At 45.9% G+C, this 1,079,042-nt stretch overlaps 1 protein-coding gene and 1 pseudogene across 1 annotated transcript; both read left to right on the top strand.

Annotated features, from left to right (window-relative positions):
• Positions 1-104,659: 104,659 nt before the first annotated feature.
• Positions 104,660-784,388, top strand: LOC147728108 (histone-lysine N-methyltransferase PRDM7-like). Its single transcript, XM_086963731.1, has 4 exons — positions 104,660-104,675; positions 105,495-105,766; positions 486,405-486,472; positions 784,178-784,388. Exons 1-4 carry the CDS (start codon positions 104,660-104,662, stop codon positions 784,386-784,388), a joined length of 567 nt encoding a protein of 188 aa, XP_086819857.1.
• A 3,847-nt stretch (positions 784,389-788,235) lies between these two features.
• LOC147728107 (uncharacterized) lies at positions 788,236-789,261 on the top strand (annotated as a pseudogene).
• The last annotated feature ends 289,781 nt before the right edge of the window (positions 789,262-1,079,042 follow it).

The raw sequence follows: 1,079,042 nt of genomic DNA, 5'->3' as shown, positions 1-1,079,042 counted from the left end.
AGCCCCCCTTCTAATAGCCAGTCTATTCCATGTCTGCAGCACTGCATGTCAGGGTGGCAATGCAGGCACTACGAGGGCGGGATTGCTCAGGCACCCGAACAAGGTCCCAAAGTGGCCGGCAAGTGACCGCCCTGTCCATGTGCACCCAGTTTTTCTTGCTCTCACACACTATCCACTCAGAAATATTGTGTAGGTGAGCAGTCCAGTAGTAGTCCTGAAGGTTGGGGCAGGCAAGTCCTCCTCGATGTCTTGGGAGCATAAGAAGCGCAGCAGATATGTGGGGTCATTCCCCTTTCCATGTGAAAGTGTTAAGATCTGTCTGTAGCTGTTTAATGTCTTCTTAGGGGATAGAGGTGGGCAGCGATTGAAATAGATATAGGAGTCGGAAAAGGGCATTCATTTTTACCATGTTAATGCAGCCCAACCAGGAAATCTGAAGTGGTCTCCACCGCTGAAGGTCCTCCAGAATTCCCCTATGGAGGCGTAGCCAGTTCCCTCGCATCCTGGTAGCTAGAGTGTTTGTGATTGTAAGGCCTAAACACTGAATAGAGTGGGAGGTCCACTGATAGGGGAGAGTTTCTGTAGGTGGCATATGAACTGTGGTGGGAGAGTTAGATTTAATGCCTGCGATTTAGCTTAGTTAATCTTGTACCCTGAGAGCCACTCTTATGTCTGAAAAGCGTGGGACTACTGCAGGGAGGGAGAAGGCCATTAATGTGAATAGAGGCAAGGTATAAGGTCATAAATCTGCTAACCAAGACTGGGCCTTGCCCTATGTTCTGGAGGACCACTGTGAGGAAAGACCAGCTTACTCAATCAAAAGCCTTTTCGGCATTTAATGAGAGGAGGAGAGCTGGGATAGAGCTGTCACTGGGCCTTCTCAACTAGATGTGTAAGACGTCGAACATTGTCAGGTCCCGGCCGTGATGTATAAAGCCCACCTAGTCCAGGTCAATCAACCCAGGAAGGAGATTTTCCAGTAAGTGGACCAACATCTTGGTGTAGAGTTTCATATCAGAATTCATAAGGATAATCGGGCGTTATGATAAACAGAGTGCCACTTCCTTCGAAATTAGTTCAATTTGGAGTTGGACATAGTTGGTGCGAGGCCTGTGGCATGAGTAAACAAGTTATAGAGCAGGAACAGGTGGCCTTGCAGCTGGGGCAAAAAAAACATATAGAAGGTCTGATTGAGGCCGTCAGGGGATTTGCCCTTGGGGAGTTCTTGGAGGGCCCTGCGGAGATCGGAAATTGTGAAAGGTTCCTCCATGTCATATGGCAGGGAGGGATCTAGTGGCTCCCAGTTCTGTAGATATGCAGTTATTTCTGTTAGGTCTTCACCTCCTGATGTGTATAGATTCGGATAATAGGCTAGAAAGGCCTCTTATTTATTTCCCTCCCTGATAGCCCAGCCAGAGTTGCACACCCAAAGCTTGCCTATGTGTGACCTAGAGTGCTGGTGTCTCGAGCTACGCTCGAGGAGGGGCACACTTTATCCCCCCCCCTCGTAGTATTTTTGCTTGAGAACGAGAAGAGAGCGGTCAGCTTTGTTGACTCTGTGTGTCCTGAGTTGGCCCCATAGAAAAGCCAATGGTCGCTTGCCGCCGAGCGTAGTGCGGTGTTCATCAGTATGCTCTGGTGATAGAATTTCTTCTTTGAGTTTCGATTCAAATAGGCATGCCTCCCGGGTTCTAGCTATAAAGATGGGAGTTACCACTCTGCATATGTTGACTTTAAACCCATCCTAAAGAACATGGGGAGGGGTATCAGGTAAAGAGTTGAGTGTAAAGTATTCTACAGTGGTATCTTGGATAGCTGCCTTGTCTACCTAGTCTCTCAAAAGTTGAGTGGGGAGGTGCCCACATGGGAGCGCACGCGAGAAGTTAGTTTGTGGTGTCCATATGAGGTTGATATATGCGTGATCTGAGATGGAGATATCGGAGATCTGTGCGGAGGAGAGAGTGTTTAATAGAGAGGAGGTGACAAATAGGTAGTTGATGTGCGAGTAGGATAAGTGCACCTGTGAGTAAAAAGAGTAATCTTTTGCGTCAGGATGTAGGTAATACCAGTCATCAACCAGTCCGCATCCCTGCTCTCCTTCTTAAGTGCCCCATACATTGCTCCGTGCCCGGCACGTGTGGTGTGTTCCTATCTAGGTTAGGGTCCCAAGCCAGGTTGAAGTCTCCCCTACTATAATATCGCCCCTAATAGGCTTCAGCTGTTCCAATAGGGTTTGAAGTAGGAATGTTTTTTGCACCTGATTTGGAGCGTAAAGGTTGAGAAGTGTTAGGGTGTCTTGCCGCCTTTCTCCAGTTAGCGTGAGAAATGTCCTACATGGATCCCTGGTTACTTTATTGACTTTTGTGTAGAAGTAACCAATCAACAGTCAGAGTCCGAGCCCAGAGCCCCTTCAGGTGAGCCACAGTCCGGAGGGGCGGTTGGGGGGGGCGGAGGGCAGTGGAAACAGTCCAGAAAGAAGAGTTAGATACGCTCACTGTGGGTTAGTTACCTTTGGCTGAGGAATAAGCATTATTTGTCTTCACCTGTTGAAGGCGTGCAATGATGCCTGCTTTACTTGAGTCTGAGTCCTGCACAGCTTTGTAGTTGCAGCGGCAGCCAAATCGCGGGACTGTCTGCCACTTGGGACCCTAGGAGCCCGAGTGTGCAAGGGGGAGTATCCTGTCGCAGGATTCGCAGAGAAGGCCAAGGATCCACAACGAAGCGAATCATACACTGTTTCCCATTCCAGGCGAAGAAGAGGCTAAAGGGATGGGCGCATTGAAATTTGATTCAGTGAGCATGTTGGTTGTATGTTACTGGTTAAAGTCTTGTCGCTTCTTCTGGTATTTAGAGAGTATTCTTGATAGATCTGCACAATGTAGCCCTTGAACACTATATCCACGTTCTCTTCCAGGGGATCCTCATCAATAGTCAGAAGTACTGAATATTCCCGCCCATGTGCGGGGACCACGGAAATAATATAAAAATTATATATGGAAACCATATATGTACAGCTCTACATATATATATGTGATCAAGGCTGCAGTGACGCAGCCAAAACGCGTCATGCTGGAGACTATGGAGGAATAAAGCACTTTGTACTTTTTCGCGCATTGTGGTCTGTACCTGAAAAAGCGGTATCCTGTGTGCTGTGGTTCAGGACTGGTTGGCTCTATATATATATTATATATATATATATATATATATATATTACCTACTGGCGGTCGCCAGTAGGTAGTTATAGTTAGGATAATTTTCAATGTTAAATCTCAACATTCTATTTTGAATAACTTTGGCGCCGGTTGACGAATCTGCCTGAAATTTTCAGGAAAATGGTCTCATGGCGGTCCGGTCCTTCCCTGAAAGTTTGGGGGGGATTCGTCAAGCGGGGGCCGAGATAAAAGGGGGGTCCCAAAACGCGTTTTCCCCATGTTAATTTCCATAGGGCGGTCGATTTCACTTTTAGCCCGAACGGCTGAATGGATTTCCACCAAACTTGGCAAAATTGTAGGGACTGGTAGCCCGATGTGCCTTTGCTATGTCTCAAGATATGTGCTCCAGTGGATTTTAAGTAATTAAGGTTCAAAAAAATATATATATCTATAGCCGCGCTCCCGTGCGCGCACGGGAGTGCGCTCCAGGCGCGACACGCGACTTGCGCGCAGGAAGCTGATTGGATCTCAGTTGTCTGTAAACATTCTAAACAGTGCGGAGCGGCCGCCATCTTGTGTCTCGGTAAAATCGAGACAGAAGGGGTTTGAAAAAAAAAGGGGCAAATGACCATAAGGGGGAAGAGTAGACCCCCTCTGACCCCCTAGGTTTGATGTAGGGACTAAAATAGGGTCCTGCAGGGCATTAAAATTTTTTTTTCGTTTTGCGCGGGAATATGCGCTCTCCCGTGCGCGCACGGGAGAGCGCTCCAGGCGCGACGAGCGACTTGCGCGCAGGAAGCTGATTGGATCATAAGGGGGAAGAGTAGACCCCCTCTGACCCCCTAAATCCAGGACTATATTTATGAAGGCCTTGCGCTGTTAGTTTTGCGCTTCCTGTGCGTCAATTTTTGTGACGCACCAGCGGTGTAAAAAAATGCGCATTGTTATGCAATATTCAAAAAGTGACGCATCTATCTAGATGCGTCACTTTTTAAATATAGTGCAACGAGGTACATTTTATTACACTGCTGGTGTTATGCGTCACTTTTCTGTGCGCACTCCTTATGACGTTCCAGATGTGTCATATTTAATGTATGACGAATCATGTTGCAGATACAATATGGCGCAGAGTTTTAAAAAGTGACCCATGTACCTAGATGCGTCACTTTTTAAAATAGCGTCAGGTATAATGTATGCAGAGGGGGTGTTCCCCCACAAAAAGCTTTGTAATAGCGACGCAGTGAAATGTTTGAGATTTCACTGCGTCACTTTTAGGATGCTGTTGCATCCTTTAAATATAGTGCAACGAGGCACATTTTATTACACTGTTGGTGTGATGCGTCACTTTTCTGTACACAGTCCTTATGACATTCCAGATGTGTCATATTTAATGTATGACGAATCATGTTGCAAGGAGTTACAGATACGTCAGTATTTCTGACATATGTGTAAACATAAAAGTGATGCGAGGCCGGCGCAAAATTTTGACGCAATAGCATCCAAAAAATGACGCAGGGAAATCTCATAGATTTCAGTACGTTGTTATTACCAAGCTTTTTGCGAGGGATTGCCCCCTCTGCATACATTATACCTGATGCAGATACAATATGGCGCAGAGTTTTAAAAAGTGACCCATGTACCTAGATGCGTCACTTTTTAAAAAATAGTGTCAGGTATAATGCATGCAGAGGGGGTGTTCCTTGCAAAAAGCTTGCTAATAATGACGCAGTGCGTCACTTTTAGGATGCAGTTGCGCCAAAATCTTGCGCCTGCTTCTCAGCAAACCTTTCACATGGTGCTTTTTCCATGTGAAAGGACACATTACTGGAGTTGCGTCACTTTTGTGACGCACTCCTGCAATGCGTTACTTTTGTGTTTAGAGATATGTCAGAAATACTGACATATCTGTAACTCCTTGCGAATTGATTAGTCATATATTAAATATGACATATGTGGAATGTCATAAGGAGTGCGTCCAGATAAGTGACGCATCGCTATTTTCACGTAGCGATGCGTCACTTTTCAGAAATGAGGCCTCCAGTTTATTCACTGTGTCATAAATTTCTTTTCTAACACTCACCTTCTTTCAGTCCTCCTACTTCACTTCCTTTCACCTCTCATACCTTTCTGTTCTTTCTTACTCATTCTCCTTTCAATTATCAATGCACTATATTTCACTTACTCTTCATTTTTTAAGATTATAGCTCTTTGATGAGAATTGGAGGTAGTTCTGAAAAGAACTTTTGGTTTTCTTCTTTTAACTGAAGAGGAACAAAAACAGGGAATAGAAACTGCTCAACAGGAGCAAAAAGAAAAGAAAAAAATTAGGGGTGGGAAGGGCAGTGATGGTTCTCTAATGCCCGAACCATGAGCAGGACACTTTGCTCCCCATAGGTGAGGAGTTGATTGCAGTATCTGCATCTGACGACCCCATGGTTGAATGCAGGTTGGATGTTTGCTACCTGCCCCTGAGATTGGTCTCTTCCAGAAGAAGTTGCTCCTCCTGTTGATGTAGAGGGAACCTCCTGTGCCAGAGCCCTGACACTTTCTCGGGCAAAATTCTGGGGGTGCCTGGTCTCCACATGGCGAATCATCGTGAAGTTGCCAAAAGAGTATTTTTTTAGGGGGTTACCCCGTGACAGGACCTTTTTGCAGATCCTGCACTCTACTTTTGGTGCATTCACCTTCTTCTGGCCTTCTGGAAACTTAAAAAATTTCCAAATGAAATGTCCCTTCACCTTTGGGGTAGGTGGCTCTTCATCAATGAAGTCATCTTCACTGCTGGATGATCTGGCAGCCATGATGAACCAAGAAAAAAGGAGCAGCAAAAAAGCAGGTCTTTCAGTCACAAAAGTGAAAGAAGAAGTGAAGGAAATGGGTGGGGATTTCATTCATTGTAAAAAAAAACTGTTAGCAACCAATGAAAAGTGTTATTTTAGGGTCACATGACCCGACGCGCTTACGCTGCGCGCTCGGGTGCACTTCCGGGTGCGTTTACGCTGCGCGATCGTAGGCGCTTCCGGGGCGCACACGTGGCGCGATCGTAGGCGCTTCCGGGGCGCACACGTGGCGCGATCGTAGGCGCTTTTGCGTGCGTTTAGGAGCCGCGCACGTAGGCGCTTCCGAGGGCACGTACGTTGTGCGCTGAAGTGACGTCATCAATCTTTAATAGAAATGCATAATCATTTTCAATATTAAAAAAAACAAATTTTATTTGTATGGTACGAAATGTTTTGCATTATTATTAACTTTTCATTCATATTTTTTTTTCACGAACGACAGTTGCGCTCTGGGTGCGCTTTCAGATGAGCTCTCGGAGAAGCTTACAGGAGAGCTTAGCTGAAAGCTTCCAGGAGCGCGCACCAAGAGCGCAAAAGAAAAAAATTATAAAAAAAATGAATACTTAAAAAAAACAGCAAATTGTAAAAAAAAAAAAGGTTAGAAACTCGATATACAAAGGAATTAGCATTAAAAAAACCTATGAAATTCACTGAAAAAACCATAGGTTTCACACCAGTTATAGTTAGGAATTAGCATTTAAAAAACCTATGAAATTCACTGAAAAAACCATAGGTTTCACACCAGTTATAGTTAGCTGGAAATTTTACTGATATAAAACCATTGAAATTCCCACGTTATAGTTAGTCGGACTCACTATAACTTGCGCGTACAATGCACTGCTGATGACATCACTCATGACATCACTGATGACACCATCCTTGTGACAGAGTGACAGACCTAATTTCAGTGTAATGTAACGCTTGAAACACATATTCAAAAATAGAAACAAACATTTTCTAAAAAATGGAGATACCCAAACCAGTAACAACAACCAATTCAGTAATTCCACCATCTATATACACATCCACTCATTCACCAACAGTTCTATATAGTCACTCATACATATACTCACTCATCATATGTAGTGATACACCTACACATCCTGTTACACATCAGCAATCATCCAAAAGTTACTCACACACATACTCACACATGCAAATAAACTATTAAACATCCATTTCTTTGCATATACATTTATACACACACTGCCACCTTACTTCTAAGGAAACTTACCCATACTTACTCTCTTAAACAATCACTTATAGAAACACATACTTATTTACACAGGAACTCCTACAATCTCTCACTATATATACTATACTCACTTATATACATCAATACTCACATATACTAGATTAAAACATATGTCGTTACTAATGAAGACACTAGTGAGACAGTCATTCACTCACTAACACACACATATATACACTCATCCACCCATACAGTCCTGCACATATGCTGTCTTCAAAACACATACAAACAGTGAGTCAGTCACCAACCCCATGCAGCCACTTATACACAAAGAGAAACACTGATACAAACATTTAAATATTTAAACAATACTCGCTAATATATGTATTCACTAAGATACACATAATATGCCAGTTACCCAACCAATTTTTTTTAAAAAAACATCCATTTACACACTTATTTAAACATTTATTCTTCCATCGACCTTTACAAATACATATATAAAACAAATTTATTTTTCAGAAAGACACACATTCACTGGATGGTCTCATCAGTGATGTCATGAGTGATGTCATCAGCAGTGCATTGTACGCGCAAGTTATAGTGAGTCCGACTAACTATAACGTGGGAATTTCAATGGTTTTATATCAGTAAAATTTCCAGCTAACTATAACTGGTGTGAAACCTATGGTTTTTTCAGTGAATATATATATATATATATATATATATATATATATATATATATGTATATATACATACATACATAACATATATATATATACACATGTATATATATATATATATATATATATATATATATATATATATATATTTATTTATTTTTTGACGGCTGATGAAATTAACATCCTCAAAAAAGGTTTAAGCTTCTGCCCAGCCAGCGATTTCGATCCAGTGAGTGTACGGATTGATCTATTCAAGTACATCAGAAAACTTAAATTTAAAAAAATCTTCTTGCTGCACCCTCCAAAACCTGATACCATAGAATCTGGGACTTCGGTTTTGACTACAAAAATAAATGATGTACCCACATGTGAGGAACTGGCGGACACACTCCTAAGACCTACACAAGAACTATTGTTAACGACTACAAATGCCGAGATGGCGGAACAGATAATGACCGCACAAAAAAGAGATCCGAGCACGATGAAAAACAAATCAAAAAAGTTGCCAATAACTAACTATGATGCAATTGATTCATTTAATGAAGCGGTGCTTGAAGATCTGGAAAAAGTTTCAACTGAAACAAAAAGAAAAATGAATTGAAGAACTTCTAATATATCTAGGAAAGAATGGGAGGCTATTAGATCACTCAAAGAGGATAAAACAATCGAAATCAAACCTTCGGACAAAGGAGGAAACGTTGTCATTTTCAATCGGGATCACTATTTCTCAGAGGCACTAAGACAATTAAGTGATAAGGATTGCTACACTCCCATACAAAGAGCCGAATACAATAAGAGCATTATAAAATTTCACAGCATGCTAGAAGATTGGCAAAAAGAAGGAATGCTCAGTATGGACGAATATCTTTTTTTAAAATGTGAAGCACCTATCGTACCAACCTTTTATCACCTCCCGAAGGTACACAAACATGCTAAAAGACCTCCAGGACGCCCAATTGTTTCCTCAATTGGGAGCCTCTTAGAGAACACCTCCAGATTCATAGACTCTTATCTAGCACCCTTCATGAAGGACCTCTCTTCCTATCTAAAGGACACTCAGGACTTCCTCAGTATCATGGACAATGTTACATGGGATTCTGAAATGTTATTAATAACATTGGATGTAGTGAACTTGTATACCTGCATTAACCATGAGGAGGGTCTTACTGCTATTAAGTGGTTTTTAGATCAAAAACCCAACCATTTTTACAGTCACAATGCCATGATTCTGTCCATGATAAGATTCTGCTTATACAATAACAACTTTTTGTTTGATGGAACAATGTACAATCAAAAGAGAGGTACTTCCATGGGTTCGTGCTTCTCCCCCAGCTACGCGAACTTGTTCGTTGGCTGGTGGGAGAAGCACGAGGCCTGGAAAGATACCAACAGTGAGTGGACCGAAAGGATCCTAATGTGGACCAGATATATAGACGATCTGTTCATTATTTGGCATGGCGATCGTCTATCTGCGGAGAATTATATTGCTACCCTCAACACAAATCATCTCAACCTGACATTTACTAGCACCATCAGTGCTAGTAGCATCAACTATTTAGATCTTGAAATATTTGTACATAATAACACCTTACAAACCCGCCTATATAGAAAACCCACGGCGGGTAATGCGATACTGCATGCTGGCTCCTATCACCCTAAAAGCCTGGTGAAGAATGTGCCTTATGGCGAATTTCTCCGCCTAAAGAGGAATTGTTCCTTAGAACAAGATTACATGCAGGCTAGCAATGATGCTAAAGAGAGGTTTGAGAGAAGAGGGTATAATAAAAATATCCTACAACAGGCCAGTGTAAAAGCTTCAGGCATCAACAGGAGGGATCTCCTGACATCGAAATCAAAAGTGGAGGTGCCTGATGAGGTGAGAATGATCACAGAATTTAACACCAAATCAGGAGAAATTGTAAACATCTTCAAAAAACACTGGCATATACTCACCGCTGACAAAATATTGAGAAAACATCTGCCACAGAGACCATTGATTACATACAAAAGATGTCCATCTTTGGCAGACCATCTGGTCCGCAGTCACTTTAGTACAACGGTCCAACCCATCAAACTATCTAAATCAACAGGCTTTTTTCCATGTCTAAAGTGCAAGGCATGTAGATTTAGTAGTAAAGTGTCGGAGTATCCCACTCGTACAGGTGAAAAGAAACCCAACATAAAAATCAAACAGTTACTTAATTGTAACTCAGAATATACCATCTGCTGTTTAACCTGTCCCTGCAAGCTGCAATATATTGGCAGCACCATAAAACCTGCCAAACTAAGAATATTGGAGCACATGCGGGCAATTACTAATAGGGACAAGACATATCCTGTTGCCCGCCATTTTGCCGAACACCACCAAAGTGACTGGGAGAAACTTAGTTTCTATTGCATTGATCAGGCTCCTAAATTGGAGCGGGGAGGAGACAGAGACAAGTCCCTACGCATCCTCGAGTCAAAGTATATCATCAGGCTTAAAACCATGACTCCGTGGGGACTTAATAATAATGAAGAATTATGGGTCCACCTCTGAGATACACATAGAATCTGACACATATGATACTAGGACTAGAATCATCTAATATCCCCTTTAAACAATAACATCATTTATCTACTAAACTCAGTGCCCTTGCTTGGTTACCTGTGCTGCTAATACAATTGCCCATTCAGGGCTAAATAACTAGTACAATTCTGTATAGGAAACGATTGTTCCTAGCAATTCTGCACTTTAATGGTCAAAAATCTATAAGAGACACTAAAAATAGAAACTTTATATGAATTTATAAAATAACAGAATTGTGCGCATTTATGAAATTTGCTGTGGTTAAGAACTGTTATATGAATGTTTTACGTTACATGTTTTTAATTAGCACTATGCACTTTACTTAAAGTCACCATTGCTAGCCACGTATATTACAATGCAATTTGCACTTTACAAGATGGCTCCCATCGTTTTGAATGTCAGTAGCCATCTTCTATGTCCATGATTATGTTTGACTGGCCAATGGCTTAAAATGGCGACTTGTATCTGTCACAAACGTAACACTGACGAAGCCTGCAAAGGCGAAACGCGTCTGTTTGGGGTGAGGGGGGTTTGGTGTTAATAAATCTTTGAACCGGAGACCAGCGTGCCAGCCGTTTTCTTTCCGAACCAATGGATGAGAGGAGGAACGTGCAGTAATATATATATATATATATATATATATATATATATATATATATATATATATATATATATATATATATATATATATATATATATATATATATATATATATACATATCATTTTTTCTCATACCAATGCAGCTCCCAATAGGAGGCCAAACAATGTAATTACACACATAAAGACTGTATTTGCCAATACATAAAACACACAAGAGGGCAAGTATCACTTTTAATGAGTAAAGCACTCATATGGAATAAAAACTGCAAATAAAGTAGACATTGTTAGCCTCCCGGCTGCATTGTAAACCAATAGCATAGAAAATGAAAGCATTTTCAGCAAAAACTGGCACCGTGCCTTTAAGGCAGCCATGACCCCTAGCTTCCCATCATGCCTCAGGGTGACAGTTAGGTTAGTTGTTCTTTCCGGCTCCTTCTGTCAGGACCCTGGATTCACAGCTCTCTACTTTTTTGACTCTTCAGTCAAAAATATCTTGTTTTATTGTGGTTTTCTTGACTTCACACAACGTCTTTTGATAATAGAGTGAGGTTTAAACCATTTTTTGTGACAGAAGATATTCTTTGCTGTCAAAAATGCCTTCTTTGTTCGATCCTTGCCCTGCCTGTGGCAAAAAGAAGGCCAAGTCAGACAAACTTGACGTGTGCATTCTCTGCCTTCCTGAATCACACTCACTTGCCTCCTGTCATCACTGCAGGAAGTTATCTAAAAGAACCATGAAGGACAGGGAGAGATTCCGTCTTTATGGCCTCTCAGAAAGAGGTAGGTCTCCTGTAAAGACAAAGAAGAGGGCGCGTTGGACATTGAGGAGCAAAGTCCAGATATGTTCCCCTTCGGCGTCGGGCTCGATGTTGAAGGGACCGGTGGAGGGAGTCATCGTCCATTGATTTGGCGCAGGAGCGCCACTCTTTAACTTTTAAAGCCAGGTCTCTATCGGCGTTAGTACAGCATCCGGCATTGAGAGAAGTTCCTCCGCCGTCGACTCTTCAGCAGCGACCGTCATCTAGACACAGATCATCGACGCCGAGACATAAGTCATCATCTTTGATGTTGAGACCGAAGTCCACGTCGGCGTCTCAACACAGATCACCGTCGAAGCAGAGATCGTCAGATTTCCTATCATTGACTTCGAGGCAGGGGTCTCCGTCGATGTTAGCAAGACACTCGACGTTGAGACAGCAGTCTCTGTCGGTTTCACAGCTGACCTTGAGACACAGTCCTCCGTCGAAGGAAAGGCGCTCGACGTCGAGGCGTAGCCCTCCATCAAAGCGAAGACGATCGACTTCGAGGCACAGTCCTCCGACGAAGCGAAGACGATTGACGTCAAGACACAGTCCTCCGTCGAAGCGAAGACGAGTGACGTCGAGACAAGAATCTCCGTCGATGCAGCACTCGACATCGAGACACAGCCCTCCGTCGAAGCAAGCATGATCGACGTCGAGGCAGGAGTCTCCGTTGACGCGGCTCTCGGCGTCAAAGCATACTCCGTCGTCAAGCACAAGATCCAGATCGACGTCGAGACGTAGGTCTCCATCGAGGCAGTCGAAGTCGAAGCACATGTCTGCGCCAACATCGAGAAGATCGATGTCGAGACAAAGATCTCCATCGCGAGCGATGTCAAGGCAGAAGTCTCCGTCGGTGTCCGTCCCAGTAAGCTTCTCACCGCCCCCTACATCGACGTTGAGAGCAGACTCCCACCATTCCATCACCAGGTCCGGCTCTCCAGAGGTGGTTATTTCATCTTCAAGTGGCCAGGTCTCTCCCCCTGGTCATCATCATACAGTAGAAAAGACTCATCATGAAGGACAAAAATCTCCACGTCATTCTCCTGTTAGAGCGGAGGGGCCTCCATCCGTTCACCTCTCTCCCAGATGGATGCAACCATTACATGGGCTAGACAGGAGCCCAGTCTGGCTCACAAGTCCCCTCTGGCCTGCCTAGCTTCTCCTCTAAGAGGAAGAGCTCGTACTTGCTCTCCTGCACCTACATCTAAGAGGAGATCAAGATCACGCAGCAGAAGGAGAAGACACAGGTCTCCAACACCTTCCACTTCCTCAACATACTCCTCAAAAAGGGACTACTCACCCACCCTTACTGATAGTCCACCCTAAAGGATCGCTCCAGTGGATGATGTAAGTACATTCCAGGATGTGTTGGCCAGAGAGGCTTCCAAACTGAACATTCCAATGCCTGTTCTGCAGAGTACTTCTTCTCTCATTTTCGAGACTTTGAACCTGAATACGTCATCTCGCGCCTCTGGTACCGGGACTGCTTAAACCCGTTATGGACATTTTTCTAACGCCAGCCACTAGACTGCACCGGCGAGAATTCTAAAAAAGTATCGTCTGTTGGAAGAGGAAGAGGATCCCTCCTTTTTGAAGTCAAATCCAAAACCTGACTCTGTAATTGTGGCTGCCACCAGAAAGACCCACTCAGTGGCCTCCTCATCTACAGTACCACCAGACAAGGAGAGCAAGGCACAGGACTCATGGAGGAGAAAAGTATGTGGCACTTCTGCATCCATGCTTAAAGTCGCCAGTGCGTCAGCTATAGTGGGGCGTTACCATAGAGCGTTGTGGAACTCTCTACAGCATTTCTCAGATAAGCTACCCAAGGAAGACTGCAAGGACTTCAAAGAAGTTTTACAGGAGGACAGCTTGGTGGCGAAGCAAGTCATTAGTGCTGCGGCGGATTGAGCTACACTTTTAGCACACTCCTACACCCACGGAATTTGTGCCAGAAGATCTTCATGGCCTCACCTTACAGCTCTGAAGCCAGAGACACAGTCCCGGATTCTCAACCTGCCATTTACTGGTTCATCGATACCCTGAAGGCGGTAGGTATGGAGAAGAGAAAAGAGTTTTGTCGCTGTTACCGCAATACTGATCGCCGATCTTTCCAACAGAGGGTTCAAACCCCTCATTGGCAAAACAACCAAAACCAGAAGGGTCCGCAAAAATCGCAGTACCAGAATCGGCGATCCAACAGGGGAAGAGGAGGGGACCGTCAATCCGCTACCTCGACGAAAGCTCCAGCCAGGCAATACGTTTTTGCTTCCTCTGGTACTGTGCACCACTCCAGTAGGAGGAAGTGTTGCAAATCTTCTGCAAGAGTGGCGAGCCATCACGAAGAATCAGTGGGTGCTGGCTACGCTGCAAAATGGGTACTCTCTACGTTTCCAACGTCGTCCTCCCTCAATCCCTCCGTGCAAGATGTGAGTCCAGCCACTCACCTGAAAACCATGTCAGTCTACAGGGGTGATGACTATTCCTCAACCCACCCTGAGCACCTCTCAGTGTTGCTGATAAAAACAGAAGTCCTGACAGGTGCCCAAAGAGGGAAGGGGATTTGGGATGAGAGACATAGAGAGACTGCTACGCTTCGTGCTTCACCAAAAGGAGGATGTGCCATCTGGGCCAGCCAGGTTCTGGAAGGTTACTCGGCAAGCTACTTGAGATATATCCTAAAAAAATACACAAAGCGCATAAGCATTGCATTCCCCAATTTTGTTGGACTACATGTAAAACATATACGTGGGTTAATGTTCACATTACCTTTCTTTGTGTGATGCCTTGTCAACTAGTTCATCTCTCAGTAAGGACTATGGTATATAGAGTTTGCTTCTATAACATAAACAGGCATTGTATTAGGTTAAGTAATCTATATCATAACATGAGATGTTATGCAATAGATTTATACCATCCTATGATCTGACCTTAATGTGTGCAAGAAGTTTCCTAATGTCAATCATATAATGCTTTGGCCAAAGTGTCCTTAATACGCCAGCATTCTCCAACAACTTGGGGATGGCGGACCTTTGGAGGGAGTTACTAGCGCCTTTAAATAAAGTCACTTTTAAAACAAACAAAAAACATGTATGCCTAAATAAGGCGACTTGTACAAAGATCTGCTCTCTGCGCACACGCTGCCAAATATGTGTACAAACAGGGTTACACACTTTACAAGAATAAGAATAATTATTGCCTATTCTCAGCCAAGTAACATGTGCATTTACATTAGGCAATAGTCATAAAAACGAAATAATTATTGTCCTCATAAAGGATAGTTTTAACAAGATCAATATTGTCCCAAAATGTCGACTCATCAAAAATGCATGTAAAGTCCAAAGCAATTAACACAGAGATAACTGAAATGGAAAGGAGACTAAGTTAAAATAAACAATGATTGAAAACTTAGGTCTTCTCAGTGATTCACGGGCTCTGCAATGTCCTTGAACACTACCTGAACTTGAAGATGGGAGAAATGCCTGCAGGCTGAGTTCACAGTGCTTGCTGAAGAGGAGAAGGCTCTGGGGAATTATTCATTGATGGCTTGAATGACGCAGGGCTCTGTGGAATCATTGAAGGACGTTTCTCGAATAAAAAAGCCAAGCGACCAGTGCTTTGAAGAGCAAGATATTTATAGCCTGGATCTTGGGCGTTGTCTGGGCATGTTCTGGCAACAAGTCAATTCAGTTACCAAGCACATGTTTAAGCTGCAAAGAGCAGCTGTCTCATTTAAATGCACATGCTTTCCGGTCTCCTTACTTCTAACAAGCATTGGCAAAAATAAATGTTAAAAAGGAAAACAATATACAAATAAGCATTGGTCAAAGAAAACAGCAACAAATGAATAATGAAAGAAACCACTGGTCACAGTTAATTCATTGTTGAATTACAGCAACATGATTAATCTTTTAACCACATGTATGTTGGCAAATAGCACATGGCGAGCCAAAGATAGTGTGACAGGAATTCCTGACACTCCGGTACCATCATCAAGCTACCAGGTCAACATGCAACAGAGGGAAGGGGCATCCTTCTCCAAAAATCCGCCATAGAGAAGGTCCCACAGTCACAAAGAGGTCAAGGAGTGTATTCCAGATACTTCCTGGTAAAGAAAAAAGGTCAGAAGTCGGAATACAGACCTATTTTGGATCTGCGAGCACTCAACAAGTCCATCAAACAAGAAACATTTTGCATGCTGGCTCTCCACCAAATATATCCTCACCTCCGCAAAGGGGATTGGATGTGTTCGCTGGATCTACAAGATGCTTATTGTCATATACCGATAAATCAGCATCACCAGCAGTATCTACGATTCATAGTCGGAACATCCCACTATCAATTCAAAGTGCTGCCCTTTGGACTGAAATCAGCTCCCCGGGTGTTCATGAAGTGCATGGCAGTAGTGGCAGCTGCTCTGAGACGCAGAGGCATCTTCGTGTACCCTTATGTGGATGATTGGTTGCTGAAGGGCACCTCTCCCCAGAGTGTGTGGAACCATTTCCAGTAGTGTCTAGGGCTCTGTCGAAAACTGGCCCTACACGTGAACTTCCAGAAGTTGACACAGCAACCCACTCAAACAATCCCCTACCTGGGGGGTGCTGATAGACTCTGAGCAAGGAAAAGTGTTTCCTTCAGAGGAGAGACAATTATCCCTCATTCAGAAAGGAAGACCGATTTTAAAGAGCAACCTGTCTTCAGTACGTCAGATCGCAAATGGGATCAACGGTCTTCTCGCTGGGAAGACAAGATCTGTCTATCACACGCAGCCAAAGCATCCCGTGGTGGATGAAGAGAGACAACCTAGAAGTAGGAGTCCCGTTCCATCAAGCTCCTCCCTCTGAGACTCAGATCACAGACGCATCACTACAAGGATGGGGAGCCCACATGGGTTCTCTCCAGGCGCAAGGCCTATGGTCCTCAAAAAAGCAATTGTACCATATCAACATGCTGGAGCTCAGGGCTGTTTATCTTGCTCTCAAGGCTTTCCTCCCTTCCATTCAGACGAGTTCCATCCTAGTGCAGACGGGCAATACCACCACAATGTACTACCTGAACAAGCAGGGTGGAGCTCACTCGAGGACTCTTTCATTGGAGGCGCAGTCCCTTTGGCACTGGCTACTGGCGAGGAAGCTATCCATCACAGCAGTTTACCTGCCGGAAGAGCAGAATTCTCAAGCGGATGCCACTTCGAGGAACAGCAGGACTAGGTTCTCAACGACAAAGTCGTCAACAACATCTTCCAGGCTTGGGGCCGTCCAAGCATAGATCTGTTCGCGGACGAAGAAAACACAAAATGCTGAAGCTTCGCCTCAAGGTATTACCGACCAGGATCGAAGGGGAATGCCCTTTTGATCAGCTAATCAGGGGCATTTGTGTACGCCTTTCCACCCCTGCTTCTCAAACCGAAGGTGATGACCAAGCTGTCACACTCGGACACCATGATGATACTGATTGCTCCCGACTGGCTGAGGCAGTGGGTAGTACCCGGACCCTCTACATATGTCAGTCAAGCCACACAAGAGGCTGCCATGCAGACCGGACCTTCTGTCCAAGATGAACAGGAGGATTCATCACCCCAACCTTCCCTCACTGAACTTGGTAGCATGTGTCCTGAGGTCCTCTAGTATGGCCATTTAGGACTACCTCAAGACTGCATGTCCATATTGAAAGAGGCAAGGAGGCCTTCAACAAGGCACTCTTATGCTTACAAATGGAAGCGCTTTTACATATGGTGTGTAGAGAATATTTGTAGCCCCACCAAGGGGCAAGAGAACGTAATCTTGCCCTATCTGCGTCACCTAGCCAGATCAGGTTTAAAATTCTCGTCCATTAAGGTGCACCTGGGTGCTATTACGGCGTACAGGCGTTCTCCTTCTCATACCTCTTTCTTTCAGCTACAGGTGGTGAAGGATTTCCTGCAGGGTCTTAAGAAAGTCTACCCTCCGGTCCGACCTCCTTCACCTCCTTGGGAGCTGAACTTATTACTGTCAAAATTGATCGATCTACCCTTTGAGCCTATCCACAAAGCAACCTTGCAACACCTTACATGGAAGGTAGCTTTCTTGGTGGCTATCACCTCGGCTCGTAGGGTGAGTGAGATACAGGCCATCTGTTGCAAAGAGCCCTACTTGGTCTTCCATCCTAATAGGGTAGTCCTCAGAACACATCCTTCCTCCCGAAGGTGGTGCCCGATTTTCATGTAAATCAAACCATTTCTCTTCCGACCTTTTTCCCCAACCCCTCCACTCCAGCTGAGAGGGGGTTGCATTCATTGGACCTTAAGAGGGTCTTGAAGTTTTATCTAGACAGGTCAAAGCCACTGAGAAAGTGTGATCACCTATTTATTAATTATGGTTCCGTCAGGACAGGTTTCCCATCATCAAAGCAGTCCATCTCCAGATGGAAAGTCTCATGAATTAAATTGGCTCACCAGTTAGCAGAGAAGCCTCTTTTGTCCGCTCCCAAAGCTTATTCCATGAGAGGAAAAGCAGCTGCGACTGCTTTTCTCAATAATGTAACGCTCTCCGAGATCTGTGAAGCAGCCACATGGAGATCACTACACACATTAACAAGACACTACTGTCTTGACTCAGATACTAGAGCGGACACTCAAGTAGGTCAAGCCTCCTTGAGGAATCTGTTTAACAGTTGATTTTTTGGTTGTTGTTAATTGGGTCACTTTGTTTTTCTCATTTGCCTACAGGTCGTTGATGGGCTTGCTATTCTATTCAGTGCTTATGACTATTGATGAGGATCCCTTGGAAGAGAAGGATAAGTTACGTACCTGTAATCCTAGTTCTCTTCCAGGGGTATCCTCATCAAAGTCATAAGCAACCCACCTGCCTCCCCAGGCAAATGAGATTGTTTATGAAGTGTTAAAGGATATCTTTGTGCCCTGACCTTCAGGGTTATGCAAAGAACAACTGACCTAACTGTCACTCCTGAGGCATGCCAGTTTTTGTTGAAAATGTTTTCATTTTCTATGTAATTGGTTTACAATGCAGCCTGTAGGCTAACACTGTCTACTTTATTGGCAGTTTTTATTCTTTATGAGTGCTTTACTCATTAAAAATCATAGTTCAAGTGATACTTGCCCTCTTGTGTTTTTTATGTATTGTCAAATACAGTCTTATGTGTGTAATTACAATTTGGCCTCCTATTGGGAGCTGTATTGGTATATATATATATATATATATATATATATATATATATATATATATATATATATATATATATATATATATATATATATATTCACTGAAAAAACCATAGGTTATAGACCATATATAGTTAGGAATTCGCATTTACAAAACCTTATTTTACTCACACAAAACCATTGAAATTCCATATATAGTTAGTTGCACTAACTATATATCGCGCACCCGCGATCCACTGCTGATGTCACATATTACATCATTCATGACATGGTCAGTGACATCACTGATGACATCACTGATGACATCTCAAATGACATCACTGATGACATCTCAAATGACATCACTGATGACATCACTGATGACATCTCATTTGACATTACTGATCACATCACTGATGATATCATTCATGTGATAATACGATGAACCTCTTCAGACTCTAATATAACCTTAGATACAATCAGTGTAAACAGACACTCACAGACTGTCACTCATCCATGGAGTTACTCACACACCTAGTCAGTCATGCAAAGAATCAATCACACCTCCATTTCCTCAACTATACAGTTATACAAACTTTACTTATTCAAACATATACTAACACATATTTACTCTCTTATACAATCCCTGATACAAGTTCACAATGATCCATACAGCCACTTACACATTCACTGGCTCTTATGCACAGTTATTTATATATGTCAACTCTCACATGTACTGTGTTTTACATATGTACTTACTTTGACATGTAGCACTGAGATATCCATTCACTCACCAATACACTCATGCACACAGTCAACCGCCCATACAGCTGTTTCCACATGCACTTTTGAAACCATACATCTAGTGAATCAACTGCTCACACATCTATGCACAGAGTCATACACCTCCCAGCCACCCACACACACACTCAGTCTCCCATACAAATACTTGGGCAACCAATCAATAACCCATATAGTTACTCATATAGCTACTTATCAACACATGCAACAGTTTACAGAACAACAGACATAATGATGCACAAATTAAGACAGTTTAGTCACTAACCCATGCACTCAGTGAGACACATTTAATCACTCACTCATACAGTCAGTCATGCACCTACTAAATCCTTCTTCCAGACACTTATACATCCATTCATTCTTCAATATGTAAGACATATTTTAACTTTACAGAAACATACAGTCACTGGATGTTGTCATCAGTGATGTCATCAGTGATGTCATTTGAGATGTCATCAGTGATGTCATCAGTGATGTCACTGACCATGTCATGAATGATGTAATATGTGACATCAGCAGTGGATCGCGGGTAAGCGATATATAGTTAGTGCAACTAACTATATATGGAATTTCAATGGTTTTGTGTGAGTAAAATAAGGTTTTGTAAATGCGAATTCCTAACTATATATGGTCTATAACCTATGGTTTTTTCAGTGAATTTTCAAGGTTTTGTAAATGCTAATTCCTAACTATATATGGTCTATAACCTATGGTTTTTTCAGTGAATTTTCAAGGTTTTGTAAATGCTAATTCCTAACTATATATGGTCTATAGCCTATGTTTTTTCAGTGAATATATATATATACATACATATATAAACATATATCATCTGTATATCTATATAAATACAAACATAAATGCATGCATACATATACTTATATGCATACAGATGCATGTTATTTACATGAAAGTTGAAAAAACACTAATAAAAGCAAAGCTAAAAAGCCACCTCATTACAAACAGAATGGCTTTAACTTAAACGAGGGCGAGATCTATTGCATTTTCAATGCTTGTTTACTTTGGTTCCATCAAGAAGGCATTCAGATGTGTCACACATTTGCCATAAATTCTGAATGTTAGCACTCTAGTTGCACATTAGATCACTGTAGTAAAGCTACTGCTCACCAGGGACGTCTGCTGCTGGTATTCAAAGTGCATGTTTCAGTCTGCATGTCAGAATTTTTTTAATGAAATAGAAGAGGATTTGAGAAGTCACTCAAAATGATCCCTAATTTTTCTTTCTGAAGCACTAATCATACTTTCTATGGCAAAATTAACCCCCTCATGTTGTTCCTTTTTAAATTGAGTGTTTTCAGACTTACCACTTCATTCCAATCAAGATGGCTTCTGGTGTGCCATACTTTTGTCATAAGTAAGACTGTTTAGCGCTCTAGTTGTTCTTTAGAACACTCTGGGACATTCTGTCATTGGGCTATACTTGGGGTACATCTGGGTGATATTTGGGCTACATTTAGGCTCTTTTGTCTCTGGTGGCCATCTTGGGAGACTGTATGTCAGAATTTTTTAATGAAATTGAAGAGGGTTTGAGAAGTCACTCAAAATGTGCCCTAATTTTTCTTTCTGCAGCACTAATCATAATTCATATGGCAAAATATACCCCCTCATTTTGCTCCTTTTTAAATTAAATGTTTTAAGAGTTACCACTTTATTCCAATCAAGATGGCTTCAGGTGTGCCATACCTTTGTAATAAGTAGGACTGTTAGCGCTCTAGTTGTTCTTTAGAACACTCTGGGACATTCTGTCATTGGGCTATACTTGGGCTACATCTGGGTGATATTTGGGCTACATTTGGGCTCTTTTGTCTCTGGTGGCCATTTTGGGAGACTGCATGTCAGAATTTTTTAATGAAATAGAAGAGGATTTGAAAAGTCACTCAAAATGTGCCCTAATTTTTCTTTCTGCAGCACTAATAATACCTTCTATTGCATAATATACCCCCTCATTTTGTTCCTTTTTAAATTAAATGTTTTAAGAGTTACCACTTTATTCCCATCACGATGGCTCCGGGTGTGCTATACCTTTGTAATAAGTAGGACTGTTAGCGCTCTAGTTGTTCTTTAGAACACTCTGGGACATTCTGTCATTGGGCTATACTTGGGCTACATCTGGGTGATATTTGGGCTACATTTGGGCTCTTTTGTCTCTGGTGGCCATTTTGGGAGACTGCATGTCAGAATGTTTTAATGAAATAGAAAAGGATTTGAGAAGTCACTCAAAATGTGCCCTAATTTTTCATTCTGCAGCACTAATCATACTTTCTATGGCAAAATATACCCCCTCATGTTGTTTCTTTTTAAATTAAATGTTTTAAGAGTTACCACTTTATTCCAATCAAGATGGCTTCAGGTGTGCCATACCTTTGTAATAAGTAGGACTGTTAGCGCTCTAGTTGTTCTTTAGAACACTCTGGGACATTCTGTCATTGGGCTATACTTGGGCTACATCTGGGTGATATTTGGGCTACATTTGGGCTCTTTTGTCTCTGGTGGCCATTTTGGGAGACTGCATGTCAGAATGTTTTAATGAAATAGAAAAGGATTTGAGAAGTCACTCAAAATGTGCCCTAATTTTTCATTCTGCAGCACTAATCATACTTTCTATGGCAAAATATACCCCCTCATGTTGTTTCTTTTTAAATTAAATGTTTTAAGAGTTACCACTTTATTCCAATCAAGATGGCTTCAGGTGTGCCATACCTTTGTAATAAGTAGGACTGTTAGCGCTCTAGTTGTTCTTTAGAACACTCTAGGAGGCTGCAGTAGAACACAAAGGAATCAACTGACAGTCTCTGTCCTTGTTGGATGTACATGTTTTACTGAGAATGTCAGACTTCATTTTCACATGACTGAGAAAGATAATGTGAATTTACAGAAAATATGCTTTCAGTTTAGCTTATAGATCCCCTTCCAAACCACTGTGGGAAAATCATGAGACATTAGTTTTCTTTCAAACAATATTCATGATATCACAGCAGAAGGTTTTTTCACATGGTAAAATCACCTTAGAACCCACCACAATTCCTAAAATGAGTATGGTACCATCAACAAATGATTTATAATGTAACTAAAGTCCTAAAACCCTCTATTAACTACAATGCTTTTTAATGAGGTGCTATCATGTATATTGGTCCCAAGATGGCTGCCAACACTTCTTGGATGAAGTGCTGACAGCCAATCAGATCAGATGTGTGGTTAGGCTCCGCCCAGATATATATCTTTTTTTGAACCTAAATTACTTAAAATCCACTGGAGCACATATATTGAGACCTAGCAAAGGCACATCGGGCTAACAGTCCCTACAATTTTGCCAAGTTTCGTGCAAATCCATTCAGCCGTTCGAGCTAAAAGTGAGGCCAACCGCCCTATGGAAATTAACATGGGAAAAACGTGTTTTGGGACCCCCCTTTTTTCTCGGTCCCCCCTTGATGAAACCCCCCCAAATTGTCAGGGGCTGCTCAGAAACAAAATGTTCCATTTTCCTGAAAATTACTGCTAATTCCGTCCACAAACGCCAAAGTTATTAGACATAGAATTTTCAAAAATCCCATAGAGAAAAAATCCTAACTATATATACCTACTGGCGACCGCCAGTAGGTAATATATATATATATATATATATATATATATATATATGTGTGTGTGTGTGTGTGTGCGTGTGTATGTAGAGCTGTACATATATGGTTTCCATATATACATTTTATAATATTTCCGGGGTCCCCGCACATCGGCGGGTATATTCAGTGCTTATGACTTTGATGAGGATACCCCTGGAAGAGAACTAGGATTACATCTAAATAATTTATCCTTCCTTCTCACTGCTTGAAGCACCACCTCCTTGTCCTGAAAAAAGTGGACCCTGGTGAGAATGTCTGGGAGTCATGTCTGACCGACCCGCAAAAATCGATGTACCCTATCAAGATTCAGGGGGTCTTCTTCCTGTTTGCCCCAGATTGCCATCAGAAGGTCCATAGTGAAAGACATGACATTCTCCCCCTCGGCCCACGGGGTATGCCCATGATGGGCAGGGTGCTGCGTTGCCCCCGATTATCCAGGTCCTCCTGCTTGGCAGGAAGCTCAATCTGTTGTGCTTCTAACGCATTAAGCTGCCTCTAGAGGGTCTCCAGGTCCTCCGTGCAGAAGTCTACAGAGCTTTCCAGGTCGTCCACCCGGTCTCCCAGCCGCAGTGATACTCTTGGGTAGGTTAGTGAGGCAAGTCTTAATGTCCTTCTTCAGGCATCCTATCTCTTGGTAGATGTCAGCAAGTCATTTTTCCAGAAAGTCCTATGTGATATTTAGGGCGGTGGTGGTTGTAGAGGGCTGTGAGTGGGGGATCTTTCTTGCTGCCCATTTCAGGTGTCAGCTTTACCTCTGGGAATACTGAGGAAGGCTGATATGCTGCACCCCCCCAGGTAGAGAGCTGCAGAGTGACACACCCCACCAGGAACAAGCAGGTGCTGAGGAGGAGGAAAATCCCTTGCAGCCACTGGGGCAGTGGTGCTGTGAGAGCACTATGGCAAGGGAGCTGCTCAGAGTAGGGAAAGCCACAAAAGGTGCAAGTGGGCCCAGCACCAACAGGCCAGGGGGGCGAAGGAGCAGAGAGATTTGGCACAGATTAATTTCAAGAGAGACTCAGCCCATGCAAGTAGCACCCTTCCCTCACCACTAGTCCCCAGTTAAGACCAGCTGAAGCAACACAAGAGGGCTACGGTGGCCGCAGGCTCCCTGCGAGCGCCCGAGACACCTCTGATGAGGTGCTGCTGAGAAGATTGTGCTGTTCACTCTGAGGGCCAGAGAAATTCAAATGTCTGCAGTTCTGCATATAATGCTCGCTAGGAGCTGCTGGGCCTCCCAAGGGGGAGGGAGGGACCAGGTCAAGTCTCCCAGGAGGAAATTCCGTTCCCCAGGGGGACCATACGGCCGGCAACTATTTCTCAGTGGGCAGTGGAGGCAGGCATTCCAGAAGCATTCAATACCCCCCTCCTGAGCCCCAAGAAAGGAAGGACATGTGGAACTTGACAGCCATGTAGCCGCTGGTAGGGGGCCAGCGGTGTTTAGGGCTCCCAGGCCACATCAGGCAATCCGGCAGCAGCAGATGGGCACATGCTGCTCACCACAGATAGGGCCCCCAGCAGCTGGGCTGCGCATAGGCCACACAAGTGGTATCGCGGCCGCTACCACTCAGGCAAATCAGGTCCCCATCAGGGACGGCCTCCCCTTGGGCCATTGGAATGAAGCAAAGCCTCCGGTTGGGTGCAATTTCTCTTGTCACCCAGGAGCGAGGGCGAGTCCTGTGATAGTCTGTGTCCCCAGTGCTAGGGACAGTGGTAGAGGGGTCTGCTGTAACATAGGAGGTACCCAGACAGGCCAGTTCCATCCCCATTGAACTCCTCCACTAACCGCTGCTCTGGGAAAAACTCTGTGCCCAGTGACTTCGCTGCACGGTGAGCCAGACAGGTTGGAGGACATAGGATGTGTCCTGGCTAGGGCTCTACATAGGCTTGGGTTTGATTTGCATGTCATATATAAGGCTTGAGTGAGACTGGTACAGAATAAGTGTGGGCTTATGGGTAAGGTCTAAGATTCTTATTTTGAAGGTTGAATGTTCAATTTCTGCTGTTTCTTTTGCTCTGTGTGCTCAGTTAAAAGCTAAAGAAACAGTTGATGGACGGAATGTTGGACAATGCAAACATTCACCCCCAGTCACAAGGATCTGGATTAAATCCATAATTCTTTTGCTCACCACACCACCCCAGTTTGGAACCAGCCTTATGCAAATCAGTCTTGACCCTGTTCCTTGTGGGAACAGTCCAGCCCGAACTGCCAAGCCAGGTCCTTCCTGGACCGGAAACAAGCATCCTGGGACCGGTTACAGGGCATCACCCATCATCAGGCTAGCTTGAATCCAGTGTGTAGTGAGCACGCCACCCACGTCTGGGCATACCCTTCCCACTTAGGGTGATATATGCAAAAGAAACAGTTGATGGACTGAATGCTGGACAATGCAAACATTCACCCCCAGTCACAAGGATCTGGGTTAAATCCATAGTTATTTTGCTCACCACACCACCCCAGTTTGGACCCAGCCATATGCAAATCATTCTTGACCCTGTTCCTTGTGGGAGCGGTCCAGCCCGAACTGCCAAGCCAGGTCCTCCCTGGACCGGAAACAAGCATCCTGGGACTGCTTTCAGGGCATCACCTTTGCCAGGCTAGCTTGAATCCAGTGATGTATTGAGCACGGGACCCACGTTTGGTCATACCATTCCGATTTAGGGCGATATTTGCAAAAGAAACAGTAGATGGACTGAATGCTGGACAATGCAAACATTCACCCCCAGTCACAAGGATCTGGGTTAAATCCTTCATTCTTTTGCCCACCACACCACCCCAGTTTGGACCCAGCCATATGCAAATCAGTCTTGACCCTGTTCCTTATGGGAGCAGTCCAGCCTGAAGTTCGGTCCAGCATTCCGTCCCTTGCTCACTGTGCCACTTGATTCAAGCTAGCCTGGCTGAAGAAGGGTGACATACCCTGAAACCGGTCCCAGGATGCGTGTTTCCGGTCCAGGGAGGACCTGGCCTGGCAGTCCGGTCTGGACTGTTCCTATGGTGCACAGGGTCAAGACTGATTTCCGTATGGCTGGGTCCAAACTGGACTGACGTAGTGGGCAAAAGAACGATGAATTTAACCCAGATCTTTTGAGTTGGGGAGAATGTCAGCATTCCGTCCATATATAAAGTTTGATTGAGTCTAGTAAAGAATTAGTGTGGCCTTTTGGTTAAATCCTAAGACTCTTAATCGGAAGGTTAAGTGTTCAAATTCTGGTGTTTCAATGGTTCTGTGTGCTCATGTAAACTTATAAATGCAAAAACCACAGATCATGGAAGTCTGTGCATGCCCTTCCCACTTCTGGTGACAAATGCAAAAACATCAGATGATGGATGTAATGCTAAACAAATCAAACATTCACTCCCAGTCACAGATCTGGGTGAATTCCATCATTTTTTAGCATGCCACGGGGTTCCAATTGAGACCCAGCCATATGCAAATCAGTCTTGATAGTGCTCCCCATCGGAACAGTCCAGCCTGAACTGCCAGGCCAGGGCCTACCTCGGCCAGAAACAAGCATCCTGGGACCAGATTTGGGATATCACATCTCATCAGCCAGGCTAGCTTGAATCTGGTGGTGTAGTGAGCACGGGATCCATGTCTGGGCATTTCACTCCCACTTAGGGTGACAAATTCAAAGTCTACTATGGTTATACTTGATTAGTAGGTACATTTCTTCATCAAAGAAGCTCACGAGCAGCAGAGATTGCAGCTAACTATGCAGTATGAAATTCAAGCAACACTTGTTTATCCCCTCCAGCTTAGGTTGGAGAGGTAGGTTTTGGGTGACTCCTTGTGTGCGCCCATGGCAGTGGGCGAAACCAATATGTTTCTGTGTCCCTTTTCAGTTTTTAGTTGACCTGATCCTCTATGACCTCTCGTTATTGGGATTTCCTTCTCTCGGCCAGCTCTGCCAGCTGTCTCTGCCAGGCCTCCTCCACCTCCAGATGCTTCACCTCATACTTCTCACAAGCCTTCACCCGAAGCTCCTACACATCAGTCAGAACTCAATGCCTGTTGATAAAGGCTGTCCCCAGACCGAGCAGCACAGCCCTAAACAGTAGGTGTTTCCCCAGCCGCTTCCAGTGGGACATCTGAGGCAGCATCATCCAGAGAAGCTGCGGGGTGATACTATTAATTCAGACACAGTTGAATCATGGCCCGGAGATCACTACCAGTATCAAGAAGGTTGGGCTCCACGAATGTGAGTGAGATCAAATGCAAAAACAACAGACGATGAACGGAATGCTAAAAAAAATCAAACATTCAACTCCATAGTTTTTAGCTTGCCATGCCATTCCAGTTAAGACCCACCCATATGCAAATCAGTCTTCACCCTGCTCCCCATGGGAACAGTCCAACCTGAACTGCCTAGCCAGCTCATCCCTGGACCAGAAACAAGGATCCTGGGATCGGTTTCTGGGTATCACCCCTCATTAGTCAGGCTATCTTGAATCTGGTAGCCTAGCAAGCACAGGGCTTACGTCTGGGCATATCCTTTCCACTTAGGGTGACAAACACAAAAACAGCAGATGATGGACAGAATGCTGAATAAATAAAACATTCAGTCCTGTCACAGATCTAGGTTAAATCCATAGTTTTTTTGCATACCACACCATTCCACTTTAGAACCAGCCATATGCAAATCAGTCCTGACCCTGCTCACCATGGAAACAGTCCAGCCCGAAATATCAGGTCAGGTCGTACCTGGACCAGAAACAAGCATCCTGGGACCGGCTTCTCGGTGTCACCTCTCATCAGCCAGACTTGCTTGAATCTGGTGGCGTAGCAAGCACTGGACCCATTTCTGGGCTTACCCATCCCACTTAGGTTGACAATTGCAAAAACAACAGTTGATGGACGGAATGCTGAACAAATCAAACATTCACCCTAGTCACAGACCTGGGTGAAATCTATTGTTTTAATGCACGCCATGCCACACAATTTGATTTCTAATTGGGATAGGTATCCCCAGGCGTGGGTCCCTTGCTCACTGTGCCACTGGATTCAAGCTAGCCTGGCTGAAGAAGGGTGACATACCCTGAAACCGGTCCCAGGATGCTTGTTTTCGGTCCAAGGAGAACCCGGCTTGGTAGTTCGGGCTGGACTGTTCCAATGATGAGCAGGGTCAAGACTGAATTGCATCTGGCTGGGTCCAAACTGGAGTGGTGTAGTGAGCAAAAGAACGATGGATTTAAACCATATCTCTTGAGTGGGGGTGAATGTTTGATTTGTTCAACATTCCGTCCATCATTTGTTGCTGCAGCACTTTTTGCCCTAATTGGGATGGGTATGCCCAGACATCGGTCCCTTGCTTGCTGTGCCATTGGATTAAAGCTAGCCTGGCTGATGAGGAGTGTTACCCGAAACCAGTCCCAGGATGCTTGTTTTCGGTCCAGGGAAGACCTGGCTTGGCTGTTTGGACAGGAATGTTCCCATGAGGAGCTGGGTCAAGACTGATTTGCATATGGCTGGTTCCAAACTAGGGAGAAATACTGAGCAAAGGAATGATGGATTTAACCCAGATCTCTTGACTGGAAGTGAATGTTTGATTCATTCATTATTCTATTCATCTTTTATTTCTGCAGCACATTTAAAATTATAAGCAATAATAATTACTTTGATGGGGGCGTGGCCAGCAGCCTAACATGGTGGATGAGTTTTGGTAGAGCTCCGTCCTCGGGGCCTACACTATCCTGCCGTTATCCTGAGGAGGTGCTCTCACACAGGCTGGGTCAAGCAGGGCCGGTAGGCCAGAGTGTTCAGAGGCCATTGAGAAGTGGAGCGGCTGGACTCCGGGCAACAGCGGCGGAGAAGAAGAGGACTGGGCAGCGGCGTAGCGGAGGAGCCGCCGAAGACGAGAAAAACGCCTGCGGCATTGCCGCTTTGAGAGCCTTGGGGGGCACAGCGGAGACTGCGGCCGTACACGACGGAGCCCTCCCGTGCCCCGGCCCTTCAACAAACAGGTGTGTGCGGCCAATGCGTGGGGGTGCGAGGCCCTGCAGCAGGCGGCGTGAGGCGGGTGCCGGGAAGCGCCCGCAGGGCAGTGTGTGATGCCGTGCCGTAGCCCGGAAGTGGAGCAGAGGCCTCAGAGGAGCGGACCGGAGGGGCTGAGTCGGCGGACTGCGTCCCGCTGCGGCCCTCTGAAGCACAGGCTGCCCGGGCAGAGTGGGGACACTTACTTGCAGTGCCTGGCAATTGTCTGCAGCCTAGGCCCCACCGCAGCCTGAGCGTCGCAAAATGGCGCCGAGCCTGTGACCAGCCTAATGACGTACCTGTGACTCGCCGGAGTCTAGGGAGGCGGCCACCCTGGGAAAACTCACTGGGCTCACTGCCGCCTACTGACCCCGGACAAGAGCAGCCCCCGGACATCCTGAAGGTGGGTGCTCATCGGCGAGGAAATGCATACGCAGTGAGCTCCATCCTGCCTGACCCTAACATGGTGGCCCACAGGACAAACTGACCTGCACTGTCTGCTGCAAAAGGCCATGCACATGAAGTCTACTGCTACCCCACTTATACTCAGTGGCGCCAGCGACTACAGTGGCCCCCATTTGCCACCCTGCATTTGTACCCGTGCCGAGGCCCGACTCACCCCGCGGGCATTTTCCCCCCTAACATCGAGGCGTAACGGTACTGGGACCCCGGCTGCTGTTCACATACCGGCGCGCCTACGCCTTCACAGCTGGCGGCTAGTTGAGGCAGCTACGGGGAACCCAGTGATCCTGTGATGCGGAGGTGAAAGAGAAGGCCCGAGACCCCAGGCGGGACAGCGTCAACAGACATCGGTGTCGAGGCGCGGCTGGCTGGGGAGCCGCTGTGGGTCTCGGTACGCGTCCCCACGGGAGGCTGGGGAGGAGCGGATGGTGCATGTCCCTGTGCCTCTCCGGGGCCAACTAAGTGGCGGAAAAGCCGGAGGAATAAGGAACAGAAGGAGCGGAGGCGATCCACCTCCACTGGGCGCACAACGAAGCGTGAACAGCTTTGGATAGCGCTGTCCCGCGCCCCGAACGGTCCCAGAGCCACAAGCGAACATCGCGCACCCCTGCCCCAGGGCTAAGCTGACAACCAGAGGGTGGAGCTCCTGCCGCAGCATCAGCCGCAGACCCGGAGGTGGGCGTGTGCCCCACGCGAAAGAGTGCTTGCATACGACGCGGAGCAACGGGGGGAGCGCCAGATATTAGCGACTGTGCCGGCAAGAACGGAAGTACCCGCAGCGGGCAACTGGAGCTGACCAGTTGGCAGTGGCAACTGGCCCTGAGAGGATCCCTTCAGGCGGCTGAGACGGCGGAGCCAGGTTGGGTCGGGAGCCCCCATCTCTGCAGACTGACACATCAAACGGGCACATTAATGCCCACGGCGCAGCAGCTGGCGATGGGGAGGTTAAGGGACAAACCGAAGCAGCAACAACTGGCATCGAGAGACGTGGGTCCGGTGCAGGAAAGAAGCAGAGAGGACTCGGAGCTCACGATGACACTGGCTGCCAAGATGGACATGGTATTGGCGGCAGTGGAAAGCATAGGAGCCACCCTGGCACAAACCAAGACGTCCCTGGAAGCGCCGATAGACAAAGTCACATCTGACTTCACGCTGCTGCACGCTGATGATCGTAAACTGTCCGAGGAGGTAGTCGTCCAGCGCCAGTCGGTCCAAGAAATGCACCCCGTGGTGCACAGTCATGCTGCGGCGCTACAAGATCTGGTGGAGAGGGTCCAGGCACTAGAAGATCGTGCTGAGGACGCGGACGGGCGTTCCCGACGTAACAACGTCCGGGCGGTTGGACTGCCGGAGGGAGAGGAAGGGAAGAATCCCGAGAAGTATATGGAACGTTGGCTGCAGGAGCTCCTACCGCCTGGAACACTGTCTGCGCACTTTGTGGTAGAGAGAGCGCATTGAGTGCAGGCATAGCGTCCGTGGACACGGCCCCACCCATTCCTCTTTAAGCTCCTCAACTACCGGGACCGTGACATGGTACTCCGTGAAACCCGGAAACTGGCAGATCTCAAGGTGGGCAACAGCTGGGTGATGTTCTTCCCTGACTTCACAGCGACAGTACAGAAACGGAGGAGCACATACATGGCTGTGAAGAGGCAGCTGCGGGAATTGGACCTGCCTTACTCCCTGCTGTTCCCCTCGCGCCTCCGGGTGGTCACCAAGGAGGGCACGCGCTTCTTTGAGGCCCCGTCTGATGTCTGGGACTGGCTAGAGGAGACCGGCCAGTGGTCAGGCCCACTGGTCCAGAGGTCGGAGGCTGGCAAGAGCAGCGGTCCAGAAGACGGAGACGGAGGAAAGGGGCCAGACAGAGTGTGAACCAGGGCCAGGCTGCCCCAAGTCCGGAGCGGATGAGACGGGAGAGGCAGGAGGCGTTGGCGGCAGTCGCGACATTGGGAGCGACCAAGACCACTGAACGCGTGGAAGCCCAGCAGCTGAGTGATCTGTATGTAAGCGGCGCATCCTCCCCGTCCACAGTTCTGTCAGAAGACGCCAACTTACCAGTGGTGACACCACAGACGGCGGACCTCCTGATGTGACTATGAGAGAGCTCCTGGCAGCAGAACTGGAGGTCATCGCCTGTCAACCATTGAACATTGAAAAACATATCCTTTGCCTGATTGCTGCGCAGTGAACTGTCGGAGTGGGACGCTGTCATGGTGACACAGGTTCTGCACGGGGAGGGGGCGGTATCTGGGGGCGGGGGGGAGCACTCCAGCAGGCGGGCAGGCAACGCTGGTTCTGGGGGGCAAGCAACTGACCAAGCCACGGGCCTGCGCAAACAGGGAGAAGGGGGTTATCATGTGTCCTGCAAGAGCAACGCGCTGGTCATCCTTGAGCACCTCCCAGACGCGCATAGGCCCTACACATGGGAGCAACATCCTCAAATTGCTGGCTACACAACCCACTGCGCGAACACTGCGCTGAGAACACGACCCACTGAGGGACAGGCACACTGTTCGTTTGGACGAAGCCCCGTTGGGTAATCGCCCCACATGTTTTGTTGTTTAAAGTTAGCTACAAGATGCAGATGCGACGCACAGACGAACCCCCTGAGCACCGGCCTGCCGGCCACACTCGGTGCTCTTACCACCCTCTGATCCACATAAGGCGGCAACACATCACTATAAATGGCAAACACTAACATCATAACATGGAACATCCGCGGTATGCACACCCCAGTGCGCCGTTACTCTGTTTTCTCTTTCTTGCAGCGACACGGGGTGGGAGTTGCGCTGTTACAAGAGATGCACATGTCCCGAGCAGAACTTGGGAAGCTCCGTAGCAGATGGAGAAGCCAGATATACGGCACGGAGTACTCATCGCATGCACGCGGCACGCTAATCTGGGTAAGGGCCGGAGTTCCGGTTATATGCGAAGAGGCGCAGGTGGATCAGGAGGGCAGGTACTCCCTGGTGAAGGGGAATCTAAACGGGCAGACGGTACTATTGGGTTCCTTGTACGCTCCCAACACTGGCCACCACGCATTCCTGGGAAATCTGAATCGAATCCTCCACTCATACGCAGGGCTCCCATGCTTATTAGGCGGAGATTTTAACATGGTATTGGATACACACCTAGACCGGTCCTTCTCCCCGCTACGCTCTGCACCGGTGGCATCAAATGCGCAGGCGCTGCCGGACTGGCTTGCCCACTGGGAGATACATGACCTCTGGCGGGTACAACACCCCATAGTTAGAATATACTCATATTATTCAGCGGTTCACGGCCTACATGTCCGCCTAGACCGTATAGTGGGCTCCCAGTCAATGCTTCCACTCCTAGCCGAGACGACATACCTCGGTAGGTCACACTCCGATCATAACCCTCTGTTATTTCGGATTTATTGGGATGCGGGTCGGCCGCCAGTACCCGTGTGGAGGTTGCAACCGGCCGCGCTTGAGGACGCCGAGTTTCGCTCCTCGCTGGGCACAGCCATTCTGACGTACTTCGAGGATAATGCGGAGAAGACGACCGACCCTTTACTGGAATGGGACGTGCATAAGGCGACCATCCGGGGGCACTGTATCCGCGCCACCTGGAACATTCGCAGGACGGTGTCCGATTCCCTGACCAGACTGGAGTCGAAGCTCCTACGATATGAGAGGGAGGGCGAGGGAGCAGGAAGGCACTCAATCAGGCTGGAGGAGCTAAGAGGGGAACATGCAGCCTTAATGGAACGGCTAAGGTGCCATAATTATGCGGCACACACGGCCAGGACACATGCCAAGGCGGACAGGGCTGGGAGGCTGCTGGCTTGGCTGGTGCAGAGATCGGACCGGGGAGCATTGGTGGGTGCCATCCGTGCGGGAGGAGGGGAATAGTCTACACACAGCGCGAAATTCATCAGGCGCACATTATAGGCACCTGTACATGGCCCGGGGCATTGGCTCTGGGCGTGCGCTGGAGGAGTTCTTAGACCTGGTGGCGCTGCCCACTGCCACTGACGCCCAGAACGGGACACTCTGTGCCCCACTCACCTTAGAAGAGGTCGGGGAAGCGATTCAGGCCCTGGCAACAGGGAAATCCCTGGGACCAGACGGCCTCCCAGCTGAATACTACAAGGCCAACAGAGCGATTCTGGCGCCCTGGCTACTTCAACTGTATAATACAGCGATTGATGAGGATAGGCTCCCGCCGTCTTTGTGAGAGGCCTTTCTAGTGTCGCTCCCCAAGCCTGGCAAGGACCCCACAGAGTTAGGCTCGTACCGCTCACTAGCTATGCTGAATGTGGATTACAAGATTTACGCCAAAATCCTAGCGGAGCGGTAGGCGCCGGTTGTCCCACATCTGGTGCACCCGGACCAAAATGGCTTCGTACCAGCGCGGTCCACATCACTGAACCTTAGAGGGTATTTCAGGGTGGCAGCGGGAGCAGTGGAGGACTGGCCTAAAGCAGGATGCCTAATATTGGACCTAGAAAAGGCGTTTGACAGTCTGGAGTGGGGGTATCTGAAGTCAGTTCTGGAGAAGTATGAGCTTGACACTGATTTCCTACAGATGGTGGGCCTTCTATACCGGGACCCGGTGGTCCGGGTGAGATTGGGACCCTATGTATCGGAGGCGGTAGCGGTGGGCAGGGGCACCCGGCAGGGATGCCCGCTGTTCCCGCTGCTCTTTGCGCTTGCCATGGAGCCCCTGGCCGCGGCCATGCGACAGACACTGGGTGTCGGGATTCTGTTGGGGGACGGTGTGCACCAGGTATCACTTTATGCTGATGACCTACTGGTTTTTGTCAGGGATGTGAGCGCTATCCCGGGCAGTCTGGCCCGTCTACTAGGTGACTTCGCGGAGCTCTCAGGCCTCCGGGTCAACGCAGGCAAGTCGGGCCTCTTTGCGTTTAGAGATGGAGTGGAGGACCCAGGGTTTAGGCTACATGGCACGAGAGTTCAGTGGATGGCGGACACATTTAAATATCTGGGAATTCAGATTTATCGCCAACCGGCTGATCTATATGACGGGAACCTAGGCCGCGCTCAGATCGCAGATTGGCTTCTGGTCCACACTCCCGCTAACGCCCAGGGGTAGGTTAGCCCTGGCCAAAATGGTCATTCTCCCTCGCTTACTCTACTACTTCGCTAACCTGCCCCTGTTTCTGCCAGCTTCATTTTTTACCACGCTAAATAGGATCCTCCGTGATTTCGTCTGGGGCTCCTCCAGGCATCGGCTGGCCCTCCGGAAGCTGTTCCTCCCCACCGATGAGGGCGGATTCGCTGCCCCCTGCTTTTTGCACTACTACCTTGCTGCCCAACGTCAGTGGGTCGCTTGCTGGTTGGCGGATAGAGGAAGGGAGGACTCGGCCACCAGGGACCCTCCATACACGCTGGAGCGAATACAAGTACTGTTTCACCCACTGACCGCCCCGGTGCGCCCTGCCCCGCTACTGCTGACGGTGGCATATCAGTGCTTCCGCAGGATGCTGAGGCTCACGCGAGCAATCCCTACATACGCGCAGGCGGTGCCCTTGGAGGGCTCACCGGGAGGAGGGGGGGTTCTGACGCGTCCTATGCTAGAGAGGTGGCATGATGCAGGCATACAAACGCTAGGCGATCTATATAGGGATGGGGCGATGATACCATATGAGACGCTGGTCACCGACGAGGGACTCCCACCAGGGGGGTTCCTACTGCATCGCTCCCTACTGGCACGCATGGCACAGGGATGGGGGGATGTTGCGACGGAGCCCGTACGACATCTCACCATACAGTATTTGCACGTCATGGGAAGGGGGAGACACCTGGTTAAGTGGTTTGCTGCGTCACTGAGAGTGCACACGGCAATAAGCCTAGACGCTTTACGGGGCAAATGGGAGCAAGATCTGGGGCGGGCCCTTGACGATAAAGAATGGGAGAGAGTCCTCAAGAGTCCTGTGAAGATCCCCCGGAACATGCAGTTTCGCCAAATTCAGATCTACATAATACATAGGGCCTACCTAACTCCAACATTAACCAATAGGTATTTCCACAGGGCGGACGCGGCCTGCCCCAGATGCGAGGCTGTTGATGCTGACATACTACACATTCTGTGGGGATGTACAGGGCTGGGCACTTACTGGAAGGACATCTTTAGACTTCTCGTGCAATGTACCGGGCGCAACATCCCATGCAACTGGCTGAATTCCTTCTACATCTATTTAAGAGGCCCCGGAAAGATAAAGCATCGTCCCGGTTCCTGGACTTGGGGTTGGTGGTGGCGGTGCGTCTCCTCACCAAGAGGTGGAAGGCGCGGGATCCACCCAGCGCACAGGCTTGGACCCTGTCCCTTCAGGCGTGGGCCAGGGCGGAATGGACCGCCATACAGCGGGAGGAAGTAGTGGGACTCCGCAGGGAGCCTATGGCAGAGACTTGGAGCGTATGCTTCGCAATCTGCAGTCGGGCGGGGTAGCTGCTGCTGAAGGAACGGTGGAGGGCTAGACGGGACTGCTACTAAACAGGGGATGCGCGCTGCGGACACCACACGTGGTAACTTACAGGGTGCATTGCGTGAAGCTGAGGGTGGAGGAGTGATGGGAGCTGAAGACATGTGGGGATGGGGGGAAGGACAACTGAGCAGGTGGAGGAGTGGGAGACTGGGGTGGGTACCGGAGGCAAGGGGGGACAACATTGACTGTCTGCTCAAGACCATGTCGCACTGTGCTTGGCTGTATTAGCAAAGTTAAGAGTGTACTGTTTAGAAATATAACTCATCTCTGCACCTGGAGCTGGGTCGCATAGGCCCCCCTTTACTTTATTTGAATTTGGACACACTCAGACACAATTGCTAATTATAAGAATGTTTGCACAGCACACTGCAGCAACTCAGGGGCATAAGGTGTTCAAGTATTTGACAATCGAACTATAACTGCAGTAATGTATTGGATGGCGATGAATATGTGCATTGTACCGTTTGTGGAAATGAAACTGAAAATGCCAATAAACAGATTTGACAAAAAAAAAAAATTACTTTGATAACAGTTGGAAAACATTTTTTACACTTTGTTTGATATATCTCATTTTAGTACGGCTCACCCCAGAGAATAAAACATATTTTCCCTGTCTCTCTTTCTCTTTCTTTCTCTATCTCACTCGCTCTCTCTCACTCTCTCTCTTTCCTTCCATTCTACATTGTAAAGGATGTTACTGTAGGTGTACATTAATCTACAGCATTACTTAGGTGTTGAGTTTTGATTTACTTGTCATATATAAAGTTTGATTACGTTTTGTAAAGAGTGTATTGATTTAGAGATGAATGAATTGACCATTGACTCTATTTTGCATAACTGACTCCATTTTCTAACCTGACTCCATTTTCTGTGCTCGCACGTAGGTGCAAGGTGGGAAGGGCATGTTTCTGCTCCTCACTTGTTTTTCGCTCCTCAATGACCAGAGAGAACTGGAATATGTTATGTGGGAAGCGTACTTGTTACCTTTCAGGGAATCTCTGGAATGTACAGCTCTGTCTCGGAGTCAAAATACGGAAGCTTGGCCAGCCTCCGTCTTGATCTTGACACAGACCGGCACAGCCAGCTCGGTTTTTTCCAATGAGAAGAGGGAGAGGTTTTCTAGAAGCCTCACCTCACATTGAGTAATGGTATTAAAGCTGGGAGCCCTCGGGGCCAGGCCGAAGTTCACCACAGAATAGACGTATTGCTGTGGAGGTGACGAAATTTGGATCCTGATCGAACTCCTTCCTGCGGTGCTGAAGGGCTTCCCCAGCTTGAGTTGGTAAGGATGATGCAGAATCAATAGGTGAGGTGTTCCTAAGCATATTTCATATATTTAGTATTCATTGCTACTTCCATATACTGCATTTTATTCTAATTGTTCATTTGAGTCACTTGATATATGGGAATCTGCATTTACTGATGTTTTCGACCTACCTTTCTAAAATATTTCATTAATAATTTTGTGTGTATCATTTTAAATGCACCTGGATTTGTTTTCTTGCCTCGCCTTAGGGGAGTGCTGGGTCTTTGCCTCATCTTTTGGGAGTGCTGCTCAAACGTGTATTATTTAAAGGTACAGTGGTATATTTGTCTCTCTTTTGGGAGGTCAGTCTTTGGGTGTGTCCATTTGGGAAAAAGCACATTTATCACATCTTGACGTCAGTTTCAGGATTTGAACGTTAAGTTAAAAGGGGAAGAAAAATGTTTTCTAGAAAATTGAAAGCGGATTCCCAGATACCAATGGAAATACAGGGATGGGAGATGGTCCCATACGGTACGCTTGCCCATGATTGGCCTAATTGTGATGGGTTGAGTAATAATTGGAGTGTGTGTTTAGCTGACGCTGAGCCAGTACAAGTGGATGTGTGTTTGCAAAAAGTGCCTGTGAAGAAAGGAGAGGAACTTGGTATGTTAGGAAGAAGGGGCTGGATCCTCTTAAGTGCTTATCGTAAAATGAATGAAAAATATGTTGAGCTGCAGCGTGAATATGGAGAATTAGAGAAAGTTTGTTGAAGCCAAAAATACCTCTATGATTTTAACCTGTCAGAATAAGTTATTGCAAGATAAGTTGGAAACCTACCAGACTGTGGCCGAAAAGACTGCAGTTCATATCGCGCAATACAAGTATAGGAAAGGGAGAGGAAGGGTTAACAAAAGAAAAGTATGTTTAGCTATTGCAAAGGTAGGAATTGACTGGGACCCTGAAATATGGGATGGAAATATTTGGGATTCCTCTAAGTTCTCGGACTCTGGAGGAGAGTCTGATAAGGCTGGCGAGTATGATCAGGCTGGCGGGCAGGGTGAGTCGATGGAGCACAAAGGGATTCAAGCACAACTCATCTATCGTTGGAAGATACAGGCTGGTCCAAATTATCCACAGAGGGTTGCAATGGACTGTATGGAGGATTTTACTCAGCGGTAGTATAATTACATTTCAGACAGATTTCGACAAAGGCCCGGAGAACGTCTGCTGACGTGGATGGTGCGGCTGTTTGATCTGGGCACTGCTGCAGTGATGTTAGATCATGGAGATGCAGTGAACGTTTGTACACTCAGTTCTGATTCTACAGTGCAGGAGCAGTTTAGGAATTACAGTGACAATAATCAAATCAGCTTGTTGCAGTTGGCTGTGGTTGGATGTAGTCATAAATACCCAACAGAGTCAGACTGGCCAGTGAATGAAAAACCTTGGTATACATTGAGAGATGCTATGCAGAGGCTTAAGGAGGAGGTGAGGAAAACTGGTATTTTTCTGGATAACGCACATAGGTTGATAGATGCTGAATGCGTCTGTGCGGAATAGGATAATTCATACAGCTCCCCCGCATACAAACAAGTGATGATGACTTTGCTAATCAATCAGACTGGTAATACTTTGGCGCAGGCGGTTAAAGCAGTCCGTGAGTTAGGAGAGCTCAGGGACTGGATAAAGACTGAAAGAACTTCCAGGTCTAAGACTCGTGCAGACAATAACAGGCTGTCTAGGAGAGATATGTTTTTTGCCCCGTTGAAGGATGGAGTGGAGAAAGAGAAGATAGATGGAATAGAGACTACAAGTCTGTGGGAGATGTACCGGAAAATAGCTTTGAGTAAGAAGGAAAGAAGCAGGAGAGTGAATAAACAAAATAAATCGCAAAAACAATCAGATGAGGTTGAGGACGGGGATCAGGAAAAGGAGGGGGAGAGACCTGCCCGCTCGAGCAAGAAGGAAGGGAGAGATTTAGAAGGCGAATGGCTCTGTTAGAACCTTAGGGAGGAGGAATTCCTCCCTCGAGGATATGAAAGATTATACCCAGACTTGACTTGGGCAAAGGTTAACAGGTACAAGGCAGAACAGGAAATAGGTCAAGCTCCGGTGAGAAATGGGCTTGCAAAGACAATAGACCTTATGTTGACTTAGAAATTCATTGGAAACATCGTAATGTACAGAGGGCCCGAGCCCTAGTAGATACCGGAGCGGAGGCCACTTTGATATATGGAAATCCCAAAAAGTTTAAAGGACAGTATTTCACAATCACAGGCTTAGGCGGTAAAGAGACACCAGCAGTGCAAACAAAGGTCCAAATGAAAATAGGGAGAATACCAAAAAGGGAATACACTGTATTGATTGTGCCCCTCTCTGAATTGATATCTTGAAGGGAATGACTGTATTTGGAGGATGGGTACTATCAATTTTGATCAAAGAAGTACATTTCAGTTGGCGCTGTAAGGGTGGGTCACTTGAAGATTCCCCCAGTGAAGGTGCCCCAGGCTACTAAGGTAATTCATTTGAAACAGAACAGAATTCCAGGAGGGCATGAGGAGACGAGTGCAACCATACAGGACTTGATAGAGGCAGGGGTGGTGACTCCAATCACTACCTCCTAGAATAACCCTGTGTGGCCTGTGCGCAAAAGTGACAATACTTGGCGCATGACAGTTGATTATCGCGAATTGAACAAGCACACACCTCACTTGACTGCCGCTGTCCCAGATACTGTTACTTTAATTGAGAAAATACAGAAGCACCTTGGGACGTGGTATGTAACTGTTGATATTGCCAATGCTTTCTTTTCTATATCAATAGCCCCTGAATGTCAAGACCAATTCAGTTTTACATGGAATGGTAGATAATTAACATTTAGAAATTTGCCTCAAGGATACCTACATAGTCCCAATCATCTGTCACCGGCTGGTGGCGAAGCACTTAGATGAGGTGCCAATTATTTCTGGGGTACAGCTTTGCCATTACATTGATGACGTGATGATGCATGGAGAGACACAAGAACAAGTACAGACTCAGTTAGACAGGATTGTGGAGCATTTGCAGAGCAAGGGATGGGAGATACATCCCACCAAATTACAAGGACCTTCTCAAAGTGTGAAGTTTTTGGCTATTCAGTGGCATCAGGGACACAGAGAGATGGTGCCCCAAGTGAAACAAAAGATCAGAAAATTTGCGGTGCCACGAAACAGAAAGGAAGCCCAGAGGTTCATTGGTTTGTTTGGTTTTTGGAGCCAGCACATCCCTCACTTTATTCAGATTTTGGCCCCTTTGTACAAAGTTATGCGAAAGAAAAAGGCATTTGAATGGGGAGAGCAGCAGCAAACTGTATTTGAATTAGCAAAAGAAGCTATACAGCACGCTTTGGATTTATGGCCAGTACGGAAGGGGGATGTTGAACTGAATGTGACAGTGCAAGGACTGTATGCGAATTGGAGTTTGTGGCAGAAGCAGGGAATAATGAAAGTAACTTTAGGGTTTTGGACTAAGAAATTGCCAGATGCTGGAGAGCGGTACACCCCCTTTGAAAAACAGTTGCTTGAATGTTATTGGGCCCTGGTGGATACTGAGCAATTGACCTTAGGGCATAATGTGATTTTGAGACCTGAGATTCCTATAATGCAGTGGGTGATGAGTTCCCCCAAGACTCCCAGAATAGGACATGCACAAGTGGCCAGCATGAGCAAATCGAAGTGGTATATACAGGATAGGGCCCGAGTAGGTCCCAAAGGTACTGCAGTGTTGCATGAGCAGGTGGTGCTAGCCCCAATGGGAGATACAGAGGTGTTGCATGATGTACCTGAGCTACAGGAGTCGCCTGTGAAGTGGGGTAAGCCATTCGGAGAATTGTCCTTAGAGGACAGGAAGCATGTGTGGTTTACTGATGGCTCAGCCAGGTATGTAGGGACTAAGAGGCACTGGAAGGCCGTGTCATACAATCCTGTGACTAAGAAATTGTTGACCACTACTGGAGAAGAAAAGAGTAGCCATTTTTCAGAACTATACGCTGTGTATCAAGCTTTGAAACAAGAATTGCCAGGAAAATGTCATATTTACATTGATTCGTGGTCTACTGCCAATGGGCTAGCAACTTGGTTTCCCATGTAGCATGCTCATAGCTGGATGATAAATGCAAAGGAGGTGTGGGGCAAGGAATTGTGGAAAGAGATCTGGACCATGTTGGCACAAAGTACATTTACTATGTATCATGTAGATGCCCATTGTTCTACCGCCTTACTTGATCACTGGTTCACTTCCCTCACAGATGAAAAAGCTAAGATTTCAGAGGCCAAGGTGACAATGCAGGATTCTGACTGAGTTGGGATTGCAAAGTGGGCACATCAGAAGTGCGGACACTTTGGAAAACAGATTACTAGCAGGTGGGCTGAGAATAGAGGGATACACATTCCCCTAGATTTAATAAAACTGTGATTTTGCAGTGCCCTGTTTGTCAACATGCCCGACATAGATCAGTCCCACAGATAGTGAGAGACCAGCAAGGTAGAGGTAAGTTACCAGCACAGATTTGGCAGATTGATTACATCGGGCCCCTGCCAACTAGTCGAGGATGTCAATATGTGTGCACGGCTGTGGATACATACTCTGGATATTTGATAGCGTTTCCATGTAAACGTGCTATTCAGTTGAAAACCTTGAAAACATTAGACTTGCTGATTTTGTATTATGGAATTCCATTACAGACCCAAAGTGACAATGGATCTCATTTCAAAGGCAGATTGGTGCAGTAATATTGTGTACAGCACAACATTGAGTGGATCTTTCATATTCTATATTACCCAGAGGCTGCAGGTTTGATCGAGTGCATGAATGGATTGTTGAAAGATCAATTGAGAAAGTTGTCTGATGGATCATTGAAAAATTAGAGAGATCATTTGAGTAAAGATTTGCAATTATTAAATAATAGACCTTTAGCAAATGCAGAAACACCTATTATGTGAATGTTAACTCCAGCTTTGCAGATTCAGCCTCATGTGGCCACCAATACCATTCTTTACTAGAAGAGAGCTCCTGGAGCTTTGGCTCCATACCAGGCGACACCGGAGGCTGCAGGTCTTGACCTGCATACTTTGAAATTTTACAAACTTAAACCAAAAGACATTGCACTCATTGAAACAGGAGTGGGAATTCAGATTCCCCCAGAGCACTTTGGCTTAATTGCCCCTCAATCTGGATTGGCTCTAAAGGGCATCCAAGTGTTGGGAGGATTCATTGATGCAGACTATCAAGGTGAAATCAAAGTCATCCTATTTAATAGTGGTGATGCAGATTTGATTATACAATCTGGAGACAGAGTTGCTCAAATGGTAATCATGCCAGTGTACGGAAGGGTAGTTATGAAGGGTACTGCCCCAGCCCTCCTTATCGTGTGTGGGGAAGGAGGGTTTGGCTCCACTGATAAGAATCCAGGAGCCAAAGTATGGGTAGAGTCTCCAAATAGTCCCCCCGAAAAGGCAGAAATCATTGCCACATGACAGGGCAATGTCCTATTGATCATGAAGCCAGGGCATGAAAAATGGGAACATGTGCCTGCTGATAAATGTTACTTGCGAGAATGAATGATACCTATTTTGTTCTCTGTTCTTTTAGATCACAGGTATGGCATGTCTGTGCTCTGCTTGCGCTCGCTGGAGCCTGTTTGGTTGTATATATGTGGGGCCGGGGGAGACGGGGAGCCCCGTACCCCAAAGTTGCCAGCCGACAAAGCAGATTGACAGCGCTGCTGTGTCGACCAGACAATGTGTGGTCTTATCTTGCACAGACAGTCCTCAATAGATCGTATTTCTGCATAACTAATATGAAGAGTACCATGGATTTTGGTTCCATGTCCCTCGTAGCTGTACCTACCCCTGTTGATGTACTCTGGAATTAATTTAATGTCACAAGTGCAGACAAGGCAGTGGAGGAACATGATGTAAGGTATAATTTCTCACCTTATGAGTTTTGACGATTTTGCCCAGAAACTACTGATAACAATTGGAAGAACTACATCACGTTTTACATTACTGAAGATGACATTTGTTACAATTTAACTTGCGACCCAAATATCATCGGTAAAGGTGCTCAGATACGACTTGACTGAACTACACCCACTATGTCTTGGCAAGAAGAAGTTTTATGTCAAAATCGACATGACGTTTGTGCAAATGTGCAAAACCACATGGTGTGCAAGAATGTAGTATCTGCTGCCAGTCATTTCAGGCATGTCAAGTTGCATATAGGGTTCCTCCTTTCTTTTTACAGTGGCTTAGGGTACTCTAGTGATCCTGTTGCCCGTGTCCGAGTTAACAGATGGGTGTCGTCCCTGTTTCCCATCAGGAGAGGCACACGGCAGGGTTGCCCCCTGTCGCCCATGCTCTTCTCTCTAGCCCTGGAGCCCCTTGCGTGTAAACTGCGCCAAAAGCAAACTGCAGCTGCTCTGCGGTTTAGGCAGCAGCCATTGATTGTCTCCCTTTACGTGGATGATCTGTTGCTGTATGTCCGTGAACCCGCTGTGCATTTTATCTACTTTACTTAGGGAGTATGAGCAGTTTGAGAGATTTTCAAGCCTAGAAATAAATTGGTCCAAATCTGTAGTGTTTCCTCTAACTGCGCTCACTAAAGAAATGGAGATGGACTTCCCATTGACCTGGACATCCGACCCCGTGAAGTACCCGGGGGTCTGAGTACACAGGGATGTCGATATAGTAGTCTCTGAGAATTATGGCCGTACGGTTAAACGTATTTCCGAACAAGCTGCGAGATGGTCGCACCTACCCCTCTCTCTCTTTGGCGGATAGGGTAGCTGTGGTAAAAATTGTGTTTCTGCCTAAATTGTTGTATTTTTTGTCAACATCCCTATAAAATCGAACATAGCACTATTCTGCACTCTTCAATCTGCGCTATTAACATTTGTGTGGGGAGGTAAGAAACCCAGATGCAGATGGGAGTTGTTGGTGCAGCCTTTTGACCGAGGAGGGTTTGAGGCTCCTGATCTTCGCCTTTACTACCTATGCGCTCAAGCGCAGTTTGCGCATTATTGGCATTTCCCACAGCGCTTTCAGCCTCATGTGGCTATTGAAACAGATGCTGTGCTTCCTACCCCGTTGCAGGCAGTGGTCCTTTCCGGGGGAGATCGGGAGGTCTGCGGACTGAGATCAACCATACGCAGTGCACGGCGTGGGCATAGTGAATGCTTGCATCAAGGCCACAACTATCCTATTTATGTGCTCCACTGCTGCCATTAGCTTCCCATCCTGATATCTCAGCAGCATGGGAGACGTCCGCCTTATGAGAACTAGCCGCTGTGGGCATCTCTTGGTTGGGCGGCTTATACAGGGTGGGGGGCAGTTTAAAACACTGCATGAGGTGCAGAACGGCGCAGATCGTAGCTTTATGTTCAATTTCATATACGTCCGGGTTCGTCAAGCTGTCCGTGCGGCATATCCAGAATATCCTACTGAGCCTACTACTTTACGAGCGCTGCAGGTACTGATGACGGGAGAGGGTCGCAAAGGGCTAATCACAAAACTTTATAATGCCTTGTTACGTCAACGGGACCAGGAGGAACATCCCTCTTGCCTGCGCTGGCAGGCTATGTTGGGCATTCCTATTGCGCCGGAGGTCTGGATGGCGTGCTGCCAACTTACGGGCCGCCACACAGCCAACTGCAATCTTAGAATTATTCATTTCAAATTCCTGCATCAGGTGTACTACTCCCCCTTACAGCTACACAAATATGGTCTGAGAGAGACTGCTAACTGTGTGAGATGTAGAGCAGCGGATGCAGACTTTCTCCATGATGCCTGGTTGTGCAAGGGTGTGTTTGCTTTTTGGACTGCAGTAGTGACCATTCTCGCTGATATTGTGTTGGAGCCTGTGTGTTGCACTCCTGAGCAATGCTTGTTGGGCTACGTTAAAAGCCGCCTGGTAGTAGGCGCATTGTGGCAGTTTCCACCCTCTTTGCAAAAAGGACAGTAGCGCAATGCTGGGGAGCTAGGACTACACCCACTATAAGAAAGTGGCTCCGTGACCTGGGAGGCGTTGCCGGAGTCAACCCACCCAAAAGATTTCTGGGCCCCCCCTCACGCTATATTTGCTGTCCCATTGTGACATACTGTGAATGCCATGTTCAGCAACCCCTATGTTTTTTTCTTCCACAGCGTGAGGGCCCTCTGGAGGTGTTTGCCTGTCGCCTGACTGTTTGTACATCTTAATAGATACCCTGGAATTGATATGTACTCATTCCTGACCCGTCTTGGTGGACTATATGTAAGAACTTTCCTCAAAACTGTCCTACGTTCCTTTTACTCAGACCCCCCAGGATATAGCGGCATGGATTAGCAAATTTAGCGGCACAAAAATGGAAATTTAGCGGCACAAATATGGAAATTTAGCAGCAATTTTGCGGCATTATATTTGGCCATTTTTCCTACAACAAACACAGATATCCTAGTTATTTTAGTTATTTAACAACATGAAGCTATGTATATTTGGTTTATTTACAATGTAGACACTTTTTTCCCTCGAAAAGCAAAAGACTGCCCGTCAGCAGCCCAGGGCAGCAAAACAGCGTTAGAAGCGTCCCGGGTTGCATGGGGTGGGGGGGGGGCTAGGACAGTCATCCCACCAGGAGCTACCAGCATCATTCACGGGAGGACAGCAGAAACTGGTCCGGCTTATGACGTTGGAAGGTTTGCCCAGCGATAGAAGGGCATGGAGTTTCTTCAGGGGGAGATGCTGGAGTTTGGAGGTTCATCACTCAACAATCATTTGCGCCCTAAGCTCTTCCTCAAGACCAGCGCCGGTGCACTACAGCAACTCACTCTATACTGGAATTCACACTCCAACCAAACACTTAAGTTCAGCTGGACTTCTACTTGCAATCAAACTCCACATACACAGAACCAGATCCTGAAGTCGTACCTTCTCCTACCTCGCTCCTAAAGCCTGGAACAACCTGCTCTGCACATCAGAGCCGCCTCCTCAGAATTCTGCAAGAAACTGAAGATCTGGCTCTTCGCCTAGCGCCGACCCTGGTTCATCCCACACAGCTACTGCTTCAGCTTCAGGGTACCCTCCGGGAGAGTTGTGCGCTATACAAATACACATAACGTAACAGATGCTGCATTTAAAATGAAGTTGTTAAGACAGAGAAATTCGTTTTTTGGTGCAAATCTGGCTCGTTTTGGAACACGTAGGGCCTCAATAATGCTGTGTTATGGAGTGGGAGCTGTGACAGTCAGCTGGCACCGTGATTGCTTCTTCCAATCTTCAAAATAGGGTGCCACCCATGACCATAGAATATGTTAAATTAGAGAGAATCACAAGATATATAATATATTAAAAGTGCTGATTTTCGCGATTTTTTTGCAAATTTGTGAAATCGCGATATCATGGGGGGTCTGATTGGCGCCTTAGCAGATTATACATTTGCTTATTAACCAGTTGCGCACATTTACATCTTTCAGGTAGCAGGCACTCTGACAAGAAATCTTGATTCTTCTTTCACTGTGTGTCTCTCTTTAGGCTTCACAATACAGAGGACCCCTTGCCCCTTCCCCCTTCCCTTTCAACCAGAGGCACCACAAGGTCGGCAGTAATGGCTCAGAAATGGTTGGTTTTAACAAAAAAAAAGAAGTAGGGGAACTGCTTTGTTGTTCCTCATAGACATCTGCAGACCCTTATTTCTTTGATAGCATTTCTTCTTGCTGCACTCCACCCAGATGTGGACGAGCCACTGAAAATGGGAGTCAGGCTCGAGCCCGATGCCTCACTCTGGCTGAGCTTGAGGTCCTCTTGGGTTCTCGAGCCCAAAACGATCCGAACTTTAAAATGTTTTCTGCCTACCACCCACGCTCTAACTGAATACTCCAAGATGAGAACATTATCCTTTGATGTAAAATAGGAAAAGGAAATACTTACTCAATGTCTGAATGGCACAATGTGGAATCAGGAAACCTAGAACTTTTCCTGCCTTCCCTGCTTGACCAAACTGTGATGTGATCCTAGACAAATATTTTATTTCACTGTGCCTCCTATTTTCTTTATTGCATTTAAGAGTGCTTTGAAATACATGAGTTCAAGGGGCCTTATTTATGAAGGACTTGCGCCGCCGGTGCGTCACTTTTAACATGGGAAAAAGTGACGCACCGGCGGCGCAAGTCCTTCATAAATAAGGCCCAAGGTGTGTACTATCTTGTGTCGGATTGAAAGATTATAATGTTGCTCCATGAAAGAATCAAGGCCACCTACATGGTACACATGGCAACCGACTTGCCTTTTAATTCACTAATGGCAATGCAGTCATGGCAGGGGCCAGGGGACATGACCATTTTGAAGTTCATGTTTAATAAAACCCTCACAATGCAGTGATATCATCTGATGTACTACGTTGAAACACTTCTATCTGCTAAAGAAATGCACTCTTTGGCATGTTGAAGTGCAGAAGCACTTAAAACCCAGACAGAGAGTTGGCTCGGCTCTTGCAATTAATTTGGTTGTAAATGTGTGTTGCCTCGCCCGCCCGCCCCTTTGTGCGAATATGACGTTGAAATATGCAATGATTTGTATCCACAGCCTGCCCAACGTGATGCATATTTACTCCCCACGCCCATAGCCTTATTAATGCAATAGCAAACTATAAAACCCAAGGAACGAAACACAGAAGGAAGGGAAATCCATTCTGAAAGGTTCATCTGAACAACACTGGCAAAATGACAATGTAACTGTTCAGTAGTGTTCATAGCACCTAACACTGAGCCCCGTGTATGCATTTATTAAGTGTGGGCTGTTTTCAAGACCACAGGCCATGATGTCGGACTTTCCATCAGAAGGGGGCTCCTAGGAGCAATATGCAAAGACCTATTCAGATGAGACAAATGCACCTGCGGTACCCGGTGATTGAGTTTCTATTTAATGATTATGGCCTAATCAGACCCCTCAGGATATAGCGGCATAGCGGCATGCATTAGCTTTTGTAAAGATGCAGCGATTTCTACAAAAGTGCCGATTTCGCGGGCACTTTTGTAAAAATCGCTGCATTTTTACAAAAGTGCTGATTTCGCGATTTTTTTGCAAATCGCGAAATCGCGATACCCTGGAGGGTCTGATTACTGTAGGATGTGTCACTCAGTCCGGAATGTGCTGCAATTATGATATTGTTCTGCCTGGGAGAGGGAGGGAGGGAGTTTGCTGGGTTTATATGGCCTCGCTTTTCATTATTCTGAACTATTGATTGTACACCCCACTTTGAAATCAATAAATACATTTTTAAAAAGTTGCATGTAGGGCGTTTATTCTCATGTGGAAATGTCACTTACACGTATATTCCAGCAAATATCACAGGTGAACCGTGTACCTTTACTAGATTAGGCCTCATGATGTTCCTGTCAGATCCATCATCACATGCTCGGAATACGAGAAAAGCTGTTAAACTTAGTGAACATTTGTGATTCTACAGTTCATATATTATCTAAGTCTGAATATATTAGTTTAGCTGCTTCAATAGTAGGAATTCCAGGCCTAACCATTTATAATTCTAGGGCTATTAGTGAATTAGCATGATTTATGGTGAAAAATATTAATCATACATCAATTGTTTTAGCAGAATTATTATTAGAAGTACCTGGGGCAAGAAAAGCTATTTTACAGAACAGAGCCGCTATTGATTATTTACTGCTGAAACATGATCATTGATGTTCAGACTTTGAGGGAATGTGTTGCTTTAATCTTTCTGATCATTCTAAGTCAATTCAATCCCACATTGAAGCTTTACACAAATTAGCTAAAGATGTCAAGCAAGATGTAGAAAAAGGATGGTGGGATTGGTTGTTTAGGTGGCTGCCGGATTTTGGAAAACTATGCTCTGTTCTAGGTGGGATAGCATTTGCAATATGTGTCTTGATATATTTATGTTGTTGTATTCAGTGTGTGCCTAATCTCTTATTTATGCTTCGAACCCAAGTAGTTTATTCCAGGCAAATATGTTATATGAGTCAATGGTCAAGGGATGGAATGTAGTGATTTAGAGAAGATTGTATTGACCATTGACTCTGTTTTGCATAACCAACTCCATTTTCTGTGCTCGCACGTTGCTGCAAAGTGGTGAGGGCATGTTTCTGCGCCACACTTGTTTTTCACTCCTCACTGACCAAAGTGAACTGGAATATGTTATGTGGGTTGCGTACTTGTTACCTTTCAGGGAACCTAGGGAATTTCCAGCTCTGTTTTGGAGTCAAAATACGGGAGCTTGGCCAGCCTCCGTCTTGGCCTTGACGCAAACCAGTACAGCCAGCTCTGTTTTTTCCAATGAGAAGGGGGCGAGGTTTTTTAGAAGCTTAGCCTCACGTTGATTAATGGTATTAAAGCTGGGAGCCTTTGGGGGCCAGGTAGAAGTTCACCACAGAATAGACGTATTGCTGTGGAGGTGACGGAATTTGGGTCCTGATCAAACTCCTTCATGGGCTGTTGAAAGGATTCCCTAGCTTGAGTTGGCAAGGATGATGCAGAATCGATTGGTCAGGTGTTCCTAACCATATTGTATATATTTATGTTCTATGCTACTTGTATATACTGCATTTTATTCTAATTGTTCATTAGAGTCACGTGATATATGGGAATCTGCATTTACTGATATATTCGGCCTACCTTTCTAAAATATTGCATTAATAAACTTGTGTGTGTCATTTTAAATTACCTGGATTTGTTTTCTTGCCTCGCCTTAGGGGAGTGCTGGGTCTTTGCCTCATCTTTTGGGAGTGCTGCTCAAACGTGTATTATTTAAAGGTACAGTGGTATATTTGTCTCTCTTTTGGGAGGGCAGAGTATAGGTGTGTCCTTTTAGGAAAAAGCACTTTCATTACTAAAGAGTCACTGTTGTTTGTTGTTAAGATCTAAGACTCTTACTCTGGAGGTCGCGTGTTCAATTTCTGCTGTTTCGTTGGTTTTGTTTGCTCAGTTAAAAGTTAAGGAAGTGGAAATAATTTTTTTATAAAGGTTTGAAAATATTTTGTTTTTCACCTAGTTCAGTATCAGTGTGTTTCTTTAGTTTGTCCGTAGGGAATAAAAGTTACAAGATAAAACATACCTAAATATTCAATTTCATTATAAATACACAGTCTCTTGTTAACTACAAACATTTACAGTAGAAAGTTCGATATAGCAATTCTATCTTTTCAAATAGTTTAAAATCAACTAACAAAAATAATCACTATCAAATATCAATTACACAAGTATTATACACCTACTTTTAGCCCACTCGATTCTATTGATACTATAAAATGAGCAAGGATCATATTTAAGATTTTGATTAAATATTCTATCAGTGTATGAGTCTTTTAAAATTAACCCATTTAAAAGCAATAAAATATTCAGCCAAAGCAAGCGTTATACCTAGATTTCCTTATTAAAAACAATTAACAGTTAATTTAATTTATTAACATTTTAAGCCCTTCTTGCGAATGAATCCCACTGAAAATAGATATCTACTAAGACCAAAAACGATACGAGGTGATGTCGCATTTCAGTACTCTGAGGGCTTCCTCAAATTTCTTAAAGCGAAGATTCCTTCAAAGTGAGCAAATCAATTTTTTCCCATTCTTTTTGTAAACTGTGCAAATAAACAAAAAATTTGCAATATTTTCTGGCTTGCTTAAAGTGCATAAAGTGCAAATTTCATTCTCAGCCATAAAATTCGGCTTCTATTTGGAAGTGTATGTTCTCATTTGGAGGATGTCATAGCAAAACTTTAGGTACAGTATGTGAGAAGTTAGCCTGGCATATGATGTCCACTACTTTTAGTGGGCACCTTGTACCAGTCTATTCGACCCTTATTGATGCTGGTTGTAAAGTCAACCTTATAGAAAGCTATCCTAGTGGTAGCATGGACCAGCAGTCATCAAGCTAAGACTTCAGAGAGCGTATTAAGCAAATTATTTTACCAATTATAATCCCTTGAGTACCAAATGAAAGTACACCACACAAGGTATATATCAAATATATATGTATTTATTCTAAGCACAACCCCTCTGCACTCTTTATGAGGTCAGAGGTCAAAGTACATTACAAGAATCTCAATTAGCATACGATAAGTTGCACAGTATACGTTATGCCCTAGGGGCCTCACAAACCATATACTAAAATAGTGGTATAAGGACCACGTCTGGGATAGAAAACAGCCCTAGGGCCTGTGGAATCGCTGGGGCTTCTAGGAACAACCAGAAGTTAGGAAGTAGGAGGCCCACAGGAGACGTGTGCAGTGTCTAAACACAGTCGCGGGTTACCATTGACTTTCTATGGGAAATGAATAAGTTACAAAGTTACAGTTTAAGGACACTTCTGGATGGACTACGATGGAACCCTTTTAAAGTAGGACACTTCGAGAGTCAAGACCCATGGGAGCACCGGAGTACCCGTGTTACCTCACCCAGGGAAGCCGGGTGCATAGGTGTCTTTTGGTGACGTGTTTCGTCGTTGTTTTCAATGGAGAGCTGCAAAGAAGTGCTTTATGCGACCAGAGGAAAAGTGTCTGGGTGGATCCAAGGGTGGATCGAAGATCTGAAGAACCTGAAAGCAGAAGGGACAGAGTCTGGGTCACTTGCCAGTGACCAGGATGGCGATGGAAAGCTGCCAGCCAATGTCGGGTGATTTCAGGTGAGGAGGTGAAGTTTGTCTCTTCAGCCACGTGGTCCAGGAGGCCTCGACGATGACCAGAAGCTGGATTCGAGCTGTCCCATAAAGGATCTAGTTGACTGCGGTGTCGGTTTCTGGATCGGACAAAACAAGCCTTGGCAAATGCAACTCACGCAGGATGTTAAGATTGACTTTGTTGCAGATCAGAAAGGTCTGGGGCACTTCTCCTTTGCAGGGGAGCTGGAGCAAGCCTGGAGCAAGTTAGATACAAAAGGAAGTCTTTGGAGGGCTCACTAGCCAATAGGCAAGGAACCAGGAAGACACATCAAGCTGATGCGGGGCCAACGGGACACTCGTGGAGTGTGGGGCTCTGAGCTTCTGTGCAAATGGTGCTTGGGGCTGGGGCTTCAAGCACCCCAATGCACAACTTCGAGATACCTCGAGAAGGGAGTGCAGCTTGCAAAATGCAGGATGTCCAGGAGTTCCGGTCCCACGTCTCTCTTGTCCGCCACGTGTGTCAGCTTTGCTGTGAGCGAAGGTCCGGATCAGAGCTGTCTGGAAGTCCGTGTCCTGTGTCGCAGATTCTTCGGGATCCAAAAATGCAGACTGGCAAAGTAGCTATTGGTGCCTGTTTGAACAGGGTGGTCACTCCTTGACCACAAGGGAGATGTCTTCCATCTTCCAGTCTAAATGGAACGTCGAAGGTCCAGGATATATGTTTTAGAGTTTTGTCCAGGGTAATCTAAAGTCCTAGGGGCTGGGGTTCTATCTTTATAGGAAAGATAGGGGATGGACTAACTCTATGGCCCCTCCAATGGGTGGGCCTGGGGAGGGGGTGGTTACACCCCTTCCCCTTTGTCCAGTTTCGCGCCAGAGATGGGGCTGAGTGCCCCAGCAACTGGTTTGGACTGGACTATGCATTAAGCACCTTGTGTGCCTCAGGCAGTGTCTGAAAAGCATTCACTGAATGCAACCCTCCCTGCCCCAATACACTAAAGCCTGTCTGGGGAGGTGCTGGCACCTCCCTGGACAGGAAACCTATTGGCTAAGTCTCTCCTGCCAGAGTTTCGTCCAGCAGCAGGAGGTCAGACTCATGTCTGTGGCAGCAGCATCCATTTTGTGATGCTGGGGCTCTGTTTAACTTTAACCGGGTTTAAAAGTAACTACATGTCTTCTCCCTCTAGAAGGGTGGAATGCTACCCCCGCCGCTAGACCTGGTGGGGGGGGGGGTAGTATTCCAAAGTGTTTGACACCATACACAACATGTTTTGATAAAGCCAAACCAAAGTTAGCATTAACAGCGAGGATTATAATGCACTTAACCCCTTCCCTGCTGGTGGCGGAACCACTCCGTCATCAGCCGCGGTCGGGCTGTGCTGATGACGGAGTGGTTCTCTCACGGCCTGCTCGGTACGCCTGCTCGGGGCGGATTCCGCGCCTGCGCTGAGCGTTCTATTGAGCGGGCGGGCCGTGACGGAACCGCTCCGTCATGAGCACAGCGCAACCGCGGCTGGTGACGGAGCGGTTCCGTCACCAGCATGGGCGCACCGTGTGGCCCCCCGCCCCCTTAGCACTGCGGCGGAATAGCCGCTGCAGTGAAGGGGTTAAGAGTTTTATGATATGGCTATATCATGGAACAGCTATAAAGAGATAGTTCCGAAAGCTGCAGAGGGGCTCAGCTCATGCTAGGGCACCATCTCACATAAAACCAAGCACTCTGCCTCCAGGATTGTCGAGGCCTGCCATAGGAGTTACTTATAGGCTCTTAGATACAGTATATATATATATATATATATATATATATATATATATATATATATATATATATATATATATATATATATATATATATATATATATAGACACATAAGTAAGGGGTGATTACACCACCTTACCCAGGTTGCAATTGCAGACCTATGGTGTCAGTATGGAGGGCCAGCCAGGGGTGGCATAATACATGCTGCAACCCCTGGTAGGCCTTGGATGCACCTATGCCCTGGGTACCTATGATACACTATTCAGGGACTCACAAAGGTGACCCAATACCCAATCTGGTATGTACCTAAAGTACATGGCAACAATTTAGAGAGAGAACAGCTAGGCTGTGGTCCTGATTAGCAAGGCCACAGCCGGACTAAAGTCGAAAAACCAGAGAATCACAGCAAAAAGTGGGGGTAACCATAGGAAGCAGACCCTACTCTCCTACACAGTAGTTTTTGTCAAATAGATGTAAAGTGCATCTAGAATGTCCTCAAAGGCAGAGTTTGGCTTGATGGTAAGAAATTGTGATGTCAATCGACCTAAGTTTGGATTATTGAGGTAGGTGTTTGCAAGATATTCCCAGCATATTAATTTAAGATGTTTCTTTGAGCTACTTGATAACATTTGTGGTTTGCTCCAATACGAGGGTAAATCCGGTTTAACAAGCATTTTACCCCAGATTATAAAAAGCTTCTCTCTCTCTTACTGCTGTTCGATTCAACAATTCAAACGATTTAACTGTAGGTGTACACTAACCCATTACACTACAATGGTATTTTCTTTCATAACAATTGGAAAATATTTTGTTTTTCACCTTGTTTCAGTTTATCTCTTTTTCAGTACATCTAACCCCAGAGAATAAAAACCTTCTCTCTCTCTCTCTCTCTCTCTCTCTCTCTCTCTCTCTCTCTCTCTCTCTCTCTCGATTTGTATGTCATATATAAGGTTTGATTCAGACCAATAAAGTTGGTCTGAATCATCACAAGTTTAACATACCAAACTAGCTTTGTTAAATATAAAACCTATAACAATCTCCCACCCTCCCACCCCATGAGGCTACTAGAACCCACCGTATTATTACATGGGGTACATAGATAATCGCTCAATGCAAACATCTATTCAATGTCACGGCTCCATATGATCATACACAGTAATTAGCACACTCCAATCAAAGTCCTTCAGTCAAACACCTTATCCCACCCCTCACTGCTAACCCACAGCCCACGGGGCAGGACATCCAGGGCTCGGCAAGGATTGCGTCCAGGTCTGCAGGTCATTTATACGTTTATTATCTCAACGTGTTTTTCGCATGTGACTTTCTCTCAGCCCTCACCCATTCAGCTATAGCTTGTAGCCATTCAGACACCTTCGTGGCTACAGGAGACAACCACCTAATGGCTATTCTCCGCTTAGCCGAGTACCAAACCCAAAAGGAGAAACTTTCTACAAAGCTTCTTTTTCTTTCGAGGCGGGATCATGCCCAGTTGGCACTGACCAACATCCCTGGGGACGGACCACCTTGTGATGCATTCAAGGACTCCAAAATTGTCTGCTGGAAAATTTCTAACTCGAGACTCCCCCAAAATATATATAGAAAGTCTGCGCCACGCTTGACACACCAGGGACAGGAGGAAGATTGTGCGGGGTAAATTGCACGAAGCGTTGTAGGGGTGAAGTACACCCGATGGACTACATTACAATGGAGCAGTTTGAATCTCGCATTTGTAGAGGTCCCCTTCAACCCATGAACTCCCTCCCATTCTTTAGCACAAAGAGGAGCCCCCAGAATATCATGCCACTTGTTATGCACTGACAAGTCGGTCAAGAGGTAAATCCTCCTGCAGCGCCCTGTAGACATGCAAGATCAGTGTCCAACCCCCAGCCATATTCTGTAGTGTTCTTAAAGTCTTAGATTCCCGAGGGACCTCAGGGAAGGAAGGCCATATCCCGCTGGCTGTCGCATCAGTCTTAGCAAATTGTGAGAACTAGCCAGTCCCCAAGGCAAACGATTCTACTGCATCCAACCAAAGCGATAAACCTGTCATTGGTGTATAAGTCCCGCAGGGAATCACACCCACCGTCGCCCGACCTATCTACTGACATCGCCCGCACGATAAACGCAAACAGGCACAATGTCCAAAGACTTAGACCAGGTGCCTACGGAGCCTAATGCAATACAAGCCTCACCACCCTCTCCCACGCTCTGCACAGTTGTCTGCTCATATACGGCGACAAGACTGGAACTCATGCTCCCATCATCAAAAGCTCAGGCAAAGGGACATTATCACAAGTACCATCCACCAGTCTCCACTCCGAATTCTCCCAATCATCAAACCAATGAACTGCATGATGTAGTTGAGTCGCCAGGTAATAGAGATCCAGGCACGGTAATTCAAATCTCGCCTTCCTCCAGGCTCACTTGAGAGTGGCTAGGCTACCCTACCCCTCTTCCTCCTCAAGGCCCCTAGTAAATCGACAATCCGTTTATCCAGTTTGATAAAGTATTTCCGAGGGATCTTGAACATAGCCCACTGAAAAAAATACACGCAGCACGGCAGAATACTCAAGTTCTCTAATGCCAGCTTACCCATCAAGGAAAATCGAAGAGTGTTGCAGAACTTCACAGTGGGCTTTAACCCCACTAGCACCCTACCTATGTTCAAAGCATCAAAAGCCGATGACCCATGTGCAACTCTGATACTGAGATATCAGACCCCCTTTGTCTCCCACAAAAGGCCCAGACAAGGGAGATCCTGCACTGGTCTCCCAGACAGGTTCCCCAATGGGACCAATTCCGATTTGGTATGGTTGACACACAGCCAAGTCACTTTGCCAAATTTGGAGAGCACAGCCAGCATGATAGTGACAAAGTAATTCGGCTGGCACATATATACGAAGGAATCATCAGCATATAAGGAGACCACGTTCATGGTCTCCCCAATCGAAATTCCCTAACACTGCATCACAGAGTGTAACCTGCGCGCACGGGGCTCCTTCGCCAGCATGCAAAGCAGTGGCAACAATGGGTAGCCCTGTTTGTTCCCTGATACAATGAAATTGCCGCAACACCAAACTCCACACTCACACTATATACCAAATGCACCCATTTGATATATTGCTCCCTTATGCCTACCTTCTGCAGGACCTACCACAGAAATTCCCATAACACAGAATCAAATGCTTCTTCTATATCAAGCAGCGCCAGAGCGTAGTGGTCATCCTCCAATAAGGGGGCGTTCATGCCCAGCGGTAGCCTCTGCAAGTTACATAGAGTGTTCCCTGCGTAGTAAAAAGCCTCACTGGTCCTCAATGACCAGCTGTAGCAGGTGTTCCAGCAATCTGGAGGCCAAGATTATACTGAGCATTTTTATTTCTCTATTGAGCATCGAGCGGGGGCGATATCAAGTTACCTCCTTGTCTGGTTTAGGCAACATGACAATGAGTGCCTCCCTCATAGATTCAGGTGGCAGAACCCTCACAAATGCCTCATTATAGAACTCAAACAGTTGGCCAACAAAACTACCCACTCCGCGTTGATACAGTTCAGCCGACAGGCCGTTCCACCCCTACTGGATCCTTAGCTGTCTTCATAGCCCATAATGCTACCACTATTTCTTCCTTGGTTATGACTGCGCCCAGTCGATTCCCATCTTCCCTAGAAAGGGATGCCAATTGTAAACCAGTATGGTATTCATCTCCCGCCTGTGGCAGGGATACCGCAGGTGCTGTATAGACCTTTTGTAGGTGAGCCGCAAAGCCTCAGTTACAGCCTGTTGGGTGTAAATTTCTTGTCCCTGTGCCTTCCAAACTACTACCACAGGGGGTGCAACATGTTTCACTGCGGAGCAGTGTGGTAAGCATCTTGCTAGCTGTATCTCTCTCGATATGGGGGTGCTGTCTATGGCTTGGTGCAGACTTGATGGAAACAAGCAACCCCACTTTTTCATCAAATTTCGCCTACACTCCTTCCACTCAGCTAACCTCTGCGGCTGCCAACCATACTCTACTCCAGGACACTAAGTTTCTTCTCCAGGTCATCTAGGGACCGGGCCAGCTGTTGTTTCATCCCACATATTACCTTCATACACTCTCCACACAAAACCACCATCATAGCATCCAATTCAGTGGCCTTTGCTTTCGTACTACCCTAGTTCTCTACAAAATAATGATCTAGTATCACAGCCACCACATGTGCAATGACCGAGTCGATCAGCGCCTCAACCCTCTGCCCATTCTAAATGAGATCAACAGAGGGGACTGATCAGACAGATGGCACGCTAAATAGGAAACATTGACTGCAGACTGGACAATGGCACCAGACATCAAGCAATAGTTCAAACTGATAAGGTTGCCCATTGCAGGTACAAAGCCTCCTTCAGTGCGCTGGTCATTGCGGGTTTGGTGTCAACCCTCGGGGGGGGGGGGGGGACGCTCTAAGTTACCTTTCAACAAACACAATTTAGATCACCAGCCAGCAGTACTTCCTGACCGATGTATTCCGCAGCTGCGCTCAACACTGTCCCAAAGAAGCCAGAATCATCCAGGTTAGGAGCATAAACATTCACCAAACATATGTGTCTAGCGTCTAGTGCACCCGATAAGTTCACATACCTTCATTCAGAATCAAGCTTCACACCCTTAGCCACAAAGGGAATTCCAGCCGCCATCCAAATCAATGCCCCTCTAGCGTTTGCCCGCCATCTCTGTCTTAATTGTTAATGCAATCCCCCCAGGTGTGTTTACTGTAAAAATGCCACTGAAACTTCATAACGTCTCAGGTGGTAGAAAAGTCTGTGTCTTTTGGTGGGTTGTCCCAATCCACGAATGTTCCAAGCTAGTTACTTCAAGGCAGTGGTCATACTTCCAATTGAAGCTGCACGCTCATGTCCCACAGGGTACCACTCACATTCCACACTGCCACAGCCCCCATGCATTGTACCATTTGTCCTGACTGTGCATTGTAGAGCTGTCTCAAACCAGCAACAGACCCAACATCCCTCACAGGAGCTCTCTTAGAACCCCCCCCCCCAACACCCACCCACACAAAGGCAGTGAGTCCAAACAACTCCGGCCCAAACTTCCAGCGCAACACTGAGCACCTACCGCCCCAATCCCCCCTTGAAGGCCATACCCTCAATTTCTCCAACTGCATCAAGCTGAGGGCCTGGCATCCTGCCAGGGCGGCAAGACCAAAAGCACTCAAACCACCCCAATAGGACCGTAGCCCTCCAAGCCCTCCAAGTAAGCAAAGAAAGCAGAAAAATAATTTAGCATCAGCCATTACACCTGTAGCACATTATTACAAAACAGAGTCCTAGTAGCACTCCCCAACACAGTCAATATGAGTGCACTGAACAGAGCTGCAAAACAAATATACATTAAGGCCCATGGAAATACAAAGAGCCAGGAACTGCCGGTCGATCTCTCCCAGTGATCACACTAGCCTAAATCAGTACTGTTGCTCAGATAGTCATGGGCACCCCTGTGACTCCTAAATGGTTCTCTGGTATCCTGCACGCAGTTGAAGTCCTCTAACATTCAGTCAGGGCAGACAAGGATCTTCCCAGTTTGTCAGGCCCAAGTCTGGGACTCTTGAGTCCACAGAATGCCTGTGTGATCGTGCCAGCACCACCACCATTGGTCCTACGGTTTGAAGGCAGCTTCCATTTCACTCTACCCAGCGTGTCAAGCTAGTCATTTGCCTCCTCCGGGGTAACAAAGAAAAATACTTTGCCCTTATGTTGTACTCTCAGTTTTGCAGAAACATAAGACTGTAGCGGAGGTTTTACTTGCTGCAGTCGTTTTTTAGTTGGCAGATAGTCCCTACAGAGTTCCTGCACCTTTCAGATATAGTCTGGGAGGAAAACATCCTTTACCCAGTAGTCAGAACGACCAGCTTTTACAACAAAATCACTACCCCGGTTGCGACATGACCACGCGTAACTTTACCACACAAGTCATTACAGTGACATGCAGTACGGGCGTGTTTTCAGGTCTCGCCTATGCGCAAACGCTGCTTAGAGAGACCTCTTGGCATCGCTCAGCACTTTTGCTCAAATTTGTGCATGTTTTGCACTGCTCTCTATGGGCACTTGCGCACGTTTGGCATTTCCCTTGCGGGAACGAGCAGTGGCGCCATCTGTTAGCAATTATCGCACTCGTTCCCGCAAGGTAAACGCTGTAGATGGACGATGGCTGCGCTTGTCTTTGAGCGCTTTTTTTCATCCTGTGTATAGCTGAGGGCGGCCCCTCATACATAGCCCGCTGCGTGCTTGGCCAGAACAAATCTACGCAGACCGCCCCTCCGCTCGAGTCAGATGGTAGAGGTAGCGCCGCTTGGAACACACAACACAAATTAGCGGATAATGCCAAAGCTTGATTTTATAGTTAGAAATGGAGTAGAACAGTTTAAAGTCAGTAAAAAAAAATATCACTTAAGATTTAATTTAGAATTTGTTTTGAAGCTTCCTCAAGATTAAGAAGACACGGACCGCCCCTCCGATCGAGTTGGCCGGTAGAGGTAGCGCCGCGCGGCACACACAACACAAATTGGCGCCTCACACCGCTGCTCACCTCCGAGCTTCATGTGCCTACAAGCGTACTATGGGCTCCATTGCAGCCGTGCCGGCGCAGCTCCACCAGGTCTGCTCACCGGTTTCAGTCAGTTCTAGGACTCTGCACCGGGAGACCTCACGGCGCCCGACACCACCCACAGTCTCTGGAGTATCACCACAGGGCCAAAGCAATTACTCCCAGTTTCGAAGACTGCGGCGGGCAGCCCGTGTTGTAGGCCTGAAACTCCGCTTATTAAGACATTGCAACAACATGACAGCCTCCCCAGGCCGCGCAACCAGGCTACACCTCCGCAGTTAGGAATTGCCAATATCTTCAATTTCATAAGTTGTACGACCAATTTTTGGCAGTTATCGATGCTTGACCCCTTCACCTTCTGACTGCTTGCATTTACAGGCAATTATGTACATTGCAGGATGTTGAAGGATTATGCAGAGGCCGGTGGAACCCTCTTAATGAGCGCCCATTTCGCTGCTTGGCTGGCCACGCCCCCGAAACATATTAAGCCATTCGAATGTCCATAAGTCACCACACAGGTCGTTTTAACACATTATAAAATGACCTTAGTAAACATAAGAGAGGGGAACGGGTTCTGCCTGAGGGTGTCTCTCCTGACACGAGACAGCCGTGACAAGCATGCTGCTGTGGAGATCTATCCTTTCGAATGCCCTTGTTGCCAAGGAGCTCTTTAGTGTTGTAGAAAAACACTGCTGCATGGATCATCTGAGTATCTGACATTATCGATAACACAATAGAATTGTTCATCTATTGATTTTGATATTCATGTTTACCTCTTACACATGATTGCCAAAGAGAGAAGTGTCGTGGACAAACATCCTTTAACCCCTGCTTGCTCTCCTCCCCATCTGTGCCCCCACTCTTGCCCCATCCCAGGCAAAATGCAAGTTGATAGTCCTTGTAAATGTAAATGTAAATGTACATGAATCCTTAAGGAAATGACTATGCCTTTCCTAACTTAATAAATTGTTTTATAGCTGTCTTCATGCTCTCCAAATGCAGTTGTCAACAAGCATGCAGGCGGTGTTGTCTGTTGTGTAAGGTTGGGCAGTTGAATCATTGGGCATCGTTCCTTTTTTTTCCTTTTTAGGTCGAGCCAAATACATTTGTGGTGCATGTTCATTTCCGGAAGGTGAAAGACACAGATGGGTGGAGGGAAGTTAGGCTGTATGTATTACTGTATTATAGTCTAAATACTTATAAGGTCCCAAAGACCTATTGGAAATGCCAATGCTTGTTGGACTTGTGTTGGACTTTAAAGTCCAACACCTTCTCTACTGTTTCATAGTCTTGTGTTGGAATAGTAATTTTTACTATTCCAAAGTCCACCACCCCTTAAAACAAGTTGCGTGGTAAAGTAAAGCATGGTCAAGTCGCAATTGGGGTAGTGACTCCAATTTAAAGGCATGCCGGTTCTTTCATACAACTGTCTGGGAAAATCATAATATTTCTGCCTTCAAACTGGGAGGCCCCAATGGACTCGGACATGTTGTAATAGTGCATTGCAATATCTAAAGTTAAATAGCTGGGCAAAGATGCTACAAGGCGGCGTCCCCCGTTTAGGCACTGGCGCCAATGTGCTGTGCAGAGGGCATGTTGAATAGAAAAGAACCGGGAGCGTCTCTGTGGTTTGAGGGCAGTCATGATCCATTCCTCTAAGAACAACTCCATGGACTGACCTTCAACTTGCCTCGGGAAATCCACAAATTGAAGGCTCTTCCTTCTAGAGCGCCCCTATTGTATCCCCAATCCTGTCCTTTATTCATGCTGAAAGCGATCAGAGTGAGGTCACTGTCTTTTTTAGTGCTGCCACCTCCTCTTGGAGTTCTTGGACATGTCCTTCAGCCTTAGAGGCTTTTTCTGAGATGTTATGAATGTCCACTCGGAGCAGCACAGCCACGATTTCGATTTTTATAAGGATGGATTCACACAAACCCTTAATTTCTGCCAAAATGTCAGCCATTGTAGAGGCCTCTGGCTCCCCAGAGAGGTCCTGCTTGGCCTGTTTCCCCAACCCGCCCTCTAACGGCAACTTGAGGGCATAATTATCAATTCTGTTGGCCTGCACAACCTTGCTGCGCTTATCTTTCTCCATATTGGTCCCTCAATGATGATGCACCAATACCGCTGTCTCCTGGCCCAAGCATGCATCACAAGAGGTGGACCACTCCACATCCCAAAGTGCAAACACCAGGGCCCCCCAGGGTCCCCAGGGGGCTTAAGGAGTCATTGCTAATAGTCTCGGCCCAGTCAATTAGGTGGGGGGTCAGTAGGTCATGCACCCTTTTAGTTGATCGCCATCTACCAGTGGGAATTCAAAAGCATGACTCCCTCTAAATCCGGTGGCCCCTTTACTGATAATGAGGGGTCTAATGCCCCTCTCATCAGAAATGCAAGCCAATGTCTCTGCGACTTGTGTGTCCCACTGGATGCCTACACATGCAAGGGGAACCCCCGGGGCCCCAGTTGCCATCCTCAATTCTGCAACTTGTGGCAATAGTTGTTACTGAGTGAATGGAGAATTCTCCTTGGCATGGGCACAAGCCTCCACAAACAGCAGACCTCACCTTGAGTACCAGGCGCCAATGCTGCCAGAATTAGCCAAACTCTCACCACCACTGCGTTTTCAGGGCTCCTGTGGCGGTTCTCAAAGAAAGTAATGTGCTTGGGTTGGCCAGAGCCATCCCTGTGCTTCACCTCACTGACAGCCAAAGGCCTCAAGGCCAGTCCCTCAGCACCATAGTCTCTCTTCACCTGGGGCTGTCCCCACAGCCCTGGGTGCTCCTGTCTCAGGAGTGCTTGCGGCCTCCTCGGCCCAACACAGCCACAGCGCGGGCTAGCAGCACAACAGCCTGCCTGTCTCCCGGGAGCCGCTCTGTCACTGCCGGCCAGGGGGTCTCACCGACTGTATCGTTTGGGGCGATTCTGCCCCAACTCCGGCATTCCCCTCACCCGGATCCCACAATTCATACCCCTCCAACAAGGCCCAGACCATGGCTCTCAGCCACGACTTCTGCTGACCAGACACTGTGACAACGGGTGCTCCGGTCCTCAAATCGTCTCCACGCCAGGCAAGGCAAGCGTCAGGGGATTGTTGTAGGCTTGTGGGGGATGATTTCCGCTACTGTAGCATCAGGATGCTGCAGGATGAAATAAAATGCAGGCGGGAGCTCCTGGGAATGCGTCTACCCAGCCATCTTGCTTGCCCACACCCCTGTGCAACCGGGTTGACCACATTATGCCACTGTCTGGGCTAAGGATTTACCTCATTCATACCAGTTTAACACCCAAATACAGCAATATGCAGCAGAAAGGAGACCAATCAACCTTTGCACAGGTAGCCACCTTTTTAGTAACGTCTGACCTATTTGAGCTAGAAGCCTAAATTCTGCAGGTTATGCAGAAGATTATAGATTATGTGGCAAATGCAGCAAATCCATAACAAGCATAAAACTCTGCAGCGCAAAATAGCATAATGCCAGTGGCTCTGTCTATGTGCTAAACCCAGCAGGGACAGCAGTCTATTTTCTGTACAACACTGGCTTGCCTTGGTAAAGCCCTCCAGGTCACAAGACAAGTCCAGGACCTCACTCATGGCCTAAGCCACTAGCATACACTAGTTTAGTATGATGCTAGGTTCAAAATCAAAACATCAGGATTCAATATACCAAACACACAATAGGGTACACTAAGGGCATAGGAACACAACTGCATGCCATGCAGGTCACAGTTCCGTTCCAACAGTAGTACTTTGTTTATTGAAGCCCAATGTGAATTGTGAGAAGTTGGCCTGGTATATGATGATCACTATTCTAGTGAGCACCTTGCACCAGTCCAAACGACCCTTATGGTGATTGGTTGTAAGTCAACCTTATAGACCAGCTATCCTAGTGGTAGCATGGACAAAAGCAGTCTTAGGCTAAACTCAAGAGGGCATGTGAAGCCAGCTGTTTTACCATATGCAATCCTTTTAAACACCAAATACAAAGGACACCACACAAGTTATATATTACAAAACGTATGTATTTATTTCTATAATAATCCCCTATACTCTTTATGAGCACAGAAGCACAAGCGTTAAACAAAGAACGCAGTATAACATACAATAAGCTGCACAATTATGGATATGCCGGGTGGCCACTCAAACCATATATTAAAAAAGTGGTATAAGTACCACGTCACAAACAATGGTAAGGCCTAGGGCCTTGGGAATCACTGGGCCTACACTGGACTAACGACAGTTAGGACATAGGAGGCCCACAGGATGCGGGTGCAGTGTCTATAGGCAACCGCGTTTACCATACAAGTCAATGGTGCATAAAAATCAGAAAGTTATAGGTTTAGGAGACTTCCGACTGGACTAGAACTTAGCCACTTGAAACTAGGGCACTAGGGATGTAAATCACTACAGGTATTTAACAACACTATTACCTCTGGCACCATAAATACAAAGTCAATCTTTTTACAGAAGTCCCTTTTATTGACTCTGTATCATTATTATTTCGATTTTCTTTATATATTTATACATTGGTATCTGCGTTTTTTTAACGCTCTCCTTATTGTACAAAAAATCATAAGGTGTATCACAAGAACAATGTGTTGTTACCACAACAAATCGTGTTTGTATCACGAAAACTAGTAAATCACTACAGGGGCACCGGATTACCCTCGTTACCTCACCCACAGGAAGTGGGTGCATAGGTGCCAAAGTGCGTCGGGATTCTTCGTGAAGTTCTATGGAGCCTGGAGGAAAAGATGCTGCAGGCGGCCAGGAGAGAAGAGTCTGGTTGGATCCAAGGGTGGATCAAAGATGTAGAGTACCTGAAAGCAGAGGGGACAGAGTCTAGGTCACTAGCCAGTGACCAGGATGGAATCAGGACGGAACCAGGCAATGTCGGGTTGCGATCAGGTGCTGTTGAGTAGCTTGTCTCTGCTGCCACGTGGACCAGGAAAGATCGAGGATGACCAGCTGGTGAACACGAGCTGTCCCACGAAGGCTCTTGCTGTCGGCGGTGTCGGTTCTCGAATCGGAGTCACCAAACCTATGCAAAGGCAACCCATGAGGACTCGAAGATGTCTTCTGGATCGGACCGGGAAGGTCAGATCAATGGCTCCTTTTCAGAGGAGCTAGGGCCAGTATGGAGCAACCAGACCAGCAGTTCAAAATCGTAGGTTCGTCGTCTCAGAGGCCACTAGCCAACGGGCAAGTGACCGGACAACGCGTCGAGCAGGAAAAGTGCAAAAGGGCCCCACGCAGCACTCGGTGAGTGTGGAGAGGTGATCTTCGGTGCACAGCCTGCTCGGGGCTGGGGCTTCTCAAACCCCAAAGCACAGCGTCGAGGGTGCTTCGGGAGCTGCACAGGTAGCACTTCATCAACTTTTCAAGATGGCCGGTCCCACGTCTCGTGTCGCCTCCACGGGTCTCAGCTTTGCTGGGACTGTGGATCGGGCTGTCGGATGTCTGGGAGTCTGGATCTTGTCGGGCTCTGTCGCTCGAGCTCCGGCGGGAGCAAGGAAAAAGAAAGTCTTGATGCGCTGATGGTGCCCACTTGCACAGGGTGGCCACTCCTTGACCACAAGGGAGATTCTTCAGTCTTCTACGTTAAGTAGGATGTCGAAGGGTCCAGAGTTTCGTTTTAAAGTTTCAGTCAGGATGATCTGATGTGCATTGGCACAACTCCTACCTTCATTCCATATCAAGGGGTTAGATCACCTGCTAGGTCCCTCCTATGGGTGGGACCCAGGAAGGGGGTGGTTACACCCCTTTCCCTTTGTCTAGTTTCGTGCCAGAGCTGGGGCTGGAGAGCCTCAGCACCGACCGGTTTGAACTGGACTTTGCATGGGACACCTTGTGTGCCCCAGGCAGTGTCTAGTTTCTTTCAGCCCTCCCTGCCCCAAACCACTATCTCCTGTCTGGGGTGGTGTAACACCTCCCTGTGACAGGAAACATTTTGTCCAGGCCTCCCCTGCCGGAGTTTCGTTCAGCAGCAGGAGGCCAAACTCATGTCTGTGGCAGAAGCATCCATTTTGTGATGCTGGGGCTCTGGTTAGATTTAACCGTGTTTAAAGAAAGTAACATGTCTTCTCCCTCTAGAAGGGTGGAATGCTACCCCCGTCACCAGGACTGGCGAGGGGGTAGTATTCCAAAGCGTATGACACCTTACACAACATGTTTTGATAAAGCCAAACCAAAGTTAGCAAGTAACCGCGAGGATTATAATGCACTTTAAAGTATATGGTATGGCAATATCCCAGAACAGCTAAGGGACGTGGTTCCGAAACCTGCAGACAGGCTCAGCTCATGCTAGAGCACCATCTCACATACAACCAAGCACTCTGCCTCCAGGATTGTTAAGGTCTGCCATAGGAGTGACTTATAAGTGTATATGTGTCCAGATATAGGTTTAGACATAGGTATACTATATCTAAGCAAGGGGTGATTACACCACCTTGCCCAAGCTGAGTGATCAGCCAGTTGTGTCATTTTGGATGGCCAGTCAGGGGTAGCATAATACATGCTGCAGCCCCTGGTAGGCCTTGGATGCACCAATGCCCTCGGTACCTATAGTACACTGTACAGGGGCTAAGAAGGTGACCCAATATCCAATTGGAGATGTACCTAAGGTACATGGAGTCCATTTTACAGAGAGAGCAGACAGCCTGGGGCCCTGATTAGCAGGATCCCAGGCTAACTAAGTCGAAAACCAGCTAATCGCTAGGCAAAAAATCTGGGGTAACCATAGTCAGGTATCCACCTTCCTACATGAATCATTCTCTTTATCTTAAATAAGCCATTAACTACATTTGAATGAAAAATGTCCTAGCTATCAGAATACCCTCCTATATGAAGAGCCCAGGGGAATACGCAAACAACCCATCTCCGTGCAGCGGGTGATGCTCCTCTATGAATTCAAACAAATCACCACTAGTACCACATCGCACAAATACCTCAAGAACTGACAGATACCCCCCTCTACAACCACGTACCATGCTTCCCCCCACCAGAACCTTGAGCAACGCTCAACCAGAACATCGCCACATCCAACCCCTACTAATACACAAACACCAAATGCATATTCAATAACTGCCCCCCCTCAGCTCCCAGCACTCTAATGCTACAAATCTACACCCAGCTCCACAATCTCTGCCATTTCCGGGTGTATTCCCTCACAGAGTACCCCCACTTCATACCCGACCACCCATGTTTGATGAAAGTTAACACCCCATACAGTTTTGCACTAATAGTGTGCCACCACTTGGCAGCTCACAACAAGGACACAGTCAAGGGTTTACAACATAAACGTGATAAACCTCACACAAGGCACCCAGAGCTACAGTACTTATTGGTAGCACAACAGTCTAACACTGGGAATGCTACCATCATGAAACCCATTGTATGTACTAATGTATGAGAATGCTTCACATGATGATGCTGTATCATTTATCTTTTCCAACTGCAACCTATATGTATGTGATGAAAATCAAATAAAAAGTTGTTTCTTTTTAACTGCTATTGTAAAGGAAAGTTCCAATTCTATTAAGAAATCAGAGGTGAGGATTATGCTATCACTCTCTTCGCTTTTATTCACAGCAGCCATTTCATTGTATCTATAAAAAAAAGACAGTTCCCATGAATCATTGGGAATTTCGTTAAAACAAACAACAGACAATGTTATGAACAGTCCATGAACATCCAGCGTCTGTAATATAGTCCTCTGTTCCTTGTCAGTAGTGCCTCATTTGTCATGCGAGTCATGCCAAGCTCTTGTCCTCATGCGTCCTGCTTCCCAGTATCCGATCCTGGAAAAGAGGTAAAATCACTATCCAAACCTCCAGTAACACAGTTCATACAATAAGCCAGCCTTCAATCTAAGAAACAACTTCTTATACATAGCATCAATCTGCGGGTGGGATAATCCTTGTCTCAGAGTCCTTAATAGAATTGAAACTTTTTGTGACGATTGCTAGGAAATGTTTCTTTCTATGCCAAGACCAGAGGCGAGGATTATGCTAGTTCAATGCTTATTTACCACCAACTGTGCCATATCCAGCACTGGCTTAAAACAAAACCTTTTAAAGGTAGAGTCAGATGACCAATCAACCATATTCATAATATCCTCCGGGCAACCCCCTAGACTAAACACCTTTGAAGCTATAGCTTCAAAAGTGAAATGCGCTCCACAAATCTTCAAATCTAGCCCAGCTGCCTGCATAACCCACCTTACGCACCGGCTATGGAAGGGGAAGAGGCCGCTTTATGCGATTTCTGTAGGGTGACCAAAAGCTGCCTCTGCACGGCCATGGGTTCAAGGGCTGCACCATCGTATGCCTGCCTGTTCATGGGTCATTTTGAGAGGGTGCATGCCTGGAACAAATGTGCCTCCCCCTGGACCGAACATATTGTGTTCTGGGGGAGGTACATTGACGATATCATCGTATTGTGGTCTGGTTCGGTGGAATCTTTACTGCAGTTCCACGCATATCTTAACAGCAACAAACACAATGTAAAGTTGACCATGACACACAGCAAGGAAACTATCAATTTTTTGGACATTTGCTTCTATGTCACGGAGGGGGTGGTACACAGTAAACTATACAGGAAAGAAACTTCATGCAATGCTGTACTGCACGCGGACAGTGCCCACCCTCACGCTGTAGTTGACAACATACCATACGGTGAGATGATAAGACTGCGTAGAAACTGTAGCGAGGAACACACCTATGCTCAAAATCTGACCATTGCAAAAAATAGGTTCCTTAAAAGGGGCTATAAACAAAAGGTTGTTGATACAGCCATACAGAAAGCAAAGAATCTATGCAGGGAAGACACTCTAAAAACAACATCAAATGCAAGACAACACAAAGGAACGGACCGCAGCATCACTTTCACAACTCAATACAATTCCAACAGTAACCAAATCCACAATGTATTAAGGAAACATTGGGAGATACTGCAAAACGCCTCCGGGCTACGGGATTTAATACCAAACAGACCACTCATTTCATACAGAAAAGGTAGATCCCTTAGGGATGATCTATGTCAGAGCTATGTCACCACCCCACGCGAGTCATGGTTTCCATCTAAACCCTTAGGCTTTTACACATGCGGGTCATGTATCGTTTGTGACTCAGGCCTAAATAAAACGACAAGCTTCACTTACAACACCTCGAAAAACTACAAAATCAATAGCTTTATCAATTGTAACACCACTCACGTGATTTACGTATTAGGGTGTAGTTGTAACATTATCTATGTGGGGAGCACTATCCGCCCTCTAAAATCAAGAATCCAAGAGCACAGAAGGGCAATTATTGGCAAAGACAAACGCTACCCAGTAAGCTCACATTATGATGAGAAGCATCCCAACGACACCTCCTTTTGGTTCCATGGAATTGACCATATACCTCAGGATAAAAGAGGGGGTGATCGTGAGCTAGCGGTTAGACAGAGGGAAGCCAAATGGATTTGCCGTCTGCGGGCGACACAAAGGGGACACAATACAGATAAAGAGCTTCATTACTTCTTGATGTAACCTCTCCCCTAGCACAATAATATTTTTTCCCAATTCCAAACCTGCAACTCAAATTGGAGGTCTTGTTTCCATCAAACACAGGAGATGCTAATAAAACTAGGTTGATCAAATGGAAGGACATTATGTCGCTCTGTAAGAAACAAATTGCTGTAACAGTTTTCTTCCATGCTGCTCCTGTTTTTCACAGGTATATCATCTATTTCTCTTCTTAAGTTATAATGCCTGCATAATAATACGGATTTTTTATATATTGTAACCTTTTTGTGTAATATTTTTCCAATTGTCAAGAATATTTCCTTATGTTGTAATATCTATTTTCCTTTTAAAATTGCAGTGCCTGCATAACAACATGGACCTACTACACTTTGAAACTTTTCTATGATACATTTGACCATCTATTATGGATATTTTCTTATGTTGTAACATTTTCCCACTGGACTCCTCATGAGGGATACTTTATCATATTGGGATAACTCTTGGTTTGATACTTTGCCATGCCTATTACTCTCTTTCTATTGACTATATTTGGGGACAGCAATCCTCCCTTTGCACCTCATTCTGGTAACATCACTGTCGGACACGCCTACCTTAGCTCTCACTATTTGATTATACTGGCTATAGGGTACTGACCTCTTTAATATTCTCATTCAGTGTCACTTCTCGTACTCTTTATTAATTTTTAAACGCCGATTCACTGCGACGTTTTGCACTTTTACAAACCGAAAATGGGTCGTTTTCTCAATAGGCAAAGATGGATGCCCTTTAAACATATTATCCCTGGCAACCACTGTGGACCGACTCCTGTTCCACACGAATGCCTTTGGTGCCGGCATATTCTGCTTAAAAAAGGTAACCACTACGGGCCGACTTTTGTTCCACACTAACGCTTTTGATGCCGGCTTACTTTGTTTAAAAGTGCTCCTTTAACTTAACTTTACATATTTTATATGTATTACCGCATCACCCGAAATCAGCACGCTTTTTAACACTTGACTTGTCTATTCAAGTGATTGACTCTCAGTTACGCATTTTTACTCCGGTTATTTGTTTCTAATTGTTATTAGATTGCTATATAAAACTCAATAAAGATCTCATCGCCGGCTACACTCAAAGATGGCCGCTATATAGGATAGAAAATCCCTTGATACTGGCATGGGTTGGTCTCGGCATCACGTGACCACCTCTTAGTTATGACGTACCTCGCTTCAAATACGGCGCGCGACGAATCTCCGGTGCATCCAGCATTCCACGAGGAGGAGCGGCGGAGAACGGAGACCATATCAAAGGTAAGTGATATTGCCAGGCATCCCTGGGCTTACCTGACGTGCGTCCTAGTGTACTTTCTGCCATGACAATATCTTGTTTATCGGCCACTTGCAGGTACCGTCGCGTTACTACGCAATCTACAACCCCACTGAAGCCGGTTATCTTACCGAGCGTTCAGACCCCCCCTCCGCTCTGGAGCTCCCCCAAGGTACTTTTTTGATACTAGGTGTACTTGTAATTACTGGGGGAACAAGTGCATCGGGGTGGGGCCAACGGTTTGTCAATAAGTACAAGTTAACATTTAAAACTGGTTGTCAGGCGTTCCATTGCCTCATGTTACTTACCCAGGCAGGGTTTGCAAATTTTCAATGTTGACCTCATCTAATTACATACTGTCCAACAATGGAGGGCAGTTATTTAATTCCTCTTAACAAACCACCATGTGACATTGTTATCTAGTACAACCAACAGGAGGGGGCTTATACTGGCCACTATGAATTAATGTTGGCACCCTTCAGGGCCAATGACATATGTCGGTCCAGGACACCCGTATCATTGGGAGAACTACTTTCTTGGGTGTAGGACTATGACTCTAAGGATTTCTTTTACCTATATAGGGCTAACATCCTAATATCCTTTCTAACATCTCACATACAGGGGTCCGGAATCATTATCCTTCTTGACTTGCCATAGTGACAGTGACCAGATAATCCGGGGGACTCGAATCATCATTCCACTTGGAATTGAGTACAAAGCACTCTTCAGGTACTATATATCCCTACTTGCGATAAATTCACCTACAAGGGACCATTTCACTTGTATTTTTGTTTATCCCCTGTTCTTTACATAAATATAAGTCATTTTGATCTTAGGAGGTTCAGACTCTTAGACTCCTTGTATCCTTCACATTGTACCATATCGTAATAAGCGGAAGATTAAATTCACCATAGCCCCTACTGACTATATAGGTTTGGATAAACATGGGACATATAGATAAGCTCACTTCTCCTTCTGCCCCCTCTTCTTATCATCACAATCGGGAACTTTACGTTCCGGTGGGAACGATTTGAATGGCAAATAATACTATTCTTATATATTTTGTATGACACTCCCATTATAGGAACACACTGTGACCTACCGTGACTGTCCTTTAAACTGTTTTCGAAGAGGAACGACCTCGAGAAATACCGTACGGACTAGATTGTCTAGTATATGGTGAGCGGCAGAACTTTTCAATCACATCTTGAGATATTTTAGGGTCACTTGGACCACTGCACTTCGGATTTTTTTCACCACCAGGGATTTTTTTATCTTGGTTTTTACTTTTCAATCTTGGACTTTAATCTTGGACTAAGGGTATTCGGATCACACGCCTTTTTATCTTGATATTTACTTTTCAATCTTGGATTAAGGGTATTTGGATCACACCTCTTTCTTTCTTTTCAACCCTCTGCATGGTTTGAACACCTGTACGTTTCGGGTGCCTATTTCTCCAATAGGCATGGTGTGGTGCTTTTAATCAGGATCAAGCTTTATGGCTTGAACTGGCCTTGTGATTGCATAGTACCGGTGAGGGGGTAAGTGCTTTCACAAGGGGATTTTTAAAATTTATCACTTGGCAGTTTAAAAACTTGTTTAATAAGTTTGGATCTATGGGTGCGTCCTTAAATGCAACTTGGCTTGGACTTGTGCCTTTTAGGTGTATTTTTTAATATTTGTTGAATACTTATATATGTCAATGTATCTTTGCAGCCCTGATGAAATTCCCAAGGCACTAATGGGAATGAAACGCGTTGGCTGTGCCGTTGTACGTGAAAATAAAGAATACTTTTAGAAATAAGAACAGAAGATCTACATGTTTTTTGGACTTTCTTAAACTACTGACTTCATTGTGTGCGCCTCTCTGCTCTTACATACTATTGGTCAGATATACATCCTTGGCAGCGGATGGTGAGAGTAGCCGCACCACCAAATAATTCTGAAACAGACGAAGTGGATGTGCGAAATCTTGGTCAGCTGCTGTGTGCTTTTGTTCATTAGAAACCTATTGGGTTAACACCATAAGAAGAGGTTAAACACCTTGTTGACATCCCCCAGTGCTGAATAACATGACTCCGGTGGCAGTGTGACAAACGAATGCCCGAATAAGTCGGCACACAAAAGCGTGTTCCCCGCCAGTGCCCAGTCCACAGGCACATACCATATTGTGCTAAACTGGCCAGGAAATTTGGATGTGAACTACATTGCCAAATGAATCCCAACCTTGTTACATACACCAACAGACCCATCTCTTCTATGCTGACTTGTATCACTTGATGGTGCCATAAGACGAGGCCTTTCACAGGAGATCTTCAGCCTTGTCCGTAAGTCAGCGAGTGACCATGGACTCATAGTCCACCACACCATCAGGTGAAGGGACCCTTCCAGCACCAGTTGCCCCAGTCTAGCTGGAATGCATCTGATGCTAAAGGATCTGGGTTCCAGCTGAAGAATCTGGGTAGAGGGCGGTACAACCTGGCAGGGCCGGCCCTAGGCATGTGCAAAGTGTGCACCTGCACAGGGCCGCCAAACCCCAGGGGCCGCCACGACGAGGATCGGATCGGAAGGATCTGATAATCGCCGTGGCAGTGGCGGCCCCCTGACACGTTTTTCTAAAAGAACCCTCTCCCCCAGAGAAGGATGAGTTGGCGCCAGGACATTTGCAGAGAGTCCCAACTAGCACTTTCTGTTAAAGCTGGCCTTAGCCCCTTCTCTTGAGATGGCGCCTCGGCTGCTACCAGCTCCCGGTCTCTGCCCCCCCCCCGCTTCTCGCCGGTAGACCCCAGCCCCTTCCCTTCAGAGCCCAGACTCTCGCAGAGGACCCGCCAGCCCTGCCTCACTCTTCCTGCTCCAGCTCATGCTTCCCAACAACAGGTGCCGGCTGCAAAAACTTTGTGGAACTGGAACTACGCTTCTGGCCCCGATGGCCCGAGCTTCTGGAAGCTGCTGTCCTTTTTCCGGTCTTTGAGGGGTCTTCGGTTAAGATGTAGTCCCTGTGCCTCTCCACTCCGATGCCCCCGCCCCCCCCTCCCTCAGAGCGCGTGTGAGTCAGATGTTGATGCCGGCACTCCGGTTCTTTAGTGTTTTCAGTGCTCTGGTCTGAGTTTCCCCTCAGGGCTCGATGAAATGCTGATCCGCGCTCCGGTCCTCTAATGGTGTCCAGCGCCCGGATCCTCTCTCTCAGGGCTCGGATGCTACAAGTCTTCTTCACGGCTCGGGTGATGCGAGAATCCTAGAGCTCGGATTCTTCAGAGTTTCCATTTCTTTTTGTGTGACGGTCCTCGAGCTCGAGTGGGGGCTCCGGAGCCCGGTCAGAGCTCCGGTGAGGCGAGTGTGCTTGAGCAGTGGCGTCACTAGGGGGGTGCGGACCGCACCGGGTGACACCATCACCTGGGGTGACACCAATCACGCACCAGGTGATTGGTGTCACCCCAGGTGATCGTGGTTAGTGGGACAACGCAGCTGCGGCTCACTGACGCTGCGAGCCTGGACTATAGACCCACAGAGTCCTTCAGGGTAAAAATAAACACGCAGGATATTAGTGTTCATCGGCGCTTCTTGCTGTCTCCGATGCCTCCTTAATGCCAGGAAAGATCGTTTCCATTCTTTGCATTTTCCGAGTACTGCTTCAGTATGTTCTTACCATTTTATTTTTTTTGGCATTGGTGTTTTGAAACGAGGGTCCGCCACGCAGGAAAAAGTCATGTCACCCTTCTTCCAAAGCATGCGCTACAAATGCAAGTTCAAAGTGCATCCCACCGCACCACAAGGATGGGGAAGTACGCGGCAGCAGTCTAGAGTTGAATGACAGCCTGCAGCAGGCCCAGGGTAGCGCAGCACATGTTCCGTTTTCCGGGCTGAGATCAGGGTTGCTTCATGCAGCAACCCCCAGTCTCTAGCCAATCACAACGCTGCTATTGCAGCCAGGGGCGTAGCTAGAGCTTGTGGCGCCCGGGGCTACCCTTCAGAGTGCCGCCCCTTGGGGGGGAGGCGGGGGCGGCTACTGGGGAAAAAGGACGGTGACCACTTGAAAGATGTCAGAGTCTCCGAGGAGAGACACGTAGTATTGCTGCTAACAGTTACCTCGATCATGAAAGTTACATTTAGTAATTTATAAAGTTTTATATAGCGTGAAATCAGAGCGCTTTACAATTTGAGGCAAAGGTAACAAATCAGAACATTAGTCTAACATGGGGAATCTAATGGGCATTGAGATGTTTACTCCTCTCAAAATCGGAATGGTTGTTTGTTAGAAATGGGGGGCTCTAGTTAGCAATGGCTGGCCACTGTCCAACGGGGGACCCTTCTTCCTAAGTCAGAGTAAGGGGGCTACACCCTTTGATAACCCCTGCTCAACCCTGTGGTAACGTAGCACGAGCAGCTAGGCTTATCTCAGAGGCAGTGTGTAAAGCATTTATGAGCATACACAGTAACACAGTGAAGAACACTACAAAGGGACACCACACAAGTAGTTATAAAAAAATACATATCTTTATGCATAGACTTAACACAAGACCAATAACCATAAAATGCAACAATACTGTAAACTAGGGATGCTCTTGAGAGGATGGAAAAATAGTTTAAAGTGTGCAAAAATGCACATACATGACACGGTCAAAGGTTAGACAGTTGAATACACCGGTGACTGGCAGTACAAAAGAGAACACACAAGACTGCATGATCTATCTGGGGACTCAGAAAAACCACATGTGACATCCATCAGAGAGCTGTGTGAACAATTACCCCTCAGCACAAAGCAAACATGCACATACATGACACTGTTCAGGGATCCATCATCTACAGCTGACCATTAAATGACCATACATCATAGTCCCCCCATTAAAGCAGTGTGGATCTGCACAAACGTGATGTGCTCTGGGGACCCAAAACCAACTTAACAGTGTTGAAGCCTGTGTTTCGTTACCTTTCAAAAACAGCAAATTAATTATTATCACAGGGACTGACTCACTGTGTGCGCCCTTAGAACTAAACACAGCACAAAGGGGTCAGTCAGCTCCACCTTGCCAACACAGACTGGATAAACAGCCCACTCTGGTGGGCCAAAGACAACAATCAGGGGTCGCGCCATGTCATTACTTCCTAGCGCTTTGCTAACATAATGTTTGACTTCTGATCACGCTAGGGGCTATTTCCAGCTACTGCGTGCAACTTATTTGATTTTAAAAACGACGAATTTTAAATTGCTCTAATTTTCATACTGTTTGCACTCAGCATACCTGGCATACTTGGCACTCATTTGCCACTATTTTCGCTTTGTTCCTGACGTTCCCAGCCGATTTTAGGGCTGTAGATCGAGGGCTAGTGACAACATCATTTACGGCGGCCATCTTGAGTGAGGGGGCGAGAGCGGTGAGAGCGCTCTAGTGTCCGGTATTTAAGGAGCCCCTAGGAAGCAGGCGCGAGATCCCAGCGCTTTGCTAGCATAATGTTTGACTTCTGATCACGCTAGGGGCTATTTCCAGCTACTGCGTGCAACTTATTTGATTTTAAAAACGACGAATTTTAAATTGCTCTAATTTTCATACTGTTTGCACTCAGCATACCTGGCATTCTTGGCACTCATTTGCCACTATTTTCGCTTTGTTCCTGACGTTCCCAGCCGATTTTAGGGCTGTAGATCGAGGGCTAGTGACAACATCATTTACGGCGGCCATCTTGAGTGAGGGGGCGAGAGCGGTGAGAGCGCTCTAGTGTCCGGTATTTAAGGAGCCCCTAGGAAGCAGGCGCGAGATCCCAGCGCTTTGCTAACATAATGTTTGACTTCTGATCACGCTAGGGGCTATTTCCAGCTACTGCTGTTTGCACTCAGCATACCTGCCATACTTGGCACTCATTTGCCACTATTTTCGCTTTGTTTCTGACGTTCCCAGCCGATTTTAGGGCTGTAGATCGAGGGCTAGTGACAACATCATTTACGGCGGCCATCTTGAGAGAGGGGGCGAGAGCGGTGAGAGCGCTCTAGTGTCCGGTATTTAAGAAAACGGTCTATCTCCGCGCTAGCGGTCGCGTTTGCGGAAGCGCCTCCTCAGCGCCGGAGTCACGCCAGAGTCAGCCCGTCTGCGCCCCGGACGTGCCTCAGGGCTATGGCACCACCATATGGTTCGGTCCCCCACCTTCCACAGGTACCTATAGCCGATGTAGCAATACATTCCATAGAATCCCCCTATATCAAATATACGTCTGTCGATTTGAAGGCTCTACAACCGGCAACAAAACCCTCCTGAAGGTTGCTAAAATTGGGGTGGGAGACGGATTCCTGTCAAATCTGTCAATTACACATTGACCCTGTAGGGATCAAATCCACGCTGTCTGATTCGATCAAGAACCCCTCAAAATCAAAGACAAAATCCTTTTCCTTTATTAGCCTCAACTGTCGCTCTTTACCAATGCATAAACTAGAAATTTTTAACCTGCTCTTAGATGAAGCACCCGACGCATTGTTTATTACTGAAACCTGGCTCAAAGAAAGTTCGGGTCCAGACATAGCTATGGCACTTCTGGACTCCTACGCTATCACTAGACTTGACAGGGAAAAGATACCTGGCGGAGGAATTGCCATCATCTTCAAAAAGATTTTTAATTGCGAATGTAAACCTCTTTTATGTGGTGGCTGCCAAGCGGCGACATTTAAACTTACGCTAGCCCCTTATTTCACTTTAGCCGGAGTCCTTGTTTATCGGCCTCCGGGGGCAGCATCCAAATGGGTGACAAATATGTCTGAACTTATCGGACCGTTAGCCATGAGAACTGCCAATTTCACTATCTTAGGCGACATAAACTTGCATCTAGAGGATGAGGAATGCTCTTTAGCCAAAGACTTTATAAATGACTTAGCAGCTCTCAATCTAACCTTAAAGAACTCAGGGCCTACACATCGTGCTGGACACCTGCTAGATCCCATCTTCTCCAATCTTAACAATATTGTGACGCATTCTGCCCAGCCTCTGCCCTGGTCCGACCACTATTTGGTTAAATTGGCCCTTCAGGTCGACCCAATAAATAAAGATAATACTCCCCTACCCACCCAGTTTATAAAAAAGTGGAAACAACTTGACATTGACAGTCTCAATGCCCTCCTGGAAGAACATAGGCCTTGCACTAAGACTACTGTTCAACAGCTTTCCTCCACAGTACAAAACTGGCTTCTTGCAGCCATTGACTCCACCCTGCCCAAAACAAAGCTTAAACCTAACACCCACCGCTCTCCTGCGCCCTGGTTCAACGTTATTTTACAAAATGAAAAAACTAGATGTAAAAATCTTGAACGTCAATGGAGGAGGAGTTACTCACCTCTAATCAAGGAAAAATACAAAATTCAGTTAATAGCGTATCAAAAGCAGTGTAGCAAGGCTAAAGCAGAATTCATCTGCACTAAAATCACAAATGCCTTAGACCACTCCAAAACACTTTTTAAGCTAGTAAAAGAGCTGGCTGGCTCTAATACGTCTAAACTCCCACCTGAACTTAACAAAACTCAATGTGACCTATTAGCTGCCTTCTTCATCAATAAAGTCGACAAAATTCACCAAGAAATTTATCAAGCTTCTAAGAAATATAATTTAACCACTGAAGCTACCCCAAACTGTGCATCACCTATCTCGGGTAATGCCCTAGGTATTCCGGATTGCTCTACTCCAGTTAATGCATCTCCTGTCACACTTGATAGTTGGCCCTTGCTGAATCCTGATATGGTTCAAAGGCTGCTAAAAACTATTAAATCTGGCTCACCTAAAGACCCATTGCCATGCTCAGTCTTAAAGCAACTTAACAGCAACGTCTTGGCTACCATCACTGATCTTCTCAATGCTTCGTTACTGGAACAATTTGTACCCAGTGAATGGAAGCATGCAATGATTCATCCGCTCCTGAAGAAAGCCGGCGCAGACCCCAATTTGCCAGCTAACTTCCGCCCAATATCCTTGCTGCCCACCTTTGCAAAAATATTGGAGAAACATGAACATCGTTGCCTCACTGATTTCATTACCACTCATGACCTATTACTATCCCACCAGTCGGGATTTTGTGCAGGCTTTTCCACAGAAACTACCTTGCTGGGGGTAACCGAAAATATCTGCCGCATGGTGGACAAGGGCGAAACAGTGGCACTTGTGCTGCTCGACCTCAGCGCGGCATTCGACACCGTGTCACATGCGGTCCTCGCCCAAACACTCCACTCCCTGGGCATCCGTGGGGCAGCTCTCAACTGGATTAGATCATTATTGGAAAACCGCACGTTCCAGGTCTTCTCACAAACTGCCTGCTCCGATACCATGACATTCAAACACGGAGTTCCACAGGGCTCTATTCTTAGCCCGTTGCTTTTCAACGTGTATATGAGCCCCCTGGCCAAAATAGTGGAGGAAACAGGGCTTTTAATGTTTTCCTACGCTGATGATTCCCAGCTGCTTTTTTCTTTATCAGCTGCAGATTCTGATAATTCCTCCTCCCTACAACTCGGACTCAGTAAAATCGCCGATTGGATGCAAAAAAACTTCCTAAAACTCAACGGCGATAAAACCGAGTTAATCGTGCTGAGCAAAAATAAAGAACTTTGGGGACCCCAACATTGGCCAGCTGAAATGGGCACCGCCCCCTACCCCGGTCATTCATGCTCGCAACCTGGGCGTCATTATTGACGACTCACTTAGTTTACATCAGCAAGCGGTAAAGACTTCAGCCACCTGCTTTGCCATACTAAAATGGCTAAAAAAGATCTGTTGGATGCTGCCTGAAAACACCAAGAAAACTGTTGTCAATGCCCTAATAACATCTAGGCTAGATTATGGCAACGTTTTGTACCTGGGGGCGAACAAAGCTACTGTCCGCAGGTTACAATCAGTACAAAATGCAGCAGCCAGACTACTCTCTAAAATTCCCATCTCTACTCTAACCACTAAATACATCAGGAAGTTACACTGGCTAAAAATTGAAAATCGAGTTAAATTCAAATCTCTATGTTTTATGCACAGGATTTCCACCAACACCGCTCCTAAATATCTACAAAACCTGGTGTGCCCCAACCGTCCTTCTAGATCTCTTCGGTCTTCCACGGCAAATCATTTTGAAATTCCAAGGATCAAGCTGTCACGCATGGGTGGCAAGTCCTTTTCATTCCTAGGACCTTCTCTCTGGAATTCAATGCCACATACACTGCGGTCTGAGTCGAATTACATCAAATTCAGAAAAGCCTTAAAAACATGGCTCTTTAACATCTAGTTTTCTGTAACCGCATTGCTATTGGGATCTGCCGCGCCGGGAAACCCTTTGTTGGGTAGCTGTGCTCATTACAAATGTAAACAAATAAAAAAAATAAAAGCAGCAGCAACCAACTCCCTGGGAATGAAAAGTTGTGTGCTCTTGGGACACAAAACCATCTTGTAATAGTGCATCTCTCCTTCAGAGCAGCCTCAGCACAAAGAACACATAAGGTTAATATGACTTTATTCTTCGGTCTTGTAATAATATAAAAAATATTGGTTTAGTTTGCAGCCCCTCTTAATACACATCAAAATTACAACAAAAAATTCAAAATGATGTATGGGAATGTAAATGAAAACATCATGTTGAATTTTCAAATAAAACTTAAATCCAAAATTTCTAAACTGCTATTTTTCTTGCTTTTCTATTAGCAAAATCATCGATGACATCATCAAAGTCTAGTTCATCACTCAGTTGCTGTTCTATAGACAGTATGGCAAGATTTCTTAAACGTAAGGCACTCATTGTAGATCTTAGGTAATTCTTAATCAATTTCAATTTAGAAAAACTCCTTTCACAACTAGCAACACTTAGAGCAATAGTAAGGAAAATTCGCAGTAGTATTACAATATTTGGAAGAGAGTTCTCAAGACTGTATGTTAGTATAAACTGCAAAAGTTCAAGGGGACTGTCCTTCCATGTCTCAGTTTCATCTTGCGTAGCAGCAACAGAAATAAAACTCTGAAGTCTTTTTCTCTCAACCAGGAACTCTTCCTCGTTAATGTCATCATGATAATGATTTAGTTGACATTCGTATTTATCATCCAAAAGATTTGATGGAGTAAGGATAGCATATTTTTCAGCAAGAACATGAAGTTGTTGAAATCTTGTGGTGATTTCTTAGATCACTCTGTCCAGTGAAGAAAACATTTCTCTCCTCAACTCAGTTTCGTATGACAATTCAGCATCTCATGATTCTTCACCTGCCATTAGTTTCTTCTTTCTACACCGACGATCCATGACTATCCCAAGATCATCATAATTTCTTTGGCGTAAGCTACTGATTTGTTAACTAACTCACTCCTATTTTCAGTTAGAAATGATTTTAAAGCATTGAGCTTTATGTCACATTGTTGTATATTCAATCCTTTGGTTTGGAGGTAGACCTGAGTGTCGTTAATTTCTACAAGGACAGATTCCCACAGTCCAAGAAAGCACAGGAAGGAAAAAGATTGTAAAGCAACAAGCAGCACACCAGCATCTGACCTGGTAACTCTATTTTCTTCTTCACCAGTTAAACGTTCTACAGCACTTAAGATTTTGGAGTAATTCTTTTTTACAACACTCACAGCATCTCCACGTGCACTCCACCGAGTTTCTATTACACGCTTGAAACTCTGATCAGTGACTGAAGTCAGAATATCACAGCGATGGGTCGAGGAAGAAAAAAACGTGAACAAACGTTCCAAAGTTCCAAAAAAGGTAACAGAACTCACAGCAACAGAAGCTGCATGTAAACCAGCCAAATTCAGCGAGTGATTTGTACATGCGACAAATTCTGCTTTTCCATTAATTTCTCTGATGCGTCTTTGAACGCCAGTATGTTGACCAGCCATCACAGCAGCATTATCATATGCCTGTCCTCTACAATTTTGAATATCAATTCCGTTGCTTTCTAAATTCTGCAAAATCATAGTTGAAATATTCTCTGCGTTTTTACCTTTAGTTTCAATGAAATCGACAAATGATTCCACAACCATCACTTTATTTCCATTGATCATAACGTGGCGTAAAACTTGGCTCATCTGATCCTTATGAGAAATATCAGGGGTGCTGTCGAACATCATAGAAAAATACTTTGCTTCTTTCACTTGCTCGATAACTTTGCTTCTTACCTTTTCTCCCAAAATTTCTATGAACTCATTCTGAATAGTAGGCGACAAATATGATTTAGCATACTTTTTTCCCAGCTTAATTCTTACAGTATGCTCACGTAGCACTGGATCGTATTTTGCCAACAAATGAACTAATTCTAGAAAATTTCCTCTATTTCCTGTTGATTCAGGTTCATCATCAGTCTTGCAATGAATTCCTTCTCGGTGACCCCGTAAAGCCAAATTTTGTTTAGCTAAGAATCTAATGATATCCAGCAATCTTGAAAGTATCTCCCTCCACTTCTTTACTTCGTTTTCAACTTGTTCTTGTGCCTTTTTATCAACCAGTGTAAGAATTGGCTTTTGTAGTTTGGTTTGCCCTGTTCCCATCATGCACTGGGACAGGAACAGACTAATTTGCATACAGCCAGGTTCTGAAACTGGGATGGTGCAGTGAGCTAAAAAACGGTGTTGGATCTAGCCCTGATCTCTTGACTGGGTGAGAGTATTCTGCTTAATTCAGAGACTCTGTCCCTCACCACCCCTTGTTGTAAATATTTTTGTCCACCCTAAGCGTGGAAGGGTATACTCAGATGTGAGTCCCTTGCTCATTGCACCATCAGGATTTAAGCAAGCCGGGCCGAAGACGGCTGAAATGCCAGAAACCGGTCCCCGGTAGCTTGTTTCCTTCCCAGTGTAAGAATTGGCTTTTGTAGTTTGGTTTGCCCTGTTCCCATCATGCACTGGGACAGGAACAGACTAATTTGCATACAGCCAGGTTCTGAAACTGGGATGGTGCAGTGAGCTAAAAAACGGTGTTGGATCTAGCCCTGATCTCTTGACTGGGTGAGAGTATTCTGCTTAATTCAGAGACTCTGTCCCTCACCACCCCTTGTTGTAAATATTTTTGTCCACCCTAAGCGTGGAAGGGTATACTCAGATGTGAGTCCCTTGCTCATTGCACCATCAGGATTCAAGCAAGCCGGGCCGAAGACAGCTGAAATGCCAGAAACCGGTCCCCGGTAGCTTGTTTCCTTCCCAGTGTAAGAATTGGCTTTTGTAGTTTGGTTTGCCCTGTTCCCATCATGCACTGGGACAGGAACAGACTAATTTGCATACAGCCAGGTTCTGATACTGGGATGGTGCAGTGAGCTAAAAAACGGTGTTGGATCTAGCCCTGATCTCTTGACTGGGTGAGAGTATTCTGCTTAATTCAGAGACTCTGTCCCTCACCACCCCTTGTTGTAAATATTTTTGTCCACCCTAAGCGTGGAAGGGTATACTCAGATGTGAGTCCCTTGCTCATTGCACCATCAGGATTCAAGCAAGCCGGGTCGAAGACGGCTGAAATGCCAGAAACCGGTCCCCGGTAGCTTGTTTCCTTCCCAGTGTAGGAATTGGCTTTTGTAGTTTGGTTTGCCCTGTTCCCATCATGCACTGGGACAGGAACAGACTAATTTGCATACAGCCAGGTTCTGAAACTGGGATGGTGCAGTGAGCTAAAAAACGGTGTTGGATCTAGCCCTGATCTCTTGACTGGGTGAGAGTATTCTGCTTAATTCAGAGACTCTGTCCCTCACCACCCCTTGTTGTAAATATTTTTGTCCACCCTAAGCGTGGAAGGGTATACTCAGATGTGAGTCCCTTGCTCATTGCACCATCAGGATTCAAGCAAGCCGGGCCGAAGACGGCTGAAATGCCAGAAACCGGTCCCCGGTAGCTTGTTTCCTTCCCAGTGTAAGAATTGGCTTTTGTAGTTTGGTTTGCCCTGTTCCCATAATGCACTGGGACAGGAACAGACTAATTTGCATACAGCCAGGTTCTGAAACTGGGATGGTGCAGTGAGCTAAAAAACGGTGTTGGATCTAGCCCTGATCTCTTGACTGGGTGAGAGTATTCTGCTTAATTCAGAGACTCTGTCCCTCACCACCCCTTGTTGTAAATATGTTTGTCCACCCTAAGCGTGGAAGGGTATACTCAGATGTGAGTCCCTTGCTCATTGCACCATCAGGATTCAAGCAAGCCGGGCCGAAGACGGCTGAAATGCCAGAAACCGGTCCCCGGTAGCTTGTTTCCTTCCCAGTGTAAGAATTGGCTTTTGTAGTTTGGTTTGCCCTGTTCCCATCATGCACTGGGACAGGAACAGACTAATTTGCATACAGCCAGGTTCTGAAACTGGGATGGTGCAGTGAGCTAAAAAACGGTGTTGGATCTAGCCCTGATCTCTTGACTGGGTGAGAGTATTCTGCTTAATTCAGAGACTCTGTCCCTCACCACCCCTTGTTGTAAATATTTTTATCAATTGTAGCTCCACATTGGATTCTAATCTCCAACTCCTTCCATTGTGTGAAACATCGAACATGGGCAACACTAGATTCATGATCGAAAATTCTGGGATTCAGTTTCCACCACGTGTTGAATCCATCTGCAGAATCAAAATTCGAATGACTTCTGTCAGCAAATAGTCTACAACAAAAGCAGTAAAGAGCTTTCTTTGAAGGAGAGTACACCAACCATGACCTCAACATTTTTTCATTATTTGGCAGAGTTTGATGAAACCACTCGCGTGTAAGTTTTCTGGTTCGTCCTTTGATCAAAGCACCCTCACGATTGACTTTACCAAAGTCAGAATCTAGATGTTGAACCACAGACGCCCCTTGTTGTACCAGCAAGATACGTGTGTCATCTTTAATCTTACTTGGCCAAAGACCAACATCTTTTAAGTCAACTGCTGGAATTTGTTGTCCATCAGACCCCTTATCACTTGTTGAAGTTGAAGGATCACATGACTTTGATGATGGATTGACCTCAAAATCAGAAACTGCTTCAGTAACAGTAGTAGTGCTAGTAGTTTCTACTTCCGTAACTGTAGTATTAGTAGTACTTTCTGTTTCACCAAAATCAGAATCTAGATGTTGAACCACAGACGACCCTTGTTGTACCAGCAAGATACGTGTGTCATCTTTAATCTTTTTACTTGGCCGAAGACCAGCATCTTTTAAGTCAACAGCTGGAATTTGTTGTCCATCAGACCCCTTATCACTTGTTGAAGGATCACTTGTCTTTGATGATGGATTGACTTCAAAATCAGAAACTGCTTCAGTAACATTAGTAGTACTAGTAGTTTCTGCTTCAGTAACAGTAGTAGTAGTAGTACTAGTACTTTCTGTTTCGTGACTGAGGTACTTCAGTAGTGAACCTTCATACTTTTTTAATTCTTCCTCTCTAGCCTTTTTCTTTTTTCTAAAGGCTGCACCGCTTTCTTTTATTCGCTTCATCTTTAAGCTTGAAAGAATAAGAAAAAGATATTCTTAATAAAAAGAATAACGGATAAATACATCCAATTTCAAAATGTTAGCTTGTAGTCTGCTCCATTTCAATTGCAATAAAATAAAGTGAGACAAGAAGGGCATGTGACTCCTACACCTTGTAACCCTCACTGTCTTGTTATCTGACACAGTCTGTACGTTGAGTACCATACAGAGGGGGGCGTCACATCACGTCCCAGCTATCAGAGCGCGCAGCTCAGTTAAGGGTCCATTAGGCCTCCTTCTGATCGAGTTGCCTGGAACATCACACTTAAATGTAAATACAACGGAGATAAAAGCATACAGCTGGGTATCTCTTCACAGGTACTCAAGAGGCATGCTTTTGACTTTGTTAGGCCACTTTATGTAAGTGCATGTACTGAAAGTATCTCAGATGTGTTGGTCTGTCCCAGTATTTACACACAATATAAATAGTACTATTTTACTGTCTTTTATAACGCTACACATCCCAATGCAGAGTGTCAGAGTGATTTTAATAAAACATACAGATTGAGAATAAATCATGCAAGCGTGTAAATCAGTGAACAAGATGTGTTGTTGCATGAGTCAGTGAGGGTTAAAAGTAGTAGCAGTCATATATCCTAAATAGCTCACTGTGCTATATTAAAAGGCTCTATTTATAAACTGCAAGTAACAAGAGGATCTGGCTGTGTTAAAAACAGTAACTTTACCTAGCTACATTAAAACAAAATATGTCACCTGCATATTACAAGATGTGCTTTGCAGGCACATTAACCTTCTATACTACTTCGAGTCAGATCTGAGACTACACAAAACAGAAATTTCTCCAAGAAATACTTTAACCTCCAGGGTTATCGCACCAATTGTTATTACCTGATAGTTACTGGGCACCTCTGAAGCAGATGCCTTAACCCTATAAAAATATTAGGAAATGCAGACTTTGTAACCAATTAAGCATAAAAGATCTACTAACATGCTTCTCCAACAGTTTAAACATCTTCTTAGAGAGTGTTGTTGCTCAAATGGGTGCAATTGCTGTTATTTATGTTTTCCTAGTCTTCCTTGCTTGATTTTGTTTCCTATAAAGTGTCACACATAGTCATTGAAATGTCACTCATAATTTCACTGGAATTAAGAAAATGTCACACATAGCTATGCAATCTGAAACCTTGGCAGCTATGCTCAAGTGAGTCTAATTTCAAATGAAATATTTATAAGTTTCCCTTGTCATCATTGTATGGCTTTCAAGACAGTGTGTCACTCATAGTACTTGAAATGCCACTCATATACTGAAATTATGAAGATGTTGTTACACATAGCATAGGTAGCGATTTGAAACCTTGGCCAGCAGCTATGCAAATTGCATCAGCAGTGCTTGTGACATCTATCGTCTCATATGAATTTTACAGACATAGAATTGAACTATTATGGCCTAAACAGTTAAAGACAGTTAAACTAGACGGCTGGTATCTAGCATGAACAGAAATCAGAAAAGCAAATGAAAATGTGTGGTTTAAAAAACGTTTATAATGAATTAACGTACTGAGTGCAAAAATAATATCTATATATTTCCACTTTAAGCAAAAAAAAATTGTGTTTCCCATAATTCCGTTGAATTTATGCAGAATGACTTTGATTGGTTCTTTCTTCAATTATTTTAGTTCCCACATATAATAACATCATATCACGCGTTTTTCCTTATCATGGCAACGTCGCAGAGCATCAGCATACAGCAGAGAAAGCGAAGAATAAAAAAAGCAATATGTAAAATATGTCTTTAAATCTTTTGCCTCAGACTTAGATGCCAGTAAAGAGAACAGCAATGCGTACACACAAGCCTCACAGAGCAACAGAAAACAATGACGCAGTAATGATAAAGGGGGAGGTCGCCTCATTAGTTACTCGGAAGTCTACAGCTGACAACCTGCTGACTCGAACAATCTGATTTACCCTAAAAGCAGGCAGACGGCAGCTTGTTTTACAAGGCACCTCTACAGCAGAAAGGTTATCTCGCCAACAGCACACATGCTGGCTCAGCCTGTCTCTTTATATATTCAAAGGCTTACAATATATTTCTCCTCGTTCTGTTCATTCCCTAGGCTAGCAGCTGGGTCTAACTGCCCAACACGCCGCAAATAACGGTGTTACTCAACACAGCATACAATTTGACAGCTCGAATATGAGTCATGCTGGTGGTCTCGAACTAGGCCGGAATTGCGTAAAAGAACTAAATCTAGGACGTTGCTGAAAACACTTTGAATCACAAACAATGAAATAATGATATAATACATATAATGATTCAAAGTCTGCTTACCACACACCCCAGATCTGTCCCTCATAAGCTTCCATCTTCCACAGACTGCACTCCTGTCTCCATGTTATATCTAAAAGGGCGCTCACCTACTCCTGAAGAGGCAAACTCTGACACAAGCCCCACATTTTGAAGTATTCTTCTAAGTTCATCAGCTCTAAAGCCCTTGCACACCCGCTATTCTGCCACCTCAAAATAGGCACCACATTCTATTTCCACACTCTGTCGAGCCAGGCCTGATTTCCTTGGGCTGTCTGTGCCATGATTTCTCTGTAGGCTCGGTGCTGTGTTACTGGAACAGGGGGGATAGTCTGTTATCAGTTTTCATTGAAAGCACAATCACAGCCCACCACCACCACCCTGGTATGTCGACTGTCTGCGGCCTGCCGTGCACGGTCACGGTGCCGCCCCCATGATCCATCTCAATGACTGGACTTGACTGTCACTGACTCACTCACTTGCGAAGTTGCGATCGATCCGACTCTCTCTCAGTACTGTCTCACCAGCTCACCTCAATCAATTATAGTAGTTGTGCGTGACAACCTGACCTCTGATAGGAGCCTTGATGGCAGCAGGCAGCAGAGGCTTCCAGTCGCGCAGAGAGAGTGCCGCCCGGCGCCCGCAGCCACCCACCGCCACAGCCCAGTACTGTACTCCTCTACAGTACTACTGTAGCACTAGGAAGCAACAGGGCAGCTGCAGCAGGGCCAGGGCAGGCAACGGTCGTTGGTTACGGCAGGAATGGATGATGCTGGTCTCGGTCTCCACACCCGGACCACGAGGCTCGACACGACGGGAGGGGCCGGCGTGCACTGCGCGCCGCGCGTAACGCGTCACCAGTGCGGCGGCGAGAGCGAGGGCTGGCCCAAAGTGTTACAGGGCCGTCACCATTGGTTGCGGCTGTGTGCACCGCGCACACTACCTAATTGACGGCCCTGTGAGCGAGTCTGGGACTGGGAGGTAGGTGGTACGTGGTGGGGGCCTGCTGCCCTGTACTGAGATAGTTGATGGATTGGATGATGACGTCAGACGTCGCTCGTGATCAGGTGCTTAATCTGTTAGACTGTTCTCAATTGGAAGTGCCTCCTACTGTAACTGTCATGATTGACATGTTGTGCGGTGTAATGTAAACTTAAGCAGAGCTGAGCACCGCGGCGCCGCGGCCGCACTAGTCGCAGGCACACAGAAGGTCACTCAAAGCAGGCCTCCGCGGCCGCAACGGGCCGGGCCTCGCCTCTCCACTCAGTCAGTGAGAGTGCCGGCCCGCCCGTGCGGCCCCCTCCGCCGCCTCAGATAAGGTGCCGCCTGGGGCGGACCGCCCCCCCCTAGCTACTCGGCTGATTGCAGCGTTGTGATTGGCGCAGGGGAGGGACGGAGGCTGCTTGAAGCCTACTTCGAAAAAACGCGGTAGCTCAGGAGCCTTGAGGTGGCGCGGAGCGGGATCAGGCTATAAGGTACGTTTTTTAAAATTATAACAACCCCCCCTTCCCCCGCCACGACCCTATTATCCACTATGCCATTGCACTCGGGTTCAGTCATGATTTCGCATCCACTGCGTTTACAGCTGAAATCAGGCAGCGTGTTCATTGCTTTCTTTTACAATATCTCTCTGCAGTGTTTGTTTTAGATTGCGCTCACACAGCGATGGCTATCTGCTTGTTTATTGGATTTTAATTTATAGGATGAAATCCCTTTGATGAATAACTGGTAAGACACAGGTGAAAGCCGCTGAACTCCTAATCTGTTTTCACATCAGGGTTAAGTGAACAGATGAAAAAGAAACGTGAACACAGTGGCAAACTGCGCAGGCAACTTCGAGCTCGGAGCTCTGTCCAAAGTAATCATTGTTTAATAATGTAGGAATGTTAGGCAGTGGCAGTGTTAAATCATTTCGCTACTCCTCCCTTTCCCTCACACATGTACCCGTACACACCCCTCTGCCTGTCTTTCCCTCCTGTCATGAGGGGGTGACACCTTTACCCGCACTGGGTGACACCAACCCTAGTGATGCCACTGGCTCTGATGCTTTGAGGATCCCCCCTAAGCAACTGGATACGGGTCTGAAGTGCTAGTTCTTGAGAGGAGCTCCTCAAGAGTTGATAAAATGAGGAGACAGGAGCTGCGTTCCCTTGGGCTCTCGGGCTCGGGGAGGACCCGGAGCTCCTGTTCTTTGACGGTCCCCCCTCAGAGCTCGGATAAGATGCTGTGGGCGGTAGTTCAGTTCTCAGTCTGAGCTCTGTGCGCAGAGCGCCGGTTCTCCGAGCCGAGAGTCGTGTTGGGAGGGGTGGGGGTCGGTCAGTGTTGCGCCTCCTGCCTCCGATGACAGTGGCTCCCTCGGTCCCCCCCTCTGCTGTCTGGGATTCTAGCGTGGAAGGGTATACTCAGACATGAGTCCCTTGCTCATTGCACCATCAGGATTCAAGCAAACCGGGCCGAAGACGGCTGCAATGCCAGAAACCGGTCCCCGGGAGCTTGTTTCCTTCCCAGTGTAAGAATTGGCTTTTGTAGTTTGGTTTGCTCTGTTCCCATCATGCACTGGGACAGGAACAGACTAATTTGCATACAGCCAGGTTCTGAAACTGGGATGGTGCAGTGAGCTAAAAAACGGTGTTGGATCTAGCCCTGATCTCTTGACTGGGTGAGAGTTTTATGCTTCATTCAGAGACTCTGTCCCTCACCACCCCTTGTTGTAAATATTTTTGTCCACCCTAAGCGTGGAAGGGTATACTCAGACATGAGTCCCTTGCTCATTGCACCATCAGGATTCAAGCAAACCGGGCCGAAGACGGCTGCAATGCCAGAAACCGGTCCCCGGGAGCTTGTTTCCTTCCCAGTGTAAGAATTGGCTTTTGTAGTTTGGTTTGCTCTGTTCCCATCATGCACTGGGACAGGAACAGACTAATTTGCATACAGCCAGGTTCTGAAACTGGGATGGTGCAGTGAGCTAAAAAACGGTGTTGGATCTAGCCCTGATTTCTTGACTGGGTGAGAGTTTTCTGCTTCATTCAGAGACTCTGTCCCTCACCACCCCTTGTTGTAAATATTTTTGTCCACCCTAAGCGTGGAAGGGTATACTCAGACATGAGTCCCTTGCTCATTGCACCATCAGGATTCAAGCAAACCGGGCCGAAGACGGCTGCAATGCCAGAAACCGGTCCCCGGGAGCTTGTTTCCTTCCCAGTGTAAGAATTGGCTTTTGTAGTTTGGTTTGCTCTGTTCCCATCATGCACTGGGACAGGAACAGACTAATTTGCATACAGCCAGGTTCTGAAACTGGGATGGTGCAGTGAGCTAAAAAACGGTGTTGGATCTAGCCCTGATTTCTTGACTGGGTGAGAGTTTTCTGCTTCATTCAGAGACTCTGTCCCTCACCACCCCTTGTTGTAAATATTTTTGTCCACCCTAAGCGTGGAAGGGTATACTCAGACATGAGTCCCTTGCTCATTGCACCATCAGGATTCAAGCAAACCGGGCCGAAGACGGCTGCAATGCCAGAAACCGGTCCCCGGGAGCTTGTTTCCTTCCCAGTGTAAGAATTGGCTTTTGCAGTTTGGTTTGCTCTGTTCCCATCATGCACTGGGACAGGAACAGACTAATTTGCATACAGCCAGGTTCTGAAACTGGGATGGTGCAGTGAGCTAAAAAACGGTGTTGGATCTAGCCCTGATCTCTTGACTGGGTGAGAGTTTTCTGCTTCATTCAGAGACTCTGTCCCTCACCACCCCTTGTTGTAAATATTTTTGTCCACCCTAAGCGTGGAAGGGTATACTCAGACATGAGTCCCTTGCTCATTGCACCATCAGGATTCAAGCAAACCGGGCCGAAGACGGCTGCAATGCCAGAAACCGGTCCCCGGGAGCTTGTTTCCTTCCCAGTGTAAGAATTGGCTTTTGTAGTTTGGTTTGCTCTGTTCCCATCATGCACTGGGACAGGAACAGACTAATTTGCATACAGCCAGGTTCTGAAACTGGGATGGTGCAGTGAGCTAAAAAACGGTGTTGGATCTAGCCCTGATCTCTTGACTGGGTGAGAGTTTTCTGCTTCATTCAGAGACTCTGTCCCTCACCACCCCTTGTTGTAAATATTTTTGTCCACCCTAAGCGTGGAAGGGTATACTCAGACATGAGTCCCTTGCTCATTGCACCATCAGGATTCAAGCAAACCGGGCCGAAGACGGCTGCAATGCCAGAAACCGGTCCCCGGGAGCTTGTTTCCTTCCCAGTGTAAGAATTGGCTTTTGTAGTTTGGTTTGCTCTGTTCCCATCATGCACTGGGACAGGAACAGACTAATTTGCATACAGCCAGGTTCTGAAACTGGGATGGTGCAGTGAGCTAAAAAACGGTGTTGGATCTAGCCCTGATCTCTTGACTGGGTGAGAGTTTTCTGCTTCATTCAGAGACTCTGTCCCTCACCACCCCTTGTTGTAAATATTTTTTTCCACCCTAAGCGTGGAAGGGTATACTCAGACATGAGTCCCTTGCTCATTGCACCATCAGGATTCAAGCAAACCGGGCCGAAGACGGCTGCAATGCCAGAAACCGGTCCCCGGGAGCTTGTTTCCTTCCCAGTGTAAGAATTGGCTTTTGTAGTTTGGTTTGCTCTGTTCCCATCATGCACTGGGACAGGAACAGACTAATTTGCATACAGCCAGGTTCTGAAACTGGGATGGTGCAGTGAGCTAAAAAACGGTGTTGGATCTAGCCCTGATCTTTTGACTGGGTGAGAGTTTTCTGCTTCATTCAGAGACTCTGTCCCTCACCACCCCTTGTTGTAAATATGTCTGGGACTCTAGAGCACGCGCCTCGAGGATGAACCATGTGTCTGTGAGGGGGTGCTACTGGCTTCCACGCTCCCCTTTCAACTTTGTTGCTTCGACAAAAGGAGGAGTTAGTCTCAGAAGCGCAATCCTTGCCTGTTCCTGCTTTCGAAGCTGTGGTTCTGGAGCTGGTCAGGAGCAGGTCCCCAACACTCCTGTTTTGCCCCTCTCTCTTCAGAGCTGTTGTTCTGGAGCTGTTCCTTAGCTGCAGACTGCACACATATCATTCTCTTCCTACTCGTTGTGGACTAGTCCCCTGGCCTGCAGGTCACCTTCTTCCATCAGGGCCGCTCTCTGAGTCCGGTCACACCTTCACACGAGAGCTGCAGTTCTGAACCAGGTTCTGGGCCTGTTCTCCTGCTCTAGCGGATCTCTAGACTATGCCACCATTGCCTTTGCCTACGAACGTAACGTTTGTTCTTGTGCTCGAGTGTCTACCATATATTGCTGTATTATACCTCCTCTAATTATACTTTGTTTTCTCTCGAGCAGGCTTCACTTTAAAATAGTTTATTGCAGGGGATTAGACTGTAGACACCTAGATCTTTGTTTACCCAACAAATTCCAAATCCGGTGCCCCTGTCATGGCCCTGGCACTGCAGCTGTCTGTGCGCCCAGTCCCTCATGTCGTGTGTCACAATGGCCTCCTCCTCCTAAATTGTATCGTTCTGAGACGAATTCGGAAGGGTAGGAGCAGCCGCAGGTACTGGTCAATCATCTAACGACTTTTCTGGACGTATTATTAAAAGACCTTCCTGAGCTCCGCCCCGTCCGGAACCCCTCTTCCGGGGCCCCCACCTACGCTCCCTGCACAGGGCCACCATGAGCCTAGAGCCGGCCCTGAACCTGGAGGCAAACAGGTCCACTGAGAAGTGACTCCACTGGGCCTGAAGAGTGGCAAAAACCTCCGGGTGAAGCTTCCACAGACTGGAATCCCGGAAATGACAAGACTGCCAATCCGCCCCTCAATCCTGGAATCTGATGTTTTTAATAATTACGCTACTTGTATTTTTTTAAAACGCATTAGTATCGCCATACATTTTTAAGATTATTTCACACGCTGCTTGGTATATTGGGGGTGATTGAAACTCACTTGCACTTAAGGAAGTCTGTGCTCGATGGCATAGCCTGCCCGCCTCGTTCCGACTCGGCAATTAGTGCCGTAGAGCGGAGGGCGGACAGGTAAGAGCCAGACATCTACTCCACTTCCGCTAGGTCGAACCGGTAGCGGTCTAGTCTCCCACAAGGAGGGGCTACTTAGCCCTCTCGTCGCCCTGAGCGCGCAGCGGTCGCGCGCAGGGGAGCGCCTGAGGATGTGCCTGAGACAAGCCAGAGAGAAGCCAGTCTGTGCCCGTCCGTGACTGGACGGGACCAGGGGCCATGTGCTCTGTCTCAAAGGACACAGACGCTATTACGAGTCATAGTTTTAGGTACTCCTCCCAGGCGCTTAAAGATCTGCAGCCAGACCCTCTGGTAGGTTGTGTTGTGCGCTCCTCCCTATGCCCTGAAGGTCCATTCTCCTTATTACATTGTTGCTTTCAGGCTACTTTAGACATTGGTGGTATTACTGAGGACAACAAGCCACCTACTCGGCCCTGTCCTCCAACTTCTCCCTATAACTCTTCCTCCAGCCTCAATATCGAGGAAACTGTGCCTGCGAACAGTTTAAAGGGTTTTCTTTTAAACATTCGCTTCCTACCAAAGCACCATCTTGAATTTTGGGATCCTGTCAATACTGTAAAACCAGATATTTTGTTTCCTCACAGAAACTTGGCTAAAGCCCATACAGTTCCTGCCATTACGTTGGGGGTTCCAAAAGGATATAAGGTACTTAAACTAGATCGTCCTGTCAAAACTGGGGGAGGTATTGCTATTGTGTATAAAGAGGAGGGCCTGAAGATCTCCCTGTTAGAACAAAGAAGCTGTTCCATGATGGAAATTATGGTCTTCAAGATTAATTTCACCCCCAGAATTCACTGGACTGGGGCATTAGTGTACCGTCCCCCAGGGTCAAGTGCGGGCTTCTCAATTTCCCTAGTGGAATTCCTGGCTCCTTACCTAAAAGCCAAAGAAGATTTTATTCTCCTTGGAGATTTTAATATTCATGCAGACCTCCCCAGTCACCCCGATACTGCATTATTACTATCAGATCTGACAATATTGGGGCTAGAGATCCAAAACAATGATCTCACACACATTGGTGGACATATTTTCGACCTAATTTTTACTAACTGCTTGAAAATTAAATATCGGTCAACGTCTCAAGTGTGCTGGTCCGACCACTATATGGTGGAATTCTTCTTTTGTGGTTTTGATCCTCCACATCAGAAGTCTCTCCCTGCTACTTTGCGGAGATCCTGGCGCAAGGTAACACTGGATGAACTTCAGAGGGTCTGGAAGGAACCCATCTTCACAGAGATAGACAATGTTGAGTCCGGCTTAGTCAAGTACAATGCAGCTCTTTTAGAAGCGTTGGACCTACTGGCGCCACTGAAGCTTTGTAAACAGCATTCAGTAACCAAACAAGAGATATGGTACACTGAAGAACTTAGAGGGGAGAAGCAGAAGTGCAGAAAGCTCGAAAAAGCTTGGAGGAAATCACACATGGATATGAGTAAGAAAGAGTACACTGATGCCCTGGCCTCCTACCATAAAAACTTAAAGATGGCCAGATGAAGCTGTCTTGCGTCACAACTGGCTGAAGCAGGCAACACTTCCAGAGAACTCTATAAGATTCTACAGTCCTTTATAAAACCTGTGACCTGCGAGAGTCCAGATGACTTCTCTCAAACCCTGTGTGATGAAATATCATTATTCTTCGAGAATAAAATAGAGCTTATATATGAGAAAATCAAGCAGACAGAGACTGTTGGGAGTAATATCATCAACTCCTCCCTTACATCATTTATTCCTCCTATGCCTCCTGTGTGCGCTAGTATCTCACTTATCACATTTCCGAGATTACTCTTTCTGAAGCCACTTCTCTGGCCGCTCAAATTAAAACAGGGTCAACCTCAGACCTCTTGCCAGCAAAGATGGTGGTCTCTTTAGGGAACCTGCTCCTACCTAGAATTCAAACAGTGATCAATCTCTCCCTCAGAGACGGGCATGTGCCAGGTGAATGGAAGAGAGCGGTGGTGAACCCTATTCGAAAGAACGCAGCCCTGCCATGGTCAGACCTTTCCAATCTCCGCCCTATTTCCCTACTTCCCCAAATCAGTAAGATGACCGAGAAACATGTGAACACCCATCTATCTAAGTTTATCGAGGCAGCGGGTGGTCTGGACCATTCTCAATCTGGGTTCAGACCTAACCACAGCACCGAGTCGGCTCTCCTCTCCGTGACCAATACCATCAGGATGGCACAGGATAGAGGAGGCTCCATGATCTTGGTGCTGTTAGATTTATCCGCTGCCTTCGATACGGTTTCACATGATATCCTTTTCGGTCGTCTGCAGAAGGTGGGAATAGGTGGCTCGGCTCTGGCCTGGCTAAAAAACTTTCTCTCGGGTCGATCACAAACCGTCAAGTTGGGCTCCCATTATTCGATCTTTAAGGAGCTCACTAAGGTGGTCCCTCAGGGCTCATGCCTAAGCCCTACACTTTTCAATGTGTATGTGGCTCCCTTGGCGGACATTGTGAGAGAATAAGGGTTCACCCCAGTATCGTATGCTGACGATACTCAGCTTTTGTTCCCCTTCCATACCATGACACCGGCAATTAAACATACATTTGCCACCGGTATGAGAGCAGTATCTGATTGGATGACCTCCAATTGCTTACAATGCAATGTGAGCAAGACGGAGGTCGTGCTTTTTGGAGAAGCCCCCCTCCTATGGTCGCCTGAGTGGTGGCCCACGGATTTAGGAGCCGCTCCCTGCCCTAAGCAGATAGTGAAAAATCTAGGGGTGCAGCTTGACCAGGCGTTATTACTAAAAGAACACATGAGTCTGGTGGCGGGAACCTGTTTCAGGACCATTGGGCTCCTGAGGAGTGTGTTCCCGCTCCTGGATGATTGCTATAGGAAAACACTGGTTCAGACATTGGTCGTCAGTAGATTGGACTACTGCAATGGACTACTCCTATCAGCCAACGAGGAGCAACTGAGCCGTTTGCAGGAAGTCCAGAATACTGCGGCCAGATTAATCCTTGACTCTCCTCCTAGGTCCCCGTCACGCCCTCTTCGGCATAAACTCCACTGGCTGCCTATCCGCCAGCGAATTGAGTTTAAGGTGTGTTGTGTAATTCACAGATGCCTTTATGGATCTGGCCCTAAATATCTGGCTGAATTATTTCAGCCATACATCCCGACCCGCTCTTTGCGATCTAGCAACTTATTATTGCTGCAGATTCCGCGGATTAAGAAGGCAAAACAAGGGGGTCGTGCATTGTCCCATAAGGGCCCCACTCTCTGGAACACCTTGCCCCTTACTTTAAGACAAATTACTAATCTACATGCCTTTAAGAAATCCTTGAAGACCCATTTGTTTCCGGTTGTGTAAGATTTAAGGCTCTCTATGACTATGATACAGATCTGTTTAGGGGGTGTGTGAGGAGCACTCCAGTTTAAACCTATATTTTCACTCTAATCTAATGGTGCTGCAACTATTCAGGTTAGTCACGCCTGTGGTTAATTCACTGGTTTTGATGGGATCAACTCTCATCTAGTTGCGCACTGTGCACATGGTGTTGTCCTACACCTTAATTGATTATACACTTTCAACTATGTATGCAATTGTTAATCAGTTATTTATTATCATAATCTGATTATCTTCAATCAATCAGCTTGTATTACATTCCATAATCATAATACAATTGTGATCAGTAAATTTCCACAATATTTTTTCAATACATTATACAATATTCACTGTGATAACACTATATAACCAATCATAACTTATAACATTTCACATTTTATCAATTCCTGCCCAATGCATTTCGGCACTAGATAGTGCCTTCATCAGGGGATGATCTGAAAAAATAACCTAGCAAACAACCAGGCAATACAAATACAACCAGCTGATAAAGGAGGAGCTATGGTAGTAATGGATGCAGATTTCTACATAGCAAAAGTCGAGGAGCATGTTTCTGATACAGGCACATATCAACTTTTGGACAGAGACCCAACAGGATCTTTACAACAAATGCTTAAACATTTGCTGCAAAACGCATTAGAACAAGAATGGATTGATGACAAAATCAGAGGTTATCTAACTACCATCCACCCTCGTTGTCCTAAACTATATATGCTCCCAAAGGTGCACAAACATCTGACTAATCCACCTTGCAGACCTATCGTCTCGGGGTGTGGGTCAATTTTTGACCCCCTCGGACGATATCTGGATTATTTTCTCCAAAAATTTGTACAAGGTTGGCAATCCTAAATAAGGGATACTAGTGACTTCTTAACAAAGATCTCGGAAATTGAAAGTGGATTCGAAGAGAGTTGGATTCTTTGCACAATAGATGTAGTGTCCTTGTACACTTCAATACCGCACTCAGCTGGGTTAGACTCAGTAGAATGGGCACTATTGCAAATGGAAGATTTACCCACAGACAAAGTGTTTCTCTTGCAGTTGTTAAAGTTCTGTTTACACAACAGCTACTTCGAATGGAACCATCGATATTATGCCCAAATGACTGGAACTTCTATGGGCTTTGCAGGGGCCCCTGCCTACGCGAACATTTTTATGGCGCAATTTGAAGCAGAACACTTGATTGAGACCACAATGTGGACAAAAGTTAAAATGTACTGTCGTTTCATAGATGACATCTTTTTAATTTGGCAAGGTACTGAGGAAACACTATTGGATACCATACAACATCTAAATCAGGTGAACCCAAGGATTCAATTTACACATAAAATTGATTGTCACATGATGGATTTTTTAGATGTGAGGATAAATAAACACCCCAAGGGTTTCAATACAGAACTATACACTAAATCCACAGATCGAAACAGTGCACTGCACTATACCGGTTTCCACCCAAGGCCATTAGTGAAGAATCTACCAGTTTCCCAATTCATTCGCATCAAGAGGATTTGTTCACAGACTCAAACATGTGATTCTAATATTGAAAGGTTCGTCGAAAGATACCAAGAACGTGGATATCCCACGCAAATAGTGGAATACAGCAGAGAGAGAGTCCAACAAATGGACAGACAAACACTCTTTCAACCGAGACCCAAAACACACCAGGATAGACTGGTATTTGTGTCAAAATTTACCACACTATCTATGAGTATAAAACGGCTCATCAACCAAAGGTGGGAACTTCTATCCACAGAGAAGGAATTCAATGGTATATTTTCACAACAACCCATGTATGCGTATACGAGAGGTCTTAACATCAGACAAATACTAAAACGTACCTCACTGGATGACCGCAGGACTGACCACAAGGGTACCGCACGTTGTCAGAACTGCACACATTGCAATAACGTAATTACAGGCAACAACTTCACACACCCAACTACCGGCAAAACCATAAAATTAAGACACACCAGTGATTGCAACGCTCAAAATGTGGTATATGGGATTAAATGCCCATGTGGAAAGATGTATGTTGGCAAAACTGAGCGGAAGATCAAAACCAGATTAACTGAGCACAGGAGCAGAATACGTAACCAGCACTTATCATCACCACTTGCCACTCATTGGAAGGAAGCCAGTCATAAGATTTCCCAACTACGGTTCTTCATCATAGAAAAAGTGGAGATTAAACCTGGCATTGACAATAGACAGAGACTCCTACATCGAGAGTTATATTGGATAAAACAATTGCAGACAATGCACCCAACGGGGTTAAATGACAGATATGATCTATCGTGTTATCTTTAGAACACATGAGGTAGACTGTTTAGCGACCCAGCGTCTAGTAAAGTTCAATAACCAATATGATCACCTTAAGAACAGTATTATGGGTATGAAAATCACCATTAAGCTAGTAAGAATAGATGGGAGTTTGTGATTTCTAACTGTACTATCTATCCAGTGAATTGCACATGTTACGCTTATATGACAGCACAGCAACACGTTAGCACATAGATTAACACCATTTTATTATCAATCTTTTTTAGTGCATCAACATACATCTGCACATACGCGAATATCGGGTAGCACGCGAAAAATGCTAATTCTTGATGAAATACCTGAGTAACACAGCAATCCTGCACCTATCGAATCATTTACATAGAACCCGGAGTAACATGCCTTTATGATTAATATGAAGCACAAACACTACATATGTTTTCCAACACTGGTTCGTTCTATAAAAATAAGATTGTGCAGTTGATCCGGTATAAATTATTCCAGAAGTGTTATCGAATGATAACGTTACATTCCGTAGAGATTAAGACATTACAAAATGGCCCTTTGAAATATCACCCGTTTTAGGTGCATTTTCCCGTATAACGTATAAATTATCACAGGAGTATTCTTATTTATTAATTCAAGGATAACGTTATATTCCGCAGAGATAAGTACAATTCTATAAGAATGTTGTATAGTACAAAATGGCGCTTTGAAACACCACCCGTTTTAGTTAGATATTCAGGCTTGAGTACGTCTTTTGTGTCTAGTACGTGGCGGGAACCATTGAATGGTAAATATGAGTAAGACGCCGTGAGAGCGCTAATTACACCAGTAGTACTCAATGCGAGCATACGATTAAGAACAGCGACGGCAGTAACAACAGGTACTTTTACCGCATTTGACTTCTCCCGTTGGGAGATAGAATCGACAATAACATCTATCCGATGCTGAAGCATTTCGTTTACTCTTTTTGTAGGAAGAGAATATTCAATCAAAAGGTATGTCTTACTTATCTGACGGTCAGGACAAGTATTCTATCGTGATTTTATACAAATATCTAAACGCCCTATTATGCGTTTACAGGTCGTTATAACCAGTCAAGATAAGGTAGGACCCATCATTTAATCTTTACAATTATTCCTTGATATAAAGGAATGATCGCAATTAACCACTAGGCTTTGATATAATTTTTTCGCAGAGAACTACAGTCCCAAAAATCAATGGGTAAGCATGAAGTTATGTCTCTTATTACTTAGTCCTTACATTGTATTGTTCAAAATATAACATTAGGTGTTGTGTTTTTTTTCAGCTGACTGATCACGCAAATAACACAGAGAGGTATGAAATGGCATTATTTACAAGTAATCACTCCCATGGCACACTTAAACAAAACACATTCACACATTCTGTTTTTATTTTTTCAGATCACCCCTGATGAAGGCACTATCTAGTGCTGAAATACATTGGGCAGGAATTGATAAAATGTGAAATGTTATAAGTTATGATTGGTTATATAGTGTTATCACAGTGAATATTGTATAATGTATTGAAAAAATATTGTGGAAATTTACTGATCACAATTGTATAATGGTTATGGAATGTAATACAAGTTGATTGATTGAAGATAATCAGATTATGATAATAAATAACTGATTAACAATTGCATACATAGTTGAAAGTGTATAATCAATTAAGGTGTAGGACAACACCATGTGCACAGTGCGCAACTAGATGAGAGTTGATCCCATCAAAACCTATGATACGGATCTGGCATCTTGGAAGACCTTAAAGCGCGGAGATACCTCTCGGGGTCGATTCCGGCGCTATATAAGAACATAAATAAATAAATAAATTGTCCTGACCAGGAAAGTACTCCAATGAGACCGATATCTAATGATCTAGGCAGAACTACCAGAAGTTGATCACTAGGTCCGTGCAGATCTTGGACCAAGCACCACCTAGGTGGTTGATATACCTGACTGCCGAAATATTGTCCATTTTTAGTAACACATAGGACTGAACCCTGTCTCATGTCCAACAGTGAACTGCAAAAGAACCAGCCATTGATGGGTAGTTTCTGCTCTTGAGGAGACAATAATCCTCCTGTGAAAAATATCCATACTGAGTACCCCAGCCGGACATGCAGGAGTCAGACTTTATAATGAGGTCTGGAGCTGAGCTGAATATCGCTCTCCCAAGCTACGCTTCCATGTGGGGAAAGTCACGACTGAATCTCCTTCCTCGCTTCTTCGGGTAGAACGACAGCTTGGGTGTATGAAAGTCCTTTCCTTACGTGAACGGCCTTCACTCGCTGAAAGGCCTGATAGTGAAGGGGGACTGGGAAAATTGCCTGAATAAATGCGGATAAAATCCCTATCAGCCGAGTGATTTGTCTTTGCGACACCAGTTCCCGGAACAAAGTTTTCTAGAGTTCATGTTGAATCTTGCCAACTTTCTGTGATGGGAGACTCAAGGTAGCTTCTATGGAATCTATGACAAACCCCAGAAAGTACGCTTTCTGTGTTGGGGTAAGGAGAGGTTTCTTCTCGTTTATAGCAAACCCCAAGCTTTCTATCAGGTCGACTACATCTGCAGGTGGATCGACAGCTGTCGGGGGTCTTGGGCCAGGAGGAGCATATCATTGAGGTAAACTATGAGTCAGGCCCCCTTGAGCCTGCAGTTATTCCACAACTGATCTGAGCACCTTTGTGAAGCACCAAGGGGTGGAGGAAAGGCTGTAAGGCAGGGTCATGTATTGAAAAGTCTGTTGCCGCCATGCGAACTTGAGGAATCTTCTGAGGGGCGGGGAGATCGGGATTGCCAAGTAGGCATCCTTTAAGTCAGCCAGGCCATCCAGTCTGTAGGGCATAGCACATCGTGAAGGAGGTGGATGCCCTTCATTTTGAAATGGTGGTACACCAGCCACTCGCTGAATATGCACAAATTTATGACTAAGTTCTAGCCACCGTCGGCTTTGTCAACAAGAATAAGGTTGTTGGCAATACCGTGGGATGAGGTGTGGTAGCGCATATGGCTCCCTTCTCTAGGAGCGTGGCAACCTCCTCATCGACCAACTCTGCCTCCTCCTGAGAAAATCAAAGAAGTCTGGAGCATGATGCCTGAACTGGGGACCCCAAACCCTATTTGAAATCCCTGAACTGTTTGCAGGAGCCACGTATCACTCCTGATTGTTTTCCACACTTGGACAAAAAACTCCAGACTGCCCTCTACTGAAAAAAGAAGGGTGAATACTCACTGGCAGTGAAGGAAGTGTTGAATCCTTTCTCTCATCGGCCTCAGAATCACCTGCCACGGGTTGGGTAGAAATTTGCAAAACGGGTCTGGTCTTGGTAGCGGCCGTGCCTGGAGTCTTGCCTTCTAGGAGGGTATTGGGAGAACGATTGGTCAATCCGAGTGGCCCTGGTCTCGACAGCCCGAGTACAACCCCGGGGAGAGAAGACCCTCTTGATGGAGGAGTGACCTTTATCCAATGAAGTAAACATATTAACAAACTTGCCCAGCTCCTTTATGAATCGCTCCCCAAGAGCCCCCCTTGGGCCACTGCTCCTGCCTCAAAATCAATGGGGTCCCCAAGTTTTGGGGCCACTGCTCCCGCCTCAGAATTAATGGGGTCTCCAGGTTTTGGGTCCACTTTAATTAGCAAAGAGCAGTGCAGAATCGTGAACAGCGCACAGGTGGCATTGCCTAGAAACGCGTCTGCACGCTGAACCCACCTGGGGAGAAACTCTGGTCAGACCAGGGAACCTGAAGACTTGGCATCTTCCACCATGTCAAGGATTTTGGTGATGGGGCAAGAGCGTCCAGACGCTTATCCTGGCATGCCTGCCAGGATCAATTGATACATTTTCTGGGATCTTTCATACATTTTGTGAGAAAGGTGGCCATGTTGGAATCCAACTCTGGTGTTAAAGCCACCTTCCGTTCAACGAGGGCCCTCAGTTTTAAGGCAACTACGAACGGCTTTCCCCAAAGAGACCCTTATGCGGCTCACCATGTAGTTTGCCACCTTGGAGGAGGGAACACAGACAGAGGAGGGGGAATGGAAGATGTCCTCCGGGTCCAACATCTCGGAGATGTCATCTGAAGCTGTATAGCCTGTGGCAAAGGGGTAGGCGTGGGGCACCATGGCCAGGACGGGCCGACCTCCTCATTCTTATCCCTGTGAGCGTCATCATCAGGGGAGACAGTGGATGGGGTGTTTTTATTAAGGCCAGTTGAATCCGCAGGTAGGTGGGCCAGTGCCATAAAAGCCTCTTGGAGGCGCACATAGACATTGGGTTCAACCCCCGCAACCTGAGGGCACTTGGTTGGGACATGATCAGTCTCAGAGGGCAGAACAGGAGGTGTTAGGCTTGTGAAAGTATGCCCTTGAGTAGTAAAAACCTTTGCGCCTTCGCACGCGATCTAATGCACAAGGTGCTTTTTCATTGGGCTCTTAGCCTCCTCAATTGCCTTATAGACAGAGGCACCCACAGCATCATAGAACTCATCATCCTACTGTAGGTAGACAAGGGAATCCCCTTCCTCTTGGAAGTCACCCTCAGCCACCATAGTAAACTGACCAGAGGGAAGACTGACAATAGCTGGCAATGAGCACTACACAGCTCTATAAACTATTGCTACAGGCCAAAACGCGCTTGGGAGTGGCATCTTGGGGAGCTGAAAATTTGGAGCTGGGGGCCAGCATATTATGGGTGGGCGGGACCTCACAATTTTATCGGTCTATCCCAAAGAACACAAGCTCCTCTGTGCTGTTGGCAATTTAAATGGGGCCAGAACCTAACTGGGAGGGTGTTCCCCTTAGCAGTCACAGCCAGAAAAGAGGGATTACTGTGCCCGTGGGGAGGGTTGTGGGGTGTACTTTCTCACACACAATACCAACCCTGTGATCTCCCAGGGTGTCAATGTCAGTAAATTCAGGTATTACCGCCTGTACAGACCTCGATGTGAGGGGGCGTCTCTTTTCAGGTGGTGGCAGAGACAGGCAGAGGCGTGCGATTCTAGACCCGTTTTGATAGAGCCATTGAAATCACACATCGCAGAGCCAAAGGGCAGCTGCGTCATCGCAGCGCTACCTTGTGAGATGAGGACTCTTCCCCACTCTGCCAACACCGCAAAAGTGCCAGCCGCGTAGGAGCATGAAGTGGTCCCGCGGCCTAACAATCAAACTAGCACCACAAAGCTCCACATACAAAAAAGTCAATATCAAGCATTAAAAGGAAAAACAACACAGTTCTAAGGCATGAAAGCACAAGAAGGAAAGTAGTGACTTATCTTGGCTGTGAGCAGCGAAGAATGAGGCACTACTGACAGGAGCAGAGGACTATGTTACAGACGCTGTCTCCTGACTGGATGTACATGGACTGTTAATAATGTTGTCTGTTGTTTGTGTTAACTAAATTCCAGATGATTCATGGGAACTGTCTTTTGGAATGGCTGCTGTGAATGAAAGCAAAGAGAGCGATAGCATAATCCTCACCTCTGGTCCTGACATAGAATTGCTATATTTAATGTATTAATTTAAACTAATAACAATATATAAAGTGTGAGTCGGATCCCGGGATAATAATCATGGTTTTATTTCCTGTCAGCTTGCATTTAAACACGTTTGCTTTATAGTGAGCAGTAGCAAAGTTTTAAGAAGTTGAGCAAATATTTTTTAACTTCCTGAATATAATGATCCAAATATATTTTTAGAAATAACTTAACAATTTTCTGTTTCTTTTTTTCCTACTATAGTTTGTGAAGCATGCCAGATGTTTTTTCTTGATGAATGTTCCATTCATGGTCCTCCAGTTTTTATCAAAGACACACCAGTTGATCGAGAACAACTCAATAGATCAGCTCTCACTTTACCTCATGGTCTCAGGATCGGAACTTCAAGTATTCCATTTGCTGGTCTTGGTGTTTGGTGTGAATTTTCAACTTTTGATAAAGGTGTTCATTTTGGACCTTACGAAGGGAAGATAACAGATGACGAAGAAGCAGTAAACAGTGGATATTCCTGGGTGGTATGTTAGTTATAAGAAATTTAAATTGAATAGTTTTTTATAGCACCACTCCCACAAAAAAGTCTGAAAACTGTAATTGCATAATCTCCATCTAGTGTGTCTTATCAGAGTTCAATAGTTCTTGTCTATCAGACCTACAAGCACATCTTAAAGATTTGTATTCTTTCATACATTTTTAAAATCAAATACCTAGAGAAAAAAACCCTTTAAAATCATCACCCTTAGAAAAAGCATTTCTCCTCCAAACAATCTTAATTAATTATAATAAACACTTGGTAGTCCCACCCAAAAGCAGTGTAAGAAATCGGGGTACTGGTTGACGGGTAGGTTGTGAAACCCTACTCAAGCAGCAACCACAATCCTTGTCGGGTGAAACAAACCCCAAATTAACCTGTGCCCAACTCTCTGGTAGCTTGGCATAGAGCAGTCAGGCATAACTTAGAGTTAATGTGTAAAGTAGTTATGCAGCACTTCAAACAGTAATAAAGTGTAAACACAACACAAGAAAAATCTCACACCAATTCAGACAAATAGAGCGAAATGTAATAAATATTTTTGACACCAAAATGACAAATATCCAATCAGTAGAACCAGAATTATGATTTTTTTTAATTAGAGTTAAAATAGCACCAAAAATCCAAAGTGCCATTCACTGCTATCTGATCATGTGACACTAGGAGAAAGTTCATGCTTACCACGATGGAGTGCGGGTCGGATACCGGGACCAACTTAGTCCTGCTGACAAAGTTACCACGGGATACAGGGAGAAAGTACGTGTGCCCACTGAAGTAGCATGAAGAGCAGTCAGGCGTCGAGATTGTTGTTGCTGCAGTGTGAAGATCCTATCGACATTGCGGGCGGATAGGGCTGGAGCCCCTGTCCCTCAAAACAGGAGGTCAAGTGGCCCTTCTAGCACCTAGGATGAAGGGTGCATCTCCAATCTTCCTTCTTATCAAGGAAGGCAGCATAGCAACAGAGTAGTAGGGCCACAGACTGGCAGTCTTTCCTGTAGCAAAGCAGCACTTCAGTCTTTCTTCTGTAGTATCCACAGGCTCAGGGGCATACTGAAGAGTTGGTGATTGAGGTCCAATATTTATTCCTGGTGCTTTCTTTGAAGTGGGAGAAACGTATAGAGAATTCCCTTTGAAGTTCTCAGGTGCCTCTTCTGCCCTGGCTCCAGGCTCCAGGAATCATGCAGCAATTTGTGTGGAGGCAGGACACAGCCTATTCATGTGTAAGTAGGGTTGTGACCAGCTCCGCCCTCCCATCCTGCCAGTGATGGCCCATCTAGGCAAACCTAAGCTCTCTATTGTGTGAGGCTGTCTAAAAGGAATACACAGCGGCCAACTGCAAACTACTGTCAGTCATGCAAACCAGAGACAGACTGTAGACACTAAATGGCTAAGGCAAGAAAATGCCAACTTTCTAAATGCAGCATATTCAAAATTGTAATTAAAAATCTGACTTTACCATGAGAGGATTTTTCATTACAATTCTAAAGACACCAAACATGAACTGGCTACCTGTCCCAATCTGGAATTTATCACTTATTAAATTTAATAGGGTAATTCCAATGTTATCCAATGGGAGAGGAAGGCCTTACAGTAGTGAAAATGAATGTAAGACTTTTCACTACCTGGGCATGTAACACTTACAACATGTCTTTCCTGTCATATGGTTACTGCGTTATTATATATTTTGTTAAGTTAGCATGAGTTTATTAAATGTTTAAACGACATATTTTCCTTCGGCTTCAGTTTGCACACAACGCCTAATTGTTATTGTAGCTTTCAACCTAGACGAAAGATGTGATTTATTTGAGAATAATATGTTATTGCTCTGATATCAGTCGTGCTTGGTACAACTGTCTGCACACTGAGAACTGCACCCTCTAAGAATAACCTAACACAAGGTTGCTGAAAGCCTGATCCTCGCACTACATTAGACATAACACAAATAATGTTGCTGCCAACATTGGGCTCTACGCGGGTTTAAGATAGAGTTACAGGGAATGAATCAACACACTTGATGCTTCGCATGCAGAGAGCTGGTAGCTGTTGATGTGATCTACTCCTTCTGAGAATTAGAGGTATAGGCCCGCCCTGCTAGAACCCAAACGAGACCTTCTTAGATATAATATAATATGCTAATTAGGGTGCGCGAAATATAGGTGAAACAGAATTCTATAGATTTTTGCATCATAACATGCTATTACCTTTTGCTTATTATGGATTAGTGACTATGCTGCTAACTCTGCTCTTTATAATATTTATGTTGGTAATATACAAGATACTGCATTTGAGAACTTTGCATTGAAAAATAAACATTTCAAACTTGCACGTGTGTTCTTTGCCTCCCAGTTTCGGTTTGTAATGATTATATAACGAAAGAGTGTTCATGTGTTCCACGATACCTGAGGTACCCTAAGTTCATGTTCTGGATTGTCTAAGTCATTGGGAAGTAATTACTACCGATGAGACACTGTAGCTAGCTTGGTAAGGCGATTTCTGAAACAAAGGTGAGTTTTGGGTCACCCTAACTCACCCAGGTTCTAGATCTCTGTGCACAGTTCTGTGGGAGAACGGAAACCCTGCGACATGGTGCCCATACGTTGTTGGCCTTATATCATGACACTCGAGTAGTATATCATTCAAACCTTAACCCCTTCATTAACGTTTCCGGAAAACGGCAGTGTCGGAAAAACCTACCTATTTTTGAAATAGGTCTTTTTCAAGCTTGAATCTATCTAAAAACGGTTTCATTGAATTACTACCCAGTTGTGCTACAAAGTAAACTTTGTTTTTTCACTCTCCTGTGCTGACATGGCACAAGCCGTGGACATCCCGCCCCATAGTCGCATTGCGGTGCGTGACCATTTGCGGGCTTATAATGTCCCTATGGAAGGCTTGGCTGTTGTTCTAGTGGTGAGTGCGGAACATGCTTACCCGTACGAACTGTTTTATTCGTGGGTGATATTTCCGGCGGTGAACGCTAATTCTGGTGTTTTCCACACCTACACTGCTACGGCTGTACCGGCTGCGTATGCTCCGTACAGAGCACTGGAGGTTCCTATTGACGCTTGGCAGCTTGGAGTTTGGTTTGGTGGCGCCCAACCACACGCTTTGACCGCTCCGAGGTTGGGTCCTTTGTCCATTCCGGGCACACCTTGGCCCGCTTTGGCTGGATTCACTCCTCACCCTAATCGAGCCACTTGTGGCATAGCTGATCTGCGGCAACTTCATGAAGTCGCAGTGGCAGTGATTAGAGCGCTTGTTCATTACACTAGCCGTAATGTTCAAGACGTAGCCCCTAGGGGTGCACAGCTTCGTGCAGAACAGGCTGGTTTGAAAATCCATCCTGTCATGGTGAATTCCGTGATGGGCAAAAAGCCGCAGGACAAGGATGATTTTCCGTTCTGGCTTGCAGAGAAATTCGGCCAGCTGGAAGCTGTGTTTCCTAATACGAATCCCGGTGATAAGCACCGGATTCTTACACTAAGTTTACCGAAAGATTTGGCACCTGAGCTTGTTGACTGTGAGACCTGGGGTAAGACTTATGCAGCGGTCTATTCGAGGTGCTACGGCACCCCGTCTGTGACCAATCTGGGTGCGGTCCTTAAACGTGTTCAGGATGAACACGGACCGGAGTCGGCGGTCGAATTGGGTATGCGCCTGTGTGGCTCCTTTGATGTAGTTTGCGATCTGATCCTTGCAAATGTCAAGGGAGATGCAGTGAACTTTCAGGTTGCTAACGCTTTGGCGTTGATTCCCGAGGCCGAGAGACCCCGACAGTTGGCAAGGATTATTGTGGCTGCTTATAAAACGGTTGGCCGCAATGCAAAGGGGCTTAAGGCTTTTCCTGATAAAGAGAAAAAGCAGCCCCAGGGTCAGTCTTCGGAAACTAGTGGTCAACCTAAGTCCAAAAAACACAATTGGCCTAAAAAGCAGAATCAGGGTAAGCAACAACAACAACAAACACAGGTTTCTGCTCCTGCGTCTCCGTTGCCTGCGCAGTCGGATCGTGTTTATGATTTGCGCGACCGCGCGATGATTAAATCGCCTGAGAGGTTTCAGGCTTCTGACCAACGCTCTCCTCGTTCCTTTCAGGACTCATCGGCTCCGTCAACCGGTGGTGGAGGGGGCGGCAGGGGCCGGGGTGGCCAGCAAGGACGTGGTCAGCCCCGCCCGCGTAACGGTGGAGAGCAGCAGGAAGGCGCTACGCCCAAGAGACCACAGTTTGCCACGAAGAAAGTCGCCGCCCTGACAGCGCATCGTTATGCCCCAGATAGTGAGAACGCGGCTTCGGAATCTGACGTGGGCTCTGACCTTGTTGGACAGTGCGGCAGAGATTACCATAGTGAGAGAGGCCCTCCGTCCACTGTTGAAGGTGACAGCGACTGATACTTATGTTGTGATTGAAACTGCTGATACGCATGTTGCTCCCCCTGAACGTCTTTTTGAAATTGTCCTGTTAATTGAAGGTGACATGCAGCGAACTGTAAAAGGGGTATTTTGGGAAAATCTCTCGTCTACGTATGACATTTTGCTTTCGGAGGCTGACTGGCCCCCACATTTTGTTCTCGCAGCTCCGCGAGGGGAGGAGGTAATCCTACCCAGTTTCGCGCACACAGTGCCGAGAGTGGAAGCGCTGCATTTTGCAGAAGAGTGGGCTCTGGCGCTTGCGCCGGCTGTGTACCGCAATCAGTGTGGCTGGGATAAATTGTCTCCAAGCCACGAGATTCCTTTGCGGTCTCAGCCGCAGCCTCAACCTCAATATCCCATACGGCGTGAAGCCAAAGCTTCAGTCGCGGCTATCCTTGAACAATTGGAATATCAAGGTGTAATTGAAACGTGTGTGTCACCGATGAATAACCCCCTTTTTACTGTAAACAAGCCGGACGGCTCATATCGTTTGGTTTTGGATTATAGGCATTTAAACTCGCATTGCCGTAACTGTGCAGTACAAAATACTCATGGCTCTGCTTTAGTGAATAGTCTTGAGCGTAAACGGTTCAAAACCACGCTCGACATTTCCAATGGTTTTTATGCACATGGATTAGACGGTCTAAGTTCCCAATGGACCAGTTTTACATGCGGCGGTGTGCAAAAAATGTTTCGGCGTCTCCCAATGGGCTATAAAAACAGTCCTGGAGTATTCTCCGCACGCATTGTCTCTCTTCTGGAGGGAATCGACCCGGTTGCTTGTTCGTATGTGGATGACATTTATCTCACAGACGACGATCTTTGGGAGCATCTGTGTCGAGTAAATAGCATAATTTGTAACTTTGCTGACATTGGTTACAAGTTTAACTTTGCAAAGTCGCACATTGCAGAGTACACAGTGTTGTTTCTCGGTTACGAGCTTAACAACGAGGGAAAAGGGTTAGCACCTCACTTCCTGGAGAAATGCACACAATTGCGCTCTCCGACAACACTGAAAAAATTACAATCTTTGCTGGGTTTTTTGAATTTCGGGAGGACTTACATTCCGGAATATGCCCAGTGTATCAAGCCTTTGTATGCTTTGATACAACCATCTTTTTCCAAATCATGCTGGCTGCCTGAGCATTCAGCCATTCTGCAATCCTTGCAGGCTGATTTGCTCGCTTCTGAATACTTACAGACTCGTGATAACCAGACCAACCTGGTGATAAGAATTATCCCTGGGGCGGTGGGTTTCACGTACCTGACTTTTAATGAAGGAGATACAGTACCTATTGCTTACAAGTCGCACTTGTACACTTCGGCTGAATTGCGTTTTTCCACTGTGGAGAAAGTTCTAACTGCAGTACAGATGGCAATTCTTAAGGAACGTGCCCTGTCACAAGGAAAACGCATGTTGGTTGTTACCCCGTGTCCTGCCTTGGAGGCGGTTACGAAAGCCAGTGTACCTAATTCCAAAGCTTTGCACCCTCGGTGGATTCAATGGGCTACATCCTTGACGTCACAGGATGTCACGTTTATTTTTGACGCCACTTTACGGTCGCAGGAGTATTTACAGTATGAATTTGTTCATCCTGCTCCTTTAGCAATGCGGCCGTTGGAGGATTTCCATTGCATCATTTACACTGATGGTTCGGCGCAGGTTGCGCATGGCTCTAAACATGCCTACGTTTCCGCATCCGCTATTGTGGTCGGTGCCATGGTGAACGACGAGTTCAAGTCCAGTGTCGTGTACACGCAGACGCTTGGGGACTGCACCGCACAATTAGCTGAGCTTCGTGCTCTGATGCTCACATTGGAGTACGCAGATCCAAGTGTGACGACTTTGATCGTAAGTGACTCTTACTACTGTGTCCAGTCTTACAATGAAAACTTGTTCTTTTGGATTCAGAATGAGTTTCGTGATTCCAAAGGTAGCACAATAAAACATAAAATGATCTGTGTCCGAGTGGCGGAACTTAAAGAGAAGTTGCCACTCGTGTTTGTGATTCATACTCTCGGCCATCAGCGCGTGGGGGTCCACGCTGTTGGCAATTCGCTTGCTGATGAAGCAGCGAAGTCAGCGGTATCAAAATACTTAGTTGCAGCAGTCACGAGGTCCAAAAGCAAAATAGATGATGACATCTTGGCAGCTGTTGCTGCGACAGAGAAGGGAAGTAAATATCCTGCGGGGTTCCCTTCTAAATACACATACCACTTAAGTCCCGATAAGGTTCCTTATGTGAAAATTCCTGATGTTGGGGAACGTCTAGTTCCCAACTCGGATCGCAGGGCTACTTTGATTGCAGCGGCTCATGAAGGAGTGGCGTCTGCGCATGCGGGCGTCTCAGCCACTGTAACTCAGCTACAATAAAGGTTCTGGTGGCGGGGACTGTACAAACAGACGCGCGATTATGTCCTTCAATGTGACATTTGCCAGCAGATTAAACCTTCGTCTGCTGCGTGTCCGCCTCAGACACAGTTGTACATCTCGAATAAACCGCTTGGATACGTTTATTTGGATCACTGCGGTCCATTTTCTTCTGATACTGCATACAAATACATCTTAGTAGCAGTTGGAGAACTGGTTCGAGAGAAGATCGATAACAAGAAAGAGTTTGGTCCCTCATATCGTGCACCGGTTCGAGTTCTTTGAGTGAAGGGCACGAGAACAGTCATTTTACCACCACTTCCAGGTCGTAAGGAAAACAGATTTATTTCTATTGACAATGTCAAGTCACACAGGGTGGCCGATTCTTCATAGCATGACACCGGCTGTATCCTGTCCTTCCATGGTGAGGCACTCTGTGCTGGCTATTACATCTGGTGCAGAACAGGAGGTGTCCCTCGAGATGCCTGCCATATCCAGTCCTTTATTAAATACTATTCCTGTAACTAACATTGATGAGTTGAACTACAACTATCCTGCTGATTTATCGATGCCTGATTTGCAGACTCGTTTGGCCGACCAGTCCAGATTCTCTTTTGACTCTGTTTCGGAACCTTCAAAGAAACCCTCAACTATTGCAAAATATGCCATGTTGTTTAAAAAACATTTTTTAATTCCCCCTTGGACATACATTTGGTTGATCCTATTTTCATTTTACCTTTTTATGTCAATTGGTTTTGTGTTTTATTTTTTCCGCCTGATCGATGGTCACTACGTTAAAGAAAGAACAGGAATTCGGTACCTTAATGGAACATTGGCCCCTCTTTCCTCTTCACATTCAGCGCACAGACTGAAACGAAACTTAAATACAGTTAACATTACTGCTTGGCCTGTCCTTGATGGGATTGTGTGGGATGCGGTTAGGTTTCAGATACATGGGCCCACTGAAGTGATTAATGTTCCAAATGTGCTTAGAGTAAACATGGGAGATGTGATTAAACAAAATATACGTTCTGATGATTGGGATATTCAGGCCGTAGAAGCATTATTCTCTGATTTGAAATACTATGCAGCCTTCGATGCTGAGGATCTTTATTTAGATTCTATTAATTATGGTGATTTGTTTTGTTTTCAACATTATGGTAATCATTTTTTGCATAAGACAAATTCAAGGAGGGTTGCTGTAAATTATACACAATGGGAACATTGCCCTGCTCCATTAGGTGGCAGCTCCAATACGTTTCTGAGAAAGTACACTTATTTCACAGACTTTAATCAATCGAATCCTGAGTCATTTTATTTCAAAATGACACAAAAGTCCATGTCCAAAGTTAGACTTACCGATACAAAATTGCTGTATTCAAAGTCCTTTCTAGACAGGTTGGCTGTAGATGGCTACGAGTTTTGGAAAGGAACAATTGACCTTAAATCGGGTTGGGGTACCAAGGATTGGCAGGTACAAGGCACTGAGGCTTTGCACCATGCATGTTCCATCCCGAATCACATGTTGTTTTTAAATTCATCCATTTTCCAAACAACATGCTTTGGATTGGCTACTTCTAAAAAATTAAATACACCGACCATCCCAGATTTAGAGGAATATTCAGGTTGGGGTAATTATACTGAATTGTCCATTCATGAGTTGCAAGCTCTATTGCACAATTCATCCTTTAACGTTTCCAGTTTGGATTCCAAGGGTTGGCTGATGTGGCATAGGAGTGCTGATTCTTGCCAACGTCGTTTTCTGGGTTTGGCTGAAGGGTTCACAGAAGTCAGACCTGATCCCCGTTTTGAAGAAGATTATACTGTCACAACTTATTCGGTGGGGAAGCTGTGTCAGAATTGGTTGCAACATTCCACATTAGCTGCAGTTAAACTACATCTGTCTCAATTAAATGATAATGTGGATTTGAACGATTTTATAAAAGGCCCAGCTAAAGGTAGATCTAAACGGTGGCTTTATGCGATTTACAATGAAATTTGGAAAGTTTCTCAAATTGAGGCTGCTAAGCGCCTGAGGGCTATTGATCAAGCTAATTTAGAAAAAGTGCTTGCAGTTGTCGATAACAGTATTAACACGCTTTCTTCCCGAATTTACACGTTGAACAATATTGTGTCTTCTGTTGTTGACATTGTACATGATGAAGTGTCCGTGTTATATCATGGTCAAAATCAATTGCGTTCTGTGATGCAGTTTGCTTGGACACTACAGACTCTGAAGTCTGGTCGAGTGCCTTGGAGTTATATGAACGTCTCATCACAATTTGCCCCATTTAATTTGACTGAAAAACAGCGCATGCTTTCAATGAGAGATGCATCGTTTTCTATATTACACATTGAAAAATTAGAATCCTTGCCCTTTTCTGTGGCTGAGGTGACTGCTGCTACATGGCTTATCCATGGTATTATTACCTTACCTTTTGCTCTGTATAAATTTACAAACTGTATGAAATATATAGCTATAGGGCGATATGAACCATTAGGCAGTGCTTTCCTCCATGAGACATGGTCTTTACCATACACATACAGATGCCTAAAGGAGGGGAATGAAGTGAATCTGAATGGTGAAGAATGTACACAGTCGCCTGACCGCTCACTAATATGCAGACACATCCAGTTGCATGGTTCTTGTAATCAGGACAAGCCTAATTTGGCCTGTGTTTTGAAGGGGACACCGGTTCCTGCAATAGTTCCCACCTTCACATTATTGTCCAACGGTAGTTATTTACTTTTGAATAACGAACTGTGTTGTGGGTTAATGGTCGGTATCGCATATGTGGTTACTGTATCAGAAAGGGTGGTGTGTTGCAAGAACGTGTTATATCCACCCAGGCATGAGAATTCAGATGTTTCCATTTGGCCAAGAATACCAACCTTGAGAACGGAGTTCAATGGTTTGAGCTGAATAGGAGCCCTTTTGTCTCAAAAAGAAGTGGCCCTGAGCTCTTCCCGCGAAACTTATGTCCTTCACATAGCTAACACACGCACAGAGGTGCAGGCACTTTTAAATACTGATTTGCCATTTCATTTCTCCGAGCTGGTTCATCAAATCTTCAATGCCTCCTCCACAACCGGCCTAGCACATTTTTTTAAATTGGTTAGCAGTGGTCTCGTGACTACGTTTGAAAAAGTATTTGGTATTATCCCTGCGTTCTTTCATTCTATATTCGCAAGCCTGTTTGGCGGATTTCCTGTTTTGCTGGCTTTGGCTGCAGGCGTTCTGGTGATATTTTGCTTTCTAAAACATGGATGCCCATCCTGCACAAGGAAACGCTCAGCCCCTACTGATGCAGTTTCGCAACCGGATGCTTGATTACTATGGCTCCTTGCCGCTTGCGACTTTAAGCACGGCTTTTGGATTATCGTTCCGATTTTCCTATTTCACATGTGTCCAGCCTGTGTTTCATTGCCTGAGCTGTGATTTCGACTGGGCCATTGATTTGTGTCTCTGCTTACCGACTTCTCCTGACGTCAATTTTGATCAGCTAATGAGCCCCGTAGTTGCTCACGAGTTGGTTTGTTCTGGCGAAAGGGTTATGGCCGTGGCAGCGATGCATGGAATAATGGGTCAGTGGGACATATCCGCAGCAGCGCATGACTTTCTGGCACATAGCATTCTCGAGAACCCACTGAGTTGTCCTCTGATGTTGCTAGAGGATTCAGTGCTGGAGGAGCACGTATGTTCTTTCCCATTGCTTAATTGGATGGCTGAACTGTTTTCGGATGATGACAGTGATTTCATGTTGGAAGCTGTCGCTACCTATTTTGCATATTCATTCAACCCATGAGTGACTTTGAAGACTTTCATTATTATGGCACGTGACTTTTTAGTAATTCTGAATGGTGCCTTTTTTATTACGAACATTCAACTTTGATTTGGTCTAGGCCTGTGGACTTGTAGTTGGCCTTAGGTTCGAATTTTTATATTTTGTGTGGCCACTATAGGCATTCATACATATTTTTTTTATTATTAAAATCATATATACATTTACATACATTTAGCTTGGCTCAATTCTGTTGAACTCTGCTTTCATGTTTTGCCTCTCATATAGTATTGGCTTATATTTTCTTCCTTTTTTAACCGTCCTCGGATCATTGGGGGGGGTGTCATATGGTTACTGCGTTATTATATATTGTGTTAAGTTAGCATGAGTTTATTAAATGTTTAAACGACATATTTTCCTTCGGCTTCAGTTTGCACACGACACCTAATTGTTATTGTAGCTTTCAACCTAGACGAAAGATGTGATTTATTTGAGAATAATATGTTATTGCTCTGATATCAGTCGTGCTTGGTACAACTGTCTGCACACTGAGAACTGCACCCTCTAAGAATAAGCTAACACAAGGTTGCTGAAAGCCTGATCCTCGCACTACATTAGACATAACACAAATAATGTTGCTGCCAACATTGGGCTCTACGCGGGTTTAAGATAGAGTTACAGGGAATGAATCAACACACTTGATGCTTCGCATGGAGAGAGCTGGTAGCTGTTGATGTGATCTACTCCTACGGAGAATTAGAGGTATGGGCCCGCCCTGCTAGAACCCAAACAAGACCTTCTTAGATACAATATATTATGCTAATTAGGGTGCGCGAAATATAGGTGATACAGAATTCTAAAGATTATTGCATCATAACATGCTATCACCTTTTGCTTATTATGGATTAGTGACTATGCTGCTAACTCTGCTCTTTATAATATGTATGTTGGTATTATACAAGATACTGCGTTTGAGAACTTTGCATTGAAAAATAAACATTTCAAACTTGCACGTGTGTTCTTTGCCTCCCAGTTTCGGTTTGTAATGATTATATAACGAAAGAGTGTTCATGTGTTCCACGATACCTGAGGTACCCTAAGTTCATGTTCTGGATTGTCTAAGTCGTTGGGAAGTAATTACTACCGATGAGACACTGTAGCTAGCTTGGTAAGGGGATTTCTGAAACAAAGGTGAGTTTTGGGTCACCCTAACTCACCCAGGTTCTAGATCTCTGTGCACAGTTCTGTGGGAGAACGGAAACCCTGCGACATTCATTTTCAAATAAACCACACCCTGACCTCTGGGCTGTCCAGTGCCTACCCTAGGGATGACTTATATGTATTAAAAAGGAAGGTTTGGGCTTGGCAAAGGGTTTATAGTTCCAGGACAAAATGGCAGTGGGGGCACATTCAGTGCTGTAGGCCCACTAGTAGCATTCAATTTGCAGGCCCTGGGTCCACATAGTACCAGTTTACAAGGGACTTATATGTACATAAAATATATGCCAGTTAGGGATAAGCCAATGTTATCATGTTTTAAGGAGTGAGCATATGCACTTTAGCACTTGTTAGCACTGGTAAAGTACACAGTCCTAAGGCCAGCAAATATGTGATCAGCAAAAATGGAGGAGGCAGACAAAAAGCGTGGAGGAAGACCACCCTTAAACTGACAGGTCTAATAAGCAGGATCCCAAACACTTTATAAGTACATAAGTGTGTAAAAACGTTTTCTTTAGCAAAAAACCCATTTTGGAAAATAAAGACTTTAAGGACCTTATGTATACTCTGTTGGAAGGCAGTCCATGCCATTTATAGAACTCAGTCTGTCTGGGAACAGAGGAATTCCTTGTGCTTTGAATGTGCTTTGAAGGGAGACAGTCTTCACAGCACAGATATCCCCTTCCCAGCAGATTTTGTTCTTCAGAGATAAATTACCAAAACAAGAGTTTGCATTCTTCAAACGTAATAAGTGGTTGTGACGCCCAAAGAGTTTCTCCCTGCATGCACATGGGAGCCATTCTGCATTTTCTCTGCCAGAGTCTGTTATGCTTTTCATGGCGGTTGTAGTAAAGGGAAATTGACTAACAGATCATCAATGTGACCTTGCGGCCCCTTGATGGAAGTGTCACCAGATCAGAGATTTACATGACAGATTCATTGTTGGCTCTGCTGCTGTAACTGTGGCACTTCCTCTAATTCCGAATATAGCTGAGAATCAACGAGTTTGGCAGGAAACAATCACCACTGATTTACTGCAGTGCTCCTACACTGTCAAAGTCTAAATGAAGTCCAGATTTTGGAAGCCTGTCTCCCGGCTACATGGGTCAAACCTTGTTTATCTCTCTTTAAAAACAGCCGAAATTTAATGAATAAGGCCACTTCTAATATATAAGCCCAGAAAAAACTTAAACAAACCTTTTTTTGTCTTTTTATTTTAGGGAAAAATAAAATGAAATAGATACAATGCATGTTGATAGACTGCATGCTCTACGGCTGGCAAACTGGCACTGCTCTGTTGAGGGAGCATATTCATCCCCATCCCTTAATGCTTACCCTGTGACAATTGAGTCAGTTCTTATTTCAAGCTCTTATTACAAGTATCCTAGACCTTTGAGCTTGCCATTTATTTTCAATTGAACACCCTACTGAAACTTTCAAATATCATCTTCAGTGAGGTCTGTTATTTTATGTTGGTTTTACTTGTTTTCCTGGCAGGAAAATGTTTTTCTTTTTTCATCAAAATGGCTTATTTTTTTGTGAAGTGCTTTACTTGCAATAAAATGGTGTTTTCGCAGCTGAATCATGTGCCTGTGTGAGTATCATCACCTTGAGAATTGCAAGAACTGCCAGATTTTTTCAATTAGGCTTCTAATTGCGTGAGACTGAACAGAAGTTCTGTACGTGACTGTGCACCTCCGTGGAGGCGGGGATCAATGCAAGTCCTTTCTCCTCAATTGGTAGAGTCTGAACCTGTGACATGATGCGACGCTGAGCAGAGTTCGAGGTGAGCTTGGTGAGCAGAGCAGAGTTTGGTGCTGGCATCTGCTTTCTGCTGTTTTCTGTAGCTAGCCCAACAGCTTGGCCGACTGCCTCTGACAAGACAGGATGCCGTGTCTGCAGCATATAGGTGCCCGGTGGTGGCAGTGCCGAACCCAACAGAACTGCGCTGCGGTGCAGTGGCCCCTGTGTTGAGCCGTGCACTGATGGGGTCTTTTCTCTTGTGGGGTTCCCCAGAGAGTGGTGGCCTCTGACCGTTGTACAAATTTCATATCCAGGTTTATGACGTCATTGTGGGAGAAGTGCGGTGCAATGTACAAATTCACCGCTCCTTATTATCCCCAAGGAAATTGGTTGGATGAGAGATTCAATCGAACCCTTAAAGGTATGGTAAAGGGTCTTACAGAACCCATGAGACGTAAGTGTGACGTCTTCTTATAATGCCTGCTGTTTGCCTACAGGGAGGTACCGCATAAATACTTAGGGTTCAGTCCCTTTGAATTACTGTATGGACACCCTGTGAGAGGGCCTCTCAGTCTGGTTGCTTCAGGAAACTCGCTCAGGCAAACTTGGAGCAGCCAGGGCGGGATTAAATTAGGGTACAACCAGAATGCCACTATGGTTGAGTCTTAGTCTGGCCAAAAAGTGAGGGTGATGGCACCAGTGGACTGTTGTGTGCTCCAAGAGAAGTGGACTGGGCCATTTGAGGTAGTGGAGCGCAAGAGTGAAGAAACCTACTTGGTGAACTTGCGGACATTGGGAACCCTTTGCAGATCCAACAGTTAAACCGCCTCAAACCTTACTTTGAGAGCTCTGAATTGACAATGCTCCTTGCTAAAGATGATGGAATGGAAGAGGAGAGTCAGCCTCGTCCTCACCTCCTGTCAGCCAAGAAACATGATGGGTCAGTGGACTTCTCTCCCACCCTGACCCCAGAGCAGCAGCAGGGACTGTCGCCAGGTGCTGGGACAGGTTGCCCCCCTGTTCTCCCTGGCTCAAGGAATCACCAATTGGTGTGTCCATGATGTGGACACTGGGGACAGTTTACCTGAAAAACATAAAATTTACGGAGTGACTGACAAAGTCAGGGCAGCATTAAGGAAGAGGTTTCCAAGATGCTAGTGTTAGGGGTGATAGAGCCATACAGCAGCCCCTGGGCTAGTACAGTGGTCTTGGTTCCGAAAGTTGCTGCACCAGGTGCCACTCCTGAACTCAGGTTCTGCGTGGACTAATGTGGGCTCAATGCCATCACCTGGACTGACGTGGTTAGGTTAGGTTAGGTTAATGACATTTATGAAGCGCTTGGTTGCACAAAGAACAGTGCGTCCCCGCGCTGACAGCCCTACCTACAACTCTTCAGCTTAGTTCACAGAGGGTGATCCGGGCCTGCTATACTGAGTTTAACTGGGGAAAAGGTGGGTTTTCAGCCTCTGTCTGAACCTGGTTTCAGACGGCTCCATCCTTAAATCGATGGGTAGGTTATTCCAGTCATTGCTGGCATGGTATTTAAAGGAACGTCCTCCCATCCTTGCTCTATGTATCCGAGGTGCCACTAAAAGCATGCTGCCCATCGACCTCAGAGGACGTGAGGGGCGATAGACTGGAAGCAGGTCCTGAAGATAAGGAGGTGCTTTTTTGTGAGCTATACGGTGGGTTATACACATGGTTTTAAATTTGATTCTTTCCTTTATTGGGAGCCAGTGGAGGGAACGTAGTGCATGTTTCCCAGAGGCTCTCCTAGGGAGGTTAAGGACCAGCCTAGCAGCTGCGTTCTGGACGCGTTGTAGCTGTGTTAGGCCTTTTTTGCTAAGTCCGCAAAGAAGGGAGTTCCCATAGTCTAGATGGGAGGTGACCAAGGCGTGTACCATAGTTTTTCTGGAGCTGGGGGGCAAAAGGTCCAGGACTTTCCTCAGGACCTTCAGGAGTCCATAGCATTTTCCCGCAACCTTACCAACATGATTGGTGTATGCTAGCTTAGAGTCGAGAAGAAAGCCAAGGTTTTTGACTGTGTCTACCGGGGCCGGGACCGAGCCCAGTTCCATGGGCCACCAGGCAGAGGTCCAGATGGACGGACAGGGGCCTACAATAAGAACTTCCGTCTTATTGCCATTAAGGCGGAGACAGTTCTGTTTCATCCAGCCGTCAAGTGCCACCAAGCAGGCCGAGAAATTCTCAGCGTCCACAACTGGATCACGGGATAAATTAATCACCAGTTGTGTATCGTCTGCATAAGAGACGATTGCAACACCATGAGACTCCACCAATTTGCCAAGGGGTTCCATGTACAGGTTAAATAGAGTGGGGCTCAGAATCGAGCCCTGAGGAACCCCTTGCCTGAGACATCTTACACTGGATTTACATGGTGGGCAGTGCACTTGAAATCTCCTGTTCTTAAGGAAGGAGACCAGCCACTCATGTGCAGGTCCGGTTATTCCCTTTTCATTCAGGCGGTCTAGTAATACGGGGTGTGATACGGTATCAAACGCCGCGCTTAAGTCCAATAGAACCAGTGCGGCCGCGTGACCCTCGTCCGCCTTACTTCGCAGCAGTTCTGTCGATAGGAGGGGGGCGGTCTCTGTCGAGTGTTTGGCTCTGAATCCCGACTGAGACGTGTGAAGGAGCATGTTTTCCTCCACAAAGCTCACCCTGCACCCTATCCCCAAAGCTGATGAGCCCATTGATCAGTTGGGAGCTGTCAGGTAGCTTATTATGTTTGATCTAATGTCTGGGTACTGGCAGATTGCCTTATCCGATGGGGCAAAAGAGAAATCTGCGTTCTTAATACCAGAGGGGCACTACCAGTTCCGTGTCATGCTCTTTGGGTTGAAGAACGCCCTGCCACATTCCAGAGACCTGTCAACCAGGTACTGTTCGGGCTGGAGGAGTTCAGCACCGCCTACCAGGATGACGTTTCTGTGTTCAGATCCAGTTGGGAGGAACACTTGCAACACCTCTACGAAGTGTTGAAGGCTCTGCAGAAGGCAGGCCTCACTATCAATGCCAGTAAGAACCAGATCGGGCAGGGATCTGTGGAGTACCAGGTAGGAACCAGCCAGGTGGCACACCTACAGCTTAAGATCAACACCATTCTGGCTTGGGAGCCGCCTGTAGGAGAGTAGGGTCTGCAATCCTATGATCACCCAGATTTTTTGCTTTTGTTTCACTGGTTTACGACTTTCTCTGGCTGTGGGCCTGCCAATCAGACCCACAGCCTGGCTGTTCTCTTTCTAAATTACGATATGTACCCTAGGTGCATTTACCAATTGGTACTGGGCCACCTTATCAGACCCCGTAACGCAGGGCATAGGTGTACCCAGGGCCGCCAGGGGCTGCAGCATGTATTATGCCACCCCTGGCTGGCCTCCTAAATTTGACACAACTGGCTGCATGACAGCTGGGGCGAAGTCGTGTAATCACCCTTTGCTTTAGGTATAGTAGTTCTATATCTAACCATACAATGGACACCTGAGTTCCTATCAGTCACTCCTATGGCAGGCCTTAACAATCCGGAAGGCAGAGTGCGTGGGCTCGTGTGAGCTAGGTTCAGGCCCGAGCCGAGCCCGGTTGCAGCTTGCGGAATCAAGACCCAATGGCTGTTCCATGATAACGCGTACCATATCGGTAACTCCGGTGTCGCGTTATCAAGGCATGTCGAGTAAGGTGTCATACGGATCGGGGTGCTGCCCTCTCACCAATTCTGGCGATGAGGTTAGCATTCCACCCTTCTAGAGGGACACGACATGTACGTAACTGTGAACCCCGGTTAAAGTTAACTGAAGCCTCAGCTCCACAAAATGGATGCTGCCACCACAGACACGAGTCTGACCTCCTGCTGCTGGGAGTCCTTCCAGCGAGGAGCGCTTGGACAAAGGGTTTCCTGTCAAGGGCGGTGTTCGCACCGTCCCAGACAGGGTTTGTGTATTCTGGGTAGGTAGGGCTTTGGCGAGAAGGTGACTGCGGAGTGGCACCCCGGTGCTCACTACGCATCTGCCGGTTAGAACCAGTTCCAGGGGCGACAGCCCTGGCCTGGGGAAAGTCCGGCAGGGGAGAGGGGTGTAACTACTCCCCTTCCTGGTCCCACCCTTAGGGCAGGACCTAGTCATGTACCCACCCCTTTCTTTAGGATAAAGACCGGAGCGGGGACCCTTCCAAATTAGATCATTTTTGATTCAAGAACTACTTTCTACGAAAGGACATTCAAGACTCTTCTCAAGATTCTCCCTTGTGACTAAGGAGTAGTCACCCTGCATCAGCGGGCACCACCTAAGAACTCTGCGGTTTGCTGTAAGTCCTTCCTCAAGGAATCCGACGGCCCAGCTCGACGAGAACCGGCTTCCCTGGCACCTCTGACCTCTACCCACGTCATCAGCTCAGCTGTGATCTGTGGGTGCGACGAGACCTCGAGGGACCGGCCATCATCAGAACCTGCACGCTCTTAAAACCAGCACGACCATCGAGGTAACTCTCTGGTGAGTGCTCTGGGGTCCGAGAAGCCCTGACCCTGAGCCGCTCCAGCACCGAAGTGCAGCCCCCCGGCATCTCCACGATCTGCGTGGGGCCCTTCTGCTCGCTGCTCAGCCCGTTGTCTGGTCACTAGCCGCTGGCTGGTGCCCTTCCTTGACGACGACCGACAATCATCACTGCTGGTCTGGTTGCTCCAGACTGGCCCTTGCTTCCATCTTTGCGAGAAGCACCCCGGACCCTCCTGGTCCACTCAAGACGCCATCTTAGGCCCACCACGTGGCCCTGAGATTTGCCAAGGCTTGTTGCCCCATCCTGGGCCCAGCGACGCCGACAGCATCATCCTTCGTGGGACAGCTCGCACCTCCACCGTGGTCGCCGACAACGCCTCCTGGTCCGTGAGACTGCAGAGCCTAGCGTCGCCCACTCACCTGGTCGAGGTGACGGCCAACCGGTGCCCTCCTGGTACCCTCTGACTACTGGCTAGTAGTACGAACTTGGTCCCCTCTCCTTTCAGGTTTTCATCAATCTCCGATCCAGGCTTGGATCTCTACGAACTATTCAGCACTGGTCGCCGGCCAGCAACTCCTTTCTTCCGGCTCCTGGCTCGTCAGCGAAGACCCCGACGCCTGTAAGACTTGTGCAGCCGCAGCCCTCGTGGCTAGGTAACTCGGCATTTCGGTGCCTGCATAGCCTCCTTACTCTAGGGTCCCGAGTCCCTCGCTTCCGACTTGCCTTATCGGGTCCGCCCGAGACCTTAACCTTTCCGTGTCCTCGGACACTTGTTTTAATTGTGCACTTGAAGTATTTGCTAAAGAGATTTGGTTTGTGCTTAGTACCCTGTCCTCATAAAGAGTACAGGGCTGTTGTGATTCTTAATAAATATACTGTTTATTTTCATAACACTTGTGTGGTGTCCTTTCACTGGGTGTTCAAGGGGTACACGTGTGGTAAACAGCTGGCTTAACGCGCCCTCTCGAGTCTTTAGCCTTAGACTGCTCGTATCCACGCTACTAGGATAGCTGGTCTATAGGTTGACTTACAACCAAACACCATAAGGGTCGTTGGAACGATACATAGCGGTCGCTAGAATAGCGAACGTTGCATATCGAGCCAACTTCTCACATTGGTGAGCAGCGGTTGGGATTTGAGCTTGCTGTTGTTTTACCACACGTATCCTAAGAATATCTTGTTGAAAGATCGCACAAGTACTGTTAGTACATATAACTAAAAGCTTAGAATACTCTGAGTTCTACTGAACCAGCTGTTGTAGCTCCTCAAGGCTTAGCACACCTTGGCTACAACTCTTAGCAAGGGAACAGTAGGTAAACACATAGTGTAGGTAGGTGCATCACTTACACCACACTAGAAACAGTATGTCGGACAAAGGAGGAAACTCTGGGTCTCCCCTTGTGTCAGTTGACCCTCCACAGGTCATCCCTTCAGGATATACTGTGCTGAGCTTCAAGGAGTTAAGACGACTGTGTCACTCCAGGAAGATTCAGCAGGGGTCTAACCCCACAACGTCCTTTCTGATTGGTCTCTTGGAGACTTATGATGCCAGAAGAGCTGAGAAACTTCGTAGCTCTTCTAATCCAGAAGGAGACATGCCTCCCCTCGAGGGAACCCGAGACGATCCTGACCTCATCCACCTCGCAACTGAGAACGAAGATGGGGAGGAGGATGAGGATGAGGATCTCTCTGGGGATGAGGCAGATAAGGGACAGGTAGAGGTCGTCAGACTAACACGGTCCAACTTAAGCAAACATGATGGTGGTACTGGGGGACTCCCGGCGCTACCGTCAGGTCCGCTTAACATTGGGAATGGACGAGCCAGGTCTCTGTCAAGAGGCTCTGGCAGATCCCTTCAAACCAATGGCTCTCACAACTCTTCTCAAAGAGGGATGACGTCCCCTCAGAGGAGAGTGTACGAAGCTAAGGAAAGGGCAGCTAATCTAAGGATTGAAAGGGAAGAACTTGCCCTGGCCAAAGAAAGGCTTGCCTTTGCTAGAGAGCAACAGTTAAGTGGGGCAGTCCCCACTGGTGGCAGCAATGTACCTAGTAATAGGGAAAAGAGTTTCGATACGAAACACCTTGGTAAGATAGTGCCCCCCTTTAAACAAGGGGACGACATCCACAAATGGATTACTGCTTTGGAGAGGGCCTGCACTGTGCAGGGTGTTCCCCAGAGTCAGTGGGCAGCTATCTTGTGGCTCTCCTTTGAAGGAAAAGGAAGAGACAAGCTCCTCACCACAAGGGTGGAGGATGCTAACGATTACCAAATCTTGAAAAATACACTCGTTGAAGGGTTCGGCCTAACCACTGAGCAGTACAGGGTGCTGTTCAGGGATACCCAGAAAACGCAGGCTCAAGATTGGTCTGATTTTGTCGATTGTGCCACTAAGGCTTTTGAGGGCTGGTTGCTGGGCAGTAAGGTTACTGATTACAAAGGATTGTATAATTTGATGATGAGAGAACAAATTTTAAACAATTGTCAGAACCAGTTGTTGCATCAGCATCTTGTCGACTCGGATCTGACCTCTCCCCAAGAATTGGGAAAGAAGGCAGACAGATGGGTTCGTACAAGAGTTAAACAGAACCAGGGCCAGAATCAAGGTGGTCAGAAGAAAGCAGACCAGAAGGGTAAAGATTCTAAGGGGGAACAAAATGACCAGAAGTCTTCGACAGGTCCCCAACAACCCAAAGAGGGTGGGGGTCAGGCTCCCCAAAAGAAGAAAGAAGGCCAATCCAAAAGATGGTGCCAGTACTGTAAAAGTAAATCTCACTGGTTTAGTGAGTGCACCAAGAAAGGGGGAGGGCAGACTCCTGCCACTGCAGCCCCTAAGGCACCTGTGCCCCCTAGTACAGTCAGCAGTGGTAGTGCGCCTCCCAAGGGTTTAGTAGGGTTAACCCTGGGTTCTGAGGGGCGTGACAACTTAGTTGGCACACTCACTCAGGCTGTCCTTGTCAGTACAGGGGACGCGGACGTATCCCCTGACGTAAGCCCCAATACTTTGGGCAAATACCGACAGACGCCTTTCATAAATGGAAAGATGGCTCAGGCCTATAGGGACACTTGTGCCAGCATCACCATGGTGACGCCTAACTTTGTGGACCCTGGACAGATCATGCCAGGTACAGAATTCCTGGTGACCAATGCAAGCAATGTCACTACCAATCACAGTATGGCAATTGTAGCTTTCTCCTGGGGAGGGGTAACTGGCCAAAAGAAGGTTGTAGTTAGTCCAGACCTCCCAGTGGATTGTTTGTTGGGCAATGATTTGGAGTCATCACAATGGTCAGAAGTGGAGCATCGGACTCACATGGAAATGTTAGGCTTGCCAGCACATGTGTTCGCTGTGACTAGGTCGCAGGTCAGGAAATGCCCCACTGAACAGGTGCTGGATCCTGGAACAACGGACCAGACACCTCCCAAGAAAAAGAGCGGTAGGGTTAAGGCTGCGCCTTCCCCCTTGCCCCAGGTCGTGGATCAAGTCTCAGAGGAGGCTGACCTACAGGAATTGAGGGAAACTGAACCTAGGGAATTCGAACTTGATCAAGTTGAATTCTTGGGTTCAGGGGGACCCTCAAGGGAAGACCTGGGGAAGGACCAGTTAGACTGCCCTTCTCTTGAACCCCTCAGACAGCAGGCTGCTGCTGAGGCTGCTGGGAACGCCACAGGTACCCACAAGGTATACTGGGAAGATGGACTCCTGTACACTGAGTCAAGAGACCCCAAGCCTGGCATGACCAGGAGGCTGGTCGTACCCTTGTCTCAGCGTGGTTTCCTACTTACCTTGGCCCACGAGATTCCCTTAGCAGGTCACTTAGGCCAGACGAAAACGTGGGACAGGCTTGTCTCACACTTTCACTGGCCTCATATGAACGAAGATACCAAGGAGTTTTGCCGCTCCTGTGTCACTTGCCAAGCCAGTGGTAAGTCAGGTGGCACGACAAAGGCCCCCCTTATACCAATGCCTGTGGTGGGGGTGCCCTTTGAACGGGTGGGGATCGACATCGTCGGTCCCATGGAACCACCTACAGCATCAGGGCACAAGTTTATACTGGTGGTAGTGGATCATGCCACCAGGTATCCTGAAGCTATTCCCCTTAGGACCACTACAGCACCTGTTGTGGCAAGAGCCCTAGTTGGAGTGTTCTCCAGAGTGGGCTTCCCTAAGGAGGTCGTCTCCGACAGAGGTGCAAACTTTATGTCGAGCTACTTAACTGCTATGTGGAAGGAATGTGGTGTTAACTACAAGTTCACTACACCCTATCATCCACAATGCAATGGGCTTGTTGAGAGATTCAACAGGACCCTAAAAGGGATGATTCATGGACTACCGGAAAAGCTTCGGCGTAGATGGGACGTCCTGATCCCCTGCCTCTTGTTCGCCTACAGAGAAGTCCCACAGAAGGGGGTTGGCTACAGCCCTTTTGAACTTCTGTACGGGCATCCTGTAAGAGGACCCCTGTGTCTGGTGAAGGAAGGATGGGAGAGACCTCTCAAAAAGCCTGCAGCCAACATAGTGGACTATGTGCTTGGCCTCCGCTCGCGGATGGCTGAATACATGGAAAAGGCATCTGAAAACCTTAAGGCCAGCCAAGAACTCCAAAAAGCTTGGCATGACCAAAAGGCTGTCTTGACTGTTTACCAGCCCGGACAGAAGGTGTGGGTGCTGGAGCCAGTGGCCCCAGCAGCACTCAAGGACAAATGGTCCGGGCCCCACACCATCCTGGAGAAAAAGGGAGAGGTCACCTACCTGGTCGACCTGGGAACTCCCCGGAGCCCCCACAGGGTGCTTCATGTCAACAGGCTAAAAGCATATGTCGACAGGAAGGACATGAGTTTGCTCATGGCCCTAGATGAGGGACAGGAAGAGGAGAGTGACCCTCTCCCCGACCTGCTCACTCAGAATCCTGACGATGGCTCGGTAGATGGTGTTGTCTTTTGTGGCAGCCTCTCCGAACATCAACAGAGCGACTGTAAACAGGTTCTTCAGTCGTTCAGGCATATGTTTTCTCTAAAACCCAGTCAGACCGATTGGTGCACCCATGAGGTTGACACTGGTGACAGCTTGCCCGTCAAGAGTAAAATCTACAGGCAGCCTGATCACGTTAGAGACTGCATCAAGAGTGAAGTGCAGAAAATGTTGGAGCTGGGAGTCATTGAACCCTCGGATAGCCCTTGGGCTAGTCCCGTAGTTCTAGTGCCGAAACCTCACACCCAGGGCGGTAAGAAAGAGATGAGGTTTTGCGTAGACTACAGGGGTCTCAATGCAGTCACTAAGACTGACGCCCACCCAATACCAAGGGCAGACGAGCTTATCGATAGATTGGCTTCGGCCAACTACTTAAGTACGTTTGACCTGACAGCTGGGTATTGGCAAATCAGGTTAGCTGAGGACGCCAAGCCTAAAACCGCATTTTCAACCCCTGGTGGGCATTATCAGTTCGTGGTAATGCCCTTTGGTCTGAAAAATGTACCTGCCACCTTCCAAAGGTTGGTGAATCAAGTCCTTACTGGGCTGGATGACTTCTGTGCGGCGTATCTTGACGATATTGCTGTCTTTAGCTCCACCTGGGAGGATCACCTGGTCCACCTGCGGAAGACGTTAGAGGCACTGCAAGCAGCAGGTCTCACTATCAAGGCCACCAAGTGCCAGATAGGGCAGACACAGGTTGTATACCTGGGCCACCTTGTAGGTGGAGGCCAGGTTCAGCCACTGGAGAGCAAGATACAGTCAATCAGGGACTGGGCTCCTCCAACCACCCAGACTCAGGTTCGAGCTTTCTTGGGCCTGACTGGTTACTATAGGAAGTTTGTCAGGAACTATGGTTCAATTGTGACACCATTAAACGAACTGACAAGTAAGAAAATGCCAAAAAAAGTTCAGTGGACAGCGAGCTGTCAAAAAGCATTCGATGACCTAAAGCAGGCCATGTGCACGGCGCCTATCCTTAAGAGTCCAGACTACTCCAAACCATTCATTGTCCAAACAGATGCTTCTGAGTTGGGTGTGGGAGCTGTTCTATCTCAACTGAATTTTGATGGTCAAGACCAGCCCATTGCTTTTATAAGCAGAAGGCTGACCCCTAGAGAGAAGAATTGGTCAGCTATTGAGAGGGAGGCCTTTGCTGTGGTTTGGGCCCTGAAGAAGCTGAGGCCATACTTGTTTGGCACTCACTTCAAGATTCAGACCGACCATAAGCCCCTCTTGTGGCTAAATCAGATGAAGGGTGAAAACCCCAAACTGCTTAGGTGGTCCATTTCCCTACAGGGGATGGACTTTACAGTGGAACATAGACCTGGTACTGATCATGGCAATGCCGATGGGCTCTCCAGATATTTCCACTTAGAACAAGAAGACTCACCTGGTCAAGGTTAGCTTATTGTTCCGACGTTTGGGGGGGGGTCATGTAGGAGAGTAGGGTCTGCAATCCTATGATCACCCAGATTTTTTGCTTTTGTTTCACTGGTTTACGACTTTCTCTGGCTGTGGGCCTGCCAATCAGACCCACAGCCTGGCTGTTCTCTTTCTAAATTACGATATGTACCCTAGGTGCATTTACCAATTGGTACTGGGCCACCTTATCAGACCCCGTAACGCAGGGCATAGGTGTACCCAGGGCCGCCAGGGGCTGCAGCATGTATTATGCCACCCCTGGCTGGCCTCCTAAATTTGACACAACTGGCTGCATGACAGCTGGGGCGAAGTCGTGTAATCACCCTTTGCTTTAGGTATAGTAGTTCTATATCTAACCATACAATGGACACCCGAGTTCCTATCAGTCACTCCTATGGCAGGCCTTAACAATCCGGAAGGCAGAGTGCGTGGGCTCGTGTGAGCTAGGTTCAGGCCCGAGCCGAGCCCGGTTGCAGCTTGCGGAATCAAGACCCAATGGCTGTTCCATGATAACGCGTACCATATCGGTAACTCCGGTGTCGCGTTATCAAGGCATGTCGAGTAAGGTGTCATACGGATCGGGGTGCTGCCCTCTCACCAATTCTGGCGATGAGGTTAGCATTCCACCCTTCTAGAGGGACACGACATGTACGTAACTGTGAACCCCGGTTAAAGTTAACTGAAGCCTCAGCTCCACAAAATGGATGCTGCCACCACAGACACGAGTCTGACCTCCTGCTGCTGGGAGTCCTTCCAGCGAGGAGCGCTTGGACAAAGGGTTTCCTGTCAAGGGCGGTGTTCGCACCGTCCCAGACAGGGTTTGTGTATTCTGGGTAGGTAGGGCTTTGGCGAGAAGGTGACTGCGGAGTGGCACCCCGGTGCTCACTACGCATCTGCCGGTTAGAACCAGTTCCAGGGGCGACAGCCCTGGCCTGGGGAAAGTCCGGCAGGGGAGAGGGGTGTAACTACTCCCCTTCCTGGTCCCACCCTTAGGGCAGGACCTAGTCATGTACCCACCCCTTTCTTTAGGATAAAGACCGGAGCGGGACCCTTCCAAATTAGATCATCTTTGATTCAAGAACTACTTTCTACGAAAGGACATTCAAGACTCTTCTCAAGATTCTCCCTTGTGACTAAGGAGTAGTCACCCTGCATCAGCGGGCACCACCTAAGAACTCTGCGGTTTGCTGTAAGTCCTTCCTCAAGGAATCCGACGGCCCAGCTCGACGAGAACCGGCTTCCCTGGCACCTCTGACCTCTACCCACGTCATCAGCTCAGCTGTGATCTGTGGGTGCGACGAGACCTCGAGGGACCGGCCATCATCAGAACCTGCACGCTCTTAAAACCAGCACGACCATCGAGGTAACTCTCTGGTGAGTGCTCTGGGGTCCGAGAAGCCCCGACCCTGAGCCGCTCCAGCACCGAAGTGCAGCCCCCCGGCATCTCCACGATCTGCGTGGGGCCCTTCTGCTCGCTGCTCAGCCCGTTGTCTGGTCACTAGCCGCTGGCTGGTGCCCTTCCTTGACGACGACCGACAATCATCACTGCTGGTCTGGTTGCTTCAGACTGGCCCTTGCTTCCATCTTTGCGAGAAGCACCCCGGACCCTCCTGGTCCACTCAAGACGCCATCTTAGGCCCACCACGTGGCCCTGAGATTTGCCAAGGCTTGTTGCCCCATCCTGGGCCCAGCGACGCCGACAGCATCATCCTTCGTGGGACAGCTCGCACCTCCACCGTGGTCGCCGACAACGCCTCCTGGTCCGTGAGACTGCAGAGCCTAGCGTCGCCCACTCACCTGGTCGAGGTGACGGCCAACCGGTGCCCTCCTGGTACCCTCTGACTACTGGCTAGTAGTACGAACTTGGTCCCCTCTGCTTTCAGGTTTTCATCAATCTCCGATCCAGGCTTGGATCTCTACGAACTATTCAGCACTGGTCGCCGGCCAGCAACTCCTTTCTTCCGGCTCCTGGCTCGCCTGTAAGACTTGTGCAGCCGCAGCCCTCGTGGCTAGGTAACTCGGCATTTCGGTGCCTGCATAGCCTCCTTACTCTAGGGTCCCGAGTCCCTCGCTTCCGACTTGCCTTATCGGGTCCGCCCGAGACCTTAACCTTTCCGTGTCCTCGGACACTTGTTTTAATTGTGCACTTGAAGTATTTGCTAAAGAGATTTGGTTTGTGCTTAGTACCCTGTCCTCATAAAGAGTACAGGGCTGTTGTGATTCTTAATAAATATACTGTTTATTTTCATAACACTTGTGTGGTGTCCTTTCACTGGGTGTTCAAGGGGTACACGTGTGGTAAACAGCTGGCTTAACGCGCCCTCTCGAGTCTTTAGCCTTAGACTGCTCGTATCCACGCTACTAGGATAGCTGGTCTATAGGTTGACTTACAACCAAACACCATAAGGGTCGTTGGAACGATACATAGCGGTCGCTAGAATAGCGAACGTTGCATATCGAGCCAACTTCTCACACCGCCCAAGACCCAGGCAGAGGTGAGAGCCTTTTTAGGTCTCACCAGACACTACAGACAGTTTGTTAAGGGGTATGGCACCATTGTAGCCCCCGTGACAGAGCTGACTTCAAGAAAGCAACCAAGAAAAGTGATCTGGACTGACGCATGTCAGACCACTTTTGATGCCCTGAAATCTGCCATGTGCATGGCACCCGTGCTTATGGCACCCAACTTCTCCCAAGAATTTGTTGTGTATACAGATGCTTCAGAGCATGGTGTGGGAGCAGTACTCTCACAGTTGAACGACGAGGGCTTTGACCAACCCTTAGCTTTCATCCGTAAGAGGCTACTTCCCAGGAAACAATTGAGAGAGAAGGTTTAGCTGTGGTATTGGCGCTGAAGAAGTTAAGACCCTACTTGTTTGGGACTCACTTCCGGGTTAAGACAGACCACATGCCTCTCAGATGTTGGATGTATGACGTTACAACACCAACTTTTACAACGCATACCTTTACCACGCAATTTTTACAACGCAGATACTATTACCACAAACTACCTTTACAACGCATTTTTTTACATCGCAGATACTATTACAACGCATGCAATTACAACGTAAGTATAGGTAAGTATATCATTTTTAAATAAATAATAAGTAATCACTATTAAATTAATTTAATTTATTTAAACTGAACCCTTAAAATACCCCTTTACCCCTGTACCCCAAACCTATCCCTAATCACTAAAGATACCCCTGTACCCCAAAACCCAAACCTAGCCCTGAAACCTAAAAATACCCCTGTACCCCAAAACCCAAACCTAGCCCTGAACCCTAAAATAACCCTGTACCCCAAAACCCAAACCTAACCCTGAAACCTAAAAATACCCCTGTACCCCAAAACCCAAACCTAGCCCTGAAACCTAAAAATACCCCTGTACCCCAAGACCCAAACCTAGCCCTGAAACCTAAAAATACCCCTGTACCCAAACCTAACCCTGAAACCTAAAAATACCCCTGTACCCCAAAACCCAAACCTAGCCCTGAAACCTAAAAATACCCCTGTACCCCAAAACCCAAACCTAGCCCTGAAACCTAAAAATACCCCTGTACCCCAAAACCCAAACCTAGCCCTGAAACCTAAAAATACCCCTGTACCCCAACACCCAAACCTAACCCTGAAACCTAAAAATACCCCTGTACCCCAAAACCCAAACCTAGCCCTGAAACCTAAAAATACCCCTGTACCCCAAAACCCAAACCTAGCCCTGAAACCTAAAAATACCCCTGTACCCCAAAACCCAAACCTAGCCCTGAAACCTAAAGATAAACTTACTTACCTATACTTACGTTGTAATTGCTTTGTAATTGCATGCGTTGTAATAGTATCTGCGATGTAAAAAAATGCGTTGTAAAAGTAGTTCGTGGTAATGGATCCTGCGTTGTAAAAGATGCGTGGTAATGGTATTGCGTGGTAAAAAATGCGTGGTAAAGGTTGCATACCTCAGATGTTTGATGCAAATGAGGGGTGAGAACCCAAATTGTTGAGATGGTCCATCTCCCTACAGAGAATGGATTTTACGGTGGAACACACCAATACTGATGGTCTGACTAGATTCTTCCGCCTTATTTTTTATTTATTTTTGTCTAGCGCTTCATATAGCACGAACTAGACCCGAGAAATCAGATATTAGAGCGCTTTACATGAGCACCATTTTTGTTACAGATGGACACATCCATTTTTGTTAGTCACAGGGAGATTAAGTGATTTGCCCAGAATCACAGGACGTTAAGCGTCATTGCCGAGACGCAAACCTGGTTCCCCAGCTTTGAGGTCATCTTCTCTAGCCGTAAGGCTACATCCTACCCTTAGCTGCAAATCTTGCTCCAATGCCAGAAGTAATCAAAGAGATCTGTAGCCAGTGATCATTTTTTCCATCTACTATATCGAAGGAGCAAAAGATGTGAGAGGTGGATTAGCCAAGGCTGAGAACTGGTAATTTACCCTATGTGCCCTTTATTATTATTTCAACTGAAACAACTCTTCAATTAAACATTTTTATGTGCAGGTTTTTAAACCTTTTGTCAGACGCAAAACTGAAATGGAGAAAAACTTGAGAACGTTTGCATTGAACTCAGGGCTGCTGTAGTGGTAAAAGTAACTAAGGGAATATCCCATCTCACCAGTTTAATTAACTTGTTATTCCAAACCAAGTAATTTTTCAATAGCACTGGAATTAAGAATGGGTAAAAAAAATGGAAATCAAAAGTAAACTGCAGTAGGAGAGAAATATTGCTTTTTAATAACAAATCTATCTCTGAGACATCTTGTTCCCGAAATTCAATTAATCTAGTCCACCACTAATTCTTTCTCCAATGTTGTCAAACACTCTTCAACTATCAAATAACAACAGATTAAATTAATATCAGGAACTGGTTGCTCATTAAATTATTGAGTTACCTCTCCTTTTTAGGTCTCGCCTGTCGATGCGCATGCGCATCGAGCAAGGCGAGAGTATTGGGACTTATCCGCTCTTTATCCACACTGCAAGGAATCATGGCGATTCCTTGCAGTGCCCGTGACTTTTAAGCTCAATGCGCATGCGCATTGAGCTTAAAAGCGCGTGCACGTCCGTCTTTGTTTACCCGCTCCGCCCCCTCCCCTTCCCGCCGTCTCGCATTTCCCCTGTCGCACTTCTCCTCCCCCCTCCCCTCTCTTCCCTCCGTCTTGTTTATTGTACCCGCTCCGCCCCCTCCCCTTCCCGCCGTGTCGCATTTCTCCTCCCCCCTCCCCTCTCTTCCCTCCGTCTTGTATGCCACTCGCAACGCTCCCTGTTGCTGTCTCACACAGATCCGACATTAGTTCATGTTAACTTTGTATGTGGTCATCGATTCTTTAGGATGTTAAAGTTCACAAACTGTTCTCCTGCTCGCAATTGACAATGTACATAACATGTACTGTATTGCGCAAAACACATCCTGCTGACAAATTAGTTAATCCCTAAGCTATAACACGCAATTCTCTGGACTACAAGTTAATTTCAACAGGTATGCTCGAGAAAACCTCCACTTCCAGGTTTTAAACTCAGCGCCATACACAGGTTAGAACGTGCATGCTAGCACGTTGGCCACGCCACGCAGTATTTAAACAGGACCTCACACGCGGCACTTCACGCATCACCAGCCACATCAAGAAGGAGATAGACCCTTGCAGCTCTGCTCGAAAGTAAGTCTGCCCCACTTTTGCTCTCGCTAGACGGCAGAAATCACCATTTTAAACAAGACACCTTACCGGCACAAGTCCACGAAAGACCCGTATTAACCGCTCACGGTTTGTTTAACTGATTGCACCCAATGTTTATGAGGATAACAATTACCGTTGGTCCTCTCTTTAGACACTTCCTGAATCACGCTAGGTAAAAAGAACTCCGCCCGCGCCTACTATAATGACGCTTATTCTGCATGTTTATTGTTTCAACGAGTGGCACATATGGCCGACCAACTGGTCTGCCACTCACACTTCCACTAAGTTCCTTTGCCCACAATACCTTTCACTTGACTCGGCTGTCCATGACATATCGGGCAGAGACATTAATTACCGTTCACTCTCGCAAATTCCCATGTGTCAAAGGCACTTGACCCCCTAGCTGCACAAGTGGGTTATAACATCCTCATTTAAACGCCTCTTAGAGTACCACCACGAATAGATTGCCCCCTATGTTTTAACAGTGCATGATCAATCCCTAGTGCATTATGAGCTACCTGAGACATTCTGATGTTAGGTTTTCCTATTCTTTATCCCCGCAGGTAATCGCTTTCGCTGCACTTAACCCCCACCCCCCCATTTGCAGCAGCCCTACTGTCCTGTACCTGTACTCACAGTGCAAGCACCCAGTGCAGCCCAATCCAGACTTGCAGCAGCCGTACTGCCGCTGTACTCGTACTCACACTGAGATCAAGCAGTGCATCTTCTTAATCCCTACTTGCACAACTCCCTACTTTTTCATTACCAGGACACCAAGCAGTTGTCCAGCCTTGCAACCTGACCTGCAGCGCCCCCTTATGTCCCAGTACCGAAGCACACACACATACAGTCCCGTCACTACCCTAACTGTCGGACGCGTCCCAGCATCACTAGTTTGTGGCACTCACCCTAGACCCCCCGAAAACAGCAGCGCCGTGTCCCGCTGCTCGCATTCTTCCCTGACAGCACCGCGCATCTTGCCCGCCTCCGGCTCGAAGGAGATTATCCCCCACAGCTGCCCCGGAGCGTGGCGGGAGGAGGGGCAGGGACCAGATAGACTCGCCGCCTCCCTCCGTCCAATCGCATCGTCTGCAATCTGGTATCAATAATTTAATTTATAGGAACGATAAACGCTCCCAGCTCTGGCCGGTGGGGGGATTTGCTCAGCGTTTTTGCATCTGTCTAATTTGATGTGGTGTAATTGGTTATTTAGATCCGCTCCCCCGGCACGCGCCCACTCCCCCCACTCCCCCAGACACCCCAGCCCGCTGCTCGCCTCAGCCCAGCCTCACTGCCCGGGAACCTCCCGAGGAGGCGCGCGCGCCTTCAGACCTCAGTGAGGGGCGTAGGTGTCACTTTAAACACCCGCTCCAGGAACTGCGCAGGGCGTGAATAGTTACACAGCTTTAGTGCCCCTTAAAGGTGTTATACAAGGTTTTAAAGGGGGCATGCTCCCTGTATTTGTAGGTACTGGAGCCAGGATATAAATAACTTTAATGGATCAATTGTAGCGCTTTTACACTTTACGAGGCCCAAAGCGCTTTAAGGTAGAAGAGTAAGAGGTTACTCTGTTTTTTGTCTACGGATGCGCGCCTTCACATCCTCACCCCCTCATCCTCACACACCCTCACTCACCCTCACCCTCACTCACCCTCACCCTCACTCACCCTCACCCACACTCACCCTCACTTACCCTCACTCACCCTCAACCCTTCACCCTCACTCACCCTCACCCTCACTCACCCTCAACGCCTCACCCTCACTCACCCTCAACCCCTCACTCACCCTCAACCCCTCACCCTCACTCACCCTCACCCTCACTTACCCTCAACCCTTCACCCTCAACCCCTCACTCACCCTCATTCTCACTCACCCTCACTCACCCTCAACCCCTCAGCATCACCCTCACTCACCCTCACCCTCACTCACCCTCAACCCCTCACCTACCCTCACCCTCAACCCCTCACCCTCACTCACCCTCAACACCTCACTCGCCCTCACCCTCACTCACCCTCAACACCTCAACCTCAACCCCTCACCCTCACTCACCCTCACTCACCCTCAACCCCTCACCCTCACCCACCCTCAACCCCTCACCCTAACTCACACTCACCCTCACTCACCCTCACTCACCCTCACCCTCACTCACCCTCACTCACCCTCAACCCCTCACCCTCACACAGTGCAATAGGTCTCGGAGCATTTGAGTTAGAGCTTTTAGAAATGTTTATGGCTTTTTTTTATTCTTTAGCATTGGCTACAGGAAACAAAAATGCTAAAGATTTACAAAAAAACCCATACACAATTCTAAAAGCACTAACTCTAATGCTGCGAGACCTATTGCATTTCCAATGCTTGTTATTCTTCCATCAGTCAGTCCGAGGGTCTGAATCTTTGCATTGCATGGCTGCAGACACTGTTACAGCACAAAACAAGCATTTACAATGTAACGGTCTCGCCTTTGCAAAAGTTAGAGCTATTGGCATTGTAAATGACAAAATTGTTATTAATGTGTTGGTTTTGAAAACAGATAAATAAATGGCATTGTCATTTACAATGCCAATAGCTTAATCTCTCGCAAATGCGAGACTTATTGCATTTGTACCCACACACACACACACAGAAACTCACACAGAACCACACACACAGGCCCTCACACACACAGAGTCGCACACACACATAGTCACACATACACAGAACCACACACACACACAGAGCAACACACAGCCACACACACACACAGAGCCACACACAGACACACACACAGCCACACACACACAGAGCCACACACACACAGACACACAGAGCCACACACACAGAGCCATACACACACATACAGAGCCACACACACACACACACAGAGCCACACACACACAGAGTGCCACACACACACAGAGCACCACACACACACACACACACACACAAAGCACCACACACACACATACAGAGTCACACACTCACACACAGAGCACGCATGGACACACAGCGCCACACACACCCACACACAGCCACACATACACACAGAGCCACACACACACACAGACCACACATACACACACAGAGCCACACACAAAGCCACACATACAGAGCCACACACACACATACAGAGCCACACACACACACATAGACACACACACACACACACAGAGCCACACCACACACTCAGAGCCACACACATACACAGAGTGCCACACACACACACACACACGCACAAAGCGCCACACACACAGAGCGCCACACACACAGAGCGCCACACACACACAGCTGTTGCGTTTGAGCAATACTAGCATGCACGGACCTGATAGAAATGGTGTGTTATTATTGTGATGTTTAAGTCCCCACAGAGATAGTGTGTAATTACAGTGTTGTTCAAGTCCCCACAGAGATAGTGCATGAAGGTGATTGTGTTTAAGTCCTCATTAAAATAGGGCCCGATTCAAAAAGGTAAATTTAGACCAAGAGTCTAACTTTACTACTTTTCAATATTCATAAAGCCCCATACAGAGAATGTTAAGCTGACCAAGTCGAAGCAAACACAAGGAGATGATGGACGGAGTGCTGAAACTTTTTAGTCACTCACTCCAAGTCACGGATCCGGGTTGAATCCATCCTTGTTCTTTAGCTCACTTCACCACCCCAGTTCTGACCCAGCTATATGCAAATCAGTGTTGACCATGTGCCTCATTGGGAACAGTCCAATCCAAACTGCCAAGCCAGGTCTTCCCGTTACTGGAAACAAGCATCCTGTGACCAGTTTCAGGGTAACACCCCTCATCAACCAGGCTAGCTTGAATCCAGTGGCAAAGTGAGCAAGGGACCCACATCTGGGCCTACCCTGCCAACTTAGGACGAACAAATCAAACACAAGGAGATTATGGACGGAGTGCTGAAATGTTTCAGTCACTCACCCCCAGTCACAGATCTGGGTTGAATCCATCATTGTTCTTTAGCTCACTTTGTCACCCCAGTTCATACCCAGCTATATGCAAATCAGTCTTAACCCTCTGCCTCCTGGCACCCCGTAGTGCTTCTAGTCAAAACAGAGCTTGTGTTTAATTACAGGAATGCTCACGTCCCCACAGAGATGATATGTTTTTATAGTGATGTTCAAGTTCCCACATAGATAGTGTTTTATTATAGTTTTTTTCAAGCTGTCACAAAGATAGTGTGTTATTATAGCGATGTTTAAGTCCCCACAGATATAGTTCATGAAGAGGATTGTGTTTAAGTCCTCATTAAAATAGGGCCCAATTCACAATTGTAAACTTAGAAAAAAATGTAACTTTTCTACTTTACAGTTTCAACAATGTAAACTTAGACCAAAAGTCTAACTTTACTACTTATTAGTATTCACAAAGCCCCATACAGGGAATGCGAAGCTGATGATGCTCAAGCCAAAACAGAGCTTGCGTGTAAATACAGGAATGCTCAAGTCCCCACAGAGATGGTTTGTGACTATAGTATTACCATGGTTGTTAAAGAGAATGTGTGATTATAGACATGCCCAGATCCCCACAGACATAGTGTGTGATTATAGACATGCTCAGGTCCCCACAGAGATAGTGTGTGATTATAGACATTCCCAGGTCCCCACAAAAATAGTGTGTGATTATAGAGATGTTGAGGTCCCCACAGAGATAGTGTGTAATTATAGAAATGCCCAGGTCCCCACAAAAATAATGTGTGATTATAGAGATGTTGAGGTCCCCACAGACATACTGTGTGATTATAGACATGCTCAGGTCCCCACAGAGAGTGTGTGATTATAGACATTCCCAGGTCCCCGCAAAAATAGTGTGTGATTATAGAGATGTTGAGGTCCCCACAGAGATAGTGTGTGACTGTAATATTACTACAGTTGCCAAAGAGAATGTGTGTGATTACAGACATGCCCAGGTCCCCACAGAGATAGTGCGTGATTATAGACATGTCCAGGTTCCCACAGAGATAGCGTGTGAATAATAGGATCCATAGAGATATTATGCGATTATAGTGATGTTTAAGTGCCCACAATGTAAATGTGTGATTACTGTCATATTCAAGTCTCCATCGTGATGTTTGCAAGGATAGGTGTGCTGAAGAACCCATACAGATTGCATTAGTCTGATGGCTTATTAAATGAAGTAATCCACTTGAGGAAAATGTGTTTGACCACTCTCTCACATATCTGAATCCTGGTGCGACCACTCAGCCTTTATTCCTTCCAAGGTCTATACAATAAGTATTATTTACTTGGATAACTAAATACATATGGTATTCAGCAACAAGTACTCTCAGGTGTGAATGTGCATTTTATATATGCTCATGAGATGATATGATGTGATAATAGTGGGACTCAAGCCACCACTAGAGATAGACTGTAATTATCCCATATCTAAGAATCCCACTTCAAATGCAGCATTAGCTGATTTAAACTGTATTCATCCAGGAAGGTTTACACTTCCTTAAAAATCCAATTATCAGAGTTCTCATTTTCTTTTCCAACACCCATCTTATCAACTCTAGTCTCCATTAAAAAGATACGACTGTATTTCTGATTACAATAAACTCCCCATACTGATTTGTTCTGATACTTTAGGATGATTATAATAGAAGAACTGTCACATCTATATAATGTTTGTCATTATAATTCAAGAATGAAATGGTCCTCTCCTCACAAAGCTCTTCTTTCTCTCAAAGTATTCCTTACACCTGCTCTTGGGGCTCTTTCTAGGCTCCCTCTCGATAAAAATCTGTATAAACATATGTCCTCCCGAATGCTGCCTTGGAATTAAATTGGATGATTCCAGAGATTTGAGTGCTGGTCCATTCTACATGTGGGAAGTGAAATTTTTCGATTGTTAGAGGTGTGATGTGGCATCGCCTCAAACACGTACCACTGGCGATCAGGAAGCACTCAGGAAAAAAAAAGATATATATATAAATATATATATATATATATTCACTGAAAAAACCATAGGTTTCATACCAGTTATAGTTAGCTAAACATTTTACTCGTACAAAACCATTGAAATTCCCACGTTATAGTTAGTTGGACTCACTATAACTTGCGCGCCCGCAATCCACTGCTGATGATGTCACATATTACATCATTCATGACATGGTCAGTGACATCACTGATGATATCTCAAATGACATCACTGATGACATCATCCAGTGAATGTGTGTTTCTGTAAAGTTAAAATATGTTTTACATTTTGAAGAATGAGTGTATGTATGAATGTGTGGATGAAGGATTTAGTAGATGCGTGACTGACTGTATGAGTGAGTGATTAAATGTGTCTTACTGAATGCATGGGTTAGTGACTAAACTGTCTGAATGTGTGCATCATTATGTATGTTGTTGTGTAAGCTGCTGCATGTGTTGATCAGTAGCTGTATGAGTGGCTATATGGATAATTGATTGGTTGCCCAAGTATTTGTATGTGAGGGTGAGTGTGTGTGGGGGTGGCTGGGAGGTGTGTGACTCTGTGCATAGATGTATGGGCAGTTGATTCACTTGGTGTATGGGTTCAAGAGTGCATGTGAAAACAGCTGCCTGGGCAGTTGACTTTGTGCATGGGTGTGATGGTGAGTGAATGGATATCTCAGTGCTACATGTCCAAGTAAGTACATATGTAAAACACAGTGCATATGAGAGTTGGCATATATAAATAACTATACATAAGAGCCAGTAATTGTGCGAGTGGCTGTATGGATCAATGTGTACTTGTATCAGTGATTTTATAAGAGAGTATGTATTAGTATATGTTTGAATAAGTAAGGTGTTGTGTGTATAACTGTATAGATGAGGAAATGGGAGTGTGATTGATTGTTTGCATGACTGACTAGGTGTGTGAGTAACTCCATGGATGAGTGGCAGTGTGTGAGTCTCTGTATAGGTGTATGAGTGCATATGATAGTGTTGTTTTGATGAATGACTGTATGTATGAGTAATTGTATGGGTGAAAGAGTGGATGTGTGTGTAGATCTAGGAATGAGTGAGTGCGTATGTAGTAACTGGTATTGGTGTGTCAATGGTTTCAAGAATGGTAGTCTGTATTTAACACTGGGTGTATCAAAGGTTATATTAGAGTGTGAGGAGGTGTATCGTATTATCACATGAATGATGTCATCAGTGATGAGATCAGTGATGTCAATTGAGAAGCCATCAGTGATGTCATCAGTGATGTCACTGACCTTGTCATGAATGATGTAATATGTGACATCATCAGCAGTGGATTGCGGGCGCGCAAGTTATAGTGAGTCCAACTAACTATAACGTGGGAATTCCAATGGTTTTGTATGAGTAAAATGTTTAGCTAACCATAACTGGTATGAAACCTATATTTTTTTCAGTGAATTTCAAAGGTTTTTTAAATGCTAATTCCTAACTATAACGATTGTGAAACCTATGGTTTTTCCAGTGAATTTCAAAGGTTTTTAAAATGCTAATTCCTAACTATAACGATTGTGAAACCTATGGTTTTTTCAGTGAATTTCAACGGTTTTTAAAAGTTAATTCCTTTGTATATCGAGTTTGTAACCTCCGATTTTTAAACTGATTTTTTTTTAATTACCTGTTTTTTATAACTATTATTTTTCTTTTTTTTCACACAAATAATTTTTTCAATGTATTTTTCATGTAGGTTTTTTCTTTTTTTAATCATATTGTCTTGGGGCGCTCAGGGTGCGAGCACCGGTAAGCTCACCCGAGAGCGCAGCGAGAGCGCTATTACAGCGATCTGAAAAAAAAGTATGTATTTAACTAAATAATAATGCAAGACATTCAGTAGCATACTTATAAAAGTAGTATTTTTGATTGTAAATACCCGTATTATAACTTTAAACGTATTTCCGTAATGCTAGCAAAACGTAATTTAGACGCGCCACGTCAGCGCCGCGTAAGCAACCCCAGAAGCGCCTACGTACGTGCCACGTAAGCGCCCCCGGAAGCACCTACGTTCGCGCCGCGTAAGCACCCCCGGAAGCGCTCCGGTGCTCGCAGCGTGAGCGCGTCAAGTCATGTGACCTTAAAATAACTCTTTTCATTGGTTGTTAACAGTTTTTTTTACAACTAATGAAAACCCCACCCATTTCCTTCACTTCTTCTTTCACTTTGGAGACAGCAAGACCTGTTCTTTTCTGTTCTTCCTTTTTGTGAAAACAATGGCTGCTAGACCACCCAGCAGCAGTGAGGACTCCGATGATTTCATTGAGGAGGTGCCTCCTGAGCCCAAGGTGAAGGAGCACTTTATTTGGAAGTTTTTCACCATACCACCAGGTAAAAAAAAGGTGAATTCTCCAAAAGTGGAGTGCAAAATTTGCAAAACTGTGCTTTCACGGGGTGATCCTACAAGGATGTACAGTTTTGGAAACTCGTCAATGATTCGGCACGTTCAGAGGAGGCACCCCCAGAACTATGCCCGGGAGAGTGTCAGGGCCCTGGCACAAAATCCCCCAAGGGATGGTGCTTCAACATCTACTGGAGGACCAACTACATCAAACGTGAGAGGGAGAACTGAGCTGTTGATTCCTAACATTCGCCTGTTTTTCATGGCATCACTATAAAATGTAAAGACTGTGATGAAATGCTTTGTTACGGAGAGCAAAGTATCATGAACATAGTACGTACAAGGGAAAACTACCGCTGCCGTCCCCAGCCCTAATTTTTACTATTTTTTGCTCCTGTTGAGCAGTTTGACATTCCCTGTTTTTGTTGTTGTTTACAAAGAAAACCTAAAAAGAAGAAAAAACAGGTTTTTTTTAGAACTACCTCCAATTCTCCAAAAAGAGCTGTATTCTTTACAAATTCTTTACTCTATTTTTTTACACTGTTTTTGTGCGCTCAGGGTGGGCTTACCGGAGAGCGCACGTGGGAACGCACCCAACGCTCACCCCGCGAAAATTAAAAAAAAAAAAATAGTTTTTTTGCCCTTCAGGGTCCTTCTAGGCCCCCTCTCAGAAAACATAGGGGGTCAGGGGGTGTCTACCCTGCCCCCTTTTAATCATTTCCCCCTTTTTATTTTCACCTCAGGTGTCTCGATTTTACCGAGACACAAGATGGCGGACTCTCCGGACTGTTTAGAATGTTGACAGACATCTGACAGCCAATCAGCTTTCCGCTCACGCACTCCTGTAGCGTGCCGAGTGCGCTCCCCGGTACGCGTACCAGTGAGCGTTTGGAGTGCGCCTATAGATATATATGTGTTTTATAAGTTAATTTTCATAAAAACCACTGGAGCAATTTTCACCAAACATAGCAAAGGCACATCTGCGTACCAGTCCCTACAATTTTGCCAAGTTTGGTGTAATTCCGTTCAGCGGTTCGGGCTGTAGACTTGTCAGACCGTCCTATGGAAATTAACATGGGGAAAACACGTTTTGGGACCCCCTTTTTTCTCAGCCCCCACTTCACGAATACCCCCGAAACTTTCAGGGAAGGAGCGGAGCGGAGCTGGCCAAAATTTTGGAAAATTACACGCAAATTCCTCAACCGGCGCCAGAGTTATTCCCAAAAGAATGTTAGGGATTTCCTATGGTAGCTAGGCCCTAACTATAACTACCTACTGGCAACCACCAGTAGGATATATATATATATATATATATAATATATATATATATATATATATATATATATATATATATATATATATATATATATATATATATATATATATATATATATATTCACTGAAAAAAACATAGGTTTCAGGCCTTATATAGTTAGGAATTAGCATTTAAAAAACCTTTAAAATTCACTCAAAAAACCATACTCATTTTAGGAATTGTGGTGTGTTCTAAGGTGATTTTACCATGTGAAAAAACCTTCTGCTGGGATATCATGAATCATGTTTGAAAGAAAACTATTATCTCATGCTTTTCCCACAGTGGTTTGGAAGGGGATCTATAAGCTAAACTGAAAGCATATTTTCTGTAAATTCACAATATCTTTCTCAGTCATGTGAGAATGAAGTCTGACATTCTCAGTAAAACATGTACATCCAACAAGGACAGAGACTGTCAGTTGATTCCTTTGTGTTCTACTGCAGCCTCCTAGAGTGTTATAAAGAACAACTAGAGCGCTAACAGTCCTACTTATTACAAAGGTATGGCACACCTGAAGCTCGTTTACGTCCAAAACAATCGGTGTTACCCAGGAGCGGCTTCCATGTAGCAGCTGTAACCACTTTAAGGGTATACAGACCCGCCCTGGCTGAGTGTTACCCAGGAGCGGCCTCCATGTAGCAGCTGTAACCACTTTGAGGGTATACAGACCCGCCCTGGCTGAGTTAAGAGGGTTCTCATTTTAATCTTTACTTATTATAGCACGTGCACTACACTGTTTATTATTGTGGTCCTGAAGAAGCGCCAATGACCTACGGGCAACAGAGGCGCGAAACATGTTGGCCTTGACTTTTGACACCTAGGCCGAATGGGCCCTTTTAGGGTCAGTCATTTTTTACACTATCACGTGCACATACATTGATTTACCCTCCTTTTACCCAATCCCCACACACCCGCATGCAACATCCGGCAATCCTCAAAAAAGATCTCTGATAAAGTGACCCTTCGGAGGACCCGTAGGGAATTGCAGCGCCGGCCCTACGAGGAGCAAACGCCCGATGATGAAGCATGATACCATTAACAAAGGAGAGAGTGTTTCCTGATAACAGTTTGTTATTCAACAAATGACAGCAAGGAAAGACGGATGGATCCCGGGTGAGTGTCAACGTGAGGCGTTAGAGAACACCCCAATGTTAGAAACCTCCCCGGTGAGTGAACAAACGTTCCGTGTATTTCATTTCTGCATTCTGCATTCTGAAGTGCACTTCGCGTAGCTACGCGTAGCGCTCCTTTGCGAACTTCGCCCAGGGTTACTTCTGGCCACAGAGTCACTACTCAAGGTGGCTGACGAAGGAAAATGTGGGGCACTCATTATGCTAAATCTCAACGCAGCTTTCGATACAGTCTTGTATACTGTGTTACTGGATCAATTGTGGACACAGGGTATTAGGGGTCGAGTCTTTGATAGGATTGCAGACTTCCTTCATAAACGCTGGTTTCAGGTCATCCAGAAGCCATATACCTTGCACGTTATCCCGTTGCAGAGGGGAGTGCCTCTTTTAAATCTTTACCTGCACCCATTGGCCGATGTTATCCAGAGCCATATGGTCAAGATGGTATCTTACGCTGATAACACTCAACTTATGATTACATTAGCTAATGACAATTAGAAAGTGTGTGAATATATAGAAATCTTATTGTCCCCATAGAAATAGTGTATGATTATTGGATGTTCAAGTCCCTAGAAAGATGGTGGATGAAGATAACCTTTTTCAAGTCCCCAGTGAAAAAGTGTGAAAAGACAGTGTTCAAGTCTCCACATAGATAGTGTGTGAAGATAATGAAGTTCAAGTTCCCACAGAGTGTGTGAAGATAATTATGATCATGGCCTACTGAAATAGTGTGTAAATATATTGTTCAAGTCCCCACATGAAGTGTGTGTGAAAATGTTGACTTTCAAGTTCAGGTGGAGATAGTATGTGATAATATGCATGTTCAAGTCTCTACCTAAATGGTGTGTGGCTGTAGGAATCTCATGCCCTTTGCTCAGATGCTATGTGCAGGTAATCATGTTAAAGTCCCAACAAAGAGTGTGTGTTACTAAGGTGATTATCAAGTTCCGACAAAGATAGTGATTGATTACTGCAATGTTTAAGTTCCCACAGAGACACAGTGTAAATATAATCTTGTTCATGTCCCCACTGAAAGAGTGTGTAAAGCCAATGTTCAGGTCTCCACATACATAGGTTGTAAAGATAAGGATGTTCACGTCCAAACAGAGATTTGTGTGTGAATATAGGATTGTTGAAGTGCCTACAGTGGTGGTGATTGAAGGAAATCATATTCAAATCCCCACAATGATACTCTGTGACAAAGGTGATATCAAGTCCCCACCAAGCCGGTGTGTGGTTATAGGGATGTTTAAGACCCCAGAGAGAGAGTATAGGTCTCCACTGATATCTGGTTTAAAGACAATGTTCAAGTCCCCACTCAACTAGTATGGGAAGATAATGATTTTCAAGTCACAACAGAGATAATGTGTGGTTATAGGGATGCTCAAGTCCCATTGAGTGCCCACAGAGATAGTGTGTAAAGATAATCGTGCGCATGTCCCCACTGAAATAGTGTGTAAAGACAATGTTCAAGTTTCCACACAAACAGGTTGTGAAGATAATGTTTACCTCCAAAGAAAGATTGTGTGTTACAATCGGCAGATAATGCAGCAGATGATAGATTATGTGGTAAACACGGCAAATCTATAAATATGTAAAAAATGTTGCAGCCACATAATGTCATAATCCTAGTGGCCCTGACAATACAGCATACATATACTTTCCCAGACATTAATTGGATCACAGATTTATGCAACCTTAAGTGTAGCAGTCCTATTTTAGTACAAAAAGGATACAAATATTTTTTACTATTTAGCCTTTCCAATCATAAAGCATGAGGAGGTATCGCCATCGCTCACAAGACCATTCTGCGGCTGAGCACCTATTCTGATGGCCCACAGACCTAATGGAACACCTCCATTTCATGATCCAGACCAACCAGTCCTACACCCTCCAAGGCACCCTCATCTACCGATCCCATGGACCCTGCGCTCCTTTCTCTGACTCCATCACAGACATCATCACGCCGCATGCCATCACCTCCAACAACTTCACGCTACTAGGATATCTCAACTTCCACCTCAATAACCGCTTGGACCCCAACTCCACTGTCCTGGACAACCTCTACACCGTCGGACTCTAGCAGATCGTAACCGAACCAAAGCACTCAGCTGGGCACATCCTCAATCCCATTTTCACAGCCGGGAACTCCATCACCTTCAGCCACACCTCTGACCTCCCATGGACTTACCACTGCTCTGTTCACTTCACCTTCAAATCCAACATCTCCCGCAAACGCCCACATCAGCTCCAACGCCGGAACAGGAACAAGATCTCCAATGACCAGCTCGCCGCCACCCTCAGCAGCTCTGCTCCCACCACCACAGACGATGACCCCATAACCGCCGACCACATGCTACAAAACTGGACCACCAACTGTGCCAACACCATTGCTCCCATCAAACAAACTATCCAGCCCCACGCCAAGAAAGCAGCTGTTTTTGCACTGAACGACAAAGACTCTAGACGCACCTGCAGATGACTCAAAAAACTGTGGAGGAACTCCAAAGCCATGACTGACCATGACAATTTCAAAATAGCTCCTGCGGCCCACCACAAGCTCATCAGACTCTCCAGGAAGGAAGCACTTCAGAACAGAATCGCCACCAACGTTCACAATAGCATGGAACTCTTTGGCATCATCAAAGAGTTCGCTCAACCCAACAGCGAGTCCACAGTCAGCACTCCCTCCCAGGACCTCTGCGACAGACTCATCAATTTCTTCCATCACAAAATCAAGATCATCTATGACAACTTCGATGTCAACAACCCCCATGAGGAACCCCCTCCCACTGCTCCCAGCAGCACGCAACCAACATTTAACAGCTGGACAGCCCTCAGCATCGAAAACACACTGAGGATAATGAAGACCACCAACTCCGGGGCCCCCACGGAACCCTACCCCCACATCATCTACTACAAAGTTGCAGACATCATCGCTTCCAAATTTCAACGCCTCTCCAACCGCTCCTTTAAGACTGCCTCGTTCCAGATGACTGGAAACATGCCGAGATCAAACCTCTCCTGAAAAAATCTTCCACAGACCCACCGACCTCGAGAATTTCAGACCAATCTCCCTAATCCCTTACCTGGCCAAAGTCATGGAAAAAGCAGTTTCAACCACCTGCGGAGTCCCACAGGGATCCTCCATCAGCCCTACCTTGTTCAACATCCGCATGGCCATGCTTGCAGCCATCGTCAGAGCACACGGACTCAACATCACATCATATGCAGATGACACCCAACTCATTCTCCCCCTATCCAACGAACCCAACACCGCTAAACTCAACTTTCAAGATGGAATGGAAGCCGTCGCTAGATGGATGAAGGAATACAGCTGCCTTCAATTCAACACGAACATCACAGAGATACTCATCATGGGCCCACACCCTGAAGCCTGGAACAACACATGGTGGCCCCCTGCCAGTGCCTAATTTGTGCCGGTGCTTGCCGGTGCTTAGCACCGGCACTTAATTATCAGGGCCAGGTCTACACGCATTTAGTGAACATCAGTAATTGACTTATAATTAGTGGCACGGAGTGTGTGCTGTGCTGCTGTACCATAAGACTATATACATATATACATACATCAGAAAATGCAATTGTAACTAAACAAGAGAATTATTTACGACACGCTGTACATTTCACGCATTCTTGGCCAAACATTCATAACACACTACCACTATCCACACTCACACACATGAAGGTCCCAGTGTCAAAAACTACTACAAAAAGTAATGAATAAAGACAACATTTTTTAACTATATTACAAATTATTCTAATAATCTGATAAAGGAAAACATCCTTTTGCTATTTACAGTCCAATCTTATATTCTATATGACCCAGAACCAGATCGGTTGACGCGTTTCGAACCCCAGTGACTCAAGGGTTCTCCTCAGGACCAATAGTTTTGCTTCAATCTTGGGTCCAAGTTCACCACCTGCATGCCACAAAGATTGTATTTCCAAATTCACACCAGAAGGAGCCGCTCAATGTGCGGGTTCCTGCTCGTGGGAGCTGCTTCCAATCCGTCAATGGGCAGGCTATCCTAGTTGCGGCCGCTACGTCTATTTCTTGACAATCGTATTTACTCGGTTCTAGTCCTTCAGTGCGACTCGGTACGCTTTCCTCAATCTGTCAACTGCTGCTACAGATTGAGGAAAGCGTACCGAGTCGCACTGAAGGACTAGAACCAAGTAAATAAGATTGTCAAGAAATAGACGTAGCGGCCGCAACTAGGATAGCCTGCCCATTGACGGATTGGAAGCGGCTCCCACGAGCAGGAACCCGCACATTGAGCGGCTCCTTCTGGTGTGAATTTGGAAATACAATCTTTGTGGCATCCAGGTGGTGAACTTGAACCCAAGATTGAAGCAAAACAATTGGTCCTGAGGAGAACCCTTGAGTCACTGGGGTTCGAAACGCGTCGACCGATCTGGTTCTGGGTCATATAGAATATAAGATTGGACTGTAAATAGCAAAAGGATGTTTTCCTTGATCAGATTATTGGAATAATTTGTAATATAGTTAAAAAAAGTTGTCTTTATTCATTACTTTTTGTAGTAGTTTTTGACACTGGGACCTTCATGTGTGTGAGTGTGGATAGTGGTAGTGTGTTATGAATATTTGGCCAAGAATGCGTGAAATGTACAGCGTGTCGTAAATAATTCTCTTGTTTAGTTACAATTGCATTTTCTGATGTATGTATATATATGTATATAGTCTGTTTGTTTCATTGGTATTTCCATGCACAAATAATTATGTGTAAAAATTCAGTTATGTGTAAAAAAGAGTAATAAAATTGTATTTTTTGCAAATTTAAAAGCAGGTTATTATGTTATGTTCATTACAACCATTTTCTTCCCCTAAAAAATAGTAGGTTAAGTTGATGTTCTCAGCGCTGGCATCGGTGTTGTTTGTTTAGTGTAGGCTGGCTCAGCCTCGCTGTGTAAAGAGTCAAGACCCTTAGTGTTGTCTTGCTGTACCATAAGTGCAGCTGTCAGTGATGGGTTACTAGTTAAGAGGTACTGGTTGTGTGATGACTGGTGATGTTGAAGAACTTCTTTCACTTTGTTACTCCGATTCTGTCTTCATGACGTTCAAGTTCTCAATCAGGCACTGGCGGCCCAGGGGCAGCGGATCAGTGTTGCCGGCCCAGTAGGCGGGACACTGAGTTGGGCAGGGCTTTGCCTGGTCTTCTGCGAGCGTTGGGGCTGTACGTGTATTCTCTCCTTTTTGCCACACCCCCCAGCATATACCCACATGGCCGCACCTAACCGCATCAAGTATCGTGGTTCAACGGCCGCCGCTGTTTAAAGTATCGCGACCTGGACGATGTTGGCCGCGTTGAGATGGACTCGGTGGAGTAGACTGGTCTGGACAGTACCTAGAGTTAAGCACCAGGTGAGGCAGGGCCTGGTAGACCTAATCATCGATTCATGAGTTAAAAAAATAAAGCTGCGCAACAGCCTAAGCAGCACCAGGTGAGGCACGGCCTGGCAGGCGCTGGGGCCTAATGAGTTAATGTCATGAAGCTGCGCGGGCCTCAGCAGCCTAATAGTGACAGAGGACCAAGTGGAGTGAGTCATGTTGAGCACAGCCACGTCTGACCTCGACGGCCATTGGAAAACTATAAAGGTGTAGCCAAAAAATGGCAGAACACGGATCAGCCTTAAAAACTTTCACTAAGTTCTTCAGTTCTGGTCATGACTAAATCAATAATGCTGTGCAAACAAGCGTGTCAAACACACCCAAAAATTATGAGGGTTTTATGCATTCATTTGAAACGGATTGATTGCGGAGTGTACTGGCACCCGTGTGCAGTTCTAGTGTGTTGGTGGAGACATCATTAGTGTGTTCACTGGTTAATGTAGGCAGACGTGCATTTCCTGCTGTATGCGGTAAGGATGCCACTGTGAGGGTGTTTGTGAAGGGGGTATGCCCATCAGGGGGTTGCCTGCATGGACCATTTCATCTTGCCATTCAGTGCAGAGCGGGATGCAGAAGGGGTCTTTGTGTTTTTCTTTAAATTGCCTTGTCTACAGTGCAAACATTAACTCTGAAAATCTGAGTTAATGTGTAAGCTGTAGACAGCACAGTGCTGCAACAAAAACAGGCAATTCCTGCTCTATGTTAAGCTGTGAAGTTGGAAGCAAATTCACTTACTAAGCGACTGGCAATTTTGGGAAAAAAAAGTCACAGACTCCATATGTGCATGGCCTACGCACTGAACAGCATCTTGATATGTCGTGTGCTCAGGAGTGCAGAGGTGCCCAAAGTGTACACAGCTGTGTGGACCACTAGTATGTGCAGAGCTGTTCAACTGTTAGTATGTGCACAAGTGTGCACTAGCAAATGAAGTATGGAGCGTGCACAAGGTAAAGGCAGGCAGATTTGTTCTGTGACGGGTGTATCCTGAGATGACACTAAAAGGTGTGTGGCGATGTGTGCCCCCACTGTGCAAGGCAAGCAGCGTGCAACGATTTTTTCACATTGCAATGCATGCGCATTTGCTGCTTTCAGTGCTTTGCCAATTGTCACACTCCAGCATACCCGCGCACTGCCAGGCTCACTACCACCACCGTCCAACAGTCTGAGTCATCGTGGGGTGGAAGTGGGCGGAGCCAATGGAGGATGTGGGTGGAGACAGGAAAGTGGGTGGTGGCCTCCTATGAAAACATTTGAGCACCGGCACTTCTATTTTACAAATTAAGCACTGCCCCCTGCCCTCGGGGACCAACCATGCACGCAACCTCAGGACCATCCTGGACTCGAACTCAAAATTGACCGCCAGGTCATTGCCATCACCTCCTCCTGCTACCACACCCTCTGCCTACTACGCAAGACTTTCACGTGGATCCCCCCGAACACAGGAAAAAGATGACGCACGCCCTCATCATCAGCAGACTGGACTATGGCAACGCACTCGATGTCGGGATCAACAAGAAACTCACCCGTAAACTCTAGAAGATCCAGAACACCGGCGCCAGACTAGTCCTCAACCTACCACACAGTTGCCATGGTAAACATCGGTCACCCCCGCATATGTCACTACGCGGTTGTTACAAAGTCCGCGTTGTAACAATGCAATACCATTACCCCGCAAGTCGTTACAACGACTTGTGGAGGGGGGAGAAGGTGTTGGATTTAAAATCCAAAACCTTCCCTACTGTCTGCACAGACTAGAGTTGGAATAGTAAATTATACTATTCCAACATCCAGCGCCCCCCTCCGCAAGTCGTTGTAACAACTTGCGGGGTAATGGTATTGCGTTGTTTCAATGCAGTTGTTGTAATGACTGCGTTGTAACAACATGCGGGTGAGGGAAAGTGGGAAAAGGAGGCATATTCCACTGCCACATCAGCCAATATCTACGGACCCTGCATTAGCTCCCCGTCGAGAAGAGAATAACGTTCAAGCTTCTCAGTCACGCACACAAGGCCCTACTCAACACCGCAACCGCCAACCTGAACCACTGCCTCGTGTTCCATGCACCCCAGTGCTCTCTCCGTTCGATCCAACTCTCCCTCGCAACTGTACCTCGGATCAAGAAAAGCAGAACAGCAGGGGTGCTTCTTTTCCCTCCTCGTGGCCAAGGCATGGAACTCCCTCCCTCTCCACCTCCAACAGGCTACATCGCTCCACAAGTTCCTAAAGGACCTCAAGTCCTGGCTCTTCGATGATATGTAGTGAACTTGTAGGATCTGCGGAACTCCGCCCTGCCCTCCTCTCCCTTGGCGCCTTGAGACCCGTTCCGGGTGAGTAGCCTGCACTATACCAACCCCCAAATTGATTGATTGATTGATTAAGTGACATAACAGTCCACCAAAAGCCATTACTGGACTAGGGCAAAGAAATCGACCCGGCCACCAAAATAAGGTGGACCCCATTAGCAAATCAGGTAGCTAAAATGTGCAAATTGGGGCCATTTTGGAGGTGTTAAGACACACTGCAAAAGTGTTTTGCAAGGTATGAGATACTGCATGTATTTGTGCTTTCTGCATGCAAAGATTGTGGTAAAAACCAGGGAATTTAACAGAAACAGGCCCATCAGACCACACCCTGGCGCACAAACAGCAAATAAACTGCCCGAACACTCACTTCTAACAGCAGCCCTTCTGGCACTACCAGATTGCCCTATCAGCCAGTGCGACCCTGTTCTTAGCAGCGACCATCATACTGTGCTCTGTGTGACATTCTCCTTCTGCTACTATTCTTGCTATGTTAAGCAAATTATTGGCAGTGATTTCTTCCCTTAAAGTTGTCTAATTTAGGCTGGGCGCAATATACTTGTGAGACCTTCGCCCCCAAATAACATGGACGTTCAGCCTCAGCCTAAAATATAATTGGAGGTCAGTTTATGTGGATTTATGAGCGATGTATCCCTTTCCCTGAGTGCAAAATCGTGGTACAGCTTCAGCCAGAAATGGAGGAACACTTGTTTAGTTGCAAAGTTACCTCTGGATAGAAATGTTATATATGTGATATTTTAATATGGGATTCTAACGTCATAGTTTTATTGTGCAACTGTAAAACTTCTATGCGAAGACAGACAGCGTTTCTGTTTGAAAGCAAAGCCTTAGTTGGCCCTTTCCGGACTGCTAATCCCAACCACAACCCATGCAGTTTCTCTCTAGAAAGGTGTGTGCATAGGAACATGGGCCATCCCCAATCTGGGACTAACCCACTTCAAGAGCTTTCAGAGCACTGGTCTCTGGTGAGGCTAATGGCCCTCTTGTTCTGCATGAAAGTGGAATTTGCACATCTTTGATGGTCCATTCAGTAGCAATGTCTTGAGTCTCTTTCCAATGCAGATCATAGCAACATCCCCAATGGGTGAATTCAGGCAACAACTTTTATCTACGTAATGCAAGAAAAAGCTTAAATACCTAAATGTGATTTAAGCCTGGTGAATTCAGTGAGGATCCTTTTTTATTATGTATTTATTTCGTTTTTATGTTTACAGCCATGTACTAGTCTCAAAGTAATTAAAATTGCACTAACTTTGAGACCAGTGTTAATAATTTCCCAGAGCCTGGTCAAGGCATTCAGAATAAAAAAAAAATCCAACACATGACCTCTTTTAAGGTCCATTGTATTGATTTGAAGGTATTCGCTCCATTAGTTATTCACACACATAATATAACATTTACAATAATCTTCAGGAGGGCTAATTTATATACGATAGGCTGGCTTTCAGAGTACGAGTATTGTGAGAACTTGGTAAACCCGATTATGAAGACAAGTTTTAAAGCAACTAAAATTAACTGAATAAAAGCAGCAAATAAAAGCAGCACAAAGTGTACTACAGGTGTGTAAATGTATTTATTTATTCACACTTTTTGTTTTCTGCCGTATGCAACAAAGCACTTGTATTGGGTAACCCATTTAGCAGCACATTATTAAAGCAGTGTTCTTGATGCTTAAATCGTATGGTATTAAATGGATACTAAATTACCAGAAAGTTGTCAATAGTTCAGCAAATATGTTATAATTAATGCATTTTCTTGCAGTTTAGCCAATCTCACCTTCAGGCGCAGGGTCTTAACTGTTCACATAGTGCAGGAATTATTAAACGCTGTAGGTTAACTTAACTTTGCACCTCTTATAAATACGATATTAATTCTAAACAGTGTAAAGGCATCTTGGTGGTTATGTCCCTGTGAATGAATGCACCTGCGAGACCCCTCTGTGTTACCACCATTCACTTCCCAGGATCGAAAAATCTGAGTGATCACTGCTCCTTGAAACGTTTCATTTGGGGAGAATGCCAGGAAACAGTGCTGCCGTGGGGGATGGGACGTCTGCCCGATCACTATAGATATGCTAATGCCAGCCTTTGTCCAGGTGTGTGTGCACGCGCCCTTGCAGGAGAAAGGCTCTCCAAAGCAGCGGCTGCCTGGTTACCAGCTCTGACTTTGGCTTTGTTATGGATAAGTGTTTCCTCCCGTGATAGAAGCACAGCCACACCTCGGCTCCCTGCTCTCAAACTCACTAACTAACATGAAGAGAAACAGAAGATTTCAAGCAGAGGCTTGTGTGCGCTCACAACTCACAAGACACCAGCAAAGCGTTCAGTTGTACTTTTCCCCCCGTAAATCTGTCAATCGTATTAATCACATTTGCGCACTCACTAGACACTTACAGAATGGCAATACACACATGTTTACTTATGCAATATATTTAAAAAATTGAATCTAAACACTTGGTAAAAAGGCTTTCAACTCTTGCAGTTTTACTCTGTTGCATATTATACCTCTACGACTTTAATAGTTAGCATCCTATCATTAATAAATTGTATTTAAACTGGAATAGGGGTGAATGTCTGCTGTTTTTCGTAAAGTTCAGCAGATTCTCAAGTGCGCTTAAAATTGTTTCAACGAGGGTCAGCTGGTCTCAATTTTGTATTTTTTAATTTTTCACCTTCAGTGTTTAATACTCACTTACTGTTACAAAACGACTTTCATCTAAATAACTAATTCATAGAACTAAAACAAACAAAAAATGGTTTGTATTATATTCCGATTGCGTATAGTCAGGGAAATTTCAGATCTGGCAAACAAATATATTCTTAACAAGTGAGATACCCTGAATTATTAATGTGTTGAACAATATTAATTACAATTGAGTAATTTGCCATTTTCAGCTCTGTGTCGATGGTATTAAATCGTAAGTGGATTTATATCACGTTTACTACTTGAAAGAGGTGTTGAGGAACACATCTTGTAGATTCAATATCACTGTACAGGGGCATAACACAAGTACCAGCAGCCACCATGGCACAGAGGAAACCATGCTCTTTTAGGGGCCCCATCAACTCTTCGGGGGTGGGGGCCCTTATTCTTGCCAAGGTCAACAATATCAACAAGATTTGGGAGGGTTATGGGCCTCTCCTTACATTCTGCGGGGAGGGGGACATCATTGTGCTTTACACAACTGTCAGCCTAGACTTTATTTTCAAGTAACCATTATCTGAAATAGTAATGAAAACCTTTCACACCCCTAACCAGCCCAAAATGAACTTGTGGTATGAAATATCAATGTATGTTGATTAGAATACGGACCTGGTTCAGTAGATATACAAAATATGATTCATATACATTTAGCAAATATAAAAATATGTTAATAGGAAGTTTTCCAACAACAACGCCCTAGGCCTAGCTTTAATACAGGGTTGTGCTGGTGCTAGCGGTGTGCAAAGCAGTGGAAACTGTAGCAACAGTCTAGCACTATAACCTATTTTGCTCCAGAAGTTCAAACTCTCACAACACTATAATCCTTTTATGTCAACCCATAGGTAATATAGTCTAATGGATATTAGAATATCAATATTAGATTATAGAATATTGCACAAATCATAGGTGTTGGTGCAGAGCCTAATCTGACTTTGCCCCCAAGAGACTCCAGACAATGGCAAAGGGTCAAACAGTATATAATCTAATATACTTACGTGTAGTGTGTGTTTTACACTAAAGCACTAATATTACACAATTGGCCCTTATGCAGTTGTCTACACATTGGAATTTCCACTGAAGTCTTACCTTTGCACATTGCACAAGGCTGAGCGCCATTGTAATGTCCAATTTTAGCATTAGCACCTTCAAAGACATCGACTGTTTCTAAATCTGAGATACTCTATTTTCTGTCATTTGGGCAGCACAGCACTCTGTTACATGAAGGGTAGGAAATGTGGATCTTATTGTGCCCAGTTTATATGTGTACAAATTAATGTCTGAAATTAAGGTAAATGTGCTGCAGTAGGGTTTCTGTGGGCTGGGACCTAGTCACAGACATGCTAAACACAAGGCACATTAAACTTTCAGTATAATGTGTTCAAATTCAGCCCCAATGGTATTAGACTTACTATTTGAGGCGTCCAAGATGGTGCAAGCATTACAATGTAACAATAGGCATTAATAACTATAGGTTATTTGCAAAAAAAATCAATTTGTTTATATTGCATTGCAGTGCGATGTACCTCAGGGCAGATTTACAAGCCCGTACACCACTTTTACGCCGTCGTTGCATCACTTCTGTGACGCAGCGGCGGCGTAAAGCCAGTGCCATGCTGCAGGGTATTTACAATGTGACACATCTAGGGAGATGCGTCACGTTATAAAGCCCTGTGCCACATTAAACCTGCGTCAGGTTTCATGTGGGCGTTCTGGTGCGGGGGGCGTTCAGGCACAGGAACGCTTCGGAAAAGTGGCTGAGTGAAAACTACAAGATTTCACTCAGTCACTTTTCCAACCCTGCTGTGTCAAAACCTTGCGCCTGCTTGAAGCAGGCGTAAGGCTTGACGCACCATGTTAGACATGGGCAGGGTTGGCACAGTGCTGGAGTTGTCGTGCCCGCGACACAACTCCTGCACTGTGCCAACGTTACAGCAGCAGATGCAACATGCGCCATGATGCGCCGCATTGTAAATGCGGTGCATCCATGGTGGCGCAAGGATTGAGATGCGTGTCGCAAGTTTCCTGGCGCATCCCTGCGGATTTGCAGGGATGCGCCAGGAAACATAAATCTGCCCCCTTATTCTTAAACTGCAGATCAGGTCAAACAGAAATAGTGAAATATTCTGGGATTAAAAAGTGACCTAAATTTCTTTTAGAAATGGTTATAAAGCCACCAACAATTTCAGATACAAAAAGCCTTAATTCATTAGTTTCATGTAAATAAAAACGTTGTTTAATAAATAGAGTAAAAAATTATTTGCATGAAAAATATTTGGATAAAGAGAAATTTATGCAGCTTTTCCTTCAAAATGTAGGTCTTTTCTGCTGCTAGTGTGTTTTCTGGTGAGCAAAGTGTGTTTAAATGCAAAGTGTGTTTAAGGCTGCAGTACCACCTCCTGTCTCTGGGGACAGAGGGAGCAAAAATATAAACACACTTGATCAAACACAGGTCCCCACAAGGCAATTTTTTATAAAGTTGTAAAAATTGACACAGATGTTCCTAAAGTCATTTTATATCATTTAGAAGACAGTGCCTTGTGGGGACCTGGGTTCAGGTCCCCACAGTGCAATCAAGTCCCCACAGCGTGAGTGTGTTATCACACCCAAGTCCCCACAAGGATAGTAACACAAACCCAAAGCGCCACACACACACACACACACACACACACACAGAGCGCCACACACACAGAGCGCCACACACACACACAGCTGTTGCGTTTGAGCATTACTAGCCTGCACGGACCTGAAGCATGCTTGTCAACATTTGGGAACACCCAATGGCAAGAATTTTCTGCAGAAATGGAGGGCGGCTGCCACCTGGCAATGAGTGAGCCATGGTTAAGCAGGAAGTTTTAAAAAATACGTTTTCAAGCATTAACACTTTAGTTTAAAAAAGAAAAGAACGCTGTCAAAGTGGGGTTGGCACAGAGACCACCAGTAGACACCTCAAGGTTTCTCCACACTGGAGGTGAGTCGCACACTGAGCGGCAAATTACTTTTTTGGGATTTAATGTGAGTCCCACATCCTGAAGCAGTCGATGTGAGTCTCACACTTTGTAGCAGTCACTCTTTTGCATTCATGAGTCTCACACCTAGGCTTGGAGAAGCCAGTGTCTTAAGGGACCACTGACTTTAATGATTGTTTTTGGACAGCAACCACACATTTTTGACTAAAACGAACTTCTGAGTCAATATTCAACAGCGCACCCCTTACCCCCGACTAAGAACTGATCTCTTGCAACATGGACAGTGTAGGGGAAATACCTACTGAACGCAACAATACTTTTCAATTGAATGAAGATACACAGTAATGTATTGGGCCAGTGCCCTGCAGCCTTACCTGGCTGCAGTGCACCTAGGTGATGCTGGGGATGGTACTGCGGATGCTGCTGATTGTGGTGCTGATGAAGCAGGTGTTGCTGTGGTTGGTGGGGTGGTGCTGTTAATGGTGGTGCTGGTAGTGGTAAGGGCTCCCTGCCTCCTCTAGGCTTGACCCCAGCTGGTAGTGGGCACCCCCAGGGTGCTGCTGGACACCTGGCTGCAGACTAAGCAGGAAACCGGAGCGGTCCTGGAGGGTTCCAGGAGGGGGAAGAGGAAGGGCGGCAAGGACCCCGGTGAGAAGGAGTGGATTTAGGACCCCGATGGGGGTGAGAAAGAGGCGCCATCCTGCTGTGGGGAGAGTGGGGACTCAGGCTCCCTGCTCGCGGCCTGCCCGTGCTCCGGCCGGGGTGGCAGGGTGTGCTGCAGCCCGCCGGCCCCTGGGGATCCCTGCTTGGTGGACTCCCTGCGGCGCGGCTCGGGAGGAGCCCCGGGGCGCAGCCGGGGGTAGAGGCACGGCTCGGGGGGCTGCACGGAGTCGCGGTCGGCATCTCGGAGGAGCCCACCAGCCGAGCCAGGGAGTGGGGACGATGGCAGCAGGGCTCAGACCCGGCGCACTCCAGCTGCGCGGCGGGGGTGGGTGCCCTCTGCTCCAGCGGGAGGGTCCCTCCCCTCCTCCACCCGGTCGGCACAGCTCTCGGTCCTCTCTCGGAGCCTCCTTTGTGCTGGCGTCCGTGCCCAGTCCCTGCGCCGTTCTGGGGCCGACGGTGCCTGCTCTGCTCCAGTACCTGCTCTGCCCTGGTGCCGCTGTGCGCCGCCCTGGATCCTCCTCCGGCCCCTGCAGCGGCGCATTTTAAATGAGCAGCCGGGCGGGGAGCTCCAGCCACCGCCTCCCCCACTTCCGCACCAGCCCCGCTGTCCCCTCCCAGCCCGGGGCAGGCTCCGTGCCGACGGAGAGCGAGGGAGCGCCGGCGGCTCCCTGTCAGCCCCGCTCTACACCGACCCCACTGCTGAAGAGGAAACGGGCAGGGCGCTTGTGCTTCAGGCAGATTCTCGGCTCTTGGACAATCACCACTGCCCACTACGCTGCTCCGGCAGGACTCATGGCAACCTCGCAGCAAGGGCGCTGCCCTCCCTCCATGCAGCTGGCTAATTTGCATGTAGCCAAGTTGTGAACTTGGGATGGCGCAGTGAGCTAAAAAACGGTGATGGATCAAGCCCTGATCTGTTGACTGGGTAGGAGTGTTCTGCTTATTTCAGATACTCTGTCCATCACCACTCCCTTTTTGAATCGTTTTGGCCACTACGAGTGTGGAAGGGTATGCTCAGACATGAGTCCCTTGCTCACTGCACCATCAGGATTCAAGCAAGCCGGGCCGAAGACGGCTGTAATGCCAGAAACCGGTCCCCGGAAGCTTGTTTCCTTTCCAGTAAAAGAATTGGCTTGGTAGTTTGGTCTGCCCTGTTCCCATGATGCACTGGGCCAGGGTCAGACTAATTTGCATGTAGCCAAGTTCTGAACTGGGATGGTGCAGTGAGCTAAAAAACGGTGATGGATCAAGCCCTGATCTGTTGACTGGGTAGGAGTGTTCTGCTTAATTCAGATACTCTGTCCATCACCACCCCCTTTTTGAATCATAACCTCGCAGCAAGGGCGCTGCCCTCCCTCCATGCCGCTGGAACACGCTGCCTGTCAGGTGCACGGTCACAACGAACCACCTCCCTCATATGCCAATTAGACCTGTGTTTTTCGCACCCAGTTTTAGAATTGCCTATGTTAAGAACAAGCGCTCGCCATGTCTGTAGCCCCGTTCTTTTGCGATTGGGGGGGGCGTGTTTTTCTTTCTCCCCTCTTCTCCATTGGCCGGAATGTAAACAAAGGGCGTGTTTTAGACTTGTTATTTACATTCCAGTCAATGGAAAAAGGAGAGAAAGAAATGAAAAAAACACGCCCCCCAATCTGAAAAGGACAGGGCTTCCAGCGAGAGAATGCCTGCTCACAGCCAGCTGCCTCTTTGCTCCTGCCTACCTGCTGCCGCCGTTTCCCGCTCCCTCTTTCCCGCCGATGCGTCCCTGCGGCCCTGCTCCCCTGTTCCCCATTGGACACCCGCTCCCGCCTCCCAGCTGCTCTTCCCTCCCTTCCCTCCTCTTAAGGGGGCTGCACAGTGGTGTAGGAGTGACCTTTGACCCAGCTCGCAGGCAGGTTGCTCCCCACGCCACCACACAGCCGCCAGCTGCCTTGTTGCTCCTGCCTACCTGCCGCCGCCGTTTCCTGCTCCCTCGTTCCCGCCTCTGCGTCCCTGCGGCCCCGCCCCCCTGTTCCCCATTGGACACCTCGCTCCCGCCTCCCAGCTGCTCCTCCCTCCCTTTCCTCCTCTTATGGAGGCCGTGCAGCGGGCGCGCTGCTGGCTCGCCAAAGGTATGCCCGGCTGCGCCCATCCGTGCCTGGACCGCGCCCAATGCCAGAACCCCCGGACCCCACGAATGCCACAACACCAGAGTCCGTTACGACGCCAGCACCCTCCACGCACTGAACGGCAGCCGAAACCACACCTGCTTCTAAGCCACCCCAAAACGCATCACGGACCTTTCACCTGCCACACCTGCAGCTTCACATGCGACAGAACCACCAAACCTCCAAGGACCGGACCCAAACACCTCCGATGCATACTCCTCAACAACCGCTCTGTACGCAAACACACTGTCCAGCTCAGGGACCTGCTCGACACCTCCGCCCCAGACATGGCCTTCCTGACCGAGACCTGGTGGAATGACTCCTCGGTGCCCCACATCGCCATAGCCATCCCGGACGGATACAAGATCACCCACAGGGATCGCACCAATGGAATCGGAGGAGGAATAGCCATCGTCCACAAGTCCACCCTCAAGATCGCCACCCACGCAGACGACACCCTTAACACCGCTGAACACCTGCACTTCCGGATCCACACCGACCCCATCACCACCCTCAGAGGAACACTCATCTACAGACCACCTGGACCCCAAGCACAATTCAGCGACTCCATCGCCGACCTCGCCAGCACCCACACACTCACCTCCACATACTACATCCTCCTTGGGGACCTGAATTTCCACCTCGAGAACAACAACGACGCCAACTCCGCCATCCTGATCGACAACCTCGGCCTCAGACAACTCCTCGCCACACCCACGTCGCTGGCCACACACTGGACCCCATCTTCTCCACAGGCACCCACATCGCCTTCGACCACACCACCAAACTCCACTGAACCGACCACCGCTGCATCCACTTCACCTTCAACAAACCAACCACGCACCACCACACCCAACAGCTGCCTCGCCGCTGCTGGAGCAAAGTCACCGAAGACCAGCTGATCACCACCCTTGCCCAGAACCCACCCACCGACCCCACCAACCCCGACGATGCAGCCCACAACCTCAGACATTGGATCGACGACTGCGCCAACACCCTCGCCCCACTCAAGAAACCGTCCATCAACCACGCCAGCAAGAGAGCCACCTGGTTCACCGACAACTGCAGACCTCCAAACGCGGGAAACAACACTTACAACGCAACTTTTACAAAGCACTACCTTTACAACGAAACTTTTACAACGCAACATCCATTACAACGCATGCCATTACAACGCAACCATTACAACAAATGTCACTACAACGCATACCACTACAACGCATGTCATTACAACGCAGTCATTACAACGCATACCATTACAACGCATACCTACACTATCCAACACTTACCCTACTGTTGCACCCCCTGGAGTTAGAATAGTAATTTTTACCCCTACACTATCCAATACTTACCATACATGCAATGTAATGGTATGCGTTGTAATGGTATGCGTTGTAAATGTAGTATGCGTTGTAGTGGAATGCGTTGTAAAAGTAGTTTAAAAAAATTCGTTGTAATGGTATGCGTTGTAATGGAATGCGTTGTAATGGATGTTGCGGTGTAAAAAATGCGTTGTAAAGGTATGCATTGTAAAAGTATGCCTTGTAACGACATACATCCTCCAAACGCGCCTGCCGGAAACTGGAGAAGATATGGCTCCACAACGCACTCCGGACAACCGCACAGCCCACAAGGACACCACTCGCAGACACCACCACCTCATCAGAATAGCAAAGAGATCCTCCTTCAAAGACCGCCTGGATAACAACGCACACGACAGCAAAGAGCTCTTCAGCATCGTAAAAGAACTCTCCAACCCCAGTGCCAACGCCAACAACATACCGCCCTCACAAGAACTGTGCAACTCACTAGCCATCTTCTTCCACCGCAAGATTGCTGACATCCATGACAGCTTCAACACCATGACCGCCCCGACTACGCCAGACCCCACCCCCCCTGGGAACACCACCAGCACCAACCGCCTGACCTCCTGGTCAAACGTCAACGACGACGAGACACGCAAGGTCATGAACTCCATCCACTCAGGATCTCCGTCAGACCCGTGCCCACACCACGTATTCAACAAAGCAGACGCTGCCATCGCACCCCAACTACGGAAGGTCATCAACATCTCCTTCGAAACAGCAACATTCCCGGAAAGCTCGAAACACGCTGAAATCAACGCCCTCCTCAAGAAGCCCAAGGCGGACCCCAAGGACCTCAAGAACTTCCGGCCCATCTCCCTTCTCCCGTTCCCGGTGAAGGTCATCGAGAAAATAGTCAACATGCAATTGGCCCGCCACCTGGAAGACAACAACATCTTGGACCCGTCCCAGTCCGGGTTCAGATGAAACCACAGCACCGAGACAGCCCTCATCGCCGCCACAGACAACATCAGGCGCCAACTAGACAACGGCGAAGCATCAGCCCTCATCCTCCTGGACCTGTCAGCCGCCTTCAACACGGTCTGCCATTGCACTCTAAAGACACGCCTCCTAGAAGCCGGAATCCAAGAGAAGGCCCTTGACTGGACCACGTCCTTCCTCTCTGGCAGAACCCAGAGCGTCTGCCTCCCGCCCTTCCGATCCGAGGCCACCAACATCATCTGCGGCGTCCCCCAGGGCTCATCCCTTAGCCCGACGCTGTTCAATGTCTACATGGAATCCCTCACACAAGTGGCCCACCAACACGACCTCAACATCATCTCCTACGCCGACGACACCCAGCTCATCCTCTCCCTCACCAAGGACCCGTACACTGTAAAAACCAACCTCGACGAGGGAATGAAGGCCGTCGCCGACTCAATGCAGAACAGCCGTCTGAAGCTGAATTTGAACAAGATGGAGGAACTCATCCTCGGACCCACCCCCTCAGCCTGGGACGACTCCTGGTGGCCGACCACACTGGGAATAGCACCGACACTCACCGACCATGCAGGCAACCTAGGATTCGTCCTCGACTCCTCCCTCTACATGTCTAAACAGGTCAACGCTGTCTCCTCCTTCTGCTACAATACCCTCCGCATGCTCCGCAGGATCTACAAATGGATCCCGACGAAACAAGAAGAACGGTGACACAGGCCCTCGTTAGCAGTAGACTGGACTACGGCAACGCACTCTACGCAGGAATCCCAGCCAAACACCTACGACGACTACAACGCATCCAAAACGCCTCCGCCCGACTGATCGTCAACGTCCCCCGCCGCAGCCACAACACCCCCCACCTGAGAGACCTACACTGGCTCCCCGTCGACAAGAGGATCACCTTCAAGCTCCTCACCCACGCACACAAAGCACTCCACAACGCCGGACCAGCCTACCTGAACAGCAGACTCAACTTCTACACCCCGACCCGCCAGCTCCTCTCCACCAGCCTCGCCCTCGCCGATGTCCCCCGCATCCAACGAACAACCTCCGGCGGCAGATCCTTCTCCTACCTCGCTGCCAAGACCTGGAACACCCTCCCTACCCACCTACGTCAGACCCAAGACCTACTCACCTTCAGAAGACTCCTCAAGACCTGGCTCTTAGAGCAGTAGCGCACCCCCTCCCTCAGCGCCTTGAGACCCTCACGGGTAAGTAGCGCCCTTTACAAGTGTTCTGATTGATTGATTGACGTAACTGAGACCTCTTCTCCAAAGGCTGGCCGCCGTTTAGGAGGCCAGCCCATGGAGAAGAGGGGCGGGGTTAACCTCGCTACTCAGAGTCATTAATTCCTGCCAGCGAGACTGCGCATGTGCGTAGCCTACGCTAGCCGAGACCTAAAAAGACTATCTGGCAAGCAGTCCACCTTTGGTCAATAAACCATGCGCAGTCTGTTTTTTACAGCGGCCACCATTATTATTAGCATCATGTATGCATCTACGGCATGAGATAGTGTTCTAGGGACATGCAAGGAAAAATCGAGTCTTTTGGTAGTAGTTCATGTGTATGAATTTGTTAAAGAAGCATAACTTATTTTTCCGAAAATAAAAATGTAAGTGAACAAACTGATGTTTGGGGGCAATGTTAGTGTTTACGCAAATATATATTTAAAGCAGATATCCGTCTGAAATGCCAATCAGTAAAATAAGTTAAATAAATGCTGGGCAGCATTGCAAGGTCACCGTGACCAGAGCTTCAGTGCTGTTGAATTGGTTTGCTAAATAGGCCTAGCTCTGCTGTACTGCCTGATATTTCGAGATTTCGTTAATTTTTTCGTCCCCTGTCACACGGCCATTGAAAGGCTACTTTGTATTGGAAAAAATACACAACTGTGCCATCAATTTGCAAAACCCAATAACAAATAATATTGACTAAGAGTGTGAAACTCTGCATCTCTCATGGGGAAAGTCGGGACTGATTGGCACATCATGAAAGTACTGGAATATTTCAGGAGTGCCCTTTAAAAAGCTGCAAGGAGTCGGGGATTGCACATATTCGGGGATCATATTATACCCCATCGCTATCCAAGATCAGCAGCAGCCACAAAATAAGATCACAGGATTCTCAGAAATACAAGACCTAAGTTCACATCTCAATGAGAAGCCTGACAAGAGGAAACAAGCGTGTTGCAGCGTTAGACAAAGATCTAGTTACAACTTGACACACGTTTCTTCCAAACACATGGTGAATGATCACTGAATGTATGTGGTATGCCAGTTTTAGGTCTCATCTAAGACAGCACACATGCACTGTCGACTAGGAGAGATTCAGTGTACAGCAATGAGCTTCGAGCCCACCCATTGCTTACTATTCTTTGACTTTGTCACTCTTATTTGCTGCCTCCTAACTAGCAAGTGCCTGCCATTTTCACTTCCTTAACTTTTGGTAGAGAATGATCCAAGTTTATGATTGCTTTATTTTGATTAATGTCCTTCCGCTGCTTGCGCTATGGTTGCCATTCTTGCTTCTTCCCTACCACCATCCACCCTCCCATTGTCCTTCCAGTCAACTATCATTGGTTGGAGGTAAGACACAACTTCAGTTGGTTGTGTTGCCTCCCTCACATTATATGGGAAAAAAAACGTTGTGATGCTGCCAGCACTGGCAGTGTGATACTACTTTTTTCATTCTCCCTTTGTCTGTTTGCATGTTCCATCCCTTCCGTTGTCCTCGATGCCTGTTACCTCCCACCATCCCTTCCTTAGTGATGAGAACTCCGAAGAGGGTGGGTAGTTCTCCCCACTTTTCAGCCAGAGGAGACACGTGTTAGACTTGGCATCTTTGGCATGTTTTCCCCCTGGCTTTTTGCCTCTACCTCCTGTATTTTTTTTTTAATATAATTTGTTATTGGGGTATCAGGACACAAAAGAAAACAGGCATAATTCATTCAAAGAAATCCCGAATTTGTAGAAATTTAAAAAAATCCTTATTCCCTATGCCAAATCTATCTTTCAGAGCATCAAAAGAAAGTAACTTATCGCCAGACAGAAGATCCCCGATAGAGTAAATCCCTTTATCCCCCCCACAGGGATGTGGAATTCCTATAGCCTGACACCTGGGCAACAAGTTCTAACGTGCATTTTGTCCTTGGGACAAGTTGGCCCCTATCACCTGCAGCACAAACCCTTTGGTTCCAGTATAAAAGTGTACACACATTTTCAAAGTTTAATAATATGAGGCTCTGTATAATGCACCCAGAATGCTCTCTGATTATATGCAAATATTTGCAGAAGCTTGAAAGCAAGAGTGATGATTCTTTGCTTTCCAAATAAAATGTTCACAAAAAAAGGCATGTAAGAAAAGAAAACATTTAGCTAAACTACTGTAAAATTTTAGTTATCGTATCGTATCTTTGCAGCATCATTTAGTAACATGTTGATGTATGTTAGTATTTCCCAAAAATATTTAGACTGGAATATCAGTGTAACCAGTTTAAATACGAATATGAAAAACAAGAACAAACAAGCATTGGCAAAGCTAGTGGGTCTGAAATTGGTGGTCAGCCTTTTGGTTTTGTCAAGGCGTGACTGGTTTAGGCATGGTTTTTGTAAAACCTTAGCAGTGTGGGAGCTGCTGGGCCCTCACAATTCTAACAAGCATTGTCAAAAGCAAAACAAAAAAAATGTTGGCCTCAGCTCACATTGCCACAGCGGTTCTGGGCACTGACCAAAACTACTTCATGTGCCAATATGCTTCTTCTAAAAGAGCAAAATACTATCACTTACAGGGAGGCCAGCTGATAGACAGACGGAGGGAGACAGAATAAAAAACAAAACAAAAGGTCATGGTTAACGCCAGGCCTAATTAGAGGCCCAATTAATAAGGAAAGTCTCAAAAGTGCATCTATGGTATATATCCTTGCATTGGGTGCATATGTACAGTTTCCATGAATTCACAAGAATTTACAGAAGTAGGCCAAGAAATAGTACTCTCAAAAAATATTTGTGAACTGCATTTTAGCGTGAGCAAATATGCAGGTGTAGATTTACTTATGTGAAAATCTGAATGTTTTCAAGTTCACTTTTCCTCCAACCACTTTTTTCCCAACCCTGGAAGAAGGTTTAAGTCTGCCACAGTCAGTAGTAAATTTCCAACCAGCCTCAGTATGGGATATGATTAGAGAGGAATTGGTGAAAACCCTTAAAACATGCACTTTAGTAGGTTTGCACAGACTGAAAAGGGCATCCCAACCCTGGAACTATTGCTTACCACTACCTTCAGCCCCAGTATGTAGACCTGCAGAAACATAGCAGCATAAGGGAATTGCTAGTATTCAAACACTACTATGGTATGAAGCCTGGCATAATCAGAGACGCTATATCAGAACGCTTATATAATGAGATTGCTGCGTCATTTGTTGCCGCATTACATGGCACAAAGGGGACAAGTGGATTTTGTTACAGGACAAGTAGATTTATTAAGCAGCCTCCCCCATGGACAAGTAGATATTTTATTAGATCCCACACCCCTGCCCCCATCTACCAAAATAAGCATCATTAAAAATTTCCGAGCATATGGCATTATTATTGGCAAGAGGGGAATTCCGACCTTTTTCCTGACTGCGGTCCACACTTTATAAACTCCTATCAGAACCTTAAACTTGACCCTCCTATAATAAGCAAAATCAATGTGTCGTAATAAAAGACCCCTGGCTTCTCCCCCGCAGATAAGTTGGAAAATAGAAGTTTCAGAATTGTCCAGATTATATCCATTTATCAATTCGGCTGAGTACTTCAAGGTAGTAGCCCAGGAATAAGTCTGGAAATTAGGGACAGACCATGCCCCCTGATCCCTGGGTAGTGTCATAGACCTTAATGCCGTCTTGGGCGGTGCCCCGCCCATAAAAACCATGAGACGGCCTGATCAAATTTCCGAAACCATAACTTATTGAACTCAAGGGGGATGGCTCTGAAATAATAAAGTATATTGGGTAAGAAAATCATTTTAACGACGTTGCTTCGACCCAAAAGCGTCAGATAAAGATTACTCATTCTCTTGGTATCAGATTTCATTTTGGCTAATTGGGCGTAAGATTTAAATCTACTATAGTAGTTGGGGTAGAACTTATGTCGACCCCTAGATACCTTGCATTTGCTACAATCCGTTGGTCAAGGAGGTCCACTTTTTCATTAATGACTATTTGGGTTTTACTTTCGTTCATATGATAACCGGAGACTTTACCAAATCGAGATTTTAACACACCTAACTCCTCTAGAGTCTCCTGTGGAGCCGACGTAACTATAGTTAAATTGTCGGCATACCCTTAAATTTTTACCTCCCTCCTCGGGCAGACCCGGGTAGTATTGCCTGGCTCTCTTGCATTAGTCTAATTAGCGGATCAATATAAATTGCAAATAACAAGGGAGGGCAGGGGCACCCTTGTCTAGTGCCCCGCCCTATATTAATCTCCCCTGAGTATTTTCTCCTCAGAGCTAACTTGGCAATTGGATCTAGATACATACTTTTAATAGCCCGGATAAACCTTCCCCAATTCCATAATGCTTCATAACCGCCCATAAAAAGGGCCAGGAGACCCTATCAAACGCCTTTTCTGCATCCAATAAAATTAACACCATAGGGTCTCCTGTCACCTTGGAGTAATTTAATAGAGTTATTACTCTGCGAATATGGTCTATGGTTTCCCGGCCTGGGACAAAGCTGTGTTGACTATGGGACACCATTTTTTTTTTATTACCGATGCCAATCTATTTGCCAAAATATTTGAATACATTTTAACATCGTTATTGATCAAAGTGATTGGCCGATAGGCCCCTAAACCCGTGGCCGGCTTCCCTTTTTATAAAAAATAACAATTTTGGCAAATCTCCACGAATCCGGCGGAGGCTCCCGCCCTGAATTAAACTAAATAACTCCAACATAATTGGGGCGAGCTGTGCTTGAAATTTTTTAAAGAATTCTCAGGGAAGAAAATCTGGCCCTGCGGCTTTGCCAGATGGGACTGCCTCTAATACATTACTAACCTCACCTAAAATCGGAGCATCCAACATTTCCCTATCTGCCAGGGTCAGTGATTCTATTTTAACCCTATCCAAAAATCCAGCTATTTCATCCTGTAATATTAGGATATTCCTCCTATCCTCCGAGTACAGCCTCTGGTAAAATTTTTCAAAGGCAGCAAGGATAGCGTCCGGGTCATTCACAAAACCGATATCTGGGTCATTAACTCCCGTAATCCGAGCTTGGACATCTTTTTCCCTGATTCGGACAGCTAGAGTATGCCCTACCTTCTCATTGCTTTCGTAAATTTTCATGCACTAGGCAAGAAATCTGGCTGCAGTTTTGGCTGCTGAGATCTCAATTATAGCGGCTCTAGTAATTAAAATCTTTGTTTGTGCCGCCTCGATATCCCTTCTTTCCGAAATGGCTTGAACCAGGTTTAACTCAGCTTTGGGCAATTCTACATAAAGATTGTTAATCTTATTCTTCTCTAGCTTTTGAGCCCTCCATCCAAAATGCGTGGTCTCACCTCTTACCCCAGCTTTTAGCGCATCCTAGACATTCTGCAAGCTAGTACTACCCCGATTCTCTTCCACAAACCTGGAAATCCAAACACCCATATGTTCTACATATTGGTTGTCATTCAGCAAGGCCCTATTGAATGTCCAGTTAGAAGTATTATTTGGACAATTGATACACAGTTCCAGGACCAGAGGATTATGGTCTGGCATAATCTTATGATATTTCTCAATTTTACAGCCCGACACCAAGCTGCGAGAAATAAAAAAATAATCTAGTCTAGAATGTGATAGGTGTGGGGCTGAGGAATACGTAAACCCATCTTCCCCACTTCTAATTACGGCCCAGGCATCAACTAGCCCATGAAGTTCTTTCAGCTGGCATAAAGACCTATAAACCTTCGGTTTAGGCCCTTGATAGCCCAATTCAGGTTGATTCGAAACAGCCCAGCCCATATTTATATTAAAATCTCCACAGATAATGAGTGGCAACGGCCACCCCACCAATTCCATATTCAGCCAGTCATACAGCTCTGAAACATCTAGAACCGGACCGTAGACTGAACATAGAGTAAAGATATTGTTATCAGTAACACACTGAGTTATGGCCCATCTGCCATACTTATCTGAGATTGAACATGGAAAATTTGCCAAACCACGATAGGCAAATATGGCCACCCCCTTAGTCTTAACCTCCTCTTTGGAGCATATGATCAGCTGAAAGCCATCCAATTCCATAATTTTACTTCTGCTGGCTTCAATATGGGTCTCCTGGAGACAAATAATATCTGCCCTAAGAATTCGAACATATTCTTTAATCCTGCCCCGCTTCGCTGGATCATTTAATCCACATATATTAATAGTGGCTATCCTGACTCCCCCATTGGTTATATGTACTATGCCAGAAATAACAGAACGGAAAGCTAAACAATACAGATATATCTCCGGAGCTACTCCTCTCATTTCTGATTCCTTTCCCCCCTTAACAAGGATTCACCCACCCCCACCCCAACCCCTCCCACCCATCACTTTAGCAAAAAAGGTCTCCAGACCCCTGTGATGCCTCCCTCGTTGGTGCGCCCCTGTTGCTCCATGACCAATATAAAAAAGAGAAAGGGGCTAAACCCCCCTTCACCTAACGCCCTTGGCCTGACCCAGTGTCCCAAGTCCCATTTCCCATAAGCCCCCCACCCCTGTATACCACACCATAAGTGCAAAAAGTACAGCCGACAGCAAGGCCAATAGTCAAACAGCATATCAAAAGAGGAGAGAGGGGAGGGGACAGACACCTATAGCCAGTAGCCTTTTGTTTCCCTCTGTTCATCTATCCCCCATATACGCCCTCCCCCCCTTCTGATGCCCAGTTTTTATACAACCATATCTATTCGCCCGATATCTCCTTTAAATAATCCCCTGCTTGAATCTCAGTGGTGAACACCCTTATCCGGCCCTGAAGAATCACTTTCAAACGAGCAGGGTTCATCAAATAGACTTCACAGCCAAGTTTTTGAAACGGAGAGATTATCTGCCTCCGGCGCCACCTTCTCTCCACAATAGTGTGGCAAAAGTCCGGCCGTACAAAGAAAGTTGCCCTTCCGCTGATTATTTGGCATCGGGTCGAGCCTTTTCGAATACTGCTTGCCGCAATAAAAAGTTCCCAAAGAATATAAGAATAGCTCCTGGCCTTTGGTCCTGCCCAGGATTTTTCTTAACCATTAGGGGGAACCAGTGGACGCGCTGGATCTCGGCTTCCCAGATCCAGAATGAAAGCTCTGGGAAGGCAGACTTAAAAAGCTTAATTACAAAGCCGCGCATGTCCCCCCTTCCACTTTTTCTTCAATGGCCAGCAGGCGCAAGTTATTTCGTCGCTTTCGGGAGCTTCGATAAAATGTCCATCATTCTGATCAGTCTCAAAGTGCAAGTGCTCCCTGTGTAAATTGTTATTACAATTGGTTTTCCCTGATTGCCATATTTGATTTACTGGTAGGTCCCTAGTAAAGTGCACTTAGTGTGGCGGGCCTGTAAATCAAATGCTACTAGGGGGCATACAGCACTGGTTGTGCCACCCACATGAGCAGCTCTGAAAAGGTATCTCAGACCTGCCACTACAGTGTCTGCGCACAGTTGTAAGCTGCCATGTCGACCTGGCAAGTGCACTTACGTGTCAAGCCCTAACCTTCCCTTTTCTTACTTGTATGGCACCCCTCAGGTAGGCCCAAGGTACCCCTATGGGCAGGGTGCAGTGTATGTGAAAGGTAGGACATGTACTGTTATGTGTGACATGTCCTGATAGTGAAATACTGCCTTTTTTGGTTTTTCTCTATTTTAAGGCTATCTGTCCCATAATATAACATGGAAGATACTTTGTAACCTTTTACAAGTATAACTTCTCATTGGGATAACATAGAGAAATCCAGTGTAGGCTCTCTTAACTCAGAATGTAATAACACATATTTTAGTAAAGATGGTTTTTAAATTGTGTTTTTGAAAATGCCACTTGTTGAAAGTAGAAACAGCAGTTGATGGACAGAATGCATCGTTTTTTTTTGCTCACCATGCCATTACAGTTTGAACCCAGCTATATGCAAATCAGTCTTGACCCTGTGCCCCATGGGAACAGTCCAGCCTGAACTGGCAAGCCAGGTCCTCCCTGGACTGGAAACAAGCATCCTACACCGGTTTCGGGCGTTCAACCCTCATCAGCCAGGATAGCTTGATTCCAGTGGCATGGAGAGCACAGGACTCACGTCTGAGCATACCCATCCCACTCGGGGTGACAAATGCATAAACAGTTGATGGACACAATGCAGAACAATGTCATACATTCACCCCAGTACAGAGATCTGGGCCTAAATCCATTGTTTTTTGCTCACCATGCCATTACAGTTTGAACCCAGCCACATACAAATCAGTCTTGACTTTGTGCCCCATGGGAACAGTCCAGCCCGAACTGCCAAGCCAGGTCCTCCCTGGACTGGAAACAAGCATCCTAGGACCGGTTTTGGGCTTTCAACCCTCATCAGCCTGGATAGTTTGATTCCAGTGGCATGGAGAGCACGGGACTCGAGTCTGAGCATACCGGTCCCACTCGGGGTGACAAATGCAAAAACAACAGTTGATGGACAGAATGCAGAACAATGTCACACATTCACCCCAGTACAGAGATCTGGGCCTAAATACATCGTGTTTTTGCTCACCATGCCATTACAGTTTGAACCCAGCCATATGCAAATCAGTCTTGACCCTGTGCCCCAAGGGGATAGTCCAGCCCGAACTGCCAAGCCTGGTCCTCCCTGGAGTGGAAACAAGCATCCTAGGACCAGTTTCGGCCTTTCAGCCTTCATCAGCCAGAATAGCTTGATTCCAGTGGCATGGAGAGCACAGGACTCAGTTCAAGCTGGTCTGTTCCCATGGAGCACAGGGTCAGACTGATTTGCATGTGGCCATATCTGAACTGGGGTGGTGGAGTGAGCTAAAGAATGATGATGGATTAAACCCAGATCAGTTGACTGCGGGTGAGTGTTTGATTTGCTCCAACGCTTCGTCCATCATTCCCTTTGGTATCGCTTTGTTCGTCCTAAGTTGGCAGGGTATGCCCAAACGTGGGTCCCTTGCTCACTTTGCCACTGGATTCAAGCTAGCCTGGCTGATGACGGCTTATTAGCCAGAAACCGGTCCCAGGATGCTTGTTTCTGGTCCATGGAAGACATGACTTGGCAGTTCGGGCTGGACTGTACCCATGAGGCACGGGGTCAGACTGATTTGCATATGGCCATGTCTGAACAGGGGTGGTAGAGTGAGCTAAAGAATGATGATGGATTAAACCCAGATCAGTTGTCTGGGGGTGAGTGTTTGATTTGCGCCAACGCTCCGTCCTTCATCCCCTTTGGTATCGCTTTGTTCGCCTTAAGTTGGCAGGGTATGCCCAGATGTGGGTCCCTTGCTCACTTTGCCACTGGATTCAAGCTAGCCTGGCTGATGACGTCTGATTAGCCAGAACCCGGTCCAAGAATGCTTGTTTCCGGTCCAGGGAAGACCTGGCTCAGCAGTTCAGGCTGGACTGTTTCCATGAGGCACAGGGTCAGACTGATTTGCATATGCCATGTCTGAACTGGGGTGGTGGAGTGAGCTAAAGAATGATGATGGATTAAACCCTGATCAGTTGACTGGGGGTGAGTGTTTGATTTGCTCCAACGCTCCGTTCATCATCCCCTTTGGTTTTGCTTTGTTTGCCCCAAGTTTGCAGGGTATGCCCAGACGTGGGTCCCTTGCTCACTTTTTCACTGGATTCAAGCTAGCCTGGCTGATGACGGCTAATTAGCCAGAAACCAGTCCCAGGATGCCTGTTTCCAGTCCAGGGAAAACATGGCTTGGCAGTTCGGGCTGACTGTTCCCATGAGGCATAGGGTCAGACTGATTTGCCTATGGCCATGTCTGAACTGGGGTGGTGGAGTGAGCTAAAGAATGATGATGAATTAAACCCAGATCAGTTGACTGGGGGTTAGTGTTTGATTTGCTCAGGCGCTCCGTCCATCATCCCCTTTGGTATCGACTTGTTGAAAGTAGGCATTTTCTTGTTTAACGATTCTGTGTGCCTCTGCCTGCTTGTGGATTGACTGTCTGGGCTGGGGGTATGCATTCATTGTAGACAGTCACTGGGGGCGGGGGCCGGTGTCTAGCCCTTCCTGGATGACTCTGTGCTGAGCTGAATATACCTAGACTGCATTTAGAGTAGTGGGAGGAGTTTTCCTTGCACCTGATAGGGCCGGTCTACCTTACACTATGCTGTACCCACCCCCTGTGGTCATACTGCACCAGTAAGGACAGACCTGGTTTGGACTGGGCTCAGAGACCCTTGCAGAAAGAAGAACAAAGACAAAATAGGGTATAAATAGTGGTCCTTAAACCCCAGAACTATAGATCACTTCTGGACTCCAGAGGAACCTTTGCCAAGGAGAGGAGCTGGACAGCTGTGAGGAGGATTACTGCCCCTATGCTGTGTGGGGTTGGCCTACAGTTGCTGCTTCTGCCAAGGAAAGGACAAAGGCTAGAACCTTGCTTAGAAACCTGCTTGAAGAAGAATCTTCAAGGGCTTCTATGTGCTGGCCTCCTGTTCTGGAGTCTCAGGGACTCAAAGACTTCACCCCGAGCTCCCCTGAACTCTACTGTTGAGAGTTCTGACCTGCCAGGAATTGCCTGTTCTAGTTTTGGGCCTCTGGAGGCTGTTCCTACTGTTGGTAATTGGAAGAAACCTAAGAAAAGCAATCTCCAACGCCTTCAGCGACTCCACAGTGAATCAGTGACCGGTACCTAGGCCAGGGGCACCGCTCGCACCATCCGGGCTACACCGCAGGTCCGACGCCATTCGATGCCAGCCGACGCCTGCAGTTATTGCCTTTCCCGATGCCAGCGCTCGCATTGTCTCCAGCGTCTGCATGGTGTTATCGTGCCGCTGATAACCGCCGAAGGTGACGCAACAAAGTCGCCGACTTTGCATTGCCTCACCTCACCAGAACCGATGCCTCACTGCCGATGCCATCGACTTCCACTGTCCTGGATTTGACACGTCGCCTCCTAGCGGACATGACGCCTCGCCGACATGGCGCTTCACCTCCCCCGTGGCAGCCAGGGAGTCGACTTTGACCTTGGCACCGACGTCTCACCTCCACGTCGCCATGCATCGACATAGACTTCATTATTCAAAGGAACTGGTTGTTTGGAGGTCTCTGTGACTCCGTGCCCGATGCCGCGCACCTCAGGGTTGGTGCAGTACTTTGGAGTTATTACTGTCACAATGCTGTAATAGCCCTGGGTGGAGCTACTTGTTTTCTACAAGATTTCTTTTGGAACTAACTGTTTTTTGTGCTATTTTACTACCTGTATGTTGGATTTTCATGCTAGTCATCTTGTTGGGTTTAGATAAAGATACTTTATTCTTCTAAACTGGTGTGGTGCCATTTGTGTTGTTATCACTATGTTAATATGTGTTTTGAGTAAAACATATGTTATACATTGCCTTTGGGATAAGCCTATTTGCACTTGCCAAGCTGCCAAGGGGGTGAGCAGGGGTTATCTAAATTGTGCATCCCCTTACCCTGACTAGAAGCAAATACCTCTGCCAACTAGAGACACCCACTTTTAACATATATACTAAGCTACAACAAAAGTTAAATTAATATTCTTTTTGTACTAGTAATTAATTATACTATTTCTAACATATCTCATGTGAGTGGCTGTGTGACAGTCTATGAATATAGATATAATTATATATATGAAAGCTCTACCCCTCCCGGTCCCGGGTGGGAATAAGGACAGCACACACGGGAATTCTCAGTTAGAAGCAACCTTTTACTTGCACAGACGTGTTTCAGAAGCCACGCTTCCTTCCTCAATGTTTGTTACACCGCAATGCGCGTCAAAGCGCCATTTTATTTCAAAATCACACACAACTCTAGATGATGAGCATAGAGAGAGGACTGACGCGTGAGCGCCATGTTGCTAATGCATGTCATTCTACAGTGGCATAGCTATCCATAAACATTCTCCACATTATTTACATTGTTGTTAAAAATGTTCAATTTAAGAGTAAACCTCGCAAGTTTTAAACGAAAGAAAATTACTCTGAAATATAGCCGTGGATCGGCAAAGAACCTCTCTCACCTATATGGTAGGTCATGGAATAGAATCTCGCCGTGGATCGGCTTGTGGCAACCAGAAGGTTGCCTTTTTAGTCTCCAAAACCCCATATCTCAGTTTTACACATCTATGTTGTATGCTCGATTCCAATTTTAATAAAAAGTTGCAAATACTTAACAATAATCCTGAAAATACCAAAAAAGTATACTTTGTTCCATCTCAGCATTCATCTTAACAAGTGTCCTTTTCAAATGATTCATTGATAAGAAAGCACTGTCAATAACGGAAAGATATGCATGACAGGTAACGTTCTCATATCGCTTGTTTCTATTTACATGTGTAACCATCATGAATATACTGCATGCATTCACTCTTGTTCTGTCTTTTAACTTCCTAAATGCACAGTTAATTCTTCCCCACAATTCAGTCCTAAAGGGGCCTTTGTTTGGCAGTCTATAATGTATCGAGATTCTAACCTACGAAGTTTTTGTAGTTTGTCTCCTCCCCTGATATTATTGGAAATTGCGTCCAGGCAATAATATTGTAACAGACTTCTGTCGCTCTTATGTTTAATAGAAAAATGTCTTGCGACAGGGTATGTGAAGTCTCTGTTGACTATGGCCTGCATGTGTTCCAAAATACGCAATTTCACGGGGTTTATGGTACTGCCTATGTACTTGAGCCCACAAGGACAAAGGAGGCAATAGACTGCAAATGGTGAAGTACAGGTAAGGAATTGCTTAATTTTCTTTTTAGTTCTACACCCCACAATTTCATATGAGTAAACCCTTTTGCTATTAGCACAGGCCTTGCATCTGCCACAGGGAAAGAAACCTTTCGCATCTTTTAATTGTCCTGTTCGTGTGGGGATAGGTGACAGGTGGCTATGTACCAGAGTGTCCCTCAAAGAACGTGCCCTCTTGAAAGTGATTAGGGGGTTTTCAGGTATATCACTCCCTATGATATTATCACTTTTTAATATATGCCAATGCCTTTTCAAGATTTTTCTAAGTTGTTGACAATCTTGAGAGTACGGTGTAATCATTCTAAATTTTTCTGTATTGGATGAGGGTTTATTCTTTTTGATAAATAGGGTCTGTCTGGGTGGTATCCTTACCCTGTCTAAGGTATTCTGTAACAGTTGCTTGTTATACCCCCTGGCCTCAAATCTCTCGTTACTGTCCTTAGCCGCTAGCTCAAAGTCTTCATTGGTGGAACAATTACGTTTCAACCGTAGAAGCTCGCCATACGGTATGCTTTTGATTAGTTTATGGGGATGATTACTCGACGCATGTAGCGTGCTATTTCCTGCCGTTGGCTTTCTGTAGAGGGAAGTTTTGATTTTATTGTCAACCACCCCAACTTTTAAATCCAAGTACACTGCCTCATTGGTGCTAGCCTGGCCGGTGAAAATCAGGTTACAATCATTCTCATTCAACACTTTGATATATTGCCAAGCAGTCTCCACTGAGCCATTCCACACTATGCACAAATCGTCTATGTAACGATACCATGAGACAATACAGTTAGACCACTGCTTTTTCTCAGGGGCCAGGCCTCCTGCTCCTCCCACCAGCCCACGAATAAATTCGCGTAGCTGGGGGCGAAGCAGGAACCCATGGCTGTACCAGAGAGCTGTCTAAACAAGGCGTCTTGAAATAAAAAGATGTTATTATGGAGACAGAATGCAATTAACTCCTCCATCTAGTGTTGTGCTGAGCATATTTCAAGGGTCTTTTCCCTAAAAAATAGTCAATCGCCTTCATCCCTTGTGCATGCTCAATGCTCGTGTAGAGGCTGGTAATGTCAAGTGTCAACAGGCAATACCCTGGATGCCAGTCGACTGATTCGATTTTTTCAATAAAATCGGCAGTGTCTCGAATGTATGACTTTAAACCCAAAACTATTTCAAACAAAAAGTGATCCAGAAATTTCGATAGATTTTCGGTAAGGCTACCCATAGATGAAATAATAGGGCGCCCTGGTGGTTTGTCCATCCTCTTATGTACTTTGGGGAAGTAATAAAACGTGGGGGTAATTGGATGTGTTGTTTTCAAAAAGAGATATTCTTCGGTCTCAAGCATCTGTTTGTCATGCCATTTTTTGAGCAATCCATGCAGTACTTCAATACTGGACTGATATCTTTGTTTTGTAGTCAATTCATAACAAGACTCGTCCTGCAGTTGTCGCATGGCTTCTACGACGTAATCCTCGCGTGACAGGATGACCACATTGCCGCCTTTATCTGATGGCTTGCAGTCTATCGAAGTATCCTCGGCCAATGTTTTTAATGCTGGCCGCTGTGTTTCAGTTAGATTATTTCTACGTCCAGATGGTTTCTTATGCATGCGCATTTTTCTTAGATCACTGATCACTAACTCTGAGAAAGTGTCTATCATATCTGTTTGTGTTGGAGGCACAAATTTCGATTTGAGTTTAAGACCACTATTAGGAGCCTCCTGTTCAATGTCCACAGCCCTTAATCTCTGAGTTAGGCTGTCTATTGCTGGTGGTGTTGTCCCTGCTATATTCTCCAATCGTAATTCTTCAAGCAGTTCCAAAGAGGTCAGGTCATTTACTTTCAAAAGATCGGTGTCTTTGAAGCGTGATCGAATTAATTTCGCCTCATCTGTGGTTGGTTTAGTTTTGAAAAATTTGTGCAGGCGAAGTCTTCTAATGAATTGAAACAAATCAATTCTGGTCTGGGTGTATTCGAGATTACTGTCAGGGCAGAATGTTAATCCCAATTTGAGAACTGACTCTTCTGCGGGTGAAAGCGTTCTTGCAGAGAGGTTAATGATCGTAAGATGGTCTGTCTTTTCTTCAGGTCCTACCATCTCGATCCCCTTTTGGCTCTTGTCTTGCGTGCTGGAGCCTCCGCATTTGCCGCTCTCCCTCTTCCCCTTCCTCTTCCGACCACCCCTTCTGGTTTTTCTCCGTCTTCTGGGGGTTTGTTTTTCCCTCCCCTCAACCAGTTCATTCGGATCACTTGAACCTCCTGTTGAAAAGGGGTGTCTTTGGTATGTTGCAGGGTTCTGGTTTCGTCTTCGGATTGTTCACCCTCTGTGACCTCAGACTCCGATGTATCCACATTCACCGGTGCGGCCGCACCGGCTGCTTTGTTCCTGTTTAACAGATCCTTCCGTGTCTGATCGTACTTCTTAGAGAACGTGAGGACTCGGCCCATGGCATAGTCCCTTTCGTCTCTATCAAATTTCTCTTGTTTCCGAGTGCGTATCTTCAACTCATACTTTTCCAGTCGTTTCTTCATCTGGGCTCTTAACTGGTCCTGCTGTGCTTTGTCATCATTGGATGCTCGCTCTGTTTCCATAGTCTCAATTTCTTTGAGGACCTTCTCTCTGTCGCTCCAAGCGAATTGTACTAGGATTTCTAGCATCCCTTCGCAGGATTTGGCAATGTGTGCTGCCCAGGTTTCAAGAAGCAGTGGGTCCGGGTGCTCATAAGCGGGGATTGTGAATATCCGCAGACCTCTTGGCACTCTTTTAACTTCTATGTATCCTTGAAGTGATGTGCCTTCCCACCACTTACGAAGCTCACGCTCGTATAATTTTTCCAACTTTCCAAATTGCGTGGCTAATGGACTGGGAGCTTCAGTTGTTTTCGTCACTGGTTGGATGGTAACGTCAGGATTTTTATTTTTAAACATTCCCGTCGCTAAGTCGCGACGTTGCGAGATGTTAAACATGCTGATATTTTGTAATGTCGAGCCCCCCGCTCCCGGGTTGCCCTGGTTGTTGCTATGGTTTTGAATCGATTGAGATTCCCTTCGCCGAAGCCACACACTCTCGTTGTTCCGAGTACACTGTAAAGTTCGATCATGAAACGAGCAGAATATATCTCGGCTTACCCAGATTCTGTCGGGTTACGCCGAGTGCCTTCTGTCGTATAACGATTTCAGGAACTTCAGGGTGATGCGCTCCTCACTTGGTTTTTCCCCTCGAGCGGTGGCGGTGCTCCACGTGAATTGAATCCTTGCTCGCTGCTCCAAGGTACGGGGCACTCTTACGGCGGGTGCAGGTCCAAGCGCGTCGGAGCCTCGCGCTTCAAATGTGAAAGCTCTACCCCTCCCGGTCCCGGGTGGGAATAAGGACAGCACACACGGGAATTCTCAGTTAGAAGCAACCTTTTACTTGCACAGACGCGTTTCGGAAGCCACGCTTCCTTCCTCAATGTTTGTTACACCGCAATGCGCGTCAAAGCGCCATTTTATTTCAAAATCACACACATATATATATATATATTCAATGAAAAAACCATAGGTTATAGACCATATATAGTTAGGAATTCGCATTTACAAAACCTTATTTTACTCGCACAAAACCATTGAAATTCCATATATAGTTAGTTGCACTAACTATATATCGCGCACCCGCAATCCACTGCTGATGATGTCACATATTACATCATTCATGACATGGTCAGTGACATCACTGATGACATCACTGATGACATCTCAAATGACATGACTGATGACATCACTGATGACATCTCATTTGACATTACTGATCATATCACTGATGATATCATTCATGTGATAATACGATGAACCTCTTCAGACTCTAATATAACCTTAGATACAATCAGTGTAAACAGACACTCACAGACTGTCACTCATCCATGGAGTTACTCACACACCTAGTCAGTCATGCAAAGAATCAATCACACCTCCATTTCCTCAACTATACAGTTAGACAAACTTTACTTATTCAAACATATACTAACACATATTTACTCTCTTATACAATCCCTGATACAAGTTCACAATGATCCATACAGCCACTCACACATTCACTGGCTCTTATGCACAGTTATTTATATATGTCAACTCTCACATGTACTGTGCTTTACATATGTACTTACTTTGACATGTAGCACTGAGATATCCATTCACTCACCAATACACTCATGCACACAGTCAACCGCCCATACAGCTGTTTCCACATGCACTTTTGAAACCATACATCTAGTGAATCAACTGCTCACACATCTATGCACAGAGTCATACACCTCCCAGCCACCCACAAACACACACAGTCTCCCATACAAATACTTGGGCAACCAATCAATAACCCATATAGTTACTCATATAGCTACTTATCAACACATGCAACAGTTTACAGAACAACAGACATAATGATGCACAAATTAAGACAGTTTAGTCACTAACCCATGCACTCAGTGAGACACATTTAATCACTCACTCATACAGTCAGTCATGCACCTACTAAATCCTTCATCCAGACACTTATACATCCACTCATTCTTCAATATGTAAGAGATATTTTAACTTTACAGAAACATACAGTCACTGGATGTTGTCATCAGTGATGTCATCAGTCATGTCATTTGAGATGTCATCAGTGATGTCAACAGTGATGTCACTGACCATGTCATGAATGATGTAATATGTGACATCATCAGCAGTGGATTGCGGGTGCGCGATATATAGTTAGTGCAACTAACTATATATGGAATTTCAATGGTTTTGTGCGAGTAAAATAAGGTTTTGTAAATGCGAATTCCTAACTATATATGGTCTATAACCTATGGTTTTTTCATTGAATTTCAATGGTTTTTTAAATGCAAATTTCTAACTATATATGGTCTATAACCTATGGTTTTTTCAGTGAATTTCATTGGTTTTTTAAAAGCTAACATCTGTAGCTGTAAAATGTATTATTCTTTAAATCCCAAAATATATATAGATATTTATTGATAATTTTTTTTAAATATTTTTTTCTTCGCTTCTAGTTCGCGAACCGGGAAGCTTTCCGTTAGCTCATCTTGATGCCGCGATCTAGTCGGCGAACCGGTCAACGTTACGTTAGCGGAACAGTGACGCGTCGCGGAAGCGCGACATATCACGTTATCGCGTAATGCGTCTAATGACGCGTCGCGTTAGCGCTCCCGGAAGTGCTCCGGACCGCGAACCGGAAGCGATCTGGGACGCGGCGCGCGCCGCGTAACGTAAGCGGAACAGGTCATGTGACTTGTTTATCAAACTTCTCATTGGTTCATTTCACTTTTGGTTTCCAAATGATGTATGACTAGGTCATGTGACCTAAAAATAACACTTTTCATTGGCTCAGAACTTTTGTTTTCCCCAAATCATGTAAACCCCTCCTTATTTCCTCACTCTGACTTTCATCTTGGTGAGAGAAAGACCATTTATCTGAAGATCCACAATGGCTTCCATTCTTGCTGCAGCTGGTGCACCCCCACCACCACCTCCACCTCCTCATAAGAAGAGAGGACCACCTAGTCAAATTATGACTAACAGAGAGGAGGAAGATGAGGAAGAAGAAGAAGAGGAGAGAGAGGAACAACAATTTGTTGATGAGTTGCCCCGGGTTTCTAAACGAAAATCCAGTTTCATCTGGCAGTTTTTCACCATCCCTCCTGGAACAAAGAAAGTGAATGCAAAATATGCCACCTGCCTCATCTGTGACTACAGATTGTCGAGAGGCACAGAAAAGAAGTACAGTATGGGGAACTATACAATGCATCGTCACATGAGCAGGTGGCATCCCTTGAACTACAGCCGGGCTGAGTTAAGGGATCTTGTAGACAATCCGACGGCAACTCCTGTGGCAAGATCTACATCTACATTGTCTTTGACGGGAAGAGAGGCACAAGAGACTGTGCCAAACATCCAACCTAACTTCCAGCACATAAAGTTATCTTGTGTTTACTGTGGTGATATGCTGTCATATGGCAACATGAGTGTCAACCTCATGAACATTGCATATGAAAATCATAAATGCCCTAATGCACCCAAAAAGTAATTTTCTTTTTTTTGCTCCAGTTGAGCCGTTTTGAAAGCCTGTTTTTTGTTGTCTCCCCTCCATAAAAAAAACAAAAAAAACATAAAACAGTTCTAAAAATACAAAAAAATCAAAAAATGTTCAAAAAATAAAAAAAAATATAAAACAACAAAAACAAAAAAAAACAGTTCTTTTCAGAACTACCTCCCCTTTCAAACAAAATTGCTAGAATGTTTATCACTCTGGCAAGCTCTATTTCTTTTGGTTCGCTTCAAGTTCGCTGACCGGTTCGCGAACTTTAAGCGAACTAAAAAAATATTTTTTTTAAAAAAAGAAGAGTTAGTATAAGGGAAGTAATCAGAGAATAATGTAAAAAGAAAGACAGCTAGAGAGAGTAAATGAGAGATAGTGTCAATGACATCATCAGCAGTGCATTGCGGGTAAAAAGAGTGGAAAACATTTACCTTATAATTCTTGTTACCTTTTTTAAATATTTTTTCATACTTTCAATCTGTAAAACAAAGAACAAACATTTCAAAAAATATTAAAACATGTATTTAAAAATTAGAAAAGACAAGGGAAAAGGTTCAAAAACAAACAGTTTTTCAACAACTTTGACATTTACAGAAGTCTCTGCTTCTCTACGTCCCCTACACAATCCTAAAGATATATATTCGAAAGAAACTGTATCTTGATGTTGCTGAACTGAGGCCTATTTTGGAACATGATGTTTTTCTTGCACTGCTAATGTCTCACAATATTGATGCAATAGCAGCGCAAAAAAGATGTAAAGCCATAATAAAATTGTGTCTAACATTGTAAATGATTGTTTTAGGATGCAAATAAGATGTGTGCTTTCAAGAGCTTTCTTTGAGGTGAGGCCTCTTTTTTTTATAAAAAAAAAAACACTACCCAGAAGTACAGCACTCTAAGCATTAAAATTGATATTTACAGAACTCAGCTTACCCATATGTACCACACATTTCTAAATGTATATCATAAGGACAAAAAGCATAACATTAATTATACATGTTAAATGGTTTATTTTTGCTGTTCTCAGAATGTATCAAATTTCACTTAAATCAGTGACTTGAAGGTATTCATCATGTAACAGCGGGGAAAAAAAAACACAATCAAAATGACTGTGTTTAAAAAACCCATACAACCTAAGAAATCTGATTTCAAAACTTCTTAAAATTAACTTACTTTCAATGACGTCAAACGATCTCCTATAAACAGCATCCACTCTGTTGTGCTTTAAATATTTTCAGCCCGCCACTTTCTGAAAGAAAACCTCCATCGATACGTGAAATATGTTACATAGAAAAAAAACTTCTCTCATTATATCACATGTTTCCACTAGGCCAAATCATGTTGCCGTGATTCGCAAGTCTTGTAATTCTTCCAATCAAATCCCGACATTTTCTATTTTCGCAACTTTCAAAAATAAAATATTTGAGATTATTTTCACAATCCTGGACTACTAATATCTTAGTCTTCTTTGTCACTCATGTTCTCCTTTTCCTATGACACTGATACTGCTTACTATGAAGCAGACTTACTTGCATCAGGTTTATATAGTTGGATTTTTAATCGAGACAGCATTGCAGACTTACATTCCCTCTACTTAAAATTTTGGTTTTAAAAACACCAGGTAAGAATTTTTAAGGTCAAACGGCAATTTTTTTTTGAAAGTTACAACAGAATCATTACAGAATTACCAGCCGTTTCCAGACTTTAAGTAAGCTGTATAATGTCCTGATGTTGTTGATGGACCATCGTGATAGATAATTGCTACAGTAACAAAAGTCCTCCCTGATATTGACAGCTGAGAAGCCACAAAATTTTTTATTAAAGTTGACAATTTTGATCCATCAGGCCTACATCGTTGAATCATTAAAATGACATACTGGCCATATCTACGTATAAATAATGTTGACATCATATCACATTTACATTGGCTACACTCCATGTTGTGATCCGCTGCATTTACTAGCTTATTAAAGGACACTGATTTACTGTCTGGCAAAGTTAAATATATAAATCTTTCTGAGTCTACACTAGTAGTACTTGATACCATACAGTTCTCGCAGTCATGCTGCCATTGATAAGAAAGCCCAAACAGTTGATCTACATCTACACCCTCAACTTGCAATATATCAAGCATATACATTAAAAACTCCTGACAATCTTGCTGATTATTTTCAGAGAAGTCTGTTTGACCTGAACATTCATCTAAAAGATAACGAACTTCAGACACACTTTCTACTTTTGTTCGATCACTGCTACATTTCTCGAAAACAGAATTCAACAAACAGCATAAAATTTGTTCTGAATTCAACAGAATCTGTTCTTTTAAACTCTCTAGTGAAAAGAGAACATTAACCACTACATTTGCATAGCAGTTGACACCAGAACTGTTTTCAAATTGAAAACCAACAACATCTTCAACAGAATCCACTTTCTTTCTGCTAACAATTTTCGGTTCATTGACTTTTGGTCTTTTTGCAACAACCTCCCTACTAATAATGCTATTTCTACGTTTCCGGCATACCACACGTTTCTCAAACAAAGGATATTGAGGCAAATGTGGCGCATACTCTCTTCTTAACCTATTGTATTCCTTAACACAATCTAGATCTGCACAAATGTTTGTGACATCACAGTCAATCAAGTACAATCCCGATAAAGTTCTAACTCGTGACAATGCCACATATGCCATACCCTCCTTGAACACAGAACTGCCAATATTCACCAATGCACAGTCTACACTTAAACCTTGCGATTTATGGATTGTCACCGCATATGCCAAGCAAACAGGAAACTGTTTACGGCGAACATATAAATCTTTAACAAGCAAAAACCTAGCAGAACAACGACCAATTTGCTGTACTTCCTCAATGCCATCAAATTTAATTCTTAAAAATTCTATTCCATCTCTATTTCTGTATTTCTCAAAATCAACAACATTACCCATTGATCCATTTACCAGACCTCTTTCTACATGTAAATTCCGTCTCAAAATGATTCGGCAATTTAAACACACATTCAGAGTCTTTTCAAAACCCGCTGTCTTAGATATAGTCTTCTCTAATGAATCCAATTTTGATTTCAAATTATCTGACAAAATAATTGTTGATCCCATATGCTCTAATTTGTCGATAGCTTCCAGTTTCACAATGTCTTGCTTTTCTAAATTCAACATTTTGTTGTTGAAGATGGCACATTCTGCAAGAGTTGGCATGAGACATATCCCGGATTTCTTCTCAGTAATTTTCTGAAAAATATTCTCAGGCACAATCTCTTGTTTGGGATACAAATTTGACAGTAACCGTGCATTTAAAGCTTCTCTCCCATGCTCGGTCACTTTTCCAATTCTAATATCTTGTAGAATATTCTTGTAATCTTCATCCTTTGCCTGACGCATATTTTGATGCAGTTCTGCATAATTGAAGTTTAACCATATATTGACGTTGCCAATGCTCCCTAGGCACTTCCTGGTATCTTCATGCGTGAGTATTTTGAACACAGGTTGACCTTTTACTGGTGTCAGCTGTAGAAGATCTCCGAAAACAATAATGTGTTTCCCACCAAATAAGACATCATATTCAGTTTTAAGTACTTCTTGCATTCTCAAATGCACAAAGGCAAGCATGACATTGGAAACCATGCTTACTTCGTCAATGATAAGTAGTTTCATTTTCCTCAAAACTCTTGAAACTTCACAGCAAGCATCTCCAGATAACTTGTTGTATTGTAATTTGTTGTCATGCTCCACCGGCAGCATCAATAGACGATGCAAAGTAATACCTTTAATATTATGTGCTGCCAGTCCAGTAGGAGCGGTGACAACACAAGACAGCGATGACTCAGTCCTTTCCTGCAAATAACAAGAGATTGCTTTAATGAGGAAACTTTTTCCAGTTCCCGCTTCTCCACTCACGTACAGTCGGACAGGCTTCAACGACGTACACGAGCACTCTTTCTTCTCATGACTTAATCCGTGCTCAATTTCCTTGGTAACTTCATCATATATTTTCCTCTGCTCAACGTTGAGTTGTTTTTCCAAGTCTGGTAAGTTAACTGAATCCTCCTGAGCATGTGCCATGGCTCTTTCTACTTCATTCATAGCAGTGGCAGCTTCATTTTCGATAATAGGTCCTCCAAGTGGATCTTGACTCAATGAAACAGAACTCTGACTGTCCTGAGAACTGTCTCTGGCAATCTCGGCTGCAATCGTTGCTTCCTGCTCAATTTCCAAAGTTAGCATTTCTTGATATTTAGAAAAAGCAGGACATTCTATGGACTCCTTGGCTGCATTGAAAGAGTCTTCGTAACAGAGGAAATCTCCAAGCAGTTCCTCTTCTGCACGCCAAGGCTTGAAAAGTTGCAAAAGTGCTAAATAGAAAAACTCCTTTTTTTCTGGAGATTCGCCACTTAATTTTCGATGGTTTACTAATTGGCATTTTCTTTGCTTGACCAGGCATCCCTCACTTCCAATTACAGCATACACTCCTTTCTCAATATCTTCTTTGATGTTCCTCTTGAATATATAATTTTGGAGAACCTCATATAGACAAACATTCTCAAGGTGACTGCTTCGATTTGGATAATATGTATCCAACATGTTGGTCTTCAAAATGTCGGTACTGTTTGGTTCCTTTTCTGCCAAATACTCAATTTCCCGAACAGGTTTTAGAACTCGATTTCGCGTTGCAGCAAGACCAAGACTCGCCCAAACGAGACTCCTGGATTTGGCATAGAGACTTGCTGAAGACAATCGATCAGAACATTCGTAAGCTCCGATTTCTCGATGCGACAACATCTTCAGACTGAAACTGTACAACTTCTTGCTGAGGCTCTTTTCATGGGAAATGTCCTCCCACATATCCTTCAGTTCGGTCTTTTCTTTTTTGGTGATGTAAGATGTCACATACCGAGCCACAGCCATACAGTTGTCAGCCACAAACTGTATATCCATGTTGGCATTCCACATGGACAAAATCACTGGGTTGTAGTCATTGATGTACTTGGACTCTTCGTTCCTTTTCAAATTGTATGTATTCTTGGGTGATTTCCTCGTCACATTATGTCGCAGCGAAGACATCAAACTGTTCACTCTTCCTTTAGAAATCACCGGTCGTGGAAAGTTGAAACGACATTTGGTGTAGAACTTGTCCTTGTTTCTGAATTTACGACGACAGTACTTTCCACAACGATGGCTTTGGAAACGTAGAACTTGTTCTCTTAGACTTTTCTTCTCCGTTGCGTTTGGAACAGCACACGTAGAATACTGTTCGATGAAATTCATCACTAAGTCATCCGGATCTGTTCCAAATTTAGGTGCATCCTTGATCCACAGCAACATATGTATATGAGGGGCACCTCTTGCTTGATACTCCTTTCTCCAGAAGAAATCCAACACCTCTCCAAGAGGTGGATTCTTTTTATTTGTGATGAAAGACATCATAGCTTCAAATCTATGATTGAAGTACCTGCATACATTCACAGGATCCAAAGAACACAGTTCTCCAGGTGTCTTGAATTCAATGTTTTCAATATTTCCATTTGCCTCTCGTAGAAATTCAAGTAAGTCATCCCAGCCATACTCGGCACAGCTCAGAGTGAGGAACCATGTCGGAGTTCCTAAGTTCCTCAGCATACATTTTAAATCACCATGACGACGGTACCAGTACTCATTAGTACCACGCTGACACGCCATGAGATTAATTAAGTGAGAATCCAAAATACTGTCTTGGACATTGACTTTATGCATAAAGTCACTTGCCGAGATGTTTCGCATCTGTATACCACTTTTTAAGATGTGGTTCACTGCATATGAAAGTCCAGACAGATCGCTTTCAAACAGGAGATGAAACAAATAGGGAATGCATTGCCGAAACCTAGGATCTTCTGCATACAATCGTAAAGTCCGGTATTCAGACGCAGGAATTTCACGAGGTCGCTCATCATATCTTCCTCCTTGACCTGTGGGAAATAGCTGTGGGAAACACCGAGCTTCCAAACTTTCCTCCCAAACACTAATGGGACTCCCTTTGGCTTGTTTCATTTGAAACAACTCAATAGCATTCCCCATGACTTCCTTGGAATGCAAAGGATGAACACTATAATGTTCATATATTTCTTCACTTTTAGAGGCCTCTACTTTCTCAATTTGGCCAGCACACAAATCGCTATCCTCTTCATCACTTACTTCCTCTTCCGCAACATATACATTCTTATAGTACTTATTATTTTTCTTCAAATACACTGTTGCCTTTTTGACTTTCCTAACATCCACTAAATCTTGCCATATTTTCTTATTCTTTGTCGGAACCCCATTAACCAAGATAACCAGAGGTTCCTCTTCCACTTTTTCTATTCCAATTGTGTTAATGTTTTTGTTTAAATCTAGAGGCAAATAAACAACTCTTCCCTTTAATCCTCTCTGTAAATCTGCTGGAGGCAACTTCCCTGTCTTTGGCTCCATTCTTACAATAGCCTGAAAGGGATGGATACTTTGAATCAAAATAGATTCATAAGTATTTAAATCCTTCAATTCAGAAGGAATCTCAACCAATTCCAGATTATTATGAACTGCCCTAGCAGGCATCTGGTTTTGGTTTAATTTATTACAACAATAAGTACACACACGTTGATCCGATCCCAAATCAAAATAATTTTCTACCATCAAGTATGTGGCAAAATCCTTCCATTCACTATTATTTTCCCTTTCACTTTTTGCATATAAATCCACTACCTTAGTCTGATTCTTATAATAAGTGCGTCGACAACATACACAAGTGAAATTAGGCCTCTCACTTGATTTCATCTGAAACGTGGCAATTTCCTTCTGAAAATTATCTGTACTGGAAACCTGTACATTATCTTCCACATTACCCTCTACTTCAGGGTCAATTTGAACATTCTCATCTTTACTACCAAAGTAACAAAACTCAATTTCTTCACAAAGATTCTTCACATCTATTTCAGAACCATGCAAAAGAGCAGCACATAACTGTTTAAGCATAATTGCTGGACTCTTAGCATAATACAACATTCTCACTAATTTTCTCACTTTATTATGATGCACTGCTAGCATCCTGAAATGATGAAAAACACTCTGGCATACTCTCCTGGAAAGACAAGCCAGTGAATGACCACGCAAACCTGTCATTTGTCTCACTCTGCAAGGATCTAAATCTTGCAACAACTTCATTTTCTGCTTCAAACTTTTCTTATTAAATGTCCGTATAAAATCACAAAGCAAATTGATGGAAACCTGTCGCACACTGCAAATAGAACTACACTTCCAAATGTACACAGGACCCTTAGGACGTCTTCCTAAAACCTCATCACTTAGCGCCTCTTCTGTCTCTGTTGTCACAAGTTGTTCTTTTTCAACTGGACAACCATCCTTCACTTCATAAGCTCGACCACTGATGTCAACTGCATGCACCAAATCATTATCCTGAAAATAAGTCTCCTCATTAAAAAATGCCTCAGAACTTGAACTATGCATCCATTCTCCAGAAAAAACTTCACAAAAGTTAGTACGATTTACTACTCTCTTCCATCTACTTTTTGTTTTGAAATCAGAAATTACCTTGCTTAGTTTCCTAATTCTATTGATTACCAAAATAAACAACTTTCGCTTGATTTCAAAAGCATGATCAATAATTTTCTCTACATTTTTCTTCTTCCTATAAAATGCCGCTTTCTGTTGGCCTTTCTTTTTAATATTTTTCAATAAATTAACTAATATCCTATTACGGAACATTCGTTGTCGAATGTCCCTAAACTGTTGTTTCCTTCTACTATCATGCACAGAGTTATCTCTTCCTCTACCAGTAACATTTGTGATGTGTCTCTCCTTTCCATTTAAATTACTTTTCTTTTTGTGAACAGACACATTTTTTTGAGCAAAATTTTTTTTACTACAAATATTTCTTAAGAATGATTTCGTGCTCTTACCCGGACCTTTCTTGGTGTTTTGACAAGTATTTGGGGAAGAGGACTGCTGCAATAAAACATCATCCTGCTGTCTTTGACGTTTTCTACCCTTTCGTATTCGACTTCTGGAAGGCATTTTCCAAACTATGAAAGAATCTGCAGTTGAATCTGTGAAAAAATATAATATAAAATGTTATTAACCACTATTACCAAACAGTAAATAAATAACAGTCATCTAAAACTTAATGCCGTACTAAATATTTAACATAGCAAGTATTTTCCACCAGCACTGCATCACAAAAATGACACTCAATGGTACAAAACAGGCATACAACACTCATAAATCACTCCCTAATATTTTAAATCATTAATTCAGGATGACGATAAGATGTAGCCTATCTAAAGGTTTGTTTAGGCCCAGATCTTTGGACTGGGGTGAATGTGTGTCATTGATCCACATTCAGTCCATCACCTGTTTTGTTTATTTGAGGTGAAGCCAACACATGGTTGCAGATAAGATTTTCACTGAAAAAAAACCAAGGTAAAAAAACATGTGAAGGCCTACCAATGAAGTAAATCATTAAATGAAAACCAATACATTTCTGGAAATATGCACTACTAGTGCTTCATAAGATGTTTTGGGTCATATTTATAAGTTATTTGAGTATCTAGTATGCTATTTTACATTCTTCATGGTGCAAATTTATTGTAAATACGCTCCCACCTGCGGTTGGCAAATTTAGATTTTGATTATGGGAGTTAGATAGGCATGTTAATAATTTCCCAAAAATGGTATATAACCCCAAACAACCTTTGAAGCAAATGCTCTTAGCCATGTTATCCACCTCCCATTGGATAACATGGCTAAGAAGTGCTTGCAAATGTGATAATAAAAGGCCTGCAATGCATGAATATCGCAGAAAAATCAGCGATATTCATGCATTTTCCAACAAATGCTCTTAGCCATGTTATCCACTTCCTATTAAATAACATGGCTAAGAACTGCTCAGGGCCCCATGAGGAACGCTTTCCATTTAAAAAGGGAAAAATAACATCAAAGACACTAAAATGCCTTCTAAATATGAACCCAAACAACCTATGAAGCAATGTGAAAAAAACGGCCGCAATGCATGAATATAGCAGAAAAATCCGCGATATTCATGCATTTTCCAGCAAATGCTCTTAGCCATGTTATCCACTTCCTATTAAATAACATGGCTAAGAACTGCTCAGGGCCCCATGAGGAACGCTTTCCATTTAAAAAGGGAAAAATAACATCAAAGACACTAAAATGCCTTCTAAATATGAACCCAAACAACCTCTGAAGCAATGTGAAAAAAACGGCCGCAATGCATGAATATAGCAGAAAAATCAGCGATATTCATGCATTTTCCAGCAAATGCTCTTAGCCATGTTATCCACTTCCTATTAAATAACATGGCTAAGAACTGCTCAGGGCCCCATGAGGAACGCTTTCCATTTAAAAAGGGAAAAATAACATCAAAGACACTAAAATGCCTTCTAAATATGAACCCAAACAACCTATGAAGCAATGTGAAAAAAAACGGCCACAATGCATGAATATAGCAGAAAAATCAGCGATATTCATGCATTTTCCAGCAAATGCTCTTAGCCATGTTATCCACTTCCTATTAAATAACATGGCTAAGAACTGCTCAGGGCCCCATGAGGAACGCTTTCCATTTAAAAAGGGAAAAATAACATCAAAGACACTAAAATGCCTTCTAAATATGAACCCAAACAACCTATGAAGCAATGTGAAAAAAAACGGCCACAATGCATGAATATAGCAAAAAAAATCAGCGATATTCATGCATTTTCCAGCAAATGCTCTTAGCCATGTTATCCACTTCCTATTAAATAACATGGCTAAGAACTGCTCAGGGCCCCATGAGGAACGCTTTCCATTTAAAAAGGGAAAAATAACATCAAAGACACTAAAATGCCTTCTAAATATGAACCCAAACAACCTATGAAGCAATGTGAAAAAAAACGGCCACAATGCATGAATATAGCAGAAAAATCAGCGATATTCATGCATTTTCCAGCAAATGCTCTTAGCCATGTTATCCACTTCCTATTAAATAACATGGCTAAGAACTGCTCAGGGCCCCATGAGGAACGCTTTCCATTTAAAAAGGGAAAAATAACTTCAAAGACACTAAAATGCCTTCTAAATATGACCCCAGGGGCGTGGCCAAGATGGCGGCGTGAGCAGACGTGCCTCGCCGAGCTCCCGCCGCCGGCCGTTGACTTTAGCATATTTCCAGCTTGTGCCCGGCTGCAACTGGCCCTCGAGGACCACCCAGCGCCAGCAGAGGGGCAGCGACGACCTTTGGGCCAGCCGAGTGTCCAGCACCCGCCTGATTCCCGCCGCGAGTGCGGCGCCGCCGGCGGCCCAGCGCGCTCCCGAGGCCTTCGCTGGAGGTGAGAGCGAGGCCGCGGTAGGCGGAGCCTCGGAGCCGCCCGGAGTCCCCTGTGATCGGAGGTGGCAGGTCCGGCCCGCGCGGAGCTGCGCGAGGCTTCCCACGGCGTCCTGTGGGGGCTTCTGCGGACCTGCACCACACCTGAGACGGCGGAGCACCCCCCGGCCAGCTCGCCACCGGCCCGCACCGGAGGATCAGACGGCGGCACCTGTCCTGCAGGGGTGAGGCCCCGAGGAGACGCACAGCAGCGGATCGGAGGTACGGGGGGGGTAGGACGGTGGTAGCGGGCCCCCCCCTTCTCCCGGCGGCGCTCCTGCTTCCCGCCTTCTCAGCGGGAGTGAACCTCGGCGCGCTGCAGCCGCCGCAGCCGAGCGCCACGCACAGCGCCACAGGGACACGTGGGGCACCAGGACGCAACGTTGCTTGGCCCAGGAGTCGGCCCGGGGAGCCCAGGGGACCACAGGGAGGCGAACCTCGGAGCGGGGGTGTGCGGAGGGGGGAGGTCAGGTTTTCCCCCCCCCCCCCCCAGCGGACCTGCCCCGGCGGGACTACATCCTGCTGGCCTGCACCCACCTGCCTCGTCCCCCAGGAGGGGCCCCCGGCCTGTCGTGGCGGGGTGACCCCGGAGCACCTACACCGGCGACCACGCTCTCACGCGGCAGTCCTTGCAGAGGCGAGGGAGTCTACGAGACGTGTGGAGGCCCGGCCGATTTGGTTCTGGAGGAGGCAGGACGACACGTGGCAGACGCCATCTTGACGGCACCATAGCTGACTTTTTCCGCCCCGACTGTTGGGACCTCTCCTGTGCTCCTGCCGCGCCCGGTGGCGCGCCCTGCCCGCCTGGATTTTGGGGACCACGAGATAGCGCCTCCACACCTTTAGCCCTGCAGGCCCGGCTTTGCGCCCAGAGGACCTGGGATTCGCCTCGCAGCCGACGGAGGGGCGACCTCGAAGACCCTGCGGCACGATGTCCGGCGGAAGGCCCAGGAAGGACCGCTCCATCAAGGACCTCTTCGCCCCCCCTACCACGGGGAAGCAGAACGGCCCCACAGGCGCTACCCCCCGAACAGGCACGGACAAGAAGGGGGGGGCCTCTCCACCCCTCGAGGAGGCCGACCCCGAAGCTCCAGTCACGCGGTCCTTCTTGGAGTCCCTGTTCTCTGGCCTGCGGGAGGACATCCATGCCCTGAAAAAAGAACTACAAGATGAGATCAGGGAGGTCCGCCGCGACACCGACGCCATAGGGGAGAGAGTGGCTGATCTGGAGACCAAGAGTGACGCGCGTGACGCCGAAATAGAGGCCCTGCGCCAGGAACTGGCCCGTATTCACGACCAGCAGGTAGACCTCCAGACTCACGCCGAGGACTTAGAAAACCGCTCCCGGCGGCATAATATCCGAATCAGAGGTGTGAAACTGTCCCCAGACACGGAGGACCTCTTCCAGTTCACCCAGGGCCTCTTCAATCACATATTGGGCCGTCAAGAGGATGCCCCCCTCCACCTGGACAGAGCTCACCGGACGGGCCCGCCGAGGGCCAATGCAACAAACCCGCCGGACATCCTGGTGTGCGTGCAAGACTACAAGACGAAGGAGGAGATCCTGCGCAAGGCTCGCCACATGGAGAGGATTTCCTTCGGCGGGCACTCCCCGGTGCTTTACCAAGACCTGGCTGCACTGACATTGGAGAAGAGACGCACCTTCCGCCCGGTAACGGCGGAATTGAGACAGCGCGACATTTCCTACAGCTGGGGGCACCCCTTCCGGCTGATGTTTCGGCTGGGCAATATCCTGCACCAGCCACGCACTCTTAGGGAGGCCTGCCAGGTGCTGGGGCTGGAGGAACCACGAGCGGAGGAGGAGCCATCGGGAGCCCGCTCGTCTCACGAAGCGGGACCGGGCCGCTGGCAGCAGCAGCGGCGCAGACGCAGGCCGCGACGCCCGGCGGACACGGAGATAGAGGAGGGGCGGAGGTCTGCAGTGGAGACTGTGGCACAGGGCCTGGCGCCTACGAGCGACGGCTGATCGAAGGGAGGGCAACGCACTGGTGGTTCTGGAGTTGGTCATGCCGGGCTCTGCTGGCCCGGCGGCGGGGGCCCGTGCAACGCACCCCCTGTCCTTTCCTACTGATGACATTGACGCTCTACCAGCATTGGTGCGCGCAGAGTGCACGGACCTGCTTGCGACGTCGCCACTGCTCCCATTCTACGGACGTACTTCACCACGGGTCCAGCGGCCATGGGGCTGGACCTGGGACAATGATAGTCCTTGTTTCTTTGCTTGTTGGGGGGAGGGAGTGGGGGGGGTTCCGGGTGGGGGGAGTTTTGCGGGGGGAGTTTGCACTACTGAAGGGGTGGATTCAGGCGAGATACGTGTCCCGATTGGGGGGGCAGGTTGAAGTTGAGGGTTCTTGGGGGGTGAGGGGGGAGGGGTGGGGGGGTTCTCCTTGTCCAGGGCCTTTCGCAGTCAAATGGCGCTCTGCCGCGACCCCTAGCGCAGTGTTGTGGGGCGACCCGCGGGCCTACGACCCCGGCCGCGGGACTAGCTTGGCTTCCCTGACGCGACCTCTGCCATGCCACGACAACTTGTAGTGCTCACGCTTAATGTGCGGGGTCTCAACAGCCCGAACAAACGCAGGGCGATTCTGTCCTACCTCGAGCGCTCCAAGGCAGATATCTGCCTGCTTCAAGAAACACACCTTGTGCGCAGCGACCAGCATAGACTCAAATCCCGCGCGTTCCCATGGCAGTTCTTTTCCTCTTCCCCGAAGAAAACCGCTGGGGTGGCGATCCTTGTGGCTAAATCCTTTGAGGGGAAAGTCCACCAGAAAGAGGCCGAAATTAGAGGGCGGCTCCTACTCTATAGCTTCCTAATAGCGGGTCACACCTTGCTAGTGGGTTCTGTTTATGGCCCGAACGAGGGCCAGGAGAAATTCCTGCACACAGCTCTAGAGACCGCTACAGCCACCACACACACTCATCTGCTTCTGGGGGGGGACCTCAACATTGTCTTTCATAACACGGCGGATCGCTCGGGCCAGAGATCCGGTCAGGTGGGGGCGCTCACAGCGGCGGGCCACGCGCATCTGTCGGACCTGGGTCTCACCGACCTCTGGCGGCACGCGTACCCCCAAACTACCGCCTACACGTACTACTCGGCGGCGCATAAAACATACGCGAGGCTGGACTACTTCCTGGGCTCCTCACAGCTGGCGCCACAAGTGGAGAGCGTGGAGATTCTGCCAGCCTCGCTATCGGACCACGCCCCGGTGGTAGCGAAGCTTCGGGTAGGAACGATGCCGACTCCACAGCGGCACTGGAGGCTGCGGGACGGTCTCCTACACTCGGCTGACACCCGAACGCGACTCTCGGCGGCGATTACCCACTTTTTGGAGCACAACGCCAACGAGGACACTACCAAAGCGACTCAGTGGGCAGCCCTCAAGGCGGTCCTACGCGGGGAAATCATCTCCGTCGCCACAGCCAACAACAAAGAGAGGGAGCTGAAACGCGCCGAACTCTCGCAGCGCGTGGCGGAATTGGAGCAGATGCACCAACGCACCGGGGCAGCCAGAGCGTGGCGCCAACTATGCGCCGAACGGAAAATGCTAGCTGCCTTGGACCAAGATGTAGCGGAATACGCCGCGATGCGCCTTAAGCATGTCTACTACACCGGCGGCGACCGCTGTGGAAAGTTGCTGGCGAGTAGGCTTCGGGCGCAAACCCAGAGACAACAGGTGCGCTCGCTCCGGCTGCCCAGTGGTGACCTGGTCACCGAAAACGCAGCGATCGCGTCGGCCTTTGGCAACTTCTATGCGGCACTATATGATGCGGATCACTTAGATCCGGATGCCGGTCTGGCCTACGTGCGGGGTGCGGACCTCCCCTCCCTCACCCAGGCTCAGGCGGACTTTCTGGAGAGGCCCATAGCTCTGGACGAGGTCATCTCGGCCATTGCCCGCCTTAAGGTCGGGAAATCCCCGGGACCCGACGGCTATACCGCGGCGTTTTACAAGACTTTTTGTCAGCAGCTCGCCCCCCTCTTGTGTGACCTGTTCAACACGTTTGACACGCCTGGCGCCATACACCCGGACTTGCTGGAGGCGTCGATTTCTGTTATCCCCAAGCCCGGTCGTGACCCGGCAGCCTGCGGCTCCTACAGACCCATATCGCTGTTGAACGTAGACCTAAAGCTCTACACGGGCATACTGGCGAGCCGCATCGCCCCATACATGCAACAACTGATAGACCCCGACCAAGCGGGCTTCATCCCCCAGCGGCAGACCAGCGACAACACCAAGCGGGTGCTGCACCTCATTGAGGCAGGATCGCGCACTAAACCCGGCTGCATGCTGCTCACCATTGATGCGGAGAAAGCCTTTGACAGAGTGCACTGGCCATATCTCGACCAGGCCCTCCGTCACTTCGGATTCGGGGAGAAACTCCGCCATCGCATCTTCAACTGCTACCGCCGGCCCAACGCCGCGGTACGGGTGAACGGGCACACCTCCCCGAGATTCGACATCGGCAGGGGCACGCGCCAGGGATGCCCACTGTCGCCGCTCCTATTCGCTCTATACATGGAGCCGATGGCCCAGAGGGTGCGACAACATACTCACATCTCAGGCATCAAATTCGGGGCCGACACGCACAAGATCAGCCTGTACGCTGACGACGTTCTGCTGTCCCTCACTGACCCGATGCGATCCCTGCGCGCCCTCTTCGTGGAGCTGCACACCTTCGCCCTGGCCTCGGGCTTCAAGATCAACGAAGCCAAATCTGAAGCTTTGAATGTTTCGCTGTGCTCGGACGTGGTAGCCGAGATTAAATCGGAATTCCAGATCCAATGGTCGGACACGACCGTCCCATACCTGGGCGTTCGTCTGGCTCCTACGATCCGTGCCACTGCGCGGACCAATTACGAGGCCCTCACATGCAAGCTCCGGGAGCAGCTCCGGCGCTGGAAGCCGCTCGCACTGTCGTGGCTGGGAAGAATTGCAGCAGTCAAAATGACACTGCTGCCGCAGATTTTGTACCTGTTCCAGACGCTCCCCCTGGACCCCCCGGCGGGCTGGCTCCAGCAAACGCAATCGGAACTGTCTCGGTTCATCTGGAACGGCCGGCGACCCAGGTTCAAGCACGCCCTCGCCACTCTACCCCCCGCGCACGGAGGAGTCGGGGTGCCAGATCTCACACTGTATTTCCAGGCGGCCCAGCTGCGCACCTTTGTGGAATGGTTCCAGCTGGAGTCCGGTAAGCACTGGCTCTTCCTCGATCAGGCAGTGGCCGGCCGTACCCTCCAGGGTGTGCCCTTCCTCCCGCGCCGACACCGCCCTCACAACCTGTACGCGTCTGCCATCACCAGCACAGCCCTGCGGGTGTGGGATAGAGTGGCCGTGGTCAGGGGGCTGACCACCTTCCCCTCACCCATGACTCCTATCTTTGAGAACCCCGATTTCACTCCGGGTTTGGCCGCCGGCGCGTTCACGACGTGGCGGACAACACCCTGCCGTGCGGCGGGACACATGTTCGACCTCAAGGGCGTACTGTCGTTCCAGCAGGTCAAGACGGATTACGGCGTGGCCGAATCTGAACGTATGCAATACCTGCAGGTGCGCCACTGGGTGCTCCACCCCTCAGTCCAGCCCGGAGCCCGACGGCACCTCACGCCTTATGAGCGATGGCTGCTGACACGCACCTCCGACAAGAAGCTGATATCGGATCTCTATCAGCAGCTGCTGCTCACGCAGGCACACACATACAATGCGGGCCAGGTCCGGTGGGAGAGGGACTTGGGGAGGCAGCTCACTAGGAAGGACTGGGAGGGGATATACCACAGAGCTAGACACTCGGCGCACCACACTGGCCTTACCGAGACCTTGACGAAGGTGGCAACATACTGGTACCACACCCCTGAGAGACTACACCAATGGGATGCCCGAATCAGTGACAGGTGCTGGAGGGGATGTGGGGAACTAGGGACACTGGAACATCTGCTTTGGAGCTGTAAGGCGCTGCGCCCCTACTGGGACCCTATCCTGGATCTTATAGATGCTCATCTAGACACACAACTGCCGCGCTTCCCTGCGTACATTCTACTAGGCCTCCCAAATGCACTCATGTATCCGCTGAAATCCTGGCGCGGGCGCCTGATCGCGCTTGCGCTTGGGGCTGCAGTCCAGAATATTGTGGCGCACTGGAGGGCGACCCAGGCTCCGCAGCAACTGGGGTGGCTTCACCGCCTGTGGACCATCCTGGGAATGGAGAAACTGTCGCTGGCGGCAGCGGGGAGGGGGGCGGACTTTGCGGACCTTTGGCAGCCATTCCTTGCCTTGCTTACTGGAGAGTTCCGGGAGGTGAGCTGTCCACGCTACCTACGACTGCTCCGCTTGGCGGATACGCCCCTCCCGGTCCCCAAATCACATGTTCGCAGAAGCACAGGCCCCGCGCACGCGGCATCCACTAACTGTTGAGAGGGGTCCACAACCTATAGATAGAGCCCGGAAATGGACAAGGAGAAGGGTGGGATGGGGGGGGGGTGGGTGTTGGGGTTGTTTACTGTTCTCTGATTATCGTTTCCTAAAATGCACTAGCACTGATCAGCTTGCACCGTTGTAGCACCTCTTAAGACGCGGCCGGCCCTTTTGGGTTGTAGGCGGCTTGCTGTGTTAACAGGATGACTTATCCGCTGGCCCTAGGCGGGGCGTCCGAGGGGCCACTGATGTCGGCCTCCCTAAACAGGTCACGGCCTTTGCAGAAATGGATGAGGTGCATTTTTTTGTCCATGCTCAATAAAATATTTAATAATAAATATGACCCCAAACAACCTATGAAGCTCTAACAGTACATATCCTGAAATTTAATTCATTTCAAAATTCGTTTTTAAACACAGCATATAAATCAATTGTATACCTGCATTCATGAAGAAATAACTAAAAATGTCCTTGAGACACATGAAAGTGTTTTCTGGAATGCCCTAGCACCATTTTTGGGACACTATTAACATGGCTAGGTAACTCCCATAATCAAAATCTAAATTTGCCAAGCACAAGTGGGACCGTATTTACAAGACACTTGCCCCATGAGGAACACTTTACATTTTAAAAGGCGAACACAACATCTTAGACACTCAAATACCTTATAAATATGGCCCAAAACAACCTATGAAGCTCTAGCAGTACATATCCAGAAATGTAATTGATTTCTTAAATCGTTTTTAAAAGCAACATATCTGTTTCAGCTTACATAACAGACCATGAAATGGCCTCCATGTATTACAATATCTTGTGTTACTGCATGCCAGAATGTTACACCAAATATGCAATTATAATTTCTCTATGAAACTAATTCTATTAGTATATCACTAGAGACAAAACCACATTTTAAAAACACAGCTTTCTTCATCATTTTCTCCTTAAATCATACTATTCTCTATCTAAATTAAATAAATCTTTTCTCACCTTAGCAAATATTTTTTGAGTTTTGAAAACAGTCTCAGAAATACACCAAATTGTCTTCAGCAGAAGAAAAAGGATGCACTCCAAAGGCTGCAGCTATTGAAAGCACAGAAATACAGATATTCTTTTCACATATCTCTCATATTAGCCAATCATACCTCTTCCCTCACTTTTTTCAAATCAAAACCCTTCCCCCCTCTGCCCTGTCTGCCTTGTTTCCATAGCAACCACCTCCTGGAAGACCTCTCATGTTTGCAAATTCACACAACAATGTTTCAATTGAACTCTGAACTCTCAGTGCACCTGCGTATCCAGTGCAATCTTTCATTAATTGTTTCTTCCTTGACCATTCAAATTACATCTTTCAAAGAACACATCCATGCACCCTAACTTTCTGTTTTCAGAAATGGAAATGCACCAATCACTGCTAATGAATCATTAGCATAGTAAAACCACAGTTTTTTTTCTTTAGAAACTCCTACTGTTTCAACTGCCCTTTCATTACCACACTTCATCTGACTGCAGAACAACCTTCTTCCACCATGTTTAACGTCTGGATTGTTGGACATAGTTACATCCACTGGGCTCAAAGGTATGCTGAGAGCAGAAATTTACACAACCTCAATTTACAAGATGTGGAAATTAACTGGTTGGGCCAAAGAGGATTAAAATGTCACCAATTGATTCCATTGGTGAAAACCTTTATGCATTTGCCAAAACCTGACCTGTTAATAGTGCACTGTGGAGGTAATGATTTGGGCACTTTGACAGGGGTAGGTCTGGAAATGCTTTTAAAGGACACCTTGGAGCAATTAATGGCACTTTTTCCTCAAACTGCCTTGGTATATTCCAATATATGCCAAAGACAGAAATGGAGGTGGTCCAACCAATTTTGTCCACAAATTGAGAAAGCGAGGAAGCATGTAAACAAATCTGTTTCAGCTTACATGAGAGACCATGGAATGGGCTCTCTGTACAACAATAACTTGCGTTACTACATGCAAGATATCTACAGAGGAGATGGAGTTCACTTCTCAGATGAGGGCAACAGAATTTTCATTCTGAATTTAAGACTGTGCATTGGTACCTACTTATAAGTACCTAAATGTACCATAAACCCAAAAGCTCTTCTCAGAGCTACCCTACATCTGATCACTCACAATTATTATTTTTCTCTAACTTTTTTCACTAATTTTCCACAAAATTCGCTCCCCGGAGCGCTACCCGGTTCGCTAACCGAAAGCTAACCTCGCGGAATTTTTAAAAAAAAAGTTTTTTTTTCCGCACATATAAGCCTCCTCAGCCACGCTCAGAAAACCTAGGGGGTCAAGATAAGTCTACCATGACCCCTTCTACCCATTCTAAACATTATTTGCCCTCCATCTTGTATCTTAATGCGAACGAAACACAAAATGGTGGACTCCCGTGACGCTTAAGGTTCGCTAACCGGGCAGCTTCCCGGAAAGCGGTCCTAAAAAAAGGCGGGAAAGTAATTTACAGAAAAACGACTAGAGACACTCTCACCAAATATAGATTAGCTCATACTACATAACAATCCCTTCCATTCTCACAAATTTCATTGAAATTCCATTTAGCCATTTAGCCTGTAGACCTCTCCAAGTACCGTGAGGTAAATTACTTCACAAAACACATCTGAATTGTTGGAATTGACAACCAATGAAAATGTTACTTTCATTTTCTACTTTTATTACCTGACATTTGATTGGTTATATACCTGTATATATATAAAGGGAGAGAAGGAAACACAGCCATTTTGACTACTACTTCTTGTTGTACCTCCTATTTCAAAAGCTTCAAAAAACTTCAACTTCTTTGTGAAGGTAAGTTATAATTTAATATATTGTGCACTATGACTTAATATAGTAGACTTTTTCTGCTAGATATACACTATCCCTCTGTAGTAGTAATGTATTTAGATAGACTTCTCTGTTATAGTTATCAATGGAGTAAGGCTTGTCTTGGTTAAATCACATACACTTTTTTATAGTCCTATTTCCACTCTCATACTATACACTGCCAAAAGATAAATTCACTGATAAAAACTGCCTATCTAAAATTAATCCCAACAGTGCCCTATCTCTACTAATATATATTTTCTTATTCAAAATTTCAGGCAAAATGGAAGGCGAACAACAAGTTTCATTTTCGATTGAACTGAAGGAGAGCAGCCAAGACAAACTTGATGACTTTATGGATGACAGTAGAGACCACGAACTTCTACAATGTGTTGAAGCAGTAGACAACTTGCTTCAAAATGAAAAACAATTACACCCTATAATAAATTATGACATTTCTGACAATGAAATGTTAGAAAATTTAATAAAGTATGAAACACAATCATAATAAAAAAAAAAAATAAACAAAGAAAACAAAAAAAAACAAGAAAAACAACAAACAATTAACATACAGTATTAGAAAAGTCTTTCATTCTTTTATCCATAAAGTTCGCTGCCCAGAAAGCTATCCGGTTCGCGAACTTGGCGCTTACCACGCAAAAAAAATTTTTTTTTTTTGGACCCTCCTAGGCCCTTTTAAAACCTCCACATAAAACCTAGGGGGTCAACGAGGATCTACTATGCCCCCTTATGGTAATTTCCCCCTTTGTTTTGGCCTCCTCTTGTCTCTCGATCCTACCGAGAGACAAGATGGCGGCCGCTCCGGACTGTTTAGAATGTTGACAGACACCGGAGGGCCAATCAGCTTCTCATCGCAAAGTTCCGTTACGCGAAAGGTTCGCTAACCGGATAGCTGCCCGGAGCGCTGTTACAGATATATATCTTGATTTAAACGTTAATTTCTCAAAATCCACTGAAGCACATATATTGAGACCTAGCAAAGGCACATCAGGCTAACAGTCCCTACAATTTTGCCAAGTTTCGTGAAAATCCATTCAGCCGTTCGGGCTAAAAGTGAGTCCAACCGCCCTATGGAAAATAACATGGGAAAAACGCGTTTTGGGACCCCCCTTTTTTCTCGGCCCCCCCTTGACGAACCCCCCCCAAATTTCCAGGAGCTGCTCAGAAACAAAATGTGCCATTTTCCTGAAAATTTCAGCCAATTCCGTCCACAAACGCCAAAGTTATTAGGCATAGAATTTTCAAAAGTCCCATAGAGAAAAAATCCTAACTATATATACCTACTGGCTATCGCCAGTAGGTAATATATATTACCTACTGGCGGTCGCCAGTAGGTATATATAGTTAGGATTTTTTCTCTATGGGACTTTTGAAAATTCTATGTCTAATAACTTTGGCGTTTGTGGACGGAAATGAGCAGCCCCTGAAAATTTAGGGGGGTTTCGTCAAGGGGGGGCTGAGAAAAAAGGGGGGTCCCAAAACGCATTTTTAACATTGAGTTTTCCATAGGGCGGTTGGCCTCACTTTTAGCTCGAACGGCTGAATGGATTTGCACGAAACGTGGCAAAATTGTAGGGACTGTTAGCCCGATGTGCCTTTGCTAGGTCTCAATATATGTGCTCCAGTGGATTTTGAGAAATTAACGTTTTAAAAATCAGATATATCTGTGACAGCGCTCCGGGTAGCGCTCCGGTTCGCGTACTTCACGCGTAACGGAACTTCGCAAAGCGAAGCTGATTGGCTCTCCGGTGTCTGTCAACATCCTAAACAGCCGGAGCGGCCGCCATCTTGTCTCTCGGTAGGATCGAGAGACAAGAGGAGGAGAAAAACGAAGGGGGAATTTAATGAAAGAGGGCAAGGTAGACCCCTCTTGACCCCCTAGGAATGATGTTAGGGTTAATAAAGGGTCCCGTGGGGCAAATAAAAAAAAATTGATTTTTCACGGCAGAAGCGCTTCCCGGTTCCCGGGTCGCGAACCGGTAGCGAAACGGGAATTCGCCATTTTGTGTTTCGTTTTAATTAAATTACAAGATGGAGGAAAAACAATGTGGGAAATGGGTATAAGGGGGTACGGGAGAGGTATCCTGACCCCTATGTTTTCTGAGGGTGGCTGAAGATGCTCATATATGTTGATACATGTCTTCCAGCGGCTGCGCGTGAGCGGATTTTTTTTTTTGTTGCTGCGTGACGTCTGATAACGTTCGATTCGAAGGAAATCAGGAAGTGTTGACCGCCATTTTGTCACTGAGAGTAAATATATTCAAAGCGTTGGAACAAGGAAAAGGGAGAAGGTAGAGATTGTCTTGCTGCGTAGTTTTTCTCAGGGTGTGCAGTAAGGCCCCGGTTGTGCTTATACTCACGGTGGGGTCTTTGAACACTCTAGCAAATGATGATCCAAGCTGAGGCAAAGGAGGGTGTCAGTCGGGGGGGGGAGCAATGGTGCAGTTTTAACTTTCATGTCTAAGTGTTAAAATCTGGTTTGCAATGTCAACATAATCGGCGCCACCTTGTCCCCACTCAGGCACGTACGCCCTAGCAAGCAGCAGCCGTTTAGAAAGCGCTATGGCTCCTCTGCCCCTCGCCGGTCCCCAGCGCGTCTCCCTGGCGCTACGAACACCCCCCCTCTCTGACCTCCCCCGTTCTCTCTGTGGAAAATTAATCCGTATTGATAAACATTGTCTGCGCCATCTTGCCTTTTTTTCCAATGCCACACTTTTGTCGTGCACGGCAGCCATTTTAGATGCCTTGACCAGACCCACTCTCTGCACGCCCCCGATCCTCAGCACGGCTCCCCACCCTCGCAAGCATCTCCCCCACGCACTGGTCACCCCCGCTCTCTCTCTCATACATGGGCCATAAACCTCCCCTCATCTGCGCTGCTCTTCCCTGAGAATCACACCCTGTGCCCGCCCGACACCTCCCTTTCACCCTATTCACTACCGCACCCTCTGACACTCCTCTTCATCTGTGTCCGATTGTCCAGGCCGGTCCCAGGCTATCACCTAGCCCTGCGGATGTAGTTTATGGCCCCAACTGTAAAGAATCACTCCTCTTCAAAGGAGTTACAGTAGATCAAGGCCCCCACCCCATGAGATCCGTCACACCACACGCGTTCCTACTATCTGATAACGATCCTGTATTGTGATTGGGGAGGGGATTCTCACTGTAAGGGTGTGTGGGACCGAACCTGAAGGGATGCCTTTCTGTACATCTGAGATGCATTCCCTTGTGTTTCGGCAATGGTAGTCTGTTCATTATATAGATCTCCCGAGGGCGGTAGTACAGACCGCGCGTAGGAAAGGGTTAAAGCCAGGAGTATAGGAGTATGTAACAAGCGAGCCATTTAATTGAAAAAACTAAACGTGACAAACGGTTGCAGGATCAGTGAAGGTTGATTTTTTTATTGAAAGTATAACAGGATCAGTTACAATAAAATCGTCCATACGCACACCATGGGCGAGTATCATGGGTAACATTACTTCGAAGCTTTATTCATACAATAAACAATAATGAAAAATGACATCAATAGGGTTGTCCGTATTCCCAGTCAGTACCCTTCCCCGCCCGCCATGTGCACAAAGACCGCATACATCCCCCATAACGTCAAGGCTAAGTAACTAGAACGTCATAAAGAGTTGCAAATCGCTCCCAGACTGGCGCCATTTTGGTCGAGGCCAGGCCGGTCCAGAGTATAGTTCAATGTCTCCAATAAGTAGCAGCAGGACCAGAATCCCTTTCGGCAGTTCTTGCTTCGTCATTATGAGCACTAGAAAACAAGACATTCTGGGCAATACCACCCTTGACGCAGCCCTTTATTCTACAAGATGGTGTCTTTCAAAAGCCAGGGGTACAGGAGTATATAACAAGCGAGCCATTTAATTGAAAAAACTAAACGTGACAAACGGTTGCAGGATCAGTGAAGGTTGATTTTTTAATTGAAAGTATAACAGGATCAGTTACAATAAAATCGTCCATACGCACACCATGGGCGAGTATCATGGGTAACATTACTTCGAAGCTTTATTAATACAATAATCAATAATGAAAAATCGACATCAATAGGGTTGTCCGTATTCCCAGTCAGTACCCTTCCCCGCCATACGCACACCATGGGCGAGTATCATGGGTAACATTACTTTGAAGCTTTATTAATACAATAATCAATAATTAAAAATCGACATCAATAGGGTTGTCCGTATTCCCAGTCAGTACCCTTCCCCGCCCGCCATGTACACAAAGACCGCATACATCCCCCATAACATCAAGGCTAAGTAACTAGAACGTCATAAGGAGTTGCAAGTCGCTCCCATACTGGCGCCATTTTGGTCGAGGCCAGGCAGGTCCAGAGTATAGTTCAATGTCTCCAATAAGTAGTGGCAGGACCAGAATCCCTTTCGGCAGTTCTGGCTTCGTCATTATGAGCACTAGAAAACAAGACATTCTGGGCAATACCACCCTTGACGCAGCTCTTTATGCTACAAGATGGTGTCTTCCATTCAGAAAATATTGTTGGCAGCATTTTGAAAGGAAAGATAAATGGCCGTTCTCCTAGTGAGTCTCACATTGTTACATTTAGGAAGAATGTTGAAGAGTAGTATGTTGAAAATCTGAAGCCATTGTTCTACAAACTCTCAACCAGCCTTGGATGGAAAAATCCTGAAGAATGTACAAACTGAAAACCAGTTTTTGTCTGCATAGCATCAGCAGCAACACTTGAGTCAGCTTTGTGTGAAGCCGCCATCTTGATTCAATCAATAGCGTCCCCCTGCACACATTCAGGGACCTGGTCGTGTCTTCAGGTCAAACGGATTGTGGGACAAGATGCAGAAAGGAAGAGGAAAAAAGTTCCGCCGGACCCCGGGAGCCGGCCGCCTATGTCGGGGGCAATCTTAGGCCACACCAGGGCAACAAGACTTGGGGAGGGGGCAGGAGCCAAGCGCCCCCTCCCAGTCCGCGCCACCACACCGTATGTTGAAAATCTGAAGCCATCGTTCTACAAACTCTCAACCAGCCTTGGAAGGAAAAATCCTGAAGAATGTACAAACTGAAAACCAGTTTTTGTCTGCATAGCATCAGCAGCAACACTTGAGTCAGCTTTGTGTGAAGCCGCCATCTTGATTCAATCAATAGCGTCCCCCTGCACACATTCAGGGACCTGGTCGTGTCTTCAGGTCAAACGGATTGTGGGACAAGATGCAGAAAGGAAGAGGAAAAAAGTTCCGCCGGACCCCGGGAGCCGGCCGCCTATGTCGGGGGGTGGTCTTAGGCCACACCAGGGCAACAAGACTTGGGGAGGGGGCAGGAGCCAAGCGCCCCCTCCCAGTCCGCGCCACCACACCGTATGTTGAAAATCTGAAGCCATCGTTCTACAAACTCTCAACCAGCCTTGGATGGAAAAATCCTGAAGAATGTACAAACTGAAAACCAGTTTTTGTCTGCATAGCATCAGCAGCAACACTTGAGTCAGCTTTGTGTGAAGCCGCCATCTTGATTCAATCAATAGCGACCCCCTGCACACATTCAGGGACCTGGTCATGTCTTCAGGTCAAACGGATTGTGGGACAAGATGCAGAAAGGAAGAGGAAAAAAGTTTCGCCGGACCCCGGGAGCCGGCCGCCTATGTCGGGGGCGATCTTAGGCCACAGAAGGGCAACAAGACTTGGGGAAGGGGCAGGAGCGAAGCGCCCCCTCCCAGTCCGCGCCACCACACCGCCCCTCGGGGGCCTCCGTCATGCGGTTCAGGGAGGCACCGCAGGCAGCTGTTCTTCAGATCAGTGGCTCTCACCGGCAAGGCTCCCCTCCGTTAGCAGCAATCGTTGGCGCTGTGGTTGCGGCCGGAGGCCCCGCCTAGTCAACGCCCCGGCCTCTACATGTCGTAGGCCGCAAGAGTGGGCGCAATTCAGCTGTCCGTGCGAGACTTGGGGAGGGGGCAGGAGCTAAGCGCCCCCTCCCAGTCCGCGCCACCACACCGCCCCTCGGGGGCCTCCGTCAAGCTCTTCAGGGAGGAACCGCAGGCAGCGGTTCTTCAGATCAGTGGCTCTCACCGGCAAGGCTCCCCTCCGTCATCAGCAATCGTTGGCGCTGTGGTTGCTGCCGGAGGCCCCGCCTAGTCAACACCCCGGCCTCTCCATGTTGTAGACCGCAAGAGTGGGCGCAACTCAGCTGGCCGAGCGAGACTTGGGGAGGGGGCAGGAGCCAAGCACCCCCTCCCAGTCACTTTCTTTGCCATGGGACCTCCTTGGCTGTTCAGGTAAAAACCTCCCTGTCCCTTGCTCCTCTTTCTCTTCTTCCTCCTCTTGTTGTAGGATGATCTGAGGAGGTGGTCCTCTCTTCCTAGGAGGAGGTGGTGGTGGTGGGGATGCACCAGTTGAAGCTACAACACTTGCTATTGCTAAGTGATGAAAAAAGGTCTTCCTCATACAAAGATGAAAGTCAGAGTGAGGAAACAAGGAGGGGTTTTCATCATTTGGCACAAAAAATAGTTTTTAGCCACTGAAAAGTGTTATTTTTAGGTCACATGACCTAGCCTTACATAATTAGGAACCCAAAAGTGAAATGAACCAATGAAAAGTTTTATTAACAAGTCACATGACCTGTTATGCTTACGTTACACGCTCCGCGTCGGGCCCCGGATCGCTTCCGGGAAGCTGCGCTTCGCGCACCGGAGCACTTCCGGGTGCGCTAAAGTGACGCATTACGCGACAACGTAGGTCCAGAATATAGTCAAAATGTCTCCACCAACCAGCGGTCAGAACACAACCCCTTTCAGCAGTCTAAAAAGTTCTGTTAAATGACAACAGAAGGGACAGGCAACAAGAACCATCAGTGAAAGAGGGGAGGGCAAGTTCTTCTCTACCGGGTCACGTTGGGGCTCCACCGGAACTGATCGAATTGGTAGTCTACAGTGTTTCTGGATGTTTCAGACTGAAGCTGGCGTCAGCATGAGAGCACCCCGTGGCTACGTCGTGGCCATTCCGCGAGCAATCATGGCAGTCGCTCCCCACCGGAAGTCTGCGGGAGTCGGGGGCCCCGGTGACTTTTGTAGAATCTTCAAGGCTGAGGGGACGCTTTTGGGAATGGGGCCCATGCCCTAGCAGTCAAGCGTCTGAGTTCCAGCGTTGCCCGGAGCCATCCTTGCAGGCCAGGCCCAAGTCTGTGGAGCCGACCGCCATTTCGTGAGCTCCGTGGCAGCCGCCTGTCGCTGTACCGCAAGATTGGGTGCAATTCCGTTGGATGGCGGGTGAGACACTGTGATAGCAAGAGCAGGCGCAATTCAGCTGGCCGAGCGAGGCACTGTGTCGCAAGAGCGGGCGCAAGTCAGCTGGTCGAGTGAAGCGCTGGGGTGTAGCTGAGAAACCTCCACCTGGGGAGGTGGGGGAGGCTCGTTCGCGCCGCCTCTCCCTTCTAGTGCACCCCACGCCGTCTCCTGGCGCAGGTATATGTGATGGTCGGATCTATGCACCCCAGGACGTGTCTTCAGGTCAAACGGATTGTGGGACAAGGTGTGGAGCAGGCGCAATTCAGCTGGCCGAGGGAGGCACTGTTCCGCAAGAGCGGGCGCAAGTCAGCTGGTTGCGTGAAGCGCTGGGGTGTAGCTGAGAAACCTCCACCTGGGGAGGTGGGGGAGGCTCGTTCGCGCCGCCTCTCCCTTCTAGTGCACCCCACGCCGTCTTCTGGCGCAGGAATATGTGATGGACGGACTAGGGCACCGCAGGACGTGTCTTCAGGTCGAACGGATTGTGGGACAAGGTCCAGAATGGAAGAGTCACCAAAAGGCAAAAAGTTCCTCTTGACCCCGGGAGCCGGCCGCCTATGTCGGGGGCGATCTCAGGCCACACCAGGGCATCAAGACTTGGGGAGGGGGCCGGAGCCAAGTGCCCCCTCCGAGTCCGCGCCATCACACAGCCCCTCGGGGGCCTCCGTCAAGCGGTTCAGGGAGGCACCGCATCACATTGTTTTCCAATGCAGTCAGGTCCACAAACAGCCCCCACTTACTTTGAGAATAGTGAAGCTGCAGCAGGTGCAAATAAGCTTCAGACAGGTTTACAAGCGCTGCTCTGAACCCTCAACTATGGCACCCAACATCCAGGACTTATGCCATTTGTGCAAGGCAGTGACATCGAAGCATCTCAGGGACCAAGCAACATACCATATCCAGAGTCCTTCCCACAGCCTCTGCCTTCTTTCTTACCTAGTTATGGTTCTTTCACTCCCACTTCAGGCTTTTAGTCTGTGGATGGAAAACCATGAACCTACACTCACATATGAAAATCTTACTATTGATGCTTGACTGAGGCCAAGGAGATCAGAGTGCATGAGTCTCATGCTCGATCGATCGAGCTAGCCGGATCAGGCAACAAGAAGGTGGTGGTGGGGGTGGCGGCATCAGCAAGGCATCCCCCCACACAACTTGTCGGACATCACCTCTGGATGTACTGGGGACGAGCCTTGGCGCATGGTGTCGTCCCCGGGCAATCTGCACAACGGTCCTCCACCCCTAGGCCGCCAGCTATGCTACCCCGACAGGAACAGTGATGGATGTTGCATCAGGCTGCCATGTAAATAGTTATTTAATAAAACGTTTTACCCTGTTACTTTGCTGGTGTGTTGTATATATTTATAATATTTGCATAGGGTTTGCCGTTATTTTGGGCGGGGTGGGCGGCGGAGCCGAGCTGTCTTGCAGCCATCATGGTGTCGAGCTCAGTTCCTCTCACTAGTTTTGTATTTCTCATGAGGGGTTGTTCCTAATGTTTCTATTTTAGAGAGGTCAAAAAGAGATCCCATTAGTGGCCTACTGATTTTGCTTGATTCCTTTTGTTTTTTTAACGATTTTTCACTATTTGCAAAGACTAAACAGAGTATTGCGACTCTGTGCTTGTTTGTAAATAGAGAATGAACCAAAGAGTACCAATTCCAAAACAGTAAATGCTTGGATAACAATCAATCAAATGGAGAGAGAAGCAGGCACGACGGATTACAACGGGGGCAAAGGCCTGCGTTACCTACCCTTCACTATCTGCAAAGAGAGAATACTCCTAAAAGAAAAGAGGGGGGGGGGCAGCGTTCAAAGCACATCAGCGTGCATTAACACGAAAATGTTTTTACCTATCACGCACTTGACATTTTAAAGCTTTTGATATTTGCTATTAAAAAACCATTGAAATTCACTGAAAAAACCATAGGTTATAGACCATATATAGTTAGGAATTAGCATTTACAAAACCTTGAAAATTCACTGAAAAAACCATGGGTTATAGACCATATATAGTTAGGAATTAGCATTTACAAAACCTTGAAAATTCACTGAAAAAACCATGGGTTATAGACCATATATAGTTAGGGATTAGCATTTACAAAACCTTATTTTACTCGCACAAAACCATTGAAATTCCATATATAGTTAGTTGCACTAACTATATATCGCGCACCCGCAATCCACTGCTGATGATGTCACATATTACATCATTCATGACATGGTCAGTGACATCACTGATGACATCACTGATGACATCTCAAATGACATCACTGACGACATCACTGATGACATCATTCATGTGATAATACGATGAACCTCTTCAGACTCTAATATAACCTTAGATGCACTCAGTGTAAACAGACACTTACAGACTGTCACTCATCCATGGAGTTACTCACACACCTAGTCAGTCATGCAAAGAATCAATCACACCTCCATTTCCTCAACTAAACAGTTATATACACCTTACTTATTCAAACATATTCGAACACATATTTACTCTCTTATACAATCACTGATACAAGTTCACAATGATCCATACAGCCACTCACACATTCACTGGCTCTTATGCACAGTAATTTATATATGTCAACTCTCACATGTACTGTGTTTTACATATGTACTTACTTTGACATGTAGCACTGAGATATCCATTCACTCACCAATACACTCATGCACACAGTCAACCGCCCATACAGCTGTTTCCACATGCACTTTTGAACTCATACATCTAGTGAATCAACTGCTCACACATCTATGCACAGCCACCCACACACACACTCAGTCTCCCATACAAATACTTGGGCAACAAATCAATAACCCATATAGTTACTCATATAGCTACTGATCAACACATGTAGCAGTTTACAGAACAACAGACATAATGATGCACAAATTAAGACAGTTTAGTCACTAACCCATGCACTCAGTGAGACACATTTAATCACTCACTCATACAGTCAGTCGTGCCCCTACTAAATCCTTCATCCAGACACTCATACATCCACTCATTCTTCAATATGTAAGACATATTTTAACTTTACATAAACATAAAGTCACTGGATGATGACATCAGTGATGTCACTGACCATGTCATGAATGATGTAATATGTGACATCATCAGCAGTGGATTGCGGGTGCGCGATATATAGTTAGTGCAACTAACTATATATGGAATTTCAATGGTTTTGTGCGAGTAAAATAAGGTTTTGTAAATGCTAATCCCTAACTATATATGGTCTATAACCCATGTTTTTTTCAGTGAATATATGTATATATGTGTGTGTGTTTGTATATATATATATATTACCTACTGGCGGTCGCCAGTAGGTACATATAGTTAGGATTTTTTCTCTATGGAACTTTTGAAAATTCTATGTCTAATAACTTTAGCGTTTGTAGACGGAATCGGCTGAAATTTTCAGGAAAATGGCACATTTTGTTTCCGATCAGCCCCTGAAAATTTGGGGGGGTTTCGTCAAGGGGGGGCCGAGAAAAAAGGGGGGTCCCAAAACGCATTTTTAACATTGAGTTTTCCATAGGGCGTTTGGCCTCACTTGTAGCTCGAACGGCTGAATGGATTTGCACGAAACTTGGCAAAATTGTAGGGACTGTTAGCCCGATGTGCCTTTGCTGGGTCTCAATATATGTGCTCCAGTGGATTTTGTGAAATTAACGTTTAAAAAAACAGATATATCTGTGACAGCGTCCCGGGTAGCGCACCAGTTCGCGTACTTTTCGCGTAAGTCAACATTCTAAACAGTCCGTAGCGGCTGCCATCTTGTCTCTCGGTAGGATCGAGAGACAAGAGGAAGCCAAAACGAAGGGGCAAATGATCATAAGGGGGCATAGTAGATCCTCCCTGACCCCTTATGTTTGATGTGGAGGCTTTAAAAGGGCCCCGCGGGGCCCCAAAAAAAAAATTATCGTTTTTTTTTGTGGGGTGCGTCCGGTACGCGCACCGGAAAACGGTCCGGGGAGCGTACTATAAGGAAACAAGAATGATGACTTTTAACTTATTGTATGTTTATTGATTGTTCGTTTTGTTGGTTTTTTTTGTTTTTTTTTATTTACGTAGCAACATGTAGGTACCAATGCAGAGTCTAAAAATCAATAAACGCCGTCTCCTTTGTAGATATCTTGCAAGTTGTTTCTGAAGTTTTTGTGGTATATGGAATTCATACCATAGTCAGTTTGGAAAGCCGAAACAATATGGAGGTAGGAGATGATAAAGAGATGTTAAATACACATTGGAGATAATATAGTGGAAGAAAGGAAGTAACTATGAGCAAACTTAGTATGTAACACAAAAAAGTTGCACAGTATATTTAAAGTCTGACTTCACATTATAATCAATTTTCTACTAGTTTACAATATACATATAAAATGAATAATGTGTCAAACAATTTTTGAATTATGAAATAAAAATGTATTATTCTGATTCTTTTTCAAAATTTAAAAGAAATTCTAAAAATTCATTATCATTTTTTTTCATTTTCCAGTAGGAAATCTACTGCTTCCACACATTGCAGAAGTTCATTGTTCCGTGAATCATTATTGAATTCATGGTCAATTTCTGACTCTTTATTTGTTCCTGCTTCAATTTCCAAGTTATTTTTTTGTTGTCCTTCCATTGTGTATGCTGAAAAATGAATTTTTAAAAAATATATCAGTACAGATAGGGCACTGTTGGGTTTAAGTACAGACAGGTAGTTTGTTTTTTTAAACAGTGATTTTTTCGTTGGGCAGTGTATGGTATCAAACTGGAAGTAGAAATATGAAAAAAATTATCAAATAAACTCTTAGTCAATTCTGAATTATACAAGACAAGTCTAACTCCATCCATAACTAAAACAGAGAAGTCTATTTTATTCTATAAGTATTACAGAGGGATAGTATATAACTATCAGAAAATGTTTTCCTAATTAGCTTACAGTACAGAACATACTTCAGTTTTTTAAATGATATTTTACCTTTTAAATACAACTTGAAGTTATCAGTGGAAATGTAGTGGATATGCACTTCAAGAAGTAGTAGTCAAAATGGCTGTGTTTCTCTCTCTTTCTTTATATATATTCAGGTAAATAACCAATCAAATGTCATGATATAATAGTAGAAATTGAAAGTAATATTTTAATTGGTTGTCAATTCCAACACTTCCGATATGTTTTGTGAAGTAATTTACCTCTGGGATTTTAGAGAGTTCTACATGCTAAATGGCTTAATGGAATTGCAACGAAATTTGTGAAAATGGTAGGGATTGGTATGTAGTATGAGTTAATGTTTAGTTGGTGAAAGTGTCTCCAGTGGTTTTTATGTAAATTACTTTCCCACCTTTTTGAGCGAGTGCTTGTCAGTGCGTGTCCCGGTACGCGAACCTGCAGCGTTACGGGAGTCCTCCATTTTGTGTTTCCGTAGAATTGAGATACAAGATGGAGGGTAAATAATGTTCAGAATGGGTAGAAGGAGGTACTTTAGACGTATCCTGACCCCCTAGGTTTTCTGAGGGTGGCTGAGGAGGCTCATATATGTCGGAAAAAAAAAATTGAATTTTTCGCGTGGTTAGCTGCCGGTACACGAACCGGGTAGTGAACTGGGAAGCGAACATAAGTGAAAATTAGTGAAAAAAGGTACATTCGAAATTTCAAAAGAGTAAATAAAGTTAAGGTAGCTCTGAAAAGAGCTTTTGAGTTCTGTGTAAGTTCTAGGTACTTATAAGTAGGAACCAATACACATTCTTAAATTTAGTATGAAAACTCTGTTCCCCTCATCTGAGAAATGCACGCCATCTCCTCTGTAGATATCTTGCATATAGTAACGCAAGTTATTGTTGTAGATAGCACCCATTCCATGGTCTCTCATGTAAGCTGAAACAGACTTATTTACTTGCTTCCTCGATTTCTCAATTTGTGGACAAAATTGATTGGACCACCTCCATTTTTGACTTTGGCATATATTGGAATATACCAAGGCAGTTTGAGGAAAAAGTGTCATCAATTGCTCAAAGGTGTCTTTTAGGAGCATTTCCAGACCTACCCCAGTCAAAGTGCCCACATCATTTCCTCCGCAGTGCACTATTATGAGGTCAGGGTTTGGCAAATGGAAAAAGGTTTTCACCAATGGTATCAATTGGTGACATTTCAATCCTCTTCGGCCAATCCATTTGATTTCCACATTTTGTAAATTGAGGTTGTGTAAATTTCTGTTATCAGCGTACCTGTGAGCCCAGTGGATGTAGCTATGTCCAAGAATCCAGATTGAAAACATGGTTAGAGGAGTTTTTGCTGCAGTCAGATGAAGTGTGGGAATGAAATGACAGTTGAAATAGTGTAGTTTGTAATGAAAAAAAACTGTGGAGTTTGAGTGCAAATGATTCAGTAGTAGTGATTGGTGTATTTCCATTGCTGAAAACAGAAAGTTAGGGTGCATGGATGTGTTCTTTGAAAGATGGAATTTGAATGGTTATTTAAAAATGTTGTTATGAAACATTGCAGTGGATTAGCAGGTGTACTGAGAGTTCATTTGAAACATTGTTGTGTGAACTTGTAAACATGAGAGGTCTGGCAGGCGGAGTTGCTCTTGAAAAAGGGTAGAAAGGGCAGAGGGGGGAAGGGTGTTGATTTGAAAATAGTGAGGGAAGAGTTTTGATTGGCTGACATGAGAGATATGTGTGATGAATATCAGCGTTTCAGTGCCTTTGTTGGTTCCAGCCTCTGGAGTGCATACCTTTAATTCTGCTAAAGAAAAATTGGTGTGTTTCTGAGACTGTTTTGAAATTCAAAAAGAATTTGTAAAGGTGAGTTATCGTTTCTATATTTTAGATAAAGACTAGTATGCTTTTTTGCGTAAATAAGAAAGCCAGCTGTGTATTTAAAATGATGTTTTGCGTCAAGTGTTTGCATTATGCTTTGAAAGACGATTTTGCATTCTTTTACCAATTGTAATTGCAGATAATGTAAAGTATTAGTACTGACAAGGTGTGTATGTACATAGGAGCTGTGCTTCGTTTTCAAATTATGATCAGAAAATCGTTTTTAAGGAAAAGGCATGCTTTAAAAAATTATGAGAATTTATTTACTTGTGATGTGACTCCTGCAATGCGTCGCTTTTGCGGAACAGATGCTTGATGCATCTGTGTTGTTATTGCCTCATGCTGCTCTACAGTGTACATGTAAAAAATGATGCATAAGTGTTGCACGGGCATTGTAAATACTCTCCTATGTGTGCTTAGCCATTTCAAGTCACTTCCCCCTGGTTCAAGGGGCCTTGTAAATACGTCCCCATGTGTGTCTGGTCATTTGTAGTCACTTTCCCCGTGGTGCAAGGCCCTTGTAAATACGCCCCCATGTGTGCTTAAAATTTTTTGATTTTGATTGTTTGAGTTGCATAGCCATGTTAAAAGGTATTGAAAAAAAGGTGCAAGTACCTTAAAAAAACGTTGTCATGTTTATTAGGGCATTTTAAGTCAGTTCCCCATGAATATAGGTATATAATTGTTTTACATAAAAGGTTTAAAAACGTTTTTTGAAATCAATTGCATGCACACCAGATTCAGTATTTTACCATCAAATTGGTTTTGATGGTAAAATACCGATTCGTTAAGGCTCCTGGGACTCTGAAGAGTCCCACCTACATATGGGTGGCTTCAAATCGGTATATTTACCGATGTTTTATTTTACCGAATCGGTAAAATATTGCCCCTACATGCCAAATTTTGTAAACCGGTCGGTAACGGCCGAAAATACAGTTTTTCGGCCGTTACCGACCGACCTACATCTGGCCCTTAAAGTCTTAGGGGCAGATTTATGACGGTTGTGCGCCTCTTTTGTGCTGCTGTTGCGTCACTTTTATAATGCAGGAGAGATTTACAAGATGCACCATGTTGCAAGATAGCAGCCGCGGGTCGTGGAGAGAGTTACGGTGGGGAGGCAGGCGGGGAGGGGGAGGGGCAGGGTGGAGGGACCTAAACACTGGCATATGGATTATTGCAGGTAAGTACACAATTTAATGTGCGTAAAGTTTCATGTGGGCTTTTTGTTGCAGAGTGGGCAGTCATTTGAATGAAAGCCCTGTAATACTATCACTATCGCAGTAAAATTAAGAACAATTCACTGAATCATCTTTATAGCATTGCTGAATCAAATTCTTATTGTTATTGATTTACTGTTTGGTAATAGTGGTTAATAACATTTTTTATTATATTTTACCACAGATTCAACTGCAGATTATTTAGAAATTAGACAATGCCGTCTAAGGATAGAATCCGAAAGGCTACGAAACGTCAAAGACAGCAGATTTTTAAATGCTTGCAGCAGTCCTCTACATTAAAATCACCTCAACGCACGAAGAAAGCTCCGGGTAAGAGAACAAAATCATTCCTTAGAAACATTTGTAGAAACAAAAGTATAACTACAGAACAAGTTTTAGTCCAGAAAAAGAGAGCCAATTTAAATGGAAAGGAAAGGCCCGTCAAAAAAGTTTCTGCTAGAGCAGGAGATAACTCTGTGCATGGCAGTAGAAGGGAAAATACATTCAGGGACATTCGTAGGCGAATGTTCCGCAACAGGGTAATTGTCAATTTGCTAAAACAATTTAAGAAAGGTCAACAGAAAGTGGCATTTTATAAGAAAAAGAAAAATGTAGAGAAAATTATTGATCAGGCTTTCGAAATTAAGCGAAAGTTATTTATTTTGGTAATTAATAGAATTAGGAAACTAAACAAGGTAATCTATGTTTTCAAATCAAATAGTAGATGGAAGAGAGAAGTTAATCGAAGTAATTTTTGTGAAGTTTTCTTAGGAGAATGGATGCATAGTTCAAATAGTGAGGCATTTTTTAATGAGGAGAGTTATTTTCAGGACAATGATTTGGTGCATGCAGTTGACACCAGTGGTCGAGCTTATGAGGTAAAAGATGGTCGTCCGGTTGAAAAAGAAATTCTTGTGTCTGCAGATGCAGAAGAGGTGTTAAGTGATGAGGTTTTAGGGAGACGTCCTAAGGGACCAGTGTACACCTGGAAGTGTAGTTCTATTTGCAATGTGCGACAGGATTCCATCAATTTGCTTTGTGATTTTATACAGACATTTAATAAGAAAAGTTTAAAACAAAAAATGAAGTTGTTGCAAGAATTAGATCCTTGCAGAGTGAGACAAGTGACAGGTTTGCATGGTCATTCACTGGCTTGTCTTTCTAGGAGAGTATGCCAGAGTGTTTTTCATCATTTCAGGATGCTAGCAGTGCATCATAATAAAGTGAGGAAATTAGTTAGAATGTTGTATTATGCTAAGAGTCCAGCAATTATGCTTAAAAATTAAGCAGTGCTCTTTTGCATGGTTCTGAAGTAGATGTGAAGAATATTTGTCAAGAAATTAAGTTCTGTTACTTTGCTGGTAAAGAGAACAATGTTGATATTGAACCACTAGAAGAAGGTAATGTGGAAGACAGTGTACAGATTTTCAGTACACATAAGTTTCACAAGGAAATTTCCACGTTTATGGTGAAAACATGTGACAGACCTAATTTCACTTGTGTGTGTTGTCGACGGACTTATTATAAGAATCAGACTAAGTTAGTGGATTTATTTGCAAAAAGTGATATGGAAAACAATAGTGAATGGAAGGATTTTGTCACATACTTGATGGTAGAAAATTGTTTTGATTTGGGAGCGGACCAACGTATGTGTACTTATTGCTATAACAAATTAAACCAAAACCAGATGCCTGCTAGAGCGGTTTATAATAATCTGGAATTAGTTGACATTCCTTCTGAATTGAAGGATTTAAATACTTATGAATCTATTTTGATTCAAAGTGTCTATCCCTTTCAGGCTATTGTACGAATGGAGCCAAAGACAGGGAAGGTGCCTCCATCAGATTTACAGAGAGGATTAAAGGGAAGGGTTGTTTATTTGCCTTTGGATTTGAAGAAAAACATTAATACAATTGGAGTAGAGAAAGTGGAAGAGGAACCTCTGGTTATCATAGTTAATGGTGTTCCGACAAAGAGTAAGAAAATCTGGCAAGATTTAGTGGATGTTAGGAAAGTCAAAAAGGCAACATTGTATTTGATAAAAAAAATAATGAGTACTACAAGAATGTATGTGTTGCAGAAGAGGAAGTAAGTGAAGAAGAGGACAGCGATTTGTGTCCTGGACAAATTGAGAAAGTAGAAGCCTCTAAAAAGGAAGAAATATATGAACATTATAGTGTTCATCCTTTGCATTCCAAGGAAGTCATGGGGAATGTTATTGAGTTGTTTCAAATGAAACAAGCCAAAGGGATTCCCATTAGTGTTTGGGAGGAAAGTTTGGAAGCTTGATGTTTCCCACTGTTATTTCCCACAGGTCGAGTAGGACGATATGATGAGCGACCTGTTCAAATTCCTGCTTCAGAATACCGGACTTTACGATTGTATGCAGAAGATCCTAGGTTTCGTCAATGCATTCCCTATTTATTTCATCTACTGTTTGAAAGTGATCTCTCTGGATTGTCTTATGCAGTGAACCACATCTTGAAAAGTGGTGTACAACTGCGAAATATCTCGGCAAAGGACTTTATGGATAAAGTCAATGTGCAAGACAGTATTTTGGATTCTCACCTGATTAATCTGATGGCATGTCAGCGTTGTACTAATGAGTATTGGTACCATCGTCATGGTGACTTAAAATGTATGCTGAGGAACTTAGGAACTCCCACATGGTTCCTCACTCTCAGCTGTGCTGAGTATGGCTGGGAAGACTTACTTGAATTTCTACGAGAGGCAAATGGAAACATTGAAAATATTGAATTCAAGACACCCGTAGAACTGTGCTCTTTGGATTCTGTGAATGTATGCAGGTACTTCAATCATAGATTTGAAGCTATGATGTCTTTCATCACGAACAAGAAAAATCCACCTCTTGGAGAGGTGTTGGATTTCTTCTGGAGAAAGGAGTATCAAGCAAGAGGAGCTCCTCATATACATATGCTGCTATGGATCAAAGATGCACCCAAATTTGGAACAGATCCGGATGACTTAGTGATGAGTTTCATAGAACAGTATGCTACATGTGCTCTTCCAAAGACCAACGAAGACAAAAGTCTAAGAGAACAAGTTTTACGGTTTCAAAGCCATCGTTGTGGAAAGTACTGTCGTCGTAAATTCAGAAACAAGAACAAGTACTACACCAAATGTCGTTTTGCATTTCCACGGTCGGTGATATCAAAAGGAAGAGTTAACAATTTGATGTCTTCGCTGCGACATAATGTGACGAGGAAATCACCCAAAAACACATACAATTTGAAAAGAAACGAAGAGTCCAAGAACATTTTTTTTTTTTTTTTTTGGTGTAAGACATTTATTTTGCAACAATGAGACAGAAGATTCACACTGCGTCACGCCAACAACCCGGAGGCAGGCCGCTATCAGGTATAAAATGCACAAGGTACAGGAAAACAGGTCAGGGGCCTTGATCCGGCCGAATCCAATACCCCCAGATAGACATTCAATACAGTAATATCTTAGACGTAAGCAGTGCAACTTCAGCGCTTAAATGGTCTTACTTTTCTCTCAGTGTTGGTGACACATAAAGGTATCAGAAAGCAACTAGGCCGCCTCGGAGCGAGCAGTGGTCAACAACCAGCTGCAGCGGCATGTGGAAAGGATACGTCTAACAGCACTGTTTTTCTCCCAACGTATCCCGCCAACAAACAGAAAACAAAAACAGCAAGCTTCGGTACAAGTACGGAAAAACAGCTATACAACATATCATCCATCCATAGGGCCTCACAGACCTACGCCGGATCGTCATGAGCAAAGACGAGCCACGGTTAGGGTGGGAGTGTGGCGACTTCCACACTTTTCACGTGTAGACTAAGGGGGGGGGGGAAGGGGTCGAGGTCGCAGGAGGGCCAGCGGGGGAGAGGGCCAGCGGCATACCCAGGAGCAGTGGGGCTACAGGCTCAGAGCGTGGGGCAGGGCAGGGCAGGTCCGCACTAGCGCAGGCCCACTGAGCAGCAGGCACTCAGCCACGTGATGTACACAATCAGCCCATATCATCCGAAACACTCGTAGCAGGTGACCTCCCCGAGGTGTCCGAGCTCGCACGCTCTCTAGTCCACTGTATGAATGGGTCCCAGATATCAGTAGGTCTGGAAGCGGTGGGCATGGTCTCCCAGTAGTGCGTCAGTTGTGTATGGCCATATGTCACATCCCTAATCCACCCTTTGAATGAGGGGAGAGCCCTTCTGCCCCAATGCAGTGCGATCTGTCTTTTGGCGTATAGAAGGAGTAGTGCATGTAGTTTCCTGTCGCAGGGTTCAGTATCCTTAACATAGCCTAGCAGACCCAGGAGTGGGGTCGGTGTATCATTTCTATGTGTGATTTGATTAATGGCTGTGAAGACCTCCGACCAGTATGCATCCAGCTTGGGGCAACTCCATGCAACGTGGAGAAAGGACGCATCGTCCCCTCCACATTCCAGCAGGAGGCATCCGCGCGGATGCCCATTCGGTGTAACAGTGTCGGCGTGCGATAATATCGGTGCAGGAATTTGAAGTGGATGAGCCGCAGCCGATAGTTCGGAGATAGTGCCGTGAGTTCCTTACAGCAGTACTCCCATGTGTCATCTGATAACGGGTCTTCCAGGTCCGCAGCCCAAGCCTGTTTGGCCGTGGCCACTGTCAGCGGGGCCTGCTCCTGCATGCAGTTATACAGTCTCGATACCAGCTTTTTAGGGGAAGGTCGTGAAAGCAAATTTTGGAGGGCGTCCAGGGTGCACGGCTCCTCCGGGAATCGGGGTCCTATCTTTTTGCAGGACTCCCTAAGGGAATGGTACAGCAGCGCGTCTGCGAAAGAGTCGGGTTGGACATCCCCGTTCGCGCCCATCTCGACAAAGGTGCCGTCAGGATATATATCAGCAAAGGTGAGTAGTCTTTTCCCTCGGATCACGAGGACGTCGCCTCTGGCGGTCAAACAAGGCAGCATCGGGTTTCCCCTTAGGGGGATATCCGGCGCATAAAGCAAGGAGAGTCCAGCTCTTTTCTGAAGTTCGCGCCAGGCCCAGCGAACCATTTCCACGGTGTCCACCTCTCGCGACGGGCATGAAACTTTCCCGTATAGTGCCACGCGTAGCGGCAATGGGGCGACCACGGCTAGTTCCACCGCCACATGCGGCTGATAGGGAGTGGGGTAGGCCCAGAAATGTAGAAATTGAGCTTGTGCACAGAGGGAGTAAAGCTTCAAGTCAGGAGCCCCAAGGCCTCCTTGTCGGAGCGGAAGCGTGAGCAGGTCCCAGGAGACTCTCGCCTGCCCACCGGCCCACACCAATTTCAGCAGCAGCGAGCGAACATGAGCGTGAAAGTGTGCTGTCATTGGCAGCGGTACGTTCACAAACAAATACAAGAATTTGGGGAGAACCACCATTTTCACCAAGGCTATCCTCGCAACCAGGGATAGAGGTAGTTTGTTCCAAACCTCGATTTTCCCTTCCAGCCAGTCCACCGCCCTCCCGAAATTTAGTGACCATAACTCTTGCACATCCCGACTGATCCAGACCCCCAAATATTTGACAGCTTCCGTCTCCCATCTCAAGGGGTAGTCCAGAGCTGGGCGACCGGTCTCCTCTGTCAAGGGGAAGGCAACCGATTTCGACCAGTTGATGGATACTCCCGCCAGGCCCTCAAACCTCACAAATTCTCGGAGTAGCTGATTCATGTTGTCCTTGGGATTGATGACGTATAGGGTGACATCATCCGCGTATAACGAGATTAGCAAGCTCCTAGAGCTGAATCCAATGCCCCTGGCAGTGTGGTGTTGCCTTATCCGAGCCGCAAGCGGCTCCATTGCAATAGCAAAAAGGAGAGGGGATAGAGGACAACCTTGTCTGGTCCCCCTGGAGATACTAAATGGCTTGGACACGAGTCCGTTCACACTCACCCTAGCTCTAGGTTCCGTGTACAGTAGTCTGATCAAGGTCATGAAGTTTTGACTGAAGCCCATCCGTTCCAGAACCTTAAAGAGGTAAGGCCATTCTAAGGAGTCAAAGGCTTTGGTGGCGTCCAGGAACACCACCGCCGCCTGTACCAATGGGTGCAAGTAGTGGAGGACAGAGAAAATGGTCCTGAGGTTATGTGATGTTGCGCGGCCAGGGATGAATCCTGATTGATCAGGGAGTGCAATCATAGGTAACATTGGCTGTAATCTATCTGCAATTACCTTTGCGTAAATTTTAGCATCTACGTTTATAAGAGAAAGGGGCCTATAGGAATCCAGGTGCTGTTCATCCTTATCTGGTTTGAGGAGTGTGATTATTAAGGCCTCACGCATGGAGTCTGGCAGGGAATTCAATTCAAGGGCCTCGACAAACACGGAGTGTAGTTTCGGTGCCAGTTCATCAACATAAGTTTTATAGAAGGAGGTAGTCAGGCCGTCAGGGCCAGGGGCTTTGTTGGCCGGCATGCTTTTAATCACCTGAGCGATATCTTGTATCGTTACAGTAAGGTCCATGTATTGTCTGTGGTTGTTGTTAAACCATATGAGGGCAATGGAGTCCAGAAAGTCTTGCAAGGAGGTCGGTGTCGTGGATTGCTTGGAGGTGTAAAGGGTTGCACAGAAATCTGCGAATGCGCCTAACACAGCCTCCTGACCTACTGCTAGGTTCCCGGCCCTGTCATAGATGGTGTGGATGTAGTTGGATTGTGTGCGAGGAGCTATCAACCTAGCAAGGGTCCTGCTCGGCCTGTCACCCTCCCCGTACCTGCGTGCTTCAGCCTGTTTCTCCAGGAACCGCACTTCCCGCTCCGCTTCCTCATTAAAGGCCAGCAGCTTGGTTTTCAGAGTCCCAGCAATCTCTAACGACGGGTCAGCGCTAAAAGCAGTATCTAGGTCTCTCAGTTCTCCCTCCAGTTTAGCTAACGTGTCTCTGATGGCGCGTAGGACCCCCGCTTTCCGTGCTATGCATTGGCCTCTGATCACAGCCTTAAAGGTGTCCCATACAATGGCCTCAGATGAGACAGACCCAGCATTTTCGGCAAAATATTTAATGATGTCTTCTCTAATCTCCTCTACAAACACCGGGTCTGTGAGCGCGTGTGGGGGAAGGCGCCATTGGAACGCCCTGTGTATAGTGTCGGGGGGGGCGCAGCTCCAACATACATGGAGCATGGTCCGACAGCGATCTGGCTAGGATATCAACATTCGACACCCAAGTCGCAACCTCAGGAGACACCAGCCAGAAGTCCAACCTGGACCAAGCAGCTTTATGGCAAGTATAGCAGGTCCCCACTTTGACCTCTGGATTCCTAGCTCTCCACACATCAGAAAGCATACCCTCACTCATCACATCCAAGACCGCTTGACGTGCTCTAGCATGCTGTGGTCTGCTCACACCCCTCCGATCCATGTCATCATTCAATACAATGTTGAAATCACCCCCCAGCACGATCGACTGGCAGTCTAGCAACGCAATTTCCGCCCAAACACCCCTGAAAAAGTCTGGATCATCCACATTTGGACCATAGACGGCAGCCAGCACAATAGGTCGCCCCTGCAAAGAACCATGCAGTAAAACATATCTCCCTTCCACATCACGCACTTGAGAGTGTTCCCGCCAATCCAGCCCTCTGCGAATGAGTATGGCTACGCCTCTCGCATAGTTGGAGTAAATGGAAGAGTATACATGAGCCCACCGGGAATTTTTCAAACGGGGCGAAGGGGTCACGTGGAGATGAGTTTCCTGCAAGAAGCAAATGTCTACATTATGTCTAGACAGTATACCATGCATCAAGCGGGCTTTCTTGTAATCCCCAAGGCCTCTAATGTTCCAAGTCCAGAGCTTAATCCCCCCCATCGAGAAGGTGTTGTAGAGTCGGATCCCTCCCCAATTGTACCCATCCCCCAAAGCAATAAGGTCGCCTAGACATCATGACTTTCAGCACAGTGCGCAAACAGGTAGTCAGTTGTAGCAGTACATTGCACCAGATCAGAACTAGAACTTGCAACTTCTTAAACACCCCCCACCACCCTCCTCCCTCAGCAACCCCCCAATCAAGTCGTGACATACCCCAAAAGCAGGCACGCATAGCGTGCAAAAACCCCAACATCAGTAACAATGGGAGGCACCCCATGAGGCGTGGTGCGCCCAGCATACACCCCCGTATGTGCGGGGTGGCTACATACAAACGTTAAAGCTCCTGGGTCCTAACAGTGCCCCCATCCCAGGGTCCACAAAGCCCGTATTTAACCATAGTCACAAAGAGAGCGTGGAGGCAGCAGCTACAGTCTGGCGCTCGAGGGCGCGTCAGCGACTTACCCCCAGTTACTCAGTTCGGATGCAACAGTCTTGTGCCCAAGGTGGACTCGGACTTCCAATCGAGAGTCGAAGGGGCGAATGTGCAGCCGCACAGAGTTAAAGCCGTAGCCCCTTCAGTCATTGTCACTGAGGTGTTCTGAAGCATCCTCCAGCCGTGGCGATTTTCTTCTGGCTCCAGCACAGATATGTTTAGCGAACTTGAGTGCAGATTTAGCGTCTGTGAAGAAGTGTGAAGTTTTTTCATGTTGTACCTTCAATTTCGCCGGGTATAGTAGAGAGTATGGCACACCAGCCTGCAGCAACACTTTCTTCGACGGCAGGAATTCTTTACGGGCTGCTTGCACTAGAGGGGTGAAGTCCGGGTAGAAGGAGATGTTATTCCCTTGATGCGTGATCTTACCCTTGTCTCTCGCCAATCGCAGGATGAGGTCTCTATCCTGGTAGTTGAGCAATTTAGCCAGGATGGGGCGAGGAGGGGCGCCCAGCGGAGGTTTTTTCCCAAGGGATCTGTGCGCTCTCTCGACTGTGAAGACTGGGGACAGATTTGGGTCGAATAGTTCATGTAGGAGGTCCGACACAAACGACTCCATCTTGCCTATGTTTGTAGTCTCCGGAATACCTGTAATGCGGATGTTGGACCTTCTGGAACGTGCTTCCAAATCGTCCGACTTGGCGCGCAGATTGTCGATTTCCCGCTCCAGTGATGTGATATGTTGCTTGGCCTGTTGCTGGAATTCGCAGCATTCAGTTTGTCTATTTTCTAGGCAGTCCAGTCTGGTTTCGTGGGCGTCCACTTTAGTTTTCACAGATTCTAGCTGCGTGGCCATGGTATCAAGTTTAGCGTCAATACTCTTTAAGCTGGACCTCATCCCCATAATTAGGGCCCCAAAGTCGATGTCCGGAGGTGCACCATGCGACGACGATTCACCGCACTCCGTCTCTGTCGCTGGGTTTTTCGGGGGCCTCTTGTTATCAAAGCTGATCTTAGGCTGCCTGGCCTCGTTTTTCCCCATCTCTGCAGTTTGGTGGTGTCCGCGAGCGTCGCGAAGGAGCAGCGCCTCTTTGCGTCTCTTTCAGCAGTTTGTTTGTCCCCGTGCAAAGGTCCGGGTGGTGCCAGGGCGTGCCGATCGTATCAAAGGGTTATCGGTGCACCAGTCCAGTATTGCGCACAAAAGGCGTAGCTGCCCAGTGGTACTCTTAAGCTGCAGCGCGCAGAGTGGGGCCGCACCAGTTCTCAAAATGGCGGGCGCCCGATTCCCAATGGCGAGACCGCGTGGCAGCCAAGAAGTCCGTATTATCGGAGATGTTAGGGAGACCCCGGGGACCCGGTCAGCAAGGTGCACAAATGTCCAAGTGGCGCTCCGCTCTCCACAGCGGGTGGCAATTGATATATCTCGGTGTGGTGGCGAAGCGGGTGGAGTGCCGATCCGTCCCCGCCTCGCCGCAGCTCCACTGTGCACCGTCCCCAGCCTGCGTGGTAGTTCGATAATTGTAGGCACCACCTCACCGCCTAGCGCCGGGGCCCCCTACAGTATAACGCTGCTCCGGGTGAATGTCCGATCACTTTGCGGCACCCCGGCTGGTGTTTCAGCTAGTGAAGGAGCGCCGGTCTCCCCACGCACTGCGCAGCCCCACAGCAGCCCGATCTTTCCACAGCTGTAACCGGGACTCACCGGTATCCCATACGGCGGCAGCTTCTTAGCAGGCGACGTCCCACGGCACAGTGCGCCGGGCCACCGGAGGCCTCCACAGCCGCGGCCCACAGTGCTCCGCAACGCCCAGTTACCAGCACTTCCGGCGAGGAGCAGAGCGGGCGCGCAGGTCGGCAAATGTTCGGACTGCCGGCGCTCCTGAGGATCGTTGTCTCCACGCCTCAAACTTAAGCCGAAGGATCACCTGGGTGGTCGGCGTCGACCCCGGGAATATCGAGGGTCCGCAGGCACCAGGAGCAGGATAAATTAAGGATTAATCAGTGTAGCCGGCGGAGCTCACTCAGAGAGCGGCCATCTCGCTGCTCGGCTAGCCACGCCCCAGCGCACCTAGAGTCCAAGTACATTAACGACTACAACCCAGTGATTTTGTCCATGTGGAATGCTAACATGGATATACAGTTTGTGGCTGACAACTGTATGGCTGTGGCTCGGTATGTGACGTCTTACATCACCAAAAAAGAAAAGACAGAACTGAAGGATATGTGGGAGGATATTTCCCATGAAAAGAGCCTCAGTAAGAAGTTGTACAGTTTCAGTCTGAAGATGTTGTCGCATCGAGAAATCGGAGCTTACGAATTTTCTGACCGGTTATCTTCAGCAAGTCTCTATGCCAAATCTAGGAGTATCAATTGGTCGAGTCTTGGTCTTGCTGCAACGCGTAATCGAGTTCTGAAACCTGTATGGGAAATTGAGTATTTGGCGGAGAAGGAGCCAAACTGTACAAATATTTTGAAGACCAACATGTTGGATACATATTATCCAAATAGAAGCAGTCACCTGGAGAATGTTTGTCTGTATGATGTTCTTCAAAATTACGTTTTCAAGAGGAACATCAAAGAAGATATTGATAAAGGAGTGTATGCTGTAATTGGAAGTGAGGGATGTCTGGTCAAGCAAAAAAAATGTCAATTGATAAACCATCGAAAATTGGATTGCGAATCTCCAGAAAGAAAAGAGTTTTTCTATTTAGCTCTTTTGCAACTTTTCAAGCCTTGGCGTGCAGAAGAGGAACTGCTTGGGGATTTCCTCTGTTACGAAGACTCTTTCAATGCAGCCAAGGAGTCCATAGAATGCCCTGTTTTTCCAAAATATCTAGAAATATTGAATGCAGAAATCGAACAGGAAGCAACAATTGCAGCTGAGATTGCTAGAGACAGTTCTCAGGACAGTCAGAGTTCTGTTTCATTGAGTCAGGATCCACTAGGAGGACCAGTTATCGAAAATGAAGCTGCCACTGCCATGATTGAAGTGGAAAGAGCGATGGCACATGCTCAGGAGGATGCAGTTAACTTAGAAGATTTGGAAAGACAACTCAACGTTGAGCAGAGGAAAATATATGACGAAGTTACCAACCAAATTGAGCATGGATTAAGTCATGAGAAGAAAGAGTGCTCATGTACGTCGTTGAAGCCTGTCCGACTATACGTGAGTGGAGAAGCAGCAACTGGAAAAGTTTCCTTATTAAAGCAATTTCATGTTAACTGCAGAAAAGGACTGAGTCATCGCTGTCTTGTGTTGTGACCGCTCCAACTGGACTGGCAGCTCATAACATTAAAGGGATTACTTTGCATCGGTTACTGATGCTGCCAGTGGAGCATGATAACAAATTACAATACCACAAGTTATCTGGGGATGCTTGTTGTGAAGTATCTAGAGTGTTGAAGAAGATGAAACTTCTTATCATTGACGAAGTAAGCATGGTTTCCAATGTCATGCTTGCCTTTGTGCATTTGAGAATGCAGGAAGTTCTTAAAACAGAGTATGATGTGTTATTCGGTGGCAAACACATCATTGTTTTTGGTGATCTTCTGCAGCTGACACCAGTGAAAGGACAACCAGTGTTTAAACTGCTTACACATGAAGATACCAAGAAATGCCTAGGGAGCATTGGCAACGTTAACATATGGTTAAACTTCAGTTATGCTGAGCTGCGTGAAAATATGCGTCAGGCGAAGGACGAAGATTACAAGACTATTCTATAAGATGTTAGAATCGGGAAAGTGACTGAGCGTGGTAAAGAAGCTTTACATGCACGATTACTGTCAAATTTATATCCAGAAGAAGACGTTTTGCCAGAGGATATTTTTCAGAAAATTACTGTGAAGAAATCTGGAATATGTTTGATGCCAACTCTTGCAGAATGTTCCATCTTCAACAACAAAATGTTGAATTTAGAAAAAGAAGAGATTGTGAAACTGGAAGCTATTGACAAAATAGAGCATATGGGAGCAACAATTATTTTGTCTGAGAATTTGAAATCTAAATTGGATTCATTAGAGAAGACTATATCTAAAACTGCGGGTTTTGAAAAGACTCTGAATGTGTGCTTAAATTGCCGTATCATTTTGAGAAGGAATTTACATGTTGAAAGAGGTCTGGTAAATGGATCAATGGGTAATGTTGTTGATTTTGAGAAATACAGAAGTAGAGATGGAATTGAATTTTTAAAAATTAAATTTGATGGTATTGAGGAAGTACAGCTAATTGGTCGTTGCACAGCAAGGTTTTTGCTTGTAAAAGACTTATATGTTCGCCGTAAGTAGTTTCCTGTTTGCTTGGCATATACGGTGACAATTCATAAATCGCAAGGTTTAAGTGTAGACACTGCTTTAGTGAATATTGGCAGTTCTGTGTTCAAAGAGGGTATGGCTTATATAGCATTGTCACGAGTCAGAACTTTATCGGGATTGTACTTGATTGACTGTGATGTCACAAACATTTGTGCGGATCTAGATTGTGTTAAGGAATACAATAGGTTAAGAAGAGAGTATGCGCCACATTTGCCTCAATATCCTTTGTTTGAGAAACGTGTGGTAGGCCGGAAACGAAGAAATATCAGTAATAGTAGAGAGGTTGAAGCAAAAAGACCAAAAGTCGATGAACCAAAAATTGTAAGCAGGAATAAAATGAATTCTGTTAAAAATGTTGTTGGTTTTCAATTTGAAAATAGTTCTGGTGTCAACTGCTATGCTAATATAGTTGTTAATGTTCTCTTTTCACTAGAGACTTTAAGAGAACAGATTGTGATCAATTCGGAACAAAGTTTATGCTGTTTGTTGAATTCTGTGTTAGAGAAATGTAGTGCTGATAGAACGAGAGTAGAAAGTGTGTCTGAAATTCGTTTTCTGTTAGACGAATGTTCAGGTCAAACAGAATTCTCTGAAAATATTCAGCAGGATTGTCAGGAGTTTTTAATGTATATGCTTAATGTATTGCAAGATGAGGGTGTAGATGTAGATTATCTGTTTGGCCTTTCTTATCTATGGCAGCATGACTGCGAGAACTGTAGGCTATCAAGTACTACTTGTGTAGATTCAGAAAGATTTATATATTTAACTTTGCCTGACAGTAAATCAGTATCCTTCAATAAGCTAGTAAAGGCAGCCGATCAAAACATGGAGTGTAGCCAATGTAAGTCTGCAATGCTGTCCACATTAATTTTACGAAGTTATGGCCAGTATGTCATTTTAATGTTCCAACGATGATGGCCTGATGGAACTAAATTGACAACTTTAATTAATAATTTTGTGGCTTCGCAGTTGTCAATATCAGGAAGGACTTTTATAACTACTGCAATTATATATCATGACGGTCCTTCAACTAATTCAGGACATTATACAGCTTATTTAAAATCTGGAAACGGCTGGTCATTCTGCAATGATTCTGTTTTAATTTTCAAAAAAAGATTGCCTTTCCACCTTCAAAATTCTTACCTGGTGTTCTTACAACCAAAATTTTAGGAAAGGAATCTTGGAATTTGTTTAGAGGAATTTTCAGAGGTTCTAATGGCTCCTACTCTATATGGCCTTGTGGATAATTGTAGTACAGAGCGAAAACTGTTTTGTCTTTATAAGCTAAGTCAAGCAGCAGATCAAAATAAGGAGTAGAGGAAATGTAAGTCTGCAATGCTGTCCATATTTTTTATGGAAACTTATGGATGAAATGTCATTTTACAATTTGAACTACATAAACTGGATGAAAAAAAGTTGTTAAGTCTAATTAAAAATTTTTGGGCTACACAGTCATCGATTTCAGGAACAACATTTGCAACTGCAGCTATTATATATTATGATGGTCCTTTGACAACATCTGGATATTACACAGCTTATTTGAAATATAAAAAAGGCTAGTCTTTCAGCAAACATTACTAATTGAGTACGAAGCAATGTTGCCTTTTGACTTGATTACTGAAGTGAGAATTTAGGGTAGGTAATTGGACTATAATGATTCTAGGTGTTGCTGTAATTTAGTGTGCTGTTTTAAATTGCTTTGTATGTCTCAGTTTTCTTAAAACAATGGAGTTTATCTTTCAGAAAGTGGCGGGCAGAAAATAGTAACAGCACAACAGAGTATAAGCTGTTCATAGGACATCCTTTGACGTCATAGAAAGTAAGTTACTTTGGAGGAGTTCTTATTTCTGCTTAGTTATATTATTTGGGTTTTTTAAACACAATCATTTTGATTGTTTTTTTTTTCCCCCGCTGTTATATGATGAATACCTTCAACTCACTGTTTTCAGTGAAATTTGATATTTTCTGATAACAGCAAAAATAAACCATTAAATATGTTTAATTAATTTTCTACTTTGAATTGTGATTCATAATATGTATTCATTTTGTCTCATGCTCACTCTTTTTTTACTACCTTGTATTAATTTAATTTTTTTTGTTCTTTCTTACACAGATTAAAAGTATAAAAATGATAATTTACTACGTTAATGACAATTATAAGTGTTTAGTACTCTTTATATTACATGTCTATCAGATTTAACTTTTATTAGTTCCACTGATTCATTTCGTTAACCCTCAGTTTCCTGCCTTTGCTACTTCCTTCATTTCTTTTTCTATTACTTATTTATACTACTCTTTTCACTCCTTTTATCAGTCCCTCTTTCAACAGTAACTGTGTGTTACTCCCTCTATTTGTCTTTCTTTTCACATTACTCTCTGTTTATTTACACGTCTTTTTAAAAAAAAAAAATTTTTTGTTCGCTCCCGGTTCGCGTACCGGAACGCTAACCGGAAAGCGAATCAAAAGAAATAGAGGATGCTAGAGTGCTAAACATTCTAGCAATTTTTTTTAAAAGGGAAGGTAGTTCTGAAAAGAACTTTTTTTTATTATTTTTGTTGTTTTATATTTTTTTGTGTTTTTTTGGAGGAAGGGGAAACAAAAATGATTCACTTCAAAGGGCTCAACAGGAGCAACAAAAAAAAAATTACTTTCTTGGACGTTTTGGACATTGATGATGTTCATATGCTCTATTTATTAGAGTAACAATCCTCTCTCCACATGAAATTAATTTGCCACAATCTATACATGTCAATTTCATCTGCCCAAAGTTATTTTGGAGATTTGGGACCGTTTCCCTTGCCTCTGATTCAGTTATTGCTAGTTCATTGGTGGATGTATTGGCCGGTCGGGGGTTATCCACCAAATCTCTAATTTGTGCAGCTCTACAATTAATCGGGTGCTACCTCTCCATGTGTCGATGCATGGTATGATTACCATAACTATATTTTTTTTCGGTCCCTCTGGAGAGTTCATCGTGGCAGATGAGGCAGGTAACGTACCTGGCATTTACTTTCTTTTCATGTGGAGGAAAAGAAAAAAATTGCCAAATAAAATTGACTTTAAAATGGGACGTCCTTGGCATTTCTTTCAAAAACCCCCTTGTCCCTTGCTCCTGTTCCTCGTCTTCCTCTTCTTCCTCCTCTTGTTGGAAGATGACCTGGCCAGTTGGTCCTCTCTTCTTTGGTGGTGGTGGAGGTGGTGGGGAACCACCAGCTTCAGCTACTACAAATGCCATGACTAAGCAAGCAAAAACAGGTCTTTCTCTCATAAAAATGAAAGTCGGAGTGAGGAAAAAAGGTGGGACTTTCATCATTTGGGAAAAAAAATGTTCTAAACCAATGAAAAGTGTTTATTTTACGTCATATGATCAAGCGTTCCATCATTAGGAAACTAAAAGTAAAATGAACCAATGAAAAGTTTTATGAACTAGTCACATGACCTGTTATGCTTACGTTACGCGCTCCGCGCCGCGCCTCGGATCGTTTCCGGGGCTCTGCGTTTCGCGCCTTGGTTCGCGTTCCAGAACGCTTCCGGGTGCGCTAACGAGGCGCGTCATTAGGCGCATTACGCAGTAACGCGATACGTTGCGATTACGCGATGCGTCACGATGTGGCTTTCTAACGCGGTACTTGCACTAACGGAACGTTTACCGGTTCATGACCGGCAGGGAAACAAGAAAAAATAATTTAAACTATAATATAAATTAAATTAAAAAAATATAATACAAAAATATATAAAATATATTTGTGAATTAGAATAAGAATATATTTTACAGCTATAGATATTAGCTTTTAAAAAACCAATGAAATTCACCGAAAAAACCATAGGTCATACACCATATATAGTTAGGAATTAGCATTTACAAAACCTTAATTTACTCGCACAAAACCATAGACATTCGCATATATAGTCAGTTGCAATAACTATATATCGCGACACGCAATCCACTGCTGATCATGTCACATATTACATCATTCATGACATGGTCAGTGACATCACTGATGACATCACTGATGACATCTCAAATGACATCACTGATGACATCACTGATGACATCTCAAATGACATCACTGATGACATGATGACATCACTGATGACATCTCATTTGACATTACTGATCACATCACTGATGATATCATTCATGTGATAATACGATGAACCTCTTTAGACTCTAATATAACTTTAGATACAATCAGTGTAAACAGACACTCACAGACTGTCACTCATCCATGGAGTTACTCACACACCTAGTCAGTCATGCAAAGAATCAATCACACCTCAATTTCCTCAACTATACAGTTATACACACCTTACTTATTAAAATATATACTAACACATATTTACTCTCTTATACAATCCCTGATACAAGTTCACAATGATCCATACAGCCACTCACACATTCACTGGCTCTTATGCACAGTTATATATGTCAACTCTCACATGTACTGTGTTTTACATATGTACTTACTTTGGCATGTAGCACTGAGATATCCATTCACTCACCAATACACTCATGCACACAATCAACCGCCCATACAGCTGTTTCCACATGCACTTTTGAACCCATACATCTAGTGAATCACCTGTTCACACATCTATGCACAGAGTCACACACCTCCCAGCCACCCATACACACACACTCAGTCTCCCATACAAATACTTGGGCAACCAATCAATAACCCATATAGTTACTCATATAGCTACTGATTAACACATGCAGCAGTTTACAGAACAACAGACATAATGATGCACAAATTAAGACAGTTTAGTCACTAACCCATGCACTCAGTGAGCCACATTTAATCACTCTCTCATACAGTCAGTCATGCACCTTCTAAATCCTTCATCCAGACACTTATACATCCACTCCTTCTTCAATATGTAAGACATATTTTAACTTTACAGAAACATACAAACACTGGATGATGTCATCAGTGATGTCACTGACCATGTCATGAATGATGTAATATGTGACATGTGACATGATCAGCAGTGGATTGCGGGTGCGCGATATATAGTTAATTCAACTAACTATATATGCGAATTTCTATGGTTTTGTGCGAGTAAATTGAGGTTTTGTAAATGCTAATTCCTAACTATATATGGTCTATAACCTATGGTTTTTTCAGTGAATATGTGTATATATATATGTGTATATATATATATATATATATATATATATATATATATATATATATATATTCACAGAAAAAACCATAGGTTATACTCCATATATAGTTAGGAATTTGCATTTACAAAACCTTGAAAATTCAATGAAAAAACCATTGGTTTTAGGCCATATATAGTTAAGGATTTGCATTTAGAAAACCTTATTTTACTCGCATAAAACCATTGAAATTCCATATATAGTTATAAGCGCTAACTATATATCACGCACCCGCAATCCACTGCTGATGATGTCACATATTACATCATTCATGACATGGTTAGTGACATCACTGATGACATCACTGATGACATCTCAAATGACATCACTGATGACATCACTGATAACATCTCATTTGACATGACTGATCACATCACTGATGATATCATTCATGTGATAATACCATGAACCTCTTCAGACTCTAATATAACCTTAGATACAATCAGTGTAAACAGACAGTCACTCATCCATGGAGTTACTCACACACCTAGTCAGTTATGCCAAAAATCAATCACACCTCCATTTTCTCAACTATACAGTTATACACACCTTACTTATTCAAACATATACTAACACATATTTACTTTACTCTCTTATACAATCTCTGATACATGTTCACAATGATCCATACAGCCACTCACACATTCACTAGCTCTTATGCACAGTTATTTATAGATGTCAACTCTCACATGTACTGTGTTTTACATATGTACTTAATTTGACATGTAGCACTGAGATATCCATTCACTCACTAATACACTCATGCACAGTCAACCGCCCATACAGCTGTTTCCACATGCAGTTTTGAATCTATACATATAGTGAATCAACTACTCACACATCTATGTACAGAGTCACACACCTTCCAGCCACCCATACACACACACTCAGTTTCCCATACAAATACTTGGACAACCAATCAACCCATACAGTTACTCATATAGCTACTGATCAACATATGCAGCAGTTTGTAGAACAACAGATATAATGATGCACAAATTAAAACAGTTTAGTCACTAACCCATGCACTCAGTGAGACACATTTAATCACTCACTCAATCAGTCAGTCATGCACCTAGTAAATCCTTCATCCAGACACTTATATATCCACACATTCATCAATATGTAAAACATATTTTAACTTTACAGAAACATACAGTCACTGGATGTTGTAATCAGTGATGTCATCAGTGATGTCATTTGAGATGTCATCAGTGATGTCATCAGTGATGTCACTAACCATGTCATGAATGATGTAATATGTGACATCATCAGCAGTGGATTGCGGGTGCGCGATATATAGTTAGCGCTTATAACTATATATGGAATTTCAATGGTTTTATGCGAGTAAAATAAGGTTTTCTAAATGCAAATCCTTAACTATATATGGCCTAAAACCAATGGTTTTTTCATTGAATTTTCAAGGTTTTGTAAATGCAAATTCCTAACTATATATGGAGTATAACCTATGGTTTTTTCTGTGAATTTCAATGGTTTTTTAATAGCAAACATCAAAAGCTGTCAAATGTCAAGTACGTGATAGGTAAAAACGTTTTCGTGTTTATGCACGCTGATGTGCTTCGAACGCTGCCCCCCCCCCCCACTCCCCTCTTTTCTCTTAGTAGTACTCTCTCTTTGCAGATAGTGAACGGTAGTTAACGCAGACCTTTACCCCTGTTGTAATCCGTCGTACCTGCTTGTCTCTCCATTTGATTGATTATTATCCAAGCATTTACTGTTTTACAATTGGTTCTCTTTGGATCATTCTCTATTTACAAACAAGCACAAAGTCGCAATACTCTGTTTAGTCTTTGCAGATAGTGAAAAATCGTGTAAAAAAATAAAAGTAATCGAGCAAAATCAGTAGACCACTAATTCGATCTCTTTTTAACCTCGGTAAAATACAAACATTAGGAATAACCCTTCATGAGAAATACGAAAATAGTGAAATGAATTGAGCTCCACACCATGAGGGCTGCAAAACAGCTCGACTCCGCCACCCACACCGCCAAAAATAACGGCAAACCCTATGCAAATATTATAAATATACACAACACACCACCAAAGAAACAGAATAAAACATTTTATTAAATAACTATTTACATACCTATTTTATACTTTTTATTGCCCGATCCGGCTAGCTCAATCGATCGAGCATGAAAGTCATGCACTGATAACAAGCGTTGAGAGTTTGTAGAATGATGTCTTCAGATTTTCCACATACAGTGTAGTGGCGCGAACTGGCAGGGGGCGTTTGGATTCTACCCCTTCTCCAAATAAGATTTTCATACGTGAATGTTCGTTCATGCTTTTTGTCCCTGAGTTGCTTCCATGTCACTGCCTTACATAAATGGCATAAGTCCTGGTTATTGAGTGCCATACTTCAGAGTTCTAAGCAGTTCTTGTAACACTGTTTAAACCTTATTTGCACCTGCTGCAGCTTCACTATTCAAAGTAGTGGGGTCCATTTGTGGACCTGACTGCATTGGAAAACAATGTGATACGGTGCCTCCCTAAACCGCTTGACGGAGGCTCCCGAGGGGCGGTGAGATGGCGCGGACTGAGAGGGGGCGCTTGGCTCCTGCCCCCTCCCCAAGTCGTGTTGCCCTGGTGAGGCCTGAGATCGCCCCCGGCATAGGTGGCCGGCTCCCGGGGTCCGGCGGAATTTTTTCCCTTTTGAAGAATCTTTCATTCTGGACCTTGTCCCACAATCCGTTTCACCTGAAGACACGCTGTCGTAGGGCGCCCCTTTACCGTTTTAGTTGCCATTCCGCCCGCTTTTGGTACTCTGTGCCTCTTCCGCCATTCAGCTGTTTACCGCTCGCTCTTGCGACTACAACGTCTCGCTCACCATGTAGTTGAGTTGCTCCCGCTCTTAAGATTTGACCGAACTTTTTGGACTGCTGAAAGCGGTGGAATTCCGACCGCTGGTTGGTGGAGACATTTTGACTATATTCTGCACCTGCATTGTCGCGTAATGCGTCATATGACGCGACGCGTTAGCGCACCCGGATGTGCTCCGGTGCGCAAGGCGCAGCTTCCCGGAAACGATCCAGAGCGCGCCGCGCAGCGCGTAACGTAAGCATAACAGGTCATGTGACTTGTTAATAAAACTTTTCATTGGTTCATTTTACTTTTCTTTTCCTAATTATGTAAGACTAGGTCATGTGACCTAAAAATAACACTTTTCATTGGATTAAAACATTTTTTTCCCCAAACGATGAAAGCCCCACCTTGTTTCTGGATGTTTCAGACTGAAGCTGGCGTCACCATGAGAGCACCACCATCTCGTAGCTCCGTCGTGGCCATTCCGCAAGCAATCATGGCAGCCGCTCCCCACCGGAAGCCTGCGGGAGTCGAGGGCCCCCAAGACTTTTGTACAATCTTCAAGGCTGAGGGGACGCTTTCGAGAATGGAACCCAAGCCCTGGCAGACAAGCGTCCGAGTTCCAAGGTGTCCCAGGGCCATTTTACTGGACCAGGCCCAAATCCGAAGAGCCGGCCGCCATTTTAAGAGTCCTGTGGAAGCCGCCTACCGCTGCACCGCAAGAGTGGGAGCAACTCAACTACATGGTGAGCGAGACGCTGTAGCCGTAAGAGCGGGCGGTAAACAGCTGAATGGCGGATGAGGCACAGTGTAGCAAAAGCGGGCGGAATGGCGACTGAAACGATAAAGGGGCGCCCCACTACAGCAGACAAGCCTCCGCCATGTGCTTCAAAACTGCATATGTATCTCGTGATATCAAGGTTGGGCAACCAGTACAGAACAAGCAGTTACGAGTCCCATTTACACCGGCGCCATTTTGGGCGCGGCCGGGCAGGTCCAGGATCTACTGAAACATAAAAAATGAGGCTGACGTCTCTGAAGCAGTTCACGAACAGCAGGACATAGCAAATAAACATGAACTCTCTAAAGCTGTTAACTCACTGCAGAACAAAACAAGTGAACCTGAAACCTCTGGAATAATTGTCGCTCAGAAGAACAACACACAAAACTCTGTAGTGTCTGTGGAAAGTAAAACAGAAGGGCACTGTAGTTTCAGACACACTTAACACTAATGACTTAACAAAGATATCGTCTGTCTATGAAGCAGCTGTCACAAGGAAATCCCTAACGCATCAGCATTCTCGGAAGAGGTTGACACAGATAACATCTTAAGGAACAAAGAAAGACCTGTTCACTCTTGACACCCCAGGTGCTGTGTATATTGCACTATAGTGCTGCATCGACAAAACGGGCAACCCTATTGATGTGGATTTTTCATTATTGATTATTGTAAAGAAATGGCGACTCCCCCCTTTAGCAGATTAGCTAAATGTTTGCGTAATTTAGGCATAAAAGTTATATTATTGTTGTTGTTGTTGTTATCGTTATAGTTCTGGTTAATTTCAAAAAATGGTTAAATATATTTACAGTTTTTGTTGCGTTCGTTATATTTAAATATTAATAAAGTTTTAAAATGTAACTGTCTTGGAGTACTATATTTTTTTTTAAAAATCGGGTGAATGGGGCCTTGAATCGGGTTATTGTCATGTGTGGGCTTTGCAAGTGTACTGCTACAAGATCGGACATTTCAAACTCAAATGCACGTTCATTTTCTTACCTTTCCGAAACATGGAGCGCAATAGCAGGCAGAGAAAGGGTGATGCACGTGTTGAACACTGCCTGGCCTGCAAATTGCTGCCAGTGCCCCCCCCACCCCGAGTACTTCACAAATCTTTAAAAGACCATGCGCTTGTTCAATGGGAAGTGGATAACATGGCTAAGAGCATTTGCTGACTAATGCATGAATATCGCTGACTTTTCAGCGATATTCATGCATTGCGGCCGTTTTTTATCGCATTTGCGATAAACCTTGCTAATAGCAAGGTTTATGTGCGATAAAATTCGCCGAAGTGCGGCAATAATTATTGTCTCTAAACAAGTTAGAGACAAAAATTACCGCTAGTTGTTGGAAATATGCCCCCGGGTTTTTCCTTGCAGGAATCGGGAAACGAAAGACTAGCACTGAAATCAGTAGTCTCACACCTGAATCGGGAGGGTTGGCATGTCTGGATACTCTACAGCTGGAGCCATACACTACATCCGCAGGGCTAGGTGATAGCCTAGGTCCGGCCTGGACAATCGGACACAGAGGAAGAGAAGTGTCCGAGGGTGCGGTAGTGAATAGGGTGAAAGGGAGGTGTCGAACGGGCACAGGGTGTGATTCTCAGAGAAGAGCAGCGCAGATGGGGGAAGTATATGGCCCATGCATGAGAGAGAGAGCGGGGGTGACCATTGCGTGGGGGAGATGCGTGCGAGGGTGGGGAGCCATGCTGAGAATCGACGGCGTGCAGAGAGTGGCCCTGGTCAAGGCATCTAAAATGGCTGCCGTGCACGACAAAATTGTGGCATTGGACAAAAACGCAAGATGGCGCAGACAATGTTTATCAATAAGGATTCATTTATAACAAAATATTTACTCGCAGTGACAAAATGGTGTTCAACACTTCCTGATTTCCATCGAATCGAACGTTAACAAACGTCACGCAGCAAAAAAAAAAAAAAAAAAAAAAGCTCACGCACAGAGCGGTTTTTAGCCATGTTATCCAATGGAAGGTGGATAACATGGCTAAGAGCATTTGCTGGATAATGCATGAATATCGCTGACTTTTCAGCGATATTCATGCATTGTGGCCGATGTGCGGCGATAATTTTTGTCTCTAAACAATTAAAACGAAGCACAAAATGGCGAATTCCCGTTTCGCTACCAGTTTGCGGCCCAGTTCGCGGCCCGTGAAGCGCTTCTACCGTGAAAAATAATTTTTTTTTTATTTTCCCCACGGGACCCTTTAATAACCCCAACAACATTCCTAGGGGGTCAAGAGGGGTATACCTTGCCCCCTTTCAATAAATTCCCCCTTCGTTTTTCACCTCTTCTTCTCTCTCGATCCTACCGAGAGATAAGATGGCGGCCGCTCCGGACTATTTAGAATGTTGACAGACACCGGAGAGCCAATCAGCTTTCTGTTATCCAATGGAAGGTGGATAACATGGCTAAGAGCATTTGCTGGATAATGCATGAATATCGCTGACTTTTCAACGATATTCATGCATTGTGGCCGATGTGCGGCGATAATTTTTGTCTCTAAACAATTAAAACGAAGCACAAAATGGCGAATTCCCGTTTCGCTACCAGTTTGCGGCCCAGTTCGCGGCCCGGGAAACGCTTCTACCGTGAAAAATCATTTTTTTTTATTTTCCCCACGGGACCCTTTAATAACCCCAACAACAATCCTAGGGGGTCAAGAGGGGTATACCTTGCACCCTTTCAATAAATTCCCCCTTCGTTTTTCACCTCTTCTCTCTCGATCCTACCGAGAGATAAGATGGCGGCCGCTCCGGACTGTTTAGAATGTTGACAGACACCGGAGAGCCAATCAGCTTTCTGCGCGCAAAGTTCCGTTTCGCGAAAAGTAAGCGGACCGGATCGCTGCCCAGAGCGCTGTTACAGATATATATCTTGGTTTGAACGTTAATTTCTCAAAAACTACTGGAGCACATATATTGAGACCTAGCAAAGGCACATCGGGCTAACAGTCCCTACAATTTTGCCAAGTTTCGTGCAAATCCATTCAGCCGTTCGAGCTAAAAGTGAGTCCAACCGCCCTATGGAAAAATGAATGGAAAAAACGCGTTTTGGGACCCCCCTTTTTTCTCAGCCCCCCCTTGACGAAACTCCACCAAATTTTCAGGGGCTGCTCAGAAACAAAATGTGCCATTTTCCTGAAAATTTCAGCCGATTCCGTCCTCACACGCCAAAGTTATTAGGCATAGAATTTTCAGAAATCCCATAGGGAATTAATCCTAACTATATATACCTACTGGCGAGACGCCAGTAGGTAATATATATATATATGTATATTCAATGAAAAAACCATTGGTTTTAGGCCATATATAGTTAGGGATTTGCATTTAGAAAACCTTATTTTACTCGCATAAAACCATTGAAATTCCATATATAGTTATAAGCGCTAACTATATATCGCGCACCCGCAATCCACTGCTGATGATGTCACATATTACATCATTCATGACATGGTTAGTGACATCACTGATGACATCACTGATGACATCTCAAATGACATCACTGATGACATCACTGATTACAACATCCAGTGACTGTATGTTTCTGTAAAGTTAAAATATGTCTTACATATTGAAGAATGAGTGGATGTATAAGTGTCTGGATGAAGGATTTAGTAGGTGCAAGACTGACTGTATGAGTGAGTGATTAAATGTGTCTCACTGAGTGCATGGGTTAGTGACTAAACTGTTTTAATTTGTGCATCATTATATCTGTTGTTCTACAAACTGCTGCATATGTTGATCAGTAGCTATATGAGTAACTGTATGGGTTATTGATTGGTTGTCCAAGTATTTGTATGGGAAATCATAGTACATATGCGTTCAAAAAACAACTTATACAGTTATAAACTTAAAATCTTTGGATGCTGTCCAAGTCCCAATGCATTTCGGGATTCTCGATCCCTTGTTCAGGGGAACTGAAACAATTGTATAAAGAAACCTATCAGCTGTTATTGTAATCCAACACACTTATATCGCAAATACAGTCACTGTGTTATAACAGATGTCATGCATTAAAATCAACCATTGCTGTGTCAAAGTGCTGAAACCTTCACCACTGAGCCCAACCAAACATCAGGGTGTTGTGAGAGAAACATAAAAATAAATAACATTAGTCCTCAACAATTCCTTACCAACGTCCTATAATGTCAAGTATCAGAGCTGAAAAAATGTCACCCGCAGAAAATGAGCATGGACCCAATCTGCAACAAAATAACGAACAGATTCAGATGAAACAGATACGCCACTCTGTAATCCGAAGCATAACACAACAGCATACTGCGTGTTAAAAACTCTTTATGTTAATACAAATAGTGCGTTTGGTATTCACATGAAAAGTCAAAGTCTATACCTTTCAAAATAGCTGCAACAGTGCTCTTGATAAAGAAGCAGAATTCGCAAGTGATGAAAACTCTCGGGTACCCAAGCAATCTGATAAAAAATGTATATATATTTAATTACTCCACAATTCATGCCTGCAAATTTAACTAAATCCAGTCTTGCTGATGTGTGTACAAGCCTCTAGACACCAACTGTCTCCCATGTCTGTATTTAAAAAAACGGGAATAAACACCCTGCTTCCAAAGAGAACATTTTTTAGAACTTACTAACTCAACAATTACAGCGTTATGAGCGATAGAGATGTTATAAGAATTTAACCCCATGGCGTACAACCAATTTGGCATGTAAATACATACCAGCCAGAAACGAAGTGCTGGAATGCTGACTGGAAATGAAGAAACCGTTCTCTTTAGTGGTGCCGCGGAATCTCAAATATATTCACAGTATGACATGCGCCGCCCCGCAGACACTTCCGGGTCACAGAGATGAGCACAGAGCTGGGCACACCGCAAACTCGAGCGGTCGGAGAGGCCAGCGACCAAGTCTTAAGAATATTGTGGACTTAGCACTGCCCCAGAATTTGAAAACACAGTACTTGCAACACCACTCATATGGGCCGGGATGCCCGCCACCCCTCCCAACACCAATTCCCCATGGGAGGAGACAGACACAGGTTTGAACTTTTTGGAAGGCGGGGGGGAGTTACGCCCCTGGCCGTATTTATTAAAATATGAAACAAAATTTAAAACTTTAAATTAAAACGTTTCATAATTGTGTACAATTTTATCTTCCATTACATTTTGATGAAGGCAAGTTCTTGGCTAACCTTAACAAATCTCTAATACAAAGGTTTCCTAGCCGAGTCTAGCATCCTGAAAATGCATAACATTCTAAAGTAAAATTGTACAACCTAGCATTAAGGGCCAACGGCAAGGTCTTAACCGGTGTCAAATCCCTACTACCAAATTCCCGCCCTCACGGTGTGAGTGGCGCATGCGCAGAGAACTTTACCCTCGCAGCCAACTGTAACTTCCCTTGTCGTAGGGGCCCCCTTTCACTCGACGCCATCTTGAGGTCGTCCGAGTTCTCGTGCGAGGTATCCGTAAGAAGGACAGCGTGGACTCCCCCCCTTCCCCACACTCTCTTCCGCCGGAGCGGATATCCGCCCCCCGGGAAATTCGTAGGAGGGGCATATAGCCGTCTCCCCCTGGGAGGGGCCTATGGCCGTCTCCCCCTGGGCGACCCATCCGTAGTGGGTGCCGCCCCCCCGTGGGAGGGGCCAATGGCCGCCTCCCCCTGGGCGCTCCCATCCATACTGGGTGGCGCCCCCCCCTAGGGACCTTGAAATCACTGCTCACCGATCATGACCTTACCGCCCGACCAAAATAAATACGACAATTGTTTTACCTACTAAGGAAAGAAAATACGCCTGATCTGTACTAGCTTGACAATTCACCAATTTTAACAATCCTACAAAGGGAAAAAAGTCCTAAAGTACAAGACAATTTTTATTATTTAATCCATTCCTCTACGTTTCTGCAAAGGAGAAAAAGGCCTACAAGCATTTATTCAATCAAAGGCATACATCCATGATGCAAAAATGACTGTATCTCTTTATTACATTCGAATAATCGCCAACAGTTACTTTATTCCACAAACATTGCAAACAGGGGCTGGTGGGTGGGTCAAAAATTGCAGCTTGTTCCCTAGAGGGCTCACGAGCGATGAGTGGTGCAGCCTTCAGAGCACTGGAACAAGAGGAAGCTTTGTTGGATTCCCGCTCTATTTATCCATCTGCGGGAGGGCGGGGGCCCGTCTCAGGTACGCCCATGCGTGCGCGGACTTCCGGGCGGGTGTTTAGGACAACCCCTTCTGGGCAGGAAAGGGCGTGCTCCGGCTACGCCGCTTCGGGCATACCAGCCGGGACACGCCCCCCGCCCACAATGGTTTCCCGGGGGATCGGGGCACCCATCCATACGTTCGGGGGGACCGAGTGGTCTTCCCTTTCCATATGGGCCGGGATGCCCGCCACCCCTCCCAACACCAATTCCCCATGGGAGGAGACAGACACAGGTTTGAACTTTTTGGAAGGCGGGGGGAGTTACCCCCCCGGCCGTATTTATTAAAATATGAAACAAAATTTAAAACTTCAAATTAAAACGTTTCATAATCGTGTACAATTTTATCTTTTATTACATTTTGATGAAGGCAAGTTCTTGGCTAACCTTAACAAATCTCTAATACAAAGGTCTCCTAGCCGAGTCTAGCATCCTGAAAATGCATAACATTCTAAAGTAAAATTGTACAACCTAGCATTAAGGGCCAATGGCAAGGTCTTAACCGGTGTCAGATCCCTACTACCAAATTCCCGCCCTCACGGTGTGAGTGGCGCATGCGCAGAGGACTTTACCCTCGCAGCCAACTGTAACTTCCCTTGTCGTAGGGGCCCCCTTTCACTCGACGCCATCTTAAGGTCATCCGAGTTCTCGTGCGAGGTATCTGTAAGAAGGACAGCGTGGACTCCCCCCTTCCCCACACTCTCTTCCGCCGGAGCGGATATCCGGCCCCTGGGAAATTCGTAGGAGGGGCATATAGCCGTCTCCCCCTGGGAGGGGCCTATGGCCGTCTCCCCCTGGGCGACCCATCCGTAGTGGGTGCTGCCCCCCCGTGGGAGGGGCCAATGGCCACCTCCCCCCGGGCGCTCCCATCCATACTGGGTGGCGCCCCCCCTAGGGACCTTGAAATCACTGCTCACCGATCATGACCTTACCGCCACAGGCCGGATAGTTGACCGACTATCCGGCCCCCCACACCTCCTAAAGGTCATGTCTCCTCAATGCCCTTAGCCATGCTACGAAGTCTCCTATGAGTAAGTCATTCCCTGCCCCGGACAGGTGCACCCCATCATTCAAATAATAGTGATCACCCTGAATACACCCATGAGGAATGCTTTGTAAATGAGTAGAGCGAAACAGTTTCTCAATCTTGTTGTTGACCCTCTTTACCGAGTGGTTCAACGCCGACACAGACAGACCCCCCCGCCAAACTCTTCTGGGAATCATGTGGGGCCAGGCAATCGTACACCCCGGGAGCCTCTTGGCCAACCAACTGACTGCTGATAATATGTGCTCTACCAACACCCGTCTTCCCAGCCTTACCAAGTCATTGCCTCCCAGATGCACTATGATTACAGATGGCGGTGACCTTTGCCGCCCTAAGAGTTCCTCCACATAGCTCTGAAACTGGTCAAAACAGAGGCCTCCTTTCCCATGGAAGGACACTCTGAACCCATATTCCTCAGATGCGTAAATCGCGTCACCTGCTTTGAATATGTCCCCGGCACGCCTCACGTATGAGTGGCCCACGACCCATTCCACTTGATCCCCAGTCGGTGATCCTTTCTCACTGGTCCTCTGGTGTTGGGCCGGTCCCAATTTTCGCCCCGCGTGACAGGCTTGCGAAACTGTAATCCAAACAAAAGACAACAAGCGTGAGTGCATTTCATCAGTCTTTTACAACATGTGCAGTCGCACATACCTCTTGAAACAATTTGAGGACCAACGGCCTAACTGTTTCACTTCCTCTGTACCCAGACCCCGAGCCGTAGCCTCAGTAGCGGCCCCTATTCTGAATGAGTGGGTCCCAAAATCACACGGGTTCAAGCCCGCCGCAGCAATTGTAATTGCCAGCACCCTCCGAAACTGAAATCTTGTCAACGGGGTGCCGTCCTTGTGTCCAAGCAGGGTCCCTCCCCATGTTGTCAACCTCTGTGCCATGTAGTCCTCCAAATACCTTACTGGACAACTGGAGCACCCGCGCGCTGCAGCACCACACTACTCCCCAAAGCCTCCTGGTCTGTCTTTGACCTGGCTATTGAAATCAACAGAGAATCGCCCCGTAGTTGAACATGATCCCTGCATAGACCTCCCTCCTCATCCTTCTTATTCCTTGCTACGAGTTCACTTCCCCGCATGGCCCCATGGAATGCCAATGCGAAAGCCGCTCGGAACAGAATTACCTCGCTGGGCGAGGAGCATGTCTCATCCAGTTTCGCTAGTAGCAAGGACAATCTGTCTAACCCAATCGGGTGCCTTTTATCTTGTCTGCGACCCTCCAGGCGCTGCCAACCGCGGAGCGCCTTCCTGACTAAGAAGGAACCCGTCGGGTCCCGTATCCCGTGGAGCTGTACCATGAACGATATGGCAGCCCTATACCTATTGGCGGTTGCCGCCGATCGGCCTTCTTTATGAAGTGCCACCAGAAACCGGAGGAAGGACTCTTCTTGCCCCCAGTTATGACCTCCTACCGGCCCTAAAAAGGCGCAGTATGAACGAAACGCTCCTTCATAAGCTTTTCTCGTCCTGGGCGCTAAACTGGCTGCCACGAGGTCCTGTAGTCCGGGGCACCGATCTGCCATAGTGCGTCGGGGAATGGTGCCGCCACTAGTTCCACTGTGGGTAGATAACCCCTGAAAGCCTGCATGTGTGAACGAGAGAGTGCATCAGCCGCATTATTCAGTACACCCGGCACATGCCTTGCCCTGAATTGTACATTCAATCTCATGCATCGCAATACAATTTCTTTTAACAGTCTCAAGATCCACTTGCAGCGTGCAGCCTGTTGATTAATGCACTCGACCACTGTCATGTTGTCTGACCAAAAACACCACTGAGCGGTCCCTAAAGTCTTCCGGCCATGCCATCAGAGCCACCCAAATGGGGAATAGCTCCAAGAATTCAATGTTACCTGTTAGGCCACCTGAGTGCCACCACGCCGGCCATGTTTGCGCCGACCATCGGTTTCCAAAGATCGCGCCAAATTCAACGCTCCCCGCTGAGTCGGTCCACAACCCCAGTTCGTCCGACGAGGCTGGGGGTTTGTTCCACACCACTCGACCGTTGAAATTCGCCAGGAATGCCAACCAAATGCGCATGTCCTGGCGAACCTCTGCCGACAGTCTAGTGCTGTGGTGTCCTTCCTTGTGCAGCCTGGTGCAGCCTTCAGAGCACTGGAACAAGAGGAAGCTTCGTTGGATTCCCGCTCTATTTATCCATCTGCGGGAGGGCGGGGGCCCGTCTCAGGTACGCCCATCCGTGCGCGGACTTCCGGGCGGGTGTTTAGGACAACCCCTTCTGGGCGGGAGAGGGCGTGCTCCGGCTATGCCGCTTCGGGCATACCAGCCGGGACACGCCCCCCGCCCACAATGGTTTCCCGGGGGATCGGGGCACCCATCCATAGGTTCGGGGAGACCGAGTGGTCTTCCCTTTCCAATCCCACCCTCGCAGAAAGGTCGTGGAAATACAAGTCCTCTGGTTGTGTTGTCCCTCACTCCGTGATACCTTATCGCCCTGACGAAGGTGCGGCCCCATCTGGGCCCTACACCGAAACGCGCGTCGGCGCTGTCCGTGTTGGCGCCAGGACATCTCTTGTTAGATGACCCCTTTACCTTCCCTTGCCCCACACGTTGATCTCATCTCTATCAATGCAGTATTGTCCATTCTAACTGCATGTTAAGGCTTTGTTGTACCATTGTGATTGTTTTGCATGGATGTATGATAGAAGGTATGAAAGTTTGCTAATGATATGATTGAGATTTTCTATCTGGATGTTTGAGGTGTGTGTGGGACTGTCTTTATTATTATGTTGGGAATTTTACACATATTTTTAGGCATGTAATGTAATGTTTATTGAATAGCTGGATTTTGAAACCGCAATAAACCTTTATTATAATGATCAATAAAGAAAGGAATAAGTAAAAAAATCAAGGCTCTCTGTGATCTAACTCTCTTGCTACCCTAGGTCACTGGTCTTTAAACCTCAGGATCCGCTTTTGGACCTTTATAGATGATACGGACAGGGTTTTTTGCCTTTTCTTTTTGCGATGAAAAAATGCTTTAACTGCACACATTGTAATAATGTTACTGTTGGATCATTATTTCTCCATCCTATGACTGGAAAAAAAATTAGATTAACCCCTTCCCTGCTCATGACGAGCTCAGCTCGTCATGAGGCACGGTTGAGCTGTGCTTATGACGAGCTGAGCTCGTCATGAATAAAGGAATGCAAGGAATGTTAGCACAGGAGGGGAAAACCATTAGCAGCCAAGGTGTTAAAGCACCAAAGCGATTGCAATTCCTCTTTTGTTATTTACAGTATCAAATGCCCCTGTGGCAAACTTTACGTGGGCAAAACAGAAAGGAAAATTAAAGTACGAATTACAGATCACAAAAGCCACATTAGGAATAAGACCACAAACTCAAGCCTCGCAAATCATTGGACAGAAATGAATCACACCATTCCACAGTTACGATTCAAGTTCTAGAACAGATCAAGCTCGAACCAGATGGTGACAATGCTAAGAAATTATCACAACGTGAATTATGGTGGATCAAATTTCTTGAAACATTGGTGCCAAAAGGCCTAAATGACAAACTAGACATGATATGCTTCCTTTGACACATAATTCATTCAGTCAGATAATTTACATTACCTATCAGGTCATGAATACATATTTTCAGGTAGATTATCTACTATCAGTAACATAAGTGTTTTTCTGTAGTAATTGTAAAGACAATGTAATAAGTTGTTGGTTTTGACTAAATTGATGACCATGAGTGGATTGTATTGAAAATATAATGTAATTTTCATATGAGGTCACACAACTGTGCTGTGTATAATAACGCATGTATATAGGTTCATTTGTAACTATGTAATATTTCTTTCACTGGTAATGACGTTGGTATTATTTATTCAAGAGCATTTCTTTGCAAATTTCATATGAGTTACATAATTATTGTATGTGCACTTACACACATAGCTTTGTTTTTCTTTGTGTGATTTCTATTCGTGTCTTTCCTTTTTCACTAACATTCTTTCTATATTAGAAATATGTTTGAGGATTCTTATTTTTATGTGAGCAGGTTTCTTATTCTTCACACTACCTTAGTTGCACTATTGTATGGAAGAACATCGCGTTTTGAATTGGTGCGGAATAACCTAGGATAGTTGTTTACCTATACTTTTGCGTGTCCATCTCAAGATGGCCGACCTCTGGGGTTGAGCCGTAGCTATAGAATAGTCCTTCCTTGATATTTACTCGCGTGTCAGGATATCGCGAGAATTTGTTTTGAACTAAGGGCATTGGCGTCTCTAAACAGGAACACCGGGTTGCTGCTGTTATGGAGAGTGTAATAAGCCACAAGATTTATTTATCTAATAATACATAAAGCTGAACCGAGATATCACGTTTCTTATGTTCCTTTTTTCAATTGATGTACTCATAGAAGACACAACAGAAATTAATTGAAGAATATGAAATAATTCCTCAAGGTGCATTTTTCTATTTAACTAACGTTACCCAGTTCCTTGGGGATTACTGGGTTGCCCTATTTCTTGTGATGGTTATGGAGAGTGAACATTGAAACGGCTTTGTCTACAGGTACATGTTTGAAAACGTCGCGGCGGTTTAATGAAAGCACGGGAGTCACAGTCTTCTCATATAGATGTCGTATAATTTTGTTTTAACTTACAGGGAACCTTGAGAACGGTTTCTTCATTTCCAGTCAGCATTCCAGCACTTCGTTTCTGGCTGGTATGTATTTACATGCCAAAATGGTTGTACGCCACGGGGGTTACATTCTTATAACATCTCTATCGCTCATAACGCTGTAATTGTTGAGTTAGTAAGTTATACAATCTGTTCTCTTTGGAAGCAGGGTGTTTATTCCTGTTTTTTTAAATACAGACATGGGAGACAGTTGGTCTCAAGAGGCTTGTACACACATCAGCAAGACTGGATTTAGTTAGATTCGCAGGCATGAATTGTGGACTAATTAAATATATATACATTTTTTATCAGATTGCTTTGTTACCCGAGAATTTTCATCACTTGCGAATTCTGCTTCTTTATCAAGAGCACTGTTGCAACCATTTTGAAAGGTATAGACTTTGACTTTTCATGTGAATACCAAACGCACTATTTGTATTAACATAAAAAGTTTTTAACACGCAGTATGCTGTTGTGTTATGCTTCAGATTACAGAGTCAATCAATCAATCAATCATAGACATTTATAGAGCGCTCTACTTACCCGGAGGGTCTTAAGGCGCTAGGGGGGGGGGGTGCTGCTACTGCTCGAACAGCCAGGTCTTGAGCTTCTTCCTGAAGGCGAGGTGGTCTTGGGTCAGGCGCAGGTCGGGAGGGAGGGAGTTCCAGGTCTTTGCGGCCAGGTAGGAGAAGGACCTTCCTCCTGTCGTCGCTCTTCGGATGCGGGGGACGGCGGCGAGGGCGTGACTGGCTGATCGGAGGTGACGTTTGGGAGCGTAGAAGTTGATGCGGTTGTTGAGGTAGCTCGGGCCTTGATCGAGGGCCTGGGTGACCGTCTTCCTGGTCTCGGTGGGGATCCACCGGAAGATCTTACGTAGCATGCGCAGGATGTTGGAGCATGACGAGGAGACGGCGTTGACTTGTTTGGTCATGGAGATGGAGGAGTCCAGGATGAAGCCCAGGTTGCGTGCGTGGTCGGTCGGTTTGGGTGCGGTGCCCAGGGCGGGGGGCCACCAGGAGTCGTCCCAGGCGGAGGGCGAGGTTCCCAGGATGAGGACTTCCGTCTTGTCCGAGTTCAGCTTCAGGCGGCTGGTGGACATCCACTCGGCTACCTCTTTCATCCCTTCGTGAAGGTTGGCTCTGGCGGCGGCGGGGTCGTTAGTCAGGGAGAGGATCAGCTGGGTGTCGTCGGCGTAGGAGAGTGGCGTATCTGTTTCATCTGAATCTGTTCGTTGTTTGGTCTTTAAACACGTCATTTACATATAGGCTCCACATCGGGCGTTCTACATTCATCCAAGATCTTTCTCGCACAGAAACTTGTGGTGAGCAATATTGAGTTTTTTAAGAGATCTGATAGAATCATAGCGCATGGTTCTTCATTTTTCAATATTTTGTTGCAGATTGGGTCCACGCTCATTTTCTACGGGTGAAGTTATTTCAGCTCTGATACTTGACATTATAGGACGTTGGTAAGGAATTGTTGAGGACTAATCTTATTCATTTTTATGTTTCTCTCACGACACCCTGATGTTTGGTTGGGCTCACTGGTGAATGGTTCAGCACTTTGACACAGCAATGGTTTATTTTAATGCATGAAATCTGTTATAACACAGTGACTGTATTTGCGATATAAGTGTGTTGGATTACAAATAACAGCTGATAGTTTTCTTTATACAATTGTTTCAGTTCCACTGAAGAAGGGATCGAGAATCCCGAAATGCATTGGGACTTGGACAGCATCCAAAGATTTTAAGTTTAAATCTGTATAAGTTGCTTTTTGAACGCATATGTACTATGATTTATATGTTTTTGAGATATGAGTAAAACAAAAAGTGAATTGTTGATTTCACAATAGAGTAAAAATGAAAAGAAGCTAATTCATATGTTTTCATTTTTTAAATTTGAAATACTTACATGAAAAAATTAAAACATTGATTAAATGTGCATGCAAACGGAGGTATGCTTCAGCTGTGCGGGTAGGGTCAGGTGATCTCAGACACTTGTAGTATCCAGCTTTTTCAAGACTTGGCATCTTTGGCATGTTTTCCCCCAGGCTTTTTGCCTCTACCTCCTGTATTTTTGATGCTGCGCTGAATTTAGCTTTTGGCTGGCTTAGATGCTTTGGGCATTTTGCCACTTATGATCAGTTTAGAAGTGCAAGTGCTCCCTGTGTAAATTGTTATTACAATTGTTTTTTCCTGATTGCCATATTTGATTTACTGGTAAGTCCCTAGTAAAGTGCACTTAGTGTGGCGGGGCCTGTAAATCAAATGCTACTAGTGGGCATACAGCACTGGTTGTGCCACCCACATGAATAGCCCTGAAAAGGTATCTCAGACCTGCTGTTGCAGTGTCTGCGCGCAGTTGTGAGCTGCCATGTCAACCTGGCAGTGCACTTACTTGTCAATCCCTAACCTTCCCCTTTCTTACTTGTATGGCACCCCTCAGGTAGGCCCAAGGTACCCCTATGGGCAGGGTGCAGTGTATGTGAAAGGTAGGACATGTACTGTTATGTGTGACAGGTCCTGATAGTGAAATACTGCCTTTTTCGTTTTTCACTATTGTAAGGCTATCTGTCCCATAAGATAACATGGTAGATACTTTGTAACCTCTTACAAGTGACAGAACGGTAAATTTCTTCTGGTAATTTCTCAATGCAAAACCCTCATCCTACCTCTAATTTAAAGTTGAAAAGGTGTTGGGCCCTTCACACCATGTATTTCCTTCAGGTGACTTTAAATAAAGATGAACAGTCAAAAATGCAATTATTATTTTAAGCCAATAAAGAGACCTGTTGAGTATTTTAAAGGGTTTTATTTTCTAGTCAAAAGTTAATTTTTCTCTGACCCTTTAATCATTAGCAAAATATCAATCAGGTTACATAATTTGGAAAACAGGAACAATAGCAATAATACAGAACACATTACATTCTGCATATAAGCATTACATGTAGAAAAGAAAATGTGCAGCAAAATTCTTAAAGAGTTTCTAAGAAAATAGTCTTTCAAGGCTAATCAATAATTAAATAGTTAGCAAAAATCTCCTATTAAGAGAAATAAATGCATAAGTCAAATAAATCTTTTCAGACCTAATTAATTAGTCAAAGCATAAACTTAAAGTTTTAGCATCTAAATCTAAAAGCCTTTCTATCTGTTGCTGCTTTTCTGCATCTCTGTCTGTGTCAAAAAGAGTAAGCAGCCCCTTCTTCACCAGACCTCAAAGGAATTTGGCCTGCAGTGCCAAAATATGACGTGCCAGGACTTTTAAAAAAAAATCATCAGGGATCCGCCCACCTGATTCTCCTCGGACGCCCAAGGCTGCACCCGTGATGATCTCGTACCTAACCCATAGAATGTCTGGTCTAATCTGTTCCTTCTCTCAAGAGCTCACACGCCGCCCTGAACCCCTTTGCTGTCAATCAAGCTCAGAAGAACCTGCTACTCCTTCAGTGTGACCCTTTCTAGGTGATATCAGACCAAAGTTTCACCAGCGAACTCTTTGCTGTCACTGAAGCTCAGAAGAACCTGATACTCCTTCAGTGTGACCCTTTCTAGGTGATATCAGACCAAAGTTTCACCAGCGAACTCTTTGCTGTCACTCAAGCTCAGAATAACTTGCTACGCCTTCAGTGTGACCCTTTCTAGGTGATATCACACCAAATTCTAGCAGCAAACTCTTTTCTATCAATCACTCACACAGAAAATAGTCCCTAATTTAACTCTGATTACCAAAAACTGATGGAGCGGTACATTTTTTCAGGTAATTTTTCAATGCAAAACCCTCATCCTACCTCTAATTTAAATCTAAAAGCCTTTCTATCTGTTGCTGCTCTTCTGCATCTCTGTCTGTGTCAAAAAGGGCAACAGCCCCTCCTTCACCAGACCTCAAAGGAATGTGGCCTGCAGTGCCAAAATATGACGTGCCAGGACTTTGGGAAAAAAAATCACCAGGGACCTGACTCTCCGCGGACGCCCAAGGCTGCACCTGTGACGATCTCGTACCTAACACATAGCATGCCTGGTCTAATCTGTTCTTTCTCTCAATAGCTCACACGCTCCCCTGAAGCCTAATGAGCCTAGTAGCCAAAATGAGCAAGAAACCAACCCCGCCTCCAGAGAGGTCATTATTTATATTCTTGGCAGACTACACAAAAATGTTTCATTGTTCAGGAAAACTTGTACGTGATTGGTCAGCCACAATGGCATGAGGTCTAACCTTACTGACTCATTGAATATTCTAGAGCATACCAGTTTTAACAAAAGAAGCGCAAATGATTTAATACATTTTATATGTTTGCAACTTTTACTAGGAAAAATGTTTCTATCTTTTTCCTTCCTTCCTTTCACAGCGCAGCAGGACGGATACTATAGCCAACTGGTACATTGGCACAATCCCAAGAATGTTTCAAAGTACAAAGAGGCCTTGACTTCTTCGTGGTTTGAGGAAAGCTGCCACAGTCTGCGCATGCACTCTTCTCTGAAAATGCAAGTCATAGCCTTGTTGGATTCACAGGCAGCCATTTAATTGTAAGCCCAAAAACAAAACAGAAACAAAGAGAATATTAATTTCATGTAAATCAGCCCATTATGTTTCCCAACTCCATACTAATACCCTTTATAAATGTTTACCTACCCACGCTATTAGTGTAAAGTAGCTTTTTTATTAGTTATGACAACATGCAAAATAAATGTGCACTGGGTAACAAAGCAACATTATGCATTTAGTGTAAATTTTAAAAGCACACACAGTTAATACAGCGCACACAGTTAATACAGCGCACACAGTTAATACAGCACACATAGCAACATGCTTTAGTGTTTTAGATAGCTTTTCATGCAAAAAAGCATTTAGCCCCATGTGTAGTGTTTGGTGCATTAATAATTCACCCACATTATAAAAAGAGGTGTTTTTAACTGAAAATGTTTATCAAAATATGCAACAAGTCAAAGTCTTTTAAGACAGAAATAGTGAATTTAGATTACAAGGGATGAGCTGGGAAGAGAGAAACACATTCTATTCATCTTCAAAGCTAAAAAGGCCACTTTTCTCTACACTGCAGAAACACATGTTAATTCAGCACAAGCATTTCAGACTGACTAGGCCATGTGTTTTAACTAGCACCAAAATGTGCGTGGCAATTTAAATGCAGTCTGTCTGAAGCACAAAAATAAACAATGGCTGACTGCAGATGAAATCTGCTCCATCACAAGTATAACGTTTTAAATTGTGTGTTTGAAAATGCCACTTGTTGAAAGTAGAAACAACAGTTGATGGACAGAATGCATTGTATTTTTGCTCACCATGCCATTACAGTTTGAACCCAGCCATATGCAAATCAGTCTTGACCCTGTGCCCAATGGGAACAGTCCAGCCCAAACTGCCAAGCCAGGTCCTCCCTGGACTGGAAACAACATGGTCCATAAAGAATGATGATGGATTAAATCCAGATCAGTTGACTGGGGGTGAGTTTTAGATTTACTCCAATGCTCCGTCCATCACCCCCTTTGGTATCGCTTTGTTCACCTTAAGTTGGCAGGGTATGCCCAGACGTGGGTCCCTTGCTCACTTTGCCACTGGATTCAAGCTAGCCTGGCTGATGACGGCTGATTAGCCAGAAACCAGTCCCAGGATGCTTGTTTCCGGTCCTAGGAAGACATGGCATGGCAGTTCAGGCTGGACTGTTCCCATGAGGCACAGGGTCAGACTGATTTGCATATGGCCATGTCTGAACTAGGGTGGTGGAGTGAGCTAAAGAAGGATGATGGATTAAACCCAGATCAGTTGACTGGGGTGAGTGTTTGATTTGCTCCAACGCTCCGTCCATCATCCCATTTGGTATCGCTTTGTTCACCCTAAGTTGGCAGGGTATGCCCAGACGTGGGTCCCTTGCTCACTTTGCCACTGGATTCAAGCTAGCCTGGCTGATGGCGGCTGATTACCCAGAAACCGGTCCCAGGATGCTTGTTTCCGGTCCAGGGAAGACATAGCTTGGCAGTTCAGGCTAGACTGTTCCAATGAGGCACAGGGTCAGACTGATCTGCATATTGCCATGTCTGAACTGGGGTGGTGGAGTGAGCTAAAGAATGATGATGGATTAAACCCAGATCAGTTGACTGGGGGTGAGTGTTTGATTTGCTCCAACACTCCGTCCATCATCCCCTTTGGTATTTCTTTGTTCGCCCTACGTTGGCAGGGTATGCCCAGACGTGGGTCACTTGCTCACTTTGCCACTGGATTCAAGCTAGCCTGGCTGATGACGGCTGATTAGCCAGAAACAGGTCCCAGGATGCTTGTTTCCGGTCCAGGGAAAACATGGCTTGGCAGTTCGGGCTGACTGTTCCCATGAGGCACTGGGTCAGACTGATTTGCATATGCCATGTCTGAACTGGGGTGGTGGAGTGAGCTAAAGAATAATGATGGATTAAACCAAGATCAGTTGACTGGGGGTGAGTGTTTGATTTGCTCCAATGCTCTGTCCATCATCCCCTTTGGTATCGACTTGTTGAAAGTAGGCATTTTCTTGTTTAACCATTCTTTGTGCCTCTGCCTGTTTGTGGATTGACTGTCTGGGCTGGGGGTATGCATTCATTGTAGACAGCCACTGGGGGTGGGGGCCGGTGTCTGGCCCTTCCTGGATGACTCAGTGCTGAGCTGAATATACCTTGACTGCATTTAGAGTAGGGTGAAGAGTTTTCCATACACCTGAATAGGGCCGGTCTCCCTTACACAATGCTTTCTCCACCCACTGTGGTCAAACTGCACCAGTAAGAACAGACCTGGTTTGGACTGGGCTCAGAGACCCTTGCAGAAAGAAGAACTAAGACAAAATAGGGTATAAGTAGTGGTCCTTAAACCCCAGAACTTTAGATCACTTCTGGACTCAAGAGGAACCTTTGCCAAGGAGAAGACCTGGAGAGCTGTGAGGAGGATTACTGCCACTATGCTGTATGGGATTGGCCTACAGTTGCTGTTTCTGCCAAGGAAAGGACAAAGGTTAGAACTTTGCTGAGAAACCTGCTTGAAGAAGAATCTCCACTGTGAATCCGTGACCGGTACCTAGACCAGGGGCACCGCTTGCACCGTCCGAGCTGCACCGCAGCTCTGACGCCATTCGATGCCTGCCGACGCTTGCAGTTATCGGCATTGCCGATGCCAGCGCTCGCATTGACTCCATGGTCTCCAGCGTCTGCATCCTGTTATCGTGGCGCCGATAACCGTTGAAGGTGACGCCACAAAGTCGCCGACTTTGCATTGCCTCACCAGAACCGATGCCTCACTGCCGATGCCATTGACTGCCACTGTCCTGGATTCGACACGTCGACTCCTAGCGGACATGACGCCTCGCCGACACGGCGCCAAACCTCCCCCGTGGCAGCCAGAGAGCTGACTTTGACCTTGGCACCGACGCCTCACCTGCACGTCGCGGTGCATCAACAGAGACTTCGTTATTCAAAGGTACTGGTTGTTTGGGGGTCTGTGTGACTCCGTGCCCGTGCCGCGCACCTCAGGGTTGGGGCCGCACTTTGGAGTTATTACTGTCACGATGCTGTAATAGCCCTGGGTGGAGCTATTTGTCTTCTACAAGCTTTCTTTTGGAACTAACTGTTTTTGAGTGCTTTTTTTCTACCTGTATGTTGGATTTTCATCCTTTACATCTTGTTGGGTTTAGGTAAAGATACTTTATTTTTCTAAACTGGTGTGGCGCAATTTGTGGTGTTATCACTATGTTAATATGTGTTTTGAGTAAAAAATATGTTACACATTGCCTTTGGGATAAGCCTATCTGCTCTTGCCAAGCTTCCAAGGGGGTGAGCAGGGGTTATCTAAAATGTGTATCCCCTTACCCTGACTAGAAGCAAATACCTCTGCCAACTAGAGACACCCACTTCTAACATATATACTAAGCTACAGCGGAAGTTAAATTAATATTCAGTTTGTAATAGTAATTAATTATATATATATATATATTACCTACTGGCGGTCGCCAGTAGGTATATATAGTTAGGATCTGAGAGAACCACCGATTTGCTAAATAAAGTTAAGTTCTGGCTATCGAAAAATAGACCCTTACCTCATAACCTTGATGGCAGGATAGTCAGCGTGAGGAGAGTGGGATGGTTGGGTCCCCTTCGAAAAGATATCTGCGGGGATCTGGTTCTAATCAGATTTAGGAGCAGACAAGTTGTTCCCTATCTCCAGTCTTGGCAGCCCCAAGAAGGTGATGGTCCTATAACAACTTGGGACCTACATGACTTTTATCCTAGTGAATCATATACCCCCTTCCGGAAACAAACTGCCGATCACAACACTAAGCTGGGTTATAGATCCTGCCCACCAAATGAGCGCAGTTTCCCCTCTTTTAACATTTTTCCGCATAGCCTTTTTAAGTATAGCAACCCACCTCAGTTTTACCCTTTCACGCCATATAACAATTGTCAATATTAGGCGGGTGCATACCATGTAAATTCTATAGACATTAATAACAACCGGGTCAGCTAATTCTACTTATCATATTGAGATTATGTTGCTTTTAAAATGTATGCTGTTTGTTAAATTATGACTGTTTTTGTTTTAAACTGTATGCTTTTATGATTTGAAACAAAATCGAATAAAGCTTAATGAAATGATAGTTAGGATTTTTTTCCTATGGGATTTCAGAAAATTCTATGTCGAATAACTTTGGCGTTTTTAGACGGAATTGGCTGAAATTTTCAGGAAAATTGCACATTTTGTTTCTGAGTAACCCCTGAAAATTTGGGGGGTTTTGTCAAGGGGGGGGCCGAGAAAAAAGGGGGGTCCCAAAACACGTTTTTCCCATTAATTTTTCCATAGGGCGGTTGGAATCACTTTTAGCTCGAACGGCTGAATGGATTTACACGAAACTTGGCAAAATTGTAGATATGATTTGCCTGACGTGCCTTTGCTATGTCTCAATATATGTGCTCCAGTGGATTTTGAGAAATTAACGTTTTTAAAAACAGATATATCTGTGACAGCGCTCCGGTTAGCGCCCCGGTTCGCGTACCTGACGCGTAACGGAACTTCGCGAAGCGAAGCTGATTGGCTCTCCGGTGTCTGTCAACATTCTAAACAGTCCGGAACGGCCGCCATCTTGTCTCTCGGTAGGATCGAGAGACAAGAGGTGAAGAAAAACGAAGGGGGAATTTAATGAAAGGGGTCAAGGTAGACCCTCCTGACCCCCTAGGATTGATGAGGGGGATATTAAAGTGCCCCGCGGGGCAAAAAAAAAAAAAAATTGCGATTTTTCGCCGTAGAGGCGCGTCCCGGTACGCGAACCGGGTAGCTTACCGGTAGCGTAACGGGAGTTCGCCATTTTGTGTTTCAGTCGAATTTAATCACAAGATGGCGGAAAAACACTGTGGGGAAATGATTATAAGGGGGCACGGGAGATGTATCCTGACCCCCTAGGTTTTCTGAGGGTGGCTGAGGAGGCTCATATATGTCGAAAAAAAAACCATTGTTTGAATTTTTCGCGCGGTTAGCTGCCGGTACGCGAACCGGGTAGCGGACCGGGAAGCGAACATAAGTGAAAATTAGGGAAAAAAGGTACATTCGAAATTTTAAAAGAGTAATTATAGTTAAGGTAGCTCTGAAAAGAGCTTTTGGGTTCTGTGTAAGTTCTAGGTACTTATAAGTATGTACCAATACACAGTCTTAAATTTTGTATGAAAACTCTGTTGCCCTCATCTGAGAAGTGCACACCATCTCCTCTGTAGATATCTTGCATGTAATAACGCAAGTTATTGTTGTAGATGGCACCCATTCCATGGTCTCTCATATAAGCTGAAACAGACTTATTTACATGCTTCCTCGCTTTCTCAATTTGTGGAGAAATTTGATTGGACCACCTCCATTTCTGTCTTTGGCATATATTGGAATATACCAAGGCAGTTTGAGGGAAAAGTGCCATTAATTGCTCAAAGGTGTCCTTTAAGAGCATTTCCAGCCAGTGCCCAAATCATTTCCTCCACAGTGCACTATTATGAGGTCAGGGTTTGGCAAATGCAAAAAGGTTTTCACCAATGGTACCAATTGGTGACATCTCAATCCTCTTTGGCCAATCCATTTGATTTCCACATTTTGTAAATTGAGGTTGTGTAAATTTCTGTTTTCAGCATACCTGTGAGCCCAGTGAATGTAACTACGTCCAACAATCCAGACAGAAAACATGACGAGAGGAGGTTCTGCCGCAGTCAGATGAAGTGTGGGAATGAAATGGCAGTTGAACCAGTAGGAGGTTGTAAAGAAAAAAAAATGTGGAGTTTGTGTGCTAATGATTCAGTAGCAGTGATTGGTGGATTTCCATTGCTGAAAACAGAAAGTTAGGGTGCATGGATGTGTTCTTTGAAACATGTAATTTGAATGGTTAAGAAAACATGATTTTAAGAAACATTGCAGTGGATTAGCAGGTGTACTGAGAGTTCAGAGTTCATTTGAAACATTGTTGGGTGAACTTGTAAACATGAGAGGTCTGGCAGGAGGTAGTTGCTATGGAAAAAGGCCAGAAAGGGCAGAGGTGGGAAGGGTGTTGATTTGAAAAAAGTGAGGGAAGAGTTTTGATTGGGTCACATGAGAGATATGTGTGATGAATTTCAGCATTTCAGTGCCTTTGTTGGTTCCAGCCTCTGGAGTGCATACCTTTTGCTCTGCTAAAGAAAAATTGGTGTGTTTCTGAGACTGTTTTGAAATTCAAAAAGCATTTGCTAAGGTAAGAAAAAAATCATTTAATTTAGATAGAGAGTAGTATAGTATATTGAGAAAATAAGGAAGTTAGCTGTACATTTAAAATGTTGTTTTGTGTCAAGTGTTTTCATTATTTTTTCCAAAAAGATTTTGCTTCTTTGACAAATTATAATTATAGATAATGTGAAGTATTAGTACTGACAGGGTGTGCTTGTACATAGGAGGTGTGCTGTGTTTTCAAATTATGACCAGAAAATCGTTTTTTAAGAAAAAGACATGCTTTTTACATTTATGAGAACGATAACATGGGGTGTGCTTTTTTAAATAAATATTTCACTTTCCAACATGAATATGGGAGAATTATTTACTTGTTTCTTGGTTTAAAAACTCGTTTCTTGAAGTCATTTAGGTTTCACAATATGTTTTGCAAGAGTTACATAGTCAACATGGGGGCATATTTACAAGGCTTATGAGACACATTCACGTCATTTTCTCCATTTTAAAAGTGACTTTAAAGGTGGTGCAAGGTTCTTGTAAATACACCCTCATGAGTGCTTTGCAAATTTAAGTCATTTTCCCCTGGTGCATGTGCCTTGTAAATACGCCTTTATGTGTGCTAGACAATTTTAAGGTACTTCTCCCAGGAATCTGGGAGACTAATTTCCTTACATGATGTGTTTAAAAATCGTGCTAAGGTGAGAAAAGATTCCTTTAATTTAGAAGGAGATTAGTATGCTTATAGGAGAAAATAAGGAAGCCAGCTAGGGTGTGCTTGTACATAGGAGCTGTTTTGTGTTTTGAAATTATGACCAGAAAATCGTTTTTTTTTTTAAAAAGAAATACTTTTCACATTTATGAGAAGGACAACAAGGGGTTTGCTTTTTTAAATAAATATTTTATTTCTCAACATGAATATGGGAGAATAATTTGCTTGTTTGATGGTTTAAAAAGTCGTTTTTTGAAGTCATTTAGGTTTCACAATATGTACTGGTAGAGTTTCATAGTCACTATGATAATTATGATATACATTTATGACTGTTTAGGGAGAATGGATATGCTAAGGCTTCTGTAATTGTCATTGGAGGAGAATTATGTACATTGCACTGCTGCATACAGTCCTCACCTTCTGCGTACTCTTGGATATGCTAGAACAGTGCTCTTTTGCATGGTTCAGAGCAACATGTGAAAAATATTTGTGAAGAAATTGTGTTCTGTTTTTTTGTTAGTAAAGAGAACAATGTTGAAATTGACCGAGTAGAAGAAGGTAATGTGGAAGACAGTGTACAGATTTCTACTATAGATAAGTTTCACAAAGAAATTTCCATCTTTCAGGTGAAATCAAGTGAGAGGCCTAATTTCACTTGTGTGTGTTGTCGACGGACTTATTATAAGAATCAGACTAAGTTAGTGGATTTATATGCAAAAAGTGAAATGGAAAACAATAGTGAATGGAAGGATTTTGCTACATACTTGATGGTAGAAAATTGTTTTGATTTGGGATCGGACCAACGTATGTGTACTTATTGTTTTAACAAATTAAACCAAAACCGGATGCCTGCTAGAGCGGTTCATAATAATCTTGAATTGGTTGACATTCCTTCTGAATTGAAGGATTTAAATACTTATGAATCTATTGTGATTTAAAGTGTGCATCTCTTTCAGGCTATTGTACGAATGGAGCCAAACACAGGGAAATTGCCTCCATCAGATTTACAGAGAGGATTAAAGGGAAGAGTTGTTTATTTGCCTTTAGATTTGAAGAAAAACATTAATACAATTGGAGTAGAGAAAGTGGAAGAGGAACCTCTGGTTATCCTAGTTAATGGTGTTCCGACAGAGAGTAAGAAAATCTGGCAAGATTTAGTGGATGTTAGGAAAGTCAAAAAGGCAACATTGTATTTGATAAAAAACAATGAGTACTACAAGAATGTATGTGTAGCAGAAGAGGAAGTAAGTGAAGAAGAAGACAGCGAATTGTGTGCTGGACAAATTGAGAAAGTAGAAGCCTCTAAAAATGAAGAAATATATGAACATTATAGTGTTCATCCTTTGCATTCCAAGGAAGTAATGGGGAATGCTATTGAGTTGTTTCAAATGAAACCAGCCAAAGGGAGTCCCATTAGTGTTTGGGAGGAAAGTTTGGAAGCTCAGTGTTTTCCACAGTTATTTCCCACAGGTCGAGGAGGATGATATGATGAGCGACCTGATCAAATTCCTGCTTCTGAATACCGGACTTTACGATTGTATGCAGAAGATCCTAGGTTTCGTCAAGGCATTCCCTATTTGTTTCATCTACTGTTTGAAAGTGATCTGTCTGGACTGTCTTATGCAGTGAACCACATCCTGAAAAGTGGTTTACAACTGCAAAATATCTCAGCAAGGGACTTTATGGATAAAGTCAATGTGCAAGACAGTATTTTGGATTCTCACCTGATTAATCTGATGGCATGTCAGCGTGGTACTAATGAGTATTGGTACCGTCGTCATGGTGACTTAAAATGTATGCTGAGGAACTTAGGAACTCCCACATGGTTCCTCACTCTCAGCTGTGCTGAGTATGGCTGGGAAGACTTACTTGAATTTCTACGAGATGCAAATGGAAACATTGAAAATATTGAATTCAAGACAACCGGAGAACTGTGCTCTTTGGATCCAGTGAATGTATGCAGGTACTTCAATCATAGATTTGAAGCTATGATGTCTTTCATCATGAACAAGAGAAATCCACCTCTTGGAGAGGTGTTGGATTTCTTCTGGAGAAAGGAGTATCAAGCACAAGGTGCTCCTCATATACATATGCTGCTATGGATCAAAGATGCACCCAAATTTGGAACAGATCCGGATGACTTAGTGATGAATTTCATAGAACAGTATTCTACATGTGCTGTTCCAATGACAAAGGAAGACAAAAGTCTAAGAGAACAAGTTTTACGATTTCAAAGCCATCGTTGTGGAAAGTACTGTCGTCGTAAATTCAGAAACAAGAACAAGTACTACACAAAATGTTGTTTTGGATTTCCACAATTGGTGATATCTAAAGGAAGAGTGAACAATTTGATGTCTTCGCTGCGACATAATGTGACAAGGAAATCACCCAAAAATATATACAATTTGAAGAGAAACGAAGAGTCCAAGAACATCAATGACTACAACCCAGTGATTTTGTCCATGTGGAATGCTAACATGGATATACAGTTTGTGGCTGACAACTGTATGGCCGTGGCTCGGTATGTGACGTCTTACATCACAAAAAAAGAAAAGACAGAACTCAAGAATATGTGGGAGGACATTTCCCATGAAAAGAGCCTCAGTAAGAAGTTGTACAGTTTCAGTCTGAAGATGTTGTCGCATCGAGAAATCGGAGCTTATGAATGTTCTGACCGGTTATCTTCAGCAAGTCTCTATGCCAAATCTAGGAGTATCATTTGGGCAAGTCTTGGTCTTGCTGCAACGCGTAATCGAGTTCTCAAACCTGTACGGGAAATTGAGTATTTGGCGGAGAAGGAGCCAAGCAGTACAAATATTTTGAAGACCAACATGTTGGATACATATTATCCAAATAGAAGCAGTCACTTGGAGAATGTTTGTCTGTATGAGGTTCTACAAAATTACATTTTCAAGAGGAACATCACAGAAGATATTGATAAAGGAGTGTATGCTGTAATTGGAAGTGAGGGATGTCTGGTCAAGCAAAAAAAATGTCTATTGGTAAATCATCGAAAATTGGATTGCGAATCTCCAGAAAGAAAAGAGTTTTTTTATTTAGCTCTTTTGCAACTTTTCAAGCCTTGGCGTGCAGAAGAGGAACTGCTTGGAGATTTCCTCTGTTACGAAGACTCTTTCAATGCAGCCAAGGAGTCCATAGAATGTCCTGTTTTCCCAAAATATCTAGAAATGTTGAATGCAGAAATCAAGTTTCATTGAGTCAGGATCCACTAGGAGGACCAGTTATTGAAAATGAAGCTGCCACTGCCATGATTGAAGTGGAAAGAGCCATGGCACATGCTCAGGAGGATGTGGTTAACTTAGAAGATTTAGAAAGACAACTTAACGTTGAGCAGAGGAAAATATATGACGAAGTTACCAACCAAATTGATCATGGATTAAGTCATGAGAAGAAACAGTGCTCATGTACGTCGTTGAAGCCTATCCGATTGTACGTGAGTGGAGAAGCAGGAACTGGAAAAAGTTTCCTCATTAAAGCAATTTCATGTTATTTGCAGAAAAGGACTGAGTCATCGCTGTCTTGTGTTGTCACCGCTCCAACTGGTCTGGCATCACATAACATTAAAGGTATTACTTTGCATCGGCTACTGATGCTGCCAGTGGAGCATGATAACAAATTACAATATCACAAGTTATCGGGAGATGCTTGTTGTGAAGTATCTAGAGTCCTGAAGAAGATGAAACTTCTTATCATTGACGAAGTAAGCATGGTTTCCAATGTCATGCTTGCCTTTGTGCATTTGAGAATGCAGGAAGTTCTTAAAACAGAGTATGATGTGTTATTTGGTGGCAAGCACATCATTGTTTTCGGTGATCTTCTGCAGCTGACACCAGTGAAAGGACAACCAGTGTTTAAACTGCTTACGCATGAAGATACCAGGAAGTGCCTAGGGAGCATTGGCAACTTTAACATATGGTTAAACTTCAGTTATGCTGAGCTTCGTGAAAATATGCGTCAGGCGAAGGATGAAGATTACAAGAATATTCTACAAGATGTTCGAATCGGGAAAGTGACTGAGCGTGGGAAAGAAGCTTTACATGCACGATTACTGTCAAATTTGTTTCCAGAAGAAGACGTTCTGCCAGAGAATATTTTTCATAAAATTACTGAGAAGAAATCTGGAATATGTTTGATGCCAACTCTTGCAGAATGTTCCATCTTCAACAACAAAATGTTGAATTTAGAGAACCAAGAGATTGTGAAACTGGAAGCTATTGACAGAATAGAGCATATGGGTGCAACAATTGTTTTGTCTGAGAATTTGAAATCTAAATTGGATTCATTAGAGAAGACTATATCTAAAACTGCTGGTTTTGAAAAGACTCTGAATGTGTGCTTAAATTGCCGTATCATTTTGAGAAGAAATTTACATGTTGAAAGAGGTCTGGTAAATGGATCAATGGGTAATGTTGTTGATTTTGAGAAATACAGAAATAGGGATGGAATTGCATTTTTAAAAATTAAATTTGATGGCATTGAGGAAGTACAGCTAATTGGTCGTTGCACAGCTAGGTTTCTGCTTGTAAAAGACTTATATGTTTGCCGTAAGCAATTTCCTGTTTGCTTCGCATATGCGGTGACAATCCATAAATCACAAGGTTTAAGTGTAGACAGTGCTTTGGTGAATATTGGCAGTTCTGTGTTCAAGGAGGGTATGGCTTATGTAGCATTGTCACGAGTCAGAACTTTATCTGGTTTGTACTTGATTGAGTGTGATGTCACAAACATTTGTGCGGATCTAGATTGTGTTATGGAATACAATAGGTTAAGAAGAGAGTATGCGCCACATTTGCCTCAATATCCTTTGTTTGAGAAACGTGTGGTAGGCCGGAAACGAAGAAATGTCACTTATAGTAGGGAGGTTGTAGAAAAAAGACCAAAAGTCGATGAACCCAAAATTGTAAGCAGAAAGAAAATGAATTCTGTTGAAGATGTTGTTGGTTTTCAATTTGAAAATAGTTCTGGTGTGAACTGCTATGCTAATGTAGCGGTTAATGTTGTCTTTTCTCTAGAAACTTTAAAAGAACAGATTGTGATCAATTTGGATCAAAGTTTTTGTTGTTTGTTGAATTCTGTGTTAGAGAAATGTAGTGCTGAAAGAGCAAGAGTAGAAAGTGTGTCTGAAATTCGAAATCTGTTAGACGAATGTTCAGGTCAAACACAATTCTCTCAAAATATTCAGCAAGATTGCCAGGAGTTTTTAATGTATATGCTTAATGTATTGCAAGATGAAGGTGTAGATGTAGATCATCTGTTTGGCCTTTCTTATCAATGGCAGCATGACTGCTCGAATTGTACGTTATCAAGTATTACTAGTGTAGACTCAGAAAGATGTATATATTTAACTTTGCCAGACACTAAATCAGTATCCTTTAATAAGCTAGTAAAAGCAGCCGATCAAAACATGGAGTGTAGCCAATGTAAGTCTGCAATGCTGTCCACATTATTTATACGAAGATATGGCCAGTATGTCATTTTAATGTTCCAACGATGTAGGCCTGATGGAACAAAATTGACAACTTTAATTAAAAATGTTGTGGCTTCTCAGTTGTCAATATCAGGAAGGACTTTTCTAACTGCAGCAATTATATATCATGAGGGTCCTTCAACAACATCAGGACATTACACAACTTATTTGAAGTCTGGAAATGGCTGGTCATTCTGCAATGATTCTGTTTTAACTTTCAAAAAAGATTGCCTTTTCACCTTCAAAATTCTTACCTGGTGTTCTTACAACCAAAATTTTAGGAAAGGAATCTCGGGATTTGTTCTGAGGAATTTCAAGAGGTTCTAATAGCTCCTACACTATATAGCCTTGTGGATAAGTGTAGCACAGAGCGAAAATTGTTTTTTTTTAATAAGCTAATTCAAGCAGCAGATCAAAAGAAGGAGTAGAGGTGATGTAAGTCTGTAATGCTGACTACATTATTTATAGAAACTTATCGGTGAAATGTCATTTTACAATTCCAACTATATAAACCGGATGTAAATAAGTTGTCAAGTCTAATTAAAAATGTTTTGGCTGCACAGTCGTCGATTTCAGGAAGAACATTTGTAACTGCAGCTATTATATGACATGATGGTCCTTTAACAACTTCAAGATATTACACAGCTTATTCGAAATTTAAAAAAGGCTGGTCTTTCGGCAATGATTAGAATTTGACTATGAAGCAATGTTGCCTTTTGACTTGTTTTCAGAAGTGAGAATTTAGGGTAGGTAACTGGATTATAATGATTCTAGGTGTTGCTGTAATTTAGTGTGCTGTTTTAAATTGCTTTGTATGTCTCATTTTTCTTAAAACGATAGAGCTTATCTTTCAGAAAGTGGCGGGCAGAAAATAATAACAGCACAACAGAGTATAAGCTGTTCATAGGACATCCTTTGACGTCATGGAAAGTAAGTTACTTTTGAGGAGTTCTGATTTCTGATTGATTATATTATATGGGTTTTTTAAACACAATCATTTTGATTGTGTTTTTTTTTCCCCGCTGTTATATGATGAATACCTTCAACTCACTGTTTTCAGTGAAATTTGATATATTCTGAGAACAGCAAAAATAAACCATTTAATATGTATAATTAATTCTGTACTTTGAATTGTGATTTTTAATATGTACTCATCTTGTCTCATGCTCACTCATCTTTTACTACTTTCTATCAATTTTAAAATTTTTGTTCTCTCATTCACAGATTGAAAGTATAAAAATAACACGTGACTAAGTTAACGATAATTATAAGGTAAGTGTTTAGTACTCATTCTGTTACATCTCTTTTACATTTAACTTTTATTAGTTCCACTGCTTCATTTCTTTAACCCTCAGTTTCCTGCCTTTGCTACTTCCCTCATTCCTTTTTCTATTACTTTTTTTACTCTACTCTTTCCATTCCTGTTCTCAGTCCCTCTTTAAACAGTATCTCTGTGTTACTCCCTCTAACTGTCTTTCTTTTAACATTACTCTCAGTTTACTTACTCTTCTTTGTTTTAAAAAAAAAATTTGGGAGTTTGCTTCTGGTTCGCGTACCGGCGCGCGAACCGGGAAGCGAACCAAAAGAAATAGAGGTTGTCTGAGTGCTAAACATTCTAGCAAATTCTTATAAAGGGGAGGTTGTTCTGAAAAGAACTTTTTTTTTTTTTTTTTTTGTTGTTTTATATTTTTTTAATTATTTTTCCGAACGGTTTTATATTTTTTTTTGTTTTTTTGATGGGGGAGAAACAAAAATGATTCATTATGAAGGGCTCAACAGGAGCAACAAAAAAAAAAGATAATTTATTTTCTGGGGCGTTTTGCACATTTGTGATTGTCAATTGCTTTATTAATTACATTTATGCTGCTCTCTCTGAAGCAAATCAGTTGGCCACAAAAACTGCATACGTGCTTCAGATTGCCAAATTTCATTTGGGTATTTGGGACCATCTCCCTCGCCTCTGGTCCCGTCACTGCCTCTTCATTGGTGGATGTACTGGCCACAGGTCGGGGGTTATCCACCAGATCACGTACTTGTGCAGCACTGTAATTTATAGGGTGCCACCTTTCCATATGGCGATGCATGGTATAATTACCATAACTGTATTTCTTTTCTGTTCCACTGGACAGTTCATTTTTACAGATCAGGCAGGTAACATACCGGGCATTTACCTTTTTTTGTCCCTGGGGAAATGAAAAAAATTGCCAAATATAATTTTCTTTAACATGGGACCTCCTTGGCTGTTCAGGTAAAAACCTCCCTGTCCCTTGCTCCTCTTCCTCTTCTTCCTCTTCTTCCTCCTCTTGTTGTAGGATGACCTGAGGAGGTGGTCCTCTCTTCCTAGGAGGTTGTGGTGGTGGTGGGGGTCCACCAGCTGCAGCAATCAATGAAGCCATTTCTAAGGTATTCAAAGTAGGTCTTTCTCTCATAAAAATGAAAGTCAGAGTGAGGAAAAAAGGTGGGGCGTTCATCATTTGGGAAAAAAATTTTCTAAACCAATGAAAAGTGTTATTTTTAGGTCATATGACCAAGCCTTCCATCATTAGGAAACCAAAAGTAAAATGAACCAATGAAAAGTTTTATAAACAAGTCACATGACCTGTTATGCTTACGTTACGCGCTCCGCGCCGCGCCCCGGATCGCTTCCGGGGCGCTGCGCTTCATGCCTCGGTTCGCGTTCCGGAGCGCTTCCGGGTGCGCTAACGCGGCGCGTCATAAGACGCATTACGCGGTAACGCGATACGTCGCGCTTACGCGACGCGTCACGATGTTGCTTTCTAACGCGGTAGTTGCGCTAACGGAACGTTTACCGGTTCGTGGTCCGGGTCGCGGAACAAAATGAAGCTAACGGGAAGCTGCCTGGTTCGCGGACAGGCAGCGAAACAAAAAAAATAATTAAAAAATATATAAATAAAAAAATTATATTACAAAAATATAAAATATATTTTTGAATTAGAATAAGAATACATTTTACAGCTTTTGATATTTGCTATTAAAAAACCATTGAAATTCACTGAAAAAGCCATAGGTTATAGACCATATATAGTTAGGAATTAGCATGTACAAAACCTTAAAAATTCACTGAAAAAACCATAGGTTATAGACCATATATAGTTAGGGATTAGCATTTACAAAACCTTATTTTACTCGCACAAAACCATTGATTGATGTCACTGACCATGTCATGAGTGATGTAATATGTGACGTCATCAGCAGTGCATTGCAGGCGCGCAAGTTATAGTGAGTCCAACTAACTATTACGTGGGAATTTCAATGGTTTTATGTCAGTAAAATTTCCAGCTAACTATAACTGGTGTGAAACCTATGGTTTTTTCAGTGAATTTAATAGGTTTTTTAAATGCTAATTCCTAACTATAACTGGTGTGAAACCTATGGTTTTTTCAGTGAATATAGATATATATATATATATATATATATATATATATATATATATATATATATATATATATATATATATATATATATATATATATATATATATATATATATGAAAGTAATTCGCCAACAGACTCGAGACCTCGCCCCAGCCCAGTTCCAAATGACGAAGGAGCAGACCCATGAATAAGTGCTCAGTCAAGGTGCTTTATTTCGTCCAGCAAGCCAGCCGCCATTACTCGTTTCGCCTTTCACAAAGCTTGATCACATGGCCACATATATATATCCATCAACGCTCCAACAAGCTTGCCGTTAGAAACAGCACCTTTGAGGAGAAACGGACACTTCACTCCGGTATGCGAGTTGCAGAAAATCTTTTTATTTCATTTCAAAAGTGAATGTAGAGTGCCCCGATCCAGACGCGTTTCGGCAAACTCAGTCGCCTTGCTCCCCAGATAACAGTGATTATATATATTCGAGTACTCCACCACCACTGCTGCTGTTTTTCGGCGTTTCAGATTCAAGAAAGAAGGAGCACGGACCACAATTCTGCATTTAAAAATTCTTATTTATTTTCGTTCTGGTAAGTCAGCCATTAAACGTTTCAACTTCGCAGAGCCTTGATCACATGTTGTGCTTAGAGATCACATGACTGTTTAAATACCATTTTGTGTGTTTTTTTTACTCTTTTTTCCCTCCCACCATGAGTAGGTTAAAGTGACAGTGCTCTTTGCTCTTATGCTGTGTAATTTTTTGTATATATATCTCCACCCTGTTGGGTGTGCCAGGGATGGTGACAGTTATTTTTTCTTTAAGTGTGTGTCATGTTGGATACTACTGCCTCATTGGAAGATTGGAGAGAAGAGCAAGTTACCTGAATGTTCGATTGCTATTTCTCTTTACTCTTCCCAGGCACACACACAGTTCAAATCATCCAGTAGTTTACAGACAACTAGGCCCACAGGAGAACATAGTACAAAAAAGTGAAACACTCTAAGCCCTTTACATCACATTCATTATGCACCTGCAATAACAACTAAGCAACACACCAGGTACAAGAAGCAAAATTATGAGGAGGCAAAACGGTTTTCTGGGATACTGTAAATCATTTTATGGCAAAAATGGCAGAATTCCAGAAATTAATATTTTCACATCTATGCTGAGGCATAGGTCTGGTCAGAAAAGGTGTCACTCTAAGTGTCGTACATAAAATGTATAGATTTCCCACCAAAGCACATTAAAAACACAGAAATTTCACGCCAAATCTGAAAAATAAACTGCCACATGTATTAACTCGCCAGGCACGAGCAGTGGACAATCTGTTTGATAATGGATAAAGGGGCACAGGCTAGCACCCCCTACACCGTTCCTCACAATCCATAGGATAATGGATCAAGAGGCACACCCCCTACACCTTTAATCACAACTACTGCCTCCAGTTGTGCCCCCCCCCTTCAATCAGCAACAAGAAAATGCACATAAACAAATCACTGAGAAGGCAGCTGTGAGGAAATTCTCTTTTTGCAGGATCACCCACAATTTTTGCAAGATGTAGTCATAGTTTACTGACTCTGAACACTGGGGCACTGACGCCCAGCAAGCAGTGTATGTCCTCTGATAACCCCCAAAACATGTAGGGCCCCATTCACAAAGGTAAACTGAGACAAAAGTCTAACTTTACGACTTTCGGTATTCACAACGGGCATATACGAATAGTAAAGTTGGACTTTTGTCTCAGTTAAACTTCAGTTTTGGTCTTAAGTTTAACTGAGACCAAAACTGAGACAAAAGTCTAACTTTATGACTCGTAAATGCCCTTTGTGAATACCGAAAGTCGTAAAGTTAGACTTTCATCTCAGTTTACCCTTGTGAATCGGGCCCGTCACCTTGGCTAATCGCTGATTGGCATCTTTAACCTACCTATATGTCCCTAGTACATGGCAGCAGTGTACCCGTGGCCTATACGTTAAGCGTCACTAATGGACTGCAGCACTTATTATGCCACCAATACCAGATTAGGCTTGTAATCAGGAGGATATTAAAGGGTTAAAAGAAACTGACCAATGAAAAGTAGTATAACAATATGAAAATATTTTCATTTGCTAAGTGTAAGAGGAAAAAGAGAGGGACAATTGCCATTACAGGTAGGGGTAGTAATCCCTTCCTGTGAGTAGAAAATTTAAGTGAAAGATTGCTAATATTTGAGGATCACCAAAGAAAATAAATAGGTATGTTAATAATGAGGAGATGGAATATATTACCTACTGGCAGTCGCCAGTAGGTAGTTATAGTTAGAATCTAGTTTCTACAGGAAAAGCAGTTTTTGGTTTACTAATAACTTTGGGGTCGTTTGACGAATCTTCCTGAAATTCTCCCAAAAAAACTCTAGCCAGGTCAGCTCCAATCCTGAAAGTTTGGGGGTGATTCATCATTTGAAAAAAAAGGGGGGGTCCCAAAAGTAGTTTTCTTCATGTTAATTTCCATAGGAAATGTTGCGACGAGCTACAGCTCAAACTGCTGAACGGAATTACCCCATATTTGGAAGAAAGGTAGAACTTGGTTCAGAAAGTGACCTTTTTTTAAAATGGTGTAAATCCGTTCAGTGAGAAATTTAAAAAAATAAGAGTCAAACAATCAATTTCCCATGGAAAACTTCGTACAAGGCTACAGCTGAAACTACTGAATGGAATTACTCCAAATTTGGCATAAAGGTAGTGCTTAGGTCAGAAAGCGATCTTGTTAACAATGGTTTAAATCCGTTCAGTAGTTTCTGAGAAATAAAAAAATTTAAAGTTTCGATATCTGGGCGGAGCCTAAGTGGCGTGCGCGAGCTTCACTGTGATTGGCTGCTATAGTGTAGTTCCTATATTCCCAATAGGCTCTGCACATTGGAATAACATAAACAATAGTTTAGACGTAGGATTGAGGTCAAGTAGGTCTCTATTGAATATGTTATACTTAGTTATGAATGCCAGCTAGCTCAGAGGTCACTAGAAACTTTCTCGAGTGAACAGGAATGAGTTAACTTTCGTGAATAGACAAGAAGGGATTAGCTTCTGACAACCGCATAAACATGACAACTTTGCTCCCTCCAGAATAAAGAGTATATCTTCAGAGTCGTGTGAAAACAATAGATAGCTATTTCACTCAGTCAAAGTCAAAGTCAAAAGTTTTTTATTTGCTTTGGTACTCAGCTGAGGACCACAAATTTAAAAAAACAGTTTACAAAATATAAGCATAATCAATATAGTTTTAAAAAAGATTTTAAAAATTTGTAGAAATTATAACAAACCCATTCGTCAGTCGGTCGTTTACATAATGCTAGTAAATTGTTTACTGTAGTAATATTGCATTTCTGGTATATCGGCTTAAGATATCTAGCCCGTGCTTTAACTACACTTGCGTGAGGACAAACAAATAAAATATGCACAATATCTTGATCACCACCAAAACAGAGTTTACAGATAGGGGAGTCTCCTGGTGAACATTTAGATGTGACAGTAGAAACTGGGAGAATGCCTAAGCGCAACATAGTTATGGACCTTCTTGCTCCATGTGTAAGGCAAAGCCCCAGGTATGGCCGTAGTTGCTTATATTCCAACGACTCTATGTAAGTTTTATATGTGGATAACTTACTACAATGCATAAAGTCGAGATCATAACTTAGTCTTGGAATAAAGCATTTCAGGAAAAGTTTTAACTGGGGTTTTGTCCATGATAACAGAATATCTTCAGTCAGGTTCGCTGTTTTAAAGGCTTCAGACATGTTCTTAGAAAAGTTAAGTTGTCGAGAATCTGTTTTAAATATCTCAGTCTTCAACAAGAATCTCAACGTTCCTTCCTTTGCGTGCAAAATGTTGTACGCCCATCGAATAACATTTGCCATAGCTGTTGCATATGAACTTGTCAAAGCAAATTCCAATCTGAGAGCCTGAACAGATGTTGATGTAGAAACCTTTAGTAATCTTTTCAAGATCTTTCCTTCGGTAATGTCCATGAAAGACCATTGTTTTGTAGGTAGATGTTCAGTTGCATAGGACAGGACCGAGGGTATTTTTACTTTATACACCTTGAGTAATGAGGAGAAATGCCTACTTCCTGTGGCAGTATACATTCTAGAGAGTGCCCCGGCATGGATTTCAGATTTTTTCTTTAGATTGTTTATATGTTTAAGATTTTGTAAGTTCTTAGTAAAAATCCTGCCAAGGTAAGTATATTCATCTACTTCCTCTACTCTTATCCCATCAAGGTTCCAGTGATATTTAGCGCTTTTTTTCCTGCCAGAAAACGCCACTACTTTTGTTTTTGTTAGATTAGGGATTAGAAAATGTTCCTTCGAATAAACATTTAAAGAGTCCAATAAATTTTGGAGACCAAAAGGGGTGAGGTCTAACATAACTATATCGTCTGCGTAAAGCAGCGCGTGTATGCTCTGAAAAGCAATCTTTGGTGGCAGGCTCGAGCATTTTTGTAAGTATGATGGTAGATCGCTCAGATATAGTGAAAAAAGAATTGGTGCAAGAAGACATCCTTGTTTAAGACCATTCGACGTATTAGTTGATTTCGTCAGACCTTTTTCACTTCCCATTTGTACCTGGGACCAGGTGTTCGTATGTAATTTGATTATAATTTGTAACAAATTTTCAGAAATCCCCAGTCTTCTCAGTTTTTTCCATAACGTTGGTCTATCTACGCGATCAAACGCTGTGGAATAATCTATAAAGGCAGCATACACTGGTTGAGATTTCCTCCCAATGTATTTATCGAGAATAGTCTGAAGTATTGAGATATTATCTGTTACTGAGTGATTAGGACGAAAGCCAGCTTGAAACTTCGGTATTATTCCATTCGAGAAGCACCAGGCTTTTAATCTGTCCAGTACCTCCGCTGCGAATATTTTACCTGTAGCGTCCATTAATGCAATTTGGCGGTAATTACTAGCAACATTTCGATTCCCTTTTTTGTATATAGGGATTATTGTACTTCCTTGCCATGATTTAGGTATTCTCCTGGTACAAAAGATAAGATTAAAAAGTGTTGTTGGGGGCGTGGCCGAGACAGCGATGTAACCTGACGTGTCTCGAGCGAGCTCCGTCGCCCCGCTGCATTAATCAGCCTGTTTCAGCGTGGTTCTTGGGGGGCATCTGCTTCTGGGGACCCCCCGTGCTGTCCTGACTCTGCTGGTGCTCTTTCTGGCGGCGTTCCGCGGCTGCAGGCACGCCCGCGGCCCCTGCTCCGAGCTCCGGGGCTCCCGGGCTCAACTGTTGGCCGCCATCTTTCGGCAGGGCCCTCTGCCGGGCCGCCTGACCTGCCCGCCACAAGAGGGACCACTGCTGCGGACTGGGTGAGGCTCTCCATCGCTCCTGCACCTCCGGTGGCTGCACCCCATCGGCGGACCGCGGCTGCAAGCACGCCCGAGGCCCCTGCTCCGAGCTCCGGGGCTCCCGCGCTCGACTGTTGGCCGCCATCTTCAAGCAGGGCCCTCTGCCGAGCCGCCTGACCTGCCTGCCCGCCACGAGAGGGACCACTGCTGCGGGCTGGGTGAGGCGCCGAATCGCTCCTACCCCTCCGGCGGCTGCACCACATCGGCGGAGCCTGATTGACGCCGGCGGAGCCGCGCCGGAGCTGCCGGGGTTGGGAGATCGCCGGCGGGACACACACCATCAGCGGCCTGGGCACCGCACCTACGTGAGCCCCCGGCTTCGGTGGCGACGACGGGCCCCGACCAGAGGGGTTGCTGGGGATCCCCCCGCCCGCGAGCCTGGACCACGGCTCCCCCGCCCACCGCTGGACGCCCCGGTGTACCGAGGTGAGACGCCCCCCCTCCCCTGCCGCCTCTCTGCGGGGGCCCGGCGCCTGCGGGGCCTGACTACTGACCTGCCCGCCATTTTGCCCTTCTGGTGGGGGGCCGGCTCCCGCGCTTTGGCGGCCCCTGCTTGAACACTCCCTGCCGCCTGGGGCGCGTGGGCGGAGGCCTGGAAAGGGAATCTGAAGCTGCGTGTGGGTCAGTCTTGTACCCTGGGGGCCCGGGCTTTGCTGGACACGTCCCCTGGCCACCCTGCCACTCCAGTCCGACCCTGGGGAACTGCAGCCTTGAAGATCCGGCTGGGCGCCTGCGAGGACACTAGGGGTCCCCGCCTTCTACCTCCCCTGGCCCGGGGCTCTTCGCTGCTGGACGTCTCGGGGGGACTCTCCTGGACACGGTCGCCTGGGCATCGCGCTGGGGGGTGGATCCTAGCCCAGGCGGGACCACGAGACTGTGCCGGGCCGCGGCCCTTTGGGGGCCCTTCGCTTGTGGGACCTGCACCCGACCTGCCGTGGAACACCCGCGGCCGTCACCTCCTTGACGCCTCCCCGACCTAAGCGCCACCTTGTCCTCCGGGCTGAGCCCCATCACGGCCCGGATTACTGCTGGACAATTATTGCTTGCACGCGCCCTGTGCCCTGTCGGCGGGCGCACCGCCGACCCCAGCCCTGTGGTCTTGTGCTACTGACTGTGGAACCCGGGCTTGATCACCGAGGCGCCAGCGCACCCTCTCCTGCACTGCCCTACGCCACCGACCAGGATTTGTACACAGCGGCAGACGCAGGCCCCCGCTGCCCTTCGACGCCCTGAGTGGACCATGACCCGCGGCAAGGGGAACAAACCGGACCCCCCATCCACGACGACCAGGGGGGCGTCGGTGGCCTCCATGTGGGGCAAGGCGGGCTCGCCATCATCCTCCGGGGGCCCCCCGTCGACATCCGAGGGGAAACCCTCAACACAGGCTGACTCCCCGCCGGTGACGCAGGCCTTCATGTCCTCCTTCATGGCCGATCTGAAAACCGAGATTGGGTCCCTCAGGACGGAGGTCCACACGTGCGTCAAAGAGCTACGCAGAGAAGTCACCGACCTTGGCGACCGGGTTGACGGCCTGGAAAAGACGGTAGATTCCCGCACCGAGGACCTGGAGCAGATCTGGCAGAGAGTGGCGACCCTTGAAGAGCAGCACATCCAGCTCCAGATCAAGCAGGAGGACTTGGAAAACAGAGGACGCCGCAACAACCTCCGCATTCGGGGTGTGCCACTCGGAGAAGAGGGGACTAATTCCATGGCCTACGTGGCCCTACTCCTGCAAGAGGTATGGGGCGAGGAGGACGCCCCCCCGCCGCGCCTTGACCGCGCGCACCGAGTCTTTGGAGCGGGAGGGAAAGCGGGCCTCCTTCCCGACATCGTCACCAGACTGCATTATTTTACTGAGAAAGAGGCCATCTTGAAGGCGGCTAGAGACAACCCTGATTTGCAGTACGAGGGTCACAAGATCCAGATTTTCCAGGATTTGGCCCCCACCACACTCCACAGGCGGAGGGTCTTCCGTCCGATCACAGAGAAGCTCCGGACCCTGAACGTTTCATACCAGTGGGGCCACCCCTTCGCGCTCATCTTCAGGTGGGAGGGCAAGCGCAGGGCCCTCCGGTCCTACCGGGAGGCGGCACAACTACTAGGCATGCCGGAATCCCCGGATCACAGCCCGACTCGTCCTCCCCGCTCAGGGAAGGCACCTCCACGCCCGGAATGGTCCACTGTGCGCAGAAGTCGACGTTCTCCTCCGGTGGACGCACTCTCTGTCTCGCAGGCCGAGCAGGACATCATCGCCCACATCCGCTCCCTTGAGGGCGACCGCGAGGAGCAGACCTCCCAGCCCAACGCTGCCGGCTCGGAGGGTGGAGATCGCCCCTCGACCCCGGACGGCTGCTGACCTTTGCCGCTGGAACTCAAGCTGCCCTGCATGCACGCTGGCCCTCTGGACCCTCCGACCCGTCCCCACGCACCAAAGTAACTCGCCCCACTGTTCTCGGGGATGGGGTCCTCCCCACCCTCATTGGCGGGGACCGGAGAGACTGGACAGCGCCCTTTGCCTGTGCCAGGCCTTGTGCCGCGTCACGGAGCCCCAGTGCCATACAGACACTTGCGTGGACTATGTGGACCCCACAGTTCGACACACCCCCGGACTACCTGGAGGCAGCGGGGTGGGCGGACTCCGAGACAACCTGACTTCAGTTTTTCTACCAGACTCTCTGCTCCCTCCCTTTGTCCCGTAGGAAGTGACATTCCTGAGTCCATCCAAACCCTCGGGTAGAGGATGTCCGGTACCTGGGACCTGTTGGCCTGTTTTGGTTCTGTTTTTTCTCTGCTCCTCTTCTCCTCTTCCTCTCTTTCCTCTTCCTACTTTTCTCTCACGCTTTCCTCTCTGCCTACTCCTTCCCTGCGCTCGCGGAGGGGTGGCGTGGTGGGCCTGGCGGGGGTTGGTGCGCCGGCGGCTAGACGAGGCTGCCACTGTCCTTCCTGCGGGGGGGTCTGCTGCGCTGGGTCCTGCGCGACTCCCATCCCCCTTAGTGCTATGACGGCGAACATCCCTGCGCCCCTGAAGGTCCTCTCCCTCAACGTCAAAGGGCTCAACTCCCCTAACAAGCGGCGGCAAGTATGGCGCTACCTCCTGCATCACTCCCCGGACATTATCTTCCTCCAGGAGACGCACCTTCTTAGGGGGGACACCACACGCATGGCACACCCTAGATACCCCACACAATACTGGGCATCCTCTGACACCAAGACAGCGGGGGTGGCAATCCTTTGCAGGGCTGGCATTAGGCGGGGACCCGCGAAACCCTTCAGGAGCGCGGATGGGCGTTTCCTCCGCACCGAGGTGCAGATGGGAGGTACTCGGCTCACTCTAGGATGTGTGTATGCACCCAACCAGTCGCAGGACAAATACCTCCGGGCGCTACTTCGGGATCAGCTCCCACCGGGCGACGCCAACGTAATCCTGGGCGGCGACTTCAATCTTGTGTGGGACCCCGAGTTAGATCGTGCGGGAGCCCCCTTCAATGGTGCGGGAGCAATGTCCTCTACCCTTAGAGCGCAACTTACCGATCTGGGGCTTGTGGATATGTGGCGTTACCACAACCCGGGGACCCGAGACTACTCCTTCTACTCGCATTCCCATCGGACATACTCCCGGATCGACTATCTTTTCGCCTCCCTTGAACTGGCCCGAGACTCCTTAGCTGCTGCCATGTCCGACATTTCCCTGTCGGACCACGCTCACGTAGAGCTCTTACTACAGGATCCCCTGTCCCGGGCCCCTCGTGAACGCAGGTGGGCGCTCCCGCCGAGGATCCTTCGGGACCCGGATGACGTTGCCAGCGTCCGCGACGCCATAGACTCGTATTTTGCTGTCAATGACACCCCTGACGTACCCTTCCACACGGTCTGGGATGCCTTCAAGGCCACCATTAGGGGCCACATCACCTCCCTGGCGGCGGCGCGGAGGAAGGAAGCGTTCAAGATGGAAGCCGATCTGGCGGCTGACATCAAATTAGCGGAGACCCGCGACCGGGACTCCCCATCGAGAGCGTCAAAGAGGACTCTTGCCACCCTACGGGGACAACTCCGCACTCTGCGAACTAACAAGGCGGAACACTCCCTGCTGGCGCTAAAACAGCGGTATTACGAGGGGGGGGACAAGGTTGGCCGCCTGCTGGCCGGCAGGCTGCGGGCACGCGCCGCTAGGGCCCACACCGCCACTGTTAAGAGGCAGGATGGCACCAGTGCCACCGCTGAAAAGGCCAAGCAGGCTGCGTTCGTCGAGTATTACACCTCCCTGTACGCCGAAGAGCCTACCTCTGCGGAGGCACGGGAGGCCGTCCTCGCGGATTTCGAGGGCTCCCCACTGTCCCCGGCGTGCGCTGCCGCGCTGGAGGGCCCGCTGCTGGAGGAGGAGGTGACGGAGGCTGTCAAAGACCTCCCCGTGGGGAAAACCCCGGGGCCGGACGGCCTGCCGCTGGCCTTCTATCGCCTGTTCCTGACCCAGCTTCGCCCGCACCTGCTGCGGCTCTATAGCTCCTTCTCCGATACCACTGGCCTGTCCCCCGATATGGGTCTGGCGGAAATCGCCCTGATCCCCAAGCCGGGAAAGGCTCCTGACCTTTGTGCCTCCTATCGCCCCATCGCCCTTCTTAACACCGATCTCAAGATCTACACTAAAATCCTGGCCAAACGACTGGATCCGCTCATGCCGGGATTGGTGAACCCGGACCAGGTGGGCTTTATACGGGATCGCCAGGGGGCTGACAATGTTCGCAGACTGGCACACCTCGTGGGGAAAGTTCACCACTGGAAAATCCCGGCCTGCCTCCTCTCACTGGATGCGGAAAAGGCCTTCGACCGAGTCGATTGGACCTTCCTCCGTGCGGTTCTTCAGAAACTTGGTCTTGGTCCTAACATGATATCCAGGTGCATGGCCCCCTACCTCGGACCGCAGGCCAGAATTCGAGTCAACGGCCAACTGACGTCGCCGCTTTCCATCCACAGGGGCACGCGGCAGGGGTGCCCGCTCTCCCCGCTCCTGTTCGCCTTGGCGGTTGAGCCGCTGGCGGAGCTGATTAGGCGTGCCCCTGACGTTCACGGTATCCCCCATGGGGGACGCTCCAACAAGGTGGCGCTGTTCGCGGACGATTTGATTCTTACGCTCACGAACCCTCGGGTCTCCCTTCCGGCGGTGCACGAAGCACTCACGCTGTTTGAGCAGGCGTCCGGCCTTAAAATTAACCACACCAAATCTTGGGCCCTCAACCTCACCATCCCTGAAGAGGAAGTCTCCTTTCTGAAGGGGGTGACGCCCTACCGCTGGGCGGATGACCACATTCGCTACCTGGGTCTGGACATTACACCCCACCTTGACTCGTGGTCCTCCAGAAACTGGGCCTCTTGCAGCAGGGAAGTCCTGGCAGACCTGCGGAAATGGAAGCCTTTGATGATATCCTGGCTGGGGCGGCTCAACGCGGTCAAGATGTCGATCCTCCCCCGTATCCTCTATGTCTTCCAGTGCCTCCCCACTCCGATCCCGATCCACTGTATCAGGTCCCTTCAACGCGACCTCACGTCCTTCATATGGGGGGGTAAGCGACCCCGGTTCTCGCAGAAAGTCCTCATGGAACCGAGAGACAGGGGTGGTCTCGCCTGCCCGAATCTTCTCCACTACTACTGGGCGGCACACCTAAGGTTTGTGGTCGAGTGGGGTGTGCGCGAGAGCGACAAACACTGGTTCCATATGGACCGAGTGGTTATGGGGCGCACCATATGGGACCTGCCTTGGTTACCGCGGGTGGCGCGTTCCAGAAGCGCATACATGGCAGTCCCCACGAGGACGGTGCTTGAGGTATGGGACCGAGTGGCGGTATCTAAGGGACTAACCACGTTCCCTTCTCCGCATACCCCCATTGCGGGCAACCCACACTTTCCCCCGGCTGCCCAGACCCGCGCCTTTGAGAACTGGACGCAAGGTGACTGCAGGGTTGCAGGAGACCTCTTTCTCGGTGGGTCACCCAAGTCCTGGACGGACTGCAGGGAGGAATTTGACCTCCCTTCAACCGCTAGCTTACAGTATGCACAGCTGCGCCACTGGCTCTCGGGAGACGACATGTACCAAGCTGCTTCCAGGGCCTTTACCCCTTTTGAAAAGTTGGCACGCTCCCTAGGGGGTCTGAAGCGACTCATCTCCCAAATCTACGACATCTTGCAGCATCCCTCCACACCGCCCGCACATCCGTACCAGAGGCAGTGGCAGGCGGCGACTGGCACCGACATCACGCCCTCCCAGTGGACTAGGCTCTGGAACGACATCCCCAAAACATACCGCAGCATCCCACAGAGGGAAAACGCGTATAAGCTGCTGACGCAATGGTACTACACCCCCCTGCGGCTCAGCAAAATGTTCCCTGCGTCCTCGCCGCTGTGTTGGAGATGTGGTACTGCGACTGGCGACTTCATACATATCTGGTGGTCGTGCCCTGCCCTGGCTGTCTTTTGGAAGGAGGTCCTCAGCCACATTAGGAAGGTGTTGGGTTTCCCCATCCCCGAAGAGGCTTGCACACTCCTGCTGGGCATTCGACCCCCCACACTTCGAGCCCTCACGCACAGCGACTGGATCCTCACCCTTCACATGCTAGGAGCCGCCAAGCAGCTCATTGCTCTATATTGGAAGCGGGCTGAGGCTCCGCCGATAGCTTCCTGGTTCGTGCGCCTCTGGCAGGTCCTGACCATGGAGCTGCTCACAGCGCGGATACAGTTGAGGGGGGTGCACTTCAAGGCGGTGTGGGAACCTCTTGTACGTCACCTGTGCTCCATTACCTATGCCCGCCAAATGCCCCCCAGGCTTCGCGCTCTGCAGTTGTTCGAAGACGCCCTCCTCCCTGCAGATCCAAGCAGACTAGGATCTTAAATCGCTTTCCCCGGTGCTATCCTGTGTTTTGACCCCCCTGTAGGCGCCCTCAGACGCTTCTTCCTGGCCCCTCTCCGCCTCGCCCTTGCCCCTTCTTCTCTGACTTTTTCTACTTTCCTACTTGCCACTCTGGCTTTCGCCCTTTCTCGGGACAGTTCGGTCCCTGTTGGACCTTTGAAAATGTGACACCACTACTCCCTTTCCCCTGCGCGCCTCCCCCGTACAGCTACACATTGTCAGCATATGGCTTCCTCTTGCTCTATCTTCCCCCTAAATCACGCAGCCGGCCCCTCCGGGGGTTGTGGGCAGTACGCTGTGTTAAAGACTCTATCTCCCCTAGTCGCCTATGCCTGCTGACTCTCTTTTTTCTGCGCGGCCGGCCCCGATCAGGGGTTGTAGGCTTATCGCTGTGTTCACAATAAAAACAGATTTGAACAAAAAAAAGTGATGTTAACATCAGACTCCATTCCTTAGGGTTTGACTGCAGAACTTTAATCGGTATCAGGTCAGGACCTGACGCTGAAGTGTTCCTGGCATTTCTTATATGATTTTCAATAGAATGTGCTGTACTTTTTTCTATTGGTATTAAGTTGCTTTCCAGACAAATTTCAGCAGCATTACTGTCAGTCTCAGTTGGGTTCGCTTTATATAGGTCAGTTAAATAAACTTCCCATTCCTGGGGTGGTACTGGTATAGCAGATAATTTCTTTTTAGTTCCAGTTATTTTGGCTATCAGAGACCAATATTTTCTTTGATTGTATTGTTTCGCCGCCTCTTGAATGTCCACCCAATTTTTGTCTTGTTGCATTCTTCTTTTGCTTGTCTTCTCCCTTCTGAGTTGATTTTTTAACTTATTTATCTCTTGCTGTATAACAGGTGAGTAATCTAAAAATTGCCCTCGTATAAGTTTATTTAATTTCCTCCTGTGTATATTTTCATTAGAGTTCTTATAGACTTTGTTTTTGCGTGGTTTCTCCCCGTTAAGAAGAAATTTTTTAAGGATTGTCATAATACATTCGAAGTTTATTATTTGATCTTCCGAGTGTATTTTAGTTAAAATGTTGTGTTGTAGAATCTTTCCATTTATATTGTCTAGTGTCCCTGAATTCCAGAAGATTCGTCTGTGCTTTTTATCAATTTCAATATTCCCCTTAAGGTACATAATTGGATTAGATGAAGCTGTTTTTAGCGACCAACCAGTGTTTAGGCATAAAAGCGCATGGTCGCTTTCTTCTGTAAAATTTACTTTCAGGTGATGGAATGTGTCCGATATCTCTATGCTACATATTAAGTAATCAATGATAGAAGAGGATCCATTTCCACGCCTTGTGTAAGATGCTGGTCTGTCACCTTCTACGTTACCATTCAAGATTAAACCGTTTATATTTGGGAGTGATGCTAATAACATTTTCCCTCTTTTATCGGCGACTTTTCCTTTCGGGAATATTGGAATAGGTAAATCTATTGACTCATCTTCGTATATTTTTGCCCATTTGCCAATTTCAGTATTAGAGAGTTTCCCGTTCACATCACCCACGATTAAGTATGGAGTATTGGCTCGTTCTTCGATTATCTTGGATATTAGATCTATGGTTTCTATAAAAGATGCATCTTGTGATGTGCCTGGAGGATTGTACATGTTGAAAAGCAAGAGAGCTTTTTTTTGGTCGGAAATATTTGTTTTTAGTATGATCTTGATGCATTGAAAGTTGTCAGATTTGGAGTTGATTATTTCTTGAGACCATTGATGTTCCTCGCTTAAAAGAATAGCCAAACCTCCCTTGGCATGACCTCTGCTAGTTGTTGTAGCTGGGATAGCATAAACATAGTAACCCTTCTGTTTGAATGAATTTATTGCCCATGTTTCCTGTATAGCTAGAATATCAGGGTTATCTTTTAGTGCTGTAGTCATTTTGTTGGATAGTTTTCCGGCCATATTCCACGAGGTAATCTTTAAGCTACTGTTAAACAGTGCATTGCAATCGATGTACTTGTTTGTTGCTGTTTAAGGCCTCTGATATCCAGGCCCAAGATTCTGTTGTTTTTCTGGCCTCTTTTTCTTCATGATATTGGGTCCATACATTCCTTTGACCATTATTTACCTGAATTTTCAGAATATCCTTCCTAGAGCTAGTTCGCCCCAGTTCAACATGATCAGAGATGTTTGTAGACCAATTGTTTGTGTGGGTATTGGTAATAATGTTTTGAGGACCAGTCAATTTGGTTATGAAGTTCTTTGGTGGAAATATTTCAATGACATCGTATCCATATTTATGCAATATTTCTTTTTCCCTTACAATGATCCTGGGAACAACAGTTGACCAGAAGGCTACTTTCGCGATTTTTTGATTTTCTTTTTTGGGAAATGTGACTAAATCTATTTCTTTACTAGTAATGGATTGTAGCGTATGGATTTGTTGCAACAAATTGATTATCCTTTCTCGATTTAGCGATAGATCATCAGTAGGAAAAAGTTCTTCAATTTGTAAGTATTTGGTCGAGGGTTGATCATCACCGTGGGGTTGCAACTTATTAGTTCTGCTTTCTCTATTTGTTTGATCAATGCTGTTTTTAAGGGGTACATATTCAGGTGCTTTATGGTTCAGATGTTTTATGGGCAATATATTTATGATTTCATTTTGTTCCTCTACCATAGATTGATTAGTTGTTACCTTTTCCAGAGATCCTTCCTCAATATTTTGATCAATGTTTATGTTTTCAAATCTGATCTTTCTGGTTTTCTTTTTATTGATTCTTCTTAGTGGCCTCCTATTGCCCATTTTTCTTTTTGATCTTTTGTTACATTTCTTTTGGTAGGGTTTTTCATTTCCTGCCTCATCTGATACAGGTACTAGAGTAGTTATTTCATTTCCTTCAACGGTATCTTTTATCATTTTGGTATTCTTAATCGAGAAGATCGAATACTCTTTGGTTATCGATGAAGGTTCCTCTCTAAACAGTTTCTTTAGAGAGTATATTCGGTCCCCATTGGGATTTTTCTGGGTCGTAGTGTTAACTAGATGTACTGATTTTTGATCGGTGGTTTGAGTACTGTTATCACGTTTATTTTGAGATTCAGGAGTTGGAGTTTTTGTAGAAAGGAACAATTCAGAGAGTTCCTTTCTTTCCTCTTGAATCTGTATACTTTTTGTTAATTCAATATGTTCTTTTTTCCTCTTTTCTTCTACCAGAAATTTCAGAATGCCAATTTGAACATCCAAAGTTTGATCTGAATTTTCTAAGATGTTACCTAAAAAAGAGAGGACAGATTCAAGTATTTCCTGTAAAGCATGTAGAGACTTAGAGACAGGTGTCGCCATGTTAGTAGAGTTCATATTATTTGGCAGAAATGTATCCAATGATGTATCCAAGTCTATTTTGTGATCAAATATTTGATTGTGAGATTCAGTTTGCGGATCAGCTGAGTTAGGTAATATCTCAGAAATGTTTTCTATCGGTTTTATACCGTTTGGGTTGGGATCCTCGATGTCAGAAGGATGATTTATTTGTTTTACCGGTGTGATGGTGATTAATTTTGAAGAGTCAAGTATCGATGTTTGAGACTCCTGTGTTGGACAGAATATCTGAGGTTTTGATTGGGAACCTTGATCACTTGAGATTGAGGTAGTCTGTGCATCCGTAGTAGGCAACTCAGATGCCTCTTTAGGTGGGTTTTTTTCCATTATTATAGGCGATTCACGATCAGGTAGACAAGATTGGTTTTTTGGAGTAGGAGCTAAGAAGTAATTACTAATAGCTGGTGTGCCAATTAACCGACCCTGTTTTACTGCTTTTACGGAACTTTGCCTTACTGCTTCCTCTGTACCCATTCTCTTCATAAAAATGGTACGCGATCTTAGTTTTTTATATGCCATATATAATTGTCACGGTCAGATAAAGTATATTGTGAATAGTTACCGTGATATTATCAGATGTGTTGTTTATCGGCGTCGGTAGTCAGCGACTAGTACTTTAGAAAGAAGAAGCTTTTCCACGGTTTCGCAGATTTCTCTTAGTGACAAGGACTATATGACTATCAAACATTTTAATCCACGTATTGGTTTCACAGCGATGAACAAGGAGATGAAAAAGGGGTGGCCCGTCCCGTCCTTATACGTCCTTGGACGGCCTTAGACGGCCCGCCCTTTGCCCGGGCTTCGCCCGGCGCCCTCCCGCGCAGCGGGACTCTGTAGTTGAAAATGTGCTATCAGGGGAGGAAGGGGAGGAGCCTGCAGGGAGAGCGCCCCAGCTGCTGACGATTGGGAGTTGTGGGCGCTCCTGGGACTTTGAGTCCTGCGCCCACAACACGCTCGCAGCCCTGCAGGTCTCAGTGCCCAAATTCCCAATCCAGGAAGTAGCGCTGTAGTCCAGGCAGTAGCGCTGTCGAAGGGTGCCCTCTGGCGACGCGGGACCCGCGCAGCGGGTACCGCTAGCTGTGGTATTGAAGATGAAAGCAGAGTCTCAGAAGCACAGTGAAGACTCAGCGTCAGAACGCAGCAACAGAGCAAATCGAGCAGGAATCCACTGACACAGGTGAGAGGGCGGGTTATACCGCGTGTGGCCAGCCAGGGGAGGAGCCTGCAGGGAGAGCGTCCCAGCTGCTGACGATTGGGAGTTGTGGGCACTCCTGGGACTTTGAGTCCTGCGCCCACAACACGCTCGCAGCCCTGCAGGTCTCAGTGCCCAAATTCACAATCCAGGAAGTAGCGCTGTAGTCCAGGCAGTAGCGCTGTCGAAGGGTGCCCTCTGGCGACGCGGGACCCGCGCAGCGGGTACCGCTAGCTGTGGTATTGAAGATGAAAGCAGAGTCTCAGAAGCACAGTGAAGACTCAGCGTCAGAACGCAGCAACAGAGCAAATCGAGCAGGAATCCACTGACACAGGTGAGAGGGCGGGTTATACCGCGTTTGGCCAGCCAGGGGAGGAGCCTGCAGGGAGAGCGTCCCAGCTGCTGACGATTGGGAGTTGTGGGCGCTCCTGGGACTTTGAGTCCTGCGCCCACAACACGCTCGCAGCCCTGCAGGTCTCAGTGCCCAAATTCACAATCCAGGAAGTAGCGCTGTAGTCCAGGCAGTAGCGCTGTCGAAGGGTGCCCTCTGGCGACGCGGGACCCGCGCAGCGGGTACCGCTAGCTGTGGTATTGAAGATGAAAGCAGAGTCTCAGAAGCACAGTGAAGACTCAGCGTCAGAACGCAGCAACAGAGCAAATCGTGCATGCTTAGTTTCACCAGAGTGCAGAGAAATAGAGAGACGGGTGTTTTCAATAAAAGTTGTTATTTATTGAGCAGTCTTCTTTCTCATGCAAGAGAAGTGAATTGCCACAATTGCAATACTTGTCATACAGTAAAGTGCGTACAGTAAAAGGAGTATTATGAAACAATACTGTAAACGCATTTATATGGTTTCTGAGCCAAATGATACTTGAAACGGATAAAATATATACAATACATACAATGATAAAAGTTGACTAAACGTACTCAACTGGTGCTTCTAAAATACGCCTACCCCGGTGTACCTAACCTAAGCCTAGTACGTGGGAAGGAGTAAGTGAGCTGCAGTTTAAGTTAAGGTATTTTTGCCAAGAATCTGAATCAAGAATTCTCTAAGGATCTAATCAGCTCCGTACCTTGGTTTTAGAATGAAGGAGGTCTTGTATCTCTTTCTCAGGGCTCGATCTCCCAGCAACCCGCAAGGGTGATTGGAAACACTGGAGATGGATTTCTCTGCAGGAGAAAAGACAGCGTCTCTCTCAGTGCGTCAAATGGGAGGGTCGGCTTCCTTCGGCACTCGCATCAGCTGGGCTTTGGGTAAGTAGATAGCCGCTCTGCTCCAAACCACCGTGTGCTTGCTTAAGGCAAATGTTGGTATATTTATACCTGGAAGGTGCCGAGTTTGACGTAAGGTTGGACATAAGACGTCACTAAGAACTGTCACTAAGAACTGGCAGTTCTTTTAGGACTCTCAGGAGTTCTAGAACTAATCCAAACAGAAGCAGGGGGAATTCCCGAGCTGCTGGAGCCTTGGTTTGTTTAAAGAACGCTGTCAGGACTCCAAGATTGCAGATAGGTTTAATTGCACATGGGAAGATCAAAAACAGAATGTTCCACGCTATGGAGGACACCAGGTCGGAGCTAACTCGAAAATGGCGCCTAAAGAGGTCGCCAGAATCGAGTTACAGTTGACGTTCTGGTGCCCAGTGGAGAACGCGGCGGAATCCAGGTGAGGCTCGCGCTGTCTGAGAACTGCGCACTTCACCAAGGATTTTACCGCGTTAGGAAGTGTAGTTAGGTGTGCTGTAGAAAATCAACTGTTACGTTTTAGTTAGAGAAACCGAAGTCTTAGAAGTTGTCAGGAAATATTCCGAGAATCTTGGACAGCATTTCAAGCCACCACGAAGAGGAAAAGACAAACGGTAAACGTGGAGAGCAGAAGGTCTTCGTGCTGTGTGGCCTATTTCACCGCGTGAGGGAGACGTTGCGGCGCTCTCACCGGAGCATCTGGGAGTGAAAGAAGAAACAAGAGCTAAGTGACCAATGTTAATATGAGCTAAAGACGAATGTACAAATGTAAATAGTGAACCAATACTTACCAAGTAGAGAACGATTTTCCAGTCAGTCAGCATAGGATCGAAATCTGAGAAGTCAGGACCTAAAACAAGTAGAAGAAGTATTAGTTAATGTATGGCAGAAATACCAGGCGCAAGCTGTAAATAGTTTGTTTGAATAAAGAATAATTCTTACCGAGGAGAAAGAAACGACGTTCTGTCAACCAGCATTAAAAGAATAAAACGCTGATGAGGCAGGACCTGAAACGACAATAAAAGAAGTTACAGATGAATAATTACCAATAGGACAAAACCCCCAAAAACACAGTAAGTTAAATCCTAGATAGAATATAAATAATCCAGAGTTTCAATTTAAGAATTTAGAAGAGCAGCAGAGTTCTGGAAGTCATAGGGTAAGGAAGTGAGACATAGAGAGTACAAGAAGGAAAAGAACAGGATAGAATAGAAGTTGATTCATGTTGACATTAATTCTTGCCCGCAGGTTTTAGCAACAGTAGAAGTCTGCAGGACGGACTACGGAAGAAACCAACCAGAACAGTCTCTTCTCTCTTTTGTTATTTTATCCACTTTCCCCCTTCCCCCATGATAGCCTCTTTAGAGACTTGTTACACTAAGCTCTAAGTTGCTGTCGGGGTGGATTTGGGAACTAGCATCTCTGTTCCTGTGTAGTAACATACAGTAATAAAAGTCTGACAGAGTGAAGTGCCCAAGTTGCAATTTACACCCGAACAGAGATGGCAGAGGGAATAGACATACAAAGGTTAGGAACCATATTAGATACCATACAAAAAGAGTTGAGTCCAGTCCGAGAGGAAAACCAGAGCCTTAGATTGGAAGTAGTGAACTCTAGAAAAGAAACCGCAGAATTGGCACAAAGACTTAGACAACCTTTTGGTTCTGGGTCAGACACTCAAGCTTCATTATCAGAAGGGGCCTATAGGATGACTACTCAGGTGATTCATTCCCTGTCACCAGTCATTCCCTTAGCAGCACCTGAGCGTTTTAGCGGGGATCCACAGAAGGCTCAGATATTCATTACGCAGTGTTCATTACATTTCATGTGCCGCCCTTCCATTTTTCCAGATGCGCAATCTCGAGTCGCCTTTGTGTTGTCATATCTAAGTGGGGATGCAGCCTCTTGGTCTTTGCCTTTGATTACAAAAAATGATCCGATATTGCGAAATTATGAGAACTTCGAGGAAGAGTTTATTCGAATATTCGAGAGAAGGCGGATATCTCAAGCTGTCGACAATGAGTTGCTTGACCTGAAACAGGGGAATCGCGATGTGGTCTCTTATTTGGCTCAATTCAATAAGCTTGTGGTAGAAACCAACTGGCCAGAGAGTAAGAGAGCAGCGGTGTTCTATCGGGGATTGAAGGACGAAATAAAAGACGTGTTAGTCGGAATACCCAACAGACCCACGGAAATCTCTGCATTGGTAGACTTGGTTTTGGAAATCGATTTCCATCAAGGGGAAAGAAAAGGAGAAAAGAAAAAAGATTTCAGATCGGTAGTTCCAAGATTTGATCAAGTCAGATTGGAAGGAGGACAAAGTTATGAAGGACAACAGGGTATCGAACCTATGCAGATTGGAACAATACGGGGTCCTCTCTCCAAAGAAGAGAAGGAAAAAAATAGAGCCAGCAATCTTTGCATGTGCTGTGGATCTGGAGGCCATTTTGTGCTTAATTGTCCGAAGGAACCCAAAGTGAGTTTCAGGCCAAAGGAAAACTAGTGGCACCACCTGTTGGAGGAGTTGAACAGGTGGATGCGAATTTAGATCAGACTCCAGGAGAACATAGAGTGGCCAATACCCTACAGTCCGCAGCACCACATTTAATTTTATCAATGGAAATCAGATTCCGACATGTGACGCTGATGGAAGTCTCGGTGATGATAGACTCGGGAGTCACCGGAAATTTTTGTGACTTGAAGTTTGCGAACAAGGTGGGAATCAGGGCCATCAAGAAGTTAAAAAGCGAGCCCGTTAGAGCAGTGGATGGAACTAATTTGTCTTCAGGTCCAATAGTCAGCCACACAGAATTAAAACATCTGATCTCCAATGACGGGCATGAGGAGAAGATCCAGTTTAACTTGATTGATGCCCCCCAACTCCAATTGATCCTTGGACTTCCCTGGCTCACCGAACATAACCCGACCATTAACTGGAGTACTAGGACTATTAAGATGGAGTCGGGTTATTGTTTAGAAAATTGTTTTGAAGGTCAGCAAACGGAGCAAGAGGCCAATCCGGCACATTTGTTGTGTCAGACTGGAGGATCAATCTGTGTGATTCACGTACAAGAAATACCTGAGGAATACCAAGATTTTGAAGATGTCTTCAACGAAGTGGAAGCTGAGCAACTACCACCACACAGACCTTACGATTGTAAGATTGAGATAGAACCAGGTTCGAACTTGCCTTGTAGTCATGTATATGCCCTTACGGAGAAAGAACATCGTCTTCTAAGGGAATATTTGGATAAATATTTAGCAAATGGCTTAATTTGTCCCTCGCAGTCCCCAGTCTCCTCGCCTCTATTTTTCGTGCCAAAGAAGGAGGGAGACTTGAGGCCTTGCATCGACTACAGAGCTATCAATAAAATCACAAAGAAAAACCGTTATCCATTACCACTGAAATCAGTTCTGCTAGATCAAGTGAAAGGAGCAAAAATCTACACAAAGTTAGATTTAAGAGGGGCGTACCATCTGGTGAGAATAAAGGAAGGGGATGAGTGGAAAACAGCCTTCAGAACAAGATTCGGCCTATTTGAATATCAGGTTATGCCCTACGGTTTATGTAACGCACCTGCAGCTTTTCAACATTTCATAAACGACGTGCTGAAGGAATTCATCGATCAGTGTGCAATTGTGTACACCGACGACATCCTTATATACTCCGTGGATGAGAAGAAGCACCAGGACCAGGTTAGAGGGGCTTTGCAGAAGCTGAGAGAAAATAAACTGTTTGTAAAACTAGAAAAATGCGCCTTCAGTGTTTCTCAGGTAGAATTCTTGGGCTTTGTAATTTCACCAACTGGCATTCTTATGGACCGAAAGAAGATCGAAGCAGTAATTAACTGGAAGTCTCCTGAGAGTGTCAAGGAGGTACAAAGTTTATTTGGCTTTGCCAATTTCTACCGGAGGTTCATTTGTGAGTTTTCACATAAGATCTTGACACTTACCCGTCTATTGAAGAAAGGGCTCAAATTTGAATGGACAACTGATGCAGAAGAAGCCTTCCAATCTCTGAAAGAAAGCTTTACGTCAGCCCCTATCCTACAACATGCAGATCCGACCGACCCCTTCTCTGTGGAGACTGATGCCTCCGATCAAGCTGTGGGAGGAGTTTTATCCCAACCAAGTAAGTTAACTGGGCAGCTACATCCAGTTGCCTATAGGTCAAGGAAATTAACCCCAGCGGAAGGTGACTATACAATCACAGAGAAGGAGTTATTGGCCATAAAGGACGCATTCAAGGATTGGAGACATCACTTGATGGGGGCACAGCATCAAGTCACTGTATACACGGACCATAGAAATTTAAAATTTCTGAAGACAGCTAGAACTCTAACTCCAAGGCAGTTGCGATGGTCACTATATTTTGCTGATTATGACTTCGTCATCACTTATCGACCAGGGGCCCAAAATGGAAAAGCAGATGCCTTATCCAGGATTGACACGGAGAATCAAAAGACTCCAATAGGAAATCAGTCAATTATTCGAAGTGAAAAAATTGTTGGAGCAATCACTTCAGTTGATCTAGAACATGGTATCTCTGAACCAATGGATGAAAAGACCATGGAAGAATGAGTGAAGAAGGAAGGAAGAGAGATTCGTAATCAGTTGCCCTACTACCAAGGAGCCTTGTATATACCTACTAAAGAATTGCAGCAACAAATTATTAAGGAATGCCATGATGCGAAGTAGGCGGGACATAAAGGAGAGGCAAAGACCAGAGAACTGATCCGGCGACACTATTGGTGGCCAGAAATGTCTAAAAGTATTGAGCAGTATGTCAAGACTTGCGAGATTTGCGCTCAGGGAAAATCCGAAAGGCAGGCCCCAAAAGGGTTGCTTTTGCCCTTGTCCACTCCACCTTATCCCTGGCACACCGTCACATTAGACCTCATTACCGATTTACTTCTTAGTCAGGGTTACAATACCATCTTAGTAGTGGTAGATTCCCTTTCTAAAATGGCTCACTTCACAGCTCTGAAGGGAGTGCCGACGGCTAAACAGTTGGTGACTCATTTTAGCGCTCAGATCGTGAAAATCCATGGAATCCCCAAAATAGCAATAACTGACAGGGGCCCACAGTTCATTTCCCATTTTTGGAAATCATTTATGGAAGGGTTGGGTACTGAAATCCGGTTTTCCACCAGTTATCACCCAGAGACTGACGGTCAAACCGAGAGGGTAAATCAAGAACTTGAACAGTACTTGAGATTGTTTCTTTTGAAACAAGAAGGAAACTGGTCGAACTATCTATGGGCTGCAGAATTTGCCCATGATAATGCAAAAAAAATTTCCACCGGTTTTTCCCCTTTCTTCATGAATTATGGGAGACACCCAAACTCAACACTCAGACAAACAGAAATCTCAGCTCCAGCGGTAGAGGAAATTGTGACACAATTAGAACAGGTGCATAAAATTGCAATTGAAAATCTAAAACAAGCTAAAGAAAAATACAAGACTTATGCAGACAGAAAGAGACATGTAGGACCTTTATTGGAAATAGGAGATAAGGTTTGGTTAAGTACCAAAAATCTGAGGCTTAAGGGGAATCAGAAGTTTCAACTGAGATTTATTGGTCCGTATCTTGTAGAAGAAAAGATAAATGCGGTGACTTATCGAATCCAATTACCACCAAGGCTGAAGATACACCCAGTTTTCCACATATCCTTGTTAAAGAAGGCTCCAGAGAACTTGCGAAAAGACTTACCACCAAGGCCTCTTCAACTAGAGACTGGTACTGAGTTTGAAGTCAAAGAAATCCTAGACTCCAAAATGCAAAGAGGGGAGTTATATTACTTGGTAGACTGGAAAGGTTATGGGCCTGAGGAAAGATCTTGGGAACGAGATGAAGATGTTTATGCTTCAAGATTGGTTAAGGCCTTTCATCGACGGTTTCCAACTAAACCCCAGAGGAGAAAATCTACCTTGTTGGAGGGTACTGTCAGGACTCCAAGATTGCAGATAGGTTTAATTGCACATGGGAAGATCAAAAACAGAATGTTCCGCTCTATGGAGGACATCTGGTCGGAGCTAACTCGAAAATGGCGCCTAAAGAGGTCGCCAGAATCGAGTTAAAGTTGACGTTCTAGTGCCCAGTGGAGAACGCGGCGGAATCCAGGTGAGGCTCGCGCTGTCTGAGAACTGCGCACTTCACCAAGGATTCGACCGCGTTAGGAAGTGTAGTTAGGTGTGCTGTAGAAAATCAACTGTTACGTTTTAGTTAGAGAAACCGAAGTCTTAGAAGTTGTCAGGAAATATTCCGAGAATCTTGGACAGCATTTCAAGCCGCCATGAAGAGGAAAAGACAACAAACGGTAAATGTGGAGAGCGGCAGGTCTTCGTGCTGTGAGCCATATTTCACCGCGTGAGGGAGACGTTGCGGCGCTCTCACCGGAGCATCTGGGAGTGAAAGAAGAAACAAGAGCTAAGTGACCAATGTTAATACGAGCTAAAGACAAATGTACAAATGTAAATAGTGAACCAATACTTACCAAGTAGGGAACGATTTTCCAGTCAGTCAGCATAGGATCGAAATCTGAGAAGTCAGGACCTAAAAGAAGTAGAAGAAGTATTAGTTAATGTATGGCAGAAATACCAGGCGCAAGCTGTAAATAGTTTGTTTGAATAAAGAATAATTCTTACCGAGGAGAAAGAAACGACGTTCTGTCAACCAGCGTTAAAAGAATAAAACGCTGATGAGGTAGGACCTGAAACGACAATAAAAGAAGTTACAGATGAATAATTACCAATAGGACAAAACCCCCAAAAACACAGTAAGTTAAATCCTAGATAGAATATAAATAATCCAGAGTTTCGATAAGAGAGTAAGGCGTTTAACCAACCAATGTAATATATTACAGGTGTGCAAGAGAGGAAAATACTGCGAGAAAAGGCAGAGAGCAGGGGAGATTTAAAAGAAGAGAATTAACAGAAAATAGATAAGTAATTGAGCTTAACGTAGAGAAGAGGGTTAAACAGTTAGAAGGTTAACAGTGACTAAAGGTTATTTTCTAATTACAGAAGAAAGATTTCATCCAAGAATAAAATCACACAACCCATGAACACAAAATAAGAATTTAGAAGAGCAGCAGAGTTCTGGAAGTCATAGGGTAAGGAAGTGAGACATATAGAGTACAAGAAGGAAAAGAACAGGATAGAATAGAAGTTGAATCATGTTGACATTAATTTTTGCCTGCAGGTTTCAGCAACAGTAGAAGTCTGCAGAACAGACTACGGAAGAAACCAACCAGAACAGTCTCTTCTCTCTTTTGTTATTTTATCCACTTTCCCCCTTCCCCCATGATAGCCTATTTAGAGACTTGTTACACTAAGCTCTAAGTTGCTGTCGGGGTGGATTTGGGAACTAGCATCTCTGTTCCTGTGTATTAACATACAGTAATAAAAGTCTGACAAACGCGTTGTACTTTCTAGGAGTCTAGGGAAGTAGCCTTGCCGTATTTGGACTGCATTGGCTATGAAGCAAAATGTGGAATCAGCACCCATCAAAAAGTATCTTCCATAGTCTCTAATATTCTTCAATCAAGGATAAAGTTGTTTCCAAATGAACAGGTCCGTACTTGAATGCGGTTTATTTTCAATTCTTTATTGTGGTGTTCAACAATAGATAAAAAACGATCCAGTATTACAGCAAGTTTTTCTCTTTTTTAGCCAACGTGTTTCGTCTCATGAATGAGACTTCTTCAGGGCTTATAAAATTGTCCTAATGGAATTAGATATAAATGGAAGGTCCCTCAGTTCAAACACAATTTAGAAGATCTGTCAATTCAGATTTGTATCCTGAAGAGACAGTAAAGGCATGGTAGCCTAAGAAACTCGATCATCCAACGTGCTGATTCCACATTTTGCTTTGTATTTTGGGTTTTACCCTGAAAGGAACAGACAGGGTTGTGTTCCTTGGTTTCTTGAGCACCATCGCAACATTTCAAAGTCACAGACTGTAACAGGTGCAGGTCTATTGCCTCAACCCTTGTGTGTATAAGTGTATTGCATTGGCTATGACTAAATATGGATATGATTCTTATGCCTTTATAAGGATATGATTTGTTATAACCACATAAGGGCATGAATCGGGAATATTTAATTAGGGTCCTAGATACGTTCACAACACCCACTTCACGTATAATGTCCATCATTACTAAATACTAAGCAATATATAAACATATAAGTATGCATGTGTTTTCCAGCCCACCCCAAAATACATAAAATGCATTTGAAATGGTATAGATACACGAAAAAATGAGTATTATACTGTACGTTTTCAAGCATTGGTATCATTCAGATAATATTTTTTGTTCATTTAGAATGTTGACTGAATGAATCACGAAAATTACATTTGTGAAATGGCTCTTAATACAGAAGAGAAGGTCGAGACCATTTCATCACATATTTACACAAAATTGTACATCTGCTAGAGGCTGATTCAAAATAATGTCTCTAGAGTCTCTAAAAATAGAAGTTCTGTTCTCTAAGAATAGTTCTACTTTAAGCAGAGCACCATGTGCCAAAAAAAAGGTAAATATTTTGGAAATTGGAGAAAAATAATTTCGCTTTCGCGAAAAAAAAGTCCCAATGTTTTTAGAAGTGCTGTTTATCAAAACAGAAGGCCGAATTCAAAGTTCAGGGGACGCGGTGTGCTCGCTATTTCAAATATTATTCCCGTTGTTAGGAGAGAACATTACCTCAGATAGGCCGGCAAAAAATCTGTCTACAACAGTAGGTGAAAGTTGGGCCAACTCCGAAAAATCGGAAATAGTGCATACATGCGATGCATTGCCATCATCGGTGTTTAGATCAGCAATGGTCACAGAAGGTTGTACCTATGTGGTGCCGCTTTCATCTTGTACTTCACCGCCACCTAATCGTAATGGTGAAGTCTCAACGTATGCCGTCATCAGAATAGGTAGCCGCTGGGGACAACACGTTGCATGAGCCGTTACCGAACCAAGCAAAGCATCGATATCCATTGGTACTGCTGATGGTAGTGTAAGATAGACGTCCAACACGCATTCTTCTCCGCATAGCAGACATCGAAGCACAGGTAAGATGCAATCTTGCCAGATTGGTCTGAATGCAAGAAACTAGGTAGTATTCAGATCTCTTAGCCGGGCCAATCCGAGGACTTTAGTGATACGTTCTCGGTATCGTATTGCTAGGATTGTTTCTTCCATCGTAGCCTGAGTTTTGTCTGTGACTTGGCTTGCCATATCGGAGCAGAAGGAATAAAAATAAAATTCCTACTACGAGTCCCAAAATAAGAGGCAGGCCCCCGAATAAAGAATGCACAAAATTCGGGAAGATGCCCAGAACTGTTTCAAAGGGTGCTAACAGTCCCGAAAAAATTGTCTTAAATACATGTGTGATGCCACTGGTATCTGACATGTTTAAGATTTGGCTTAACATTTCTACGAAATGCACGGGGCAATTTGTCGATAATAGGGTATGTATCTCTGCCGCTGTCCTTGCAACTTGCAGATCATACATCTCTTTGGACGAGGTTAAAGGCACAGTTGTCTGTAAAAGAATAGACTTCATTCTGCTTAAAGTATCAATTCGAATAGAAGAGATATTCACAGAAGGCCATATTGCTGCCTCTATGTCTGGATTGCTGTTTGGATACAACAAATGACCCTGGAAGTAACGCTCATGAGATAGGCTTTTCCTGGCATCATGCCACAACAGCTGTGGTCACTTATTATAACGTAGCTACCGTTGGAAAGTTGTCTGAAAAAGGGCTCTATCTATGTAGCAGGGGTGCCGTGCAGATGACATGAAAGGTTGTTTGATGAACCTTCGCAGGCTCCATGCAAGTTAATACCTTGACACAGAAGTGTACCGCCTAGTGATTTTTTACAATTGTTACCACTAAGAAATACTTCTTTTTCCCTTCACCATAACATCTACGTGTATAAGGCAAATTCCAGGTTGACTTGATGTATCCTTTACCCAACCTTTCATACAGGCCTGCTGGTACATACTTTTGGCAGTATTGAAACTGAAAAGTTGTTATCGGGATTGTAATGGTGCCATGTATTATCCATTCAATGACCGGTCATTCTGACATTGTCAATGGTAATTTTTCTAGTTTTCCAATGCTCAGCACCGTATAGTCTGCTCCTTTTTGTGCCAACGAGATTTGTCTATCAGTAAGGTTAAAGATAGAAAATAATGACGTTGTGTTGATTAGACGCCATGGCACGTAGCCTGAACGGAGGTTTTGTAACGTCCAGCCTAGCTGTACAATAGAACGCAATTGGGATTGACCATGTTGTAACATTAGCATATCCTGTTCTATTATATCAATAGCAGATGATACAATGCTGTCCTGTGAATAAATTCTGGAGGACAGAGTCGTTAACCCATTGTCCACTACAGAAAGTGATTTTTCCAAATTTATACGATCAATTTCTCGTATTTTTTCTGCAGTTTCAATTTGTGTTATTTTCCAAGCTTCATTGTAAGCTGTGTATATACCGGCGTGTATAAAACATTTTTGATGCTGTTTGCGAGGTCCCAGTACGAAATCTCGCAAGTCAGCACCTTCTTTAAGTAAAGTTAAGTGTTGCTTAATTTCCAGGAGTGTGGATTTCTGTAGCCAATCGAGGCATAGTTTTCCTACACTGTATGTTGTAATTATCCCTGGATGTTGTCTCTGGGAATATTTTGGATGTAGCCTGTTCTGTTTGAACCCCTGTGTTTTGTTCAGGAATTTATCTTGACAGTTATTAGTGTCTGTGGGCCAGATCACCCATTTCTTCCAATCAGGAATAGTTCTGTTTTGTTGTAAAATATTGGACACGTCTAACCCCTCATCTGTAGTTTTATCAGGCAAAGGCTTTGGTATAGACTGGTTGTTTAAATCTTTTATCTTGGATAGGCCAAGACAGGTTGTTTGTTGAATGGTGTCATTCAGGAACATTATTTGTTCTGGGATCATGCAGGCTCTAAATAATGATTCTAAACCTTGTACCTGCCATTCTTTTGTACCCCAGATGGTTTTTCTCTCAATGTTATTTTTCCAAAATTCAAAACCAAATGTAGACATTTTTTCATTAAATTTTTCAGAATAAATCAGTTTAGTATTTGTCAACATGTTTTTCATTCCTGTCTGATTTAACATTTTGAAATAAAACGTTTCTGGATTAGTGATATTAAACCCTGAGAAGTATGGGAATTTTTCATAAAATGTTTTTGAACTGCCTTTTTGCGGAGTTGGACAATGTTCCCACTGATTATAACTGAAAAATTTCTAGGATTAGCAGATTTATGCAGATAATGATGCCCAAAGGGATTGAAGCAATACATTTCTTCATAATACGAAGAACCCTGTAAATAATAATGTTCTGTAAATTTTACTGACATTTCTAAATCTGACATCATATTATTAATATTTTCAAAGTCCCAATCATCAGAGAAAGTACTAGGTGATACAAAGTCACTTAAAGAGATCTTGAATTGATGTGGATATTTCAGGAGTTCAACCGGGCCATAGGTTTCGTAATCAGTTTTGTCCCTTGCTATACCACCAGGTATAGGATTTGCTGTGATGTTCACTGATGATAGTTCTCGTTTTTCGATGTGAGAAGATCTGTGTGGTTTCAGGACCAAGTTGATGTTCTGACTTACTGTGTCCATTGTACTATATTTTCCATCAATAATTCTACCCAAACTTAAAACCAAGATGAGCCACAGAAGTAAGAAAAGTACGCCTAACACAATCCATAATTCAATCCATGGTGAAATCAGATATGTTTCTCCGAGTTGATGAAAGAGCTCTGTAATTTTCTTTTTGAAAGTTTTGTTTGCTGGCTTGTCTCCATGTTCACTTGGATCATCAGAAAAGTCATCGAAATTGATGAAGTAGCCAGATGCAGTTCTGTCAATTGTTTGAATGGCATCAGGATTGTTATTAATCTTTGTAGTTGCTTCTTCCTTTTTCCTATTAGCATAGTCCGAGGCTGCATCATTGTAGACAGGTGTTTCTTGACGAACTGTTGCAATTTGGGTTTCATGAGGCACAAGTTCCATGCCTTTGTTGCATAGTCCTTTTTTATTCACTGCAGGGTTATAAAATGTGATTAGTCTCTCAGTTTGAACCTCTTGGATTGTAGCAAGATTTGGTCTTCTGCTATTTCTTGGGAGTCCACTGGGCCTACTACTTATTATTGACCACATGATTGTGGTTTTACCAGGTCGATTGATACAACTCGGCTCTCCTTTTTACCAGCAAGGGGTGGTAGTACTACTGATCTTGTTCTGCTGACAGCTAAGACAGGTACTGCTTTTTTGTAAGAAGGCCCAAATTCCTTCTTCACCGCGATCTTTTCTCTGACCAGATCCCCAATCTTTGGAATCCAGACAGGTCTTGCTGGGACAGGTGGTTTTTCTTCAGTGGTCGTTGGCTTTAGCTTTGTGTTACTTAGACTTCTTCTTGTTTCATTTAAGTCCTGTAAAACAGCCAAACGATCTTTGATATCAAAGGTTTTTTGTTTCAACACTGAAGTGTGACAATCAAGATCATGAATGATCATTCTTGTATCAAACAAAAGTTTGTACAGAGTGATACCTCCTAGAGAATTTCTTGGCAGATTATTACGACTACGTTGGACACTTATTAGATGTTTGACCCACCCGTCACCCAAACCTAATACCCTTGCCGTTATAGATTGCTTTATGTCACGGTTTTTTCTCTCCACTACCGTATTTCCCGAGGGATGGAATGGACTAGAATACCGCAATGCAATGCCCATGCTGGCCATGGCCTCCTTGTAAGCTGGAGAGCTAAATGCAGGACCCTGGTCAGAATGTATCATGCCAATTGCGTATGTGCCGATAAAGACTCGCAAATATTTTATAACTGTTCTGGCGTCAGCCGAGCGCTGGGGCCACATCCAAATGAATCTCCTCTTAATATTCATGGGACCGCATTTGTCCGGTCGGACGCCTGCGTATAGATAGTCTAATGCTGTCTAATAAAGGTGTCTGGGCTCGTCTTACTGTGTTAGAGTCAGATATCTGGTCCGGTTCATAACTGCGATCTCTATTGCAGTCCTGACACTAAATTGCAAAGTTATAAACTTGCACGCTCATTCCCGGCCACCAGTATCTTGAATCAAGAAGACTCCCCGGTTCGTGTTTGGAATTACTCTATCCCCCACTCCAGGGATTTGAGCAAAAGGAACGGAGTTCGCATCAATTATGTATGTATTTCCGAGTGGATAATTTAGCGGTAATGCCGCATAGTTGCCTTTCAATGAGGCTTTTACTGCTAGTAGCATTTCACCGTCTATTTGTTTATTCGTACGCTTTTTTGTAGCTACGGAAGCCGAGTGATCAGCTGCCGCTATGGCTCTGTCAGCCAATGAATTCCCTGCAACGTGAACGCCATCACGTTGAAGACTCTGCGTATGTATCACGTGAGTCTTTCGTAGTTCTTTCTGCAAAAGAACTACTTGTTCCCATATTTTTTTAAGTTTTATTGCGGCACCTGTCTCATCTTTGTAACCGTTTTTTATCCAGGTCTGCATGGAATTATTGTAAGACTGGATGCAGAAATGCAAATCGCACACTATCAGTGTTCGAATTCGCAATCGGCATTTTCAAGCGCCATCTTTAGAGATCTTATTTCAGCTCGCTGAGCTGTACAGTTTTTGAGTGATTCAGTTTTAGTGACCATTGGTCTAAATTTACCCAAGCGCCAGCGACCTTTAACAATCGCGCACGCTGCATTGTAATTTTGTTTTTTCACAACGTAGTGTTGTGCAAATCTGTCCGTGTAGATTACACAGGTGTAATGTTCGAGAGGCAGAATTTCGATTGACAGAGGACATTCATTTTCATATTCCAGATATTCTAGTTTTTTCATTTTCAGATCAAATGCTTGTTTCACGTCTTCTGTTGCAAGAGAATTTTCCCATTGTATCCAATTTGGATCTAGAGCTTTAGCATTTAGAATGCCTGGTCTTGTTACTGCCTCAAGGGCTGATACTGCTGTTAGTTCAGATATGCTCTTCCCTTGGGCTAGGGCTCTTTCTTTTGTTACAGCAGTTTGAACCGCAGTTAGAATTTTTTCAGTAGAACTGAATTTCATTTCAGCTTGTGTGTACAAGTGTGATTTGTAAGCTATTGGTACCGTTTCTCCATAATTAGAGGTCAGGTATGTGAATCTGCATCTTCCTGGGATGACTCGCATTACAAGGTTGCGTTCGTTTGCGCGTGTTTGCAGTTTTGTTTTAGTTAACATGTCTGTTTGTAATGATTGTAAAATTTCTGTGTGTTTCTGAGTCCAATTAATTGGTTTAAAATCAGGTTTTATTAGTTTGTAGAGAGGTTTAACCCTCTCTGCATAATTTAGAATGTATGTTCTTCCGAAATTCAGGAAACCTAGAATTGATTGTAAGTTTTTCATCGTTTTTGGAGCTTGCAGTACTGCACACTTCTCTAAGAAGTTGTCTGCTAGGCTTTTGCCGTCACTTGATAATTCATATCCTAAAAATAGGACAGTGTGGTGGGCAATTCGTAACTTTTTAAAGTTGAATGTGTACCCTTCAGATGCGAACCCATGTATGATGGTGTTCACTCTTTGTAAGTGTGTCTCCAGGTCATCGTCTGTAAGATAGATGTCGTCGACATAAGATAATGCCTCATCATCATACATTTGTAGTAACTCTGTTATCCTGCCTGAAAATAATCTTGGGCTGTTCTTGAATCCCTGTGGGAGACGACAAAATTGTTTTTGGGTCCCCATGCTGGAGAAAGCGGTCAAATATCTGCTTTCAGGTGCTATGTTTTGACAGAAGAAACCATTTGAAATATCTAATGTTGTTTTATATTTTTTGCGCACAATGTTATTCATTAGTGCTGCACTGTGTGAGTTTTGTACTGCAAATGTTTTGCAACAAGAGTTTAGGTGTCTGTAGTCCAAAACTAGACGATATGAATCGTCTGGCTTGGAGACAGGAAACAAAGGATTGTTCATTTGTGAGGTGCATGTTTCAATCACCCCCTGATATTCAAATTGATCTAAGATTTCTCTGACTCGTTTTTTAGCTTCTTGCTTAACAGGATACTGCCTCTGTGCAGTAGGTTGATTTTTTAACTGTATTTTATAGTGAGGAGAATCCTCATCCCATCCTACATGATTTTTATAAAATGCAGGGGCTTGGGCCACTGCCCATTTTTTAGCAAATGTGTATTTTTTTTAATTGGAATGTGATTTGAGAAGGCAGGCATAATCATTTCTTCGCCATGTGGGCACTCCCTGACAAACTCTGGTGGCCAGTCTTTCCCTGCTACAATGATATCATAGCCTTTAGATAGATTCTCCCAAAAGAGACCTTTTATTTTCCTAGTTTTATCTCCCTCTATACGTAATGTTATTTCATATAGTTTATGGGGCACGCTAACTCTGGTGTCTGCAGTTTCCAATTGAATATATTCATTCGTGTCCACTGTCTCCAGAAGATTCATCAGGATCTTGCGAGCTATGGTCACTTCTGCTGCACTGTCTAGCATTGTCTGGGCCCACTCTCCATTTTTCAGTTGTGTCCTCAGAATTCTCGGCATGTTTTACTTTAATACTGGCTACCTTCTTTCTGGGAAATTGTAATTTTTTACTTTGATGAGCAGGTTCCTTGTCTTTGGACTTGACGTGCTCTTCTTTATGTTCTGACCGTCCTCTTCCTTCCGATTTCTGTGAGGAAGTCTGAAAAGATCAAGAGGGACGTGTATCAATATCTTGATATCTGTCAGGTTTTCTCAAATTGTCCCTATTTCTCAGGTTATATCTTTTTTCAGAGGGCTCCCTTTGGGGAGACTTGCCTCCTCCTTCTGGAGATCTATCCCTTCGTTGAGGAGACCTTCCTCTGGACTGAAACTGTTTTTCTCTGGGAGTGGTTTGTTTATTACCCTCCCACTTCTTCTTTTGAGAGTTGAGATTATTTTTAATGAAAGTCTTTTCAGGATTTTCAGTCAGTGTATTTAGTCGGTAGGTTGTACCATCAACTGTTAATTGAACTAAATCTCTATATGCTTTTGTTAATTCTTTTATTTTAACTAAGAGTTCTTCGCTTGACATTTTTCAATGTCGGGATGTGGTGTGTAGCTGGCTAGAACCGGCCATGTGGCTCCTGGTCTACCTAGTGGACCGAGCCTGGTAATGTGAATTTGATGTTTTAGGGCGCCATTAAACCAGAGCAGGTGCTCTTGATATGTTAGTGGAATTTCAACGTCCTCGAAAGGGGCGTATTCCTCTGGAGATTCCTCTATTTTGTAGTAGTGGAACTCGCGTGTCACAGCATGTGCTGCTGGAAAATGTATCCAGGAATAAAATACCTCTGTCTGCCGATATTCATGGGCCTCTACCACAAATATGACTGTACCACCTCTTGATGATACTCCATTTTCTATAAGTTTTATAGTTATAGTTTTTCTTATATTGACCGGAATGATTATAGCATTCGGGTCATTTTCATTTTGGATGATTGTGTCATCCGTCAAAAGTTGAGCTGCTAGTCTAGCTCTCTCCCTTTCGTCGTCACTCTCTGACGGTGAACAACCTTTACAACGAAACTTTTACAACGCAGTACCATTACAACACAACCATTACAACGCAAACCATTACAACGCATTGCGCTGGGGGGCGCTCTAGGGTAGGGAATAAGTTAAATTTACTATCCAACACCTTCCCTAGTGTCCACGGGCACTGGGGTTGGAATAGTAAATTAAACTTTTTACTATCCAGCACCCCAAAGCGCTATGCGTTGTAAAGGTTTGCGATGTAAAAACCGCATTGTAAAGGCATGCGTGGTAAAAGTATGCGTTGTAACGTCATACATCCCTCTCTGACATTTTGCTGACAGAAAGTTTGCAGAGCAAGTTTCAAGGAAACAAAGATTAGGTGCACAATATTTTGGAACACAGTATCCTTCAACGTTGACTAAACCAAAAACTAATACATAGGAATCTCTTCCTACTAAGTTCTGGCAGATATTAACCTTTTACCCACTCCAGACGTCTATTGGAGTTTTTACGGGAAAAAAGGGTCTGTGTGAAAAGCACGACTGAGTTACTCTAGTATCTTGCGTTAGAATATTGCCAAACGTTGGGCGCCATGTAGTGTAGTTCCTATATTCCCAATAGGCTCCGAGCATTGGAATAACATAAACGATAGTTTAGACGTCGGACTGAGGTCGACTAGGTCTCTATTGAATATGTTAGACTTAATTATGAATGCCAGCTAGCTCAGAGGTCACTAGAAACTTTCTCGAGTGAACAGGAATGAGTTAACTTTCCTGAACAGACAAGAAGGGATTAGCTTCTGACAACTGCATAAACATGACAACTTTGCTCCCTCCAGAATAAGGAGTATATCTCCAGAGTCGTGTGAAAACAATAGATAGCTATTTCACTCAGTCAATCGTGCATGCTTAGTTTCACCAGAGTGCAGAGAAATAGAGAGACGGGCGTTTTCAATAAAATTTGTTATTTATTGAGCAGTCTTCTTTCTCATGCAAGAGAAGTGAATTGCCACAATTGCAATACTTGTCATAAAGTAAAGTGCGTACAGTTAAAGGAGAATTATGAAATAATACTGTAAAAGCATTTATATGGTTTCTGAGCCATATGATACGTAAAACGGATAAAATATATACAATACATACAATGATAAAAGTTGACTAAACGTACTCAACTGGTGCTTCTAAAATACGCCTACCCCGGTGTACCTAACCTAAGCCTAGTACATGGGAAGGAGTAAGTGAGCTGCAGTTCAAGTTAAGTTATTTTTGACAAGAATCTTAATCAAGAATTTTCTAAGGATCTAATCAGCTCCGTACCTTGGTTTTAGAATGAAGGAGGTCTTGTATCTCTTTCTCAGGACTCGATCTCCCAGCAACCTGCAAGGGTGACTGGAAACACTGGAGCTGGATTTCTCGGCAGGAGAAAAGACAGCGTCTCTCTCAGTGCGTCAAATGGGAGGGTCGGCTTCCTTCGGCACTCACATCAGCTGGGCTTTGGGTAAGTAGATAGCCGCTCTGCTCCAAACCACCGTGTGTTTGCTTAAGGCAAATGCTGGTATATTTATACCTGGAAGGTGCCGATTTTGACGTAAGGTTGGACATAAGACGTCACTAAGAACTGTCACTAAGAACTGGCAGTTCTTTCAGGACTCTCAGAAGTTCTAGAACAAATCAAAACAGAAGCAGGGGGAATTCCCGGGCTGCTGGAGGATTGGTTTGTTTAAAGAACGCGTTGTACTTTCTAGGAGTCTAGGGAAGTAGCCTTGCCGTATTTGGACTGCATTGGCTATGACTAAATATGGATATGATTCTTATGCCTTTATAAGGATATGCTTTGGTATAACCACATAAGGGCATGAATCTGGAATATTTAGTATAGTCTGCTCCTTTTTGTGCCAACGAGATTTGTCTATCAGTAAGGTTAAAGATAGAAAATAATGACGTTGTGTTGAGTAGACGCCATGGCACGTAGCCTGAACGGAGGTTTTGTAACGTCCAGCCTAGCTGTACAATAGAACGCAATTGGGATTGACCATGTTGTAACATTAGCATATCCTGTTCTATTATATCAATAGCAGATGATAGAATGCTGTCCTGTGAATAAATTCTGGCGGACAGAGTCGTTAACCCATTGTCCACTACAGAAAGTGATTTTTCCAAAATAATACGATCAATTTCTCGTATTTTTTCTGCAGTTTCAATTTGTGTTATTTTCCAAGCTTCATTGTAAGCTGTGTATGTACCGGCGTATATAAAACATTTTTGATGCTGTTTGCGAGGTCTCAGTACGAAATCTCGCAAGTCAGCACCTTCTTTAAGTAAAGTTAAGTGTTGCTTAATTTCCGGGAGTGTGGATTTCTGTAGCCAATCGAGGCATAGTTTTCCTACACTGTATGTTGTAATTATCCCTGGATGTTGTCTCTGGGAATATCTTGGATGTAGCCTGTTCTGTTTGAACCCCTGTGTTTTGTTCAGGAATCTATCTTGACAGTTATTAGTGTCTGTGGGCCAGATCAACCATTTGTTCCAATCAGGAATAGTTCTGTTTTGTTGTAAAATATTGGACACGTCTAACCCCTCATCTGTAGTTTTATCAGGCAAAGGCTTTGGTATAGACGGGTTGTTTAAATCTTTTATCTTGGATAGGCCAAGACAGGTTGTTTGTTGAATGGTGTCATTCAGGAACATTATTTGTTCTGGGATCATGCAGGCTCTAAATAATGATTCTAAACCTTGTACCTGCCATTCTTTTGTACCCCAGATGGTTTTTCTCTCAATGTTATTTTGCCAAAATTCAAAACCAAATGTAGACATTTTTTCATTACATCTTTCAGAATAAATCAGTTTAGTATTTGTCAACATGTTTTTCATTCCTGTCTGATTTAACATTTTGAAATAAAACGTTTCTGGATTAGTGATATTAAACCCTGAGAAGTATGGGAATTTTTCATAAAATGTTTTTGAACTGCCTTTTTGCGGAGTTGGACAATGTTCCCACTGATTATAACTGAAAAATTTCTAGGATTAGCAGATTTATGCAGATAATGATGCCCAAAGGGATTGAAGCAATACATTTCTTCATAATTCGAAGAACCCTGTAAATAATAATGTTCTGTAAATTTTACTGACATTTCTAAATCTGACATCATATTATTAATATTTTCAAAGTCCCAATCATCAGAGAAAGTACTAGGTGATACAAAGTCACTTAAAGAGATCTTGAATTGATGTGGATATTTCAGGAGTTCAACCGGGCCATAGGTTTTGTAATCAGTTTTGTCCCATGCTATACCACCAGGTATAGGATTTGCTGTGATGTTCACTGATGATAGTTCTCGTTTTTCGATGTGAGAAGATCTGTGTGGTTTCAGGACCAAGTTGATGTTCTGACTTGCTGTGTCCATTGTACTATATTTTCCATCAATAATTCTACCCAAACTTAAAACCAAGATGAGCCACAGAAGTAAGAAAAGTACGCCTAACACAATCCATAATTCAATCCACGGTGAAATCAGATATGTTTCTCCGAGTTGATGAAAGAGCTCTGTAATTTTCTTTTTGAAAGTTTTGTTTGCTGGCTTGTCTCCATGTTCACTTGGATCATCAGAAAAGTCATCGAAATTGATGAAATAGCCAGATGCAGTTCTGTCAATTGTTTGAATGGCATCAGGATTGTTATTAATCTTTGTAGTTGCTTCTTCCTTTTTCCTATTAGCATAGTCCGAGGCTACATCATTGTAGACAGGTGTTTCTTGACGAACTGTTGCAATTTGGGTTTCATGAGGCACAAGTTCCATGCCTTTGTTGCATAGTCCTTTTTTATTCACTGCAGGGTTATAAAATGTGATTAGTCTCTCAGTTTGAATCTCTTGGATTGTAGCAAGATTTGGTATTCTGCTCTTTCTTGGGAGTCCACTGGGCCTACTACTTATTATTGACCACATGATTGTGGTTTTACCAGGTCGATTGATACAACTCGGCTCTCCTTTTTACCAGCAAGGGGTGGTAGTACTACTGATCTTGTTCTGCTGACAGCTAAGACAGGTACTGCTTTTCTGTAAGAAGGCCCAAATTCCTTCTTCACCGCGATCTTTTCTCTGACCAGATCCCCAATCTTTGGAATCCAGACAGGTCTTGCTGGGACAGGTGGTTTTTCTTCAGTGGTCGTTGGCTTTAGCTTTGTGTTACTTAGACTTCTTCTTGTTTCATTTAAGTCCTGTAAAACAGCCAAACGATCTTTGATATCAAAGGTTTTTTGTTTCAACACTGAAGTGTGACAATCAAGATCACGAATGATCATTCTTGTATCAAACAAAAGTTTGTACAGAGTGATACCTCCTAGAGAATTTCTTGGCAGATTATTACGACTACGTTGGACACTTATTAGATGTTTGACCCACCCGTCACCCAAACCTAATACCCTCGCCGTTATAGTTTGCTTTATGTCACGTTTTTTTCTCTCCACTACCGTATTTCCCGAGGGAGGGAATGGACTAGAATACCGCAATGCAATGCCCATGCTGGCCAAGGCCTCCTTGTAAGCTGGAGAGCTAAATGCAGGACCCTGGTCAGAATGTAGCATGCGAATTGCGTATGTGCCGATAAAGACTCGCAAATATTTTATAACAGTTCTGGCGTCAGCCGAGCGCTGGGGCCACATCCAAATGAATCTCCTCTTAATATTCATGGGACAGCGTTTGTCCGGTCGGACGCCTGCATATAGATAGTCTAATGCTGTCTAATAAAGGTGTCTGGGCTCGTCTTACTGTGTTAGAGTCAGATATCTGGTCCGGTTCATAACTGCGATCTCTATTGCAGTCCTGACACTAAATTGCAAAGTTATAAACTTGCACGCTCATTCCCGGCCACCAGTATCTTGAATCAAGAAGACTCTCCGGTTCGTGTTTGGAATTACTCTATCCCCCACTCCAGGGATTTGAGCAAAAGGAACGGAGTTCGCATCAATTATGTATGTATTTCCGAGTGGATAATTTAGCGGTAACGCCGCATAGTTGCCTTTCAATGAGGCTTTTACTGCTAGTAGCATTTCACCGTCTATTTGTTTATTCGTACGCTTTTTTGTAGCTACGGAAGCCGAGTGATCAGCTGCCGCTATGGCTCTGTCAGCCAATGAATTCCTTGCAACGTGAACGCCATCACGTTGAAGACACTGCGTATGTATCACGTGAGTCTTTCGTAGTTCTTTCTGCAAAAGAACTACTTGTTCCCATTTTTTTTAAGTTTTATTGCGGCACCTGTCTCATCTTTGTAACCGTTTTTTATCCAGGTCTGCATGGAATTATTGTAAGACTGGACGCAGAAATGCAAATCGCACACTATCAGTGTGGGGAATTCGCAATCGGCATTTTCAAGCGCCATCTTTAGAGATCTTATTTCAGCTCGCTGAGCTGTACAGTTTTTGAGTGATTCAGTTTTAGTGACCATTGGTCTAAATTTACCCAAGCGCCAGCGACCTTTAACAATGGCGCACGCTGCATTGTAATTTTGTTTTTCCACAACGTAGTGTTGTGCAAATCTGTCCGTGTAGATTACACAGGTGTAATGTTCGAGAGGCAGAATTTCGATTGACAGAGGACATTCATTTTCATATTCCAGATATTCTAGTTTTTTCATTTTCGGATCAAATGCTTGTTTCACGTCTTCTGTTGCAAGAGAATTTTCCCATTGTATCCAATTTGGATCTAGAGCTTTAGCATTTAGAATAGCTGGTCTTGTTACTGCCTCAAGGGCTGATACTGCTGTTAGTACAGATATGCTCTTCCCTTGGGCTAGGGCTCTTTCTTTTGTTACAGCAGTTTGAACCGCAGTTAGAATTTTTTCAGTAGAACTGAATTTCATTTCAGCTTGTGTGTACAAGTGTGATTTGTAAGCTATTGGTACCGTTTCTCCCTCATTAGAGGTCAGGTATGTGAATCCGCATCTTCCTGGGATGACTCGGATTACAAGGTTGCGTTCGTTTGCGCGTGTTTGCAGTTTTGTTTTAGTTAACATGTCTGTTTGTAATGATTGTAAAATTTCTGTGTGTTTCTGAGTCCAATTAATTGGTTTAAAATCAGGTTTTATTAGTTCGTAGAGAGGTTTAACCCTCTCTGCATAATTTAGAATGTATGTTCTTCCGAAATTCAGGAAACCTAGAATTGATTGTAAGTTTTTCATCGTTTTTGGAGCTTGCAGTACTGCACACTTCTCTAAGAAGTTGTCTGCTAGGCTTTTGCCCTCACTTGATAATTCATATCCTAAAAATAGGACAGTGTGGTGGGCAATTCGTAACTTTTTAAAGTTGAATTTGTACCCTTCAGATGCGAACCCATTTATGATGGTGTTCACTCTTTGTAAGTGTGTCTCCAGGTCATCGTCTGTAAGATAGATGTCGTCGACATAAGATAATGCCTCATCAACATACATTTGTAGTAACTCTGTTACCCTGCCTGAAAATAATCTTGGGCTGTTCTTGAATCCCTGTGGGAGACGACAAAATTGTTTTTGGGTCCCCATGCTGGAGAAAGCGGTCAAATATCTGCTTTCAGGTGCTATGTTTTGACAGAAGAAACCATTTGAAATATCTAATGTCGTTTTATATTTTTTGCGCACAATGTTATTCATTAGTGCTGCACTGTGTGAGTTTTGTACTGCAAATGTTTTGCAACAAGAGTTTAGGTGTCTGTAGTCCAAAACTAGACGATATGAATCGTCTGGCTTGGAGACAGGAAACAAAGGATTGTTCATTTGTGAGGTGCATGTTTCAATCACCCCCTGATATTCAAGTTGATCTAAGATTTCTCTGACTTGTTTTTTAGCTTCTTGCTTAACAGGATACTGCCTCTGTGCAGTAGGTTGATTTTTTAACTGTATTTTATGGTGAGGAGAATCCTCATCCCATCCTACATGATTTTTATATAATGCAGGGGCTTGGGCCACTGCCCATTTTCTAGAAAATGTGTATTTTTTTTAATTGGAATGTGATTTGAGAAGGCAGGCATAATCATTTCTTCGCCATGTGGGCACTCCCTGACAAACTCTGGTGGCCAGTCTTTCTCTGCTACAATGATATCATAGCCTTTAGATAGATTCTCCCAAAAGAGACCTTTTATTTTCCTAGTTTTATCTCCCTCTATACGTAATGTTATTTCATATAGTTTATGGGGCACGCTAACTCTGGTGTCTGCAGTTTCCAATTGAATATATTCATTCGTGTCCACTGTCTCCAGAAGATTCATCAGGATCTTGCGAGCTATGGTCACTTCTGCTGCGCTGTCTAGCATTTTCTGGGCCCACTCTCCATTTTTCAGTTGTGTCCTCTGAATTCTCGGCATGTTTTACTTTAATACTGGCTACCTTCTTTCTGGGAAATTGTATTTTTTACTTTGATGAGCAGGCTCCTTGTCTTTGGACTTGACGTGCTCTTCTTTATGTTCTGACCGTCCTCTTCCTTCCGATTTCTGTGAGGAAGTCTGAAAAGATCGAGAGGGACGTGTATCAATATCTTAATATCTGTCAGGTTTTCTCAAATTGTCCCTATTTCCAAGGTTGTATCTTTTTTCAGAGGGCTCCCTTTGGGGAGACTTGCCTCCTCCTTCTGGAGATCTATCCCTTCGTTGAGGAGACCTTCCTCTGGACTGAAACTGTTTTTCTCTGGGAGTGGTTTGTTTATTACCCTCCCACTTCTTCTTTTGAGAGTTGAGATTATTTTTAATGAAAGTCTTTTCAGGATTTTCAGTCAGTGTATTTAGTCGGTAGGTTGTACCGTCAACTGTTAATTGAACTAAATCTCTATATGCTTTTGTTAATTCTTTTATTTTAACTAAGAGTTCTTCGCTTGACATTTTTCAATGTCGGGATGTGGTGTGTAGCTGGCTAGAACCGGCCATGTGGCTCCTGGTCTACCTAGTGGACCGAGCCTGGTAATGTGAATTTGATGTTTTAGGGCGCCATTAAACCAGAGCAGGTGCTCTTGATATGTTAGTGGAATTTCAACGTCCTCGAAAGGGGCGTATTTCTCTGGAGATTCCTCTATTTTGTAGTAGTGGAACCCGCGTGTCACAGCATGTGCTGCTGGAAAATGTATCCAGGAATAAAATACCTCTGTCTGCCGATATTCATGGGCCTCTACCACAAATATGACTGTACCACCTCTTGATGATACTCCATTTTCTATAAGTTTTATAGTTATAGTTTTTCTTATATTGACCGGAATGATTATAGCATTCGGGTCATTTTCATTTTGGATGATTGTGTCATCCGTCAAAAGTTGAGCTGCTAGTCTAGCTCTCTCCCTTTCGTCGTCACTCTCTGACGGTGAACAACCTTTACAACGAAACTTTTACAACGCAGTACCATTACAACACAACGATTACAACGCATTGCGCTGGGGGGCGCTCTAGGGTAGGGAATAAGTTAAATTTACTATCCAACACCTTCCCTAGTGTCCACGGGGACTGGAGTTGGAATAGTAAATTAAACTTTTTACTATCCAGCAGCCCAAAAGCGCTATGCGTTGTAAAGGTTTGCGATGTAAAAACCGCATTGTAAAGGCATGCGTGGTAAAAGTATGCGTTGTAACGTCATACATCCCTCTCTGACATTTTGCTGACAGAAAGTTTGCAGAGCAAGTTTCAAGGAAACAAAGATTAGGTGCACAATATTTTGGAACACTGTATCCTTCAACGTTGACTAAACCAAAAACTAATACATAGGAATCTCTTCCTACTAAGTTCTGGCGGATATTAACCTTTTACCCACTCCAGACGTCTATTGGAGTTTTTACGGGAAAAAGGGGTCTGTGTGAAAAGCACGACTGAGTTACTCTAGTATCTTGCGTTAGATTATTGCCAAACGTTGGGCGCCATGTAGTGTAGTTCCTATATTCCCAATAGGCTCCGAGCATTGGAATAACATAAACGATAGTTTAGACGTCGGACTGAGGTCGACTAGGTCTCTATTGAATATGTTAGACTTAATTATGAATGCCAGCTAGCTCAGAGGTCACTAGAAACTTTCTCGAGTGAACAGGAATGAGTTAACTTTCCTGAATAGACAAGAAGGGATTAGCTTCTGACAACCGCATAAACATGACAACTTTGCTCCCTCCAGAATAAGGAGTATATCTCCAGAGTCGTGTGAAAACAATAGATAGCTATTTCACTCAGTCAATCTGCATGCTTAGTTTCACCAGAGTGCAGAGAAATAGAGAAACGGGCGTTTTCAATAAAATTTGTTATTTATTGAGCAGTCTTCTTTCTCATGCAAGAGAAGTGAATTGCCACAATTGCAATACTTGTCATAAAGTAAAGTGCGTACAGTAAAAGGAGAATTATGAAATAATACTGTAAAAGCATTTATATGGTTTCTGAGCCATATGATACTTAAAACGGATAAAATATATACAATACATACAATGATAAAAGTTGACTAAACGTACTCAACTGGTGCTTCTAAAATATGCCTACCCCGGTGTACCTAACCGAAGCCTAGTACATGGGAAGGAGTAAGTGAGCTGCAGTTCAAGTTAAGTTATTTTTGACAAGAATCTGAATCAAGAATTTTCTAAGGATCTAATCAGCTCCGTACCTTGGTTTTAGAATGAAGGAGGTCTTGTATCTCTTTCTCAGGACTCGATCTCCCAGCATCCTGCAAGGGTGACTGGAAACACTGGAGCTGGATTTCTCGGCAGGAGAAAAGACAGCGTCTCTCTCAGTGCGTCAAATGGGAGGGTCGGCTTCCTTCGGCACTCACATCAGCTGGGCTTTGGGTAAGTAGATAGCCGCTCTGCTCCAAACCACCGTGTGTTTGCTTAAGGCAAATGCTGGTATATTTATACCTGGAAGGTGCTGAGTTTGACGTAAGGTTGGACATAAGACGTCACTAAGAACTGGCAGTTCTTTCAGGACTCTCAGAAGTTCTAGAACAAATCAAAACAGAAGCAGGGGGAATTCCCGGGCTGCTGGAGGATTGGTTTGTTTAAAGAACGCGTTGTACTTTCTAGGAGTCTAGGGAAGTAGCCTTGCCGTATTTGGACTGCATTGGCTATGACTAAATATGGATATGATTCTTATGCCTTTTTAAGGATATGCTTTGTTATAACCACATAAGGGCATGAATCTGGAATATTTAATTAGGGTCCTAGATACGTTCACAACACTGCTAGCATTCCAAACCAGGAAGTGTTGGCAACCATCTTGTGGCTCGGTAGAAGCGAGTCACCCGAAAACAGAGAAACAAAGTGTTAGATTTGGGGGTCTCTAGTTGGCACAGGTAGGTACTTGTGACAAATAGGGACCCTTGCCACTTTTCAGGTTAAAGGGGTACACTCCTAAAATAACCCCTGCTCACCCCCTTGGTAGCTTGGCACGAGCAGACAGGCTTATCTCAGAGGCAGTGTGTAAAGCATTTGTGGCCACACACAGTAACCCAGTGACAACACTACAGATGGACACCACACCGTTGTATATTAAAAATAAGTATTCTTTATATAGATTTAACACAGGACCATGAACGACAAAAATCCACAATACTATACTTAAGATGGTAGTTTTAGCTTAGTTCAGTTCAGTTCTTAAGATGCAACACTTTGCGTTAATGTACCTTACGATGTGTTGCGCTTCCACAACAGGCAATGTTGCAGCAATGGAAATGCAGCAAAGTTCCAGTGCAAAGAAATAAAGACGTGAAGATCTTCCAGATGCGGCACGCTTCTTCGATGATGCGAGAAGTCTCAATTCGATGCGTCAACTGCAGCGGCAACACCCTTGTTCAGCGATGCAACGGCAACAGCTTCAGCTGCGACACTCTTCTCCGACGTGTGCGAGAAGCTTCCACACGATGCGACAACTACAGCGGCGACATCCAAGATGCGACGGCAGCAGCTCGGACGGCGGCGCGCTTCTCCGGGGATAAAAGGCGCTTTCCTCAATGTGGTGCAATATGACAGCAACAGCGCCGACATTCATGATGCAACGCCAACAGCAGCGACGGTGACACGCTTCTTCCTCGTTGCGAGACACTTCTCTCGATGCAGTGCAATACGACACCTACAGCGGCCACACCCTCCCTTGGAGTTGCAACAGCAGCAGCAGCGACGGCGACACTCTACCTCTTAGTTGCGAGACGCTTCTCTCGATGCGTTGCAATACGACAGCTACAGCGGCGACACCCTCAGCAGCGGTGGCGACACGCTTCTTCATCGTTGAGTCGTGCTTCCAGCTCCTTGTGACACGCAGTCCCTCAGAAAGCCCAAAACAGCAGCAGGCACTTCCAAAGAACTCTGGGGAGCAGGGGGGTGAAATCTGTTGTCCCTGAGACTTCAGCAGGAGACATGCCCTTATAGATCCTTCATAAGTTGAAATTAAAGCACACAAAGTTATTTCTCCTCTCTTTGGCAGTCAGGCAACCACTGCAGGCCAATCCCCTAAGCAGCACTTCAGCTTAGGAATAGTCTCTCCTGGGTTTCTTCAGGTTCCTCTCCTCAGCAGAGGTTTCTTATTGTAGTCCAAAAGTGATCTGATTTCTTGAGATCAGGGTCCCAATATTTATACCCCAAAATCCTTTGTCCTCTGAGGGCAGAGGGGCATTTGCCCAGTCCAAACCAGTTCTGGAGCACTCTGTTTACATGACTCCTTCTTTCCTTTCACAGTGCAGGGCAGAAACATCAGACGCCCCACAGGAGGTGGAGCCAGCATTGGGGAGGGAAAGCACAGCTCTGGAGCACTTTGCTGACAGGAATCCTTCTCTTCTTTCACTGTGCAGGGCAGAGACATCAGCCGCACCCCAGGAGGTTGAGCCAGCATTGTAGAAGGCAGGCACAGCCCTATTCAAGGTTCAGGTGCAACTCCTCCCTCCCATCTAGATGCAGATCTCTCTATTCACCACTGGGCTAACTCATCCTGTGTTTTGGAATCCCCAGCCCTGTCACTCAAAAACACCAGACAAGGAATACACAACCTAGTAGAGGCAGGCTTGAAAGGTTAGGCAAGACAATACCTACTTTTTAAAAGTGGTATTTTCAAACACAGAATGTTAAAACCAACTTCACTAAAAGATGCATTTTATCATTCTGAGTTCAGGCATACTAAACTCGATTTTCTACCATGTTTCCTGAGTCAGTTAGGATTATAAAATGTAATAATTTAACTGCCCATTCTGGCCTATGGAGAACAGGTAGCCTTGCAATAGTGAAAAACGAAAATGGCTGTAATTCACTATTAGGACATGACACATACACCAGGGCATGTCCTACCTTATACTTACAATGCACCCTGCCCATGGGCCTACCATAGGGGTGTCTGATATGAAGAAAAGGGAAGGTTTAGGGACTGGCAGGTGGTTGCACTTGCCCAGTCAGCATGACAGTACCAGACTGCACACAAGCGCTGTAATGGCAGACCTTAGACACATTTTACAAGGCTACTTCTGTGGGTGGCACAACTAGTGCTGCAAGCCCATCAGCAGCATTTGGATTTACAAGCCCTGGGCACACTCAGTGCACTATACTAGGGTCTGACAAGTAAACAAAACAAGCCAATCATGGAATCATAATCCATACATTAATTTACAATAGGGAGCACTTGCACTGTGGCACTTGACAGCAGTGGCACAGTGCCCAAAGCATCTAACACAAGCAAAAACACATGAGGCAACAGCTAAAATGGAAGGGTGACCCACGCCAATGGGGCCAGGTCTAACACAAAGGTATAAAACAAGAGAAGGGGGTAAGGTAGAAAAAGCCTGACCCCCTAGGTCTGCTCAGGGGGTCCCAGAAGGACCAACAGGGCCCAAAAAAATCAATAAAAAAATAAAATCGACACAAATTTGCGCTGGGGTTGCGGGTTCTCGCCTTTCATTTTAATGAGGCCCTTGGATGGGCTAGGTTCTGGGCATATTTCTTACAAAATAATAGCAGGGGCTCGCGGGGGTCCCCTGGGGTCCGAAATTCAACCTGGGGTTGCGGGTTCTCACATTTCATTTTAATGAGGCCCTTGGGTTTGCTAGGTTCCGGGGGTACTTCTTAAAAAATATTAGCAGGGGCTTGCAGGAGTTGCGGGGGTCCGCAATTCAACCTGGGGTTGCGAGTTCTCGCGTTTCATTTTAATGAGGCACTTGGGTGGGCTAGGTTCCTAATTTATTAAAATATAATAGCAGGGGCTCACAGGGGTTTCGGGGGTCCATGCAGCCCCGGGGCTTCACTTATGGTGGGAGGGGTGTTGTGCGGCCCCCCTCGTGGAGTCTTCTATGTGCTTGTAACTTTGGTGTCGTTTGACGAATCTTTATAAAATTATCCAAAAAGTTTCTATTTTTTTGATTAACTCCTATATTGAAAGTTTGGGGGTGAATGGTGTAGGAGGGGCTGTCCCTTTGTGAGTTGATTAAGAGCTCTCCCTCTGTGAGCCAGCACGCTGGTGTGCGTTTGCGAGTCGACGGCCCGTAGCTCACACTGTGCGAGCCGAGCCATTCGCCCCTAGCTCTCCCTGTGCGAGCTGAGCCCATGGCCCCGCTTGTGGAGTCTTCTATGTGGTTGAAACTTTGGCGTTGTTTGACGAATCTTTATGAAATTATCCAAAAAGTTTATCTTATTTTGATTAGCTCCTATATTGAAAGTTTGGGGGTGAATGGTGTAGGAGGGGCTGTCGAGTTAGAGCCAAGCTCTCCCTCTGCGGGCCAGCACGCCGGTGTGCAATTGCGAGCAGACGGCCCGTAGTTCACACTGTGTGAGCCGACGGCCCGTAGCTCTCCCTGTGCGAGCTGAGCCCAGGGACCGCAGGTGTCCCTCTGCAAGGCTACTTGACGGCCCGCAGGTCTCCCTGTACTAGCCGGATCGCAGTTGTCAGTCTGCGAACCGATATTGGGAATATAAAGCGGCTCTAAAAAGAGCCCTTGTGTTTATTCGTTGAAGCTACATATAAGTGCGGATGCACAGCTTCAAGTTCTTCAGAAAAACTCGATTTCCCTGATCTGTGAAGTGTACTCCATCACTTCTATAGATTTCAGCCATATCAAAACATATGTTGTTGTAGATCAACCCCATTCTATGGTCGCTGAGGTATGCGGACACAGCTTTGTTGACATTCTCCCTAGATTTTTCAATCTGAGGACAAAATTGGTTAGACCATTTCCACTTCTGTCTTTGGCATATATTGGAATATGCAAAGACAGTCTGAGGCAAAAGCAACATTAATTGTCAAAAGGTGTCCTTCATTAGCATTTGCAAACTAATCACAGTCAATGTGCCTAGGTCGTTTCCACCACAGTGCGCAATCATGAGGTCAGGGTGTTGGAGATGCAAACAGGTTTTAACCAAAGGCAACAATTGGTTCCACTTCAATCCTCTCTGTCGAAACCATTTAATGTCCACATTTTGTAAACCTAGGTCTAAATCAATACGTCTATGTTCTGCATACCTCTTGCACCAGAAAACATAGCTATGTCCTACAATCCACGATAGCATTTTGAAGGTATGGCTGGGAGGAATGGATAGGGGTCTGTAGCTCATGCAGTCCACTCGTAGAATAAGAGATATGTTTAAATATGGGGAACTATTTTTTTTCCATACAAAACGATACCTGATTGGGAGATGAAAGGCATTGTTTTTTAAAAGTAGGGTGCACATTTGTTTTGTGGAACAGCATCTTTGTGATTGGTTAAGAAAAAGCAGTTTAAACGTGGAGTACATATCTTAGGATAAAATTTACTCAACTCAACCACACCTGCTACTTGGATTTGTAAGGCACTGTTCGAACTGAAAACAAATGTGAACGTTTAACCTGCACGTGCCTTTAAATGTTTGAGAAAATGTTGCAAAAAATATCGTTAGATTTAAAAAAAAATGATGAACTTTTAACCTGCACGTGTTGTAGAATGTTCTAGAAAGTGTGTTGATAGAATACGTTGCACTTCTGACTTCTATGTGTCCTTGAATATTTAAAAAACTGTTTATATGGAAAATTTAAAAAAAAAAACAATGGAGAGAAGTTTTGAAACGTTAAAGAATCAAGGAACTATTCTAATTTGTTCATTACATGTATTTATGTGTGGAGCAACAACATTACAGACACAACAGCACCAGGAAGAGGAAGAAGCAGAGAGTGGGGGGACGGGGGAGATGGGCACAATGGCACACATGCACAATTAAGTACAGCACAACTATAGACAAACCATGGTCAAAATTAAACACACCAACAAGGAGCACAAGTCACACAACCCGCCAACATCACACCACTGAACAAGCATAGAAGTGAAAACTACACTGCCTGAAATGGAGAAGGATGAAGAAAAGCTCACATGAAGGGACATCTCACACACATAGAAAGCAGAGTACACCAACATCAACACAATGTTGTCCAAACACAAACATTTGCACAATCGAACACATGCCACAAATGCACTTGCCTGTGGCGAATAAGCGCCAAAAGCGTCAGTACAAAAGAGGCACATGAGAATGCATAGGTACAAACCCACAGTCCGGATGGGGTAGCAATTCACGTACGGCAGGCAGCCAGAGAGTGTGTGACACACACATCATACAAATCAAGACACAACACATATTTGACATGTGGAATCGGCTTGTGTTAAAGTGGGTTAGTGGGACTATGTGTCGCCGGCCTTGCATATGGAAATATGTCTCGCTAATCGAAGGGAGTCTAGTGCTGTGGTCGCTGCCACGAAGTTGGGGTCACTGCCATTCAGGACTCAGGACACAGTTTCGCTCGTTCGTCTCACAGAGACAACTCACCTACTCTGACTGACAGTCCGCCGTCGAGGGTCTCTCCGGTGGATGAAGTCTCCACTTTTCAGGGCATTCTTTTATTTATTTTTTTAATATTTTTATTTGCATTTTTAACCAACAGAAACATGGCTGGCACGTCACAAGTGATTTTTTCAGGACATTCTTGGTAGAGGGGCAACGAAGATAGGCATTCCTATGCCGACCCGTCAAAGTAAGTCCTCTGTGATTTTTGAGACTCTACACCAAAGGGCAGCATCTAGACCTCTGCTACCAATATTACCGGGCCTCATAGAGCCAGTGATGGAAATCTTTCTCACGCCGGCGACTGTTAAGACCGCGCCAGCGGGAATCTTAAAAAAGTACCTCTCACCAGAGGACGATCCACTCTTCCTTAGATCTGATCCACCTCCGGATTCCGTCATAATCGCTGCGGCAAAGAAGACTTATGCTGTCGCTTCCTCCTCTGCTGTTTCGCCAGATAAGGAGAGTAAAACACAAGACTCGTGAGGGAGGAATGTTTGTGGCACTTCAGCCTCTATATTGAAGGTCTCAAATGCATCGGCTCTCCTGGGCCGCTATGACAGATCTGTGTGGGACTCACTGCAGAGATTCACTGAGAAGCTGCCGTAGGAAGAACCCAAAGATTTTGAAGAGATCTTGCAAGAGGGCAGCTTGGTGTCTAACCAGGTTATCAACACTGCAGTGGTTGGGGCTACCCCTTTGGCTCATGCCTATGCGCATGGGATAGACGCTAGAAGAACATCTTGGCTCCGACTCACAGCGCTCAAGCCAGAAGCACAGTCACGCATCCTGAATCTTCCCTTCTCTGGTTCCTCTCTGTTCGGGGCTCACACGGATGAAGAAATATCCCGGATGAAAACCGAACTGAACACACTGAAGGCAGTGGGACTCGAAATAAAGAAGGAATTCTGCAAGGGATTCAGGCCTTACAATCGGCGATCCTCCCAACAGAGGGTTCAAACTCACTTCCCCCGTCGCCATTCACTACTCCAGTGGGGGGAAGTATCGCAAATCATCTCAAAGAGTGGCAAGCTATCACGAAGGACCAGTGGGTGTTAGCTACGCTGCAGAATAGGTACTCTCTACGTTTTCAACACCACCCTCCCTCAATCCCACCAGTTCCATCATTGAGTCACCAGCTGAAGCTCTTACAGAAAGAAGTTTCCGCCCTTCTCAGGGAGTCAGCCATCAAGACGGTGCCGGTATCTCAAAGAGGGAGAGGGGTTTACTCAAGATACTTCTTGGTAAAGAAGAAAAGTCAAAAGGCAGAATACAGACTCATTCTAGACCTGCGAACACTCAACCAATCAATCAGAAAGGAGATGTTTTGCATGTTAGCTCTTCATCAAATATATCCACATCTCAGGTAGGGAGATTGGATGTGTTTGCTGGATCTGCAAGATGCATACTTTCACGTTCCGATCAATCAGCATCACAGACAATATCTAAGATTCCTGGTGGGATATTCTCACTACCCCTTCAAAGTACTACCCTTCGGATTGAAGTCAGCCCCCCAGGTGTTCATGAAATGCATGGCGGTGGTGGCAGCCGCACTACGATGCAGAGGCATCTTCGTGTACCCGTACTTAGACGACTAGCTGTTGAAAGGCCCTTCACCACACAGCGTGAGGAGTCATTTCCTGCACTGCCTCGAACTTCTCACCGGCTGGGCCTTCATGTCAATTTCGACAAATCGACTTCACTACCAACACAGAGAATACATTACTTAGGTGCTCTGCTAGACTCCGAAGTAGGAAAAGTGTTTCCTTCGGAGGAGAGACAGTGTTCCGTCATACAGAAATGCAAGCTGGTTCTGTACAAAAGAAGGCTGTCGGTTTGTCGGATTGCTTCCCTGTTAGGGTCGATGGCATCCTGCATCCTGCATCTTCCTGGTTCACTGGAGGACACTGAAACTCCTGAGGCGGAAGCCGGGAGAAATGCTTGTGTGCTGTAAAACTGTATTCTTTTAAAACATTGTTCCTACCTGATCTTTTAATCTTTGTTGGGCACTTCTCCCCTAAAGCCCTGTTGGATATTCCCTCGCAGCGGACGCAAGCGCTGACGTGGGTAGGTGAAATTGATTGCCGCCATCACTCCCCAAGCCCTTAGGCCACGCCCACTCACGGGAGGCCACGCCCCTTTTTAGAAACTGATAAAGGCGCGCTGAATACTAGCTCGCGCTAGAGGACACTGAAACTCCTGAGGCGGAAGCCGGGAGAAATGCTCGTGTGTTGTAAAACTATTCTTTTAAAACATTGTTCCTACCTGATCTTTTAATCTTTGTTGGGCACTTCTCCCCTAAAGCCCTGTTGGATATTCCTTCGCAGCGGACGCAAGCGCTGACGCGGGTAGGTGAAATTGATTGCAGCCATCACTCCCCAAGCCCTTAGGCCACGCCCACTCACGGGAGGCCACGCCCCTCCTCTCACCTCATTACAATGTGCAACCCTCGGACGCGCAGCGGACGAGCACAGCGGGCGCGCCTAAGGCGAGCCCGTCTGCGCCCGGACGGGGCCAGGGGCACAGCACTCTGCCCATTTGGTTTCTTATACCCCCGAAACACTGTGCGCCTACCAAGGCCCATGGGACTTGACGCAAGCTGTACTGGACCATATCGTAGAGGTCGGGATCTCAAGTCCTTTCCCTCTCCCTTCTTTACCTTCCAACCTACCCTCATTAGTTCGACCTCCCGCCCGCACTGACTCTCCTACCCCTCAAACAAGCGATACACCGATCATCTCTGCTTTCCTATTGAACACTCGGTCAGCAGTAAAACACCACCTTGTTCTGTTTATTTTTCTGGACACTCAGAAACCTAAATTACTGTTCCTTACGGAAACCTGGTTCTGCCAGGACTCTCTGCCTAACTTGCTTGTGGCCTTGCCTTCCTCTTACTATGCGCTCCGGGCTGATCGACCTCCCGGCAAAGCAGGTGGGGGAGTGGCTTTGATTATTCGCTTTGATTTACACTTCCAATTATTACCCCATTCTCCCATCCCAGCGGTGGACTATCTAGTCGCACGTTTTAATTCCTTTCAGACACCTATCACATGTGTTCTGATGTATCGCCCTCCCAATAATATGCCACATTTCCTTTCAGCCTTCCAGGACCTGCTTGCCACATTAGCCGTGAACAACTCAGCGGTCCTGGTACTTGGAGACTTCAACTTTTGGCCATCGGATCCGGCTGAAGATGCCCCCTCTAGAGACTTTACGGAATCACTTCTTAGCCTAAATTTCATATCTCACATTCACACCCCAACCAACATTCAGGGTCACACTTTGGACCAAGTTTGGTCCCTCAACATCCCTATCCACGCCCTTATTGTTACCCCTTGTCTGTGGTCCGACCACCACCTGATTTCCTTCTCATTGGATCTTAGTCTGACCACAAAAGCCCCCCTGCCCAAGAACATCTGGGCTCGCAACTGGGGCAAAGCCGATATTCCGGCACTCTGCTCCTCCCTACTAGCATCTATTTATTTATTTATTTATTTATTTATTTATAAAAATTCTAAAGCGCACAAATACCTTCCCTCCCTCCACCCTTGGAGGGACTTACCACATTACTTCAGGCCGAGACTCTGAATACATGGCTGACTAACGCCTGTGACCAACTGGCCCCCTTAAAACGCATCAAGGTAAGACGTGCCCATGACGTCAACAAATGGTTCAGCCCAGAACTTAAGGAGAAAAAACTGGCTGTCCGCCGCGCCGAACGTGCTTGGAGACGCACCTAATGCACTGCCTCTAAACTACTGTGCTCCTCCGTCCAGGCAGAGTACAAGAAAGCCATCTTAGATGCCAAAACCTCCTACTTTTCGAATAAGATCCTCCGGGCCGAGAACCAACCCAGGGAAATTTTCGCAACAGTATTCGAACTGGCCTCCTCGGACAGGACCACATCCGAGCCGGCACCCTCCCAGCTCTTGTGCGACTCGCTGAATAACTTTTTCACCAATAAAATTTCAGACATCAAGGTCAACATTACCCCTCCCTCCCCAGCATTTCTAAACCCTGATCCCCCACCCAACACTTATCACCTTGACCATTTAGCCCCGTCGTCTAAAGAAATTTTCATCCCTCTGCTTTCTTGCGTCAAGTCGGGATCCCCTTCTGACCCCTGCCCGGTCCATATCCTGCGAGATATCTTTCTAACTTGCCCTTCCCCTCCCCTCACTTTCCTTAATGAGATCCTCAAGTCAGGTACCGTCCCCACCTGTCACAAAGCTGCCACCATTATCCCTATCCTAAAAAAACCAGGCGCAGATCCTACAGCGCTTGCAAATTTTCGGCCGATTTCTCTCCTCCCCTATCTAGCCAAAGTCCTAGAATGCCACGTCACTAAAGTCCTCAGCTCTTTCATCGAGGACAGCGGTTACCTTGCACCTTGCCAAGCCGGGTTCCGCCCTCTCCATTCCACTGAAAAAGTGGATGTATCTGTCTTAGACACACTTAGGGAGGGGCAGGACACGAATCTCCCCCAGGCATTGGTTCTGCTTGATTTTTCGGCCGCCTTCGACACAGTGGACCATACCATCCTTCTCTCCCGTATCGAGGCGGCAGGCATCGGAGTCTCTGCCTTGGCCTGGTTAAGATAATTTTTGCGCGATCGCTCACAGGCAGTCAATCTGGCGAACTTTTCCTCCCAGGCTCGCAAAGTTCAATGTGGCGTCCCCAAGGGATCTTCTCTCTCCCCCCTTCTTTTTAATTTATATATCTTTCCCCTCATCTTTGCACTGCAGGGGATGGAGGTCACGGTGTTTAATTACGCCGATGACCTCCAGCTCATTTTCAACCTCTCTGATTCCCCTGACTCTATTTTTAATTTCCAATTAGTGATGGTCTATGTCAGGAATTGGATGAGCTTTAACCATCTCAAGCTCAACCCTGACAAGACCGAGCTTCTTCTCACTGGTGGTAAACTTAACCCCTGGTCTCCTTCTTTCTGGCCCCCCTCTCTTGGTCCCTCCCCTTCCCCTTCTTCCTCTGTTAAGACCTTGGGGATCACTCTTAACCATCAACTCACTTTACACTCCCAGATCAGCACAGTGGTTTCTTCTTGTTTTTTCACCTTGCGTACTATCCGGAAGGTCTCACGTTTTTTTTCTCCCTCAGCCCTCAAACTGATCATGATGGCTATGGTCCTTTCTCGTCTAGATTATGGGAATGTCCTGTACAATGGCGCCCCTGCATACTCCATCGGACGGCTTCAATTGGTGCAGAACCAAGCTGCCCGCCTGGTACATGGCTTACCCAAATCACATCACACCACTCCCCTCTTAAGATCCCTCCATTGGCTCTCTATTAGAGAAAGGGCCCTTTTTAAAATGGGATGTATGATGTTCCAGGCCCTCGCGGGAACAGCGCCTTCTTTCATTAGGTCCAAAATCGTATCCTTTATCCCTAGCAGACAATTGCGTTCTTTTTCTTTGTCCCTTTTGGTGGTGCCCAGGTTCAAGAAGAGTAGAATGGGAGGCTCTAAGTTCTCCACCCTGGCGCCGCAATTTTGGAACTCTCTACCTCTCCAAATGAGATCTACATCATCTTACCTGGAGTTCCGCAGCACCCTAAAAACCCATTTGTTTTCGCAGGCCTTTAAAATCTAAATCCTCCCTTTCACTCAGGAATCATTCTTTCTCCTCAATAGCGCCATGAAACCGCCTGGTGTACGAGCGCTCAATAAATATTTTTAAATTCAAATTCCCAATGCCAGACTACAAATGCGTCCTCTTCAGCAGGATCTGGAGGACAAGTGGGACCAGAAGACAGCTCGCTGGGACGAAAAATAAGTCTCTCAAACGCAGCAAGAGATTCCATCCCTTGGTGGATGATTTAGGAGAATATGGTAGTCGGAATTCCTTTTAATCAAACTCCTCCTTCTCAAGCGCTGATCACGGACGCTTCCCTGCAGGGCTGGGGAGCCCACATGGGGTCTCTCCAGACACAAGGTCTATGGTCACCAAAAGAGCGATCCTACCACATCAACATGCTGGAGCTGACGGCAGTTCACCTAGCCCTCAAGGCTTTCCTCTCTTCGATTCAGGCAAGTTCGATCTTAGTATAGACGGACAACACCATCACCATGTACTACCTGAACAAACAGGGGAGAACTCGCTCACGCACACTGTCACTGGAAGCTCAAACACTCTGGCACTGTCTCCTGGCACGGAATCTATCAGTCACAGCAGTCTACCTGCTGGGAGAACAGAACACGAGAGCGGATGATCTCAGTCGTCACTTCGAGGACAGAGAAGACTGGGTTCTCAACGACTAGGTAGTCGAAGACATTTTCCAGTCTTGGGGTCGTCCCACTATCAACCTCTTTGCGGACTTCGAAAATACAAAATGCTGAGACTTCACCTCAAGATTCTACCGACCAGGATCGAAAGGGAATGCCCTTTTGATAGACTGGTGAGGGGCATTTGTGTACGCCTTTCCACCCCTTCCTCTCATCCCGAAGGTAGTGACCAAGCTGTCACATTTGCACACGAGGATGATTCTGATTACCCTAGACTGGCCGAGACAATGGTGATACCCGGACCTTCTGCACCTATCAGAATGCCCTCACAAGAAGCTGCCATGCAGACCGGACCTGCTGTCCAAGATGAACTGGAGGATTCATCACCCCAACCTTCTCTCACTGAACTTGGCAGCATGGCTCCTGAGGTCCTCCAGTATGGCCATTTAGGACTGCCACAGGACTGCATGTTCATTTTAAAATAGGCGAGGAGGCCATCCACTAGGCACTTGTATGCGTGCAAGTGGAAGCGTTTCTTTATTTGGTGTGTTCAAAACAATTGTAACCCAACCAACGGACAGGAAGAAGTCATCCTTCCATACCAACTTTATCCGGCAAAAACAGGCTTGGAGTTTCCTTCCATTAAGGTGCACTTAGCAGCTATCACTGTATATAAGGAATCACCTTCTCAACCTTCTTTCTTTCAATTACAGGTTGTTAAATACTTTTTACAGGGTCTAAAGAAGTCTACCCTCCTGTCCTGCCTCCTTCACCACCCTGGGAGCTAAATCTGGTGCCATCAAAGTTGATGTGTCCCTCCTTTCGAACCCATACACAAAGCAATCTTGCTTTCTTGGAAGGCGGCGTTCTTGGTAGCGATCACGTCAGCTCGCAGAGTGAGCGAAATACAGGCTCTCTGCTCTAAGGAAACTTATACAGTCTACCATCTTAACCCCTTCCATGCTCATGACGAGCTCAGCTCGTCATGAGGCACAGTGGAGCTGAGCTTATGACGAGCTGAGCTTGTCATGAACAATGGTAAATCATGGAATGCAGCACAGGAGGGGAAAAGTCAAAGCAGCCAAGGTGTTAATAGGGTTGTATTGAGAACTCACCCCTCCTTCCTCCTTAAAGATTTTCATGTGACTCAGACCATATCTCTACCCATCTTTTTTCCTAATCCCTCCACTCCATCTGAGAGGGCTTTACACTCTCTGGACCTGAAAAGAGTTTTAAAATTCCATCTGGATAGGTCCAAGTCCACAAGAAAATCTGATCAACTATTTGTTAACTATGGGTCGTTCAGAACAGGTTTTCCAGCTTTCAAGCGGTCCATCTCCAGATGGATAGTTTCATGCATCAAGCTAGCTTATCAATTAGCACAGAGGCACCTTAGGTTTACCCCCAAAGTGCATTCTACCAGAAGAAAAGCGGCTACGACTGCTTTTCTTCATAACGTGCCCATATCTGAAATCGGCAAGGCGGCGACTTGGAGGTCCGTCCATACATTTACGAGGTACTATTGTCTAGATTCAGACACCAGAACAGACACCCAAGTAGGCCAGGCCTCCTTGAGGAATCTGTTCAGCAGCTGATTGCGGCTGTTACTATATGTTGGGCCATTTTACTCTCATTTGCCTTCAGTTGGAAGATGCCATTAAGTGTAATGGGTGACCCTGTAAACCTCAGAATCTGGGCGGGTAATTAAACAAAAAACAATGGTTCTTTCGGAAAAGGCATATCAATTGAACATGGTACTTAATCAATGGATGTAAACATATATCCCACAAATTATATATACAAGTAGTAATAAGTACTGCCTACATACAAAGAAGTTGAAAAAGTCAATCTTTAGTATTTAACCTTTTCAAGGATTTGAATTATGCAATGATTCAAAATGTACTGTCCAAAATACACAAAACACATGGACTGTGAATACATAAGGGATAAAGGTCGTGACTGGTGACGGGATATTTACAAGTGATAACACATATATACATGTTATTCTTCTGGTCTGTTTACTGGGGGTGGTGCATGTCAGCCGTCTGGGACGTTCGCTGCCACCACGCCCGAGCCATTACCAAGGCATCCCAGACCGTTTAAATCCTTCCACCGGCTGGTGTAGAGGAATCAACATGATGATGAGAACCAGGCAGCAACATAGTGCCATACGTGCTGTCTGCTGACATGCACCATCCCCCGTAAACAGACCAGAAGAATCACACACCTATAACTAAGGCTGTCCAACCATAATCCAGTCCTGATGAAGACCCGCTCTTGATGCACACAAACCAGTGCATCGCCCTCAGGGTCAAAACGTAGATGTTCTATGTTATATATCCGTCTGCACAAAGTCCCATTGAGCAAAAGAAACAATTTAACTTTCCTGAGACTATTGTGATTTACAGTGGATATTTTGAAAATGTTTTTCTTTTATGTATATATGTGTTATCACCTGTAAATATCCAGTCACCAGTTACGACCTTTATCCCTTATGTATTCACAGTCCATGTGTTTTGTGTATTTTGGACAGTACATTTTGAATCATTGCATAATTCAAATCCTTGAAAAGGTTAAATACTAAAGATTGACTTTTGCAACTTCTTTGTATGTGGTCAGTACGTATTACTACTTGTATATATCATTTGTGGGATATATGTTTACAGCCATTGATTAAGTACCATGTTCAATTGACATGCCTTTTCTGACAGAATCATTGTTTTTTGCAGGTGGAAGATGGGCTTGCTATTCTATTCAGTGCTTATGACTATTGATGATGATACCCTGGAAGAGAAGGATAAGTTACTTACCTGTAATGCTAGTTCTCTTCAAGGGGTATCCTCATCAAAGTCATAAGCAACCCACCCGCCTCCTCAGGCAAATGAGATTTTCTTCAGTATTAAAGGATATCTTTTTGCCCTGATCTTCAGGGTTGACACAAAGAACACCTGACCTAACGTAAGGCATGACAAGAAGCTAGGGGTCATGGCTGCCTTAAAGGCACGGTGCCAGTTTTTTGGTGTGAAAATTATAATTTTTCTTTTTCTATGCTATTGGTTTACAATGCAGCCTGAAGGCTAACAATGTCTACTTTATTTGCAGTTTTACTCTTCATGAGTTGTATTCATTAAAAAACAGAATTCAAGTGCTACTTGCCCTCTTGTGTTTATATACCTGCAAATACAGCTTGTATGTGTGTTATTACATTGTTTAGCCTCCTATTGGGAGCTGCATTGGTATGGAAAAAAATGATATATATACATATATTCACTGAAAAAACCATAGGTTATAGACCATATATAGTTAGGGATTTGTATTTACAAAACCTTATTTTACTCGCATAAAACCATTGAAATTCGCATATATAGTTAGTTGCGCTAACTATATATCGCGCACCCGCAATCCACTGCTGGCGATGTCACATATTACATCATTCATGACATGGTCAGTGACATCACTGATGACATCACTGATGACATCATCCAGTGACTGTGTGTTTCTGTAAAGTTAAAATATGTCTTACATATTGAAGAATGAGTGGATGTATAAGTGTCTGGATGAAGGATTTAGTGGGTGCGTGACTGACTGTATGAGAGAGTGATTAAATGTGTCTCACTGAGTGCATGGGTTAGTGACTAAACTATCTTAATTTGTGCATCATTATATCTGTTGTTCTATGAACTGCTGCATGTGTTGATCAGTAGCTATATGAGTAACTGTATGGGTTATTGATTGGTTGTCCAAGTATTTGTATGGGAGAGTGAGTGTGTGTGTGGGGGTGGCTGGGAGGTGTGTGACTCTGTGCATACATGTGTGAACAATTTATTCACTAGATCTATGGGTTCAAAACTGTATGTAGAAACAGCTGTATGGGTGGTTGACTGTGTACGAGTGTATTGGTGAGTGAATGGATATCTCAGTGCTACATGTCAAAGTAAGTACATATGTAAAACACAGTACATGTGAGAGTTCACATATATAAATTACTGTGCATAAGAGCCAGTGAATGTGTGAGTGGCTGTATGGATCATTGTGAACTTGTATCAGGGATTGTATAAAAGAGTAAATATGTGTTAGTATATGTTCGAATAAGTAAGGTGTGTATAACTGTATAGTTGAGGAAATGGAGGTGTGATTGATTCTTTGCATGACTGACTAGGTGTGTGAGTAACTCCATGGATGAGTGACAGTCTGTGAGTGTCTGTTTACACTGAGTGTATCTAAGGTTATATCAGAGTCTGAAGAGGTTCATCGTATAATCACATGAATGATGTCATCAGTGGTGTTGTCTGTGATGTCAAATGAGATGTCATCAGTGATGTCATCAGTGATGTCATTTGAGATGTCATCAGTGATGTCATCAGTGATGTCATTTGAGATGTCATCAGTGATGTCATCAGTGATGTCACTGACCATGTCATAAATGATGTAATATGTGACATCATCAGCAGTGGATTGCGGGTGCGCGATATATAGTTAGCGCAACTAACTATATATGCGAATTTCAATGGTTTTATGCGAGTAAAATAAGGTTTTGTAAATGCAAATCCCTAACTATATATGGTCTATAACCTATGGTTTTTTCAGTGAATTTCAATGGTTTTTTAATAGCAAATATCAAATGCTGTCAAATGTCAAGTACATGATAGGTAAAAACATTTTCGTGTTTATGCACGCTGATGTGCTTTGAACGCTGCCCCCTTCCCCCCCCCCCTCTTTTCTCTTAGCAGTACTCTCTCTTTGCAGATAGTGAAGGGTAGTTAACGCAGGCCTTTGCCCCCGTTGTAATCCGTCGTGCCTGCTTCTCTCTCTATTTGATTGATTGCTATCCAAGCATTTACTGTTTTAGAATTTGTTCTCTTTGGTTCATTCTGTATTTACAAACAAGCACAGAGTCGCAATACTCTGTTTAGTCTTTGCAGATAGTGAAAAATAGTTTAAAAAAACAAAAGGAATCGAGCAAAATCAGTAGGCCACTAATGGGATCTGTTTTTGACCTCGCTAAAATAGAAACATTAAGAACAACCCCCCATGAGAAATACGAAACTAGTAAGATGAACTTAGCTCCACACCATGATGGCTGCAAGACAGCTCGACTCTGCCGCCCACCCCACCCCACCCAAAATAACGACAAACCCTATGCAAATATTATAAATATATACAACACACCAGCAAAGTAACAGGGTAAAACATTTTATTAAATAACTATTTTATACTTTTTGTTGCCCGATCCGGCTAGCTCAATCGATCGAGCATGAAACTCATGCACTCTGATAGCAAGCGTTGCTGCTGATGCTATGCAGACCAAAACTGGTTTTCAGTTTGTACATTCTTCTAGATTTTTCCATCCAAGGCTGGTTGAGAGTTTGTAGAACGATGGCTTCAGATTTTCAACATACGGTGTGGTGGCGCGGACTGGGAGGGGGCGCTTGGCTCCTGCCCCCTCCCCAAGTAAGATTGTCATACGTGAGTGTACGTTCATGGTTTTGGTCCCTGAGTTGCTTCGATGTCACTGCCATGCTCAAATGGCATAAGTCCTGGATGTTGGGTGCCATAGTTCAGAGTTCTGAGCAGCGCTTGTAACACTGTCTGAAGCTTATTTGCACCTACTGCAGCTTCACTATTCTCAAAGTAAGTGAGGGCCTTTTGTGGACCTGACTGCATTGTTAACCAATGTGATGCGGTGCCTCCCTGAACCGCTTGACGGAGGCCCCCGAGGGGCGGTGAGATGGCACTTAGCTCCTGCCCCCTCCCCAAGTCGTGTTGCCCTGGTGTGGCCTGAGATCGCCCCCGACATAGGCGGCCGGCTCCCGCGGTCCGGCGGAACTTTTTGCCTTTTGATGACTCTTCCATTCTGGACCTTGTCCCACAATCCGTTTGACCTGAAGACACGCTGTAGTGGGGCGCCCCTTTACCGTTTCAGTTGCCATTTCGCCCACTTTTGCTACACTGTGCCTCTTCCGCCATTCAGCTGTTTACCGCCCGCTCTTGCGACTACAGCGTCTCGCTCACCATGTAGTTGAGTTGCTCCCGCTCTTGCGATGCAACGATAGGCGGCTGCCACAGGACTCTCAAAATGGCGGCCGGCTCTTCAGATTTGGGCGTGGTCCACTAAAATGGCCCTGGAACACCTTGGAACTCGGACGCTTGTCTGCTAGGGCTTGGGTCCCATTCTCGAAAGCGTCCCCTCAGCCTTGAAGATTCTACAAAAGTCTTGGGGGCCCCCGACTCCCGCAGGCTTCTGGTGGGGAGCGGCTGCCATGATTGCTCGTGGAATGGCCACGACTGAGCTACGAGATGGTGGTTCTCTCATGCTGACGCCAGCTTCAGTCTGAAACATCCAGAAACACTGTAGACTACCAATTCGATCAGTTCCGGTAGCGCCCCAACATGACCCGGTAGAGAAGAACTTGCCCTCCCCTCTTTGACTGATGGCTCTTGTTGCCTGTCCCTTCTGTTGTCATTTAACAGAACTTTTTAGACTGCTGAAAGGGGTTGTGTTCCGAACGCTGGTTGGTGGAGACATTTTGACTATATTCTGGACCTAGGTTGTCGCGTAATGCGTTATATGACACGCCTCGTTAGCGCACCCGGAAGTGCTCCGGTGCGCGAAGCGCAGCTTCCCGGAAGCGATCCGGGGCGCGGCGCGCAGCGCGTAACGTAAGCAAAACAGGTCATGTGACTTGTTAATAAAACTTTTTATTGGTTCATTTTACTTTTGTTATTTTAATGATGAAAGGCTTGGTCATATGACCTAAAAATTACGCTTTTTATTGGTTTCGAACATTATTTTTTCTTAAACATATATGTTATAATGTTCAAGGCTAATGTACTTTCCCGGAAAATTTACAACTGTCCTGCAAGTAAAATATATTCCTTTTTCGAGAAAAAGGGCGTTTCTTCGTCCCATGACGGAGCCGTTGAGTAAAAGAGGCTCGGCCTGCTGTCTTAGTCGCCGATACGCCTGATTATCAGATTCTTATCGATCACTTTATGTTGCAGGAGTGGAAAACACAACTGCCCATGACCATTTATCTTTACTGCGTTCCTGCGTATTATACCTTTTCTGTAGTAGGGTATCTCTGTGTATAGTCATAATCTAGTGAATAGTCCCGCCCATGTGCGTGGACCCCGGCAATCAAAAATAATCTCTTAAGTTGTCAAAATAATGCAGAAACTGCAAAGACACTTAAGAGAGAATTTAAAGACAAATAATGCAGCCTATATCCACAGGCTACACTGTCCAGTACTTCAACTAGAAATTCCACCAAAAAAACACCACAAACAGAACAGCCTGCTAGTTTCTACCATAGAGAAACCTGCCTCCCCCAGTCAAAGACTCAGGAATGATAGAGAGGAAGGTAGGGACAGACAAGCCCCATAGGCTGCCATTATGTGGCTTAAATAGGATACTGTGCCTTTAAGAGAACTTTCCAGACTTCTCCCAGTATCCCAGAATGCATAGAAGGTCCCTCTACTTTCAGTTCTTTTTTCCGGCTCCTGCTTACAGGACCCTGGCATTGAGCTCTCCCTTTTTCAAGGGTTTATTGAAATTGTTTTTGCACTTTTGAATTCTAAAAGTGTTGCAGTTACTGCTTGGTGTTCTCTTCTCACTTTTGTGCTGTTTTTTAGGCGTTTTGGGGCTCCGAAATGCCTGGCCTTTTTGTTAAGTGCCCAGCATGTGAGAGGAAGAAGGCCAAAAGCGACCCCCATGATGTCTGCATCGTGTGCCTTCCAGAAGATCATGGCCCTGAGGAGTGTGTTATATGCCAGCAGCTTTCTGCTCGGACCCTCAGGGACAGATTGAAGATCAGGCTGGCTGGCCTGGAGGATAGGCGTCTACGAGCTGCAGGTGGGTCTGGGCAGCCTGGGAGGGATCCCTCTGCCTCTGCTGAGGCCCCTGGGGGGCTCCCCGGGGGCAGGAAGTCCAGCAAACGATCCCATTCTCCGTCGACGTCGAGGGCTTCGACGACGACGTCGAGAGGGATGACGACGGCGTGCTCCCCTTCTCCCCGGGGCTCCGGGTCGAGACGGCTCGACGGCGAAGGAGAAGCCGACGTCGAAGCCGCCGTCGACGTCATCGTCTTCGTCGACGTCGAGGTCTTCATACCGACGCCGAAGGCGCAGGGACGTGTATCGACGCTCGCCGTCGAAGCGGCACCGACGCTCGCCGTCGAGGCGACACCGTCGGTCGTCGTCGAGGCGACACCGTCGATCGCCGTCGAGGCGACACCGCCGATCGACGTCGAGGGGCTCCTCGACGTCAGGAACATCGAGACGACGGCGGCGTTCGACGTCGAGGGCGGACCGCCCGACGTCGAGAGGGCGACGTGAGAGGTCGCGGAAGAGGAGGTCGACGTCGAGGAGTCGGCGTTCGACGCCGAGGATGAGAGGGTCGACGTCGAGGGGACGACGTTCGACGCCGGAGTCCAGGAAGCGCCATTCGACGCCGGAGAAGCGTCGCTCTGCGGCCAGCAGACAGCGGTCAGCGTCGAGGAGTAGGTCACCCTCTCCAAAACGACACAGAGGGGGCTCTAGTCCCAGGAGTCACGCTGCTTCCAGTGGAGGGCGCAAGAGGAAGCGGTCGCCTGCGGATGGCTCTCCGCACCCTTCCCCTAAAGGGTCACCGGGCTCGGTGTACTCAGAAGTGTACACTCCATCTCGGTCCAGGACTCCTACTCCTCCACCTGTACCTAGGGAGGACCCTCCGCCCAAACCACCACTGCCTTCGGGGGATCCTTCTCCACCTCCGGTCCCTCCGCATGGGCGCACCCCGCAGCCGAAGGTTCCTCCGCCGAGGTCCACTTCCCTGCCGTCCCTACCTGCTCCTCCCAAGGAGACTCAGAAACCGAAGCCCCGGGAGGAACCGAAGAGACCCAGTGAGGAACCACGGAAGTCCCCTCCACGCAAACCGAAGGAGCGCCCGCGAGCTGGCAGGTCTCGTTCTCGCTCTAGGCGCAGATCTTCCACGAGATCGAGACACCGCCATAGGAGGCGCGAATCTCGCTCTCACACGAGATCATCTGGGACCAGGGACTATTCCCCTACTCTATCGGGGTCGCCGGACACCAGAGTGTCCCCGATAGATGACCTGGTTGCCTTTCAGGACGTCCTGTTGAGGGGCGCGGCGAAGCTAGGCATTACACTGACAGTGCCTACTCCGAAGACGTCTGTCATTTTCGAGACTCTACATCAGAAGCACATGTCTCGTCCTCTCCTGCCCTTGGTACCGGGACTGGAAGAACCGGCTATGGCTCTGTTTCTCACCCCGGCGGTGACGAGAGCGGCTCCGTCCAGATTACTGAAGAAGTACCGGGCTCCCGACTCGGATCCGGCCTTTTTGAGAGCGGAGCCTCCGCCTGACTCCGTCATCGTCACGGCGGCCCGCAAACAGCATGCCACCACTCCGACCTCCACGGTTCCCCCGGACAAGGAGTCAAGGTGGATGGACTCGGCGGGACGAAAAGTCTGTGGAACTTCCGCTACATCCATGAAAGCGGCGAGTGCCACGGCTCTGTTGGGACGTTACGACCGCGCCCTCTGGGACTCCCTCGAGCGCTTTGCGGAGCATTTGCCTCGGGAGCAGCGTGAAGAATTCATGGAAGTCCTGAGTGAGGGGATGCTGGTGGCCAACCAGATAATCAGCGCGGCTGCGGACTCTTCCCTGTTGGCGGCTCACGGATTCTGCCACGGGATCAACCAACGATGCCACGCATGGCTCCGGCTGACGTCCCTGAAACCGGACGCACAGCAGAGGGTGGCCAATCTGCCGTTCTCCGGTGAGACCCTTTTCGGGAAGCATGCGGATGATGAAATGGCCCGTATGAAGGCGGAAGCCGAAACGCTGACGGCTGTGGGCCTGGAGAAGCCCAAGGAGACCAAGAAGCAGTACCGCCCCTTCCAACGGCGGTTCGGCGGACAAGGCCGAGGACGAGGACAGGCTTCGGGGCACTCGCAACAGCAGCAGCCGTTCCGTAAGCCGTTCCAGAAGCGGAAAAAGGGCAGAGGAGGCCAGCAGTCGGCTCCGGCGCCCAAGGGCCAGGCTGGGTCTAGGCCCTAGGAACTTACTTCCCCCGGATCCGTTACCCACTCCGGTAGGGGGAAGCATCCAACTTTTTCTGGCAGAGTGGAGAAAAATTACTCAGGACAAGTGGGTGCTGAATATTGTTTGCAATGGATACAGTCTTCGGTTCACCAGCCCTCCTCCAGCGATTCCCCCGGTCGGCTCGCAGCTTCAGCTGCGCGAGCTTCAGGCGGAAGCGGATGTCCTGTTAAGGAAAAGGGCGATAGAAGACGTACCTCTGTCTCAGAGAGGAAGAGGTCTGTACTCCCGGTTCTTTCTGGTTCGCAAGAAGGACAAGAACGAGTTCAGGCCCATTCTGGATTTGCGACAAGCAAACAAATGGATTCGCAGAGAAAAGTTCTGCATGCTGTCGTTGCACCAGATCTACCCTCAGTTGCAACAGGGAGACTGGCTTTGCGCTATAGACCTACAGGATGCTTACTTCCATGTGCCCATTGCACACAAACACAGGAAGTTCCTGCGGTTCCAAGTCGGCACCAATCACTATCAATACACAGTACTCCCATTCGGACTGAAGTCTGCGCCGAGAACATTCTCGAAGTGCATGGCGGTGGTAGCGGCACACTTGAGGAAGAACAAGGTGTTCGTCTACCCGTACTTGGACGATTGGTTGATCAAGGCATCCTCCTTCTCGGAAGCGCGAGCACACTTCCAGAAGACGTGCGTTCTTCTGAACAAGCTGGGGCTGCACATCAACATGGCCAAGTCTGTCCCGACTCCGGTCCACTGCATACAGTACTTGGGAGCCTCCATCAATACGCTGTCAGCAAGCGTGTCTCCTTCGGAAGAGCGACGATTATCACTCCTTCGGAAGGCTCAGGCTCTTATGACGACTACATCTACAACAGTGAGGACGGTGTCTTCTCTACTGGGATCGATGGCCTCTTGTATCTTCCTGACGCCACACACACGGCTGCACATGAGACCGTTGCAGGAGTGCTTGGAGGACCAGTGGGATCAGAGGAAAGGATCTTGGGACGACAAGATTCGACTGTCGCTGCATGCTCTTCAGTCTCTGAAGTGGTGGTGTTCGGCGGAGAATCTCCTCAGAGGGGTTCCCTTTCACAAGGACATTCCTACGCAGACTGTGGTGACGGATGCGTCTCTTCTGGGATGGGGAGCGCACTCCGGGACTCTACAGATTCAAGGCACGTGGTCACCGATGGAGGCCACGTATCACATCAATTTCCTGGAACTCAGGGCTGTTCACTTGGCGCTGAAGGCCTTTCTTCCGTCCTTCCGGACCAACTCTCTGCTTGTACAGACGGACAATACCACCACGATGTATTACCTCAACAAGCAGGGGGGGTCGAGATCGCGCACTCTGTCACAGGAGGCGCAGATGATCTGGCACTGGCTCCTGGCCAGAGGACTGACGATAAAGGCCACCCATCTACCAGGTGTGCAGAATGTTCAGGCAGACGCACTGAGCAGACTGCTTCAGGAAAACCACGAATGGGTCATAAACGACGAAGTACTAGGAGAAGTCTTCGCAAGGTGGGGAACTCCAGACGTAGATTTGTTCGCCACCGCCGAAAACAGCAAGTGCAGAGACTTCGCCTCCAGGTACTTCCAGCAAGGGACGCTGGGGAATGCGTTATGGATCGACTGGACGAACAACTTTCTGTACGCCTTTCCTCCCATTCCCCTGATTCCGGCGGTGCTCATCAAGCTGACCCGGTCCAGAGCTTGGATGATACTCATCGCCCCGGAGTGGCCCAGGCAGTGGTGGTTCACGGACCTACTTCACCGGTCTCTCCTTCCTCACATTCGGTTGCCGTGCAGGCCGGACCTTCTCACGAAGTTCGGGGGACGGATGTTACACCCCAACCTCTCGTCTTTGAGTTTGGCGGCATGGCTCCTGAGATAGTGCAGTATGGCCATCTTAATCTGCCCGATGATTGCATGGACATTCTGAAGGAGTCCAAGAGACCTTCCACTAGGACTTCATATGCTTACAAGTGGAAGAGGTTTTGTATCTGGTGCCAGTCTCAGAACCATGATCCTACGACCTGTAAGGAGGATGTCATCCTTCCTTACCTTTTACATTTGGCGCAGTCTGGCCTTAATGTGCATTCCATTAAGGTTCATCTGGCTGCATTGACTGCCTACAGGAAATGCCCTTCACAGACTTCCTTTTTCCAGATCCCCGTGATCAAAGATTTTCTGGAAGGATTGAAGAAAGTATTCCCTCCTGTCAGGCTTTCCTCGCCTTCATGGGAATTGAATGTGGTGCTGTCCAGATTGATGAAGGAACCTTTTGAACCTATTCATAAGGCTTCGTTGCAGCACCTGTCCTGGAAGGCGGCGTTCCTCGTGGCCATTACATCGGCCCGCAGGGTGAGTGAAATTCAGGCGTTGTGTTGTAATGAACCTTATACTGTATTTCATGCTGCTAAGGTTGTTATGCGTACTCACCCTAAGTTTCTTCCCAAGGTTATTTCTGATTTTCATGTCAACCAGACTATAACTTTACCTACGTTTTTTCAGAACCCTTCATCCCCAGTGGAGAGGTCTCTCCATTCTCTGGATGTTAGGAGGGTGTTGAAATTTTATCTGGATAAAACCAAAGATATTCGTAGGTCTGACCAGTTGTTTATCAATTATGGATCGGTCAGGACAGGTCTTGCGACCTCTAAGCAGTCCATCTCTAGGTGGATTGTGTCCTGCATACAATTGTGTTATCAGAAGGCTAATAAGACCTTAGGAGGTAAGCCTAAGGCTCATTCCACCAGGGGCAAAGCTGCCACGACGGCTCTGCTCCGTAACGTGCCGATTGCTGAAATCTGCAAGGCAGCCACTTGGAAGTCGGTTCATACCTTTGCTAAGCATTACTGCCTGGACACTGACGCCAGAGCAGACGCTCAGGTTGGGCAGGCTTCGCTGCGGAATTTGTTCGCACAGTAGTGGCGTTATGTATTATTCTCCACCGCCGCTTTGGTGTGGGGATGGGCTTGCCATTCTATTCACTAGATTATGACTATACACAGAGATCCCCTACTACAGAAGGAGTAGTTTCTGTCCTGTAACTCCAGTTCTGTAGTAGGGGTATCTCTGTTATAGTCATAAGCGCCCGCCCTCCTCCCCGGTGGAGATTTTTCATCATGTGAAGAATGCGACAGGTCTGGCGTGCTTCGCCTTCAAAAAGAACTGAAAGTAGAGGGACCTGCTATGCATTCTGGAATACTGGGAGAAGTCTGGAAAGTTCTCTTAAAGGCACAGTATCCTATTTAAGCCACATAATGGCAGCCTATGGGGCTTGTCTGTCCCTACCTTCCTCTCTATCATTCCTGAGTCTTTGACTGGGGGAGGCAGGTTTCTCTATGGTAGAAACTAGCAGGCTGTTCTGTTTGTGGTGTTTTTTTGGTGGAATTTCTAGTTGAAGTACTGGACAGTGTAGCCTGTGGATATAGGCTGCATTATTTGTCTTTAAATTCTCTCTTAAGTGTCTTTGCAGTTTCTGCATTATTTTGACAACTTAAGAGATTATTTTTGATTGCCGGGGTCCACGCACATGGGCGGGACTATTCACTAGATTATGACTATAACAGAGATACCCCTACTACAGAACTGGAGTTACAGGACAGAAACTACTCCTTATCCGTCATGTAATTGGACTGCTTTATTTCACTTGCCTTTTACTGATTCGAAAACAGTGACTAAAATTAAAAACTTTACCAATGTAAATACTACTACCATGTTTTGTTTTAAAAACCTTTATTGTGAAAATGTCAGTATACAAATACGGGCCTATAGCCACGTGGGCGGCCACGGAGCAAACTGGAATCGTATATGATGAGGAGACATTTACATTGTAGAGGAACGTAACGAGCGGGCCATTAGGTTGCAAGTACTAAGGTGTCTAACAGTTGCGGAATCGGTGGACGTACATTTTGTAATCAAAATACGACAGGGACACTTTCAATAAAATTATCTAGATATACATTTGCGGGCAAGTGCCATGGGTGACGTTAATTTGAACTTTCAATAGTACAGTAATCAATAACACATCAGAACTTAATATCAATAGGGATGTCGAAATATTCAATCAATTCTCGTCCCCGCCCGCCATGTGCTTCAAAACTGCATTCGTATCTCGTGATATCAAGGTTGTTCAACCAGTACACAACAAGGAGTTACGAGTCCCATTTATACCGGCGCCATTTTGGGCGAGGCCGGGCAGGTCCAGGATATAGTCAAAATGTCTCCACCAACCAGCGGCCGGACCAGAACCCCTTTCGGCCCTTCATGCTACAAGATGGTGTCTTCCATTCAGAAAATATTGTTGGCAGCATTTTGAAAGGAAAGATAAACAGCCGTTCTCCTAGTGAGTCTCACATTGTTACATTTAGGAAGAATGTGGAAGAGTAGTATGTTGAAAATCTGAAGCCATTGTTCTACAAACTCTCAACCAGCCTTGGATGGAAAAAAAAATCCTGAAGAATGTACAAACTGAAAACCAATTTTTGTCTGTATAGCATCAACAGTAACGCTTGACTCAGCTTTGTGTGAAGCCGCCATTTTGATTCCATCAATAGCGTCCCCCTGCACACATTCAGGGACCTGGTCGTGTCTTCAGGTCAAACGGATTGTGGGACATGATGCAGAAAGGAAAAGGAAAAAAGTTCCGCCAGACCCCGGGATCCGGCCGCCTATGTCATGGGCGATCTTTGGCCACACCAGGGCAATAGTGAAGCTGCAGCAGGTGCAAATAAGCTTCAGACAGTGTTACAAGCACTGCTCAGAACTCTCAACTATGACACCACCTCGGTGCCATCCGGATCTTGGCGCCTTGTGCTGGTTCCGGCCTATTCACACATCGGTCCGCTACTGACACCACCTCACAGGCCAACGGGGCACCCCACGCCGACTTTCGGCGTAGCATTGTAGGATGGCCACACCAGAGCAGCAACTTGCTAAACACCACCTCGGTGCCATCCAGATCTCGGCGCGTTGTGCTGCCTTCGGCCTACTGTAGCCGCAAGTGCGGACGCAACTCAACTGGATAGCGAGTGAAACACCAAGGGGCGCCCCACTCCAGCCGAGGAGCCTCCATCTTGGGGGCGACGCACAGCATCACATTGCTTTCCAATGCAATCAGATCCTCAAACAGCCCCCACTGACTGACGCGACCGCACAGGCCAACGGGGCGCCCCACGCCGACTTTCGGCGCAGCATTGTAGGATAGCCATGCCAGTGCAGCAACTTGCTGGACACCACCTCGGTGCCATCCGGATCTCGGCGCGTTGTGCTGCCTTCGGCCTATTCGCACATCGGTCCGCTACTGACGCCGCCTCACGTGCCAACGGATTTTCTACGCTTTTTATAGCCCTATGCCGCATAACAGGTCATGTGACTTGTTTATAAAACTTTTCATTGGTTCATTTTACTTTTGGTTTCCTAATGATGGAAGGCTTGGTCATATGACCTAAAAATAACACTTTTCATTGGTTTAGAACATTTTTTTTTCCCAAACGATGAAAGCCCCACCTTGTTTCTGGATGTTTCAGACTGAAGCTGGCGTCAGCATGAAAGCACCACCATCTCGTGGCTCCGTCGTGGTCATTCCGCGAGCAATCATGGCAGCCGCTCCCCACCGGAAGCCTGCAGGAGTCGAGGGCCCCCAAGACTTTTGTAGAATCTTCACGGCTGAGGGGACGCTTTCGAGAATGGGGTCCAAGACCTAGCAGACAAGCGTCCGAGTTCCAAGGTGTCCCAGGGCCATTTTAGTGGACCAGGCCCAAAAAGGAAAGAGCCTGCCGCCATTTTGAGAGTCCTGTGGCAGCCGCCTATCACTGAACCGCAAGAGTAGGCGCAACTCAGCTGAATGGCGGATTTTGGCACAGTGTACCAAAAGCGGGCGGAATGGCAACTGAAACGGTAAAGGGGCGCCCCACTACAGCACACGAGCTGCCACCTGGGGAGGCCCGTTCACGCCGCCTCCCCCCCCCCCCGGCGCGCCCCACGCCGTTTTTCGGAGCAGCATTATAGGATACAAAAACCAGTGCGGCAGTTTACTGGACATCACCTGGGTGCCATTCACATCTCAGCGCGTTCTGCTGCCTTGGAACTATTCGCACAACAGACCGCTACTGACAAGGCCTCCCCAGGGACGCCCCACACCATTTTTCGGAGCTGCATTGTAGGATACCAAAAACCAGTGCGGCACCCAGGTGACATCACCTGGGTGCCGTCCAGAACTCAGCTCGTTGTGCTGCCTTGGGACTATTCGCACAAAACACAGCTACTGACCATTGTTGCTTCTTTTTTCAAAAAGAATGTTTAAATGTGTTTACTGGTTTTTGTTGCGTTGTATATATTTATAAGTTATTAAAGTTTTATAATCCTACTACTTTGTTGGAGTGCTATATATTATTAATGTGACACATAATTGTAAAAACTTTGATGTACAAAGAGGCATCCCTGGAATCTTCCGCTTCAGGCTCGGTCCCACACACCCTCACAGTGAGAATCCCCTCCCCAAGCACAATACAGGATGGTTATCAGATAGTAGGAACCCGTATGGTGTGACGGATCTCATGGGGTGGGGGTCTTCATCTACTGTAACTCCTTTGAAGAGGGGTGATTCTCATACATGCCAACATTTCAGAAGAGCAAAGTGGGAGATTTTTAAAAAAAAAATCGGGAGAATGGGGCCTTGAATCGGGTTATTGTCATGTGTGGGCTTTGGAAGTGTGCTGCTGCAGGATCGGACATTTCAAACTCAAATGCACGTTCTTTTTCTTACCTTTCCGAAGCATGGAGCGCAATAGCAGGCAGAGAAAGGGTGATGCAAGTGTTGAACACTGCCTGGCCTGGCAAGTTGCTGGCAGTGCCCCCCCCCCCCGTTCCTGAAACAGGGCACACACACCGCCGCCCGAGTACTTCACAGATCTTTAAAAGACCATGCGCTTGTTAATGAGGCTTAAATGGTTTATCACCCCTTCTAGAGCCCCTGCATCGGCCCTCTGACGTTTTCTGGAAGAATTAGCACGTAACACAATACCAAGCCCTGTCAGCTGAAACCCCCGAGGAATCGGGTTTTTGCTTGCAAGAATCGGGAGGCGGGAGACTAGCACTGAAATCGGTAGTCTCACGCCTGAATCGGGAGGGTTGGCATGTCTGGATTCTCTACAGCTGGGGCCATAAACTACATCCGCAGGGCTAGGTGATAGCCTGGGACCGGCCTGGACAATCGGACACAGAGGAAGAGGAGTGTCAGAGGGTGCGGTAGTGAATAGGGTGAAAGGGAGGTGTCGGGCGGGCACGGGGTGTGATTCTCAGGGAAGAGCAGCGCAGATGGGGGGAGGTTTATGGCCCATGCATGAGAGAGAGAGCGGGGGTGACCAGTGCGTGGGGGAGATGCTTGCGAGGGTGGGGAGCCGTGCTGAGAATCGACGGCGTGCAGAGAGTGGGTCTGGTCAAGGCATATAAAATGGCTGCCGTGCATGACAAAATTGTGGCATTGGAAAAAAGGCAAGATGGCGCAGACAATGTTTATCAATAAGGATTAATTTATAACAAAATATTTTATCGCAGTGACAAAATGGCGGTCAACACTTCCTGATTTCCATCGAATCGAACGTTAACAGACGTCACGCAGCAAAAAAAATAAAACGCTCACGCACAGCCGCTGGAAGACATGTATCAACATATATGAGCCTCCTCAGCCACCCTCAGAAAACATAAGGGATCAGGATACGTCTCCCGTACCCCCTTATACCTAGTAATTTAATTAAATCGAAACACAAAATGGCGAATTCCCGTTTCGCTACCAGTTTGCGGCCCGGTTCGCGATCCGGGAAGCGCTTCTAAATCAATTTTTTTTTATTTTCCCCACGGGACCCTTTAATAACCCCAACATCATTCCTAGGGGGTCAAGAGGGGTCTACCTTGCCCCCTTTCATGAAATTCCCCCTTCGTTTTTCACCTCTTCTTGTCTCTCGATCCTACCGAGAGACAAGATGGCGGCCGCACCGGACTGTTTAGAATGTTGACAGACACCGGAGAGCCAATCAGCATCGCTTCGCAAAGCTCCGTGACGCGAAAAGTACGCGATCTGGAGCGCTATCTGGGACGCTGTCACAGATATATAAATTTTTTAAAACGTTAATTTCTCAAAATCCACTGGAGCACATATATTGAGACCCAGCAAAGGCACATCAGGCTAACAGTCCCTACAATTTTGCCAAGTTTCGTGCAAATCCATTCAGCCGTTCGAGCTAAAAGTGAGGCCAAACGCCCTCAGATATATCTGTGACAGCGTCCCGGGTAGCGCTTCGGTTCGCGTACTTCACGCGTAACGGAACTTCGCGAAGCGAAGCTGATTGGCTCTCCGGTGTCTGTCAACATTCTAAACAGTCCGGACCGGCCGCCATCTTGTCTCTCGGTAGGATCGAGAGACAAGAGGAGGAGAAAAACGAAGGGGGGATTTAATGAAAGGGGGCAAGGTAGACCCCTCTTGACCCCCTAGGAATGATGTTGGGGTTATTAAAGGGTCCCGTGGGGAAAATAAAAAAAATTGATTTTTCACGGTAGAAGCGCTTCCCGGTTCGCGAACCGGTAGCGAAACGGGAATTCGCCATTTTGTGTTTCGTTTTAATTAAATTACAAGATGGAGGAAAAACAATGTGGGAAATGGGTATAAGGGGGTACGGGAGACGTATCCTGACCCCCTATGTTTTCTGAGGGTGGCTGAGGATGCTCATATATGTTGATACATGTCTTCCAGCGGCTGCGCGTGAGCTTTTTTTTTTTTTTTATGCGTGACGTCTGTTATCGTTCGATTGGAAGGAAATCAGGAAGTGTTGACCGTCATTTTGTCACTGCGAGTAAATATATTGTTCATTTCAAAGCGTTGGAACATGGAAAAGGGAGAAGGTAGAGATTGTCTTGCTGCGTAGTTTTTCTCAGGGTGTGCAGTAAGGCCTCGGTTGTGCTTATACTCACGGTGGGGTCTTTGAACACTTTAGCAAATGATGATCCAAGCTGAGGCAAAGGAGGGTGTCAGCCGGGGGGGGGGGGGGGGGGGGGGAGCAATGGTGCAGTTTTAACTTTCATGTCTAAGTGTTAAAATCTGGTTTGCGATGTCAACATAATCGGCGCCAACTTGTCCCCACTCAGGCACATACGCTCTAGCAAGCAGCAGCCATTTAGAAAGCGCTATGGCTCCTCTGCCCCTCGCCGGTCCCCAGCGCGTCTCCCTGGCGCTACGAACGCCCCCCCTCTCTGACCTCCCCCGTTTTCTCTGTGGAAAATTAATCCGTATTGATAAACATTGTCTGCGCCATCTTGCCTTTTTTCCAATGCCACACTTTTGTCGTGCACGGCAGCCATTTTAGATGCCTTGACCAGACCCACTCTCTGCACGTCGCTGATCCTCAGCACGGCTCCCCACCCTCGCAAGCATCTCCCCCACGCACTGGTCACCCCCGCTCTCTCTCCTATGCATGGGCCATAAACCTCCCCCCATCTGCGCTGCTCTTCCCTGAGAATCTGTAAAGATGAGGTGGTAACGTAGAAATGAAGATAAACAGGTCCGGGTGAAATCCAAATTAATATTTAATCCAGGTTTTCCAGCATCAACACGGGAGTGCAACCGGCTCTTCAATAAACAAACAGCTCAATGAATAAATTAACAGCCGTCACTTAAACTGCAAGAACATCCTCGAGAGAGACGCATCTTCAAACATAAACACGTTTGAAGATACACTCTCCTCGAGGATGAACATACAGAATGTTATTACATCAGAACACATCAAGCACACAATGAAATGGAAGAAAGACTATACCTTACAGAATCACACCCTGTGTCCGCCCGACACCTCCCTTTCACCCTATTCACTACCGCACCCTGTGACGCTCCTCTTCATCTGTGTCCGATTGTCCAGGCCGGTCCCAGGCTATCACCTAGCCCTGCGGATGTAGTTTATGGCCCCAACTGTAAAGAATCACTCCTCTTCAAAGGAGTTACAGTAGATCAAGGCCCCCACCCCATGAGATCCATCACACCACACGCGTTCCTACTATCTGATAACGATCCTGTATTGTGATTGGGGAGGGGATTCTCACTGTAAGGGTGTGTGGGACCGAACCTGAAGGGATGCCTTTTTGTACATCTGAGATGCATTCCCTTGTGTTTCGGCAATGGTAGTCTGTTCATTACATAGATCGCCCGAGGGCGGTAGTACAGACCGCGCGTAGGAAAGGGTTAAAGCCAGGGGTATAGGAGTATATAACAAGCGAGCCATTTAATTGAAAAAACTAAACGTGACAAACGGTTGCAGGATCAGTGAAGGTTGATTTTTTTAATTGAAAGTATAACAGGATCAGTTATAATAAAATCGTCCATACGCACAACATGGGCGAGAATCATGGGTAACATTACTTCGAAGCTTTATTAATACAATAATCAATAATGAAAAATCGACATCAATAGGGTTGTCCGTATTCCCAGTCAGTACCCTTCCCCGCCATACGCACACCATGGGCGAGTATCATGGGTAACATTACTTCGAAGCTTTATTAATACAATAATCAATAATTAAAAATCGACATCAATAGGGTTGTCCGTATTCCCAGTCAGTAGCCTTCCCTGCCCGCCATGTACACAAAGACCGCATACATCCCCCATAACATCAAGGCTAAGTAACTAGAACGTCATAAGGAGTTGCAAGTCGCTCCCATACTGGCGCCATTTTGGTCGAGGCCAGGCAGGTCCAGAGTATAGTTCAATGTCTCCAATAAGTAGCGGCAGGACCAGAATCCCTTTCGACAGTTCTGGCTTCGTCATTACGAGCACTAGAAAAGAAGATATTCTGGGCAATTACACCCTTGACGCAGCTCTTTATGCTACAAGATGGTGTCTTCTATTCAGAAAATATTGTTGGCAGCATTTTGAAAGGAAAGATAAACGGCCGTTCTCCTAGTGAGTCTCTCATTGTTACATTTAGGAAGAATGTTGAAGAGTAGTATGTTGAAATATTTGAAGCCATTGTTCTACAAACTCTCAACCAGCCTTGGATGGAAAAATCCTGAAGAATGTACAAACTGAAAACCAGTTTTTGTCTGCATAGCATCAGCAGCAACACTTGAGTCAGCTTTGTGTGAAGCCGCCATCTTGATTCAATCAATAGCGTCCCCCTGCACACATTCAGGGACCTGGTCGTGTCTTCAGGTGAAACGGATTGTGGGACAAGATGCAGAAAGGAAGAGGAAAAAAGTTCCGCCGGACCACGGGAGTCGGCCGCCTATGTCGGGGGCGATCTTAGGCCACACCAGGGCAACAAGACTTGGGGATGGGGCAGGAGCCAAGCGCCCCCTCTCAGTCCGCGCCACCACACCGTATGTTGTAAATCTGAAGCCATCGTTCTACAAACTCTCAACCAGCCTTGGATGGAAAAATCCTGAAGAATGTACAAACTGAAAACCAGTTTTTGTCTGCATAGCATCAGCAGCAACGCTTGAGTCAGCTTTATGTGAAGCCGCCATTTTGATTCAATCAATAGCGTCCCCCTGCACACATTCAGGGACCTGGTCGTGTCTTCAGGTCAAATGGATTGTGGGAGAAGATGCAGAAAGGAAGAGGAAAAAAGTTCCGCCGGACCCCGGGAGCCGGCCGCCTATGTCGGGGGCGATCTTAGGCCACACCAGGGCAACAAGACTTGGGGAGGGGGCATGAGCCAAGCGCCCCCTCCCAGTCCGCGTCACCACACCGTATGTTGAAAATCTGAAGCCATCGTTCTACAAACTCTCAACCAGCCTTGGATGGAAAAATCCTGAAGAATGTACAAACTGAAAACCAGTTTTTGTCTGCATAGCATCAGCAGCAATGTTTGAGTCAGCTTTGTGTGAAGCCGCCATTTCGATTCAATCAATAGCGTCCCCCTGCACACTTTCAGGGACCTGGTCGTGTTTTCAGGTCAAACGGATTGTGGGACAAGATGCAGAAAGGAAGAGGAAAAAAGTTCCGCCGGACCCTAGGAGCCGGGGGCGATCTTAGGCCACACCAGGGCAACAAGACTTGGGGAGGGGGCAGGAGCCAAGCGCCCCCTCCCAGTCACTTTCTTTGCCATGGGACCTCCTTGGCTGTTCAGGTAAAAACCTCCCTGTCCCTTGCTCCTCTTCCTCTTCTTCCTCCTCTTGTTGTAGGATGATCTGAGGAGGTGGTCCTCTCTTCCTAGGAGGAGGTGGTGGTGGTGGGGATGCACCAGTTGAAGCTACAACACTTGCAATTGCTAAGTGATGAAAAGGGTCTTCCTCTTACAAAGATGAAAGTCAGAGTGAGGAAACAAGGAGGGGTTTTCATCATTTGGGACCAAAAATTGTTCTGAACCAATGAAAAGTGTTAATTTTTAGGTCACATGACCTAGCCTTACATAATTAGGAACCCAAAAGTGAAATGAACCAATGAAAAGTTTTATTAACAAGTCACATGACCTGTTATGCTTAAGTTACGCGCTGCGCACCGCGCCCCGGATCGCTTCCGGGAAGCTGCGCTTTGCGCCTCGCGCACCGGAGCACTTCCGGGTGCGCTAACGCGGCGCGTCATATGACGCATTACGCGACAACGTAGGTCCAGAATATAGTCAAAATGTCTCCACCAACCAGCGGTCGGAACAGAACCCCTTTCAGCAGTCTAAAAAGTTCTGTTAAATGACAACAGAAGGGACAGGCAACAAGAACCATCAGTCAAAGAGGGGAGGGCAAGTTCTTCTCTACCGGGTCACGTTGGGGCTCCACCGGAACTGATCGAATTGGTAGTCTACAGTGTTTCTGGATGTTTCAGACTGAAGCTGGCATCAGCATGAGAGCACCCCGTGGCTACGTCGTGGCCATTCCGCGAGCAATCATGGCAGTCGCTCCCCAACGGAAGTCTGCGGGAGTCGAGGGCCCTGGTGACTTTTGTAGAATCTTCAAGGCTGAGGGGACGCTTTTGGGAATGGGGCCCATGCCCTAGCAGTCAAGCGTCCGAGTTCCAGCGTTGCTGTAATAAAGAAGTTCCGTCAGTTGCTCAGAGCCATCCTTGCAGGCCAGGTCCAAGTCTGTGGAGCCGACCGCCATTTCGTGAGCTCCGTGGCAGCCGCCTGTCGCTGTACCGCAAGATTGGGTGCAATTCCGTTGGATGGCGGGTGAGACGCTGTAATAGCAAGAGCAGGCGCAATTCAGCTGGCCGAGCGAGGCACTGTGTCGCAAGAGCGGGCGCAAGTCAGCTGGTCGAGTGAAGCGCTGGGGTGTAGCTGAGAAACCTTCTAGTGCACCCCACGCCGTCTCCTGGCGCAGGTATATGTGATGGTCGGATCAGGGCACCGCAGGATGTGTCTTCAGGTCAAACGGATTGTGGGACAAGGTGTGGAGCAGGCGCAATTCAGCTGGCCGAGGGAGGCACTGTTCCGGAAGAGCGGGCGCAAGTCAGCTGGTTGCGTGAAGCGCTGGGGTGTACCCGAGAAACCTCCACCTGGGGAGGTGGGGGAGGCTCGTTCGCGCCGCCTCTCCCTTCTAGTGCACCCCACGCTGTCTTCTGGCGCAGGAATATTTGATGGTCGGACTAGGGCACCGCAGGACGTGTCTTCAGGTTGAACGGATTGTGGGACAATGTCCAGAATGGAAGAGTCACCAAAAGGCAAAAAGTTCCACTTAACCCCGGGAGCCGGCCGCCTATGTCGGGGGCGATCTCAGGCCACACCAGGGCAACAAGACTTGGGGAGGGGGCCGGAGCCAAGCGCCCCCTCCGAGTCCGCGCCATCACACCGCCCCTCGGGGGCCTCCGTCAAGCGGTTCAGGGAGGCACCGCATCACATTGTTTTCCAATGCAGTCAGGTCCACAAACAGCCCCCACTTACTTTGAGAATAGTGAAGCTGCAGCAGGTGCAAATAAGCTTCAGACAGTGTTACAAGCGCTGCTCAGAACCCTCAACTATGGCCCCCAACATCCAGGACTTATGCCATTTGTGCACGGCAGTGACATCGAAGCAACTCAGGGACCAAGAAACATACCATATCCAGAGTCCTTCCCACAGCCTCTGCCTTCCTTCTTACCTAGTTATGGTTCTTTCACTCCCACTCCAGGCTTTTAGTCTGTGGATGGAAAACCATGAACCTACACTCACGTATGAAAATCTTACTATTGATGCTTGACTGAGGCCAAGGAGATCAGAGTGCATGAGTCTCATGCTCGATCGATTGAGCTAGCCGGATCAGGCAACCAGAAGGTGGTGATGGGGGTGGCGGCATCAGCAAGGCATCCTCCCACACAACTTGTCGGACATCAGCTCTGGATGTACTGGGGACGAGTCTTGGCGCATGGTGTCGTCCCCGGGCAATTTGCACAACGGTCCTCCACCCCTAGGCCACCAGCTATGCTACCTCGATAGGAACAGTGATGGATGTTGCAGCAGGCTGCCATGTAAATAGTTATTTAATAAAACGTTTTACCCTGTTACTTTGCTGGTGTGTTGTATATATTTATAATATTTGCATAGGGTTTGTCGTTATTTTGGGCGGGGTGGGCGGCGGAGCCGAGCTGTCTTGCAGCCATCATGGTGTCGAGCTCAGCTCCTTTCACTAGTTTCGTATTTCTCATGAGGGGTTGTTCCTAATGTTTCTATTTTAGCGAGGTCAAAAAGAGATCCCATTAGTGGCCTACTGATTTTGCTTGATTCCTTTTGTTTTTTTAACGATTTTTCTCTATCTGCAAAGACTAAACAGAGTATTGCGACTCTGTGCTTGTTTGTAAATAGAGAATGAACCAAAGAGAACCAATTCCAAAACAGTAAATGCTTGGATAACAATCAATCAAATGGAGAGGGAAGCAGGCACGACGGATTACGACGGGGGCAAAGGCCTGCGTTACCTACCCTTCACTATCAATCAGTGACACTTATAAAGCGCGCTACATACCCGTAGGGTCTCAAGGCGCTGGGGGGTGGGGGGGGTGCCGCTACTGCTCGAATAGCCAGGTCTTCAGCTTCTTCCTGAAGGAGAGGTGGTCTTGGGTCAGGTGCAGGTCGGTCGGGAGGGAGTTCCAGGTCTTGGCGGCCAGGTAGGAGAAGGACCTTCCTCCTGTAGTCGCTCTTCGGATGCGGGGGACGGCGGCTAGGGCGTGGTTGGCTGATCGGAGGTGGCGTTTGGGAGCGTAGAAGTTGATCCGGCTGTTGAGGTAGCTCGGGCCTTGGTCGTGTAGGGCTTTGTGTGCGTGGGTGAGGAGGCGGAAGGTGATTCTTTTGTTGACGGGGAGCCAGTGAAGGTCTTTCAGATGTCCGGTGATGTGGCTGGTACGTGGGATGTCGAGGATGAGTCTGGCTGAGGCGTTCTGGATCCGCTGGAGTTTCTTCTGGATCTTGGCGGTGGTACCGGCGTAGAGGGCGTTGCCGTAGTCCAGTCGGCTGGTGACGAGGGCCTGGGTGACGGTCTTCCTGGTCTCGGTGGGGATCCACCAGAAGATCTTCCGTAGCATGCGTAGGATGTTGAAGCATGCCGAGGAGACGTTGTTGACTTGCCTGGTCATGGAGAGGGAGGAGTCCAGGATGAAGCCCAGGTTGCGTGCATGGTCTGTCGGTTTGGGTGCGGTGCCCAGGGCGGGAGGCCACCAGGAGTCGTCCCAGGCGGAGGGTGAAGAGCCCAGGATGAGGACCTCCGTCTTGTCAGAGTTCAGTTTCAGGCGGCTGGTCGTCATCCACTCGGCTACCTCTTTCATCCCTTCGTGCAGGTTGGCTCTGGCGGGGTCGTTGGTCAGGGAGAGGATCAGCTGGGTGTCGTCGGCGTAGGAGATTATGCTGAGGTTGTGTTTGCGTACGATGGCCGCGAGGGGGCTCATGTAGACGTTGAAGAGGGTGGGGCTCAGAGATGATCCTTGAGGGACGCCGCAGATGACTTCGGAGGCCTCTGACTTGTACGGTGGTAGGCGGACTCTCTGTGTTCTTCCGTCGAGGAAGGAGATGATCCATTCCAGCGCCTTGTCCTGGATTCCGATGTTGCTGAGGCGCTGTACTAGGGTGCGGTGGCAGACCGTGTCGAATGCCGCGGAGAGGTCTAGGAGGATGAGGGCCGCTGTTTCTCCATTGTCCATCAGGGCTCGGATGTCATCGGTGGCGGCGATGAGGGCGGTCTCGGTGCTGTGATTGGCTCGGAAGCCGGACTGTGAGGGGTCGAGGGATCCGTTCGTCTCGAGGAAGGCGGCCATCTGCTTGTTGACGGTCTTCTCGATGACTTTGGCTGGAAACGGGAGGAGCGAGATGGGGCGGTAGTTCTTGAGTTCGTGGGGTCCGCTGTTGGTTTCTTGAGTAGAGCGCTGAGTTCGGCGTGTTTCCAGCTCTCAGGGAAGATGGCGGTGTCGAAGGATGTGTTGATGATGTCTCGCAGGTGGGGTGCGATGACAGCGTCGGCCTTGTTGAAGACGTGGTGAGGGCAGGGGTCGGTCGGTGATCCGGAGTGGATGGAGTTCATCGTGCGGATGGTGTCTTCGGTGCTGATCGGGGTCCAGGCGTGGAGGGTGGTGGTGGGGGGTGGTTGTTCGGTCATGGTGTGCGTTGGTTGGTTGTTGAAGCTGTTGTGTATGTCCGCGATCTTGTTGTGGAAGTATGAAGCGAGGGAGTTGCAGAGGTCTTGCGATGGGGTGATGTCGTTGTTTCCTGCGCTGGGGTTGGAAAGCTCTTTCACGATGTTGAAGAGTTCCTTGCAGTTGTGTGCGTTGTTGTCCAACCGGTCCTTGAATGCTTTTTTCTTGGCGGCGCGGATCAGCTGGTGGTGCTTCCGGGTGGCAAGCTTGAGGGAGGTCCTGTTGTCCGGTGTCGGTTCCCTTCTCCAGACTTTCTCGAGGGCTCGGCAGTTCTTCTTGGAGCTCTTGAGTTCGTCGGTGAACCACGGGGCTTTCTTGCTGCCGGGTCTGCTGGGCGGGGTCCTCAGCGGGGCGAGCTCGTCCGCGCAGATGCTGATCCACTTCGTGAGGTTGTCGGCGGCCTGGCTGGGGTTCGCTGAGCTGGCAGGAGGGTGCTGGCTCAGTGAGGTGGCGAGCTGGTCTGCTGTGATCTTGTTCCAGCTTCTGCGGGCGGCCTGTTGCTGGTGGTGGTGGGTCGTCGTTCTCTTGAAGGTGAAGTGGACGCAGCTGTGGTCCGTCCATTGAAGCTCTGTGGCGTGGCTGAAGTCGATGTCTGTGCTGGAAGAGAAGACTGCGTCGAATGTGTGTCCGGCGAGGTGGGTGGGGGTGGACACCAGTTGCTTGAGTCCAAGATTGGCGAGGTTGTCGAGCAGGGTGCTGGTGTTGCGGTCGTTGTTGTTCTCCAGATGGAAGTTGAGGTCTCCCAGGAGGATGTAGTCAGCGGAGGGGAGGGCATGCGGGCTGACGAAGTCGGCGATGTCCTCGCTGAATTGTGTGCGTGGTCCAGGGGGTCGGTAGATCAGGGTGCCTCTGAGGGTGGTGTTCGGGTTGGTGTGGATCTGGAACCACTATCTGCAAAGAGAGAATACTCCTACCACGTACTTGACATTTTAAAGCTTTTGATATTTGCTATTAAAAAACCATTGAAATTCACTGAAAAAAACATAGGTTATAGACCATATATAGTTAGGAATTAGCATTTACAAAACCTTATTTTACTCACACAAAACCATTGAAATTTCATATATAGTTAGTTGCACTAACTATATATCGCGCACCCGCAATCCACTGCTGATGATGTCACATATTACATCATTCATGACATGGTCAGTGACATCACTGATGACATCTCAAATGACATCACTGATGACATCTCAAATGGCATCACTGATGACATCACAAATGACATCACTGATGACATCTCATTTGATATCAATGGTCACATCACTGATGATATCATTCATGTGACAATACAATGCATCTCCTCACACTTTAATATAACCTCTGTTACATCCAGTGTAAAATACAGAATATAATTTTTTAAACCATTGACACACCAATACTAGTTACTACATACGCACTCACTGATTCCTATGTCTACACACACATTCACTCATTCACCCATACAATCATTCATACGTACAATCACTCATATTTACAACACTATCATATGCACTCATACACCTATACAGACACTCACACTCTGCCACTCATCCATGGAGTTACTCACACACCTAGTCAGTCCTGTAAAGAATCAATCACACTTCCATTTTCTAATCAATACAGTTAAACATAGAGTACCTTACATTTTCAAACATATACTAACACATACTTACTCTCTTATACAATCATTGATACAAGAACACATTGATCTGCACAGAGTCACACATCTCCCAGCCAGCCACACACACACTCAGTCTCCCATACAAATACTTGGACAATCAATCAATAACCCATATAGTTACTCATATAGCTACTGACCAACACATGCAGCAGTTTACAGAACAACAGACATAATGATGCACAAATTAAGACAGTTTAGTCACTAACCCATGCACTCAGTGAGACACATTTAATCACTCACTCACTCATACAGTCAGTCATGCACCTACTAAATCCTTCATCCAGACACTTATACATCCACTCATTCTTCAATATGTAAAACATATTTAAACTTTACAGAAACAGACAGTCACTGGGTGATGTCATCAGTGATGTCATTTGAGACGTCATCACTGATGTCATCAGTGATGTCACTGACCATGTCATGAATGATGTAATATGTGACATCATCAGCAGTGGATTGCGGGTGCGCGATATATAGTTAGTGCAACTAACTATATATGAAATTTCAATGGTTTTGTGTGAGTAAAATAAGGTTTTGTAAATGCTAATTCCTAACTATATATGGTCTATAACCTATGGTTTTTTCAGTGAATATATATATATATTCACTGAAAAAACATAGGTTTCAGGGGCGTTATAGTTAGTTGGACATTTCCCTCGTACAAAACCATTGAAATTCCCCTGTTATAGTTAGTTCAGCTAACTATAACTCGTGCGCCCGCAATGCACTGCTGATGACGTCACATATTACATCACTCATGACATGGTCAGTGACATCACTCATGACATCTTAAATGACATCACTGATTACATCATCCAGTGAATGTGTGTTTTTCTGAAAATTAAATAAGTTTTATATATGTATATCTCAAGGTCGATGGAAGAATAAATGGGTATAGAGGTGTCTAAATGGATGAGTTTTTTTAATTGATTGTATAACTGACTGATTAAGTGTATCTTAGTGACTAATGTTTAAATATGTAAATATCTGTATCAGTCTTACTTTGTGTATAAGTGGCTGCATGGGTTGGTGAGTAGCTACATGAGTGTCTATATAGGTTATTAGTTGTTTTTTTTAGTATCAGTATGAGTGTCTGAGTGTCTGTATGGTTCGGTGGGGGGTGTTACGTAGTGCATAGATGCATGAATGAGCGACTCACTGTTTGTATGTGTTGAAGACAGCATGTGTGCAGGACTGTATGGGTGGATGAGTGTGTGCAACGGTGTGTTAGTGAGTGAATGACTATCTCAATAGTGTCTTTATGAGTAACTACATATGTTTTAAACTAGTATATGTGAGTATTGGTATATATAAGTGAGTATATGTGAGAGTGAGAGATTGGAAGAGTTCCTGTATAAATTAGTATGTGTTTGTATAAGTAATTGCTTAAGAGAGTAAGTATGTGTACGTTTCTGTAGCAGTAAGTGTGGTGGTGTATGTATAACTGTATATGCAATTTAATGTATGTTGAATACTTTGTTTGCATGTGTGACTATGTGTGTGTAACTCTATGGATGAGTGTCACTTTGTAATAGGATGTATAGGTGTATAAGTACATATGATGAGTGAGTACATGTATGAGTGACTGTATAGGACTGTTGGTCAATGAGTGGATGTGTGTGTAGATCTTGTAATTACTGAATAGGTGTGTTGTAAGTGGTATTGGTATGTCCATTGTTTTGAAAATGTTAGTTTCTATTTTTGAGTGTGTGTATCAAAGGTTATATTAGGGTGAGAGGAGGTTTGCCACTCTATCACAAGAATGGTGTCATCAGTGATGTCATTTGAGATGTCATCAGTGATGTCATGAGTGATGTCACTGACCATGTCATGAGTGATATAATATGTGACGTCATCAGCAGTGCATTGCGAGCGCGCGAGTTATAGTTAGCTGAACTAACTATAACGGGGGAATTTCAATAGTTTTGTACGAGTGAAATGTCCAACTAACTATAGCGCCCCTGAAACCTTTGGTTTTTTCAGTGAATTTCTAAGGTTTTTTAAATGCTAATTCCTAATTATAACCTGCCTGAAACCTTTGTTTTTTTCAGAGAAATTCAAAGGTTTTTTAAATGCTAATTTTTTAACTATAATGTGCCTGAAACCTATGGTTTTTTCAGTGAATTTCTAAAGTTTTTTAAAATGCTAGTTTCTACCAATGCCTACAGAGGTACAATATGTGAAGAAAGAAGAAAAAACACACAGAAAGAAGCAAAAGAAATTCAGAAAGAAGCAACAGAAGTCCTCAAAGACAAAGAAAAGTGCAGGAAGAAGGAAGACATGCAGAAAGAACAAAAAGAGGAGCAGAAAGAGGCCTTGTTGAAAAATCATCCTGTACCCTCAACTTTTTCAGATGGGAACTGGTGATAACTGACTGACTAACCAGTCCTAGAGCCAGTGCTATGCTAAAAGACACTTAGAATACAGTTAAACACATACATACACTAGGGAATACTATGCGTCGGGGTACCCCTGTTATTAGCATGGCCTCCTCTGTAAGCCCCTAGTACATAATAAAATGTGCCACAGGGTGTGTTTGCACACTGGTGAAGGGAGGGGGGCCTGAGGTGACATGTGTGCAAACACACCCTGTGGCCGTGTTAATTTGGAGGATAAAGTCCTCTTGAATCCTGAGTGTCCCTTGGGTCTAACTAGCCCGCCAGGTAGCGCCACAGAGCTGCGTTGCAGAGAGGTGTAAAAAGAAGCATGGCCTGGACCACCGCTCTGCAACGCAGCGCAGTAGCTCTTACTGGAAGCACCTGGTGGGCTAGTTGGCCCCCAGGGGCCCTCAGGATTGAAGGGGAATTATTTCCCCAACTTAAAATGCGCCACAGGGCGTGTTTACACACGTCACCTCAGGCTCCATCCCCTCCCTTCACCACTGTGTGAACGCGCCCTGTGGCCGTTTTAATTTGGGAGATTAAGTCCCCTTGAAGCCTGAGGGTCCTAAGGGTCCAACTAGCCCACTAGATACCTCCACTAAGCGCCACAGAGCTGAGTTGCACAGAGGTGTAAAAAGTGGCACGGCCTGGACCACCTCTCTGCAACGCAGCGCAGTGGCACTTACTGGAAGCACCTGGTAGGCTAGTTGGCCCCCAGGGTGCCTCAGGATTGAAGGGGAATTATTTCTCCAACTTAAAACGAGCCACAGGGCGTGTTTGCACATGTCACCTCAGGCCTATCCCCTCCCGTCGATGTCGAGTAGGCGTTCGATGTTGAGAGGCCGCTTGGATGCAGGATTAATTCCTTCCAAGAGGAGAAAGTCGACGTCGAGGCAGGCAGCTCTGTCGAGACAACAATCAGTGCAGAGGCGCTCCATATAAGCGTCAAGGCACCCATCCAAAGAAGCCTTACCTCCAGTAAGCCTGTCCTCATCACCGTCACCGACATCTAGAACAGGCTCCCGCAATTCTCACCGAGGATTAACGTCAAGATCTCCGGAGGTGGTGATCTCGACGTCCAGCGTCAGTGGGACATCAAGATTCCCCAACCAGAGATGCTCAAGAGGAGGTGAACTTCCCTCCTCCTATGCAGTCTCCTGATGGGCGAGAGAGGCACAGATCACCTTCCATCCATCTGTCGCCACGATGGAACAGGCCTTTGCATCACTGGTCCACGGCCACAGCCACAGGGGAGCCGCATTACTTGAGCCCTCTTCACAGATCTCCATTGGCTCGTCTTGTACAGGCTGTGGATAGAGAACGTTCTCCTTCAAGAGCCAGAGCTTGCAGCCGCACTCCTGCGCACTCACACAAAAGGAGGGCTAGATCCAGAAGCAGGAGGAGAACACACAGATCTCCAACTCTGCCCTCTTCTTCCACTCATACGTCTCACAGAGACTACTTGCCTTCGCTGACTGACAGTTCGCCCTCGAGCGTCTCTCCAGTGGATGATGTCTCCACTTTTCAGGACATTCTTGGTAGAGGGGCGACGAAGCTAGGCATTCCTATACCGACCCGTCAAAGTAAGTCCTCTGTGATTTTTGAGACTCCACACCAATGAGCAGCATCTAGACCTCTGTTACCATTAGTACCGGCCCTCATAGAGCCAGTGAGGGACATCTTTCACACGGCGGCGACTGTTAAGACCGCGCCAGCGAGCATCTTGAAAAAGTACCGCTCACCAGAGGACGATCCACTCTTCCTTAGATCTGATCCTCCTCCGGATTCCGTCATAATTGCTGCGGCAAAGAAGACCAATGCTGTTGCCTCCTCCTCTACTGTTCCACCAGATAAGGAGAGTAAAACACAAGATACGTGGGGAAGGAAGGTTTATGGCACTTCAGCCTCTATGTTGAAGGTCTCCAATGCTTCAGCTCTCCTGGGCCGCTATGACAGATCTCTGTGGGACTCACTGCAGCGATTTACTGAGAAGTTGCAGCAGGAAAACCGCAAAGATTTTGAAGCGATCTTGCAAGAGGGCAGCTTGCTGTCTAACCAGGTTATCAGCGCTGCGTCTGATGGGGCTACCTTTTCGGCTCATGCCAATGCGCATGGGATATGCGCTAGAAGAACATCTCGGCTTCGACTCATAGCGCTCAAGCCAGAAGCGCAGTCGCGCATCCTGAATCTTCCCTTCTCCGGTTCCTCTCTGTTCGGGGCTCACATGGATCAAGAAATGTCCCAGATGAAAACAGAACTGGACTGGACTGGCGGAGGGACTAAAAAAAAGAAGGAATTCCGCAAGAGATTCACGTCTTACAATCGACGATCCTCCCAAAAGAGGTTTCAAACCCCTCACTTACAGAAAAATCAGGATCAACAAGGTCAGCAAAGATCTCAGTATCAGGCCAGACGTTCCTCCAGAGGAATAGGAAACCAGTGTCAAGGTAACACCTCTGTCGAGACGCAGACAAAGCAATGAGTGCCCCCTTCTCCTGTCACCGTTTACCACTCCAGTGGGGGAAAGTATCGCAAATCATCTAGAAGTGTGGCGAGCTATCACGAAGGGCCAGTGGGTGCTAGCTATGCTGCAGAATGGGTACTCTATACGTTTTCGGCACCGTCTTCCTTCAATCCCACCAGTTCCATCATTGAGTCACCAGCTGAAGCTCTTACAGAAAGAAGTTGCCGCCCTTCTCAGAAAGTCAGCCATAGAGAAGGTGCGGGTAAGAGGGAGAGGGGTGTACTCTAGATACTTCTTGGTAAAGAAGAAAGGTCGAAAGGCAGACTACAAGCCCATTCTGGACCTGCGAACACTCAACCTATAAATCAGAAAGGATACATTTTGCATGTTAGCCCTCCATCTAATATCCACATCTCAGGCAGGGAGATTAGATGTGTTTGCTGGATCTGCAAGATGCATACTTTCACGTTCCGATCAATCAGCATCACAGACAATATCTAAGATTCCTGGTGGGATCGTCTCACTACCAGTTCAAAGTACTACCCTTCGGGTTGAAGTTAGCCCCCCGGGTGTTCACGAAGTGCATGGCGGTGGTGGCAGCCGCACTACGACGCAAAGGCATCTTTGTGTACCCGTACTTGGACGAGTGACTGTTGAAAGGCTCTGTTCCCGGCTGCCGCACACACTCGATTCCCAGGACGCACCGCTGCAGTGAGACGCACGAATGGAACAAACGGATCTAACACGCAGGCGTGCTCCCACGTCTCTGGCGGCTAGCGACTTTCGCGTTCCCCGCCAACGAAGGATCCCGTGGATGTCAGCGGGCATGGGGGGAAAGGAAAACGTGTCCCTAACGCCTAAAAACGCATTCCCAGGGATTACCAAGCTGCGTAGGGCGGAGGATTCACGGGGGACAACGCTGGAAGGGCTCGGTAGCCTGTGAGCCTGTAGCCTGTAGGGAAAGGCAATTCTAGGCTGCAGACACTGGAGGACACTGGAGGAAAAGACACTGCTAAGGTACCTAATACTGATTGTTGACCTGTAGTACGGTGTGCAGAGGACCTAAGCAGTCTGTTAACAGTAGCCCGGCAGAAGGAGGGCCCTGGCAAATTTGTGTACCCAGGCGCCGATAGGGCCACTCAGCAAGGTTTTGTGAAACCATTGGATTTTACAATGTGGTTTAGAGGGTGTGTGACGGCAGACTGAGGAACAGAGGTAAGCGGGGTGTAGTCTGTCGATATCTACCCGTATTTTAAATGCGGAAAATTTGTAAGTTTGGTTTCCATTACAATAAGCCAAGCCTGGTGAGGAGAAGTTGCTCTCCCCCGTAACTGTGGGAGTGGGGGGAAATACCATTAACCCAGGCCTTATCCCAGCTAATTCGAGCTCGGTGAAGGATAAAGTAAAATTAGAATCTGATAAAATTTGCTAAAACAAAAGCCCGCAAAAACTTAAAAACGGGGAAAAAGACAGAGAAGAACCCTTCAGAGTCCGGGGATGACATTGACAGTGAGACAGGCAATCCGAAAGCAGTTCTAAGTGAGCCAACAAGGAAAAAGAAACAAGCCCTAAGAGATACCCACTCCTTGTTACTGACACCTACATCTACATCTGTGAAGCTAAAGGGAACAATCAATGATTCATCAGTATCAAATCCAATTAAAGCCTTTCTGGGAAAACACTTTAAGGGGAAGGATGTAATTAGTAAGGAGCCAAGTACTGTCATAAATATTGACTTAAACTCCGAGGCCAGGAGCGACGATGTCTTAACCTCCTTGAATCAGTCCACCCTTAATTTATCTGGGATACCGCTGAACCCACGTTTGCCTTCTTCGCCTAGATTATTCCAACGGTCACTTGAAGGGGAATTAGAGGACAAAGGGGGAGACGTATCCATATACAGTAATGGACTAAGCCTAATTGATCAAAATGGAACTTTGAAGCAACCTAAGGAAAATGTGGGTGTGAACTGCTCTTTTGCTCTAGGAAATGAACATCTAGGAAATAAACTTTTGCAATCACCACTGCATGGGCTTAAGGTTACAGGAGCCTCGAGTACCTCTATGCTTGAGGTTATGTGGATCCTCCAAAAAACCCTGCAAGGTTTGCTAGAGGTTTCCATAGTAAATAACGATGTCCTAAAAATCCAGGGGGACCAGTCTAAAGCAATCTTGGGTGAGTTGACCCAATTTAGTGGTTTAATGCAGGCTCTGGTTAGACCGATAGGTGGAAGCCAGGTGGGGGAAGGTAGTAATGAGGTGGAGGAAGATGTGTTAGGGGCCCCAAACGTTTCGAAAGAGGAACCCTCAGTATATATATCCAGGCAGCCAATGATTGTGAACAAATGGGGGGAAACGCGATATCATACGGGTAGATTCCTGAGAAGGGAGGCTACCCGTACAAAAAGTTGCCTAGTAAAAAACCCTACCAGGAACTTGAGAAGTGGGAAAGGAGAAATGATAAAAGTAGGAGGTAATAAGGGGGAAAAAATTCAAAGATCAGAGGTGAATAAAGTAAAGCCACAAACGGAACAGGAGGAACAATGGAAAAGATCGGTAAAACCAAAGCCTAATAAAAGTGGATTGGCTCTTACAATAAGGGAGTTAGAGGATAGAGAGGAGAAAAGTATGAAAAGTAAACCATCAGGATCTCGAGGAATGCCAAAGTGCAGCAGGGCCGCGATGGAAGTTGACATGAGAGATCAAATGTCAATGAAAAGGGAAGACAGCTCAAAGGGGGTAAATATGGTGCCAAGCAAACAGACACTAATGACCTATGGATTTTTCTAAAACCTGAAAATGGTGTCAAAGGGGGGAAAAAAGCTAGAAAACTAAACCCATTAAATCGATCTCAACTTTTATTTATAATGGAAAAATGTGAAAGTCTTAGGAGTATTGGTACAATGGACCTCAAAGAAGTAGGCTTTGTTCCAAGCAGTACAGGGGGGAGGTGACTAAGGTCCTCTTTCATTCTGCTTGGGTGAAAAAGCAGTGGAAAAAGCAAAAATGAGTTGCAAAATGAGGGGATCAGACTGGTAAGGAAGGAGGAAATACAGCGACAGTATTTCCTGATGAACCATGCTGGTCTAGGGATACGGCAGATAAGGCTAATTAATTCGAACTGGAATAATAAGGAGGATATTACAACTACTGTAACTAATTGTGAAGCTGCAGGGTATGGAGAAGGTGTATTTGCTAGAAATAGATATGAAGCCCTAGCATCCCCAGAATCTAGGGAGTATGATGAGGAGGGATTTCTTAGTGAAATCGACTAGGACTATGGGTCGTCACACAGCCTTTCAGTCTTATCATGGAACATAAATGGTTACAAGAAAATTTCGGCACAGATAGAATTCGATAAAATTATAAAGAGTAACGACATTGTGTGCCTCCAGGAGACATGGCTGTGTGACGATACCCTACAATCCTTAGTTACAGAAGGATGTGCCCAATACTATAAAGCAGCAAAGAAAAATAATCTGGGGAGGCCATCAGGGGGTCAATTAACGCTAATCTCCACACAGATAGTTAGACGGGCTGAAAGGCTAAAATTACTCAGTCAGTGGGCACTAGGTTGCAGAATCTTATTGCAGAAGGTAGATCCCCGATATGAGGGAATATGCATCATAAATGTGTATATACAGAAGGGAAAGGCTCATGAATATAAGGAGAAGCTGGGTAAACTGAAAGAAGATCTGGAGTCAACTTGCGCTAAGTATCAGAAGGAATTAATTCTAGTAGTAGGTGATTTTAATCATAGATTAGATCCCAGAAAGGTTGACAGTTGGCACAAAGAATTGCTAGAAGCCCATAATATTGAAATAGAACTCTTTCCAAGGGGGGAACTCTCACAGCAGGATGAGTCATTTAGTCACCTAATGGGGTCCTTGGGCATGGTATGTGCAAATGGTAGATTTCAGCAAGACCGGCCAGCGGGAAGGACTTTTATGAGAGGCCAGCAACTCTTCCCAATTGACTACATATTTTGTCAGGCCTGGTGTTTTGATAAAATAAGTAATTTTGAGGTGGAGAAAATGACAGGTAGTGACCACTTCCCTTTGAAGTTAGAAATACACATACCGAAAGAATAGTAGAGATAGGGCTCAACAGGTCCATGTGGACTACCCCAAACGACTAACAACCTGCATATCAGATGAACAGATAGAAAAGCTTAAGCTAATTCAAAACTCAATTCCAACTGAAGGAATTCATCCTAATGCAGGAATTCCGTGGTTTGAACTAACCTTAGGTAAGCTGGCAGTTTCCCTCAAGAAGGAATTCAAGTCAAAAAAGTTAAGGCTGGGTAGCTATGTTGATAATAAAAATAGGAAACCCTGGTTTGACAAAGAATTCAGGGTAGCTAAGGCCCTGATAAGAAAGAAGGAGAGAAGAGTAAGGGCCATGTTCAAAGTGGATCTATACAAATCACTTCAGCAACTGAGGTTAAAGTATAAAACATTAATTCGGAATAAAAAAAGAACGTATGAAGAGAAATGCTGGGCAAATATGTTGGAGGTGATTGAATCCAAGGATGCAAGAGGGTTCTGGAAAGTAGTCCAAGAGAGTGTGGGGGGAAAATCTGGTTCCTTGGCCTGTATGGTCCCTGAAGATGACTGGGTAGGCTATCTGGAAGAAATTTATGGAAGATGGCCGACACAATCAATACCAGGAACCTTAGTTTGGTCACGGGTGAGGGACGATATAAGTGACTACTTTACCCCAAGATATATAACAGAGATTATTGCTAGCTTGAACCTCACCCGCGCTGCAGGACCAGATAACCTCCCGGCAATGATAATTTAAACGTGTCCAGAATGGTGGGCAGAGTTTTTTTGTAAAGATGTTCCTGGTAATCCTGGACACTGGAATTGTTCAAGAAAGTTGGAAAGGCGCAATTATAAGGCCTATTCATAAAAAGGGCAGCCACAAATTACCAAAAAACTATAGGCTGATAAACCTCCTGGATATAGGGGAAAAAGTCTTTGCAAAAGTAATATTAAACTTATTAAAAGATTGGGCAGAGGAAAACCAAATCATTCTCCCGGAACAGGGTGGGTTTAAATCCGGCCACTCTACAATTGATCATTGTTTTGCTCTTTGGGCCATAGCACGGAAGTCAATAGAATCTCGGGGTAGGTTATTCTGTTGTTTTGTTGACTTCCGTGCAGCCTTTGATCTAGTCGACCGGGAGCTGCTGTGGGAGGCCCTAATTAGTCAGGGAATTCCTAATGATATACTGTGGCTGCTACAAATGCTCCATACTAAAAACTGGGCACAGATAATCTTATACATTCATGGCAGTTTATCAGGGAAAATAGAAATTGGAAATGGTCTGCGTCAGGGATGCGTAGTAGCTCCCTTGTTGTTATCCCTGTTCCTAGCTGACCTACCATCAATGCTAGGGAATACAACTGGGGCAAGCCCAAAATTAAATGGCAAGCAGATAGCATGTTTACTCTATGCTGACGATCTGGTTATTATGGACCAGACCGAGGTTGGCTTGCAAAGAAAACTAAATGTATTTAATTACTACTGCTTAAGGAAAAAACTTGTGATAAATATGGACAAGACCAAAACATTGAGCTTTGACCGGAGGAAAACTGAGTTCTCATGGTGGATTGGGTCAGAAAAAGTGGAATCAGTAACAGAGTATAGATACTTGGGGTTATGGTTCGAGCAGAATCTGAAATGGAATACCCACTTAGAGGCATCTAAATTAAGAACTTCTGCTTCGATTAGCGGTCTGATATTGTTCAATAAAGCCTATGGTGCTATGACCGACAATCCAGTGCTAAAAGCCTACGCTGCTATTGTACCCCCGCAATTTTTGTTTGGTGCTGAATTGTTGTTCCTAAGTGGTAAGGAAAACTGGGATGTGGAAGAAGGTAAAAACCTAAAAAAGTTATTTATGCTCCCCCGGTCAGCAATGGTTCAGGCAGTAAGACTGGAACTAGGCCTGACTTCATGGGGTACGCAAGCTGGTATGGCCTCTTTGCGCTTTTGGCAACGCCTAGAAATAGGCGCAATTACCAGACTATCACAATGGGGCAAAAATGAAATTCAGGACAGTGAACTAAAATGGGCAAGAGAGACCAGGGGGATAATAACAAAGTTATGCAAGAAGATGAGCGTTAATGTATGCGCTACTGTCTCTGTGGCTAATATTGATAAAAAGTTACTTAGGTCGACGGGGAAGGAAGTATCGCATGCACAGGACAAAATCTGTCTTGCAAGTAAAACTTCGATCTGTTTTATGATCGATGCATGGAATAATGGTCAATGCTTCCCCTACACTGATAAGTTACCTGACCGCAAATTACGAAATGAGGGTCTGAGGGTAAGAATTGGGGTGAACCCTTGTTATATGAACAACTCTGTAAAGCGGGCTATGATCAATGAGGAGGGAAGCTGCATTTGCTCTTTGGGGTCCAAATGTGATATGCTGCACATCTTGTTTGATTGTCTGAAGTTTTTGGATTTACGTATTACATTTTTAAAACCAATTTTTATGAAATATGAGATTAAAACTAGAACCCAGGCTGTGATACTAAGGACAGAAATGGCCCACTTAGATATTGCTGTGGCTATGGGGAAATATATGCAAAAAGTGAAGGCAGTTTTATATCTTTTTAACGAGTTTTAACAAATAGCTATTTTTAGATCAGATAATTGTGGGCTTTTAGATCAAATAAGTTTTAGGAGATTTTATGTGTGTTAATGAAATGTTTTGTTTAACTTGTTGGATGAATTTTTTAGCGACATGTATTGTTTGTGGACCAATGGTCAGAATAAACGTGAAATAAACTTGAACTTGACCGTTGAAAGGCCCTTCACCAAACAGCGTGAGGAGTCATTTTCCACACTGCCTCGAACTTTGTCACCGGCTGGGCCTTCATGTGAATTTCGACAAATCCACTTCACTCCCAACTCAGAGAATACATTACTTAGGTGCTCTGCTAGACTCCGAAGTGGGAAAAGTGTTTCCTTCGGAGGAGACTCAGTGTTCCATCATACAGAAATACAAGCTGGTTCTGGAAAAAAGAAGGCTGTTGGTTCGTCGGATTGCCTCCCTGTTAGGGTTGATGGCATCCTGCATCTTCCTGGTTCCCAAAGTTAGACTACAAATGCGTCCTCTTCAGCAGGATCTGGAGGACAAGTGGGACCAGCACCCAGCTCGCTGGAAGGAAAAAATAAGTCTATCAAGCGCAGCAAGCGCTTCCAAACCTTGGTGGATAAAAAAGGAGAATATGCTAGTCAGAATCCCTTTTCATCAAACTCCTCCTTCTCAAACGCTGGTCACGGATGCTTCCCCGCAGGCCTGGGGAGCCCACATGGGGTCACTCCAGACACAAGGTCTATGGTCACAAAAAGAGCGATCCTACCACATCAACATGCTAGAGTTAAGGGCAGTTCACCTAGCCCTCTAGGCTTTCCTCCCCTCGATTCAGGTAAGTTCAATCTCAGTACAGACAGACAATACCACCACCATGTACTACCTGAACAAACAGGGGGGAACTCGCTCACGACAACTGTCACTGGAAGCTCAAACACTCTGGGACTGGCTCCTACCACGGAAACTAACAGTCACAGCAGTCCACCTGCTGGGAGAACAGAATGTGAGAGCGGATGCTCTCAGTCGCCACTTCGAGGACATAGAAGACTAGGGGGCATATTATCAAGGGGGTTTATCTCCACTTTTTTGGCTTTAAAAGCCAAGAAAGCGGAGATAAAATTATCTACCTATTACCTAGCTGTCGCTAACACCAGCGTGTTAGCGACAGCTAGTAGTAGATAGCGACCATCTTGGGCCCCACTTTGCATGTCAGTGATATTTATCTCTAATGACATGCAAAGTGGGCGTGCCAAGATGTTAGTGACTGAAAACAGTCGCTAACATCGCTATCTCCTATTACCAACTTTTGGAGATATTGGCGCTTAGCGCGAATATCTCCAAAAGCTAACACCTGCCCTGAGTAGTTCTTAGCCATGTTATCCAATGGGAGGTGGATAACTTGGCTAAGAGCATTAGCTCGGTAATGCATGAATATCGCGGACTTTTCAGCGATATTCATGCATTGCGGCGATTTTTATCGCATTTGCGATAAACCTTGGTAATACCAAGGTTTATTTGCGGTAAAAATCGCCGCAGCTCAGCGGTAAATTTTTGTCTCTAACCAAGCAATATCAATAATTATCGCTATTGCTTGGTAATATGCCCCTTGGTTCTCAACAATGAGGTAATCGAAGACATTTTCCAGTCTTGGGGTCGTCACACCATCGACCTATTCGCATGGCTCCTGAGGTCCTCCAGTATGGCCATTTAGGACTGCCACAGGACTGCATGTCCATCTTAAAGGAGACAAGAAGGCCATCCACTAGGCACTTCTATGCGTGCAAATGGAAGCATTTCTACATGTGGTGTGTTAAAAACAATTGTATCCCAACCAAAGGACAGGAAGAGGTCATCCTTCCATACCTGCTTTATCTGACGAAAGCAAGCTTGAAGTTTCCTTCCATTAAGGTGCACTTAGCAGCTATCACTGCATATAGACGATCACCTCCTCAACCTTCTTTCTTTCAATTACAGGTTGTTCAGGACTTTTTACAGGGTCTAAAGAAGGTTTACCCTCCGGTCCGGCCTCCTTGACCACCCTGGGAGCTAAACCTGGTGCTATCAAAATTGATGGGTCCGCCTTTCGAACCCATACACAAAGCAACCTTGCAACACCTTTCTTTGAAGGTGGCTTTCTTGGTAGCGATCACGTCAGCTCGCAGAGTGAGCTAAATACAGGCTCTCTGCTGTAAGGAACCTTATGCAGTGTTACATCTTAATAGGGTTGTATTGAGGACTCATCCCCTTTCCTCCCTAAGGTGGTGTCAGAGTTTCATGTGTTCACACCATATCTCTACCCACCTTTTATCCTAATCCCTCCACTCCAGCTGAGAGGGCTTTACACTCCCTGGACCTGAAAAGAGTTTTAAAATTCTATCTGGATAGGTCCAAGTCCACGAGAAAATCTGATCAACTATTTGTTAACTATGGGTCGATCAGAACAGGGTTTCCAGCTTCAAAACGGTCCATCTCCAGATGGATAGTTTCATGTATCAAGCTAGCTTATCAATTAGCACAGAGGCCCCTTGGGTTTACTCCCAAAACACACTCCAGAAGAAAAGCGGCTACGACTGCTTTTCTTAATAACGTGCCCATATCTGAAATCTGTAATGTGGCGACTTGAAAGTCCGTCCATACATTTGCGAGGCACTATTGTCTACATTCAGACACCAGAACAGACACCCAAGTAGGCCAGGCCTCCTTGAGGAATCTGTTCAACATTTGATTTCGGCTGTTACTATATGTTGGGTCATTTTACCCTCATTTGCCTGCAGGTGTAAGATGGGCTTGCTATTCTATTCAGTGCTTATGACTATTTATGAGGATCCCCTGGAAGAGAAGGATACGTTACTTACCTGTAATCCTAGTTCTCTTCCAGGGGTATCCTCATCAAAGTCATGAGCAACCAACCCGCCTTCCCAGGCAAATTAGATTTTGTTCAGTGTTAAAGGATATTTTTGTGCCCTGATCTTCAGGGTTATGCAAAGAACGACTGACCTAACTGTCATCCCTGAGGCATGATGGGAAGCTAGTGGTCATGGCTGCCTTAAAGCCATGGTGCCAGTTTTTGTGTGAGAATGCTTTCATTTTCTATGCTATTGGTTTACAATGCAGCCTGTAGGCTAACAATGTCTACTTAATTTGCAGTTTTTATTCTTCATGAGTTTTACTCATTAAAAAACAGGTTTTTATATAACTGCAAATACAGCTTTTATGTGTGTTATTACATTGTTTAGCCTCCTATTGGGAGCTGCATTGGTATGAGAAAAAATTATATATGTATATATATGTATGTAAAGCTGTATATATATATGTTTTCCATATATATTTTGTATATTATTTCCGGGGTCCCCGCACATGGGCGGAAATATTCAGTGCTTATGACTTTGATGAGGATACCCCTGGAAGAGAACTAGGATTACAGGTAAGTAACTTATCCTTACCATCTGTGCAGCGCCTAAACTCACTTGGCTCACAGATGCATCCCAGTAGGGAGACAGTACCCACATGGCCAACACAGTGGTGTTGCCCAGTCCATCCCCAGTGTGTGACTCCGGCCCCCCCCCAGGGGCAACTCCATCCACCAGGACAGGAAGCCACAGTGGCCACTGACAGTTGTCAGTGACGAGACCCACGCCTTATGCCTCTTAAGGCTCCCCAACCTCTGTGGTGTCAGAAAGTGGGGGGGGGTCCCTGGTGCCTGGCACCCATTGTCCACTCTCCCTCCTGCCAGATCTGATATGCTATACTGGCACTGGCCCACCAGCCCAGGGTCTTTACCCAACGGCTAGACGGGAAGCAGGTATCCTGCACAATTCACCCCACAGTTCAGGAGTGCTATCCTGCAACTGGTACGCCAGCGTAGGGTCTGTACCATGAGGCTAAACAAAGGACTGGTGCGGGCTCTCCCACGCCCTGTCATCCTCCCTGGGGCTCTGTACCCTCCCACAAGGAGCGCAACCCCCAGACTCTTGAATTTCCAGGGTACCTTTGGCAGGTGTCCTGCACACTTTGCCCACAAGTTCAGGGGTGCTATGCTGCAACTGGTACACCAGTCCATGGTATGTACCTTGAGGCTGAATAAAGTACTGGGGTGGGCTCTCCCACACCCTGTTCTCCTCCCTGGGGCTCTGCACCCTCCCACCTGGAGCAGTACTCCCAGACTCTTGAATTGTCAGTCACCTGTGTATTATACACAAACATCAGTGCACATCATTTGCAGTTACTATTATCCAATTGGGCAGTCAGCCTCCAAATCCAATGTCTCTTGTCTTATAAGATCTCTTTCTCTCAATCCAAATGGAAACGTATGCAGTCGATCAGTACAAAAGTTACTTTATTTATTCCTTTTCTTGTCACAGCCGATGCGCGTTTCGCCCCAATGGGCTTTTTCAAGGCAAAAACTTTTCCAACTATGCGGCACTTCTTCCAAAACTGTAGATTTTTTTAAAAAGTGTGCAAGGCACTGTTCCTTCAAGCCTTCCTCTTTAGTAAGCGAGTAATGAATGTTTCTATCTTTTTAGAGGGTCCACACAATAATAGTCTAGTGCTGTGTCATCGTTTGTTTAGGAGCCTTGATAAGTTCCATCGCCAGTGCGTACGATTGTGCTCCCAGCCCGATGTGCTCTCACGCGTCTTCCGCTGTGTCAGGTGTGCTGCACAATTCTCCCACCAGTTCAGGTGTGTCAGTGACATCTCAAATGACATCACTGATTACATCATCCACAGAACCACTAAACTCCCATACGACCTTTTGTACGCCCACTCACACATCAGTACAACTACTCACATACCCATTCACAGACCCATACCAGTACTCATACCCACGCACTCCTGCCCAGAGGGACTCGCACACCCACTCACTCATACAGCCACTCACGCAACCATTCGCTCACTCATATAACCAGTCACTCACCCATACAGCCACTCACAGCCATAAAATTACCTGTACAGCTACTCACACCTACTTATTTACCTACTTACTCAGCCATTCACACAGACACTTAACTCTCCAATACAGCCACTCACACACCAACTTACTTAACCAAAACACCCACTCAAGCAGCCATTCACTCACCAATACAGCCACTTACATGATTCACTCACTCATACAACCATTCAGATACCCGCTCACTCACTTATATAGCCACTGACACATCTACTCACTCATTAATACAGCCATTCACACAGCATCCCACACAGCTACTCACACATCCACTTATACACCCATGCAGCCACTTACACACCCATACAAACAAGGATACAGTTAAATAGCCACTCATAAAATATGTTAGAAGTAGTATCACTCAGCAGAAGTGCACCTAGTTCACTAATGTAACTTTTGTAGTAGATTACTATACATGTTTAACACCCATAAACTCTCAAAGCACTTACACTCACCTGATGTCGTTAGTGATGTCACTTGAGATGATATCAGTGATGTCATTGACCATGTCATGAGTGATGAACTATGTGAGGTCATAAGCAGTGCATTTCAGGGGCGTAAATTATAGTTAGCTGAATTTCACTGGTTTTGTACGAAAGAAATCTGAGCCTAACTATAACATCCCTGTGACCTTTGTTTTCTTCAGTGAATAAATATATATATATATATATATATTTCTCACTCCTTTCTCCAGTTGGTTCCCCACTTTTCCATGAAAAGGGCACGAACTCCACTTTATCAGTGCATATATCTTTATTGCTTTTTAGTGCATAGCCGCCCTGACGGGTTTCAAACCTCTTGGGTCCTTGATCAATATATATAGATATATATTTACTGAAAAAAACATAGGTTTCACACATGTTATAGTTAGGAATTAGCATTTAAAAAACCTTGCAAATTCACTGAAAAAACCATAGGTTTCACACATGTTATAGTTAGCTGGACATTTCACTCATACAAAACCATTGAAATTCCCCATCACTGATGACATCTCAAATGATATCACTGATGACATCACTGATGACATCATCCAGTGAATGTGTGTCTTGATGAAAAATAAATATATTTTATATATGTACTAGCAGCCCGCCCCAGCGTTGCCTGGGGCAGAAAGGGGCAGGGGGCAGCATGTGAGGCTTGCGTGCACTTCTGCCCCTGGCCCCCTCCTGCCCCGGCCGGCCCGTCCCGGCCCCCTCCCATCCCGGCCCCCCCTCCCTCCTGATCCCTACCTCAGCCGCCGGTCCCGCTCCAGGTGCCCCGCCCGCACAGGCCGCCACTCTCCAGGCGCCCCGCCTGTACAGGCCGCCACTCTCCAGGCGCCCCGCCCGCACAGGCCACACTCTCCAGGCACCCCGCCCGCACAGGCCGCCACTCTCCATGCGCCCCGCCCGCACAGGCCGCCACTTTGCCCAGCAGCAAGCAGGGCCACGGCAGTCCTCCCAGCAGGTCGCGATCTTCGGCGCCATTTCCGGAAGTGTTGCCAGGGAGCGCAAACTCAAATGATGTCATCACGCAGACGGCGCGGCCGGCGCTACTTGCAAGGGACTACTTTATTTTTATTTCGAAATTTTTTAAACAACGTATATTTTTTATTTTTAATAGCCTATGTCCTTCTGCTTGCCCTGAGGTTTTCAAAGATGTCTTGGGTGTTTTGATTGGTGGTGTACTTTTCGAGTTTACCTAGCTCAAAGGTGTGTGTTCTCTCTTTATAATAGTAGTATAGATATCTAAAGGTTGTTGGAAAAATAAGTGGGTAAATAAATGTCTAAATGGATGTTTTTTTTATAAAAATGATTGCATAACTGACTTATCAAGTGTATCTTAGTGAATACATGTATTAGCGACTAATATTTAAATATGTAAATATTTTTATAAGTGTCTCACTTTGTCTATAAGTGGCTGGATGGGTTGGTGAGTAGCTACATGAGTGTTTGTAAGAGTTATGAGTTGGCTTTTTGAGAATCAGTATGAGTGTCTGTATGGTTCGGTGGGGAGTATTACTTAGCGCATAGATGCATGAATGAGTGACTCACTGTCTGTATGTGTTTTGAAGACAGCATGTGTGCAGGACTGTATGGGTGGATGAGTGTGTGCATGGGTGTGTTAGTGAGTGAATGACTGTCTCAATAGTATCTTTATGAGTAACTACATATGTTTTAATCTACTATATGTGAGTATTGATATATATAAGTGATTATATGTGAGAGTGTGAGAGAATGGAAGAGTTCCTGTATAAATAAGTATGTGTTTCTATAAGTGATTGTTTAAGAAAGTAAGTATGTGTATGTTTCTGTAAACGTAAGTGTAGTGGTGTGTGTATAGCTGTATATGCAAGTAAATGGATGTTTGATAGTTGATTTGCATGTGTGAGTATGTGTGTGAGTAACTATATGTCAGTCAGTCATTAAAACTTTATGTGAGTTATTACAACCATAAAAGTATACACTATACATTTATAAACTTTATAAAAACACGAGTTAAAATTTATAAAATTACAATTCAGTCATTTCCCGGAGGATAACCCTGGCAACATTATTTCTAACAGTATCCTACTGAGATATTAAAAACACATGAGAAAACATATCTGACTAGACCTTCCAAACATAATACATACATTAGAGTACAGTCTCGATAACATATGCCTATAACTCTGTATTCTGGAGGAGCTCCCTAACTCGAATCATGTATTTCCCCAAGGCGCAGGCTATATCCAGGTTTCCCATCCCCACCAGGAGCTCTGCAGCTTGCTTCCTATTTGTAATCCTGTAATTTTTGAATAACGGGCCTAAAATCTCCTTACGTATATCAAGGGTCCTCCTACAGTCTAATAAAACATGAGTAATGTCACAGGTGGAGCCTAAAGTACATGTGCAATTACCATTACTATTAATCATGAGGTTTTTAACCCTGGTATTTACATAACAGGGGTTTACACCCATTCTCAGTTTTAAAACCTCTCTTCTTAATTTCTGATTCGGCAACCTATCCAAGTACGGGTAGGGATGATCTTCTGAATTCCATATTGGATCATATGGGACACTGATATTTTTTGCCCAAGGTACTCGTGATCACAAGTACGGGACACATCCGCTCCCAATGACCGTAGTTCTTTTTTGCCTATATTGGTGTGTCCTAACTGGGCATTTAGTTCTATTCCTAACTTCCCATAAGCTTCCTTTAATGAGAGTCTGACTTCTTTAGCCCATGATAACTCACTGGAGGTAATTTCCTCTCTACACCACTGTGATATTTTTCTGGGCGCCTCCCCTATCTCCAGATGCTGCCAAAACCGTATTAGTGCCATCCTGGTTGTAATTGCCCAGGAAGTGACTCCCATCTCCAATCTTGCTGCCTGTACCATAGCTGATTTAGGTAACGAGAATAAGCTTTTCAGGATCATACCCTCCTCTTTATCCCAACCTTTTTTCCCACTGAGGAGGAGAACCTCTGATCCATATAGGAATTGCGCGGGGACCATTGCCAGATAGGCCTTAATATCCGGCCCGTCTGACAAATCTCCGTAAAAGCTATTAAACCTTTTTAAGCCCTTTATAGAAGCTGCTGCCCTAATTTTTAAAGCCTCCAGATGGGTGGTCCAATTCAGGTTACTCGTGAACCATACACCCAAATATCTATATTCCGATACTCTCTCAAGAAGTTCCGTACCCAAATACCAATGGAACCGGGTCTTACTTTTGCCGAAACATAGGATTTTAGTCTTTTCCATATTTACTACCAATTTTTTATTTAGGCAGTATTTATGGAACATATCTAGTTTCCTCTGCAAACCTATCTCCGTCTGGTCCATGATCACCAGATCGTCTGCATAAAGCAGACAGGATATATGGTTACCCCCTAACTTTGGACTCGCCCCTCTAACCTCTTTTAGGATCTGGGGTAGGTCCACTATAAACAAAGAAAAGAGCAACGGGGCTAATACGCACCCCTGCCTAAGGCCATTTCCAATCTGGATCCTACCAGATAATCCACCCTCCACATCCAGGACTACCTGGGCCCAGTTGTCTGTATGCAAGGCCTGGATAAGGGCTAACAGGTCTGCATATAATTTATAGCCTTTCAAGGTAGACCATAGTTGCTCCCTGCTTACAAGATCAAATGCTGCGCGGAAGTCCACAAAGCAGCAAAACAGGTTACCCCTTTGCTCTATGGAATTCCGCGCTACCGCCCAGAGGGCAAAGCAATGATCCACAGTTGAATGACCTTCTTTAAAACCCCCCTGTTCAGGAGGTACTATACCATTTTCTTCAGCCCAATCTTTTAGCTACCCCAAAATAATTTTAGAGAACACTTTTTCCCCAATGTCCAAGAGATTTATCAGGCGGTAGTTTTTGGGGGAGTTTACATCACCTTTTTTGTGTATGCGTCTAATGATAGCCCCTTTCCAGCTATCTGGTAATGTTACTGTTTTTAGTATACTTAAGAACGACTTTGCAAACAAATTGGCCCACCAATCTATATTTGTTTTTATAATAATGGCGGGTAGATTGTCTGGGCCAGCAGCTCGTGTTAAATTTAAGGTCGCTATCACGATTTTGATGTGACCTAGGGAGAACTGCTCCATTACTTCTTCCCTCACTCCTGGCCAACTAGATGGTTGTATTGCCTCCCTCCTTGGCCAATTGCCATAGATCTCCTCAAGGTAAATTACCCACTTATCCTCTGGAACAGAACATTGCATGGACCCTGAAATTTTCCCTGTACATTCCTGTATCAATTTCCAGAAGCCTTTGACATTTTTTTCTTCAATTGCCACTAATAGACTCTTCCAGCAATTTTCTTTAAAAGATCTTTTTTTGTCTCTAATTGATGCCTTATATTTTATCCTTTGTTTCTTAAGGGTTTGATGTTCTAATTCATTGTAACTGCGCCTAAGGCTTCTTTCACTCTTTCTAATAGCAGCCTTTGCTTTGCGGCAATCTGCATCAAACCATGGGTTATTAGTAGCATGTAATGGGAGTTTCGTTGTCAAACTGTGCTTCCCCCGTTTAATGTTTATTCTAAGGCATTCTACAAGTTGTCTTATCATTTCCTCATACCAGGATAGCTCTTCCCCCATTACTAGGTTTTCTAAGTCAGCTACTAACTGAAAGTCCTTCAGTTAGATGTTCTTCACTTATCCGAGTTGTAAGTCGCTTCGGATATTCGACCTCGACGTTCAACACCTTCTGTCTTGGCAGAGCCTTATTTACCAACATTTCTAACAATAATGGGAAATGATCGCTGCCCTCTACTTGAAGAATTTCAAAATGTAGAATTGAGTGGAAGCACCAGGCCTGAATAAAAACATAATCAATCGGGCACAATTGCTGTCCTATTTTAAATGTCCGCTTAGCGGGCCGATCTCCTTCTTTCCTACCGTTCACACAAACCAGACCCATAGCCCCCAACAGCCGTCCAAGCTCCACATCCTGATTTGAGAGCTCGGTGTTGATGAACATTGCAGGCTCTATATTATACACTTTTAGTATATCACTATTCCAGGCATCTGTTTTTAGGGGATTCAATCTATGATTAAAATCCCCCAAAATTAAAATCACATCTCCTGGGTAGAGATCTTGTAAATTCTCTAAATCCTTTTTTAAGCGATCCAACTCTGCTTTATACTCATGTTTTTTGCCTTTCTGTATGTACACGTTGATGATACAAAAACCTTCACCCCTTATGTTGTTATTTAGGATCAACACTCTGCTCCCTAGTGCCCAGATACATGTTAAGTCGAGATGGAAGATGTCTCTCACTATCCTTGTGGAGACCAGCGTCATCTGACCACCAGACGCCCTACCCTTTTTATTCTTTCTTGCAGGTTTTATGTGACTGGTAAAACCTTCCGTAACAAGGGATTCGTCGCACAGCCATGTCTCCTGTAGGCACAAGATATCGGTCTTTCCGAGGAGATTTCAGAAAATCTCTTGAGGCCATATTCTTTTGTAGCCATTAATATTCCAAGACAAGATACGCAGGCTGTGCGACGACCAAGTTTCCTAATCGATGTTACTTAAATTACCCTCCTCCTCCTCCTGGTCTAAGTAAGCCAGCTCTCTATACCTGTTCCCATCCAAGACATCTTCATCCCCCCACCCCAGCTTTTTAGGAACAATTGTAATTGCCAGGCCTTCCTTATTACTCCATCCAGATGAAATAATTTTTATTTGCCGTTCTCCCAGCCCTGCATGGTTTCAAAGAAATTTGTGCCCTTGGTTAACCATATTCAGATCCTCTCTCTTTACTAATCTAATTCCTTCTCTTAACATCTCTGCTTCTGCTTTTTCCACTGCGACTTTTATCAAAGCTGAGTGGAGAAGGACCTTTGTTATTTCCTCACCTTTAGCATTAACCAAAAACCCCACTTCTTTTAAATCCTCAGAACTGACATATTTTAAGCTGGGGCATTTAGCAAATGAGAATAGTAACTGCGAGCGGTTTAGGGGTTTTAATTTCTTACCCCTTTTCCCCCCATATCCCTGACTCATTGGTTCTAGGTATAGCCAGGTGTCCACAATCTTGGGTGCCTGTAGAGACTTATGACTTTCCTCTGGGCCTTTATTCCTTCTCTTCAGGTTGCTTACTACTCTCTCACCCTTCATCCAAATATTTACCGGGGATAGATTACTGGGCCCTGCCTCGGTGGACGTTTCTATTTCCCGTATAGGTTCTGAAGCCTCTTTCCTCCCCCTTGGCATCCTCTTAGCGGCCTTTGCGTTCTTAGTCACACATTTACCTTGGACCCAACCTGATTTTTCCTGGGGACCTGGGGTGCTTGCCTTAGTGTCTACTGGGGTTACATTATCCAATTCTACTCTTCCTGCCTTGTCCCTGGGCCTTAGGTCATAGGGTGCCTGTTTCCTGATCACCTTTTCTACAGCCGGTCTAACCCGTTGGACCTTTTTCCCTATTCTCCTCTTCAGGCAACGCCTACTTTCGCCATATCTCCTTATGATCATGGGACAGCGGGAAATATATACATTGGGCTCCTCCTCATTTGGTGTATTTGTCCTTGATGTTTCTCCCACCTCGTTAGCTTCGTTCTCTACAGGTCTTACAAGGGAAGGCATTTGGACTTTAATCTGCATCAATTCCCCAATTATGTTAATAAACTGCTTACTATGGGTTTTTAGAATTTCGTTATTTACCACTGAAACCTCTAGGATTCCTTGTAGAGTTTTCTGGAGCATCAACATAACCTCAAGCATTGATGAGCTCGAGGTACCCGTCACCTCTAGACTATACACGGGTAGGCCTGATATCACAGTATAGACCAGATTTACGTTCTCTAGACTGTCTTTTTCATTGAGACCAGCTTCAGCAGCTTCCCTCGCCGGGTGTAAATCGGTCTGGTTTTCATTTTCTTTCTCTTCCTCCTCCCCCTCTCCCTCTGAGTCTTGGCTTAATACTGATTGAAACAGCCGTGGGGAGGAAGACAGCCGAGGTACTATCGGGATGTTAGCAGTGTCAAAATTTGTCTGGTTCAGGGAATCGGTGTCTGATATCATGATCTCAGTCAGTTTTGGGGTCTCCACCGCTTTTGATTCCCTTTCTGGTGTCTCCTTTTCTTTAAAATGCTTACCAAAGAAGTCTTTAATAGATTTTGAGACTGAGGAGCCACCCTTTCCACCTGCAGACTTAGCGGACATCGGACCCTTTTGTTTAATTGTACTTGAGAATGCTGTTGACACCAGTACCGATGTTATATTTCTGGTAGGTGTTGTTAACACATTTTCCAAGTCAGTGGGAAGATCTATTATATCCTCTTCTCCTTCGCTTGTATTACCTGGAAGTTTTGAGTTCTTAGATGCTTTCCGACGTTTATTCTTTCCTGGCGCCATGTCTTTAAGCTCTCCCTCTCCGCTTACTTGCTTCCAAGGGAGTAGGGACTTTCCAGGCTGTTTTCCTTCACTTTTCCTTTCCTTTTGCTTTCAAGGTGTACTACAGCCACCTCTGGAATTACCTCTTGCAAAAGACCCTCAGCTATAAATGTTTCCCTTTTTTTTTTGTTGTTGTTATCCACTTACCTCTGTCCTGTGAGCCCGCTTTCTGCCACTCTCTATGTCTCCACCACCTTTTCCTCCTTTCCTCAGACTTTTTTCAGGTACACGAGCTTCCAGTCCTGCTCGGCTCCCGTGTACTTTGCAGGTTATAGATCCAGGGGGCACTATCCTTCCCCTAACCTGCTAGTGGCGATACCCAGCAACTTCCAGCAATCTCCGACCACCAGATGGCACCCAAGATGCCCAGTGGCGTCTCTCTTACTCCTTGCCAAACGGGGGACAGTGAGGACGACACTTGGTCAGAAGCAGCCACACCGTGTAACGTCCCGTGCAGCACCACACTACACCGCCGACTCCAACGAAACCAGCGCAGAACAGTGAGGCAAAACCCTGGAGGCGTCCACGCAACGCTGCGCCGCCGACACCGCTGCTACTGCCCCGGAACCGGAAACCGGGAATCGACGACGGTGACGATGAAGGTGGGAGATGGGAGGGAACAGAAAGGCGAGCCTCGGCACACAGGTCAGAACAAGGGAGTGAGTAACTATATGGATGAGTATCGGTGTTTAACAGGATGTATAGGTGTACGACTACATATAATGAGTGAGTACATGTATGAGTGACTATATAGAACTGTTGGTGAATTAGTGGATGTGTATGTAGATGGTAAATTACTGAACAGGTTGTTGTAACTGGTATTGGTATCTCCATTCTTTTCAAAATTGTAGTTTCTATTTTTGAATGTATGTATCAAAGGTTATATTATGGTGAGAGGAGGTCAGCCACTCTTTCACAGGATGATGTCATCAGTGATGTCATCAGTGATATCATTTGAGATGTCATCAGTGATGTCATGAGTGATGTCACTGACCGTGTCATAAGTGAAGTAATATGTGATGTCATCAGCAGTGTATTGCGGGCACGCGAGTTATAGTTAGCTGAACTAACTATAACGGGGGAATTTCAATGGTTTTGTATGAGTGAAATGTCCATCTAACTATAACATGTGTGAAACCTATGATTTTTTCAGTGAATTTGAAAGGTTTTTTAAATGCTAATTCCTAACTATAACATGTGTGAAACCTATGGTTTTTTCAGTGAATTTCCAAGGTTTTTTAAATGCTAATTCCTAACTATACCGTGTGTGAAACCTATGGTTTTTTCTGTGAATTTGCAAGGTTTTTTAAATGCTAATTCCTAACTATAACGTGGCTGAAACCTATGTTTTTTTCAGTGAATATATATATGCACTGGAAAACTAAACACCCACTTCCTTTACTAGGAAATGGAAAGTTTGCATCTCTGCAGCCTCTCTTATTTTTCACCTTAGTCATCTTCCGCTCAATCAACACAACATCTACAAATACACACACATACTTGCTACCATTCTTGGCTGAGCTTATCAATTATTCTTCTTTAATTCAAATTCAAAGTGCAGGCTCCTTATTCAGCCTTCAAGGTAACTACTACCCGTGAATAGCAGTGGATAATTTGCACACTTCTGTCCTTTCTTGCGTCTTTTCTACCACACACTGGGGCGGGTTTACAAACCCCTTGCCCCACTTTTGCATCATTTTTCCCACGAGCTTGTAAATCTGCCCAACTGTGTGTACTTTATGCACTAGCTTTCTTCCTTAGATGTGGTATTAGTTTCTCTTGCTCCCACTGCGGAATCCAACACCCTATCTGTGTAATGACCTGGAAATCCAAAGATCCACTTCACTGACAATGCAGTGGGTAGTTTGCATCTCTCCAGCCTTTCTTATTTTTCACGTTTTTCATCTTCCACTCAATCTACACATCATCCACAAATACACACATCTAATTGCTGTATCCCTTAGCTGTGATTATCAACTATTCTTCTATTTTATATTCATATTCAAAGTGCAAGCCCTTTATCGAGCCTTTTTGTTGTAACTACTGTTCCAGGAATTCTGCTCATACAGAGAACTGTGCATAAAGACTTATGACCTCAGTATATTACGGTGTACCAAAACCCACCTTACTACACCAACCCCCTACCAGACTAGCAATCAGTGACTCATTGGTTCTTCGCCCTAGAGCAAAAACACCAATGACTAGTCAACCCAGAACATTCGACGTAGATTTCGTGAAGTAAAGTGGATAACAAGAGCACTCTTTCATTATAGTCTTACACCAGTCCAAAACAAGATGTAAATAAAGACACGCGAAACTTTGAAATGTTTATTTCTAGCCCCACAATCTCATGCACAGTACCTTAGATAATACAACCAAACATATTATCAGAAACAAGGTTGGCAGAATTGTTACTATTCTATGAAATACAAACGGAAGAAGCATCCTATAATGCTAAAGGTAAACAAATTTAAAATATACCTACATTTCACCTTCCCTACCTAGCAGATTAGTTTATAACTACTGAAAGTCTCATAGGATTACATGGGCAGACCCATACCTCTGGTACTCAGCAGTAGTGGATCACATTCAGTGCTCCACAAACTGTCAAGATACGAATGTTCTCCAACTGTGTGTAACTTTGCCTCCACAATGCAGTATCAGAGGTGGCCATAGCTGCATATGTGTTATGGCTCGAACGTGCGAGGATCATTCTGAATAACAGACACAGTATTCAAGATAACCTTGATGTTCCATGCTCTCACTATACACACAAAACTAGCGAGGGAGTTTACAAATCTAGCATACCAAATTATTCTCATATAAAGCAAAATACTCATCCTTCTCTAAACAATATCACAAGTACGTGTTGTGTGCAAAGCAGAGCAGGAAAGCAAAAATAGCGTGTAAGCTTCTAATAAACCCCTGCTAACTTAACAGGGTGTGAGTGCAAGGCTCAGCCCCACGGCACCCTTCCTTGATCGAAGCATGTGATATAAACGTGGGCGAATTAGGAACGCAGAGTCCAAGCCCAAAAAGCAGAGTCAAGTTCACATTTCCCAAAAAAAGTTATTCGCTCTTTGATAGAAAGCAGTAGCTAAATAATAAAGAATACGTAGAAAAATCAAAGAGTTAATCCAACAGCGTATAAGCACAGTATGTAGCAACAGCCTCCAAAAGGAAGTCATTGTTCTCATTTGAAAACATTTCAGCCATCCAATTCAATAGTGGGAATGAACATACATGTTCCTCAACGGCCTGAGCCTCTATCACCATCGGAGGAAAACTCGGGTCATCTTCAATGTAACTACGTACCAAGAACTCAGGCGCCGCTGCAAAAACATTCCAACGTCCCATTATTCCATGTATTGCTGCTAAGGCCATAATCCCGCCGCCAGAACAGAGCACGTCATGAACCACTAAGGGGCTCATCAGCTGGTCATAATCCGCGCTGGGAGACACCGTACTGCAAAGACACAAATCCAGGGCCCAGTCGAAATCGCAGCTCAGGCAATGGAACACAGGTTGAACGCATGTGAAAAAGGAGAATCGAAACGATAATCCATAAGCTGCACTCAATGTAAGCAGAGGCAGCGCTCCGTAATAATTAATCATTCGGTTCCAATCCATCAACAGCCGGGACATATTGTCGTCTGCTGCAGGATGTGCATCCATATTTATGTAAACAAATTCATAAAAGCACACCGGCAAAGGGGGCGGAGCTAGCCTGCAACAGAGATGGCCTGAAATTACCATCCTAAAGAATATCCTGAAGGTAGCGGTGGCCTTCGAACCGCGAATTGCCGAGAAACTGGATCGGAGCAGAGGGGGCACATATTGAGTGATCCTTGCCTGTGGAGACCGACGGGAAGTACCGATATTCGCCCGATCCCGCCGAAGGCAGTGATAGGGGGTGGGGCAGCCTACCTTTTACTGTGGAGCGAGCGACGCCTGCTCTGTGGGAGCCTTTCGCTTGCGCTTACCCAGAGCGGCTGAGGGAGTGGAACACCAGCTGTGCGGAGAGCTGCTGGACGTCGACTCGTGGGGTTGCGGTGAGCCGCGGAGCTGCGCTGATCCAACTGCGCTGTCTGGGGGGCCCGTGGCGGCCGCGGCTCCTCACCAGAGACCCCGGCTTCAGTTGGGCCTCTGGGCCTCACATCCTCTGAGGTGCCGGTGGGAAGGGATCGCTGGGACTTTGCCGCTCTGCTTCCTCTCCCTGCGCCTGCGAGGTCCTGCCAACTACCTTGCCCACTCACTGAGGGGGTCATAGAGCTTGAGGCTGCCAGCATCAGACCGGTGCAGAGTGCAGTAAAGGTGAGACCAATCTAGCTGACGAGCTGAGGGCGGTGGAATCGCGCATGGGGAGCTGAGACATCTAGATTTGCTGAAATGACCGCGACACCCCACGGGAGTGCCTGGCTCGGCTCTAACCCTGGGGCCTAACACTGCCTATGACGTTGCTGACTCAGTATACTGGATTTGGGCTGATTTGCTGCCCCGTGCCCCGCAGCATTGGGGCCTAGGGCCCGGGGCCCATCCTCATTGTTTGGCGCCATTGTGTGAGTTCCTAAAACACCGCGCTCTGCTCCTGTTGGTAGATAGAGGCCTGAACAGCACGACTGAGTACGGACCTTGCGACACTCAAAAGACACAGTGCGGACTCTCTTCTTCCCCTTCGCCATGCCGAATCGGCTGGGCTGATGCGCGTTGCTGGAGGTAGTTGGGGGTAATTATACTCGAACATTGAGTGGGGCCTAGGACCTTGAGAGATCCACCGGATCGACCGCCGAGCGAGTGTCTACGCCGAAGACAGAGTAGCTTATTTTGATGGGCACTTTCCCCACTGTCCCGAGATTATCCCTCCGTGCGGGATATTGTACATGTGGGCTCTGCTGTTGGGATAGAGACAGTCATGCGACCCCGAGCCTTCCACCTTACTGAGTGGGTTGTGGCAGCTGTGAGCGCTACTTGGTCCGGATCCCTCACCTGCGGATTTTCCGGTGGAACAGCGAAAATACGCTGCGTTGCGTGTATACCCACTCGTGAGTCGCCACTTTCCGCCCAGCTGTGGGATCTGCGTTGGCCGTTCACATACTACCTGCTCCAGATTTGGGCCGCAAGGAGCATAAAGAGATCCTGGTGGGCTGATCTGATTAAGGCGAGACTGGGCAGCGGCGCCATGGGTCACCCAGATCGCACACAACCTAAACTGTCATTTGATAACAGCAAGAAATCCAAAGCCCCGGACCCTCCACCAAGCGAGGCGAACGATGGAGCTGGGAACTCCAGAGAAGGAGATGCAACTGAGCCTGACATTCGTGGCATATTACTGGCTATGGAGAAGAACCTGTAGGGCGGCATTACATCCCTAGGAACCAAAATGGACGAACTCACGTACCGCATGGACCGGATGGCGGAAAGGCTAGACAAACACGCTGAACGCCTAGACATGTCGGAACGCAGAATAGGCGAGGTAGAGGAGGCACAAACAACTCTGGACTCGGAACATAAACAGCTGGGCAAGGTGATCCAGCTCTTAAAGGACAAGGCTGAGGATTTGGAGGCGCGTTCGCGCAGATGCAATATACGCATTACAGGCCTTCCAGGAAACACCCAAACGGGCAACATGGAACTGTTGGTGGAATCTCTTCTTAAAAAGTTGCTAGGTGACACCGCCTTCTCCGAAATGTTTGTCATAGAGAGAGCCCACCGCACCCTTGGCCCACGACCAAAGCCAGGGGCCCCACTGCGTCCCATTGAGGCCAAGCTCCTTAATTATAGGGATCGTGATACTGCTCTGCGACTGGCTCGAGAGAAACAACCACTAAACTACGAGGGTAGCACACTATCCTTGTTCCCAGATTTCACTGCAAGAGTACAGGAAGCGAGACGCCAATTTGTTCCCATGAAGCGTTAACTTCGAGACCTTGGAATTGACTATGCGATGCTGTATCCCGCAAAATCAAGGGTTAACAGACAGGGAAGGTCTACTATCTTCACGGACCCGAGGGCACTACGGAAAGCCATGAAGGACTGATGCAGGGACACTCGGAATGCATCCAGCGACGGAGGGATAGAAGAAGCATCCGGTGGTCCCATGGAGGAACAGGACTAAGAATGTGGTCTACTGCTAAGTGAGGTATTTGTACCTATATGGACTGCGCATGGGTGAGACACTGTTTCTGTTTGCTGACAGTGATAACTGCAGTGTGGGCGGAGGTCTGTGCTGGGGCAGTACTCTAATGACGCTGAAAGAACCGTTGCAGGGAAGCTAAGACGTGTGATGGTGCGGTGGGGGGGAGTGCTCTCCCGCTAGAGACATTTCTACAACATTATTTTTGCTGTCTTTCGCCCTCTAACGTTATATATGAAAGGGGTCTGATGACCGGTGACCATACTGTGATATTGCATTTGAATTAGCGGTAGAATGACGCTGTACACTGTTTATATAGACTGAGATGGGTTTGCAGTAGTTGATAGAGTGAACAGCGGAGGGAGCAGTGAGATGGAGCTATCTTACGCTGGGCGTTAATGTCCCCCAATGCCATAGGAAATGGTCTGGTATTTCGAGGGGCACTGGCTATTGCTTACCTTCTCCTTTACAGAGGCGGGGCGGGCCAATGTGGTGGAAGCGCTGAATAGATACTGATATAGACTCATTATGAGCAAGCTACCTACGCCCCTGTGTGTGGACCACATTTCCCCGATTAGCTCTCACTTCTGGGTGAATTGTTTTTGCTATGTGTTGTTTTGTATTTCTCATTTGGTATTGGGGATGACGGGAGGGGGAGAGGGAGGGGGAGGGAGGGAGTGTATGAAGCTCAAATGCGGGGGGTGGTGGGGGATCGGGATCGGGGTGGGAAGGGATGCAGCCATGTTGGGGTTGGGCAAGCGTGGGAGGGGGTTGGGGTGGAGCCCTATGTTTTTTCTTATTTGATGTTTACGAATGAGAGAATATATTTTGCTGTTGTATGTTTGGACCTGGAATGTATTGTCGAACGCATATATAGATAGGCGCATTGGACACTGGCACGTACAATCATACCCCACTGCATATGCACATCACACCCACCGCTATGACACAGTGCATTCATGAAAATGAAAGTATCATACTCCTGACATGGAACGTGAGAGGTTTAAATGACCACAGAAAGGTCAGACGGGTACTGCAATACCTCTCAAGACATGCGATTGACATAGCCTTACTTCAAGAGACTCACCTGAGACCGGACAGCCCCATACTGACCTACAGGGGTCTACACAACAACGCGCATGCCGCCGGCTTCACTTCCAATGCCAGGGGAGTAATTACTTGGGTGAATCCTAAGGCCTCTCTGACCATTACTCCTGTTGCCACAGATACGGAGGGACGATATACTATCACGAAATGCACTGGCAAGGGCATGACCTTCCACGTGGTTAACACATACGGACCCAATTTCGACTGCCCCTCCTTCTTTTTAATGTTGGCCAGCAAGATTAGAGACCTTGGTGAGGGACATGTCCTGTGGGGCGGAGACTTCAACATGACACGCTTTCCGGCGCTTGATCGCTCGGACGGCCTTGATAGACGCCCCTCAGCCTCTGCCTGTGTGCTAGAAGCTGAGATGACTAGAATAGGATTACAAGACGTATGGAGAAACACATACCCAACACTAGGGGGATACACGCACTACTCAGCACAACATAATATTCACACCTGTATCGATTATTGGCTACTCTCCTCCCCTCTCCTCTCTAAAGTACAGACATGTGTGACGTTGCCCCGCACCTACTTGGATCACTCCCTGGTTCTCGTTGCGCTTAAAGCCCCGACGCGCCGACCCCCCCCCCATTTTCCTGGCACCTACCGCCGTACGTGCTTCTGGACGACACTTTTAGAGAGGAGCTGGCGGCAGCTACAGAAGAATTCTTTGACAGAAACATAGGCTCGGTGGACTCCTTTTTGACTGTTTGGGAAGCATATAAGGCATATATACGTGGGGTGGTCATTTCAAAACATGCAACGTTCTTGAGTCCATTCGAGGTTGCCTGTCGTTACTGGAAACTTAGCTGAAAGTTATTGAATCACGCCGCTTTAGAGACCCCAGTGCAGAGTTGACTCAGGAAGTTGCGCAAACGCTACGAGAATATCATGACGAAGCGGATGCGGAGGTGAAACACATGGGGAAATATGCCATAGCCAGATCATACGTGAGGGAAAACGCCCAGGGTCAGTTTTGGCCAAGATTGCCAAGCAGCGCAGACATGGCGCTGTTCTGCCGACACTGAGATCACCACAGGCCGATGAGGAACTGACAGACGTGCAGGTGGCGGAATGTTTTAGGGGTTATTACACGGATCTTTACGCCACTAGAGGGCAGATCCAGGAGGAACGCATTCTGGATTATTTAACGCACATTAAATTGCCCTGGCTAACAAACACTCATCGTGAATTTTTGGCGCGGCCCTTTGAGAGAGAGGAGGTCGTCTGGGCGCTGTCATCCATGAAGGCGGGCAGCGCTCCGGGCACTGATGGCTTCCCGGCCTCATTTTATAAAACGTATTCAGACTTACTAGTACTAGAATTGTTGACGCTGATCGAACAGATGGCGGAGGGGGGAACAATGACACCGACGATGAGGGAAGCGATCATAGTGACTATCCTTAAACCCGGTAAACCTCCGGGGGATTGCGCCTCTTATCGGCCACTGTCGCTGTTAAATGTGGAAGCAAGATATTTTCAAAGATTGTAGCAAACCGCCTCAGCCCATTGATTCCTTCGCTTGTGGCCCCTGAACAGGCGGGCTTTGTCCCCAACCGTGATCTGACCTATAACCTGCGCACTGTATTTGCGGCATTCCAACACACACAGCAGAAAGTGCCAGCAGTCGCTGTCTTCCTTGATATGGAAAAGGCCTTCAACTCTGTCGAATGGCCTTTCCTCCGACTGGTGCTTCACCGCATGGGCGTAGGGGACCTCTTTCTCCAACTTTTGAACACGCTCTATGCCTCCCCAACGGCGCAGGTACGCACTGGATCGATTACGACTGAGCCCTTCTCGATAGGCCGTGGTACCAGGCTGGGCTGCCCCCTCTCCCCTCTCATATAGGCCTTGGTTGCGGAACCTCTGGCGTGTGATCTACGAGAATACCATAGTCACCGCGGTATCCGCTTCCCTGGTTACAACTTGATAGTGTCCACGTATGCGGACGACACTACTATACATACGGAAACCAGAGGAAAACCTCTTGAGGGTGCTAAGAGAAGTAGTACTGCTTAGTTCGCTGTCCGGGATCCAAGTGAACTGGGGCAAAACCGTTATGTTCCCATTTACCCCTGCCACCAGGAGAGTCGACTCGGACTACCCCATACAGTGGACCACGGAAGCGGTTCGCTACTTGGATATCCGATTACACACGGATTCAGAGGTGTTCCTACGGTAGAAATATGGGGTAGCAATCTCCAAACTGGAAGACGCGGTCAATAAATGGATAGAACTTCCTTTATCACTATTGGGCCGTATATCGTTATTGAAGATGATAGTCCTTCCCCGACTGTTATTCCTTTTCAGTAACATTCCAATGGTACTGTCGAGTACATTCTTCCGACAACTTTATGCTTTGGTGCTGCGTCTGGTTTGGGCTGGTAAGCAGCTCAGGGTGGCATGGGACATTCTGATTCGCCCCTATGAGGAGGGCGGCCTACATGCCCCGGATTTTGAGCTCTATTATCGAGCGGCCCAGGGTGCGCACGCTTATGGCTGGATGCACGGTACAGCGGATGCGCCGCCCCTGTAGATCGAGGGAATAGTCGCTGATCCAACACCACTACCGGCACTACTCACCCGTCCTAGAGACCGGCGAACGGGCATATTAGATTCATTAAACTCCATGACACACGCCTGGTATCACCTTATGGACGCCCAGGCTTGCTCACTGCTGTACGACCCGAAAGTGAAATTGGCCTGGTGTACATGGCTTAGCCCCTGTAGGGATAGAGGTGTCCTAACAGCGCTCGCTAAATTGAATCTCACTACCATGGGCGACCTCTTTGCCAATGCCACGGCTAGAACCTGGGAGGACATAGCTACGGAGGAAGACTCGGGCACCCAAGCTCTCCCTCGCTTTCAGTTCCACAGGGTGAGACACGCCTTACGGGAGCTGTTGGGAGAGGACATGACGGAGCCGCAAGTGGTATTGACGTACGACTTTATAGTCACAGCCAAAACACCAGCCCAATTAATTTCGCGACTTTATCGAATCACGCTTGCAGAGCGGACAACGCACTATGCGAAACCTCGTTTAGCGTGGCAGACGGATCTAAACACTGACTTACCGGAAGACAAATGGAGATATTGTTGCGCTAGTGTTAAGAGAGTATCGCTCAATGGCCGCCACCGCCTATTGCCTTTTAAATTCCTTAACAGGGTCTACTATACCCCCAAGCGGCTGTTTAGATACGGCTTACGGGAGAGTCCTTGCTTTGAGAGGTGCAGAGCACAATCAGCGGACTTTCTGCATCTGGGCTGGTTGTGCCCGAAAGTGGCGGACTTCTGGCTCGCAGTGTATAACGAAGTGAATGAAAGTACTGGTCTGTCGTTGACCCCCTCTCCGCTACTGGCCATATTGGGGTATTCTAAGGACATTGCACCGGCCTTGCAGCGATTGGTAGATATGGATTTGTTAATTGCCAAGCGATGCGTTGCGCTCACCTGGATGCGTGGCCCGACCCCAACGGTGGCTAGATGGACAAACGACATGCTCTATTGCTGTACGCAAACGGGACTATACAGCGAATTACTCCCTCCCTGTAACCGACCTAAGAATTACTGGGCGCTGTACCTGAAGAAGAGGCCTGCACGAGGGGATGGCGACTCGAGCGACACACACTCAGAAAAGATACAGAAAACAAACAAGAAGATGCTCCACTGCCCTTTGAAGTAGAAGTACCACCTTAGGCAATTAGGATTGTACTCTAGACACAGGCAGCAAGATAAAAGGAGTGCGCACTGATAACCCCAATGAAGGTGGGAGGGTGGTATTGTACTGTATATGTGATGACAATCCGAGCTGGGACTGTGATGGTATTGTCGCCTTAGGAAAATGTGTCCTTGTCACAAAGTTACTGTAATGATCTTAATCAACACGTGCCAATTTTGCGTTATTTGATTGTATATTGTTGAAATGCCAATAAATAAATTATTTTAAAAAAGCACACCGGCAACTAATGCGAGTATTAAGCGCAATCCACCAAAGATGCTGGAAAAAATCGAATGAAAAAATCCAGAAAAGACACCAAATATAGTTTGAAAAGAAGTCACAAGGCCACTGCTTCTAACTTTAAAAAAGTAAGGTAACCCCGTAGTCAAGGACACATTAAAGATACTCTAAATTAACTCCCCAAAATTCAAGAGCACGTCTGTATTTAATAAAGCATGCACTTCTGTGCGGGTGTTTGCTACATGAGGGACAAATGTTTCTGTATCAGATATAAGAGCAACCTCTTTTTTAGACAATAGCGCTCTTATACGACTCATTTGGTTGACTCTGCTTTCAAGGTCGAAATCGACAGCCAAATGGAAACATCCAGCTTCCCATGCAGAGGAGTTAACACAACTTTTTTTTAATCAAACCACACGCTCAGTTACCGTAATCATGTAAGCGATGCCTGCTAACATTGCACAACAATTTCCATTATTTCAAAGTAAATAACTCCTGTTTCCAGTAAACTGAACGTTGTTATGATAGCAGGTGTCGGACTACCTTTCAAAACTCAGTCCAAATTAGGCGCATCTTGTTTACAAGAGCCATGCAATTGTATGCGTCTACAAACTAAGGAGTGATCTGGTGCTATTGTGCAATCCTCGCCATTCACATAGACTTCTTTTCCCTCCCTCAGGCACCTATATGTAAATGGTAATAACCAATCTTCATGGAGATAAGCGCTGCCTAAAGATCCATATCTGCCTATAGCATAGTATTACGCGCAATAAGAACTTAAAAAAAAAGGTCACTTTTATTAGGACAGGCAAAACAGATAATCCTTTACTTGAACTTGTTACGAGCGAAAGAAACACATTGACAACATTTTTCCCAAACATTTTTCATCATAAATATATATCCAAAACATTCCCAACAATACTTATCAATAAAAAACCCCAATACTGTACAAACCCAACATTTTCTTTCTCTCCTCATTATATTTCTATAACCATCTTTCCGTCTACCCTCCCCCTACCCCAAGACGGAGAGGACAAGCCACTCTAGACTATCCAGACCCCCCCACAAAGCGCCTAAAACCTATAAAACAACAAAAGGATAAAAACTGTAACCTGTCTTAACGTGACGAAATTTTTTTGTTAATAAAAACGAAATAAATTAAAATTAAAAAAGAGGGAAGGGTGGGTGCGACAAACAACGTTGCGGCTCGCCGAAAACGTCTTCCCCAGTGACGTCATTCCCACCCACAGACTACCCCAAATACCCTCCACTGATCCTGCCCCTTTCCTCGACCTCGACCAATAGCGCCAGGTGGATTGTTCCACCACACGAACCCTCCCAGGGGGACACCGGCTCACTCCGAGGTCCCCCTGGGTCCCATCATACAAACCTCAAACTTAAACAGGTTAAAAAATAACGTTATGATACTGTGGATAAGCCACACACCTGAATTGGATCTCCAATGAGTGACCACTTCTAACCATTCTCATAGCTCGCCCTGTGCTCTGATTTGACAGTGAGAGAGTGATCGCACCATAATTTGTACAGCTAATCACTCTCAGCATACGCTACGAATACGCTTTGACGTTACGCATCGCATCAAAGCTTCCATGTGACGTCATGTACGGTGCCCCGTACAAAAATGATGCAAATGTTTTTAATTGTTTAAAAACATATATTCATGTATTTAATGAACATACTAACAGAAGACTTCATCTAGGATAATTATGAAATCATTTTTTTTTTAGTTTTAAAAATCCTATATTACTTCTATATTGTATGAGTGGAGCTGCGTGGCCCTCCGCCTGGTGCCCTAGACTCCACCACACCCAGACCCGGTTCATAAGAATGCATGATCGTCACCACAAAACCATTAGCACGCATATCGCTTTAACACACATGCTTTTACAAGTAGTATGCATTTACCACGCATGATAAATGCATAATTTTAATAATGTTTTTTTGTTGATGAACACTTGTTGTAATGGCTGTGGCTTACGTCCTTCAAATTAGTTTCTAGGTATACGTGTGACCAAGTCTGATAGGATCGGACGCCAAGGACAAACACCGTGGTGTCTGTGGCAGGAAATCTCATCGATCACAGAGAAAATATGCGCAGGGTAAAATGAAAGTAACAGCTATAATAAAAATAACAGAGGAAAACTACTAAAATGGCGGTTGGACGGAGTATGTAATCAACATTTGGCGCCTCAACACTACATTTCAAGTAAATATAAATACAATATGTTTATTAATATATTACAAAAGTATAGCACCAGATGACACACATGACCCGGGAAAAGAAAGCGGCAAATTTAATACCTAAAATCAGGAGAGGTTTGCTTGGCAAACTTGAAAAAAAAAAGAAAAAAAAGTGCACTTGCAGACAAGGCTGTGCATGCGTATAGAGTACAACTGATGCAGGAAAAAAAATGGAAAGTTTTACATACTGTCATAGAAATATAGCTCTAAAAATTGCCCCTGGAATTTGCCCCCCGAGACCTAATGAATAAAACGGACTTCTAGTTTTTTTTCCCTTTTCCACCACTTACCAGTACCATACGCGTACACCGCGATTTTTTATTTTAACAAAAATAAAAATTGACCCTAAAAATCCATGTACGACCCCCTGAGCAAGCCTAGAGAGTCAGGATATTTCTACCCTAACCCCTTTCCTTATTTCTCAACTTTGTTTTACTGTTTTCTTCTAGCGACGAACAAAATGGCTGCCAACACTTCCTGGTTTGCAGTGTTCACAGACAGTTGACATCCAATCAGCATGGAGCTCGTGCTCGTAATTGTACGTATTTCAGTACGTGTGTTGGACTCCGTCTCTAGATATCGCTATGATTTTACTTGTAATTTTCTCAGAAACTACTGAACGGATTTACACCATTTAACAAAAAGAACACTCTGCAAACTGAAGTCTACCTCTCTGCCAAATTTGCTATAATTCCGTTCAGCCGTTCGGGCTGTAGCCCTGGCTAAAGGTCCCTATGGAAAATTGCATGGGGAAAACACATTTTGGGCCCCTCCTTTTTTCTCGGCGCCACTTGACGAATCACCCCCAAACTTTCAGGGAAGGAGCTGAACTAAGCAGGCCATTTTCTTGGTGAAATTCAAGAAGATTCGTCCACCGACGCCAAAGTTATTACAAATAGAATGTTGTGGATTTCCTATGGAAACTAGGTCCTAACTATAACTACCTACTGGCAGTGCGTAACTCCAACCACTTCCAACCCGCAATGCTGGTGGCAAAGAAGGAGACTCAAACCACAACAGCTCTTCAGGCGAAGCTTCTTTTATTTTAACACAGCCTGCAACCAGCGTTGGATTGGGATTAAAAATCGGCCCGGGCACCATAACAAAATCGGCCCACATTTGCATAATGCCTTCCCTCAAATCACTGCTTCAGCGTAATTTTACATAAAAAAGGAGGGGGGGAATATGCACTCATCAGTTTACACTAGTGAAACACCCCTGAAAACAAGTGAGGCCACTTCTGCACAGGCCCCCTGCCCTGCTCAGTATGCCCACATTAATGGGAGGTCCAGCGAGAGAAAAGGGGTGACACCTCTACCTGTTGCTGCTATACGGGAGGTAATGAGCGCCCATCTCCCTCCAGAAAGGCCACTTAGACACCCACTGGGCCGCTGGCGGTATAGTCGAACAACAGAGACACCGCCCAAATCAGCCCCCAGGCTGCTCAAAAGCAGCCCTCAGGTGGAACTCAGAACCCGGCCCCTCGGGCATTGCCCGAATGCCCCCGTTACCAATCCGACGCTGCATGCAACGACGCGTTTCGGGCTACCGTAGCCCTTGATCACATACAGCTTTAGTACTGTGCCATTTTCTTTTTTTATGTGCGTGATTCGTGCCACCCACTCACATTCACTTTGGTCACATGACCATGAGCATTGAAAACAGACTTCTCTCCTGATATGTTTGGCCGATATTAATAATATTATTGCCAATAACAATGCATGAAATGCTAATTTAAAAAAGTCTTAATGCATATCAACACAATTTTAAGCAAAATAAATATTAATGTATAAATACATAAATAAATTAACCTTTTGTTTTTTGACCGGATAAATCCTCAGAAAACTTATCTTCTAACCTCCAAGGCCCCCCAACCCACGGGGACCGCCACCCTTGGGGCTTTTTACGGGGGCACATGGCCCTCCTGCAGCCTCAGGGACCGCCACCCCCGGGCTTGTTTTAAAAAAAATAAAGAATCTGTGTGGGGGGGGGGCTCGAGCCCCCCTACACGCCACGGGGACCGCCACCTCCCCGGGGCACTAAGTATTTAAATGCGGGGGTCCATAACTGACCCCGAGCCCTGCGGACCACCACCCCCGGGGCTTTGCAAACGTTGTAAGGGGGGCCATGCGGCCCCCTTCCTAGAGCCCTTGATGGCTCCGGGGACCGCCACCCCCTAGGGCCGGCTCCTGCAGTGTCCTGGGGTGCCCACCCCCGGGACACTGCTGTTTGCTATGATAGGGCGGGAGCCGTGCGGCTCACGCCCTGTCATTGCAAACTGTTTTGCTTCATTGAAGCGAGAGCAGGGAAACCTGCACTCGCTTCAATGAAGCAAATCAGAATTGCTTTTCCACAAGGGTAGCTACATGTCAGCAGGTCCCCATGTGGAATAGCAATTCCGGCTCCTGCAGGACGCGAGGAGCTGGCGGGACTGTGGGGGCATTGGGGCTCCCCTCACGGTCCCCAACGGATTGGGCCTGCCCAGGGGATGGAGTCTCCGGGGCTAGAAGTGGCCCGGGAGGGGACCTCGCGGCCTCCCCTCCCCAAAAATAAAAATTGGAAAAAAATAAATGCGGTCCCAGGGGATGAGTTCCCCGGGGCCAATAGTGGCCTCAGGAGGGGGGCCATGCAACCCCCCTCCATAAAAATACAAAAAAAGATGTGGCCATGCCCCGGGGGATGGGGTCCCCGGGCCGGGATTGGCCACGGGAGGGGGGCCCACGCGGGCCCCTTCCCATTCATATACATTTATTTATTTTTAAATGGGAGTCAGGCCCTGGGGGATAGGGTTCCCGGGGCCCAAAAATAGTAAAAAGAAGGGGGGCCACACTGCCCCCTTCTAAGAAAAATAATTTAAAAAAACACTGCGATCATGCCGGAGGCCCCGCCCCCTCCCAGCAACACTCCGCAAATACGCCATGTGGCGCGTTTAAAATTGGCAATTAGTATTATCCCCGTGCACTTGTTTTTCTCTTCAGTTAATCAAATGGTTAAGCCTGTTAGATTTGGCGCTTCATTTGACGCACGACGTCTAACCGTGCCTTTAAATATCCAAACGTGATGTGGGGAGGGTCACCTACCCACCAAAATGTGCGCACAATATCTTATGAAACGCTGGGTTTCTTCACAAAGTTCAACTTTATTTAGTTCAATATTCGTACTCCAATCAAAGAGCTTGATTCAATTCCATATTCAAATTAAATTTCATATGCAGGCATAATAATCATCTTATGTCGCAATAAGTAAATGTTGGCAGTTTTTCATAAGTACCCAATGCATTTAGGGTCAACAAAGCAGGACCCTTCGTCAGGGGTCTGTAAAGAAATGAAACAGGACCTGATAACTTACTCCACTAAACAATGAATGATAACAATACATTCTGAATTCGTGCCCAACGTGAATATTGTGCAAACCTAATGGAAAATGATCTTGTGGATAGGGAGGTTCATACTAATCCGGTAGTGAATTACTTAAACTAAAACAAAGTGTTCGGAAGAAGCATTGTGCAGTCGAAGTTGGTATGATCAAATACAAGACATGCGGGGTTCTCAAAATTACGGGCGAGCATCAGTTATAAATGATCAATACTATATGCTAAAGCGCACACAGTCGGTAACGGTACTAGTGAACAGGTTATAATGACTTACAGCGCACTGGAACAATCCGTGTCTCTACTCTTCTCGTAAATGCAAGCATTCGGGAAGTTGGTTTACGCGCAAATAAATAAAGCAAAAGACGGACTAACAGTGATCACGTGATCAGGGTAACAGCCAATGAGGATGCGGAACACGCAGGATGCACTTCTCATGTGACACGAGTGTGTCGGATTCATACGGAAATGGGCACTCGTACACAAATAAATAAAGTTATATTGAAACACGATCTAAACATAAACAACAGTGACAATTGATCAGTATATATCAAACAACCAGAGGTGGTCAAAGCGACTCAAGTTCAATAAACATGACATCAATGTAAATGTTCATGATGATGAGGAACACAGAATCAGTCTATAGTCAATGTGCAATACAGAAGACCTGGTGTTTACAGAAAACACAAATATTCTATCCGATCATTTAACCCCATGGGAAGGGTAGAGTTTAATTTTTTCATCCAAAAATATTCAGCTCTTAATCTTTGCTTTGTAGGATCCCTGTCGCAGTGCTGCGGTAAACTCTCCAAAACCATGAAACGTAATTGAGAAATTTGGTGTTTTGCTTCATTCCAATGGTTGGCTATTGTTGATTTTTTATTTGCTAGTCTTATATTACTTTTATGTTCCGTGATGCGAATTTTCAATTTGCGTTCTGTTTGACCCACATACGTCTTGCCACAAGGGCATTTGATCATGTAGATGCAATTGGTGGTATCACACGTGCTTGTATGGTGTAGTTCAATTTGATGACCTTTTGTTGGATGTGTTATCTTGTTGCCAGTTATAACATTGCTGCAATGAATGCAGTTTTGACACCTTAACATACCTCGCCAATTAACATCCACTTTTTTGGGTGCATTGAGAAGTTCTTTTAAATTTCTTGATCTTTGAAACGCAAATGTCACTTTATCATTATACAAACCAACGAGATCAGGTTCTAATTGAATCAATGGCCAATGATTATTAATGATGTGTTTTATCCTACTTGATTCAATGGAGTATTTCAACACGCACACGGTTTTTTGCTCTTGACTTTTTGTTTTTTCTTTCAACAACATTTCTCTGGATTGTGTAGAAACTTTTGCCAAGGATGAATCAAGGATGTCTTGTGGATAACCCAGTTGACGATATTTTTCCGTTTGTTCTATCAAGGAGTCTTCTAAGTCTGCATTGTTCGTTGTAATCCTTTTCAATCTTATGTATTGTGAAGTGGGTAAATGTTTTTTCAGTGGTGCTGGATGAAAACTTTGGAATAGCAAGCTTGAATTCCTATCACTCTCTTTGATGTGAACTTTGGTACTGATCTTATTATTCTGCAACAGTATTTGCACATCAAGAAATGCTATGGTTACCTTGTCGATGTTGTAGGTGAATATTATGCGTTCATTCACAGTATTCAATGTCATGATGTTTTCTTCCAATTTTTGTCGTGAACCTTTCCAGATGAGGAAAATGTCATCAATAAACCTTTTGAAGACTATGAGGCCTCAGTCCATATAGGGTTCTCCAGAATGTGATCTGTTTCAAATTTGCACATATATGTATTGGCATAAGAGGGCGCCCCCCCAAAGCCCATCGAAGTTCCATTGTACTGATTGAAAAGTCTTCCTTGCCACTCAAAATAACTGTAGTATAATGCGAATTGCATTAATTCCATAATGAATATTCTCTGAAATTCCTCCAAATCACTGTTCAAAAGACTCCATTCCAGGGCTTCAATACCCTCATTGTGGGGGATTGATGTGTAAAACGCAGTGACGTCAATCGTGCATAGCCAGTATGTCACATCATCTTCAAGATTCACTGAGTTCAAAAGATTTAAGAACGTTGTTGTATCTTTTATGTACGTTTTGTTCTTCTGCACAATCGGTTGTAAAAACCTGCCAACAAACTTCCCTATGGGTTCAGAGATGGACCCGCAGGCCGAAACTATGGGTCTGAAAGGAGGATTGATGGGATCTTTGTGCCTTTTAGGCAACATATATAGTTGCGGTCTTCTTGGAAATTTCATAGTGAAAAATTTGTGAGTCTTTGAATTGATCCAATTCATCTCTAATGCGTGATCTACAATTTTTTGAAGAATCAATTGGTATTCGTTTGTCGGATCACATTCCAAAAGTAAATAAATATTTTCATTGGAGACATGGTCATTAACCCTTTCAATGTAAAATTTCGTGTCCATTACGACAAGGGCTCCTCCCTTGTCGGCCTTTTGAAATGTCAAACTTTTATCTCTACTCAGATTTTTAAGTGTATTCCATTCCTTCACAGAGAGGTTACTTTTCTTTGGTTTGTTGAAAGGAATACATTGCCCTTCTGATAGTACAGATATTTCAAAGGCTTCAATAGTCTTATGTGGAAATGGTGCACAGTAGCTGCTTTTAGGTCTGAAATCTTTATCCCATGTTTCTTCTTTCACAGTGTCTTGAGTGTCTTTAAAGAAAAATCTTAACTTCAGAGACCTGAAGAATTTAAATAGGGCTATTTCAGTTTCTGCAAGGTTTGAACGAAATGTAGGTACAAATGTCGTGCCTTTATTTAAAAGTTTCTCCTGAGTTGTAGTCAATGTTTTAGATGAAATATTCATAATTAAGTTGCTTTCGATAACTGACTTCTCGTCCTTTTTGCGATTTCCTCTTCGGTTTCTCTGACCCCTTCTTGTTCTAATGGAGTAGGTGGTGCGTTTGCTGCTGGGCTGGTCTGTAAAAAAGACGGTTGTTGAGTAGTACTACTGGTTGACGGTTTAGCTGTGACTTTACTTATTTTATTCACTGGTCGTCTAGATGAAACAATATCAGAGTCAGAAACAATGCTTTCTTGCGAGGAGGTTGTACCCATTTTTTGTGGTTGCTGCTTAGGTTGCCATTGTCTTTGGTTATAAATCTCCGCCCACGTGTACACTTCTTCAAGTTTATAGTCTAAAGTGTCTCTACGATATTTACGTACTTTTCGTTCGTTCACCTCTTTTGCATAACGTTCCAATTTCATGTTGATCTCTTCCAAGGTTTTTTGTACATCCGGGATTTTGTTGACTTCTGTTTGTATGACTTTGATTTCCTCCCCCAATTCAATTAGTACCTTTGACAATTCTTCGACAATCAATAAGATCAAATCTAGTGAACATTTGTTCAAAATTTGAAACCATTTCTCTACAAATTTTTTACTGTTCTTACAAAGCATTGGCTTTAGAGCAATTCTGAGTCCTCTAGGAATTCTCTTGTTCTTATGATAATGGATTAGCGTGGTTGCATGCAACCTCTGGTTAATCTCCTTTTTACTCATGTACTCGAGTTGTCTTAATAATTGTGCAGTGGTGGTTTTTTGTGGAGTAAATTTCCTGGTCTCCTGAATCAAACCATAAATTTCTTCTGCAGCTTCCGGAGTGAAGCCTAATGTTTCAGCTTTGTTTGTGGTTTATAAAGCGATATCGTCTAGTTGCATTTTTACAGAGTGGTGCAGTCAGGGATGAGGTAGACAAAAGGGTTCAATGAGCAATTAGTATTATCCCCGTGCACTTGTTTTTCTCTTCAGGTAATCAAATGGTTAAGTCTGTTAGATTTGGCGCTTCATTTGACGCATGACGTCTAACCGTGCCTTTAAATATCCAAACGTGATGTGGGGAGGGTCACCTACCCACCTAAATGTGCGCACAATATCTCATGAAACGCTGGGTTTCTTCACAAAGTTCAACTGTATTTAGTTCAATATTCGTACTCCAATCAAAGAGCTTGATTCAATTCCATATTCAAATTAAATTTCATATGCAGGCATAATAATCATCTTATGTCGCAATAAGTAAATGTTGTTCGCAGTTTTTCATAAGTACCCAATGAATTTCGGGTCAACAAAGCAGGACCCTTCGTCAGGGGTCTGTAAAGAAATGAAACAGGACCTGATAACTTACTCCACTAAACAATGAATGATAACAATACATTCTGAATTCGTGCCCAACGTGAATATTGTGCAATATTCACGTTGGGCACAAATTCAGAATGTATTGTTATCATTCATTGTTTAGTGGAGTAAGTTATCAGGTCCTGTTTCATTTCTTTACAGACCCCTGATGAAGGGTCCTGCTTTGTTGACCCGAAATGCATTGGGTACTTATGAAAAACTGCGAACAACATTTACTTATTGCGACATAAGATGATGATTATGCCTGCATATGAAATTTAATTTGAATATGGAATTGAATCAAGCTCTTTGATTGGAGTACGAATATTGAACTAAATAAAGTTGAACTTTGTGAAGAAACCCAGCATTTCATGAGATATTGTGCGCACATTTTGGTGGGTAGGTGACCCTCCCCACATCACGTTTCGGCGTTTAAAATCGGGGAATTAAATCCCCTTCAATAATGGGGGTCCCTGCGGGCCAACTAGCCCACCAGGTACCTCCAGTAAGTGCCACAGGGCTGCTTTGCAGTGAGGTGGTCCTGGCCATGCCCCTTTTTACACCTCTTTGCAACGCAGCTCTGTGGCGCTTACTGGAGGTACCTGGTGGGCAAGTTGGACCCCAGGGACCCTCAGGATTAAAGGGGACTTAATCCCCCAACTTAAAACGTGCCACTGGGCACTTTTGCACAGTGGTGAAGGGAGGGGGTGAGGCCTGAGTTGACATGTGTGGGTGGGACAAGGGCCTGTGACTGGGAAGAGCCCAAAACGTAGGGAATAAGGGTATAGCACTGAGAATTCTAAGCTCTACATTTTTATTAAAATACGTTTTTAGCCAATTCTGCATTAGACAGCCACCAAAGTGAGGTATCATTTTACTCGGGACACTAAGGGGAACGCTACTGGGTAGGACATTTGTGCCTGCACAGTGATTCCACACTAAAATATATGAAAACTTAGTTTTTTCAGCTAAATTTGAGGTTTACATGGCATTCTGGGTAGGAAAACGAGGGGGGATCCACGCAAGCCATACCTCATTGGACTCCCCCGGTATCTAGTTTTCAGAAATGTTTGGGTTTGGTACTTTCCAAGATGGCCGCCCAGCCCGGGGCCAAAATCTCAGGTGCCCCCCCAAACCAGGTAGTTTTGCTATAGGTAATTTTGAAGTCTCCACAGTATGATTTGGGCCATTTCCTGTTGCAGCCACTATGCCTACCCACACAAGTAAGGTACCATTTTAATCGCGAGACCTGGGGGAACGCTGGGTGGGAGGAAATGTGTGGGTCCACACAGATTCCAGAATTATCCCACACAGAAATTTGAGGTTTGCAGGGGATTCTGGGTAGGAGAATGTTGGGGGACGCATACAAGCCATACCTCGCTGGACTCCCCAGGGTGTCTAGTTTCCAGAAATGTGTGGGTTTGGTAGGGTTCCCTAGATGTCCGCCGAGCCCTGGGCCAAAAACTCACGGGACCCCCCTTGCAAAACCATGTTGGTTTGTGATAGGTAATTTTGATGTCGTATCAATAGGTTTTGGGCCCGTCCCTGCCGCGGGTACTTGCCCCACCCATACAAGTGAGGTACCATTTCTATTGGGATACTTGGAGAAATGATGGGGGGTTGGAAATTTGTTGTTACTTTCTGCATTTTTTAAATTTGAACACAATAATTTCAATTCAATTCAAAATCTTAATTCGGATACAATGAATATACATAAAAGCACAAGTCCAAAATCTCATTGTGATCACAGTATATGGGTCAGATAAAAAGGGGGACACAGTTAAAAATCATAACGGAATTAATATTAATCACCTTCAACAAACACATCATACGATTCATCGTAGTTAAAAATACAGTACAAAAAGGACTCCACAAGATGTATCTACGATATGCACATGTACATTTTGCCAAGAATGTAATTCAAAAGGTGCACATGGAGTTGCGGGCATGTACTGCAGCTTTCAGGAAGGATCCTACTCAGAAGGTTAGCTCCTCCTCTTCCAGAGTAACAATATGCCCATATGCTACCTTGTAATTGATCAGAGGTATAGTCTTAAAAAAAAAAATCAAAAACTGTTTAGTGTATTGTAAATAAAAACTACAAAAGAATAAAAAGTGCAACATTGTTTGTTTACATAGGGCAGTACAAGGGCATGAGAATTGATTGAGATTGGAATTGAACTCCAATGGAAAACAGAGCAAACATTTCACAGTATCAACCCTTAGTCTAAAAAGCAGACCAATTTCCCATCGGCTAATTGGTCTCAAGGGGTAACTACAGGGTAGATGGGAGGTGTTCTCAATCATCATATATCTAGCTACTGGGGTTTTCCGTACCTCTGTTTCATATCTAGTTTTGCTATATACCGCATAGAGTGCCTTTTGTAGACTTTTTTTGCTTATGTCATCTGAGTCGTTTGGATTTAAAAATATACGCTCAAGATTTACATTAATCAAACTCTTCCAGACGGCAGCAAGCCTGTGTATTTCCCTTCCTTTATCGCAGCCAAGACAATCCGTTATTATTTCCCTTGTTAGCTGCGCCGCGGGATTCTTCCAAACTGCAAGCCAGAATAAGGCAGGACGGGCTTTGATATAGTCTTCAATGTAAGGGAGTTTCAATTCACTGTGACAAGCATACTGTGATGTAGATATAGGGGCGCCCAATAATTTGCGAAAAAATCAGTTTTCTTCCCCCTGTATGCTGTCGCACTGCATGAAACCCCTAACTTCTACACAGTTGGTGACAGTGGGGATGCATTGTACTTTAAAAATGTTGGTGATGGCAGAAAGTACCTATGTCTTTCCAGGCTGGGGCAAGCGACGTATGTTATTGATCGCTTTAGAAAACTTTTTTCCACAATACGCTACGTGCTCAGCCCACAACTCGTTCCCTGCAAAAACCAGCCCCAAGTAGGGAAAAGTGCAAGTGCTCTGTAAACAATCTGAATCCACAACAATGGTATTTTTTAAATACTTTTTTGAACCATAAGACCAGGGATGTGGAATTCCTATAGCCCGACTCCCAGGACATATTGTTTGGGGTCAAGGGCAACAAGTGTTCATATTTATTCTGTCCTTGGACAAGTAGGCCCAACTCCCTGCAGCACAAACCCTTTGGCTGCTAGTTTACAGTACTACATTAAGGATCAGGGAAGGGCACTGTCTGTAGTTAAGATAATATTTTTGGCCATATGTTAATGCTGTTCAAACTTGTATTTATGGGTCATGAATTTTATTATTGAGAGCTCCAAGTAAATGTTGTAATCTCTGACTGCACTACTGACAGCGGTTCCAGTATAAGTTTAGCAATATGAGGTGATGTATAATGCTCCCAGAACCCTCTCTTATTCGAAGCAAATATTTGCAGAAGCTTGAAGCAAGATTGATGATTCTTTGCTTTCAAAATAAAATGTTCATAAAAAACGAAAACAGGAAAGAAAACACTAAGCTACTTTAAAATTTCAGGTACCATTTCTTTGCAGCATCATTTAGTAACATGTGTTGATGCATGCTAGTATTTCCCAAAAATATTCATAATGGAAAATCAGTGAAACCGGTTTCAATAAGATTATGATAAACAAGTATTGGCAAAGCCAGTAGGTCTAAAATTGGTCGGCTGCCTTTTAGTTTTGTCAATGTGTGAATTGTTTTGCCCTGGTTTTTGTAAAACCTTATTGGTGGGATAGCTTCCAGGCCCTCACCATTGTAACAAACATTGGCAAAAGCAAAAATTGTTTTTGGTCTCAAAAAGCACACACTGCCACAGTAGTTACTGTTATCCAGTATTTGGGTGTCTTTCATAGATTCACATGCCTGAATCATTCCCCGTCGTCGAGACGGGAGCCTCCGGTATATAAAAAAGTAATGTCCTATAGACATACATAGAAAAGAAAAGGCCTAAGGATCTCACCTTAGTGCCCTATTCGCGTCCTTATGTAGGAAGGACCAAAACGGAGTAGGCCCAGGGGTCCCACCTTGGTGGCCTATCTGTGTCCTTTTGTAAAAAGGGCCAAAGTAAAGAGAAACAGCCAATCAGCTACCACCTCCTTCTAGAACCTTCCTGTCAGGAGCCCAGGTCTCTCAGATTTTCTACCCCACGTTGTGCTAGGGAGTCTCCACCTGAGTTCTCCTCAGGAATCTTCTTCTTTCTTCTAAAAAACGAATTTAGTCAACTTTTATCATCATGGCTGATAGCCAGAAAAAAGGTCTCTTTAGAGCCTGTTCCTCTTGCAGCAAAAAAAGGCTCCATGCAGAGGATAAACATGAAACCTGTTTATACTGCCTCTACCCCCAACATCAAGCTAAGGACTGCAAAATATGTAGAACCTTCTCAAGCAAGACCCTCAAGGATCGAGAAGGACGCCTACTACTCTGGTTAAACAGACTGAAGAACAAACCAGACGACTTAGTATCAGAAGGTGAGAGTGTTTCTGGTACTTCGCATTTTTCCTTGAAGAGGCCAAGGGTTACTTCCCCTAGCCCCTCAGACACCCCTCCTAAGAAGGCTTCAAAAAAGTCCTCAGAGGGCAAAATATCAGTGTCTGGCAATGACCTTCCTGTCATCAGGAAGCAGCAGCTAGCCTTGACGACGACAACGACAGCGTCGATCGTCTCATCAGCGCTGAAAACTGTCTCAACGTCGACGACGACAGTGTCGACGACGACAGCTTCGTCGACATCTTCCTCGACGACGAGGACGACGCCTTCATCGTCGGCGAATAAGCCGGTGTCGTCGACCATTCCAGTCACTCCGTCGACGATAAAGATTCTACCGTCGCCGACGAGATCGACGTCGACAACTTCAGCGACGACACCGTCGACGAAGACTATACCGTCGTCGAAGGCAATCTCGTCGACGAGGAGCAAACCGTCGACGACGGGAAAACCATCGACGACGGGAACACCGTCGACGGGGAAAAAGTTACCGTCGACGAAGACCGCGTCGACGGCGGCACCGTCGACGACGGATAAATTACCATCGACGAAGGTAATTTCTACGACGTTCAGCAGGGACATGGAAAGAGTCTGAACTGCTATCGCATGCCATGGATGCCGCTTTGCCCCAGACATCCCATATCACTGTCAAGATCACAAAAAGGGCAATAACGCCAGAGCTGACGTCGCCCATTAAGGTGCAGCACCTACCTCCACCCAACATATTACAAAGCAAAGAGTCGGAGGAAGAGTTAAATAAACAGGCCACTAGCCCATCAGACTTGGTGCTTAAGTGCCAAAGCACAGACGAGGAGCCTGAAGAGGAAGAGCAGGTAGAGCAGTCAGTCCATCAAGTGCACACGCAGATTACACCAATGGTGTGCCTACCAGCTTCCATTGTCTCAGACCTACAATTCCTAATAAAGGACTACATAGAGCGGTTCCCAGAGAAAACCACTACACCTACACTTCCAGCTGCACAGGTTCCTACTTCTCTGCCTCGACACAAGCCACCTCCGCTGGTGCTTAGTAAAGACCAGGACCCAGCACAAGTAATCCACTCGTCGGACGACGAGGAGAGAGGTCAGGAGGAGGGAGAGGTCCATGATGACGAGTCAGACCCAGATGCGGACCAGGACTATGTTACACATTCTCCAGCTTCTCCGGAACCACAGTCTTCGGAATCACCACCCGTAGACATAGGTGGTTTCCATAATCTCGTAGAGCGGGCTTCCAAGCGATTTCATATGTCTATGGAAACTCAGGAGACTGAATGCTTCCTTTATGATTTTAAGGAACCCACTAAAAAGACGACAAGGTCAATCCCCATCATTGACTTTCTCTGGAAACAAGGCAAACAACTAATGCAAACGCCAGCTTCACTCCAAGTGGTAGTGCCCAGACTAGATAAAAAAATACAAGGCAACTTCATCGGCGCCAGCATGCCTCACAGGTCACCCTAAGGTAGACTCCGTGGTGACCCGAGCGGCGCAGAAAAACTCGCGTAATCCAGCATCGCCTCTGTCGGCACCACTGGACAAGGAAGGCAGAAAACTTGACACGATTGGAAAACGGTTCTCCACTACGTCGGCCATGACGGTGAAAGTGGCGAATACAATAGCTCTCCTGGGCCGTTACGATCGTCAACTCTGGGCAGACATTGCACCCTATCTTTCTAATCTGCCAGAGGACATGAAGGAAGAGGCCCATGCGCTTCTCTTAGAAGGCCAAACATCTGCCTCTGAACTCATTGATTGCGCAATTGACGTCGCCACAACTGGCTTCAGGCAACTGGCAGGGGCTGCCGTACTAAGGCGACAAGGTTGGCTCAAGGCCACCTCCTTCCGCCAGGAAGTACAAACAAAAATCCTTGATATGCCCTATGATGGCCAGCATCTCTTTGGCGAAAAGATTGATGAGGCCCTCACCACTATTAAAAAGGACACGGACCCTGCCAAAGCGCTTGGAACTCTACAGTTCCGGAACCAGTCCTTTCGTGACAACAGGGGAAGAGGACAATCCTCATATAGAGGTTCCTACCAGAACAGGTCTTCCTACCAGTATACGCAGAGTAAAACGCAATACCAACAGCGACAAAACCAGCCAGGACGTCAAACTTCCTACGGCAGGTCAAACTACAGGGGAAAAAAACAAAAAAGACCTGCGGGCAACCGCCAATGACTCGTTTCAATGGCCAGTCCATCCACCATTGCATTCTTTAGGATTTGGAGGGAAACTTACATTCTTCCTAAACAATTGGCAGAAGATAACAACAGATCGGTGGGTGCTCCAACTCATCCAATTTGGACATTCTCTAGAATTTGTCTCAATTCCCCCGACAACACCACCTTGCAAACGGACACACAGGCACCTACGGTTGCTTCTTCAGGAAATCGCTTCCATGCTCCGAAAAGGAGCAATAGAGAAAGTTCCACAAGCCCACAAAGGGAAAGGCTTCTACTCTCACTTTTTTCTAATTCACAAAAAAGGAAAAAAGTGGACACCAATCCTCGACCTCAGGGCACTCAACGTGTTCCTAAAGAAACAATCATTCCGTATGGTTACACTACAGGACATTTTAGGCCTACTAGAGGAAGGGGACTACATGGCATCCCTAGACCTACAGGATACCTACTACCACATTCCTATCCTCAAAGGACACAGGAAATACCTCAGGTTTGCAGTAGCAGGACAACACTACCAATTTCGTGTCCTTCCTTTCGGCCTCAAATCTGCCCCATGGATATTTACCAAATGCCTTTCCCCGGTGGCAGCCTTCCTTCATCAACAAGGTCACCAGGTTTTCCCATACCTGGACGATTGGTTGGTAAAAGCACCTTCTGCGACCGCCGCAGCCGCATCCTCCAGCGCCTGTCTGAATATTTTCCACCGACTAGGTTTGACCCTTAACCGAGAGAAGTCGACACTGGAACCAAGCAAAGTCATTACCTTCCTTGGAGCAACTCTGGACACGGAACGCGCCAGAGCTTTCCCCTCCCAGGAGAGAAAAGCCAAACTCATCTCTCTGGCCAAGTCAGTGCCATCACGGAAGACTCTGCCGTTCCGCACCTTCAAGTCCCTCCTCGGCATGATGTCCTCATGCATCCTGCTCATTCCCCACTGCCGCCTCAAAATGCGCTCTCTCCAAGAGGAATTAACAAAGCAATGGACACAAGCTGCGGGATCATTCGAGGACTGCATACGTGTCACCCAAACCATGGTCAACCACTTACAGTGGTGGAGATCACTCAAGCACCTGTCAAAGGGACTACCTTTTCTGCTTCCTGCAGAACCACACGTAATAACAACGGATGCAACCCTAGAAGGCTGGGGAGCGGTCCTCCAGGAACTCCAGATCAGTGGCAAGTGGACAACACAAGAAACCAAGCTTCACATCAACCTACTGGAACTAAGAGCGGTCTTCCTAGCTCTACAAGCGTTCCTACCACGCATCCGAAACTCCCCAGTGCTCGTCAGGACAGACAACACCACGACGATGCACTACCTGAACAAACAGGGGGGAACGCGATCTCTCTCACTGTCTCGAGAATCGCAGAAAGTCTGGAACTGGCTTCTACAACATGGGATAACACTGAAAGCGGAGTACGTCCCGGGCAAGGACAATGTCCTAGCGGACGCTCTGAGCAGAGACAAGTCGCCAACCCACGAATGGGAGCTGGACACGGCGGTCCTGGAACACATTTTCGCGGAGTGGGGAACACCACGAATAGACCTTTTCGCCACCAGAGAGAACGCCAGATGCCCAAGCTTCGCAAGCAGGCATCACCAGCCAGGGACCCTCGGGAATGCATTTTCCATCGCATGGCGCAACGTATTTGCGTACGCCTTTCCGCCATTCCCACTGATTCCCAGGGTTCTCAGGAAGATGAAGTCAGAGCCTTGCACTCTGATCCTCATAGCTCCATCCTGGCCGAGGCAGCACTGGTTCACGGACCTTCATCGCCTCTCTGCACGGCCACCTCTTCGCCTGCATCACCATCCGGCATTGCTCACAATGTCCCAAGGGCAGGTTCTCCACCCAAATCTGAGCCCTCTAAAGTTGTCAGCCTGGCTCCTGACTACCGTGAATTCAGCCACCTAAACATCCCGCAGGAGTGCAGAGACGTCCTCGCAAAGGCTACGGCGGACAGTACTAATAAAACCTATTCTCTTAAATGGAAGCGCTTCTGTTCTTGGTGTGTGCATGAAGGCCTGCACCCCTTCCATGTAACTCCTCAACAGCTGCTACCATATTTACTTCATCTAGCGAAATCAGGCCTTGCACATGCATCCATCAAAGTGCATCTAGCGGCGATCTCCAGAGTCACAAGGACTTCTAAGGGCCCATCCTTGTGGGCGGACAGACTTATAAAACAATTCCTTAAAGGCCTATTCAGGTCCTTCCCACGACCAAGACCAATTCCTCCGTCGTGGCACCTCAACGTGGTCCTTCACCAACTAATGAAGCACCCCTTCGAGCCCATCCATAAAGCGGAGATCAAATTCATCTCATGGAAAACGGCCCTCCTCCTAGCTCTAACATCCGCTAGAAGGGTCAGTGAGTTGCAGGCTCTCTCAATCCAAGATCCTTTTATGCAGTTCAGGGAGGACAGAGTCATCCTACGGACTAACCCTCGGTTTATTCCGAAAGTCCCCTCGGACTTCCACCTGAATGAACCAGTGGTACTCAGGTCATTCTTCCCAAATCCTACCACTGCAGCTGGGAGAACCCTACATTCATTAGATCTGAAGAGATGTATCAAATTCTACATCGACAAGACACAACATTTCAGAAAATCGTCTCAACTCTTCATTGCCTTTAGTAGACCACGGAAAGGCATGCCCCTGACAAAACAAAGTATTTCAAGGTGGATTTCTTCAGCGATCACCTTTCGTCATAACAAGGCCGGGAGGCTCATGGTGGCCCTGCGCAGGGAGCGTAGGTGGTGGCCCCGGAAGAGGGGTTCCGGACGGGGCGGAGCTCAGGAAGGTGTTTTAATAATACGTCCAGAAAAGTCGTTAGATGATTGACCAGTACCAGCGGCTGCTCTACCCTTCCGAATTCGTCTCAGAACGATACAATTTAGGAGGAGGAGGCCATTGTGACACACGACATGAGGGAATGGGCGCACAGACAGCTGCAGTGCCAGGGCCATGACAGGGGCACCGGATTTGGAATTTGTTGGGTAAACAAAGATCTAGGTTTATACAGTCTAATCCCCTGCAATAAACTATTTTAAAGTGAAGCCTGCTCGAGAGAAAACAAAGTATAATTAGAGGAGGTATAATACAGCAATATATGGTAGACACCCGAGCACAAGAAAAAACGTTACGTTCGTAGGCAAAGGCAATGGTGGCATAGTCTAGAGATCCACTAGAGCAGGAGAACAGGCCCAGAACCTGGTTCAGAACTGCAGCTCTCGTGTGAAGGTGTGACCGGACTCAGAGAGCGGCCCTGATGGAAGAAGGTGACCTGCAGGCCAGGGGACTAGTCCACAACGAGAAGGAAGAGAATGATATGTGTGCAGTCTGCAGCTAAGGAACAGCTCCAGAACAACAGCTCTGAAGAGAGAGGGGGCAAAACAGGAGTGTTGGGGACCTGCTCCTGACCAGCTCCAGAACCACAGCTTCGAAAGCGGGAACAGGCGAGGATTGCGCTTCTGAGACTAACTCCTCCTTTTGTTGAAGCGACAAAGTTGAAAGGGGAGCGTGGAAGCCAGTAGCACCCACTCACAGACACATGGTTCATCCTCGAGGCGCGTGCTCTGGAATCCCAGACAGCAGAGGGGGGGAACAAGGGAGCCGCTGTCATCGGAGGCAGGAGGTGCAACACTGACCAACCCCCACCCCTCGCAACGCGACTCTCGGCTCGGAGAACCGGCGCTCTGCGCACAGAGCTCAGACTGAGAACTGAACTACCGCCCACAGCATCTTATCCGAGCTCTGAGGGGGGACCGTCAAAGAACAGGAGCTCCGGGTCCTCCCCGAGCCCGAGAGCCCAAGGAAACACGGCTCCTGTCTCCTCATTTTATCAACTCTTGAGGAGCTCCTCTCAAGAACTAGCACTTCAGACCCGTATCCAGTTGCTTAAGGGGGATTCTCGAAGCATCAGAGCCAGTGGCGTCACTAAGGTTGGTGTCACCCAGTGCGGGTAAAGGTGTCACCCCCTCACGACAGGAGGGAAAGACAGGCAGAGGGGTGTGTACGGGTACATGTGTGAGGGAAAGGGAGGAGTAGCTAAATGATTTAACACTGCCACTGCCTAACATTCCTACATTATTAAACAAAGATTACTTTGGACAGAGCTCCGAGCTCGAAGTTGCCTGCTCAGTTTGCCACTGTGTTCACGTTTCTTTTTCATCTGTTCACTTAACCCTGATGTGAAAACAGATTAGGAGTTCAGCGGCTTTCACCTGTGTCTTACCAGTTATTCATCAAAGGGATTTCATCCTATAAATTAAAATCCAATAAACAAGCAGATAGCCATCGCTGTGTGAGCGCAATCTAAAACAAACACTGCAGTGAGATATTGTAAAAGAAAGCAATGAACACGCTGCCTGATTTCGGCTGTAAACGCAGTGGATGGGAAATCATGACTGAACCCGAGTGCAATGGCATAGTGGATAATAGGGTCGTGGCGGGGGAAGGGGGGGGTTGTTATAATTTTAAAAAACGTACCTTATGGCCTGATCCCGCTCCGCGCCACCTCAAGGCTCCTGAGCTGCCGCGTTTTTTCGAAGTAGGCTTCAAGCAGCCTCCGTCCCTCCCCAGCGTCAATCACAACGCTGCAATCAGCCGCGTAGCTAGGGGGGGGGGCGGGGAGGGCGGTCCGCCCCAGGCGGCACCTTATCTGAGGCGTTAGAGGCGGCCGCGCGGGCGGGCCGGCACTCTCACTGACTGAGTGGAGAGGCGAGGCGAAGCCCGTTGCGGCCGCGGAGGCCTGCTTTGAGTGACCTGCTGTGTGCCTGTGACTAGGGCGGCCGCGGCGCCGCGGTGCTCAGCTCTGCTTAAGTTTACATTACACCGCACGACATGTCAATCATGACAGTTACAGTAGGAGGCACTTCCAATTGAGAACAGTCTAACAGATTAAGCACCTGATCACGAGCGACGTCTGACGTCATCATCCAATCCATCAACTATCTCAGTACAGGGCGGCAGGCCCCCACCACGTACCACCTCCCTCCCAGTCCCAGACTCGCTCACAGGGCCGTCAATTAGGTAGTGTGCGCGGTGCGCACAGCCGCAACCAATGATGACGGCCCTGTAACACTTTGGGCCAGCTCTCGCCGCCGCACTGGTGACGCGTTACGCGCGGCGCGCAGGGCACGTCGGCCCCTCCCGTCATGTCGAGCCTCGTGGTCCGGTTGTGGAGACCGAGACCAGCACCATCCATTCTTGCCATAACCAACGACCGTTGCCTGCCCTGGCCCTGCTGCAGCTGCCCTGTTGCTTCCTAGTGCTACAGTAGTACTGTAGAGGAGTACAGTACTGGGCTGTGGCGGTGGGTGGCTGCGAGCGCCGGGCGGCACTCTCTCTGCGCGACTGGAAGCCTCTGCTGCCTGCTGCCATCAAGGCTCCTATCAGAGGTCAGGTCGTCACGCACAACTACCATAATTGATTGAGGTGAGCTGGTGAGACAGTACTGAGAGAGAGTCGGATCGATCGCAACTTCGCAAGTGAGTGAGTCAGTGACAGTCGAGTCCAGTCAATGAGATGGATCATGGGGGCGGCACCGTGACCGTGCACGGCAGGCCGCAGACAGTCGACATACCAGGGTGGTGGTGGTGGGCTGTGATTGTGCTTTCAATGAAAACTGATAACAGACTATCCCCCCTGTTCCAGTAACACAGCACCGAGCCTACAGAGAAATCATGGCACAGACAGCCCAAGGAAATCAGGCCTGGCTCGACAGCTTGTGGAAATAGAATGTGGTACGTATTTTGAGGTGGCAGAATAGCGGTTGTGCAAGGGCTTTAGAGCTGATGAACTTAGAAGAATACTTCAAAATGTGGGGCTTGTGTCAGAGTTTGCCTCTTCAGGAGTAGGTGAGCGCCCTTTTAGATATAACATGGAGACAGGAGAGCAGTCTGTGGAAGATGGAAGCTTATGAGGGACAGAGCTGGGGTGTGTGGTGATTCAAAATGTTTTCAGCAACGTCCAAGATTTAGTTCTTTTACGCAATTCCGGCCTAGTTCGAGACCACAAGCATGACTCATATTCGAGCTGTCAGGTTGTATGCTGTGTTGAGTAACACCGTTATTTGCGGCGTGCTGGGCAGTTAGACCCAGCTGCTAGCCTAGGCAATGAACAGAACGAGGAGAAATATATTGTAAGCCTTTGAATATATAAAGAGACAGGCTGAGCCAGCATGTGTGCTGTTGGCGAGATAACCTTTCTGCTGCAGAGGTGCCTTGTAAAACAAGCTGCCGTCTGCCTGCTTTTAGGGTAAATCAGATTGTTCGAGTCAGCAGGTTGTCAGCTGTAGACTTCCGAGTAACTAATGAGGTGACCTCCCCCTTTATCATTACTGCGTCATTGTTTTCTGTTGCTCTGTGAGGCTTGTGTGTACGCATTGCTGTTCTCTTTACTGGCATCTAAGTCTGAGTCAAAAGATTTAAAGACATATTTTACATATTGCTTTTTTATTCTTCGCTTTCTCTGCTGTATGCGGATGCTCTGCGACGTTGCCATGATAAGGAAAAACGCGTGATATGATGTTATTATATGTGGGAACTAAAAGCATTGAAGAAAGAACCAATCAAACTCATTCTGCATAAATTCAACGGAATTATGGGAAACACAAATTTTTTTTTTGCTTAAAGTGGAAATATATAGATATTATTTTTGCACTCAGTACGTTAATTCATTATAAACGTTTTTTAAACCACACATTTTCATTTGCTTTTCTTATTTCTGTTCATGCTAGATACCAGCCGTCTAGTTTAACTGTCTTTAACTGTTTAGGCCATAATAGTTCAATTCTATGTCTGTAAAATTCACATGAGACGATAGATGTCACAAGCACTGCTGATGCAATTTGCATAGCTGCTGGCCAAGGTTTCAAATCGCTACCTATGCTATGTGTAACAACATCTTCATAATTTCAGTATATGAGTGGCATTTCAACTACTATGAGTGACACACTGTCTTGAAAGCCATACAATGATGACAAGGGAAACTTATAAATATTTCATTTGAAATTAGACTCACTTGAGCATAGCTGCCAAGGTTTCAGATTGCATTGCTATGTGTGACATTTTCTTAATTCCAGTGAAATTATGAGTGACATTTCAATGACTATGTGTGACACTTTATAGGAAACAAAATCAAGCAAGGAAGACTAGGAAAACATAAATAACAGCAATTGCACCCATTTGAGCAACAACACTCTCTAAGAAGATGTTTCAACTGTTTGAGAAGCATGTTAGTAGATCTTTTATGCTTAATTGGTTACAAAGTCTGCATTTCCTAATATTTTTATAGGGTTAAGGCATCTGCTTCAGAGGTGCCCAGTAACTATCAGGTAATAACAATTGGTGCGGTAACCCTGGAGGTTAAAGTATTTCTTGGAGAAATTTCTGTTTTGTGTAGTCTCAGATCTGACTCGAAGTAGTATAGAAGGTTAATGTGCCTGCAAAGCACATCTTGTAATATGCAGGTGACATATTTTGTTTTAATGTAGCTAGGTAAAGTTACTGTTTTTAACACAGCCAGATCCTTTTGTTACTTGCAGTTTATAAATAGTAAGCCTTTTAATATAGCACAGTGAGCTATGTAGGATATATGACTGCTACTACTTTTAACCCTCACTGACTCATGCAACAACACATCTTGTTCACTGATTTACACGCTTGCATGATTTATTTTCAATCTGTATGTGTTATTAAAATCACTCTGACACTCTGCATTGGGATGTGTAGCGTTATAAAAGACAGTAAAATAGTACTATTTATATTGTGTGTAAATACTGGGACAGACCAACACATCTGAGATACTTTCAGTACATGCACTTACATAAAGGGGCCTAACAAAGTCAAAAGCATGCCTCTTGAGTACCTGTGAAGAAATACCCAGCTGTATGCTTTTATCTCCGTTGTATTTACATTTAAGTGTGATGTTCCAGGCCACTCGATCAGAAGGAGGCCTAATGGCTCCTTAACTGAGCTGCGCGCTCTGATAGCTGGGACGTGATGTGATGCCCCCCTCTGTATGGTACTCAACGTACAGACTGTGTCAGATAACAAGACAGTGAGGGTTACAAGGTGTAGGAGTCACATGCCCTTCTTGTCTCACTTTATTTTATTGCAATTGAAATGGAGCAGACTACAAGCTAACATTTTGAAATTGGATGTATTTATCCGTTAATCTTTTTATTAAGAATATCTTTTTCTTATTCTTTCAAGCTTAAAGATGAAGCGAATAAAAGAAAGCGGTGCAGCCTTTAGAAAAAAAAAAAAGGCTAGAGAGGAAGAATTAAAAAAGTATGAAGGTTCACTACTGAAGTACCTCAGTCACGAAACAGAAAGTACTAGTACTACTACTACTACTACTGTTACTGAAGCAGAAACTACTAGTACTACTACTGTTACTGAAGCAGTTTCTGATTTTGAAGTCAATCCATCATCAAAGACAAGTGATCCTTCAACAAGTGATAAGGGGTCTGATGGACAACAAATTCCAGCTGTTGACTTAAAAGATGTTGGTCTTCGGCCAAGTAAAAAGATTAAAGATGACACATGTATCTTGCTGGTACAACAAGGGTCGTCTGTGGTTCAACATCTAGATTCAGATTTTGGTGAAACAGAAAGTACTACTAATACTACAGTTACGGAAGTAGAAACTACTAGCACTACTACTGTTACTGAAGCAGTTTCTGATTTTGAAGTCAATCCATCATCAAAGTCATGTGATCCTTCAACTTCAACAAGTGATAAGGGGTCTGATGGACAACAAATTCCAGCAGTTGACTTAAAAGATGTTGGTCTTTGGCCAAGTAAGATTAAAGATGACACACGTATCTTGCTGGTACAACAAGGGGCGTCTGTGGTTCAACATCTAGATTCTGACTTTGGTGAAGTCAATCGTGAGGGTGCTTTGATCAAAGGACGAACCAGAAAACTTACACGCGAGTGGTTTTATCAAACTCTGCCAAATAATGAAAAAATGTTGAGGTCATGGTTGGTGTACTCTCCTTCAAAGAAAGCTCTTTACTGCTTTTGTTGTAGACTATTTGCTGACAGAAGTCATTCAAATTTTGATTCTGCAGATGGATTCAACACGTGGTGGAAACTGAATCCCAGAATTTTCGATCATGAATCTAGTGTTGCCCATGTTCGATGTTTCACACAATGGAAGGAGTTGGAGATTAGAATCCGATGTGGAGCTACAATTGATAAAAAGGCACAAGAACAAGTTGAAAACGAAGTAAAGAAGTGGAGGGAGATACTTTCAAGATTGTTGGATATCATTAGATTCCTAGCTAAACAAAATTTGGCTTTACGGGGTCACCGAGAAGGAATTCATCGCAAGACTGATGATGAACCTGAATCAACAGGAAATAGAGGAAATTTTCTAGAATTAGTTCATTTGTTGGCAAAATACGATCCTGTGCTACGTGAGCATACTGTAAGAATTAAGCTGGGAAAAAAGTATGCTAAATCATATTTGTCGCCTACTATTCAGAATGAGTTCATAGAAATTTTGGGAGAAAAGGTAAGAAGCAAAGTTATCGAGCAAGTGAAAGAAGCAAAGTATTTTTCTATGATGTTCGACAGCACCCCTGATATTTCTCATAAGGATCAGATGAGCCAAGTTTTACGCCACGTTATGATCAATGGAAATAAAGTGATGGTTGTGGAATCATTTGTCGATTTCATTGAAACTAAAGGTAAAAACGCAGAGAATATTTCAACTATGATTTTGCAGAATTTAGAAAGCAACAGAATTGATATTCAAAATTGTAGAGGGCAGGCATATGATAATGCTGCTGTGATGGCTGGTCAACATACTGGCGTTCAAAGACGCATCAGAGAAATTAATGGAAAAGCAGAATTTGTCGCATGTACAAATCACTCGCTGAATTTGGCTGGTTTACATGCAGCTTCTGTTGCTGTGAGTTCTGTTACCTTTTTTGGAACTGTGGAGCGTTTGTTCACTTTTTTTCTTCCTCGACCCATCGCTGGGATATTCTGACTTCAGTCACTGGTCAGAGTGTCAAGCGTGTAATAGAAACTCGGTGGAGTGCACATGGAGATGCTGTGAGTGTTGTAAAAAAGAATTACTCCAAAATCTTAAGTGCTGTAGAACGTTTAACTGGTGAAGAAGAAAATAGAGTTACCAGGTCAGATGCTGGTGTGCTGCTTGTTGCTTTACAATCTTTTTCCTTCCTGTGCTTTCTTGAACTGTGGGAATCTGTCCTTGTAGAAATTAACGACACTCAGGTCTACCTCCAAACCAAAGGATTGAATATACAACAATGTGACATAAAGCTCAATGCTTTAAAATCATTTCTAACTGAAAATAGGAGTGAATTAGTTAACAAATCAGTAGCTTACGCCAAAGAAATTTGTGATGATCTTGGGATAGTCATGGATCGTCGGTGTAGAAAGAAGAAACTAATGGCAGGTGAAGAATCACGAGATGCTGAATTGTCATACGAAACTGAGTTGAGGAGAGAAATGTTTTCTTCACTGGACGGAGTGATCCAAGAAATCACCACAAGATTTCAACAACTTCATGTTCTTGCTGAAAAATATGCTATCCTTACTCCATCAAATCTTTTGGATGATAAATACGAATGTCAACTAAATCATTATCATGATGACATTAACGAGGAAGAGTTCCTGGTTGAGAGAAAAAGACTTCAGAGTTTTATTTCTGTTGCTGCTACGCAAGACGAAACAGAGACATGGAAGGACAGTCCCCTTGAACTTTTGCAGTTTATACTAACATACAGTCTTGAGAACTCTGTTCCAAATATTGTAATACTACTGCGAATTTTCCTTACTATTGCTCTAAGTGTTGCTAGTTGTGAAAGGAGTTTTTCTAAATTGAAATTGATTAAGAATTACCTAAGATCTACAATGAGTGCCTTACGTTTAAGAAATCTTGCCATACTGTCTATAGAACAGCAACTGAGTGATGAACTAGACTTTGATGATGTCATCGATGATTTTGCTAATAGAAAAGCAAGAAAAATAGCAGTTTAGAAATTTTGGATTTAAGTTTTATTTGAAAATTCAACATGATGTTTTCATTTACATTCCCATACATCATTTTGAATTTTTTGTTGTAATTTTGATGTGTATTAAGAGGGGCTGCAAACTAAACCAATATTTTTTATATTATCACAAGACCGAAGAATAAAGTCATATTAACCTTATGTGTTCTTTGTGCTGAGGCTACTCTGAAGGAGAGATGCACTATTACAAGATGGTTTTGTGTCCCAAGAGCACACAACTTTTCATTCCCAGGGAGTTGGTTGCTGCTGCTTAGAAGTAATGACAGGGCGCGACCCCTGGTTGTTGCCTTTGGCCCACCAGAGTGGGCTGTTTATCCAGTCTGTGTTGGCAAGGTGGAGATGACTGACCCCTCTGTGCTGTGTTTAGTTCTAAGGGCGCACACAGTGAGTCAGTCCCTGTGATAATAATTAATTTGCTGTTTTTGAAAGGTAAAGAAACACAGGCTTCGACACTGTTAAGTTGGTTTTGGGTCCCCAGAGCACATCACGTTTGTGCAGATCCACACTGCTTTAATGGGGGGACTATGATGTATGGTCATTTAATGGTCAGCTGTAGATGATGGATCCCTGAACAGTGTCATGTATGTGCATGTTTGCTTTGTGCTGAGGGGTAATTGTTCACACAGCTCTCTGATGGATGTCACATGTGGTTTTTTCTGAGTCCCCAGATAGATAATGCAGTCTTGTGTGTTCTCTTTTGTACTGCCAGTCACCGGTGTATTCAACTGTCTAACCTTTGACCGTGTCATGTATGTGCATTTTTGCACACTTTGAACTATTTTTCCATCCTCTCAAGAGCATCCCTAGTTTACAGTATTGTTGCATTTTATGGTTATTGGTCTTGTGTTAAGTCTATGCATAAAGATATGTATTTTTTTATAACTACTTGTGTGGTGTCCCTTTGTAGTGTTCTTCACTGTGTTACTGTGTATGATCATAAATGCTTTACACACTGCCTCTGAGATAAGCCTAGCTGCTCGTGCTACGTTACCACAGGGTTGAGCAGGGGTTATCAAAGGGTGTAGCCCCCTTACTCTGACTTAGGAAGAAGGGTCCCCAGTTGGATAGTGGCCAGCCATTGCTAACTAGAGACCCCCATTTCTAACAAACAACCATTCCGATTTTGAGAGGAGTAAACATCTCAATGCCCATTAGATTCCCCATGTTAGACTAATGTTCTGATTTGTTACCTTTGCCTCAAATTGTAAAGCGCTCTGATTTCACGCTATATAAAACTTTATAAATTACTAAATGTAACTTTCATGATCGAGGTAACTGTTAGCAGCAATACTACGTGTCTCTCCTCGGAGACTCTGACATCTTTCAAGTGCTCACCGTCCTTTTTCCCCAGTAGCCGCCCCCACCTCCCCCCCTCCCCCCCCCCCCAAGGGGCGGCACTCTGAAGGGTAGCCCCGGGCGCCACAAGCTCTAGCTACGCCCCTGGCTGCAATAGCAGCGTTGTGATTGGCTAGAGTCTGGGGGTTGCTGCATGAAGCAACCCTGATCTCAGCCCGGAAAACGGAACATGTGCTGCGCTACCCTGGGCCTGCTGCAGGCTGACATTCAACTCTAGACTGCTGCCGCGTACTTCCCGATCCTTGTGGTGCGGTGGGATGTACTTTGAACTTGCATTTGTAGCGCATGCTTTGGAAGAAGTGTGACATGACTTTTTCCTGCGAGGCGGACCCTCGTTTCAAAACACAAATGCCAAAAAAAATAAAATGGTAAGAACATACTGAAGCAGTACTCGGAAAATGCAAAGAATGGAAACGATCTTTCCTGGCATTAAGGAGGCATCGGAGACAGCAAGAAGCGCGCGGTGAACACTAATATCCTGCGTGTTTATTTTCACCCTGAAGGACTCTGTGGGTCTATAGTCCAGGCTCGCAGCGTCAGTGAGCCGCAGCTGCGTTGTCCCACTAACCACGATCACCTGGGGTGACACCAATCACCTGGTGCGTGATTGGTGTCACCCCAGGTGATGGTGTCACCCGGTGCGGTCCGCACCCCCCTAGTGACGCCACTGCTCAAGCACACTCGCCTCACCGGAGCTCTGACCGGGCTCCGGAGCCCCCACTCGAGCTCGAGGACCGTCACACAAAAAGAAATTGAAACTCTGAAGAATCCGAGCTCTAGGATTCTCGCATCACCCGAGCCGTGAAGAAGACTTGTAGTATCCGAGCCCTGAGAGAGAGGATCCGGGCGCTGGACACCATTAGAGGACCGGAGAGCGGATCAGCATTTCATCAAGCCCTGAGGGGAAACTCAGACCAGAGCACTGAAAACACTCAAGAACCGGAGTGCCGGCATCAACATCCGACTCACCCGAGCTCTGAGGGAGGGGGTGGGCGGGGGCATCGGAGTGGAGAGGCACAGGGACTGCATCTTAACCGAAGACCCCTCAAAGACCGGAAAAAGGACAGCAGCTTCCAGAAGCTCGGGCCATCGGGGCCAGAAGCGTAGTTCCAGTTCCACAAAGTTTTTGCAGCCGGCACCTGTTGTTGGGAAGCAGGAGCTGGAGCAGGAAGAGTGAGGCAGAGCTGGCGGGTCCTCTGCGAGAGTCTGGGCTCTGAAGGGAAGGGGCTGGGGTCTACCGGCGAGAAGCGGGGGGGGGGCAGAGACCGGGAGCTGGTAGCAGCCGAGGCGCCATCTCAAGAGAAGGGGCTAAGGCCAGCTTTAACAGAAAGTGATAGTTGGGACTCTCTGCAAATGTCCTGGCGCCAACTCATCCTTCTCTGGGGGAGAGGGTTCTTTTAGAAAAACGTGTCAGGGGGCCGCCACTGCCACGATGATTATCATATCCTTCCGATCCGATCCTCGTCGTGGCGGCCCCTGGGGTTTGGCGGCCCTATGCAGGTGCACACTTTGCACATGCCAAGGGCCGACCCTGGCCTCTGGATGCAAGAGTCAAGGCTCATTCAACAAGAGCCATGTCCATGTCTGCGGCGCTGTTTGCTGGAGTGCCTCTGTTAGACATCTGCAGAGCGGCGACCTGGAAGTCCCCGCACACCTTCACGAGGCATTATTGCCTAGATACTGAGCTGATGAAGGATGCAGCAGTGGGCAGAGCAGTGCTTCGCCATCTATTCCAGTGAGGTGAGCCTTCCTACATCCCTCCATCCTTTACTGGTATGCACATCTTCTTTCCTAATACTTACATGACAATGTCTTTTGGTAGTTTGCAGTCGCATGATATAGATATATATATATATATATATATATATATATATATATATATATATATATATATATATATATATATATATATTATCTACAGACTCATATGTTATGTTCCGCCAAAAATGTGCATAATGGATTGCTAGCTACTCTGATTCAGGCATGTGAATCTATGAAAGACACCCAAATACGGGATAAGAAATGCGTTACTTACCTGTAACTGCAGTTATCCAGTATTAGTGTCTTTCATACATTCACATGCACCCTCCCGCCTCCCCTGGAAGGGCTCACCTATCTCTCTAACAAGTTTACGCCTAACTAGCTTGGTGCGTACGAAAATCTGAGAGACTTGGGCTCCTGACAGGAAGGTTCTAGAAGGAGGTGGTAGCTGATTGGCTGTTTCTCTTTACTATGGTCCGTTTTACAAAAGGACACAGATAGGCCACCAAGGTGGGACCCCTGGGCCTACTCTGTTTTGGTCCTTCCTACATAAGGACGCGGATAGGGCACTAAGGTGAGATCCTTAGGTCTTTTCTTTTCTATGTATGTCTATAGGACATTACTTTTTTATATACCGGAGGCTCCCGTCTCGACGACGGGGAATGATTCAGGCATGTGAATCTATGAAAGACACTAATACTGGATAACTGCAGTTACAGGTAAGTAACGCATTTCTTACTGAATGAAACTACTTTGCGAGCCGATATGCTCCCTGTGAAAGAGCAGAATGCTGTAATTCACAGAAGCTAGCTGATACAGAGAGAGAGAGACAATATTTTAATAAACGCAAAAGGTCATGGTCAACGTCAGACCAAATTAGGGTCCCAATTATTAAAGATTCAAAAGTGCACCCATGGTATATGTCCTTGCATTAAGTGGAGCTATAAAGCTTTCTGAATTTCCAAGAATTTACAGAAGTGGGATAAGAAATAGTACTCTTAGAAAATATATGTAAACTGCCTTTTAGCATGAGCAAATATGCATGTGTAGATTTGCTCATTGGAAAATCTGAGTGTTTGCAAGCCCACTTTTCCTCCAACCACTTTTTTCCCAACTCTGGAAGAAGGTTTATATCTGCAATTGGCAGGAGTAAATTTCCAACATTTCTCCGTATGGAAAAAGATTAGATAGAGAAGAGTTGTTGAAAACCCTTAAAACATGCAAGTTAGTAGGTTTGCACAGATTCAAAGGGGCATTATAACCCTGGAGCTATTGCTTAGCACTACCTTCAGCCTCAGAATGTAGATCTGTGGAAAAGTGACAACATAAAGGGAATGCAAGTATTCAAACACTAATATGGTATGAGCCCTGGAATAACCAGAGAGGCTATATCAGAGCTCCAATATCATGAGATTGCTGCCATAATTTTAGGCCGCACTACATAGCACCAGAGGGACTAGTGGATTTTATTACAGGAAAAGTATATTTATGAAGCAACCTGCCCCATGGACAAGTAGATATTTTATTAAATTCCACACCCCTGCAAGCCATTAAAACCGATTTCTTAAAATTGGTACATAGGTCCAAGCTTGCCATAAAATCGACAAAGCCCCGCACAAATAAGCATAGGGCATTCGGGGTGCGTGCCATTAAAACCGCATTGTCAGCGTACAGCAGGGCCGGGAGCAAATTACCATTAATGATAGGAACATCAGAAGTAAGTGATACCAATGACTCGCTCAAATCATTGATATAAAGTATAAAAAGCAGAGGGGCCAGGACACAACCCTGCCTGACCCCTCTACCAACTCTGATGCCCTTCGATACCTCTCCGCCCTTTCCGATCCGCACTCTGGCGTACAAGTCCTTATGTAAATAGGCTAAAAGGTGCACTAAAACCTCGTCCAGGCCATATTTTAAAAGGATGGACCAGAGCCGAGACCTATTAAAATAATCAAAGGTCGAGGTAAGGTCCATGAATGCCAGGTAAATAGGAAATGTTTTAGCTATTGTATATTTACTAATAATCAAGTTGAGGTTTAGGCACTGCTCAACAGTACCAACTTTGCTCCCAAACCCCAACTGGCAAGAGTGGAGGATGTGACCCTCCTCGGCCCATGTCCTGATCTTGTTAAACAGGGTCCCCCCCTAAAATTTTCAATGTATTGTCAATCAGGGAGATCGGCCTATAGCAACTTGGGTTAGAAAGGTCGCCCTTTTTAAAAATTGCCACGATGATACTAGTTGACCATGTTTTGGGGATTTATGAAGCTGATAAATTGTTAAAAACATTCAATAAAAGAGGTGTTCAAAATTCAGGCTGGTGTTTGATAAGATCGATTGGCAAGCCGCCTGGACCTGGGGCTTTGTTGCCCAGACTCTGATGGATTGCTTCCTCTACTTCAGAAAGGTTTATCTGGACCCTGGTAGTTACAAAATTCTCGTTCTGGACCATGTTTTTGACTGGTGCTAAGTAAATCTTTAAGAAATTATTCTCCCATAACTCACTACTGATATTACAACTAATCGGAGACAGCGGGTGTCCTAAGGACCTCATGTCTTAGACACCCTGCCAAAAACCATTCCCGTCCTTTAACGTAGAGGCACATGCTAGTTTACTCCAGTGTTCTTTAAGTATATCATCTTTTCTTAGTTTAATGACAGCTCTATCGTTGTCTACATAGTTTAATAGCCACGTGGTCTCTGGGGAGTTTTGCAATTGCCCTTCTAAGATCTCTGTTAGCTGCAGAACAATCGCTGTTGAACCATCTAGGACCTGGAGGTGTTTCCTTGATGGGCCTAGAGAGCATATGTTTGATACCTTCACATAATTGTGTGAAGGCACCAACTACGGCAGGATTATGGGCCCGATGTAGGTTGGTCGGTAACGGCCGAAAATCGGTATTTTCGGCTGCTACCGAGCGGTATCGAGCCATCGGGATGTAGGAGTCCGAAATCTGTCAAAATCAGTGATTTTACCGAATCGGTAAAGATACCGATTCGTTAAAATTCCGAATCGGAAAAAATACAGAATCGTTATATTTTCCGATTCGGTAAGAAACCGAATTGGAAAATATAAGGAATCGGAAAAAACACCGATTCGGTAGGTCACGGATTCGGTAAAACACAGATTCGGAAATTTACAGAATCGATAACGTACCGAATCGGAAAAAGACCGATTCTGTAAAATCAGCGATTCGGTAAAATTACCGAATCGGTGAAAATCCGATTCGGTAAATAAGAAGTGTGAGAAACTGAAGAATGAGATGTAGGTAAGCTCTGAAATACCGAATTAGGCTCAAATTCGGTATTTCAGACTCGGTATTTACCATGGATTACAATCAGGTGGTAACCAGGTGCAACCTATTACAAAGGACCCAAAATGCAATTCTTCTTGCACCATGGCAGCTTTCTATGTCATAGCAGGACGGCTACGGCTACAGCAGGACAGAGAGAGGGAATGGCAGAGACAGGAGCAGGTGTATAGACAGCGGATCACCCTGTTCATGCAGACAGATGCAGAGATCCTACAGAGGTACAGGCTGGACTCAGAGACCATCTTAGAGCTCATTAGGGACCTCCAACCCCTGTTGCAGCACCCCACCCCAAGGGCACATGCAATCCCAGTGCACGTGCAGGTGCTATGCAGCCTACACCTGCTTGCCTCTGGCAGCTATCAAAGTGCAGTAGCTGCGGTAGGAGGGGTGACACAGAGCAGCCTGTCAAGGTTCTTCCACAAGTTCCTTGACGCCATGATCCATTGGATGGACCACTACATTACCTTCCCAGCTACCCAGGCAGAACTGGTACAGACGAAAGTAGAGTTCTACCAGATGGCAGGATTCCCCCACATCATCGGCTGCATAGATGGGACACACATTCCGATTTGCCCCCCTGCTGACACTGAATACATCTACCGCAATCGGAAGTCAAGGCACACCATAAATGTGCAGGTGATCTGCAATGCCAAGTGTGTCATCACGGACCTGGTAGCTAAATTTCCAGGGAGTACCCACGACTCCTACATCTTCCAACATAGCGGCATCCATGCACGGCTGACGGCAGGGGATTTTGGTGAAGGATACCTCCTAGGTAAGACACAGTGTCAGACCCCCATAACCCAATTAGCATTGTGAAGTACATGTATGCATGTGAGTAATGTGACCCCTATTTCTTCTAGGCGACAGTGCATATGCCCTCCGCTCTTTCATTCTCACCCCCTACCTCAACCCTTCAACACCCAGCCAAAGGAGGTATACCCGTGCCCACAAAAGCACGAGGAACGTAGTAGAACGGACCTTTGGCATCTGGAAGAGCCGGTTCAGATGCCTGCACAAGAGCGGAGGTGCAAGACAATATACCCCCATCACCTGCTGCAAGATAATTGCTGTCTGTGCAATGTTGCACAACCTTGCCGTCAAGAAGGGCACTGAGGTAGAGTTGTCTGACTACGAGGACCCTGACGATGACACTGCTGTGCCACTACCACAACCTGCTGGAGTGTCTACACCGAGTGATGGGAGGTATAGACGTGAGGAGATAACACACAACTATTTCTGAGTGAGTACAGATGCACAGACAGGTCAATGTATGTCAGAAAAAGAAATATTTAATAATGTTGCAACAACGTTACTGCACTGATGTGCAACAAAAGAAAATGTTAACAAAAAGTGGTGAAATGTCAATTGTCCGGGTTGCCTCACCCGCCCTGACTGTCTTATTTTTTGCTGCGCTTAGCAGCCCCACTGGGATGTGCCTCTCCCCCTTCTGCATGTCCAGCAGCCTCAGCAGAGCGCCTGCTGCTCCGGCGCGGTTCTGACACTGCGCTGGCCGGGCTGCTGCGGCTGCTGCTGTCCCCAGCCTCGCCCAGGTTCAGGGCTGGATTGACAACAGTGTTCGAAATTATAAGTGCCTCCATGGCGGTCGTAATGCGGGCCATGCCCCTAGTGACCTCTGCCGTGTTCTGGGTCAGGCTGGCCTCCATGTTTGCCCCACGTTGGCATAGCTGGGCGGTAGCAGCAGCAAGGCGGTTGATAGACCTGTTCTGCACGCGGGCATCCCTGCGGCGAGAGAGCTCGTGCTCATCCAGTTTTGTACAGAGCTGCGTGATGGCAGTGGTCATTCGGCCAAGACCTGTAGCAATGTCCTTATTGCTTTCTACAAATGTCTTGAACCCCTGCGCCATCTCTCCCATCTGCAGGTTATGCACCCGCAACTGGCGCTGGCAGGCCAAGATGGATTTAGCCTGCATTCTCTGGATCTTTACCATGCTGCCCTCCAGCCCTTGAAACACGCTGCCCTCCCGTGCTGGAAGTGCACTGCTGGATGTTCTTCGCCTCCGGGTATTGCTGCTGGCCTGCTGTGTGGGCTGGGGTGCCACAGGTGTCACCGGGTTGCTAGCTGGGGCCTGACCCGCTGCTCCCTCGATGGGGTTTGATGGAGCTACAATAATACTCCTGGCAGGAGATGTGGCAGGTGCAGGGTGGCTCTGTGGTGGTGAATTCTCTGGGGAGAACGGCAATGGGGGCGTGCCAGATAGTCGGGGGGAGTGTGGAAATGTGAGGGAATGTCCAAGGTCTTCCTCATATCCCAGGGCACTGGTGTTCTCATCCTCCTCCTCCTCCTGTGCTGGTTGACTGGTGCTTGGCCCTGCCACCGCACTGGCAGATGGTGCTGGTGCTGGTGCTTGAGTACCTCCTGCTCCTCCGCCTGATGGTGCCCCTAGGTATAAAGAAGCATTTGTGAACTGTGTGCTGATGTATTGCCGTCACTACAGTTAAAGCATTGCACATATAATTTCAAATACTTTGATTCAGTTTTACAGTTCTTTTCATTATGCTTCTGCACTGGCATTTCTGCCTACTTCTGCTGACTACGTTTGACATGATGCATTTCTCATTTCTGTTGGTAGCAGTACTGGGCTGGGGTGTGGCTGTGCATTGGGTCTAATGGGGAGGTGTCTGGTAGGGTGTGTCAAGATGCGCATGCTTCTTACCTTTAGCTGTAGCTCTGGCTGAGCTATCCAGGTCCCCAATTCCCACCACACTCTCCCTCTCTATGGTTGTCGCCACAACTTCCTCCAGGTCAGTGAGGGGTGGCGCCGGGTTGTTGCCTCCACCAGTGAGTCCTGCCTGCTTCTGCAGCTCAGCCAGTTTCCTCTTTGTGAGGCTGCGGATGTCATAGAAACGCTTTTTGAGTTCGTCCAGGCTCCTGGGGGTGACACCAACAGCGTTTACTTTTGCACCAATGTCACACCACAGCCTCCTCTTTGTGCTCTCAGGGACAGTGAGGGACAGCCTCCCAAACAGCTGCCTGTGTACCCTCACCACCTCCTCCACCAACACTTGCAGCTCCATGGTGCTGAATGTTGGTTTCCTCTTGTGCACAGCCTGGCTCTCAGTGCTGCTAGCCATGTTTCACAGAGAGATACTGCTTCCACTGCTGCTCACTGGCTGCCTCTCCAGAAAGTTCTAATGAGTTGCACCTGCCTGGGTTGCCACTCCCTGCTAGGGTGGGGGAGGGTGCTTCCACCTCATTGGCTGTTGTCTTTGGTTTCAGTTTGACTTGCTTGCCGAATCGGCATTCACCGATTCGGTATTTACCGATTCGGATTATACCGATTCGGATTCTACCGATTCGGTAAATGCCGATTCGGTATTTACAATGCGTTCCTATGGGCCTTTTGGCCATGGGGCTGTATTGCGATTACCGAATCGGTATTTGCCGAATCGGTTGCAGCCGATTCGGTAAATTCCGAATCGGTGAATGCCGATTCGGAACGTATCAAATCACAATACCGATTACTACCGATTCGGTATTTTTTCGATTTTTTTTTTCTACATCTCATTTTCTGATTTCAAAATACCGATTCGGTGCGATTCGGTATTTTAAATTCGGAAAATGCGTTTTACCTACATCGGGCCCTATGTTCTTTAAAAGTCAAACAAATGCCTACAAGATCCGAATGTTCTTTTACGATCTTGCCAAATAAAACTGTGTTATCAACACCACGCCAAACCAATCCAAGATTACCAGTAGAGGGGTACAGATCTCTTGCGCCACACTCTTTACTAAATGTTGGCCTCAGAGCAAGTTTCCCGGTTACATAAATAAGATTATGATCTCCGTAAACAGTATCAATAACCTCAGCTTTAAGTAGACAGTCTTCTAATAAGGGGGATATAAAAACATAATCACTAATAGAGGCGCTGCCCCTGCCTCTGTATGTAGGTATGATATGTGTATCCCATTCAGGCGCTGCAGCAGTCTCCATTACGTCCACAAAGTTGTGGGTGCAGAAATAGTTTGTTCATTCAATCCCCCTATTACATATGGGTGTGTTGCTGGTTTGATGGATAGCAGTATAGCTACCATTAAATATATTGGCATTAAAATCTCCCCCTAAGCAGATCCCTGCCAAGTTGGGAAAACTATTTGAGTTCTGTATAGTGCATATAAATTTAAATAGATTAGCAAAATTAATATTTGGTGAATTTTGGAAATCATTATTATAAAAATTAAATAAAGCAAATAGAAGCCCTCTTTTATAAATAATTGCCTGGATTTTATCATTATTGGTATCCAAGGCCTTCACACTTCCACCTGCAGAGATGTTTATCCAAGTTGACAGGCCTCCTGACGGGCGACCCAGGTTTGGAATAGGAGCGAGAGAATTAAAACACTCAAACCCCTCAAAAAATAGGTCCCTAGTTGCCGATGTCTCCTGAAACATTAAGATGTCCTGTTTTTGAACAAATTCTATCCAGTCTGGCAAATTTATTTTAGAAGCCAGGCCGTTGACATTCCAACTTAGTATTATTAAGTCGAGATCAGGGTCAAGGTTGGACGCAGATGGAATATAGGGACCCCGAACTGGAGGTTCAGAAAATGGAGGAGTTGCCTTAGATGACACTGCTATGGAGGATGACTCAATCCTGGTTATCTAAATCAGACAGAGGCAAAAACCTATTGTATGTGGAGACGGAAGCTCCAATATTTAGGGTCCCCAAAAGTGGCTTATAGAAATAGCCCAAAGGCAAAGCACAGATCAGAGTTGGAATATTAGGGTGGGTCTCCTGTGCCATTACTATTGATTTCACCAAGGATGGGTTACGAAAATTGAGGACTATACAGTCCCCCTCGATGTTTTTTGGAGACTGTCCCACCCATCCCACTCTTCGCCTCAAAATGATGTTGTTAATAAATGATGGCTTGAATCCCTTATGGTTAGACAGCTAGTCAACACTTTTATTACGTAATTGGTCCCATGTCTCAACCTGGTTTTCTTTGAGGGGTGGTACTCCTGCCAGGACCACTACAAAAGGACAAGCTACTTGTGGTAGGTCCAATGACTCCCGACTGTGCTTTGGGTTTGGGATATGCTCGGAGTCTAAGCCACCCTCACCTACTCTGATGCCTTCAGAAATATCGATAGCTGGAGCACCAGTAGAGTTAGTAGGAGGAATGCGGGTCAGATGCAGGTTTTTGACTGACCAGCTATCCACACGGCTAACAACACAACCAGTGTCAACAGTATTATTTTGTACCCTGCAAATCTCTAGGGCAAAACATTCTTTTACTTTGTTGCAGGTTACACAAATGCCAACAGTTGGGGCGGTTGTTGGTGCGCTGATTAAAATATCGGGGTTAGAATTAAGTACATTAGTCGTTGTCGCCATCCTGGTGTCAGCAGGCTCAATAGGATTATACTGGGTACTTAAATTAGCACTAAGCATATTCAAATGGTCCAATCTTTTTCTCAAGACATCAAATTACTATCCAGTAAGTATCTGATGCATCCATACACAGTATCTACGACAAGTGTAGTGAATGGGTCCCCTTGATTATAACCCTCTAAAAAAGGGGAATCTACATCAGTCTGTGTGCCGATGGATTTGCCAGGCTCTTTAGTTGAGGTTTGAATAGGTGCTTCTGAGGTCTTAGCAGAGGCCGAGGTGTGTATCCAAGAACTCAGTGTGGTGCGGGATGAGCTTACGCAAGTTGGTTGTTTCCTCTTTGCAGTGACTGGTTTTGTTGGCTTTCTCTTTTGTTTTGCCACAGAAACTACCTCAGTCACCACAGATGTTGAGGTGGGGGCCGGCTTTACGGAGTGAAATCGCAATATTAATGGTAGAGTCGTTAATACAGCCATTATGCAAAGGGGCGTTAAAGTTATGAAGAGGTGAGGTGGTAACATGATCTCCCCCTGGCATAGGACCTATCATCGGAGGGACTCCAATACCAAAGCGTGAGGCGCCTCTCAGTTAATTCAATCTTGTTAGCCACAATGCTTACAGCCCTTTCCAGCATACTGTCAATGCTGGATGTAACGGGTCGTTGTAGGGGTAATCCCCCTCGCTTCCCCATAATGTCCAGTGCACGGCAAAAAATCTATACGCACTCACCTTAGGGAGAATGATCAGTTAACAAAAGAAACAAATAGAAAGGGGGGTGGCCCAGCCCAGTCTCTTCCGGTCGCTGACAGGCGCGGATGGGCCCGCCCTTGGCCCGGGCTTTGCTCGGGCCAGTCCAGCGCTGTGAGAGCCCTGTAGGCCTTTTAAATGCCTCCTGGCTCTCTGCAGTGGTGTGCGTGGCGTTGGCGGCGTGCGCAGCACAGGGGTTGCTGGGAGAGGTAGTCTGATGATTCCCCATGGGCTTCCTGCACGGGAATGGCCGAGAAGTCTGACGGCAGTGGCGGCACAAGCAACAGACAACAACAGCAGGCACGTTTTCAAAGAGCTCCCACGCTGTGGGAGCCCGGTAGGTCTTTTAAACGCCTCCTGGCGCTCTGCGTCAGCGGCATGCGGGCCACAGGGGATGCTGGGAGGGGTAGTCCGATGATTCCCCATGGGCCTCCTGCACCGGAATGGCAGCGATCACTCTGGCGGCAGTGGCGGCACCAGCAACAGGCAACAACAGCAGGTAAGTTTAATAATGCAAGGAAAATGTCACAGTCACATTTTTAGGTTTGCAGGATATTATGGGTAAGATAACTTATTGGGATCCACAAGAGAGACATCACAATGTACTCCCATGGGTGTTTAGTTTACGACAACATCTACAGTTGTTAGGTTATTCTTAGATGAAATGTACACCTTGGCAGAGAGACAAAACAGACAAAGATTACTGCACAGCCATCTATTCCTCAAGCACACACACATACTGGTTGGATTTGGCACGAGGGCGAGTGACGGTTCAGTACATAAAATGTTATTAACAAGAGATTTCACAAAAATGAAATGCACTGTCAATAATTGAAAGGACAAAAAACTGAAACAGTGACTCACAGCTCGTGGACTGTAAAGCCACGTCAAGGCACCAACCGCTTTAAAGGCCATTCCCACACCTTTCATACATGATACACACAAGACCATTCACACCACCAGGCACAAAACCAACACATTACAACATTCACAAAAAACAACAAGGTACACCCTGACAAAGACAGAAAAGACACATTTTTATGCACAACCACCTATTCCTCAAGCACTAATACATACTGGTTGGATTTGGCACGAGGGTGAGTGATGGTTCAGTATATACAGTTGTATTAACCAGAGATTTCACAAAAATGAAATGCACTGTTAATTGAAAGGACGAGAAACTGAACCATTGACTCACAGCTCGTGAACTGTAAAGCCACGACAAGGCACCAACCTCTTTACAGGCCATTCATACACCTTTCATACGTGTGACACATACAAGACCATGAACAACGCCAGCCGCGGGCCCAGCACATTACAACACTCACACCAGCAGATAGTGCCATTCAAGGGCCCATCACTTTCACATGCCCACATTCCTGACACAGCAACCACAACAGCTCATGGATTGCGTTGAGTGGCGTTTGGCTAGCAGTGTGTGTAGTGACCAGCAGCTAGTCACTACTCACACTCCGCCAGCCAAGCGCCAGTCCACACACAGCGTAGCGCCAGTCCACACACACCGCCGGCCTAGCGCCAGTCCACACACACCGCCAGCCAAGCACCAGTCCACACACACCGCCAGCCAAGCACCAGTCCATGAACACGCCAGTCAAGCGCCAGTCCACGCACACCGCCAGCCAAGCGCCAGTCCATGCACACCGCCAGCCAAATGCCAGTCTACGCACACTGCCAGCCAAGCGTCCAGTCCAAACACACCGCCAGCCAAGCGCCAGTACAAACACACCACCAGCCAGGCACCAGTCCACGCACACCACCAGCCAATCCAAACTCACTGCCAGCCAAGCACCAGTCCACGCACACCGCCAGCCAAGCACCAATCCAAACACACCGCCAGCCAAGCGCCAGTCCACACACACCGCCAGCCAAGCGCCAATCCAAACACACCGCCAGCCAAGCCCCAGACCACGCACACCGGCAGACAGGAGCCACTCTACACACACCTCCCCATCACATTTAGAATTTTTTTAATATATATATATGAGAAAGCACAAACAAATTGCAAATAGATACAAATCTACTAACACAAAATCTTAAACTAAATACACTACACAAATGCCAACCTTGAAACTGAACAACAAATATTAAATAATAGAGGTCAGGCAGTTCACTTTACCACTCTTGGATGCTCCCAAAAATTATTTTGCGTGTGGTATATTCTAAAACAAGCAGGCACACACAGCCCAGGGTTAGAATGACACTCGGGGCAGTACATACGAGTCTCCTTCCTCGTACCTCTTCACCAACAGACTCTGCATCTCCCACTGGGAAAGTCTTTTGAGGGTGTGGGAGGAATGTGATCAGGAAAGTGGCGATCTTTCAATCAAGCAACATCCTCCACCACTCCAACTCTAGGAACACTTGCCTGTTCCACTAAAACAAGGCTGCCTATTACAGACTCCTGAAACTTAGCAAAAGTCATCTTTGACTCAGGACAAGATTCCTTGAATACAACGAAAGCATTAAAGGTTGCAAAGTGGAAAGATAGATAGCCAACTTCTTATACCAAATGTAAGCCTTACAAAGAGCAGCATAAGGTTCCAATCTCTGATCTACTCTATCAAAACCACCCATATGCCTATTGTAGTCGAAAATGCACACAGGTGTGCGCACTTCAGCAACCTGACCCCAAACAGTCACAGGTGAAGTATTTTCATCATGGATGGTAGTCAGCATGTAGACATCTCTCCTGTCTGAAAACTTCACAGCTAGAAGCTTTCGCAACGCAACACACTGCACTGTCCCCGCACAAGCTTTTGACAAACAAGTTATTTTGGGAAACCTGTACGGTTAGAGCGGATTGTGTCACAAGCAACAGTGTCCACTTTGGCCAATTCCCTGAACAACTGCACACCAGTGTAGAAGTTATCTATATATAAGTGGTGCCTTTGTTAAAAAGTCCTCTACCAAGTACCCACACAACTTTCTCAGTTACTCCAAAAGTGGACGGACGACCAGGGGGGTTAATCCTGGATTCCTTACAGGTGTACACCCTGAAATTAGAGACATATCCAGTCCTACGGTCACACAGCATATACAGCTTCATTCCATAGCGTGCCCTCTTACTAGGAATGTATTGTCTAAAACCATGCGGCCCTTGAACAACACCAAAGACTCATCCACTGCTATTTCTTGTCCTGGAGCATAGATCTCAGAAAATCGATCAACAAAGTGATCAATGAGAGGCCGAATCTTAAAAAGACGGTCACAATCAGGGTGGTCTTGTGCCAATGCTAAACCATTATCGACAAAATGCATCATCCAAAGCAGAAGCAAATACCTATCACGATTCATGACTGCCTGATATATAGCTGTTGCCATCAAGGGACTAGTAGACCAATATGAAGACATTGATGGCTCCCTTAGCAAGCCCATCAAAAAAGTTAAACCCAAGAACTTCTTCATCTCTTCCAGATTTGTGGGAGTGGGAGTCCACCGGGTAGATCTAAAGTGGGGCTTAAGGCTGGCACTGTTGTCCCTCAAACACTGTTCAGCATACAAATTAGTCTGCTCAACAATCTCTGCCAGCAAATACATCGTCCATAAACAACTGAAAAATATTTATTGCCAAAAAGTTTTCAGTATTCACTCTACACCCTGGAACACCAGTAAAGTCTGGTAATGCCGGCTGCACCATGCCTGGGGCAACTCAGAGGTCAGCACTTTCAATGGGAAGCCTTGCAGCCCCAGGCTGCAGCTCAGATGCCTCTTGCCGCACTATTGGCACATCAATGTCCTCATCTAACACAGGCACTTCATCCACACTAACAGGCACATGCATCAAGCGTTTGCGAATTCGCAAATGATGCGAATCGCAATTTCAGAGCAATAGCGCTCGCAATTGCCAGTGTAGAAATGCATCATCCAAATATTAGCGAAAATTGCTAAATCATCGCAAAAAATGAGAAATCGCAAAAATTATTCTGAGAATACAAGTGCTATTCCTTATCTGCGAATCGCATTTACCGATTCGCAAATAAGGAATCGCAAATGATATGCATAAAAAATCGCTAATTGCGATTTTCTCAAAAATCGCAATTTTGCACTTGCAAATTAAGAAGGGACACAACCAGGTGGTAAAAATAAAAATCAAACCTAAAACACCTGCAAATCAACTGAAAATGTATAAAACACACCCACACAAGGCCCCAGAGATCAAAATGGCTGGTCTGTACCTGATGGCGAGGAGGATGCGGCTGCTAGGTGCTCGACAGAGAAGGAGGCGAATCAATGAAAGCATATTCAGAGTGCGCATAACTTTGCTTGGGCAGCAGGATGACGAAATATACGATAAGTATAGGCTGAATGGACAAATGATACACAATCTAATTAATGAATTGGACCCCATTCTTCAACGACAGACACATAGGACCCAAGCTATCCCAAGGCACGTACAAATATTATGTTGCCTACACCTACTGGCATCAGGCAGTTTTCAGGGAGTAATTGCAGTAGCCGGAGGTGTCTCACAAAGTGCATTATCAAGAATGTTGAAAGCGTTTCTTGATGCCATGATGTCCCGGATACATGCACATACACGTTTTCCAACCTCAGCCCATGACCTAGCTAAGACTAAGCAGGAATTTTATCAAATAGCTGGCTTCCCACAAGTAATCGGTTGTATAGATTGCACCCATGTTGCAATATGTCCCCCAGCTACACAGAAATATTTGTATAAAAATAGGAAATGCTACCATTCCCTCAACATTCAGGTTGTGTGTAATGCCAAAACCATCATAACAGACATTGTTGCGCAATTTCCTGGCAGTGCACATGATTCATTCATCTTCAGGCAAAGTGGCATGCAGACCCGACTTGCAAGGAGAGACTTTGGAGAGGGACATTTGCTAGGTAAAAATGTGCTACACAGCATTACAAACTTGTCACAAATGCATATCTGAAACATATAGTTGACATATTTTCTTTTCTCACATGTAGGCGACAGCGCATACGCCTTGCGCAATTACCTCATGACACCTTATCTCAATCCTGCAACAGCCGCCCAAAGAAGATACAATGCAGCGCATATCTCAACAAGGAATGTGATAGAGAGAACATCTGGGCTACTAAAGAGCAGATTCAGACGACATAAGACAGGAGGAGCAATGAAATACAACCCAGAGCAATGCTGCACAATTGTGGCAGCATGTGCCATGCTGCACAACATAGCGACAAAGGGAGGCCTGGAAATTGACCTTTCTGACAGTGACTCTGAGGATGAAAACCAGCCAATCCTTCACCAACGTGCCCAACAAGGATCTGACGCAGCAGAAGGATGCAGACGCAGAATGGAGATCACACAAAATTACTTTTAAGGTGAGTAATGATGACAAGGAGACAGTATGGTTTGCAAAGTAATTTTTAATAATAAGAATATGTGACCTGGAAACAGAGGCACACTTTAAAAGTGACTTAGGGCACACTTTTGTTGCCAACAACATTTACTATTTCAAAATAAATTAAAATACTTGTCAGTCAGTGATGAGGTCACAATGTGAGAATGGTTCTTTTACCATCTCAACAGGATTTGTGCATGGGAGCCCATCGTTTCTTGCCCCGAACACCGAGACGCCTCTCGGCAGCAGCATCTTCTTGCCCTAGGCTGGGTCTGGATGTGATGGCACAGCGTTTGGATCGTCTAGCCTCATTAATAATTGGCATTGGTGTATTGATCATGCCTGAGGCACCCTCACTGATTACATTTGGGGCAGAGATGTTTTCACCGCTTGTAGATGCAGTCACCATCTCTACTGCGTTTGTGACTTGCTGTAATCCTGTAGCAACATCCCTATTATCATTGGACATTTCGGTCTGCATTGTTGATATTCTACGTGACAACATAGCTGTTGCTATGGCCAGTGTGTTATTGGACGCCACTTGCATTTTCAGTTGCTGCATGAGTTGTTGATGCTGTGCATTGTGTGCTATTTGACCCTCCTGCATGACTCTTGTCATTTCCTGGAGACTAGTGGCAAGCACAGCTAGGTTACCTGACATTTTGGCAATTTCGCCCTCGATCAATCTAGTGTTTTTTGCCTGCAGGCGATGTGACCGAAGCATCTGTCCCTCCAAGCCACCCCAGACCTCATTCAACTGTTCCACCTGCTGTGGCCTTCGTGCTCTGCGTCGTCTCAGTGTCAACCTTGAATTGCCTCTCCGGTTTAAGGATGATCTACTTGTGGCGGTAGTACTTCGTGGGTTGCTGACATGAGGTGCTGCATCAGCCTCATCATCTGTGTGATAGGGTACCAAACTTTGGACTGGTGTCCTACGTGATTGTGGGACACGTGATTGGATGCTTTTCGAAGCTGGTGTGTTTTCAAGTTCAGAGGCGCTGCTGAGCTGAATGTCCTGGACATCATTGTCCCCGGCCTCCCCATGTTCTGCATCTGTGAGGTTAAACAGTGCACAACAGCATTAATGTATGCTTTTTAGGTTATGTGACTGTTGTAACATTAATAAACAATAATACTTTGGCACAGTTACTACACTTTTGGAATTGGTTTAAATAATATGTGTGTCTGTGACTGGAACTGCTTGACCAAACTACATATCCCATGATGCACTTGCTATACTATTGAAAGTGATGTTAATGTTTCACTACTTGCGTGTGCGCTATGCAGAGCTACCATTCACACTGCAGTGATAGGGACAATGTACACATGCATTCCTCTTACCTTGGGACTTGTGTGCTGCTCCGGAGGTATCCAGATGCGTCACACCGACAACAGCTTCTTTCTGGATTGTGGTCTCAATTAAATCCTCCATGGGAGTGTTTCCGGTGTGTGGTGGTGTCCCTCCTCCAGTTAGTAGTGCTTCCTTCAAGCGGTGTGCGATGCACGCCTTGGCCCTACTGAGCAAATCGTACCACCTTTTTTTCAGTTCGTCGGTGGTACGATGAGTGACCCCAATTGCGTTCACTCTGCTTTGTATCATGAGCCATATTCTCCTTTTCTCCTGCTCAGGCACCTTGAGAGAAGCCTTCCCAAACAGCTTCTCATTGTTGTGTACAACTCTCTCAATCAGGACTTCAATTTCTGTTTCTGAAAACTTAAGTTTTCTTTTTCTGCCACTTTGAGAGTCCTCAACAGTTTCTGCAGGCTCCATTTTGTGTACCTTACAGGTTTTATTAATCAGACACACTCCTCTCCTGCTCCCAGTACCAGCTCCCTCCTCTCTCTGTGCTCCTGGAGTGAAAATGAGGCTCTCAGAGCACACTTCCTGTTTCAGAATGAGGCTTGGAGGGCACAGTTCCTGGTTCTGACATCATCAATATGCATCAACGTGCGACCTCGCAATTTGCGATTTCGCAATTTGCGATATCGCAAATTGCAATATCGCAAATTGCAATATCGCAAATATTTCTGCGATTTTTAGCGATTCCTTAGAAAATCGCTATTTTCTTGTTGCATCCCGTTTTGCGATTCCTTATTTGCGATTCCTTAAAAATCGCTAATAAGGAATCGCAAAACGTTTTGTTGATGCATGTCACTGTAAGAGTAGCTTCATCCGCACTGAGAGTAGCTTCATCATCCGATGATTCCATGTGGAGAGAAAACTCACTGCCTGAATCTTCCCCTGCCTCCTGTGCCTCAGATGCAGAGTCAGTCTCTGAACAATGGTCAGAGGAAGACTCAAAAAGCATACCAACAACCTGCTGAGCAGTAATCCTGTGTCTAGCCATTATCCTTACTAAGAAAGGAGACTGCACAAACAAATCAACAACAACCAACACTGTGCAAAATAAGTACGTAAAAAAATGTGTGCCTTTATCACAAAGAACTATATACTCAAAAACTATACGATTCACTTACAAGAGACAGCTACACTCACCAGTACCTACTCTGCAGAGACACAGCAAAAACCAACGATATCCCACTAGTAAGAAAAAAACAAAACCGATTACTCACAAGACAACAAAATACACATCGCGCACAAATGCAAAAGGTTTTTGACACTCAAAAAACAGATGCCAAGCATCCTGCTAGTATTAAACGATTGGCAAAAAACACATTCATGCAGAGAAATGAAACTCATTTACATTGTACAAAAAAAGTCTCTTACCAAACACATGCAACTACACAAACAGCAGAACCACCAGTAACAAAACCACAACCTGGAACAGTCTAAAGAACAAAAGCCTTGAACTAGAACAAAAAGGGAGAAATAATGCATTACAATTGCAATTCACAAGAAATAAAAAATGAACATTATAACACGCTATGTCACTACCCAAATGCTCAATCGGCCAGATGGGCCTTCAAGTAGGGCTGAGAAAAATGCGGGTGATCTTGCCCAAGGGATCGGGTGAGGTTGTCTGCCAGGCCACTCTGTCCCCCAGGTGGGGCAGAAAACAGCAGACAGAAATGTGCCCCCCCTTGCAAAAGTAATAAATCCCTAGTGCCTTGTAGGGTTTTCTGCCTCCCCCCTCCCGCCTAGGGCAGAAAGGCCAACAAAAGAGGCAGATCTATCCCCAGGAAGCAACCATGTCGCTTCCATTTCACACAAAACTAAATTCCTGGTGCCTAGTGGGGTTTTCTGCCCCCCCCCCGGGGGAAACAGAAAGGGGTTGCTTCCATTTTAATTTAAAATACGTCCCTGGTGTCTAGTGGGTTTTCTGCCCCCCGGGGCAGCAAGGCAAAAACACCAGGCCAATCTGCCCTCAGGGGGGGCAGAATACGCATACAAAAACAATATGCCCCCTGGAAGCAACCCTTGCCCAATGAGTCACTTCCATTTAATTTTAAAAATGAGTCCCTGGTGTCTAGTAGGTTTTTAACGCTGATCTACCCCCGGGGGGGGGGGGGCGGACTACACATTACACATTTAAAAAAAAGTGCCCTCTGGAAGCGACCCTTGCCCAAGGGGCCGCTTTCATTTTTATTTAAAATAATTCCCTGGTGTCTACGGGGGGTTTCTAAACGGGCCAATCTAACCCCGAGGGGGAGCAGAATTCCCATAACCAAAAAAATGGCCCCCTGGAAGTGACCCTTGCCCAATGGGTCACTTCCATTACAATTTAAAATAATTCCCTGGTGTTTAGTGGGGATTTCCCAAAAAAAGGGGCGATCTACCCCTAGGGGTGCAGAATTCCCATACTAAACAAATTGGCCCCCCGGAAGCGACACTAGCCAAAGGGGTTGCTCCCATTTAAATTTTAAAAGACTCCCTCGGTCTAGTGGGCTTTTCTGCCCCCTCTGGGGCCAGAAACGGCCAAACAAAACACCCAATATGTCCCGGGGGGCAGAAAAGTCTTCAAAATCATTGGCCCCCATAGGAAGCAACCCTTGCCCAAGGGGTATCTTCCTTTCACCAAAAAAGGACATCCCTGGTGTCTAGTGGGGCATTCCTGCTGCACAATCGCGACACTGTGCGCGATCGTGAAGCAGGAATGCCCTGCATTGAGCCATCAGGGGAGAGGAAATACTCTTTCCTCTCCCCCGATGCCTCAATGCGTCGCCAAATGCCCCCCCGCCCCACCAGAGCACCCAAACACTCTCCCTCTCCTCTGGACGCCTGGATGCCTGGAAGCAAATTGCTTCCAGGCGTCGCAGCGCTTCCTGATAACGTCAGCGTGTGCTGTCCGTGCTGGCGTCACAGGATCGCCGAGGGGGACACTTGTCCGCTACCATCCCCCTTGGTGCCAACATGTTGGGCTGCCCATGGTGAGAGCGCCAGCGCTTCCCCTAAGGGTGGGTGCCATGACGGAGCGGTTCCGTAATGAGCATTGAAAGGGTTACATTTGTGATGTTTGGCATTGTTATTTGTTTACTTAAAAAATATATTTTGGGGGTGTTCAGTACATTGGGGGAATACGTAGAAAGTTTATTTTTTAAAGAATTTTATTATAATTCTTAGTTATAGTTGAATAAAGAAAACTGTTCTTACATATGCATATGTTTTGTGAATGGTATAGGGTGGTGCTGAGGATTTGAAGGATATTGTTTATTTTAATATGAGTTATTTAATCCCATAATTCTAATGTATTTATTCATTTGTGAAAAAGTATTTCAATTTAAAAAAAATGATTATTGCGATCAAATAGGTCAGTAAATACACAAATACATACAGTAGAACAGTGTAAATAATAATTATCATCATCTGGACAGTTAAATTAATCAAAAGAAAAAAAAACACAAAAAAAAACATTCACCTTTGACCCAGATCTAACAAAACTATACTGTAGCATAAGATTTATAGCATAGCATAAAAGATTTATACCACAGAGGCCTAGACAGCCCTCTTTATCGAACTAGTCTGATGTTACCAAATCCATGGGACCCCAGATAGCTTCGATTTTAACCATAGAGCGGATACCCCTAACTTTGGCCAGGGGCAGTTTCCAGGCGGAATGTTTCCCTAATAAAGGGCCACCATTCCCCAATAGATGGCGGCGACGGGGAAACCCAAGCCCGAGCAATAGCTAATCTTGCGGCGACAATCATAATAGAGAAAAGTCGTGCCAAAGCTGGTTTATTTGCCTTATAGTTCAACATAATTTCTACGACAGTAAATAAGGGACCCAATCCTAGTTTAGAATGAAGCACCTGGCCGATCTTCTGCCAGTAAGTCTGCAATATTCTATGAACATATGGATCAGGTTAGCTGCATGCATCCCGCATTTGGGGCATTTAGTTTTTTCTCCAAAATTGTCCCCTTCAGCCCATTTAGCTATCCTTTCAGGCGTATAATAAAGCATACATACTGTGTGGAATTGCTGTAATTGTAAGCTCACGGAGTGGACTGAATCACTTATATTACCCAGGGCCTGCTTAATCGTGCCAGGAGTTACATCTATACTCAATACTTGGCTCCAGTGTGTTGCTAATTTTTCACAGCCATCCAACTTAGAATTGGACAGATGCTTATACATGTCGCCTATTAGAGACTTTATTTTTTTCCCCGTATAGACAGTCCCAAATCATAGACTGAGATATCACATTCGATCCCAAGTTTTTCCTCAAATAGTCCCTAATCTGCAAGTATTTAAACAGAAAATGAGCAGGTAGATTGTAATAAAGTCGTAAAACTTCAAATGACTTGATTCCCCTCCCATCGTACCGGTCCCCCAAACAAGTAATCCCATACTTGGACCAAGATTTAGCCGAATGATCATGAAACACATCAGGAAACATTGGGTTCCCCCACAATGGGAGCTTACTATGTATTAACGATAGTTTGCTTTTTACAGCCATCACCCGCCATATAAAAATACTGTCCCTAACTGTCATAAATCTAACAGGCTTAAAGTGATTTGGGTCATTATTGCGAAACAAAAATAGTTGACTGTCATCTCCTAGAATCAGCCGGTATAAAGAATCTCTATGGTCGATCCCCAAAAGACTGCTAAAACGCCCGGCGAATACTGCCAAGAAATAAGTTTTAAAGTCTGATAGGCCTAAGCCGCCTTGATTATAAGGAGATTTAAGCAAACCAATTGCACGTCTAGTCTTCTTAAAACCCCATATAAGGCTCCTGAATGCCTGTCCAGTTTTTAAAAAAAATGTATTGGATACACGCAAAGGGATCGATCTGAACAGATATAGAAACGTAGGTAATTTTTCATTTTTATTAAATTACATCTTCCTAAAAGTCCTATAGGAAGTTTGTGCCAGTTTATTTAATAATTTAACAGTTTCGTCCAATAGTGGAATATAATTAAGGGTTAGAATTTGAGCCACTTTGGCTGAAATCCTGACCCCCAGGTACGTAACTGTGGTACATACCCCCGAGATTGGAGATTCGGGTTTAAAATTAATGAGCACCTGTGTTTGATTAATATTTAATTTATAGCCAGAAATTTGGCCAAAGTCATTTGCGGCGCTTTCTACAGCTGGATTGCTTCAGCTGGATTAGTAGAAAAGATCGCAAGATCGTCTGCATAAGCCGTAATCTTAAGCCTACTGGACGCAGCAGTTAACAGTTTTATATGTGTACAAGCTTGCAGGGTACGAATAAATGGCTCTATATAGAGAGCAAATAGTAATGGGGAGAGGGGGCAGCCCTGCCTTGTACCGCAATAAATATCAAATGGAGTTGAATATGACCAAGAGTATGACAGCTTAGCTTGGGGTTTATAATATAATGCTTGCACCCACTGTCTAAACTGCCCACCAAGTCCGAGTGCACTTAATGTGGCTCACAAGAATTCCCACCCAACCTTGTCAAAAGCCTTTCAGCATCAAAAAGAATCATACTGAGACCCACCCTCTCCTTCTCATCATAATCGAAAGCCCCAATAGCCATGTTTACATGAGCAGTAGTGTCTCTGACAGGTATAAATCCATGTTGATTTTCAGACACTAATCCTGGCATCAATGGGGCAAGACGATTTGCCAAAACCTTCGAAAAAGATCTTGGCATCCGTATTTATGAGAGAGATGGGTCGGTATGATCCACAGTCTGTGGGTACCTTTCCTTTTTAAGAAAGAATACAATCTGGGTCATATTCCATGATTCAGGCGTCCTCCCACTAGTACCAACATATTGAATAACCATACTAAAGGGAATGAGAAGTGCGCTTTTAAAAAACGTTATAGAGTTCTATGGGTATTGAATCTAACCCTGCGGCTTTCCCTGAAGGCAATGCCGATATAGCCATTCCAATCTCCTCCAACAACACTGCACTATCTGATAAAGTTGCATCAGCCTCATTCAAGACTGAAAGATTACAATCTATTAGATATTGTGCCATATCCTCTTTGTCGGGTGAAAAAGTAGATGAGTAGAGTTTCAGATAGAAAGCTGAAAATGTTTCCAGAATAGTGGAAGTATGAGTATGTAAAATACCATCTGTCCTCTTTATGGCTTTTGTCTTAGTTTGAGCTTTTGCCTCTGCCGCCTGATAAGCTAAGATCTTGCCCACATGCTCTCCATATTCATATTGCTCCATGCGGTGCTTGCTATACCTAGCCGCTATTTTTTCCCTAAAAGACCTTTTTACTGCGATTCTTGCGTCCAGCAAGGAAAGAAACAGCTGGTCCTGAGCTATCTGACCTCGTGCGACAGCATCAACATGTTGTTTTTCAATGTCACATGGAGCAGTAATTAATGACTCCATTTGGCCTTTTCTTACTTTGTTTTGCCACCAGATATATTGCTGGGTAATGCCTCTGCCAAAAGCTTTCATCGTATCCCAGACAATCAATGGGGATGCTGTCCCAGAATTTTCCCTAAAAAATACCTCTAAATGCTGCAGAATATTAGATACGTATTCACTATCATTAAGCAAGTACCTGGGAAAAGAAAATGGTCTCATATTTTTACACTCAGCTGTAGCTGTGAAGGATAGTAGTATGGGATTGTGATCGAATGTCACCCAAGGGCATGTTACTGTATCTAGATCTAAAATTAAACTATCAGAGACACAGGCCATGTCAATTCTGGAGTATGATTTGTGTGGAGCTGAATAATATGTATACCCTGGAGTAGATGGATGTATTTCCTTCCAAGCATCTTGTAAGAATTGTAATCTCGCCATTTCAAGTATTGCCGTCGTTACCCTTCGCATTCTGATCATTCCCCACTTTCTTATGAAATCAATAGAGTGATCCATGACACAGTTGAAATCCCCAATTAACAAATGCTCCCCATCCCAATTCAGCAGTTCTAAATTAAGAAGATCAAATATGGCAGGATCATCCATATTTGATCCATATACTGATATTTTTTGTCACGAATTTCTAGTTGAGCCAGAACCCAGCGACCTTTCTGATCCGCAATAGTCTTAATAATTTTACACATGAACCTCTTATCTTTTAATATGGCTGTTCTTTTCATAGAAATTGTTTTCAATTTTTATATATTTAAATATATTAATTCATTTTTAAAGTAGGTTTAAATGATTTGGTGTAATGTATCTGAACCTGCCAATGTTAGCTTTGAAAAAGCTTTATTCGAGTTATACACTCATAAAAGCACAGACATATAAATGCATACATTTTTTTAAAACTTCAAACATTCTGTTACAATAAATTTATAATTGAAAATACATAATACATAAGCATTAAAATTGTTACCAATTAGGATAAAATAAGCTTTTTCATGATATGCGAAAACTAGATGCATGTTGAGGTATAGAGACCTCCGCGTTACGGACCATTCCCAAAGTTTATACAATAAAAACTCATACCATACATATTAGCCGCATTTTGTAGTTAAAATTCATATATATCTCCCAGTAGATGTTTGCAAAGATAAGTCAAACAAAGGAAAGTGTAAAATTCAAAACACATTAGGGGATAGAGCCCTCCTCCTTATGGACCATGCCCACCCCAGATATTTTGCTGTTCCAACTACGATGGACATTTCAGTGGAGGAACAAATAATTCTCAACCCCTCAATACCGCTTCGGACACCAAGATTCCTACATACTGGAGCCAACCAAGATTTTCTTGGATTTACATAGGCCTCGCATAAAAAAAGAAAATGTGCGATGCTTTCGTTGGGGGCCCCACATGACGGGCAGCACAAACCACTACTAGTTCTCCAGCTGGACGTCAAACACCTCAGGGGGAGAGAGCCTGCCCTTAACTGGAAAAATAATTTCCTGTCTAATGGGACAGTTATACTGTCCCAATACTTTTCTAGGGATGGTCTTTGTTTAATTTCCATAAATCTACCCCCCATGGATTCCGAGGTTACGCTCCTCCAAAGTTTCTGGTCAATGTGGTCCCAATATATTTCTTTAATACTGGATTTACTAGGGAATACTTCCCCAAGGGGGTTTTCCCATAGTTTGGAGAGCCCAAGCTCAGCAAGGACGTCCCTTAGCATTTTTAGCCATTTAATTTTACGAAAAACATCTGATTTGGCTAATGCTAGGAACCCCTCAGCGTAGTGTCTTATTTCCATGGTTGTCCATAGCCGTCTCCAATAGAGGATAGGCCTCAGTCGGGCACGGTCACTAAGCGATCTTCTGCCTAGGTCAAGGCCAAGCGGTATTAATGGGGTACTTTGGGGAAGACTAGTTATCCCTCTCACAAACCTGTTCTCAGATCTTTGAAGAGTGGTAAGACTCTCAAAGCCCCAGACTTCAGCCCCATAAAGGGTTGCGCCCAAGGCTTTTGCGTCATAAACCATAAGAACAGGTTTTATAGGCCTGGTTTTGGATTTTACTTGCTCGACCCTGAGGGCTCCTGAAATTTGCTGATGTTTCAACACCGCCTTCTCTATGTGTCTTGACCAACCAAGTTTACTTGATATCTCCACCCCGAGGTATGTAAAAACATTTACTAACTCTAATTTGATATTGTTCAAAAATACCTTGGGTTGAGATTGGCGCTTTTGCCCAAAGGCCATCAACTTGGTTTTATTTACATTAACCTCGAGACCCCGTTCTTTGCAAAATGCGTCAAATATGTTCAGGGCTCGCTGGAGACCCGACGGGGTCTTGGACACAATCAAGGTGTCGTCGGCGAACATCAGAATTGGAACTCTGATGCCCGCTAACGAAGGTGCGTCAACCATTGCGTCCAATATCCTATCTACAATGCCGTTGATGAACAGGGAGAACAGCAGGGGTGCCATTGCACATCCCTGCCGTACCCCCCGCCCAACTGGAAAGTTAGTAGTGGATTCCCCATTCCTCCCCCACTGAACCTTGGCATAGTTGCTTTCGTGAAGACGCATTATCAACGTGAGCAAATCAAGTGGGACCCCTATTTTGGACAGAACCTCCCACAGCGTGCACCTGGGCACCAGGTCAAAGGCAGCCCTTAGATCTACAAATGCTACATAGAGGCTGCCTTTACCCAGGAGTACAGTCCCCCTCCGTAGCATGGTGAAGCGAAAAATGTGATCGACCGTACTGGTTGCACGTCTGAATCCTGCCTGAAAGGGGGATAAGGCATTGTTGTCATCTACCCAGGCCATAAGTTTGTCGACCAGCATCTTCCCCACTACTTTTTGCATAGTAGCCAGCAAACTTATTGGTCTATAGTTTACCGGGAGTGACCGGTCGCCTTTCTTAAAAATCGGTATTATTATTGCCCCCTTCCATATATTGGGGATTTTTGCCCCTTTGGCCAAGCCATTTCCCAACAGGGTCGCATATTTTGCCCACTGGGCCTTATCGTGTTTAAAAATGTCTGAAGGGATTCCATCTAGCCCGGGGGCTTTTCCCCCCTGCAGAGTTGAAATTACAAGTTCCGCGTCCTTAGTTAGGAATAGATCACCCTTACAAAAAACCATAGGGATTGATTCTGTGGCCACTATATCCCTACACTCAGCATACTGGGGTTTAAAATACTCGACCCACAATGCCTCTTCGACATTGTTGTCGGGATTATTGGGGGCGCCCCCTCTTCCCCATTTCACAATTTTCCAGAAAATTCTGGAATCCTTTTGCCCTGAAGCCTCAAGTAGCTCCTCCCAGTACTCCTCATCCCACCGCTTCTTAGCCTTTCGGATACTGTCATTATAATATTTCCTGGTGGCTCTAATCGAGACCTTGTCCCTGCTTTTGAGTACTCTGCCCAACTCCAGTCTAGCTACCCTACACTGTTTGTTGAACCAGGTTGCCAATGTGATTGGTACTTTTCTATTAGTCTTCAGAGGCTTAATAAAGTGCGGTTTTATCAAAGAGAAGAATGTGTCATGTATATCAGTTATTTGGACAGAGCCTGGTAATACAGGATCTACTTTTTCTATGGCGGCAATAGCATTGTCTACCTCCAAATTAATAGACTCCAAGGTGGCCAAATTGGCCAGGACATATGGCCATTTCACCCTTCTTGAGTCATTGGCCATAACAGGTACGCTCCCACTACCTGACACTGGGATGGCTCGTGCGGCCCTCCACCATGAGTGGGAGACACAGAGGGGGTTATGGTCACTTTCTACTCTCCCCACAATTTCCATGTCACCCACGCCACACCATAACTCAAGACTACAGATGACATAGTCGATCCTGCTTTTATTATGTCCATTGTCGAATGTACAATTACCACATTGGTCGCTTTTTGTCCTGCCATTAAGGGCCCTCAGACCATACTCCAAACATAACGCATTCAACGACAAAATATCTTTTGTCCACCGCTTCACAGGTAGGAGGTTTAGGTTTGGGATGCCCCAGAGGGCATCTTCCTCTAGTCCTATTGGGTATGCAGTATTTTCTAGAGGCTCGAATGTCCTATTCAAGTCACCAGCCAAGATTACTCTGTTTCCAAGTGACTGGGATTCAAGGGAGGCAGATAGAACTTCTAAGGTAGCAGAATTCCCTAGACTCTTGCCCCTAGCATATATGTTATAAATGTCTATTATGCCACCCTTGCCTACAGATAATCTCAATAATTGAATATCCTTGCAACCTAGATCGATCATTTTTGCTTTTACATTTGAATTTTGCTTAATCCAGACTGCGAGGCCTCCCATAGGTCTACCCCTGGGGCCTCTCGTTGCTGGTATACAGAAATTTAGGTAACCCGGGAAATGAATTGGGTCACAAGCCCACGTCTCTTGGAATAGGCACATTTCAAACCCACTTACAAAATCAATCCAATGCTGTGACAACAATCTAGCCCCCAGCCCCGCTATATTCCATGACATAAGTCTCTCCAGGGTATTTTCTATACAAATCCCCTTTACGTTAGGTGCCGTGGGCGGCAAATCATCCTGCTTCCCGCAGTCACAATCCTCACTTAAAACAATATTTATACAACTTGCATCTGTACCCTCCTTGGTGCAAATGGTAGTTGGGAGGGCCGGTTCACCCACACACCCCTCCGAACATACAATAATGCCCCCATCCCTCACATTCGCCACTTCGGATTTTTGGCTCGTTTCATCATCATAGGGTATCAATGTTACATCAGGGTTACTTCCCCCAACCATGTCCTCTTCCAGACGTAATTGTTCAACTGATCTCTGTCAACATCCCCACCTCGTCTGCCCCTGCCCATTATAGGGGTTAAATGCCTGTATGTAGCAATTATTTGATCCAGATATGGGAGCAGCAGGGGGGCCAGCCTCTACCCAAGTACAGAGACTGGGTCTCGGTTGCTCCCTGCAGCCCCCTGGGTAGATCACCGGTCTGGGATAAAAGAAAGTGAGGTCCACAACCCCAATCCCACCAATACTAATGTTCCAACCCGGTCCCGTAATCAGCCCCACAACCCTTGGATCCTGAAAGTTGATTATAATACACTCACCCCCCTGTTTTCTTAAGGTATTCCCTATCCAATTGACCCTTCTGGCCCCAATTATCAGGCCATCCACTCCCCCTGGCAGTGGTCTATTGACTGAAAGCCAATGCATGGCCTTGTTTTTTAGCATGTCATAAGTTTCTCTTTGGCCCTCCGTTAGGGGTGGGACGTTAGTAAGTATGGCCACATATGGGTAGGAGTCCGGGGTGAGCTGTACTGGCGGGATCCTAGTCGGCAATTTAGTTATTTGGGTCTTTATTTGTGCTTGTTCTAAAGGAACACGGCTCTGTGTAAGGATGTTTTCCACTGTCACACAAGTATTAGTCCCATTCCCGATACAATGAGCATTGTTCCCGATGCCATTACTAGAGTGGGTTTTATCATTTCCTGACCGTTGGGCCATAGTTTTTCCCGATCCGGTCGGCAAAAGTGTGGCATTTTTGCTAATTGTGGTAGGTGGGTTTTTTACACTATCCTTACTACCCTTGTTGGTGATGTTATTGGGCTTAGTTTTCCCGCAATTACTAATGGTTTTGGTGGACATTAGATCAGATACATTCTTACTATTCCCCCCTTTATTATCCTGTGCAGGAATACCACTTACAGGCGGGGATTGTAAGTCAACCAACACGGCTCCTTGATCTTTATCGACTGTCTGTTGATGTTTCCCAGTCTCACCCATTTTTTTGCCAGACTTAATTAAAGATTTAATAGAAAAAAAGTTATCTAGGCTAGCTTGTTCTAGATGGTCAAGTTGTTCAGCTAGCTTTTTAAGTCTTAGTTCTACGGGATTTAGAAGGGAGCGCATTAATTTTTCCACTTCTAACAGAAGATCGTGATTGGGAGATAGTGACCCCGAGGGTGCTATGATAGTTGGATCTGGGACTGGCACCGCCAACGTTATCGAAGGCACCATGATAATAGGGTCCACTTCTACTGGGGCTGCTTCAGCCTCCCCCATTGGCATTAATACGCCATTCTTTGAAGGGACATGGCTTGAAGACAATTTAGTACCCAGCTTCCTGTACTTTCTTGCAGGTTTTTGGGGTTGTGATTTTTTTACAGTAACTCCCCTTTTCCTTTTAACACCGGGCTTAGATTTAATCGCTTCCATTTGTACACAGTGTTTTTCTAAAGCTCCTTTCCCTTTTACTAATTGGCTAGGTACATCAAAATGCGCAACAGATAGATTAGTTGCTACAATGTCCGATGAAGAATTAACAGCTGACTCAGTATGCAGAGGCAAGTCGAGTAATAGGTCCTGGGTGGCTGGTAAAACAATGGATGACAGAGGTGTAACCAGCGCAGGAAAGTTCAGACCTTGATTTTTTTCAGGCGGGTTTTTCAAAAGCTCTATCGAGAGCCTACGCCCGGCTCGTCTTTCCGCCAGAGCGATCTCTTTATCAATATCCTGCGGCAAACGCTTGAAGTAGGAGTCAAGAGGGCCCATGACAGCAGGCTCTGCTTCACCCATAGGAGGCAACAGGGTAGAGATACTTGTTGAGCAAGCCATAGTGCAAGAAACCCCCCTTCTGCCCACCAAAAAGCTAGCAATTCACGAATCAGTTACAAAATCAGTGGGTTAATCAGTACCTGGACCGTAGATGTTAATGGGGTGGCCCAGCCCGGCCTCCAGCGGCCCCGGACGGCCACAGACGGTCCCGCCCTTGTCCCGGGCTTCTCCCGGCGCTCCCGCGCGCTACCGCGCAGCGGGGATGCAAGGAGCGTAATGTAGGATTGATGCACAAATAGGTGAAGGGGGGGAGGGGTCGGGGAGAGCGGCCCAGGTGTGACTGGTCAGGCAGGCAGGCGGGCGCTCCTGGGATATGCAGTCCCAGTTGAGCGCTTGCACTCGCTCGCAGCCCCGGCAAATGCACTTCCCTCAGCGTCCCCTTTCCTGGATCAGCAGGCAACACTCCTGGCGTAGCGGGACCCGCGGAGCGGGTTCCGCAAGCAGTAGGCTGGTGGCAGCAGTCTCCAACAGGTCAGAGCAGAATACAGCAAGGCGTCCCACTCGCCAATTCCAAGAAGGCAGTTAATAAGGACTCGGTGAAGGGGGGAGGGGTCGGGGAGAGCGGCCCAGGTGTGACTGGTCAGGCAGGCAGGCGGGCGCTCCTGGGATATGCAGTCCCAGTTGAGCGCTCGCACTCGCTCGCAGCCCCGGCAAATGCACTTCCCTCAGCGTCCCCTTTCCTGGATCAGCAGGCAACACTCCTGGCGTAGCGGGACCCGCGGAGCGGGTTCCGCAAGCAGTAGGCTGGTGGCAGCAGTCTCCAACAGGTCAGAGCAGAATACAGCAAGGCGTCCCCAATGTTAGCACTTTCGTAAATGTTTGTTAGGCTGAAGTTAGAATAGTATATTTTAACACCTACCACCCTAATGTATGCACTTTACCCAGTGTTGTAATATTGGAGTCAGTATAAGAAAACTTGGACTTCCGCCTCCCACAATATATGCATTTAACCTAGTGTTTGTAGAATTTCAGTTGCAATAGTGTAATTCAGTTGCTTTTCATGTATTTATTTTTTAATGTTTTGGATTAACATGAGTTTACTACATGTTACTTTAATCTGGATGATATTTTAAACATACGCAATTTAAAATTATATACATTTAAATTGTATTTGTTTTAATAATGTTTCATTGTTTTTTGTTATTTATAATTTTGGATAGGTTTTAATTTTATAAAAAATCTTTGTTACATATAGTCAAATAATTATAAGTGTTGCATACATTTAAATATGTTCTAATTTTTTTTAAAGAATATGTTTCAAACATACTCTAATTTGTATACTAGATTTATTTTCATTTATACTATAATATTAAAATGTACTCATTCAGTTTTAACTTTTTAAGTTATGTGTATTTTAATCATCCTTTTAAAAACGTAAATAATAAATGTTCGTTATTTTGATGCTGTTTTCCAGTATGATATTTTCTTTAAAAGATTATTTGACTTGTTTTCTAAATTATAATAAAGCTAATAGTGCTAATTACAATTAAATACATAGCCTTACTATTATAATGTTCATATTTTGACCCACAATATTTTGGAAGTCAATATATATCTGTACTTTACATTCTAACTACTTAAGTCAATATTTTAGTGGGTGATGTTTTGACCACACTATTTACCACAATATTTTTACTTTTAACTTCAGATACCTCATTTTATTAATATTTTCCAAGAAATCTGACTGGATCCAGAAACTGAAAATCAGTACTCCGGAGTGCCGGTAGGTGGTGCTGTGTGGCTCTGCATCTACTTAATTCCACTTTGGAGCTGACAAGCTAAGCCACCTTTTACCAATGTGCAAGGAAAATATGTCACCCACCCAAGACAACATGGTATAATCCATGTAGGGTCTGTCACAAACAGATGTCTGCGAGAGACAGTCATGAGGTATGCCTGTCGTGCTTAAGAGCGGAACACGACTCCAGGGCCTGCGACAACTGCACACAGATGGTGTGTTGTATTGGTATCCATACCCATGTGAATAGATGGTGGCTAATCAACAGAGAACAAACCCTATGTCCATATTGGAAAGAAGACAAACTGATTTAGGTCATGAAGAAGGTAGTATGCACTTTTTCCACTAAAACGTGCCTTGACTGCGACCATTTCGCCAAGTTCCCCAGCTGGGACGCAATGATTGTGGAAATAATGATCTCCTTGTTGGGTAAATAAGGATATTCTGGGAATATGTGGGAATAAGATAAACTGGGTTGGAAAGAAGACAAACTGGTTTAGTCCTGATGAAAGTGGCTAGGAATGCACTATTTCCACCAAAACGTGCGTTGACTGCAACCCTTTTGCCAAGTTCCCCATCCGGGACGCAACGATTGTGGAAATAATGATCTCCTTGTTGATTCAATAAGGATATTCTGGGAGAGGATGTAGCCTTACGGCTAAAGCAGTCGACCTTGAAGCTGGGGAATCAGGTTTGAGTCTCGGCAATGATGCTTAACATCCCGTGATTCTGGGCAATTTCCTTAATCTCCCCGTGCCCAACAAAAATTAATGTGTCCATCTGCAATGAAACTGGTGCTCATGTAAAGAGCTCTGATACCCGATGTCTCAGGTCTAGTTTGCACTATATAAAACACTTAAAAAAAAATAATATGTGGATGATTTGAAAGAGCATGCATTCTTATGTATAAGAGAAGTTGATTGAATAGGACTTGTGATGACTGTGTAATGGATTTTTATTGTTATGTTGATTGTATAAGTAGTATATGTGAAATTAATTGCGGTTTGTGATAGAATGTACTGATGCACTTTGTGTGTACTGATGTACTTTATACTGAAATCTGAAAGAAAAGAGAAAAAGCATCATGAACATTTAAACAATGTATGAAAAATATCGTTGTCTCAGAAATTAGTTGATTAAATGTAGTCTTGAAGCAATACAGGTTAAGTGTGAATGTTGGTTGTTATTGTGCTTTTTGAAGTGAGCCAGATCACAGATCCCCCACCTCGGCAGGTACTGCTATGGTATCTAGTCAGAAAGTGAGGAACATATGGTTAGAAGAATCAGTTTGAAGAACAAGTTACTTAACTTTGGTAATGCTCTTTTTGTGGTCGATATTCTATGTAACCATAGATTTTTCACCCACCCTCAAACCCCATACTTTTTTCTGTACTCTTTACCCTCTAAAAATGTCTACACGCTGTCATGCCAGTCTGCCAATGGGCTCAGCGTCTTAGGTGCAGACAAGTCAACGAGAGCAACTGATTTCAGTACACATGAGTGGCGCATATATGTGGCTCCACTCGTCCCTTCTGGAGCGGAACAACATTGATGCTTACCCGGATGACACCCCCTACTGACACACAGGAGCACTGCTTTTAAATTTCCAGATCCAGTTGGATGCCTAGGGAATTTTCTCAAGTTGAGGAATTTGCAATTAGATAGAATATCCACCAGATCGAGCATTAGGGAAAGTAAATTACTTGTTCATCTATACTTTGTCATAAACACGTTCTAAGGATTGGATAGCTGTTTGAGAATGTGGACAGACATCTATGTAAGTAGGAGACTAACAAACTCTTCTCCTTCCCCGTTCTACCCTGGAAAGGGATGGATTTTGACTCCAGCTAAGGGTCAGTGTAAATCTCTTTCGAGAATGGGGGCAATGGATCACCCCCAGACTTGTGTGGTGTTAGGGAAGAGCTTTCTTTCCAGAGAAACATTTTCCCCTGCGGGCGGACATTTAGAATGTTTGGACAGAGGCTATTTTACCCCCTGTGTTGAGGTATCCGCTTCAAAGTACTCTGCAAAGATGGGATATGTTACTTCTGGGAATGTCACTTGCCCTTGTCAGAAATACTTCTGGAAACCTGATCGTCGCGCAGGTTCCCAGGTGTACTCCTGGGGCTCATTTATGAGCCCTTGCGTCACTTTTGCACCACTGGTGCGTCACTTTTTGTGACGCACCAGCACTGTAAAAAAAGCGCCTTGTTACGCCACATTTATAAAGTGACGCATCTAGGTAGATGCGTCACGTTGTAAACCCCTGCGCTACATTATACCTGCGCCAGGTATAATGTATGCAGGGGGTGTTCCCACGCAAGAAAGGGTCATAGAAGTGGCACAGTGAAATCTACCAGATTTCACTGCGCCACTTCTAGGACTCAAATGCGTCGAAATCTTACGTCTGCCTCACATCAGGCGTAAGACTGACGCAGGCCCTTTTGCATGGGGTTTGCCCTATGTGAAAGGACGCATTACTGGAGTTGTGTCACTTTTGTCACACACCCCAGCAATGCGTCACTTTTGCGCTTACAGATACGTCAGAAATACTGTCGTATCTGTAACTCCTTGCGACATGATGCGTCATACATTAAATATGAAGCCTCAGGTATGTCGCAAGGAGTGCGCACTGAGAAGTGACGCATCACTGCTTTCACGCAGCGATGCGCCATTTCTCATAAATGAGGCCCCTGGTTTGTGAATTCCAAAAAGTAAGAATAGTATTGGTTGTCTGAAGTGGAGATCTTGACCAACAGTTTTTGCAAATTTGCCTGAGAGGTTTTTTTTTTACATTCCTTTTCCACTTTCGTTTTTTATTACGTTTTTTCTCTTCCATCTGTACTGTATTAATATATATTCCCTTGATGATCAAAAAAAGAACCAGGAATCTTCATTCTACTCCCCTGATTTTTCTGACCTTTGGAAGCAATGATGCAAGCCCACCAGCTGCAAAACCCTCCATTATCAGATGAATGTCCACAGTATCACACATTCCTGCAGTATGCATGGACTGAATTGCCAACCAATGCATGAGCATACTCCACGAAAACTAGGACGCTCAGCTCTTCCACACATTTTTTACCATCACCCTGTTAAGTCTTTCTGCCTGTCTGAGCAATTAAAAAATTTGGCATGGAAGTTTTGAGTACACGTTTGCCTGGGCCTATGTAGTTGGGTTCTCCCTATTCCTCCTTAGTTTCTTATTTGCTGCATAATCTAGATGTTTTGTGCCTGATTCACAAAGTAAATATACACTTTTGTGTAAGTTTATTATTTGTTTGGTATTCACAAACTATGACTTTCATTTTACTAATAGTAATTTTATGACTGCAATTGGGGCAGAGAACTTTGCACATAAAAAGGACAGGCTTGGAAAGCTACTGTCATGATGACTCCATTACTTTCACTCTGTGCAATATTTATTTCCAAAATTACCCACCTCAATTGTATATCAGAATATTGGGGTCAAAAATAGCGATATGCCAAGTATTGTGACTTAAATCAATACTAGCATATCATGATAGGTTAGCCTATATAGGTACGTATACATTTCCACTCTTAACATCTACAGACCTTGAAGATGTATACTGCCAAGATATATTTATGTAAAGAATAGAAAACCTATATTTGTATATATCATCACATTAGTCTATTTCAGCAACGATATTTTAGTAAATCGATATTTATATCTCAATATTCTGTTAGTAAACCACCAACATCCCCATTACCATTGCCAAAAATTCACTGAGAAACTCCAATTTTTAAAAGAGGACGAGGGCACACTTTCGCACAAAGAAGGGCCGCATGTGATCCATAAATTAATGCATGCTAGTGTCACGCAAAGCATTCAATTAGCAGCGTTTGAAGTACTTTTCAGTCATGCCAGTAGGTGGCAGAGATACATACACTTTGATAAAACATACATTTGTGGATTAAGACCGATATTGCTAATGATCCTAGAGTGTAATTACCCCTGGGTTATTGACGATTGCAAGTTAAAGTTGCTGAAATGCGATTTACTGTGTCCTCTACCGCAGGTTTTCCAGGATCCTTCTTCGAGCAGTTGGTAAACCCGGGCACTGGAAATGGGGCTGTTCTTCGAACCGCTGTCCATGTCCCTCTGCGCCGGTGGTTTTTGCTGAGTGAGGTTAAGTAATACATTCTGGTTCGGAACCATCGGATGTTGATGCCGGCACTCCGGTTCTTGAGTGTTTTCAGTGCTCTGGTCTGAGTTTCCCCTCAGGGCTCGATGAAATGCTGATCCGCGCTCCGGTCCTCTAATGGTGTCCAGCGCCCGGATCCTCTCTCTCAGGGCTCGGATGCTACAAGTCTTCTTCACGGCTCGGGTGATGCGAGAATCCTAGAGCTCGGATTCTTCAGAGTTTCCATTTCTTTTTAAGTGACGGTCCACGAGCTCGAGTGGGGGCTCCGGAGCCCGGTCAGAGCTCCGGTGAGGCGAGTGTGCTTGAGCAGTGGCGTCACTAGAGGGGTGCGGACCGCACCGGGTGACACCATCACCTGGGGTGACACCAATCACGCACCAGGTGATTGGTGTCACCCCAGGTGATCGTGGTTAGTGGGACAACGCAGCTGCGGCTCACTGACGCTGCGAGCCTGGACTATAGACCCACAGAGTCCTTCAGGGTGAAAATAAACACGCAGGATATAAGTGTTCACCGCGCGCTTCTTGCTGTCTCCGATGCCTCCTTAATGCCAGGAAAGATCGTTTCCATTCTTTGCATTTTCCGAGTACTGCTTCAGTATGTTCTGGGGGGGGGCGGCTACTGGGGAAAAAGGACGGTGAGCTCTTGAAAGATGTCAGAGTCTCCGAGGAGAGACACGTAGTATTGCTGCTAACAGTTACCTCGATCATGAAAGTTACATTTAGTAATTTATAAAGTTTTATATAGCGTGAAATCAGAGCGCTTTACAATTTGAGGCAAAGGTAACAAATCAGAACATTAGTCTAACATGGGGAATCTAATGGGCATTGAGATGTTTACTCCTCTCAAAATCGGAATGGTTGTTTGTTAGAAATGGGGGTCTCTAGTTAGCAATGGCTGGCCACTGTCCAACTGGGGACCCTTCTTCCTAAGTCAGAGTAAGGGGGCTACACCCTTTGATAACCCCTGCTCAACCCTGTGGTAACGTAGCACGAGCAGCTAGGCTTATCTCAGAGGCAGTGTGTAAAGCATTTATGATCATACAGAGTAACACAGTGAAGAACACTACAATTGGACACCACACAAGTAGTTATAAAAAAATACATATCTTTATGCATAGACTTAACACAAGACCAATAACCATAAAATGCAACAATACTGTAAACTAGGGATGCTCTTGAGAGGATGGAAAAATAGTTCAAAGTGTGCAAAAATGCACATACATGACACGGTCAAAGGTTAGACAGTTGAATACACCGGTGACTGGCAGTACAAAAGAGAACACACAAGACTGCATGATCTATCTGGGGACTCAGAGAAAAACCACATGTGACATCCATCAGAGAGCTGTGTGAACAATTACCCCTCAGCACAAAGCAAACATGCACATACATGACACTGTTCAGGGATCCATCATCTACAGCTGACCATTAAATGACCATACATCATAGTCCCCCCATTAAAGCAGTGTGGATCTGCACAAACGTGATGTGCTCTGGGGACCCAAAACCAACTTAACAGTGTTGAAGCCTGTGTTTCTTTACCTTTCAAAAACAGCAAATTAATTATTATCACAGGGACTGACTCACTGTGTGCGCCCTTAGAACTAAACACAGCACAAAGGGGTCAGTCAGCTCCACCTTGCCAACACAGACTGGATAAACAGCCCACTCTGGTGGGCCAAAGGCAACAACCAGGGGTCGCGCCCTGTCATTACTTCTAAGCAGCAGCAACCAACTCCCTGGGAATGAAAAGTTGTGTGCTCTTGGGACACAAAACCATCTTGTAATAGTGCATCTCTCCTTCAGAGCAGCCTCAGCATAAAGAACACATAAGGTTAATATGACTTTATTCTTCGGTCTTGTAATAATATAAAAAATATTGGTTTAGTTTGCAGCCCCTCTTAATACACATCAAAATGACAACAAAAAATTCAAAATGATGTATGGGAATGTAAATGAAAACATCATGTTGAATTTTCAAATAAAACTTAAATCCAAAATTTCTAAACTGCTATTTTTCTTGCTTTTCTATTAGCAAAATCATTGATGACATCATCAAAGTCTAGTTCATCACTCAGTTGCTGTTCTATAGACAGTATGGCAAGATTTCTTAAACGTAAGGCACTCATTGTAGATCTTAGGTAATTCTTAATCAATTTCAATTTAGAAAAACTCCTTTCACAACTAGCAACACTTAGAGCAATAGTAAGGAAAATTCGCAGTAGTATTACAATATTTGGAACAGAGTTCTCAAGACTGTATGTTAGTATAAACTGCAAAAGTTCCAGGGGACTGTCCTTCCATGTCTCTGTTTCGTCTTGCGTAGCAGCAACAGAAATAAAACTCTGAAGTCTTTTTCTCTCAACCAGGAACTCTTCCTCGTTAATGTCATCATGATAATGATTTAGTTGACATTCGTATTTATCATCCAAAAGATTTGATGGAGTAAGGATACCATATTTTTCAGCAAGAACATGAAGTTGTTGAAATCTTGTGGTGATTTCTTGGATCACTCTGTCCAGTGAAGAAAACATTTCTCTCCTCAACTCAGTTTCGTATGACAATTCAGCATCTCATGATTCTTCACCTGCCATTAGTTTCTTCTTTCTACACCGATGATCCATGACTATCCCAAGATCATCACAAATTTCTTTGGCGTAAGCTACTGATTTGTTAACTAATTCACTCCTATTTTCAGTTAGAAATGATTTTAAAGCATTGAGCTTTATGTCACATTGTTGTATATTCAATCCTTTGGTTTGGAGGTAGACCTGAGTGTCGTTAATTTCTACAAGGACAGATTCCCACAGTCCAAGAAAGCACAGGAAGGAAAAAGATTGTAAAGCAACAAGCAGCACACCAGCATCTGACCTGGTAACTCTATTTTCTTCTTCACCAGTTAAACGTTCTACAGCACTTAAGATTTTGGAGTAATTCTTTTTTACAACACTCAAAGCATCTCCACGTGCACTCCACCGAGTTTCTATTACACGCTTGACACTCTGACCAGTGACTGAAGTCAGAATATCCCAGCGATGGGTCGAGGAAGAAAAAAACGTGAACAAACGTTCCACAGTTCCAAAAAAGGTAACAGAACTCACAGCAACAGAAGCTGCATGTAAACCAGCCAAATTCAGCGAGTGATTTGTACATGCGACAAATTCTACTTTTCCATTAATTTCTCTGATGCGTCTTTGAACGCCAGTATGTTGACCAGCCATCAGAGCAGCATTATCATATGCCTGTCCTCTACAATTTTGAATATCAATTCCGTTGCTTTTTAAATTCTGCAAAATCATAGTTGAAATATTCTCTGCGTTTTTACCTTTAGTTTTAATGAAATCGACAAATGATACCACAACCATCACTTTATTTCCATTGATCATAACGTGGCGTAAAACTTGGCTCATCTGATCCTTATGAGAAATATCAGGGGTGCTGTCGAACATCATAGAAAAATACTTTGCTTCTTTCACTTGCTCGATAACTTTGCTTCTTACCTTTTCTCCCAAAATTTCTATGAACTCATTCTGAATAGTAGGCGACAAATATGATTTAGCATACTTTTTTCCCAGCTTAATTCTTACAGTATGCTCACGTAGCACTGGATCGTATTTTGCCAACAAATGAACTAATTCTAGAAAATTTCCTCTATTTCCTGTTGATTCAGGTTCATCATCAGTCTTGCAATGAATTCCTTCTCGGTGACCCCGTAAAGCCAAATTTTGTTTAGCTAGGAATCTAATGATATCCAACAATCTTGAAAGTATCTCCCTCCACTTCTTTACTTCGTTTTCAACTTGTTCTTGTGCCTTTTTATCAATTGTAGCTCCACATCGGATTCTAATCTCCAACTCCTTCCATTGTGTGAAACATCGAACATGGGCAACACTAGATTCATGATCGAAAATTCTGGGATTCAGTTTCCACCACGTGTTAAATCCATCTGCAGAATCAAAATTCGAATGACTTCTGTCAGCAAATAGTCTACAACAAAAGCAGTAAAGAGCTTTCTTTGAAGGAGAGTACACCAACCATGACCTCAACATTTTTTCATTATTTGGCAGAGTTTGATAAAACCACTCGCGTGTAAGTTTTCTGGTTCGTCCTTTGATCAAAGCACCCTCACGATTGACTTCACCAAAGTCAGAATCTAGATGTTGAACCACAGACGCCCCTTGTTGTACCAGCAAGATACGTGTGTCATCTTTACTCTTACTTGGCCAAAGACCAACATCTTTTAAGTCAACTGCTGGAATTTGTTGTCCATCAGACCCCTTATCACTTGTTGAAGTTGAAGGATCACATGACTTTGATGATGGATTGACTTCAAAATCAGAAACTGCTTCAGTAACAGTAGTAGTGCTAGTAGTTTCTACTTCCGTAACTGTAGTATTAGTAGTACTTTCTGTTTCACCAAAATCAGAATCTAGATGTTGAACCACAGACGCCCCTTGTTGTACCAGCAAGATACGTGTGTCATCTTTAATCTTACTTGGCCAAAGACCAACATCTTTTAAGTCAACTGCTGGAATTTGTTGTCCATCAGACCCCTTATCACTTGTTGAAGTTGAAGGATCACATGACTTTGATGATGAATTGACTTCAAAATCAGAAACTGCTTCAGTAACAGTAGTAGTGCTAGTAGTTTCTACTTCCGTAACTGTAGTATTAGTAGTACTTTCTGTTTCACCAAAATCAGTATCTATATGTTGAACCACAGACGACCCTTGTTGTACCAGCATGATACGTGTGTCATCTTTAATCTTTTTACTTGGCCAAAGACCAACATCTTTTAAGTCAACAGCTGGAATTTGTTGTCCATCAGACCCCTTATCACTTGTTGAAGGATCACTTGTCTTTGATGATGGATTGACTTCAAAATCAGAAACTGCTTCAGTAACAGTAGTAGTACTAGTAGTTTCTGCTTCAGTAACAGTAGTAGTAGTAGTAGTACTAGTACTTTCTGTTTCGTGACTGAGGTACTTCAGTAGTGAACCTTCATACTTTTTTAATTCTTCCTCTCTGGCCTTTTTCTTTTTTCTAAAGGCTGCACCGCTTTCTTTTATTCGCTTCATCTTTAAGCTTGAAAGAATAAGAAAAAGATATTCTTAATAAAAAGAATAACGGATAAATACATCCAATTTCAAAATGTTAGCTTGTAGTCTGCTCCATTTCAATTGCAATAAAATAAAGTGAGACAAGAAGGGCATGTGACTCCTACACCTTGTAACCCTCACTGTCTTGTTATCTGACACAGTCTGTACGTTGAGTACCATACAGAGGGGGGCGTCACATCACGTCCCAGCTATCAGAGCGCGCAGCTCAGTTAAGGGGCCATTAGGCCTCCTTCTGATCGAGTGGCCTGGAACATCACACTTAAATGTAAATACAACGGAGATAAAAGCATACAGCTGGGTATCTCTTCACAGGTACTCAAGAGGCATGCTTTTGACTTTGTTAGGCCCCTTTATGTAAGTGCATGTACTGAAAGTATCTCAGATGTGTTGGTCTGTCCCAGTATTTACACACAATATAAATAGTACTATTTTACTGTCTTTTATAACGCTACACATCCCAATGCAGAGAGTCAGAGTGATTTTAATAACACATACAGGTTGAAAATAAATCATGCAAGCGTGTAAATCAGTGAACAAGATGTGTTGTTGCATGAGTCAGTGAGGGTTAAAAGTAGTAGCAGTCATACATCCTACATAGCTCACTGTGCTATATTAAAAGGCTTACTATTTATAAACTGCAAGTAACAAAAGGATCTGGCTGTGTTAAAAACGGTAACTTTACCTAGCTACATTAAAACAAAATATGTCACCTGCATATTACAAGATGTGCTTTGCAGGCACATTAACCTTCTATACTACTTCGAGTCAGATCTGAGACTACACAAAACAGAAATTTCTCCAAGAAATACTTTAACCTCCAGGGTTATCGCACCAATTGTTATTACCTGGTAGTTACTGGGCACCTCTGAAGCAGATGCCTTAACCCTATAAAAATATTAGGAAATGCAGACTTTGTAACCAATTAAGCATAAAAGATCTACTAACATGCTTCTCCAACAGTTTAAACATCTTCTTGGAGAGTGTTGTTGCTCAAATGGGTGCAATTGCTGTTATTTATGTTTTCCTAGTCTTCCTTGCTTGATTTTGTTTCCTATAAAGTGTCTAACATAGTCATTGAAATGTCACTCATAATTTCACTGGAATTAAGAAAATGTCACACATAGCAATGCAATCTGAAACCTTGGCAGCTATGCTCAAGTGAGTCTAATTTCAAATGAAATATTTATAAGTCATCATTGTATGGCTTACAAGACAGTGTGTCACTCATAGTAGTTGAAATGCCACTCATATACTGAAATTATGAAGATGTTGTTACACATAGCATAGGTAGCGATTGGAAACCTTGGCCAGCAGCTATGCAAATTGCATCAGCAGTGCTTGTGACATCTATCGTCTCATATGAATTTTACAGACATAGAATTGAACTATTATGGCCTAAACAGTTAAAGACAGTTAAACTAGACGGCTGGTATCTAGCATGAACAGAAATCAGAAAAGCAAATGAAAATGTGTGGTTTAAAAAACATTTATAATGAATTAACGTACTGAGTGCAAAAATAATATCTATATATTTCCACTTTAAGCAAAAAAAAAATTGTGTTTCCCATAATTCCGTAGAATTTATGCAGAATGAGTTTGATTGGTTCTTTCTTCAATGCTTTTAGTTCCCACATATAATAACATCATATCGCGCGTTTTTCCTTATCATGGCAACGTCGCAGAGCATCCGCATACAGCAGAGAAAGCGAAGAATAAAAAAAGCAATATGTAAAATATGTCTTTAAATCTTTTGCCTCAGACTTAGATGCCAGTAAAGAGAACAGCAATGCGTACACACAAGCCTCACAGAGCAACAGAAAACAATGACGCAGTAATGATAAAGGGGGAGGTCGCCTCATTAGTTACTGAGAAGTCTTCGGCTGACAACCTGCTGACTCGAACAATCTGATTTACCCTAAAAGCAGGCAGACGGCAGCTTGTTTTACAAGGCACCTCTGCAGCAGAAAGGTTATCTTGCCAACAGCACACATGCTGGCTCAGCCTGTCTCTTTATATATTCAAAGGCCTACAATATATTTCTCCTCGTTCTGTTCATTCCCTAGGCTAGCAGCTGGGTCTAACTGCCCAGCACGCCGCAAATAACGTTTGTTTACTCAACACAGCATACAATCTGACAGCTCGAATATGAGTCATGCTGGTGGTCTCGAACTAGGCCGGAATTGCGTAAAAGAACTAAATCTAGGACGTTGCTGAAAACACTTTGAATCACAAACAATGAAATAATGATATAATACATATAATGATTCAAAGTCTGCTTACCACACACCCCAGCTCTGTACCTCATAAGCTTCCATCTTCCACAGACTGCTCTCCTGTCTCCATATTATATCTAAAAGGGCGCTCACCTACTCCTGAAGAGGCAAACTCTGACACAAGTCCCACATTTTGAAGTATTCTTCTAAGTTCATCAGCTCTAAAGCTCTTGCACACCCGCTATTCTGCCACCTCAAAATAGGCACCACATTCTATTTCCACACTCTGATTTCTCTGTAGGCTCGGTGCTGTATTACTGGAACAGGGGGGATAGTCTGTTATCAGTTTTCATTGAAACCACAATCACAGCCCACCACCACCACCCTGGTATGTCGACTGTCTGCGGCCTGCCGTGCATGGTCACGGTGCCGCCCCAATGATCCATCTCAATGACTGGACTCGACCGTCCCTGACTCACTCACTTGCGAAGTTGCGATCGATCCGACTCTCTCTCAGTACTGTCTCACCAGCTCACCTCAATCAATTACAGTAGTTGTGCGTGACGACCTGACCTCTGATAGGAGTCTTGATGGCAGCAGGCAGCAGAGGCTTCCAGTCGCGCAGAGAGAGTGCCGCCCGGCGCCCGCAGCCACCCACCGCCACAGCCCAGTACTGTACTCCTCTACAGTACTACTGTAGCACTAGGAAGCAACAGGGCAGCTGCAGCAGGGCCAGGGCAGGCAACGGTCGTTGGTTACGGCAAGAATGGATGGTGCTGGTCTCGGTCTCCACACCCGGACCACGAGGCTCGACACGACGGGAGGGGCCGGCGTGCACTGCGCGCGTAACTCGTCACCAGTGCGGCGGTGAGAGCGAGGGCTGGCCCAAAGTGTTACAGGGCCGTCATCATTGGTTGCGGCTGTGCGCACCGCGCACACTACCTAATTGACGGCCCTGTGAGCGAGTCTGGGACTGGGAGGGGGGTGGTACGTGGTGGGGGCCTGCCGCCCTGTACTGAGATAGTTGATGGATTGGATGATGACGTCAGACGACGCTTGTGATCAGGTGCTTAATCTGTTAGACTGCTCTCAATTGGAAGTGCCTCCTACTGTAACTGTCATGATTGACATGTCGTGCGGTTTAATGTAAACTTATGCAGAGCTGGGCACCGCGGCGCCGCGGCCGCCCTAGTCACAGGCACACAGCAGGTCACTCAAAGCAGGCCTCTGCGGCCGCAACGGGCCGGGCCTTGCCTCTCCAGTCAGTCAGTGAGAGTGCCGGCCCGCCCGCGCGGCCGCCTCTGCCGCCTCAGATAAGGTGCCGCCTGGGGCGGACCGCCCCCCCCCCCCCCCCCCCCCAGCTACGCGGCTGATTGCAGCGTTGTGATTGGCGCAGGGGAGGGACGGAGGCTGCTTGAAGCCTACTTCGTAAAAACGCGGCAGCTCAGGAGCCTTGAGGTGGCGCGGAGCGGGATCAGGCCATAAGGTACGTTTTTTTTAATTATAACAACCCCCCTCCCCCCCCTTCCCCCGCCACGACCCCATTATCCACTATGCCATTGCACTCGGGTTCAGTCAGGATTTCGCATCCACTGCGTTTACAGCCGAAATCAGGCAGCGTGTTCATTGCTTTCTTTTACAATATCTCTCTGCAGTGTTTGTTTTAGATTGCGCTCACACAGCGATGGCTATCTGCTTGTTTATTGGATTTTAATTTATAGGATGAAATCCCTTTGATGAATAACTGGTAAGACACAGGGGAAAGCCGCTGAACTCCTAATCTGTTTTCACATCAGGGTTAAGTAAACAGATGAAAAAGAAACGTGAACACAGTGGCAAACTGCGCAGGCAACTTCGAGCTCGGAGCTCTGTCCAAAGTAATCTTTGTTTAATAATGTAGGAATGTTAGGCAGTGGCAGTGTTAAATCATTTCGCTACTCCTCCCTTTCCCTCACACATGTACCCGTACACACCCCTCTGCCTGTCTTTCCCTCCTGTCGTGAGGGGGTGACACCTTTACCCGCACTGGGTGACACCAACCCTAGTGACGCCACTGGCTCTGATGCTTCGAGGATCCCCCTAAGCAACTGGATACGGGTCTGAAGTGCTAGTTCTTGAGAGGAGCTCCTCAAGAGTTGATAAAATGAGGAGACAGGAGCCGCGTTCCCTTGGGCTCTCGGGCTCGGGGAGGACCCGGAGCTCCTGTTCTTTGACGGTCCCCCCTCAGAGCTCGGATAAGATGCTGTGGGCGGTAGTTCAGTTCTCAGTCTGAGCTCTGTGCGCAGAGCGCCGGTTCTCCGAGCCGAGAGTCGCGTTGCGAGGGGTGGGGGTCGGTCAGTGTTGCGCCTCCTGCCTCCGATGACAGCGGCTCCCTCGGTCCATCCCTCTGCTGTCTGGGATTCCAGAGCACGCGCCTCGAGGATGAACCATGTGTCTGTGAGGGGGTGCTACTGGCTTTCACGCTCCCCTTTCAACTTTGTCGCTTCGACAAAAGGAGGAGTTAGTCTCAGAAGCGCAATCCTTGCCTGTTCCTGCTTTCGAAGCTGTGGTTCTGGAGCTGGTCAGGAGCAGGTCCCCAACACTCCTGTTTTGCCCCCTCTCTCTTCAGAGCTGTTGTTCTGGAGCTGTTCCTTAGCTGCAGACTGCACACATATCATTCTCTTCCTTCTTGTTGTGGACTAGTCCCCTGGCCTGCAGGTCACCCTCTTCCAACAGGGCCGCTCTCTGAGTCAGGTCACACCTTCACACGAGAGCTGCAGTTCTGAACCAGGTTCTGGGCCGTTCTCCTGCTCTAGCGGATCTCTAGACTATGCCACCATTGCCTTTGCCTACGAACGTAACGTTTGTTCTTGTGCTCGAGTGTCTACCATATATTGCTGTATTATACCTCCTCTAATTATACTTTGTTTTCTCTCGAGCAGGCTTCACTTTAAAATAGTTTATTGCAGGGGATTAGACTGTAGACACCTAGATCTTTGTTTACCCAACAAATTCCAAATCCGGTGCCCCTGTCATGGCCCTGGCACTGCAGCTGTCTGTGCACCCAGTCCCTCATGTCGTGTGTCACAATGGCCTCCTCCTCCTAAATTGTATCGTTCTGAGACGAATTCGGAAGGGTAGGAGCAGCCGCAGGTACTGGTCAATCATCTAACGACTTTTCTGGACGTATTATTAAAACACCTTCCTGAGCTCCGCCCCGTCCGGAACCCCTCTTCCGGGGCCCCCACCTACGCTCCCTGCACAGGGCCACCATGAGCCTAGAGCCGGCCCTGCACCAGGCACAACGCAAAGTTGCCCAGGAGGGATACCAATTATATGGAAATTCCCTAAAATATACTGTTGTTAGAATAGAATGGGAACACACAGAAAAGCAAGATGGTACATATATAAAAGTTCGTTTTCATGACTCTCTTCTGGAGCCTGCAGTCTCCGTAACAATTTCCTTTAGGCACAGGAGGATCGTTTCTGAATTTAAATAAGATACTAATACCAGAAAGAAAATATTCAAAGGATGAAGAAAAAGGTTACTTGTAAATATATTTCTTATTAAGCATCAGCCTTCCAGTCATTTGACTCCAATATATTTTTTTAATTAAATTTGTACTTTATTGCACCTTCGATGTAAGCACACAGCACTCATCGCCTACAACCCGGAGGCCGGCGGCAATAGTAAATAGCATACAACACAGTGGTCAGTAACAACATACACGGCCTTAGTGCCAGCATCCCGGAGGCCTGGCGGCGCAGACAGAAAAAGCGTTCTACATGAATAGCGTGCCGTGTAGGGAGAATGGAATGGATAATCCGGGCATAGGCGCCCGTGACCACGGAGTGATGTGCAAATACAATGCAGTAAGTGTGACTGTGCAGAAGAAGTCCCGAAACCATTGAAACAAGGAACCTAAGGAAAAGTGCAATAAACCCACACCCCGACAAACCCTCTACCCCCCAAACAGCCAGCCTACCCGTACCTGTGTCCACCCACCCACCTGCCATATCTGTTGAGTCTGAACGTTAACAATGCACCTGTAGCCAATGACCATTGGCTCATGAGTGTAGGGGAACCCACTACGGCAGCCACCAAGTACCACCCTCCTTGTGCAACCTCCCCGGGGACACTCACCCACCACATTGCAGCTAACAGCAACAAGGAACCAGAGACCATCTCACAGGAAAGAACAATCAAACGTGTAGCATGGCAATCTCTGAGGCCTCCACCCCACCCTCCTGTATCTTATCCAGCTCCTCCCCCTCAGGGTCTGACTCTCCGCCACCCGTGGCACACTGATATTCCCTATATAGCCCCCAGAAATTCTTAGGACAACTCTTCGGGGAAGCAGTTCATTATACACCTCCGACTGTGTACAGCAATACAGTAAATCCGTCTCCCAACGCCTTTTAGTAGGAACTGGTCCCCTCATCCAGCACAACGCAACCAGGCGCTTGGCAGTCAGCAGCGCAATATCCGCCAAGCGCCGCACTGCCACCGGCAGTGGTTTGGAAAAGCCCAACAGCGCCAGGGCCGGGCACGGCAGGACCTCCGTCCCCAACATCACACTACGTTCCGAGAATACCCCCTGCCAAAATGTATGAATACTAGGGCAAGTCCAGGACATGTGTAAGAAATCAGCCGAGGGAAAGTGGCACCGCTCGCACCCCGCCGACTCCCGCAATCCGTACCTGTGCAATCTTTCCGGTGTGTAGTAGACCCGCTGCAGATACTTAAAATGTATCAAACAATGTCTGCTATTAAGTGAAATCTTTCTGGTGTTCGCGCAACAGTAGTGCCACATCTCATCCGAGATCGTCAACTGGAGATCACACTGCCAAGCCAATGTGGCCTTGGAGAGTGGGTACTGCTTGTGCCGATCCCCCAATTTCTTAAGATTCGTAACCAACTTACTGGACAATGGGTTTTTAATAACATATGTAAGCTCCGGCACCTCCTGCGGCTCCGACATCTCCGGGCCCAGCAACACCTGTAGCGCCCTACATACCCGATGATATTGGAAACTGTGCAACAGTGTCTTCCCAGGGTGGGATTGCAGGACCTGATGCAACGTCTTTACTGTGCCGTTCAAGAAGAAATCCCCCATCTTTTCTATGCCCAGGTCCCGTAACGCCTTCAGGACCCCTTCTCTGTCAATGGGGCCAACCACACCGCCCATTCCACTCGCATGAGGGGGGAGTACAGCAGCTCGCTATCCCGGGAGCGGACTAGCTCATGCCAAGCGTGGTTCGTGGCTGCAATGGAGTCTAAATTGCCAACCCTACGGTCAACAGGGCAGCATATTGTGGCCGGGAGCGGGGTGGGATCCGCGAAGAGGCGCTCAAGAGTCAGGTGCGGGATGCCAGGGTCCCCATGGATCCAAGTGTGTAGATGAGCCCCCTGCGCTATCCTGTAGTACCGCTTCAGGTCTGGAGCCCCCAGGCCCCCTCGTTCATATGGGAGCATTAAAGTCTGCCATTGGACCCTCGGTTGTTTGCCCCCCCAAGCAAGCCTGATGAGCGTCTGCGTGAGCTGCCGGAAAAAAGCCTTCGAAAGCACCACAGGGATATTAGCAAAAAGAAAGAGGAACCTGGGGAGAACCACCATCTTCATTATCGCTATTCTGCCCATCAAGGACAGCGGAAGCCTGCACCACACCTCCACATCATCCACCAGTCTAGAGTACGCAACGCCATAGTTCTCGCGCACCAGCATGTCAGGATCAGTGTGGACACGGATCCCCAAGTAGCGGATAGAATCCGTGGTCCACTGCAGCGGATACTCCTAGTCAAACGGAAGGGTCACCGGGGTCAGAGGCAACGCCACAGACTTGTTCCAGTTGACCCGCAATCCAGACAGGGCTTCAAACCTCACCACTTCCCGCAAGACAGATGCCAAGTTCTCCTCTGGTTCACGAACATACAACAGGGTATCGTCAGCGTACGTCGAAATGCCAATCTGATAGGTAGGGAAGTTGATCCCTTCAAACCCATGGTATTCCCTAATAGCGCACGCCAGCGGTTCCGCCACTAAAGCATACAGAAGCGGGGAGAGGGGGCAACCCTGTTGGGTGCCCCTGCTGATCACAATCGGGGCAGTGACTGAGTTCCCTATCTTCAATCGTGCAGTCGGCTTATAGTACAAGGCCCCTAGCATCTGTAAAAAAGGTTCGCCCAGCCCATACTTACGCAGAACCCTGAGCATAAACGGCCACTCCACTGAATCAAAGGCTTTCTCCATGTCCAGGAAGATAGCAACCGCCTTATTCTCTTGCCGGACATGTTGAATGGTGCCTAGCACCGTACGAATGTTATACGTCAAGTTCCGAGCAGGAACAAACCCAGCCTGCTCCGGAGCAACCAAATCAGGGACAAGTAGAGCCAGACGCGCAGCCAGAACTTTTGCGTATAGTTTGGCGTCTACGTTAATCAGGGAGAGCGGCCTATACGAACCGCACTCGTTGGGGGGTTTCCCCGGCTTCGGGATGGTAATGAGAAGCGCCTCCCTCATAGATTTCGGCATACTACCCTGTTGGCAAATGTCGAAAAGCAGCAGCAAGTGTGGTATAAGTTTGTCTTGAAAAGCCTTATAGAAGGCCACCGTAAGCCCATCAGCCCCCGGAGCGCTGCCCGACCTCATACCCTCCAGCAACTCCGAAATCTCCTCTTTCTGGAACGGCGCCATAAGAAATTCTCTCTGCCAATTGGCCAGGAAGGGCATCTGGATATAGCTCAGGTAGTCGTCTATTTCCTCCTCTAAGTGACTTGACCACGATTTGTATAGCTCAGTATAATAAGCATGAAATTCCGCCAGTACATCCCTTTCCTCCGTAACCACCTCGCCACTAGATGTTAGTAACTCTTCAATCACCAATGGCGGCCTGCTATTACGCATCAGTTTAGCCAACAGAGAGCCAGGGCGGTCCCGTTCCCCGTATGTGCGCGCCGTGGCGTACTTCCCCATATGTCGTATCTCCCTATCTGCCTCATCGTGGAATTCCGCCAGCAGGGATTTAAGCCTCTCATTCGTGTCAGTGTCCTCTGCACCCCCCGGTTGTCGCTCCAGATCAGACAGCTGTGTTTCCAAGTATTGCAATCGCTGCCTGATAGCTTTGAGTACCCATGAGTGTTTGGCCATCGTCATCCCACGTATGTACACCTTGAACGCATCCCAAAGTACCTGGACACTATCCACCGACCCCACATTAGTCGTGAAGTAAGTGTCTATATCCTCAGCTAATTCCCCTCGGAAAGCCTCATCCAGGAGTGAATATGGGGGGAACCTCCAAGTGAACGGGGGAATCCTTCTAGCCGGTGCCTCCAGCAGCAAGAGCAGAGGTGAATGGTCAGATAACGTGCGGGGCAATACTGCACACCCCTTCACTGAATTAAGGAGGGAGTGGGAGGCAAACCAATAAACAATTCTCGTATGTATATTATGATAGGCTGAGTAATGAGTGAAACCACCCTTCCCCGGGTGTCTATGACGCCACACATCCAACAAATCAAGCTTCACCAACTCCGCCTGCATGAGTAATGCCGAGGCCGCCGGGCTCTTGGAAGCGCCAGCCGACCTGTCTAGCTCTGGATTCAGCACAAAATTGAAGTCGCCCCCCCCCACAGCAATCTGGAACCCTCACACTGTCTGCATAGGTCCGCTAGCGAGGTATAAAAAGAAGGGGTGTCATAATTGGGGCCATACACATTCACAACCAGCATGTCGTGGCTTTCCCCACACAACGGGCAATGGTATAACGACCCTCCGGGTCCACAACAATCTTCTGTAGTTTCAATTGTGATTTGGGATTATCCCACGTAAGCATACCCCTTGCATGTGTAGTAAACCCTGCAGCAACACAATCACCCCCAAGACCCCTGGTTAACAGCATAGTACTAGATAGTGGCAAGTGGGTCTCCTGGAGCAGTGCAAGGTCAACCCGGTGGCGCTGTAAGTACGCCAGCACCTTCCGGAGTTTCCGGAAGTCATTCAGCCCCCTCATATTCCAAGTTAGCATTCTGATAGAGTTGGGGCCACTATCCCGCCCTAAGACCTCAACGTCCACCATTGCAGAGTAGTGAGTGAATCAACTTCGCACAGGTGGCACAGCAGACACAGTCCTGTAGTAGGCCGAACAAAACCCTCGCCCCAACAGTCCCCATTTGGCGCGTGCAGCATGGTCAACAAAAGAAGAACAGAACAACCACCCACCCACCCACAGCCGACCAACCCCAACCCGGTCAGACAGGTCCCACCACCACCCACCATCCCCCCCCTCGAAACCACCAGCTGACTCTACAGACCCAAGGGGCCCTCAAAAGAGCCGAAAGCGCAGGGGCAGAGGTTCCCAGCCAGACAACAGTACGATTGGGTCTAGGACCTTAAACCTCAGCTACTCCACCACCCCGCCCCCCACCAGCATTCGGCGCCCTCACCAGCTCAAATCCTCACCATCTAAAAAAACGTAACTCCCGCTCGCGGGAGGTCCCTCCCCAGAGCAACCGGCAGACAGCAGAGCGTGCCGCCACCAAGCCCCCAGTACACTTTTATTAGTTCAATGTGTAACCAGAAAGATCTCACCCCATAATTGTGACACAGTAGGCTCACCGCGTCCGTACAATAGTCAAAAATTCGGTAGGGCACAGTCGACCCACTCGGTTACCCCTGGCCGTCCATGTTAGAAGTAGCATCAGCGTCCTCTCGTTGACTCCTCGGACTGTTGCGTTGTTCCTTAGCCCATTCCTTCAGGGATTTTTTCAGGTCCGCAGGGTCGGTGAAGAAGTGCGAATGCCCCTGCCTGTTAATGCGGAGCCTCGCAGGGTACAACATGGCATAGTCCAGCCCAAGGTCTCTCAGTTGTTTCTTACATGGGGCGAAGCGCTTCCTTTCCTCCTGCACTCTCGCCGTGAAGTCCGGATAGAGGGAGATATTCATGCCCTCAAATTGCAAATCTCCTTTCTCCCTCGCCAGCCGAAGCGCCAGATCCCTGTCTCGATAGTTCAAGAACTTCGCAATAATCGGCCGCGGTGGGAGTCCTGGTTGCGGCTTCGGCCCCAGAGTGCGATGAGCCCTCTCGACGATGAACATAGGGGAGAAGACCTCCTCCCCTAACAGGGTCCGAAGCAGCTTCTCCACAAACAGCTCCATTTTCCCAGTGTTGGTAGACTCCGCCACCCCAGTAATGCGAACGTTGGAGCACCGTGAGCGTGCCTCCAAGTCCTCTGTCTTGTCTTGAATGACTTGAAGTAGCCTTCCAAACTGCTTGCGGTCTTTGTCCCATTCCGTCTGGGCCTCCTCCGCCTCCGTCAGCCGCCTTTCCGCCATATCTAGCCGTTCAGCATGCTTATCGACTCTCTCGGACATGCGGTCCATCCGGTATGTCAATGCATCCATTTTAGTGCCAATCGCCGCCATGCTGTCTTGCAAGCCTTTCTTCATCGAGACCAGCATTTCGCGAATGTCTGCACACAGTGAGCTATCGGAGGCAGCAGGTCGCGGCGAGGCATCCGGGGCCGGTCCCTCAGCACCCTTCGCCTTCCGCTGATCAAACGACAGTTTGGGCTGGGTTCTGTCACCTTTCCCCATAGTGTTCCTGGTGGACATCCAGTCGAGGTGCCCAACCGCCCGCAATACACCACCAGCCAACGTTAGGAGGGTAGATAGGAGGCGCTGAGGCCGGCGGCTCCAAAGGACAAGGTGTTGCGCAGCAAGAAATGGGTCCAAGATGGCGGCTAACCACGCGGCAGTACGAGTAGGCCCAGCTGCCTGAGAGTCACACCATCGAGCACTCCCCGGTAGCCAGACCACACCAAAGCCGGGCAGCTGGGTCACCACCACTCCAGAACACCACACTTCCACAGCCCCACAGCCTTCCGCAGGTCGCGCAGGGTCCAGGCGCAGGCAGATAGAGCGATCTCCAAGCAGGTCGGAGGCCAGCTGGAAACTTCCTTCGGGGGCACGTAGTACCGCAGACACCAGCACCTCCGCTCCCGCCGAATGCACAATCGAATGCCAGTACACCACAACCTCGCTCGTAAACAGGGCGCGATATCGCCAGGCAGGATCAGTAGTTCGGTCGCAGGATAGGTAGACCGGCACCACTTCAGTACCGCTAGCCGCACGTAGCGTGACGCAGCACGGGCAGCCACTCAGGATAGACGCGGATTACGGCCTGGTCCGCCACAACGCCGTCCTCCAAGCAGCAAAGCACCACCACCTCGGATCTCGACCGGGGAAAGGCCCCCCGCCAGGCCGGAGCGTAGATAGAGGGTTCGCCTCAACTTTTAGAGCTAGTTAGGCGCCTAAAGGATAATTTTGACGGAGTTTAACGGGGCTCAGGCGAGGAGCTCAGCGCTCACACGTCTTTCATGGACGCCGGCAAGCTCCGCCCCCATTTGACTCCAATATATATTTCCACTTACATATACAAATATGATGAAGTTGAAGGAGCTGTGTGGTATTAGTGGAACATATCCGGGTAGTGAAAGAGGCAACTCACCCTCATGCCTCTTTATCATAAAGATATATGGCACTGACTTTGGTTATGACTAATAGGTCTAAGGGAATATGGAGGTCGTCAAACAGGTGGGCCAGCCCCCCCAAAAACATAGAATTTATTAAGTTCTTCAGTGTGTCCCCAGATATGTTCCCGCAGAGCATCTCCCACATTCTCATTGATGCACGATTGATGCACGATGTGTACATTGAGTTATTATGATTACGTCAAAACATGAGCAGTCTCAAAGCACTGCAGATACCACTATCATACTGTATTTTTTTCTACACAAATGTATACTTGTTATATATACAATATGTACATTAGTTATTATGATTCTCTTCCAGGGGGTCCTCATCAATAGTCATAAGCACATGAATATTCCCGCCCATGTGAAGGATCCCGGAAAAAATATATCATATATATATAGCTCTGCATATATGTATATATACATATATAAACACATACAATGCAGACCTTTCTGGAAATGCTGAACAATGCTGCAATAGAAGATTTTGCACATAAATACCCAATAAAGCAGGGAGAAAGAAAGCCTTTGAAAACTGTTTTATTATACAGCAGAAAAAAAGGTAATCCGGCAAGGAAAGTGAAAGCATTGTCAGCACACAGGCTGCATTGTAGAGGAGTTTATCAAAAAGAAAGGAGGTCTCCTCACAGTACCGATTTAGGGACAAGGAGTAGTAAGTAGTAAAACTAAACAGTTCCCTATTTCTACCATACAATGGAAAATTGTTTGTATACCTCCATAACTCAAGAACCCCTTATAAAGTAAACCACATTCTAGATTCCAAATATACAAATAAGCAGAACAATATTATAAAATGTATACGATTTATTCCATATAGTACAATATATAATTTGCAGATTACAGTGCCACAATGTAAAATTTAAAAATGTGTCAATACACATAAATCACAATAAAATACAGTTTATCAAGAGACAATAAAAAACAAGTTGTCGACGCAGCGTTTCGGTTTTTGTAATAACACCTTCATCAGGACAAGGTTCTATTTAATAAAGAAAACATACAATTAGATACAATAATCACATAGTTCTTTTGACATATTTAATTCTCTATCTACACATTTTAGTAATAAAACATAGGAACATGATCTCTTAAACTAAACAGTCTATCAAGGCACAGTTCTTCAGTGGTTTCCAGGTTCTGAGTTATGTCAGGTCACAATCATTGGCTAGAGTCTATATGTAATAGATTATATAAGTACAACAGCGTGTTCCTAGATGTACTTTTCATTGTACATACCTTATTAGTTCAAATTGGTTTAATTAAAAATATGTTCCTCTGTTTATCAATTCGAGGAAACATCATTGTAGAAAGCTGAAAAGGTTACGACATAAACAGTAACAATAAACTGGCACCGTGCCTTAAGGCAGCCATGACCCCTAGCTCCCATCATGCCTCAGAGGTGACAGTTAGGTCAGTTGCTCTTTCCGGCTCCTTCTGACAGGACCCTGGTCTCTACAGCAATACCTTGTCAGATTTTTGTCAGAAAATCTCTTTGTTTTTTCAGGTGAAACCTGTTTCATTTGACATTTTTTCAGTGTTGAAGTACTTTTCAGGTGTTTTTGAAGGGGTTGGGCATTGTTTTTCACAAAGAAATGCCTTCCCTTTTTGATCCTTGCCCCTCCTGTGGCAAGAAAAAGGCAAAAACAGACTCATCCTGTCTGTATTTTGTGTTTGCCTTCTGACCATGATCCTCACACTTGCCAGCATTGCCAGCACCTGTCCAGAAGAACTTTGAAGGACAGGGAGAAGATTCGCATCTGTGGACTGGCAGAAAGGAGAAGATCTTCCTCCAGAGGCAGGTCACCACTGAAGAAGAAGAGGTCATCCACAAGTAAGAACCCAGAGTGCCCTCCATCGACGTCAGGGCTCCGCGCCTCAAATCCCTTCTTCAGTGTCAAAAACGGCAACAAGAAGACCATGGTCGGGGGGGTTCGCTGTCGAGAGAAGATCGGTCGTCGTCGAGGATCACACGTACGTCCATACCTCCGCCGTCGTCAACCAGGCTACGATCGGCGTTGAGGCAGCGATCTACGTTGGTGCGGGCTCGCCCAACGTCGAGAGACAGGTCTCCGTCATCGCCGTTGAGGCGGCATTCGACGTTGAGGCAGGCTCCGTCATCGCAGAGTCACCAGCGATCGACGTTGAAACATAAATCACCGTCGAAGTCAACCAGGCGACTAGCGACGTCTAGTCAACTTCCGCGGTCGCAGGTTTAGCGCCCGGCGTCAAAGCATACCTCTCCGTCGACGTCATCCAGACGGCGTTCAACATCGAGACAGGTACCATCTCCTCCGTCAGCGTCGCGGCGACATTCGACATCGAGGTCTAGATCTCCTCCTGTTTCACACTAGACGTCGAGGCCAGGAAAATCGATGTCGAGACATCGTTCGACGTCGAGGAGGCTTTCTTCGTCGAACCGGTCATCAAGGAGATCACGGACACGCTCACCTTCAAGAGCAAGATCTGGAGGCTCCAGGCATTCAACGTCATTCCTTTCGACCTCGATGCATTCGAGGCATTCAGAAAGACCGACGTCGAGTAGACTCTCCACATCCAGAGTCTCTCCCATTATGGTGACACAGAGCAGATCTACGTCTAGGCACTCGCCTGTGACGTCTCATCGTTCTTCACGACGGAGGTCGCGCTCAAGAACCCGTGGGGCCTCTTCACATTCTGTCAGAAGGTCCCCACAGACAATTGCATCTTCTCACAGTGCATCCAGGCATTTTGAAGAGCCTGTAGGTTCTCCTACAAGAAGTTCTCCGGGGAGGCAGAGATCTCCTTCAGTACATCTCTCTCCAAGGTGGATGCAAGCCCTGCATCTCTGGAAGCCAGCGTCGGCAGGTGCTACGCAAAGGGTGACTGAATACTCGAGCCCTTTACATAGATCCCCGTTACAGCGATTGGTGCAAGAAGTGGACAAGTCACCTCACACTGGCACTAGAGAGCACCGGGGCAGATCCACTGAGCGCAGGTCTACACATGGCTATCATAAAAGGCGACCTACACCATCTTGGTCGTCTTCATCAACACATTCTTCTAAGAGGGATTACTCTCCCACCCTCACAGAGAGTCCGCCTAGCAGAGTTTCTCCCATTGATTATGTCAATACTTTCCATGATGTGCTCGCTAGAGGAGCACAGAAGTTGGGCATCACCATGGCCACTACACAAACGACCACATCCATCATCTTTGAGACTCCGCATCAAAGATCTGTGTCAAGGCCTCTGCTCCCCTTGGTACCGGGAGTCATCGAACCGGTAATAGAGGTGTTTCTAACACCAGCCTCCGCCAAAGCGGCTTCTGCACGTATTCTAAAGAAATACAAGAAAGCTGCATTGGACCCTCTATTCCTGAGATCAGACCCTCCTCCTGATTCAGTAATAATTGCAGCAGCGAGGAAAACACTCTCAGTAGCATCTTCTTCCTCCGTTCCTCCTGATAAGGAGAGTAAGGCTCAGGACTCTTGGGGGAGTAAAACCTGTGGTTCAGCGGCCTCCACACTGCAAGTCTCCAACACGGCAGCCCTGTTAGGGCGATAAGTCCGATCCCTGTGGGATTCTTTGGAGCGCTTTATAGAGAAGCTTCCGAAAGAAGATCAACAGGACTTCTCAGAGATTATTCACGAGGGTGCTCTGGTGTCAAACCAAGTCATAAGCACTGCAGCTGATGGTGTATCTCTAGCGGCTCATTCGTATGCACATGGACTTTGTGCACATCGTTCTCTTGGTTATGCCTAACTGCGCTAAAACCTGATGCACAACAACGCATAATGAATCTTCCCTTCTCAGGTACCTCTCGGTTTGGGGCCCATACAGATGAGGAGATGGGAAGAATGAAGGCGGAATTAGACACTTTGAAGGCGGTGGGCTTTAGTCCTGCGCTCTTGCGAGCGGGACTTCCAAGATGGCGCCCGCGACTAGACCGCCGGAAAAGGACACAGCCGGTCTAGTCTTTCCGGAAGAAGCCGTGATGTTCCAGCAGGTGGGGGAAACAAGAGACGGATGCAGGACCCGGGGAGGCGTTCAACACGGACCGAGAGGACCACAGACTCAGTGAGCCCAGCAGGAGACCGGACCAGCAAGAAGACACGAGACAAACGAGAGCCCTACAGGAGAACCGCCTAGTGGCAACGCGCAAGAGTCAGGCCGACCCGAGGAAGAGGAGGAGAGCAGCAAGGCTCCAACAGCCACGGCCCAGGAGGGTTTTGACCTTAGGCAAGTACCTTTTCTTAGTTTCCTCACAATGGGTTGGTGGAGGTCAGGAGTGTAAATAGCACCGACCACAACCCCTTCACTCTACATCAGCCCCCCTCCCCCTTTTCCCACGAGCACCAAACTTCCTTTCCTCGTTCTCGCCACTTGTGTTTGGGGTGTCAGTGGTGGTAGTAGAGTCCCTAGTGCGGAACCCCTTTACTGACCAGGCCATTGTCTTTTTGTTCTTCTTGAGGATAACAGCACTGTACAAGACTTCCTCAACCTTGATGTCCTGCCAAATAGGGAGAGAAGAGAGATAACCAACCTTTCATTCCCATACACCCCAGCCTACCTTGGGGTGTATGGACTGGACTGTACGGACTGAACTGTCCTCAAAAAACCCTTTTTCGTTTGTACCTTTTTCTTTCAGAACTCCACATAATTTGAATTATAATTTTACTATAATAAAAAAGAATAAGCATAACTCCACCCTTGTCCTGGCACTTTCTGCAACTGGGGATCACATGGGCCTTGAGAAAAAGAAGGAATTCAGGAAGCGTTACAGGCCCTATAATAGGAAAGGAAACCAACAGAGGGTTCAAACCCCTCAATGGTCCCAAGGCAAGCAGGGGAAGTCTCAATATCAGGGCCAATGCTCCTCGAGGGGAGGAGGAGGAGGACACCAGCAGCAATCCACCTCCACATCTAAGACCGCGGGGAAGCAATGAGTCGATGCTTTCTCCAGCACCGTTGCGCACTCCAGTGGGAGGAAGTATAACATACTTCGCTCAAGAGTGGCGCAAACTAACCTACGATCAATGGGTGCTAAATATACTAGACAATGGATACGCGCTACGTTTTTGCACTGCCCCAAAAGACTCTCCTCTGGTAACATCCAAGCAGCATCATCTGGACCTCCTGCATCAGAAGGTGTCGACCCTTCTCATAAAACAAGCAATAGAAGAGGTCCACCACTGCAGAGAGGGAAAGGAATCTATTCCAGATACTTCCTTGTCCGGAAAAAAAACCAGCCGAACAAGTTCAGACCCATCTTAGATCTTCGGTTTCTGAACAAATGCATCAAAAAATAAAAATTTTGAATGCTTTCTCTTCATAAAATGTTTCCACACTTACAAAAAGGCGATTGGATGTGCTCAGTGGACCTTCAGGATGCATACTTCCACATCTCCATCACGGCACGATATCGCAAGTTTCTTCGTTTCACAATAGGAAAAGATCATTACCAGTTCAAAGTCTTACCCTTTGGTCTAAAGTCAGCTCCAAGGGTGTTCACAAAATGCATGGCGGTGGTAGCAGCCTGCTTATATTGCCATGGCCTACACGTCTATCCATACCTGGACGATTGGCTACTAAAGGACTCCTCTCAACTCCTAGTGCGGAAGCACCTGCTCATATGTCTGGACCTGCTTCACCATTTGGGACTTCATGTCAATCTGGAAAAATGTCGGTCCTTCAACCAACACAGTCGATCCACTATCTAGGGGCCACTATCAACTCCGCTCTAGGAAAAGTGTATCCTTCCGCGGACAGACTGTCATCAATGACAGTGAAAGGCAACACCATTCTTCACGCTTCTCAGCCTTCAGTAAGACAGGTGGCCTCTCTGCTGGGCTCAATTGCCTCCTGCATCTTCCTCATTCCCAATGCCAGATTGAGGATGAGGCCACTTCAGCAGGACCTAGAAGACAAGTGGAACCAAGCATCAGGTCAGTGGAACGCTCGAATTCCACTATCTCCCAGCGCGAAGAAGTCCATCGTCGATCCTCTGGTGGATGCATCCCAAGAATCTCATGGTGGGAGTTCCTTTTCATCAGCCTCTGCCAGTGCAATCCCTGATTACAGACGCTTCTCTTTAGGGTTGGGGCGCACATCTAGGTCCCCTTCAAACACAGAGAAGATGGCCCCCCAAAGAGCAAACTTATCATATCAACATGCTCGAGCTGCGAGCAGTTTACTTGGCTCTCAAGGCTAATCAACCTGCCATACAATCAGACTCAATTTTGATTCAAACGGACAACACCACCACCATGTACTATTTAAAAAAACAAGGTGGAACACGTTCTCGTCCTCTGTCTCTCGAAGCCCAAGTGATTTGGCACGGACTGCTAGCCAGGAACCTACCGATAACGGCAGTCCATCTGCCAAGGGAGCAGAATGTTCGAGCAGACTCACTCAGTCGTCACGTCCAAGAGCAAGAAGACTGGGTGCTCAACAACGACGTAGTGGCAGACATTTTTCGGCAGTGGGGTCATCGCTCCATCGACCTCTTCGCAGACGACGAAAACAAAAAATGCCACTTCTTTGCATCCAGGTTTTACCGACCAGGAACGAGGGGTAATGCACTTTTGATAAACTGGTCAGGGGCGTTTGCCTACGCCTTTCCTCCCCTCCCTCTCATTCCGAAGGTAGTGGCAAAGCTCCTCAGATCCAGGATGACAATGATCCTAATTGCACCAGACTGGCCTCGCCAATGGTGGTACCCGGATCTGTTGCAGTTGTCAATTCGCCCTCATCGGAGACTTCAATGCAGGCCGGACTTTCTAACCAAGATGGGGGGGAAGATCTTTCATCCCAGCCTTCCCTCACTCAGCTTAACAGCAAGGCTCCTGAAGTCCGTCAGTACGGACACTTAAACCTCCCCTCAGACTGCATGGACATTCTACGGGAGTCAAGGAGACCTTCCACAAGAACCTCATACTCTATGAAATGGAAGAGGTTTTACTTGTGGTGTAGACAGAACGGTTGGAGTCCAATTACTGGCCAGGAGGAGGTCATCTTGCCATACTTACTCTATTTGGCCAAGTCTGGATTGAAAAATCCCTCCATAAAAGTACATTTGGCAGCCATTACGGCTTACCGTAAATCTCCTCACCAACCTTTTTTTTTCCAGCTGCAAGTGGTTAAGGACTTCCTACAGGGGCTAAAGAAGGTTTACCCCCCTGTTAGACCTCCTTCCCCCTCCATGGGAGTTGAACCTGGTATTGTCTAAACTGATGGGGCCTCCCTTTGAACCCATTCATAAGGCTTCATTGCAACACCTTTCGTGGAAGGTGGCGTTTTTGGTAGCAATCACTTCTGCGCGCAGAGTGAGGTAAATTCAAGCGCTATCCTCCAAAGAGCCCTATACAGTCTTCCACCATAATAGGGTGGTTATGGGAACCCACCCTTCCTTTCTGCCAAAGGTGGTGTCGGCGGTCCATGTAAATCAGACGATCTCTTTACCTTCTTTCTTTCCAAATCCTACGACTCCAGCGGAAAAGTCTCTGCATTCGCTGGACCTCAAGAGGGTTCTCAAGTTTTATTTGGAGGCCACGAAATCTATGAGAAGGTCTGACCAATTATTTGTGAACTATGGATCCGTTAAAACCCGGTTTTGCTGCTTCTAAAAGAACCATCTCAAGATGGATAGTGTCTTGTATAAAGTTATCTTACCAGTTGGCAATTAAGACTTTGTTCGCTTCTCCTAAAGCTCACTCAACTAGGGGTAAATCGGCAACAGTGGCTTTTCTGCAAAATGTACCGATGGCCGAGATTTACAAAGCAGCAACTTGGAAATCGTTCCATACATTTACCAGACATTACTGTCTGGATTCTGACTCCAGAGCAGATACCCAAGTGGGCCAGGCTTCCTTGAGGAATCTGTTCCAGTGTTGATAATTTCGGAGTCTGTGTTCGCCTAATTTTCTTATGTCTGAATAGTTCTGGCTCTACTTGCCTGCAGGATGAGGGGATGGGCTTGCTATTCTATTCATGTGCTTATGACTATTGATGAGGATCCCCTGGAAGAGAAGGATCAGTTACTTACCTGTAACCCTAGCTCTCTTCCAGGGGTATCCTCATCAAAGTCATAAGCAACCCACCCACCTCCCCGGGCAAGTGAGCATGAGATATACATCTGTTTCTAAAATGGTCTGCGGTTATCCGCAAAGAGCAACTGACCTGTCACCCCTGAGGTATGATGGGAGCTAGGGGTCATGGCTGCCTTAAAGGCACGGTGCCAGATTATTGTTACTGTTTATGTGGGTTAGCTTTTCAGCTTTCTACACGGATGTTTCCTCTACAATGCAGCATGTGTGCTGACAATGCTTTCATTTTCCTTGCAGGATTACCTTTTTTCTGCTGTATAAAAAAGCAGTTTTCAAAGGCTTTCTTTCTCCCTGCTTTATTGGAATGTATTTATGTGCAAAATCTTCTATTACAGCATTGTTCAGCATTTCCAGAAAGGTCTGCATTGTATGTGTTTATATATGTATATATACATATATGTAGAGCTACTTATATATGATATATGTTTTCCGGGGTCCCGCACATGGGCGGGAATATTCATGTGCTAATGACTTTGATGAGGATACCCCTGGAAGAGAACTAGGATTACAGGTAAGTAACTAATCCTTACCTTCACATCGAATGTTGAGCAGTCACAAATCACTGCGCATTTCACAAAGTGCTTTTTCTGTTTATTCAAAAGAATGATTTTTTTTATTGATGCAAGGTTTTTATAGTGTGCCTTTGTGTTGCCATGATCATTTAAAATTCTTACTAATATTAACCTCTACTAGTCAACCCGCAAATCAAGTTACTATGCGTGTTAAAATAGCCTGCTAATGTCGACAAACAACTTTAAGTAAAGCTTTTAGAACTTTTAACTGCCAATAAATACTTGTTTTCTTCTTAATTTGCAGATTGCTATGGGGAGAAATAAGTATGAGTACGTTGATGCAAAGGATGAATCGAGTTCCAATTGGATGCGGTAAACATTATAGTCATTTTCCCACTTTCTTTTTGTCCCTTATTGCAATATTAATGCATATAGAGAAACTCTGAGTTCTGGTAACTTAGTTTTTTCTAAATAAATGCTTTGCGCTAATGAAAAATCAAAAACTAGCTAACGTAGCAGTTGTAGGCCTAGTACTCCATGTTGATTGTGACGTTTGCTGTCAATGTTCTATCACGTGGACAAACTCATGTTTGCATGTCGGTAAAATAATGGTGAATTTATTTTCACAGCCAAGACAACCACCTTCATAAGGGTATTAACATTAGACCAGTGAATAATAATTTCATTACAAGACCGGAGGCTACCATTATGCATGTAACTTTTAATGCAGACCCAAGTAGCCGCATACATCACAAAGCAAGTTCCATATTAAAACGTTAGAAAATAAATAAAGGGCATGAGCACTAGGCAATCAGCCTCTTTTAAATGTGGCTCCAAGCAGATAAGTTCACTACGTCTCTTATTACTTTACTTGTCTCACTGTTTGATATATTCATTTTCTATATATTTACTGTTATATGCTGATCATATCACCAATGTACTACTGTCATTACTGCCTGTATTAGTCTTACGATTTGTATTTGTATTTGTACTTTACTCGATTTTCTATTACCATCGTTGGTTTCGGATAATTCCCTCACCCCCCTTTTCAGCCGTCTTCTTCCGCTCTCCAATTTACGGAGACCGGCGTAGATTCTAATCCCAACCCGCCCTCCCTACCCTCGTTTGTTTTGGTGCCAAATTATTTAGTAATCGGGGAGAGGATCGCAGCTCATAGGCTTCTCTCCCCCGTGCTCTCATTCACTTTAGGAGTATTATTTGGAAAAAATAAGCGCTTACCGGCTTGATGCTCCCATTCCTCTGGGACATCTCAAGCGAGCGCCGTTAGAGGAATTCACCCTGGCAACGCCCGCGCCACGTATGCATGTTGCCAAGGAACTTTGCTCTACCGCGCAGAAACCAAGCCAGCTGATCAGACACTCGAGCTGAGTTTTCAGTTGCTTGCGTCTTGGATCAGCTGGCGATTTCGGAGCTCGGCTCTCTTTTTCCCAAATATTCATTTCACTGCACGTTTTAAGGACGATCTTATGATTTATAATTAACCTCTCTCTCCCCATTTCTTGTCAGTTCTTCCTTGGCAAGAGTTTTATTTATCTCAAATCGAATATTACTTAGCTGATTTTGCCAATTTTCAAATCAAATCTTAGTTTCCTGATTTGGCTAATTTATTCATCCCTCTTTACAAACAAAAAAATATATATATAATAATTAATATAAAATATATTAAAAAAAGGGGATATACATATATCTATATATATATATATATATATATATATATATATATATATATATATATATATATATATATATATATATATATATATAAAAATATATATATATATTACCTACTGGCTATCGCCAGTAGGTATATATAGTTAGGATTTATTCCCTATGGGATTTTTGAAAATTCTATGTCTAATAACTTTGGCGTTTGTGGACGGAATCGGCTGAAATTTTCAGGAAAATGGCACATTTTGTTTCTGAGCAGCCCTTGAAAATTTGGGGGGGTTTTGTTGAGGGGGGGCCGAGAAAAAAGGGGGGCCCCAAAACGCGTTTTTCCCATGTTAATTTCCATAGGGCGGTTGGACTCACTTTTAGCTCGAACGGCTGAATGGATTTGCACGAAACTTGGCAAAATTGTAGGGACTGTTAGCCCGATGTGCCTTTGCTAGGTCTCAATATATGTGCTCCAGTAGTTGAGAAATTAACGTTCAAAACAAGATATATATCTGTAACAGCGCTCCGGGCTGCGCTCCGGTCCGCTTACTTTTCGCGAAACGGAACTTTGCGTGCAGAAAGCTGATTGGCTCTTCGGTGTCTGTCAACATTCTAAACAGTCCGGAGCGGCCGCCATCTTATCTCTCGGTAGGATTGAGAGAGAAGAAGAGGTGAAAAACGAAGGGGGAATTTAATGAAAGGGGGCAAGGTATACCCCTCTTGACCCCCTAGGAATGTTGTTGGGGTTATTAAAGGGTCCCGTGGGGAAATTAAAAAAAAAATGATTTTTCACGGTAGAAGCGCTTCACGGGCCGCGAACTGGGCCGCAAACTGGTAGCGAAACGGGAATTCGCCATTTTGTGCTTCGTTTCAATTAAATTACTAGGTATAAGGGGGTGCGGGAGACGTATCCTAATCCCCTATGTTTCCTGAGGGTGGATTCGAAGGAAATCAGGAAGTGTTGACCACCAATTTGTCAGTGCGATAAAATATTTTGTTATAAATGAATCCTTATTGATAAACATTGTCTGCGCCATTTTGCCTTTTTTCCAATGCCACAATTTTGACAGTCACTAACCCATGCACTCAGTGAGACACATTTAATCACTCACTCATACAGTCAGTCATGCACCTACTAAATCCTTCATCCAGACACTTATACATCCACTCATTCTTCAATATGTAAGACATATTTTAACTTTACAGAAACATACAGTCACTGGATGTTGTCATCAGTGATGTCATCAGTGATGTCACTGACCATGTCATGAATGATGTAATATGTGACATCATCAGCAGTGGATTGCGGGTGCGCGATATATAGTTAGCGCATCTAACTATATATGGAATTTCAATGGTTTTATGCGAGTAAAATAAGGTTTTGTAAATGCAAATCCCTAACTATATATGGCCTAAAACTAATGGTTTTTTCATTGAATTTTCAAGGTTTTGTAAATGCAAATTCCTAACTATATATCGACTATAACCTATGGTTTTTTCTGTGAATATATATATATATATATATATATATATATATATATATAAATATATATCAGAAATAATACAAATAAATAAATAATTATATATTTATATTTTTATATCTACCGCCTGTATAATGTCTGATACAGACTCAGACAAAGGTAATACTCCCCTACCTAATATAGAGGATGAGGCAATTAAATCTATGATTCACAGGTAAATGAGATCATGCATGTTCGTCAAAAAGATAATTTCCCTCGGAAGAGGATGACGCTACACAGTTTCATGATAACCCTACAGGTGATGACGAAGTGATTGAAATAAGGGGTAAAAAAACAAGAAAGAGAAATAACACAGATTATACCCCTAAGAGCACTGTAACAGGTCATACTACCTCAAGCTTCATGGGAGAGCCTCACTCCTCAGATGCTTCGGGTGTCCTTAGCGGCACAACATTTAAAGGTGTCCCCCGCGGCACAACATTTAAAGGTGTCCCTCGCAGCACAAACTATCCAAGTGCTCATGACGACGATCTTGAATTCTTTCATGATGACAACGATCATTATGATAAAAGCTCTGAATTCCCTGATGAATATATTCCCGACCTGGACGAAGATAACCAGGAATTTGACTCTCAATCCTTTGATGATAATATCCCTTCCTCTTCGAAAGATAGCATCATAGATCCTCTAGGTGAAGAGATATTTTCCCCTTTTAACATCAAACATCCCCGGAGCTTTGATTGGGTTCCCCATGATCAAGTCTCGAAATGTATTGCTAAATGGATAAGGAATCCTCTAGAGTGAGAGACACGTAATCTTTTGAGAGCGGAACGTTCAAGACCATCTATCGAAGGAAAGATCTGCCAAACGACTGACCTTGATCCCGAGCTCATAAAATACCTTTTCAAACTTGGTAGTGATCCTAGAAAGGGTATGGAGAGGGCTCTTAAAATTTGCCAAGACCGACTCCTTGATGCTTTAGGCCCCTTAGCTAAAATCATTGACGCGGCAGAAGATAGCTATAGGAATGGATCTCCTTTGGACACCGACCTAATCCGTGGTTGGAGTCAAAGAGCATTAGTGCTGTTAGGTAATGCCAACGCCAGTCTTAATTCCGAAAGGAGAAGGGTTGTCCTTACTAAAATAAGCCCTAAATTGTGTGATCTAGCCGACAAGGACCCTTCTCTCAACCCGGAAGGTTTACTTTTCGACAAAGACCTAATCAAAACCCTGAGCAAATACGTGTCCACCTTTACTGCCCTGGACAAAGCACATCAGAATATGAGAAGGGTCTTCAACACCAACAACCTTTTTGCCAGGCCCGAAAGAAGGGGCCAATCTTTCGGCCGATTCAATTGCAGGCCCTACTCGAGGTCAAGAGGTTACTGTGGAAGAGGCTACCAATCCTCAAATCAAGCACAATTCTACACTCCAAGAGGTAGAGGCTTCCGTCGACGTCGAGACACTCTTCACCACCCTCGAGGGGGTCAGCGTTGAGAGTAACGATGGCTAACATGCCGCCTCCGTCAAGCGTGCCTCCATTGCGAGGATCATCGCGATCCCACCACTTGACGTCGAGAAGATCGACATTGACACAGCGGCATGAAGAGTTGCCTTCTACACAACGTTGTGAAAGATCGCTGTCGACTCGGCGCCATAGCAGATCGATGTCGAGGTCTCCGAATCGATGCCGAAGGTCGACGTCGAGATCAACTCATCACCAAAGGCGATCGACGTCAAGACCATCGAGACCTCACTCAACGCCGATGGTGACTCAGACCTCATCGACGTCGAAGCACTCGACGTCGAGAGAAGAGGTCACAGGAATTGCGGAGTCCCCGCGGCAGTCAGATCCCGGGTCCAGATCATCTTCAGGAGACCGGTCATAGTCTCCAGGAATGCACATTGTGGAGATCTCAACAGAATCATACCCCAAACCTGTGGAGGGGAGGTCCCGCAGTTTGTCACCTCGCCGTCCTCTAGGTGCTGTGTCAGGTGGCTGCAGTAGTCCGGACTCAGATTACTCCCGCAGGTATTCACCATCTAGGCCTACTCCTTGGACAAGCAGTCCGGCTGGACCTTCAAAGTCTCCTCCTAGGAGACCAAGATCGCCTCCCAGGCCAAGATCACCTCCCAGACCAAGGGCGCCTTCCAGACCAAGATCGCCTTCTACACCTCCGTCTAGGTCCAGGGGTCGTCACAGCCGTCATCACGACAGGCCCCATAAGAGGAGGCGCACAAGATTACCTACATGCTCTTTCTCTACAAGATCGACGGTCCGGACTACTCTATGACCTTCTCCTCAACGCCTCCATCACGGGTGTCACCCATAGATGACATCTCGACCTTCACAGATGTTCTGGGTAGGGATGCAAGGAAACCCAACATCACTTTAAATACCCCGATGGTTCCCACGTCTGTTATCTTTGACATCCTGCATCACCGGACAGCTCCTAGACCGCTGCTACCACTGGTGCCTGGATTCCTGGAACCGGCTATGGCCACCTTCCTCACCCCTGCGACGGTGGGTTCTGTGCCATCCAGAATCGCCCAAAAATACAAGGCTCCAGCAGAGGACCCATTGTTTCTTAGGGCTGACCCACCAGCGGACTCAGTCATTGTGGCAGCAGCCATGAAGTCCCACTCCGCTTCTACCTCATCCTCTGTGCCTCCGGAGAAGGATAGCAAACAGATGGACTCATATGCGAGGAAGATGTTCAACACTTAAGCGTCATCAATGAAGGTTGCGAGTGCCTCTGCCCTTCTCGGAGGATACGACAGATCTCTTTGGGACTCCCTCACACGTTTCACCGAGAAGCTTCTCAAAGAAGACTGGCAGGATTTCACTGAAATTCTACAGGAAGGATGGCTAGTAGCCAATCAAGTAATAAGTGCTGCAGTGGATGCTTCAGATCTCGCCGCTCATGGGTACTCCCATGGGGTCTGTTCAAGACGCTCGGCCTGGCTGCGCCTCACAGGCCTCAAGCCTGATGCCCAGAAGAAAATGCTGAACCTCCCATTCAATGGCTCATCTCTGTTTGGGGCTCAGGCTGATGACGAGATGAACAAAATGAAGGCTGAGATGGACACTGTCAAGGCTGTTAGTCTGGAGAAGGGCAAGGAGTTCAAGAAACGTTTCCGTCAGGGCGAAAAACTTTTGTTCCAACAGAGGGTTCAAATGCCTCTATGGTCCGCTCAGAACCAACAAAGATCCCAGTTCCAACAAAGACGCCCTGGGAGGGGTAGAGGCAATAACAAGCAACAGTCCACCTATAAGCAGCCTCCCAAGCCTTGAGTCGTTGCTTCCTCCCCAACCACTCGCCACTCCGGTGGGAGGGAGTGTAGCTTGTCACCTGGAAGAGTGGAAGACCATAACAAGAGACAAATGGGTGCTGAAAACTGTACAGCATGGTTACTTGCTGAGGATCAAGTCTCCTCCTCCGCAAGTGCCCCCGCAATTCAAGCGCCTTCGTCAAATCCAAAGTCAGCTTTTGAAAGACGAATTTTCTACCCTTTTTGCAAAGAGGGCCATAGAGGAGGTCCCTTCCATAGGAAGAAATCAGGGAGTTTACTCCCTCTACTTTCTAGTCCAAAAGCGGGGAGTAGCCAAAGAGTACAGACCTATCCTCGACCTGCGCCTGCTGAACAGGTTTATCAGAAAGGAGACATTTCGTATGCTAGCCCTGCACCAGATCTTTCCGCACCTTCACCAGGGAGACTGGATGTGTTCCATCGACCTGCAGGATGCTTACTTTCATATACTTGTCTCAGGAAAGCATTGCACATTTCTCAGGTTTCAAATAGCCCATCACCACTATCAGTATCAGGGGCTTCTGTTCGGCCTCAAATCCGCCCCACGGACATTCTCCAAGTGCATGGCGGTGGTGGCTGCCTTCATCCGCAGGCGGAACATTTTCGTCTAACCCTACCTAGACGACTGGCTCCTAAAAAGCACCACACCTGTTCTGCTTCAGAGCCATCTCTCTTACTGTCTCAACCTGATGCATTCTTTGGGGTTGCAAGTCAACTACAAGAAGTCGGTCCTCAACGAATACACTATCTGGACACCTCCCTGGACTCCACAGAGGCAAGCGTGTGTCCTTCGGAGGAGAGGTTGTCATCAATGCTTCTGAAGTGCCGCACCCTGCTCGACACCCAAAGTCCTACAGCCAGGCGAGTGTCGTCACTACTGGGATCGATGGCCTCGTGCATCTACATTGTGCCCAATGCACGCCTTCACATGAGGCCTCTGCAGCAGGCACTCGAGGACAATGGTCTCAGAGGTCAGGCCACTTGGATGATAGTGTTTCTCTCCATCAAGTTGCCAGAGATTCCATCAGATGATGGATGAAACGTTCTCACCTGCTGCAAGGAGTCCCGCTTCATCAGTCGCCTCCATCGCAGACAGTGGTCACGGATGCCTCAATGCACGGCTGGGGTGCTCACATGGACCAGCTTCAGGTTCAAGGTCTCTGGTCCGAGACAGAAAGAAAGTATCATATCAACTTCTTGGAGCTCAGGGCTGTCTATCTGGCGCTCAAGTCCTTGTACCCATCTCTGCACTCCAGCTACATTCAAGTTCAGACAGACAACACAACAACGATGTTCTATTTCAACAAACAAGGCGGCACCAAGTCACGAGTTCTGTCTCTGGAAGCTCAATCCATTTGGCGGTGGCTTCAGGCGATAGGTCTCTCCATTGTTGCAGTTCACCTTTCAGGAATCCTGAATGTTCAGGTGGACGGCCTAAGCAAAGACTTCGTAGAAGGGCACGACTGTGTGCTCAACGAAGACGTCGCTCAGGAGGTGTTTTAGCAATGGGGAGTGCCAGACATAGATCTGTTCGCAGACGCGGCAAACGCGAAATGCCCTGTCTTCGCGTCCAGATTCCCCCAGCAGGGATCACGGGGAATGCACTTTTGATCAGCTGGTCTCAGACATTGCTGTATGCTTTTCCTCCACTGCCTCTGATCCCGGCGGTGATACAGAAATTCTACAGCACCGACACCAGTATGATCCTGATAGCGCTGATGTGGCCCCGCCAGTGGTGGTACCCGGATCTCCTCCAGCTGTCAGAGGTTCCTCACCGGAAGTTGCCCTGCCACCCAGACTTGCTGACCAAGGACGAGGGGAAGGTGTTTCACCCCAACCTCCCTTCCCTACGATTGACTGCATGGCTCCTGAGGTCATCCAGTACGGGCACCTAGACCTCTCGGCTGACTGTATGAACATCCTTAGAGAAGCGAAGAGGCACTCCACCAGAAAGTCTTATGCTTTCAAGTGGAAAAGATTCTACATTTGGTGTATGGACAATGGTCTTGATCGGTTCAAGGTCAGGAACAGGTGATTCTCCCATACTTATTGCACTTGGCAAGGTCAGGCCTGAAGTACCCCTCCATCAGGGTTCACTTAGCGGCTATCACAGCCTATAGGAAGTCTCCTTCCTAGACCTCCTTCTTCCTCATGCCTGTGGTCAAAGATTTCTTAGAGGAGCTTAAGAAAGGGTTTCCACCAGTGAGGTCCCCCTCTCCTCCCTGGGAGCATAACATCGTACTTACCAAGTTGATGGGTGCTCCTTTCGAGCCTATTCATAAAGCATCTTTGCAGCACTTGACCTGGAAAGCTACCTTTGTGGTAGCCATCACCTCAGCCCGCAGGTTGAGTGAGATCCAGGCCCTGGGTTGGAAGGAACCTTACACAGTATTTCATGCCAATAGAGTGGTGATGAGAACACATCCAGGCTTCCTGCCCAAGGTGGTCTCGGATTTCCATATCAATCAGATCATCACTCTGCCTAGTTTCTTCCCTCAACCAACCACTCCCCCCGAGAGGTCTTTACACTCCCTTGATCTCAGGAGGGTTTTGAAATTTTGCAAGGCTAAAACTCTTCCACTTAGGAAGTCTGACCGGCTCTTTGTTAATTATGGTACAACTGATACCGCTCTGTCAACATCAAAAAGGTCTATCTCGAGATGGATCATCTCCTGTATAGCGCTATCTTACCAATTAGCTAATAAAGCTTTACAGGGCAAACTGCGTGCACATTCCACTAGAGGGAAAGTTTCTACAACAGCTCTCCTTTCAATCAATCAATCAATCAAACAATTTGTAAAGCGCGCTACTCACCCAGTGGGTCTCAAGGCGCTGGGGGGGGGGGGTCCGTTATTGCTCTAAAAGCCAGGTCTTGAGTTGCTTCCTGAATGAGAGGTGGTCCTGGGTCAGCCGTAGGTGGGTGGGGAGAGAGTTCCATGTCTTGGCCACCAGGTAGGAGAAGGATCTTCCTCCAGCGATGGCTCTGCGAATGCGTGGTACAGCGGCGGGGGCCAGGCTGGCCGATCGTAGCTGGCAGGTGGGGGTGTAGAAGGTGAGGCGGCTGTTGAGGTACTTCGGGCCCATGTCGTGGAGAGCCTTGTGTGCGTGGGTGAGGAGTCTGAACGTGATCCTCTTGTTAACGGGGAGCCAGTGCAGGTCTCTCAGGTGGGTCGAGATGTGGCTGTGGTGAGGGATATCCAGGATGAGTCGTGCGGAGGCGTTCTGTATGCGCTGGAGTCTTTTCTGTAGTTTGGCCGTGGTTCCCGCGTAGAGGGTGTTGCCGTAGTCCAATCGGCTGCTGACGAGTGCCTGGGTGACTGTCTTCCTGGTTTCGGTGGGGATCCAGCGGAAGATCTTACGGAGCATGCGCAGGGTGTTGAAGCACGATGATGATACGGCGTTGACGTGTCTGGTCATCGAGAGGGAGGAGTCCAAGATGAAGCCCAGGTTTCGTGCGTGGTCCATTGGCTTGGGGGTGGTGCCCAGGACAGGGGGCCACCAGGAGTCGTCCCAGGCGGAGGGCGATGATCCCAGGATGAGGTCTTCCGTCTTGTCTGAGTTCAGTTTCAGGCGGCTGTTCTTCATCCACTCGGCGACGTCTTTCATCCCTTCGTGAAGGCTGGCTCTGGCGGCGGCGGGGTCGTTGGTGAGGGAGAGGATCAGCTGGGTGTCGTCAGCGTAGGAGATGATGTTGAGGTTGTGTTGGCATGCGATAGCTGCGAGGGGGCTCTTGTAGACGTTGAAGAGGGTGGGGCTGAGTGAGGATCCCTGTGGTACGCCGCAGATGACCTCGGTGGCCTCGGACCTGTAAGGGGGAGGCGGACTCTCTGGGTTCTTCCGGCGAGGAACGAGGTGATCCACTCCAGAGCCTTCCCTTAGATCCCGATGTTGCTGAGGCGCTGTACTAGGGTGCGGTGGCAGACAATGTCGAACGCCGCAGATAGGTCCAGGAGGATGAGGGCCGCTGTTTCCCCGTTGTCGAGCAGGGATCTGATGTCGTCGGTGGCTGCGATGAGGGCGGTCTCGGTGCTGTGGTTGGCTCGGAAGCCGGACTGCGAAGGGTCGAGGGATCCGTTTGTCTCGAGGAAGGCGGCGAGCTGTCTGTTGACGATCTTCTCGATGACTTTGGCAGGAAAAGGGAGGAGCGAGATGGGGCGGAAGTTCTTGAGGTCGGTGGGGTCTGCTGTTGGTTTCTTCAGGAGGGAGCTGAGTACGGCGTGCTTCCAGCTCTCCGGGAAGCTGGCGGTGTTGAAGGAGATGTTGATGATGTCCCGGTCGTTGGGGTGCGATGATGGAGTCGGCCTTGTTGAAGACGTGGTGGGAGAGGGGTCGGTTGGTGATCCGGAGTGGATGGTGTTCATCCTTTGCAACGTTCACATATCTGAGATTTGTAAGGTGGCTACATGACGTTCAGTGCATACCTTTACCCGCCGTTACTGCCTAGATTCAGATGCACATGCCGATGCCCAAGTGGGACAGGCCTCTTTGAGGAATTTGTTTGCATAACTGCATTATAAATGTGATATATTTCATGTTTTTGCTGTGTACTTGATTGCTCGTCTGCGAGACTTTGGGTATGTCCTTGCTAATCTATTCGTAGATTATGACTATTGATGAGTATCCCCTGGATGAGAAGGATTAGTTACTTACCTGTAATCCTAGTTCTCATCCAGGGGTATACTCATCAAAGTCATAAGCGACCCACCCACCTCCTCGGATGAGCATTACTGCAAAGTTATTGTATGTTAATTGTGGATTTACTCAGGTGTTTATGCACCTCCAAAAAGAACTGACCTAACTGCCACATGTGGTGCATCATGGGAGCAGGGGGTCGCGTACAGGTCTTAAAGGCACGGTACCCCCTACTCTAATGCCTTAAAGGCAAGGTGTCAGTTTTCTTTGTTTTCTTTATACTCTACTGCAGTCTACTGGCAAATGCCTGCAATTACAAGTTTCTCTGTGGCAATAAAGCATTGTTGTAGTACAAATGTTTACTGCTCTTTTTCTTCCTTAGCGGTTGGGAGAGTATAGGTGCTACTATACAAACCTATGTAATTTCAGCATTTTGCCATTGTGGAAATATCTTAGGCTGCATGGATATATGTTTTCACATATGCATATATAGGTATATATATATGTATTTTCTATATGCTCTGGGATCCTGCACATGGCGGGGATTATTCATAGATTATGACTTTGATGAGTATACCCCTGGATGAGAACTAGGATTACAGGTAAGTAACTAATCCTTCCGGTTGAGGGCCGAGTGGGCACCTATGGTTCCCCCCTTTGATCCCTGCACCACATGGCAGGCACCTTGAGGTGTGTACACAAAAAGGCTACTGAAATGCTTTTTCAATGCCTGGAGGGTTGAGAGGATTCTGGGTCGGAGGAACACATCCCACGCTCAATCATAAAGCCATGACAAATGACTCCAACTGACCACGTGGTGGTCAATCAAGATGCACTTAAATGGGTGGACATGAAGAATGAAGTGTGAGGAAAGGTGTGTCACTTCACCGTCAGGTGAGCAAGGAAGCAATTCCTTTTTGTTTAGTTACCCTCACACACCCTAGTGGTGTCATGCTTCATCATCGGGTCACCCCGATGCCTAAAAGTCGGGGTGGGCTCGGCCACAGTGTTGGGAGCTCTTTGAAGTAATAGAAGACCAGGGGGACAAAATAAAGATAAAACCCTCAGACAGATCCCCAGTTTCCCTTTATTAATGGGTCTGTCAGGGTTATTAAAAACTCTTAAAAAACGGGTTGAAATAGGAGTATTATGGTCCTAAGACCCTAGTGCCAACATGTTTCAGTCCATTAGAAACTTTCCCTCTAAGTCATTTTTGGAGGGCCAAATGGATTCTACGTGTCTCAACTGAAATTTTCATTTGGAATGCTTTACAGAGAAATGTATATAGCAGCAGAACCAAAATTCGGTAAGGGAGTAACAGCACTCCTGGTCCATAAGTCACGTAAGAGTATGAGCAGGAGTTTGATGTTGAATTCTGCTAGCAGAAGATGGTTTAGACTGAACCTGTTTAGGTTAAATGTATTTAGAGACTGGGACCTGTAGCTTCTTAGTTCAGTTAGTCTTGCTCAGAGATTAAAATTAACCCTTGATCTGCATTCCCGATTACTGACGGCCGTATGGGGTAATGACAGTTGTCCCAGGGTTCTTGCATGCAGACTGTGTGAGTATCATAAGGGAAACGCATTGCATATTTGGCTAGTGTGAAGAAATGTGGACCAAAGAGGTCAATGTTGGGACTTGTAGTTCGGGAGAGAGTGTGGGGTCATGAATTGGTTTCAATTTGAATATATGTACTACGTGACTTGCTTTAATTTGTGGACTTGTAGGGACTGCAGTTGCCATTTTGATACATCTTTCTTTTTAGGTCTGGCGAAAAGCAGCGCATGCGCTGCTCTGCCATGCAGAGGACCTTTTGGAATCGATATGATTTCAGCGTGCACGCGGGGAGACAAACAAGACAAAAGATGTGAACGCGGGGATTGGATGCTTTACTGGCGGCGTGATACACGGGGGACTTTTTTTTCTCGCCTCCGGTAAAGGCAGTCCCCACGTGCACATCTTCTGTCTCTCCCATGACTGGCCGTGCTTGTTATTTACAGCAAAATTCTTGCGTGCTGATTGAAGTCTAAACCGCACTCATGCGCCCCTGCCACCTCATTATGCAAGTAGGCAGCTAAGTTTCCTGAGGTACAGGAGGCCACGTGAATGACAGGGGGGATCCGCTCAAATTACCTGAGGTGAAGCACCCCCAGACACTGATGCTGTCCACGCTGCTTTCTGATTAAAACTATGTAACTATGCCACTTCAAGCCCCGTTACCCAAAATATTTACAAAAATAAAACCTTAACACGCCAAAGTCACCTTTCACTTATAAGTTAATTATCATGCGATGAATTCCATCCGCATAACAGGCACTCTATTCAGCAAATACGGATGCGAGAATACAAATAATTGAGAATATCAAAGAAAATGTTCCTGAAGGCTGCACTACATTTAGAAATTGCAAGTCACAGAGGAGATAAGGCCAATGTGCTAACAAGCGCTTGCAAAATTAATATTAAACGCAAATTGCACACCGACTGGTTTCAGGAGGCTATTTGTGACGCATTACGAATGCAGCAATGATGGCCTCCATGGGAAAGCGACCGCCACCCTGTCAGGAGGATGAAAGGTGGTACAGGGACATACTGCTAGGGTTGAGTGGTCTCTCTGGATAGCATGAGGCTGGCGGGCTTCCCCGACCCCCCTGTAGGTATGGCCAGGGGAAGCAGCGCCTGGGCGGGGGGCTTCTATAACTGACGGGAGAAAAGGAGCTGGGGTTAGGGGCAGGGGAGGGCAGAGGACTTAAGCGAGGAGCATGAAGACATGGATGGGACAGGTAAGAGAAGGGGCAGAGGGAACAAATCAGATACGGAGAGAGTGCCAGTCTGTAATGCAACAGGTTCTCATGTGAAGTGCTCTGATACCTTTGGGTCGAATTCACACTACATAAACTGCAAAAAAAAATGAAAGTCCAAGGATAAATTAATAAGGGCAAGAGACTTTGCATGGATTCATGTTCAATAGGTGAATGCCTCTCATTAGTTCAACAGGTTCTCTTCCAGGGGATCCTCATCAATAGTCCTAAGCACATGAATATTCCCGCCCATGTGCGGGACCCCGAAAACACATACCATACATATGAAAACTATATATATATATATATATAAAAACACACAATGCAGCCTTCCATAGTCATGCTGAACAATGCTGCAAGAGAAGTATTTGAACATAAATACATTCCAATGTAACAGGGAGAAATAAAGCCTCTGGAAACTGCTTTATTATACAGCAGAAAAGGTAATCCTGCAAGGAATAGTGAAAACATTGTCAGTACATAGGCTGCATTGTAGAAAAACATCAGTGTAGAAAGCTGAAAAGCTAACCCACATAAACAGTCACAATAAACTGCCACCTTGCCTTTAAGGCAGCCATGACCCCTAGCTTCCCATCATGCCTCAGGGGTGACAGGCCAGTTGTTCTTTCCAGCTCTTTCGGACAGGACCCTGGTTACTTCCGCTCTCCCTTTTTTCTGATTTTTGTCAGAAAATACTTCTGATCACGATCCAAAAGCCTGCCAGCATTGCCAGCTGCTGTCCAAGAGAACTTTGAAGGACAGAGAGAGGATTCACCTCTATGGGCTGGCTGAGAGGAGAAGATCTTCTTCCAGAGGCAGGTCGCCGTTGAAGAAGAAGAAGGAGAGAGCATCTACAAGTAAGATTCAGTGTGCTCTCCATCGACGGCGCCTCGAATCCCTTCCTCGGCGTTGAAAACATCAACGAGAAGACCATCGACCGCAGGCTCTCTCCATTGAGCTGGGCTCGCCCAACATCGAGACAGGTATCCGTCATCGCCGTCGAGGCGGCGTTTAACGTCGAGACATGCTCCGCCGTCGCAAGGTCACCGGCGATCGGCGTCGAAGCAAAGATCTCTGTTGACGTCAACCAGGTGACTGTCGACGTCGAGTCAAGCTCCTCCTTCGCAAGTTCATCAGCGATCGGCGTCGAAGCACACCTCTCCGTCGACGTCAACCAGGCGACGTTTAACTTCGAGACAGGTATCGTCACCTCCGACGGCGTCGAAGCGACCTTCGGCGTCGAGGTCCAGATCGCCACTGATGTCAAGGCATTCGACGTCGAGTCCAAGAAAGTCAACGTCGAGAGAACGTTCGACGTCAAGGAGGTTTTCTCTGTCGAATCGTTCATCTGGGAGATCACAGGCATGCTCACCCTCAAGAGCAAGGTCTATGGGCTCCAGGCATTCGGCGTCTCTTCACTCAACTTCGAAAGGCATAGAAAGATCGTGGGGGGGGTGTTCAGGATCTAGAGTCTCTCCCATAATGGTGACACAGAATAGATCAACGTCAAGGCATTCGCCAACGATGTTTCATCGCGACGGAGGTCACGCTCAAGAACCCATGGGGCCTCTTCACATTCCATCTGAAGCGCGCCCCAGACAATTGCGTCATCTCGCAGTGCATCTATCCATTCTCAGGAGCCTGCAGGTTCGCCACCGGGAGGTTTTCCAAGAAGGCAAAGATCTCCTTCTATACATCTTTTTCCCAGATGGCTACAACCTCTTCACCATTGGCGGTCAGCATCTGCAGGTTGTACTCAACGAGCTGCGGAATACTCCAGCCCATTGAATAGATCTCCATTGCAGCGCTTAGTGCATGAAGTGGACAAATCACCCACCACTCGCACCAGAGACTACCGGGGCAGATCCCCTGAACGTAGGTCAGCACAGGGGCATCGCAAAAGGCGGCGTACACCGTCTTGGTCGTCATCCTCCATGCACTCATCTAAATGGGATTAATATCCTCCCCTCATGGATAGTCCACCTAGCAGGGTATTACCCATTGACGACCTGAACACTTTCCATGATGTGCTTACCAGGGGGGCACAGAAGTTAGGCATTACCATGTCTACGACTCAGACGACCACATCCATCATCTTTGAGACTCTACATCAAAGATCTGCGACAAGACCGTTGCTCCCCTTGGTATCGGGAGTCATTGAACCAGTAATGGATGTGTTCCTGGCCCCATCCTCTGCGAAAGCAGCTCCAGCATGCATCATGAAGAAATACAAGCCAGCTGCATCAGATCCTCTTTTTCTTAGAGCAGACCCACCACCAGATTCTGTAATTATTGCAGCAGCTAAGAAGATGCACGCAGTTGCATCTTCCTCCTCCGCTCCTCCCGATAAGGAGAGTAGAGCACAAGACTCTTGGACGGAAAGCTTGTGGCTCGGCAGCTTCTTCCTTACAAGCATCTAACGCTGGGGCCCTGTTGGATTGGTATGACAGATCCCTGTGGGACTCGTTGGAACGTTTTAAAGAAAAAATTCCAAAAGAGGACCAGCGGGACTTCTTGGAAATTATCCATGAAGGCGCTCTGGTGTCCAACCAAGTGATAAGCACGGCAGCAGATGGGGTATCTCTGGTGGCTCATTCATATACGCACGGCATATGTGCACATCGTTCCTCCTGGCTATGTCTTACTGCAGTAAAGCCTAATGCACAGCAGCTCAAACTGAACCTCCCTTTTTCTAGAACTTCTCTGTTTGGAGCCCACACAGATGAAGAGATGGCGAGAATGAAGGCCGAACTGGACACCTTAAAGGCGGTGGGCCTAGAGAAGAAAAAGGAGTTCAGGAAGCGGTACAGGCCCTACAAACGAAAGGGTAACCAACAGAGGGTTCAAACCCCTCAATGATCCCAAAACAAGCAGGGTAAATCCCAATACCAGGGCAGACGCTCCTCGAGGGGAAGAGGAGGACACCAGCAGCAATCCTCCTCCACAGCAAAGACTGCAAGAAAGCAATGAGTCATCGCTTCCTCTAGCATCGTTGCGCACTCCAGTGGGAGGAAGTATTACAAACTATGTTCAGGAGTGGCGCAACATAACCAAAGATCAATGGGTGCTAAATATACTAGACAATGGGTACGCACTATGTTTTTGTGCGTCCCCAAGAGACTCTCCTCCGGTAAATTTTTGACTACATCATCTGGACCTCCTGCGTCAGGAAGTGTTGACCCTTCTCTAAGTATGGGCCAAAAATCTGTCCCGCTCGCGAAATTTGCGGATTTTCGCGATCCGCGAATCTCGCGAAATTACCGCAAAATTTTCATAGTCGCTCACTGACGAATTTTTTTTTTTTTTGATGGCCAGCTCATTCAAGGGACCAAAGTTACAGGCACACACGTTGACTGGAGGCAAATCTTCTGTCCCTTTACGCAGCTGCAGTGTGGGAAAAGCACCATACATTTACCCAACGAGGTAGCACTTACTGATTAGCCAGTAGAAAGTACTCCAGTTGAGTAGAGGTATTGCACAAAACGGTGGCATCTTCGTGGATAACTATGCAGGGCAGGATTCATTCTGGCATAAGGCTCCTGTCACAAAAATGAAAACTCAACAGGAAGCACTTACAGTTAAGGCAGGTGCCCGAGTTGAAGCTAACTTTGTAACCATTTTAAAATGGCGCCGGCAAGCTGCCAGAGTTGAAGTTGCTTAGTTGCAACTTCAACTCTGGCAGCTTGCCAGCGCCATTATAAAATGGTTACAAAAGTTAGCTTTAACTCGGGCACCTGCCTTAACTCTGTAAGTGCTTCCTGTGGGCCAAAATTAAACCTCAACAGGAAGCACTTACAGATATAAATAAAGCAGGTGCCAGAGTTGATGCTCAAATTTAGTAACGTTTTAATCAGCCCAAAACATTAGTGAGCACCGTCGAGGCTGGACAAGTGTGCTTTAACCCCATATCTGCCGTCGAAAATTAGCTGTAATACCCGCGGGAGGTCTTTGCATCCCTGAGTTTCTCGAGTGCAATCCCCGTGTAGTTCCTGTGACCAGGAGGCTGCTTTCTCCTCACCTGCTGCCCTGCTCACTCTTTGACCCTTTATACACAAGAGGCATGTTGACACGCATAGAAGCCCCACACTACACACTTGCGGTATCAAACGTCTTCCCGCCCTTTCCCAACTATGATGGACAGCTCACTCAAGGGACCTCAGCGGCTTTTTGCGCGATGGCAAAGTTACAGGCACACATGGTCAGTGAAGACAAATCTTCTGGCCCTTTACGCAGCTGCAGTGTAGGAGAAGCACTTTACATTTACCCAACGAGGTAGCACTTACTGATTAGCCAGTAGTAAGTACTCCAGTTGAGTAGATGCAAATCGCAAAAAAATCAGCGAGTTTGCGGATTTATTTGCGATTTCGTGCGAATTTGTGGCCCGCAGATCAGCAAAATTCGCCCATACTTACCATTCTCAAGAAACAGGCGATAGAAGAGGTTCCTCCAGCGCAGAGAGGGAAAGGGATTTATTTGAGATACTTCCTTGTCCAGAAAAAAAGATCAACCAAACAAGTTCAGACCCATATTAGACCTACGTGTCCTGAACAAATACATCAAAAAAGAAAATTCTGGATGCTATCTCTTCATCAAATTTTTCCACACCTGAAAAAAGGCCATTGGATGTGTTCAATGGACCTTCAAGAAGGGTACTTTCACATTCTGATGACAGCACGTCATCGAAAATTCCTACATTTCATGGTAGGAACGAAACATTTATCCATATACTAGGAGTCAAGAGGGAATTACAGCACTAGGTCGCCCTCCACTCAGTCAATCAAAAATCACAAAAAACCTGGTCCTAAGGGCAATTAATCTTATGGATCTGTGAACATCTATGGATTGCCAAAAGATCATTCCAATCACACCTCTGATTCTAGAGATTGTTACCATGCTCCAGACAATTGCCTAAAATAAAAATAGCCAATCTCTGATGAACATATAACTAGACAACACAGTACAAACATCCACTAGAAGGACAACATTTGAAAAAATGTGTGAATAGCTAGATGACACCTCACGGGCGCACCACCAATGGGACCCCTGGTTGGTACTCACCAGGATGGCCCTGTTCTCATCATCGGTGCCACCTAGCTTAACGTAAACGTGTCCGACACCCAAAGGAAAAGGAGACAGTGAATGGTGCAGTGTACGCAAAAACTTATATGTGACAAGGACTAACAACGTTCAACATATAACACAACGACTACTGTGCATACAAGATACAGAAACCTTTTATTTGCATTCTCTTGTTGCCAACAGTAAACATATATACATAAAAAGGAGTGATGCGAATACTACCTATCGATTCGCACTCAGCTCACAGCCGACATGTTTCATTGCCTTGGTATGAATCAGGCAATTTCTTCAGGGCAAAGATTTTTGAAAAGCCACTGCCAGCGGTACTGTGTTTTACGTGCTGTAAATCAAGGTGGACATATACGTATGAGGGACTGCCTGTAGTTTGACTGTGTAGTTAACACAGCAACAAATTATTGCATTACACCAAAAAATGGACAATAATTACCTAAATGGCGGCTTTAACTTTCATACCGTTACTGCTACGTCTTTATAAAATCATGGACCCACTCCCGATCGGTAAGTATGGTCTTTCCTCCCTTCTATTTTTATCTAATAAAGAAAGGTACAAAGGAGAACGCCACACGGGCGGACATTAGAGGCAGTAATTCTAGTCTCACCGAGTCTGTATTGCAATCCCCAACAGGTCTATCCGTTTTGCAGCGTTTACCAGTGGAGAATAGTCGTTCGGCGTCTTCTCAGCACCGGAACGCCGAGCGAGTGGTGTGTATTCTATTTATTTTCCGGCTTCAACCTAACTCGGATTGTGATTGGCCCGAGCGGTCACATGGCTTGCGTGTCGGTAGACTGTGAGCTTTTCACTAAATTTTACGTTTCCCATATTATTTAGTTTTTAAACACATATCACGTTTCCTGTATAAAAGAGGGTAGGCAGTGCTCAAGCCTGGTATCTAGGCGAGACACAGTCTATGGAAAAACGCCTGGTGACAAAAGAAGCACGCTGGATATACCAGGAACGAAGCAAACAGCAAGGATTAAATGAATTATTGGAATGGAACAAGTTACACTGAAATATCTGTATAGGTGTCCCTTGGCTCAGCAATCTAAGGTCTGATACATAAACACATAACATGAAATGTGACAGGATGATGTTTCCTTTTCGCCTAGGAGTTTGAACTGTGCCACGCGAACCAATATTCCTTACCCTCCTTATAAACCGTGGTTTAGCGTTAAAAAACTTGAAAGATCTCAACTGCACTGTGTTGTAATGAGGTATGTTAAATAAAACCGAAATAACATCATTTACCTTGTGAACACGTTCACCTACTGAGTCCCTTTGAAATATGAAATATATAACGGCTGGGTCCAGAATGTAAAATCCCCTACATTAAAAAAGTGGACACTAGATATTTTATCCATACTTAATATAACAATGTGACTGTTGAAGTTGGATTGAGGCATACAGAGGGAATTCTCGGCTGACCGTTCTAATATGGCCGACCGATTCAACGTAGTACACTCGGTATGCCTGTAATAATTGTAATAATTTTGACCCTTGATACCAGGCTTGAGCACTGCCTACCCTCTTTTATACAGGAAACGTGATATGTGTTTAAAAACTAAATAATATAGGAAACGTAAACTTTAGTGAAAAGCTTACAGTCTACCGACACGCAAGCCATGTGACCGCTCGGGCCAATCACAATCCGAGTTAGGTTGAAGCCGGAAAATAAATAGAATACACACCACTCGCTCGGCGTTCCGGTGCTGAGAAGACGCCGAACGACTATTCTCCACTGGTAAACGCTGCAAACCGGATAGACCTGTTGGGGATTGCAATACAGACTCGGTGAGACTAGAATTACTGCCTCTAATGTCCGCCCGTGTGGCGTTCTCCTTTGTACCTTTCTTTACTAGATAAAAATAGAAGGGAGGAAAGACCATACTTACCGATCGGGAGTGGGTCCATGATTTTATAAAGACGTAGCAGTAACGGTATGAAAGTTAAAGCCGCCATTTAGGTAATTATTGTCCATTTTTTTGTGTAATGCAATAATTTGTTGCTGTGTTAACTACACAGTCAAACTACAGGCAGTCCCTCATACGTATATGTCCACCTTGATTTACAGCACGTAAAACACAGTACCGCTGGCAGTGGCTTTTCAAAAATCTTTGCCCTGAAGAAATTGCCTGATTCATACCAAGGCAATGAAACATGTCGGCTGTGAGCTGAGTGCAAATCGATAGGTAGTATTCGCATCACTCCTTTTTATGTATATATGTTTACTGTTGGCAACAAGAGAATGCAAATAAAAGGTTTCTGTATCTTGTATGCACAGTAGTCGTTGTGTTATATGTTGAACGTTGTTAGTCCTTGTCACATATAAGTTTTTGCGTACACTGCACCATTCACTGTCTCCTTTTCCTTTGGGTGTCGGACACGTTTACGTTAAGCTAGGTGACACCGATGATGAGAACAGGGCCATCCTGGTGAGTACCAACCAGGGGTCCCATTGGTGGTGCGCCCGTGAGGTGTCATCTAGCTATTCACACATTTTTTCAAACGTTGTCCTTCTAGTGGATGTTTGTACTGTGTTGTCTAGTTATATGTTCATCAGAGATTGGCTATTTTTATTTTAGGCAATTGTCTGGAGCATGGTAACAATCTCTAGAATCAGAGGTGTGATTGGAATGATCTTTTGGCAATCCATAGATGTTCACAGATCCATAAGATTAATTCCCCCTAGGACCAGGTTTTTTGTGATTTTTGAGGAACGAAACATTACCAATTCAAAGTCTTACCCTTCGGTCTAAAATCAGCTCCAAGGGTATTCACAAAATGCATGGCAGTGGTAGCAGCCACATTACATCGTCAAGGCTTACACGTTTATCCATACCTAGACTGGCTGCTGAAGGAATCATCCCCCCTAAGGGTACAGGATCACCTTTGCATCTGTCTGAACCTTCAGCGCCTGGGCCTGCACGTCAATCTGGACAAATCGGTCCTTCAACCGACCCAGTCACTCCACTACCTGGGCTCCCCTATCAACTCCGTCCTAAGAAAAGTGTTTCCTTCGGCGGAAAGACTGTCATCAATGAGAGTCAAAGGCAACATCATCCTTCAGACTCCTCAGCCATCAGTGAGACAAGTGGCTTCTCTGCTGGGTGTGATGGCCTCCTGCATCTTCCTCATACCCAACGCCAGGTTGAGGATGAGGCCATTACAGCAAGACCTAGACGACAAATGGAATCAATCCTCGGGTGAATGGAACGACCGGATTCTACTGTCTCCTGCTGCAAGGAAGTCCATCCTCTGGTGGATGCAACCTCAGAATCTCCTGGTAGGAGTTCCTTTTCACCAACCCCTACCAGAACAATCCCTGATCACGGATGCTTCACTTCAGGGCTGGGGAGCGCATCTAGGTCATCTGCAGACACAGGGCAGATGGACCCCCAATGAGCAGACTTATCAAATCAACATGCTGGAACTACGGGCAGTTCACTTAGCACTCAAGGCTTTTCAAACTTCCATCCAGCCAGGATCAATCCTGGTTCAAACAGACAACACAACCACCATGTACTATTTAAACAAGCAAGGTGGGACACGCTCTCGTCCTCTGTCTCTCGAATCTCAGGCGATCTGGCACTGGCTGCTCACCAGGAACCTATCGATCTGAAAGTCCATCTGCCGGGGGAGCAGAATGTACGAGCGGATGCCCTCAGTCGTCACTTCCAAGAGCAAGAAGACTGGGTGCTCAACAACGACGTGGTGGCAGACTTTTTTTTAGCAGTGGGGTCATCCTTCCATCGACCTCAACGCAGACGAAGAAAACAAAAAATGCCCCGCCTTCGCATCCAGGTTTTACCGGCCAGGAACGAGGGGGAATGCACTTTTGATAAATTGGTCAGGAACATTTGCATATGCCTTTCCACCCCTCCCTCTCATTCTGAAGGTGGTGGCCAAGCTTCTGAGATCCAAAATGAAGATGATCCTAATAGCACCGAACTGGCCTCGCCAATGGTGGTATCCGGATCTCTTCAAATGTCAATTTGTCCGCATCGGAGACTTCCGTGCAGGCCGTACCTTCTCACCAAGATGGGAGGGAAGATGTTTCACCCCAGCCTTCCCTCGCTCAGCTTAGTAGCATGTGTCATGCCTCGAGCCTCCTACCACACTGTCCCTTTAAATTCTCGCTATTTAGGACTCCATGACCTATGGAGCGACGCTTCACGTTCTTGCGTCTAGCTCCGTCTGGTTCAGTGTCAGTCCTGTTCCTGATTGCCTGACTTCCGTTTTTGAGTTCTTCCGGCTCAATTCAGACCGGAGGGAGCGTCCCCGGCCCCCGTGTTCTTGTACGGGCGCCGGTTTTCTCTCTCTCTCTGCAGCTTCCAGTATTCCTACGGGCGTTCTCCTTTTGAGCTTATTGTGTGGTTGCTGCTCGTTCACGGGTTCTTCCGTGAACATTTCCTTCCCCGCTCTAGAGTCCCGCCCGGCAGCCGGGCTTGTTCTCCGCTGTCTGGCCGTGCATCATTCATTCCCCATCCTCATCTCAATTGCTCCGCCCGACAGCCGAACTTGTTCTCCGCTTTCCGGCCGGGCTTTATTCTTGCAACCCCTCACTTGAGTTGCTTCACCCGGCAGCCGGGCTTGGTCTCCGCTGCCCGGTTGGGTTTTCTCTTATGACCCTTTTTAGTTATCTAGTTAGTCTCCTTTTCCCTTCTTCTAGGGTCCCCTTGCCTCCAATTTACCCCCCCCTTTTTGTTAAGCATTCCCCTTGATGGATATCTTATCCTGGGATTAAATTCACGTATTTGCTGTGAATCTTGCGTGGACCTGAGTGGGTGCAGCTACTTCTTCACGTCGTAGAATCACGGTAACAGTGCTGTTGCGCTGCACATTATATTGGTTAAGGTTCATGTCATAACAGAAGTCTGAATACATGTTTTGTTTTCTTAGATGTTCGTACAACCGACAGGGGTGTTGGCACTGGGGTCATTGCATTCCATCAGACTAGTGGATGTTTATCTCGAGCCCTCTACAACAACCAGAGTGAGAAGTGTAACTAGTCAAATTGTATTGCACTTATTTGTATTGAAGTAAGCAGTTACTTACTGATATGTTATATCATCTTTGCCACAGCTCCAGACGAGTTTCCTAAGAAAGATCCTACATATCAATTCTGCGACACTTAAGAAAACCCTTGGTATGAAAAGTTTATATGCATAGGTGTCATAGTTAATGTAAGGATAGTGTTGTCTTTAGATAAGGGTGCTTACTTACTTTTTATTTCAGCCTACCTGCTGTCCAGTACCCAATTGAAGTTACCATGCATCCAGTCTGAAGACCACCATCAAGCCCTTTTTCCCCCAATCTTTCCTTGTTTTGTATCCCTGTTTTCCCCTGGCGTGTCTCTCGTACTCTAGTGTTTGATAGAGTCGGAAGGCTGCAGGGGAAGGCTGTGGAATATTCTTCGGATTCCTGACGCTCCTGAGGAACCAACTTGTATCCTTTACAGCATCGCTCCTGAAGTCCGGCAGTACGGACATCTGAAATTCCCTCAAGACTGCATGGACATTTTACGGGAGTCAAAGAGACCTTCCACAAGAACCTAGTACTTTTTAAGTGGAAAAGGTTTTACTCCTGGTGTGTCCGTAATGTTTGGAGTCCAATTAACGGGCAAGAGGAGGTCATCTTGCCATACTTGCTCTACTTGACAAAATCTGGGTTAAATTTCTCCTCCATAAAGGTACATTTGGCAGCTATTACAGCATATCGTAAATCACCTAACCAACAGGTGGTCAAGGACTTCCTACAGGGGTTAAGAAAGGTTAATCCCCCTGTTAGACCTCCTTCTCCTCCTTGGGAATTGAACCATGTATTGTCCAAGTTGATGGGTCCTCCATTCGAACCCATTCATAAAGCCTCATTACAGCACCTGTCGTGGAAGGTAGCTTTTCTAGTGGCAATCACTTCTGCGCGTAGAGTAAGTGAGATTCAAGCACTATCTTCCAAAGAACCTTATACAGTCTTCCACCATAATAGGGTGGTTATGCGAACCCATCCTTCCTTTCTACCCAAGGTTGTGTCGGAGTTCCATGTCAATCAGACTATTTCTCTGCCCTCTTTCTTCCCCAATCCGACCATACCAGTGGAAAGGTCTCTGCATTCACTAGGCCTCAAGAGGGTTCTCAAATGTTATTTGGAAGCAACAAAATCCATAAGAAAGTCTGACCAATTGTTTGTAAACTACGGCACTGTTAGAATAGGCTTTCCGGCTTCTAAAAGATCCATCTCAAGATGGATAGTATCTTGTATAAAGTTATATTGCCAGTAGGCAAACAAACCTTTGTTCGCTTCCCCTAACGCTCACTTGACAAGGGGCAAAGCGGCAAAAGTAGCGTTCCTACTCAATGTACCGATGGCAGAGATTTGAAAAGCCGGAACTTTGGAAATCGGTCCATACATTTACCAGACATTACTGTCTGGATTCAGACTCCAGAGCAGATACCCAAGTGGGCCAAGCCTCCTTGAGGAATCTGTTCCAGTGTTAACCTTTCGGAGTCTGTGTACGCCTATCTATATCTGGATAGTACTCTGTTTACTTGCCCGCAGGATGAGGGGATGGGCTTGCTATTCTATTCATGTGCTTATGACTATTGATGAGGATCCCCTGGAAGAGAAGGATTAGTTACTTACCTGTAATCCTAGTTCTCTTCCAGGGGTATCCTCATCAAGCATTGCGGCAGATGCCCAATCAGTTGAAAGATCTTGCTCAGAGGGGCGGACTCTATTTAAATAAACGCAGGTGTTTCTAAACCACATGATGCAATGGTGGTGATTTGGAAAGGCTCGTGAACAAGGATTGAACTCTGAAACGCGTGGAGCCAAGATATCTGTTTGAATGTCAGTCTGGCTAGCACAAGCATGCTGGTGACCTTACTGGATGAGGAATCGTGGTTGTGAGTGGCATTCTCACAAGGGCAACTTTGAATGTGTGAAATTGACTGCGGCTTGGTCCAGGTCGCGAGGATGCCCCGCCGTGACTCAGCGGACCTGCGGTGTCGGGGAAGCCCGATACTGCGCACAGGACAATCACGCTCACCACTAAGTATTTGATTTAATGCAGCGGGCTGTGCTTATCCAGTGCACATTTACCCACTTGGGATTTGACTTTATCCTTTAATTTTCCCACAAACAGCATCACCCACTGGGGATTGATTCATGGTTTGGACTGCGAATACCACAGAGCATTGCGGCAGATGCCCAATCAGTTGAGAGATCTTGCTCAGAGGGGCGGGACTCTATTTAAATAAACGCAGGTGTTTCTAAACCAAATGATGCAATGGTGGTGATTTGGAAAGGCTTGTGAACAAGGATTGAACTCTGAAACGCGTAGAGCCAAGATATCTGTTTGAATGTCAGTCTGGCTAGCACAAGCATGCTGGTGACCTTACTGGATGAGGAATCGTGATTGTGAGTGGCATTCTCACAAGGGCAACTTTGAATGTGTGAAATAAATATATATATATATATATATTCACTGAAAAAACCATAGGTTATAGACCATATATAGTTAGGAATTAGCATTTCCAAAACCATATTTTACTCACACAAAACCATTGAAATTTCATATATAGTTAGATGCACTAACTATATATCGCGCACCCGCAATCTACTGCTGATCATGTCACATATTACATCATTCATGACATGGTCAGTGACATCACTGATGACATCACTGATGACATCACTGATGACATCTCAAATGACATCACTGATGACATCACTGATGACATCATTCATGTGATAATAGGGTGAACCTCTTCAGACTCTAATATAACCTTAGATACACTCAGAGTAAATAGACGCTTACAGACTGTCACTCATCCATGGAGCTACTCACACACCTAGTCAGTCATGCAAAGAATCAATCACACCTCCATTTTCTCAACTATACAGTTATACACACCTTACTTAATCAAACATATATTAACACATATTTACTCTCTTATACAATCCCTGATACAAATTCTCAATGATCCATACAGCCACTCATACATTCACTGGCTCTTATGCACAGTTATTTATATATGTCAACTCTCACATGTACTGTGTTTTACATATGTACTTACTTGGACATGTAGCACTGAGATATCCATTCACTCACCAATACACTCATGCACACAGTCAACTGCCTATATAGATGTTTCCACATGCACTTTTGAACCCATACATCTAGTGAATCAACTGCTCACATATCTATACACAGAGTCACACACCTCACAGCCACTCACACACATACTCACTCTCTCAAACAAATACTTGGGCAACCTATCATTAACCAATATACTTAATCATAAAGCAAATGATCAACATAAGCAGCAGTTTACAGAACAATAGACATAATGATGCACAAATTAAGACACTTTAGTCACTAACCCATGCACTCAGTGAGATACATTTAATCACTCTCTCATACAGTCAGTCATGCACCTACTAAATCCTTCATCCAAAGACTTATACATCCACTCATTCTTCAATATGTAAGACATATTTTGACTTTTCATAAACATACAGTCACTGGATGTTGTCATCAGTGATGTCATCAGTGATGTCATTTGAGATGTCATCAGTGATGTCAGCAGTAGATTGCGGGTGCTCGATATATAGTTAGTGCATCTAACTATATATGAAATTTCAATGGTTTTGTGTGAGTAAAATATGGTTTTGTAAATGCTAATTCCTAACTATATATGGTCTATAACTTATGGTTTTTTCAGTGAATTTCATTGGTTTTTTAAAAGCTAATATCTGTAGCTGTAAAATGTATTTTTCTTTAAATCCCAAAATATATATGATATGTTTATGATTAAATTTTTTTAAATATTTTTTTTTTCGCTCCCGGTTCGCGAACCGGGAAGCTTTCCATTAGCTCAATTTAATGCCGCGACCCGGTCCGCTAACCGGTAAACGTTCCATTTGCGTAACTGCCGCGTTAGAAATCAACATCGTGACGCGTCGCGAAAGCGCGACATATCACGTTGCCGCATAATGCGTCTTATGACGCGCCGCGTTAGCGCACCCGGAAGTGCTCCGGACCGCGAACTGAGGCGCGAAACGCAGCTTACCGGAAGCGATTCGGAGCGCGGCGCGCAGCGCGTAACGTAAGCGGAACAGGTCATGTGACTTGTTAATAAAACTTTTCATTGGTTCATTTCACTTTTGGTTTCCTAATGATGTAAGACTAGGTCATGTGACCTAAAAATAACACTTTTCATTGGATTAGAACTATTTTTTTTTCCAAATGATGAAAGCCCCCACCTTTTTTCTCACTCTGACTTTCAACTTTGAGAAAGAAAGACCTATTTTGTACAGTGGGAAATGGCTTCAGTTGTAGCTTCAGCTGGTGGACCCCCCCACCACCACCACCATCTCCTCATAGGAAGAGAGGACCACCTCCACAGTTCCTTGCAAACCCAGAGGAGGAAGAAGATCAAGAAGAGGAAGAGGAAGAACAGGCACCACAATTTTAAAAGAGTTGCCCCGGGTATCTCATTATAAAAATAGTTTTATTTGGCAGTTTTTTTCAATACCAGCAGGAAAGAAAAAAGTTAATGCACGCTATGTGACGTGCCTAATATGCAAGGATGAGTTATCTAGAGGCACAGAAAAGAAGTATAGTTATGGGAACTATACAATGCACCGTCATATGCAGAGGTGGCATCCTCTAAATTATAGCCGGGCAGAGATGCGTGACCTGCAAGACAATCCTCCAACTTCTGTGGCCAGGACATCATCAGATATATCTTTGTCGGCTTCAGAGGCACGAGAAACAGTGCCAAACATCCAAGAAAATTTTGTGCATATGAAGATTGTTTGTTTATATTGCGGCACCTTATTGTCATGTGCAAATATGAGTATTAAGTTAGTTAATTTAGCATTTGAAAAACACCAATGCTCTAAACGCCCCAAGAAATATTTTTTTTTTTGCTCCTGTTGAGCCCTTTTCAATGCCTGTTTTTTGTTCTTTCCCTTTCAAAAAAACAAAAAAAAACATAAAATTGTTCAAAAAATACAAAAAAAACAAATAATGTTCAAAAAAGAAAAAAAATATAAAACAACAAAAACATTTAAAAAAAAGTTCTTTTCAGAACTACCTCCCCTTTATACAAAAATTGCTAGAAAGTGTAACACTCTGGCAAGCGAACCGGGAGCTAACCCCCAAATTTTTTTTTTTTTTAAAAAGGAGTAAGTACAAGGGAAGTACACAGAGAGTAATATTAAAAGAAAGACAGCTATAGGGACTAAACCAGAGATGCTGTTTAATAGATTTATTTACCGAAGAAAAGAAGGAAGAGGATATAATTGTGGAAAACAAAATAGATAAGGAAGTGAAAGAATCAAGCATTGAAAATGCAATAGGTCTCACAATAGAAAAGTTTGTCCTTTTGGTTTTGCAAAAGGATGAGTGGCGTTGCGTGGATGAGTGGCGTTGCGTGGATGAGTTGCGTGTGTGAGTGGCGTTGTGTGTGTGAGTGGCGTTGCGTGTGTGAGTGGCGTTGCGTGTGTGAGTGGCGTAGTGTGTGTGAGTGGCGTTGCGTGTGTGAGTGGCGTTGCGTGTATGAGTGGCGTTACTGTGGGGAGGGGGGGAAGGAGAAGAAATGAACACGGCGGACAGGGGAGGGGATGGAGCGGGGAGAGCAGAATGAGGATGTAAAGCAGCCGGGGCGTTTGAAGTGAAGGTAATCTTCACTTCAAAGGTGTGGGAGGAGTGCGGCTGAGGGAACAGACGGCGATTTGGTAATGTGCACACGCATTTTAGGTCACTTGTGCATTGACCTAAAAGCCACGGGCACAGCTCCAAATTGCCACATTTAGTTAAACTTTGTTTAAAGCTCTATAGTCTGAAGCCCTATAGTAGGTGAATGTGACAGAAATTTAACGAAAAGAGTAGAAAACATTTACCTTATAATTGTTGTTAACTTATTCACTTTTTTTCATACTTTCAATCTGTAAATGAGAGAACAAACATTTGAAAAATATTTAAACATGTATTTAAAAATTAGAAAAGACAAGGGAAAAGGTTGAAGGACAAACAGTTTTTCAACAACTTAGGCATTTACAGAAGCCTCTGCTTCTCTAGACCCCCTACACAGTCCTAAAGATATATATTTTAAAGTAACAGTATCTTGATGCTGATGAAGTGAGGCCTATTTTGGAACATGGTGCATCTTTTGCACTGCTGATGTCTCACAACAGTGATGCAATGGTAGCGCAAAAGAGATGTAAAGCCATCATAAAATTGTCCCTAACATTTTAAATGATTGTTTCAGGATGCAAATAAGATGTGTCCTATCCAGAGGTTTGTTTGAGGTGAGGCCTACTCAGGTTTCAAAATAAAACATGTTAGAGCCATTTACAACTCTTGGAATTCCGTCATTTTCTATTTTCGCAACTTTTAGAAAGAAAAAGTTTACGATTACTTTCACAATCCTGGATTACTAATATATTACCCTTGTTGCTCACTCATATTCTACATTTCCTATGACACTGATACTGCTTACTATGAAGCAGAGTTACTTGCATCAGGTTTATATTTTTGAATTTTTAAAATGACATTATGATCAAAAGTTTGGATAAATAATCTAGACAGCATTGCAGACTTACATTTCCTCTACTCCATGAATCTCTTGAAATTCCTCAGAACAAATCCCGAGATTCTGTCCCTAAAACGTTGGTTTTAAAAACACCAGGTAAGAATTTTTAAGGTCAAAAGGCAATTTCTTTTTGAAAGTTAAAACAGAATCGTTGCAGAATGACCAGCCGTTTCTGGACTTTAAATAAGCTGTGTAATGTCCTGATTTTGTTGTAGGACCATCATGATATATAATTGCTGTAGTTACAAAAGTCCTTCCTGATATTGACAACTGCGAAGCAACAACATTTTTTATTAAAGTTGTCAATTTCGTTCCATCAGGCCTACATCTTTGGAACATTAAAATGACATACATGCCATATCTTCGTAAAAATAATGTTGACATCATTTCAGATTTACATTGGCTACACTCCATGTTGTGATCAGCTGCTTTTACTAGCTTATGAAAGGACACTGATTTACTGTCTGGCAAAGTTAAATATATAAATCTTTCTGAATCTACACTAGTAGTATTTGATACCCTACAATTCTCGCAGTCATGCTGCCATTGATAAGAAAGCCCAAACAGGTGATCTATATCTACATCTTCAGCAGGTAATACATCAAGCATATACATTAAAAACTCCTGACAATCTTGCTGAATATTTTCAGAGAATTCTGTTTGACCTGAACATTCGTCTAACAGAAAACGAATTTCAGACACACTTTCTACTGTCATTCTATCAGCACTACATTTCTCTAATACAGAATTCAACAAACAGCATAAACTTTGTTCCGAATTGTTCACAATCTGTTCTTTGAAAGTCTCTAGTGAAAAGAGAACATTAACAACTACATTAGCATAGCAGTTGACACCAGAACTATTTTCAAATTTAAAACCAACAACATCTTCAACAGAATCCATTTTCTTTCTGCTTATAATTTCAGGTTCATCGACTTTTCGTCTTTTTGCTATAACCTCCCTACTATTGGTCACATTTCTTCGTTTCCGGCCTACCACACGTTTCTCAAACAAAGGATATTGAGGCAAATGTGGCGCATACTCTCTTCTTAACCTATTGTATTCCTTAACACAATCTAGATCCGCACAAATGTTTGTGACATCACAGTCAATCAAGTACAATCCCGATAAAGTTCTAACTCGTGACAATGCCACATATGCCATACTCTCCTTGAACACAGAACTGCCAATATTCACCAAAGCACTATCTACACTTAAACCTTGCGATTTATGAATTGTCACCGCATATGCCAAGCAAACAGGAAACTGCTTACGGCGAACATATAAGTCTTTTACAAGCAAAAATCTAGCAGAAGAACGACCAATTAGCTGTACTTCCTCAATGCCATCAAATTTAATTTTTAAAAATTCAATTCCATCTCTATTTCTGTATTTCTCCAAATCAACAACATTACCCATTGATCCATTTACCAGACCTCTTTCAACATGTAAATTCCTTCTCAAAATGATTCGGCAATTTAAGCACACATTCAAAGTCTTTTCAAAACCCGCAGTTTTAGATATAGTCTTCTCTAATGAATCCAATTTAGATTTCAAATTCTCAGACAAAATAATTGTTGCTCCCATATGCTCTATTTTGTCAATAGCTTCAAGTTTCACAATCTCTTGTTTTTCTAAATTCAACATTTTGTTGTTGAAGATGGCACATTCTGCAAGAGTTGGCATCAAACATATTCCAGATTTCTTCTCGGTAATTTTCTTAAAAATATTTTCAGGCACAATGTCTTGTTCTGGATATAAATTGGAGAGTAATCGTGCATGTAAAGCTTCTTTCGCATGCTCGGTCACTTTTCCAATTCTAACATCTTGTAAAATATTCTTGTAATCTTCATCCTTCGCCTGACGCATATTTTCATGCAGTTCTGCATAATTGAAGTTTAACCATATATTGACGTTGCCAATGCTGCCTAGGCACTTCCTGGTATCTTCATGCGTGAGTATTTTGAACACAGGTTGTCCTTTCACTGGTGTCAGCTGCAGAAGATCACCGAAAACAATGATGTGTTTGCCACCAAATAACACATCATACTCTGTTTTAAGAACTTCTTGCATTCTCAAATGCACAAAGGCAGCATGAGATTTGAAACCATGCTTACTTCGTCAATGATTAGAAGTTTCATCTTCCTCAAGACTCTTGAAACTTCACAACAAGCATCTCCAGATAACTTGTGGTATTGTAATTTGTTGTCATGCTCCACTGGCAACATCAGTAGACGATGCAAAGTAATTCCTTTAATGTTATGAGCTGCCAGTCCAGTTGGAGCGGTCACAACACAAGACAGCGATGACTCAGTCCTTTCCTGCAAATAACATGAAATTGCTTTAATGAGGAAACTTTTTCCAGTTCCCGCTTCTCCACTCACGTACAATCGGACAGGCTTCAACGACGTACATGAGCACTCTTTCTTCTCATGATTTAATCCATGCTCAATTTGCTTGGTAACTTCGTCATATATTTTCCTCTGCTCAATGTTGAGTTGTCTTTCCAAGTCTTCTAAGTTAACCGCATCCTCCTGAGCATGTGCCATGGCTCTTTCTACTTCATTCATAGCAGTGGCAGCTTCATTTTCGATAACAGGTCCTCCTAGTGGATCCTGACTCAATGAAACAGTACTCTGACTGTCCTGAGAACTGTCTCTAGCAATCTCAGCTGCAATCGTTGCTTCCTGTTCGATTTCCAAAGTCAACATTTCTAGATTTTTTGGAAAAACAGAACATTCTATGGTCTCCTTGGCGGCATTGAAAGAGTCCTCGTAACAAAGAAAATCTCCAAGCAGTTCTTCTTCTGCACGCCAAGGCTTGAAAAGTTGCAAGAGTGCTAAATAGAAAAACTCTTTTTTTTCTGGAGATTCGCCACTCAATTTTCGATGGTTTACCAAGTGGCATTTTCTTTGCTTGATCAGACATCCCTCACTTCCAATTACAGCATACACTCCTTTCTCAATATCTTCTTTGATGTTCCTCTTGAATATGTAATTTTGTAGAACCTCATATAGACAAACATTCTCGAGGTGACTGCTTCGATTTGGATAATATGTATCCAACATGTTGGTCTTCAAAATGTCGGTACTGTTTGGCTCCTTTTCCGCCAAATACTCAATTTCCCGGACAGGTTTTAGAACTCGATTTCGCGTTGCAGCAAGACCAAGACTCGCCCAAACGATACTCCTAGATTTGGCATAGAGACTTGCTGAAGACAACCGGTCAGAACATTCGTAAGCTCCAATTTCTCGATGCGACAACATCTTCAAACTGAAACTGTACAACTTCTTGCTGAGGCTCTTTTCATGGGAAATATCCTCCCACATATCCTTCAATTCTGTCTTTTCTTATTTGGTGATGTAAGATGTCACATACCGAGCCACAGCCATACAGTTGTCAGCCACAAACTGTATATCCATGTTAGCATTCCACATGGACAAAATCACTGGGTTGTAGTCATTGATGTACTTGGACTCTTCGTTTCTTTTCAAATTGTATGTGTTTTTGGGTGATTTCCTCGTCACATTATGTCGCAGCGAAGACATCAAACTGTTTACTCTTCCTTTAGAAATCACCGGTCGTGGACAGTTGAAACGACATTTGGTGTAGAACTTGTCCTTGTTTCTGAATTTACGACGACAGTACTTTCCACAACGATGGCTTTGGAAACGTAGAACTTGTTCTCTTAGGCTTTTCTTCTGCTTTGCGTTTGGAACAGCACACGTAGAATACTGTTCTATGAAACTCATCACTAAGTCATCTGGATCTGTTCCAAATTTAGGTGCATCCTTGATCCACAACAGCATATGTATATGAGGAGCACCTCTTGCTTGGTACTCCTTTCTCCAGAAGAAATCCAACACCTCTCCAAGAGGTGGATTCTTCTTATTCATGATGAAAGACATCATAGCTTCAAATCTATGATTGAAGTACCTGCATACATTCACTGGATCCAAAGAGCACAGTTCTCCGGGTGTCTTGAATTCAATCTTTTCAATGTTACCATTTGCCTCTCGTAGAAATTAAAGTAAGTCTTCCCAGCTATACTCGGCACAGCTGAGAGCTAGGAACCCTGTCGGAGTTCCTAAGTTCCTCAGCATACATTTTAAATCACCATGACGACGGTACCAGTACTCATTAGTACCACGCTGACACGCCATCAGATTAATCAGGTGAGAATCCAAAATACTGTCTTGGACATTGACTTTATCCATAAAGTCCCTTGCCGAGATGTTTCGCATCTGTATACCACTTTTCAAGATGTGGTTCACTGCATATGACAGTCCTGACAGATCGCTTTCAAACAGGAGATGAAACAAATAGGGAATGCATTGTCGAAATCTAGCATCTTCTGCATACAATCGTAAAGTCCGGTATTCTGAAGCAGGAATTTGAACAGGTCGCTCATCATATCTTCCTCCTCGACCAGTGGGAAATAGCTGTGGGAAACATCGAGCTTCCAAACTTTCCTCCCAAACACTAATGGGACTCCCTTTGGCTTGTTTCATTTGAAACAACTCAATAGCATTCCCCATAACTTCCTTGGAATGCAAAGGATGAACACTATAATGTTCATATATTTCTTCCTTTTTAGAGGCTTCTACTTTTTCAATTTGACCAGGACACAAATCGCTATCCTCTTCCTCACTTACTACCTCTTCTGCAACATATACATTCTTATAGTACTTATTATTTTTTTTTAAATACAATGTTGCCTTTTTGACTTTCCTAACATCCACTAAATCTTGCCATATTTTCTTACTCATTGTTGGAACACCATTAACTATGATAACTAGAGGTTCCTCTTCCACTTTCTCTATTCCAATTGTGTTAATGTTTTTGTTCAAATCTAGAGGCAAATAAACAACTCTTCCCTTTAATCCTCTCTGTAAATCTGATGTAGGCAACTTCCCTGTCTTTGGCTCCATTCTTACAATAGCCTGAAAGGGATGGATACTTTGAATCAAAATAGATTCATAAGTATTTAAATCCTTCAATTCAGAAGGAATCTCAACCAATTCCAGATTATTATGAACCGCCCTAGCAGGCATCTGGTTTTGGTTTAATTTGTTACAACAATAAGTACACACACGTTGATCCGATCCCAAATCAAAACAATTTTCTACCATCAAGTATGTTGCGAAATCCTTCCATTCACTATTATTTTCCCTTTCACTTTCTGCATATAAATCCACTAACTTAGTCTGATTCTTATAATAAGTGCGTCGACAACACACACAACTGAAATTAGGCCTCTCACTTGATTTCACCTGAAACGTGGCAATTTCCTTCTGAAAATTATCTGTACTGGAAACCTGTACATTATCTTCAACATTACCCTCTTCTTCTGGGTCAATTTGAACATTCTCCTCTTTACTTCCAAAGTAACAAAACTCAATTTCTTCACAAATATTCTTCACATCTATTTCAGAACCATGGAAAAGAGCAGCACATAATTGTTTAAGCATAATTGCTGGACTCTTAGCGTAATACAACATTCTAACTAATTTCCTCACTTTATTATGATGCACTGCTAGCATCCTAAAATGATGAAAAACACTCTGGCATACTCTCCTGGAAAGACAAGCCAGTGAATGACCATGTAAACTTGTCACTTCTCTCACTCTGCAAGGATCTAATTCTTGCAACAACTTCATTTTCTGCTTCAAACTTTTCTTATTAAATGTCCGTACAAAATCACAAAGCAAATCGATTGAATCCTGTCGCACACTGCAAATACTACTACAGTTCCAGGTGTACACAGGACCCTTTGGATGTCTTCCTAAAACCTCATTACCTAACACCTCTTCTGTCTCTGTTGTCACAAGTTTTTCTTTTTCAACTGGACATCCATCTTTCACTTCATAAGCTCGACCACTGGTGTCAACTGCATGCACCAAATCATTATCCTGGAAATAACTCTCCTCATTAAAAAATGCCTCAGAACTTGAACTATGCATCCAGTCTCCAGAGAAAACATCACAAAAATTACTACGATTAATTATTCTCTTCCATCTACTATTTGTTTTGAAATCATAAATTACCTTGTTTACCTTCCTAATTCTGTTGATTATCAAAATAAATAACTTTCGTTTAATTTCAAATGCCTGATCAATAACTTTCTCAACTTTTTTTTTTTCTTTTATAAAAAACCACTTTCTGTTGACCTTTGTTAATATTTTTTAACAAATTGCCAATTATCCTGTTGCGGAACATTCGTTTACGAATGTCCCTAAGCTGTTCTTTCCTTCTGCTATCATGCACAGAGTTATCTCTTGCTCTAGAAGTAACATTTTTGATTGGCCCTTCCTTTCCATTTAAATTGCTTCTCTTTTTCTGGACTGAAACATTTTCTGTAGAAATACTTTTTTTACTACAAATTTTTCTTATGAATGATTTTGTGGTCTTACCCGGTGCTTTCTTGGTGACTTGACAAGTTTTTTTTGTAGAGGACTGCTGCAGTAATTGATGGACCTGCTGTCTTTGACGTCTTGTAGCCTTTCTAATTCGATTCTTAGTTGGCATTTTCAAATTTTGAAATAATCTGCAGTTGAATCTGTGCTAAAATATAATAAAAAATGTTATTAATCACTATTACCAAACAGTAAATCAATAACAGTCATCAAAAACTTAACACCCTGCTTGTTATTTTAACATAGAATAATTTTTAGTGCATTGGCAAATTTAGAAATCACAAATAGTAGCAAATAAATTAAATGCTTCTACATTTTACCTGTGTTGTTTTATATGTGAATCTGAACTAATTTTACGAGCATATTTGATTATTTTAATAAAGACACTACACACAAACTATTTTTTAACTTTTGTTTAATTTTAAATGAAACGGTTTACATTTTTACTACATAGGCTCAAGCAGATCAGCTTCCCACCCTATATCATACAATTCTGACAAATCAGCATTCTCATCATATTCTTCATCATCCTCAGGATTTAAATGATCTAAGGGATCTACTTCCACTGACGTTTCAATGACAAGTTCAACGATAAGATCGAGATCAACCGATTGCTCATTATCACTCATGCTTGATGTTGTCGTAATCTTTAAAAAAAGAGAACAACAATGAGATGTTGCATACAAAGACACAAATCTCAGAGACTAGAATAGTAAAATTGTTTAACAAGAGTATAATTTTGCAGCTATTATTTAGCCATGTCCAACGATGCTGAAGAGGTGAGGCCTATGTCTAAGTCTTTAGTAAACAGGACTCATCTCTTCTTAACCTAGGATAAGCCTCACCGACTCTGTGTCCCCTGCACATACTTAAATGTATAGGGACAGATTTATATTAACTGGCACATCCCCAGGAATGCACCAGTTAACGTGCACCACTGCTCTGCTACTCATGGTGTGGCACATTTACATTGTGGAACACCATTGAATAAAACCAGCACAGATGCGTCACGCATCAGTGCCGCAAAAGCAACACATTGCACAAGTCACATCGTAAACACGACATGTCTACTGCAATGCACAGGAGGAAGCCACACATTGCATGGTGCTTCACTCCTTATGCCTGTTTCAAACAGCCATAAGGATTTGATTCAGGAATGCTATAAAGCTGACTCAGTGAAATCTTCTAAATTTCACTGTGTTACTTTTACAGGGCTTTCATGCAAATGAATGCCCACCCTGCAACAAAACACCTAAATGAAACCTGACGCAAGTTTCATGTGGCACAGGACTTTACAGCATGACACATCTGTCTAGATACATCAAGTTGAAAATATGTCGCCACATAGCAAATCTTTTGCACCACCGCTGCAGAGTACAGAGGAGATAATACATGTGAAGGCCTACCAATGAAGTAAGTCATGTCCACTTCTTGAACAAAGGCCAGAGCTCTTTTGTGTCCGTGGACAGACCTAAACTTCATCTGCACAATGTTATTCATAAACTTAGGAAACACAGGTGATGTAATTGAAAAATGTGGAGTTTCTTTTCCTCATTGCACAATCACATCACCTGTGTTTCCTCAGTGACTTAAAATGCCCTAAGACTCATGAAAGTGTTTTTTTTAAGCTTTTGCACCATTTTTGGATCACTTTTAACATGGCTATGTAAGTCAAATAATCAAAATCTAAATTTGCCAAGCACAGATGGAAGCATATTTACAAGGAACGTGCACCACGGGGAAAGGTCTTAAATTAAAATGGGAAAAATAACATCACAGACACTTAAATGCCTTATAAATATGCCCCAAACAACCTATGAAGCTGTAGCAGTACATATCCAGAAATGTAATTGATTTAAAAAAAAACTTTTTTAAACACAACATATAAATCAATTGTATACCTACATTCAAGAGGAAATGACTTAAAATGTCCTTAAGACACATGAAAGGGGGTTTGCATTGCCCTTGCACCATTTTTTGGGACACTTTTAACATGGCTATGTAACTCAGAGAATCAAAATCTAAATTTGCCAAGCACAGGTGGGAGTATATTTACAAGGAACAAGCCCCACTGCGAAAGCTCTTCATCTGCACAATGTTATTCATAAACTTAGGAAACACAGGTGATGTAATTGAAAAATGTGGAGTTTCTTTTCCTCATTGCACAATCACATCACCTGTGTTTCCTCAGTGACTTAAAATGCCCTAAGACTCATGAAAGTGTTTTTTAAAGCCTTTGCACCATTTTTGGATCACTTTTAACATGGCTATGTAAGTCAAATAATCAAAATCTAAATTTGCCAAGCACAGATGGAAGCATATTTACAAGGAACGTGCACCACGGGGAAAGGTCTTAAATTAAAATGGGAAAAATAACATCAGAGACACTTAAATGCCTTATAAATATGCCCCAAACAACCTATGAAGCTCTAGCAGTACATATCCAGAAATGTAATTGATTTAAAAAAAAATTATTTTAAACACAACATATAAATCAATTGTATACCTACATTCAAGAGGAAATGACTTAAAATGTCCTTAAGACACATGAAAGGGGTTTTTGATTGCCCTTGCACCATTTTTTGGGACACTTTTAACATGGCTATGTAACTCAAAGAATCAAAATCTAAATTTGCCAAGCACAGGTGGGAGCATATTTACAAGGAACAAGCCCCACAGCGAAAGCTCTTAACTTAAAATGGGAAAAATAACATCAGAGATACTCAAATGCCTTATAAAGAAACAGACACCATTTTTTCCTTGTGATAAATTTTAAAAGCATTCCTTTTCATCAAAAACGATTTTCAAGTAATAATTTGAAAACACTGCACAGCTCCTATGTACAAAAACACCCTGACAGTGCTAATACTTCACATTATTTTCAATTACAATTTCTCAAAGAAACAACATCTATTTGTAAAACACTTTAGACAAAGCAACATTTTAAAAACACAGCTTTCTTCATAATTTTGTCTTTAAAGCATAATATAGTCTATCTAAATTAAATAAATCTTTTCTCACCTTAGCAAATACTTTATGAGTTTCAAAACAGTCTCAGAAATACACCAAAATGTCTTCAGCAGAACAAAGAGTATGCACTCCAGAGGCTGCAGCTATAGAAAGCACAGAACTGCTGATATTCATCACACATATCTCTCATGTCAGCCAATCAAAACTCTTCCCTCACTTTTTTCAAATCAAAATCCTTCCCCCCTCTGCCCTCTCTGCCTTTTTTGCATAGCAACCACCTCCTGAAAGACCTCTGGTGTTTGCAAGTTCACACAACAATGTTTCAATTGAACTCTGAACTCTCAGTGCACCTGCGTATCCAGTGCAATCTTTCATTAAATGTTTTTTCCTTGACCATTCAAATTACATCTTTCAAAGAACACATCCATGCACCCTAACTTTTTGTTTTCAGAAATGGAAATCCACCAATCACTGCTAGTGAATCATTAGCACTGAAACTCCACAGTTTTTTTTTCTTTACAAACTCCTACTGTTTTATCTGCCATTTCATTACCACACTTCATCTGACTGCAGCAGAAACTTCTCTCACCATGTTTACTGTCTGGATTGTTGGACATAGTTACATCTACTGGGCTCAAAGGTATGCTGAGAACAGAAATTTACCTAACCTCAATTTACAAGATGTGGAAATTAAGTGGTTTGGCCACAGAGGATTAAAATGTCACCAATTGATACCATTGGTGAAAACCTTTATGCGTTTGCCAAAACCTGACCTGTTAATTGTGCACTGTGGAGGTAATGATTTGGGCACTTTGTCTGGGGTAGGTGTAGAAATGCTTTTAAAGGACACCTTTGAACAATTAATGGCACTTTTTCCTCAAACTGTCTTGGTATATTCAAATATATGCCAAAGACAGAAATGGAGGTGGTCGAACCAATTTTGTCCACAAATTGAGAAGTCGAGGAAGCATGTAAACAAATCTGTTTCAGCTTACATGAGAGACCATGGAATGGGCTACATGTACAACAATAACTTGCGTTTTTGCATGCAAGATATCTATAGAGGAGATGGAGTTCACTTCTCAGATGAGGGCAACAGAATTTTCATTTTGAATTTAAGACTGTGCATTGGTACCTACTTATAAGTACCTAAATGTACCATAAACCCAAAAGCTCTTCTCAGAGCTACCCTACATCTAATCACTCACAATTATTATTTTTCTCTAACTTTTTTCACTAATTTTCAACAAACTACGCTCCCCGGAACGCGACCCGGTACGCGAACCGGAAGCTAACCGCGCGAAATTTCTTTAAAAAAATTTTTTTCCCGCACATATGGGCCTCCTCAGCCACCCTCAGAAAACCTAGGGGGTCAAAATACGTCTACCGTGCCCCCTTCTACCCATTCTCTTAATTCGACTGAAACACAAAATGGTGGACTCCCGTAACGCTGCTGGTTCGCGTACCGGGGCGCTTCCCGGAAAGCGCTCCATTAAAAAAGGTGGGAAAGTAATTTACAAAAAAACGACTGGAAACACTTTCACCAAATATAGATTAGCTGATACTACACACCAATCCCTACCATTTTCATAAATTTATTTGGAAATCCATTTAGCCATTTAGCCTGTGGACCTCTGTAAATACCCTGAGGTAAATTACTTCACAAAACACATCTGAAGTGTTGGAATTGACAACCAATGAAAATGTTACTTTCGTTTTCAAATTTTTTTTACCTGACATTTGAATGCGACCGCCAGTAGGTAATATATATATATACACACACACATATATATAGAGAGAGAGCGACATATATGGTTTTCACATATATGGTATGCGTTTCTGGGGATATTCATGTGCTTATGATTTTGATGAGGCTGCCCCCTGGAAGAGAACTAGGATTACAGGTAAGTAACTAATCCTTCAGTGGGACCAGGGCCCACTGCCCCCCATTTATGTATGCCTTTTATTACTCAATCAAGAGGTAGTGGGCCCAGCTGTTTTGTTTACATTAGAGCACTAAGAATAGGGTACTTTTACTGCACCACTGGTGTTGACGAGCAGACCGTCACCGAGGCACTGTCCCAGTGTTTGAACGAAAATAAGGGCCATTGCTGACAACCCCTATCCAGGCGGTCCCGCTATGAATTCATTATTTTCACCAAACTGCCTTGCTACAACCTGTATGGAACCAGGAAGACAAAGTGCAGGCGTGGTAGGGTTTCCTACTTCTTTATACACCGCACTGCCTAGATTACCTCAACAATGTACTGTGCTGTGCAGGTGGTAGCCACAAAAATACAATGCACTAGAGTAGATCTACCTACCAATCGATGCAGTGTTATGAGACCCTGTTTAGACTGAAGTAATTACTTTTTATCCTCATTAGTTCTTGCCCGCACCAGTGAATTAGAAGAAAAAATAATTTATATAAACGGCAATTTTGCTAAAAAATATTGTTCATGCTGGTTCTCACTTCTCATGTAAAACCTGCATCTCATCTTCAGGGGCTCTCATCTTTGGAGTAAGAGACGCTCATTTCTTGTGCATGTTTGGCACCCTGGGATACAGGAGAAGGCTAAGAGCAAGCTTTATTTCCAAATCTGTGTTAATAGACTTCTGTGCAATATAGGGTACATGAATGACGTCAGCTACATTTTTTACGTACTGGCTCTAATTGGCCTAGTGTAGATCAATCAAAAATTATTCCCGGGAACACCATTAAAAAATTAAATACATTTATATGAGCAGCGCATAGTTATACCATCCATTTGTTACTGTTTTCCATGTCCGTAAGTGCCGCACTTGAATAAGATAGAGCTTTCAAGTTTTCGAGGTCCATGCCTGAGCACTTTCTCCAGTCTGTGTTTTTGGTAAGCTTTGTGGGACTTGCAGTCCGGATTTTGCAATAATAGCAGAAATAGTTCCAGGATGCCAAATTAAAATCTGACTTGGATGAGCTACTCGCTCATAAACCCTAGAAACGTGAGAGCGCTAATCATAATTTGATAAAATCCTCTATTCTTTTTAAACATGCTGATTCTGCCCCTGTGTGCTTTAATGAGGATTTAGAAGTAGCCTGACTAGCTCAAATTCATTTGAAATGGTTTTGTAATGTGTTTGCTGCATTAGATTTATATTTCAAAGTGAAACAAGCATTAAAAATGCAATAGGTCTCGCCTTTCATTAAGTTAAAGCAATTTGCTTTGCAATACAATACAATACCATTAGCAAAGCAAATGGCTTTAACTTAATCAAAGGCGAGACCCATTGGATTTTCAATGCTTGTTTCTTCTGAAAGTACTATTTGAGACATGATAGAGAGGGCTTGCGCTGTATGATTTGCTTATGCTTGCTGGGCTTAACGCAATGGTAATATATATCTTTGATTTAAAGTGGTGGATTCATCTAAATCCGTGATATCAAGATCTAGTTAATTTGTTTAATTGTCTACTAAATATTAAGTTGCGTACTGTGAGGTACTACAGGCACATCAGAATGGGGACATATTATCAAACTGTTGTGTGGATGCACTAACCTCGATCTTTGTTCATTTATTTTCCGTGGCATGGAGTAAATTCATTTGATCGAAGTAAGCTCCTGCAGTGTAGTGTTGCGTTCTAGTTGTCGCGCACTAAGTCATCGCGTAGTGCACGCGGCCATTTTGATCGGCATTCAAGTGCCGATAATTGAGCGCTCCGGTGTTACCCCCCGGCGCTCTCTTGCAGGAACAGAATAAATAATACATAAATACTACCTCTGCCTGGTGTGCTTAATTAGAGGTCCTTGCATCATTACAGTGGCGACGAGGCTGGGCCCTGAAACTACAAAAGGAGACACCAGGACCCACCAGACAAGAGCTAAAAAAAAAGAGGAAGACACCACGAGGAGCAGAGACTCCAGGGGCAGGACATGCAGCAAGAGAGCCTGGCAGAGGAAGTCACCTACACCCGGATTTTCGTCCAAATATCAGAGGACGGCGTGAATAGAATAAGCTGGATCAAGTGATGTGCCGTAAGGTTATTGGTACGTATTCGTATTTAAAAGTACATACAGGAGTGTCCGTCAGGCAAAGACATACTGAACAGACTCTGAACAGTATGTTCGTTTAACATATGTAGGCATCGGGTGTACCGGAGTCTACCAGACACTCGGCGCAGATTGAAAGACGCAGTAACGATAGCAGGACAACTTAGATACGAGCCTCCCCATTTTTAAAGTAAGTGGCATTCTTATCTATTCCATGCCGGTTGGGCAGGGAGAGTTGCATTTATTTATATCCTCTCCTCCTTAATTACAGAATTTGTGGCCTAAATTTCATTGGTTCCATAACAACAACAAATACGACATTTAACTGGTCTCAACATTGAAGAGAAGGACCAATATCCGCCTAACTAAAGTAAGCCTGTTAGTTACTAAAATGAATAAATCTCTATCTAGTGACACGGTATTAAATAAGTACACAACTTGCTTCACTATACTATCTCTCCAGTTAATATAATTAACTGTATGCATTCATTTTTTTAGAAAGAATAAAATACATGTTTTTTAATTCGTCTGTCCTGAGGAAGGTGCCACAACACTACAAAAACACCGAAACGCGTCGACTAAGGACTTTTATTGTTTGTATATTTATGTAATATGTTTATTAATTGATTTGTGATTTATGGCAAATTTTGATCAAAGTATAAGTATCAGTGACTCTGTGGTAGTAACCGAAAAGAGGAATTGTTAGATTGTTTATTATATTATGTACCAGAGCACATGATCACGATCACGTTATATAATGAATGCATGACCTGAATGTTTTTAACCAATATGAAAATAATCTTTTAAGTAAATAAAATCTGAGAGACAAAAGTAAATTTAGTGTTGTGTAGCAATAATTATCAGTGTCACATTTGAATTCAAAGTAAAAATGATTTGTGTGTAGGCCTTTTGGTCACCAACTAGAAATATAATAACACAGAAAGGTAACTTCTTTGTTTACACAGAGGAAGTCACCCATACAGGCAAGCACCCATAGCAGTGGCCAGAGCAGTGGCAACTAAGATAAGGGGGCAGGAATACCACCAAGAACAAAGAGGGAGGAGGGCAGCCCCGCCCCAAGCAGAGCTGACAAAGAACCCGAGGGGGAGGAATGAGCAAAACCAGGCACGTCCAGACACCATAGAAGCGCGCCATTGAGGGAGGCAGGTACACGGCGCGACCTACCAACACAAGAGTAAACGAGTGAAGCAGAGGGAACCAATGCCCCAACAGGAGTGCTGTCACCCACTAAAGAGCCGACTAGAGATCTAGGGCCCTGGATGAACAAGCGCAGCACAGAGAGGAGGGTGCCTTGGAGCCCCAGCCGGACCGAACGCACAGCAGAAGTGCAAGCACGCCAGGCAGTCCCAGGGGAGAAGAAGCAGCGCCAGAAAGACGTGCCGAAATGTGTGCGCAAGCGTCCTCACTCACAACTCCTATTCCATACCTACCCAAACCTGGCGAACCCTTGATGAAGTGGGAGGATTGGAGAGAGTACTTCATGAACTATTTAGAAACCCTGGACGATGAAAGCGGGAAAGCCTTCCCCGCAAGAGGAGGAAGAGAATATTGCTGCACAACTTAGGCCCAGAAGGGATCAGGGTCTTCCAGAATTTAGTCCCCACTCCGAGACAAGCTGCGGATGACGATGTATTTCGGCACGCGATAGAGGACCTAAACAACCACTATAGACCAGAGCAGTGTGCACGTCTGTAGACAGATGCAATTTCCAACAAAGGAAACAAGCGATGAGTGAACCTATAGACGACTATGTGGCAGCATTAAGAAAACTAGCGATCACGTGCAAATTTGGCGCCCTGCATGATGAGTTTATAAAAGACCAAATTGTCATACATACGACAAACACTGCAATCCAAGACAAACTATGGGTGCATGGAGACGCTACCCTGAAGGAAGTCATTGCCATGGTGAAAAAGGCAGAACTTTCCAAACAATGCGCAGATGCAGCAAAGAGAGAGTCCACCTTGAGGCCCATGATCAATAAAGTTGACGAGGCAGAACCACCGGAGAGAGGCAAGGCCATGGCAGCGGAAGGGAAGGCGCAAAACAAATGGACTACAAGACCCACGCAGCAAAAGAGACCGAACAAAGAAGGCACAAACACATGCTACAGATGCGAAAGCCCGTCCCACACGGCATACGACAAATGCTGCCCTGCGTTCCGAGCAAAATGCATGTATTGCGGAAATGTAGGACACTTTGAAAAAGTGTGTAGCTGCAAGATGAAGAGACCAACAGTGAAATATGTGACGCAAGACCCGGGAGATGAAGTCGAAAGAGGACCGGACGAAGAGGACAATGTACTGTGCGTCGAAGAACAGGTGCTAGGCATCGACTGCAGACGCTCCAAGAAACCACAATGTGACATGGTTATAGGAGGGGTACCGATAAAGATGGTAGCGGATTCGTGCTCCCCGTACACCATCTTACAAAGAACTGTGTGGAGCGGAAGCTTCGACCCCACCCTGGGATCGCACCTGGAACCCCCAGACATACGTCCGGTTATGTTCACAGGAGAACCCATTCCAATGGTTGTATATTGAGTCCTGAAGTTCGAGTTCAAAGATCGCAGTGCAGAGTGCAAGCTATATGTGGCAGAAAAGGGTCCGTCTGTCCTGGGTTGGATGGATCAAGGCGACTTGGGCATGCAATTGAACCCAGGAGGGGACACGCAAGTATTGATGACCAGCACAGAGCATCAACCGAACTTCAAAAGGATGAAAAGAGAGTTTCCCACAGTGTTCAGAGGAACAGTGGGTAAATTTACGAAATTCATGCATAGAATAAACCTCAGGGAGAACACCACGTCGGTTTCCCACAAAGTAAGGAATATACCCATAGCGGTCAAGGATGCGGTACAACAAGAGTTGCAGAGACTGGAAGACAACGGGATCATTGAACCAATAAACCGCTAAGCATGGGTGAATTTTGCGAATTCGCGATCCGCAAAATCCACAAATTTGTGGATTCATGGATTTTGCAGATTGTGTGGGTAAAGGTCGGGCGGGAAAACGGTGCACATCGCTAGTGTGAGGGGCAGGGCCAAACGGGCGAGGCTTATATGCGAGTTCACATGCCTCTTGTGTGTATAAAAGGACAGGCACCGATCAGAGAAGCTTGTGGTCACAGGAACTGCACAGGGATTGAGCTCGTGAAAGTCAATAATGCAAAGGCCTCCATCAAGCATCATAGCTATTTTTCGAGGATAGATATGGGGAGAACGCACACCTGCCCAGCCTCGACAAAACTCACATTTTTGGGGGGCTGATTAACTTTGCCATCACACCGAAGAGCACCGGGGTCCCTCGAGTGAGCTGTCCTTCATAGTGGGTAAAGGGCTGGAAAACGGTGCACATCGCTAGTGTGAGGTGCAGGGCCAAACGGGCGAGCCTTATATGCGAGTTCACATGCCTCTTGTGTGCATAAAAGGACAGGCACGGATCAGAGAAGCTCATGGACACAGGAACTGCACAGGGATTGAGCTCGTGAAAGTCAATAATGCAAAGGCCTCCATCAAGCATCATAGCTAATTTTCGACTATAGATATGGGGAAAACGCACACCTGCGCAACCTCGACAAAACTCACATTTTTGTCCTGTAACTATTTTAGGATGGCGCCGGCAAGCTGCCAGCGCCATCCTAAAATAGTTACTAAATTAGCTTCATCAGGAAGCACTGATAAAATAAAGCAGGTGCTCGAGCACCTGCTTTATTTTATCTATTAGTGCTTCCTGTTGAAGCTAACTCAGTAACTATTTTAGGATGGCGCTGGCAGCTTGCCGGCGCCATCCTAAAATAGTTACAAGTTCGACAGGCTTGAACTTTTGCCCCCCAAATCTGCCGCTCGCGGATTTTCAGTAAATTCGCGGGAGTTCGCGGATTTACCGAAAATCCGCGAAATCAGCGAGCGGAACGGATTTTGCGCTCATGTCTATAAACCGCTCAGAGTGGCTAGTTCAGTTGTTGATGGCGGTAAAACCCAATAGTAGGGTCTGTCTAAGTGTGGACTTACATGAACTGAACAAGAGCATTATCGTAGAGAAATTTCCGTTACCACAGATAGAAATGCTGGCAAAAACAAAGGGGATAAAGTGGTTTTCCACCATTGATCTCACTTAGGCTTATCACCAGATAGCCCTACACCCGACGAGCCAGAAACTGACATCCTTTATAACACCCTTCGGATGCTATCAGTTCCGCAGGATGCCCTTCGGCCTAGCGTCAGCAGCAGCAGGGTTCCAAAAACGTATGCACAGACTGTTCAGAGACATAGAGGGAGTGCAGTACTTCCAAGACAACATTTTGGTGATGGGCAAGGACCATACCGACCATGACAAAAAGGTGACGAAGGTGCTGCAAATCTTGGAAGAAAATGGACTGACGGCTGAATGGGAAAAGTGCCGGTTTGGGATGACAACAGTCACCTACCTCGGTCACGAGATCGGGGAACATGGCATTACACCCAAACTAGCAAACGTAAAGGCGATATGCGAAGCACCAGCACCGAAGAACAAAGAGGAAGTGAGGTCATTCTTGGGGATGGCCAAATACTACAGTAAGCTTGTGCAGCACTTTGCCACCAAGACACACCACCTGAGACAGCTCATACGGGACAAGACAACATTTACTTGGACAGATGAGGCGCAAGGAGACTTCCAGAAAATCAAGGAAGACATCAGCAACGCTGTACCTCTTCAAGGATATGATCCACAGGGGCAATCCATATTAACCACGGATGTAAGCGAAAAGGGACTAGGAGCAGTCCTTATGCAGGAAAGGAAGAATGGAGAGTTGGCGACCCTAAGTTTTGCGTCCAGGTCCCCATCACCAACAGAACAAAAGTTCAGTGTAATAGAAAAAGAAATGCTGGCAGTAGTGTGGGCCATGGGGAAATTTCGCCAATTCTTATGGGGCACGAGGTTCCAGCTCAAGACAGACCATAAGCCCCTGGTCAAAGTACTCACATCATGTGGCCACGCTAGCGCTACACCCCGCATCGCCAAGATGACTCTGAAGCTGTTAGACTACAGATATGATGTGGAGTACATCCCGGGGACGAGGAATAAGGTAGCCGATTATCTCAACAGAGCCTCATCGATGGAGGAAGCGCCGGACCGAACAGACGAAGACGAAGTCCATGTGGCTTTTGCAGAAGACCCGGAGGAAGTGATAAGCGGTCAAGAATGGGAACAAGCCTATGAAAATGATCCTGACATCAATGACGTTAAGGACTTCCTGTTACATGCATGGCCCGAAAGAAGACAGCTCAGGCAGCACTCAGGAAATTCTTTGAGGTGCGCGAGGAGTTATCCATTGGAGATCACAGGACATTCCTGTTTAGAGGGAACAAAGTGGTTTCCCCAACGACGCTGATACCTCATCTGCTAGCCGTATTGCATGAAGGTCACCTAGGTATTGTAAAAACGAAGATGAGAACCAAACAGATGTACTGGTGGCCGGGAATGGACATCCAAATTGAAAGGCATGTCAGGGAATGTGACCATTGCCAGCGAGCTGACAAGTCTCAAACCCTTTTAAGGCCATCACTAGGGAAATTCGACAACCCTGCGAACCCTTGAGAAGAAGTGTCTATAGACATTCTGGAACCAATACTGGATACACAGGGAGCCCCGAAGTATGTGTGTGTTCTCATCGACCAGTATTCAAAGTGGCCGGAAATAGACAGTCAGGAGGAGATGGACACTGAGACAGTCCTCAGATTTCTAACAGCCACTTTCCTCAGAGAAGGCATACCCCGCTCCATCCTGAGTGACAATGGGCCCCAATTCACTTCAGAAAAATGGTACAAATACATGGAGCGGAATGGGATCAAGATGAAACACACATCCATATACCACCCGGCCAGCAATGGTCTAGCCGAAAGGTTTAACCGGGTCATAATGGGTTCCATACAAGCCGCCATTGCAATGGGCAAGGATTGGGAAAAAGAAGTACAGAGTATGTTGTGGGCCTACCGAATTACACCAACCCGCATAGGGTATGGTCCATTTCAGATCCTAAGAGGGCGAAACCCTTTCACTAAGGACAATCTGGCGTGGAAAGAAAAGACCGTCACGAGTAAGTGGTCACCAGCAGTAGTTCAGCACAACTTGGAGAGAGCACAAAGAATATACACCGAGCACTACAACGAGAGACACAATGTGAAAGAGACCTCTCTAGAAAGAGGAGAGTGGGTCAGAGTCAAACTTGCCCAGTTGAGAAAGAAAGGGGACAGCAAGTACAGCCAGCCCATGCAGGTAGAAGAGGTGTACGACAGAGCAGCATTACTCAGTGATGGAAATGTCTGGTCACAGGACCGCATGTCCAAATGCAATAAGATGTTGCAGTGGGCCAATGAAGAAAGAGCAAAGGCACAACAAGGCCCGGACTCTTCTACTGACCGGAGCTGAATGAAGAGGAGCTGAGTTTGAAGATGGAGACAATCTCATTGCAGGGGAACTTTAGGAGGTGGTTGGTGAGACTATGGAAAGGTAGAGTCCCAAGGGAACTGGAAGGGGACCTGTGAGCCGGGCAGAAAACAACTTGGGGTGTTCCGTCTCTAATCCGGTAAGACGTACGCGGGCTGGGAGAACTATAGTGAGGCCTGCCAAATACAGAGACTATGAATTTGGGGAAGCGAAATAATTGTGTCCCCAGATAGAGACTGTTTGTTTGTCATTGTTATATAAAGAAATGAGATATGTAGTGTTGCGTTCTAGTTGTCGCGCACTATGTCATCGCGTAGTGCGCAGCGGCCATTTTGATCGGCATTCAAATGCCGATAATTGATCGCTCCGGTGTTACCCCCGGCGCTCTCTTGCAGGAACAGAATAAATAATACATAAAGACTACCTCTGCCTGGTGTGCTTAATTAGAGGTCCTTGCATCATTACATGCAGGTCGAATGTTTGTTGCTGTGAGATTGAAAGTGCCGTAAAAAGCACAATCTGCACGTTTGAACTGGTATTTTATTTTCCATTTAGGCAAAGCAGACAATAGTTGTTCAAGTAAGTTTTGCTGTTGTAACTGTGCTATGCTGTTGTGTCATCAGGTAAGAGCCATTGGTGTTGAGAACCACTCCTTGATTGGTTCAACTTTGCAATGGTTGAGCTGAGTTTGGCTGAAAAGTCGTTGAGGCTGAGTTGTAATTGCTATAGAAATCTGCTTATGGATTGGTTGACTCTAGTGCTTACGCACACGCAAGAAAACATGTAGAATGCTTCTATCAAAGTTGTCACTCGAAGGCTCGCTTGGCAGAGAGATGGCAACACAAAAAGTGTTATATACATGTATGAGGCATAAACAATAGTGTAAGTAGACTGTAAATGATGAGGATATGGAATTCCCTTTACATGGGACCTTTCATATAAACAGGTTTGTAAATCTGAGTCAGCCCTCGACAAATCTATTCGCCCATTCACTAAAGTGGTCAGATTTTATGAGGGTAAGCTATATTTAAGGACTATTTGCCCCATTTGGTTAGCTGACAAACAATAAGTGTTGCATTCACTCACAAAGTGAAGGAGCATTAAATATGCATTTAATTCTTGTTTTTAGTTGGCCCTGTTGGGACTCGATAACATACTTCACGTCCAGTATTGCAGTTCAATTCCTACTGATTTCCTTAGATCACTCAGGTGGCCTTTAAGGTGTGGAGGGTTGCCTTTAAGGTGTGGAGGGCAGCCTTCTGCTGGCTGAAATGGGATCACAGACTTACCGCAGAAACCCCGCTCTGAGTGGGCAAATGGTTGTCTCAAGTGTCCACTCTGGAGGGATTTAGAGGGTTTAACTCTATCGGACTGTGACGTTTTGTGAACGTTTGGGGTGGCCAGCACTTGAATTCCTTCCAGGAGCTCCAGACAGCATTTCAAATAACATCTTCCCAGTTTTACAACTACCTGCAACTTTGCCACACCCTGCGTGCCCCTAGTGATATACTCCAGGATCTCCCCAAATGTAGTCACCTGGAAAGTAAAATCCTCTTGGGTGCCCTGGTCAGGGGTGGGATATTCCAATTTACATATCCCTTGTGATACAACCACCAGCCTCTTTGCTTCCCCTGAAAAAGCAGTGGGAAAGTTGGGTGGGTCCTTTGGACAAAATGGACTGGCGTGAAGCTTGCATGGCTCATACTTTTGCTATTTCCGGCAAACTACGCCACATTCAATTAAAATACTTCCTCTAGGCCTACATTACCCCTCTTCGTTTGTGGAGGGCAGGTCTGAAAGACTCCCAGCATGCCGTTGTTATAAAAACCCAACTGGGGATTTCTTCCATGTTACGTGGCAATACTGTATGATACAGATATTTTGGTCCTCTGTTTTAACTGTGTTGTCTGCTGTGGTGGTATGACTATTTATGTGGATCCGAAAATTGCTCTGCTTGGGATCGTGGACGAGTTGGGTGGGCGTAGGTGGGACAGGACCTTGGTGGGACAGGACCTTGGTGGGACAAACTCCTAGCTAAATGTGACATTGCTCGCAATTGGACTTCCCCGGTGGCCCCCTCAATAGAGATGCGGACTAAAGGGATGGATTGGTGTGGTAAAATGGAGACATCAATCTATAAAGCTAGAAGCTTCCCTCGTAAATATGACAAATTATAGAAGAAATGGTGGCACTATCATGGATTGGTGGGTTAGCCACCATCAGTACAAATTATTTTCTAAGTGGGGAGGTTGTTTTGTGTGACTTGCTCCAACTGTACCTGATGTTAGTGAAGCGATTGATATTGCTTTTTGTACTGTACAAGGCAAATGGTTTGTAGTTAACCTATAAAATGTTTCTAAATAAAGCTTGTTTTTATCGTGTTATATTAATCCTGTCGCAGAGAGAGAGGTCAAAATTCAGTTTTCATCTACATTTACTTTTCTTTCTCTGACTGTAAAGTTCGATCATTTTGTATAGTGAACTGTCTGACAAACGTGTTGTACAAAAACTTTGAAATGAAAGGCTGTGGGATGTCATGTTTTATTCTAACACACATTTAAGTAGCTAAAATATAATATTATTAATAGTGATTTATAAAGCACCTGGTTACACCATACAGTATGTCCCTGCGCTGAGACCTGACCTATCCAAACTACAGAAAAAAATCTAGATCAGAAATGCACCGACAGACACTAAGGAGAGCTAAACAGCCAGGTTTTAAGTTTGTTCCTAAATATAATTCCAAAAGATTCTGCTCTTAACTGTTCCGGGAGTGAATTCCAAACATTGCCAGCTAGAAAGGAGGAGGGGGTGTGCCGTCAATCTGGCCCTAAAGACCCGGGAAATTAGCACCAAATTGGCCTTTGAAGATCTCAGATTGCGCGATGGGGAGTAAGGCTGTATCATAGTGCGTAAGTATATAGGACCTTTCTGGGAGAGAATTCTGTGGCAGAAGCATAAGGCTTTAAAGCGAATTATTTTCTTCAGTGGGAGCCAATGGCGAGTAGCAAGAGCCACCAATGCCAGTGCCCTTATGGGCAGATTAAGAACCAGCAGTTGCATTCTGGACTCTGGAGTTTTTTCAGACTACCTTTGGTTGCTCCCAGGTAAAGGACATTACAATAATCTAACCATGATGTTACAACACTGTGTGCAACAGTTTTATGTGATTCTATCAGGAGCAGTTCCAGAGCCTTTCTTAGAGTGTTAAGGGTTCCAAATAATTTCCCTGCTACGCTGCTAATCTGGTTTTTTAAAGGATAGTTTGGCATTGAACCACACGCCTAGGCTCTTAACTTTGGCCTTGGGTTCAGGAATATGGCCTAGGGCATCAGGCCACCAGGCCGATGACCGATGGATGGGACCTTACCAACGATAAAAATCTCCATTTTATTGGCTTTGAGCTTCTAACAGCTGTCAGCCATCCATGAGTCCAGTACTGCCAGGTAAGATTTAAACAATTTCCCTGGACCCTTCCCTGCCAGGGAGAGAGTCACGATCAGTTGAGTGTCATCAGCATACAATACTAATTTGACCTTGTATCTCTCAATGATCTCTGCTAGGGGACGGAGGTAAATGTTAAACAAGGTGGGACTCAAAATATAGCCCTGTGGAATTTATTTTGGTAGAGTTAGAGTTTCTTATGCAAAATGTCTCTGGGTGACTTGGAAAGTGTGATCGTGCAAAAAGAAGCGACCCATCGTATAGCAGAGCCGCCGACACCACACTCCTCTACCCTGTGGATCAGGAGAACATGGGATATGGAATCGAAGGCCGCGCTTTTATCAAGCAGTATCAAGGATGAGGTTAGACTTTCATCAGCACTTTGTGTCAACTTTTCAATCGCAAGTAATAAAGCTGACCTCGTGGAGTGGGCTGCCCTAAAACCTGATTGCGAGGGGTAGAGTTAGGGAGGGAGCAAGTCCCTGGATTCAATGAAATATGTTAGTTTATTATTTACATGTTTTTAAAGAATTTTAGCAAAGAAGGGCAGGAGTGAGATGGGTCTCAGATTTCCCAAGAGCATAAGATCTAGTGTAAGTTTCTTGCGAATAGGGAGCACCGATGCGTGATTCCATTTCTGGGGTACACAACCAGAGTGAAGTGTTATAATAATCAGCTGCTAGGTGGGAAAGAATTGAGGTCATGCCTAGGAGCAATATTTTGGGCCGGCCGAGTCAGGAGGAGATCCAGATTTCATTTATAAGAAGAGTCCATGTAGCTCCCCCAAAGAGGCACTGATGAAATTAACAAGACCACACTGATTAGGTGTGTCTTCTCTTCTGGCTAGTAGATTGTTTAGCTTCTTAGCCTCAGGTGGGAACGTGTCATAAATGTTATCCACTTTTGTAGTTTCTTAGAGGGAGTTACCGCTACGAATCCTCATTCGAGATCTGACAGTTGAGTAAAGGAAACAGTTCTTTAGATGATTTATTAGATCTTTAAATTTTCTGTGAGTAGAATTCTCTGCATGTATTTCTGATAAGCTTGTGGTATCATTTGAGCGCTTGTTTGTGGTTGGTGCTGCTAATCTGGCTGTAATCAAGCAGCCAAGCACGTTCAAGGCATTTTCAGAGTTTCTTGGCTGCCACGAGGGACTCATTGTACCAGGGTGCTGAGGGGAAGGTTTGCCACAGACGTCTAAGGACCAGGGGACCTATAGAGTCCAAGGCTTCATTAATCCATCTGTTGGTGTTAGTGTTTGCTAGATCTACATCCTCACCTAAAACAGGGGTGGTGACCGAAAGTACCTTCATGAAGGTCTCCGAATCAATTTTCACCCATTTCCTAGAATGGGTTGTGATGTTACTTTTACTACAGGGGTAGTGTTAGAGAGTGGGAAAGAAAACAGAATCATCAAGTGATCAGACCAAGAAACAGTGATAGGTGTTTCCATCAGCAGTGTGGGAAAAGTAGAGAAAATGGAGTCCAAGGTGTTTCCCATCTCATGTGTGAATCCAGAGACTCATGGTACAAGATGTAGGGTCTCGAAGTCCCTAATAATGGATCGAGCCCCGTTGCAGGAGCTCTCCTCAAAGTAAAGGTTATGCTCACCTAGAATAATTAATTATGTTGTGGCGTAAAGCAAGTTGTGAAATGGTGTCAGTGAGGGTTGATGTGAACTTGGACACTGACGTGGGAGGGGAATAGATTAAAAGCCCTCTTAGCGTACAATTGCTAGAGAACGTTAGTAAGAAAAGAGCTGCCTCACACTTAGCTATGCAACAAGAACAATTGATGGACAGAATGCAGAACAATGTCATACATTCACCCCAGTACAGAGATCTGGGTCTGAATCCATCATTTTTTTGCTCACCATGCCATTGCAGTTTGGATCCAGCCATATGCAAATCAGTCTTGACCCTGTGCCCAAAGGGAACAGTCCAGCCCGAACTGCCAGGCCAGGTCCTCCCTGAACTGGAAACAAGCATCCTATGAACGGTTTCGGGTTTTCACCCCTCATCAGCCAGAATAGCTTGACTCCAGTGGCACGGAGAGCACGGGACCCACATCTGGGCATACCTGTCCCACTCGTGGTGACAAATGCAAAACTAATTGAAGGACCGATGGACAAAATGTAGAACAATGTCATACATTCACCCCAGTACAGAGATCTGGGCCTAAATCCATCGTTTTTTTTGCTCACCATGCCATTGCAGTTTGGACCCAGCCATTTGCAAATCAGTCTTCACCCTGTGCCCAATGGGAACAGTCCAGCACGAACTGCCAAGCCAGGTCCTCCCTGGACTGGAAACAAGCATCCTAGGACCGGTTTCGGTTTTCACCCCTCATCAGCCAGAATAGCTTGACTCCAGTGGCACGGAGAGCACGGGACCCACATCTGGGCATACCTGTCCCACTCGTGGTGACAAATGCAAAACTAATTGAAGGACCGATGGACAAAATGTAGAACAATGTCATACATCCACCCCAGTACAGAGATCTGGGCCTAAATCCATAGTTTTTTTGCTCACCATGCCATTGCAGTTTGGACCCAGCCATTTGCAAATCAGTCTTGACCCTGTGCCCAATGGGAACAGTCCAGCACGAACTGCCAAGCCAGGTCCTCCCTGGACTGGAAACAAGCATCCTAGGACCGGTTTCGGGTTTTCACCCCTCATCAGCCAGAATAGCTTGACTCCAATGGCACGGAGAGCACGGGACCCACATCTGGGCATACCCGTCCCACTCGGGGTGACAAATGCAAAAATAACAATTGAAGGACAGATGGACAAAATGCAGAACAATGTCATACATTCACCCCAGTACAGAGATCTGGGCCTAAATCCATAATTTTTTTGCTCACCAGGCCATTGCAGTTTGGACCCAGCCACATGCAAATCAGTCTTAACCCTGTGCATAATGGGAACAGTACAGTCTGAACTGCCAGGCCAGGTTTGCTGCCAAAATGCGAAACACCAACGCAAAAAAAGTTGCGATGATGCCAATAGCGATACAAAAAGCAGGCGAAAACCGGCGACAGGCCTGCAAATCCCACTCGTCGGGCGGGACAATGCACTATAAAAGCAACAAAAAGAAGACACCAAAAACAATTCAAACTGCGTAGCACCATGGATGCACCCGGACCTAGTGCAGAGGCCAACGCGAACCCCACAAGCCCCACAGACCACCAGCAAGGAACCTTGTGGTCGGGGAAAGCCAAGGAGAAGAGTAAGAGGAAGACGGGGACCAGTCTGCAGGAAAACTAGACCAGCGTCAATGAGGTGACAGTACACTACCATCAACTGCCCCACAGTTAGACTAACGTGAATGCAGTCAGAGTGTCGAGGAGGTCAAGAGGCGCTGGCATGATGTGAAAAGTCACACCAAGCACAAACCTGCTGCCAACAGGAAGGCAGCAACGGCGACAGGAGGAGGGAGTTCTGCGCCACAGGAGGAGTTAGAGGAAATGGAGGCCACATTCATCAGTGTGGAGACGGTGCAGGAGGTGGCAGTACGGACACAGCTCGATAGGATCTGACACAACATCAACAGGGTGAGTAACGATCATGGACTGGGGGAACGGGGGAGATGGGCACCATGACACATGCACAACGATGTGTAGCACACTGCACACCCACAATGACCCACGATCATGTCCCTGATCCCTGTGGCACACTGCAGCACACACACATAGAAATAACAGCACATCCCACGACAATGTGGTACAAAGTGCTACACCAACACTGCGGAACAGGGGACACAACTGGGTGCGGTCATGCGCAGAAACAGGCCAATCACATCTAACAGAGCAGGAAACTGTGAGATTCATACGTACGTGTACAACCTCACATCCTTCACATAGTCCAAATGTCCACTGTCCCTCATCAAATTGCCAGCTACGCCCAGTCACACTGTACATTGTCATGCAGTCTGCATGTCAACAAGAACAATGCACCAACATACATGTCAACACAATGTCAACATGCACCTCCCCTTCAAATTGCAGAGGGAAAAACAACACCTACAGCAGAGCAGACCGGACAACTCATCTGTGATAATGGAGAGGACCACCACACCCCCAACACCGACGCCCTACAACAGCTCGTGGACATCCCAGGCAACCCACCACCAGGGCCAACAAGCTACATAGAGGAGAATCCAGCCCCTGCAGAGACCACACAGCAGGAAGCTCCCGCCAGCACAGCTCGCTTCCAACACTCCACCGAGGCACATATCGCATTCAGAAGACATGTGTCAGAATGACAAAAGGAAGTGGCCAAACAGGTGAGGGTGGGGTCAGAGCTCATGGAAGCCGAACTACATCACATACGGTGTGTCTAAGTCCCATCAGGGACCACCTACACCCCACAAAGGAGACCCACACTGCAACAAAGACACATGCATTTGCACATTTCCTGTACTGAACCATGCCCTTAGCCCCGGAATCACCATCCACACACCCACGCTGGACCTCCGTACGACAGCCCAGTACACTCCTCTTACGTATTGAGTGGCTGACGACAAAGCTACATGTCCAAGGTCGTACCTGCTGACAGCGTGGGCACGGTTGCGTCCGCAGTACACAGTACAATGCAATGTTGTCGGGCCCGGGGCCCTCATGCATGGGTCCATGTACAGTGACGCCTGTGTTGGATGTGTGTGGGGTGAGTGTAAGCCAGCCCTCACGGAGTTGTTGGTGCTGGCAACAAATACAACAGTGAACACTATTAAAACAGAAACAGAAAACACCAGCAATACGGAGACAATAGCGGAACATCATGGTGGTAGCCTGAGCAAGTACAGAGGTCACCCAATGAGCGAACAGAAGAGTCCGTGAGTTGCAGTGCACTGAGGTTGGGGCACTAGAGCTGAGCGTGCTCATTTAAAGAACATTTCTAGGATTGTGTCCCTTCTGGATATTCCTGATGCAGCAGCAATGGGGGGTGTCACACCTGCATCATCGTCCCAGGTCTTCAATACTGCCTGAGGTGACATTGCTGCGTGAGCTCTCCACAGCACATAACCAAAACAGAAATGGACGATGACTCGTGGTGCACTGAGTTAGTGGCACCTGGAGTGCTGAGCTGGGTCTCAGGCAGATGATGGCATCCCCGACAGGTGTGAGCATTTCCGTTAGTTTGCCAGTACGACCGTTTTGACTCTGGCAGTTGGCATTTGGAGGTGGATCTAGCAGTGGTGGCATGTGCCTCCTGCGGTGATGCGACGTCAGGGCAAGTCAGGACTCGATTTGATGTATGATCACTCGTGGACCGCAGTTGAGGCCAGAGGCAGCGGACAGCGCAGGGCCACAGACACATGTCATTGATGAACCAAGGCCATCGTCTCAGAGGCCATCCAATATCTCAGAAGACAGGGTCCATAACTTGAGCTGCACAGAGTTAGTGGCCCCAGATGAACAGCGGCCGACACAGGCACCCCGCTACTGGACGGTGCCTTGCGGTGCACTGAGGCAGGGCCACGCTGACTGAGCGGGTCCTCATGGATGTCCAAGGGGAATGTGGGGGAGGGATGTGGGGACAGTGGAGGGTGTCCTCCAGGGCATGATGCAGAGGTCAGAAGCTGTCCGGAAGCAGCAAATGGAGGAGTGCAATGCTACAGCCTCGTTTTCACCATCAATTTGGTTTCAGTCACATGAGGATGAAGACAACCCCCAGTCCATAGACTCAGACGCCACCAAAGTCCTACCAGACAGTGTCCATGAATGTCGGGGAACAGACTTAGTGGCACCGGGGCTGAGAGGGGATGCAGTCTGCGGTGAAGCTGGTACAATGATATGAACTCTGCCATTGAAAAATCAATACACAGTTCAACATGTGTGTCCTACCTAAGCGCTGTGTAGCCCGAGGGCAGTAGTCCGCGTGGGCTCACAGACACGTGTGGTTGGAATGCTATACACAGACTTGGTGGCACCACATTGAAGGGAGTATAGTGACTTCAACTCAGCCATAAACATCGTCCTCTACCATAGTGTCACCAAGACTCAGTTCCAAATGTGTGACCTACTAGTCTGCTGTGTAAGCCGGAGGCAGCGGTCAGCACTGGCCCACAGCCATGTGTCATTGGTTCGCTATGCACAGAGTTATTAACACCAGGGCAGTTGTCAATAGTGTTCGATCACCTCCGTAACAATGATCCTTTTTTCCTCCTGACTGCAAAGCGTCATCCTCTTACACCTCTCCTTGAGTGCAATGATATGTACTCTGCCAATGAAAAATCGATGCTGGGTTCCAATTGTGTGACTTACTCTAGTGCAGCATAGGTGGAGGGCAGTAGTCCGCGTGGGCCCACAGACATGTGTGGTTGTAATGCTATGCACAGACTTGGTGGCAACACATCGAAGGGAGTATAGTGATATAATCTCTGCCATAATTAATGTTCTCTGCCAAGGTGTAATCAAGACTCAGTTCCAAATGTGTGACCTACTAGTCCGCTGTTTTTGCTGGTGGAGTTTGTCAACGAGAATGGAGTACTGCGGGCCTGTGTCGCGGAGGCAGTGATGGTCTCTGGAGGCTGCCAGGGTTGGGGCCTAGGGCTCGGAGCTTTCACCGGCACATGGTGGGCCCTCTTCGACACATGCCGGTGTCGCCAGGTGGGCATTGAGGCCTGGGTATGCAGGAGTGGGCAAGACTGGTTCAGGGACCAGCGTCCCAGGGTACAGCAGGCGCACAGGTTCGCTGGTTGACACCACGAGGCCAACACCGCTCACGGTTACTTTGTCAGCCTCGTGGCGGGGTGAGAGGTGCCGCCTCGCAGACACGTTGGGCATTCCGGAATAGGACCACACCCAGAGTTACGCACCTTTTATTCACACCCCTATGCTGGCCTGACGTACGCCAGGCCAGCCCACTCCGCTCACGCTTATGGGGGAACGTAACAACCTACATTTCCACGATCTTCCCCACTGGCTGGGGTGACATGGTTGCGCCCACTGTCCACTACACTCAAAACACCAGCAGTGAGTTTTGACATGGATATGTGTGTGGTCTGCATACTGCAGTCTGGCCAGCGCATCCATGCCACACTTGGCATTGTGCACATTCTTATTCATGGGTCACTTGCCTCCTTCGCACATGCCTGGTCCCCACCTCTTCCCTCATTCTGCTATTGTGTGGCTGAGGTGCCATGTCGTTGATGGCTTATGTGCATGGCTGGCCCAGGTTCCCACAGTAGGTTGTGCTGTCGTATCTGGTGGGTGTGTATGTTGTTTGGCATGTTGTATGTGAGCTTGTGACGTGTGCATTCCTAGTGTTGTGAGTTGCATGATTGTGGAGTTGAGGTGTGTGGTGTGTTCATTTGGTATTTGCCTAAGAACAGTGCATTTCCGTGGGTGCCATCCTGGTAGCGCTGGTTGATGGACTGTTGGAAGATGTAGGGATCATGCACACTGCCTGAGTGGTTGGTGTCGACGTTGGTGGAGATTCCCTGGTGGTCCACTATTGCCCGCACATTGATGGAACGCGTGTGCTTCCTGGTTATTGTGTGCAGTGTTGCCAGGGGCACAAATAGGACATGTGTGCAGACAATTGCCCCCTAACACGTGCGCGTAATGGCGTAGACGCTTTGCTTGGTCTCTGGCTGTTCCTGCACAGTGTGGGGGAAGTATAGATAGTGGGGTACCAAGCTGATGGTGTCATCTATGACCATTGTTAGGGACTTGGACTTAGCTGGCTGTGTGACTTCTCTGACTCAGGTGGTTGTTGGTTGGAGGGTACCAGAGGCCAACACGTGCAGCACGGTCAGCAGCTTTATCCGTGGTGGGATGTTGGTTGTCTGCTGTGTTAGTGCCGTCGGCCTGTGGACATTGGTGGTCAGGATGCGGTGGATGGTTGTCCCTTTCAGCCTGTAGTGGGCAATGACATTCTCTGGTGTTGGGTCTGTGAGGTTGGTTCGTTTTCAGAGAGTCGCTGTCTTTGTCTGCGCTGCCTCGGTGTTGGTCCGGGGGGGGGGGGGGTCCTGGGAGGGGTAGCTGTGGGTGTTGTGACCCTGTTGGGGCTCCCAGCTGCATGGTCAGTGGCTCCATGCCATCTGTTGCCCTTCATGTGTGGCTCTGGCCTTGGCTCTCTTTTCTGGTGCAGGCTGTCGTCCGTCTTTACACCAGGTCAGAGGAGGTGTTAATTTCCTGCTGCTAACGCGCCTTATCGCCTGTTTTGGGTTCTCATGGCTGCACTGGCTGGTTGTTGAGAATGTTGCGGAGTGGTGTTGTTGCAGCTTTTTGCAAGGGAACACCTACTCTTTATCTCATTAGCAGTAGTTGCCGGGATCCTTTGTGGTGATGTTTTGTGTGGCTGCTATCGCAGGTAAACTGGTGATATGGGCTGTTAGCACCAGCTTGTCAATGGGGAGATAAAATTATTGCGACTTTGGCTGCGATAAAGTGCTGATAACTCAGCGTAGCTCCTTGAAAATATGCCCCTCAGTTGGCAGGGTATGCCCAAACGTGGGTCCCTTGCTCACTTTGCCACTGGATTCAAGCTAGCCTGGCTGATGAGGGCTGTTAGCCCGAAGCCAGTCCCAGGATGCTTGTTTCTCGTCCAGAGAAGACATGGCTTGGCAGTTCGGGCTGGACTGTTCCTATGAGGCACAGGGTCAAGACCGATTCACATATAGCTGTGTCTGAATTGGGGTGGCGAAGTAAGCTAAAGAACGATGATAGATTCAACTCAGATCTGTGACTGGGGGTGAGTGTCTGAAAAGTTTCAGCGCTCCGTCCATCATCTCCTTGTGTTCACTTCACACTTCGCTTTATCCACCTCGCTTAAACAGGCCTTCAAGGTATGTGTAAAATTAATCGCAATGCCTCCTCCTCTCTGGGTGGGGCGATCATGCCTTACAAAACCGTTAGGTATAGCATCTAAAATATCTGGTGCATACGTTTTGGTGAGCCATGTCTCAGTGAGGAATAGGGCGTCCGGTTGTTGATCATTAAGGGTTCAAAATGTACCTGTTTGTGTTTAGTTTGTGAGTGGCAATTTATTGTTAGGCAAAGTATTAACCCTCTCTGTTATAGGCTCCTCTCCCTGGGTCCACCTTCAAGATGGTTGGGAGTATAACCACATGAGCTGCACATGTAGGGGGAAACCACCTACCTCAATAGTATTGCAGTAGCCAGTAGGTAAGGTGGAACCTAGTGTCATGATTTCGAAGGCTGAGTAGCACCTTCTCTGGGGGTTGAAAGAAGTAGACCCTGGACGGCCACAGACGGGCTTGCCTTCAGCGCGCTGGTAGCACGCCCACTGTACTCCACACATCAGCAATACTGAAATAGTCCACCTTAAGAGGGGAATGTTTATACTCCAGCCAATCAGCAAGGGGCGGGCAAAGAAACACCAACTGGGGCCAGCAACCCCACGCACATCCGGAGAGCTTCCTCCCCTGCATGGCTATACTGGTAAAGAAATTTCTATTCTATTTCTATTTTAAACATTTGTAGAGCGCGACAGCTGCCCCAGCCAATGGGTGTCCTGGCGCTAATCGCAAACCAGCAGCAATAAAACACACCATGATCTACACAGTGGGGAAAAGAAAAGTTTTGATAGCCTTCCTAAAATCAGTGAGGTTGTTGAGGCCATGAATATGGAGAGGCAGAGAGCTCCAGAGAACTGCCGCTCTATAACGGAAAGAACGACCTCCAGCTCGAGTTTTCCTGAGACGGGGAATCCGCAGCAGATGTTGGCCCTTGGAGCGGAGCTGGCGGAGAGGAACATAGAAAGAGAGCAAATCTGTCAGTGCACTAGGGGATCCAAGCTTCAGGGTTTTAAAAGCTATGCAGAGGGCTTTGAACTCGATCCTTTGAGCCACTGGCAGCCAATGGAGGCCCCGAATACTGTCAGACACTGAACAGACTCTACGCAGGCCTACGAGAGGTCTTACGGCGACATTCTGAACCCTCTGTAACCTTAGGACTTCTGCCTTATTAACTCCTAAGTACAGGGAGTTCACATAATCAAGCCTAGAGATAATTAGAGCTGGAATAATGAGCTGTCTGGTCGGTGCATCAAAAAAAAAACAAAATGGGTCTCAGCCCACGAAGAAGCCCGAAACAAGTACCCGCTATCTTCTTTGTTTCATACTCTTGCCTGGGAGAAGAGAACAGTTCTGCACACCTTCTGAAACCACAGATGTAAACCCACTCTGTCTGCAGCTAAAGGAACCCTCCAAATCCTGTAGCCCGTGGACTGAGCAGCTACTAGCCAGTGCTCTAGCTGCAAGAAGTTCCTTTTGGGAATAGATACTACGAAACTTCCCACAATTAGCAGCATGTCTGGCGCAGGACTGGCGCAGACGGGCTTGCCTTTGGGGCGCCGTCAGCGCGTCCGCTGCGCGGCCGGAAATGACAAGATAAAATAATAATGGAAACTGAAAAGTGAGAAAAGAAAATGAAGTAACCATTAAAAACAGAGGGGAGCCAGACATCTCCCTGCACCTAAAAGTGCTACAAGGAAAAGAAACAAGAGAGGATCCTGTGAGAGAGGTACAGGAAGGAGCCTATGTGCCGTCCCATGGATTCGAAACACACAAAAGGTGTTGAGAGGCTTCTTGTAATAAGTCTAACCACTGGCCATAGCGCTGGGTACATTCTTTTGCTCACCATGCCACCTCAGATTGACCCAGCCATATGCAAAACAGTCTTGATCCTGTTCCTCATGGGAACAGTCCAGCCCAAATGTTGTTGTTGTTGCATTTGCCATTCCCATGGACTTGAGCAGTCCTTGTTCCATTTCACAGTTGAGAGAGAAACCAGACAAATGGTACAACTAAATGGATAGAATTGTGACTACCTCGAAGGTTTTGTGTCTCAAAGGCTATGTGAAAGATCTAGATATGTACTTTGAGGTGTTGGTTCCAAAGGATTTGTGGATGGATTGTAAGAGAACTGTAGATTGACCTAACCAAGAGTACAAGAGAGTAGTGAATACCAATTCCCCTTCTCTTGTGTTCAAGGTCAAATATGCTGCTGTGATTGTACATTTGAAAACAGAGGTACCACAGAAGGAAGTAAATTGGACAAATTGTTGAGAACGTAGGAAGACACTTGGAGCACGCTTCTTTTTACAGTTACCAGATGGATACTTGATATACAAGAGACGTTGGAAAGACTTCACTATTGTCTTGCGGATTTGACATTTAAAGTTCTTTGGAATTTGGCATACAAATTTTTAAATATTGGATAATTGTCATTTACTCTAGACTGCTGTGAGATTTCGGCCCTGAGGAAGTCTGTGGCTTACACCACAAAGAGACGAAACACGTGTTGGCGGCTAGGACAATTGTTTTTGGAAGAATGATAAAGAAATAAAGACAAAGAAGATTTATGGTGTCGACACTCATTAAGAATTGTATTTAATCATTGTGGAACTTGCTCAGGATATATCCCCTCTTTTGTGTATATTGGTGTAGGTTTGTCTACACTTCTGGTAATTGTTGGGTGGCCATTACCTTATCCTTAGAGCAATCAGATATATTGAACTGATTACATCACAACTCTGCGCAATTGATACCCAAACACCCCTTTCTATTGTTCAGGAACCAAGGGAGTCTGTGCATTCTTTCTTTGAGAGATTGATGAGGTTTAAAGGAAACATAGTGGAATTGAAGATCCAATTGCCAAGAATTTGAGTGGATTTGTCTCAACTTCTGTTCTTTGTTTGCACCTGGAAATTAGTGGTCAAATACCACAGATTTAGATTTGTGGCAAACAGATGAGATCCTTCAGTATGCAAAATACTGCTGTGATACTTAGGATGCAAAACAGAGGAAACTGAAAGAGTATATGATAGCGCTGACGTTTAAAAAAAAAATGTTTATCAATTTTCCAAAATCTCAAAACAATAAAGAAAAAGATCAAAAGCAATACAATACAGTGGAGCAATACAGGGGAGTACATAAGACAATGGCATACAACAGCAGGTTGAAGTGCTGACAGAACTATTTCAATACAGAAGCAGATATATGTACATACTAACAATAATTGCAGAATAACAGCCAATGAACCCATTTAAGGTTAAGAAAAGAAGAGGGGGCACAGAATATGTAATGTCTACATGATCGCAGGTCCAGTAGACTCAAGGTGTACCTGAGAGGGAGAACCGGTGCCGACCTGTGCTACTAATAAATAGTTTGAAAACGGTTGCCATATGTCTACAGGTCTGGAAGCCGGTGGCTGCAGCTGTGCATATGTGTCACTGGTAGTGTTACAATAGGTCATGCTATGAAGCTATGCGTTAAGTGTGGGACTCTGTGTGCAAGCCCATTTAAGGGCATTTACCCACTTAGCAAGAAGGAGCAACAAAGCGACGCCTGGACTTGGGAAGATCATGAACATAACCCAACAATGCCAAAAGCAGCGACTGCGCAATCTCGGCCTCCACCATCTTAGACAGCTCCCCAATGACGGATCTCCAATAGTTCTCTATGTTAACGCATTTCCACCTCATGTGTGCGAAGTCGGCCTCTGGAGAACGACTCCTAGGGCATGTGTGCGGACGGGATGGGTTCATACGATGCAACCTACATGGGGTCATGTATGCCCTCCACAAATACTTATAATGGAGCAACTTGTGCCTGTGATTAGGGGAGACTCTACGCATTTGTGAACAACACTGACCCACTGTACATCCGTCAAAGGGTAGTGAGATCCCGCCCCCATAACACCTGCACACCCGCATCGTGACTCGAAAGCAGTCCCACCGCACACCTGTGATTCCAGGCCACCAAATGGCTCCCATCCCCACTCTTAAAAACCGCAGTTAAAAGTGTAAAATCAGGGGGTTCCAAAGGGTAACTATCCATGGTGGCGCGCAACGCCCGCTGCACTCTCAGCAGCACAAATTGATCCATCGCAGTCGCAGTACGAAGACGCGGGTCATCAATAGGCAAGAAGATGTGTCCCCCAGGAAATACATCACCAAATGTAAGCAGCTGAAATTTGGCCAATGTGAGTTTCGCCAACGTCTCCTGTAGTAGGGGAACCCAGCTCCTGCCAGCAAGTGGCAACGCGGGGAGTATAGCACACGAGCTCCCGTTACATGCTGCAACTTACACCCTGCCCAGCTAGTCTTGGACACTGTCTGGATGTCCTGCGGGTCCCGGGGAAACCCCCGAGGTAGTAAAGTGTTGAGCTGGGACGGTAATATCAAGTCAGCATCAGGTCTATAGTACGGGAGCAGTTTGTTTTCACAATACCAGTGGCCACGAAAGTCGCCTGTGCCACCAAATATTAGATCTGCAGATTAGGTACACCAAACCCCCCCTCTCATATGGGAGTATTAAGGTGTCCCAACCAATGCAAGCCTGTTTACCACCCCACACCAAGAGTGTCAAAAATGTGTGTAGATTGGAGAAAAAAATGCTATACAGTGGTATGGGGATGTTTAGGAAGAAATACAGAAACTGCGGCAGCACCACCATTTTAATGATGGCTATCCTCCCAGCCATTAATAAGTGCAATCGCAGTCAACAGTCTATATTGCAGACCATAATTCAACTGCAAAACGCGATCCCTGTCCCTATGAATGTGGACACCTAGGTACTTCACAGAGTTGTTGCACCAGGTCAATGGGTAGTCTACGTTTCTTGCACAGGCAGCGTCAGTCAGCTGGAGCACCTCCGACTTCTCCCAATTTATATGGAGACCCGAGTTGGTGCCATACCTTGTCACCTCCCGGATCAACTGTGCTAAATTACCATCCGGGTGCCTACGTAAAGAATTATATCATCAGCGTGGAGTGTAAATAGCAGGGACCCATTGTTAAACTGTAACCCTCTGTGGCTATGTTTTTCTCGCAAATGGCGCACCAACGGGTCAAGCGCAATCAAATAATAATGGGGACAAGGGGCATCCCTGACACATTTCCTGTGTAAGTGGAAATGCTTTAGTCAATGTGCCATTCAGTCGGATACACGCTGTGGGCAGTGTGTACAGCAGCCTAATCACGCCCAGGAAATGCTCCGGCACACCCAAACTCGCCATTGTTGCATATAAAAAAGGCCATTCAATGGAATCAAACGCTTTCTCAGAGTCTAATAGAACAGCTGCCACAGGGTCCGTCGGGGAGATCCTATTCAAGGTGGCAAACAGTGTGCAGGTATTGAGAGCCATGGATATAAGGGAAATAAACCCCCACTGCGCCGGAGAGATCAATTTCTCCACAATCAAGGCGAGTCTGGAAACTAGCCCCTTGGCTAAGATTTTGTTATCGAAGTTCAAGAGGGACAAGGGGAGATACGAACTACGTATCAGGGCATCTTTCCCAGGTTTGGGCAACAAAATTACAACTGCTTCTCTCAGATTGGGTGGAAGCATTCCGACCTCAATGGCCTCCTGGTACCTGTCTATAAGATGAGGCACCAGAAAACTCCTATACTGTTTATAAAAACTCCCCGTAAATCCATCCACCCCAGGTGCTTTAGTCCCATCCAACGCATCAATGGTATCTGTTACCTCATCTTCCGCGAAGGGCTGTGCTAGGAATTCCTGCTGAGCTTTGTCCGCCCAGACAAGTGAGACCTCATCAAGGTAGTCACTATAATCCAAGGGGAGGTCAGACATTTTGGAGGTGTATAATGTTATATAATATTTAAAAACCTCTCTCAGTACCCCCACATTACCCGTGATCCGCTCGCCTTCTTCCCCACTCAATTCCGATGTATATGCAGGCCTGCGGGTTTGCTGCATTAATCTAGCCAACGTTCTACCGGGCATTTCACACTCCCCATACCACCTGGCGGTGGCGTATTTACCTAGCAGATGTGCCTCTTGCTCTGCAGCTTTGCGAAATTCTGCCCGCCTCTGCAGGGAGGATGGACCAGTGTTAGTTGCACTATGGTCTAACTTCATGAGTTGGTCCTCTATCTGCGCAAGCACTTGGCGCAGCACCTTAAGTACACCAGCGTTCTTTGAAATACATACCCCCCTTGCATAGGCCCTTCCAGCCTCCCATAGTGTAGCCATAGAGTCCTCCGACCCAATGTTGATCGTAAAATATTCAGTGATCTCTTCCCCAAGCTCTGTGGCAAACAGAGTGTCCCTCAAAGCCATATCTGACAAGTGCCAAGGCCGCTCTACCCCTCCCGCCCTAGGGATACACAATTTTACCAGCACAGGATAATGATCGGATAGCGTGCATGGTAGGTGAGTGACAACATTAACCCATAGCACCACCCTAACGGATAGGCACCAATAGTCCAACAGCGTCCACGTGTTGTGCGGTGCGGAGTAATGTGTGTACCCCACCCGGTCCGCACAGTGATATCACCATGCATCCAACAACCCTAGCTGGTCAATAGTATCCAACACCACACACCGCACTCTCGGTTTTGTAGCTATTGCGAGCGCAGTGCTATCACGCCCCGGATCCAACAGTAGGTTGAAATCCCCACCCATGTAAATACAATCCTCCCCATACGAACAATATGATTGTGTAGACCTTCAAAAAAGCCAAGGTCATCCACATTTGGGTCATATACATTGATAGACAACACAGAGTGTTCAAGCAGAGATCCCTTTAACAGTAAAAAGTGACCCTCCACATCCCGATAGACCTCCTCCTCCCTGAATGGAACCGGTTTATGTATTAACACTGCGACCCCCCCAGCATATCAACTACACCCTGCAAAATATCTATGTGCTCCCCACCCCGATGCCACTGACGTCCCAGTGTTTGCCGCAAGGTGAGTTTCCTGTAAAAATGCAATGTCCACATGATAGCGTTGTATATAATTGGTCACCTGCTTACACTTACAGGTATTATTCAAACCTTCGAACATTCCAAGACATCAGCATCACATTGGCATCCACTACAACCTTATTAACCATTATCTATGAGTCTATGATTCTATCACGCTGATAGCCATGCCTTTTAAGCACCACTGTAAAGCACAATTGCAATAACCACAAAGTAGAAATAATCATCTACAAACCCACAACCCCTCCACCCACCAGCCACCCCCCACACCAAACAATGGGGGGAAATCCCCAACCCTTATAACCATGAAGAAAGCATCATGCAAACAAAAAGGAGACATATCAGGGTCCCATTCCTCTGGAGTCATGTACAACTGCACTGGGGGGTGACAACACCCCACCACACCCCCTGACATTGGCACAAGTGCTGCATACTCACAGAATAGGCGCCCTTGGCGGCGTACTAGTGTGCAAAGGGCACAGTACATTAACGGTACGGCCCAAAAAATTGCAGGGCAATGTTACATAACTACTACAGTGAAACAGGTGTGGCACGGCTAGGAGGCAGAAAAGAGGTCCGCACTTGCACCATAGTCCGGCATATCCTGCAGCGATGGCGAGCCGTCTCGCGTCCGTCGTCCGACTGCAGCCCCCGGTGGTCACAGAGTGCTGCGCCTCAGCTTCAGCCAGGCCGCCACTTGAGGCCCCGGCTTCCCTCATGGCAGTAAGCCTCACCGCGTCCGCAGCCACAGTTCAGTGTCGATCCTCGCCACCATCTGCCATCCGGCCGTTCGCCCCCGGCTTGAGCCGCACCATAACTCCTACACCGTAAACAGTGCCTCGGAATGCCGGATCGACCTCCACGCCGCCATTACGCTGCCTTCGAAGGGAGTCTGTGGCGGAGCTCCAAGCCTATGCAGCCATTTCGGTGAGTGGCTTAGTCTTTGGGTTGAAGTAAAGAACTCGAAAAGTAAAATACCTAGTTGGTTTGACACTATGTGCACCAAGGCCTACTCCAATCTTAAACGTGCTTTGATCTCCCCTGTCAGGGACAAGGCTTTGATTAGGGAACTGCGGCGGGGATATAATGTGGTTCAAAAGAGGAGAAAGAATGCTTTGAAGAAGGAAGCTTGGGAAGCAATATGTGATGCTTCTCAATCTCGTGATATGACAGCTTTCTGGAAGGCAGTAAATGCACCCTTTTTTTTGTGTAAAATCTTTATTTTATTTTGTTAAAGGAAACAGAAAATATGTTACATTCCCGCACAACTTCCCACGCAGGAGGCAATCATAGAGGCAAAAAGCAGGGAGGCATGCAGTCTAGAGAACCACCGTAGTCTAGCCCGGAAAGGCAGTCAAAAGAGCAATAAGACATTCCCAGGCTATGGTTGTAGAGGGACCACAGAATCAAAAGCCAAGTTGGGGTGGGTAGCTCTGCGAGGCCAGAAATGGCAGAACAGATACACATCGCACGTTGCGTTGGGCCTCTTTGTGCCTCAGCCCTTGTTGAGGATGCCACAATAACACGAACCAAACCCCCCCCTCCCATTCCACCCCCCAGTGGTGGTGACGACATCCTCTCATTCATTCTTCCAGATCGCAACACTCAAACCTGAAACAAATGGAGAGCCCGTACCGTGGGCGGACAAATTGCGGACGGTAGACCCTTGGAAAGGAAGCGGACCAAAGGGCCCCAGCGGAACATGAAGTTTTTGAGGTTGCCCAAGAATATATCCGCCATGCGTTCCATGCCCAACAGTTTCCATAATCGCGCATGCCACATGGAAATCGCTGGGGCTTCTGGCTTCTTCCAAGCTGCGGCTAGGGTGAGTTTGGCAGCTCCGATACACAGCCGCAAGATCTTTTTGTCCGCCCTAGTCTGCTCCGGGTCCCGAAGACCCAGCAGTACATGGGCCATCGAGTCCGCTATCGGGTACCCCAGAATCTCTTTGATATGGGACAGGATCTCCTCCCAATATGGGCGGATGATCGGGCAGTCCCACCAGATGTGGAGGAAGTCTCCCAGCAAGCCACAGCCCCTCCAGCATCTATCAGAGGAGGTCGGGAAGATTCGATGCAACTTGGCTGGGTACAGGTACCAGTCCATGAGGGTCTTAAGATGGGCCTCCCGGACTTCCACTGAGTGATTGTGCGCAGCGATGTCCCGCCACAGGTGCGACCACTCCCCATCCGAAATATCGCGCCCGAGGAGCTCCTCCCAGAGACCCATATAACGGGGACACGGTGACACGGCAGAAGCAAGCAGGAGGTTATAAATGAATGAAATGGTGCCCCTCATGGTGGAGATTCGCAAGAGGAAGGCCTCGAAGGGGGCGGGAGGCCTCGTGCGGGTGACAAAGCCCAATGGAGCAGCTGTACGTGGTGGAATCGTTCGGACAGTGGGACTCCATAGTCCCGCATGCAACTGTCAAAGGTAAGCGGGGTATGACCATGAAACAAGTGCGTGAGGGCACGACAACCCCCTTCTCTCCAGACTTCAAAGGGGCCCTCCCGAAGTGCCGGCGGAAAGGCTGGGTTAAAGTGTATTGGCGTAAGGGGAGACGGGAACGACGTCCAGCGTTCATCACCAGACACTGAGTCCCAGACCTTGAGGGTAGTGCTGGTGGGAGTACTGATGTACGCGTTCTTGGGCCTATCTCCCTTGGGTTTCCACGCCAAATCCCATATCGTTCTCCCTGCTACACTCCTGTCCATATGCAGCCAATGTTTCTCCGAGGTCTGTTGAGACCACTCCACCAAGACCCGCAATTGCGCAGCTTTGTAGTACAGGTGCATGTCGGGGAGGCCCCCCCCCCCTCCTTCCGCAGCCGATGGAGAGTAGTAAAGGAAAACCACGCCCGTCCCCCCCTGCCAGACGAAACGAAGCATCTGTGTTTTGAGATGCCGGAAGAAGTCCACCTCCAGGGGAATAGGAAGTGCCTGGAAGAGATATAAGAACTTGGGGAGAAGAACCATCTTAAGCGCATGAATTCTACCCAGCCACAATATGTACTTCGGCTTCCAGCGCCCCAGGTCGCCCTGAATCTTTGCTAGTAATGGGGGGAAGTTCGCGGAGTACAATTTCCCTATCGTGGGAGTCAAACGATCCCCAAGTACAGGATAGAGTTGGAGGTCCACGGCAGCGGCGTGAGCGGCCGCAGTCGGTCCACCTCCGCCGAAGAGAGCGTGAGGTTGAGAACATAAGATTTATCATAGTTAACCCTAAAGCCGGCCACCTCCTCGAAGCGCATCAAGACCTCATGCATGTGAGGAAGAGAGTGAGCTGGGTCTATAATAGAGAGGAGAATGTCGTCCGCGAATAGGGTAATCATGTGCTGCTCCCCTGTGAAAGGAAGTCCACGAATCTCCCTGTGCTCCCGTACTGCTAACGCCAATGGCTCAATGCTCAGAGCAAAGAGCAGGGGGGAGAGGGGGCAGCCCTGTTTGGTGCCTCAGGAGTGCGAGAAAAACACTCTAGATCGGGGGCTGCTGTAGTTCGCTCTAACCATCGATAGGAATTTAGCCGAGAAGCCAAAGGCTGACAAGGTGTGGAACAAGAAGCCCCAGTCCACCCGGTCGAAGGCCTTTTCTGCATCAAGGCCCACCAGGACCGCTGGGATTCTGAATCTATTAGCCTTCTCTATCAGATGGATTACTCTCCTAGTATTATCATGGGTCTGGCGCCCCTTAATGAATCCAGATTGGTCTGGAGGAATGAGTGCCGGCATTAGGTCTTGGAGCCTGCTCGCAATGATGGAGGAATACAGCTTGGCGTCTAAATTGAGGAGGGCTATTGGTCTATATGAGGAGCATTTGGATGGGTCCTTCCGATTTGGGGATAATCCAAATCACGGCCTTGGCCATTGATCCCGATGTTTCCCCAGCCTCTGCCATGTTATTAAAAAGACACACCAGGAAATCGCATACCTCAGCTGCGAAGGTCTGATAAAAAAGAGCTGTATAGCCATCCGGCCCAGGCGCCTTATGGAGCTTCAGAGCTCTAATGGCTCCCAAAACTTCATCTCTAGTGAATGGGGCAGAGAGTAACTCATTCCACTCCTTGGAGACCTGGGGCAGAGGAAGGCTGCCTAAGTAGTCTCGTTGTTTCTAGGGGTTAAGGGCATCTCCCGTATAGAGCGCGGCATAGAAATGTCCGAAGAGATCAGCTTTGGCCTCGTCTCGGTGCTGCATAGTCCCCGTCGCATCCCGGATACCACCTATGTAGTCCTTCTCTCTCTTGTCCCGGAGTTGTCGAGCCAGGTGTTTCCCCACCTTGTTCCCTTGGGAGTAGGAGAGGCGCCGAAGTTTCAGCAGGGTAAATTCCGCTCTGTTGTTATAATGAGCCCTAAGCTTTCCCCTGACTGCTGTCAGTGGGCGAAGTGTTAGTCTGGTAGGGTTCTGTTTATGCGCTTGCTCAAGAGTGGCTAGCTCCCGTTCCAACTCTTCCCGTTCCGTCCGCCGTAGCCTATTAAGGTTAGCATTGAGGGCCAAGCAGGTGCCCCGCACCGACGCATTAAAGGCGTCCCATGTGTTGAACACCGACGTATCGGTCACTGGGTTGAGATCAAAAAACTCCAGAATGGCCTTACCAGCTCCTTACACGAGGGCTTGTCCCGGACAAGAGAGGCCGGGAAGTACCATTTGCGTTGGCCGTCACCCCTCGCCGACCAGTGTAGACAGAGCACGAGCAGGCTGTGATCAGAAACAGAGAGCGGGAATATTCTGGCTTCGCGGACATCACCCCTAAGGGCTTGACTCAAAAAAATGTGGTCCAGGCGGGAATATGAGTGATGGACATGGGAGAAGAAGGTAAAGTTCCGAGAATGGGGATGGAATGGGGATGGAGAGAACGCCACCCATCCACCAGACCCATGGCACCGAGCAGCTGCTGCGTCTCAGCGGAGAACAGACCAGTATCGGACCTCTGATGATGAGAGCTATCCAACTCCCTATGCCATACCAAATTAAAGTCCCCCATCAAAAACAGGACCCCCTCAACAAAGTCCTCCACCCTCCGCAACAGGTCCTGAATATAGCTATTTTGGCCTGCATTCAGGGCATACAGAACTACAAAGGTTTATAATTTACCATGCAGCAGACCCTTAACCATTAGCCAGCGGCCCTCCTTATCGCTAAGCACACCCAATGGCTGGAAGTGGAGGACAGAGCGAAAGAGAAGGGCCACCCCCCTATGCTTCGTGGGGGCGGACGATCTATAAATAAGGGGAAAATGCTTATGTTTAAGGCGGGTCTCGTCCTTGCGCGCCAAATGAGTCTCTTGAAGTCCCACCACATCCAGCTGATGATCAATTACATACTTCCAAACTTTCTGGCGTTTCTGCAGGGAATTCAAACCCTTCACATTCCATGTTCCTATGTTGAGCGGCATTACGAAGTAGAAACCCTCCCCTCCTTTATTAGCAGACAATCAATAAACCTCTCATCCTCCCCCATCCAAAACTGCCAGCGCCCAAGTTGTATTAATACACCACAGCGAGTATTGCTACAGGGAACATGCTCTGGGAGAACGCACGTCGACCAACATCCCACTTCCCCCCCCTGCCCCCAAGCCTCACCCCCCCATGACCCTGTTATGTGTTTATCTAGGTTCCTGATCGATACTGTGACCTTATGCCCCTATTCGGCTATAAATCCATTTATTCCCTATATTGGCATAACCGTTCAAGTGCGATTTTCAGAAAAGTCATCTCTGGCCTCACACGAACAGAGCCACATTCCTGCATAGCTCTCTGCCACTTCCTTTGCGACCAATTAGTGCAATGACAGAGCAGAAGTCACTATCTGATATTCCTAGATTAACACTCCGAGTTCTTCAACAAGATAAAAACTCAGCAAACCTGGAAATCCCCGCTTGCTGTGTTTTGATTAGTAATGGAACTCTAATGAGCAACTGATAACTATCACTTCCTAGTGACATCTTTAATTGACGTCTTATGTCCAGCAAACTTGCGTCAAACCCGGCACCTGTCAGGTATAAATATTACCAACGTTGCCTTAAGCAATGAGCTACTGTTGCTGATGCAAGCTGCCTGCAAGACCCCGTGTTGGTGAAGCTAGCACCCTGTCGCTGCAGCCTGCTGTCCCCTTGGTGGTGAAGCTGCTGATACCATTATCGCTGCTAAAGCGCGAACGATGGTGCTGTACGCTTAGGAGCTGAACAGCCGTCCCTCTGCGAAGACATCCAGCAGATTCCAGCTGCCCGCGGACGCTGTCCCTCCTCCTTCCTCGACGCGCTGAAGAGAGCCGCTGCCTTTCTCGTGCAGAGAAATCCAGTTCCAGCGTTTCCGGTATGCCCTCGCGGGTGACTGGGATATCGAGAGTGACCCCTGAAGAAGATACCAATCCTCCATCATTCTATTCAGAGGTATGGTGTTGACTAAACCCTTAGACGAGAATTCTTGAAACAAACCTTGGCAAAACCAACTTAACTTAAAGCTACTTACTTACTCCCCTTCCACGTGTTAGGCTTAGGTCAGGCACACTGGGGTAGGCTTAGTTAGAAGCACCAGTTGAGTATGTTAGCCTAATGTATATATGACTGTATATATGTTTTATTACTTTTAAACCATTGTATGGCTAAGAAACCATATCAATGCTTTTACAGTTCTATTTTGCAATACTTATCTTACTGTACGTACTTTTTATCATAACAAGTCTTGCAATTGTGGCAATACATTTCTCTTGTACGAGAAGAAAGACTGTTCAATAAATGTTAACCCTTTATTGACAAACGCCCGTCTCTCTATTCTCTACATCTCGTGAAAGTAAACTGCACTAGACTGACTGAGTAAAATGCATGTCTATTGTTTCACACGACCCTAGAGATCGACTCTTGATCTGAGGAGCAAAGTTGTCATGTTGCACGGTTGTTGGAAAACTGAATCCCTTCTTGTCTGTGCCAAGGAAGCTGATCACTTCCTATGCAGAGAAGAAAGTTTCCAGTGACCTCTGAGCTAGTTGGTAACACACCCAATTAAGTTTAGCATAGTCAGTGGAGGCCTGGAATATCTGCAGTTCCACGTCGATACTACTGTTTATGTTATTCCAATGCGCAGGGCCTAGTGGGAAACTAGGAACTACACTACATGGCGCCCAACGTTTGGTAAGGCGATAAACTAACGCAAGACGGTAGAGTAACTCAGTCGTGCATATTCCACACAGACCCCTTTCTCCCGTAAATACTCCAATAGACGTCTGGAGTGGGTGAAAGGTTAAAATCCGCCCGACCTTAGTAGGAAGAGATTCCTATGTAAAGCTCGGGTTTATTCAACGTTGAAGGATACAGTGTTCCAAAATATTGTGCACCTAATCTTTGTCTCCTTGGAGACCTACTCTGCAAACCTTGCATTTTTTACAATACCAGAAAATAACGGAACCACTGGGGCCGCAGCAGATGCGACTCAGCAAGGTCCCGAATATACAGACCCGGATGCTATTATCATCCCGGTCCACTTAAGAAGATCTATAACTTTAAAACTTATAGAAAACGGACTGACACCTCAAGGTGGTACAGTAATTTTCATGATAGAGGCTCACGAGTATCGGCAGACAGAGGTATTCTATTCATGGATAAACTTTCCAGCGGTAAACGCTAGAACAAAAGAGTTTCACTATTACAAAATAGAGAAACCTCCGGAAGAGTACGCTCCTTTCGAGGAAATTGAAATTCCACTTAAATTTCAAGAGCACCTGCTCTGGTTTAATGGCGCCCTAAAACATACTGATCACATTACCAGGCTTGGTCCACTAGGTAGACCAGGAGCCACGTGGCCGGTTCTAGCCAGCTACACACCACATCCTGACATTGTAAAAATGTCTAGAGAAGAGCTGTTAGTACAGCTAAACACATTAATAAAAATACATAGGCAATTAGTCCAATATGTAATGCGGACTGCAACAGTCCAGCCAGCTGTTAATGTACCACAGCTGACCCCTCATCAGGGGAACACTAATAAAATCACACCACAGAACATACAGTCATGTCTTGGTAAAACACCCGTAAAACGGGAACAAATTCCTTTCTGGTTAGCACAGAAAATCACTCAAATAGAGGCAGTATTTCCTGATACTACCCCTATTGAGAAACACAGAATCTTGACCATCTGCCTTCCTATGGGAATCGCACCACACGTGGAGGACTGCGACACTTGGGGTACAGTCTTTGCTTCCATTTACACAAAAACACACGGTGTTCCGTCTATGGCGGTAATACCAGAAGTGCTAAAACAGATTCAAAATGAATTCGGTCCAGAGCCCGCTTTAAATCTAGGTATGAAATTACTGAAAGACTTCAAGCAGGTCTCGGCTATATTATTAGCCAACATAAAAGGAGAAGCAGCATCTGTGGCGATCCGCCAGAAGTTGAAGGAAACAGATATAAAAGATCCTGTTGAGCTTGCAAAAATCATAGAAAAATGCTATGAAGAATTAGGTAGAGACAGCTTGGGTGGGAAACCGGTAAAGCCCCAACTGCTCGAAAATTCTGAAAAATTATTTATTAAAAATAATTTAAACACTCCTAAAAAGAGCTGGGATGGAAATAAACAATCCACTCCCAAGGAAAAAGTTTTCCAGTCCAGAGGAAGGTCTCCTCGACGGAGGGAAAGAACTCCGACTCGAGAACGCCAGTCTCCCCAGCGGGAGCCCTCTGAGAAAAGATACAACCTTAGAAATAGGGATAATCTGAAAAAACCTGATAGATATCAAAGTATTGATACACGTCCCTCTCGATCTTTTCCACAGAATTCGGAAAGAAGAGGACGGTCAGACCCAGGAGAGCACACCAAGTCCAAAGACAAGGAACCTGCTCAAAATAAGAAATCTCAATTTCAGAAAAAGAAGGTAGCCAGTATTAGAGTAATCAACCATGCCGAGAATACTGAGGACACAGTTGAAAAACGGGGAGTGGGCATTGACAATGTTGGACAGTGCAGCAGAAATCAGTATAGCAGGCAAGATCTTGATGAGTCATCTGGACACAGTGGACACGAATGAATTCATTCAGGTTGAAACTGCCGACGCCAGACTTAGCGAGCCCCATAAAATATACGAAATTACATTGCGTATAGAGGGTGATAAGACTAGGAAAATTAAGGGTCTATTTTGGGATAAGCTCTCAAAAGGCTATGATATTCTGTTAGCTGAAAAAGATTGGCCCCCAGAGTTTGTCAGGGAGTGCCCTCGAGGCGAAGAAGTGATTATGCCTGCCTTCTCGAATCACATTCCGATTCACAAAAAATATACTTATGCAAGGAAATGGGCAGTGGCCCAGGCACCTGCATTGTATAAAAATCATGTAGGATGGGATGAGGACTCTCCTCCTCACAAAATCCAGTTAAAAAATGAACCAACTGCCCAACGGCAGTATCCCATAAAGCAAGAAGCTAAAAAACAGGTCAGGGAGATCTTAGATCAACTTGAGTACCAGGGGGTGATTGAAACATGCACCTCTCAAATGAACAATCCTTTGTTTCCTGTCTCCAAGCCAGACAATTCATATCGTCTAGTTTTGGACTACAGACATCTTAATACATGTTGCAAAACCTTTGCAGTACAAAACTCGCATAGTGCAGCCCTAATGAATAATATAGTTAGGAAAAATATAAAACGACATTAGACATATCTAATGGCTTCTTTTGTCAAAACATTGCACCAGAAAGCAGATATTTGACCGCTTTCTCTGCATTTGGGTCGCAGAAAAAATTCTGTCGACTCCCACAGGGGTTCAAGAACAGCCCAGGACTATTCTCAGCTAGGGTAACAGAGTTACTACAAATCTATGATGATGAGGCATTATCTTACGTAGATGATATCTATCTCACAGACGACGACTTGGATACTCACTTGAAAAGAGTGAACACCATCATACTTGGGTTCGCAGCAGAGGGTTACAAATTCAACTTTAAAAAGTCCCGAATTGCCCATCTGACAGTACTATTTTTAGGGTACGAATTATCAAGTGAAGGGAAAAGCCTAGCAGACAACTTCTTAGAGAAGTGCGCTGTACTCCATGCTCCAAAAACGCTGAAGAATTTACAATCCATTCTAGGTTTTCTGAATGTCGGAAGAACTTACATCCTAAATTACGCAGAGAGAGGGTTAAACCTCTCTACGAACTAATTAAACCTGATTTTAAACAAATCAATTGGACTCAAAAACACACAGAAATTTTGAGATCACTGCAAACAGACATGTTAGCAAAAACAAAATTAGATACACGTGACAACACGATCGATCTTGTAATCCGTGTCATCCCAGGAAGATGCGGATTCACGTACCTGACCTCTAATGAGGGAGAAAAGGTACCAATTTCAATTAAATCTCACTTGTACACACAAGCAGAAAAAACATTCAGTCACACAGAAAGAACTGTGAAAGCAGTGCAAATCGCATTAGCAAATGAACGAGAACTAGCACACGGCAAACGGATTAATATCCTTACAGCGGAATCCGCCTTCGAGGCGCTATTCAGCCCAGTAAACCTGCCGACAGTATCTCTGGATCCGAAATGGATACAGTGCATAGATTCTCTAGGAGCGGAAGATGTGAAATACTATTTCGCCCCGCAATTCGAAGAACTGAATGATTTAGAATATGAAGAAGAATATCCTCTGCCAATCGAAATTTTACCTCTCCCACAATACGCCTGTATAATCTATACAGATAGCTTTGTACAGCATTTCAACGTAGAGAGAAAATCCTACGATGCAGCATGTGCGATCATTAAAGGTCGTTGGCTGTGCGGTAAATTCAGACCGAAAGTAACAAAAACTGAATCTGTAAGAAACTGTTCGGTTCAGAGAACTGAAATCAGATCTTTAAAGATGGCGCTCGAAAATGCAGAACGTGAATTCCCGACACTTATCGTGTGCGATTCTCATTTTTGCGTCAACTCTTACAACAATAAACTGCAGAGTTGGATCGAAAACGACTACAAAGATGACACAGGTGCCACAATAAAGCATAAATTGCTCTGGAAACAGGTAGCTCTTTTACACAAATAACTACAAAGGACTCACGTGATTCACGCACAGAGTCTTCAACGTGATGGCGTTCACGTTGCAGGGAATTCATTGGCTAATACAGCCACAGCGGAAGCAACTAAACCGGCTTCCGTGGCCACAAAAAAGCGTACAGAAAAATACATAGACGGGGAAACCATGCTGGCAGTAAAAACGACCGTAAAAGGCGACTGTGCAGCACTACCCGTGAACTATCCACTCAATTATGCATACGTAATCGATGCAAACTCCGTTCCCTTTGCTCGAATCCCTGGAGTGGGGGACAGAGTAATTCCAAACACGAACAGGAGAATATTTTTAATAGCAGGCGCACATATGGGTTTGGGTCTTAGGCACAGAGAGATCAAGGAATCACTGACTGAATTACAATCAGTATTCTGGTGGCCGGGAATGAGTGTAGAACACCAAATATATGCAAACAACTGTGAAAACTGCAATAGGGATAGCGAACCTTGCTACCGGCTAACAGTCAGAAAGAGCGTAACGCTGCCTACACCCCATCCTGCGTCCTATTAACAGTTAAGGCGAAAAGCACTTAAATAATGAGGCCTCCAACGCTCGGCTGACGCTAGAACGGTTATAAAAGATTTGCGAGTCTTTATCGGCACATACGCAATTACCACGTTCCATTCTGACCAGGGTCCTGCTTTTAGCTCTCGAGCTTATAGGGAGGCCATGGCTAGCATGGGAATTGGGTTGCGGTATTCTTGTCCGTCGCACCCCGAAGGGAATAGTGTGGTAGAAAAAAAAAACCGGGACATAAAGCAATCTATAACAGCGAAGGTATTAGGTTCAGGCGCTGGGTGGGTCAAACATTTAATAAGTGTCCAGACTAGTCTTAATAACATGCCAAGAAATTCTCTAAAAGGTTTCAGCCCATACGAACTATTGTTCGGAATTAGAATACGTATTCAGGACCTCGATAGTCAGATGTCAGTGGTACAAGAAGAAACAATGCACTTTGATGTAAAGGATCGTTTGGCTGTTTTACAGGAACTGAATGAAACAAGAAAATCTTTAAGCAACATAAAGTTAAAGCAACAGCCAAGTACCACTGACGAGGCACCACCAGCAACAGCCCCAGCAAGGCCTGTCTGGATTCCAAAGATTGGGGATCTAGTCAGAGAAAAGATCGCGGTTAAGAAGGAATTTGGGCCTTCTTACAGAAAAGCAGTACCTGTCTTGGCAGTCACCGGAACAAGATCAGTAGTACTACCGCCCCTTGCTGGTAAAAAGGAGAACAGAGTTGTGTCCATCGATCTGGTAAAACCACAAGCATGTGGCCTATAATCAACAGTAGGCCCAGTGGACTCCCAAGAAACAACAGAATACCCAAACTTGCAACAATTCAAGAGGTTCAAACTGAAAGACTCATCACATTCGATCAGCCTGCAGTGCACAATGAAGGACTATGCAATAATGCCATGGAACTTGTGCCTCTTGGAACACAGATTGAAACAGTTCGTCAAGAAACAACACCAGTCTACAATGATGTGGCATCAGAAAGTGCTACCGAGAGACAGATTGAAAGAACAATCCCATCAATTGACAGAACTGCCTCTGGTTATTTCATCAACTTCGACAACTTCTCTGAAGATCAAAACGACCCCGAAGTGATGCCAGAAACAAAAAAGTCTTTAAAGAAAAAGCAACAGAACTCTTTCATCAACTGAAGGAAATCTACCTTATTTCCCCTTGGCTAGAGTTCTGGTTCGGTCTAGGTGTATTTTTCCTCCTGCTTTGGCTCATCATGGTACTGTGTTTGGGAAACTTCATTGAAGGAAAATATATTACAATGGACACAGCAAGTCAGAACATCAACCTAGTCCTGAAACCACACAGATCATCCCACGTGAAGAAAAGAGAACTGTCAACAGTAAACGTCACAGCAATTCCAATACCTGGTGGGGTAGTATGGGAGAAAACAGACTATGAGATCTGTGGTCCGGTCGAAATCCTGAAGTATCCTCATCAACTAAAGGTTTCCTTAAGTGACTTTGTAAAACCGAGTACATTCTCTGATGATTGGGACTTTATTAATGACATGATGTCTGATTTAGTAATGTCAGCTAGATTCACAGATCATGATTATTTACAAGGTTCATCTAGTTATGAGCAGTTATTCTGTTACACCCACTATGGGGATCATTACTTGCATAAATCTGCACAGCCTAGAAATGTTTTTATGTATAATCAATGGGAACATTGTTCTACACCACCTAAAAGCAGTTCTAAAGCATTTTTTGAGAAATTCAAATACTTCTCAGGGTTTAACACCAGTGATGCAGAAACGTTTTATTACAAACTGTTAGATAAAACAGGAATGAAAACAATGCTGACAAATTCTAAATTGATATATTCAGAAGCATTTTATGACAAAATGATGACATTTGGTGTTGATTATTGGAAAAATAATATTGAAACGAAAACAATTTGGGGTACAAAAGATTGGTAGGTGCAAGGCATTGAAGCACTATTTAGAACCTGCATGATACCAGAACAAATGTTGTTTTTAAATGACACAATACACCAAACATCTTGTCTTGGCCTAGCTAAGATCAAAGACCTTAAAACACCGTCTATACCAAAGCCAATACCTGATAATGCAACCACAGATATTGAGTTAGACGTGTCACAAATTTTACATTTCAACAGAACAAATCCTGATTGGAAAAAATGGTCAATCTGGCCTACAGACACAAATAGCTGTCAAGATAGATTCCTGAATAAAACACAGGGGTTAAAAATGACCAGATTAGACTCAAGATACTCCCAGAGACAACATCCAGGGATTATAACAACATACAGTGTAGGGAAACTCTGCCTTGAATGGCTAACTTCGTCCACACTGGCTGAAATTAAGCAACACTTGTCTTTACTAAAAGATGGTGCTGATTTGCGCGATTTCATTCTTGGACCACGCAAACAGCGTCAAAAGCGTTTCATAGCGACCAGTATCTATGCTGCTTACAACGAGGCTTGGAAAGTAAAACAAATTGAAACTGCTGAGAAAATACGAGAAATTGATCGTATTAATTTGGAGAAATCACTTTCTGTAGTAGACAATGGGTTAATGACTCTGTCTTCCAGAATATATTCGTTGGACAATATTGTATCCTCTGCCTTTAATGTGATAGATAGAGACTTGCTAATGTTACAACATGGCCAGTCGCAATTGCGCTCTATTATAGAATTAGGCTGGACGCTGCAAAATCTTCGTTCAGGCTATGTGCCTTGGCGTTTAATCAACACAACGTCATTATTTTCCAGTTTTAACCTTACTGATAAACAGATCAGTTTGGCACAGAAAGGAGCAGACTATACAATCCTGAGCATCGAAAAACTCGAGAGATTACCATTGACAAGGTCAGAGAGTCCTGTCATTGAATGGATAATACACGGAATTATCACAATTCCGATAACAACTTTCCCATTTAAAAAGTGCCTTGAGTACATACCTGCTGGACAATATGAACAATTGGGTAAAGGATATGTAAAATCCGAATGGAAATTACCATAAACTCATTCTTGCTATAGTGACAGCAACAAAAATGTATTTCTTAGTGGTGACAACTGTAAACATTCACTAAGCGGTATACTTTTGTGTCAGGGTATTAATTTACACGGAGCATGTGATGGAAATTCTAACAACCTTTCATGCCACCAGCTAGTCACACCTGCAACTCAGATAGAGCCCTTCTTTATGCAACTTTCGAACGGGAGTTACATTCTTAGAACGGATCACAGATGTTGTGGCCTCGTGCCAGGGAAAAGTTATCTAGTAAAAGTAACATCCATGGTCAAATGCTGTATGCAAGCATTGTTTCCGAGTGGGCCTGCAGACACAGTGACTCCCATCTGTCCTCGTCTGAATCTCTATTCTATACGAATTGATACATTAAGCAAAATGAAATCTGTACTTTTACAGACAACAGTGCCTATAACGTCATCAAAAGAGACGTATGATCTTCTAGTTGCAAGGACAGCTACTGAAGTTCATGACCTTTTATCAACAAATTGCCCCGTGCATTTCGTAGAAATGTTGAGCCAACTTCTTAACATGTCTAGTGCCACAAGCATCCCAGGCATATTTAAGACAGTCTTTACGGGACTGCTAACACCCTTCCAGGCAATTTTGGGAATCGTTCCTAATTTTGTACACTCTGTTTTTGGCGGTATACCATTATTTTTTGGGACTCGTCGCAGGGATTTTATTTTTGACCCTCCTGCTTCGTTATGGCAAGCCGAAACTCAGACATAGCTCCCATGGGAATGGAAGAGACAATCCTAGCAATGCGCTACCGGGACAGGATAACTAACGTCCTTGGATTGGCCAGGCTGAGAGATCTAAACATGACCTGGTTCCTTTCATTCAGACCTATATGGCAGAACTGTATCTTACCGGTACTAAGATGTATGCTATGCGGCGATGAATGCGTGTTGGACATCTGTCTTTCACTTCCATCAGCAGTACCAACGGACGTCGATACTTTGCTCAGTCCAATACCGGCTCACGCATTGTGTTGTCCCCAGCGGCTACCAATCCTGATGACAGCATTCGTTGAGACTCCTGTACTACGGCTAGGTGGTAACAGTGGAGCGAGTGACAAAAGCAGCATCACCCAGGTACGGCCTTCTGTGAGCATTGCTGCTCCTGACTACGATGACAGCAATCATTCTCACACCTGCCAAGTTACAGCGCTATCTAATTTGGTTGAACTGTCACCTGATTTTGTAGACCAATTTTTTGAGAGCCTGTCTGATACGATGTTCTCACCCGTACAGAAACAATAACTTTTGGAGAAGCTTTCCGACACACAGCGTTCCAATGAACTCTGAATTCGGCCTTCAGTTTTGATCAACAAAAACTGCAAAAAGCTTTGGAACTCTATTTTACCCCGTTCAAGCAATAATTCTTTTGAATTGGACATTTTTAATATTCACTTTTTTTGGCACGAACAATTCTTTGCTTAACGTAAAAACTATTCTTAGAGAACAGAATCTTCACACTTCTATTTCTAAACACATGTAGAGACATAACAACATTACACCAGCCTCTAGCACATGTTATTACAATGCATTTATATGTGATGATTTATCTCGCTTTTCTTCTGTCAGAGATACTTCATGTGTAATTCTTTTTGCATAATCGTTCATTGATTTCATATGCAATAATTTTTTGAAAGATTTCTATGCTTCAAAAAACGTACAGTACCTAAATTTCACGTATGACAAATACGCCTATTTCGAATGCATTTATGTATTTTGGGGTGGGCAATGTTACACATGCATCTAATTGCTTTAGTTTTAGTAATTTGATGGACATGAATACGTGGAGTGGGTGTTATGTGTTTATCTAGGTTCCTGATCGATACTGTGACCTTAAGCCCCTATTCGGCTATAAATCCATTTATGCCCTATATTGGCATAACCGTTCAAGTGCGATTTTCAGAAAAGTCATCTCTGGCCTCACACGAACAGAGCCACATTCCTGCATAGCTCTCTGCCACTTCCTTTGCGACCAATTAGTGCAATGACAGAGCAGAAGTCACTATCTGATATTCCTAGATTAACACTCCGAGTTCTTCAACAAGATAAAAACTCAGCAAACCTGGAAATCCCCGCTTGCTGTGTTTTGATTAGTAATGGAACTCTAATGAGCAACTGATAACTATCACTTCCTAGTGACATCTTTAATTGACGTCTTATGTCCAGCAAACTTGCGTCAAACCTGGCACCTGTCAGGTATAAATATTACCAACGTTGCTTTAAGCAATGAGCTACTGTTGCTGATGCAAGCTGCCTGCAAGACCCCGTGTTGGTGAAGCTAGCACCCTGTCGCTGCAGCCTGCTGTCCCCTTGGTGGTGAAGCTGCTGATACCATTATCGCTGCTAAAGCGCGAACGATGGTGCAGTACGCTTAGGAGCTGAACAGCCGTCCCTCTGCGAAGACATCCAGCAGATTCCAGCTGCCCGCGGACGCTGTCCCCCCCTCCTTCCTCGACGCGCTGAAGAGAGCTGCTGTCTTTCTCGTGCAGAGAAATCCAGCTCCAGCGTTTCCGGTCTGCCCTCGCGGGTGACTGGGATATCGAGAGTGACCGCTGAAGGAGATACCAATCCTCCATCATTCTATTCAGAGGTATGGTGTTGACTAAACCCTTAGACGAGAATTCTTGAAACAAACCTTGGCAAAACCAACTTAACTTAAAGCTACTTACTTACTCCCCTTCCACGTGTTAGGCTTAGGTCAGGCACACTGGGGTAGGCTTAGTTAGAAGCACCAGTTGAGTATGTTAGCCTAATGTATATATGACTGTATATATGTTTTATTACTTTTAAACCATTGTATGGCTAAGAAACCATATCAATGCTTTTACAGTTCTATTTCGCAATACTTATCTTACTGTACGTACTTTTTATCATAACAAGTCTTGCAATTGTGGCAATACATTTCTCTTGTACGAGAAGAAAGACTGTTCAATAAATGTTAACCCTTTATTGACAAACGCCCGTCTCTCTATTCTCTACATCTCGTGAAAGTAAACTGCACTAGACTGACTGAGTGAAATGCATGTCTATTGTTTCACACGACCCTAGAGATCGACTCTTGATCGGAGGAGCAAAGTTGTCATGTTGCACGGTTGTTGGAAAACTGAATCCCTTCTTGTCTGTGCCAATGAAGCTGATCACTTCCTATGCAGAGAAGAAAGTTTCCAGTGACCTCTGAGCTAGTTGGTAACACACCCAATTAAGTTTAGCATAGTCAGTGGAGGCCTGGAATATCTGCAGTTCCACGTCGATACTACTGTTTATGTTATTCCAATGCGCAGGGCCTAGTGGGAAACTAGGAACTACACTACAACCCAACCCCGAGCGCCCGTGAGCTCCATCCCACCACCCCGCCCCCAAAAGCACCGGGACCCCAGCACCACGCATCCATCAAGACAGCGAAATCATCCTTGCGAACGCACAGTGCCCCAGAGCCCAGCCCTGTCTGGCCAGAAGGCAAGGACACATCACACCATAGGCCGGAAGCTACACAGCCCCACACATCTTTGTCACCACCACTGCCCCCCTAGCTCCAGACTACCCCAACCCCCCAGTAGACCACCCAGGGACCCCCCCAAGGCCCATGAGTTCTATCAAAAAACCAACAGAACAAAATGAAGCAACGCAGAGTCTCATAAAAAAACCCACAACGAAGAACAGAGGGATCGACAATCCCAGTATGTGGACGTCCGTAGCCACCCTCAAGGGATGGGGGTCGTGGCAACAGTTAACGTCCCCCCAAGAGTCCGGCCCGGGGTGTCTTCCCAAAAGTACATAAGTACCCACGGTACCTGAAAGGGAGGTGTCCCTCCGACGCCAACCAACCGTCCTCCCTAAGTTCAGGCCGCTCCAGAGCTCTCCTGCGAGTGCGTCACTGTTGCCATTGTTACAGAGGCAACCGCTGCAACTCTCTCCTGCAGGCTAACCGTGGGGTCCGGCCTCCTCGAAGCAGTCGCTTGGCCCACTCTTTGCCAGGACGGGGAGCGTCGTCTCCGTCTCGACAGGGAGCTCCCTCCTCTTGGGGAGGGGGCAGCGTCATCCAAGCCCTGGAGGTACTTGGCAGCCTGCAGGGATCTGACCTGAACCAACCTGTTTTACCACCTGAAGATAAGGCGAAAGGGGTGGCCCCAGGAGTAGGCAACATTCTGGTCGCGCAAGAAGGCAGTCACAGGCCGAAACTCGCGCCTCTTCAGAAGCGTCTAGGCTGCCAGGTCTTGGAACAGCTGAGGACGATGGTCCCGAAATTGCAAGGAAGGAATCCCTCGGGCTTTCCGAAGTATGTGTTCTTTCAGTTGGAAATCGTGGATGCAAACCAGGATATCAGGGGGTGGAGCCCCCACGCCTCTCGGCAGACCAACTATGGACCCTGTCCAAACGAATCTCGTGGAGGTCCTCCTCTCCCAGGATCTGCAGGAAAAGGGCCTCCACATAGCCCCGCAAGTCTCCAGCTTCCCCATCCCAGGGCACGGCTCGGATGCGGATGTTGTTCCGGCGGGACCTGTTTTCCAAGTCCTCCGCATGGGCCTGGAGGTCTAAGTTCTGCTCTGTGAGCCGGATCACATCCTGTTGGAGCTGGTGCACCTCGTCAGCCATACCCAGGTCATGGTCTTCCAATGTGGCCACCCGCTCTCCGATGCTATCCACATCTCTCCTCACCTCGCGGAGATCCGAAGCAAGCTGGGAGCGGAGCTCCGAAATATCCTCCTTTATGGCAGAGAAAAGTTCCAACATGAAGGCCTTAGTGGCGGACGGCTCATCGTCTTTCAGTTTGGGCTAGACGCTGGGACCCGGTGATGCTGTCTGCTGGGCCCCCTTCGGTGGGGCATCCTTGCCCGGCTTCTCCTTACGGGGTTTGGAGGACATTGCGCCATTTTCGTCCGCCCCACTACACCAGACTGTGCGTCAGGTTCGATTCTTCGCCGTCGGCGTGGGTCGCCAAGAGTCGCTCCGGGGTTTCGCTTTTTTTGTTGCGCTCTACAGGCCCCAACGTCAGCGTGGTGCAGGTCACCTCGGGCGGCGGGACCAGTCAGCTCCCGCAAGGATGCGCGCTGGGTGCAAGGGGTCCCAGTATGCCACCAGTGCTGTATTTCAGCCAGTGCTTGTAGGCCCAACGCATCCGCTAGCCGATGTGGAGCCAGGGAGGACCCCCTGGGTGATCCAGGGAGCAGCTCAGCCCCCCCAGTCCGAGAAGGCACCAGCCGCGGTCTGAGTCACTGACCCAGCCCACCGGGCCCAGGGTCCAGAGAAGCGCCGTCTCACCATTCCAGCCGCCAACTCTCCAAAGTAAATGCTGCAACCAATGCACCCGTCGGCCTGTTCCGGATCCAGGCGGCTGAAGACACAGGCAGCAAGGATGGCGGGGGTCGCTGCGTTCGTCTGTCCGGAGATCCCGGAGTGCGGGCCGTGGCCTATGGCGAAGGCGTCGCGAGCCCAATGCTCATTTCCAGCTGAGCAGGGGGTGGGTCGGGAGACCAGAGCCGATGTCGACCGCCCCGGAGGCGAGGGGGGGAAATAGAGTCAATACAAATGCCACAATCGCCTCACCTCTCAGGAGTCGGCACCACTGGGCCCAAGGCAGCTGAAGGCAGCACGGGCCGGAGATCCCCGGGCTCAATTTGCGCGGTAGCCCAGACCGGCAGCAAGGCCCGGGCGCAGTCCGTCGTCCAGTTCTCGCACCGCCGGTCTGCACGCTCCGGTCACACCCCTCGGCAATCCCGGCTCCACAGCCGCGCCTCCAACCGGACCCCGCAGGGGCTTCAATCGGGCCTCTGGGTCCCCTCACACCACTCCTAGGCACTGGAGCCGCGGCAGGCACTTCCGGCTGGGGCCGCCATAACACCCGGGCAGGCCGCAGCACGTACGGAGCTCCGATACAGTGCAGGCAGAGGCGCAGCGCTCCAAAACGGCCCAGGTCCGCTCCTGTTAGCTTCCCACACGGGATGAGAGCGGCTAGTGTCTCAGGAGGCTGCTAGTACAAGGCGAAGCAAGAGCTCGGCGTCGGAGGGACTCAAGGTACGTCTCACTCCGTCGCCATCTTGGACACGCCCCCAATGCACCCTTTTTTAATGATAATTCTAGGGCAAGGATTGAGGTTGCCATCACCGAAGACGAATGGGTACACTTTTTTGAAACCCTCTACAGTATTTGTACTACAACTGAAGATATGATGAACGAGGTATTAGAGCTGGGTGAGTCTAACTCCCCAAAGAATACTGTTAATTTAAATTTTACAGTAGAGGAAGTATTTTTAGGCATTAAATCTAGGTTGGGGGGAAAGGCTCCAAACCCAGATGGGGTGCCGGTGGACATTTTTAAGAATAATACGAATGTATGGGCGCCACTACTCACCCGACATTTTAATGCCTCCTCTTCCGAGGGATTGGTATCAACCTGGTAAGAGTCTATTATAGTTCCAATATTTAAAAAGAGCGATAGGACTAGTTGCGCATGCTATCGCCCTATATCATTGTTAGACTCGACAGTTAAAATCCTTGACAGAATGATTTTAAATCGTTTACAAAAGTGGGCAGACGAGCATAAGATAGTAAGCGATCTCCAATATGGGTTTAGGGAAGGCATTGGGACTGTAGATCAGTGCCTTAATTTATACATCCTCCTAGAAAAATATACTAAAGCCAAAGGTGGTAGGGGGTTTTTAACGTTTTTAGATTTAACATCCGCCTTTGACTGTTACCCACAGTAAGATGTGGTTAATTTTAGAACACCTGGGTGTGGCGGACAATATTATTCAATTTCTCAGGGATTTATATAATGGTGCAAGGGCCTCGATCAGATTTGGGAAAAACGGCGAATGCACCAGGATGTTTAGCATTGCCAGGGGTGTACGGCAAGGATGCGTCCTGGCCCCATTTTTATTTACTATTTATATTAATGATTTAGAAAAAATCTAGCTGCAGCAATGTCAGGACATGCCACTGGCTTCCAATCGATCGATACCAGCATTAATTTATGCTGACGATGCAGTATTGATGGCCAGGACTCCACTTGCAATGCAAAAAATGATCACATCATTTGCTACTTTTATGACCATTTTGGATTTGAGAGTCAATTCTATAAAAACGTTTTGTATGAACTATGGTTCACGTACACCTAAATTAAGGAAAACAATGTACATTGACTCCAAACCATTAGATTTTACTAAAACTTTTCCCTATTTGGGTATTTTGTTTGATTGTTCTGGTCAATGGTGCAACGCGGTTAAAACTAGGCGGCTGCTGTTTTTAAAATCTATCATGGCCCTTAAATCATTTAGCAAAAAAATGGGAAAGAAACCTATCAAAGAACTCCTATGTATTTATAAAGCAAGTTGCGTTGCAATTGCAACATATGGGGCCGGGATTTGGGAGATTATTAACGTGACTACCCTCCAGGTAATAGAAAATAATTTTTTAAGATACTTGTTATCAGTACCAGATAGTGCGTCCACCCTTAACTGCCATAGTGAACTTGGACTGCCGTACTTGGAGGATATTATTACGGTGCAGCCGGTTCTTCTGTGGCATAGGGTTTGGACCACTGAGGAATGTTCTTTTAATCGTTTCATTCTGCGGGATGCTATAAATCTTGATTATGAGCATAAGATGAGATGGTTATAGTATATTAAGACATTCCTTGGGAACATTGGTCGCCCGAAGTACTATGAAGATCCCTCTATGATGAGTCTGATCTCAAGGAAAGAGCTAAAAAAACTATGTATAAATTATCTGGAGGAATGTAGGGAAAATGTGGAGCTTAATAAAAAATCTGTGATTACTCATCAATTGATATTGACCTCAAATGCCATCCAACCATATTTTAACCTACAAATGAGAGACTTTGATAGGTTTCTGTTAATTCGCCTTAGATTTGATATTTTATTCAGGCTGCTAAGCTTTCCCATTGTGAACGATTGGTCTAAGCTAATCATTAAGTGTCCCTGTGACGATATGTCTGACCAATCTGACATTCACATTTTATTTTTTTGTAAGTTTTATACAATTCCCAGGAAAAGGTGGATACTGCCCATTTTAAAGATTATGAATTTTAGACAATGTTGACCTGCCTTTTTAGCAATCCAGATGCTAGATAATGTTTTTACTGTTGCATCTCTCTCGGCTTTTCTAAAAAAAAATTTTAATTCACGGAAATCAATAACTATCTAATTCGTAATGAGTTATTTGTATGAAATCTGAATGAAGTCGGATAGCTTGATTTTTATTCTGTATTGTATACTTAATTTATGTTTAATAGATGATTTGTTTTTTATTGTACTTTTATGGTTATTGTGTATTATAACCGAATAAAGTTACCTGACTGACTGACTGACTGACTGACTGAGTGGCTTGGCCACGCCCATTAGCGCAGACAAAGTTGGCATAGAATGGTGGTCTGAGAGGTTCAGACAAGTGCAGGTCTTGATCCTACACTTATGAATGCAAGCATACAGGAGTTGTTTACTATGCGCATGGAGGGAATGTAGTTCCGCAAGGGAGAGACAGGGGAAAAAGGTTACCCCTTGTCACTTCTGCAACAAGGTTGGCCATTCGAAGAGAGAATGTAATATATTGCTCAAATATATACTTTCATGCCACAATATAGGGCGATGCAAGTAGGAGTCAATACCGAAGGCGCCTATGCACAACATCCAGAACCAGAGATGCATGAGACCAAATATGCACCAGGCCCCCATGGTACAGTCACAAATGTAAAATGTAGGGTTAAACTTCCAGCCCGATCTCAGAGTTCAGCAGAATGTGTTCATGATTAACAATCATGCTTCTTAAGGTCCCATGATGTTCAAGAGTCAATCATTTGTAGTAAAGATGTAGGAGGATTGTGTGCTAGCCACAATTCTAGAGGTAGGCCGGAATGGTCCATATGTAGAACATATGCTGAAAGGCAACCCCTTATCATTCTTGATAACTACAATAGCTATTCTCTTGAGCATTAAAGTTGTTGAGGTCACAAACCTACCTTTCTCTGGAAAGGTGATACAAGTTGTAGGCATCACCAATTACTAGTGTACAGACAAAAGTCTCAGCCCCAGTTTCAGTGAGAATCGGTTTCGATCAGAGACAATCACCAGTTTTCGATATGCAACACAAGTCCTGTGAACCTACTGGAAAGGGATTTGTTCTGTAAAGGAAACTGAGCTACTGCACGCTGGAAGGTGTGGAGATGGGCAACTGTTTCCGGTGGATTCTCAACTTATCCTTAGTTGCAATGCCCTTTAGAGGCTCACGCACAAGACATCAGTGACCCAGTACCATTTGACAAGGAATACATGGAAACCTTCCTAGAATTCAGAAACTTACTTCACAGTTCACTCCTTTAAGAAAGTGCTCTCTTTTTGCATGGTTGCCCCCCACTTTTTGCTAAACTTCTAATGTGCTTTGACTGAGTGTACCCTGGGTGCCTGCCAAACAGGTACCCAGGGCCTATGTTCTTTCTCTAAACTGCATCAAAAACAAAACCCAATTGACACTCTTTGGCCACAGGTCAGTCCCTTGTAAATTGTACCACGGGTACCAAGGGCACTGTGGCCAGGGAAGGCCTTAAGGGCTGCAGCATTTATTGTGCTACCTTTAGAGACCCTGTACCTTTACACATACAAACACTGCCTTTACGGGCTGATTGTTTTGGTGCAGAACAAAGTTAAGAGTCAACATGGCACACATCCCTGTGTGCCATGCCTACAGCCCACTGCCCAGGCATAGGTCAGCCACCCCTACAGCTGGGTGCACTATAACAGTGGTGAGGGTACAGGTGCATGAGCCCTGTACCCCTACAGTGTCTTAGCTAATTCATAGACATTGTAAGTGCAGTACTGCCATTAAGAGTATATGGTGTTGGGGGTTGTCATTATGAACTCCACAGCACCTTGATGGCTTTACTGACCACTAGGAAGGTTGATATCAACCTTCTCAGCACACTAAACCCACACTGATGCCCATGTGGGATTTAATGAAAACTGCACAGAGAGGGCATCTTAAAGATGCCCCCTGAAAAACGACCCAACACTAGTCTCCAGGCTACTTGCCAGCTGCCACCACCAGACATAGTTTCTGGAACCCTGGGTCGAGAGCCTACTGCTCTTGGGGGTCAGAAACAATGCACATTCCGGGACGAGGTACCAAGCATCCTCCACCTGGATGGGCAGGGTCCACAAAGGGGAAGATTCAAAGGTTTACCACCTTTGTGAGCTTCCCCAGGCCTTTTGCTTCTTCCAGCAACTGGCCCCCACCAGTTCTGACGCCCACTTTGGGCTGTAGAATCAGTGGGGAAACCAAGTGAGAAAGGAAGGTGTGCCCACCTTTGCCAACCCCACCCCTCAGGTGGGGGAGGTGACATAAAGCACAACTCTCAGACCCCGCCATCTTGTAGATGGGCAGACCTAGCCAACCAGAGTGAGGCATATGCCCCCCTCCCATTGGAGGGTGACATAATAAGGGATATACCCACCCCAAGGAAGGGTCCCATTGGTCCCAAACTTTACTTACCTGTAATACCCCTAAATTTAGTATTTAGGGGTAACCCCAAACCTTGCCTCCTCAGAAAAGAATCGACCAGAAGAAAAGAAGAAGAAGGACTGAAGAGCCATGCTGAACTAAGAAGAGGAGGACGCCCACTGACTTTGCCCGAGCCCTACCGGCCTGTCCCCACCTCGAACGTTCTCCAGCGAAATCCCGGTGTGTCCTGCAGCCAGCAACCCCAAGAACCCAGAGGACATGCCCTGCCTTCACCCCAAAGACGGTCTCCCGTGAGCACATGATGTACTCATCCATAGACTCCGGCTCCAGTCCAAACCACAAGTCTGCACCACTATGCACCCCACGGCCTGAGTTCCAGTGGCCCAACACCACGAGGAGGTAGTTTGGGTGCTAACTGGAATCCCCCTTTGCCCTAAGCCTAACACCAGGAGCTTTGCTCCCACATCCTTGTGGCCTGCTCTTGAGCAGCCGCCAACCAGAGGCCTCCTATCCACCATTGGATAACATTGGGCCTCAGCACTCTGCACCCAGCCGCCCTAGTGCCTCTGAGGGTGCTTTGAGGGTACATCCTTGACTGTGGGGGATCCCTTGATCTTACCTCTGGACTCAACCCCAAAGACCAAATACTTACCTGTTAACCGATAGCTTAATTTCTCTCCTTAGGAATACATTGACTGTTTTTCCTTGAGCTTTTTTTTAAGTGTGGAGTTGATTTGTATGAAAACCTAAAAAACTAACTGTACAAAACTGATTTTACTTACCTTTTCTCTAGGAAATGTCCTAGTGTGATATCTAGGCATATCATACTGAGTAGAAAAAGTAACTTAAAAAAGTAATCTGAGAAGTAACTGAAAAGTAATCTGAATAGTAATTTCAACATACTGACTTACCTGTATTTCAATCACCTGCATTTGAACTTGCATTCAATTGTTAAACACTGCATATGATTTTGCAAAGCATTTATTTCACTTACCTGTACCAGGCTTGGCTTAGTTCTAGAAATTAAATAACTTAATATTTTTATACAAAACAAATTGGCCTGAGTTCAGTCTTTGAGTGTGTGCAATCATTTGCTGATTGAGTGTGTACAACAAATGCTTAACACTACCCACTGATAAAGCCTTACTGCTCGCCCACACTACCACAAATAGAGAGTAAGGTGCTCTCTACTTTTATCTCTGCCTACCTTTGGGGCTCCACTGGACTCTGTGCACACTATGCCTATTTTGGTACAGTATGTACAGAGCGAGCTTCCTACATTGGTGGATCAGCGGTGGGATATGCAACTTTGCATTTGTTGGACTGACTTGCTCACCACCTGATCACACAACAGAACTCTTAGATTGTCTTAGAATTCTGATTTTTGAATTTGGCACATTTTTCCAAATTACTAAAAGTCTTGTTAGGGCCTTGGTTAAGTCCCTTTAGAAGTTTAGAAAAATAAAAGCTCACTGTAGTTAGGGTTAGGAGGGGTTAGAACGTTTTTATTTGTTAGAATGTCTCTTAACAAGAACCCAGGCTTAAAAATATTGTCATGGGGTCCCATCCCTCTAAACAAAAGCTCCAGGAGCAGTTGGCAGGGTATGCTAAGGTCCATCCCTCTGAGAATGGTGAAGACCTCTCTGAGGGGGAAGAAGGTGGAGGGGATGAGGATACCTTCCAACCCCCCTTACTTCTTAGGGAGAATAGGGCACCAATTGGCCTGACTCCAAGAGTGAACTTCTCAGCACCTAGAGCCCACGCAGGTGGACCAGGTGCATCAGAAGACATTGAGAGCAGTCTCAATGAGGAGGACAACCTTTTAGAAAGAGAGAGAGCAGAGATGGGCTTAGCACCCATCAATGGTGGCAACAATTTACTAAATAAGGATAAAGAGCAATTTTATGATCTTAAAATCCCCAAAGGGATTGTCCCTAAATATGAAGAGGGTGATGATATCACAAAATAGTTTGCAGCCTTTGAGAGGGCATGTAAGATGAAAAAAGTGAAAATGTCACGCTGGGGGGCACTTCTTTGGGAACTGTTCACTGGTAACTGCAGGGACAGACTCCAGACCCTTACTGGGGCAGATGCTGGTTCTTATGACCTCATGAATAGCACTCTGATTGAGGGCTTTGGGCGCACAACTGAGGAAAATTGAATTCGATTTTCAGGGGGGCTCACAAAGCCCCAAATCAGTCCTGGATTGACTTTGTTCACTACTCTGTCCAGACACTAGATGGTTGGTTAACGGGCAATAATGTGCATGATTTCAATGGTATTTACAATCTGTTTCTGAAAGAACATATTTTAAGTAATTGCACAAATGAGAAGTTGCATCAGCATTTGGGAGACCTAGGTCTAATTTCTCCCCAAGAATTGGGAAAGAAGGCAAACCATTGGGTCAAGACAAGGGTGACAATAACAGCCACTGGGGATGACCAAAAGAAAGGGGTAACACAACCTCCCCAGGGGAAAGGTGGTGAGAATCCCCAAGATATAAAGCCTGAGTCTTCAAAAGTACCCCAAGAACCTGCACAGGGGGGTGGGTCCCAAAACTCTTCCCAGTTCACTAATAGGTATAGTTGAAAGAACTTGGATCCTCTAAAGGCCTGGTGTAACAACTGTTAGAAGTTGGGACACTAAACTGGAGATGCTACTTGTCCTAACAAGAAGGCTCCTAGTCCTCCTACAGCTACTACTGGTGTAGTCAGACTCAAGATGGGATCAACAGTATGCCCGGAGCAAATCAGGAGTCACACTGAAGCAGTTCTAGTCACAGAGGGGGAAGTTGAGTGCCACTTTAGCTGTGTGGCCACCCAACTTAAAGAAGTATTTGCAAAACCCCTGGATCAATGGGACTAGGATAGAAGCCCTGAGGGATACAGGTCCCAGTGTCACTATGGGGAAAGATACACTGGTTTCTCCAGAGCAATACCTGATTGGGAAAACTTACCCAGTCACCAATGCTGACACTGTTACCACTGACCATGCCTTGGCTATGGTGACATTATAGTTATTGAACAATGCAGGAAGTGAGCTCGCAGGTAACGGGCCACACAAACCCACCAGGAATACTAATAAGTGCATCGTTATTACAAAAGTCAACAATGAACAGATATGTTCTTATCCAGGGGATACTCATCAATAGTCATAATCTATGAATAATCCCCGCCCATGTGCGGGATCCTGGAGCATATAGAAAATACATATATATACCTATATATGCATATGTGAAAACATATATCCATGCAGCCTAAGATATTTCCACAATGGCCAAAATGCTGAAATTACATAGGTTTGTATAGTAGCACCTATACTCTCCCAACCCCTAAGGAAGAAAGAGAGCAGTAAGCATTTGTACTACAACAATGCTTTATTGCCCTAGAGAAACCTGTAATTGCAGGCATTTGCCAGTAGGCTGCAGTAGAGTATAAAGAAAACAAAGAAAACGGACACCTTGCCTTTGAGGCATTAGAGTAGGGGAACCGTGCCTTTAAGACCTGTAGGCGACCCCCTGATCCCATAATGCACCACAGGTGGCAGTTAGGTCAGTTCTTTTTTCCGGCTCCTTCTGAGAGGATCCTGGAGCTTGAGCTCTTCAGTTTTTGACTAAAACTGATTTTGGAGAGATTTTTTCAGAAAATTCGACGTTTTCTGGTTTCTAAAGGGTTCTGCTGCTGGTTTTGTGGACATTTTTTTCCTGTCAGAATGCCAGCTTTATTCAGGAAATGTCCTACCTGTCACAAAAAAATGGCACTGGCAGATCCACACTCGGTGTGCATTGTGTGCCTTCCATCCTCATACAATCCTGACCAGTGCCACCATTGTCAAATGTTCTCCAGGCGAACCCTGCGCGACAGGGAACGCATAAAACTCCATGCTCGGGGAGGAGCCTAGCCGGTGACCAAGAAGGCCGCGTAGGGAATCGGTTCCGCCGACCTCCGTTCCCTACCACTACATTCTGCAGCCCATCCTGGGCCCGAGCCCCACTCCCTGACTCGGGAGTAGAAGCGACGCCCATCTGAGCTACCCCGGGTCATCTCCGTGGTTTGGCGGCGAAGTAACACCACCTGGAAGATCAGGGCCTTGTCTGGCGCGGAAGCCGGGGCCTCGAGTGATTGTGCGGCCGCCTTGAGTGCGTAAACAACGGGGGCCGCAGACCGGCTGACATCGGTCCGGCCCGAAGTGCATGAGTAAATTCCCCGGGATCATCGGTGAGTCCCATCGTATTAACACGGGCAGCGGAGTTGGTTAGGGTGGGCGTGGGCCCTCGTGACACGCCGGCCCGAGGAACTACTTGTCTGGGTTGCGCAGCGCCACAGCCACCCCGGACACAAATAACCGGGCCGTGGATTGCCAAATACCGGCCTGGCCATTGAATGGAAGCACCCCGGGGCAATTGGAGAGCCCGTTGTGAGCGCGGGAGTGGTGGAGAAGAGCAGGAGGGGTGCAGGCGCCGAATACAGGGCCTGCCTGACCCTGAGGATTTCAGGAGTGATGGTGCCTAGGGAGAAGTGGAGGCTGTGCTGCCTCATTGAGTCCCGCAAGAGATGGAGGATATGTTGGTGGCCATATAGAGGAGAGACCTGCCTGGGCCGACTTGGGAGGGCCCCTTTTGGATGTCCTGCGCTGCCAGCGGTTGGACCAGGTTGCAAAGGGTGCCTGCGGAGTGCCAACTAGCTGCGCTGCTTCTGAGAGGAAGAGTTTGCACCAAGGATGTGGCGTGAATTGTGTAGCCGTGGCGCACTCTCCAGATCGATAGGAGGGCACCGAGGAGAATATCTGCCAGGCAAAGCCATAACATAGGAGGGCTCCAGAGAGGTACGTCAGTCACAGACTATGCGAAGGGGGACGGCAGAGATACGCTGCTGTGCGGTCTGATCTCATCGGAGTCGGTTGGGCACCGCGACTGGAGGGGAGACTCTGGAAGAGGAGTGAAGCCCTTGGACTATTGGTCACCTTCCCAGGAGCTGTGGAGTTTGTTGGGCGTGCTCTTGACCAGGTGACCGGATGTTGCCTAGTGGAGGCCCGGGGGGGGCAAGATCATATACGGCCCGACGGTGGGCATCAGGGGTAGGTGGCCGATCTGTGACCCTGACCTCGGGTGTGGAGTTCAGCCGGGTTTGGCCTCGTGGGATAGGGTGGCAAGATGGCGACGAAAACGGAAATGGACAAGCCCCTACCTCGGTCCTCCAAGGGGTCCAGGACCATCCAATCAAACAAGCTGGATCGTTACACTTTACTTAAGGGGTCCCCAGTGGAATCGAAAAAAGACCCCGTTGGGGGGGTGAGGAGGTCACTCTTGCCCCCACTGAACCAACATTGACAGCTCTTATGGCGGTTATCAACGGAGTTCAGGCATCCCTGAGCCAGAAGATGGAAGCCTAGATAACAAACTTGACACTGTTACGATCGAGATGGGGCTGATACGGGTGGACCTCACAAAGGCTAACGAGAAGGTAAAGACATTGGAGCACAAGGCGGCCAGCCTGATTGACGATGTGAACCTGTTGCAACAAGAGGTGCTGGACCTCAAGGCCTCAAGAGTCCTCACAGATCGCAAGCTGGATGATTATGAAGGCAGGGCCAGGCGTAACAACGTCCGTATTCTTGGGCTGCCCGAGAAATCAGAAGGCCAAACACCGGATCTGTTCGTCGAAAATATTGTTCTCAATCACCTCAAACCTAAAGGCCTTAGTAATTTTTTCATGGTTGAGCGTGCGCACAGAGTCCCCGGGGGTAGGCCAAGACCGGGGGCGCCCCCTCCGCCCTATGATTGTAAGGGTCCTGAATTTTCGTGACAGGGATGTGATCTTACAGGGGGCTCGTACTGGGCCCCCTTTGAAATATGAAAATGCAACTCTCCTTCTTCCCAGACTTTACTCAAATGGTACAAAAGCAGCGTCAGGGCTTCTTATCGGTGAAGAAGAAATTGAGAGACAAGGGACTAAAATATGCCATGATGTTTCCGGCCTGTCTCCGGGTGGAGCTCAATTGGAAGGCCTGGTTCTTCGACAATCCTGAGGTGGTGGCGGATTGGTTGGACAGTACACACGCGACTGAGACGGAGAGCCGAGATCGAGGCGTAGCGGAAGAATAGCCTAGCGCAAAATGGTGTCGTAGGGCTTAAACAGTAGTATGTTATGAACGGGGGTGGGGCGGGTATGTAACGGTTCCCCTGATTTGCCGCGTCAGTAAAGATATCACTATAGTTTGACATGAAAAGGGGTAGCGGTGGCAGGGTGGGGGACGGGGTGTTGGCGGGTTTTTCGGGCCCTCCCTCTATTTTCTACATTTAGTTAGCTGTAGATTAGTGTTGGGGCGACAGGCACACTGCTAGTTGGGGATTAGCGTAAGCTACATGCAGGGGGGCAGGGAGGGGGGTCAGGGGTTGGGTTTTTTTTGCAATTGTGATCCTATTATGTGCTACATTATTAGCAATATGTTTTTGTTTTTTTACAGCATCAGGTGACCTTGACATGATTTACCATTACAATGTCTTCTGGTAGATAGGGATTGTAGATGTCTGCGCTCAGTTGGAATGTGAATGGGCTAGGGGACAAGATAAAGAGGGGGATGGTTAGTCAATTGATCAGGAGACACTCCCCGGATGTGGTGTTGCTACAAGAGGCACATCTGGTCGGTAATCATTGTATGGCGCTGCATAAGGGGAGCTATAAGTTAGTGGCACATGCCGGATTCACTACAGGATCTAGGGGGGCGGGTAGCCTAGTGAGAAATTCCTTCCGACTGACTGTCCAGACCACTTGGGCTGATAAATGAGGCAGATACATTGGCATTTCAGGGTTGTGGGAGGGGAGAACTGTCACTTTTGTGTCTGTGTATGTTCCGCCGGGTCTGCAAACTGACACCTTCCGAGACATGTGCACGATTTTTTTTAACTTTGCCTGTGGTGCTGCTGATTGTGGGTGGAGACTTCAATGCGGTAATGGACGGTGAAATGGATAGGCACCCAGCTCGAATTCTGATGCCGTCCCAGAGGTGGTTGTCAGATTTTGTAGAAACAACTGGGCTTACAGATGGGTGGAGATTGAGGAACCCAGGCGGAATGCATTACACACATGCCTCTGCTGCGCACCATTCCTTATCGAGAAAAGACTATGTCTTAGTACCAACGTCGCAGGCAGCATGAATCCGAGAGGTGCAACATGTGGGAAGGGGGATCTCCGATCACTCACCAGTCTGACTTAGGGTGGAGGTGGGACAGAGAGATGTGGGCAGGATTGCCCCCATAAATGCCTGGCACTTAAGAGACCCCGACACTAAGAAGGAGGTGACATAGGTCACAGGACGGTATTTCCAAGAAAATGTGGGAACAGTTGAGTCAGCACAGTCCCTGTGGGAGGCGTAGAAGAAAGTCATCAGAGGGGAAGTTTTATTGTTGGTTTCAGGGAAGAGGAGGAAGGGCCGGGCAGAGGTGGACAGATTAGAGGTAGAATTGACGAATATGGAGGGGGAAATGTCGAGGGTTGCCACTCCCGAGGAGTCGCACCGTTTGAGTCTCCTCCGAGATGTGTACAGGGGCATGGCTAGAGAGACGGCTAGAAGTTGTCAAGAATCCGCTCCACAGGATCCGGTTGTTGCTATAAGGGGTCCACCTCCAACTGTTACCAACTCCCTTGTTTATTAGACAGGGAATTCGAAACAGTAGGCGAGGGAAAAAACCAGGGGAAGGGAAAGGGTCTGCTGGGAAGTAAGGCTCTGGAAGACACAAACATATAAACAATATTAAACAAGGCATGTGCAATAGCTACTCTCATAAATTCTCGCTAAATGATAGGTAGTGTCTTTGTAAGCAACCACACACCTTCAACTTCAGAACCAGTAGCACCACAGTAGACCACCATGAAGGACATGAAGTGACAGAACACTTCAAAACATAAAGCATCAAGATCTCCGTCTTTGAACATACAGGAAACCGAAGTGAAAGGAATCCACCTCTTCCCCTGCAGAAAGCAAAATAATAAGGAAAGGTTCTCTGTAACTGCAGTTAATTGACACTGCCGACCTTCGTAATCCTTTGCTAGACAACAACCATGTGCCTTAAGCCAAACACACGGAGGAACGTAGAGTAAGACCCACAGAACCCCACTGTATTAATAGGCAATCCAAAAGTAAAGAAGAATCCTAGCTACGGTAACGCGTGGCAACCACACACTGCGTTCCGAGCTATTAACAAAGAAGTCCCTCTCACAGAAGTATGTAGCCGACACCACTATACTCTGTGAGCTTCTTGACATCCACCAGGAGGTCAAAGTACGGTAGCGTGTGGCCCGTCGACCCACCACGCTCCGCAAACCCTACAAAACACTCAGGAGGTCTGATGTAAATCCACAGGAGCAAACCAGCCAGAAACACCGGATAAACGGTAGCGTGTGGTCGGCCGACACACAACGCTCCGTTTTTCAGCAGATAGGCGCCGCCGCGCCTTACTCACCCACCGCGGGGATACCGGGCAAACAAGTCTCCTGAGAAGTCCTTTCAAGCCGGGAACAGAGGAAGAACCGATCCGCTCGATTCCTAAACAAAACACCAGGCTACCGGAACAGAATTACGCGCATGCGCGTTAGCGCCCAGGGCTCTGAAATACTCCTTACCGCATGGGATCATGGGAGTTGTGGTTTTAGGCAGGCGCTGAGTCCCGATTCCTCACAAAAGTGCGGCATGCAGACACCCAAAGCAGGGTCTATGAACATGGCGACAAAGCAGGGAAACTGATCATGTGGCTGGAGTAAGGGGAGTGGGGGTCGAGGTTGGTGCCAGAGTTGCAGATAGAAGGCTCAGGTAGAGTGACAGATCCGCAAATGATTGTAGATGAGTTCTTGGCTTATTATAAATCATCTGCAGGTACCTATTCAGAGGCAGATAATGCGGGTTTGGTACAGGATATTCAAATGCCCGCACTGTCGGAAGAGGATAGGAAATACTTAGACTCTCCCCTCACAAACGACGAAACGACGAAGTGGCGCAGGCTATTATGGGGGTTCATTCCAGGAAGGCCTCGGGCCCGAACGGAATCCCCGTAGAGCTGTATAAGCTCAACGCGAATAAGTTAGCACTGTTTCTTCGGGCCATGTTTGTTGAGAGCAAGGAAAAGGCCAGCTTCCATACGATCAACGAGTCGCAAATATTATTGTTATTCACAAAGATGGCAAGCCCAGGACGATGTGTTCTTCTTACCGGCCAATCTTGCTACTAAACCCCGAACCTAAGGTGCTGGCAAAACTGCTGGCGACCAGGCTGGTCAAGGTAATTGCCACTCTTATCCATCCAGATCAGTCTGGCTCTATGCCGTGCCGAAATACAGCCCTTAACCTACGGAGGCTGCACGGGATTCTGGGAGGCGCATCAAACATACACGAACCAGCGGTTCTGTTGTCATTGGATGCAACCATGGCCTTCGATAGGGTCGAGTGGCCCTATTTATTTGCAGTCCTGAGGAAGATGGGTATCGGCCACGAGTTTATAGGTTGGGTCTGTCTCTTGTATATGAGTCCCCTAGCCAGGGTTGTGGTGAATACACACGACAGGGGTGTCCTCTGTCCCCACTATTATTTGCACTGGCGCTTGAGCCGCTGGCGGCATTGGTTTGTTGGGACTGATCGATATGAGGACTACGTTAGACGCCAGAGTGGGAAGATAAGATCTCGCTGTACGCAGATGACATTCTGCTTTATCTCACTACTCCCAAGGAATCACTGATTAGTTTTCTGGATGTCCTGGCCATATTCAGGAGGTACTCCGGCTTAGCCATTAATTGGGCGAAGTCGGTGCTTTTCGCCCTCAGCGTAGACCCCCCCGGTCATTCCGAGTTCCTGCCCAGTACGAGTTGAGCCGGTGGGATTTCGGTACCTGGGCATATATGTGACTATGGACCCGAAATTGAGATATGATAATAATCTGGGGCCTCCTCTGGCCAGATTCCGTAGGGATGTGGTGAGGTGGAGGTCACTGCCGCTCTCCCTGTTGGGTCGAGCAGTGCTGTTTAAAATGATGGCCCTTCCCGGCTTCTTATATGCGCTTCAAAACACAATGGATCCGGCACCCCCCTCATATTTCACGGAAATAGAGTCCCTCCAACGATAGCTTCTCTGGGACGGCAGACCCCGTATAGCTTTCTCCAAGCTTACTCTTCCCTGGTACGAAGGATGGATCGGCTTGCCGGATTTCCGGAAATACTACTGGGCCTCCCAGCTGGCGGCGATAAACCACGCTGTCTACGGATCTCCTCTAGACCCCGCATATGCAATGGACCGCGGTCAGATGCCGGGGGGGGGGGCCTTACTAGGGCTCTATATGCTAGGAGCGGCCGTTTTCCCCTTGTCGGGCCAGCAGCACATGCGGTCCACGTGTGGCATGCTGCTACTCGAGTCCTTAAATGGGAAGGAAGACTTACTCTGGCGACCCTGTTGTGGAGTTCAGAGAAATTGGGCAGCTTGTGGAAAACGAAGGGCTTTGACAGATGGGATCTCATTGGGATCTCACAGGTTAAGGATATTTGGGGGAAAGATGAGATCCTTACATTCGACACCCTGCAGGGAAAATACCATCTGCAGGAGAGTGAGCGTTACCGATAACTCCAGGTCAGACATGCCCTACTTGTAAATATTCACGGGGACGCCACACTTCCGGAGGCCTCTCCGTTGGAGGACCGGGCCTTGGATGGCCATATCCCAGAAAAAACGATCTCACTGATATTCAAAAAACTGATCAACCATATGGGGGATCAGTTGGCGTCTCTTAGGGAGCAGTGGGGCGCCAATGGCCTAGTACTGGATGATGAGGACTGGAGAGAGGCAGTCTCCTCCCCGAAGTAAGTGGCCATCCAAATGAGGCTTAGGTTGGTGCAACTGAAGATTCTCCATCGTTCTCACACCACCGGACCTCGGCTAGTGTGGATGGGTCTGGCTGAGAGTGGGGAGTGTCGGAGGGGATGCGGGGAGACGGGGACGTTCATGCACATCTTGTGGCACTGCGTAGAAAGACAGGACTATTGGGTCAAAATCCACAATAAGATCCGAGAGGTGATGGGGTGGAGCTGGTGTTGGAGAACCTACAGACCTGACCTCACATGGGAAACAATTGGTGACCCTGGCGTGCATGATTGCCAAGCGTAACATTGCTCAGTTGTGGGGTGCCAGTCAGGTGCCCTAGATTGGGAAGTGGATGGAGGATCTAGACTGTGCATGTTCAGGGAGAGGTCAGTATACGTTGCCAGGGGGTGCCCCCGAAAGTGGGGGAAGGTCTGGGGTACTTGGAATGGTTACAGGGGGGATAAATGTACTTCTCCGGATGTTAGAGAAGCGTCAGCAGCGTTTGACTCCCCATGATCCTTGAATGTTATTCTAAAGTATTATTCTGTAACATGGTACTGTATATTTGACCGCTGTGAAAGCAAAGCTTGTCACCTGATGCTTTATTTTGTTTATGTTAATAAAAAGATTTAAAAAAATAAAAATAAAAACTCCATGCTCTGCTGGAAAAGGACAGGAGTCATCAGGTGGGTGGCCATGGAGGTCCCAGGACATCGTCTTCCAGCAAGCAAGGTCAAAAGTGGCGATGTTCCACCTCTCCTGACCCTAATAATAGAAAGGGAATGAGAGGATCACCGTCGACATTGAAGTCGCTGTCGAAGAGACCCAGACACCCTTCAGAAACACCATCTCGACGTTGAGAGTCTCCGTCGCATCCAAGTAAGTCGGCGTCGAGGCACCACACTTCGGGCTCGAAGATTGTGGGTGCTGAGAGACCTAAGTCTCCGTCGACGTCGAGGCTTCTGTCGACGGCGAGGCACTCTCCGCCACCCTCGAGGGGGTCAGCTTCGAGAGTAACAACGGCTAACATCTCGCCGCCGGCAGGCGTGCCACAGGCGAGAGGATCGTCGAGATACCACCACTCGACATCGAGGACACGGCGGCATGAAGGGTCGCCTTTGACACGTCGTCATGAAAGATCTCCATCAACTCAACGTCATGGCAGATCGCCGTTGACTCGGTGCTATAGCAGATCGTCATTGTGGTCTCCGAATCGACGCTGAAGGTCGACATCGAGGTCACCTCATAGCCGTAGGCGATCGACATCAAGACCATTGAGACCTCACTAAACACCAATGGTGACTCAGACTTCATGGACGTCGAAGCACTCGACGTCGAGAGAAGAGGTCACAGGACTTGCAGAGTCCTCTCCACAATCAGATCCCGGGTCCAGATCATCTTCAGGAGACCGGTCATCATCTCTAGGACTGCACATTGTGGAGATCTCACCAGAAGCATCCTGCAAACCTGCGGAGGGGAGGTCTCACAGTTTGTCGCCTCGCAATCCTCAAGGTGCTGTGTCAGGTGGCCGCAGTAGTCCGGACTCGGATTACTCCCGCATGTATTCACCATCTGGGCCTACACCTCGGACAAGCACTTTGGCTGGACCTTCAAAGTCTCCCCCTAGGAGACCAAGATCGCCTCCCAGGCCAAGATCACCTCCCAGACCAAGGGCGCCTTCAAAACCAAGATCGCCTTCTACACGTCAGTCCAGGTCCAGGGGTCATCACAGCCGTCATCATGACAGGCCCCATTAGAAGAGGTGCACAAGATCCCCTACATGGTCTTCCTCTACAAGATCGACGGTCTGGGACTATGCTCCGACCTTCTCCTCAACGCCTCCATCACGGGTGTCGCCCATAGATGACATATCGAGCTTCACAGATGTTATGGGTAGGGGTGCAAGGAAACTCAACATCACTTTGCATACCCCGGTGGTTCCCACGTCGGTCATCATTGGCACCCTGCATCACCGGACAGCTCCTAGACCGCTACTACCACTTGGGCCTGGATTCCTGGAACCGTTGATGGCCACCTTCCTCACCCCGGCGACGGTGGGTTCAGTGCCATTCAGAATCGCCAAAAAATACAAGGCTCCAGAAGAGGACCCCTCGTTTCTCAGGGCTGACCCACCAGCGGACTCGGTCATTGTGGCTGCAGCCATGAAGTCCCACTCCGCTTCTACCACATACTCTGTGCCTCCGGAGAAGGATAGCAAACAGATGGACTCATATGGGAGGAAGATGTGCAACACTTCAGCATCATCAATGAAGGTTGCGAGTGCCTCTGCCCTTCTCTGGAGATACAACAGATCTCTTTGGGACTCCCTCACACGTTTCACAGAGAAGCTTCCCAAAGAAGAACGGCAGAATTTCACTGAAATTCTACAGGAAGGAGGGCTAGTAGTCAATCAAGTAATAAGTGCTGCAGCGGATGCTTCAGATCTCGCCGCTCATGGCTACTCCCAAAGAGTCTGTTCACGACGCTCGGCCTGGCTGCGCCACACAGGCCTCAAGCCTGATGCCCAGAAGAAAATGCTGAACCTCCCTTTCAATGGCTCATCTCTGTTTGGGGCTCACGCTGATGACGAGATGAACAAAATGAAGGCTGAGATGGACACTGTCAAGGCTGTTGGTCTGGATAAGCACAAGGAGTTCAAGAAACGTTTCCGTCAGGGCGACAAATGTTCGTTCCAACAGAGAGTTCAAACCCCTCAGTGGTCCGCCCAGAACCAACAAAGATCCCAGTTCCAACAAAGACGCCCTGGGAGAGATAGAGGCAATAACAACAAGCAACAGTCTACCTCTAAGCAGCCTCCCAAGCCTTGAGTCGTTGCTTCCTCCGCAACCGTTCGCCACTCCGGTGGGAGGGAGTGTAGCTTGTCACCTGGAAGAGTGGAAGACCATGACAAGAGACAAATGGGTGCTGAATATTGTGCAGCATGGTTACTTGCTGAGGTTCAAGTCTCCTCCTCCGCAAGTGCCCCCGCAATTCAAGCGCCTTCCTCAAATCCAAAGTCAGCTTTTGAAAGACGAAGTTTCTACCCTTCTCGCAAAGAGGGCCATAGAGGAGGTCCCTCCCATACAAAGAAATCGGGGAGTTTACTCCTGCTACTTTCTAGTCCAAAAGCGGGGAGTAGCCAAAGAGTACAGACCTATCCTCGACCTGCGCCTGCTGAACAGGTTTATCAGAAAGAAGGCATTTCGTAGGCTAGCCCTGCACCAGATCTTTCCACACCTTCACCAGGGAGACTGGATGTGTGCCATCGACCTGCAGGATGCTTACTTTCATATACCTGTCTCAGTAAAGCATCGCTTGATAAGTTGGGTTGATGCACAGCTTGGAGTTTTTGGGAATTAATTGAGTGTTAAAGTTTGTTTAATCAATTTTAGGTGCGAACTGATGGGTGACGCTATCCGTTCCTAGCGTCCTGTACCAAATAATGACTTTGTGTTTCCAGTGAATCACTGGTGACATCCCCTTCAGGCACTCTTGTGCTGGTTCCTAATCAATTAGGACTCCACTCATTCTTTATCTGATTCATCCATTTTTATTTGTATATATCACAATTGCTTCATTGTTTATATTCTTCCTTAATTCATTCTTGTATCAGAATAAACATAAGTCTTTTTGTACATGAGCTCCAATGCATTTCGGGCATTGCTTGCCCTTCCTCAGGGAGAATACGCTGTTGAAAAAGAATTATATGAATGTATCACAACCACTTCACATATGGATATTCACATATAAACGCTATCATTTTTTGACTGTAAACACTGTCGTTCTTTAAAAGTACCATGTGAGGGTTTTAAACGTGCTCATGAATGGTGTATGAAGGATGGTGAAATCGTGCCCATAAATGTAACCCTGTCTCTCAAATCTGCTAACTCTCTTAGTCTTTTTCGTAAATCTCTTAAAACTTGGCTTTTCCCCCAATCCGGCTAATTTCTATCTGCTATCTCACTGATCTCCCAATCAGCACCAGGAAACTCACGGTGTCAGTGCGCTCTAGAAATACCCCCCTAACATAACATAACATTACAGGTAAGTAACTAATCCTTACCACCCTGAGAAACAGAAAAGGAAGAAGGAAAGAAAACACTGAAAGAACCACCCCCCTCCTAAAGGCTAGTCAGCCTACGCAGAGGGCTCCGGTGCCGTTAGGCGTAGAAGGCATAAGTATCTCGGGCAGGACAGCTCCCAAAATTCTTGTTCAAGCAGAGTGAGGAATGGCTGCCATACAGTGCTGAAAGAGGAGCCTTTCCCAGCCAAGGTAAGAGAGATCTTTTCCATGCGCAATACGTGCTATATTCGTCGATACTACCCTGTGTGTGCAGGGATACGGGGCATTCTCCAATGAATAAATATGTTCTGGACGGCTGTGCCCAGTGCTATGGCTATCAGTTTCCCTCGCCTGGATTTCAAGGGGTAGGTAAGCGGGTTTTGCACCCCCAGCAGGACATATGCAGGAAGCCTAGGGATTTCAGCGTCAAGGTGTTTGTGAACATCTTCTAGAATGTGCGTTCAGTAAGTCCAGAGGTATTCGCAATCCCATAACAGGTGAACCAGTGTACCCCTCTTCCCACACCCTCGCCAGCAGTCAGGGCTCTGCATCACGTCATCTTGGTGGAGTCTCTCTGGGGTTTGCTACCAGTGATAGACTAACTTGGGGAGTGTTTCAGTTAGATCTACATTTGTTGCCGTGTGGCATGCACCCTCCCATTCCTTGGGGCTAAGATTACGTCCAAGGCCCCTCTCCCAGCGCGCAGGCCCCGCATGGTAAGTGTGGGTATATCTGGACAGTAGTATCTTATACAGGTCTGAGATCAACTTCTTGTCCGAGGATCGTGTGATAAGACACAGTTCATAGGGAGTGAGAAGCCTAGTTGCCTGCGAGCGGTTGCCAGGATGCATAGTCCAGTATCACACCTGTAAGTAGTGCATGCGTTCGGATTTTGGGAGGCCGTAATCGGCCCGAAGCTGTGAAAAGGGGATAATGTCACCTTTAGTAAATAAGAGCCCTAATGCTCGACATCCGGCCTCTTGCCACAATTGAAAGGACTGTGGGCCCATCCCGGGGCTAAAATCAGGATTATCCAAAATTGATGTGAGTTGAGAAGGCAATGTTGTGAGGTCATGGAACGTGTTCGTGCGATCCCATACTGTGAGGATTGTGCGTGTCACCTGTGAAGCGTATAAGTTAGGGGGGAGGGGGCGGTGGGATTTCGAGAATTTTCATGAGACGCACCTGCGACAGCACGATCTTGAAAGAGCCGGTGTTTCTCGGATTCAGCCCGGCTCCGTTTGACCAAGTGTCGAAGCTGCGCTATAATAGAGAGTGAGATCCGGAATCCCAAGTCCCCCTTCTTGGGGCAGGAGAAAGTTAACCATCCGTATCAGTCGTTGCTTGCACACATGCCAAATGAAAAGAGAGTTCCGACTGCACCCTATGTAGCCAGCCAGTTTGGTGCGGCAAGGGGAGCGTCTGAAACAGATAGAGAATATTGGGGAGGGTCATCATTTTAATAGTTACGACACGCCCTAGCCGTGAGATCTGGTAGTGTTTCCACCTCTGTAGCTCAGTGCGGATGTGTGTGTGGAGTAGTTAGCTGCACTCATGACCTGCAAGGTCAAGCCAAATGGATACCCAGATAAGGGACGACGCCATCAGACCACTGCTGGGGATGATGAGCCTGCAAGTCCGCCCACTCTTGGGGCGACAGGGAGAGATTCACCGCTATGGATTTGGCCGGGATAACCTTAAACCCAGAAGCGCTAGTGAAAGTGTCCAGTTACTCCAAAAAGGTCCCCAATGCCATCCCAGGGTTCGCTAGGGTGACCAGCACATTGTCTGCATAGCGGCTTATGGTGTGTGTGCCCCCTCCGAAGCGGATGCCCGTGATCTGAGGGTGGTCCCTGACTCTCTGCACCATGGGCTCCATGTAGAGAGCGAAGAGCAGGAGCGACAGGGGGCACTCGTGCCTCTATTGATAGGGAATGGGGAGGACGTATGCCCGTTGATCTGTACTGTGGCAGTGGGAGATCTGTAGCAGTTAAAATGTGCGTCTGCATCTTTTCCCCCAGGCCAATGTGGACCATTGCCTGCTCGAGAGAGAGGGCCAATGGACTTGATCGAAGGCCTTCTCCACGTCAATTGTGAGTAGCATATAGTTCCCAGGGATACGGGAGGCCTTTTCTATGAATTGCGTGGCGCGTTTCATATTGTTACTCGTCTGCCGCTGCGGTATGAATCTGGCCTGATCAGGGTCCACAAGCCCCTGCATATAGGGGGCGAGCCGGCTAGCCAGTATGCTAGTATAAAGCTTCAGATTTACATTCAAAAGCGAGATGTCCTTCCTTGGTTTAGGGATGACAGCTATTGTTGCGCCCAACATGGAGGAAGGGATCGCCCCGGGCGCTGCAAAGGAATTGAAGAGCCGGGTGAGCAAGGGGCCAAGCGTTGTGCAAAACTGCTCATATAAGGCTGCGGTGCAGTTTCAAACGAGCAATAGCTGCGATTACTTCCTCCGGTCTGACCTCCCTCTCTATATGGGCTGCTTGATCTGGTGTCAGGGTGGGGAGACGAACCTGGGCTAGGTATGCATCGATATCCACTTCCTCCAGAGGCTGTTCATCATAAAGTTGCAGAAGATCTCGGCAAAAGCTGCGTCATCCGAACATGGCACCCCTGCACTGTCCCTAATCTCCTGAACACCCTCGCCCAAACGAGCCTTCTGGAGACTATGCACGAGTAGTCGACCGCATTTCTCCCCGCCGGTGTAAAAGGAATGCCGTAACCACATTGCAGCGTATTCTGCCTTGTCCCGGTCAATAGCAGTCAGCTGCACCTGAGGAGCCGTTAACTCTATCGATATGTGGGGTGTCCTGGTACGCTGATCTATTTGCTCCAGTTCCCGCACCTTCTGTATCAGTTCCTCCCTATTTGCTTTACGGTCCGCGTTGTCTGCGGAAGAGATGGTGATGACTTCTCCTACTGATGAACGTCCAAGGCCCCTCTCCCAGCGCGCAGGCCCCGCATGGTAAGTGTGGGTATATCTGGACAGTAGCATCTTATACAGGTCTGAGATCAACTTCTTGTCCGAGGATCGTGTGATAAGACACAGTTCATAGGGAGTGAGAAGCCTAGTTGCCTGCGAGCGGTTGCCAGGATGCATAGTCCAGTATCACACCTGTAAGTAGTGCATGCGTTCGGATTTTGGGAGGCCGTAATCGGCCCGAAGCTGTGAAAAGGGGATAATGTCACCTTTAGTAAATAAGAGCCCTAATGCTCGACATCCGGCCTCTTGCCACAATTGAAAGGACTGTGGGCCCATCCCGGGGCTAAAATCAGGATTATCCAAAATTGATGTGAGTTGAGAAGGCAATGTTGTGAGGTCATGGAACGTGTTCGTGCGATCCCATACTGTGAGGATTGTGCGTGTCACCTGTGAAGCGTATAAGTTAGGGGGGGGGGGGGGCGGTGGGATTTCGAGAATTTTCATGAGACGCACCTGCGACAGCACGATCTTGAAAGAGCCGGTGTTTCTCGGATTCAGCCCGGCTCCGTTTGACCAAGTGTCGAAGCTGCGCTATAATAGAGAGTGAGATCCGGAATCCCAAGTCCCCCTTCTTGGGGCAGGAGAAAGTTAACCATCCGTATCAGTCGTGGCTTGCACACATGCCAAATGAAAAGAGAGTTCCGACTGCACCCTATGTAGCCAGCCAGTTTGGTGCGGCAAGGGGAGCGTCTGAAACAGATAGAGAATATTGGGGAGGGTCATCATTTTAATAGTTACGACACGCCCTAGCCGTGAGATCTGGTAGTGTTTCCACCTCTGTAGCTCAGTGCGGATGTGTGTGTGGAGTAGTTAGCTGCACTCATGACCTGCAAGGTCAGGCCAAATGGATACCCAGATAAGGGACGACGTCATCAGACCACTGCTGGGGATGATGAGCCTGCAAGTCCGCCCACTCTTGGGGCGACAGGGAGAGATTCACCGCTATGGATTTGGCCGGGATAACCTTAAACCCAGAAGCGCTAGTGAAAGTGTCCAGTTACTCCAAAAAGGTCCCCAATGCCATCCCAGGGTTCGCTAGGGTGACCAGCACATTGTCTGCATAGCGGCTTATGGTGTGTGTGCCCCCTCCGAAGCGGATGCCGTGATCTGAGGGTGGTCCCTGACTCTCTGCACCATGGGCTCCATATAGAGAGCGAAGAGCAGGAGCGACAGGGGGCACTCGTGCCTCTATTGATAGGGAATGGGGAGGACGTATGCCCGTTGATCTGTACTGTGGCAGTGGGAGATCTGTAGCAGTTAAAATGTGCGTCTGCATCTTTTCCCCCAGGCCAATGTGGACCATTGCCTGCTCGAGAGAGAGGGCCAATGGACTTGATCGAAGGCCTTCTCCACGTCAATTGTGAGTAGCATATAGTTCCCAGGGATACGGGAGGCCTTTTCTATGAATTGCGTGGCGCGTTTCATATTGTTACTCGTCTGCCGCTGCGGTATGAATCTGGCCTGATCAGGGTCCACAAGCCCCTGCATATAGGGGGCGAGCCGGCTAGCCAGTATGCTAGTATAAAGCTTCAGATTTACATTCAAAAGCGAGATGTCCTTCCTTGGTTTAGGGATGACAGCTATTGTTGCGCCCAACATGGAGGAAGGGATCGCCCCGGGCGCTGCAAAGGAATTGAAGAGCCGGGTGAGCAAGGGGCCAAGCGTTGTGCAAAACTGCTCATATAAGGCTGCGGTGCAGTTTCAAACGAGCAATAGCTGCGATTACTTCCTCCGGTCTGACCTCCCTCTCTATATGGGCTGCTTGATCTGGTGTCAGGGTGGGGAGACGAACCTGGGCTAGGTATGCATCGATATCCACTTCCTCCAGAGGCTGTTCATCATAAAGTTGCAGAAGATCTCGGCAAAAGCTGCGTCATCCGAACATGGCACCCCTGCACTGTCCCTAATCTCCTGAACACCCTCGCCCAAACGAGCCTTCTGGAGACTATGCACGAGTAGTCGACCGCATTTCTCCCCGCCGGTGTAAAAGGAATGCCGTAACCGCATTGCAGCGTATTCTGCCTTGTCCCGGTCAATAGCAGTCAGCTGCACCTGAGGAGCCGTTAACTCTATCGATATGTGGGGTGTCCTGGTACACTGATCTATTTGCTCCAGTTCCCGCACCTTCTGTATCAGTTCCTCCCTCTTTGCTTTACGGTCCGCGTTGTCTGCGGAAGAGATGGTGATGACTTCTCCTACTGATGAACGTCTTAAGGGCCACCCATCGGGTAGAAAGAGCGATATCTGAACTGTCATTGTGTGAGAGGTAATCCTCTAGTGCACGCTGTATATGAGCAACTGTGTCTGGCCTGTGCAATAGAGTGTTGCGGAAGTGCCAATGTCTGGCCGGACGTCGGCTCTTTGGAAGAGCCAATGTGACTTGGGCGTGATAAGACAGGGCCACCACCAATATGTAAGCCGAGAGCGTGACATCGCTGAGAGTCTTTGAACCCAGAAAATAATCTAGCCTAGCATATAATTTGTGGGCGTTAGAATAATATGAGAATTCTTGTGACCAAGGATGTTGGTGTCTCCATAAGTCTGTGAGGCCTAGGTCATGTAGTCTAGTGAGCCCTGTGGGTGAGAGGGCGCCAACCTGGCTCTTGCGTTGCGCCGATCCGTCTAAGTCATTGCCAAACACCAAGTTGAGATCCTCCCTACTAATATGTGGTGTTCCTGAGTTGCCGTGACGGCAGTGAGAGCTTCATGCAAGAATCGTTCCTGGCGCTCGTTAGTGGCATAGATAGACCCCACGATTAGAGTGTGGCCCCCTATAGTAAATTGGTAAGTGAGGAGTCTGCCTTTTATCTCAACCCCTTTTTGCACTGCCTTCCCTGGAGAGACTAGAATTGCCACCTCTGTGGTCTTGGATGGTTTGGAGGAGAAGAATTGGGTCGGACAGGCACGGGACCTTAGCCGGTGGCGGTCCTTAGGGAGCAGCTGCTTCTCTTGAAGGAGGCAAATGTCCACCTGTGTACTCTCTAGATAGGAAAGAAGTGCCTTGCATTTGATGGGATTTTTGAGCCCTCTTACATTAAGATCGAGAATCTTAACCGAGGACGGTGGCAGCTAGTACCTAAAGATGGGGTGATGCCAAGTATGAGCATGGGGATAACCAAAACCCCTCAGCGCCAATGCAAGAGCAGAAAAACCATAGCACCCCATGGACCAGGCCCCCTCCCCAGGAAACAGGGACAGCAAAAGAAGATGAGTAGAAGGAAAGATAGAGCAAAGCCCCGCAAAAAGTGGAACAAAAATAACAGAGCGCAACAAGTACCAAAAAAAAGTCTTGAGTTCGATCATTAGTCCGTCATCCAAGGATGAACAGAGAAAGAGTCTATGGGGTTGTAGAGTGGCAGATGGGAGCCTCAACCCCATCTCCCTCGATCCCTGAGCATCAATAGAAGGATACACCATGGTAGCCAGACTCAATCACATAGTGGATGTCTTGACCAAGGCTTCTGGTAAAGCTTCAAGGGTGGCCTGTTGCTTCCTCTTGACCACCATTGGGTCAGGTCGCCGAGCACGGCATCATCGGCACGTCTGTCTCCATGTCGGACGGCTGTTGCTGGACCCCTGGTCCGAGCGCTCTCCCTCGTTGGTGTCCTCCGGGAGAGGGATCCCCAACAGCTTGCTTACTTCAGACAGGGAACTGAGTTGGTACAACTTGCCGTCATGCCGGAATACGAGGCAGAACGGGCGCCTGCAGGAATAACAGATGTTTTGTTGGAGCAGGACCATGTTTCCGGAGCGTAATAGCAGCAAGGTCTTGGTAGAGGACCAGCGATTGGTTGCGGAAAGTGATTGATTGAAGTGATCTAGCTTTACGTAGGATTTCTTCCTTGGTGCGGAAGTCCTGGATGCAGACCAAGATATCCGCCGGTGGCGCCATCGCCGCCCTCGGAGGGCGCACCCTGTGCGCTCTGTCCATCTTAAGCTCAAAGTCCTGTGGGTTGCCCAAGATGTGGTTGAAGAGCTCACACACGTATCCAAAGATGTCACTAGCCTCTTCATTGGTACTCACTCCTCAAATTCGAATGTTGTGGTGGCGGGAGCGATTCTCAAGGTCCTCCAAGTGAGATTGAACGTCCACTTGCTGCTCATGGATTCAAAGTACTTCCTGTTGCATGGCGGCCAATTCGTTGTCCCAGTCGTTGCTTTTATGCTCCAGGGATGCCACTCTCTCCCCTATATTGTCCATGTCTTTGCGGATGTCTTTGATCTCTGCTGTGAGATGTATGGAGGTCATCCTGGAGGGCAGAGAACAGGGATTCCAGCAAGGCCCATGTCACCAGCGCCTCTGAAGGGGTGGCCATCTGTGCTGCTGTTTCCGATAGGCCTTGATCCTCTGGCCCCCCGCTCTGTGCCCGGGCAAAGAGATCCTTGAGCGATTTCTCTCTTGTGGCTGATTTGTCTTTTCTGCCCAGAGTGGATTTCATGCTCAGCTCTCCCTACTGTACCAGCCCCAACGGCCACGGGCCAGGCTGTGCTGGGAGTCACTACGGCCCAGTGTCTTCCGATACGACGATCTTTGCCTCGCGTCTCCGGGCCTAGGAGTATGCCCGCCCACTCTACGCCGCTCCTGGTGTGTTATAGTGCAGGGTGTCCGCCGGCAATCTATGGGGCCCCCTCTGGTGCACCGGGCCGTCTACGCACTCCAGGTGCCAAAAATGTGGTGCAGTAAGTGTCCAGCTGCAACAGAGGAGCAAATCCTGCAGCCCGCCCTATGCACAGGCCCCTCCCGCTTGTGAACGAGGTTGCATGGAGGGGGCGCAAGTTAGGTATGCACCGGGGCGCGGCAGTGGCCTCCGAGGGCAGGGCCTCCTCAATAGTGTGGCACCAGTCTCTATGGGCCCGGTGTTAGAAGCCTGCGTCGGACCGTCGCCAAAGTCCAGCCGCCACTTGCTCCACGAGGCCCGAAAGCAGAGGCCCGCTCAGTTATGTCCCAAGGAGCAGGTCCGGCAGAGTCTCACTGGGCAGGCGCAGGGCCGGGGGCACCACCAGAGCCTGATTGTTAGGTAAGCCCGCCGCGAGGCCCAGTGCGGTCCAAGCCTCCCGAGGGCTCCGGGGACCAAAGGCCGCAGCGGGTGATGGGAATGTGGCAGGACTCACCATGGCAGGTCCCCAGTCCGCTCTGCCAAGCCGAAGGCCGAGATGCCTCCCAATGGCTCGCTCCACTTGCCGCCGGCCTCGCGCATGCACGCACGGGAATCGCCGTACACTCCGGCCTCACACTGGCAGGGCCACCGCCACTCCGCAGCGCCTGCAGTTCCATCGCTGATCGCCGCAGCCGTTGTTCGCCAGTCCAAAGCAGCGGGAGGTGCTTTCCAGTCCAGCCCACAACCATGGTTGGGCTGTGGCACTTCGCGGCCAGCTGCTTAAGGCTCTAACCCAAACAGCCGTGGCAGCGCCATCTTCAGCAGCGCGCTATTGCTCCGTCCCTCGGACCTGGCTTGGACCAGAGACCAGAAGTAGAGCCACAGGAGCCCCAGGAGTCGTGTCTAGAGAGTAGCCGATTATGCCAGGGTACCACTGACTTCAAATCAGCCACCTTCGGTGCGTTTCAGAGCCAAGGCTAGTACTAGAGCACGTCTTAGCTCTCCGCCATTTTGGCCACGCCCCCTATAGTGACGTTAGTCTGGGGGGAGGGGTTACTGGCCTGAAACAGGTAGTGGTCTCTACAAAGCTTCTAGATGCATGTCTGCTGGGCAATGCCCTGGAAACCTCAGCATGGGCTGAGGTAGAATTAAAAACCCATGACGCAATGCTGGACATTCCTGAGATTATGTGTATAAAGACTAGAGCATAGAGGCATAAGCAGGGCGAACAAGAAGTGTTGGAGTCTGAAAGAATGGCCCAATCTTCCAAGAGGAAAGGTAGGAAGATCGGGAAACCAGCTTCTGTACAGCAAAAGGATCAGGACCCCTCTCCTCAGGGAGATGATTTGGAAGCCCCAGAGGGAACTGAGCCTATGGAACTCAACCCTTTCCATGTTGAGCTCTTAGGCCTGGGGGGGACCCTCTAGCGAAAGAGCTGTGCTTTGGACAGCAGGACTGTCCAACTCTTGAAAGCCTGAGGCTGCAAGTTGCTACCCACGAAATGAGAGATGTCAGTGGTACCCATTGTGTCTATTGGGAAGAGGGACTACTGTACACTGAGGCCAGATACCCAAACCCTGGAGCCACTAGGAGAGTGGTAGTGCCTCAGAAGTTGAGGGAGATCTTACTACCAATAGCTCATGACATCCCTCTAGCTGGACATCAGGACCAAACCAAAACTTGAGATAGGCTAGTTAGCCACTTTTACTGGCCCCAGATGTCTCAGAAGGTAAATGAGTTTGTCAGCTCCTGTGTCACCTGTCAAGCCAGTGGCAAAATAGGTGGACACCCAAGGGCCCCCTTAATTCTACTACCAGTGGTTGGGGTTCCCTTTGAAAGGGTAGGTGTGGACATAGTGGGTCCACTTGAACCTCCCACAGCATTGGGAAACAAATTTATAAAAGTGGTTGTGGATCATGCCACTAGGTATCCTGAGGCAATTCACATTAGGACTACAGCCCCTGCAGTAGCAAAGGCCCTCATTGGTGTCTTCACCAGGGTAGGGTTTCTTAAGAAGGTGGTTTCAGACAGAGTCAAAATTCATGTCTGCTTACCTAAAAAAATATGTGGAAAGAGTGTGGAGTGCAGTGCAAGTTTACTACACCCTATCATATCACCCACAAACTAATGGTCATGTTGAGAGATTTAACAAGCCATTGAAAGGCATGATTATGGGGCTCCCTGAAAAGCTCAAAAGGAGATGGGATGTCATATTACCATGCTTGCTTTTAGCCTACAGAGAGGTGCCTCAGAAGGGAGTAGGGTTTTCCCCCTTTGAACTTCTGTTTGGCCATCCTGTTAGGGGACCACTCTGTCTTGTGAAAGAGGGTTGGGAGAAGCCACTCCAGAACCCAAACAAGACATTGTGGACTATGTACTAGGCCTAAGATCCAGAATGCCTGAGTACATGGAAAACGCTTTAAAAAATCTTGGCCAGCCAGGAGCTCCAGAAGCACTGGTATGACCAAAAGGCTGCACTGGTAGTATTTCAACCAGGGCAAAAGGTGTGGGTTTTGGAGCCAGTGGCACCAAGGGCTCTCCAGGACAAATGGAGTGGCCCTTACCCCATCTTAGAAAAGAAAAGTGAGGTTACCTACTTGGTTGACCTGGGCAAAAGCAGGACACCCAAAAGGGTGATCCATGTAAACCGCCTTAAGCTTTTCCATGACAGGGCTGACATTACCATGCTGATGGTGACTGGTGAGGAACAGGAGGCAGAGAGTGAACCTCTCCCTGGCCTCCTCTCTTACAGCCCCCAAGATGGGTCAGTGGATGGAGTTGTCTACTCAGACACCCTCTCTGCTCAACAGCAGGCTGATTGCAAGCAAGTCTTGCAAACGTTTGAAATGCTCTTTTCCTTGACCTCTGGTCAGACAAACTGGTGTACCCATGATGTGGACACTGGGAACAGTGTACCTGTCAAGAACAAAGTCTATTGGCAGTCTGGTCAAGTCAAGGAAAGCATTACAGCTGAAGTCAACAAGATGCTGGAGATAGGGGTTATTGAACCGTCTAAGAGTCCTTTGGCCTGCCCAGTGGTTCTAGTTCCCCAAATCTCATCCATAGGGTGGAAAGAGATAAATGAGGTTCTGTGTGGACTATAGAGGGCTCAACTCTGTCACCAAGACAGATGCTCCCCCATCACAAGAGCAGATGAGTTGATATACAAATTGGGTGCTGTCAAATTTCTAAGTACCTTTGACTTAACGACAGGGTACTGGCAGTTTGGCCTGGCACCAGGAGCACAAGAAAAGACAGCATTCTCCACAACTGATGGGCATTATTAATTTACTGTTATGTCTTTTGGTTTAAAGAATGCCCCTACCACCTTCCAAAGGTTGGTGAATTAAGTCCTTGCTGGATTGGAGTCCTTTGCTGCAGCATATCTAGATGATATTGCCGTTTTTAGTTCCACCTGGCAGGATCACCTGATCCACCTTGGGAAGGTTTTAAAAGCCCAGCAAACTGCAAGCCTAACTATCAAGGTATCCAACTGCCAGATGTGGCAGGGAACTGTGGTATACTTTGGCCACCTTGTTGGTGAAGGTCAAGTGCAACCCTTACAGCCAAAGATCCAGACCATCCTGGAATGGGCAGCTCCAACAACCCAGACCCAAGTCAGGGCATTCCTTGACTTGACTGGGTACTACAGGAGGTTTGTGAATGGATATGGAACTATTTTCACTCACCTCACAGAACGTACATCCAAGAAGATGCCCAAAAAGGTAAACTGGACAGGTAGCTGTCAGAAGGCTTTTGACACCCAGAAAAAGGAAATGTGCTCAGCACCAATTCTCAAGGCCCCAGACAATACCAAGCTGTTCATTGTGCAGACTGATGCCTCTGACCTACGGATAGGAACGGTCTTATCCCAGACCAATGATGAAGGCCAAGACCAACCTGTTGCTTTTATAAGCAGAAGGCTTCTCCCCAGGGAGCAGCATTGGAGTGCCATTGAGAGGGAGGCCTTTGCGGTGGTTTGGTCCCTGAAGAAGCGGAGACAATACCTGTTTGGTACTCACTTCCTAGTTCAAACTGACCACAGACCTCTCAAATGGCTAATGCAGATGAAAGGTGAAAACCCTAAACTTTCGAGGTGGTCCATCTCCCTACAGGGAATGGACTTTGTAGTGGAACACAGACCAGGGACTGCCAATGCAGATGGACTTTCCAGGTTCTTCCACTTAGACAATGAAGACTCTCTAGGGAAAGGTTAGTCTCATCCTATTTCGTTTGGGGGGGGGTGTAAGAAAGTGCCCTCTTTTTGCATGGTTGCTCCCACTTTTTGCTAAACTGCTGATGTGCTTTGACTGAGTGTGCCCGGGGTTCCTGTCAAGCAGGTGCCCAGGACCCATGTTCTTTCCCTAAACTGCATTAAAAGCAAAACCCAATTGGCACTGTTTGGCCACAGGTCAGTCTCTTGTAAATGGTACCATAGGTATCAAGAGCACTGTGGCCAGGGAAGGCCTCTACGGGCTGCAGCACTTATTGTGCCACCCTTAGAGGCCCTGTACCTTTACACATACACACACACACACACACACTGCCTTTGCAGGCTGCATGTTTTGGTGAAGAACAAAGTGAAGAGTCAACATGGCACACATCCCTGTGTGCCATGCCTACAGCCCACTGCCCTGGCATAGGTCAGCCACCCCTCTAGCTTGGTGCACTATACCAGTGGTGAGGGTACAGGTGCATGAGCCTTGTACCCCTACAGTGTCTAAGCCAATTCTAAGACAAGTGCTGTGCTGCCATAAAGAGTATATGGTGCTGGTAGTTAGTCATTACGAACTCCACAGCACCATAATGGCTTTACTGAACACTGAATTTTGGTATCAAACTTCTCAGAACATTAATTCCACACTGATGCCAGTGTGGGATTTAATGAAAAATGTACACAGAGGGCATCTTAGAGATGCCTCCGGAAAAACGACCCAACACTAGTGTCCAGGCTGAGTGGCTGCTCACCAGCTGCCACTATCAGATATGTTTCAGGACCCCTGGGTAGAGATTAATTAATCAACAGTGGGAATGGACACTAGTCTCTACAATAACCATTGGTTATTCTTTGACAACCCTCATAGACGCTGACACAATCGGTTGTTGAAAACGTTCGGTATATCTTTTCGTCCGCCCCTTAGTCAAGCGTCAGGGCATAGTCATTGGGTTGTCAAAATAACGTGCTGTATGCCTGCCTCACCCGAGGCAGCCTCCAGTTAGTGTAGAAGTGTCCAGAGATAGGGGGACAGATCTCAGGAGGTGATGAATAAACCAAGGGGGGGGTTTGAGGAGTTGTAAAAAACGGTAGTTCCCCGTAACAATAATATTTATTCAAAGAAGGTGAGTACCGTTAGATAAAAAAGTAATGGTTATATTAAGTAATTGAGTTACCGGATTACCATATAACTCTTAAAGACAGGTCGACATGTTTCAGCTCACCTAGGGCCAGAAGGTCTATGGAGCTTTCGTCAGGACAAAACACAAAAAAAGGACATAGAAAGTACTCACACTATTAGTGTAGTTTTCAAAGGTTTGTACGAAGTTCTCAATTTGAGATTCCTGTAATAGTAAAACAAACAAGGTATTGCTAATAAGCATTAATTAAAGGATAATGGCACCTAGCACGCAAGCGTGGCTCAAAGTTTTGAGCTGGATACGAACAACATTAGTTCTTCAATGAAAGCGCACCTAATTACGGGCACCTATTGGGGAGGAGGGTCTGAATAGGAGGAAGTTCAGGAGGTTCGCTATACTGGAATTATTTACAATTGTATCGGTCAGTTGGATTTTTGTAAACAGTAATGAAATTATCTAAAATTAACAAAAAGGAAGAGAGTCACAGGATTTCCATATGTCTAAAACAGCGTGCAACGTGGCAACATTGTGAGGGTTTTTACACAACATACCTTCGTAAGTGGTTCAAAGTTCCACATCAGGTTGCAAAAGAGTCGCTAGTAACGCGGTCTTTGCTGAAAGGTTAGAGAGCAGAGGTGATATTTAACAGAAGTGACTCAATAAGAGTAATGTCATAACTAGGAAATCACAAGGTACATAGAGGAAGTCCTAACCGCCATTCTTACCTGCGTGTTCAGAAGCATGTGCTGCTTGTGCTGACTCTGCCCCTGGAAGAGGAGGCCTTAGTTCAGTTTCCTGTTTATAGTGGAAAAAGTAGAAATAAACAAGGGATTACCAGGTCAAAGCGCTTACTTCAAGATGGTGGCTCTGCTCGAAATTCACTCACAAATGAATGTCAAAAATAGACATCAGTGGAGCCTGTGATGGTAGAACAATTTTTGTCAAAAGAAATTATACATCTGTATATTACATAATCTTTTTGGGAAAATTCAAAAAAACGAATGTTCTTTTTTTGGGAAAATGACATTGTTTTTTGAGAACAGATTAAGAAAACTGATGCCAGGGAATATTATCATTCAATCTCGATACATGGGTTTTAAGGCGATTTACCCATCGCTGTTCCTTTTCAAAAAGGATCTGTTCAGCATTTTGATTCTTATCATGGAGCATCTCGAGTATTGTCCAGCTCAGTTCGCCGCATGTGTGCCCAGCTTCCAAAAAGTGTGTGCTGAGTTTGGTGGTATTTTTCTTCAGTCTCACATTACTTCTGTGTTCACCTATGCGGATTTTAGCTTTTCTGCAGGTCATGCCAATATATTTGAGATGGCAAGGGCATGTGACCATATACACCCCATGGGTGGAGTTGCAATTCGTGTGGGATCTTTGGGTCCAAATGAAGTCATCAGTCAACTGTAATATTTTGGTGGTTTTAGTGAATTTGCACACGCCACAGGTACCACAGGGGAAATGCCCTGTGACTGGAGCCATGTTGATGTTCCTGATGGTAGGTGTCGTGAAGTTTTTCTTCTTTGGTCGAGTGTGCACCAAGACATCTTTCAGATTCTTTGTTCTTTTGTTGGCGAATCTTGGTTTTGGCCAATCATACACGCCTGACGTTATTATTTTCCAGTTTTTTCTTATCAACTTTTGTACTTCATAGCTGGCAGGGCAATAGGTGGTGACACAAGTAACCAGGTCTTTTATTGGTTCCTTTTCATGCAGTTGGAGTAGGCATTCCCGAGGTTGATTCTTTACTCTCTTTTTACATTTTGCAATCACTTGGGGCGTGTAGTCTCTTGCTCGTAGCTTTTTACTCAGGACTGTAGCTTGTTCTTTGTAATCATGTTCTTTACTACAATTGCGCTTATGCCGGAGTAATTGGCTATATGGAAGGTTGTCTCTGAGTGGGCGAGGATGGTAGCTATAATAAGACAAAAGGCTATTCTTGGCCGTAGGTTTAGTATAAGTTTTTGTCTCAAGTTTCCCATTATCTGCGAAGATGGTCAGATCGAGGAAATCAATGCTGGTCTGGCTAGCTGAAAAGGTGAATTTCAGCCAGCGATCTCTCCTATTCAGCCATTCAATGAATGTGGTTAGGTCTTGTTTTGTTTCCCAGATTAGCAGGATATCGTCAATGTAGCGTTTCCAGTATTTAATACTGGAAACGAATGGGTTGTCGTTGTTAAGGACAAACTTCTGTTCAAATTGACTGACGTACAGTCCCGCTACTGAGTAAGTATCAACAAAAGAAGGTTTTGACCAACAATGTCTTGCCCTACTATCAAATGAAACCTTCTACAGGAGGTTGGACTCTGATCCAACTGCAAGACTAACGAACACCATCGCCATAATGGTTCATGAGGCAGAAGTAAACGGATGGATATCCAAAAAAGAAGCCGATTTCCTGACGCCACGAGTTCCAAAAATACCATTTTTTTACTCGTTACCCAAAACTCATAAAAACAAGTTGCCACCACCAGGCCGTCCAATTGTGTCGGGAATTGGTTCTCTTTTGGAACCTCTTTCAAAATTTGCGGACGAATATTTGAAACCGATTGTCCAGCGAACCCCGACATATCTCAAAGACACCCGCGACTTATTAATACAGATTGCGGATAAAGAATTCGACCCACTGAACATGATCTTAGTAGGATTGGATGTCGAATCATTGTACACGAGCCTACCACAAGATGATACCATGCAGATGCTCGAAGACCTACTCTTTCAGGAAGAATGGTCCCACCGGACTCCCCGCCACTTTGTCCTTGAGTGCTGTAGGTTAGCCTTAAAGGAGAATTATTTTGAGTACAATGGACTCCTCTTCCTACAGTGCCACGGGACTTCCATGGGCAGTGCCTTCCTGTTCCTGAACAGTCGCTCCCTCCCTCCCTCCCTCCCTCGCTGGTCTCACGCACTGTGGGCGCTGCAGCTCAAAATTGGGTATCGTTACTTGCGCAGTGCAAGATTCTGAAAGCTGTGTTTTTTTCCCCATAAGCGCCCGATATTGACTAGGGCTGTGCTCGTGTGCTTACGCTGTTTTTTTAGCCCATAAGCGCCCGATATTGACTAGCGCTGTGCCTGTGTGCTTACGCTGTATTTTTTTTGCCCATAAGCTTCCAATACTGACTAGCGCTGTACTTATGTGCTGACGCTGTGTTTATTTCCTACGAGCGTCTGACATTGACTAGCGCTGTGCGTGATCACCAACAGCTGTAAGATTGTGGCTGTGCTCTTTAATTGTGTTCCCCTGTATAGCGCTGTGTTAGCTCGCTTGGCAGCTCGTTATTTGAGAAGTTTGTAAACCGACCTGCTGGTCCATTTGCTGCCCCTGCCTCACTTTCACTTTCACCCTCCATTTTGTTTGTTGCAGTTCCCTGGCCTGCCCCTCCTCCCCGCTACCGCCTCCCAGCTGCTGCCCCTCCCACGCTCCGCCCCCTTCAACATCCATTTATGGCCAATGTCCCCACGCGCAGCGTCCACGCGCTACGGCCACGCCGAAGGTGCGCCAAAGGTAAGCCCGTCTACGCCCGTCCGCGCCTGGACCGCGCCCAGCGCCATACCCCCTGGTCCTCGCATTGCCCAGCCCTCCCGCATTACCTACGATGCCTCCACCCTCCTAGCCCTTAACACCGGCCGCTCCCCCAACTGCGTCCAAGCCGCTCCTGGACACACCCATGGACCTTTCTCATGCAACTCCTGCAAATTCATCGGCACCGACTACACCTCCGCTATGACCACACCACAGATTCCTGACCCCAACCACCTACAATGCATCTTGCTCAACACCCGATCGGTCCACAGGCACGCCATTGACCTATGGAATCTACTAGACACCATCTCTCCGGACGTCGCCTTCCTAACAGAAACATGGATGAACGCCTCTTCCGCCCCAGACATCACCATTGCCATCCCAGAAGATTATAAGATCATACGCAAGGACCGTACCGGCCACACAGGAGGAGGAATCGCTATCGTCCATAAGAAATCCATCAACATCTCAACCAGCTCTGACGCCAATCTCGCCAACTCTGAACACCTTCACTTCCAGATCCACATCGACCCCAAGACCACACTCAGAGGCACCCTCCTTTACAGACCTCCAGGACCCCGCGCACAATTTAGTGAGGACATCACGGACTTCATCACTCCACACGCCCTCCCCTCCAAAGATTACATCCTTCTGGGAGACCTCAATTTTCACCTTGAAAAGAGCAACGACCGCAACTCCACCACCCTTTTGGACAACCTCGCCAACCTCGGACTTAAACAACTGGTCACTTCCCCCACCCACATCGCAGGTCACACACTCGACCCTATCTTTACCTCCAGCAATCATGTCTCCTTCAGCCACACTACGGCTCTCCTCTGGACTGACCACAGCTGCGTTCACTTCACCTACAACAAGCCCAAATCCAACAACCACCCACAACCAACTCTACAAAGAAACTGGAACAAAATCACCACCGAACAGATCTCCTCATCGCTTCTTCTAAACCCCCCAACCCACTCCTCAAACCCCGACCAAGCCGCCACCAACCTCACCCTATGGTTATCCAACAGCACCGACATCCTAGCACCACTGAAAAAACGACAAAGCAAACTTGGCAGCAAGAAGGCCTCCTGGTTCAACGATGATCTTAAGAAATCCAAGAAACTCTGCCGCTCCCTTGAGAAGGCCTGGAAAAAAGACCCAACCACCAGCACCAAGGACGCCTTCAAAAACGCCACCCGCATACACCACCAACTGATCCGAAAGGCCAAGAAAACCGCCTTCAAGGACCGACTAGATAACAACGCCCACAACAGCAAGGAACGTTTCAACATCGTCAAGGAATTTACCAATCCCTCGGCCAACTCTAACGACATCACCCCATCCCAAGCCCTCTGCGACTCCCTAGCCTCATTCTTCCACAACAAAATTGCAGACATCCACAAAAGCTTCGACAACCAACCCGGAGACCAACCCACCCAACCATCTGCTGGACCTTCACCCCCCTCGAACATCCTTAATGACTGGAACCCAATCTCCACTGAGGACACCATCCGCCTGATGAACTCCATCCACTCAGGATCCCCCACAGACCCATGCCCTCACCACATCTTCAACAAAGCAGACTCCATCATAGCACCGCACCTCCGAGACGTCATCAACTGCTCCCTCAACTCCGCCACCTTCCCGGAAAGCTGGAAACACGCTGAACTCAGCGCCCTTCGGAAAAAACCCACAGCGGACCCCACCGAACTCAAAAACTACCGCCCCATCTCGCTCCTTCCATTCCCGGCCAAAGTCACAGGGCATTTCCCCTGTGGTACCTGTGGCGTGTGCAAATTCACTAAAACCACCAAAATATTACAGTTGACTGATGACTTCATTTGGACCCAAAGATCCCACACGAATTGCAACTCCACCCATGTGGTGTATATGGTCACATGCCCTTGCCATCTCAAATATATTGGCATGACCTGCAGAAAAGCTAAAATCCGCATAGGTGAACACAGAAGTAATGTGAGACTGAAGAAAAATACCACCAAACTCAGCACACACTTTTTGGAAGCTGGGCACACATGCGACGAACTGAGCTGGACAATACTCGAGATGCTCCATGATAAGAATCAAAATGCTGAACAGATCCTTTTTGAAAAGGAACAGCGATGGGTAAATCGCCTTAAAACCCATGTATCGGGATTGAATGATAATATTCCCTGGCATCAGTTTTCTTAATCTGTTCTCAAAAAACAATGACATTTTCCCAAAAAAAGAACGTTCGTTTTTTTTAATTTTCCCAAAAAGATTATGTAATATACAGATGTATAATTTCTTTTGACAAAAATTGTTCTACCATCACAGGCTCCACTGATGTCTATTTTTGCGATTCATTTGCGAGTGAATTTCGAGCAGAGCCACCATCTTGAAGTAAGCGCTTTGACCTGGTAATCCCTTGTTTATTTCTACTTTTTCCACTATAAACAGGAAACTGAACTAAGGCCTCCACTTCCAGGGGCAGAGTCAGCACAAGCAGCACATGCTTCTGAACACGCGGGTAAGAATGGCGGTTAGGACTTCCTCTATGTACCTTGTGATTTCTTAGTTATGACATTACTCTTATTGAGTCACTTCTGTTAAATACCACCTCCGCTCTCTAACCTTTCAGCAAAGACCGCGTTACTAGCGACTCTTTTGCAACCTGATGTGGAACTTTGAACCACTTACGAAGGTATGTTGTGTAAAAACCCTCACAATGTTGCCACGTTGCACGCTGTTTTAGACATATGGAAATCCTGTGACTCTCTTCCTTTTTGTTAATTTTAGATCATTTCATTACTGTTTACAAAAATCCGACTGACCGATACAATTGTAAATAATTCCAGTATAGCGAACCGCCTGAACTTCCTCCTATTCAGACCCTCCTCCCCAATAGGTGCCCGTAATTAGGTGCGCTTTCATTGAAGAACTAATGTTGTTCGTATCCAGCTCAAAACTTTGAGCCACGCTTGCGTGCTAGGTGCCATTATCCTTTAATTAATGCTTATTAGCAATACCTTGTTTGTTTTACTATTACAGGAATCTCAAATTGAGAACTTCGTACAAACCTTTGAAAACTACACTAGTAGTGTGAGTACTTTCTATGTCCTTTTTTTGTGTTTTGTCCTGACGAAAGCTCCATAGACCTTCTGGCCCTAGGTGAGCTGAAACATGTCGACCTGTCTTTAAGAGTTATATGGTAATCCGGTAACTCAATTACTTAATATAACCATTACTTTTTTATCTAACGGTACTCACCTTCTTTGAATAAATATTATTGTTACGGGGAACTACCGTTTTTTACAACTCCTCAAACCTCCCCCCCTTGGTTTATTCATCACCTCCTGAGATCTGTCCCCCTATCTCTGGACACTTCTACACTAACTGGAGGTTGCCTCGGGTGAGGCAGGCATACAGCACGTTATTTTGACAACCCAATGACTATGCCCTGCGCTTGACTAAGGGGCGGACGAAAAGATATACCGCACGTTTTCAACAACCGATTGTGTCAGCGTCTATGAGGGTTGTCAAAGAATAACCAATGGTTATTGTAGAGACTAGTGTCCATTCCCACTGTTGATTAATTAATGACTTCCTAAGGGGAACTGAATGGACTACAATTCCTCTTCCCTCCCTTTTGATGAAAACCCCTGGGTAGAGAGCCTGCTGCTATCGGGGTCTGAAACAATGCATATCCTGGGACGAGGTACCAAGCCTCCTCCCCCAGGATGGGCCGGGTCCACGAAAGGGAGGCTTCAAAGGCTTTGCACCTTTGTGAGCTTCCCCAGGTGTTTTGCTGCTTCCAGCAACTGGGCCCCACCGGTTCTGACTCCCACATTGGGTGGGAAAATCAACGGGAAAACCAAGTGAGGAAGGGAGGTGTGCCCACCATTGCCAACACCACCCCTCAGGTAGGGAAGGCGAGGTGAAGCACAACTCTCAGTCCCCGCCATCTTCTAGATGGGGGTACCCAGCCAAACAGAGTGAGGCATATGCCCCCCTCCCACCGGAGGGTGGGCTAATCGGGGGTGTTCCTACGCCAAGGAAGTGACCTATTGGTCCCAACCTTTACTTACCTGTAATGCTCTTAAATGTAGTATTTTGGGGCAACTTGCCTTTTCAGACAAGAATTGGCCAGAAGAAAAGATTAAGGACCGAAGAGCCGTGCTGAACTAAGAAGAGGAGGAAGCCCAATGACTTGGCCCCAGCTCTACCGGCCTGTCCCCACCTCAAACCTACTCTAGCGAAATCCCGGTGTGTCCTGCAGCCAGCAACCTCGAAAACCCAGAGGACCTGCCCAGCCTTCCACCCCAAAGACTTTGTCTCCCGTGAGCACTGTATTTGCTCATCCACAGACTCTAGCTCCGGCCTAATCCGCGAGTCTGCGCCACTCTGCAACCAACGCCCAAGGTCCAAGTTTGAGTGGCCCAACACCACGAGGAGATTTCCCTGGCGATCCTGACCTGAGATCTGGTGATCTCTGATCTGCCTCGACCCTCTCCATGACGCCTGCAGTCTCTTTCTAGAGGACCCCCACGACCGCGACAGGAGCTGGCAAGGAACACTGAAGCCTAAAGACATCCCTGCACCCGAAGTCCCACAGGCTTGGGTGGCCCAACCGATGATGTCCCAGCATCCCCAGGCATCCCAACTTACCTCTCCAATCGGTGATCACCTCCAGAAGGTCTTCGTTCCCGAGCCTGCAGTCTTTGTCCAAACAGGAAAATCCCCACTGAAACCAACAGGGCACCATACGCCAAAACAGCACCCTGCATTCGGCCGCCCCTGTGCCGCTGCGGGTGTACTTTGAGTGCTAACTCGGATCTCCCTTTGCCCTGAGCCTAACACCAGGAGCTTTGCTCCCACATCCTTGTGGCCAGCTCGTGACGAGCCACCAACCAGAGGCCCTCTATCCCCCATTGGATAACACTGGCCCTCAGCATTCTACACACGGCTGCCCTAGAGGCGCTGAGGGTGCTTTGAGGGGGCATTCTTGACCCTGGGGGAACCTTTGTTCTTACCCCAGGAACTCAACCCCAAAGACCGAATACTTACCTGTTAACTAATAACTTAATTTTTCTCCATAGGAATATAATGACTGTTTGTCCTTGAAACTTGTTCTAAGTGTGGAGTTGATTTGTATGGAAACCTGAAAAACTCCAACTGTACACAACTGATTTTATTTACCTTTTCTCTAGGAAATGTCCCAGTGTGATATCTAGGCATATAATTCACTGAGTAGAAAAAATAAATTAAAAAAGTAATCTGAAAAGTAATCTGAACAGTTATTTCAACATACTTACTTACCTGTATTTCAATCACCTGCATTTGAACTTGCATTCAATTGTAAAACATTGCATACGATTTTGCAAAGCATTTATTTCCCTTACCTGCACCAGGCTTGGCTTGTTCTAGAAATAAAATAACTTAATAATATTTTTATACAAAACAAATTGGTCTGAGTTCAGTCTTTGAGTGTGTGCAATCATTTGCTGATTCAGTATGTACAACAAATGCTCAGCTATCCCTAGCGGAATTAGTTATATACCGCCCTCCTGGTGGGGATGATCCCAACCTGACAGCTCTGATGGATACTATCGTTCAGAGTTCCCTCCTTCATCCTCAATTCCTCACTGTTGGGGATTTTAACATCCATGTGGATAAGGAGGGCTGCGTCCCTGCAGAGACACTGAGGGCCACACTAAATGCAGCCAATTTGAGACTTCTCAACGATGGCCCTAAACATAGAGCGGGTCATACGCTTGATTTAATTTTCTCCAACATTAAAAATGTGGCGGTAGAGGCGGCACTGCCGTTAGTTTGGTCAGGCCATTTGCTTATTCCATTTAAAATAAATGTAGCGACACATAGACCTGCGACAAGCAAGTGCTCCTTTATGAGGAGACAATGGAAGAAGCTAGTCCCTGCCACTATGGGCCCAGTTCTGGCTCAGAATATACCAACTTTAACCTTGAATGTCAATATAGATGCACAGCTGTTTAATGACTGGATCGGGAATATGGTGTCATCCATTGCACCGGCAAAACGCGCAATGTCCAAGCGGGATTCCCCTTCCGCTCCCTGGTTTTCACAGGACCTTAGAGTAGAGAAGGCAGCGTGTAAGAGGCTGGAGAGGCTTTGGAGGGTAAACTACGGGACCCTGGAAAAAGCCCGATATAAGGAACCCTCCAAAAAACTGCAGAAGGCTGTTCGAAAGGCAAAAAACAGTTCTTTGCGGCATCAATGCAGCAGGCAGAACACTCGAGTAAGGAAATCTTTAAGGTGGTACAGTCCTTTTTCAAACCCAGGTGTATTGAGAGGGAGGTCCCCCCATCGGCCACACTGTGCGATAGCATTTCAGATTTCTTTGACTGCAAAATTAAGCAAGTTTATGAGTCCTTCGGCCCGGAGAGGAGAACGGTGAAGACGGATCTGGTTGTCAAAGAGGTGGCTGGTGAAACTCTGGCACAATTCCAGCCAATAGCTCTGAACTCGGTCATGCAGGAACTAAGTCGTTGTAAGTCAGGGTCACCTGACGACCCCTGTCCACCTAAGCTCTGGAGCACCTTGGCTGACTTTGTGGCTCCCACAATACAGCACATCTGGAATATGTCCATCTCCTCGGGGGTGTTACCGAAGATATGGAAACATGCCACCCTCCTCCCGTTAAAGAAAAAACCAAATGGGGATCCCACGGACCTTAGTAACCTTCGTCCGATTTCTCTGCTGGCAGCGCCGGGCAAAATGTTTGAGAAAGTAATCCAGCGGCAGTTAAGTAAATTCATTGAGGTAAATAGGATATTGCATGGGACGCAATCAGGCTTTAGACCTGGCTTTAGTACTGAGACAGCACTGATTGAAGTGGCAGAGTCAGTGAGGTGGTCGATGGATTCGGGAGACTCAGCCATGCTGGTGCTCCTGGATCTGTCGGCTGCTTTTGATACGGTCGACCACGCAAGGCTGTTGAGGCGACTGGCAGAGGCAGGCCTCCAGGACCAGGCGCTGGGGTGGATACAGTCGTATCTGACTCAGAGAACCCAGAAGGTGGCGCTGGGGGCCGTCTCTTCAACACCTAAGGTCCTCAGCTGTGGCGTCCCTCAGGGGTCGGCACTTAGCCCACTATTATTTAATATCTACCGGGCTCCACTTTTTACGCTGATTGCCAATTGAAGGGTCAAGGCAATTTCATATTCCGATGACACCCAACTGGTGTTTCCGTATTCGGAGGTGTCGGAGGCGGCCTTTTCGAGCTTCAAGGGCTGTCTCCAAGACGTTGCGTGCTGGATGAACACAAACAAATTAAAACTTAATGCAAACAAGACGGAAGTGATCTTCTTTGGCAAAGGTTCCCCTCCACCCTCGGAGCTTTGGTGGCCGGCGGCGATGGGACCGGCCCCTTCGCCTAGCCAAACGGCAAAAAATCTTGGGGTGCGGTGGGACGACAGCTTGTCCTTTGCCTCACACATCCAGCAAGTAGTTGGGTGCTGTCTGTGTAAGTTGAGGAATCTACGGAAGATTCTGCGACTCCTACCAGAGGGCTGCCGGAAAACAGTAATCCATGCCACAGTGACATCAAGGCTGGTTTACGCAAACAGCCTCTATCTGGGCTTACCAAAGTACCTAACTCAGCGGTTGCAACTGGTCCAGAATGCGGCTGCGAGACTGTTAATGCGTATTCCTTTTAAGCATTCGGTCTCTCCGCACCTTCTTTCACTTCACTGGTTACCAGTAGCCAGCAGGATCAAATTTAAGGCACTCACGTTGGCCTTTAGATCTCTGTAATGCACCTGCCCCAATTACCTGAGAGCTCGGTTGCCGAGATACATCCAGACCCGCTCCCTCCGCTCCAACTGCCATGTTCAGCTTGCAGTTCCACGAGCAAAAAGGGGTCGGTTGGGAGGACGAACCTTCTCGGCCAATGTGGCGGCACTATGGAATACCCTGCCCCCAGCGCTTCAGCAGGCCCCCTCCGAGTCCTGCTTTAAGCAGATGCTGAAGACCTGGCTCTTCACCCAACCGCGCCAGGCGCTCAATTCTGGTCCTTGTGGCCATGCCTGCTCTTCTAGCGCCGGGACACCTCCGTGTGAGGTAGCTGTTCGCGCTTTTAGAAAATGCTGTATTATTATTATTATTATTATTATTATTATTATTATAAAGCCTTACTGCTTGCCCACACTACCACAAATAGAGAGTAAGGTGCTATATACTTTTACTTCTGCCTTCCACTGGACTCCGTGCACACTATACCTCATTTTGGTATAGTTTATACAGAGCCAACTTCCTACAACTCCCTTTAGGAATGTCAGACTACGGTAAGAGCTTACTTTGTTCTGTGATGAGCGCGATGGGTGTGCGCTGTCTGCGTTGGCACAGACCCATGGGGAAGCAAAATGGTCAGTGGCCTGCTTCTCAGCTGTGCTTGATCCAGTGGACACCAAGTTTCCTGGTTGCTTAAAATCAGTCACTGCTATAGGTTTAAACATACTGCAGAGTGAGGGCATGTGATGGGTTACCCACTCATTGCGCTGGTCCCGCACTCCATTCAAATTCAAGTGACCCACATTCTTGAACTCAACATACCTTACTAAATATGAACAGTTGAATTTGGCAGATGAGAATGTCTCATTTAGGCACCGTTATGTACTCAACCGTGCAACCCTTTTCCCATTCCTGACAGTGATCTAAGGAAGATGGGTTCAACCATAGTTGTGTCGATATAATCACTTGAAGAGTCTGACCACATTTATTACTTGACAGCTCTTGCTTGAGGGACAGATGCGTAATTTTGAGAGCAACATGTGTGCTCTGCACCATGTATGCTGTTGTAAAAGCATCTTACTTGTGCACTGTAACCTCTGCACACATAGCTGAACTGACAAGGGCAAGGAGCGTCATTACGGTCTGAGGGCTACCATTTATCCTGATTGGCAATATGGATTTGGCATGGCGGAATACTTTAGGCAGCTATGGTTGCAAGGCAGTTTATGGACCTTCTCTGGTTCTTCTATATGAAACCGCATGGGTTAGACATGAGATTCCTGGTTGGCAGAGGTATGCACCCAGGCCAGGCAGGGACCCCTACTCTAGTCATGGTAAGCTAGATACAAACTAAACAATAACCTGTGCTCACCCTTTGGTAGCTTGGCACTGAGCAGACAGGTTTATCTAAAGAGGCAATGTATAAAGTATTTATGCAACACAACACACACACACACCCACATACAGTAACACAATGAATACACCACAAAAAGATTCCACACAGATTTAGAAAAATAGTGAATATTTACCTGAGCATAACAAGACCAAACCGACAAAAATGTAATCAGTAGAAGTTGATATATGAATTTTTAAAGAATAAATGCAAAACCAGTGTATCAAAGTCAATAGCACTAACAGGTCACTTGAGATCGTGCTAGACCCGGGTAAATCCAAAGTTCAGGCCAACCGTGATTGAGAACAGGCTGGCTACAGGACTCAAACAGGTCCCTCTAGCAAAGTACACTGGATGGAGCAAAGTGTCGGCATTGAATATTCGAGGCAAGGAGTCAAGAAGGCTCTGCCTCGTCGTCGATCTGTGGATAGAGGCGAGCGTGGGCACTGATCTGCACCAATGATGGGAGTTTCAGTGTCAAACTCCTTTGAGATGCATCTGTGTTGAGCTGCACTGTCCGTCGGAGTCAAGATGCGGTAGCTGTAGAATCGCTGTCTTCAAGTGGCCACTGCTTCGGCGTTGAAGGCAATGTGTTGGTTAAGATTGGCGCAAAGTCGCCACTGCGTCGAAGTTGATGTGGAAAAAGCAGCAAGAACCCACTTTTGAGGCCCCGAACTTGAAGTAGGCACCATAGGCAAGGGTTGGACTCAGAAGTCAGAGTCCAGCAGCACTGACAGAATTGGAGGAAGTCGTTTGTGTCCCTGAGTCTTCAGAAAACAGGAAGCAAGGCTGCACGCCCTTGGAGATCACTTAGAGGGAAGGCAGAGTTCAGCTTCCCTTCAGCAGAGTCCGAGAGCAGCAGGGCAACAAGCAGAAAAGCTTTCTTTCCAGAAAAGCAGTCCAGTTGATTCCTTTAAGCAGCACAGCAGTCCTTCTGACAGAGGTTCAGTTCAAGATCCAGAAGTGCCTCATTTCAGGGGGTCAGAGACCCACTACTTATACCCAAAAGTGCCTTTGATGTAGGGCGTGACTTCAAAGCAACTCTCTGAAGTGCACAATGATCCCTTTCAACTTAGACCTGTCTGCCAGGCTACCTGGTGGGGGGTAAATCAGTGCTTTGTGTGTTGATAGGATACTACCTATTGAAGTGTAGGTGTCAGCCTCTCCCATTCTTCTTTGGCCTATCAGAATACAGATGAGCCTTACCTTCTTGTGTTTGCGGCTGTCTAGAGGGAATGCACAAAGTGTAGCTGTCACCCAACCCAGATGTGTATTGGAGACAGGCTGCCAGGCACAAAGAGCAGTAAGTACAGAGAAATGTCCACTTTCTAAAAATGGCATTTCTAAAACAGTAATGTTAAATCTAACCTCACCAGTAAGGAGGATTTATCATTACATTCCAAAAAGCTACTCCTATCTGATCAGGAATTATAGCTTAAAAGTGTATTAAGTAATTCCCAATTCTGGCCTACGAAAGGGGTAGGTCTCACAGTAGTGAAAAACAAAATAGGCAGTTTGTCACTACCAGGACATGGAAAACATACACAAACATGTACTTACATGGCACCCTGCCCCTAGGGCTACCTAGGGCATACCTTAGGGGTGACGTACATGTAATAAAAGGGGAGTTTAAGGCTTTGCAAGTAGTTTCAAATGCCAAGTCGAAGTGGCAGTAAACTGCACACACAGGCACTGAGGTGGAAGACATGAGACAGGTTTGAAAGCCTACTTCTGTGAATGGCACAATCAGTGCTATAGGCCCCTAGTAGTAGCATTTGAAGTACAGGCTCTGGGTGTCTGGTTTACCACTTCACAAGGGGCTTATCAGTACAGCAAATATGCCAATCAGGTGTATATTAAAGTCATCATGTTTAGGGGAGAAGCACATACACTTTAGCACTGGTTAGCAATGGTAAAGTGCTTAGAGTTCTAAGGCCAACACAAAGAATCAGCAAAACACAGAGGCAAAAGGAAAAAAGTCTAGGGAAGACCACCCAAACTGTGCCAGGTCTAACAGCATGTTCGTCATGAAGTTGCTAAATGCTCTCCAGTTACCTAGAGAAATAGCCGTTGTGAAGTGGGCTGCCTACAAGAATGGCGATGATTGTGTCACCACAAGTAATCGTCACACAGTTGAGATTGCATGATATTGCGCTGTTGAACCCAGCGGATTGCATTTGGATGAACCATGCAATGATGAAAATGAAAGCATCCTGAATATTTTATTAAAAACTGTGCAAACCTTTAGTGAGTTTTGAGAGCTTCGAAATTAGGTGTCTGAGTTTGAGAAAGAAAAATGGAAAAGGACAGGCTGTGCGAAGGATGTCAGTGAGATCTGAGTGTCTAATGATGGTAAATCAGATCTGCCCAGTTCCATGTTTCTGGCCATGGTTGGACACTTACATGGTCCGACCCACGTTGACAGAGATTGAATGGTTCTTCAAGTGACTAACGGAGCTGCTCACCCCCTGAACCCCTACCACCCCCAGTGCCTGGAGACCCTCACGTGTGAGTAGTGCGCTTTACAACCCAACAACCCTTGCTTGATGGTGCAGACCTTCAAACTGTACTGGCATAAACCACACTTTTGTGTCATGGCTAAGAGTTTATGTTAAAGCTGTACTGCGCATCAGAAAGTAAATGCAGGGAGAAAGACTATTGTAACCACGAGTCACATAGATAAGTCAGAAGGTCTATTCAACAGATTTCAAATTGACTTTCTAGAAATATCCCATTGTAACCCACTGAAGAGTTGAGGCATGCCAAACTAGAACATTTTATAATCTGACCATGGCCACACTACTCTTGAGATAGTTGATCCCTAACTTTGGCATGCCTATTTATCTTGAGTTGGATCAAAACTGTTATTTTAAAAATGAAGTGAAGTACCTGTTATGCACAGCCTTAGAAATCGACCAGAAGTTCCACTGCAGTTATAGTCCTGAAGCACCTGGAGTTGTAGAGAGAGAGGGAGTGCCATGAGGATGATTAAGGCTAAGCTGGAAAAAGCATACACCTCCACATTGGTAAAATGGTCAGGTGAACTCTGACTGGTACTTATGTGTATCTGGAGAACCCACTGCAAAATAACAAGACTCTCTATGTGAGAAGTTGGCCTGGTATATGATGTTCACTATTCTAGTGAGCACCTTGCACCAGTCCAAACAACCCTTATGGTGATGGTTGTAAAGTCAACCTTATAGACCAGCTATCCTAGGGGTAGCATGGACAAAGCAGTCTTAGGCTAAACTCAAGAGGGCATGTGAAGCCAGCTGTTTTACCATATGAAATCCCTTTAATACCAAATGAAAGGACACCACACAAGATATATATTGAAAATATATATGTATTTATTTCTAAACAAACCCCTGAACTCTTTATAAGCACAGAAGCACAAGCGCAAAACAAGTAACTTAATAGAATTGACAAAAGTTGCACAATTATGGATAGGGCGGGGTGGCCCGTCAACCATATATCAAGAAAGTGGTATAAGTACCACGACACGAACAATGGTAAGGCCTAGGGCCTTGGGAATCGCTGGGGCTACACTGGACTAACAATGGTTAGGGAGCAGGAGGCCCACGGGATGCGTGTGCAGTGTCTAAAAGCACACGAGTGTGCACATTGAAGTCAATGGGTGCGTAAAAGTTATAAAGTTAAAGAATTAGGAGCCTTCCGACTGGAATAGAACTTAACCACTGGAAACTAGGACACTAGGGATGTAAACCTCTACAGGAGTAACGTAGTACTCGCGTTACCTAACCCACAGGAAGCGGGTGCATAGGTCCAAAAGTGTGTTGGGTTTCGTCGTGGAGATCTATGGAGCCTTGGAGTAAAGATGCTGCAGGCGGCCAGAAGAGAAGAGTCCGGGTGGATCGAAGATGTAGAGGACCTGAAAGCAGAGGGGACAGAGTCTGGGTCACTAGCCAGTGACCAGGATGGAACCAGGCGATGTCGGGATGCGATCAGGTGCTGATGGGAAGCTTGTCTCTGCAGCACGTGGACCAGGAGGCATCGACGAGAACCAGGATGGAGGCACAAGTTGTCCCACGAAGGCTCTCGCTGTCGGCGGTATCGCAACATGCCTTGGCAAAGGCAACCCACGCAGGAATCGATGTAGGCTTCTTACTCAGACCAGCAAGGTCTGAGGGCTGCTTCTTTTCAGGGAATCAAGGGCCAGTCTGGAGCAACTAGACCAGTGGTGTAGTTTTACGGGATCGTCGCCAAGATGGCCACTAGCTAACGGGCAAGTGACTGGGCAGACGCGTCAAGCAGGAAAATGCAAAAGGGCCCCACGCAGAACTTGTGGAGTGTGCAGGGCTGATCTTTGGTGCAGATGCTGCTCGGGGCTGGGGCGTCTCAATCCCCAATGCACAGCTTCGAGGAGGCCTCGGGGGCTGCAATGTTAGCAGGTTGCAGACTTTTCAAGATGGCCGGTCCCACGTCTCTCGTCGCCTCCACGGGTCTCAGCTTTGCAGGGACTGTGGATCGGGCTGTTGGATGTCTGGGAATCTGGTTCTTGTCAGGCTCTGGGCTCGGGCTCTGGCGGGAGGCGGTGGCAAAGCAAGTCGTCGATCACCGGATGGTGCCTGCTTGTGCAGGGTGGTCACTCCTTGACCACAAGGGAGATTCTTCAGTCGTCTTCTTCCAAAGTAGAGTGATGAAGGTCCAGAGTTTCGTTTCAGTCAGGATAATCTAAAGTCTCTAGACTCAGCTCCTACCTATATACCAATCTTAGGGGCTGGATTACCTGCTAGGTCCCTCCTATGGGTGGGACCAGGGAAGGGGGCGGTTACACCCCTTTCCCTTTGTCCAGTTTCATGCCAGAGCTGGGGCTGGAGTGCCCCAGCACCGGTTTGAACTGGCCTATGCATGGGACACCTTCTGTGCTCCAGGCAGTGTCTCAATCCTTTCAGCCCTCCCTGTCCCAATACATAAAGTCCTGTTTGCGGTGGTGCTAGCACCTCCCAAGGCAGGAAACCATTTGTCCAAGCCTCCCTCGCTGGAAGGACTCCCAGCAGCAGGAGGTCAGACTTGTGTCTGTGGCAGCAGCATCCATTTTGTGATGCTGAGGCTCTGGTTAACTTTAACTGGGAATAGTAGGAACAACATGTCTTCTCCCTCTAGAAGGGTGGAATGCTACCCCCGTCGCCAGGACTGGCAAGGGGGTTGTATCCCAAATCGTATGACACCTTACTCGACATGTTTTGATAAAGCCAAACCATAGTTAGCATTTAACCGGGAGGTTCATAATGCACTTAAGAGTATATGGAATGGCAATATCCTAGAACAGCTATAAGGACATGTTTCCGAAAGCTGCAGACAGGCTCAGCTCATGCACCATCTCACATAAAACCAAGCACTCTGCCTCCAGGATTGTTAAGGCCTGCCATAGGAGTGACTTATAGGTGTATATGTGTCTAGATATAAGGTTAGATATAGGTATACTATATCTAAGCAAGGGGTGATTACACAACCTTGCCTCAGCTGAGTGATCAGCCAGTTGTGTCAATTTGGGTGGCCAGTCAGGGGTGGCATAATACATGCTGCAGCCCCTGGTAGGCCTTGGATGTACCTATGCCCTGGGTACCTATAGTACACTGTACAGGGGCTCATAAGGTGACCCAGTATCCAATTGGAGATGTACCTAGGGTACATGGAGTCCATTTTAAAGAGAGAGCAGATAGCCTGGGGCCCTGATTAGCAGGATCCCAGGCCAACTAAGTCGAAAACCAGATAAACACTAGGCAAACAATCGGGGGTAACCATAGTCAGGTATCCACCTTCATACACTCTACACACAGAATCTTGAGGGAAGGGCCATAAGAATGCCTTCAGTTCCTACAGCTGTGCTTATGAATATTACAGATGGTATAGTTCTCTACTATTGCAAAGGACTGGCTGATGAGGTGAATTTTATCTCATCAGGTTGACTTGACTACTCCAGCATTGAGTCCCAAATGTTGCCACGATTTGAACCTAGGCCATTGGGTTCTCGTAAAGAAGTATATGTTTAAGTAGTGTCTGGAAGCCCGGTGGAGAGGACTTCATCAAGGAAGGGTGGTAACCAGCACTGCTGTGATATGGGTTATCAACCTAGATACATTCCTAACATTCAAAGTGAGTGAGACAAGCATAAGAAGTGAGGACAACACCCACTGATTCTCCAAGTCCAGCTCAATTTGAAGGTTCTGAGGCATCAAAGGAAGTGGAAGAAGGGGTTTTATTTGAGAGTCCACAGCACCTCCTGCCAACTAGCTTTGAACAATGGATGGGAGATATATTTGGTGCCTGAATGCCATCTGTTGGAGTAGTCTTTAAAGATGAGAAGATAAGAAAATGATCTACCTTAGTGGATTGGTTTGCTACTGACACTGAAGGAACACTAACAGTCATTAGAAAGCAATAGTTGCTATGAGAGCCATCTTTATGCAAATTCACCTTGCATCAGACATGTTATTTGCCAAAGAAAGCAAAGCCTGTAAAATGATTTTACAGGCTTTGCTTTCTTTGGCACCTATGAGAGCAAAGTGTTACAGGAGACTGGTGCATTGGAGGTAACTGTTTCTTCAACTATTTCCACTGGAAGAGGATTTGTAAAGGTAAGTGAGTTGTTTGGTAATGTAGGAAGATGAATTCTCAAGCTTATTCTAATCCTCGTACTAATATCCTTGATTAAAGTAGTGTTTTTCTTCTCTTTATCAAAGGTTTTCCATATACAAGGAGTTGGAGAAATTGTGGGAAAAAGAAGATGAAAGCAATAAGGGGAACAAAAAGGAGAATCAATCAATCAAGGTCTTTTGTAGAACGCACAGCTACCTCAACAGAGGCATCTTGCGGGTGAAAGGCAAGACTGACAAACAGGATCGGCCAATCATGTCTACACTTGATTAAAGCCAAGTTTTGAAATATTTCCTGAAATGGTGTTCAGACTCGGCCATGCAAAGATGAATAGGCAAGGAATTCCAAAGCCAAGCCATCAGTACCCAGAAAGACATGCCACCTTGACGAACCTTGGCAAACTTCGGTATGCACAAAAGTGGCAAGTGATTAGATCTCAAGGTTCTCTCTTGGTGGTACTGACTGAGCCTATTTCTCAGTTATTAGTTGGCCTTTGCCTCTAACATCATGAATGTCAGGGCTTTAAACTTAACCCTCATAGCAACCAGGAGCCAATGAAGCTTCTTCAAATGGGGGGAGATGTGATGACAAAATGGTATCCGATTAATCAACCTGGCCGTCACATTCTGTATCATTTAAAGTCTATGAGTCAGGAAAGCCAGAAGACCCAGATATAAGCTGTTAGTGTAGCCCAAGTGCAATGTCACCAGCGCATGGAATACGATCTTTCGGGTCTCTACTGGCAGGAGGGGCAATAGCTTCCTGACTGGTCTTAACTTCAAAAAGCAGGATGATGAGATCTGCCGAATGTGGGTAGCGGAGAAAAGGTCAGTTTTCAAACACGATCCCTAAGTTTCTAGTTGAAACGGCCAGTGTTGATGGCAGATTCAATACAGTCGACCACCAGAGACTGGATGGAGGGGTAAGCACCTCCGTTTTGTCTGCGATCAATTTTAAGACATTGGTATCCATCCATTTAACAATGCCCTTTAGACACTCTGGGAAGTTGAGAAAGGCAGCTTCTGGATATTCTCTAAACGAAAACATAAGCTGTGTGTCATCTGCATACAAAACAACCTTCTTTCCCCTGGTCTCAATAAGGGTGGCCAAAGGGGCCAAGTAAAAGGATACTGAATTAGAGGAACTCCAAAGATTTTTTAATGAAATGAGTGAATTAGAAGAATCTAGACACAAAAATCCAAAGTTGATGGCTTCCATTTTGTGATTTTTTTTTATAAGGGCAAGATGCTAATGAATCACCACAGAGGGGTTGTTAACATTCTTTTTTCAAAAATAAAATGAAAATGAAATGTCGAAATCTGCTGCCAGTGTTCTAAATCACATCAACAAACTCATATTTCCATGTCTCTAAAATAACGTGAACTATATTTTCACATCCTAAACAACTACCTTCACAAAAGTAATAAAATGTTTCAACAGAATGGTACAAGTTCAAGATTTCACCTAGCTGTCTTAAAGGAATCACTCAAAATGTAGCAATATTTGTTCTAGTTCAGGTGGCATCTGTGAGACGCTTCATGTTGTAGGATTATGAAAGACTTTCGATATATATATTCTGTCACAATATTCGCCGAGCGCATGTCGCTATCTTGACCATTCAGGAGTTGGGTGAACAAGCAGCATTGTTACTGGCAGACATGGATAAGGCTTTTGACTCCCTTAGCTGGGTATTATTCGCGCTTCTATGCAGGCTGAATTTTGGCCCACAATTTTTGTCCTACCTGATTCTGCTTGATACTGACCTCACCGCGTCAGTGCTTATAGCTGGTTCTACCTCCTTAATATTCTCCATTGGGCGGGGCACCAGGCAGGACTGCCCCCTGTCGCCTTATCTGTTTGCGTTGGCAATGGAACCCCTGACGGCATTGGTGCGAATAGATGCACAGGTGACTGGCATTGAGTGGGCGCATGGTCTGTCGGATCGTATTGCACTATACGCCGATGACGTGCTATTTTTCTTACTGATGTGAATAGGACAGGACTGAGGCTGCTTCGTATCATGCATATCTTCGGGGAGTCGTCGGGATTCTATATGAACCCCGAAAGTCCACCCTGTGGGTCCTTGGGGATGCTGCTGGTCTGGGCTCCTGGGCCTCGTCGGTTCGGGTGGCGGCAGGGGGAAGAGGTATATGGGAGTATTCTTGTCGGACTCGCCTAGTGTATCTTGGGACAGAAATCTGGCCCCAGTCTGGGAACGTACACGAGAGGATATTAAGATCTGGTCCCATATGCCGTTGTCCATATATGGTAGGTCGACCATCTTCAATATGATCTCGCTCCCCTGTTTACTATATCACATGCAAAACTACCCTTATCCGATTCCTTCCAGATGGTTCCGGCAGGTCAATGCGGCCTTGGGGCAATTTGTGTGGGCCGGTGGATTGGCCAGAGTGGCCTTTCAGACGTGTTTCCAATCTAAGTACTGTGGGGGGCTGGCGACCTCCGATATTCTGTCATACTATATGGCTACGCACCTGCTTGTTTTAAATAAATGGATAAATGGTGGTACGAGGACAGGGCCGATCCTGCTTATGCATTCGAATGGCGGTACATGGAGGACTCCACGCTACATACTATACTATACTCTGCACCGCTGTGCAATTCTTTGCCACTAGTTACAAGGGTCATCCTTCAAATTTGGAGACAGGCCCTTCGGAGGTTGGAGTGGTGGAATAGGCTGACGAGGGAAACTCCCCTTTGGAACAATGGGCGCTTGCCACATTGTCCACTTTATCTGGATTTCTTGGCTGGGAGTGGGACAGCATTGGTATCTCTACTCTGGGGGATGTAATGCGGGGACCAGTTCTGAAGTCCTTTCAGGATCTGCAAAGGGACTTTCAAATGCCGAAAACTCTATTTGATAGCTATCTTCAATTTCGGACATGCTATCTCCCCTAGCTTGGAGGGGTAAAGTTGGTTCCTGAGTTTATCCCAATTAAGGCAAAGGTGTTTATGGGAGACCTTCAAGACCATAAGATTTTTAAAATCTATCAATCCCAGGTTACCCATAGCTCCTAAAAACTAAAGAAGCTCAGAGAGGCCAGGGAGGGTGATGTTGGTCCGCTGGAAGAGAAGGACTAGACGGAGGCCCTGGCCTCCCCACGGGGGCGCAATAGCAGTACGTTTGCACCTTATCCAGTTCAAATATCTTCATCTGGTATATTTTATCAGGGTTAGATTGTGGATGCGGGATTGGTGGTCTCCCCTATGTGTTTCAGGCGTGAGAGGGAGGATGGATCCCTGATAAACACGGACTGGCACTTCGATGTACTGACAAGATTCTGGAGGGTAGTGATGGCCTGCCTCTTGAAGGTTTTGGGCTGGGACCTTCTGTTGTGTATCGATTTAGACTCCGTATGAATTTCCCGATTCATGCCCTTATATTAGTACAATTCACATTGCCTTTATATAGGCATAGAAATACAGTCCTTATTTAGGCATAGCCCATGCTACCCAAATACAGGCATGGCTACTGCCATCCGTTCATCTACGTCACAACGATTTCTTGGAAAACCGGACTCTTACGCCGTTAGGGACTTCTCCTTGCTTAGATATTGATTTCTCCAAGAACTCATTTATTATGCATGAACATCTATTCCTCAGGGGTTCTTTCATGACATTCATATTCCTCAGGGGTTCATTCATGACATTCATATGCCTGACTTTACGTCAATACTGCCATTTCTAAACACCTTCAAGGTATAAATATACCTTCACTTGCTATAGCAAAGCACGGTGTGGTTTGGTGCAGTTCGACTACCTACTTGCACGGCGCAGCTCGCCACAGCAAGTCCCGAAGGAAGCCAACTCTCCAGCTGACGCACTGACCAGACGCTGTCATCCTCCAGCCAAGAATCCAGCTCCAGTGTTTCTAACTCCCCGTGCGGGGTGTTGGGAAATCGAGTCCCGGGAAAGAGATACCAACCTCTCTCATTCTAAGGTATGGAGCTGATTAGAACTTAGAGAAACCTTTGGCAGATTATTGGCAAAACTAAACTCAGCTAAAACAGCATCTACTTCTTCCCTCGTACTAGACCTAGGTTAGGTACACTGGGGTAGGTGTATTTTAGAAGCACCAGTTGAGTATTTTAGCCTGTGTTAATTATATATGTATTTTTATATGTCATAGCAACACACCATGCTATTACAGTATTATTTTATATTACTGTTGACGCTGTACGCATTATACTTCGCATTCTGTCTAACAATTGTAGCAGTTCATAACTCTTGCATGAGAAATAAGACTGTTTAATAAACTCTTTTTTATTGAAACACCCGACTCTCTATTTCTATGCAACTCTGTAGAAACAAAGCATGCACGATTGACTGAGTGAATTAGTTATCTTGTTTCCACGACTCTGAAGATATTGTTCCGATTCAAGGGGAAACAAAGTTGTCATGTTTATGCGGTTGTCAAGAGACTAATCCCTTGTATATTCGAGAAAGTTTCTAGTGACCTCTGAGTTAGCTGGCACACACACAATTAAGTTTAATATACTCGATAGAGACATATTGACCTCAGTCCTATGTCAAATCTATAGTGTATGTTATTCCAATGCGCAGAGCCTATTAGGGATATAGGAACTACACTACACTTCCCCGCTTGCCGAAGCTAGTACTCTTACATATTATGGAAGAGGTGGGAGGCAACATATATAAACTTCTTCTTATGCTACTGGGGCTTACGCTGGCCAAAAGGGATATTGCAAAGTTATGGAAGGCGCTGGTAGCACCATCAGTGTCCGCATGGAAGAATGGTCTGGACTTTTGCATGGGCCTAGAGGTCCCCATATTTACAGCGAGGGTGTGCACGCACAAATATTTTAAAATTTGGAAGCGATGGGCGGACTATTGAGGCCTGCAGCTGGAACCCGTTTCTACGCTGGGGCTCCTTGATCCAGTCTCATGTCATTTTGAGTGGTGCAAGACGTAGCTACATGGGTAATTGTGTGCGGAAGTTATTGATGTGGGTATATTTCCTAATGAGGTGCTGCTCTTGGGATAATTTTAGTGCAACGGGGACGTTCTTATGTTATGACTTTCTTTTTGATTCCTTTCATCTGCATTGCTTTCCATTTCTCCTCGATTATGTTTTCTAAAAGTCAACTCATGATTAAGTAAACTTTATTATGCAGAAGTTTCTGGGGTACAGAGCTCTGCTTCATATGTGCTAATTGACAAATAAAATCGGTTTTAAAAAATACATATATTTTCTAGCAAATGTTTAACTTTAGTAAATTCTGATTGGTTTATTTTGTGGGAATGTATACAACTGTATTAAAGGTATGAAAATCTTTGTTCTCTCGTAGGGGATCTCCATTGATAAGTCATAATCACTGATTAGTCCCATCCACGCTGCGGATCCTGAAACACTATCTCTTCTTAAGTGTAGATATTCACCTTTTTTCTGGAAGGCATGCAGAGTCACTTAAGAGAGAAACATATTATGCAGCCTGTAGGACAAGGCTACAATGGTTCAATTATTTATAGTGTACTTAAAAAGGAGGCAGGCAAATTATGTATGTATATAATTTCATGATGGTCTTGCGAAACAGCATAAATATCTTTCACAAACCCCTTTTTTGATAGAGTACATGGATGAAGGGAAAACAGGACAGAGTTGCCCCATAGGCTATCATATGAGGTAAAAAGAGACTGTGCCTTTATGAACCCAGAGACCACCAGTATCCCATCATGCTCAGCAGAAGGCAGTTGCTTCAATTCTTTTTTCCGGCTCCTGCTCACAGGATCTTGGAGTATTGAGCTCAGCATATTTTGGCTTTTTTCCGCAAAATTCTCAAAACTTCTTCTAGATACCCATTTCCCTTGATGTTTTGTGTCCCTCCCTGGCGTTTTCTGTCTTTTTCGGACAGTAAAATGAGGTATTTTTCACAGCAAAATGCCTTGTTTATTTACCAGATGCCCAGCCTGTGGGAGAAAGAAGGTTCAAATATACCTTTATAAGGTGTGTATCATCTGGCTTCATGGCCCTCAGGAGTGTACAAGACAACAAACGCAGGCTGAAGGTGAGATTTCAGAGGAAGGAGAGGGCCAGTCCTCTACCAGAGCTCTGTCAAATGTCTCTGGAGGGTGTGCAAGAAAGAAAACTGTACAGAAATGCCATTGGTCCTGGTAAAGAGGATTGAAGTTTAGGCCTAATGTGGCGCCTACAGTCTTGCCGTCAATAGCCAATTCGTCATTGGGGAAACGCCGAAGATTATCTGCAAGAGCAGTTGGTTCGACATCGAAGACTCACATGACTTTGAACCAAAGACATAATTCGATGATGAGGAGTCTATCGCCTTCGAGGCATAGACATCGGTCGCCGTCAAGGTCCAGATTGACGTAGAGGTACTGTCAAAGATCGACGTTGAGGCGCCATTGAAGATCACTGTCATGAGCCTTATTAACATTGAGGTGCCACCGAAGATCACTGTCAAGAGCCACATCGACGTCGAGGCACCTTCGACGATCGCCCTCAAGAAGTAGATCGATGTCAAGGCATCGAAGGCGGTCGACGTTTATAAGTCTTTCCACGTTGACACTACAGGAAGCAGGGAAAAAGAGGAGACGTATTTATTCCTCCCCAGATTCGGAGTATTCAAGGACATATTTTTCTTCTCCAAGGATCAAACCAAGTTCCTCACCTTCAGCATAATCTTGTCTGCCTCCACAACCTCCACCTTCTCTTCCAACACCTGTGGAGACTCTGTCACTACGACCTAGATCAAGCTCCAGAACCCGTCATCGCTCTCACCATCATAGACTTCATGGTTCGCACTGGTCAAGATCAAGTTCTAGTTCTTACACAAGATCACCTCATATCTAGAGATACTACCTTCACCTCTACAAGAGGTTATTCTCCAACATTATTAGACTCTCCACCAACTCGTATCTCTCCATTGGATGACATCACTACATTCCAGGAGGTCCAGGTATGTGGAGCTGCCAAGCTTAATATTCAGATGTTGGTTCCTACACCCTTCACATCTGTAATATTTGAGATCCTAAATCAGCTGAAAACCTCAAGACCTCTATTGCCACTAGTCGTTTGGCCTCTTAGAGCCATCCATGGAACTGTTTTTGACACCGGCCTCAGTGAAGCCAGCTCCGTCGTCGCGGCTACTAATGAAGTACTGACCTCCAGAACAAGATCAACTATTCCTCCGCTCTGATCCACCTTCAGACTCAGTGGTTCTCTTAGCAGCCACTAAACACCCTGCTACTTCACCTTCATCATCGGTACCTCTTATAAGAAACTGGATTTTGAACGCTGCAAAGCCTGCAGCACTGCTGCAACAACAATGACAATTGCAAAAAACACAGTTGATGGACAGAATGCAGAACAATGTCATACATTCACCCTAGTACAAAGATCTGGGCCTAAATCCATCGTTTTTTGCACTCCACACCACCCTAGGTCAGACACTGGCTATATGCAAATCAGCCTTGACCCTGTGCCTCATGGGAACAGTCTAGCCCGAACTACCAAGCCATGTCTTTCCTAGACCGGAATCAAGCATCCAAGGACCGGTTTCTGGCTATCAGCCTTCTTCAGCCTGGATAGCTTGACTCCAGTGATGTGGAGAGCCTGGGACTCAAGTCTGAGCATACCCAGCCCACTCGGGGTGAAAATTGCAAAAAACACAGTTGATGGACAGAATGCAGAACAATGTCTTACATTCACCCCAGTACAAAGATTTGGGCCTAAATCCATCGTTTTTTGCACTCCACACCACCCTAGGTCAGACACTGGCTATATGCAAATCAGCCTTGACCCTGTGCCTCACGGGAACAGTCCAGCCCGAACTACCAAGCCATGTCTTTCCTAGACCGGAATCAAGCATCCAAGGACCGGTTTCTGGCTATCAGCCTTCTTCAGCCTGGAAAGCTTGACTCCAGTGATGTGGAGAGCCTGGGACTCACGTCTGAGCATACCCAGCCCACTCGGGGTGAAGATTGCAAAAAACACAGTTGATGGACAGAATGCAGAACAATGTCTTACATTCACCCCAGTACAAAGATCTGGGCCTAAATCCATCGTTTTTTTGCATTCCACACCACCCTAGGTCAGACACTGGCTATATGCTAATCAGCCTTCACCCTGTGCCTCATGGGAACAGTCCAGCCCGAACTACCAAGCCATGTCTTTCCTAGACCGGAATCAAGCATCCAAGGACCGGTTTCTGGCTATCAGCCTTCTTCAGCCTGGATAGCTTGACTCCAGTGATGTGGAGAGCCTGGGACTCACGTCTGAGCATACCCAGCCCACTCGGGGTGAAAATTGCAAAAAACACAGTTGATGGACAGAATGCAGAACAATGTCTTACATTCACCCCAGTACAAAGATCTGGGCCTAAATCCATCGTTTTTTTTGCACTCCACACCACCCTAGGTCAGACACTGGCTATATGCAAATCAGCCTTGACCCTGTGCCTCATGGGAACAGTCCAGCCCGAACTACCAAGCCATGTCTTTCCTAGACCGGAATCAAGCATCCAAGGACTGGGAAGACCTAATCAAACTATCCCTTCATGCGAAGCACTGCCTGAAATGGTGGTGCTCCCCAACCAACTTGCTTTGAGGAATGCCATTTCACTAGCAGGTTCCTCCTCAACCCATAGTGACAATGCATTACTACTAGGATGGGGAGCCCACATGGATCACCTACAAATTTAGAACAAGTGGTCACAGACAGCGATGTCAGAGCACATCAGCCTCCTCGAGCTAAGCACAGTCCATCTAGTGCTGACGGCGTCTTGTCCATTGTTCACAACCCAATCCCTGCTTATTCAGATGGATACTACAACCACCATGTACTATCTCCAAAAGCAGGGAGGAACAAGTTCCCTGGCCTTGTCACACGAGGCCAAGATAGTCTGGAAATGCCTCATAGCCAGAGGCCTAATGATCATGGCAACTTACCTTCCTGGTGTCCAAAATGCTCAGACGGATGCTCTCAGCAGAACACTGCAAGAAAATCATGAATGGATCTTAAATGACAACGTCGTACAATACATTTTCCAGCTGTGGACCACTCCAACGAGCTACTTGTTTGCCATTGCAAGAAACAAAAAATGCATAAGGTTCACCTTGAGGTACTTCCAGCCAGGGACACTGGGGAATGCCCTATGGATTGACTGGTCCGGCAAATTTCTTTAGGCCTTTCCAGAGATTCCCTTATTCCGTCAGTCCTCATCAAACGTTCCCACTCATGAGCCAAGATAGTCCTCATAGCCTCGGACTGGCCAAGTGAATGGTGGTTCACGGACCTTCACCGGTCACAGCATCTATATCTGAAGCTGCCATGCAGACCAGAACTCCTAAAATTCGGAGGTCACATGTTACAACCCAACCTCTCCTCTTTGAAGTTGGCAGCATGGATCTTGAGCTAGTACTGTACGGACATTTGAACCTGCTACAAGACTGCATGGAGATCCACAAGGAGGCTAAGTGGCCTTCCGCACATTCCTCTAATGCTCTCAAGTGGAAGAAATTTTGCATTTGGTTTTCCTCCAAGAACGTGGACCCTACAACTTGCCAAGAAAATGTCATTCTTCCGTACTTGTTCCACTTGGCAAAATCTGGCTTGCAAATCTCTTCCATAAAGATTCACTTGGCAGCCCTTACTTCCTACAGAAAATATCCTTCACAAATCTCTTTTTTCAAAATCTCCATCATCAAGGATTTACTAGAAGTGTTGAAGAAGGTCTTCCCTCTCATTAGGCACCCTTCGCCTCCCTGGGAACTCAACATAGTCCTTTCACAGCTTATGCAGGGTCCTTTCGGGCCCATTTACAAGGCATCCCTGCAACATCTGTCTTGGAACACAGGTTTCTTTGTAGCAATAATGTCAGCCCGTAGAGAAAGCGAGATTCAAGCATGTGCTCGAGAACTATATAATGCTTCTCACTCTAACAAAGTAGTCATGAGGACTCACCCAAAATTTCTCCCTAAGGTTATTTCTGATATTCATGTTAATCAGACCATCTCTGTAATAATGCTCAATAGGCTCCATTGGCTAATTATAACCGTAAGTAAGATGCCTGTGGCTCTGCCCCAGCAACAGCCACTGAGCGATGCAGCTCGTACGAATATCAGGTACTGCTACACCGCATAGTCTTCTAAAAACTGTCCGTCTCTCTCCCCCTTTACCCTATTGATAATCATAGTCCGTTACGGTGTGGGCGGCAATGCGATAACCTATGGAGCCTATTGAGCATTATTAATAGGTAAGAATCTACAGAATGTAATGTTTTTAAATGTGTGCATTCCGCCTTATTGACAAGCGATGATAAAGACTATATAGGCACCTAATTGATTAAATGATCCGGTAATGTGAACTAGCGCACCACTCTACCCTACAGCCCTGAGGGTGTGAGCACAGAGTGAATGTATGGTGCACATATTCTACACCCTAACCGGGCGCCCACAGTACATCTCTCCAAGTGCACAGTTTTGATGCGATGCCATCAACCATCTCATCACTAAGAACCAAACAATAACAATGTTTTCATGTTCCTTTTCTGTCTATGTATCGTCTGTGTGTTTATCTCTTCTCGATTCCTCTAGGTCCGAACACTACAAGTTACGACGAGCTGGCGCCCCCCCTACACATTACACAAGGGGGACCACTCTGCCACTTTAAATACAGGGGTTACCTATTCTTGAATCTCACAACTATATTTAAGCTTTTTTGGTCCTGATGATGCGCCAAGGATCGTTTTGACCACCATAGAGCACGAAACGTGTCGACCTTTTAGTTACTAGGGTACATCACTACCCCATCAGTAACAGTAACCTACTGGTTTCTTACTCAGACAGAGGAGCCTAAATATTAAAAACCTTTTAAGGTATCCCCTAGCCAGTTTGTAAATACTCTCTCACTCACCCACATTTGACAACCCCTCTATGAATAAATCTCACACCCCCATTCATTATACGGCGTGGCAGCGCCGGCCCTATGAGGAGCAATGCCCAATGATGGAGCATGACATCCCTTGGGATGTGTGAGGGCAACAAGAGACAAAATCTGTGATTGTCTTTTTTTTGAGAGACCAGAACCTAGAATATCCCTTTCCCAACTTTACTTTACCTCTCTATGGACACTAGCCACGTCCCCTTTAGCAACAGTGACCCTTTCTTTGGATTTATAGTCTTAGCTGGTTGCCTGATCCCTCTATCACTGTCCTACTGAGGAATCTTCTCCATGGTCCGTCCTGAAGTCCCAGTTCCTCAAAGGATATCAGCCCCCCCATTGTCCACATGTCCCCCAGCTTCCATATGCCCACAATGTCCCATTTCCCCCACCCCCTCAACTCCTCGAAGTGGCGCCAACGCTTCAGTGTCCTAGAGGGGTGTTTCTCAGGAGAGGGTAGCCTGCCATCCAAACAGTATTGTTTTCCTCTCCGGGCTCTGATTACCAGTGGAGGAAGGCAACGTTGTCAATTACTGCTTGCCATGTATCTGCCTATTGTAGCTCCCTGGTTTTCATTTCTTTCCTATCCCCCACCAGGGAGGGCTTCCTTTGCTCCGCGAATGACCAGTCATTGAAAACTACTAGTTTTGTCTCCCAGCAAAATATAGTTGGGGGTCCAGCAGAGCGATACCCCCATCGCATACTTTCCTAGCCAGTACAGACATCGCTGTTCTGAGGAATCGCTATCCCACAGCAGTAGCCTTGTTGTGGCCACCACATATTTGAAAAAACTGTCTGGTATTTCCATAAGGCAATTCTGTAGGGCATATAGAAATTTGGGAAAGTATATCATTTTGTAGAGTACTGCATCCCCTGGTAGGGCTAATGGTAGTCTACGCCAACATCCTACTTCCCTCTTGTTGTCATTTAACAGCTTCCCCAGGTTGGTATCATAAAAGGGCTGGCAGTCCCTGGTCACCTATATTCCCAGAAATTGAATCCCCACTCCTCATTGGGACCCGACAGCACCACTTCTCTCTGTGCTTCCATCCCACTAGCCAGTAAAGGCAAGATTTGTCCCAGTTTGTAACCAACCCAGGGAAGGAGGTAAATATATCCTCAGCATTCTAGTTATGGAGTTTTCCAGCTGAGCTAGGTATAGGAGGATATTGTCCTCATACAAGACAACATCATTGCGTGAGCCTACCTGCACGCTGTACGCTGTCTGGGGTCCCGACCCGCTATCAGCCTCGCCTGCCTGGGGACCCGAGCGACCTGCTGATCGAAAGTTGCTGCCTGATTCCACCGCATCTGCTGTCTCCTCCCCCCGCCGCAGCCCTCTAACACCGGGACTGCCGCAGAGCGGGGGAGTAGAGACTACAGCCCCCAGAAGCCTCCGCGACTGGCCCGGAAGTCGCGTTGAGGCTTAGCGCCCGGAGGCGCTGTTAAAGGGGCTGGCCTTGCGGCGGAGCGGGTGTCATTGCGTGAGCCTACCTGCACGCTGTACGCTGTCTGGGGTCCCGACCCGCTATCAGCCTCGCCTGCCTGGGGACCCGAGCGACCTGCTGATCGAAAGTTGCTGCCTGATTCCACCGCATCTGCTGTCTCCTCCCCCCGCCGCAGCCCTCTAACACCGGGACTGCCGCAGAGCGGGGGAGTAGAGACTACAGCCCCCAGAAGCCTCCGCGACTGGCCCGGAAGTCGCGTTGAGGCTTAGCGCCCGGAGGCGCTGTTAAAGGGGCTGGCCTTCCCGCGTCGCGGGACCGCGCGCGGGGCCGTGTCCGGGGCTAAGCCCGGACAAAGGGAGGGCCCTCTGTGGCCCTCAGAGGCCTGAAGAGTCTGGGCTGGGCATCACCCCCTGGCCGATCCGCCGCCTATTCAAAAGGTATTTACACACTTGACCAATAAGCATACTGTAAATCGCATCTATGGAGCCTAAGTCAAATGTTAAGACCATGGTCAAAAAAACGCCTATCCATACACGCTCTGCCACAAGGAATACTGCTCCAGTAAAAACTCCGCTACCAACTCTACCTGCAATTGACCGCATGTTACAACAGACAATTGTGGTGGTAGCGAACGCCATTGAAAATACTGAGAGACGATTGTCCTTACCACCTAGTGCCTGTTTGATCCAGCAGATAACACAACCCGAAGATTACAATGTAAATAACATAAATGTGACATCATTATCAAACGACTCTATACTAATGCAATCTTACACGGGTCTTCCCGGGGCCGAGCCAACCCATGTGGAAGATCATCCCATAGTTCCTGCAGTGTTACAAGATAGGGAAAGTCGGTTGTCCCTAACCCCAAATTTGCAGATTAATGTTACATCGGCTGAGGCACCGGGGCTCAGTAACGCGCCTGAGACCAGCGTAGTTCTGACTTCCTGCGACACTGAAGATCCCAACCCCACAATTGACTCACCCAATAATAGCTGTGTAGATAGTACGACTGAACACGGCTCTGCCCACCGTAGATCCAGACGCACACGCAATAGAAAACTATTGGCCCCAAGTAGGGTGTGTGTGAAACAAAGGGGCAGGAGAAAGAAGGCAACTTCGTCATCATTAGAGCAGGCTAACGGAGGAGAGCCCCCACCATCACAGTCAAGCCCAAACCTGGGACCAAGAGGCAATTCTAACCCAACCATATTCAATGGGGAGTCTCTAATGTGTCACATTGTGGATGCTATGAAGCTCCTTATTGCTCCCCTAACTGACAAACTTGAGCAGATCTGTAAAAAAGTGGAAAATTTGGAGAAATTAGGTGTAGCTAAGTTAGACATCCTTGAACATCTGGGTTCACAAGTCACTCCAACCCCCTTGCACGCATCTCCTATGAATAAGGACAATATGATTGCTACTAATACAACTAACACACAGGTTCCTCCCACCAGAAATGTGGCCCCCACGACAGCCACCGGCAAGTCCAGTAACCTACACACCTATACCCCAGGTAACACCACAAGTGGGCCCTTTGGGGTTAGAGGTAGAGAGGCAACGGGTCATACCCCAGTAAACAGGAATCCACCAGCACGCAGCTACTATAATAACATCATTCCGGCAGTGATTAATCTCCCGCCAGAAAGTAGACCATATGTGGCAATTCTCGCTAATGTCCCGAAACTTAAACCCTCTCAATTCGAAAACAACGAAACACTTAAAAATAAAATTTTGCACTGGCTTGTCCACAACTGTGGATTCCCCCTAAGAGGGGCAAGTCAGATCCTCTCAACCCAAAGGGTAGGGTGGGTAAAAAGGAAATAAGTGGGGACTGCGTAATCATAAATTATAAGACCACTGAATGGGCAAGGGATTCCATCTTGAATGCGCCGATCCCATCAGATAATGATTACAACACTACCCTGTTCCCACTGGACTACTTTTACAGGAATCAGGTCGGATTTAAAATCCCCGTGCAGAATTTTGAACACCCCAGAGCAATAAACATGCCTCACCCACCTGTACAGCAGGCACCAGTGCAACCAGTTGGGCACCCTATGATTTCTTATGACCCAAACAACCAATATGTATTACAGCAACCACTGAACTTATTCAGAACACCAAACCCCAATTATTTTAATAACCCCAATGTCCCCGGGATAGGAACTAGCGTTTATGGCCAATATGCAGTCCCAACATCTAACAGATTTCAGATATTCAACTCCCTAGATGAAAATGACTGACTAGGGGATACTCACGTTGCTGAGTCATCTGTAACTGAGGAACCTAGGTTGATGGCCATTAATACAGTTGAGGAATCTCCAACAGACACCGCTGTAGCAAACTCTAATGATCCAACCCTGATAGACGCAATTATATGTACCGGTGAAAACCAACTGGAGAACCCGATAACATCTTCAGTCATAACAGTTACTGACCCACCACATGTAGCTTCAGAAGAGAACCTGAGGGTCATTACATGGAATATAGCTGGGATAGCCTCTAAGGTAAACACCCCCACCTGGGCTGACTTTATTAAACAGGGTTACGACATAATCTGTCTGCAAGAAACCTGGGACAGGGAAGATGTACACGTCGAGGGATATACTTCCTTTAGTGTGCAGGCTGTGGCATCCCAGGCTGGTAGAGCCAAGGGTGGACTAGTGACCTTGATATCCACCGCACTGACCGAGTTTAGTGTTAGCGATCATGTAGTACTAGGAGAGCACGCTTCTGTTCTGCGCATGGTCCATAGCAGATGTAGAGATGTAATAGTAGTGAATTTCTACAATAATATTGCGGGGCACAAACGGGGAATGATCATTTCTGATATAGAACAGGCCATTGATGTGACCTTATCAAGTACATCCAAACCAGCTGCAATCCTATGGGTAGGAGACTTCAACATCAAAACATGTAACCACGCACTCAAGGGGGCATGTGGCCACAGGGAGGAGTACTCGGGAAGGGAAACAAGTGTATATAATCATTTCCCCCACAATAATTATGGTGGTGCATTAAATAACCTACTTGCCAAATATGACCTGGACCTCCTAGAATGTAACATGAACAAAAACAATGTCAGGTGTCTGACATTTCATGGGAGAAACAGTCAATCATTCATTGATCACATTATGATATCTTGCTCCGTAGTTTACATCAATGTCTGGGTGATTGAACAAACTGTCAGTGACCATAATAGTGTAACCGTCGAACTATTGGGCTGGGGAACCAAAAGGAATACCTATGGTCAACCAATCCAGGACATTGCGGCAGAAAGACCTAATGGGATGAGGGTGAAATGGATAAAAGTTGACCCCACTCAATTTGTAGCCAACGTGATCACAAATTGTTGCAGAGAGGTTGAGTACTGCTTGTCCTCTAATCCATGCCCACGAACCTTGTTATCCAACTTCCTAAACATAACAAAAATGATTGAGAAATCCTTAACACACAAAGCTCGGAAATTAAGGAAGGTCAAGGCGGTGTGGTTTGATGACCATTGTGCTCAGTCACTAAAAAGGCTGAAAACTTCACTTAATGCTACACCAAGAGACGTTAGTAAGATCAGGGAAGAGCGTCACAACTACAAAACTGCACTCTCCACCAGGAAGAAGGAATTGCAGGACGAGGCATGGGCAAAATTAGATTTGGCTGCAGATACCAAAGATCACAAACTTTTTTGGGACACTGTAAATAGCCCGTTCCTGAAGAACGATAACATTCCTGAACTAACTTCGCATGTCAGTTGCCGGGCTTGGATTGCACACTTCACAGGGATTTTTAACTCTGATTTTACCTCTGGTTTTACTTCTGATTTTAATTCCAATGTTTTAACTGACACATCAACCTGTTTTAAATGGGAGAAAATATTGTTTTCTGTGACATTAAGCGAGGTGATTGAGGCAATCGAGAAGAGTAAGGGGGGGAAAGCCCCGGGACCGGATAGGGTCCCTTTGGACTTTTACAAATTTGAGATTACCCTATGGACCCCCATTTTGATCCGTTACTTTAATGCTGCAATTGAAGATAAGTTACCAATTTCATGGGGACAATCAATTATAGTGCCACTTTTTAAAAAGGGCTCCAGGGCAGAAGCACGAAATTACCGCCCAATTTCACTTTTGGACTCGTCGTTAAAGATTCTGAGTCGTGTACTCTTGGTGAGACTAGAGTCCTGGGTAGAAGACAATAACATTCTTTCACCTATCCAGTACGGGTTCCGAAGGGGTCTAGGAACTATGGAGCAGTGCGTGAACCTTGAACTTATTATCGGCAAGTACACGAAAGCCAAGGAAGGGAATTTGTTCATGTGCTTTGCCGATTTAAGTTCCGCGTTTGACTTGGTGGAACACGCACTGCTCTGGCCAACACTACTTGCCATGGGCGCACCACCCGAAATTATCCACCTCCTGGCTAGAATGTACAGTAGTCTCTCAAGCAAGGTTAGATTCGGAAGAGACGGTGAATGTACCCCCTTTTTTAAAATTGGCAGAGGGATCCGACAAGTGTGCGTGCTAGCCCCTCTTTTATTCTCCCTTTTTATCAATCAGGTTGACCAATTTTTACAAGAATCTTATGCTGATGCCCCTATTATTAATGGAAAGCAAATACCCGTCCTTTTATATGCGGACGACGTGGTCCTGATTTCCAGGACCGCAAATGGGCTGCAAAAGTTAATCGAGAAGTTCCATATTTTTATTCAGGGCAGAAAGCTTAAAATCAACAAGGGTAAGACAATGACTATGACCTGTGGAAAGAAAATGAAGAAAAACAAGACATTCTTTTTAGATGGGGATAAACTCGCGGCTGTCCAATATTTCTGTTATTTAGGTATTACCTTTTCAGGAGATGGGAGATGGGTAAACGAACAATCTTGTGTTGACCTGAAAATGATCAGAAATATAAATTGCATCTTCAGATTTGCCTCAAAACTGGGGGGTCGTAGAATCCGAGAGATGATCTCCATCTATAATTCAAGGTGTATGTCCTCTGCCCTGTATGGAGCAGGGATATGGGGATATAATCCCCAGATTGCCCTGTCCATCCAGCAGGAGGAAAACAAGTACCTAAAACGACTATTATGCCTCCCCGTTTCTGCTTCAACTGAGATTACTCACAGAGAGGTAGGCCTAAATTACGTTACAGATTTGATTGCATTGCGTCCCCTGTCCCTATGGCGGTCCATATGGGCTAAAGAAGAAACCAGGTTTACCCAGGAAGTAATTATGGATTGTATTAAACTTGATCGTCACTCGAAAATCCTCTGGCTAAAACACATTCAATTTTGGTATAAGACCCTCTTTGGCCAGGACATTTTTAAAGATATATTAACAGAATCAGTTTTAACAAAGCGTGACCTCAAATCCACTTACCTGGACCATGTAAAAGGGACCAGAATGAAGGAGTATGCAATGCAAAGTACGTTTAAATTATACATGGAATACAATCTTAGCACAGGTCTCTCCTCCTATCTCACATTTGTCAGTATTAATTCCCATCGCTTTGTTCTAGCTCGCCTGAGGCTGGGAATAGTTCACCATTTAGTGGCTTTCCCTACAGTAAAAAAAGCTGGGATATGTCTGTGTCCATGCGATGGGAAATCCAAACAGAGCATCTGCCATTTTCTACTTTTTTGTAATTTTTATACTGGTTTTAGAAAGTTTTATCTGAAGCAATTATTCTTAGATCATAACATGTGCAATACAAGAGCCGCAATGCAATTGATGTTCAACTTGGCTTCCCCGGATGTGTGTTATCGTGTGGCCACTTATATCCTAAAATGTATGTGGCAAAGGAAATAAATTATAATATGACTTCTTTCTCCCCCGAATACTCCCCTGGCTGCTACATTTTATGTCACAAATGTGTCCTATCCTGTCTATGATTTATTGTTCGAGTTACATTGTCTGCATATGTATTTATTTGCAATGCACTTTATACTGCATATTTGCACCTGCCGAAAGTACTTTATGGTAATGATTGTCTCCCGGTTTTTGCACTTTGCACTGGCGTTTTGCACAAACCTTTATCGTAAACAAATTGCTGCTAAAATGTTTAAAGTGATCAAACAGACTTCGCACTTTATTTTTAATTCTGCATATTTGCACATGTCAATAGCACTTTATGCATATGATAGGTCTCTTGAATTTTGCACTTTACATTTGCATCTTTTGCACTAACTCTTTCTATAATAACTGCTGCTAAAAAGTATATAGTGACCAATTTTAACTTTGTACTCAAATGAGACACACCTTGTATTACAATTGAACTAAAACAAGACTGGTGTATGGATATTGATGTAATTTTAACTGTTTCATTATCTATAACTCACATAAATATGAATTTGAAACTGTATTTATGTATGTTGCTATATGGTTGTACTTGTACAAACCGAATAAAGCATTTTGAAACGAAACGACAACATCATCCCACTTGTGCTCCCAGTGGAGTCCGCGTACCAGGGCGCCCCTGCGTATTCAATTCTCTATTGGTTATATTGCTATTGCGAAGAGTAGTGGGGACAGGGGGGAGCCTGGTTTCATTCCCCTCCCAAGGGCAAACTCCACCAATAGTGTGCTCTTGACCCTGACACGGGCTGTGGGGCGAGTGCACAAAAGACGAAGCCTATCCTTTCCATAAAGACCATTAGGTAGGGCCATTCTAAAAAATCAAATGGCTTGGCAGCGTCCAGTGCCAGCAGTGTTGCTGGTTCCCGCAGATGATCCTCTCAGGCTAGACAGCCAAAAAGGTGTCTAAGATTTTGCCTGGTTGACCTGAATGGAATAAAGCATGATTGGTCTGGAGCTAGAATAGTATGGATCACAAGCAGCAGGCGATTTGCCTGGTCCTTAATTTCAATAATTAGGAAAGAGATTGGTCTGTAGGAGTTACAGAGTTCAGGGGGCTTGCCTTGCTTATCGATTAAGACTATGCCTGCCTGTCCATTGTCTATGGGATGTTCCTCCTTTGACCTCGCCTCCATGTACATTGCTCGAAGTAGTTTAACAACCTGTCTTAACACATAAAAAGAATTCTACAAACAGCAAACCATTGGAGGCCGGTGTTTTCCCCCCTTTCAACATCGTAAGGCCTCTACTATCTCCTCCTCCTGTAGATCCACCTTCCAGGGATTTCACCCCTTTTCTCCCTTTTCTCATATGGGGATGTGTTTAAGGAAGTCATCCCACACCCAGGACCAACGATTGCCCCAGTTCTGGGTGTAAAGGTCTTCTAAATGTTCAGAGAAGGCCCATGCTATGGCTGGGGCTGTCTTCACTATGTCGACCTCACTGTCATTATTCTCGGCACCCACCATCAGCTCTCCTTTCTCTGTGCCCGCCACGCTAGCTGCTTCCTTGCTTCATTCCCCACTTCATATAATCTGGGTTGTTTGCCTCTAAATATTGATCTAGCTTCATGGTGTGCCAATCAACAGTAGTCTGCTCTTATGGCTTCTATTTGGGCAGCGAACTTCTCAATTGGTTGTGCCACATACTGGGCCTCCCATACTGATAGGTTTCCCTCCAGCTCCCTACAGGCCTGCTCTCTCACTCTTCTTCCCTACCGTATGTGTTATTGTCAGCCATGTATCACTATTTCATATGCCTCCCATATAATTTCCAAGGTCACCAAACCCTAGTTCTCCTTAAAGTATGCCTCATGACCTCCTGTGTCAAGCGTTTTGATAACTACTCCGTAAGGGCCAATGTGTCTAGTCTCCATCCTGGACCAGCATGATACTGGGTGAGTCAGTTGCATAATTAATGGTGAGTGATATGAAGTACCCCGCTGTAAATACCTCACATTTTGGCACCTACCCGTTTACACCGTTGGGACCAGGAAGTAGTCAATCGAGGATATTGATTTCAACATGTTTACCACACAAGAGTATGGTTTTGCATTGGGATGGGGGATACGCCATTGATCCTCCAGCCCCAGAGCCAACAGGAAGCTTCTCAACCTAGCATCCTCCCTAGGCCCTTTCCCCCCTCTGACCATCCATCTACCCTTGAAAAGTGAGGGTAAGATCTCTCCCCTCGGCTAGAAGTGCCTCAGGGATCGACATGATCAAGTCCGATATCCTATCTATGTTTAGTGACTTGATGTCCGGCGGGAGGTTTCATGATGCCACATATAATTTCTCCCCTTGCCAGCTGCCTTCAATGGATACCCAGCATTCCTGGGGATCTACCCATGTCTGGGTCACCTGGTATGCAAGGGATTTACAAGCCAGTATACCTGTATACAGGTGCCTCATTAAGCTGCTGTGAATACTGAATGTGCGAGCAAAGTGTATCTACCCTTGCCTAGGAAGTCGCAATTGTTGCTCAGTGTAGAAAAGTGCCCACTTTTTCATAGTTACCACTCACTTTTTGCCTGATGCAACCTGGCTTGATGGCCCGTGGTCCCCTGCCAATCCGATTCCCAAGGCCTGTGTTCTTTCCCAAAACTGTACCTTTGTACCGACAATTGGCACACCCCTGGCCACAGGTAAGCTACTTGTAAAAGGTACCATGGGTACCAAGGGCACTATTACCAGCGAAGGCCTCTCAGGAGTACAGCACCTATTGTACCACCCTTAGAGGCCCAACACCTGCACCTGCATGGTTTGGTGCAGAGAAAAGTGAAGCGTCAACATGGCACACATCCATGTGTGCATTGTCTATAACCCACTGCTTGAGGCCTAGGTAAGTCACCCCTCTAGCACGGTGCACTAGCCCCCAGGTGAAGGCACATTCTTAAAAACTGTAAGTGTAGTAAAACCATAAAGAGTATACAGTCTGGGAGTTGGTCATTACGAACTCCACAGCTCCATAATGGCTTTACTAAAACTGGGAAATTTGGTAGCAAACTTCTTAGCACATTAAACCCACACCAATGCCAATGTGGGATTTAATGTAAAAAGCACCCAGGGGGCATCTTAGAGATGTCCCCTTAAAATCGAGCAGCCTTGGTGTGGTTTCTGAATGGCTGCTGCCATTTGCCACCACCAGACAGGTTTCTGGACCCCTCGGTAGAGACTCCACTCTCTGGGCCTGGGCCCAGAAACAAAGCCCATCCTGCGCAGAGGTGTCATGCCTCCTCCCCCAGGATGGGCTGGGTTCATGAAGGGGAAGCTTCAAAGGCCCGCCGCCTTAGAAGCTGTCCCTAACTTTTGCTGCCCCCAGCAACTAGCTCCCACCAGTTCTGGCTCCCACTTTGGCAGGAGAATCAGTGGGAAAACCAAGCTAGGAAGAGAGATGTGCCCCTCTTTGGCAACCCCACCCCTCAGGTGGGGGAAGTGACGTGAAGCTCACATCTCAGTCCCCTCATCTTAAAGATGGGGGGGACTCAGCGAATTAGGAAGAGACTCATACCCCCTCCCACTGGAGAGTGGCATAATATGGGGAGTACCCACCCCAAGGAAGGGTCCCAGTGGTCCCTACCTGCCCATCCCTTTAATGCCCCTAAACTTAGTATTTAGGAGCAAACCTGAACCTTGCCTTCTCAGACTTGAGGAAGAATGAAGAAGGACGGAAGAGCCATTTTGACTGAGAACGGCGAGGATATCTACAGCTTTAAACCCAGCCCTACCAGTCTGCCTACAACAAAGAAACCGGTGTGTCTAGCTGCCAGCAGCTCCCTCCGTCTCATGTGAGCAGCGAATTTGCTCAAGAAAGACTCCAAGACCAGAATCCGGATACAGGTGACTCTGCAATTCTGCACCACTCTGCACCTGATGGCCATGGCCCAAGTTTCAGTGGTCCAACACCACGAGGAGGTCTTCCCAGCAATCCTGACCTGGGATCTGGTGATACCTGACCTCCCTCAAGCTTCAAGATGACACCTGCAGTCTCAACCTGAAGGGTCCCCCCGATAGCGACCGGAGCTAGTAAGAAAACCAGACGCCAGAAGACACCCCTGCACCCAATGCCCCACGGTCTTGGGTGGCTCAACCGACAGTGTTCAGGTATCCCCCCAGACCCCAACGTACCTATCCAGCCAGTGGTCACCTTCAGGAAACCTCCCTGCCTGAGCCTGCAGCAGCTTCCCTGAACCAAAGGTCTCCATTGAAAAGCACAGGGTCCCTGACGTCTTTTTGGCACCCGGCCGTCCTAGTGCCGCTGGTGGTGCAGCTCCTGTGCTAATTGTTGACTCCTGTAGTGCTGACCTTAACCCCAGGAGCTTTGCTCCCACACCCAATTGGCATGATCATAAGCAGTCCCTAACCGAAGGCCAACAATGGACCCCTGCACTCTGCACCCGGCGCCCTGTCCCGCTGGTGTTGCAACTCGAGTGCCCATCTAGAACTTGGGGAACGATCGGCCCATTCACAGAACTAACTTAAGACAAAATCCTAAACTTACTACCATTTTGGTATTCACAGAAGGTACTTACTCATTTTGGTATTCACAGAAGGCACTAACTCATTTCGGTATTCACAGAAGTTAGGATTCCTAACTTTAGGACTCCTAAATGCCTTCTGTGAATACCGAAAGTCTTAAAGTTTGAATTTTTCTCAGTTTAGGAGTAGCAAAGTTAGGACTCCTAAATTCCTTCTGTGAATACCGAAAGTCTTAAAGAGAGGCCATAAAGTCGAATTCTCAATCTGTCTTTGATGGTTCTTCTCGACAACTTCTTACAATGATGGCAGTTGCTAGAAGAGTGAGAATCAGGAAGGCAGGGAATACACACAAGTCAAGTCAAGTCAAGTCATAACATTTATATAGCGCACTACATACCCAGAGGGTTTCAAGGCGCTTAGGGAGGGGAGGTGGATTATTTGTCAAAAATCCACGTTTTAAGCTGCTTTCTGAACGCTAGGTGATTCTGGGTGAGGCGGAGGTAAGAGGGGAGTGAGTTCCATGTTTTGGCAGCCAGGTATGAGAAGGATCTGCCTCCCATGGTGGACTTGTTGATGCGAGGTACAGTGGCGAAGGCTTGGCTGGAAGAGCGAAGTTGGCGGGAGGGGGTGTATAAGGACAGTCGAGAGTTGAGGCAATCTGGTCCGATGTCGTAGAGTGATTTGTGTGCGTGGGTAAGCAGTCGGAAGGTGATCCTCTTATTGACGGGTAGCCAGTGGAGGTCTTTAAGGTGACCAGAGATGTGTTCGTTGCGTGGGATGTCTAATATGAGCCTGGCTGAGGCGTTTTGGATTCGTTGTAGTTTCTTCTGGAGTTTAGCGGTGGTACCTGCGTAGAGGGTGTTTCCGTAGTCCAGTCGGCTCGTGACTAGAGCGTGGGTGACTGTTTTCCTTGTTTCGGAGGGGATCCAGCGAAATGTTTTTCTGAGCATGCGAAGAATGTTGAAGCAGGAAGAGGATACGGCGCTGACTTGTCTGTTCATAGAGAGTGAAGAATCCAGGATGACGCCAAGGTTCCGTGCGTGGTCTGTCGGGATGGGTGCATTTCCGAGGGCTTCTGGCCACCAGGAGTCGTCCCATGCAGAGGGGGATTTACCTAAGATGAGGACTTCTGTTTTGTCTGAATTCAGTTTCAGACGGCTTTGTTTCATCCATTCGGCGACTTCTTTCATTCCTTCGTGTAGGTTAGTTTTAGCGGTGCTGGGGTCCTTGGTGAGAGATAGGATCAGTTGAGTGTCATCCGCGTAAGAGATGATGTTGAGGTTGTGTTGGCGGGCGATGGCCGCGAGGGGGCTCATGTATACGTTGAAGAGGGTGGGACTGAGTGAGGATCCTTGTGGTACGCCGCAGATGATTTCAGAGGCCTCGGACTTGAATGGTGGGAGGCGGACTCTCTGGGTTCTTCCGGTGAGGAACGAGGTGATCCATTCCAGTGCCTTTCCTTGGATTCCGATGTTTCTGAGGCGTTGTAAAAGGGTGCTGTGGCAGACTGTGTCGAAGGCTGCAGAGAGGTCGAGGAGGATGAGGGCGACTGTGTCTCCATTGTCCAGTAGAGTTCGAATGTCGTCTGTTGCTGCGATGAGGGCGGTCTCAGTGCTGTGTTTGGCTCGGAAGCCAGATTGTGAGGGGTCGAGTGATTTGTTGGCTTCGAGGAAGGCGGCGAGCTGGTTGTTGACAGCTTTCTCGATGACTTTGGCCGGGAATGGAAGAAGCGAGATGGGGCGGTAGTTTTTGAGTTCGGTGGGGTCTGCTGTTGGTTTTTTCAGAAGGGCGGTGAGTTCAGCGTGTTTCCAATCTTCTGGGAAGGTAGCGGAGTTGAAGGAGCAGTTGATGACGTCTCGGAGGTGCGGAGCTATGACGGAGTCTGCTTTGTTGAAGATGTGGTGAAGGCATGGGTCTGTGGGGGATCCAGAGTGGATGGAATTCATCAGGCGGATGGTGTCCTCAGTGGAGATTGGGTTCCAGGCGTTAAGGGTGTTGGCGGGGGAAGATGGTCAGCTGATGGTAGGGTGGGTTGGCTTCCGGGTTGGTTGTCAAAGCTGTTGTGGATGTCAGCAATCTTGTTGTGGAAAAAAGAGGCTAGGGAATCGCAGAGGGTTTGAGAGGGGGTGATGTCGTTGGAGTTGGCCGAGGGGTTGGAAAATTCCTTGACGATGTTGAAAAGTTCCTTGCTGTTGTGGGCGTTGTTGTCAAGTCGATCTTTGAATGCTGTTTTCTTGGCTTTTCGGATCAGTTGGTGGTGAGTACGGATGGCGCTTTTGAAGGCGTCCTTGTTGCTGGTGGATGGGTCTTTTTTCCAGGCCTTTTCAAGGGAGCGGCACAGTTTCTTGGATTTCTTGAGGTCGTCGTTGAACCATGAAGCCTTTTTGATGCCAAGTTTGTGTTGACGTTTTTTCAGTGGTGCTAAGGTGTCGGCGGTGTTGGATAACCAAAGGGTGAGGTTGGAGGCGGCTTCGTTGGCGTTAGAAGAGGGGGCTGGGGAGGTTTGAAGGAGTGATGTGGAGATCTGCTCTGTGGTGATTTTGTTCCAGTTTCTTTGTAGAGTTGGTTGGAGGTGGATGATGGGTTTCGGCTTGTTGTAGGTGAAGTGAACGCAGCTGTGGTCAGTCCAGAGGAGATCTGTAGTGTGGCTGAAGGAGACATGGTTGCTGGAGGTGAAGATGGGGTCGAGAGTGTGACCTGCGATGTGGGTGGGGGAAGTGACCAGTTGTTTAAGTCCGAGGTTGGCGAGGTTGTCTAAGAGGGTGGCGGTGTTGCGGTCGTTGATCTTTTCAAGGTGGAAGTTGAGGTCTCCCAGAAGGATGTAGTCTTTGGAGGGGAGCGCGTGTGGGGTGATGAAGTCCGTGATGTCTTCACTGAATTTTGCGCGTGGCCCTGGTGGTCTGTAGAGGAGGGTGCCTCTGAGTGTGGTCTTGGGGTCGATGTGGATCTGGAAGTGAAGGTGTTCGGAGTTGGCGAGGTTGGCATCAGAGCTGGTTGAGATGCGGATTGTTTCCTTATGGACGATAGCGATTCCACCTCCTGTATGGTCGGTGCGGTCCTTGCGTGTGATCTTATAGTCATCAGGGATAGCGATGGCGATGTCAGGGGCGGAGGAAGCGTTCATCCATGTTTCCGTTAGGAAGGCGACGTCAGGAGAGATGGTGTCTAGTAGGTTCCAAAGGTCAATGGCGTGCCTGTGGACCGAGCGGGTGTTAAGAAGGATGCATTCTAGGTGGTTGGGGTCGGGAATCTGTGGTGTGGTCGTAGCGGAGATGTTGTCGGTGCCGCTAAATTTGCAGGAGAAGCAGGAGAACGGTCCATGGGTGCGTCCAGGAGCGGCTTGGACGCAGTTGGGGGCGCGACCGTGGTTAAGGGCTAGGAGGGTGGCGGCATCGCAGGTAACGCGGGGGGGAGGGGCAGCGCAAGGGGCAGGGGGTCTGGCGCTGGGCGCGGTCCAGGCGCGGACGGGCGTAGACGGGCTTACCTTTGGCGCACCTTCGGCGCGGGTTGGGCGCGGTCGCTGCGCGTGAACGCTGTGCGCGGAAGAAACTGTCATAAATGGATGGTGGAGGGGGAGGGGCGAGGGAGGGTCCGATGGGAGGCGGGTGCGTGGTGGAGGGGGCGGGCTCAGGGCAAGACAACAACAACAGCACAGCAAATGGTGGCTGCAACGCGAGGGCAGACCGGGTTGGGGGAGATGCGGAGGTAATTGGCAAAAGTATATTTTAACAGAACACACAGTGAACAGATACAGTAACAATCGAGCGCACAAGCAGGCAGGCAGGCACGTTAAAGCGCTAAGTGAGGCCAGCAGCGCTATGCAGGCTAACGTGCAGATACAGTGGAGCAAGCAGCTTCAGGCGATAGGAAAGCTCACCAGCGCAAAGCACACGATATCAGGCAGCTTTGAGAAGGAGGCAGCGAGGGCAGAAGGGAGCGACCGTTCCCAACGTAGTCGAGGCGGTCACAGCGCTAGAGTGGACAGGGGTGAGCCTATACTCTAAGTGGGAGGGAGGGTCCGATGGGAGGCGGGTGCGTGGTGGAGGGGGCGGGCTCAGGGCAAGACAACAACAACAGCACAGCAAATGGCGGCTGCAACGCGAGGGCAGACCGGGTTGGGGGAGATGCGGAGGTAATTGGCAAAAGTATATTTTAACAGAACACACAGTGAACAGATACAGTAACAATCGAGCGCACAAGCAGGCAGGCAGGCACGTTAAAGCGCTAAGTGAGGCCAGCAGCGCTATGCAGGCTAACGTGCAGATACAGTGGAGCAAGCAGCTTCAGGCGATAGGAAAGCTCACCAGCGCAAAGCACACGATATCAGGCAGCTTTGAGAAGGAGGCAGCGAGGGCAGAAGGGAGCGACCGTTCCCAACGTAGTCGAGGCGTAGTCGTAGTCGAGTCTGATCTGGCCTTCTTGCCACAGGAAAGGCAAGGATCAAATAAAGAAGGCATTTCTGAAGAAAATAAACCTTTTCTAGAACTCAAAAAAGTTATCACTCTCACTCTAAGGCAAAAAGACGTCGAGTGAGAGTACAACAACTAGAAATTTGTAAGTTATTTTATGACAGAAAGTCAAAAAAGGGAAGAGCTGTGAATCCAGGGTCCTGACTTAAGGAGCCGGAAAGAAGAACTGACCTAAGTGTCACCCCTGAGACATGATGGGAAAGCTAGGGGATATGGCTGACTTAAAGGCACAGTGCCAGTTTTCGTGTGAAAATACTTTCATTTTCTATGCTATTGGTTTACAATGCAGCCTGTAGTCTAACGATGTCTACTTGATTTGCAGTTTACTCTTCATGAGTTTCACCCATAAAAAATCAGAGTTCCAGTGCTAATTGCCCTCTTGCGTTTTTATATGTTTGCAAATACAGTTTTTTATGTGTGTTATTACATTGTTTAGCCTCCTAGATGGTATGAGAAAAAAAAAAAAAAATATATATATATATATATCCTTGCTCGCTGCTCCAAGGTACGGGGCACTCTTACGGCGGGTGCAGTTCCAAGCGCGTCGGAGCCTCACGCTTCAAATATGAAAGCTCTACCCCTCCCGATCCCGGGTGGGAATAAGGACAGCACACACGGGAATTCTCAGTTAGAAGCAACCTTTTACTTGCACAGACGCGTTTCGGAAGCCACGCTTCCTTCCTCAATGTTTGTTACACCGCAACGCGCGTCTAGGCGCCATTTTATTTCAAAATTCACACACAACTCTAGATGATGAACATAGAGAGAGGACTGACTCGTGAGCGCCATGTTGCTAATGCATGTCATTCTACAGTGGCATAACTATCAATAAACATTCTCTACATTATTTCTCCACATTATTTCTAATACAATTCATATTCAATTAAGAGTAAACCTCGCAAATTATAAACGAAAGGAAATTACTCTGTAATGTAGCCGTGGATCGGCAAGGAACCTCTTTCACCTATACGATAGGTCATGGAATAAAATCTCGCCGTGGATCGGCTTGTGGCAACCAACAGGTTGCCTTTTTAGTCTCCAAAACCCCGTATCTCAGTTTTACACATCTATGTTGTATGGCCAATTCCAAATTATTAAAAAGTTGCAGAATACTTGACAATAATCCTGAAAAATACCAAAAAAAGTATACTTTGTTCAATCTTAACATTCATCTGAACAATTATCCTTTTCAATTGATTCATTGACAAGAAAGCACCATCAATCACAGAAAGATATGCATTGCAGGTAACATTCTCATATTGCTTGTTCTATTTACATGTGTAACCATCATGAATATACTGCATGCATTCACCCTTGTTCTATCTTTTAACTTCCTAGATGTACAGTTAATTCTTCCCCACAGTTCAGTCCTAGAGGGGCCTTTGTTTGGCAGTCTATAATGTATCGAGATTCTAACCTACGAAGTTTTTGTAGTTTGTCTCCTCCCCTGATATTGTCGGAAATTGCGTCCAGGCAATAATATTGTAACAGACTTCTGTCGCTCTTATGTTTAATGGAAAAATGTCTTGCGACAGGGTATGTAAAGTCTCTGTTAACTATGGCCCGCATGTGTTCTAAAATGCTCAATTTTACGGGGTTTATGGTGCTGCCTATGTACTTGAGCCCACAAGGACAAAGGAGGCAATAGACTGCAAATGGTAAAGTACAGGTAAGGAATTGCTTGATTTTCTTTTTAGTTCTACACCCCACAATCTCATATGAGTAAACCCTTTTGCTGTTGGCACAGGCCTTACACCGGCCACAGGGGAAGAAACCTTTCGCATCTTTTAATTTTCCTGTTCGTGTAGGGATAGGTGACAAGTGGCTATGTACCAGAGTGTCCCTCAAAGAACGTGCCCTCTTGAAAGTGATTAGGGGGTTTTCAGGTATATCACTCCCTATGATATTGTCACTTTTCAATATGTGCCAATGCCTTTTCAAGATTTTTCTGAGTTGTTGACAATCTTGAGAGTACGGTGTAATCATTCTGAATTTTTCTGTATTGGATAAGGGTTTATTCTTTTTGACAAATAGGGTCTGTCTTGGTGGTATCCTTACCCTGTCTAAGGTATTCTGTAACAGTTGCTTGCTATACCCCCTGGCCTCAAATCTCTCGTTACTGTCCTTAGCCGCCAGCTCAAAGTCTTCATTGGTAGAACAATTACGTTTCAACCGTAGAAGCTCGCCATACGGTATGCTTTTGATTAGCTTATGGGGATGATTACTCGACGCATGTAGCGTGCTGTTTCCTGCTGTTGGCTTTCTGTAGAGGGAAGTTTTGATTTTATTGTCAATCACCTCAACTTTTAAATCCAGGTACACTGCCTCACTGGTACTAGCCTGGCCGGTGAAAATCAGGTTGCAATCATTCTCATTCAACACTTTGATATATTGCCAAGCTGTCTCCACTGAGCCATTCCACACTATACACAAATCGTCTATGTAACTGTTACAGAATACCTTAGGGATCGGGAGGGGTAGAGCTTTCATATATATATATATATGTAGAGCTGTATATATTACCTACTGGCGGTCGCCAGTAGGTAGTTATAGTTAGGATTTTTTTCAATGTTAAATCTCAAAATTCTATTTGGAATAATTTTGGCACCGGTTGACGAATCTGCCTGAAAATTTCCTGAAAATGGCCTCGTCGAGCTCCGGTCCTTCCTTGAAAGTTTGGGGGGGATACGTCAAGCGTGGGCCGAGATAAAAGGGGGGTCCCAAAACGCGTTTTCCCCATGTAAATTTCCATAGGGCGGTCGATTTCACTTTTAGCCCGAACGGCTGAATGGATTTCCAGCAAACTTGGCAAAATTGAAGGGACTGGTAGCCCGATGTGCCTTTGCTATGTCTCAAGATATGTGCTCCAGTGGATTTTGAGTAATTTAGGTGCCAAAAAATATATATATCTATAGGCGCTCTCCGGTGCGCGCACCGGAGTGCGCTCCTGGCGCGACACGCGACTTGCGCGCAGAAAGCTGATTGGCTCTTGGGTGTCTGTAAACATTCTAAACAGTCTGGAGCGGCCGCCATCTTGTGTCTCGGTAAAATCGAGACACAAGGGGTTTGAAAAAAAAAGGGGCAAATGACCATAAGGGGGAAGAGTAGACCCCCTTTGACCCCCTAGGTTTGATGTAGGGGCTAAAATAGGGTCCTGCGGGGCATTACATTTTTTATTTTTTTTTTCGTTTTGTGCGGGGGAAGCGCATGGTACGCGCACCGGCGAAGCACGGGGAAAATCCAGGACTATATTTATGAAGGCCTTGCGCTGCCAGTTTTGCGCTTCCTGTGCGTCAATTTTTGTGACGCACCAGCGATGTAAAAAAATGCGCATTGTTACGCAATATTTAAAAAGTGACGCATCTATCTAGATGCGTCACTTTTTAAATATAGTGCAATGAGGCACATTTTTTTACACTGCTGGTGCGGTGCGTCACTTTTCTGTGCGCACTCCTTATGACATTCCAGATGTGTCATATTTAATGTATGACGAATCATGTTGCAAGGAGTTACAGATACATCAGTATTTCTGACATATCTGTAAACATAAAAGTGACGCGAGGCAGGCGCAAGATTTTGACGCAACAGCATCCTAAAAGTGACGCAGAGAAATCTCATAGATTTCAGTACGTCGTTATTACCAAGCTTTTTGCGGGGGAATGCCCCCTCTGCATACATTATACCTGACGCAGATATAATGTGGCGCAGAGTTTTAAAAAGTGACCCATGTACCTAGATGCGTCACTTTTTAAAAATAGCGTCAGGTATAATGCATGCAGAGGGGGTGTTCTCCCGCAAAAAGCTTTGTAATAGCGACGCAGTGAAATCTTTGAGATTTCACTGCGTCAGTTTTAGGATGCTGTTGCGTCAAAATCTTGTGCCTGCTTTACAGCAGGTGTTAGACTGAGGCAAGACCTTTCACATGCTGCTTTCCCCATTTGAAAGGACACATTACTGGAGTTGCGTCACTTTTGTGACGTACTCCAGCAATGCGTTACTTGGAATGTCATAAGGAGTGCGCACAGAAAAGTGACGCATTGCACCAGTGGTGTAAAAAAATGTGCCTCGTTGCGTTATATTTAAAAAGTGATGTATCTAGGTAGATGGGTCACTTTTTAAAATCAAGCGCCACATTATATCTGCGTGAGGTATAATGCATGCAGAGGGGGTGTTCCCCCACTAAAAGCTTTGTAATAGCGACGCAGTGAAATGTTTGAGATTTCACTGCGTCACTTTTAGGATGCTGTTGCATCCTTTAAATATAGTGCAACGAGGCACATTTTATTACACTGCTGGTGTGATGCGTCACTTTTCTGTCCACAGTCCTTATGACATTCCAGATGTGTCATATTTAATGTATGACGAATCATGTTGCAAGGAGTTACAGATACGTCAGTATTTCTGACATATCTGTACACATAAAAGTGATGCGAGGCCGGCGCAAGATTTTGACGCAACAGCATCCTAAAAGTGACGCAGAGAAATCTCATAGATTTCAGTACGTCGTTATTAGCAAGCTTTTTGCGAGGGATTGCCCCCTCTGCATACATTATACCTGATGCAGATACAATATGGCGCAGAGTTTTAAAAAGTGACCCATGTACCTAGATGCGTCACTTTTTAAAAAATAGTGTCAGGTATAATGCATGCAGAGGGGGTGTTCCTTGCAAAAAGCTTGGTAATAATGACGCAGTGCGTCACTTTTAGGATGCTGTTGCGCCAAAATCTTGCGCCTGCTTCACAGCAAACCTTTCACATGGTGCTTTTTCCATGTGAAAGGACACATTACTGGAGTTGCGTGACTTTTGTGACGCACTCCTGCAATGCGTTACTTTTGTGTTTACAGATATGTCAGAAATACTGACATATCTGTAACTCCTTGCGAATTGATTAGTCATATATTAAATATGACATATCTGGAATGTCATAAGGAGTGCGTCCAGAAAAGTGACGCATCGCTGTTTTCACGTAGCGATGCGTCACTTTTCAGAAATGAGGCCTCCAGTTTATTCACTGTGTCATAACTTTCTTTTCTAACACTCACCTTCTTTCATTCCTCCTACTTCACTTCTTTTCACCTCTCATACCTTTCTGTTCTTTCTTACTCATTCTCCTTTCAATTATCAATGCACTATATTTCACTTACTCTTCATTTTTTAAGATTATAGCTCTTTGATGAGAATTGGAGGTAGTTCTGAAAAGAACTTTTGGTTTTCTTCTTTTAACTGAACAGGAACAAAAACAGGGAATAGAAACTGCTCAACAGGAGCAAAAAGAAAAGAAAAAAATTAGGGGTGGGAAGGGCAGTGATGGTTCTCCAATGCCCGAACCATGAGCAGGACACTTTGCTCCCCATAGGTGAGGAGTTGATTGCAGTATCTGCATCTGACGACCCCATGGTTAAATGCAGGTTGAATGTTTGCTACCTGCCCCTGAGATTGTTCTCTTCCAGAAGAAGTTGCTCCTCCTGTTGATGTAGAGGCCCCATCTCTGGGAACCTCTTGTGCCAGAGCCCTGACACTTTCCCGGGAAAAATTCTGGGGGTGCCTCCTCTCCACATGGCGAATCATGGTGAAGTTGCCAAAAGAGTATTTTTTTGGGGGGTTACCCCGTGACAGGACCTGTTTGCAGATCCTGCACTCTACTTTTGGTGCATTCACCTTCTTCTGATCTGCTGGAAACTTAAAAAATTTCCAGATGAAATGTTCTTTGGCCTTCGGCTGAGGAGGCTCTTCATCAATGAAATCATTGGAGTCATCTTCACTGCTGGATGGTCTGGCAGCCATGATGAATCCAGGAATATGGAGCAGCAAAAAAGGCAGGTCTTTCAGTCACAAAAGTGAAAGAAGAAGTGAAGGAAATGGGTGGGGATTTCATTCATTGTAAAAAAAAACTGTTAGCAACCAATGAAAAGTGTTATTTTAGGGTCACATGACCCGACGCGTTTACGCTGCGCGCTCCGGTGCACTTCCGGGTGCGTTTACGCAGCGCGATCGTAGGCGCTTCCGGGGCGCAAACGTGGCGCGATCGTAGGCGCTTTTGCGTGCGTTTATGCGCCGCGCACGTAGGCGCTTCCGAGGGCACTTACGTTGCGCGCCGAAGTGACGTCATCAATCTTTTATAGAAATGCATAATCATTTTCCTTATTAAAAAAAACAAATTTTATTTGTATGGTACGAAATGTTTTGCATTATTATTAACTTTTCATTCATATTTTTTTTCACGAACGACAGTTGCGCTCTGGGTGCGCTTTCAGATGAGCTCTCGGAAAAGCTTACCGGAGAGCTTATCTGAAAGCTTCCCGGAGCGCGCACCCAGAGCGCAAAAAAAAAAAAATATATAAAAAAATGAATACTTTAAAAAAAACAGCAAATTGTAAAAAAAAAAAAAAGGTAAGAAACTCGATATACAAAGGAATTAGCATTTAAAAAACCTATGAAATTCACTGAAAAAACCATAGGTTTCACACCAGTTATAGTTACGAATTAGCATTTAAAAAACCTATTAAATTCACTGAAAAAACCATAGGTTTCACACCAGTTATAGTTAGGAATTAGCATTTAAAAAACCTATTAAATTCACTGAAAAAACCATAGGTTTCACACCAGTTATAGTTAGCTGGAAATTTTACTGATATAAAACCATTGAAATTCCCACGTTATAGTTAGATGGACTCACTATAACTTGCGCGTGCAATGCACTGCTGATGACGTCACATATTACATCACTCATGACATGGTCAGTGACATCACTCATGACATCACTGATGACACCATCCAGTGAATGTGTGTCTTTCTGAAAAATAAATTTGTTTTATATATGTATTTGTAAAGGTCGATGGAAGAATAAATGTTTAAATAAGTGTGTAAATGGATGTTTTTTTAAAAAAAAAATGGTTGTTTAACTGGCTTATTAAGTGTATCTTAGTGAATACATATATTAGCGAGTATTGTTTAAATATTTAAATGTTTGTATCAGTGTTTCTCTTTGTGTATAAGTGGCTGCAGGGGTTGGTGACTGACTCACTGTTTGTATGTGTTTTGAAGATAGCATATGTGCAGGACTGTATGGGTGGATGAGTGTGTATATGTGTGTGTTAGTGAGTGAATGACTGTCTCACTAGTGTCTTCATTAGTAACAACATATGTTTTAATCTAGAATATGTGAGTATTGATGTATATAAGTGAGTATAGTATATATAGTGAGAGATTGTAGGAGTTCCTGTTTGAATAAGTATGTGTTTCTATAAGTGATTGTTTAAGAGAGTAAGTATGTGTAAGTTTCCTTAGAAGTAAGGTGGTAGTGTGTGTATAAATGTATATGCAAATAAATGGATGTTCAATAGTTTATTTGCATGTGTGAGTATGTGTGTGAGTAACTTTTGGATGACAGCTGATGTGTAACAGGATGTATAGGTGTATCACTACATATGATGAGTGACTATATATATGAGTGACTATATAGAACTGTTGGTGAATGAGTGGATGTGTATATAGATGGTGGAATTACTGAATTGGTTGTTGTTACTGGTTTGGGTATCTCCATTTTTTTGAAAATGTTTGTTTCTATTTTTGAATATGTGTTTCAAGCGTTACATTACACTGAAATTAGGTCAGTCACTCTGTCACAAGGATGGTGTCATCAGTGATGTCATGAGTGATGTCACTGACCATGTCATGAGTGATGTAATATGTGACGTCATCAGCAGTGCATTGCACGCGCAAGTTATAGTGAGTCCATCTAACTATAACGTGGGAATTTCAATGGTTTTATATCAGTAAAATTTCCAGCTAACTATAACTGGTGTGAAACCTATGGTTTTTTCAGTGAATATATATATATATATATATATGTGTTTTTCATATATAATTTTTTTTATTTCCGAGGTCCCCGCACATGGGCGGGAATATTCAGTGCTTATAACTTTGATGAGGATACCTCTGGAAGAGAACTAGGATTACAGGTAAGTAACATCCTTACTGTGCATTGTAAGAATCTTAGGTGTGATATCTAGGCATACCACCCCCAGTACTCGAAGTAATCCAAAAGTAACCAAAAAGTATTCTGAAAGTAATGACTGTGTAATTCAAACTGCATTTTTTTTATTTTATTTTTTTATTTTATTTTATTGAAGAAAACAGCTGCAGTCATGACAGTAATCACATAAGCAGGTAAGTTTGAGCAGTGTAACTTAGGCAATCAAATAATTTGCACGACAGCAGGTACTTTTGATCATTAAAACGTAAGCAATTCAACAATTCTCAAGACAGTCGTTACATCGTACATTTCTCGTCTAAGTAATCAAGTCTTTTAACGCACTGCATCGCTACGCCTCTATATCTTCGTCATTTGAACTATCTACATCTTCCTATGGCAGTAAGTCGCATAGGTCCCCCCTGAAAGTGTTCCAAGGCGCCCAAATTTGTTCCATTTATGCAGGCTTCCCCTGGCTTTATAAACTGTGCGCTCCGTTACCATGATCAGATCCATATTTCTACACCACAACGCTAACGTGGGGGGTCTGCCGCGCCCCATCTCTGCGCTATATCTCTCTTAGCAACTATGAGGCCGAGCGTACCCCAGGTTTGACCTTGGCGAGTGAGGTCAGTGGGGTCCCATATATTCAGAATACACTTTCGAGGTTCAGGCAGGAGGGAAACACCTAACGTTTGCGACATAGTGCGTAGGACCTGTCGCCAGTATTCTACTATAACTGGACAGTCCCACAGGGTGTGAAAAAGTGTGCCCTCCTCTCAGCACCCCCTGAGGCAGAAGGGATGTGTTGCCCGTTGCATCCTGTCTAGGGTGGTTCTGGTGTAATATACTCGATGTACTATTTTGAGTTGCACTAGCCGGAACTTAGCCGATATGCTCACCTCCCTAGGGGACGCCAGGGCCATCAACCAGTCCGTGTCGTCCATTTCTCCCACTTCTTCCACCCATTTTTCCCGGAGTCTAAGTTGTAGTGTAGTTCCTAGTTTCCCACTAGGCCCTGCGCATTGGAATAACATAAACAGTAGTATCGACGTGGAACTGCTTATATTCCAGGCCTCCACTGACTATGCTAAACTTAATTGGGTTGTGTTACCAACTAGCTCAGAGGTCACTGGAAACTTTCTTCTCTGCATAGGAAGTGATCAGCTTCCTTGGCACAGACAAGAAGGGATTCAGTTTTCCAACAACCGTGCAACATGACAACTTTGCTCCTCAGATCAAGAGTCGATCTCTAGGGTCGTGTGAAACAATAGACACAGATTTCACTCAGTCAGTCTAGTGCAGTTTACTTTCACAGTATGTAGAGAATAGAGAGACGGGCGTTTATCAATAAAGGGTTAACATTTATTGAACAGTCTTTCTTCTCGTACAAGAGAAATGTATTGCCACAATTGCAATAACTGTTATTATAAAAAGTACGTACAGTAAGATAAGAATAGCGAAATAGAACTGTAAAAGCATTGATATGGTTTCTTAGCCATACAATGGTTTAAAAGTAATAAAACATATATACAGTCATATATACATTTAGGCTAACATACTCAACTGGTGCTTCTAACTAAACCTACCCCAGTGTGCCTGACCTAGGCCTAACACGTGAGAAGGGGGAGTAAGTAAGTAGCTTAAGTTAAGTTGGTTTTGCCAAGGTTTGTTTCAAGAATTCTCTTCTAAGGGTTTAGTCAACACCATACCTCTGAATAGAATGATGGAGGATTGGTATCTCCTTCAGGGGTCTCTCTCGATATCCCAGTCACCTGCGAGGGTAAACTGGAAGCGCCGGGACTGGATTTCTCTGCACGAGAAAGGCAGCGGCTTCTCTCAGCGCGTCGGGAGGAAGGAGGGGTGACAGCGTCCGCGGGCAGCTGGGCTGGATGTCTTCGCAGAGGACGGCTGCACGGCTCCTCAAGCGTACTGAACCATAGTTCACGCTGTAGCGGCGATAATGGTAATCAGTAGCTTCACCACCACAGGATAGCAGGCTGCAGCGACAGAGTGCTAGTTTTTACCAACACGGGGTCATGCAGGCAGCTGGCATCAGCAACAGGCAACGCACATTGCTTAAGGCAACGTTGGTAATATTTATACCTGACAGGTGCCGGGTTTGACGCAAGTTTGCTGGACATAAGACGTCAATTAAAGATGTCACTAGGAAGTGACAGTTATCAGTTGCTCATTAGAGTTCCATTACTAATCAAAACATAGCAAGCGGGAATTTCCAGGTTTGCTAAGTTTTTATCTTGTTGAAGAACTCGGAGTGTTATCTAGGAATATCAGATAGTGACTGCTGCTCTGTCATTGCACTAATTGGTCGCAAAGGAAGTAGCAGAGAGTCATGCTGGAATGTGGCTCTGTTCGGGTGAAGCCAGAGATGACTTTACAGAAAATCGCACTTGAACGGTTATGCCAATATGGGGAATAAATGGATTTATAGCCGAATAGGGGCATAAGGTCACAGTATCGATCAGGAACCTAGATAAGCACGCAACACCCACTCCACGTATACATGTCCCTCAAAGTTACTAAAAACTAAGCAATTAGGTGTATGTGTAACATTGCCCACCCCAAAATACATAAATGCATTCGAAATAGGCGTACTTGAAATACATGGAATTTAGGTACTGTACGTTTTTTAAAGCATAGTAATCATTCAAAAGGTATAGCATATGAAATCAATGAACGATTATGCAAAAAGAATTACACATGAAGTATCTCTGACAGAAGAAACGCGAGATAAATCATCACATAAAAATGCATTGTAATAACATGTGTGCTAGAGGCTGGTGTTATGTTGTTATGTCTCTAGATGTGTTTAGGAATAGAAGTGTGAAGCTTCCGTTCTCTAAGAATAGTTTTTACGTTAAGCAAAGAATTGTTCGTGCCAAAAAAGAAAAGGTCAATATTTGAAAAATTGTCCAATTCAAAGAAAAATCAGTTTTTCCAAAGCTCCTGGCAGTTTTTGTTGATCAAAACTGAAGGCCGAATTCAGAGTTCATGGGAACGCTGTGTGTCGGAAAAGCTTCTCAAAAAGTTATTGTTTCTCTATGGGTGAGAACATCGTATCAGACAGGCTCGCAAAGAATTGGTCTACAAAATCAGGTGATAGTTCAACCAAATTAGATAGCGCTGAAACTTGGCAGGTGTGAGAATGATTGCTGTCATCGAAGGCAGGACCAGCAATGCTCACAGAACGTTGTACCTGGATGATGTTGCTTTTGTCACTCGCTCCACTGTTACCACTTGGCTGTAGTACAGGAGTCTCCACGAATGCCGTCATCAGGATTGGTAGCCGCTGGGGACAACACAATGCGTGAGCCGTTATTGGACTTAGCAAAGTATCGACGTCCATTGGTACTGCTGATGGAAGTGAAAGACAGATGTCCAACACGCATTCCTCGCCGCAAAGCATACACCGTAGCACAGGTAAAATGCAATTTTGCCATATCGGTCTGAATGAAAGGAACCTGGTCATGTTTAGATCTCTCAGCCTGGCCAATCCGAGGACGTTAGTTATCCTGTCCCTGTAGCGCATTGCTAGGATTGTCTCTTCCATTCCCATGGGAGCTATGTCTGAGCCGAGGCTTGCCATATCGAAGCAGGAGGGTCAAAAATAGAATCCCTGCGATGAGTCCAAAAAATAGTGGAATACCACCAAAGATGGAGTGCACAAAATTAGGAAAGATTCCCAAAATTGCCTGGAAGGGTGTCAGCAGTCCTGTAAAGACTGTCTTAAATATGCCTGGGATGCTTGTTGCACTAGACATGTTAAGGAGTTGGCTCAACATTTCTACGAAATGCACGGGGCAATTTGTTGATAAAAGGTCATGGACCTCAGTAGCCGTCCTTGCGACTAGAAGATCATACGTCTCTTTAGATGACGTTATAGGCACTGTTGTCTGTAAAAGCACAGATTTCATTTTGCTTAATGTATCAATTCGTATAGAATAGAGATTCAGACGAGGCCAGATGGGAGTCACTATGTCTGGAGGCCCGCTCGGAAACAATGCTTGCATACAGCATTTGACCATGGACGTTACTTGTACTAGATAACTTTTTCCGGGCGCGAGGCCACAGCACCTGTGATCCGTTCTAAGAATGTAACTCCCGTTTCCGAGTTGCATAAAGAAGGGCTCTATCTGAGTTGCAGGTGTGACTAGCTGGTGACATGAGAGGTTGTTTGAATTTCCATCACATGCTCCGTGTAAATTAATACCCTGACACAAAAGTATACCGCTTAGTGTACAGTTGTCACCACTAAGAAATACATTTTTGTCGCTGTCACTATAGCAAGAATGAGTGTATGGTAATTTCCATTCGGATTTTACATATCCCTTACCCAATTGTTCATACTGGCCAGCAGGTATGTAATCAAGGCATTTATGAAATCGGAAAGTTGTTATCGGAATTGTGATAATTCCGTGTATTATCCATTCAATGACAGGACTCTCTGACATTGTCAATGGTAATCTCTCAAGTTTCTCGATGCTCAAGATTGTATAGTCTGCTCCTTTCTGTGCCAAACTGATCTGTTTATCAGTAAGGTTAAAAATGGAAAATAATGACGTTGTGTTTATCAAGCGCCAAGGCACATAGCCTGAACGGAGATTTTGCAGCGTCCAGCCTAATTCTATAATAGAACGTAATTGAGACTGGCCATGTTGTAACATTAGCAAATCTCTGTCTATCACTTCAAAGGCAGAGGATACAATATTGTCCAAAGAATATATTCTGGAAGACAGAGTCATTAACCCATTGTCTACGACAGAAAGTGATTTCTCCAAATTAATACGATCAATTTCTCGTATCTTTTCAGCAGTTTCAATTTGCTTTACTTTCCAAGCCTCGTTGTAAGCAGCATAGATGCTGGTCGCTATGAAACGCTTTTGACGCTGTTTGCGTGGTCCAAGAATGAAATCGCGCAAATCAGCACCATCTTTTAATAAAGACAAGTGTTGCTTAATTTCAGCCAGTGTGGATGTAGTTAGCCATTCTAGGCAGAGTTTCCCTACACTGTATGTAGTTATAATCCCTGGATGTTGTCTCTGGGAATATCTTGAGTCTAATCTGGTCAGTTTTAAACCCTGTGTTTTGTTCAGGAATCTATCTTGACAGCTATTTGTGTCTGTAGGCCAGATTAACCACTTTTTCCAATCAGGATGTGTTCTGTTGAAATGTAAAATGTGTGACACGTCTAACTCAATATCAGCTGTTGCATTTTCAGGTATTGGCTTTGGTATAGACGGTGTTTTCATTTCTTTGATCTTAGCTAGGCCAAGACAAGATGTTTGGTGTACAGTGTCATTTAAAAATAACATTTGTTCTGGTATCATGCAGGTTCTAAACAGTGCTTCTATGCCTTGCACCTGCCAATCTTTTGTACCCCAAATTGTTTTCGTTTCAATATTATTTTTCCAATAATCAAAACCAAATGTCATCATTTTGTCATAAAATGCTTCTGAATATATCAATTTAGAATTTGTCAGCATTGTTTTCATTCCTGTTTTATCTAACAGTTTATAATAAAACGTTTCTGCATCACTGGTGTTAAACCCTGAGAAGTATTTGAATTTCTCAAAAAATGCTTTAGAACTGCTTTTAGGTGGTGTAGAACAATGTTCCCATTGATTATACATAAAAACATTTCTAGGCTGTGCAGATTTATGCAAGTAATGATCCCCATAATGGGTGTAACAGAATAACTGCTCATAACTAGATGAACCTTGTAAATAATCATGATCTGTGAATCTAGCTGACATTACTAAATCAGACATCATGTCATTAATACTGTTAAAGTCCCAATCATCAGAGAATGTACTTGGTGTAACAAAGTCACTTAAGGAAACCTTTAGTTGATGAGGATACTTCAGGATTTCGACCGGACCATAGATCTCATAGTCTGTTTTCTCCCATACTACCCCACCAGGTATTGGAATTGCTGTGACATTAACTGTTGACAGTTCTCTTTTCTTCACGTGGGATGATCTGTGTGGTTTCAGGACTAGGTTGATGTTCTGACTTGCTGTGTCCATTGTAATATATTTTCCTTCAATGAATTTTCCCAAACACAGTACCATGATGAGCCAAAGCAGGAGGAAAAATACACCTAGACCGAACCAGAACTCTAGCCAAGGGGAAATTAAGTAGATTTCCTTCAGTTGATGAAAGAGTTCCGTTGCTTTTTCTTTAAAAGACTTTTTTGTTTCTGGCATCACTTCGGGCTCATTTTGATCTTCAGAGAAGTTGTCGAAGTTGATGAAATAACCAGAGGCAGTTCTGTCAATTGATGGGATTGTTCTTTCAATCTGTCTTTCGGTAGCACTTTCTGATGCCACATCATTGTAGACTGGTGTTGTTTCTTGACGAACTGTTTCAATCTGTGTTTCAAGAGGCACGAGTTCCATGGCTGTATTGCATAGTCCTTCATTGTGCACTGCAGGCTGATCGAATGTGATTAGTCTTTCAGTTTGAACCTCTTGGATTGTTGCAAGTTTGGGTATTCTGTTGTTTCTTGGGAGTCCACTGGGCCTACTGTTGATTATAGGCCACATGCTTGTGGTTTTACCAGATCGATGGACACGACTCTGTTCTCCTTTTTACCAGCAAGGGGCGGTAGCACAACTGATCTTGTTCCGGTGACTGCTAAGACAGGTACTGCTTTTCTGTAAGAAGGCCCAAATTCCTTCTTAACCGCGATCTTTTCTCTGACTAGCAGCCTGATTCATGTAGCTGAATTGCGCCCGCAATCGCTGCGAAAACGCAAATGCGGGCGCAATTTCCGTATTCGGCATTCAACAACAAAATAGCGAATTCGCTAACACATATTAGCGAATTCGCTAATATAATCGCAGAATCCCTGCCGCTGAGCATTAGCGAATCGGTAATAGCGACACACCACGGAATCTGCGAAAATAATAGCGAATTCGCAATAGAAAATCGCAATCGGCATTCAAGAAAAATCGCAATTTGCGAAAAACCCAAAAATCGCTATTTGCACGGCGCAAAATAAGGACAACTCAAAGCAGGTGGTAACCATGAAAGGCATAGAATTTTTTTTTCAAAAAACTGTTGTCCTATCACCAACAGGGCCAGGCCTGACCAATCACACATAAGGACATTCAGTAGCAGCATTAGGCTTTCCACAATGCCTGGGATGTACATGGTGGTGAGGCGGCGAAGGCTACAGCGAGCAGCACGGAGGAGACGCATGAGGCAGGCAAGGATTTACCGGCTGCGGGTCACCTTGCTGGGCCAAACCAGAGAACAGATTTATGCTAAATACAGGCTGAATGGGGAAATGATCACCTGGCTGATACAAGAACTCGACCCCATCATGCAGCACCCAACAAGGCGAAACAATTCTGTGCCCACACATGTGCAGGTATTGAGTAGCCTGCACCTCCTGGCCTCCGGAAGCTTCCAGGGGGTAGTAGCGGCCGCTGGGGGAATATCCCAGCCCACCATGTCACGCTGCCTCAACAGTTTTGTAGACGCCATGCTCACCCAGCTACACCGTCACATCAAATTCCCCGCCAGCCAACAGGAATTGGACATGACAAAGCTACAATTCTACAATGTAGCCCATTTTCCACATGTGCTCGGATGCATAGACTGTACCCACGTCGCCGTCTGCCCACCAGCTGGCATGGAGTATATGTTCCGCAACAGAAAGTGCTACCACTCCCTCAACATCCAGATGGTCTGCAATGCCAAGACATACATCACTGACATCGTCTCACGGTACCCAGGGAGTACCCATGACTCCTTCATCTTCCGGCACAGCGCACTCCACACACGGCTGGTCAGGGGAGAGTTTGGGGAAGGACACCTACTTGGTAAGTACACTTTGATTGAAATGTCACATTGCAAAGATGTAACAGCGCAGCACAGGCAATCACCATCTGCTCCTCCCATTCAGGTGACAGTGGCTACGCCCTCCGTGAATACCTCCTGACCCCATACCTCAACCCTGCTACACCCCAGCAACGGTGCTACAATATTGCTCACATACGGACAAGAAATTGCATAGAAAGGACATTTGGCCTGCTCAAGAGCAGGTTCCGCATACTGCACAAGACAGGTGGGGCCATGTATTACAGTCCTGCAAAGTGCTGCCGCATAGTGGCTGTCTGCGCAATACTACATAACATGGCAACCAAGCGCCGGATACCTGTTGACATCTCTGGCAGTGAATCTGAGGGGGACAACCAGCCACCTGCACATGCGCGCCATGCACAAGGGGAGACCCCAGCAGAAGGGCACAGACGTCGCAACCACATCACAGTGAACAGTTTCTAGTACAACCACTGCCATCACCCCACGAATCGACAATGCATGCAAAATGTAAAGAAGACACGACGCTAATGTGTGTAGGAAAAGAAATGTATTTGTTCACTTCACAAAAGTAAATGTAATGGTCCGTGCCAAAGGGCAAAATAAAAGTACCTGTTCACTTCACAAAAGTAAATGTAATGGTCCGTGCCAAAGGGCAAAATAAAAGTACCTGTTCTCTTCACAAAAGTAAATGTAATGGTCCGTGCCAAAGGGCAAAATAAAAGTACCTGTTCACTTCACAAAAGTAAATGTAATGGTCCGTGCCAAATTAGTCCCACACACAGTATTCCGTCATACTGCTGTGCTTGCCAGGCTTCACCTCAGCCTGTGCCAGTGGTGATTCCAGTCCTCTAGGTGTGCCTAGAGCGTGCCCCTCCACAACGCCTCTGAGGGCCTTCCTCCTCCGGGGCGTCAGGCAATGGGGGGGTCCTGGTGCTGCGGGTGGGTAGTGGGGCCTGTGAGGCTGATTGCGAGCTCAGGCTGGACGCCCCCTCACTCGCATCATCACCCCCCACAACAGATGGAATGGGTGGAGGGTGAAGAGCCACGACAGCTGTGGTGAGGGTCTCCAGCACCCTCGACATGTCCACACTGCACTGTATGACAGTGTGCTGCTGTGTCAGACAGCGCCTCGCCAGTAGGGAAGTGGCATTTGCCGACACGTAGCTCGCCCTGCTGTAGGTGCCAAGCTGTGTCAGCAGTTGGCGGTGGTGCCGGCGTTGGCCACCGTACATTCGATTCATGGCGCGGGTGTTAGCCTCCACGGCTGCAGCTATGCGGGCCATTCCATTGCCCACCCCGGCCAGGTCGGCCCTCATTCCTTCAATCTGTGTAGCAACACAGGCCACGTTGCGGCCAATGCTGCATAGTTGCAGGTGAATTGCCCCCTGCTGCCGTGCCTGGCGCTGGTGTATGTGCAGCATCCGTCGCTCGATGCTGAGCCGCGCCTGTCCTTCTCCATTGGCCCGCCTGGTAGCAGCTGCGGATCGCTGGCGTGACCTGCCACGCCTGCCCTGCTGGCCGGATTGTGAGGCTGGGGGCTGACTGGACAGTGGCGCAGCCCCGGATGTTGAGGCGCCAGCTGATGGGGATGAGGCCACCGGTGTTGCAGGTGTGCTCGTCGCTGGGGGTGTGCCTGCTGGTGTGGCTGTGGCAGTCGCTGCGGGGGCCACAGGAGTGACTGACCTGGCTTTAGCTCTGGGAGGAGCAGCGGTGGCAGGGAGCACAATGGGTGCTGCGATGGCAGCAGATGAGGGCGCTGCAGCAGTTGCAGGTGGGACGCTGCCGGTGAAAGTTGATGGTGGTACAGTTGCAGCGTTAGGGGCTGGTGCCTGGGTATGTGTTGGCTCCTCCAGGACGCTGTTGTCTATCACCAGCCTGTCACTGTCACTGGTATCTCCACCTGTGGGGGTAAGTGGAGGACCATTAGTTGTATGCATCTGGCAGACGTGCAGTTGCAACATGCATGCTGGGTGACATTCCCTGAATGGCAGTGGCTTTGTGTGCATTGGGACCTGACTACATCTCCCACAATGGCTGCATTGTGGTACTACTACATTGTGGTCAGACTACATCGCCCACAATGCTTCAGGACAATCCTTGATGTGCAACAATTACATGCCTATGGGACATTGGGGGGGCCTATTTGGTCATGGACATCCATAGGGGGCAGGGTCGCAGTCGCATGCCACTTACCTTGGGTGTCTTGTGTGGGGGCGGATGAGTCCAGTGCAGTGAAACCCACAACGGCCTCCATCTCGAGGGTGTTTTCCACCTGGTCCTCCAGGGGGGTGTTCGGTGGTACCGTCGGACCTCCTCCGCCTGTGCCCGAGGACTCCCCGAGGCGCGCCGCCACCTTCTCCTTGGCACGGCCTCGGAGGTCGTACCACCTCTTCTTCAGTTCTTCAAGGGACCTGGACGCCACTCCCACCGAGTTAACTGCAGAGGCTATCCCCTGCCAAATGCGTCTCTTCTCCATCTCCGGGACCCTCCTGGAATTTGCACCAAACAGTTGGTCGTGGTTAGCCACGACTCCCTCGATGAGGTGCTCCAGCTCCTGCTCGCTGAATTTCAGCTTTCGCTTCCTCCCAGCCGAGCTGCTGGTCCCTGGTGCAGCTTCCTCTGCCATGTTATGGGTTGTGGCTCAGTGGTGCACTCTACAAGCCAAGATGTGCAGCTGCTCTTCGATCTGCTCCCTGTCTCTCTGCCTCACTGTGGAGAATGGTGCTCGGAACCGGCAGCTTCCTGGTTGTGATGTCATCACTGGGCTCGAAATGCGACTTCCCGTTTTCCCGATCTCCTGAGTTTGCGATCTCGCAAATAGCGATATCGCTAATAGCGATATCGCTATTTGCGAGATCGCAGTCCAGCCGCGGGTAGGCCGAAATAGCGATTAATCAGCGATTAATCGCAATTTCGATCGGATCGCTATCGGATTTTGCGATCGCGTGCGAATCGCTTTTTTTTATCGCAATTCTTCATGAATTCGGATTTGCGATTTCTGAATAGCGACTCGCTATTTTTCGCTATTTCAGAATCGCAAATGCCGATGTTCATGAATATGGCGGCAGATCCCCAATCTTTGGAATCCAGACAGGCCTTGCTGGGGCTGTTGCGGGTGGTGCCTCGTCAGTGGTACTTGGCTGTTGCTTTAACTTTATGTTGCTTAATGATTTTCTTGTTTCATTCAGTTCCTGTAAAACAGCCAAACGGTCTTTTACTTCAAACTGCTTTGTTTCTGCTTGTACCACTGACATCTGACTATCGAGGTCCTGAACGTTCATTCTAATTCCGAACAATAGTTTGTATGGGTTGAAACCTTTTAGAAAATTTCTTGGCATGTTGTTAAGACTAGTCTGGACACTTATTAAATGTTTGACCCACCCAGCGCCTGAACCTAATACCTTCGCTGTTATAGATTGCTTTATGTCCCGGTTTTTTCTTTCTACCACACTTGTGCGACGGACAAGAATACCGCAACCCAATTCCCATGCTGGCCATGGCCTCCCTATAAGCTCGAGAGCTGAAAGCAGGACCCTGGTCAGAATGGAACGTGGTAATTGCGTATATGCCGATATGGACTCGCAAATCTTTTATAACCGTTCTAGCGTCAGCCGAGCGCTGGTGGCCTCATTATTTAAGTGTATTTCGTCTAAACTGTGTACACTGGGACGCGCTTCTCTTCTTTGATTGCGCAGATAGACCGCCTTATGCTGTCTAGAAGGGATCCTGAAACTACACTGGCTTGTTCATTACTGCGATCTCTGTTGCAGTCTTCACAATTTTGAGCAAAACATTGAATATCTATACTCATTCCTGGCCACCAGTACTCTGATTGCAATTCTTTCAGAGAGGCTTTGATTGTTTGGTGTTTCAGACCCAACCCCATGTGTGCTTCCAGTAGGAGGAAGCCCCTCCTGCTCCTGTTTGGAATTACTCTATCCCCCACTCCAGGGATTCGAGCAAAAGGAACGGAGTTTGCATCGATTATGTATGCATAATTGAGTGGATAGTTTACGGGTAGTGCTGCACAGTCGCCTTTTACGGTCGTTTTTACTGCTAGCATGGTTTCCCCGTCTATATACTTATCTGTACGCTTTTTTGTGGCTACGGAAGCCGGTTTAGTTGCTTCCGCGGTGGCTGTATTAGCCAATGAATTTCCTGCAACGTGAACGCCATCACGTTGAAGACTCTGTGCGTGAATCACGTGAGTCTTTTGTAGTTCTTTGTGTAAAAGAGCTACTTGTTCCCAAAACAATTTATGCTTTATTGGGGCACCTGTGTCATCTTTGTAGTCGTTTTCGATCCAACTCTGCAGTTTGTTATTGTAAGAATTGACGCAAAAATGAGAATCGCACACTATAAGTGTGGGGAATTCGCGTTCTGCATTTTCGAGCGCCATCTTTAAAGATCTGATTTCAGTTCTTTGAACGGAACAGTACTTTACTGATTCAGTTTTTGTTACTTTCGGTCTGAATTTACCGCACAGCCAACGATCTTTAATGATCGCACATGCTGCATTGTAGGATTTACTCTCTACATTGAAATGCTGTACAAAGCTATCTGTATAGATTATACAGGCGTATTGTGGGAGAGGCAGGATTTCGATTGGCAGAGGATATTCTTCTTCATATTCTAAATCATTCAGTTCTTCGTATTGCGGGGCGAAATAGTATTTCACGTCTTCCGCTCCTAGAGAATCTATGCACTGTATCCATTTCGGATCCAGTGACACTGTAGGCAGGTTTACTGGGCTGAATAGCGCCTCGAAGGCGGATTCCGCTGTAAGGATATTAATCCGTTTGCCGTGTGCTAGTTCTCGTTCATTTGCTAATGCGATTCGCACTGCGTTCACAGTTTTTTCTGTGCGACTGAATGTTTTTTCTGCTTGTGTGTACAAGTGAGATTTAATTGAAATTGGTACCTTTTCTCCCTCATTAGAGGTTAGGTATGTGAATCCGCATCTTCCTGGGGTGACTCGGATTACAAGATCACGTGTGTTGTCACGTGTATCTAATTTTGTTTTTGCTAACATGTCTGTTTGCAGTGATCTCAAAATTTCTGTGTGTTTTTGAGTCCAATTGATTTGTTTTAAATCAGGTTTTATTAGTTCGTAGAGAGGTTTAACCCTCTCTGCATAATTTAGGATGTAAGTTCTTCCGAAATTCAGAAAACCTAGTATGGATTGTAAATTCGTCAGCGTTTTTGGAGCTTGGAGTACAGCGCACTTCTCTAAGAAGTTGTCCGCTAGGCTTTTCCCTTCACTTGATAATTCGTACCCTAAAAACAGTACTGTCAGATGGGCAATTCGGGACTTTTTAAAGTTGAATTTGTAACCCTCTGCTGCAAACCCAAGTATAATGGTGTTCACTCTTTTCAAGTGAGTATCCAAGTCGTCGTCTGTGAGATAAATATCATCTACGTAAGATAATGCTTCATCATCATAGATTTGTAGTAACTCTGTTACCCTAGCTGAGAATAGTCCTGGGCTGTTCTTGAACCCCTGTGGGAGTCGACAGAATTTTTTCTGCGATCCAAATGCGGAGAAAGCGGTCAAGTATCTGCTTTCTGGTGCAATGTTTTGACAAAAGAAACCATTGGAAATGTCTAATGTCGTTTTATATTTTTTCCTAACTATATTATTCATTAGGGCTGCACTATGCGAGTTTTGTACTGCAAAAGTTTTGCAACATGTATTAAGATGTCTGTAGTCCAAAACTAGACGATATGAATTGTCTGGCTTGGAGACAGGAAACAAAGGATTGTTCATTTGAGAGGTGCATGTTTCAATCACCCCCTGGTACTCAAGTTGATCTAAGATCTCCCTGACTTGTTTTTTAGCTTCTTGCTTTATGGGATACTGCCGTTGGGCAGTTGGTTCACTTTTTAATTGGATTTTGTGAGGCGGTGAATCCTCATCCCATCCTACGTGATTTTTATACAATGCAGGTGCCTGGGCTACTGCCCATTTCCTTGCATATGTGTATTTTTTATGAATCGGTATGTGATTCGAGAAGGCAGGCATAATCACTTCTTCGCCACGAGGGCACTCCCTGACAAACTCCGGGGGCCAATCTTTTTCAGCTAACAGAATATCATAGCCTTTCGAGAGCTTATCCCAAAACAGACCCTTAATTTTCCTAGTCTTATCACCCTCTATACGCAATGTTATTTCGTATATTTTATGGGGCTCGCTAAGTCTGGCGTCGGCAGTTTCAACCTGAATGTATTCATTCGTGTCCACTGTCTCCAGATGACTCATCAAGGTCTTCTGCGCTATACTGATCTCTGCTGCACTGTCCAACATTGTCAATGCCCACTCCCCGTTTTTCAACTGTGTCCTCAGTATTCTCGGCATGGTTGATTACTCTAATACTGGCTACCTTCTTTTTTTGAAATTGAGATTTCTTATTTTGAGCAGGTTCCTTGTCTTTGGACTTGGTGTGCTCTCCTGGGTCTGACCGTCCTCTTCTTTCCGAATTCTGTGGAAAAGATCGAGAGGGACGTGTATCAATACTTTGATATCTATCAGGTTTTTTCAGATTATCCCTATTTCTAAGGTTATATCTTTTCTCAGAGGGCTCCCTCTGGGGAGACTGGCGTTCTTGAGTCGGAGTTCTTTCCCTCCGTCGAGGAGACCTTCCTCTGGACTGGAAAACTTTTTCCTTGGGAGTGGATTGTTTATTTCCATCCCAGCTCTTTTTTGGAGTGTTTAAATTATTTTTAATAAATAATTTTTCAGGATTTTCGAGCAGTTGGGGCTTAACTGGTTTTCCACCCAAGCTGTCTCTACCTAATTCTTCATAGCATTTTTCTATGATTTTTGCAAGCTCAACAGGATCTTTTATATCTGTTTCCCTCAACTTCTGGCGAATCGCCACAGATGCTGCTTCTCCCTTTACGTTGGCTAATAATATAGCCGTGACCTGCTTGAAGTCTTTCAGTAATTTCATACCTAGATTTAAAGCGGGTTCTGGACCGAATTCATTTTGAATCTGTTTTAGCACGTCTGGTATTACCGCCATAGACGGAACACCGTGTGTTTTTGTGTAAATGGAAGCAAAGACTGTACCCCAAGTGTCACAGTCCTCCACGTGTGGTGCGATTCCCATAGGAAGGCAGATGGTCAAGATTCTGTGTTTCTCAATAGGGGTAGTATCAGGAAATACTGCCTCTATTTGAGTGATTTTCTGGGCTAACCAGAAAGGAATTTGTTCCCGTTTTACGGGTGTTTTACCAAGACATGACTGTATGTTCTGTGGTGTAATTTTATTTGTGTTCCCCTGATGAGGGGTCAGCTGTGGTGTATTAACAGCTGGCTGGACTGTTGCAGTCCGTATTACATATTGGACTAATTGCCTATGTATTTTTATTAATGTGTTTAGCTGTGCTAACAGCTCTTCTCTAGACATTTTTACAATGTCAGGATGTGGTGTGTAGCTGGCTAGAACCGGCCACGTGGCTCCTGGTCTACCTAGTGGACCGAGCCTGGTAATGTGATCATTATGTTTTAGGGCGCCATTAAACCAGAGCAGGTGCTCTTGAAATTTAAGTGGAATTTCAACCTCCTCGAAAGGGGCGTACTCATCCGGAGGTTCCTCTATTTTGTAATAGTGAAACTCTTGTGTTATAGCGTTTACCGCTGGAAAGTTTATCCATGAATAGAATACCTCTGTCTGCCGATACTCGTGAGCCTCTATCACGAAAATTACTGTACCACCTTGAGGTGGCAGTCCGTTCTCTATAAGTTTTAAGGTTATAGATCTTTTTAACTGGACCGGGATGATAATAGCACCCGGGTCTGTGTATTCGGGACCTTGCTGAGTCGCGTCTACTGCGGCCTCATTGGTTCCGTTATTTTCTCCTGGCATTGTAAAAATGCGAGGTTTGCAGAGTAGGTCTCCAAGGAGACAAAGATTAGGTGCACAATATTTTGGAACACTGTATCCTTCAACGTTGAATAAACCGGAGCTTTACATAGGAATCTCTTCCTACTAAGGTCGGGCGGATTTTAACCTTTCACCCACTCCAGACGTCTATTGGAGTATTTACGGGAGAAAGGGGTGTGAAATATGCACGACTGAGTTACTCTACAAGTCTTACGTTAGTTTATCGCCTTACCAAACGTTAGGGAGCCATGTAGTGTAGTTCCTAGTTTCCCACTAGGCCCTGCGCATTGGAATAACATAAACAGTAGTATCGACGTGGAACTGCTTATATTCCAGGCCTCCACTGACTATGCTAAACTTAATTGGGTTGTGTTACCAACTAGCTCAGAGGTCACTGGAAACTTTCTTCTCTGCATAGGAAGTGATCAGCTTCCTTGGCACAGACAAGAAGGGATTCAGTTTTCCAACAACCGTGCAACATGACAACTTTGCTCCTCAGATCAAGAGTCGATCTCTAGGGTCGTGTGAAACAATAGACACAGATTTCACTCAGTCAGTCTAGTGCAGTTTACTTTCACAGTATGTAGAGAATAGAGAGACGGGCGTTTATCAATAAAGGGTTAACATTTATTGAACAGTCTTTCTTCTCGTACAAGAGAAATGTATTGCCACAATTGCAATAACTGTTATTATAAAAAGTACGTACAGTAAGATAAGAATAGCGAAATAGAACTGTAAAAGCATTGATATGGTTTCTTAGCCATACAATGGTTTAAAAGTAATAAAACATATATACAGTCATATATACATTTAGGCTAACATACTCAACTGGTGCTTCTAACTAAACCTACCCCAGTGTGCCTGACCTAGGCCTAACACGTGAGAAGGGGGAGTAAGTAAGTAGCTTAAGTTAAGTTGGTTTTGCCAAGGTTTGTTTCAAGAATTCTCTTCTAAGGGTTTAGTCAACACCATACCTCTGAATAGAATGATGGAGGATTGGTATCTCTCGATATCCCAGTCACCTGCGAGGGTAAACTGGAAGCGCCGGGACTGGATTTCTCTGCACGAGAAAGGCAGCGGCTTCTCTCAGCGCGTCGGGAGGAAGGAGGGGTGACAGCGTCCGCGGGCAGCTGGGCTGGATGTCTTCGCAGAGGACGGCTGCACGGCTCCTCAAGCGTACTGAACCATAGTTCGCGCTGTAGCGGCGATAATGGTAATCAGTAGCTTCACCACCACAGGATAGCAGGCTGCAGCGACAGAGTGCTAGTTTTTACCAACACGGGGTCATGCAGGCAGCTGGCATCAGCAACAGGCAACGCACATTGCTTAAGGCAACGTTGGTAATATTTATACCTGACAGGTGCCGGGTTTGACGCAAGTTTGCTGGACATAAGACGTCAATTAAAGATGTCACTAGGAAGTGACAGTTATCAGTTGCTCATTAGAGTTCCATTACTAATCAAAACATAGCAAGCGGGGATTTCCAGGTTTGCTAAGTTTTTATCTTGTTGAAGAACTCGGAGTGTTATCTAGGAATATCAGATAGTGACTGCTGCTCTGTCATTGCACTAATTGGTCGCAAAGGAAGTAGCAGAGAGTCATGCTGGAATGTGGCTCTGTTCGGGTGAAGCCAGAGATGACTTTACAGAAAATCGCACTTGAACGGTTATGCCAATATGGGGAATAAATGGATTTATAGCCGAATAGGGGCATAAGGTCACAGTATCGATCAGGAACCTAGATAAGCACGCAACAAAGTGTAGGGTCGGGCATATTGTTAAGTTGCTTCCGGTATGTGAGTGACGTTGCGCGCTGTTGCATGAAATCTGTGAGTAGGCGGTCCTCCAGTGGCGAGGCTTCTGGAATGTCAGTGTTAGCTGGGAGTGCCGTCAACAAATTTGTGCGCATCGATATGTTTCATTCTGACCCAAGTCATATTGTTGTTGGAGTTGTGCAAAGGGGATCACCGTCCCTTTATCCCACATGTCACCCACCGTGGGGATTCCGATATTGTCCCATTGTGTAAAGCCCTTGCTATTCCTTAATTGTCCCAATGCCTTGGTGTCCCACAGCGGGGTGAGTTTGGTGATAGTTTCCTTCCATCCCAATTTCGCCTGCGCTGCATACCACAACGCAACTGTCTGTTTTGTAGGCCCTATCAATTTTGCGGCCAGAGTTCTATTATACAGCATCGCCAGCATGTTGTTCGTACCTAATTGTAACCTATCGGCTCTGTATGCTGGATCGTCTTGGGGTGCATGAAGCCAGTAATTGATGGTTTTGAGTTGCGCCGCCCAATAGTATAATTGTAGGTTCGGCAATGCAATCCCGCCATCATACCAGCTCTTATTCAGTTTAATTTGGGCTATGTGCGCCGGTAGGTTGCCCCACATAAGGATCGAGACCTGTGCTGCGACTTGTTTAAAGTATCATGGCGGTATCGGGTATGGTGTGTTCTCTAGAGCATAAAGGAACCGCGGTAAGGCCATAATTTTGTATAGTGCTGCTCTCCCCAGCAGTATTAGGGGCAAGGACGCCCAGTGTTTGACATTGCGCTTCAGTCGCTCCAGAGGGGGTGCCAGGTTTTTACTAAAGAAGTCTGCTGCATCTCTAGTGATGTATATTCCTAAATACTTAAAAGAATCCCTGGTTATCAAGATCGGGCAATCGGTGGGGAGCGATGGATCTGGACCTTTTAGAATGTATAGAACCGATTTGGACCAGTTTATCGTGTTTCCTGATATTTTCCTGTGTGCATTGCAAATTTCAAGGAGCTCAGGTATGCTATGGTCAGGATCCGTAAGGTATAGCAGCATGTCATCAGCGTAGAGTGAGATATGATCTTCCCACCCCGCTATCCAGCTAATGCCTTTTAGTAACGGTGTCTCCCTAATTAGGGTCGCCAATGGTTCCAGCGCCAACGCGAAAAACAACGGTGACAGCGGACAGCCCTGGCGTGTCCCTCTTGCCAGTTGTATAGTATGCGATATGTGGCAGTTGGCAGTTATCTGAGCCACTGGTTCAGTGTATAAGAGCCGTATCCAGGCCTGAAATTTAGGGCCAAAGCCCATATGAGATAGGACTGCAAAAAGGTACTGCCATTCCACCAAGTCAAAAGCCATTTTCACATCTAGTGACATTATTACTGTTGGTTCGGAAAGCATCGGAGCCCGCGCCAGTACTCCGTGAACCCGCATGAGGTTAAGAGCAGTGTTTCCGTGTGGCATGAAACCTGATTGGTCCGGGTGGATCAGCTGGGGGAGGTGGGGCATTAGTCTATTTGCTAGTAGTTTTGCCAAGATTTTGGCTTCCGGGTTTAGAAGTGATATCGGGCGGTAAGAAGTGCAATCCGTTGGGGGTTTACCTGGTTTAGGAATTGCCACGATTGTCGCCGTATGTTGATCTAGCGGGAGTATGGCTGACCCTAGGCTGTCGTTATACATTGCCAGCAGCGGCGCGCTTAGTGTTTCAGACATGAGCTTGTACCATTCTTTGGGGATCCCGTTGGGGCCCAGTGCTTTTCCAGGTTGACTGGAGTGTAAACCTCCTTAAAGTGTTCAGCCAGTGTGTTTACTATCTCCTCAGGATGGGTCTGTAGTATGCCTGCCTTTGAGTACAAGTGTTGTATCCCCCTGGGTCCTCCCCCCTTGTTATCCAACCATGCAAACATTTTCCCCACTTTATCCCCCACGTCGTAGATTTTGTGTGTCATTGCAGTGATGCAGTCTATGGTTCGGTGCTGCAAGTGGTCCCTATTGCGCTGTTGCTGCTGCTGTAAGTCGTGTGCAGAGTTTAAGGGGAACGATCGGCCCATTCACAGAACTAACTTAAGACAAAATCCTAAACTTACTACCATTTTGTTATACACAGAAGGCACTTACTCATTTTGGTATTCACAGAAGGCACTAACTCATTTCGTTATTCACAGAAGTTAGGATTCCTAACTTTAGGACTCCTAAATGCCTTCTGTGAATACCGAAAGTCTTAAAGTTTGAATTTTTCTCAGTTTAGGAGTAGCAAAGTTAGGACTCCTAATTTTAGGACTCCTAAATTCCTTCTGTGAATACCGAAAGTCTTAAAGAGAGGCCATAAAGTCGAATTCTCAATCTGTCTTTGATGGTTCTTCTCGACAACTTCTTACAATGATGGCAGTTGCTAGAAGAGTGAGAATCAGGAAGGCAGGGAATACACACAGGGTGTGTGTCTAATCTGGCCTTCTTGCCACAGGAAAGGCAAGGATCAAATAAAGAAGGCATTTCTAAAGAAAATAAACCTTTTCTAGAACTCAAAAAAGTTATCACTCTCACTCTAAGGCAAAAAGACGTCGAGTGAGAGTACAACAACTAGAAATTTGTAAGTTATTTTATGACAGAAAGTCAAAAAAGGGAAGAGCTGTGAATCCAGGGTCCTGACTTAAGGAGCCGGAAAGAAGAACTGACCTAAGTGTCACCCCTGAGACATGATGGGAAAGCTAGGGGATATGGCTGACTTAAAGGCACAGTGCCAGTTTTTGTGTGAAAATACTTTCATTTTCTATGCTATTGGTTTACAATGCAGCCTGTAGTCTAACGATGTCTACTTGATTTGCAGTTTACTCTTCATGAGTTTCTCCCATAAAAAATCAGAGTTCCAGTGCTAATTGCCCTCTTGCGTTTTTATATGTTTGCAAATACAGTTTTTTATGTGTTATTACATTGTTTAGCCTCCTAGATGGTATGAGAAAAAAAAATATATATATATATATCCTTGCTCGCTGCTCCAAGGTACGGGGCACTCTTACGGCGGGTGCAGTTCCAAGCGCGTCGGAGTCTCGCGCTTCAAATATGAAAGCTCTACCCCTCCCGATCCCGGGTGGGAATAAGGACAGCACACACGGGAATTCTCAGTTAGAAGCAACCTTTTACTTGCACAGACGCGTTTCGGAAGCCACGCTTCCTTCCTCAATGTTTGTTACACCGCAACGCGCGTCTAGGCGCCATTTTATTTCAAAATTCACACACAACTCTAGATGATGAACATAGAGAGAGGACTGACGCGTGAGCGCCATGTTGCTAATGCATGTCATTCTACAGTGGCATAGCTATCAATAAACATTCTCTACATTATTTCTCCACATTATTTCTAATACAATTCATATTCAATTAAGAGTAAACCTCCTAAATTATAAACGAAAGGAAATTACTCTGTAATGTAGCCGTGGATCGGCAAGGAACCTCTCTCACCTATACGATAGGTCATGGAATAAAATCTCGCCGTGGATCGGCTTGTGGCAACCAACAGGTTGCCTTTTTAGTCTCCAAAACCCCGTATCTCAGTTTTACACATCTATGTTGTATGGCCAATTCCAAATTATTAAATAGTTGCAGAATACTTGACAATAATCCTGAAAAATACCAAAAAAAGTATACTTTGTTCAATCTTAACATTCATCTGAACAATTATCCTTTTCAATTGATTCATTGACAAGAAAGCACCATCAATCACAGAAAGATATGCATTGCAGGTAACATTCTCATATCGCTTGTTCTATTTACATGTGTAACCATCATGAATATACTGCATGCATTCACCCTTGTTCTATCTTTTAACTTCCTAGATGTACAGTTAATTCTTCCCCACAGTTCAGTCCTAGAGAGGCCTTTGTTTGGCAGTCTATAATGTATCGAGATTCTAACCTACGAAGTTTTTGTAGTTTGTCTCCTCCCCTGATATTGTCGGAAATTGCGTCCAGGCAATAATATTGTAACAGACTTCTGTCGCTCTTATGTTTAATGGAAAAATGTCTTGCGACAGGGTATGTAAAGTCTCTGTTAACTATGGCCCGCATGTGTTCTAAAATGCACAATTTTACGGGGTTTATGGTGCTGCCTATGTACTTGAGCCCACAAGGACAAAGGAGGCAATAGACTGCAAATGGTGAAGTACAGGTAAGGAATTGCTTGATTTTCTTTTTAGTTCTACACCCCACAATCTCATATGAGTAAACCCTTTTGCTGTTGGCACAGGCCTTACACCGGCCACAGGGGAAGAAACCTTTCACATCTTTTAATTTTCCTGTTCGTGTAGGGATAGGTGACAAGTGGCTATGTACCAGAGTGTCCCTCAAAGAACGTGCCCTCTTGAAAGTGATTAGGGGGTTTTCAGCTATATCACTCCCTATGATATTGTCACTTTTCAATATGTGCCAATGCCTTTTCAAGATTTTTCTAAGTTGTTGACAATCTTGAGAGTACGGTGTAATCATTCTGAATTTTTCTGTATTGGATAAGGGTTTATTCTTTTTGACAAATAGGGTCTGTCTTGGTGGTATCCTTACCCTGTCTAAGGTATTCTGTAACAGTTGCTTGCTATACCCCCTGGCCTCAAATCTCTCGTTACTGTCCTTAGCCGCCAGCTCAAAGTCTTCATTGGTAGAACAATTACGTTTCAACCGTAGAAGCTCGCCATACGGTATGCTTTTGATTAGTTTATGGGGATGATTACTCGACGCATGTAGCGTGCTGTTTCCTGCTGTTGGCTTTCTGTAGAGGGAAGTTTTGATTTTATTGTCAATCACCTCAACTTTTAAATCCAGGTACACTGCCTCACTGGTGCTAGCCTGGCCGGTGAAAATCAGGTTGCAATCATTCTCATTCAACACTTTGATATATTGCCAAGCTGTCTCCACTGAGCCATTCCACACTATACACAAATCGTCTATGTAACTGTTACAGAATACCTTAGGGATTGGGAGGGGTAGAGCTTTCATATATATATATATATATAGAGCGGTATATATATATATATATATATATGTTTTTCATATATAATTTTTTTTATTTCCGAGGTCCCCGCACATGGGCGGGAATATTCAGTGCTTATAACTTTGATGAGGATACCTCTGGAAGAGAACTAGGATTACAGGTAAGTAACTTATCCTTACTGTGCATTGTAAGAATCTTAGGTGTGATATCTAGGCATACCACCCCCAGTACTCGAAGTAATCCAAAAGTAACCAAAAAGTATTCTGAAAGTAATGACTGTGTAATTCAAACTGCATTTTTTTTATTTTATTTTTTTATTTTATTTTATTGAAGAAAACAGCTGCAGTCATGACAGCAATCACATAAGCAGGTAAGTTTGAGCAGTGTAACTTAGGCAATCAAATAATTTGCACGACAGCAGGTACTTTTGATCATTAAAACTTAAGCAATCCAACAATTCTCAAGACAGTCGTTACATCGTACATTTCTCGTCTAAGTAATCAAGTCTTTTAACGCACTGCATCGCTACGCCTCTATATCTTCGTCATTTGAACTATCTACATCTTCCTATGGCAGTAAGTCGCATAGGTCCCCCCTGAAAGTGTTCCAAGGCGCCCACATTTGTTCCATTTATGCAGGCTTCCCCTGGCTTTATAAACTGTGCGCTCCGTTACCATGATCAGATCCATATTTCTACACCACAACGCTAATGTGGGGGGTCTGCCGCGCCCCTTCTCTGCGCTATGTCTCTCTTACCAACTATGAGGCCGAGCGTACCCCAGGTATGACCTTGGCGAGTGAGGTCAGTGGGGTCCCATATATTCAGAATACACTTTCGAGGTTCAGGCAGGAGGGAAACACCTAACGTTTGCGACATAGTGCGTAGGACCTGTCGCCAGTATTCTACTATAACTGGACAGTCCCACAGGGTGTGAAAAAGTGTGCCCTCCTCTCAGCACCCCCTGAGGCAGAAGGGATGTGTTGCCCATTGCATCCTGTGTAGGGTGGTTCTGGTGTAATATACTCGATGTACTATTTTGAGTTGCACTAGCCGGAACTTAGCCGATATGCTCACCTCCCTAGGGGACGCCAGGGCCATCAACCAGTCCGTGTCGTCCATTTCTCCCACTTCTTCCACCCATTTTTCCCGGAGTCTAAGTGTAGGGTCGGGCATATTGTTAAGTTGCTTCCTGTACGTGAGTGACGTTGCGCGCTGTTGCATGAAATCTGTGAGTAGGCGGTCCTCCAGTGGCGAGGCTTCTGGAATGTCAGTGTTAGCTGGGAGTGCCGTCAACAAATTTGTGCGTATCGATATGTTTCATTCTGACCCAAGTCATATTGTTGTTGGAGTTGTGCAAAGGGGATCACCGTCTCTTTATCCCACATGTCACCCACCGTGGGGATTCCGATATTGTCCCATTGTGTAAAGCCCTTGCTATTCCTTAATTGTCCCAATGCCTTGGTGTCCCACAGCGGGGTGAGTTTGGTGATAGTTTCCTTCCATCCCAATTTCGCCTGCGCTGCATACCACAACGCAACTGTCTGTTTTGTAGGCCCTATCAATTTTGCGGCCAGAGTTCTATTATACAGCATCGCCAGCATGTTGTTCGTACCTAATTGTAACCTATCGGCTCTGTATGCTGGATCGTCTTGGGGTGCATGAAGCCAGTAATTGATGGTTTTGAGTTGCGCCGCCCAATAGTATAATTGTAGGTTCGGCAATGCAATCCCCCCATCATACCAGCTCTTATTCAGTTTAATTTGGGCTATGTGCGCCGGTAGGTTGCCTCACATAAGGATCGAGACCTGTGCTGCGACTTGTTTAAAGTATCATGGCGGTATCGGGTATGGTGTGTTGTCTAGAGCATAAAGGAACCGCAGTAAGGCCATAATTTTGTATAGTGCTGCTCTCCCCAGCAGTATTAGGGGCAAGGACGCCCAGTGTTTGACATTGCGCTTCAGTCGCTCCAGAGGGGGTGCCAGGTTTTTACTAAAGAAGTCTGCTGCATCTCTAGTGATGTATATTCCTAAATACTTAAAAGAATCCCTGGTTATCAAGATCGGGCAATCGGTGGGGAGCGATGGATCTGGACCTTTTAGAATGTATAGAACCGATTTGGACCAGTTTATCGTGTATCCTGATATTTTCCCGTGTGCATTGCAAATTTCAAGGAGCTCAGGTATGCTATGGTCAGGATCCGTAAGGTATAGCAGCAGGTCATCAGCGTAGAGTGAGATACGATCTTCCCACCCCGCTATCCAGCTAATGCCTTTTAGTAACAGTGTCTCCCTAATTAGAGTCGCCAATGGTTCCAGCGCCAACGCGAAAAACAACGGTGACAGCGGACAGCCCTGGCGCGTCCCTCTTGCCAGTTGTATAGTATGCGATATGTGGCAGTTGGCAGTTATCTGAGCCACTGGTTCAGTGTATAAGAGCCGTATCCAGGCCTGAAATTTAGGGCCAAAGCCCATATGAGATAGGACTGCAAAAAGGTACTGCCATTCCACCAAGTCAAAAGCCATTTTCACATCTAGTGACATTATTACTGTTGGTTCGGAAAGCATCGGAGCCCGCGCCAGTACTCCGTGAACCCGCATGAGGTTAAGAGCAGTGTTTCGGTGTGGCATGAAACCTGATTGGTCCGGGTGGATCAGCTGGGGGAGGTGGGACATTAGTCTATTTGCTAGTAGTTTTGCCAAGATTTTGGCTTCCGGGTTTAGAAGTGATATCGGGCGGTAAGAAGTGCAATCCGTTGGGGGTTTACCTGGTTTAGGAATTGCCACGATTGTCGCCGTATGTTGATCTAGCGGGAGTATGGCTGACCCTAGGCTGTCGTTATACATTGCCAGCAGCGGCGCGCTTAGTGTTTCAGACATGAGCTTGTACCATTCTTTGGGGATCCCGTTGGGGCCCAGTGCTTTTCCAGGTTGACTGGAGTGTAAACCTCCTTAAAGTGTTCAGCCAGTGTGTTTACTATCTCCTCAGGATGGGTCTGTAGTATGCCTGCCTTTGAGTACAAGTGTTGTATCCCCCTGGGTCCTCCCCCCTTGTTATCCAACCATGCCAACATTTTCCCCACTTTATCCCCCACGTCGTAGATTTTGTGTGTCATTGCAGTGATGCAGTCTATGGTTCGGTGCTGCAAGTGGTCCCTATTGCGCTGTTGCTGCTGCTGTAAGTCGTGTGCAGAGTTTAAGGAGGGATCCGCCATGTGTGCTATGTGTGAGCTCCAATTCCGCCAGTTCTTTTTGTTGTGATCGTTTATGCCCCGTGATGGATGCTATAGCCTGTCCCCGGAGGACCGTCTTGTAAGCTTCCCAAAGGATGGACGGGGATTCTACAGAGGTGGTATTTTCTGCAAAATAATGTTTAGTCGTGTTTTTGAGTTCTTTTCTTATACTGGGGATCTTTAGATAATTAGGGTAAATTGGGTATATCCTCCTGCGAGATTTCTCCCTGCAAGAGAGAGTCAGTAACACCAGAGAGTGATCTGAGATGTCTCTAGGTTTGATTTCCACCTCCTTGACATTCTGTAGCCTCGATCCCACCATTAGGAAGGCTATTGTGTACCGTGGAGTGGTATGTATATTGGTTTGCTGCTAGGTGCGTATGTCGCCAAACGTCTATGAGCCATATCGCCTCTATAAATCCCTGGAATCGGGAGGGTCCCGATGTTTGTGGCTGTGCCGGAAATCTGTCCATTTCCGAGTTTATAGTTGTGTTAAAGTCACCTCCTATAATAAGGTCACCTTCCGGTAGTGTTAAGATAAATGCTCCTAGTGCCGGCATTGCCACCGATTGCAGTGCCGGAGGCACGTATACTGAAACTATGTTTAGAAGTTTGCCCTCCCATTGCCCTTGTATTGCTGCGAAGCGACCCTGGTCATCAGTCTTAGTCTGCAGCAGTATAAACGACGAGGTTTTTTTGATCAGGATACCTGTTCCCCCTCGAGCCTGAAGTAAACTCAGCGTGTGCCGCCATCTTGTACCCTCGTCTATCTAGCGCTTGGCATGCCTTCCCTGTGAGATGTGTCTCTTGCAGAAGGACTACTGTTGGGCTATGCCTTTTCAAGGCCTGCAGTACCAGACCCCTTTTTGTTTTATCGATCAATCCTCTCACATTCCACGTTAGGATCTTCAGGGGTGGCACAGGGGTCTCTCGTGTCACGTCGCCATGGACATCACCCTGTGAACTGCGCGCCAGTATGGGCCTGCCAAGTTCTGCGGAGTCGTTGTCGTGTACTGACATCAATGCGTCTGTGGTGCAGTTGTGGACCCGCTATGTGTGCCCCACCTGTCGTGATCATGATGCAACTGCCATCTCTTCGCGCTCTCAGTGTGTGCCTGCTGTCAATTCCTGCCACAATAGATAAACATTGTTGAACCAAAACTTCCCCTTCCCAACCTCCCCACCTCCCTGCCTCCCTGCTTAACGGACATAGAACCGCCCGCCTCCCCAACTTAGCAGAGTGCTTCTCCCCAAACCCAACCATAGTACTTGCTTGTCGGGGTACAAGGTCCGTAGAGGCTGCAGCCCTTCCTGCCCCCCCGGGCTCGCCTCAGTCCAGAATCCAGAGTCAGTCCAATCTCCAGTAGTCAGTACAGTATGAAGCCGGTAGGAGCTGAGAGGTCAATGTTCCTGGCTCAGTTCAAGTTCTTCTGTTTCCGTCCGCGGCGAGCGGTTCGGCCCTTCTCGCCTTTGCTCTTGAGATCCAACGTGGTCTGCCTCCTGCTGGTGCCGGTGATTCTTGTTGGTGCGCCGTTGCAATCCTACTTGCCGCCAACCCTCCAACCAGTCGTATGCCGATTCTGGAGTGTCGAAGAACCATGTTTTACTGTTGGCTACTACTCGGAGCCGGGCCTGAAATAACATGGAATAGGGCAGTTCACGCGCCCTCATAGCCTTTTTGACCGCCATGAAACTTCTTCTGCGGCGGGCCACTTCCGCTGTGTAGTCCGGGAAGAAGGTAAGTGTTGAGTTGTGCACACGGATCGGCTGGGATGTCCTTGCCACTTGTAGTAGTGTGTCCCTATCTCTAAAATTGAACAATCTGGCCAGTACCGGTCTTGGGGGCACCCCGGCTTAGGTTTTCCACCCGGGACTCTATGAGCCCTTTCAACGGAGAAAAAATGGGATAAACCCCTAGGTTGCAGTCTGGTTTTGATCAAGTCTTCAACGTATAAGTCCATAGCCTGGTTCCCTTCCGTTTCAGGAAGTCCAAGAATTCGCACATTGTTTCGTCTTGATCGTCCAGCTTCTCCTTCAGCTGTTTATTTTCGGTCTCGATCCATGCCATTGTTCTCTGCAAGTCTGATGTGTCCTCCACCAGTGACTTTGTGACTATTTCCACTTCCTTAATCCGTTCAGTCATTTTGTGGAAGTCTGCCCGCAGCAGAGAAACGTCTGTCGAGATTGTCCCTACCGTCGTTGAACTGCCGATAGGGCTTTCATTATGTCTTCCAACGTGACCTTTTTTGCGCCATCGCCTTCCGGTGTTTTCCCCACGGATGGACGTCCCTCCGTCACTTGCAAGTTATTTTTTTCATACGCAAATTTGTCCAATTTAGCCTGCGTTGACTGGTTCCTTTGGCCTCTGCCCGCCATGGTGCCTCTTCCAAAAGTTCCGCAGTGGCAAGGCTGGAGTGGGGGGGAGATATTGAGCAAAGCCGAATCCGTATGTAAAATGGTGTGGGGCGGTTGGTATTGTACTGGCACTCCTGTAGCACCCAATGGGTGACCCTGCTCAATCGAGGGCACGCAATGCCTCAGTGTTCTGCCCCAAGCGTCAGCCTGGACACACAATTTAGCTGCGATGGGAGTACTGTGGTCAATATTAGGACCCAGTCTGCCTGTGAATCGGCATCAGTTGGGACACCGTGCTTAGTACATACGGGGCTAAAGGCAGGAGGGGGGAGGCTCCAGATCGCTCCTCTATTACGCTCACCGCCTGCCTGCTGGCCCATTTCTGTGTTAGCCACTGGATCGTCTAATGGGGTTCCCACTGTTGGCAACGTTCTCTCTGCATCTTTGCCCCCTGTGTTTGCCGGCTCGCCTCTCCCCTTCGCTGGTACCTGGAGCTGCTGGCGCGGGTGGTCAGTGCAGCAGTGCGCCTCACTCTCCCAGCCTGGTTCTCCCTGCCTGTGAGCAGCAGTAGTTGTGGTCGTCGTGTGGGGGGCGGGCGTTTACTGAAGTCGCCGCCGCGTTTCCCCACTGGTGTTACTTCGTTGCAGGGGAGGGAGGGGGGTCGATGCTTGAGGGGGGCGCCTGGGGATATCGTCGCGGCAACTGGTGATCACTTCTTACTTAGGGCCCCGCATCTTTGTTCGTGGTTCTAATTCTGGTGAGTCCTCCTGTAGCACCTGGGAGTACTGAGCGCACCGCCGCTGTGTTTGTTTCGCCTCTGATGGTTCTTGAGACAGCCGTCTCTCGTTCCGGCCGAAACCAGGGGTCCTTCCGGTTTCACAGTGCCTGGTTTTCTCCCACTTCCGCCCGGCTTTCGAAATGCGGCAGGTCGCGGCCTGCGGCTGTTGTGAAGGCCTTTACAGCTCGCCGCCTACCACCTCCGGTACATCTCGACCTCGACCTCGGAGCGCATCTCGACCTCACCGGACTGTCCCGCTCGGTTCCAGACCTTGGCGATCGTCCTGGGGGCACGTTGTATCACGGATTAATGAGCGGATCAATGCGAAAGGGCGCTTCACTCACGAAGCTCAGCAGCTACGCCGCCATCACGATCGGCTGTTAGCCACGCCCCCCAAACTGCATTTTAAAGTGATACAAACATGTAGCAACTGCAAATCCATCCTCAATTGCATTTCTGTGTAAAGATTTACCAAGCCCTGCTTGGTTTGAGAAATAAAATACAAGTATACCTTTTTTATACTTACCCTATTGGTCTGGATTCAGTCTCTGAGTGTGTACAGCAGTCTTTTTTGAGTGAAAACAATAAATGCTTAACACACCAAACTACTCGCCCAACTAACACAAAGGAAGATGTTTGTACTTACCTAATTTAGCCTCTGCTATACCTCTGGGGACTCCCTGGACTCTGTGCACAATATATTTTTAAACAATTCTCCTCCTGAGCAATTACTATAGCAATATCTTAGGATCAATTCAAAAAAAGCATCCAACAAATATCAACACAAGTCAGAAGAAATCAATCCAGTGTATTTCACAAAACTTCTTCTTTATTTTTCTTCTTTTCCAGACATTCAGTACTTTTTCTTTTCTAGCTAGACGCCGATTACACCAGGACCCCCACGAAACGAGGCACATGTATTATTTATCCGATTCGAAGTGACTTTACCTTGATATTGAAGATTCTGAGAATAGATGATACCTAGTGGACATCGTCTTACAAAGGAACTTTCAAGTTATGATCATCTGAGGTCTCGCCAATACCATAGATTAAAGATATTCATTGCCCTGACGAAGTCCGTTAACTATATTTAGTTAGGACGAAACACGTGTTGGCAAAGGAAAAGAAAAGAAAAAGTACTGAATGTCTGGAAAAGAAGAAAAATAAAGAAGAAGTTTTGTGAAATACACTGGATTGATTTCTTCTGACTTGTGTTGATATTTGTTGGATGCTTTTTTTTAATTGATCCTAAGATATTGCTATAGTAATTGCTCAGGAGGAGAATTGTTTAAAAATTCATTATATAGACAGAATTTTCTGCCTATTTCTACAGTTTATGACAAGGGACTGTATCTCAACCTTTGAGCAGTACTAAGCCAGATAGATCTTTCATTTAATAGGTACACTGTAAGCGCAAGAAGCCCCTCTTGTCAAGTTGTTAAATTATCTGTGCACAATATACCTTACTTTGGTATGGTATATACAGAGCCAGCTTCCTACATTATAGATACCTTGTTTTATATTAGCTGAACTAACAGAAAGCATGCTATTACTGTTGGAGACTTTAATGCAATATCGGATCCCACATTGGAAAAATCTTATTCAAGGTATAGAGAATAACATACAACAGTTTCTCTATTCGATGTTGTAGGAGAGTAGGGTCTGCAATCCTATGATCACCCAGATTTTTTGCTTTTGTTTCACTGGTTTACGACTTTCTCTGGCTGTGGGCCTGCTAATCAGACCCACAGCCTGGCTGTTCTCTTTCTAAATTACGGGATGTACCCTGGGTGCATTTACCAATTGGTACTGGGCCACCTTATCAGACCCTGTAACTCAGGGCATAGGTGTACCCAGGGCCGCCAGGGGCTGCAGCATGTATTATGCCACCCCTGGCTGGCCTCCTAAATTTGACACAACTGGCTGCATGACAGCTGGGGCGAAGTCGTGTAATCACCCTTTGCTTTAGATATAGTAGCCCTATATCTAACCATACAATGGACACCCGAGTTCCTATCAGTCACTCCTATGGCAGGCCTTGACAATCCTGAAGGCAGAGTGCGTGGGCTCGTGTGAACTGTGCTCTGGCCCGAGCCGAGCTCGGTTGCAGCTTGCGGATAAAAAACCCAATGGCTGTTCCATGATAAAGCGTACCACATCGGTAACTTCGGTGTCGCGTTATCAAGACATGTCGAGTAAGGTGTCATACGAATCGGGATGCTGCCCTCTCACCAACCCTGGCGACGAGGTTAGCATTCCGCCCTTCTAGAGGGACACGACATGTACGTAACTGTGAACCCCGGTTAAAGTTAACTAAAGCCTCAGCTCCACAAAATGGATGCAGCCACCACAGACACGAGTCTGACCTCCTGCTGCTGGGAGTCCTTCCAGCGAGGAGCGCTTGGACAAAGGGTTTCCTGTCGAGGGCGGTGTTCGCACCGTCCCAGACAGGGTTTGTGTATTCTGGGTAGGTAGGGCTTTTGCGTGAAGGTGACTGCGGAGTGGCACCCCGGTGCTCACTACGCATCTGCCGGTCAGAACCAGTTCCAGGGGCGCCAGCCCTGGCCTGGGGAAAATCCGGCAGGGGAGAGGGGTGTAACTACCCCCCTTCCTGGTCCCACCCTTAGGGCAGGACCTAGTCATGTACCCACCCCTTTCTTTAGGATAAAGACCGGAGCGGGGACCCTTCCAAATTAGATCATCTTTGAATCAAGAACTACTTTCTACGAAAGGACATTCGAGACTCTTCTCAAGATTTCTCCCTTGTGACTAAGGAGTAGTCACCCTGCATCAGCGGGCACCATCTAAGAACTCTGCGGTTTGCTGCAAGTCCTTCCTCAAGGATCCGACGGCCCAGCTCGACGAGAACCGGCTTCCCTGGCACCTCTGACCTCTACCCACGTCATCAGCTCAGCTGTGATCTGTGGGTGCGACGAGACCTCAAGGGACCGGCCATCATCAAAACCTGCACGCTCTTAACCAGCACGACCATCGAAGCAATTCTCTGGTGAGTGCTCTGGGGTCCGAGAAGCCCCGACCCTGAGCCGCTCCAGCACCGAAGTGCAGTCTCCCAGCATCTCCACGATCTGCGTGGGGCCCTTCTGCTCGCTGCTCAGCACGTTGTCTGGTCACTAGCCGCTGGCTTGTGTCCTTCTGTGACGACATCCGACAATCATCACTGCTGGTCTGGTTGCTCCAGACTGGCCCTTGCTTCCATCTTTGCGAGAAGCACCTCGGACCCTCCTGGTCCACTCAAGACGCCATCTTAGGCCCACCACGTGGCCCTGAGATCTGCCAAGGCTTGTTGCCCCATCCTGGGCCCAGCGACGCCGACAGCATCATCCTTCGTGGGACAGCTCGCACCTCCACCGTGGTCGCCGACAACGCCTCCTGGTCCGTGAGACTGCAGAGCCTAGCGTCGCCCACTCACCTGGTCGAGGTGACGGCCAACCGGTGCCTTCCTGGTACCCTCTGACTACTGGCTAGTAGTACGAACTTGGTCCCCTCTGCTTTCAGGTATCATCAATCTCTGATCCAGGCTTGGATCTCTACGAACTATTCATCACTGGTCGCCGGCCAGCAACTCCTTTTCTTCCGGCTCCTGGCTCGTCAGCGAAGACCCCGACGCCTGTAAGACTTGTGCAGCCGCAGCCCTCGTGGCTAGGTAACTCGGCATTTCGGTGCCTGCATAGCCTCTTTACTCTAGGGTCCCGAGTCCCTCGCTTCTGACTTGCCTTATCGGGTCCGCCCGAGACCTTAAACTTTCCGTGTCCTCGGACACTTGTTTTAATTGTGCACTTGAAGTATTTTCCTAAGAGATTTGGTTTGTGCTTAGTACCCTGTCCTCATAAAGAGTACAGGGCTGTTGTGATTCTTAATAAATATACTGTTTATTTTCATAACACTTGTGTGGTGTCCTTTCACTTGGTGTTCAAGGGGTACATGTGTGGTAAACAGCTGGCTTAACGCGCCCTCTCGAGTCTTTAGCCCTAGACTGCTCGTATCCACGCTACTAGGATAGCTGGTCTATAGGTTGACTTACAACCAATCACCATAAGGGTCGTTGGGAACGATACATAGCGGTCGCTAGAATAGCGAACGCTGCATATCGGGCCAACTTCTCACATTGGTGAGCAGCGGTTGGGATTTGAGCTTGCTGTTGTTTTACCACACGTATCCTAAGAATATCTTGTTGAAAGATCGCATAAGTACTGTTAGTACATATAACTAAAGCTTAGAATACTCTGAGTTCTACTGAACCAGCTGTTGCAGCTCCTCAAGGCTTAGCACACCTTGGCTGCAACTCTTAGCAAGGGAACAGTAGGGAAACACATAGTGTAGGTAGGTGCAACACTTACACCACACTAGAAACAGTATGTCGGACAAAGGAGGAAACTCTGAGTCTCCCCTTGTGTCAGTTGACCCTCCACAGGTCATCCCTTCGAGATATACTGTGCTGAGCTTCAAGGAGTTAAGACAAGTGTGTCACTCCAGGAAGATCAAGCAGGGGTCTAACCCCACCACGTCCTTTCTGATTGGTCTCTTGGAGACTTATGATGCCAGAAAAGCTGAGACCCGTCCCAGCTCTTCTAATCCAGAAGGAGACATGCCTCCCCTCGAGGGAACCAGAGGTGACCCTGACCTAATCCTCCTCTCAGCCGAGAACGAGAATGAGGAGGAGGATGAGGATGAGGATCCCTCTGGGGATGAGGCAGATAAGGGACAGGTAGAAGTCGTCAGACTAACACGGTCCAACTTAAGCAAACATGATAGTGGTACTGGGGGACCCCCGGCGCTACTGTCAGGTCCGCTTAACATTGGGAATGGACGAGCCCGATCTCTGTCAAGAGACTCTGGCAGATCCCTTCAAACCAATGGCTCTCACAACTCTTCTCAAAGAGGGATGACGTCCCCTCAGAGGAGAGTGTACGAAGCTAAGGAAAGGGCAGCTAATCTGAGGATCGAAAGGGAAGAACTTGCCCTGGCCAAAGAAAGGCTTGCCTTTGCTAGAGAGCAACAGTTAAGTGGGGTAGTCCCCACTGGTGGCAGCAATGTACCTAGTAATAGGGAAAAGAGTTTTGATACGAAACACCTTGGGAAGATAGTGCCCCCCTTTAAACAAGGGGACGACATCCACAAATGGATTACTGCTTTGGAGAGGGCCTGCACTGTGCAGGGTGTTCCCCAGAGTCAGTGGGCAGCTATCTTGTGGCTCTCCTTTGAAGGAAAAGGAAGAGACAAGCTCCTCACCACAAGGGTGGAGGATGCTAACGATTACCAAGTCTTGAAAAATACACTCGTTGAAGGGTTCGGCCTAACCACTGAACAGTACAGGGTGCTGTTCAGGGATACCCAGAAAACGCAGTCTCAAGATTGGTCTGATTTTGTCGATTGTGCCACTAAGGCTTTTGAGGGCTGGTTGCTGGGCAGTAAGGTTACTGATTACAAAGGATTGTATAATTTGATGATGAGAGAACAAATTTTAAACAATTGTCAGAACCAGTTGTTGCATCAGCATCTTGTCGACTCGGATCTGACCTCTCCCCAAGAATTGGGAAAGAAGGCAGACAGATGGGTTCGTACGAGAGTTAAACAGAACCAGGGCCAGAATCAAGGTGGTCAGAAGAAAGCAGACCAGAAGGGTAAAGATTCTAAGGGGGAACAAAATGACCAGAAGTCTTCGACAGGTCCCCAACAACCCAAAGAGGGTGGGGGTCAGGCTCCCCAAAAGAAGAAAGAAGGCCAATCCAAAAGATGGTGCCAGTACTGCAAAAGTAAATCTCACTGGTTTAGTGAGTGCACCAAGAAAGGAGGAGGGCAGACTCCTGCCACTGCAGCCCCTAAGGCACCTGTGCCCCCTAGTACAGCCAGCAGTGGTAGTGCGCCTCCCAAGGGTTTAGTAGGGTTAACCCTGGGTTCTGAGGGGCGTGACAACTTAGTTGGCACACTCACTCAGGCTGTCCTTGTCAGTACAGGGGACGTGGACGTGTCCCCTGACATAAGTCCCAATACTTTGGGCAAATACAGACAGACGCCTTTCATAAATGGAAAGATGGCTCAGGCCTATAGGGACACTTGTGCCAGCGTCACCATGGTGACGCCTAACTTTGTGGACCCTGGACAGATCATGCCAGGTACAGAATTCCTGGTGACCAATGCAAGCAATGTCACTACCAATCACAGTATGGCAATTGTAGCTTTCTCCTGGGGAGGGGTAACTGGCCAAAAGAAGGTTGTAGTTAGTCCAGACCTCCCAGTGGATTGTTTGTTGGGCAATGATTTGGAGTCATCACAATGGTCGGAAGTGGAGCACCGGACTCACATGGAAATGTTAGGTTTGCCAGCCCATGTGTTCGCTGTGACCAGGTCACAGGTCAGGAAATGCCCCACTGAACAGGTGCTGGATCCTGGAACAACGGACCAGACACCTCCCAAGAAAAAGAGCAGTAGGGTTAAGGCTGCGCCTTCCCCCTTGCCCCAGGTCGTGGATCAAGTCTCAGAGGAGGCTGACCTACAGGAATTGAGGGAAACTGAGCCTAGAGAGTTCGAACTTGATCAAGTTGAATTCTTGGGTTCAGGGGGACCCTCAAGGGAAGACCTGGGGAAGGACCAGTTAGACTGCCCTTCTCTTGAACCCCTCAGACAGCAGGCTGCTGCTGAGGCTGCTGGGAACGCCACAGGTACCCACAAGATATACTGGGAAGACGGACTCCTGTACACTGAGTCAAGAGACCCCAAGCCTGGCATGACCAGGAGGCTGGTTGTACCCTTGTCTCAGCGAGGTTTCCTACTTACCTTGGCCCACGAGATTCCCTTAGCAGGTCACTTAGGCCAGACGAAGACGTGGGACAGGCTTGTCTCACACTTTCACTGGCCTCATATGAACGAAGATACCAAGGAGTTTTGCCGCTCCTGTGTCACTTGCCAAGCCAGTGGTAAGTCAGGTGGCACGACAAAGGCCCCCCTTATACCAATGCCTGTGGTGGGGGTGCCCTTTGAACGGGTGGGGATTGACATCGTCGGTCCCATGGAACCACCAACAGCATCAGGGCACAAGTTTATACTGGTGGTAGTGGATCATGCCACCAGGTATCCTGAAGCTATTCCCCTTAGGACCACTACAGCCCCTGTGGTGGCAAGAGCCCTAGTTGGAGTATTCTCCAGAGTGGGCTTTCCTAAGGAGGTCGTCTCCGACAGAGGTGCAAACTTTATGTCGAGCTACTTAACTGCTATGTGGAAGGAATGTGGTGTCAACTACAAGTTCACTACACCCTATCATCCACAATGCAATGGGCTTGTTGAAAGGTTCAACAGGACCCTAAAAGGGATGATTCATGGACTACCGGAAAAGCTTTGGCGTAGATGGGACGTCCTGATCCCCTGCCTCTTGTTCGCCTACAGAGAAGTCCCACAGAAGGGGGTTGGCTACAGCCCTTTTGAACTTTTGTACGGACATCCTGTAAGAGGACCCCTGTGTTTGGTGAAGGAAGGATGGGAGAGACCTCTCAAAAAGCCGGCAGCCAACATAGTGGACTATGTGCTTGGTCTCCGCTCACGGATGGCTGAATACATGGAGAAGGCATCTGAAAACCTTAAGGCCAGCCAAGAACTCCAAAAAGCTTGGCATGACCAAAAGGCTGTCTTGACTGTTTACCAGCCCGGACAGAAGGTGTGGGTGTTGGAGCCGGTGGCCCCAGCAGCACTCAAGGACAAATGGTCCGGGCCCTACACCATCCTGGTGAAAAAGGGAGAGGTCACCTACCTGGTCGACCTGGGAACTCCCCGGAGCCCCCACAGGGTGCTTCATGTCAACAGGCTCAAGGCATATGTCGACAGGAAGGACATGAGTTTGCTCATGGCCCTAGATTAGGGACAGGAAGAAGAGAGTGACCCTCTCCCCGACCTGCTCACTCAGAATCCTGACGATGGATCGGTAGATGGTGTTGTCTTTTGTGGCAGCCTCTCCGAACATCAACAGAGCGACTGTAAACAGGTTCTTCAGTCGTTCAGACATATGTTCTCTCTAACACCCAGCCAGACCGATTGGTGCACCCATGAGGTTGACACTGGTGACAGCTTGCCCGTTAAGAGTAAAATCTACCGGCAGCCTGATCACGTTAGAGACTGCATCAAGAGTGAAGTGCAGAAAATGTTGGAGCTGGGAGTCATTGAACCCTCGGATAGCCCTTGGGCTAGTCCCGTAGTTCTAGTGCCGAAACCTCACACCCAGGGCGGTAAGAAGGAGATGAGGTTCTGCGTAGACTACAGGGGTCTCAATGCAGTCACTAAGACTGACGCCCACCCAATACCAAGGGCAGACGAGCTTATCGATAGATTGGCTTCGGCCAACTACTTAAGTACGTTTGACCTGACAGCTGGGTATTGGCAAATCAGGTTAGCTGAGGACGCCAAGCCTAAGACGGCATTTTCAACCCCTGGTGGGCATTATCAGTTCGTGGTGATGCCCTTCGGTCTGAAAAATGCACCTGCCACCTTCCAAAGGTTGGTGAATCAAGTCCTTACTGGGCTGGATGACTTCTGTGCGGCGTATCTAGACGATATTGCTGTCTTTAGCTCCACCTGGGAGGATCACCTGGTCCACCTGCGGAAAGTGTTAGAGGCTCTGCAAGCAGCAGGCCTCACTATCAAGGCCACCAAGTGCCAGATAGGGCAGACGCAGGTTGTATACCTGGGCCACCTTGTAGGTGGAGGCCAGGTTCAGCCACTGGAGAGCAAAATACAGTCAATCAGGGACTGGGCTCCTCCAACCACCCAGACTCAGGTTCGAGCTTTCTTGGGCCTGATTGGATACTACCGAAAGTTTGTCAGGAACTATGGTTCCATCGTGACACCATTAAACGAACTGACAAGTAAGAAAATGCCAAAAAAGGTTCAGTGGACAGCGAGCTGTCAAAAAGCATTCGATGACCTAAAGCAGGCCATGTGCACGGCGCCTATCCTCAAGAGTCCAGACTACTCCAAACCATTCATTGTCCAAACAGACGCTTCTGAGTTGGGTGTGGGAGCTGTACTTTCTCAACTGAATTTTGATGGTCAAGACCAGCCCATTGCTTTTATAAGCAGAAGGCTGACCCCTAGAGAGAAGAATTGGTCAGCTATTGAGAGGGAGGCCTTTGCTGTGGTTTGGGCCATGAAGAAGCTGAGGCCATACTTGTTTGGCACTCACTTCAAGATTCAGACCGACCATAAGCCCCTCTTGTGGCTAAATCAGATGAAGGGTGAAAACCCCAAACTGCTTAGGTGGTCCATTTCCCTACAGGGGATGGACTTCACAGTGGAACATAGACCTGGTACTGATCATGGCAATGCCGATGGGCTCTCCAGATATTTCCACTTAGAACAAGAAGACTCACCTGGTCAAGGTTAGCTTATTGTTCTGACGTTTGGGGGGGGGGTCATGTAGGAGAGTAGGGTCTGCAATCCTATGATCACCCAGATTTTTTGCTTTTGTTTCACTGGTTTACGACTTTCTCTGGCTGTGGGCCTGCTAATCAGACCCACAGCCTGGCTGTTCTCTTTCTAAATTACGGGATGTACCCTGGGTGCATTTACCAATTGGTACTGGGCCACCTTATCAGACCCTGTAACTCAGGGCATAGGTGTACCCAGGGCCGCCAGGGGCTGCAGCATGTATTATGCCACCCCTGGCTGGCCTCCTAAATTTGACACAACTGGCTGCATGACAGCTGGGGCGAAGTCGTGTAATCACCCTTTGCTTTAGATATAGTAGCCCTATATCTAACCATACAATGGACACCCGAGTTCCTATCAGTCACTCCTATGGCAGGCCTTGACAATCCTGAAGGCAGAGTGCGTGGGCTCGTGTGAACTGTGCTCTGGCCCGAGCCGAGCTCGGTTGCAGCTTGCGGATAAAAGACCCAATGGCTGTTCCATGATAACGCGTACCACATCGGTAACTTCGGTGTCGCATTATCAAGACATGTCGAGTAAGGTGTCATACGAATCGGGATGCTGCCCTCTCACCAACCCTGGCGACGAGGTTAGCATTCCGCCCTTCTAGAGGGACACGACATGTACGTAACTGTGAACCCCGGTTAAAGTTAACTAAAGCCTCAGCTCCACAAAATGGATGCTGCCACCACAGACACGAGTCTGACCTCCTGCTGCTGGGAGTCCTTCCAGCGAGGAGCGCTTGGACAAAGGGTTTCCTGTCGAGGGCGGTGTTCGCACCGTCCCAGACAGGGTTTGTGTATTCTGGGTAGGTAGGGCTTTTGCGTGAAGGTGACTGCGGAGTGGCACCCCGGTGCTCACTATGCATCTGCCGGTCAGAACCAGTTCCAGGGGCGCCAGCCCTGGCCTGGGGAAAGTCCGGCAGGGGAGAGGGGTGTAACTACCCCCCTTCCTGGTCCCACCCTTAGGGCAGGACCTAGTCATGTACCCACCCCTTTCTTTAGGATAAAGACCGGAGCGGGGACCCTTCCAAATTAGATCATCTTTGAATCAAGAACTACTTTCTACGAAAGGACATTCGAGACTCTTCTCAAGATTTCTCCCTTGTGACTAAGGAGTAGTCACCCTGCATCAGCGGGCACCATCTAAGAACTCTGCGGTTTGCTGCAAGTCCTTCCTCAAGGATCCGACGGCCCAGCTCGACGAGAACCGGCTTCCCTGGCACCTCTGACCTCTACCCACGTCATCAGCTCAGCTGTGATCTGTGGGTGCGACGAGACCTCGAGGGACCGGCCATCATCAAAACCTGCACGCTCTTAACCAGCACGACCATCGAAGCAATTCTCTGGTGAGTGCTCTGGGGTCCGAGAAGCCCCGACCCTGAGCCGCTGCAGCACCGAAGTGCAGTCTCCCAGCATCTCCACGATCTGCGTGGGGCCCTTCTGCTCGCTGCTCAGCACGTTGTCTGGTCACTAGCCGCTGGCTTGTGTCCTTCTGTGACGACATCCGACAATCATCACTGCTGGTCTGGTTGCTCCAGACTGGCCCTTGCTTCCATCTTTGCGAGAAGCACCCCGGACCCTCCTGGTCCACTCAAGACGCCATCTTAGGCCCACCACGTGGCCCTGAGATCTGCCAAGGCTTGTTGCCCCATCCTGGGCCCAGCGACGCCGACAGCATCATCCTTCGTGGGACAGCTCGCACCTCCACCGTGGTCGCCGACAACGCCTCCTGGTCCGTGAGACTGCAGAGCCTAGCGTCGCCCACTCACCTGGTCGAGGTGACGGCCAACCGGTGCCTTCCTGGTACCCTCTGACTACTGGCTAGTAGTACGAACTTGGTCCCCTCTGCTTTCAGGTATCATCAATCTCTGATCCAGGCTTGGATCTCTACGAACTATTCATCACTGGTCGCCGGCCAGCAACTCCTTTTCTTCCGGCTCCTGGCTCGTCAGCAAAGACCCCGACGCCTGTAAGACTTGTGCAGCCGCAGCCCTCGTGGCTAGGTAACTCGGCATTTCGGTGCCTGCATAGCCTCTTTACTCTAGGGTCCCGAGTCCCTCGCTTCTGACTTGCCTTATCGGGTCCGCCCAAGACCTTAAACTTTCCGTGTCCTCGGACACTTGTTTTAATTGTGCACTTGAAGTATTTTCCTAAGAGATTTGGTTTGTGCTTAGTACCCTGTCCTCATAAAGAGTACAGGGCTGTTGTGATTCTTAATAAATATACTGTTTATTTTCATAACACTTGTGTGGTGTCCTTTCACTTGGTGTTCAAGGGGTACATGTGTGGTAAACAGCTGGCTTAACGCGCCCTCTCGAGTCTTTAGCCCTAGACTGCTCGTATCCACGCTACTAGGATAGCTGGTCTATAGGTTGACTTACAACCAATCACCATAAGGGTCGTTGGGAACGATACATAGCGGTCGCTAGAATAGCGAACGCTGCATATCGGGCCAACTTCTCACAGATTTCATTTGAGATTAGGATATTCGTGCTATATGGAGGGCTCAACATCCTCAAGAGCAATGCTTTACATTATTTTCCAATGTCCATCGGACTTAACCTAGGATTGACATGTTCTACACACAGTAAGCATATATGGGAAGATTCCCCTGATTCAAACAGAGACATAGGTCTTACCACACCTCGCCCCTGTATTGATCCACTACGATTTAATAACTCCCAAATAATTCTCGGTTATTCAATGGCTCATGAATGAAGTAGTTTTCAGAGACCCAGTGTTAGAGACACTATTAAGGAAGCAGTAACCTATGACTTCCAGGAGAAAGATGAGCTAACTACACCCTTTTCTTTTAGATGTGAAGCTGCAAAAGACATTTTGAAAGGCAAGTTGATATCACATGTCTTTTTAAGAAGGAACATGGTTTGTAAAATACTAGAGAGAAATATTGGACAGAATCTTTGAAGATTAAACATCGACACAGGCCCCCAAAAGATTTACAGAGATTTAGAAAAAGCCTGAGGGAAGCCGGAACAAAGCATTCTTCGGGAAACCCCCCAAAAAAGGTTACGATTTAAATAATTGTACCATGAAAAAGGTGACATGGCAGATACGCTTTTAATTTGTATAATAAAATTGCAAAAAATAGGATCTGAAAGAAACAGGTTAGTATTAGATTCCTTACCTTAGAGGAACATAGCCCACGCGGCTCCACCGGAGCCGCGGGCAGCGTGGCCTGCCCCATACCCAGCCGTCCCTGGGCAGAACGCGACGCTGGAGGAGATCGACGCCTTCCTCGCGGCCATGAGGTCGCTCACTCCTCCGTTGGGTTCCGCGGCGCCTTCGGGCCCAGCGGCCCCGACTGGGAGCCCAAGCCGGCCGGGTGCTTCGGCCCCGGGCCGTCGGGTGCTTCCGCGCCGTCGGCAACTTCGTTCCTGATGCCGCTAGGCCCAACTGGATCCGGTTCTGGATCCGGGTCGTCGCCGGTCGACCTTACTGTGAGAAGTTGGCCTGATATATGATGCTCACTAGTTCTAGTGATCACCTTGTATCAGTCAAAACAACCCTTATGGTGATTGGTTGTAAAGTCAACCTTATAGACCAGCTATCCTAATGGTAGCATCGCCAAAGCAGTCTTACGCTAAACTCTTTTGGCATGTGAAGCCAGCTGTTTTACCACATATAACCCCTTGAGTACCAAATGAAAGGACGCCACACAGGTTGTTATGAAAATAAACAGATATTTATTAACTAACATACACCTCTGAACTCTTTATGAGATCAGAGGGCTAAGCACATGACAATACTTAAGAAAGAAATACGAGTTAGCACAATATTTACACGGGTGCCTTAGAGGCACGACAAACCATATACTAGAAACAATGGAATGCGAGGAAAGAAAGTACTGTAAGGAGATCCAGAGGCTGGAGGATCACTGGGACTACGCTACAAACTAGGTAAGTAAGGAGCAGGAGGCCCACAAGACTCACGTGCAGAGTGGAAACTCTCACGCGGGATGCGTACCAACGTCTATGGATACTACAGTTTGCAAAGTTACGGATTCCGGACCAACCCGGCTGGATGGAGGAAAAACAACAGGGGACCTGGACACTAGGATAGTGAACACTGACTTCAGCACCTAGAAGCTTTAGTTACCTAACCCACAGGCTGCGGGTGCATAGGGCTGAAGTGGTGTCGGGTTTGCTGCGTTGATCCCGATGATGCCTGAAACAAGTAGTTGCTGGCAGGCAGCCAGATGGAGGAGTCCGGTAGTTCCAAGGATGGAACTAGGAAGGAGAAGTCCTGAAAGGGAAGGGGACAGAGTCTCGGTCACTAGCCAGTGACGGTGCTGGAACCAGGAGGGAACCAGATGCTGTCACCGCGTTCAGGTGGAAGAAGGGTCACTTCTCTCTGTAGCTGCACGGACCAGGAGCTGTTCTTCACGACCAGGCTGGAGGCACGAGCTGTCCCACGTAGTCTGCTGCTGATGGCGGTGTTGGATCGTCGATCTGGTCAACAGGCCTTGGCAAGTGCAAGCCACGCGGTGGAACAAAGATGGCGTCTGGTGCGGACCAGGAGGGTCCGGGGTGCTTCTCTTTCACAAGGAAGCAAGGGCCAGTCTGGGGGACCAGACCAGCAGCGTTGAAATCTTCGGGTCGTCGTCTCAGAGGTCACGAGCCAGCCGGCAAGTGACCAGACAACAGGAAAAGCAGCAACCAGGCAAAAGGGCCCCACGCAGATCTCGTGGATGCTGGGGGGCTGGTCTTTGTTGCAGGAGCTGCGTCGGTGTGGGGCTTCTCAGACCCCAGTGCACTCACTCGAGGATCCCTCGACGGTCGTGCTGGAAGCGCTGTGCAGGTTTCTTCAAGATGGCCGTCTCCAAGTTGCTTGTCGCACCCACGGGTCCCAGCTGTGCTGTGGATGTGGGTAGAGTTCAGAGGAGTCTGAAGGTCCAGGTCTCGTTGAGCTGGGTCGTCGGGTTCCAGGAAGGAAGGACTTGCAGCAAACCGCACAGGAGCTTGATGGTCCCTGCGAAGCCGGATGGTCACTCCCTGACCATAGGGGAGATTCTTCAGTCTTCTGATATTCAGGAGGTCGAAGGTCAAGAGTTCTTCGTGGAAGTTGTCAAGATTAATCTAACTGGGAATGGGACCAGCTCCTACCTTTATTCAGCTAAAGGGGGCTACACTAAGACTAGGTCCCTCCTCTGGGTGGGACCAGGAAGGGGGGTGGTTACACCCCCTTTCCTTTGTCCGGTCTTGCACCAGCTCTGGGGCTGGAGTGCCCCAGGAACTGGTTCTGACCGGTGTATGCACAGGACACCTTGTGTGCCCCAGGCATGTCTCATTCCTTTCAGCCCTGGCCTACCTAATACACAACATCCTGTCTGGGGTGGTGCTAGCACCTCCCAAGGCAGGAACCCTTTGTCAGAGCCTCCCTCGCTGGAAGGACTCCCAGCAGCAGGAGGTCAGACTTGTGTCTGTGGTGGCAGCATCCATTTTGTGATGCTGAGGCTCGTGTTAACTTTAACCGGGGTTTACAGTTACATATATGTCGTGTCCCTCTAGAAGGGTGGAATGCTACCCCCGTCGCCAGAATTGGCGAGGGGGTGGTATTCCAATTCGTATGACACCTTACTCGACATGTTTTGATAATGCTATACCAAAGTTAGCATTTGACCGCGAGGTTCATAATGCACTTAAGAGTATATGGTATAGCGTTATCATGGAACAGCTATTAGGACTTGGTTCCGCAAGCTGCAAACGGGCTCAGCTCATGCCAGAGCACCATCTCACATAATTCCAAGCACTCTGCCTTCAGGATTGATAAGGCCTGCCATAGGAGTGACTGATAGGAATATATGTGTCCACTTTTAGGGTTAGATATAGGGATACTATATCTAAAGCAAAGGGTGATTACACCACCTTGCCCCAGCTGTCGTGCAGCCAGTTGTGTCTGTTTAGATGGCCACCCAGGGGTGGCATAATACATGCTTCAGCCCCTGGTAGGCCCTGGGTACACCTATGCCCTGGATACCTAAGGTATGCTGTACAGGGACTGATAAGGTGGCCCAGTACCAATTGGTAAATGCACCTAAGGTACATGGTTGTCAATTTAGAGAGAGAACAGCTAGGCTGTGGGTCTGATTAGCAGGCCCACAGCCAGGGAAAGTCGTAAACCAGTGAAACACCAGGCAAAAAGTTGGGGGTAACCATAGTCAGATATCCACCTTCCTACACTTACGACCTCGCCGGCGCCAGCCTCTAGGGTGTCGCCTCCGGCGCCGTCCACGGACGACGACGTCCCGGTCCCCCCCTCGACCCGGTTCCGACGCCGGAGCGGTGTCGCTCGACGCCACATTCGACGCCGATGGGAGATTTTTTTCTTCTATGATCCGGCCCTATCATTTTACCCTGAGTACCAGGAGATGGGTGACAAGGCGGATTGGGAGGGGTCTGAGGACCCTCTGGCACGTGGGAGCCAGTCTTATCAGGACCGGACAGGTGAGCTAGGGGATGCTAATGGTTTGGACACTTCGCCAGACACTGGTTTTGTTTCCCCTCCTACCGTGGCTTCGGAGAAGGGGGCTGCCTATAGTGTGGTGTTGACGCGGGCGGCCAAAGCCTTATCCCTTGAACTCCCCATCATGGCCTTGAGGACTAACCTCCTCACTGAGGTTCTTAAACCGCAAGCAAGCTCTTCGGAGCCTATGTTGCCGTTTAATGAGGCCTTGTCTGACGTTCTTCTTGGCACCTGGTCAAAGCCTGCTACAGGTCCCCCTGTAGATAGGAATGTGGCCAGACGCCACCGCCTGGCTCCGGGCGACCCTTGCTTCCTGTCCACCCACCCCACTCCCGAGCGCCTGGTCATACAGGCCTCTAACTCCCAGACCGCATTCCCGATGGCTCCCCCCGATCGGGAATCCAAGAGGTACGAACAGTATGGTAAGAAGATGTTCTACTCACTGAGTTTGTGGTTGCGGTCATTTAACACTGCGTGCCTCTTGGGCCATTATACCCACTCTCTGTGGGACACGGTCGCGGACGTGCTGCCACAATGTCCGGAGGAGGCCCGGACTAAACTTGCCCAAGCCCTTGTGGAGGGTCGAGATGCGGCACGGTATTCCATCCGATGTGGGCTGAATACAACGGACTCGCTGGGCAGAGCGATGGCAACAATGGTGGCGATTCGCCGCCACGTCTGGCTGAGGTCAGCCAACTTTTCGGCTGATGTCCAAAACACCCTTATTGGCATGCCATTGTCGACAAGGCAGATAGTGCGCTTGAGCACTTTAAGGACTCCAGGGCTACGGCCAAGTCCTTGGGCCTGTCGGCCCGCGCCAGCAAACTGCTGCCTTTCGCTCCTTTCGTTGCCAAGGAAGGGGCGCCCCCATATGTCCTTCCAGCCACGGGCCGTAGACTAACATCCAGCGCGGTGGCGGACGTGGTAACCACCGTGGCGGTGCCCGGGGACAACGGCGAGGCCAGTCCACATCCACCACCGCAGCATCCGCCTCAAAGCCCTGCTAGTCCGAGCTTTCAGGCCCACGTGACGCCAGTGGGGGGCAGGGTTCACCATCACCTCCTCCACTGGTGCGACATCACATCGGACAGGTGGGTGCTGCAAATCGTCCGAAAAAGGCTACTCTCTCCCCTTTGAGGCGACCCCTCCAGCCATGCCACAGCAGTACCACTGCGTGTCGGGGATCACTTGAATCTTCTGCACGAGGAAGTTACGGCCCTTTTAGCCAAGGGGGCCATCGAGCGCGTTCCTGGGCCAGAAGTAGGCTGTGGTTGTTACTCCCACTACTTTCTGGTTCCCAAGAAGGGCAAAGGGGGCCTAAGCCCTATCTTGGACCTGCGGAACGTCAACAGCTTCCTCCGGAAGGAGAGGTTCAAGATGATGACACTGGCTCAGGTCTTAGCTGCCCTGGACCCGGGAGACTCGTCCTGCCGGCACACCGGCGCTACCTGTGGTTCACGGTAGGCCACGAGCATTTTCAGTTTACCGTGCTCCCCTTCAGCCTTACCAGCGCCCCACGGGTGTTCACGAAAGTGATGGCGGTGGTCGCAGCTCATCTGCGCAGGTTAGGGGTTTCAGTCTTCCCCTACCTCGACGACTGGTTGTTGAAGGCGGGCTCGCCCCAGACAGTCGTCAGCCACCTCCAGACTACAGCCGACCTCCTGCACCTTCTGGGGTTCTCCATCAATGTGTCGTAGTCACACCTGTGTCCCTCTCAGAAGCTCATCTTCATCTGAGCGGTTCTAGACTCGGCGCAGTTTCGGGTTTATCCTCCCGAACAGCAGGTTCGGGATATTCAGGCTCTGATTCCGACCTTTCAGCCGTTATCCCGAGTCTCGGTCAGGTTGACACTGCAGCTTCTGGGGCTGATGGCCTCCTGCATCCTTCTGGTGCATTACGCCAGGTGGCGGATGCGGGCTCTGCAGTGGGACCTGAAGTTTCAGTGGGCCCAGCATCAGGGCAACTTGTCTGACCAGGTCTTGTCTCGGAGGGCACTGCAAGACAGTTGCAGTGGTGGCTCACAGACCGCGATTGGGTCAGTGGCAGATCCCTGTCCCAACCCCAACCGGAGCACGTAGTTGTGACGGACGCGTCCCTCGAGGGGCCACATGGGAGAGGCGGAGATCAGAGGCCTCTGGTCTCCGGCGGAGTCCCGGCTCCACATCAACCTTCTGGAGCTGCGGGCGATCCGGCTTGCACTGAAGGCATTCCTCCCCTCTGTCCAGGGGAGTGTAGTGCAGGTGTTCACGGACAACACCACCGCCATGTGGTACTGCAACAAACAGGGCGGGGTGGGGTCGTGGACCCTCTGCCAGGAGGCTCTGCACCTCTGGCAGTGGCTGGATCATCAGGGCGTGACCATGGTGGTTCAACACCTGGCAGGTTCTCTGAACGCCAGGGCGGACAAACTCAGCTGTCGGTGCATGATGGTTCACGAATGGCGTCTGAACTCGGATGTGGCGCAAGGCCTCTTTCAGCAGTGGGGAAAGCCTTGGTTAGATCTATTCGCCACAGAAGAGAACGCGCAATGTCATCAGTTCTGCGCGTTGGAATTTCCAAGGTGGCACTCGCTCGGAGATGCTTTTCGTCGTGAGTGGAGCTGCAGTCTGTTGTACGCCTTTCCGCCTATACCACTTCTGCCGAGAGTGCTGAAGAAGATCAGACGCGACCAGGCCCAAGTTATCCTTGTGGCTCCGGAGTGGGCACGAAGATACTGGTATCCCGAGCTACTCAGCATGTCCGTCGATCCCCCGATTTGTCTGCCTCTTCAGGAGGACCTTCTGTCGCAGCAGCAGGGGACGGTCCTCCACCCGAACCTGTCCAGCCTCCACCTCCATGCGTGGAGATTGAGCGGCGACAGTTGAGGCCATTTGACTTGCCTCCTAAAGTCTGTGATGTGATTTTGGCAGCCAGGCATCCCTCCACAAAAACGGTATACGCCTGCAGGTGGAACAAATTTGTGGCATGGTGCACAGCAAAGGCTGTGGATCCACTCTCTTCCCCTCTTTCTGAGGTTCTTCTCTTTTCTCTCTTGCCCAGCAGGGCTCTGCTCTGGGCACTCTCAAGGGCTATCTTTCTTCCATTTCCGCCTTCTTAAGGCTCCCTGATCAGCCCTCTTTGTTCAAGTCCCCAGTTGTAAATAGGTTTTTGAAGGGCATCACTCATATGTTCCCCCCTGTTCCTTTCGTGATGCCTCAGTGGGACTTGAACCTTGTTCTTACCTTTTTGATGTGCGCTCCCTTCGAGCCACTTCATAACTGTCCTCTTCGTCTTCTTACCCTTAAGACTGCATTCCTGGTTGCCATCACCTCTGCCAGGAGAGTGAGTGAGCTCCAGGCTCTTTCTTCCCAACCTTCTTTCCTTTCTGTCCATATGGACAAGTTGTGTTGCGTACACGTCCCTCTTTCCTGCCCAATGTAGTCACAGCCTTCCACATCGGGCAGTCTATCACCTTGCCCACCTTCTTTCCGCCTCCGCATCCCTCAAAAGAGGAAGAGAGGCTCCACCGTCTGGACCCAAAACGTGCGCTCTCCTTCTACCTTCATCGCACACGCCAGTTCCGGTGGATGACCAACTCTTTGTTGGTTACGTGGGTGCGTAGAAGGGAAGGGCGGTGCACAAACGGACCATTTCTCGGTGGGTCGTGTTGTGCATCAAGGCATGCAACTCTGTGACTAAAAAGGAGCCTCCTGTTGGGCTGCGGGCCCATTCCACTTTTGCCAAGGCGGCTACTACTGCCCTGGGCCGGGGAGTCACCTTGCAGGACATCTGTCAGGCAGCTACGTCCAGAGAGATGGCTTCTTTGGCCGTTCCGTTCTCCAGGACTTTCTGGTGTAATTATTGGTTCGCAGACCACTTGGTTGGTATTGCTGGGATATCTATTCTAAGGTAAGGAATTTAATACTAACCTGTTTCTTTCAGATGCACAAGTTACTTACCTTTGGTAACGCTATATCTGTAAGAAACAGTAGTTAGTATTAGATTCCTTACCGCCCCACCTATCCTCCCCGTTCTGCGAACCGATATCTAGGGTTAAGGTCATCCCTTTCAGGGCCCTAGTTTCATGGCACCAGTGTTGGTTTTTATCATGGCTCTGTGTTTTCTGGCACGGAAAAGCTGTGTATAAGAGCTGACGTCAGCGCGCGAAGGCGGCGTCCAAGTACTCCGACAACGTCATCACGGCGCCTCCGACGACGGATGCGGAGCCGCGGCCGACGCCTGCCGACGCGCATGGGTACTGCTACGCAAAAAATGTCTGGATCCAGTCTGATGCCTGGGGATATTCTAAGGTAAGGAATCTAATACTAACTACTGTTTCTTACAGATATATTGTTACCGAAGGTAAGTAACTTGTGCAACAATATACAATCTCAGCAAGGTCATATGCAAACGGATACTGCAGGTATCGACCGGAAATTTCAGAATTGCTTCTACAATCTCTACACTAAAGAGCCAACTCTCAGATCAGAACAACTGGCTTATTTACAGGGCACAACATTCAATATTTATTTATTTATTTAAACGGTTTTATATAGCGCTGGCTAGACCTAGAGGTATCAGAGCGCTTAACAGGAGTTGGAAGTCGAAACAGATTGCAATATTATATTCATACAAAAAGGAAATGGTGTAAATAACAATATGATCAAAATGCAAAGAACAATAAATACATGGACAAGAACATCAGAAGTACAAAAAGTCCATCACCATGATTTGGATAGTTGTGCAAGCCTAGGTAGCAAGGGATGATGAGGGAAAGTATAGGGGTAGGGTGGAACCGAGGTGGGTGAACGGAGATAGGATAGCTTGTAGGAGTAGGTGGAGATTATATGAGGGCTAGTAGAAGGAGGGTGGAAGTATGTGTGAGGAAGAGAGGGGGAGGACGTAAGTCAAGTATAATGTGGAGAGGAGTGTAGCACTCATGGGCAGGTTGAGAGACCCTTTCAGGTGGCGGGATTAAGGACCCCAGTATTTATGGAGAAGATGTTGCTTGAGATCTTTTTTGAAGCTGAAGTAGGAGGGGTTGCAACGTAGATCTTTGGGGAGTGAGTTCCAGATAGTAGGCACTTTTCCGGAGAAAGCCCGAGATTGGGTTGACTTCTTGTTAACCAAGGGAGGTACCAACATGAGAGTATTTGTGGTCCTCATTTCTCTGGCACAGCCCGCTTTGTGGAGTTTTTGTGAGAGATACAGTGGTGTTTGAAGATGCAAGGCTTTATGCATAATGCACACATTCTTGTAGAAGGATCTGCCTTCAATAGGAAGCCATTTGAGATCTTTGAGGATGGGAGAGATGTGATCAAACCTCTTGCAATCAGAAATAAGCCTTGAAGCGAAGTTAAGGACTAACTTGATTGGGGCTAAGTGGACTTTAGGTGTTCCGGCGAGAATGGCGTTTCCATAGTCCAATCTGGAGAGTACTAATGATCGAACAACAGATTTAAAGTCATCAACAAGAATGAAGGGTTTAATTTTCTTGAGGTGATGAAGAGATAAGAGCGCCTTTAGTTGCGTTTTTTATGTGGGGAGAAAGGCTGATGTTTTGATCAATACTTATTCCGAGAGATTTAACTGAGCTTGAGGTGGACAACGAGCAGTTAAGGGCTTTAAGATCAGAGATCCAATGTTGTATAGTCGCTTATTTTTAGGAGCAAAGAGGATGACTTATGTTTTTTTAGGGTTGAGTTTAAGGTGATTGTGATGGAACCATTGTTGAATCTTAGTCAGGGCATCATTGAGGTAAAGAATGTCTGCACGGGAATTGATTTTATAGTAGAGCTGGGTATCATCCACATAGAGGTGATAGTTGATTCCAGCTTGCTTTAGAATGAGGGCGAGGGGATCCATAAAGAGGTTAAATAAAGAAGGAGAGAGGATGGAGCTCTGGGGAACACTCAAGGAGACAGGTTTAGGTGTAGAAAGGCAATTGCTGATTTTAATCTGTTGGGTTCTGTACTGGAAGAAGGAGGTGAACCAATTGAGAACAGGACCATTGAAGCTGAACCAATCTTTGAGGGTGTTGAGTAAGGCAGAGTGGTTTACAGTATTGAAAGCAGCCGAGAGGTCAAGAAGAATGAGAAGGGAGGCCTCCCTCTTGTCGAGGGAGTGGTGGATATCATCAACAATGTTGAGCATCGCAGTTTCAGTACTCCAGCCTTTTCGGAAGCCTGCCTGTAATGTGTCCAGAAGGCTAAATGAGTCAATGTGTTTATCCAGATGGAGCAAGGCGCATTATTCAAGGGCCTTGGAAAGAAGAGGCAGATTAGAGATAGGACGCAAATTGTTAAGGTTGTTGGGATCATGAGTGGGATTTTTGAGGATGGGAGAGATTTGGCCTAGCTGGAGGGAAACAGGAACACACCCTGTGGTCAAGGAGGAGTTGATAATAATAGTCCAATAAGAAGTAATGATATGTTTTAAATCTTGGACGAGGTTGTCGGGGAGAGGGTCACAGGTATGGGAGGAGGGATTAAGCTTAGTGATGATGTTAAGGACATCTTGCTCAGAAACTGGGTTAAAATAATGCCAAGCTGCATTAATTTTTAACTGTGGACTGGTGAGGGAATGTTCAAGGGAGTGATGGTGTGGGGGAGATGACCAGAGTTAGGAGGGGGCGACAATGTAAAAGGAGACTTGAAAGGGAGGACAACAAGGGGTGATGAGCACTGTGGGGAGGGATTTGCAGCAAATTAAAGATCACTCTTAGCGATTTTATCAGAAAAGAAGTTAGCAATTTTTTCACATCTTTCGGTCGAGGCCGTCAATTTGGGAGGGGCAGAAACTGTTTGATTTTTGATGATGCTAAATAGTTCTCTAGGTCTATTCTTAGCTTGGTCGAGTTGTGTGCGGAAGAAGGAGGCCTTTTCATTGAGGATGTGCTTTTTATAATTAACCCTAGCGGCTCTGAGGAGGCCAAGATTTGGGGGATGGATTTTGTCTCCACGTGTGTTCGGTCATCCTAAGTGCGCGCCTCTCATTATTGAGATCATTATTGAACTAGGATTTGGCGGGATGTTTTTTTGTGATTTTAATTTGGCTGGAGCAATGAGGTCAAGAACCTCAATGATGGATTTGTTGTAGTGTTCGGTCAGATCATTAGCATTTTGTGAGGAAGGTGGAAGTTGAAGTTTAGCTTTGATCTTAGTCTCCAATTCGCCAGGAGGAATAAGGTGAAGATTTGTGGTTAATTTCTTATGTTTGATGTTTTTGGGGGAAGGGGGAGGAGCAGCGCTGTTAATCGTGGAGAGGATAAGGTGATGGTCCGACCAGTCAATAGGGACAATGCGCGGAAGGTAAGTCAGATCCTTACTAGTAATGATAGCTTCAAGGGTAGCCCCTTTAGAATGTGTTGGTGAATGGAAAAGTTGAATCAAGTCTGTAACCTCGAGTATGTCATTGAGGATGTTAATCAAGGGATCAACCTTGTTGTTCCAGTGAATATTGAAGTCTCCGAGGAAAATGTTTTTGGAATTGGAAATCGAGGCTTGTGAGAGTAGGTCAGACAATTCCTCTACAAATGGAAAAGGGTCACCAGGGGGATGGTAAATATTATGTAGCCGAATAGAGGGGGCCACCTGCACTTTAAGTTTAGCTCCCATGTATTCAAAAGTGGCTTGATCAGAATTCTTAACAAGGGAGAGTCGGATTTCATCTTTAAAAATAATGGCTAGGCCTCCCCCAATTTTGTCATGCCTATCATTTCTGAGGATAGAGTAACCCAGGGGGAGAGCAAGTCAAGAATCAATGAAGAGTGAGCCTTGAGCCAGGTTTCTGTAAGAAATGCAAAGTCAATGGCTTCGCTAAGGATGGTTTCCGTGATTTCTGATGCATGTTGTGAAGCTGATCGACAGTTGACCAGCATGCAGTTGAGGGGTTTATGGTTGGTTACAGGGGAGGATTCAGAATGAATAGTGGTGCGTTGAGGGAGAGGTCCGGGCGATCCAAGGGAGGTAGGGGTACGGCTAATCCCTAGGATCACGGGAATAGTGGAATGCAGTGTAAGAGGATCAGTAGTCGCAGTGAGCTACAGAGGAAACCTGGGCAAGCCAGTGGAGGCAGGGATGCCACTCTCCCCAGGATCACCGGAATCGTGGAGTGTGGCAAAAGGGAGTCAACCGTCATGGAGCTAGGAGGGTAGGTAAAATGTAAGTCCCCGGGGACCGGAGGGGAGTGATGGGTTGGGGCTTGGGATGGGAAAAGGGGGCAGTTCCCAGGAAGTCCCTCAACTGAGGTGCCATAAGGAGAAGTACATCCATATAGAGGGAAAGAGGGGTTTGTATGTCCGCTGCCCATTGTGAAGGGATGATTGGCAGATTTGGAATCAGAGAGGGAGTTAAAGTCTTTCCTGAGAGATGAAAATTCTAACGTCAAGATAGAGAGGTGGAGTTCAATGTTAAGAAGCGATTGTGTTAAAAGCGTGGACGGTAAGGAGGAAAAGAGGTCGTTAGGGAGAGGGGCAGGTTCCACATTAGCCAGGGGGAGAGGAATAGGAAGTGGACGTGGAGGAAAACCAGGAGGCGGAGGTGAAGGGTGTTCCGGATGCTAGACTGAGGATGAATTGTGGTGTGAGTGCCCATATAACCAGGGGTCTGATGGGTGCTATGGGAAGACGAGGGGGAAAGGGGCAGGTGAGGAGAGGTGCTATCAAGTCTATGGGGGTGGGAATCATTGAGATTAGAAGGGATTGGTGTCATTTGTGGAGCAGTAGGGGGATAATGTTAGGGGTCTCAGTGTGTAGGGCGATCGGAGTAGGGGGATCAATCTGAGGGGCATGAGTGTTAAGAAGGGAGTGATTGGAATTGAGTGGGAGCGCGTCGGGGGAGTGGATGGGATTTGGGTGTCTAAGAGGGATGGCGGAATATCAGGAGAGGGTGGGGAGGCTAATGAGGTGAGGGGAGAGAGGGTTTGAGTGGATAGGTAAGATGTGGAAATGTCAAGCAAGGAAAATGATGCTAAGGGAGCGGAGGAATCAAAGTACTGGGCTTGTGAGATTTCATAGGGCGTGCAGAAACAGACAGAGGTGGGGTTGACGTCAGCAGGGGCGAAGCCGGGAGAACTTCTTGTGATTGAGAGGCTGTAGAGATATGAGCAGGGGAGGATAGTAGATCATGTAAGGTGCTGAAGTGGTGCTCAAAGATGGAGAGGTGGTTTTCAGAGGCTTGAATAAGTATATTTCCGGATTTAAACATAGAGATGTCAATTTCACCTAAGAAAGTGTGGGAAGGGGTGGTAGACAGCTTGAAGCCATATGGAATTTTGCAAGATTTCGTTATGGGGAGGCGAAGGAGGAAGATACTTTTCCATTTTGAAGGGCGTCGAGAGTAAAAGATATAGACCCACATGCATCAAGCATTTTTGGAGTCGCAAACGGTGCGATTTCTTAAAATCGGCCGTTTGCGATTCCAAAAGTGCTGTTTGGGATGCATCATGCTATTTTAGAAATCGCAACTTTTTTGCGATTTCTAAAATTGCGATAGCATATAAGAAATCGCAATTTTGCGATTTCTTAAATGCTATGCATCATTTCAAAAAAATGTGCGATTTTTCAAATTGGAAGTGCAAATTACCACGAAGTTCAACCTCGTGGTAATTTGCGAAATTGTTTAAAAATGCACAAAAATGCATTTTTTAAACTGTTAAGTTACAGACACACATGTCCTTAGGACATGTGTGTATGTAACTTATACTGAAAAGTAAATTTCATGGGTGCAGGGGGGGGTCATTGGACCCCCCTCTCCACCCTTGAAATGCATTGATGAATTGCGATTTCAAATTGCGAATTCGCAATTCCCATGGGCATTTTGGCCCATAGGAATGAATGGGAATTGCGAATTCGCAATTGACAATTCGCATTTTTAATGCGATTCGGTAAAAATAGCGATTTTTACCGAATTGCAAAAAAAATGCGAAAATATTCATGCATAGGCTTTTGCGATTTCTAAATTGCGAATCGCTATTTTTCGCAATTTAGAAATCGCAAAAGCCGATATTGATGCATGTGGGCCATAGTTAGTTTTGATAATGGAGGTGAGGCTAAGATAATTGTCAACAAATAAGGTTTCTTGGTGACGTATTAATAGTTTGTGTTTCAAGTTCTTTTTGGCATTTTTAGAGAGGTTAGGGGGTAAAGTATGGACCAAGAGTTAGGGCCAAACCAAGTAATGTGAGTATCCATCGCAGTAAGGGTATGATTGAGGGGAGGCATTGTAATTCAGCAAGTATGATCGAATGTGCGGGTAGGAGATGGCGGGAAGCTCAAAGGCTGGGAGAGAGTGGCAGAGAGGGGGGGAGAAATCCGTGAATGAGAGAAGTTAGCCCAACTACCGGGACATGGGTCGTGAATTAAGGCTTTAAGAGACAGAGAGGCGATTGAGATAAAGAGGGATAACCAGAGGTTGCAATCGAGGATTGAGTCAGCACAATAGAGAAGGAGAGGGTGTCGTAGTAATCACCAGGAGGCGGAAGTGAAAGGTAAGAGGGAGATCGGAGCAAAACTAGGGGGCAATGTGCAATAATTTTGCTAATTAAGGAGTAGGCAATGCCACATTAAAGGCTATAAAATCAGGAAGAGGTAGATCAGTTTGGGCGCCTGCAGTAACATTGGACAAAGTAAAATCAAGTCACAAATCAAATGCAAAACAAATAGATAAGCAACAGGCAATGTGATATTTGAAATAAAAAAAATTAAAATATGAGGTAGATGAATTAGAGTGCAGGTCGTGTATAAGGCTTAAAACATCGCGGAAATAGCAGCAGGTAACGAGTTATTTGAGAAGTTGGAACAAAAAGAGGAGGTAGGTCCATTTGGATACATAGGTTATAAAAAAGGTAAAATACATCTAGTGACAGTGAAGTAGAAACATAATAGGATATCAAGCAGCAAGTAAGGAATGCATATAAAAAAATGGAAGCGTCAAAATGAAGAAAATAAATATAAAGGGGTACATTGCTCAATAGGAAGTAAACTTCACAGTGCTGTCCAAATAAAATAAAGAGATTGTTTGGCAGCGTGAGGAAGTGCATTTATGAAAAAGTCTCCCCAAGCGGTAGTTCAGTTAAAGTGTAATAGGTGAGAGGCAACTGGTTGGAATAGGACACCAGATGTAATTTGTCAAGTCGCCAGGAGTGAAGCAATAAAAATAGAATAGAAAGAAAAAAAAACTTTTTGGTGAGCAAATTAGTCTGCAGCGTAGTATATGGCTCTCATGCCAATCTAAGGTATATTATACCACTGGAGAAGTGGGGTGGTTGGAGCGACATTTTGGGTGCAGTGAAGCGTTACTAGCCGCATTAAAGATTCATATAGTGGGGGTGGGCACATTTTAATGCATAAGGAGAAAAATAAAGATGCAATCCTGTAGATGCTCGGGCAGAATTAAATATCTTATATAGGTAAATGCCATTTCAAGATGGCAACTCTAGTAGAACAAAGGGGCAAGTCCCTTTTCTCTTTCCACTTCACGTCTGGCCAAAAGGTCCCAAGAAGCGAGGCAGCGTCATCCAGCTTGAAAAAAAAGATGCACAAAATGTCGGCCAAACCTCACAAACCAAAATGGGTGCCCAAGAGTGAAGCCCCCAGTCAGGCAAAGCCCCCAGCACAGCTCAAAATCAATCCAGACTCACCCATCGAATTTTCGCTGCCCAGGAGTCGCGCAGGTCAAAAACAACAGACAAGCCTCTCTGTTTGGACCAGCCTAAATCAAACATTGCCCCGGCTCAGAGTGCCAAACAACTGCACATCTCGTCGTGCGGAGCAGTCAGCAAGGTACGGATCCGGTAAGAAGGACTTCAGGCGGGTCCCGAGGGAGCAGGGCCAGGCCGGGTCTCAGTTGGGGGGCCAGACCCAAGAAGCCAGCGGCCCATGTGCATGATACCAGGGCAGAGGTAGTGCCACAAGGTATAAAGCAGGATGAGGCCAAAAGAACAAAACCCTTTTTGCCCACCGACGGGGAAGACATCCACAGAGGGAGGATGTGGGAGTATCCAGCAGGAGGAAACGACTGCCGCGCTCAGCTCCTCGGAGACTAATCACCTGTGACCGGCAGGAACCCACAGGCCACTCGCACCGACAAAACAAGCGATCCAGGGAGAAGGCTGACTATGGAAATGACGCATTAAACGGGCGAATGCGGCATCAGAGCCCGGCTCCGGAGCCCACGGACATTAGCTCTCTCGAAACCAGCTGGAAACTCCCAGGCCACTTACGCTGACACCGAGGGTAATCCGAGGAGAGGGCATCCGTCAGGAAGATCTTCACCGCGCACACCAGACAAAACAGCAGGGCGGGCTGCGCTACCATGGAGGAGAGAGTAGCTATCAAAACCAGTGGCTTCACTGCAGCATCAACAACCCCATCAATGCTGACTAATGAGGTTAATGAGCAGCGCTCCACTGCCTCATGCCAAGAAGCATCAGGCAGTGGAGGGACTGACCCAAGCCGCCCAGAGTGATGAGCCTGCAGGTAAGGTGAGAGAAAACCGAGTTATTCTTATCCAAACCGGTCCATGAAGATCCTTGTGTAATCCAGTGAGCAGTTATGTCCAGGTGAAAGGTGATGGGAGGGCCGGTTTCTTCAGGGATATTTACCTAATAGGTAATCCTCAAACCAGGAGCTCCTCCAGGGGCTCGTACTCGGCGACCATTTTCTTTCTTTCTTTCAATACCATTCACCCAGCCCTGCTGGAACCATTAAAGAACCGAATATTGCCACAGTGGAAATTACAGCTACAAAGGAACTTTCAGGAAATAAAGCTTCTGGACAGGACAGCTCTACAGTTGCCTTTTATAAATCTTTCCAAGATGTATTAGTCTTACTATTAGCCCAAACATTTAATGCTTTTCTAGACACAGGTAAAATAACCAAAATCATGATGGAATCTGAGACAGTTTTAATTATGGAACCTGTAGGAAGGTGGATACCTGACTATGGTTACCCCCAACTTTTTGCCTGGTGTTTTGCTGGTTTTCGACATAGTTGGCCTGGGAGCCTGCTATTCAGGACCCCAGGCTTCCTGCTCTCTCTGTTAAAATGGACTCCATGTACCTTAGGTACATATCTAATTGGATACTGAGTCACCTTATCAGCCCCTCCTCAATGTACCTTAGGTACCCAGGGCATAGGTGCACTCAGGGCCTACCAGGGGCTGCAGCATGTATTATGCCACCCCTGGCTGGCCATCCAAATCTGACACAACTGGCTGCTTGACAGCTGGGGCAAGGTGGTGTAATCACCCTTTGCTTTAGATATAGTATTCATATATCTAACCCTAAAATGGACACATATCTTCCTATCAGTCACTCCTATGGCAGGCCTTATCAATCCTGAAGGCAGAGTGCTTGGAATTATGTGAGATGGTGCTCTGGCATGAGCTGAGCCCGTCTGCAGCTTGCGGAACCAAGTCCTAATAGCTGTTCCATGATAACGCTATACCATATACTCTTAAGTGTATTATAATCCTCGCGGGTATATGCTAACTTTGGTATAACATTATCAAAACATGTCGAGTAAGGTGTCATACGAATTGGAATACTAACCCCTCGCCAATTCTGGCGACGGGGTTAGCATTCCACCCTTCTAGAGGGACACGACATGTATGTAACTGTGAACCCCGGTTAAAGTTAACTCGAGCCTCAGCATCACAAAATGGATGCTGCCACAACAGACACAAGTCTGACCTCCTGCTGCTGGGAGTCCTTCCAGCGAGGAGAGCTCGGACAAAGGGTTTCCTGTCAGGGACGGTGCTAGCACCATCCCAGACAGGGTTTTGTGTATCCCAGGTAGGCAGGGCTGAAAGGAAGGTGACTGCAAGTGGCACCCCGGTGCTCACTGTGCATATGCCGGCTCAAACCAGTTCCAGGGGCATACCCGCCCCTGAGCTGGGGAGAGACCGGACAAAGGAGAGGGGTGTAACCACCCCCTCCTGGTCCCACCCATGGGCAGGACCTAGTCGCGTGCCAGCCCCTTTTCCTAGGATAAAGGTAGGAGCAGGCCCTCTTCCCAAATTGGATAATCTTGAATCTTGAACTACTTTCCACGAAAGGAACTCTTGACTTTCTCTGAAGACTCTCCCTTGTGGCTAAGGAGTAGCCACCCTGCATCAGCGGGCACCATCTAAGCGCTTGCGGTTTGCTGCACGTCCATCCTCCGGATCAAGACTGCCCAGCTCGACGAGACCCAGATTCCCTGCCATCTCTGACCTCTACCTGCATCATCAGCCCAGCTGAGATTCGTGGGTGCGACGAGACCCGAGGGACCGGCTATCTTCAGGACCAGCACAGCGCTTAACCAGCACGACCACCGAGGGACCCTCGTGTGAGTGCACTGGGGTTTGAGAAGCCCTAACCCTAAGCATCTCCAGCACCGAAGTCCAGCCCCCCAGCATCCATGAGATCTGCGTGGGGCCCTTCTGCTCTCTGCTGCTTGCCACGTTGTCCGGTCACTTGCCCGTTGGCTAGTGGCCCTCCTGACGACGTACCACGACGATTTCACTGATGGTCTGGTTGCTCCAGACTGGCCCTTGCTCCCTTCCAAAAGAGGAGCACCCCGGACCCTCCTGGTCCACTCCAGACGCCATCTTGACTCCACCGCGTGGGCTTGCCTTTGCCAAGGCTTGTTGCTCCAACCTTGGATCCAGCATCGCCGACAGCCGACACCTTCGTGGGACAGCTCGCACCTCCAGCCTGGTCGCCGACAACGCCTCCTGGCCCGTGTGGCTACCAAGTCCAGCGTCGCCCACTCACCTGACTGCGGTGACTCCGTCCGGTGCCATCCTGGTGCCCACACAATCACTGGCTAGTGATTAAGAACTAAGTCCCCTCTGCTTTCAGGTCGTCTTCAACTTCGATCCAGGCTTGGATCACCCCGAACTTCTTCACTGGCCCCTGCCAGCAACTTCTTCTTTCAGGCTCCATAGACTACAACGAGGATTCCCGACGTCTTTTGAACCCTATGCAGCCGCAGCCCCAGGGCTAGGTAACTCGAGCATTTCGGTGCTCCAGCACAGGTTCACTATCCAAGTGTCCAGATCCTTTTTCGTTTTTAGTCTACCTAGTCGGATTCGTCCGGAAACAGTAACTTTAGAAACGCTAGCATCCATAGACTTCTTCCCGCATCCCGCGTGAGAGTGCACACTCTGCACCCGATCTCCCTAGGCCTCCTGCTCCTAACCTTAGGGTTCAGTAGTGTAGTCCTAGCGATCCTGAAGCCTCTGGATCTTGTTACTTACCTGCTAGTATTTCGCATTCCACTTTTTGTGTATATGGTTTTTCGTGCCCCTCGGGCATTTGTGTAAATTGTGCAACTTGAAGTATTTTCATAAGAGTTTTGTATTGTGCTTAGCTCCCTGACTCATAAAGAGTTCAGGGTAGTCTTGTTATAAATAAATATCCTTTATTTTCATAACAACTTGTGTGGTGTCCTTTCACTTGGTGTTCAAGGGGTATATGTGATGGTAAAACAGCTGGCTTAACACGCCCTCTAGAGTTTAGCCTAAAGACTGCTCGTGTCCATGCTACTAGGATAGCTGGTCTATAAGGTTGACTTACAACCAATCATCAATAAGGGTTGTTTGGAATGATACACAGTGATCACTAGAATAGTGAACACTATATATCGGGCCAACTTCTCACATTGGTGAGCAGCGGTTGGGATTTGAGCTTGCTGTTGTTTTACCACACTTATCCTAAAAATATCATTTGAAAGATCACATAAGTACCAAGGTACATATAACTTAGCTTAGAATACTCTGAGTTCTACTGAACCAGCTGTTGTAGTGTAACAGGGCTTAGCACACCCTAACTACAACTCTAGCAAGGGATCAGTAGGTAAACCCATAGTGTAGGTAGGTGCATCACTTACACCTCACTAGAAGCATGTCTAACCACGGAGAGTCTTCAGAGACTCCCCTTGTGGTTGTTGACCCTCCACAGGTCACTTCCAGATATGCAGCCCTTAGCTTCCAGGAGATGAGACAATTGTGTACCTCCAGGAAACTAAAACAGGGTTCTAACCCTACCACTCCTTTTCTGATAGGTCTCTTAGAGACTTATGATGCCAGGAGGGCTTCTAACACAGGCCCCCCTAATCCAGATGGAAGCATGCCCCCCTTAGAGGGAACCCTTGGTGATCCAGACCTTAACCTCCTTAACCCAGAAGAGGAAGAGGAAGAATCATCTGGGGATGAGGCAGACAAAGGTCCAGTAGTAGTCAGCAGACTTACCAGGGCCAACTTAAGCAGGCATGAGAATGGAACTGGGGCACCCCCAGGCCCACTCTCAGGCAGGCTTAACATTGGGAATGGACGAGTTAGGTCTCTCTCCAGAGGCTCTAACAGATCTGTTCACACCCATGTCTCTCAGGCATCTTCTAGGAGAGGGATGACATCCCCTCAGAGAAGAGAGCATGAAGCCAAAATGAGGGAAGTCAATGTGAGGATTGAAAGGGAAGAACTTGCCCTTGCCAAAGAAAGACTTGCCTTTGCCAGAGAGCAGGAATTGAGTGGGGCAAACCCCATTTGTGGACAGCATTATCCCTTGAGATAAAGACAGGAGTTTAGACACTAGACACCTGAGTAAAATAGTGCCCCCCTTTAAGCAAGGGGATGACATCCACAAAAGGATGACTGCTTTGGAGAGGGCCTGCACTGTCCAGTGCATCCCCCAGAGTCAGTGGGCAGCTATATTGTGGCTCTCATTTGAAGTCAAAAGTAGAGATAAGCTCCTCACTACTAGAGCTGAGGATGCTAACAATTACCCAGTCCTGAAGAATACACTGATTGATGGGTTTGGCTTAACAACTGAACAGTACAGGTTGATGTTCAGAGACACCCAGAAAACTCAGTCTCAGGATTGGACTGACTTTGTTGAAGGCTGGCTACTGGGAAGTAAGGTTACTGATTTCAAAGGATTATATAATCTAATTATGAGAGAGCAAGTCTTAAATAATTGTCAGAACCAGTTATTACACCAGCACCTGTTAGACTCTGATCTGACCTCTCCACAGGAATTGGGTAAGAGGGCAGACAAATGGGTCAGAACCAGGGTTAGGCCTAAGAACCAAGGTGGTGACCAAAAGAAGGAATCAACCAAGCCTCAAGAGAAGGGTGGGAATAAATCTTCAGATCAACCCACATCAGGGCCCCAAAAATCCTCTGAAGGGGGTGGGTCCCAGAATCCTTCCAATACCCAAAAGAAACCTTATTGTCATACCTGCAAGCAGGTAGGCCATTACAAAACTGACATCAGTTGCCCAAGGGCCAACAACAATAAGGAGAACATACCCCCAAGTAACCCTTCCAAGCCACCTGTTCCTACTAGTAGTAATCCCCCAGGTGGTGGGAGTGCCCCCAAGAATTTGGGTGCATTTACTTTGGGGGTCCCTGGGGACTCTGGCCTAACCAGGTCCCCTGACTTAGATACTCTTGTCTGTGAAAATAGCATGGGGTTTGCCAACTTCACTGCTTGTCCCAACACTTTGAGCAAGTACAGACAGGAGCCCCTCATCAATGGTATAAAAGTTGAGGCCTAGAGATACAGGGGCTAGCATCACCATGGTGACTGAGAGCCTAGTCCCCTCAAGGCAACTTTTACCTGGAGCCACATACCAGGTGACCAATATTGATGGAGTGCAGAGAGATCATCCCATGGCAGTGGTCAATCTCAGCTGGGGAGGTGTCACTGGCCCCAAGAGAGTGGCAGTGTCATCAAACTTGACTGTGGATTGCCTACTGGGGAATGATTTAGAGATCTCAGGCTGGGCTGAGGTAGAGCAAGAAACCCATTTCAAAATGGTAAACCTCCATGGTAAGGTTAGTGGGGCAGTGATAGCCACAGCCCCAGTCCAAGATGTCCTCCCTGAACAGGTCAGGAGGGCTGTGCCAGTCACAGCCCCATCTCAGACAGATTCCTTCCCTGAACAGGTTGGCAAGGCTGTGATGGTCACAGCCCACACCCAAACTGAGTCCCTTCCTGAGAAGGTTGGTGGAGTTGTGATGGCCACAACTCAAACTCAGACAGATAATAGTGTTGTGAAGCCTGAAACAATGGATCACTCCACTCAGACAGAGAGCATTGAGGAGGAAGATAAATCTCCCCCCACCAGACTTTAGGAAAGGATCAGCCTCCTCAGGGAACTGACCTGACCCCTTGTGAAGAAACTGCCCCAGAGGTAGTGTAATGGCTGCCCTTTTCTGGCTCCTTTAAGGGGGGAGAATGATGGAGAGTGACTCCAGCCTATCACCCCCATAGGATAGGGATTAGGACTATAGACAGGGCCCCTGCCTTCCATATATTAGAGCATTTTCGTGTCACTTTCCTTAGTGTAGGGCTTATGAATTTAAGTTAGGGGATAGATATATAAGTATTAGTCATGATTTGCCCATTTGCTAACATGTTAGGATATTTTCCATGGAGTTACGCATATTGTGGGCCCTGTAGGCCTTAAACGAGACAGACTCCATTTTGCTTTCTGCCCGGTAGCTCGAGAAGGCTTTCTAGGTGAAGTGTAATGTTTTAGTTTCAAGCTGTTGTTCGCTTGGAGAGAACCGGCTCAGGCTGGCCCTTATCGAAGGAATGTATTTTTCTCCACACCGAAGACACAACTTCAGGCCGGCCGGCTGGGAACGTGTCCTTGGTACGGGGAGGTACAAGAATTTGGTGGGCGGCAGGTTACTGGCCGTAGCTTTCCATGAAGGAACGGGCTTTGATATTAGCGAAGGTGTTAGTCAGTTTGTCAGTTAGTCCGTAGGCGGCATCTAGCCGTTAGCATCTCTGCCATTAATTATTTCATGGCGGACAGTCGCCATCTTTGAAGTCCGAGAAAGATTTAAGACCGAAACTCTCTGAGAAAGACTGAAGGAGAATTAGCGCGGAGCGCATTGGCACAGAGAGAGAGAGAGACGGTAGCTAATAACCAGCAAGGTTCCGGTGCCCTGGAGGGAAGCAGACGAGGTTGAGCCTAGCGGTGCAGACGTGTACTTGTGACGGCTGGGGTGTGACTGCGAGGCGAGCCAGGACACAGAGACGAGAAGGGAACCTAGATGACTGCCGAGCCCAGACTTCATATTAACCAGGTGATCTCCGCCCTTTTCCCAATTAGCGTGCACTCTAATCTTTACCTTTTCTTTGCAGAAATTATGTTGCATAGTAATGTGATATGTGTTTATTGCCAATAAATATCCTAGTTCTTATAGAACTACCATGTGCCTTGTGTTCCTGTTCAATCTTGGTAAATGCATCTTCTAGTCGAGAGTTGTTTATGCGAACGGATGTGAAATCCCGATCAGGTAAATAGTGATCGAACAAAGAGGGAGTGAGTGGACCTTTGATGCCAAGAATAGGAGGTACATCATATAAATTGGGAACCGTATTAAAAGTCATTATTATAGTTTTATCCCGAGTAGATAACTGAGACATTGTCCTGATGACTGTTCATAGGAATGTGGTCGTCGTTGATATGCGGCGTTAGTGAGAACGCTGGGGAGGATTACCAGCGCGTATACCCACAAGATTGTGGCTTGCATAAGTGAGAGCGCCAGGGGGGATACTGGCGTGGAGATCTACCGGATTGTGGATCGTTTGGAAAAGGGAGCATTGGGTTCTGCAGGCCCATGTGTAGACGCACCGGATTGTGTGTCATATCTGCCCTAGGGTAGACCGGTCTGGGTCGGGGTGGCCGCGAGACCAACCGATGTGAATAAGATATTGTAGAAAATCTATGCATGTGTATTGCTATTCCCCATCCTTAGGTGCGACCTGTATATATACCTGTATATCTATCCATTGTGAATACGTTCTAAGGAGGGAAGGTGAGTACGTTTTGGCTGGGTCATAGGGGCCCCTGGGGGCTGATCCCATCTAAGCGGAAAATCCGGCCATTACATCTGGCGTCACGAACTGTTTACGAAGCCTGTGTGCATTGTGTTATTTTAATCTTGTTGGTTTGCGCTCGGCTCGTACGTATAAAATTTTGTTTATAATTGTGTATATAACTTTTTTGTGTTAATATGTTTGCGAAGAAATCTCCGTCGGTTTTTAAGTTACCGATTCAAATTCCCGGCTGGGAGTGTACGCCTTACGAGGCCTTGGCCCGTGAGTGGGCCGATTCTACTGGTTTGAGTGAAAATTGGTCTTCATGCTTGGAGCAGGCGGAGCCTGCCGATGTGGTATCGTGCTTACAGAAAGCGCCGGTAGTGAAGGGTGATGAGCTTCCTATTTTAGGACGCAGAGGTTGGATTGTTCTTAATGCCTACAGAATACTGCATGAAAAGTTTGTTCAGCTACAGAAGCAGTTTAAGGACATGGAAGGACAGTGTGTTGAGTTGCAAAATGCGCATACTCTTTTGCGTTGTCAAAATAAATTGCTTGCCGACAAACTTGAAACATATCAGACCATTGCCGAAAGAGCTGCGGTCCGTATTGCACGATATAAGTATAAACATCGTCGTGGTCATGTATCTACACGTAAAGTGCGTCTGGTTGTGGCAAAAGCCGGAATGGATTGGAACCCCGATGAGTGGGACGGTAATATCTGGGATTCACATACTTCTGACTCCTCGGCGGAGGAGGGTGACAAGCGCGAGTCTTCTCGCTCCGGACGTGATTGTAAATCTGCTTCATGTACTGATACGGGTCCTCACGACGACCGTGTTCGTTCTTCCCGTTCGGATGACGTACCTTGCTCCGATTGTTCTGCTAAATCTAAGATGCGGGCTTCCTCGGAAGCTCTTCCTGAGGTTTCTGCTCACCCTGTGTTTCGACGCAAATTACAACAAGCCCCTGGTAACCCGGCTGGTATAGCTTTACATTGTATTGAAGATTTTACTCAGCAGGAGGTTAGTGACATTTTACAACGTTTTCGACAACGGCCTGGTGAGGCCTTGCTTACCTGGATGGTGCGCCTTTATGAACTCGGCGCTGCCGGTATTTTTCTTGATGCTGTTGATTGCTTGCGGTTTTGCTCTTTGAGTTCTGATTCTACAATTCAAGATCATTTTCGAAATTATAATGGTGCTGGTCAGATTACTTTGTAATCATAAATATCCGACTGAGTCTGATTGGCCCACTGATGAAAAATCGTGGTACACTTTGCGCGATGCCTCACAACGTTTAAAGGAGGAAGTCATGAAAACGGCTATCTTTCTTAGTACTGCTGATAGATTGCTGGATGGTCTTTTAACATCTTCTGTGCGCAATCGCATTATCCGTTCTTCGCCTGTTGCTTATAAGCAGGTCATGATGACAGTATTGATTAATCAAACTGGCAATGCTTTGTCTGCTGTGCTTGAGTCTGTTCGTCAGCTTGGTGAGCTGGGTGAGTGGTTTAAACCTGAGAGACAATCTCGACCTGAGGGTCGTACTGGTGGGGACTATAAGTTCTCTAGACGTGACATGTTTCTTGCTCTCGTTGCAGATGGTGTCAAGAGGGAGGACATTGACGGTGAGCCTAATAATCGCTTATGGGATATGTTTCGTAAGCGTGGTTTGGATCGAAAGGAGGGTGCCCGTCGTGTGCGTAAGAATGAGTATGACCGTGGTTCGGATGACAGTGGTGATGAGAGGCGACGTGTGAATTCTGATCGCCGTGATGATCGGCGTTATGAACGTGATGGATCCCCTCATCGTAATGGCGGGAGGGGGAAAGAGGATGATCGTGAGAGGGGGAGAGATGATCGTGTTTCCAACCGACAAAGAGAGGAAAGGAGTTATTCCCCTGACATGAGAAAAAGAGAAGATCGTAACAGACTTTCTGACCGCAATTCGCAATTTTTTGAACATGACAATAATCCGTTTCGTACTGGGGACGGATATGAACAAGATATTTTGATTCCAAAGAAAACTGAGAGCATTTACCCTGATTTGTCTTGGTTGACGGAACGCGGGAAAAATGACTAGGAAATAGGTCAAGCTCCGGTACACAAGTGGGCTCACAGAGACAACAGACCCTATGTAGATATTGAGATTTTTTGGAAACATCGTAATATCCAAAGGGCCCGAGCATTAGTTGATACTGGGGCGGAGGCCACTTTAATTCATGGTAAATCAAAGAAATTTAATGGACAGTCTTTCACGATTACCAGCTTGGGTGGTAAAGAAACACCCGCAGTTCAAACTGCACTTGAAATTAAAATTGGTAGGATTCCTCGTAGAGAATACTCTGTGTTAGTTGTACCACTTTTGGAATATATAATTGGAATTGACATTTTAAAAGGAATGATTCTGCATTTGGATGATGGTTGTTATCAATTTGGAACTAGACAGTACATTTCGACCAGACCCGTACGGGTTGGCCGTTTGCGAATGCCACCTATTAAAATTCCTTTGGCTACGAAGGTAATTTCTCAAAAGCAATATCGTATCCCAGGTGGTCATGAAGAAATTACTGCTACAATTCAGGATTTGGTTGACGCGGGAGTCATTACTCCGGTCACGTCTGCTTGGAATAATCCCGTTTGGCCCGTGCACAAAAGTGACAATTCTTGGCGCATGGCTGTTGATTATCGAGAATTGAATAAAAATACACCCAAATTGACTGTTGCAGTGCCTGACATTGTCACACTAATTCAGAGAATTCAAAAGCATCCAGGTACGTGGTATGCTTCTATTGATATTGCTAATGCTTTCTTTTCAATTCCGATTGCCCCCGAATGTCAAGAACAGTTCAGTTTTACATGGAATGGACGTCAAATGACGTTCCGGAGTCTTCCTCAAGGCTATGTACACAGTCCTACGATCTGTCACCGGCTGGTGGCAGAACATTTGTCTGAAGTGCCCACGAATCCACGTGTTCAGGTCTGTCATTATATTGACGACATTTTGATTCAAGGTGAAACGCAAGACCAGGTACAGTCCCATTTAGATCAGATCATTGACTGTTTGCGAGCAAAAGGTTGGGAAATTAATCCTGACAAATTGCAAACTCCGTCCCAAAATGTAAAATTTTTAGGAATCAATTGGCATGAAGGTCACAGAGAAGTGATCCCACAAGTGAAGCGAAAAATACTTGATTTTGCAGTTCCTAGGAACAGGAAAGAGGCTCAATGTTTCATTGGCTTGTTTGGCTTTTGGCGTCAGCATATTCCCCATCTGAGTCAGATTCTGGCTCCATTATATCGAGTCACTCGTAAAAAGAATGCGTTTGAATGGGGTGAGTCTCAACAGAATGCTTTTAATTTGGCTAAGGAAGCTATTCAGTATGCCTTGGATTTGTGGCCTGTGAGTGATGGCGATGTGGATCTGAATGTGTCCGTGGAAGGTCTATATGCCAATTGGAGCCTGTGGCAAAAGCAGGGCAGACAAAAAGTGCCATTGGGTTTTTGGACTGAAAAGTTACCTGAGGCTGGTGAGCGTTACTCACCCTTTGAGAAACAATTGCTTGCTTGTTATTGGGCTCTGGTGGATACCGAGCAACTGACCCTAGGCCATGCTGTGATTTTGAGGCCTGAAATTCCCATTATGCAGTGGGTTTTGAGTTCACCGAAGTCCCATCGAATTGGACATGCTCAGGAGGCGAGTGTGATTAAATGGAAATGGTACATTCAGGACAGGGCACGTGTGGGTCCGAAAGGTGTGGCGGTTTTACATGAACGAGTGGCGCAGGCGCCCTCCAATGAGACTGAAAGCGATTGTTCGGTACCCGTGGTGCAGGAGTCTCCCGTTAAGTGGGGTAAATCATTTGATGATCTGTCCGTGGAGGATAGAAAACATGTGTGGTTTACGGATGGTTCGGCGAAGTTCATCGGTGACAAAAGACATTGGAAAGCTGTTTCGTATAACCCGATGTAATGGCTGGATTTTCTGTTTAGATGGGATCAGCCCCCAGGGGCCCCTGTGACCCAGCCAAAACGTACTCACCTTCCGTCCTCAGGACTCCTCTATATCCAGGCACCTGGTACCTACCTGAGGATAGGGAACTCGCAATATACAAGCTCATATTATTAAGAACACCACTAAATCTATAGGGATACTAAGAATACTCACTGATTACTAGGGATATCCATACCCTACACCACACTTATTTACATCAGTTGGTCTCGCGGCCACCCTGACCCAGACCGTTCTACCCTAGGGCAGATCTGACACACAATCTGGTGCGTCTACACACGTGGGTCTGCAGCCCCAGTGCTCTCCTTTTCCAAAGCGTTCGCGATCCTGCGAAACATACACGGTGATCTCCCTCTCACCGCTCTCATTTACACACGGGCTGCAATCCGGCAGCCCTACACACTGGTAATCCTCCCCAGTGCTCTCATTAACGCCGCATATCAACGACGACCACATTCCTATGAACACCTATACATATATATATATATATTGGGATATTATCTCAGCTGTCTACTCGGGATGAAACTACAATGATGACTTTGGATATGGTTTCAGATTACAATGTATTACCTGTTCTTGGCATCAAAGGTCCACTCACTCCCTATTTATGTGATCACTACTCACCTGATTGGGATTACTCATCCATTCATGCAGCAATTACCTAGGAGCTATGTTTACCTTTAGTGAACAAGAATAGGGACTACACGCCAGTTAGTTATAAACTGGGGGGTGTTATTTTATTACAGTAATATAAACATTAATACAAATCTAACAAAGGCTATAGGTAGAACACACCGCTTGAAAGAGAAAAGATTACACATAACAGGAACACTCCGCTGAAAGGGAAAAGATTAAGTGTAGCTAATGTGATGAAAACAATATCACCTGATTAGTGTGAAGTCTTGTTCTAGCTGTCATCTGGGTTCCTCTCTCGTCTGTGCCTTGGCTCATCTCATGCTCTCTCTCCTCTCCTGCACTCTTGGGTACACCTCTGCGCTGATCGCTCTGTCTCTGGACTCCTCTTCCCCACACGAACTGTCTCTCCACTTTGCATCTTCACTCTTTTAATAGTTCCTGCCGCTCTGATCACTGTTCATTCTGTCTCTCTTATTCGCTCTATCTCTGCGCCAATGTCCAATTCCATCTGCTCCCATAGGTTAATCCACGAGCTCTCCTCTATCTCTTCTAAAAAGGCATTACTTCAGGCTCCAGCTATTCACACTTCCTCCTGATAAACAACTGCTTCTGACTGCTTCCTTCAGTTCCAGCTCACTATTCAACTCAGCTCTTCTCCAGATTGAACCCTCTCTCTCTCTCTGCCAACTCCACTCCACTGCTCTCCTCTCTGCTGGACTCTCCTCTGCACGACTCACTCTCTCCTCGACTGCTCTTCGACTCACTCTCTCCTCGACTGACTGACTCCGCCTCTGCACTTCACAAATATAGAATGCTGTTTCCTCATGGAAAGTTCCAGCCAGCTGCTTTTTCTGACCAATCCCATGCACCAGGCTCCTTGCGCCAGACGCTCCCACAGTGGCACAGTCTGCTTGTTTCGTCTAGAGCCTGAGCCCGGGAACAATTCCTGATTAGATTCAGCTCTGGCCGGTTCTCTCCGGTCCGCTTAGGGCGAACAACAGTTATAACTATAAACATTGCTTTTGCCCTAGAAAGCCTCTCTGCTTCCATCAAGATGGAGTCTCTCTAGCTTTAGGCCTGAAAGGGGTGAAATGCTCCTTAGCTCTGTCAGAATACCTACATGAACCATACCAATATGTCTAATATGTCAAAGCCAATAGGCAATAGACAGGTTAAAGTCAAGAATAAAGGCATATTAAGCAGCTATCCTCTTCTAGGTCTGGAAAAAGGGCTTAAAAGGGCCAACACAGGCTAAGAAGGCCTATACTAGATGCGAGCAAGAATAATGATCTATTATCACTGCTAAATAAAGCCAAAAACCCTGCCATAACATTGCACCCTAGATCCTTATCTTGCGAGCATCTTATAAACAACAACAACCATCTAAACAAACATCAACATAATCTATCCAACATAGGCTAAAAATACCTATCCTAGATGTGAGCAAGATTAAGATCTATATCACTGCTAAATAAAGCCCAAAAAACTCTGCCAACCACCCTTAGATCCTTATCTTGCGAACATCTGACAAACAATAACATCTAGATAAACAAACATCAACAAAATCTATCAACAAATCAAAATCTAAAAAACTCCCTAAAAACAATGACAACTCAAGAAAATTCCACCTGAAACTCAATTGTAGGGAATAAAAACCTAAAAACAAATCAAAGCACCCTTGACTTGAATGCTGAAAATATCTGATATTGGATCTGATAACAACAGAAACTAACCAAAGCATCCTCAAACTAAATGTGCCTCAACTTCTAATGATAACTGGTGAAATCAAGTGATGTAGGGACTTATGTGTTGAATGAAAACAGCAAGGGGCCTAAATGGGCCTACTTCGGACAACTTAAGGCTAAATGAGGCCTACCTACAGTTGTGAACTTAAAAACTAAATGTGTTTCAACTTCTAATGAGAGAACAAGAAAGGGCCTAAATGAGCCTTACATACTATAGGCAACTTAAGCTAATGATGACTCATGAAGCTATTGGTGTAGGTGCTAATATGTGAGATGAAAATAACAATAGGCCTAAATGAGGCCTACCTGCTGACATTTGTCAATTTAAAGTGAAATCTGAGAAATACAGATGCAAGGTCTGGGCAAACATTAATACATAATCATACTAAAAGACACTCTACCCAGAATAATCAAAATTTTAAGGTAACCACCCATTGATAAGTCAAGGTGAAAATGTAAGAACAGTAAAAATAACTCATGTCTATAAGATAGCTAATGTAACATCAAGCTTAAAACAACATAAAACATTTTAAATCGCACGGTGAAACACATGTGCGCACCATCATTGAAAAAAGTCCTTCATTTGGAAAAACTATAATAGGTGACATATTTTTTTTTAAAAGTGGGGCCTGATTGTCCAAGGGATTATTTAATGTCCAAATTCTTCAGTGTAGGCCACCACCCTGCATCCTCGGTACTTCCTCCAATGCGGCCATCCATCACCCGGTCTGGTCTGGTCTGGTCTGGTTCCATCATCCAAAACAATAAACTAAAATAATAACATGAAAATAAAAAGCTAAAACAAATAAAGGGAGTGGGCAGACGCACGCACGCACCCCAACTGCAGCCATCCTAGAAACAAGAGAAGAAGTATCATTATTCTTGTAAAATAAAATTTTACATTTAAAAAGCACCCCGGGTGCCTTTCATTATTGAAAAGGAAATATCCTAATTAATTAAAACATTCAAAATTTAACTTTTAGCAACATTGAGTGGGGCCTAACATACCCTAATCCTAACTAAGCCAGTCTCACCCTTCTGGGCAAGAGCCATGCTACAGTGTGAAAAAAAAAAATTGAAACACCGCCAAATGATGACAGCATCAGCAGGGCACTGCAAGCCTCCCATTTTCCCTGGTCAGAGTCTGAAGAGCCAGGCCACCCCGCCCTTAAATAAACAAGCCGTGCGCGGAAGAAAATTGAACTGTAGCCAATCATAACACACTGGGACGTGATCGAAACTTGCAAAATGAAAAAAGCATTCGTCTGCGCAGACCAGCTGGTCTTGCCAAGGTCAAAAAACAAATTTCTCCTGCCTTATTTTGTAACTAACAGAAGCTCGAATTTAACAAAAACAATTCAATTACAGTGCATTGCCAATTAAAAAAGGTCCGGTTTTTTTTTTTTAAAAAGACGTTTGTCCAACTAACTCAACTAAAGGCAAGACATTTCACTTATTTAGGGTCCATTTGTCAAAGAGAAATAATTTGTAAAACAGCATAAAAATGCAAATACATTTCAACATTGTATTTAAGTTCACATTTATAAAAACATACATTTCCATTTGAACATTTTCATTTCAAAGGCAAATAGTTGCCAGTCACTAATTAAAAGCACATGTTACCATGCACAGTCGGGCAAGATTTATTATTATTAAACTAGCACATTCCTGTCTAGATGGAAACCCCTCACAGAAATAATTAATGAAAACAGCTCGTAGCGTGCACTCTAACGGGCTATCTTTTTTAACATTTCACTCATTTTAAAAGAACATAGCTTTCTCCATAACGTTGATTTATAACCACATCAATTCCAAGGTGAACCCACACAAATACGTAGACGCATTTCAAAAGGAATGTGAAATGAACAGAACCCTTCTCAAAACACAAGATGTTAACTTTCCGTCAAGAAACTGACAAAGCACGTAGGCTGACCAAGGAACCAAAAAAAAAGTCAAAATCAAACCATCAAATAATCCTTAAAATAATTCACTGACTTTTATAGTCAGGTCAGATAACCATGCATGTTGACAGCATGTAAAAAATAAAGGCTGCCACCTCAACTCAAGATATTAACCCTTTGGCAGCTCAAATGGAAACATTTCCCAACGTCCATTTTTACATGGGAAAATCATTAGCACATTTCTTCACGTTTACAAATGACACGTACATATTTTCAAAAACGTTATCCCCAAGCACCCGAGAAAGATCCAGCTCTCTCCTGCCAAACGTAATGATAACATGCCCTGTCCAAGCCATGACCACATGGCGCTATTCACAAGCCATATTTACAAGACAAGCCTTTCACAAACAACATTTCCAAGGCGCAATGCACAAGGAACACAATAGATCAACATGAGAACATGCACCTCACAAGTCACAAAAATATGGCGCTATTCACAAGTCATATTTACAAGACAATCTTTTCACAAACCATGTATCCAAGGCGCAATGCACAAGGAACACAATAGATCAACATGAGAACCTGCACCTCACAAGTCACATTAATATGGCGCTATTCACAAGTCATATTTACAAGGAGCTATATTCACAGAACTCCACAGATCATAGAACAATGAACACATTTCACATTGCACAGCATAAGCAGATGCAGCAAGCAATTGAATGGGCAATTTAAAAGCATTTTTTACACACATTTATACAATTGGACCATCACATAGATGTAACTGGCTTCCTCATGTAATGTCATCCTTCAACTCTGACAGTTTAAACACCAAGATGAAAACCATTCCTTCCACCCTGAATAAACCAAATGCCATGATGTAATACAATCTCCTCACGCTGCAACTGTTCAAGCCAATAGGTCTAACAGGCTACATAAACTGCAACATTACGCCAGATGGAACTAGCGTTCAGGGCACTCCCTCAGAACACATGGGCAACTCTCTAAACACATGGCCAGGCACACAGAGTTCGTAAGATGCCGACTACGCCAAAATGTAATGGCTGGATTTTCTGTTTAGATGGGATCAGCCCCCAGGGGCCCCTGTGACCCAGCCAAAACGTACTCACCTTCCGTCCTCAGGACTCCTCTATATCCAGGCACCTGGTACCTACCTGAGGATAGGGAACTCGCAATATACAAGCTCATATTATTAAGAACACCACTAAATCTATAGGGATACTAAGAATACTCACTGATTACTAGGGATATCCATACCCTACACCACACTTATTTACATCAGTTGGTCTCGCGGCCACCCTGACCCAGACCGTTCTACCCTAGGGCAGATCTGACACACAATCTGGTGCGTCTACACACGTGGGTCTGCAGCCCCAGTGCTCTCCTTTTCCAAAGCGTTCGCGATCCTGCGAAACATACACGGTGATCTCCCTCTCACCGCTCTCATTTACACACGGGCTGCAATCCGGCAGCCCTACACACTGGTAATCCTCCCCAGTGCTCTCATTAACGCCGCATATCAACGACGACCACATTCCTATGAACACCTATACATATATATATATATATTGGGATATTATCTCAGCTGTCTACTCGGGATGAAACTACAATGATGACTTTGGATATGGTTTCAGATTACAATGTATTACCTGTTCTTGGCATCAAAGGTCCACTCACTCCCTATTTATGTGATCACTACTCACCTGATTGGGATTACTCATCCATTCATGCAGCAATTACCTAGGAGCTATGTTTACCTTTAGTGAACAAGAATAGGGACTACACGCCAGTTAGTTATAAACTGGGGGGTGTTATTTTATTACAGTAATATAAACATTAATACAAATCTAACAAAGGCTATAGGTAGAACACACCGCTTGAAAGAGAAAAGATTACACATAACAGGAACACTCCGCTGAAAGGGAAAAGATTAAGTGTAGCTAATGTGATGAAAACAATATCACCTGATTAGTGTGAAGTCTTGTTCTAGCTGTCATCTGGGTTCCTCTCTCGTCTGTGCCTTGGCTCATCTCATGCTCTCTCTCCTCTCCTGCACTCTTGGGTACACCTCTGCGCTGATCGCTCTGTCTCTGGACTCCTCTTCCCCACACGAACTGTCTCTCCACTTTGCATCTTCACTCTTTTAATAGTTCCTGCCGCTCTGATCACTGTTCATTCTGTCTCTCTTATTCGCTCTATCTCTGCGCCAATGTCCAATTCCATCTGCTCCCATAGGTTAATCCACGAGCTCTCCTCTATCTCTTCTAAAAAGGCATTACTTCAGGCTCCAGCTATTCACACTTCCTCCTGATAAACAACTGCTTCTGACTGCTTCCTTCAGTTCCAGCTCACTATTCAACTCAGCTCTTCTCCAGATTGAACCCTCTCTCTCTCTCTGCCAACTCCACTCCACTGCTCTCCTCTCTGCTGGACTCTCCTCTGCACGACTCACTCTCTCCTCGACTGCTCTTCGACTCACTCTCTCCTCGACTGACTGACTCCGCCTCTGCACTTCACAAATATAGAATGCTGTTTCCTCATGGAAAGTTCCAGCCAGCTGCTTTTTCTGACCAATCCCATGCACCAGGCTCCTTGCGCCAGACGCTCCCACAGTGGCACAGTCTGCTTGTTTCGTCTAGAGCCTGAGCCCGGGAACAATTCCTGATTAGATTCAGCTCTGGCCGGTTCTCTCCGGTCCGCTTAGGGCGAACAACAGTTATAACTATAAACATTGCTTTTGCCCTAGAAAGCCTCTCTGCTTCCATCAAGATGGAGTCTCTCTAGCTTTAGGCCTGAAAGGGGTGAAATGCTCCTTAGCTCTGTCAGAATACCTACATGAACCATACCAATATGTCTAATATGTCAAAGCCAATAGGCAATAGACAGGTTAAAGTCAAGAATAAAGGCATATTAAGCAGCTATCCTCTTCTAGGTCTGGAAAAAAGGGCTTAAAAGGGCCAACACAGGCTAAGAAGGCCTATACTAGATGCGAGCAAGAATAATGATCTATTATCACTGCTAAATAAAGCCAAAAACCCTGCCATAACACCCGATCACGCAGAAATTATTGAGTACGACTGGAGATGGTAAGAGTAGTCAGTATGCTGAACTCTATGCAGTTTACCAAGTTTTGAAACAGGAATTGCCTGGCACATGTCATATTTTCACTGATTCCTGGTCCACTGCGAATGGACTGGCGGTATGGTTACCAACATGGCATTCTCATAATTGGGAATTGCATTCAAAAGAATTGTGGGGAAAGGAATTATGGCAAGAAATTTGGGAGTTGCTCCCGCAGAGTACTGTAACAATCTTTCACGTGGATGCTCACACTCCAATTGACTCCCTTGATACATTTTTCCATACCATTGCAGATGAAAAATCTAAAATTGCTGAGGCAGTGGTGGACATACAAGATTCTGATTTGGCGGGATTGGCGAAGTGGGCTCACCAGAAAGCAGGACATTTTGGAGAGAAAGCCACTAGCAGGTGGGCTGCCGATAGAGGAATTCATATTCCTTTTTCTTTAATAAAAGATGTCATTCTACATTGTCCCATTTGTCAGCATTCTAGAAAAAAGGAGGTGCCTCAAATTGTTCGAGGCCACTTGCATCGAGGTAAATTGCCCGCTCAGATTTGGCAGATTGACTATATCGGTCCGCTCCCTATGAGCAGAAATTGTCAATATATTTGTACAATTGTTGACACTTATAGTGGCCTTTTGGTCGCTTTCCCTTGCAAGAACGCTACCCAAGTGAATACCATTAAAACCCTGGAGCTGCTTATTTTGTACTATGGTGTCCCATTCCAAATTCAATCAGACAACGCATCCCACTTTCGTGGAAGGTTGGTGCAGGAATTCTGTGCGGAAAATAATATTGATTGGGTGTTTCATATTCCGTATTACCCACAAGCTTCAGGACTGATTGAGAGAATGAATGGTTTGTTGAAAGAACAGTTGCGCAAATTGACTGATGACCGATACAGCGGCTGGAGGGATGTATTGTTTCAAGCTTTGTTAATTCTGAATAATCGCCCTTTGTTACATGCTGAATCCCCTTTGATGCGTTTGTTTCCTCCAAATGTTGATGTAAAGCCTAATTCTTTATCAAACACTATCATGTATTGGGAAATTACCCCCGGTGCTTTAGCTCCATGTAGAGCGACCCCAGGTTCCGCAGGTCTCGACTTGCATGCTTTAAATGATGCAAACTTACCAGGAAAAGATCGAATCATTGTTCAAACTGGCATTGGTGTCTGTATACCTGCCGGTAGTTTTGGATTAATTGCCCCTAGATCTGGCCTGGCCCTGAAAGGCATACAAGTGCTCGGAGGAGTAATTGACAGTGACTATCAGGGAGAGATTAAGGTTCTCCTGCTTAATAGCAGTGAGACTGACTTAATGATTAAAAAGTCTGACCGTGTTGCTCAATTACTGATTATGCCTGTCTTCAGTGGTGAGATCAAAAAAGGCCCTGCCCCATCGTTGCTAACTGTGCGAGGACAAAAGGGCTTCGGATCATCTGATCTTCCTGGAGCTAAGATATGGGTGCAATCGCCTAAAAATCCTCCTGAACAGGCTGATATTATTGCGACCCGTCATGACAACACCGTTTTGGTGATGAAGCCAGGGAAAGATGGCTGGGAAGCTGTCCCAGCTGATAAATGTTACCTACGAGAATGATTAAGGCCTGTGTTTGTATTCTTTCAGATCATTCTCTGGACTGCTGCTGCAGGATGTGTCGGCGCTGGACTCCTTTTGGCCTGCTACGCCGGGAGAGGAGAGGATCCACCGACGCCGGTTGATGGGATAATCCGAGCTCCACGGTCTGCGTGGAGCTCTTCATCTAACTTTTGGATTACACTCGCAAAGCGGGTGACGAACTCTCCGCATTTCTGTCTTACTCCAATGAAGTCTGTCACTGACATTTTAGCGACCTGTTTGGTTGCCGTCCCTGCGTCTACTGAGACTTTGCGACATATTTTTAATATCTCGAATGCCCGACCAAACGTTATTCTGGGCGATTTTGCGGCCCACGAATTTTGTCCCTCGTGTACTGCTCTTCCAGACCTTGATATCCCTATTCATTCCCGAATTACTACTTTTAATATTACCCCTGGAGACCTATGTTTTATAAGGACATGTGACCCTAAGGCTATCACCGAATGCATAAAGTTAAAAATACAGGCTGCAACTTCTTTTTCAGCTCATGAACGATTACTGTGTTTGAAGAGACTTCCAAATTCATGTCTTTCTGTGAAAAATAATATGACATGTCAACGTTTATTAGTTGCCCCTAGTTATTATCGTTCAATGTTATTGCCAGCTGGATGGCTCTTTTCCTGCGGAAATTCATCTTGGCCCTATATTCCTGCAAATATTTCTGGTGGCCCATGTGCCATCACTAGATTGAGTTTATTAATGTTTTCCTCACATCCTAATTCACATTCCCGTATTGTACGTGATTCAATGTCATTGCATGAGGACTGTACTTCCTCTGTCCATCTTTATTCTAAATCGGAATATCTTGGTTTAGCTTTTTCTATTGTTGGAGTGCCTGCATTAGCCGTTTATAATGCCAAAACGATCGGCAAAATGGCCTGCTGGATGGTTAAGTCCATCAACCAAACATCTACTGTTTTGTCTGACCTTTTATTAGACGCCCAAGGCGAACGTAGAGCTATTTTACAGAATCGCGCTGCTATTGATTATCTTTTGTTAAAACATGGACATGAATGTTCTGATTTCGAGGGCCTATGCTGTTTTAATTTGTCTGACCATTCTAAATCAATTCAATCCCATATTGACAAACTCCACGACTTGACTGCAGAAATTAGACAACACATAGATCAGGGTTTCTTTGACTGGCTCTTTAATTGGTTGCCTGACTTGCCTTCTTTACGACAGATTTTAGGGGGAGTTATCGTTGCCATTTGTGTTTTAATAGCTATTTGTTGCTTTATTCAGTGCATCCCTTCCCTGCTCCAATTTTTTAGACTTAGTAAGAGGCATAGATCAGTTAAATTTGTTTCCTATTATTCTTCTACTGATGTTAGTTCTATTTAGTTTGTGGATAATAGACTGGAGTCAAGGGGTGTAATGTAATGGCTGCCCTTTTCTGGCTCCTTTAAAGGGGGAGAAGGATGGAGAGTGACTCCAGCCTATCACCCCCATAGGATAGGGATTAGGACTATAGACAGGGCCCCTGCCTTCCATATATTAGAGCATTTTCGTGTCACTTTCCTTAGTGTAGGGCTTATGAATTTAAGTTAGGGGATAGATATATAAGTATTAGTCATGATTTGCCCATTTGCTAACATGTTAGGATATTTTCCATGGAGTTACGCATATTGTGGGCCCTGTAGGCCTTAAACGAGACAGACTCCATTTTGCTTTCTGCCCGGTAGCTCGAGAAGGCTTTCTAGGTGAAGTGTAATGTTTTAGTTTCAAGCTGTTGTTCGCTTGGAGAGAACCGGCTCAGGCTGGCCCTTATCGAAGGAATGTATTTTTCTCCACACCGAAGACACAACTTCAGGCCGGCCGGCTGGGAACGTGTCCTTGGTACGGGGAGGTACAAGAATTTGGTGGGCGGCAGGTTACTGGCCGTAGCTTTCCATGAAGGAACGGGCTTTGATATTAGCGAAGGTGTTAGTCAGTTTGTCAGTTAGTCCGTAGGCGGCATCTAGCCGTTAGCATCTCTGCCATTAATTATTTCATGGCGGACAGTCGCCATCTTTGAAGTCCGAGAAAGATTTAAGACCGAAACTCTCTGAGAAAGACTGAAGGAGAATTAGCGCGGAGCGCATTGGCACAGAGAGAGAGAGAGAGACGGTAGCTAATAACCAGCAAGGTTCCGGTGCCCTAGAGGGAAGCAGACGAGGTTGAGCCTAGCGGTGCAGACGTGTACTTGGGACAGCTGGGGTGTGACTGCGAGGCGAGCCAGGACACAGAGACGAGAAGGGAACCTAGATGACTGCCGAGCCCAGACTTCATATTAACCAGGTGATCTCCGCCCTTTTCCCAATTAGCGTGCACTCTAATCTTTACCTTTTCTTTGCAGAAATTATGTTGCATAGTAATGTGATATGTGTTTATTGCCAATAAATATCCTAGTTCTTATAGAACTACCGTGTGCCTTGTGTTCCTGTTCAATCTTGCTAAATGCATCTTCTAGTCGAGAGTTGTTTATGCGAACGGAGGTGAAATCCCGATCAGGTAAATAGTGATCGAACAAAGAGGGAGTGAGTGGACCTTTGATGCCAAGAATAGGAGGTACATCATATAAATTGGGAACCGTATTAAAAGTCATTATTATAGTTTTATCCCGAGTAGATAACTGAGACATTGTCCTGATGACTGTTCATAGGAATGTGGTCGTCGTTGATATGCGGCGTTAGTGAGAACGCTGGGGAGGATTACCAGCGCGTATACCCACAAGATTGTGGCTTGCATAAGTGAGAGCGCCAGGGGGGATACTGGCGTGGAGATCTACCGGATTGTGGATCGTTTGGAAAAGGGAGCATTGGGTTCTGCAGGCCCATGTGTAGACAAACCAGATTGTGTGTCATATCTGCCCTAGGGTAGACCGGTCTGGGTCGGGGTGGCCGCGAGACCAACCGATGTGAATAAGATATTGTAGAAAATCTATGCATGTGTATTGCTATTCCCCATCCTTAGGTGCGACCTGTATATATACCTGTATATCTATCCATTGTGAATACGTTCTAAGGAGGGAAGGTGAGTACGTTTTGGCTGGGTCATAGGGGCCCCTGGGGGCTGATCCCATCTAAGCGGAAAATCCGGCCATTACAGGTAGTCAGGCCTAGCCTGGCAGAGCCCCTGATGTCAGTGGACCCTTCCAAGGTGGGACCCAGTCTGGAGCAGGTAACCTGCCCCTCTCTACCCTGCCTCAGTCAGCCCAGGGCTGTAGAGGTCAGGGAGGCCAGTGGTGGACCCCAAAGGGCCCCCTGTCCAAAAGAAATTCCCAATCAGCAGATTAAGGGCACTGAAGCTAGCAGACCTAGCCAAGTGAAAATAAAACACACTCCTGAGGGATTCCCCTTAAACTTAGTTAGGGACCTCCCACAGGTGGACACTGTTGGGCACAGCCAAACTTGGGACCCGAGGGCCCCAGACCTGACCTGTTCCTCCAGTAAGCCAAACAGAGGGACCCAGCCTCCAGCTTTAGGTAGCCAGAGGTTGACCCTGAGAGCACAGTGCAACTCAGTCAAAGAAAGAAAGGCACACATGGTGGAGAGTGATTGGAGGAAGCCGAGTCCTACAGAGGAATCTCACTTCAGTACTCCATCCCAACACCAGCCTTTAACTTTGCAAAGACACCACAGGTAGAGATTCCCTATGGTGGAGACCCTCAGATACCCTTAGGGTGAGGGATTGCTTAGTGGACCATGAGACAGAGGGTAACCAAGCCAGAGCTGTTACTTCCTTATATGGCCACTTAGGCAATTTAGGCTTACCTGGTCAAGGATAGCCTTATCTCCTTTCGTTTGGGGGGGAGTTATGTAGGAAGGTGGATACCTGACTATGGTTACCCCCAACTTTTTGCCTGGTGTTTTGCTGGTTTTTGACATAGTTGGCCTGGGATCCTGCTATTCAGGACCCCAGGCTTCCTGCTCTCTCTGTTAAAATGGACTCCATGTACCTTAGGTACATATCTAATTGGATACTGAGTCACCTTATCAGCCCCTGTACAGTGTACCTTAGGTACCCAGGGCATAGGTGCACTCAGGGCCTACCAGGGGCTGCAGCATGTATTATGCCACCCCTGGCTGGCCATCCAAATCTGACACAACTGGCTGCTTGACAGCTGGGGCAAGGTGGTGTAATCACCCTTTGCTTTAGATATAGTATTCGTATATCTAACCCTAAAATGGACACATATCTTCCTATTAGTCACTCCTATGGCAGGCCTTATCAATCCTGAATGATTTACAAAAAGGGGGTGGTGATGAACAGAGTGTCTGAGTTAAACAGACCACTCTTACCCAGTCCAAAGATCAGGGCTTGATCCATCACCGTTATTTATCTCACTGCCCCATCCCAGCTCAGAACCTGGCTATATGCAAATCAGTCTGTCCCTGGCCCAGTGCATCATGGGAACAGGGCAGACTAAACTACCAAGCCAATTCTTCACCAGAAAGGAGACAAGCTACCGGGGACCGGTTTCTGGCATTTCAGCCTTCTTCGGCCCGGCTTGCTTGAATCCTGATGGAGCAGTGAGAAAGGGACTCATGTCTGAGTATACCCTGCCACACCTATAGTGGCCAAAAATGATTTACAAAAAGGGGGTGGTGATGAACAGAGTGTCTGAGTTAAACAGACCACTCTTACCCAGTCCAAAGATCAGGGCTTGATCCATCACCGTTATTTATCTCACTGCCCCACCCTAAGCGTGGAAGGGTATTCTCAGATGTGAGACCCTTGCTTATTGCACCATCAGGATTCAAGCAAACCGGGCCGAAGACGGCTGTAATGCCAGAAACCGGTCCCCGGGAGCTTGTTTCCTTCCCAGTGTAAGAATTGGCTTCTGTAGTTTGGTTTGTCCTGTTCCCATCATGCACTGGGACAGGAACAGACTAATTTGCATACAGCCAGGTTCTGAAACTGGGATGGTGCAGTGAGCTAAAAAACGGTGTTGGATCTAGCCCTGATCTTTTGACTGGGTGAGAGCTTTCTGCTTAATTCAGAGACTCTGTCCCTCACCACCCCTTTTTGTAAATATTATTGTCCACCCTAAGCGTGGAAGGGTATTCTCAGATGTGAGACCCTTGCTTATTGCACCATCAGGATTCAAGCAAACCGGGCCGAAGACGGCTGTAATGCCAGAAACCGGTCCCCGGGAGCTTGTTTCCTTCCCAGTGTAAGAATTGGCTTCTGTAGTTTGGTTTGTCCTGTTCCCATCATGCACTGGGACAGGAACAGACTAATTTGCATACAGCCAGGTTCTGAAACTGGGATGGTGCAGTGAGCTAAAAAACGGTGTTGGATCTAGCCCTGATCTTTTGACTGGGTGAGAGCTTTCTGCTTAATTCAGAGACTCTGTCCCTCACCACCCCTTTTTGTAAATATTATTGTCCACCCTAAGCGTGGAAGGGTATTCTCAGATGTGAGACCCTTGCTTATTGCACCATCAGGATTCAAGCAAACCGGGCCGAAGACGGCTGTAATGCCAGAAACCGGTCCCCGGGAGCTTGTTTCCTTCCCAGTGTAAGAATTGGCTTCTGTAGTTTGGTTTGTCCTGTTCCCATCATGCACTGGGACAGGAACAGACTAATTTGCATACAGCCAGGTTCTGAAACTGGGATGGTGCAGTGAGCTAAAAAACGGTGTTGGATCTAGCCCTGATCTTTTGACTGGGTGAGAGCTTTCTGCTTAATTCAGAGACTCTGTCCCTCACCACCCCTTTTTGTAAATATTATTGTCCACCCTAAGCGTGGAAGGGTATTCTCAGATGTGAGACCCTTGCTTATTGCACCATCAGGATTCAAGCAAACCGGGCCGAAGACGGCTGTAATGCCAGAAACCGGTCCCCGGGAGCTTGTTTCCTTCCCAGTGTAAGAATTGGCTTCTGTAGTTTGGTTTGTCCTGTTCCCATCATGCACTGGGACAGGAACAGACTAATTTGCATACAGCCAGGTTCTGAAACTGGGATGGTGCAGTGAGCTAAAAAACGGTGTTGGATCTAGCCCTGATCTTTTGACTGGGTGAGAGCTTTCTGCTTAATTCAGAGACTCTGTCCCTCACCACCCCTTTTTGTAAATATTATTGTCCACCCTAAGCGTGGAAGGGTATTCTCAGATCTGAGACCCTTGCTTATTGCACCATCAGGATTCAAGCAAACCGGGCCGAAGACGGCTGTAATGCCAGAAACCGGTCCCCGGGAGCTTGTTTCCTTCCCAGTGTAAGAATTGGCTTCTGTAGTTTGGTTTGTCCTGTTCCCATCATGCACTGGGACAGGAACAGACTAATTTGCATACAGCCAGGTTCTGAAACTGGGATGGTGCAGTGAGCTAAAAAACGGTGTTGGATCTAGCCCTGATCTTTTGACTGGGTGAGAGCTTTCTGCTTAATTCAGAGACTCTGTCCCTCACCACCCCTTTTTGTAAATATTATTGTCCACCCTAAGCGTGGAAGGGTATTCTCAGATGTGAGACCCTTGCTTATTGCACCATCAGGATTCAAGCAAACCGGGCCGAAGACGGCTGTAATGCCAGAAACCGGTCCCCGGGAGCTTGTTTCCTTCCCAGTGTAAGAATTGGCTTCTGTAGTTTGGTTTGTCCTGTTCCCATCATGCACTGGGACAGGAACAGACTAATTTGCATACAGCCAGGTTCTGAAACTGGGATGGTGCAGTGAGCTAAAAAACGGTGTTGGATCTAGCCCTGATCTTTTGACTGGGTGAGAGCTTTCTGCTTAATTCAGAGACTCTGTCCCTCACCACCCCTTTTTGTAAATATTATTGTCCACCCTAAGCGTGGAAGGGTATTCTCAGATGTGAGACCCTTGCTTATTGCACCATCAGGATTCAAGCAAACCGGGCCGAAGACGGCTGTAATGCCAGAAACCGGTCCCCGGGAGCTTGTTTCCTTCCCAGTGTAAGAATTGGCTTCTGTAGTTTGGTTTGTCCTGTTCCCATCATGCACTGGGACAGGAACAGACTAATTTGCATACAGCCAGGTTCTGAAACTGGGATGGTGCAGTGAGCTAAAAAACGGTGTTGGATCTAGCCCTGATCTTTTGACTGGGTGAGAGCTTTCTGCTTAATTCAGAGACTCTGTCCCTCACCACCCCTTTTTGTAAATATTATTGTCCACCCTAAGCGTGGAAGGGTATTCTCAGATGTGAGACCCTTGCTTATTGCACCATCAGGATTCAAGCAAACCGGGCCGAAGACGGCTGTAATGCCAGAAACCGGTCCCCGGGAGCTTGTTTCCTTCCCAGTGTAAGAATTGGCTTCTGTAGTTTGGTTTGTCCTGTTCCCATCATGCACTGGGACAGGAACAGACTAATTTGCATACAGCCAGGTTCTGAAACTGGGATGGTGCAGTGAGCTAAAAAACGGTGTTGGATCTAGCCCTGATCTTTTGACTGGGTGAGAGCTTTCTGCTTAATTCAGAGACTCTGTCCCTCACCACCCCTTTTTGTAAATATTATTGTCCACCCTAAGCGTGGAAGGGTATTCTCAGATGTGAGACCCTTGCTTATTGCACCATCAGGATTCAAGCAAACCGGGCCGAAGACGGCTGTAATGCCAGAAACCGGTCCCCGGGAGCTTGTTTCCTTCCCAGTGTAAGAATTGGCTTCTGTAGTTTGGTTTGTCCTGTTCCCATCATGCACTGGGACAGGAACAGACTAATTTGCATACAGCCAGGTTCTGAAACTGGGATGGTGCAGTGAGCTAAAAAACGGTGTTGGATCTAGCCCTGATCTTTTGACTGGGTGAGAGCTTTCTGCTTAATTCAGAGACTCTGTCCCTCACCACCCCTTTTTGTAAATATTATTGTCCACCCTAAGCGTGGAAGGGTATTCTCAGATGTGAGACCCTTGCTTATTGCACCATCAGGATTCAAGCAAACCGGGCCGAAGACGGCTGTAATGCCAGAAACCGGTCCCCGGGAGCTTGTTTCCTTCCCAGTGTAAGAATTGGCTTCTGTAGTTTGGTTTGTCCTGTTCCCATCATGCACTGGGACAGGAACAGACTAATTTGCATACAGCCAGGTTCTGAAACTGGGATGGTGCAGTGAGCTAAAAAACGGTGTTGGATCTAGCCCTGATCTTTTGACTGGGTGAGAGCTTTCTGCTTAATTCAGAGACTCTGTCCCTCACCACCCCTTTTTGTAAATATTATTGTCCACCCTAAGCGTGGAAGGGTATTCTCAGATGTGAGACCCTTGCTTATTGCACCATCAGGATTCAAGCAAACCGGGCCGAAGACGGCTGTAATGCCAGAAACCGGTCCCCGGGAGCTTGTTTCCTTCCCAGTGTAAGAATTGGCTTCTGTAGTTTGGTTTGTCCTGTTCCCATCATGCACTGGGACAGGAACAGACTAATTTGCATACAGCCAGGTTCTGAAACTGGGATGGTGCAGTGAGCTAAAAAACGGTGTTGGATCTAGCCCTGATCTTTTGACTGGGTGAGAGCTTTCTGCTTAATTCAGAGACTCTGTCCCTCACCACCCCCTTTTTGTAAATATTATTGTCCACCCTAAGCGTGGAAGGGTATTCTCAGATGTGAGACCCTTGCTTATTGCACCATCAGGATTCAAGCAAACCGGGCCGAAGACGGCTGTAATGCCAGAAACCGGTCCCCGGGAGCTTGTTTCCTTCCCAGTGTAAGAATTGGCTTCTGTAGTTTGGTTTGTCCTGTTCCCATCATGCACTGGGACAGGAACAGACTAATTTGCATACAGCCAGGTTCTGAAACTGGGATGGTGCAGTGAGCTAAAAAACGGTGTTGGATCTAGCCCTGATCTTTTGACTGGGTGAGAGCTTTCTGCTTAATTCAGAGACTCTGTCCCTCACCACCCCTTTTTGTAAATATTATTGTCCACCCTAAGCGTGGAAGGGTATTCTCAGATGTGAGACCCTTGCTTATTGCACCATCAGGATTCAAGCAAACCGGGCCGAAGACGGCTGTAATGCCAGAAACCGGTCCCCGGGAGCTTGTTTCCTTCCCAGTGTAAGAATTGGCTTCTGTAGTTTGGTTTGTCCTGTTCCCATCATGCACTGGGACAGGAACAGACTAATTTGCATACAGCCAGGTTCTGAAACTGGGATGGTGCAGTGAGCTAAAAAACGGTGTTGGATCTAGCCCTGATCTTTTGACTGGGTGAGAGCTTTCTGCTTAATTCAGAGACTCTGTCCCTCACCACCCCTTTTTGTAAATATTATTGTCCACCCTAAGCGTGGAAGGGTATTCTCAGATGTGAGACCCTTGCTTATTGCACCATCAGGATTCAAGCAAACCGGGCCGAAGACGGCTGTAATGCCAGAAACCGGTCCCCGGGAGCTTGTTTCCTTCCCAGTGTAAGAATTGGCTTCTGTAGTTTGGTTTGTCCTGTTCCCATCATGCACTGGGACAGGAACAGACTAATTTGCATACAGCCAGGTTCTGAAACTGGGATGGTGCAGTGAGCTAAAAAACGGTGTTGGATCTAGCCCTGATCTTTTGACTGGGTGAGAGCTTTCTGCTTAATTCAGAGACTCTGTCCCTCACCACCCCTTTTTGTAAATATTATCAATCCTGAAGGCAGAGTGCTTGGAATTATGTGAGATGGTGCTCTGGCATGAGCTGAGCCCGTCTGCAGCTTGCGGAACCAAGTCCTAATTGCTGTTCCATGATAACGCTATACCATATACTCTTAAGTGCATTATAATCCTCGCGGTTATATGCTAACTTTGGTATAACATTATCAAAACATGTCGAGTAAGGTGTCATACAAATTGGAATACTAACCCCTCGCCAATTATGGCGACGGGGTTAGCATTCCACCCTTCTAGAGGGACACGACATGTATGTAACTGTGAACCCCGGTTAAAGTTAACTCGAGCCTCAGCATCACAAAATGGGATGCTGCCACCACAGACACAAGTCTGACCTCCTGCTGCTGGGAGTCCTTCCAGCGAGGAGAGCTCGGACAAAGGGTTTCCTGTCAGGGTCGGTGCTAGCACCATCCCAGACAGGGTTTTGTGTATCCCAGGTAGGCAGGGCTGAAAGGAAGGTGACTGCAAGTGGCACCCCGGTGCTCACTGTGCATATGCCGGCTCAAACCAGTTCCAGGGGCACACCAGCCCCTGAGCTGGGGAGAGACCGGACAAAGGAGAGGGGTGTAACCACCCCCCTCCTGGTCCCACCCATGGGCAGGACCTAGTCGCGTGCCAGCCCCTTTTCTTAGGATAAAGGTAGGAGCAGGCCCCCTTCCCAAATTGGATAATCTTGAATCTTGAACTACTTTCCACGAAAGGAACTCTTGACTTTCTCTGAAGACTCTCCCTTGTGGCTAAGGAGTAGCCATCCTGAATCAGCGGGCACCATCTAAGCCCTTGCGGTTTGCTGCACGTCCATCCTCCGGATCAAGACTGCCCAGCTCGACGAGACCCGGATTCCCTGCCATCTCTGACCTCTACCTGCATCATCAGCCCAGCTGAGATTCGTGGGTGCGACGAGACCCGAGGGACCGGCTATCTTCAGGACCAGCACGATGCTTAACCAGCACGACCACCGAGGGACCTTCGAGTGAGTGCACTGGGGTTTGAGAAGCCCTAACCCTAAGCATCTCCAGCACCGAAGTCCAGCCCCCCAGCATCCACGAGATCTGCGTGGGGCCCTTCTGCTCTCTGCTGCTTGCCACTTTGTCCGGTCACTTGCCCTATGGCTAGTGGCCCTCCTGACGACGTACCACGAAGATTTCACTGCTGGTCTGGTTGCTCCCGACTGGCCCTTGCTCCCTTCCAAAAGAGGAGCACCCAGGACCCTCCTGGTCCACTCCAGACGCCATCTTGACTTCACCGCGTGGGCTTGCCTTTGCCAAGGCTTGTTGCTCCAACCTTGGATCCAGCATCGCCGACAGCCGACACCTTCGTGGGACAGCTCGCACCTCCAGCCTGGTCGCCGACAATGCCTCCTGGCCCGTGTGGCTACCAAGTCTAGCGTCGCCCACTCACCTGACTGCTGTGACTCCGTCCGGTGCCATCCTGGTGCCCACACAATCACTGACTAGTGATTAAGAACTAAGTCCCCTCTGCTTTCAGGTCGTCTTCAACTTCGATCCAGGCTTGGATCACCCCGAACTTCTTCACTGGCCCCTGCCAGCAACTTCTTCTTTCAGGCTCCATAGACTACAACGAGGATTCCCGACGTCTTTTGAACCCTATGCAGCCGCAGCCCCAGGGCTAGGTAACTCGAGCATTTCGGTGCTCCAGCACAGGTTCACTATCCAAGTGTCCAGATCCTTTTTCGTTTTTAGTCTACCTAGTCGGATTCGTCCGGAAACAGTAACTTTATAAACACTAGCATCCATAGATTTCTTCCCGCATCCCGCGTGAGAGTGCACACTCTGCACCCGATCTCCCTAGGCCTCCTGCTCCTAACCTTAGGGTTCAGTAGTGTAGTCCTAGCGATCCTGAAGCCTCTGGATCTTGTTACTTACCTGCTAGTATTTCGCATTCCACTTTTTGCGTATGTGGTTTTTCGTGCCCCTCGGGCATTTGTGTAAATTGTGCAACTTGAAGTATTTTCATAAGAGTTTTGTATTGTGCTTAGCTCCCTGACTCATAAAGAGTTCAGGGTAGTCTTGTTATAAATAAATATCCTTTATTTTCATAACAACTAGTGTGGTGTCCTTTCTACGTGTGTAACTTTCTGCCGTCTCTGTTCAGCAACTCATTATTTATGCTTTGGAAATCACCTATTCTGTATTATGAATGGATCTATATCAGTACGCCCTTTGTGATTACATGTTTTAAATCCCCTGGGGAAAGTTTCGCAAATTGGACATGCTGCTGTTTTGCTCATGTTTCTGTGATTCACAGATAAATGCTGCTTAAGAAACTTGACAATTTTCTGTGTTTATTTAATTTAACTTCCAGAAGGCCAACTTTGTTTAACCTCCTGTCATGCTTAAGGTTCACAATAATCATAGCAACAAAAAAAATCTGTGTAGGAATACATGGTAGGGTTGTCCTCTTTCCCCTAGCATCTTTGTGCTTGGTTTGGAGCCTTTGGTTAAAAACAAAATGCCAATCCAGTGATAGAAGCAATGACGGTCAACATTATGACATATAAAGTAGTTTTATTTGCAGATCACATTCTGTGCTTTTTCTTCAATTCTGAACATTCTCTTTCAGGTTTTGTCCAGGAATTAGAATAATTTGATAGATTTCGGGTTTTCAAATTAGTTTCTGATAGAGACGGTTAGTTGTAGATTCCTTACCTTAGAATTTCCCCCAGGCGTCACTCTGGATCCGGAGATTTGTTCTTCAGCAGTACCCCTGTGCATTGTCAGGTGGCATTGATTAGCTCCACCGGCGTCGTGGGCGCCAGGATAACACCATAATGTGAGTAATTTGCGCATACTTATGTCTTATGGGGAGTGAAAAGGTAGAGGGGGGAAGGGTAAACAGATAAGGAATAAAGGTAGAAAACACAAACCGGGAGGCGAGGAAAACAGTGTCCGGCTGGGTAGGTGCCAGCCGAGGGGTGATCCAGAGCCAAACTCCTCTATAGCTGCATAGGACATCTCCACCAGGCATCAGCCAAGGTTGCTCGGGCACCGCGGTAAGTAAAGACAAGTTAAGGTTTCCGTCCAGGGGGCATCGTCAATAGTTCCAGCGAGAACATCAGTTAAGGTGTTTCTGGGAGATATCTGTCTGAACTGGAGATCTCGTTAGGGTTCATTGCCTTGGGATAGGTGGTTTTGTTACCAATACTCAGTTGCTAGTCGCCATCTTATGGTCAGGCAGACCAGTAATAATGATTAAGTCATTCGGTGCCTTTTAGAGGCCATTTTGAAGTCAGGTTGTTTACCAGTAAAAACTTCTTGAATCATGAACAGTAAAAAAGAAAAAAATAATAATATGCCCCCTACTTCGAGGTATTTCTCTTTTCGTGTTAATATTTCTGTAGTGGAGATAAAGAGACTTGTTACAGGCTCCCTCCGATGTCAGTCATGCAGATCGCGGTATACGTTTCAAAAGAACGCTCACTAAAAAGGGGGTGTTTCACCCGCAATGGGATGGTGCGCAGTTAGTGCCTGTTACACTATATTCCTCAGCCAAGGCTCCGATCTCAGGGGGGCCCAGTCGCGGGAGGACAGCATACTCAATTTCACGGGCTCCGGCCTCACTGATGGTGCAGACAAGTGGGTTTCCTGTCAAGGAGTTTGTAGAGATTGTCGAGTCGAAGATCGGTTGAAAAGGTAAGTTTATTGACATAGACTTAAAAGTTCCCACAGACGGGCACAGTAGTGCGTGCAAGCAGGGAGGACGCAGTCTAGTCATGGCCGCTGCAACTGACAATAACCAACTGTCACCATAAACGGTCTTGCGTGCCAATGGGCAGTGCGAGACAGCTGACACGCACTGACCTCGCACGGTAAGCGCACGAGGAAGAACACTACATATATCTCCTTTTCTTTTTTTTTTTTAAAAAATTTTTTAAAACCTTTATTGTAAGAAAGCACACAGCTATTCAGCCTAACATCCCGGAGGCAAGGCAGCATAGTATAGAACGGTCATAGTGCCTAGCGATTCATGTCAGGACAATGCAGGTTGTTTTTTATTTTTTCACACAAAAACTTAAACAAAGCGCCCGAGGGCGCGGAAAAGGCAATGGAGGAGAAGAAGACCACTAGTCGGTAGGAGGCGGCAGGGGCTAGAGAAGTTGTAGAAAGAACTAAGACAGAATGTAGCAAAAGCGGGGGGGGGGAAGGAAGAACAGGAGAATCAATACAAGAGTAACATAGCTGTTGTCAACGTCTATGGCGACAAGCGTTCATCCCGTGGCAACGGTGCAGGTGGTAGGCACAAATCCCCTCTATAGGCATTCCAGGCACCCCATACCTTGTTCCACGTCTGCGGCCGCCCCCTGGCAGTATACACAGTCTTTTCGCGCAACATACACCAGTCCATGTTGGCCTTCCATTGTACCACCAGGGGGGCCACATTAGAACCCCACCTCTGTGCTATATCGCGTTTAGCGACCATATTGCCCAGTGTGGCCCAGCGGGTCTGCGCCGTATCATAATCATTAGGCTCCCAAACATTCAGGAGGCACCTACGCGCCTCCGCAGCTAACTCCACTCCAGTCACCTCCCGCATCACTCTATGGACCCTCTCCCAGTAAGGGGCAATAACGGGGCACTCCCACAATATATGCAGAAAGGTGGCAAGGGCTCCGCAGCCACGACGACAGAGGCCATCCGGCGAGAAGCCCATGTGCACAAGCCTAGGGCCGGTGACATATACTCGGTGAAGAATTTTAAACTGGACCAATCTCAGACGCGAGGAAATGGCTACCTCCTTAGGGGAGGACACAGCACTCTGCCAGTCCTCATCGTCCAGTTCCAGCCCATCGGCCACCCACTGCTCTCGCAAGCGCTGGAGGAGGTCCACCTGAACGTTGATCAGCTTCTTGTAGGACAGAGAGATGGCGCTATCAGGCATATGCCCGTCCAACACCCTGTCCTCCAAAGGCGAACTCTCGGGGATGTCACCCTCCTCCGTTCTGGCGGCAGCTATTGCGTGCTGCAGCTGGGCGTAGCGGAAAAACTCCGTATCACTCAATTTATATTCCGCCTGCAGCTGTGGGAAAGTCTTGACCACCCCCCTGGAGAGCATGTCCTCAACCCTCGAGATGCCTATGAGATCCCACTTCTCAAAGCCCTTGGTGTGCCAAAGCTTGCCCAAAATGTCGGAATCAAAGAGAGGGGTAAATCTCGTCAGTCTGCCCTGCCAGCCCTGTATCTTAGTGACCGTCCGCCACGTATGGACCGCCGCCTTGGTCGGGCCTGTGAGGTTACGATCAAAGGATCTAGAATATAGGGCGCGATAGTAATTGCCTCCGTGCAAAAGCCAGCGGTCCATGGCATAACCGGGGTTGTCCACGGGACCGTAAAAACCATGATTGATGGCGGTAAGTTGAGAGGCCCAGTAGTATCTACGCACGTCTGGTAACGCAATGCCCCCATCATACCATGGCATGGTAAGCTTCCGGACAGCGACACGAGGTCGTCCATCCGAAAGAAGGGCACGCTGCAGGCTCTCAACCTCCCTGAAGTAACGGGCCGGGACAAGGTCCTGAGTATTCTGCAAGGCATACAGGAACCTGGGCAGGGACATCATTTTAAATAACGCCGCCCGGCCCCGCAACGAGAGAGGGAGCTTACGCCAACTCTCCACATCCCGCCGCAAACGGTGGAGCGGGGGGAGCAAGTTGTGGTCGTACCTTGCCTTAGGGTTGTGTGAAATGTAAATCCCCAAGTACTTAAAGCCCTGTCCCGCCAGTTGGATGTTGCAACCTCTAGGGAGGCGCGGCGTGTCACCCTTGAGGATATAAAGGGAGGATTTGGCCCAGTTAATAATCAGGCCGGAGTAGCGCCCAAACAGCCTGAGCACATCGCACGCCACGATAAGCGACTTGCAAGGGGAGGTGAGATATAGCAGGATGTCGTCCGCGTACAGGGAGACCCTGTCCTCAAAGCCCGGGGACCAGGAGATCCCATGCAAGTCAGGGTGCGAGCGCAGCATCGCCGCGAGGGGCTCCAGAGCCAGCGCAAACAGGAGCGGAGACAAGGGACAGCCCTGTCTGGTGCCTCGCTGAAGTGCGAAGGGAGCAGACATACGACCGTTCACCGTAACAGCAGCCAGGGGGCTAGAATAAAGAAGTTGCACCCAGCCCAGGAAGCCCGGTCCAAATCCAAGTTTCGTCAAAAGTGCCCACAAATAATTCCATTCCAAGGAATCAAAGGCCATTGTGGCATCAAGGGAGGCCAGCACCGCCGGTTCAGTAAGGGCGTGAACTCTGGCCATAACGCCGTGCAAGCGTCTCAAGTTAAGGGCAGTATTGCGGCGGGGTATAAAACCGGACTGGTCCGGGTGCACCAGGTCACTAATAACCCCGATCAATCGATTAGCCAACAATTTGGCCAGGATCTTGGGTTCGGCGTTGAGGAGGGAAATAGGGCGGTAGGACCTACAAACATCCCGCGGCTTGCCGTCCTTGTGAATAACCACGATAGTGGCCAGTCGCTGGTCCAGGGGGAAGACGCCATCTGCACGGGCACGGAGGAACATGTCTTTCAAGTGAGGGGAGATCACGTCCGGCCGGATCTTGTATAGTTCAACCGGTATGCCATTGGGCCCGGCTGCTTTACCCGCACGCAGAGCGCGGATCGCCTGGGCGATCTCGTCCGCAGTGATGTCCCGGTCAATGTCCTCCCTGTCCTCCTCAGAGAGGCAAGGAAGGTCTATCGCCGAGAGGAATTCAGCCGAGTCAGCCTCGGAGCGATCTGACCCGGAGGTATAGACCCCCCGGAAATAGTCAGCAAAAGACTCGGCGATGGCGCTCGGATCAGTAACCACCACTCCGTCCTCGCACAGGATCTCCGGAACCACTCGGCTTGCCATTTCCCGCCTGTCCAGCCAGGCCAGCAATTTACCAGCCTTGTCCCCGACGTCATAAATGCGGCCTTGCTGCTCCTTCGCTAAGAGCAGAGCTGCGTTCGTGGCGAGATCGTGATACTCCGATTGCTTTAGAGAGAGTTCATGCAGGAGGGCGGGTTCGGGCTCGGGCCCCATACGGGACTCGAGGTCCAAGACCTCCTCCTCAACTTGCAGGAGATCCGCATCACGAGTTCTTTTGGCCGCCGCGATGAGAGCCAGGGCCTCACCCCGCAACACCGTTTTGAAGGCCTCCCAAAGGGTGACCGCAGAGCCCACTGAGCCAGTATTTTCTGTAAAGTATAGGTCGATGGCCTTGGCCAAAAGTGCTCGCGTGTTGTGGTTGCGGAAATACCAGGGATTTACCGCTGCCGGGCGGCTGGACAAAAGGACACCGAAGTCAAATGAGATCCACAACGGCGAGTGGTCGGAAACGCCCCTCGCCAAAAAACGCGCCTCAGAGATGGCAGGCGATTGCGCCGCCAGGGTGAGGACATAGTCCAGGCGGGACAGACTTCCATGGGCACCGGAGAGGAACGAAAACTGGCGAAGCGCCGGATGTAATAGCCGCCAACAATCCACCAGACCCATAGAGTCAAGGAAGGTCGGCAGCCACGTTTGGGAACCCGGGAGGTCTCTCGGTGGCTGACGATCTAGAGCGCCAGAGCAGACTGAGTTGAAATCACCCCCTAGGATCAGCAGGCCCGAAGGCAGAGACAAAATGGCGCCACCAAGGTCCCGAAAGGTGCTAGACTGGAGACCAGGGGGAACATAAACCGACAACAGGGCCAGGGCACGCCCCTCCCACCTCCCCGCCACAGCTGCGTAACGCCCCCTATCATCTAGCAGGGTGACGTCTATCTCGAGTGGAAGGGACGCCCGTACAAGGATGCCCGCCCCCCGGGAGCCCGAGGAGAACCCAGAGTGGGCGACCATTTTGTAACCCTTTCGATTTAGGGCCCTACAAGAGTTGCCCACTAAGTGCGTTTCCTGCAGTAACACTACATCAGGCATGTTCCTTTTTATCAGCTGGAGCACCACCCCTCTCTTAACCCTATCTCCTAATCCATTGACATTCCAGCTAAGCACTTTTAGTTTCCTACCCCCCATCCCCAAACAACCCGCCCCACCCGACTCCGTTCGACCCAAACGTCCATTGTACAGTAACACACACAGTCCATTGCCTCAAGGAAGAAAAAGAAATAGAACAAACAAGTAACAAACCCCGCAAAATAGCACCCCCCACCCTGCACCCCTGCATGTGACTAAAAAGCCCCCCCAACCAGCAGTGTGCCTGTCGCCCCATAACTACTCTACAAAAAGACACCCAGGGGAGTAGGGAATCTCCGCGATCTCCTCCCGCCACCCTCCATGTACTGACAGGAAAGATAGTACGGCATCTAAGAGCAACATTAGATAGCCACTGAGGCAAGCAAGAGAATCAATTAGTCACCCATTACAGAACCAAGTCTCATAGGTCCGGGCCGCCAGCCGCGCCACCCTCATGGTCCTCCTGTGCTTCTCGGCGCGGTGGTAGAGTGTCCAGCCAGTCACTGACGTTCTCAGCGAAGTCGAAGAACAGGGCACGGCCCTCGTATTCGATCCGGAGCTTAGCAGGGAACATCATAGAGTACTTGAGGCCCAGGTCTCGTAGTCGTCGCTTCATCCCAGAATAGCTTTGGCGCTGTCGCTGTACTGTCCTGGTGAAATCCGGGTAGAAATGGACATCAGCGTTTTGAAATTTAAGTGGGCCATGTCGCCTGGAGGCCTGCAGGATAGCATCCCTGTCACGGAAGTTAAGCAGCCGGGCCACGATGGGTCTAGGTGCCACGCCAGTCTTCGGCGGGCCACCCGGTACCCGGTGGGCACGCTCCACCGAGAAAAAGTTGCTGAGGCCAGGCGGGGCCAGATGTGTTCTGATCAAGTCTTCAACGAGGAGGTCCGTCGCCGCCTCCTCCGAACCCTCCGGTACGCCGACGATGCGGACGTTCTGCCGCCTGGCCCGGCTTTCGAAATCATCCAGCCGCCTCGCGAAGTGCTCCGCCGTCCTCTGCAGGTTTCTGGACCTCCGTTTGCAGATCCGAAACGTCTTCCGTGAGACTGGCCGTCTTAATGTCCAGGTCCTTGACCCTGTCATTGGTCTTGCCCAAGTCGGCTCTGATGAGGGACAGATCAACGGCCATGCCATCCACCTTGTGCGTGAGGACTTCATGTTGTTGCTGCATGTCCGCCCGGAAACTAGTGATGGCTCCCAAAATGTCGGTCAAAGTGGGCTCAGAGCCGTCCGGCGAGCCCGAATGTGGAATGCCCTTGGCAGAGGGACCTGTAGCAGGCGGTGTTTTCAGCTGAGTGTAGCGCTCAATTCGATTCTGCTGCTGTTGTTGCGGTTTACTGCGCCCTCCTCTGTTAGACGGCTTGTCGAGGTCCCCCTTGCCCGCCATGTTGGGTCTCAGAGAACAAAGGGCTATGCCAGGCAAGTCCAAGCCCAGAAACTCGGAATGATATCCGGGACGTCAATGGGAGACAGTTCCAGGTGTGCCCCGCCGCCCAACTAGCACCGCTGTCCAGCACACTTCTCCGTTGACGAAAGCAGGCTGGCACTCCGCAGTTCAGCAAGACGTAGTAGCGGAGTCCGCAGAGACAATGGCACCGAGCTGGCACGGAGTCCCACTCGACGTAGCTCCGCGTAGGAGACACCGATTTGAATTCTGAGAACGGTGCTCGCCTCAGGGGGCCATCAGCAACGAGCATCCACCCTCGTGGATCAGGATTACAGGCAGGATAGTTGCGGAGGATCGGAAGGTCCGCGGAGCTCCGAGCTTACGCGGCCATCTTGGTTGCCCGCGAAGCTCCTCCCCCTCTATATCTCCTTTTCTTAAGGGAAAGAACAAAGGTGAAGGAGAGAGACAGCAAGAGAGAAAGAGAGAGCAGGAAAGAAAAAGGGAAAAAATAAAGGAAGGAGGAACGAACAAAAGAAAGAAACAAACAAAGAAGAAAGAAGGAAAGAAGATAAGAACAAACGTGAACGAGAGAGAGAAAGGCGGAAGAATAAAATCACCTGTACCTCGAGGGTAATCTGACAACTCTGGTACTCCTCTTGGGAAACACAAGAGGATTATTTTGAACATCTGCATCACATTTTCTGAATCCAGGATATTGTGAGTGGTCCACATCAGAACTTACTCTTGACCGCTCATTAGCTTTATCACAGACTTTTACAATTTTGTTCATATTCCACCAATTACCATTGTTGACACGTACTGCACTGCCACATATCTTATCACTGGAGACAGGTTCGCTGAAATTAGATTCACTTTTTTTTTTTTACAAAACCCTGCATCTTAATTTTGACTAAGTCACCTACAAACAAATTCCCTTTTTGAGACATGTTTCCTAGTATCAAAGTATGTCTTTTGTTTGCTTTGGACGTCACCAACTTTGGTTCTAACCATAACATCAAGCTCTGCTGCAGATGTACTGCGTTTTAACCACTTAGACATCGATGCTGGTCTAAAGTTCGTGCTGGGTTTCCTGCCCTTGAGAAGTTCAAAAGGTGAGACACCCGTGGGGTGTGGTCCTGTAGAACCACAACATAGTTCTTACAGCTGAAGGAATGGCTTTATTGTGATCAATGGCCCACCTTATACAATCACCAGTGAATCTGCTGAGTCTCTCCACAAGACCGTTGGTCTGTGGATAATAAAGTGAGCTTTTAAGATGGGTTATAGAGGATTCATTAAGGAATTCTTCAACATCAGCAGATACTAATTGTACTCCATTGTCCGAGACAACAGTTTTAGGAAATCCCTCCCTCATGCAGATCCCTTTCATGAATTCCAAAATCTCTTTAGAATCTGCCTTTTGTACAAATTTAACTTCAGGCCATTTTGAGTAGTAGTCAACTAACACTGTGGCAAACAAAGACTAAAGGGGAGTGCGGAAAGGAATACCTACTTTGTCCCAAGGATTCTCAGGAAGAGGAATGGGAGTGAGAGAAGGATTAGATGTGCGTAGAGTCTCATCACTATCTGCACAAATAGTGCATTCGCTGACAAGATCATCAAGATCCCTGTCCATTTGTGGCCACCAAAAGTACTCACAAATTCTACGTTTAGTGAGAGTGGATCCCAGGTGTCCCTCATGGGCTTTGGATAAAAGAGTCTTCCTAATACTAATAACAAGAAGATCGATAGTGGTGCTTCCCATACGGAAAGAACCGCACATACACTAGCTCTCTTTAGTTGGATAATAGTACTGGATTTATAATGTAAAGTAGAATCTTAGATTTAAGACGGAGTGCTGCATAGACCACTATCACTCACTACCAAGAGTGACTACTGCACATCAAAGATTGGCAGTTCTATAAGCGCAAAAGGAGGGGTCAAGAAGAGAACAATCCTGAGGAACAAATAAGTTTAAATGACTTGTTAGTCACAGTACATAAGAACACCAGTCCAATTACAAGTATCATACAGTTTTCATATGTAGACAGGATAGCAGAGCAAAAAGTTCATATTGTAGTCTTCTTTATTTGAAGTTCCATCATGAAAATAGATGTGAAGTTAACAGAAACAGCCAACACGTGTTTCGTCGGTACCATCAATCAGTACCATGACTTTCTCAAGGCTATGCGAGCGAAAATACTCAACATACGTCGAGGTCTATTTTGTGAAATAAAATATGACTTTGGAGTCAAGAACCATAAATGTATACAGTAAAGATGAACACAAAAGTAATCGAAATCCAATACAATAGTCTTGTTCTTTATATATAATCTTCAATTTGGCGGGATTGAGAAGAAACATTGTGCTCCCTTGGCCTGCAGCGGGGTAATTAGTTGTCGAAGCTGCCAGCGGTTGTCTATCGTATATTTACAAAAGTCAGGGGCTACAAAGAACTCAAAGCCGGGGGCAGGCCGTCGCTTATCAGGTCTTGCAAGTTTAAATACATCCTCCCGGGCTAAAAAACTATTGAAGGAGATCAATATAGCCCTAGGCCTGCCCAAATTTTTCTCGATCGCTTTATCAGTTCCTTGACCGGCAGTCCCCTTCAAATAAAATGGGAAGCGATGCGCTCTTTCAACCTCTCTATCCCAATCCCATTTAATTAACTCTGGAAAAGCATCCTTGAACAAGTTTGCAATAAACTTGCGGGGATCTTGACCTTCCTTGCCTTCTGGCACATGGAGAACCCTCAAGTTATTTCGGTGAGCCCTGTTTTAAAAATCGGCAAGTTTCCACAGAGTGTCCTCCTTTAGCCCCTGTAATGCCTCTGTCGCGATTTTCTGTTGTTCCACTGCGTCCTCCAGATTGGAAATGCGAGTCTCCGCCTCGTTAAACCTATTGGTGGAATCTGCCAGTGATTTCGCAATCCTTCGGACGGAATTTTGAAGCTTGCGACATAAGCTCTGCACTCTTTGGCTCTCCTCCCTTGTCTCGTCTCGCAATGACATTATGGACTCATATATCAAGGCCAGTGAAATATCAGTATTCCCTCCTGAAGCAGATTCCTGTAATCGACCTGCCATGACATCTCCACTTGCATGGGCCACAGGTTCAATAGCCAAATCACGAACAGTAGAGGGGCTATCCTCCGTGATGTCTATAGAGTCATCCTGACACAAGCTACTTGCCGGGCTCCCTCCTTCAAGACTCATATGGAGAGCATATTGTGCTGCTAAGTCCTCACAGGACGAAGGTAGCGAAGCATCAGACATTGAATAAAAGTCTCCAGACTCTCCGTCCGGTTGTAAGCACTGCTCCTCGTCTCCGCCACCAGCTCCCATCCCCGTGGGTGCGGGGGGTATACCATTGCCATCTAATGGGTTCTCCCCAAGTTGTTGAGTCTCCCAACCATCGGACTTAGCTCTAGGAGAGGAGCCCACTACAGTACCTTTTGCAAGTGCCCCCTTTGTTCTATCTTTCCCAGCTGCTGCTGCAAAAATTGAAGGGATTACTACATTCTTGTCTGACCCCAGTCCTGTTGCATTTGCATTTTGCTATACTCCCTTCGGTTTAGGAGCCTCCACTGGCGTTTTGGGGGGTATTTTCTTGCCCGTGTCTGTCTTGCCCGATTCCTTTGGGACACCATTCTCCCCCTGCTCCTCGGGCACCTTCTGTTTCCCCCTTGTTCCTTTGGGAGGCATGATGCTACTTTTTCTAGCTTCTCCAATCGATACAATTGAAAACAAACACTGCCCAGCTTACGCTGTCCCCCAGCAAAGAGAAACTGCAGCCGTCTCAATCACCTGCCTGTTACTGTGGAACCCTCACCGACTCAGAGACTGGAATTTCTGTTCCGATATTAAAGAGCTGTGAGTTGCAAGAGACAGAGAAAAAAAACCTCCCGTCTCAGGACACCGTCCTCCGTCCTCTCTTGCTGGAGCCGCGTTGTGCAGCGGATTGAATTGCGTGCAGGTGAGAGCGGTGGTGAAAGCAAGGGTCAATTGGAGAAAAGAAAAGAAACGCCAGCACTCGCAGGGAACTTCTCTCAGTATCTAAATACTTTAATTTCCATCAGGTACCGGCGCTCTTCTCCACTCCACGCTGGGGGCAACGGGTCGGGGGCCGGGGGGACCACGAGACTCCAGGCGTCAAGTGTCCGACACCAAATGCCGAGTTCAAGTCCTTCACGCGATTCCAAAATGCAAGTTTATAACGGCATTAACAATGCTGCGGCTCGTAGTAATCCCGGCTCCAGTCTGCCGTATTACGGTGCTTTTTCCACCAGGTCTCCATTTATTTATTTATTTATTTTGACACTTGTAAAGCGCTCTGTTACCTTACGGTGTCCTGGCGCTGTTTTGATAGCTCCCAAAACTAAATCCCCAGGTTAATTTACAAATAGCCATGTTTTTAACTTTCGCAGGAAGGTCATAAGCTCAGGGGACAGTCGGAGTGCCACTGGAAGGGCATTCCAGGCCACCGCCGCCCCTCGGCTGAAACTCCTGCCTCCCCAACCCACTTTTCTGATGCATGGGGTCCCGATTAATCCCAGAGAAGCTGACCTCAGTAGACTTCCGGGTTTGTGCCAGTGAAAGTATTGCCCCAGAAATGCTGGACCTATGCCATGGATCGCCTTGAAGACAATACACAGACTTTTAAATAGAATCCGCTTCCTTACTGGCAACCAGTGTAATTTCACTAGTTCATGGGAGATGGGCGCAAATTTAGGCAAGCCTATAAACAGGCGCGCTGCTGCATTCTGCAGTATCTGTAACTTGCTGAGTACTCCTTGTTGGGCTTCCAGGAGCGGACTGTTGCAATAATCCAATCGTGAAAGCACCAGAGCCGTCACCACTGTTTTTTTGCATTCCCCTGGAAGAAACGGAAGAACCTTCCGAAGGATTTTCAATGTCCAGTGGATGGATGAGGCCAAGGCATTTACCTGAGGTTTATAAGAAAGTCTGTCATCTAAGATGACCCCCAGGTTCTTCACCTTGTCGACCGGAGTGGGCAAAGTCCCCATCTCTTCTGGCCACCAGCTCGGGCCCCAAAAATTAGCCGTGGAGCCAAACAGTATTACTTCGGTTTTGGCCGAATTAAGTTTTAGACAGTTTCCTGCCATCCATTTGCTCACAGCTTTCATGCATTCCTGGAACTTGCTGGCAACGTCATTTTCCCTCCCGGGTAGCAGTGACACCACAATCTGTGTGTCATCTGCATAAGATGTAAGTTCAAACCCATGAGAGCTGATGACTGGGGCCAGGGAAGAGACGTAAACATTGAACAAGGTAGGGCTAAGTGAGGAACCCTGAGGGAACCCACAAGATGGTTGAAAGGGTTTCGACTCAAAGTCCCCCAGCGCGACTACCTGGACCCTGTTGGTCAGAAAAGATCTCAAAATGTCTAATGCCTTCCCCTCATTCCTCCAGCCGGTACACCAAGATGGTATGGTGGACCGTGTCAAAGGCCAACGACAAATCCAGCATGACCAAAGCCGCCCGACCTCCAGAGTCCATCACCTTCGTGACCCCTTCTGTTGACTTGATCAGGGCGGACTCGGTACTGTGGCCTGGTCTCTAGGTTTCTCCCGGGGCTTGCAGGTAGGTGGGAGCGATCAGCCTACACGTCCACTCTCGTGGGCGCCATCTTGCCTCTCAATACCCTTGATGCAAAACCAATAGTGTGTTCTTGAGTACCCGCATCCTGGGTCAGGACTGCACCTAGACCATAACAGCTGGCATCAACAGTTACTATGCAGCGTAACAAGGAATCAAATGGTTTAAGAGCTTTGACGAAAGTGAGGTGTGTTTTGAGACATTCAAAAGCATGTTTACATTCTTCATTCCATACAAACTCAGTTTGATGTTTTAACAAATTATATATGGGGCGTACTCTGGTTGCATAATCATGTATGAAGTGTGAATAAAACTCAATCAGACCCAGCAGAGATTTTACTCCTGTTTTGTCTTTAGGGGCTGAGGCATCCACTATAGCTTGCACAAGGCAGGGTTTCGGCATGACACTATCGCTAGAGATTATGTGTCCCAGGTATTCCACAGAGTCTTTAGAGAACACACATTTGTCACGCTTAAGCATAATTCCATGGTCTTGGAATGTTGAAAGAACATGACCCAACGTTGCATCATGTTCGGACTGGTCAGCAGCATATATTAGTACATCATCTTGAAAGAATGCCACTTTTTTTTATACCTTTGAGTAGATTAACCATTAAGCGCTGGAAAACTGAAGCTGCCGATGCAAGTCCAAATGGCATACGACACATTAGGAATATGCCTACGGGTGAATTGAACGCAGTAAGATTATGCGATTCCTTGTCCAGTTCGACCTGGTGATATGCTGATGCCAGATTGAGTTTTGAGAAGATTTTTGCTCCTGCTACCATGCCCAACATTTCAGATATGTTTGGTAGAGGGTGCGAGTCAACCCACATAACTTTGTTCAAACTGCGCAAGTCAATGCAAATCCTAAGTTCATTGTTTTTTTCTTGTGCTACTACCAATGGAGAAGACCAATCCGAAGAGTCTACAGTCTCGATCACTCCTCTCCTGTACATGAACACCAGTTCTTTTTCTAAATCTTCTCTTATGCTAAATGGTACACTTATCAATTTATGTTTTATGGGGATTGCAGAGTTGATTGCAGAGTCCCCTCCCCCAGGGAAGTCAACTGCCAGAACCCTGCTTCGAGAAGAAGGCAGTGGTGGAGGCCGCTATCGGATGCTAAAGCGGCAATCAGCGACATCGTTGTCAACTTCTCTCGAACCCCATGTGTTTTCTCACAATTCCCCGGGCGCCATCTTGGTTCATATCCGTGCAGGGATGTCGCGGATCATATCTCAGTGAGGCTGGATCGTAGGGAGGCGATTTAGCATTTAAAATGATCCGCCAGTGCTCCGACTGCAGAATTGTCGAATTTGGCGGGATTAGGGCGTGGCGAAACGCCGCTCTAGATGCCGGTGTGCGGGTTCATCATAGAGCTTCAACTCCGAGCGGCCATCATGGCTGCGGCTCTGCTTCCTGCGCCGCCCATGCACACTAACGTCAGTATTTCTTTTTCCGTGCCAGCCTAGCGCAGATCCGGAGAGAGCTACCCCTAGCCACTTTTTGGTTAACTTTTTTCAACTTTTTGTCAATGTCTTTTTCGAGTCAAACTCCTGGTGCGTCAAGGATGTCCCAGCGAAGGACTAGCTTCAAGCCTGCCACTGGATGATGTCCATGACGGATCCTCACCTCGTGTGCCTTTGGTGTCTGGAGCACAACGCCGACCCAAAGTCATGCTCCGAGTGCCAGGCCATGAATCGGAAAGCTTTGCGGGAGCAGTCCCGAAAGCTACTGGAGGCCCGGTGGTTGGCTCTGAGTCACTCCGGTTCTCGTTCTAGGGGAAGTTTTGAGAACAGTAAGGGAGCCCATGCTCCAAGTCATTGTGGAGATCTTTGGGTAAGTTGGGAAGCACAAGAAGACGTCTAAGAAGCACAGGCATTCTTAACTTCTCCCGGTTGGTCTGCCAACGTGATGCTGGATCCCAAGCACCGTTGCTCAAAGGCTCCATCTCCAGAGCCTACTTCTGTGATGGCTCCGTGCCTCCCTCACTTTCTGGAAGCCGGAACGTCTTCTGTCAATATCCAGAAGTTCAACGAGGCCTTGTACCTCATATTTGGGCAGCCCAGCTCTGCTGTTGCGCCTTCATTCCCTCTGGAGTCGTTTGCAGCCCCTGGGATTTCAACACCGGTGCATCCGGCCCCAGCGGGTCCCTGTGGATCCAGGCCTGGATCCAGATCGACGCCCGTCGATCTCACTCAACCTTCTCCCCCTAATGTGGCACAGAGTAGGGAGCTTCCTATGCTGTGGTGGTTAGGAGGGCAGCCAAGCTCCTCAGCCTGGAGCTCCCTACGGTGGCAGTCAGGACTAACCTCCTGACAGAGATGCTTCAGCCTGCAGCTTCTTATTCTGACCCCTGTTGCCGTTCACTGAAGCTCTCATGGACGTACTTCTGGGCAGTTGGTCCAAGATCAGCACTGGGGGTCCTGTGGCTAAGATGATTGCCCGCTGCTACCACACCACTGCGGGCAACCCTGTGATCCTTGCCAAACACACCTCCCCTGAGAGTTTGGTAGTCCAAGCCTCTTCATCAAAAGGTGCATTCATTACTACTCCCCCATATAGGGAATCCAAGAAGCTGCATCATCTTGGGAAGAAGATGTTTTCCTCCTCTAGCTTGGCATTGCGGTCATTGAATACTGCATGCCTCTTCGGCTGATACTCCCATACTATCTGGGATACTGTGCGCAGGTGCTGCCTCAGTGCCCGGATGAGTCCCAGGGCATTCTCTCTCAAGCAGTTGCAGATGGGAGAGACTCAGCCAAATTTACCATACTATATGGACGGGATACCACTGACTCATTGGGCAAAACGAATGCCACGTCAGTAGCTGTTACTCAGTACGCCTGGTTGAGGACTTCTGGCTTCTCAGGGGATGTCCAGTCTTCCTTGATGGAAATGCCCTTTGATGGCACTCATTATTATGGCAACATGGCAGACTCATCGCTCGAACGCTTCAAGGATTCTCGTGCTACGGCCAGATCCTTGGGCCTCATGGCTACCTCATATCCACCTCAGTCTGCCTTTCGTGGCTATGAATGGGCACCCAGCCACGTCCTGTCAAGCCCAGCCGCAGAGTCACGCTAACTGTCCAGCCTCTGCGTGGATGCGAACGTGGGACCCCGCATACTCATGGGTCAGGGAGCAAGTGGGCGTCCCAGTCAACCTTTTCCATCCCATCGCAGCCTTCAAACCTTCCAAGTCTGGTGTTTCAGGCCCATCAACGGCCAGTTGGAGGCAGGATACGCCATCACCTCCTCCACTGGCAGTCCACCACATCGGATTCGTGGGTTCTGCAAATAGTCCAATGGGGTTACTCCCTCACCTTCAAGACTACCCCCCCATACCACCTTCTTGCGATAGCATGATGGAGGATCATTTGCCACTTCTCCACCAGGAAGTATCAGCTCTCTTGACCAAGGGAGCTATAGAGAGGGTTCCTGTGCAAGAAGTAGGTTGTGGTTGCTATTCCCTCTACTTTCTGGTACCCAAGAAGGACAAAGGCCTGCATCGTATCTTAGACATCTGGGCCCTCAACTTCTTTCTCCGGAAGGAGCAGTTCAAAATGCTCACCCTAGCCCAAGTTCTGTCTGCACTCGACCCAGGAGACTGACTGGTGGCATTGGACTTGCAGGACGCTTAGTTTCATATCCCCATCCTGCCGGACCAAAGACGTTACCTTTGGTTCAAGTTGGGCTACGAGCACTTTCAGTGCACTGTGCTCCCCTTTGGTCTTACCAGTGCCCCTCAGGTGTTCACAAAGGTGATGGAGGTGATGGCAGCCCATCTGCTCAGATTAGGAGTTCCAGTCTTCCCCTATCTCGATGACTGGGTGTTGAAGGCTGGCTCGCCCAAGGCTGTCGTCTCCCACCTCCAAACTACGGCGGACCTCCTGCATTCGCTGGGGTTCACTATCAATGTGCCGAAGTCACACCTGACTCCTTCTCAGACACTCCCTTTCATCGGGCGATTCTGAATACAGTGCAGTTTCGGCCCTATCCTCCCAAGCAGCGAGTCTGGGATATTCGGGCTATGACACCGTTGTTTCAGTCTCTATCCCGGATATCTGTGAGAATGACTGAGGCTGCTGGCCCTCATAGCCACCTGCACCCTGCTGGTGGATATGCAAGTGCTGTAGTGGGATATGAAGTTCCAGTGGACGCAGCATCACAGGAACCTTTCCGACTAAGTCCAGATCTCAGAGGGTACAGCACAACAACTGCAGTGGTGACTAACTAACCAAGATTGGGTCAGAGGCAAATCTCTTTCTCTTTGTTGACCAGATCTAACAGTGGTGATGCATGTGTTACTTCTGGGATGGGGTGGTCACCTGGGATCAGAGGCTTCTGGTCTCCGGCGGAGTCAGGCCTCCATATCAACCTTTTGGGAGCTCCAGGCGATCAGACTGGCACTGAAAGCATTTCTTTCCTCTCCCAGGGGGAAAAGTGGTGCAGGACAACATCACTGGCTTGTGGTACCGCAACAAACAGGACGGGTGGGGTGGGGAACGCTTTGTCAAGAGGCTCTCTGCTTCTGGACATGGCTGGAACATCAGGACATAACACTTGCAGTTCAACACCTTGTGGGCTCCCTGAATGTCAGGGCGGACGAACCTAGCTGTACGCTCCTAGTTGATCACAAATGGGGTCTCCATCCGAAGGTAGCGCAAGGTCTCTTTCAACAGTGAAGAGAGCCTTGGTTAGATCTGTTTGCCTCAGAAGAGAACGCTCAATGTCAGCAGTTGTGCATGCTGGAGTTTCTAAGACGTGTTCGCTCGGCGACGCTTTTTTGAATTTCGGCCTCCTGTACGCCTTTCCACCTGTACCACTTCTGCCCAGAGTGCTCAAGAATAGCATGCACGACCGGGCTCATGTCATTCTTGTCCAAGGTCCAACTGAAAAGGCCCCACGTGTGAAAACACTGTGTCGCTCCTCCTTCCTCTTCCATACTGTTTTATGTGTTATTATTGTAATGTTGTACTAATTGTTTTTTATTACTGACCAGCTGAATTTTATACTGTTCTTTTGCCGTGAATTAAGATGAATTATTTGTTTGTATCTAACTGTAATAAGCTGCTGCATAAACTGTCTATTTTTATTCTAACTGGTGTTTTTTGTAGCTTTAATGACACGAGCTGTCGAAATAAAGCTTATACAAATACAAATACATTCTTGTGGCTCCGGTCTGGGAAAGAATAGAGTCTGGTACCCCAACCTTCTGAGCATGGCCATCGATCCTCCAATCAGACTACCTATTCAGGAGGATCTTCTGTCGCAGCAGCAGGGGACGGTTCTCCACCCAAACCTGTCCAGTCTCCACCTCGTTGCATGGAGATAGAGCGGCAGCAGTTGACAGCTTTCGACCGTCCTCCCGAAGTCTGTGATGTTATCTTGGCAGCCAAGCGTCCCTCAACTAAGACGGTATATGCCTGTAGATGGTACAAATTTGTGGCATGGTACACAGCAAAGGCTTTTGAACCCCTCTCTGCTTCTCTGTCAGAGGTACTTTTGTATATACTTTCCGTGGCCCAGAAGGTATCTGCTTTGGGCACTCTTAAAGGGTACCTTGCAGCCATCTCTGCTTTTCTTCGGCTGCCAGATCAGCCTTTATTCAAATCTCCTATTGGTAACAGATTCTTTAAGGGCCTTACTCGTCTGTTCACTCCATCTCCTTTTGTAATGCCCCAATGGAACTTAAATCTGGTTCCAACTTTTCTTATGTGTGCTCCATTCAAGCCTCTTCATAACTGTCCTCTCTGGCTGCTTACTCTCAAAACTGCCTTCCTTGTTGCCATCACCTCTGCTCGAAAGGTGAGTGAGCTGCAGGCTTTATCTTCTAAGCTCCCTTTTCTATCCTGATAAAGTGGTGCTTTGGACCAAACCTTAATTCCTTTCTAAGGTCGTCAGTACTTTCCATGTGGGACAATCTATTACTCTGCCCACCTTTTATCCACCCCTGCATCCCTCCAAGGAGGAGGAGAGACGCTACCGCCTGGACCCATAACGTGCACTGTCTGTTTATCTTGATTGCACAAAGGACTTTCGGTGGATGATCAACTCTTCATTGGCTATGTGGGTGTGAAGAAAGGTCGGGCTGTTCAAAAACAAACCATCCCTGATGGGTTGTCTTTTGCAGCAAAATATGCTACGCTTTGGCAAAGAAGGACCCTCCTGTGGGGGTTCTGTGCTCATTCCGCCAGAGCAACAACGGCAACCACGGCATTTGCATGTGAAGTTTCAGGCCTTGGCATCTGCCAGGCAGCAACGTAGGCAACCTTGCACATGTTTACGAGACACTACTGCCTGGAAAGCCAAGTCTGGAGGTATGGGTACTTTGCCTGTTTGGTCCTCTAGGACTGTCTGGTATGATCTTGGATCGCAGACCCTCCCTCCGGAGATGGTATTGCTGAGGTGTCTATTCTAAGGTAAGGAATCTACAATTAACTGTCTCTATCAGATGAATAAGTTACTTACCATCGGTAATGAAGTATCTGATAGAGATATATGTTAGTGTTAGATTCCTTACCACCCTACCCATCCTCCCCACTCTGCGAACTGATTTCTCGGGATAGGGACTTCCCTAAAGGGTTTTAGTTTTGACGCACCAGTGGTCATTGTCTTTCATGGCTCTGTGCTTCTGCCGTGAAAAGTCGTGTTAAGAACTGATGTCAGCACCCATGGCAGCACCTATCTAAGTCCCGCAACGTCATCCCGGTGCCCACAATGCCGACGATGGATACAGATCAATCTACGCCACCTAACGACGCGCAGGCGTAATGCTGAAGACAAAATCTCCGGATCCAGACTGACACCTGAGGAAAATTCTAAGGTAAGGAATCTACAACTAACATATGTCTCTACCAGATACATTGTTACCGAAGGTAAGTAACTTGCTCTATACCAAGTCTGTAACAATGGGTATCCCACAAATGCAAGTAACAGGGGCAAATTCACTGCGCATGGTTAATACTGAAGTTGCAACAGCAACTATAGATTCTTTAAGAGTCATAATCACAGTCTGCCATCATGTAGCCATCCTTTAACTCCTCCCAAACCTCTTTTTACTTATATGATCTCCCTAATCCCTTTTTAGAGACTCTTCTCTCCTCCATCTCCCCTTTTACTCATCCCAAATCTCATCTTACTTCGATGATCTCCCAAATAACACTTTATAGACTCTTCTACCAACTTTTTAGACTCTTCCCTCTTCTGTGCTATTCAATCCAACTAACATATTTGCATGTCCACTGCTCCAATTAACTCATATTTCCCTATACAATCCACCACTAATCCTTTTTGAGGGAAACAACCTTTACAACGCAACTTTTACAACGCACTACCGTTACAACGAAACTTTTACAACGCAACATCCATTACAACGCATGCATTTTCAACGCAACCATTACAACGCATGACACTACAACGCACACCGGTACAATGCATGCCATTACAACACAGTCATTATAACGCATACCATTACAACGCATAGCATTACAACACATAGTACCCTTACACTATCCAACACTTACCCTACTGTTGCACCCCCTGGAGTTAGAATAGTAATTTTAACCCCTACACTATCCAACACTTACCCTACTGTTGCACCCCTGGAGTTAGAATAGTAATTTTTACCCCTACTCTATCCAATACTTACCTTACATGCAATGTAATGTTATGCGTTGTAATGGTATGCGTTGTAAATGTTGTATGCGTTGTAGTGGAATGCGTTGTAAAGGTAGTTTTAAAGAATTTGTTGTAATGGCATGTGTTGTAATGGTATGCGTTGTAATGGATGTTGCGGTGTAAAAAATGCGTTGTAAAGGTAGGCGTTGTAAAAGTATGCGTTGTAACGTCATACATCCCTTTTTTTTTACCTCTGAATATTCCTCGACACTGGTTTCAGCGCTACACAAGGAGTCTGGAGGACAAAACCAGCCTACAAACGAGGTGGAGGGGTCACAAAGGGCGGAGGAGGAGGTGGTTGCTCAGCTGCTTGAGACTAGGTTGGTAGAACAAGCTAAGAGCCCTGCTGTAGTTCATTCTGATCTTGAGGGTGATATAAATTCAACGATTACAGAGCAGGCTATTAGTCCTGTAAATAATCTATACTCTCTCAGGAGTAGAGCCACTACTCATTCTAAGTTAGTAACCAATCTGACCCCAGTAATATCTAGAAAAGGTCGTAGAGGCAAAAAAGCAGCAAAGTAGGAAGCGCACTATATAATCAAGGGAGGCCAATTTCAGAAAAATCTAACTTCTCTACTTTAGTACTGGAGGCTTCTCAGATATCCGAGCAGGAGGTTCAGGACAATAATGCTGAGGTATCCACCAGGATTACTGGTACTAGCGGTGGTATAAAAAATTTGCTTTCCAAGTCCTCTTCATACCTCTCAGTAGAAGCTAAACCTAAACGATCCAAGAGGTCCAAGGTAAAAAAATCAGTGTTAGACCCGGGTACAAAGATAACACCTTCTCTGCGCTCTTACTTCAAGGTAATTCCCCAGGTCTTGAGTCTTGCACAGTCCGACCATTTCTCTACTGTTACCTCTTCTGAGGCAACCTTTAGTCCAACATTAGCTGGAAATATGGCCACTGTCTCTGTCTCTGTTTCTCCAATCACAGAAAGCATACAAATAGCTGCTGAACTAGAAAACCTTACAGTCTCTAAAGGTGACAATGATGCTATTAATGCCCTAAAATCCAACATGAATAACACAGGACAGGCAGACCCTGGCCTCCCTGATAGTAGTAACACTTTTGAAACAAATGAAAACCAGGGATCAGTACCAGATAATCTATCTCAAGAACTTGAAGTTCTTCTAACTTCGGATCAGAACGCTCAGGGCACCATACAGCAATTAAGTCAGTTTTCTAAATCTCTTAGTTCCGAAGAGCAATTGCTACCAGAAGTCGCTGTCTCTACTCCACCTTCAGACCTCTCTGCAATATTAACTATGATTACAAATCTAACAGTCGACATTAAACGTGGATTTGAGGAGTCATCTAAAATCCAAAGAGAGATAAGGTCCTACTGTGAATCACTAGACAGCAAAATTGATGGGTTATACTCAAGGACGGGAGCCTTGGAAGAGACCACAGCAGTAATGTCCATAGAACTTGACAACGCTAAGGAGGAGATATTGAAGCTTAAAAGAGAAGACACTGCACTGGCGGAAAGAATAGAACACTTGGAAAATAATGCGAGGCGGTGTAATATCCGCATCCTGAATGTACCAGAAGCAAATGAAGGCACTAATATTAAGGCATACATCATCCAACTCCTAATTAAAACCTTAAATCTAAAACACACAGAGGAGGAGCTTAATCTGGACATTCAGCGGATTCACAGGGATCCATTCAGGCGTAATCCGCAACGTACAAAGCCCCGCAAGATACTAGTGAATTTTCACACATTTCAACTCAAGGATCATATCTTAAACTTAGCTTTAAAACAAAAATCCTTGAGAGGTGATGGTTTTTCTTTCCAAGTGCGCTCTGACTTGTCGCGGGCGACCCTTGATAGACAATGGGAGCTGGGTCGGAGGATGGAGGCATTCAGAAATTTGGGAGCATCTGTCCAGTTGAGCTTCCCTGCAGCTCTTAAGATCATGCTAAACAACAAAATGTTTAACGCCCACACTGTCCATGCAGCAGATGAACTATTGTTAAGTTTAGGTACCTCTAAAAAGTAATTCCAGCTGCTTCTATTCAACCAAGTTCATAGAGTTTATAGTGCTTACTCATGAGTGAGAGCATAGAAATCTTAACTCAACATGATCCTGCCTAATAGAAGGTAAATAGAAGGTACATTTAATAGTTTAATTCAGAAAAGAAAGAAAAAAAGGGAAAGGGGGATCACTTTAAAATCACTTTATTATCACGAAATGCTTTATTAAAAAAGAAAAGAAAAAATGAGAGGTAAAAAAGGAAAAAAAAAACACATACCACATATTAAAATATATAAAAAGCATGAGTGTATGAACTCCTTTCTCCTTGCATAAAGCCATATATAGACACCACTTTAAGCTATCTAGTCAAAACTCCACACCGTAGGTTCATTAGATTTAGGCATATTCGGTCCTCCATTATCCTAATCTAAGAACGTCCCGCCCGAGCCTAGATAGAGTATCAGGGGCATCACAAACCGGATCCCTTCCGGTTGGATACTCAAGGGTTCCTCAGGGGTGGGGGGAGGTGATCACGAGGGAAGGGGTTAGGGGAATAAAAAATAAAATGTTTCTCATTTCTAAAATGGCGGTTGATAATTGCATAAATAAAAATTGGGCGAATCTGGTTTATTATAGCAATATTAAGGGGAATGTATTGGTAGGACTCTCAATCAATATCAGTAGATACGTCAAGTATGAGTACCATTAAGATCCTCTCCTGGAATGTTAATGGCCTGCGCGCCAAACCTAGAGCTAGCACAATAGTACAATATATCCGTGATTTTGGCGCCCAGGTCATTATTCTCCAGGAGACACACCTGGTTGAAGCAGAAATATTAGATTTGGTAAAAAAGAATAGATGGATAGACCTATCAGTCTTTACTTCTCAGACAATTAATACAAGAGGGGTTGTCATTCTATTTAAAAAAAAAACATCACTACAAAACTCTTGAAACATAGGGTCGATCCTCACAGTAGATGGGCAATCGCGACTGTTATGATTGGGGGGTCAAACATTACACTGGTAGGCTATTATGGGCCCAATTGCGATGACCCATCTGTCCTGGCCACGTTGTTCTCCGAGCTGTTACATTTTCCAGAACCCATGATAATAGCGGGAGATTTTAACATTGTGCTTGATCCGAAGTTGGACAAGTCTACTTCTAGCAGACAACAGTTACATTCTAAATCTAGAGATCTTATAATTAAAAATATGCATCAATACGGATTTATTGATATTTGGAGGGTAAGGTCGGTCTGAAATCCGGCTTTTCTTTTAGAAACTATAAGTACCGTCATAGATCAAGGATCGATTTTATATTGGTTACCAAATGCTTGGAAAAGTCAGTAAGGGATATAACTTACTTACCATCACACCTGTCCGACCACTCCGCAGTACTTTTAGACCTTGATCTACAGTCCCAAAACGCGATAAGGTCATGGACAATCGACAGATCCTTTCTTACATCTCCTGAGGATCTGGACTATGTTAAGGTGGAGACGCAAGAATTCTTTAAAATTAACATTGGCTCGGCGTCATCTAGTTTAGTATGGGATACTTTTAAATGCTCTTTGAGAGGGATCGTCAAGAATAATACTTCGTATCGCAAGAAACAATACACCCAAGAGGTTACACTGATAGAGGCCAATATACTAAAAGCTCAATCAGATTTAGAAAACTCAAATAATTGTCCAGACCACGTTATACAGACCAAACAGGAGGAGCTTAAGAAACTTAAAGGACAAATGGCTTCTCTATTAAATCAGCGTATTTTGCAGAGGTGGGAAGCTAGTAAACTAGCTTATTTTGAATTCGGTGAAGGGGCAGGCAAATTATTAGCCTGGAAGTCTAGAACAGACCAAACATGTAATAACATTGGCTCTATAATATCAGATTCTGGTACAGCATCTTCGGATCCTGAAATAAGGTCAGCTTTGAAAGATTTCTTCCAGGCTATTTATAGAGAGGACAATAACATTAACTCAATTGATGTAGAAAACTGGCTTAACAAAATTACCCTACCGGTACTCTCTAAAGAACAGGCGAACTTATTAGACCACCCAATTATGGAGGAGGAGGTATCATCTGCTATATTAAACAGTAAATCTGGGAAGGCGGCAGGCCCGGATGGTCTTCCGGCAGAGATCTATAAATATATTGCAGCCAATATCGCTCCTTTTCTTACCAAGCTATTCAACCTGATACTGGTAGAAGGCGACTTACCTCCTCCATCATGGAGCAAAGCTTCCATTACGTTAATTTTGAAACTAGGCAAAGCAGCTACGGCTTGTGGCTCATATCGCCTAATTTCAGTTCTCAACGCTGACTATAAGATATTTGCGTCTATACTAGCCAAACTATTGGGACAGGTAGCTCCCTTAATCTTACATCCTAACCAAAAGGGTTTTGTTAAGGGCTGCCAACTCTACGAGTTGATTTATGACCTAATAGGTGCAATAGACATGGCAACTAATTCATCACTGCCCTTGGCCATTCTTACCTTAGACGCTGCCAAGGCCTTCGACGGGGTTAATTGGAAATACCTGTCGGGGGCCTTGGGAAAATTCTGGGTGGGCCGAGCTTTTCGTAGAGCGGTGGAACTATTATACCACGAACCTTCAGCCTCGGTCTTGGTTAACGGCGGATTGTCGGAACCTTTTACTATCACAAGAGGCACCCGCCAGGGTTGTCCGCTTTCGCCCCTACTTTTTGATATCTATATGGAGCCATTCGCCCAATTTATGCGTGAAGATATTAATATCACTCCATTTAGTTACAGAGATTGGGAAAAAAAAGTATCTATATACGCTGACGATCTCATGATCTTAACATCTGATATCAACACAGCGTTTCCGTCAGTCATTAATCTGGAACAAAAATTCGGCAATATTTCTGGCTATGAAATTAATGCTATACAACAATAAAAGAGAGGTTACATGTGTCTCATAAGCCACAGGGACGGAGCCATGTAAAGAAAATATTAGCCAGCCCTATTTGGGAGGATAGGAAAGCCCTCACACACCAACCTGGTCGGTGTCATGCTTCATCATAGGGCCCCACCTCGGAGGCCGAATGCCTCCTCGGTGTGCTTCAACGCCAGGAGACTGCGGAGCAGGTTGTGTGATAAGGCGTGTAGTGAAAAAGATAAAGTAAAAGTGTCTAAAGGGTATCTCAAAAAATATTTTATTGGTAGATCCCTGTAACACAGTTAAAATTGGTCTTATGTGTCTGAATTTACAGCCAAAGGTAATGAATTGGTTAATTCAGAGTAGTTTAGTCAGTCAACATGTTTCAGCCTGTTAAGTGGTTTTAATTTACCTAGGCATTCGTCAGGACTAGTGTAACCCCGGCGGTATGGACTCTCTAATCATCCACCCTAACCAGAGGACGTGAAAGTGAAAAACAAAAAATAAGTGAAAAAAGTGCAAAGAAAGGGGGGAGGATAAATGTCCAGACCCCAAAATCCTGATTTAGGATGTATCTGCACTTTAAAATGTGGCGCTAAATGCACCATGGGTCTCGGGAGGGGGGTAGGAGCGTCCCTGGCACATCGCCCTCATCGCTCGCCACCCGTAATAGCACCTAGCATTGCCTCATAACCGGACCCCGAAGATGAAATTAATGTCACAAAGACTGAGATTATGACATGGAACACCATTAATACGCCACTCCCAGTACAACCCTGTGACAATATGAGATATTTAGGTATAACAATCTTAAAAGATATCAATCAGATCGCCCATACAAATTTTACTCAGGTAGCCAAAGACTGCAGGAATTTAATGAATTCTTGGAGACATCTTCCATTAACGCTCTTAGGCTGATCAAATTTGGTCAAGATGTCCATTTTACCTAAGTTGACCTTTATTTTCAACAGTTTACCACTTTACTTTGAAAAGAAAATGATAGCAAAGATGCAGAGTGACATCACCTCGTTTATATGGAGGAACAAGATAGCAAGAATTTCTTGGAATAAACCAAGGCGTCGCAGGGAGAAGGGGGGTTTGGCCGGCCCTGATATTCAAATTTATGCCTGGGCATTTCAGCTGACACATGCCCGAATTTTATTCAAAACTCCAGCTGATCAGGGCATCGGCCTTATGTTTTCAACACTACTAAAATGTGAAGGTTTAAATCAGGCGGGATTCTTATTCAAGTTTGGAGATCCAAATTTTTTTAAGAAGATTACGTTGAAGATACTGCAGCGCCTAGCAAGAACTTGGTATAATCTTAGAACTATTACCAAAATAGGCTACTATTCTAATGGTTCTCCTATATGGGATCTTCCGGCTCCACCTGAGTGGACTAAAGATGCATTGATAAGCCCGCTAAAAGAAGCTGGGATCTTAACTTGGGGAGATCTCTTTTTTGAAGGGGAAATGCTCTCCTGGGAACATCTAGTCAGAAAGGTAGGCCCCAATCTATCAAGACTTAAATTTCTCCAGATCTCTAGTTGGACGATTGCACAAAAATCTGACCCCACTCGTCGTCCAAAACGATCATTGGGAGGCATCAGTCTACTAGAATATTCCTTACTTGACAATGCCCTAAAAACCAAAGAGGTTTCCCATTTTTACAACCTAATCTTAGAGGAAATAGACGGAGTATTCCACCTTCCATATCAACTTTGGGGTTCTCTTTTGCCAACAATAAACGTGAATTAATTATGGGAGATATCCTTCACTGTGCTATGGGACATTGTTAAACCAGCTTGGCTGCGAAGAAACCACTTTTTTACCCTTCACAGGGCTTATTATTCTCCTCAGAGGTTGTCCAAATTTTCATCCGGTACACCAGTAGCTTGCCCCCGGTGTGGTCAAGTTGCTGCCTCTGACGCACATATGTTTCATGATTGCCCACATCTAACGTCTTATTGGCAATCAATAAGCAACAAACTAACATCTTCTACAGGCACCACTGTGAATACAGATCTAGGCCTGGTAATTCTTGGAGTAAAGGACAAAAAACGCAGTGCAAATAATAACCTTTTGTTCTACTCAATCTTGGTGGCACGACGTGACATTTGTAGGCGTTGGAAAGAGGCCTCTCCCCCGACACTACAAGACTGGAGTTCCTCCATGCTCTCTATATCGAAACTGGATCTTTCCAGAGGAGGCAAACCAGAAAAAAGAGCTTTTTGGTTGAAACTCGATTGGTCTCAATAATTAGAAACTGGGTTTTTTTTTTTTGGTTTTGTTTTCCCCAGTTCCAATGATTACGAAGCCATGTCGTACTCCTTTCGCTTATTCATGTCTGTCCTTTATATTTAAGGTCAATTTGCGATATAAGCAGTGGTGTAATTTGGCTAATGGCAAGCTCCATCTTAAGAGTACATAAGGGTCTGTGACTAAGTCTGAAACTGACCTGGCTGTAGGGTCCTGGCACTCCTTTATAACGATTGACCCCTACCAGTCCTGCACTGAGACAGCATGTCTGTTTTTCAAGTCACACTTTTTTCGAGCCCACGGTACTGATGGGCCAGCCATGGTTGAGATGAGGAACAAAAAAAACGGAAAAAAAAAACCACATCCCCTTTTTGAGTTCCGAAGAAACGTGCTACTCGCCGAAAAGCGCCTTGACACTTAATCAGGGGTAGTAAGCGCTATATAAATATAATTATAAAACCTATATGAAGCCAATATTCCCCCTCTTATTGACACTTTTAAAAGACTTGTAGATGGGAGAAATTGGAAACATCATGGTTTGAGAGAATCTCTTGCATCAAAATGAACTTCGTACCCAGGTTACTTTATGCTACGCAGACTATCAATGTTGCTCCCTAAGAGTATTCTCCAATCACAACAGGAGAAATAACTTTCCTTTCCCACTGCATTTCTAAAAAAAAACTATACCGTAGGAAATATGAAGGAGGTCTTGGCTTTCCTCACATTGAAAGATCTGCCAGAGCTGTAAAATGCTACCTGGATAGATTTCAACACCATATAGCCCCAAACTATGGGTGCAGTTGGAAGCAGCTTTACGCCTAAACCATTTCATATCTTCCTGTGGCTTCCCCTGAGGTTGCGAGACTATAGAACAGTACAGTCTTCTCCGCAAATCACATTGACACATTCGAATACTACCGTCCAAGCTGGAGAGTTACTAATTCCCATCCCCAATACTCAAAATAAACAACTCTGAATTCCCTCTGGGTGTCATAGACCAGGGCTTCCGTACCTAGTTCACTCACACTGAAGCCACAATGAAAAAAAAGTTTGCAAAGGGAAAGGTCCTACGTTTGAATAGCTAGTCTTGAAATGGCCACCAATGAGATGAGATACTGGAGATCGTAGTTTGGTAGCTGTGTGGGATATGACACCCATAGAATTCTTTAGCTGAACACGAGACCAGAAAAGACATCACTCGAATATACCAATTATGAGATCCCCAGCCCCCGCCAAACCCGACTATGCCATTAAATGGGAAACTGAATTGGTTTGAGAAATAGATGAGACTTCATGGCCTCATATCTGAGGAGTAGCAGCCTCAGCCTTCATCTGCACACAATATATAAAAAATAGTTCCAAATATTATGAATCGGTATCTCATTCCCACCTGCCTGGAAGCAATGATTAGGTCCTCCCCATATTGTGGGAAATATAAAACAGAAATAGTTACAATGGCCCATATGAGTGGAGATGCGAGGCAGTCCAGTCCGTTTGGAATGCTGTAATTCTTTTAATTAAAGATATAACTGGACTGGAGCTGCCAATGGATACTCTACCTCTAAAACTGGGAGATATGAGTGAGGACCCCATTGACCACCTTGAGCAGGAAACTGATCCCCCATATACTGGTTGTGGCCTGGCTGGCTCTGGTCTAGTTCTGGAGATCCCCTTATCCCCCTCCTCCCAGCGATAGGTTGAATAAAATATGGTCCATATATGCAATTGAAAAGCTCACTGCTATCCTACGAGACAGAAAACTGAAATTTGAAAAATATGGGCATCGTTAAAAACATCAAACGCCAGGACAGATCCACCACAGCCCCATGGCATGTGCCCACCCTTTTAGTGAAATCTAGATTATGCGATCCTAGGGGCATATTACCAACAACTAGCGATAATTTTTGTCTCTAACTTGTTTAGAGACAAAAATTATCGCCGCACATCGGCGATTTTGATCGCAGATAAACCTTGCTATTAACAAGGTTTATCGCAAATGCGATAAAAAACGGCCGAAATGCATGAATATCACTGAAAAGTCAGCGATATTCATGCATTATCGAGCAAATGCTCTTAGCCATGTTATCCACCTCCCATTGGATAACATGGCTAAGAACTGCTCAGGGCAGGTGTTAGCTTTTGGAGATATTCCCGCTTAGCGCGAATATCTCCAAAGGTTGGTAATAGGAGATAGCGATGTTAGCGACTGTTTTCAGTCTCTAACATCTTGGCACGCCCACTTTGCATCTCATGAGTGATAAATATCACTGACATGCAAAGTGGGGCCCAAGATGGTCGCTATCTCCTACTAGCTGTCGCTAACTGGTGTTAGCAACAGCTTGGTAATAGGGAGATCATTTTATCTCCGCTTTCTTGGCTTTTAAAGCCAAAAAAGCGGAGATAAACCCCCTTGATAATATGCCCCCTAGTTCTCCTGTGGATTCATTCAACTACTAATACCTCAGATGATGCTATTTAGTTCTGCTACCCTCTCAATATACACATGTAGTACGGTGAATTGTTCTCAGACATATTATAGGTCTTTAAATTAAAACGTCTTGGCAATGATTTAGGCTGCAGGATGACTAGGAAAGGACATCTTAGCTTTGTATTGGACTGTGCTGTAACAGTATGCTTTTATTTTTTTCTCTCTCGTTCTCTTTCTTTTATTCTGTTATTTCTGTAGTGTATTCCCTTTTCCTTATTTTGTAACGATATTATGAGTATTATAGTTTTTAAATCAATCATTTGTGTTTGTTCTGCATAATGTCTAAGGAATACAGGGGCATATTATCAAGGGGGTTTATCTCCGCTTTTTTGGCTTTAAAAGCCAAGAAAGCGGAGATAAAATGATCTCCCTATTACCAAGCTGTTGCTAACACCAGTTAGCGACAGCTAGTAGGAGATAGCGACCATCTTGGGCCCCACTTTGCATGTCAGTGATATTTATCACTAATGAGATGCAAAGTGGGCGTGCCAAGATTAGAGACTGAAAACAGTCGCTAACATCGCTATCTCCTATTACCAACCTTTGGAGATATTCGCGCTAAGCGGGAATATCTCCAAAAGCTAACACCTGCCCTGAGCAGTTCTTAGCCATGTTATCCAATGGGAGGTGGATAACATGGCTAAGAGCATTTGCTCGATAATGCATGAATATCGCTGACTTTTCAGTGATATTCATGCATTTCGGCCGTTTTTTATCGCATTTGCGATAAACCTTGTTAATAGCAAGGTTTATCTGCGATAAAAATCGCCGATGTGCGGCGATAATTTTTGTCTCTAAACAAGTTAGAGACAAAAATTATCGCTAGTTGTTGGTAATATGCCCCACATTCTTTTCAGATATTGCAATGATCCTAACTCATCGAGATGTTCCGTTATAATTAAAAAAAACAACAACATATATTTGGGAAAAAAGAAAGCTAAAGCAAGCTCTCCAAATCCAACTTATTTGATACCTAAAAAGCAATTTCTTATTCAAGTACTCATCAGCCTGCATCCATGTGCTGCAGCTACTCGCATAACATTACTAAGACAAAGGTGGTGCGAGGGACCTTAATTTGATTCACTAATGCAACCCAACAACACTTGAACTGCACGGATTCTTGGTCTCCAAATGGCTGTCCAATTCTACATGGAAAATTCGATCGAGCCTTTCCCCCATGCCTCGAATCTGACTACTATCCAATCCCTATTAATACAGTCAAATATTGCTGAAAACGTTTACGGGTCCCTCGGATCGAGAAAGATTCAGGCCATGCCAAGCCACTGTACTGAGATAAAATGCTGAAACAGGAACAATCTAGTGGAACATTTTTCTTGCTAAAAAATAAAGTATAACACATTCGTGAAGATGTGGCCTAAGAATAGAGATTCCAATATATTTTTGAAGGTAGTATTGCAAGGGTGCAGTATGAATCTCACAACGTTGGTTTCTTCTTCATAGATATGTGTTCTAACTTGTTCCAAGATGGCAAAGTGCTTCTCATGTATTAGCCAGGTGTGGCTAACAAAGTCACACATTACATGTGGTCACGTGGTAGCGCTGGCTAAGCAATTTAAAAGTTTACAATGTTAAACTGTAAATGTAATTTATGAAATCGTACAACAGTAAATAATTACATTAAATAGGTTACTGCTTGTGATTCATTTCAGATATGTTAACTGTGCTAGGGACGAAGAGGAGCAAAACCTAGTCGCTTTCCAATATCATGAGCAAATATACTACAGAACTTGCAAGACCATTCAACCACACTGTGAACTTCTTGTCTGGTATGGAGAGGAATATGGCAAAGAGCTGGGAATCAAATGGAACTTTACGCGAAAAATCAGTCCAACTGTAAAAGGTAGCTATGTTGTATTCTAAAATCTGTAACTCCTTATCTCAGGCAGCTTTCCTCCTCCCATGCTGGACTATTTGCCGGGCTGAGGCGCTGCCTCCTCAAGGTCATTCATTCCAATTCTTTTTACCCATTTATAGTATTTCCTATGTAAACGGAATGATAACCCCATAACTCCCTGTGTTTTTTGTGTCCCATAGGGGGTGGATTTTTTGTCCGGCCACTGTACAACGACCTGCATGCACATTATTTAAATACATTTTGTGTTTGTTGTTTTTTCTTTTGAAACTGAGCAGCGGCCCATTGTTTCGGAAGCATGGGTACACATATCTAAGCTATGGAGAGGTGGTATCAGCTGGAGGGTGTTAGATTCAGCGCACCACTTCACTTCGTGTGGGAGCAGCTGCCGCCTTTGCAAGCCATCAAAAAAGCTGAGTAAGCCTAGCTCGCTCGGCTCTATGTGATTAGACGATGTAGCAGTTCATGTGAGTATCCACCCTTACAGCAGGATTACATTTAGCACAGCTCTAGTCCGAACGGTGCAGCTTGGCTCGTTCTGGTATGTCCAAACAGGAGAGGAGCAGTACAGAGGGCTCACTGAAAGAAGTACTTGGAGCAATAACGCAGTGGTGTGGATCTGAGGAACCCGCGAAAGGGTAGCAATATTTGTCATACAAGAAAAGGTAAAGTGAGCCATATCACATGTTTTATGGGTCAAGCAGATTATTTTGAAGAATCAGTTTTCATAGAAGGGTGAAAGAGTAATCAAGTTTAAGGTGGGATACATATAGCCTAATAACTTTTAGGGTCATTACTAATTATAGTAGTACATGGCCTGGATTTTTATTTTTGAAACTTAGTTTGCTGAATGACTTGGATGTGGGTTTATAACGCGTCATTATTTTTAACGATCGGACTTAACTTCAGTACTTGAAAAATAGGGTGGGAGTCTATCCCGTATTTAAGAAGGGATGCAAGTATCAGTCGTTAAAAATGGCAAAGCATTTCCTTAAGCAAATGCATTTGGCTCCTTGTCTTCCTCCTGGGAGGAGTGTGACATCTTTTTACTAAAGAAAAGGATTTAACTGACAATGTTAGAAAAGCAATCACAGATTTTGGCGAGATCAAATTCTAAATCCTTTAAATGGCACCAGGAAGACCAAGATTGGGTCAAGTCTCCTGTTAGGTCTTACTTTTCACAAAGATCTTCTACCTACTCCAGTATTAGAACTTTCATACATTCACATGCTTGAATCATTGCCATTGTCGAGATGGGAGTCCACGGTATATCAAAAACAGCAATGCAAAGCTAGAACAAACTAGAAAAAATAGGCCGAGGCCCATTTCAGTTTTGTAACATATCCCTTTCTTTTTGTAAAAGAGATCAAAAAAAGTTCTTAGCCAATCAGCACAATTCCACATTCTAGAACCCTACAGAGAGAACCTCAGACCTTCAGATGTTCTACCAAACTTGTGCTAGGGAGTCTCCACTGAGCTCTGCTCAGTTTTTTCCTTAATTATTCTCTTGCAAGGTTTTTCCTAAACCTTTTCTTTAGATTTATACTTATTGCGCTTAGTTTATCTTCTTTCATGATGTCGGACAAGCAGAAGAAGGGTCTTTTTAGAGCTTGTGCCACCTGCTCTAAGAAAAGACTCCTCGTGGATGACTCTCATAAGGACTGTATCTACTGGATGTATACTGACCACATAGCCAAGGATTGTAAGGTATGTCGCACCTTCTCCACCAAGACTCTGAGGGATCGTTAGGGGCGACTTCCCATTTGGCTCCAGAAGCGGAAATCCAGAAAAGAGCCTATTTCCAGTGAGTAGAGTGATGAAGCCTCGTTGTCTTCATTTTCCAGAATTTCTCACAAGAGGGGAATATCTGAACCTCACTCATCTGAGGAGCGCCCTTATAAAGCCTCAAAAAAGACCACCGAGGTGAAAAGGAGAGGAAAGGACATCCGTCAGGAGACAGCAGGGTGAAGAATGCAAGTTCTCATTCAGGGGATACTCCTCAATAGTCATAATCTATGAATAATCCCCGCCTATGTGCGGGATCCCGGAGCATATAGAAAATACATATAAATATATATATATATATATGTGAAAACATATATTTGCAGCCTAAAGCATTTCCCAACTGGCAAAACTGCCGCAAAATTACATGAATTAGCATACACAAAGTAGTACTCTCCCAACCCCTAAGGAAGAAAGAGAGCAGTAAACATTTGCATACAACAATGCTTTATTGCCATAGGAAAACCTGTAATTGCAGGCATTTGCCAGAAGGCTGCAGTAGAGTATAAAGAAACAAAGAAAGACTGACACCTTACCTTTAAGGCATTAGAGTAGGGGTACCGTGCCTTTAAGACCTGAAGGCAACCCCCTGCTCCCATGATGCACCACAGGTGGCAGTTGGGTCAGTTCTTTTTTCCGGCTCCTTCTGTGAGGATCCTGGAGCTTGAGCTCTTCAGTTTTTGACTGAAATTGTTAATTTGAGTGAATTTTTTCAGAAAATTCGACATCTTCTGGTTTATTAAGGCTTCTACTTTGTTTTTGTGGTATTCCACAAAAAATTCCTGTCAGAATGCCTGCTTTATTCCGAAAGTGCCCTTCTTGTTACAAGAAGATGGCACTGGCTGACCTACACTCAGTGTGCATTGTGTGCCCACAACCCTGACCAGTGCCACCACTGTCAGAAGTTCTCTAGGCCGACCCTTCGTCACAGAGAACGTATCAGACTTCATGCCATGTTGGAGAAAGACAGAAGTCATCAGGTGGGTGGCCATGGATGCCCCAGGACGTCTTCTTCAAGCAAGCATGGGCAAAAACTGCGACGTTCTGCCTCTCCTGCCCCCCAAAAAGAGGAAGGGAGGACGAAGATCTCCTTCGAAGTCGCCGTCGAAGAGGCCCAGACGCTCTTCTGGATCCCCATCGCGACGGCGAGAGCCTCCGCTGCATCCAAGTAAGTCGGCGTCGAGACACCACACTTCGGGCTCGAAGTCTGTGGCTGCTGGCATGTCCAAGTCTCCGTCGACGTTGAGGCTTCCGTCGGCGTCGAGACACTCTCCGCCGCCCTCGAGGGGGTCAGCGTCGAGAGTTAGGACAGCTTCCAGATCGCCGCCGGCTGGCGTACCACCGTCGAGAGGGTCGTCAAGATCCAACCATTCGACGTCGAGGAGGTCGACGTCTAGGCGACGTCAGGAAGGGTCGCCGTCGACCCGACGCCGAGGAAGATCGACATTGAGGTCACCGGCTCGACGCCGAAAATCGCAGTCGAGGTCACCACGGCGTGGACGATCGACATCGAGCGCATCAAGGCCTTGCTCAACGCTATTGGTCACACAGACGTCTTCGATGTCGAAGCTTTCGCCGTTGAGGGAACATGTCACAGTCATTGTGGAGTCACCTGGGTCCAGGTCATCAGGAGACAGATCTTCATCTCCTGGGCTGAACATCGTGGAGATCTCTCCGGAAGCTTCCCCCAGATCTGCAGACGGATCACGCAGTGTGTCATCTCACCGTCCTCAGGGGGCTGTATCAGGCGGTCGCAGTAGTCCGGGCTTGGATTACTCCAGCGCATTCTCACCGTCTGGTCCAAGGACAAGTACTCCGGTCAGACCATCTAAGACTCCTCCTCGAAGGCCACGACCCTCATCCAGACCAGAATCTCCTGCCAGATCACGCTCTCCAGCACGGCCAAGAACTCCTGCCAAGCCAAGATCTCCTGCCAAGCCAAGATCTCCCCCCAGGCCAAGATCTCCGTCTAGGCATCGGTCTAGATCAAGGGGTCGGCACAGCCGTCTTCGCTACAGGCCCCATAAGAGAGGACGCACAAGATCTATGACTTGGTCCTCTTCTACGAGGTCTATGGTCCGGGACTATTCTCCGACCTTCTCCTCTACTCCTCCCTCACGAGTCTCACCTATTGATGACATCGCAACTTTTACAGATGTGCTGGGCAGAGGAGCAAGGAAACTTAACATCTCTCTGCATACTCCTGTGGTACCCACCTCTATAATCTTTGATACCCTTCATCACCAAACAGCGCCCAGACCTCTGCTGCCTCTGGTGCCTGGCTTCATTGAACCGGCGATGGCTACCTTCCTCACGCCTGCGGTGGTAGGTTTTGTTCCATCTAGAATCACCAAGAAGTACAAGGCTCCCGCAGAGGACCCCTTGTTCCTCAGATCAGATCCATCAGCTGACTCAGTTATCGTGGCGGCTGCCATGAAATCCCATTCGGCTTCCACCTCATCCTCGGTACCCCCAGAAAAGGACATCAAACTCATGGATTCGTTTAGCAGAAAGGTATACAACACCTCAGCCTCATATATGAAGGTGGCCAGTGCCTCTGCTCTACTCGGAAGGTACGATAGGTCCCTCTGGGACTCCCTCACTCCCTTCAGAGAGAAGCTTCCTAAGGAAGACCGACAGGACTTCGAAGAAATCCTGCACGAGGGAGTGCTCGTAGCCAACCAGGTCATCAGTGCCGCAGCGGATGCTTCTGACATCGCGGCCCATAGCTACTCCCATTTAATCTGCTCACTGCGTTCAGCTTGGCTCTGCCTTACAGGCCTCAAGCCGGATGCTCAGAAGAAGATCTTGAACCTCTCCTTTAATGGTACCTCTCTCTTTGGTTCACATACTGACGATGAGATGACCAAAATGAAATCGGAAATGGACACTGTTAAAGCTGTGGGTTTGGAGAAGCGTAAAGAATTTAGAAAGCGCTTTTGTCAGGGGGACAAGCGGTCTTACCAGCAGAGGGTTCAAACTCCTCAATGATCATCCCAGACACAGCAGAAAACCCAGTTTCAGCAGAGACGCCCTGGCAGAGGCAGAGGTAACAATAACAGACAGCAGTCTACCTCCAAGCAGCCTCCCAAGCCCTGAGACGTTGCTTCCTCCGCAACTGTTCGCCACTCCGGTGGGAGGGAGTGTTTCTCATCATCTGGAAGAGTGGAGATCCATAACAAAGGACAGATGGGTGCTGAGTATTGTGCAGCATGGTTACTTGCTGAGGTTCAAGTCCCCTCCTCCGCAAGTCTTCCTTCAAATAAAGCACCTTCCCCGATTCCACAGTCAACTGCTGCAGGACTAAGTTTCTGTCCTTCTTAAAAAGAAGGCCATAGAGGAGGTTACTCCCATGCAGAGTCTACTCCGGCTATTTTCTTGTCCAAAAAAGAGGATTAGTCAAAGAATACAGGCCCATTCTAGACCTACGACTACTAAACAAATTCATCAAAAAAGAAAAATTCTCCATGCTAGCCCTGCACCAGATCTTCCCGCATCTTCATCAGGGAGACTGGATGTGTGCCATCGACCTGCAGGACGCTTACTTTCACATACCTGTCTCAGTAAAGCACCAAAAGTTTCCCAGGTTTCACATCAGACGTCATCACTACCAGTATCGAGTGCTTCCGTTTGGCGTCAAATCCGCGCCACGGACATTCTCCAAGTGCATGGCGGTGGTGGCTGCTTTTCTTCGCAGGTGAAAGATCTTCATCTATCCCCATCTAGACGATTGGCTGCTGAAAAGCTCCACTCCGGCTCTGCTTTAGAACCATCTTTCGTTCTGTCTCAACCTGATGAACTCATTGGGGTTGCAGGTCAACTTCAAAAAGTCAGAACTCAATCCTTCCCAACGGATTCATTACCTGGGCGCTTCCCTTGACTCCGTGCAGACAAGCGTGTGTCCTTCGGAGGAGAGGTTGTCATCCATGCTCCTGAAGTGTCGTCTTCTACTGGACAATCACAGTCCCACAGCCAGGCAAGTGTCCTCTCTCCTGGGATCGATGGCCTCGGGCATCTACATCGTGCCCAATGCACGCCTTCACATGAAGCCGGTGAAGCAGGCCTTCGAGGACCAATGGTTTCAGTGGTCAGGTCACTAGGAGGACCGTGTTTCTCTTCAACAAGGTGCCAGAGACTCAATCAGATGGTGGATGACATGTTCCAACCTTCTCCGGGGAGTTCCATCCCATCACCCTCCTCCATCTCAGTCAGTGGTCACGGATGCCTCTCTTCAGGGCTGGGGTGCTCATATGGACCAGCTTCAGGTCCAAGGTCTCTGGTCTGAAGTAGAGCGAGGCTACCACATCAACTTCCTAGAGCTTCGAGCCGTTCATCTGGCGCTCAAATCTCTTTGTCCAACTACATCCAAGTTCAGACAGACAACATGACAACTATGTTCTATCTGAACAAGCAGGGAGGCACCAGGTCAAGAGTCCTATCCCTGGAAGCGCAAGCCATCTGGCACTGGCTCCTGGCAAGAGGTCTATCCTTCGTGGCAGTTCCTCTACCAGGGATCTGTCCAAGTGGACTGCCTAAGCAGAGACTTCGTAGAAGCGCACGATTGGGTGCTCAACGAAGAAGTCGCACAGGAGGTATTTCAACAATGCGGCGTACCGGACATAGACCTGTTGGCAGACTCGGCAAACGCAAAATGCCCCATCTTCGCGTCCAGGTTCCCCCAACAGGGCTCACGGGGGAACGCACTTTTGATCAGCTGGTACGCTTTTTCCTCCCCTGCCTCTGATCCCGGCGGTGATTCAGAAATTCTACAGGACCAACACCAGGATCATCCTGATAGCGCCGGAGTGGCCACGCTAGTGGTGGTACCCGGATCTCCTCCAGCTGTCAAAAGGCCCACACCGGCGACTTCCTTGCCGTCCAGACTTGTTGACCAAGGACCAGGGGAAGGTGTTTCACCCCAACCTTCCGTCCCATCGCTTGACGGCATGGCTCCTGAGGTCATCCAGTATAGACACCTAGACCCCCCAGCAGACTGCATGAATATTCTCAAAGAAGCCAAGAGACCCTCCACTAGAAAGTCATATGCTTTCAAGTGGAATAGATTTTTCATATGGTGTCTTGACAACTCTCTTGACCCTATCCACGGTCAGGAGCAGGTGATTCTACCCTATCTATTACATTTAGCCAAGTCAGGCCTCAAGTACCCCTCCATCAGGGTTCACTTAGCGGCAATCACAGCCTATAGGAAGTCACCTTCTCAGACCTCATTCTTCCTTATGCCTGTGGTTAAAGATTTCTTAGAGGGGCTTAAGAAAGTGTTTCCACCAGTGAGATCCCCTCCCCTCCCTGGGAGCTTAACATCGTACTTACTAAGCTGATGGGTGCTCCTTTCGAGCCTATACATAAGGCTTCTTTGCAGCACTTGACCTGGAAAGCCGCTTTTTTAGTGGCAATTACCTCTGCCCGTAGGGTTAGCGAAATCCAGGCCCTGTGTTGTAAGGAACCTTACACAGTGTTTCACGCCAACAGGGTGGTACTGAGGACACACCCAGGTTTTCTGCCTAAGGTAGTCTCAGACTTTCATATCAACCAGTCTATCACCCTGCCTACCTTTTATCCTCAACCTACCACTCCTCCGGAGAGGTCTTTACACTCTCTCGATCTACGGAGGGTTCTGAAGTTTTACCTGGCTAAAACCCTTCCACTTAGAAAGTCTGACGGGCTGCTTGTTAATTATCGATCAACTAATACTGGTCTGTCAGCCTCAAAAAGGTCAATTTCTCGCTGGATAGTCTCCTGTATAGCTCTGTCTTACCAATTAGCTAACAAGGCTTTACAGGGTAGACCTCATGCACACTCTACAAGAGGGAAAGCTTCTACTACGGCTCTCCTTCGTAATGTTCCTATCTCTGAAATTTGCAAGGCGGCTACATGGCGGTCGGTGCGTACCTTTACCCGCCATTATTGCCCAGATTCAGATACACAGGCCGATGCCCAAGTGGGACAGGCCTCTGTGAGAAATGTATTCATGTCTCTATGTATGCTTATTTGATCGTCCGCGAGACTTTGGGTATGGGCTTGCTAATCTATTCCTAGATTATGACTATTGATGAGTATCCCCTGGATGAGAAGGATTAGTTACTTACCTGTAATCCTAGTTCTCATCCAGGGGTATACTCATCAAGTCATAAGCTCCCGCCCACCTCCCCGGACGAGCATGATCATAAAGTTATGAAAGGTTACTACGGATCCACTCAGGTGTCATGCACCTCCAAAAAGAACTGGCCCAACTGCCACCTGTGGTGCATCATGGGAGCAGGGGGTCACCTTCAGGTCTTAAAGGCACGGTACCCCTACTCTAATACCTAAAAGGCAAGGTGTCAGTCTTTCTTGGTTTCTTTATACTCTACTGCAGCCTACTGGCAAAGGCCTGCAATTTCAGGTTTTCCTATGGCAATAAAGCATTGTTGTATGCAAATGTTTACTGCTCTCTTTCTTCCTTAGGGGTTGGGAGAGTACTACTGTGTGTATGCTAATTCATGTAATTTTGCGGCAGTTTTGCCAGTTGGTAAATGTTTTAGGCTGCAAATATATGTTTTCACATATAAATATATAAGTTTTTTTTTTTTTTAACATGCTTATCACCCTAGATGCCACAAGTTTATATACCTGTATAAAACATCATGACGGAATCTCTGCCATTAAATGGTCCCTGGGGAAAAAGGGCATGCAATACCATCAGCACAACAAAATGATAGTGAAAATGACTGAATTCTGCCTCAACAATAATATTTTTCTTTTCGCTGGAAACATGAATCATCAACTGAGAGGGACTGCGATGGGAACGTGCTTCCCCCCCCATCTACGCGAACCTTTTCGTGGGCTGGTGGGAGAAGCACGTGGCCTGGGGGGGTCCCAATGAGAAGTGGCTGGATAACATCATGATTTGGTCGAGATATATCGATGACTTGTTTGTGGTTTGGTGCGGCGACGTCTCCTCGGCTGAGGAATATGTGGCGGTGCTGAACGACAATGAGTTGAATCTTAGATTCACTAGTACAATAAGTAGAACATCTGTACACTATCTCGACCTTGAGGTCTTTGTGAAGGAGAATTCCTTACAAACTAGGCTCTACCGCAAGCCTACGGCTGGCAACACCGTGTTACACGCGGCAAGCCACCACCCTAAAAGTATGATAAAGAACATCCCGTTTGGAGAGCTATTACGCTTAAAAAGAAATTGCTCAGATCCCAGCGATTTTAGGCAGGCACGGGAAGGGGCGGTAGCCAGATTCAGAGAGAGAGGATACTCAAAGTCGCTATTGACAGAAGCAACCAAGCGAGTAGACCTCATTGACAGGAGAGACCTCATACAGACTATCGTGAGGGACAAAGCCGAAGACAGTACAACAAGGATGATCACCAGTTTTAACTTGAGATCTAATGAACTGGTGCAGATATTTAATCGAAATTGGCACATCCTAGGCACGGATCCGGTAATGAAGAGAATAATACCGACAAGACCGTCCATTACATACAGACGCTGTCAGTCCCTCAATGACCATCTCGTAAAGAGCCACTATGTAGATCCACCAAGAACTCTAAAAAGTAAACCCATCAATGGCTTTTTCCCATGCATGCAATGCAAAGCATGCAAATTCAGCAAAAAGAGAACCAAGTATGAAGGGAGAAACAACGACCCACGGCCCATGAGGGAAATAAAGAAATTCCTGAATTGCAACTCTGAGTTCGTAATTTACTGCCTGGTATGTCCATGTGCCAAAAGGTACATTGGAAGTACCATCAACCAGGCCAAGAAACGTATCCTTGAACACATGCGTGCCATCGCTAACAAGGATAAAAACTACCCGGTGGCACGCCACTTTGAGACCCACCATGGAAGTAACAGGGATCTATTATCCTTCTATCTAATAGATCAGCTGGAGAGAAGGGAACGAGGTGGGGACAGGATAAGGTCACTTAGAGCGATGGAATCTAGGTACATAATTGACCTTCAGAGTATGCATCCCAAAGGGCTTAACAACGATGAAGAACTTTGGATCCATTTAGAATAGATAACAGTCACTCCCAAGTTGGTCCAGAAAGGGATAACTACACTGCATAAAACAATACCCAGGGCTGAAAACCAATACGGGTACCTTTCCAGTTGGCAGAACTTAATCTGGCATCAATGTTTGATATTAAATAGGATTCTTGCCCATACAGGGCAGTATAACATGTGCAAGTTGTCAGGGTCAAAAAAACAACTGTCCACCATGCCCATCCAGGGCACAATTGTGTACTAAAAGAATGAATTTATAATTATAATGTTTAACAAAATGAATGCTTTTGTATTTATATTTAATCCTTCCTGCAAATAGGTGAAGGAGGGTAAAATCATTAACTGACAACGCTTTTGTATTTATATTTAAGCCTCCCTGCAAATAGGCGAAGGAGGATAAAATCGTTAAATGTTGATGCTAAAAATGTACACATGCGTTGGGCATTATCAGTTATACACCCTGACACTTGACGTTTGTTTTTAACACATTTTTCACTTTTATTCACATTTCTGCACTAGCACTGTTTTTTCTAAACAAGGCATAAGTCCCCATGTATACATTGCAAAGCTGTTTTATCTGTGATTAGTTGAATTGCATGTTCAAGTATGGCCGCCGTAAACATCCTGGCGAGCAGCAGTCCACTGTTTATGTTGTGTAAAGTGCTTGGGGATACAATGTCGAAACACACAGGGAATGGCTGACACTGAGGAAGCCAAATTGGTGAAACGCGTCATTCGAGGGGGCAGGGGTGTCTGCCAATAAACTATCTTGGTTGAATACACTGACTTGGAGTGCCGTCCTTTTTTGACCTCTGGAGATCCACGGAGGTGTGTGGAATCATAAATATATATGTATATATATGTATTTTCTATATGCTTCGAGATCCCACACATAGGCGGGATTATTCATAGATTATGACTTTGATGAGTATACCCCTGGATGAGAACTAGGATTACAGTTAAGTAACTAATTCTTCTGTACCGCCTTCTGACCCTCCTGAGGGCAAGAAAACCTTCAAGAAGCCCTCTTCTGTCCCTCATAAACAGTTGACAAAATCATTGTCGTCTATGGCAGAGTCGACGGAGAAATCGTCAATGCGCAGCGAGGTTTTCAGTATTGGGGTATCTTTCATAAATTCACATGCCTGAATCATTCCCCTTCATCAAGATGGGAGTCCCACAGTACCATAATCAAGCAGTATTTAAATAATGTCAGGCTATAACGGCCTTGAGCCATGTTTTACATAGCCTATGTCCTTTTTAAAAAGGACCAAATGTTGAATGTAGCCAATCAGCTGTTCGCATCCTCTAGAACCTTCCTAGCAGAGCCAGTTTCCCTCAGATTTTCACCGTACATCGTGTGTGAAGTGAGTCTCCCTGAGCTCTACTCGGTTTCATTCTGGAATTTTCATGAAGATTGATCTTTTCAACATGTCTGCTGGGAAAAGCCTCATCTGCCCATGTAAGACCTGTGGCAAGAATAAAGTCCATGTGGATTATCCACATAAAGACTGTATTTACTGCCTCCATCCCTCTCATGAGGTAAGACAATGCAAGATCTGTTGTACCTTTTCTTCTAAAACTCTGAGGGACAGAGAGGGGAGGCTGCTTCTGTGGCTCCAGTCAACCAAGCAACAGAAGTCTTCTGAAGAAGACAGTGACAGCTCATCCAGACCACACAAAAGATCCAGGTAACAAGATGATACCTCTGGTGAGGGCAGGAAACACCTCAAGCCCTCCCAGAAGAGCAACGGCCATAGGAGAAACACTTTAAAGTCTCCCCAGAGCATACAACATCCGTACCCACCTCTCCTGTGGGAACAGAAAAGGAGCGTCCTAGAACTTCATCTACAGATTTTACAAGGAGAAAAGACTAAAAAACCATAGTTGTCAACGACAACTCCTAGACCATCGATGATGACAAGTACCAAAGTTACGTCGTCAGCTCTGTCGATGGTAGGAATGGTGACAATGATGGCCATTTTCTGGGCCCAGACCGTCGACGAGAGTATCATCGTCGACATCTATTCCGTTGACGTCCTCGTCAACGAAGACTTAGTCGATAAAGAAGGCGCCGTAGATGAGCACCCCATCGACGAGCATCCCGTTGATGAGCATCCCATCAACAAGCATCCTGTCGACGAACATCCTGTTGACGACCCTGCCGTCTTCAACGCCATAGATGATGACACCGCTGACGGTAATACCAGCGATGACAGCACCATCGACGATTAATAGTCCCTCTTCAGGGTTATTGGTACCATCAACGCCACCGTCGACCGCAGTCAGTGGTACCAGGGTAACGAAGACCTTTCTCAGTGGCACATAACCCATCCGAGTTGCATTTAAAATGCCAGTATGAGGAGGACGATTATGAGGATGAGCAGCAGCCAGGAAATCTATTCCTACGGTCTCTATAATAGATTATATCTGGTGGGAGGGAGTAAAGATAATGAAAACACTGGTTACAATAACACCAGTGCTCGCTCGAATAGACAAGAAGTACAGCGCCCCTGAAGAGACACCTTCTTGCCTGACGGGTCACAATTAGTCGGATTCTGGCATTTCACAGGTGGTGCAGAGGAGATAAAAAAATCCGGCTACTCCAATCTCAACCTCTCATGACAGGGAGGGACGCAAATTAGACATCATGGGCAAGCGTTTTTCAACCGTGGCTGCTGTTACCATTCAGGCAGCTAACGCTTTGGATATTATGGTCCGCTACGACCGACAGATGTGGTCAGATATGGCAGGCTTAGGGGACCTCATCCCTGAAGACAGGAAAGCAGAGGTGAGGAAGATCCTTATAGAGGGTCAAAGAGCAGACTCGGAGACCATTGATTGTGCTATGGATATAGCGAACACAGGTTTTCAACAGCTGGATAACGCAACAGTGTTGAAAGGCCAGGGGTGGTTGAAGGCCACCAGTTTCAGGTCGGAAGTTCTAACAAAGATATTGGACATGGCATTCGAAGGAGAGTCGTTATTCGACAAGCATATTGATGATGCACAGCTCTAAAAAAACACTGACACAGCAAAATCGTTAACCACCCTCCAGTACTGGAAAATGTCTTTCAGAGGAGCGAAAGACGTGGGTTTCCTGCATACAGAGGAGGTTTTCAAAGGCAACAGCAATACCAGCCCTATCAGGCTCAATATAGGCTGACTTATCAACCTTCCACCTACCGCCAATCTGCGACAGCTGGTTTCTCCCGTCATGGCACCTGCAAGAGAACACTGTCTCAAGGGCGAGGCAATGGAAGGAAGCAACAAGCAATGCCGGGTACCAGCTTACCCCCTCCCCCATCCTTCCAGTGGGTGTGAATATTTGCAATTTTTACCAGCAATGGAAAAGTATAACATCAGACCAAAGGGTGTAGGATCTAATTGCCTTTGGTCATACGCTGGAGTTCACAACCAAACCACCTTCTCCACCCCAGGGCTCGTCTTCGCTTATTGCACAAGGATGTAAAAACCATGCTCTCAATCAAGGAAGTTCCACCTCTGCAAAGAGGTCAGGGTTTTCATTCCAGTTTTTTTCTTTTTTTCTTTATTTATTTATTGATTCTTTTCATTTTATCCCGTGGTGGTGGGAGACAGGTTAACCAAACAAACATAAGTCGTACATAATTTATACATAAGAAATTATACAATAATAATTGAAGAACATTATTAATTTGCCAACCACTTTTCGAATGGTGCCCAGTTCTTAGAAGCAGTTAAACGTCTTCTCTTTCCTCTGAACGCCTGAACAGAAGTCTCTAGTTTGAACCAGGCCAACATCCTGGCCTTCCAATGACAAAAAGTAGGAGGTTCAGGATTTATCCAGAGTGATGTAATGCAGAGTCTGACCATGGCCATAGCAATAAACAGAAAAGCTTGCAAATATCTTGTTCGTTCGGGGGCCGTAGAATATTCATAGCCAGTGATTACTATTTCCGCCGAAATTTTAACTGAAGTTTGAGTTATCTGAGTAAGAAAAGTTTCAATTTGGTTGATAAAGAGAGATAACTCCGGACAGTTATAGAACATATGAACAGAGTCTGCAGACGGAAATTTACATCTTGCACAAAACGACCCTTTGCCCCCACTAACAACCCCCATCTAAAAAGTTTTGCAGGCGTATAATAAAGGTTAAACATAGCCATATAACTTTGCGAACGAAGAGTACCTGAAACCAAAACAGACCTAGCTAAAACCAACGGAAATTTTAAGTCAATAGAGGGTACTCCAAATTTAATCGCCCACTTATTGTTCTGGTCGTCTAAATCACCTGGAAGTTGAGATAGAAAAAACTGGTATAAACTGCCGATTTTTACTTTCCTTCTTATAGATTCAACTATAATAATTTTTTGAAACATTGTTAAATTTAGAGGGAGCTTTTTATCAAGAAAACTTCTCAATTGCAGGTATTTAAAAAAATGGTTGGACTGCAGATGGAATTTCTCCTTCAAAAAAAGAAAAGATGCCATTTGCCCGAGGTCAGCAGCCAGATCGCCAATCTCCTTCAAACCAAAAGATGTCCAGGTAATTGCCACCCCCTCTTGAAATATCGCTGGAAGTAATCCAGAGGCATTTAATGGGGTGTAGTAATTAAGCTTAGGAATATGAAAATGGCGACAGACTTTTTGCCAAACCGAGAATAATGCCCACAATACCTTGAATTTAGTTTTTTTTAAATAACTCGGTTTGAGGATACGAGTTAATACACCTTTTGTGGTATCTCCCAATGATATTGAATATATTGATGGTGACAGATGTAACGGAAGCTCAACAGCATCACCTAACAAAGGAAAGGCAAAGTGTTGGACCATAGCTGCCCAATAATTATACATTAATTTCGGAACTGTCCAACCCCCACGATCCTGCGGGAGACAGGTCCACTTAGCCGCCCTCCTTGGTTTACGGTATGACCATAAGAATCGTTGACATATTAAACTAGGGATTAAGAGTGGAATAGATCTGAAAAGATATAAAAATTTATGAAGGACAAACATTTTGAGAATATTACATCGGCCAAATAACGAAAGATGTAAATGATCCAGCCGCTCTAACTTATTATGAAGTGAATCAATAGTGGGAGAATAATTCAGGTCCAGGATCTGATCTACATCAGGCGAAATTTGAATACCGAGGTATGTTGCCTCTGTAGTTGTAGGAACATGAGAGATTGGCATAGCCGTAGATTGCAGAATTTGCGTCTTTGCAATATTTAACTTATAGCCTGAAATTAAGCCAAATTGAACTGCCAGAGTCTCCAGTGCAGGAAAAGATCGGGCGACGTTATCAGTTAATAATATAATATCATCGGCATATGCCAATGCCTTATATTCAATTCCATGAACACTAATATGAGAAATAGTCTGGGATTTTTCTATCAAACATAAAAAGGGATCAATAAATAAGGCAAAAAGAAGGGGAGAACAGGGGCATCCTTGTCTGGTACCCCTGCTGATAGGAAAATAATGTGATTCATTACCAGAAATACGGATTTTAGCGGTTGGGGATATGTACAGAGCTTGTAAAGCCTGAATAAACTCTGATGTGTAGCCCTTCCAACGTAGGACACCCCATAAATACCCCCAGGAGACCCTGTCGAACGCCTTCTCGGCGTCCAACAGGATCACCCCGAGGGCGGAGTTTGTGACCTTTGCCCAATCTAGCAGGGCTACAACACGCCTGATGTGATCTGTCGTATCCCGGCCGGGAATGAACCCATGCTGGCGAATAGAGACCAAGGGAAGAATTGTTTGGGTGAAACGGAAAGCCAATATCCTTGAGTAAATTTTGCTATCTGTATTGATTAGCGCTATCAGCCGATATGATGCAGGGTTTAATTCATCCTTGCCTTTCTTTTTAAAGAGAACAATGGTCGACTGTTGCCAAGAATCAGGGACAGACCCAGTCTGGGCAAGGCGGAAGACCTCTAACATTTGCTGTTTAAATAAGTATGAAAAAGTCTTGTAAAATTCCAGATGAATGAGATCCGGCCCGGCAGCTTTACCGTTAGATAGGGATTTCATAGCAATTACAACTTCCTCCCAACTAATAGGCTCAGCCAGAATTTGATTCTGATCGTCTGTAACCTTCTGGGTGTCCATAGATTGAAAAAATTGGTCCAGGCTAGTTTGTTGTTGTAGTGTTATGTTCGTATCCTCTGTATATAAAGTTGAATAAAAATCAACAAAGGCATTTACAACACCAGTAAGTGTGTCTTGAATAATACCAAACTGGTCTTTGACCCTGGTAATTTGACTAGCTACAGCTCTTTGTTGTAAGCTTTTTGCTAGAACCTTACCAGAGTTTTCCCCCAACTCATACATAGAAGCTCGAAATTGGAAATATTTGGTTGCTATATCTTTATAAAAAGGCTCTAGTAAGTTGGACTTTGCTATAGCAACCGATTTCAAACTTGCTGCTAGATCTTGCCCCGTACGGATATTAAGACAAATCCAATTCGGCTTGTTGAAGCGCTGCGAGTCTAGTTTTAACAATTTGCTGTTCAGTTTTCCAGCGATAGGAGGCAAATCTCTTAGTTTCACCGCGCAATGCGGCTTTGAATGTGTCCCAGACAATACCGACTGAAGCGGTGCTACTATTAATTTCAAAGAACTCTGAGATCCAAAGAGTGAGCTGTTCCTGATACAATTTATCTAATAGGAGTTTCCTATCGAAAATCCATGGTCTAATTTGATTAACAGGACGATCCCAGGGACAACTGAAAATAATGGGATTATGGTCAGATATAGTCCTTGGGTTAATTTCAATCTTGACAGACCCTACAGTTTGAACAGAGGTAAAGACAAAGTCAATGCGGACCATTTTGTTATGGGGTATTGAATAAAAAGTATAGCCCTCTTGATTTGGATTGTGATAATGCCAAAGATCTATCAGGCCGTGTTCGATAAGAAGAATCCGGAGCGCCTTATAAACTTGGGGCTTTCGTCTGACATATGCGCTATGTTTAGTTATATCTAAGTGACTAGGGATATTGATGTTAAAGTCCCCACAAAAGAAGGTTGGATGGGACCAAGTGGCTAACTCTAGATTTAAATTCATCAGAACCTGCGGGTCATCAAGATTAGAAGAATATATCGAACAGACAGAAAACAAATGACCATTAACCAATAACTCAGCTACTAACCATCTACCAAAATTATCTTGCTTTACCCTTTAACACGCCCAACCCCGGTTTTTAAAATGATAGCAACAACCCTAATTGTAGAGGTTTGTCGGCTGCAAGCCACTAAATCATAACCCAAAAATCTGAGGTAAGCCCGGCTATCCCAAGGGACATGGGTTTCCTGCAGGCAGATTAAATCCACCTGCAGCATCTTATGAAAAATCCTACGCTTTTTAGGGTCATTCAATCCGCAGATATTCCAGGTTGCACATGTCAATCTAGGAGCAGCCATAAAGTTTGGTCAAAAACAAATAGCCCTGGAAAACTGTTACAGGCTTTATAGCAGACATGAATGCAATCCAGCTGGTTTTGAAGAGAAATGAGAAAATTGGCATCACATTAAATACATTTAAAGACACAAGCAACTGTCAGTAACCTTAGATCTGATCACCTCCGCCCACCACCACCACACCACCCAGCAACCCACCCCAATCATCCCGCCCACCCCAACTAAGCCCGCCCACCCACCCAATTGCTTCTTTCACTGCTGAGTAGACAATGACATTGTTAGCCGGTATTGCACACGCAGGGCAGAGCGGTCATTTTCAGGGGTCCACTGCAGTTCCAGGAGAGCAGAACGCCAGCTCACTCGGCCGAGAGCACGGCCGCCATCTTGCTCCCCAGTTTTTTCTTAATAATGAAAAAATCAGGGGAGTGGAGACCGATACTGGATCTCAGGAGCCTCAACAAGTACCTGAAAAAACAAAAGTTCAGAATGGTAACTTTAGCCGAGATCCTGCGTCTCCTCAACAAAGGGGATTTTATGACCTCACTCGATCTAGAAGACGCATACTTCCACATCTTCATACATCAGGAACACCGAAATTCCTCAGGTTTACAGTAGCTGGTACCCACTACCAATTCAAGGTTCTTCCTTTTTGCCTCAAGTCCGCACCCAGAAATTATTTACAGACTGTCTCGCACCAGTGGCCGCGGCCTAAGTTCTCAAGGTCACCAAGTTATCCCCTACTTGGATGATTGGCTTCTGAAAGCACCAACAGCAGATCAAGCGGCCAGAACCACAAATGCTTGACTCCAGCTATTCGACAGACTAGGACTGACAGTGAACATCAAAAAGTCTTCTTTTCTTCCCAGTAAATAGCACCATTGCTGGGAGCCAGGTTGGACATGATCCAATGCAAGGCCTTCCTGTGGGACGAGCGACAGGCACGTCTACAGCAGCTCGCTATGACGATTTCCAATAGAAAGTTTATTTCTGGGAGAGGGTACAAGTCGCTCCTAGGGATGTGTTCGTCAGCATTGGACCTAGTACCTTTAGCCAGGCTCAAAATGAGACCTCTGTAAGAACAGCTTCAAAGACAGTGGCTACAAACGTCGGGATCCTTCGAAGACGCCATTCTTATAACCCCGACAATGAAAGCCCAAGGCAATGGTGGTATCACAGTCCATAGCTTTCCAAGGGTTTCACTTTATTTATTTTCAAGAAATACCAGGCTACATACTCACAATGGATGCCTCCATGGAAGGCTGGAGAGGTAATTTACAGGATCTCCAAATCCAGGGCAAATGGTCCAGTTCTGACAAGCAATGTCATATCAACAGCCTGGAGCTGAAAGCTATATTCCTCTCCTTACAGGCCTTTCTACCAAGAATAGCAGGCGCCTTCGTACTGGTCCGTACAGACAATACTACCAATATGTTCTGTATACACAAACAGGGAGGAACCAAGGGGCAGATCTATCAACATCGAGATTTGCGAATCTCAAAAATCAATTTTTTAGAAATCACTATTTGAGATTTGCAAATTGGTATGTATGTAGAAAATCGCATTTTTTTTGTGATTTCTTAAAATTCCTTCATTGCGATTAAGGAATAATTTCCCATTCATTTCTATGGGCCAGGAGGCCCATAGGAATGAATGTGAAGTTATTCTCAATTTGCGATTCGCAATTTGAGAATCGCAAATTGAGAATAATTTCAAGGGTGCAAGGGTGTCATAAGGACACCCTGATGCACCCCTGAAATGCACATGTGTGGGCATGTGGCGCACATACATGCCCTAAGGCAGAGGTCTTCAATCTGTGGGGCGCGACCCCCAGGGGGGTCGTGGAGTCCTGGGAAGGGGGTCGCAGATTCTGCCAGAGTGCAGTTCCTGGCGTCAGGCTGATGGAGGGTGCTCACGGCAGAGGCCGCCTAATTCACACCGAGGTGTGAAACACATCAAAGCCTCATTAACAATTAAAGGTCTTTTAAAGACCTGTGATAGTACTCTGGTGTCCATTTGTGTGTGCCCAAGCTGTTTCAGCCGGGCTGACATACACGAGCTGGGGGGGAGGCAGGGGGGGTGGGGGCTGGGGGAGGAGGCTGTAGCCCTTTGAGTTCAATGGACTTAGCTGTGGGTTTATTTTTACTTTTAAAGTTTTATATAACACTAGTTTAGTAGGTATCAGGGCGCTTTACAAATACACAGTAAACAGCAGAAGGACAGCAGAAGGACATTACAATCATTGGTTCAAGTCCCACGAGCCCTTATACCTGGCGCCTGTGCAGGAGAAATGTGTCTGAGAGTCTGTTCTTCACGGTGAGATGTTTTCACAGCTGGCTGCCACCCCCCGTCCCCCCCCCCCCCCCAAGCAGGGAGGCACAGGGATGCCCTGCCATGAGAGAGGAAGAAGAAGGAAGACGAAGCAGAGAGAACTGACCCCCCATGAGAGATGCACAGACAAGGTGGGTGAATGAATGATGGGTGGATGGATGGATGAAAGGGTGGACGGATGAAGGATGTATGGATGGATGAAAGGGGCTGTATGGATGGGCGGATGGAAGGATGAAAGGGTGGATGGATGGATGAAGGATGGATGGATGTGTGAAAAGGTGGGTGGATGAATGGATGAAAGGGTGGATGGAAGGATGAAAGGGTAGTTTGGATGAGGGATGGATGTATGGATGGATAAAAGGTTGCATGGATTAATGATGGATGGATTTTTGAAAAGGTGGGTGGATGAGTGATGGGTGAATGGATGGATGTAAGGGTGGATGGATGTAGGATGGATGTAAGGATGGAAGGATGAAAGTGTGGGTGGATGGATGAAGGATGGATGTATGGATGGATAAAAGGTTGCATGGATGAATGATGGATGTATGGATGGATGTGTGAAAAGGTGGGGGATGAATGATGGATGGGTGGATGGATGGATGAAAGGGTGGGTTGATGGAGGATGGATGTATGGATGAAAGGGTGGATGGATATATGGATGGAATAATGAAAGGGTGGATGGATGAAGGATGGATGTATGGATGGATAAAAGGTTGCATGGATTAATGATGGATGGATTTTTGAAAAGGTGGGTGGATGAGTGATGGGTGAATGGATGGATGTAAGGGTGGATGGATGTAGGATGGATGTAAGGATGGAAGGATAAAAGTGTGGGTGGATGGATAAAAGGTTGCATGGATGAATGATGGATGCATTGATGGATGTGTGAAAAAGTGGGGGATGAATGATGGATGGGTGGATGGATGGATGAAAGGGTGGGTGGATGGAGGATGTATGTATGGATGAAAGGGTGGATGGATATATGGATGGAATAATGAAAGGGTGGATGGATGAAGGATGGATGTATGGATGGAAGGATGAAAGGGTGGATGGATGAAGGATGGATGGATGTGTGGAAGTGTGGGTGAATGAATGATGGATGGATGGATGTGATGAGGTCTAACAGGCGCATTTATGGTTGTTGATAGTTGTTTATGATGAGGAGTACCAGTTTCTAGAATCTTTTGTCGGAAGGGGGTCCTTACGCCTAAAAAGGTTTTACAAGGGGGTCTCGGCATCAAAACGTTTGAAGACCTCTGCCCTAAGGGCATGTATGTGCGCCACATGGCACCTTCACAAATGCAAAAATGGTGCTTTTGTGAAAGAAATCGCAAATTACCACCAACTTCAAGTTGGTGGTAATTTGCGATTTCTTAATGAGGAATCGCACAACTTGAGTGCTTCATACATTGCATTTGAGGAATCGCAAAATTTGCAATTCCTTAAATGCAATCGCAAAATAATTAATCGCAAATTTGTGATTCCATATCTTGCACTCAAATTTGCTACATACATATCGTTTAGCAAAAATGAGTTCGCAAACGCTGAAATTCTGCTAATTTCGGCATTTGCGAACATACATATGGCCCCATATCTCTCACACTTTCACATGGAAGAGCATGGGATTTCTATCAAGGCTGAACATGTTCCAGGCCTTCACAACATACTAGCAGATGCTCTCAGCAGATCTACAGACAATTGCAACAAATAAGAACTCAATCAATTCCAGCTGGATGGAGTTTTCCTTCCATGGGAAAAAATTAAAGCTGGACCTGTTTGTAACAGACATCAATGCTAAATGCCAGTCCTGTGCCAGCAGGTTTCCCCTCCTGCGGTCTCAGGGCAATGCCCTTTTGATGAAATGGTCAGGGATATATGCCTAATGCCTTTCTCCATTCCAATAATTTCCCTGACTGCTGACCAAAATGAAGCTGGAGAGATGTTGCCTAATTCTTATTGCACCCAGGTGGCCCAGGCAACATTGGTTCCTGGAACTTCTTCATCTTTCAGAAGCCAGAACCACACGTCTTCTGCTATCCCCTCCACTTCTGACCAGGAACAACGGACATGTGTGCCATCCGAATCCGGAGTCTCGACACTTGCATGCCTGGTCCTAAGTTCTTGGTCTTTAGGAACTTGAATATTCTACAGGAATGTAGAGACATCCTCTCGAAATCTAGAGCGGAAAGTACCAATAAAACATACAAGATGAAATGGTAAAGGTTCTCTTTTTGGTGCCAATGAAATGCTCTGCATCCATTTGATGTATCCCCACAACAGATTTTACCAGATCTCCTTTCCTTGGAAAAATCTGGTTTCGCTTTCGCCTCAGTTAAGGTACATCTGGCTTCCATCTCTCACTATAGAAGAGCCTCCAGCACCACTTCTCTTTATGCCTCAAGCCTGATCATACAATTATTTTTGATAAACAATTTTATAGATTTTTCGAACAGAAGAACATAGCCAGCAATAGTGCACACAACCGGAGATTACAGCTTTGGATTCATATGGCTGGATCATCACACTGCACGCAGCACTCGAAAATGCAATTATTACAGACATTGGTTGAGGTACATCTATTACCCCATGGTAACCAGTCTTATGCCCACACCATTCGAAATTTCTTTGGGCATCCCTGTGCCTCAAACAGGGGTTTCTCTAGTGTCGCACACCAGTCTACTCCCTCCCTCCAGGACCTGATGGTGGGTGGGGTGGGTCATTTCCATGCAGCTGCAATGTCTCGCTAGGCCACTATCATGGCCATGTAAAATAAAAATGTCTCATTGCGGGACCCGTCCAGTCTGTCCGTGATCCCCAGAAGGGAATGCCGCGGGTCTTGAGGGACCTCCCACCCCAAGATGTCGGTGAGTTCCTCTTCAATGTCCTTCCAGAAGTAGGCCAAACGTGGACAGGCCCACACCATGTGGAAGAAATCCGCCGGCTCAAGGCCGCAGCATGTGCAGAAGGGGGACGGGCAGAGGCCAGCTCTATGTATTCGTGATGGGGTTAAATAAGAGGTAGATAGCATAGTTGGATTAGGCAGAGCCTGGCCGAGGCGGTGACCGTCAATCCCGCTAATCCTCCTCTAGTGGGCCCAACCAATCCTCCCAATGCCTTCTGAGCCGATCGAGTGTAGTGGGGGTATTATTGATTAGTGCGAAGTAAATGCGGGAGATACCCTCTTTCCCTAGGTTCCCTAACATTATCTGGGCCTCTGGCGGGTTGTATTCTGGGATCTGAGGGCCATCCTGTATGTGGGAGTGAAGGGCGCTACACAATTGTAGATACTTATAGAATTGTGAGGGATGTAGGGCATGCCTAGATTTTAAGTCCTGGAAGGAGCGTACGTGGCTGCTGGCCCACACATGCCCAAGTTGAGAAATCCTGATAAGGTCCCAGGCCTGGAAACCCTTCAGCCCGCTAACCTCGCCCAACCAATTGCCATGCCACAGAGGTGTATGTTGGGTTAACTTTTGAGTCCATTGGGTGTGTCGCAGAGATGCGTGCCACGCCAAAAGTGCTGTGCGTGTCATGTCAGGTAGAGTGCGTGGTATGGCGTCTCCGTACATCATGGCCTGGATATGGGGTAAGACAAATTTGCTCAGTTCCAGCCTATAGGCCGGATCGTACCACCCTCCTTTGAACCAATCATGGAGAATGAGAAGGCGGGTTGCCAAATAATACAAATAAAGGTTGGTCATTCCCATGTCTCCAACAAAGGGCGGGATCCGGCAACTGGTCAGTGCTATACAGGATCTCCATCCCGCCCAGAGGAACTTGGTGGCCATGCTATGAAGCATTTGAAACCATGACCACGGAAAGCAAAAGGGGGTGTTTTGAAGAACGTAAAGGAATCTGGGGAATATCATCATTTTAAATGGGGCGACCCTCCCCAGTGGATTGAGGGGAAGCGCCTGCCATCTCCCAAGATCTTCTTTCGCTTTCTTCACTAAGAATGTTGAGGGACCAAGCAAGGTCAGGTAACAAGGCAACCCAAATCCCCAAATATTTGAATGATTGGCGTCTAAGGGGTATCATGGATTGCCAGTCATAACAGTCCCTTGCTAGGTGCAGGGAAACTAGGACTGACTTGCTGGGACTGAGCCGAAGACCGGAGGCCCGCCCAAAGTACTGCAGGACCAGAAGACAGGCTGGTGGCAGTGTCTGTGTTGTGTGCACAAAATGAAGGGCCAGTATAATGTGTACTAGCAAAGTTGGAGTGTGCATCAATACGGCTGGTGAACAATATGGCAATGTAACTGTGACAATAATGGAACAACGGTCCCATTCCTTCCCCCTACCCCCAACCCCTACCCTATACTTCGAAAACTGAAGCATCTGTCATCCCGACAGTAGTAACAGTAATAACCAAACTAGAACGCTCGGATTCGGTGACGTGGAGGACCCCTCCATATATATAAAGATAAAGCATTGTCTTAGCAGGTAGACAAATATATCAGAGCAAAAAATCCTGCTGCGGTGTCTTGTCCCTAGATCGGTGAGGACACGCCTCCAGGCGGACGTTCCACAGTCCGCCGGTCAAGTCTCTGAGATTCTATGCCTCAGCTTCGAATGGTTAGAGAAGACGAGACGTCACAGGGGGGGAAGCTCCAACCTAGAGTGTCTGTTTTCCCCCTCCGTCGTTTGTGTCTCACCGATGTAGATCAAACTGGTAGGCGACACCTGCCCCCACCGTCTCAAGGTCCCATCCCCATGGGCAATCAAAAGGTTGGGCTATGGGGCAAGTCCGAGTCTTTGGTCCTGGATTCCTGGAGGTTCTGCGGAGCTGATGTCCCGACCGAGCCGCCGGGTGATTGGTGCCTGCAGCGCATGGGCAAGCCCGAAGGGCTGGGAGAGCCATCAGCCCCACGGGTCGCCAGGCTGGAGGATCTAGAGGTGTCTCTGTGGGATTGGCATCTCCTGTGAGATTGTGGGCGCCACCAGCTCTGCTGCCCAGGTGGTGGTGTTGTGGACCGGAGGTCTGGGCGCGGGGGGCAGGTTCCGTTGGGATCTGAGAGGGGGCTCCTCCTTCAACCATGTCCAGGCAGCCTGAGGGGATTCGAAGAATTGGGCTTTGTCTTGAAAGATGACACGCAGGCGGGCCGGAAACAGGAGGCGGTATTGTAGGCCAAGGGCCCGCATCTTTTAGTTTACTTCGGTCTAAGAGCAGGGTTGTTCCTGGACTTCCCTGGTGTAATCAGGAAAGATCATGATGGTGTGGCTTTGAAATTTGAGGGGTCCGAGGGAGCGGGCTTCAGGCAGGATAGGGTCTCAATCCTTAAAATTGATGATTCGGGCTATGATGGGGCGGTGTGGAGCCCCGGACAGAGGTCTGGGCGCCAGAGAACAATGGTCTCTCTCTACCGCGAACCAGGAGGAGAGGGCTTTTTTAGGCATCCATGAGGTGAGCCAGGCTTCGATGAAGTTGGACATCAGTGCTTTCTTGGCCCCTTCGGGAAAACCTACCAGGCGGAGGTCATTGCAGCGTGAACGGTTTTCTGCATCTTCCGCCCGCCGGTGAAGCTCCTTGGTGTGGGATAGTAGGTTGGACACTTGGTCCTTTAGCCAAGAGATGTCGTCTTCCACCGTGGAGAGCCGTGGGCAGAGGCGTTGCAGAGGTTCTGCTGGAGGAGGGATACGTCCACCTTGGCTTCCCCGATTTTACCTTCCACCAAGGCCTGGGATGTGCTGATCACCTGCAAGATGGCCTCCAGTTCTTTACCTTGGATAGGGGGGCCGCCTTCACCCTACCCCGCGGTCTCTTGATCTGCTGTGGTAAACTGGTCCATCTTAGTTTGGGTATGGGAGGTCATGGATTTAAGGTGGTTGGCCTTCCCCATGGCGCTACAAGAGCTGCGGGCCGTGTTAGATGAAAGTCAGGGTAGAGCCAGCTGGGCTCCAGCAGATATGAAACAGAGGAGCGCCTCCTGTATGAAAACCTCCAAGTTCCGAGGACATCGAGGGCAGTGCTCCAGTGATGGGTGCAGTCGGGGCCCACGCCCCCAGTTGCGGCTGGAGATGGATCTCTGTGAGGATCGCAGCAGATCTGATTGGGGGGATGGGTGGCCCCCAGTGCCAGCTCATAGTCCAGACAAAGTTCCCGGGAGTACCCAACCGCCCACTGTCCAGGTGGACTACCGCTCCACTGCTCCTCGTGTCTTGGTAGTTGGCCGGCCATCACCGTAATCTGATGTGCGTGGAGTTAAACATGGGCCGTGCGTGGAGTTAAACATGGGCCCCTGCAGGCGGTCTGTGACGGCGGGGGTGGCACACTGCAGAGCTTTCCAGGGGACGCACAGGCACAGGAATGATGCATGGGCTCAGGCACCAAGTACCCAACACTGCTGAGGGGCTGCAGTCAAATCCACTCCTCTCCCCAACGGTCTATCTGGCAGCAGCATCACTGGAGCATGCCTCATGGCCCAACACCGGGGACCCCAACAGCAGAAGGCCGATAGCAGGTAGTGTGGGGGGTACCAGGAGCAATTCTGAGGTCTGAGGTGAGGGAGTGGTGGAGAGGCCCCTCGGCTAGGACCCAACGCCGCTCGCTGGACGCAGCTGATTCCACACCCCCAGCTGGTGACCATCCTCGCCGGATACGACACCCCTGGCTGGGGCCGACAGGCCAACTGTGCGAATTCAAGCTGTTTGGCTCAGCCAAGCATCAAGTCAGCATGGCCGGACCAAGGTGAGAGGGACTGGTGGAGGGGGCCCGACCCCGCGCTGTCCGATCAAGCACCCAACTCCACCCCCAGCCAGCAGCCCAAAGCGCGCGGGGGCACTGCACAAATCAGATCCAGTACCCCCCCACCGCCGGGGGAACTCACCGGAGCTCCGGAGCCTCTGTGTAGCAGATCACTGGCGACCTCACCGGAATGTATATAGGCCGCAGGCCTGCGGCCATCGCCGGACCCCAGCAAGGGTGCAGTCTCAGTCCCCCCTGCCGCCCAAAATGGTGGCCGATACTCTTGCTGCGTCACACCGGGGACACCGATCCAGCCTTGTTTGCCCCAGGCCGCCTCCACCTGCCTCACATCAGAAAGGTTGGGCCCCACACAGGGAGCAGGGCCGGACAGCGTCGGCAGCAGGCTGCTGAGGCGGAGACTAGGCCGGCCAGGAGAAGGAGCCCCAGCTGATGATCTTGCTGTGACTGGACCTAACCGCCCAGGAGGGTCTTCAGTCTGCTTCGCTCAGACAACGCGCCGTGCCTCCTCAATTCCCCCTCACAGTCTCGGCCACAGTGGAACTGATATAGGCCGTGCTCTTCGGGCGGATTCAGGAGCCACGGGTCAAGGCAGATGGGCCGCCATCTTAGCCCCGTCGGCGAGGTTAGCGCAGGAATGCGGGGCCTGGAGGAGCCCCGTGGCTGGCATAGAATGCCCACAGCCGTGGTGATGAGCAGGCAGCGAAGTTGGAAGATGGATGGCTGCAAAGACAGGCGGATCTTGGCTGGATGACGGAGGGGTCCAGGAGCACTCTTAGAGTGTGACCGCCATCTTGTCACGCAAGCCACGCCCGCTGATCAAACAATTTATGAAGGGACTTTTCCTCCAGTGAGAGTACCTCTGCCGGAATGGAACCTCAACGTGGTCCTTGCACAACTAATGAGAAGACCATTTGAACCCATTCATAAAGTTGAACTGAAATTCCTAACAAGGAAAGTCACTCTTTTGCTGGCCTTTACCTCAGCCGGAAGGGTAAGCGAAATCCAAGCCTTCACCATTAGAAAGCCCTTTTTAATATTTAAAGAAGACGCTGTGATTCTAGGGACTAATCCTACATTTATTCCAAAAGTGCAGTCACAATTCCATCTCAATGAGCCGGTCATACACCGGTCCTTCTTTCCGCAACCATCAACGCCTGCAGAACAAACACTACATACGCTGGATGTCGAACATTGCCTTAGTTCTACCTTCAGAGAATGAAGGACATTCAGAAAATTGATCAGTTGTTAGTTGCCTATGGCCAAAGCAGAGAAGGGACTGCAATAACAAATGCAACTATTGCAAGATGGATATCGTCTGCGATACAGTTCTGTCATATCAAAGCTAACAAAAGTTTGGAAAGGACAGCAAAGGCTCACTCCACCAGAGTAGTTGCCACATCAGCTGCCATTTCATGGGAGTGACTCTGGACAGGATGCAGCGGCAGCTGTGGGCCAGGTGGTACTTTGCCATCTTTTCCATTAAGGTAAGCTTCTTCTAATCTTTAGAAGAAGGATTCTGCTCTCATGGTGATTTTATATGCTTACATGTTTTTAATGAGGTGACACATTACTAAGTAAAGTGTATTACAAGTTATGCTGTCTTTTTCCCTTGCCTCTTTCTAATGCTGTGTATATGTAATTGTGAGTATAAAAGCAATCATTTAAGTTTTATTAATATATTTATAAAAAACAGTTTACACAGGTATAACCTTTCAGGTGCTACTGATATTACCTCAAACATTTGGAGGTCACTATGCATAAAAAAATGTAATTAAAAAAAATTCACCCACCATCCTCAATAGACAAGATATTATTGGAGGTGACTGCTTGCTACTCTGATTCAGGCATGTGATTCTATGAAAGATACCCCAATACTGGATAAGAAATGAGTTACTTACCTGTAGCTAGGGTTATCCAGTATTGGTATCCTTCATAGATTCACATGCACCCACCCTCCTCCCCGTAGAGGCTTTTTCCTTGTTATTAAATAAGATATTCACTTCCACTTCTGCTGGAAAAATCTGAGGGAAATTGCTTCTGCTACGAAGGTTCTAGAGGGTGCTAACAGCTGATTGGCTACATTCAACATTTGGTCCTTTTAAAAAAAAAAAGACATAGATAGGCTATGTAAAACATGGCTCAAGGCCATTATAGCCTATCACTAAACCGAAACTGGGTATGGGTTTCCAGACAGTAAGGCCAAACCCTGCCTTAACTATTGATCCAACACAAAATCCCCTTTTGTAACACATTCATTTTGTGGAAACCATAAGAGAATTGAGCAAATCTGTTAATCAAAGTGATTCATATGAAATTGTACATCTATGGTTTCTTTTTCATATATTGCATATAATTGTACATAAAGTGTGTTTCTTTACCTTTCAGAGTGTGAGAAGTTTGAATGAGTTCACAGTATGATTGTAATGTCTCTTTTGTATGAATGATGTATATAGGTGATGTTTTGACATGATGATTTTTTGTATTGTATAGTTGTAATGTGTTTCAAAAAGCTTCCTTGAAAAAAAGGAAAAAAAACGAGAAAAATTAATGAATTGTGCAAATAAAATGCAGATTTGAATTGATTTACTCTTATGAGATAAATTCCTTCTTGCATACAGTCTTGTCCATATGCTTGGTATAAATTAAGTTGTACTGAAAATACCTGACAGTATTGGCATTTTGTGTTGGATCAACATTATAGCCTATGGCATTATTTAAATGCAGCTTGATTATGTTACCGTGGGCTCGCATCTCGGCGACGGGGAATGATTCAGGCATGTGAATCTATGAAAGATACCAATACTGGATAACCGTAGTTACAGGTAAGTAACTCATTTTCTTTTTCAGGTCTCCACAACTGAGGGTCAGTCATTGTCGATACCTCCTCCAACGATGGCACAGATGACGGGATTGTTGTCGAGGGCTCTGCAGGCATTGCCGGTTACAGTTCCGCTGACATCTTTCTTGTTGCCGGTTACATCTGTTAGAATAGAAAAATCATGCTTAAGCATACACTGCTCCTGGACAGGTTGACCAGTTTTGGGATTCAGGGGTCAGCATTCTGTTGGCTGAAATCTTTCTTGACTGGGAGAACACAGAGGATTCAGCTAGGGGAGGAGATCTCAGAGGTTGGAAACTTAACATGTGGGGTACCTCAAGGCTCCGCCTTATCCCCCCTCCTATTTAACCTGTACCTTCAGCCATTAATTAACTCCCTGGCAAAGATGGGTTGTCGCGTATTTAAGTACGCTGACGACACCCAATTGTTGCTGAGTATAGAGAATACAGTACAAGCTCAGACCCAAGCGCAGAATGTACTCAGATACACCGTTAGGTGGATGTCTTCGAATCTTCTGGAAATAAACCCTGAGAAGACAGAAGTTTTAGTGGTCGCATCGACCTGCTTCCCATGGAGTGACTTGTACTGGCCCCAGGATCTGGGCCCTACTCCTAAACCAGCGGACAAAGTAAAAAGTCTGGGCATCAAAATTGATCGTGAGTTGTCAATGGCGAGCCAGATTTCCACCGTAGCCGGCACCTGTACGGGGTTGATTAGATAACTACGCAAATTAGCCCCTCTTTTGTCCAGGTCCATGCTGCGTACGGTCGTATCCGCGACCATAATATCCAGGCTGGACTACGGAAATGCGCTGTACCTAGGCCTTCCGAAAATACTAACTAACAGACTGCAGGTGACCTTAAATGATGCGGCCCGCCTCATTTTCAGGCTACCAAGACGCTCACATGCCTCACCATTGCTACAGAGCCTCCATTGGATCTTCCACCTTTTGTAGCGAGTCTAAAACGGGGACAAACAAGCAGTTGTGCATCGGAGGACCTAAGTCACCGTTCTGGCTTGTACAGCTCCAGCCGTTTTTTTATGTAGGACGGAGCTTGTCCATAGATCGCTTTATGGGCTATACAAAGGCTCTTGAATTCAGACCGCTGCCTTATGGTTCTTCATCCCCCGGCATTTGTAAGCACTGAGACACCAGTTCAGGGTTCAAGGATGGAGACGTAACAAAATTTAATGAGCGTAGAGTCCCTTTTGTATGGTCTGCGGTGGGAGATGAGGAAAATAAGGTAGAGGCTAATCAGGCTTCGCAGTGGGGGGTCGTAATCCCATTTAGAGTGTGGAGGATGTTTGGGAAGTGATGAAAGATTATGAGCCCTTTATACAGCAGCATGCTCTCAAGCACATGTCCTCTACCTTAATTGGCCTTTGGAAGCAACACTTTGGGGATGCTGCTCTGCAAATTTTATTTAATATTAAATATCATGTGCATACTAATGGTATGGACTCAGGTCAAGTTTTTAAGTAACATTACCACATTGGTTGCCTATAGGGCAAGGTTGCATGATAAGAATCACACTACAGTGTCCCAGAGTTAACGGATCAGCATTGCGTTGTTACTAGAAGGGGTGTAGCGGCCCAGTTTCAAGAACAGTGGGTTTATACTCTGTGGAAAAGTGAGGTTTTGTCTCTTAAGACTCATTTGCCCGATCCTAGGAAAAATCCTATTGTTTATTATAATGAAATTAACTGATGGTGCTTCCTCGATGGTAATGACTCTTGCTGATATTGAAATGTTTTTGGGTCTTCTTGTTCCGGTTGATATTTAGAGGGAGGTCCGCACTCAATATCATGTTCCGGAGTTGGCCGGTACTTGGGATCAAATTAAAGCATGGGACCAATAGAGAAAGCCAGGTGATAAGCCCAGAGTGGAAATGTTAGCGATGCCAGGCCGTATTATTACATATAAGCATTCTCTTATTCCGCGGAGAAAAGTAGAGTGGGATAAATTGGCGGCGTATCGACAAAAGAAAGATGAGAGTGAGTCTGATTTTTCCACTCGATTTGATGGTCCAATTTTGGATTACAGTGGGCAGGATCTGTCTATTGAGGGAGGTGTTCAGTTGTTTGTCAAAAGATTTGTCTCTAATTTATTTCTAGAAATTGCGACTCGATTACAGGCTTCTGAAAGTACCCATTCCACCTCTTCCCCTAAGTTACTTTGAATATGGCTCAATATTATGAACATTGGGACAATGAGGAGAAAGAGAGGACAGAGAAAAAGCATAAGGATTGAAAGACAAAGGTGTTGTTGCAACAGGTATTTAGAGGGAATGGCAGAGGACATGGTGGTCCTGCACGACAACTTCCATGTACTAGTAGGCCACCGAAAACGACGCCTCTGGGGCCGAATTAATATGTGTATTGTAAAGAGGAGGGTCACTGGTGTAGGGAGTTACCCGTGCTTTTGCAGAAGGTGGTGGTCCCCAGAGGATGAGGTTCTCGTGGATGGGGTCGTGGAGCTGGTGGGGTTGATAGGGCTCTATGTCCTGCAACCTCACAGTGTCAGGGATCAGGTCCACGTCACAGGTAAACAGAATCCTCAGGAGCGAAGAGGGAGCCCCCACTCTCCCCTAGGGTACAGCCAGATCCTACCAAATCGAAAACAACAGAATACTGACTACCACCCTCAGGGAGAGAAGAGACACTTCCGGACCACAAGGGAGAAGCGCAGCGGAATCAGCCAAGGAAGAAAATGAATCAAGGAAGGCTAATTCCCAGCTTTTGCAGTCTAACATAAAAAAACAACAAAGAAAGAAAGAAGCAGTTAATACACAAGCTCTTTCTTTCAACAGTATGGGACCTTTCACCCAATAGAATAGGCAGATTGTGTACTCTCACAGACTCACCAACTTTAGAAGTGTCCCAGGGTAAGGAGAGGTTTCTGCAATCATATCATCCAAATATGGAGCTGGCATTAACGTGGCCTGCTTAAGTGGCGATGAAATCATAGAGAGGCAAACATCTGCCCAAAAGTAAAAATAGCACCAGCTGAAATAATTTATTAGTAGTCCTGCCTCAGGCATAAAGTTCACTTCCAACAATAATCAAAACAGCCAAAGAAGCCTGATGAGATACCTTGAATTGTCGGGTGGCTTCTGAGTTGACTCCACAATAACAAAAAAACAAGCATTTGCAATGCAATGGTCTCGGCATCATTAAAGGTAGAGCAATTGGCATTGCTTATGACATTTCTTTTTTTTCTTTAAATCATAAATAAATGGCATTGTCATTTACATTGCCAATACACACCACTCTGCACCTGCACTCACTGCTCTGCACACTCACTACTCTGCACACTCACTACTCTGCACACTCACTACTCTGCACTCACTACTCTGCACACTCACTACTCTGCACTCACTACTCTGCACTCACTACTCTGCACTCACTACTCTGCACTCACTACTCTGCACTCACTACTCTGCACTCACTACTCTGCACTCTGCACTCACTACTCTGCACTCACTACTCTGCACTCACTACTCTGCACTCACTACTCTGCACTCTGCACTCACTACTCTGCACTCACTACTCTGCACTCTGCACTCACTACTCTGCACTCACTACTCTGCACTCACTACTCTGCACTCACTACTCTGCACTCTGCACTCACTACTCTGCACTCACTACTCTGCACTCTGCACTCACTACTCTGCACTCTGCACTCACTACTCTGCACTCTGCACTCACTACTCTGCACTCACTACTCTGCACTCACTACTCTGCACTCACTACTCTGCACTCACTACTCTGCACTCGGCACTCACTACTCTGCACTCACTACTCTGCACTCGGCACTCACTACTCTGCACTCACTACTCTGCACTCTGCACTCACTACTCTGCACTCTGCACTCACTACTCTGCACTCTGCTCACTACTCTGCACTCTGCACTCACTACTCTGCACTCTGCACTCACTACTCTGCACTCTGCACTCACTACTCTGCACTCACTACTCTGCACTCACTACTCTGCACTCACTACTCTGCACTCACTACTCTGCACTCACTACTCTGCACTCACTACTCTGCACTCACTACTCTGCACTCTGCACTCACTACTCTGCACTCTGCACTCACTACTCTGCACTCTGCACTCACTACTCTGCACTCTGCACTCACTACTCTGCACTCACTACTCTGCACTCACTACTCTGCACTCACTACTCTGCACTCACTACTCTGCACTCACTACTCTGCACTCACTACTCTGCACTCACTACTCTGCACTCACTACTCTGCACTCTGCACTCACTACTCTGCACTCTGCACTCACTACTCTGCACTCTGCACTCACTACTCTGCACTCTGCACTCACTACTCTGCACTCTGCACTCACTACTCTGCACTCTGCACTCACTACTCTGCACTCTGCACTCACTACTCTGCACTCACTACTCTGCACTCACTACTCTGCACTCACTACTCTGCACTCACTACTCTGCACTCTGCACTCACTACTCTGCACTCACTACTCTGCACTCTGCACTCACTACTCTGCACTCACTACTCTGCACTCACTACTCTGCACTCACTACTCTGCACTCACTACTCTGCACTCTGCACTCACTACTCTGCACTCTGCACTCACTACTCTGCACTCTGCACTCACTACTCTGCACTCTGCACTCACTACTCTGCACTCTGCACTCACTACTCTGCACTCACTACTCTGCACTCACTACTCTGCACTCACTACTCTGCACTCACTACTCTGCACTCTGCACTCACTACTCTGCACTCACTACTCTGCACTCTGCACTCACTACTCTGCACTCACTACTCTGCACTCACTACTCTGCACTCACTACTCTGCACTCACTACTCTGCACTCACTACTCTGCACTCACTACTCTGCACTCACTACTCTGCACTCACTACTCTACACTCACTGCTCTGCACTCACTGCTCTGGTCTCACTGCTCTGCATTCACTGCTCTGCACTCACTACTCTGCATTACCACTCTGCACTCACTACTCACTACTCTGCATTACCAGTTGGCTTAAGTTCACTTAAGTTATTAAAGATGAGCAAACAGGAAAGGAAATACCTAGGTACTTCTCATGGTGGCAGCGTGGTGGGGACGCTTGATCAGTTTATTCTTAGGGGACCTCTGTACCGAGCATCTGTTGTCTCTGGTCCAGTTATTAAATAGGAGATCTTCCCTAGGGACTATAGCTACAGCTCGCTCGCCAGCTCATCAAGATGTAATCATTATTATACCATCGACTAATATTGAGGTTGGCGTTGAAGTTCCATATCCCCTTGGAACACTAGAGGATTCCCCAAAATCGCCACTGACCCAAAGTAACATTACAGCCAGCGTCTCTACACGTGCATCTGCCACATCCCCAAATAAAAAAACCTCTACCAAATGATTAACTCTGGAACCGGCAGTAAAAAGGAAGCGGGGAGGAGGACCACAAAGGCCTTGTAGAGCCTTGTAGAGCAAAAGTGGCAAGGTCGAACAAAACCCGTGACAGTGTCTCACCCGAGGAGGGCAGTCCTATAATTAATGCCGATTTGGTTGATGGTGATACCAATTATGCAGCGGGAAATGGTATTAACTCGAACTGTGATTTAGAACAGTGGAAGACATTTGAGAGTATTTTAACTACCTTGCTATCTCCTATTACACAAAAACTAACCAAGATAGAGGAATGTTTGGACAATTACGAATCTCTGGTGAGGTCAAGGTTTGTTGTAAAAAGGGATAACATCTGCAATACACACACACTTGGATCGACAAGCTTTTATACCCAACGAGCTGCAAGCGAAACCTAACGTGGGGCGGGACTGAGAAAACGAAACCTATCGTGGGGCGGGACTTCCGTTTTGTGAAGCCCGCGCCCACGGAGTGCCTGGAGGAGCACCGAGGGAGAGCCCCGCGGTCGGAGGGCCTTTGACCGGTGAGCGGAGCGGAGGGGGGGGGGGGGGGGGGGGGAGAGAGAGAATGCCTGTATGTCTGCGTGTCCGGAGGGCCTTTGACCGGTGAGCGGAGCGGGGGGGGGGGAGAGAATGCCTGTATGTCTGCGTGTGTGTGTGCGCGACGGCGGAGGGGTGGGGGGCGGGGTGCGACGGCGGAGGGGAGGGGTGCGACAACGGAGGGGTGGGGGGGGATGCTCGGTGCACGTGTGTGTGTGTGTGTGTGTATGCATGCGACGCTGGGTTCGCTGTATGTGTGGGTGCGTGCGTGCATGAGCGCTCGTGTGTGTCTGTCGCTGTTTCTGCGCATGCGCGTGTGGTGTAGCTGCTTCCCAGGAGACAGCAGCTGAGCGCGTTCGCGAGCGCGTGGCCAGCGGAAATCGCCTCCAGAGAGGCAAAGCGCGCGACAGACCCTGTCTCCTGGGAAGCATCGTCCCTGACATAAGATCTCGGCGGAGACGCGCTTACGCGCGTCTTTTAGCCGAGACCTAAAAATGATCACCACTTTAAATGGCAGCAGTCCTAATGCACGATTAAAAATAGCAATGTCTATATTGTGTGCAAATGAGAGGAGAAGCAGTGAGGTACAGTTTCCTCTTGAGGGTGAGAGCAAATTGAATGAGAACTCGTAATGTTCTCATTAAAATAATCACTATAAAAAAAACATTGGTCTCGAGACAGGATGCGACTTTCCTAAATGCCGATATTTCAACAATACCAAAAAAGACAGCACGTCTTCAAGCTCAGCTTCTAGTCAAAGAAGCGAGCGCTGTAGATCCAAAAACAAGTTGCAGCCGGTAAAAGAAAGAACAGCACTGCCACCAGCTGTCTTTCTCTGGGCTGATTACGGGGAGTTAATTACATTCTCAGCACGTCCTCGTGCTGAAAGGCAGACATGAAAAGATTTAGGCTAAAAGGCATGGCGACCTCAGGCTGCAAGGGGAGAGTCAGGACTGCTCTCTGAGTCTTGAAAGCGTTCCTCCAGAATCGAGGTAAATCGTTGGTAAGTCTTCTGAGCTACAAGTCTCCAACAAGGAAGGGGACAGAACCAAGGGGCGTGGGCATACAGAGAAGGAACGGGTGGTTTACTTTTAAGGCAGTGATGTAATAGCTCCCTCACACGGTGCAGTGTGGGATAGCACACAATCAAACCTCCCACCCAAGCCTTAAGGGAGATGTAGTGCTAGTCGGGAGTTTAGAGACCCAGTGCAGGAAGCTTGATGTGTAACAGTTCTCCCCCCCAAAGGTCTTCTAACAGGTCGAGGTTTTTCTGGGTGTAAGGCATGAAACTTGCGTATCAACAAAGGGGCATGCACATGCTCAGCTGGTTCCCATGTCCTGTCTTCAGGTGAATATCCTACCCAATCTATCAGACATTGTAGTTTGCCCCTATGTCTTCGTGAATCAATGATACGTCTGACTTCATATTCAAGTTCTGCTTCTATGTTGATTGGAGGGGAGGAGGCTCAGGACAGAAAGGTGGCTCACACTTTATAAGTAAGGAGGTGTGAAAAACAGGATGTATTTGTATTTCTGGAGGTAGCTCTACTTTCACAGCTACAGGGTTGATGAATTGTAGGATTTTAAAGGGTCCTATGTACTGGGGTTGTAACTTCCGGGGTCCTTCTAGACAGAGATTTTTGGTAGCTAACCATACTTGGTCCCACTGTGTAATCGGGGGCAGGGCGTCTATGTTTATCAGCTTGTACCTTTATGTTTTCTTTAGCTTCTTGTAACTTTTGTCTATCCTGCTTCCATATTGACAGGAGTCGAGTGTGGTGTTCTGTAACTGCAGGGATCTCTGAGGTAGAGGAGGGAAGATGAAGGGGAAGGAATTTAGGGTGATAGTCGTTGGAAAAATAAAAAGGAGAGATCTTGGAGGCTGAATGGGTTGAGTTATTGTAGGCAAATTCCGTCAGAGGGAGAGCTTGGACCCAATCACTAGTGATAGTGCTTAATAGACATCTTAGATACTGTTCTAAGGTCTGATTGGTCCTTTCAGTTTGACCATCAGTTTGCGGGTGGTATGCGGAGGACAGGAAGTGGGTGATCACTGTGTAGAGCCTTGCATATACCCTGCCAGAACTTGGACAGAAGCTGCGGGCCCCTGTCAGATACAATCACTGTGGGCAATCCGTGTAGCCGCACAATCTGTTCTATAAACACGTCTGTGAGTTCTTTGGCCCTTGGTAGGCTTTTAAGGGGAATAAAATGAGCCATTTTAGATAACATGTCTACCACAACCAGTATGGGGGTAAAGCCTTGTATGACAGGCAGATCAGTAATGAAATTCATGCTAATGGAAAACCAGGAAATGTGAGGGATAGGCAAAGGGTGTAACAAGCCAGCAGGTGCGCAATGTAAGGATTTCGGTCTTGCACAAATGGGACAAGCTTTAACAAAATGGTGAATGTCCTGGTTAATACCTTTCCACCAAAATCACCTCCTACAAGTCTGTAGTGTCTTTTCCCCTCCGGGATGTTCCACCAAAGGCAGAGAATGACATCACCGCATAATCAGACTACGAGTTCCTCAGAGGGTACATACAGGCGACTGTCACGATAATACAGGTCGTTTATCTTGGTGTTCAAAGGGTCAGCCAACCATTCCTCTGGATTAATCGCCGCATAAGCAAGTGATAATTTCTTGAGAAAGCTGTCAGACTCCTTCTTTTGTAAATCCCCTACAGCTACTATTTTGTTTTCAGGTATAATGAGCAAACGGGTGTCTATTATGTGTTTCTGGTCCTTTCCCAGGCGCGACTGAGCGTCAGATTTACCCTGCTTATTTCCAGGACGGAATGTGATGACAAAATCATACTCACAAAAGAAGGAGACCCATCTCATCTGCCTAGGAGTGAGGGCTATATCCGATTTAAAAAACTAGAGGTTCCGATGGTCAGAATAAATGGTAATGACATGAGAAGAACCAAGAAGATAATGACGCCTCTCCTAGAAGGCAAGCTTGATGGCTAAAAGCTCTCTCTCCCCGACGGTGTAATTCTGCTCCGCCGGTGAGAGGGTCTTCGAGAAATAGGCCACTGGGTGGAGAGTACCTGTCTTCTGATCTCGTTGGGATAAAACCCCACCCACAGCGTACTGAGACGCATCGGCTTCCACATAATAGGGCTAAGTTTCATCGGCATGTCTTATGATGGGAGTGGAGATGAACCTGTTCTTTAATGTTTGGAACGCCTTTTCAGCTGCATCATCCCAATTAAACACTACTCCTTTCTTAAGGAGGCGAGTAATAGGAGTAACGAGCTCAGAAAAGTGGTCAATGAACCTTCTATAAAAGTTGGTAAAACCCCAAAAAGGATTGCACTTCCTTCACAGAAGTGGGACTGGACCAATTTGTTATGGCCGACACCTTGGACTGATCCATATGAATACCTTCAGGCGAGATGACAAACCTAAGAAATCCACTCTTGTGGTATGAAATAAACATTTATCCAGTTTTGCGAAGAGATGGTTGTCTTGCAGGCGTTGGAATATTAACTTAACATGTCTTATATGTTCCTGTTCGGTCTGAGAAAAAAATCAGTTCGTCGTCAATGTAGACGATTACGAAAACATCCAAACTCACCCTCAAAATTTCATTGACAAAAAATTTGAAAGGCTGCCAGGGCATGGCACAAGTCAAAAGGCATCACACAATATTCGTACAGCACAAATTTAGTGCGGAAAGCCGCCTTCCACTCATCTCCTTCCCTAACCCGGATCAGATGATGTGCTCCCGGAGATCGAGTTTGGTGAACATCTTGGCCTTACGCACCTGATCTAGAAGGTTGGAGATGAGTGGAAGAGGGTATTTGTTTTTTATAGTAACCTTATTCAAAACACAATAGTTTAGGCAGGCTCTCAAGACCCCTTCTTGGTTGGGGATAAAGAAGATAGGGGACGAGACAGGAGAAGTCGAGTGACAAATAAACCCCTTCTTGAGCATGTCTTGGAGATATTCATAGAGGTACTTGTTCTCAGGTTCAGTAAGGGCATATACCCTACTGACAGTATGTCTGCCCCGGGTACCAAATCTATCCTGCAATCATAGGATCTGTGAGGGGGTAAGGCCACAGCCTTTACTTCATCAAAAACGTCTGCATATTCCTGGTACTCCACTGGTAGGATGGAGGGGATGTTTGTTGCGAGGACACAAGTTAGAGGTGTTTGTCCATGTGAGGTCTCTTGATAACAATGCATCATGCAGTAGTGCGAACGCAGAGTCACTTTCCTAGAAACCCAATCAATAAGAGGGTTATGCACCTGTAGCCATGGTACTCCCAGAATGGCACCAAAATTTGGAGTGTCCATCAGATCAAACTGTATGATCTCGGAATGTCCGTTATCACATATCATAACAAGGTCAGGGGAATGATAGGCTAATAAGCCCGAGGATAATTCTGTTCCGTCAACCGCTCTAACCTTTTCAGGTTGCAGTTTTGGGATGAAGTTTATCCCAAGGGCTTTTGCTAAGGAAATATCCAGAAAGTTACTCATGGCTCCGGAATCTAACAAAATGGACAAGGTTTTTCTGTGCTGGGATGGCAGGACAAGAGCAATGGTTATAGTGAAATGCTTCGGCACAGGAGCTAATGTGTTAGCTAAGAATTATGAGGTCTGTAGATGAGAAAGACTCGGGAGAACGACCTCTGTGTCTTCCAAGTCTCCTAGTTTTCCGAATGTACAGCGGCTCCGCTTCTGACAGCAGGGGCTTTTAAGACCACCTTAGGCTTGACAGGACAATCTTTGGCAAAATGACCTCCGTTGCCACAATAAAGGCAGAGGTTTAACTTTCTGCGTTTCTCATGCTCTTCAGTAGTTAGGGGCCTCTCACACCACCTATCTGCATGGGCTCACTAGTATCCTTTATCTCTTTCTTTTCTGTTCATGAAAGACGGGAGTAGTCTCCATTGTTCTTTTCTCCCCTTCTTTCGCTTAGACGATGGTTCAGTTTGACAACTAAATCTATGAAAGAGGGGCAGTCTTCAGGTGGATCGACAATTTGAGACAAGATGTCTTTCAACTCATCTCTCAACCCTCTGTAGGAAGGAAGTTCTCTTTGCTTCAGGCCATTAAGTTTCTGTGACCAACCTATTGAATGTGGTAATGTCAGCCAACAAATCCTTTGAACCCTGTTTCAGACTAAAGAGTTCATTATCACTGGCCTGCATATAGGAGTGTCGTGTAAACAGACTCTGCATTCATTCTGTAAACTGCTGCAGATTATACAGAATGGGATCATCAGTCTCTACTAGAGGCACAGCCCATTGCGCGGCATTGCCACTCAGATAGGATATTATTAAGGCCACTTTGGCGGCGGCATCCAGAAAAGACGCCGCTCTACACAGAAATTGTAAATGACACTGGTTCATAAACACTCCATATTTGTTGCTATCCCCAGTGAACCTTTCTGGCATTGCTAAAGGTGTTAGAGGTGGTGTTACCACTGTTACACTAACTGGAGAGGAGGCGGTTACAGTTGCAGAGGAAGTAACAGGGGTGGAAGGCACTTGGAAATGGGCGTGTTGGATGTAACTTCTCTTGTATTTAGGGTTGCTATCTGCTACTCTAGCCTCTACCTTCTTTTGTGTTTTTAAGAGGTCTAACTCCGTTACTAATCTTTGGTTTTCCCCTCCTAATACTCTAACCTCTGTTCGTAGATGTATTACAGCTGCCGCTGACTCGTTCATGGTGGTTTCCGGTGTCTCAAGAGAACAGGCACCTTCCATGAGCGCATCAAAATCAGCACTCTTATCCATCTTCGCTCAGGGGATCGGAAATACGTGGGCTCGGCTATCTGTCGGGGATCAGGTCCGCGTCACAGATAAACAGAATCCTCAGGAGCGAATAGGGAGCCCCCACTCTCCCCTAGGGTACAGGCAGATCCTACCAAATAGGAAACAGAATACTGACTACCACCCTCAGGGAGAGAAGAGACACTTCCGGACAACCAGGGAGAAGCGCGGCGGAATCAGTCAAGGAAGAAAAGGAATCAAGGAAGGCTAATTCCCAGCTTCTGCAGTCTAACATAAAAAACAATAAAGAAAGAAAGAAACAGTTAATACACAAGTTCTTTCTTTCAACAGTATGTGACCTTTAACCCAATAGAATAGGCTGATTGTGTACTCTCCCAGACTCACCAACTTTAGAAGTGTCCCAGGGTAAGGTGAGGTTTCTGCATTCATATCATCCAATTATGGAGCTGGCATTAACGTGGTCTGCTTAAGTGGCAATGAAATCATAGAGAGGCAAACGTCTGCTCAAAAGTAAAAATAGCACCAGCTGAAATAATTTTATAGTAGTCCTGCCTCAAGCGCTTTAGGTATAAAGTTCACTTCCATTAATAATCAAAACAACCAAAGAAGCCTGATGAGATACCTTGAATTGTCGGGTGGCTTCTGAGTTGACTCCACAAGAATGAAAAAAAATGATCACCACTTTAAATGGCAGCAGTCCTAATGCACGATTAAAAATAGCAATGTCTACATCATGCGCAAATGAGAGGAGAAGCAGTGAGGTACAGTTTCCTCTTGAGGGTGAGAGCAAATTGAATGAGAACTCGTAATGCTCTCATTAAAATAATCACTACCAAAAAAAACATCGGTCTCGAGACAGGATGCGACTTTCCTAAAAGCCAATATTTCAACAATACAAAAAAAGACAGCACGTCTTCAAGCTCAGCTTCTAGTCAAAGAAGCGAGCGCTGTAGATCAAAAAACAAGTTGCAGCCGGTAAAAGAAAGAACAGCACTGCCACCAGCTGTCTTTCTCTGGGCTGATTACGGGGAGTTAATTACATTGTCAGCACGTCCTTGTGCTGAAAGGCAGACATGAAAAGATTTAGGCGAAAAGGCGGCGTGACCTCACGCAGCAAGGGGAGAGTCAGGACTGCTCTACGAGTCTTGAAAGCGTTCCTCCAGAATCAAGGTAAATCGTGGGTAAGTCTTCTGAGCTGCAAGTTTCCAACAAGGAAGGGGACCGAACCAAGGGGCGTGGGCATACAGAGAAAGTAGCCAAGCACCTGGGAACAGGGGCGGTTTACTTTTAAGGCAGCGATGTAACGGCTCCCTCAAACAGTGCAGTATGGGATAGCACACAATCAAACCTCCCACCCAAGCCTTATGGGAGATGTAGTGCTACTCAGGAGTTTAGAGACCCAGTGCAGAAAGCTTGATGTGTAACACAAAGGGTCGATCTGATAATTATTTTGACGATCTCCGCGATGGACAGTACTATCATGATGTTTATGATATGGAGGCAGTGACAGGAATGTCTTACAGCTAGAACAGCCAGTGACAGAGTGGGGGACCAGTTTCGATACCTGTAGACCAGTATGGTCCTTACGCAATAGTGGAACTGCAAGGTTCGACTAAGGAATTTTTGGTGGACACAGGTGCGACAAAAAGTTCTGTTTCTCAAAATATGGGCCCTGGGGCAGCTCTGTCTGGCTATAATAATGTTTCGGTAGGTTTTTCTGGCGTACCGGTTGTAAGGCCCATTTAAAGACCCCTTGCATTGACTATTGGTCCTTTCACTGTGGATTCGCCATTTTTATTGACATCTAATTGTGGAGAGAATTTGAAGGTTTGGATTTGTTGAACAAATTGCATGCTACAATTTATTGTTCCTGGCAGGTGTCTAATGACAATGGGCCCAGATCTAGTAGGCGTTAAATAGTGCTTGTCCAAGGATGCGCCTCTCCCTGCTGAATTTGTTGATGTGCCACCCATTTTGTGGGCGACAGGTGATACAGATGTGGGACTGCTGCATATACCGCTGGTTTCGATAAAGGTCAAGGACAATTCTATTCTGCCTCGTATTCCTCAGTATAAAATACCCCAGGCAGGATAGTAAGCCTTATTGCAAATTATTCAGGACTTCATCAAGAAGGGAGTGGTTGAGGAGACGTTTGCCAATATTTGTAATAGTCCCACTCTTCCGATTCTTAAATGGGCACCCTCAGGTTCCCCTGATGATCATGAAGATGTTTATCATTTTGTAATTGATCTGTGCAAAGTTAACAAAATTGTGGTCCCCCAGTTTCCAGCGGTCCCAGATGTTACTACACTTTTGACGATGATTCCTTTCACTGCTAAATTCTTTTCTGTTATTGATTTGAAAAAGTTCAAGTATTTACAGTCAGGCTTTAAAGACTCAATTGGATTCCCTTTCGCTTCCCAAAGGCAATGTATTGATCCAGTATGTCCACGATCTCATTGCTTCTGATACTGATCAGGGTTGTAGAGACAGTACAGTTACATTATTTTTGCATTTGGCTCAACATGGAAATAACGTTTCTCTCTCCACATTTCAGTATTGTCGACTGGAGGTCACCTATTTAGGTCACCTACTGTCAAAGGAGGGTAGAAGGCTGACCTGAACGCATCAGTACCATTGTTAAAATGCCTGTTACACAAAGTCAGAAAGATGTGCGTGCTTTTATAGGTATCACTTCCTACTGTCGGCAGTGGATACCCAATTATTCCCTATTAATCAAACCCCTGCTTGCATTAACGACTAAAGAAGTCCATGAGCCCTTGTCTTGGATGCCTGAAGGTCAGCAGTCTTTTGAGCAATTGAAAACCGCGCTTTGTTCAACTCCAGTACTCAGCACCCCCGATTATAATAAACCGTTTGTGTTGTATATCCATGAGATGGCTGAATGCACACTTTATGTTCTAATACAAAAATATAGAGATAAGCAACGCCTGTATGCTTTTTTCCTCTGCTGTGCGGTCTCTATTGTTATGGCATCCCATATCAAATTTTTAATTGTTAACTTTTATAACAATATTGACAGTGACAAATATATGACTGTGCTAACAAACTTAAGCGAGGACTTGGCTATCCATTTGAATAGTATGGCAAATTATGTAATTTTGGTCTGGGGGGGGATTTTAATGTTAGTACATGTAATCTGAACTTGTGTGCACCAGGTAAGAATTGCAACGATGAACTGGGACCCACCAAACATTTTGTGCACAGTCCAGGGGAGAGAAACTAAATGAAGTCATGGCAATGTTTGATCTCAATTTTTTGTTAATACTATATGTTCCTCAACCAACAACTTTGATCCCACCTACATCAGAAGGGACTTTAGAACTGTGATTGATTTCATTATTATGCCAGCGTGCTACGCTGGCATGGTAAAGAAATTTAGGATCCACCCGGTTGGATTAAGTGACCATCTACCCCTTAGCGTGGATTTACTGGTGGCTGGACACAGTATTAGGTCCATAATAGAATGCTTGACATGGGTTCAAGACCTTGTATTGTCTCGCCAAAATGGCTTAACAGTAAGATGGAGGGCAAAAAACCCGGCTCTCACAAATAAAAATATAATTACAAAGGCCCAAACACCCATTTTAAAATGTCTAGATGAGGACACATCCCATAGCGATGTCCTAAAAGTCTTCTTGCAGATCACTCAAACCATCCAGGAGATTATGACTACCCCTGGAAATAAGAGGCAAATGAAAGGGGATGGATGGTTTGACAGACAATGTACCAAGACATATAAACTACTCAAGGTGGCCCTAAGTTCAACAACTAGGGATAGGGACGAAGTTAGAGCATGTAGAAAGGCCTACAGCCTGGCAAGGAAAAAACGTAAAAAGGAGATTAAGGAACAGGCGTGGGAAAACTTGTACCAGGCTGCCAAGAGCAGAGATACTTGCCTATTCTGGCAGGCCGTGAATGCACCTTTTCTCGCGAACAAAGAAAATGCAAGGTTAGAAATTGCTATTGACGAGAACAACTGGATCAAATTTTTCTCAAACATGTATAGACAGGAGGAGAATAGCGAAACACCTACATTAGGGAGTGAAGAGGCGGAAGAACATAATAATATGTACTCGCCAATCACTATCGAGATTACTCAGGAGGAGGTGTTGCTGTTAATAAACTAACGTAAGGGCAATTAGGCCCCTGGCCCTGACGGGATTCCAATTGATTTATTTACATCTATTGTAGATCTTTGGGCTCCACTTTTAACACGCGTTTTAGAGGCCTGCTGCTCCGAAGGTTTTTTAAGTTCTTGGTCTGAATCAGTAATCGTCCCCATTTACAAAAAAGGGGATCGGGAAAGCCCATCCAGCTACAGACCAATCTCGTTATTGGATTCGCTAATGAAAGTGGCAGGAAGGGTGATACTAAACAAACTCCAAACCTGGGCCGACGACAATAGTATCCTGAGCCCGGTTCAATACGGGTTTAGGGAGGGGATTGGAACTGTGGAGCAGGTTTTAAACTTCACTCTTCTCCAAGGGAAGTATACCCAAGCAAAAAAAGGGTCAGTTGTATGTAATTTTCGCAGATCTTATGGCCGCCTTTGATTGCGTGGAACACAAAAAGCTTTGGAGTACCCTGGAGGATATACAGGTTGATCCTGCAATAGTGCAATTCCTAAAACAATTGTATACAGGAGCTTCAGCTAAAGTGAGATTTGGCCCGAAGGGCGAGTTCACCAAACTATTCCGCGTAGAGAAGGGAGTCAGGCAAGGATGCGTCTTGGCCCCTTGCCTCTTCTCCATATATACCAACTCTTTGGAGGAGGAATTGAGGGCCAATGTCATCGACTGTCCAAGATATCACAACAAGCAGGTCGTCTCCCTTCTCTACGCGGACAACGCGGTTCTAATGGCTAGAACTAAAATAGGTATTCAGCGCGTACTTACCACATACTCAGAGTTTATGGCACACAGGGGTTTAAAACTCAATGCCAAGAAAACTTTTGTTATGGTATGCGGGAAACATCAGCACAAAACCAAGAATTTGACTGCGGGCAATGAAACCATCGAATCCACCAAATCTTTCTCCTATCTAGGTGTTCTCCTAGAGGGAGCAGGCTCCTGGGTCCCGGCAATTAGAAGTAGGACTCTTCTATTTAAAAGATCCATAGCGGCTCTAATGAACTTTGCCCGCAAACTGGGTAAAAGACCTCCTGATATACTACTGAAAATATATATAGCAAAGTGTAGGAGCATTGCCATGTATGGGGCGGGTATTTGGGATTTTAACAATGTGGCGTCAATCCAAATCATCGAAAATATGTTTTAGATACGTTCTTGCAGTCCCACAGAGCATGTCTGTTTTTAATTGCCACGCTGAACTGGGTATTGACTATATCACTGACCTTATCAAACTGCAGCCTATCATTTTATGGCATAGAGTCTAGTCTTCCCAGGCACTGTGCCTAAATAGAGAAATTATTGTTTCCTCGGACTCTTGAATCTGGAGAGTAGTCCATTTTCTATACGAGTAGCGTAATAGACGTATATACACAACCTTCAGCAATGGCGGCAAACGTTTGCTGTTTGAAGCATTTCGAGATCGGAGGAAGACGCGTAGATAGCACCATCAGGTACGGAGCAGAATAGTCAGAACCTTAACGATTTTAAACGTGCTCTTGGAGCATTGCATCATATATTCTTAAGGCATTTTTGCATTCTTTGCAGACTCGCGAACACAGCATACAACAGGTATGAACCCGTATTCTACGATCAGGTAGAGTAGCATTTAACTATTACGAGACAAAACTTAACTAAGGCACCTATTGTCTCTCATTGATTTTCAGGTTGAAAGTTTACCTTCCATTTTAATCAGGTATGACATTAGATATCCCGAGAGAGATATTGTTTTATATTATCGGTTCGTGTGGCAATCTGCTTTAAGGCACACAAACAATAGACAACTCTTGTGTATTCTTAATTACAGCATGCAGCGCTGACACTTTCAGGCTTACACCGGTAAGGAATTTTCCATATTACATAAAAAAGCCATCGCTTAGTATGACATGCAAGGACCATAGCGACAAGTCTGATTGAGATGTCTCTTTATTGCAGACAATATTCACCATTCCTCAACTACACTAAGGTATGATTACACACACTATATGCAGAACAACTTACAACATCCATGGGCATACACAACATTTATTATGTTTTCATTTTTAGGTCTCGTAGCGAAAACAGCGCGTAAGCGCTGTGTCTCGCCAGAGATCTTTTGTTACTGACTCTGCTTCCCAGGAGACAGCACCTGGCCGCGCGCATCTCGCAAAAGGCGATCGGCGCAGGCCAGGCGCGCGCGAACGCGCTCGCCGTGGCTGTCTCCTGGGAAGCATACATACACAGGCACACCTCCCTCTGCACGCATGCGCACACAGCACCACACACATACACAAGTGCACATACACGCACAGGGAGATGTCCCCACCACCCCTCCACCGTCGCGCACACACACATAGACATTCCCCCCTTCCCCATAGGGGGTCACATAGCTCCCCCCAGCTCCCACAGTGCCCCGCGCGCTGCCGCAGCTCATCCCGGCTGTCTCCCATCCCGAGGGGGGCGGGGTCGCTCGCTGGTGCCGGGTGCCCCCCTCCCCAGTGTGAGCCGCTCCTTGCGGGCTGCCGCATGGTCCTCCGCACTCCTTTCCAGCTATCTCCCAGGGCTCCGTCAGCCGGGGCCCGCAGCCGCCACCGCGATCCCAGCCGGCACCACGTGCGGCCGGAGGGAGGACCTCCAGCGATCCCATCAACCAGCGCGCGGCGGGGACTCCGCTTTTCACTTCCTGCTTTCCTCTATCAACAATTCCAAGCTTGACACCCTCGGCCCCAATACCCAGCATAAGTGAAGTCAAAATGAGTGCCCGGCCAGTCACGGCTTGTCCGTGTTAATTAGCCTAAGGTCAGTGGGGGGTGAGAGTCGAACGCTGCGCGGGGCAGGAAAAGAGATTAGGTGACAGCCAAGTGCTCCTCGTTGCCGCCACTGCCCGTGGTTGGAGCAACGTGAATCTTCTCACCCTGGCCATGCAACTGAACCCAGCCTGGATGGCGCCTCATCAGTAAGTGCTGTCCGAGTGAGTAATTGTTTTAAATAGTTAAAACCTGCCATGCTGTAATTTCATTGTTCTAAAGTTAGACTGGCAGTTTGGCGCATTGTTAGTAGTTAACAAGCGCCGCAGGGGGGTGCTTGTGCCGTTCTCCCTTCCTTTGCAGCATGATCTGAATCCCACTGTGCTGCTGCCCCCTGGCCTTTTCCTTTCCTGTGGTGACGTCCCGCTCTTCAGATGGAGTCACTTGAAATTAAAGTTAGCAGTGTCTTTAAAGCATCCGTTTTCTTATTTTCTTCTGCGTGGTAGGTCCTGGGTGTGTAGAGGTGCATGCATATCATTACAAATAGCGGGCGGCTGCACACCAGACCACGGGGGCAGTGTAAGTGTGCATCTATTGATTTAATTACACTGGTTAATGAGCTCTGTCGGAAAAGCATGAAGCTACCACAGAGGCAAGAGTTCGAAGAAATACTTTCTATTAGCAGATGTTTGATGTGTATTTGGGAACCCGGTGTTAGCTTTTCGAGTATAACGGCGGACAACGATAGAGCAGCTGACATACTGATTACCAATACCTTTAATGTTAATCACAGGCATTACATCTGTGTGTGGGGGGAGCCGTTCGGCATATCTGTTATTTCTGATATTACTTCATTACTTGATGTCACTCATAGTTGTTGAAATGTCACTCATAATTTCACAGAAATTTTGAAAATGTCACACATGGCAATCTGAAACCTTAGCAGCTATGTGCTATGCGTTACATTTTCATAATTTCAGTGTAATTATAAGTGACATTTCAACGATTATAATTATAAGTACCACTTTCTCCCGAGCAAAATCAAGCAAAACAAACATCAGAAATTACACCCATTTGAGCAAGGAACAACTCTAAGAAGATCTCAACACTGCTGCAAAATACCTGAAATGGAAGGGCACTAACTGGAGACAGACTGCCTAATTGCAGTTCTCAGCAGAGGGCAGGCTGCACATAGCTGCCAAATTGTCAGTTTGCTTATGCATAGCTGCCAAGTTTTTAGTTTGTGTATGTATGTGTGACATTCCCATATTTGCCTTGTGTTTATGTGTGACATTTCAATACCTCACGTGTGACACTTGGAGTGACACTTTTTTGTGAGCTGTGTGAATAATAACAGCTTTGAGCCCGTGCCTGAGGTGCATCATCAGAGCTTTGTGAATAATAACTGCGTCAGCCCCGTGGTGAGGTGCATAATAACTGCGTCAGCCCCGTGGTGAGGTGCATCATTACAGCTGCGTGAATAATAACAGCTGTGAGCCCGTGCATGAGGTGCATCATCAGAGCTTTGTGAATAATAACTGTGTCAGCCCCGTGGTGAAGTGCATAATAACTGCGTCAGCCCCGTGGTGAGGTGCATCATTACAGCTGCGTGAATAATAACAGCTATGAGCCCGTGCATGAGGTGCATCATCAGAGCTTTGTGAATAATAACTGCGTCAGCCCCGTGCGTGAGGTGCATCATTAGAGCTGCGTGAATAATAACAGCTGTGAGCAACAGCACTCTTGCACACACTCAAACTGCTCACCAATTCAAAGTATGCTAAAAAATGTATGCAACGCATTGTCATACACAATGCCAATAACTCAAACGTTAATGCTGCGAGACCTATTGCATTGCAAATGCTTGTTTCTTTTAGAGTGGCCCATGAGGAAGGTACCGTTTGGGTACCGAAATGCATCGGGCTTGCGATTAAGTTGTGTTATGTGCTAACATTGATTGGATTTTTTGAAAAAGAATCATGATTATTGGCCTCATGTAAACTCTGTTCTAAAAATGATTTAGAATTGATTTACAACATGTGATTGAAAACCTGAACTTTGATGCAATTAAGAGAAATTAAATGAATGAAAAGTGATTGATATATTCATTGATTAGTTTGAAAAAAGCAGAAGGTGTGAGATAACACCACGTGAACAGTGCATGACTGGACTAACCCACAGGCTAGTCTTAACCCTCTAATTTTAAATTACCAGATGGCATTACAACGGCTGCTTATGCTATTACCACACTGCGTACAGTAGTAGAGACATCACAAATCCCCTATCAGTCAGCCCAAGCTGCTGAGCTTGCTGCCCTAACACGAGCCTGCGAATTGAGTGAGAGGCTGGTTGTAAATATTAATACTCACAGCTAGTATGCCTTTTGAGGTCACGCACAATTTTGGGCAACTTTGCGCTGAGAGAGGGTTTCTTACTTCGCATGGCACCAAAATCCAGCATGGGCACCTTATATTGAGGCTTTTACAAATTTTCTCGATGGGGAAATCTTTTAAATTTATTGTATAAAATGTATTTGTATGCTTTTATGATTTTTGCAGATAAATCGAATAAAGCTAAATTTGAATTTGAATTTGAATTTGAGGCTTTTGTCTGTTTTGATGCTTCCTAAGAAATTGGCCATAGTGAAGTGTAGCGCCCACCAGAAAGTCACTGAGGATGTAGGTAGGAGTAATGCGTTTGCAGATCAGACAGCTAAGGAAGCGGCATGGACTCAAATGAAAATGATGTTTGTAGCAGGCCCAGCTAGGTGGGTGCCTGAAGTTACCATGTTTGAGGATACACTTGAGAATGTGAAAGAAATACAAAGCTAGGCTACAATAGAAGAGTTTGCAGTGTGGCATGAAAGTACACTACAATTGAATGATGAGGGATGTTGGATTGATGTCAGGAAAGCAGAGATGGATGTTGCCTGGTGCATATGTTCTTCCTGTAGTCATGATGGCCCATGGCCCAGCCCATTTTAGTGCTAAGGGTATTTGCAAGTTGTTAGACCCTGTATGGCAGAGTTACAGCATTCCAAAAACAGCTGCACATTTAGGGCCATATGTAGGTAACTTGGAAATACCGATTCCTAAATACCGAATTTTACCGATTTGGTATTTAGGAATCAGTATTTCATATGTAGGGAATAATTCAGTAAAAAATACTGAATTGTTAATATTCCTCATTACCGAATTGGTAATATTGATTCGGTAATAAGGAATCACCTACCCAATCATTCCTATGGGTTTGGAGGCCCATAGGAATGAATGCGAAGAAATTCGGTATTACCGAATCGGTTCGGTATTACCGAATCAGTATTACCGATTCGGTAATTGCAGGAGGTATTTCAAGGGTGCCTGGGTGTCCAAAGGACACCCTCTGGCACCCCTGATATGTACATGTGTGCACATGTGGCGCACATCCATGCCCTAAGGGCATGGATGTGTGCCACATGGCACACTTCAAAAAGCAAAAAAATGCTTTTTTAAAGGAAATCGCTATTTACCACCAACTAGGAGTTGGTGGTAAATAGCGATTCCTTAAGGCTGAGGTGCACGGTTTTAAGGGCTACCTACATTGCATTTAAGGAATCAGTATTACCGATTCCTTAAATGCAAGGACATAAGGAATCGGTATTAAGGAATCGGTATTTACAGATTCCTTAATACCGAATCCTCCCTACATCTCAAATGCCTAAATACCGGTAGGTAACGATGAAATTTACCGAATTTGACCCTTACTGACCGGTATTTGGGCCACCTACATCGGGCCCTTAGTGAAGTACTGTATGGTGTGCGTGATGCACAATCCTGGAAAGGGTACCCCCACACAGCCTGGTAATTTTGCACCACCCACTTTTCCTTTTGAGGTCCTTCGGATAGATTTTATAGAGTCAGAAAGATGCAATAACTTTTTTTTCCAACTCTTTATTATTGACTGTAAAAAAAAAAAATTGCAACAGGACATATAAACATTACAGTTGTTTTTCATTTTTTTGTGTCAAACATAGACTCTCGTCTCACAGTATATAAGTACAGTCACTTAAGAGATTCACATTAAGGCAATAAGGGAGGTGAATTACCAGCATCAGCCATCAGTTTTACGCACTGACGACATGTTATATAGATCGCCTCATGCTTGATTAACTTTATTCTCAAAACAGTAAACTCCCTCCCATAACGCTCCCCCTCCCGCTAACCCACCCACTCCTGGTCGCGTCAGACTTAGCTAGGTGATCCACTGAAGATAAACATTAATGATCATCAAACTGCGGTTATAGTATATAATGTTCATGTACACCGTCCTGCAGAGGGGGGCAGCCTCCCCGTCACCTTCCTCCCTTCTGAACAAACTATTGCGATCCGGCCGCCTGAGGGGTAATGGACACCATCCCTTCCAATTCCACCACCATCGCATCCCATTCCAGCACTATGGGATGTTTCCTATGACCTCTCTCTTCCTCCCTCCTTAAAGCCGCGCCCTCTGCCCGACCCCACTGTACCAGATCCGTCTGCCACATAGTTAGCATAGGGGGCCTCTGGGATTTCCATCTCATTGTTATACATCTGATCGCCAGAATCATGGCCAGGTCCAGGAATTTTAATTTAACCTTCAATGACTTAGACCTCATACGCATCCCCACTAAACAATATAAGATTTCCATCGGAACAGGTAATTGTGTGACAGTATGCAGCATCTGACATAGGTCAGCCCAATAGCTCAGCAGTCGCGGGCAGAACCACAGCATGTGAACGAAATCAGCATTTTCGCCTTGGCAGCGGGGGCAGCAATGTGAGGCATCGGGGAACATACGGTGTATTCGCTGGGGCGTTAGGTATGCTCTGTGGAGCACCATTGTCTGAATAAACCGGAATTTAGCATTTCGTGACACCCTTTTCGGGTGCTCCAATATAAGCTGACAATTTTTGTCTGTTAGTTCCAAACCAGAGTCCTGAGCCCAGGTCTCTCTAAGTGCCGTAAGCGGAATTTCAGCAGAAAGATGCAATAACTTGAAGTATGTTTTGGTGGTTGTCTGTGCATTCAGTAAATGGGTTGAGGCTTATCCTACTAAGGACAATACAGCCATTACGACTGCAAAGGTACTCCTGATGGAGTTCTTTCCTGGTTTCGGCTTGCCCCGTTTGATTCGGAGTGATAAGGAAGGCATTTTAATGCAAAGGTGATTCAATTGATTTATGATTATCCATTGTTAATTGTCTATCTTTCCCAGTTAACTGAAAGTTTTCGTTTTATTCACCAACAGGTCCAGGAAGCCCTGCCAGCTACACCAGCAGGGCCTGGACATGACATTCATCCTGGGGATTATATCCTTATGAAACATTTTCTGTAAAAGAAGAGTTTGGAGCCGCGTTGGAAAGGACCAGAGCAGGTCCTCCGAGCTACGTGCACAGTAGTCGAGGTCGCTGGCCGCAAGAATTGGATTCATGCAACGCATTGTCACAGAATACCTCTACCTTTGCCCTATGATCAGTGGGTGAAAGCTGGAATAGGGGACTCTGGGTGTGAGACGGTGCCTTGGTTTGTCCCCTTCAGTGACACCAAGCTGACCTGGATGCGAACAGATGACAAAAATAATGAAGTCCTGAATGCACTACTGGGCATAGGCTCCCAACAGTAAGGCCAAGCCACTGACCTAATAACAAACTAAATAGATGCCAATACTGTTATCATCAATCTCTCTTATTTATCACAGCACTTTGGAGTTAAACTAAACACGGGTCCTAGACTTGTAATTCAGTCTGAATAAACATTTCTTTATTTTATTCACTTGAGATACATTTGTTAATTACTTTATATCATTTATACAATTTTTCAAAACCCTACAATCAACATACAAAAACAACATTTTATAGAATGAATCATAAATAAAACTGTACACATTCCAAACCATTTACAAATTCCCAATAATCAATACATTCCACACTCAAAACATTTGCTCTCGCACCACAAAAAAAATAATCTATTTACATTAGAAATTCCATAACCATGTACACAAAATCATAGAAAATAAGTTTTTTGATGCTTGTGTTTTTTCTAAAAAATGATATGTGTTTATAAATCTTATGGCGTATAGACTAACGGCCTATGCATTTCGAACTCCAAATTGGTTCGGAGTTCTCATCAGGACCATACAGCTGTGGAGAGAACAAAAACAATGGTTTGTAGCCACCATTTTGGACCCCTACTGCTAAGCTACCCGTCCACTTGGCTTCCACTTCTTACCTCTTAAAAAGAGCCTCATCAATCAACCCGATGTGGAATACTACAATACAAAATGCATGAACCAATGAATCTCCAGTGTGATTCTCACAGATGTCAATAAAATACAGAGTTACTCGGCAGCAATACTCACATAAAGCCCACGCCTTATGGGCGCCTCTGGGAGAAGCCTACAGAAGAGACATCGACGTACCAAATTAGCTACCTCAATCTGTTATCAGCAGCAAATGCTTAATGATACAAAATGTCCAAAAAAGTAATCGCTCCGTGGGACTTACTTCGTCTCGAATCCTTTTTATATTGTCGAAGCAGACTCACAGTGTTTCCTGTATTAAAAAGAAAACTGTTTTTAGGACCGTATGTTGGATGTAAAACGACATCCAAAAGAAAACGAATTCTCTAGACAATTCCTATCGGCTATCTTAACCTTCTTCGTGAAGTCTGGGGGTACATCTTAATCACCAATGCACATAGCATTCAGGAAGCTTTGGCCGTGTCTATGCCGCTGGAATATTTCAAGTACTTCCTGGTTCGGGAGTGAGTCTGGGTAATTAAATCCAATCGTTCGGGGGATTACCCGCGCTGCGTGTGCGTGATATGATTTAAGGTCCAATTAATATAAATGACGTGCCTCCCTTTGTAGGAATATAATTAAATGAGTTGTGAGTCTTATCCTTCAGTAGCCAGATTCTTTTCAAGCTCCAGAGTCACATTGAAAGTCAACTCCTGTTTGAGCGGAATTATGGGTGTTGGAGATTGTAATGAAACTTTATTGAGACAAAACCTGCTAACACACATGTTTCTTATATTAATATTTCACTTGGGCGAGCCCATGTATATTTATGCCAATTTGTTCACTGCAGGGGGGGCGTATAGTACGGTTATTAAAAATGTATACCTCGCTTCCCAATTTCTAACCCTGCGTGCCTACATGTAATTTGTAGTACTAAAGATGTGAGTATCACTTTTGGGCCAAATGTGCGTTTGTAGATGGGCTGCCGGTCGGGAGAAAAATCTCGCAGTATTTCATTTGTACTGGAGACCGATTCTGACATAATTGCCTTTCACGTGTCTCTAGGAAAGATTCCAAAACATGGATTCCCTCGTCTTGAGGGATTTGGGTGTATAACGACACCACATCCATCGTTACCAAAAAAGGAACATTTTCTTCAAATGTGATTGATGTTAATTTGTTTATAAAATCTGTAGTATCCTTGAGAAAGGACTTGACATTAACCATAAAAGGTTTTAAGAAGAAATTCACAAATTTTGCTAGAGGCTCCATTAAAGATTCACACCCGGAGACAATTGGCCTCCCGGGTGGTGCTGTTTTTTCTTGTGTTCTTGTGTTTTTTGGCAGTACATAAAAGAGAGGTATACAGGGATTCTTTATTTTTAAATATTCCAGTTCTTTTTTACCTAGGAAGCCTTCTTTGTTCCCGTCATCAATGAAGGCTTATAGCTGATTATTTAATTCGAATGTTGGATCCTTATTGATTTTCCTATAGCATTTTTCATCATCCAACTATCATTTTACTTCAATAGTGTATAATGTTCTATCCCATACCACTATTGCTCCTCCTTTGTCGGCTTGCTTTATTATAACCAACGTGTCCTTCCTTAAATTCGACAATGCCTCTGATTCGGATTTCATAGATTTCTGTCGGTTCATAGACAACATTTTCTTCATCTGGACTGGGAATGAAGAAGAACTGAAGGAATTCCATGGTTGGTTAAATAATCGCACACAGGAAATACAATTCAGTATGAATTATTCAAAAAATCGAATGCCGTTTCTTGACGTTGAAGTCTATCCGTCTTAGACCTAAGGACGCTCAAGACCTATCTCAAGAAACAGTCCTTCTGCATGGTCTCCTTTGCTTCTAAATTTAGGAGATTTCATGGCCACTCTAGACCTACAGGACACTTATTTCCATATTCCCATTGATCCATCACACAGAAAGTTTCTTCGCTTCACTTATCCAGCAGCCACTATCAATTCAGAGTTCTGCCTTTTGGCCTAAGATCAGCGCCAAGGATACTTACAAAGTGTCTGGCCCCAGTGGCGGCTTTCCCCAGAATGCAACATCACCAGGTGTTTCCTTACTTGGCCGATTGGCTGATAAAAGCCCCTTCCATGATGGCAGACGGAGTTTCTGCGACAGCCGTCACAGGTCTTTTCAAAAGTCTGGCGCTTACCCTAAACAACAAGAAATCAAACTTACACCCATCCAAAAGCACTACTTCTCTGGGAGACATTTTGAACATTTCTTTCAACAAAGCCTTTCCATTGCTAGAAAGACAACCCAAACTAATGTCTATGGCTCAGCTCTTTCTAAGTAAAAAATCACTTTCAATTCGCCGTTCCAAGTCCCTCCTGGGGTCAATGTCATCCTGCATCCCCCCGATTCCCTTCTTCTACCACCTACAGATGCACCCCCTTCAGGAACAACTGGATTTACAATGGCGCCAGGTGAGCGGGTCTTTCGACGATATCATCAAGATAACACCGCTTATACTACAAGCCCTTTCTTGGTGCCCCACCAGAAAAACATTTCAGAAGGTCTCTCATTTCTAGCTTCCTCTGCTCCGCAGGTAATAACCACAGATGCATCTCTGGAGGGATGGGGAGCTTTCCTACAAGATCTTCAAATCAGTGGCCCTTGGCAGTAGCATCATCATCGTCTTCTCCACATCAATTTGCTGGAACTATGAGCAATTCATTTAGCCTTACAAGCATTTCTTCCAAGGGTAAGAAACTTATCAGTTCTCATCAGGACGAACAATACAACTGCGATGAATTATGTCAACAAGCAGGGGGGCACAAGGTCCCCTCTGTTGTCATTGGAAGCTCAAAGCATCTGGGAGTGGGTGATCCAGAATGGAGTTTCACTGAAAGCAGAACATCTTCCTGGGAATCTTAAAGCAACAGCAGATACTCTCAGCAGGCTCAAGTCTGCGTCCAACGAATGGGAACTGCATCAGGAAGTTCTGGACAGCATTTTTTGGCTGTGGGGCAAGCCCTCCATAGACCTATTTGCAACGCCAGAGAACATGAAATGCTGGTACTTCGCAAGTTGGCATCACGATCCCGGATCCTGGAGTAATGCGTTTTTTATGGCATGGTCTGGCGCCTTTGCCCACACTTTTCCTCCTATTCTTCTCCTGCCAAGACTTATCATGAAGATGAAGACAGAGCCCTGCATGATGATCCTCATGGCACCATCTTGATATCGCCAGTATTGGTACCCAGAGCTCCTTCTTTTCTTGTAGAGACAGCTGATTCTCTTGGTTCCCATTTCATTGCTACTGACTGTGTCTCCAGGTCACGTGCTGCATCTGGACCCCAAATCGATTTGATTTGCGACATGGCTCCTGAACACAGAGAGTTCGATCACCTGAGTCTATCCACGGAGTGTAAGGACATTCTTTCTCATGCCCGGGCTCAGAGTACTAACAACACATTTCAAATGAAATGGAAGAGGTTTTGTCTCTGGTGTCAGGAATCGGGCGTTCACCCTTTCTCTTCTTGAGCTTATGAGATTCTTCTTTACATCCTTTCACTGGCCAAAGCTGGTCTAGCTCACGCATCTGTTAAGGTTTATCTTGCAGCTATTTCACATTTCAGAAGAACATCTTCAGGCCCTTCTTTATGGTCAGCGAGAATAATCAAACAGTTTATGAAGGAACTTTTTAGAGTTTATCCTCTGGTCAAACCTCCTCCTCCACTCTGGCACCTTAATGTGGCCTTGGCTCACTCATGAACCTATCCACAAGGCAGAGTTAAGATTTCCATCATGGAAGGTGACACTTCTTCTGGCGTTGACCTCTGCTAGAAGGTTTTAGTGAAATGCAGGCCCTCACTATCCAGGAGCCTTTTCTTCAGTTCAAAGATGACAGCGTAATGTTATGAATCAACCTCAAAGTCATCCCTAAAGTTCCATCAGACTATCATTTGAACAATCCTCTGGGTTCTTAAGACTTTTTTCCTGCAACCTACAATGCCAGCAGAGAGAGCCCTTCATTCTCTAGACATTCCACGCTGTTTGAAATTCTATCTACACAGAACTAAACCCTTCTGAAAGTCACCCCAACTCTTTGTGGCATATAGTGCTCCTGGTAAAGGGCTATCCCAGCTCTAAACTATGCATTTCACATATGATTTCTAGTGCATCCATTACTGTCACCAGGCGGCTGGAAAGCCCATCCAGGGGGGAGTCTGCTCACATTCTACTAGAGCAGTCTTTGCCTCGACGGCCCTATTTGCTGGGTTACCTATCTAGGAGATCTGCAGTGCAGCAACCTGGAAGAGTATTTTGCTGGGGTATCTATCTAGGAGATCTCCATTGCAACAACCTGGAAGAGTATCCACACCTTTACCAAGCACTACTGCTTGGATTCTTTGGTTCGCAGTGATACAACAGTGGGCCAAGCAGTCCTGAGGAACCTGTTTCAATGTCAGTGATCTTTCTTCTCATACCCCGTCCTTTCCTTTCTAGGAACCTCACACATTCATTTTTATTATTTTTCTTACTCTATTCTTTTCTAATATCCACATTAAGTGTTTTTTAAGATATATATATATATATATATATCTTAAAAAACCATAGGTTTCAGGCCTTATATAGTTAGGAATTAGCATTTAAAAAACCATTGAAATTGCTCCTATATAGTTAGTTGTACTAACTATATTTTGCGCACCCGCAATCCACTGCTGATGATGTCACATATTACATAATTCATGACATGGTCAGTGACATCAAATGACATCACTGATGACATCACTGATGACATCTCATTTGACATCACTGATGACATCATCCAGTGACTGTGTTTCTGTAAAGTTTAAATATGTTTTACATATTGAAGAATGAGTGGATGTATAAGGGCCCGATTTACAGAATGAACTTAAGACTCAATCCTAAACTTACTACTGTTTTGGTATTCACAGATTGCACTTACTACTTTTGGTATTCACAGAATGAACTTACTACTTTTGGCATTCACAGAATGCACTTACTACTTTTGGTATTCACAGAATGAACTTACTCATTTCTGTATTCACAGAAGTTAGGACTACTAACTTTAGGACTCCTAAATGCCTTCTGTGAATACCGAAAGTCTTAAAATTAGGATTCTTCTCAATTTAGTATTAGTAAAGTTAGGACTACTAACTTTAGGACTCCTAAATGCCTTCTGTGAATACCGAAAGTCTTAAAATTAGAATTGTTCTCAATTTAGTAGTAGTAAAGTTAGGAATCCTAACTTTACTACTACTAAATTGAGAAAAATCCTAATTTTAGGATTTTCGGTATTCACAGAAGGCATTTAGGAGTCCTAAAGTTAGGAGTCCTAACTTTACTACTACTAAATTGAGAAAAATCCTAATTTTAAGACTTTCGGTATTCACAGAAGACATTTAGGAGTCCTAAAGTTAGTAGTCCTAACTTTACTACTACTAAATTGAGAAAAATCGTAATTTTAGGACTTCCGGTATTCACAGAAGGCATTTAGGAGTCCTAAAGTTAGGAGTCCTAACTTTACTGCTACTAAATTGAGAAAAATCCTAATTGTAAGACTTTCGGTATTCACAGAAGGCCTTTAGGAGTCCTAAAGTTAGGAGTCCTAACTTCTGTGAATACCAAAAGTAGTAAGTGCATTCTGTGAATTCCAAAAGTAGTAAGTTCATTCTGTGAATACCAAAAGTAGTAAGTGCAATCTGTGAATACCAAAACAGTAGTAAGTTTAGGATTGAGTCTTAAGTTAATTCTGTGAATCGGGCCCTAAGTGTCTGGATGAAGGGTTTAGTAGGTGCGTGACTGACTGTATGAGTGAGTGATTAAATGTGTCTTACTAAATGCATGGGTTAGTGACTAAACTGGCTGAATGTGTGCATCAGTACGTCTGTTGTGTAAGCTGCTGCATGTGTTGATCAGTAGCTATATGAGTCGCTATATGGGTTATTGATTGGTTGCCCAAGTATTTGAATGGGAGACTGAGTGTGTGTGTGGGTGGCTGGGAGGTGTGTGACTGTGCATAGATGTGTGAGCAGTTGATTCACTAGGTGTACGAGTTCAAGAGTGCATGTGGAAACAGCTATATGGGCGGTTGACTGTGTGCATGGGTGTGTTGGTGAATGAATGGATATCTCAGTGCTACATGTGCAAGTAAGTACATATGTAAAACACAGTGCATGTGAGAGTTGGCATATATAAATGACTATACATGAGAGCCAGTGAATGTGCGAGTGGCTATATGGATCATTATGTACTTGTATCAGTGATTGTATAAGAGAGTAAGTATGTGTTAGTATATGTTTGAATAAGTAAGGTGTTGTGTGTATAACTGTATAGTTGGGGAAATGGAAGTGTGATTGATTCTTTGCATGACTGACTAGGTGTGTGAGTAACTCCATGGATGAGTGGCAGTGTGTGAGTGTCTGTATAGGTGTATGAGTGCATATGATAGTGTTGTATTGATGAGTGACTGTTTGTATGAGTGATTCTATGGGTGAATGAGTGAATGTGTGTGTAGACCTAGGAATCAGTGAGTGCGTATGTAGTAACTGGTATTGGTGTGTCAATGGTTTCAAGAATGGTAGTCTGTATTTAACACTGGGTGTATCAAAGGTTATATTAGAGTGTGAGGAGGTGCATCGTATTATCACATGAATGATATCATCAGTGATGTGATCAGTGATGTGAAATGAGATGTCATCAGTGATGTCATTTGAGATGTCATCAGTGATGCCATCAGTGATGTCATTGACCATGTCATGAATGATGTAATATGTGACATCAGCAGTGGATTGCGGGTGCGCGAAATATAGTTAGTACAACTAACTATATAGGAGCAATTTCAATGGTTTTTTAAATGCTAATTCCTAAATATATAAGGCCTGAAACCTATGTTTTTTTAAGTGAATTTGCAAGGTTTTTTTAAATGCTAATTCCTAACTATATCAGGCGTGAAACCTATATTTTTTTCAATAAATTTCAAAGGTTTTGTAAATGCTAATTCTATTAGCGGATAACGTTTATATATGTTATTATCCTTCTGGGACCACCTGAGCAGCCATCTTGTTTCTCAGGAGAAGTGAGGCACAAGAGAGCACAAAACAAGAGTGAAAAACGCGAAAAGGGGGCAGGGTTGAGACCCCCTAACCCCCTAGCCCTTCTCAGGGGGTCCCAGAAGAATTTTTTTTTTAAATCGCGGGGCTAGAGGGTTGGGGGGTCTCTACCCTGCCCCCTTTTATATGCCAACTCTCACATGCACTGTGTTTTCGTGTTTTCCACTCTTGTTTTGGGCACTCTTGTGCCTCAGTTCTCCTGAAAAACAAGATGGTGGCCAACACTTCCTGGTTTGGACAGTTTGGAATGTTGACAGTCGACTTCCAGCTAATCAGAAACTCGCTCACGCACGTAAGGGTACGCGCACGTACGCGTATGGTGAGCGCATATAGATATATAATTTGATCAAATTCAATTTTCTCAACAACTACTGGAGGGATTGTCACCAAACATAGCAAAGGCACATCTGCATACCAGGCCCTACCATTTTGCCAAGTTTAGTGTAATTCCATTCAGCCGTTCGGGCTGTAGCCGTGTCTAAAGGTTCCTATGGAAATTAACATGGGGAAAACACGTTTTGGGACCCCCCCTTCAGCCCCCGCTTGACGAATCCCCCCGAAACTTTCAGGGAAAGAGCGGAGCGGAGCTGGCCAAACTTCTGGAAAATTACACACAGATTCCTCAATCGGCGCCAAAGTTATTCCCAATAGAATGTTGAGCGCATATAGATATATAATTTGCTCAAATTCATTTTCTCAACAATTACTGGAGGGATTTTCACCAAATATAGAAAAGGCACTACTGCATACCTGTCCCTACCATTTTGCCAAGTTTGGTGTAATTCCGTTCAGCCGTTCGGGCTGTAGCCGTGTCTAAAGGTCCCATAGGAAATGTCATTTGAAAAATTTCAAATTCAATTTTCTCAAGAACTACTGGAGGGATTTACACCAAACATACAAAAGGCACTGCTGCATACCAGTTCCTACCATTTTGCCAAATCTGGTATAATTCCATTCAGCCGTTTGAGCTATAGCCTTGCCAGAATGTCCCTATGGAAATTAACCTGGGGAAAACACGTTTTGGGAACCCCCTTTTTTCTCTGCCCCCACTTGACAAATCCTCCCAGAACTTTCAGGGACGGAGTTGAGCGCAGCGAGGCAAATTTAAGGAATATTACAAGCAGATCCCTCAAAGTTATTCCCAATAGAATGTTCGGAATTTCCTATGGTAACTAGGTCCTAACTATATATACCTACTGGCGACCGCCAGTAGGTAATATATATATCTATATATATATATATATATATATATATATGCCAATTGTTAAATGCTTTGTTGTAGCAGGAATTAAGATTTTATACTGGAAAGTTGGCTTTCTCCTTTCACTCTTTATCGTGTAGATTTTATTCACATCAAATTAGAACCCGTAAATGTGCTTCTAACTGCTAACTACTCTGATTCTAGCATGTGAATCTATGAAAGTTCCAAAACTGGATTACGAAAATAAATTACTGCAGCACAGAATTCTAGTCGAGTGGAATTGTCCCTTGCAGGCAACACACTTTGCAGATCATCCCCCAAAAAGTCTAATTCATAAATTCTTTAGGAATTAAAAGCATTCACAACCTTTTAAGTATAGGCCACAATGTTAAAATAAAAATAGGAAAACATATAAAAAGCCAAGAGAGGAAGTTTGATCTTCAGACAAATTCTGCTTTAAGCCAGCTAACAGAACTTTATTAAGGGGTATGAGCATGCAAAAGGGAATCAAAAACAATGAACGTGACAATGCTTAACGAACAACCACTTCTACAGGAATAGAAGAGTCATCAGGGTCAGTTGGTTGGTACAAGTAAATCACAGGGATTTTAAATGGACTTTCAGTGAATCCCTCTAGTTTCAAGATTTTCTGTACATCCCAGTATCAAACAATCCCATCAACATAAGGGCTTTGTATGAAAATGTTTTAATATTGATGCAGAAGGCGGCTGTCATACCAATGGCACTAGAGGCAAGGTACAAAGCGTGGTACTCAAGAGTCTTTCTGGAAAGTAATCGGTCAGGCAAGCACAAGTTGGTGCTAATTCTAAAAGAGATGAATGAGATTCCTGCCCGGGAGCGGAAATTGAGGCACAAGTGTGGGATTTCCGCTCCGGGTGTGGAAATTCCGGCCCGAGTGTGGACGTAAAGTTAGGAGTCGTCAAGGCATTCTTTAAATTCCAGAAATCGTAAGTACCTTCTGTGAATGCCAAAAGTAGTAAGTTTAGGATTTTGTCTCAGGTTAGTTCTGTGAATCGACCCCCTCACGAAAGCCATCAGGAACGGCAAACCTGATCGACGTTGAGAATTAGAACGTAAAATCAGAGAAAATACTTGTTTGTTTGCCGTCGACGTCAAGTGATATCTGAATAGACTTGCCACTCAACATCGAGGCACACATCGCCCTCAAGGATTTTGTCGACTTCCAAGCTTCTTCGTGTCAGGATTGCTCCAGGTCTGACTACATATGCAGGTGGGGCGGAGCAAGTCCAAAATAAAGAGTGCAGGCAAGATGGGAAGAGCGCTTTGCGTTCTTGTGCACATGTGCACGTCTAAAGTCGTTGCCCTTTGAACTTGCCTGACACTTCCGAATCCTGTCGGTGATCAATGTCGGCGTTCGGCATCGGGCTGCTCCTCGTTGGGTTTCTGTACTCCAGGGAATACTTCCACTTAACGGCTGGCCTCGCTACTCTTCAGCTCATCAGCATCCTACAAAAAAAGCTGAAAAAAAGACAATTAAATAACCAGCAGTTACAATTCGATCTCACGTGAGGCTACCTTATATCTTAGGTTATACTTATCTGATGTGTCTCCACAGTGTTTGGAGAATCTGAAAGAAACAGGTAAGTATTAGATTCCTTACCTTAGAATATCCCCAGGCGTCAGACTGGATCCGGAAACTTTTGCGTAGCAGTACCCTTACGCGTCGGTAGGCGTCGTCTGCGGTTCCGCGTCCGTCGTCTGCGTCGTTGGAGCCGTGATGGCGTCGGAGTACTTAGACACCACCCTCGCGCGCTGACGCCAATTCCTTACCTTAGTTTCTATTTTTTCCGCACCAGCAAACGCCGATCCAGAAAAAGTGGTAACCGTAGTCACTTTTTTTTTTTTGATTTTCAAAAACCTTTATTAAACAAAATTGCATAGCAAGGTTACATACTTATACCGATTCAGAGCACCAAGTATATGCATACAATTGAATCCGACAACGTACATCATATTCGCCTTATGCATGAAAATCCATATATCAAGTCCAGTAGTCTTCCAGTCTCTTAACAATGGCGAGGATAATAAAGTGCACTTTGTCTGCCACTTGTCCAGTTACCTTGTCCTTAAAAGCAATATTGGACAACATAGGAACTCTTCATTTCCCCCCCCACTCCCCAACCCCTCCCCAAGCTCCCCCCCCATCCGCTGCCGGGTCTAAGAAAAAGGAAAAGGTATGTACGAAGAATTGGGTCTATGCCACCCCTTCTCTATGATGGGTCACAGTGTGTCACGCCACCTGAGTCTGGGTCTCCCCCTGTCCGTGTTTGTGGAGTCTGAGGTGTTTTGAGTCAATGGGGCATCAAGTCCCACCAATTCCTGAAACATCACTTCCCAAGCCTGTAGGACCTCAGGTAGCTTCCCATCTCTCCTTGTATGCCTCATGTGCGCCTCTTCCGCCAATGCACACTCCCTTAGATCCGCCCTCCATTTCTGCAACAATGGGCCCTGCGGGGACAGCCAGTGGATTGCAATACGACGACGAGCTGTAACCAGGCCTAGTATGAGGAACAGTCTGCTCACTTCCCGTTTAAGGTACCCGTAGTCACTTTTTGACTAAACTTTTTCGATCATTTTTGATCTTTCTTCGAAGTCGAACGAATCCGACGGTGCCGGTAGGGATGCCCGGGTTCAAGCCCTGCGTCGACTGCAACCGACTGATGTCAGTTATAGACCCCAATCGCCGGTGCCTTCATTGCCTGGGGCCCGACCACGATGACAAGTCGTGCCCCGACTACCGGGCCTTGACGTCGAAGGCTAGGCGGGAGTGGTCCTGCAAGCGCCTCGAGCTCCGGCAGTCGGCCCCGTGCCGTTCGAGGTCCCGGTCCGGAAGGAGGTCGAGGGACCGGTCGCGGGGCCAGAGTCATCACGGCTCAGAGGATCAACACCACTCCTCGAGCTTCAAGTCCTCAGGTAAGAGGCACAAGAAGTCGAAGAACCGTCATCGCTCTTCCGACTCCCCCCGACGCGGCCAGGGGTTCGGGCGACAAAGCTCACGCGGCTCCGCCGGAGCCGCGGGCGTCGCAGCCTGCTCCATACCCGCCGGTCCCTGGGCAGGCAGAACGCGACGCCGGAGGAGATCGACTCCTTCCTCACAGCCATGAGGTCGCTCTCTCCTCCGTCGGGTTCCGCGGCGCCTTTGGGCCCAGCGGCCGGGGGCTTCGGCGGCCCCTAGGGTGTCGGCCCCGACTGAGAGCTCAAGCGGGACGGGGGCTACGCCTGCCCCTAGGGTGTCGCCTCCGGCACTGTCCACGGACGATGTCGTCCCGGGTCCCCCCCTCGACCCGGTTCCGACGCCGGAGCGGCGTCGCTCAACGCTGCATTCGACGCCGAGAGAAGACTTTTTCTTCTATGATCCGGCCCCATCATTTTACCCTGAGTACCAGGAGATGGGAGACTAGGCGGATTGGGAGGGTTCTGAGGACCCTCTGGCACGTGAGTGCTAGTCTTGCCAGGACTGGGCAGGTGAGCTAGGGGATGCCAGTGGTTTGGACACTTCGCCAGACACTGGTTTGGTCTCCCCTCCTACCGTGGCTTCGGAAGAGGGGGCTGCCTATAGTGTGGTGTTGACGTGGGCGGCAGAGGCCTTATCCCTTGAACTCCCCGTCGTGACCATGAGGACTAACCTCCTCACTGAGGTCCTTAAACCGCAAGCAAGCTCTTCGGAGCCTATGCTGCCGTTTAATGAGGCCTTGTCGGACGTTCTTCTGGGCACCTGGTCCAAGCCCGCTACAGGTCCCCCTGTAGATAGGAACGTGGCCAGACGCCACCGCCTGGCTCCGGGCGACCCTTGCTTCCTGTCCACCCACCTAACTCCCAGACCGCATTCCCGACGGCTCCCCCCGATCAGGAATCCAAGAGGTACGAACAGTATGGTAAGAAGATGTTCTCCTCACTGAGTTTGGGGTTGTGGTCAGTTAACACCGCGTGCCTCTTGGGCCGTTATACCCACTCTCTGTGGGACATGGTCGCGGACGTGCTGCCACAATGTCCGGAAGAGGCCCGGACTAAACTCACCCAAGCCCTTGCGGAGGGTCGAGATGCGGCACGGTATTCCATCCGATGTGGGATGGATACATCGGACTCGCTGGGCAGAGCGATAGCAACGACGGTGGCGATTCGTCGCCACGCCTGGCTGAGGTCCGCCAACTTTTCGCAAGATGTCCAGAACACCCTTATAGACATGCCGTTTGATGGCCGTCGCCTTTTTGGCGACAAGGCAGATAGTGCACTTGAGCGCTTTAAGGACTCCAGGGCTACGGCCAAGTCCTTGGGCCTGTCGGCCCTGATCCAGCAAACTGCTGCCTTTCGCTCCTTTCGTGCCCAAGGAAGGGGCGCCCCCACACGTCCTGCCAGCCATGGGCCGCAGACTAACATCCAGCGTGGTGGCGGACGTGGTAACCGCCGTGGCGGTGCCCGGGGACAACGGCGAGGCCAGTCCACATCCACCCCCGCAGCATCCAGCTCAAAGCCCTCCTAGTCCGAGCTTTCAGGCCCACGTGACGCCAGTGGGGGGCAGGGTTCGCCATCACCTCCTCCACTGGCGCGACATCACGTCGGACAGGTGGGTGCTGCAAATCGTCCGAAGGGGCTACTCCCTCCACTTCAAGGCGACCCCTCCAGCTATGCCAACGCAGTACCACCGCTTGTCGGGGGATCACTTGGATCTTCTGCGAGAGGAAGTTACGGCCCTCTTGGCCAAGGGGGTCAAGAAGCGCGTTCCTGGGCCAGAAGTAGGGTGTGGTTGTTACTCCCACTACTTTCTGGTTCCCAAGAAGGGCAAAGGGGAACTATGCCCTCCAGCGGAACATCAACGGCTTCCTCCGGAAGGAGAGGTTCAAGATGCTGACACTGGCTCAGGTCTTAGCTGCCCTGGACCCAGGACTGGATGGTAGCGTTAGATTTGTAGGACGCTTATTTCCACATTCCCGTCCTGCCGGCCCTGCGGTTCACGGTAGGCCACAAGCACTTTCAGTTTACCGTGCTCCCCTTCGACCTTACCAGCGCCCACGGGTGTTCACGAAAGTGATGGCGGTGGTCGCAGCTCATCTGCGCAGGTTAGGGGTTTCAGTCTTCTCCTACCTCGACGACTGGTTGTTGAAGGCAGGCTCGCCCCAGACAGTCGTCAGCCACCTCCAGACTACGGTCGACCTCCTGCATCTGCTGGGGTTCTCCATCAATGTGCCGAAGTCACACCTGTGTCCCTCTCAGAAGCTCCTCTTCATCGGAGCGGTTCTAGACTCGGTGCAGTTTCGGGTTTATCCTCCCGAACAGCGGGTTCGGGATATTCAGGCTCTGATTCCAACCTTTCAGCCCTTATCCCGAGTCTCGGTCAGGTTGACTCTGCGGCTTCTGGGGCTGATGGCCTCCTGCATCCTTCTGATGCATCACGCCAGGTGGCGGATACGGGCTCTGCAGTGGGACCTGAAGTTTCAGTTTGCCCAGCATCAGGACAACTTGTCTGACCATGTCTTGATCTCGGAGGGCACTGCAAGACAGTTGCAGTGGTGGCTCACGGACCGCGAATGGGTCAGCGGCAGATCCCTCTCCCAACCCCCACCCGGAGCACGTAGTTGTGACGGACGGGTCCCTCCAGAGCTGGGGGGGGCCACATAGGAGAGGCGTAGATCAGAGGCTCTGGTCTCCGGCGGAGTCCCGGCTCCACATCAACCTTCTGAAGCTGCGGGCGATCCGGCTTGCACTGAAGGCATTCTTCCCCTCTGTCCGGGGGAGTGTAGTGCATGTGTTCACGGACAACACGTGGTATTGCAACAAACAGGGCTGGTGGGGTCGTGGACCCAATGCCAGGAGGCTCTGCGCCTCTGGCAGTGGCTGGAACATCAGGGCGTGACCCTGGTGGTTCAACACCTGGCAGGTTCTCTGAACGCCAGGGCCGACAAACTCAGCCGTCGGTGCATGATGGATCACAAATGGCATCTGAACTCGGATGTGGCGCAAGGTCTCTTCAGCAGTGGGGAGAGCCTTGGTTAGATCTATTCGCCACAGAAGAGAACGCGCAATGTCATCAGTTCTGCTCGTTGGAATTTACAAGGCGGCACTCGCTCGAAGACGCTTTTTGTCGCGAGTGGAGTTGCGGTCTGTTGTACACCTTTCCGCCTATACCACTTCTGCCCAGAGTACTGAAAAGATCAGGCGCGACCGGGCCCAAGTCATCCGTGTGGCTCCGGACTGGGCACGAAGATACTGGTATCCCAAGCTACTCAGCATGTCAGTCGATCCCCCGATTAGTCTGCCTCTTCAGGAGGACCTTCTGTCGCAGCAGCAGGGGATGGTCCTCCACCCGAACCTGTCCAGTCCAGTCTCCACTTACATGCGTGGAGATTGAGCGGCGGCAGTTGAGGCCATTTGACTTGCCTCCTGAAGTCTGTAATGTGATTCTGGCAGCCAGGCGTCCCTCCACAAAATCGGTATACGCCTGCAGGTGGAACAAGTTTGTGGCATGGTGCACAGCAAAGGCTGTGGATCCCCTTTCTGCCCCTCTTTCAGTGGTGCTCCTCTTTCTTCTATCTCTTGCTCAGCAGGGCTCTGCTCTGGGCACTCTAAAGGCTACCTCTCTGCCATTTCCACCTTCTTAAGGCTCCCTGATCAGCCCTCTTTGTTCAAGTCCCCAGTTGTAAATAGGTTTTTGAAGGGAATCACTCATATGTTTCCCCCTGTTCCCTTCGTGATGCCTCAGTGGGACTTGAACCTTGTTCTTACCTGTCTGATGTGCGCTCCCTTCGAGCCACTTCATAACTGTCCTCTTCGTCTCCTTACTCTTAAGACTGCGTTCCTGGTTGCCATCACCTCTGCCAGGAGGGTGAGTGCGCTCCAGGCCCTTTCTTCGAAACCTCCTTTCCTTTCTGTCCATCCGGACAAAGTTGTGTTGCGGACGCAACCCTCTTTCCTGCCCAAGGTAGTCACAGCCTTCCACATCGGGCAGTCCATCACCTTGCCCACCTTCTTTCCGCCTCCGCATCCTTCAAAAGAGGAAGAGAGGCTCCACCATTAGGACCTAAAACGTGCGTTCTCATTCTATCTGGATCGCACACACCAGTTCCGGGTGGATGACCAACTCTTTTTTGATTACGTGGGCGCTAAGAAGGGACGGGGGGTGCACAAACAAACCATTTCTCGATGGGTCGTCTGGTGAATCAAGGCTTGTTACTCTCTGGCTCGAAAGGAGTCTCCTGCGGGGCTTCGTGCCCATTCCACACGGGCCACGGCGGCTACTACTGCCCTGGGCCGGGGAGTCCCCTTGCAGGACATCTGTCAGGCAGCTACATGGGCCTCGCTGCACATGTTCGCAAGACACTACTGCCTGGACAGCCAAGTCCGGAGAGATGGCTTTTTCGGCTGTTCCGTTCTCCAGGACTTTCTGGTGTAATCATTGGTTCGCAGACCCACCACCGGGGTTGGTATTGCTGGGGTATCTATTCTAAGGTAAGGAATCTAATACTAACCTGTTTCTTTCAGATGCACAAGTTACTTACCTTCGGTAACGATATATCTGTAAGAAACAATAGTTAGTATTAGATTCCTTACCGCCCCACCCATCCTCCCCGTTCTGCGAACCGATATCTAGGCTTAAGGTCATCCCCTTTCAGGGCCCTAGTTTCATGGCACCAGTTTTAGTTTTTATCATGCCTCTGCGTTTCTGGCGCGGAAAAGCCGTGTATAAGAACGGCTGAAATGCCAGAAACCGGTCCCCGGAAGCTTGTTTCCTTCCCAGTATAAGAATTGGCTTGGTAGTTTGGTCTGCCCTGTTCCCATGATGCACTGGGCAAGGGTCAGACTAATTTGCATATAGCCAAGTTCTGAGCTGGGATGGTGCAGTGAGCTAAAAAACGGTGATGGATCAAGCCCTGATCTTTGGACTGGGTAAGAGTGGTCTGCTTAATTCAGACACTCTGTTCATCACCACCCCCTTTTCTGAATCATAAGAACTGACGCCAGCGCGCGAGGGCGGCGTCTAAGTACTCCGACGACGTCATCACGGCGCCAACAACGCAGACGACGGACGGAGAGCCGCAGACAACGCCAACCGACGCGCAAGGGTTTCTGGTTCCAGTCTGACGTCTGGGGATATTCTAAGGTAAGGAATCTAATACTAACTACTGACTGTTTCTTACAGATATATCTTTACCGAAGGTAAGTAACTTGTGCTTCAGGGAGAGATTTACAAAAAATTCATGCAGCGCAGCCCTCAGTGAGGCTCCGCTGCGTTGCGCATCAGGCAAGGAGCACGAGAGCGCCATATCTTCAAAGACATCCGCTTTCCTTTGCGCCGGCGCAGATTACAGCTGCCGTGCGCCACCCACACACCTTAGCGCCACAGCGCTAGGGTGTGTGTGTAAGTCCAGCATAGGTTTTGTACAGGAAGGATACCCTCCCTAGACAAAGTTCTATGCCTAGACACAAGGGAAAGCTTTTCCCACTTTGTATGCGAGCTGCACAGTGCAGCACGCATGCAAAGTCGGAAAAGGAAGGAGAAATTAAAGCATTTCTCCTTCCTTGCGCCTAGTTCAAAAGGGCGCAGTTTTCTCACGCTAAACCCAATCTAGTTTGTTTAGTAAATTGGTTTAGCGTGAGAGAGCTTGGGTGGTTGCATGGGAATGCCCATGCACCACTCTTGGCATTCCCCCATGGCGCAAAGTAATGCGAAGTAGCGATATGCACTGCTTTGCATTACTTTCACGTTCTTTCCAGTGCTAAACAAGTTTAGCGCTGGAAAGTAAATTAGAAAAAAAAGATTGTGCCATTTTACATCACTTTTATGATGCAGACACGGCGCAAAAGCTTAGTCAATCAATCAATCAATCATGGTAATTTGTATAGCGCGCTACTCACCCGGAAGGGTCTCAAGGCGCTGGGGGGGGGAGGGGTCCGCTACTGCTCAAAGAGCCAGGTCTTGAGGAGCTTCCTGAAGGAGAGGTGATCCTGGGTCAGTCGGAGGTGGATGGGGAGGGAGTTCCATGTCTTGGCTGCCAGGTAGGAGAAGGATCTTCCCCCGGCGGTGGCCTTGCGGATGCGTGGTACGGTGGCGAGGGCGTGGCTGGTTGATCGTAGCTGGCAGGTGGGTGCGTAGAAGGTCAGGCGGCTGTTGAGGTACTTGGGGCCCAGGTCGTGAAGGGCCTTGTGTGCTTGGGTGAGGAGCCTGAACGTGATTCTCTTGCTGACGGGGAGTCAGTGCAGGTCTCCCAGGTGGCCGGAGATGTGGCTGTGTCGGGGGATGTCCAGGACGAGTTGTGCTGAGGCGTCCTGGATGCGCTGGAGTCTTTTCTGAAGTTTGGCTGTGGTTCCGGCGTAGAGGGTGTTTCCGTAGTCCAGCCGGCTGGTGACTAGTGCTTGTGTGACCGTCTTCCTGGTTTCAGTGGGGATCCATCGGAAGATCTTGCGGAGCATGCGCAGGGTGTTGAAGCATGATGATGAGACGGCGTTGACTTGTCTGGTCATCGAGAGGGAGGAGTCCAGGATGAAGCCCAGGTTGCATGCGTGGTCCGTTGGTTTGGGAGTGGTGCCCAGGGCAGGGGGCCACCAGGAGTCGTCCCAGGCGGAGGGCGATGATCCTAGGATGAGGACTTCCGTCTTGTCTGAGTTCAGTTTCAGGCAGCTGTTCTTCATCCACACTGCGACGTCTTTCATCCCTTCGTGAAGGCAGGTTTTGGCGGTGGCGGGGTCATTGGCGAGGGAGAGGATCAGCTGGGTGTCATCGGCGTAGGAGATGATGTTGAGGTTGTGTTTGCGTGCGATGGCTGCAAGAGGGCTCATGTAGACGTTGAAGAGGGTTGGGCTGAGTGATGATCCTTGTGGTACGCCGCAGATGACTTCGATGTCCTCGGATCTGAACGGGGGGAGGCGGACTCTCTGGGTTCTGCCGGTGAGGAACGAAATGATCCACTCCAGTGCCTTCTCTTGGACTCCGATGTTGTTGAGGCGCTGCACTAGGGTGCGGTGGCAGACGGTGTCGAATGGTGCAGAGAGGTCCAGGAGGATGAGGGCCGCTGTTTCCCCGTTGTCGAGCAGGGATTTGATGTCGTCAATGGCTGCGATGAGGGCGGTCTCGGTGCTGTGGTTGGCTCGGAAACCGGACAGCGAGGGGTCGAGGGCTCCGTTCGTCTCGAGGAAGGCGGCGAGCTGTCTGTTGACGGTCTTCTCGATGACTGGCAGGAAAAGGGAGGCGCGAGATGGGGCGGTAGTTCTTGAGGTCGGTGGGGTCTGCGGTTGGTTTCTTCAGGAGGGCGCTGAGCTCGGTGTGCTTTCAGATCTCCGGGAAGGTGGCGGTGTAGAAGGAGGTGTTGATGTCCCGGAGTTGGGGTTCGATGGAGTCGGCCTTGTTGAACACGTGGTGGGGGCAGGGGTCGGTTGGTGATCCGGAGTGGATGGTGTTCATCGTGGTGGTGATGTCTTCGGTGCTGACCGGGGTCCAGGCGCAGAGGGTGGTGGTGGGGAACGTTCGTTCGGTGGTAGGGTGCGTGGTAGGTGCACCGAAGCGGTTGTGTATCTCGGCGATCTTGCGGTGGAAGAACGTGGCGACTGAGTCGCACAGGTCTTGCGAGGGGGTGATGTCGTAGTTTCCGGCGCTGGGGTTGGAGAACTCTTTGACTCTGCTGAAGAGTTCCTTGCTGTTGTGGGCGTTGTGGTCCAGCCGTTCTGTGAATGCTGTCTTCTTGGTGGTGCGGATCAGCTGGTGGTGTTTGTGGGTGGCATGCTTGAGGGCGGTCATGTTGTCTGTGGTCTGGTCGTGGCGCCAGGCTTTCTTGAGGATGCGGCAGTTCTTCTTGGAGTTCTTGAGTTAGTCGGTGAACCAGGAGGCTTTCCTGCTGCCAGGTCTGCTGGGAGGGTTCTTCATGGGGATGAGGTCATTTGCGCAGTTGGTGAGCCACTGTGTGAGGTTGCTGGTTGCTTCATCGGGGTCAGTTGTGCTGGCGGGAGGGTTCTGGCGGAGGGCGGTGGTGAGTTGCTCGGTGGTGATCTTACTCCAGCTTCTGCGAGGAATCTGTTGCGGGTGGTGGTGGGTCGTTGTTCTTCTGAAGCTGAAGTGGATGCAGCTGTGGTCAGTCCAGTGGAGTGCGGTGCAGTGGCTGAAGATGTGCTCGCTGGAGGAGAAGATGGGGTCAAGCGTGTGGCTGGCGTACTGGGTGGGGGGTGTTCACCAGTTGCTTGAGTCCGAGGCTGGCGAGGTTTGCCAGCAGTAAATCTCCCCCTCAGTTTCCTATTTTACAATGCTTCAAGCAGCAAAAAGACATTAAGAATAATTATACCAAAACAAAAACTGAAGTTAAGGAACTAATTCTTGTGTTAATTCAGCCCGGCCTATTTTTGGTATATTTTTCCTGTTTTTCTTATTATGCTGGTCCACTCCATCCTATTGAGAAATATGTTTTCATTCATTGGTATTATTATATTGTGGGGATAATCTGATGAGTTAATATCTTCCTACAAAAGTTAATACATTGAATATTTACTCATACTTTATTCTCTATATTATTGACTAACCTAATACGCATATTCTTTTATATATGAAGAAAAGTGCCTCTCTGCCTCTGATAACTATAACCTTAACGGAAGAGGGGAAATTCACAGGTAGGTATGTCATAGAAAAAAAACTCTGCTTTGCTGGGGAATGACTGGGATTGTTGCTATGTATTAGTTCTATATAGGTACATACATACCTGTTGTCTTATTGCAGGCATTTTCTGTGATTCTGAAGATTCCTATTCAAACCTGATTATTCTTGGACGTGTGTCTTTTGTTTCCTTGTTTTCCCCTCTTCCCCATTTTACCATTGTATACTTTGACCTTGTTGGGCCTTTGCGGTGATTGGGGGGAGTTGGGAGCTTGCTACTGGCTTCAATCTCACCCCTGAGGAAAGCACTAGAGGTGAGCATTACACATCGTCACTCGGTGTTCAGATCTTCACTAAAGTCGAAGTGGCCGGCGGTGGCAAGACCACCGGTGAGGCATTCACCGTCTGCAACAACGCCTCCGATACCCAAGTGACATCGGTTGTCGACGTCAAGACACCCATCCTCGTCAAAGGAGGCTACACCGTCAAAGGGCACACGGTATTCATCAACATCAAAAACACACCAGTCGAATCAGGCAGCAAAGTCACAGTAGACATCAAGAGCACAGTCTACACGAGTGCCTTAGATGTCAGGAAGTCATTTGAGGTCATCAGAGGTACAGATTTTACCACCTGAGTCCGAGGAACAAAGGTCTTGTTCACCAGCTAGACCTGCTCCTGTGACACCTCTGAATCTCTCTCCATATTGGCTAGAAAGCCTGTACAAGTGGCGAGATCCTGTACATCATAGTCCTGACCCAGACTATTTGCGGAATTACTCCCCATCCAGGGTTATTCCGCATACACAATCACCTAAAGGCACTCCTCCATCTGCATTCTCCCTAGACTCTCCATCAACACTTCCGGAGAGACGTATGGCTGCACTGAAGATCCCGAGACGATCCATGACTCTGAAAAGGCGTAGCTCTAGGTCCGAGTCTGCTCGAACCAGATTTAGACAACCTCATCATTCCGGGTAATGGCATATGAGGCATAGAACACCCTCCTGGTCCACCTCTCAATCCTCAGTGAGGGATTACTCTCCTACCTTAATAAACACACCTCAAGTAAGATTGTCCCCCTGTAGATGACATTACAACTTTCAATGAAGTTCTCATAAGAGGTGCATCAAAACTGAACTTTGATATTCTCTTCCAGGGGATAATCATCAATAGTCATAAGCACTGAATAGTCCCGCCAAAGTGCGGTGACCCCGGAGCATTAACATGCGTATATAACCATATATATAGAAAATATATATATAATAATATGCATGTATCTTCAATATACACACATGAATGTACATAGGCAGCTCCAAATTCAAAACTAGGCTCAATATGCCAATATTGCATTGTATGTTTCACTTGAAAAACTTCATATAAACAGCATATCCAAGATACAGAGAAATGTACTCTCAAGTTGTTTGAAAAAACACAGTCTTTATTTTCAGAGAAAAATGCCGGGTGACAACAGGCAGATTAGCCTAGAAGGCTGCATAGAGAAACCTGGCGCTGTACCTTTAAGACCTCCAGGACCTCCAGGCTCCCATCATGGCCCCAGGTGGTGGTTAGGTCAGTTATTTTTTACGGCTCCTTCTGTGAGGATCCTGGAGCATTGAGCTCGTCAGTTAGTGTTTTTTGTCACTAATTCGTCTTTTCAAGTGAGATTTTCTGTCTTCACTCGACGCTTTTAGTACTTATTGTACTAATTTCTTCATTTTTTCTGACCTTACAGCTATTTTTCCTGCCAGCCTTATTTAATAAGTGCCCTTCCTGTGGGAAGACAATGGCTATGTCAGATCCGCACTCGGTTTGCATTGTGTGCTTTCCATCTACACACAGGCCTGATAAATGCTACTACTGCCAGCTGTTTTTGAGAAGAACCCTTCGTGAAGAGAGATCAAGTTGCATGTCATGCAGCAGAGAGGAAAGGAGTCAGTAAGTTGCATGGAAGGACATCCCTCTAAAGAGCCCTCCTCTCAAAGAAGATCAGAGCACACAAAAAAGGGAGAAAAGCGATGACATCGGTCAAATTCGCCGCCGAAGGAAAGGTCGGCGTCAAAAATACCCTTGTGCTCTTATTCAGCGTCGAAATCTCCAGTGCAAGATCAACGTCGAAGACTGTATCACCATTGAAGAAAACTCCAGGTACGGCTAAGACGTCTCACCAACCAATGTCAACACCCTCTCACAGGCGGTCCGAATCTGGCTCCTCTACGATGGTGGAAGGCAGACGCTCAACATCAAAGACACATCGCTGACAGGTGAGGTCGCCCTTGAGAACTTTGGCTCCGATGTTGAGAACACCACCGACGTCGAAGGAACATCGACATCAAGCCAGGCGCAGAAGACTCCAGCGTCTGTAAGCATGGCTCATGGACGATTGGCTGCTTCGTCGCCGACTGTAGGGCGAGCATTCCCGTCGAGGACATTGCTGGCGAGGAAGTCACCTTCGATGTCGCGAAGGTCATATTCGACATTGAGGATGTCGACGTCGAGACCTGCTTCCAACCATAGGTCTCCACCAGCAAAGAGACTGAGAACAGATCGTACACCAGCGTCGACATCGAGGGATCTGTTGACAGAGATCCAAGATCTGACCACTAAAGAACTGACCTCGAGGAGTGTGTCATCCTCTCCGGAACTAAGAATTGTTCAGGTCACGCCGGAGGGCTCTCTGGCTCCAGAGCACCATATACTTCCTACTAACCTCTCCCCAAGATGGTTGGAGAGTATAAAAGACTAGAGGATGTGGAAAGTTACCCCTTGATCAGAATATTCTCCGATATACTCGCCTTCTCATTCTCCTGAAAGACAAGTGCGACATTCCACTCCTCAAAAGTCTACAACCTTAGGGAGATACAGATCAAGATCTCCCCTTCATCACTCTCAATCAAAATCTAGACATCGGTCTCCTAGAGAGCGAAGACACAGGTCTAGTTCATGGTCTTCTGAATCCACTCCATCGAAGGCTGATTACTCTCCAATTTTTGTCATCCACCCCACCTACTAGAGTATTGTCAGTGGATAATATTCTCACATTCAATACGGTACTGTGTAGAAGGGCTTCGAAGCTCAACATTGAAATGACTACAGCTGCCCCCTCAACATCTGTGATTTTTGAAACTCTGCATCACAGGTCCTTCATCAGACCTCTGCTTCCATTGGTGCCTGGTTTGCTAGAACCGGCTCCACATACCTTCCTGACGCCTGCTTCAGTGGGAGTGGCTCCTTCGAGGATACTAAATAAGTACAAAGGCCCAGAACAAGACCCTCTTTTTCTGAGGTCTGACCCATCACCAGACTCTGTAATTGTCTCAGCAGCCAGGAAGGGTCACATGGGGGCCTCCTCATCTGCTGTTCCCCCTGACAAAGACAGCAAAGCCATGGACTCCATTGGGAAGAGAATATACAACAACTCTGCCTCCTACATGATGGTGACCAGCGCCTCTGCTCTGCTAGGCCGGTATGACCTTTCACGTTTTACAGAAAAATTGCCAAAGGAAGAGCAGCAATATTTTCAGGAGATTATGCACCATGGAGGGCTTGTGGCAAATCAGGTAATCAGTGCGGCAGCTGATGCCTCAGACCTTGCTACCCACGGGTATTCCCACGGCATCTGCGCTAGGAGAGCCTCATGGCTGAGACTCACAGGCTTGAAACCAGAAGCCCAACAAAGGATTCTCAACCTCCCCGTCAATGGCTCATCTCTCTTTGGCTCTCATGCGGACGATGAGATGTCCAGGAGGAAATCCAAACTGGACACCTAGAAGGTGGTGGGTCTGAAGAAAAGAAAGGATTTCCGGAGTGGCTACCGACCCTACGAACGTTGTCAGTACCAGTAGAGGGTTCAAGCCCCTCGTTGGTCCTCGCAACAACACCATGCAAGATCACATTTTCATCAGCAATGACCTGGTAGAGGAAGAGGGGGGCTCTATGCAAACCCCCTCCACGGCAAAACAGCCTAAACAGTGAGTTCTTGCTTCCCCCAACTCTGTTACCCACTCTGGTGGGAGGAAGTATATGCTTTCATTTGGAAGAGTGGATAACTGGGTGCTCAATATTGTGCAGAAGTTTCTCCATCCTGCTACAAAAACATGCCATCGAAAAGGTTTTCTGGCACCAACATCAACAGGGAATCTTTTCACGCTACTTCTTGGTCCCAAAGAAAGGTCCAAACAAGGAGTTCAGGCCCATACTAGATCTCAGACTCTTAAACAAATACATTCTCAGAGAGAGATTCAAGATGTTGGCCTTAAACCAAATCATCCCACACATCCATTAAGGGCACTGGATGTGCTTCATAGACCTTCAGGATGCGCGTTTTCACATCCTAATTTCTCAGAAGCACCGGAAGTTTCTTAGATTCAGGATAGAATCTGATCACTTCCAATTCAATTTCGGACTCAAATCTGTTCCTCACACCTTTTCAAAATGCTTGGCGGTGGTGGCTGATTTCCTGAGAAAAAGAAAATCTTTGTCTATCCTTACCTGGACGACTGGTTACTCAAGAGTGCTTTTCCCAGTCTCTTGCAGGATCACCTGAATTACTGCATCCAAATCTTAAACCAATTGGGACTGTGTGTAAACTTCCAAAAATCCATCCTCAACCCTACTCAGAAGATTCACTTCTTGGACACTATGCTAGACGCTGCAAACGCAACAGCGTTTCATTCGGAGGAGAGACTTTTCAATACTCCACAAAGGTCGCAGTCTTCTGAGAACACCTCATCCAACGGCCAGGCAGGTGTCCTCTCTGCAAGGCTCTATGGCGTCATGTATATTCATTGTTCCGAATGCTAGGTTACAGATGAGACCCTTACAACAAGCTCTAGAGAATCAATGGTCTCAAGTGTCCAACTGCTGGGAGGACACCATAACTCTTCCTCACACAGTTCAAATCTCAATAAAATGGTGGATGCAATGGTCTCATCTTCTGAAAGGTGTTCCTTTCCACCAGGACATTCCCAGACAGAGGATAGTCACAGATGTGTCTCTTCAGGGCTGGAGTGCTCACATGGTATCTCTTCAGGTACAGGGGATGTGGTCGGAAAAGGAGAAAACTTACCACATCAACATGCTAGAACTCAGAGCTGTGCATCTGGCTCTCAAAGCATTCTTTCCCTCCACAGAGTCACGCTCCCTGTTGGTTCATCGGACAACACCACAACAATGTACTACCTGAACAAACAGGGACCCCTGTCTCTGGAGGCTCAAGCAATTTTGAAATGGCTACTAGTGAGGAACATGTCCATATGTGCAGTTCACCTTCCAAATGCCCTCAATGCACAGGCGGACGACCTAAGCCGAAACTTTGCGGAAGCACACGACTGGGTGCTAAAAGACAAAATAGCACAAGACATCTTTTGGATGTGGGGTTCTCCAGATATCAACTTATTTGTAGACGCGTCAAACACAAAATGCCTCTCCTTCGCATCCATGTACCCTCAAACAGACTCCAGGGAGAATGCTCTGTTGATCAACTGGTCAGAGAAATTACTCTATGCCTTTCCATCAGTCCCTCTCATACCACTGGTGTTCAGCAAGCTATACAAATCCAGGACAGAGATGATCCTGATTGCACCAGAGTGGCCTCGCCAGTTGTGGTACACGCACCTGTTATACCTCTCCAAGACACCACAGAGGAGGTTGCCATGCCTTCCGGATCTGCTAACCAAGTCAGGGGGGAAGGTTTTTCACCCCAATCTCCCATAAATGAGATTGACATGCATGGCTCCTGAGTTCCTTGAAATATGGTCACCTAGGCCACTCGCGGGATTGTATGCAGATATTAAAAGAAGCAAGAAGGCCTTCAACGAGAAAGTCATATGCTTTCAAATGGAATTGTTTTTATCTATGGTGTACAGCTAATGGTCATGACCCCATCATGGGTCAAGAACAGGTTATTTTTCCATATCTTCTGTACTTAGCTAAAGCAGGCTTAAAGTTTTCCTCTATCAGAGTACATCTGGCAACAATTACATCCTATATAAAGTCTCCTTCTCAGGCTTCTGTCTTTCAAATGCCAGTTGTTAAAGACTTCCTGGAAGGGCTTAAAAAGGTCTACCCACCAACTCGGTTACCTTCTCCTGCCTGGTAACTTAATGTATTCCTTTCTAAATTAATGGGTCCTCCCTTTGAACACATTCACAAAGCTTCTCTACAGCACCTCTCTTGGAAGGCCACTTTTCTAGTGGCAATCACCTCTGCTCGCAGGGTAAGCAAGATTCAGGCCTTTTGTTCTGCAGAGCCTTATCTCATTTTCTATGCGAATTGAGTGGTTATGAGAACCCACCGAGTTTCCTACGTTAAGTGATCACAGATTTTCATATTAATCAGTCAATCACTCTACCCACATTCTTTCCACATCCTACCACGCCTCCTGAGAGAGCGTGCATTCACGTGATCTGAAAAGAGTGTTAAAATTCTATCTAGATAGAACGAAGGACATAAGAAAGTCAGACCGTCTATTTGTTAATTATGGTCCAATGCACACTGGTTTTCCCTCTTCTAAAAGATCCATGGGTAGATGGATAGTATCTTGCATCACTTTAGCCAACCGGCTAGCTCACAAACAGCTCCCTGGGAAGCCAAGTGCTCACTCTACAAGAGGAAAAGCTGCTGCTATAGCTATGCTTAAAAATTTACCTATTCAAGAGATATGTAAAGAAGCTACATGGCGGTCAGTCTACACCTTTGCCCGCCATTACTGTTTAGATTCTGATACTCGATTTGGGCAAACATCCTTGAGGAATTTATTTGGATAATCGTATTGTTCAATATTTGCTATGCAGGTATGGGTCCGCAGGGTTCAGGGATGGGCTTGCTACTCTATTCAGTGATTATGAATATTGATGAGTATCCCCTGGACGAGAAGGATAAGTTACTTACCTGTAATCCTAGTTATCTTCCAGGGGTATACTCATCAAAGTCATACGCAACCCTCCCTCCTCCCCGGACGAATACCATGCCTATTACAGAATTTGGTTTTTTCTCATGTTAATTTTAACAATGTAATTCGCCGTCAAAAATACCTCACCTAACTGTCACCTGTGGGGCATGTTGGGAGCCTGAAGGTCCTGGAGGTCTTAAAGGCACTGCACCAGGTTTTTCTCTCAGTGTTCTATATACAGCCTTCTAAGCTAATCTGCCTGCTACCACCTTGCATTTTTCTCTGAAAATAAAGCCTGTGTTTAAAAAAAAAAAAAATTGACAGTACATTTCTCTGTATCTTGGAAATATTGTTTATATAATGGTTGTGAGAAGTTGGCCTGATATATGATGCTCACTAGTTCTAGTGATCACCTTGTATCAGTCCAAACAACCCTTATGGTGATTGGTTGTAAAGTCAACCTTATAGACCAGCTATCCTAATGGTAGCATGGACAAAGCAGTCTTGGGCTAAACTCTTTTGGCATGTGAAGACAGCTGTTTTATCACATATAACCCCGTGAATACCAGATGAAAGGACACCACACAGGTTGTTATGAAAATAAACAATATATTTATTACTAACAAAACACCTCTGAACTCCTTATGAGATCAGAGGGCTAAGCACATAACAAGACTCTTAAGAAAAATACAGTAAGTCACACAAATTACAATGGTGCCCTAGGGGCACGACAAACCATATACTAAGTAAATGGGTTAAGTAAATCGATAGAAGAAATGAAGATGCCCAGAGGCTGTAGGATCGCTGGGACTACACTACCCTAACCTTAGATAAGGAGCAGGAGGCCTACGGGACGCGTGTGCAGAGTGTGAACTCACACGCGAGATGCGGTACAAAGTCAATGGGCACAAACAAGTTACAAAATAGGTGAATAAGGACAGGTCCGACTGGTTACGACTAAAACTACAGGATACCTGGACACTAGGAGAGTCAATCAACCTATGAGCACCGAAATGCTCTCGTTACCTCACCCACGGGCCGTGGGTGCATAGATGTGAAAGTGTGTCGGGTTTCCGCGTTGAAGTCAATGGAGCCTTGAAGAAAGATGCTGCAGGCGACCAAGAGGAAGATATCCGGAGTGATCCAAGGGCGGATCGAGGAAGATGGAGACCTGAAAGCAGAGGGGACAATGTTCACAGTCCCTAGCCAGTGACCAGAGTGGAACCAGGAAGGAACCAGATGCTGTTGTCGCGATCAGGTGAAGAGTGGACGCTCGACTCTGCAGCCACTTGGACCAGGAGGTGACTTCGACGACCAGGATGGAGGCACGAGCTGTCCCACGCAGGCTCTTGCTGTCGGCGGTGTCTGATCTGGATTCAACAGGCCTTGGCAAATGCAACCCACGCGGTGATGGAAGATGGCGTCTGGTGCGGACCAGGAGGGTCCGGGGTGCTTCTCCTTTGCAGGGAAGCAAGGGCCAGTCTGGAGCAACCAAACCAGCGGTGTAGATTTCAAGGATCGTCGTCTAGGAGGCCACTAGCCAGCCGGCAAGTGACCAGACAACGCGTCGAGCAGCAATCAAGCAAAAGGGCCCCACGCAGATCTCGTGGATGCTGGAGGGCTGGTTTTCTGTGCAGGAGCTGCTCGGGGCTGGGGCTTCTCAATCCACAAAGCACTTACTCGAGGATGCCTCTGAAGTCGTGCTGGAAGCGAAATGCAGTTTCTCCAAGATGGCCGGTCCCACGTGTCTCGTCACACCCACGGATCTCAGCTGTGCTGCAGATGTAGGTAGAGGTCGGAGAGGTCTGGAAGGCCGGATCTCGTCGGGCTTTGAAGTCTGGTTCCACCGGGAAGGACGACAAAGTGAATCGCTAGGATGCTTGATGGTGCCTGCTTGTGCAGGGTGGTCACTCCTTGGCCACAAGGGAGATTTTCTTCAGTCTTCTGTGGAGCAGAATGTCAAAGTCCAGAGTTTCTTCTTCGTAGTTTCAAATCAGGATAATCTAATTTGGAATGGGACCAGCTCCTACCTTTATTCTCCTAAGGGGGGCTGTACTGTGACTAGGTCCCTCCCATGGGTGGGACCAGGAAGAGGGGTGGTTACACCCCCTATCCTTTGTCCGGTTTCGTGCCAGAGCTGGGGCTGGAGTGCCCCAGCGACTGGTTTGAACCGGGGTATGCACAGGGACACCTTGTGTGCCCCAGGCATGTCTCATTCCTTTCAGCCTGTCCTACCTCAATACACAAAATCCTGTCTGGGGTGGTGCTAGCACCTCCCAAGGCAGGAAACCCTTTGTCCAGGCCTCCCTCGCTGGAAGGACTCCCAGCATCAGGAGGTCAGACTCGTGTCTGTGGTGGCAGCATCCATTTTGTGATGCTGAGGCTCAGGTTAACTTTAACCGGGGTTCTTAGTTACATACATGTCGTGTCTCTCTAAAAGGGTGGAATGCTACCCCCGTCGCCAGAACTGGCGAGGGGGTAGTATTCCAATTCGTATGACACCTTACGCGACATGTTTTGATAATGCTATGCCAAAGTTAGCAATAACTACGAGGATTATAATGCACTTAAGAGTATATGGTATAGCGTTATCATGGAACAGCTATAAGGACATGGTTCCGAAAGCTGCAGACAGGCTCAGCTCATGCTAGAGCACCATCTCACATAATTCCAAGCACTCTGCCTCCAGGATTGATATGGCCTGCCATAGGAGTGACTTATAGGAGTATATGTGTCCATTTTAGGGTTAGATATATGTATACTATATCTAAAGCAAAGGGTGATTACACCACCTTGCCCCAGCTGTGTTACCAGCCAGTTGTGTCTGTTTAGATGGCCAGCCAGGGGTGGCACAATACATGCTGCAGCCCCTGGTAGGCCTTGGATACACTTATGCCCTGAGTACCTATGGTACACTGTACAAGGACTTACAAGAGTGACCCAATACCAATTGGTAAATGCACCTAAAGTACATGTGTGTCAATTTAGAGAGAGAACTGCTAGGCTGTGGGTCTGATTAGCAGGCCCACAGCCAGGGAAAGTCGTAAACCAGTGAAGCAAAAAAAGCAAAAATCAGGGGTGTCAAAGTAAGTACATATGTAAAACACAGTACATGTGAGAGTTGACATATATAAATTACTGTGTATAAGAGCTAGTGAATGTGTGAGTGGCTGCATGGATCATTGAAAACTTGTATCCGGGATTGTATAAGAGAGTAAATATGTGTTAAAATATGTTTGAATAAGTAAGGTGTGTATAACTGTATAGTTGAGGAAATGGAGGTGTGATTGATTCTTTGCATGACTAACTAGGTGTATGAGTAACTCCATGAATGAGTGACAATCTGTGAGTGTTTGTTTACACTGAGTGTATCTAAGGTTATATTAGAGTCTGAAGAGGTTCATCGTATTATCACATGAATGATGTCATCAGTGATGACATTTGAGTTGTCATCAGTGATGTCACTGACCATGTCATGAATGATGTAATATGTGACATCATCAGCAGTGGATTGCGGGTGCGCGATATATAGTTACTGCAACTAACTATATATGGAATTTCATTGGTTTTATGTCAATAAAATGTCCAGCTACCTATATATGGTCTCTAACCTATGGTTTTTTCAGTGAATTCTCAAGGTTTTGTAAATGCAAATTCCTAACTATATATGGTCTATAACCTATGGTTTTTTCAGTGAATTTCAATGTTTTTTTTATTGCAAATATCAAAAACTGTTAAATGTATTATTCTTTTAAATGAAAAATATATTTTATATGTTTGTAATATATTTTTTTAATGCATCTGCCAAACCCTAACCTCTTAATAGTGCACTGTGGTGGAATTGATTTTGGGACTATGACTGGGGTTGGTCTGGAAATGCTTTTAAAGGACACCTTTCATCAATTGATGACACTTTTTTCCCAAACTGCCTTGGTATATTCCAATATATGCCAATGACAGAAATGGAAGTGGTCCAACCAATTTTTTCCACAATTTGAGAAAGCACGGAAACATGTGAATAAATCTGTTTCTGCTTACATGAGAGAATGTACAATGGGTTTAATATACAACAATAACTTGCGTTACAACATGCAAGACATCTACAGAGGAGATGGTGTGCACTTCTCCGATGAGGGGAATAGAATATTCCTCCTGAATTTAAAACTGTGCATTGGAACCTACTTGTAAGTTCCTTAATTAGCCACACAACCCAATAGCTCTTTTCATTGCTTCCCTACCTCTGATCTTTCAAAACGTTTATCTTTTTCTAACCTTTTTTTTTTCACCAAAGTACGCTCCCCGGTTCGCTTACCGGTGCGCGTACCGGGCGCTCCCCCCGCGAAATTTTTCAATTTTTATTTTTTTATTTTTGCATATATCACCGTCCTAAGCCCCCCTCAGAAAACCTACAGGGTCACAAAGTGTCTACCGTGCCCCCTTCTACCCATTCCGAACATTGTTTGTTGTCCTTCTTGTGTCTCAATTCTACCGATACACAAAATGGAGGACTCCCGTTACGCTGCCGGTTCGCGTACCGGTTCGCGCTCGCAAAAAAAAGGTGGGAAAGTAATTTACAGAAAAACCACTAGAGACACTTTCATCAAATATAGAATAGGCCCTACTACATAGCAGTCCCTACCATTTACCCAAATTTGATGTAATTCCATTGAGAAAATTATGCTGTAGGCCTGACTAAATATCCTGAGGTAAATTACCTAACAAAAACACTTATGAAGTGTTAGAATTGACAACCAATTAAAATGCTACTTTCATTATCTTCTATTATTTCATGACATTTGATTGGTTATGTACCTGAATATATATAAAGAAAGAGAGAGAAACACCGCCATTTTGACTACTACTCCCTGAAGTACATTTCAAGTGCATTTCAACTGAGAACTTAAACTTCTTTTTGAAAGGTAAGATGTTATTTTAAAAACTGAAGTATGTTGTGCACTTTAAGTTAATTAGGAAAGCATTTCCTGATAGTTATATACTATCCCTCTGTAATAGTTATAGAATAAGATAGACTTCTCTGTTATAGTTATGGATGGAGTTAGGCTTGTCTTGTATAATTATGAATTTACTTAACCTTTATCACATACACTTTTTTATATTTCTACTTCCAGTCTGATACCATACACTGCCCAAAGATAAAATCACTGTTAAAAAAACCAAACTACCTGTCTGAACTTAAACCCAACAGTGCCCTATCTCTACTGATATATTTTCTTTTAATTCAAATAACAGCACAAAAATGGAAGGAGAGCAAAAAAATACCATCGAAATTGTTCTGGAAAGCAACAAACGTACAGATATTGAACCCAATGACTCTGAATTCTTTGATGAATCACGGGACTATGAACTTCTTCAATGTGTAGAATCAGTAGATTTCCTAATTGAAAATGAGAACATTTCTGACAATCAAATATTTGAAGTTCTTTTAAATTTTGAAAACGAATCTGAGAAATAAATTTATATTTAATAATTCAAAAAATGTTTGAGACATTATTCATTTTTATATGTATTTTTTAAACTAGTACCAAATTGATTAAAATGTAAAGTCAGACTTTAAATATACTGTGCAACTTTTTTTGTGTAACATAGTAAGTTTGCTCATAGTTACTTCCTTTCTCCCACTATTTTATCTCCAATGTATATTTAACATCTCTTTATCATCTCCTGCCTCCATACTCTTTCTGCTTTCGTCACATACTATGCTATGAATTCCATATACCACAATAACTTCTGAAACAACATGCAAGATATCTACAAATGAAACGGTGTATTTTTATTTTTAGACTCTGCATTGGTACCTACATGTTGGTACTTAAATAAAAAAAATTAAAAAAAATACAACAAAAAGAACAATCAATATACATACATTTTTTGAAAATTCTTTCATTCTATTTTCCCTATATTACGCTCCCCGGACCGCTTCCCGGTGCGCGTACCGAGCGCTCCCCCCGCAAAAAAACCCCAATTTTTTTTATTTTTTTTTTGCCCCGCGTGGCACTTTTAAAGCCCCCTCATCAAACCTAGGGGGTCAGGGAGGATGTACTCTGCCCCCTTATGCTCATTTCCCCCTTCGTTTTTCTCCACCTCTTGTCTCTCGATCCTACCGAGAGACAAGATGGCGAACGGGCCGGACTGTTTAGAATGTTGACAGACACCGGAGAGCCAATCAGCTTCGCTTCGCGAAGTTCCGTTACGCGTCAGGTACACGAACCGGGGCGCTAACCGGAGCGCTGTTACAGATATATCTGTTTTTTAAAACGTTAATTTCTCAAAATCCACTGGAGCACATACATTGAGACATAGCAAAGGCACGTCGGGCAAACCATATCTACAATTTTGCCAAGTTTCGTGTAAATCCATTCAGCCGTTCGAGCTAAAAGTGATTCCAACCGCCCTATGGAAAAATGAATGGGAAAAACGAGTTTTGGGACCCCCCCTTTTTTCTCGGCCCCCCCTTGACGAACCCCCCCCCCAAATTTTCGGGGGGTGCTCAGAAACAAAATGTGCCATTTTCCTGAAAATTTCAGCCAATTCCGTCCACAAACGCCAAAGTTATTCGACATAGAATTTTCAAAAATCCCATAGGAAAAAAATCCTAACTATATATACCTACTGGCGACCGCCAGTAGGTGATATATATATATATATATCTTCTATATATATGGTTATATATGCATATATTATTGTTAATGCTCCAGGGAACCCGCGTGTGGGCGGGACTATTCAGTGCTTATGACCTTGATGAATATACCCCTGGAAGAGAACTAGGATAACATGTAAGTAACTTATCCTTCCTGCGCCTACCACCTCGTCATCAGTAGCCGTCGAAACTATATCATAGAGTGGTGTCAAGCTTACTATTACCTTTGGTTCCAGGACTTTTGGAACCAGCAATGAAACTCTTCTCGACTCCGGCATCTCTAAGAGCAGCTTCATCTTGAAATCTCGAAAAACATGAGGATCCAGATCAGAACCCTTTTTTCTTGTAGGCTGATCCTTCACTAGATTCAGTCATAATAGCTACTGCATGCAAGACACATTCTGTGGCCTAATCCTCATGAGTCCCTCCAAATAAGGACAGCAAGCAAGTAGACTCTATAAGAAAGAAGATGTGTGGAACATAAGCTTCTTTCATGATGGGTCATTGTGGGACTCAGTAGATAAACAGAAAAGCTGCTCAAGGAAGAGAAGCAATACTTTCTCGAAGTCCTGAGTAAAGGTGGATTGGTGTCCAACCAAATGAATAGTATAGCAGGGAATGCTTCAGACCGTACCACGTATAGATACTCGCCTGGCATCTGAGCAAGAGGTTCTTGCTAGCTTCAGCTCACTGGCCTGAAACCAGAGACCCAATATAGAATCATGAATCTTACGTTTACGGGAAATTCCCTGGTTGGGAATCATGTTGAGGATATATATATGAATTTGAACTGGACGCTCTCAAAGCTGTGGACCTCGAGAAGAAAAAATTATTCAGAAGGAGATACTGGCCATTTGATAGGCAGTTTTGCCAACAAATGGTTCAAACCACTACTGGGCCCAGCAAAAACAGCAAGCCCGGTCCCACTACCATTCTCGTAGACCAGCAGGGGAAGAGGATCTTAAAGTCAAACTTTATCCTCTACCAAGCCACCAACCAAGCAATGAGTCCTTACTTCCCCCTTCTCCGTTACCCGCTCAGGTGGGGGAATTATCACCAAGCACTTGGAAGAGTGGCACTATCACAAGAGACAAGTGGTTACTAAATATTGCGCAAAATCGCTACTCTTTTCATTTCAGATCTCCTTCCGCTGTTCCATCTTTAAAAATATCATGTCATCAGCGAGCCCTTTTAGAAAAGGAAGCCATAAGCCTTCTACAAAAGGAGGCCATAAATGAGGTCTCTTGCCCCTAAATGGGGTTAGGAATTTACTCTCGCTATTTCTTGGTGAGGAAAAGGGGTCTGAAGCAAGATGTGAGACCGATTCTGGATTTGGCAGTACTGAACAAATGTATATGCAAGGAAAAGCTGAGGATGGTAGCTGTTCACCAGATGTACCTACGGTTACATTAGGGGGCCTGGATGTGCTCTATAGATCTCTATGATGCATATTTCCGCACCTCGATAGCCACAAAAAAACAGAAGTTCCTGCGCTTCTAAGTGGCAGAGAAGCCCTGTTAGTACAAAGAGCTCCCGTTCTGTCTGAAAATCGGCTCCTCGAACATTGTCAAAACGTATGGCCGGTATTGCAGCATCCTTAAGGGGAAAGAATATTGGTCTACCCTGGAGGAATTTTGTTAATAGTATTCGGAACTTTACACCTCTCAAGGGGATAGCTCAGATGAACGGATGCTCGATTATCTGACCCATATCAAACTGCCATGGCTCACTAATACTCATAGGGAATTTTTAATGCATCCTATCGAACGGGAGGAGATAGTTTGGGCAATATCAAGTATGAGGGCGGGGAGTGCCCCGGGGAGGGCTGGATTGACCGTGGCCTTTTATAAGGTGTTTTTGGACTTATTATTGCCCCATCGGCTTATGTTGTTTGAAGATATGTGCATGACGGGAACGATGCCGCCCTCTCTGAGAGAAGCGATCATAGTTGCAATACTCAAACCGGGTATACCCCCAGTTGATTGTTCCTCGTATGGGCCACTGTCCTTACTTAACGTGGACACAAAAATGTTTGCGAAAATTCTGGCGAACCGCCTGATCCCTTTGGTGCCAGCGCTTGTAGAGCCAGAGCAAGCCAGCTTTGTGCCAGGCAGGAATTTGACATATAATTTGTGCACGGTGTTCACCGCCCTACAACATACTAGACCGGAAATTGCTGCAGTCGGGTTTTTTTTAGATATGGAGAAGGCATTTGATTCGGTTGAGTGGCCCTTCCTTAGGCATGTTTTGACGCGGGTGGGAGTAGGGCAGGTCTTTCTCCAATTAATTGGCGTGCTGTATAACACTCTCACAGCTCGCATAAAAATAGGCAGCCTGGTTACGGACCCTATTCGCATCACCAGAGGTACTAGGCAGTGCTGCCCACTATCTCCTATACTGTAGGCCCTAGTCGCCGAACGCCTTGCTTGTGCCCTACGGGAATATCATAGCCAAAGGGGAATAAGGTTTCAGGGATATGCCCTTATAGTCTCTATTTACACAGATGACACGATGTATGTACGTAACCCGGCAGATAACCTCTCCACAGTGCTCCGAGAAGTGGTACATTTCGGTGCCTTGTCTGGTTAGCATGTTAACTGGACTAAATCCATTGTATTTCCAATTACCCCCTCGACTACGGTTTTTGAACCAGAGTACCCACTACGATGGTCCACGGAGGCGGTCCGCTATTTGGGCTTTAAGCTGCATACGGATTCGGAAGTAGTGTTTTGGGAGAACTACTAGAGGTGGCGATTAGTAAACTCGAAGATGACATAGAAACATGGATTCGGCAGCCGATCTCCCTAATGGGTAGGGTGTCACTTATGAAGATGGTAGTCCTCCCCGTTTCTTATTCCTATTTGCAAATATTCCCATGGTGCTCCCAAAGGTTTTCTTTAAACGCCTCCAATCCTTGATGATCCATCTAGCGGGGCCGGTAAGCAGGCGCGTATCAGCTGGCCTACGCTTACCCTTCAGTATTCCATGGGAGGACTTGTGGCTCCTGAGCTAGACCTCTATTACTGAGCTGCCCAGAGTGGGCAGGCACACTACTGGATTCACGGACCTTCTGAGACACCATATATACTAATAGAGTCTGTTGTGGCAGCCCCCACTCCGCTTCCGGCCTTGCTGTTCAAGCCCGGGATTATGGATTCACTCAACACGGTGGTACATGCTTGGCACAGTTTATTACAGCTCCAGGCTGGCGCTATTCTTTACTCCCCGGTAGCACAACTAGACTGGTGTTGATGGTTATCACCATGTGTGGATAAGGGAGTGATTGATGCACTATACTCACTAGGGATTCACACTATAGGGGATCTATTCTCCGATGGCGTTGCAAAAGCTGGGGAGATGTAGACACAGAAAATGAGCTCACCTCACTTTCTCCCAAGAGTTCAACACGCACTCAGTGAGCAGTTAGGTGATGACATGGCAGAGCCCCCTGAAGTGAAGGCTTTAACTAACATTATTACTACACAGGCAACTACAAACATAGTATCTAGAATATACCATATCTCAATGACAGCTCAGAGTGGCAACTACACTAAGGCGAGATTAGCCTGGCAGCGGGACTTACGAAGACACATCACGGATGACATGTGGACATACTGTTGTTTTAGCACAAATTGTATAACACTAAATGGGACACATAGATTGATACATTTTAAATACCTTAATAGGATTTACTACACCCCGGAAAGACTCCAAAGATATGGGCTCTGAGAGGAATCGTCCTGCGATAGATGTAACGAGCAGGCAGCTGATTTTTTTCATCTAGCCTGGTCCGGCCAGGAATAACACATTTTTGGAAACCGATATTTGCAGAATTAAATCAAGTGGTTAACTTAACACTGGCACCTGAGCCAGTCCTTGCCTTACTGGAATACACAAAGGCGATACCAAAAAAAGTCCAGAGATTAATAGACATGGGTATGTTGCTTGATAAACGATGTGTAGCACTATGCTGGATGAGGGGTCCCCTCCCTACAATCACTCAATGGTCTAGGGGAATGCTTTATTGTAGCTCCCAAACTGAAGTTAACAGCGAACTGCTTCCACCAAGGATTAGACCAAAGAACCTTTGGGCTTTGTATAAGACTTATGTGGATAGGAAAAGTGACGACGGCGAGGTCAGGGTGGAGGAGGTGAGAGCGAGAACCTAGATTGGAAGAAAAGAAACATTATTGCTCAACTGATGGTAGAGTGAAAGTGGCCTTACCCCAAAACTGGCAGCTAGGACTATTTATTTATTTATAAAATTTCTATAGCGCACAAATACCTTCCGGTGTCTCGGCGCTAGAGCTTACAGATTGCAAAGGGGTCCTATTGGGAGTTTACTGATTAAAAAGCCAGGTTTTAAGATGCTTTCGGAATGTTAGCAGTGATGGGCAAAGCTTGATGTAGGGAGGGAGCAGGTTCCACAGTTTAGAAGCGGCAACCACAAAGCGTTTGTCTCTCCATGTGGCTTTTTTTGTGTGTGGGATTTGAAGCTGTTGGGCTGCAGATGAACGTAATGTTCGACTAGGCGTGTAAACACAAATGGCCTTTTTAAAAAATTCTGGTCCAATGTTGTTCAATGCCTTATATGTGATACACAAGCATGCCTACAGCATGCAACTACATAAATTATAAATTTCAAACAATCAACACAATTTTTAGATTATTTTTATCATCACATTTAATATGTTATATCAATCGACATATTTTTGTCTGGGATAAACTGTTCATGATTATGCATCAGTTCATGTTATACATCAGTTTTACAAAAAAACACATTTCTTGAGCACCCAATGCATTTCGGGACTCGCATGTCCCTTCGTCAGGGGTTCCTGTACAAAAAAGGAAACGGAACAAGGAAACAATTTATATGATGCCAATCGTCTCTTAAAGCCTATTTACAATTGCATATACCAACTTGATAAACATAAATCTGAATTCAATCCTTTGTCATAGTCTAGATATAGCACCTATTCGCTTCACAGTACACTAAAACAAAACTGAAGCACCCTGTATAATTAGAGCCATTGATCATAATATCCATGTCATTATTCTCACCGTGATGAGTCCTGGTAATTCAATCCTGTGATACCTGACAAAAAGCCTCTCTGAAGAATCTAAAACATGAAAAATACTAAATTGCAAAAAAAACATTTGAATTGGTGTTTAAATAACTAAGGAGACCGTAAACCACACACAATCACAATTCGCTTACCTAAATATGAACTGTGGTTAAATCGCGATATAACGCCCTGTCAAGGAGTACATAAATAATCAATCAGTCGATCAGTACTTAAATAATAGAATGCCTGATAGGTATCTCACAGTGAGCAATGGATCTCACCTGTTATATGCATGTTCGCCGCGATGTATACAAATAAGAGCAGTACTCTAAAAGGCAAGAACGAATGGAATTAACGTGGCGTCTTATACGCAAAGTCGAACTCGAAATGTTTGCATCTATCAGGCATCTCACCTGCACTAGTAGTGCGTGTTCTGGCATTTGATTCGGTTGAGTGGCCCTTCCTTAGGCATGTTTTGACGCGGGTGGGAGTAGGGCAGGTCTTTCTCCAATTAATTGGCGTGCTGTATAACACTCTCACAGCTCGCATAAAAATAGGCAGCCTGGTTACGGACCCTATTCGCATCACCAGAGGTACTAGGCAGTGCTGCCCACTATCTCCTATACTGTAGGCCCTAGTCGCCGAACGCCTTGCTTGTGCCCTACGGGAATATCATAGCCAAAGGGGAATAAGGTTTCAGGGATATGCCCTTATAGTCTCTATTTACACAGATGACACGATGTATGTACGTAACCCGGCAGATAACCTCTCCACAGTGCTCCGAGAAGTGGTACATTTCGGTGCCTTGTCTGGTTAGCATGTTAACTGGACTAAATCCATTGTATTTCCAATTACCCCCTCGACTACGGTTTTTGAACCAGAGTACCCACTACGATGGTCCACGGAGGCGGTCCGCTATTTGGGCTTTAAGCTGCATACGGATTCGGAAGTAGTGTTTTGGGAGAACTACTAGAGGTGGCGATTAGTAAACTCGAAGATGACATAGAAACATGGATTCGGCAGCCGATCTCCCTAATGGGTAGGGTGTCACTTATGAAGATGGTAGTCCTCCCCGTTTCTTATTCCTATTTGCAAATATTCCCATGGTGCTCCCAAAGGTTTTCTTTAAACGCCTCCAATCCTTGATGATCCATCTAGCGGGGCCGGTAAGCAGGCGCGTATCAGCTGGCCTACGCTTACCCTTCAGTATTCCATGGGAGGACTTGTGGCTCCTGAGCTAGACCTCTATTACTGAGCTGCCCAGAGTGGGCAGGCACACTACTGGATTCACGGACCTTCTGAGACACCATATATACTAATAGAGTCTGTTGTGGCAGCCCCCACTCCGCTTCCGGCCTTGCTGTTCAAGCCCGGGATTATGGATTCACTCAACACGGTGGTACATGCTTGGCACAGTTTATTACAGCTCCAGGCTGGCGCTATTCTTTACTCCCCGGTAGCACAACTAGACTGGTGTTGATGGTTATCACCATGTGTGGATAAGGGAGTGATCGATGCACTATACTCACTAGGGATTCACACTATAGGGGATCTATTCTCCGATGGCGTTGCAAAAGCTGGGGAGATGTAGACACAGAAAATGAGCTCACCTCACTTTCTCCCAAGAGTTCAACACGCACTCAGTGAGCAGTTAGGTGATGACATGGCAGAGCCCCCTGAAGTGAAGGCTTTAACTAACATTATTACTACACAGGCAACTACAAACATAGTATCTAGAATATACCATATCTCAATGACAGCTCAGAGTGGCAACTACACTAAGGCGAGATTAGCCTGGCAGCGGGACTTACGAAGACACATCACGGATGACATGTGGACATACTGTTGTTTTAGCACAAATTGTATAACACTAAATGGGACACATAGATTGATACATTTTAAATACCTTAATAGGATTTACTACACCCCGGAAAGACTCCAAAGATATGGGCTCTGAGAGGAATCGTCCTGCGATAGATGTAACGAGCAGGCAGCTGATTTTTTTCATCTAGCCTGGTCCGGCCAGGAATAACACATTTTTGGAAACCGATATTTGCAGAATTAAATCAAGTGGTTAACTTAACACTGGCACCTGAGCCAGTCCTTGCCTTACTGGAATACACAAAGGCGATACCAAAAAAAGTCCAGAGATTAATAGACATGGGTATGTTGCTTGATAAACGATGTGTAGCACTATGCTGGATGAGGGGTCCCCTCCCTACAATCACTCAATGGTCTAGGGGAATGCTTTATTGTAGCTCCCAAACTGAAGTTAACAGCGAACTGCTTCCACCAAGGATTAGACCAAAGAACCTTTGGGCTTTGTATAAGACTTATGTGGATAGATCCTTGCTATTTGACAGAACACGTACTACTAGTGCAGGTGAGATGCTTGATAGATGCAAACATTTGATGTTCGAATTTGCGTATAAGACGCCACGTTAATTCCATTTGTTCTTGCCTTTCAGAGTACTGCTCTTAATTGTATACATCACAGCGAACATGCATTTAACAGGTGAGATCCTTTGCTCACTGTGAGATACCCATCAGGCATTCTATTATTTAAGTACTGATCGACTAATTGATTATTTATGTACTCCTTGACAGGGCGTTATATCGCGATTTAACCACAGTTCATATTTAGGTAAGCAAATTGTGATTGTGTGTGGTTTACGGTTTCCTTAGTTATTTAAACACCAATTCAAATGTTTTTTTTGCAATTTAGTATTTTTCATGTTTTAGATTCTTCGGAGAGGCTTTTTGTCAGGTATCACAGGATTGAATTACCAGGACTCATCACGGTGAGAATAATGACATGCATATTATGATCAATGGCTGTAATTATTTGCTTCAGTTTTGTTTTAGTGTACTTTGAAGCTAATACGTGATATATCTAGACTATGACAAAGGATTGAATTCAGATTTATGTTTATCAAGTTGGTATATGCAATTGTAAATAGGCTTTAAGAGACGATTGGCATCATATAAATTGTTTCCTTGTTTGGTTTCCTTTTTTGTACAGGAACCCCTGACGAAGGGACATGAGTCCCGAAATGCATTGGGTGCTCAAGAAATGTGTTTTTTTTGTAAAACTGATGTATAACATGAACTGGTGCATAATCATGAACAGTTTATCACAGACAAAAATATGTCGATTGATATAACATATTAAATGTGATGATGAAAATAATCTAAAAATTGTGTTGATTGTTTGAAATTTTTAATTTATGTAGTTGCATGCTGTAGTCCTAGCTGCCAGTTTTGGGGTTAGGCCACTTTCACTGTATACGCTAATGCTTAGCAGGCATTAATACAGCATAGCACACACAGTGTTCTATTTGATTAAGTTGATTAACTGAGTGCAACTTCCACCTACATACATTGTATTTACCTCAACTGATGGTAGAGCATATGCACAAGACCACTGCAAGGTAATGCCTGTCCATATGGAGATGTGTACCTGTCAGGAAACGTTGATTTATGGAACCTTAGTGTAATGTAAGTTCAAGTTCAAGTTTAAAATTTGTATAGCGCACTACTCACCCAGAGGGTCTCAAGGCGCTTGAGGGAGGGGGGGTACTTTACTTATCGAATATCCAAGTTTTTAGTTGTTATCTGAAGGAGAGGTGGTTCGTGTAAGGCGGAGGTGGGTGGGGAGAGAATTCCAGGTCTTGGCCGCTAAGTAGGAGAAGGATCTTCCCCCCATGGTGGATCTTTGGATGCGTGGAATTGCGGCCAGGGCTTGATTGGACGATCGTAGATGGCGGGTGGGGGTGTAAAAGGACAGGCGTGTGTTGAGGTATTCGGGTCCTAGGTCGTAGAGGGCTTTGTGTGCGTGGGTGAGGAGACAGAAAGTTATTCTCTTGTTGACGGGGAGCCAGTGGAGGTCTTTCAGGTGACCAGAAATGTGAGCTTGGCGGGGGATGTCTAGGATGAGTCTGGCTGAGGCGTTTTGGATGCATTGGAGTTTTTTCTGTAGTTTGGCTGTGGTTCCGGCGTAAAGGGTGTTTCCGTAGTCCAGTCGGCTTGTGACCAGTGCATGGGTGACCGTCTTTCTTGTTTCGGTGGGGATCCAACGGAAGATTTTTTTGAGCATACGTAGGATGTTGAAGCATGATGATGAGACGGTGTTGACTTGTCTGGTCATCGAGAGGGAGGAGTCCAGGATGAAGCCCAGGTTGCGTGCGTGGTCCGTTGGTATGGGTGCGTTTCCTAGGGCCGGTGGCCACCATGAGTCGTCCCAGGCGGAGGAGGGGATGAACCTAAGATGAGGACTTCCGTTTTGTCTGAGTTCAGTTTTAACCAGCTGTTCTTCATCCACTCGGCTACTTCTTTCATCCCTTCGTTTAGGTTGGTTTTGGCGGTGTTTGGGTCTTTGGTGAGGGAGAGGATCAGCTGGGTGTCGTCTGCGTAGGAGATGATTTTGAGGTTGTGTTGGCGCGCGATGGATGCGAGGGGACTCATGTACGCGTTGAAGAGGGAGGGACTAAGTGATGATCCTTGTGGTACGCTGCAGATGACTTCGGTGGCCTCTGATCTAAAAGGGGAGGCGGACTCTCTGGGTTCTTCCGGCGAGGAACGAGATGATCCAGTCCAAAGCTTTTCCTTGTATTCCGACGTTGCTGAGGCGCTGTATAAGGGTGCTATGACAAACTGTGTCGAAGGCTGCGGAGAGGTCAAGTAGGATGAGGGCAGCTGTTTCTCCGTTGTCCAGTAGAGTTTGAATGTCGTCTGTTGCTGCGATGAGGACGATCTCGGTGCTGTGTTTGGCTCGGAAGCTGGACTTGGAAGGGTCGAGGGATTTGTTGGATTCGAGGAAGGCGGCTAGCTGACTGTTGACAGCTTTCTCAATGACATTGGCAGGGAATGGGAGGAGCGAAATGGGGCGGTAGTTCTTAAGTTCAGTGGGGGTTGGAGTTCTGGACTTTTTTGGTTTCGTCCAGAGGTGTCAGGGATAACACCCGAAGACCCCGGAATTCTACCTGTCTCGGTGCACAAATAAACAGAAACACGGGCTTCTCGATGGTGGCGTCAAAGACCAAAGGTTTATTACTGCAGGGACACAGAAGTCACAGAAAGTACACACGGGCAGTATCTTGGAACCCTGCGATTTGTACAAAGAGGGTTGCTCCTTATATACTAAATATTAGGCTTCGGGCAAATTCTTTACATGTTAGTACATTCCCAAACCTTTGTGTCCTAAACAATAAATATTTGGCGTTACACAGGAATCGTCAACAATATCTGATGTCAAAACATTACGAACGAGGGTTTCCCACTATTCCATCATAATCCCATGTCAACTTTTCATTCAAGAGCCGGACCGCCTCATTGTAAATTTTGTTACCTCCCCCTAATAAAGGCCCAGAAGGAAAGGAGCAGAGCCAGGTGTAGAAGATAGAAAAGCAGGATAAGAGAAGTTTGTGGGTTGTAAATGGGCAAGGCTACCAGCTTCGGCCGCCTAATCATGATCAGGCCAACGAACACAAGAACCAGTATAGCGGGACTGGCCTCAGGCAGGGGAGGCAGTTTCTGTCGAGTCATGCAGCCGCAGCGTGTTCTGTCCTAAGGTGCACGTGTCACTAGAGAGGTGAATCGCCGGCCAGAGCCTACGTGTCCTTAATTGAAATGAAGTAATCAGAGGTCATTGCGTGTCCATTGACTATGTGAGGGCAAGAAATACAAAATGGCTGCCGTAATCTAAGATGGATGCCATGGGTAGATCAGAAATGTGTTTGTAACAGGAGTGCTCTTGCTCGTAGCATAGCGAAAACACCATGATATGCTAAATGGATCATTTGCGGTTTACTGATACCAAAATTATGTGTTTACGACAATATTGAAAACACGGGTTCAAATTGTCACGGAACCTCAGACCCTCCTTTTGCCCTTACATAGGCAATTACTCAGTCTATGTCAGACTCTAACTCTATGCTCATCAGGTCAAAGACATGTTGCTGTATCATCATCCTTTCTCGCGCCTTTTCTCCAAACGCAGGTGGTTTTCTGAAACAGGTTGCAGCACAGAGACTACACAAAGCGGGACCACATTGGATAATGAGGCAGCACGAGAACAGGAGTACTAGGATGACACCAATGACCATCAGAACCTTCCATCCCCACGCTGATAGCAGAGTCCAAAACCACTCCATTAAGGACCAGTTTCCCTTGTCTACGTGTATAGAGTCGGAAATCTTGTGTAGCTTAGAGATCGCCTCATAGACAGTTGGAGCATTATTGGGAATGAAAACACAGCAGCTCGATTGGATCATTCTGCATACCCCACCTCGATCTGCAAGTATTACGTCTAGAACCATACGGTTCTGCAACGTCATGAGACGATCCGCCTGAAGCTCAGCTGTTAAGTTACTAAGGGCACCAGCAGTTTCTGTAATAGTAGATTCAACTACCCGTGTTAGCTGACGTAGATTTCTACTATTGGCCATAGGCCCCCAAAATGGAAGGAAACCTTTGAAGAAGTCTCCAGCTTCCTGACCAGCGGTATCTTCCTTGCTGAAGACACCTCTTGCTACTCTGGTCTTGTGATAATCTGAAGAAGCAGTGTACGTTGGAGGCAACAGTCGAGCAATATAACATGAACCTGAAAAGTCAGCAGGCAACCATGTATACGCTCTGTCTTGACAGATGAAGTAGGTACCCCTAGCAGTAAGAAAGGCAGGGGAAGAGTTAGACGGAAACACGTAAGTCTCAACGCACTCACTCTTCCCTAGCTGAGCTCTCGGATTCCTCCCATTTCCCTGCAGACAGACTTGACCTCGGTGAGGTACGACCCAGACTGGAGTGGAGCTTTTACGCTTGCTTTCTCCCAAACTAAGGCGATACTCTGTAGAATTCCAACTCAGACATACCCGTAATTCATCTCTAGGGTAAGATGGAGTATTATTGACGTCTTTAATCATGTCAATAATTCCCTGGACTAAAGCTTTGTTGACAGAGTTGTATTTAGTGGAACGTGGTGGACGCGGAGGATAGGTCTCAAGGGCATAAGCAAAAATGGTCTGAAAGGCCTGAAATGATCCATTATAGCTGAAAGGCAAGACTAGATAAGGAATGCCTTTATCCATAGTGTGGGGTATCAAGCCACACACCCAGCAGTCTGTAGTGTTAACTACCAGTTGGTGTTGATGCAAGAGCTGTACAAATGTGTTATTAATGAATTCTGAGCGTCGAGCTTGTTCGTGTTCAGGAAACGAGTGAAAAGAATGCATAGAAGCAACAGTAGAAAAAACAGGATCAAGGGGAGGCTCTGTAGTTGTTACCGGTGTAAGAATTAAATGCGCACCAAAGACGATTCCACCCACCAACGTTATTAAGACAATCAAAAACGTAAAGGCACATTGCATTAGAAAGCATTTGCTGTGAAGAATTTTGTAAAGTCTATTTCTGCGAACATAAATTACATTCTCTCGTTGCAGCTCAGGAAGCTCTATCTTCTACAATCCGCTCGCGACCACTGATGATGTGTACGTAGATGAAAATGCCTCTATCAGCTCTGGGAGTTCCCAGAACTAACAGAAAGATCGACCTAGTGTCTGACCCCCGCAGATTCAACTAGGCACACAGCCACGACCCTACGGCTACCCAGACGGCAAGGCAATTTTAAAACACCAAAGCAATACAAAGTATTAGCAAACTTCCTGGCTGGAGGCAATGTATCAACATTCAATGTATAAAAATAGGCAGTTTCCTGCTTTATTTGTCCATATTTCGGGATCGTAAATTGTATCTCAATTTTGCAGGAGCTGTTTGATCTGGAAACAGTGTATTTTCAGCAGGCGTTGCAATGTTCAAGTTCGCAGGTGGCAAATGTTCTATTGATGCAGATGACAAATGTTCAGGGTTCGAAGGAGCAGTTTCAGAAGGGGAGTCAAAGTTCGATGTATCAGTGATTAGTTCTGCATCGCTGAAAGGGATAAACCTGGGGATTTGTTCAGATTCAGAGGCACCGATTCCTTTCTTTACCCAATCATCATAAGGAAGCGGCAGAGGCACACGCTTGACGTGTGTTGTATGGATCCAGTTCTTCCGTCCAGCCACACGAATAGCAGTTCTCGTCGCCAATAACACCTGGAAGGGGCCAACGAATCTGGGTTGGAGATTCTTCGTCCGGGCAAAATTACGGATGACCACTTGGTCGCCTGGTTTCAGCTGATGACCTGGACTCTCCGGTGGCTTTGGCAATGCATCGAAAACCTGTTGGTGAATAAGACTCAATTTAGCAGTCAAGTCGAAAAGGTAATCAATTAACATTGGGTATTCCAGCTTTTTAAATTCCTTTGGTCTAGGTACCCCCCAAACATTGGCAGGAGGACCAAATACTATTTCGTATGGACTAAGCCCTACTCTAGAATGCACGGTCGCTCTTGTAGATAACAGAGCCAAAGGTAGTGCATCTGGCCAGGACAAACCCGTGGATGCTTGTATCTTAGCAAGTTTCAGTTTGAGGGTGCCATTGTAACCCTCAACTAAACCAGCAGACTGGGGATGATTTGCACTGTGGAACTTCTGTTTGATCCCTAAGCCGGCACACACACTCTGCATAACTTTCCCTACAAACTCACTTCCATTATCTGACCATACCATCCGTGGCATGCCATACCTGGGGAAGTATTCCTTGAGAAGAATTTTGGCAGTGAACAGGGCAGTATTGTCCTTCAGTGGGTATGCTTCGACCCATCTGGAAAAAGCACAGACTACCACTAGGACGTACTTTAGATTGTTGCAACGATCCATGTGAATGAAGTCTAACTGAATCACTTCAAAGGGGCAAGAAGGAGGAGCGAAGTGACCAGCGGGTGTAGGGATTCCCTTGCCAGGATTATGCATCAGGCATACCATACAATTTCTCACCACTCTCTCTGCACACTTACTAATCCCATCATTCTTCCAGACTGGAGCCAACATTTTACAAATCCCTTTAGAACTGATTTGCGCTGCTCCATGCGCCATCGTCACTACTGCAAGCACGTACGCATCAGGCAACATCCAACGCTGTTGTTCCGACAGATCAATCCAACACCCACTCGAGTCCAATTTACCCGTGCTTTCTTTCCATACAAGTTTTTCCTCCTCAGTCGCCTCTTTCTGAATTTCTTTCACACTTTCCACTGTGTCCTCACACATTCCAGACTCAGAAATCCATCTTGCAGACATAGCCACATACATTCTACTCATCATATTTCTAGCTGTCTGTTTAGCGGTCTCATCAGCAAAAGCATTCCCACGACCAACATCATCCGTGATTGCTTTATGAGCACTGCATTTCACAATTGCAACTTCAGTCGGCAAGGTTAGAGATTCCAACAAGTCGTTAACTAACTGACCACGTTGAATCTTAGTCCCATGGGACGTAATGAAACCTCTCTCTTTCCACAAACAGCCAAAACTATGGGCCACACCGAACGCGTACTGACTATCTGTGAACACATTCACTCTCTTTCCCTTAGCTAAAACACACGCTCTCGTTAGTGCAATTAATTCCGCAGCTTGGGCAGAATTCTGACTCACTCTCGCAGTCTCCACAATCGTACTCAAAGTCGTTACTGCATAGGCAGCAGTCACATCACCATTCTCCAATTTAAAACACGACCCATCAACATACAACGTGCCTTCTGGATCTGACAACGGAGTGTCTTTTAAATCAGTTCGTCCTTTTGTCTCTTCCTCGGTTCTGAAACAGCAATCATGTGGTTCAGAATCACTCGACTCCTGATTAGTCGGCAACAATGTTGCTGGATTCAATACATTGCATCTTTTAATCTGAATATGACTCGCTAACAGTGTCAGCTCATAGCCTGATAATCTAGCACTGGTAAGGTGTTGTGTCTTGGTTCGGTTCATGAGTGTATCCACAGCATGAGGAACCATAACCACTAGCATGTTGTTCATCACCAAACCAGCAGATTGTCGAATGGAAGCCGCAGCTGCCGCTGTAGCTCTCAAACAACTAGGCAACGCTCTAGCTACTGGATCTAATGTTGATGAAAAATACGCACAAGGGCGTTGTTTATCACCAAATCTCTGTGTCAGAACACTCAACGCGCAACCTTCTCTCTCATGAACATAGAGCGTGAATGGCTTACTGTAGTTGGGTGTACCTAACACAGGAGCTGAACATAGTGCATTTCGTAATTCAGAAAAACTTTGCTGACATTCAGCAGACCATGGCACCGGACTCGGAACACCTTTCCCAGTCAAAGCTACCAATGGTTTTGCCAAAAGGGAAAAATTTGGGATCCACTGCCTACAGTATGAGGTAATACCTAAAAAGGCACGTACTTCTCTCTGTGTGCGGGGAACATTCATCTGCGTAATTGCTTTTATTCTCTCTGGGGTCAACTTCCTTCCCTTCTTTGACAAGAGATGACCTAGGTAGGTCACTTCTTGGCAACAGTATTGCATTTTCGAAAGTGACACCTTATGAGTCAAACCAGACAAATGATGCAATAAGGAAACTGTAGCTGCTTTGCAAGTTTCCTTGTCATCAGCAGCCACAAGAAGATCATCGATATATTGCACTAAAGCTGAACCAGGAGGAAGTACAAAGGAATCTAATAGACTTTTTAATGCCTGACTGTAAATGGACGGACTCTCACAATACCCTTGTGGAGCACGTTTAAATCTGAAGCTTCGACCTCCTAGAGAGAAGCCGAAAATATCTCTGCTTTCTTCGGCTATCGGAATGCTGAAAAAGGCATTCTTCAAGTCGATAACTGAAAACCATGTGGCTGTAGCAGGAATCAACGTTAACAATGCAGTAATGTCTGGAACCACAGGAAACTGCGGAACCACAATTTTATTAACCTCCCTAAGATCGATTACAAACCTATACACTGGAGGCTTTGAAGGATCAGTACGTTTCAGAATTGGCAATACAGGACTGTTACAGACATTTCCTCTAGTTTCTTCAACTACGCCTTTCTTGATCAAATCTTGCACAATCAATAATAGTGCACGTTCACCTTCACTAGAAATCTTGTATTGTGGAATTCGTGGAAATTTGACATTTGCTTTCAAAGTGACTACATATGGTGGAATTTCTAAAAGACCTACATCGTTAGGACCAGTCGCCCAAAGAGTATCAGGGAGTGAACGCAGCTCTGGCGGGAGTGCATCCATTGACAAGTACATCGGAGAGGTGATTCTTTTACCCAATGTAAGCTGTACTCCTGATGGAGAACAGTACAGTGTCGCATATAGGCGTTTTAACAAGTCTAAACCAAGCAGATTCTCATTACAACCGGTTGTCAAAATCAAGGGTGCTTTCAATTGACACGGTCCAACAGAAATAGACAAAGGACCAGATACGGGGTTGTAAACAGCGGCGCCTGAAAAACCCACTGAAACATTTGTTAAGCCAGACAAAGGTGCGCCAGGGAGTTTCGCATGAATGATAGAACTTTTTGCTGCACCAGTATCCAACAGAAACGGTTCGACTACACCTGATGTTGCTACTGCGACATAAGGCCCACTCTGATCCACTGGAACTGATACTACTCCCTCTCTTTGTCCATGGCTGTCCTAGTATTCAGTTTGCTGAAATCCCTCATCAACTTCACAGTAGTCTTCAACATGATACTGTTGAGATCTATTTTGTTGGGCAGACTGTCCATTTCGTTGATCAAAGTGATTAGAAGGGCGATCATTCGTTTGTGGAGGCATAGCACCTCGTCCTCGACCTCTAGAATTTTGCATGGAACCACCACGACCTCTCTGAGCTGCTGCAGCATTATTCTGCGCTAAGACTGGACAGTCATTCTTATAATGACCTTCTTTTTTACAGTACGCACACTGGTTCCACTGATATTGTGGCCTCGGCGAACTATAATCTGTTCTTTGATATGACCCTTGCTGTGCATTAGTCTGATTCGTGCGAGGCGGATATGCTTGCTGCAAAAGAACTTTAGTTTTTAAGTCTTTCGTCTTCTTATCTGACTTTTCCTTATCCTCTTTATCCCTATTTTCATAATACTGTGCAGTTGCAAGTATTTGCGCAGTTGTAGAGACAGCCCACGCACTCTCGGAATCTTTCAATTTATTACTGAGTTCTGGTAGCAGATTGTGTACAAATTTGTCGACAAACAGTCTCTGTCCTCCTTCTGTGCTCATATCCTGACCACTGTGATCTACAAAAGTCTCTTCGAACCTTGTGAAAAAGTCGGAGACACTTTCGTCTTTCTTTTGCCTGCATGCGGACAACTTGTCCCAGTTAACGCGCAATGCTGGCATCAGAGTCTTCATCAATTCAATTATTCTCCCAGGAAGATCAGCAATTAGAGGTTCGGGTTTGGAACCACCTATTTGTTGACCATCCGCTGCAATTATAGCTGCCCAATCACCACCTAGGGCAACGGGATGATTCTCTTTACGAATTTTAGCCCAAATTGGTTGCGGAACTACATTCCCAAATAACATGTCAATGTCTGCTAAATTCATCACACAAGCTTCAACTGTTTGCGCTAACTCCTTATAGTATCCGGCTGGATTCTTACGCGGATCTGGCAAGGCCTGCTTCACTGCTAATACTTCAGCTCGCTTCCACGGAATGTGTATCCACACTCTCTGGAATTGCGCCGGAGCGGCAACAATACCATTCACTGCGTCAGCTTGCACATCTTCGCGCCAAATTGGAGGAACCTCCCTCATGGGATATTGGCGACTCTGCTTCGTACTATGTTTCTCCAACTCTCTCGGTGAACGAAGGGATGGATCATTCCTATAGCTTAAAATCAGTTCCATCGCCTCTTTTATATTTTGACCAACTATCATACCAGCAGCAAATTCTTTCTGAATATTAATTAATTCTTCTAGATTTGATTCGGAGTCATCCTCTTCCAACTCCTCACGTAAAAGGGAGCACATCTCATCGAACGCATATCGTTGGGTCGGTTCATTCCATTGCATGAATGTATCTAATACATCTCTAGTAATATATCTTCTACTTTTTGAAATCCATCTAAGAGCGGTGGAATCCAATATTCCCCGTTCTTCAGTACTGGGAAGCTGACTACGTCTCTGAACAGAGTCAGAGGCAGGAGTCTTAATTAAAGTTTTATAGAAGGGAGACAGAATATTAGAGACAGAATCAGTAATTCTCAGTCGAACAGAAAGCGGAGTCATAATACTAGCAGAAGTAGAAAACACAGTAGCAGTTGGAACAGATAGAACAGGAACAGTAGGAGTAGCAGGCAAAGTAACTTGTGAAACAGCAGGCGTAAGTGATGCAGGTATAGGTAAAGAAGCCGGCAACCCTGGAAGAGGGGGTGCGGAAGGAACATTAACATTGACCACAGGAGGTACAGGAGCTTGATTCAGAGGGGCGGGAGCAGGAATACCAGGTTGTCCAGCAACCGGCAATTGAACATTCGGTAAATTTGGAGCCGTAGCACCCTGTGCATACGGTGGGGGTGACCTTAACAAATAAGACAACAGAGGATCATTTTCGGGGTCCTCTACTGTCTTAGCTGTACTCGATGGCAAGGCAGGGTAGCACTTGTCTATCGCTAGATTACGCTCTCTAACAGCCACCTCCATTGCTTTCTCAGACTCGTTGAGTTGCAGCTGCTTAGCAGCCTGTTCTAAAGTCAACTCTTGCTCTTTCTGTTCTTTCTTCAACTTCTTAATTTCTCTCTGTTTAGATTCTTTTCGCCAATAACGGAAAGAATCAAACATTGCCGGCCGGGCTTTCTTCTTGAACAATTTCACTTCCAAATTATCAAGGACTTCGGGTTCAAAACTACCATGCAGTGGCCAACTAAGGACACCGTCTTTCTCGGTATATCGGATCCACACCTCATTATAAGATATAGGACCCACACCAAACTTACAATACAGGTCATAAAGAGGAGTTCCAATCGGTGGAACCAGACATGAGACCTCCAACCGGGAATCATTGTTGCAACCAAAACACGACAACATACAATTTTTCCGACTTACCATTTTATAATCTGGAACACAGAACAGACAAAAACACAAACAAAAATGTGCACTCGAACCAAGAACTTAGGCCTACCAAAGCGAACAAATGTATCGATACCCAAACTAAACCAAAAGATTATCGTAACCAGAACAACCAGTGATAATCTTACGAAACCAAACCAAACCAAGAACTAAAAGGATTATCCAAACAGGAGCAACCCTTACGAAGTACCAACTAGCAACCACTTAATACTTAACTGAGGCACTGAAGACGTCACCAAGGAGAAACCCGTCACGTCTCGCCGTACTAAGGACTGCACCTCGGGTCCAAGACAGGGCGACGGTCAAGGCAACGGACCACTGCAGCCGTCCGAACGGGAACCCTTGTGGAAGAGAACGTCGGGCCACTTTTGTGATATGCCGGGATCGATGAAGTGGGGCGCCTCCCTCAGGAATCTTCACATGAAGCTTCTCGAACTCTTCAGGCTTTTGGACCGGTACCGAATGACGTCGCCCCACATTGGGCGCCAATTGGAGTTCTGGACTTTTTTGGTTCCGTCCAGAGGTGTCAGGGATAACACCCGAAGACCCCGGAGTTCTACCTGTCTCGGTGCACAAATAAACAGAAACACGGGCTTCTCGATGGTGACGTCAAAGACCAAAGGTTTATTACTGCAGGGACACAGAAGTCACAGAAACTACACACGGGCAGTATCTAGGAGCCTGTTCGATTTGTACAAAGAGGGTTGCTCCTTATATACTAAATATTAGGCTTCGGGCAAATTCTTTACATGTTAGTACATTCCCAAACCTTTGTGTCCTAAACAATAAATATTTGGCGTTACACAGGAATCGTCAACAATATCTGATGTCAAAACATTACGAACGAGGGTTTCCCACTATTCCATCATAATCCCATGTCAACTTTTCATTCAAGAGCCGGACCGCCTCATTGTAAATTTTGTTACCTCCCCCTAATAAAGGCCCAGAAGGAAAGGAGCAGAGCCAGGTGTAGAGGATAGAAAAGCAGGATAAGAGATGTTTGTGGGTTGTAAATGGGCAAGGCTACCAGCTTCGGCCGCCTAATCATGATCAGGCCAACGAACACAAGAACCAGTATAGCGGGACTGGCCTCAGGCAGGGGAGGCAGTTTCTGTCGAGTCATGCAGCCGCAGCGTGTTCTGTCCTAAGGTGCACGTGTCACTAGAGAGGTGAATCGCCGGCCAGAGCCTACGTGTCCTTAATTGAAATGAAGTAATCAGAGGTCATTGCGTGTCCATTGACTATGTGAGGGCAAGAAATACAAAATGGCTGCCGTAATCTAAGATGGATGCCATGGGTAGATCAGAAATGTGTTTGTAACAGGAGTGATCTTGCTCGTAGCATAGCGAAAACACCATGATATGCTAAATGGATCATTTGCGGTTTACTGATACCAAAATTATGTGTTTACGACAATATTGAAAACACGGGTTCAAATTGTCACGAAACCTCAGGGTCTGCTGTGGGTTTCTTCAGGAGGGCGCTGATTTCGGCATGTTTCCAGCTTTCCGGGAAGGTAGCAGAGTTGAGGGAGCAGTTGATGACGTCTCGGAGATGGGGTGCGATGATGGAGTCTGCTTTGTTGAAAATGTGGTGGGGACATGGGTCGGTTGGCGACCCTGAGTGGATGGAGTTCATCAGGCGGATGGTGTCTTCAGTGGTGATTGGGTTCCAGGCGCAGAGGTTGTTGGAGGGGGGTTCTAGTTCGGAGGTGGGTGGGGTGGACTGGTCTCCGGACTGGTCTCCAAAGCTGTTATGTATGTCAGTGATTTTGTTGGGGAAGAATGAGGCTAGAGAGTCGCAGAGGTCTTGGGAGGGAGTGATGTCGTTGGTGCCGGCGGTGGGGTTGGTAAACTCTTTGACGATGTTGAATAGTTCCTTGCTGTTGTGGGTGTTCTTGTCGAGCCAATCCTTGAATGCTGATATTTTGGTGGATCGGATCAGTTGGTGGTGTTTGCGGGTGGCGTTCTTGAAGGTGGCCAGGTTGTCAGTGGTTGTGTTTTTACGCCAGGCTTTCTCGAGGGTGCGACAGGTCTTCTTGGATTTCTTAAGGTCATCATTTAACCAGGGGGCTTTTTTGCTACCTTGCTTGATTTGATGGTTTTTCAAGGGTGCTAATTCGTCAGCGCTGTGGGTGATCCATTGTGTGAGGTTGGTGGCAGCTTGGTTTGGGTTCGATGATTTGGCAGGAGGGTTTTGGTGAAGCGATGTGAAGAGCTGGTCGGTGGTAATTTTGTTCCAGTTTCTGCGGGGAATTGGTTGTGGGTGGTTGTGGGTCGTGGACTTTTTGTAGTTGAAGTGGACGCAGCTGTGGTCCGTCCAATGGAGAATTGTGGTGTGATTGAAGGAGATGTGCTTGCTGGAGGTGAAGATTGGGTCGAGCGTGTGCCCGGCATAGTGGGTGGGGGTGTCAACAAGTTGTTTGAGTCCGAGATTGGCGAGGTTGTCCAGAAGGGTGGTGGTGTTGCTGTTGTTGTTCTTTTCCTGGTGGAAGTTGAGGTCCCCAAGGAGGATGTAGTCCTCGGAGGGGAGGGCGTGTGGGCTGATGAAGTCAGTGATGTCTTCGCTGAATTGTGTGCGGGGTCCTGGTGGTCTGTAGATGAGGGTGCCTCTGAGTTGTGGTCTTGGGGTCGGTGTGGATCTGGAAGCGAAGGTGTTCGGCGGATGCAAGGTTGTCGTCGGAACTGGTTGTGATGCGGATGGTGTTCTTATGGACGATGGCGATGCCTCCTCCTGTTTGGTTGATGCGGTCTTTTCGGATAATTTTGTAGCTGTCCGGGATGGCTATGGCGATGTCGGGCATTGATGAGGCGTTCATCCAGGTTTCCGTAAGAAAGGCGACGTCCGGCGATGTGGTGTCGAGTAGGTTCCAAAGTTCAATGGCGTGTCTGTGGATCGAGCGGGTGTTGAGCAGGATGCACTTCAGTTGGTTAGTGTCGGAGCTCTGTTTGGAGTTTGTAGATTTGGTGTGGGTCCTGATGCAGTCGAACTTGCAGGAGTGGCAGGTGAAGGGTCCATGGGTGTGTCCTGGGGCGGCATGGTAGCAGTTTGGGAGTCGGCCGGGGTTAAGTGCTGAGAGGGTTGCGGCGTCGTACGTTGTGCGGGTGGAGTGGATTTTGTGGGGGCCAGGGGGATTGGCGCTGGGCGCGGTCCAGGCGCGGACGGGCATAGACGGGCTTACCTTTGGCGCACCTTCGGCGCGCATGGGGCGCTTCCGCTGCGTGCAAGTGCATCTGACATAAGTGGATAGTGGAGGGGGGCGGAGCGAGGGAGGAGCAGCTGGGAGGCGGGAGCGGGGTGGAGAGACGGGCTGGAGGCACAACAACAAAATGGCAGCAACAAAAGCCAAACAGGACGAGATTGGGGGACGATGTCAAATATTGCTATGGGCACAATCAGGCACTAATTAAAATTAGTGAGCAATGCGGGTAATGCGAGCAGTGGAGCGCTACGATAAAACACAGGCACAGTTAATATGTAAGCAATGCGATCAGTGCACAATTACTTCTTGGCCGCAGTGACTAAATAAAGCGCTACAAATACTGAGCAGGCACAAATAATTACAAGGCAGTGCGAGCAAAGCACAGAATCGTTTTTGGCAGCAGTGGGGAGTAAAGCGCTACGATACCCAGGAGACCAGGGAGGAGCGACCGCTTCTACACGAGTCAGGACACGAGGGGCACTGAACAGATAATTGTGTAGTCTGGATCTAACAGATTGTACTATCTTTGTATGATGTATGAGATGTATAAGATGTAAAATGAAAAAAAAACAGGAGAGTGGGCACGGCGCACTGCGTTTGTTTGCACAATGGTTGAGTACAATTTGGTATAGTTTAGAGAGATTCAAGGTGCTCCTGCAGGTGACGCAACTGTCCTAATGCGTCTAAATGGCTGAAGAGTTGAGTGCGCTACTGAGGCGTAGGCGCATCCCTGCTGGCGGGCACACTTATCTGGATCTTTGTGGGAAAACACAACTGATTCCACAAAAGTTCAATAAGGAGTTTCAAAATATCATGTTGCTGTTTTTATTTTGAAATGTTCATTTTTGGGAGTTTTATACTTTCTTCATGTAAATCATTAGACAATCAATTTCGTCGACATGATTACAATGGATTAGAAATGCTCCAATGCATTTCGGACTTGGAAAGTCCTTTCTCAAGGAGCGCTGCAACAGAGAGTGAAAAGTAACTCAAATCAATGATTGTGCCAAAAATACAATTGAAACATCCTATTAGGTTAACAGTTGGTGCGTGGGTAAATCAACCGCATGCGTCCACATAAACAATTAAACATCTGATAGTGTCACAGACAGTGTATGGCCGTGGGAATAATTTAAAAAGAACGATCGTGGATAGAAAATGGTGAAGGTGGATGGGAACAACCGTGAAAAAGGAGGTGAAAGGAAGGGTGTGGGTCGGTGGTGGATCTACAGAACGGCGTGCCGTCGGTGCTTAGGAAGGCGGAAAGTGATGGGCTATTTTAGCCAAATAAAAACAACAGTTCGGGCAGGTCGAGACTTACGTGATAGTCTTCTAATCAAAGATAACGTGGCACTGCAAAAAAGTAACGGAAAGCCCGTTCAGTGTAAGGGAGTTTGGGGGGGGTAAGGGTGGGGGCAGATGACTGGGGTTTCGCAACAAGACTTACTTTGAATGCGCGAGTGAAGCGTATCAACCGGGTCTGGTTTCGGATTCCGGGGACTCCGCGGAGTGAACGCGGAGTTCCAGGAGAAAGTGGAAGGGTGATAGAAATCGGTGAGGGACTACAGGGATGAGGGCAGAACAGTGCAGCCATCTTGAAAAGGTGTGTGACACAATAAGGTAATAGGATGAATACTGGCAAAAGGTAAACATAACCAACAAAACTGGGATACAATGTACCAAGAAAGTACCCAAAAGGGTATTAAAGATAACAACTTAATTCAGTCCGGTCGTTAAGACCAGAAGGCTTCTGTGATTGAAGTCTGTAGATCCATGCTGTCTCCCTTTGTAGGAGGGTCTTGTTGTTGTCTCTTCCTTCGGTTTTTGGGACAATTTCAAGAACCAAGTACTTCAATTGTGCCACGTTGTGATTGGCTTCATTAAAGTGGGTGGCCACACTGGATTTGACGTTTTTAGTTCGTATGTTTGACTTGTGTTCATTCAAACAGATTTTTATTTTCCTGCTGGTTTTACCAACATAAATTTTTATGCAAGGACATTTGAGAAGGTAAATAAGATTTGTGGAATCGCATGTAGCGTCTACATTTAATTTGATGTTGAAACCTCTCATGGGGTGATTGATGTTGCCTCTGATGATATTATTGCAGTTGTTGCAGTGGTGACAGGGGCGTGTACCTGTATGTTTCGCGGATGCACTGGTGGTTTTTGACAAAATCTCTTTGATATTCATAGGACGGGTATAGGCAAAAATGGGAGGTTCCTTGAAAAGGTCCCCAAAGTCTGGTTCAGAGGAAAGGATACGCCAATGTTTTAAGATGATGTTCTTGAAAGATTTACTGATAGTGGAGTATCTAGAGACAAGAGCCATCCTTTGGTTGTCAGTTTTTTTGGTGCTCTTGAGAGCTTCTGAGCGAGAAATTGAAGAAGTTCTGTTTATGGCCTACTTGATTATATCCTCTGGATATCCTCTATTGAGGAATCTTGATGCCATGGATTTAATTTGGTCCGTTCTAGTGTTAGGGTCAGATACTATGCGTGTGACTCTTAGCATCTGGCTGAATGGTAAGTGCCTTTTCAGAGAGTTTTGATGGAAGCTGCTGTATAGTAGGGCATTATTTCGGTCAGTGGATTTTCGAAACAAATCAGTCTGAATACCATGAGAGGTGAGTTTTATGAGTACATCCAGGAATGCTATCTCCTGGCTGTCGATGTTCCACGTGAATTCAATGCGATCGTCTTTAGAATTCAAGTCTGTGAGTGCGAGTTCCAGGTTTTCCCGGGAATCCTTCCAGATGAAAAACAAGTCGTCTATGTAACGTACGTAGAGTTTCAAATTGTCCGTCCAGTTTTTATTCATGTGGATGTTGTTGAGTTCAAAATTGCCCATGTAGATGTTAGCGTATGTGGGAGCAGCGCAATTGCCCATAGCCATTCCGGACATTTGTAGATACCATTTCTGTTCGAAAGAGAAGTAGCTGTGGTATAAAGTAAATACCATAAGTTCCAGGATGAACGTTTTTAAGGGGTCAGCGATGTCGGATCGAAGTAAGGCTTGTTCTACTGCGTCAATTCCTCCTTCATGGGGAATAGAAGTGTACAAACTTTTTACATCAGCAGTGCATAAAATCAATGTCTCATCTTCATTGATTTGGATTGATGACAGTTTGTTTAGGAACTCTGTAGTGTCTTTTATGTAACTTTCCAAACTCAAGACTATGGGTTGCAAATATTGATCAATAAACTTGCCTGTAGGTTCATGTATTGATCCTCTGGTAGAGACGATTGGACGGAATGGAGGGTCCATAAGGTTCTTGTGTATTTTGGGCAACATGGTGATAGTGGGGCTCCTGGGGTGTTCTACTGTCAAATACCTTTTTGTTCTATCATCGATGGTGTCGTCCTCTAATGCTTTGTCAATGATTTTAGACAACTCGATTTTGTATTCACTGGTGGGGTTCCCACCTAGAAGTAGGTAGGTGTTAGAGTCCATAACAGGTTCCGTTATTCGCCGGTTGTACAAATGTGTGTTGAGGATGACGAGAGCGCCACCCTTATCCGCTTTGAGGCATTTGATAGAAGGGTTATTGGCAATGTTCCTTAAGGCATCCATGTCCTTATTTGTGATATTTTTACAGGTTCTCTTCCTGAAGTTGATTTTGGAAATATCCTGTCTTACCAAGGTCTCAAATGTGTCAATGCTTTTATGGCTGCTCGGAGGTATATAGCTACTGGGAGGTCGTAAACCCAAAAGTAGGTCTGGTTTTGTGTCTTTGAGAGGTTCTAAGACTATTTCAAAGAAATTTTTCAGCGGTAATTTTTTAGTGAGTTTAAAGGTGCTTACTTCTAACTCGAGTAAATTGGTGTTGCTTGTGGGGATGAATGACATACCCTTTTGGAGGATCCTAGTTTCGTGGCTTGTGAGGTTAGTATCCGAGATGTTGATCACTAGCGATTCTTCCTGGCTTTCTGTTTGGTCTTCGGAGGTTGTTGGGTGCTTTCGTTTTCTTTTTCCTGCCCTTTTGCCCCATCTGGGTCGTCTGTTCTGTCTGGGCCTGCCCCTAAAAAAGGCTCAACGGTAGTTAAATCGATGTTGTGTGTGGATGGAGTGGATCTCTCCCTAGGTGGATCCGTGGAGGTCGGTGGTCCAGTTGGGGTTCTTTTCGGTGGCCGGCTGGTGGTATCGCTCCCAGAGGATGAAGTGTCGGTGTTAGGGTTGAACGGTTTGTTCCTTCGGCGTTGGGCGTAGACATCCGCCCAGGTCTACACCTCCCCCAACTTATAATCCAGGGTGTCCCGGCGGAATTTACGGATTTTGCGCTCGTTTATTTCTTTGGTGTGTCTGTCCAGTTGTTTATTGATATCTTCTAAGATTGTCGTAAGTTCTTCGGGAGTGATTGATTCCTTCAATTCATTTTCAATGGTAGTGATCTCATGTGTCAATTCGGTTAGGATTCCCGACAATTCCTCCACAATTAATAATATTAGGTCCAGACTGCATTTGTTGAGGATTGCGTTCCATCTCTCCAGGAATGCTTTTGAGTTCTTGCATAAAGACGGTTTCAGGGCGATCCGTAGGCCTCGGGGAATGCGGAATACTTTATGATACTTAATTAAAGTATTGGCATGGAGTTTTTGGTTTATGCGACGTTTTGACAGATATAAAAGTTGCTTGATACATTGTTCTTTCGTTCTGTTCGAAGTTTTTTGGGTCAAATCCTCATTGATTAATGCATAAATCCTCTCTGTTGCTTCTGTGTCAAATGCTAAAGTGTTGGCTCGAGCTTCCGTTGATTTTGAGATTTCCTCGTATTGCATTTTGAACCAAAAGATAAGTGCGTGCTGCCTGCCTGTTGGGCAGTAAATGTGAATTCAAAACAGGAGAGTGGGCACGACGCACTGCGTTTGTTTGCACAATGGTTGAGTACAATTTGGTATAGTTTAGAGAGATTCAAGGTGCTCCTGCAGGTGACGCAACTGTCCTAATGCGTCTAAATGGCTGAAGAGTTGAGTGCGCTACTGAGGCGTAGGCGCATCCCTGCTGGCGGGCACACTTATCTGGATCTTTGTGAGAAAACACAACTGATTCCACAAAAGTTCAATAAAGAGTTTCAAAATATCATGTTGCTGTTTTTATTTTGATATGTTCATTTTTGGGAGTTTTATACTTTCTTCATGTAAATCATTAGACAATCAATTTCGTCGACATGATTACAATGGATTAGAAATGCTCCAATGCATTTCGGACTTGGAAAGTCCTTTCTCAAGGAGCGCTGCAACAGAGAGTGAAAAGTAACTCAAATCAATGATTGTGCCAAAAATACAATTGAAACATCCTATTAGGTTAACAGTTGGTGCGTGGGTAAATCAACCGCATGCGTCCACATAAACAATTATACATCTGACGGTGTCACAGACAGTGTATGGCCGTGGGAATAATTTAAAAAGAACGATCGTGGATAGAAAATGGTGAAGGTGGATGGGAACAACCGTGAAAAAGGAGGTGAAAGGAAGGGTGTGGGTCGGTGGTGGATCTACAGAACGGCGTTCGGTCGGTGCTTTGGAAGGCGGAAAGTGATGGGCTATTTTAGCAAAATAAAAACAACAGTTCGGGCAGGTCAAGACTTACGTGATAGTCTTCGAATCAAAGATAACGTGGCACTGCAAAAAAGTAACGGAAAGCCCGTTCAGTGTAAGGGAGTTTGGGGGGGGGGGTAAGGGTGGGGGCAGGTGACTGGAAAAAGTGGAAGGGTGATAGAAATCGGTGAGGGACTACGGGGATGAGGGCAGAACACCCACTTTAATGAAGCCAATCACAACGTGGCACAATTGAAGTACTTGGTTCTTGAAATTGTCCCAAAAACCGAAGGAAGAGACAACAACAAGACCCTCCTACAAAGGGAGACAGCATGGATCTACAGACTTCAATCACAGAAGCCTTTTGGTCTTAACGACCGGACTGAATTAAGTTGTTATCTTTAATACCCTTTTGGGTACTTTCTTGGTACATTGTATCCCAGTTTGTTGGTTATGTTTACCTTTTGCCAGTATTCATCCTATTACCTTATTGTGTCACACACCTTTTCAAGATGGCTGCACTGTTCTGCCCTCATCCCCATAGTCCCTCACCGATTTCTATCACCCTTCCACTTTCTCCTGGAACTCCGCGTTCACTCCGCGGAGTCCCCGGAATCCGAAACCAGACCCGGTTGATACGCTTCACTCGCGCATTCAAAGTAAGTCTTGTTGCGAAACCCCAGTCACCTGCCCCCACCCTTACCCCCCCCAAACTCCCTTACACTGAACGGGCTTTCCGTTACTTTTTTGCAGTGCCACGTTATCTTTGATTTGAAGACTATCACGTAAGTCTCGACCTGCCCGAACTGTTGTTTTTATTTTGCTAAAATAGCCCATCACTTTCCGCCTTCCTAAGCACCGACGGCACGCCGTTTTGTAGATCCACCACCGACCCACACCCTTCCTTTCACCTCCTTTTTCACGGTTGTTCCCATCCACCTTCACCATTTTTTATCCACGATCGTTCTTTTTAAATTATTCCCACGGCCATACACTGTCTGTGACACCATCAGATGTTTAATTGTTTATGTGGACGCATGCAGTTGATTTACCCACGCACCAACTGTTAACCTAATAGGATGTTTCAATTGTATTTTTGGCACAATCATTGATTTGAGTTACTTTTCACTCTCTGTTGCAGCGCTCCTTGAGAAAGGACTTTCCAAGTCCGAAATGCATTGGAGCATTTCTAATCCATTGTAATCATGTCGACGAAATTGATTGTCTAATGATTTACATGAAGAAAGTATAAAACTCCAAAAAATGAACATTTCAAAATAAAAACAGCAACATGATATTTTGAAACTCTTTATTGAACTTTTGTGGAATCAGTTGTGTTTTCTCACAAAGATCCAGATAAGTGTGCCCGCCAGCAGGGATGCGCCTACGCCTCAGTAGCACACTCAACTCTTCAGCCATTTAGACGCATTAGGACAGTTGCGTCACCTGCAGGAGCACCTTGAATCTCTCAAAACTATACCAAATTGTACTCAACCATTGTGCAAACAAACGCAGTGCGCCGTGCCCACTCTCCTGTTTTGAATTCACATTTACTGCCCAACAGGCAGGCAGCACGCACTTATCTTTTGGTTCAAAATGCAATACGAGGAAATCTCAAAATCAACGGAAGCTCGAGCCGACACTTTAGCATTTGACACAGAAGCAACAGAGAGGATTTATGCATTAATCAATGAGGATTTGACCCAAACAACTTCGAACAGAACGAAAGAACAATGTATCAAGCAACTTTTATATCTGTCAAAACGTCGCATAAACCAAAAACTCCATGCCAATACTTTAATTAAGTATCATAAAGTACTCCGCATTCCCCGAGGCCTACGGATCGCCCTGAAACCGTCTTTATGCAAGAACTCAAAAGCGTTCCTGGAGAGATGGAACGCAATCCTCAACAAATGCAGTCTGGACCTAATATTATTAATTGTGGAGGAATTGTCGGGAATCCTAACCGAATTGACACATGAGATCACTACCATTGAAAACGAATTGAAGGAATCAATCACTCCCGAAGAACTTACAACAATCTTAGAAGATATCAATAAACAACTGGGCAGACACACCAAAGAAATAAACGAGCGCAAAATCCGTAAATTCCGCCGGGACACCCTGGATTATAAGTTGGGGGAGGTGTACACCTGGGAGGATGTCTACGCCCAACGCCGAAGGAACAAACCGTTCAACCCTAACACCAACACTTCATCCTCTGGGAGCGATACCACCAGCCGGCCACCGAAAAGAACCCCAACCGGACCACCGACCTCCACGGATCCACCTAGGGAGAGATCCACTCCATCCACACACAACATCGATTTAACTACCGTTGAGCCTTTTTTAGAGGCAGGCCCAGACAGAACAGACGACCCAGACGGGGCAAAAGGGCAGGAAAAAGAAAACGAAAGCACCCAACAACCTCGGAAGACCAAACAGAAAGCCAGGAAGAATCGCTAGTGATCAACATCTCGGATACTAACCTCACAAGCCACGAAACTAGGATCCTCCAAAAGGGTATGTCATTCATCCCCACAAGCAACACCAATTTACTCGAGTTAGAAGTAAGCACCTTTAAACTCACTAGAAAATTACGGTTGAAACATTTCTTTGAAATAGTCTTAGAACCTCTCAAAGACACAAAACCAGACCTACTTTTGGGTTTACGACCTCCCAGTAGCTATATACCTCCGAGCAGCCATAAAAGCATTGACACATTTGAGACCTTGGTAAGACAGGATATTTCCAAAATCAACTTCAGGAAGAGAACCTGTAAAAATATCACGAATAAGGACATGGATGCCTTAAGGAACATTGCCAATAACCCTTCTATCAAATGCCTCAAAGCGGATAAGGGTGGCGCTCTCGTCATCCTCAACACACATTTGTACAACCGGCGAATAACGGAACATGTTATGGACTCTAACACCTACCTACTTCTAGGTGGGAACCCCACCAGTGAATACAAAATCGAGTTGTCTAAAATCATTGACAAAGCATTAGAGGACGACACCATCGATGATAGAACAAAAAGGTATTTGACAGTAGAACACCCCAGGAGCCCCACTATCACCATGTTGCCCAAAATACACAAGAACCTTATGGACCCTCCATTCCGTCCAATCGTCTCTACCAGAGGATCGATACATGAACCTACAGGCAAGTTTATTGATCGATATTTGCAACCCATAGTCTTGAGTTTGGAAAGTTACATAAAAGACACTACAGAGTTCCTAAACAAACTGTCATCAATCCAAATCAATGAAGATGAGACATTGATTTTATGCACTGCTGATGTAAAAAGTTTGCACACTTCTATTCCCCATGAAGGAGGAATTGACGCAGTAGAACAAGCCTTACTTCGATCCGACATCGCTGACCCCTTAAAAACCTTCATCCTGGAACTTATGGTATTTACTTTATACCACAGCTACTTCTCTTTCGAACAGAAATGGTATCTACAAATGTCCGGAATGGCTATGGGCAATTGCGCTGCTCCCACATACGCTAACATCTACATGGGCAATTTTGAACTCAACAACATCCACATGAATAAAAACTGGCCGGACAATTTGAAACTCTACGTACGTTACATAGACAACTTGTTTTTCATCTGGAAGGATTCCCGGGAAAACCTGGAACTCGCACTCACAGACTTGAATTCTAAAGACGATCGCATTGAATTCACATGGAACATCGACAGCCAGGAGATAGCATTCCTGGATGTACTCATAAAACTCACCTCTCATGGTATTCAGACTGATTTGTTTCGAAAATCCACTGACCGAAATAATGCCCTACTATACAGCAGCTTCCATCAAAACTCTCTGAAAAGGCACTTACCATTCAGCCAGATGCTAAGAGTCACACGCATAGTATCTGACCCTAACACTAGAACGGACCAAATTAAATCCATGGCATCAAGATTCCTCAATAGAGGATATCCAGAGGATATAATCAAGGAGGCCATAAACAGAACTTCTTCAATTTCTCGCTCAGAAGCTCTCAAGAGCACCAAAAAAACTGACAACCAAAGGATGGCTCTTGTCTCTAGATACTCCACTATCAGTAAATCTTTAAAGAACATCATCTTAAAACATTGGCGTATCCTTTCCTCTGAACCAGACTTTGGGGACCTTTTCAAGGAACCTCCCATTTTTGCCTATACCGGTCCTATGAATATCAAAGAGATTTTGTCGAAAACCACCAGTGCATCCGCGAAATATACAGGTACACGCCCCTGTCACCACTGCAACAACCGCAATAATATCATCAGAGGCAACAACATCAATCACCCCATGAGAGGTTACAACTTCAAATTAAATGTAGACGCCACATGCGATTCCACAAATCTTATTTACCTTCTCAAATGTCCTTGCGGAAAAATTTATGTTGGTAAAACCAGCAGGAAAATAAAAATCCGTTTGAATGAACACAAGTCAAACATACGAACTAAAAACGTCAAATCCAGTGTGGCCACCCACTTTAATGAAGCCAATCACAACGTGGCACAATTGAAGTACTTGGTTCTTGAAATTGTCCCAAAAACCGAAGGAAGAGACAACAACAAGACCCTCCTACAAAGGGAGACAGCATGGATCTACAGACTTCAATCACAGAAGCCTTTTGGTCTTAACGACCGGACTGAATTAAGTTGTTATCTTTAATACCCTTTTGGGTACTTTCTTGGTACATTGTATCCCAGTTTTGTTGGTTATGTTTACCTTTTGCCAGTATTCATCCTATTACCTTATTGTGTCACACACCTTTTCAAGATGGCCGCACTGTTCTGCCCTCATCCCCGTAGTCCCTCACCAATTTCTATCACCCTTCCACTTTTTCCTGGAACTCCGCGTTCACTCCGCGGAGTCCCCGGAATCCGAAACAAGACCCGGTTGATACGCTTCACTCGCGCATTCAAAGTAAGTCTTGTTGCGAAACCCCAGTCACCTGCCCCCACCCTTACCCCCCCCAAACTCCCTTACACTGAACGGGCTTTCCGTTACTTTTTTGCAGTGCCACGTTATCTTTGATTCGATGACTATCACGTAAGTCTCGACCTGCCTGAACTGTTGTTTTTATTTTGCTAAAATAGCCCATCACTTTCCGCCTTCCTAAGCACCGACGGCACGCCGTTCTGTAGATCCACCACCGACCCACACCCTTCCTTTCACCTCCTTTTTCACGGTTGTTCCCATCCACCTTCACCATTTTCTATCCACGATCGTTCTTTTTAAATTATTCCCACGGCCATACACTGTCTGTGACACCATCAGATGTTTAATTGTTTATGTGGACGCATGCGGTTGATTTACCCACGCACCAACTGTTAACCTAATAGGATGTTTCAATTGTATTTTTGGCACAATCATTGATTTGAGTTACTTTTCACTCTCTGTTGCAGCGCTCCTTGAGAAAGGACTTTCCAAGTCCGAAATGCATTGGAGCATTTCTAATCCATTGTAATCATGTCGACGAAATTGATTGTCTAATGATTTACATGAAGAAAGTATAAAACTCCCAAAAATGAACATTTCAAAATAAAAACAGCAACATGATATTTTGAAACTCTTTATTGAACTTTTGTGGAATCAGTTGTGTTTTCTCACAAAGATCCAGATAAGTGTGCCCGCCAGCAGGGATGCGCCTACGCCTCAGTAGCGCACTCAACTCTTAAGATGTAAAATGAGTCATGTTTGTTGTGGTAAAAAATTAAATAAAAAAAGAATTTTTGTCTACCCCTACTTAGACAATTGGCTCTTAAAGAGTTCCTCCCCATCACAAGTAAAAGAGCTTTACCAAATTTGTGTCGAGACACTGCAAAATCTAAGTCTTCAGATCAATTATATAAAATCTATACAGCATCCAGTCCAAATCATTCATTACTTGGCGGCTACTCTAGACACACTCACCACAAGACTGTATCCTTCAGAGGAGAGACTCCTCAATCAATCTGAAGTGTCGCAATCTCCTGCACACTCCTCACCCATCTGCCAGGAAGATGGTGTCTCTACTAGGATCCATGGCCTCTTGCATTTTTGTAGTCCTCCACACAAGACTGCACATGGGACCTCTACAACAGTACCTAGAGGGCCAGTTGTATCAGTTTTTGGATCATTGGGAAGGCAAACAGATCCTGTCACAAACTGCGATTCAGTGGCTACCAGCAATTGGATGTTGGAGAGGATGTGATGCAGCGGCCAGAGCTACTGACTCTGGAGCTGAGAATCAAGGTTTGTGTATTGGCATCGGCCCGACATCCTGTGATTCTGGCCAAATCACCTAATCCCCCGTGCCCATGGGCAGTGTCTAGAAACTCTTGCGGCTGATAAACTGCACTATATAAATCTATAAAAAAATACCATGGTGATCTCAGAGACAGAACCTATTGGTATGAGCTCCTTTTCACCAGGAACCTCCCAAACAGACACTGATCACAGATGCCTCTCCAGGGATGGGGCGTTCACAATGTGTAGGAGGCTGGCTTAGTATATGGCGCACACTTATTTCAGTGAAGCACCCTGCACTATTCCAGAGGACCCTAATGGGGATTTTAGTGGTCTTAGACAGCCATAGAAAGCTCTCTAAGTGGTAGTTGTGGAGAGCAGCCTTCAGGCTTCGTCCAGAAGGAGTGTAAAGCAGCTTGCTTTACCAGATCTAATCATATAATGTAGGTTAAACGAAAAAGAACCACACAGTGTAGTTATAAAAATGACAAACTCACTAACCCATTGGTATAGATCCTATCCTGTGATATAAACAATGAATACACACAATATTTCAAATGCAAACAGGTAAGTAAGCACACATACACAGTTGTCTCCAGGTGTAGACCACACCATATACTAAAGACGTGGAATGCAAACTGCGACCAAAGTCTGGACTTGGACCAGAGGACTCAGTAGAGCTAAGAACTGAAGGAACCACTCGAGCTAAATACCCAGGAACGCCACAGAGGCTGTGTGCAGAGTGGAAACACAACTGTTTACTCAACACAAGTCAATGGGAAAGTCGCGGTTGCAGTTTTCAAGAAGGACTCTTCCCAGTGGACACTGAAGAAACCCTGTAGAAGAGAGAAGGTTGGAGAGTCACCCCACCCATGGATATCCCAGGAACCAGAATACCTACTCAAGGAAGCTGGGTGCATAGGCGTGAAGTGACATCGGAAACCGCTTGTCATGCCTGCTGCTCCTCACTCAGCAGCACAAATGACAGTGAGGTATAAAATACCGCTTTCTAGTGTTTCTAGCGGAAATCCACTTGACTCTCGTACTTCCGGGTTTTGGGCGTCCCTCAACGGCTCTCACCTGTTTGTCCAGGTAGTTGCGGAAGTGGCGGCGGTGATTTCCGTCTACTCCGTTCACAGCAGCAATCCCTCACCTGGCCTTTCCACCCGCGGCATCATTTCCAGGCAACTCCAGTTACAGCGGCAATTTCTCTTGGTATTTTGGCTCCAGCGGCATTACTCACTCTGGTTGTGGCGGTGAGTTCCAGCTTACTCCGAGAATTACTCCTGTGCTGCTGCAGGGATTCCTTTTATCCAGGTGGCGGCGGCAGTAACCTCTCACAAGCCCCGGCTGCTGCAGTGAGTTCTAGTTCCCCATGTAGTTATTGGGTTACGGCAGTGCCTGGAAAAAGCTTACATACTCTTTCTTGAAATAAATAAAAATAAAAACAAAAGAAAGTAAATTAGTTCTTCACTGCGAATCAAGTTCAAATAAAACTAGATTTACAGAGAGCTATACTTATCTGCAGAGCTCTCCTATTCTGCAACCCCTTTCTGTGAAGACCAGCTTCCTTTTTGTGGCCTTGAATTTAACCCCTGCAAATAAAAGGGGACATCACTATACTTTTGGTTCTAGTTATCACTCCTAATCAATCAAAAGGAATAACTTAATGTTCTACTTTACCTCTTACCTGAAGACACTCCTGAAATCGATCCTCAAGACTGTGGTAGATGCGTCTCTCATTTACATAGTTAACGTTTTTCTTTCCTGTGGACGTTAACCTCAGCCTTCAAAGCACAGTACCACCAACTCTCTCTTTCTCTCTACAGAAGATATATTCACCAACCAGTTGAGTAAGGACCAGATTGAAGAACAGAAATCATAAGGGAGTTTAGTAATAAAAGAAAACAACCTTTATTACACAGTCTCCTCCCCTGTCTGTCACTACTGATGTTCTCTTCTCCTTTCATTTCAGAGTATTTTCAAATGCTTGAGTTCTGTGCCTGAATTGAGAAAGGCTGGTCATCACTCCCTTTGTTATCTTCCCTTCTTCCCCCAGTCTATCTCAGGCGCTTTGACTTAGTTGGGTGCAGGGAACGAAAGGTGGGGTGTAGGGAGCTATCATCTGTCATATAGCTCCTACGGAACTGTAAGTAACCTTCACACCACTGAAGACCACAATTGAGGACTTCAAGAAAGATGCAGCTAGCAAAGAAGGTGCAAGAGTCCGGTGGAATCCAAGAGTGAATTCTTGGCGAGAATAACCTGCAAGCAGAGGTGACAGAGTCTATGCCACACAGAGGTGACCAGGAGGCATGGAAGAGCAATGACCACCAATGACAGAAGATGCAGGAGTGTTGATGGTGACCTTTTTGCTGCAGCTGTGAGGACCAGGTAACTTTGTGGAAGACCAGGAGGTGTTCATGAGCTGTCCCACATTGGAAATCAAGAACGAGGGGTCGGTGTCCGGCGGAAACTTCAACAAGCCTTAGCAGCAGACTTGGTAAACGAAAAAGGTGCAACGTTGGGACTAGCAAGGACCAAGGGACTCACCAATTGCAGGAGAGTCAGAGCAGGCCAGAGCAAGCAGGTGAGCCCACTGAAGCCAAAGAAAACCCTCAGGAGAACCCACAGGCCGAAGGCACAGGAGTCGCAAAAGAACTTCGAGCAGCTCACAAAAGATGCAGGCCCACGGTGCAGAGGATGCAGTGACAACCAAAATCTTGGCAGGAAGAGATGCTGGAGGCTGGAGCTTCTAGTAGCCCGAAGATCTCTTGAGTATAGAGCCAAGAGGCCTTAGCAATGGCAAGTCAACGCGGAGCACAGGGATTCTGTTCCAGCGGTTCCGACGAGGGATACTGGCCTCAAACTTGCTGAGAGGACAGGTCAGGCCTCAAGTGAGTTGCAGAAACACAGCCTGTGTTGCTGAGCCTTTCAGAGTCCGTAGGACATCAGGAGCAGCAGACTGGTCAGATTCGTTGTGGTGCCTGCAGATGCAGAGGAGTGATTCTTCACTCCAAGGGGGATTGCTTCGGGTGTCTTTGATGCCCAAAGTGCTGGGGAGGAACTTGGATAAAGGCACAGACCAAGAAGAAGACTTGCATAAAAGCAAGACCAGGAGCAGCAGGAATATTCCTTGGTGCAGTTTCGGTTCGAGGGGAAGTCCAGCGAAGTCCAATGTGCCCAGACAGTCGAAGTTTAAGTAGTTTCGGGTTTGAATCGTGTCCCATGACTAATTTGAAGAGCCGCCCACAAGTAAGCCCTTAAGTACCTTAGGGAAAGGGTAGGAATGATTCAAGGTTGCCTCCCAGATGAGGGTCTGGACAGAGGGTAGGATACTCCCTTGTCCTTTGTCCAGTTTTGCAATCGGGGGTGGGGGGGGGGAGGGGGTCCACAGGGTTTTCTGAGCTAGCTCAAACTGGAGTATGCAAGAAGGGCACCATACCTGCCCTTCAAAGCAGTCTAGTGACACTGGCAAGCACCCCCACCCCAGCCCAATATACTAAGGGACAGATGTACGACCCTTACAGTTTGCGACTCGCACACTGCGTCGCTTTGCGACTCGCAATGCGCAACTTGAAAAATGCAATGTAGAACAGTGTCACAGACACTGTTAGCGATTCCCAATGGGGTCGCAAATTGCATGCCTCATCAATATTCATGAGGCAAGCGCAATTTGCGACCCCATTGGGAATGGCTAGCACTCCCAGGGATGGTGGCCTGCTGGGGTCAGCAGACCACCATCTATGGGACTGCATTTTAAATAAAGCAGTTTTTTTTTTAAACCAGCCCATTTTCCTTAAAGGAAAACGGGATGCATTTAAAAAGAAAAATGAAACATTTCGGTTTAATTTTTAAAGGCAGGCAGACCACTGCCTGCTCTTCAAAAATATTTTCTGGCACACTCACAAAGGGGAAAGGGTCCCCTGGGGACCCTTTCACGTTTGCGAGTGGTTTACAACGTAGGTGGTAAACTGAGAAGGGCAGATTTACAAGCCCCCTGTGCCACCAGTACGTCACTTTATGTGACGTCCTGGTGGCGCAGGGCGCTCCTCCATATTTACAAGGACAGGAAAAGACACCCTGCGTGACTTTTCCTCTCCTTGTAAATACGGCCCCTTCACACGCAGCAGCTTGCGTTGAAGGGGTGCGAGAAGTTGGCCTGATATATGATGTTTCCAATTCTGGAACCACCTTGTATCAGTCCAAACAATCCCTTATGGTGTCTGGTTGTAAGTCAACCTTATAGACAAGCTATCCTAATGGTAGCATGGACTAAGCAGCCTTAAAGGCTTAACTCTAGAGGTCGTGTTAAGCAAGCTGCTTTACCAATCACAATCCTATAATATCAAATGAAAGGACACCACACAAGTATATATTATAAAAATATATGTATTTATTACTAGAATAATCCTCAGTACTCTTTATGAGTGCAGAGGCACAAGCGTTTAAACAAAAGCACAGTTAAACATATGAAAGTTGCACAATTATGGATGAGGCCGGGGGGCCACGCAAACCATATATTAAAAAAGTGGTATAAGAGATACCAATCGAACAGTGGTTAGGCCTAGGGCATCGCTGGGAGCAGTCGGGACTAGCAATGCTGAAGTCGGGAAAAGCCAGCGGGATTCGGTTGCAGCGCTTAAAGCACTGGCCTGCACCAATGTAAAGTCAATGGTGCGTAAAAGTTATAAAGTTACAGTTTAAGAATACTTCCGCTCAACCTAGAAGGACGAGACTTAAGACACATACACTAGAGGTGTGTACCAGTGTGGGAACAGCGTACAGTGTACCAGCGTTGCTGAGTTACCTCAACCACAGGAAGCGGGTGCACAGGTGCGAAGTAGTGTCGGGTTTTGTCACACAGGTTGCTGGTGCTTGGAGCTGAAGATGCTGCAGGCGTCGAGACGAGAAGTGTCCGTTGTGATCCAAGGGTGGATCGAAGTTAAAGATGATCTGAAAGCAGAGGGGACAGAGTATGGGTCACTTAGCAGTGACCAGGGTGGAACCAGAAGGAACCAGGCAATGTCGGGCGCTTTCAGGTCGCTGTCGGGTCGCTTCTCTCCGCTGCCACGTGGACTCTGGGGCACCGAGGATGTCCAGGAGTGGATCACGAGCTGTCCCACGCAGGCTCTCGCTGTCGGCGGTGTTGGCTTCCGGATTGGAGCAAACAACCCTTGGCAAGGGCAACCCACGCAGGATTCGAAGATGGCGTTACACTCGGACCAGAATGTTCAGAGCGGGTGCTCCTTTTCAGAGGAGCGAGTGCACGTCTGGAGCAACCAGAATCACAAGTTAGATTTCAAGGGTCGTCGGCCCAAGGGCCACAAGCCAACGGGCAAGTGACCGGGCCAACGCGTTGAACCAAAAGATGCAGAAGGGCCCCACGCAGCACTCGGTGAGTGTAGAGGGGTGAGCTTCGGTGCAAGAGAGGCTCAGGGCTGGGGCTTCTCAAACCCCAATGCACAGCTTCGAGGGTCACTTGTGGGCTGCACGGTCTGCGTCTCGTGGACTTTCCAAGATGGCGGGCCCCATGCTTCCGGTCGCCTCCACGGGTCTCAGCTCTGCAGGGACTGTGGATCGGGCTGTTGGAAGGCGGGCACGCTTGGTCTTGTCGAACTCTGTTGCTCGAGTTCCGGCGGGAACTGCAACAAAGCAAACGTCGAGGTGCTGGATTGTGCCTGTTTGCACAGGGTGGTCACTCCTTGACCACAAGGGAGATTCTTCAGTCTTCTACGTCGAGTAGGATGTCGAAGGGTCCAGAGTTTCGTTTTATAAGTTTCAGTCAGGATAATCTGAGTGCTTTGGCCCCTCTCCCATTCTTATACCAATCTAGGGGGCTGGATTACCTGCTAGGTCCCTCCTATGGGTGGGACCCAGGAAGGGGGTGGTTACACCCCTTTCCCTTTGTCCAGGGTCGCGCTGGGACTGGGGCTGGTGTGCCCCAGAACCGGTTTGACCGGATTATGCAAGGGGAAGCCTTGTGCTCCCCAGGCAGTGTCTGGTTTCTTTCAAACCTCCCTGCTACAATCCACTATCTCCTGTCTGGGGTGGTGCGACACCTCCCCATGACAGGAAAGCCTTTGTCCAGGCCTCCTTGGCTGAGTTTCGGTCAGCAGCAGGAGGTCAGACTCGTGTCTGTGGCAGAAGTGTCCATTTTGTGAAGCTAAGGCTCTTTTAAAATCAACCGCGTTTTAGCAAAATACCATGTCGTCTCCCTCTAGAGGGGTGGAATGCTATCCCTGTCGACAGGACGGTCGAGGGGATAGTATTCCAAATCGTATGACACCTTACACGACATGTTTTGATAAAGCCAAACCAAAGTTAACATATAACCGTGATGGATTATAATGCACTTAATAGTATATGGTATGGCATTATCCCGGAACAGCTTAGGGAATTGGTCCCGACAGCTGCAGACAGGCTCAGCTCATGCTAGAGCACCATCTCACATAAAACCAAGCACTCTGCCTCCAGGATTGTTAAAGCCTGCCATAGGAGTGACTTATAGGTATATATGTGCCCTGATAGGTTTAGATATAGGCATACTATATCTAAGCAAGAGGTGATTACACCACCTTGCCCCAGCTGAGTGATCAGCCAGTTGTGTCAATTTTGAATTGCCAGCCAGGGGTGGCAAAAGATATGCTGCAGCCTCTGGTAGGCCTTGGATGCACCTATGCCCTGGGCACCTATAGTGCACTGTACAGGGGCTGATAAGTCGACCCAAGCCAATTCAGTTATGCACCTAGGGTACATGAAATCCATTTTACAGAGAGAGCAGATAGCCTGGGGCCCTGATTAGCAGGGAACCAGGCCAACTAAGTCGAAAACCAGCTAAACACAAGACAAAAAATCTGGGGTAACCATAGTCCGGTATCCACCTTCCTACAAGGGGCGTTCCATGGGTGTTGCTGTGGGTGTTCCCACGCAACACCCATGGAACAAGACACATCTCCGGATTTACAAGAAATCGTAAATCTGGAGATGGTCTGAATGCTACGCCACCCTAGAGGTGGAGTAGCGAGGTGCAACGTGGAAAAATGTATTCATTTCTCCTCGTTTTTTCCTCTTTCAATGCGTGCTGCATTCTACAGCACGTATTGAAAGAGAAAAATGCCTATAGTGATTGTTTTTGTGCAGGAAGGTTCACCTTCCTGCACAAAAACAATCTCCCCACGATGCAGGCATCCTTGCACTATGATGCAAGGGTGCCTGCGCCAGCGCATGGCTGCAGTTTGTGCGCCAGCTCAGGGGGAAGCACAGAGATGCGACATATTCTTGTAAATATGTGGCAACCCTGTGCTTCGAAAGTGCCGCAGCCAAAGGGCTTGTGGTGTCATGCTGCGGCTCTTCTGTGTGTTTTGCGGCTGCAAATGTGGCGCAAAATAATAGTACATGGCAGTGAGTCTCGCTATTAGGAAGGGACGCCACAAAACAGCGTATGTACATGCCATTAGCCTTTTTCCGGTCGCAAACGGGCCGATCTCCCGTTTGCAAGCGTAAAAAAGGTCCGTACATCTGGCCCCTAAGTCCTGTCTGGGCGGTGGTCACAACTCCCTGAGAGGAAACTTATTGTTCCATCTTCCCCTGCTCGAGCTCAGCTCAGCAGCAGGAAGGCAGACTCGTGTCTGGGGTCGACAGAAACACTAGCTTGCTGGCAGACCCTGGAAAGCTATTACTGGGAGCACTGGGGGCTTCCCGGAGGAACCCCCCTGGTGCACGGAATCAAACCTCCAACACTGGTAACGGTGTTGGGGTATGATTTCAACATGCGTGATACCAAACATGCGCAGGTTCGTCACAGCCAATGTACAGTTCGCCATTGCATAATGACACATGGTCACTATATGTATAAAATGGCTGACCGCACCTACAATGCCTGGAGAATTTACTCTGGAGTTTGTAGAGAGTATCCTGCTTGTGCAGGGCACCCTCACACTTATAACCTAGCACCATGCCTTCAGGATTGAAAGCCCTACCTTAGGGATGACTTATAGGTTTGAAGTGCAGTGACTTCAGATGTAAGAAAACGTATATCTGTCGTAAGTGGTGCTAGCACCAGCTGAAACAGGCTGCCAAGGCAGGCCTGTAGTCACAGTTTTAACGGTCTCTCATGTGTGGCACAATACTTGCTGAGTACCATATACTAGGGACTTAGAAGGGTACACCAGTAGCTAATTTGGAAGGTACCAAAGTACCACAGTCCAATTTAGGGAGATAGCACAGCAAATTGTGTCCTGATTAGCAGGATCCGTGTCAGACTAGTCAAAAAAAAGAGTAACACCAGCAAAAAGTGGGGGTAACCATGAATGCAGATCCTACTTACATGCACATGGGTTCCCTTCAGACTAGGGACTGGGGTCGGACAATGAGCTGAAGTATCCTATTAACATGCTAGAGTTGAGAGCGGTTCATCTAGCTCTAAAGTCCTTCTATCCATCGATAACAACACGCTCTTTCCTTGTCCAAATGGACAACACGACTACCATGAACTACTTGAACAAGCAGGGAGGAATTCATTCTCGTCCACTGTCCCTGGAAGCGTAGGCCATCTGGAAGGGGCTCATAGCCAGGAACTTGACAATATCAGTCATTCACCTGCCAGGAGTTCAGAACATTCAAGCGGATTCTCTTAGTCGCAATTTCCACGAAAACCACAACTGGATTCTACAGAACAACATCGTGCAAGGCATTTTTCAAGAACGGAGGCATCCACAAATCGAACTTTTTGCAGACTCAAACAACAAAAAATGCCCTGAATAAGCACCCAGGTTTTCCCAACCAGGGTCGAAGGGGAATGCTCTTTTGATAAGTGGGTCAAGGAGATTTCATTACATGTTTCCGCCAACTCCTCTGACTCCCACAGTGACCAACAAAATGTACAGGTCCAGGACCAGAATGATCCTCATAGCACTGGCATGGTTGTCAGTTGTGTTTCACAGGCTTGCTTTACTTATAATAGAGGCCACACAAGAGGTTACCATGCAGGCAATATCTCCTGTACAAGCTCAGGGGGCCGATTTTCCATACCAACCTTCCATCACCGAAATTGACTGCATGGCTCCTGAATTCCTCCAATATGGACATTTAAGGCTATATCAGGAATGTATGAACATTCTCAAAGAGTCCAAAAGAACTTCCGCCAGAAAATCGTATTTGTTCATATAGAAAAAGGTTTTATTTGTGGTGTGCTCAAAATAATCCCCATCCATCTTGGGTCACGAAAATGTAACTCTACCTAACCTTCTCCATTTAGCAAAATCTGATCTGCAGTTTTCCTCCATAAAGGTACATCTTGCAGCCATTACAGCTTTAAAAAAGTTGCTTACACATACCATTTTCGTTCAAATGCCAATGGTCAAGTATTTTTTAGAAGGGCTGAAAAGGTATTCCCACCAGTTAGATCACCTTTTTGCTCGTCGGAAATGAATGTGGGTCTTTCAAAATTAATGGGCCCTCCTTTCGAACCAATATACAAATCCTCGTTACAACATCTCGCATGGAAAACAGCTTTTCTAGTGGCCATTACTTTGGTATGTAGAGTCAGTGAAATTGAGTCTCTGTGTGTTAAAGCACCTTACACAGTTTGTCACTATAATAGGGTAGTCATGAGGACTTATCCTAGTTTTCTCCCCAAGGTGATTTCTGATTTGCACAATAACCAAACTATTTCCCTGCCAACTTTCTTTCCTAACCCTTCCTCCCCAGGAGAGAGAGCTTTGCATTCTTTAGACGTTAAAAGAGTTTTAATGTTTTACTAAGATAAAGCAAAAGACATCAGACAGGATGACCAAATTTTAGAAAGATGAACCCGACCCATTTCACTTACCTGCAATCTTGATGTTGAGTCCGCCTTCCAATGACCAGAACCCTAATTCCACCTGTAGGAAAAGAAATGGGACATGCATTATCCCTCTGACCGTAACACCTACAAGTCACCTGTTGAAGCAGGAGGGCAGAGATTCGACCAACAGAAACCAGTAAGAAGGAGATAGACAGGACACTGGTAGAGGAAAGGAGGAGAAAGAAAGGAAGGACCAGATCGGAAAAGAAGGCTCCCCCACCACCTGCCTGGAGCAGCCAAGGGCACCACCTAGATCCCACCAGCTGGACAGACCAATCCTGACATAGCAGAGAAAGCCCGGGAGGACATCAAGATCGAAGAAGCTCCAGAGAGGTGGAGCGAGGAATAGTGGAGCCCGCCGAAGGAAGCTGAAGTGCAGCCACAACTCAGGAGCGGATAAGTCATTATGGGAGGGCACGCTGATAGATGGGAGCACAGATCCTTTTTTAAGGAACCCCCCTATCAAACCTTATAAAATAGCACATTGATTTAATTGAAGATGTTACTTTTGAAAAAGGGCAGAACCGGTGTAAGGCAACCCCGAAAAGGAGATTATTCATACATATTTTAAGGATTAACTTAATCTGCATTAGGTGAGGAAACCCTAGGAAGTCACAAAAAAGAAAAGGGAACAATTATGACTCTTACAAGTGATTGGGATCCTTTGGGCCTCTCAAGAATAAAGGAGAGGGGGCAGATCACACTACCTGAGCTACTCCGATTCTGATCCTGTTTTTGCTTGTTTATTCTTTTTTCAAATTTTCATCCCTCTAAGACCCTACCCCAGTTTTCAGAGGTGATGGGGTAATTGGTAGATAAAACCCCTATAGAGAGAAAGAATAAATATACTTACCGCTCCTTTATGCTCCTTCTCTAAGCCTCTGGGAGGTGTCAGTAGAGAGAAGATGACTCTAGAAGAGAAAGAAGAAAAGGAGACCTTAACAGACTGATATTAAATTTCTGTTTACCAAAGATTCATTAAACCATCATTAAGACATACATTCAGCCTCCGCGTCTGTTTATCCGACCTGCCCTCCCACACCTCCTCTTGGTCAACTATGGTCCAATAAGAAGAGACTTAGGGCCATATGTAGGTAATTGCCAAATACCGATTCCTAAATACCGAATTTTACCGATTCGGTGTTTAGAAATCGGTATTTCATATGTAGGGAATAATTTGGTAAAAAATACTGAATCGTTAATATTCCTTATTCTCTTCCAGGGGATCCTCATCAAAGTCATAAGCACTGAATATTCCCGCCCAAGTGCGGGGGACGCTGGAAATAATATAAAAATTATATATGGAAATCACATATCTAGCTCCACATATATGTATGCACATATATAATGTTTTTCTCACACCAATGCAGCCCCACAAAGGAGGCTAAACAATGTAATTACCCGTATAGAGACTGTATTTGCAAGCATATAAAAAACACATTAGGTCAAAAAGTACTTGAACTCTATGTTTTAATGAGTAAAACACTCATATATCATGAAAACTGCAAATAAACTAGACATTGTTAGCTTACAGGCTGCATTGTAAAACAATAGCCTAGAAAATGAAAGCATTTTCAACAGAAACTGGCACCGTGCCTTAAAGGCAGCCATGACCCCTGGCTTCCCATCATGCCTCAGGGATGACAGTTAGGTTCCTTCAGTCAGGACCCTGGTTTTTCAGCTCCTACCTTTTTAGGTCTCGCGTCTAGCAAAAGACCTATTGTTGTCGACTTGCCGGGAATGTTGGACAGGGGATGGGCACGTGCTTTCCCTTGGCGATTTCACCTCGTGGGCGCGCACGTCCAGCCCGGCACCGTGCACATCTCCTGTCCCACATTCACAGCAAGTCAGCTTCTCGCAATCGCGCGTGCACACACACAGCCACACTCATGCATGCACATACACAGACACACACGCGCACACACACACACGCATGCACAATCGCGCGCGCATATACAGCCACACTCACGCATGCATGCACACACACACACACGCATGCACACACACACACCCCCCCCTACAACTAAGCTCCACCCGCCCCATTCACCAGGCTACAGGCTCCGTCAAGCGGGGCTTCCCTCTCTTGCATCGGCGGCCTCTGCTCCTCCTACGTGCCTACAGCGTTTCACAGCCTCCCCGGGGGGGGGGGGGGACGTCCGCCTTCTTACCTTCTCGTCCAGTCACTTTGTGGGCTTCCAGCAGAAGGCAGAATTCCCGCCCCAGGGGAAGCTGTGAAACGCTGTAGGAGGCATACGAGTGCTGGGGACTTTCGCTCAGAAGAGCAGGTTATGGGCCACCACCACAGTGAAACTTGAAAAAACAAGGACTCTCGCCTTTCTGTGGCCTCCCCTTTAGGACTGCTCGCTTTCATTTCCCACCTGCTGAAACGGGGTGCTATGTCCTCACCCCACTGCACACAATCTGTATCAGTGCAGCAGATGTCACTTCTTAATTCACTGTTCTTATCCCCTTCTCCCTCCAGTGTTTTGACGGCTAAAACACAGAGGATTACATGCCGCCTCCCTATACTGTTGATGTGTGCATTCCTTTACAGTTTTACTACCATTTGGGACGACCTGTACAGTGCTGGGGTAATTATTGGCTGAGTCAATGCTTTATTTATACTGTTTGTCAGTGTTCAGTATTGTGCAGCGGTGAGTCGTATTGTAGTTGGCGGCAAAGTTAACCTGGACTAGATCTTGGTTAGTGATGTATTCTGTTAGTGACCTGCTTGACCATGTTAAGGACCTGAGCGGAGCAATACGTACTTAGATGTGTGTACAGAATGATATTAGTGTTGGCTTCATACTGCTGGGGTGTCCAGTTGCCCTTTGGCTGTGACGTTTCAAGGTAACTTTGCGCTATATGTGACTTTGATGCAAGTTAACATTTTCAGGTTTATTGATATTTAGATTGGTGGGAGGAGTTGAATAGGTTGTTTAGATGCCAAATACTCATCATCTAATTGACCGAGGTTTGTGTGCCCATAAGGGTGCCAGCTGCTACGTCTTCACTGTTGGTAAAGTGTGGATTTGGCATTCAACTTGATCTGCATCAATGTGCTGCTGAAGTGACAGATGCTTAGCTAACTCAGTGACTTGGAACCTCGTGAGTGTTGTGATGCTAGAGTTTGTTTAATGCGCACTGTTGGTGGGACATCATGTAATGCTTCAGGGAGCTGTATATGAATGAGATTTGAGACTGAGGCTGTTATTGTGTCTTGCTGCTTCCATACTTAACTGTCTTTCACCCTCCAGATAGGCCCCTTGCTCCTAAAAGAAGAACTCCCCTTGATTCACCACATTACAAGACTTAGATACCCACATAGGAACTACACACTCCTTGTTCTCATAGCTGTAGCGGTGTGTGTGTGCTGGACCTTACTATAAGCCCTAGTCTCTCCACCCTTGTTTACTTAATAAGGACTTGCTACAACCTCCCATTCTGTGACTGAGGCCTGCTGTGAAACTGTTGGCAGTCTTGTAATTATGTCACCACCTGAGCAGTCTTCATGCAGATTTTCTAATTCCTGGTCACATTAGTTGCCTGGTTCTTTCCTGTGTGTAACTTTGCACTGTACATTTTATGTTGAAAATGTAGTGCCAGAACGTTCATCTGTTCTTCCAACTAGTCTGTGTTTTTTATCCATTTTCTTCCCTGCAATCACCCTACCTTCTGTTAATTTGCTTTATTGCACTTATTTTTTCCATGCTTCGGCCCTCTTTATTTTTCTGGCTGCCTTTTGTTCCATCCTTCTATTCAGGACTCTCTAGGTGGTGTCAGACCTCAGACTGAACTCTAGGGCTAAGTGGATGAACAGTGGATGAACAGAGATCCTATCGGTATGGAGGAGTTAGTGCATAGTGGGGTGAGGCAAGGTTGGTTTTGAGAAGCAAAGTCAGTATATTGGCTCTGCCAGTCAGCGCTTGCCAGTGGCATCTTTTGTGATTGGCAGATCAAACTTCAAAATCTTGAAGCTCATCCTTTCAACCTTCAGTGGCCAGACACTTGTGTCCCATTCAATTGGGCAAAAGTCGATCAACAATGAACATACACTCCACACAATACCACTCAGTGTCACATAATTACACGCCACATAATTACACTGCACTCAATGCAACATACACTCCAAATACCACTCAGTGCTACATAGTTACACGCCACATAATTACACTCTATCTTTCGCACCACCAGCATCACTCAGGGGCACCACAACATCTTTATGAGCTACCACAGCATCACTGAACGCCACATCATCACTCGTCGCAACCACAACATCACTCAGCGCCACCACAGCATCAATCTGTGCAACCATTCAACAACAACTGGTTCAAATATGTTCTCTCAATGTTTCAAGCTTTATTACAAATGTCACAAAAAGATGTTAATATTTAACTTCTGTTCTTGGATTTTCGTCACAATAAACTACACTGAACATAATCTTCACAAAAGTTATTTACAAAACTTTAAGCTATTGCCATAAAAAATTACAATTACAATAACTTTTATTTGAGTGTTAATTATTAAAAAAATTAAAAGCCATTTTATTTGTAATATCAATACATCTAAGTCACGTAAATACAACACATATTGCATTACAAATGCTATAGGTGTCACATTTGCGAAAGTTAAAACTATTGGCATTGTAAATGACAAAGCTATTTATTTCGCTATTTTCAAAACCAACACATAACTATAAAAAAATTTCATTTACAATACCAATAGCTCAAACTTTCCTAATGCGAGACCTATTGCATTGCAAATGCTTGTTTGACTTTGTCAAAAATATCTTGATATTCTTCAGGTTTTTCACTTTCACTCGACGTCTTTGGACTTTAGAGTGCTGGTGCTGCCTTTTTTGTTTTTCAAAAAAGGTTTATTTTTGTCAAAAATGCCTTCCCTTTTCGATCCTTGCCCTTCCTGTGGCAAGAAGAAGGCCAGGACTGATACACACCCTGTGTGTATCCTCTGTCTCCCTGAGACACATTCTTCAGACAGCTGTCACCACTGCAAGAATTTGTCAAGGAGAACCCTCAAAGACAGAGAGAGAATTCGTATTAATGGCCTCTCTGAAAGAGGTAGGTCTCCTAAAAGGCAGCAGAAGAGGAGAACCCGGTTGACGTCGAGGGAAGTCCCGACCTGTTCTCCGTCGGGACCGGTGTCGAGGCTGCCTGCAACGACGAAAACAGCACCGAAGACGGTGCATCATCCCTCGACGGCGAAGACTTCGCCGTCAAGAATTCAGTGCCCTTTGTTGACGTCAACCAGATGGTGTTCAACGTCGAGAGGCAGGTATCCGTCGTCGCCAGGTGGGCATACGACGTTGAGGCAGATAACTCTGTCGTCGCCACAGAGATCGAAGTCGAGGCATAGCGCTCAGTCGATGCACCGGCGTTAGACGTTGAGGCACAGGGCTACGTTGTCGCACCGGAGATCGACGTCGAAGCACAGCGCTCCATCGACGCCTCATCACCGGCGTTCGACCTCAATGCAAGTTGCTCCGTCGGCGTCTCAACGGCGTTCGACGTGGAGTCACAGGTCTCCGCCAAGGATGGTTCACCAGACTACGGCGTCGAGACACCGAACACCACCTTCAGCATCGAGGTGGACGTTGACCCAGCATACCTCAACGTCGAGGCAGAAGACGCCTGTGAGAATGACATCGAGTTTGACAACTCCGACACCGGACCATCACCAGCCGACGTTGATGCAGAGATCTCTAGATCTGACGTCGAGAAAAGAAGCGGCATTGGCGTCGGAGAGGCTTTCTAAGTCAAAGGGACGTTCTCCCGTACGCTCGAGCCCACCTTCTAAGGAGAGGAGGTCTTCTTCAAAGCAGGTGTCTGCGTCAAGACAACAGGCACCACAGTCGCTCCAGATCTCACTCTAAGTGCCCTTCAGGAGAGGCCTCTCCTCCAGTGAGCCTATTGTCATCTCTCTCAGGCTCTCGTCACTCTCACCGTGGATCAACATCTAGGTTCCCGGAGGTTGTAATCTCGTCTTCTGACAAGACAATCACCAGCAAGGTCACTGCATGAAGAGGTGAACCCATCTCCCCCAGCACGTTCCCCTGAGAGGAGAGAAAGACAGAAGTCGCCTTCCATCAGGTTGTCACCTAGATGGTACAGGCCATTATATCACTGGGCTCCCGACAAAGATACAGCCGCTTGGTTAAACCAGCAAGCGGATTGGGACCGACCCCCTTCCAGGCCCAGAAAGTGGACATGCATCCCGGTGCGCTCAGGCAGACGGAGATCCATATCAAGGAGCAGGAGAAGAGAGCGCAGATCTCCTACTTCTTCCTCGTCTTCTACTCTCTCACATAGGGACTATTCTCCAACACTGACTGACAGTCCACCATCGAGAATCTCTCCAGTGGACGACATCTTTACTTTTCAAGACAGTTTAGGCAGAGGGGCACCTAAGCTGGGGATTCCCATGCCAGCTTGCCAGAGCCAGTCTTCAGAGATTTTCGAAACACTGCATCACAAGACAGCGGCCAAACCTCTGCATCCCTTGGTTCCGGGTATGATAGAACCAGTCATGGACGTATTCCTCACACCAGCGACAATCAAATCCGCTCCAGCAAGGATTCTCAAAAAATATTGTTCGCCAGAGGAGGATCCACTCTTCCTCAGAGCTGACCCTCCCCCGGATTCAGTAATAATCGCGGCGGCGAAAAAGACCCATGCCGTGGCATCTTCCTCCACTGTACCACCAGACAAGGAGAGCATGACGCAAGACTCCTGGGGACGGAGGGTATGCGGCACCTCGGCCTCCTTGCTGAAGGTGTCCAATGTGGAAGCGGTCCTGGGTCGCTACGATAGATCCCTGTGGGATTCTCTACAACGCTTCATTAAGAAACTTCCTCAAGAGGATCGCAGGGATTTTGAGGAAATCCTGACGGAGGGCAGCCAGGTTTCCAATCAGATCATTAGCACTGCAGCTGACGGAGTTACCCTTTCGGCGCATGGATATGGTCATGGGCTATGCGCAAGGAGGTCACCTTGGTTGCGGCTTACCACGCTAAAGCCAGATGCGCAGTCTTGTATCATGAACCTGCCTTTCTCTGGGTCATCTTTATTTGGTTCACACACTGACGAAGAAATGCAGCATATGAAAACGGAACTGGACACACTAAAGGCCGTTGGCCTAGAAAAGAAAAAAGAGTTCCGTAAAAGATTCCGCCCCTACAATAGGCGATCTTACCAACAGATGGTTCAAACCCCTCAATATGTAAAGTTGCAACATGGAGGTTGGTACATATTTTTACTATAAAAAACAACGTGGACACGTCCCTAGAGGGTTATAGTCATTGTTAGTGACAAGTACCCTTATAAGGGGTGTGGAGCGCAGACAACCAGTGGTTCTTTTAGAAGACCCCTCACCCACCTACCTAGTAGGTGGCATGCTCCATCATCGGGGTCCCAGCTGGATTGCCGAGTGCATTCCAGCTGTGCTTCAATGCCTGAATTACAGCAGAGCGGGCTTTTTTTGTGAGATAATATGAAGTGCTATGTGAGATGTGAATACATGATATAAATGTCGCTAAGAAATGCCCTTGTAATACATTTTAATAAAAGGGTCTTAGGACATGATTGAAAACATAGTCGGGATATTGTTGAAGTGAAAAGATGTACCTGGAGAAGTGTGGCTCAAGTGGTTGGAGCGGCAGACCCTGATGCAGAGGTCTGGCCCGGACCAGGGTTCAATTCCCCGCCTCGGCGGGTCTTGGGCTCAAATTTCCCCGGACCTGACAATTCTCGCCTCGGTGCCTATTCCAATCATGGAGTCCCACTCTGTAACTCTGGGCAATAGCTTGCTTAATCTCCACAACGGCCCCTCGCAGCGGGATGCCTGGCTTTCACCTTGGGGATGCCTGGTAATGGGTTATCTCGCAGGGGAATACCAGGACGGGTTCCCTAAGCAAGCGCTGGGACGCTTCCGGGCAGCCATGCGCTCTACAAATCAAATTTCATTTCATTTCATTGCAAAGTGTAGGTCAACTAGTTTCAGCCTTCTGCGTTATTCGTTAAGCTTTCGTCAGGACCAAGAGTGTGAATGTGGCCAAAAACTAGACAGCCACTCCAGGTATATTTATCAGTGCACACCCTAAAGTGCGCTGTGAGTGTAGTGGGATCGTTTTACTTAAAGATCCTTTGCGGTGAGTATCTGAAAAGGAAAAATATGATGGACACACATGATTGTAGACATGTTGTTCAATTCATGCATGTTTAGTACTTCTATGCTCCTCCGTGCTTAGCGTTGCCCTGTATATTATAAGGCTGTGAACTAGAAACATCATGCATGTGTATGGATGCGGGCATGCATGTTGACTGTTTAGTGGTTGACCATGCGTGGCTACAATGTGGAGCAAGAGCACACACTAATGGTTTTATCAGTGAACCTAGCGCAGTCACAATGTTACTGTTAAACAGTAAATGACGCAATACGGGTACGCCACGCCTATTGGTGTTAGTATCTGGGTGTAGTTGCAAAAGGTGTTGCATTAGGGTACACATGGTTGCCGGAATTTAAAAACATTTGCTTATCTGGTGACATTAATACGTGTGGTCTGATTAAAACATGGAAATGCACAGTGACATGGCAAAAATAACGTACACAAGACAGACTGACAGACGTAACATAAATGAGGCTTACTTTAACTCAGCATTATGCAAACTAACTGATCCTGTCACAGAAAGGAGTTTACTGCAATGAGACCCTGGGGGGAGTGAATGAATGTGGTAAAGACCGCATACGGGTCTTGAGCGCTAAAGACATACTGGACTGTTCGCCGCTTCTACCTACTTCGTCTAGGATAGCAACCGTTAAGACCTACGTTGTGGGCAGGATCCCGCTAGTGTGGCATTCCCGGCGTTTAGGACGAGGAAGTAGTTTCCTGAAAGGGGTGTGGCCATGTCGTTAGGCGTGCGCCACGTCATTGGGCATGCATGATGATGTCTAAAAAGGCTAGAACGGTGAACCACGAAAGCGTGGTTCCCACGACGGAACACTTCTGCATTGGGAGTAGAATTGAAGGGTCTCAATAGCGCATGTGGATTTTGTTTAGAAACTTAGTGCGTATACATTAAGAAGTTTCAAAAATAGGGGGTAAAAGTAAAGGAGCCTCAAAAGCGTGGCTGGATCTTTTTGAAGCCTCAGGCGCTGCTAACCACTGAAAGCGCTCATAACATAATTATTGCAGATAAGGTAGGAGTTTCTGATAGGGAGCCTGAACTGATCATAATACTGTGCATACAATAATGAAATGCTCATAACCTACTGGATGCAAATTAGGTGGGAGTTCCTGAAATGGAATATCGGAGGGGAACTTATCATTATTCTGCAAGTGCTACACTCCTATGTGTCAGTATTATCAATGGTGGAATACCTCCCGTTGAGCAGATGGTTGGCCGCATACCCTATCAATGGTATATGGTGACTTTATACTGTGTGAAATTCAGTCATTAGTGGTTTTAAGTTCTCTGTAGGGCATTCGACAGGACGTTGTCATTAAGCCCTGTTACATGGGTAGATAGTCTGTATAACCAACGTTGCTCTTTTCCTAAGAGTAGTTTTTGCAAATTGATGGTGTTTGTCTCTAGTTGCTCAATAATCACCCAGGTCATGTTGTTGGTCGTATGGCCTGTTGAAAGAAAGTGATCAGTCATTTAAAAAAAATGTTAATAGACATTACTATCTAGACTCAGAAAGACACTCAAGTAGGGCAGGTTTTTTTGAGGATTCTTTTTGGATAATTGTTACTGCTGCTATTAAATCCTTTCATCTGAATATTGTGGGATGGGCTAGCTATTCTATTCAATGCTTATGACTATTGATGAAGATGCCCTAGAAAAGAAGTATAACTTTGCTTACCTGTAATCCTAGTTCTCTTCCAGGGGAATCCTTATCATAGTCATAGCAACCCTCCCACCTCCCTGGACACATTTGTAATGCAGCCTCCTACGTATACTTTGTGATCTGGATTTTATATCACCGTAAAAAAGAACTGACCTGTCACATGCGCAGCATGATGGGATACAGGGGGTACTGTGAGTTCTTAAAGGCACAGTGCTACTTTTGTTTTATGTTTTAAATGCAGCCTATGGACTAAGAATGGCTCATATCCCCCTTCATTTTCCTTTCAAAATAAAGGTTTTTGAATCATCTTGTGGTCTTTTTTCTGTTTGTGCCAGAAATATCTGGTAATTGTTGGGAGATTTAATATGAAACTTAAATATAAGTTGGACATTTTTAGCCTTTACTATAGGGTGCCTCTATATAAAGTTAAAAGTACTACGTACACTAATTTTTTACACAAACATATATAATTTAATATGCGCTCCGGGGTCCCTGTACGTGGGCAGAATTATTCAGTGCTGAGGACTATGATGAGGATCCCCCCTGGACAAGAACTAGGATTATAGATAAGCAATTCAACCTTCTATTGGCGTCAACAGGCAATTTTCTGGCATCAATAGACTTTCAAGATGCCTACCTACATATACAGATTCTGAAAGAATGTCTAAGATGCCAGAGGTTCGCATTGAGGGATTTACACTGGCAGTTTCAAGTGCTGCCATTTGGGCTCAAGGCATAGTTTTCACAAAACTGTGGCACCTGTGATAGCAATACTTCACAAAAAGGAGATTCAAGTTTATACATATTAAGACAGGCGTCTGATTGTGTCTTCTTCACAGTCTGAATTTTGACAGAGAATTGACAACTATTCAGTTACTAGAAAACTATTAGCCAGGGTATGGATAAATCCCTTAGTTCCACGTCCTCTGTTTTTCACCACTGTCCCTAGTGCTTCTGCAATGACTGGGATTAAGGACTTTGAACTGGGGTGGTAGGAGTTTGGAAGTTGGGCTTTTCTTTCTAGGTTTTCACGTGTTGATGATTAAATACTTTATCGAGTGAATTTAAAAAAAAATGTGTTTATTGGGTTTTCATTAACATGTACAAACAGGTGCAACACTGCATACAAAGGGTCGCTTCAATATACAGTTGTCAATCATGTGAACTGGTAATGCATTGCGCAGATCTCAACATGCAGGATAAAAATAATGACAGTTCACTGTGTGATATTGTTTGTATATCAATGCAGGAGTGTAACAAACTTTTATACAGTAAATATGTAACAAATCCAGTCCACAATAAGATAGATGCTAGTCAATGCGGGCCTCATCACACTCCAGTCCTAACATGGTCTTGGTGCACTAGCGGATGTCAGGTATTTTGTGTGGGGTGCTGTCGGGGTGTGGGGCTCTGTTTTGCATTCGCATCCCAATCATGCTAAGCCTGAGGTGGGGGGGGGGGCTTAGTGAGGGCGGGACTTCTTATCCTTCCAGCTTTAGAAAAGCTGTTAGTACCTCCTGCCATTGGTCTTCTAGCTGTACTCTACGAAGGCCTAAGGCCTCTGGCCTCCTCTATATTAAGGGCCGCTCACTGTCCAACTTGCCATCTCTATCTGCCACTGATTATGTGGCGGGCCCTCTCGGGACGTCCATTGGTGTGCTATGTCCCTACAAGCAACACTGTGAGGGCAAGGTCTATGCCTTGTTTTCGGACTTCCTATCCGAAAACAGGGCATAGAAGTCCATCAGGCAGATCTCAGCAGTATATCTATCACATCTGTCCAGGGTCCTTTCCAGGTCCTTTAACACCCCCTGCCAAAAGCAGCTGATCACTGGGCAGTGCCATACCACGTGTATGAAGTCTACGTCAGTAAGGGCACACCTGGGACAGCAGTGGTATTGGGTTTGCATAATCACGTATAGCCTATGTGGTGTGAGGTATGTAATATGTAAATAATTAAATTGAGTGTATTTGAATCTCGGGTTTCTCGATCCCTTACATGTTTGTTCTAATGTTTGTGTCTACTCTTTGTCCCTAGGAGATCTGCAGAGCAGTCCCTCCCAACCAGTGCTTAATTTAAAAAAAAAAAATTAAAAAAAAAAAATAAGTGCCAGGGCTCTCCTCAGGAGGCCACTGCACCTTGAACCACACATTGCTCCTGTTATGCTGCCAACGCCACATTGCCCCTGCTATGCTACCAATGACAACTACTATGCATCACACTCCTGCAAGTATGACAATTCTGACTATTCCTGGCCCCCAAAGCTATAAGCATAGCCTAGGGGACAGGTAATAATCATTTTTGATGTACATTGAATTAATGACTAACAGTTGTTGTTGTCATCTCTAAATTAGACATACAGCGCCACTTTGTGACAGAGTGTCACAAGCACCGGTGTTGACAATAAACTGCCTTTACTGAGCACCGGAAACCAACGGCACAAATTCAGCACTACTCCCACCTGGCTCAGGCACTCAGCAGGGCATCCAAGGTTTCTAGGATCAGTGTCTAGTAGAGCTATGTGATCCATCTTTGCCCATTCCCAATGATGAGTAAGTGCTGCAGCATATTGTTAGTCTTTGGTTCAGGGTCTGTATCCTAAATATATTCCATAATGTTTGTGTGATCGCCCGTATGTCATGAACTGTGTGCCCCGCAACCCACTAGCCATCATTAGGCTTTCGAGACTTCTGAGGGTACCCAGTCATAGAGGTCTTCTAGGGTGTCGACACCTATCTTCCGCCAGTCCTTCATTCGTTGTATAATGAAGTATCATCTCTCGATATAGGCAGTGCCACAAGGAGCTGCACCAACACATACATCAGTTATCTCCTGCTCATGCGCAGCATCCATATCCAGTAGCAGCGCAGGACAATGGGCAAGAGTTTAGGCTTTTGGGTTTTGCCAAAAATTTCACCCCCATCAAGAACACCACAAGGGCGCCCTCGATATGAGGTACCCAGTTTCCACATGTGTTTAGGCATCAAAGAGTGAAAACACTAGAAAACCATAGTCACACGTGGATGTCTTAATATTTGGTGTTAAAGGAACAAGCTGTTTGCTGTACAGTGTCCTCTATAAAATAGTCTAGATTTTTAACAGGAAGGGTTGAGGCAACAGTGGGCGCCGATCAAGGTAGATATCCTTGGAATTATTGAATGTGATTTTGGTTAACAAAACTATTTAAAGGTTTGGAGATCTGAAGACCAAGTGTTAAGTGTATTTCTAGAATGGGATTTACAGGTAGTAGTATCCTTTAAAATGAATCTTCTCTAAAGACTTCTAACTACAGATTCATCGACTTGTGAATTTCCCCAGACATCAGACTTGTTCCAGAAACCTTTGCAGCACTTCCCTCGAATTTCCGTAGGTGGCATCGTCCATTCTTTCCACGCCTGCCTGTAATGACTCGGTTTTCCGTATATTTTGGTGCCTCTGTCATTTATCAAGCCAGTACTTACCACAGCCCTATTCAGGACTCTCAAAAACACCACACATTCAAAATACCTACCTGAGAAAGAAATAGTAAGGATAGCTAGAAATACGCAAGTCTATAGCCATAGTTAGGAAGGTATGTAGAACACCACAACGCACCCTCAGTGCGAACAAGAGCAACACTACGCACCCTCAGTGCGAACAACACCTTCCGGTGACCAAAACAAAACAACGCACCACTCTGCGAACAACACCTTCCAGTGAAACAATGTGCTACTGCACGACAACGCACCACTGTGCGAACAACACCTTCCGGTGAAACAACCTGCTATTGCATGACAACGCACCACTGTGCGAACAACACCTTCCGGTGAACAAAACAAATACATACCTCCTCCACTATGCTGGGATGAAACACTTAGAAATTAGACATTCCTGCTGGGAGCCGATTTCCCTTCCGTATCAAAAACTACCCATTAGAGGGGAAACTTACCCATCCCTCTGTAAGCACTTGGTAAAAAAGGGGCCGACCTTCCCTCACAAGGAATACAGACAAATTATATGCTCCGAGGTTTCTTTATTACACAAGGATAGAATGACAAAAGAAAGAAATAACTAAACATCACAGTAGACATTCTTCACAATAGCAATACTAACATATACATATATGTAGAAGCTGAAAATAAAAATAATAGTTAAACATAAACAGTTAGAAAATAAGAATTAGTGGAACAGCTCACCAAGTTTCTATACATCTCTCTTCCTCTTCATCAGTCAGGACTCTCTGCTCCACAGTCACGACTGCACGTCTGCACCGTGATGTATCACCAGACCGCAAAACCACCAGACTAACTCACACTCTCTCTCAGAACTCTCGGATCCTTTCTCTAATATAAAATGCAATCCTCCTACTTTCTTTATCAGATTCCTGTACCACCTCGTACCGAGAGGGCACAACAGCAGCTGGCCAGGCGTTTGCTATGACTCCGGCACAGAGTGAGCACATTCCTCTGATAAGAACAGGTCCTCTCTAGTTTAGCAAGAGCGAATAACAACTAGGAATTAAAACATAACCTCTCACCTAAAGAGGCTTAGAAGATGGCAGCAGTTTAGAATATGGAGTTGCTCAAGCATAGGCCTCTACTCCTGCAAAGAGCCAAAATGAGTATGCAAGAAGGCATAAGATCATGCCAAAACCAATAGGCAAGCCCTGCCATTAAGCAAGATGAAGTCAGAAACAGAAAGAGACCTAATCAAACCCTTCTTTGTAGCTTCAGGTCTACACATCACTATGTCTATGTGATGATATGAATTGCAAAGCAAGATAACATGAAAGCATGTCAAAGGCAATAGTCAGCACTGCCATAAAACAAGGTAAAAACAGGCCTAAATATCACTATATTAGGCTACAATATGCTGAGATGGTGGTGGGCAACGGTCCTAACCGACCCAATCATTGAAAATACCTCGGTCACTACACTGCCCAAGGATCCGGAAAGAGATTTTTTCCCTCAAATTCTTAAGTGTGCAGACAATGTCTACACCTACCACAGGGCTTAAACCAGGTCATGACTGTCATTGGCAGTTGTCAGTAATGGACAACTAGGATGTCAGTTTATGGTGCCTTGGCACCCAACACAACTTTGCATCATATCGGTGCTGCGCAAAAATGAGCAAAAAGGCCATTCACAACTGCAGGGCAAAACTAGTGGTCTACGAACTCTGGAGATCGAAAAAGCGCTCATGGTCAAAGTCGAAGGCCTGATGGTCAAGGTCAAAGTCAAGTGCATGGAGGCTGCTCCTAGGACTGGTCATCTTCAAGGTCAAAGGGTTCAGGTAAGTCAAGGACGTCTCACAAGAAGCAGTAAAACAAAAACAAATCGTAGCATGGGTTCCACCACTCAGAGTCACGTGACATCCCAGGTACCTCTAGGATGTGGAGTCTTTCCCCTTCTGTGGAACCGATCATGATAACCATCCCACTTCGTTTCCGACCTGAAGGGACTGTTAAGCCACAGCAGCTCCAACAGATGAAGGCAGCCTTGGTTCTCTTCCAGGGGTATCCTCATCAAAGTCATAAGCACTGAATATTCCCGCCCATGTGCGGGACCCCGGAAACAATATGAAAATATATATGTAAAAATCACATATATCTCGCTCCACATATGTACGTACATATATTATTTTTCTCACACCAATGCAGCCCCAAAACTGAGGCTAAAACAATGTAATCACATGTACATATACTGCAATTAGTAAGGAAACAAAAAACACATTAGGTCAAATATCCCTTGAACTTTGTGTTTTAATGAGTAAAACCACTCATAAATCCTGAAAATTGCTAATTAATAGACATTGTTAGCCCTCAGTCTGCATTGTAAAACAATAGCATAGAAAATGAAACCATTTTCAACAAAAACTGGCACCGTGCCTTTAAGGCAGCCATGAACCCAGGCTTCCCATCATGCCTCAGGGGTGACAGTTAGGTCAGTTGTTCTTTCCGGCTCCTTCAGTCAGGACCCTGGTTAAACAGCTCCCTTTCTTTCTTTTTGACTTTCTGTCAAAAAATATACCAGTTTATCTACAATTCTAGCTTTCAATCGACGTCTTTAGGACTTAGGGTGTTACTGCTACCTTTTTTAGGCTTAAAAAAGGTAATTTTTCTGTCAAAATGCCTTCCCTCTTTGACAAATGCCCTTCATGTGGAAGGAAAATGGCCAAGACTGACACTCATTCAGTGTGTATCCTGTGCCTACCAGACTCTCATTCTTCGAAATCCTGTGAACAGTGCCAGGTTTTATCGTCCAGAACTCTCAAAGACAGAGCGAATTCGCATTTATGGACTTTCTGAGAGAGGAAGATCTCCCACGAAGCAGAAGAGTCGCAGGACGCGGTCGACGTCGAGAGGAGTCCCGACTTGTTCACCTTCGGCGTCGGGATCTGCGTCGAAAAAGCAGTCGGCGAAGGTTATAACGAAGGGGCAGACCAGGATGTTTTTCTCGGAAGTAAAGGCTAACCAGTTCTTAGAGGAACTCACAGATAGTGGAAGGGGACAAGGTAGTAGAGGTAAAAGACCACCTCAGGTACCTTAGGGCAACACAGCAAACATGAAATTGGCCCAAGCAGGAGAGGGTAGCGACACTACAATCCAGTACAGCCACACGTAGGTCATGCTTGACCTACTTGCCTGTAAAAGGGGGGGGGGGCTCTAAAGGGGGAGGGGGGCTGCGGGGTTGGGGGGGGACGGTGGAGGGCACATTACAGCACAAAGACACTAAGATACAGAGACACATTCACTTTGAACTGACTATGGTACACAGGAAGATAGGAGAGAAGCTGGAAAGCATAAGGAATCTTTTATGGCTGTAAGAATAGCCTCAATAAATATTTGTGGCTTGAATGAGGGAGCAAAGAGGATGAAAGTGGCCGCAATGCTGAGACTGCTTAAGTTAGACATAATTTGCCTTCAGGAAACCCACGTGGAAGGGAATAATAGCCAAATATTGAATCAGTTAGGTTTTGAGGTACTTGCATACACGAAACAAGGCACCAAAACAAGAGGGGTGGCTATTTTAGCAAAAAGAGGGGGGGGTTAGAGTTCTGAAGAAAAAAGAGGATCAATGGGGACGCTGGGTGATGGTGGAGGGGGAAACAGAGTCAGGAAGATGCACAATTGTTTCGGTGTACGCCTGCACAGACGATGAACCTGAAATGTTCCAGTTTTTAGATACAGAGCTGGCGATTTGGTCTGAACCAATAATCTGCTGTGGGGACTTTAACATAAATGGAATGGAGGGTATAGGTCTTACGGGCGGGAGCCCTTACAGGGGGAGGAAAAAAAGACTTCCCAGGCTATTGTGAACCTAGCAAGGAATAATGTACTAGTAGATCTATGGGCTCAGAAGAATCCACCTGGTACAGGGAGCACATACTACTCAGCTCCCCACAGGAAGGTGGCCAGACTAGATTATTTCTTTGTGTCTAGTTCATTAGTAAGTGACAGCCAATTAGAAAGAGCTCCAAGAATAGTATCAGACCATAACCCACTTATTCTATCACTACCTCAGAAGAACGAAAGAAACACATGGACTTTTGAGAGGGGGCTTCTTAGAGAGGATGGCTATCTTGAACATATGCAGAGGTGGATTAATGAATTCTGGAAAATAAATAGGGGAACAGCTTCATCGGGCATAACTTGGGATGCGTTTAAGGCCGCAATAAGTGGGGAGACCCTGAGCTACACATTGTATAGCGATAGGCAGGAAAGAACTAACATACAGGAAAAGATTAAAGAATTGGCAGATTTAGAAGAACTACTCATTGAGGCTATAGTGAAGCAAGACCCGCTAGAAGAAATCATATTAAATATGGAAGTAGTTAAGACAGAAGCAGCCGAAAACATTGCGAGGAAGGCCGCCTGCAAGTTTCTTGCCAATAAAGAAAAATGTTATGAGTACAGCGAAAGGATAGGACAGTTGCTTGCAATTCGAGCAAGGCAAAGCTCGGCTATGGGCGAGATAAAATAAATTAAAAATGGGTCAGGGGTGATTACAAATAAGGCTGAAGAGATCAGAGAGACTTTTATGAATTTCTATGAGGCTTTATACGATCAGGGCCCCCCAAAATCGGACGCTGATATCTGGAAATATCTATCGGAGACTCCACATGTGGAATTAACAGAAGAGGGGAAGGAGGAGCTAGACCAACCATTAACTTTGCTAGAAATACAGGAAGCTATACAGAAACTCCCATCGGGTAAAGCCACTGGGCCTGACCAAATCCCGGCTGAATTCTATAAGACTTTTTGGGGGGTGCTGGGGGAAGATATGCATAGGACTCTTGGGTTGGCACAGCAGGGCTTATCAGTCCCCCCCTCTTGGACAGGGACAGATATTATAGTTATACTGAAAAAGGATAAGCCTCCAGTAGAACCAGGGTCTTACAGACCAATCACGCTTATGAATGCGGACGCCAAAATATTTTCCAAATCATTGGCACAAAGGTTGAGCAGGGTAATTGAGAGTTTGGTGAGCGAAACACAGCATGGGTTTATACCAGGAAAGGGGACCACTCAACATACACGTCAAATGATCACCATATTCGATGCAGCGGGAGTTGCAGGGGACCCTGTCGCGGCTATATTTCTTGATGCAGAGAAGGCCTTCGACAGGGTTTCCTGGAACTATCTGTGGAAGGTGATGGCTTGGGCTGTGATTGGCCAGGGGTTTATTAAAGCAATTCAGGCTCTCTATATGGGACCAACGGCAAGGATAAGGATTAATAAAGGATATACCGAAATAGTAAGGATAGGACGAGGAACACGTCAGGGATGCCCCGCCTCGCCCCTATTATTTGCTCTATATTTAGAGCCTATTCTACGGAGGTTCACTGGTAACAATAACAATAACATAGCCCCGATTACGCTACACAATAGGGAATATAAAGTGTTTGCTTATGCAGAAGATGTGGCAATCATCACACCAGATCCAGGGAGGGCCATAATGGAAATTGAGCAGGAGGCTTTGATATTTGGTAGAATTTCGGGGTATTCAATTAATAAGGGGAAGACTCAAATCGTACAAAATAATAACACTGTATATCAGGACACTAGGATAGTATCAGAGGCAATTTACTTAGGGATTAAAATCACTACGGATTTGGATAAGTTGGTTGAATTGAATATGGTGCCCTTAATAACAAAGGTGAAGAAAAACACCGAAAGATTGCATAACCTGCACTTGACACTAATGGGTAGAATAAATGCTATAAAAATGATCACCTTCCCTAAATTTCTCTATATGTTTAGGGCCATCCCACTCTTTTTCGAACACACTTGGTTCACCAAAGTGGAAGTAATCCTCAATAGACTTATTTGGGCGCATGGGAAAACGAGAGCGTATCGTCACATCACACTACCAAGAGAGAAAGGGGGATGGGGGGCTCCAGATTTCAGACTATATTACTGGGCAGCAGCCCTGCAGTACTTTCAATGGATGATAGGCGGAGGGTGCCAAGAACCAGACCCGGGGGGTATGGGAATCAATCTCAAGAATGTATATATTGCACTGATGGGAGGGGATGCGCAGAATGCCTTCTTAAACACAGTTGATTTTTGCTACTTTAAGCACACGAGGTTCAAGACCTTGAAAGCTGCTTATAAGGTCTGGACAGCAGTATCTAAAGCACTAGGATTGGGGAGATTTTACAGATATACTCGACTGTATACAAATCTCTCACTACCAGGGGATATATTCAGGGATTCAGTTATGAGGGAATGGGAGGAAAAGGGTATTAGGAAAATAGGGGACGTCTACGATCAGGGAGGCATTCGCTTGTTTCAGGAGCTACAAACAAAGTATAAATTAGATGGAAGGAGCTTCTTTAAGTACCTGCAGCTCAGAAGCTATTTTATGAATAAAAAGGGGGGTACAGTGGGGTTTGGGGAGTGCAAAATAATGGAATATGTACAGCGTGGCCATTACTGTACGATCTGGCAGTTGTATGCAGAACTGTATATATTGAAAGAAGACGACAGGGGAAAATATGCCGTAAAATGGGGGGAGAAAATAGGCTCATCACAAGAGAACTTTACGGATTCATTGGACTTAGGCTGTACGGTGTTATGTTCGGCCACCCTCCAGGCACAACATTATAAAACGCTGTTTTCACTTTATTACACCCCTGCTAGAATAGCACAATGGGGGGGGCACCTCGGGAATTACTTGCCCGAGATGTGACTCGACTAATGCGGACCTAGTCCATATGTTTGCTGAATGCCCACAGCTATACTCCTTAATAGCGGCAATAAAATCCTTTATAGGAGGTACACTAGGAATTCCAGTAGCAATGTCTCCAAAATTGATAATGCTTGGGCTGATAACGGAGGAAGAGGGACACTATATAGAATTTATTTTTATTGCTATGGCAGTATTGCAAATCTGTATTGCTAAATCTTGGCTGGATAGAGCTCCGCCAACCTTTCAAATTTGGCTAGCAAGGTTACTCTCCACATATAATTTGGAAAGCGCAATATATGGTAGGAAGGGGCGGAGAGCAAGAATATTAGGCTGCAAGATATGGCAACCTATAGAATTATGGAGAACTAGAATGGGGAGGTAGTAAAACTTAAGATAGGAATTTTGTTCTGCTTCCCCCTTCCCATAAGATTTCATTTCCTCCTTTTTTTTCCCCTCTCTGGTTTAATCTTAATTTTTTTTTTTTTCTACCTCTTTGTTATTTACTTATATGTTGTGATCTCGGATTTTCAGATGTAATATGATATGTAAGTCAGTTGTAAACAAATGTGCTGTAAACATTTGCAGATAATGTTGGTGTATATATAAAAACTTTTAAATAAAAAAAAAAAGAAAAAGCAGTCGGCGGCGACGAAGAAGACTTCTTCTGCGTCGAAAGGCAAGGTACCTCCGCTACAGACAGCGTCGAGGGGTAGGTCGCCGTTGAAGCAGAGGAGCTCGACGGCGAGCCAACCGGCGTCGAAGCAGCATCGTCATGCTGTGAGGTCGAGGCATTCTCCGTCGACGCCTGGTCACCGGCGTTCGGCGTCGAGACAACCTCCGTCGACGACTAGTCGTGGTCGTTCGACGTCGAGGGAGCTCTGTCGACACATCGACGTCGAAGCCGACCACATCAACGCCTAGTCAGCAGCGTTTGACGTCGAGGCAGCCTCCATCGCAGTCAGTCCAGCAGCATTCGACGTCGAAGCAGCCTCCGTCGTCATCGGGCAGGCAGCCTTCAACGGCGAGACGTTCTAAGTCGAGGGACAGTCATCGACACTCTAGGTCAGAGCAGTGGCGCTAGACGTCGGAGCGTCCTCCGCCGTCATGCAGGAGATTGGCGTCGAGGAGATCACGGTAGACATTGAGAGGGCGCCCATCTGCTCGGCGTTCGACGTCGAAGCAGCCACCGTCGACCGGTCAGCGGAGATCCAGGGAACGGGGCGACTCGAATTCAGGGAATGTCTCCCCTACAAGAACACAGGAGAGGTCACCCTTGAGGCAGGTGGGGCAAGAGATGGAGAGTCAATCATTGGGCCAGCCTCAAGCCCTGATGTCTCGGCAGGTTTCCCCAAGATCAGCATCGGCTGCGGAGGTGGAGCAATCCCCGATACAGGATCCTCCCGTCAAAAGGAGAAGGGTCTCGGATGAGAGAGGTAAGTCGAGGTCTTCCTCTAGATGGTCTCTGGTGAGCCTGTCCTCATCCTCCTCGGCATCTCGCAGTGACAGATATTCGGATGGAGGAGTCAGCTCTTCGGATAGGGAGAGGTTCAAGTCCCCTGCAAGGTCGCAGCAGGAACAAGTGGATCAACCTCCTCCGAAACGTTCGCCAGTGAGGGATCGCACCCAGAAATCTCCTCCTGTTCGTCTTTCCCCAAGGTGGTAGAGACCTCTTCACCACTGGGTCAAGGACAAGGAGACGGCGGATCGTTTGAGGGCGTATCGAGAACAAGCCTCCCGCCACAAAGAGCGGTCTCGCTCTAGAGTGCGCTGAAGTAAGAGAAGATCTAGCCACAGGGAGCGATCTCGTTCTAGAGCGCGCTCAAGTAGGAGAAGATCTAGGTCCAGGAGCAGAGGGCGGACACATAGATCTTTAAGTTCTTCAAGGTCACGCTCTCACAGGAATTACTCTCCGACTCTAACAGACAGCCCACAATCGAGAATATCTCCAACTGAGGATATTTTCTCGTTCCAAGACATCTTGGGCAGGGGAGGCCTGAAGCTAGGAGTGCCTATGACAGCTCCCCAGATCAAGACGACAGTCATCTTTGAAACCCTGCAGCAGAGATCGGCACCCAAACCTTTATTACTGTTGGTCCCGGGTATCACGGATCCGGTGAATGAGGTCTTCCTGGCTACGGTGAAGTCAGTCCCAGCGAGGATTCTCCAGAAAGATCGCTCTCCTGAAGAGGATCCCCTGTTCCTCAAGTCCGACCCACCACCAGATTCAGTAATCATTGCGGTGGCTAAAAAATCCAATGCGGTGGCCTCCTCATCCACGGTACCGCCGGATAAGGACAGCAAGTTACAAGACTCATGGGGGAGAAGAGTGTGTAACACCTCAGCCTCTTTCCTCAAGGTCGCCAATGTGGAAGTTCTGCTGGGCAGATGCGATTGATCTCTGTGGGACTCGCTTCAGAGGTTTTCTGCAAAACTTCCTCAGGAAGATAGAAAGGATTTTGAGGAGATTCTGATGGAGGGCAGTCAAGTCTCCAATCAGACTATAGGGGCGGCGGCAGATGGAGCTACTCTGGCTGCGCATGGTATGCGCATGGAATCACAGCGAGGAGATCCTCATGGTTGCGCCTAACAGCATTAAAACCTGAGGCTCAAGCCAGAATCCTATACCTTCCTTTTTCAGGCACATCTCTCTTTGGGGCGAGTGCTGATGAAGAGATGCACTGGATGAAAACGGAATTAGACACCCTTAAAGCCGTGGGGCTTGAAAAGAAAAAGGAGTTCCGGAAGAAGTTCCGTTCTGATAACAAGGGCTCTTCGAAGCAGAGGGTTCAAACCCCTCACTGGCAGAAGGGCCAGAACCAGCAAGGCCAACAAAAATCGCAATATAAGGGCAAGTGCAATTCCAAAGGAAGTGGGAATCAGCGCCAAGGCAACAGCTTCAATAAGCCTCAGCAGAAGCAATGAGTCTTCACTTCCCCCAGCGCCGTTGTCCACTCCAGTGGGGGGAAGCATTGCACATCACAGGACAGAGTGGCAGGCCATTACAAAAGATCAATGGGTGTTGTCTACGCTGCAGAATGGGTACTGTCTTAGTTTTCATCGTCTACCTCCACTCGTTCCTCCGATGCCAACGTCAAGCCACCAGCTACAAATGCTAAAGAAAGAAGTAGCGACACTCCTCGAAAAATCAGCCATCGAGAGAGTGTCGGTGGCTCAAAGGGGGAAAGGAGTCTATTCGAGGTATTTTCTGGTCAGAAAAAAGGGCCAAACGGCAGAATACAGGCCCATTCTGGACCGGAGAACACTCAATCTACATGTCAGAAAAGAAAAGTTTTGCATGTTGGCGCTTCATCAAATATATCGACATCTCAGGAAGGGGGATTGGATGTGTTCGCTGGACCTTCAAGATGCATACTTTCATGTCCCGATACGGCTCGATCACAGGTGATTCTTACGATTCCGGGTGGGGACCTCCCACTACCAGTTCAAGGTCCTACCGTTTGGGTTGTAGTCTGCCCCTAGGGTGTTCACGAAGTGTGTCGCAGTGGTGGCAGCAGCTCTACGCCGCAGGGGGGTCTTCGTATACCCATACCTAGACGATTGGCTGTTGAAAGGTCCTTCTCCAGACAACGTTACGAATCAATTCTAGACCTGCATAGAACTCTGTCAGCTTATAGGCCTACATGTCAACTACAGCAAGTCTGTCTCCCAACCCACTCAGAAGATTCACTTCCTAAGGGCTCTGCTAGACTCCGAAGTAGGAAAAGTGTTTCCTTCGGAGGAGAGATAGTTTTCTACAACGCTCAAGTGCCAGCAAGTTCTTCGCAACAGGACTCAGAGAGTGCGAAAAATAGCCTCCCTCTTAGGGTCGATGGCTTCATGCATCTTCTTAGTACCGAACGCCAGACTTCGGATGCGTCCTCTTCAGCAGGATTTGGAGGACAAATGGGATCAGCAATCAGATCGCTGGGACGATCAGATCACTTTGTCACTGGAAGCTCAGCGCATCTGGCATTGGCTTCTGGCTCGCAAGTTGTCTGTTCAAGCAGTCCACCTCCTAGGAGAGCAGAATGTGAGGGCGGACTCACTAAGTCGGCACTTCGAAGACAGAGAGGACTGGGTTCTCAACGACTAAGTACTAGAAGACATTTTCCAGTCTTGGGGTCGTCCTTCCATAGACCTCTTCGCGGACAACGTAAACAGCAAATGCCCAAGCTTCGCCTCAAGGTTCTATCGACCAGGAACGAGAGGGAATGCTCTTTTGATCGACTGGTCAGGAGAATTTGTGTACGCCTTTCCACCCCTTGCGCTGATGCCGAAGGTGGTGAGCAAGCTGAACCACTCGTGCACAACAATGATCCTGATTGTCCCCGACTGGCCAAGACAATGGTGGTACACGGACCTACTTCACCTGTCAGTGTCTCCTCACAAGAAGCTTCCGTGCAGGCCGGACCGGTTATCGAAGATGAACGGGAGGATTCACCATCCCAACCTTCCGTCACTGAACTTGGCAGCATGGCTCCTGAGGTCATTCAGTACGGCCATCTAGGACTGCCACAAGACTGCATGTCCATTCTGAGAAAAGCATGACGCCCTTCCACAAGACACTCTTACGCATGCAAGTGGAAGCGGTTCTATATGTGGTGCATGCAGAATGGTCATAATCCGGTGAAGGGTCAGGAAGAAGCAGTTCTTCCCTACTTGTTGTACCTGGCTAAAGCAGGGTTGAAGTTTAATTCCATTAAGGTGCATTTAGCCGCTATAACTGCTTATAGGCGATCACCTTCACAAACCTCTTTTTTCCAGTTGCCAGCGGTAATGGATTTCCTGCAGGGTCTGAAAAAGGTGTACCCTCCAGTACGTCCTCCTTCTCCTCCCTGGGAGCTGAACTTAGTACTATCAAAGTTGATGGGCCCTCCTTTGAGCCCATTCATAAAGCACTTTACAGCATATTTCCTGGAAAGCGGCTTTTTTGGTAGCGATTACGTCAGCCCGTAGGGTGAGCGAGATTCAGGCTCTCTGTACCAAGGAACCATATACAGTGTTTCATTTGAATAGAGTGGTGCTGAGAACGCACCCTTCTTTCCTGCCGAAAGTGGTGTCAGATTTTCATTTCAATCAGTCGATTTCTCTGCCCACTTTCTTTCCCAATCCCTCTACTCCAGCTGAGAGGGCTTTACACTCTTTGGACCTGAAAAGGGTTTTAAAGTTCTATCTGAAATGAAATGAAATTTGATTTGTAGAGCGCATGGCTGCCCGAAAGCGTCCCAGCGTTTGCTTAGGGAACCCGTCCTGGTATTCCCCTGCGAGATAGCCCATTACTGGGCATCCCCAAGGTGAAAGCCAGGCATCCCGCTGCGAGGGGCCGTTGTGGAGATTAAGCAAGCTATTGCCCAGAGTTACAGAGTGGGACTCCATGATTGGAATAGGCACCGAGGCGAGAATTGTCAGGTCCGGGGAAATTTGAGCCCAAGACCCGCCGAGGCGGGGAATTGAACCCTTGTCCGGGCCAGACCTCTGCATCAGGGTCTGCCGCTCCAACCACTTGAGCCACACTTCTCCAGAATGTCGAATAGACTTGGACAGGCCCAAGTCTATTCGACATTCTGATCAGTTATTTGTCAACTATGGATCGATCAGAACTGGTCATGCAGCATCGAAACGTTCCATTTCCAGATGGATCGTTTCGTGTATCAAACTTGCTTACCAATTGGCGCAAAAACCTCTGGGGTTTACCCCTAAAGCGCATTCCACTAGAGGTAGAGCTGCCACGGCGGCTTACCTGCATAATGTTCCCATGTCTGAGATTTGTAAAGCGGCGACCTGGAGGTCTGTCCATAGATTTACCAGACAATACTGTCTAGATTCTGACACAAGAGCAGATACCCAGGTGGGCCAGGCCTCCCTGAGGAATCTGTTTAACAGCAGAGTTATTGGCGGTTATGATTTGGTTGGGTCATGTACTTCTCATTTACCTGCAGGTGGTTGATGGGCTCGCTATTCTATTCAGTGATTATGACAATTTGTAAAGCGCGACAATTTGCCATTTGACATTTACCAGACAATACTGTCTAGATTCTGACACGAGAGCAGATACCCAGGTGGGCCAGGCCTCCCAAAGGAATCTGTTTAACAGCCGAGTTATTGGCTGTTATGATTTGGTTGGGTCATGTACTTCTCATTTACCTGCAGGTGGTTGATGGGCTCGCTATTCTATTCAGTGATTATGACTATTGATGAGGATCCCCTGGAAGAAAAGGATAAGTTACTTACCTGTAATCCTAATTCTCTTCCATGGGTATCCTCATCAAAGTCATAAGCAACCCACCCGCCTCCCCAGGTAAATGAGATTCGGTACTGTTACAATCTTATGGTTGAGCCCTGTCTTCAGGGTTATGCAAAGAACAACTGACCTAACTGTCACCCCTGAGGCATGATGGGAAGCCTGGGGTCATGGCTGCCTTAAAGGCACGGTGCCAGTTTTTGTTGAAAATGGTTTCATTTTCTATGCTATTGTTTTACAATGCAGCCTGAGGGCTAACAATGTCTATTTATTAGCAATTTTCAGGATTTATGAGTGGTTTTACTCATTAAAACACAAAGTTCAAGGGATATTTGACCTAATGTGTTTTTTGTTTCCTTACTAATTGCAGTACATGTACATGTGATTACATTGTTTTAGCCTCAGTTTTGGGGCTGCATTGGTGTGAGAAAAATAATATATGTACGTACATATATGTGGAGCGAGATATATGTGTTTTTTACATATATATTTTTATATTGTTTCCGGGGTCCCGCACATGGGTGGGAATATTCAGTGCTTATGACTTTGATGAGGATACCCCTGGAAGAGAACTAGGATTACAGGTAAGTAACTTATCCATCACATCTTTGGTGGCACACTGGATGCCTCTAAAGCACCTTTTTGGGCCCAACAGAATGAGATGGCCTCTAGCCAGTCTACCATCAGCAGATCAAACATTGATGTTAACTGTGCCCCTCGCCTTGCGGCTATCTCTCAGACTTTGACTCCAGTGAACCCAGGCCCAATGCCATTCACTCTCAGCACCATGCACAACGACAGGTTTAGTGCCACGGTTGATGCCACCAGTGTGTGAATCTACGTGATCCAGACATTAACTAGACCCAGAAAATATGGCCATTCTGAACCAGACTATGCCCTACATATTGGTTTAGGCAATCTTAATGACAATAATGATCAGTACGCTGAGGGCAATATTTTTGATGTTCTCCAGGATGCAAGTATTCTGGACACCTACCTAAACATTTGGCTCTTCTCACCATATCCCACTACAGCTACTGAATACACTTAGGAGCCTCTGCTCTCCTTCAATGAGGCTTTAGCTGATGTATGCTGGTGGGCACCTGTTTAAAACCAGGAGCTTGCTCTTTGGTCAATAGACAGGTGGTGAGGTGGCATAGAATGGCTTCCAGAAATCTAGAATTATATTGCAGCAAAGATCCTTAATCCTATAGGGCTTCCCATACCTCAACAACTGGCTGCTGAAGACAGACTTGTCTCAGTTTGTTGCAAGCCACCTCCAGACGACCGCCAACTTGTTGACATCGGTAGTTTTAGTTTTATCAATGTGTTGAAATCGCACTGCTTCCTTTCATTTGAGACAACCTGGACATTGTGTTTTTCTAAGCAATGTCTCCACTTTACGAAGTTCAGGACATTCTGTCTATGATCACTGGTGTTTCAACCCTTGGCCTGGGTCTCCATGAGCACAGTGTTGAGGCTTCTGGGCCTCTTGGCCTCCTGAATGCTGCTGGTGGACCACACCAGGTGGCCAATCTGGTTCTGCAGTGGGATCTGAATTCTTGGTGGGTTCAGCATCAAGGGGACCTAATGAAGTTCAAAGAGTTGAAGGAGACCGTGGTAGACCTACAGGGTTAGCTGCACGACTGCAAGTGGACCAGGGGCCCCTCTCGCTACTCTTACCTACAGCTAACGGTCATGATGGTTTCATCGTTGATGGCTTGTGGGAGACATCTGGGAGAGGTGAAGATCAGAGGACTGGTCTCCAGGGGAGGTTCATCTCAATATAAACTTGTTAGAGATGTGTGCGATCTGCTTGGCACTAAACATGGTCCTCCAGACCTTCAAAGGGGAATGGTGCCGATTCTCACAGAAAACACTACTGCCATGGTCTAGAAACATCCTTAATTGTGGTGCTAAAGGTGCCCATATGGCAATTTTCAAAACTGAGGACTTAGAAATAAAATTCGGCCAAAAAGTGTTCTGAGAACAAGAAAAAGGCTGGGACCAACCTGCTTGCCTATCCGCCTGAGGTGCATTGCCAGCCGGATTGACTTTGCGGCTTCTCCAATTACGTTCTCCGCAGCAGCAAATCCGTTACAGTGGTCCTTCGCCAAAGGGGTATACGACCTTATGGAACTGTCTTCGGCTACAGCCCTCTGCCTCGTCCCACTGGAGATTTCGACTTCCATTTTGGGTACTATATCTGAACGTAGAAATATTCACTGTGGCTTCGACCCAAGGCCGTCCAACAGCGAAGCTCCCTTCTTGGATACCCCCTGCAGCCTTGCCCCGCTGAACTTTACCTTCTCAGACATTTTTTCTTCAAGATTTTTTCTAACTACAAAGGCAAGCACTGGACCGGGCCCAATCCATTTCTTGTATTCGAAACGCGCTCCATCGCAGTTGGCTGTAACTTTCGACTGTGAACCAAGTCTTGTGCGACTAGATGACCGCGGTTAGCTCTGTGATCTTTTAGGCAAAAGATTTCCCTTGAAACTTTGAAAATTCATATGTCTGATTCTACTGATTCGATTTTTGTCTTTTTGATGTCAAATACTTTATTAAAATGTACTCTTTTTTCTAATTGGTTTGGGTTTTTTCTTGTGTTGTGTTTTCACTTTATTGCGGTTTATGTACTGCATAAATACTTTACTCATTGCCTCGAAGGTAAGCCTGACTGCATTTTGTACCAAGCTACCAAGGGTTACGCGTAGGTTAATTTATTGACTTTTTGTGGTTCACCCTGCAAGGGATTGAGGCTATTGCATGACCAGGGCTCACACCCCAGTCACCAACAACCCAATTTGTCATAGCGCCCACATAGGGCAATTCATCACAGTGCAGATTTCTATTCTCAATCTCACCCAGCTAAGGAGAAGAAACAGCTTCAACCAATTGACCCCAAGAGAGTCATTAGCTTTTACATCGATCAGACCAGAGATTACAGATTAGATGACCAGCGTTTTAGTGGCATTTATCTGCACAGCAAAAAAGCACTAAATGGTGCAAAAGAGATCCATCTCCCAGTGGTATATATTATGCAACAGATCTGCTATGGGCTAGCCAAGAAGCAGCCTTTAGAAGTCCAGTGCGCTCAGTTCACTAGACCACAGGACCACTGTCCTGGGGTCCAATGTGCCAGTCGTGAACATATGCCAGCCTGCTATGTGGGCATCCCTCCACACATTCAAACAGTTTCACATAGACCGCCAGGTCGAGCAGGACCGGACTTTGCCAGATCTGTCTGCAGGATTTGCTGGTTTGAGCCATTACCCAAACCCAACACCTGAGGAGGTGTCGCTTGAACATCTATTCACAAGGTGAGGAGTCAACAGTTACAGGTTACCATGAGAAGAACAAGTTACTTATTTTCTGTAACACCTTTTCTGGTAGAGAGTCACCGCAGATTTCTCACCAACCCACTCAAATTCCCATTCTGTAGAAAGCCTGTGATAGAATATAATGAAGAAGGTAGGAAACCCAATATACCCTTGGAGGCTTGGGCAAGACAATTCTGGCATTTATCTGGGACATTGCCTATTTTTGCTATTTTTTGTGCTTTCAACCTCCTTCAAGTTGAGCATGGAGTTTACAGTTTTAACATTCCAATCATTAGAATGTAACCGAGAACAATTGCATCACCTATAGAAACCCGAAATACATAAGGTATCTGCAAAATTTCTGTAGTGCCGAATATATATTGGAAGGTACTTTAACCCGAACAATTCCATCTGTTAAAATGTTCACGAGGGATAAGTCTCTTTTTAGCTTATGTGAAGATGAGTGAGGCGTCAACGCCTCATCAACCAGTTCTGTAGCAGAGTATTCTGGAAGATAATGACCATTAATCAGCAAGCTGAAAACAGTCACAAATCGAATCCATAGAAAAGGAAAAAGCAAAGAAAGTGTTATCCAAACATATATCCAAGGCGGGACCAGATAAGTGTGTTACAGCCATGAAAAGAAAGCACAGATCATTGTAGGAGGAGAGTCTAAAACAGAAGAACTGTCAAAAGAGAAAAATCATCTCGACCCACATAATATTCCAGAAGCAGTTCGTTGAAAAGTTGGTGCCGCAGGTACCGTTACTGGACCAGACAAATCCAAAGGAGGTGGATCTGTAGAAATGAAATCAGATGCAGTGGTAAGAGCTGTACTCACTTTAGTTGTGTTGCTGTTTGCAAATGAAGGAATTAACTGTAGTAACTTCCCAGACCACCACCCCCCAAGCTGGGGAGAAACATCTTCGGTGGGGCTCACCAGCTGCAAAGGAATTTCCCGTATGGTAGCGAGAGGAGTTCGGGAACAGCGGAGGACTCCTCGCGTTCTACTATTTGTTGTTGGCTACATGATATAGCTTTATGTGATCAACGGAGAGAAAACAATTGCCTTTGGAGCTTAATAGCGATGGCAAGATTACAGTTCTTGTACCTTGTATGCCAAGGACTGGTACTGGTGTGTGGTATGATGGGTCAAACTCCTTCACCATCACCACCTTATCTCCGGTGAGATGACCAACCTGTGGAATCCAGCCAGAAGGTTCCAGTTTCTCCTTAATTCCGGCAGAGGCAAATGTCTTCAACAATACGTTGGATTGGGTGTCACAGAAGTTTTGCAGATGCTGTAAGACAGCACAACGATCATCTACATCAAAGGGCATGGCTATTGCCACAATGTCTGGGTCATCAAGGTCTGGAACGAACATTTTGATGCCAAAGAGAACCTCGTATGAGGTCCAGCCACCCAGAGATCTTTTAGGGAGATTGTTAAGTGCTCGTTGTACCCCATATAGGTGGTGGATTCAAGTACATCCTGTGCCTAATACTCTGGCTGTTAAGGACTGTTTTAAGTCATGGTTCATCCCCTCTACAACACAATTGCCTTCGGGCCAATATGGAGAAGAATAATACACCTGTACACCCAGGGTAGCCATAGTATCCATGTACCCTTTAGAAGTGAACGCCAGGCCCTGGCCTGAGTGGAATGTACTGCATGCACGTGTCCTGATAAAGACTTGCATGTCTTTAATAACTTCGCGAGCATCAGCCGAACACTGTGGCCAAACCCAGAGGAACCTGTAGAAAGAATCAACTGCAACAAAGATAAATTTAAATGCACTATCTGAAATCAGAGGACCACAGTGGACCAAATATATGCAGCCAAAAGGCTTGTTGGAAGTCAATAGGTTTGTCTAGAGTAGATATGCCATGGGGGAAGCTTTAATTTGTTGACAAATGTTGCAACAAAGGATGTGTTTATTGCCCTGTTGATATGAGCCATGCCACCAATAACGCTGCTGTAAAAACGAAATTGTGGCCGCCACACCCATGTGTGCAGAAGCAACACCTTCATGCACAGCGATCGCTAAAGCTAGTATGTGGTCTTAAATTGGGAATCAAATGATTGGCGGCCCCTGGAATTGTGAAAAAAATGATATCTTTATATCTTTTGATCACTTAAATACTATGTATATTTAGATGGGAAGCCTTTAGGTAAAGGGGTGCCATGTTTGTTAGCATTAACAGAAGCCAAGACACCATTATCTATTAGCGTTTTTGAAGGAGTAATTGCTGCAGCAGTAGCAGTCGCAGCTGAAGATTTCCCATCCAACCTTACAGTGGCGCACACCGCAGAATATTGGTGCTTGGTCCCTAAAACAGGCTGGACTGAACCATCAGTATAAATAATATATTCATACTGTTCAAGAGGTAAAACAGTAATGGGCATGGGATAGACAAGCTCATATTGTAGAGATTCTTGTGTATGGTGTCTGTAAAGACGGGTCAAAGACAAAGTCTACATCAACTGCTGTTAAGGATGTTGCCTATTGTATCCATTTAGGATGGAGGGCTTTAGCGTTTGGAACATTAGCCTTTGTGGCAACTTTTAAAGCTGGCACGGGAGTGACAACAATAATGGGTTTCCCTCGCGCATGTGGCCGCTTTTTAAGAATAGCCATCTGCACTGCAGTCAATATTTTTTCAGTGGATGCAAATTACATTTCCTCAGTGGATTACAAATGCGATTTATATGAAATCAGCACTGTCTCCCGTTCATCAAAGGTGATATAGGTAAACCCAATTGCACCTACTTTGACACGGATGACTACATTTGTGGTATTTACACGTGTATGTAAGTGATGTGTCCTGGGGTCCTTCTCCGTCTGCTAGAGTAAGGCAGGAGGGGCTGCTACATCCTCCCTAGTTCTTCTTTTAGGGCACCTCCTCTACTACACAACAAGACAATGCCATACATGTAATAGCTCTCCACCCCGTACAACTTGCTCCCCGCAAACGCTTTTATGGCGATACCACCAAATACAGTGTCTTTCTTTACCAGTGCCACCTGCACTTCATGGCTAGAGCAACCTCCTTGCCGGACGACGCTTTTGAGATCGCCTTCATCCTCTCCTACATGGGTGGCAACGTCGCTCAATAGTCCATCTCCCTGGTGGACAATAATGACCCCATGTTATACAACCTGCCGGTTTTCAAGGAAGCACTGCGGCGGATGTTCACCCGTCACACCTTTGTTCAAGCCGCGGACAACAAACTGTTCAATCTGAAACAAGGCAACACCGACCTGCTCCATTACATCACGACCTTCAGTAGGCTTGTCATAGAAGCCTGTTGGCCCAAGACCAAGAAAGTATCCGTGTTTTAAAGGGGTTTACGCAATGAACTGAAGGACCTAATTTCACAGATGCCCGATACCCCGGATGAAATAGGTCCTTTCATTAATCTGGTGGTCAAAGTAAACTACAGGATACAGGAGCGAAGGAATGAGAGAACTAAAAGAGGCGACAACCGGTTCCTGACCTTCCAGGACAAAACGAAGGACGAGCCAGCTCCTTCCAGTGATATGCCTGAACCAATGCAGAAAGGCAGTATACGGGGACCTCTCACTAACGAGGAACGAGAGAAGAGGAGAAAACAGAACCAGTGCCTGTACTGCGGTAAGAACGGACACTTCATCAGGGAATGCCCAGTAAAGCCAACCCGAGCCAAAGGAAGAAGACCGTTCGCACTGCCAGTAGCCAAGTTTGACAAGGCAGGAAACAGAGAAGCCCAGTATGTAGTGGGGTCCAGCTATTGGGTTCTTCGTCCAGCAAGACAACGACCCCTGCCTTTTTCTATGTGGCCAGGGAAAGAACATGTCAGGGCCATCCGTTGGGCTGTTACATCCCATTCCTGTTCCTCCTCATCCCTGGCACACCATTTCCATGGATTTTGCAGTGGAAATGCCAGCCACCGCTTCAGAGTACACTACTGTCCTTACCATAGTAGACCACCTCACGAAAATGGCTCACTTTATACCACCTTCGGCAGCCGAGCTGGCAGTGGTTTTCCTGCAAAATGAGCTTAAACTGCATGGCATACAGTCTGTGGTGATAACAGACCGGGGTTCGCAGTTCGGGTCTCATTATTGGAATGAGGCGTACACTGCCATGGATTTGGACGTTTGTTTGTCATCAGCATACCACCTTCAGACCGACGGTCAAGCCGAGAGAACTAACCACACCATGGAGCAGTATCTCTGTTGCTTCCTTCTGGCAGCAGAAAAGGAATGGGCAGAAGTACTGTAGATGGCGGAATTCGCTTATAACATCAACAAGCATTCCGCCATTGGAATGTCTCCCTTCTACTGTCTCCAGGGCAAGCATCCCAGGACTATGCCTTGGGAAGAACCACAGAACAGTCCCTTGCCCACAGTTCAGGCATACCATGCCAGGCTCTGCACACTCTGGCAGCAGGCCCGATTTGAGCTAGCCAAGGCCAAAGAGTACTATAAACAATACGCAGACAATTGCGGGAAGATGGAACCCACCTACAAGAAAGGAGACAGAGTGTGGCTCTCCATTCGGAACCTCAACGTGCACGGCCCCAAAAAACTGCTGCCCCGTTTTGTGGGACCTTATGTGATTGAAAAGGTGATCAACCGTGTGTCCATGAAACTCTTGTTGCCTCCTCAGATGAAATACACCCTGTCTTCCATGTCTCCCTTCTGAGTGCCGTTCACCCTGAGTGCAATGTGTCTACCCCTCCTTCGCCAGTTCTTAGGGATGATTACATTGAGTACGAGGTCAGGGCTATGCTTGGTTCCCGTCGTACCCGGGATAGGCTCTTTTACCTGGTAGTCTGGAAGGGTTATGGTCCGGAGGAGAGGTCCTGGGAGCCCCTGTCTCAGTTCGCCACTCTTCCCGCTTGGTTTGCGCTTTCCATGTCAGTCACCCGCTCAGCCCTCGCCCTACCACCCCGTATGAGTCTGCTGTTGTGGGTAGGGGTTCTGTTTTGGGCGGGGGTGCTGTCATGGTTTGTCAGGAAGCTCCCCTTCCCCTATTACCTGTGTGCGCATGAAACATTGCTCATGCGGAAGCGAGTCTCCTCTCTTCCGGGTTGCTGGCAGTTAGCAGTTCAGCCTCCATTACCGGAACCGCCGCGATGTCACTAGCTCTTTCGAGGGAATCCGCAAAACATCAGCGGTTGCCCCCAGCTCGGCGCTTCGTATTGACGCCCATGCCTGAACAGACGCCTTCTTTGACTCAGGATGCCCTTTCAGGTATTTCAGAGCCATGCAGGAGAACTGCTCATCTTTCTTTGTGTTTAGTCTATGCCTCGCCGCGCAGGAGCACTTGCTTAGTTTTTTGCCCTTGACTCTGCCTCACCACGCTGGACAGCATGTAAAGAGCTTGCCTTAACCATGCCACGCTGCGCTGGGGTGCTTGTTTTGTTTCTACCTATGACTTTGCCACATCACGCAGGAGCACTCACTCTGTGTTTACCTTTGACATTGCCACATCGCGCTGGAGCGCTTATTTTTGGGAACATCTTTTGTTGCGCAGGAGCGCTGGTTGATTTGTTGTACATTGTGCAGGAGCGCTAGTTACTGTGGTGCTTATTGCGCAGGAGCGCTATTTTGTTCATTTCAAAGATGGCTACAGACCCTATGATGTCCAGATAGGAGGGAACAGCTAACTTCCGCAGGAGTCTATGTTAGTGACCGGAAGAGGGTTTGTCTGTGCTGATTGTAATAGGTATTCCCTAGTCTCCCTGTCTAGCTGGTGTCCACAGTTCCTCCAAACAGAGGGACGTCCTCTACTGGCCTTCCAGACGTAATCCTGCCATTTTTAACTACCTTCCCCACTCCTATCTTCATCCTAGTTTGCTATCAAATCTAGATTGGGGTAAGGTGGGCGCGGGGGCAATAGATCATGTCGTCCCTGGGAGATCTCTCCACAAGAAACAGGTTAACTTGTGGGGTACCTGACATCGACTCGATGGCCAAAACCGCCAGATTTCACCTGAGCTATCCAAGAAAGCTGAAACCATTTTCTCTAACCGGTGCTTTAGCATCCCATTTAATGGGGTATTGTGGTTGCAATTGTCGGCTGAACCATACAGGTATTACTTGATTAGGAGAGTCCTTATCCCAGCCTTCATGACTGAGATATAAAGCTGGAGCTTGTGCAGGAGCCCATTCTGCTGCATCGGCTTGTTTGAATTCATCAGGGACATGAGCAGAAAATCACTCTGTGGAGATGTTTGGACGAAGTGTGGGAGTCAATCGACCTTCGCTAAAAGAATATCATAAGACAACGTTAAATTCTCTCAAAATATTACTAGATTGGCGTGCTGTATGTCACCCTCAATTTGACTATCCAGTTCATGTTATCAGTCTGGGAGGGCTACCTGCCTGTCTGGGGTTTCAACTGTAACAAAGTTATCAGTTGCTTTCACTGCCAGAAACTCCTGAAGATTCTGGCGCACTGCCGTGCTGAGAAGAGTCACTGTCCAACTCCTGTTCAGGAGGATGGTTCTCAGTGTCTGTTGCATACTTTTTGGTTATACCCGCAACTTTCTCTTTCTGAAATGAAGGTTTGTACTCAATTGGTTTTTCATCCTTCTTTGGCTTCACATCCGACAAGTGTTGCGACTCCCTCTTCAGTCACATACACTTCTTGTCTGAGATGAGATTGCCCTCTTCTATCATACTACAAGAAAGAAAGGGTGGATTTGCTATATGGTAATCTGCACATCAATCTATGTTCTCTTATCAAGTCTGCTTTATCCATACATGACATTTAACACATTTGGTTCTGGGTGCAACAATGGTGTATTGATGCGCATCCACCTAATGCATCCATGAAGACCTCCTGCCTAAAAAACACCTTAGGCAGTATGTCACAATACTGAAAGTTTATACACCAGTGCACATCCTATGCAGTCTCTTTTATCCTTTGTGCCAATATGCACTTTATGTCCATCACTTCTGAAGAAGTGAAGACTCGTTACGGAGGGATTGGACTTATCAAGGCTCCCATAAGACTAATACTTTGATGGATCAGTACATTGACGCTGGCTGTTTTTGAATTGGTGAAAATTATATGACACAAAGAAAAATACATTTTAAATAAGATAAGATTGACTATTTTGAAGCGGCGCCAACATAGGAGTGCCCTCACACATCAAACTTAATGGCCTTGATGAAGCCCGAATAGGGTGAAACACGCGTCAGCTGTGGATCTTGGGCACATGTGAAATAAAGTTGTTGATCTCTCAACTCAATACGGCTATTGGAATTGACTGAACTCATCCTCGAGAAAGAAGATTGATGGACATAAAGTGCATATTGGCACAAAGGATAAAAGAGACTGCATAGGATGTGCACTGGTGTATAAACTTTCACTCTTCTATCATACTGTTTGACAGTTGAGTCATGAAAAGAACAAGGAGAATGAGTACCAGAAATCTGATACTGGTCTAATGCCTTGTGGAGAACCTCCGCAAAGTTTACCTTTCTGTTTTTGTTTAGATTTATCCCATGTTTTTTTTTAACAAACTTAGGGCTCTGCTTGGCTTCCTTGTCTGAACCAGGTTTGTCAAGTGGTGGTTTAGTAGGTCTGGTTCCCAAATTATTGCATCCTATGGATGTATACATATCAGCAATAATTATAGGCAGCTCACATTCACGGTTGGCTTGTGTAATCGCCTTTAGCCCTTGAGTATAGCCAGAGATGTTGCTTAATGCTTTGGCTTTAATGTTAGACAGAATCATTGCAGACACCACAGGAAGATTTCTACTTACTTTCATGCCCAAATCCACAGCAGCATCTGCCCAGTGTTCATTCTGTATTTGTTTTAACAAGACTGACAAGGACGGAGTACCATGCCAGATAGTATATACTGTGGCAAAGACTATCCCCAAAATATTACAGTCACTAATAGCAGGAGCCACCCCGTGGGGTATGCACATAGTCAATATTCTGTGCTGGTCTTGGCTTCATTTGGTCTATTTTTTTTGATGATCCAAAATGGAATTTCCCCACAACTGGTGAAACTTTTGCCCATAACTGAATGAACAATTACAAGACTTAAAATTTACACTGCAGGCAACAGGGTTGGCCCTGCCAGGCCAGCCCCTGCTAGGACAACCAACAAGACATGTGAAACATTTTGAGTTAGGCCCCTATATAGTCTAACAGGACCAGCATATAATGGTTGTAGCTGTTGAGCATTAAGATTTGCTACATCAGGGCATGGTGTATATCCGGCTAATGCTAGCCAGATTGTTCCGTCATTACTAATGGAATTCGTGCATGCTGGTGCAAGTACATGTGGAAGGGTGCCTTGGAACCAATTAGTATGTACTCAATGTAAGAGTGGTATTTCTACGAGCACATATGCTCTATAGGCATGTGGTGGTACAACAACTGTGTATTCATGAAATGTATTGGTGTTAGCACCCACAGCCAGAAAATTGACCTAGAAATAAAAGACTTCACAGCGTTAACCGTCATGGGATTCAACTATGAAAAGAAAGTCACCACCTGCATTAGTAAGGCCATGTACAGTTACATATGCATGGACCTCAGGTCTGCAATTGACTGGTATTAGAATAGGCTGTGCCATGATCAGAACAGCAATGGAAACAAAGTGGCAATATAAAAATGGATTATCCTGTTAAACTTTCAAGCTTGGAAAAACCAACAGAATTAGGTTCTTCCTTAAATACTGTGGAAGATGAAACCCTAACACCACAGACGTCTCCGGTGGTAGGTGTTAGGGGTGTAATCAGCACGCACAAGTACTACGCAGGAGACCCATGAACCAATACCAGACCTTTGTTGGTAGCACCAAGTTGCAGGGATTCTGTTAGGAAGCATAACTATGCCGGGGATCACAGGACATCAGTATATAGGGACTGAGTCACCATACCACATCAATATCTATGGGCTGAAACCCGACTAGATCATAGTGCCATACCCGCCCTCCTAACCTTCTCAGAGTAACAGGTAAATTGGCACCCCATAACTCACCTCTCTAGTCCCCATGTGAACTGTGGAAACAGATCATCACATTTTGTTTTCTCACTCATGCGTGCCCACAATAAACAAAATAGAGGCGCAAGCAAGGTTTACAATATTTCTCCAGTATTAGGGGTGTCTTTCATAGATTCACATGCTTGAATATTCCCCGTCGTCGAAGTGGGAGTCCCACGGTACATAAAGATAGCAATAATGCTAATATATATATATATATTTATATGTAATAACATAATACATAACAAAATAGGGATAAATCACACTGAAAAAACCTCTACAATGGTTCCTCCATAGGAATGCATTATAAGAGAAAAACTCATTTGTAACATATCAGTGTCATTATGTTAGTCCAAACCGCAGCCAATCAGGCTCAAGCACCCTCTAGAACCTTCTCCTCAGAAGCTCAAGCCCTCAGATTTTCACCGCACGTCGTGTGAAGGGAGTCTCCCTGAGCTCTGCTCAGTTTTCTTCATTCAACTCTACTACTTCAGTTGTTTCTCAAAGATGTCAAGTAAGAAGTCTTTGTTTAGGCCTTGCTCTTCCTGTGGGAAGCTGCGTTTATTTGAGAAGGACCCCCACCAAAAGTGTATTTACTGTTTGTATCCAGAACACAAGGTGGCTGACTGCAAGTTCTGTAGAACTTTTCCTGCTAAGACTATCAGAGACAGGGAAGGTCGTCTTCTTCTGTGGTTGAAGCGCCTCCAGGACAAAGACGCAGCTTTGTCAGACGCAGAAAGTTTCCAGTCAGGTCCTTCAGCTGCTGCTTCCAAGCGTGGCAGTGTTCAGGAGTTGCCTTCTCCTTTTCTGAAGAAGGCAAAGCTGGCCTTAACAGTAGCCCAAGTAAAGCCTACTGCTACTAAGACTTCTGTGTCTACGCCCACGAGACTTGGCTCTCAGGCATCATTTCCAGCCTCTACAAGTGTTGTTACACTTCAGTCAGCGCGGTCCTCGACGGGCTCGTCGACGACAGTTCCAATGACGAAATTGGCTGCTGTGGCTTCGTCGACGATTACAGTGACGACGACGTCTGCGTCGTCGTCGATTGTCTCGTCGATGGCTTACACGTCGACGAAAGCCTCATTCTCCACAGTCTTGTCGACGATCCCTATTATCTCGTCAGCGAAGAAGCTTCCGTCGATGAAGAAATCGTCGACGCTAAATGTCCCGTCGACGAGTTCAACGATGACGAAGGTCCCGTCGACACTGAAAGCTCCATCGACCAGCTCGTCGACGACTTACATCCCGTCGACGAAGACTTCGTCGACGAAGAAGAAGATAACACCCAAGAATTCGTCGACAAAGCTCCCGTCGACGAAGGCTCCGTCGACGACAGTGGCGAAACACTCGTCGTCGACGAATACATCTAGAAAATTACCGTCTCAAACAGCGGTGTCTACGCCTTCATCGTCGACGGCTGCTCCAGGGAAAACAGACATCAACGGCTACGTCGACGGCAGTTTTGCCTTTAAATTCTGGAGCACAGCAGGAACACGCAGCATCCACATCAGGATCAATGTCTTTCGCCACTATGCCCCTAGTGCCTTTGGACACTTCAAATTCTCCAGTCATTACGAAGCCTTTCATGGGCAGTTTCAAGGAATCTACACTCCAATTGCCACCTCCTACTCTCCAGCCACCCTCACCAATGTTGGCTACTGACCAGGAAACGGAATCCATTGCGGACGACGATGTTCTTGGTGATGCCCACAGTCCATCGGACTTGATTATTAAGTGTCAGGACACAAGTTCTGAAGACGACGAGGAGGAGGAAGACGATAACCAGCAGGAGGAACAATATGTCCAGGTTCCAATGGCAACATTCCCAGTATCTCCGTTTTCAAACCTCCAGCAAATGCTGGATGATTACAATAGGAGATTTCCTCCAACACCTCAGGGTACACCGTGCCATGCTACATCTGAGACAACAGAGCCTACTCAACATCAGCAGCAATCTTCAGAGCAGACTGCTCATTCAGAGAGGCCCCGTCAAGCTATCCCCACTAATTATCAACAAGATGTGGAAGATGAGACAGAGCCGGAAAGAGAGGAAGGAGAAGTTCCCCAGGATACGGATGATGACAAAGCCTCTGATTTTTTTTTTTTTTTTTGAAGACGTTTATTATTGTAAGAGAAAAAGTGCAGTACATATAGCAGAGCCTACAACCCTGCGGGCCGGCTGCAAGAAATCCGTGTATTGTAAGGACATAGGGTTACAGGGGAAGGCATTATGCATCGTCTCGCTCGTTGTCTGGCGTGCCTCGTCACTGGCGGATAATGTATACTCTTCACATTTCGCACACGGTCAATTCTATAATTGACGTCTCATTTTACATTTTTCTATAATTCAAGCAGTAACTTTTCAACATAAAACAGGGATGATCATATCAGTATGTCCCAGTGTGTCCGTGATGCCAGTGCCGCGACACGTACCATCGGTGCGCATGGCACCAACGTCCCATCAACTTGTTAGGCATGCGCTGGTGGGGCATCAATGAAATGTGGGGTCTATAGCTCGCTTATGTGAGTAGCTGTGAAGCTGGTGTGGAACGGGTTGGGTGAGCGGTGGTATCCCACCATCTGTCGGTTCAGTGTACGGCGTGCGTGGCAGACATATGTGTCGCTCCTGTTGCACTTTCGGTGGGTGTCACCCGCTCCCGTGTTCCCTGCCAAGTGTCCAGTCAGAGGCACTTGACTGCCGCTGTGTGACGGTGGGTGTTCACGCGGCTAGTAAGAACAGGAGTGCAAAACCTTTAACTTGGGGTTGCGTGGGGGGGGTCGGATATGAGGGGGGGGGAAAGTGTACTCGTGGGGGCTGGGTCAGGGCAAAGTCGCTAAGATCAGTATTCGGGCTATTGTGTGGTGGAGGGCCCTCGTGTGTGCGGCCTATTGTTGGTCGTGGCTTGTGTGTCGGGGGGGTCGGTGCTGCTCACATGCCCCCGTGGCGTGTAGCCCTGTCTATGGTGTCGCCGCTCGCGGGGCGTCTACCCTTCTCAGCTGTCTCTGCGTGAGCCCTCTGGCCTCGCCCTCCCCCCGCAGGGACCCCAGGATATCATCCCAGATGTGTGCGATCGGGAACTGCCTCAAACCCGCAATCTCCTCACTTCGCAGTGCCGTGCCCTCTGCTCTGGCCCAGTTGATAAAGAATGTGTACCAGTGTGCGGGGGTTGGTGGTTCTCTACTTTTCCAGTGCCTGGTGAGCAGGCGCTTGGCCGTGATAAGGCCTAGGTCCCAGAACCGGGCTAGTGTTTTATTTTGTTTAGTCCTCTTGTATAGCCCAAGAACACATGCCTCCCACGTGTTAGGTAGCCCCGGGCCTGTGCTGTGTGTCAGGAGCAATGTCACCTCCCCCCAGTATGTGGACAGAGTCGGGCAGCTCCAAAGCATGTGCAGGATGTCGGCATCCAGCAGGTCGCACCTGGGACAGGCTGCGGTGTCTGTCGCGAAGTACTTATTTATTCTGTCTGGCGACAGATATGCCCGATGCAGTATATACAGTTGAATAGTGCGGAAGCGGAGTTACGTGGGATGGTCACAGGGCTGGCTAGGACCAGTTTCCATTCTTTGTCCGTCCATTCCCTCCCCCGGTGGGTCGCCCACTTGTCCCTAATCGGTTGTGTGGACCTCTGAGTGTGCATGAGGAGCGCCTGTGCCAGCCAGTGTGTAATGTGTGATCCTCTGCCCATAACATGCAGGTACTGGATCAAGTGATGGAGTGGTGGCTCCTCCTGGATGTCCCCCCAGGACTCCGTGTACGCCCTCACCACTGACGCGTGGAGCAGGAATTGTCCCGCTGGCAGGCCAGTGCTCTCCGATAGTTCCGCAAAAGGAAGTAGGCCCCCGTCCGTGTAGAGGTCTCCCATTGTCTCCACTCCGGCGGCGACCCAGGGTTCCATGCTGCGCGGTGACACCATCCCATTCCTCCGGGGGGTGCCCAGCAGGGGAAGGGCGGGGGCATACGGCTTGACGTTCTTTGTCAACTTCAGGCAGCGAAGGAAACATTTGCGGGCTACGGCCATGTGCAGGGGCAGGGGGCGAGGTCCTTTGGTCAGTGGGTGAAACAGGGCACACACCTGCAGGTGCGTCCATTGGTAGTCCGCGTTGGCGGTGTCGTCGAGGTGTGAGTCGCTAAGCCAGTACGTGACCCATTGCAGCTGTGCTGCCAGGTAGTATAGCTCCATATTGGGGACCGCCAGCCCTCCCTCCGCCGTCGGGGAGTACAGCTTCGCCAGGGCTACACGTGGGCGCCCCGTGTTCCAGATCAGACCTCGGAGCATCGCCTCCAGTTCGCGGAAGATCCTTGTGGGGACATACAGTGGGACGTTTGCAAAGTGGTAGAGTAGTCTCGGTAGCGCAATCATTTTAGACAGAGCGATCCGGCTAGGCACATTCAATGGCAAGGTCTTCCAGAAGTTCATCTGGGCCCTCAGCGAGGACACGGCGCGCACCAAGTTGCCTTCCAGTATGTTCTGCGGGTCTCTGTAAATGTGCAGCCCGAGGTACTTGAACGTAGTCGGGTACCAGGTAAGCCGGGCGCCACCAAGGTGCACCTCGCATTCCTCCAGGTCCGGGCTGAAGGCGTATACTCCGGACTTAGTCCAATTGACTCTGAGGCCCGACACCCCTTCAAAGGTCCGGAATATGTCCGACAGTGTTGCAGGCACCGTCGTGAGGTCTCGGACATAGAGTAATAGGTCGTCATCGTCCGCGTATAGTGAGACCGTGTGCACCCCGTCAGCCAGCGGGATCCCCCATTCCACTCCCCTGTCCCTCAGTAGAGCCGCCAGGGGTTCGATTGCCAGGGAGAAGAGAAGGGGCGACAGGGGGCAGCCTTGTCTGGTACCCCTGCGCACCCGCACCGTCTCCGACAGTAGCCTGCCCGTCCGCACGCGGACATTAGGTCGCTGGTATAGCAGCCCGACCATGTCCATGAAGGCATCCCCGACGCCGAGTTTGTCTAGCACCGCTCCTAAGTACGGCCACTCCACCGAGTCGAAGGCCTTCTCCAGGTCTAAGACGAGGCACCCCGACCTCGGCCAGTATATTGTGGCCGCTTCCTGGACTCGAAAGAGACGTCGCAAGTTACGGGAAGTGCTGCTCGCCGGCATGAACCCGTTTTGGTCTGTATGCACCAGTGCCGGGACCTCCAGGGTCAGGCGGCGGGCCAGCAGGGAGGTGAACACTTTGTAGTCCGTGTTCAGCATGGCTAGAGGCCTGTAGGACCCCATGCACGTGCCGTCCCTACTTGGCTTCAACAGCGAAACCAGGTTCGCCTCGTTTAGTGAGTTTGGGAGCGCCGAGTCCTCGATCGCATGGGTATATAGCTTGAGCATCTCCGGGACCAGTACGTCCGAGCAGGCCTTGAAGAACTCGGCAGGCAGGCCATCGGGGCCGGGAGACTTGCCGTTGGACATTGCGAAGATGGCTTCTCGCAATTCCTCCTGGGTGAATGGGCCCCCTAAGTCCTCCTGCTGCGCGTTCGCCAGAGAAGGCAGTTGGATGTCAGCAAGGAAGCCCTCAATGGTGGCCGTTGAGACCCTCAGCTGTGACTTGTATAGGGCCTGGTAGTGCCCCACAAATGCCTGGTGTATCTTGTTTTGTGTGTACACGATCTCCCCTCCAGTTGTCCGAATAGCGGATACTGGTTCCGTGCGGGATTCCTGTTTGACCAGCCAAGCCAGCAACCTCCCCGGTTTGTCGCCATGTTGGTGCACCCGCGCTGAATGGGCCGCAAAGTTGACGTGCTTCAGTCTTTCTAGTAGCGCAGTGTGTTCCTCACGGGCCTCCCTTAGCCGGTCACCCGCGCCGATCACCGCCTCCCTCTCCCAACGGAGCAAGTCCGCCTCCACCCTGCTGAGGTCCGCCTCCAACTTTTTCTGTATGCTCCCTTGTGTGCCCAAGCAGTGACCCCGTATCACCACTTTGAAGGCGTCCCACTCCACACTTGGGGAGGACGCCGTACCCGAGTTGTCGGTGAAGTACTGTGCTACTCGGGCCTGCAGGGCGTCTCTGAAGGGTGCGTCGAGCAGCAGGGCGGGTTGTAGCCGCCACGTGGGTATGGGTGGGTGTGGGCGTTCCCATGCTATTGCCAGCGTGTGTGGGTTGTGGTCTGAATGTGTCCGGCCGAGGTATTGCGACTCAGTGATGTGCGGCAGCATTTCCGTTGTCACCATGAATCGGTCCAGGCGGACATGTAGCGTGTGTGCCCCCGAGTAATATGAATATACCCTGGTGTCTGGGTTGTGCGCGCGCCATGCATCCTTGAGGTCCCACTGTGTCGCCCATCTTGTGAACGCCTTCGCAGCCCCCAAAGATGTGGCATCTGGCCTGGGCGGGGTCGAGCGGTCCAGTACAGGGTCTAGCACTGTGTTGTAATCACCTCCCAGTATCCAGGGGACTCCGTGCCAGGGCGCCAATTTTTCCGATAGGTGTGTCAGGAAGCTTCCCTGGTCAGTGTTTGGGGAGTAAACGGACGCCAGAACTACTGGCTGCCCGTCCATCCGGCCCTTCACCAGTACATACCTCCCCCCCTGGTCCGTGAGCACTTCAGACATTGTGAAGGGGGTGCCCGGCCTAACCCACAGTAGTGCCCCATGGGCAAACGAGGAGTATTCTGTGGCGTACAACTGACCCCTCCACCTGCGCCGCAGTGCAGCCACTTCCGCCCCACATAGGTGTGTCTCCTGCAGGAGTGCGATTTGTACATGCTGTCTCTTCAGGTAGGAATATATCTGGTATCTGCGCGCGGGTGTGTGCATTCCCCTGATATTCCAGGTGCATATCTTAATCGAAGTCATACTAGCGGTGCGTACTCCTCCCCTTCCCTCGTACAAACAGCCGCTCCACTGAGGAAATATAAATTTTATGGTCAAGAAATGTTCCCTAACGTGTACCCCACCGTCTCCATGTACAAGCTTAAAGTGCATGTAACTTCCCTCCTGTGCCAGCTATGAAGACGCAAATACATTTGCGTCCAACGTTAACATGTCCTCTTTCAGATCCACCCTGAACGGGTTGAATATTCCGTTCCTAAGTATGCCATGCCAACGTCTTTTTGTGGTGTACTTTACACGTTTTTCAGCTCTGGCGAAGTAGGCCTCTGAATTCTGCCATCGAGCCTTTTCCTGCCTTCTGACTCTAAACGCCTCAGCCTGGGCTGCCTCTGTACCCGTGACCTCTGCCTTACTCCCTGCGCGGCTAACGGCGCTTAGCTCAGCCTGCTGCCTGCCAAGACTGTATTCAACCTTCGAATTATCTGCTCCGCTCCTCAAACATACATTCCTGCCTACTAGTTCAAGTAAACATCCTTCCAGCTGCAGAGCAAAGGGCCCGGCCTCACTGTCTCCGTGCAAGTAATTCATAGCCCCTCTTACCATGGTAGGCCCATGCCCCCTCGCATCTCATGCAGACACATAGGCGCGTATACACGCACTCACAGTCAGTATAGAATAGCCTCTGCCCAAGAGACCTTTCCCTCTAGATAACATGGTTCCCAAACATCAGATATCAGATATGATATAGGTACGAGTTGATCTGACATGCCAGACTTCTGTCTCTTTCCGTTAGTGTAAATGTCAAGTCCCCTGCACCCTCCAGCTCCACGTCAATCACACGTCATGCAGCTGCGCGCGCATCCAGGCATCAGATTTCTGCTGACATTGCAAGATTCTGCTAAGTACCCACCTACCTGTGACACTTACATGTGACGTTTCCAGTTCACGCCTAGTTCACGCCTTTTTGATTACGTATTGCTAACACGTGTGTGTCTTATCTTGCTTCTCTCAGCTGTTACGCCTTCTGTATTGGTATTCATTATATGGTTTAAGTATAAAAGTTATGTCTTGTCAATAAAGTATGCTCTATCCCTTCCTGCACCCCAGTGGTGTCAGGAACCTGATATCCGGTACCAGAACCATTCCTTTTTAAGGAATAAAACCCCTAAGACTCTAACACCACGGACTCTGCGTCTTTCTTTCCGATTGAGTTATTTTTGTTTAAGTACTTACCTGCATAGAAATTAGGACGGTAAATCAAATATTTACCACATTATTTTGGCGCCCGAACAGGGACCCCTCCCCCACCTTACGCGCCGGTTGGTGCGTTGCAACCTTTGCCCCCTGCCATAGGTTAAGACGGACAACTACGCGTACCCGCAGGATTTCCTGTATCTCCCTCTGGCCCACGGAGGTGACGAAGACTGCGATCAGCACCCAGACGAGGCGGTGAGGAGTGCGGAGGATCCCGACCAGAGCCTAGCCGAAAGAAGCAAGGTCCGAGGTGTCAAGAGGCCCACCAGTTTCCGAAGTATCCACGTGTCGAGTCGAGTCGAGTCCAGTCCGGTCCAGTCCAGTCGAGTTTTCCGAGGCCTTCCGTTTCCGTGCTTCCCGGTGAGTACCATTGCTGGGCCGTATCTAGACAGGTGCATTATTATGTATCCGGTAAAGACGAGTTTGGGTACACAAACGCGGTCTGCACTGTTTTAGACAGTGTATCTGTACTGTTTAGCAGTATATCTAGCATTCAAGTTCTTGCACTGTTCTTGACAGTGTATCTGTGCTGTTTAGCAGTACATCTAGTATCAAGGGTAGTGATATATGTTCAAAATGTTTTCATGTGATTAATGTCGTGGTATGAGTGATTGTTTGATGTACATTACTGTGTTTTTGTGTAACTAGCTGTATTCAGAAGTAAGTAACAAGTATCGAGTATCCAGTACTAAGTAACAAGATGCCGTTCTTCAATAAACTAAGACAGATAGGAACTAGGAAAGGGATGCTAGAGGAAGAAATTCCTATCCCCCCTAGGGACACTCCTGGAAATTTTATGTACCATAAGCATGGCTTAGATGCCATATTGTATCTAGATTTATGGGCCGATTATACTAAGCACCTAGACGAGAGACACAGATGGCCCGTTACAGGAACATGGGATGCCGAGTGCATCGTGAAGGTAGAAGAAGCGCTATGGAAAAAGAAAGCCAGACAATCTCAGAAAGATGCCATTTTGGCATAAAGAATCACATAAACGTGCTGAAAGAGCACTCCGTAGAGAAGACAGACATAGAGAAGAATCGGATAGAGTCCGAGAAAACGAATTAGTTACTGAAGGGATCCGAGTAAAAGCAGAACAAGTAGACCGTATGCGAAACAATCTTGTAAATGGTATGTACTTAGTGACCGAGGGTTTGCCTGAAGCCACTTCAGAAATACCGAAAAATCTGCCGTCGCCATTGGTTCCGACTAAAGTAAATCACAGGACCACCAAAGATATATTCCTTGCTTCCTATCTAGACGATGTAGCACCCGCTTACACCAATCCACGTGCCCGCGTCCCGCCTACTGACGGTGACGGTGACGGGGACGGAGGTGGCAACCCGCCTCCAGACCATATCCCGCCATTACCGCAACAAGGTTCACCCGATCGACAGCCTGCTCCACTTGTTCCCCCACCTCCACCACTTCCCGCACCTAAGATTAATATACCGAATCCGACTGCGCCTGATCCCAGTAAAAGACAAGTTCAGGTACACATACAGACTCCACAGAGAATTAATGCTCAAGCCTCTGGCTCAGGAGGTGCGACAGGAGGTCTCCAAACCCCGCCAGCAACACACAGATTCAACATTAGGGACATGCTGAAGCAAAATACACCCCAATCACCCCGTCTAGACATACTTAAAGAACCCCTTCCAATTTGCAGATACGATCCAGTACCCGGTAAAGACGATAGGATGTTGATAGCATCACTACGCTTGCGACAAGCTACAGATTACCTAGTGTTATTCCCAGGGATGGCTGACCATCTAGATAGAATATATCATTTTGTCCAGACTGGGGAAAATCCCGAAAGTATTAAGGAGGCCCTGGCACATCAGAAAGTTGACACTCAAGCATATGTATTACGTTTTTTCATAAATTGCTTAATAAGAGACCGAGACAGGCCTGGGGTAGACCAGGAAGAAACGGAAGCACTAAACAAGTGGGGTCAAAATATAGCCGACGGAAAGCATGATAAAATGAATTGTATATCAAGCATGTACAAGAAAATCAGAAAGGCAGTAATAGAAATACATGAAAAAGAAAAAGAAAGTGACAGGAATGACTCCTCCGAGGAGGAGGAAGGACCTGAAGAACCAGAAACGACTACAGATAGGATAGCGTATGTAGGTAAGGGAAATTACCTTAGGAAAGGCATTCGTCCAGAAAGCAAGAGAGTTTTTCTCTCTGGCATATCAAAACCAAGTTCCCCTGAACATCTGTTTCAAGTTGCCGATAAAATGCTTCAAGAACAAATGGGGTACCATGTACTCAATTCCATGGATGAACAAGAACTTGCCCGGTCAGCAGTATTATGGGCTGACAATTCTAACACATACAATGATGATACAGTAGCACAGACATTTCTGAACCTTTCCCCAGACGAGCAGAAATTAGCTGGTATATACATGATTCAGCATCTCATCACGTTATACAGACAACAACATTCTGATCCAGGTCCCTTACCCGATACATTAGAAGCACTGCTTATGAATAGATGGAGAGGCCTAAGTACCAGATTAATTCAAATAATTCTAGAACAACGACGTAAATATAACGCTTTCTTAGGCCCACAATATGTTTCAGCTCAGCCACCAGAAAGAAAAATGTGTCATTTTGAGCATTTTGACAGGCAGAATCCGTCACGAGAAGTACACCCAGTTATGGGTACCGATAATACCCTGAAACGTGTGTATGTATACACACCTCTGACCAAGTTAGAACTATTAGAAATGAAGAAACTAGTACCCTGCCATGATAAAGACCCTGCAGGTTTTTACCGAGAACTTAAAGACATGTTACTCATGGGAGATTACACATATACAGACATTATGAAATTGTTAAAAGTACTGCTGCCCACCGGCATCTACGAGAAACTCAAGGAAAGAGAATGGGAGGTGGGAGATAAAAAGATTATATGGACTGAAATAGAAGACGAGGAAAAAATTCGTACTCCAGGGCTAGGCCTTGGGGAGAAAGCAAAAGCATTACCAGGTCTAATAGTACAGGTCTTGCCAAGATTATTGACAACTAAAAAGGAAGACTGGGACGCAATCTCAGCCTGTAAACAGAAACACGATGAAGATACCAGTGACTTCTATTCAAGATTCGAGAAATGTTTCATTATTAATAGTGGCCTAAAACCAGGTAGCGAGTCGTACCCGCATCTTTTTGTGACAAAGTTAGTCGAGAATTCCCTGACATCAGTTAAGAACCGTGTATATAAAGTTGAAAGTACATGGCAAGCAAATACGCCATCCCAGATGTTACAAGTGTTACAATACCACCAGAACAGAATTAGAGAAGAACAGGATCACGAACAGAGACGTATGAAAGACACGAAAATGAAAATGTTAGTGGCCCAGTCGGTTCCAGCCGACGGCCAGAGAAAGGGTACGACCCAGACAGGTAATGCAGCAGCTCCCGTTAAAGGGACATGCAACTATTGCAAGCAGCCAGGTCACTACGTACATGAATGTCCAGTCCTGAAACACAATATAGCAACAGGTAAAACTAAAGAAAGACCGCATCCGCCTAGACAAGACCAGGTCCAGCAACAGACTTCACAGAATTCACAACCTATGCATGCTTCAACACATACAGCACAGACCGCAGCGGTATCACAGCCACAGCCCATTGCCGCTACACAGCAAGTTTCACGACAGATGAACCAGTATGCCCAATCTGATTATCCCGACTATCAGCGATACACATGAAACAGCCTAGAGAGGGAGGTTGGCTTGCCCCTTATTGAGATTCCTGTAGATCAAGAGGGTCCTTATGTACACAGTCAAGTATTGGGAAAAGACAGAAAGTTTTTAATTGACACAGGGGCAAGCCGCACAACAATCAGCCATAATGAAGTCCCAGGGGCACCCCTCTCAGGCTCACAGAATGTTTCCCTTGGTTTTTCAGGACAGCCTATTGTAAATGAAGTATCAAAGCCAGTCCCCCTAGCTGTGGGTCCGTTATCACGTGTTACAGACTTGTTACTAACGAAATCATGTCCGGAAAATCTGTTAGGTATCAAAACATTGAAGGCTCTAGGAGCTGTGATATGTTGTTCTCCGGAAGGAGTTAGACTTTTCCTGCGTGACTTTAAGGGGCACTATGTATTACGAGAGTTTGATGTCAGATTGAAAAATTTACCGAAACACCTGTGGGCACAAGGCCCAACCGATGTAGGTTGCATGCACATTACACCATACCGTGTTACACTCAAGCCAGGTGTTGTTTTACCGCGAATCAGACAATACAAGTTACCACCCGATGCTGTAGTGGCTTTACTGGAAATCATTGAAGAGCTCATTGCCCAAGGAGTGGTCGTAGAAACCGACTCCAATATCTGTAATTCCCCTATCATTCCGATTCTTAAACGTACTGATCCCAATGCACCGCCAGTATATCGGCTGGTGATTGATTTACGAGAACTGAATAAATGCATTGTTCCACAGTACCCTGTGGTTCCCGACATCTCATCCCTATTGACTGCTATTGATTCAGAAGCAACGTTCTTTACTGTAATTGACCTCAAGAACGCCTTCTTCAGTGTGCCCATTGATCCAGAGAGCCAATACCTCTTCGGATTCAGTTTAAATGGACGAAGTTTCAAATTTTCACGCGCACCTCAAGGATTCACAGAAAGCCCCAGCATCTATAGTCAAGCACTGAAAAGACAACTTGATTGTATCCAAATGCCAGTTAACACCGCCTTACTACAATACGTCGATGATCTGCTGATCACCGCACAAAGTGAACCCGAATGTGAACAAGCATCACTGACAGTTTTACATTTTCTGGCCGACAAGGGACACAAGGTGTCTCCTTCGAAGCTACAATTCTGTGTTCAGCAAGTTGTGTACTTGGGTCACTTGCTGTCCAAAGTGGGGAGACAGCTCACTCCTGACCGCATCCAGTTAATTGTAAATATGCCACAACCACAGACACAAAAGGAAGTGCGGGCCTTCATAGGCCTCACCTCGTACTGCAGACAATGGATTCCTCAATATGCATTTCTAGCTAAACCACTCATTCAGTTGACAACACAGGAGGCAGCGACTTCGACTGCCCTTCCCTGAACTCAGGAACATACACAGGCCTTTGAGGAATTAAAGAAAGCTTTATGTCAAGCACCAGTTTTAGCGACACCATGTTACAGCAAACCTTTTACACTTTTTGTTACAGAACGTGATGGTACAGCGTTGTCTGTCCTCACTCAAGATCAAGCAGGTTCACATAAGCCTTGCGCTTATTTTTCAAGTACATTGGATTCAGTAGCCCAGGCACTCCCTGCGTGCTTAAGGTCAGTTGCAGCGACAGCTTTAGCTATCAGACAGAGCGACTCAATTGTCTTAGGGCATCCATTAACAGTACAAGTTCCACATTCTGTAGAGGTTCTTCTAAACCGAACCCAGACTCAACACTTGACTATAGCACGACTGACAGGTTATGAATTGACGCTATTCCAGCCACACATAGAAATCAGACGCTGTAACATTCTGAATCCTGCAACATTGTTACCTTCGATTATGACAAATTCAGCCCCGCATGATTGTATAGAGATCATTAATGCAGTCACAAAGCCCCGACGAGACTTAACAGATGTTCCACTGACAAATCCAGACCTGACACTCTATGTGGATGGTTCATGTATGAGAACAAACACAGGAGAATTAGTGGCCGCGTATGCAGTGACCACTGAAACTGAAGTTAAAGAAACATATCGTATTGATACACTGTCCGCTCAAGCAGCAGAGCTCATTGCTCTGACCCGAGCCTGTATACTAGCCAAGAACAGAAATGTTAACATATACACAGATTCACGTTATGCTTTCGGAGTCGTACACGACTTCGGAGTGTTATGGCAAGAACGAGGTTTTTTGACCTCTCACGGTGCCAAGATCCAACACGGTCCCCTCATTCAAGCACTGTTAGAAGCAATACATCTGCCTTCAGGCATATCGATCATGAAGTGTAAAGCACATACTAAAGTTACAGATTCCATTTCCCAGGGTAACGACCTGGCAGACCAAACAGCAAAACATACAGCATTGACTCACACCCAGACAACTGATGTGACAAAGACAATAGTGCCGACACAGTGCATGACAGTTAGGGATCCCACACTAGATGTAATCGATTTTCAGACACATGCTACTCCAGATGAAATTAAGAAATGGACCGAACTAGGAGGGATCCAGACAGATCAAGGTTGGATGACGAAGGGAAAATCTACATGGTTTCTCCCCGACTCTATGGTTCAAGTCATAATAAATACAGCACATAGTCCAGCACACCTAGGAGAAAAAGCTATGTTAGACAGTTTACAGAATCTCTGGTACAACAAACATTTACGAGCAGCAGCAAAACAGAAAGTGCGTACTTGCATGATCTGTTGTCAGTTCAATCCAGGTAAAAGCGTTCCTGTAGAGCAAGGTGGATTTCATCCTCCCGATCACCCTTTTGAAGTCCTCCAGATGGATTATATCCAGATGGACCGTTGTCGAGGATTCAAGTATGTCCTCGTAGTTGTTTGTGCACTTTCCCGTTGGACCGAAGCATATCCAGTCCCAGATTACACTGCCCCGACCACTGCCAGGCAGCTGGTTCGAGAATTCTTCCCACGGTACGGCTTGCCTCGTATCGTGTACTCAGATAACGGACAGCCATTCTCATCCGAGCTCATGAAACAGGTTTCCCTTCTGCTAGGATATCAGTGGAAATTCCATTGTGTCCGACATCCCGAGGCCGCTGGCCTTGTAGAGAGACACAACCAGACACTGAAAACACGGCTCGCCAAAATCTGTAAAGAGAAAGGGGTCGACTGGATAGTCGCCCTGCCAGTTGCACTGTTCTATATGAGAATGGTCCCCCATTCGAGATCAGGACTATCCCCGTATGAGGTGGTCTTTGGCAGACCACCGAATATGTGGGGGACGCCCATGCCTAAGAAAATAACCGATGTTGATTGTAATATGCTGACAGATTACCTTGCCTCCTTGATGTCTGCACTCCAATCATGTCGTTCACAGGTTGCCGCAGCCTTTCCCGACAACACTGATGTAAAGCCACACGACGTCCGTCCAGGGGACACGGTGTTGATTCGCAACTTCGACAGGAAAAGCCCGCTGGAGCCCCGCTGGTAGGAGCCGAAGATCGTCCTTCTGACCACGAGGACGGCCATTAAAGTTGAAGGAAGAAAGGGGTGGATCCACACGAGTCATATTAAAAAATGTAATGAACTGTTGCCAGAGACTGACTCTTCCACCCCCTCAAAGGACTGCCTCGATACTAGAGACTTCAAAGTTCCAAAGAGAGAGAAAACTCCCCAAGAGGAGTACAAAGCGAAACTACGGTCTAGCAAGTCAGACAGTTTAATTGTTTAAGTACTCCCCTAGGTGAATCGGTTAAATAGTTTCTGACATGTATCCCCTAGACCGAGATAGAGAGAGAGAGAGACAATTCAAGAAACGTGCATACTGTAAATCACTCCGTAGTCACTGTATAGTGACATTATTGATTATGTTTTTTCTAAGTCTTCTGATTATTGTTGCCAGTATATTGCTGCCCATATATTACCCTATCTTCAAGCGTGAACAATCTGCTTACAATGTCACTGCCGAACATTCTTTTAGCGAATTACCTCCTCATGAATTATCTTACAGACTTGCGCTGCGCAACAACACATTCATTAGTATGTTACATCACTCCCATCAGACCAATAATGCTAAAAACTGTTGGATATGTGGCCGACTCCCGCCCTATCAGAAATACAAGGGAGTTCTGCCCCTCTTTCCGTACCCATTCACACACAATGGCTCATGTGGAGCATGGTTTAGAATAATTAATTCCTTAGATCCTGATATTGCTGTTTTCGAAGGAAATTGGGTTTGGGGAAACTTGAACTTAGTTCTGCTTAACGCCTGTTATCCTGACAAGAAGGGACTTCCCACTAGAATAGGAACTGATCTAGAAAATGAAGTATATGGATTAGGTAATTATACAATTAACCTTATGATTCTTACTGTTGAATCCGAAGCTGCACCAGTTCTCCCTGCTATGTCAGTATTACCAGTCACAGGTGACTTATGTGTCAGAAAGAAGGGTTCAGTACACTTAGGTCATAGTAAATGTACTACTGTGGTCGAATTCAGTGACCAAGGCAAATCTTCCTTTAGAGCTACTCGTCATTCCTACTTTGTTTGTGGCCATACCGCATACATACGCTTACCTCCAGATTGGGATGGTACCTGTTACATTGCATTCCTTCTGCCACCTGTTTTCCTAGCCCCTCCTGATTATCACAGAAATACAAATCTAGTAAAGAATAGACTCCGAAGAGATCTCCCAATTGTCGACTATACTGAAACGGCATGGGAGCAATACACAGACTTCAATAAAGGTTTCTTCCCCTACTTAGGTACTGTCTTTAATAGTAAACTGATACGAAGATTAACTAGAACCCTCGAAGCAGTAGTGAATAAAACTACTTCCGCTCTAGGCAACTTAACAGAGGAGCAATCTGCCATGCGGGTTGTTGTTCTCCAAAACCGTCTTGTTATTGACGTCATCTTAGCAGATAGGGGCGGAGCTTGTAAGGTCATCGGGTCAAGTTGCTGTGTTTTCATTCCAGAAAACGCGCCTACAGTATATAAAGCCATTACACGTCTTCATAAAATTGCAAGTTTAATACATCAGAATCCAGGCACCTGGACTTGGTCCGGTTGGTTCTGGACAACGTTGACCGCTTGGGGATGGAAGATCCTATCCTTCCTAGGCATTGCCCTTGTCATAGCATTCAGTTGCTGCCTGTGCCTACAGTGTGGGCCAGCGATTTGTGGTCTGTGCGCCACATCTTGTATTCCACATTCCAGTTTTCACTCAAAACGCGAAAAGAAGAAAGAAGAGCAAATGATGTTACAAGAACAGACTGATCGATTCATGAGGATCGATATATCATGAAGGGTCCGTAGGGAACAAGGAGGGAATGAGGAAATATAAATTTTATGGTCAAGAAATGTTCCCTAACGTGTACCCCACCGTCTCCATGTACAAGCTTAAAGTGCATGTAACTTCCCTCCTGTGCCAGCTATGAAGACGCAAATACATTTGCGTCCAACGTTAACATGTCCTCTTTCAGATCCACCCTGAACGGGTTGAATATTCCGTTCCTAAGTATGCCATGCCAACGTCTTTTTGTGGTGTACTTTACACGTTTTTCAGCTCTGGCGAAGTAGGCCTCTGAATTCTGCCATCGAGCCTTTTCCTGCCTTCTGACTCTGAACGCCTCAGCCTGGGCTGCCTCTGTACCCGTGTCCTCTGCCTTACTCCCTGCGCGGCTAACGGCGCTTAGCTCAGCCTGCTGCCTGCCAAGACTGTATTCAACCTTCGAATTATCTGCTCCGCTCCTCAAACATACATTCCTGCCTACTAGTTCAAGTAAACATCCTTCCAGCTGCAGAGCAAAGGGCCCGGCCTCACTGTCTCCGTGCAAGTAATTCATAGCCCCTGTTACCATGGTAGGCCCATGCACCCTCGCATCTCATGCAGACACAAAGGCGCGTATACACGCACTCACAGTCAGTATAGAATAGCCTCTGCCCAAGAGACCTTTCCCTCTAGATAACATGGTTCCCAAACATCAGATATCAGATATGATATAGGTACGAGTTGATCTGACATGCCAGACTTCTGTCTCTTTCCGTTAGTGTAAATGTCAAGTCCCCTGCACCCTCCAGCTCCACGTCAATCACACGTCATGCAGCTGCGCGCGCATCCAGGCCTCAGATTTCTGCTGACATTGCAAGATTCTGCTAAGTACCCACCTACCTGTGACACTTACATGTGACGTTTCTAGTTCACGCCTAGTTCACGCCTTTTTGATTACGTATTGCTAACACGTGTGTGTCTTATCTTGCTTCTCTCAGCTGTTACGCCTTCTGTATTGGTATTCATTATATGGTTTAAGTATAAAAGTTATGTCTTGTCAATAAAGTATGCTCTATCCCTTCCTGCACCCCAGTGGTGTCAGGAACCTGATATCCGGTACCAGAACCATTCCTTTTTTAGGAATAAAACCCCTAAGAACTCTAACACCACGGACTCTGCGTCTTTCTTTCCGATTGAGTTATTTTTGTTTAAGTACTTACCTGCATAGAAATTAGGACGGTAAATCAAATATTTACCACACCACCAGGGGCCCTCCCATCGCCATCCTCAGCATGCCCATCTCCACCCCCCGTAGTACACTTTGCATTGTCCAGGTAGACATTAGGTGGGGAAAAAACAATAACCAACATTAACCAACTGTGGGCGAGACCCACTGAAATACCAAAGGGGCAGTGGTGAAACGGGCCACCGTCCATAATCTCAATTGAGAGGGACAACAGTTCCAGTCTAAGGGGCAGTGCGCATAAGCACGGTTAAGGCTAAGAGGAAGTTAAGTCAGCTAAAGGAATTCCAGTTCCATCCCCGAGCCTCAGGGTGCAGGCCGGTTGCTGGCCACCGGCTGTGGTCTGGCACACGACGTGGCTTTGGTCCTATGGGGCCCCGCTTGTGTGGGCCCCGGCCATTTGGGGGGAAGGGTCTCAGTTCTGCGCGAGCTCTCGGCCCCAGTCAGGGAGGGCACCCCTCCCCTCCAGGCCGCACCCGCAGATGGCCAAGGATGAGCATGGGCCAAGGGGCAACCCCACCATCACCAATCCCTTCAGCCTCCAACGCCACTTAGGCAGTACTCACTGTGTCTGTGATCCGCTGTCCATTCGGCAGGCAGGGGGGGGAGAGGAGCGCACTCCTGGTTGCACCTGGCGCTATCTGCGCTCCAGCGTCCCGTCGGCCATTGCCGCATCCCCCCCGCCTGGACGGTCATGTTCCATACTGCTTCTGTGGGGCTAGTGGATCAGATCTGAGGTTTGCGGCGTAACCACCGGCAGTTCCACAGAGATCTGTGAGTTCGGGATCCCGTAGATGGCTTCGTCGTCGTCGCTGGGCGCTGTCTGCTGTCCGTCCTCGGGGTGTGATTCCTGGGAGGGTGGGTTGCTGAGCTGGGAAACTTTCCGCATCGCGTCGCGTTGTTCCTGGAGCATCTGATCCAACGGGGGAGAGTGTCGCGACCCTCCCTCTGCCCGCTGGGACTGTTGTGTTCCGTGCCTCCGGCGGTGTCGTGGGCCGCGTCGCCTGGGCCTTGTCTCGCCCCCACGATGGGTCTTGGGTGCCGCGTCCGTGCCTCCGTCCAGCCACTCGCTGACCTCCCCGGGGGTCCCGAAGAAGTACGTGTTGTCCCCCGCCACCACTCTCAGCTTTGCGGGGAAGAGCAGGGAATATTTGAGGCCTGCAGTGCGCAACCTCCTCTTAACTTCCAGGAAGTCATGTCTCTGGCGTTGCACCTGGATGGTGTAGTCGGGGAAAAACATGATCGCCGCATTGTCTATGCGGACTTCACCCATCTTCCTCGTTTCCCGCAGCACTGTGTCACGGTCCCTGTAGTTCAGTATCCTGAAGAGTAGTGGCCTTGGGTTGGCGCCGGTCGCGTAGGGCCTGGTCGGCACTCGGTGCGCTCGTTCTACGACAAAGTGGGGCGAGAGCGTGCCTTCAGGCAACAGGGTCCGTAGCCAGTCTTCCACATGTTGTGCAGGGTGGTTCCCTTCCCATTTTTCTGGGACACCCACGAGCCTGATGTTGTTGCGTCTCGCCCTCCCTTCCGCATCTTCGGCCCTGTCTTCCAGGAACTCTACTCTGTTCAGGAGGTCCTGCACGTGCCTGTCCGTTTGGGTGACTTTGGGCTCTATCTCCTTCATTGCGCCTTCCAGGACCTTTGTTCGGTCGGACAGCTTCCTGTGGTCGTCTCTCAGGAGGGTCAGGTCCACGGCCACGCCGTCTATCTTGGACTCTAGGGAGGTCCTGGTCTGCTGGAGCGATTGTTCCATTCGCTCGACGGCCGCCAGCACGCTGTCTAGTCTCGTGGCCAGTTGCTCGGCAGCCATTTTGTCGAGCTGCTTGTTCGTCTTCCCTTTCCGCGGGGCCCCACCAGTCCCGGTGCAGGTCCGCACCCCTCCTGACATGTGCGGGGGTGCACGACCAGCAGTTTTGTTGTCTCCGTCGCTCTGGTGGCACCTCTGGGATCACCCCCGGCCTGGGTTGGGGGTTCGTTGGTCCGAGGTCCCCCCTCGACCGTGGCTGGCGTCTTCGCAGGGGGGGGGTGGGGGGTCCGATGGGTCTTCGCCCCTCCGCGGCCCAGCTCCGCCACGCAGCCCCTGACGTAGCGGGAGTCCCAAGGGTCCGGGTGTCTCGTGTGAGGCCGGTCACTCCCTCCTGGCCTTCCTTCCTCCCTGCGCGTGTGCCTGTGCGGAGGGGGGGGGAGTTCGCAAATGTCTCTGCGTGCGTCTTCACTGCGGGGGGGGGGACGCCCGCTGTGCCACCAACCACCGATCGCGGGACCCGTTGCGGCGAGTTGTGTGCGGCCTCCCCGCCCCAGTCCCTCCGTGTCATCACCCTTGTCCGTGACTCTCTGTTGGCGCTCCCCGGTCCTGTGGTCGAATTCAGTGACCAAGGCAAATCTTCCTTTAGAGCTACTCGTCATTCCTACTTTGTTTGTGGCCATACCGCATACATACGCTTACCTCCAGATTGGGATGGTACCTGTTACATTGCATTCCTTCTGCCACCTGTTTTCCTAGCCCCTCCTGATTATCACAGAAATACAAATCTAGTAAAGAATAGACTCCGAAGAGATCTCCCAATTGTCGACTATACTGAAACGGCATGGGAGCAATACACAGACTTCAATTAAGGTTTCTTCCCCTACTTAGGTACTGTCTTTAATAGTAAACTGATACGAAGATTAACTAGAACCCTCGAAGCAGTAGTGAATAAAACTACTTCCGCTCTAGGCAACTTAACAGAGGAGCAATCTGCCATGCGGGTTGTTGTTCTCCAAAACCGTCTTGTTATTGACGTCATCTTAGCAGATAGGGGCGGAGCTTGTAAGGTCATCGGGTCAAGTTGCTGTGTTTTCATTCCAGAAAACGCGCCTACAGTATATAAAGCCATTACACGTCTTCATAAAATTGCAAGTTTAATACATCAGAATCCAGGCACCTGGACTTGGTCCGGTTGGTTCTGGACAACGTTGACCGCTTGGGGATGGAAGATCCTATCCTTCCTAGGCATTGCCCTTGTCATAGTATTCAGTTGCTGCCTGTGCCTACAGTGTGGGCCAGCGATTTGTGGTCTGTGCGCCACATCTTGTATTCCACATTCCAGTTTTCACTCAAAACGCGAAAAGAAGAAAGAAGAGCAAATGATGTTACAAGAACAGACTGATCGATTCATGAGGATCGATATATCATGAAGGGTCCGTAGGGAACAAGGAGGGAATGAGGAAATATAAATTTTATGGTCAAGAAATGTTCCCTAACGTGTACCCCACCGTCTCCATGTACAAGCTTAAAGTGCATGTAACTTCCCTCCTGTGCCAGCTATGAAGACGCAAATACATTTGCGTCCAACGTTAACATGTCCTCTTTCAGATCCACCCTGAACGGGTTGAATATTCCGTTCCTAAGTATGCCATGCCAACGTCTTTTTGTGGTGTACTTTACACGTTTTTCAGCTCTGGCGAAGTAGGCCTCTGAATTCTGCCATCGAGCCTTTTCCTGCCTTCTGACTCTGAACGCCTCAGCCTGGGCTGCCTCTGTACCCGTGACCTCTGCCTTACTCCCTGCGCGGCTAACGACGCTTAGCTCAGCCTGCTGCCTGCCAAGACTGTATTCAACCTTCGAATTATCTGCTCCGCTCCTCAAACATACATTCCTGCCTACTAGTTCAAGTAAACATCCTTCCAGCTGCAGAGCAAAGGGCCCGGCCTCACTGTCTCCGTGCAAGTAATTCATAGCCCCTGTTACCATGGTAGGCCCATGCCCCCTCGCATCTCATGCAGACACATAGGCGCGTATACACGCACTCACAGTCAGTATAGAATAGCCTCTGCCCAAGAGACCTTTCCCTCTAGATAACATGGTTCCCAAACATCAGATATCAGATATGATATAGGTACGAGTTGATCTGACATGCCAGACTTCTGTCTCTTTCCGTTAGTGTAAATGTCAAGTCCCCTGCACCCTCCAGCTCCACGTCAATCACACGTCATGCAGCTGCGCGCGCATCCAGGCCTCAGATTTCTGCTGACATTGCAAGATTCTGCTAAGTACCCACCTACCTGTGACACTTACATGTGACGTTTCTAGTTCACGCCTAGTTCACGCCTTTTTGATTACGTATTGCTAACACGTGTGTGTCTTATCTTGCTTCTCTCAGCTGTTACGCCTTCTGTATTGGTATTCATTATATGGTTTAAGTATAAAAGTTATGTCTTGTCAATAAAGTATGCTCTATCCCTTCCTGCACCCCAGTGGTGTCAGGAACCTGATATCCGGTACCAGAACCATTCCTTTTTAAGGAATAAAACCCCTAAGAACTCTAACACCACGGACTCTGCGTCTTTCTTTCCGATTGAGTTATTTTTGTTTAAGTACTTACCTGCATAGAAATTAGGACGGTAAATCAAATATTTACCACACCACCAGGGGCCCTCCCATCGCCATCCTCAGCATGCCCATCTCCACCCCCCGTAGTACACTTTGCATTGTCCAGGTAGACATTAGGTGGGGAAAAAACAATAACCAACATTAACCAACTGTGGGCGAGACCCACTGAAATACCAAAGGGGCAGTGGCGAAACGGGCCACCGTCCATAATCTCAATTGAGAGGGACAACAGTTCCAGTCTAAGGGGCAGTGCGCATAAGCACGGTTAAGGCTAAGAGGAAGTTAAGTCAGCTAAAGGAATTCCGGTTCCATCCCCGAGCCTCAGGGTGCAGGCCGGTTGCTGGCCACCGGCTGTGGTCTGGCACACGACGTGGCTTTGGTCCTATGGGGCCCCGCTTGTGTGGGCCCCGGCCATTTGGGGGGAAGGGTCTCAGTTCTGCGCGAGCTCTCGGCCCCAGTCAGGGAGGGCACCCCTCCCCTCCAGGCCGCACCCGCAGATGGCCAAGGATGAGCATGGGCCAAGGGGCAACCCCACCATCACCAATCCCTTCAGCCTCCAACGCCACTTAGGCAGTACTCACTGTGTCTGTGATCCGCTGTCCATTCGGCAGGCAGGGGGGGGAGAGGAGCGCACTCCTGGTTGCACCTGGCGCTATCTGCGCTCCAGCGTCCCGTCGGCCATTGCCGCATCCCCCCCGCCTGGACGGTCATGTTCCATACTGCTTCTGTGGGGCTAGTGGATCAGATCTGAGGTTTGTGGCGTAACCACCGGCAGTTCCACAGAGATCTGTGAGTTCGGGATCCCGTAGATGGCTTCGTCGTCGTCGCTGGGCGCTGTCTGCTGTCCGTCCTCGGGGTGTGATTCCTGGGAGGGTGGGTTGCTGAGCTGGGAAACTTTCCGCATCGCGTCGCGTTGTTCCTGGAGCATCTGATCCAACGGGGGAGAGTGTCGCGACCCTCCCTCTGCCCGCTGGGACTGTTGTGTTCCGTGCCTCCGGCGGTGTCGTGGGCCGCGTCACCTGGGCCTTGTCTCGCCCCCACGATGGGTCTTGGGTGCCGCGTCCGTGCCTCCGTCCAGCCACTCGCTGACCTCCCCGGGGGTCCCGAAGAAGTACGTGTTGTCCCCCGCCACCACTCTCAGCTTTGCGGGGAAGAGCAGGGAATATTTGAGGCCTGCAGTGCGCAACCTCCTCTTAACTTCCAGGAAGTCATGTCTCTGGCGTTGCACCTGGATGGTGTAGTCGGGGAAAAACATGATCGCCGCATTGTCTATGCGGACTTCACCCATCTTCCTCGTTTCCCGCAGCACTGTGTCACGGACCCTGTAGTTCAGTATCCTGAAGAGTAGTGGCCTTGGGTTGGCGCCGGTCGCGTAGGGCCTGGTCGGCACTCGGTGCGCTCGTTCTACGATAAAGTGGGGCGAGAGCGTGCCTTCAGGCAACAGGGTCCGTAGCCAGTCTTCCACATGTTGTGCAGGGTGGTTCCCTTCCCATTTTTCTGGGACACCCACGAGCCTGATGTTGTTGCGTCTCGCCCTCCCTTCCGCATCTTCGGCCCTGTCTTCCAGGAACTCTACTCTGTTCAGGAGGTCCTGCACGTGCCTGTCCGTTTGGGTGACTTTGGGCTCTATCTCCTTCATTGCGCCTTCCAGGACCTTTGTTCGGTCGGACAGCTTCCTGTGGTCGTCTCTCAGGAGGGTCAGGTCCACGGCCACGCCGTCTATCTTGGACTCTAGGGAGGTCCTGGTCTGCTGGAGCGATTGTTCCATTCGCTCGACGGCCGCCAGCACGCTGTCTAGTCTCGTGGCCAGTTGCTCGGCAGCCATTTTGTCGAGCTGCTTGTTCGTCTTCCCTTTCCGCGGGGCCCCACCAGTCCCGGTGCAGGTCCGCACCCCTCCTGACATGTGCGGGGGTGCACGACCAGCAGTTTTGTTGTCTCCGTCGCTCTGGTGGCACCTCTGGGATCACCCCCGGCCTGGGTTGGGGGTTCGTTGGTCCGAGGTCCCCCCTCGACCGTGGCTGGCGTCTTCGCAGGGGGGGGTGGGGGGTCCGATGGGTCTTCGCCCCTCCGCGGCCCAGCTCCGCCACGCAGCCCCTGACGTAGCGGGAGTCCCAAGGGTCCGGGTGTCTCGTGTGAGGCCGGTCACTCCCTCCTGGCCTTCCTTCCTCCCTGCGCGTGTGCCTGTGCGGAGGGGGGGGAGTTCGCAAATGTCTCTGCGTGCGTCTTCACTGCGGGGGGGGGGACGCCCGCTGTGCCACCAACCACCGATCGCGGGACCCGTTGCGGCGAGTTGTGTGCGGCCTCCCCGCCCCAGTCCCTCCGTGTCATCACCCTTGTCCGTGACTCTCTGTTGGCGCTCCCCGGTCCTCTCAGGCGCGTCGGAGGCAGCGTTACCGGACTTGAGGGTGCTGGGTCCTCGTTGCCTACCGAGCGGTAGCGGGTTGCTGGCGGTCCTTGGGGAGTGGGGGCCGGGCGCGGTGGCGAGTTGTGGGCGGCCTCTCCGCCCCGGTCCCTCCGTGCCTGCTTGCGGGTCTGCGACTCCCCGGGTAGCGCCTGGTGTCGGGCGGCGTCCCAGGGGTCTCCTGATTCTCTCCCTCCTCACCGGGCAAGTCGCGCTCCTAGGCTGCAGCGTGGACGCTGGGTCGCCGTGGTTCGCTGGCGGGGGCAGCGGTAGCGAGGCTGGTCGCTGCTGGTGTGGCGGCAGTCCGCTGGCGGCCTTCAAGGAGTGTGGGCCGGGGCCTTCACGCTGGGCCTAAGCCCCGGTCTCTCGTGACTGCACTGCCGTCCAGGGGGCCTCCGGGTCCGCAGGAGGGCCGTAGGACAGGCCGGGGTCCGGCCCGACGGAGCCTCTGGTCAAAAGTCGGCCAGGCTGTCGGGATGGTCTCCGCGGGTGTCCGCCTGCAATTTCTGGCGGCCTCGATGTAATTTGGCGGATAACTGGCTCGGGGAAGGGGAGCTTTTCACGGAGCTCTACCCGAGCACGTCCTCCACCATTGCGTGCTTAGCCACGCCCCCATGACCAAGCCTCTGATATGGCAGAATTCGATGACTATCGAATGCAAACGCCCTCTCCTCAGCTGGGCGACTCCGGTGATTCACCTCCGGTTGACATCGCTAGTTTCCATATATTGATGGATAAGGCGGCAGACTGCTTCAAATTACCAAGAGCGCAGCAGGAGGAAGACTGCTTTCTCTATGATTTTAAAAACCAGCCTTATAAACAGGTCCACACCATACCTATTATCGAATTTGTGTGGAAGGAGGGAATAAAAATCATGAAGGCTCCTAACTCCTTACCTGCTCAACTCCCTCGGCTGGAGAAAAAATATAGGGCCCCAACTGGTTCCCCCGCTTACTTGCTCTCGCATCCTAAGCCGGATTCAGTGGTGACCCAGGCAGCGCAACGACGAGCACGTAACCCTGCAACTCCTATCACTACTCCACCTGATAGAGAGGGTCGACGTTTGGATGCGATTGGGAAGAAATTTTCATCCATGGCGTCTACATCAGTCCGTACCGCAAATGCATTGGCCATTTTAGGTCGTTTCGACCGACAAATGTGTTCAGACATTTCTGCGCTAGTCTCGCTGATACCGGAGACATCCAGAGCGGAAGCGCAACAGATCCTTCAGGATGGCAGGAGAGCATCAGAAGAGATGATCGACTGTGTTGTGGACGTTGCGGGTACTGGTTTTCGTATCCTTGCCAGTGCTGCGGCTCTCCGAAGTCAGGGTTGGCTAAAATCCACATCGTTTCGACAGGAGGTCCAGTCAAAGGTACTCAACATGCCGTATGACGGTGAGTCTCTCTTCGGCTCTCACATCGATGAGGCACTAGAATCGATAAAGAAAGATACCGATACGGCAAAGTCGCTTGGAATTCAAAAAGCAGCCCTTTCGTGGTGCGCGTGGACGAGGCACATCTTCAAGCACTTTTCGAGGAGGGCAGTCCCAGTACCGCCAGTACAATCAAGGAAACCAGCGTTACTCCAACCAGCAGTCAAATCGTCAGCAGCAGTCAAAGCCCTATAGAGGAAAACCTAATTATAGGGGCTCCAACAACAAACGTCAATGACTTTAAAGTTCCGCAGAGAGTTGGAGGGCGAATCTCGCAGTTTTATTCCCAGTGGTCTATGATAACATCGGACCAATGGGTATTAGACATTGTACATAGGGGTCATGCCTTGGAGTTCACAGAGATTCCTCCAAATTCTCCACCATCAGGCCCGCCACCTCCCCATCTCGAGGAACTACAACATCAGGTTCGTCTTCTGATAGAAAAGGGTGCAGTTGAAGTGGTTCCTGTATCTCAGCGAGGGAAAGGTTTCTACTCACGGTTTTTCCTCATTATCAAGAAGACTGGAGAGTGGCGGGCCATTCTGGATTTGAGAGCTCTCAATTTGTTCCTAAAACAACAATCTTTCCGCATGCTGACGCTATCGGAAGTCTTGCGACTTCTCTGCAGTGGAGATTTTCTAACAATAGACCTGCAAGACGCCTATTTTCATGTGCCAATACTCCATCAGCATCGCCAGTTTTTGAGGTTCAAAGTGGGGCACATGCACTATCAGTTCAAGGTGCTACCTTTTGGCCTACGATCAGCACCTCGTGTCTTCACGAAAGTTTTGGCCCCGGTCATGGCTCATCTGCGGCTTCAGGGAGTTCAGATCTTTCCTTATCTGGACGATTGTCTTCTAAAATCCCAATCCCCTCAACAGTTAGCTCACGACACATGTCTCTGTCAGCAGACGTTCGAGTCACTGGGGTTAACCATCAACATGGAGAAGTCACACTTTGCACCGTTGCAAAGAAGAAACTTCCTGGGAGCAATTCTAGACACGGACCTGTCAAAAGCCTTCATCTCCCTCGAACGTCATCAAAAGATAGTCCGTCTAGTCTCTCTCATCCGGTCAAAGCAGTCAGTTTCTGTGCGGACGTTAAAGTCGTTTCTGGGGATGGCATCGTCCTGTATCGCACTGATCCCTAATTACAGGTTACGCACTCGTCCTATACAGGAAGAATTAGACCTGCAATGGCGCCAGGTGTCGGGGTCTTTCAACGACCTGGTGAGAGTAACGTCCCGTATGAAGAACAGTTTGCTTTGGTGGGAGCAACCATCCAATCTGGACGAAGGAACTTCGTTTCTAGCCCAGTCTCCGGATCTGACGTTGACTACAGATGCGTCCATGGAGGGTTGGGGTGCTCATCTCCTGGACCTTTCAATCAAAGGCAAATGGACGGCAACACAACGAACCTGGCATATCAACAGGCTGGAGTTGATGGCGATCTTCCTAGCGCTCAGATCATTTTTGCCCGTAGTGCAGGGGGAGTCGGTGCTGGTTCAGACAGACAACACCACCAGCATGCACTACATGAACAAACAGGGCGGCACAAGATCTCAGCCACTGTCTCGACTGGCTCAAAGGATTTGGGATTGGGCTCTTCGTCATCAAATCTCTTTAACGGCGGTCCATCTGCCGGGGGTATCCAACATCCTTGCGGATTCTCTGAGCAGGTCCATGTCATCCACTCATGAGTGGGAGATACATCAGCCGACTCTGAACCTAGTGTTCCGCCGTTGGGGTCATCCCATGATAGACCTCTTTGCAACCCCAGTAAATCGGAAGTGCCGATCCTTGGCAAGCTGGCATCCCCACCCAGAGTCCAGCGGAAATGCCCTTCTCATGGATTGGAGCGGGCTGTTTGCTTATGCATTTCCACCAATCCCGTTGGTGCCGAGGACGTTGTGGAAAATGCGCAGGCAACCCTGCCACTTAATACTGATCGCCCCTCGTTGGCCCAGACAGGCATGGTTTTCAGAACTGCTTCTGTTATCCCAGTGCAAACCCATTCATCTGCATCCACGTCCAGACCTCCTGACAATGGACGAAGGTCAAATTTGTCATCCAGACCCATCCACACTTCAATTATCGGCATGGAACCTGAATAAGTCGAATTTGCAAATTTAGATATGCCCCAAGAATGCAGAGACATTCTAGCGTCTGCTAGAGCTCCATCAACAATCAAAACGTACAAGCTAAAATGGAAGCGTTTTTGTCATTGGTGCGCTGCATCCAATATCCATCCAATCAATTCCACTCCGGAGCAGCTTTTGCCTTTCTTTCTGAGCCTTGCTCAGTCTGGTCTCTCTCATGCCACCTTGAGAGTTTTCCTAGCAGCTATTTCGCGCTTTCGACACGATGGTTCGACGTCTCTCGGTTCATCCAGAATAATCCGACAGTTCTTTAAAGGTCTCTTCAGGAAGTTTCCTCCGGTTAGGCGCCCTCCTCCGGCATGGCACCTCAACGTGGTTTTGTCACAGCTTATGAAGCCTCCTTTTGAGCCAATTCACAGAGCAGACATCAAGTATCTTACCTGGAAGGTTGCATTACTTTTGGCCTTAACTTCTTCTCGTCGTGTAAGTGATCTTCACGCTTTCACGATTAAGCCTCCGTACTTGCAATTTAAGTCCGATGGAGTGTCACTTCGTACCAATTCTTCTTTTTTGCCAAAAGTACCTACTGATTTCCATTTGAACGAACCGGTCTTCTTAAAGACTTTTTTCCCGGATCCAAGATCTTCGGCTGAACAACGATTACATTCTTTAGACATCAAACGTTGCCTAAAATTGTACATTTCAAGGACTACCCCTTTCCGTAAATCGGATCAGCTATTTGTAGCATATGGACGGATGCGGAGGGGACATTCAGTGACAAAACAAACAGTTGCAAGATGGCTCTCAGCAGCCATATCCTTTTGTCACCAGCAGGCTGGCAAGCCTTTACAGTGTTCAGTGAAGGCACATTCGACGAGAGCGATGGCGTCATCCACCGCTTTGTTTGCCGGGGTGCCTCTACACCAGATTTGCCGGGCAGCGACATGGTCCAGCAGGCACACCTTTACCAGACATTACTGTTTGGAGGCCATCAATGAAGGGGATCCCGCAGTGGGGCAAGCAGTGCTTCCTCATCTTTTTAAATAAGGTGAGCCTCTATTCCCTCCATTTCTTTCTGTGATTGCTATATGCTTTTAAGCTGTTTGTTATTGTCTTCAAGTTTGGAGAATGTGTTTAGCAATCCCAGCTCTAAGGAGGTTACTGCTATCTGTTCTATTCAAGCATGTGAATCTATGAAAGACACCCCTAATACTGGAGAAGAACAATTGTTACTTACCTGTAAACAGGTGGTTCTCCAGTATTGGTGTCTTTCATAGATTCACATGCGACCCACCCGTCCTCCCATCAGAGGCTCTCTTCTCCTCATGCGCTATTATTACTAGTGCTACGAAAATCTGAAGGCTTGAGCTTCTGAGGAGAAGGTTCTAGAGGGTGCTTGAGCCTGATTGGCTGCAGTTTGGACTAACATAATGACACTGATATGTTACAAATTAGTTTTTCTCTTATAATGCATTCCTATGGAGGAACCATTGTAGAGGTTTTTTCAGTGTGTAATATCCCTATTTTGTTATGTATTATGTTATTACATATATATATATATTCACTGACAAAACCATAGGTTTCACACCAGTTATAGTTAGCAGGAAATTTTATTGACATAAAACCATTGAAATTCCCACGTTATAGTTAGTTGGACTCACTATAACTTGCGCGCCTGCAATGCACTGCTGATGACATCACATATTACATCACTCATGACATGGTCAGTGACATCACTCATGACATCACTGATGACACCATCCAGTGAATGTGTGTCTTTCTGAAAAATAAATTTGTTTTATATATGTATTTGTAAAGGTCGATGGAAGAATAAATGTTTAAATAAGTATGTAAATGGATGATTTTTTAAAAAAAAAATTGGTTGGTTAACTGGCTTATTAAGTGTATCTTAGTGAATACATATATTAGCGAGTATTGTTTAAATATTTAAATGTTTGTATCAGTGTTTCTCTTTGTGTATAAGTGGCTGCAGGGGTTGGTGACTGACTCACTGTTTGTATGTGTTTTGAAGACAGCATATGTGCAGGACTGTATGGGTGGATGAGTGTGTATATGTGTGTGTTAGTGAGTGAATGACTGTCTCACTAGTGTCTTCATTAGTAACGACATATGTTTTAATCTAGTATATGTGAGTATTTAAGAGAGTAAGTATGTGTAAGTTTCCTTAGAAGTAAGGTGGTAGTGTGTGTATAAATGTATATGCAAATAAATGGATGTTCAATAGTTTATTTGCATGTGTGAGTATGTGTGTGAGTAACTTTTGGATGACTGCTGATGTGTAACAGGATGTATAGGTGTATCACTACATATGATGAGTGAGTATATATATGAGTGACTATATAGAACTGTTGGTGAATGAGTGGATGTGTATATAGATGGTGGAATTACTGAATTGGTTGTTGTTACTGGTTTGGGTACCTCCATTTTTTTGAAAATGTTTGTTTCTATTTATGAATATGTGTTTCAAGCGTTACATTACACTGAAATTAGGTCTGTCACTCTGTCACAAGGATGGTGTCATCAGTGATGTCATGAGTGATGTCACTGACCATGTCATGAGTGATGTAATATGTGATGTCATCAGCAGTGCATTGCAGGCGCGCAAGTTATAGTGAGTCCAACTAACTATAACGTGGGAATTTCAATGGTTTTATGTCAGTAAAATTTCCTGCTAACTATAACTGGTGTGAAACCTATGGTTTTGTCAGTGAATTGAATAGTTTTTTTCAATGCTAATTCCGAACTATAACTGGTGTGAAACCTATGGTTTTTTCAGTGAATTTCAAAGGTTTTTTAAATGCTAATTCCTAACTATAACTGGTGTGAAACCTATGGTTTTTTCAGTGAATTTCAAAGGTTTTTTTAATGCTAATTCCTAACTATATAAGACCTGAAAGCCCACCAGGAATCTCCAGTATGCGCCAGGGGACTGCATTGCAGAGAGGTGTAATGAAGCCACAACCCTTTTTACACCTCTCTGCAACGCAACCCCCGTGCATGTTTAAAGAGGGAGAACTAATTCCCCTTGCATACTGGGGGCCCCTGGGGGCCAATTAGCCCACCTGGAACCTCCAGTATGCGCCAGGGGCTGCATTGCAGAGGTGTAATGAGACTATGCCCCTTGTTACACCTCTCTGCAACGCAGCCCACTGCCGCGTTTGCAGAGGGGGAACTAATTCCCCTTGCATACTGGGGGTCCCTGGATCATATCTGCCCAAACACCGATATTCCGAACGATTGTAAATGACTTTTCTTGAGAAACATTTGGATTTGGATTATCATGTCCTATACTTTGGAATTTTTGAAAGACTGACTTTGAGGATGCTATAAATTACTCAAGTCTGCCCGAATTGTGTGGGTAAAATTGATACCTAGTCACTTTGAATAAGAATATACTTATGTCTCGTCTAACATTTGGAAGAAATATCTAGTTATATGACAACTGGATACCGACATAACTTGAAGGAAATAAGAACGCCCTGAAGAAGTTCTGTTGTACAGAACGAAACCTTTCGGCTGGCTGTGGTACATAAACTTAAGGAAAATAAAAGCATTTGAATATACACCAAGATTCAGCGCTTCAATAAGGACTCTAAGTGATATGATTTGATTGGACTCATTGTGAAAGTGGTGCTGTGCCAAACTTTGGAATATTCTCCACTACTCTCTACTACTTACTCTCTCCGACTCCACTACTCTCAAATACTCACTGTCTACTACTCATTCTCTACTACTCTACTACTCTCTACTACTCTCTCTCTACTACTCACTCCCTACTACTCGCTACTCCCTACTACTCACTATCTACTACTCTCTACTACTCACTCTCTACTACTCTCTCCCTACTACTCACTCTTTACTACTCACTACTACTCTCTACTACTCACTCTCTACTTCTCACTCTCTACTACTCTCTACTACTCACTCTCTACTACTCTCTCTCTACTAGTCTCTACTACTCACTCTACTACTCACTCTCTACTACTCACTTCTATTCTCTCTGCTACTCATTCTCTACTACTATCTACTACTCACTCTCTACTACTCACTCTCTACTACTTACTCTTTACTACTCTCTACTACTCACTTTCTACTGCTCTCTACTACTCACTCTACTACTTACTCTCTACTACTCTCTACTACTCACTCTCTACTACTCACTCTCTACTACTCTCTACTACTCACTCTACTATTCACTCTACTACTCTCTACTACTCACTCTCTGCTACTCTCTCTACTGCTCTCTACTACTCTCTACTACTCACTCTCTACTCTCTATTACTCACTCTCTACTCTCTACCTCTCTCTTCTTCTCTCTCTACTAATCTCTACCTCTCTACCGCTACCTCTCTACCTCTCTACCTCTACACCTCTACCTCTCTACCTCTCTCTACACGCACACATATACACATAAATGCATATATATATGCATATGCATTTATATATGTATGTGTATGTATAAAAAAACAACAAAACATTTTTTTTTAAACAGCTACTTATAAAACTGTCATTCTTTTTCCCCATGGTACACTCCCCGGTACGCGCACCGGTGCGCGCACCGGTGCGCGTACCGGGCGCACCCACCGCGAAAATCAAATTTTTTTTTATTTTTTTTTGCCCCGCGGGGCCCTTTTATGGCCCCCACATCAAACCTAGGGGGTCAAGGGGGGGTCTACTCTGCCCCCTTATGGTCATTTCCCTCTTTGTTTTGGCCACCTCTTGTGTCTCGATTTTACCGAGACACAAGATGGCGGCCGCTCCGGACTGTTTAGAATGTTTACAGACACCCGAGAGCCAATCAGCTTTCCTCACGCAAGTCGCGTGGCGCGCACGGTACGCGCACCGGTGTGTGTACCGGTGCGCTGCTATAGATATATATATTTTTTTTAACCTAAATTACTCAAAATCCAGTGGAGCACATATCTTGAGACATAGCAAAGGCACATCGGGCTACCAGTCCCTACAATTTTGCCAAGTTTGGTGGAAATCCATTCAGCCGTTCGGGCTAAAAGTGAAATCGACCGCCCTATGGAAATTAACATGGGGAAAACGCGTTTTGGGACCCCCCTTTTATCTTGGCCCCCGCTTGACGAATCCCCCCCAAACTTTCAGGGAAGGACCGGGGCGCTGCGAGGCCATTTTCAGGAAATTTTCAGGCAGATTCGTCAACCGGTGCCAAAGTTATTCCAAATAGAATTTTGAGATTTAACATTGAAAAAAATCCTAACTATAACTACCTACTGGCGACCGCCAGTAGGTAATATATATATATATATATATATATATATATATATATATATATATATATATATATTACCTACTGGCGGTCGCCAGTAGGTAGTTATAGTTAGGATTTTTTTCAATGTTAAATCTCAAAATTCTATTTGGAATAACTTTGGCGCCGGTTGACGAATCTGCCTGAAAATTTCCTGAAAATGGCCTCGCGGGGTTCCGGTCCTTCCCTGAAAGTTTGGGGGGGATACGTTAAGCGGGGGCCGAGATAAAAGGGGGGTCCCAAAACGCGTTTTCCCCATGTTAATTTCCATAGGGCGGTCGATTTCACTTTTAGCCCGAACGGCTGAATGGATTTCCACGAAACTTGGCAAAATTGTAGGGACTGGTAGCCCGATGTGCCTTTGCTATGTCTCAAGATATGTGCTCCAGTGGATTTTGAGTAATTTAGGTTCAAAAAAATATATATATCTATAGGCGCTCTCCCGTGCGCGCACCGGAGTGCGCTCCAGGCGCGACACGCGACTTGCGCGCAGGTAGCTGATTGGCTCTCAGTTGTCTGTAAACATTCTAAACAGTCCGGAGCGGCCGCCATCTTGTGTCTCGGTAGGATCGAGACACGAGAGGTGGCCAAAACAAAGGGGGAAATGACCATAAGGGGGCAGAGTAGACACTCCCTGTACCCCTAGGTTTGATGTGGGGGCCATTAAAGGGCCCCGCGGGGTCTCACCCCCTTTTTTTTTTTTTTTCGATTTTCGCGGGGGAAGCGCCTGGTGCGCGCACGGGGGAGCGTATCGAGGAGGGTACTATGGAAAAATAATCACTTTAAAACATTGTATGTTTATTAATTGTTTTTTTTTTTATTTTTTTATTTTATGTAAGTACCTACATGTAGGTACTAATGAAAAGACTTAAATTTAATGTTCACCATCTTCTTTGTAGACATCTTGCATGTTGTTATTGTATTTTTTGTGGTAAAGTAAAGCTCTTAGGCTTTACTTTTAGAACGCTCAGTCTGGTGAATTGTTTGTGTAATTACTTTCCTGCATATTAATTCTCCCTCTCCCGCCCCGGTCCGCCGCGTCCAATCATGGACGATTGATGCGGAGGGCGAGGAGGAGCCTTTACATCCGGGATCTGGGAGGTGAGCTCAGCGCTCTAGCGACCCCTCCCACCTTCAGGATAAATGTGCTTAGGACAGCGTCCGCGCAGCGGACGCGTGCAGCGGGCGCGCCGGAAGCGAGCCGAAGTCGAGCCAAAGTCCAGCCCGTCTGCGCCCGTCCGCGGCCGGACGGGGCGAGGGGCGACGACTCTTGGCCATTCCACATCCCAGAGTATACGGTATGATAGACAGGCGCTATTAGATCTCCGTCCTGGAGTCACCTTATCCTGCTTTCACACCATGGAGGCGCTGCTTGTGCATTCCTGCCCTTCATGCTCTTTTACGCCTAACAAACCACCCATCAGGACAGGCTCTTTAATACGGACTAAGGCGGGTTTGATTAACTGCCGCTCTCTGGGCAAACACGCTATACAAATTCATCAACTATTGGAGGATGATGGCTTTAATGTGATGTTTTTCACGGAGACTTGGCTTGGGGAACTTTCCGACCCGGACATCATTGAAGCCATGCCTTCTGGTTTCTCCTTGACCAGACTTGATAGGAAGGATGGCAGGGGTGGTGGAATTGCTATTGCCACTAAAACTCCTATGCAGTGCTCCCTATCGCCTCTGATCGTTGATCACTGTGAAGCTGGTTCTTTTACTATCCTAGTTAACCCTCAATTCTCCTTCTCTGGCATTCTTGTATACAGACCTCCCGGGAGACTGCATGATTTTACATCCAGCCTTCTCGAAAACACTGCTCACCTTGCTATTAGGAAGAACAATTTCCTGGTGCTAGGCGACATGAACGCTCATTTTGATGACCCCCTCGACTCCGGAGCCAAGGACATTAGGTCTGCTCTCCAGTCTCTGCAGCTAGATCTCATAAATGCTGATCCCACTCACAGACTAGGTCACCTTCTTGACCCCATCTTTGGGAACGTCTCCAGAGTACACGTTCTTTTTCCTATTCCGGTACCCTGGTCAGATCACTCCATTGTCCCTTTCTACCTGCAGAGATCTGAGCCCGATCCGAAAAAAAATGACACGGATCTTCGGTACCAGCGCCGGAAATGGAAAAATTTCTCTCAGGACATGTTCAATAAACTGATTGGAATAGGGGACTCTCTTGACAGCATTGACTGCGAAATAGCCTACAGCCAATTGCAGGACAGAATTCTAAGGGCCCTTGATAAAACCGCTCCTACTCGCAACCTTAAAAATTTTATTAGCCCCAGAAAATCCACTCCCTGGTACACTGCAGAACTACAAGCATGCAAATCCGCATGCAAAAAATTAGAACGCGACTGGTGTACTAACTTTTGCCCAGTTATTAAACTTCAATATAAACAAGCGCAAAAGGAATACTATAAAAAAATCCGTATTTCTAAAGCCATGCATTATAAGACGCGCATTGGGGAGGCAGAGAACTCTTCTAAAGAGCTTTTTAAAATTTTTAAGGAAATTTCTGTGCTCACTAATGATAATGCGCCTTGCGACAACTCAGTGGAAACTTGCAATAAGATTGCTCGATACTTTTCAGATAAGATCACTAACATCTATACCAGTTTCTCGGACAAGTTGCCATCTGGCCGTGATTTTATAGAGAGCGCTGTTGCTAATTCCACTGAGTCTTGCCTTCAATGCTTCTCGGTTCCCACTCCCGATACGCTTATTAACATCTGCAAAAGCGTTAAATCGGGTTCCCCTCGGGACCCTGCTCCCCCGAAAGTACTCAGAGAGAGCCTACAGGTACTAGAACCCTACTTTAGGCAGATTATTCAGGTGTCCTTCTCCTCTGCGCACTTACCGACTGATTGGAAGAAGGCTATTGTATTACCTATCAAAAAGAAGCCTAATGTAAGTCAGGACACCTTGGAAAATCTGAGACCTATCTCTTTATTACCTTATCTTGCTAAAGTGACCGAAAAAATTGCTAACAAACAACTTATGGCTCACTTTGAAGCTAATAATTCCTTGCACAGCTCCCAGTCCGGTTTTCGGACTAATTATTCCACCGAGACAGCCCTCCTGAGAGCGACTGAAACGCTTAGGGCAGGAGCTGATGAGGGTCATACGATGGCGCTCATAATGCTGGACCTCAGTGCTGCGTTTGACACTGTGGCCCATTCCACCCTGCTACAGTGTCTAAACCAGGCTGGGGTCACAAAGGAGGCATTGGGATGGCTTAAATCTTTCCTGATAGACCGTAGCTTCCAGGTTCAGAGAGGCAATTCCTTTTCAGACAGCATTGCCCTAGAACAGGGGGTGCCTCAGGGCTCTGCCCTGAGCCCCACCTTGTTTAACCTTTATATGGCCCCATTGGCGGAGATGGTTCAATCGTACGGCATAAAAATAGTATCTTATGCCGACGATACCCAACTCCTCATCTCCTTATCCCAGACACCCACCTTGGCTGCTGCCAATTTCAAAATCAAGCCCTGATCTTTGGACTGGGTAAGAGTGGTCTGCTCAATTCAGACACTCTGTTCATCACCACCCCCTTTTGTTAATCGATTTTGGCCACTATAGGTGTGGCAGGGTATACTCAGACATGAGTCCCTTTCTCACTGCTCCATCAGGATTCAAGCAAGCCGGGCCGAAGAGGCTGAAATGCCAGAAACCGGTCCCCGGTAGCTTGTCTCCTTTCTGGTAAAGAATTGGCTTGGTAGTTTAGTCTGCCCTGTTCCCATGATGCACTGGGCCAGGGACAGACTGATTTGCATATAGCCATGTTCTGAGCTGGGATGGGGCAGTGAGATAAATAACGGTGATGGATCAAGCCCTGATCTTTGGACTGGGTAAGAGTGGTCTGCTCAATTCAGACACTCTGTTCATCACCACCCCCTTTTGTTAATCGATTTTGGCCACTATAGGTGTGGCAGGGTATACTCAGACATGAGTCCCTTTCTCACTGCTCCATCAGGATTCAAGCAAGCCGGGCCGAAGAGGCTGAAATGCCAGAAACCGGTCCCCGGTAGCTTGTCTCCTTTCTGGTAAAGAATTGGCTTGGTAGTTTAGTCTGCCCTGTTCCCATGATGCACTGGGCCAGGGACAGACTGATTTGCATATAGCCATGTTCTGAGCTGGGATGGGGCAGTGAGATAAATAACGGTGATGGATCAAGCCCTGATCTTTGGACTGGGTAAGAGTGGTCTGCTCAATTCAGACACTCTGTTCATCACCACCCCCTTTTGTTAATCGATTTTGGCCACTATAGGTGTGGCAGGGTATACTCAGACATGAGTCCCTTTCTCACTGCTCCATCAGGATTCAAGCAAGCCGGGCCGAAGAGGCTGAAATGCCAGAAACCGGTCCCCGGTAGCTTGTCTCCTTTCTGGTAAAGAATTGGCTTGGTAGTTTAGTCTGCCCTGTTCCCATGATGCACTGGGCCAGGGACAGACTGATTTGCATATAGCCATGTTCTGAGCTGGGATGGGGCAGTGAGATAAATAACGGTGATGGATCAAGCCCTGATCTTTGGACTGGGTAAGAGTGGTCTGCTCAATTCAGACACTCTGTTCATCACCACCCCCTTTTGTTAATCGATTTTGGCCACTATAGGTGTGGCAGGGTATACTCAGACATGAGTCCCTTTCTCACTGCTCCATCAGGATTCAAGCAAGCCGGGCCGAAGAGGCTGAAATGCCAGAAACCGGTCCCCGGTAGCTTGTCTCCTTTCTGGTAAAGAATTGGCTTGGTAGTTTAGTCTGCCCTGTTCCCATGATGCACTGGGCCAGGGACAGACTGATTTGCATATAGCCATGTTCTGAGCTGGGATGGGGCAGTGAGATAAATAACGGTGATGGATCAAGCCCTGATCTTTGGACTGGGTAAGAGTGGTCTGCTCAATTCAGACACTCTGTTCATCACCACCCCCTTTTGTTAATCGATTTTGGCCACTATAGGTGTGGCAGGGTATACTCAGACATGAGTCCCTTTCTCACTGCTCCATCAGGATTCAAGCAAGCCGGGCCGAAGAGGCTGAAATGCCAGAAACCGGTCCCCGGTAGCTTGTCTCCTTTCTGGTAAAGAATTGGCTTGGTAGTTTAGTCTGCCCTGTTCCCATGATGCACTGGGCCAGGGACAGACTGATTTGCATATAGCCATGTTCTGAGCTGGGATGGGGCAGTGAGATAAATAACGGTGATGGATCAAGCCCTGATCTTTGGACTGGGTAAGAGTGGTCTGCTCAATTCAGACACTCTGTTCATCACCACCCCCTTTTGTTAATCGATTTTGGCCACTATAGGTGTGGCAGGGTATACTCAGACATGAGTCCCTTTCTCACTGCTCCATCAGGATTCAAGCAAGCCGGGCCGAAGAGGCTGAAATGCCAGAAACCGGTCCCCGGTAGCTTGTCTCCTTTCTGGTAAAGAATTGGCTTGGTAGTTTAGTCTGCCCTGTTCCCATGATGCACTGGGCCAGGGACAGACTGATTTGCATATAGCCATGTTCTGAGCTGGGATGGGGCAGTGAGATAAATAACGGTGATGGATCAAGCCCTGATCTTTGGACTGGGTAAGAGTGGTCTGCTCAATTCAGACACTCTGTTCATCACCACCCCCTTTTGTTAATCGATTTTGGCCACTATAGGTGTGGCAGGGTATACTCAGACATGAGTCCCTTTCTCACTGCTCCATCAGGATTCAAGCAAGCCGGGCCGAAGAGGCTGAAATGCCAGAAACCGGTCCCCGGTAGCTTGTCTCCTTTCTGGTAAAGAATTGGCTTGGTAGTTTAGTCTGCCCTGTTCCCATGATGCACTGGGCCAGGGACAGACTGATTTGCATATAGCCATGTTCTGAGCTGGGATGGGGCAGTGAGATAAATAACGGTGATGGATCAAGCCCTGATCTTTGGACTGGGTAAGAGTGGTCTGCTCAATTCAGACACTCTGTTCATCACCACCCCCTTTTGTTAATCGATTTTGGCCACTATAGGTGTGGCAGGGTATACTCAGACATGAGTCCCTTTCTCACTGCTCCATCAGGATTCAAGCAAGCCGGGCCGAAGAGGCTGAAATGCCAGAAACCGGTCCCCGGTAGCTTGTCTCCTTTCTGGTAAAGAATTGGCTTGGTAGTTTAGTCTGCCCTGTTCCCATGATGCACTGGGCCAGGGACAGACTGATTTGCATATAGCCATGTTCTGAGCTGGGATGGGGCAGTGAGATAAATAACGGTGATGGATCAAGCCCTGATCTTTGGACTGGGTAAGAGTGGTCTGCTCAATTCAGACACTCTGTTCATCACCACCCCCTTTTGTTAATCGATTTTGGCCACTATAGGTGTGGCAGGGTATACTCAGACATGAGTCCCTTTCTCACTGCTCCATCAGGATTCAAGCAAGCCGGGCCGAAGAGGCTGAAATGCCAGAAACCGGTCCCCGGTAGCTTGTCTCCTTTCTGGTAAAGAATTGGCTTGGTAGTTTAGTCTGCCCTGTTCCCATGATGCACTGGGCCAGGGACAGACTGATTTGCATATAGCCATGTTCTGAGCTGGGATGGGGCAGTGAGATAAATAACGGTGATGGATCAAGCCCTGATCTTTGGACTGGGTAAGAGTGGTCTGCTCAATTCAGACACTCTGTTCATCACCACCCCCTTTTGTTAATCGATTTTGGCCACTATAGGTGTGGCAGGGTATACTTAGACATGAGTCCCTTTCTCACTGCTCCATCAGGATTCAAGCAAGCCGGGCCGAAGAGGCTGAAATGCCAGAAACCGGTCCCCGGTAGCTTGTCTCCTTTCTGGTAAAGAATTGGCTTGGTAGTTTAGTCTGCCCTGTTCCCATGATGCACTGGGCCAGGGACAGACTGATTTGCATATAGCCATGTTCTGAGCTGGGATGGGGCAGTGAGATAAATAACGGTGATGGATCAAGCCCTGATCTTTGGACTGGGTAAGAGTGGTCTGCTCAATTCAGACACTCTGTTCATCACCACCCCCTTTTGTTAATCGATTTTGGCCACTATAGGTGTGGCAGGGTATACTCAGACATGAGTCCCTTTCTCACTGCTCCATCAGGATTCAAGCAAGCCGGGCCGAAGAGGCTGAAATGCCAGAAACCGGTCCCCGGTAGCTTGTCTCCTTTCTGGTAAAGAATTGGCTTGGTAGTTTAGTCTGCCCTGTTCCCATGATGCACTGGGCCAGGGACAGACTGATTTGCATATAGCCATGTTCTGAGCTGGGATGGGGCAGTGAGATAAATAACGGTGATGGATCAAGCCCTGATCTTTGGACTGGGTAAGAGTGGTCTGCTCAATTCAGACACTCTGTTCATCACCACCCCCTTTTGTTAATCGATTTTGGCCACTATAGGTGTGGCAGGGTATACTCAGACATGAGTCCCTTTCTCACTGCTCCATCAGAATTCAAGCAAGCCGGGCCGAAGAGGCTGAAATGCCAGAAACCGGTCCCCGGTAGCTTGTCTCCTTTCTGGTAAAGAATTGGCTTGGTAGTTTAGTCTGCCCTGTTCCCATGATGCACTGGGCCAGGGACAGACTGATTTGCATATAGCCATGTTCTGAGCTGGGATGGGGCAGTGAGATAAATAACGGTGATGGATCAAGCCCTGATCTTTGGACTGGGTAAGAGTGGTCTGCTCAATTCAGACACTCTGTTCATCACCACCCCCTTTTGTTAATCGATTTTGGCCACTATAGGTGTGGCAGGGTATACTCAGACATGAGTCCCTTTCTCACTGCTCCATCAGGATTCAAGCAAGCCGGGCCGAAGAGGCTGAAATGCCAGAAACCGGTCCCCGGTAGCTTGTCTCCTTTCTGGTAAAGAATTGGCTTGGTAGTTTAGTCTGCCCTGTTCCCATGATGCACTGGGCCAGGGACAGACTGATTTGCATATAGCCATGTTCTGAGCTGGGATGGGGCAGTGAGATAAATAACGGTGATGGATCAAGCCCTGATCTTTGGACTGGGTAAGAGTGGTCTGCTCAATTCAGACACTCTGTTCATCACCACCCCCTTTTGTTAATCGATTTTGGCCACTATAGGTGTGGCAGGGTATACTCAGACATGAGTCCCTTTCTCACTGCTCCATCAGGATTCAAGCAAGCCGGGCCGAAGAGGCTGAAATGCCAGAAACCGGTCCCCGGTAGCTTGTCTCCTTTCTGGTAAAGAATTGGCTTGGTAGTTTAGTCTGCCCTGTTCCCATGATGCACTGGGCCAGGGACAGACTGATTTGCATATAGCCATGTTCTGAGCTGGGATGGGGCAGTGAGATAAATAACGGTGATGGATCAAGCCCTGATCTTTGGACTGGGTAAGAGTGGTCTGCTCAATTCAGACACTCTGTTCATCACCACCCCCTTTTGTTAATCGATTTTGGCCACTATAGGTGTGGCAGGGTATACTCAGACATGAGTCCCTTTCTCACTGCTCCATCAGGATTCAAGCAAGCCGGGCCGAAGAGGCTGAAATGCCAGAAACCGGTCCCCGGTAGCTTGTCTCCTTTCTGGTAAAGAATTGGCTTGGTAGTTTAGTCTGCCCTGTTCCCATGATGCACTGGGCCAGGGACAGACTGATTTGCATATAGCCATGTTCTGAGCTGGGATGGGGCAGTGAGATAAATAACGGTGATGGATCAAGCCCTGATCTTTGGACTGGGTAAGAGTGGTCTGCTCAATTCAGACACTCTGTTCATCACCACCCCCTTTTGTTAATCGATTTTGGCCACTATAGGTGTGGCAGGGTATACTCAGACATGAGTCCCTTTCTCACTGCTCCATCAGGATTCAAGCAAGCCGGGCCGAAGAGGCTGAAATGCCAGAAACCGGTCCCCGGTAGCTTGTCTCCTTTCTGGTAAAGAATTGGCTTGGTAGTTTAGTCTGCCCTGTTCCCATGATGCACTGGGCCAGGGACAGACTGATTTGCATATAGCCATGTTCTGAGCTGGGATGGGGCAGTGAGATAAATAACGGTGATGGATCAAGCCCTGATCTTTGGACTGGGTAAGAGTGGTCTGCTCAATTCAGACACTCTGTTCATCACCACCCCCTTTTGTTAATCGATTTTGGCCACTATAGGTGTGGCAGGGTATACTCAGACATGAGTCCCTTTCTCACTGCTCCATCAGGATTCAAGCAAGCCGGGCCGAAGAGGCTGAAATGCCAGAAACCGGTCCCCGGTAGCTTGTCTCCTTTCTGGTAAAGAATTGGCTTGGTAGTTTAGTCTGCCCTGTTCCCATGATGCACTGGGCCAGGGACAGACTGATTTGCATATAGCCATGTTCTGAGCTGGGATGGGGCAGTGAGATAAATAACGGTGATGGATCAAGCCCTGATCTTTGGACTGGGAAAGAGTGGTCTGCTCAATTCAGACACTCTGTTCATCACCACCCCCTTTTGTTAATCGATTTTGGCCACTATAGGTGTGGCAGGGTATACTCAGACATGAGTCCCTTTCTCACTGCTCCATCAGGATTCAAGCAAGCCGGGCCGAAGAGGCTGAAATGCCAGAAACCGGTCCCCGGTAGCTTGTCTCCTTTCTGGTAAAGAATTGGCTTGGTAGTTTAGTCTGCCCTGTTCCCATGATGCACTGGGCCAGGGACAGACTGATTTGCATATAGCCATGTTCTGAGCTGGGATGGGGCAGTGAGATAAATAACGGTGATGGATCAAGCCCTGATCTTTGGACTGGGTAAGAGTGGTCTGCTCAATTCAGACACTCTGTTCATCACCACCCCCTTTTGTTAATCGATTTTGGCCACTATAGGTGTGGCAGGGTATACTCAGACATGAGTCCCTTTCTCACTGCTCCATCAGGATTCAAGCAAGCCGGGCCGAAGAGGCTGAAATGCCAGAAACCGGTCCCCGGTAGCTTGTCTCCTTTCTGGTAAAGAATTGGCTTGGTAGTTTAGTCTGCCCTGTTCCCATGATGCACTGGGCCAGGGACAGACTGATTTGCATATAGCCATGTTCTGAGCTGGGATGGGGCAGTGAGATAAATAACGGTGATGGATCAAGCCCTGATCTTTGGACTGGGTAAGAGTGGTCTGCTCAATTCAGACACTCTGTTCATCACCACCCCCTTTTGTTAATCGATTTTGGCCACTATAGGTGTGGCAGGGTATACTCAGACATGAGTCCCTTTCTCACTGCTCCATCAGGATTCAAGCAAGCCGGGCCGAAGAGGCTGAAATGCCAGAAACCGGTCCCCGGTAGCTTGTCTCCTTTCTGGTAAAGAATTGGCTTGGTAGTTTAGTCTGCCCTGTTCCCATGATGCACTGGGCCAGGGACAGACTGATTTGCATATAGCCATGTTCTGAGCTGGGATGGGGCAGTGAGATAAATAACGGTGATGGATCAAGCCCTGATCTTTGGACTGGGTAAGAGTGGTCTGCTCAATTCAGACACTCTGTTCATCACCACCCCCTTTTGTTAATCAATTTCAAAACATGCATGCAGGAGCTTGCAGGCTGGATGAACCAACACTGCCTCAAGCTCAATGGTTCAAAAACTGAGGTGCTGGTGATTGGGGGTAACTCGGCCAGTTGGACCCTGGAATGGTGGCCTTCCTGTCTAGGTCCTATGCCTTCCCCGTGCAAGGAAGCTAAGAACCTGGGTGTATGGGTTGATCCCAGACTCTCCTATGACAGCCATGTCCAGAAGCTAGTAGGAAAGTGCTTTGGTGTATTGAAGACCTTAAATCGCACCCTGGACCTCCTTCCTTTAGAGGCCAGACGCACGATGACTCAAGCTCTGGTTACCTCCCGTATTGATTACGGTAATGTTCTTCTCTTAGGAACTACTGAGAAGAACATTAAAAAACTTCAGGTTCTCCCGAACACGGCGGCTCGTCTGGTCCTCAGGCTTCCCAGAAGAGCGGCCTCCAAGCCTACACTAGTGGCTCTTCACTGGCTCCCTATAAAAAAGAGAATCTTGTTTAAAGCACTCCTTATATGTCACAGGATTACCTCTCAGGTAGCCCCTGAATATCTAAAGGATCTCGCTATCCCCTATATGCCCAACAGAGAACTGCGCTCCAAGGGTACCGGGCTTCTGCGTGCACCCCAGATAAACAAAGCAAGAATGGGTGGGCGCTCTTTTCGCGCGCTGGCGGCCAAGTATTGGAACCTTCTTCCTCTACATATTAGACTGGCTGAGACAGAGACCTTATTTAGGAGACTCCTAAAAACTCACCTTTTCACCCTTTAGGTTGCTCACTTTTCCCCTGCTTCTCTCTCCACAGCGCGGGGATACGCCGAGATGGCGTCACCAGGCGCTTTATAAAATCCTTTATTATTATTATTTTTTTTATTATATGGAATTCATAACATAGTCTGTCTGGAAGGGAGAAACAGATCTTTTAAGCACTCCCTGAGAATTTCTAGGGGATCATGAGTAGTCTATCCTGCTCACTTATGAAAATGAGGTGTAAAATATTCATATGAGATAATATAGTGGGAGAAAGGTAGTAACTATGAGTAAACTTACTATGTAACAGAAAAATAGTTGAACAGTATACTATAAGTCTCACTTTATATTTTAAACATTTTTGGTAATACTTTATGAATTACATATAAAAAAGAATATTGTCTGAAACAATTGAAATTATTAAAGATAAATTTATTCCTCTGATTCTTTTTCATAATTTAATAAAATTTCTAACATAATATTGTCCGGAATTTCCTCATAATTATATGTACATGATTCCATTTCTTCCAAACATTCTATAAACTGTTCATCCAAAGAGTCATCCATGAAATCAACTTCTTTTTTTTCATCTTCTGGTTTTTCCACCTTTACTTTGATAGAAGTATCATTTGCCTTATTTTCTCCTTCCATTTTCTTTCTGAAAATTGCATATAAATTAACTATATTAGTAGAGCTAGGGTACAGTATACCAGAGAAGCCTAACTCAATCCATAACTATTACAGAGAAGTCTATCTCTATCTCTAACTATTAAAGAGGGATAGCATATCACTAACAGAATATTTTTTAAGAAATAAACTTAAAGTGTACAATATACTTCCATAATTAGAAGTTACCTTAGAGAAATTAGTTGAAGTTGTCAGTGAAATTTGTTTTCAAGTGTACTTCTGGAAGCAGTAGTCAAAATGGCTGTGTTTCCCTCTCTTCTTTTATATATATTCTTGTACTTAACCAATCAAACGTCAGGAAATAATCGTAGAAAATGAAAGATACTTTTTAATTGGTTGTAAATTCTAACATTACAAGTGTGTTTTTGTCATGTAATTTACCTCAGGATATTTAGACAGGCCTGTAGCCTAAATGTCTCAATGGAATTTCACCAAATTTGGGCAAATGGTAGGGACTGCTATGTAGTAGGGCCTATTCTATATTTGATGAAAGTGTCTTCAGTGGTTTTTTTGTAAATTGCTTTCCCACCTTTTTTTAACGAGCGCTTAGCGGTGCGCGCTCCTTTACGCGCACTGGCAGCGTTACGGGAGTCCTCCATTTTGTGTTTCGGAACAATCGAGACACAAGATGGAGGGTAAACAATGTTCGGAATGGATAGAAGGGGGAACTGTAGAGACTTCTTGACCCTCTAGGTTTTCTGAGGGGGGCTTAGGAGGCTCATAAACGTAAAAAAAAAAAAAAAATTCTTTAATTTTCCACGGGGGTAGCGCCTGGTGCGCGCACCTTTAAGCGTACCCGAAAGCATACTTTGGTGAAAAATAGTGAAAAAAGTTAGAAAAAAATAAACGCTTTGAATGATCAGAGTTAGGGTAGCTCTGAAAAGAGCTTTTGGGTTCTGTGGTTGATTTAGGTACCTACAAGTAGGTTCCAATACACATTCTTAAATTCAGGCGGAATATTCTATTCCCCTCATCTGAGAAGTGCACTCCATCTCCTCTGTAGATGTCTTGCATGTTGTAACGCAAGTTATTATTGTATAATGAACCCATTCCATAGTCTCTCATGTAAGCAGAAACAGATTTATTTACATGTTTCCGTGCTTTCTCAAATTGTGGACCAAATTGGTTGGACCAGTTCCATTTCTGTCTTTGGCATATATTGGAATATACCAAGGCAGTGTGGGGAAAAAGTATCATCAATTGATGAAAGGTGTCCTTTAATAGCATTTCCAGACCTACCCCAGTTAATGTGCCTAGATCGTTTCCACCACAGTGCACAATTATAAGGTCAGGTTCTGGCAGATGCAAAAAGGTTTTCACCAATGGTATCAATTGGTGACATTTTAATCCTCTGTGGCCAATCCACTTGATTTCCACATTTGATAAATCAAGGTTATGAAAATTTCTGCTAGCTGCATACCTTTGAGCCCAGTGGATGTAGCTATGTCCAATAATCCAAACAGAGTACATGATGTGAGAAGGTTCTGGTCCAGTCAGATGAAGTGTTGGAATGAAATGGCAGTTGGAACAGTAGGAGTTCACAAAAAAATAATTGTGGAGTTTCTCTGCTCTTGAATCACAAGCAATGATTGGTGGATTCAGATAGTTGAAAACTGAAAGTTAGGGTGCATGGTTATGTTGTGTGAAAGAAGCAATTTGAATGGTTTAAAAAAAGTCACCAAAAGCAAAAATACCCTGTATAGGCTGCTGTATTGACAGGTCAAACATCCTTGCTGAGTTAATTTGCAACATTGTAAGATAAACTTTTGAACCTTACAGTTCAGTTAGGAGGGAGTTGCTATGGTAACAGATAGAAAGGTTTGAGAGGGGGATGGGTGTTGGTTTGAAAATAGTGAGGGAAGAGTTTTCATTGGTTGAATTAAGGCATATGTGTACAAAGATAGAGATTTTCTATGCCAGTCTTGGTTTCAGTGTATTGAGAGCACACCTTTTCCTCTGCTAAAGAAAAATTGGTGTGTGTGTCTGACACTGTTTTCAATCTCCAAAAGCATTTGTAAAGGTAAGTAATGATTCATTTAATTTAGATAGAGATTTATTTGCTCTATGGAGAATATTTGGAAGCAGATAGTTTTGTTTTAGAAGTGAAATTGTATGTTAGTATATAAGTCCTGCGCAGTGTTTCTTACATGTTATTTAAAAATCGATTTTGGGTGCAAATGAATGGTATTTTTATTTGGCCTTTTTTTATGATTGCCATGTGCAGTTGATGCATCACTTTAAACATGGGTAATAAGTGATGCACTGGTGGCGCCAGGCCTTTATAAATGAGGCCCTGACTTTGTTTGATGATATTGAGTGGTTGTACTTAGGTTCTGTGCAGTGTTTCTTACATGTTATTCAAAAATCGATTTTTGGGAGCAATTGATTGGTATATGTATTTGGCCCTTATTTATGATTGCCATGTGCAGCTGATGCATGACTTTAAACATGGGTAATAAGTGATGCACTGGTGGCGCAAGGCCTTTATAAATCAGACCCTGACTTTGTTTGATGATATTGAGTGGTTGTACTTAGGTTCTGCGCAGTGTTTCTTACATGTTATTCAAAAATCGATTTTTGGATGCAATTGATTGGTATATGTATTTGGCCCTTATTTATGAATGCCATGTGCAGCTGATGCATGACTTTAAACATGGGTAATAAGTGATGCACTGGTGGCGCAAGGCCTTTATAAATCAGACCCTGACTTTGTTTGATGATATTGATTGGTTGTACATAGGTTCTGCGCAGTGTTTCTTACATGTTATTGAAAAATCGATTTTTGGGTGCAATTGATTGGTATATGTATTTGGCCCTTATTTATGATTGCCATGTGCAGCTGATGCATGACTTTAAACATGGGTAATAAGTGATGCACTGGTGGCGCAAGGCTTTCATAAATAAGGCCCTGACTTTGTTTGATGATATTGATTGGTTGTACATAGGTTCTGCGCAGTGTTTCTTACATGTTATTGAAAAATCGATTTTTGGGTGCAATTGATTGGTATATGTATTTGGCCCTTATTTATGATTGCCATGTGCAGCTGATGCATGACTTTAAACATGGGTAATAAGTGACGCACTGGTGGCGCAAGGCTTTCATAAATGAGGCCCTGACTTTGTTTGATGATATTGAGTGGTTGTACTTAGGTTCTGTGCAGTGTTTCTTACATGTTATTCAAAAATCGATTTTTGGGAGCAATTGATTGGTATATGTATTTGGCCCTTATTTATGATTGCCATGTGCAGCTGATGCATGACTTTAAACATGGGTAATAAGTGATGCACTGGTGGCGCAAGGCTTTCATAAATCAGACCCTGACTTTGTTTGATGATATTGATTGGTTGTACATAGGTTCTGCGCAGTGTTTCTTACATGTTATTCAAAAATCGATTTTTGGGTGCAATTGATTGGTATATGTATTTGGCCCTTATTTATGAATGCCATGTGCAGCTGATGCATGACTTTAAACATGGGTAATAAGTGATGCACTGGTGGCGCAAGGCCTTTATAAATCAGACCCTGACTTTGTTTGATGATATTGATTGGTTGTACATAGGTTCTGCGCAGTGTTTCTTACATGTTATTGAAAAATCGATTTTTGGGTGCAATTGATTGGTATATGTATTTGGCCCTTATTTATGATTGCCATGTGCAGCTGATGCATGACTTTAAACATGGGTAATAAGTGATGCACTGGTGGCGCAAGGCTTTCATAAATAAGGCCCTGACTTTGTTTGATGATATTGATTGGTTGTACATAGGTTCTGCGCAGTGTTTCTTACATGTTATTGAAAAATCGATTTTTGGGTGCAATTGATTGGTATATGTATTTGGCCCTTATTTATGATTGCCATGTGCAGCTGATGCATGACTTTAAACATGGGTAATAAGTGACGCACTGGTGGCGCAAGGCTTTCATAAATAAGGCCCTGACTTTGTTTGATGATATTGAGTGGTTGTACTTAGGTTCTGCGCAGTGTTTCTTACATGTTATTTAAAAATCGATTTTGGGTGCAAATGAATGGTATTTTTATTTGGCCTTTTTTTATGATTGCCATGTGCAGCTGATGCATGACTTTAAACATGGGTAATAAGTGACGCACTGGTGGCGCAAGGCTTTCATAAATAAGGCCCTGACTTTGTTTGATGATATTGATTGGTTGTACATAGGTTCTGCGCAGTGTTTCTTACATGTTATTGAAAAATCGATTTTTGGGTGCAATGGATTGGTATATGTATTTGGCCCTTATTTATGATTGCCATGTGCAGCTGATGCATGACTTTAAACATGGGTAATAAGTGACGCACTGGTGGCGCAAGGCTTTCATAAATAAGGCCCTGACTTTGTTTGATGATATTGATTGGTTGTACATAGGTTCTGCGCAGTGTTTCTTACATGTTATTGAAAAATCGATTTTTGGGTGCAATTGATTGGTATATGTATTTGGCCCTTATTTATGATTGCCATGTGCAGCTGATGCATGACTTTAAACATGGGTAATAAGTGACGCACTGGTGGCGCAAGGCTTTCATAAATAAGGCCCTGACTTTGTTTGATGATATTGAGTGGTTGTACTTAGGTTCTGCGCAGTGTTCCTTACATGTTATTCAAAAATCGATTTTTGGGTGCAATTGATTGGTATATGTATTTGGCCCTTATTTATGATTGCCATGTGCAGCTGATGCATGACTTTAAACATGGGTAATAAGTGACGCACTGGTGGCGCAAGGCTTTCATAAATAAGGCCCTGACTTTGTTTGATGATATTGATTGGTTGTACATATGTTCTGCGCAGTGTTTCTTACATGTTATTCAAAAATCGATTTTTGGGTGCAATTGATTGGTATATGTATTTGGCCCTTATTTATGATTGCCATGTGCAGCTGATGCATGACTTTAAACATGGGTAATAAGTGACGCACTGGTGGCGCAAGGCTTTCATAAATAAGGCCCTGACTTTGTTTGATGATATTGAGTGGTTGTACTTAGGTTCTGCGCAGTGTTTCTTACATGTTATTGAAAAATCGATTTTTGGGTGCAATTGATTGGTATATGTATTTGGCCCTTATTTATGATTGCCATGTGCAGCTGATGCATGACTTTAAACATGGGTAATAAGTGACGCACTGGTGGCGCAAGGCTTTCATAAATAAGGCCCTGACTTTGTTTGATGATATTGATTGGTTGTACATAGGTTCTGCGCAGTGTTTCTTACATGTTATTGAAAAATCGATTTTTGGGTGCAATTGATTGGTATATGTATTTGGCCCTTATTTATGATTGCCATGTGCAGCTGATGCATGACTTTAAACATGGGTAATAAGTGACGCACTGGTGGCGCAAGGCTTTCATAAATAAGGCCCTGACTTTGTTTGATGATATTGATTGGTTGTACATAGGTTCTGCGCAGTGTTTCTTACATGTTATTCAAAAATCGATTTTTGGGTGCAATTGATTGGTATATGTATTTGGCCCTTATTTATGATTGCCATGTGCAGCCGATGCATGACTTTAAACATGGGTAATAAGTTATGCACTGGTGGCGCAAGGCCTTTATAAATCAGACCCTGACTTTGTTTGATGATATTGAGTGGTTGCACTTAGGTTTTGCGCAGTGTTTCTTACATGTTATTCAAAAATCGATTTTTGGGTGCAATTGATTGGTATATGTATTTGGCCCTTATTTATGAATGCCATGTGCAGCTGATGCATCACTTTAAACATGGGTAATAAGTGACGCACTGGTGGCGCAAGGCCTTTAAAAATAAAGCCATGAGTTGCTATTGTATAAATTTAAATATGTTGCAATTTATTGTTTATATTGTTTGCTTTTTAACATTACTTTGTTGTTTGCTAATAGTGGTCTTTCATGTGTTTTTTTAACAGAACAACAGATTCAAATCAACTTCTGAAAAGGAAGCAAAAATGCCTTCAAGGCAAAGAAATATCAAAAATACCATACGGAAAAGGAGAACATCAACAACAGACTTTATGGAATCCTCTTCAACAAGTACTTCAAAAAACACCAGAAAAGCTTCTGGTAAGCCAATTAAGTCTTTTCTTCGCAACATATGTCGTAGGAAAAAAAATGAAATTGCTAATGTGAATATACAGAAAAAGTCAACAAATCTAAAAAGGAAAGAGAAGCCCACAAAAAATGTTTCCATTGGACCAGGAGAGAAGAGAATGGTTAGCAATAGAAGGGTAAATGTTTTTAGGGACATTCGTAGGCGAATGTTTCGCAATAGGGTAGTTTTAAATTTGCTAAAAAATGATAAGAAAAGTAAACTAAAAGCTGCTTTTTACAAGAAAAAGAAAAGTGTAGAAAAGATTGTTGATCAGGCTTTTGAAGTTAAGAAAAAATTATTTATTTTAATAATCAATAGAATTAGGATACTTAATAAGGCAATGGATGTTTTCAAATCGAACAGTAGATGGAAAAGAATTATTAATCGGAGTAATTTTTGTGAAGTATTTTCTGGTGAATGGATGCATAGTTCAAGTTCTGAGCCTTTTTTTAATGAGGAGAGTTACTTTCAGGAAAATGATTTGGTGCATGCAGTTGACACCAGTGGTCGTGCATATGAGGTGAAAGATAGTTGTGTGATGGAAAAAGAGAAACTTGTATCTAGAGATGCAGAAGAGGTGTTAGCTGATGAAGTTTTAGGGAGACGTACTAAGGGTCCAGTGTACACATGGAAATGCAGTAGTATTTGTAGTGTGCGACAGGAATCAATTGATTTGCTTCGAAATTTCTTACGTACATATAGTAAAAAAAAGTCTCAAACAAAAAATGAAGATCCTGCAAGAGTTAGATCCTTGCAGAGTGAGAGAAAGCACAGGTTTGCAAGGGCATTCACTAGCATGTCTTTCTAGAAAAGTTTGTCGGAGTGTTTTTCATCATTTTAGGATGTTAGCAGTGCATCATAATAACGTAAGGAAATTAGTGAGGAAGTTGTATTATGCAAAAAGTCCTGCACTTAAGCTTAAACAGTTAAATAGTGCTCTTTTGCATGGATCTGAAGTGGATGTGAAGACTATTTGTGAAGAAATTGAGTTTTGTTATTTTGGGAACAAAGAGGACAGTGTAGAAATAGATATAGTAATGGATGGTAATGCAGAAGATAATGGACAAATTTCAAGTATTGAAAAGTTTGATGAGGAAATTATCAAGTTTAAGGTGAAATCAAGTGAGAGGCCTAATTTAACTTGTGTGTGTTGTCGACGGACTCATTATAAAATTCAGACTAGGTTAGTTGATTTATATGCAAAAAGTGAATTGGAAAATAATAGTGAATGGGAGGATTTTGTAAGTTATTTGTTGGTGGAGAATTCTTTTGATTTGAGTTTGGATCAGCGTATTTGCAATTATTGTTTGAAAAAATTAAATGAAAATAGAATGCCTGCAAGAGCAGTTTATAATAATCTTCAGTTGATAGATATTCCTTCTGAATTGATGGATCTAAATACTTATGAATCTATTTTGATTCAATGTGTCCATCCTTTTCAGGCTATTGTACGCATGGAGCCTAAGACAGGGAAATTGCCTCCATCTGATTTACTGAGAGGATTAAAGGGAAGAGTTGTTTATTTGCCGCTAGATGTAAAGAAAAATATTGATACAATTGGTGTAGAAAGAGTAGAAGAAGATCCTTTAGTTATTCTAGTTAATGGGGTTCCAACAAAGAGTAAGAAAATTTGGCAAGATTTAGTGGATGTTAAAAAAGTCAAGAAGGCAACGTTGTATTTAGTTAAAAACAATGAGTACTACAAAAATGTAAGTGTTGGAGTAGAGGAAACAGCTACAGAAGAAGATAGTGATTCTTCAGTTGGTCAAATTGAAAAAGTTGATGTGTCTAGAACTGAAGAAATATATGAACATTATACTGTTCATCCTTTGCATTCCAAAGAAGTAATGGGAAATGCAATTGACTTGTTTCAAATGAAAGCAGCAAAAGGAAGTCCCATTAGTGTATGGGAAGAAAGTTTGGAAGCTCGTTGTTTTCCACAATTATTTCCAACAGGTTGTGGTGGACGATATGATGATCGACCAGTTCAAATTCCTGCAGCTGAATACCGGACTCTAAGATTATATGCAGAAGATCCAAGGTTTCGTCAATGCATTCCATATTTATTTCATCTACTGTTTGAAAGTGATTTGTCTGGGCTTTCTTATGCAGTTAATCATATATTAAAAAGTGGACCTCATTTGCAGAATGTTTGTGCAAGGGACTTTATGGAGAAAGTTAATCTGCAAGACAGTATTTTGGAATCTCAGCTAATCAATCTCATGGCATGTCAACGTGGAACCAACGAGTATTGGTTTCGTCGTCATGGAGAATTGAAATGTATGCTAAGAAACTTAGGAACTCCTACATGGTTCCTCACTCTTAGCTGTGCTGAGTATGCATGGGACGATTTACTTCAATTTCTACGAGAGGCAAATGAAAACATACCAAATATAGAATTGAAAACACCAGGAGAACTGTGTTCTTTAGATCCAGTGAATGTTTGCAGATATTTTAATCATAGATTTGAAGCTATGATGTCTTTTATTACCAACAAAAAAAATCCTCCCCTTGGAGAGGTTTTGGATTTCTTTTGGAGGAAGGAATATCAAGCGAGAGGTGCTCCTCATATACATATGTTGTTGTGGATTAAAGATGCACCCAAATTTGGATCAGATTCAGATGAAACAGTGATGAGTTTCATTGAAGAGTATTCAACATGTGCTGTTCCAAAATCTACTGAAGAAAACAATTTAAGGCAACAAGTTTTACGTTTTCAATCTCATCGTTGTGGAAAGTACTGTCGTCGAAAATTTAAAAACAAGGAAAAGTACTACACGAAATGTCGTTTTGCATTTCCTCGACCAGTGATTTCTAAGGGAAGAGTAAATAATTTGATGTCATCTCTACGACATACTGTGACGAGAAAATCTCCCAAAAACACATATAATTTGAAAAGAAATGAAGAATCTAAGTACATCAACGATTACAACCCAGTGATTTTGTCCATGTGGAATGCTAACATGGATATTCAGTTCGTTGCTGACAACTCTATTGCTGTGGCTCGATATGTGACATCTTACATCACCAAAAAAGAAAAGACAGAACTGAAGGAAATGTGGGAGGACATTTCACATGAAAAGAGTCTAAGCAAGAAATTATACAGTTTCAGTCTGAAGATGTTGTCGCATCGAGAAATTGGAGCATATGAATGTTCTGATCGGTTATCATCAGCAAGTCTCTATGCCAAATCAAGAACAATCATTTGGGTGAGTCTTGGTCTTGCTGCAACACGAAACCGAGTTTTGAAATCTGTACAAGAAATTGAATATTTGGCGGAAAAAGAACCAAACAGTACAGATATTTTGAAGACAAATATGTTGGATACATACTATCCAAATAGAAGTACTCACCTTGAGAACACATGTTTGTATGAAGTTCTTCAAAACTACAGTTATAAGAGGAACATCACAGAAGATATCAATAATGGAAAATATGCACTCATTGGCTATGAAGGATGTCTAGTGAAGCAGAAAAAAGGCCATTTGATTAATCATCGAAAATTGAGTTGTGAAGTTCTAGACAAAAGAGAATTTTACTATTTAGCTCTTTTGCAACTCTTTAAGCCATGGCGTACAGAAGAGGAACTACTTGGAGATTTTCTCTGTTATGAAGACTCTTTTAATGCAACTAAGGATACCATAGAATGTCCTATTTTTCTAAATTATCTGCAAATGTTGAATGAAGAAATGGAGCAAGAAACCACAATTGCTGAAGAGATAGCTAGAAACAGTTCTCAAGATAGTCAGAGTTCTACTTCATTGAGCCAGGATCCACTAGGAGGACCAATTATCCAAAATGAAGCTGCCACTGCCATGGATGAGGTGGAAAGAGCTATGGAACAAGCTCAAGAGGATGGAGTTAACTTAGAAGATTTGGTAAAGCAACTAAACATTGAGCAGAAAAAGATATATGATGAAGTCACAGAGCAGATTGAACATGGATTCAGACATGAGAAAAAAGAGTGCTCATGTATATTATTTGACCCTGTCCGACTGTATGTAAGTGGAGAAGCGGGGACAGGAAAAAGTTTTCTAATTAAAGCCGTTGCAAGTTATCTGCAGAAAAGGACTGATTCACCACTGTCTTGTGTTGTAACTGCTCCAACTGGTCTGGCAGCACATAACATTAAAGGGATTACTCTACATCGTTTATTGATGCTGCCAGTTGAACATGATAATAAATTGCATTACAACAAGCTATCTGGAGATGCGTGTTCTGAAGTTTCAAGAGTCTTGAAGAAAATGAAACTTCTTATCATAGATGAAGTAAGCATGGTCTCAAATCTAATGCTTGCTTTTGTGCATTTGAGAATGCAAGAAATTCTTAAAACAGACTATGATGTGTTATTTGGAGGAAAACACATTATTGTTTTTGGAGATCTATTGCAGTTGACTCCAGTAAAAGGACAACCAGTGTTTAAAATGCTCACGCATGAAGATACCAGGAAGTCCCTTGGAAGCATTGGAAATGTTAATATATGGCTAAATTTTAAATATGCTGAACTGCTTCAAAATATGCGACAGGCCAAGGATGAAGATTATAAAAATATTCTACAAGATGTAAGAATTGGAAAAATGACTGAGAAAGGGAAAAAAGCTTTGCATAGTCGATTAATTTCAAATTTGTATGCAAATGAAAACATTCTTCCAGAGAATATTTTTAAAAAAATGACTGAGAAGAAATCTGGGATATGTTTGATGCCAACTCTGCAAGAATGTTCCATCTTCAACCAAAAAATGTTAGACTTAGAAAATGAAGAAATTGTGAAACTGGAAGCAATAGATAAAATAGAGCATATGGGTGCAACAATTGTTTTGTCAGAAAATTTGAAAACTAAATTGCATTCATTGGAGAAAAGTATTTCAAAAACAGCTGGTTTTGAAAAGACTCTGAATGTGTGTTTAAATTGTCGTATCATTTTGAGAAGGAATTTAAATGTTGAAAGCGGTCTGGTAAATGGAGCAATGGGTTATGTTGTTGATTTTGTGAATTACAGAAATAGAGATGGAATTGAATTTTTAAAAATAAAATTTGATGGCATTGAACAAGTACAACAAATAAGTCGTTGTTCTGCTAGATTTTTACTTGTAAAAGACTTATATGTTCGCCGAAAACAGTTTCCTGTTTGTTTGGCGTATGCGGTGACAATTCATAAATCTCAAGGTTTAAGTGTAGATAGTGCATTGGTGAACATTGGAAGATCTGTGTTTAAAGAGGGTATGGCATATGTGGCATTATCTCGAGTCAGAACTTTATCAGGATTGTACTTGATTGCGTGTGATGAGACAAAGATTTCTGCCGATCTAGATTGTGTTAAAGAATACAATAGGTTAAGAAGAGAGTATGCTCCACATTTGCCTCAATATCCTCTGTTTGAAAAACGTGTGGTAGGCCGAAAAAGAAGAAATGAGGATAATTGTAGTGAGGTAGTTGCAAAAAGACAAAAAGTAGAGAAAACTGTAATTGAAAACAGGAAGAAAAAGAATTGTGGAGAAAATGTTGTTGGATTTCAGTTTGAAAATAGTTCTGGTGTCAACTGCTATGCTAATGTAGTGGTTAATGTTGTTTTTTTTCTTAAAAGTTTACAAGAACAGATTGTTGAAAATCGGGATCAAAGATTGTGTGGTTTATTGAATTCTGTGTTTCAGAAATGTAGCAGTGTTACAGCACAAATAGAAAGTGTAACAGAAATTCGAAATATTTTATATTTGTGTTCTAGTCAAGATAAATTTTCACAGAACATTCAGCAGGATTGTCAGGAATTTTTAATGTATATGTTTGGTGTTTTGGAAGATGAAGGTGTAGATGTAGATAATCTTTTCAGTCTTTCTTATCAATGGCAGCATGACTGTCACAATTGTAGTTTATCAAGTACTACTAGAATAGACACTGAAAGATTTATATATTTGACTTTACCAGACTGTAAATCAGTGTCTTTTAAAAATCTAGTTAAAGCAGCAGATCATAATATGGTGTGTACCCAATGTAACTGTACAATGCTGTCCACATTATTTATACAAAGGTATGGGCAGTATATTATTTTAGTTTTCCAACGATGTAGACCTGATGGAACTAAATTGACAACTTCTATCAAAAATTTTGTGGCTTCTCAGTTATCAATTTCTGGAAGGACCTTTACAACTGAAGCTATTATTTATCATGATGGATCTTTGACCACCTCAGGACATTATACATGCTACTTAAAATCTGAAAATGGATGGAGTTACTGCAATGATTCTCATTTAACTTATAAACAACGTTTGCCTTATGACTCTACAAATTCTTATCTAGTGTTTTTAAAACCAAAGTTTTAGTAAAGGGAATTGGCCTTTGAAGACGGGAATAGTTAATAAAAGTTAGTTAGTTAGTTAGTTAATCTAATATTTTAAATTATTTATCTCATGTAGATACTTTAAGTGGATCTCAAAGTAAAAAATACTGATATATCTGACACAAATTGGCCGTGAGGAAAATGTAAGATATGATGTTGTTAGATCTTTTTTCATAGGAAGTTGATGAAATCGAAGTTATAGAGCACAGCAGACTTTTTTTCACCAAAAGGACCTTCACTATCTGCAATCTCATGTAGATACTTTAAGTGGATCTCAAAGTAAAAAATACTGATATATCTGACACAAATTGGCCGTGAGGAAAGTGTAACATATGATGTTGTTAGATCTTTTTTCATAGGAAGTCGATGAAATGGAAGTTATAGAGCACAGCAGGCTTTTTTCCACCAAAAGGACCTTCACTATCTGCAATTTGGTCTCACGGAAAAGTAAGTGAATCAAAGATTAGTGTACTTATATGAGATGTATGTTTGAATGGTTTTTTTTAAACACAATCTTTTAGATTGTGTTTTTTTTTCCCGCTGTTATATGATGAAGACTTTGATCTCACTAATTTAAGTGAAATTCAATATATTCTGAGAACAGCAAAAATAAATAATGTAACATATTGTAGAAGTTATTGTGTAGTTTGCATTGTGTAATTTATATTGTGTTCACATTGTCTTATACTCATTTTCTTTTTCACCCTTATTTACCTCTCTTTACTAATTTACACTCTTTTTTTCATCGCTGTTTCTTTAGTGCACTTCATTCACAACTTCTTAATCTAATAGGAACTGTCTGCATTTCCTCTGTTCCTTCCACCACTTTTTATCTTTTTCATATTCTCACAGTACCACTGCTTTAGTTTCCTAACCCTCTCTTTCTTTTTCTCCATTTTTTTTCTTTCGCATCCATTGTACTGTAGTTCACTTAGTTCTTCCTTTTGTCTTTCTGTGTACTTACTCTCTCACTCCTGTTTTATCCATCGTTCTATACTAACTTCATTCCTTTCATCCCTTCACTCTGTTACTTTACTTCACTCACTCTCAATCATCTTCTATTCCTCTTTTTTATTTATAGTTTCTCAATCAGACTTCTCTCCTTTTCACTCATTTTTCTTTTATTTTCTTATCTTTACTGATTTTGATTTGATATCTTACATTCTTTTAGTATCTTATTTATCTTTAGGAATTTGTTTTCTTTCTATTTCTTTTTCCTTTTCTTTTCTCTTTCTACATTACTTTCTTTCTGTTTTTGTATCCTTCACTATTGCATCATTTCTTAGTAAACTTTTGTAGATTTTTAAACCTCATGAACTGTTGCTTCTATTTTATTATATATTTTTAAAAAATTATAACGTGTTTTTCTTTTATCTTTCATAGATACAAGTTTGCATTGATTATATGGTAAGTGTGTTTACAAAATCTTTTTTGTTATCATCTTTGGTTTTATTTTCACTATTTTTCTCTCACCCTACCTCACCCCTGTTTCCTTACTTTGCTTTTCTCACTTATTCTTTTCTTCCATGTTTACTTCCTACCACATTCAACTTCTTTCAGTACCTCTGTCTATGCACACTCCTTCACTTACCTTTTTTTCTTGTTCACTTAGTTCCTTTGTGACACTCCTTCTTTTACTCTCTTTCTTCTTTCGCTGTATTATTCCCCATGTCTTACCCTTATTCACTTACATGTACCCTGTTTCACCCCTCTTTGCTTATATTCACTGCTATTTACTATCCCTCCATCACTACTATTCCTTTTCTTTCATTCCGTCACTACCTGTTATTCACATGCTTAACTGTCCTTCCTTTTACTTTCATCATCCATTTACATTCTCCCGGAACCTCTGCTTTTGTCTTCTTCCTATTTCTTCTTTTCTTTTGCTCCCTTATTCATTTTTTTTTCTCAGTTATTTCCTCTTACACTTTTTATCTGTCTTACTATCTATTATACAGTCCCTCTGTGTTCCTCCCTTTAGCTCTCTTTCTCTTAACACCACTCTCTCTGTCCCCATTTCTTATGGTCACTCCTTCATTATTTTTTTTTTTTTTTTGTTGATGCGCTGACGGTGCGCGCACCCGGGCGTTTATCGGTATGCGCACCGGGAGCGCTCCAGAGTCAAATATAAAAAAAAAAGGAAAAAACTATTTTAAAATAAAAATAGTATCTTAATATACATTATAGGGTTCATTTTTAGAAAAACATACCTTTCTCAGCTAAAGACATTTGCGAAAAAATAATCTTAGAAATTCAATAAAACGTACATAGGTATGAAGCCCTACAAAAAGTTAAAAATTAGTATTAAAAAAACCTATGAAATTCACTGAAAAAAACATAGGTTTGACACCAGTTATAGTTAGGAATTAGCATTTAAAAAACCTATGAAATTCACTGAAAAAACCATAGGTTTCACACCAGTTATAGTTAGGAATTAGCATTTAAAAAACCTATGAAATTCACTGAAAAAACCATAGGTTTCACACCAGTTATAGTTAGGAATTAGCATTTAAAAAACCTATTAAATTCACTGAAAAAACCATAGGTTTCACACCAGTTATAGTTAGCTGGAAATTTTACTGATATAAAACCATTGAAATTCCCACGTTATAGTTAGTCGGACTCACTATAACTTGCGCGTGCAATGCACTGCTGATGACATCACATATTACATCACTCATGACATGGTGAGTGACATCACTCATGACATCACTGATGACACCATCCTTGTGACACAGTGACAGACCTCCTCTCAGTGTAAAGTAACCCTTGAGACACATATTCAAAAATAGAAACTGAAATTTTTAAAAAATGGACATACCTATATCAGTTACAACAAGCAATTCTGTACTTCCACTATCTATATACACATCCACTCATTCACCAACAGTTCTATATAGTCACTCATACATATACTCACTCATCATATGAAGAGATACACCTATACATCCTGTTACACACCGACATTCATCCAAAAGTTACTCACACACATATTCACACGTGCAAATAAACTATTGAACAACCATTTATTTGAATATAGAGTTATACACACACTTCCACCTTACTTCTATTGAAAATTACACATATTTATTCTCTTAAACAATCACTTATAGAAACACATACTTATTTAAACAGGGACTCTTACAATCTCTTACTCTCACATATACTCACTTATATACATCAATATTCATATATACTAGATTAAAACATATGTAGTTACTGATAAAGACACTAGTGAGACAGTCATTCACTCACTAACAAACACATATAGACACTCATCCACCCATACAGTCCTGTACATATGCTGTCTTCGAAACACATACAAACAAAGAGTCAGTCACTCATGCATCTATGTGCTAAGTAATACCCCCACCAAACCATATAGACACTCAAACTGATACTAATAGAAATATCAAATAACCCATATACATACGCATGTAGCTACTTATCAACACATGTAGCCACTTATACACAAAGTGAAACACTAATATATGTATTTAAATATTTAAACATAACTCACTAATATTTATTTTTCAGAAAGACACATATTCACTGGATGGTGTCATCAGTGATGTCATGAGTGATGTCACTCACCATGTCATGAGTGATGTAATATGTGATGTCATCAGCAGTGCATTGCACGCGCAAGTTATAGTGAGTCCGACTAACTATAACGTGGGAATTTCAATGGTTTTATATCAGTAAAATTTCCAGCTAACTATAACTGGTGTGAAACCTATGGTTTTTTCAGTGAATTTAATAGGTTTTTTAAATGCTAATTCCTAACTATAACTGGTGTGAAACCTATGGTTTTTTCAGTGAATATATATATATATATATATATATTAGCATTATTGCTATCTTTATGTACCTTGGGACTCCCACTTCGACGACGGGGGAAATTCAAGCATGTGAATCTATGAAAGACACCAATACTGGAGAACCACCTGTTTACAGGTAAGTAACAATTGTTCTTATTGAAACTATTATGAAGCATCTATGCTGCAATTCGAAAACATATACAACAGAGGAAAGTAATCAGTATTACTAGCAAACTGTTGTTATATTCCATATAAGTACCCTCTATAGGCAAATGGTAAAACACTGCAACCTTTCACCTATATCCTCCTCTACATTTCATACATAACGGTTCAAAGGGACTAACCGTTTACCTAGATACAACACTGCATTCAGAATGCGGGTTTTTCCCTGGTTCGATACTCATACATTATGCATGAGGCTTCTTGGAAGCTCAGCAGGACGAACATCTCCTGTATAATATCTATGTTAAAGTTCGAGCCCGACGTCATCATTTTAGGCTGACACAGTAACACAGCAAGGTAGGATCCCTGGGGAGACCTTTGGCTATATATACCTCATGTCTTGCTTAGACAGAGGAGACTGTGACTTCCCGCTAACACACTGACCAGAGACGCTGAGGTTCCTGCATGCAGACACTCCAGCTCTCAGTGTTCTAACATCCCTCGCGGGGTGTCCAACTCAAGACCAGGCCAGAGTCCCATTTTCTCTCCTTTCTCAGGTAATGGGCTTGACTAGACCTTAGAGGGATTCTTGGCATAGTACCTACACAGATGCTAGGTACATTTAGGTACATCTAGTTAGGAAGGCATCGTAGGAGTACGCACTTTCATATCATGTGTTTTATGTGCTTGTATATATTCATGATTACTGCAAAATGGTAGAACTGTACTATCCCTTTACTTTTGTAGTACTGCTAATGCTATATCTCTACTACTGTAATGGTTGTTACAGCAAATCTATTCTACACTAGAATAACTGTTCAATAAATCCTTATTGAAACGCCCAGACTATTTATTCCGTGTATCTCTGAGACAAACGAAGTGAGCACAAGTGACTGAGCGAAAAGTAGTTCATTGTTTTCCCTATCCTGAGAGATCAGGGTTGTCATGTTCTGAGGTTGCCAGAAACTATTTTCTCCCTGATAAGAGGAGAGTCTAGTGCACTGTGAGCTAGCTTATGCAAACAGGCTAACAGATCTGGAGGTGTGCTCGGAACCAATCTGCCACCAAACCCACAGTTTATGTTATCTGAACGCTCAGATCTTGTATAGGATATATAGGAACTACACAACACTGTATACAATGAAAGCCCTATAATGGCAAATGATATATCTGCCTAAGCCTGCGCTTACTACGTGAGCATAGTGATATATCAGTGACCTCTGGGATTAGCACTGGACCCCATAGCTGGCATACTTGAGCATAGTGATATGTCAGTGATCTCTGGGATTAGCACTGGACCCCATAGCTGGCATTTGTAGTTAGCTGGTCTGCATGCCAGATTGCGCAAATCTGTTGTGCCCATTCCAGGATCTTTCCATCTGCTTGAAATTCTTCTCTCTGTTTTTGAAAGGCAAGCCTCGGTCTATTTGATAAGTGCCATCTTGGAAATTCCATATGCACCTCTGTGTTGTGTCTAAATGTTAGAATATGTTGCTGACTGACCATAGAAAACACAGGGCACCATGTTGTTTGACTTTGTATGAAACGTTCAGACTGAATCCCAGAACGAAGTACTGAATAATAAAAACATGTGGAGCGTATTTCTAAAATAATATCATGGCACAAAAACAGAAGTATTATTTTGTAATGTGTTCAAAGCAGACTGGCCTACAACGTGCAGTTAGGCTAAAATAAGGGGGAACTAAGTGGATTCTCCGACCCTCCTGCCCAACACGACCAACTTTCCACAAGGCACCTCTCTAAGAGCCGCCAACTCTGTTCCCCCTGACCCCCCAGCACACCTACCAGCCTTGCTAGCATGCCCACCTCAAGACCTCGGGTCTCCTCCCCGCTATCCTACCCCTTGGTCCCCACTGCTTGCAACACAGCACACCCTATTCCCCTCAGTCCTCCTACCAACCTCCCCAACGCAATTGACTCGAGACCCATGATCCCTTCCCCTCACGCTCCCTCCTCCCTCCATAACGAAATCGACCCGGGACCCTTGATCTCCCCCACTCATGGCCCCCACTCTGACTCTAAGACCAGTATGCCTCCAACGACTCCTGCAGATGCAGGTTTGGCTAGTCCCGCTACCACTCATTCCACCCATTCTAAGACCCCTAACACAGTCCATCCTAACCCTCCCACCCCCCCCCCCCCCCTCCACAGATATCCACACTCTGCACTCCAGAGCCACTAAAATAATTCATAGCATCCACCTCTCCATCCGGGATCTAACGAACCTCCTTCACCTCGCCGAACTCTCAAGCCTCAGCTGAACTCCTCTTCCCCTGCTACCCCAGAGCACCCCAAACACCTACTACCGACATCCCTGAGGTACCTTTGCCCTCGTAAGCACCCTAGCTGCCTATCGGAGGAGGAAATCCTTGACCTCGCCCTCTCCTACAGCTTTTCCCTCACCACAACAAAGTCGCTGGACCTCACTGAAAAGGAAATCCATGACATCCTCCAGGACCATAATGCAGCCTCTCTCACTCCTTGTCTATCAGACATAAGTGCTGCACACCCCATCTGCACGGTCAATATCAACACCTGCAGACCAGCTCCCCTCTGCAACAGAAGGATGAACCAAAGCAATCTAGCGCCAGTACACCTGTCTACCCCGACTCCCGACACCACCTCCCCCCCCTCCCTGACTGGTCTCTTAATTAACTGCCGATCAGCAGTAAAGCATGCCACCGGTGTCGCTGCCCTCATTCTGAACAACAAATCCGACTTAGCTATTTTAACAGAATCTTGGCTCAATGATTCCTCATCCACTTGCCTCGACCTCTTAGTCCCCCCTAACTTTAACATTACTAGGTTAGACCGACCACATAACAAGAGAGGTGGCGGCATCGCCTGCATCTATCGCTCTAACCTCCTTGTCACCGAGCTTCTGGCGGATGTCTGCGAATATCTAGCCCTCTCAATCTATAGCAACACCACCCATCTATGCAACCTGCACATCTTTTACCACCCCCCAGGCGTGAACGGACCCTTCACGGACCACCTCATGGAAATTATCACAGCTAAGAGCTCCCTCAACACCAAAGACATTTTCCTTGGAGATTTCAACCTGCACTGGAGCGATCTCAAGGACCCTCATGTCAACGCCATTAAAGACCTCCTGGCCGATCAAGCCCTGACCCACGCTTGCTCACTCCCAACACATTCAAAAGGGGCCACTCTTGACTGGATCATCTCTAAGGAGGCAGCAGTCAAGCTTATCTCTATAGACCCTTGTGTCTGGTCAGACCACCACGCCATCATCTTCCTTCTACCTGGCACCCACAAGATAAGAGCGCCACAACTGGTGCTTCCTAAACGGTGGATCAGAGACATCAAGAACCTGGACCACAAGGAGCTTGAGATCCGCTGCAAATCCGACCTCCCCCCATCCCCACACATCACATCGGTCAGTGACCTCAATGATCACTACTCCACAACGATGTCGAACATTCTGGATGACCTAGCCCCTCTTAAACTAAAAAGAACTCAGGTCAAAGATAGAAACCCCTAGTTCACGGGTTCCCTTAACAATGAGAGGAGATCCCTCCAACAAGCTGAAAGAAACTGGAGACAACACCCCTCGGCCACTCACCTAAAACTTCTCCGCCAGGCCAGAAATACATACAACAAGAATATCCTCAACTTTAAAAAAAGAGTTCTTCAGAGCCGAACTAGGAAATGACCAGAACAGACCACGCAAACTCTTTGAGCTGGTCAAACATCAATCGAACAAACTGACCAAAACAGTGAAAGAAAACCCCAAGTCTCTCATCTCATCTGAGGAATTCTCCTTGTTTTTTGCAAACAAAATCAAAACCCTAGGTAACAAACTTAGTGCGGCCTCAATATCTCTACCAACCCCTGACCTTCCCCCCCCAGCCGCCCTGCCTCCATAATCCTCACCTAAGAATCTAGCACATTGGACCAACTTCTCACTCTACGACGAAGACTGTCACCAAAATCCTTTCCACCTTAAACCCAAACAACCATTTCAACGACCTGTTCCCCTCTAACTGCCTTGCGACCGCTGCCCAATCCATTATTCCCAGCTGGACTACGATAATCAATGCCTCTCTCCAGCAAGGTTCAATCCCAGACTCTCTAAAAGCGGGCCAAGTCCTCCCCATTCTGAAAAAGCTGTCGCTGGACCCAGCCACCTCAGACAATTTCAGACCAATCTCCAACATTCCTCTCTTGGCTAAAGTGCTGGAGAAGGGTGTGCAACTGCAGTTAAGCCACCACATCAACAACTTCCACCTACTCGATGACTGCCAATCTGGTTTCCGACCCGGACACAGCACTGAAACCACCATGCTCCACATTGTCGATGACGCCCTGCAAGCCCTTGACCAAGACAAAACCTGTCTCTTAATACTCCTAGATCTATCCTCCGCCTTCGACACGGTCAACCATGAGATGTTACTCGAACGCCTCAAACTTAGGATGGGATTAGATGGCACTGTCCTTGACTGCTTTACTTCCTACCTCCAAAACCGATCTCAGAGATTCCTTATCAACGGCAACCTGTCCGCTCCCTCCTTGGTCACTGGGGGGGTCCCTCAAGGATCAACGTTGTCCCCCACCCTTTTCAACCTCTATTTAGAACCCCTTGCCAAGGTCCTTCGCACTGCAAATATCTCCTACCATATGTACGCACATGACACTCAGATCTACATAAAAATCTCTTCTCTTGAAGAAATCATCAACCTGAACGAGGCCCTGAAGCGGACCATCCAATGGCTCTCCTCCAACCAACTTAAACTCAATGCAAAGAAAACTAAGTTCCTCCTAATTTCCCCTCCTAAAAGCAACTCAGAGATCCAGACATGGATCAAAGCGATCACAGCCTTAAATTGCACCCCGACCATTGTGGACTCGGCCAAATCTCTGGGTATCACCTTGGACTATAACCTAAACATGCAAGACCACATCAACTCAATGGCCAATTCCGCAAGATTCCACTTGAGCTACCTTTGGAAATTGAAATCATTCCTTGATGCTCCCGACCTAAAACTTGCAGTCCAATCCCTAGTTATTTCCAGGCTGGAATATGGCTGCTCCACCCTTTCTGGTTTACCCAAGATCTCCCTTGCACCTTTAAAAGCCTGCCTCAACGCAGCTGCCAGACTACTTACTGGCACAAGAAAATGTTATCACATCACCCCTCATCTGAAATCATTGAACTGGCTCCCACTCGAGGCTAGGATCCATCTCAAGTTGGCATGCATCACGCACAAGGCCCTACTCTCAAACTCCCCTGCATATCTTGCACAGAAACTTGTGATAACTGGAGGAAGCAGAAACTCACGATTGGCCAGTGCCCTCCTACTCCAGCCTGCTCGCTTTCGAAAAAAAAAAAACCTACAATCGAGCCTTCGCTGGGGCTGCACCAAGAATATGGAACTCCTTCCCACCCGCCATCAGAAGAATCCCCTCTCTGGCACGCTTCAAAAAGGAGGCCAAATCCTTCCTTATGGGTAAATTCCTTGACTAATCCCGTTCCACTTCCACCCCAAAGACAACTGCCTCCATCCTGGGACCTCGCGCCACCAAGAAATCGAAATCCGTCCTGGACAATTGTAATATTGACTATCCTGTATAATTCTTTTCCCTCTTTCTCCCAGCACCCCCTCCCCCCCTATTTTACAGTACTCTTGTGTTATCCTTCCTATTGTTTACTTTGTGACTCTGTAAAGCGCTCTGATACCCTAACGGGTCAAGTTTGCGATCTATAAAACTCTAAAGTAAATAAATAAATAATGAACACACTGTACTTGCAGCTCCAACCTCCCTCACAGCAGCCCATAGTGCAGTGTCCAGAGCGTCCTCCCAGACATGACATGAGGAGTGTTAAATGTTTCTCACACTGGCAGTGGCCACCCCTCGCACTCCAGGCTATATTGACGACCCATAACTTTTATAATTCATTCATCAGGGTACAGGGGTCCAGCCCTTGGGAGAGACCCATATTGGTTTGGACAGCCCAGAACAGTTGCAGCTGGGAGCTAAGGAGCCAAAGAGGAGACATGCTGCTAGGCCTAGTAAGTTGATGGGCATCCAACTCCCACTTGCTTTGTAGGGCTCGCCTGCTGATGCGCTTGCGCATAGCTGGCGAAGCTCTATAGTGGCTTATCCAGAGTTTAACCACTGGCGATTCCACTGGTGATTCCATGCAGTGCATGTGCTTTTTAGGTCATTGCGCAAGCGCAAGCCCTAAAAAGCACGTGCACAATGCCACCAGCCGCCTGCCTGCCTGCCTCGCATTACCACATCAAAGGCAGCCCAGCCTCCCTCCCACAAGCTTCTCACCGTGCGCTCTACATTTCTCCTCCCAGCGCATTTCTCACCCCCTAATTATTCACGGCCGGCCGGCCGTACTTTAAGTTTCACGGCCGCCAGGCCGTGTCTCCTTTTATGCTCTCTGATGCTTGTTTTATGTATTTCTAATAGTAACTATTCGTAGTCGTCCGTACAGGCGTCGTTTGTTCCTTTGAAACACGCTTGGAGAATTGTGAAAATGTTTTAGAGCATGTGATGTTTGCTTAGAGAATGTTTGCAGAGCCATACTTTGAGTGTTTGTTCTGAATATGATTAAGAAGATGCGAGCAGGGCATTACTGGCTAGGGTTGTGAGGGGAGGCGTCACATGGTCTGTCTGGTTCACGCAGACATTTTTAAAAATTTTGTTTTGAAGTTTATAAGCAGGAACAGTATCAAACCTGGGGTTGACCATGTTATTGCCGACTGCAATTATCTGTTCTTTATGCATTTTTAATGAAAGCACACAGCCAGCCAGCAGAATGATTTAGTAAGCCCAGGCTGGCTTTTAGAACGCTGCTTTCGCCGTGCAGACCACCGTCAACAGGAAGCAGACGCAGGAGGTTTATGTGGAACGCGCCCGCCGAGTAGCAAGATGGAAGGGGGTGTTTCTGGGTTATGGCCGTCGCTGCATGGCTTGGACTGGTCTCTAAACTATTATTTACGGTCGAGAGCTGTCTGACCTAACTAAGCTCCTGGCTTCGAGGTAATGCGACATCTCGCCTTGTAGATATGACGCTACTTAGGGTAGGCCAGAGTGCACGTGTTGATGTGTTTAATGTGTTCCTCCGAATTCAGGCGATTACATATTTTAAAATGTACGGAAGGTTTGAGCGACATTCGTAAAGGCTTTGCAATGCTGCTCAGAAATTGAATGCGATTTTATCCTGACTAAAAAATGGTTTGTTTAGAGTAATCCTGCATAGTACACTTTCTGCAGACCCCTCGTGGAAGTGTAACAGGAAGCCAACCTTTAACCTTCTTGAATTTATTAATTTACCACAAATTATATGTTTAAAATCCTCACTGTGATTGCTTATTAAAATGCCTCTGCGATTAAAATAACACATTAGTTCTAAAAAGAAATGCTTGCCAACAAGTCATGATAGCCTGACCTTGGCTTACTGCGTGTCTACAACTAATACCGGTTTATCTTCACATATATCAGGCTTACATGAGTATTTTATCACGAGTATCTATTATATCCGTTAAGTAGGTGTGTCTTTCATTCAGGTAAAGTGTTTGACCAATAAAAATAAAATAACTGCCCATTGTAAAATAAAAAAAGTTTTGATACCTGATCAACTATTTATATACAGTAATTGGTTCTCCACCTACACAGCTCCACCGATGCACCCACCACACAGCTCCACCGATGCACCCACCACACAGCTCCACCGAGGCACCCACCACACAGCTCCACCGATGGCTCCACCGACACAGCTCCACCGACGCACCCACCACACAGCTCCACCGACGCACCCACCACACAGCTCCACCGAGGCACCCACCACACAGCTCCACCGAGGCACCCACCACACAGCTCAACCGAGGCACCCACCACACAGCTCCACCGATGCAGCCACCACACAGCTCCACCGATGCACCCACCACACAGCTCCACCGACACAGCTCCACCGATGCACCCACCACACAGCTCCACCGAGGCACCCACCACACAGCTCCACCGATGCACCCACCACACAGATCCACCAACAGCTCCACCGATGCACCCACCACACAGCTCCACCGAGGCACCCACCACACAGCTCCACCGATGCACCCACCACACAGCTCCACCGAGGCACCCACCACACAGCTCCACCGAGGCACCCACCACACAGCTCCACCGAGGCACCCACCACTCAGCTCCACAGATGCACCCACCACACAGCTCCACCGACACAGCCACCACACAGCTCCACCGACACAGCTCCACCGATGCACCAACCACCCAGCTCCACCGATGCACCCACCACCCAGCTCCACCGACACAGCTCCACCGATGCACCCACCACACAGCTCCACCGATGCACCCACCACACAGCTCCACCGATGCACCCACCACACAGCTCCACCGAGGCACCCACCACACAGCTCCACCGAGGCACCCACCACACAGCTCCGCCGATGCTCCAACTAAGCTCCACCAATGCACACACCACTCAGCGCAACCACAGCATCACTCAGCGCAACCACAGCATCACTCAGCGCAACTACAGCATCACTCAGCGCAACCACAGCATCACTCAGCGCAACAACAGCATCACTGGTTCAAATATGTTCTTTCAATGTTTCAAGCTGTTTTCAAGCTTTCACGCTGTATTACAAATCACAAAAAGATGTTAATATTTCACTTCTGTTCTTGGATTTTCGTCACAATAAAAAAAACTGAACATAATCTTCACAAAAGTTATTTACAAAAGTTTAAGCTATTGCCATTACAAATTAAATAAATTATTTAAGTATTAATTATTTAAAAAAATTAAAAGTCATTGTATTTGTAATATCAATACGGTCGTGTTCTATCTAGGACCCCGATCAATATTGTGACCTTATCCATTCATACCCCTATAATGGCATAAACGATCAGAGCCATATTTCAGTCATATTTCAGAAACTCGCCTCTGCAGCTCATTACAGTACATGACACAGCAGAAGCCATTATCTTAGATTCCTAGATTACACTCCGAGTTCAACAAGATAAAACCCCCAGCAACCTGGGAAAGCCCCGCTTGCTTTGTTTTTATTAGTAATAGAACTCTAATGAGCACTGTAAGAATGATCACTTCCTAGTGACATCTTTGACGTCATATGTCCAAAAACTTACGTCAAACAAGGCACCTTTCAGGTATAAATATTACCAACGTTGCCTTAAGCAAGAGCGATGGTGTGGTGAATACAGGAGCCGAACAGCTGTCCCGCGCAGAGCCCAGCAGATGCTAGAAGCCCACGGACGCTGCCCCTCCTCCTCCTTGACGCGCTGAGAGAGACGCTGTCTTTTCTCCTGCCGAGAAAATCCAGCCCCGGCGTTTCCAGCCTACTCTTGCGAGTGACTGGGATATCGAGTCCTGGAAGGAGATACAAGCCCTCCAACATTCTATTCCAGAGGTATGGTGTTAACTAAACCCTTAGAGAGAATTCTTGAAGCAAACCTTGGTAAAACCAACTTAACTTAACTTGCTACTTACTCCCTCCCAAGTATTAGGCTTAGGTCAGGTACACTGGGGTAGGCGTAGTTAGAAGCACCAGTTGAGTATGTTAGCCGAATGTATATATTTTATTCATTTTTACTATTGTATGGCTAAGAAACCATATCAATGCTTTTACAGTATTATTTCGCAATACTGATCCTACTGTACGCACTTTTTATAATAACAAGTCTTGCAATTGTGGCAATTCATTTCTCTTGCATGATTAGAAAGACTGTTCAATAAATAATACCTTTTATTGAAAACGCCCGTCTTTCTATTCTCTGCATCTTGGTGAAAGTAATTCTTGCACAACTGACTGAGTAAAATAACTGTCTATTGTTTCACACGACTCTAGAGATTGACTCTTATTCTAAGGAGCAAAGTTGTCATGTTTATGCGGTTGTTGGAAAACTGAATCCCTTCTTGTCTGAGCCTGGGGAGCTGATCACTTCCTATTCAGTCAAGAAAGTTTCCAGTGACCTCTGAGCTAGTTGGTACAAACCCAATTAAGTTTAGCATAGTCAGTAGAGACCTGGAAGACCGCACTTCTACGTCTACGCTGCTGTTTATGTTATTCCAATGCGCAGGGCCTATAGGGAAAATAGGAACTACACTACATGGCGCCCAACGTTTGGTAAGGCAATAAAACTAACGCAAGACGTTAGAGTAACTCAGTCGTGCTTTTTCACACAGACCCTTTTTCCCGTAAATACTCCAATAGACGTCTGGAGTGGGTGAAAGGCTAAAATCCGCCCGAACTTAGGAGGAAGAGATTCCTATGCAAAGCTCTGGTTTATTCAACGTTGAAGGATACAGTGTTCCAAAATATTGTGCACCTAATCTTTGTCTCCTTGGAGACCTGCTCTGCAAAACTTGCATTTATACAATGTCAAACAACGGAACTGATGCCGCAGTATATGCGAGTCCCGATGATACAGGGATTACTGAACCGGGTGCAATAGACATCCCGGTCAACCTAAGAAAAACTATAACGTTAAAACTTATAGAAAACGGACTGACCACACAAGGTGGCAAAGTTGTCTTCGTGATAGAGGCACACGAATATCGGCAGACAGAGGTATTCTATTCTTGGATAAAATTTCCAGCGGCAAACACGTGAGTTCCACTATTACATAATAGAGGATCCACCGGAGGAGTACGCTCCTTTCGAGGAGATTGAAATCCCATTAAAATACCAAGAACACCTGCTCAGGTTTAAAGGCGCCCTAAAACACAATGATCATATTACCAGGCTCGGTCCACTAGGTAGACCAGGAGCAACGTGGCCGGTTCTAGCCAGCTACACACCACATCCGGACATTGCAAAAATGTCGAAAGAAGAGCTGTTAGCACAGCTAAAAACATTAATTAAAATACATAGACAGTTAGTCCAATATGTAATGCGGACTGCAACAGTTCAAACAGCTGCTAATGTCCCACAGCTGACCCCTCATCAGGGGAACACAAATAAAATTACACCACAGAACATACATCATGTCTTGGTAAAACACCCATAAAACGGGAACAAATTCCTTTCTGGTTAGCACAGAAAATTACTCAAATAGAGGCAGTATTTCCGAATACTACCCCTATTGAGAAACACAGAATTCTGACCATCTGCCTTCCAATGGGGGTCGCACCACACGTGGAGGACTGTGACACTTGGGGTACAGTCTTTGCTTCCATTTACACAAAAACACATGGTGTCCAGTCCATGGCGGTAATACCAGATGTGCTAAAACAGATTCAGAATGAATACGGTCCAGAACCTGCTTTAACTCTTGGTATGAAATGACTGAAATACTTTAAGCAGGTCTCGGCTATATTACTAGCCAATATAAAAGGAGAAGCAGCATCTGTGGCGATCCGCCAGAAGTTGAAGGAAACAGATATAACAGATCAACCAATTGAGCTTGCCAGAATTATAGAAAAATGTTATGAAGAATTAGGTAGAGACAGCTTGGGTGGGAAACCAGTTAATCCCCAACTACTCGAAAATCCTGAAAAATGATTTATTAAAAGTAATTCAAACACTCCTAAAAAGAGCTGGGATGGAAATAAACAATCCACTCCCAAGGAAAAAGTTTTCCAGTCCAGAGGAAGGTCTCCTCGACGGAGGGAAAGAACTCCGACTCGAGAAAACCAGTCTCCCCATAGGGAGCCCTCTGAGAAAAGATATAACCTTAGAAATAGGGATAACTTGAAAAAACCTGATAGATATCAAAGTATTGATACACGTCCCTCTCGATCTTTTTCGCAGAAATCGGAAAGAAGAGGACGATCAGACCCAGGAGAGCACATCAAGTCCAAAGACAAGGAACCTGCTCAAAATAAAAAATCACAATTTCCAAGAAAGAAGGTAGCCAGTATTAGAGTAATCGAACATGCCGAGAATACTGAGGACACAACTGAAAAACGGGGAGTGGGCACAAACAATGCTAGACAGTGCAGCAGAAATCAGCATAGCTCGCAAGATCCTGATGAATCATCTGGAGACAGTGAACACGAATGAATACATTCAAGTAGAAACTGCCGACACCAGAGTTAGCGAACCTCATAAGATATACGAAATAACACTGCGTATAGAGGGAGATAAGACTCGGAAAATAAGGGGTCTATTTTGAGATAACCTCTCAAAAGGCTATAACATCCTGTTAGCTGAGAAAGATTGGCCCCCGGAGTTTGTCAGGGAGTGCCCTCGTGGCGAAGAAATGATTATGCCTGCCTTCTCGAATCACATTCCAATTCACAAGAAATATACTTATGCAAGGAAATGGGCAGTTGCTCAAGCACCTGCATTGTATAAGAATCATGTAGGATGGGATGAGGACTCTCCTCCTCACAGAATCCAATTAAACAATCAACCGACTGCTCAGAGGCAGTATCCAATTAAGCAAGAAGCTAAAAAACAAGTCAGGGAGATTTTAGATCAACTTGAATACCAGGGGGTGATTGAAACATGCACCTCTCAAATGAACAATCCTTTGTCTCCTGTCTCCAAACCAGACAATTCATATCGTCTAGTCTTGGATACAGACACCTTAACTCATGTTGTAAAACATTTGCAGTACAAAATTCGCATAGTGCTGCACTAATGAATAACATAGTTCGCAAAAAATATAAAACGACATTAGATATATCTAACGGTTTCTTTTGTCAAAATATTGCACCAGAAAGCAGGTACTTGACCGCTTTCTCAATAATGGGGTCGCAGAAAATTTTCTGTAGGCTCCCACAGGGGTTCTAGAACAGCCCAGGATTATTTTCAGTCAGAGTAACAGAGTTACTACAAATATATGATGAGGCATTATCTTATGTGGATGATATCTATCTCACTGACGACGACTTGGAGACTCACTTGAAAAGGGTGAACACCATAATACTCGGTTTCGCAGCAGAGGGTTACAAATTCAACTTTAAAAAGTCTCGAATTGCCCATCTGACAGTCTTATTTTTAGGATACGAACTATCAAGTGAAGGGAAAAGCCTAGCGGACGACTTCTTAGAGAAGTGTGCTGTACTCCAAGCACCAAAAACTTTGAAGAACTTACAATCGATTCTAGGCTTCCTGAATTTCGGAAGAACTTACATTCTAAATTATGCGGAGAGGGTAAAACCTCTCTACGAACTGATTAAACCTGATTTCAAACCAATCAACTGGACTCAAAAACACACAGAAATTTTGAGGTCACTGCAAACAGACTTGTTAGCAAAAACGAAATTAGACACACGTGACAACACACGCAACCTTGTAATCCGAGTCATCCCAGGAAGATGCGGATTCACGTACCTGACCTCTAATGAGGGAGAAAAGGTACCAATAGCTTGCAAATCACACTTGTACACACAAGCGGAAAAAACATTCAGTCTCACAGAAAATATTGTGAACGCAGTGCAGACTGCTATAGCTACAGAACGAGAACTAGCACATGGCAAAAGGATCAATGTCCTCACAGCGGAATCCGCCTTCGAGGCGCTATTCAGCCCAGTAAACCTGCCTACAGTGTCACTGGATCCAAAATGGATACAGTGGGTTAATTCTCTTGGAGCGGACGACGTGAAATACTATTTTGCTCCACAATTTGAAAAACGGAATGATTTAAAATATGAACAAGAATATCCTCTGCCATTCGAAATTCTGCCTCTCCAACAGTACTCTTGTATAATCTATACAGACAGATTCATACAACATTACAACGTAGAAGATAAGACCTACGATGCAGCCTGTGCGATTGTTATAGGTCGCTGGCTTTGCGATAAATTCAGACCGAAGATAACAAAAACTGAATCAGTGAGAATCTGTTTGGCTCAGAGAACTGAAATCAGATCTTTAAAGATGGTGCTTTAAAATGCAGAACGTGAATTCCCGACACTAATCGTGTGCGATTCGCATTATTGCGTCAACTCTTACAATAATAAATTACAGAGCTGGGTTCAAAATAATTACAAAGATGACACAGGTGCCACAATCAAGCATAAAATGCTTTGGAAACAAGTAGTTCTTTTACAGAAAGAACTACAAAAGACTCACGTGATACACACTCTGAGTCATCAACGTGATGGCGTTCACGTTGCAGGGAATTCATTGGCTAATACAGCCACAGCGGAAGCAACTAAACCGGCTTCCGTAGCCACAAAAAAGCGTTCAGGAACATACATAGACGGGGACACTATGCTGGCAGTAAAAACGTCTTTAAAAGGCAGCTGTGCAGCGCTACCCCTGAACTATCCACTCAATTATGCATACGTAATTGATGCAAACTCCGTTCCTTTTGCTCGAATCCCTGGAGTGGGGGATAGAGTAATTCCAAACATGAACAGGAGAAAGTTATTAATAGCAGACACACACATGGGTGAAGGTCCAAGGCACAATCAGATGAAGGAATCTCTGACTGAATTACAATCAGTATACTGGTGGCCGGGGATGAGCCTGCACCACTATAAATATGTAAAGAACTGTCCCGACTGCGACAGAGATCGCAGCAGCGAATCAAGCGGAGTAATGCCATGGCCTGGTATGTAGGTAGCGTAATGCTGTCTATATGCAATCCAGCGTCCTATTAACTGTCTAAGACTAGAATTCACTTAAAAATGTGGCCCCAGCGCTCGGCTGAAGCCAAAACGGTTATAAAAGATCTGCGAGTCTTTATCGGCACATACGCAATTGCCATGTTCCATTCTGACCAGGGTCCTGCTTTCAGCTCTCGAGCTTATAAGGAGGCCATGGCCAGCATGGGCGTTGAGTTGCGATACTCTTGTCCATCACACCCTGAGGGGAACAGTGTGGTTGAAAGAAAAAACCGAGACATAAAGCAATCTATAACTGCGAAGGTATTAGGTTCGGGTGATGGGTGGGTCAAACATTTAATAAGTGTCCCAGTCTAAATAATTTGTCAAGAAATTCTCTAAAAGGTTTCAGCCCATACAAACTATTGTTCGGAACTAGAATGCATGTTAAGGACCTCGATAGTCAGGCATCAGCAGTAAAAAATAAGAATAAAGAATTTGAAATCAAAGACCGTTTGGCTGTTTTACAGGACTTGAATGAAACGAGAAAATCCTTAAGCAACATAAAGTTAAAGCACCAGTCAACTACCACTGAAGAGGCACCACCAGCCCCAGCAAGACCTGTCTGGATTCCAAAGATTGGGGATCTAGTCAGAGAGAAAATAGCGGTGAAGAAGGAATATGGGCCTTCTTATAGAAAAGCAGTACCTGTCTTGTCAATCAACGGAACGAGATCAGTAGTACTACCGCCCCTTGCTGGTAAAAAGGAGAACAGAGTTGTATCAATCGACCTGGTAAAACCACAAACATGTGGCCTATAATCAACAGTAGGCCCAGTGGACTCCGGAGAAACAACGGAATACCCAAACTTGCAACAATCCAAGAGGTTCAAACTGAAAGACTAATCACATTTGATAAACCTACAGTGCACAGAGAGGGACTATGCAATAATGCCATGGAACTCGTGCCTCTTGAAACACAGATTGAAACAGTTTGTCGTGAAACACCGATCTACAATGATGTGGCATCAGAATGTGCTACTGAAAGACAAATTGAGAGAACAATTCCAACAATTGACAGAACTGCCTCTGGCTACTTCATCAACTTCGATACCTTTTCTGAAGATCCAAGCGACCCTGAAGTAACGCCAGAAACAGACTTTTGAAGAAAACGCTACGGAATTCTTTCTTCAAATCAAAGAAGTATATCTAGATGCACCATTGATTGAGTATTGGATTATATCGGGGGTACTTATACTCCTACTAAGCCTAATATTGGTTTTAATTTTAGGAAAGAAAATACAGTTCAATGGACACAGCAAGTCAGAACATCAACTTAGTCCTGAAACCACACAGATCATCTCATGTGAAGAAAAGAGAACTGTCATCAGTAAATGTCACAGCCATTCCAATACCCGGCGGGGTAGTATGGGACAAGACTGACTATGATGTATATGGCCCGGTCGAGATCTTGAAATATCCTCACCAGTTCAAGGTTTCGTTAAGTGACTTTGTAAAACCAGGTACATTTTCTGATGATTGGGATTTTGAAAGTATTCATAATATGATGTCTGATTTAGTGTTGTCAGCTAGATTTACAGAACATGATTATTTACAAGGTTCGTCTAATTATGAACAAATGTATTGCTTCTCACATTACGGAGACCATTACTTACATAAATCTGCACAACCTAGAAATGTTTTTAAATATAATCAATGGGAACATTGTGCTACTCCACCTAAAATTAGTTCTAATACATTCTATGAGAAATTCCATTACTTCTCAGGGTTTAACACAAGTGATGCAGAAACGTTTTATTATAAACTGTTGGATAAAACAGGGACAAAAACTAAGCTGACAAATACTAAATTGATATATTCAGAAGCATTTTATGAAAAAATTATGACATTTGGTTTTGATTTTTGGAAAACAACATTGAAACAAAAAACAATCTGGGGTACAAAAGATTGGCAGGTACAAGGCCTAGAAGCATTATTTTGAGCCTGCATGATCCCAGAACAAATAATGTTCTTAAATGACACAATTCAACAGACAACCTGTCTTGGCCTAGCTAAGATAAAGGACCTTAACAAACCGTCTATTTCAAAGCCAATACCTGATAATGCAACCACAGATATTGAAATAGACGTATCTAAAATTTTACATCTAAACAGAACACACCCCGGTTGGAAAAAGTGGTTAATCTGGCCAACAGACACTAATAACTGTCAAGATAGATTCCTGAATAAAACACAGGGGTTAAAAATGACCATACCAGACCCTAGATACTCCCAGAGACAACATCCAGGGATAGTAACAACATACAGTGTAGGAAAGCTGTGCCTTGAATGGCTAGAAACATCCACACTGCCAGAAATTAAGCAACACTTATCTTTACTTAAAGATGGTGCTGATTTGCGCGATTTCATTCTGGGACCACGCAAACAGCGTCAAAAACGTTTCATAGCGGCGAGTGCATATGCGGCTTACAACGAGGTTTGGAAAGTAACACAAATTGAAACAGCTGAAAAAATACGAGAAATTGATCGTATTAATTTGGAAAAATCACTTTCTGTTGTGGACAACGGGTTAATGACTCTGTCCTCCAGAATATATTCTCTGGACAGTATTGTATCATCTGCCATAGATATAATAGACAAAGACTTGCTAATGTTACAACATGGCCAGTCACAATTGCGTTCTATTGTACAGCTAGGCTGGACGCTGCAAAATCTTCGTTCAGGCTATGTGCCATGGCGTTCAATCAACACAACGTCATGGTTTTCCATCTTTAACCTTACTGATAAACAAAATCAGCTTGGCACAGAAAGGAGCAGACTATACAATCCTGAGCATAGAAAAACTTGAGAGATTACCATTGACAATGTCAGAAAGTCCTGTCATTGAATGGATAATACACGGGATTATCACAATTCCGATAACAACTTTCCGATTTAGAAAGTGCCTTGAATATATACCGACTGGCCAGTATGAACGTTTGGGTAAAGGGTACATTAATTCAACATGGAAATTACCATATACACACACTTGCTATAGTGACAGCAACAAAAATGTATTTCATAGTGGTGAAAATTGCAAACATTCACTAAGCGGTATACTTTTGTGCCAGGGTATTTTTTACACGGGGCCTGTGAAGGAAGTTCAAACAACCTTTCATGCCACCAACATGTCACACCTGCAACGCAGATAGAGCCTTTCTTTAAGCAGCTCTCTAACGGGAGTTACATTCTAATAACAGATCACAGCTGTTGTGGCCTCTTGCCAGGGAAAGCATATCTCGTTCACGTAACTTCCATGGTCACTTGTTGTATGCAAGCATTGTTTCCAAACGGCCATGAAGATTCCGAGACGCCGATTTGGCCGACTTTGAATGTCTCTTCTATACGAATTGATACTTTAAGCAGAATGAAGTCTGTGCTTTTACAGACAACAGTGCCCATCACGTCATCAAAAGAGACGTATGATCTCCAAGTTGCAAGGACGGCTTCGGAGATACATGACCTTTTATCAACAAATTGCCCCGTGCATTTCACAGAAATGCTTAGCCAAATTCTAAATATGTCAGATGCCGTAGGTATCCCAGGCGTATTTAAGAAGATTTTTTCGGGACTGCTAACACCATTCAAAGCAATTCTGGGAATCATTCCCAATTTTGTCCATTCTGTCTTTGGCGGCATACCCCTTATTTTGGGACTTGTAGCAGGCATTTTATTTTTGACCCTCCTGCTCCGATATGGCAAGCCAAGACACAGACATGACTCCGGCAGGGATGGAAGAAACGATCCTAGCAGTACGCTACCAGGACCGGATAACTAGAGTCCTTGGATTAGCCAGGCTGAGAGATCTGAACATGACCTGGTTTCTTTCATTCAGACCTATATGGCAGACCTGCATCTTACCTGTGCTTCGATGTATGCTATGCGGAGATGAATGCGTGTTAGACACCGGTCTTGCACTTCCATCAGCAGTACCAATGGATATCGATACCTTGCTAAGTCCTGTAACGGCTCATGCATTGTGTTGTCCCCAGCGGCTACCAATCCTGATGACGGCATTCGTTGAGACTCCTGTGCTACGACTAGGTGGTGACAGTGGAGCAAGAAGTAAAAGCAACATCACCCAGGTACGACCTTCTGTGAGCATTGCTGATCCAGACATTGATGATAGCAATCATTCTCACACCTGCCAAGTTACAGCGTTATCGAACTTGGTCGAACTGTCACCTGATTTTGTAGACCAGTTCTTTGAGAGCCTGTCTGATATGATGTTCTCCCCTGGACAGAAATAATAATTTTTGGAACACATTCCGACACACAGCGTTCGCGTGAACTCTGAATTCGGCCTTCAGTTTTGATCAACAAAGCTACTGAGAAACGTTGGAACTCTATTCCCCGTTCACCATGAAAAGTTTTTATTGAATTGAACTTTTTCAAAATATTTACCTTTTTTTTCTGGCACGAATTCTTTGCTTAAAGTAGACCTATTCATAAAGAACAGAACTTCTATTTTTAGTGAATCTAGAGACAAAATAACTTTACCTCTGCCTCTAGCACTTTTTACAGCAAATGTATTTATATGTGATGAAATTATCTCGCCCTACTTTCTGTATGAAGAGATATTTCATGTGTAATTTTTTCGCAAAATCGTTCAACTGATTGCATATGCTATAATTTTTGAATGATTTCTATGCTTAAATACCGTACAGTAACTATATTTTGATGTATTTCAAATACACCATTTCAAATGCAGTATGTATTTTGGGGTGGGTAATGTTACACGCGCATCTTATTGCTTTAGTTTTTAGTAATTTGATGGACATAAAATCGTGGAGTGGGTGTCGTGTTCTATCTAGGACCCCAATCAATATTGTGACCTTATGCCCCTATACGGCTATAATCCATTCATACCGCTATAATGGCATAAATGATCAGAGCCATATTTCAGCCATATTTCAGAAACTCGCCTCTGCAGCTCATTACAGTACATGACACAGCAGAAGCCACTATCTTAGATTCCTAGATTACACTCCGAGTTCTTCAACAAGATAAAACCCCCAGCAGCCTGGGAAAGCCCCGCTTGCTTTGTTTTGATTAGTAATAGAACTCTAATGAGCACTGTAAGAACGATCACTTCCTAGTGACATCTTTATTGACGTCTTATGTCCAAAAACTTACGTCAAACAAGGCATCTTTCAGGTATAAATATTACCAACGTTGCCTTAAGCAAGAGCGATGGTGTGGTGAATTCAGGAGCCGAACAGCTGTCCCGCGCAGAGCCCAGCAGATGCTAGAAGCCCACGGACGCTGCCCCTCCTCCTCCTTGACGCGCTGAGAGAGACACTGTCTTTTCCCCTGCCGAGAAAATCCAGCTCCGGCATTTTCAGCCTACTCTTGCGAGTGACTGGGATATCGAGTCCTGGAAGGAGATACAAGCCCTCCAACATTCTATTCCAGAGGTACAGTGTTGACTAAACCCTTAGAGAGAATTCTTGAAGCAAACCTTGGCAAAACCAACTTAACTTGCTACTTACTCCCTCCCAAGTATTAGGCTTAGGTCAGGTACACTGGGGTAGGCGTAGTTAGAAGCACCAGTTGAGTATGTTAGCCTAATGTATATATGAATGTATATATTTTATTCATTTTAACTATTGTATGGCTAAGAAACCATATCAATGCTTTTACAGTATTATTTCGCAATACTGATCCTACTGTACGCACTTTTTATAATAACAAGTCTTGCAATTGTGGCAATTCATTTCTCTTGCATGAGAAGAAAGACTGTTCAATAAATAATACCTTTTATTGAAAACGCCTGTCTCTCTATTCTCTGCATCTTGGTGAAAGTAATTCTTGCACAACTGACTGAGTAAAATAACTGTCTATTGTTTCACACGACTCTAGAGATTGACTCTTATTCCAAGGAGCAAAGCTGTCATGTTTATGCGGTTGTTGAAAAACTGAATCCCTTCTTGTCTGTGCCAGGGGAGCTGATCACTTCCTATTCAGTCAAGAAAGTTTCCAGTGACCTCTGAGCTAGTTGGTACAAACCCAATTAAGTTTAGCATAGTCAGTAGAGACCTGGAAGACCGCACTTCTACGTCTACGCTGCTGTTTATGTTATTCCAATGCGCAGGGCCTATAGGGAAAATAGGAACTACACTGCAATACATCTAAGTCACATAAATACAGAAACATGTTGCATTACAAATGCTATAGATGTCACATTTGCGAAAGTTATAACTATTGCCATTGTAAATTACAAAGCTATTAATTTAGCCATTTCAAAAAATAACACATACATAAAACAAATTCATTTATAAGACCAATAGCTCAAACTTTCCTAATGCGAGCCCTATTGCATTTCCAATGCTAGTTTTTACTGCAAGTGGCTGAAAAGGCACCTGATCATCAGCAGAATGTTCATCTGCCTGACCCCACCAAAGAAGAAAAAGGATTAAGAATCTTGCATTATCTGTCCTCTGCAAAACAAAAAAGAGGGACTACAGGAATTTCCTATCCTTGACCATAGTAAAAGGACGAACAGGAACAGTTTATGGTCATTGGCACTTAGCCCTTTCGATGCTCATGACGAGCTCAGCTCGTCATGATGCACAGTTGAGCTGTGCTGATGACGAGCTGAGCTCGTCATGAATAAAGTAATAAAGCAATTTCCAGCACAGGGGGGGGGAAACGCCTAGCAGCCAAGGTGTTAATGTCTCAATGATTAGAAAGAAATAAGAGCTTAAACTGCATATTAATTGAAGGAGGTCTCAGTTAGTAATTCGCTTTCGTAAAAATTCTGTCAATTTGCTTTTGCTTATCCCTTTTAATTTAAATCACTAGTGGAAAATTATTTCCTAGCAAGACATACAAAACCACTAACAAGTTTATCGCAGCCTCCCTCAAAAAAGAAGGTCCAATCTCGCTTAAAATATACCAGACCAAACATTCAGGCAGTACCCAGAAGCACTTATTTTAGGACACTACCATTACATTAAAAAAGTAGATTGAAAATTGCCCTATTCTTCACTTGCAAAATCACTGCATGAGAGTCTTCACAAACTACCCTTAGGTGTCAAAGAACATAAGACTCATTTTCTAAATGCTCTTGATCAAGAACTAGTTACTTACCTTCCATAGTGCAGTTTCTGCCAGATACTCTAACCACAGATTCTTCACTTGGTGAATAACTCCAGGTGCCAGACTGGATCCATACATTTCTCATCAATTGTTTCGTGCACTAGTAGGTGGTGTCGTGCAGCTCCACATCTGTCAGATGGCCCTGGAAGTAGGTTTGGCACCACAGAAGATCACCAACTCCTGACATCAAAGTCAGTATTTTCAGATATTTGTTTGCGTCTTTAGACACAGAGCCCTTGTTAAATCAGACTGGACACTGTGCAGATCTCTTATGGTCACCTTTTTAGCATTGGAAAAAGGAGCCTATACCACATAATGTCAAAGAGGGTTGGTCTGTGAGGAATCTGAGGTTGGATAGAGTTTCCATTGCAAAGAGCGTTACCGAAGGTAAGCAACATGTTCTTCTGATGGCTACTTCTAACTTAGATTCCACACCTTGTCAAGAGATACAATAGCAGTACCTCCTAAGGTGGTGGGTCTGTGGAATGGCTCACACCAAAAGGTCCTGTAGGATTGAATGGGAAAGTGGCCCTTTCCCCTGACCTGGCTATTCCGGTAGAAATGATGCTTAGTGAACTGATGCAAATATCACAGCTTGGCAGATGTCCTAAACCTGCACTCTTTCTGCCAGTGTGGTGGTAGCTGCCTTGACTCTGGGGGAATGAGCCTTTCAAGCCTTCTGGAGGGGGTTTCTTGGACAATCCTTAGCAGGTATTTATACAAAGGTCAATCCATCTGGAGATGGTCTGCCTTTGCACTGCTTACCAATTCTTTGTCCCACAGAACCCAACAAAGATTGGTTTGTCCATCTGATGGTCCCTGGTGTGATTAATGTGGAAGCTCTAGGCTCTTTTAAAGATCCAAGCGATGGAGTCTTTCTTCTTCCTTGGATGGATGAGGAGGGGCAAAGAATGCTGGCAGGGTTATAGAATGCCAGCTTTGGAAAGTCATGATAGGTTTTGGGAGGAATGCTACCTTAGTCCTTAGCACTAGCTTGTGTGGGAAGAAGGTGGAGTATGGTTCCTTGACAGAATGCTTGTATCTCACTCACGAGACAAGAGGATGTGATTGCTATAAGGGGCCCTGCCTTCAAGGTTAGTAACAGTAGAGCTCAACTGTGCATTGATTCAAATGGGGTGCACATTAGAAATGTAAGTACCAAATTCAAATACCACTTGGGCATCACAAAGGGTTTTGGCTGAAACATGTGGGGCAGCCCTTTTAAAAAATGCAACACAAGATTTACACAGAGATGGTGGATAAGGCAACCATAAAAAGGCTGATAAAGCTGACAAATAATCTTTAATTATAGCCACAGCAATACCCTGCTGGGCTAATAAAAAGGGTCACATATGCAAAAGAAACAATTGATGGACGGAATGCTAGACAATGCAAACATTCACCCCCAGTCACCAGGATCTGGGTTTGACCCATCATGCTTTTGCTCACCACACCACCCCAGTTTGGACCCAGTCGTATGCAAATCAGTCTTGACCCTGTTCCTTTTGGGACCAGTCCAGCCCGAACTGCCAAGCCAGGTCCTCCCTGGACCGGAAACAAGCATCCTGGGACCGGTTTCAAGGCATCACCCTTCATCAGCCAGGCTAGCTTGAATCCAGTGGTGTAGTGAGCACGGGACCCACGTCTGGGCATACCCTTCCCACTTAGGGCGACATATGCAAAAGAAACAATTTATGGACGTTATGCTGGACAATGCAAACATTCACCCCCAGTCACAAGGATCTGGGTTTAATCCATCATGCTTTTGCTCACCACACCACCCCATTGTTCTGCCTTCTGTCCATCAATTGTTCTTTTTGCATATATCACCCCGAGTGGGACAGGACAGGTATGCCCAGATGTGGGTCCTGTGCTCCATGCCACTGGAGCCAAGCTATCCTGGCTGATGAGGGCTGAAAGTCCAAACTGGAATGGCATGGTGAGGAAAATAAATAAATAAAAACGATGGATTTAGGCCAAGGGTGAATGTATGACATTGTTCTGCATTCTGTCCATCAATTGTTTTTTTTGCTAATGAAAAGGGTGTCAAAACAACTGGGCATGTCGGGCCGGATATTCCTTGAAGAACACAACACAACCAACTTTTCATAGCATCCCGCATAGATGGTTTTGGTGGAGGGATGCCTAGCTGTCAGAATTACATGCATTACCCCTGGAGGGAGATCAAAAGGAATCAACTATCACTGTTCAATCTACAGGCACCGTTGAGGCTGGGGAAAGAATGCCGGCAGGGTTAAGGAAGTTATGCAGTCTCAGTTGCAAGACCTTGTCATGCTGTCACGATAGAAGGTCCTCCCTAATAAGCAACCGGATCAGAGAACAGATGCTTGTGGACAGAAGTTCTGGTTACCACACTCTCCTGGCCCTATCCGGACCATTAGAATAGCTTAGGCCCAGTCACTCCTGATCTTCTAGATGTTAGGTAGCAGAGGTAGAAGCAGGAAGGTGTAGAGGAGTTCGGAGCTATAGTCCCACTCAAACGCATCCCTGACGGAGAACTGCCTTGGGAATTTCAACCTGCAAAACTTTGAACACTGTTCTTGGAAGTGGTGAAAAGAGCAAGTCAGTGTTCTCTCCATTACTGGAAGATTCCTTGCACCACCTCTGAGTGTAGCTGCTATTTGTGACCTGCTAAGCAATGCCATGGAGTTCATCTGCCCTGGCATTTAAAGATCCTGCCAGGTTTTTTACAATGAGGGAGGTGCCCTGACAACTCAACCAGCTCCAGTGCTGTAGTGCTTCTTGATACAGAACCCATGACCCCACTTAACCCTGCTAGTTGCAGTACCTTGTGGCTGTGTTGTTGTCCGTGAGGACCTGCACCCAGTCCACTTTGATGGACGGGAGGAGTATTTCATTGCCCAGCCAATTGTTTGCAACACCAACAGAATGATGTGAAAACAGCTCTCTGTGAAGTAATAAGGTCGGACTTAGGCACATTGATGGAAATTCCCATTGATGTCAACAGCTTGGCTGTCTTGAGGGGGAAGAAGACTGTTTGAGGTAAGCCCACCTTCAAAAACGTCAAGGTATCGGAAGACTGGTATTCCAAACCTCCAATAATAGGAAACTTCCACTACCATTACTTCTGTGAACATCTGAGGTGCACAGGTTAGACTGAGGAGGAGCACAAAGCACTGAAAGTGCTGTGGTCTAACTGAAACTGCAGGTAGTGCCTATGGGACTGCAGGACAGGGATGTGAAAATAGGCATCCTGCAAACCCAATGCCACCAATCAGTCGTCTGGATCCAAGACAGACAAATTTGACCAGAGTGAGCATCTTGAACTTGCCTTTTTGAGGAAAAAGTTCATAATGCGAAGATGTAAAATAGGACAAAGCCCTGCAGGTTTTTTCTGAACCATAAAGTAACAGGAGTAGCCGCCTGTCCTGATCATGGATGCCCGCACCCTTTCTATGGGCACCTTGTCCAGGAGAGCCTGGACTTTTCTGTAGAATGGGCAAGTGGTCCTCCGGAAATGGCATAGGTGACATGTGTAGAGGAGCGGGTAGAAAAGAAAGCGCATTTAGGCTATACTGTTTTCAACTGTGTTTTCTCACCTTTTTACAAACTTTGTGAAATGTATGTTTATTCAGCTGTCTAAGCCCCAAAATAGAAAGGTACTGTGTTTTCCAGTGTCTAAACACATGTTGCTTTTTTGCATTGATTTGTATAAGGCACATATTTTAGTTGAAGGAGAAGTATTGCAGGGTATGTAGTGTATTCCAAATAAAATTGTGTCCAAGGGACTTCAGGTAGTCTGTTATAAGGATAGAAATCTATGTATTGCACTCTCACTGAGGCAGACTCACCTGCCCTCTCTCACATCTCAATACTTTTCACACTAACTCTTTCTTGTCTCTCTCTGTTTTCACATGACGATTAGTGGATTACAAAAATAAGAAAGTGATAGATTCAAATGTTTTTGAATACACAAATTCCTTGGTCACAGTTTTGAGTGAAGTCAATTGGCCTACTCCTTAATTAATATTAGGACATTGTAGGAGTGGTCAACTTTGCCAACCGCATATTACTTTGCAGAACGTTTATAATTTTGAATTATACCACATTAGGTTATAGCACTGCATTGTAATAACACCTGAAAACTGATGCTTTCAACGTGCTTGCCACTGCTTTTCTGCAATCCTTGCCTGACTACAGGAAAGTGTTGCTGCTTTTGTTGTGTGGAGATTCGTAACTACCCCCATCCCATGTCAAGTGTCACACGAAGTCAGTCCTGACTTTTTAAACGCCAGATCACTTTTTTCTGGGACTTGAACATTTTGCTGTTGGCATTGCAAATATGGGCTCAAAACTATTGCTAAAGAGTAAATGGCAACATTTCTATGGCTATTATTAGATTAGCTGAATATGCCACATGTGACAATGGGACACATTGGAGCTATTATTTTTTCTGCTGCTTTGATAAGTGGAAAGTCTTCTGCAATGTTTTTATCACTGTCCAGTACACATGGCGACTGTACACTTTTGCATATACCTGTCACTATACATGTTTAAAGCCTGCGGTGTTAAGCAATTGACATGCTAACAATACTGACTCTTGAGCGAAGAGGTCTGATGTATCAAAGGGGTTTACCAATTATGACTATGGAAAAATATAACAGTACATATTGACCAAGATTCCAAGAGTCAGTCATTTCTCCAATCAGTTACAACTAATGATAGCCAAAATACCAAGTATGATTTATTATTCCCAGGTTCTCTGCAGTGATAAAATAATCAGGTCAGACCTGAAAATATGCTTCTAAACCTGGCACCTTTAATCCAAGCATACAAAATCGACAGAGGCAAAAGGAAAAATACATTTTAGTGACTTTGCTTAACAAGAAAATGCAAAAAGACTAATCCTATGCAGTCTGTCTTGATGCTGCCTTACAAAGTCGCACTGTTAGCAACTTCAGGACAAAATAAAAATTTACAAATTCTCTCACTTTATTTTCTTTGAATGGCATTTTAACTTTGTGGCTGTGTGGGTGTTTATCAATGCTTTTATGATTACACTGATAAGGGGTAATGCCCTTTCGGTAGGGTTTTATCAGTTATTATTGATTTAAACCTAAAACAGGATAGCTTAGGTGCATCCATCTTGGAGGATTTCAAGAACCCATCTGCCTGATGCGATTCTTCGCCTCCTGTGATGGTAATAACTAATCCGGCTTCCAACCAGGTGGCAATGCGCAGCTGAAGGCAAACTAAATGGGTTTTGAAGCAGCAGCTGCAGGGTATTGTGTAATGCATAGCCCCTGTGGGGGCCTTAATGCTGCCAACTGGATCATAGATCTCTACCTCGAAAGGCTTGCGAGGCCTCTTTCTGAAGAGGCAGATTTTAACGTTGCCTTTTCTAAATCCTCAAAAGGGGTGGTGTTGTTGGGTAAACTGCTGTGCAGATGGTGCAAGGCCAAGGGAGCATGCTGTAGCCTTACTCTCCTTAAAAAGCTCTAGGGTCTATCCTGCCTCGTCCCAAAAGAGGCTGGTGCCATCAAATAGCATGTCCGGTAGTGACGCATGAACATGGCCTGAAAAGTCTGTATATCTGATCCATGCATGGCACCGAAGCACCATGCTAGCACCAACCGCCCTTTCAAGAAGTCGGTAGTGGCCGTGCCAGAGCGAATTAGATACTTTGCATCTTTGCCAACTTGTATGATTTGTTGGGGGATTTGCTTGAAAATCATCTGGGACTGTGGGCAGGATGTCGCTCACCATGTCCCACAAAATGTGCGAGTAGCGTCCCAAGAGGCAACCTGAATTCACAGACCTGAGGGCAAGGTTGGCAGAGGAGAATATCCACTTCTCAAAATGCCTCAATGCATTTGGACTCTGTCTGGAGGAGTAATGCATTAGGGTTTAGCCTGCAAGTGGAGGCTTGAACTACTAAACCCTCCGGTGTTGGGTGTTTGAAAGAAATATTGGTGAACGGGAGCTTGCCTATATCGTCTGCCAGTTTGTCAGTTGACAGGGGTGAAAGATCCTGATCATGACAGGTGCCCTGAAGAGTTTCTTGCGGATACAATGATTCAGAAGAGCTGCTCTGCGCTGGTTGTAGAACTTCTGTGAGAACATTTGTTTTTACTTCCACTGAATGTAGCTGAAGATCGAGGACCGCTGCCTGGAGATATGTCCAGACCACTGGCATCCTGTTGATCCAAAATAACTTTTCCTCCTCATATAGTTGCCATTCATCATCCACTTCATAGTCATCATGGTGTTCACGGTCTGCAAACCTGTGTGTTAGAGAAAGCGTTCCATAATCTGAAATGAGGCCGGGTGGAGTGAGGTACATGCAACGTCAGTCAAGATTGCAGTGGATTCGTTTCCAAATCTGAAGGACAATTGTTTCTTCCTCTGGTGTCGGTGCAGGCGTCAACGTGTGGCGAACCGGCGTCGATCTATGTGCTGGTTGAGGAGTATGACCGGGTGTCAGCCCTGGAGTGGAAACAGACCCCAGAATGGGTTCGAGAGGCACAGTCGGCATCAGAGGCGGATCCACCAGTAGTAACCCAACTGAAGGCCTACACAGCTCTCTGGAGCCCAAGGCTCACCAGAGAAGTTCAGAAGGGTACCAAGGATAAGCAATGTCACCTCCTTGAACACTTGCGTCTGTTGCGCCTTTGCTGACAGCCCCAGTAAATCGGAATAAATCGTGACAAGCTGTATAATTGGTTCTGTGGTGGGGGTTCAGGACCAAGAGGTACCCCACCATCCATGCAGCTTGTCTTAATGAGCGGTGGAAAGAGACATCACGTTCACCTTTAACTGTTTTTTCATTGACTTATCTGAAGATTTGGAGCGGTACCAGGCTTTACAAGCTTTCCTGCCATGCCCAGTGACATAGTTTAACCTTCGCCATCCCAGATGGCTTTCGGATTCATCGAAGCACAGTTGTTGCACAATTTTTGGACATCAGAAGCCCAGACACTAGAGTATGACAGTGTAAGGGTCCATCACTGACATCTCTATGTGGCAATTTTCGCAAGGCTTAAATCCTGAGGTTTGGAAGGAAGGGGCTGGGGTGGGGGTAAGACAGAGAAGAGCTGTCTCTTGCACACTGGGATATTTTGTGGAAAAAAAGATGACAGAAGCTAGCGCGAGCTCAGGATCATTGTCAGAAGGTGGTGAAGAAAATAACTACCATTGACGCACGTGGATGGCAGTTATAGATCACCCTTATTCACTTCCGGGCTTGGACAGACCCAAAGCAGAGCCAAACAATTCCCCCTACTGGTGCAAGAGGAAATTGCTGGGAAATATTTTCACATTTAACTGGGCATTTGAAAGTATCCATCAGAAGAATTACACAATTAGGAAGCCCCTCCACAGTATACTTTCTCCAACACAGAGTAAACACTTGTCCTCTCCTCTCACCCTTCACAGGTCCCACTGACCCTCCGACATAGCGCACATGTACCTTCATCTTCTTCTCACTGAACTCAATAAAAATCGAAATCACTAACCAAACAAAAAGAAAACACTGGGTCACAAACATCAGACATGCACTTCAAAGTCTCCCCTCAAAATTGGGACAAAATTATCTTACAGTTCAATAGACTTAAACCATGGCAGGGATCATAGAGGAGCTAGCCTCAAAACCCTTGAAAAAGCAAACAAACAACAAAATTTAGATCTGGGGTTCTGGAAAGAATTTAATGGTGAAACGAAATCCCTCCAAGCCTTTAAACGAAGATAGCACAAAAGACTGTCTCCTATGAACCAGTCTCAACTCTCTACTTAATGTAGTAACTACACTTTTTTTTTAGTATTCCCATCCTCTTCTAAAAAGATGGAAAATGAGCTAGCTGAAACTTTACCAAAAAAAGTCCACACTGTAAAACACTGCACATAGCTATTACAAACTCAATAAAAGGGAAGAATTGAGTTTTCCCAACTTCTTACTTGAGAAGGTGAAAGAGATTGAACTCTTTCGAACTTTTCCAAAGAGCAAAAACACAAAACCTTAATCCGGATCTCAAAATTCAGCGGACCCTCTTTTTAAGAAGTCACCGATCATGACCTAATATCATAACCACCCATACAGCAAGAAGTATAGGAAGACGTGTACCCCCCTAAAACCTCAATTTTACAACCCGAGTTACCACTCTGCACACAAATGGACATCTACAGTTATGGCATGGAAAATGTACACCATGCTAAGAAGTGGTGTTCCAAAACATCATTTTTAGAAAAAGTCATACTATCATGAACACCTTGGTAGTGAAAGTTATGGATATGTGGTACCAGGCCCGTTTAGGAAAGTTTTTTCTATCTAGAAAACTACCCCAATTTATAGAACATTGTGGAAATATTGAGAACATTGTGGAAACCTCTAGAAATCCGTCCACAATCTCATATACGATTATGAAATCTCAGCAGCCATTTTAAAAGGAAAGATATTTAAACCACACCTTCTGTGCCGCACACTGGGCTTGGCAATAAACATGTGAGAAGAAGGCTCCAACCAGAATCTTGAGTTCCTGAGTTTTCTAGTGCTTCCATGACTACTTACTAACCAAGCAACGAGAATACAAACAGCATCCATGTCGTGGCCTCTGCTGCTTTGGCATCACACTTTGAAACGACTCGAACCAGACAATAAACAAACAGACCAGTACAAAATCCGTCTAATTTAGAACAGACAAAAGCAAAAACCTAGCACATGTTTATCCAACTCACCTTGCATTCGTAAAACATTGAGATTTGAGGTGAGAATGTAAACATTGCCACATTAAACCAAGTTGAAAAAAACATCAGATATTACAATGAACAAGTTGTAACATGAACTTAAACAAGTTTAGGAGTCTAGTGAGGGCATTTGGAACTCTAAAGATCAAGAAGTGAAAGTAACTAAAAGTGGCACTTACCAGGCGGAAGCTCCGGTCATGAGGGAAACGGTGGCGGGGCAGCGTAGCAGTGTTTCCAGCGCCGTGAGGGGAACGGCTGTTACAACTACAAGCCCCAGGTGCCCCAGCACTACACCGGCGCACCGGTGACGCTACAGCCAGCGCCCGGAGGCGCTACTTAACAGCAGAACGCCTCCCGCCCGCGGGACGCACGCGGGTGGCGCCGGGCTAAGCCCGGGCAAAGGACGGGCCATCTGTGGCCGTCTGGGGCAGATCGAGGCAGGGCTGGGCCACCCCTCTAAGCTTTGCCGGAGGAAACGGGAGTTAACTGTTATATTATACTATGGGGAAACGCTCAGCTATACCTGGCCGTAAGCCTTCGTCTGTGACTGTTATAGAAAGCATGCTGGTAGAAGTGGCAAACATGGTCACAACTGAGATTGAATTAACTGAAAGAAGACTCTCTATGAGTCTACCGACGCCCCATCGGCTTTCATTAGGGTGGAGCTGATCAGGGCAATTTATACATCCCGCCCCCATTGTCACCAGAGATTTTGATCATCACTCACAGCAAGCGTGATATGTCAACTAAGGTCCTGGAACCCGAACCTGAGCCTCAGCCTGAACTTGTTGTTGATGGCGATAGTGTTAACGTACTGTCACAAACTAACGCCAGGAATGGGGACTTGTCTACAGATATCACGGCTGCTGATACAGTGGTCGGAAAAAGGGAGAGAGGAGCAACAAAACCAACATTAAATAAAAGGAAACAGCCGGTCTGCTCAAAAACTCAACCCACCCCGCAAAGCATGTGGAAGCGAGGACCGTCCCCAGCCCCAAAGGGTCCCACAGAGCCCACATTGACTGATATCGTGGATTTGACCCCAGTTGAAGAAACTATCTACTCTGCCCACACACAAACTGATCATATGATAACATATGGTATACAGGGTAAATTGGGGGACTTTTCAATCGACACCTTAACAGATTCAGTTTATGATTGTTTAAAGTAATTAATTGATAAACAGTTCACTGCTTTATTTAAACGGCTGGATAGACTATAAAATTTGGTTAGAAAACCTGAGTCTAAGAATAATAACATTTTTGTTGCTGATAAAGCAACAGGGAGCAATAAAAATACCGAAGCAATAGCTCAGAGTACATCGAAAGCTAGTAGCGTATGCCCACCCCCAACTATTAATGCCGCCCGTGACAAGCATGGTATCCCGAAAGATAACCGCCTCCCCAAACCAACTCCTACCCCGATACTTTCATCTAACTTAGCAGTAGCTACCGGAGAGATAACTAGTAATAGTCAGTCAGTCAAGGCTCCCTGTGTCAATATCCGCTGCACCATCGACGCTGGGGCCTCTAGGTGGAGAGACTGCTCCGAAAGACGTCCCTTACCCTTCTAAAGATGTTCTTAATTTACCCCCTGAAGCCTGCCCATACGTTGTGATCCTAGCTGGCGTCCCCACCCTGAAAAAAGACCAATCCGAGTCATGGGATCAACTCAAAAATAAGAGCATGGATTGGCTGATAAAACATAAGGGTTTAGTGTTGGAGCACACCAATGATATCCTTATGGTACGACGTGTGTGCTGGGTGGGGCTTTTAACAAAGAATATCCAAGGTGACTGTATAATTATAAATTTTAGACCCCCCCTTGATAAAATGGCTACTACAAGTATAAGCTAATCAGCACCAAGTCGCAACTAATATACAATCGTTACCATTGGGCTATTTTTATAAACCCCCTATAGGTCTTTATATTCCCCCCACACCAATTTGGAACCCTCAGAACCAAACTAGAGCTGTGTTCTGTTCAGAGGGTTGGCGTAATTCTTTTACGCCACCATGGAATTTACAGAACCGGTTTTCTTCCCTCTCATGCTTGGAGAGTCAGGACTGACTACCGAATCCCCCACCCCTTACGGCATCTGAGATAACAGTTCCGCTGATATCAGGTACAGGTTCTAGCGATTTAAAAATGCAGATTCAAACATAAATGTTTTAAGCTGGAATGTAGCGGGATTAAGATCCAAGTTGGATTCTGTAGAGTGGGTTGATCTGGTCAGCACCTACGATATTTTAATGTTCCAGGAGACATGGTGCACAAACGAACTGTTCCTAGAGGGTTTCACGTGTCATAACACTATTGTAAATAGACAAAAAATTGGTCGACCAAGTGGGGGGTTATCCATCTGGCTAAAAATAGTGGTTGAGGGCAGTATCAAACTCATATCTACGGATAATACAAATTTTCAAGCCATTATTTATACCCGGGGGCCTCGATATGTTTAATTAATTTTTACAACAATGATTTTATGTCACAAGCAAACAGAAATTTTATCAAATTGTTTGAATTTATTGACAAATTAAATGATGAACAGAAGTATGGTAAAATAGATGGTATAATGTTAGCAGGGGATTTTAATGCCCACCTACCAGGCACCACCAATAATAACACTATTACTCCACTGAGTGCGATTCCATGCAGAAGAGGGGAGGAACTTTTATCATTTTATATCACCCCGTAATTTGATCAATGCAATGGAAAAGGCTGGTGTATACCACACTGAGGGGCCACTGCCCACATATAGAGGCCGTGGCTGTTCTTCTGTCATAGATTATGTTTTTATATTATCTACTTTGGAGAATTTCCTGTTAAATGCTGAGGTTTTACGTACAAGCCATGGCGACCACAATCCCATTTTAACAACTATTAGATTGCATTCGAAATTTAATATACATAGGGAAATAGGGGCAAAACACCTGGAGGCATCTACCGACAAGCTCAGACTGATATGGAGGGGGATAGACAACAACGCCCTCCTTGCACGTATGATACAAACGTATCCTGAGCTTGTTGATATATGTCTATCAAGTAGTTCTTCTGGTGGGATGATTATTGAAGCCTTTGGTGGCCTATGCTCTGGTATCAAATTGTTAATTTCCAAACCCGTAACCCAATCAAATAGAAATCCCAGGTGGTTTGATAGCACCTGTTCACGGGCTAATAGAGATCTGCGTGAAGCATTAGCGGCTTCACCCAGAGATATAGCACTAGTTAGATTATTAAGAGCCCGTTATAAGGAAGCTACCAAGATATGTTCTGAAGAGATAGTAAAAGTCCACTGGGATGATCTAGTTAAGGCCGCCTCTTTAAATGGCACAACTGGATTTTGGAAAGGAGTAAAAAGTATGAGGTCGATGGATACAAATATTACCCCCATATTACCTCCATAAGTTGTAATATTCCTAGTGAACTATGGGAGGAACATTTTGCTGGAATTTATACTGCTTCATCAACTAATAATAACAACATTTGTTCCCAAGTTTCAAAGATCACTATTACACTATCTGAAGTTGAAGAGGCCATACAACAAAGCTTGGTAAATAAAGCACCAGGCCCAGATGGGCTATCCATTGACCTTATAAAACATGAACCAGATTTTTGGGCCCCTCTCTTATGGAACGTTTTTAATATTCTGATCAATGCAACCATCCCGAGTACCTGGTCAACCAGCATTATTGTCCCCATTTTTAAAAAAGGGGACCGATCTAACCCCAGCTGCTACCGCCCTATCTCGTTAATTGATAAAACTCTAAAGATTCTGGGCCGGGTTGTTTTTAACAGAATTAGGGACTGGGCGGAAGATAATCATATTTTAAACTGTTGTCAACTGGGTTTTAGGAGTAATGTTGGAACCGTGGAACAGTGTCTAAATCTGAATCTTATCTTGGGGAAATATATGGTTGCACAAAAAGCCCCATTATACCTTGGTTTTATAAATTTATCCTCAGCTTTTGATTTTGTTAACAGATCACATTTATGGGAAATGCTTTTAAATTATGGGTCGGATGAGGCACTGGTTAGTTTTTTGGCGTATTTGCACAGGGATCTGAAGGCACGGGTGAGAATAAGTAATGATGGGGAAGTCTCCAGGGATATTAATATGGCCGAGGGGTGAGACAAGGTTGTGTTTTGGCCCCCCTGCTTTTTATTATTTATATAAATGAATTACATAATACCCTGGGAAAAATGACTAGTGATGTACCCAAAATTAATGGAAAATTACTGCCCGTGCTTTTATATGCAGATGATGCGGTCCTTATGGGCACAACGCACTTCGCACTTTAGTTTCGGGATTTGAGTCTTTGACAGATCTTGACCTTTGCACTAATTTAAAAAAATCTTTTATAATGAGCTGTGGGCCGAAAAAACACTATCAATTCAATTTTATCCGGCAGCGAACTTTTGACAAGTACTAGCACCTTTCCCTACCTGGGCTTAGTTTTCTCGGAAACTGGCTCATGGAAAGCCCATATGGCTTATGGAAGAAGTATTAATTTACGGCAACCCAGGGAATCTGAGGTAGTGGTACCATTGATACAGATATAAATCGCAATGTGTACCAACGGCTACTTATGGAGCCGAAGTTTGGGGATATGCGAATTGCAGCGGGATTCAAACTGAAGAGAATAGATTTTGTAGGAAAATTCTTGGCGCACTAATTTCATTGCCCAACTATTTATGCCATAACGAATTAAATCTTCAATACGTGGAGGATTTCATCAGGTCACGTCCCGCATTATTCTGGATTAAAATATGGCAGAACCCCGCAGCAGCTCTAACTAGAGAAATTATCTTAGACTGCCTTAAATGTGATAAAGGTGGCGGTATACCCTGGCTAGCCGCAGTAAAAAATAGCTTAGCCAGTGTGGATATGGAACATTGTTTTCTATGCCCCACAGCAGCGGAAAGAATAAATATAAGATCAGTAAGGGGGGCACTCTACGACTTGTATCGTAAAGAGAGACAAGAAACTGAGTATTCTAACCCATCTGTTGCTAAATATATGACCCTTTTTGAGATAACAAGCACTCAATATCTCATGCCACAGAATTATCCCAGAAAGAGTATGGGGAGATGGAAAGAGAGTTTACTATTCTGCCTAAGAGACGGAAGCATTAAATATTCACTTTGCTTCCAACTAGGCTTTGATAAAGATCTAGAGCAACTTAACTGCCCCTGCAGCTTTGGTGGTAAACAAACTTGGTTACATTTTTTACTTTTTTGTAAATTTTATGTAAAATACACCAAATGGTACCTCGCCCCATACTTTAAGGCATGTGCCTTTACTGACTTTGAGATTGCATATGCTGAGATATTAAAACTAGGTAGCGATGATCTGATCTTTCGAGTTAGTACATTTCTTCAAGCTGCAGTATGCTCTCGGGCCTCAATGCACGATTTTTAACGTTGTACGCACCTACCATTGTCTTAATTATTGTTTTAATCTTGTTCAGGATATCCTAGTGTACAATTACATCGGGTTCCATCTTAGTAGACTTTTTGGACTAATGGATTATTAACATTGTCATGTCAATTACTGTAGTCCTTGCACAGTCCTATGTAAAATCTTGCATTCTCCAGTGTTTGACTGTACAATTTGAACTTTCTTGGAAATGTTGTGAGTTTTTGCACATTTTTGTCCTAACTTATTTTGCACAAACGATAATCAAGCTGCTAGACTGTTTAACTTTGCACTTTATCTGAAACTTTGCGAGATTTGCACATATTGCTCAGATGCATTTTCGCATAATGATTTAAGCTGCTAGGATTATGACCAATCCAACCCCTTTTATTGTGTTGTGTTTTTTGTGTTGTGTATTTGTATTGATTGAAATGTATATTCTCAACATTTTAATATTTATTGTATTCTGCTTGTTAGTGACGAACTGTATTTTTATGAATTGTACTTTTAGGGATATTCTTATCCGAATAAAGATCATTTGATTGATGATTGATAAATCAAGCCTTGAAAAAAACCTCAGATAATACAATGAAAAAGTTGTAATATGAACTTAAACAAGTTTAGGAGTCTAGTGAGGGCATTTGGAACTCTAAAGATCAAGAAGTGAAAGTAAGATTTCCCGGCTGGGCACGCATTAGACACACCCCAACATTGCTTATTAAAAAAACCCAAAGGAGAGAGTATTAAATGGTGTGTGAATGTATTTGAAGTTAAAGATTGGACTTGTGAAAGTGTATGTTTTAAATGGAACTGGGAATTGGTTAGTAAACATTGTTATTTACTTTTGTATACACAGAAGGCAAGTCATCTTCGGTAGTCGGTATAGAGAAGAAAGTGTAAGCCGGTGTGCATGAATAGGACAAACAGATTTTCTTGTCTTCAACCAAGTCCTTTCCCCATTCTCCTTGACGTAATCTTGGGGTGAGTGCTTATTATACGCTCTCTAGAGAACCCAGTCGGGCACTGGAGGCTTATCTTTTTGCATCGCTTTCCCTGGGTCAGTGGATTGTGGGTTAGTCAATCTGATTGAATTTTCAGAGTAACCTGCTGTGTTACCTAATTACCACCACCAACAATAACCAAGTGCTCCTCACATTTCTGAGCCTATCCCATCCACCAAAGTGGGTCAGTTACTCCATGGTGGGTAAACCTGAGAAACTCATCTCTCGTACCATGAATAGTTCCTGACACCTCAGAAAAACAGACAAGGGGAGAATGCTGAAGAACAAAATATGTTTTTGTCCAATCCCCAATCCCCCATTCTTGCCAAACATTTTAAATAGCTGAGTAGAATTCAAACTCTTCCTTGAGGAACATTTGCTGTTAGATCATTTGCAATCTGACTTTAGAGTAATATGTTATAACAAAGCAATATATTAGACTAAGGTGACTCATGCTTTTTCATTCTCCTGGACTTTTTAGCAGCCTTTGACATGGTGAATCAGGACTTGCTCCTGACAATACAGAAAGAATGGGCCACCATGGTGATGTCCTCAATTTGTCCTCAGTGTTCTTGGAAAATCCTAGTCTATGTTAAAATTTCTAACCCCATCAATAGTACAGCAGAGATACACCAAAGGGTTCCAGAAAACTATTACTGTTGCAGGGTTTTGGGCCTTTTTCTATCATCTGGTTATCAACCACTCTCTTGGTCCTCCGATTGACCTTGCTACGTGCCGAGAAGTCAGATAAAAGGGGGTTCACTCAGCCATCCAACGAGGATCATGAATTGGATAGCTACTCTACAATCTGATAATCATATTCATGCATATGATCCTCAAAACGACATTGTACAAATATAGTATTAAGCAAAACCAAAGGCGATGATGGACGGAGTGTTGAACATTGCAAGCCATGGCCGGCTTTAGCAGCGGTGGCACCCAGTGCGACAATGTTCTTTAGCGCCCCCCCCACCTCCAAAACACATTACACAGAGACTATCAATCATATGTATGTAAATCAGTGAATAAGACATGTTACATAAGACAAAGGACAACAAGGGGTGAATTCACATGTCATCCATATTGGCGGCTGGTGACATTTGAAAGTAGTGGGGTGTAAAATTACTGTCAAACTTCACCTTATCGAGTGAGCGTAGCGAACGAGCCTGAACAACCTTAGGAGGGTTTGGGGGGAAATTTTTGAAAAAAAAGAGTGGACAAATGATGCATTTTCAAGCAAATTTGAGAAAGCAGGAAGGTTAATAAAGCAATTGTGAAAGTGCAGTAATTACATTAATAAAGAGATGTCATATAAATTAGGTAGCTCATTCAGTATAGGCAGCTACTTATTCAGTATAACCACAGATCTTCATAACAGACTTCGAGATACAATGCATTTCTGAGTACCTCACAGATTTTTTTTATTTAACAAACAACTAAACATCTAAACATCATGTGCAGTTTGTGATCTGCAAGAGGTACAGGTTCTTTTCAGCAGGCACATTAATCTTCTGCACTACGTTTCCATGAGTCAAAACTTCCACTAGACAAAACTCTGATCTCTCTCTAGGATAAAGATTAACCATCAGCGTTATCATGACATCTTTATTATTTCTGTGAATAAAATCAATCTAGCCACTTTTCAAACACTCTGACTTGCTTTATTTTGTTATTTATTTATTTTTCATTGTTGAACCTTTTATTCACAAAATGTACTGTGAAAACAAAAATGTTGACCTCCCCCTTACTACTACAAGGAGACTGAGGCCTGTTTCTATATAACAGCGTTGTAGAAACAGCTCTTTCTCATAAATGAGCTCTTTAAACTAATCACAACCAAAATAAAATAAAATCAACCTCATGCTTCCCACTGACACCACCCTGTTAAGAAACATTCATACCGGGTTAACTATATCTTTGATTGGAATACTTCTGAAGTGCCACATTTAACCCCAGCTAAAGACCTCCTTGTGAAGCTTAGAGTTCAAATTCAAGCTTCAAAAGGTCGAAAGGTTTTGAAATGCACAAATCCATACATTTTCCTCCCTAATTAATATCCCATCACCCCAGTCCGTGAGTCAGAGTGCTGTGAGCTCAACCGTGGCATAGCTAACGCTGATTCGTGTAACACTGTACAGCAAAGCACAGACTGCTGGCCATTCCTGTATAAATCAATAGTGCACAGTACAGCGCAGCAAAGCAAGTAAAACACCACAAAGTATAGTGTAGCAAAGCACAACACAGTCCAGCAAGCCTCAGAACTGTGGAGCAAACATAAGACTGGTATAGAAAGCACAGTGCACAATGTTACCACACAATACAGTACAGAAAACTATAGCATACAACAGTGCAACATAGCACACGACAAAAGCACAAATCCTGACATCCGATTCAATACGGGAAACCCCTTAGTGCTCGATTAGAGCAGTGAACATCAAAGCAGAATATAATATAACACAGCAATACACAGCACATTAAAGTACAGCCCTGTACGCAATGCAATGCAAAACAGCAGAGCTTAATAGAGCACATCCTTATTGAACCCTTCCGCAATATGTAAATGCCTTTAGGCCTATTGCCCCGGAAAGCGAGGGAGAGAGAGTGAAATTGATGGAGAGAGGCAGAAATAAAGGGAGAGAGAGAGCGAAAGTGATGGAGAGAGAGACAGAAAGAAAGAAAGGGGGAGTGAGTGAAAGTGACAGACAGAGAGAGAGAACGAACGAACGTGAGAGAGAGAGACAGGAAGAGAGAGAGAGACAGGAAGAGAGGGGGAGAGAGAGAACAAAAGTGAGAGAGAGAGAGAGAGGAAGCGAGGGAGGAAGAAAATGAAAACAGAGAAAGAGAGAAATGAGGAAAGATGGGAAAGGGAAGAGAGAGCGATGGATGGAAATGGCGGGTGAGATAAAGATGGAGAAATATAGAGTGGGCCAGGTGGAAGAGAGAGGGAGAAGGGAGAAGCATATGAAGAAAAGGAGAGACAAACAGGAGTGACAGAGAGAGATAGAAGAGAGGGCAAGAGGTGGAGAGAGACGAGAAAGAGTGACAAAGGCAAAGGAGGAGAAAGGGGGAGAGGAGCACATAATGAGTAAGATAGAACCAGATAACGGTGTGAGAGGGATGTAGAAAGGGAAAAGATGAGAGTGGAACGGGGAGACTGAGAGAAAATGTGAGAGAGCGCAAGAGGTCGAGAAATGGGGAGGGAGCGAGGGCGCGAAAAAGAGGAGATGAGGAGCGAGAGAGACAGACTGAGAGGGGTAGAGGATGCGAGAATGGAAGAGAAACAGAGAGATCAAAGAAATGAGAGAGAATATAAAACAGGGTGCTGCACCCGTCACCGATTTTATCACATCATTCCGAAGTCATGTTTTATCAAATGATGATTTCTAAAGCTTAAGGGAAAAATACCCAGCTTATAATCTTGAGAAATTATATCTTTATCTAGCACATTTTGAGTTAGGTGGATTTTGAGACTACAGAAATGCCTAGTTCTTCCTTCGAGGGTTTGTGATTATGAAATCTATAAACATTGGGGTTAACCGAATAAAGGTTTATTCTCTGGAAACTGAATTTTTTATTTTTCAAAAATACAAACTGATTTCTACGTCTGTCTATGCTGCAGCGCCCCCTGTTCACTCTGGGTACAATCAATAGTTTCTATGGATCTCTCAGACTCCATAGCCCCCCATCTAGCTGGTCAGCGATCGCAGCCTGTCTCCTGCGCACTGGTCTCGTTTCCTGCGCACGCTTTGCATCCTGCATAGAGGTCTTACTTACTTTGTCTCCTATGAAATTGTCAGGTTTTCCTAAAGTGCTGTCTGCAGGTTGAGCAAAGGTCACTGTCTCTTATGCCACTCTCTTCTTCCCGTCTCATCCTCGGCGCTTCCCCCTTGCCAGCAGGGACAACATGACTGTGTCTTCTGTTTGAGTTTCCTATTCCTCGCGCACAGTGAAAGTGCCTGGAAGTCGGGGAAAAAAGACATGTGTGGGAGAGGGGGAGAGGGACGGAAGTGAAGGTGGCGCGGGGGAGTCCTGAGGGATGCGGACCAAGCCTCAACTGTAGGAGAAAGTGAGCTGGGCCCAGACTCTCCACGGGGCATACCGCGAGACATCTGTGGGCGGACATCCGAGGGAGAATTCATCTCTGTGCCTACCTACAGCCCAACACGTGTGCACAGTGCACAGTGCAATAACGTTTAGCCCTCAACTCAACTACATATTACTACTGGAGGACACCTTCTGCCTGACCGGATTAAATAGGCCTACGGTAAATTTGCATCACGTGTCTTATTAAGTGGCATAACAGTAACCTCCCCCTCCAGAGGCCCTACGAGATGTACAGACACGGTGTCTGGTGGTGATTTTTACCTCACTGTCCTGTAACACATTTAATGCAGTGCTGTTTGAAATGGAAACGTAGTGGTGCTGATACTCGCTAAGTCGCTATCCCAGACCCAGAATCTCTTTGAAAAAGTGAAGGCACGCACTACTGTACCGGTCCGTCCCGCGCATTTAAAGGCACAGAGGAAATGTAATATAGGGTGATTGAAATTGAAAAGAAGGCTATCCTACCAGTGCCACAGAGTCAGACACCTTTCACTTCTTAGAACTTCCGAAACACTGTCCAGTTCTGCCAGGGAACGGAGAGTGAGTGTCCGAACAGCCACGTGGTGAGTCGGACTGCACTGCACACAAGTCCTAACGACACCGACCTGGCTACACACACTGCTAGTACAACAGCCAGCCAGCCAGCCAGCGGCGCGCGCATCGCCAAATGGCCAATCACTGCATGGCTTCACATGAAGTCACACAGTGATTGGCCATTTATGTGCGGCTTTGCGCCAGGACCGCCAATCCTGGCGCTGCATGCAGCGCTAGGATTGGCTCGGGGGGCACAGTCACTACTCGCCCTTTGAAACCCCGAGGGCTGCGGCACGGCTGCTGTGAGAAGCAGCACCCCCCATGGTCCATCTCTAAGGGGAAGGTAGTAGAAAGCTGAACCGCGCATGCTCGGGCAAGTTACAGCCCAAAATTTCACATGTGTAGACTGCTGCAGCTGAGTGTGGACTGTCACTCAAGCTGCAGCAGCCCAGCCCCACCCCCTGCGCACTCCAGATTGCCTCGGGTGTGTCCCGAATGCCCGGCCATACTATCTCTGCTGCGCTTACATTCTTTGCCACCAATGATGCCTTTAAATATTTTTAGTGTGCAGTGCTTGACGACGGTGCGTCCAGGCTTAGTGGGGCTACGCCCCTATGCCCCAATGGACGCACCGCGGCTGTTAGGCAGTATAGTTTAAGGGTACTTGGTCTAGAAAAGCACAAACTCTGAATTTAAAACGTAACACAATTGTTTAGGGCTCTCTTTAATAACAAGAACTGATTTGTACCCAAGTGAACCCTTTCCGCAACATTAGAATAATGAAAGCCTGGGAAAAAATCCATACACTCTAATCTATACCTTGAAGTCTGCATGCAGTTCTTTGATGACAGTTAATAGTTCACTGTAAACTGCAACTAACAAAAGGAAGACTTTAACAAAAGCAGTAACCAACTGACATGTTTACATTACAATCACTTTGTTATATGCATGGTACATGTTCTTTGCAGCAAGCATATTAACCCTCTGCGATACCTTACCACAAATCAAAACTTCCAGCAGTCATCTATTAGACAAAACTCCGAGTCTGGAAGAATATTAATCACCAGAGTTTTCTTGACATTTTAATTGCTGCCTGAACATTTCTAGAGGCCAGGAATGCGTCAGCAGGTGCTTTTCAGCACATTATAAACTAGCAAACACCAAACAAGTGCCCCCGTGCAAAGTCAGCACCCGGTATGGTGGCACAGGTTGCACCGCCTTAGAGCCGGCCCTGTTGCAGGCACTCACCCCCAGTAAACTGATCTGGGTTTAATCCATCATCATTCTTTAGCTCACTCCGCCACTCCAGTTCAGATATGTCCATATTCAAATCAGTCTGACCGTGTGCCTCAGGGGAACAGTCCAGCACGAACTGCCAAGCCATGTCGTCCCTGGACTGGAAACAAGCATCCTGGGACCGGTTTCTGGCTAATCAGCTGTCCTCTTACAGGCTAGCTTGAATCCAGTGGCAAAGTGAGTAAGGGACCACATATGGGCATGCCCTGCCAACGTAGGGCGAACAAAGCAAAACCAAAGGGGATAATGGACGGAGTGTCGAACATTGCAAGCACTCACCCCCAGTCAACTGATCTGGGTTTAATCCATCATCATTCTTTAGCTCCCTCCGCCACCCCAGTTCAGACATGGCCATATGCAAATCAGTCTGACCATGTGCCTCATGGGAACAGTGCAGCCCGAACTGCCAAGCGATGTCTTCCCTGGACCTCAAATAAGCATCCTGGGACCGGTTTCTGGCTAATCAGCCCTCATCAGCCAGGCTAGCTTGAATCCAGTGGCAAAGTGGGCAAGGGACCCACGTCTGGGCATACCCTGCCAACTTAGGTCCAACAAAGCAAAACCAAAGGGGATGATGGATGAAGTGTTGAACATTGCAAGCACTCACCCACAGTCAACTGATCTGGGTTTAATCCATCATCATTCTTTAGCTCACTCCGCCACCCCAGTTCAGACATGGCCATAAGCAAATCAGTCTGTCCTGTGCCTCATGGGAACAGTCCAGTGAACAGTCCAGCCCGAACTGCCAAGCCATGTCTTCCCTGGACTGGAAACAAGCATCCTGGTATTAAGTATTAGTATTAAGACTGGTAGACCAAATCTCCTAAAGAAATTTAGTTGGGCTAATACCATGCAAACTAATACTTTAGTTAAAGCTATACAAAACAACAACATTAACACTCGATATCCAGAGATCTCTCTAGTTTGATCCATTTCAGTCACCAATAAGCAATTGAAATGCACAATTAAATGGAAATAAACCATGGTAAGACAGAGGCCATTTGATTTAGTTAGTTTATATAAGTTTAAGGATAAGCGCATCTGATTGAGACATCTGGCCGCAGATTCCTTACCTTTGAGCTTCCAGGCGTCAGGCTAGATCCAGAAGATTTTTCACAGAAGTACACCTGCACGCTAATAGATGGCGTCGGTTGACTCCACATGATCTGGCTACGGAGGAGGAGGCACCATTTGCAGTGGAGGTGCATAGAGCTGTGGAGGTCTTGGACCTGCAGCTTCCTACAGTGGCAGTCAAGACTAACGTCTTGAGGGAGGGCCCCCAGCCTGGTGTCTCCACCTCAGAACCCTTGCTGCCTTTCAAGGAGGCCTTGACGGACATTCTTATGGGCACCTCGTCCAAACCCAGCAGAGGGGCTCCTGTGAACAGAACAATCGCCTGCCGCCATCGCCCTGATCTGGGCAACCCAGCTTTCTTCACCGCCCACCCCACCCTACCTCACAAAGATTGGTGGTCCAAGCTTCCTCTTCCAGAGGCTCTTTCCCTTCTGCACCCCCAGACAGGGAATCCAAGAGACTGGAAAGATTAGGGAAGAAAATGTTCTTTTGCCAGTCTAGCATTGTGGTCGGTGAACACTGCATGCCTTTTAGGCTGTTATTCCCAATCGATATAGGACATGGTTGCGCAGGTGCTGCTCAGAGTCTTGGTGGACGACCGCATTCTGCACTCCCAAGCTATTCCAGACTGGCAAGATGCAGCAAAATTCCCCATCAGCTCTGGCAGACAGCTAGGCAGAGCAATTTCCACAAAGGTGGCCGTTCGTCACCACACCTGGCTAAGGACGAATGGTTTTTCTGGGGATGTCCAAGCTAATCCTATAGACATTTCCTTTGATTGCGGAGACAAAGCAGATGCAGCATTTGAGTGCTTTAAGGACTCGAGGGTTATGGCCAAGTCCTTGGGCCTAACCACACCATTCCGGCCTGTCTCTTCTTTTTGCTCCATTCATGGCTACGGAAGAGGCTACAAACCGCACCAACCCTATTCCAGCCAAAGGGCACCGCAAGTTTGGCGACCTCTACGGGGCCACGGACGCATTTCATCCTGACCCTGAGGGCCGGGAGCCCAGAAGTTCAGCCAAGCCACAATCCCCTCCTCCACCACAAAGCCCTCTTAGTCTGATCCCCCAGGATCATTTGCAACCAGTTGGTGGCAGAATATGCGATCATCTCCATCACTGGAGAGACATCAACTCGGACAGGTGGGTGTTGCAAATATGTGAAGAGGCTACTGCCTCCCCTTAGAGACTACTCCTCCATCCATAACTCCAGTTTATGATCAGCTGAGGAAGGATCACTTTGCCCTACTCCGCAAGTAAGTCAAACCTCTCTAGGCAAAGGGAGCTATAGAGAGGGTTCCCGGGCCAGAAATAGCTGTGGTTGTTATTCCTGCTATTTTCTCGGTCTAAAACAAGGACAGGTGCCTTTGTCCTATCCTCGACCTCAGAGCCCTCGACTACTTCCTCAAAAAAGAGGAGTTCAAGATGCTCACCCTTGCTCAGGTCTTGTCTGCCATGGACTCAGGAGACTGAATGGTAGTGCTGAACTTGCAGGGTGCCTAATTTCATTTCCCCGTCCTGCCTGCCCATCGTTGCTTTCTGCCATTTACGGTGGGCCACAAGCGCTTTGTTTGCCCTGCTTCCTTTTGGCCTCAACAGTGCCCTTCTGCTGTTCACAAAGGTGATGGTGGTGGTCGCAGCCCATCTGCGAACATCTGGGGGTTCCAGTCTTCCCCTATCTCAAGACTGGTTGTTGAAGGCGAGGTCGTCCCTGGTAGTTGTCTCCTACCTCCAGACTAGGGCAAACTCCCTGCACTTGCTGGGGTTCACTATTGATGGAGCAGGGTTTTTGCATAATAAAACCTACTCGGATCGAACTCCTCATTGTGTGCAATATTAACAAAATGGTGTGAAAATTAACAGTCCAAAACTAAAAAGGGGTAAAAATGAAAACTGCATAAGTGTGTGCTGGGGAGTTTGTGTAGGTTGCTAATGCACACGATTGATGCAAAAAATAACAGCCAAACGTTGACAGTTTTTGTGCATGAACTGTTTAAAAAATAATGTGCAGAGCGTAAGAAAAAGCAATCAAAAGCATTCATAGAGCATTTAAAAGTGTAGTATTATAAAAATAACTATAATAATCACACTTGTATTTGTTTTTCCTAGATCATTTTACTTCTCTGTAGATAAGGCCTCAAGAGTCTTTTTTGGTTTAATTTACTTATTAGAATGTAGAAAAGAGAATTATGTAATCTGTCCTCCATGAGTTCCTGATGATGGCCAAGGTTGTGCAGAGGAAACTATGAACATTATGAATGGAACTTCCTTGCTGAGCGGAGTATGTGGACACATACTGCAAGATTGATACATTTGCGAGATGGAGAAATGTACAAGCCATGGAAGAGTGATATCTGAGTTTCCTCTGCTGAAGGTTGATGACGTGAGGTGTCAAAGACAAAGGAACTGTTGAAAAGTTAGGCACATCGAGAGTGGAGTGATTAGCCACCCCTTGTTTTGAACCAATGAGACTTACGAATACTATGTGTGATGATACAAGAGGGGTTGCATCTTTAGTGAATTTAGGGTACAACTATTAGTAGTAAGAGGGTGGGGTTAGGGCACCTTTATTTTCACCATTGCAGAAATGTCACTTTTAAAATGGACGCCATTGCTGTGTGCTTTGTGCCACCTGCCTGAGGTGTGATGGCGGTCTAGTGTTTGAAGTGACAAGGTGCTCTACACTTCCCCCACAGTGACAGTTGAGGCTGGAACTGCCAGGGTCCTTCTAGAAACTTCCAGCCCTTTCTAGTAGGTGGGAGGAAGAGTGTATATGTAGATCAGCATATATGCCATGTGCTCAGACTGAGGGTGGACTTGACTGAGAGGGGACACTCTGCCAGGAGGTACCGCCGCAAGGTGCCCGTCTATACCCCTCTGCTGTCCACAGGGCCACTGAGAGACTCTGCTGGAGTGGAGACTGCTGTGCCAGCAGGATTGCCATTGTAATGGAGGATGACTGTTTAAAGGAACTGCTGCTTCATTTTTGGGTGAGCTGCCCTACTGCTTGCTGATCTTGCCCTGCATTAACTGTCTCCTGGCCCCTAGCGCCTCGTGAGTGCTACATTTTAAGTGACTGGGTTCCTCCAGCTGACTAGCGCCTTGTGAGGGCTGCAGCGCTATCCCAGCCCCCAAGGACTTCCCTGCTTCTTAGCGCCTCGTGGGCACTATTGTCTACATTGCCAGAGAAGAGGAGCACTGTCTGTTGTCCCTGGAGCTGTTGGTCCCCTCTAGCATCTGGTGAGCGCTGCCTCCAGCACCTGCCCAGGAGAAGAAGGTGCGTGGGACCTGCTGCGCGTGCTGCCAGGGAGAGCTGGTTATTTTCAATGCAGCGCTGTGATGCTAAAGCACTATATATTCAATTCCCCGCATTTTTGCTGCAGCTTGAGTCTGTGGGATCCTGACGGCATTCCTGGGACCTAGCGCCTCGTGGGCACTAATGTCTTGTGTGGGACTCGGGATCTTCACCAGCTCCCTAGCGCCTTGAAGGCACTATTTTCTTGGTTGCCAGAGGAGGAGTGACACCTGCAGCACTGTGCTGTCAAAGAGCTATATTTGGTGACCTGTACTTCAAGGAGGTGAGGCGCTGACAACTGCAGCACTGTGCTGCCAGAGTGCTACTTTATTCTGGGGGACTCTGGACTTGGGAGAACTCTAAGCTGTGCCCCAGAAGGAGGTGAGGAGCGTGGGTGCTACTTTCCTGTGTGCTGTATTTCAAACCCCCCCCCCCCCAAGAAGAAGGCCTGTGGGACTCCCCATGTTATTGCCAGAGAGCCCTGCAGCTGCCGAAGAAGTGGGAGCAGTGCGTGCTCCATTCAGGCTGCTCCCATCGCCTACCAGGAAGGGGCCTATCGGGGCACAGTGCTGGTGCCCGGAGATTGCGCAAGGACTCCGGAGAGCCCGGTGAGTAGGGCTCAGTCCCAGCTTGGTGGGGGTGGTGTCGGGGCACATTGTCGGTGTTCGCCTCCCCCCGGTGCCGCTCTGAGGGCACCATGGTGCCCGTGCTGACCTTACAGCAGCCCCGTATGACAGCGGGCAGCTGCAACATAGGGGCACCCTGTAAATTTCAGGGGTCCCAGAGTTGGGCTCCCAACTGCGCAGTGGTGCCAGTGCTTGTTTTTGGGCCGGACTCCCAGTGGCCTGCGAGTGCGCATGCAGCTGCAACATATTGGGGGGCATTGTACTGCTCAGGAGAAGAGAGAGAGGAGTGAGAGACACTCCTGCCCTGCCCCAGTGCTTTGCGCACTTTGCTTTTGCTGTTTTTGCAGCCAGCCCTGACTTTGCGGGACATAGGGCATTTGAGCCCCGGAGAGAGGCCAGTTGGCCTGGAGCTAGTTTCAGAGTGTTGAACCCCCGATTGGGGCGAACTGTGTTTATGCTGGCGAGGCCTATGGCCCTATATGATTTATTGCATAATATTGTTGCATAATGCATTTGTACCTAGGATGATACCTAATGCTTTTCCCTCAGGTTTGCAGTGCTGATTTTAGACCTATTTTGTTCCTGCGAAGAGGTGCCACATGATAATATGTTTATACCCTAGGATTGGTGCAGAGTATAATTGGAAGGCCTACTGTGGCCTTTATGCTACTGATGATGCCGCCAACAAATGTAATTCGTGCCTAATGCTTTTATGCCTAATGAGGTTTTCATGCCTACTGTTTTCATGCCTAGTGTCATGCCTAAGGGGTTTCTAGGCCTAATGTCATATTATGATGGTTTCTCATTTATACCTACTGCCAGTGTGATTTAAGCTTAGTGCAAGGTCTGGCCAGTAGCTACTGACAGTTATACATTTCTGGCTGGTTTTACCTTGGCTACTTGTGCTTTGTGATGAGACTGGCAGCGGCCCGATTGGTCCTGCCCTGTACATAATACCACTGTAAATGACTACCTGGTGCCAGTTAGCACAGTGCCTTTACAACTGTGATTGCCTTATGATGTGTTTTGAATAATACATATGCTGTTTTTTCACCCAATCTGGTGTGGTCTCTTTTTGTAGTGTGCCTAGAGTGTGCTGCACAGATGCTTTACACAATGCCTCAGAGTTTCACCTACCCGCTCCGCACAACGTTACCCCATTTCTAACACATTATTTTTAAATAAAGCATATTGATTCTTGAACAGAGTTTGTCTTTATTAGTGTCCTTTTGTTATTTTGAATGAATATGTCTTTATGATGACACTTCCTTAGATTTCTGATATTATTTTGCCAATCCCTGACCACTATCAAGATTCATCGAAGAAGGGATATGATAAATAAAATAATGAGCAAATTGGTAAGATTTGTTTAAAAATCATGCAGCGTGAAAGGGACTGTCAGGTATTAAATTGGGTCCAGATGATAGAAATTTGTCAGTTCCCAAATGCTGGATCAGTTTTTGGTAGCAGACTTGATGGTTTAATGGATTAAATTGGCAATTTAATAGGTCAGAAATAATAATTGTGGTTAATATATTGTACTATTGTTATATGTCGTAGTCCGTGGTTGACCTTAAGAGAGACGGCTTCGAAGTGGCCTAAGATCCCGGGATGATATTAGCCTAATGGGTAGGTTTAGTGTGGCATACACTAAGTAGTATTGCGTTGTCTGCTGGTGTGGTATTAAGCAACAGATGGGTTGTTAATATTGCATAGGGAACTCTGAAGTTAGTATAGTGGAGATTTATTTGGGTACCTTTAGAAAGCACAGCGAAGAAGCCGCGAGAATTATCACTTGATTGAGGGTGGAGTAACGCTGGTCAATATTCTGCTTTTAACGAAAGAATTCTTTGAATAATAGATTCTATGGCTTTCTTTTAGTGGGGCTGACAAGCATTTTTGTTTTATGTTGTTCCTAATTTTTGTTTTCTTTTAAGAAGAGTTTGTGATTCACTGCCGATTATTTTTGTAAAGAGAGGGTCAGTTAGTGGTTTGTAATTCACTGCCAACATTTTTGTAAAGGGAGGGTCAGTTGTAGGAGTTATACGGACGTCACAGAGAGCTGCGCTGGCATCGGTCAGTTAGTGAGAATCGTCACAAAAGGGTGCTGTGTTATTGGTTGGTTGGTGTGAGCTGCGCTGATATTGGGCAGTGTGAACAAATAGCATTTGTGGATATACAGAACAGTTTTCTTTGATTTGCCTGCGTTTAGCGTAGAGAAAGAAATAGAATTAAATTATTGAAAATGATGAAGACCTTGTTTAGAAAAGATCAGCCTATACCTATTAGAGGAGAGGGAATTCCTATGCCGCCTGAAGGTACGCCTGCTTCTTTTATGTCTTTAGAATGAGGATATCACACGTGTACCTGGTTGGAGAATTGGGTGAAATATACAAAAGGAGATGGGAATTTGGCGTTTCAGGAGTATGGTACTTTTAATGTGAGGAATTTAGAGAATCTGAGATATCAAATGAATCAATTAAGACCAAACCCTAGACCTATGCAGTACAAAGCACTTGAGGAATGGGGGCATGGGGCATATAAGAGAGACAGACAGGTCTGCAAATAAATACTGAAATACTGTGAGCAGATAATCAGATGCAAAATGGGATGCCCAAATGAAATAATGCAGAAGGGATGTGATTGCAGCAGGTGAAGATCTATATCCGGGGATTGTAGTAGAGGATCAGGCTGGAGGAAAGTCTAAAGAGAAAAAGTAAAATGTAGAATACTCAGATCCAGATCCAAACGAGACTGATGATGAGTTGTTAGATAAGTTATTACTAAACAAACCTCCACCATATCAGAAAGAACACGAAAGAACTACTCTGAATGCTCCATTGATTAGAGTAGAGGTTCCTCAGTCTTCGCAAGTGAAAGATACAAATGTAGCGAGTCAGGTAAAAGATGATTTGACACAAAAAAATACTCAATTAAATCTAAATGCAGAAGCTTTATCAGTTCCTGTGACAATTGGTCCCATAGTTCCATTGAATAGTGAGGGTCGAAATATTTCACAAGTGCATACTTTGAGGTACCTGTTAATGATAATAGGGTTAATGGTAGTGCTGATGTGAGTGAGACAGTAACATTGATTGATATTTCGGAGAGATCAATAGAAACCCCAAAGTGTAATGTACAAATCGAACCAAGAAGATTAGTGCAGAATGTGAGAAAAGTGACACCTACTTCAGGAGGTTCAATAGGACTATCACCGGAGAAGTTGGATTAATGAATTACAGGGATGGTGTCTAATAAAGTGGATACAAGCATGGATATAAGTAGTTTAAAAGTGGATTTGGAATAAATGATTCTAGGTACAATTAGTCCAGAGAGATTAAGTACATTTCAGGAAGAATTGTTGTTTTTGTGTAAGAATAATACAATGAGAGCAAAGAGTCTTCATGAGAGGTTTGCTGAAGTTGCACAAACTTATGGAGTTGACATAGAGAAATCATAGGCCTTGCAAAAGTCCTATAGATTGGATTTTAGTGATAAAGATTTGGAGAATTTGACTGCTTCTGGTAAGGGATTGAAGATTAAGGAGTTGATTAATACATTGATACAATGGGGTGAATTGGAACGATGGAAAGATAGATGGGCTAAAAAGAAATAAGAAATGCTTGCAAATAAAGGAGCATCGTCTATGTGTCCTGTGAGAGAGAAAAGGACTGAGACAACAACTGAAATGACATATCCAATGAGAGAGGTACCAGGAGGTGAATATATATGTTCACGTTCCGTGGTCAAGGCAGGATATACAATCTTTTACAAATGAGTTTCCCAGATCGAGAGAGAAAGTGGTTGGGTGGTATAAACAAGTAGAGAGATTTGTAAAAGTTTCAAAAGTCTTGTTGAAAGATTTGGATGGTTTGTTTGACATTGGGGTTCCAGTTGACTTATGGGTTGAGTGTAAAATTGCAGTATATTGGCCAAAAGAAGAATATCCTAGAGATGCAAAGACCGGAGCACCATCAGATAAAGTGATGAAAAAATATAATCATGTAATTACCTTCTTGTAGGGAAAAATTTCACCAAAAGAGATAGATCGTGTAAAAATAGATAGAACGACTCAGGAGACAAAAGAAACAGTACATGCTTACTATGAGAGGCTTTTACAGGTGTTTAAACAGTATAGTGGCTTTTAAAGTATAACTGACAAAGATATGGAACATTTTGTGTATACATTTGTGTTTGGTCTGAAACCAGAGATAAGTAACAAGATTCAGCAGCATTGGATTGTTGGCAAAACAAGAGTGTAGATGAAATATTGAGGTATGCAAAATACGGTAGTGATGGTATTGAATCGAGACATATGAAGTTGAAAGAGAAATTAATGTGGGCACAGATGAAAGCGGCACAGGAAGGTGGTAACTTTGTAGATTATTCTCAAACAGGTTTTCAAGGAAAGAGTCAGCATCAGAATACTCAGAATGGTCAGATTTCTAACATGGGAGGTGTCATGATGAATGGTGGTGTTTCTACAGGAAGAGTTAGAGGTAGAGGTAATAAAGAAGAAGAGATGAAAAAAGAAATATCCTTGTTATGAGTGCGGCAAGTTGGGACATTGGAAATGCGAGTGTAAGGTTTTCCTAGAAAATAATTAAATGAATCAGGACTTTAAATCAGCAAATGCAAGTGGAGGTGAATAGAAATCAGATACAGCCACACAGGTAGTTACACAGGTACAAATACCACAAACGCCGATGGCAAACAATGTGAATGCTCAAGTACAAAGATACAGTGCGAATGTGGGTTTTCATACGGGAGAGCAAGTTATTAATAATCAAAATGTACAAATGGCTTCACAATATTGGTTGCAGTGCCAGGAGAGTGATTCAGATACATCTCACTAACTGTACTGTAGGGGGAGGAGGAGTGCGTGCTTGACGCATCTCTAGAGGTAGATCAGTGTGGCCCTTTTGTGGATGGAAAAGTCGAAGTTAATGTAATTACATTCCTCATGGACACTGGTGCTACCCGTTCCACTGTGACAACTGTGGAAATTACTAACATACCCCTCTCGGGAGATACTATCCAAATTGTAGGCTTCTCAAATCAATTGATCAAAACTCCAGCGACAAAACCAATGAAAGTACACATTGGAGATTTTAGAGACTCACATAATTTTGTGGTGTGTGACACTAGTCCAGTTAACCTGTTAGGTAGAGATTTAGTCTGCAAGATCAATTGCACCATCTACTGTACACCTGATGGTATGGTACTTCATATGCAGGACGAAGATATAGCGTTCAAGTTGATGATGGCGAGGCAAGGGACAGAAGTGAATGATTTGTATCCTTTATTTACAGTGAAGGATCCGCCTGTTGAATTGAGAGACACAGTGAAGACTGATGTGTGGGACTTTTCAGGGAAAGACATTAGGTTGATGAAATGAGTTGATCCTATTCAGATTTTAGTCAAACAAGGTGCTGAATTTCCAAAAACTCCACAATACAAAATGAGCCCTGAGACCATTGCAGGAGTAACACATGTAGAGAGGTGTGGCGCCACGGCCAGGGCGACTGACGCTAGAATCTGGGGATCACGGTTCGATCCACGGTGCCAGCGGCAGGTTAGCCCAGCACCATGTGACTCTGGGCAATAGCTTGCTTAATCTTCCCGACGGCCCCCAGCGCCTAGAGACCCTAACGGGTGATTGTTCGCGCTTTACAAATGTGGGTTTATATTTATATTTATATTATATTATGTAATTGAATTAATGATTGAACAAGGCATTTTGAGCGAGATACTAGGGACTCCTTGTAATTCATCTATTATGGGGATTAAGAAACCGAGTGGGAAATACAGGACAGTTGAAGACCTGAGGAAAATCAATAAGATGGTGATGATACCTTGTTGCCTAATAGTGCCAAACCCAGCAGTAATTCTTTACCAAATTCCTTGTGACACGGAGTGGCTTACCGTGATTAATTTGTGTCAAGCATTTTTCTCGATACCCTTGCATCCGTATAGCCAATATTTGTTTGCATTCCTGTTCGGAGACCTTGTTTTGGCATGGTGCCGAGTTCCTCAAGGATATACAGAGAGTCCTTCAATTTTCAATCAGATTTTGAAAAAATACTTGGAGCCATTAGTAATGCCAGAAGACTCAGTATTGGTGCAATACATTGCTAACTTACTTGTTGCATCAAGGACGAGGGAAGCATGTGTGACAGATACAATTGTTCTACTGAATCATTTGGCAGTAGGTGGGCATAAAGTGTCATCTGCTAAATTAAAATTTTATTCAAAAGAAGTTCTATATCTGAGACACAAAATTGAGAAAGGAGTCTAGAAAGTATCACAAGATCGAATGACTGATCTTGAAAACGAATCCTCCCAGAACACAGAAATAAATTTGAATGTTCTTGGGAATGGTTGGATACTGCAGACAATGGATCAATGGCTTTTCACTGACAGCCAAGCCATTACAGAGATTGAAACATAAAGATGTGACCGATCAAATTGAACTGGATGAAGAATGCATGAAGGCAATTGTAGAGTTGCGAGACTGCCTTTGTCGAGCACTTGCATTGGGAATGCCAGACTACAGCAGACTTTGCATTAGAACTGAAAGTGAACAACCATCTCTCTCACAGCAGAATAGTGCAAACACATGGAACAGCATGCCATCCAGTGGCATATTTTTCTGCAAGTCTAGATTCGGTGACTGCAGTGTTACGAGGATGTTTAAAAGCAGCTGCTGCTACTTGTGTGAGTTTGGAACTGAGTGAATCGAATATGATGGGACACCCATGGGACACCCATTGAGAGGGTATGTGCCACATTCTTTTGAGATCTTGCTGACATGAACTCGAACACAGCATCTTACAAGTAGTTGGTTCACAAGATATGAAAGAGTGATTCTGGGAGCAGAGAATGTGACTGTGACAAGATGCAAAAATTTGAATCCAGCTATATTATTACCAAGTCCAAGTTGTGAGGAAGTGATGGATGAACCAGATTGTAGGAAAGTAGGATCTGCTTCTTATGGTTACACCCACTTTTTGCTTGATAATGCACTGTTTTGACTAGTCTGAATGGGATCCTACTAATCCGAACCCCAGTCTATCTTCTCTCTCCTTTAAATCTTTAAATTGTTATCCATGTACTTTGGTACAATCCAGATTGGATACTAGGGTACCCTTATAAGTCCCTAATATATGGTGCCCATGTACCCAGGGCATAGGTACCCCAGAGGCCTCCCAAGGGCTGAACTATGTATTATACCACCCATGAGAGGCCAGGCAAAATGGAACTACAGGTCTGCTATTTCAGCCTGTGTAAGCTGGTGCTTGCACCCCTTACTTTAGATATAGGTTCACTATAGGTCAGTACACTTAAAACGTATGTGTTACCCCATAGCAGGCCTCATCAATCCGGAAGGCAGCGTGCTGGGTTTTACGTGAGAGGGTACCAATGCATGAGTAGAGCCTCTCTGCAGCCTTCAGAGACCATTCTCCCGGGTTGTCTGTGACTTAGCCGTACATATAGTAGAGGTGCATTATAACCTCATGGCAAATGCTATCTTGAAAATGGCTGCATAGAAACATATTGTGTTTGGTATCAAACACCTTGGAATCATGCCTCCACACTGGTAACAGGTGTGGGAAATATGATTCCACCCTTCTGACGGGAGCTTCGTGGGGTCACTGGTCTATCCGGTGCCAGCCTTCTCGACCCAGACAGCACAAAATGGATGCTGCTGACCGGAGAAACATTTCTGCACTCCTGCTGCTGAGCCAAGTCCGCGCAGAGGAAGGCAGCACAATGGGCATCCTGTCACAGGGAGGTGTGACCACCTCCCAGACAGGATTTGTGTGCTGGGGCTGGGTGGGTGCACTCTGAGAGTGCCTAAAAGTCTGCACCTAGGGTATATTTGGTGTCTCTGTGCATAATACAGCTCAAACCAGTTCTGGGAGCCATTGGCTCCTGCTCTGGTGTGAAAATGGACAAAGGACATGGGAGTAACCTCTCCTCTGTCCTGCCCGTCCCCTAGGAGGGTCCCCCTGAATCTGTCCAACCCTCTCCTGTGAGTACAAAATAGCTTACCTGACTGTAGCTCTTTAGATTTTATGTGGACAGGAATCTACAAGAAGAAACCCCTGACCTTCGACCGTCTGAACACTCTGGAATTCGCTGGACTTCGACTAGGCCCAACTTCATCTCCCTCTCCGTCCAAAGCTTTGTCTGTGCCATTGCTCCATACAGGCTCTGTGCAGGACCTGTGGTGCACTAAGGACAACTGAAGAATCTCCCTTGGGGTGAAGGAGTCACCCACCTACATTTGCAGGAACCTCAACGCAACTGACTGGTCTGCTGCTCCTGAGCTCCTGGGGACTCAGAAGATTTCACCAACACAGAAGGTGTGTTACAAAGCTTCCTGAGGTTGATCTGCCCTCAGCAAGTTTGAGGCCAGTATCCTCGTGGGGACTGCATAACCTGAACCCCTGTGTGCTGCGTCTATTTGCAAGTGCAAATGCTTGTTGGCAATTCCTGAGCTTGTGCATTGTACTTCATGTAGTCCTGACCCTGAGCAGTTTTTGCACCAAAGAACTCTGGCCTCCTCGCACCAAGTGCTCCATGGGCTGGTTCTTTGTAATCTTGCTCGAGGTCCCTGCACGACTCCTGGTCATTCAGCCTGTGGGTCATCTTGATTTCTGTTGGGTTTTCCTGGTTGCTCCAGATGTGCTCTGACTCCCCATTGCTTAGTGAGTCCCCTGGTCCTTGCTGGTCCACACCATAACCTGCTTGACCTTCCTGCATTGGTTGCTTTTGCCAAGGCTTGTTGGTGCTCCAGCTGGACACCCACCCCATAGCACTCTACATCCTTCGTGGGACAGCTCGCATCTGGCTCCTGGTCATAGTCGACATCTCCTGGTCCTCGTGGCTGCAGAGTCAAGCATCCCTTCTTCGCACCTGAAGCACCCGACATCAGTGGGCATTCGTCTAATGAGCCCCTGATCACTCTGAAGTGACCAGACTCTGTCCCCTCTGCTTTCAGGTTCCTTCCTTCCAGAATCCAGGCTTGGATTCTACTGGACCCTTTTCACAGTCACTGCAGCAGTACTTCTTTACAGCCCTCCATTGAGAACGACTGTGGTTTCCAACACCACTCCACACCTTTGCACCTAGCTCCTCTGGGACAGGTAACTCAGTTACTATGGTATCCACGGGTGGGGTGGCTCTCCAACCTCTTAAGTTCCAAAGGGTTTCCTCGAAGTCCTCCTAGAAGGGTCCTTAAACTGTAAAATTGCAACCACCACTTCCCCAAAGAATTGTACGGAGCCCGCGGTTGTGTTAGCACACTGCACCCGTCCTCTGTGGGGTCCCTATCTACTCACCTTGGGTGGTTCTTTGGGGTCCCAGCATTACTACGTGCTCCAGACCTGGTCTTGAGCCGAGTCATGGTTGTTATACCACTCTTTTAGTATATGGTTTGGTCTCCCCCAGGAACCCACTGTTTATTGTGTTACTTACGACTGTTCAATTGATCGCGTATTGTGTGCTTTGTGTTTTATCCTCGTGTAGAGGATACTAGAGAGTGTAATATTAATAAATACATATTTTTATATAACTACTGTGTGGTTCTCCTTTCATTTAATTAATTTAGGAGGTGATATTCTGGTAAAACAAGCTGCTTTACATTCCTTCAAGATTAGGCCTGAAAGCTGCTCTCCACAGCTACCACTAGCAAAGCTTTCTAAAGGTTATCTTTGACCTAACACATCATAAGGGTCGTTTGGACTGGTCAGAGGTACCTACTTTAAATGGTGGACAGCATATACCAGGCCAACTTCTCACACAGATCATGATTGTCTGGATGTGGCTGAATTGTGTACAAAACTAAGGCCTGATATAAAAGACTCACCATTGCCTGAATCTGATTGCGTAATGTTTGGAGATGGATCTTGCCGGAGATATGATAAAGGTACTTGGCGTGCTTCATACGCAGACTGAACAGTGGCTATAGTTCTTGAAGTTTCATGCTTGAAAGAAGTAAGTTCCGCACAGATTTCCGAATTGGTTGCATTGACCAGAGAATGCATTATAGGCAAAAATCTGGGAATAGCCATATTCACTGATAGTCAATATGGTTTTGGGGTTGTTAGTGACTTTGGACAATTGTGGATGCAACTTGGATTTTTGACATCATCAGGTTCATCAATTCGGAATAGTAATCATGTAAAAGAGTTGCTAGTTGCACTACAATTGCCCAAAGAGATTGGGGTGGTTAAATGTTTTGCTCATAGATCTGGAAACGATTATATAACCAATGGTAACAGATACGCAGACCAAGTTACACGTTTTTGTGCTCAAATTTTAATTTCAATTAACAAAGAAACGCAGAAATCTGATACAATTTGCCATCTAATGTTTTCTTCTGTGGAGACATGGGGAGAAGTTAGGCAATTGCAGGAAGAGGCTAGTGAGGAAGAAAAATACATTTGGATCAAAGCAGGTGGTTCACATAGAACAGAAGATGAAGTGTGGGTGTACACTGCTTGCTGTCACAAATGGCAAGAATGTACCATGGTCTAACAAATGTAGGAAGAGATGCAATGATTATGCTTTCTAAGCAAACGTGGAACAATCCCAAGTTCAGGGTCATAGCAGAATGTCTTTGCCAGAGGTGCATAACTTGCCAGCAGCAAAATGCAGGGAGTAACACTGTTGTCAGTTGGGGACAAATTGGAAAAGCAGCAGGGCCATTTACAAGACTGCAGGCAGACTTTATCGAGCTCCCTCAATTTAATGGTTTGAAATATGTGTTGGTAGTGGTCTGTCTTTTCTCTCGTTTGGTAGAAGCTTATCCAACAAGACGAAATGATAGTCTAACTGTTGCTAAATTGCTGCTAAGAGAGATAATACCCAGTTTGGATTTCCGGTCTCTTTATAAACAAATAGAGGAACTCATTTCAACAATGAAATAATTCGGATGATTTGTGCAGCATTGCAAACTGAGCAAAAATTACATTGTGCCTATCGACCAGAAGCTTCAGGCGTGGTCAAACAGATTAATGGCACTGTTAAATCAAGACTTTCAAAAGTGTGTGCATCCACAGCATTAAAATGGCCAGATGCTTTACCCTTAGTTCTGATGAGTTTGAGAAGTATTCCTGATAACAAGACTGAATTATTGCCCCACAAAGTGAGTATGGGAGAGCAATGAGGCAGCCAATAGTTCCAGCAAATCAATTTATGAATAGAACTGATGTTTAGGTGTTCGATTACTGCAAAGGATTGGCTGATGTGGTGCACAACACAGCAAGAACAAGCACATGACCTAAGTCCAGTAGACTGGATCCTCGTGAAGAAACATGTAAGGATGTCTTGTGTGGAAGCACATTGGCATGGGCCATACCAAGTGATATTGGCGACAACGGCAGCAGTGAAGTGTGGTGGCTCACCGAATTGGATCCACGCAAGCGACACAAGAAGAGTCCCAAGTCCAGTTGAAAGAACAGAAACAATTGATAGTGATCAAATAGATCAAGATCCGGCAGAAAGTCAAAGAGTCTGAACAAAGTCGAATAAAGTGGGCACCAGCTACTGGGTCTGTTGTCAATGCCAATGAAGAAGGGAGTTTGATGCAAGTGCAAACAAGAAAAGAAGCAAACAGAAGCTGTGAATCAAGTCTTGAATCTGGTGATTCTGTGCAAGTGAAAAAGGCAAAAAAAAAGTAGATATGTGGCCAAAGGGAGTGAAATGATTGAAATACACTCTCAATGAAAAGGCTCCAAATACAATAATAGAAGTATTGAGCTAAACAGAACAAAGTGACTCAGATGAAGATACAGTTCAGAGAAAAAAAGAGCAAGAATTCCAAACAAGAAGTACACAGCACCTGAATGGACATACATGGTGGCAGAAGCAGTTGAACAGACAGATCCGTGTGGGAAAAATACTGTTGCAGAGTCGAGTCACAAGAACTGTTATGAGCCACCATAAATAAACTGTCAAAATTGAGGTGCAGAAGATTGAAAAAAAGCACAGAGTACAGAAAATTATGCTGGAAATGAGTGTGAAGATGTAAAAACAAAGAGGGCTGAAGCAAGAAGGCTTAAGAAGTGCTTGGATACACTACACATCATTTTTCACTAATATTTATTCCTAGTTTTTAGGGGGTTTTTTACTTTATTTTTTTTAGTTTATTTTTTGATTTTTCCAGAAAATGGCAAAGGTAAATTTACAGGAGACTGGATATCAAAACCACAATTTTAGGATTAAATCTGTTTATTAAGCAGAAAATAAGCGCAATGCACCTCTCAAAAATCATCAGCGCCGGCCTCGAGAGGAGGCGGCCTAGACCAAAGTCACTGCTTATACCCAACGTGCCGATACAGGGCCTACTTAGTTAACACAGCAAGCCGCCTACAACCCATCTGGGCCGGCCGCATCAAAAGAGGTGCCATAAGGTGCAAGCGGAGCCAATAATAATGCGAGATATTAACAGGAATCCCCAACACAGGACAAAACAACCCCTCCCACTCCCTCCCCTCTCCTTGTCCATTAGTCAAACATGGGGTAACAGATCATCCTTGCCTCTCTACGAACCAGTCGGCGCCGCACGTGCTAGGCCCCTGCGCTTGCGTGTGTCTGGCTTGGGCTCCGGGAGTGGGGTATCCGCAAGTCGCAGCAACCGCAGGTATCGGGGGCAGCTCACTTCCCTAAATTCCCCGGTGAGCAGGGTGAGGAAGGGCTGCCATAGTGCCGCAAAGTCTGCCCCCCTCCCCGTTGCGGCCAACGACAGCTTCTCCATTCCCAGAATCGACCAGAGACGATGTAGCCAACCCAGTTGCTGCGGGGCCTGGACAGCCCTCCAGTGGGCTACTATATTCTGAACTGCTGCCCCCAGTGCCAGTGCGATCAGTTTCCCCCTCCAGGTTTTCAGGGGGTACATGAGAGCGTTAGGGAGGCCCAGTATAATGTAGGCTGGGAATCGAGGTAGTTGCGTGTCTAGGTGAGAGTCTATGAGATCTAGAATGGGAGTCCAGTATGGACGGAGTCTGTCACAATGCCACAACAAATGTTCCAACGTCCCCTGTTCCCCGCAGCCCCTCCAGCAGCGGTCACTAACCTGGGGATCCCACCGATGCAACCTCTCGGGTGTATGATACCAGTATGTGGCGACCTCGGTCATGGTCTCAGTGAGACCCGTGTGGTGTGTGGAATGCCTGGCTCTGTAGTACACCCCCTCCCATTCCTTCAATGTAAGCTGGCGCCCCAGGTCCCTCTCCCACCTAGTCCTTCCTGCGTTATATGTGTGCATGTTGGTGAGGAGTAGCTGTTGGTAGAGATCTGAGATTAATTTTTTGTCGGATGCGCGGGTCAGTAGCCACCCCTCATGGTATGCACCTGTTACAACGCATTTTTTACTCCGCACTACCACTACAACGCAGGCATTACAACGCATACCGTTACAACGCATTGCGCTGGGGGGCGCTCTAGGATAAGAGGTAAGTTTAATTTACTATCCAACACCTTCCCTAGGGTCCACGGGGACTGGAGTTAGAATAGTAAATTATACTTACCACTATCCAGCACCCCAAAGCGCTATGCGTTGTAGCGGTATGCGTTGTAAAAACCGCGTTGTAATGGTACGCGGAGTAAAAGTATGCGTTGTAACGACATACATCCATCTCTCATAGGGCGTGAGATGCCGTTGGGCGCCTGGCTGGATCGAGGGGTGAAGGGCCCAGTGTCTCATCTGCAGATACTGTAAACGATCCGTCTCGGCAATGCCATAGTTCTCTTTCACTTTGTGGAACGGAAGGATACCCTTTAGGTCAAACATGTGTCCCACATCCCTGCAGGGGGTCGCTCTCCATGCCGCGTATGCCCTAGCGTCCAAGCCCGGAGTGAAGTCCGGGTTATCGAAGATTGGAGTCATCGGCGATGGAAAGGAGGTCAGCCCTTTATCCACGGCCACCCTGTCCCACACCCCGAGGACTGTGCTCGTGATCCTTGAGGCATACAGATTGGGGGGTCTATGGCACCGGGGGAGGAATGGGACACCCTGCAGTGGGCGACCGGCTACTGCCTGGTCCTGAAAGAGCCAGTGTTTACCCGACTCTAATTGGTGCCACTCCACCAGCGTGCGCAGTTGTGTCGCTTGAAAGTATAACGTGAGGTCGGGTATTCCGACTCCCCCGTGCTCAGGGGGCAAAGTAGCAATAGTGTGCTTGAACCGCGGGCGTAGGCCATTCCAAATAAACCGCGTTAACTCCGATTGGGTCCTTTGAAGCCACCCGGTTGGGGGCCGCAAGGGAAGCGTCTGGAACAGGTACAGAATCTGGGGCAGCAATGTCATTTTAACAGCCGCGATCCGGCCAAGCCAGGACAGCGTGAGCGGTTTCCAGCACCGTAGCTGGTCTCGGATTTTCTTCGTGAGGGTCTCGTATTTGGTCTCCGCGGTGTCTTGCACCGTTGGGGTCAGGAGGACGCCCAGATAGGAGATTGCGGTGGCGGACCACTGCACTTTGAACTCCGCTTTGACCTCCTCCAGGGTGTCCAGGAGCAGAGAGACATTCAAGGCCTCTGATTTCGCCTCATTTATCTTAAAGCCAGACGCCAGTGCAAAGGCGTGGAGTTCCGCAAAGAGTGTCCGCATTGACTGCATCGGATCAGTGAGGGACAACAATATGTCGTCCGCGTACAAACTGATTTTGTGCGTGTCTCCGCCAAAGGGGATGCCTGAGATGAGTTTATGGTGCCGCACTCTCTGCGCCATCGGCACCATATAGAGTGCGAACAGGAGGGGGGAGAGTGGGCAGCCCTGCCGGGTGCCTCTGCCAATGTCAAATCTCGGAGAAGTATGGCCATTAACTCGGTCTGCCGCATTGGGTCGGCGGTAGCAGTTGAATATACGGTGTCGGAGGGTTTCTCCGAACCTGAAGTGCCGTAGTACCTGGTCAAGATAAGGCCAGTGCACCCTA

The sequence above is a fragment of the Lissotriton vulgaris genome, chromosome 3_1 (assembly GCF_964263255.1).
Source record: "Lissotriton vulgaris chromosome 3_1, aLisVul1.2, whole genome shotgun sequence".
In the NCBI taxonomy this organism is placed as follows: domain Eukaryota; kingdom Metazoa; phylum Chordata; class Amphibia; order Caudata; family Salamandridae; genus Lissotriton; species Lissotriton vulgaris.
This window is presented reverse-complemented; position numbering and strand designations above follow the sequence as displayed.

What these genes read in the sequence shown, in the direction of transcription:
- LOC147728108 (XM_086963731.1), top strand. An exon ending in ACAGTGGATATTCCTGGGTG is followed by an intron (nt 105,767 to 486,404) that starts GTATGTTAGTTA and finishes CTTAATTTGCAG; the next exon opens with ATTGCTATGGGGAGAAATAA. An exon ending in TCGAGTTCCAATTGGATGCG is followed by an intron (nt 486,473 to 784,177) that starts GTAAACATTATA and finishes GATTCATTTCAG; the next exon opens with ATATGTTAACTGTGCTAGGG.